Below are 1147782 nucleotides of genomic sequence, written 5' to 3'. Positions count from 1 at the left end.
TCAAATTTGCATAGTTTCCTGTCCAACGTCCACTCACGTCCCGAACGCTCCCAAACGCTCAAAAGCCTCACACCGGGCAAGCCCTCACCGGGTAGATCTCTGGCACCTAGGTAAAGCCAAATCCTGAGCATGCTAGCGCTAGTATCAGAGAGAGAGATATAGAGGGTTCAAGAGCTGCTGTCTTGATAAAGGTTTGAAACGGCTAGTGCCTGAGAATGTCTGACTTTCAGTTATGACTGATTGCGAGAGGGGAAGATGAAGTTTTTCTATACCCAGCATGCCTTGCGATATACTTAGGCAAATGAGGTGAGAGCCCGACCAATCCCACGCTACTCTGCTGAATGCTCCTCATCTGCATAAAGAGAACACTGTCCCAATGCAGCAGAGTGGCGCAGCGGAAGCGTGCTGGGCCCATAACCCAGAGGTCGATGGATCGAAACCATCCTCTGCTAATTTTGCTTGATTTTTCTTCCAAGGACCAAGCTGTCATTTTAAGGCTGCCAGCAAGGAAAAGCGCAAGCTTGTGCCAGCTATGGTAGAAACGACTTCTGAACTATCTGTGTCTGCTGAAATACAAGAGAGGGATCGTCAAGGGATCCACCCTGTACCTTGAAAGTAAAGACACACAATAATAAGCATAAATGACTGGTGGGACCTTCAAACACTTTTCTGGGCATGCTTTGAATATCATTCTTCCCTTTTTGTTCTGCTCTTATCTATCTCCTGGGCATTTCCTGGAATGTTCTCTCTTTCTTTTCCCTGCTTTGCTTCCCATGCTGCCTCTATATGTTCATATCCATTATTTGTACTGCTGCTTACCATTCTTCTCTTCTTCACAGCTTTGTCCTTGGTTTCAATCCCAGTTCCTTACAATCTGCTAAAACCTTTCTACTGCTTCTCATGTTGGTATCTAAACCAAATGCACCATTGAAGCTGGTGCAAGATAGACATTGAACTCAGGCTCGTAATGTTTAGAACCGAGATTGCACAGATCAGAGGGCGTTGGTGGTATAGTGGTGAGCATAGCTGCCTTCCAAGCAGTTGACCTGGGTTCGATTCCCGGCCAACGCAGTACCAATTCTTATATATTCTGCAATCAGGATATATTTTAATGCAACATGTCACAAAATGGAAATATCATGAACAGATTAATCAGCCATTATATAAAAAATAAACAAATATGTAGGCAAGCATCTCGATCGCCCCTTCTGCCATACTCATTGTCCTACTATATGATAAGTTTCATAAAGCAGAGTCACCACTCACATTAGCTGGTAATAAATATGTTACAGTGGGAAGACAATGAACGGGCTGAGGCCCGACCACACATTATACCTAAAGCATCTCTATGTTAAAAAGCATTCCTAGGTAATGTCTAGCCTCTGAAAAAAATATGTAAAATCCATCGATAAATCTGGCAAAAGTCCCCAATATTTTGGGCATACTTGTGCTCTCACCTGAATGTAGCGCCACCTTGTAGGCGCCGAAGGTAACTGCGGCTCACAAAATGTTTTATCAGAAGGCAAGTTGAGAGGAATCCAAGAGGCAGATGTTCTTGGAAAGAGCCTCTGACTGCAGCAGGAAGGATGGATGCTTCAAATTTGCACAGTTTCCTGCCCATCGTCCTCTCACGTCCCGAACGCCCATGTCACTCCCCTGAATGCTCCTCATCTGCATAAAGAGAACACTCTGATAAAGGAGCAGAGTGGCACAGCGGAAGCGTGCTGGGCCCATAACCCAGAGGTCGATGGATCGAAACCATCCTCTGCTAATTTTGCTTGATTTTTCTTCCAAGGACCAAGCTGTCATTTCCACGCTGCCGGAAAGGAAAAGCGCAAGCTTGTGCCAGCTAAGTGATATAAGACTTCTCAACTATCTGTGTCTGCTGAAATACAAGAGAGGGAGTGTCAAAGGATCCACCCTGTACTTTGAAAGTAAAGACACACAATAATAAGCATACATGACTGGTGGGACCTTCAAACACTTTTCTGTGCAGGCTTTGAATTTCATTCTTCCCTTTTTGTTCTGCTCTTATCTATCTCCTGGGCATTTCATGGAATGTTCTCTCTTTCTCTTCCCTGCTTTGCTTCCCTTGCTGCCTCTATATGTTATATATATATATTAATTGTACTGCTGCTTTCCATTCTTCTCATCTGCACAGCTTTGTCCTTGGTTTTAATCCCCAGTTCCTTACCCTCTGCAAATAACGTTCTACTGCTTTTCATGTTGGTATCTAAACCAAATGCACCATTGAAGCTGGTGCAAGATAGTCATTGATCTCTGGGTCATAATATTTAGAACCGAGAGCGCAAATGTCAGAGGGCGTTGGTGGTATAGTGGTGAGCATAGCTGCTTCCCAAGCAGTTGACCCAGGTTCGATTCCCGGCCAACGCAATGCAAATACTTATATATTCTGCAAGCAGGATATACTTTAATTCAACATTTCACAAAATGGAAATATCATGAACAGATTAATCAGCCATATATAAAGAAATAAACAAATACGTAGGCAAACCTCTCAATCGCCCCTTCTGCTACATTCATTGGCCTAATATATGATAAGTTTCATAAAGCAGAGTCACCACTCACATGTGCTGGTAATAAATATGTTACAGTGGGCAGACAATGAAAGGGCTGAGGCCCGACCAGACATTATAACTCTAGCATCTCTATGTTAGAAAGCATTTCTAGGCAATATCTAGCCTCTGAAAAAAATATACAAGATCCACCGATAAATCTGTCAAAAGTCCTTAACATTTTGTGCATACTTGTGCTCTCACCTGCATGTAGCGCCACCTTGTAGCTGTCGAAGGTACCTGCGGCTCACAAAATGTTTTATCAGAAGGCAAGTTGAGAGGAATCCAAGGGGCAGATGTCCATGGAAAGAGCGTCTCAATGCAGCAGGAAGGTTGGATGATTCAAATTTGCATAGTTTCCTGTCCAACGTCCAGAATGCTCCCAAACGCTCCCAAACGCTCAAAAGCCTCCCCTCACCGGGTAGATCTCTGGCACCCAGGTAAAGCCAAATCCTGAGCATGCTAGCGCTAGTATCAGAGAGAGAGATATAGAGGGTTCAAGAGCTGCTGTCTTGATAAAGGTTTGAAACGGCTAGTGCCTGAGAATGTCTGACTTTCAGTTATGACTGATTGCGAGAGGGGAAGATGAAGTTTTTCTATACCCAGCATGCCTTGCGATATACTTAGGCAAATGAGGTGAGAGCCCGACCAATCCCACGCTACTCTGCTGAATGCTCCTCATCTGCATAAAGAGAACACTGTCCCAACGCAGCAGAGTGGCGCAGCGGAAGCGTGCTGGGCCCATAACCCAGAGGTCGATGGATCACACCATCCTCTGCTAATTTTGCTTGATTTTTCTTCCAAGGACCAAGCTGTCATTTTAAGGCTGCCAGCAAGGAAAAGCGCAAGCTTGTGCCAGCTATGGTAGAAACGACTTCTGAACTATCTGTGTCTGCTGAAATACAAGAGAGGGATCGTCAAGGGATCCACCCTGTACCTTGAAAGTAAAGACACACAATAATAAGCATAAATGACTGGTGGGACCTTCAAACACTTTTCTGGGCATGCTTTGAATATCATTCTTCCCTTTTTGTTCTGCTCTTATCTATCTCCTGGGCATTTCCTGGAATGTTCTCTCTTTCTTTTCCCTGCTTTGCTTCCCATGCTGCCTCTATATGTTCATATCCATTATTTGTACTGCTGCTTACCATTCTTCTCTTCTTCACAGCTTTGTCCTTGGTTTCAATCCCAGTTCCTTACAATCTGCTAAAACCTTTCTACTGCTTCTCATGTTGGTATCTTAACCAAATGCACCATTGAAGCTGGTGCAAGATAGACATTGAACTCAGGCTCGTAATGTTTAGAACCGAGATTGCACAGATCAGAGGGCGTTGGTGGTATAGTGGTGAGCATAGCTGCCTTCCAAGCAGTTGACCCGGGTTCGATTCCCGGCCAACGCAGTACCAATTCTTATATATTCTGCAATCAGGATATATTTTAATGCAACATGTCACAAAATGGAAATATCATGAACAGATTAATCAGCCATTATATAAAAAATAAACAAATATGTAGGCAAGCATCTCGATCGCCCCTTCTGCCATACTCATTGTCCTACTATATGATAAGTTTCATAAAGCAGAGTCACCACTCACATGAGCTGGTAATAAATATGTTACAGTGGGAAGACAATGAACGGGCTGAGGCCCGACCACACATTATACCTAAAGCATCTCTATGTTAAAAAGCATTCCTAGGTAATGTCTAGCCTCTGAAAAAAATATGTAAAATCCATCGATAAATCTGGCAAAAGTCCCCAATATTTTGGGCATACTTGTGCTCTCACCTGAATGTAGCGCCACCTTGTAGGCGCCGAAGGTAACTGCGGCTCACAAAATGTTTTATCAGAAGGCAAGTTGAGAGGAATCCAAGAGGCAGATGTTCTTGGAAAGAGCCTCTGACTGCAGCAGGAAGGATGGATGCTTCAAATTTGCACAGTTTCCTGCCCATCGTCCTCTCACGTCCCGAACGCCCACGTCACTCCCCTGAATGCTCCTCATCTGCATAAAGAGAACACTCTGATAAAGGAGCAGAGTGGCGCAGCGGAAGCGTGCTGGGCCCATAACCCAGAGGTCGATGGATCGAAACCATCCTCTGCTAATTTTGCTTGATTTTTCTTCCAAGGACCAAGCTGTCATTTCCACGCTGCCGGAAAGGAAAAGCGCAAGCTTGTGCCAGCTAAGTGATATAAGAATTCTCAACTATCTGTGTCTGCTGAAATACAAGAGAGGGAGTGTCAAAGGATCCACCCTGTACTTTGAAAGTAAAGACACACAATAATAAGCATACATGACTGGTGGGACCTTCAAACACTTTTCTGTGCAGGCTTTGAATTTCATTCTTCCCTTTTTGTTCTGCTCTTATCTATCTCCTAGGCATTTCATGGAATGTTCTCTCTTTCTCTTCCCTGCTTTGCTTCCCTTGCTGCCTCTATATGTTATATATATATATTAATTGTACTGCTGCTTTCCATTCTTCTCATCTGCACAGCTTTGTCCTTGGTTTTAATCCCCAGTTCCTTACCCTCTGCAAATAACGTTCTACTGCTTTTCATGTTGGTATCTAAACCAAATGCACCATTGAAGCTGGTGCAAGATAGTCATTGATCTCTGGGTCATAATATTTAGAACCGAGAGCACAAATGTCAGAGGGCGTTGGTGGTATAGTGGTGAGCATAGCTGCTTCCCAAGCAGTTGACCCGGGTTCGATTCCCGGCCAACGCAATGCAAATACTTATATATTCTGCAAGCAGGATATACTTTAATTCAACATTTCACAAAATGGAAATATCATGAACAGATTAATCAGCCATATATAAAGAAATAAACAAATACGTAGGCAAACCTCTCGATCGCCCCTTCTGCTACATTCATTGGCCTAATATATGATAAGTTTCATAAAGCAGAGTCACCACTCACATGTGCTGGTAATAAATATGTTACAGTGGGCAGACAATGAAAGGGCTGAGGCCCGACCAGACATTATAACTCTAGCATCTCTATGTTAGAAAGCATTTCTAGGCAATATCTAGCCTCTGAAAAAAATATACAAGATCCACCGATAAATCTGTCAAAAGTCCTTAACATTTTGTGCATACTTGTGCTCTCACCTGCATGTAGCGCCACCTTGTAGCTGTCGAAGGTACCTGCGGCTCACAAAATGTTTTATCAGAAGGCAAGTTGAGAGGAATCCAAGGGGCAGATGTCCATGGAAAGAGCGTCTCAATGCAGCAGGAAGGTTGGATGATTCAAATTTGCATAGTTTCCTGTCCAACGTCCACTCACGTCCCGAACGCTCCCAAACGCTCAAAAGCCTCGCCCTCACCGGGTAGATCTCTGGCACCCAGGTAAAGCCAAATCCTGAGCATGCTAGCGCTAGTATCAGAGAGAGAGATATAGAGGGTTCAAGAGCTGCTGTCTTGATAAAGGTTTGAAACGGCTAGTGCCTGAGAATGTCTGACTTTCAGTTATGACTGATTGCGAGAGGGGAAGATGAAGTTTTTCTATACCCAGCATGCCTTGCGATATACTTAGGCAAATGAGGTGAGAGCCCGACCAATCCCACGCTACTCTGCTGAATGCTCCTCATCTGCATAAAGAGAACACTGTCCCAACGCAGCAGAGTGGCGCAGCGGAAGCGTGCTGGGCCCATAACCCAGAGGTCGATGGATCGAAACCATCCTCTGCTAATTTTGCTTGATTTTTCTTCCAAGGACCAAGCTGTCATTTTAAGGCTGCCAGCAAGGAAAAGCGCAAGCTTGTGCCAGCTATGGTAGAAACGACTTCTGAACTATCTGTGTCTGCTGAAATACAAGAGAGGGATCGTCAAGGGATCCACCCTGTACCTTGAAAGTAAAGACACACAATAATAAGCATAAATGACTGGTGGGACCTTCAAACACTTTTCTGGGCATGCTTTGAATATCATTCTTCCCTTTTTGTTCTGCTCTTATCTATCTCCTGGGCATTTCCTGGAATGTTCTCTCTTTCTTTTCCCTGCTTTGCTTCCCATGCTGCCTCTATATGTTCATATCCATTATTTGTACTGCTGCTTACCATTCTTCTCTTCTTCACAGCTTTGTCCTTGGTTTCAATCCCAGTTCCTTACAATCTGCTAAAACCTTTCTACTGCTTCTCATGTTGGTATCTAAACCAAATGCACCATTGAAGCTGGTGCAAGATAGACATTGAACTCAGGGTCGTAATGTTTAGAACCGAGATTGCACAGATCAGAGGGCGTTGGTGGTATAGTGGTGAGCATAGCTGCCTTCCAAGCAGTTGACCCGGGTTCGATTCCCGGCCAACGCAGTACCAATTCTTATATATTCTGCAATCAGGATATATTTTAATGCAACATGTCACAAAATGGAAATATCATGAACAGATTAATCAGCCATTATATAAAAAATAAACAAATATGTAGGCAAGCATCTCGATCGCCCCTTCTGCCATACTCATTGTCCTACTATATGATAAGTTTCATAAAGCAGAGTCACCACTCACATGAGCTGGTAATAAATATGTTACAGTGGGAAGACAATGAACGGGCTGAGGCCCGACCACACATTATACCTAAAGCATCTCTATGTTAAAAAGCATTCCTAGGTAATGTCTAGCCTCTGAAAAAAATATGTAAAATCCATCGATAAATCTGGCAAAAGTCCCCAATATTTTGGGCATACTTGTGCTCTCACCTGAATGTAGCGCCACCTTGTAGGCGCCGAAGGTAACTGCGGCTCACAAAATGTTTTATCAGAAGGCAAGTTGAGAGGAATCCAAGAGGCAGATGTTCTTGGAAAGAGCCTCTGACTGCAGCAGGAAGGATGGATGCTTCAAATTTGCACAGTTTCCTGCCCATCGTCCTCTCACGTCCCGAACGCCCACGTCACTCCCCTGAATGCTCCTCATCTGCATAAAGAGAACACTCTGATAAAGGAGCAGAGTGGCGCAGCGGAAGCGTGCTGGGCCCATAACCCAGAGGTCGATGGATCGAAACCATCCTCTGCTAATTTTGCTTGATTTTTCTTCCAAGGACCAAGCTGTCATTTCCACGCTGCCGGAAAGGAAAAGCGCAAGCTTGTGCCAGCTAAGTGATATAAGAATTCTCAACTATCTGTGTCTGCTGAAATACAAGAGAGGGAGTGTCAAAGGATCCACCCTGTACTTTGAAAGTAAAGACACACAATAATAAGCATACATGACTGGTGGGACCTTCAAACACTTTTCTGTGCAGGCTTTGAATTTCATTCTTCCCTTTTTGTTCTGCTCTTATCTATCTCCTAGGCATTTCATGGAATGTTCTCTCTTTCTCTTCCCTGCTTTGCTTCCCTTGCTGCCTCTATATGTTATATATATATATATTAATTGTACTGCTGCTTTCCATTCTTCTCATCTGCACAGCTTTGTCCTTGGTTTTAATCCCCAGTTCCTTACCCTCTGCAAATAACGTTCTACTGCTTTTCATGTTGGTATCTAAACCAAATGCACCATTGAAGCTGGTGCAAGATAGTCATTGATCTCTGGGTCATAATATTTAGAACCGAGAGCGCAAATGTCAGAGGGCGTTGGTGGTATAGTGGTGAGCATAGCTGCTTCCCAAGCAGTTGACCCGGGTTCGATTCCCGGCCAACGCAATGCAAATACTTATATATTCTGCAAGCAGGATATACTTTAATTCAACATTTCACAAAATGGAAATATCATGAACAGATTAATCAGCCATATATAAAGAAATAAACAAATACGTAGGCAAACCTCTCGATCGCCCCTTCTGCTACATTCATTGGCCTAATATATGATAAGTTTCATAAAGCAGAGTCACCACTCACATGTGCTGGTAATAAATATGTTACAGTGGACAGACAATGAAAGGGCTGAGGCCCGACCAGACATTATAACTCTAGCATCTCTATGTTAGAAAGCATTTCTAGGCAATATCTAGCCTCTGAAAAAAATATACAAGATCCACCGATAAATCTGTCAAAAGTCCTTAACATTTTGCGCATACTTGTGCTCTCACCTGCATGTAGCGCCACCTTGTAGCTGTCGAAGGTACCTGCGGCTCACAAAATGTTTTATCAGAAGGCAAGTTGAGAGGAATCCAAGGGGCAGATGTCCATGGAAAGAGCGTCTCAATGCAGCAGGAAGGTTGGATGATTCAAATTTGCATAGTTTCCTGTCCAACGTCCACAACGCTCCCAAACGCTCAAAAGCCTCACACCGGGCAAGCCCTCACCGGGTAGATCTCTGGCACCCAGGTATAGCCAAATCCTGAGCATGCTAGCGCTAGTATCGGAGAGAGAGATATAGAGGGTTCAAGAGCTGCTGTCTTGATAAAGGTTTGAAATGGCTAGTGCCTGAGAATGTCTGACTTTCAGTTATGACTGATTGCGAGAGGGGAAGATGAAGTTTTTCTATACCCAGCATGCCTTGCGATATACTTAGGCAAATGAGGTGAGAGCCCGACCAATCCCACGCTACTCTGCTGAATGCTCCTCATCTGCATAAAGAGAACACTGTCCCAATGCAGCAGAGTGGCGCAGCGGAAGCGTGCTGGGCCCATAACCCAGAGGTCGATGGATCGAAACCATCCTCTGCTAATTTTGCTTGATTTTTCTTCCAAGGACCAAGCTGTCATTTTAAGGCTGCCAGCAAGGAAAAGCGCAAGCTTGTGCCAGCTATGGTAGAAACGACTTCTGAACTATCTGTGTCTGCTGAAATACAAGAGAGGGATCGTCAAGGGATCCACCCTGTACCTTGAAAGTAAAGACACACAATAATAAGCATAAATGACTGGTGGGACCTTCAAACACTTTTCTGGGCATGCTTTGAATATCATTCTTCCCTTTTTGTTCTGCTCTTATCTATCTCCTGGGCATTTCCTGGAATGTTCTCTCTTTCTTTTCCCTGCTTTGCTTCCCATGCTGCCTCTATATGTTCATATCCATTATTTGTACTGCTGCTTACCATTCTTCTCTTCTTCACAGCTTTGTCCTTGGTTTCAATCCCAGTTCCTTACAATCTGCTAAAACCTTTCTACTGCTTCTCATGTTGGTATCTAAACCAAATGCACCATTGAAGCTGGTGCAAGATAGACATTGAACTCAGGGTCGTAATGTTTAGAACCGAGATTGCACAGATCAGAGGGCGTTGGTGGTATAGTGGTGAGCATAGCTGCCTTCCAAGCAGTTGACCCGGGTTCGATTCCCGGCCAACGCAGTACCAATTCTTATATATTCTGCAATCAGGATATATTTTAATGCAACATGTCACAAAATGGAAATATCATGAACAGATTAATCAGCCATTATATAAAAAATAAACAAATATGTAGGCAAGCATCTCGATCGCCCCTTCTGCCATACTCATTGTCCTACTATATGATAAGTTTCATAAAGCAGAGTCACCACTCACATGAGCTGGTAATAAATATGTTACAGTGGGAAGACAATGAACGGGCTGAGGCCCGACCACACATTATACCTAAAGCATCTCTATGTTAAAAAGCATTCCTAGGTAATGTCTAGCCTCTGAAAAAAATATGTAAAATCCATCGATAAATCTGGCAAAAGTCCCCAATATTTTGGGCATACTTGTGCTCTCACCTGAATGTAGCGCCACCTTGTAGGGGCCGAAGGTAACTGCGGCTCACAAAATGTTTTATCAGAAGGCAAGTTGAGAGGAATCCAAGAGGCAGATGTTCTTGGAAAGAGCCTCTGACTGCAGCAGGAAGGATGGATGCTTCAAATTTGCACAGTTTCCTGCCCATCGTCCTCTCACGTCCCGAACGCCCACGTCACTCCCCTGAATGCTCCTCATCTGCATAAAGAGAACACTCTGATAAAGGAGCAGAGTGGCGCAGCGGAAGCGTGCTGGGCCCATAACCCAGAGGTCGATGGATCGAAACCATCCTCTGCTAATTTTGCTTGATTTTTCTTCCAAGGACCAAGCTGTCATTTCCACGCTGCCGGAAAGGAAAAGCGCAAGCTTGTGCCAGCTAAGTGATATAAGACTTCTCAACTATCTGTGTCTGCTGAAATACAAGAGAGGGAGTGTCAAAGGATCCACCCTGTACTTTGAAAGTAAAGACACACAATAATAAGCATACATGACTGGTGGGACCTTCAAACACTTTTCTGTGCAGGCTTTGAATTTCATTCTTCCCTTTTTGTTCTGCTCTTATCTATCTCCTGGGCATTTCATGGAATGTTCTCTCTTTCTCTTCCCTGCTTTGCTTCCCTTGCTGCCTCTATATGTTATATATATATATTAATTGTACTGCTGCTTTCCATTCTTCTCATCTGCACAGCTTTGTCCTTGGTTTTAATCCCCAGTTCCTTACCCTCTGCAAATAACGTTCTACTGCTTTTCATGTTGGTATCTAAACCAAATGCACCATTGAAGCTGGTGCAAGATAGTCATTGATCTCTGGGTCATAATATTTAGAACCGAGAGCGCAAATGTCAGAGGGCGTTGGTGGTATAGTGGTGAGCATAGCTGCTTCCCAAGCAGTTGACCTGGGTTCGATTCCCGGCCAACGCAATGCAAATACTTATATATTCTGCAAGCAGGATATACTTTAATTCAACATTTCACAAAATGGAAATATCATGAACAGATTAATCAGCCATATATAAAGAAATAAACAAATACGTAGGCAAACCTCTCGATCGCCCCTTCTGCTACATTCATTGGCCTAATATATGATAAGTTTCATAAAGCAGAGTCACCACTCACATGTGCTGGTAATAAATATGTTACAGTGGGCAGACAATGAAAGGGCTGAGGCCCGACCAGACATTATAACTCTAGCATCTCTATGTTAGAAAGCATTTCTAGGCAATATCTAGCCTCTGAAAAAAATATACAAGATCCACCGATAAATCTGTCAAAAGTCCTTAACATTTTGTGCATACTTGTGCTCTCACCTGCATGTAGCGCCACCTTGTAGCTGTCGAAGGTACCTGCGGCTCACAAAATGTTTTATCAGAAGGCAAGTTGAGAGGAATCCAAGGGGCAGATGTCCATGGAAAGAGCGTCTCAATGCAGCAGGAAGGTTGGATGATTCAAATTTGCATAGTTTCCTGTCCAACGTCCACTCACGTCCCGAACGCTCCCAAACGCTCAAAAGCCTCACACCGGGCAAGCCCTCACCGGGTAGATCTCTGGCACCTAGGTAAAGCCAAATCCTGAGCATGCTAGCGCTAGTATCAGAGAGAGAGATATAGAGGGTTCAAGAGCTGCTGTCTTGATAAAGGTTTGAAACGGCTAGTGCCTGAGAATGTCTGACTTTCAGTTATGACTGATTGCGAGAGGGGAAGATGAAGTTTTTCTATACCCAGCATGCCTTGCGATATACTTAGGCAAATGAGGTGAGAGCCCGACCAATCCCACGCTACTCTGCTGAATGCTCCTCATCTGCATAAAGAGAACACTGTCCCAATGCAGCAGAGTGGCGCAGCGGAAGCGTGCTGGGCCCATAACCCAGAGGTCGATGGATCGAAACCATCCTCTGCTAATTTTGCTTGATTTTTCTTCCAAGGACCAAGCTGTCATTTTAAGGCTGCCAGCAAGGAAAAGCGCAAGCTTGTGCCAGCTATGGTAGAAACGACTTCTGAACTATCTGTGTCTGCTGAAATACAAGAGAGGGATCGTCAAGGGATCCACCCTGTACCTTGAAAGTAAAGACACACAATAATAAGCATAAATGACTGGTGGGACCTTCAAACACTTTTCTGGGCATGCTTTGAATATCATTCTTCCCTTTTTGTTCTGCTCTTATCTATCTCCTGGGCATTTCCTGGAATGTTCTCTCTTTCTTTTCCCTGCTTTGCTTCCCATGCTGCCTCTATATGTTCATATCCATTATTTGTACTGCTGCTTACCATTCTTCTCTTCTTCACAGCTTTGTCCTTGGTTTCAATCCCAGTTCCTTACAATCTGCTAAAACCTTTCTACTGCTTCTCATGTTGGTATCTAAACCAAATGCACCATTGAAGCTGGTGCAAGATAGACATTGAACTCAGGGTCGTAATGTTTAGAACCGAGATTGCACATATCAGAGGGCGTTGGTGGTATAGTGGTGAGCATAGCTGCCTTCCAAGCAGTTGACCTGGGTTCGATTCCCGGCCAACGCAGTACCAATTCTTATATATTCTGCAATCAGGATATATTTTAATGCAACATGTCACAAAATGGAAATATCATGAACAGATTAATCAGCCATTATATAAAAAATAAACAAATATGTAGGCAAGCATCTCGATCGCCCCTTCTGCCATACTCATTGTCCTACTATATGATAAGTTTCATAAAGCAGAGTCACCACTCACATGAGCTGGTAATAAATATGTTACAGTGGGAAGACAATGAACGGGCTGAGGCCCGACCACACATTATACCTAAAGCATCTCTATGTTAAAAAGCATTCCTAGGTAATGTCTAGCCTCTGAAAAAAATATGTAAAATCCATCGATAAATCTGGCAAAAGTCCCCAATATTTTGGGCATACTTGTGCTCTCACCTGAATGTAGCGCCACATTGTAGGCGCCGAAGGTAACTGCGGCTCACAAAATGTTTTATCAGAAGGCAAGTTGAGAGGAATCCAAGAGGCAGATGTTCTTGGAAAGAGCCTCTGACTGCAGCAGGAAGGATGGATGCTTCAAATTTGCACAGTTTCCTGCCCATCGTCCTCTCACGTCCCGAACGCCCATGTCACTCCCCTGAATGCTCCTCATCTGCATAAAGAGAACACTCTGATAAAGGAGCAGAGTGGCGCAGCGGAAGCGTGCTGGGCCCATAACCCAGAGGTCGATGGATCGAAACCATCCTCTGCTAATTTTGCTTGATTTTTCTTCCAAGGACCAAGCTGTCATTTCCACGCTGCCGGAAAGGAAAAGCGCAAGCTTGTGCCAGCTAAGTGATATAAGACTTCTCAACTATCTGTGTCTGCTTAAATACAAGAGAGGGAGTGTCAAAGGATCCACCCTGTACTTTGAAAGTAAAGACACACAATAATAAGCATACATGACTGGTGGGACCTTCAAACACTTTTCTGTGCAGGCTTTGAATTTCATTCTTCCCTTTTTGTTCTGCTCTTATCTATCTCCTGGGCATTTCATGGAATGTTCTCTCTTTCTCTTCCCTGCTTTGCTTCCCTTGCTGCCTCTATATGTTATATATATATATTATTTGTACTGCTGCTTTCCATTCTTCTCATCTGCACAGCTTTGTCCTTGGTTTTAATCCCCAGTTCCTTACCCTCTGCAAATAACGTTCTACTGCTTTTCATGTTGGTATCTAAACCAAATGCACCATTGAAGCTGGTGCAAGATAGTCATTGATCTCTGGGTCATAATATTTAGAACCGAGAGCGCAAATGTCAGAGGGCGTTGGTGGTATAGTGGTGAGCATAGCTGCTTCCCAAGCAGTTGACCCGGGTTCGATTCCCGGCCAACGCAATGCAAATACTTATATATTCTGCAAGCAGGATATACTTTAATTCAACATTTCACAAAATGGAAATATCATGAACAGATTAATCAGCCATATATAAAGAAATAAACAAATACGTAGGCAAACCTCTCGATCGCCCCTTCTGCTACATTCATTGGCCTAATATATGATAAGTTTCATAAAGCAGAGTCACCACTCACATGTGCTGGTAATAAATATGTTACAGTGGGCAGACAATGAAAGGGCTGAGGCCCGACCAGACATTATAACTCTAGCATCTCTATGTTAGAAAGCATTTCTAGGCAATATCTAGCCTCTGAAAAAAATATACAAGATCCACCGATAAATCTGTCAAAAGTCCTTAACATTTTGTGCATACTTGTGCTCTCACCTGCATGTAGCGCCACCTTGTAGCTGTCGAAGGTACCTGCGGCTCACAAAATGTTTTATCAGAAGGCAAGTTGAGAGGAATCCAAGGGGCAGATGTCCATGGAAAGAGCGTCTCAATGCAGCAGGAAGGTTGGATGATTCAAATTTGCATAGTTTCCTGTCCAACGTCCACTCACGTCCCGAACGCTCCCAAACGCTCAAAAGCCTCACACCGGGCAAGCCCTCACCGGGTAGATCTCTGGCACCTAGGTAAAGCCAAATCCTGAGCATGCTAGCGCTAGTATCAGAGAGAGAGATATAGAGGGTTCAAGAGCTGCTGTCTTGATAAAGGTTTGAAACGGCTAGTGCCTGAGAATGTCTGACTTTCAGTTATGACTGATTGCGAGAGGGGAAGATGAAGTTTTTCTATACCCAGCATGCCTTGCGATATACTTAGGCAAATGAGGTGAGAGCCCGACCAATCCCACGCTACTCTGCTGAATGCTCCTCATCTGCATAAAGAGAACACTGTCCCAATGCAGCAGAGTGGCGCAGCGGAAGCGTGCTGGGCCCATAACCCAGAGGTCGATGGATCGAAACCATCCTCTGCTAATTTTGCTTGATTTTTCTTCCAAGGACCAAGCTGTCATTTTAAGGCTGCCAGCAAGGAAAAGCGCAAGCTTGTGCCAGCTATGGTAGAAACGACTTCTGAACTATCTGTGTCTGCTGAAATACAAGAGAGGGATCGTCAAGGGATCCACCCTGTACCTTGAAAGTAAAGACACACAATAATAAGCATAAATGACTGGTGGGACCTTCAAACACTTTTCTGGGCATGCTTTGAATATCATTCTTCCCTTTTTGTTCTGCTCTTATCTATCTCCTGGGCATTTCCTGGAATGTTCTCTCTTTCTTTTCCCTGCTTTGCTTCCCATGCTGCCTCTATATGTTCATATCCATTATTTGTACTGCTGCTTACCATTCTTCTCTTCTTCACAGCTTTGTCCTTGGTTTCAATCCCAGTTCCTTACAATCTGCTAAAACCTTTCTACTGCTTCTCATGTTGGTATCTAAACCAAATGCACCATTGAAGCTGGTGCAAGATAGACATTGAACTCAGGGTCGTAATGTTTAGAACCGAGATTGCACATATCAGAGGGCGTTGGTGGTATAGTGGTGAGCATAGCTGCCTTCCAAGCAGTTGACCTGGGTTCGATTCCCGGCCAACGCAGTACCAATTCTTATATATTCTGCAATCAGGATATATTTTAATGCAACATGTCACAAAATGGAAATATCATGAACAGATTAATCAGCCATTATATAAAAAATAAACAAATATGTAGGCAAGCATCTCGATCGCCCCTTCTGCCATACTCATTGTCCTACTATATGATAAGTTTCATAAAGCAGAGTCACCACTCACATGAGCTGGTAATAAATATGTTACAGTGGGAAGACAATGAACGGGCTGAGGCCCGACCACACATTATACCTAAAGCATCTCTATGTTAAAAAGCATTCCTAGGTAATGTCTAGCCTCTGAAAAAAATATGTAAAATCCATCGATAAATCTGGCAAAAGTCCCCAATATTTTGGGCATACTTGTGCTCTCACCTGAATGTAGCGCCACATTGTAGGCGCCGAAGGTAACTGCGGCTCACAAAATGTTTTATCAGAAGGCAAGTTGAGAGGAATCCAAGAGGCAGATGTTCTTGGAAAGAGCCTCTGACTGCAGCAGGAAGGATGGATGCTTCAAATTTGCACAGTTTCCTGCCCATCGTCCTCTCACGTCCCGAACGCCCATGTCACTCCCCTGAATGCTCCTCATCTGCATAAAGAGAACACTCTGATAAAGGAGCAGAGTGGCGCAGCGGAAGCGTGCTGGGCCCATAACCCAGAGGTCGATGGATCGAAACCATCCTCTGCTAATTTTGCTTGATTTTTCTTCCAAGGACCAAGCTGTCATTTCCACGCTGCCGGAAAGGAAAAGCGCAAGCTTGTGCCAGCTAAGTGATATAAGACTTCTCAACTATCTGTGTCTGCTTAAATACAAGAGAGGGAGTGTCAAAGGATCCACCCTGTACTTTGAAAGTAAAGACACACAATAATAAGCATACATGACTGGTGGGACCTTCAAACACTTTTCTGTGCAGGCTTTGAATTTCATTCTTCCCTTTTTGTTCTGCTCTTATCTATCTCCTGGGCATTTCATGGAATGTTCTCTCTTTCTCTTCCCTGCTTTGCTTCCCTTGCTGCCTCTATATGTTATATATATATATTATTTGTACTGCTGCTTTCCATTCTTCTCATCTGCACAGCTTTGTCCTTGGTTTTAATCCCCAGTTCCTTACCCTCTGCAAATAACGTTCTACTGCTTTTCATGTTGGTATCTAAACCAAATGCACCATTGAAGCTGGTGCAAGATAGTCATTGATCTCTGGGTCATAATATTTAGAACCGAGAGCGCAAATGTCAGAGGGCGTTGGTGGTATAGTGGTGAGCATAGCTGCTTCCCAAGCAGTTGACCCGGGTTCGATTCCCGGCCAACGCAATGCAAATACTTATATATTCTGCAAGCAGGATATACTTTAATTCAACATTTCACAAAATGGAAATATCATGAACAGATTAATCAGCCATATATAAAGAAATAAACAAATACGTAGGCAAACCTCTCGATCGCCCCTTCTGCTACATTCATTGGCCTAATATATGATAAGTTTCATAAAGCAGAGTCACCACTCACATGTGCTGGTAATAAATATGTTACAGTGGACAGACAATGAAAGGGCTGAGGCCCGACCAGACATTATAACTCTAGCATCTCTATGTTAGAAAGCATTTCTAGGCAATATCTAGCCTCTGAAAAAAATATACAAGATCCACCGATAAATCTGTCAAAAGTCCTTAACATTTTGCGCATACTTGTGCTCTCACCTGCATGTAGCGCCACCTTGTAGCTGTCGAAGGTACCTGCGGCTCACAAAATGTTTTATCAGAAGGCAAGTTGAGAGGAATCCAAGGGGCAGATGTCCATGGAAAGAGCGTCTCAATGCAGCAGGAAGGTTGGATGATTCAAATTTGCATAGTTTCCTGTCCAACGTCCACAACGCTCCCAAACGCTCAAAAGCCTCACACCGGGCAAGCCCTCACCGGGTAGATCTCTGGCACCCAGGTATAGCCAAATCCTGAGCATGCTAGCGCTAGTATCGGAGAGAGAGATATAGAGGGTTCAAGAGCTGCTGTCTTGATAAAGGTTTGAAATGGCTAGTGCCTGAGAATGTCTGACTTTCAGTTATGACTGATTGCGAGAGGGGAAGATGAAGTTTTTCTATACCCAGCATGCCTTGCGATATACTTAGGCAAATGAGGTGAGAGCCCGACCAATCCCACGCTACTCTGCTGAATGCTCCTCATCTGCATAAAGAGAACACTGTCCCAATGCAGCAGAGTGGCGCAGCGGAAGCGTGCTGGGCCCATAACCCAGAGGTCGATGGATCGAAACCATCCTCTGCTAATTTTGCTTGATTTTTCTTCCAAGGACCAAGCTGTCATTTTAAGGCTGCCAGCAAGGAAAAGCGCAAGCTTGTGCCAGCTATGGTAGAAACGACTTCTGAACTATCTGTGTCTGCTGAAATACAAGAGAGGGATCGTCAAGGGATCCACCCTGTACCTTGAAAGTAAAGACACACAATAATAAGCATAAATGACTGGTGGGACCTTCAAACACTTTTCTGGGCATGCTTTGAATATCATTCTTCCCTTTTTGTTCTGCTCTTATCTATCTCCTGGGCATTTCCTGGAATGTTCTCTCTTTCTTTTCCCTGCTTTGCTTCCCATGCTGCCTCTATATGTTCATATCCATTATTTGTACTGCTGCTTACCATTCTTCTCTTCTTCACAGCTTTGTCCTTGGTTTCAATCCCAGTTCCTTACAATCTGCTAAAACCTTTCTACTGCTTCTCATGTTGGTATCTAAACCAAATGCACCATTGAAGCTGGTGCAAGATAGACATTGAACTCAGGGTCGTAATGTTTAGAACCGAGATTGCACAGATCAGAGGGCGTTGGTGGTATAGTGGTGAGCATAGCTGCCTTCCAAGCAGTTGACCCGGGTTCGATTCCCGGCCAACGCAGTACCAATTCTTATATATTCTGCAATCAGGATATATTTTAATGCAACATGTCACAAAATGGAAATATCATGAACAGATTAATCAGCCATTATATAAAAAATAAACAAATATGTAGGCAAGCATCTCGATCGCCCCTTCTGCCATACTCATTGTCCTACTATATGATAAGTTTCATAAAGCAGAGTCACCACTCACATGAGCTGGTAATAAATATGTTACAGTGGGAAGACAATGAACGGGCTGAGGCCCGACCACACATTATACCTAAAGCATCTCTATGTTAAAAAGCATTCCTAGGTAATGTCTAGCCTCTGAAAAAAATATGTAAAATCCATCGATAAATCTGGCAAAAGTCCCCAATATTTTGGGCATACTTGTGCTCTCACCTGAATGTAGCGCCACCTTGTAGGGGCCGAAGGTAACTGCGGCTCACAAAATGTTTTATCAGAAGGCAAGTTGAGAGGAATCCAAGAGGCAGATGTTCTTGGAAAGAGCCTCTGACTGCAGCAGGAAGGATGGATGCTTCAAATTTGCACAGTTTCCTGCCCATCGTCCTCTCACGTCCCGAACGCCCACGTCACTCCCCTGAATGCTCCTCATCTGCATAAAGAGAACACTCTGATAAAGGAGCAGAGTGGCGCAGCGGAAGCGTGCTGGGCCCATAACCCAGAGGTCGATGGATCGAAACCATCCTCTGCTAATTTTGCTTGATTTTTCTTCCAAGGACCAAGCTGTCATTTCCACGCTGCCGGAAAGGAAAAGCGCAAGCTTGTGCCAGCTAAGTGATATAAGACTTCTCAACTATCTGTGTCTGCTGAAATACAAGAGAGGGAGTGTCAAAGGATCCACCCTGTACTTTGAAAGTAAAGACACACAATAATAAGCATACATGACTGGTGGGACCTTCAAACACTTTTCTGTGCAGGCTTTGAATTTCATTCTTCCCTTTTTGTTCTGCTCTTATCTATCTCCTGGGCATTTCATGGAATGTTCTCTCTTTCTCTTCCCTGCTTTGCTTCCCTTGCTGCCTCTATATGTTATATATATATATTAATTGTACTGCTGCTTTCCATTCTTCTCATCTGCACAGCTTTGTCCTTGGTTTTAATCCCCAGTTCCTTACCCTCTGCAAATAACGTTCTACTGCTTTTCATGTTGGTATCTAAACCAAATGCACCATTGAAGCTGGTGCAAGATAGTCATTGATCTCTGGGTCATAATATTTAGAACCGAGAGCGCAAATGTCAGAGGGCGTTGGTGGTATAGTGGTGAGCATAGCTGCTTCCCAAGCAGTTGACCTGGGTTCGATTCCCGGCCAACGCAATGCAAATACTTATATATTCTGCAAGCAGGATATACTTTAATTCAACATTTCACAAAATGGAAATATCATGAACAGATTAATCAGCCATATATAAAGAAATAAACAAATACGTAGGCAAACCTCTCGATCGCCCCTTCTGCTACATTCATTGGCCTAATATATGATAAGTTTCATAAAGCAGAGTCACCACTCACATGTGCTGGTAATAAATATGTTACAGTGGGCAGACAATGAAAGGGCTGAGGCCCGACCAGACATTATAACTCTAGCATCTCTATGTTAGAAAGCATTTCTAGGCAATATCTAGCCTCTGAAAAAAATATACAAGATCCACCGATAAATCTGTCAAAAGTCCTTAACATTTTGTGCATACTTGTGCTCTCACCTGCATGTAGCGCCACCTTGTAGCTGTCGAAGGTACCTGCGGCTCACAAAATGTTTTATCAGAAGGCAAGTTGAGAGGAATCCAAGGGGCAGATGTCCATGGAAAGAGCGTCTCAATGCAGCAGGAAGGTTGGATGATTCAAATTTGCATAGTTTCCTGTCCAACGTCCACTCACGTCCCGAACGCTCCCAAACGCTCAAAAGCCTCACACCGGGCAAGCCCTCACCGGGTAGATCTCTGGCACCTAGGTAAAGCCAAATCCTGAGCATGCTAGCGCTAGTATCAGAGAGAGAGATATAGAGGGTTCAAGAGCTGCTGTCTTGATAAAGGTTTGAAACGGCTAGTGCCTGAGAATGTCTGACTTTCAGTTATGACTGATTGCGAGAGGGGAAGATGAAGTTTTTCTATACCCAGCATGCCTTGCGATATACTTAGGCAAATGAGGTGAGAGCCCGACCAATCCCACGCTACTCTGCTGAATGCTCCTCATCTGCATAAAGAGAACACTGTCCCAATGCAGCAGAGTGGCGCAGCGGAAGCGTGCTGGGCCCATAACCCAGAGGTCGATGGATCGAAACCATCCTCTGCTAATTTTGCTTGATTTTTCTTCCAAGGACCAAGCTGTCATTTTAAGGCTGCCAGCAAGGAAAAGCGCAAGCTTGTGCCAGCTATGGTAGAAACGACTTCTGAACTATCTGTGTCTGCTGAAATACAAGAGAGGGATCGTCAAGGGATCCACCCTGTACCTTGAAAGTAAAGACACACAATAATAAGCATAAATGACTGGTGGGACCTTCAAACACTTTTCTGGGCATGCTTTGAATATCATTCTTCCCTTTTTGTTCTGCTCTTATCTATCTCCTGGGCATTTCCTGGAATGTTCTCTCTTTCTTTTCCCTGCTTTGCTTCCCATGCTGCCTCTATATGTTCATATCCATTATTTGTACTGCTGCTTACCATTCTTCTCTTCTTCACAGCTTTGTCCTTGGTTTCAATCCCAGTTCCTTACAATCTGCTAAAACCTTTCTACTGCTTCTCATGTTGGTATCTAAACCAAATGCACCATTGAAGCTGGTGCAAGATAGACATTGAACTCAGGGTCGTAATGTTTAGAACCGAGATTGCACATATCAGAGGGCGTTGGTGGTATAGTGGTGAGCATAGCTGCCTTCCAAGCAGTTGACCTGGGTTCGATTCCCGGCCAACGCAGTACCAATTCTTATATATTCTGCAATCAGGATATATTTTAATGCAACATGTCACAAAATGGAAATATCATGAACAGATTAATCAGCCATTATATAAAAAATAAACAAATATGTAGGCAAGCATCTCGATCGCCCCTTCTGCCATACTCATTGTCCTACTATATGATAAGTTTCATAAAGCAGAGTCACCACTCACATGAGCTGGTAATAAATATGTTACAGTGGGAAGACAATGAACGGGCTGAGGCCCGACCACACATTATACCTAAAGCATCTCTATGTTAAAAAGCATTCCTAGGTAATGTCTAGCCTCTGAAAAAAATATGTAAAATCCATCGATAAATCTGGCAAAAGTCCCCAATATTTTGGGCATACTTGTGCTCTCACCTGAATGTAGCGCCACATTGTAGGCGCCGAAGGTAACTGCGGCTCACAAAATGTTTTATCAGAAGGCAAGTTGAGAGGAATCCAAGAGGCAGATGTTCTTGGAAAGAGCCTCTGACTGCAGCAGGAAGGATGGATGCTTCAAATTTGCACAGTTTCCTGCCCATCGTCCTCTCACGTCCCGAACGCCCATGTCACTCCCCTGAATGCTCCTCATCTGCATAAAGAGAACACTCTGATAAAGGAGCAGAGTGGCGCAGCGGAAGCGTGCTGGGCCCATAACCCAGAGGTCGATGGATCGAAACCATCCTCTGCTAATTTTGCTTGATTTTTCTTCCAAGGACCAAGCTGTCATTTCCACGCTGCCGGAAAGGAAAAGCGCAAGCTTGTGCCAGCTAAGTGATATAAGACTTCTCAACTATCTGTGTCTGCTTAAATACAAGAGAGGGAGTGTCAAAGGATCCACCCTGTACTTTGAAAGTAAAGACACACAATAATAAGCATACATGACTGGTGGGACCTTCAAACACTTTTCTGTGCAGGCTTTGAATTTCATTCTTCCCTTTTTGTTCTGCTCTTATCTATCTCCTGGGCATTTCATGGAATGTTCTCTCTTTCTCTTCCCTGCTTTGCTTCCCTTGCTGCCTCTATATGTTATATATATATATTATTTGTACTGCTGCTTTCCATTCTTCTCATCTGCACAGCTTTGTCCTTGGTTTTAATCCCCAGTTCCTTACCCTCTGCAAATAACGTTCTACTGCTTTTCATGTTGGTATCTAAACCAAATGCACCATTGAAGCTGGTGCAAGATAGTCATTGATCTCTGGGTCATAATATTTAGAACCGAGAGCGCAAATGTCAGAGGGCGTTGGTGGTATAGTGGTGAGCATAGCTGCTTCCCAAGCAGTTGACCCGGGTTCGATTCCCGGCCAACGCAATGCAAATACTTATATATTCTGCAAGCAGGATATACTTTAATTCAACATTTCACAAAATGGAAATATCATGAACAGATTAATCAGCCATATATAAAGAAATAAACAAATACGTAGGCAAACCTCTCGATCGCCCCTTCTGCTACATTCATTGGCCTAATATATGATAAGTTTCATAAAGCAGAGTCACCACTCACATGTGCTGGTAATAAATATGTTACAGTGGGCAGACAATGAAAGGGCTGAGGCCCGACCAGACATTATAACTCTAGCATCTCTATGTTAGAAAGCATTTCTAGGCAATATCTAGCCTCTGAAAAAAATATACAAGATCCACCGATAAATCTGTCAAAAGTCCTTAACATTTTGTGCATACTTGTGCTCTCACCTGCATGTAGCGCCACCTTGTAGCTGTCGAAGGTACCTGCGGCTCACAAAATGTTTTATCAGAAGGCAAGTTGAGAGGAATCCAAGGGGCAGATGTCCATGGAAAGAGCGTCTCAATGCAGCAGGAAGGTTGGATGATTCAAATTTGCATAGTTTCCTGTCCAACGTCCACTCACGTCCCGAACGCTCCCAAACGCTCAAAAGCCTCACACCGGGCAAGCCCTCACCGGGTAGATCTCTGGCACCTAGGTAAAGCCAAATCCTGAGCATGCTAGCGCTAGTATCAGAGAGAGAGATATAGAGGGTTCAAGAGCTGCTGTCTTGATAAAGGTTTGAAACGGCTAGTGCCTGAGAATGTCTGACTTTCAGTTATGACTGATTGCGAGAGGGGAAGATGAAGTTTTTCTATACCCAGCATGCCTTGCGATATACTTAGGCAAATGAGGTGAGAGCCCGACCAATCCCACGCTACTCTGCTGAATGCTCCTCATCTGCATAAAGAGAACACTGTCCCAATGCAGCAGAGTGGCGCAGCGGAAGCGTGCTGGGCCCATAACCCAGAGGTCGATGGATCGAAACCATCCTCTGCTAATTTTGCTTGATTTTTCTTCCAAGGACCAAGCTGTCATTTTAAGGCTGCCAGCAAGGAAAAGCGCAAGCTTGTGCCAGCTATGGTAGAAACGACTTCTGAACTATCTGTGTCTGCTGAAATACAAGAGAGGGATCGTCAAGGGATCCACCCTGTACCTTGAAAGTAAAGACACACAATAATAAGCATAAATGACTGGTGGGACCTTCAAACACTTTTCTGGGCATGCTTTGAATATCATTCTTCCCTTTTTGTTCTGCTCTTATCTATCTCCTGGGCATTTCCTGGAATGTTCTCTCTTTCTTTTCCCTGCTTTGCTTCCCATGCTGCCTCTATATGTTCATATCCATTATTTGTACTGCTGCTTACCATTCTTCTCTTCTTCACAGCTTTGTCCTTGGTTTCAATCCCAGTTCCTTACAATCTGCTAAAACCTTTCTACTGCTTCTCATGTTGGTATCTAAACCAAATGCACCATTGAAGCTGGTGCAAGATAGACATTGAACTCAGGGTCGTAATGTTTAGAACCGAGATTGCACATATCAGAGGGCGTTGGTGGTATAGTGGTGAGCATAGCTGCCTTCCAAGCAGTTGACCTGGGTTCGATTCCCGGCCAACGCAGTACCAATTCTTATATATTCTGCAATCAGGATATATTTTAATGCAACATGTCACAAAATGGAAATATCATGAACAGATTAATCAGCCATTATATAAAAAATAAACAAATATGTAGGCAAGCATCTCGATCGCCCCTTCTGCCATACTCATTGTCCTACTATATGATAAGTTTCATAAAGCAGAGTCACCACTCACATGAGCTGGTAATAAATATGTTACAGTGGGAAGACAATGAACGGGCTGAGGCCCGACCACACATTATACCTAAAGCATCTCTATGTTAAAAAGCATTCCTAGGTAATGTCTAGCCTCTGAAAAAAATATGTAAAATCCATCGATAAATCTGGCAAAAGTCCCCAATATTTTGGGCATACTTGTGCTCTCACCTGAATGTAGCGCCACATTGTAGGCGCCGAAGGTAACTGCGGCTCACAAAATGTTTTATCAGAAGGCAAGTTGAGAGGAATCCAAGAGGCAGATGTTCTTGGAAAGAGCCTCTGACTGCAGCAGGAAGGATGGATGCTTCAAATTTGCACAGTTTCCTGCCCATCGTCCTCTCACGTCCCGAACGCCCATGTCACTCCCCTGAATGCTCCTCATCTGCATAAAGAGAACACTCTGATAAAGGAGCAGAGTGGCGCAGCGGAAGCGTGCTGGGCCCATAACCCAGAGGTCGATGGATCGAAACCATCCTCTGCTAATTTTGCTTGATTTTTCTTCCAAGGACCAAGCTGTCATTTCCACGCTGCCGGAAAGGAAAAGCGCAAGCTTGTGCCAGCTAAGTGATATAAGACTTCTCAACTATCTGTGTCTGCTTAAATACAAGAGAGGGAGTGTCAAAGGATCCACCCTGTACTTTGAAAGTAAAGACACACAATAATAAGCATACATGACTGGTGGGACCTTCAAACACTTTTCTGTGCAGGCTTTGAATTTCATTCTTCCCTTTTTGTTCTGCTCTTATCTATCTCCTGGGCATTTCATGGAATGTTCTCTCTTTCTCTTCCCTGCTTTGCTTCCCTTGCTGCCTCTATATGTTATATATATATATTATTTGTACTGCTGCTTTCCATTCTTCTCATCTGCACAGCTTTGTCCTTGGTTTTAATCCCCAGTTCCTTACCCTCTGCAAATAACGTTCTACTGCTTTTCATGTTGGTATCTAAACCAAATGCACCATTGAAGCTGGTGCAAGATAGTCATTGATCTCTGGGTCATAATATTTAGAACCGAGAGCGCAAATGTCAGAGGGCGTTGGTGGTATAGTGGTGAGCATAGCTGCTTCCCAAGCAGTTGACCCGGGTTCGATTCCCGGCCAACGCAATGCAAATACTTATATATTCTGCAAGCAGGATATACTTTAATTCAACATTTCACAAAATGGAAATATCATGAACAGATTAATCAGCCATATATAAAGAAATAAACAAATACGTAGGCAAACCTCTCGATCGCCCCTTCTGCTACATTCATTGGCCTAATATATGATAAGTTTCATAAAGCAGAGTCACCACTCACATGTGCTGGTAATAAATATGTTACAGTGGGCAGACAATGAAAGGGCTGAGGCCCGACCAGACATTATAACTCTAGCATCTCTATGTTAGAAAGCATTTCTAGGCAATATCTAGCCTCTGAAAAAAATATACAAGATCCACCGATAAATCTGTCAAAAGTCCTTAACATTTTGTGCATACTTGTGCTCTCACCTGCATGTAGCGCCACCTTGTAGCTGTCGAAGGTACCTGCGGCTCACAAAATGTTTTATCAGAAGGCAAGTTGAGAGGAATCCAAGGGGCAGATGTCCATGGAAAGAGCGTCTCAATGCAGCAGGAAGGTTGGATGATTCAAATTTGCATAGTTTCCTGTCCAACGTCCACTCACGTCCCGAACGCTCCCAAACGCTCAAAACCCTCACACCGGGCAAGCCCTCACCGGGTAGATCTCTGGCACCTAGGTAAAGCCAAATCCTGAGCATGCTAGCGCTAGTATCAGAGAGAGAGATATAGAGGGTTCAAGAGCTGCTGTCTTGATAAAGGTTTGAAACGGCTAGTGCCTGAGAATGTCTGACTTTCAGTTATGACTGATTGCGAGAGGGGAAGATGAAGTTTTTCTATACCCAGCATGCCTTGCGATATACTTAGGCAAATGAGGTGAGAGCCCGACCAATCCCACGCTACTCTGCTGAATGCTCCTCATCTGCATAAAGAGAACACTGTCCCAATGCAGCAGAGTGGCGCAGCGGAAGCGTGCTGGGCCCATAACCCAGAGGTCGATGGATCGAAACCATCCTCTGCTAATTTTGCTTGATTTTTCTTCCAAGGACCAAGCTGTCATTTTAAGGCTGCCAGCAAGGAAAAGCGCAAGCTTGTGCCAGCTATGGTAGAAACGACTTCTGAACTATCTGTGTCTGCTGAAATACAAGAGAGGGATCGTCAAGGGATCCACCCTGTACCTTGAAAGTAAAGACACACAATAATAAGCATAAATGACTGGTGGGACCTTCAAACACTTTTCTGGGCATGCTTTGAATATCATTCTTCCCTTTTTGTTCTGCTCTTATCTATCTCCTGGGCATTTCCTGGAATGTTCTCTCTTTCTTTTCCCTGCTTTGCTTCCCATGCTGCCTCTATATGTTCATATCCATTATTTGTACTGCTGCTTACCATTCTTCTCTTCTTCACAGCTTTGTCCTTGGTTTCAATCCCAGTTCCTTACAATCTGCTAAAACCTTTCTACTGCTTCTCATGTTGGTATCTAAACCAAATGCACCATTGAAGCTGGTGCAAGATAGACATTGAACTCAGGCTCGTAATGTTTAGAACCGAGATTGCACAGATCAGAGGGCGTTGGTGGTATAGTGGTGAGCATAGCTGCCTTCCAAGCAGTTGACCTGGGTTCGATTCCCGGCCAACGCAGTACCAATTCTTATATATTCTGCAATCAGGATATATTTTAATGCAACATGTCACAAAATGGAAATATCATGAACAGATTAATCAGCCATTATATAAAAAATAAACAAATATGTAGGCAAGCATCTCGATCGCCCCTTCTGCCATACTCATTGTCCTACTATATGATAAGTTTCATAAAGCAGAGTCACCACTCACATTAGCTGGTAATAAATATGTTACAGTGGGAAGACAATGAACGGGCTGAGGCCCGACCACACATTATACCTAAAGCATCTCTATGTTAAAAAGCATTCCTAGGTAATGTCTAGCCTCTGAAAAAAATATGTAAAATCCATCGATAAATCTGGCAAAAGTCCCCAATATTTTGGGCATACTTGTGCTCTCACCTGAATGTAGCGCCACCTTGTAGGCGCCGAAGGTAACTGCGGCTCACAAAATGTTTTATCAGAAGGCAAGTTGAGAGGAATCCAAGAGGCAGATGTTCTTGGAAAGAGCCTCTGACTGCAGCAGGAAGGATGGATGCTTCAAATTTGCACAGTTTCCTGCCCATCGTCCTCTCACGTCCCGAACGCCCATGTCACTCCCCTGAATGCTCCTCATCTGCATAAAGAGAACACTCTGATAAAGGAGCAGAGTGGCACAGCGGAAGCGTGCTGGGCCCATAACCCAGAGGTCGATGGATCGAAACCATCCTCTGCTAATTTTGCTTGATTTTTCTTCCAAGGACCAAGCTGTCATTTCCACGCTGCCGGAAAGGAAAAGCGCAAGCTTGTGCCAGCTAAGTGATATAAGACTTCTCAACTATCTGTGTCTGCTGAAATACAAGAGAGGGAGTGTCAAAGGATCCACCCTGTACTTTGAAAGTAAAGACACACAATAATAAGCATACATGACTGGTGGGACCTTCAAACACTTTTCTGTGCAGGCTTTGAATTTCATTCTTCCCTTTTTGTTCTGCTCTTATCTATCTCCTGGGCATTTCATGGAATGTTCTCTCTTTCTCTTCCCTGCTTTGCTTCCCTTGCTGCCTCTATATGTTATATATATATATTAATTGTACTGCTGCTTTCCATTCTTCTCATCTGCACAGCTTTGTCCTTGGTTTTAATCCCCAGTTCCTTACCCTCTGCAAATAACGTTCTACTGCTTTTCATGTTGGTATCTAAACCAAATGCACCATTGAAGCTGGTGCAAGATAGTCATTGATCTCTGGGTCATAATATTTAGAACCGAGAGCGCAAATGTCAGAGGGCGTTGGTGGTATAGTGGTGAGCATAGCTGCTTCCCAAGCAGTTGACCCAGGTTCGATTCCCGGCCAACGCAATGCAAATACTTATATATTCTGCAAGCAGGATATACTTTAATTCAACATTTCACAAAATGGAAATATCATGAACAGATTAATCAGCCATATATAAAGAAATAAACAAATACGTAGGCAAACCTCTCAATCGCCCCTTCTGCTACATTCATTGGCCTAATATATGATAAGTTTCATAAAGCAGAGTCACCACTCACATGTGCTGGTAATAAATATGTTACAGTGGGCAGACAATGAAAGGGCTGAGGCCCGACCAGACATTATAACTCTAGCATCTCTATGTTAGAAAGCATTTCTAGGCAATATCTAGCCTCTGAAAAAAATATACAAGATCCACCGATAAATCTGTCAAAAGTCCTTAACATTTTGTGCATACTTGTGCTCTCACCTGCATGTAGCGCCACCTTGTAGCTGTCGAAGGTACCTGCGGCTCACAAAATGTTTTATCAGAAGGCAAGTTGAGAGGAATCCAAGGGGCAGATGTCCATGGAAAGAGCGTCTCAATGCAGCAGGAAGGTTGGATGATTCAAATTTGCATAGTTTCCTGTCCAACGTCCAGAATGCTCCCAAACGCTCCCAAACGCTCAAAAGCCTCCCCTCACCGGGTAGATCTCTGGCACCCAGGTAAAGCCAAATCCTGAGCATGCTAGCGCTAGTATCAGAGAGAGAGATATAGAGGGTTCAAGAGCTGCTGTCTTGATAAAGGTTTGAAACGGCTAGTGCCTGAGAATGTCTGACTTTCAGTTATGACTGATTGCGAGAGGGGAAGATGAAGTTTTTCTATACCCAGCATGCCTTGCGATATACTTAGGCAAATGAGGTGAGAGCCCGACCAATCCCACGCTACTCTGCTGAATGCTCCTCATCTGCATAAAGAGAACACTGTCCCAACGCAGCAGAGTGGCGCAGCGGAAGCGTGCTGGGCCCATAACCCAGAGGTCGATGGATCACACCATCCTCTGCTAATTTTGCTTGATTTTTCTTCCAAGGACCAAGCTGTCATTTTAAGGCTGCCAGCAAGGAAAAGCGCAAGCTTGTGCCAGCTATGGTAGAAACGACTTCTGAACTATCTGTGTCTGCTGAAATACAAGAGAGGGATCGTCAAGGGATCCACCCTGTACCTTGAAAGTAAAGACACACAATAATAAGCATAAATGACTGGTGGGACCTTCAAACACTTTTCTGGGCATGCTTTGAATATCATTCTTCCCTTTTTGTTCTGCTCTTATCTATCTCCTGGGCATTTCCTGGAATGTTCTCTCTTTCTTTTCCCTGCTTTGCTTCCCATGCTGCCTCTATATGTTCATATCCATTATTTGTACTGCTGCTTACCATTCTTCTCTTCTTCACAGCTTTGTCCTTGGTTTCAATCCCAGTTCCTTACAATCTGCTAAAACCTTTCTACTGCTTCTCATGTTGGTATCTTAACCAAATGCACCATTGAAGCTGGTGCAAGATAGACATTGAACTCAGGCTCGTAATGTTTAGAACCGAGATTGCACAGATCAGAGGGCGTTGGTGGTATAGTGGTGAGCATAGCTGCCTTCCAAGCAGTTGACCCCGGTTCGATTCCCGGCCAACGCAGTACCAATTCTTATATATTCTGCAATCAGGATATATTTTAATGCAACATGTCACAAAATGGAAATATCATGAACAGATTAATCAGCCATTATATAAAAAATAAACAAATATGTAGGCAAGCATCTCGATCGCCCCTTCTGCCATACTCATTGTCCTACTATATGATAAGTTTCATAAAGCAGAGTCACCACTCACATGAGCTGGTAATAAATATGTTACAGTGGGAAGACAATGAACGGGCTGAGGCCCGACCACACATTATACCTAAAGCATCTCTATGTTAAAAAGCATTCCTAGGTAATGTCTAGCCTCTGAAAAAAATATGTAAAATCCATCGATAAATCTGGCAAAAGTCCCCAATATTTTGGGCATACTTGTGCTCTCACCTGAATGTAGCGCCACCTTGTAGGCGCCGAAGGTAACTGCGGCTCACAAAATGTTTTATCAGAAGGCAAGTTGAGAGGAATCCAAGAGGCAGATGTTCTTGGAAAGAGCCTCTGACTGCAGCAGGAAGGATGGATGCTTCAAATTTGCACAGTTTCCTGCCCATCGTCCTCTCACGTCCCGAACGCCCACGTCACTCCCCTGAATGCTCCTCATCTGCATAAAGAGAACACTCTGATAAAGGAGCAGAGTGGCGCAGCGGAAGCGTGCTGGGCCCATAACCCAGAGGTCGATGGATCGAAACCATCCTCTGCTAATTTTGCTTGATTTTTCTTCCAAGGACCAAGCTGTCATTTCCACGCTGCCAGAAAGGAAAAGCGCAAGCTTGTGCCAGCTAAGTGATATAAGAATTCTCAACTATCTGTGTCTGCTGAAATACAAGAGAGGGAGTGTCAAAGGATCCACCCTGTACTTTGAAAGTAAAGACACACAATAATAAGCATACATGACTGGTGGGACCTTCAAACACTTTTCTGTGCAGGCTTTGAATTTCATTCTTCCCTTTTTGTTCTGCTCTTATCTATCTCCTAGGCATTTCATGGAATGTTCTCTCTTTCTCTTCCCTGCTTTGCTTCCCTTGCTGCCTCTATATGTTATATATATATATTAATTGTACTGCTGCTTTCCATTCTTCTCATCTGCACAGCTTTGTCCTTGGTTTTAATCCCCAGTTCCTTACCCTCTGCAAATAACGTTCTACTGCTTTTCATGTTGGTATCTAAACCAAATGCACCATTGAAGCTGGTGCAAGATAGTCATTGATCTCTGGGTCATAATATTTAGAACCGAGAGCGCAAATGTCAGAGGGCGTTGGTGGTATAGTGGTGAGCATAGCTGCTTCCCAAGCAGTTGACCCGGGTTCGATTCCCGGCCAACGCAATGCAAATACTTATATATTCTGCAAGCAGGATATACTTTAATTCAACATTTCACAAAATGGAAATATCATGAACAGATTAATCAGCCATATATAAAGAAATAAACAAATACGTAGGCAAACCTCTCGATCGCCCCTTCTGCTACATTCATTGGCCTAATATATGATAAGTTTCATAAAGCAGAGTCACCACTCACATGTGCTGGTAATAAATATGTTACAGTGGGCAGACAATGAAAGGGCTGAGGCCCGACCAGACATTATAACTCTAGCATCTCTATGTTAGAAAGCATTTCTAGGCAATATCTAGCCTCTGAAAAAAATATACAAGATCCACCGATAAATCTGTCAAAAGTCCTTAACATTTTGTGCATACTTGTGCTCTCACCTGCATGTAGCGCCACCTTGTAGCTGTCGAAGGTACCTGCGGCTCACAAAATGTTTTATCAGAAGGCAAGTTGAGAGGAATCCAAGGGGCAGATGTCCATGGAAAGAGCGTCTCAATGCAGCAGGAAGGTTGGATGATTCAAATTTGCATAGTTTCCTGTCCAACGTCCACTCACGTCCCGAACGCTCCCAAACGCTCAAAAGCCTCGCCCTCACCGGGTAGATCTCTGGCACCCAGGTAAAGCCAAATCCTGAGCATGCTAGCGCTAGTATCAGAGAGAGAGATATAGAGGGTTCAAGAGCTGCTGTCTTGATAAAGGTTTGAAACGGCTAGTGCCTGAGAATGTCTGACTTTCAGTTATGACTGATTGCGAGAGGGGAAGATGAAGTTTTTCTATACCCAGCATGCCTTGCGATATACTTAGGCAAATGAGGTGAGAGCCCGACCAATCCCACGCTACTCTGCTGAATGCTCCTCATCTGCATAAAGAGAACACTGTCCCAATGCAGCAGAGTGGCGCAGCGGAAGCGTGCTGGGCCCATAACCCAGAGGTCGATGGATCGAAACCATCCTCTGCTAATTTTGCTTGATTTTTCTTCCAAGGACCAAGCTGTCATTTTAAGGCTGCCAGCAAGGAAAAGCGCAAGCTTGTGCCAGCTATGGTAGAAACGACTTCTGAACTATCTGTGTCTGCTGAAATACAAGAGAGGGATCGTCAAGGGATCCACCCTGTACCTTGAAAGTAAAGACACACAATAATAAGCATAAATGACTGGTGGGACCTTCAAACACTTTTCTGGGCATGCTTTGAATATCATTCTTCCCTTTTTGTTCTGCTCTTATCTATCTCCTGGGCATTTCCTGGAATGTTCTCTCTTTCTTTTCCCTGCTTTGCTTCCCATGCTGCCTCTATATGTTCATATCCATTATTTGTACTGCTGCTTACCATTCTTCTCTTCTTCACAGCTTTGTCCTTGGTTTCAATCCCAGTTCCTTACAATCTGCTAAAACCTTTCTACTGCTTCTCATGTTGGTATCTAAACCAAATGCACCATTGAAGCTGGTGCAAGATAGACATTGAACTCAGGGTCGTAATGTTTAGAACCGAGATTGCACAGATCAGAGGGCGTTGGTGGTATAGTGGTGAGCATAGCTGCCTTCCAAGCAGTTGACCTGGGTTCGATTCCCGGCCAACGCAGTACCAATTCTTATATATTCTGCAATCAGGATATATTTTAATGCAACATGTCACAAAATGGAAATATCATGAACAGATTAATCAGCCATTATATAAAAAATAAACAAATATGTAGGCAAGCATCTCGATCGCCCCTTCTGCCATACTCATTGTCCTACTATATGATAAGTTTCATAAAGCAGAGTCACCACTCACATGAGCTGGTAATAAATATGTTACAGTGGGAAGACAATGAACGGGCTGAGGCCCGACCACACATTATACCTAAAGCATCTCTATGTTAAAAAGCATTCCTAGGTAATGTCTAGCCTCTGAAAAAAATATGTAAAATCCATCGATAAATCTGGCAAAAGTCCCCAATATTTTGGGCATACTTGTGCTCTCACCTGAATGTAGCGCCACATTGTAGGCGCCGAAGGTAACTGCGGCTCACAAAATGTTTTATCAGAAGGCAAGTTGAGAGGAATCCAAGAGGCAGATGTTCTTGGAAAGAGCCTCTGACTGCAGCAGGAAGGATGGATGCTTCAAATTTGCACAGTTTCCTGCCCATCGTCCTCTCACGTCCCGAACGCCCATGTCACTCCCCTGAATGCTCCTCATCTGCATAAAGAGAACACTCTGATAAAGGAGCAGAGTGGCGCAGCGGAAGCGTGCTGGGCCCATAACCCAGAGGTCGATGGATCGAAACCATCCTCTGCTAATTTTGCTTGATTTTTCTTCCAAGGACCAAGCTGTCATTTCCACGCTGCCGGAAAGGAAAAGCGCAAGCTTGTGCCAGCTAAGTGATATAAGACTTCTCAACTATCTGTGTCTGCTTAAATACAAGAGAGGGAGTGTCAAAGGATCCACCCTGTACTTTGAAAGTAAAGACACACAATAATAAGCATACATGACTGGTGGGACCTTCAAACACTTTTCTGTGCAGGCTTTGAATTTCATTCTTCCCTTTTTGTTCTGCTCTTATCTATCTCCTGGGCATTTCATGGAATGTTCTCTCTTTCTCTTCCCTGCTTTGCTTCCCTTGCTGCCTCTATATGTTATATATATATATTATTTGTACTGCTGCTTTCCATTCTTCTCATCTGCACAGCTTTGTCCTTGGTTTTAATCCCCAGTTCCTTACCCTCTGCAAATAACGTTCTACTGCTTTTCATGTTGGTATCTAAACCAAATGCACCATTGAAGCTGGTGCAAGATAGTCATTGATCTCTGGGTCATAATATTTAGAACCGAGAGCGCAAATGTCAGAGGGCGTTGGTGGTATAGTGGTGAGCATAGCTGCTTCCCAAGCAGTTGACCCGGGTTCGATTCCCGGCCAACGCAATGCAAATACTTATATATTCTGCAAGCAGGATATACTTTAATTCAACATTTCACAAAATGGAAATATCATGAACAGATTAATCAGCCATATATAAAGAAATAAACAAATACGTAGGCAAACCTCTCGATCGCCCCTTCTGCTACATTCATTGGCCTAATATATGATAAGTTTCATAAAGCAGAGTCACCACTCACATGTGCTGGTAATAAATATGTTACAGTGGGCAGACAATGAAAGGGCTGAGGCCCGACCAGACATTATAACTCTAGCATCTCTATGTTAGAAAGCATTTCTAGGCAATTTCTAGCCTCTGAAAAAAATATACAAGATCCACCGATAAATCTGTCAAAAGTCCTTAACATTTTGTGCATACTTGTGCTCTCACCTGCATGTAGCGCCACCTTGTAGCTGTCGAAGGTACCTGCGGCTCACAAAATGTTTTATCAGAAGGCAAGTTGAGAGGAATCCAAGGGGCAGATGTCCATGGAAAGAGCGTCTCAATGCAGCAGGAAGGTTGGATGATTCAAATTTGCATAGTTTCCTGTCCAACGTCCACTCACGTCCCGAACGCTCCCAAACGCTCAAAAGCCTCACACCGGGCAAGCCCTCACCGGGTAGATCTCTGGCACCTAGGTAAAGCCAAATCCTGAGCATGCTAGCGCTAGTATCAGAGAGAGAGATATAGAGGGTTCAAGAGCTGCTGTCTTGATAAAGGTTTGAAACGGCTAGTGCCTGAGAATGTCTGACTTTCAGTTATGACTGATTGCGAGAGGGGAAGATGAAGTTTTTCTATACCCAGCATGCCTTGCGATATACTTAGGCAAATGAGGTGAGAGCCCGACCAATCCCACGCTACTCTGCTGAATGCTCCTCATCTGCATAAAGAGAACACTGTCCCAATGCAGCAGAGTGGCGCAGCGGAAGCGTGCTGGGCCCATAACCCAGAGGTCGATGGATCGAAACCATCCTCTGCTAATTTTGCTTGATTTTTCTTCCAAGGACCAAGCTGTCATTTTAAGGCTGCCAGCAAGGAAAAGCGCAAGCTTGTGCCAGCTATGGTAGAAACGACTTCTGAACTATCTGTGTCTGCTGAAATACAAGAGAGGGATCGTCAAGGGATCCACCCTGTACCTTGAAAGTAAAGACACACAATAATAAGCATAAATGACTGGTGGGACCTTCAAACACTTTTCTGGGCATGCTTTGAATATCATTCTTCCCTTTTTGTTCTGCTCTTATCTATCTCCTGGGCATTTCCTGGAATGTTCTCTCTTTCTTTTCCCTGCTTTGCTTCCCATGCTGCCTCTATATGTTCATATCCATTATTTGTACTGCTGCTTACCATTCTTCTCTTCTTCACAGCTTTGTCCTTGGTTTCAATCCCAGTTCCTTACAATCTGCTAAAACCTTTCTACTGCTTCTCATGTTGGTATCTAAACCAAATGCACCATTGAAGCTGGTGCAAGATAGACATTGAACTCAGGCTCGTAATGTTTAGAACCGAGATTGCACAGATCAGAGGGCGTTGGTGGTATAGTGGTGAGCATAGCTGCCTTCCAAGCAGTTGACCTGGGTTCGATTCCCGGCCAACGCAGTACCAATTCTTATATATTCTGCAATCAGGATATATTTTAATGCAACATGTCACAAAATGGAAATATCATGAACAGATTAATCAGCCATTATATAAAAAATAAACAAATATGTAGGCAAGCATCTCGATCGCCCCTTCTGCCATACTCATTGTCCTACTATATGATAAGTTTCATAAAGCAGAGTCACCACTCACATTAGCTGGTAATAAATATGTTACAGTGGGAAGACAATGAACGGGCTGAGGCCCGACCACACATTATACCTAAAGCATCTCTATGTTAAAAAGCATTCCTAGGTAATGTCTAGCCTCTGAAAAAAATATGTAAAATCCATCGATAAATCTGGCAAAAGTCCCCAATATTTTGGGCATACTTGTGCTCTCACCTGAATGTAGCGCCACCTTGTAGGCGCCGAAGGTAACTGCGGCTCACAAAATGTTTTATCAGAAGGCAAGTTGAGAGGAATCCAAGAGGCAGATGTTCTTGGAAAGAGCCTCTGACTGCAGCAGGAAGGATGGATGCTTCAAATTTGCACAGTTTCCTGCCCATCGTCCTCTCACGTCCCGAACGCCCATGTCACTCCCCTGAATGCTCCTCATCTGCATAAAGAGAACACTCTGATAAAGGAGCAGAGTGGCACAGCGGAAGCGTGCTGGGCCCATAACCCAGAGGTCGATGGATCGAAACCATCCTCTGCTAATTTTGCTTGATTTTTCTTCCAAGGACCAAGCTGTCATTTCCACGCTGCCGGAAAGGAAAAGCGCAAGCTTGTGCCAGCTAAGTGATATAAGACTTCTCAACTATCTGTGTCTGCTGAAATACAAGAGAGGGAGTGTCAAAGGATCCACCCTGTACTTTGAAAGTAAAGACACACAATAATAAGCATACATGACTGGTGGGACCTTCAAACACTTTTCTGTGCAGGCTTTGAATTTCATTCTTCCCTTTTTGTTCTGCTCTTATCTATCTCCTGGGCATTTCATGGAATGTTCTCTCTTTCTCTTCCCTGCTTTGCTTCCCTTGCTGCCTCTATATGTTATATATATATATTAATTGTACTGCTGCTTTCCATTCTTCTCATCTGCACAGCTTTGTCCTTGGTTTTAATCCCCAGTTCCTTACCCTCTGCAAATAACGTTCTACTGCTTTTCATGTTGGTATCTAAACCAAATGCACCATTGAAGCTGGTGCAAGATAGTCATTGATCTCTGGGTCATAATATTTAGAACCGAGAGCGCAAATGTCAGAGGGCGTTGGTGGTATAGTGGTGAGCATAGCTGCTTCCCAAGCAGTTGACCCAGGTTCGATTCCCGGCCAACGCAATGCAAATACTTATATATTCTGCAAGCAGGATATACTTTAATTCAACATTTCACAAAATGGAAATATCATGAACAGATTAATCAGCCATATATAAAGAAATAAACAAATACGTAGGCAAACCTCTCAATCGCCCCTTCTGCTACATTCATTGGCCTAATATATGATAAGTTTCATAAAGCAGAGTCACCACTCACATGTGCTGGTAATAAATATGTTACAGTGGGCAGACAATGAAAGGGCTGAGGCCCGACCAGACATTATAACTCTAGCATCTCTATGTTAGAAAGCATTTCTAGGCAATATCTAGCCTCTGAAAAAAATATACAAGATCCACCGATAAATCTGTCAAAAGTCCTTAACATTTTGTGCATACTTGTGCTCTCACCTGCATGTAGCGCCACCTTGTAGCTGTCGAAGGTACCTGCGGCTCACAAAATGTTTTATCAGAAGGCAAGTTGAGAGGAATCCAAGGGGCAGATGTCCATGGAAAGAGCGTCTCAATGCAGCAGGAAGGTTGGATGATTCAAATTTGCATAGTTTCCTGTCCAACGTCCAGAATGCTCCCAAACGCTCCCAAACGCTCAAAAGCCTCCCCTCACCGGGTAGATCTCTGGCACCCAGGTAAAGCCAAATCCTGAGCATGCTAGCGCTAGTATCAGAGAGAGAGATATAGAGGGTTCAAGAGCTGCTGTCTTGATAAAGGTTTGAAACGGCTAGTGCCTGAGAATGTCTGACTTTCAGTTATGACTGATTGCGAGAGGGGAAGATGAAGTTTTTCTATACCCAGCATGCCTTGCGATATACTTAGGCAAATGAGGTGAGAGCCCGACCAATCCCACGCTACTCTGCTGAATGCTCCTCATCTGCATAAAGAGAACACTGTCCCAACGCAGCAGAGTGGCGCAGCGGAAGCGTGCTGGGCCCATAACCCAGAGGTCGATGGATCACACCATCCTCTGCTAATTTTGCTTGATTTTTCTTCCAAGGACCAAGCTGTCATTTTAAGGCTGCCAGCAAGGAAAAGCGCAAGCTTGTGCCAGCTATGGTAGAAACGACTTCTGAACTATCTGTGTCTGCTGAAATACAAGAGAGGGATCGTCAAGGGATCCACCCTGTACCTTGAAAGTAAAGACACACAATAATAAGCATAAATGACTGGTGGGACCTTCAAACACTTTTCTGGGCATGCTTTGAATATCATTCTTCCCTTTTTGTTCTGCTCTTATCTATCTCCTGGGCATTTCCTGGAATGTTCTCTCTTTCTTTTCCCTGCTTTGCTTCCCATGCTGCCTCTATATGTTCATATCCATTATTTGTACTGCTGCTTACCATTCTTCTCTTCTTCACAGCTTTGTCCTTGGTTTCAATCCCAGTTCCTTACAATCTGCTAAAACCTTTCTACTGCTTCTCATGTTGGTATCTTAACCAAATGCACCATTGAAGCTGGTGCAAGATAGACATTGAACTCAGGCTCGTAATGTTTAGAACCGAGATTGCACAGATCAGAGGGCGTTGGTGGTATAGTGGTGAGCATAGCTGCCTTCCAAGCAGTTGACCCGGGTTCGATTCCCGGCCAACGCAGTACCAATTCTTATATATTCTGCAATCAGGATATATTTTAATGCAACATGTCACAAAATGGAAATATCATGAACAGATTAATCAGCCATTATATAAAAAATAAACAAATATGTAGGCAAGCATCTCGATCGCCCCTTCTGCCATACTCATTGTCCTACTATATGATAAGTTTCATAAAGCAGAGTCACCACTCACATGAGCTGGTAATAAATATGTTACAGTGGGAAGACAATGAACGGGCTGAGGCCCGACCACACATTATACCTAAAGCATCTCTATGTTAAAAAGCATTCCTAGGTAATGTCTAGCCTCTGAAAAAAATATGTAAAATCCATCGATAAATCTGGCAAAAGTCCCCAATATTTTGGGCATACTTGTGCTCTCACCTGAATGTAGCGCCACCTTGTAGGCGCCGAAGGTAACTGCGGCTCACAAAATGTTTTATCAGAAGGCAAGTTGAGAGGAATCCAAGAGGCAGATGTTCTTGGAAAGAGCCTCTGACTGCAGCAGGAAGGATGGATGCTTCAAATTTGCACAGTTTCCTGCCCATCGTCCTCTCACGTCCCGAACGCCCACGTCACTCCCCTGAATGCTCCTCATCTGCATAAAGAGAACACTCTGATAAAGGAGCAGAGTGGCGCAGCGGAAGCGTGCTGGGCCCATAACCCAGAGGTCGATGGATCGAAACCATCCTCTGCTAATTTTGCTTGATTTTTCTTCCAAGGACCAAGCTGTCATTTCCACGCTGCCGGAAAGGAAAAGCGCAAGCTTGTGCCAGCTAAGTGATATAAGAATTCTCAACTATCTGTGTCTGCTGAAATACAAGAGAGGGAGTGTCAAAGGATCCACCCTGTACTTTGAAAGTAAAGACACACAATAATAAGCATACATGACTGGTGGGACCTTCAAACACTTTTCTGTGCAGGCTTTGAATTTCATTCTTCCCTTTTTGTTCTGCTCTTATCTATCTCCTAGGCATTTCATGGAATGTTCTCTCTTTCTCTTCCCTGCTTTGCTTCCCTTGCTGCCTCTATATGTTATATATATATATTAATTGTACTGCTGCTTTCCATTCTTCTCATCTGCACAGCTTTGTCCTTGGTTTTAATCCCCAGTTCCTTACCCTCTGCAAATAACGTTCTACTGCTTTTCATGTTGGTATCTAAACCAAATGCACCATTGAAGCTGGTGCAAGATAGTCATTGATCTCTGGGTCATAATATTTAGAACCGAGAGCGCAAATGTCAGAGGGCGTTGGTGGTATAGTGGTGAGCATAGCTGCTTCCCAAGCAGTTGACCCGGGTTCGATTCCCGGCCAACGCAATGCAAATACTTATATATTCTGCAAGCAGGATATACTTTAATTCAACATTTCACAAAATGGAAATATCATGAACAGATTAATCAGCCATATATAAAGAAATAAACAAATACGTAGGCAAACCTCTCGATCGCCCCTTCTGCTACATTCATTGGCCTAATATATGATAAGTTTCATAAAGCAGAGTCACCACTCACATGTGCTGGTAATAAATATGTTACAGTGGGCAGACAATGAAAGGGCTGAGGCCCGACCAGACATTATAACTCTAGCATCTCTATGTTAGAAAGCATTTCTAGGCAATATCTAGCCTCTGAAAAAAATATACAAGATCCACCGATAAATCTGTCAAAAGTCCTTAACATTTTGTGCATACTTGTGCTCTCACCTGCATGTAGCGCCACCTTGTAGCTGTCGAAGGTACCTGCGGCTCACAAAATGTTTTATCAGAAGGCAAGTTGAGAGGAATCCAAGGGGCAGATGTCCATGGAAAGAGCGTCTCAATGCAGCAGGAAGGTTGGATGATTCAAATTTGCATAGTTTCCTGTCCAACGTCCACTCACGTCCCGAACGCTCCCAAACGCTCAAAAGCCTCGCCCTCACCGGGTAGATCTCTGGCACCCAGGTAAAGCCAAATCCTGAGCATGCTAGCGCTAGTATCAGAGAGAGAGATATAGAGGGTTCAAGAGCTGCTGTCTTGATAAAGGTTTGAAACGGCTAGTGCCTGAGAATGTCTGACTTTCAGTTATGACTGATTGCGAGAGGGGAAGATGAAGTTTTTCTATACCCAGCATGCCTTGCGATATACTTAGGCAAATGAGGTGAGAGCCCGACCAATCCCACGCTACTCTGCTGAATGCTCCTCATCTGCATAAAGAGAACACTGTCCCAACGCAGCAGAGTGGCGCAGCGGAAGCGTGCTGGGCCCATAACCCAGAGGTCGATGGATCGAAACCATCCTCTGCTAATTTTGCTTGATTTTTCTTCCAAGGACCAAGCTGTCATTTTAAGGCTGCCAGCAAGGAAAAGCGCAAGCTTGTGCCAGCTATGGTAGAAACGACTTCTGAACTATCTGTGTCTGCTGAAATACAAGAGAGGGATCGTCAAGGGATCCACCCTGTACCTTGAAAGTAAAGACACACAATAATAAGCATAAATGACTGGTGGGACCTTCAAACACTTTTCTGGGCATGCTTTGAATATCATTCTTCCCTTTTTGTTCTGCTCTTATCTATCTCCTGGGCATTTCCTGGAATGTTCTCTCTTTCTTTTCCCTGCTTTGCTTCCCATGCTGCCTCTATATGTTCATATCCATTATTTGTACTGCTGCTTACCATTCTTCTCTTCTTCACAGCTTTGTCCTTGGTTTCAATCCCAGTTCCTTACAATCTGCTAAAACCTTTCTACTGCTTCTCATGTTGGTATCTAAACCAAATGCACCATTGAAGCTGGTGCAAGATAGACATTGAACTCAGGGTCGTAATGTTTAGAACCGAGATTGCACAGATCAGAGGGCGTTGGTGGTATAGTGGTGAGCATAGCTGCCTTCCAAGCAGTTGACCCGGGTTCGATTCCCGGCCAACGCAGTACCAATTCTTATATATTCTGCAATCAGGATATATTTTAATGCAACATGTCACAAAATGGAAATATCATGAACAGATTAATCAGCCATTATATAAAAAATAAACAAATATGTAGGCAAGCATCTCGATCGCCCCTTCTGCCATACTCATTGTCCTACTATATGATAAGTTTCATAAAGCAGAGTCACCACTCACATGAGCTGGTAATAAATATGTTACAGTGGGAAGACAATGAACGGGCTGAGGCCCGACCACACATTATACCTAAAGCATCTCTATGTTAAAAAGCATTCCTAGGTAATGTCTAGCCTCTGAAAAAAATATGTAAAATCCATCGATAAATCTGGCAAAAGTCCCCAATATTTTGGGCATACTTGTGCTCTCACCTGAATGTAGCGCCACCTTGTAGGCGCCGAAGGTAACTGCGGCTCACAAAATGTTTTATCAGAAGGCAAGTTGAGAGGAATCCAAGAGGCAGATGTTCTTGGAAAGAGCCTCTGACTGCAGCAGGAAGGATGGATGCTTCAAATTTGCACAGTTTCCTGCCCATCGTCCTCTCACGTCCCGAACGCCCACGTCACTCCCCTGAATGCTCCTCATCTGCATAAAGAGAACACTCTGATAAAGGAGCAGAGTGGCGCAGCGGAAGCGTGCTGGGCCCATAACCCAGAGGTCGATGGATCGAAACCATCCTCTGCTAATTTTGCTTGATTTTTCTTCCAAGGACCAAGCTGTCATTTCCACGCTGCCGGAAAGGAAAAGCGCAAGCTTGTGCCAGCTAAGTGATATAAGAATTCTCAACTATCTGTGTCTGCTGAAATACAAGAGAGGGAGTGTCAAAGGATCCACCCTGTACTTTGAAAGTAAAGACACACAATAATAAGCATACATGACTGGTGGGACCTTCAAACACTTTTCTGTGCAGGCTTTGAATTTCATTCTTCCCTTTTTGTTCTGCTCTTATCTATCTCCTAGGCATTTCATGGAATGTTCTCTCTTTCTCTTCCCTGCTTTGCTTCCCTTGCTGCCTCTATATGTTATATATATATATTAATTGTACTGCTGCTTTCCATTCTTCTCATCTGCACAGCTTTGTCCTTGGTTTTAATCCCCAGTTCCTTACCCTCTGCAAATAACGTTCTACTGCTTTTCATGTTGGTATCTAAACCAAATGCACCATTGAAGCTGGTGCAAGATAGTCATTGATCTCTGGGTCATAATATTTAGAACCGAGAGCGCAAATGTCAGAGGGCGTTGGTGGTATAGTGGTGAGCATAGCTGCTTCCCAAGCAGTTGACCCGGGTTCGATTCCCGGCCAACGCAATGCAAATACTTATATATTCTGCAAGCAGGATATACTTTAATTCAACATTTCACAAAATGGAAATATCATGAACAGATTAATCAGCCATATATAAAGAAATAAACAAATACGTAGGCAAACCTCTCGATCGCCCCTTCTGCTACATTCATTGGCCTAATATATGATAAGTTTCATAAAGCAGAGTCACCACTCACATGTGCTGGTAATAAATATGTTACAGTGGGCAGACAATGAAAGGGCTGAGGCCCGACCAGACATTATAACTCTAGCATCTCTATGTTAGAAAGCATTTCTAGGCAATATCTAGCCTCTGAAAAAAATATACAAGATCCACCGATAAATCTGTCAAAAGTCCTTAACATTTTGCGCATACTTGTGCTCTCACCTGCATGTAGCGCCACCTTGTAGCTGTCGAAGGTACCTGCGGCTCACAAAATGTTTTATCAGAAGGCAAGTTGAGAGGAATCCAAGGGGCAGATGTCCATGGAAAGAGCGTCTCAATGCAGCAGGAAGGTTGGATGATTCAAATTTGCATAGTTTCCTGTCCAACGTCCACAACGCTCCCAAACGCTCAAAAGCCTCACACCGGGCAAGCCCTCACCGGGTAGATCTCTGGCACCCAGGTATAGCCAAATCCTGAGCATGCTAGCGCTAGTATCGGAGAGAGAGATATAGAGGGTTCAAGAGCTGCTGTCTTGATAAAGGTTTGAAATGGCTAGTGCCTGAGAATGTCTGACTTTCAGTTATGACTGATTGCGAGAGGGGAAGATGAAGTTTTTCTATACCCAGCATGCCTTGCGATATACTTAGGCAAATGAGGTGAGAGCCCGACCAATCCCACGCTACTCTGCTGAATGCTCCTCATCTGCATAAAGAGAACACTGTCCCAATGCAGCAGAGTGGTGCAGCGGAAGCGTGCTGGGCCCATAACCCAGAGGTCGATGGATCGAAACCATCCTCTGCTAATTTTGCTTGATTTTTCTTCCAAGGACCAAGCTGTCATTTTAAGGCTGCCAGCAAGGAAAAGCGCAAGCTTGTGCCAGCTATGGTAGAAACGACTTCTGAACTATCTGTGTCTGCTGAAATACAAGAGAGGGATCGTCAAGGGATCCACCCTGTACCTTGAAAGTAAAGACACACAATAATAAGCATAAATGACTGGTGGGACCTTCAAACACTTTTCTGGGCATGCTTTGAATATCATTCTTCCCTTTTTGTTCTGCTCTTATCTATCTCCTGGGCATTTCCTGGAATGTTCTCTCTTTCTTTTCCCTGCTTTGCTTCCCATGCTGCCTCTATATGTTCATATCCATTATTTGTACTGCTGCTTACCATTCTTCTCTTCTTCACAGCTTTGTCCTTGGTTTCAATCCCAGTTCCTTACAATCTGCTAAAACCTTTCTACTGCTTCTCATGTTGGTATCTAAACCAAATGCACCATTGAAGCTGGTGCAAGATAGACATTGAACTCAGGGTCGTAATGTTTAGAACCGAGATTGCACAGATCAGAGGGCGTTGGTGGTATAGTGGTGAGCATAGCTGCCTTCCAAGCAGTTGACCCGGGTTCGATTCCCGGCCAACGCAGTACCAATTCTTATATATTCTGCAATCAGGATATATTTTAATGCAACATGTCACAAAATGGAAATATCATGAACAGATTAATCAGCCATTATATAAAAAATAAACAAATATGTAGGCAAGCATCTCGATCGCCCCTTCTGCCATACTCATTGTCCTACTATATGATAAGTTTCATAAAGCAGAGTCACCACTCACATGAGCTGGTAATAAATATGTTACAGTGGGAAGACAATGAACGGGCTGAGGCCCGACCACACATTATACCTAAAGCATCTCTATGTTAAAAAGCATTCCTAGGTAATGTCTAGCCTCTGAAAAAAATATGTAAAATCCATCGATAAATCTGGCAAAAGTCCCCAATATTTTGGGCATACTTGTGCTCTCACCTGAATGTAGCGCCACCTTGTAGGGGCCGAAGGTAACTGCGGCTCACAAAATGTTTTATCAGAAGGCAAGTTGAGAGGAATCCAAGAGGCAGATGTTCTTGGAAAGAGCCTCTGACTGCAGCAGGAAGGATGGATGCTTCAAATTTGCACAGTTTCCTGCCCATCGTCCTCTCACGTCCCGAACGCCCACGTCACTCCCCTGAATGCTCCTCATCTGCATAAAGAGAACACTCTGATAAAGGAGCAGAGTGGCGCAGCGGAAGCGTGCTGGGCCCATAACCCAGAGGTCGATGGATCGAAACCATCCTCTGCTAATTTTGCTTGATTTTTCTTCCAAGGACCAAGCTGTCATTTCCACGCTGCCGGAAAGGAAAAGCGCAAGCTTGTGCCAGCTAAGTGATATAAGACTTCTCAACTATCTGTGTCTGCTGAAATACAAGAGAGGGAGTGTCAAAGGATCCACCCTGTACTTTGAAAGTAAAGACACACAATAATAAGCATACATGACTGGTGGGACCTTCAAACACTTTTCTGTGCAGGCTTTGAATTTCATTCTTCCCTTTTTGTTCTGCTCTTATCTATCTCCTGGGCATTTCATGGAATGTTCTCTCTTTCTCTTCCCTGCTTTGCTTCCCTTGCTGCCTCTATATGTTATATATATATATTAATTGTACTGCTGCTTTCCATTCTTCTCATCTGCACAGCTTTGTCCTTGGTTTTAATCCCCAGTTCCTTACCCTCTGCAAATAACGTTCTACTGCTTTTCATGTTGGTATCTAAACCAAATGCACCATTGAAGCTGGTGCAAGATAGTCATTGATCTCTGGGTCATAATATTTAGAACCGAGAGCACAAATGTCAGAGGGCGTTGGTGGTATAGTGGTGAGCATAGCTGCTTCCCAAGCAGTTGACCTGGGTTCGATTCCCGGCCAACGCAATGCAAATACTTATATATTCTGCAAGCAGGATATACTTTAATTCAACATTTCACAAAATGGAAATATCATGAACAGATTAATCAGCCATATATAAAGAAATAAACAAATACGTAGGCAAACCTCTCGATCGCCCCTTCTGCTACATTCATTGGCCTAATATATGATAAGTTTCATAAAGCAGAGTCACCACTCACATGTGCTGGTAATAAATATGTTACAGTGGGCAGACAATGAAAGGGCTGAGGCCCGACCAGACATTATAACTCTAGCATCTCTATGTTAGAAAGCATTTCTAGGCAATATCTAGCCTCTGAAAAAAATATACAAGATCCACCGATAAATCTGTCAAAAGTCCTTAACATTTTGTGCATACTTGTGCTCTCACCTGCATGTAGCGCCACCTTGTAGCTGTCGAAGGTACCTGCGGCTCACAAAATGTTTTATCAGAAGGCAAGTTGAGAGGAATCCAAGGGGCAGATGTCCATGGAAAGAGCGTCTCAATGCAGCAGGAAGGTTGGATGATTCAAATTTGCATAGTTTCCTGTCCAACGTCCACTCACGTCCCGAATGCTCCCAAACGCTCAAAAGCCTCACACCGGGCAAGCCCTCACCGGGTAGATCTCTGGCACCTAGGTAAAGCCAAATCCTGAGCATGCTAGCGCTAGTATCAGAGAGAGAGATATAGAGGGTTCAAGAGCTGCTGTCTTGATAAAGGTTTGAAACGGCTAGTGCCTGAGAATGTCTGACTTTCAGTTATGACTGATTGCGAGAGGGGAAGATGAAGTTTTTCTATACCCAGCATGCCTTGCGATATACTTAGGCAAATGAGGTGAGAGCCCGACCAATCCCACGCTACTCTGCTGAATGCTCCTCATCTGCATAAAGAGAACACTGTCCCAATGCAGCAGAGTGGCGCAGCGGAAGCGTGCTGGGCCCATAACCCAGAGGTCGATGGATCGAAACCATCCTCTGCTAATTTTGCTTGATTTTTCTTCCAAGGACCAAGCTGTCATTTTAAGGCTGCCAGCAAGGAAAAGCGCAAGCTTGTGCCAGCTATGGTAGAAACGACTTCTGAACTATCTGTGTCTGCTGAAATACAAGAGAGGGATCGTCAAGGGATCCACCCTGTACCTTGAAAGTAAAGACACACAATAATAAGCATAAATGACTGGTGGGACCTTCAAACACTTTTCTGGGCATGCTTTGAATATCATTCTTCCCTTTTTGTTCTGCTCTTATCTATCTCCTGGGCATTTCCTGGAATGTTCTCTCTTTCTTTTCCCTGCTTTGCTTCCCATGCTGCCTCTATATGTTCATATCCATTATTTGTACTGCTGCTTACCATTCTTCTCTTCTTCACAGCTTTGTCCTTGGTTTCAATCCCAGTTCCTTACAATCTGCTAAAACCTTTCTACTGCTTCTCATGTTGGTATCTAAACCAAATGCACCATTGAAGCTGGTGCAAGATAGACATTGAACTCAGGGTCGTAATGTTTAGAACCGAGATTGCACAGATCAGAGGGCGTTGGTGGTATAGTGGTGAGCATAGCTGCCTTCCAAGCAGTTGACCTGGGTTCGATTCCCGGCCAACGCAGTACCAATTCTTATATATTCTGCAATCAGGATATATTTTAATGCAACATGTCACAAAATGGAAATATCATGAACAGATTAATCAGCCATTATATAAAAAATAAACAAATATGTAGGCAAGCATCTCGATCGCCCCTTCTGCCATACTCATTGTCCTACTATATGATAAGTTTCATAAAGCAGAGTCACCACTCACATGAGCTGGTAATAAATATGTTACAGTGGGAAGACAATGAACGGGCTGAGGCCCGACCACACATTATACCTAAAGCATCTCTATGTTAAAAAGCATTCCTAGGTAATGTCTAGCCTCTGAAAAAAATATGTAAAATCCATCGATAAATCTGGCAAAAGTCCCCAATATTTTGGGCATACTTGTGCTCTCACCTGAATGTAGCGCCACATTGTAGGCGCCGAAGGTAACTGCGGCTCACAAAATGTTTTATCAGAAGGCAAGTTGAGAGGAATCCAAGAGGCAGATGTTCTTGGAAAGAGCCTCTGACTGCAGCAGGAAGGATGGATGCTTCAAATTTGCACAGTTTCCTGCCCATCGTCCTCTCACGTCCCGAACGCCCATGTCACTCCCCTGAATGCTCCTCATCTGCATAAAGAGAACACTCTGATAAAGGAGCAGAGTGGCGCAGCGGAAGCGTGCTGGGCCCATAACCCAGAGGTCGATGGATCGAAACCATCCTCTGCTAATTTTGCTTGATTTTTCTTCCAAGGACCAAGCTGTCATTTCCACGCTGCCGGAAAGGAAAAGCGCAAGCTTGTGCCAGCTAAGTGATATAAGAATTCTCAACTATCTGTGTCTGCTTAAATACAAGAGAGGGAGTGTCAAAGGATCCACCCTGTACTTTGAAAGTAAAGACACACAATAATAAGCATACATGACTGGTGGGACCTTCAAACACTTTTCTGTGCAGGCTTTGAATTTCATTCTTCCCTTTTTGTTCTGCTCTTATCTATCTCCTGGGCATTTCATGGAATGTTCTCTCTTTCTCTTCCCTGCTTTGCTTCCCTTGCTGCCTCTATATGTTATATATATATATTATTTGTACTGCTGCTTTCCATTCTTCTCATCTGCACAGCTTTGTCCTTGGTTTTAATCCCCAGTTCCTTACCCTCTGCAAATAACGTTCTACTGCTTTTCATGTTGGTATCTAAACCAAATGCACCATTGAAGCTGGTGCAAGATAGTCATTGATCTCTGGGTCATAATATTTAGAACCGAGAGCGCAAATGTCAGAGGGCGTTGGTGGTATAGTGGTGAGCATAGCTGCTTCCCAAGCAGTTGACCCGGGTTCGATTCCCGGCCAACGCAATGCAAATACTTATATATTCTGCAAGCAGGATATACTTTAATTCAACATTTCACAAAATGGAAATATCATGAACAGATTAATCAGCCATATATAAAGAAATAAACAAATACGTAGGCAAACCTCTCGATCGCCCCTTCTGCTACATTCATTGGCCTAATATATGATAAGTTTCATAAAGCAGAGTCACCACTCACATGTGCTGGTAATAAATATGTTACAGTGGGCAGACAATGAAAGGGCTGAGGCCCGACCAGACATTATAACTCTAGCATCTCTATGTTAGAAAGCATTTCTAGGCAATATCTAGCCTCTGAAAAAAATATACAAGATCCACCGATAAATCTGTCAAAAGTCCTTAACATTTTGTGCATACTTGTGCTCTCACCTGCATGTAGCGCCACCTTGTAGCTGTCGAAGGTACCTGCGGCTCACAAAATGTTTTATCAGAAGGCAAGTTGAGAGGAATCCAAGGGGCAGATGTCCATGGAAAGAGCGTCTCAATGCAGCAGGAAGGTTGGATGATTCAAATTTGCATAGTTTCCTGTCCAACGTCCACTCACGTCCCGAACGCTCCCAAACGCTCAAAAGCCTCACACCGGGCAAGCCCTCACCGGGTAGATCTCTGGCACCTAGGTAAAGCCAAATCCTGAGCATGCTAGCGCTAGTATCAGAGAGAGAGATATAGAGGGTTCAAGAGCTGCTGTCTTGATAAAGGTTTGAAACGGCTAGTGCCTGAGAATGTCTGACTTTCAGTTATGACTGATTGCGAGAGGGGAAGATGAAGTTTTTCTATACCCAGCATGCCTTGCGATATACTTAGGCAAATGAGGTGAGAGCCCGACCAATCCCACGCTACTCTGCTGAATGCTCCTCATCTGCATAAAGAGAACACTGTCCCAATGCAGCAGAGTGGCGCAGCGGAAGCGTGCTGGGCCCATAACCCAGAGGTCGATGGATCGAAACCATCCTCTGCTAATTTTGCTTGATTTTTCTTCCAAGGACCAAGCTGTCATTTTAAGGCTGCCAGCAAGGAAAAGCGCAAGCTTGTGCCAGCTATGGTAGAAACGACTTCTGAACTATCTGTGTCTGCTGAAATACAAGAGAGGGATCGTCAAGGGATCCACCCTGTACCTTGAAAGTAAAGACACACAATAATAAGCATAAATGACTGGTGGGACCTTCAAACACTTTTCTGGGCATGCTTTGAATATCATTCTTCCCTTTTTGTTCTGCTCTTATCTATCTCCTGGGCATTTCCTGGAATGTTCTCTCTTTCTTTTCCCTGCTTTGCTTCCCATGCTGCCTCTATATGTTCATATCCATTATTTGTACTGCTGCTTACCATTCTTCTCTTCTTCACAGCTTTGTCCTTGGTTTCAATCCCAGTTCCTTACAATCTGCTAAAACCTTTCTACTGCTTCTCATGTTGGTATCTAAACCAAATGCACCATTGAAGCTGGTGCAAGATAGACATTGAACTCAGGGTCGTAATGTTTAGAACCGAGATTGCACAGATCAGAGGGCGTTGGTGGTATAGTGGTGAGCATAGCTGCCTTCCAAGCAGTTGACCTGGGTTCGATTCCCGGCCAACGCAGTACCAATTCTTATATATTCTGCAATCAGGATATATTTTAATGCAACATGTCACAAAATGGAAATATCATGAACAGATTAATCAGCCATTATATAAAAAATAAACAAATATGTAGGCAAGCATCTCGATCGCCCCTTCTGCCATACTCATTGTCCTACTATATGATAAGTTTCATAAAGCAGAGTCACCACTCACATGAGCTGGTAATAAATATGTTACAGTGGGAAGACAATGAACGGGCTGAGGCCCGACCACACATTATACCTAAAGCATCTCTATGTTAAAAAGCATTCCTAGGTAATGTCTAGCCTCTGAAAAAAATATGTAAAATCCATCGATAAATCTGGCAAAAGTCCCCAATATTTTGGGCATACTTGTGCTCTCACCTGAATGTAGCGCCACCTTGTAGGCGCCGAAGGTAACTGCGGCTCACAAAATGTTTTATCAGAAGGCAAGTTGAGAGGAATCCAAGAGGCAGATGTTCTTGGAAAGAGCCTCTGACTGCAGCAGGAAGGATGGATGCTTCAAATTTGCACAGTTTCCTGCCCATCGTCCTCTCACGTCCCGAACGCCCATGTCACTCCCCTGAATGCTCCTCATCTGCATAAAGAGAACACTCTGATAAAGGAGCAGAGTGGCGCAGCGGAAGCGTGCTGGGCCCATAACCCAGAGGTCGATGGATCGAAACCATCCTCTGCTAAATTTGCTTGATTTTTCTTCCAAGGACCAAGCTGTCATTTCCACGCTGCCGGAAAGGAAAAGCGCAAGCTTGTGCCAGCTAAGTGATATAAGACTTCTCAACTATCTGTGTCTGCTGAAATACAAGAGAGGGAGTGTCAAAGGATCCACCCTGTACTTTGAAAGTAAAGACACACAATAATAAGCATACATGACTGGTGGGACCTTCAAACACTTTTCTGTGCAGGCTTTGAATTTCATTCTTCCCTTTTTGTTCTGCTCTTATCTATCTCCTGGGCATTTCATGGAATGTTCTCTCTTTCTCTTCCCTGCTTTGCTTCCCTTGCTGCCTCTATATGTTATATATATATATTAATTGTACTGCTGCTTTCCATTCTTCTCATCTGCACAGCTTTGTCCTTGGTTTTAATCCCCAGTTCCTTACCCTCTGCAAATAACGTTCTACTGCTTTTCATGTTGGTATCTAAACCAAATGCACCATTGAAGCTGGTGCAAGATAGTCATTGATCTCTGGGTCATAATATTTAGAACCGAGAGCGCAAATGTCAGAGGGCGTTGGTGGTATAGTGGTGAGCATAGCTGCTTCCCAAGCAGTTGACCCGGGTTCGATTCCCGGCCAACGCAATGCAAATACTTATATATTCTGCAAGCAGGATATACTTTAATTCAACATTTCACAAAATGGAAATATCATGAACAGATTAATCAGCCATATATAAAGAAATAAACAAATACGTAGGCAAACCTCTCGATCGCCCCTTCTGCTACATTCATTGGCCTAATATATGATAAGTTTCATAAAGCAGAGTCACCACTCACATGTGCTGGTAATAAATATGTTACAGTGGGCAGACAATGAAAGGGCTGAGGCCCGACCAGACATTATAACTCTAGCATCTCTATGTTAGAAAGCATTTCTAGGCAATATCTAGCCTCTGAAAAAAATATACAAGATCCACCGATAAATCTGTCAAAAGTCCTTAACATTTTGTGCATACTTGTGCTCTCACCTGCATGTAGCGCCACCTTGTAGCTGTCGAAGGTACCTGCGGCTCACAAAATGTTTTATCAGAAGGCAAGTTGAGAGGAATCCAAGGGGCAGATGTCCATGGAAAGAGCGTCTCAATGCAGCAGGAAGGTTGGATGATTCAAATTTGCATAGTTTCCTGTCCAACGTCCACTCACGTCCCGAACGCTCCCAAACGCTCAAAAGCCTCACACCGGGCAAGCCCTCACCGGGTAGATCTCTGGCACCTAGGTAAAGCCAAATCCTGAGCATGCTAGCGCTAGTATCAGAGAGAGAGATATAGAGGGTTCAAGAGCTGCTGTCTTGATAAAGGTTTGAAACGGCTAGTGCCTGAGAATGTCTGACTTTCAGTTATGACTGATTGCGAGAGGGGAAGATGAAGTTTTTCTATACCCAGCATGCCTTGCGATATACTTAGGCAAATGAGGTGAGAGCCCGACCAATCCCACGCTACTCTGCTGAATGCTCCTCATCTGCATAAAGAGAACACTGTCCCAATGCAGCAGAGTGGCGCAGCGGAAGCGTGCTGGGCCCATAACCCAGAGGTCGATGGATCGAAACCATCCTCTGCTAATTTTGCTTGATTTTTCTTCCAAGGACCAAGCTGTCATTTTAAGGCTGCCAGCAAGGAAAAGCGCAAGCTTGTGCCAGCTATGGTAGAAACGACTTCTGAACTATCTGTGTCTGCTGAAATACAAGAGAGGGATCGTCAAGGGATCCACCCTGTACCTTGAAAGTAAAGACACACAATAATAAGCATAAATGACTGGTGGGACCTTCAAACACTTTTCTGGGCATGCTTTGAATATCATTCTTCCCTTTTTGTTCTGCTCTTATCTATCTCCTGGGCATTTCCTGGAATGTTCTCTCTTTCTTTTCCCTGCTTTGCTTCCCATGCTGCCTCTATATGTTCATATCCATTATTTGTACTGCTGCTTACCATTCTTCTCTTCTTCACAGCTTTGTCCTTGGTTTCAATCCCAGTTCCTTACAATCTGCTAAAACCTTTCTACTGCTTCTCATGTTGGTATCTAAACCAAATGCACCATTGAAGCTGGTGCAAGATAGACATTGAACTCAGGGTCGTAATGTTTAGAACCGAGATTGCACAGATCAGAGGGCGTTGGTGGTATAGTGGTGAGCATAGCTGCCTTCCAAGCAGTTGACCTGGGTTCGATTCCCGGCCAACGCAGTACCAATTCTTATATATTCTGCAATCAGGATATATTTTAATGCAACATGTCACAAAATGGAAATATCATGAACAGATTAATCAGCCATTATATAAAAAATAAACAAATATGTAGGCAAGCATCTCGATCGCCCCTTCTGCCATACTCATTGTCCTACTATATGATAAGTTTCATAAAGCAGAGTCACCACTCACATGAGCTGGTAATAAATATGTTACAGTGGGAAGACAATGAACGGGCTGAGGCCCGACCACACTTTATACCTAAAGCATCTCTATGTTAAAAAGCATTCCTAGGTAATGTCTAGCCTCTGAAAAAAATATGTAAAATCCATCGATAAATCTGGCAAAAGTCCCCAATATTTTGGGCATACTTGTGCTCTCACCTGAATGTAGCGCCACCTTGTAGGCGCCGAAGGTAACTGCGGCTCACAAAATGTTTTATCAGAAGGCAAGTTGAGAGGAATCCAAGAGGCAGATGTTCTTGGAAAGAGCCTCTGACTGCAGCAGGAAGGATGGATGCTTCAAATTTGCACAGTTTCCTGCCCATCGTCCTCTCACGTCCCGAACGCCCATGTCACTCCCCTGAATGCTCCTCATCTGCATAAAGAGAACACTCTGATAAAGGAGCAGAGTGGCGCAGCGGAAGCGTGCTGGGCCCATAACCCAGAGGTCGATGGATCGAAACCATCCTCTGCTAATTTTGCTTGATTTTTCTTCCAAGGACCAAGCTGTCATTTCCACGCTGCCGGAAAGGAAAAGCGCAAGCTTGTGCCAGCTAAGTGATATAAGACTTCTCAACTATCTGTGTCTGCTGAAATACAAGAGAGGGAGTGTCAAAGGATCCACCCTGTACTTTGAAAGTAAAGACACACAATAATAAGCATACATGACTGGTGGGACCTTCAAACACTTTTCTGTGCAGGCTTTGAATTTCATTCTTCCCTTTTTGTTCTGCTCTTATCTATCTCCTGGGCATTTCATGGAATGTTCTCTCTTTCTCTTCCCTGCTTTGCTTCCCTTGCTGCCTCTATATGTTATATATATATATTAATTGTACTGCTGCTTTCCATTCTTCTCATCTGCACAGCTTTGTCCTTGGTTTTAATCCCCAGTTCCTTACCCTCTGCAAATAACGTTCTACTGCTTTTCATGTTGGTATCTAAACCAAATGCACCATTGAAGCTGGTGCAAGATAGTCATTGATCTCTGGGTCATAATATTTAGAACCGAGAGCGCAAATGTCAGAGGGCGTTGGTGGTATAGTGGTGAGCATAGCTGCTTCCCAAGCAGTTGACCCGGGTTCGATTCCCGGCCAACGCAATGCAAATACTTATATATTCTGCAAGCAGGATATACTTTAATTCAACATTTCACAAAATGGAAATATCATGAACAGATTAATCAGCCATATATAAAGAAATAAACAAATACGTAGGCAAACCTCTCAATCACCCCTTCTGCTACATTCATTGGCCTAATATATGATAAGTTTCATAAAGCAGAGTCACCACTCACATGTGCTGGTAATAAATATGTTACAGTGGGCAGACAATGAAAGGGCTGAGGCCCCACCAGACATTATAACTCTAGCATCTCTATGTTAGAAAGCATTTCTAGGCAATATCTAGCCTCTGAAAAAAATATACAAGATCCACCGATAAATCTGTCAAAAGTCCTTAACATTTTGTGCATACTTGTGCTCTCACCTGCATGTAGCGCCACCTTGTAGCTGTCGAAGGTACCTGCGGCTCACAAAATGTTTTATCAGAAGGCAAGTTGAGAGGAATCCAAGGGGCAGATGTCCATGGAAAGAGCGTCTCAATGCAGCAGGAAGGTTGGATGATTCAAATTTGCATAGTTTCCTGTCCAACGTCCACTCACGTCCCGAACGCTCCCAAACGCTCAAAAGCCTCACACCGGGCAAGCCCTCAGCGGGTAGATCTCTGGCACCCAGGTAAAGCCAAATCCTGAGCATGCTAGCGCTAGTATCACAGAGAGAGATATAGAGGGTTCAAGAGCTGCTGTCTTGATAAAGGTTTGAAACGGCTAGTGCCTGAGAATGTCTGACTTTCAGTTATGACTGATTGCGAGAGGGGAAGATGAAGTTTTTCTATACCCAGCATGCCTTGTGATATACTTAGGCAAATGAGGTGAGAGCCCGACCAATCCCACGCTACTCTGCTGAATGCTCCTCATCTGCATAAAGAGAACACTTTCCCATAGCAGCAGAGTGGCGCAGCGGAAGCGTGCTGGGCCCATAACCCAGAGGTCGATGGATCGAAACCATCCTCTGCTAATTTTGCTTGATTTTGCTTCCAAGGACCAAGCTGTCATTTTAAGGCTGCCAGCAAGGAAAAGCGCAAGCTTGTGCCAGCTATGGTAGAAACGACTTCTGAACTATCTGTGTCTGCTGAAATACAAGAGAGGGATCGTCAAGGGATCCACCCTGTACCTTGAAAGTAAAGACACACAATAATAAGCATAAATGACTGGTGGGACCTTCAAACACTTTTCTGGGCATGCTTTGAATATCATTCTTCCCTTTTTGTTCTGCTCTTATCTATCTCCTGGGCATTTCCTGGAATGTTCTCTCTTTCTTTTCCCTGCTTTGCTTCCCATGCTGCCTCTATATGTTCTTATCCATTATTTGTACTGCTGCTTACCATTCTTCTCTTCTTCACAGCTTTGTCCTTGGTTTCAATCCCAGTTCCTTACAATCTGCTAAAACCTTTCTACTGCTTCTCATGTTGGTATCTAAACCAAATGCACCATTGAAGCTGGTGCAAGATAGACATTGAACTCAGGGTCGTAATGTTTAGAACCGAGATTGCACAGATCAGAGGGCGTTGGTGGTATAGTGGTGAGCATAGCTGAGTTCCAAGCATTTGACCCGGGTTCGATTCCCGGCCAACGCAGTACCAATTCTTATATATTCTGCAATCAGGATATATTTTAATGCAACATGTCACAAAATGGAAATATCATGAACAGATTAATCAGCCATTATATAAAAAATAAACAAATATGTAGGTAAGCATCTCGATCGCCCCTTCTGCCATACTCATTGTCCTACTATATGATAAGTTTCATAAAGCAGAGTCACCACTCACATGAGCTGGTAATAAATATGTTACAGTGGGAAGACAATGAACGGGCTGAGGCCCGACCACACATTATACCTAAAGCATCTCTATGTTAAAAAGCATTCCTAGGTAATGTCTAGCCTCTGAAAAAAATATGTAAAATCCATCGATAAATCTGGCAAAAGTCCCCAATATTTTGGGCATACTTGTGCTCTCACCTGAATGTAGCGCCACCTTGTAGGCGCCGAAGGTAACTGCGGCTCACAAAATGTTTTATCAGAAGGCAAGTTGAGAGGAATCCAAGAGGCAGATGTTCTTGGAAAGAGCCTCTGACTGCAGCAGGAAGGATGGATGCTTCAAATTTGCACAGTTTCCTGCCCATCGTCCTCTCACGTCCCGAACGCCCACGTCACTCCCCTGAATGCTCCTCATCTGCATAAAGAGAACACTCTGATAAAGGAGCAGAGTGGCGCAGCGGAAGCGTGCTGGGCCCATAACCCAGAGGTCGATGGATCAAAACCATCCTCTGCTAATTTTGCTTGATTTTTCTTCCAAGGACCAAGCTGTCATTTCCACTCTGCCGGAAAGGAAAAGCGCAAGCTTGTGCCAGCTAAGTGATATAAGACTTCTCAACTATCTGTGTCTGCTGAAATACAAGAGAGGGAGTGTCAAAGGATCCACCCTGTACTTTGAAAGTAAAGACACACAATAATAAGCATACATGACTGGTGGGACCTTCAAACACTTTTCTGTGCAGGCTTTGAATTTCATTCTTCCCTTTTTGTTCTGCTCTTATCTATCTCCTGGGCATTTCATGGAATGTTCTCTCTTTCTCTTCCCTGCTTTGCTTCCCTTGCTGCCTCTATATGTTATATATATATATTAATTGTACTGCTGCTTTCCATTCTTCTCATCTGCACAGCTTTGTCCTTGGTTTTAATCCCCAGTTCCTTACCCTCTGCAAATAACGTTCTACTGCTTTTCATGTTGGTATCTAAACCAAATGCACCATTGAAGCTGGTGCAAGATAGTCATTGATCTCTGGGTCATAATATTTAGAACCGAGAGCACAAATGTCAGAGGGCGTTGGTGGTATAGTGGTGAGCATAGCTGCTTCCCAAGCAGTTGACCCGGGTTCGATTCCCGGCCAACGCAATGCAAATACTTATATATTCTGCAAGCAGGATATACTTTAATTCAACATTTCACAAAATGGAAATATCATGAACAGATTAATCAGCCATATATAAAGAAATAAACAAATACGTAGGCAAACCTCTTGATCGCCCCTTCTGCTACATTCATTGGCCTAATATATGATAAGTTTCATAAAGCAGAGTCACCACTCACATGTGCTGGTAATAAATATGTTACAGTGGGCAGACAATGAAAGGGCTGAGGCCCGACCAGACATTATAACTCTAGCATCTCTATGTTAGAAAGCATTTCTAGGCAATATCTAGCCTCTGAAAAAAATATACAAGATCCACCGATAAATCTGTCAAAAGTCCTTAACATTTTGTGCATACTTGTGCTCTCACCTGCATGTAGCGCCACCTTGTAGCTGTCGAAGGTACCTGCGGCTCACAAAATGTTTTATCAGAAGGCAAGTTGAGAGGAATCCAAGGGGCAGATGTCCATGGAAAGAGCGTCTCAATGCAGCAGGAAGGTTGGATGATTCAAATTTGCATAGTTTCCTGTCCAACGTCCACTCACGTCCCGAACGCACTCAAAAGCCTCGCCCTCACCGGGTAGATCTCTGGCACCCAGGTAAAGCCAAATCCTGAGCATGCTAGCGCTAGTATCAGAGAGAGAGATATAGAGGGTTCAAGAGCTGCTGTCTTGATAAAGGTTTGAAACGGCTAGTGCCTGAGAATGTCTGACTTTCAGTTATGACTGATTGCGAGAGGGGAAGATGAAGTTTTTCTATACCCAGCATGCCTTGCGATATACTTAGGCAAATGAGGTGAGAGCCCGACCAATCCCACGCTACTCTGCTGAATGCTCCTCATCTGCATAAAGAGAACACTTTCCCAAAGCAGCAGAGTGGCGCAGCGGAAGCGTGCTGGGCCCATAACCCAGAGGTCGATGGATCGAAACCATCCTCTGCTAATTTTGCTTGATTTTTCTTCCAAGGACCAAGCTGTCATTTTAAGGCTGCCAGCAAGGAAAAGCGCAAGCTTGTGCCAGCTATGGTAGAAACGACTTCTGAACTATCTGTGTCTGCTGAAATACAAGAGAGGGATCGTCAAGGGATCCACCCTGTACCTTGAAAGTAAAGACACACAATAATAAGCATAAATGACTGGTGGGACCTTCAAACACTTTTCTGGGCATGCTTTGAATATCATTCTTCCCTTTTTGTTCTGCTCTTATCTATCTCCTGGGCATTTCCTGGAATGTTCTCTCTTTCTTTTCCCTGCTTTGCTTCCCATGCTGCCTCTATATGTTCTTATCCATTATTTGTACTGCTGCTTACCATTCTTCTCTTCTTCACAGCTTTGTCCTTGGTTTCAATCCCAGTTCCTTACAATCTGCTAAAACCTTTCTACTGCTTCTCATGTTGGTATCTAAACCAAATGCACCATTGAAGCTGGTGCAAGATAGACATTGAACTCAGGGTCGTAATGTTGAGAACCGAGATTACACAGATCAGAGGGCGTTGGTGGTATAGTGGTGAGCATAGCTGCCTTCCAAGCAGTTGACCCGGGTTCGATTCCCGGCCAACGCAGTGCCAAATCTTATATATTCTGCAATCAGGATATATTTTAATGCAACATGTCACAAAATGGAAATATCATGAACAGATTAATCAGCCATTATATAAAAAATAAACAAATATGTAGGCAAGCATCTCGATCGCCCCTTCTGCTATACTCATTGTCCTACTATATGATAAGTTTCATAAAGCAGAGTCACCACTCACATGAGCTGGTAATAAATATGTTACAGTGGGAAGACAATGAACGGGCTGAGGCCCGACCACACATTATAACTAAAGCATCTCTATGTTAAAAAGCATTCCTAGGTAATGTCTAGCCTCTGAAAAAAATATGTAAAATCCATCGATAAATCTGGCAAAAGTCCCCAATATTTTGGGCATACTTGTGCTCTCACCTGAATGTAGCGCCACCTTGTAGGCGCCGAAGGTAACTGCGGCTCACAAAATGTTTTATCAGAAGGCAAGTTGAGAGGAATCCAAGAGGCAGATGTCCTTGGAAAGAGCCTCTGACTGCAGCAGGAAGGATGAATGCTTCAAAATTGCACAGTTTCCTGCCCATCGTCCTCTCACGTCCCGAACGCCCACGTCACTCCCCTGAATGCTCCTCATCTGCATAAAGAGAACACTCTGAAAAAGGAGCAGAGTGGCGCAGCGGAAGCGTGCTGGGCCCATAACCCAGAGGTCGATGGATCGAAACCATCCTATGCTAATTTTGCTTGATTTTTCTTCCAAGGACCAAGCTGTCATTTCCACGCTGCCGGAAAGGAAAAGCGCAAGCTTGTGCCAGCTAAGTGATATAAGACTTCTCAACTATCTGTGTCTGCTGAAATACAAGAGAGGGAGTGTCAAAGGATCCACCCTGTACTTTGAAAGTAAAGACACACAATAATAAGCATACATGACTGGTGGGACCTTCAAACACTTTTCTGTGCAGGCTTTGAATTTCATTCTTCCCTTTTTGTTCTGCTCTTATCTATCTCCTGGGCATTTCATGGAATGTTCTCTCTTTCTCTTCCCTGCTTTGCTTCCCTTGCTGCCTCTATATGTTATATATATATTAATTGTACTGCTGCTTTCCATTCTTCTCTTCTGCACAGCTTTGTCCTTGGTTTTAATCCCCAGTTCCTTACCCTCTGCAAATAACGTTCTACTGCTTTTCATGTTGGTATCTAAACCAAATGCACCATTGAAGCAGGTGCAAGATAGTCATTGATCTCTGAGTCATAATATTTAGAACCGAGAGCGCAAATGTCAGAGGGCGTTGGTGGTATAGTGGTGAGCATAGCTGCTTCCCAAGCAGTTGACCCGGGTTCGATTCCCGGCCAACGCAATGCAAATACTTATATATTCTGCAAGCAGGATATACTTTAATTCAACATTTCACAAAATGGAAATATCATGAACAGATTAATCAGCCATATATAAAGAAATAAACAAATACGTAGGCAAACCTCTCGATCGCCCCTTCTGCTACATTCATTGTCCTAATATATGATAAGTTTCATAAAGCAGAGTCACCACTCACATGTGCTGGTAATAAATATGTTACAGTGGGCAGACATTATAACTCTAGCTTCTCTATGTTAGAAAGCATTTCTAGGCAATATCTAGCCTCTGAAAAAAATATACAAGATCCACCGATAAATCTGTCAAAAGTCCTTAACATTTTGTGCATACTTGTGCTCTCACCTGCATGTAGCGCCACCTTGTAGCTGTCGAAGGTAACTGCGGCTCACAAAATGTTTTATCAGAAGGCAAGTTGAGAGGAATCCAAGAGGCAGATGTCCATGGAAAGAGCGTCTTACTGCAGCAGGAAGGTTGGATGATTCAAATTTGCATAGTTTCGTGTCCAACGTCCACAACGCTCCCAAACGCTCAAAAGCCTCACACCGGGCAAGCCCTCACCGGGTAGATCTCTGGCACCCAGGTAAAGCCAAATCCTGAGCATGCTAGCGCTAGTATCACAGAGAGAGATATAGAGGGTTCAAGAGCTGCTGTCTTGATAAAGGTTTGAAACGGCTAGTGCCTAAGAGTGTCTGACTTTCAGTTATGACTGATTGTGAGAGGGGAAGATGACGTTTTTCTATACCCAGCATGCCTTGCGATATACTTAGGCAAATGAGGTGAGAGCCCGACCAATCCCACGCTACTCTGCTGAATGCTCCTCATCTGCATAAAGAGAACACTTTCCCAAAGCAGCAGCGTGGCGCAGCGGAAGCGTGCTGGGCCCATAACCCAGAGGTTGATGGATCGAAACCATCCTCTGCTAATTTTGCTTGATTTTTCTTCCAAGGACCAAGCTGTCATTTCCAGGCTGCCAGCAAGGAAAAGCGCAAGCTTGTGCCAGCTATGGTAGAAACGACTTCTGAACTATCTGTGTCTGCTGAAATACAAGAGAGGGATCGTCAAAGGATCCACCCTGTACCTTGAAAGTAAAGACACACAATAATAAGCATAAATGACTGGTGGGACCTTCAAACACTTTTCTGGGCATGCTTTGAATATCATTCTTCCCTTTTTGTTCTGCTCTTATCTATCTCCTGGGCATTTCCTGGAATGTTCTCTCTTTCTTTTCCCTGCTTTGCTTCCCATGCTGCCTCTATATGTTCATATCCATTATTTGTACTGCTGCTTACCATTCTTCTCTTCTTCACAGCTTTGTCCTTGGTTTCAATCCCAGTTCCTTACAATCTGCTAAAACCTTTCTACTGCTTCTCATGTTGGTATCTAAACCAAATGCACCATTGAAGCTGGTGCAAGATAGACATTGAACTCAGGGTCGTAATGTTTAGAACCGAGATTGCACAGATCAGAGGGCGTTGGTGGTATAGTGGTGAGCATAGCTGCCTTCCAAGCAGTTGACCCGGGTTCGATTCCCGGCCAACGCAGTACCAATTCTTATATATTCTGCAATCAGGATATATTTTAATGCAACATGTCACAAAATGGAAATATCATGAACAGATTAATCAGCCATTATATAAAAAATAAACAAATATGTAGGCAAGCATCTCGATCGCCCCTTCTGCTATACTCATTGTCCTACTATATGATAAGTTTCATAAAGCAGAGTCACCACTCACATGAGCTGGTAATAAATATGTTACAGTGGGCAGACAATGAAAGGGCTGAGGCCCGACCACACATTGTAACTAAAGCATCTCTATGTTAAAAAGCATTCCTAGGTAATGTCTAGCCTCTGAAAAAAATATGTAAAATCCATCGATAAATCTGGCAAAAGTCCCCAATATTTTGGGCATACTTGTGCTCTCACCTGAATGTAGCGCCACCTTGTAGGCGCCGAAGGTAACTGCGGCTCACAAAATGTTTTATCAGAAGGCAAGTTGAGAGGAATCCAAGAGGCAGATGTCCTTGGAAAGAGCCTCTGACTGCAGCAGGAAGGATGGATGCTTCAAATTTGCACAGTTTCCTGCCCATCGTCCTCTCACGTCCCGAACGCCCACGTCACTCCCCTGAATGCTCCTCATCTGCATAAAGAGAACCCTCTGAACAAGGAGCAGAGTGGCGCAGCGGAAGCGTGCTGGGCCCATAACCCAGAGGTCGATGGATCGAAACCATCCTCTGCTAATTTTGCTTGATTTTTCTTCCAAGGACCAAGCTGTCATTTCCACGCTGCCGGAAAGGAAAAGCGCAAGCTTGTGCCAGCTAAGTGATATAAGACTTCTCAACTACCTGTGTCTGCTGAAATACAAGAGAGGGAGTGTCAAAGGATCCACCCTGTACTTTGAAAGTAAAGACACACAATAATAAGCATACATGACTGGTGGGACCTTCAAACACTTTTCTGTGCAGGCTTTGAATTTCATTCTTCCCTTTTTGTTCTGCTCTTATCTATCTCCTGGGCATTTCATGGAATGTTCTCTCTTTCTCTTCCCTGCTTTGCTTCCCTTGCTGCCTCTATATGTTATATATATATATTAATTGTACTGCTGCTTTCCATTCTTCTCTTCTGCACAGCTTTGTCCTTGGTTTTAATCCCCAGTTCCTTACCCTCTGCAAATAACGTTCTACTGCTTTTCATGTTGGTATCTAAACCAAATGCACCATTGAAGCTGGTGCAAGATAGTCATTGATCTCTGAGTCATAATATTTAGAACCGAGAGCGCAAATGTCAGAGGGCTTTGGTGGTATAGTGGTGAGCATAGCTGCTTCCCAAGCAGTTGACCCGGGTTTGATTCCCGGCCAACGCAATGCAAATACTTATATATTCTGCAAGCAGGATATACTTTAATTCAACATTTCACAAAATGGAAATATCATGAACAGATTAATCAGCCATATATAAAGAAATAAACAAATACGTAGGCAAACCTCTTGATCGCCCCTTCTGCTACATTCATTGGCCTAATATATGATAAGTTTCATAAAGCAGAGTCACCACTCACATGTGCTGGTAATAAATATGTTACAGTGGGCAGACAATGAAAGGGCTGAGGCCCGACCAGACATTATAACTCTAGCATCTCTATGTTAGAAAGCATTTCTAGGCAATATCTAGCCTCTGAAAAAAATATACAAGATCCACCGATAAATCTGTCAAAAGTCCTTAACATTTTGTGCATACTTGTGCTCTCACCTGCATGTAGCGCCACCTTGTAGCTGTCGAAGGTACCTGCGGCTCACAAAATGTTTTATCAGAAGGCAAGTTGAGAGGAATCCAAGGGGCAGATGTCCATGGAAAGAGCGTCTCAACGCAGCAGGAAGGTTGGATGATTCAAATTTGCATAGTTTCCTGTCCAACGTCCACTCACGTCCCGAACGCACTCAAAAGCCTCGCCCTCACCGGGTAGATCTCTGGCACCCAGGTAAAGCCAAATCCTGAGCATGCTAGCGCTAGTATCAGAGAGAGAGATATAGAGGGTTCAAGAGCTGCTGTCTTGATAAAGGTTTGAAACGGCTAGTGCCTGAGAATGTCTGACTTTCAGTTATGACTGATTGCGAGAGGGGAAGATGAAGTTTTTCTATACCCAGCATGCCTTGCGATATACTTAGGCAAATGAGGTGAGAGCCCGACCAATCCCACGCTACTCTGCTGAATGCTCCTCATCTGCATAAAGAGAACACTTTCCCAAAGCAGCAGAGTGGCGCAGCGGAAGCGTGCTGGGCCCATAACCCAGAGGTCGATGGATCGAAACCATCCTCTGCTAATTTTGCTTGATTTTTCTTCCAAGGACCAAGCTGTCATTTTAAGGCTGCCAGCAAGGAAAAGCGCAAGCTTGTGCCAGCTATGGTAGAAACGACTTCTGAACTATCTGTGTCTGCTGAAATACAAGAGAGGGATCGTCAAGGGATCCACCCTGTACCTTGAAAGTAAAGACACACAATAATAAGCATAAATGACTGGTGGGACCTTCAAACACTTTTCTGGGCATGCTTTGAATATCATTCTTCCCTTTTTGTTCTGCTCTTATCTATCTCCTGGGCATTTCCTGGAATGTTCTCTCTTTCTTTTCCCTGCTTTGCTTCCCATGCTGCCTCTATATGTTCTTATCCATTATTTGTACTGCTGCTTACCATTCTTCTCTTCTTCACAGCTTTGTCCTTGGTTTCAATCCCAGTTCCTTACAATCTGCTAAAACCTTTCTACTGCTTCTCATGTTGGTATCTAAACCAAATGCACCATTGAAGCTGGTGCAAGATAGACATTGAACTCAGGGTCGTAATGTTGAGAACCGAGATTACACAGATCAGAGGGCGTTGGTGGTATAGTGGTGAGCATAGCTGCCTTCCAAGCAGTTGACCCGGGTTCGATTCCCGGCCAACGCAGTGCCAATTCTTATATATTCTGCAATCAGGATATATTTTAATGCAACATGTCACAAAATGGAAATATCATGAACAGATTAATCAGCCATTATATAAAAAATAAACAAATATGTAGGCAAGCATCTCGATCGCCCCTTCTGCTATACTCATTGTCCTACTATATGATAAGTTTCATAAAGCAGAGTCACCACTCACATGAGCTGGTAATAAATATGTTACAGTGGGAAGACAATGAACGGGCTGAGGCCCGACCACACATTATAACTAAAGCATCTCTATGTTAAAAAGCATTCCTAGGTAATGTCTAGCCTCTGAAAAAAATATGTAAAATCCATCGATAAATCTGGCAAAAGTCCCCAATATTTTGGGCATACTTGTGCTCTCACCTGAATGTAGCGCCACCTTGTAGGCGCCGAAGGTAACTGCGGCTCACAAAATGTTTTATCAGAAGGCAAGTTGAGAGGAATCCAAGAGGCAGATGTCCTTGGAAAGAGCCTCTGACTGCAGCAGGAAGGATGAATGCTTCAAAATTGCACAGTTTCCTGCCCATCGTCCTCTCACGTCCCGAACGCCCACGTCACTCCCCTGAATGCTCCTCATCTGCATAAAGAGAACACTCTGAAAAAGGAGCAGAGTGGCGCAGCGGAAGCGTGCTGGGCCCATAACCCAGAGGTCGATGGATCGAAACCATCCTATGCTAATTTTGCTTGATTTTTCTTCCAAGGACCAAGCTGTCATTTCCACGCTGCCGGAAAGGAAAAGCGCAAGCTTGTGCCAGCTAAGTGATATAAGACTTCTCAACTATCTGTGTCTGCTGAAATACAAGAGAGGGAGTGTCAAAGGATCCACCCTGTACTTTGAAAGTAAAGACACACAATAATAAGCATACATGACTGGTGGGACCTTCAAACACTTTTCTGTGCAGGCTTTGAATTTCATTCTTCCCTTTTTGTTCTGCTCTTATCTATCTCCTGGGCATTTCATGGAATGTTCTCTCTTTCTCTTCCCTGCTTTGCTTCCCTTGCTGCCTCTATATGTTATATATATATTAATTGTACTGCTGCTTTCCATTCTTCTCTTCTGCACAGCTTTGTCCTTGGTTTTAATCCCCAGTTCCTTACCCTCTGCAAATAACGTTCTACTGCTTTTCATGTTGGTATCTAAACCAAATGCACCATTGAAGCAGGTGCAAGATAGTCATTGATCTCTGAGTCATAATATTTAGAACCGAGAGCGCAAATGTCAGAGGGCGTTGGTGGTATAGTGGTGAGCATAGCTGCTTCCCAAGCAGTTGACCCGGGTTCGATTCCCGGCCAACGCAATGCAAATACTTATATATTCTGCAAGCAGGATATACTTTAATTCAACATTTCACAAAATGGAAATATCATGAACAGATTAATCAGCCATATATAAAGAAATAAACAAATACGTAGGCAAACCTCTCGATCGCCCCTTCTGCTACATTCATTGTCCTAATATATGATAAGTTTCATAAAGCAGAGTCACCACTCACATGTGCTGGTAATAAATATGTTACAGTGGGCAGACATTATAACTCTAGCATCTCTATGTTAGAAAGCATTTCTAGGCAATATCTAGCCTCTGAAAAAAATATACAAGATCCACCGATAAATCTGTCAAAAGTCCTTAACATTTTGTGCATACTTGTGCTCTCACCTGCATGTAGCGCCACCTTGTAGCTGTCGAAGGTAACTGCGGCTCACAAAATGTTTTATCAGAAGGCAAGTTGAGAGGAATCCAAGAGGCAGATGTCCATGGAAAGAGCGTCTTACTGCAGCAGGAAGGTTGGATGATTCAAATTTGCATAGTTTCGTGTCCAACGTCCACAACGCTCCCAAACGCTCAAAAGCCTCACACCGGGCAAGCCCTCACCGGGTAGATCTCTGGCACCCAGGTAAAGCCAAATCATGAGCATGCTAGCGCTAGTATCACAGAGAGAGATATAGAGGGTTCAAGAGCTGCTGTCTTGATAAAGGTTTGAAACGGCTAGTGCCTGAGAGTGTCTGACTTTCAGTTATGACTGATTGTGAGAGGGGAAGATGACGTTTTTCTATACCCAGCATGCCTTGCGATATACTTAGGCAAATGAGGTGAGAGCCCGACCAATCCCACGCTACTCTGCTGAATGCTCCTCATCTGCATAAAGAGAACACTTTCCCAAAGCAGCAGCGTGGCGCAGCGGAAGCGTGCTGGGCCCATAACCCAGAGGTCGATGGATCGAAACCATCCTCTGCTAATTTTGCTTGATTTTTCTTCCAAGGACCAAGCTGTCATTTCCAGGCTGCCAGCAAGGAAAAGCGCAAGCTTGTGCCAGCTATGGTAGAAACGACTTCTGAACTATCTGTGTCTGCTGAAATACAAGAGAGGGATCGTCAAAGGATCCACCCTGTACCTTGAAAGTAAAGACACACAATAATAAGCATAAATGACTGGTGGGACCTTCAAACACTTTTCTGGGCATGCTTTGAATATCATTCTTCCCTTTTTGTTCTGCTCTTATCTATCTCCTGGGCATTTCCTGGAATGTTCTCTCTTTCTTTTCCCTGCTTTGCTTCCCATGCTGCCTCTATATGTTCATATCCATTATTTGTACTGCTGCTTACCATTCTTCTCTTCTTCACAGCTTTGTCCTTGGTTTCAATCCCAGTTCCTTACAATCTGCTAAAACCTTTCTACTGCTTCTCATGTTGGTATCTAAACCAAATGCACCATTGAAGCTGGTGCAAGATAGACATTGAACTCAGGGTCGTAATGTTTAGAACCGAGATTGCACAGATCAGAGGGCGTTGGTGGTATAGTGGTGAGCATAGCTGCCTTCCAAGCAGTTGACCCGGGTTCGATTCCCGGCCAACGCAGTACCAATTCTTATATATTCTGCAATCAGGATATATTTTAATGCAACATGTCACAAAATGGAAATATCATGAACAGATTAATCAGCCATTATATAAAAAATAAACAAATATGTAGGCAAGCATCTCGATCGCCCCTTCTGCTATACTCATTGTCCTACTATATGATAAGTTTCATAAAGCAGAGTCACCACTCACATGAGCTGGTAATAAATATGTTACAGTGGGCAGACAATGAAAGGGCTGAGGCCCGACCACACATTGTAACTAAAGCATCTCTATGTTAAAAAGCATTCCTAGGTAATGTCTAGCCTCTGAAAAAAATATGTAAAATCCATCGATAAATCTGGCAAAAGTCCCCAATATTTTGGGCATACTTGTGCTCTCACCTGAATGTAGCGCCACCTTGTAGGCGCCGAAGGTAACTGCGGCTCACAAAATGTTTTATCAGAAGGCAAGTTGAGAGGAATCCAAGAGGCAGATGTTCTTGGAAAGAGCCTCTGACTGCAGCAGGAAGGATGGATGCTTCAAATTTGCACAGTTTCCTGCCCATCGTCCTCTCACGTCCCGAACGCCCACGTCACTCCCCTGAATGCTCCTCATCAGCATAAAGAGAACACTCTGATAAAGGAGCAGAGTGGCGCAGCGGAAGCGTGCTGGGCCCATAACCCAGAGGTCGATGGATCGAAACCATCCTCTGCTAATTTTGCTTGATTTTTCTTCCAAGGACCAAGCTGTCATTTCCACGCTGCCGGAAAGGAAAAGCGCAAGCTTGTGCCAGCTAAGTGATATAAGACTTCTCAACTATCTGTGTCTGCTGAAATACAAGAGAGGGAGTGTCAAAGGATCCACCCTGTACTTTGAAAGTAAAGACACACAATAATAAGCATACATGACTGGTGGGACCTTCAAACACTTTTCTGTGCAGGCTTTGAATTTCATTCTTCCCTTTTTGTTCTGCTCTTATCTATCTCCTGGACATTTCATGGAATGTTCTCTCTTTCTCTTCCCTGCTTTGCTTCCCTTGCTGCCTCTATATGTTATATATATATATTAATTGTACTGTTGCTTTCCATTCTTCTCATCTGCACAGCTTTGTCCTTGGTTTTAATCCCCAGTTCCTTACCCTCTGCAAATAACGTTCTACTGCTTTTCATGTTGGTATCTAAACCAAATGCACCATTGAAGCTGGTGCAAGATAGTCATTGATCTCTGGGTCATAATATTTAGAACCGAGAGCGCAAATGTCAGAGGGCGTTGGTGGTATAGTGGTGAGCATAGCTGCTTCCCAAGCAGTTGACCCGGGTTCGATTCCCGGCCAACGCAATGCAAATACTTATATATTCTGCAAGCAGGATATACTTTAATTCAACATTTCACAAAATGGAAATATCATGAACAGATTAATCAGCCATATATAAAGAAATAAACAAATACGTAGGCAAACCTCTTGATCGCCCCTTCTGCTACATTCATTGGCCTAATATATGATAAGTTTCATAAAGCAGAGTCACCACTCACATGTGCTGGTAATAAATATGTTACAGTGGGCAGACAATGAAAGGGCTGAGGCCCGACCAGACATTATAACTCTAGCATCTCTATGTTAGAAAGCATTTCTAGGCAATATCTAGCCTCTGAAAAAAATATACAAGATCCACCGATAAATCTGTCAAAAGTCCTTAACATTTTGTGCATACTTGTGCTCTCACCTGCATGTAGCGCCACCTTGTAGCTGTCGAAGGTACCTGCGGCTCACAAAATGTTTTATCAGAAGGCAAGTTGAGAGGAATCCAAGGGGCAGATGTCCATGGAAAGAGCGTCTCAATGCAGCAGGAAGGTTGGATGATTCAAATTTGCATAGTTTCCTGTCCAACGTCCACTCACGTCCCGAACGCACTCAAAAGCCTCACACCGGGCAAGCCCTCACCGGGTAGATCTCTGGCACCCAGGTAAAGCCAAATCCTGAGCATGCTAGCGCTAGTATCAGAGAGAGAGATATAGAGGGTTCAAGAGCTGCTGTCTTGATAAAGGTTTGAAACGGCTAGTGCCTGAGAATGTCTGACTTTCAGTTATGACTGATTGCGAGAGGGGAAGATGAAGTTTTTCTATACCCAGCATGCCTTGCGATATACTTAGGCAAATGAGGTGAGAGCCCGACCAATCCCACGCTACTCTGCTGAATGCTCCTCATCTGCATAAAGAGAACACTTTCCCAAAGCAGCAGAGTGGCGCAGCGGAAGCGTGCTGGGCCCATAACCCAGAGGTCGATGGATCGAAACCATCCTCTGCTAATTTTGCTTGATTTTTCTTCCAAGGACCAAGCTGTCATTTTAAGGCTGCCAGCAAGGAAAAGCGCAAGCTTGTGCCAGCTATGGTAGAAACGACTTCTGAACTATCTGTGTCTGCTGAAATACAAGAGAGGGATCGTCAAGGGATCCACCCTGTACCTTGAAAGTAAAGACACACAATAATAAGCATAAATGACTGGTGGGACCTTCAAACACTTTTCTGGGCATGCTTTGAATATCATTCTTCCCTTTTTGTTCTGCTCTTATCTATCTCCTGGGCATTTCCTGGAATGTTCTCTCTTTCTTTTCCCTGCTTTGCTTCCCATGCTGCCTCTATATGTTCTTATCCATTATTTGTACTGCTGCTTACCATTCTTCTCTTCTTCACAGCTTTGTCCTTGGTTTCAATCCCAGTTCCTTACAATCTGCTAAAACCTTTCTACTGCTTCTCATGTTGGTATCTAAACCAAATGCACCATTGAAGCTGGTGCAAGATAGACATTGAACTCAGGGTCGTAATGTTGAGAACCGAGATTACACAGATCAGAGGGCGTTGGTGGTATAGTGGTGAGCATAGCTGCCTTCCAAGCAGTTGACCCGGGTTCGATTCCCGGCCAACGCAGTGCCAATTCTTATATATTCTGCAATCAGGATATATTTTAATGCAACATGTCACAAAATGGAAATATCATGAACAGATTAATCAGCCATTATATAAAAAATAAACAAATATGTAGGCAAGCATCTCGATCGCCCCTTCTGCTATACTCATTGTCCTACTATATGATAAGTTTCATAAAGCAGAGTCACCACTCACATGAGCTGGTAATAAATATGTTACAGTGGGAAGACAATGAACGGGCTGAGGCCCGACCACACATTATAACTAAAGCATCTCTATGTTAAAAAGCATTCCTAGGTAATGTCTAGCCTCTGAAAAAAATATGTAAAATCCATCGATAAATCTGGCAAAAGTCCCCAATATTTTGGGCATACTTGTGCTCTCACCTGAATGTAGCGCCACCTTGTAGGCGCCGAAGGTAACTGCGGCTCACAAAATGTTTTATCAGAAGGCAAGTTGAGAGGAATCCAAGAGGCAGATGTCCTTGGAAAGAGCCTCTGACTGCAGCAGGAAGGATGAATGCTTCAAAATTGCACAGTTTCCTGCCCATCGTCCTCTCACGTCCCGAACGCCCACGTCACTCCCCTGAATGCTCCTCATCTGCATAAAGAGAACACTCTGAAAAAGGAGCAGAGTGGCGCAGCGGAAGCGTGCTGGGCCCATAACCCAGAGGTTGATGGATCGAAACCATCCTATGCTAATTTTGCTTGATTTTTCTTCCAAGGACCAAGCTGTCATTTCCACGCTGCCGGAAAGGAAAAGCGCAAGCTTGTGCCAGCTAAGTGATATAAGACTTCTCAACTATCTGTGTCTGCTGAAATACAAGAGAGGGAGTGTCAAAGGATCCACCCTGTACTTTGAAAGTAAAGACACACAATAATAAGCATACATGACTGGTGGGACCTTCAAACACTTTTCTGTGCAGGCTTTGAATTTCATTCTTCCCTTTTTGTTCTGCTCTTATCTATCTCCTGGGCATTTCATGGAATGTTCTCTCTTTCTCTTCCCTGCTTTGCTTCCCTTGCTGCCTCTATATGTTATATATATATTAATTGTACTGCTGCTTTCCATTCTTCTCTTCTGCACAGCTTTGTCCTTGGTTTTAATCCCCAGTTCCTTACCCTCTGCAAATAACGTTCTCCTGCTTTTCATGTTGGTATCTAAACCAAATGCACCATTGAAGCAGGTGCAAGATAGTCATTGATCTCTGAGTCATAATATTTAGAACCGAGAGCGCAAATGTCAGAGGGCGTTGGTGGTATAGTGGTGAGCATAGCTGCTTCCCAAGCAGTTGACCCGGGTTCGATTCCCGGCCAACGCAATGCAAATACTTATATATTCTGCAAGCAGGATATACTTTAATTCAACATTTCACAAAATGGAAATATCATGAACAGATTAATCAGCCATATATAAAGAAATAAACAAATACGTAGGCAAACCTCTCGATCGCCCCTTCTGCTACATTCATTGTCCTAATATATGATAAGTTTCATAAAGCAGAGTCACCACTCACATGTGCTGGTAATAAATATGTTACAGTGGGCAGACATTATAACTCTAGCATCTCTATGTTAGAAAGCATTTCTAGGCAATATCTAGCCTCTGAAAAAAATATACAAGATCCACCGATAAATCTGTCAAAAGTCCTTAACATTTTGTGCATACTTGTGCTCTCACCTGCATGTAGCGCCACCTTGTAGCTGTCGAAGGTAACTGCGGCTCACAAAATGTTTTATCAGAAGGCAAGTTGAGAGGAATCCAAGAGGCAGATGTCCATGGAAAGAGCGTCTTACTGCAGCAGGAAGGTTGGATGATTCAAATTTGCATAGTTTCGTGTCCAACGTCCACAACGCTCCCAAACGCTCAAAAGCCTCACACCGGGCAAGCCCTCACCGGGTAGATCTCTGGCACCCAGGTAAAGCCAAATCCTGAGCATGCTAGCGCTAGTATCACAGAGAGAGATATAGAGGGTTCAAGAGCTGCTGTCTTGATAAAGGTTTGAAACGGCTAGTGCCTGAGAGTGTCTGACTTTCAGTTATGACTGATTGTGAGAGGGGAAGATGACGTTTTTCTATACCCAGCATGCCTTGCGATATACTTAGGCAAATGAGGTGAGAGCCCGACCAATCCCACGCTACTCTGCTGAATGCTCCTCATCTGCATAAAGAGAACACTTTCCCAAAGCAGCAGCGTGGCGCAGCGGAAGCGTGCTGGGCCCATAACCCAGAGGTCGATGGATCGAAACCATCCTCTGCTAATTTTGCTTGATTTTTCTTCCAAGGACCAAGCTGTCATTTCCAGGCTGCCAGCAAGGAAAAGCGCAAGCTTGTGCCAGCTATGGTAGAAACGACTTCTGAACTATCTGTGTCTGCTGAAATACAAGAGAGGGATCGTCAAGGGATCCACCCTGTACCTTGAATGTAAAGACACACAATAATAAGCATAAATGACTGGTGGGACCTTCACACACTTTTCTGGGCATGCTTTGAATATCATTCTTCCCTTTTTGTTCTGCTCTTATCTATCTCCTGGGCATTTCCTGGAATGTTCTCTCTTTCTTTTCCCTGCTTTGCTTCCCATGCTGCCTCTATATGTTCATATCCATTATTTGTACTGCTGCTTACCATTCTTCTCTTCTTCACAGCTTTGTCCTTGGTTTCAATCCCAGTTCCTTACAATCTGCTAAAACCTTTCTACTGCTTCTCATGTTGGTATCTAAACCAAATGCACCATTGAAGCTGGTGCAAGATAGACATTGAACTCAGGGTCGTAATGTTTAGAACCGAGATTGCACAGATCAGAGGGCGTTGGTGGTATAGTGTTGAGCATAGCTGCCTTCCAAGCAGTTGACCCGGGTTCGATTCCCGGCCAACGCAGTACCAATTCTTATATATTCTGCAATCAGGATATATTTTAATGCAACATGTCACAAAATGGAAATATCATGAACAGATTAATCAGCCATTATATAAAAAATAAACAAATATGTAGGCAAGCATCTCGATCGCCCCTTCTGCCATACTCATTGTCCTACTATATGATAAGTTTCATAAAGCAGAGTCACCACTCACATGAGCTGGTAATAAATATGTTACAGTGGGAAGACAATGAACGGGCTGAGGCCCGACCACACATTATACCTAAAGCATCTCTATGTTAAAAAGCATTCCTAGGTAATGTCTAGCCTCTGAAAAAAATATGTAAAATCCATCGATAAATCTGGCAAAAGTCCCCAATATTTTGGGCATACTTGTGCTCTCACCTGAATGTAGCGCCACCTTGTAGGCGCCGAAGGTAACTGCGGCTCACAAAATGTTTTATCAGAAGGCAAGTTGAGAGGAATCCAAGAGGCAGATGTTCTTGGAAAGAGCCTCTGACTGCAGCAGGAAGGATGGATGCTTCAAATTTGCACAGTTTCCTGCCCATCGTCCTCTCACGTCCCGAACGCCCACGTCACTCCCCTGAATGCTCCTCATCTGCATAAAGAGAACACTCTGATAAAGGAGCAGAGTGGCGCAGCGGAAGCGTGCTGGGCCCATAACCCAGAGGTCAATGGATCGAAACCATCCTCTGCTAATTTTGCTTGATTTTTCTTCCAAGGACCAAGCTGTCATTTCCACGCTGCCGGAAAGGAAAAGCGCAAGCTTGTGCCAGCTAAGTGATATAAGACTTCTCAACTATCTGTGTCTGCTGAAATACAAGAGAGGGAGTGTCAAAGGATCCACCCTATACTTTGAAAGTAAAGACACACAATAATAAGCATACATGACTGGTGGGACCTTCAAACACTTTTCTGTGCAGGCTTTGAATTTCATTCTTCCCTTTTTGTTCTGCTCTTATCTATCTCCTGGACATTTCATGGAATGTTCTCTCTTTCTCTTCCCTGCTTTGCTTCCCTTGCTGCCTCTATATGTTATATATATATATTAATTGTACTGTTGCTTTCCATTCTTCTCATCTGCACAGCTTTGTCCTTGGTTTTAATCCCCAGTTCCTTACCCTCTGCAAATAACGTTCTACTGCTTTTCATGTTGGTATCTAAACCAAATGCACCATTGAAGCTGGTGCAAGATAGTCATTGATCTCTGGGTCATAATATTTAGAACCGAGAGCGCAAATGTCAGAGGGCGTTGGTGGTATAGTGGTGAGCATAGCTGCTTCCCAAGCAGTTGACCCGGGTTCGATTCCCGGCCAACGCAATGCAAATACTTATATATTCTGCAAGCAGGATATACTTTAATTCAACATTTCACAAAATGGAAATATCATGAACAGATTAATCAGCCATATATAAAGAAATAAACAAATACGTAGGCAAACCTCTCGATCGCCCCTTCTGCTACATTCATTGGCCTAATATATGATAAGTTTCATAAAGCAGAGTCACCACTCACATGTGCTGGTAATAAATATGTTACAGTGGGCAGACAATGAAAGGGCTGAGGCCCGACCAGACATTATAACTCTAGAATCTCTATGTTAGAAAGCATTTCTAGGCAATATCTAGCCTCTGAAAAAAATATACAAGATCCACCGATAAATCTGTCAAAAGTCCTTAACATTTTGTGCATACTTGTGCTCTCACCTGCATGTAGCGCCACCTTGTAGCTGTCGAAGGTACCTGCGGCTCACAAAATGTTTTATCAGAAGGCAAGTTGAGAGGAATCCAAGGGGCAGATGTCCATGGAAAGAGCGTCTCAATGCAGCAGGAAGGTTGGATGATTCAAATTTGCATAGTTTCCTGTCCAACGTCCACAACGCTCCCAAATGCTCAAAAGCCTCACACCGGGCAAGCCCTCACCGGGTAGATCTCTGGCACCCAGGTAAAGCCAAATCCTGAGCATGCTAGCGCTAGTATCACAGAGAGAGATATAGAGGTTCAAGAGCTGCTGTCTTGATAAAGGTTTGAAACGGCTAGTGCCTGAGAATGTCTGACTTTCAGTTATGACTGATTGCGAGAGGGGAAGATGAAGTTTTTCTATACCCAGCATGCCTTGTGATATACTTAGGCAAATGAGGTGAGAGCCCGACCAATCCCACGCTACTCTGCTGAATGCTCCTCATCTGCATAAAGAGAACACTTTCCCATAGCAGCAGAGTGGCGCAGCGGAAGCGTGCTGGGCCCATAACCCAGAGGTCGATGGATCGAAACCATCCTCTGCTAATTTTGCTTGATTTTGCTTCCAAGGACCAAGCTGTCATTTTAAGGCTGCCAGCAAGGAAAAGCACAAGCTTGTGCCAGCTATGGTAGAAACGACTTCTGAACTATCTGTGTCTGCTGAAATACAAGAGAGGGATCGTCAAGGGATCCACCCTGTACCTTGAAAGTAAAGACACACAATAATAAGCATAAATGACTGGTGGGACCTTCAAACACTTTTCTGGGCATGCTTTGAATATCATTCTTCCCTTTTTGTTCTGCTCTTATCTATCTCCTGGGCATTTCCTGGAATGTTCTCTCTTTCTTTTCCCTGCTTTGCTTCCCATGCTGCCTCTATATGTTCTTATCCATTATTTGTACTGCTGCTTACCATTCTTCTCTTCTTCACAGCTTTGTCCTTGGTTTCAATCCCAGTTCCTTACAATCTGCTAAAACCTTTCTACTGCTTCTCATGTTGGTATCTAAACCAAATGCACCATTGAAGCTGGTGCAAGATAGACATTGAACTCAGGGTCGTAATGTTTAGAACCGAGATTGCACAGATCAGAGGGCGTTGGTGGTATAGTGGTGAGCATAGCTGAGTTCCAAGCATTTGACCCGGGTTCGATTCCCGGCCAACGCAGTACCAATTCTTATATATTCTGCAATCAGGATATATTTTAATGCAACATGTCACAAAATGGAAATATCATGAACAGATTAATCAGCCATTATATAAAAAATAAACAAATATGTAGGCAAGCATCTCGATCGCCCCTTCTGCCATACTCATTGTCCTACTATATGATAAGTTTCATAAAGCAGAGTCACCACTCACATGAGCTGGTAATAAATATGTTACAGTGGGAAGACAATGAACGGGCTGAGGCCCGACCACACATTATACCTAAAGCATCTCTATGTTAAAAAGCATTCCTAGGTAATGTCTAGCCTCTGAAAAAAATATGTAAAATCCATCGATAAATCTGGCAAAAGTCCCCAATATTTTGGGCATACTTGTGCTCTCACCTGAATGTAGCGCCACCTTGTAGGCGCCGAAGGTAACTGCGGCTCACAAAATGTTTTATCAGAAGGCAAGTTGAGAGGAATCCAAGAGGCAGATGTCCTTGGAAAGAGCCTCTGACTGCAGCAGGAAGGATGAATGCTTCAAAATTGCACAGTTTCCTGCCCATCGTCCTCTCACGTCCCGAACGCCCACGTCACTCCCCTGAATGCTCCTCATCTGCATAAAGAGAACACTCTGAAAAAGGAGCAGAGTGGCGCAGCAGAAGCGTGCTGGGCCCATAACCCAGAGGTCGATGGATCGAAACCATCCTATGCTAATTTTGCTTGATTTTTCTTCCAAGGACCAAGCTGTCATTTCCACGCTGCCGGAAAGGAAAAGCGCAAGCTTGTGCCAGCTAAGTGATATAAGACTTCTCAACTATCTGTGTCTGCTGAAATACAAGAGAGGGAGTGTCAAAGGATCCACCCTGTACTTTGAAAGTAAAGACACACAATAATAAGCATACATGACTGGTGGGACCTTCAAACACTTTTCTGTGCAGGCTTTGAATTTCATTCTTCCCTTTTTGTTCTGCTCTTATCTATCTCCTGGGCATTTCATGGAATGTTCTCTCTTTCTCTTCCCTGCTTTGCTTCCCTTGCTGCCTCTATATGTTATATATATATTAATTGTACTGCTGCTTTCCATTCTTCTCTTCTGCACAGCTTTGTCCTTGGTTTTAATCCCCAGTTCCTTACCCTCTGCAAATAACGTTCTACTGCTTTTCATGTTGGTATCTAAACCAAATGCACCATTGAAGCAGGTGCAAGATAGTCATTGATCTCTGAGTCATAATATTTAGAACCGAGAGCGCAAATGTCAGAGGGCGTTGATGGTATAGTGGTGAGCATAGCTGCTTCCCAAGCAGTTGACCCGGGTTCGATTCCCGGCCAACGCAATGCAAATACTTATATATTCTGCAAGCAGGATATACTTTAATTCAACATTTCACAAAATGGAAATATCATGAACAGATTAATCAGCCATATATAAAGAAATAAACAAATACGTAGGCAAACCTCTCGATCGCCCCTTCTGCTATACTCATTGTCCTACTATATGATAAGTTTCATAAAGCAGAGTCACCACTCACATGAGCTGGTAATAAATATGTTACAGTGGGAAGACAATGAACGGGCTGAGGCCCGACCACACATTATAACTAAAGCATCTCTATGTTAAAAAGCATTCCTAGGTAATGTCTAGCCTCTGAAAAAAATATGTAAAATCCATCGATAAATCTGGCAAAAGTCCCCAATATTTTGGGCATACTTGTGCTCTCACCTGAATGTAGCGCCACCTTGTAGGCGCCGAAGGTAACTGCGGCTCACAAAATGTTTTATCAGAAGGCAAGTTGAGAGGAATCCAAGAGGCAGATGTCCTTGGAAAGAGCCTCTGACGGCAGCAGGAAGGATGGATGCTTCAAATTTGCACAGTTTCCTGCCCATCGTCCTCTCACGTCCCGAACGCCCACGTCACTCCCCTGAATGCTCCTCATCTGCATAAAGAGAACACTCTGAAAAAGGAGCAGAGTGGCGCAGCGGAAGCGTGCTGGGCCCATAACCCAGAGGTCGATGGATCGAAACCATCCTCTGCTAATTTTGCTTGATTTTTCTTCCAAGGACCAAGCTGTCATTTCCACGCTGCCGGAAAGGAAAAGCGCAAGCTTGTGCCAGCTAAGTGATATAAGACTTCTCAACTACCTGTGTCTGCTGAAATACAAGAGAGGGAGTGTCAAAGGATCCACCCTGTACTTTGAAAGTAAAGACACACAATAATAAGCATACATGACTGGTGGGACCTTCAAACACTTTTCTGTGCAGGCTTTGAATTTCATTCTTCCCTTTTTGTTCTGCTCTTATCTATCTCCTGGGCATTTCATGGAATGTTCTCTCTTTCTCTTCCCTGCTTTGCTTCCCTTGCTGCCTCTATATGTTATATATATATTAATTGTACTGCTGCTTTCCATTCTTCTCTTCTGCACAGCTTTGTCCTTGGTTTTAATCCCCAGTTCCTTACCCTCTGCAAATAACGTTCTACTGCTTTTCATGTTGATATCTAAACCAAATGCACCATTGAAGCTGGTGCAAGATAGTCATTGATCTCTGAGTCATAATATTTAGAACCGAGAGCGCAAATGTCAGAGGGCGTTGGTGGTACAGTGGTGAGCATAGCTGCTTCCCAAGCAGTTGACCTGGGTTCGATTCCCGGCCAACGCAATGCAAATACTTATATATTCTGCAAGCAGGATATACTTTAATTCAACATTTCACAAAATGGAAATATCATGAACAGATTAATCACCCATATATAAAGAAATAAACAAATACGTAGGCAAACCTCTTGATCGCCCCTTCTGCTACATTCATTGTCCTACTATATGATAAGTTTCATAAAGCAGAGTCACCACTCACATGTGCTGGTAATAAATATGTCACAGTGGGCAGACAATGAAAGGGCTGAGGCCCGATCAGACATTATAACTCTAGCATCTCTATGTTAGAAAGCATTTCTAGGCAATATCTAGCCTCTGAAAAAAATATACAAGATCCACCGATAAATCTGTCAAAAGTCCTTAACATTTTGTGCATACTTGTGCTCTCACTTGCATGTAGCGCCACCTTGTAGCTGTCGAAGGTAACTGCGGCTCACAAAATATTTTATCAGAAGGCAAGTTGAGAGGAATCCAAGAGGCAGATGTCCATGGAAAGAGCGTCTCACTGCAGCAGGAAGGTTGGATGATTCAAATTTGCATAGTTTCCTGTCCAACGTCCACAACGCTCCCAAACGCTCAAAAGCCTCGCCCTCACCGGGTAGATCTCTGGCACCCAGGTAAAGCCAAATCCTGAGCATGCTAGCGCTAGTATCACAGAGAGAGATATAGAGGGTTCAAGAGCTGCTGTCTTGATAAAGGTTTGAAACGGCTAGTGCCTGAGAGTGTCTGACTTTCAGTTATGACTGATTGTGAGAGGGGAAGATGAAGTTTTTCTATACCCAGCATGCCTTGCGATATACTTAGGCAATTGAGGTGAGAGCCCGACCAATCCCACGCTACTCTGCTGAATGCTCCTCATCTGCATAAAGAGAACACTTTCCCAAAGCAGCAGAGTGGCGCAGCGGAAGCGTGCTGGGCCCATAACCCAGAGGTCGATGGATCGAAACCATCCTCTGCTAATTTTGCTTGATTTTTCTTCCAAGGACCAAGCTGTCATTTCCAGGCTGCCAGCAAGGAAAAGCGCAAGCTTGTGCCAGCTATGGTAGAAACGACTTCTGAACTATCTGTGTCTGCTGAAATACAAGAGAGGGATCGTCAAAGGATCCACCCTGTACCTTGAAAGTAAAGACACACAATAATAAGCATAAATGACTGGTGGGACCTTCAAGCACTTTTCTGGGCATGCTTTGAATATCATTCTTCCCTTTTTGTTCTGCTCTTATCTATCTCCTGGGCATTTCCTTGAATGTTCTCTCTTTCTTTTCCCTGCTTTGCTTCCCATGCTGCCTCTATATGTTCATATCCATTATTTGTACTGCTGCTTACCATTCTTCTCTTCTTCACAGCTTTGTCCTTGGTTTCAATCCCAGTTCCTTACAATCTGCTAAAACCTTTCTACTGCTTCTCATGTAAGGTATCTAAACCAAATGCACCATTGAAGCTGGTGCAAGATAGACATTGAACTCAGGGTCGTAATGTTTAGAACCGAGATTGCACAGATCAGAGGGTGTTGGTGGTATAGTGGTGAGCATAGCTGCCTTCCAAGCAGTTGACCCGGGTTCGATTCCCGGCCAACGCAGTACCAATTCTTATATATTCTGCAATCAGGATATATTTTAATGCAACATGTCACAAAATGGAAATATCATGAACAGATTAATCAGCCATTATATAAAAAATAAACAAATATGTAGGCAAGCATCTCGATCGCCCCTTCTGCTATACTCATTGTCCTACTATATGATAAGTTTCATAAAGCAGAGTCACCACTCACATGAGCTGGTAATAAATATGTTACAGTGGGAAGACAATGAACGGGCTGAGGCCCAACCACACATTATAACTAAAGCATCTCTATGTTAAAAAGCATTCCTAGGTAATGTCTAGCCTCTGAAAAAAATATGTAAAATCCATCGATAAATCTGGCAAAAGTCCCCAATATTTTGGGCATACTTGTGCTCTCACCTGAATGTAGCGCCACCTTGTAGGCGCCGAAGGTAACTGCGGCTCACAAAATGTTTTATCAGAAGGCAAGTTGAGAGGAATCCAAGAGGCAGATGTCCTTGGAAAGAGCCTCTGACTGCAGCAGGAAGGATGGATGCTTCAAATTTGCACAGTTTCCTGCCCATCGTCCTCTCACGTCCCGAACGCCCACGTCACTCCCCTGAATGCTCCTCATCTGCATAAAGAGAACACTCTGAAAAAGGAGCAGAGTGGCGCAGCGGAAGCGTGCTGGGCCCATAACCCAGAGGTCGATGGATCGAAACCATCCTCTGCTAAATTTGCTTGATTTTTCTTCCAAGGACCAAGCTGTCATTTCCACGCTGCCGGAAAGGAAAAGCGCAAGCTTGTGCCAGCTAAGTGATATAAGACTTCTCAACTACCTGTGTCTGCTGAAATACAAGAGAGGGAGTGTCAAAGGATCCACCCTGTACTTTGAAAGTAAAGACACACAATAATAAGCATACATGACTGGTGGGACCTTCAAACACTTTTCTGTGCAGGCTTTGAATTTCATTCTTCCCTTTTTGTTCTGCTCTTATCTATCTCCTGGGCATTTCATGGAATGTTCTCTCTTTCTCTTCCCTGCTTTGCTTCCCTTGCTGCCTCTATATGTTATATATATATTAATTGTACTGCTGCTTTCCATTCTTCTCTTCTGCACAGCTTTGTCCTTGGTTTTAATCCCCAGTTCCTTACCCTCTGCAAATAACGTTCTACTGCTTTTCATGTTGATATCTAAACCAAATGCACCATTGAAGCTGGTGCAAGATAGTCATTGATCTCTGAGTCATAATATTTAGAACCGAGAGCGCAAATGTCAGAGGGCGTTGGTGGTATAGCGGTGAGCATAGCTGCTTCCCAAGCAGTTGACCCAGGTTCGATTCCCGGCCAACGCAATGCAAATACTTATATATTCTGCAAGCAGGATATACTTTAATTCAACATTTCACAAAATGGAAATATCATGAACAGATTAATCAGCCATATATAAAGAAATAAACAAATACGTAGGCAAACCTCTCGATTGCCCCTTCTGCTACATTCATTGTCCTAATATATGATAAGTTTCATAAAGCAGAGTCACCACTCACATGTGCTGGTAATAAATATGTTACAGTGGGCAGACAATGAAAGGGCTGAGGCCCGACCAGACATTATAACTCTAGCATCTCTATGTTAGAAAGCATTTCTAGGCAATATCTAGCCTCTGAAAAAAATATACAAGATCCACCGATAAATCTGTCAAAAGTCCTTAACATTTTGTGCATACTTGTGCTCTCACCTGCATGTAGCGCCACCTTGTAGCTGTCGAAGGTAACTGCGGCTCACAAAATGTTTTATCAGAAGGCAAGTTGAGAGGAATCCAAGAGGCAGATGTCCATGGAAAGAGCGTCTCACTGCAGCAGGAAGGTTGGATGATTCAAATTTGCATAGTTTCCTGTCCAACGTCCACAACGCTCCCAAACGCTCAAAAGCCTCACACCGGGTAGATCTCTGGCACCCAGGTAAAGCCAAATCCTGAGCATGCTAGCGCTAGTATCACAGAGAGAGATATAGAGGGTTCAAGAGCTGCTGTCTTGATAAAGGCTTGAAACGGCTAGTGCCTGAGAGTGTCTGACTTTCAGTTATGACTGATTGTGAGAGGGGAAGATGAAGTTTTTCTATACCCAGCATGCCTTGCGATATACTTAGGCAAATGAGGTGAGAGCCCGACCAATCCCACGCTACTCTGCTGAATGCTCCTCATCTGCATAAAGAGAACACTTTCCCAAAGCAGCAGAGTGGCGCAGCGGAAGCGTGCTGGGCCCATAACCCAGAGGTCGATGGATCGAAACCATCCTCTGCTAATTTTGCTTGATTTTTCTTCCAAGGACCAAGCTGTCATTTCCAGGCTGCCAGCAAGGAAAAGCGCAAGCTTGTGCCAGCTATGGTAGAAACGACTTCTGAACTATCTGTGTCTGCTGAAATACAAGAGAGGGATCGTCAAAGGATCCACCCTGTACCTTGAAAGTAAAGACACACAATAATAAGCATAAATGACAGGTGGGACCTTCACACACTTTTCTGGGCATGCTTTGAATATCATTCTTCCCTTTTTGTTCTGCTCTTATCTATCTCCTGGGCATTTCCTGGAATGTTCTCTCTTTCTTTTCCCTGCTTTGCTTCCCATGCTGCCTCTATATGTTCATATCCATTATTTGTACTGCTGCTTACCATTCTTCTCTTCTTCACAGCTTTGTCCTTGGTTTCAATCCCAGTTCCTTACAATCTGCTAAAACCTTTCTACTGCTTCTCATGTTGGTATCTAAACCAAATGCACCATTGAAGCTGGTGCAAGATAGACATTGAACTCAGTGTCGTAATGTTTAGAACCGAGATTGCACAGATCAGAGGGCGTTGGTGGTATAGTGGTGAGCATAGCTGCCTTCCAAGCAGTTGACCCGGGTTCGATTCCCGGCCAACGCAGTACCAATTCTTATATATTCTGCAATCAGGATATATTTTAATGCAACATGTCACAAAATGGAAATATCATGAACAGATTAATCAGCCATTATATAAAAAATAAACAAATATGTAGGCAAGCATCTCGATCGCCCCTTCTGCTATACTCATTGTCCTACTATATTATAAGTTTCATAAAGCAGAGTCACCACTCACATGAGCTGGTAATAAATATGTTACAGTGGGAAGACAATGAACGGGCTGAGGCCCGACCACACATTATAACTAAAGCATCTCTATGTTAAAAAGCATTCCTAGGTAATGTCTATCCTCTGAAAAAAATATGTAAAATCCATCGATAAATCTGGCAAAAGTCCCCAATATTTTGGGCACACTTGTGCTCTCACCTGAATGTAGCGCCACCTTGTAGGCGCCGAAGGTAACTGCGGCTCACAAAATGTTTTATCAGAAGGCAAGTTGAGAGGAATCCAAGAGGCAGATGTCCTTGGAAAGAGCCTCTGACTGCAGCAGGAAGGATGGATGCTTCAAATTTGCACAGTTTCCTGCCCATCGTCCTCTCACGTCCCGAACGCCCACGTCACTCCCCTGAGTGCTCCTCATCTGCATAAAGAGAACCTTCTGAAAAAGGAGCAGAGTGGCGCAGCGGAAGCGTGCTGGGCCCATAACCCAGAGGTCGATGGATCGAAACCATCCTCTGCTAATTTTGCTTGATTTTTCTTCCAAGGACCAAGCTGTCATTTCCACGCTGCCGGAAAGGAAAAGCGCAAGCTTGTGCCAGCTAAGTGATATAAGACTTCTCAACTACCTGTGTCTGCTGAAATACAAGAAAGGGAGTGTCAAAGGATCCACCCTGTACTTTGAAAGTAAAGACACACAATAATAAGCATACATGACTGGTGGGACCTTCAAACACCTTTCTGTGCAGGCTTTGAATTTCATTCTTCCCTTTTTGTTCTGCTCTTATCTATCTCCTGGGCATTTCCTGGAATGTTCTCTCTTTCTTTTCCCTGCTTTGCTTCCCATGCTGCCTCTATATGTTCATATCCATTATTTGTACTGCTGCTTACCATTCTTCTCTTCTTCACAGCTTTGTCCTTGGTTTCAATCCCAGTTCCTTACAATCTGCTAAAACCTTTCTACTGCTTCTCATGTTGGTATCTAAACCAAATGCACCATTGAAGCTGGTGCAAGATAGACATTGAACTCAGTGTCGTAATGTTTAGAACCGAGATTGCACAGATCAGAGGGCGTTGGTGGTATAGTGGTGAGCATAGCTGCCTTCCAAGCAGTTGACCCGGGTTCGATTCCCGGCCAACGCAGTACCAATTCTTATATATTCTGCAATCAGGATATATTTTAATGCAACATGTCACAAAATGGAAATATCATGAACAGATTAATCAGCCATTATATAAAAAATAAACAAATATGTAGGCAAGCATCTCGATCGCCCCTTCTGCTATACTCATTGTCCTACTATATTATAAGTTTCATAAAGCAGAGTCACCACTCACATGAGCTGGTAATAAATATGTTACAGTGGGAAGACAATGAACGGGCTGAGGCCCGACCACACATTATAACTAAAGCATCTCTATGTTAAAAAGCATTCCTAGGTAATGTCTATCCTCTGAAAAAAATATGTAAAATCCATCGATAAATCTGGCAAAAGTCCCCAATATTTTGGGCACACTTGTGCTCTCACCTGAATGTAGCGCCACCTTGTAGGCGCCGAAGGTAACTGCGGCTCACAAAATGTTTTATCAGAAGGCAAGTTGAGAGGAATCCAAGAGGCAGATGTCCTTGGAAAGAGCCTCTGACTGCAGCAGGAAGGATGGATGCTTCAAATTTGCACAGTTTCCTGCCCATCGTCCTCTCACGTCCCGAACGCCCACGTCACTCCCCTGAGTGCTCCTCATCTGCATAAAGAGAACCTTCTGAAAAAGGAGCAGAGTGGCGCAGCGGAAGCGTGCTGGGCCCATAACCCAGAGGTCGATGGATCGAAACCATCCTCTGCTAATTTTGCTTGATTTTTCTTCCAAGGACCAAGCTGTCATTTCCACGCTGCCGGAAAGGAAAAGCGCAAGCTTGTGCCAGCTAAGTGATATAAGACTTCTCAACTACCTGTGTCTGCTGAAATACAAGAAAGGGAGTGTCAAAGGATCCACCCTGTACTTTGAAAGTAAAGACACACAATAATAAGCATACATGACTGGTGGGACCTTCAAACACCTTTCTGTGCAGGCTTTGAATTTCATTCTTCCCTTTTTGTTCTGCTCTTATCTATCTCCTGGGCATTTCATGGAATGTCCTCTCTTTCTCTTCCCTGCTTTGCTTCCCTTGCTGCCTCTATATGTTATATATATATCAATTGTACTGCTGCTTTCCATTCTTCTCTTCTGCACAGCTTTGTCCTTGGTTTTAATCCCCAGTTCCTTACCCTCTGCAAATAACGTTCTACTGCTTTTCATGTTGGTATCTAAACCAAATGCACCATTGAAGCTGGTGCAAGATAGTCATTGATCTCTGAGTCATAATATTTAGAACCGAGAGCGCAAATGTCAGAGGGCGTTGGTGGTATAGTGGAGAGCATAGCTCCTTCCCAAGCAGTTGACCCGGGTTTGATTCCCGGCCAACGCAATGCAAATACTTATATATTCTGCATGCAGGATATACTTTAATTCAACATTTCACAAAATGGAAATATCATGAACAGATTAATCAGCCATATATAAAGAAATAAACAAATACGTAGGCAAACCTCTCGATCGCCCCTTCTGCTACATTCATTGTCCTAATATATGATAAGTTTCATAAAGCAGAGTCACCACTCACATGTGCTGGTAATAAATATGTTACAGTGGGCAGACAATGAAAGGGCTGAGGCCCGACCAGACATTATAACTCTAGCATCTCTATGTTAGAAAGCATTTCTAGGCAATATCTAGCCTCTGAAAAAAATATACAAGATCCACCGATAAATCTGTCAAAAGTCCTTAACATTTTGTGCATACTTGTGCTCTCACTTGCATGTAGCGCCACCTTGTAGCTGTCGAAGGTAACTGCGGCTCACAAAATATTTTATCAGAAGGCAAGTTGAGAGGAATCCAAGAGGCAGATGTCCATGGAAAGAGCGTCTCACTGCAGCAGGAAGGTTGGATGATTCAAATTTGCATAGTTTCCTGTCCAACGTCCACAACGCTCCCAAACGCTCAAAAGCCTCGCCCTCACCGGGTAGATCTCTGGCACCCAGGTAAAGCCAAATCCTGAGCATGCTAGCGCTAGTATCACAGAGAGAGATATAGAGGGTTCAAGAGCTGCTGTCTTGATAAAGGTTTGAAACGGCTAGTGCCTGAGAGTGTCTGACTTTCAGTTATGACTGATTGTGAGAGGGGAAGATGAAGTTTTTCTATACCCAGCATGCCTTGCGATATACTTAGGCAATTGAGGTGAGAGCCCGACCAATCCCACGCTACTCTGCTGAATGCTCCTCATCTGCATAAAGAGAACACTTTCCCAAAGCAGCAGAAGCGTGCTGGGCCCATAACCCAGAGGTCGATGGATCGAAACCATCCTCTGCTAATTTTGCTTGATTTTTCTTCCAAGGACCAAGCTGTCATTTCCAGGCTGCCAGCAAGGAAAAGCGCAAGCTTGTGCCAGCTATGGTAGAAACGACTTCTGAACTATCTGTGTCTGCTGAAATACAAGAGAGGGATCGTCAAAGGATCCACCCTGTACCTTGAAAGTAAAGACACACAATAATAAGCATAAATGACTGGTGGGACCTTCAAGCACTTTTCTGGGCATGCTTTGAATATCATTCTTCCCTTTTTGTTCTGCTCTTATCTATCTCCTGGGCATTTCCTTGAATGTTCTCTCTTTCTTTTCCCTGCTTTGCTTCCCATGCTGCCTCTATATGTTCATATCCATTATTTGTACTGCTGCTTACCATTCTTCTCTTCTTCACAGCTTTGTCCTTGGTTTCAATCCCAGTTCCTTACAATCTGCTAAAACCTTTCTACTGCTTCTCATGTAAGGTATCTAAACCAAATGCACCATTGAAGCTGGTGCAAGATAGACATTGAACTCAGGGTCGTAATGTTTAGAACCGAGATTGCACAGATCAGAGGGTGTTGGTGGTATAGTGGTGAGCATAGCTGCCTTCCAAGCAGTTGACCCGGGTTCGATTCCCGGCCAACGCAGTACCAATTCTTATATATTCTGCAATCAGGATATATTTTAATGCAACATGTCACAAAATGGAAATATCATGAACAGATTAATCAGCCATTATATAAAAAATAAACAAATATGTAGGCAAGCATCTCGATCGCCCCTTCTGCTATACTCATTGTCCTACTATATGATAAGTTTCATAAAGCAGAGTCACCACTCACATGAGCTGGTAATAAATATGTTACAGTGGGAAGACAATGAACGGGCTGAGGCCCAACCACACATTATAACTAAAGCATCTCTATGTTAAAAAGCATTCCTAGGTAATGTCTAGCCTCTGAAAAAAATATGTAAAATCCATCGATAAATCTGGCAAAAGTCCCCAATATTTTGGGCATACTTGTGCTCTCACCTGAATGTAGCGCCACCTTGTAGGCGCCGAAGGTAACTGCGGCTCACAAAATGTTTTATCAGAAGGCAAGTTGAGAGGAATCCAAGAGGCAGATGTCCTTGGAAAGAGCCTCTGACTGCAGCAGGAAGGATGGATGCTTCAAATTTGCACAGTTTCCTGCCCATCGTCCTCTCACGTCCCGAACGCCCACGTCACTCCCCTGAACGCTCCTCATCTGCATAAAGAGAACACTCTGAAAAAGGAGCAGAGTGGCGCAGCGGAAGCGTGCTGGGCCCATAACCCAGAGGTTGATGGATCGAAACCATCCTCTGCTAATTTTGCTTGATTTTTCTTCCAAGGACCAAGCTGTCATTTCCACGCTGCCGGAAAGGAAAAGCGCAAGCTTGTGCCAGCTAAGTGATATAAGACTTCTCAACTACCTGTGTCTGCTGAAATACAAGAGAGGGAGTGTCAAAGGATCCACCCTGTACTTTGAAAGTAAAGACACACAATAATAAGCATACATGACTGGTGGGACCTTCAAACACTTTTCTGTGCAGGCTTTGAATTTCATTCTTCCCTTTTTGTTCTGCTCTTATCTATCTCCTGGGCATTTCATGGAATGTTCTCTCTTTCTCTTCCCTGCTTTGCTTCCCTTGCTGCCTCTATATGTTATATATATAATAATTGTACTGCTGCTTTCCATTCTTCTCTTCTGCACAGCTTTGTCCTTGGTTTTAATCCCCAGTTCCTTACCCTCTGCAAATAACGTTCTACTGCTTTTCATGTTGATATCTAAACCAAATGCACCATTGAAGCTGGTGCAAGATAGTCATTGATCTCTGAGTCATAATATTTAGAACCGAGAGCGCAAATGTCAGAGGGCTTTGGTGGTATAGTGGTGAGCATAGCTGCTTCCCAAGCAGTTGACCCAGGTTCGATTCCCGGCCAACGCAATGCAAATACTTATATATTCTGCAAGCAGGATATACTTTAATTCAACATTTCACAAAATGGAAATATCATGAACAGATTAATCAGCCATATATAAAGAAATAAACAAATACGTAGGCAAACCTCTCGATTGCCCCTTCTGCTACATTCATTGTCCTAATATATGATAAGTTTCATAAAGCAGAGTCACCACTCACATGTGCTGGTAATAAATATGTTACAGTGGGCAGACAATGAAAGGGCTGAGGCCCGACCAGACATTATAACTCTAGCATCTCTATGTTAGAAAGCATTTCTAGGCAATATCTAGCCTCTGAAAAAAATATACAAGATCCACCGATAAATCTGTCAAAAGTCCTTAACATTTTGTGCATACTTGTGCTCTCACCTGCATGTAGCGCCACCTTGTAGCTGTCGAAGGTAACTGCGGCTCACAAAATGTTTTATCAGAAGGCAAGTTGAGAGGAATCCAAGAGGCAGATGTCCATGGAAAGAGCGTCTCACTGCAGCAGGAAGGTTGGATGATTCAAATTTGCATAGTTTCCTGTCCAACGTCCACAACGCTCCCAAACGCTCAAAAGCCTCACACCGGGCAAGCCCTCACCGGGTAGATCTCTGGCACCCAGGTAAAGCCAAATCCTGAGCATGCTAGCGCTAGTATCACAGAGAGAGATATAGAGGGTTCAAGAGCTGCTGTCTTGATAAAGGTTTGAAACGGCTAGTGCCTGAGAGTGTCTGACTTTCAGTTATGACTGATTGTGAGAGGGGAAGATGAAGTTTTTCTATACCCAGCATGCCTTGCGATATACTTAGGCAAATGAGGTGAGAGCCCGACCAATCCCACGCTACTCTGCTGAATGCTCCTCATCTGCATAAAGAGAACACTTTCCCAAAGCAGCAGAGTGGCGCAGCGGAAGCGTGCTGGGCCCATAACCCAGAGGTCGATGGATCGAAACCATCCTCTGCTAATTTTGCTTGATTTTTCTTCCAAGGACCAAGCTGTCATTTCCAGGCTGCCAGCAAGGAAAAGCGCAAGCTTGTGCCAGCTATGGTAGAAACGACTTCTGAACTATCTGTGTCTGCTGAAATACAAGAGAGGGATCGTCAAAGGATCCACCCTGTACCTTGAAAGTAAAGACACACAATAATAAGCATAAATGACTGGTGGGACCTTCACACACTTTTCTGGGCATGCTTTGAATATCATTCTTCCCTTTTTGTTCTGCTCTTATCTATCTCCTGGGCATTTCCTGGAATGTTCTCTCTTTCTTTTCGCTGCTTTGCTTCCCATGCTGCCTCTATATGTTCATATCCATTATTTGTACTGCTGCTTACCATTCTTCTCTTCTTCACAGCTTTGTCCTTGGCTTCAATCCCAGTTCCTTACAATCTGCTAAAACCTTTCTACTGCTTCTCATGTTGGTATCTAAACCAAATGCACCATTGAAGCTGGTGCAAGATAGACATTGAACTCAGGGTCGTAATGTTTAGAACCGAGATTGCACAGATCAGAGGGCGTTGGTGGTATAGTGGTGAGCATAGCTGCCTTCCAAGCAGTTGACCCGGGTTCGATTCCCGGCCAACGCAGTACCAATTCTTATATATTCTGCAATCAGGATATATTTTAATGCAACATGTCACAAAATGGAAATATCATGAACAGATTAATCAGCCAATATATAAAAAATAAACAAATATGTAGGCAAGCATCTCGATCGCCCCTTCTGCTATACTCATTGTCCTACTATATGATAAGTTTCATAAAGCAGAGTCACCACTCACATGAGCTGGTAATAAATATGTTACAGTGGGAAGACAATGAACGGGCTGAGGCCCGACCACACATTATAACTAAAGCATCTCTATGTTAAAAAGCATTCCTAGGTAATGTCTAGCCTCTGAAAAAAATATGTAAAATCCATCGATAAATCTGCCAAAAGTCCCCAATATTTTGGGCATACTTGTGCTCTCACCTGAATGTAGCGCCACCTTGTAGGCGCCGAAGGTAACTGCGGCTCACAAAATGTTTTATCAGAAGGCAAGTTGAGAGGAATCCAAGAGGCAGATGTCCTTGGAAAGAGCCTCTGACTGCAGCAGGAAGGATGGATGCTTCAAATTTGCACAGTTTCCTGCCCATCGTCCTCTCACGTCCCGAACGCCCACGTCACTCCCCTGAATGCTCCTCATCTGCATAAAGAGAACCTTCTGAAAAAGGAGCAGAGTGGCGCAGCGGAAGCGTGCTGGGCCCATAACCCAAAGGTCGATGGATCGAAACCATCCTCTGCTAATTTTGCTTGATTTTTCTTCCAAGGACCAAGCTGTCATTTCCACGCTGCCGGAAAGGAAAAGCGCAAGCTTGTGCCAGCTAAGTGATATAAGACTTCTCAACTACCTGTGTCTGCTGAAATACAAGAGAGGGAGTGTCAAAGGATCCACCCTGTACTTTGAAAGTAAAGACACACAATAATAAGCATACATGACTGGTGGGACCTTCAAACACTTTTCTGTGCAGGCTTTGAATTTCATTCTTCCCTTTTTGTTCTGCTCTTATCTATCTCCTGGGCATTTCATGGAATGTTCTCTCTTTCTCTTCCCTGCTTTGCTTCCCTTGCTGCCTCTATATGTTATATATATATCAATTGTACTGCTGCTTTCCATTCTTCTCTTCTGCACAGCTTTGTCCTTGGTTTTAATCCCCAGTTCCTTACCCTCTGCAAATAACGTTCTACTGCTTTTCATGTTGGTATCTAAACCAAATGCACCATTGAAGCTGGTGCAAGATAGTCATTGATCTCTGAGTCATAATATTTAGAACCGAGAGCGCAAATGTCAGAGGGCATTGGTGGTATAGTGGAGAGCATAGCTCCTTCCCAAGCAGTTGACCCGGGTTTGATTCCCGGCCAACGCAATGCAAATACTTATATATTCTGCATGCAGGATATACTTTAATTCAACATTTCACAAAATGGAAATATCATGAACAGATTAATCAGCCATATATAAAGAAATAAACAAATACGTAGGCAAACCTCTCGATCGCCCCTTCTGCTACATTCATTGTCCTAATATATGATAAGTTTCATAAAGCAGAGTCACCACTCACATGTGCTGGTAATAAATATGTTACAGTGGGCAGACAATGAAAGGGCTGAGGCCCGACCAGACATTATAACTCTAGCATCTCTATGTTAGAAAGCATTTCTAGGCAATATCTAGCCTCTGAAAAAAATATACAAGATCCACCGATAAATCTGTCAAAAGTCCTTAACATTTTGTGCATACTTGTGCTCTCACCTGCATGTAGCGCCACCTTGTAGCTGTCGAAGGTAACTGCGGCTCACAAAATGCTTTATCAGAAGGCAAGTTGAGAGGAATCCAAGAGGCAGATGTCCATGGAAAGAGCGTCTCACTGCAGCAGGAAGGTTGGATGATTCAAATTTGCATAGTTTCCTGTCCAACGTCCACAACGCTCCCAAACGCTCAAAAGCCTCACACCGGGCAAGCCCTCACCGGGTAGATCTCTGGCACCCAGGTAAAGACAAATCCTGAGCATGCTAGCGCTAGTATCACAGAGAGAGATATAGAGGGTTCAAGAGCTGCTGTCTTGATAAAGGTTTGAAACGGCTAGTGCCTGAGAGTGTCTGACTTTCAGTTATGACTGATTGTGAGAGGGGAAGATGAAGTTTTTCTATACCCAGCATGCCTTGCGATATACTTAGGCAAATGAGGTGAGAGCCCGACCAATCCCACGCTACTCTGCTGAATGCTCCTCATCTGCATGAAGAGAACACTTTCCCAAAGCAGCAGAGTGGCGCAGCGGAAGCGTGCTGGGCCCATAACCCAGAGGTCGATGGATCGAAACCATCCTCTGCTAATTTTGCTTGATTTTTCTTCCAAGGACCAAGCTGTCATTTCCAGGCTGCCAGCAAGGAAAAGCGCAAGCTTGTGCCAGCTATGGTAGAAACGACTTCTGAACTATCTGTGTCTGCTGAAATACAAGAGAGGGATCGTCAAAGGATCCACCCTGTACCTTGAAAGTAAAGACACACAATAATAAGCATAAATGACTGGTGGGACCTTCACACACTTTTCTGGGCATGCTTTGAATATCATTCTTCCCTTTTTGTTCTGCTCTTATCTATCTCCTGGGCATTTCCTGGAATGTTCTCTCTTTCTTTTCCCTGCTTTGCTTCCCATGCTGCCTCTATATGTTCATATCCATTATTTGTACTGCTGCTTACCATTCTTCTCTTCTTCACAGCTTTGTCCTTGGTTTCAATCCCAGTTCCTTACAATCTGCTAAAACCTTTCTACTGCTTCTCATGTTGGTATCTAAACCAAATGCACCATTGAAGCTGGTGCAAGATAGACATTGAACTCAGGGTCGTAATGTTTAGAACCGAGATTGCACAGATCAGAGGGCGTTGGTGGTATAGTGGTGAGCATAGCTGCCTTCCAAGCAGTTGACCCGGGTTCGATTCCCGGCCAACGCAGTACCAATTCTTATATATTCTGCAATCAGGATATATTTTAATGCAACATGTCACAAAATGGAAATATCATGAACAGATTAATCAGCCATTATATAAAAAATAAACAAATATGTAGGCAAGCATCTCGATCGCCCCTTCTGCTATACTCATTGTCCTACTGTATGATAAGTTTCATAAAGCAGAGTCACCACTCACATGAGCTGGTAATAAATATGTTACAGTGGGAAGACAATGAACGGGCTGAGGCCCGACCACACATTATAACTAAAGCATCTCTATGTTAAAAAGCATTCCTAGGTAATGTCTAGCCTCTGAAAAAAATATGTAAAATCCATCGATAAATCTGGCAAAAGTCCCCAATATTTTGGGCATACTTGTGCTCTCACCTGAATGTAGCGCCACCTTGTAGGCGCCGAAGGTAACTGCGGCTCACAAAATGTTTTATCAGAAGGCAAGTTGAGAGGAATCCAAGAGGCAGATGTCCTTGGAAAGAGCCTCTGACTGCAGCAGGAAGGATGGATGCTTCAAATTTGCACAGTTTCCTGCCCATCGTCCTCTCACGTCCCGAACGCCCACGTCACTCCCCTGAATGCTCCTCATCTGCATAAAGAGAACCCTCTGAAAAAGGAGCAGAGTGGCGCAGCGGAAGCGTGCTGGGCCCATAACCCAGAGGTCGATGGATCAAAACCATCCTCTGCTAATTTTGCTTGATTTTTCTTCCAAGGACCAAGCTGTCATTTCCACGCTGCCGGAAAGGAAAAGCGCAAGCTTGTGCCAGCTAAGTGATATAAGACTTCTCAACTACCTGTGTCTGCTGAAATACAAGAGAGGGAGTGTCAAAGGATCCACCCTGTACTTTGAAAGTAAAGACACACAATAATAAGCATACATGACTGATGGGACCTTCAAACACTTTTCTGTGCAGGCTTTGAATTTCATTCTTCCCTTTTTGTTCTGCTCTTATCTATCTCCTGGGCATTTCATGGAATGTTCTCTCTTTCTCTTCCCTGCTTTGCTTCCCTTGCTGCCTCTATATGTTATTTATATATTAATTGTACTGCTGCTTTCCATTCTTCTCTTCTGCACAGCTTTGTCCTTGGTTTTAATCCCCAGTTCCTTACCCTCTGCAAATAACGTTCTACTGCTTTTCATGTTGGTATCTAAACCAAATGCACCATTGAAGCTGGTGCAAGATAGTCATTGATCTCTGAGTCATAATATTTAGAACCGAGAGCGCAAATGTCAGAGGGCGTTGGTGGTATAGTGGTGAGCATAGCTGCTTCCCAAGCAGTTGACCCGGGTTTGATTCCCGGCCAACGCAATGCAAATACTTATATATTCTGCAAGCAGGATATACTTTAATTCAACATTTCACAAAATGGAAATATCATGAACAGATTAATCAGCCATATATAAAGAAATAAACAAATACGTAGGCAAACCTCTCGATCGCCCCTTCTGCTACATTCATTGTCCTAATATATGATAAGTTTCATAAAGCAGAGTCACCACTCACTTGTGCTGGTAATAAATATGTTACAGTGGGCAGACAATGAAAGGGCTGAGGCCCGACCAGACATTATAACTCTAGCATCTCTATGTTAGAAAGCATTTCTAGACAATATCTAGCCTCTGAAAAAAATATACAAGATCCACCGATAAATCTGTCAAAAGTCCTTAACATTTTGTGCATACTTGTGCTCTCACCTGCATGTAGCGCCACCTTGTAGCTGTCGAAGGTAACTGCGGCTCACAAAATGCTTTATCAGAAGGCAAGTTGAGAGGAATCCAAGAGGCAGATGTCCATGGAAAGAGCGTCTCACTGCAGCAGGAAGGTTGGATGATTCAAATTTGCATAGTTTCCTGTCCAACGTCCACAACGCTCCCAAACGCTCAAAAGCCTCACACCGGGCAAGCCCTCACCGGGTAGATCTCTGGCACCCAGGTAAAGACAAATCCTGAGCATGCTAGCGCTAGTATCACAGAGAGAGATATAGAGGGTTCAAGAGCTGCTGTCTTGATAAAGGTTTGAAACGGCTAATGCCTGAGAGTGTCTGACTTTCAGTTATGACTGATTGTGAGAGGGGAAGATTAAGTTTTTCTATACCCAGCATGCCTTGCGATATACTTAGGCAAATGAGGTGAGAGCCCGACCAATCCCACGCTACTCTGCTGAATGCTCCTCATCTGCATAAAGAGAACACTTTCCCAAAGCAGCAGAGTGGCGCAGCGGAAGCGTGCTGGGCCCATAACCCAGAGGTCGATGGATCGAAACCATCCTCTGCTAATTTTGCTTGATTTTTCTTCCAAGGACCAAGCTGTCATTTCCAGGCTGCCAGCAAGGAAAAGCGCAAGCTTGTGCCAGCTATGGTAGAAACGACTTCTGAACTATCTGTGTCTGCTGAAATACAAGAGAGGGATCGTCAAAGGATCCACCCATGTTCCTTGAAAGTAAAGACACACAATAATAAGCATAAATGACTGGTGGGACCTTCACACACTTTTCTGGGCATGCTTTGAATATCATTCTTCCCTTTTTGTTCTGCTCTTATCTATCTCCTGGGCATTTCCTGGAATGTTCTCTCTTTCTTTTCCCTGCTTTGCTTCCCATGCTGCCTCTATATGTTCATATCCATTATTTGTACTGCTGCTTACCATTCTTCTCTTCTTCACAGCTTTGTCCTTGGTTTCAATCCCAGTTCCTTACAATCTGCTAAAACCTTTCTACTGCTTCTCATGTTGGTATCTAAACCAAATGCACCATTGAAGCTGGTGCAAGATAGACATTGAACTCAGGGTCGTAATGTTTAGAACCGAGCTTGCACAGATCAGAGGGCGTTGGTGGTATAGTGGTGAGCATAGCTGCCTTCCAAGCAGTTGACCCGGGTTCGATTCCCAGCCAACGCAGTACCAATTCTTATATATTCTGCAATCAGGATATATTTTAATGCAACATGTCACAAAATGGAAATATCATGAACAGATTAATCAGCCATTATATAAAAAATAAACAAATATGTAGGCAAGCATCTCGATCGCCCCTTCTGCTATACTCATTGTCCTACTATATGATAAGTTTCATAAAGCAGAGTCACCACTCACATGAGCTGGTAATAAATATGTTACAGTGGGAAGACAATGAACGGGCTGAGGCCCGACCACACATTATAACTAAAGCATCTCTATGTTAAAAAGCATTCCTAGGTAATGTCTAGCCTCTGAAAAAAATATGTAAAATCCATCGATAAATCTGGCAAAAGTCCCCAATATTTTGGGCATACTTGTGCTCTCACCTGAATGTAGCGCCACCTTGTAGGCGCCGAAGGTAACTGCGGCTCACAAAATGTTTTATCAGAAGGCAAGTTGAGAGGAATCCAAGAGGCAGATGTCCTTGGAAAGAGCCTCTGACTGCAGCAGGAAGGATGGATGCTTCAAATTTGCACAGTTTCCTGCCCATCGTCCTCTCACGTCCCGAACGCCCACGTCACTCCCCTGAATGCTCCTCATCTGCATAAAGAGAACCTTCTGAAAAAGGAGCAGAGTGGCGCAGCGGAAGCGTGCTGGGCCCATAACCCAGAGGTTGATGGATCGAAACCATCCTCTGCTAATTTTGCTTGATTTTTCTTCCAAGGACCAAGCTGTCATTTCCACGCTGCCGGAAAGGAAAAGCGCAAGCTTGTGCCAGCTAAGTGATATAAGACTTCTCAACTACCTGTGTCTGCTGAAATACAAGAGAGGGAGTGTCAAAGGATCCACCCTGTACTTTGAAAGTAAAGACACACAATAATAAGCATACATGACTGGTGGGACCTTCAAACACTTTTCTGTGCAGGCTTTGAATTTCATTCTTCCCTTTTTGTTCTGCTCTTATCTATCTCCTGGGCATTTCATGGAATGTTCTCTCTTTCTCTTCCCTGCTTTGCTTCCCTTGCTGCCTCTATATGTTATATATATATTAATTGTACTGCTGCTTTCCATTCTTCTCTTCTGCACAGCTTTGTCCTTGGTTTTAATCCCCAGTTCCTTACCCTCTGCAAATAACGTTCTACTGCTTTTCATGTTGGTATCTAAACCAAATGCACCATTGAAGCTGGTGCAAGATAGTCATTGATCTCTGAGTCATAATATTTAGAACCGAGAGCGCAAATGTCAGAGGGCGTTGGTGGTATAGTGGAGAGCATAGCTCCTTCCCAAGCAGTTGACCCGGGTTTGATTCCCGGCCAACGCAATGCAAATACTTATATATTCTGCAAGCAGGATATACTTTAATTCAACATTTCACAAAATGGAAATATCATGAACAGATTAATCAGCCATATATAAAGAAATAAACAAATACGTAGGCAAACCTCTCGATCGCCCCTTCTGCTACATTCATTGTCCTAATATATGATAAGTTTCATAAAGCAGAGTCACCACTCACATGTGCTGGTAATAAATATGTTACAGTGGGCAGACAATGAAAGGGCTGAGGCCCGACCAGACATTATAACTCTAGCATCTCTATGTTAGAAAGCATTTCTAGGCAATATCTAGCCTCTGAAAAAAATATACAAGATCCACCGATAAATCTGTCAAAAGTCCTTAACATTTTGTGCATACTTGTGCTCTCACCTGCATGTAGCGCCACCTTGTAGCTGTCGAAGGTAACTGCGGCTCACAAAATGCTTTATCAGAAGGCAAGTTGAGAGGAATCCAAGAGGCAGATGTCCATGGAAAGAGCGTCTCACTGCAGCAGGAAGGTTGGATGATTCAAATTTGCATAGTTTCCTGTCCAACGTCCACAACGCTCCCAAACGCTCAAAAGCCTCGCCCTCACCGGGTAGATCTCTGGCACCCAGGTAAAGACAAATCCTGAGCATGCTAGCGCTAGTATCACAGAGAGAGATATAGAGGGTTCAAGAGCTGCTGTCTTGATAAAGGTTTGAAACGGCTAGTGCCTGAGAGTGTCTGACTTTCAGTTATGACTGATTGTGAGAGGGGAAGATGAAGTTTTTCTATACCCAGCATGCCTTGCGATATACTTAGGCAAATGAGGTGAGAGCCCGACCAATCCCACGCTACTCTGCTGAATGCTCCTCATCTGCATAAAGAGAACACTTTCCCAAAGCAGCAGAGTGGCGCAGCGGAAGCGTGCTGGGCCCATAACCCAGAGGTCGATGGATCGAAACCATCCTCTGCTAATTTTGCTTGATTTTTCTTCCAAGGACCAAGCTGTCATTTCCAGGCTGCCAGCAAGGAAAAGCGCAAGCTTGTGCCAGCTATGGTAGAAACGACTTCTGAACTATCTGTGTCTGCTGAAATACAAGAGAGGGATCGTCAAAGGATCCACCCTGTACCTTGAAAGTAAAGACACACAATAATAAGCATAAATGACTGGTGGGACCTTCACACACTTTTCTGGGCATGCTTTGAATATCATTCTTCCCTTTTTGTTCTGCTCTTATCTATCTCCTGGGCATTTCCTGGAATGTTCTCTCTTTCTTTTCCCTGCTTTGCTTCCCATGCTGCCTCTATATGTTCATATCCATTATTTGTACTGCTGCTTACCATTCTTCTCTTCTTCACAGCTTTGTCCTTGGTTTCAATCCCAGTTCCTTACAATCTGCTAAAACCTTTCTATTGCTTCTCATGTTGGTATCTAAACCAAATGCACCATTGAAGCTGGTGCAAGATAGACATTGAACTCAGGGTCGTAATGTTTAGAACCGAGATTGCACAGATCAGAGGGCGTTGGTGGTATAGTGGTGAGCATAGCTGCCTTCCAAGCAGTTGACCCGGGTTCGATTCCCGGCCAACGCAGTACCAATTCTTAAATATTCTGCAATCAGGATATATTTTAATGCAACATGTCACAAAATGGAAATATCATGAACAGATTAATCAGCCATTATATAAAAAATAAACAAATATGTAGGCAAGCATCTCGATCGCCCCTTCTGCTATACTCATTGTCCTACTATATGATAAGTTTCATAAAGCAGAGTCACCACTCACATGAGCTGGTAATAAATATGTTACAGTGGGAAGACAATGAACGGGCTGAGGCCCGACCACACATTATAACTAAAGCATCTCTATGTTAAAAAGCATTCCTAGGTAATGTCTAGCCTCTGAAAAAAATATGTAAAATCCATCGATAAATCTGGCAAAAGTCCCCAATATTTTGGGCATACTTGTGCTCTCACCTGAATGTAGCGCCACCTTGTAGGCGCCGAAGGTAACTGCGGCTCACAAAATGTTTTATCAGAAGGCAAGTTGAGAGGAATCCAAGAGGCAGATGTCCTTGGAAAGAGCCTCTGACTGCAGCAGGAAGGATGGATGCTTCAAATTTGCACAGTTTCCTGCCCATCGTCCTCTCACGTCCCGAACGCCCAGGTCACTCCCCTGAATGCTCCTCATCTGCATAAAGAGAACCCTCTGAAAAAGGAGCAGAGTGGCGCAGCGGAAGCGTGCTGGGCCCATAACCCAGAGGTCGATGGATCGAAACCATCCTCTGCTAATTTTGCTTGATTTTTCTTCCAAGGACCAAGCTGTCATTTCCACGCTGCCGGAAAGGAAAAGCGCAAGCTTGTGCCAGCTAAGTGATATAAGACTTCTCAACTACCTGTGTCTGCTGAAATACAAGAGAGGGAGTGTCAAAGGATCCACCCTGTACTTTGAAAGTAAAGACACACAATAATAAGCATACATGACTGGTGGGACCTTCAAACACTTTTCTGTGCAGGCTTTGAATTTCATTCTTCCCTTTTTGTTCTGCTCTTATCTATCTCCTGGGCATTTCATGGAATGTTCTCTCTTTCTCTTCCCTGCTTTGCTTCCCTTGCTGCCTCTATATGTTATATATATATTAATTGTACTGCTGCTTTCCATTCTTCTCTTCTGCACAGCTTTGTCCTTGGTTTTAATCCCCAGTTCCTTACCCTCTGCAAATAACGTTCTACTGCTTTTCATGTTGGTATCTAAACCAAATGCACCATTGAAGCTGGTGCAAGATAGTCATTGATCTCTGAGTCATAATATTTAGAACCGAGAGCGCAAATGTCAGAGGGCGTTGGTGGTATAGTGGAGAGCATAGCTCCTTCCCAAGCAGTTGACCCGGGTTTGATTCCCGGCCAACGCAATGCAAATACTTATATATTCTGCAAGCAGGATATACTTTAATTCAACATTTCACAAAATGGAAATATCATGAACAGATTAATCAGCCATATATAAAGAAATAAACAAATACGTAGGCAAACCTCTTGATCGCCCCTTCTGCTACATTCATTGTCCTAATATATGATAAGTTTCATAAAGCAGAGTCACCACTCACATGTGCTGGTAATAAATATGTTACAGTGGGCAGACAATGAAAGGGCTGAGGCCCGACCAGACATTATAACTCTAGCATCTCTATGTTAGAAAGCGTTTCTAGGCAATATCTAGCCTCTGAAAAAAATATACAAGATCCACCGATAAATCTGTCAAAAGTCCTTAACATTTTGTGCATACTTGTGCTCTCACCTGCATGTAGCGCCACCTTGTAGCTGTCGAAGGTAACTGCGGCTCACAAAATGCTTTATCAGAAGGCAAGTTGAGAGGAATCCAAGAGGCAGATGTCCATGGAAAGAGCGTCTCACTGCAGCAGGAAGGTTGGATGATTCAAATTTGCATAGTTTCCTGTCCAACGTCCACAACGCTCCCAAACGCTCAAAAGCCTCGCCCTCACCGGGTAGATCTCTGGCACCCAGGTAAAGACAAATCCTGAGCATGCTAGCGCTAGTATCACAGAGAGAGATATAGAGGGTTCAAGAGCTGCTGTCTTGATAAAGGTTTGAAACGGCTAGTGCCTGAGAGTGTCTGACTTTCAGTTATGACTGATTGTGAGAGGGGAAGATGAAGTTTTTCTATACCCAGCATGCCTTGCGATATACTTAGGCAAATGAGGTGAGAGCCCGACCAATCCCACGCTACTCTGCTGAATGCTCCTCATCTGCATAAAGAGAACACTTTCCCAAAGCAGCAGAGTGGCGCAGCGGAAGCGTGCTGGGCCCATAACCCAGAGGTCGATGGATCGAAACCATCCTCTGCTAATTTTGCTTGATTTTTCTTCCAAGGACCAAGCTGTCATTTCCAGGCTGCCAGCAAGGAAAAGCGCAAACTTGTGCCAGCTATGGTAGAAACGACTTCTGAACTATCTGTGTCTGCTGAAATACAAGAGAGGGATCGTCAAAGGATCCACCCTGTACCTTGAAAGTAAAGACACACAATAATAAGCATAAATGACTGGTGGGACCTTCACACACTTTTCTGGGCATGCTTTGAATATCATTCTTCCCTTTTTGTTCTGCTCTTATCTATCTCCTGGGCATTTCCTGGAATGTTCTCTCTTTCTTTTCCCTGCTTTGCTTCCCATGCTGCCTCTATATGTTCATATCCATTATTTGTACTGCTGCTTACCATTCTTCTCTTCTTCACAGCTTTGTCCTTGGCTTCAATCCCAGTTCCTTACAATCTGCTAAAACCTTTCTACTGCTTCTCATGTTGGTATCTAAACCAAATGCACCATTGAAGCTGGTGCAAGATAGACATTGAACTCAGGGTCGTAATGTTTAGAACCGAGATTGCACAGATCAGAGGGCGTTGGTGGTATAGTGGTGAGCATAGCTGCCTTCCAAGCAGTTGACCCGGGTTCGATTCCCGGCCAACGCAGTACCAATTCTTATATATTCTGCAATCAGGATATATTTTAATGCAACATGTCACAAAATGGAAATATCATGAACAGATTAATCAGCCATTATATAAAAAATAAACAAATATGTAGGCAAGCATCTCGATCGCCCCTTCTGCTATACTCATTGTCCTACTATATGATAAGTTTCATAAAGCAGAGTCACCACTCACATGAGCTGGTAATAAATATGTTACAGTGGGAAGACAATGAACGGGCTGAGGCCCGACCACACATTATAACTAAAGCATCTCTATGTTAAAAAGCATTCCTAGGTAATGTCTAGCCTCTGAAAAAAATATGTAAAATCCATCGATAAATCTGGCAAAAGTCCCCAATATTTTGGGCATACTTGTGCTCTCACCTGAATGTAGCGCCACCTTGTAGGCGCCGAAGGTAACTGCGGCTCACAAAATGTTTTATCAGAAGGCAAGTTGAGAGGAATCCAAGAGGCAGATGTCCTTGGAAAGAGCCTCTGACTGCAGCAGGAAGGATGGATGCTTCAAATTTGCACAGTTTCCTGCCCATCGTCCTCTCACGTCCCGAACGCCCAGGTCACTCCCCTGAATGCTCCTCATCTGCATAAAGAGAACCCTCTGAAAAAGGAGCAGAGTGGCGCAGCGGAAGCGTGCTGGGCCCATAACCCAGAGGTCGATGGATCGAAACCATCCTCTGCTAATTTTGCTTGATTTTTCTTCCAAGGACCAAGCTGTCATTTCCACGCTGCCGGAAAGGAAAAGCGCAAGCTTGTGCCAGCTAAGTGATATAAGACTTCTCAACTACCTGTGTCTGCTGAAATACAAGAGAGGGAGTGTCAAAGGATCCACCCTGTACTTTGAAAGTAAAGACACACAATAATAAGCATACATGACTGGTGGGACCTTCAAACACTTTTCTGTGCAGGCTTTGAATTTCATTCTTCCCTTTTTGTTCTGCTCTTATCTATCTCCTGGGCATTTCATGGAATGTTCTCTCTTTCTCTTCCCTGCTTTGCTTCCCTTGCTGCCTCTATATGTTATATATATATTAATCGTACTGCTGCTTTCCATTCTTCTCTTCTGCACAGCTTTGTCCTTGGTTTTAATCCCCAGTTCCTTACCCTCTGCAAATAACGTTCTACTGCTTTTCATGTTGGTATCTAAACCAAATGCACCATTGAAGCTGGTGCAAGATAGTCATTGATCTCTGAGTCATAATATTTAGAACCGAGAGTGCAAATGTCAGAGGGCGTTGGTGGTATAGTGGTGAGCATAGCTGCTTCCCAAGCAGTTGACCCGGGTTTGATTCCCGGCCAACGCAATGCAAATACTTATATATTCTGCAAGCAGGATATACTTTAATTCAACATTTCACAAAATGGAAATATCATGAACATATTAATCAGCCATATATAAAGAAATAAACTAATACGTAGGCAAACCTCTCGATCGCCCCTTCTGCTACATTCATTGTCCTAATATATGATAAGTTTCATAAAGCAGAGTCACCACTCACATGTGCTGGTAATAAATATGTTACAGTGGGCAGACAATGAAAGGGCTGAGGCCCGACCAGACATTATAACTCTAGCATCTCTATGTTAGAAAGCATTTCTAGGCAATATCTAGCCTCTGAAAAAAATATACAAGATCCACCGATAAATCTGTCAAAAGTCCTTAACATTTTGTGCATACTTGTGCTCTCACCTGCATGTAGCGCCACCTTGTAGCTGTCGAAGGTAACTGCGGCTCACAAAATGTTTTATCAGAAGGCAAGTTGAGAGGAATCCAAGAGGCAGATGTCCATGGAAAGAGCGTCTCACTGCAGCAGGAAGGTTGGATGATTCAAATTTGCATAGTTTCCTGTCCAACGTCCACAACGCTCCCAAACGCTCAAAAGCCTCGCCCTCACTGGGTAGATCTCTGGCACCCAGGTAAAGCCAAATCCTGAGCATGCTTGCGCTAGTATCACAGAGAGAGATATAGAGGGTTCAAGAGCTGCTGTCTTGATAAAGGTTTGAAACGGCTAGTGCCTGAGAGTGTCTGACTTTCAGTTATGACTGATTGTGAGAGGGGAAGATGAAGTTTTTCTATACCCAGCATGCCTTGCGATATACTTAGGCAATTGAGGTGAGAGCCCGACCAATCCCACGCTACTCTGCTGAATGCTCCTCATCTGCATAAAGAGAACACTTTCCCAAAGCAGCAGAGTGGCGCAGCGGAAGCGTGCTGGGCCCATAACCCAGAGGTCGATGGATCGAAACCATCCTCTGCTAATTTTGCTTGATTTTTCTTCCAAGGACCAAGCTGTCATTTCCAGGCTGCCAGCAAGGAAAAGCGCAAGCTTGTGCCAGCTATGGTAGAAACGACTTCTGAACTATCTGTGTCTGCTGAAATACAAGAGAGGGATCGTCAAAGGATCCACCCTGTACCTTGAAAGTAAAGACACACAATAATAAGCATAAATGACTGGTGGGACCTTCAAGCACTTTTCTGGGCATGCTTTGAATATCATTCTTCCCTTTTTGTTCTGCTCTTATCTATCTCCTGGGCATTTCCTGGAATGTTCTCTCTTTCTTTTCCCTGCTTTGCTTCCCATGCTGCCTCTATATGTTCATATCCATCATTTGTACTGCTGCTTACCATTCTTCTCTTCTTCACAGCTTTGTCCTTGGTTTCAATCCCAGTTCCTTACAATCTGCTAAAACCTTTCTACTGCTTCTCATGTTGGTATCTAAACCAAATGCACCATTGAAGCTGGTGCAAGATAGACATTGAACTCAGGGTCGTAATGTTTAGAACCGAGATTGCACAGATCAGAGGGTGTCGGTGGTATAGTGGTGAGCATAGCTGCCTTCCAAGCAGTTGACCCGGGTTCGATTCCCGGCCAACGCAGTACCAATTCTTATATATTCTGCAATCAGGATATATTTTAATGCAACATGTCACAAAATGGAAATATCATGAACAGATTAATCAGCCATTATATAAAAAATAAACAAATATGTAGGCAAGCATCTCGATCGCCCCTTCTGCTATACTCATTGTCCTACTATATGATAAGTTTCATAAAGCAGAGTCACCACTCACATGAGCTGGTAATAAATATGTTACAGTGGGAAGACAATGAACGGGCTGAGGCCCGACCACACATTATAACTAAAGCATCTCTATGTTAAAAAGCATTCCTAGGTAATGTCTAGCCTCTGAAAAAAATATGTAAAATCCATCGATAAATCTGGCAAAAGTCCCCAATATTTTGGGCATACTTGTGCTCTCACCTGAATGTAGCGCCACCTTGTAGGCGCCGAAGGTAACTGCGGCTCACAAAATGTTTTATCAGAAGGCAAGTTGAGAGGAATCCAAGAGGCAGATGTCCTTGGAAAGAGCCTCTCACTGCAGCAGGAAGGATGGATGCTTCAAATTTGCACAGTTTCCTGCCCATCGTCCTCTCACGTCCCGAACGCCCACGTCACTCCCCTGAATGCTCCTCATCTGCATAAAGAGAACACTCTGAAAAAGGAGCAGAGTGGTGCAGCGGAAGCGTGCTGGGCCCATAACCCAGAGGTCGATGGATCGAAACCATCCTCTGCTAATTTTGCTTGATTTTTCTTCCAAGGACCAAGCTGTCATTTCCACGCTGCCGGAAAGGAAAAGCGCAAGCTTGTGCCAGCTAAGTGATATAAGACTTCTCAACTACCTGTGTCTGCTGAAATACAAGAGAGGGAGTGTCAAAGGATCCACCCTGTACTTTTAAAGTAAAGACACACAATAATAAGCATACATGACTGGTGGGACCTTCAAACACTTTTCTGTGCAGGCTTTGAATTTCATTCTTCCCTTTTTGTTCTGCTCTTATCTATCTCCTGGGCATTTCATGGAATGTTCTCTCTTTCTCTTCCCTGCTTTGCTTCCCTTGCTGCCTCTATATGTTATATATATATTAATTGTACTGCTGCTTTCCATTCTTCTCTTCTGCACAGCTTTGTCCTTGGTTTTAATCCCCAGTTCCTTACCCTCTGCAAATAACGTTCTACTGCTTTTCATGTTGATATCTAAACCAAATGCACCATTGAAGCTGGTGCAAGATAGTCATTGATCTCTGAGTCATAATATTTAGAACCGAGAGCCCAAATGTCAGAGGGCGTTGGTGGTACAGTGGTGAGCATAGCTGCTTCCCAAGCAGTTGACCTGGGTTCGATTCCCGGCCAACGCAATGCAAATACTTATATATTCTGCAAGCAGGATATACTTTAATTCAACATTTCACAAAATGGAAATATTATGAACAGATTAATCAGCCATATATAAAGAAATAAACAAATACGTAGGCAAACCTCTCGATCGCCCCTTCTGCTACATTCATTGTCCTACTATATGATAAGTTTCATAAAGCAGAGTCACCACTCACATGTGCTGGTAATAAATATGTCACAGTGGGCAGACAATGAAAGGGCTGAGGCCCGATCAGACATTATAACTCTAGCATCTCTATGTTAGAAAGCATTTCTAGGCAATATCTAGCCTCTGAAAAAAATATACAAGATCCACCGATAAATCTGTCAAAAGTCCTTAACATTTTGTGCATACTTGTGCTCTCACTTGCATGTAGCGCCACCTTGTAGCTGTCGAAGGTAACTGCGGCTCACAAAATATTTTATCAGAAGGCAAGTTGAGAGGAATCCAAGAGGCAGATGTCCATGGAAAGAGCGTCTCACTGCAGCAGGAAGGTTGGATGATTCAAATTTGCATAGTTTCCTGTCCAACGTCCACAACGCTCCCAAACGCTCAAAAGCCTCGCCCTCACCAGGTAGATCTCTGGCACCCAGGTAAAGCCAAATCCTGAGCATGCTAGCGCTAGTATCACAGAGAGAGATATAGAGGGTTCAAGAGCTGCTGTCTTGATAAAGGTTTGAAATGGCTAGTGCCTGAGAGTGTCTGACTTTCAGTTATGACTGATTGTGAGAGGGGAAGATGAAGTTTTTCTATACCCAGCATGCCTTGCGATATACTTAGGCAATTGAGGTGAGAGCCCGACCAATCCCACGCTACTCTGCTGAATGCTCCTCATCTGCATAAAGAGAACACTTTCCCAAAGCAGCAGAGTGGCGCAGCGGAAGCGTGCTGGGCCCATAACCCAGAGGTCGATGGATCGAAACCATCCTCTGCTAATTTTGCTTGATTTTTCTTCCAAGGACCAAGCTGTCATTTCCAGGCTGCCAGCAAGGAAAAGCGCAAGCTTGTGCCAGCTATGGTAGAAATGACTTCTGAACTATCTGTGTCTGCTGAAATACAAGAGAGGGATCGTCAAAGGATCCACCCTGTACCTTGAAAGTAAAGACACACAATAATAAGCATAAATGACTTGTGGGACCTTCAAGCACTTTTCTGGGCATGCTTTGAATATCATTCTTCCCTTTTTGTTCTGCTCTTATGTATCTCCTGGGCATTTCCTTGAATGTTCTCTCTTTCTTTTCCCTGCTTTGCTTCCCATGCTGCCTCTATATGTTCATATCCATTATTTGTACTGCTGCTTACCATTCTTCTCTTCTTCACAGCTTTGTCCTTGGTTTCAATCCCAGTTCCTTACAATCTGCTAAAACCTTTCTACTGCTTCTCATGTAAGGTATCTAAACCAAATGCACCATTGAAGCTGGTGCAAGATAGACATTGAACTCAGGGTCGTAATGTTTAGAACCGAGATTGCACAGATCAGAGGGAGTTGGTGGTATAGTGGTGAGCATAGCTGCCTTCCAAGCAGTTGACCCGGGTTCGATTCCCGGCCAACGCAGTACCAATTCTTATATATTCTGCAATCAGGATATATTTTAATGCAACATGTCACAAAATGGAAATATCATGAACAGATTAATCAGCCATTATATAAAAAATAAATAAATATGTAGGCAAGCATCTCGATCGCCCCTTCTGCTATACTCATTGTCCTACTATATGATAAGTTTCATAAAGCAGAGTCACCACTCACATGAGCTGGTAATAAATATGTTACAGTGGGAAGACAATGAACGGGCTGAGGCCCAACCACACATTATAACTAAAGCATCTCTATGTTAAAAAGCATTCCTAGGTAATGTCTAGCCTCTGAAAAAAATATGTAAAATCCATCGATAAATCTGGCAAAAGTCCCCAATATTTTGGGCATACTTGTGCTCTCACCTGAATGTAGCGCCACCTTGTAGGCGCCGAAGGTAACTGCGGCTCACAAAATGTTTTATCAGAAGGCAAGTTGAGAGGAATCCAAGAGGCAGATGTCCTTGGAAAGAGCCTCTGACTGCAGCAGGAAGGATGGATGCTTCAAATTTGCACAGTTTCCTGCCCATCGTCCTCTCACGTCCCGAACGCCCACGTCACTCCCCTGAATGCTCCTCATCTGCATAAAGAGAACACTCTGAAAAAGGAGCAGAGTGGCGCAGCGGAAGCGTGCTGGGCCCATAACCCAGAGGTCGATGGATCGAAACCATCCTCTGCTAATTTTGCTTGATTTTTCTTCCAAGGACCAAGCTGTCATTTCCACGCTGCCGGAAAGGAAAAGCGCAAGCTTGTGCCAGCTAAGTGATATAAGACTTCTCAACTACCTGTGTCTGCTGAAATACAAGAGAGGGAGTGTCAAAGGATCCACCCTGTACTTTGAAAGTAAAGACACACAATAATAAGCATACATGACTGGTGGGACCTTCAAACACTTTTCTGTGCAGGCTTTGAATTTCATTCTTCCCTTTTTGTTCTGCTCTTATCTATCTCCTGGGCATTTCATGGAATGTTCTCTCTTTCTCTTCCCTGCTTTGCTTCCCTTGCTGCCTCTATATGTTATATATATATTAATTGTACTGCTGCTTTCCATTCTTCTCTTCTGCACAGCTTTGTCCTTGGTTTTAATCCCCAGTTCCTTACCCTCTGCAAATAACGTTCTACTGCTTTTCATGTTGATATCTAAACCAAATGCACCATTGAAGCTGGTGCAAGATAGTCATTGATCTCGGAGTCATAATATTTAGAACCGAGAGCGCAAATGTCAGAGGGCGTTGGTGGTATAGTGGTGAGCATAGCTGCTTCCCAAGCAGTTGACCCAGGTTCAATTCCCGGCCAACGCAATGCAAATACTTATATATTCTGCAAGCAGGATATACTTTAATTCAACATTTCACAAAATGGAAATATCATGAACAGATTAATCAGCCATATATAAAGAAATAAACAAATAAGTAGGCAAACCTCTCGATTGCCCCTTCTGCTACATTTATTGTCCTAATATATGATAAGTTTCATAAAGCAGAGTCACCACTCACATGTGCTGGTAATAAATATTTTACAGTGGGCAGACAATGAAAGGGCTGAGGCCCGACCAGACATTATAACTCTAGCATCTCTATGTTAGAAAGCATTTCTAGGCAATATCTAGCCTCTGAAAAAAATATACAAGATCCACCGATAAATCTGTCAAAAGTCCTTAACATTTTGTGCATACTTGTGCTCTCACCTGCATGTAGCGCCACCTTGTAGCTGTCGAAGGTAACTGCGGCTCACAAAATGTTTTATCAGAAGGCAAGTTGAGAGGAATCCAAGAGGCAGATGTCCATGGAAAGAGCGTCTCACTGCAGCAGGAAGGTTGGATGATTCAAATTTGCATAGTTTCCTGTCCAACGTCCACAACGCTCCCAAACGCTCAAAAGCCACGCCCTCACCGGGTAGATCTCTGGCACCCAGGTAAAGCCAAATCCTGAGCATGCTAGCGCTAGTATCACAGAGAGAGATATAGAGGGTTCAAGAGCTGCTGTCTTGATAAAGGTTTGAAATGGCTAGTGCCTGAGAGTGTCTGACTTTCAGTTATGACTGATTGTGAGAGGGGAAGATGAAGTTTTTCTATACCCAGCATGCCTTGCGATATACTTAGGCAAATGAGGTGAGAGCCCGACCAATCCCACGCTACTCTGCTGAATGCTCCTCATCTGCATAAAGAGAACACTTTCCCAAAGCAGCAGAGTGGCGCAGCGGAAGCGTGCTGGGCCCATAACCCAGAGGTCGATGGATCGAAACCATCCTCTGCTAATTTTGCTTGATTTTTCTTCCAAGGACCAAGCTGTCATTTCCAGGCTGCCAGCAAGGAAAAGCGCAAGCTTGTGCCAGCTATGGTAGAAACGACTTCTGAACTATCTGTGTCTGCTGAAATACATGAGAGGGATCGTCAAAGGATCCACCCTGTACCTTGAAAGTAAAGACACACAATAATAAGCATAAATGACTGGTGGGACCTTCACACACTTTTCTGGGCATGCTTTGAATATCATTCTTCCCTTTTTGTTCTGCTCTTATCTATCTCCTGGGCATTTCCTGGAATGTTCTCTCTTTCTTTTCCCTGCTTTGCTTCCCATGCTGCCTCTATATGTTCATATCCATTATTTGTACTGCTGCTTACCATTCTTCTCTTCTTCACAGCTTTGTCCTTGGCTTCAATCCCAGTTCCTTACAATCTGCTAAAACCTTTCTACTGCTTCTCATGTTGGTATCTAAACCAAATGCACCATTGAAGTTGGTGCAAGATAGACATTGAACTCAGGGTCGTAATGTTTAGAACCGAGATTGCACAGATCAGAGGGCGTTGGTGGTATAGTGGTGAGCATAGCTGCCTTCCAAGCAGTTGACCCGGGTTCGATTCCCGGCCAACGCAGTACCAATTCTTATATATTCTGCAATCAGGATATATTTTAATGCAACATGTCACAAAATGGAAATATCATGAACAGATTAATCAGCCATTATATAAAAAATAAACAAATATGTAGGCAAGCATCTCGATCGCCCCTTCTGCTATACTCATTGTCCTACTATATGATAAGTTTCATAAAGCAGAGTCACCACTCACATGAGCTGGTAATAAATATGTTACAGTGGGAAGACAATGAACGGGCTGAGGCCCGACCACACATTATAACTAAAGCATCTCTATGTTAAAAAGCATTCCTAGGTAATGTCTAGCCTCTGAAAAAAATATGTAAAATCCATCGATAAATCTGGCAAAAGTCCCCAATATTTTGGGCATACTTGTGCTCTCACCTGAATGTAGCGCCACCTTGTAGGCGCCGAAGGTAACTGCGGCTCACAAAATGTTTTATCAGAAGGCAAGTTGAGAGGAATCCAAGAGGCAGATGTCCTTGGAAAGAGCCTCTGACTGCAGCAGGAAGGATGGATGCTTCAAATTTGCACAGTTTCCTGCCCATCGTCCTCTCACGTCCCGAACGCCCACGTCACTCCCCTGAATGCTCCTCATCTGCATAAAGAGAACACTCTGAAAAAGGAGCAGAGTGGCGCAGCGGAAGCGTGCTGGGCCCATAACCCAGAGGTCGATGGATCGAAACCATCCTCTGCTAATTTTGCTTGATTTTTCTTCCAAGGACCAAGCTGTAATTTCCACGCTGCCGGAAAGGAAAAGCGCAAGCTTGTGCCAGCTAAGTGATATAAGACTTCTCAACTACCTGTGTCTGCTGAAATACAAGAGAGGGAGTGTCAAAGGATCCACCCTGTACTTTGAAAGTAAAGACACATAATAATAAGCATACATGACTGGTGGGACCTTCAAACAATTTTCTGTGCAGGCTTTGAATTTCATTCTTCCCTTTTTGTTCTGCTCTTATCTATCTCCTGGGCATTTCATGGAATGTTCTCTCTTTCTCTTCCCTGCTTTGCTTCCCTTGCTGCCTCTATATGTTATATATATATCAATTGTACTGCTGCTTTCCATTCTTCTCTTCTGCACAGCTTTGTCCTTGGTTTTAATCCCCAGTTCCTTACCCTCTGCAAATAACGTTCTACTGCTTTTCATGTTGGTATCTAAACCAAATGCACCATTGAAGCTGGTGCAAGATAGTCATTGATCTCTGAGTCATAATATTTAGAACCGAGAGCGCAAATGTCAGAGGGCGTTGGTGGTATAGTGGAGAGCATAGCTCCTTCCCAAGCAGTTGACCCGGGTTTGATTCCCGGCCAACGCAATGCAAATACTTATATATTCTGCATGCAGGATATACTTTAATTCAACATTTCACAAAATGGAAATATCATGAACAGATTAATCAGCCATATATAAAGAAATAAACAAATACGTAGGCAAACCTCTTGATCGCCCCTTCTGCTACATTCATTGTCCTAATATATGATAAGTTTCATAAAGCAGAGTCACCACTCACATGTGCTGGTAATAAATATGTTACAGTGGGCAGACAATGAAAGGGCTGAGGCCCGACCAGACATTATAACTCTAGCATCTCTATGTTAGAAAGCATTTCTAGGCAATATCTAGCCTCTGAAAAAAATATACAAGATCCACCGATAAATCTGTCAAAAGTCCTTAACATTTTGTGCATACTTGTGCTCTCACCTGCATGTAGCGCCACCTTGTAGCTGTCGAAGGTAACTGCGGCTCACAAAATGCTTTATCAGAAGGCAAGTTGAGAGGAATCCAAGAGGCAGATGTCCATGGAAAGAGCGTCTCACTGCAGCAGGAAGGTTGGATGATTCAAATTTGCATAGTTTCCTGTCCAACGTCCACAACGCTCAAAAGCCTCACACCGGGCAAGCCCTCACCGGGTAGATCTCTGGCACCCAGGTAAAGACAAATCCTGAGCATGCTAGCGCTAGTATCACAGAGAGAGATATAGAGGGTTCAAGAGCTGCTGTCTTGATAAAGGTTTGAAACGGCTAGTGCCTGAGAGTGTCTGACTTTCAGTTATGACTGATTGTGAGAGGGGAAGATTAAGTTTTTCTATACCCAGCATGCCTTGCGATATACTTAGGCAAATGAGGTGAGAGCCCGACCAATCCCACGCTACTCTGCTGAATGCTCCTCATCTGCATAAAGAGAACACTTTCCCAAAGCAGCAGAGTGGCGCAGCGGAAGCGTGCTGGGCCCATAACCCAGAGGTCGATGGATCGAAACCATCCTCTGCTAATTTTGCTTGATTTTTCTTCCAAGGACCAAGCTGTCATTTCCAGGCTGCCAGCAAGGAAAAGCGCAAGCTTGTGCCAGCTATGGTAGAAACGACTTCTGAACTATCTGTGTCTGCTGAAATACAAGAGAGGGATCGTCAAAGGATCCACCCATGTTCCTTGAAAGTAAAGACACACAATAATAAGCATAAATGACTGGTGGGACCTTCACACACTTTTCTGGGCATGCTTTGAATATCATTCTTCCCTTTTTGTTCTGCTCTTATCTATCTCCTGGGCATTTCCTGGAATGTTCTCTCTTTCTTTTCCCTGCTTTGCTTCCCATGCTGCCTCTATATGTTCATATCCATTATTTGTACTGCTGCTTACCATTCTTCTCTTCTTCACAGCTTTGTCCTTGGTTTCAATCCCAGTTCCTTACAATCTGCTAAAACCTTTCTACTGCTTCTCATGTTGGTATCTAAACCAAATGCACCATTGAAGCTGGTGCAAGATAGACATTGAACTCAGGGTCGTAATGTTTAGAACCGAGCTTGCACAGATCAGAGGGCGTTGGTGGTATAGTGGTGAGCATAGCTGCCTTCCAAGCAGTTGACCCGGGTTCGATTCCCGGCCAACGCAGTACCAATTCTTATATATTCTGCAATCAGGATATATTTTAATGCAACATGTCACAAAATGGAAATATCATGAACAGATTAATCAGCCATTATATAAAAAATAAACAAATATGTAGGCAAGCATCTCGATCGCCCCTTCTGCTATACTCATTGTCCTACTATATGATAAGTTTCATAAAGCAGAGTCACCACTCACATGAGCTGGTAATAAATATGTTACAGTGGGAAGACAATGAACGGGCTGAGGCCCGACCACACATTATAACTAAAGCATCTCTATGTTAAAAAGCATTCCTAGGTAATGTCTAGCCTCTGAAAAAAATATGTAAAATCCATCGATAAATCTGGCAAAAGTCCCCAATATTTTGGGCATACTTGTGCTCTCACCTGAATGTAGCGCCACCTTGTAGGCGCCGAAGGTAACTGCGGCTCACAAAATGTTTTATCAGAAGGCAAGTTGAGAGGAATCCAAGAGGCAGATGTCCTTGGAAAGAGCCTCTGACTGCAGCAGGAAGGATAGATGCTTCAAATTTGCACAGTTTCCTGCCCATCGTCCTCTCACGTCCCGAACGCCCACGTCACTCCCCTGAATGCTCCTCATCTGCATAAAGAGAACACTCTGAAAAAGGAGCAGAGTGGCGCAGCGGAAGCGTGCTGGGCCCATAACCCAGAGGTCGATGGATCGAAACCATCCTCTGCTAATTTTGCTTGATTTTTCTTCCAGGACCAAGCTGTCATTTCCACGCTGCCGGAAAGGAAAAGCGCAAGCTTGTGCCAGCTAAGTGATATAAGACTTCTCAACTACCTGTGTCTGCTGAAATACAAGAGAGGGAGTGTCAAAGGATCCACCCTGTACTTTTAAAGTAAAGACACACAATAATAAGCATACATGACTGGTGGGACCTTCAAACACTTTTCTGTGCAGGCTTTGAATTTCATTCTTCCCTTTTTGTTCTGCTCTTATCTATCTCCTGGGCATTTCATGGAATGTTCTCTCTTTCTCTTCCCTGCTTTGCTTCCCTTGCTGCCTCTATATGTTATATATATATTAATTGTACTGCTGCTTTCCATTCTTCTCTTCTGCACAGCTTTGTCCTTGGTTTTAATCCCCAGTTCCTTACCCTCTGCAAATAACGTTCTACTGCTTTTCATGTTGATATCTAAACCAAATGCACCATTGAAGCTGGTGCAAGATAGTCATTGATCTCTGAGTCATAATATTTAGAACCGAGAGCGCAAATGTCAGAGGGCGTTGGTGGTACAGTGGTGAGCATAGCTGCTTCCCAAGCAGTTGACCTGGGTTCGATTCCCGGCCAACGCAATGCAAATACTTATATATTCTGCAAGCAGGATATACTTTAATTCAACATTTCACAAAATGGAAATATTATGAACAGATTAATCAGCCATATATAAAGAAATAAACAAATACGTAGGCAAACCTCTCGATCGCCCCTTCTGCTACATTCATTGTCCTACTATATGATAAGTTTCATAAAGCAGAGTCACCACTCACATGTGCTGGTAATAAATATGTCACAGTGGGCAGACAATGAAAGGGCTGAGGCCCGATCAGACATTATAACTCTAGCATCTCTATGTTAGAAAGCATTTCTAGGCAATATCTAGCCTCTGAAAAAAATATACAAGATCCACCGATAAATCTGTCAAAAGTCCTTAACATTTTGTGCATACTTGTGCTCTCACCTGCATGTAGCGCCACCTTGTAGCTGTCGAAGGTAACTGCGGCTCACAAAATGTTTTATCAGAAGGCAAGTTGAGAGGAATCCAAGAGGCAGATGTCCATGGAAAGAGCGTCTCACTGCAGCAGGAAGGTTGGATGATTCAAATTTGCATAGTTTCCTGTCCAACGTCCACAACGCTCCCAAACGCTCAAAAGCCTCGCCCTCACCGGGTAGATCTCTGGCACCCAGGTAAAGCCAAATCCTGAGCATGCTAGCGCTAGTATCACAGAGAGAGATATAGAGGGTTCAAGAGCTGCTGTCTTGATAAAGGTTTGAAACGGCTAGTGCCTGAGAGTGTCTGACTTTCAGTTATGACTGATTGTGAGAGGGGAAGATGAAGTTTTTCTATACCCAGCATGCCTTGCGATATACTTAGGCAAATGAGGTGAGAGCCCGACCAATCCCACGCTACTCTGCTGAATGCTCCTCATCTGCATAAAGAGAACACTTTCCCAAAGCAGCAGAGTGGCGCAGCGGAAGCGTGCTGGGCCCATAACAAAGAGGTCGATGGATCAAAACCATCCTCTGCTAATTTTGCTTGATTTTTCTTCCAAGGACCAAGCTGTCATTTCCAGGCTGCCAGCAAGGAAAAGCGCAAGCTTGTGCCAGCTATGGTAGAAACGACTTCTGAACTATCTGTGTCTGCTGAAATACAAGAGAGGGATCGTCAAAGGATCCACCCTGTACCTTGAAAGTAAAGACACACAATAATAAGCATAAATGACTGGTGGGACCTTCACACACTTTTCTGGGCATGCTTTGAATATCATTCTTCCCTTTTTGTTCTGCTCTTATCTATCTCCTGGGCATTTCCTGGAATGTTCTCTCTTTCTTTTCCCTGCTTTGCTTCCCATGCTGCCTCTATATGTTCATATCCATTATTTGTACTGCTGCTTACCATTCTTCTCTTCTTCACAGCTTTGTCCTTGGCTTCAATCCCAGTTCCTTACAATCTGCTAAAACCTTTCTACTGCTTCTCATGTTGGTATCTAAACCAAATGCACCATTGAAGCTGGTGCAAGATAGACATTGAACTCAGGGTCGTAATGTTTAGAACCGAGACTGCACAGATCAGAGGGCGTTGGTGGTATAGTGGTGAGCATAGCTGCCTTCCAAGCAGTTGACCCGGGTTCGATTCCCGGCCAACGCAGTACCAATTCTTATATATTCTGCAATCAGGATATATTTTAATGCAACATGTCACAAAATGGAAATATCATGAACAGATTAATCAGCCATTATATAAAAAATAAACAAATATGTAGGCAAGCATCTCGATCGCCCCTTCTGCTATACTCATTGTCCTACTATATGATAAGTTTCATAAAGCAGAGTCACCACTCACATGAGCTGGTAATAAATATGTTACAGTGGGAAGACAATGAACGGGCTGAGGCCCGACCACACATTATAACTAAAGCATCTCTATGTTAAAAAGCATTCCTAGGTAATGTCTAGCCTCTGAAAAAAATATGTAAAATCCATCGATAAATCTGGCAAAAGTCCCCAATATTTTGGGCATACTTGTGCTCTCACCTGAATGTAGCGCCACCTTGTAGGCGCCGAAGGTAACTGCGGCTCACAAAATGTTTTATCAGAAGGCAAGTTGAGAGGAATCCAAGAGGCAGATGTCCTTGGAAAGAGCCTCTGACTGCAGCAGGAAGGATGGATGCTTCAAATTTGCACAGTTTCCTGCCCATCGTCCTCTCACGTCCCGAACGCCCACGTCACTCCCCTGAATGCTCCTCATCTGCATAAAGAGAACACTCTGAAAAAGGAGCAGAGTGGCGCAGCGGAAGCGTGCTGGGCCCATAACCCAGAGGTCGATGGATCGAAACCATCCTCTGCTAATTTTGCTTGATTTTTCTTCCAAGGACCAAGCTGTCATTTCCACGCTGCCGGAAAGGAAAAGCGCAAGCTTGTGCCAGCTAAGTGATATAAGACTTCTCAACTACCTGTGTCTGCTGAAATACAAGAGAGGGAGTGTCAAAGGATCCACCCTGTACTTTGAAAGTAAAGACACATAATAATAAGCATACATGACTGGTGGGACCTTCAAACAATTTTCTGTGCAGGCTTTGAATTTCATTCTTCCCTTTTTGTTCTGCTCTTATCTATCTCCTGGGCATTTCATGGAATGTTCTCTCTTTCTCTTCCCTGCTTTGCTTCCCTTGCTGCCTCCATATGTTATATATATATCAATTGTACTGCTGCTTTCCATTCTTCTCTTCTGCACAGCTTTGTCCTTGGTTTTAATCCCCAGTTCCTTACCCTCTGCAAATAACGTTCTACTGCTTTTCATGTTGGTATCTAAACCAAATGCACCATTGAAGCTGGTGCAAGATAGTCATTGATCTCTGAGTCATAATATTTAGAACCGAGAGCGCAAATGTCAGAGGGCGTTGGTGGTATAGTGGAGAGCATAGCTCCTTCCCAAGCAGTTGACCCGGGTTTGATTCCCGGCCAACGCAATGCAAATACTTATATATTCTGCATGCAGGATATACTTTAATTCAACATTTCACAAAATGGAAATATCATGAACAGATTAATCAGCCATATATAAAGAAATAAACAAATACGTAGGCAAACCTCTCGATCGCCCCTTCTGCTACATTCATTGTCCTAATATATGATAAGTTTCATAAAGCAGAGTCACCACTCACATGTGCTGGTAATAAATATGTTACAGTGGGCAGACAATGAAAGGGCTGAGGCCCGACCAGACATTATAACTCTAGCATCTCTATGTTAGAAAGCATTTCTAGGCAATATCTAGCCTCTGAAAAAAATATACAAGATCCACCGATAAATCTGTCAAAAGTCCTTAACATTTTGTGCATACTTGTGCTCTCACCTGCATGTAGCGCCACCTTGTAGCTGTCGAAGGTAACTGCGGCTCACAAAATGCTTTATCAGAAGGCAAGTTGAGAGGAATCCAAGAGGCAGATGTCCATGGAAAGAGCGTCTCACTGCAGCAGGAAGGTTGGATGATTCAAATTTGCATAGTTTCCTGTCCAACGTCCACAACGCTCCCAAACGCTCAAAAGCCTCGCCCTCACCGGGTAGATCTCTGGCACCCAGGTAAAGACAAATCCTGAGCATGCTAGCGCTAGTATCACAGAGAGAGATATAGAGGGTTCAAGAGCTGCTGTCTTGATAAAGGTTTGAAACGGCTAGTGCCTGAGAGTGTCTGACTTTCAGTTATGACTGATTGTGAGAGGGGAAGATTAAGTTTTTCTATACCCAGCATGCCTTGCGATATACTTAGGCAAATGAGGTGAGAGCCCGACCAATCCCACGCTACTCTGCTGAATGCTCCTCATCTGCATAAAGAGAACACTTTCCCAAAGCAGCAGAGTGGCGCAGCGGAAGCGTGCTGGGCCCATAACCCAGAGGTCGATGGATCGAAACCATCCTCTGCTAATTTTGCTTGATTTTTCTTCCAAGGACCAAGCTGTCATTTCCAGGCTGCCAGCAAGGAAAAGCGCAAGCTTGTGCCAGCTATGGTAGAAACGACTTCTGAACTATCTGTGTCTGCTGAAATACAAGAGAGGGATCGTCAAAGGATCCACCCTGTACCTTGAAAGTAAAGACACACAATAATAAGCATAAATGACTGGTGGGACCTTCACACACTTTTCTGGGCATGCTTTGAATATCATTCTTCCCTTTTTGTTCTGCTCTTATCTATCTCCTGGGCATTTCCTTGAATGTTCTCTCTTTCTTTTCCCTGCTTTGCTTCCCATGCTGCCTCTATATGTTCATATCCATTATTTGTACTGCTGCTTACCATTCTTCTCTTCTTCACAGCTTTGTCCTTGGTTTCAATCCCAGTTCCTTACAATCTGCTAAAACCTTTCTACTGCTTCTCATGTTGGTATCTAAACCAAATGCACCATTGAAGCTGGTGCAAGATAGACATTGAACTCAGGGTCGTAATGTTTAGAACCGAGATTGCACAGATCAGAGGGTGTTGGTGGTATAGTGGTGAGCATAGCTGCCTTCCAAGCAGTTGACCCGGGTTCGATTCCCGGCCAACGCAGTACCAATTCTTATATATTCTGCAATCAGGATATATTTTAATGCAACATGTCACAAAATGGAAATATCATGAACAGATTAATCAGCCATTATATAAAAAATAAACAAATATGTAGGCAAGCATCTCGATCGCCCCTTCTGCTATACTCATTGTCCTACTATATGATAAGTTTCATAAAGCAGAGTCACCACTCACATGAGCTGGTAATAAATATGTTACAGTGGGAAGACAATGAACGGGCTGAGGCCCGACCACACATTATAACTAAAGCATCTCTATGTTAAAAAGCATTCCTAGGTAATGTCTAGCCTCTGAAAAAAATATGTAAAATCCATCGATAAATCTGGCAAAAGTCCCCAATATTTTGGGCATACTTGTGCTCTCACCTGAATGTAGCGCCACCTTGTAGGCGCCGAAGGTAACTGCGGCTCACAAAATGTTTTATCAGAAGGCAAGTTGAGAGGAATCCAAGAGGCAGATGTCCTTGGAAAGAGCCTCTGACTGCAGCAGGAAGGATGGATGCTTCAAATTTGCACAGTTTCCTGCCCATCGTCCTCTCACGTCCCGAACGCCCACGTCACTCCCCTGAATGCTCCTCATCTGCATAAAGAGAACACTCTGAAAAAGGAGCAGAGTGGCGCAGCGGAAGCGTGCTGGGCCCATAACCCAGAAGTCGATGGATCGAAACCATCCTCTGCTAATTTTGCTTGATTTTTCTTCCAAGGACCAAGCTGTCATTTCCACGCTGCCGGAAAGGAAAAGCGCAAGCTTGTGCCAGCTAAGTGATATAAGACTTCTCAACTACCTGTGTCTGCTGAAACACAAGAGAGGGAGTAACAAAGGATCCACCCTGTACTTTGAAAGTAAAGACACACAATAATAAGCATACATGACTGGTGGGACCTTCAAACACTTTTCTGTGCAGGCTTTGAATTTCATTCTTCCCTTTTTGTTCTGCTCTTATCTATCTCCTGGGCATTTCATGGAATGTTCTCTCTTTCTCTTCCCTGCTTTGCTTCCCTTGCTGCCTCTATATGTTATATATATATTAATTGCACTGCTGCTTTCCATTCTTCTCTTCTGCACAGCTTTGTCCTTGGTTTTAATCCCCAGTTCCTTACCCTCTGCAAATAACGTTCTACTGCTTTTCATGTTGATATCTAAACCAAATGCACCATTGAAGCTGGTGCAAGATAGTCATTGATCTCTGAGTCATAATATTTAGAACCGAGAGTGCAAATGTCAGAGGGCGTTGGTGGTATAGTGGTGAGCATAGCTGCTTCCCAAGCAGTTGACCCAGGTTCGATTCCCGGCCAACGCAATGCAAATACTTATATATTCTGCATGCAGGATATACTTTAATTCAACATTTCACAAAATGGAAATATCATGAACAGATTAATCAGCCATATATAAAGAAATAAACAAATACGTAGGCAAACCTCTCGATTGCCCCTTCTGCTACATTCATTGTCCTAATATATGATAAGTTTCATAAAGCAGAGTCACCACTCACATGTGCTGGTAATAAATATGTTACAGTGGGCAGACAATGAAAGGGCTGAGGCCCGACCAGACATTATAACTCTAGCATCTCTATGTTAGAAAGCATTTCTAGGCAATATCTAGCCTCTGAAAAAAATATACAAGATCCACCGATAAATCTGTCAAAAGTCCTTAACATTTTGTGCATACTTGTGCTCTCACCTGCATGTAGCGCCACCTTGTAGCTGTCGAAGGTAACTGCCGCTCACAAAATGTTTTATCAGAAGGCAAGTTGAGAGGAATCCAAGAGGCAGATGTCCATGGAAAGAGCGTCTCACTGCAGCAGGAAGGTTGGATGATTCAAATTTGCATAGTTTCCTGTCCAACGTCCACAACGCTCCCAAACGCTCAAAAGCCTCACACCGGGTAGATCTCTGGCACCCAGGTAAAGCCAAATCCTGAGCATGCTAGCGCTAGTATCACAGAGAGAGATATAGAGGGTTCAAGAGCTGCTGTCTTGATAAAGGTTTGAAACGGCTTGTGCCTGAGAGTGTCTGACTTTCAGTTATGACTGATTGTGAGAGGGGAAGATGAAGTTTTTCTATACCCAGCATGCCTTGCGATATACTTAGGCAAATGAGGTGAGAGCCCGACCAATCCCACGCTACTCTGCTGAATGCTCCTCATCTGCATAAAGAGAACACTTTCCCAAAGCAGCAGAGTGGCGCAGCGGAAGCGTGCTGGGCCCATAACCCAGAGGTCGATGGATCGAAACCATCCTCTGCTAATTTTGCTTGATTTTTCTTCCAAGGACCAAGCTGTCATTTCCAGGCTGCCAGCAAGGAAAAGCGCAAGCTTGTGCCAGCTATGGTAGAAACGACTTCTGAACTATCTGTGTCTGCTGAAATACAAGGGAGGGATCGTCAAAGGATCCACCCTGTACCTTGAAAGTAAAGACACACAATAATAAGCATAAATGACTGGTGGGACCTTCACACACTTTTCTGGGCATGCTTTGAATATCATTCTTCCCTTTTTGTTCTGCTCTTATCTATCTCCTGGGCATTTCCTGGAATGTTCTCTCTTTCTTTTCCCTGCTTTGCTTCCCATGCTGCCTCTATATGTTCATATCCATTATTTGTACTGCTGCTTACCATTCTTCTCTTCTTCACAGCTTTGTCCTTGGTTTCAATCCCAGTTCCTTACAATCTGCTAAAACCTTTCTACTGCTTCTCATGTTGGTATCTAAACCAAATGCACCATTGAAGCTGGTGCAAGATAGACATTGAACTCAGGGTCGTAATGTTTAGAACCGAGCTTGCACAGATCAGAGGGCGTTGGTGGTATAGTGGTGAGCATAGCTGCCTTCCAAGCAGTTGACCCGGGTTCGATTCCCGGCCAACGCAGTACCAATTCTTATATATTCTGCAATCAGGATATATTTTAATGCAACATGTCACAAAATGGAAATATCATGAACAGATTAATCAGCCATTATATAAAAAATAAACAAATATGTAGGCAAGCATCTCGATCGCCCCTTCTGCTATACTCATTGTCCTACTATATGATAAGTTTAATAAAGCAGAGTCACCACTCACATGAGCTGGTAATAAATATGTTACAGTGGGAAGACAATGAACGGGCTGAGGCCCGACCACACATTATAACTAAAGCATCTCTATGTTAAAAAGCATTCCTAGGTAATGTCTAGCCTCTGAAAAAAATATGTAAAATCCATCGATAAATCTGGCAAAAGTCCCCAATATTTTGGGCATACTTGTGCTCTCACCTGAATGTAGCACCACCTTGTAGGCGCCGAAGGTAACTGCGGCTCACAAAATGTTTTATCAGAAGGCAAGTTGAGAGGAATCCAAGAGGCAGATGTCCTTGGAAAGAGCCTCTGACTGCAGCAGGAAGGATGGATGCTTCAAATTTGCACAGTTTCCTGCCCATCGTCCTCTCACGTCCCGAACGCCCACGTCACTCCCCTGAATGCTCCTCATCAGCATAAAGAGAACCTTCTGAAAAAGGAGCAGAGTGGCGCAGCGGAAGCGTGCTGGGCCCGTAACCCAGAGGTCGATGGATCGAAACCATCCTCTGCTAATTTTGCTTGATTTTTCTTCCAAGGACCAAGCTGTCATTTCCACGCTGCCGGAAAGGAAAAGCGCAAGCTTGTGCCAGCTAAGTGATATAAGACTTCTCAACTACCTGTGTCTGCTGAAATACAAGAGAGGGAGTGTCAAAGGATCCACCCTGTACTTTGAAAGTAAAGACACACAATAATAAGCATACATGACTGGTGGGACCTTCAAACACTTTTCTGTGCAGGCTTTGAATTTCATTCTTCCCTTTTTGTTCTGCTCTTATCTATCTCCTGGGCATTTCATGGAATGTTCTCTCTTTCTCTTCCCTGCTTTGCTTCCCTTGCTGCCTCTATATGTTATATATATATTAATTGTACTGCTGCTTTCCATTCTTCTCTTCTGCACAGCTTTGTCCTTGGTTTTAATCCCCAGTTCCTTACCCTCTGCAAATAACGTTCTACTGCTTTTCATGTTGGTATCTAAACCAAATGCACCATTGAAGCTGGTGCAAGATAGTCATTGATCTCTGAGTCATAATATTTAGAACCGAGAGTGCAAATGTCAGAGGGCGTTGGTGGTATAGTGGAGAGCATAGCTCCTTCCCAAGCAGTTGACCCAGGTTTGATTCCCGGCCAACGCAATGCAAATACTTATATATTCTGCAAGCAGGATATACTTTAATTCAACATTTCACAAAATGGAAATATCATGAACAGATTAATCAGCCATATATAAAGAAATAAACAAATACGTAGGCAAACCTCTCGATCGCCCCTTCTGCTACATTCATTGTCCTAATATATGATAAGTTTCATAAAGCAGAGTCACCACTCACATGTGCTGGTAATAAATATGTTACAGTGGGCAGACAATGAAAGGGCTGAGGCCCGACCAGACATTATAACTCTAGCATCTCTATGTTAGAAAGCATTTCTAGGCAATATCTAGCCTCTGAAAAAAATATACAAGATCCACCGATAAATCTGTCAAAAGTCCTTAACATTTTGTGCATACTTGTGCTCTCACCTGCATGTAGCGCCACCTTGTAGCTGTCGAAGGTAACTGCGGCTCACAAAAGGCTTTATCAGAAGGCAAGTTGAGAGGAATCCAAGAGGCAGATGTCCATGGAAAGAGCGTCTCACTGCAGCAGGAAGGTTGGATGATTCAAATTTGCATAGTTTCCTGTCCAACGTCCACAACGCTCCCAAACGCTCAAAAGCCTCGCCCTCACCGGGTAAATCTCTGGCACCCAGGTAAAGACAAATCCTGAGCATGCTAGCGCTAGTATCACAGAGAGAGATATAGAGGGTTCAAGAGCTGCTGTCTTGATAAAGGTTTGAAACGGCTAGTGCCTGAGAGTGTCTGACTTTCAGTTATGACTGATTGTGAGAGGGGAAGATGAAGTTTTTCTATACCCAGCATGCCTTGCGATATACTTAGGCAAATGAGGTGAGAGCCCGACCAATCCCACGCTACTCTGCTGAATGCTCCTCATCTGCATAAAGAGAACACTTTCCCAAAGCAGCAGAGTGGCGCAGCGGAAGCGTGCTGGGCCCATAACCCAGAGGTCGATGGATCGAAACCATCCTCTGCTAATTTTGCTTGATTTTTCTTCCAAGGACCAAGCTGTCATTTCCAGGCTGCCAGCAAGGAAAAGCGCAAGCTTGTGCCAGCTATGGTAGAAACGACTTCTGAACTATCTGTGTCTGCTGAAATACAAGAGAGGGATCGTCAAAGGATCCACCCTGTACCTTGAAAGTAAAGACACACAATAATAAGCATAAATGACTGGTGGGACCTTCACACACTTTTCTGGGCATGCTTTGAATATCATTCTTCCCTTTTTGTTCTGCTCTTATCTATCTCCTGGGCATTTCCTTGAATGTTCTCTCTTTCTTTTCCCTGCTTTGCTTCCCATGCTGCCTCTATATGTTCATATCCATTATTTGTACTGCTGCTTACCATTCTTCTCTTCTTCACAGCTTTGTCCTTGGTTTCAATCCCAGTTCCTTACAATCTGCTAAAACCTTTCTACTGCTTCTCATGTTGGTATCTAAACCAAATGCACCATTGAAGCTGGTGCAAGATAGACATTGAACTCAGGGTCGTAATGTTTAGAACCGAGATTGCACAGATCAGAGGGTGTTGGTGGTATAGTGGTGAGCATAACTGCCTTCCAAGCAGTTGACCCGGGTTCGATTCCCGGCCAACGCAGTACCAATTCTTATATATTCTGCAATCAGGATATATTTTAATGCAACATGTCACAAAATGGAAATATCATGAACAGATTAATCAGCCATTATATAAAAAATAAACAAATATGTAGGCAAGCATCTCGATCGCCCCTTCTGCTATACTCATTGTCCTACTATATGATAAGTTTCATAAAGCAGAGTCACCACTCACATGAGCTGGTAATAAATATGTTACAGTGGGAAGACAATGAACGGGCTGAGGCCCGACCACACATTATAACTAAAGCATCTCTATGTTAAAAAGCATTCCTAGGTAATGTCTAGCCTCTGAAAAAAATATGTAAAATCCATCGATAAATCTGGCAAAAGTCCCCAATATTTTGGGCATACTTGTGCTCTCACCTGAATGTAGCGCCACCTTGTAGGCGCCGAAGGTAACTGCGGCTCACAAAATGTTTTATCAGAAGGCAAGTTGAGAGGAATCCAAGAGGCAGATGTCCTTGGAAAGAGCCTCTGACTGCAGCAGGAAGGATGGATGCTTCAAATTTGCACAGTTTCCTGCCCATCGTCCTCTCACGTCCCGAACGCCCAGGTCACTCCCCTGAATGCTCCTCATCTGCATAAAGAGAACCCTCTGAAAAAGGAGCAGAGTGGCGCAGCGGAAGCGTGCTGGGCCCATAACCCAGAGGTCGATGGATCGAAACCATCCTCTGCTAATTTTGCTTGATTTTTCTTCCAAGGACCAAGCTGTCATTTCCACGCTGCCGGAAAGGAAAAGCGCAAGCTTGTGCCAGCTAAGTGATATAAGACTTCTCAACTACCTGTGTCTGCTGAAATACAAGAGAGGGAGTGTCAAAGGATCCACCCTGTACTTTGAAAGTAAAGACACACAATAATAAGCATACATGACTGGTGGGACCTTCAAACACTTTTCTGTGCAGGCTTTGAATTTCATTCTTCCCTTTTTGTTCTGCTCTTATCTATCTCCTGGGCATTTCATGGAATGTTCTCTCTTTCTCTTCCCTGCTTTGCTTCCCTTGCTGCCTCTATATGTTATATATATATTAATCGTACTGCTGCTTTCCATTCTTCTCTTCTGCACAGCTTTGTCCTTGGTTTTAATCCCCAGTTCCTTACCCTCTGCAAATAACGTTCTACTGCTTTTCATGTTGGTATCTAAACCAAATGCACCATTGAAGCTGGTGCAAGATAGTCATTGATCTCTGAGTCATAATATTTAGAACCGAGAGTGCAAATGTCAGAGGGCGTTGGTGGTATAGTGGTGAGCATAGCTGCTTCCCAAGCAGTTGACCCGGGTTTGATTCCCGGCCAACGCAATGCAAATACTTATATATTCTGCAAGCAGGATATACTTTAATTCAACATTTCACAAAATGGAAATATCATGAACAGATTAATCAGCCATATATAAAGAAATAAACTAATACGTAGGCAAACCTCTCGATCGCCCCTTCTGCTACATTCATTGTCCTAATATATGATAAGTTTCATAAAGCAGAGTCACCACTCACATGTGCTGGTAATAAATATGTTACAGTGGGCAGACAATGAAAGGGCTGAGGCCCGACCAGACATTATAACTCTAGCATCTCTATGTTAGAAAGCATTTCTAGGCAATATCTAGCCTCTGAAAAAAATATACAAGATCCACCGATAAATCTGTCAAAAGTCCTTAACATTTTGTGCATACTTGTGCTCTCACCTGCATGTAGCGCCACCTTGTAGCTGTCGAAGGTAACTGCGGCTCACAAAATGTTTTATCAGAAGGCAAGTTGAGAGGAATCCAAGAGGCAGATGTCCATGGAAAGAGCGTCTCACTGCAGCAGGAAGGTTGGATGATTCAAATTTGCATAGTTTCCTGTCCAACGTCCACAACGCTCCCAAACGCTCAAAAGCCTCACACCGGGCAAGCCCTCACCGGGTAGATCTCTGGCACCCAGGTAAAGCCAAATCCTGAGCATGCTAGCGCTAGTATCACAGAGAGAGATATAGAGGGTTGAAGAGCTGCTGTCTTGATAAAGGTTTGAAACGGCCAGTGCCTGAGAGTGTCTGACTTTCAGTTATGACTGATTGTGAGAGGGGAAGATGAAGTTTTTCTATACCCAGCATGCCTTGCGATATACTTAGGCAAATGAGGTGAGAGCCCGACCAATCCCATGCTACTCTGCTGAATGCTCCTCATCTGCATAAAGAGAACACTTTCCCAAAGCAGCAGAGTGGCGCAGCGGAAGCGTGCTGGGCCCATAACCCAGAGGTCGATGGATCGAAACCATCCTCTGCTAGTTTTGCTTGATTTTTCTTCCAAGGACCAAGCTGTCATTTTAAGGCTGCCAGCAAGGAAAAGCGCAAGCTTGTGCCAGCTGTGGTAGAAACAACTTCTGAACTATCTGTGTCTGCTGAAATACAAGAGAGGGATCGTCAAAGGGATCCACCCTGTACCTTGAAAGTAAAGACACACAATAATAAGCATAAATGACTGGTGGGACCTTCAAACACTTTTCTGGGCATGCTTTGAATATCATTCTTCCCTTTTTGTTCTGCTCTTATCTATCTCCTGGGCATTTCCTGGAATGTTCTCTCTTTCTTTTCCCTGCTTTGCTTCCCATGCTGCCTCTATATGTTCATATCCATTATTTGTACTGCTGCTTACCATTCTTCTCTTCTTCACAGCTTTGTCCTTGGTTTCAATCCCAGTTCCTTACAATCTGCTAAAACCTTTCTACTGCTTCTCATGTTGGTATCTAAACCAAATGCACCATTGAAGCTGGTGCAAGATAGACATTGAACTCAGGGTCGTAATGTTGAGAACCGAGATTGCACAGATCAGAGGGAGTTGGTGGTATAGTGGTGAGCATAGCTGCCTTCCAAGCAGTTGACCCGGGTTCGATTCCCGGCCAACGCAGTGCCAATTCTTATATATTCTGCAATCAGGATATATTTTAATGCAACATGTCACAAAATGGAAATATCATGAACAGATTAATCAGCCATTATATAAAAAATAAACAAATATGTAGGCAAGCATCTCGATCGCCCCTTCTGCTATACTCATTGTCCTACTATATGATAAGTTTCATAAAGCAGAGTCACCACTCACATGAGCTGGTAATAAATATGTTACAGTGGGAAGACAATGAACGGGCTGAGGCCCGACCACACATTATAACTAAAGCATCTCTATGTTAAAAAGCATTCCTAGGTAATGTCTAGCCTCTGAAAAAAATATGTAAAATCAATCGATAAATCTGGCAAAAGTCCCCAATATTTTGGGCATACTTGTGCTCTCACCTGAATGTAGCGCCACCTTGTAGGCGCCGAAGGTAACTGCGGCTCACAAAATGTTTTATCAGAAGGCAAGTTGAGAGGAATCCAAGAGGCAGATGTCCTTGGAAAGAGCCTCTGACTGCAGCAGGAAGGATGAATGCTTCAAATTTGCACAGTTTCCTGCCCATCGTCCTCTCACTTCCCGAACGCCCACGTCACTCCCCTGAATGCTCCTCATCTGCATAAAGAGAACACTCTGAAAACGGAGCAGAGTGGCACAGCGGAAGCGTGCTGGGCCCATAACCCAGAGGTCGATGGATCGAAACCATCCTCTGCTAATTTTGCTTGATTTTTCTTCCAAGGACCAAGCTGTCATTTCCACGCTGCCGGAAAGGAAAAGCGCAAACTTGTGCCAGCTAAGTGATATAAGACTTCTCAACTATCTGTGTCTGCTGAAATACAAGAGAGGGAGTGTCAAAGGATCCACCCTGTACTTTGAAAGTAAAGACACACAATAATAAGCATACATGACTGGTGGGACCTTCAAGCACTTTTCTGTGCAGGCTTTGAATTTCATTCTTCCCTTTTTGTTCTGCTCTTATCTATCTCCTGGGCATTTCATGGAATGTTCTCTCTTTCTCTTCCCTGCTTTGCTTCCCTTGCTGCCTCTATATGTTATATATATATTAATTGTACTGCTGCTTTCCATTCTTCTCTTCTGCACAGCTTTGTCCTTGGTTTTAATCCCCAGTTCCTTACCCTCTGCAAATAACGTTCTACTGCTTTTCATGTTGGTATCTAAACCAAATGCACCATTGAAGCAGGTGCAAGATAGTCATTGATCTCTGAGTCATAATATTTAGAACCGAGAGCGCAAATGTCAGAGGGCGTTGGTGGTATAGTGGTGAGCATAGTTGCTTCCCAAGCAGTTGACCCGGGTTCGATTCCCGGCCAACGCAATGCAAATACTTATATATTCTGCAAGCAGGATATACTTTAATTCAACATTTCACAAAATGGAAATATTATGAACAGATTAATCAGCCATATATAAAGAAATAAACAAATACGTAGGCAAACCTCTCGATCGCCCCTTCTGCTACATTCATTGTCCTACTATATGATAAGTTTCATAAAGCAGAGTCACCACTCACATGTGCTGGTAATAAATATGTCACAGTGGGCAGACAATGAAAGGGCTGAGGCCCGATCAGACATTATAACTCTAGCATCTCTATGTTAGAAAGCATTTCTAGGCAATATCTAGCCTCTGAAAAAAATATACAAGATCCACCGATAAATCTGTCAAAAGTCCTTAACATTTTGTGCATACTTGTGCTCTCACCTGCATGTAGCGCCACCTTGTAGCTGTCGAAGGTAACTGCGGCTCACAAAATGTTTTATCAGAAGGCAAGTTGAGAGGAATCCAAGAGGCAGATGTCCATGGAAAGAGCGTCTCACTGCAGCAGGAAGGTTGGATGATTCAAATTTGCATAGTTTCCTGTCCAACGTCCACAACGCTCCCAAACGCTCAAAAGCCTCGCCCTCACCGGGTAGATCTCTGGCACCCAGGTAAAGCCAAATCCTGAGCATGCTAGCGCTAGTATCACAGAGAGAGATATAGAGGGTTCAAGAGCTGCTGTCTTGATAAAGGTTTGAAACGGCTAGTGCCTGAGAGTGTCTGACTTTCAGTTATGACTGATTGTGAGAGGGGAAGATGAAGTTTTTCTATACCCAGCATGCCTTGCGATATACTTAGGCAAATGAGGCGAGAGCCCGACCAATCCCACGCTACTCTGCTGAATGCTCCTCATCTGCATAAAGAGAACACTTTCCCAAAGCAGCAGAGTGGCGCAGCGGAAGCGTGCTGGGCCCATAACCCAGAGGTCGATGGATCGAAACCATCCTCTGCTAATTTTGCTTGATTTTTCTTCCAAGGACCAAGCTGTCATTTCCAGGCTGCCAGCAAGGAAAAGCGCAAGCTTGTGCCAGCTATGGTAGAAACGACTTCTGAACTATCTGTGTCTGCTGAAATACAAGAGAGGGATCGTCAAAGGATCCACCCTGTACCTTGAAAGTAAAGACACACAATAATAAGCATAAATGACTGGTGGGACCTTCACACACTTTTCTGGGCATGCTTTGAATATCATTCTTCCCTTTTTGTTCTGCTCTTATCTATCTCCTGGGCATTTCCTGGAATGTTCTCTCTTTCTTTTCCTTGCTTTGCTTCCCATGCTGCCTCTATATGTTCATATCCATTATTTGTACTGCTGCTTACCATTCTTCTCTTCTTCACAGCTTTGTCCTTGGTTTCAATCCCAGTTCCTTACAATCTGCTAAAACCTTTCTACTGCTTCTCATGTTGGTATCTAAACCAAATGCACCATTGAAGCTGGTGCAAGATAGACATTGAACTCAGGGTCGTAATGTTTAGAACCGAGATTGCACAGATCAGAGGGCGTTGGTGGTATAGTGGTGAGCATAGCTGCCTTCCAAGCAGTTGACCCGGGTTCGATTCCCGGCCAACGCAGTACCAATACTTTTATATTCTGCAATCAGGATATATTTTAATGCAACATGTCACAAAATGGAAATATCATGAACAGATTAATCAGCCATTATATAAAAAATAAACAAATATGTAGGCAAGCATCTCGATCGCCCCTTCTGCTATACTCATTGTCCTACTGTATGATAAGTTTCATAAAGCAGAGTCACCACTCACATGAGCTGGTAATAAATATGTTACAGTGGGAAGACAATGAACGGGCTGAGGCCCGACCACACATCATAACTAAAGCATCTCTATGTTAAAAAGCATTCCTAGGTAATGTCTAGCCTCTGAAAAAAATATGTAAAATCCATCGATAAATCTGGCAAAAGTCCCCAATATTTTGGGCATACTTGTGCTCTCACCTGAATGTAGCGCCACCTTGTAGGCGCCGAAGGTAACTGCGGCTCACAAAATGTTTTATCAGAAGGCAAGTTGAGAGGAATCCAAGAGGCAGATGTCCTTGGAAAGAGCCTCTGACTGCAGCAGGAAGGATGGATGCTTCAAATTTGCACAGTTTCCTGCCCATCGTCCTCTCACGTCCCGAACGCCCACGTCACTCCCCTGAATGCTCCTCATCTGCATAAAGAGAACCCTCTGAAAAAGGAGCAGAGTGGCGCAGCGGAAGCGTGCTGGGCCCATAACCCAGAGGTCAATGGATCGAAACCATCCTCTGCTAATTTTGCTTGATTTTTCTTCCAAGGACCAAGCTGTCATTTCCACGCTGCCGGAAAGGAAAAGCGCAAGCTTGTGCCAGCTAAGTGATATAAGACTTCTCAACTACCTGTGTCTGCTGAAATACAAGAGAGGGAGTGTCAAAGGATCCACCCTGTACTTTGAAAGTAAAGACACACAAAAATAAGCATACATGACTGGTGGGACCTTCAAACACTTTTCTGTGCAGGCTTTGAATTTCATTCTTCCCTTTTTGTTCTGCTCTTATCTATCTCCTGGGCATTTCATGGAATGTTCTCTCTTTCTCTTCCCTGCTTTGCTTCCCTTGCTGCCTCTATATGTTATTTATATATTAATTGTACTGCTGCTTTCCATTCTTCTCTTCTGCACAGCTTTGTCCTTGGTTTTAATCCCCAGTTCCTTACCCTCTGCAAATAACGTTCTACTGCTTTTCATGTTGGTATCTAAACCAAATGCACCATTGAAGCTGGTGCAAGATAGTCATTGATCTCTGAGTCATAATATTTAGAACCGAGAGCGCAAATGTCAGAGGGCGTTGGTGGTATAGTGGTGAGCATAGCTGCTTCCCAAGCAGTTGACCCGGGTTTGATTCCCGGCCAACGCAATGCAAATACTTATATATTCTGCAAGCAGGATATACTTTAATTCAACATTTCACAAAATGGAAATATCATGAACAGATTAATCAGCCATATATAAAGAAATAAACAAATACGTAGGCAAACCTCTCGATCGCCCCTTCTGCTACATTCATTGTCCTAATGTATGATAAGTTTCATAAAGCAGAGTCACCACTCACATGTGCTGGTAATAAATATGTTACAGTGGGCAGACAATGAAAGGGCTGAGGCCCGACCAGACATTATAACTCTAGCATCTCTATGTTAGAAAGCATTTCTAGGCAATATCTAGCCTCTGAAAAAAATATACAAGATCCACCGATAAATCTGTCAAAAGTCCTTAACATTTTGTGCATACTTGTGCTCTCACCTGCATGTAGCGCCACCTTGTAGCTATCGAAGGTAACTGCGGCTCACAAAATGCTTTATCAGAAGGCAAGTTGAGAGGAATCCAAGAGGCAGATGTCCATGGAAAGAGCGTCTCACTGCAGCAGGAAGGTTGGATGATTCAAATTTGCATAGTTTCCTGTCCAACGTCCACAACGCTCCCAAACGCTCAAAAGCCTCACACCGGGCAAGCCCTCACCGGGTAGATCTCTGGCACCCAGGTAAAGACAAATCCTGAGCATGCTAGCGCTAGTATCACAGAGAGAGATATAGAGGGTTCAAGAGCTGCTGTCTTGATAAAGGTTTGAAACGGCTAGTGCCTGAGAGTGTCTGACTTTCAGTTATGACTGATTGTGAGAGGGGAAGATTAAGTTTTTCTATACCCAGCATGCCTTGCGATATACTTAGGCAAATGAGGTGAGAGCCCGACCAATCCCACGCTACTCTGCTGAATGCTCCTCATCTGCATAAAGAGAACACTTTCCCAAAGTAGCAGAGTGGCGCAGCGGAAGCGTGCTGGGCCCATAACCCAGAGGTCGATGGATCGAAACCATCCTCTGCTAATTTTGCTTGATTTTTCTTCCAAGGACCAAGCTGTCATTTCCAGGCTGCCAGCAAGGAAAAGCGCAAGCTTGTGCCAGCTATGGTAGAAACGACTTCTGAACTATCTGTGTCTGCTGAAATACAAGAGAGGGATCGTCAAAAGATCCACCCTGTACCTTGAAAGTAAAGACACACAATAATAAGCATAAATGACTGGTGGGACCTTCACACACTTTTCTGGGCATGCTTTGAATATCATTCTTCCCTTTTTGTTCTGCTCTTATCTATCTCCTGGGCATTTCCTTGAATGTTCTCTCTTTCTTTTCCCTGCTTTGCTTCCCATGCTGCCTCTATATGTTCATATCCATTATTTGTACTGCTGCTTACCATTCTTCTCTTCTTCACAGCTTTGTCCTTGGTTTCAATCCCAGTTCCTTACAATCTGCTAAAACCTTTCTACTGCTTCTCATGTTGGTATCTAAACCAAATGCACCATTGAAGCTGGTGCAAGATAGACATTGAACTCAGGGTCGTAATGTTTAGAACCGAGATTGCACAGATCAGAGGGTGTTGGTGGTATAGTGGTGAGCATAGCTGCCTTCCAAGCAGTTGACCCGGGTTCGATTCCCGGCCAACGCAGTACCAATTCTTATATATTCTGCAATCAGGATATATTTTAATGCAACATGTCACAAAATGGAAATATCATGAACAGATTAATCAGCCATTATATAAAAAATAAACAAATATGTAGGCAAGCATCTCGATCGCCCCTTCTGCTATACTCATTGTCCTACTATATGATAAGTTTCATAAAGCAGAGTCACCACTCACATGAGCTGGTAATAAATATGTTACAGTGGGAAGACAATGAACGGGCTGAGGCCCAACCACACATTATAACTAAAGCATCTCTATGTTAAAAAGCATTCCTAGGTAATGTCTAGCCTCTGAAAAAAATATGTAAAATCCATCGATAAATCTGGCAAAAGTCCCCAATATTTTGGGCATACTTGTGCTCTCACCTGAATGTAGCGCCACCTTGTAGGCGCCGAAGGTAACTGCGGCTCACAAAATGTTTTATCAGAAGGCAAGTTGAGAGGAATCCAAGAGGCAGATGTCCTTGGAAAGAGCCTCTGACTGCAGCAGGAAGGATGGATGCTTCAAATTTGCACAGTTTCCTGCCCATCATCCTCTCACGTCCCGAACGCCCACGTCACTCCCCTGAATGCTCCTCATCTGCATAAAGAGAACACTCTGAAAAAGGAGCAGAGTGGCGCAGCGGAAGCGTGCTGGGCCCATAACCCAGAAGTCGATGGATCGAAACCATCCTCTGCTAATTTTGCTTGATTTTTCTTCCAAGGACCAAGCTGTCATTTCCACGCTGCCGGAAAGGAAAAGCGCAAGCTTGTGCCAGCTAAGTGATATAAGACTTCTCAACTACCTGTGTCTGCTGAAATACAAGAGAGGGAGTGTCAAAGGATCCACCCTGTACTTTGAAAGTAAAGACACACAATAATAAGCATACATGACTGGTGGGACCTTCAAACACTTTTCTGTGCAGGCTTTGAATTTCATTCTTCCCTTTTTGTTCTGCTCTTATCTATCTCCTGGGCATTTCATGGAATGTTCTCTCTTTCTCTTCCCTGCTTTGCTTCCCTTGCTGCCTCTATATGTTATATATATATTAATTGTACTGCTGCTTTCCATTCTTCTCTTCTGCACAGCTTTGTCCTTGGTTTTAATCCCCAGTTCCTTACCCTCTGCAAATAACGTTCTACTGCTTTTCATGTTGATATCTAAACCAAATGCACCATTGAAGCTGGTGCAAGATAGTCATTGATCTCTGAGTCATAATATTTAGAACCGAGAGTGCAAATGTCAGAGGGCGTTGGTGGTATAGTGGTGAGCATAGCTGCTTCCCAAGCAGTTGACCCAGGTTCGATTCCCGGCCAACGCAATGCAAATACTTATATATTCTGCAAGCAGGATATACTTTAATTCAACATTTCACAAAATGGAAATATCATGAACAGATTAATCAGCCATATATAAAGAAATAAACAAATACGTAGGCAAACCTCTCGATTGCCCCTTCTGCTACATTCATTGTCCTAATATATGATAAGTTTCATAAAGCAGAGTCACCACTCACATGTGCTGGTAATAAATATGTTACAGTGGGCAGACAATGAAAGGGCTGAGGCCCGACCAGACATTATAACTCTAGCATCTCTATGTTAGAAAGCATTTCTAGGCAATATCTAGCCTCTGAAAAAAATATACAAGATCCACCGATAAATCTGTCAAAAGTCCTTAACATTTTGTGCATACTTGTGCTCTCACCTGCATGTAGCGCCACCTTGTAGCTGTCGAAGGTAACTGCCGCTCACAAAATGTTTTATCAGAAGGCAAGTTGAGAGGAATCCAAGAGGCAGATGTCCATGGAAAGAGCGTCTCACTGCAGCAGGAAGGTTGGATGATTCAAATTTGCATAGTTTCCTGTCCAACGTCCACAACGCTCCCAAACGCTCAAAAGCCTCACACCGGGTAGATCTCTGGCACCCAGGTAAAGCCAAATCCTGAGCATGCTAGCGCTAGTATCACAGAGAGAGATATAGAGGGTTCAAGAGCTGCTGTCTTGATAAAGGTTTGAAACGGCTTGTGCCTGAGAGTGTCTGACTTTCAGTTATGACTGATTGTGAGAGGGGAAGATGAAGTTTTTCTATACCCAGCATGCCTTGCGATATACTTAGGCAAATGAGGTGAGAGCCCGACCAATCCCACGCTACTCTGCTGAATGCTCCTCATCTGCATAAAGAGAACACTTTCCCAAAGCAGCAGAGTGGCGCAGCGGAAGCGTGCTGGGCCCATAACCCAGAGGTCGATGGATCGAAACCATCCTCTGCTAATTTTGCTTGATTTTTCTTCCAAGGACCAAGCTGTCATTTCCAGGCTGCCAGCAAGGAAAAGCGCAAGCTTGTGCCAGCTATGGTAGAAACGACTTCTGAACTATCTGTGTCTGCTGAAATACAAGGGAGGGATCGTCAAAGGATCCACCCTGTACCTTGAAAGTAAAGACACACAATAATAAGCATAAATGACTGGTGGGACCTTCACACACTTTTCTGGGCATGCTTTGAATATCATTCTTCCCTTTTTGTTCTGCTCTTATCTATCTCCTGGGCATTTCCTGGAATGTTCTCTCTTTCTTTTCCCTGCTTTGCTTCCCATGCTGCCTCTATATGTTCATATCCATTATTTGTACTGCTGCTTACCATTCTTCTCTTCTTCACAGCTTTGTCCTTGGTTTCAATCCCAGTTCCTTACAATCTGCTAAAACCTTTCTACTGCTTCTCATGTTGGTATCTAAACCAAATGCACCATTGAAGCTGGTGCAAGATAGACATTGAACTCAGGGTCGTAATGTTTAGAACCGAGCTTGCACAGATCAGAGGGCGTTGGTGGTATAGTGGTGAGCATAGCTGCCTTCCAAGCAGTTGACCCGGGTTCAATTCCCGGCCAACGCAGTACCAATTCTTATATATTCTGCAATCAGGATATATTTTAATGCAACATGTCACAAAATGGAAATATCATGAACAGATTAATCAGCCATTATATAAAAAATAAACAAATATGTAGGCAAGCATCTCGATCGCCCCTTCTGCTATACTCATTGTCCTACTATATGATAAGTTTAATAAAGCAGAGTCACCACTCACATGAGCTGGTAATAAATATGTTACAGTGGGAAGACAATGAACGGGCTGAGGCCCGACCACACATTATAACTAAAGCATCTCTATGTTAAAAAGCATTCCTAGGTAATGTCTAGCCTCTGAAAAAAATATGTAAAATCCATCGATAAATCTGGCAAAAGTCCCCAATATTTTGGGCATACTTGTGCTCTCACCTGAATGTAGCGCCACCTTGTAGGCGCCGAAGGTAACTGCGGCTCACAAAATGTTTTATCAGAAGGCAAGTTGAGAGGAATCCAAGAGGCAGATGTCCTTGGAAAGAGCCTCTGACTGCAGCAGGAAGGATGGATGCTTCAAATTTGCACAGTTTCCTGCCCATCGTCCTCTCACGTCCCGAACGCCCACGTCACTCCCCTGAATGCTCCTCATCAGCATAAAGAGAACCTTCTGAAAAAGGAGCAGAGTGGCGCAGCGGAAGCGTGCTGGGGCCCATAACCCAGAGGTCGATGGATCGAAACCATCCTCTGCTAATTTTGCTTGATTTTTCTTCCAAGGACCAAGCTGTCATTTCCACGCTGCCGGAAAGGAAAAGCGCAAGCTTGTGCCAGCTAAGTGATATAAGACTTCTCAACTACCTGTGTCTGCTGAAATACAAGAGAGGGAGTGTCAAAGGATCCACCCTGTACTTTGAAAGTAAAGACACACAATAATAAGCATACATGACTGGTGGGACCTTCAAACACTTTTCTGTGCAGGCTTTGAATTTCATTCTTCCCTTTTTGTTCTGCTCTTATCTATCTCCTGGGCATTTCATGGAATGTTCTCTCTTTCTCTTCCCTGCTTTGCTTCCCTTGCTGCCTCTATATGTTATATATATATTAATTGTACTGCTGCTTTCCATTCTTCTCTTCTGCACAGCTTTGTCCTTGGTTTTAATCCCCAGTTCCTTACCCTCTGCAAATAACGTTCTACTGCTTTTCATGTTGGTATCTAAACCAAATGCACCATTGAAGCTGGTGCAAGATAGTCATTGATCTCTGAGTCATAATATTTAGAACCGAGAGTGCAAATGTCAGAGGGCGTTGGTGGTATAGTGGAGAGCATAGCTCCTTCCCAAGCAGTTGACCCAGGTTTGATTCCCGGCCAACGCAATGCAAATACTTATATATTCTGCAAGCAGGATATACTTTAATTCAACATTTCACAAAATGGAAATATCATGAACAGATTAATCAGCCATATATAAAGAAATAAACAAATACGTAGGCAAACCTCTCGATCGCCCCTTCTGCTACATTCATTGTCCTAATATATGATAAGTTTCATAAAGCAGAGTCACCACTCACATGTGCTGGTAATAAATATGTTACAGTGGGCAGACAATGAAAGGGCTGAGGCCCGACCAGACATTATAACTCTAGCATCTCTATGTTAGAAAGCATTTCTAGGCAATATCTAGCCTCTGAAAAAAATATACAAGATCCACCGATAAATCTGTCAAAAGTCCTTAACATTTTGTGCATACTTGTGCTCTCACCTGCATGTAGCGCCACCTTGTAGCTGTCGAAGGTAACTGCGGCTCACAAAAGGCTTTATCAGAAGGCAAGTTGAGAGGAATCCAAGAGGCAGATGTCCATGGAAAGAGCGTCTCACTGCAGCAGGAAGGTTGGATGATTCAAATTTGCATAGTTTCCTGTCCAACGTCCACAACGCTCCCAAACGCTCAAAAGCCTCGCCCTCACCGGGTAAATCTCTGGCACCCAGGTAAAGACAAATCCTGAGCATGCTAGCGCTAGTATCACAGAGAGAGATATAGAGGGTTCAAGAGCTGCTGTCTTGATAAAGGTTTGAAACGGCTAGTGCCTGAGAGTGTCTGACTTTCAGTTATGACTGATTGTGAGAGGGGAAGATGAAGTTTTTCTATACCCAGCATGCCTTGCGATATACTTAGGCAAATGAGGTGAGAGCCCGACCAATCCCACGCTACTCTGCTGAATGCTCCTCATCTGCATAAAGAGAACACTTTCCCAAAGCAGCAGAGTGGCGCAGCGGAAGCGTGCTGGGCCCATAACCCAGAGGTCGATGGATCGAAACCATCCTCTGCTAATTTTGCTTGATTTTTCTTCCAAGGACCAAGCTGTCATTTCCAGGCTGCCAGCAAGGAAAAGCGCAAGCTTGTGCCAGCTATGGTAGAAACGACTTCTGAACTATCTGTGTCTGCTGAAATACAAGAGAGGGATCGTCAAAGGATCCACCCTGTACCTTGAAAGTAAAGACACACAATAATAAGCATAAATGACTGGTGGGACCTTCACACACTTTTCTGGGCATGCTTTGAATATCATTCTTCCCTTTTTGTTCTGCTCTTATCTATCTCCTGGGCATTTCCTGGAATGTTCTCTCTTTCTTTTCCCTGCTTTGCTTCCCATGCTGCCTCTATATGTTCATATCCATTATTTGTACTGCTGCTTACCATTCTTCTCTTCTTCACAGCTTTGTCCTTGGTTTCAATCCCAGTTCCTTACAATCTGCTAAAACCTTTCTACTGCTTCTCATGTTGGTATCTAAACCAAATGCACCATTGAAGCTGGTGCAAGATAGACATTGAACTCAGGGTCGTAATGTTTAGAACCGAGATTGCACAGATCAGAGGGCGTTGGTGGTATAGTGGTGAGCATAGCTGCCTTCCAAGCAGTTGACCCGGGTTCGATTCCCGGCCAACGCAGTATCAATTCTTATATATTCTGCAATCAGGATATATTTTAATGCAACATGTCACAAAATGGAAATATCATGAACAGATTAATCAGCCATTATATAAAAAATAAACAAATATGTAGGCAAGCATCTCGATCGCCCCTTCTGCTATACTCATTGTCCTACTATATGATAAGTTTCATAAAGCAGAGTCACCACTCACATGAGCTGGTAATAAATATGTTACAGTGGGAAGACAATGAACGGGCTGAGGCCCGACCACACATTATAACTAAAGCATCTCTATGTTAAAAAGCATTCCTAGGTAATGTCTAGCCTCTGAAAAAAATATGTAAAATCCATCGATAAATCTGGCAAAAGTCCCCAATATTTTGGGCATACTTGTGCTCTCACCTGAATGTAGCGCCACCTTGTAGGCGCCGAAGGTAACTGCGGCTCACAAAATGTTTTATCAGAAGGCAAGTTGAGAGGAATCCAAGAGGCAGATGTCCTTGGAAAGAGCCTCTGACTGCAGCAGGAAGGATGGATGCTTCAAATTTGCACAGTTTCCTGCCCATCGTCCTCTCACGTCCCGAACGCCCAGGTCACTCCCCTGAATGCTCCTCATCTGCATAAAGAGAACCCTCTGAAAAAGGAGCAGAGTGGCGCAGCGGAAGCGTGCTGGGCCCATAACCCAGAGGTCGATGGATCGAAACCATCCTCTGCTAATTTTGCTTGATTTTTCTTCCAAGGACCAAGCTGTCAATTCCACGCTGCCGGAAAGGAAAAGCGCAAGCTTGTGCCAGCTAAGTGATATAAGACTTCTCAACTACCTGTGTCTGCTGAAATACAAGAGAGGGAGTGTCAAAGGATCCACCCTGTACTTTGAAAGTAAAGACACACAATAATAAGCATACATGACTGGTGGGACCTTCAAACACTTTTCTGTGCAGGCTTTGAATTTCATTCTTCCCTTTTTGTTCTGCTCTTATCTATCTCCTGGGCATTTCATGGAATGTTCTCTCTTTCTCTTCCCTGCTTTGCTTCCCTTGCTGCCTCTATATGTTATATATATATTAATCGTACTGCTGCTTTCCATTCTTCTCTTCTGCACAGCTTTGTCCTTGGTTTTAATCCCCAGTTCCTTACCCTCTGCAAATAACATACTACTGCTTTTCATGTTGGTATCTAAACCAAATGCACCATTGAAGCTGGTGCAAGATAGTCATTGATCTCTGAGTCATAATATTTAGAACCGAGAGTGCAAATGTCAGAGGGCGTTGGTGGTATAGTGGTGAGCATAGCTGCTTCCCAAGCAGTTGACCCGGGTTTGATTCCCGGCCAACGCAATGCAAATACTTATATATTCTGCAAGCAGGATATACTTTAATTCAACATTTCACAAAATGGAAATATCATGAACAGATTAATCAGCCATATATAAAGAAATAAACTAATACGTAGGCAAACCTCTCGATCGCCCCTTCTGCTACATTCATTGTCCTAATATATGATAAGTTTCATAAAGCAGAGTCACCACTCACATGTGCTGGTAATAAATATGTTACAGTGGGCAGACAATGAAAGGGCCGAGGCCCGACCAGACATTATAACTCTAGCATCTCTATGTTAGAAAGCATTTCTAGGCAATATCTAGCCTCTGAAAAAAATATACAAGATCCACCGATAAATCTGTCAAAAGTCCTTAACATTTTGTGCATACTTGTGCTCTCACCTGCATGTAGCGCCACCTTGTAGCTGTCGAAGGTAACTGCGGCTCACAAAATGTTTTATCAGAAGGCAAGTTGAGAGGAATCCAAGAGGCAGATGTCCATGGAAAGAGCGTCTCACTGCAGCAGGAAGGTTGGATGATTCAAATTTGCATAGTTTCCTGTCCAACGTCCACAACGCTCCCAAACGCTCAAAAGCCTCACACCGGGCAAGCCCTCACCGGGTAGATCTCTGGCACCCAGGTAAAGCCAAATCCTGAGCATGCTAGCGCTAGTATCACAGAGAGAGATATAGAGGGTTGAAGAGCTGCTGTCTTGATAAAGGTTTGAAACGGCCAGTGCCTGAGAGTGTCTGACTTTCAGTTATGACTGATTGTGAGAGGGGAAGATGAACTTTTTCTATACCCAGCATGCCTTGCGATATACTTAGGCAAATGAGGTGAGAGCCCGACCAATCCCATGCTACTCTGCTGAATGCTCCTCATCTGCATAAAGAGAACACTTTCCCAAAGCAGCAGAGTGGCGCAGCGGAAGCGTGCTGGGCCCATAACCCAGAGGTCGATGGATCGAAACCATCCTCTGCTAGTTTTGCTTGATTTTTCTTCCAAGGACCAAGCTGTCATTTTAAGGCTGCCAGCAAGGAAAAGCGCAAGCTTGTGCCAGCTGTGGTAGAAACAACTTCTGAACTATCTGTGTCTGCTGAAATACAAGAGAGGGATCGTCAAAGGGATCCACCCTGTACCTTGAAAGTAAAGACACACAATAATAAGCATAAATGACTGGTGGGACCTTCAAACACTTTTCTGGGCATGCTTTGAATATCATTCTTCCCTTTTTGTTCTGCTCTTATCTATCTCCTGGGCATTTCCTGGAATGTTCTCTCTTTCTTTTCCCTGCTTTGCTTCCCATGCTGCCTCTATATGTTCATATCCATTATTTGTACTGCTGCTTACCATTCTTCTCTTCTTCACAGCTTTGTCCTTGGTTTCAATCCCAGTTCCTTACAATCTGCTAAAACCTTTCTACTGCTTCTCATGTTGGTATCTAAACCAAATGCACCATTGAAGCTGGTGCAAGATAGACATTGAACTCAGGGTCGTAATGTTGAGAACCGAGATTGCACAGATCAGAGGGAGTTGGTGGTATAGTGGTGAGCATAGCTTCCTTCCAAGCAGTTGACCCGGGTTCGATTCCCGGCCAACGCAGTGCCAATTCTTATATATTCTGCAATCAGGATATATTTTAATGCAACATGTCACAAAATGGAAATATCATGAACAGATTAATCAGCCATTATATAAAAAATAAACAAATATGTAGGCAAGCATCTCGATCGCCCCTTCTGCTATACTCATTGTCCTACTATATGATAAGTTTCATAAAGCAGAGTCACCACTCACATGAGCTGGTAATAAATATGTTACAGTGGGAAGACAATGAACGGGCTGAGGCCCGACCACACATTATAACTAAAGCATCTCTATGTTAAAAAGCATTCCTAGGTAATGTCTAGCCTCTGAAAAAAATATGTAAAATCAATCGATAAATCTGGCAAAAGTCCCCAATATTTTGGGCATACTTGTGCTCTCACCTGAATGTAGCGCCACCTTGTAGGCGCCGAAGGTAACTGCGGCTCACAAAATGTTTTATCAGAAGGCAAGTTGAGAGGAATCCAAGAGGCAGATGTCCTTGGAAAGAGCCTCTGACTGCAGCAGGAAGGATGAATGCTTCAAATTTGCACAGTTTCCTGCCCATCGTCCTCTCACTTCCCGAACGCCCACGTCACTCCCCTGAATGCTCCTCATCTGCATAAAGAGAACACTCTGAAAAAGGAGCAGAGTGGCACAGCGGAAGCGTGCTGGGCCCATAACCCAGAGGTCGATGGATCGAAACCATCCTCTGCTAATTTTGCTTGATTTTTCTTCCAAGGACCAAGCTGTCATTTCCACGCTGCCGGAAAGGAAAAGCGCAAACTTGTGCCAGCTAAGTGATATAAGACTTCTCAACTACCTGTGTCTGCTGAAATACAAGAGAGGGAGTGTCAAAGGATCCACCCTGTACTTTGAAAGTAAAGACACACAATAATAAGCATACATGACTGGTGGGACCTTCAAGCACTTTTCTGTGCAGGCTTTGAATTTCATTCTTCCCTTTTTGTTCTGCTCTTATCTATCTCCTGGGCATTTCATGGAATGTTCTCTCTTTCTCTTCCCTGCTTTGCTTCCCTTGCTGCCTCTATATGTTATATATATATTAATTGTACTGCTGCTTTCCATTCTTCTCTTCTGCACAGCTTTGTCCTTGGTTTTAATCCCCAGTTCCTTACCCTCTGCAAATAACGTTCTACTGCTTTTCATGTTGATATCTAAACCAAATGCACCATTGAAGCTGGTGCAAGATAGTCATTGATCTCGGAGTCATAATATTTAGAACCGAGAGCGCAAATGTCAGAGGGCGTTGGTGGTATAGTGGTGAGCATAGCTGCTTCCCAAGCAGTTGACCCAGGTTCAATTCCCAGCCAACGCAATGCAAATACTTATATATTCAGCAAGCAGGATATACTTTAATTCAACATTTCACAAAATGGAAATATCATGAACAGATTAATCAGCCATATATAAAGAAATAAACAAATACGTAGGCAAACCTCTCGATTGCCCCTTCTGCTACATTCATTGTCCTAATATATGATAAGTTTCATAAAGCAGAGTCACCACTCACATGTGCTGGTAATAAATATGTTACAGTGGGCAGACAATGAAAGGGCTGAGGCCCGACCAGACATTATAACTCTAGCATCTCTATGTTAGAAAGCATTTCTAGGCAATATCTAGCCTCTGAAAAAAATATACAAGATCCACCGATAAATCTGTCAAAAGTCCTTAACATTTTGTGCATACTTGTGCTCTCACCTGCATGTAGCGCCACCTTGTAGCTGTCGAAGGTAACTGCGGCTCACAAAATGTTTTATCAGAAGGCAAGTTGAGAGGAATCCAAGAGGCAGATGTCCATGGAAAGAGCGTCTCACTGCAGCAGGAAGGTTGGATGATTCAAATTTGCATAGTTTCCTGTCCAACGTCCACAACGCTCCCAAACGCTCAAAAGCCTCGCCCTCACCGGGTAGATCTCTGGCACCCAGGTAAAGCCAAATCCTGAGCATGCTAGCGCTAGTATCACAGAGAGAGATATAGAGGGTTCAAGAGCTGCTGTCTTGATAAAGGTTTGAAACGGCTAGTGCCTGAGAGTGTCTGACTTTCAGTTATGACTGATTGTGAGAGGGGAAGATGAAGTTTTTCTATACCCAGCATGCCTTGCGATATACTTAGGCAAATGAGGTGAGAGCCCGACCAATCCCACGCTACTCTGCTGAATGCTCCTCATCTGCATAAAGAGAACACTTTCCCAAAGCAGCAGAGTGGTGCAGCGGAAGCGTGCTGGGCCCATAACCCAGAGGTCGATGGATCGAAACCATCCTCTGCTAATTTTGCTTGATTTTTCTTCCAAGGACCAAGCTGTCATTTCCAGGCTGCCAGCAATGAAAAGCGCAAGCTTGTGCCAGCTATGGTAGAAACGACTTCTGAACTATCTGTGTCTGCTGAAATACAAGAAAGGGATCGTCAAAGGATCCACCCTGTACCTTGAAAGTAAAGACACACAATAATAAGCATAAATGACTGGTGGGACCTTCACACACTTTTCTGGGCATGCTTTGAATATCATTCTTCCCTTTTTGTTCTGCTCTTATCTATCTCCTGGGCATTTCCTGGAATGTTCTCTCTTTCTTTTCCTTGCTTTGCTTCCCATGCTGCCTCTATATGTTCATATCCATTATTTGTACTGCTGCTTACCATTCTTCTCTTCTTCACAGCTTTGTCCTTGGTTTCAATCCCAGTTCCTTACAATCTGCTACAACCTTTCTACTGCTTCTCATGTTGGTATCTAAACCAAATGCACCATTGAAGCTGGTGCAAGATAGACATTGAACTCAGGGTCGTAATGTTTAGAACCGAGATTGCACAGATCAGAGGGCGTTGGTGGTATAGTGGTGAGCATAGCTGCCTTCCAAGCAGTTGACCCGGGTTCGATTCCCGGCCAACACAGTACCAATTCTTATATATTCTGCAATCAGGATATATTTTAATGCAACATGTCACAAAATGGAAATATCATGAACAGATTAATCAGCCATTATATAAAAAATAAACAAATATGTAGGCAAGCATCTCGATCGCCCCTTCTGCTATACTCATTGTCCTACTGTATGATAAGTTTCATAAAGCAGAGTCACCACTCACATGAGCTGGTAATAAATATGTTACAGTGGGAAGACAATGAACGGGCTGAGGCCCGACCACACATTATAACTAAAGCATCTCTATGTTAAAAAGCATTCCTAGGTAATGTCTAGCCTCTGAAAAAAATATGTAAAATCCATCGATAAATCTGGCAAAAGTCCCCAATATTTTGGGCATACTTGTGCTCTCACCTGAATGTAGCGCCACCTTGTAGGCGCCGAAGGTAACTGCGGCTCACAAAATGTTTTATCAGAAGGCAAGTTGAGAGGAATCCAAGAGGCAGATGTCCTTGGAAAGAGCCTCTGACTGCAGCAGGAAGGATGGATGCTTCAAATTTGCACAGTTTCCTGCCCATCGTCCTCTCACGTCCCGAACGCCCACGTCACTCCCCTGAATGCTCCTCATCTGCATAAAGAGAACCCTCTGAAAAAGGAGCAGAGTGGCGCAGCGGAAGCGTGCTGGGCCCATAACCCAGAGGTCAATGGATCGAAACCATCCTCTGCTAATTTTGCTTGATTTTTCTTCCAAGGAAAAAGCTGTCATTTCCACGCTGCCGGAAAGGAAAAGCGCAAGCTTGTGCCAGCTAAGTGATATAAGACTTCTCAACTACCTGTGTCTGCTGAAATACAAGAGAGGGAGTGTCAAAGGATCCACCCTGTACTTTGAAAGTAAAGACACACAAAAATAAGCATACATGACTGGTGGGACCTTCAAACACTTTTCTGTGCAGGCTTTGAATTTCATTCTTCCCTTTTTGTTCTGCTCTTATCTATCTCCTGGGCATTTCATGGAATGTTCTCTCTTTCTCTTCCCTGCTTTGCTTCCCTTGCTGCCTCTATATGTTATTTATATATTAATTGTACTGCTGCTTTCCATTCTTCTCTTCTGCACAGCTTTGTCCTTGGTTTTAATCCCCAGTTCCTTACCCTCTGCAAATAACGTTCTACTGCTTTTCATGTTGGTATCTAAACCAAATGCACCATTGAAGCTGGTGCAAGATAGTCATTGATCTCTGAGTCATAATATTTAGAACCGAGAGCGCAAATGTCAGAGGGCGTTGGTGGTATAGTGGTGAGCATAGCTGCTTCCCAAGCAGTTGACCCGGGTTTGATTCCCGGCCAACGCAATGCAAATACTTATATATTCTGCAAGCAGGATATACTTTAATTCAACATTTCACAAAATGGAAATATCATGAACAGATTAATCAGCCATATATAAAGAAATAAACAAATACGTAGGCAAACCTCTCGATCGCCCCTTCTGCTACATTCATTGTCCTAATATATGATAAGTTTCATAAAGTAGAGTCACCACTCACATGTGCTGGTAATAAATATGTTACAGTGGGCAGACAATGAAAGGGCTGAGGCCCGACCAGACATTATAACTCTAGCATCTCTATGTTAGAAAGCATTTCTAGGCAATATCTAGCCTCTGAAAAAAATATACAAGATCCACCGATAAATCTGTCAAAAGTCCTTAACATGTTGTGCATACTTGTGCTCTCACCTGCATGTAGCGCCACCTTGTAGCTGTCGAAGGTAACTGCGGCTCACAAAATGCTTTATCAGAAGGCAAGTTGAGAGGAATCCAAGAGGCAGATGTCCATGGAAAGAGCGTCTCACTGCAGCAGGAAGGTTGGATGATTCAAATTTGCATAGTTTCCTGTCCAACGTCCACAACGCTCCCAAACGCTCAAAAGCCTCACACCGGGCAAGCCCTCACCGGGTAGATCTCTGGCACCCAGGTAAAGACAAATCCTGAGCATGCTAGCGCTAGTATCACAGAGAGAGATATAGAGGGTTCAAGAGCTGCTGTCTTGATAAAGGTTTGAAACGGCTAGTGCCTGAGAGTGTCTGACTTTCAGTTATGACTGATTGTGAGAGGGGAAGATTAAGTTTTTCTATACCCAGCATGCCTTGCGATATACTTAGGCAAATGAGGTGAGAGCCCGACCAATCCCACGCTACTCTGCTGAATGCTCCTCATCTGCATAAAGAGAACACTTTCCCAAAGCAGCAGAGTGGCGCAGAGGAAGCGTGCTGGGCCCATAACCCAGAGGTCGATGGATCGAAACCATCCTCTGCTAATTTAGCTTGATTTTTCTTCCAAGGACCAAGCTGTCATTTCCAGGCTGCCAGCAAGGAAAAGCGCAAGCTTGTGCCAGCTATGGTAGAAACGACTTCTGAACTATCTGTGTCTGCTGAAATACAAGAGAGGGATCGTCAAAGGATCCACCCTGTACCTTGAAAGTAAAGACACACAATAATAAGCATAAATGACTGGTGGGACCTTCACACACTTTTCTGGGCATGCTTTGAATATCATTCTTCCCTTTTTGTTCTGCTCTTATCTATCTCCTGGGCATTTCCTTGAATGTTCTCCCTTTCTTTTCCCTGCTTTGCTTCCCATGCTGCCTCTATATGTTCATATCCATTATTTGTACTGCTGCTTACCATTCTTCTCTTCTTCACAGCTTTGTCCTTGGTTTCAATCCCAGTTCCTTACAATCTGCTAAAACCTTTCTACTGCTTCTCATGTTGGTATCTAAACCAAATGCACCATTGAAGCTGGTGCAAGATAGACATTGAACTCAGGGTCGTAATGTTTAGAACCGAGATTGCACAGATCAGAGGGTGTTGGTGGTATAGTGGTGAGCATAGCTGCCTTCCAAGCAGTTGACCCGGGTTCGATTCCCGGCCAACGCAGTACCAATTCTTATATATTCTGCAATCAGGATATATTTTAATGCAACATGTCACAAAATGGAAATATCATGAACAGATTAATCAGCCATTATATAAAAAATAAACAAATATGTAGGCAAGCATCTCGATCGCCCCTTCTGCTATACTCATTGTCCTACTATATGATAAGTTTCATAAAGCAGAGTCACCACTCACATGAGCTGGTAATAAATATGTTACAGTGGGAAGACAATGAACGGGCTGAGGCCCGACCACACATTATAACTAAAGCATCTCTATGTTAAAAAGCATTCCTAGGTAATGTCTAGCCTCTGAAAAAAATATGTAAAATCCATCGATGAATCTGGCAAAAGTCCCCAATATTTTGAGCATACTTGTGCTCTCACCTGAATGTAGCGCCACCTTGTAGGCGCCGAAGGTAACTGGGGCTCACAAAATGTTTTATCAGAAGGCAAGTTGAGAGGAATCCAAGAGGCAGATGTCCTTGGAAAGAGCCTCTGACTGCAGCAGGAAGGATGGATGCTTCAAATTTGCACAGTTTCCTGCCCATCGTCCTCTCACGTCCCGAACGCCCACGTCACTCCCCTGAATGCTCCTCATCTGCATAAAGAGAACACTCTGAAAAAGGAGCAGAGTGGCGCAGCGGAAGCGTGCTGGGCCCATAACCCAGAAGTCGATGGATCGAAACCATCCTCTGCTAATTTTGCTTGATTTTTCTTCCAAGGACCAAGCTGTCATTTCCACGCTGCCGGAAAGGAAAAGCGCAAGCTTGTGCCAGCTAAGTGATATAAGACTTCTCAACTACCTGTGTCTGCTGAAATACAAGAGAGGGAGTGTCAAAGGATCCACCCTGTACTTTGAAAGTAAAGACACACAATAATAAGCATACATGACTGGTGGGACCTTCAAACACTTTTCTGTGCAGGCTTTGAATTTCATTCTTCCCTTTTTGTTCTGCTCTTATCTATCTCCTGGGCATTTCATGGAATGTTCTCTCTTTCTCTTCCCTGCTTTGCTTCCCTTGCTGCCTCTATATGTTATATATATATTAATTGTACTGCTGCTTTCCATTCTTCTCTTCTGCACAGCTTTGTCCTTGGTTTTAATCCCCAGTTCCTTACCCTCTGCAAATAACGTTCAACTGCTTTTCATGTTGATATCTAAACCAAATGCACCATTGAAGCTGGTGCAAGATAGTCATTGATCTCTGAGTCATAATATTTAGAACCGAGAGTGCAAATGTCAGAGGGCGTTGGTGGTATAGTGGTGAGCATAGCTGCTTCCCAAGCAGTTGACCCAGGTTCGATTCCCGGCCAACGCAATGCAAATACTTATATATTCTGCAAGCAGGATATACTTTAATTCAACATTTCACAAAATGGAAATATCATGAACAGATTAATCAGCCATATATAAAGAAATAAACAAATACGTAGGCAAACCTCTCGATTGCCCCTTCTGCTACATTCATTGTCCTAATATATGATAAGTTTCATAAAGCAGAGTCACCACTCACATGTGCTGGTAATAAATATGTTACAGTGGGCAGACAATGAAAGGGCTGAGGCCCGACCAGACATTATAACTCTAGCATCTCTATGTTAGAAAGCATTTCTAGGCAATATCTAGCCTCTGAAAAAAATATACAAGATCCACCGATAAATCTGTCAAAAGTCCTTAACATTTTGTGCATACTTGTGCTCTCACCTGCATGTAGCGCCACCTTGTAGCTGTCAAAGGTAACTGCCGCTCACAAAATGTTTTATCAGAAGGCAAGTTGAGAGGAATCCAAGAGGCAGATGTCCATGGAAAGAGCGTCTCACTGCAGCAGGAAGGTTGGATGATTCAAATTTGCATAGTTTCCTGTCCAACGTCCACAACGCTCCCAAACGCTCAAAAGCCTCACACCGGGTAGATCTCTGGCACCCAGGTAAAGCCAAATCCTGAGCATGCTAGCGCTAGTATCACAGAGAGAGATATAGAGGGTTCAAGAGCTGCTGTCTTGATAAAGGTTTGAAACGGCTTGTGCCTGAGAGTGTCTGACTTTCAGTTATGACTGATTGTGAGAGGGGAAGATGAAGTTTTTCTATACCCAGCATGCCTTGCGATATACTTAGGCAAATGAGGTGAGAGCCCGACCAATCCCATGCTACTCTGCTGAATGCTCCTCATCTGCATAAAGAGAACACTTTCCCAAAGCAGCAGAGTGGCGCAGCGGAAGCGTGCTGGGCCCATAACCCAGAGGTCGATGGATCGAAACCATCCTCTGCTAATTTTGCTTGATTTTTCTTCCAAGGACCAAGCTGTCATTTCCAGGCTGCCAGCAAGGAAAAGCGCAAGCTTGTGCCAGCTATGGTAGAAACGACTTCTGAACTATCTGTGTCTGCTGAAATACAAGGGAGGGATCGTCAAAGGATCCACCCTGTACCTTGAAAGTAAAGACACACAATAATAAGCATAAATGACTGGTGGGACCTTCACACACTTTTCTGGGCGTGCTTTGAATATCATTCTTCCCTTTTTGTTCTGCTCTTATCTATCTCCTGGGCATTTCCTGGAATGTTCTCTCTTTCTTTTCCCTGCTTTGCTTCCCATGCTGCCTCTATATGTTCATATCCATTATTTGTACTGCTGCTTACCATTCTTCTCTTCTTCACAGCTTTGTCCTTGGTTTCAATCCCAGTTCCTTACAATCTGCTAAAACCTTTCTACTGCTTCTCATGTTGGTATCTAAACCAAATGCACCATTGAAGCTGGTGCAAGATAGACATTGAACTCAGGGTCGTAATGTTTAGAACCGAGCTTGCACAGATCAGAGGGCGTTGGTGGTATAGTGGTGAGCATAGCTGCCTTCCAAGCAGTTGACCCGGGTTCAATTCCCGGCCAACGCAGTACCAATTCTTATATATTCTGCAATCAGGATATATTTAAATGCAACATGTCACAAAATGGAAATATCATGAACAGATTAATCAGCCATTATATAAAAAATAAACAAATATGTAGGCAAGCATCTCGATCGCCCCTTCTGCTATACTCATTGTCCTACTATATGATAAGTTTAATAAAGCAGAGTCACCACTCACATGAGCTGGTAATAAATATGTTACAGTGGGAAGACAATGAACGGGCTGAGGCCCGACCACACATTATAACTAAAGCATCTCTATGTTAAAAAGCATTCCTAGGTAATGTCTAGCCTCTGAAAAAAATATGTAAAATCCATCGATAAATCTGGCAAAAGTCCCCAATATTTTGGGCATACTTGTGCTCTCACCTGAATGTAGCGCCACCTTGTAGGCGCCGAAGGTAACTGCGGCTCACAAAATGTTTTATCAGAAGGCAAGTTGAGAGGAATCCAAGAGGCAGATGTCCTTGGAAAGAGCCTCTGACTGCAGCAGGAAGGATGGATGCTTCAAATTTGCACAGTTTCCTGCCCATCGTCCTCTCACGTCCCGAACGCCCACGTCACTCCCCTGAATGCTCCTCATCAGCATAAAGAGAACCTTCTGAAAAAGGAGCAGAGTGGCGCAGCGGAAGCGTGCTGGGGCCCATAACCCAGAGGTCGATGGATCGAAACCATCCTCTGCTAATTTTGCTTGATTTTTCTTCCAAGGACCAAGCTGTCATTTCCACGCTGCCGGAAAGGAAAAGCGCAAGCTTGTGCCAGCTAAGTGATATAAGACTTCTCAACTACCTGTGTCTGCTGAAATACAAGAGAGGGAGTGTCAAAGGATCCACCCTGTACTTTGAAAGTAAAGACACACAATAATAAGCATACATGACTGGTGGGACCTTCAAACACTTTTCTGTGCAGGCTTTGAATTTCATTCTTCCCTTTTTGTTCTGCTCTTATCTATCTCCTGGGCATTTCATGGAATGTTCTCTCTTTCTCTTCCCTGCTTTGCTTCCCTTGCTGCCTCTATATGTTATATATATATTAATTGTACTGCTGCTTTCCATTCTTCTCTTCTGCACAGCTTTGTCCTTGGTTTTAATCCCCAGTTCCTTACCCTCTGCAAATAACGTTCTACTGCTTTTCATGTTGGTATCTAAACCAAATGCACCATTGAAGCTGGTGCAAGATAGTCATTGATCTCTGAGTCATAATATTTAGAACCGAGAGTGCAAATGTCAGAGGGCGTTGGTGGTATAGTGGAGAGCATAGCTCCTTCCCAAGCAGTTGACCCAGGTTTGATTCCCGGCCAACGCAATGCAAATACTTATATATTCTGCAAGCAGGATATACTTTAATTCAACATTTCACAAAATGGAAATATCATGAACAGATTAATCAGCCATATATAAAGAAATAAACAAATACGTAGGCAAACCTCTCGATCGCCCCTTCTGCTACATTCATTGTCCTAATATATGATAAGTTTCATAAAGCAGAGTCACCACTCACATGTGCTGGTAATAAATATGTTACAGTGGGCAGACAATGAAAGGGCTGAGGCCCGACCAGACATTATAACTCTAGCATCTCTATGTTAGAAAGCATTTCTAGGCAATATCTAGCCTCTGAAAAAAATATACAAGATCCACCGATAAATCTGTCAAAAGTCCTTAACATTTTGTGCATACTTGTGCTCTCACCTGCATGTAGCGCCACCTTGTAGCTGTCGAAGGTAACTGCGGCTCACAAAAGGCTTTATCAGAAGGCAAGTTGAGAGGAATCCAAGAGGCAGATGTCCATGGAAAGAGCGTCTCACTGCAGCAGGAAGGTTGGATGATTCAAATTTGCATAGTTTCCTGTCCAACGTCCACAACGCTCCCAAACGCTCAAAAGCCTCGCCCTCACCGGGTAAATCTCTGGCACCCAGGTAAAGACAAATCCTGAGCATGCTAGCGCTAGTATCACAGAGAGAGATATAGAGGGTTCAAGAGCTGCTGTCTTGATAAAGGTTTGAAACGGCTAGTGCCTGAGAGTGTCTGACTTTCAGTTATGACTGATTGTGAGAGGGGAAGATGAAGTTTTTCTATACCCAGCATGCCTTGCGATATACTTAGGCAAATGAGGTGAGAGCCCGACCAATCCCACGCTACTCTGCTGAATGCTCCTCATCTGCATAAAGAGAACACTTTCCCAAAGCAGCAGAGTGGCGCAGAGGAAGCGTGCTGGGCCCATAACCCAGAGGTCGATGGATCGAAACCATCCTCTGCTAATTTAGCTTGATTTTTCTTCCAAGGACCAAGCTGTCATTTCCAGGCTGCCAGCAAGGAAAAGCGCAAGCTTGTGCCAGCTATGGTAGAAACGACTTCTGAACTATCTGTGTCTGCTGAAATACAAGAGAGGGATCGTCAAAGGATCCACCCTGTACCTTGAAAGTAAAGACACACAATAATAAGCATAAATGACTGGTGGGACCTTCACACACTTTTCTGGGCATGCTTTGAATATCATTCTTCCCTTTTTGTTCTGCTCTTATCTATCTCCTGGGCATTTCCTTGAATGTTCTCCCTTTCTTTTCCCTGCTTTGCTTCCCATGCTGCCTCTATATGTTCATATCCATTATTTGTACTGCTGCTTACCATTCTTCTCTTCTTCACAGCTTTGTCCTTGGTTTCAATCCCAGTTCCTTACAATCTGCTAAAACCTTTCTACTGCTTCTCATGTTGGTATCTAAACCAAATGCACCATTGAAGCTGGTGCAAGATAGACATTGAACTCAGGGTCGTAATGTTTAGAACCGAGATTGCACAGATCAGAGGGCGTTGGTGGTATAGTGGTGAGCATAGCTGCCTTCCAAGCAGTTGACCCGGGTTCGATTCCCGGCCAACGCAGTACCAATTCTTATATATTCTGCAATCAGGATATATTTTAATGCAACATGTCACAAAATGGAAATATCATGAACAGATTAATCAGCCATTATATAAAAAATAAACAAATATGTAGGCAAGCATCTCGATCGCCCCTTCTGCTATACTCATTGTCCTACTATATGATAAGTTTCATAAAGCAGAGTCACCACTCACATGAGCTGGTAATAAATATGTTACAGTGGGAAGACAATGAACGGGCTGAGGCCCGACCACACATTATAACTAAAGCATCTCTATGTTAAAAAGCATTCCTAGGTAATGTCTAGCCTCTGAAAAAAATATGTAAAATCCATCGATAAATCTGGCAAAAGTCCCCAATATTTTGGGCATACTTGTGCTCTCACCTGAATGTAGCGCCACCTTGTAGGCGCCGAAGGTAACTGCGGCTCACAAAATGTTTTATCAGAAGGCAAGTTGAGAGGAATCCAAGAGGCAGATGTCCTTGGAAAGAGCCTCTGACTGCAGCAGGAAGGATGGATGCTTCAAATTTGCACAGTTTCCTGCCCATCGTCCTCTCACGTCCCGAACGCCCAGGTCACTCCCCTGAATGCTCCTCATCTGCATAAAGAGAACCCTCTGAAAAAGGAGCAGAGTGGCGCAGCGGAAGCGTGCTGGGCCCATAACCCAGAGGTCGATGGATCGAAACCATCCTCTGCTAATTTTGCTTGATTTTTCTTCCAAGGACCAAGCTGTCAATTCCACGCTGCCGGAAAGGAAAAGCGCAAGCTTGTGCCAGCTAAGTGATATAAGACTTCTCAACTACCTGTGTCTGCTGAAATACAAGAGAGGGAGTGTCAAAGGATCCACCCTGTACTTTGAAAGTAAAGACACACAATAATAAGCATACATGACTGGTGGGACCTTCAAACACTTTTCTGTGCAGGCTTTGAATTTCATTCTTCCCTTTTTGTTCTGCTCTTATCTATCTCCTGGGCATTTCATGGAATGTTCTCTCTTTCTCTTCCCTGCTTTGCTTCCCTTGCTGCCTCTATATGTTATATATATATTAATCGTACTGCTGCTTTCCATTCTTCTCTTCTGCACAGCTTTGTCCTTGGTTTTAATCCCCAGTTCCTTACCCTCTGCAAATAACGTTCTACTGCTTTTCATGTTGGTATCTAAACCAAATGCACCATTGAAGCTGGTGCAAGATAGTCATTGATCTCTGAGTCATAATATTTAGAACCGAGAGTGCAAATGTCAGAGGGCGTTGGTGGTATAGTGGTGAGCATAGCTGCTTCCCAAGCAGTTGACCCGGGTTTGATTCCCGGCCAACGCAATGCAAATACTTATATATTCTGCAAGCAGGATATACTTTAATTCAACATTTCACAAAATGGAAATATCATGAACAGATTAATCAGCCATATATAAAGAAATAAACTAATACGTAGGCAAACCTCTCGATCGCCCCTTCTGCTACATTCATTGTCCTAATATATGATAAGTTTCATAAAGCAGAGTCACCACTCACATGTGCTGGTAATAAATATGTTACAGTGGGCAGACAATGAAAGGGCCGAGGCCCGACCAGACATTATAACTCTAGCATCTCTATGTTAGAAAGCATTTCTAGGCAATATCTAGCCTCTGAAAAAAATATACAAGATCCACCGATAAATCTGTCAAAAGTCCTTAACATTTTGTGCATACTTGTGCTCTCACCTGCATGTAGCGCCACCTTGTAGCTGTCGAAGGTAACTGCGGCTCACAAAATGTTTTATCAGAAGGCAAGTTGAGAGGAATCCAAGAGGCAGATGTCCATGGAAAGAGTGTCTCACTGCAGCAGGAAGGTTGGATGATTCAAATTTGCATAGTTTCCTGTCCAACGTCCACAACGCTCCCAAACGCTCAAAAGCCTCACACCGGGCAAGCCCTCACCGGGTAGATCTCTGGCACCCAGGTAAAGCCAAATCCTGAGCATGCTAGCGCTAGTATCACAGAGAGAGATATAGAGGGTTGAAGAGCTGCTGTCTTGATAAAGGTTTGAAACGGCCAGTGCCTGAGAGTGTCTGACTTTCAGTTATGACTGATTGTGAGAGGGGAAGATGAAGTTTTTCTATACCCAGCATGCCTTGCGATATACTTAGGCAAATGAGGTGAGAGCCCGACCAATCCCATGCTACTCTGCTGAATGCTCCTCATCTGCATAAAGAGAACACTTTCCCAAAGCAGCAGAGTGGCGCAGCGGAAGCGTGCTGGGCCCATAACCCAGAGGTCGATGGATCGAAACCATCCTCTGCTAGTTTTGCTTGATTTTTCTTCCAAGGACCAAGCTGTCATTTTAAGGCTGCCAGCAAGGAAAAGCGCAAGCTTGTGCCAGCTGTGGTAGAAACAACTTCTGAACTATCTGTGTCTGCTGAAATACAAGAGAGGGATCGTCAAAGGGATCCACCCTGTACCTTGAAAGTAAAGACACACAATAATAAGCATAAATGACTGGTGGGACCTTCAAACACTTTTCTGGGCATGCTTTGAATATCATTCTTCCCTTTTTGTTCTGCTCTTATCTATCTCCTGGGCATTTCCTGGAATGTTCTCTCTTTCTTTTCCCTGCTTTGCTTCCCATGCTGCCTCTATATGTTCATATCCATTATTTGTACTGCTGCTTACCATTCTTCTCTTCTTCACAGCTTTGTCCTTGGTTTCAATCCCAGTTCCTTACAATCTGCTAAAACCTTTCTACTGCTTCTCATGTTGGTATCTAAACCAAATGCACCATTGAAGCTGGTGCAAGATAGACATTGAACTCAGGGTCGTAATGTTGAGAACCGAGATTGCACAGATCAGAGGGAGTTGGTGGTATAGTGGTGAGCATAGCTTCCTTCCAAGCAGTTGACCCGGGTTCGATTCCCGGCCAACGCAGTGCCAATTCTTATATATTCTGCAATCAGGATATATTTTAATGCAACATGTCACAAAATGGAAATATCATGAACAGATTAATCAGCCATTATATAAAAAATAAACAAATATGTAGGCAAGCATCTCGATCGCCCCTTCTGCTATACTCATTGTCCTACTATATGATAAGTTTCATAAAGCAGGGTCACCACTCACATGAGCTGGTAATAAATATGTTACAGTGGGAAGACAATGAACGGGCTGAGGCCCGACCACACATTATAACTAAAGCATCTCTATGTTAAAAAGCATTCCTAGGTAATGTCTAGCCTCTGAAAAAAATATGTAAAATCAATCGATAAATCTGGCAAAAGTCCCCAATATTTTGGGCATACTTGTGCTCTCACCTGAATGTAGCGCCACCTTGTAGGCGCCGAAGGTAACTGCGGCTCACAAAATGTTTTATCAGAAGGCAAGTTGAGAGGAATCCAAGAGGCAGATGTCCTTGGAAAGAGCCTCTGACTGCAGCAGGAAGGATGAATGCTTCAAATTTGCACAGTTTCCTGCCCATCGTCCTCTCACTTCCCGAACGCCCACGTCACTCCCCTGAATGCTCCTCATCTGCATAAAGAGAACACTCTGAAAAAGGAGCAGAGTGGCACAGCGGAAGCGTGCTGGGCCCATAACCCAGAGGTCGATGGATCGAAACCATCCTCTGCTAATTTTGCTTGATTTTTCTTCCAAGGACCAAGCTGTCATTTCCACGCTGCCGGAAAGGAAAAGCGCCAACTTGTGCCAGCTAAGTGATATAAGACTTCTCAACTACCTGTGTCTGCTGAAATACAAGAGAGGGAGTGTCAAAGGATCCACCCTGTACTTTGAAAGTAAAGACACACAATAATAAGCATACATGACTGGTGGGACCTTCAAGCACTTTTCTGTGCAGGCTTTGAATTTCATTCTTCCCTTTTTGTTCTGCTCTTATCTATCTCCTGGGCATTTCATGGAATGTTCTCTCTTTCTCTTCCCTGCTTTGCTTCCCTTGCTGCCTCTATATGTTATATATATATTAATTGTACTGCTGCTTTCCATTCTTCTCTTCTGCACAGCTTTGTCCTTGGTTTTAATCCCCAGTTCCTTACCCTCTGCAAATAACGTTCTACTGCTTTTCATGTTGATATCTAAACCAAATGCACCATTGAAGCTGGTGCAAGATAGTCATTGATCTCGGAGTCATAATATTTAGAACCGAGAGCGCAAATGTCAGAGGGCGTTGGTGGTATAGTGGTGAGCATAGCTGCTTCCCAAGCAGTTGACCCAGGTTCAATTCCCAGCCAACGCAATGCAAATACTTATATATTCAGCAAGCAGGATATACTTTAATTCAACATTTCACAAAATGGAAATATCATGAACAGATTAATCAGCCATATATAAAGAAATAAACAAATACGTAGGCAAACCTCTCGATTGCCCCTTCTGCTACATTCATTGTCCTAATATATGATAAGTTTCATAAAGCAGAGTCACCACTCACATGTGCTGGTAATAAATATGTTACAGTGGGCAGACAATGAAAGGGCTGAGGCCCGACCAGACATTATAACTCTAGCATCTCTATGTTAGAAAGCATTTCTAGGCAATATCTAGCCTCTGAAAAAAATATACAAGATCCACCGATAAATCTGTCAAAAGTCCTTAACATTTTGTGCATACTTGTGCTCTCACCTGCATGTAGCGCCACCTTGTAGCTGTCGAAGGTAACTGCGGCTCACAAAATGTTTTATCAGAAGGCAAGTTGAGAGGAATCCAAGAGGCAGATGTCCATGGAAAGAGCGTCTCACTGCAGCAGGAAGGTTGGATGATTCAAATTTGCATAGTTTCCTGTCCAACGTCCACAACGCTCCCAAACGCTCAAAAGCCTCGCCCTCACCGGGTAGATCTCTGGCACCCAGGTAAAGCCAAATCCTGAGCATGCTAGCGCTAGTATCACAGAGAGAGATATAGAGGGTTCAAGAGCTGCTGTCTTGATAAAGGTTTGAAACGGCTAGTGCCTGAGAGTGTCTGACTTTCAGTTATGACTGATTGTGAGAGGGGAAGATGAAGTTTTTCTATACCCAGCATGCCTTGCGATATACTTAGGCAAATGAGGTGAGAGCCCGACCAATCCCACGCTACTCTGCTGAATGCTCCTCATCTGCATAAAGAGAACACTTTCCCAAAGCAGCAGAGTGGTGCAGCGGAAGCGTGCTGGGCCCATAACCCAGAGGTCGATGGATCGAAACCATCCTCTGCTAATTTTGCTTGATTTTTCTTCCAAGGACCAAGCTGTCATTTCCAGGTTGCCAGCAAGGAAAAGCGCAAGCTTGTGCCAGCTATGGTAGAAACGACTTCTGAACTATCTGTGTCTGCTGAAATACAAGAGAGGGATCGTCAAAGGATCCACCCTGTACCTTGAAAGTAAAGACACACAATAATAAGCATAAATGACTGGTGGGACCTTCACACACTTTTCTGGGCATGCTTTGAATATCATTCTTCCCTTTTTGTTCTGCTCTTATCTATCTCCTGGGCATTTCCTGGAATGTTCTCTCTTTCTTTTCCCTGCTTTGCTTCCCATGCTGCCTCTATATGTTCATATCCATTATTTGTACTGCTGCTTACCATTCTTCTCTTCTTCACAGCTTTGTCCTTGGCTTCAATCCCAGTTCCTTACAATCTGCTAAAACCTTTCTACTGCTTCTCATGTTGGTATCTAAACCAAATGCACCATTGAAGCTGGTGCAAGATAGACATTGAACTCAGGGTCGTAATGTTTAGAACCGAGATTGCACAGATCAGAGGGCGTTGGTGGTATAGTGGTGAGCATAGCTGCCTTCCAAGCAGTTGACCCGGGTTCGATTCCCGGCCAACGCAGTACCAATTCTTATATATTCTGCAATCAGGATATATTTTAATGCAACATGTCACAAAATGGAAATATCATGAACAGATTAATCAGCCATTATATAAAAAATAAACAAATATGTAGGCAAGCATCTCGATCGCCCCTTCTGCTATACTCATTGTCCTACTATATGATAAGTTTCATAAAGCAGAGTCACCACTCACATGAGCTGGTAATAAATATGTTACAGTGGGAAGACAATGAACGGGCTGAGGCCCGACCACACATTATAACTAAAGCATCTCTATGTTAAAAAGCATTCCTAGGTAATGTCTAGCCTCTGAAAAAAATATGTAAAATCCATCGATAAATCTGGCAAAAGTCCCCAATATTTTGGGCATACTTGTGCTCTCACCTGAATGTAGCGCCACCTTGTAGGCGCCGAAGGTAACTGCGGCTCACAAAATGTTTTATCAGAAGGCAAGTTGAGAGGAATCCAAGAGGCAGATGTCCTTGGAAAGAGCCTCTGACTGCAGCAGGAAGGATGGATGCTTCAAATTTGCACAGTTTCCTGCCCATCGTCCTCTCACGTCCCGAACGCCCACGTCACTCCCCTGAATGCTCCTCATCTGCATAAAGAGAACACTCTGAAAAAGGAGCAGAGTGGCGCAGCGGAAGCGTGCTGGGCCCATAACCCAGAGGTCGATGGATCGAAACCATCCTCTGCTAATTTTGCTTGATTTTTCTTCCAAGGACCAAGCTGTCATTTCCACGCTGCCGGAAAGGAAAAGCGCAAGCTTGTGCCAGCTAAGTGATATAAGACTTCTCAACTACCTGTGTCTGCTGAAATACAAGAGAGGGAGTGTCAAAGGATCCACCCTGTACTTTGAAAGTAAAGACACATAATAATAAGCATACATGACTGGTGGGACCTTCAAACAATTTTCTGTGCAGGCTTTGAATTTCATTCTTCCCTTTTTGTTCTGCTCTTATCTATCTCCTGGGCATTTCATGGAATGTTCTCTCTTTCTCTTCCCTGCTTTGCTTCCCTTGCTGCCTCTATATGTTATATATATATCAATTGTACTGCTGCTTTCCATTCTTCTCTTCTGCACAGCTTTGTCCTTGGTTTTAATCCCCAGTTCCTTACCCTCTGCAAATAACGTTCTACTGCTTTTCATGTTGGTATCTAAACCAAATGCACCATTGAAGCTGGTGCAAGATAGTCATTGATCTCTGAGTCATAATATTTAGAACCGAGAGCGCAAATGTCAGAGGGCGTTGGTGGTATAGTGGAGAGCATAGCTCCTTCCCAAGCAGTTGACCCGGGTTTGATTCCCGGCCAACGCAATGCAAATACTTATATATTCTGCATGCAGGATATACTTTAATTCAACATTTCACAAAATGGAAATATCATGAACAGATTAATCAGCCATATATAAAGAAATAAACAAATACGTAGGCAAACCTCTCGATCGCCCCTTCTGCTACATTCATTGTCCTAATATATGATAAGTTTCATAAAGCAGAGTCACCACTCACATGTGCTGGTAATAAATATGTTACAGTGGGCAGACAATGAAAGGGCTGAGGCCCGACCAGACATTATAACTCTAGCATCTCTATGTTAGAAAGCATTTCTAGGCAATATCTAGCCTCTGAAAAAAATATACAAGATCCACCGATAAATCTGTCAAAAGTCCTTAACATTTTGTGCATACTTGTGCTCTCACCTGCATGTAGCGCCACCTTGTAGCTGTCGAAGGTAACTGCGGCTCACAAAATGCTTTATCAGAAGGCAAGTTGAGAGGAATCCAAGAGGCAGATGTCCATGGAAAGAGCGTCTCACTGCAGCAGGAAGGTTGGATGATTCAAATTTGCATAGTTTCCTGTCCAACGTCCACAACGCTCCCAAACGCTCAAAAGCCTCTCACCGGGTAGATCTCTGGCACCCAGGTAAAGACAAATCCTGAGCATGCTAGCGCTAGTATCACAGAGAGAGATATAGAGGGTTCAAGAGCTGCTGTCTTGATAAAGGTTTGAAACGGCTAGTGCCTGAGAGTGTCTGACTTTCAGTTATGACTGATTGTGAGAGGGGAAGATGAAGTTTTTCTATACCCAGCATGCCTTGCGATATACTTAGGCAAATGAGGCGAGAGCCCGACCAATCCCACGCTACTCTGCTGAATGCTCCTCATCTGCATAAAGAGAACACTTTCCCAAAGCAGCAGAGTGGCGCAGCGGAAGCGTGCTGGGCCCATAACCCAGAGGTCGATGGATCGAAACCATCCTCTGCTAATTTTGCTTGATTTTTCTTCCAAGGACCAAGCTGTCATTTCCAGGCTGCCAGCAAGGAAAAGCGCAAGCTTGTGCCAGCTATGGTAGAAACGACTTCTGAACTATCTGTGTCTGCTGAAATACAAGAGAGGGATCGTCAAAGGATCCACCCTGTACCTTGAAAGTAAAGACACACAATAATAAGCATAAATGACTGGTGGGACCTTCACACACTTTTCTGGGCATGCTTTGAATATCATTCTTCCCTTTTTGTTCTGCTCTTATCTATCTCCTGGGCATTTCCTGGAATGTTCTCTCTTTCTTTTCCTTGCTTTGCTTCCCATGCTGCCTCTATATGTTCATATCCATTATTTGTACTGCTGCTTACCATTCTTCTCTTCTTCACAGCTTTGTCCTTGGTTTCAATCCCAGTTCCTTACAATCTGCTAAAACCTTTCTACTGCTTCTCATGTTGGTATCTAAACCAAATGCACCATTGAAGCTGGTGCAAGATAGACATTGAACTCAGGGTCGTAATGTTTAGAACCGAGATTGCACAGATCAGAGGGCGTTGGTGGTATAGTGGTGAGCATAGCTGCCTTCCAAGCAGTTGACCCGGGTTCGATTCCCGGCCAACACAGTACCAATTCTTATATATTCTGCAATCAGGATATATTTTAATGCAACATGTCACAAAATGGAAATATCATGAACAGATTAATCAGCCATTATATAAAAAATAAACAAATATGTAGGCAAGCATCTCGATCGCCCCTTCTGCTATACTCATTGTCCTACTGTATGATAAGTTTCATAAAGCAGAGTCACCACTCACATGAGCTGGTAATAAATATGTTACAGTGGGAAGACAATGAACGGGCTGAGGCCCGACCACACATTATAACTAAAGCATCTCTATGTTAAAAAGCATTCCTAGGTAATGTCTAGCCTCTGAAAAAAATATGTAAAATCCATCGATAAATCTGGCAAAAGTCCCCAATATTTTGGGCATACTTGTGCTCTCACCTGAATGTAGCGCCACCTTGTAGGCGCCGAAGGTAACTGCGGCTCACAAAATGTTTTATCAGAAGGCAAGTTGAGAGGAATCCAAGAGGCAGATGTCCTTGGAAAGAGCCTCTGACTGCAGCAGGAAGGATGGATGCTTCAAATTTGCACAGTTTCCTGCCCATCGTCCTCTCACGTCCCGAACGCCCACGTCACTCCCCTGAATGCTCCTCATCTGCATAAAGAGAACCCTCTGAAAAAGGAGCAGAGTGGCGCAGCGGAAGCGTGCTGGGCCCATAACCCAGAGGTCAATGGATCGAAACCATCCTCTGCTAATTTTGCTTGATTTTTCTTCCAAGGACCAAGCTGTCATTTCCACGCTGCCGGAAAGGAAAAGCGCAAGCTTGTGCCAGCTAAGTGATATAAGACTTCTCAACTACCTGTGTCTGCTGAAATACAAGAGAGGGAGTGTCAAAGGATCCACCCTGTACTTTGAAAGTAAAGACACACAAAAATAAGCATACATGACTGGTGGGACCTTCAAACACTTTTCTGTGCAGGCTTTGAATTTCATTCTTCCCTTTTTGTTCTGCTCTTATCTATCTCCTGGGCATTTCATGGAATGTTCTCTCTTTCTCTTCCCTGCTTTGCTTCCCTTGCTGCCTCTATATGTTATTTATATATTAATTGTACTGCTGCTTTCCATTCTTCTCTTCTGCACAGCTTTGTCCTTGGTTTTAATCCCCAGTTCCTTACCCTCTGCAAATAACGTTCTACTGCTTTTCATGTTGGTATCTAAACCAAATGCACCATTGAAGCTGGTGCAAGATAGTCATTGATCTCTGAGTCATAATATTTAGAACCGAGAGCGCAAATGTCAGAGGGCGTTGGTGGTATAGTGGTGAGCATAGCTGCTTCCCAAGCAGTTGACCCGGGTTTGATTCCCGGCCAACGCAATGCAAATACTTATATATTCTGCAAGCAGGATATACTTTAATTCAACATTTCACAAAATGGAAATATCATGAACAGATTAATCAGCCATATATAAAGAAATAAACAAATACGTAGGCAAACCTCTCGATCGCCCCTTCTGCTACATTCATTGTCCTAATATATGATAAGTTTCATAAAGCAGAGTCACCACTCACATGTGCTGGTAATAAATATGTTACAGTGGGCAGACAATGAAAGGGCTGAGGCCCGACCAGACATTATAACTCTAGCATCTCTATGTTAGAAAGCATTTCTAGGCAATATCTAGCCTCTGAAAAAAATATACAAGATCCACCGATAAATCTGTCAAAAGTCCTTAACATGTTGTGCATACTTGTGCTCTCACCTGCATGTAGCGCCACCTTGTAGCTGTCGAAGGTAACTGCGGCTCACAAAATGCTTTATCAGAAGGCAAGTTGAGAGGAATCCAAGAGGCAGATGTCCATGGAAAGAGCGTCTCACTGCAGCAGGAAGGTTGGATGATTCAAATTTGCATAGTTTCCTGTCCAACGTCCACAACGCTCCCAAACGCTCAAAAGCCTCACACCGGGCAAGCCCTCACCGGGTAGATCTCTGGCACCCAGGTAAAGACAAATCCTGAGCATGCTAGCGCTAGTATCACAGAGAGAGATATAGAGGGTTCAAGAGCTGCTGTCTTGATAAAGGTTTGAAACGGCTAGTGCCTGAGAGTGTCTGACTTTCAGTTATGACTGATTGTGAGAGGGGAAGATTAAGTTTTTCTATACCCAGCATGCCTTGCGATATACTTAGGCAAATGAGGTGAGAGCCCGACCAATCCCACGCTACTCTGCTGAATGCTCCTCATCTGCATAAAGAGAACACTTTCCCAAAGCAGCAGAGTGGCGCAGAGGAAGCGTGCTGGGCCCATAACCCAGAGGTCGATGGATCGAAACCATCCTCTGCTAATTTAGCTTGATTTTTCTTCCAAGGACCAAGCTGTCATTTCCAGGCTGCCAGCAAGGAAAAGCGCAAGCTTGTGCCAGCTATGGTAGAAACGACTTCTGAACTATCTGTGTCTGCTGAAATACAAGAGAGGGATCGTCAAAGGATCCACCCTGTACCTTGAAAGTAAAGACACACAATAATAAGCATAAATGACTGGTGGGACCTTCACACACTTTTCTGGGCATGCTTTGAATATCATTCTTCCCTTTTTGTTCTGCTCTTATCTATCTCCTGGGCATTTCCTTGAATGTTCTCCCTTTCTTTTCCCTGCTTTGCTTCCCATGCTGCCTCTATATGTTCATATCCATTATTTGTACTGCTGCTTACCATTCTTCTCTTCTTCACAGCTTTGTCCTTGGTTTCAATCCCAGTTCCTTACAATCTGCTAAAACCTTTCTACTGCTTCTCATGTTGGTATCTAAACCAAATGCACCATTGAAGCTGGTGCAAGATAGACATTGAACTCAGGGTCGTAATGTTTAGAACCGAGATTGCACAGATCAGAGAGTGTTGGTGGTATAGTGGTGAGCATAGCTGCCTTCCAAGCAGTTGACCCGGGTTCGATTCCCGGCCAACGCAGTACCAATTCTTATATATTCTGCAATCAGGATATATTTTAATGCAACATGTCACAAAATGGAAATATCATGAACAGATTAATCAGCCATTATATAAAAAATAAACAAATATGTAGGCAAGCATCTCGATCGCCCCTTCTGCTATACTCATTGTCCTACTATATGATAAGTTTCATAAAGCAGAGTCACCACTCACATGAGCTGGTAATAAATATGTTACAGTGGGAAGACAATGAACGGGCTGAGGCCCGACCACACATTATAACTAAAGCATCTCTATGTTAAAAAGCATTCCTAGGTAATGTCTAGCCTCTGAAAAAAATATGTAAAATCCATCGATGAATCTGGCAAAAGTCCCCAATATTTTGAGCATACTTGTGCTCTCACCTGAATGTAGCGCCACCTTGTAGGCGCCGAAGGTAACTGGGGCTCACAAAATGTTTTATCAGAAGGCAAGTTGAGAGGAATCCAAGAGGCAGATGTCCTTGGAAAGAGCCTCTGACTGCAGCAGGAAGGATGGATGCTTCAAATTTGCACAGTTTCCTGCCCATCGTCCTCTCACGTCCCGAACGCCCACGTCACTCCCCTGAATGCTCCTCATCTGCATAAAGAGAACACTCTGAAAAAGGAGCAGAGTGGCGCAGCGGAAGCGTGCTGGGCCCATAACCCAGAAGTCGATGGATCGAAACCATCCTCTGCTAATTTTGCTTGATTTTTCTTCCAAGGACCAAGCTGTCATTTCCACGCTGCCGGAAAGGAAAAGCGCAAGCTTGTGCCAGCTAAGTGATATAAGACTTCTCAACTACCTGTGTCTGCTGAAATACAAGAGAGGGAGTGTCAAAGGATCCACCCTGTACTTTGAAAGTAAAGACACACAATAATAAGCATACATGACTGGTGGGACCTTCAAACACTTTTCTGTGCAGGCTTTGAATTTCATTCTTCCCTTTTTGTTCTGCTCTTATCTATCTCCTGGGCATTTCATGGAATGTTCTCTCTTTCTCTTCCCTGCTTTGCTTCCCTTGCTGCCTCTATATGTTATATATATATTAATTGTACTGCTGCTTTCCATTCTTCTCTTCTGCACAGCTTTGTCCTTGGTTTTAATCCCCAGTTCCTTACCCTCTGCAAATAACGTTCAACTGCTTTTCATGTTGATATCTAAACCAAATGCACCATTGAAGCTGGTGCAAGATAGTCATTGATCTCTGAGTCATAATATTTAGAACCGAGAGTGCAAATGTCAGAGGGCGTTGGTGGTATAGTGGTGAGCATAGCTGCTTCCCAAGCAGTTGACCCAGGTTCGATTCCCGGCCAACGCAATGCAAATACTTATATATTCTGCAAGCAGGATATACTTTAATTCAACATTTCACAAAATGGAAATATCATGAACAGATTAATCAGCCATATATAAAGAAATAAACAAATACGTAGGCAAACCTCTCGATTGCCCCTTCTGCTACATTCATTGTCCTAATATATGATAAGTTTCATAAAGCAGAGTCACCACTCACATGTGCTGGTAATAAATATGTTACAGTGGGCAGACAATGAAAGGGCTGAGGCCCGACCAGACATTATAACTCTAGCATCTCTATGTTAGAAAGCATTTCTAGGCAATATCTAGCCTCTGAAAAAAATATACAAGATCCACCGATAAATCTGTCAAAAGTCCTTAACATTTTGTGCATACTTGTGCTCTCACCTGCATGTAGCGCCACCTTGTAGCTGTCGAAGGTAACTGCCGCTCACAAAATGTTTTATCAGAAGGCAAGTTGAGAGGAATCCAAGAGGCAGATGTCCATGGAAAGAGCGTCTCACTGCAGCAGAAAGGTTGGATGATTCAAATTTGCATAGTTTCCTGTCCAACGTCCACAACGCTCCCAAACGCTCAAAAGCCTCACACCGGGTAGATCTCTGGCACCCAGGTAAAGCCAAATCCTGAGCATGCTAGCGCTAGTATCACAGAGAGAGATATAGAGGGTTCAAGAGCTGCTGTCTTGATAAAGGTTTGAAACGGCTTGTGCCTGAGAGTGTCTGACTTTCAGTTATGACTGATTGTGAGAGGGGAAGATGAAGTTTTCTATACCCAGCATGCCTTGCGATATACTTAGGCAAATGAGGTGAGAGCCCGACCAATCCCACGCTACTCTGCTGAATGCTCCTCATCTGCATAAAGAGAACACTTTCCCAAAGCAGCAGAGTGGCGCAGCGGAAGCGTGCTGGGCCCATAACCCAGAGGTCGATGGATCGAAACCATCCTCTGCTAATTTTGCTTGATTTTTCTTCCAAGGACCAAGCTGTCATTTCCAGGCTGCCAGCAAGGAAAAGCGCAAGCTTGTGCCAGCTATGGTAGAAACGACTTCTGAACTATCTGTGTCTGCTGAAATACAAGGGAGGGATCGTCAAAGGATCCACCCTGTACCTTGAAAGTAAAGACACACAATAATAAGCATAAATGACTGGTGGGACCTTCACACACTTTTCTGGGCGTGCTTTGAATATCATTCTTCCCTTTTTGTTCTGCTCTTATCTATCTCCTGGGCATTTCCTGGAATGGTCTCTCTTTCTTTTCCCTGCTTTGCTTCCCATGCTGCCTCTATATGTTCATATCCATTATTTGTACTGCTGCTTACCATTCGTCTCTTCTTCACAGCTTTGTCCTTGGTTTCAATCCCAGTTCCTTACAATCTGCTAAAACCTTTCTACTGCTTCTCATGTTGGTATCTAAACCAAATGCACCATTGAAGCTGGTGCAAGATAGACATTGAACTCAGGGTCGTAATGTTTAGAACCGAGCTTGCACAGATCAGAGGGCGTTGGTGGTATAGTGGTGAGCATAGCTGCCTTCCAAGCAGTTGACCCGGGTTCAATTCCCGGCCAACGCAGTACCAATTCTTATATATTCTGCAATCAGGATATATTTTAATGCAACATGTCACAAAATGGAAATATCATGAACAGATTAATCAGCCATTATATAAAAAATAAACAAATATGTAGGCAAGCATCTCGATCGCCCCTTCTGCTATACTCATTGTCCTACTATATGATAAGTTTAATAAAGCAGAGTCACCACTCACATGAGCTGGTAATAAATATGTTACAGTGGGAAGACAATGAACGGGCTGAGGCCCGACCACACATTATAACTAAAGCATCTCTATGTTAAAAAGCATTCCTAGGTAATGTCTAGCCTCTGAAAAAAATATGTAAAATCCATCGATAAATCTGGCAAAAGTCCCCAATATTTTGGGCATACTTGTGCTCTCACCTGAATGTAGCGCCACCTTGTAGGCGCCGAAGGTAACTGCGGCTCACAAAATGTTTTATCAGAAGGCAAGTTGAGAGGAATCCAAGAGGCAGATGTCCTTGGAAAGAGCCTCTGACTGCAGCAGGAAGGATGGATGCTTCAAATTTGCACAGTTTCCTGCCCATCGTCCTCTCACGTCCCGAACGCCCACGTCACTCCCCTGAATGCTCCTCATCAGCATAAAGAGAACCTTCTGAAAAAGGAGCAGAGTGGCGCAGCGGAAGCGTGCTGGGCCCATAACCCAGAGGTCGATGGATCGAAACCATCCTCTGCTAATTTTGCTTGATTTTTCTTCCAAGGACCAAGCTGTCATTTCCACGCTGCCGGAAAGGAAAAGCGCAAGCTTGTGCCAGCTAAGTGATATAAGACTTCTCAACTACCTGTGTCTGCTGAAATACAAGAGAGGGAGTGTCAAAGGATCCACCCTGTACTTTGAAAGTAAAGACACACAATAATAAGCATACATGACTGGTGGGACCTTCAAACACTTTTCTGTGCAGGCTTTGAATTTCATTCTTCCCTTTTTGTTCTGCTCTTATCTATCTCCTGGGCATTTCATGGAATGTTCTCTCTTTCTCTTCCCTGCTTTGCTTCCCTTGCTGCCTCTATATGTTATATATATATTAATTGTACTGCTGCTTTCCATTCTTCTCTTCTGCACAGCTTTGTCCTTGGTTTTAATCCCCAGTTCCTTACCCTCTGCAAATAACGTTCTACTGCTTTTCATGTTGGTATCTAAACCAAATGCACCATTGAAGCTGGTGCAAGATAGTCATTGATCTCTGAGTCATAATATTTAGAACCGAGAGTGCAAATGTCAGAGGGCGTTGGTGGTATAGTGGAGAGCATAGCTCCTTCCCAAGCAGTTGACCCAGGTTTGATTCCCGGCCAACGCAATGCAAATACTTATATATTCTGCAAGCAGGATATACTTTAATTCAACATTTCACAAAATGGAAATATCATGAACAGATTAATCAGCCATATATAAAGAAATAAACAAATACGTAGGCAAACCTCTCGATCGCCCCTTCTGCTACATTCATTGTCCTAATATATGATAAGTTTCATAAAGCAGAGTCACCACTCACATGTGCTGGTAATAAATATGTTACAGTGGGCAGACAATGAAAGGGCTGAGGCCCGACCAGACATTATAACTCTAGCATCTCTATGTTAGAAAGCATTTCTAGGCAATATCTAGCCTCTGAAAAAAATATACAAGATCCACCGATAAATCTGTCAAAAGTCCTTAACATTTTGTGCATACTTGTGCTCTCACCTGCATGTAGCGCCACCTTGTAGCTGTCGAAGGTAACTGCGGCTAACAAAAGGCTTTATCAGAAGGCAAGTTGAGAGGAATCCAAGAGGCAGATGTCCATGGAAAGAGCGTCTCACTGCAGCAGGAAGGTTGGATGATTCAAATTTGCATAGTTTCCTGTCCAACGTCCACAACGCTCCCAAACGCTCAAAAGCCTCGCCCTCACCGGGTAAATCTCTGGCACCCAGGTAAAGACAAATCCTGAGCATGCTAGCGCTAGTATCACAGAGAGAGATATAGAGGGTTCAAGAGCTGCTGTCTTGATAAAGGTTTGAAACGGCTAGTGCCTGAGAGTGTCTGACTTTCAGTTATGACTGATTGTGAGAGGGGAAGATGAAGTTTTTCTATACCCAGCATGCCTTGCGATATACTTAGGCAAATGAGGTGAGAGCCCGACCAATCCCACGCTACTCTGCTGAATGCTCCTCATCTGCATAAAGAGAACACTTTCCCAAAGCAGCAGAGTGGCGCAGCGGAAGCGTGCTGGGCCCATAACCCAGAGGTCGATGGATCGAAACCATCCTCTGCTAATTTTGCTTGATTTTTCTTCCAAGGACCAAGCTGTCATTTCCAGGCTGCCAGCAAGGAAAAGCGCAAGCTTGTGCCAGCTATGGTAGAAACGACTTCTGAACTATCTGTGTCTGCTGAAATACAAGAGAGGGATCGTCAAAGGATCCACCCTGTACCTTGAAAGTAAAGACACACAATAATAAGCATAAATGACTGGTGGGACCTTCACACACTTTTCTGGGCATGCTTTGAATATCATTCTTCCCTTTTTGTTCTGCTCTTATCTATCTCCTGGGCATTTCCTGGAATGTTCTCTCTTTCTTTTCCCTGCTTTGCTTCCCATGCTGCCTCTATATGTTCATATCCATTATTTGTACTGCTGCTTACCATTCTTCTCTTCTTCACAGCTTTGTCCTTGGTTTCAATCCCAGTTCCTTACAATCTGCTAAAACCTTTCTACTGCTTCTCATGTTGGTATCTAAACCAAATGCACCATTGAAGCTGGTGCAAGATAGACCTTGAACTCAGGGTCGTAATGTTTAGAACCGAGATTGCACAGATCAGAGGGCGTTGGTGGTATAGTGGTGAGCATAGCTGCCTTCCAAGCAGTTGACCCGGGTTCGATTCCCGGCCAACGCAGTACCAATTCTTATATATTCTGCAATCAGGATATATTTTAATGCAACATGTCACAAAATGGAAATATCATGAACAGATTAATCAGCCATTATATAAAAAATAAACAAATATGTAGGCAAGCATCTCGATCGCCCCTTCTGCTATACTCATTGTCCTACTATATGATAAGTTTCATAAAGCAGAGTCACCACTCACATGAGCTGGTAATAAATATGTTACAGTGGGAAGACAATGAACGGGCTGAGGCCCGACCACACATTATAACTAAAGCATCTCTATGTTAAAAAGCATTCCTAGGTAATGTCTAGCCTCTGAAAAAAATATGTAAAATCCATCGATAAATCTGGCAAAAGTCCCCAATATTTTGGGCATACTTGTGCTCTCACCTGAATGTAGCGCCACCTTGTAGGCGCCGAAGGTAACTGCGGCTCACAAAATGTTTTATCAGAAGGCAAGTTGAGAGGAATCCAAGAGGCAGATGTCCTTGGAAAGAGCCTCTGACTGCAGCAGGAAGGATGGATGCTTCAAATTTGCACAGTTTCCTGCCCATCGTCCTCTCACGTCCCGAACGCCCAGGTCACTCCCCTGAATGCTCCTCATCTGCATAAAGAGAACCCTCTGAAAAAGGAGCAGAGTGGCGCAGCGCAAGCGTGCTGGGCCCATAACCCAGAGGTCGATGGATCGAAACCATCCTCTGCTAATTTTGCTTGATTTTTCTTCCAAGGACCAAGCTGTCATTTCCACGCTGCCGGAAAGGAAAAGCGCAAGCTTGTGCCAGCTAAGTGATATAAGACTTCTCAACTACCTGTGTCTGCTGAAATACAAGAGAGGGAGTGTCAAAGGATCCACCCTGTACTTTGAAAGTAAAGACACACAATAATAAGCATACATGACTGGTGGGACCTTCAAACACTTTTCTGTGCAGGCTTTGAATTTCATTCTTCCCTTTTTGTTATGCTCTTATCTATCTCCTGGGCATTTCATGGAATGTTCTCTCTTTCTCTTCCCTGCTTTGCTTCCCTTGCTGCCTCTATATGTTATATATATATTAATCGTACTGCTGCTTTCCATTCTTCTCTTCTGCACAGCTTTGTCCTTGGTTTTAATCCCCAGTTCCTTACCCTCTGCAAATAACGTTCTACTGCTTTTCATGTTGGTATCTAAACCAAATGCACCATTGAAGCTGGTGCAAGATAGTCATTGATCTCTGAGTCATAATATTTAGAACTGAGAGTGCAAATGTCAGAGGGCGTTGGTGGTATAGTGGTGAGCATAGCTGCTTCCCAAGCAGTTGACCCGGGTTTGATTCCCGGCCAACGCAATGCAAATACTTATATATTCTGCAAGCAGGATATACTTTAATTCAACATTTCACAAAATGGAAATATCATGAACAGATTAATCAGCCATATATAAAGAAATAAACAAATACGTAGGCAAACCTCTCGATCGCCCCTTCTGCTACATTCATTGTCCTAATATATGATAAGTTTCATAAAGCAGAGTCACCACTCACATGTGCTGGTAATAAATATGTTACAGTGGGCAGACATTATAACTCTAGCATCTCTATGTTAGAAAGCATTTCTAGGCAATATCTAGCCTCTGAAAAAAATATACAAGATCCACCGATAAATCTGTCAAAAGTCCTTAACATTTTGTGCATACTTGTGCTCTCACCTGCATGTAGCGCCACCTTGTAGCTGTCGAAGGTAACTGCGGCTCACAAAATGTTTTATCAGAAGGCAAGTTGAGAGGAATCCAAGAGGCAGATGTCCATGGAAAGAGCGTCTCACTGCAGCAGGAAGGTTGGATGATTCAAATTTGCATAGTTTCCTGTCCAACGTCCACAACGCTCCCAAACGCTCAAAAGCCTCACACCGGGTAGATCTCTGGCACCCAGGTAAAGCCAAATCCTGAGCATGCTAGCGCTAGTATCACAGAGAGAGATATAGAGGGTTCAAGAGCTGCTGTCTTGATAAAGGTTTGAAACGGCTTGTGCCTGAGAGTGTCTGACTTTCAGTTATGACTGATTGTGAGAGGGGAAGATGAAGTTTTTCTATACCCAGCATGCCTTGCGATATACTTAGGCAAATGAGGTGAGAGCCCGACCAATCCCACGCTACTCTGCTGAATGCTCCTCATCTGCATAAAGAGAACACTTTCCCAAAGCAGCAGAGTGGCGCAGCGGAAGCGTGCTGGGCCCATAACCCAGAGGTCGATGGATCGAAACCATCCTCTGCTAATTTTGCTTGATTTTTCTTCCAAGGACCAAGCTGTCATTTCCAGGCTGCCAGCAAGGAAAAGCGCAAGCTTGTGCCAGCTATGGTAGAAACGACTTCTGAACTATCTGTGTCTGCTGAAATACAAGGGAGGGATCGTCAAAGGATCCACCCTGTACCTTGAAAGTAAAGACACACAATAATAAGCATAAATGACTGGTGGGACCTTCACACACTTTTCTGGGCATGCTTTGAATATCATTCTTCCCTTTTTGTTCTGCTCTTATCTATCTCCTGGGCATTTCCTGGAATGTTCTCTCTTTCTTTTCCCTGCTTTGCTTCCCATGCTGCCTCTATATGTTCATATCCATTATTTGTACTGCTGCTTACCATTCGTCTCTTCTTCACAGCTTTGTCCTTGGTTTCAATCCCAGTTCCTTACAATCTGCTAAAACCTTTCTACTGCTTCTCATGTTGGTATCTAAACCAAATGCACCATTGAAGCTGGTGCAAGATAGACATTGAACTCAGGGTCGTAATGTTTAGAACCGAGCTTGCACAGATCAGAGGGCGTTGGTGGTATAGTGGTGAGCATAGCTGCCTTCCAAGCAGTTGACCCGGGCTCGATTCCCAGCCAACGCAGTACCAATTCTTATATATTCTGCAATCAGGATATATTTTAATGCAACATGTCACAAAATGGAAATATCATGAACAGATTAATCAGCCATTATATAAAAAATAAACAAATATGTAGGCAAGCATCTCGATCGCCCCTTCTGCTATACTCATTGTCCTACTATATGATAAGTTTAATAAAGCAGAGTCACCACTCACATGAGCTGGTAATAAATATGTTACAGTGGGAAGACAATGAACGGGCTGAGGCCCGACCACACATTATAACTAAAGCATCTCTATGTTAAAAAGCATTCCTAGGTAATGTCTAGCCTCTGAAAAAAATATGTAAAATCCATCGATAAATCTGGCAAAAGTCCCCAATATTTTGGGCATACTTGTGCTCTCACCTGAATGTAGCGCCACCTTGTAGGCGCCGAAGGTAACTGCGGCTCACAAAATGTTTTATCAGAAGGCAAGTTGAGAGGAATCCAAGAGGCAGATGTCCTTGGAAAGAGCCTCTGACTGCAGCAGGAAGGATGGATGCTTCAAATTTGCACAGTTTCCTGCCCATCGTCCTCTCACGTCCCGAACGCCCACGTCACTCCCCTGAATGCTCCTCATCAGCATAAAGAGAACCTTCTGAAAAAGGAGCAGAGTGGCGCAGCGGAAGCGTGCTGGGCCCATAACCCAGAGGTCGATGGATCGAAACCATCCTCTGCTAATTTTGCTTGATTTTTCTTCCAAGGACCAAGCTGTCATTTCCACGCTGCCGGAAAGGAAAAGCGCAAGCTTGTGCCAGCTAAGTGATATAAGACTTCTCAACTACCTGTGTCTGCTGAAATACAAGAGAGGGAGTGTCAAAGGATACACCCTGTACTTTGAAAGTAAAGACACACAATAATAAGCATACATGACTGGTGGGACCTTCAAACACTTTTCTGTGCAGGCTTTGAATTTCATTCTTCCCTTTTTGTTCTGCTCTTATCTATCTCCTGGGCATTTCATGGAATGTTCTCTCTTTCTCTTCCCTGCTTTGCTTCCCTTGCTGCCTCTATATGTTATATATATATTAATTGTACTGCTGCTTTCCATTCTTCTCTTCTGCACAGCTTTGTCCTTGGTTTTAATCCCCAGTTCCTTACCCTCTGCAAATAACGTTCTACTGCTTTTCATGTTGGTATCTAAACCAAATGCACCATTGAAGCTGGTGCAAGATAGTCATTGATCTCTGAGTCATAATATTTAGAACCGAGAGTGCAAATGTCAGAGGGCGTTGGTGGTATAGTGGAGAGCATAGCTCCTTCCCAAGCAGTTGACCCAGGTTTGATTCCCGGCCAACGCAATGCAAATACTTATATATTCTGCAAGCAGGATATACTTTAATTCAACATTTCACAAAATGGAAATATCATGAACAGATTAATCAGCCATATATAAAGAAATAAACAAATACGTAGGCAAACCTCTCGATCGCCCCTTCTGCTACATTCATTGTCCTAATATATGATAAGTTTCATAAAGCAGAGTCACCACTCACATGTGCTGGTAATAAATATGTTACAGTGGGCAGACAATGAAAGGGCTGAGGCCCGACCAGACATTATAACTCTAGCATCTCTATGTTAGAAAGCATTTCTAGGCAATATCTAGCCTCTGAAAAAAATATACAAGATCCACCGATAAATCTGTCAAAAGTCCTTAACATTTTGTGCATACTTGTGCTCTCACCTGCATGTAGCGCCACCTTGTAGCTGTCGAAGGTAACTGCGGCTAACAAAAGGCTTTATCAGAAGGCAAGTTGAGAGGAATCCAAGAGGCAGATGTCCATGGAAAGAGCGTCTCACTGCAGCAGGAAGGTTGGATGATTCAAATTTGCATAGTTTCCTGTCCAACGTCCACAACGCTCCCAAACGCTCAAAAGCCTCGCCCTCACCGGGTAAATCTCTGGCACCCAGGTAAAGACAAATCCTGAGCATGCTAGCGCTAGTATCACAGAGAGAGATATAGAGGGTTCAAGAGCTGCTGTCTTGATAAAGGTTTGAAACGGCTAGTGCCTGAGAGTGTCTGACTTTCAGTTATGACTGATTGTGAGAGGGGAAGATGAAGTTTTTCTATACCCAGCATGCCTTGCGATATACTTAGGCAAATGAGGTGAGAGCCCGACCAATCCCACGCTACTCTGCTGAATGCTCCTCATCTGCATAAAGAGAACACTTTCCCAAAGCAGCAGAGTGGCGCAGCGGAAGCGTGCTGGGCCCATAACCCAGAGGTCGATGGATCGAAACCATCCTCTGCTAATTTTGCTTGATTTTTCTTCCAAGGACCAAGCTGTCATTTCCAGGCTGCCAGCAAGGAAAAGCGCAAGCTTGTGCCAGCTATGGTAGAAACGACTTCTGAACTATCTGTGTCTGCTGAAATACAAGAGAGGGATCGTCAAAGGATCCACCCTGTACCTTGAAAGTAAAGACACACAATAATAAGCATAAATGACTGGTGGGACCTTCACACACTTTTCTGGGCATGCTTTGAATATCATTCTTCCCTTTTTGTTCTGCTCTTATCTATCTCCTGGGCATTTCCTGGAATGTTCTCTCTTTCTTTTCCCTGCTTTGCTTCCCATGCTGCCTCTATATGTTCATATCCATTATTTGTACTGCTGCTTACCATTCTTCTCTTCTTCACAGCTTTGTCCTTGGTTTCAATCCCAGTTCCTTACAATCTGCTAAAACCTTTCTACTGCTTCTCATGTTGGTATCTAAACCAAATGCACCATTGAAGCTGGTGCAAGATAGACCTTGAACTCAGGGTCGTAATGTTTAGAACCGAGATTGCACAGATCAGAGGGCGTTGGTGGTATAGTGGTGAGCATAGCTGCCTTCCAAGCAGTTGACCCGGGTTCGATTCCCGGCCAACGCAGTACCAATTCTTATATATTCTGCAATCAGGATATATTTTAATGCAACATGTCACAAAATGGAAATATCATGAACAGATTAATCAGCCATTATATAAAAAATAAACAAATATGTAGGCAAGCATCTCGATCGCCCCTTCTGCTATACTCATTGTCCTACTATATGATAAGTTTCATAAAGCAGAGTCACCACTCACATGAGCTGGTAATAAATATGTTACAGTGGGAAGACAATGAACGGGCTGAGGCCCGACCACACATTATAACTAAAGCATCTCTATGTTAAAAAGCATTCCTAGGTAATGTCTAGCCTCTGAAAAAAATATGTAAAATCCATCGATAAATCTGGCAAAAGTCCCCAATATTTTGGGCATACTTGTGCTCTCACCTGAATGTAGCGCCACCTTGTAGGCGCCGAAGGTAACTGCGGCTCACAAAATGTTTTATCAGAAGGCAAGTTGAGAGGAATCCAAGAGGCAGATGTCCTTGGAAAGAGCCTCTGACTGCAGCAGGAAGGATGGATGCTTCAAATTTGCACAGTTTCCTGCCCATCGTCCTCTCACGTCCCGAACGCCCAGGTCACTCCCCTGAATGCTCCTCATCTGCATAAAGAGAACCCTCTGAAAAAGGAGCAGAGTGGCGCAGCGGAAGCGTGCTGGGCCCATAACCCAGAGGTCGATGGATCGAAACCATCCTCTGCTAATTTTGCTTGATTTTTCTTCCAAGGACCAAGCTGTCATTTCCACGCTGCCGGAAAGGAAAAGCGCAAGCTTGTGCCAGCTAAGTGATATAAGACTTCTCAACTACCTGTGTCTGCTGAAATACAAGAGAGGGAGTGTCAAAGGATCCACCCTGTACTTTGAAAGTAAAGACACACAATAATAAGCATACATGACTGGTGGGACCTTCAAACACTTTTCTGTGCAGGCTTTGAATTTCATTCTTCCCTTTTTGTTATGCTCTTATCTATCTCCTGGGCATTTCATGGAATGTTCTCTCTTTCTCTTCCCTGCTTTGCTTCCCTTGCTGCCTCTATATGTTATATATATATTAATCGTACTGCTGCTTTCCATTCTTCTCTTCTGCACAGCTTTGTCCTTGGTTTTAATCCCCAGTTCCTTACCCTCTGCAAATAACGTTCTACTGCTTTTCATGTTGGTATCTAAACCAAATGCACCATTGAAGCTGGTGCAAGATAGTCATTGATCTCTGAGTCATAATATTTAGAACCGAGAGTGCAAATGTCAGAGGGCGTTGGTGGTATAGTGGTGAGCATAGCTGCTTCCCAAGCAGTTGACCCGGGTTTGATTCCCGGCCAACGCAATGCAAATACTTATATATTCTGCAAGCAGGATATACTTTAATTCAACATTTCACAAAATGGAAATATCATGAACAGATTAATCAGCCATATATAAAGAAATAAACAAATACGTAGGCAAACCTCTCGATCGCCCCTTCTGCTACATTCATTGTCCTAATATATGATAAGTTTCATAAAGCAGAGTCACCACTCACATGTGCTGGTAATAAATATGTTACAGTGGGCAGACATTATAACTCTAGCATCTCTATGTTAGAAAGCATTTCTAGGCAATATCTAGCCTCTGAAAAAAATATACAAGATCCACCGATAAATCTGTCAAAAGTCCTTAACATTTTGTGCATACTTGTGCTCTCACCTGCATGTAGCGCCACCTTGTAGCTGTCGAAGGTAACTGCGGCTCACAAAATGTTTTATCAGAAGGCAAGTTGAGAGGAATCCAAGAGGCAGATGTCCATGGAAAGAGCGTCTCACTGCAGCAGGAAGGTTGGATGATTCAAATTTGCATAGTTTCCTGTCCAACGTCCACAACGCTCCCAAACGCTCAAAAGCCTCACACCGGGTAGATCTCTGGCACCCAGGTAAAGCCAAATCCTGAGCATGCTAGCGCTAGTATCACAGAGAGAGATATAGAGGGTTGAAGAGCTGCTGTCTTGATAAAGGTTTGAAACGGCCAGTGCCTGAGAGTGTCTGACTTTCAGTTATGACTGATTGTGAGAGGGGAAGATGACGTTTTTCTATACCCAGCATGCCTTGCGATATACTTAGGCAAATGAGGTGAGAGCCCGACCAATCCCACGCTACTCTGCTGAATGCTCCTCATCTGCATAAAGAGAACACTTTCCCAAAGCAGCAGAGTGGCGCAGCGGAAGCGTGCTGGGCCCATAACCCAGAGGTCGATGGATCGAAACCATCCTCTGCTAATTTTGCTTGATTTTTCTTCCAAGGACCAAGCTGTCATTTCCAGGCTGCCAGCAAGGAAAAGCGCAAGCTTGTGCCAGCTATGGTAGAAACGACTTCTGAACTATCTGTGTCTGCTGAAATACAAGAGAGGGATCGTCAAAGGATCCACCCTGTACCTTGAAAGTAAAGACACACAATAATAAGCATAAATGACTGGTGGGACCTTCAAACACTTTTCTGGGCATGCTTTGAATATCATTCTTCCCTTTTTGTTCTGCTCTTATCTATCTCCTGGGCATTTCCTGGAATGTTCTCTCTTTCTTTTCCCTGCTTTGCTTCCCATGCTGCCTCTATATGTTCATATCCATTATATGTACTGCTGCTTACCATTCTACTCTTTTTCACAGCTTTGTCCTTGGTTTCAATCCCAGTTCCTTACAATCTGCTAAAACCTTTCTACTGCTTCTCATGTTGGTATCTAAACCAAATGCACCATTGAAGCTGGTGCAAGATAGACATTGAACTCAGGGTCGTAATGTTTAGAACCGAGATTGCACAGATCAGAGGGCGTTGGTGGTATAGTGGTGAGCATAGCTGCCTTCCAAGCAGTTGACCCGGGTTCGATTCCCGGCCAACGCAATACCAATTCTTATATATTCTGCAATCAGGATATATTTTAATGCAACATGTCACAAAATGGAAATATCATGAACAGATTAATCAGCCATTATATAAAAAATAAACAAATATGTAGGCAAGCATCTCGATCGCCCCTTCTGCTATACTCATTGTCCTACTATATGATAAGTTTCATAAAGCAGAGTCACCACTCACATGAGCTGGTAATAAATATGTTACAGTGGGCAGACAATGAAAGGGCTGAGGCCCGACCACACATTGTAACTAAAGCATCTCTATGTTAAAAAGCATTCCTAGGTAATGTCTAGCCTCTGAAAAAAATATGTAAAATCCATCGATAAATCTGGCAAAAGTCCCCAATATTTTGGGCATACTTGTGCTCTCACCTGAATGTAGCGCCACCTTGTAGGCGCCGAAGGTAACTGCGGCTCACAAAATGTTTTATCAAAAGGCAAGTTGAGAGGAATCCAAGAGGCAGATGTCCTTGGAAAGAGCCTCTGACTGCAGCAGGAAGGATGGATGCTTCAAATTTGCACAGTTTCCTGCCCATCGTCCTCTCACGTCCCGAACGCCCACGTCACTCCCCTGAATGCTCCTCATCTGCATAAAGAGAACCCTCTGAAAAAGGAGCAGAGTGGCGCAGCGGAAGCGTGCTGGGCCCATAACCCAGAGGTCGATGGATCGAAACCATCCTCTGCTAATTTTGCTTGATTTTTCTTCCAAGGACCAAGCTGTCATTTCCACGCTGCCGGAAAGGAAAAGCGCAAGCTTGTGCCAGCTAAGTGATATAAGACTTCTCAACTACCTGTGTCTGCTGAAATACAAGAGAGGGAGTGTCAAAGGATCCACCCTGTACTTTGAAAGTAAAGACACACAATAATAAGCATACATGACTGGTGGGACCTTCAAACACTTTTCTGTGCAGGCTTTGAATTTCATTCTTCCCTTTTTGTTCTGCTCTTATCTATCTCCTGGGCATTTCATGGAATGTTCTCTCTTTCTCTTCCCTGCTTTGCTTCCCTTGCTGCCTCTATATGTTATATATATATTAATTGTACTGCTGCTTTCCATTCTTCTCTTCTGCACAGCTTTGTCCTTGGTTTTAATCCCCAGTTCCTTACCCTCTGCAAATAACGTTCTACTGCTTTTCATGTTGGTATCTAAACCAAATGCACCATTGAAGCTGGTGCAAGATAGTCATTGATCTCTGAGTCATAACATTTAGAACCGAGAGCGCAAATGTCAGAGGGCATTGGTGGTATAGTGGTGAGCATAGCTGCTTCCCAAGCAGTTGACCCGGGTTTGATTCCCGGCCAACGCAATGCAAATACTTATATATTCTGCAAGCAGGATATACTTTAATTCAACATTTCACAAAATGGAAATATCATGAACAGATTAATCAGTCATATATAAAGAAATAAACAAATACATAGGCAAACCTCTCGATCGCCCCTTCTGCTACATTCATTGTCCTAATATATGATAAGTTTAATAAAGCAGAGTCACCACTCACATGTGCTGGTAATAAATATGTTACAGTGGGCAGACAATGAAAGGGCTGAGGCCCGACCAGACATTATAACTCTAGCATCTCTATGTTAGAAAGCATTTCTAGGCAATATCTAGCCTCTGAAAAAAATATACAAGATCCACCGATAAATCTGTCAAAAGTCCTTAACATTTTGTGCATACTTGTGCTCTCACCTGCATGTAGCGCCACCTTGTAGCTGTCGAAGGTAACTGCGGCTCACAAAATGTTTTATCAGAAGGCAAGTTGAGAGGAATCCAAGAGGCAGATGTCCATGGAAAGAGCGTCTCACTGCAGCAGGAAGGTTGGATGATTCAAATTTGCATAGTTTCCTGTCCAACGTCCACAACGCTCCCAAACGCTCAAAAGCCTCACACCGGGTAGATCTCTGGCACCCAGGTAAAGCCAAATCTTGAGCATGCTAGCGCTAGTATCACAGAGAGAGATATAGAGGGTTCAAGAGCTGCTGTCTTGATAAAGGTTTGAAACGGCTAGTGCCTGAGAGTGTCTGACTTTCAGTTATGACTGATTGTGAGAGGGGAAGATGACGTTTTTCTATACCCAGCATGCCTTGCGATATACTTAGGCAAATGAGGTGAGAGCCCGACCAATCCCACGCTACTCTGCTGAATGCTCCTCATCTGCATAAAGAGAACACTTTCCCAAAGCAGCAGAGTGGCGCAGCGGAAGCGTGCTGGGCCCATAACCCAGAAGTCGATAGATCGAAACCATCCTCTGCTAATTTTGCTTGATTTTTCTTCCAAGGACCAAGCTGTCATTTCCAGGCTGCCAGCAAGGAAAAGCGCAAGCTTGTGCCAGCTATGGTAGAAACGACTTCTGAACTATCTGTGTCTGCTGAAATACAAGAGAGGGATCGTCAAAGGATCCACCCTGTACCTTGAATGTAAAGACACACAATAATAAGCATAAATGACTGGTGGGACCTTCACACACTTTTCTGGGCATGCTTTGAATATCATTCTTCTCTTTTTGTTCTGCTCTTATCTATCTCCTGGGCATTTCCTGGAATGTTCTCTCTTTCTTTTCCCTGCTTTGCTTCCCATGCTGCCTCTATATGTTCATATCCATTATTTGTACTGCTGCTTACCATTCTTCTCTTCTTCACAGCTTTGTCCTTGGTTTCAATCCCAGTTCCTTACAATCTGCTAAAACCTTTCTACTGCTTCTCATGTTGGTATCTAAACCAAATGCACCATTGAAGCTGGTGCAAGATAGACATTGAACTCAGGGTCGTAATGTTTAGAACCGAGATTGCACAGATCAGAGGGCGTTGGTGGTATAGTGGTAAGCATAGCTGCCTTCCAAGCAGTTGACCCGGGTTTGATTACCGGCCAACGCAGTACCAAATCTTATATATTCTGCAATCAGGATATATTTTAATGCAACATGTCACAAAATGGAAATATCATGAACAGATTAATCAGCCATTATATAAAAAATAAACAAATACGTAGGCAAGCATCTCGATCGCCCCTTCTGCCATACTCATTGTCCTACTATATGATAAGTTTCATAAAGCAGAGTCACCACTCACATGAGCTGGTAATAAATATGTTACAGTGGGAAGACAATGAACGGGCTGAGGCCCGACCACACATTATAACTAAAGCATCTCTATGTTAAAAAGCATTCCTAGCTAATGTCTAGCCTCTGAAAAAAATATGTAAAATCCATCGATAAATCTGGCAAAAGTCCCCAATATTTTGGGCATACTTGTGCTCTCACCTGAATGTAGCGCCACCTTGTAGGCGCCGAAGGTAACTGCGGCTCACAAAATGTTTTATCAGAAGGCAAGTTGAGAGGAATCCAAGAGGCAGATGTTCTTGGAAAGAGCCTCTGACTGCAGCAGGAAGGATGGATGCTTCAAATTTGCACAGTTTCCTGCCCATCGTCCTCTCACGTCCCGAACGCCCACGTCACTCCCCTGAATGCTCCTCATCTGCATAAAGAGAACACTCTGAAAAAGGAGCAGAGTGGCGCAGCGGAAGCGTGCTGGGCCCATAACCCAGAGGTCGATGGATCTAAACCATCCTCTGCTAATTTTGCTTGATTTTTCTTCCAAGGACCAAGCTGTCATTTCCACGCTGCCGGAAAGGAAAAGCGCAAGCTTGTGCCAGCTAAGTGATATAAGACTTCTCAACTACCTGTGTCTGCTGAAATACAAGAGAGGGAGTGTCAAAGGATCCACCCTGTACTTTGAAAGTAAAGACACACAATAATAAGCATACATGACTGGTGGGACCTTCAAACACTTTTCTGTGCAGGCTTTGAATTTCATTCTTCCCTTTTTGTTCTGCTCTTATCTATCTCCTGGGCATTTCATGGAATGTTCTCTCTTTCTCTTCCCTGCTTTGCTTCCCTTGCTGCCTCTATATGTTATATATATATTAATTGTACTGCTGCTTTCCATTCTTCTCTTCTGCACAGCTTTGTCCTTGGTTTCAATCCCAGTTCCTTACAATCTGCTAAAACCTTTCTACTGCTTCTCATGTTGGTATCTAAACCAAATGCACCATTGAAGCTGGTGCAAGATAGACATTGAACTCAGGGTCGTAATGTTTAGAACCGAGATTGCACAGATCAGAGGGTGTTGGTGGTATAGTGGTGAGCATAGCTGCCTTCCAAGCAGTTGACCCGGGTTCGATTCCCGGCCAACGCAGTACCAATTCTTATATATTCTGCAATCAGGATATATTTTAATGCAACATGTCACAAAATGGAAATATCATGAACAGATTAATCAGCCATTATATAAAAAATAAACAAATATGTAGGCAAGCATCTCGATCGCCCCTTCTGCTATACTCATTGTCCTACTATATGATAAGTTTCATAAAGCAGAGTCACCACTCACATGAGCTGGTAATAAATATGTTACAGTGGGAAGACAATGAACGGGCTGAGGCCCGACCACACATTATAACTAAAGCATCTCTATGTTAAAAAGCATTCCTAGGTAATGTCTAGCCTCTGAAAAAAATATGTAAAATCCATCGATAAATCTGGCAAAAGTCCCCAATATTTTGGGCATACTTGTGCTCTCACCTGAATGTAGCGCCACCTTGTAGGCGCCGAAGGTAACTGCGGCTCACAAAATGTTTTATCAGAAGGCAAGTTGAGAGGAATCCAAGAGGCAGATGTCCTTGGAAAGAGCCTCTGACTGCAGCAGGAAGGATGGATGCTTCAAATTTGCACAGTTTCCTGCCCATCGTCCTCTCACGTCCCGAACGCCCACGGCACTCCCCTGAATGCTCCTCATCTGCATAAAGAGAACACTCTGAAAAAGGAGCAGAGTGGCGCAGCGGAAGCGTGCTGGGCCCATAACCCAGAGGTCGATGGATCGAAACCATCCTCTGCTAATTTTGCTTGATTTTTCTTCCAAGGACCAAGCTGTCATTTCCACGCTGCCGGAAAGGAAAAGCGCAAGCTTGTGCCAGCTAAGTGATATAAGACTTCTCAACTACCTGTGTCTGCTGAAATACAAGAGAGGGAGTGTCAAAGGATCCACCCTGTACTTTGAAAGTAAAGACACACAATAATAAGCATAGATGACTGGTGGGACCTTCAAACACTTTTCTGTGCAGGCTTTGAATTTCATTCTTCCCTTTTTGTTCTGCTCTTATCTATCTCCTGGGCATTTCATGGAATGTTCTCTCTTTCTCTTCCCTGCTTTGCTTCCCTTGCTGCCTCTATATGTTATATATATATTAATTGTACTGCTGCTTTCCATTCTTCTCTTCTGCACAGCTTTGTCCTTGGTTTTAATCCCCAGTTCCTTACCCTCTGCAAATAACGTTCTACTGCTTTTCATGTTGATATCTAAACCAAATGCACCATTGAAGCTGGTGCAAGATAGTCATTGATCTCTGAGTCATAATATTTAGAACCGAGAGCGCAAATGTCAGAGGGCGTTGGTGGTATAGTGGTGAGCATAGCTGCTTCCCAAGCAGTTGACCCAGGTTCGATTCCCGGCCAACGCAATGCAAATACTTATATATTCTGCAAGCAGGATATACTTTAATTCAACATTTCACAAAATGGAAATATCATGAACAGATTAATCAGCCATATATAAAGAAATAAACAAATACGTAGGCAAACCTCTCGATTGCCCCTTCTGCTACATTCATTGTCCTAATATATGATAAGTTTCATAAAGCAGAGTCACCACTCACATGTGCTGGTAATAAATATGTTACAGTGGGCAGACAATGAAAGGGCTGAGGCCCGACCAGACATTATAACTCTAGCATCTCTATGTTAGAAAGCATTTCTAGGCAATATCTAGCCTCTGAAAAAAATATACAAGATCCACCGATAAATCTGTCAAAAGTCCTTAACATTTTGTGCATACTTGTGCTCTCACCTGCATGTAGCGCCACCTTGTAGCTGTCGAAGGTAACTGCGGCTCACAAAATGTTTTATCAGAAGGCAAGTTGAGAGGAATCCAAGAGGCAGATGTCCATGGAAAGAGCGTCTCACTGCAGCAGGAAGGTTGGATGATTCAAATTTGCATAGTTTCCTGTCCAACGTCCACAACGCTCCCAAACGCTCAAAAGCCTCACACCGGGCAAGCCCTCACCGGGTAGATCTCTGGCACCCAGGTAAAGCCAAATCCTGAGCATGCTAGCGCTAGTATCACAGAGAGAGATATAGAGGGTTCAAGAGCTGCTGTCTTGATAAAGGTTTGAAACGGCTAGTGCCTGAGAGTGTCTGACTTTCAGTTATGACTGATTGTGAGAGGGGAAGATGAAGTTTTTCTATACCCAGCATGCCTTGCGATATACTTAGGCAAATGAGGTGAGAGCCCGACCAATCCCACGCTACTCTGCTGAATGCTCCTCATCTGCATAAAGAGAACAGTTTCCCAAAGCAGCAGAGTGGCGCAGCGGAAGCGTGCTGGGCCCATAACCCAGAGGTCGATGGATCGAAACCATCCTCTGCTAATTTTGCTTGATTTTTCTTCCAAGGACCAAGCTGTCATTTCCAGGCTGCCAGCAAGGAAAAGCGCAAGCTTGTGCCAGCTATGGTAGAAACGACTTCTGAACTATCTGTGTCTGCTGAAATACAAGAGAGGGATCGTCAAAGGATCCACCCTGTACCTTGAAAGTAAAGACACACAATAATAAGCATAAATGACTGGTGGGACCTTCAAGCACTTTTCTGGGCATGCTTTCAATATCATTCTTCCCTTTTTGTTCTGCTCTTATCTATCTCCTGGGCATTTCCTGGAATGTTCTCTCTTTCTTTTCCCTGCTTTGCTTCCCATGCTGTCTCTATATGTTCATATCCATTATTTGTACTGCTGCTTACCATTCTTCTCTTCTTCACAGCTTTGTCCTTGGTTTCAATCCCAGTTCCTTACAATCTGCTAAAACCTTTCTACTGCTTCTCATGTTGGTATCTAAACCAAATGCACCATTGAAGCTGGTGCAAGATAGACATTGAACTCAGGGTCGTAATGTTTAGAACCGAGATTGCACAGATCAGAGGGTGTTGGTGGTATAGTGGTGAGCATAGCTGCCTTCCAAGCAGTTGACCCGGGTTCGATTCCCGGCCAACGCAGTACCAATTCTTATATATTCTGCAATCAGGATATATTTTAATGCAACATGTCACAAAATGGAAATATCATGAACAGATTAATCAGCCATTATATAAAAAATAAACAAATATGTAGGCAAGCATCTCGATCGCCCCTTCTGCTATACTCATTGTCCTACTATATGATAAGTTTCATAAAGCAGAGTCACCACTCACATGAGCTGGTAATAAATATGTTACAGTGGGAAGACAATGAACGGGCTGAGGCCCGACCACACATTATAACTAAAGCATCTCTATGTTAAAAAGCATTCCTAGGTAATGTCTAGCCTCTGAAAAAAATATGTAAAATCCATCGATAAATCTGGCAAAACTCCCCAATATTTTGGGCATACTTGTGCTCTCACCTGAATGTAGCGCCACCTTGTAGGCGCCGAAGGTAACTGCGGCTCACAAAATGTTTTATCAGAAGGCAAGTTGAGAGGAATCCAAGAGGCAGATGTCCTTGGAAAGAGCCTCTGACTGCAGCAGGAAGGATGGATGCTTCAAATTTGCACAGTTTCCTGCCCATCGTCCTCTCACGTCCCGAACGCCCACGTCACTCCCCTGAATGCTCCTCATCTGCATAAAGAGAACCCTCTGAAAAAGGAGCAGAGTGGCGCAGCGGAAGCGTGCTGGGCCCATAACCCAGAGGTCGATGGATCGAAACCATCCTCTGCTAATTTTGCTTGATTTTTCTTCCAAAGACCAAGCTGTCATTTCCACGCTGCCGGAAAGGAAAAGCGCAAGCTTGTGCCAGCTAAGTGATATAAGACTTCTCAACTACCTGTGTCTGCTGAAATACAAGAGAGGGAGTGTCAAAGGATCCACCCTGTACTTTGAAAGTAAAGACACACAATAATAAGCATACATGACTGGTGGGACCTTCAAACACTTTTCTGTGCAGGCTTTGAATTTCATTCTTCCCTTTTTGTTCTGCTCTTATCTATCTCCTGGGCATTTCATGGAATGTTCTCTCTTTCTCTTCCCTGCTTTGCTTCCCTTGCTGCCTCTATATGTTATATATATATTAATTGTACTGCTGCTTTCCATTCTTCTCTTCTGCACAGCTTTGTCCTTGGTTTTAATCCCCAGTTCCTTACCCTCTGCAAATAACGTTCTACTGCTTTTCATGTTGGTATCTAAACCAAATGCACCATTGAAGCTGGTGCAAGATAGTCATTGATCTCTGAGTCATAATATTTAGAACCGAGAGCGCAAATGTCAGAGGGCGTTGGTGGTATAGTGGAGAGCATAGCTCCTTCCCAAGCAGTTGACCCAGGTTTGATTCCCGGCCAACGCAATGCAAATACTTATGTATTCTGCAAGCAGGATATACTTTAATTCAACATTTCACAAAATGGAAATATCATGAACAGATTAATCAGCCATATATAAAGAAATAAACAAATACGTAGGCAAACCTCTCGATCGCCCCTTCTGCTACATTCATTGTCCTAATATATGATAAGTTTCATAAAGCAGAGTCACCACTCACATGTGCTGGTAATAAATATGTTACAGTGGGCAGACAATGAAAGGGCTGAGGCCCGACCAGACATTATAACTCTAGCATCTCTATGTTAGAAAGCATTTCTAGGCAATATCTAGCCTCTGAAAAAAATATACAAGATCCACCGATAAATCTGTCAAAAGTCCTTAACATTTTGTGCATACTTGTGCTCTCACCTGCATGTAGCGCCACCTTGTAGCTGTCGAAGGTAACTGCGGCTCACAAAATGTTTTATCAGAAGGCAAGTTGAGATGAATCCAAGAGGCAGATGTCCATGGAAAGAGCGTCTCACTGCAGCAGGAAGGTTGGATGATTCAAATTTGCATAGTTTCCTGTCCAACGTCCACAACGCTCCCAAACGCTCAAAAGCCTCACACCGGGTAGATCTCTGGCACCCAGGTAAAGCCAAATCCTGAGCATGCTAGCGCTAGTATCACAGAGAGAGATATAGAGGGTTCAAGAGCTGCTGTCTTGATAAAGGTTTCAAACGGCTAGTGCCTGAGAGTGTCTGACTTTCAGTTATGACTGATTGTGAGAGGGGAAGATGAAGTTTTTCTATACCCAGCATGCCTTGCGATATACTTAGGCAAATGAGGTGAGAGCCCGACCAATCCCACGCTACTCTGCTGAATGCTCCTCATCTGCATAAAGAGAACAGTTTCCCAAAGCAGCAGAGTGGCGCAGCGGAAGCGTGCTGGCCCCATAACCCAGAGGTCGATGGATCGAAACCATCCTCTGCTAATTTTGCTTGATTTTTCTTCCAAGGACCAAGCTGTCATTTCCAGGCTGCCAGCAAGGAAAAGCGCAAGCTTGTGCCAGCTATGGTAGAAACGACTTCTGAACTATCTGTGTCTGCTGAAATACAAGAGAGGGATCGTCAAAGGATCCACCCTGTACCTTGAAAGTAAAGACACACAATAATAAGCATAAATGACTGGTGGGACCTTCACACACTTTTCTGGGCATGCTTTGAATATCATTCTTCCCTTTTTGTTCTGCTCTTATCTATCTCCTGGGCATTTCCTGGAATGTTCTCTCTTTCTTTTCCCTGCTTTGCTTCCCATGCTGCCTCTATATGTTCATATCCATTATTTGTACTGCTGCTTACCATTCTTCTCTTCTTCACAGCTTTGTCCTTGGTTTCAATCCCAGTTCCTTACAATCTGCTAAAACCTTTCTACTGCTTCTCATGTTGGTATCTAAACCAAATGCACCATTGAAGCTGGTGCAAGATAGACATTGAACTCAGGGTCGTAATGTTTAGAACCGAGATTGCACAGATCAGAGGGCGTTGGTGGTATAGTGGTGAGCATAGCTGCCTTCCAAGCAGTTGACCCGGGTTCGATTCCCGGCCAACGCAGTACCAATTCTTATATATTCTGCAATCAGGATATATTTTAATGCAACATGTCACAAAATGGAAATATCATGAACAGATTAATCAGCCATTATATAAAAAATAAACAAATATGTAGGCAAGCATCTCGATCGCCCCTTCTGCTATACTCATTGTCCTACTATATGATAAGTTTCATAAAGCAGAGTCACCACTCACATGAGCTGGTAATAAATATGTTACAGTGGGAAGACAATGAACGGGCTGAGGCCCGACCACACATTATAACTAAAGCATCTCTATGTTAAAAAGCATTCCTAGGTAATGTCTAGCCTCTGAAAAAAATATGTAAAATCCATCGATAAATCTGGCAAAACTCCCCAATATTTTGGGCATACTTGTGCTCTCACCTGAATGTAGCGCCACCTTGTAGGCGCCGAAGGTAACTGCGGCTCACAAAATGTTTTATCAGAAGGCAAGTTGAGAGGAATCCAAGAGGCAGATGTCCTTGGAAAGAGCCTCTGACTGCAGCAGGAAGGATGGATGCTTCAAATTTGCACAGTTTCCTGCCCATCGTCCTCTCACAGCCCGAACGCCCACGTCACTCCCCTGAATGCTCCTCGTCTGCATAAAGAGAACCCTCTGAAAAAGGAGCAGAGTGGCGCAGCGGAAGCGTGCTGGGCCCATAACCCAGAGGTCGATGGATCGAAACCATCCTCTGCTAATTTTGCTTGATTTTTCTTCCAAGGACCAAGCTGTCATTTCCACGCTGCCGGAAAGGAAAAGCGCAAGCTTGTGCCAGCTAAGTGATATAAGACTTCTCAACTACCTGTGTCTGCTGAAATACAAGAGAGGGAGTGTCAAAGGATCCACCCTGTACTTTGAAAGTAAAGACACACAATAATAAGCATACATGACTGGTGGGACCTTCAAACACTTTTCTGTGCAGGCTTTGAATTTCATTCTTCCCTTTTTGTTCTGCTCTTATCTATCTCCTGGGCATTTCATGGAATGTTCTCTCTTTCTCTTCCCTGCTTTGCTTCCCTTGCTGCCTCTATATGTTATATATATATTAATTGTACTGCTGCTTTCCATTCTTCTCTTCTGCACAGCTTTGTCCTTGGTTTTAATCCCCAGTTCCTTACCCTCTGCAAATAACGTTCTACTGCTTTTCATGTTGGTATCTAAACCAAATGCACCATTGAAGCTGGTGCAAGATAGTCATTGATCTCTGAGTCATAATATTTAGAACCGAGAGCGCAAATGTCAGAGGGCGTTGGTGGTATAGTGGAGAGCATAGCTCCTTCCCAAGCAGTTGACCCGGGTTTGATTCCCGGCCAACGCAATGCAAATACTTATGTATTCTGCAAGCAGGATATACTTTAATTCAACATTTCACAAAATGGAAATATCATGAACAGATTAATCAGCCATATATAAAGAAATAAACAAATACGTAGGCAAACCTCTCGATCGCCCCTTCTGCTACATTCATTGTCCTAATATATGATAAGTTTCATAAAGCAGAGTCACCACTCACATGTGCTGGTAATAAATATGTTACAGTGGGCAGACAATGAAAGGGCTGAGGCCCGACCAGACATTATAACTCTAGCATCTCTATGTTAGAAAGCATTTCTAGGCAATATCTAGCCTCTGAAAAAAATATACAAGATCCACCGATAAATCTGTCAAAAGTCCTTAACATTTTGTGCATACTTGTGCTCTCACCTGCATGTAGCGCCACCTTGTAGCTGTCGAAGGTAACTGCGGCTCACAAAATGTTTTATCAGAAGGCAAGTTGAGAGGAATCCAAGAGGCAGATGTCCATGGAAAGAGTGTCTCACTGCAGCAGGAAGGTTGGATGATTCAAATTTGCATAGTTTCCTGTCCAACGTCCACAACGCTCCCAAACGCTCAAAAGCCTCACACCGGGCAAGCCCTCACCGGGTAGATCTCTGGCACCCAGGTAAAGCCAAATCCTGAGCATGCTAGCACTAGTATCACAGAGCGAGATATAGAGGGTTCAAGAGCTGCTGTCTTGATAAAGGTTTGAAACGGCTAGTGCCTGAGTGTCTGACTTTCAGTTATGACTGATTGTGAGAGGGGAAGATGACGTTTTTCTATACCCAGCATGCCTTGCGATATACTTAGGCAAATGAGGTGAGAGCCCGACCAATACCACGCTACTCTGCTGAATGCTCCTCATCTGCATAAAGAGAACACTTTCCCAAAGCAGAAGAGTGGCGCAGCGGAAGCGTGCAGGGCCCATAACCCAGAGGTCGATGGATCGAAACCATCCTCTGCTAATTTTGCTTGATTTTTCTTCCAAGGACCAAGCTGTCATTTCCAGGCTGCCAGCAAGGAAAAGCGCAAGCTTGTGCCAGCTATGGTAGAAACGACTTCTGAACTATCTGTGTCTGCTGAAATACAAGAGAGGGATCGTCAAAGGATCCACCCTGTACCTTGAAAGTAAAGACACACAATAATAAGCATAAATGAATGGTGGTACCTTCACACACTTTTCTGGGCATGCTTTGAATATCATTCTTCCCTTTTTGTTCTGCTCTTATCTATCTCCTGGGCATTTCCTGGAATGTTCTCTCTTTCTTTTCCCTGCTTTGCTTCCCATTCTGCCTCTATATGTTCATATCCATTATTTGTACTGCTGCTTACCATTCTTCTCTTCTTCACAGCTTTGTCCTTGGTTTCAATCCCAGTTCCTTACAATCTGCTAAAACCTTTCTACTGCTTCTCATGTTGGTATCTAAACCAAATGCACCATTGAAGCTGGTGCAAGATAGACATTGAACTCAGGGTCGTAATGTTTAGAACCGAGATTGCACAGATCAGAGGGCGTTGGTGGTATAGTGGTGAGCATAGCTGCCTTCCAAGCAGTTGACCCGGGTTCGATTCCCGGCCAACGCAATACCAATTCTTATATATTCTGCAATCAGGATATATTTTAATGCAACATGTCACAAAATGGAAATATCATGAACAGATTAATCAGCCATTATATAAAAAATAAACAAATATGTAGGCAAGCATCTCGATCGCCCCTTCTGCTATACTCATTGTCCTACTATATGATAAGTTTCATAAAGCAGAGTCACCACTCACATGAGCTGGTAATAAATATGTTACAGTGGGAAGACAATGAACGGGCTGAGGCCCGACCACACATTATAACTAAAGCATCTCTATGTTAAAAAGCATTCCTAGGTAATGTCTAGCCTCTGAAAAAAATATGTAAAATCCATCGATAAATCTGGCAAAAGTCCCCAATATTTTGGGCATACTTGTGCTCTCACCTGAATGTAGCGCCACCTTGTAGGCGCCGAAGGTAACTGCGGCTCACAAAATGTTTTATCAGAAGGCAAGTTGAGAGGAATCCAAGAGGCAGATGTCCTTGGAAAGAGCCTCTGACTGCAGCAGGAAGGATGGATGCTTCAAATTTGCACAGTTTCCTGCCCATCGTCCTCTCACGTCCCGAACGCCCACGTCACTCCCCTGAATGCTCCTCATCTGCATAAAGAGAACCCTCTGAAAAAGGAGCAGAGTGGCGCAGCGGAAGCGTGCTGGGCCCATAACCCAGAGGTCGATGGATTGAATCCATCCTCTGCTAATTTTGCTTGATTTTTCTTCCAAGGACCTAGCTGTCATTTCCACGCTGCCGGAAAGGAAAAGCGCAAGCTTGTGCCAGCTAAGTGATATAAGACTTCTCAACTACCTGTGTCTGCTGAAATACAAGAGAGGGAGTGTCAAAGGATCCACCCTGTACTTTGAAAGTAAAGACACACAATAATAAGCATACATGACTGGTGGGACCTTCAAACACTTTTCTGTGCAGGCTTTGAATTTCATTCTTCCCTTTTTGTTCTGCTCTTATCTATCTCCTGGGCATTTCATGGAATGTTCTCTCTTTCTCTTCCCTGCTTTGCTTCCCTTGCTGCCTCTATATGTTATATATATATTAATTGTACTGCTGCTTTCCATTCTTCTCTTCTGCACAGCTTTGTCCTTGGTTTTAATCCCCAGTTCCTTACCCTCTGCAAATAACGTTCTACTGCTTTTCATGTTGGTATCTAAACCAAATGCACCATTGAAGCTGGTGCAAGATAGTCATTGATCTCTGAGTCATAATATTTAGAACCGAGAGCGCAAATGTCAGAGGGCGTTGGTGGTATAGTGGTGAGCATAGCTGCTTCCCAAGCAGTTGACCCGGGTGCGATTCCCAGCCAACGCAATGCAAATACTTATATATTCTGCAAGCAGGATATACTTTAATTCAACATTTCACAAAATGGAAATATCATGAACAGATTAATCAGCCATATATAAAGAAATAAACAAATACGTAGGAAAACCTCTCGATCGCCCCTTCTGCTACATTCATTGTCCTAATATATGATAAGTTTCATAAAGCAGAGTCACCACTCACATGTGCTGGTAATAAATATGTTACAGTGGGCAGACAATGAAAGGGCTGAGGCCCGACCAGACATTATAACTCTAGCATCTCTATGTTAGAAAGCATTTCTAGGCAATATCTAGCCTCTGAAAAAAATATACAAGATCCACCGATAAATCTGTCAAAAGTCCTTAACATTTTGTGCATACTTGTGCTCTCACCTGCATGTAGCGCCACCTTGTAGCTGTCGAAGGTAACTGCGGCTCACAAAATGTTTTATCAGAAGGCAAGTTGAGAGGAATCCAAGAGGCAGATGTCCATGGAAAGAGCGTCTCACTGCAGCAGGAAGGTTGGATGATTCAAATTTGCATAGTTTCCTGTCCAACGTCCACAACGCTCCCAAATGCTCAAAAGCCTCAGCCCTCACCGGGTAGATCTCTAGTACCCAGGTAAAGCCAAATCCTGAGCATGCTAGCGCTAGTATCACAGAGAGAGATATAGAGGGTTCAAGAGCTGCTGTCTTGATAAAGGTTTGAAACGGCTAGTGCCTGAGAGTGTCTGACTTTCAGTTATGACTGATTGTGAGAGGGGAAGATGAAGTTTTTCTATACCCAGCATGCCTTGCGATATACTTAGGCAAATGAGGTGAGAGCCCGACCAATCCCACGCTACTCTGCTGAATGCTCCTCATCTGCATAAAGAGAACACTTTCCCAAAGCAGCAGAGTGGCGCAGCGGAAGAGTGCTGGGCCCAGAGGTCGATGGATCGAAACCATCCTCTGCTAATTTTGCTTGATTTTTCTTCCAAGGACCAAGCTGTCATTTCCAGGCTGCCAGCAAGGAAAAGCGCAAGCTTGTGCCAGCTATGGTAGAATCGACTTCTGAACTATCTGTGTCTGCTGAAATACAAGAGAGGGATCGTCAAAGGATCCACCCTGTACCTTGAAAGTAAAGACACACAATAATAAGCATAAATGACTGGTGGGACCTTCACACACTTTTCTGGGCATGCTTTGAATATCATTCTTCCCTTTTTGTTCTGCTCTTATCTATCTCCTGGGCATTTCCTGGAATGTTCTCTCTTTCTTTTCCCTGCTTTGCTTCCCATGCTGCCTCTATATGTTCATATCCATTATTTGTACTGCTGCTTACCATTCTTCTCTTCTTCACAGCTTTGTCCTTGGTTTCAATCCCAGTTCCTTACAATCTGCTAAAACCTTTCTACTGCTTCTCATGTTGGTATCTAAACCAAATGCTCCATTGAAGCTGGTGCAAGATAGACATTGAACTCAGGGTCGTAATGTTTAGAACCGAGATTGCACAGATCAGAGGGCGTTGGTGGTATAGTGGTGAGCATAGCTGCCTTCCAAGCAGTTGACCCGGGTTCGATTCCCGGCCAACGCAGTACCAATTCTTATATATTCTGCAATCAGGATATATTTTAATGCAACATGTCACAAAATGGAAATATCATGAACAGATTAATCAGCCATTATATAAAAAATAAACAAATATGTAGGCAAGCATCTCGATCGCCCCTTCTGCTATACTCATTGTCCTACTATATGATAAGTTTCATAAAGCAGAGTCACCACTCACATGAGCTGGTAATAAATATGTTACAGTGGGAAGACAATGAACGGGCTGAGGCCCGACCACACATTATAACTAAAGCATCTCTATATTAAAAAGCATTCCTAGGTAATGTCTAGCCTCTGAAAAAAATATGTAAAATCCATCGATAAATCTGGCAAAAGTCCCCAATATTTTGGGCATACTTGTGCTCTCACCTGAATGTAGCGCCACCTTGTAGGCGCCGAAGGTAACTGCGGCTCACAAAATGTTTTATCAGAAGGCAAGTTGAGAGGAATCCAAGAGGCAGATGTCCTTGGAAAGAGCCTCTGACTGCAGCAGGAAGGATGGATGCTTCAAATTTGCACAGTTTCCTGCCCATCGTCCTCTCACGTCCCGAACGCCCACGTCACTCCCCTGAATGCTCCTCATCTGCATAAAGAGAACCCTCTGTAAAAGGAGCAGAGTGGTGCAGCGGAAGCGTGCTGGGCCCATAACCCAGAGGTCGATGGATCGAAACCATCCTCTGCTAATTTTGCTTGATTTTTCTTCCAAGGACCAAGCTGTCATTTCCACGCTGCCGGAAAGGAAAAGCGCAAGCTTGTGCCAGCTAAGTGATATAAGACTTCTCAACTACCTGTGTCTGCTGAAATACAAGAGAGGGAGTGTCAAAGGATCCACCCTGTACTTTGAAAGTAAAGACACACAATAATAAGCATACATGACTGGTGGGACCTTCAAACACTTTTCTGTGCAGGCTTTGAATTTCATTCTTCCCTTTTTGTTCTGCTCTTATCTATCTCCTGGGCATTTCATGGAATGTTCTCTCTTTCTCTTCCCTGCTTTGCTTCCCTTGCTGCCTCTATATGTTATATATATATTAATTGTACTGCTGCTTTCCATTCTTCTCTTCTGCACAGCTTTGTCCTTGGTTTTAATCCCCGGTTCCTTACCCTCTGCAAATAACGTTCTACTGCTTTTCATGTTGGTATCTAAACCAAATGCACCATTGAAGCTGGTGCAAGATAGTCATTGATCTCTGAGTCATAATATTTAGAACCGAGAGCGCAAATGTCAGAGGGCGTTGGTGGTATAGTGGTGAGCATAGCTGCTTCCCAAGCAGTTGACCCAGGTTCGATTCCCGGCCAACGCAATGCAAATACTTATATATTCTGCAAGCAGGATATACTTTAATTCAACATTTCACAAAATGGAAATATCATGAACAGATTAATCAGCCATATATAAAGAAATAAACAAATACGTAGGCAAACCTCTCGATTGCCCCTTCTGCTACATTCATTGTCCTAATATATGATAAGTTTCATAAAGCAGAGTCACCACTCACATGTGCTGGTAATAAATATGTTACAGTGGGCAGACAATGAAAGGGCTGAGGCCCGACCAGACATTATAACTCTAGCATCTCTATGTTAGAAAGCATTTCTAGGCAATATCTAGCCTCTGAAAAAAATATACAAGATCCACCGATAAATCTGTCAAAAGTCCTTAACATTTTGTGCATACTTGTGCTCTCACCTGCATGTAGCGCCACCTTGTAGCTGTCGAAGGTAACTGCGGCTCACAAAATGTTTTATCAGAAGGCAAGTTGAGAGGAATCCAAGAGGCAGATGTCCATGGAAAGAGCGTCTCACTGCAGCAGGAAGGTTGGATGATTCAAATTTGCATAGTTTCCTGTCCAACGTCCACAACGCTCCCAAACGCTCAAAAGCCTCACACCGGGTAGATCTCTGGCACCCAGGTAAAGCCAAATCCTGAGCATGCTAGCGCTAGTATCACAGAGAGAGATATAGAGGGTTCAAGAGCTGCTGTCTTGATAAAGGTTTGAAACGGCTAGTGCCTGAGAGTGTCTGACTTTCAGTTATGACTGATTGTGAGAGGGGAAGATGAAGTTTTTCTATACCCAGCATGCCTTGCGATATACTTAGGCAAATGAGGTGAGAGCCCGACCAATCCCACGCTACTCTGCTGAATGCTCCTCATCTGCATAAAGAGAACACTTTCCCAAAGCAGCAGAGTGGCGCAGCGGAAGCGTGCTGGGCCCATAACCCAGAGGTCGATGGATCGAAACCATCCTCTGCTAATTTTGCTTGATTTTTCTTCCAAGGACCAAGCTGTCATTTCCAGGCTGCCAGCAAGGAAAAGCGCAAGCTTGTGCCAGCTATGGTAAAAACGACTTCTGAACTATCTGTGTCTGCTGAAATACAAGAGAGGGATCGTCAAAGGATCCACCCTGTACCTTGAAAGTAAAGACACACAATAATAAGCATAAATGACTGGTGGGACCTTCACACACTTTTCTGGGCATGCTTTGAATATCATTCTTCCCTTTTTGTTCTGCTCTTATCTATCTCCTGGGCATTTCCTGGAATGTTCTCTCTTTCTTTTCCCTGCTTTGCTTCCCATGCTGCCTCTATATGTTCATATCCATTATTTGTACTGCTGCTTACCATTCTTCTCTTCTTCACAGCTTTGTCCTTGGTTTCAATCCCAGTTCCTTACAATCTGCTAAAACCTTTCTACTGCTTCTCATGTTGGTATCTAAACCAAATGCACCATTGAAGCTGGTGCAAGATAGACATTGAACTCAGGGTCGTAATGTTTAGAACCGAGATTGCACAGATCAGAGGGCGTTGGTGGTATAGTGGTGAGCATAGCTGCCTTCCAAGCAGTTGACCCGGGTTCGATTCCCGGCCAACGCAGTACCAATTCTTATATATTCTGCAATCAGGATATATTTTAATGCAACATGTCACAAAATGGAAATATCATGAACAGATTAATCAGCCATTATATAAAAAATAAACAAATATGTAGGCAAGCATCTCGATCGCCCCTTCTGCTATACTCATTGTCCTACTATATGATAAGTTTCATAAAGCAGAGTCACCACTCACATGAGCTGGTAATAAATATGTTACAGTGGGAAGACAATGAACGGGCTGAGGCCCGACCACACATTATAACTAAAGCATCTCTATGTTAAAAAGCATTCCTAGGTAATGTCTAGCCTCTGAAAAAAATATGTAAAATCCATCGATAAATCTGGCAAAACTCCCCAATATTTTGGGCATACTTGTGCTCTCACCTGAATGTAGCGCCACCTTGTAGGCGCCGAAGGTAACTGCGGCTCACAAAATGTTTTATCAGAAGGCAAGTTGAGAGGAATCCAAGAGGCAGATGTCCTTGGAAAGAGCCTCTGACTGCAGCAGGAAGGATGGATGCTTCAAATTTGCACAGTTTCCTGCCCATCGTCCTCTCACGTCCCGAACGCCCACGTCACTCCCCTGAATGCTCCTCATCTGCATAAAGAGAACCCTCTGAAAAAGGAGCAGAGTGGCGCAGCGGAAGCGTGCTGGGCCCATAACCCAGAGGTCGATGGATCGAAACCATCCTCTGCTAATTTTGCTTGATTTTTCTTCCAAGGACCAAGCTGTCATTTCCACGCTGCCGGAAAGGAAAAGCGCAAGCCTGTGCCAGCTAAGTGATATAAGACTTCTCAACTACCTGTGTCTGCTGAAATACAAGAGAGGGAGTGTCAAAGGATCCACCCTGTACTTTGAAAGTAAAGACACACAATAATAAGCATACATGACTGGTGGGACCTTCAAACACTTTTCTGTGCAGGCTTTGAATTTCATTCTTCCCTTTTTGTTCTGCTCTTATCTATCTCCTGGGCATTTCTTGGAATGTTCTCTCTTTCTCTTCCCTGCTTTGCTTCTCTTGCTGCCTCTATATGTTATATATATATTAATTGTACTGCTGCTTTCCATTCTTCTCTTCTGCACAGCTTTGTCCTTGGTTTTAATCCCCAGTTCCTTAACCTCTGCAAATAACGTTCTACTGCTTTTCATGTTGGTATCTAAACCAAATGCACCATTGAAGCTGGTGCAAGATAGTCATTGATCTCTGAGTCATAATATTTAGAACCGAGAGCGCAAATGTCAGAGGGCGTTGGTGGTATAGTGGAGAGCATAGCTCCTTCCCAAGCAGTTGACCCGGGTTTGATTCCCGGCCAACGCAATGCAAATACTTATATATTCTGCAAGCAAGATATACTTTAATTCAACATTTCACAAAATGGAAATATCATGAACAGATTAATCAGCCATATATAAAGAAATAAACAAATACGTAGGCAAACCTCTCGATCGCCCCTTCTGCTACATTCATTGTCCTAATATATGATAAGTTTCATAAAGCAGAGTCACCACTCACATGTGCTTGTAATAAATATGTTACAGTGGGCAGACAATGAAAGGGCTGAGGCCCGACCAGACATTATAACTCTAGCATCTCTATGTTAGAAAGCATTTCTAGGCAATATCTAGCCTCTGAAAAAAATATACAAGATCCACCGATAAATCTGTCAAAAGTCCTTAACATTTTGTGCATACTTGTGCTCTCACCTGCATGTAGTTTATGCGCAGGGGGGTTTACCCATTTGTAGTCACTGGGACCTGGGTTGAGCTAGATATGAAAAAGGAAGGGGTCCCAGTGTATCACGGGGATTTATTTGAGTAAGTAAAACACAATTACTAGAAGAACAATTGTTTAGATCCGCACGGTTTTATTCACAGTGGGATGTAGTATAATGTACAACTAATATAATGCAATAAACTGTATTAAACGTCATACAGTGCCCCACGAGGGAAAGGGAACGTGATGGTGAGGAAATCGTGAAGTGAAGGGATCATGTGACAGTAAAATCAGTTGTCATGTGACAGTAAAATCAGTTGTTTAGGCATTTACTCATGCCACCAATAGGGTAGCAACAACTTGCATATCACATAGTAAATAATTCACATAAGGGCATACGACACCAAGTACAGCATATATACAATTGTTGGTGTGAGGTCGCCACAATACAAAACAAACAGTCGACGTTTCGACCCTCTTGTAACTGCAGGATAGTTTTAACCTTGCTGTAGGGTCTTCATCAGGACCATAGTGGGGAAGTGGGGGCAAAGGACCTATTAGGGGTATAATGATTTCAGATTAGAGGGTAGAAATCAACCTCTATGTAGAACACACAGGTAGAGAAAGCCAATATAAATGAAACATCGTGCAGAAAAGCACATTACATTGTTTAAAACGTACTTCCTATTTACGCAATTAATGGTGGGTTAATTAGTCACGCTGGTGAAAGGGCAGATGCGTGTCGCTCCACAGGCACATGCAAACAAAGATACCCAAATGGGTGGGAGGGTAGGTCAACAACGCACAGACTTAATTATGCGTCCCTTCAACGAGAGGCCGACTAACAAGAGCGGTAGCCATTAACACTTATAATGGAATTGAGGAACTATTGCCTATGACCAAGCATGCGGTGGCATTGGCTCACAATGTGAGCGTGTCTACAACATAGCTGATGTGTGACGGTGGCCGTGGATTTGGTTAATAGCAATGGTGAGCCTACAGGATTAAGTTATAATTAAAGGTCAGAAAAGGATTCATTAATGATGACAAAACGGGAAATGGCGCTTACCAAAAGTCCGCGTGCAGTGTAATCTTGAGCGGGGACTCGGATAATTAAAAACAACAAGTTGAAGAGTAATACCGCATCTGAAAAAGGGGGAGCGAGTCATGGTGTAATATCAAAAAAACATAATCGTGGCAAAACAAGGGCGGACACCTTGGAAAAACGGCTAAGCGGCTTACCGATTTCAGGCGGTATGTAAATTATGCGTGGTCAGGCACCCAGTCGCAGTTGTCAGACTTCAAGGAAAATTAAAGGATGAGTCTGAGGAAAGTAAAATGGGGAAGAGTGATTCAGGATGAGAAGCAACTCATAAGTACAGAATAACTGACTCGTCATGTGAGCCGTGTAGCTTACCGAATTTGAGGCGGCAAGTGGATTGTCCGCGATCGGTTTCAAGAGTCGATTATTCTGAGACTTCCTGATACCAGATGAGTCTGAGGGAGTCAAGAATGGGGGATAATAAATCATACTGGTCTCATAAGAGAGCGGGAAGTAGCTCTCAGGGGCAGGCTGACTTACTTGATCGAGTTTGACGGCTCTGTGCGCGAGTTGCGGTGCGAGTGCCGCGCTTCCTATTTTGCTGTGGGAGTCATAGCGACAGGTCACGTGGTGGCCACAGGGAAGAATGAAGCTAGTAAAAAGACCACTTGGTCAGGCATACTCGTTGTGACAGCAAGGTAGTCGAGTAATACAAAGGCAATTTACATTACAAACAGGAAAAACATTTGTAGAATGGAAAAAAAACAAACAATAATGATAATTGAAATAAGGACTGTATATAAAGACCTGCGGGTGAGAATTCCATGGCGGGTACTGGGTCAACCACACTATTTACAAATATTATTGCTGTTGTGTGAGATGCCCTGATTGTAATTAATGGAGCGTACCTCTCAAACATGAGGGTAAAAAGCAGAGTCACCACTCACATGAGCTGGTAATAAATATGTTACAGTGGGAAGACAATGAACGGGCTGAGGCCCGACCACACATTATAACTAAAGCATCTCTATGTTAAAAAGCATTCCTAGGTAATGTCTAGCCTCTGAAAAAAATATGTAAAATCCATCGATAAATCTGGCAAAAGTCCCCAATATTTTGGGCATACTTGTGCTCTCACCTGAATGTAGCGCCACCTTGTAGGCGCCGAAGGTAACTGCGGCTCACAAAATGTTTTATCAGAAGGCAAGTTGAGAGGAATCCAAGAGGCAGATGTCCTTGGAAAGAGCCTCTGACTGCAGCAGGAAGGATGGATGCTTCAAATTTGCACAGTTTCCTGCCCATCGTCCTCTCACGTCCCGAACGCCCACGTCACTCCCCTGAATGCTCCTCATCTGCATAAAGAGAACACTCTGAAAAAGGAGCAGAGTGGTGCAGCGGAAGCGTGCTGGGCCCATAACCCAGAGGTCGATGGATTGAAACCATCCTCTGCTAATTTTGCTTGATTTTTCTTCCAAGGACCAAGCTGTCATTTCCACGCTGCCGGAAAGGAAAAGCGCAAGCTTGTGCCAGCTAAGTGATATAAGACTTCTCAACTACCTGTGTCTGCTGAAATACAAGAGAGGGAGTGTCAAAGGATCCACCCTGTACTCTGAAAGTAAAGACACACAATAATAAGCATACATGACTGGTGGGACCTTCAAACACTTTTCTGTGCAGGCTTTGAATTTCATTCTTCCCTTTTTGTTCTGCTCTTATCTATCTCCTGGGCATTTCATGGAATGTTCTCTCTTTCTCTTCCCTGCGTTACTTCCCTTGCTGCCTCTATATGTTATATATATATTAATTGTACTGCTGCTTTCCATTCTTCTCTTCTGCACAGCTTTGTCCTTGGTTTTAATCCCCAGTTCCTTACCCTCTGCAAATAACGTTCTACTGCTTTTCATGTTGGTATCTAAACCAAATGCACCATTGAAGCTGGTGCAAGATAGTCATTGATCTCTGAGTCATAATATTTAGAACCGAGAGCACTAATGTCAGAGGGCGTTGGTGGTATAGTGGTGAGCATAGCTGCTTCCCAAGCAGTTGACCTGGGTTCGATTCCCGGCCAACGCAATGTAAATACTTATATATTCTGCAAGCAGGATATACTTTAATTCAACATTTCACAAAATGGAAATATCATGAACAGATTAATCAGCCATATATAAAGAAATAAACAAATACGTAGGCAAACCTCTCGATCGCCCCTTGTGCTACATTCATTGTCCTGCTATATGATAAGTTTCATAAAGCAGAGTCACCACTCACATGTGCTGGTAATAAATATGTTACAGTGGGCAGACAATGAAAGGGCTGAGGCCCGACCAGACATTATAACTCTAGCATCTCTATGTTAGAAAGCATTTCTAGGCAATATCTAGCCTCTGAAAAAAATATACAAGATCCACCGATAAATCTGTCAAAAGTCCTTAACATTTTGTGCATACTTGTGCTCTCACTTGCATGTAGCGCCACCTTGTAGCTGTCGAAGGTAACTGCGGCTCACAAAATGTTTTATCAGAAGGCAAGTTGAGAGGAATCCAAGAGGCAGATGTCCATGGAAAGAGCGTCTCACTGCAGCAGGAAGGTTGGATGATTCTAATTTGCATAGTTTCCTGTCCAACGTCCACAACGCTCCCAAACGCTCAAAAGCCTCGCCCTCACCGGGTAGATCTCTGGCACCCAGGTAAAGCCAAATCCTGAGCATGCTAGCGCTAGTATCACAGAGAGAGATATAGAGGGTTCAAGAGCTGCTGTCTTGATAAAGGTTTGAAACGGCTAGTGCCTGAGAGTGTCTGACTTTCAGTTATGACTGATTGTGAGAGGGGAAGATTAAGTTTTTCTATACCCAGCATGCCTTGCGATATACTTAGGCAAATGAGGTGAGAGCCCGACCAATCCCACGCTACTCTGCTGAATGCTCCTCATCTGCATAAAGAGAACACTTTCCCAAAGCAGCAGAGTGGCGCAGCGGAAGCGTGCTGGGCCCATAACCCCGAGGTCGATGGATCGAAACCATCCTCTGCTAATTTTGCTTGATTTTTCTTCCAAGGACCAAGCTGTCATTTTAAGGCTGCCAGCAAGGAAAAGCGCAAGCTTGTGCCAGCTATGGTAGAAACGACTTCTGAACTATCTGTGTCTGCTGAAATACAAGAGAGGGATCGTCAAAGGATCCAACCTGTACCTTGAAAGTAAAGACACACAATAATAAGCATAAATGACTGGTGGGACCTTCAAACACTTTTCTGGGCATGCTTTGAATATCATTCTTCCCTTTTTGTTCTGCTCTTATCTATCTCCTGGGCATTTCCTGGAATGTTCTCTCTTTCTTTTCCCTGCTTTGCTTCCCATGCTGCCTCTATATGTTCATATCCATTATTTGTACTGCTGCTTACCATTCTTCTCTTCTTCACAGCTTTGTCCTTGGTTTCAATCCCAGTTCCTTACAATCTGCTAAAACCTTTCTACTGCTTCTCATGTTGGTATCTAAACCAAATGCACCATTAAAGCTGGTGCAAGATAGACATTGAACTCAGGGTCGTAATGTTTAGAACCGAGATTGCACAGATCAGAGGGCGTTGGTGGTATAGTGGTGAGCATAGCTGCCTTCCAAGCAGTTGACCCGGGTTCGATTCCCGGCCAACGCAGTAACAATTCTTATATATTCTGCAATCAGGATATATTTTAATGCAACATGTCACAAAATGGAAATATCATGAACAAATTAATCAGCCATTATATAAAAAATAAACAAATATGTAGGCAAGCATCTCGATCGCCCCTTCTGCTATACTCATTGTCCTACTATATGATAAGTTTCATAAAGCAGAGTCACCACTCACATGAGCTGGTAAGAAAATGTTACAGTGGGAAGACAATGAACGGGCTGAGGCCCGACCACACATTATACCTAAAGCATCTCTATGTTAAAAAGCATTCCTAGGTAATGTCTAGCCTCTGAAAAAAATATGTAAAATCCATCGATAAATCTGGCAAAAGTCCCCAATATTTTGGGCATACTTGTGCTCTCACCTGAATGTAGCGCCACCTTGTAGGCGCCGAAGGTAACTGCGGCTCACAAAATGTTTTATCAGAAGGCAAGTTGAGAGGAATCCAAGAGGCAGATGTCCTTGGAAAGAGCCTCTGACTGCAGCAGGAAGGATGGATGCTTCAAATTTGCACAGTTTCCTGCCCATCGTCCTCTCACGTCCCGAACGCCCACGTCACTCCCCTGAATGCTCCTCATCTGCATAAAGAGAACACTCTGAAAAAGGAGCAGAGTGGCGCAGCGGAAGCGTGCTGGGCCCATAACCCAGAGGTCGATGGATCGAAACCATCCTCTGCTAATTTTGCTTGATTTTTCTTCCAAGGACCAAGCTGTCATTTCCACGCTTCCGGAAAGGAAAAGCGCAAGCTTGTGCCAGCTAAGTGATATAAGACTTCTCAACTACCTGTGTCTGCTGAAATACAAGAGAGGGAGTGTCAAAGGATCCACCCTGTACTTTGAAAGTAAAGACACACAATAATAAGCATACATGACTGGTGGGACCTTCAAACACTTTTCTGTGCAGGCTTTGAATTTCATTCTTCCCTTTTTGTTCTGCTCTTATCTATCTCCTGGGCATTTCATGGAATGTTCTCTCTTTCTCTTCCCTGTTTTGCTTGCCTTGCTGCCTCTATATGTTATATATATATTAATTGTACTGCTGCTTTCCATTCTTCTCTTCTGCACAGCTTTGTCCTTGGTTTTAATCCCCAGTTCCTTACCCTCTGCAAATAACGTTCTACTGCTTTTCATGTTGGTATCTAAACCAAATGCACCATTGAAGCTGGTGCAAGATAGTCATTGATCTCTGAGTCTTAATATTTAGAACCGAGAGCGCAAATGTCAGAGGGCGTTGGTGGTATAGTGGTGAGCATAGCTGCTTCCCAAGCAATTGACCCGGGTTTGATTCCCGGCCAACGCAATGCAAATACTTATATATTCTGCAAGCAGGATATACTTTAATTCAACATTTCACAAAATGGAAATATCATGAACAGATTAATCAGCCATATATAAAGAAATAAACAAATACGTAGGCAAACCTCTCGATCGCCCCTTCTGCTACATTCATTGTCCTAATATATGATAAGTTTCATAAAGCAGAGTCACCACTCACATGTGCTGGTAATAAATATGTTACAGTGGGCAGACAATGAAAGGGCTGAGGCCCGACCAGACATTATAACTCTAGCATCTCTATGTTAGAAAGCATTTCTAGGCAATATCTAGCCTCTGAAAAAAATATACAAGATCCACCGATAAATCTGTCAAAAGTCCTTAACATTTTGTGCATACTTGTGCTCTCACCTGCATGTAGCACCACCTTGTAGCTGTCGAAGGTAACTGCGGCTCACAAAATGTTTTATCAGAAGGCAAGTTGAGAGGAATCCAAGAGGCAGATGTCCATGGAAAGAGCGTCTCACTGCAGCAGGAAGGTTGGATGATTCAAATTTGCATAGTTTCCTGTCCAACGTCCACAACGCTCCCAAACGCTCAAAAGCCTCACACCGGGTAGATCTCTGGCACCCAGGTAAAGCCAAATCCTGAGCATGCTAGCGCTAGTATCACAGAGAGAGATATAGAGGGTTCAAGAGCTGCTGTCTTGATAAAGGTTTGAAACGGCTAGTGCCTGAGAGTGTCTGACTTTCAGTTATGACTGATTGTGAGAGGGGAAGATGACATTTTTCTATACCCAGCATGCCTTGCGATATACTTAGGCAAATGAGGTGAGAGCCCGACCAATCCACGCTACTCTGCTGAATGCTCCTCATCTGCATAAAGAGAACACTTTCCCAAAGCAGCAGAGTGGCGCAGCGGAAGCGTGCTGGGCCCATAACCCAGAGGTCGATGGATCGAAACCATCCTCTGCTAATTTTGCTTGATTTTTCTTCCAAGGACCAAGCTGTCATTTTAAGGCTGCCAGCAAGGAAAAGCGCAAGCTTGTGCCAGCTATGGTAGAAACGACTTCTGAACTATCTGTGTCTGCTGAAATACAAGAGAGGGATCGTCAAAGGATCCACCCTGTACCTTGAAAGTAAAGACACACAATAATAAGCATAAATGACAGGTGGGACCTTCACACACTTTTCTGGGCATGCTTTGAATATCATTCTTCCCTTTTTGTTCTGCTCTTATCTATCTCCTGGGCATTTCCTGGAATGTTCTCTCTTTCTTTTCCCTGCTTTGCTTCCCATGCTGCCTCTATATGTTCATATCCATTATTTGTACTGCTGCTTACCATTCTTCTCTTCTTCACAGCTTTGTCCTTGGTTTCAATCCCAGTTCATTACAATCTGCTAAAACCTTTCTACTGCTTCTCATGTTGGTATCTAAACCAAATGCACCATTGAAGCTGGTGCAAGATAGACATTGAACTCAGGGTCGTAATGTTTAGAACTGAGATTGTACAGATCAGAGGGCGTTGGTGGTATAGTGGTGAGCATAGCTGCCTTCCAAGAAGTTGACCCGGGTTCGATTCCCGGCCAACGCAGTACCAATTCTTATATATTCTGCAATCAGGATATATTTTAATGCAACATGTCACAAAATGGAAATATCATGAACAGATTAATCAGCCATTATATAAAAAATAAACAAATATGTAGGCAAGCATCTCGATCGCCCCTTCTGCTATACTCATTGTCCTACTATATGATAAGTTTCATAAAGCAGAGTCACCACTCACATGAGCTGGTAATAAATATGTTACAGTGGGAAGACAATGAACGGGCTGAGGCCCGACCACACATTATAACTAAAGCATTTCTATGTTAAAAAGCATTCCTAGGTAATGTCTAGCCTCTGAAAAAAATATGTAAAATCCATGGATAAATCTGGCAAAAGTCCCCAATATTTTGGGCATACTTGTGCTCTCACCTGAATGTAGCGCCACCTTGTAGGCGCCGAAGGTAACTGCGGCTCACAAAATGTTTTATCAGAAGGCAAGTTGAGAGGAATCCAAGAGGCAGATGTCCTTGGAAAGAGCCTCTGACTGCAGCAGGAAGGATGGATGCTTCAAATTTGCACAGTTTCCTGCCCATCGTCCTCTCATGTCCCGAACGCCCACGTCACTCCCCTGAATGCTCCTCATCTGCATAAAGAGAACACTCTGAAAAAGGAGCAGAGTGGCGCAGCGGAAGCGTGCTGGGCCCATAACCCAGAGGTTGATGGATCAAAACCATCCTCTGCTAATTTTGCTTGATTTTTCTTCCAAGGACCAAGCTGTCATTTCCACGCTGCCGGAAAGGAAAAGCGCAAGCTTGTGCCAGCTAAGTGATATAAGACTTCTCAACTACCTGTGTCTGCTGAAATACAAGAGAGGGAGTGTCAAAGGATCCACCCTGTACTTTGAAAGTAAAGACACACAATAATAAGCATACATGACTGGTGGGACCTTCAAACACTTTTCTGTGCAGGCTTTGAATTTCATTCTTCCCTTTTTGTTCTGCTCTTATCTATCTCCTGGGCATTTCATGGAATGTTCTCTCTTTCTCTTCCCTGCTTTGCTTCCCTTGCTGCCTCTATATGTTATATATATATTAATTGTACTGCTGCTTTCCATTCTTCTCTTCTGCACAGCTTTGTCCTTGGTTTTAATCCCCAGTTCCTTACCCTCTGCAAATAACGTTCTACTGCTTTTCATGTTGGTATCTAAACCAAATGCACCATTGAAGCTGGTGCAAGATAGTCATTGATCTCTGAGTCATAATATTTAGAACCGAGAGCGCAAATGTCAGAGGGCGTTGGTGGTATAGTGGTGAGCATAGCTGCTTCCCAAGCAGTTGACCCGGGTTCGATTCCCGGCCAACGCAATGCAAATACTTATATATTCTGCAAGCAGGATATACTTTAATTCAACATTTCACAAAATGGAAATATCATGAACAGATTAATCAGCCATATATAAAGAAATAAACAAATACGTAGGCAAACCTCTCGATCGCCCCTTCTGCTACATTCATTGTCCTAATATATGATAAGTTTCATAAAGCAGAGTCACCACTCACATGTGCTGGTAATAAATATGTTACAGTGGGCAGACAATGAAAGGGCTGAGGCCCGACCAGACATTATAACTCTAGCATCTCTATGTTAGAAAGCATTTCTAGGCAATATCTGGCCTCTGAAAAAAATATACAAGATCCACCGATAAATCTGTCAAAAGTCCTTAACATTTTGTGCATACTTGTGCTCTCACTTGCATGTAGCGCAACCTTGTAGCTGTCGAAGGTAACTGCGGCTCACAAAATGTTTTATCAGAAGGCAAGTTGAGAGGAATCCAAGAGGCAGATGTCCATGGAAAGAGCGTCTCACTGCAGCAGGAAGGTTGGATGATTCAAATTTGCATAGTTTCCTGTCCAACGTCCACAACACTCCCAAACGCTCAAAAGCCTCGCCCTCACCGGGTAGATCTCTGGCACCCAGGTAAAGCCAAATCCTGAGCATGCTAGCGCTAGTATCACAGAGAGAGATATAGAGGGTTCAAGAGCTGCTGTCTTGATAAAGGTTTGAAACGGCTAGTGCCTGAGAGTGTCTGACTTTCAGTTATGACTGATTGTGAGAGGGGAAGATGACGTTTTTCTATACCCAGCATGCCTTGTGATATACTTAGGCAAATGAGGTGAGAGCCCGACCAATCCCACGCTACTCCGCTGAATGCTCCTCATCTGCATAAAGAGAACACTTTCCCAAAGCGGCAGAGTGGCGCAGTGGAAGCGTGCTGGGCCCATAACCCAGAGGTCGATGGATCGAAACCATCCTCTGCTAATTTTGCTTGATTTTTCTTCCAAGGACCAAGCTGTCATTTTAAGGCTGACAGCAAGGAAAAGCGCAAGCTTGTGCCAGCTATGGTAGAAACGACTTCTGAACTATCTGTGTCTGCTGAAATACAAGAGAGGGATCGTCAAAGGATCCACCCTGTACCTTGAAAGTAAAGACACACAATAATAAGCATAAATGACTGGTGGGACCTTCAAACACTTTTATGGGCATGCTTTGAATATCATTCTTCCCTTTTTGTTCTGCTCTTATCTATCTCCTGGGCATTTCCTGGAATGTTCTCTCTTTCTTTTCCCTGCTTTGCTTCCCATGCTGCCTCTATATGTTCATATCCATTATTTGTACTGCTGCTTACCATTCTTCTCTTCTTCACAGCTTTGTCCTTGGTTTCAATCCCAGTTCCTTACAATCTGCTAAAACCTTTCTACTGCTTCTCATGTTGGTATCTAAACCAAATGCACCATTGAAGCTGGTGCGATAGACATTGAACTCAGGGTCGTAATGTTTAGAACCGAGATTACACAGATCAGAGGGGGTTGGTGGTATAGTGGTGAGCATAGCTGCCTTCCAAGCAGTTGACCCGGGTTCGATTCCCGGCCAACGCAGTACCAATTCTTATATATTCTGCAATCAGGATATATTTTAATGCAACATGTCACAAAATGGAAATATCATGAACAGATTAATCAGCCATTATATAAAAAATAAACAAATATGTAGGCAAGCATCTCGATCGCCCCTTCTGCTATACTCATTGTCCTACTATATGATAAGTTTCATAAAGCAGAGTCACCACTCACATGAGCTGGTAATAAATATGTTACAGTGGGAAGACAATGAACGGGCTGAGGCCCGACCACACATTATAACTAAAGCATCTCTATGTTAAAAAGCATTCCTAGGTAATGTCTAGCCTTTGAAAAAAATATGTAAAATCCATCGATAAATCTGGCAAAAGTCCCCAATATTTTGGGCATACTTGTGCTCTCACCTGAATGTAGCGCCACCTTGTAGGCGCCGAAGGTAACTGCGGCTCACAAAATGTTTTATCAGAAGGCAAGTTGAGAGGAATCCAAGAGGCAGATGTCCTTGGAAAGAGCCTCTGACTGCAGCAGGAAGGATGGATGCTTCAAATTTGCACAGTTTCCTGCCCATCGTCCTCTCACGTCCCGAACGCCCACGTCACTCCCCTGAATGCTCCTCATCTGCATAAAGAGAACACTCTGAAAAAGGAGCAGAGTGGTGCAGCGGAAGCGTGCTGGGCCCATAACCCAGAGGTCGATGGATCGAAACCATCCTCTGCTAATTTTGCTTGATTTTTCTTCCAAGGACCAAGCTGTCATTTCCACGCTGCCGGAAAGGAAAAGCGCAAGCTTGTGCCAGCTAAGTGATATAAGACTTCTCAACTACCTGTGTCTGCTGAAATACAAGAGAGGGAGTGTCAAAGGATCCACCCTGTACTTTGAAAGTAAAGACACACAATAATAAGCATACATGACTGGTGGGACCTTCAAACACTTTTCTGTGCAGGCTTTGAATTTCATTCTTCCCTTTTTGTTCTGCTCTTATCTATCTCCTGGGCATTTCATGGAATGTTCTCTCTTTCTCTTCCCTGCTTTGCTTCCCTTGCTGCCTCTATATGTTATATATATATTAATTGTACTGCTGCTTTCCATTCTTCTCTTCTGCACAGCTTTGTCCTTGGTTTTAATCCCCAGTTCCTTACCCTCTGCAAATAACGTTCTACTGCTTTTCATGTTCGTATCTAAACCAAATGCACCATTGAAGCTGGTGCAAGATAGTCATTGATCTCTGAGTCATAATATTTAGAACCGAGAGCAGAAATGTCAGAGGGTGTTGGTGGTATAGTGGTGAGCATAGCTGCTTCCCAAGCAGTTGACCCGGGTTCGATTCCCGGCCAACGCAATGCAAATACTTATATATTCTGCAAGCAGGATATACTTTAATTCAACATTTCACAAAATGGAAATATCATGAACAGATTAATCAGCCATATATAAAGAAATAAACAAATACGTAGGCAAACCTCTTGATCGCCCCTTCTGCTACATTCATTGTCCTAATATATGATAAGTTTCATAAAGCAGAGTCACCACTCACATGTGCTGGTAATAAATATGTTACAGTGGGCAGACAATGAAAGGGCTGAGGCCCGACCAGACATTATAACTCTAGCATCTCTATGTTAGAAAGCATTTCTAGGCAATATCTAGCCTCTGAAAAAAATATACAAGATCCACCGATAAATCTGTCAAAAGTCCTTAACATTTTGTGCATACTTGTGCTCTCACCTGCATGTAGTTTATGCGCAGGGGGGTTTACCCATTTGTAGTCACTGGGACCTGGGTTGAGCTAGATATGAAAAAGGAAGGGGTCCCAGTGTATCACGGGGATTTATTTGAGTAAGTAAAACACAATTACTAGAAGAACAATTGTTTAGATCCGCACGGTTTTATTCACAGTGGGATGTAGTATAATGTACAACTAATATAATGCAATAAACTGTATTAAACGTCATACAGTGCCCCACGAGGGAAAGGGAACGTGATGGTGAGGAAATCGTGAAGTGAAGGGATCATGTGACAGTAAAATCAGTTGTCATGTGACAGTAAAATCAGTTGTTTAGGCATTTACTCATGCCACCAATAGGGTAGCAACAACTTGCATATCACATAGTAAATAATTCACATAAGGGCATACGACACCAAGTACAGCATATATACAATTGTTGGTGTGAGGTCGCCACAATACAAAACAAACAGTCGACGTTTCGACCCTCTTGTAACTGCAGGATAGTTTTAACCTTGCTGTAGGGTCTTCATCAGGACCATAGTGGGGAAGTGGGGGCAAAGGACCTATTAGGGGTATAATGATTTCAGATTAGAGGGTAGAAATCAACCTCTATGTAGAACACACAGGTAGAGAAAGCCAATATAAATGAAACATCGTGCAGAAAAGCACATTACATTGTTTAAAACGTACTTCCTATTTACGCAATTAATGGTGGGTTAATTAGTCACGCTGGTGAAAGGGCAGATGCGTGTCGCTCCACAGGCACATGCAAACAAAGATACCCAAATGGGTGGGAGGGTAGGTCAACAACGCACAGACTTAATTATGCGTCCCTTCAACGAGAGGCCGACTAACAAGAGCGGTAGCCATTAACACTTATAATGGAATTGAGGAACTATTGCCTATGACCAAGCATGCGGTGGCATTGGCTCACAATGTGAGCGTGTCTACAACATAGCTGATGTGTGACGGTGGCCGTGGATTTGGTTAATAGCAATGGTGAGCCTACAGGATTAAGTTATAATTAAAGGTCAGAAAAGGATTCATTAATGATGACAAAACGGGAAATGGCGCTTACCAAAAGTCCGCGTGCAGTGTAATCTTGAGCGGGGACTCGGATAATTAAAAACAACAAGTTGAAGAGTAATACCGCATCTGAAAAAGGGGGAGCGAGTCATGGTGTAATATCAAAAAAACATAATCGTGGCAAAACAAGGGCGGACACCTTGGAAAAACGGCTAAGCGGCTTACCGATTTCAGGCGGTATGTAAATTATGCGTGGTCAGGCACCCAGTCGCAGTTGTCAGACTTCAAGGAAAATTAAAGGATGAGTCTGAGGAAAGTAAAATGGGGAAGAGTGATTCAGGATGAGAAGCAACTCATAAGTACAGAATAACTGACTCGTCATGTGAGCCGTGTAGCTTACCGAATTTGAGGCGGCAAGTGGATTGTCCGCGATCGGTTTCAAGAGTCGATTATTCTGAGACTTCCTGATACCAGATGAGTCTGAGGGAGTCAAGAATGGGGGATAATAAATCATACTGGTCTCATAAGAGAGCGGGAAGTAGCTCTCAGGGGCAGGCTGACTTACTTGATCGAGTTTGACGGCTCTGTGCGCGAGTTGCGGTGCGAGTGCCGCGCTTCCTATTTTGCTGTGGGAGTCATAGCGACAGGTCACGTGGTGGCCACAGGGAAGAATGAAGCTAGTAAAAAGACCACTTGGTCAGGCATACTCGTTGTGACAGCAAGGTAGTCGAGTAATACAAAGGCAATTTACATTACAAACAGGAAAAACATTTGTAGAATGGAAAAAAAAACAAACAATAATGATAATTGAAATAAGGACTGTATATAAAGACCTGCGGGTGAGAATTCCATGGCGGGTACTGGGTCAACCACACTATTTACAAATATTATTGCTGTTGTGTGAGATGCCCTGATTGTAATTAATGGAGCGTACCTCTCAAACATGAGGGTAAAAAGCAGAGTCACCACTCACATGAGCTGGTAATAAATATGTTACAGTGGGAAGACAATGAACGGGCTGAGGCCCGACCACACATTATAACTAAAGCATCTCTATGTTAAAAAGCATTCCTAGGTAATGTCTAGCCTCTGAAAAAAATATGTAAAATCCATCGATAAATCTGGCAAAAGTCCCCAATATTTTGGGCATACTTGTGCTCTCACCTGATGTAGCGCCACCTTGTAGGCGCCGAAGGTAACTGCGGCTCACAAAATGTTTTATCAGAAGGCAAGTTGAGAGGAATCCAAGAGGCAGATGTCCTTGGAAAGAGCCTCTGACTGCAGCAGGAAGGATGGATGCTTCAAATTTGCACAGTTTCCTGCCCATCGTCCTCTCACGTCCCGAACGCCCACGTCACTCCCCTGAATGCTCCTCATCTGCATAAAGAGAACACTCTGAAAAAGGAGCAGAGTGGTGCAGCGGAAGCGTGCTGGGCCCATAACCCAGAGGTCGATGGATTGAAACCATCCTCTGCTAATTTTGCTTGATTTTTCTTCCAAGGACCAAGCTGTCATTTCCACGCTGCCGGAAAGGAAAAGCGCAAGCTTGTGCCAGCTAAGTGATATAAGACTTCTCAACTACCTGTGTCTGCTGAAATACAAGAGAGGGAGTGTCAAAGGATCCACCCTGTACTCTGAAAGTAAAGACACACAATAATAAGCATACATGACTGGTGGGACCTTCAAACACTTTTCTGTGCAGGCTTTGAATTTCATTCTTCCCTTTTTGTTCTGCTCTTATCTATCTCCTGGGCATTTCATGGAATGTTCTCTCTTTCTCTTCCCTGCGTTACTTCCCTTGCTGCCTCTATATGTTATATATATATTAATTGTACTGCTGCTTTCCATTCTTCTCTTCTGCACAGCTTTGTCCTTGGTTTTAATCCCCAGTTCCTTACCCTCTGCAAATAACGTTCTACTGCTTTTCATGTTGGTATCTAAACCAAATGCACCATTGAAGCTGGTGCAAGATAGTCATTGATCTCTGAGTCATAATATTTAGAACCGAGAGCACTAATGTCAGAGGGCGTTGGTGGTATAGTGGTGAGCATAGCTGCTTCCCAAGCAGTTGACCTGGGTTCGATTCCCGGCCAACGCAATGTAAATACTTATATATTCTGCAAGCAGGATATACTTTAATTCAACATTTCACAAAATGGAAATATCATGAACAGATTAATCAGCCATATATAAAGAAATAAACAAATACGTAGGCAAACCTCTCGATCGCCCCTTGTGCTACATTCATTGTCCTGCTATATGATAAGTTTCATAAAGCAGAGTCACCACTCACATGTGCTGGTAATAAATATGTTACAGTGGGCAGACAATGAAAGGGCTGAGGCCCGACCAGACATTATAACTCTAGCATCTCTATGTTAGAAAGCATTTCTAGGCAATATCTAGCCTCTGAAAAAAATATACAAGATCCACCGATAAATCTGTCAAAAGTCCTTAACATTTTGTGCATACTTGTGCTCTCACTTGCATGTAGCGCCACCTTGTAGCTGTCGAAGGTAACTGCGGCTCACAAAATGTTTTATCAGAAGGCAAGTTGAGAGGAATCCAAGAGGCAGATGTCCATGGAAAGAGCGTCTCACTGCAGCAGGAAGGTTGGATGATTCTAATTTGCATAGTTTCCTGTCCAACGTCCACAACGCTCCCAAACGCTCAAAAGCCTCGCCCTCACCGGGTAGATCTCTGGCACCCAGGTAAAGCCAAATCCTGAGCATGCTAGCGCTAGTATCACAGAGAGAGATATAGAGGGTTCAAGAGCTGCTGTCTTGATAAAGGTTTGAAACGGCTAGTGCCTGAGAGTGTCTGACTTTCAGTTATGACTGATTGTGAGAGGGGAAGATTAAGTTTTTCTATACCCAGCATGCCTTGCGATATACTTAGGCAAATGAGGTGAGAGCCCGACCAATCCCACGCTACTCTGCTGAATGCTCCTCATCTGCATAAAGAGAACACTTTCCCAAAGCAGCAGAGTGGCGCAGCGGAAGCGTGCTGGGCCCATAACCCCGAGGTCGATGGATCGAAACCATCCTCTGCTAATTTTGCTTGATTTTTCTTCCAAGGACCAAGCTGTCATTTTAAGGCTGCCAGCAAGGAAAAGCGCAAGCTTGTGCCAGCTATGGTAGAAACGACTTCTGAACTATCTGTGTCTGCTGAAATACAAGAGAGGGATCGTCAAAGGATCCAACCTGTACCTTGAAAGTAAAGACACACAATAATAAGCATAAATGACTGGTGGGACCTTCAAACACTTTTCTGGGCATGCTTTGAATATCATTCTTCCCTTTTTGTTCTGCTCTTATCTATCTCCTGGGCATTTCCTGGAATGTTCTCTCTTTCTTTTCCCTGCTTTGCTTCCCATGCTGCCTCTATATGTTCATATCCATTATTTGTACTGCTGCTTACCATTCTTCTCTTCTTCACAGCTTTGTCCTTGGTTTCAATCCCAGTTCCTTACAATCTGCTAAAACCTTTCTACTGCTTCTCATGTTGGTATCTAAACCAAATGCACCATTAAAGCTGGTGCAAGATAGACATTGAACTCAGGGTCGTAATGTTTAGAACCGAGATTGCACAGATCAGAGGGCGTTGGTGGTATAGTGGTGAGCATAGCTGCCTTCCAAGCAGTTGACCCGGGTTCGATTCCCGGCCAACGCAGTAACAATTCTTATATATTCTGCAATCAGGATATATTTTAATGCAACATGTCACAAAATGGAAATATCATGAACAAATTAATCAGCCATTATATAAAAAATAAACAAATATGTAGGCAAGCATCTCGATCGCCCCTTCTGCTATACTCATTGTCCTACTATATGATAAGTTTCATAAAGCAGAGTCACCACTCACATGAGCTGGTAAGAAAATGTTACAGTGGGAAGACAATGAACGGGCTGAGGCCCGACCACACATTATACCTAAAGCATCTCTATGTTAAAAAGCATTCCTAGGTAATGTCTAGCCTCTGAAAAAAATATGTAAAATCCATCGATAAATCTGGCAAAAGTCCCCAATATTTTGGGCATACTTGTGCTCTCACCTGAATGTAGCGCCACCTTGTAGGCGCCGAAGGTAACTGCGGCTCACAAAATGTTTTATCAGAAGGCAAGTTGAGAGGAATCCAAGAGGCAGATGTCCTTGGAAAGAGCCTCTGACTGCAGCAGGAAGGATGGATGCTTCAAATTTGCACAGTTTCCTGCCCATCGTCCTCTCACGTCCCGAACGCCCACGTCACTCCCCTGAATGCTCCTCATCTGCATAAAGAGAACACTCTGAAAAAGGAGCAGAGTGGCGCAGCGGAAGCGTGCTGGGCCCATAACCCAGAGGTCGATGGATCGAAACCATCCTCTGCTAATTTTGCTTGATTTTTCTTCCAAGGACCAAGCTGTCATTTCCACGCTTCCGGAAAGGAAAAGCGCAAGCTTGTGCCAGCTAAGTGATATAAGACTTCTCAACTACCTGTGTCTGCTGAAATACAAGAGAGGGAGTGTCAAAGGATCCACCCTGTACTTTGAAAGTAAAGACACACAATAATAAGCATACATGACTGGTGGGACCTTCAAACACTTTTCTGTGCAGGCTTTGAATTTCATTCTTCCCTTTTTGTTCTGCTCTTATCTATCTCCTGGGCATTTCATGGAATGTTCTCTCTTTCTCTTCCCTGTTTTGCTTGCCTTGCTGCCTCTATATGTTATATATATATTAATTGTACTGCTGCTTTCCATTCTTCTCTTCTGCACAGCTTTGTCCTTGGTTTTAATCCCCAGTTCCTTACCCTCTGCAAATAACGTTCTACTGCTTTTCATGTTGGTATCTAAACCAAATGCACCATTGAAGCTGGTGCAAGATAGTCATTGATCTCTGAGTCTTAATATTTAGAACCGAGAGCGCAAATGTCAGAGGGCGTTGGTGGTATAGTGGTGAGCATAGCTGCTTCCCAAGCAATTGACCCGGGTTTGATTCCCGGCCAACGCAATGCAAATACTTATATATTCTGCAAGCAGGATATACTTTAATTCAACATTTCACAAAATGGAAATATCATGAACAGATTAATCAGCCATATATAAAGAAATAAACAAATACGTAGGCAAACCTCTCGATCGCCCCTTCTGCTACATTCATTGTCCTAATATATGATAAGTTTCATAAAGCAGAGTCACCACTCACATGTGCTGGTAATAAATATGTTACAGTGGGCAGACAATGAAAGGGCTGAGGCCCGACCAGACATTATAACTCTAGCATCTCTATGTTAGAAAGCATTTCTAGGCAATATCTAGCCTCTGAAAAAAATATACAAGATCCACCGATAAATCTGTCAAAAGTCCTTAACATTTTGTGCATACTTGTGCTCTCACCTGCATGTAGCACCACCTTGTAGCTGTCGAAGGTAACTGCGGCTCACAAAATGTTTTATCAGAAGGCAAGTTGAGAGGAATCCAAGAGGCAGATGTCCATGGAAAGAGCGTCTCACTGCAGCAGGAAGGTTGGATGATTCAAATTTGCATAGTTTCCTGTCCAACGTCCACAACGCTCCCAAACGCTCAAAAGCCTCACACCGGGTAGATCTCTGGCACCCAGGTAAAGCCAAATCCTGAGCATGCTAGCGCTAGTATCACAGAGAGAGATATAGAGGGTTCAAGAGCTGCTGTCTTGATAAAGGTTTGAAACGGCTAGTGCCTGAGAGTGTCTGACTTTCAGTTATGACTGATTGTGAGAGGGGAAGATGACATTTTTCTATACCCAGCATGCCTTGCGATATACTTAGGCAAATGAGGTGAGAGCCCGACCAATCCACGCTACTCTGCTGAATGCTCCTCATCTGCATAAAGAGAACACTTTCCCAAAGCAGCAGAGTGGCGCAGCGGAAGCGTGCTGGGCCCATAACCCAGAGGTCGATGGATCGAAACCATCCTCTGCTAATTTTGCTTGATTTTTCTTCCAAGGACCAAGCTGTCATTTTAAGGCTGCCAGCAAGGAAAAGCGCAAGCTTGTGCCAGCTATGGTAGAAACGACTTCTGAACTATCTGTGTCTGCTGAAATACAAGAGAGGGATCGTCAAAGGATCCACCCTGTACCTTGAAAGTAAAGACACACAATAATAAGCATAAATGACAGGTGGGACCTTCACACACTTTTCTGGGCATGCTTTGAATATCATTCTTCCCTTTTTGTTCTGCTCTTATCTATCTCCTGGGCATTTCCTGGAATGTTCTCTCTTTCTTTTCCCTGCTTTGCTTCCCATGCTGCCTCTATATGTTCATATCCATTATTTGTACTGCTGCTTACCATTCTTCTCTTCTTCACAGCTTTGTCCTTGGTTTCAATCCCAGTTCATTACAATCTGCTAAAACCTTTCTACTGCTTCTCATGTTGGTATCTAAACCAAATGCACCATTGAAGCTGGTGCAAGATAGACATTGAACTCAGGGTCGTAATGTTTAGAACTGAGATTGTACAGATCAGAGGGCGTTGGTGGTATAGTGGTGAGCATAGCTGCCTTCCAAGAAGTTGACCCGGGTTCGATTCCCGGCCAACGCAGTACCAATTCTTATATATTCTGCAATCAGGATATATTTTAATGCAACATGTCACAAAATGGAAATATCATGAACAGATTAATCAGCCATTATATAAAAAATAAACAAATATGTAGGCAAGCATCTCGATCGCCCCTTCTGCTATACTCATTGTCCTACTATATGATAAGTTTCATAAAGCAGAGTCACCACTCACATGAGCTGGTAATAAATATGTTACAGTGGGAAGACAATGAACGGGCTGAGGCCCGACCACACATTATAACTAAAGCATTTCTATGTTAAAAAGCATTCCTAGGTAATGTCTAGCCTCTGAAAAAAATATGTAAAATCCATGGATAAATCTGGCAAAAGTCCCCAATATTTTGGGCATACTTGTGCTCTCACCTGAATGTAGCGCCACCTTGTAGGCGCCGAAGGTAACTGCGGCTCACAAAATGTTTTATCAGAAGGCAAGTTGAGAGGAATCCAAGAGGCAGATGTCCTTGGAAAGAGCCTCTGACTGCAGCAGGAAGGATGGATGCTTCAAATTTGCACAGTTTCCTGCCCATCGTCCTCTCATGTCCCGAACGCCCACGTCACTCCCCTGAATGCTCCTCATCTGCATAAAGAGAACACTCTGAAAAAGGAGCAGAGTGGCGCAGCGGAAGCGTGCTGGGCCCATAACCCAGAGGTTGATGGATCAAAACCATCCTCTGCTAATTTTGCTTGATTTTTCTTCCAAGGACCAAGCTGTCATTTCCACGCTGCCGGAAAGGAAAAGCGCAAGCTTGTGCCAGCTAAGTGATATAAGACTTCTCAACTACCTGTGTCTGCTGAAATACAAGAGAGGGAGTGTCAAAGGATCCACCCTGTACTTTGAAAGTAAAGACACACAATAATAAGCATACATGACTGGTGGGACCTTCAAACACTTTTCTGTGCAGGCTTTGAATTTCATTCTTCCCTTTTTGTTCTGCTCTTATCTATCTCCTGGGCATTTCATGGAATGTTCTCTCTTTCTCTTCCCTGCTTTGCTTCCCTTGCTGCCTCTATATGTTATATATATATTAATTGTACTGCTGCTTTCCATTCTTCTCTTCTGCACAGCTTTGTCCTTGGTTTTAATCCCCAGTTCCTTACCCTCTGCAAATAACGTTCTACTGCTTTTCATGTTGGTATCTAAACCAAATGCACCATTGAAGCTGGTGCAAGATAGTCATTGATCTCTGAGTCATAATATTTAGAACCGAGAGCGCAAATGTCAGAGGGCGTTGGTGGTATAGTGGTGAGCATAGCTGCTTCCCAAGCAGTTGACCCGGGTTCGATTCCCGGCCAACGCAATGCAAATACTTATATATTCTGCAAGCAGGATATACTTTAATTCAACATTTCACAAAATGGAAATATCATGAACAGATTAATCAGCCATATATAAAGAAATAAACAAATACGTAGGCAAACCTCTCGATCGCCCCTTCTGCTACATTCATTGTCCTAATATATGATAAGTTTCATAAAGCAGAGTCACCACTCACATGTGCTGGTAATAAATATGTTACAGTGGGCAGACAATGAAAGGGCTGAGGCCCGACCAGACATTATAACTCTAGCATCTCTATGTTAGAAAGCATTTCTAGGCAATATCTGGCCTCTGAAAAAAATATACAAGATCCACCGATAAATCTGTCAAAAGTCCTTAACATTTTGTGCATACTTGTGCTCTCACTTGCATGTAGCGCAACCTTGTAGCTGTCGAAGGTAACTGCGGCTCACAAAATGTTTTATCAGAAGGCAAGTTGAGAGGAATCCAAGAGGCAGATGTCCATGGAAAGAGCGTCTCACTGCAGCAGGAAGGTTGGATGATTCAAATTTGCATAGTTTCCTGTCCAACGTCCACAACACTCCCAAACGCTCAAAAGCCTCGCCCTCACCGGGTAGATCTCTGGCACCCAGGTAAAGCCAAATCCTGAGCATGCTAGCGCTAGTATCACAGAGAGAGATATAGAGGGTTCAAGAGCTGCTGTCTTGATAAAGGTTTGAAACGGCTAGTGCCTGAGAGTGTCTGACTTTCAGTTATGACTGATTGTGAGAGGGGAAGATGACGTTTTTCTATACCCAGCATGCCTTGTGATATACTTAGGCAAATGAGGTGAGAGCCCGACCAATCCCACGCTACTCCGCTGAATGCTCCTCATCTGCATAAAGAGAACACTTTCCCAAAGCGGCAGAGTGGCGCAGTGGAAGCGTGCTGGGCCCATAACCCAGAGGTCGATGGATCGAAACCATCCTCTGCTAATTTTGCTTGATTTTTCTTCCAAGGACCAAGCTGTCATTTTAAGGCTGACAGCAAGGAAAAGCGCAAGCTTGTGCCAGCTATGGTAGAAACGACTTCTGAACTATCTGTGTCTGCTGAAATACAAGAGAGGGATCGTCAAAGGATCCACCCTGTACCTTGAAAGTAAAGACACACAATAATAAGCATAAATGACTGGTGGGACCTTCAAACACTTTTATGGGCATGCTTTGAATATCATTCTTCCCTTTTTGTTCTGCTCTTATCTATCTCCTGGGCATTTCCTGGAATGTTCTCTCTTTCTTTTCCCTGCTTTGCTTCCCATGCTGCCTCTATATGTTCATATCCATTATTTGTACTGCTGCTTACCATTCTTCTCTTCTTCACAGCTTTGTCCTTGGTTTCAATCCCAGTTCCTTACAATCTGCTAAAACCTTTCTACTGCTTCTCATGTTGGTATCTAAACCAAATGCACCATTGAAGCTGGTGCGATAGACATTGAACTCAGGGTCGTAATGTTTAGAACCGAGATTACACAGATCAGAGGGGGTTGGTGGTATAGTGGTGAGCATAGCTGCCTTCCAAGCAGTTGACCCGGGTTCGATTCCCGGCCAACGCAGTACCAATTCTTATATATTCTGCAATCAGGATATATTTTAATGCAACATGTCACAAAATGGAAATATCATGAACAGATTAATCAGCCATTATATAAAAAATAAACAAATATGTAGGCAAGCATCTCGATCGCCCCTTCTGCTATACTCATTGTCCTACTATATGATAAGTTTCATAAAGCAGAGTCACCACTCACATGAGCTGGTAATAAATATGTTACAGTGGGAAGACAATGAACGGGCTGAGGCCCGACCACACATTATAACTAAAGCATCTCTATGTTAAAAAGCATTCCTAGGTAATGTCTAGCCTTTGAAAAAAATATGTAAAATCCATCGATAAATCTGGCAAAAGTCCCCAATATTTTGGGCATACTTGTGCTCTCACCTGAATGTAGCGCCACCTTGTAGGCGCCGAAGGTAACTGCGGCTCACAAAATGTTTTATCAGAAGGCAAGTTGAGAGGAATCCAAGAGGCAGATGTCCTTGGAAAGAGCCTCTGACTGCAGCAGGAAGGATGGATGCTTCAAATTTGCACAGTTTCCTGCCCATCGTCCTCTCACGTCCCGAACGCCCACGTCACTCCCCTGAATGCTCCTCATCTGCATAAAGAGAACACTCTGAAAAAGGAGCAGAGTGGTGCAGCGGAAGCGTGCTGGGCCCATAACCCAGAGGTCGATGGATCGAAACCATCCTCTGCTAATTTTGCTTGATTTTTCTTCCAAGGACCAAGCTGTCATTTCCACGCTGCCGGAAAGGAAAAGCGCAAGCTTGTGCCAGCTAAGTGATATAAGACTTCTCAACTACCTGTGTCTGCTGAAATACAAGAGAGGGAGTGTCAAAGGATCCACCCTGTACTTTGAAAGTAAAGACACACAATAATAAGCATACATGACTGGTGGGACCTTCAAACACTTTTCTGTGCAGGCTTTGAATTTCATTCTTCCCTTTTTGTTCTGCTCTTATCTATCTCCTGGGCATTTCATGGAATGTTCTCTCTTTCTCTTCCCTGCTTTGCTTCCCTTGCTGCCTCTATATGTTATATATATATTAATTGTACTGCTGCTTTCCATTCTTCTCTTCTGCACAGCTTTGTCCTTGGTTTTAATCCCCAGTTCCTTACCCTCTGCAAATAACGTTCTACTGCTTTTCATGTTCGTATCTAAACCAAATGCACCATTGAAGCTGGTGCAAGATAGTCATTGATCTCTGAGTCATAATATTTAGAACCGAGAGCAGAAATGTCAGAGGGTGTTGGTGGTATAGTGGTGAGCATAGCTGCTTCCCAAGCAGTTGACCCGGGTTCGATTCCCGGCCAACGCAATGCAAATACTTATATATTCTGCAAGCAGGATATACTTTAATTCAACATTTCACAAAATGGAAATATCATGAACAGATTAATCAGCCATATATAAAGAAATAAACAAATACGTAGGCAAACCTCTTGATCGCCCCTTCTGCTACATTCATTGTCCTAATATATGATAAGTTTCATAAAGCAGAGTCACCACTCACATGTGCTGGTAATAAATATGTTACAGTGGGCAGACAATGAAAGGGCTGAGGCCCGACCAGACATTATAACTCTAGCATCTCTATGTTAGAAAGCATTTCTAGGCAATATCTAGCCTCTGAAAAAAATATACAAGATCCACCGATAAATCTGTCAAAAGTCCTTAACATTTTGTGCATACTTGTGCTCTCACCTGCATGTAGCGCCACCTTGTAGCTGTCGAAGGTAACTGCGGCTCACAAAATGTTTTATCAGAAGGCAAGTTGAGAGGAATCCAAGAGGCAGATGTCCATGGAAAGAGCATCTCACTGCAGCAGGAAGGTTGGATGATTCAAATTTGCATAGTTTCCTGTCCAACGTCCCGAACGCTCCCAAACGCTCAAAAGCCTCGCCCTCACCGGGTATATCTCTGGCACCCAGGTAAAGCCAAATCCTGAGCTTGCTAGCGCTAGTATCACAGAGAGAGATATAGAGGGTTCAAGAGCTGCTGTCTTGATAAAGGTTTGAAACGGCTAGTGCCTGAGAGTGTCTGACTTTCAGTTATGACTGATTGTGAGAGGGGAAGATGAAGTTTTTCTATACCCAGCATGCCTTGCGATATACTTAGGCAAATGAGGTGAGAGCCCGACCAATCCCACGCTACTCTGCTGAATGCTCCTCATCTGCATAAAGAGAACACTTTCCCAAAGCAGCAGAGTGGCGCAGCGGAAGCGTGCTGGGCCCATAACCCAGAGGTCGATGGATCGAAACTATCCTTTGCTAATTTTGCTTGATTTTTCTTCCAAGGACCAAGCTGTCATTTTAAGGCTGCCAGCAAGGAAAAGCGCAAGCTTGTGCCAGCTATGGTAGAAACGACTTCTGAACTATCTGTGTCTGCTGAAATACAAGAGAGGGATCGTCAAAGGATCCACCCTGTACCTTGAAAGTAAAGACACACAATAATAAGCATAAATGACTGGTGGGACCTTCAAAAACTTTTCTGGGCATGCTTTGAATATCATTCTTCCCTTTTTGTTCTGCTCTTATCTATCTCCTGGGCATTTCCTGGAATGTTCTCTCTTTCTTTTCCCTGCTTTGCTTCCCATGCTGCCTCTATATGTTCATATCCATTATTTGTACTGCTGCTTACCATTCTTCTCTTCTTCACAGCTTTGTCCTTGGTTTCAATCCCAGTTCCTTACAATCTGCTAAAACCTTTCTACTGCTTCTCATGTTGGTATCTAAACCAAATGCACCATTGAAGCTGGTGCAAGATAGACATTGAACTCAGGGTCGTAATGTTTAGAACCGAGATTGCACAGATCAGAGGGTGTTGGTGGTATAGTGGTGAGCATAGCTGCCTTCCAAGCAGTTGACCCGGGTTCGATTCCCGGCCAACGCAGTACCAATTCTTATATATTCTGCAATCAGGATATATTTTAATGCAACATGTCACAAAATGGAAATATCATGAACAGATTAATCAGCCATTATATAAAAAATAAACAAATATGTAGGCAAGCATCTCGATCGCCCCTTCTGCTATACTCATTGTCCTACTATATGATAAGTTTCATAAAGCAGAGTCACCACTCACATGAGCTGGTAATAAATATGTTACAGTGGGAAGACAATGAACGGGCTGAGGCCCGACCACACATTATAACTAAAGCATCTCTATGTTAAAAAGCATTCCTAGGTAATGTCTAGCCTCTGAAAAAAATATGTAAAATCCATCGATAAATCTGGCAAAAGTCCCCAATATTTTGGGCATACTTGTGCTCTCACCTGAATGTAGCGCCACCTTGTAGGCGCCGAAGGTAACTGCGGCTCACAAAATGTTTTATCAGAAGGCAAGTTGAGAGGAATCCAAGAGGCAGATGTCCTTGGAAAGAGCCTCTGACTGCAGCAGGAAGGATGGATGCTTCAAATTTGCACAGTTTCCTGCCCATCGTCCTCTCACGTCCCGAACACCCACGTCACTCCCCTGAATGCTCCTCATCTGCATTAAGAGAACACTCTGAAAAAGGAGCAGAGTGGCACAGCTGAAGCGTGCTGGGCCCATAACCCAGAGGTCGATGGATCGAAACCATCCTCTGCTAATTTTGCTTGATTTTTCTTCCAAGGACCAAGCTGTCATTTCCACGCTGCCGGAAAGGAAAAGCGCAAGCTTGTGCCAGCTAAGTGATATAAGACTTCTCAACTACCTGTGTCTGCTGAAATACAAGAGAGGGAGTGTCAAAGGATCCACCCTGTACTTTGAAAGTAAAGACACACAATAATAAGCATACATGACTGGTGGGACCTTCAAACACTTTTCTGTGCAGGCTTTGAATTTCATTCTTCCATTTTTGTTCTGCTCTTATCTATCTCCTGGGCATTTCATGGAATGTTCTCTCTTTCTCTTCCCTGCTTTGCTTCCCTTGCTGCCTCTATATGTTATATATATATTAATTGTACTGCTGCTTTCCATTCTTCTCTTCTGCACAGCTTTGTCCTTGGTTTTAATCCCCAGTTCCTTACCCTCTGCAAATAACGTTCTACTGCTTTTCATGTTGGTATCTAAACCAAATGCACCATTGAAGCTAGTGCAAGATAGTCATTGATCTCTGAGTCATAATATTTAGAACCGAGAGCACAAATGTCAGAGGGCGTTGGTGGTATAGTGGTGAGCATAGCTGCTTCCCAAGCAGTTGACCCGGGTTCGATTCCCGGCCAACGCAATGCAAATACTTATATATTCTGCAAGCAGGATATACTTTAATTCAACATTTCACAAAATGGAAATATCATGAACAGATTAATCAGCCATATATAAAGAAATAAACAAATACGTAGGCAAACCTCTCGATCGCCCCTTCTGCTACATTCATTGTCCTAATATATGATAAGTTTCATAAAGCAGAGTCACCACTCACATGTGCTGGTAATAAATATGTTACAGTGGGCAGACAACGAAAGGGCTGAGGCCCGACCAGACATTATAACTCTAGCATCTCTATGTTAGAAAGCATTTCTAGGCAATATCTAGCCTCTGAAAAAAATATACAAGATCCACCGATAAATCTGTCAAAAGTCTTTAACATTTTGTGCATACTTGTGCTCTCACCTGCATGTAGCGCCACCTTGTAGCTGTCGAAGGTAACTGCGGCTCACAAAATGTTTTATCAGAAGGCAAGTTGAGAGGAATCCAAGAGGCAGATGTCCATGGAAAGAGCGTCTCACTGCAGCAGGAAGGTTGGATGATTCAAATTTGCATAGTTTCCTGTCCAACGTCCACAACGCTCCCAAACACTCAAAAGCCTCCCCTCACCGGGTAGATCTCTGGCACCCAGGTAAAGCCAAATCCTGAGCATGCTAGCGCTAGTATCACAGAGAGAGATATAGAGGGTTCAAGAGCTGCTGTCTTGATAAAGGTTTGAAACGGCTAGTGCCTGAGAGTGTCTGACTTTCAGTTATGACTGATTGTGAGAGGGGAAGATGACGTTTTTCTATACCCAGCATGCCTTGCGATATACTTAGGCAAATGAGGTGAGAGCCCGACCAATCCCACGCTACCCTGCTGAATGCTCCTCATCTGCATAAAGAGAACACTTTCCCAAAGCAGCAGAGTGGCGCAGCGGAAGCGTGCTGGGCCCATAACCCAGAGGTCAATGGATCGAAACCATCCTCTGCTAATTTTGCTTGATTTTTCTTCCAAGGACCAAGCTGTCATTTTAAGGCTGCCAGCAAGGAAAAGCGCAAGCTTGTGCCAGCTATGGTAGAAACGACTTCTGAACTATCTGTGTCTGCTGAAATACAAGAGAGGGATCGTCAAAGGATCCACCCTGTACTTTGAAAGTAAAGACACACAATAATAAGCATAAATGACTGGTGGGACCTTCAAACACTTTTCTGGGCATGCTTTGAATATCATTCTTCCCTTTTTGTTCTGCTCTTATCTATCTCCTGGGCATTTCCTGGAATGTTCTCTCTTTCTTTTCCCTGCTTTGCTTCCCATGCTGCCTCTATATGTTCATATCCATTATTTCTACTGCTACTTACCATTCTTCTCTTCTTCACAGCTTTGTCCTTGGTTTCAATCCCAGTTCCTTACAATCTGCTAAAACCTTTCTACTGCTTCTCATGTTGGTATCTAAACCAAATGCACCATTGAAGCTGGTGCAAGATAGACATTGAACTCAGGGTCGTAATGTTTAGAACCGAGATTGCACAGATCAGAGGGCGTTGGTGGTATAGTGGTGAGCATAGCGGCCTTCCAAGCAGTTGACCGGGGTTCGATTCCCGGCCAACGCAGTACCAATTCTTATATATTCTGCAATCAGGATATATTTTAATGCAACATGTCACAAAATGGAAATATCATGAACAGATTAATCAGCCATTATATAAAAAATAAACAAATATGTAGGCAAGCATCTCGATCGCCCCTTCTGCTATACTCATTGTCCTACTATATGATAAGTTTCATAAAGCAGAGTCACCACTCACATGAGCTGGTAATAAATATGTTACAGTGAGAAGACAATGAACGGGCTGAGGCCCGACCACACATTATAACTAAAGCATCTCTATGTTAAAAAGCATTCCTAGGTAATGTCTAGCCTCTGAAAAAAATATGTAAAATCCATCGATAAATCTGGCAAAAGTCCCCAATATTTTGGGCATACTTGTGCTCTCACCTGAATGTAGCGCCACCATGTAGGCGCCGAAGGTAACTGCAGCTCACAAAATGTTTTATCAGAAGGCAAGTTGAGAGGAATCCAAGAGGCAGATGTCCTTGGAAAGAGCCTCTGACTGCAGCAGGAAGGATGGATGCTTCAAATTTGCACAGTTTCCTACCCATCGTCCTCTCACGTCACGAACGCCCACGTCACTCCCCTGAATGCTCCTCATCTGCATAAAGAGAACACTCTGAAAAAGGAGCAGAGTGGCGCAGCGGAAGCGTGCTGGGCCCATAACCCAGAGGTCGATGGATCGAAACCATCCTCTGCTAATTTTGCTTGATTTTTCTTCCAAGGACCAAGCTGTCATTTCCACGCTGCCGGAAAGGAAAAGCGCAAGCTTGTGCCAGCTAAGTGATATAAGACTTCTCAACTACCTGTGTCTGCTGAAATACAAGAGAGGGAGTGTCAAAGGATCCACCCTGTACTTTGAAAGTAAAGACACACAATAATAAGCATACATGACTGGTGGGACCTTCAAACACTTTTCTGTGCAGGCTTTGAATTTCATGCTTCCCTTTTTGTTCTGCTCTTATCTATCTCCTGGGCATTTCATGGAATGTTCTCTCTTTCTCTTCCCTGCTTTGCTTCCCTTGCTGCCTCTATATGTTATATATATATTAATTGTACTGCTGCTTTCCATTCTTCTCTTCTGCACAGCTTTGTCCTTGGTTTTAATCCCCAGTTCCTTACCCTCTGCAAATAACGTTCTACTGCTTTTCATGTTGGTATCTAAACCAAATGCACCATTGAAGCTGGTGCAAGATAGTCATTGATCTCTGAGTCATAATATTTAGAACCGAGAGTGCAAATGTCAGAGGGCGTTGGTGGTATAGTGGTGAGCTTTTGTGCTTCCCAAGCAGTTGACCCGGGTTTGATTCCCGGCCAACGCAATGCAAATACTTATATATTCTGCAAGCAGGATATACTTTAATTCAACATTTCACAAACTGGAAATATCATGATAAGATTAATCAGCCATATATAAAGAAATAAACAAATACGTAGGCAAACCTCTCGATCGCCCCTTCTGCTACATTCATTGTCCTAATATATGATAAGTTTCATAAAGCAGAGTCACCACTCACATGTGCTGGTAATAAATATGTTACAGTGGGCAGACAATGAAAGGGCTGAGGCCCGACCAGACATTATAACTCTAGCATCTCTATGTTAGAAAGCATTTCTAGGCAATATCTAGCCTCTGAAAAAAATATACAAGATCCACCGATAAATCTGTCAAAAGTCCTTAACATTTTGTGCATACTTGTGCTCTCACCTGCATGTAGCGCCACCTTGTAGCTGTCGAAGGTAACTGCGGCTCACAAAATGTTTTATCAGAAGGCAAGTTGAGAGGAATCCAAGAGGCAGATGTCCATGGAAAGAGCGTCTCACTGCAGCAGGAAGGTTGGATGATTCAAATTTGCATAGTTTCCTGTCCAACGTCCACAACGCTCCCAAACACTCAAAAGCCTCCCCTCACCGGGTAGATCTCTGGCACCCAGGTAAAGCCAAATCCTGAGCATGCTAGCGCTAGTATCACAGAGAGAGATATAGAGGGTTCAAGAGCTGCTGTCTTGATAAAGGTTTGAAACGGCTAGTGCCTGAGAGTGTCTGACTTTCAGTTATGACTGATTGTGAGAGGGGAAGATGACGTTTTTCTATACCCAGCATGCCTTGCGATATACTTAGGCAAATGAGGTGAGAGCCCGACCAATCCCACGCTACTCTGCTGAATGCTCCTCATCTGCATAAAGAGAACACTTTCCTAAAGCAGCAGAGTGGCGCAGCGGAAGCGTGCTGGGCCCATAACCCAGAGGTCGATGGATCGAAACCATCCTCTGCTAATTTTGCTTGATTTTTCTTCCAAGGACCAAGCTGTCATTTCCAGGCTGCCAGCAAGGAAAAGCGCAAGCTTGTGCCAGCTATGGTAGAAACGACTTCTGAACTATCTGTGTCTGCTGAAATACAAGAGAGGGATCGTCAAAGGATCCACCCTGTACCTTGAAAGTAAAGACACACAATAATAAGCATAAATAACAGGTGGGACCTTCACACACTTTTCTGGGCATGCTTTGAATATCATTCTTCCCTTTTTGTTCTGCTCTTATCTATCTCCTGGGCATTTCCTGGAATGTTCTCTCTTTCTTTTCCCTGCTTTGCTTCCCATGCTGCCTCTATATGTTCATATCCATTATTTGTACTGCTGCTTACCATTCTTCTCTTCTTCACAGCTTTGTCCTTGGTTTCAATCCCAGTTCATTACAATCTGCTAAAACCTTTCTACTGCTTCTCATGTTGGTATCTAAACCAAATGCACCATTGAAGCTGGTGCAAGATAGACATTGAACTCAGGGTCGTAATGTTTAGAACTGAGATTGTACAGATCAGAGGGCGTTGGTGGTATAGTGGTGAGCATAGCTGCCTTCCAAGAAGTTGACCCGGGTTCGATTCCCGGCCAACTCAGTACCAATTCTTATATATTCTGCAATCAGGATATATTTTAATGCAACATGTCACAAAATGGAAATATCATGAACAGATTAATCAGCCATTATATAAAAAATAAACAAATATGTAGGCAAGCATCTCGATCGCCCCTTCTGCTATACTCATTGTCCTACTATATGATAAGTTTCATAAAGCAGAGTCACCACTCACATGAGCTGGTAATAAATATGTTACAGTGGGAAGACAATGAACGGGCTGAGGCCCGACCACACATTATAACTAAAGCATCTCTATGTTAAAAAGCATTCCTAGGTAATGTCTAGCCTCTGAAAAAAATATGTAAAATCCATGGATAAATCTGGCAAAAGTCCCCAATATTTTGGGCATACTTGTGCTCTCACCTGAATGTAGCGCCACCTTGTAGGCGCCGAAGGTAACTGCGGCTCACAAAATGTTTTATCAGAAGGCAAGTTGAGAGGAATCCAAGAGGCAGATGTCCTTGGAAAGAGCCTCTGACTGCAGCAGGAAGGATGGATGCTTCAAATTTGCACAGTTTCCTGCCCATCGTCCTCTCATGTCCCGAACGCCCACGTCACTCCCCTGAATGCTCCTCATCTGCATAAAGAGAACACTCTGAAAAAGGAGCAGAGTGGCGCAGCGGAAGCGTGCTGGGCCCATAACCCAGAGGTTGATGGATCAAAACCATCCTCTGCTAATTTTGCTTGATTTTTCTTCCAAGGACCAAGCTGTCATTTCCACGCTGCCGGAAAGGAAAAGCGCAAGCTTGTGCCAGCTAAGTGATATAAGACTTCTCAACTACCTGTGTCTGCTGAAATACAAGAGAGGGAGTGTCAAAGGATCCACCCTGTACTTTGAAAGTAAAGACACACAATAATAAGCATACATGACTGGTGGGACCTTCAAACACTTTTCTGTGCAGGCTTTGAATTTCATTCTTCCCTTTTTGTTCTGCTCTTATCTATCTCCTGGGCATTTCATGGAATGTTCTCTCTTTCTCTTCCCTGCTTTGCTTCCCTTGCTGCCTCTATATGTTATATATATATTAATTGTACTGCTGCTTTCCATTCTTCTCTTCTGCACAGCTTTGTCCTTGGTTTTAATCCCCAGTTCCTTACCCTCTGCAAATAACGTTCTACTGCTTTTCATGTTGGTATCTAAACCAAATGCACCATTGAAGCTGGTGCAAGATAGTCATTGATCTCTGAGTCATAATATTTAGAACCGAGAGCGCAAATGTCAGAGGGCGTTGGTGGTATAGTGGTGAGCATAGCTGCTTCCCAAGCAGTTGACCCGGGTTCGATTCCCGGCCAACGCAATGCAAATACTTATATATTCTGCAAGCAGGATATACTTTAATTCAACATTTCACAAAATGGAAATATCATGAACAGATTAATCAGCCATATATAAAGAAATAAACAAATACGTAGGCAAACCTCTCGATCGCCCCTTCTGCTACATTCATTGTCCAAATATATGATAAGTTTCATAAAGCAGAGTCACCACTCACATGTGCTGGTAATAAATATGTTACAGTGGGCAGACAATGAAAGGGCTGAGGCCCGACCAGACATTATAACTCTAGCATCTCTATGTTAGAAAGCATTTCTAGGCAATATCTGGCCTCTGAAAAAAATATACAAGATCCACCGATAAATCTGTCAAAAGTCCTTAACATTTTGTGCATACTTGTGCTCTCACTTGCATGTAGCGCCACCTTGTAGCTGTCGAAGGTAACTGCGGCTCACAAAATGTTTTATCAGAAGGCAAGTTGAGAGGAATCCAAGAGGCAGATGTCCATGGAAAGAGCGTCTCACTGCAGCAGGAAGGTTGGATGATTCAAATTTGCATAGTTTCCTGTCCAACGTCCACAACACTCCCAAACGCTCAAAAGCCTCGCCCTCACCGGGTAGATCTCTGGCACCCAGGTAAAGCCAAATCCTGAGCATGCTAGCGCTAGTATCACAGAGAGAGATATAGAGGGTTCAAGAGCTGCTGTCTTGATAAAGGTTTGAAACGGCTAGTGCCTGAGAGTGTCTGACTTTCAGTTATGACTGATTGTGAGAGGGGAAGATGACGTTTTTCTATACCCAGCATGCCTTGCGATATACTTAGGCAAATGAGGTGAGAGCCCGACCAATCCCACGCTACTCCGCTGAATGCTCCTCATCTGCATAAAGAGAACACTTTCCCAAAGCGGCAGAGTGGCGCAGTGGAAGCGTGCTGGGCCCATAACCCAGAGGTCGATGGATCGAAACCATCCTCTGCTAATTTTGCTTGATTTTTCTTCCAAGGACCAAGCTGTCATTTTAAGGCTGACAGCAAGGAAAAGCGCAAGCTTGTGCCAGCTATGGTAGAAACGACTTCTGAACTATCTGTGTCTGCTGAAATACAAGAGAGGGATCGTCAAAGGATCCACCCTGTACCTTGAAAGTAAAGACACACAATAATAAGCATAAATGACTGGTGGGACCTTCAAACACTTTTATGGGCATGCTTTGAATATCATTCTTCCCTTTTTGTTCTGCTCTTATCTATCTCCTGGGCATTTCCTGGAATGTTCTCTCTTTCTTTTCCCTGCTTTGCTTCCCATGCTGCCTCTATATGTTCATATCCATTATTTGTACTGCTGCTTACCATTCTTCTCTTCTTCACAGCTTTGTCCTTGGTTTCAATCCCAGTTCCTTACAATCTGCTAAAACCTTTCTACTGCTTCTCATGTTGGTATCTAAACCAAATGCACCATTGAAGCTGGTGCGATAGACATTGAACTCAGGGTCGTAATGTTTAGAACCGAGATTACACAGATCAGAGGGGGTTGGTGGTATAGTGGTGAGCATAGCTGCCTTCCAAGCAGTTGACCCGGGTTCGATTCCCGGCCAACGCAGTACCAATTCTTATATATTCTGCAATCAGGATATATTTTAATGCAACATGTCACAAAATGGAAATATCATGAACAGATTAATCAGCCATTATATAAAAAATAAACAAATATGTAGGCAAGCATCTCGATCGCCCCTTCTGCTATACTCATTGTCCTACTATATGATAAGTTTCATAAAGCAGAGTCACCACTCACATGAGCTGGTAATAAATATGTTACAGTGGGAAGACAATGAACGGGCTGAGGCCCGACCACACATTATAACTAAAGCATCTCTATGTTAAAAAGCATTCCTAGGTAATGTCTAGCCTCTGAAAAAAATATGTAAAATCCATCGATAAATCTGGCAAAAGTCCCCAATATTTTGGGCATACTTGTGCTCTCACCTGAATGTAGCGCCACCTTGTAGGCGCCGAAGGTAACTGCGGCTCACAAAATGTTTAACAGAAGGCAAGTTGAGAGGAATCCAAGAGGCAGATGTCCTTGGAAAGAGCCTCTGACTGCAGCAGGAAGGATGGATGCTTCAAATTTGCACAGTTTCCTGCCCATCGTCCTCTCACGTCCCGAACGCCCACGTCACTCCCCTGAATGCTCCTCATCTGCATAAAGAGAACACTCTGAAAAAGGAGCAGAGTGGTGCAGCGGAAGCGTGCTGGGCCCATAACCCAGAGGTCGATGGATCGAAACCATCCTCTGCTAATTTTGCTTGATTTTTCTTCCAAGGACCAAGCTGTCATTTCCACGCTGCCGGAAAGGAAAAGCGCAAGCTTGTGCCAGCTAAGTGATATAAGACTTCTCAACTACCTGTGTCTGCTGAAATACAAGAGAGGGAGTGTCAAAGGATCCACCCTGTACTTTGAAAGTAAAGACACACAATAATAAGCATACATGACTGGTGGGACCTTCAAACACTTTTCTGTGCAGGCTTTGAATTTCATTCTTCCCTTTTTGTTCTGCTCTTATCTATCTCCTGGGCATTTCATGGAATGTTCTCTCTTTCTCTTCCCTGCTTTGCTTCCCTTGCTGCCTCTATATGTTATATATATATTAATTGTACTGCTGCTTTCCATTCTTCTCTTCTGCACAGCTTTGTCCTTGGTTTTAATCCCCAGTTCCTTTCCCTCTGCAAATAACGTTCTACTGCTTTTCATGTTCGTATCTAAACCAAATGCACCATTGAAGCTGGTGCAAGATAGTCATTGATCTCTGAGTCATAATATTTAGAACCGAGAGCAGAAATGTCAGAGGGTGTTGGTGGTATAGTGGTGAGCATAGCTGCTTCCCAAGCAGTTGACCCGGGTTCGATTCCCGGCCAACGCAATGCAAATACTTATATATTCTGCAAGCAGGATATACTTTAATTCAACATTTCACAAAATGGAAATATCATGAACAGATTAATCAGCCATATATAAAGAAATAAACAAATACGTAGGCAAACCTCTTGATCGCCCCTTCTGCTACATTCATTGTCCTAATATATGATAAGTTTCATAAAGCAGAGTCACCACTCACATGTGCTGGTAATAAATATGTTACAGTGGGCAGACAATGAAAGGGCTGAGGCCCGACCAGACATTATAACTCTAGCATCTCTATGTTAGAAAGCATTTCTAGGCAATATCTAGCCTCTGAAAAAAATATACAAGATCCACCGATAAATCTGTCAAAAGTCCTTAACATTTTGTGCATACTTGTGCTCTCACCTGCATGTAGCGCCACCTTGTAGCTGTCGAAGGTAACTGCGGCTCACAAAATGTTTTATCAGAAGGCAAGTTGAGAGGAATCCAAGAGGCAGATGTCCATGGAAAGAGCGTCTCACTGCAGCAGGAAGGTTGGATGATTCAAATTTGCATAGTTTCCTGTCCAACGTCCCGAACGCTCCCAAACGCTCAAAAGCCTCGCCCTCACCGGGTATATCTCTGGCACCCAGGTAAAGCCAAATCCTGAGCTTGCTAGCGCTAGTATCACAGAGAGAGATATAGAGGGTTCAAGAGCTGCTGTCTTGATAAAGGTTTGAAACGGCTAGTGCCTGAGAGTGTCTGACTTTCAGTTATGACTGATTGTGAGAGGGGAAGATGAAGTTTTTCTATACCCAGCATGCCTTGCGATATACTTAGGCAAATGAGGTGAGAGCCCGACCAATCCCACGCTACTCTGCTGAATGCTCCTCATCTGCATAAAGAGAACACTTTCCCAAAGCAGCAGAGTGGTGCAGCGGAAGCGTGCTGGGCCCATAACCCAGAGGTCGATGGATCGAAACTATCCTCTGCTAATTTTGCTTGATTTTTCTTCCAAGGACCAAGCTGTCATTTTAAGGCTGCCAGCAAGGAAAAGCGCAAGCTTGTGCCAGCTATGGTAGAAACGACTTCTGAACTATCTGTGTCTGCTGAAATACAAGAGAGGGATCGTCAAAGGATCCACCCTGTACCTTGAAAGTAAAGACACACAATAATAAGCATAAATGACTGGTGGGACCTTCAAAAACTTTTCTGGGCATGCTTTGAATATCATTCTTCCCTTTTTGTTCTGCTCTTATCTATCTCCTGGGCATTTCCTGGAATGTTCTCTCTTTCTTTTCCCTGCTTTGCTTCCCATGCTGCCTCTATATGTTCATATCCATTATTTGTACTGCTGCTTACCATTCTTCTCTTCTTCACAGCTTTGTCCTTGGTTTCAATCCCAGTTCCTTACAATCTGCTAAAACCTTTCTACTGCTTCTCATGTTGGTATCTAAACCAAATGCACCATTGAAGCTGGTGCAAGATAGACATTGAACTCAGGGTCGTAATGTTTAGAACTGAGATTGTACAGATCAGAGGGCGTTGGTGGTATAGTGGTGAGCATAGCTGCCTTCCAAGAAGTTGACCCGGGTTCGATTCCCGGCCAACGCAGTACCAATTCTTATATATTCTGCAATCAGGATATATTTTAATGCAACATGTCACAAAATGGAAATATCATGAACAGATTAATCAGCCATTATATAAAAAATAAACAAATATGTAGGCAAGCATCTCGATCGCCCCTTCTGCTATACTCATTGTCCTACTATATGATAAGTTTCATAAAGCAGAGTCACCACTCACATGAGCTGGTAATAAATATGTTACAGTGGGAAGACAATGAACGGGCTGAGGCCCGACCACACATTATAACTAAAGCATCTCTATGTTAAAAAGCATTCCTAGGTAATGTCTAGCCTCTGAAAAAAATATGTAAAATCCATGGATAAATCTGGCAAAAGTCCCCAATATTTTGGGCATACTTGTGCTCTCACCTGAATGTAGCGCCACCTTGTAGGCGCCGAAGGTAACTGCGGCTCACAAAATGTTTTATCAGAAGGCAAGTTGAGAGGAATCCAAGAGGCAGATGTCCTTGGAAAGAGCCTCTGACTGCAGCAGGAAGGATGGATGCTTCAAATTTGCACAGTTTCCTGCCCATCGTCCTCTCATGTCCCGAACGCCCACGTCACTCCCCTGAATGCTCCTCATCTGCATAAAGAGAACACTCTGAAAAAGGAGCAGAGTGGCGCAGCGGAAGCGTGCTGGGCCCATAACCCAGAGGTTGATGGATCAAAACCATCCTCTGCTAATTTTGCTTGATTTTTCTTCCAAGGACCAAGCTGTCATTTCCACGCTGCCGGAAAGGAAAAGCGCAAGCTTGTGCCAGCTAAGTGATATAAGACTTCTCAACTACCTGTGTCTGCTGAAATACAAGAGAGGGAGTGTCAAAGGATCCACCCTGTACTTTGAAAGTAAAGACACACAATAATAAGCATACATGACTGGTGGGACCTTCAAACACTTTTCTGTGCAGGCTTTGAATTTCATTCTTCCCTTTTTGTTCTGCTCTTATCTATCTCCTGGGCATTTCATGGAATGTTCTCTCTTTCTCTTCCCTGCTTTGCTTCCCTTGCTGCCTCTATATGTTATATATATATTAATTGTACTGCTGCTTTCCATTCTTCTCTTCTGCACAGCTTTGTCCTTGGTTTTAATCCCCAGTTCCTTACCCTCTGCAAATAACGTTCTACTGCTTTTCATGTTGGTATCTAAACCAAATGCACCATTGAAGCTGGTGCAAGATAGTCATTGATCTCTGAGTCATAATATTTAGAACCGAGAGCGCAAATGTCAGAGGGCGTTGGTGGTATAGTGGTGAGCATAGCTGCTTCCCAAGCAGTTGACCCGGGTTCGATTCCCGGCCAACGCAATGCAAATACTTATATATTCTGCAAGCAGGATATACTTTAATTCAACATTTCACAAAATGGAAATATCATGAACAGATTAATCAGCCATATATAAAGAAATAAACAAATACGTAGGCAAACCTCTCGATCGCCCCTTCTGCTACATTCATTGTCCAAATATATGATAAGTTTCATAAAGCAGAGTCACCACTCACATGTGCTGGTAATAAATATGTTACAGTGGGCAGACAATGAAAGGGCTGAGGCCCGACCAGACATTATAACTCTAGCATCTCTATGTTAGAAAGCATTTCTAGGCAATATCTGGCCTCTGAAAAAAATATACAAGATCCACCGATAAATCTGTCAAAAGTCCTTAACATTTTGTGCATACTTGTGCTCTCACTTGCATGTAGCGCCACCTTGTAGCTGTCGAAGGTAACTGCGGCTCACAAAATGTTTTATCAGAAGGCAAGTTGAGAGGAATCCAAGAGGCAGATGTCCATGGAAAGAGCGTCTCACTGCAGCAGGAAGGTTGGATGATTCAAATTTGCATAGTTTCCTGTCCAACGTCCACAACACTCCCAAACGCTCAAAAGCCTCGCCCTCACCGGGTAGATCTCTGGCACCCAGGTAAAGCCAAATCCTGAGCATGCTAGCGCTAGTATCACAGAGAGAGATATAGAGGGTTCAAGAGCTGCTGTCTTGATAAAGGTTTGAAACGGCTAGTGCCTGAGAGTGTCTGACTTTCAGTTATGACTGATTGTGAGAGGGGAAGATGACGTTTTTCTATACCCAGCATGCCTTGCGATATACTTAGGCAAATGAGGTGAGAGCCCGACCAATCCCACGCTACTCCGCTGAATGCTCCTCATCTGCATAAAGAGAACACTTTCCCAAAGCGGCAGAGTGGCGCAGTGGAAGCGTGCTGGGCCCATAACCCAGAGGTCGATGGATCGAAACCATCCTCTGCTAATTTTGCTTGATTTTTCTTCCAAGGACCAAGCTGTCATTTTAAGGCTGACAGCAAGGAAAAGCGCAAGCTTGTGCCAGCTATGGTAGAAACGACTTCTGAACTATCTGTGTCTGCTGAAATACAAGAGAGGGATCGTCAAAGGATCCACCCTGTACCTTGAAAGTAAAGACACACAATAATAAGCATAAATGACTGGTGGGACCTTCAAACACTTTTATGGGCATGCTTTGAATATCATTCTTCCCTTTTTGTTCTGCTCTTATCTATCTCCTGGGCATTTCCTGGAATGTTCTCTCTTTCTTTTCCCTGCTTTGCTTCCCATGCTGCCTCTATATGTTCATATCCATTATTTGTACTGCTGCTTACCATTCTTCTCTTCTTCACAGCTTTGTCCTTGGTTTCAATCCCAGTTCCTTACAATCTGCTAAAACCTTTCTACTGCTTCTCATGTTGGTATCTAAACCAAATGCACCATTGAAGCTGGTGCGATAGACATTGAACTCAGGGTCGTAATGTTTAGAACCGAGATTACACAGATCAGAGGGGGTTGGTGGTATAGTGGTGAGCATAGCTGCCTTCCAAGCAGTTGACCCGGGTTCGATTCCCGGCCAACGCAGTACCAATTCTTATATATTCTGCAATCAGGATATATTTTAATGCAACATGTCACAAAATGGAAATATCATGAACAGATTAATCAGCCATTATATAAAAAATAAACAAATATGTAGGCAAGCATCTCGATCGCCCCTTCTGCTATACTCATTGTCCTACTATATGATAAGTTTCATAAAGCAGAGTCACCACTCACATGAGCTGGTAATAAATATGTTACAGTGGGAAGACAATGAACGGGCTGAGGCCCGACCACACATTATAACTAAAGCATCTCTATGTTAAAAAGCATTCCTAGGTAATGTCTAGCCTCTGAAAAAAATATGTAAAATCCATCGATAAATCTGGCAAAAGTCCCCAATATTTTGGGCATACTTGTGCTCTCACCTGAATGTAGCGCCACCTTGTAGGCGCCGAAGGTAACTGCGGCTCACAAAATGTTTAACAGAAGGCAAGTTGAGAGGAATCCAAGAGGCAGATGTCCTTGGAAAGAGCCTCTGACTGCAGCAGGAAGGATGGATGCTTCAAATTTGCACAGTTTCCTGCCCATCGTCCTCTCACGTCCCGAACGCCCACGTCACTCCCCTGAATGCTCCTCATCTGCATAAAGAGAACACTCTGAAAAAGGAGCAGAGTGGTGCAGCGGAAGCGTGCTGGGCCCATAACCCAGAGGTCGATGGATCGAAACCATCCTCTGCTAATTTTGCTTGATTTTTCTTCCAAGGACCAAGCTGTCATTTCCACGCTGCCGGAAAGGAAAAGCGCAAGCTTGTGCCAGCTAAGTGATATAAGACTTCTCAACTACCTGTGTCTGCTGAAATACAAGAGAGGGAGTGTCAAAGGATCCACCCTGTACTTTGAAAGTAAAGACACACAATAATAAGCATACATGACTGGTGGGACCTTCAAACACTTTTCTGTGCAGGCTTTGAATTTCATTCTTCCCTTTTTGTTCTGCTCTTATCTATCTCCTGGGCATTTCATGGAATGTTCTCTCTTTCTCTTCCCTGCTTTGCTTCCCTTGCTGCCTCTATATGTTATATATATATTAATTGTACTGCTGCTTTCCATTCTTCTCTTCTGCACAGCTTTGTCCTTGGTTTTAATCCCCAGTTCCTTTCCCTCTGCAAATAACGTTCTACTGCTTTTCATGTTCGTATCTAAACCAAATGCACCATTGAAGCTGGTGCAAGATAGTCATTGATCTCTGAGTCATAATATTTAGAACCGAGAGCAGAAATGTCAGAGGGTGTTGGTGGTATAGTGGTGAGCATAGCTGCTTCCCAAGCAGTTGACCCGGGTTCGATTCCCGGCCAACGCAATGCAAATACTTATATATTCTGCAAGCAGGATATACTTTAATTCAACATTTCACAAAATGGAAATATCATGAACAGATTAATCAGCCATATATAAAGAAATAAACAAATACGTAGGCAAACCTCTTGATCGCCCCTTCTGCTACATTCATTGTCCTAATATATGATAAGTTTCATAAAGCAGAGTCACCACTCACATGTGCTGGTAATAAATATGTTACAGTGGGCAGACAATGAAAGGGCTGAGGCCCGACCAGACATTATAACTCTAGCATCTCTATGTTAGAAAGCATTTCTAGGCAATATCTAGCCTCTGAAAAAAATATACAAGATCCACCGATAAATCTGTCAAAAGTCCTTAACATTTTGTGCATACTTGTGCTCTCACCTGCATGTAGCGCCACCTTGTAGCTGTCGAAGGTAACTGCGGCTCACAAAATGTTTTATCAGAAGGCAAGTTGAGAGGAATCCAAGAGGCAGATGTCCATGGAAAGAGCGTCTCACTGCAGCAGGAAGGTTGGATGATTCAAATTTGCATAGTTTCCTGTCCAACGTCCCGAACGCTCCCAAACGCTCAAAAGCCTCGCCCTCACCGGGTATATCTCTGGCACCCAGGTAAAGCCAAATCCTGAGCTTGCTAGCGCTAGTATCACAGAGAGAGATATAGAGGGTTCAAGAGCTGCTGTCTTGATAAAGGTTTGAAACGGCTAGTGCCTGAGAGTGTCTGACTTTCAGTTATGACTGATTGTGAGAGGGGAAGATGAAGTTTTTCTATACCCAGCATGCCTTGCGATATACTTAGGCAAATGAGGTGAGAGCCCGACCAATCCCACGCTACTCTGCTGAATGCTCCTCATCTGCATAAAGAGAACACTTTCCCAAAGCAGCAGAGTGGTGCAGCGGAAGCGTGCTGGGCCCATAACCCAGAGGTCGATGGATCGAAACTATCCTCTGCTAATTTTGCTTGATTTTTCTTCCAAGGACCAAGCTGTCATTTTAAGGCTGCCAGCAAGGAAAAGCGCAAGCTTGTGCCAGCTATGGTAGAAACGACTTCTGAACTATCTGTGTCTGCTGAAATACAAGAGAGGGATCGTCAAAGGATCCACCCTGTACCTTGAAAGTAAAGACACACAATAATAAGCATAAATGACTGGTGGGACCTTCAAAAACTTTTCTGGGCATGCTTTGAATATCATTCTTCCCTTTTTGTTCTGCTCTTATCTATCTCCTGGGCATTTCCTGGAATGTTCTCTCTTTCTTTTCCCTGCTTTGCTTCCCATGCTGCCTCTATATGTTCATATCCATTATTTGTACTGCTGCTTACCATTCTTCTCTTCTTCACAGCTTTGTCCTTGGTTTCAATCCCAGTTCCTTACAATCTGCTAAAACCTTTCTACTGCTTCTCATGTTGGTATCTAAACCAAATGCACCATTGAAGCTGGTGCAAGATAGACATTGAACTCAGGGTCGTAATGTTTAGAACCGAGATTGCACAGATCAGAGGGTGTTGGTGGTATAGTGGTGAGCATAGCTGCCTTCCAAGCAGTTGACCCGGGTTCGATTCCCGGCCAACGCAGTACCAATTCTTATATATTCTGCAATCAGGATATATTTTAATGCAACATGTCACAAAATGGAAATATCATGAACAGATTAATCAGCCATTATATAAAAAATAAACAAATATGTAGGCAAGCATCTCGATCGCCCCTTCTGCTATACTCATTGTCCTACTATATGATAAGTTTCATAAAGCAGAGTCACCACTCACATGAGCTGGTAATAAATATGTTACAGTGGGAAGACAATGAACGGGCTGAGGCCCGACCACACATTATAACTAAAGCATCTCTATGTTAAAAAGCATTCCTAGGTAATGTCTAGCCTCTGAAAAAAATATGTAAAATCCATCGATAAATCTGGCAAAAGTCCCCAATATTTTGGGCATACTTGTGCTCTCACCTGAATGTAGCGCCACCTTGTAGGCGCCGAAGGTAACTGCGGCTCACAAAATGTTTTATCAGAAGGCAAGTTGAGAGGAATCCAAGAGGCAGATGTCCTTGGAAAGAGCCTCTGACTGCAGCAGGAAGGATGGATGCTTCAAATTTGCACAGTTTCCTGCCCATCGTCCTCTCACGTCCCGAACACCCACGTCACTCCCCTGAATGCTCCTCATCTGCATTAAGAGAACACTCTGAAAAAGGAGCAGAGTGGCACAGCTGAAGCGTGCTGGGCCCATAACCCAGAGGTCGATGGATCGAAACCATCCTCTGCTAATTTTGCTTGATTTTTCTTCCAAGGACCAAGCTGTCATTTCCACGCTGCCGGAAAGGAAAAGCGCAAGCTTGTGCCAGCTAAGTGATATAAGACTTCTCAACTACCTGTGTCTGCTGAAATACAAGAGAGGGAGTGTCAAAGGATCCACCCTGTACTTTGAAAGTAAAGACACACAATAATAAGCATACATGACTGGTGGGACCTTCAAACACTTTTCTGTGCAGGCTTTGAATTTCATTCTTCCATTTTTGTTCTGCTCTTATCTATCTCCTGGGCATTTCATGGAATGTTCTCTCTTTCTCTTCCCTGCTTTGCTTCCCTTGCTGCCTCTATATGTTATATATATATTAATTGTACTGCTGCTTTCCATTCTTCTCTTCTGCACAGCTTTGTCCTTGGTTTTAATCCCCAGTTCCTTACCCTCTGCAAATAACGTTCTACTGCTTTTCATGTTGGTATCTAAACCAAATGCACCATTGAAGCTGGTGCAAGATAGTCATTGATCTCTGAGTCATAATATTTAGAACCGAGAGCGCAAATGTCAGAGGGCGTTGGTGGTATAGTGGTGAGCATAGCTGCTTCCCAAGCAGTTGACCCGGGTTCGATTCCCGGCCAACGCAATGCAAATACTTATATATTCTGCAAGCAGGATATACTTTAATTCAACATTTCACAAAATGGAAATATCATGAACAGATTAATCAGCCATATATAAAGAAATAAACAAATACGTAGGCAAACCTCTCGATCGCCCCTTCTGCTACATTCATTGTCCTAATATATGATAAGTTTCATAAAGCAGAGTCACCACTCACATGTGCTGGTAATAAATATGTTACAGTGGGCAGACAATGAAAGGGCTGAGGCCCGACCAGACATTATAACTCTAGCATCTCTATGTTAGAAAGCATTTCTAGGCAATATCTAGCCTCTGAAAAAAATATACAAGATCCACCGATAAATCTGTCAAAAGTCTTTAACATTTTGTGCATACTTGTGCTCTCACCTGCATGTAGCGCCACCTTGTAGCTGTCGAAGGTAACTGCGGCTCACAAAATGTTTTATCAGAAGGCAAGTTGAGAGGAATCCAAGAGGCAGATGTCCATGGAAAGAGCGTCTCACTGCAGCAGGAAGGTTGGATGATTCAAATTTGCATAGTTTCCTGTCCAACGTCCACAACGCTCCCAAACACTCAAAAGCCTCCCCTCACCGGGTAGATCTCTGGCACCCAGGTAAAGCCAAATCCTGAGCATGCTAGCGCTAGTATCACAGAGAGAGATATAGAGGGTTCAAGAGCTGCTGTCTTGATAAAGGTTTGAAACGGCTAGTGCCTGAGAGTGTCTGACTTTCAGTTATGACTGATTGTGAGAGGGGAAGATGACGTTTTTCTATACCCAGCATGCCTTGCGATATACTTAGGCAAATGAGGTGAGAGCCCGACCAATCCCACGCTACCCTGCTGAATGCTCCTCATCTGTATAAAGAGAACACTTTCCCAAAGCAGCAGAGTGGCGCAGCGGAAGCGTGCTGGGCCCATAACCCAGAGGTCGATGGATCGAAACCATCCTCTGCTAATTTTGCTTGATTTTTCTTCCAAGGACCAAGCTGTCATTTTAAGGCTGCCAGCAAGGAAAAGCGCAAGCTTGTGCCAGCTATGGTAGAAACGACTTCTGAACTATCTGTGTCTGCTGAAATACAAGAGAGGGATCGTCAAAGGATCCACCCTGTACTTTGAAAGTAAAGACACACAATAATAAGCATAAATGACTGGTGGGACCTTCAAACACTTTTCTGGGCATGCTTTGAATATCATTCTTCCCTTTTTGTTCTGCTCTTATCTATCTCCTGGGCATTTCCTGGAATGTTCTCTCTTTCTTTTCCCTGCTTTGCTTCCCATGCTGCCTCTATATGTTCATATCCATTATTTCTACTGCTACTTACCATTCTTCTCTTCTTCACAGCTTTGTCCTTGGTTTCAATCCCAGTTCCTTACAATCTGCTAAAACCTTTCTACTGCTTCTCATGTTGGTATCTAAACCAAATGCACCATTGAAGCTAGTGCAAGATAGACATTGAACTCAGGGTCGTAATGTTTAGAACCGAGATTGCACAGATCAGAGGGCGTTGGTGGTATAGTGGTGAGCATAGCGGCCTTCCAAGCAGTTGACCGGGGTTCGATTCCCGGCCAACGCAGTACCAATTCTTATATATTCTGCAATCAGGATATATTTTAATGCAACATGTCACAAAATGGAAATATCATGAACAGATTAATCAGCCATTATATAAAAAATAAACAAATATGTAGGCAAGCATCTCGATCGCCCCTTCTGCTATACTCATTGTCCTACTATATGATAAGTTTCATAAAGCAGAGTCACCACTCACATGAGCTGGTAATAAATATGTTACAGTGAGAAGACAATGAACGGGCTGAGGCCCGACCACACATTATAACTAAAGCATCTCTATGTTAAAAAGCATTCCTAGGTAATGTCTAGCCTCTGAAAAAAATATGTAAAATCCATCGATAAATCTGGCAAAAGTCCCCAATATTTTGGGCATACTTGTGCTCTCACCTGAATGTAGCGCCACCATGTAGGCGCCGAAGGTAACTGCAGCTCACAAAATGTTTTATCAGAAGGCAAGTTGAGAGGAATCCAAGAGGCAGATGTCCTTGGAAAGAGCCTCTGACTGCAGCAGGAAGGATGGATGCTTCAAATTTGCACAGTTTCCTACCCATCGTCCTCTCACGTCACGAACGCCCACGTCACTCCCCTGAATGCTCCTCATCTGCATAAAGAGAACACTCTGAAAAAGGAGCAGAGTGGCGCAGCGGAAGCGTGCTGGGCCCATAACCCAGAGGTCGATGGATCGAAACCATCCTCTGCTAATTTTGCTTGATTTTTCTTCCAAGGACCAAGCTGTCATTTCCACGCTGCCGGAAAGGAAAAGCGCAAGCTTGTGCCAGCTAAGTGATATAAGACTTCTCAACTACCTGTGTCTGCTGAAATACAAGAGAGGGAGTGTCAAAGGATCCACCCTGTACTTTGAAAGTAAAGACACACAATAATAAGCATACATGACTGGTGGGACCTTCAAACACTTTTCTGTGCAGGCTTTGAATTTCATGCTTCCCTTTTTGTTCTGCTCTTATCTATCTCCTGGGCATTTCATGGAATGTTCTCTCTTTCTCTTCCCTGCTTTGCTTCCCTTGCTGCCTCTATATGTTATATATATATTAATTGTACTGCTGCTTTCCATTCTTCTCTTCTGCACAGCTTTGTCCTTGGTTTTAATCCCCAGTTCCTTACCCTCTGCAAATAACGTTCTACTGCTTTTCATGTTGGTATCTAAACCAAATGCACCATTGAAGCTGGTGCAAGATAGTCATTGATCTCTGAGTCATAATATTTAGAACCGAGAGTGCAAATGTCAGAGGGCGTTGGTGGTATAGTGGTGAGCTTTTGTGCTTCCCAAGCAGTTGACCCGGGTTTGATTCCCGGCCAACGCAATGCAAATACTTATATATTCTGCAAGCAGGATATACTTTAATTCAACATTTCACAAACTGGAAATATCATGATAAGATTAATCAGCCATATATAAAGAAATAAACAAATACGTAGGCAAACCTCTCGATCGCCCCTTCTGCTACATTCATTGTCCTAATATATGATAAGTTTCATAAAGCAGAGTCACCACTCACATGTGCTGGTAATAAATATGTTACAGTGGGCAGACAATGAAAGGGCTGAGGCCCGACCAGACATTATAACTCTAGCATCTCTATGTTAGAAAGCATTTCTAGGCAATATCTAGCCTCTGAAAAAAATATACAAGATCCACCGATAAATCTGTCAAAAGTCCTTAACATTTTGTGCATACTTGTGCTCTCACCTGCATGTAGCGCCACCTTGTAGCTGTCGAAGGTAACTGCGGCTCACAAAATGTTTTATCAGAAGGCAAGTTGAGAGAAATCCAAGAGGCAGATGTCCATGGAAAGAGCGTCTCACTGCAGCAGGAAGGTTGGATGATTCAAATTTGCATAGTTTCCTGTCCAACGTCCACAACGCTCCCAAACACTCAAAAGCCTCCCCTCACCGGGTAGATCTCTGGCACCCAGGTAAAGCCAAATCCTGAGCATGCTAGCGCTAGTATCACAGAGAGAGATATAGAGGGTTCAAGAGCTGCTGTCTTGATAAAGGTTTGAAACGGCTAGTGCCTGAGAGTGTCTGACTTTCAGTTATGACTGATTGTGAGAGGGGAAGATGACGTTTTTCTATACCCAGCATGCCTTGCGATATACTTAGGCAAATGAGGTGAGAGCCCGACCAATCCCACGCTACTCTGCTGAATGCTCCTCATCTGCATAAAGAGAACACTTTCCCAAAGCAGCAGAGTGGCGCAGCGGAAGCGTGCTGGGCCCATAACCCAGAGGTCGATGGATCGAAACCATCCTCTGCTAATTTTGCTTGATTTTTCTTCCAAGGACCAAGCTGTCATTTTAAGGCTGCCAGCAAGGAAAAGCGCAAGCTTGTGCCAGCTATGGTAGAAACGACTTCTGAACTATCTGTGTCTGCTGAAATACAAGAGAGGGATCATCAAAGGATCCACCCTGTACTTTGAAAGTAAAGACACACAATAATAAGCATAAATGACTGATGGGACCTTCAAACACTTTTCTGGGCATGCTTTGAATATCATTCTTCCCTTTTTGTTCTGCTCTTATCTATCTCCTGGGCATTTCCTGGAATGTTCTCTCTTTCTTTTCCCTGCTTTGCTTCCCATGCTGCCTCTATATGTTCATATCCATTATTTCTACTGCTGCTTACCATTCTTCTCTTCTTCACAGCTTTGTCCTTGGTTTCAATCCCAGTTCCTTACAATCTGCTAAAACCTTTCTACTGCTTCTCATGTTGGTATCTAAACCAAATGCACCATTGAAGCTGGTGCAAGATAGACATTGAACTCAGGGTCGTAATGTTTAGAACCGAGATTGCACAGATTAGAGGGCGTTGGTGGTATAGTGGTGAGCATAGCGGCCTTCCAAGCAGTTGACCCGGGTTCGATTCCCGGCCAACGCAGTACCAATTCTTATATATTCTGCAATCAGGATATATTTTAATGCAACATGTCACAAAATGGAAATATCATGAACAGATTAATCAGCCATTATTTAAAAAATAAACAAATATGTAGGCAAGCATCTCGATTGCCCCTTCTGCTATACTCATTGTCCTACTATATGATAAGTTTCATAAAGCAGAGTCACCACTCACATGAGCTGGTAATAAATATGTTACAGTGAGAAGACAATGAACGGGCTGAGGCCCGACCACACATTATAACTAAAGCATCTCTATGTTAAAAAGCATTTCTAGGTAATGTCTAGCCTCTGAAAAAAATATGTAAAATCCATCGATAAATCTGGCAAAAGTCCCCAATATTTTGGGCATACTTGTGCTCTCACCTGAATGTAGCGCCACCTTGTAGGCGCCGAAGGTAACTGCAGCTCACAAAATGTTTTATCAGAAGGCAAGTTGAGAGGAATCCAAGAGGCAGATGTCCTTGGAAAGAGCCTCTGACTGCAGCAGGAAGGATGGATGCTTCAAATTTGCACAGTTTCCTGCCCATCGTCCTCTCACGTCCCGAACGCCCACGTCACTCCCCTGAATGCTCCTCATCTGCATAAAGAGAACACTCTGAAAAAGGAGCAGAGTGGCGCAGCGGAAGCGTGCTGGGCCCATAACCCAGAGGTCGATGGATCGAAACCATCCTCTGCTAATTTTGCTTGATTTTTCTTCCAAGGACCAAGCTGTCATTTCCACGCTGCCGGAAAGGAAAAGCGCAAGCTTGTGCCAGCTAAGTGATATAAGACTTCTCAACTTTTCTGTGCAGGCTTTGAATTTCATTCTTCCCTTTTTGTTCTGCTCTTATCTATCTCCTGGGCATTTCATGGAATGTTCTCCCTTTCTTTTCCCTGCTTTGCTTCCCTTGCTGCCTCTATATGTTATATATATATTAATTGTACTGCTGCTTTCCATTCTTCTCTTCTGCACAGCTTTGTCCTTGGTTTTAATCCCCAGTTCCTTACCCTCTGCAAATAACGTTCTACTGCTTTTCATGTTGGTATCTAAACCAAATGCATCATTGAAGCTGGTGCAAGATAGTCATTGATCTCTGAGTCATAATATTTAGAACCGAGAGTGCAAATGTCAGAGGGCGTTGGTGGTATAGTGGTGAGCATAGCTACTTCCCAAGCAGTTGACCCGGGTTCGATTCCCGGCCAACGCAATGCAAATACTTATATATTCTGCAAGCAGGATATACTTTAATTCAACATTTCACAAACTGGAAATATCATGATAAGATTAATCAGCCATATATAAAGAAATAAACAAATACGTAGGCAAACCTCTCGATCGCCCCTTCTGCTACATTCATTGTCCTAATATATGATAAGTTTCATAAAGCAGAGTCACCACTCACATGTGCTGGTAAAAAATATGTTACAGTGGGCAGACAATGAAAGGGCTGAGGCCCGACCAGACATTATAACTCTAGCATCTCTATGTTAGAAAGCATTTCTAGGCAATATCTAGCCTCTGAAAAAAATATACAAGATCCACCGATAAATCTGTCAAAAGTCCTTAACATTTTGTGCATACTTGTGCTCTCACCTGCATGTAGCGCCACCTTGTAGCTGTCGAAGGTAACTGCGGCTCACAAAATGTTTTATCAGAAGGCAAGTTGAGAGGAATCCAAGAGGCAGATGTCCATGGAAAGAGCGTCTCACTGCAGCAGGAAGGTTGGATGATTCAAATTTGCATAGTTTCCTGTCCAACGTCCACAACGCTCCCAAACGCTCAAAAGCCTCATACCGGGCAAGCCTTCACCGGGTAGATCTCTGGCACCCAGGTAAAGCCAAATCCTGAGCATGCTAGCGCTAGTATCACAGAGAGAGATATAGAGGGTTCAAGAGCTGCTGTCTTGATAAAGGTTTGAAACGGCTAGTGCCTGAGAATGTCTGACTTTCAGTTATGACTGATTGTGAGAGGGGAAGATGAAGTTTTTCTATACCCAGCATGCCTTGCGATATACTTAGGCAAATGAGGTGAGAGCCCGACCAATCCCACGCTACTCTGCTGAATGCTCCTCATCTGCATAAAGAGAACACTTTCCCAAAGCAGCAGAGTGGTGCAGCGGAAGCGTGCTGGGCCCATAACCCAGAGGTCGATGGATCGAAACCATCCTCTGCTAATTTTGCTTGATTTTTCTTCCAAGGACCAAGCTGTCATTTTAAGGCTGCCAGCAAGGAAAAGCACAAGCTTGTGCCAGCTATGGTAGAAACGACTTCTGAACTATCTGTGTCTGCTGAAATACAAGAGAGGGATCGTCAAAGGATCCACCCTGTACCTTGAAAGTAAAGACACACAATAATAAGCATAAATGACTGGTGGGACCTTCAAACACTTTTCTGGGCATGCTTTGAATATCATTCTTCCCTTTTTGTTCTGCTCTTATCTATCTCCTGGGCATTTCCTGGAATGTTCTCTCTTTCTTTTCCCTGCTTTGCTTCCCATGCTGCCTCTATATGTTCATATCCATTATTTGTACTGCTGCTTACCATTCTTCTCTTCTTCACAGCTTTGTCCTTGGTTTCAATCCCAGTTCCTTACAATCTGCTAAAACCTTTCTACTGCTTCTCATGTTGGTATCTAAACCAAATGCACCATTGAAGCTGGTGCAAGATAGACATTGAACTCAGGGTCGTAATGTTTAGAACCGAGATCGCACAGATTAGAGGGCGTTGGTGGTATAGTGGTGAGCATAGCGGCCTTCCAAGCAGTTGACCCGGGTTCGATTCCCGGCCAACGCAGTACCAATTCTTATATATTCTGCAATCAGGATATATTTTAATGCAACATGTCACAAAATGGAAATATCATGAACAGATTAATCAGCCATTATTTAAAAAATAAACAAATATGTAGGCAAGCATCTCGATTGCCCCTTCTGCTATACTCATTGTCCTACTATATGATAAGTTTCATAAAGCAGAGTCACCACTCACATGAGCTGGTAATAAATATGTTACAGTGAGAAGACAATGAACGGGCTGAGGCCCGACCACACATTATAACTAAAGCATCTCTATGTTAAAAAGCATTTCTAGGTAATGTCTAGCCTCTGAAAAAAATATGTAAAATCCATCGATAAATCTGGCAAAAGTCCCCAATATTTTGGGCATACTTGTGCTCTCACCTGAATGTAGCGCCACCTTGTAGGCGCCGAAGGTAACTGCAGCTCACAAAATGTTTTATCAGAAGGCAAGTTGAGAGGAATCCAAGAGGCAGATGTCCTTGGAAAGAGCCTCTGACTGCAGCAGGAAGGATGGATGCTTCAAATTTGCACAGTTTCCTGCCCATCGTCCTCTCACGTCCCGAACGCCCACGTCACTCCCCTGAATGCTCCTCATCTGCATAAAGAGAACACTCTGAAAAAGGAGCAGAGTGGCGCAGCGGAAGCGTGCTGGGCCCATAACCCAGAGGTCGATGGATCAAAACCATCCTCTGCTAATTTTGCTTGATTTTTCTTCCAAGGACCAAGCTGTCATTTCCACGCTGCCGGAAAGGAAAAGCGCAAGCTTGTGCCAGCTAAGTGATATAAGACTTCTCAACTTTTCTGTGCAGGCTTTGAATTTCATTCTTCCCTTTTTGTTCTGCTCTTATCTATCTCCTGGGCATTTCATGGAATGTTCTCCCTTTCTTTTCCCTGCTTTGCTTCCCTTGCTGCCTCTATATGTTATATATATATTAATTATACTGCTGCTTTCCATTCTTCTCTTCTGCACAGCTTTGTCCTTGGTTTTAATCCCCAGTTCCTTACCCTCTGCAAATAACGTTCTACTGCTTTTCATGTTGGTATCTAAACCAAATGCATCATTGAAGCTGGTGCAAGATAGTCATTGATCTCTGAGTCATAATATTTAGAACCGAGAGTGCAAATGTCAGAGGGCGTTGGTGGTATAGTGGTGAGCATAGCTACTTCCCAAGCAGTTGACCCGGGTTCGATTCCCGGCCAACGCAATGCAAATACTTATATATTCTGCAAGCAGGATATACTTTAATTCAACATTTCACAAACTGGAAATATCATGATAAGATTAATCAGCCATATATAAAGAAATAAACAAATACGTAGGCAAACCTCTCGATCGCCCCTTCTGCTACATTCATTGTCCTAATATATGATAAGTTTCATAAAGCAGAGTCACCACTCACATGTGCTGGTAAAAAATATGTTACAGTGGGCAGACAATGAAAGGGCTGAGGCCCGACCAGACATTATAACTCTAGCATCTCTATGTTAGAAAGCATTTCTAGGCAATATCTAGCCTCTGAAAAAAATATACAAGATCCACCGATAAATCTGTCAAAAGTCCTTAACATTTTGTGCATACTTGTGCTCTCACCTGCATGTAGCGCCACCTTGTAGCTGTCGAAGGTAACTGCGGCTCACAAAATGTTTTATCAGAAGGCAAGTTGAGAGGAATCCAAGAGGCAGATGTCCATGGAAAGAGCGTCTCACTGCAGCAGGAAGGTTGGATGATTCAAATTTGCATAGTTTCCTGTCCAACGTCCACAACGCTCCCAAACACTCAAAAGCCTCCCCTCACCGGGTAGATCTCTGGCACCCAGGTAAAGCCAAATCCTGAGCATGCTAGCGCTAGTATCACAGAGAGAGATATAGAGGGTTCAAGAGCTGCTGTCTTGATAAAGGTTTGAAACGGCTAGTGCCTGAGAGTGTCTGACTTTCAGTTATGACTGATTGTGAGAGGGGAAGATGACGTTTTTCTATACCCAGCATGCCTTGCGATATACTTAGGCAAATGAGGTGAGAGCCCGACCAATCCCACGCTACCCTGCTGAATGCTCCTCATCTGCATAAAGAGAACACTTTCCCAAAGCAGCAGAGTGGCGCAGCGGAAGCGTGCTGGGCCCATAACCCAGAGGTCAATGGATCGAAACCATCCTCTGCTAATTTTGCTTGATTTTTCTTCCAAGGACCAAGCTGTCATTTTAAGGCTGCCAGCAAGGAAAAGCGCAAGCTTGTGCCAGCTATGGTAGAAACGACTTCTGAACTATCTGTGTCTGCTGAAATACAAGAGAGGGATCGTCAAAGGATCCACCCTGTACTTTGAAAGTAAAGACACACAATAATAAGCATAAATGACTGGTGGGACCTTCAAACACTTTTCTGGGCATGCTTTGAATATCATTCTTCCCTTTTTGTTCTGCTCTTATCTATCTCCTGGGCATTTCCTGGAATGTTCTCTCTTTCTTTTCCCTGCTTTGCTTCCCATGCTGCCTCTATATGTTCATATCCATTATTTCTACTGCTACTTACCATTCTTCTCTTCTTCACAGCTTTGTCCTTGGTTTCAATCCCAGTTCCTTACAATCTGCTAAAACCTTTCTACTGCTTCTCATGTTGGTATCTAAACCAAATGCACCATTGAAGCTGGTGCAAGATAGACATTGAACTCAGGGTCGTAATGTTTAGAACCGAGATTGCACAGATCAGAGGGCGTTGGTGGTATAGTGGTGAGCATAGCGGCCTTCCAAGCAGTTGACCGGGGTTCGATTCCCGGCCAACGCAGTACCAATTCTTATATATTCTGCAATCAGGATATATTTTAATGCAACATGTCACAAAATGGAAATATCATGAACAGATTAATCAGCCATTATATAAAAAATAAACAAATATGTAGGCAAGCATCTCGATCGCCCCTTCTGCTATACTCATTGTCCTACTATATGATAAGTTTCATAAAGCAGAGTCACCACTCACATGAGCTGGTAATAAATATGTTACAGTGAGAAGACAATGAACGGGCTGAGGCCCGACCACACATTATAACTAAAGCATCTCTATGTTAAAAAGCATTCCTAGGTAATGTCTAGCCTCTGAAAAAAATATGTAAAATCCATCGATAAATCTGGCAAAAGTCCCCAATATTTTGGGCATACTTGTGCTCTCACCTGAATGTAGCGCCACCATGTAGGCGCCGAAGGTAACTGCAGCTCACAAAATGTTTTATCAGAAGGCAAGTTGAGAGGAATCCAAGAGGCAGATGTCCTTGGAAAGAGCCTCTGACTGCAGCAGGAAGGATGGATGCTTCAAATTTGCACAGTTTCCTACCCATCGTCCTCTCACGTCACGAACGCCCACGTCACTCCCCTGAATGCTCCTCATCTGCATAAAGAGAACACTCTGAAAAAGGAGCAGAGTGGCGCAGCGGAAGCGTGCTGGGCCCATAACCCAGAGGTCGATGGATCGAAACCATCCTCTGCTAATTTTGCTTGATTTTTCTTCCAAGGACCAAGCTGTCATTTCCACGCTGCCGGAAAGGAAAAGCGCAAGCTTGTGCCAGCTAAGTGATATAAGACTTCTCAACTACCTGTGTCTGCTGAAATACAAGAGAGGGAGTGTCAAAGGATCCACCCTGTACTTTGAAAGTAAAGACACACAATAATAAGCATACATGACTGGTGGGACCTTCAAACACTTTTCTGTGCAGGCTTTGAATTTCATGCTTCCCTTTTTGTTCTGCTCTTATCTATCTCCTGGGCATTTCATGGAATGTTCTCTCTTTCTCTTCCCTGCTTTGCTTCCCTTGCTGCCTCTATATGTTATATATATATTAATTGTACTGCTGCTTTCCATTCTTCTCTTCTGCACAGCTTTGTCCTTGGTTTTAATCCCCAGTTCCTTACCCTCTGCAAATAACGTTCTACTGCTTTTCATGTTGGTATCTAAACCAAATGCACCATTGAAGCTGGTGCAAGATAGTCATTGATCTCTGAGTCATAATATTTAGAACCGAGAGCGCAAATGTCAGAGGGCGTTGGTGGTATAGTGGTGAGCATAGCTGCTTCCCAAGCAGTTGACCCGGGTTCGATTCCCGGCCAACGCAATGCAAATACTTATATATTCTGCAAGCAGATATACTTTAATTCAACATTTCACAAAATGGAAATATCATGAACAGATTAATCAGCCATATATAAAGAAATAAACAAATACGTAGGCAAACCTCTCGATCGCCCCTTCTGTTACATTCATTGTCCTAATATATGATAAGTTTCATAAAGCAGAGTCACCACTCACATGTGCTGGTAATAAATATGTTACAGTGGGCAGACAATGAAAGGGCTGAGGCCCGACCAGACATTATAACTCTAGCATCTCTATGTTAGAAAGCATTTCTAGGCAATATCTAGCCTCTGAAAAAAATATACAAGATCCACCGATAAATCTGTCAAAAGTCCTTAACATTTTGTGCATACTTGTGCTCTCACCTGCATGTAGCGCCACCTTGTAGCTGTCGAAGGTAACTGCGGCTCACAAAATGTTTTATCAAAAGGCAAGTTGAGAGGAATCCAAGAGGCAGATGTCCATGGAAAGAGCGTCTCACTGCAGCAGGAAGGTTGGATGATTCAAATTTGCATAGTTTCCTGTCCAACGTCCACAACGCTCCCAAACGCTCAAAAGCCTCGCCCTCACCGGGTAGATCTCTGGCACCCAGGTAAAGCCAAATCCTGAGCATGCTAGCGCTAGTATCACAGAGAGAGATATAGAGGGTTCAAGAGCTGCTGTCTTGATAAAGGTTTGAAACGGCTAGTGCCTGAGAGTGTCTGACTTTCAGTTATGACTGATTGTGAGAGGGGAAGATGAAGTTTTTCTATACCCAGCATGCCTTGCGATATACTTAGGCAAATGAGGTGAGAGCCCGACCAATCACACACTACTCTGCTGAATGCTCCTCATCTGCATAAAGAGAACACTTTCCCAAAGCAGCAGAGTGGCGCAGCGGAAGCGTGCTGGGCCCATAACCCAGAGGTCGATGGATCGAAACCATCCTCTGCTAATTTTGCTTGATTTTTCTTCCAAGGACCAAGCTGTCATTTTAAGGCTGCCAGCAAGGAAAAGCGCAAGCTTGTGCCAGCTATGGTAGAAACGACTTCTGAACTATCTGTGTCTGCTGAAATACAAGAGAGGGATCGTCAAAGGATCCACCCTGTACCTTGAAAGTAAAGACACACAATAATAAGCATAAATGACTGGTGGGACCTTCAAACACTTTTCTGGGCATGCTTTGAATATCATTCTTCCCTTTTTGTTCTGCTCTTATCTATCTCCTGGGCATTTCCTGGAATGTTCTCTCTTTCTTTTCCCTGCTTTGCTTCCCATGCTGCCTCTATATGTTCATATCCATTATTTGTACTGCTGCTTACCATTCTTCTCTTCTTCACAGCTTTGTCCTTGGTTTCAATCCCAGTTCCTTACAATCTGCTAAAACCTTTCTACTGCTTCTCATGTTGGTATCTAAACCAAATGCACCATTGAAGCTGGTGCGATAGACATTGAACTCAGGGTCGTAATGTTTAGAACCGAGATTGCACAGATCAGAGGGGGTTGGTGGTATAGTGGTGAGCATAGCTGCCTTCCAAGCAGTTGACCCGGGTTCGATTCCCGGCCAACGCAGTACCAATTCTTATATATTCTGCAATCAGGATATATTTTAATGCAACATGTCACAAAATGGAAATATCATGAACAGATTAATCAGCCATTATATAAAAAATAAACAAATATGTAGGCAAGCATCTCGATCGCCCCTTCTGCTATACTCATTGTCCTACTATATGATAAGTTTCATAAAGCAGAGTCACCACTCACGTGAGCTAGTAATAAATATGTTACAGTGGGAAGACAATGAACGGGCTGAGGCCCGACCACACATTATAACTAAAGCATCTCTATGTTAAAAAGCATTCCTAGGTAATGTCTAGCCTCTGAAAAAAATATGTAAAATCCATCGATAAATCTGGCAAAAGTCCCCAATATTTTGGGCATACTTGTGCTCTCACCTGAATGTAGCGCCACCTTGTAGGCGCCGAAGGTAACTGCGGCTCACAAAATGTTTTATCAGAAGGCAAGTTGAGAGGAATCCAAGAGGCAGATGTCCTTGGAAAGAGCCTCTGACTGCAGCAGGAAGGATGGATGCTTCAAATTTGCACAGTTTCCTGCCCATCGTCCTCTCACGTCCCGAACGCCCACGTCACTCCCCTGAATGCTCCTCATCTGCATAAAGAGAACACTCTGAATAAGGAGCAGAGTGGCGCAGCGGAAGCGTGCTGGGCCCATAACCCAGAGGTTGATGGATCGAAAGCATCCTCTGCTAATTTTGCTTGATTTTTCTTCCAAGGACCAAGCTGTCATTTCCATGCTGCCGGAAAGGAAAAGCGCAAGCTTGTGCCAGCTAAGTGATATAAGACTTCTCAACTATCTGTGTCTGCTGAAATACAAGAGAGGGAGTGTCAAAGGATCCACCCTGTACTTTGAAAGTAAAGACACACAATAATAAGCATACATGACTGGTGGGACCTTCAAACACTTTTCTGTGCAGGCTTTGAATTTCATTCTTCCCTTTTTGTTCTGCTCTTATCTATCTCCTGGGCATTTCATGGAATGTTCTCTCTTTCTCTTCCCTGCTTTGCTTCCCTTGCTGCCTCTATATGTTATATATATATTAATTGTACTGCTGCTTTCCATTCTTCTCTTCTGCACAGCTTTGTCCTTGGTTTTAATCCCCAGTTCCTTACCCTCTGCAAATAACGTTCTACTGCTTTTCATGTTCGTATCTAAACCAAATGCACCATTGAAGCTGGTGCAAGATAGTCATTGATCTCTGAGTCATAATATTTAGAACCGAGAGTGCAAATGTCAGAGGGTGTTGGTGGTATAGTGGTGAGCATAGCTGCTTCCCAAGCAGTTGACCCGGGTTCGATTCCCGGCCAACGCAATGCAAATACTTATATATTCTGCAAGCAGGATATACTTTAATTCAACATTTCACAAAATGGAAATATCATGAACAGATTAATCAGCCATATATAAAGAAATAAACAAATACGTAGGCAAACCTCTCGATCGCCCCTTCTGCTACATTCATTGTCCTAATATATGATAAGTTTCATAAAGCAGAGTCACCACTCACATGTGCTGGTAATAAATATGTTACAGTGGGCAGACAATGAAAGGGCTGAGGCCCGACCAGACATTATAACTCTAGCATCTCTATGTTAGAAAGCATTCCTAGGTAATGTCTAGCCTCTGAAAAAAATATGTAAAATCCATCGATAAATCTGGCAAAAGTCCCCAATATTTTGGGCATACTTGTGCTCTCACCTGAATGTAGCGCCACCTTGTAGGCGCCGAAGGTAACTGCGGCTCACAAAATGTTTTATCAGAAGGCAAGTTGAGAGGAATCCAAGAGGCAGATGTCCTTGGAAAGAGCCTCTGACTGCAGCAGGAAGGATGGATGCTTCAAATTTGCACAGTTTCCTGCCCATCGTCCTCTCACGTCCCGAACGCCCACGTCACTCCCCTGAATGCTCCTCATCTGCATAAAGAGAACACTCTGAATAAGGAGCAGAGTGGCGCAGCGGAAGCGTGCTGGGCCCATAACCCAGAGGTCGATGGATCGAAAGCATCCTCTGCTAATTTTGCTTGATTTTTCTTCCAAGGACCAAGCTGTCATTTCCATGCTGCCGGAAAGGAAAAGCGCAAGCTTGTGCCAGCTAAGTGATATAAGACTTCTCAACTATCTGTGTCTGCTGAAATACAAGAGAGGGAGTGTCAAAGGATCCACCCTGTACTTTGAAAGTAAAGACACACAATAATAAGCATACATGACTGGTGGGACCTTCAAACACTTTTCTGTGCAGGCTTTGAATTTCAAGGCCTGCAGGCAATATCTAGCCTCTGAAAAAAATATACAAGATCCACCGATAAATCTGTCAAAAGTCCTTAACATTTTGTGCATACTTGTGCTCTCACCTGCATGTAGCGCCACCTTGTAGCTGTCGAAGGTAACTGCGGCTCACAAAATGTTTTATCAGAAGGCAAGTTGAGAGGAATCCAAGAGGCAGATGTCCATGGAAAGAGCCTCTCACTGCAGCAGGAAGGTTGGATGCTTCAAATTTGCATAGTTTCGTGTCCAACGTCCACAACGCTCCCAAACGCTCAAAAGCCTCGCCCTCACCGGGTAGATCTCTGGCTCCCAGGTAAAGCCAAATCCTGAGCATGCTAGCGCTAGTATCACAGAGAGAGATATAGAGGGTTCAAGAGCTGCTGTCTTGATAAAGGTTTGAAACGGCTAGTGCCTGAGAGTGTCTGACTTTCAGTTATGACTGATTGTGAGAGGGGAAGATGACGTTTTTCTATACCCAGCATGCCTTGCGATATACTTAGGCAAATGAGGTGAGAGCCCGACCAATCCCGCGCTACTCTGCTGAATGCTTCTCATCTGCATAAAGAGAACACTTTCATAAAGCAGCAGAGTGGCGCAGCGGAAGCGTGCTGGGCCCATAACCCAGAGGTCGATGGATCGAAACCATCCTCTGCTAATTTTGCTTGATTTTACTTGCAAGGACCAAGCTGTCATTTCCAGGCTGCCAGCAAGGAAAAGTGCAAGCTTGTGCCAGCTATGTTAGAAAAGACTTCTGAACTATCTGTGTCTGCTGAAATACTCGAGAGGGATCGTCAAAGGATCCACCCTGTACTTTGAAAGTAAAGACACACAATAATAAGCATAAATGACTGGTGGGACCTTCAAACACTTTTCTGGGCATGCTTTGAATTTCATTCTTCCCTTTTTGTTCTGCTCTTATCTATCTCCTGGGCATATCCTGGAATGTTCTCTCTTTCTTTTCCCTGCTTTGCTTCCCATGCTGCCTCTGTATGTTCACATCTATTATTTGTACTGCTGCTTACCATTCTTCTCTTCTTCACAGCTTTGTCCTTGGTTTCAATCCCAGTTCCTTACAATCTTCTAAAACCTTTCTACTGCTTTTCATGTTGGTATCTACACCAAATGCACCATTGAAGCTGGTGCAAGATAGACATTGAACTCAGGGTCGTAATATTTAGAACCGAGATTACACACATCAGAGTGCGTTGGTGGTATAGTGGTGAGCATAGCTGCCTTCCAAGCAGTTGACCCGGGTTCGATTCCCGGCCAACGCAGTACCAATTCTTATATATTCTGCAAGCAGGATATATTTTAATTCAACATGTCACAAAATGGAAATATCATGAACAGATTAATCAGCCATATATAAAAAATAAACAAATACGTAGGCAAACCTCTTGATCGCCCCTTCTGCTACATTCATTGTCCTAATATATGATAAGTTTCATAAAGCAGAGTCACCACTCACATGTGCTGGTAATAAATATGTTACAGTGGGCAGACAATGAAAGGGCTGAGGCCCGACCAGACATTATAACTCTAGCATCTCTATCTTAGAAAGCATTTCTAGGCAATATCTAGCCTCTGAAAAAAATATACAAGATCCACCCATAAATCTGTCAAAAGTCCCTAACATTTTGTGCATACTTGTGCTCTCACCTGAATGTAGCGCCACCTTGTAGCTGTCGAAGGTAACTGCGGCTCACAAAATGTTTTATCAGAAGGCAAGTTGAGAGGAATCCAAGAGGCAGATGTCCATGGAAAGAGCCTCTCACTGCAGCAGGAAGGTTGGATGCTTCAAATTTGCATAGTTTCCTGTCCAACGTCCACAACGCTCCCAAACGCTCAAAAGCCTCGCCCTCACCGGGTAGATCTCTGGCTCCCAGGTAAAGCCAAATCCTGAGCATGCTAGCGCCAGCAAGGAAAAGTGCAAGCTTGTGCCAGCTATGTTAGAAAAGACTTCTGAACTATCTGTGTCTGCTGAAATACTCGAGAGGGATCGTCAAAGGATCCACCCTGTACTTTGAAACTAAAGACACACAATAATAAGCATAAATGAATGGTGGGACCTTCAAACACTTTTATGGGCAGGCTTTGAATTTCATTCTTCCCTTTTTGTTCTGCTCTTATCTATCTCCTAGGCATTTCATGGAATGTTCTCTCTTTCTCTTCCCTGCGTTGCTTCCCTTGCTGCCTCTATATGTTATATATATTAATTGTACTGCGGCTTTCCATTCTTCTCTTCTGCACAGCTTTGTCCTTGGTTTTAATCCCCAGTTCCTTACCCTCTGCAAATAACGTTCTACTGCTTTGCATGTTGGTATCTAAACCAAATGCACCATTGAAGCTGGTGCAAGATAGTCTTTGATCTCTGAGTCATAATATTTAGAACCGAGAGCACACATGTCAGAGGGCGTTGGTGGTATAGTGGAGAGCATAGCTGCTTCCCAAGCAGTTGACCCGGGTTCAATTCCGAGTCAACGCAATGCAAATACTTATATATTCTGCAAGCAGGATATATTTTAATTCAACATGTCACAAAATGGAAATATCATGAACAGATTAATCAGCCATATATAAAAAATAAACAAATACGTAGGCAAACCTCTCTATCGCCCCTTCTGCTACATTCATTGTCCTAATATATGATAAGTTTCATAAAGCAGAGTCACCACTCACATGTGCTGGTAATAAATATGTTACAGTGGGCAGACAATGAAAGGGCTGAGGCCCGACCAGACATTATAACTCTAGAATCTCTATCTTAGAAAGCATTTCTAGGCAATATCTAGCCTCTGAAAAAAAGCTTGTGCCAGCTAAGTGATATAAGACTTCTCAACTATCTGTGTCTGCTGAAATACAAGAGAGGGAGTGTCAAAGGATCCACCCTGTACTTTGAAAGTAAAGACACACAATAATAAGCATACATGACTGGTGGGACCTTCAAACACTTTTCTGTGCAGGCTTTGAATTTCAAGGCCTGCAGGCAATATCTAGCCTCTGAAAAAAATATACAAGATCCACCCATAAATCTGTCAAAAGTCCCTAACATTTTGTGCATGCTTGTGCTCTCACCTGAATGTAGCGCCACCTTGTAGCTGTCGAAGGTAACTGCAGCTCACAAAATGTTTTATCAGAAGGCAAGTTGAGAGGAATCCAAGAGGCAGATGTCCATGGAAAGAGCCTCTCACTGCAGCAGGAAGGTTGGATGCTTCAAATTTGCATAGTTTCCTGTCCAACGTCCACAACGCTCCCAAACACTCAAAAGCCTCACCCTCACCGGGTAGATCTCTGGCTCCCAGGTAAAGCCAAATCCTGAGCATGCTAGCGCTAGTATCACAGAGAGAGATATAGAGGGTTCAAGAGCTGCTGTCTTGATAAAGGTTTGAAACGGCTAGTGCCTGAGAGTGTCTGACTTTCAGTTATGACTGATTGTGAGAGGGGAAGATGACGTTTTTCTATACCCAGCATGCCTTGCGATATACTTAGGCAAATGAGGTGAGAGCCCGACCAATCCCGCGCTACTCTGCTGAATGCTTCTCATCTGCATAAAGAGAACACTTTCCTAAAGCAGCAGAGTGGCGCAGCGGAAGCGTGCTGGGCCCATAACCCAGAGGTCGATGGATCGAAACCATCCTCTGCTAATTTTGCTTGATTTTACTTGCAAGGACCAAGCTGTCATTTCCAGGCTGCCAGCAAGGAAAAGTGCAAGCTTGTGCCAGCTATGTTAGAAAAGACTTCTGAACTATCTGTGTCTGCTGAAATACTCGAGAGGGATCGTCAAAGGATCCACCCTGTACTTTGAAAGTAAAGACACACAATAATAAGCATAAATGACTGGTGGGACCTTCAAACACTTTTCTGGGCATGCTTTGAATTTCATTCTTCCCTTTTTGTTCTGCTCTTATCTATCTCCTGGGCATATCCTGGAATGTTCTCTCTTTCTTTTCCCTGCTTTGCTTCCCATGCTGCCTCTGTATGTTCACATCTATTATTTGTACTGCTGCTTACCATTCTTCTCTCCTTCACAGCTTTGTCCTTGGTTTCAATCCCAGTTCCTTACAATCTTCTAAAACCTTTCTACTGCTTTTCATGTTGGTATCTACACCAAATGCACCATTGAAGCTGGTGCAAGATAGACATTGTACTCAGGGTCGTAATATTTAGAACCGAGATTACACACATCAGAGGGCGTTGGTGGTATAGTGGTGAGCATAGCTGCCTTCCAAGCAGTTGACCCGGGTTCGATTCCCGGCCAACGCAGTACCAATTCTTATATATTCTGCAAGCAGGATATATTTTAATGCAACATGTCACAAAATGGAAATATCATGAACAGATTAATCAGCCATTATATAAAAAATAAACAAATATGTAGGCAAGCATCTCGATCGCCCCTTCTGCTATACTCATTGTCCTACTATATGATAAGTTTCATAAAGCAGAGTCACCACTCACATGAGCTGGTAATAAATATGTTACAGTGGGAAGACAATGAAAGGGCTGAGGCTCGACCACACATTATAACTAAAGCATCTCTATGTTAAAAAGCATTTCTAGGTAATGTCTAGCCTCTGAAAAAAATATGTAAAATTCATCGATACATCTGGCAAAAGTCCCCAATATTTTGTGCATACTTGTGCTCTCACCTGAATGTAGCGCCACCTTGTAGATGTCGGAGGTAACTGCGGCTCACAAAATGTTTCATCAGAGGGCAAGTTGAAAGGAATCCAAGAGGCAGATGTCCATGGAAAGAGCCTCTGACTGCAGCAGGAAGGATGGATGCTTCAAATTTGCACAGTTTCCTGCCCATCGTCCTCTCACGTCCCGAATACCCACGCCACTCCCCGGAATGCTCCTCATCTGCATAAAGAGAACACTCTCAAAAAGGAGCAGAGTGGCGCAGCGGAAGCGTGCTGGGCCCATAACCCAGAGGTCGATGGATCGAAACCATCCTCTGCTAATTTTGCTTGATTTTTCTTCCAAGGACCAAGCTGTCATTTCCACGCTGCCAGAAAGGAAAAGCGCAAGCTTGTGCCAGCTATGTGATATAAGACTTCTCAACTATCTGTATCTGCTGAAATACAAGAGAGGGATTGTCAAAGGATCCACCCTGTACTTTGAAACTAAAGACACAAAATAATAAGCATAAATGAATGGTGGGACCTTCAAACACTTTTATGGGCAGGCTTTGAATTTCATTCTTCCCTTTTTGTTCTGCTCTTATCTATCTCCTGGGCATTTCATGGAATGTTCTATCTTTCTCTTCCCTGCGTTGCTTCCCTTGCTGCCTCTATATGTTATATATATTAATTGTACTGCGGCTTTCCATTCTTCTCTTCTGCACAGCTTTGTCCTTGGTTTTAATCCCCAGTTCCTTACCCTCTGCAAATAACGTTCTACTGCTTTGCATGTTGGTATCTAAACCAAATGCACCATTGAAGCTGGTGCAAGATAGTCTTTGATCTCTGAGTCATAATATTTAGAACCGAGAGTACACATGACAGAGGGCGTTGGTGGTATAGTGGAGAGCATAGCTGCTTCCCAAGCAGTTGACCCGGGTTCAATTCCCAGTCAACGCAATGCAAATACTTATATATTCTGCAAGCAGGATATATTTTAATTCAACATGTCACAAAATGGAAATATCATGAACAGATTAATCAGCCATATATAAAAAATAAACAAATACGTAGGCAAACCTCTTGATCGCCCCTTCTGCTACATTCATTGTCCTAATATATGATAAGTTTCATAAAGCAGAGTCACCACTCACATGTGCTGGTAATAAATATGTTACAGTGGGCAGACAATGAAAGGGCTGAGGCCCGACCAGACATTATAACTCTAGCATCTCTATCTTAGAAAGCATTTCTAGGCAATATCTAGCCTCTGAAAAAAATATACAAGATCCACCCATAAATCTGTCAAAAGTCCCTAACATTTTGTGCATACTTGTGCTCTCACCTGAATGTAGCGCCACCTTGTAGCTGTCGAAGGTAACTGCGGCTCACAAAATGTTTTATCAGAAGGCAAGTTGAGAGGAATCCAAGAGGCAGATGTCCATGGAAAGAGCCTCTCACTGCAGCAGGAAGGTTGGATGCTTCAAATTTGCATAGTTTCCTGTCCAACGTCCACAACGCTCCCAAACGCTCAAAAGCCTCGCCCTCACCGGGTAGATCTCTGGCTCCCAGGTAAAGCCAAATCCTGAGCATGCTAGCGCTAGTATCACAGAGAGAGATATAGAGGGTTCAAGAGCTGCTGTCTTGATAAAGGTTTGAAACGGCTAGTGCCTGAGAGTGTCTGACTTTCAGTTATGACTGATTGTGAGAGGGGAAGATGACGTTTTTCTATACCCAGCATGCCTTGCGATATACTTAGGCAAATGAGGTGAGAGCCCGACCAATCCCGCGCTACTCTGCTGAATGCTTTTCATCTGCATAAAGAGAACACTTTCCTAAAGCAGCAGAGTGGCACAGCGAAAGCGTGCTGGGCCCATAACCCAGAGGTCGATGGATCGAAACCATCCTCTGCTAATTTTGCTTGATTTTACTTGCAAGGACCAAGCTGTCATTTCCAGGCTGCCAGCAAGGAAAAGTGCAAGCTTGTGCCAGCTATGTTAGAAAAGACTTCTGAACTATCTGTGTCTGCTGAAATACTCGAGAGGGATCGTCAAAGGATCCACCCTGTACTTTGAAAGTAAAGACACACAATAATAAGCATAAATGACTGGTGGGACCTTCAAACACTTTTCTGGGCATGCTTTGAATTTCATTCTTCCCTTTTTGTTCTCCTCTTATCTATCTCCTGGGCATATCCTGGAATGTTCACTCTTTCTTTTCCCTGCTTTGCTTCCCATGCTGCCTCTGTATGTTCACATCTATTATTTGTACTGCTGCTTACCATTCTTCTCTTCTTCACAGCTTTGTCCTTGGTTTCAATCCCAGTTCCTTACAATCTTCTAAAACCTTTCTACTGCTTTTCATGTTGGTATCTACACCAAATGCACCATTGAAGCTGGTGCAAGATAGACATTGTACTCAGGGTCGTAATATTTAGAACCGAGATTACACACATCAGAGGGCGTTGGTGGTATAGTGGTGAGCATAGCTGCCTTCCAAGCAGTTGACCCGGGTTCGATTCCCGGCCAACGCAGTACCAATGCTTATATATTCTGCAAGCAGGATATATTTTAATGCAACATGTCACAAAATGGAAATATCATGAACAGATTAATCAGCCATTATATAAAAAATAAACAAATATGTAGGCAAGCATCTCGATCGCCCCTTCTGCTATACTCATTGTCCTACTATATGATAAGTTTCATAAAGCAGAGTCACCACTCACATGAGCTGGTAATAAATATGTTACAGTGGGAAGACAATAAAAGGGCTGAGGCTCGACCACACATTATAACTAAAGCATCTCTATGTTAAAAAGCATTTCTAGGTAATGTCTAGCCTCTGAAAAAAATATGTAAAATTCATCGATACATCTGGCAAAAGTCCCCAATATTTTGTGCATACTTGTGCTCTCACCTGAATGTAGCGCCACCTTGTAGATTTCGGAGATAACTGCGGCTCACAAAATGTTTCATCAGAGGGCAAGTTGAAAGGAATCCAAGAGGCAGATGTCCATGGAAAGAGCCTCTGACTGCAGCAGGAAGGATGGATGCTTCAAATTTGCACAGTTTCCTGCCCATCGTCCTCTCACGTCCCGAATGCCCACGCCACTCCCCGGAATGCTCCTCATCTGCATAAAGAGAACACTCTCAAAAAGGAGCTGAGTGGCGCAGCGGAAGCGTGCTGGGCCCATAACCCAGAGGTCGATGGATCGAAACCATCCTCTGCTAATTTTGCTTGATTTTTCTTCCAAGGACCAAGCTGTCATTTCCACGCTGCCAGAAAGGAAAAGCGCAAGCTTGTGCCAGCTATGTGATATAAGACTTCTCAACTATCTCTGTCTGCTGAAATACAAGAGAGGGATTGTCAAAGGATCCACCCTGTACTTTGAAACTAAAGACACAAAATAATAAGCATAAATGAATGGTGGGACCTTCAAACACTTTTATGGGCAGGCTTTTAATTTCATTCTTCCCTTTTTGTTCTGCTCTTATCTATCTCCTGGGCATTTCATGGAATGTTCTCTCTTTCTCTTCCCTGCGTTGCTTCCCTTGCTGCCTCTATATGTTATATATATTAATTGTACTGCGGCTTTCCATTCTTCTCTTCTGCACAGCATTGTCCTTGGTTTTAATCCCCAGTTCCTTACCCTCTGCAAATAACGTTCTACTGCTTTGCATGTTGGTATCTAAACCAAATGCACCATTGAAGCTGGTGCAAGATAGTCTTTGATCTCTGAGTCATAATATTTAGAACCGAGAGTACACATGTCAGAGGGCGTTGGTGGTATAGTGGAGAGCATAGCTGCTTCCCAAGCAGTTGACCCGGGTTTGATTCCCAGCCAACGCAATGCAAATACTTATATATTCTGCAAGCAGGATATATTTTAATTCAACATGTCACAAAATGGAAATATCATGAACAGATTAATCAGCCATATATAAAAAATAAACAAATACGTAGGCAAACCTCTCGATCGCCCCTTCTGCTACATTCATTGTCCTAATATATGATAAGTTTCATAAAGCAGAGTCACCACTCACATGTGCTGGTAATAAATATGTTACAGTGGGCAGACAATGAAAGGGCTGAGGCCCGACCAGACATTATAACTCTAGCATCTCTATCTTAGAAAGCATTTCTAGGCAATATCTAGCCTCTGAAAAAAATATACAAGATCCACCCATAAATCTGTCAAAAGTCCCTAACATTTTGTGCATACTTGTGCTCTCACCTGAATGTAGCGCCACCTTGTAGCTGTCGAAGGTAACTGCGGCTCACAAAATGTTTTATCAGAAGGCAAGTTGAGAGGAATCCAAGAGGCAGATGTCCATGGAAAGAGCCTCTCACTGCAGCAGGAAGGTTGGATGCTTCAAATTTGCATAGTTTCCTGTCCAACGTCCACAACGCTCCCAAACGCTCAAAAGCCTCTCACCGGGTAGATCTCTGGCACCCAGGTAAAGCCAAATCCTGAGCATTCTAGCGCTAGTATCACAGAGAGAGATATAGAGGGTTCAAGAGCTGCTGTCTTGATAAAGGTTTGAAACGGCTAGTGCCTGAGAGTGTCTGACTTTCAGTTATGACTGATTGTGAAAGGGGAAGATGACGTTTTTCTATACCCAGCATGCCTTGCGATATACTTAGGCAAATGAGGTGAGAGCCCGACCAATCCCGCGCTACTCTGCTGAATGCTTCTCATCTGCATAAAGAGAACACTTTCCTAAAGCAGCAGAGTGGCGCAGCGGAAGCGTGCTGGGCCCATAACCCAGAGGTCGATGGATCGAAACCATCCTCTTCTAATTTTGCTTGATTTTTCTTCCAAAGACCAAGCTGTCATTTCCAGGCTGCCAGCAAGGAAAAGTGCAAGCTTGTGCCAGCTATGTTAGAAAAGACTTCTGAATTATCTGTGTCTGCTGAAATACTCGAGAGGGATCGTCAAAGGATCCACCCTGTACTTTGAAAGTAAAGACACACAATAATAAGCATAAATGACTGGTGGGACCTTCAAACACTTTTCTGGGCATGCTTTGAATTTCATTCTTCCCTTTTTGTTCTGCTCTTATCTATCTCCTGGGCATATCCTTGAATGTTCACTCTTTCTTTTCCCTGCTTTGCTTCCCATGCTGCCTCTGTATGTTCACATCTATTATTTGTACTGCTGCTTACCATTCTTCTCTTCTTCACAGCTTTGTCCTTGGTTTCAATCCCAGTTCCTTACAATCTTCTAAAACCTTTCTACTGCTTTTCATGTTGGTATCTACACCAAATGCACCATTGCAGCTGGTGCAAGATAGACATTGTACTCAGGGTCGTAATATTTAGAACCGAGATTACACACATCAGAGGGCGTTGGTGGTATAGTGGTGAGCATACCTGCCTTCCAAGCAGTTGACCCGGGTTCGATTCCCGGCCAACGCAGTACCAATTCTTATATATTCTGCAAGCAGGATATATTTTAATGCAACATGTCACAAAATGGAAATATCATGAACAGATTAATCAGCCATTATATAAAAAATAAACAAATATGTAGGCAAGCATCTCGATCGCCCCTTCTGCTATACTCATTGTCCTACTATATGATAAGTTTCATAAAGCAGAGTCACCACTCACATGAGCTGGTAATAAATATGTTACAGTGGGAAGACAATGAAAGGGCTGAGGCTCGACCACACATTATAACTAAAGCATCTCTATGTTAAAAAGCATTTCTAGGTAATGTCTAGCCTCTGAAAAAAATATGTAAAATTCATCGATACATCTGGCAAAAGTCCCCAATATTTTGTGCATACTTGTGCTCTCACCTGAATGTAGCGCCACCTTGTAGATGTCGGAGGTAACTGCGGCTCACAAAATGTTTCATCAGAGGGCAAGTTGAAAGGAATCCAAGAGGCAGATGTCCATGGAAAGAGCCTCTGACTGCAGCAGGAAGGATGGATGCTTCAAATTTGCACAGTTTCCTGCCCATCGTCCTCTCACGTCCCGAATGCCCACGCCACTCCCCGGAATGCTCCTCATCTGCATAAAGAGAACACTCTCAAAAAGGAGCAGAGTGGCGCAGCGGAAGCGTGCTGGGCCCATAACCCAGAGGTCGATGGATCGAAACCATCCTCTGCTAATTTTGCTTGATTTTTCTTCCAAGGACCAAGCTGTTATTTCCACGCTGCCAGAAAGGAAAAGCGCAAGCTTGTGCCAGCTATGTGATATAAGACTTCTCAACTATCTCTGTCTGCTGAAATACAAGAGAGGGATTGTCAAAGGATCCACCCTGTACTTTGAAACTAAAGACACAAAATAATAAGCATAAATGAATGGTGGGACCTTCAAACACTTTTATGGGCAGGCTTTGAATTTCATTCTTCCCTTTTTGTTCTGCTCTTATCTATCTCCTGGGCATTTCATGGAATGTTCTCTCTTTCTCTTCCCTGCGTTGCTTCCCTTGCTGCCTCTATATGTTATATATATTAATTGTACTGCGGCTTTCCATTCTTCTCTTCTGCACAGCTTTGTCCTTGGTTTTAATCCCCAGTTCCTTACCCTCTGCAAATAACGTTCTACTGCTTTGCATGTTGGTATCTAAACCAAATGCACCATTGAAGCTGGTGCAAGAAAGTCTTTGATCTCTGAGTCATAATATTTAGAACCGAGAGTACACATTTCAGGGGGCGTTGGTGGTATAATGGAGAGCATAGCTGCTTCCCAAGCAGTTGACCCGGGTTCGATTCCCGGCCAAAGCAATGCAAATACTTATATATTCTGCAAGCAGGATATATTTTAATTCAACATGTCACAAAATGGAAATATCATGAACAGATTAATCAGCCATATATAAAAAATAAACAAATACGTAGGCAAACCTCTCGATCGCCCCTTCTGCTACATTCATTGTCCTAATATATGATAAGTTTCATAAAGCAGAGTCACCACTCACATGTGCTGGTAATAAATATGTTACAGTGGGCAGACAATGAAAGGGCTGAGGCCCGACCAGACATTATAACTCTAGCATCTCTATCTTAGAAAGCATTTCTAGGCAATATCTAGCCTCTGAAAAAAACTATACAAGATCCACCCATAAATCTGTCAAAAGTCCCTAACATTTTGTGCATACTTGTGCTCTCACCTGAATGTAGCGCCACCTTGTAGCTGTCGAAGGTAACTGCGGCTCACAAAATGTTTTATCAGAAGGCAAGTTGAGAGGAATCCAAGAGGCAGATGTCCATGGAAAGAGCCTCTCACTGCAGCAGGAAGGTTGGATGCTTCAAATTTGCATAGTTTCCTGTCCAACGTCCACAACGCTCCCAAACGCTCAAAAGCCTCACACCGGGTAGATCTCTGGCACCCAGGTAAAGCCAAATCCTGAGCATGCTAGCGCTAGTATCACAGAAAGAGATATAGAGGGTTCAAGAGCTGCTGTCTTGATAAAGGTTTGAAACGGCTAGTGCCTGAGAGTGTCTGACTTTCAGTTATGACTGATTGTGAGAGGGGAAGATGACGTTTTTCTATACCCAGCATGCCTTGCGATATACTTAGGCAAATGAGGTGAGAGCCCGACCAATCCCGCGCTACTCTGCTGAATGCTTCTCATCTGCATAAAGAGAACACTTTCCTAAAGCAGCAGAGTGGCGCAGCGGAAGCGTGCTGGGCCCAGAGGTCGATGGATCGAAACCATCCTCTGCTAATTTTGCTTGATTTTACTTGCAAGGACCAAGCTGTCATTTCCAGGCTGCCAGCAAGGAAAAGTGCAAGCTTGTGCCAGCTATGTTAGAAAAGACTTCTGAACTATCTGTGTCTGCTGAAATACTCGAGAGGGATCGTCAAAGGATCCACCCTGTACTTTGAAAGTAAAGACACACAATAATAAGCATAAATGACTGGTGGGACCTTCAAACACTTTTCTGGGCATGCTTTGAATTTCATTATTCCCTTTTTGTTCTGCTCTTATCTATCTCCTGGGCATATCCTGGAATGTTCACTCTTTCTTTTACCTGCTTTGCTTCCCATGCTGCCTCTGTATGTTCACATCTATTATTTGTACTGCTGCTTACCATTCTTCTCTTCTTCACAGCTTTGTCCTTGGTTTCAATCCCAGTTCCTTACAATCTGCTAAAACCTTTCTACTGCTTTTCATGTTGGTATCTACACCAAATGCACCATTGAAGCTGGTGCAAGATAGACATTGAACTCAGGGTCGTAATGTTTAGAACCGAGATTACACACATCAGAGGGCGTTGGTGGTATAGTGGTGAGCATAGCTGCCTTCCAAGCATGTGACCCGGGTTCGATTCCCGGCCAACGCAGTACCAATTCTTATATATTCTGCAAGCAGGATATATTTTAATGCAACATGTCACAAAATGGAAATATCATGAACAGATTAATCAGCCATTATATAAAAAATAAACAAATATGTAGGCAAGCATCTCGATCGCCCCTTCTGCTATACTCATTGTCCTACTATATGATAAGTTTCATAAAGCAGAGTCACCACTCACATGAGCTGGTAATAAATATGTTACAGTGGGAAGACAATGAAAGGGCTGAGGCTCGACCACACATTATAACTAAAGCATCTCTCTGTTAAAAAGCATTTCTAGGTAATGTCTAGCCTCTGAAAAAAATATGTAAAATTCATCGATACATCTGGCAAAAGTCCCCAATATTTTGTGCGTACTTGTGCTCTCACCTGAATGTAGCGCCACCTTGTAGATGTCGGAGGTAACTGCGGCTCACAAAATGTTTCATCAGAGGGCAAGTTGAAAGGAATCCAAGAGGCAGATGTCCATGGAAAAAGCCTCTGACTGCAGCAGGAAGAATGGATGCTTCAAATTTGCACAGTTTCCTGCCCATCGTCCTCTCAAATCCCGAACACCCACGCCACTCCCCTGAATGCTCCTCATCTGCATAAAGAGAACACTCTCAAAAAGGAGCAAAGTGGCGCAGCGGAAGCGTGCTGGGCCCATAACCCAGAGGTCGATGGATCGAAACCATTCTCTGCTAATTTTGCTTGATTTTTCTTCCAAGGACCAAGCTATCATTTCCACGCTGCCAGAAAGGAAAAGCGCAAGCTTGTGCCAGCTATGTGATATAAGACTTCTCAACTATCTGTGTCTGCTGAAATACAAGAGAGGGATTGTCAAAGGATCCACCCTGTACTTTGAAACTAAAGACACAAAATAATAAGCATAAATGAATGGTGGGACCTTCAAACACTTTTATGGGCAGGCTTTGAATTTCATTCTTCCCTTTTTGTTCTGCTCTTATCTATCTCCTGGGCATTTCATGGAATGTTCTCTCTTTCTCTTCCCTGCGTTGCTTCCCTTGCTGCCTCTATATGTTATATATATTAATTGTACTGCGGCTTTCCATTCTTCTCTTCTGCACAGCTTTGTCCTTGGTTTTAATCCCCAGTTCCTTACCCTCTGCAAATAACGTTCTACTGCTTTGCATGTTGGTATCTAAACCAAATGCACCATTGAAGCTGGTGCAAGATAGTCTTTGATCTCTGAGTCATAATATTTAGAACCGAGAGCACACATGTCAGAGGGTGTTGGTGGTATAGTGGAGAGCATAGCTGCTTCCCAAGCAGTTGACCCGGGTTCGATTCCCGGCCAACGCAATGCAAATACTTATATATTCTGCAAGCAGGATATATTTTAATTCAACATGTCACAAAATGGAAATATCATGAACAGATTAATCAGCCATATATAAAAAATAAACAAATACGTAGGCAAACCTCTTGATCGCCCCTTCTGCTACATTCATTGTCCTAATATATGATAAGTTTCATAAAGCAGAGTCACCACTCACATGTGCTGGTAATAAATATGTTACAGTGGGCAGACAATGAAAGGGCTGAGGCCCGACCAGACATTATAACTCTAGCATCTCTATCTTAGAAAGCATTTCTAGGCAATATCTAGCCACTGAAAAAAATATACAAGATCCACCCATAAATCTGTCAAAAGTCCCTAACATTTTGTGCATACTTGTGCTCTCACCTGAATGTAGCGCCACCTTGTAGCTGTCGAAGGTAACTGCGGCTCACAAAATGTTTTATCAGAAGGCAAGTTGAGAGGAATCCAAGAGGCAGATGTCCATGGAAAGAGCCTCTCACTGTAGCAGGAAGGTTGGATGCTTCAAATTTGCATAGTTTCCTGTCCAACGTCCACAACGCTCCCAAACGCTCAAAAGCCTCACACCGGGTAGATCTCTGGCACCCAGGTAAAGCCAAATCCTGAGCATGCTAGCGCTAGTGTCACAGAGAGAGATATAGAGGGTTCAAAAGCTGCTGTCTTGATAAAGGTTTGAAACGGCTAGTGCCTGAGAGTGTCTGACTTTCAGTTATGACTGATTGTGAGAGGGGAAGATGACGTTTTTCTATACCCAGCATGCCTTGCGATATACTTAGGCAAATGAGGTCAGAGCCCGACCAATCCCGCGCTACTCTGCTGAATGCTTCTCATCTGCATAAAGAGAACACTTTCCTAAAGCAGCAGAGTGGCGCAGCGGAAGCGTGCTGGGCCCATAACCCAGAGGTCGATGGATCGAAACCATCCTCTGCTAATTTTGCTTGATTTTACTTGCAAGGACCAAGCTGTCATTTCCAGGCTGCCAGCAAGGAAAAGTGCAAGCTTGTGCCAGCTATGTTAGAAAAGACTTCTGAACTATCTGTGTCTGCTGAAATACTCGAGAGAGATCGTCAAAGGATCCACCCTGTACTTTGAAAGTAAAGACACACAATAATAAGCATAAATGACTGGTGGGACCTTCAAACACTTTTCTGGGCATGCTTTGAATTTCATTCTTCCCTTTTTGTTCTGCTCTTATCTATCTCCTGGGCATATCCTGGAATGTTCACTCTTTCTTTTCCCTGCTTTGCTTCCCATGCTGCCTCTATATGTTCACATCTATTATTTGTACTGCTGCTTACCATTCTTCTCTTCTTCACAGCTTTGTCCTTGGTTCCAATCCCAGTTCCTTACAATCTGCTAAAACCTTTCTACTGCTTTTCATGTTGGTATCTACACCAAATGCACCATTGAAGCTGGTGCAAGATAGACATTGAACTCAGGGTCGTAATATTTAGAACCGAGATGACACACATCAGAGGGCGTTGGTGGTATAGTGGTGAGCATAGCTGCCTTCCAAGAAGTTGACCCTGGTTCGATTCCCGGCCAACGCAGTACCAATTCTTATATATTCTGCAAGCAGGATATATTTTAATGCAACATGTCACAAAATGGAAATATCATGAACAGATTAATCAGCCATTATATAAAAAATAAACAAATATGTAGGCAAGCATCTCGATCGCCCCTTCTGCTATTCTCATTGTCCTACTATATGATAAGTTTCATAAAGCAGAGTCACCACTCACATGAGCTGGTAATAAATATGTTACAGTGGGAAGACAATGAAAGGGCTGAGGCTCGACCACACATTATAACTAAAGCATCTCTCTGTTAAAAAGCATTTCTAGGTAATGTCTAGCCTCTGAAAAAAATATGTAAAATTCATCGATACATCTGGCAAAAGTCCCCAATATTTTGTGCGTACTTGTGCTCTCACCTGAATGTAGCGCCACCTTGTAGATGTCGGAGGTAACTGCGGCTCACAAAATGTTTCATCAGAGGGCAAGTTGAAAGGAATCCAAGAGGCAGATGTCCATGGAAAGAGCCTCTGACTGCAGCAGGAAGGTTGGATGCTTCAAATTTGCATAGTTTCCTGTCCAACGTCCACAACGCTCCCAAACGCTCAAAAGCCTCACACCGGGCAAGCCCTCACCGGGTAGATCTCTGGCACCCAGGTAAAGCCAAATCCTGAGCATGCTAGCGCTAGTATCACAGAGAGAGATATAGAGGGTTCAAGAGCTGCTGTCTTGATAAAGGTTTGAAACGGCTAGTGCCTGAGAGTGTCTGACTTTCAGTTATGACTGATTGTGAGAGGGGAAGATGACGTTTTTCTATACCCAGCATGCCTTGCGATATACTTAGGCAAATGAGGTGAGAGCCCGACCAATCCCGCGCTACTCTGCTGAATGCTTCTCATCTGCATAAAGAGAACACTTTCCTAAAGCAGCAGAGTGGTGCAGCGGAAGCGTGCTGGGCCCATAACCCAGAGGTCGATGGATCGAAACCATCCTCTGCTAATTTTGCTTGATTTTACTTGCAAGGACCAAGCTGTCATTTCCAGGCTGCCAGCAAGGAAAAGTGCAAGCTTGTGCCAGCTATGTTAGAAAAGACTTCTGAACTATCTGTGTCTGCTGAAATACTCGAGAGGGATCGTCAAAGGATCCACCCTGTACTTTGAAAGTAAAGACACACAATAATAAGCATAAATGACTGGTGGGACCTTCAAACACTTTTCTGGGCATGCTTTGAATTTCATTCTTCCCTTTTTGTTCTGCTCTTATCTATCTCCTGGGCATTTCCTGGAATGTTCACTCTTTCTTTTCCCTGCTTTGCTTCCCATGCTGCCTCTGTATGTTCACATCTATTATTTGTACTGCTGCTTTCCATTCTTCTCTTCTGCACAGCTTTGTCTTGGTTTCAATCCCAGTTCCTTACAATCTGCTAAAACCCTTCTACTCCTTTTCATGTTTTACACCAAATGCACCATTGAAGCTGGTGCAAGATAGACATTGAACTCAGGTTCGTAAAATTTAGAACCGAGATTACACACATCAGAGGGCGTTGGTGGTATAGTGGTGAGCATAGCTGCCTTCCAAGCAGTTGACCCGGGTTCGATTCCCAGCCAACGCAGTACCAATTCTTATATATTCTGCAAGCAGGATATATTTTAATGCAACATGTCACAAAATGGAAATATCATGAACAGATTAATCAGCCATTATATAAAAAATAAACAAATATGTAGGCAAGCATCTCGATCGCCCCTTCTGCTATACTCATTGTCCTACTATATGATAAGTTTCATAAAGCAGAGTCACCACTCACATGAGCTGGTAATAAATATGTTACAGTGGGAAGACAATGAAAGGGCTGAGGCTCGACCACACATTATAACTAAAGCATCTCTATGTTAAAAAGCATTTCTAGGTAATGTCTAGCCTCTGAAAAAAATATGTAAAATTCATCGATACATCTGGCAAAAGTCCCCAATATTTTGTGCATACTTGTGCTCTCACCTGAATGTAGCGCCACCTTGTAGATGTCGGAGGTAACTGAGGCTCACAAAATGTTTCATCAGAGGGCAAGTTGAAAGGAATCCAAGAGGCAGATGTCCATGGAAAGAGCCTCTGACTGCAGCAGGAAGGATGGATGCTTCAAATTTGCACAGTTTCCTGCCCATCGTCCTCTCACGTCCCGAACGCCCACGCCACTCCCCTGAATGCTCCTCATCTGCATAAAGAGAACACTCTCAAAAAGGAGCAGAGTGGGGGAGGAGCTTGGCGGGCATCCGAGATGGCCGCTTGAGCACAGCGCTCTCCGGACCCTCGCCGCTCCCGACATTTTATCCTGGCTGAATCCTGATTTCTTGCAAGAATTCGTGTAGGGGACGTTTGGCTGATTACCCTAGCACTTTTCAGAAATCGATTTGGATCTCGTATTCCTGGGATATGGTGCTCTGAACTTTTGGGCTCCGCCCTTGAGGTGCGCCCGGGACGGGGTGCGGTACTGTAGCCGTCCTGCAATTGAACAACAACGGCAGGAGATCTGGCCTTGTGGGTCCCCCCTTCCTAAGTTTCGGTTTCGATTCCGTTCCGACTTGGGCCACGGCTGTGGATGTCGTGTTGCGACTGAGACTTGGAGGCAGATCGGCTGTTGGGCTTTCATGTGACCTATTTGCTGGTTTGGCGACCTCTACCCGAGTTGTGCCCCCTTTTTCTGTACTTTTGATCCTGTACTTTGGGTGTCGGGCCCGTCGGACCTGGTGGCTTGTCCTGTGACGCATCTTCAAAATGGCGGGCAGAGGGGACAGAGAGACGCGCAAGACGAAAACACCTCTGCGCGGAACTCCAGTTCAATCAAATGTCATGGACCGTTATACCCATTCTAAGGGGTCCCCCGGAGCTGCCCTGCCTGGTTCTAGTATTGCGTCTGAACGAATTTTGGAAGAGTCGGCGGAGCCCTCCTTACAGGATATCATGGGCGCCATCTCGGGTGTGAGGGAATCCATCGGCCTACAGTACGAGGCCTTGGCCCACAAACTTGACACCGTGGCTATCGAGGTGAATCTGATTCGTGCTGACCTCGGCAAGACGAATGAGAGGGTACAATCACTGGATATTAAATCCTCTAGCCTTACGAATGACGTCTCGGAGCTCCAAACAGAGATTGGAAATCTCCGTCGGGGGAACGACTTCATGACCCGTCGCCTGGAGGACTTTGAAAATAGGGCGCGTCGCTGCAATGTTCGCCTGGTTGGTGTACCGGAAAACCCTGAACCCCACTCGGTGGATCTCCTGGTTGAGGATCTGGTCTTGAACCATTTGGCCCCTTCTGGTCTCACAAAATTTTTCACGGTGGAACGTGCACATCGTGTTCCAGGGGGCAAAGTCAAGCCGGGAGCCCCGCCGAGACCCATTGTAGCGAAGCTTTTTCATTATAGAGACCGGGACGCTATCCTGCAGGCCTCGCGGGCGAAGGGCCCGGTGGCCTTTGAGAATGCTACGGTGAACTTTTACCCGGACTTTTCCCAACAGGTTCAGAGACAACGTATGGAGTTTCGTGGTGCCAAGAAACGTCTCCGGGATCGGGGCCTACGTTACGCCATGCTCTTTCCCACTAGACTCCGGGTTGAATACAATGAACGTACCCTTTTCTTTGATCGGCCAGATGCTGTTAATGACTGGCTGGACTCATTGCCTGACTGTCCTCCTGAGACAGACTCCGCCGCTCACCCGGGCGGTGCCGAAGGTGGTGTGGAGATCTAACTGTTCGGCTCTTATGTCTTATTTTGAATACATTCTCAGGAGTGTTGGCCGGCGTCCCTCTACATTGTGATCATTCTGTCTTTTCGTTTGTTTTTTTTTTTGTTCTTGCTGAGGTCGGGGGGTGGATGGAACGGAGACCTTTCCTCCTCCGGGGTCTTTGTGTAGAATAGGGGTTTTTGGGCGACAGGCACACTGCAGGTTGGGGTGGCTCTTTAGCTTTTTGCAGGGGTGCAGGGTGGGGGGTGTTTCTCTTCAGTTTGGGGGAGGGGGGTTGGGAAGTTTTTTCTTTTCTGTGTGTTGTTTTCAAGGCGAGTTGCTCCTGTGTTTGCTGCTGTTCCTGATGTCTAGCTCATGGACGAGGGGTCTTGGCTCGGGTGGTTGGGATGGGGGGTAGAGGGTTGAAATTTCTTTCCTGGAACGTTAATGGCCTGGGAGATCGTATTAAGCGCAGTGTGGTCTTAAACTGTATACGACGTTTGTCACCGGACATTGTTTTCATGCAAGAAACCCATTTGATTGGTAATGTTTGTTATGCGATGAATAGATGGGGCTACCGCCTTGTGGCGCACTCAGGATTTACCTCCGGATCTAGGGGTGTGGGTATTCTTGTTCGAACCTCCCTCCCCCTGGCTATCGATGAGGTGATTCATGATGACCGTGGGAGATATACTGTCCTGGTGGGTAGATATGAAGGCCGCACCCTATCTCTCTTCAATGTTTATGTTCCCCCGGGTTTGCAGGCCTCTACTTTTACTGACTTGGGCCGTGTTCTGTTGGATCTCCCTGATAGCACTCTCTTTCTTGCCGGTGATTTTAATTCGGTGCTTTCCGGCCTTCACGATCGCCATCCCCCTAGAGATACCCCGCAGGCTCAGCAGTGGTTGGGTGGGTTTTTAGATACCTTTGGCCTTGTGGACTGCTGGCGACTGTTGCATCCTACTCAGCTCCAATACACCTTTCATTCTGGGGCCCATGGCAGTCTGTCCCGGCTGGATTATTTCCTGATGCCCGCAGCCCAATCATCGGCGGTTCGTGAGATTTTACACTTGCCGAGGGGTATTTCTGATCACTCGCCGCTCTGGCTCCGTTTCGAGGTTGGGGTAGAGGCGGCGGGCCGAGTGGCTCCCATTAACCCTTGGTATCTTTCCTCCCCTGAGACTCGTACCCTCTTGCTCAAGTCCATGGATGCATATTTCCTGGAAAATGAGGGGTCGGTCTCTTCGGCTGTGTCCCTGTGGGAAGCTTTTAAAACTGTGATTCGTGGACAGGCCCTTTCCTTGATTGTTGAAGCTAAGAGGGCAGGGAGGAAGGAGGTGGTGGACCTTGAGGGGGAGATCTCTGCTTTGGAGGACGAGTTGGAATCTGGTGTCACGCCTGCCAAACTCCATGCCCTGGGTCTAAAACAGTTTGCATATAAATCTCTGGTCACTGACGCTGCAAAGGTGATGTTTCGTGAGCAGCAGGGCAGATTGTACGATGTGGGTGACAAGGCGGGCAAACTCCTAGCGTGGTTGGACAAGAAAGAAAGAGTTAATCGTGTGGTGCCCGTGATTCAGTCTGCGAGTGGTGAGAATGTGATTGATCCGACCGCCATTGTTGATCGTTTTGCAGAATATTTCCGTGTGGTATATGCTCCCGTGTCTGTGAGGGATGTTGCCGACTCCCGCCTTCTTCTGCGTGATATCACTTTGCCCTGTATCACCGACTTGGACCGTATTGCTTTGGACTCCCCTTTTACGAATGATGAGATAGCTAATGCAGTTCGATCGCTCCGTTCGGGCAAAGCACTGGGCCCGAACGGTTTGCCTATTGAGTTGTACAAATTATGCCCCGATAAGGTGGCGCCGCATCTCCGCGCCATGTTTCTAGAATCTCGTGAGCGGAACATGCTTCCCTATGATCAGCGTCTGGCGACAATCGTCGTCATTCCCAAAGAGGGTAAACCGCGTGACCTCTGTTCCTCGTATAGGCCCATATCCCTATTAAATGTTGAACCTAAGGTGTTGGCTAAACTTTTGGCGACCCGTCTCCTTTCGGTTCTTGGGGAGTTGGTCCATCCGGATCAGTCTGGCTTTATCCCGCATCGCAACACTGCTCTGAATTTACGTCGCCTCCACGGCGCGCTGGCGAGGGCGGGGCTTTTGACTGAACCGGCCATTTTGGCGTCCCTGGATGCCTCTATGGCCTTTGATACTGTGGAGTGGCCCTATTTATGGGCGACACTTGAGAAATTTGGATTCGGGTGCGAGTTTATTAGCTGGGTTAGACTGTTGTACGCGGAACCTCTGGCGCAAGTTGTAGTGAACGGTAGAGTGTCGACCCCCTTCTCCTTGGGCAGGGGTACCCGTCAGGGTTGCCCCTTGTCCCCTCTGTTGTTCGCGCTCGCTCTTGAACCGTTGGCGGCCTGGCTCCGTTGGGAACCGTCCCTTAAAGGTATTCGATGGGCCCCGGACTTCGAAGACCGCGTCTCGCTTTATGCGGACGACATCCTCTTGTATCTTACTTCCCCTCGCAAGTCTTTATCTGTTTTATTTGACGTTCTTGCGTCCTTTGGTGCTAACTCAGGCCTCGTCATCAACTGGTCTAAATCCTGTGTATACGTTTTATCTGGTATCTTGCCTCCGTTGCCGAGTAGACTTCCTCTTCAGGTGGTCCGGGATGGTTTCAAATACTTGGGGGTTTTCGTTACCTTGGATCCGTCCCTTCGTTTTGATCGTAATCTCCTTCCCCCGTTGCTTAGGCTCCGTTTGGACGTTGCCCGCTGGCGCAAACTTCCCCTGTCTCCACTGGGTCGGGCGGCCCTGTTTAAGATGATGTCACTACCGCGGTTTCTCTACGCTCTCCAGAATTATTATGATCCTATCCCCAAGACCTATTTTCGGGAGATTGAGAGCCTTCAGAGGCAACTTATTTGGGATGGGCGACCGCGCATTGCTCTCGCGAAACTTTCTATCCCGTGGTACGATGGGGGCATGGCGCTCCCCGATATTAAGAGATACTACTGGGCTTCCCATCTGTCCGCTATTAATCACGCTATGTTCTCTCCGGGTCGTAATCCGGCGTTTGAGATGGATAAACTTCAGCTTCCGGGAGGTGACTTTAATAGAGTACTCTATTCTCGCTCCGCTGGGCGCCATCTTGTGGGACCTACTTTGACTGCTTTGACAGTGTGGCGTGCTGCGAATGTGAGCCTGGGCTGGGAGGATCGCTTGACGTTGGCGACGCCTCTTTATGCTTCGGAACGTCTGGGCGGTCTTTGGTCTTCCAAGGGTTTTGACCGTTGGGACTTGATTGGGATCTCTAAAGTGGGAGATGTATATTCTAAGGGTTCTGTGCGCCCGTTTCAGGCCCTCCAGGCTGACTATGGCCTGAGTAGTCGGGAATTCTTTCGTTATTTACAGATCAGGCACGCTTTGGTTTCGGTGTTTGCTCCTGGTGAGATTCCGCCTGACTCTTCCCCACTTGATGACCGTATCCTCGACGGACATCTTCCTGATAGCACTATCTCCCTGATCTATAAAAAGTTGATCAACAATCGGACTGACTTATTGGCCCGACTTCGGGAACAGTGGTTGGGAGATGGGTTGGAACTTGATGATGAGGATTGGCAATCGGCCCTCTCCACTCCGAAGGAGGTGGCTATACCGGCTCGACTCCGTCTGGTCCAATTGAAGATCCTTCATCGGGTGTACGTGACGGGACCGCGACTGATGGTGATGGGCTTTTCCTCTGATGGACTGTGTAAGCGTGGATGTGGTTTGCGTGCTACTTTCCTGCATATTCTTTGGGAGTGCCCGATGGTGGCTGCTTATTGGGTGGCCGTGCTTGATCTGATGACTGTGGTGACGGGGATATCCTTGCGACCGGAACCTCGTCGCTGTCTTTTGAATGTTTGGGAGCCCACGGACTATTCGGTGGCACAGACTAGATGGGCCACCCTGGGCTATATGATTGCGAAGCGAGATATTGCGCAACTCTGGGGGGCCTCCAGGCCCCCTGCCCTCGCGCAATGGGAGGATAATATGGACTGGTCCATGTTCCGTGAGAAAACTGTTTATGTGGCCAGGGGTAGGCCCAGGGCATGGGTGAAGGTGTGGGGTCAATGGAACGAATACCGTGGCGACATTTGTACTCCTCCCCTTGTGGACACTATCGAGATTACCCTATCTCCCTAGGCTAGCGTTCCCGGAATCTTCATATAGGGACTGAGCTGGTGTCACCAGCTCTTCCCCCCCTTCTTCTTCCTGATATCTACCCCCCTCCCCCCCCCCCCCCGCTCCATACTCCTTAGTGCTTAGGATATTATTACTGCACCTCCGCTGCTGTCCCCCCCTTGCGTCCCTTGGGCTGACCTTCAGTGATACACTCTCGCCTTTTTGTATGTTTGTTCTTTCATATATATAAAACCTGTTTTGGTCCTGTATTTAATGTGGAGTATTGCATTGTTGACTGACGGTTACCTCTGCGGGCTTATGTGATATGTGTCTACTCCTTTTTAGCGGCTGGCCCGTGTGGTTGTAGGCCCATCCTTGTACGTTTCTGCTTGCTCAAATAAAGGTTTTTAAAAAAAAAAAAAAAAAAAAAAAAAAAAAAAGGAGCAGAGTGGCGCAGCAGAAGCGTGCTGGGCCCATAACCCAGAGGTCGATGGGTCGAAACCATCCTCTGCTAATTTTGCTTGATTTTTCTTCCAAGGACCAAGCTATCATTTCCACGCTGCCAGAAAGGAAAAGCGCAAGCTTGTGCCAGCTATGTGATATAAGACTTCTCAACTATCTGTGTCTGCTGAAATACAAGAGAGGGATTGACAAAGGATCCACCCTGTACTTTGAAACTAAAGACACAAAATAATAAGCATAAATGAATGGTGGGACCTTCAAACACTTTTATGGGCAGGCTTTGAATTTCATTCTTCCCTTTTTGTTCTGCTCTTATCTATCTCCTGGGCATTTCATGGAATGTTCTCTCTTTCTCTTCCCTGCGTTGCTTCCCTTGCTGCCTCTATATGTTATATATATTAATTGTACTGCGGCTTTCCATTCTTCTCTTCTGCACAGCTTTGTCCTTGGTTTTAATCCCCAGTTCCTTACCCTCTGCAAATAACGTTCTACTGCTTTGCATGTTGGTATCTAAACCAAATGCACCATTGGAGCTGGTGCAAGATAGTCTTTGATCTCTGAGTCATAATATTTAGAACCGAGAGCACACATGTCAGAGGGCGTTGGTGGTATAGTGGAGAGCATAGCTGCTTCCCAAGCAGTTGACCCGGGTTCGATTCCCGGCCAATGCAATGCAAATACTTATATATTCTGCAAGCAGGATATATTTTAATTCAACATGTCAGAAAATGGAAATATCATGAACAGATTAATCAGCCATATATAAAAAATAAACAAATACGTAGGCAAACCTCTCGATCGCCCCTTCTGCTACATTCATTGTCCTAATATATGATAAGTTTCATAAAGCAGAGTCACCACTCACATGTGCTGGTAATAAATATGTTACAGTGGGCAGACAATGAAAGGGCTGAGGCCCGACCAGACATTATAACTCTAGCATCTCTATCTTAGAAAGCATTTCTAGGCAATATCTAGCCTCTGAAAAAAATATACAAGATCCACCCATAAATCTGTCAAAAGTCCCTAACATTTTGTGCATACTTGTGCTCTCCCCTGAATGTAGCGCCACCTTGTAGCTGTCAAAGGTAACTGCGGCTCACAAAATGTTTTATCAGAAGGCAAGTTGAGAGGAATCCAAGAGGCAGATGTCCATGGAAAGAGCCTCTCACTGCAGCAGGAAGGTTGGATGCTTCAAATTTGCATAGTTTTCTGTCCAACGTCCACAACGCTCCCAAACGCTCAAAAGCCTCGCCCTCACCGGGTAGATCTCTGGCTCCCAGGTAAAGCCAAATCCTGAGCATGCTAGCGCTAGTATCACAGAGAGAGATATAGAGGGTACAAGAGCTGCTGTCTTGATAAAGGTTTGAAACGGCTAGTGCCTGAGAGTGTCTGACTTTCAGTTATGACTGATTGTGAGAGGGGAAGATGACGTTTTTCTATACCCAGCATGCCTTGCGATATACTTAGGCAAATGAGGTGAGAGCCCGACCAATCCCGCGCTACTCTGCTGAATGCTTTTCATCTGCATAAAGAGAACACTTTCCTAAAGCAGCAGAGTGGCACAGCGGAAGCGTGCTGGGCCCATAACCCAGAGGTCGATGGATCGAAACCATCCTCTGCTAATTTTGCTTGATTTTACTTGCAAGGACCAAGCTGTCATTTCCAGGCTGCCAGCAAGGAAAAGTGCAAGCTTGTGCCAGCTATGTTAGAAAAGACTTCTGAACTATCTGTGTCTGCTGAAATACTCGAGAGGGATCGTCAAAGGATCCACCCTGTACTTTGAAAGTAAAGACACACAATAATAAGCATAAATGACTGGTGGGACCTTCAAACACTTTTCTGGGCATGCTTTGAATTTCATTCTTCCCTTTTTGTTCTGCTCTTATCTATCTCCTGGGCATATCCTGGAATGTTCACTCTTTCTTTTCCCTGCTTTGCTTCCCATGCTGCCTCTGTATGTTCACATCTATTATTTGTACTGCTGCTTACCATTCTTCTCTTCTTCACAGCTTTGTCCTTGGTTTCAAACCCAGTTCCTTACAATCTGCTAAAACCTTTCTACTGCTTTTCATGTTGGTATCTACACCAAATGCACCATTGAAGCTGGTGCAAGATAGATATTGAACTCAGGGTCGTAATATTTAGAACCGAGATTACACACATCAGAGGGCGTTGGTGGTATAGTGGTGAGCATAGCTGCCTTCCAAGCAGTTGACCCGGGTTTGATTCCCGGCCAACGCAGTACCAATTCTTATATATTCTGCAAGCAGGATATATTTTAATGCAACATGTCACAAAATGGAAATATCATGAACAGATTAATCAGCCATTATATAAAAAATAAACAAATATGTAGGCAAGCATCTCGATCGCCCCTTCTGCTATACTCATTGTCCTACTATATGATAAGTTTCATAAAGCAGAGTCACCACTCACATGAGCTGGTAATAAATATGTTACAGTGGGAAGACAATGAAAGGGCTGAGGCTCGACCACACATTATAACTAAAGCATCTCTCTGTTAAAAAGCATTTCTAGGTAATGTCTAGCCTCTGAAAAAAATATGTAAAATTCATCGATACATCTGGCAAAAGTCCCCAATATTTTGTGCATACTTGTGCTCTCACCTGAATGTAGCGCCACCTTGTAGATGTCGGAGGTAACTGTGGCTCACAAAATGTTTCATCAGAGGGCAAGTTGAAAGGAATCCAAGAGGCAGATGTCCATGGAAAGAGCCTCTGACTGCAGCAGGAAGGATGGATGCTTCAAATTTGCACAGTTTCCTGCCCATCGTCCTCTCACGTCCCGAACGCCCTCGCCACTCCCCTGAATGCTCCTCATCTGCATAAAGAGAACACTGTCAAAAAGGAGCAGAGTGGCGCAGCGGAAGCGTGCTGGGCCCATAACCCAGAGGTCGATGGATCGAAACCATCCTCTGCTAATTTTGCTTGATTTTTCTTCCAAGGACCAAGCTGTCATTTCCACGCTGCCAGAAAGGAAAAGCGCAAGCTTGTGCCAGCTATGTGATATAAGACTTCTCAACTATCTGTGTCTGCTGAAATACAAGAGAGGGATTGTCAAAGGATCCACCCTGTACTTTGAAACTAAAGACACAAAATAATAAGCATAAATGAATGGTGGGACCTTCAAACACTTTTATGGGCAGGCTTTGAATTTCATTCTTCCCTTTTTGTTCTGCTCTTATCTATCTCCTGGGCATTTCATGGAATGTTCTCTCTTTCTCTTCCCTGCGTTGCTTCCCTTGCTGCCTCTATATGTTATATATATTAATTGTACTGCGGCTTTCCATTCTTCTCTTCTGCACAGCTTTGTCCTTGGTTTTAATCCCCAGTTCCTTACCCTCTGCAAATAACGTTCTACTGCTTTGCATGTTGGTATCTAAACCAAATGCACCATTGAAGCTGGTGCAAGATAGTCTTTGATCTCTGAGTCATAATATTTAGAACCGAGAGCACACATGTCAGAGGGCGTTGGTGGTATAGTGGAGAGCATAGCTGCTTCCCAAGCAGTTGACCCGGGTTCGATTCCCAGCCAACGCAATGCAAATACTTATATATTCTGCAAGCAGGATATATTTTAATTCAACATGTCACAAAATGGAAATATCATGAACAGATTAATCAGCCATATATAAAAAATAAACAAATACGTAGGCAAACCTCTCGATCGCCCCTTCTGCTACATTCATTGTCCTAATATATGATAAGTTTCATAAAGCAGAGTCACCACTCACATGTGCTGGTAATAAATATGTTACAGTGGGCAGACAATGAAAGGGCTGAGGCCCGACCAGACATTATAACTCTAGCATCTCTATCTTAGAAAGCATTTCTAGGCAATATCTAGCCTCTGAAAAAAATATACAAGATCCACCCATAAATCTGTCAAAAGTCCCTAACATTTTGTGCATACTTGTGCTCTCACCTGAATGTAGCGCCACCTTGTAGCTGTCGAAGGTAACTGCGGCTCACAAAATGTTTTATCAGAAGGCAAGTTGAGAGGAATCCAAGAGGCAGATGTCCATGGAAAGAGCCTCTCACTGCAGCAGGAAGGTTGGATGCTTCAAATTTGCATAGTTTCCTGTCCAACGTCCACAACGCTCCCAAACGCTCAAAAGCCTCGCCCTCACCGGGTAGATCTCTGGCTCCCAGGTAAAGCCAAATCCTGAGCATGCTAGCGCTAGTATCACAGAGAGAGATATAGAGGGTTCAAGAGCTGCTGTCTTGATAAAGGTTTGAAACGGCTAGTGCCTGAGTGTGTCTGACTTTCAGTTATGACTGATTGTGAGAGGGGAAGATGACGTTTTTCTATACCCAGCATGCCTTGCGATATACTTAGGCAAATGAGGTGAGAGCCCGACCAATCCCGCGCTACTCTGCTGAATGCTTCTCATCTGCATAAAGAGAATACATTCCTAAAGCAGCAGAGTGGCGCAGCGGAAGCGTGCTGGGCCCATAACCCAGAGGTCGATGGATCGAAACTATCCTCTGCTATTTTTGCTTGATTTTTCTTCCAAGGACCCAGCTGTAATTTCAAGGCTGCCAGCAAGGAAAAGTGCAAGCTTGTGCCAGCTATGTTAGAAGACTTCTGAACTATCTGTGTCTGCTGAAATACTCGAGAGGGATCATCAAAGGATCCACCCTGTACTTTGAAAGTAAAGACACACAATAATAAGCATAAATGACTGGTGGGACCTTCAAACACTTTTCTGGGCATGCTTTGAATTTCATTCTTCCCTTTTTGTTCTGCTCTTATCTATCTCCTGGGCATATCCTGGAATGTTCACTCTTTCTTTTCCCTGCTTTGCTTCCCATGCTGCCTCTGTATGTTCACATCTATTATTTGTACTGCTGCTTACCATTCTTCTCTTCTTCACAGCTTTGTCCTTGGTTTCAATCCCAGTTCCTTACAATCTTCTAAAACCTTTCTACTGCTTTTCATGTTGGTATCTACACCAAATGCACCATTGAAGCTGGTGCAAGATAGACATTGAACTCAGGGTCGTAATATTTAGAACCGAGATTACACACATCAGAGGGCGTTGGTGGTATAGTGGTGAGCATAGCTGCCTTCCAAGCAGTTGAACCGGGTTCGATTCCCGGCCAACGCAGTACCAATTCTTATATATTCTGCAAGCAGGATATATTTTAATGCAACATGTCACAAAATGGAAATATCATGAACAGATTAATCAGCCATTATATAAAAAATAAACAAATATGTAGGCAAGCATCTCGATCGCCCCTTCTGCTATACTCATTGTCCTACTATATGATAAGTTTCATAAAGCAGTCACCACTCACATGAGCTGGTAATAAATATGTTACAGTGGGAAGACAATGAACGGGCTGAGGCCCGACCACACATTATAACTAAAGCATCTCTATGTTAAAAAGCATTTCTAGGTAATGTCTAGCCTCTGAAAAAAATATGTAAAATTCATCGATACATCTGGCAAAAGTCCCCAATATTTTGTGCATACTTGTGCTCTCACCTGAATGTAGCGCCACCTTGTAGATGTCGGAGGTAACTGTGGCTCACAAAATGTTTCATCAGAGGGCAAGTTGAAAGGAATCCAAGAGGCAGATGTCCATGGAAAGAGCCTCTGACTGCAGCAGGAAGGATGGATGCTTCAAATTTGCACAGTTTCCTGCCCATCGTCCTCTCACGTCCCGAACGCCCACGCCACTCCCCTGAATGCTCCTCATCTGCATAAAGAGAACACTCTCAAAAAGGAGCAGAGTGGCGCAGCGGAAGCGTGCTGGGCCCATAACCCAGAGGTCGATGGATTGAAACCATCCTCTGCTAATTTTGCTTGATTTTTCTTCCAAGGACCAAGCTGTCATTTCCACGCTGCCAGAAAGGAAAAGCGCAAGCTTGTGCCAGCTATGTGATATAAGACTTCTCAACTATCTGTGTCTGCTGAAATACAAGAGAGGGATTGTCAAAGGATCCACCCTGTACTTTGAAACTAAAGACACAAAATAATAAGCATGAATGAATGGTGGGACCTTCAAACACTTTTATGGGCAGGCTTTGAATTTCATTCTTCCCTTTTTGTTCTGCTCTTATCTATCTCCTGGGCATTTCATGGAATGTTCTCTCTTTCTCTTCCCTGCGTTGCTTCCCTTGCTGCCTCTATATGTTATATATATTAATTGTACTGCGGCTTTCCATTCTTCTCTTCTGCACAGCTTTGTCCTTGGTTTTAATCCCCAGTTCCTTACCCTCTGCAAATAACGTTCTACTGCTTTGCATGTTGGTATCTAAACCAAATGCACCATTGAAGCTGGTGCAAGATAGTCTTTGATCTCTGAGTCATAATATTTAGAACCGAGAGCACACATGTCAGAGGGCGTTGGTGGTATAGTGGAGAGCATAGCTGCTTCCCAAGCAGTTGATCCGGGTTCGATTCCCGGCCAACGCAATGCAAATACTTATATATTCTGCAAGCAGGATATATTTTAATTCAACATGTCACAAAATGGAAATATCATGAACAGATTAATCAGCCATATATAAAAAATAAACAAATACGTAGGCAAACCTCTCGATCGCCCCTTCTGCTACATTCATTGTCCTAATATATGATAAGTTTCATAAAGCAGAGTCACCACTCACATGTGCTGGTAATAAATATGTTACAGTGGGCAGACAATGAAAGGGCTGAGGCCCGACCAGACATTATAACTCTAGCATCTCTATCTTAGAAAGCATTTCTAGGCAATATCTAGCCTCTGAAAAAAATATACAAGATCCACCCATAAATCTGTCAAAAGTCCCTAACATTTTGTGCATACTTGTGCTCTCACCTGAATGTAGCGCCACCTTGTAGCTGTCGAAGGTAACTGCGGCTCACAAAATGTTTTATCAGAAGGCAAGTTGAGAGGAATCCAAGAGGCAGATGTCCATGGAAAGAGCCTCTCACTGCAGCAGGAAGGTTGGATGCTTCAAATTTGCATAGTTTCCTGTCCAACGTCCACAACGCTCCCAAACGCTCAAAAGCCTCGCCCTCACCGGGTAGATCTCTGGCTCCCAGGTAAAGCCAAATCCTGAGCATGCTAGCGCTAGTATCACAGAGAGAGATATAGAGGGTTCAAGAGCTGCTGTCTTGATAAAGGTTTGAAACGGCTAGTGCCTGAGTGTGTCTGACTTTCAGTTATGACTGATTGTGAGAGGGGAAGATGACGTTTTTCTATACCCAGCATGCCTTGCGATATACTTAGGCAAATGAGGTGAGAGCCCGACCAATCCCGCGCTACTCTGCTGAATGCTTCTCATCTGCATAAAGAGAATACTTTCCTAAAGCAGCAGAGTGGCGCAGCGGAAGCGTGCTGGGCCCATAACCCAGAGGTCAATGGATCGAAACCATCCTCTGCTAGTTTTGCTTGATTTTACTTGCAAGGACCAAGCTGTCATTTCCAGGCTGCCAGCAAGGAAAAGCGCAAGCTTGTGCCAGCTATGTTAGAAGACTTCTGAACTATCTGTGTCTGCTGAAATACTCGAGAGGGATCGTCAAAGGATCCACCCTGTACTTTGAAAGTAAAGACACACAATAATAAGCATAAATGACTGGTGGGACCTTCAAACACTTTTCTGGGCATGCTTTGAATTTCATTCTTCCCTTTTTGTTCTGCTCTTATCTATCTCCTGGGCATATCCTGGAATGTTCACTCTTTCTTTTCCCTGCTTTGCTTCCCATGCTGCCTCTGTATGTTCACATCTATTATTTGTACTGCTGCTTACCATTCTTTTCTTCTTCACAGCTTTGTCCTTGGTTTCAATCCCAGTTCCTTACAATCTTCTAAAACCTTTCTACTGCTTTTCATGTTGGTATCTACACCAAATGCACCATTGAAGCTGGTGCAAGATAGACATTGAACTCAGGGTCGTAATATTTAGAACCGAGATTACACACATCAGAGGGCGTTGGTGGTATAGTGGTGAGCATAGCTGCCTTCCAAGCAGTTGACCCGGGTTCGATTCCCGGCCAACGCAGTACCAATTCTTATATATTCTGCAAGCAGGATATATTTTAATGCAACATGTCACAAAATGGAAATATCATGAACAGATTAATCAGCCATTATATAAAAAATAAACAAATATGTAGGCAAGCATCTCGATCGCCCCTTCTGCTATACTCATTGTCCTACTATATGATAAGTTTCATAAAGCAGAGTCACCACTCACATGAGCTGGTAATAAATATGTTACAGTGGGAAGACAATGAAAGGGCTGAGGCTCGACCACACATTATAACTAAAGCATCTCTATGTTAAAAAGCATTTCTAGGTAATGTCTAGCCTCTGAAAAAAATATGTAAAATTCATCGATACATCTGGCAAAAGTCCCCAATATTTTGTGCATACTTGTGCTCTCACCTGAATGTAGCGCCACCTTGTAGATGTCGGAGGTAACTGAGGCTCACAAAATGTTTCATCAGAGGGCAAGTTGAAAGGAATCCAAGAGGCAGATGTCCATGGAAAGAGCCTCTGACTGCAGCAGGAAGGATGGATGCTTCAAATTTGCACAGTTTCCTGCCCATCGTCCTCTCACGTCCCGAACGCCCACGCCACTCCCCTGAATGCTCCTCATCTGCATAAAGAGAACACACTCAACAAGGAGCAGAGTGGCGCAGCGGAAGCGTGCTGGGCCCATAACCCAGAGGTCGATGGATTGAAACCATCCTCTGCTAATTTTGCTGGATTTTTCTTCCAAGGACCAAGCTATCATTTCCACGCTGCCAGAAAGGAAAAGCGCAAGCTTGTGCCAGCTATGTGATATAAGACTTCTCAACTATCTGTGTCTGCTGAAATACAAGAGAGGGATTGACAAAGGATCCACCCTGTACTTTGAAACTAAAGACACAAAATAATAAGCATAAATGAATGGTGGGACCTTCAAACACTTTTATGGGCAGGCTTTGAATTTCATTCTTCCCTTTTTGTTCTGCTCTTATCTATCTCCTGGGCATTTCATGGAATGTTCTCTCTTTCTCTTCCCTGCGTTGCTTCCCTTGCTGCCTCTATATGTTATATATATTAATTGTACTGCGGCTTTCTATTCTTCTCTTCTGCACAGCTTTGTCCTTGGTTTTAATCCCCAGTTCCTTACCCTCTGCAAATAACGTTCTACTGCTTTGCATGTTGGTATCTAAACCAAATGCACCATTGGAGCTGGTGCAAGATAGTCTTTGATCTCTGAGTCATAATATTTAGAACCGAGAGCACACATGTCAGAGGGCGTTGGTGGTATAGTGGAGAGCATAGCTGCTTCCCAAGCAGTTGACCCGGGTTCGATTCCCGGCCAACGCAATGCAAATACTTATATATTCTGCAAGCAGGATATATTTTAATTCAACATGTCAGAAAATGGAAATATCATGAACAGATTAATCAGCCATATATAAAAAATAAACAAATACGTAGGCAAACCTCTCGATCGCCCCTTCTGCTACATTCATTGTCCTAATATATGATAAGTTTCATAAAGCAGAGTCACCACTCACATGTGCTGGTAATAAATATGTTACAGTGGGCAGACAATGAAAGGGCTGAGGCCCGACCAGACATTATAACTCTAGCATCTCTATCTTAGAAAGCATTTCTAGGCAATATCTAGCCTCTGAAAAAAATATACAAGATCCACCCATAAATCTGTCAAAAGTCCCTAACATTTTGTGCATACTTGTGCTCTCACCTGAATGTAGCGCCACCTTGTAGCTGTCAAAGGTAACTGCGGCTCACAAAATGTTTTATCAGAAGGCAAGTTGAGAGGAATCCAAGAGGCAGATGTCCATGGAAAGAGCCTCTCCCTGCAGCAGGAAGGTTGGATGCTTCAAATTTGCATAGTTTCCTGTCCAACGTCCACAACGCTCCCAAACGCTCAAAAGCCTCGCCCTCACCGGGTAGATCTCTGGCTCCCAGGTAAAGCCAAATCCTGAGCATGCTAGCGCTAGTATCACAGAGAGAGATATAGAGGGTTCAAGAGCTGCTGTCTTGATAAAGGTTTGAAACGGCTAGTGCCTGAGAGTGTCTGACTTTCAGTTATGACTGATTGTGAGAGGGGAAGATGACGTTTTTCTATACCCAGCATGCCTTGCGATATACTTAGGCAAATGAGGTGAGAGCCGGACCAATCCCGCGCTACTCTGCTGAATGCTTCTCATCTGCATAAAGAGAACACTTTCCTAAAGCAGCAGAGTGGCGCAGCGGAAGCGTGCTGGGCCCATAACCCAGAGGTCGATGGATCGAAACCATCCTCTGCTAATTTTGCTTGATTTTACTTGCAAGGACCAAGCTGTCATTTCCAGTCTGCCAGCAAGGAAAAGTGCAAGCTTGTGCCAGCTATGTTAGAAAAGACTTCTGAACTATCTGTGTCTGCTGAAATACTCGAGAGGGATCGTCAAAGGATCCACCCTGTACTTTGAAAGTAAAGACACACAATAATAAGCATAAATGACTGGTGGGACCTTCAAACACTTTTCTGGGCATGCTTTGAATTTCATTCTTCCCTTTTTGTTCTGCTCTTATCTATCTCCTGGGCATATCCTGGAATGTTCACTCTTTCTTTTATCTGCTTTGCTTCCCTTGCTGCCTCTGTATGTTCACATCTATTATTTGTACTGCTGCTTACCATTCGTCTCTTCTTCACAGCTTTGTCCTTAGTTTCAATCCCAGTTCCTTACAATCTGCTAAAACCTTTCTACTGCTTTTCATGTTGGTATCTACACCAAATGCACCATTGAAGCTGGTGCAAGATAGACATTGAACTCAGGGTCGTAATATTTAGAACCGAGATTACACACATCAGAGGGCGTTGGTGGTATAGTGGTGAGCATAGCTGCTTTCCAAGCAGTTGACCCGGGTTCGATTCCCGGCCAACACAGTACCAATTCTTATATATTCTGCAAGAAGGATATATTTTAATGCAACATGTCACAAAATGGAAATATCATGAACAGATTAATCAGCCATTATATACAAAATAAACAAATATGTAGGCAAGCATCTCGATCGCCCCTTCTGCTATACTCATTGTCCTACTATATGATAAGTTTCATAAAGCAGAGTCACCACTCACATGAGCTGGTAATAAATATGTTACAGTGGGAAGACAATGAAAGGGCTGAGGCTCGACCACACATTATAACTAAAGCATCTCTCTGTTAAAAAGCATTTCTAGGTAATGTCTAGCCTCTGAAAAAAATATGTAAAATTCATCGATACATCTGGCAAAAGTCCCCAATATTTTGTGCGTACTTGTGCTCTCACCTGAATGTAGCGCCACCTTGTAGATGTCGGAGGTAACTGCGGCTCACAAAATGTTTCATCAGAGGGCAAGTTGAAAGGAATCCAAGAGGCAGATGTCCATGGAAAAAGCCTCTGACTGCAGCAGGAAGGATGGATGCTTCAAATTTACACAGTTTCCTGCCCATCGTCCTCTCACGTCCCGAACACCCACGCCACTCCCCTGAATGCTCCTCATCTGCATAAAGAGAACACTCTCAAAAAGGAGCAGAGTGGCGCAGCGGAAGCGTGCTGGGCCCATAACCCAGAGGTCGATGGATCGAAACCATCCTCTGCTAATTTTGCTTGATTTTTCTTCCAAGGACCAAGCTATCATTTCCACGCTGCCAGAAAGGAAAAGCACAAGCTTGTGCCAGCTATGTGATATAAGACTTCTCAACTATCTGTGTCTGCTGAAATACAAGAGAGGGATTGTCAAAGGATCCACCCTGTACTTTGAAACTAAAGACACAAAATAATAAGCATAAATGAATGGTGGGACCTTCAAACACTTTTATGGGCAGGCTTTGAATTTCATTCTTCCCTTTTTGTTCTGCTCTTATCTATCTCCTGGGCATTTCATGGAATGTTCTCTCTTTCTCTTCCCTGCGTTGCTTCCCTTGCTGCCTCTATATGTTATATATATTAATTGTACTGCGGCTTTCCATTCTTCTCTTCTACACAGCTTTGTCCTTGGTTTTAATCCCCAGTTCCTTACCCTCTGCAAATAACGTTCTACTGCTTTGCATGTTGGTATCTAAACCAAATGCACCATTGAAGCTGGTGCAAGATAGTCTTTGATCTCTGAGTAATAATATTTAGAACCGAGAGCACACATGTCAGAGGGCGTTGGTGGTATAGTGGAGAGCATAGCTGCTTCCCAAGCAGTTGACCCGGTTTCGATTCCCGGCCAACGCAATGCAAATACTTATATATTCTGCAAGCAGGATATATTTTAATTCAACATGTCACAAAATGGAAATATCATGAACAGATTAATCAGCCATATATAAAAAATAAACAAATACGTAGGCAAACCTCTCGATCGCCCCTTCTGCTACATTCATTGTCCTAATATATGATAAGTTTCATAAAGCAGAGTCACCACTCACATGTGCTGGTAATAAATATGTTACAGTGGGCAGACAATGAAAGGGCTGAGGCCCGACCAGACATTATAACTCTAGCATCTCTATCTTAGAAAGCATTTCTAGGCAATATCTAGCCACTGAAAAAAATATACAAGATCCACCCATAAATCTGTCAAAAGTCCCTAACATTTTGTGCATACTTGTGCTCTCACCTGAATGTAGCGCCACCTTGTAGTTGTCGAAGGTAACTGCGACTCACAAAATGTTTTATCAGAAGGCAAGTTGAGAGGAATCCAAGAGGCAGATGTCCATGGAAAGAGCCTCTCACTGCAGCAGGAAGGTTGGATGCTTCAAATTTGCATAGTTTCCTGTCCAACGTCCACAACGCTCCCAAACGCTCAAAAGCCTCGCCCTCACCGGGTAGATCTCTGGCTCCCAGGTAAAGCCAAATCCTGAGCATGCTAGCGCTAGTATCACAGAGAGAGATATAGAGGGTTCAAGAGCTGCTGTCTTGATAAAGGTTTGAAACGGCTAGTGCCTGAGAGTGTCTGACTTTCAGTTATGACTGATTGTGAGAGGGGAAGATGACGTTTTTCTATACCCAGCATGCCTTGCGATATACTTAGGCAAATGAGGTGAGAGCCCGACCAATCCCGCGCTACTCTGCTGAATGCTTCTCATCTGCATAAAGAGAACACTTTCCTAAAGCAGCAGAGTGGCGCAGCGGAAGCGTGCCATGCCCATAACCCAGAGGTCGATGGATCGAAACCATCCTCTGCTAATTTTGCTTGATTTTACTTGCAAGGACCAAGCTGTCATTTCCAGGCTGCCAGCAAGGAAATGTGCAAGCTTGTGCCAGCTATGTTAGAAAAGACTTCTGAACTATCTGTGTCTGCTGAAATACAAGAGAGGGATCGTCAAAGGTAACTGTGGCTCACAAAATGTTTCATCAGAGGGCAAGTTGAAAGGAATCCAAGAGGCAGATGTCCATGGAAAGAGCCTCTGACTGCAGCAGGAAGGATGGATGCTTCAAATTTGCACAGTTTCCTGCCCATCGTCCTCTCACGTCCCGAATGCCCACGCCACTCCCCTGAATGCTCCTCATCTGCATAAAGAGAACACTCTCAAAAAGGAGCAGAGTGGCGCAGCGGAAGCGTGCTGGGCCCATAACCCAGAGGTCGATGGATCGAAACCATCCTCTGCTAATTTTGCTTGATTTTTCTTCCAAGGACCAAGCTGTCATTTCCAAGCTGCCAGAAAGGAAAAGCGCAAGCTTGTGCCAGCTATGTGATATAAGATTTCTCAACTATCTGTGTCTGCTGAAATACAAGAGAGGGATTGTCAAAGGATCCACCCTGTACTTTGAAACTAAAGACACAAAATAATAAGCATAAATGAATGGTGGGACCTTCAAACACTTTTATGGGCATCCTTTGAATTTCATTCTTCCCTTTTTGTTCTGCTCTTATCTATCTCCTGGGCATTTCATGGAATGTTCTCTCTTTCTCTTCCCTGCGTTGCTTCCCTTGCTGCCTCTATATGTTATATATATATTAATTGTACTGCTGCTTTCCATTCTTCTCTTCTGCACAGCTTTGTCCTTGGTTTTAATCCCCAGTTCCTTACCCTCTGCAAATAACGTTCTACTGCTTTGCATGTTGGTATCTAAACCAAATGCACCATTGAAGCTGGTGCAAGATAGTCTTTGATCTCTGAGTCATAATATTTAGAACCAAGAGCACACATGTCAGAGGGCGTTGGTGGTATAGTGGAGAGCATAGCTGCTTCCCAAGCAGTTGACCCGGGTTCGATTCCCGGCCAACGCAATGCAAATACTTATATATTCTGCAAGCAGGATATATTTTAATTCAACATGTCACAAAATGGAAATATCATGAACAGATTAATCAGCCATATATAAAAAATAAACAAATACGTAGGCAAACCTCTCGATCGCCCCTTCTGCTACATTCATTGTCCTAATATATGATAAGTTTCATAAAGCAGAGTCACCACTCACATGTGCTGGTAATAAATATGTTACAGTGGGCAGACAACGAAAGGGCTGAGGCCCGACCAGACATTATAACTCTAGCATCTCTATCTTAGAAAGCATTTCTAGGCAATATCTAGCCTCTGAAAAAAATATACAAGATCCACCCATAAATCTGTCAAAAGTCCCTAACATTTTGTGCATACTTGTGCTCTCACCTGAATGTAGCGCCACCTTGTAGCTGTCGAAGGTAACTGCGGCTCACAAAATGTTTTATCAGAAGGCAAGTTGAGAGGAATCCAAGAGGCAGATGTCCATGGAAAGAGCCTCTCACTGCAGCAGGAAGGTTGGATGCTTCAAATTTGCATAGTTTCCTGTCCAACGTCCACAACGCTCCCAAAGGCTCAAAAGCCTCTCACCGGGTAGATCTCTGGAACCCAGGTAAAGCCAAATCCTGAGCATGCTAGTGCTAGTATCACAGAGAGAGATATAGAAGGTTCAAGAGCTGCTGTCTTGATAAAGGTTTGAAACGGCTAGTGCCTGAGAGTGTCTGACTTTCAGTTATGACTGATTGTGAGAGGGGAAGATGAAGTTTTTCTATACCCAGCATGCCTTGCGATATACTTAGGCAAATGAGGTGAGAGCCCGACCAATCCCGCGCTACTCTGCTGAATGCTTCTCATCTGCATAAAGAGAACACTTTCCTAAAGCAGCAGAGTGGCGCAGCGGAAGCGTGCTGGGCCCATAACCCAGAGGTTGATGGATCGAAACCATCCTCTGCTAATTTTGCTTGATTTTACTTGCAAGGACCAAGCTGTCATTTCCAGGCTGCCAGCAAGGAAAAGTGCAAGCTTGTGCCAGCTATGTTAGAAAAGACTTCTGAACTATCTGTGTCTGCTGAAATACTCGAGAGGGATCGTCAAAGGATCCACCCTGTACTTTGAAAGTAAAGACACACAATAATAAGCATAAATGACTGGTGGGACCTTCAAACACTTTTCTGGGCATGCTTTGAATTTCATTCTTCCCTTTTTGTTCTGCTCTTATCTATCTCCTGGGCATATCCTGGAATGTTCACTCTTTCTTTTCCCTGCTTTGCTTCCCATGCTGCCTCTGTATGTTCACATCTATTATTTGTACTGCTGCTTACCATTCTTCTCTTCTTCACAGCTTTGTCCTTGGTTCCAATCCCAGTTCCTTACAATCTGCTAAAACCTTTCTACTGCTTTTCATGTTTTACACCAAATGCACCATTGAAGCTGGTGCAAGATAGACATTGAACTCAGGGTCGTAATATTTAGAACCGAGATTACACACATCAGAGGGCGTTGGTGGTATAGTGGTGAGCATAGCTGCCTTCCAAGCAGTTGACCCGGGTTCGATTCCCGGCCAACGCAGTACCAATTCTTATATATTCTGCAAGCAGGATATATTTTAATGCAACATGTCACAAAATGGAAATATCATGAACAGATTAATCAGCCATTATATAAAAAATAAACAAATATGTAGGCAAGCATCTCAATCGCCCCTTCTGCTATACTCATTGTCCTACTATATGATAAGTTTCATAAAGCAGAGTCACCACTCACATGAGCTGGTAATAAATATGTTACAGTGGGAAGACAATGAAAGGGCTGAGGCTCGACCACACATTATAACTAAAGCATCTCTATGTTAAAAAGCATTTCTAGGTAATGTCTAGCCTCTGAAAAAAATATGTAAAATTCATCGATACATCTGGCAAAAGTCCCCAATATTTTGTGCATACTTGTGCTCTCACCTGAATGTAGCGCCACCTTGTAGATGTCGGAGGTAACTGCGGCTCACAAAATGTTTCATCAGAGGGCAAGTTGAAAGGAATCCAAGAGGCAGATGTCCATGGAAAGAGCCTCTGACTGCAGCAGGAAGGATGGATGCTTCAAATTTGCACAGTTTCCTGCCCATCGTCCTCTCACGTCCCGAATGCCCACGCTACTCCCCTGAATGCTCCTCATCTGCATAAAGAGAACACTCTCAAAAAGGAGCAGAGTGGCGCAGCGGAAGCGTGCTGGGCCCATAACCCAGAGGTCGATGGATCGAAACCATCCTCTGCTAATTTTGCTTGATTTTTCTTCCAAGGACCAAGCTGTCATTTCCACGCTGCCAGAAAGGAAAAGCGCAAGCTTGTGCCAGCTATGTGATATAAGACTTCTCAACTATCTGTGTCTGCTGAAATACAAGAGAGGGATTGTCAAAGGATCCACCCTGTACTTTGAAACTAAAGACACAAAATAATAAGCATAAATGAATGGTGGGACCTTCAAACACTTTTATGGGCATCCTTTGAATTTCATTCTTCCCTTTTTGTTCTGCTCTTATCTATCTCCTGGGCATTTCATGGAATGTTCTCTCTTTCTCTTCCCTGCGTTGCTTCCCTTGCTGCCTCTATATGTTATATATATATTAATTGTACTGCTGCTTTCCATTCTTCTCTTCTGCACAGCTTTGTCCTTGGTTTTAATCCCCAGTTCCTTACCCTCTGCAAATAACGTTCTACTGCTTTGCATGTTGGTATCTAAACCAAATGCACCATTGAAGCTGGTGCAAGATAGTCTTTGATCTCTGAGTCATAATATTTAGAACCGAGAGCACACATGTCAGAGGGCGTTGGTGGTATAGTGGAGAGCATAGCTGCTTCCCAAGCAGTTGACCCGGGTTCGATTCCCGGCCAACGCAATGCAAATACTTATATATTCTGCAAGCAGGATATATTTTAATTCAACATGTCACAAAATGGAAATATCATGAACAGATTAATCAGCCATATATAAAAAATAAACAAATACGTAGGCAAACCTCTCGATCGCCCCTTCAGCTACATACATTGTCCTAATATATGATAAGTTTCATAAAGCAGAGTCACCACTCACATGTGCTGGTAATAAATATGTTACAGTGGGCAGACAATGAAAGGGCTGAGGCCCGACCAGACATTATAACTCTAGCATCTCTATCTTAGAAAGCATTTCTAGGCAATATCTAGCCTCTGAAAAAAATATACAAGATCCACCCATAAATCTGTCAAAAGTCCCTAACATTTTGTGCATACTTGTGCTCTCACCTGAATGTAGCGCCACCTTGTAGCTGTCGAAGGTAACTGCAGGTCACAAAATGTTTTATCAGAAGGCAAGTTGAGAGGAATCCAAGAGGCAGATGTCCATGGAAAGAGCCTCTCACTGCAGCAGGAAGGTTGGATGCTTCAAATTTGCATAGTTTCCTGTCCACAACGCTCCCAAACGCTCAAAAGCCTCGCCCTCAACGGGTAGATCTCTGGCTCCCAGGTAAAGCCAAATCCTGAGCATGCTAGCGCTAGTATCACAGAGAGAGATATAGAGGGTTCAAGAGCTGCTGTCTTGATAAAGGTTTGAAACGGCTAGTGCCTGAGAGTTTCTGACTTTCAGTTATGACTGATTGTGAGAGGGGAAGATGACGTTTTTCTATACCCAGCATGCCTTGAGATATACTTAGGCAAATGAGGTGAGAGCCCGACCAATCCCGCGCTACTCTGCTGAATGCTTCTCATCTGCATAAAGAGAACACTTTCCTAAAGCAGCAGAGTGGCGCAGCGGAAGCGTGCTGGGCCCATAACCCAGAGGTCGATGGATTGAAACCATCCTCTGCTAATTTTGCTTGATTTTACTTGCAAGGACCAAGCTGTCATTTCCAGGCTGCCAGCAAGGAAAAGTGCAAGCTTGTGCCAGCTATGTTAGAAAAGACTTCTGAACTATCTGTGTCTGCTGAAATACTCGAGAGGGATCGTCAAAGGATCCACCCTATACTTTGAAAGTAAAGACACACAATAATAAGCATAAATGACTGGTGGGACCTTCAAACACTTTTCTGGGCATGCTTTGAATTTCATTCTTCCCTTTTTGTTCTGCTCTTATCTATCTCCTGGGCATATCCTGGAATGTTCTCTGTTTCTCTTCCCTGCTTTGCTTCCCTTGCTGCCTCTGTATGTTCACATCTATTATTTGTACTGCTGCTTACCATTCTTCTCTTCTTCACAGCTTTGTCCTTGGTTTCAATCCCAGTTCCTTACAATCTTCTAAAACCTTTCTACTGCTTTTCATGTTGGTATCTACACCAAATGCACCATTGAAGCTGGTGCAAGATAGACATTGAACTCAGGGTCGTAATATTTAGAACCGAGATTACACACATCAGAGGGCGTTGGTGGTATAGTGGTGAGCATAGCTGCCTTCCAAGCAGTTGACCCAGGTTCGATTCCCGGCCAACGCAGTACCAATTCTTATATATTCTGCAAGCAGGATATATTTTAATGCAACATGTCACAAAATGGAAATATCATGAACAGATTATTCAGCCATTATATAAAAAATAAACAAATATGTAGGCAAGCATCTCAATCGCCTCTTCTGCTATACTCATTGTCCTACTATATGATAAGTTTCATAAAGCAGAGTCACCACTCACATGAGCTGGTAATAAATATGTTACAGTGGGAAGACAATGAAAGGGCTGAGGCTCGACCACACATTATAACTAAAGCATCTCTATGTTAAAAAGCATTTCTAGGTAATGTCTAGCCTCTGAAAAAAATATGTAAAATTCATCGATACATCTGGCAAAAGTCCCCAATATTTTGTGCATACTTGTGCTCTCACCTGAATGTAGCGCCACCTTGTAGATGTCGGAGGTAACTGCGGCTCACAAAATGTTTCATCAGAGGGCAAGTTGAAAGGAATCCAAGAGGCAGATGTCCATGGAAAGAGCCTCTGACTGCAGCAGGAAGGATGGATGCTTCAAATTTGCACAGTTTCCTGCCCATCGTCCTCTCACGTCCCGAATGCCCACGCTACTCCCCTGAATACTCCTCATCTGCATAAAGAGAACACCCTCAAAAAGGAGCAGAGTGGCGCAGAGGAAGCGTGCTGGGCCCATAACCCAGAGGTCGATGGATCGAAACCATTCTCTGCTAATTTTGCTTGATTTTTCTTCCAAGGACCAAGCTGTAATTTCCACGCTGCCAGAAAGGAAAAGCGCAAGCTTGTGCCAGCTATGTGATATAAGACTTCTCAACTATCTGTGTCTGCTGAAATACAAGAGAGGGATTGTCAAAGGATCCACCCTGTACTTTGAAACTAAAGACACAAAATAATAAGCATAAATGAATGGTGGGACCTTCAAACACTTTTATGGGCAGGCTTTGAATTTCATTCTTCCCTTTTTGTTCTGCTCTTATCTATCTCCTGGGCATTTCATGGAATGTTCTCTCTTTCTCTTCCCTGCGTTGCTTCCCTTGCTGCCTCTATATGTTATATATATTAATTGTACTGCGGCTTTCCATTCTTCTCTTCTGCACAGCTTTGTCCTTGGTTTTAATCCCCAGTTCCTTACCCTCTGCAAATAACGTTCTACTGCTTTGCATGTTGGTATCTAAACCAAATGCACCATTGAAGCTGGTGCAAGATAGTCTTTGATCTCTGAGTCATAATATTTAGAACTGAGAGCACACATGTCAGAGGGTGTTGGTGGTATAGTGGAGAGCATAGCTGCTTCCCAAGCAGTTGACCCGGGTTCGATTCCCGGCCAACGCAATGCAAATACTTATATATTCTGCAAGCAGGATATATTTTAATTCAACATGTCACAAAATGGAAATATCATGAACAGATTAATCAGCCATATATAAAAAATAAACAAATACGTAGGCAAACCTCTCGATCGTCCCTTCAGCTACATTCATTGTCCTAATATATGATAAGTTTCATAAAGCAGAGTCACCACTCACATGTGCTGGTAATAAATATGTTACAGTGGGCAGACAATGAAAGGGCTGAGGCCCGACCAGACATTATAACTCTAGCATCTCTATCTTAGAAAGCATTTCTAGGCAATATCTAGCCTCTGAAAAAAATATACAAGCTCCACCCATAAATCTGTCAAAAGTCCCTAACATTTTGTGCATACTTGTGCTCTCACCTGAATGTAGCGCCACCTTGTAGCTGTCGAAGGTAACTGCGGCTCACAAAATGTTTTATCAGAAGGCAAGTTGAGAGGAATCCAAGAGGCAGATGTCCATGGAAAGAGCCTCTCACTGCAGCAGGAAGGTTGGATGCTTCAAATTTGCATAGTTTCCTGTCCAACGTCCACAACGCTCCCAAACGCTCAAAAGCCTCGCCCTCACCGGGTAGATCTCTGGCTCCCAGGTAAAGCCAAATCCTGAGCATGCTAGCGCTAGTATCACAGAGAGAGATATAGAGGGTTCAAGAGCTGCTGTCTTGATAAAGGTTTGAAACGGCTAGTGCCTGAGAGTGTCTGACTTTCAGTTATGACTGATTGTGAGAGGGGAAGATGACGTTTTTCTATACCCAGCATGCCTTGCGATATACTTAGGCAAATGAGGTGAGAGCCCGACCAATCCCGCGCTACTCTGCTGAATGCTTCTCATCTGCATAAAGAGAACACTTTCCTAAAGCAGCAGAGTGGCGCAGCGGAAGCGTGCCATGCCCATAACCCAGAGGTCGATGGATCGAAACCATCCTCTGCTAATTTTGCTTGATTTTACTTGCAAGGACCAAGCTGTCATTTCCAGGCTGCCAGCAAGGAAATGTGCAAGCTTGTGCCAGCTATGGTAGAAACGACTTCTGAACTATCTGTGTCTGCTGAAATACAAGAGAGGGATCGTCAAAGGTAACTGTGGCTCACAAAATGTTTCATCAGAGGGCAAGTTGAAAGGAATCCAAGAGGCAGATGTCCATGGAAAGAGCCTCTGACTGCAGCAGGAAGGATGGATGCTTCAAATTTGCACAGTTTCCTGCCCATCGTCCTCTCACGTCCCGAATGCCCACGCCACTCCCCTGAATGCTCCTCATCTGCATAAAGAGAACACTCTCAAATAGGAGCAGAGTGGTGCAGCGGAAGCGTGCTGGGCCCATAACCCAGAGGTCGATGGATCGAAACCATCCTCTGCTAATTTTGCTTGATTTTTCTTCCAAGGACCAAGCTGTCATTTCCACGCTGCCAGAAAGGAAAAGCGCAAGCTTGTGCCAGCTATGTGATATAAGATTTCTCAACTATCTGTGTCTGCTGAAATACAAGAGAGGGATTGTCAAAGGATCCACCCTGTACTTTGAAACTAAAGACACAAAATAATAAGCATAAATGAATGGTGGGACCTTCAAACACTTTTATGGGCATCCTTTGAATTTCATTCTTCCCTTTTTGTTCTGCTCTTATCTATCTCCTGGGCATTTCATGGAATGTTCTCTCTTTCTCTTCCCTGCGTTGCTTCCCTTGCTGCCTCTATATGTTATATATATATTAATTGTACTGCTGCTTTCCATTCTTCTCTTCTGCACAGCTTTGTCCTTGGTTTTAATCCCCAGTTCCTTACCCTCTGCAAATAACGTTCTACTGCTTTGCATGTTGGTATCTAAACCAAATGCACCATTGAAGCTGGTGCAAGATAGTCTTTGATCTCTGAGTCATAATATTTAGAACCAAGAGCACACATGTCAGAGGGCGTTGGTGGTATAGTGGAGAGCATAGCTGCTTCCCAAGCAGTTGACCCGGGTTCGATTCCCGGCCAACGCAATGCAAATACTTATATATTCTGCAAGCAGGATATATTTTAATTCAACATGTCACAAAATGGAAATATCATGAACAGATTAATCAGCCATATATAAAAAATAAACAAATACGTAGGCAAACCTCTCGATCGCCCCTTCTGCTACATTCATTGTCCTAATATATGATAAGTTTCATAAAGCAGAGTCACCACTCACATGTGCTGGTAATAAATATGTTACAGTGGGCAGACAACGAAAGGGCTGAGGCCCGACCAGACATTATAACTCTAGCATCTCTATCTTAGAAAGCATTTCTAGGCAATATCTAGCCTCTGAAAAAAATATACAAGATCCACCCATAAATCTGTCAAAAGTCCCTAACATTTTGTGCATACTTGTGCTCTCACCTGAATGTAGCGCCACCTTGTAGCTGTCGAAGGTAACTGCGGCTCACAAAATGTTTTATCAGAAGGCAAGTTGAGAGGAATCCAAGAGGCAGATGTCCATGGAAAGAGCCTCTCACTGCAGCAGGAAGGTTGGATGCTTCAAATTTGCATAGTTTCCTGTCCAACGTCCACAACGCTCCCAAAGGCTCAAAAGCCTCTCACCGGGTAGATCTCTGGAACCCAGGTAAAGCCAAATCCTGAGCATGCTAGTGCTAGTATCACAGAGAGAGATATAGAGGGTTCAAGAGCTGCTGTCTTGATAAAGGTTTGAAACGGCTAGTGCCTGAGAGTGTCTGACTTTCAGTTATGACTGATTGTGAGAGGGGAAGATGACGTTTTTCTATACCCAGCATGCCTTGCGATATACTTAGGCAAATGAGGTGAGAGCCCGACCAATCCCGCGCTACTCTGCTGAATGCTTCTCATCTGCATAAAGAGAACACTTTCCTAAAGCAGCAGAGTGGCGCAGCGGAAGCGTGCTGGGCCCATAACCCAGAGGTTGATGGATTGAAACCATCCTCTGCTAATTGTGCTTGATTTTACTTGCAAGGACCAAGCTGTCATTTCCAGGCTGCCAGCAAGGAAAAGTGCAAGCTTGTGCCAGCTATGTTAGAAAAGACTTCTGAACTATCTGTGTCTGCTGAAATACTCGAGAGGGATCGTCAAAGGATCCACCCTGTACTTTGAAAGTAAAGACACACAATAATAAGCATAAATGACTGGTGGGACCTTCAAACACTTTTCTGGGCAGGCTTTGAATTTCATTCTTCCCTTTTTGTTCTGCTCTTATCTATCTCCTGGGCATTTCATGGACTGTTCTCTCTTTCTCTTCCCTGCTTTGCTTCCCATTCTGCCTCTGTATGTTCACATCTATTATTTGTACTGCTGCTTTCCATTCTTCTCTTCTGCACAGCTTTGTCCTTGGTTTCAATCCCAGTTCCTTACCCTCTGCTAAAAACCTTTTACTGCTTTTCCTGTTGGTATCTAAACCAAATGCACCGTTGAAGCTGGTGCAAGATAGTCATTGATCTCAGGGTCGTAATGTTTAGAACGGATAGCGCGCAGGTCAGAGGGTGTTGGTGGCATAGTGGTGAGCATAGCTGCCTTCCAAGCAGTTGAAACCGGGTTCGATTACCAGCCAACGTAGTGCGAATACTTATATAGTCTGCAAGCAGGATATATTTTAATGCAACATGTCACAAACCGAAATATCATGAACAGATTAATCAGACATTATATAAAAAAATAAACAAACACGTAGGCAAGCATCTCGATTGCCCCTTCTGCTATATTCATTGTCCTACTATATGATAAGTTTCATAAAACAGAGTCACCACTCACATGAGCTGGTAATAAATATGTTACAGTGGGCAGTCAATGAAAGGGCTGAGCCCGATCAGACATTATAACTCTAGAATCTCTATGTTAAAATGCATTTCTAGGCAACATCTAGCCTCTGAAAAAAATATACAAGATCCACCTATAAATCTGGCAAAAGTCCTTAACATTTTGTGCATACTTGGGCTCTCACCTGAATGCAGCACCACCTTGTAACCATCATAGGTAACTGTGGCTCGCTAAATGTTTTTATCAGAGGGCAAGTTGAAAGGAATGCAAGAGGTAGATGTCCAAGGAAAGAACCACTCACTGCAGCAGGAAGATTGGATGCTTCAAATGTACAGCATTCCTGTCTAAGGTCAACTTACATCCTGAACGCTCCTAAACGTTTAAAAGCCTCACAGTGCTCAAGCCCTCACAGGGTATATCACTGGCTAAAAGGTAAAGCCAAATCCTGAGCATGCTAGCGCTAGGATCACAGAGAGCTGCTGTCTTGGTAAAGGCCTGATGTGGCTAATGACTAAGAGGGGCTAGACTTTCAGGCGTGACTGACTGTGAGAGGGGAAGATGAAGATTTTCTGCACTCAGCATGCCTTGCGATATACTTAGGCAAATGAGGTATGAGCCCGACCAATCCCACGTCACTCCGCTGAATACTCCTCATATGAATAGAACACTATGTGAGTAAAGACTTCTCAACTATCTGTGTCTGCTGAAATACAAGAGAGGGATCGTCAAAGGATCCACCCTGCACTTTGAAAGTAAAGACACACAATTATAAGCATAAATGACTGGTGGAACCTCCACTAATTTTTCTGGGCACGCTTTGAATTTCATTCTTCCCTTTCTGTTCTGCTCTTATCAATCTCCTGGGCATGCAATGAAATGTACTCACCTTCTCTTCCCTGCTTTGCTTCCCATGCTGCCTTTATATGCTCATTTCCACTTTTTGTACTGCTGCTTTCCATTCTTCTCTTCTTCACAGTTTTGTCCTTGGTTTTAATAGCCAGTTCCTTACCCTCTGCAAGAAAATTCTTTTGCTTTTCATGTTGGTATCTAAACCAAATGCCCCATTGAAACTGGTGCAAGATAGACATTGAACTTGGGGTTGTAATTTCTAGAACCAAAAGAGCACATGTTGGGGCGTTGGTGGTATAGTGGTATGCATAGCTGCCTTCCAAATAGTTGACCCGCTTCGTTTCCCAGACAACGTAGTGCAAATACTTATATATTCTGCAAGCAGTACATGTTTTAATGCAACATGTCACAAAAACAAAATATTGTGACAGATTAATCAGCTGATACATAAAAAACTTAAACAAATACTTAGACAGGCATCTCGATCGCCCCATCTGCTACATTCATTGTCCTAATATATGTTATTTTTCTTAAAGCAGAGTCACCAGATACATGTGCTGGTAATAAATTTGTTGCACGGGACAGACAATGAAAGGGCTGAGCCATAACCAGACATTTTAACTCCAACATCTCTATGTAACAAAGCATTTCAGGGCAATATCCAGTCTCTGAAAGAAATAGGCAAGATCCTCCGATAAATCTGGCAAAAGTCCCTAACATTTTGTGCATACTTGTGCTCTCACCTGAATGCGTTGCCACCTTGTAGCCATCACAGGTAACTGCAGCTCAGTTTTTTAAAAATGGTTTATCAGAGGTCAAGTTGAGAGGACTTTCAGAGGTACATATCCATGGAAAGAACCTCTCACTGCAGCCATAAGGTAAGATGCATGAAATGTACAGAGTTTCCAGTCAACATCCACAATGCTCCCAAACGCTTAAAAGCCTCACACTAGACAAGCCCTCACCTGGTAGATCTCTGCCTCCCAGGTAAAGCCAAATCCTGAGCAGGCTAGTGCTAGGCTCACAGAGAGAGAAGAGGGTCAGAGAGCTGCTGTCTTGATAAAGGCCTGACAGGCTACTGCCTTAAAAGTGCTAGACCTTCAGTTCTGACTTTCAGTTATGACTGATTGTGAGAGGGGAAGATGAAGTTTTTCTATACCCAGCATGCCTTATGACATACTTAGGCAAATGAGTTGAGAACCCGACCAATCCCACACCACTCCGCTGAATGCTCCTCATCTGCACAAAGAGAACACTGTCCCAAAGCAGCAGAGTGGCGCAGCGGAAGCGTGCTGGGCCCATAACCCAGAGGTCGATGGATCAAAAGCATCCTCTGCTAATGTTGCTTGTTTTTAGCGCTGACTCGACCCCTACAGCATAAGAAATGAACTCTGCTGGGTCCTCTTGCTGTTTCCCTGGCCCGTCAACTACCTTGAGAGAATCTCGGTCCCAGGATGCACCACTTACAGTCTTCCTTCAGCTGCTGTTCAGGGGAAAGCATGGCCATCTCGCGATTTTAGCGCTGCCTTGACCTTTCGATGGATTGTTTTAAGAACTCATCAGATTTTAAGTTCTTATCGCCCGGTCTTAGCTTTGGACCTTTTTTTGCACTGCCTTGATATTTTAACGGGTTGTTAACCCTTTCTTGATTCACGTTTTATTCAAGACTCTGGACATTGCTGGACCTTTTATCATTCTGTTTTATGATCTATATAAGCTCCCCTGTACCAGCATCTGCCCGGGTAACAATTAACTTTTTCTTAGTTATAGCAGTCAATTGATTACAAAGGAAACTGATATGGCAGAAGGACGTCTTTCCTCAGGATTGGGGGGCATATTACCAAGCAATAGCGATAATTATCGCTTGGTTAGAGACAAAAATTTACCGCTGAGCTGCGGCGATTTTTATCGCAGATAAACCTTGGTATTACCAAGGTTTATCGCAAATGGGATAAAAAACGGCCGCAATGCATGAATATCGCTGAAAAGTCCGCGATATTCATGCATTACCGAGCTAATGCTCTTAGCCATGTTATCCACCTCCCATTGGATAACATGGCTAAGAACTGCTCAGGGCAGGTGTTAGCTTTTGGAGCTATTCGCGCTTAGCGCGAATATCTCCAAAAGTTGGTAATAGGAGATAGCGATGTTAGCAACTGTTTCCAGTCGCTAACATCTTGGCACGCCCACTTTGCATGTCATTAGTGATGAATATCACTGACATGCAAAGTGGGGCCCAAGATTGTCGCTATCTCCTACTAGCTGTCACTAACTGGTGTTAGCGGCAGCTAGGTAATAGGGAGATAATTTTATCTCCACTTTCTTAGCTTTTAAAGCCAAAAAAGTGGAGATAAACCCCCTTGATAATTTGCCACTTGGTGTAGTGGGGCCAGGCTACCTTTAGATGATTTTATTCTCCCAACAGTCTTGGAGGTACAGCAAGGGGAGGTGCCCAGTTTTAGTTCCACTGATTAGTCAGCTACTCAATCAAATCAAGAGTCAATGCTAGTTCCCTCCCCTGATAATTGTGCTTCCATTGTTTGCCCTCCCATGCCCAGGAAGAAAAGGAAATGTAGGAAGCCCACTACAACGACTAATAGAACACAGGTCACTTCACCCATAACTTATTTATGCACATAGGCAGTGACCCGGCCAAACACCCTGGGGGAGTCACACTGGGCACCAGTAATAGCTGGTATAACTTCTAGAATGGAGGCATTGCTTGTACCTATCAGAGAGAAGCTAGAGTTTATGACCATTGAGAGGAGAAGATTAGAACACACCAGCCCAAGTCACTTATTGGGATTGTAAAAGGGGTCCTTGGAAATGTACCACCATTAGCTTTAACAACTAGTAAGTCAGCGGCTACAACTTTGGCATCTAGGCCCCACATTGAGAAGACACGGGGGCCGGCATTGTGTCCAAGCCATACCCCAGGGGCTATGGTCATTTGTCCGTTTCACCAGCCCAATCAACGCATACTTCACAACGACTTGCAAATACAAGGCACCCAACATTAAATAATAACTTGCTTATAGAGTCCCAACCCTTAGCTCACAACTTATCAAGGATCAGTAGTGTTAGCAGAGCGGAAGCTCACATTACCAGTCAGTCAGTCAGTCAGTCAAAGTTGGCTTTATTTCGATATGGAACATATCTTTAAAAGCAATACAATACAATCACAATACCATTATTTTACCACCGGAATGCTGCCCGTATGTGGCAGGTTTAGTAAATGTCCCTCCCTTGCACCCAGGCCAAACTGAAAAAAAATATATATATTGAAGAATAGAGTGCTACATTGGCTTCAAAAGAACTGCTCATTCCCAGAAGGTGCTGCCCATCAAATCCCATTTACAAGGAGAGTGAGTTGGATTGGCCCCTGGAGGAAACATTGTAAAGGGGATTGTAATAAAATACATTTTAGGGACCCCAGTTGGGAAAAGGGTGTCTTAATGAAGGCAATACCCCCAATGCTTATGGAGCCAAATATATCAGTACAGCCTTTGGGTTTCTATTACAATCATTTCCGGACCCCTGAGCCCTAAATGCGGGCGATATGTCGTATATCGAATAATCATGGTATAAAGTGCCCTGCATGCCAAACCCTGGAGGTTTCTAACAGGTTTCAAATATTGAGTGACCTCCAGTACAATGATTGACATTAGATAGGTTAAGATATGATGCAGGAGTTCCCGATCTGGGAGGCGGGGAATGAAGACAGAAGTTCTGTGAGGGGAACAGCGTTTACTACACAACTTTTACAACGCTGTGCCTTTTCGACGCAACTTTTACAACGCAAGTCGTTACATGACTTGCGCTGGGGGGGGGCGCTCCAGGATAGGGAATAGAATAATTTACTATCCAACTCCTTCCCTAATATCCACAGGGACTGGAGTTGGAATAGTAAATTAAACTATTCATTATCCAGCGCCCCCCAACGCAAGTCGTTGTAACGACTTGCGTTGTAAAAGTTGTGTCGTAAAGGCATGCGTTGTAAATGCATGCGTAGTACCAACATACATCCGTTCTGTGATAGGATATGATAGGATAGGATATATGTTTCTATAGCCCTCGAATGCTGCGGCGCCTAGGCGCTGATGTGTATGGAAGTGGTACAGCCTACGTTACTAGGTAGCTAGATCGAAGTAAACAGCCACGTTTTCAAATTCTTCCTGAAGGATTGTTGATTTGACTGGAATCTCATGGCTGTGGCATTTTGTTCTTCCACCCCATCTTACTTGCCTAATCCTATCAGTCTGGAGGAGGCCCAAACTACTGGACCTTTGGCACAAGCGGGGGTGTACGGCAAAAACATTTTTGGGAAGTCCCTGGCCCCTCCCCTGTACAATGCTTTATGAACCAGGCCTAAAGCCTTGAATTCCACGCGCTGATGTACAGGGAGCCAGTGCAGTGCTCTGATTCCTGCCAAGGTTGATTGACCTCTACGTATAATTAAAAGCAGCCTTGCAGCAGCATTCTGTAAAGACTGCAGCTTACTCATCTGGGTTTTATCAATCCCCAAGAGCAGAGCATTGCAGTAGTCAAGTTTGGATAACAAGAGCGCCACCATCACTGTCTTTTGTAATTCCTGAGCAATGAAAGGGAATATGGTTTTCAAAGTCTTTATTAGAAAAAAGCAGGAAGAGGTAAGGCTGTTGACCTGAGCGGAGAAATTTAACTGGTTATCAAAGATGACTCCGAGGTTTCTAACATTGGGCACGGGGAACGGGCATTCCCCCACTCCCACCAGTAGTCATTCCACAGGGATCGGCCCTGACCAAACTCAATAACCTCTGTCTTATCTGTGTTAATTTTCAGGAAGCTATGGTTCATCCAGGTCATAATCTCAGTAAGGCATGCATGAAACCTAACAGCTGTATCTTCAGGTTGTTTAGCTATCGAGATTACAAGCTGAGAATTATCCGCATAGGATACCAGGGCGAATCCATGCTTCTTGATGAGTCTGGCCAGGGGAATGACATAGATATTAAACATCGTCGGTGATAAGGCCGATCCCTGTAGAACCCCACAGGGAAGATGGAAGCAGTCTGACTGCAGACCCTCCCAATACAAGCTCTGCTCCCTCCCCTCCAAAAATGATGAGAGGAGGGTCAGTGCCGTAACCTCGATCCCCACTTCCTTAAGCCGCTGCACTAACACCCTGTGATTCACGGTGTCAAAAGCTGCTGATAAATCTAAGAGTACAAGGACTGTTCAACCCCCTCTGTCTACTATTCTGCGAACCTCCTCCGTTGCTACAATCAAAGCAGATTCAGTTGAGTGGTATGACCGAAAACCGTGCCGAGTAGAGTCTAGCAGATTATTAGTGTCTAGGTAATCAGTCTGCACCTTGTTCACAGATTTCTCCATGATTTTAGCTGCTATTGGTAAACTAGCAATCGGGCGATAGTTCTTAGGTTCCGAGGGGTCTAGGATAGATTTCTTCAAAACCGGCCTAATTATTTCTTTTTTCCAACATACTGGGTAACTAACTGATTCCAAAACTTGATTGACTAGAGGGGTTAATTCGTCATTGATTCTCCTAGCTGCCAGATGCCAAATCGCAGGAGGACAGGGGTCTTTGGGTGAACCAGATTTTATGGAGATGAGAAGTTTATATACCGCACCATTTGTAATTGTTGGAAAGCATGCTAATCTTGAGTGTATTAATCCAGCCTCATCCCATGATTGAAATAGCTTATCTGGACCCATTCGAGTGTTCAAAAGGTCATCATAGATCATTTGGACCTTGTTCTGGAAATGTCGGGCCAGTTGATTTGCACATAGCTTGGTCTAGTTGGAAAACATTGGTCGGCTGCGATTTACACAACAGTGTGACCATTTAAAAAAGTTCCTCAGTAGAATTACCAGCTTCCTCAATCTTAGTTGTATAAAACAATCTTTTTGCGGCAATTATTGCATCCTTGTACTGTTGGAGGGCAAGATTGTAGGTTGTTTTCTTTTCTTTACTGTAGTCTTGTCTCCAGAGACGTACCGCTTTCCTGCAGTTTACTTTTAAACCTTTCAGCTCAGAGTTGTACCGTGGCGACGAGGTTTTTAGTATCTTGACTGTCACCAATTTTTCGGGTGCCACACAGTCAGCCGCTATCAGGAGCCATTCATTGAACAAGGACACTGCCTCATTATTGTCCTCAGCCAGCAAAAGAGCGAGTTGGCCAAGGGCTGACTCTGGATCATTGGCTCGGACTTTGTTCCAGCATCTAGTTTTTACCTTGACTGCTTTAATTTGATTGTTAAAATTTACAGCTTTATGATCTGTCCATGGGAGGTTTGTTACTCTGAGCGGACTGATATCTGCATTGTTGCAAATAATACCATCTAGGATATGGCCCGCATGATGGGTGGATCCATTGACTTGCTGGTTTAGTCCGAAGGCTGCTAGGTTATCTGTATCTGAGTTGTTTGTTAGTTCCAGGTGATAAATAAACTCACCTATAATTGTGAAGGGGGGTTCTGTGTAAGATTCCAATTGCGTCTTTAGTGCCTGTGAAAAAGCGACCCTGGGTCCAGGTGGGCGATAAATCAAAAATCCCTGAAAGTTAAAAAGGTTTTTTGATTTTATACTAAAATACAAAACCTCTGTCGCTAAGTCTGAGATGGCTTCTACCCGCACCTTTAAAAAGTCCCAATATATTATAGCTATACCCCCTCCTCTACCTTCCTCCCTGTCTTGTGAGGTGACAGCATAACCCTTTGGTACCACAATGTTCCAATCTGGAACTGAGGTGTTATCTGTCCAGGTATCTGTCAGAAAAACTATATCAGGTGTGGTAAGTTGGATCAGGTCCTCAATCTGATATTTGTGTTTCGCGTCGGACCGAACGTTTACTAGAATGCATTGCATATGCTGTTCCTGGGTTGCCTTAGGGACCCTATTTAAATCTTGAGTGGCGGAAATATTAAACATTTCTCCCATTTCCCTCTCTTTCGTGGCTTCAAACATTCCGGCTCCCAAATCTTCCCCCTCCTACCAGAGTGCTCAAAACTGTTGACAGTACATGAGTTCAGCTGATATGAGCATTTGGGGTTGGCAAGCTCACCTGTGATCTTATTTTGCAGGGATATATTGTGCATTCTGCAGGAACCCGTTCCCAAATCAAGCAACTGCTGTCTGCTATATATTCACGACTTAAGAAGACCAGGGGTGCTGGCGCTGGTCGCGCTCCGGGCGCCGACGGGCGCAGACGTGCTTGCATTTGGCGCGCCAGCGGCACGCCTGCTGTGTGGTCGCCCCAGGGCGCTTTAAATAGTGTCTGGTCGTGAAAACTAGCGCGTCAACCCTGGTACCGCCAGGATCGAGCAGGAAGTGCAGCAAAATGAAAAGAATGAGGGTTCAGAGTAACAAAGGTACCTTTTAAAACCTGTTCTACCGATATTTTAAAATTAATTCTATGGGGAAGTTATACCAATTTCTTACAGACTATTTATTTTGTGCAAAAGCGCAAACAATTTAGCAGCAGGTTAAAATGATAGCGAGAGCTCAGCACCACAACACTTAATCAATTACACGCATTGAGTTTTTAATTTCTTAATCTCCTCATACTAACTGGGCCTGCCAGGGAGCAAGAGATAATATGGCCAACAGAGTAGGTGGCATAATCATGGACTCACGTTCCTTTTCTCTCCACTTTATCAATAGAGCCCACACTATCTCTCTGCTTTTTGGATCACACGCCGTATCAGATTCACTAATGTATATAATGTTCTTGAGGCATTCAGAAAAAAGGGTTCCCGGATTTCCATCATTTACAAATCTCCCATCTTGCCAACAATACAATATGAAACAAAAATTTTGATTCAACAGCAAAAATTTGCACTTCTTGATCCAAACTTAGCCCGAAAAAGATTAAACATAACGTTGCTTTTAGTTGTATCCCATTGACTTCTTCCAGAAAAACACTTATTGCATTCCAAGAAGGGACTATTTTTGAACATGACATAAACATATGTGTATCGTCAGCCTCCACTTGCATGCACCGGGGGCAGCTATAGATGTTGCCTGTGACCTTGGAAAGTTTTACAGGAGACCAATACACCCTATATGTGGTGAACAGGTGAATTTGTTTTAGTGGTGCTGATTTTACTACTTTTCGCAGCGTAGTATATGAATTACTCAACATTTGCAACAAGTCCCGCTTTTCGAACTCTTCACCCCACAATTTTTTACATTTCATTCTCAATCTGTCCGCCTGTCTCCACAAGAGCCCAATACCAAAAAGACGTTTCCTTACACCACTGATCGGTTCTCATTACTTGATCTAATTTAGCATCCTCAACCTCTGCCCAATCTTGTGTTGCACACCAAGAGCTTAGTTGATGATATTTGAACCTTTTCAGTAGACCGTTAGCACAATTGCTCAATGCTTCTCAACTCATCAAATTACTACCGACCTTAAAGTCGGCCCAACAGCGAACACCTCCAGTTTTCAAAGGTTGACTTAGTTGGTCCCTCAAGCACTCTGGTGTCCCGTGAGAATCCCAAATTGGTGCCCACGATGAAAAATATGGGATTCATAAAGTTTTTCGCCCATACATCCATGTGTTCAGTGCTGATTTTAAAATCTTAAGCCTCACTTTTAAAAAAAGTTTAGGGTCCCCATATTTTAAAAGAAAACCAATTTGACCTTGTGGTACGTCTGTCAGTAATGCTTCAAAGAGTACACCTATCGTTGATTTATCAACTTCGTTGGCCAGCATACAAACATTCTTAAACTGAAAAGCATAACAATATGCAAGTATGTCTGGTAATACAAGCAGGGCCGGACTGGGAACGACAACCGTCAAAGTGCTCGGCCGGCCCCCCCTTCCCACTCGGGGGGGTTGGAGGTGGCACCGAGCTCTTTGCCGGGGCCGGTTTTCAGCCAATTTTGGTACAGGGCCAATTTTGCAGCTAAGCTGCAAAAACGTCCCTGTAACTAACATGGCCCCCAAGGGCACAAAACCGGCCACCACCCATGCGGCGCACCAGGAAATTGCCCGGTGCCCGCTATGGCCAGTCCGGCCCTGAATGCAAGTCCTCCAATTTCAAGTCGCCTACGTAATATTTTCCAGGAAATCCTGGGACCTTTTGATGCCCAAATAAAATTTCCTATTCTTCCCTAAAGTTTTGCTATATCTTTCTTTTGGAAAGTCAATGAGATATTATTAAACAGAAATGTCACTTTTGGCAAAATAATCATTTTTATGAGATTTAACCTACCGTAAATATAGAGTAGTAGATTCGTCCATTTAGAAAGCAAGCCTAGGACTTCTTAACTAACTTTCTTCCAATTTACTTTTATATTATCTTCGATATTCTGAGTTATTTTGACACCCAAGTATCTTATTTGGTTCTTCGCCCCACTGCTTGCCACTCCCTGATTCCAATCCATAATCTCAGTTTTCCCTGAGTTCATTTATACCCAGAAATGTGGATAAAAACCTCTGCCTTCCTCATCAAGTTTGGGATTGCTTCTTGCAGATTACTTGTATAGAGCAGCAGGTCCTCTGCATACATCCCTAACTTAACTTCAAAAGTATGGAATTTAAAGGGGAAAATAGCCATATCCACCCTGAACAAATTAGCTAAAGGCTCAATATATATATTAAAGAAGAACGGGGAAAGGGGGCAGCCCTGCCTTGTTCTGCTAAAGATTTCAAACCAGTCTGCCAACCTCCCATTTATTAAAACTCTGGCTTTAGGACCATGATATAAAGTCTGGACCGCCATTACAATATTTGGTGGAAAACCAAAGCTTTGCAAAGCCTCCCACAGATAAGGCCAGTGTACCTAGTCAAAGGCTTTGACTGCGTCCACTGTCCCTATAGTCAAGGGTAATTTCCGAGCCTCCGCCAAGTCTATAGCTCCTAGTAACTGAAAAGTCAACTCATTTAATTGCCTTCTAGGAATAAAGGGGCATATTACCAAGGGGGTTTATCTCCGCTTTTTTGGCTTTAAAAGCCAAGAAAGCTGAGATAAAATTATCTCCCTATTACCTAGCTGTCGCTAACACCAGTTAGCGACAGCTAGTAGGAGATAGCGACCATCTTGGGCCCCACTTTGCATGTCAGTGATATTTATCACTAATGACATGCAAAGTGGGCGTGCCAAGATGTTAGCGACTGGAAACAGTCGCTAACATCGCTATCTCCTATTACCAACTTTTGGAGATATTCGCGCTAAGCGCGAATATCTCCAAAAGCTAACACCTGCCCTGAGCAGTTCTTAGCCATGTTATACAATGGGAGGTGGATAACATGGCTAAGAGCATTAGCTCGGTAATGCATGAATATCGCTGACTTTTCAGCGATATTCATGCATTGCAGCTGTTTTTTATCGCATTTGCGATAAACCTTGGTAATACCAAGGTTTATCTGCGTTAAAAATCGCCGTAGCTCAGCGGTAAAATTTGTCTCCAACCAAGCAATAGCGATAATTATCGCTATTGCTTGGTAATATGCCCCAAAATCTCCTTGGTTAGGCTGGATGACCTCATGTATTGCCTTGGCCACCCAAGAAGCAATAATACCAGAAAAGATCTTGTAATCCGTATTCAATAAAGAGATAAGCTTACATGAATCTATCTTCCATGGATCCTTATTAAGTTTCTGATTTATGGTAACTGTAGCTTCTAGCCAGGATTTAGGGACATTTTATTCCACCCATATATCTTATTAAATTTGTAGAGAAGGAGTTACAATGTCTGTGATACAGAGGAAAACTTCCACAGAGAGACCATCCGGTCCGGCTGCCTTTCCCTTAACCATTTTATTACACTGGGCTCTTATCTCGCCCTCCTTGAATTCTCCTTCTAGGATTTCTGATTGCTCAGAAGATAGCCAAGGGAGGGTTGTTAACCCAAGCCACTCCTTTATATCTACTTGACTAGGTGTTATATCCTCTTTAAATAGGTCTTTCATATATCTACAAGCCTCCTTTAACATATATATATGAATTAACATTCAGAAGGTCACCTGATTCGCCACTAATCAGCTCCCATATTGTGTTTCTTGCCTTATCTGTCTTTGCTTTCCAGGCTAATAGTGATCCACAATTCTCACCATAGGCAAAATGTTGAAGTTTGCTCGCCTTTCACCTATTTAGTGATCTTTTATCTATTTTTGCCCAGAATGCGGCTTGTAGCCCATCCTTACTTAAGACACCAACTCTGTTTGGGTCCTCCATGGATGCCTTCTGTTTAATGTTTCCCGCCCATACTAGATTTTAGCGTTCCCCTTAAATAAGTTTAAAAGCATCCCAGAATATATCCTCTTCTGCTGAGCCATTTTTAGTAATAAAGAAACTCTCGGATTTCTCCCTCAAATCTTCGACTACCTCTCTCATCTAAGAGGATCGCCTTCTACTGTAGTGTAGTTCCTATCATCCCAATAGGCTCTGCGCATTGGAATAATATCTTCAATAGTATAGACGTAGGACAGAGGTTAACTAGGTCTTCTACTGTCGATATTCGACTTAAAGTTTAGTGTTTGCCAGCTAGCTCAGAGTTCACTAGAAACTTTCTCGAATAGACAAGGAGGAGTTTAACTTCCCTGGATAGACAAGAAGGGATTTAGTTTCTGACAACCATAGAACATGACAACTTTGCTCTCCCTTAATCAAGAGTGTATCTCTAGAGTCGTGTGAAAACAAAAGACAACTTATTTTACTCAGTCAGTTCAGTGCATTCTTAGTTTCACCAGATTGTAGAGAAAAGGAAGAGACGGGCGTGTTCAATAAAAAGATGTTATTTATTGATCAGTCTCTTTTCTCATACAAGAGAAATGAATCGCTATTATTGCAATACTTAGAGTTAAGTAAAGTGCATACAGTAATAACAGAATTATAAAATAATACTGTAAAAGCATTGATATGGTTTCTTAGCCATATGATACTTAAAATGGATAAAATAGATACATACATATATACATTGACTAATCGTACTCAACTGGTGCTTCTAACTACGCCTACCCCAATGTACCTGACCTAAGCCTAATACGTGGCGGGAGTAGATAAGTAGCAGTTTAAGTTAAGTTTGTTTTGCCAAGGGTCTGCTTCAAGAATTCTCTACAAAGGATGATTCAGTTCAGTACCTGGGATTTAGAAGGCTGGAGGGCTGGTATCTCTATCTCAGGTCTTGATATTCCAGCTGCCTGCGAGGGCTGCTTGGAAGCGCCGAAGCTGGATTTCTCGGCAGGAGAAAAGGCAGCGTCTCTCTCTCAGCGCGTCAGAAAGGAGGGGCAGCGTCTGTGGGCTTCGCTGTCAGCTGGGCTCCTCGGCAAGTCTCGCTGCTCCAATCTTGTCACCACCTCGTGTGTTTGCTTAAGGCAATGTCGGTATTATTTATACCTGAAAGGTGCCGGGATTGACGTAAGGATGGACATAAATACGTCAATAAGGATGTCATACGAACTGATCGTTCGCACATTCTTTACTGAACTTCTCGGCTAAATCAAAACAATGGCTGTGGGGATTTCCCAGATCGTGGTAGGTTTGATTTGTTTTGAGAACACCGTATGCCTATTAGGGGGCTGGAGGAATAGTGCTTGCCTAATGATGGCATGCGCTATGACCTAATCAGATAACGGGCTTCTGTGCCGTTGTGTGGTTAATCAGATAACGGATTTCTGTGCAGTTGAATGGCTGCTAGTTAATTATTAACCAGTCAAGGGTCAGAAACAGGGGGATCGATACAGTACCCATAATAAATACACCACACTACACTCCACTATTTGGTGATACATTAGAGTTAGTACCATCGCAGAATGATCTGATACTATTGTTGGGAAGTGGTTCACCTCAATCATCTCTCCACATAGCACCTGATGAACTAAAAAATAATCTATGCGGGAGTAATTTCTCTCTCATCCTTCTTCATTATACGCCATATATCTACTGAATTAAATTCTCTCATTATACTTGTTAGTTTAGAAAAAGTTTTCAGCGGACTGATGTATTTTGCTTTTGAAGTCCTGACTAATCCTTTGTTTAGAACCAAGTTAAAATCTCCCCCGAATACAATAGGGGCTGTTGTCTCCAACAGACAGGGCTGCAGTTTTTCCAGAGAATCTGTGTTATTGTTGTTCATCCCATAATATACGGCTCAAACCAAGGGCCTGCCATGAACTAAAAAAGTTGCCACCAACCACCTACCCGAAAAGTCATATATTTAAGTAACCTTATTTCATAGTTAGTTTTAACAATTATAGCAACTCCTGTGGAGCTCCCTCTCTGGTCAGAACATACTACCTCCTGTATACATTTACATTTTCTAAAACCCTGCTTACACTCTCTTCTTTCTAAATGGGTTTCTTGTAGTAGTATTATTTGAGCCACACTATCCTTACAAAATTCTGTGACCTGTGACACTTTTTTTCTAGTTCTTAGTCCGTTTACGTTCAATGTTAATATGTTAATTATTTTTGCATTGTCTATACTCAGCTCAAAGGATAGAATAAGTCTTGAATCCCAATTGTGTCAACAGCCCCATCCAGTTCCTCCCAGAGGAAAAAATCAAAAGCTACATCAATGAGGAAAAGTTTTTTTAGTTTTTTTTACTCCCACTGCAGCCCGCACCCAGTGACCCGCTCCCCCCCTCTTGCCCCAGGAAACCCCCTTTCTACCTCTTGGGCGATGCATTCCGCCCTTCGTGAGCCCAACTCTCGAATGGACAGAGACAGAGGAAGCAGCCTCCAAAAAAGAAAAAAAAAGCAAGAGAAGAAAAGAAAAGAAAAACCAAGCTACACATTACTCCTTATAATTATTGTGTAGAACCAGCGTACAATAGCTCATTTATCCATCAGTTGTATGAATGCATCAACTTCCTTAAGGTCACTAATATTATGCATTTTATTCCGCCACATTATTTTTAGTATGGCTGGAAATTTTAATTGCACCTGTGCTCCCTTTCCTCGAAGCTCACTCATCCTTGTACCTAGCTCCCACTGCCTCTGGGCCATCCTCTTGCTTAAATCTGATCTTATCTGATTTTTTTTTTTTTTTAAACAAATTTTATTGGGTTTTGTTTCGCACAACTTGATTACATTTCCTATATTATTCAAGTTTACTTAAAGTAGCCCTTTACTTTATAATCTTAGATATTGAATCTAGGTATGAGCAGGATCCAATACAGGAAATCTCAATAAAGAGTGTTCTTGGCCTGTCCTGCCCAATTACTCAATAAATGCTAAAAGTAACCCCCCCCACCCCAATTCCCACCATCGGTGCGCGGAATAACTTACAGTCATGGAGGTTAGTAAGTACAGGAGTCGTCAGGCAGTGGTTCGTGCTATGTATCTGTCGTGTTATAGGGGTATGCTCCAATCATGATGTTAGTTCTCCGATTCGTGCCGTGTGTCACAGTCACGCAGTGCTTGTACCAGTGCATCCCATGCCTGCGCCATTTCTAAAACCTTGTCATTCTGTTGTCGTCGTGACGATTGAAACCTCAACATGCTTTCGCCACCAGCCTATTTAGGAAACTCGTTTCGCCACCTAGTGCCCGTGGGACCCGTCACTGCATTCCAGTGTCGTGTAATTTCACGTTTCGCAAGGATGAGCCCCATATCTATGAATTTGCTTGTAATCTTATTTTTAGGGGTGTGAGGGAACCAATGTAGAACCCCAACGGCCATGTCAAACACTAAGCCTCGTTCTGTTATCTCGTTAAGAGTGTCTCCCACCGTCTTCCAGTAAGAAGTTAAAATAGGGCATGTCCATAGCATGTGTTCTAATTCTACACCAGCAGCCCTGCACCTGGGACATCCTGCGGAATCTACTGCAAAGTATCTTTTGATCTTCCCCGGGGTCAGGTATGCTTGATGGAGAATATAGAAGTGCACTAGTTGAAATCGCGCATTGCGTGTGCTTTTCCAAGCCCTTCTCATCAGTTGCATCCAAACGGTCTCAGGGATCTCTCTTCCTATATCAGCTTCCCATTTACCCTTCAACGCCACCAGAGGAGGCAATCCTTCATTGGTTATTCTGGAGTAGAGGACCGGGACCGCTTTAAACGTTACCGCTGCCATCATAGTATATTGGAAAGCCATCGTTGTTCTCGGTTCTGTGAGCCCTTCTCTCCAATATGCTTGTATTGCTCGTGTGAGTGCAGAATGCAGTAGGAAGTCCCCTCTAGGTAGTTCATAGCGATCTAAGAGTATCGGAAACGGTAACAGCGTTCCGTCTTCGTAAAGGTCCCCCAGGACTTGGATCCCCGCCTCCTCCCATCTCTGCAGCTGCAACCAATCTCCGCCGTGTGGCAATGCTGTCAGCATTCCCAGCGGGATTTCGGGGGCGTATGGGTGCAACACGCCCGCCCTACGCTGTGTCCGGTTCCAGCATAATCTAATCGTTTTTTCCTCTAGTGTGAGGTCTCGAAGGACTAATTGCTGCTGCAGTGCTATAAAAGTAAGCCCATGTCGAGGTATTCCCAGGCCCTGTTTATCCTCCGGCCCTCTAAATTTGCGTGCTATTTCCTGGGTGTAGATCTGCAATTGAGCTGCTAAATAGTATACTTCAAAGTCGGGAACAGCTAAGCCCCCTTCCGACTTAGGTCTCATTAGCGTTGTTAAGGCAACTCTGCGTCGACCCGTCCCCCAAAGGAAGGACACTATCATGGATTTCAGGAGCCGGAAGGTAGCAGGAGGGATCCAAATGGGTAGCGTTCTGAAGTAATATAAGAGCCGTGGGAGCACCACCATTTTGAGTAGCACTATCCGACCTGCCACTGATAGTGGGAGAGTGGCCCAAAAGGACATGCTGCCCTTCAACGCTCTGATACTGCGGATAATATTTCCCTCCAATACGTCGGCAGGGGTGTGGTAGATGTAAACCCCTAGATATTTCAGGCAGCTGGGCTCCCATCTTATCGTTCTGGTCGTGGAGGGCTGGGTCTCCCCCTTGTGTACTGGGAATAAACATGTCTTGGACCAGTTTATTTTGAGGCCGGAAATTTTCGCCAAAGTTGGTTAAAAGATTGTCGGCTCTTACTAGGGCTCCGTCGGCATCCTCGAGAAAGAGCAAAAGGTCGTCGGCATACAGCGATATATACTGCTGTCCAGTTTTGCTCCTCAGTCCCCTATAGTGGACTCCCCAGTGGATTGACATTGCGAGGGGTTCTACTGCCAATGCAAATAGCAGTGGGGACAGTGAGCATCCCTGTCTCGTGCCTCTTTCTACTGGGTATTGTGGCGATATTAGTGCGCCCGTTTTTACTCTAGCCATCGCCGAGGTATATAGCACAGCGGTCCATTCCAGGTAATCCTCTCCCACTCCGAAACGCCTAAGCACTTTGTAAAGGTATTCCCACTCTAGGCTGTCGAATGCCTTTTCTAAGTCTACCGATAATATCATTGGGTGGTGGGCCTCCAAGTGATCATCTTCTAGGAGCCGTATCAATCGGCGTATGTTCATGGTAGTGTTGCGCTTAGGTATGAAGCCTGCCTGGTCCTCATGGATCAGTGTGGTCATGTGCACTAAGAGGCGGGACGCTAAAATGCTGCTTACATTTTTTTAATCAGTAGTCAACATCGATAGTGGCCTGTATGATGTTGTATCGCTACTCTCTCTACCAGGTTTAAGTAGGGGGACTACCAACGCTTCTCGCATGGAGTGCGGTAAATGACCTAATTGTTTCGCCTCTCTATAGACCTCTAGCAGCTGTGGAGCCAGTAGATCCACGTACTTTGCGTAGAACTCAATGGGCAATCCATCCAGACCTGGGGTTTTATTATGTGCCATCTGCTTTATTGCACACCGGATTTCTCCTAGCTCGATGTCTTTGCCCAAGTCCTTTGCTTGTTCAGGGTCTAACACTGGGAAGGGGAGCCCCTCGAGAAAATTATCTATGGCCGGAGTGCCGGCCATTAATTTGCTTTGATACAGGGTTTCATAATAGTTTGCGAAGCTACGTAGGATCTCAGGCTGGGTGTATACTTCGTCACACTCCGCCGTGCATATGGATACTATGGGGAGTTCCTCCTCGTGGGGTCAGCGAGCCAGGCCAGTAAGGCTCTTGATTTGTCGCCCTCTGCATGGGACCTGGCTGTATATGTCTTGTAGTCGAAGCTTCGTAGCCGTTCTGTTTCAACCGCGACTGCTTCTTTCGCCGCACTAATCTGCTCCTGTAGCTCGGGATGGCCAGGTCGCAAGAGCTTCATTTCTCTGAGTTTCTTGTCTGCTCTATCGAGGTCGTCTAAGAGTACTTTCCGTGCTCCTGTCTTTTTGCCTCTGCAAAACCCTCTAATGACCACCTTAAAGGAATCCCATTCCGTTGCTCTCGCCTTCGTTGTGCCAGCATTATCCTCGAAGTATTGATTTATTCTCTCATCCAGTGCCTCCTGGTAAAGTGGGTCTTCCAACGTTTCCGGGCATAGCCTCCAGGTGGGAACACAGGAGGCGCTAGAGAACCATTGCATAGCGAGCAATAGAGGATTATGATCCGAGATTGTCCTCGACAGATATTCCGTTCTCACAATCATTGGTATTAGAGTTGGAGAGCATAGCATTGCATCAAGCCTCACATGGAGCTCGTGCATTCCCGAGAAAAAGGAATAATCTCGGGTCTGCCTGTGTTGAGCGCGCCAGATATCGGATAGGCCCCATCTTGACTGCCATTCCAGTCTGCCCTTAGCAGTGCGGTGTGTTGGGGAGTCCGCTAACGGAGGATGCGATCTGTCGAGGTGCACATCTAGTACCGAATTAAAATCACCTCCTATTAACAGTGGCCCTACTAGGAAGTGAGCAAGGGACCCTGATAGTTTCGTAAGAAAGGCCAGCTGGTCCACATTGGGTGCATACACGCTACGGCAACAAACCTCCCCTCAGGGTCTATAACCTGTCTGGTAACCTGAAATGGGACCCCAGCCCTGATCCAAATTAGAGCATCCCTGGAAAACGCTGAATATGTGGTGTTGTACACTTGGCCCCTCCATCTGCGCTGTGAGGCTAGCCCCTCTGTCTTTGTTAAATGTGTTTCTTGCAATAATGCAATCTGAACTCCCCTTTGCACTGGATAGGCATGTACTTTGTGGCGTCTCGTCATAGTGTGGAGTACCCTTTAATTCCAGGTTATACATCTCAAATTAGGTAAGTCAACCATTGTCCCATAGCTTCCTGCACCCACTTCCCCACGCAGTACTCAGGTGTTCCAAGTATGATGAGTTGCCAGCACCGATGGTATACCCTCCCCCAATGTTATAGAATTCCCCCAAACGTTCTCCCTCCCCAGAACAGGACCTAAAGATCAGAATCTAGCTCCCATCCAAACACTCCCAAAAGAAACTGTCAATTAACCCAACGGTAGTCACCGTGGGTAAGCCTGAAAGGCAATGAGGGGGGTTGGGTACCAGCGGGAAGCCGCCCCCACTCGGGCCCCTTGTGAGCGATCGAGCCCTGGGTAGTTATGTACAACAAAACCTTCACCCGTTTCTCCTCCGTAAATGAGTAGCTCCCTCCCTCAATTCGCAGCAAACAGTACGCCACAGTTCGTGCCCGAACCTCGGCAGCTCACCAGGGTTTCTCATTGTTCATCTAGTATTCCTTCAGCTGTCGCTGGGGTGATGCAGGTAGTGGCACACAGTCAGTTTCTGTGCGCTCAGTGTCTGAACGATCATCACCCTTGCCGGATTCCGCCTCCTCTAGCGACGGGGCATCTTGTGATCCCGAAATGTTAGATATCACCTCCAGGACTCCCTGCCGCTCTGCTGCCGCCTCCGATATGAAAGGTCGGCCTAGCCCTCTACGTCGATTACGGATCCGCCTGGATTTCCGTCGTGGTAATCCCTCTGATATAGTTCCAGGTCGCGGGCCAAAGCCGTCTTTGCCGGTTCTGTACAGTTCCAGGCAGGTGCAGACGTCTTCCGGCGTGTCAAAGAATTTGGTGGTATCATCAACAATTATTCGTAGTTGAGCTGGGAATAACAAGGAGTACTGAATGCCCTCACTTCTCAGTTCTCTCTTGACTGCTAGGAAGGAGGTCCGTCTGCGCTGCGTCTCATAAGTATAATCCGGGAAGATCTTGACTTTGCTGTTTTCCACCTGAAAGGGGCCGTTCAGCCGAGCATTATGAAGTAGCAGGTCTCTGTCTCGCTAGTGCAGCAGCCGTGCAACCACTGGACGCGGAGGACGGCCCTGCTGCAGCAGCCTGGACGGGACTCTATGCGCTCGCTCCAGCGCATAAAAGGTGGACAAACTTGCCGGCGCCACCGTTGTCTGGAGCCAGTCCTCAAGATATCGAACCATGTCCCCTCCCTCCACTTTCTCCGGCAGGCCTACGATTCGGATGTTATTCAGTCGATTGCGTCCTTCAGCTTCCTCAGCTCGTTTCTCCAGTGCGTCGATGTGGTCCAGCACATCAGTCATAGTGGTTGAGAGGCCCTTTTGCGCCGGCACCAGTGTGTGGACCGTATCTTCCACCTCCTTGACCCTATCAGACAGCTTGCTGTGATCTGCTCGGAGCAATCCGAGTCCCGTGGCCACCTGCGCTATATCTTGTTGAAGCGCTGCACGAGTGTCCGTTATCGCCGCCAAGATCTTGTCCAGCTGGAATTGTAAGTGAGGGTCACGTGGCTGATCGAGATCTGGGCGGTCTCCCTTGTCCGGCATCTCTGCATCTGACGTAGATTGCGTGGCACCTTTGATCCCTTTAGGTTTTCCCATGTCAGGAATGCCGTCCTAGTTCGTCGTTGACTGGCGAGGGGAAGCTGCCCAGGGTCAGGAGGACCTCGCTAGAGGCTATCTCGACTGGTGTTCACCCCAGTGGTCGCCAGGGATATCACCTGTGCGTGTGCAGCTCGGGCACAAAAGTACAGTCTCAGAGATCCGGGGAGCAGGTCACAGGCGCCTCGTCGTCAACTACAGCGGTCCAAGGCGGGGTCGGCCACGGTCAACAGCGCTCTAGTTCATCCAGGTCAGAGAGGCCTCACCGAGAGGAAATAAATGATCGAGGGTCCCCTCGTAGTATAACAGTCTATCCAGTGCCAGCCCCAAGGACCCCTCGGTCTATCTCAGCCAGGGTCTCTCCTAGCCCCCACAGCTGGGATAATCACGCACCTTCAGCGGTAGTGCCACCTCTTCTAAGTTCATAGACGTTCCAGGGATGGTGCTAGGTCCAGCGGCTCGAGGACCGGCACAATTCTTAGCACTTGGCTGCAACCTCCTCTCAACCGGATCCCCAGCCTCGCAATGTGTGGTCTTTGGCACTCAAGTAGGCCCTTCCACATATAGTACTGCTGCAGGACATCCGGGGAACTCGGGACGGCGTCACCAGCTGCCCGTTGTGCAGGTCCCTCGCACAGATCACCGCCACCGCGGCCGGAGCGCTGAGCGTGGACTCGCTCCCCCTATGTAGGCCGCCGAACAGTCCAGCTACAGACGGGGGGAAGGAGGGGAGGGCAGAAGGCACCCACCGTCGTCCCGCCGGAGCGGGGAATGGGCGGGACACTCCCCTCCGCTCCGTGTGTTTCTCGCCGGTGATGCAAGCGGGTCCCCACGGCGACAAGCCTGTCGCACCGGCCGCTGGGCGGGAGCTCATCACAGGTTCTACGTGCCATCGGCAGTAAGGTCATCGGCTAGGAATCCCGGCGGCTAGCCGCGGCATGCTCCACAGGTCCCCCGGTTTACCCCCCTGGATCACAGCTCCTCAGTGGTAGCAGGCAGGCGTCCCGGGCACCGCAGCGCCCTCCGCAATCTCCGGCCGTCAGTGGGTGCAATGTGGATCAGCAGCCGCCATGTTGTTTTCGCTCGCCGGAGTACCCTGGGCAACTTGGCATCGGTCTCCTCTAGAGCCACGGGGGTAATTAGACTTCGACCGGCGGGTTCTCGGCGGGGAGTCCCTTCCCCCAGCTGATAGGATGCTCTAGGGGTGATCAGAGGCAGTTCTGCAAGATAATTCACGGCTCGATCGCGGAGCTGAGCGTTTAGGCGACCTTCACCATCGGCGTCCAAGCTACGCCCCCATCTGATCTTATCTGATACGTAAAATCTTCATGCTTTAAGGAACCCTCTTTTAATGCCTTTCCTAATATCAGCTCTTTCGCAGTGAAGTTCAAGAAGTTGATCAAGATTTTTCTCTGGGTTTTCCTCTCTGGGTTTAACCTAAAGGGATCCCTAAGTGCCCTCTGAATCTCTTTCTCCCATTCAATATCCGATCTATCAGGCATATTCTCTCTCAGTAGGGTACAAATAAAGGTTTTAACGTCTCCCTTCTCAGCCCCCTCTGGGATTTTTAAGAACCTTAAATTATTGCAAGTGGATTGTGTTTCCAATATTTCTAAGTCTTCTTGTAACACTCTATTCTGTTTCTTTAACCATTCGATGTCTTTAGAGATTTCCGAGACAGTTGCTCACAGTGTTTTATCTTCCCCTTCCAAGGTACAAGTCTGTTTCACAATGTCATCAAAGTTTTCCTCTAGTACTTCGCATTTGTCAGAATCCCCCTTTGGTTAGACTCTGATATTTCAAATTTCTCAAATATATCTTGACTTGAATTCAAATAACCAGTTTTCTATAGATTTTTTCACCTCTTCAGTCAGTTATGCCCTGCTCACAATTCTTTCTGTACTTCTCCTCATGTTTTGAATTGTCCGTCTCTCCATGTGGAGATTCTGAACTTAATTATATGCACAGAGATGGGGGGACTAAAGCTGGGACCCAGATTAAAACTAGTATTAGGGCTAGGGCATATAGTGGGGCCAGAGCTAGGCTCAACACTACCACTGGTTAGCACCCTATCATTTTCAAACTGTTGCCCATCATCGTTGGGAGGCAATCCAGCTAAAGCAGGAAATCAATTCTCCACAGGGAGAGGAACGGGAGTCATTTGCATCAAGGTTTTCTTCCCTTTAGTTTGTGAGCTTGCGACGTGTTCCATATTTATTATTATTTTTTTTTTAAATATGACTTCAAAGAGGGAAGTGGTTTCACTGAAACTCGCGCCTCCTTCTGCCCACACCACCGGGGTTTTCCAGCACCTTTTGAAACTTTCTTTTTAGGGGAGACTGGAGCAACAATATTAGCTTCCCTAGGTGTCTATTCCCAGATCACCCCTCCTTTCCCCCCTTTGCCTTTTGTTCTCTTGTCCGGGAGCGATCTCAGCTGGTACCGGCTCCTCGCTCGAACCTCCGGTTCTAATGGTAAGCTTTCTATTATGTGCTCCAATGGCCCTTGCACCGGACCCTTCACCGGACCCTGCTCGTTTAAATGGGTTGATAGGGTGAAATTATTTTCCTCTCCTATAATCTTGCCAATGACAACAGAAACAGGAACGCCTCTACCCCCTCGCCTAAGGTCGTGGCCAGATTCTGGAACACCAGAGGAAAACTCTTCCATCGACCTCTGCGCTTTCAGGGGCCCCCTGTGGCTTGTTGCACTCTGTCTTCTCCCCTCTTCACCCAATAGCCTGCCACCATTGGGAGGTCTGTATGCTTTGTAACACAAAAATGGACTTATCTTTTTCTCCACTACTGCCTCTGCTGATCTCTGCCGATGTTGCAGCGTCTTTCCCTTGGTGCGACTCACTTCGTAGTCTCACTGCGCTTCCTCTGTCGACGCGGAAGCCAACCGCCAAAATCGGCGTTATATCCTTCCGCAAAAGCCCAGTGGCTTGGCGCCAGGCTCTGTATCCTGTCTCCATCATCTCCGCTGCTGAACTCATAAGTGCTGGAGCATGGTACACAGTTCAGATCTGCTCAAAATTGTATAAATGTTTTTTTTTTAAAATCAATACACTATGTTCTAGCGCTTAGAGACCCCTGGGTTATAACGCGCTATATAAATCGAAATAAATAAATAAATAAATAAATAAATAAATGTTGCCACGCTTCATACTTCGTATAATACGTGCAGTTTTATCTGCTATTATCCGCTTCTTTATCTCTCTGCCTCCTCTACTCTCTGTCCGGGAGCTCCCGCGTCCGACGTCAGCCCGCCGCCATGTTTAATCCCCACTCCATTTTATTCTCCAAGTGACCTTGATATACTTTGTATCCAGGAAATTTGGTGTATAGCCCCCACTTACTTTGAGGGTTTTTCATCACATTGCCTAGAGGCTGATCCATCGCCTGTTTGCAAGGCCACAGAGGGGAATATGGTTCTCATATCAAATAAGCTCCCGGTAAACATCAAGAAAAAATTAACTGTAGTGCCACATTCATTAATCCTGTGGCTAACATTCAGGGAAGGCCATGTTATGGTACAGGTTAATTACCATAATAATATTTTTGACTACACTTGGGGGTAGGTGGGGTCAGCTACTCTCTAGATTTATTGGCATAATCAACATAATTAATGATCTTCGGACCCACCCGAGCAAATTGGGTGGTGGCCAGTGTAGGTGTTGGTGTAACCATGCATGTACAATAGCCTCCAAAGTACTGAAACTTGGCCCTTCATTGTCAACCCAGAGACAACTTGCTGATTAAATCACTTAGACCCAAATATAAAGATGTCCTTCTTGTCAGGAAAAAAGAGCTTCAAGAGGAGGCCTGGAACAATTATCTCGTGCTGCCGCCACAGCGGATAATACATTATTTTGGGAAGCTGTCAACTCCTCTTTCCTACAGAGCAATTTTCTTCCTGAGTTATTATCCCATGTCACATGTGAGGCCTGGATTAGCCACTTAATGGAAATATTTTGCCTACCGACTGTACAGTCGGAGGCCTTTGGAAGCGAGGAACAACCCCTATTGCCCCCTTTACCCTTGAACATCACGACCGAAGAAGTATCATAAACTCTGAAGGAAAGCATAGGGGGCAAAGCCCCAGGTCCTGATGGGGTCCAAGTGGATGACTATAAGGTGGTTGTTACCCTGTGGGGCCCAATTTTAACTAGAGTTTTTAACATGGCTGCAACTTCTGTGATACCGCTGTGTTGGGGAACATCTATCATAGTAACAATTTATAACAAGCATTTGCAATGCAATAGGTCTCGCATTATTTAAGTTTGAGCTACTAGTACTGTAAATGGCAATGTTTTTATTTTTATTTATGCGCTATTTTAATTTTCTTTGCATAAAAAGGTACATATAAAATATGTGTTGTAGAAAAGTCATTTATGCAGTATTTACATTTTCTTTGCATAAAAAAGTACATATACAATATTTCTTGTAGAAAAGTTAAACCTTTTAATGATGTGCCCAAATAATTTTTATATGTACATTCTATTTGCAAACGGATGGGGTGGGGGGGGGGGGGTCTGAAAACTGAAGGAGGGCCTCGGGCCAGAACATCCTAACAATCATATTTTTTCATGTTTCAAATTATTTGTGGACACTTTTTCCAAAACAACATACTTGCAATTTAACAGCGAACAACAGGCTGATGTTTATGTTTCTTCTGCTTAAAGAATCATGAATCTTACGCCTAGAGCAGTTAACCTTGAAGCTGGGGAACCAGGTTCAAGTCTGGCAACCACGCTCAACACCCAGTGATTCCCAAAGTTATACCTTACTGATAATTCAAGTAAACAAAGACAGAAAGGTCAAGTTAAAAATCAATACAGACTTTTTCTGCTATAAATTCAATTTAATCGTAATGTCTTTGTAGACTCTTTAAAATATGAACAGAGGGCCGGTATTTTTTATTTGAGAATAGTAGCAACAACTCTGCCAGCTAGCGAGAGCAGGGGAGACAGGTTGCAAACAGAGAAAACAAACACACTTGGGTTCTCGATTCACTGTTATCTTTGCATACTAGCGCCTATCGTTATAAGGAGTAGTAAAAGCTATATAAATAAAATTACAATAGTTAGCATAAAGGACGGAAAGGGCCAGAGGTACTTCACTACTAGGCAAGCTAACGTATTTAGTAATGTTAGCATTTCACATATAAGACAACTCGAGTACATTTTACGCCGGTGGGGGCTTGAATCTGCCGAGATGCTGTTGCGCATGCGCAAGGCCATACCCAACATGGCTGCTGTGTAAAGGGATTAAACTTCCTATCTCGCAAGGGCGACTACTTCCGGTCGGAGCACTTTCAACGTAACACCCAGTTCCGTTGTTGAGATTCTCATGTGTCGCACAGAGCCAGGGTTAGAGAAGTGGCAGGAGGTGAAGAGAGCGGAAACTGTGGTTGCAGGATGCCGCGGCTCGCAGATCTGGATCTGATCGGAACCATTGGAGAGGAGGAAGATGTGCCCGAGGAGCCCGAGTCCGATTCTGGTGGAGAGGAGGTGAGGAGGGTGGAATAGGGTGGCACGGGCTTAAAGAGAAGCATTTGAAGTACAGAAGCGTAGCATGGCAACTCGTCCTATGTTGTGAGTTTTATTTCTAGGTAATCCTGATTAAAAGCCACCAGCGACCAGCGTGTAGGTGCGGCGGCGGCGACGGGGGGTGTGCCTGTGTATGCGTGTGTATGTGCGCATGCGTGAGTGCTGTGTATGTGTATGGCTGTGATGTGCGCATGCGTGAATGTTGGTGCGCGTGCAAGCAGCTGAATCCAGCCGGGGAGAAGCGCGTGACAGTTTTTTGTCCGTCATTCCCCCGTGTCAGCTCGCTATAAGTCTCTAGCCTGGACGCATCCTTCGGATGCGATTTCCAGGCGAGACCTAAAAAGGGTAACAAATCAGAACCAAAAAATTATCACTTCTAGATTCTTCATCAAAAGTAATGAGTAAAGTCCTACTTAGGAGATTGGAAGAATGGGCATGCGAACATTCTATTCTCTTGCCTGCACAATACGGTTTCAGAACAGGTGTAGGGAAATTGGAGCACTATATGCATTAGGATCTAATAATAGGCACATATAAATGTGCTAAGGGTGGTAGACTGTATCTCTGCTTTGCAGATGTGAGTAGTGCTTTTGATTTAGTTGACCATACTATTCTTTGGATAATGTTGCTTTCCATGGGGGCGCCCAGGTCAATCATCTGCTTTCTTGCAAGGCTATATGAGAAACTATTGTGTAAAGTACGCTTTGGCCCACGAGGTGAATGCATTAAGAACTTAGAGGTAGAATGTGGTATAAAGCAAGGTTGTGTCCTTGCCCCCTACTGTTCTCCCTGTTTATTAATGGGGTGGACATGGTCTTACAAGCAATACAAGCCGAGTTCCCCCAAGTAGCTGGGCGTTCTACACCAGTGCTTTTGTATGAAGACAACACCGTTTTGCTGGCAAGGACCCCAGTGGGCTTACAGCGACTAATACATTCTTTTGGTGATTTTACTTCAAGAAAACTGGCGGTCAACAGAAGGTAAAACTATACAATGGTTTGTGGGACAAAGCATAGGAAATACAGAATGTTTTTTATGGATAACACCCAGGTAGTTACTGTAGATACCTTTTGGTATTTGGCTATTACTTTTTGGGTTATGGCCTTCGGTCCCAAGAAATCATAAATGTCCGGGGAAAGATCAATTGTAGTTCCCATGGGATCTTTAGTTTTGCTTCTAAGCTGGGCACGCGACCAATAAAGGATTTGATAGCAATCAACAGGGCCAGAATTGTAGCTACTGGCACATATGGGGCCGGTGTGTGGGGCCATCTTAATAGCAAGGTCCTCCGGATGTACGTTGTTACAACGCATGCTTTTACCACGCATGCTGTAACAACGCAAGTTTTAAAACGCATTCCATTACAACGCATTACACTGGGGGGTGTTGGATAGTGAATAGTTTAATTTACTATTCCAACACCAGTCCCCGTGGACACTAGGGAAGGTGTTGGATAGTAAATTAAAACTATTCCCTATCCTAGAGCGCCCCCCAGTGTAATGCGTTGTAATGGTTTTCGTTTTAAAGTCTGCTTTGTAATAGCACTGCGTGCAAAAAGTTGCGTTATAAAGGTTGTTTCCCAGGTCCTCCAGATAAAGAAAAATAGTTTCCTTAAACGTCTGCTATGCCTGCCCACTTCAGACTCCACAGAGATTATACATCGAGAGGCAGGGCTACAAAATCATACAGATATAGCTACACTTTTCCCCTTATTGCTCTGGCATTCTATTTGGCTCAAGGAGGAGACAAGTCTCACTAAGTCAATTATTTTAGATTGTCTGTCTTTGGATAATGCATTTTGTATACAGTGGTTAAGTTATATTAACACTCTTTTTATCAAATTGTTTAAGATGCCAATTCAGCCTGACCGCTTATTGGTAGTATCCCTTACTAAACGGACTATTATAGACACTTTTATGATTTATAAAAGGGAAACCCGGATGAAATTAGTAGGTGGGTGGTCAATTGTTACATTTTATCTTACGCTTGCACTAAAGGAGGGATGCAAAGGGTATTTAACTTATGTCTCTAACTTAATGCATCATTTTGTACTCATTAGATTCAGATTTGGGGAATGCCCATCATCTAGTTGGCTTTCCCACTATGAGTTGTGTCTTGCCCACTAGACACAACTCCTGGCCCATGCGATGGTCGGAGTAAGCAAAGCACTATAAAGCCTATGCATGTAGGAATCGCTAATAAAATCCCCCCACTGTGCTGGCAATTAAGCATGGTTGCAAATGCAGAGTTGCATGAGGACATACTGAAGCGTGTGACTGAGCCACTGCGACTAAAACTAAACGACGCTGGCAGGCACAGTACAGAACCTGTGGATATATCACGTGTGCAACGAACTGTGGACGGTAGAAGCGACACGGACGATCGCGACGCTGGAGGCCCACGCCTGGAGCATAGGCTCTCTAGCTCACTAACTTACAGAGACCCGATACCTCCCCTCAATCCATGTTTGAGTAATATCACACAGGACACTCCACTGCAGGACGCCATGGGCAAGCCAGATAGAGTGCAATCAAAGATCACGTTTGAAGCACGGAAAACAGCGAAAGGACAGACTGAGCCATCAGATGAAGACGCAGAAACTGGAAACATGGGAGAAAGCAGTATGGAGAGCATTCTTAAAGCCATCCACACCAATCTGCAAGATATTAACAGCAAAATGGATCACCTCACAGGGCGGATGGATAACATGGCGGCCATAATGGACAAACACGGAGAGAGGCTTGAAACAGCTGAGAATCGCATATCTGTGGTGGAGGATGAATCCCGTTCCACAACAGCCAAATGCACCGGCTTGGAGAAAGTCCTGGAGGTCATCAAGATGAAAGCGGAGGAGTTGGAAGTAAGATCCCGCCGAAACAACGTCCGTATTGCGGGGCAGCCTGAAACTACCAACACGGGACGCATGGAAACATATGTGGGGCAACTGTGCAAAGACATATTCGGAGCCGAGTCTCTGCCACCTATATTTGTAGTGGAGAGAGCACACCGCTCCCTTGCACCAAAACCCCCACCGGGTGCGGCCCCAAGACCTGTGGTCGCCCGCGTGTTAAACTATAGAGATCGAGACAACATTCTGCGGCTAGCACGTGAAAAAGGTGAGATTCAACATCAAGGAAACAAATTGGAGTTCTACCCGGACTACACGGTGACAGTGCAACAGGCGAGATGAGAATTTAACGAAGCCAAAGCCAAACTACGGGAATTGCAGGTAGCATACTCCATGCTCTATCCGGCTCGACTGAAGGTCACCTGGGAAGGAAAAACGTCCATTCTACCTACCCCCAAAGCTGCAATGGATCTCATCAAAAAAATTGCGACCAAAGGGAAAAGATCGAACAGACGAGAAAGACAACAAGATTCGGACTGATGGTAAGATGTTGAACCACCGACCACGGTTGTGAACTGTATAGCAGCCCAGAAGTGTGATTACCTGCCTATCCGCGTCCCTCAAGGGTTAGAACACTTGCTGGATAATGGTAAGGACGTTCTGTGGTTGCAAGGCATAAGGAAAACTGGGGTTATACTGCGACTAGATGGGTTGCCATCGAACCACCACACACAGACAAGCTGCATAATTTGCTCTATATGTATTGCATCAATATTCACACATAACAGTAGACTGCCAATGAGCGGGAAAGACTTGATTATTGTGCGAGATCTTAACTGAACGCTTGAAACTGTCACGAGGTAGACACTTAGAGAAGGGTTCACAGACTACCGTATAAACTAAGCACTAAGACAGTGACACCTCGAGCAGCAGTTTCCCCTCCACTTCGCATGTAAGGTTTGGTCAAAGGTAATAGATCCGCCCCCATCCTTTTTATGGGATGGTGAAATGTGTCCCCGGCGGACCTCTACATGGGTGGTCCCCACAAAGTTATGCTTTTTGGAACAATTTATAGGGTACTATGGCTTCGGCAAAATTGGGATGCTGAAATGGGAGGGACTGGGGCAAGTTGGGGTTTAGTTGTTACACAGATGCCGGGGCATTTAAGATGCAATGCTTATATCCATGATGCATTACGAATGGAACAAACAGGGTCGGATGTCAGATTACCAGGGTACATGATGTTGATTGATATAGTAGTACAATGCATTCATTTATATGCTAAAACACAGAACAGGTACGTCAGGTAAACATAGCTTGAACCTACTAACGTGGAATGTCCGGGGCTTCACAAATCCTAAAAAAATTAGACAAATTTTTGCATGCTTTGACAGATATAATATAGATATAGCACTCTTACAAGAAACACATATTGCCCCATCGATGTGCAGGAAAATTGGGACGAAATGGGCGGAATCGAGTCACTCTGCTACCTATTCCTCGTATTCAAGAGGAGTGATGACATTAATTAAGAAAAGTGTCAATTTTAAAATAAACCGGTCCATCCTAGATGCAAATGGCAGATATGTTATAGTATCGGGGAGGTTACGAGGACAATACGTGACATTGGTCAACATTTATGGCCCAAATATAGACGCTCCAGAATTTTTCCAAGAAATATGGAATCATTTGCTCGAATTTACTGACACTAACATCATTTGGGGTGGGGACTTTAATGTGGCACTGTGCGACTCCCTAGATAGATCCACTGCATCATCAGAACCACACAAGAAGGCCAGAAGGAAGTTATGGGACATCGTGGAAGAGTTATCCCTTAAAGACATGTGGAGAGTGAAATATCCAGATATGATAGGGGCGACACACGTCAATATGGCACACGGTAGTTGGTCCAGAATAGACTACTGGTTAGGTACCAATAACGCATTACTGTGGGCACGCAGTTTGGAAACACTACCCAGAACACTATCCGACCACAACCCGATTATATTGACACTGCAAATACCACACTACACGCCACCTCCATTCAGTTGGAGATTCAACGCCAAAGCACTCTTAGATCCGATATATGCTGATACCATAGCTAGGGCTATCAAAGAATACTTCCACTTCAATGTCACAACAGTAGAAGATCCTGGTACACTTTGGGAGGTGTTTAAAGCGACACTGAGAGGGGTCTGTATGAGTACCACAGTTGGTATACTAAGGGACATTAGGGAACAGATCACTAAATGTGAAGCCAGGATGAAAGAACTGGAAACAGAATATGAACGTACAAAGGACGTCGCATTGCTAGGCGAACTTAGACAGACATGTACTGAACATCAAGAGTACGTGACAGATGAATTAAAATATGTAACTAAACGCCCAATCGCTCGACAATTTGGGGAAGGAGGCAGGCCGGGCAGAGTGTTAGCAACGAAAATCTGCGGGGGGAAAGGACAACATACAGTAACGTAAATTTGTGATGAGAGGGGTGCGCTTCTGACACAACCAGAGGACATACTGCGTAGCTTTGTAAATAATTACAGCGCATTATATAAATCCCAACAGACAGCACTTCCAGAAGACACGTTCCATTACTTGAACGATGTGGCTATTGCATGGCTCTCGGACCACCAGCGAGAATACCTATCGCTGCATATTACTGTGGAAGAAGTGACAGAAATAATTTAAAACGCTACCTAATGGCAAAGCGCCAGGTCCAGACGGATATACATGTGAATTTTATAAAACATACGTTGATATTCTAGCCCCCCATCTGGTAGCAGTGTATGGCAGTGCGTTTGATCAGGCAACGCTACCTCCCTCACTGCGAGAAGCGGTGCTGATTGCCCTGCTGAAACCTAATAAGGACCCAGAAATTTGTGAATCCTACAGACCATTATCATTACTAAATGTAGATTCGAAAATACTAGCAAAGATTTTAGCAGTTCGCTTACAACCCCTGATGACGAATCTGACTTTACCGGACCAGGCAGGGTTTATACCAACAAGAGCTACCTCACATAACACCAGAACACTATTTGCAGTGTCACACTACTTAACGCCAAACACAAAGGCGGTTGCAGTAATGCTTGATGCCGCCAAAGCGTTTGATTCAATAGAGTGGTCATACTTGCTGACGATCTTACAACGTATGGGATTCCCACTGAGGTTTATAACCTGGGTAACGCTTTTATACACGAACCCCATCGCTAGGGTATGTGTGAATGGATATATATCAGATACTTTTAGCATAGCCCGGGCCACAAGACAGGGGTGCCCTTTATCACCATTACTATTCGCACTAGCGTTAGAACCACTGGCTTGCATCATCCGACAAACACATAACCACTCAGCACTTCATTTCCCTAGTCGGCCATTACACATATCACTATACGCAGATGATATGCTTCTATACATCCGAGACCCAGAACAGAACTTGAACCCATTACTGAGGGAATACATTAGATTTGGACGGCACTCAGGTTTGCAGATCAATTGGGATAAATCCTCCATAATCCCACTCACTGACACTACCACACCACATACCACAGACTTCCCACTAGACTGGCAAACTGAAGCAAGTAGATATTTGGGGGTCTGGTATAGCATGGACCCAGAGGAAGTAATACGCACCAACTACGGTAGAGTACTGGACAAGATAGAAGAAAAAATTGACAGTTGGATACAGCTACCGCTGTCGTTAGCTGATCGCATTGCAATAGTGAAGATGAACATTCTTCCTAAACTGCTGTACCTATTCAACAATATACCAATAACACCCCCGAAGATAGTATTCAAAAATATAACATCGTTAGTCCTAAAACTCATCTGGGCGGGAAAACAAGCGCGCATAGAACTGAGGACACTGACGCTTCCATACGAAAAAGGGGGGCTTCTGCGTACCAGACTTCAACCTATACTACTTATGTGCACAGGAACAGTACGCTGCTTACTGGTACCACACAACACCTTATTTAACACATACGGCGGTGGAGGAGGGGGATGCTATGCCGATACCGCTAACAGCAATAATCACACATAAACGCCCGCCACTACACTCAGCGGACATCAACACGATCGACACAACAACTCACGCATGGAGAGCATTAGGGCGGTTGGCACACAAGTTGCCACTATACACACCTGCATTACCCCTACACAACCATCCTGAAGTATCGGTAACTAACAAAAAAGTGGGTATGGATCTACTGAAAAGAGCAGGAATAGATACGTTCGGGGACTTATATAAAGAGGGCAGATTTTGTCAAGTGGACGACCTGTCATACATAAGCAATCAATCCATGTTATTTCGCTTTACTTATTACAGGCTACAGAGAGCTATTCAAGATCTATATCCAGACTATCCGGCTGAGCCACCAAGCCTGGAAACGCTGCAGCTAATTTTAACATCCTCCAACACCACGCACCTAGTATCCCGCCTATACACAGTTGCACAACACGAGATCCCATACACTTCGACGAAAGCAATGTTAAGGTGAAACGAGGTGTTACCAGAATCGGTATCAGAGAAAGAATGGTACATTACATGTTCATTGATTAAGCTACTCACGCCGAATGGTAACCTACGCATCTTGCATCTAAAGTATCTACATCAAACATATCATACACCGACGAGACTCCACAAATATGGTATACGTGACAACGCTAATTGTAAAAGATGCGGGGAGCAGGAGGCAGACTTTGTACATTTAGCATGCAATTGTGGGAAAGTACATGACTATTGGGAGACAGTAACAGGTATGCTTAAAAATATGGTGGGGGCGGAAATTGACTGCACCATGAAGATATGTTTATTGGGTCTCTTAAATACTGTCAAAGCGACGAAACGTAAATTCTGTGCAATTGCTCTATTAATGGCCAAGCGGCAGATATCTAAATGCTGGGGGGGTAAGAAAGCACCGGACCCTAAGCAATGGTTGCAAGAAATGGCATATTGCAGAGATAGGCTATTAACATACGAGGAAGAACTGCCAGCTAAATCCAGACCGAAAGATTATTGGAGCTACTTAACAGTTTACTTACAAACGAAGGATGTACATGCAGAGTTGTAAATGATTGGATAACTGTAACCCTTCCCGAACTCCCTAGAAAGTGAGGTATGTACTTTGCTACTATCTGAATTGACTGACTCGATAGCTTATATTGTTACTTCACATATAACGAATGCATCTGGATGAAGAATGCAGGAATGTACTGGTATTTGTTGTATTCCATTAACTGATGGTTATACTTTGTTTGGTTGATGAAAAATCAATAAAAACATTTTTTTTAAAAAGTTTGCGTGTACCCTTGCACCACATTGCGTGGTGCAAAAACGATGCAAACTGGCTTGTAAATAGATCCCCAAGATTTTTCTACCCAGGACCACGCTATCCTTTCCATGCTTCCAGAAGCCAAAAGGACAGACCTCTGCCAGTAAGTAAGTAAGTAAGTAACTTGTACAATAAAATATTTACTTACTTACTTAAAAGACCTGTGCCAGATATCTGAGAAGAGACTTCTCAACTCTCTGTCTCTGCTCAATTTTGCGGGTGAGATTGTCAATCAAATAGACCCTGCAAATTAAATAAAACACAAGTATAAACATAAATGGCATGTGAGACTCTTGCACCTCCTTGTGGGCCCTAATTGAAAGTTATTTTTCCACTTTTGACCTTCAATATATCAATCTTCTGTGTATTGAATGAATGTTGTTTATCTTCGCTTCCTTCATTATGTTTTTCATGTGTATAATATAGTCTTATAGCCCACCGGAGCGGGCTATACCGGCTATTAAAGGCCCGCTCCAGCGTTAAAGGCCCGAACCAAAGGCGAGGGACTTTTTTTATTCAAGGGAGCGGGACTTTAATAGTCAGTATAGCCCAGCTACGAAGGGCTATAAGGCTATTAAAACATTCTGCCCTAGAGGGCTGAATGTTTCAAAAACTCAAAGAAAGGCCTCTAGGATTTCAAGTGGTTTAAATTCCCTCGGGATCCAAGAGGCCTTTGAAAACAACATTGGAATGTTGCTTTGCGGGCCTTTACCGGCCCGTAAAAGCATGGAGCACTCCATTGTCTTCAATGGCCGCCCAACATTCCAATGTTCTAATATTGGTTTTTCCACAAAATTGTATTCTATTCCCTTGTCTTCCCTTCTGAGGAACAGTGTCCAGGGTAATATATTCTCTAACAAGGCAGCATCTTAGGTCCATGAGGAGAGCCCTGCAAATCCTCTACTCCTCTCCACCTCTCCTAAAATTCATCTAACAATCTTTGTTCATTGCCCTGCTGTAAGTTCTGGTAAATGCTGGCTCTTCTTGCCTTTGGCCATTGTCCTCTTTATTATACTAACTCAATGTAAGCCCTTTCAACCATTGGTCTTTCACTGTGTCGTTCACATTTTTCATCCGCGCACCAAGGTATACATCAGTGGGCATTGGGTAAGCCCATTTCTGCCATTAATTCACTTGCTTTTAACCCTTTTACTGGGTTGATGAGGGTCCAGAAGCGTCTTCAAAAAAACATTTACAAAAACCATGCCAAAACAAGCAGGGACAAAAAAAAAGTCAGGCTGCCAATGTTTTCTTCAAGTTGCTGGATCCCTTCACAAATACTTTAGTGGGTTACTGCCTGCAGGACCAGTGTACATTACTTGGGATGGGTAGACCTTCAATGTCTAATGAAAAGGCCTGTCAGCAAACAACCACAAATTTGACTGGATAGATATTAATACTTTTATTTGATTTATAAAAAAAATCATAAAAGGGTGGAACTTACCACCATGCGGTCAACCTTTACATCTTTAAAACAATACAATGTAAACAACAAATCGGAATTAAAAGTAGTAACGTAAAAGTACACAAACTTTGCAGAGTTGATCTAAGGGGAAAAGTAAAACTTAAAAGAGTCGTGTAAGTTGGATCACATTACACTTTTTAACTCAAAAGAATACTTGTGTTATACTAGTGAGTGGAGAGAAAAATATCCATTGAGCAAAATGAAAAATTGGACTGATGCTAAAATGCCTGTTGCTATTTTACACACAGTGAGTGAACTGCGGTGCATGTGACAGCAGGCTTCATCTTTGTCAGCTGTTTATGGCATGCATTAGACTTCTCATTAGTGTGCACATCAAAATCACTAAATACAACTATGACACTGTTCAATTATTTAAATGCTAATAGTGAGTATGTATTTGCGAAGGTAATTTAGTATAAAAGTCAGTTCAAGCATCTTCATATTATGGTACATTTTAAAGATTTGTGTTCTCACACTACATTTATTTTGCATTTGTCTTCAAGTACTAAGATGCCAGGTGACCATCGCAGTGGGCGGATTATTATGACTAGGGATGAGCAAAATTTATGTCAATACCTACAATTTTGCAACAATGTTGTGAAATTATGTATACATTCAAAACTAGCATTTGGTGGTTAAAGATAGTTCCAAGTGTGTCATCATGCCCATTTAGGACACAAAGGCACATTCTGCGCTATTTACCCGGTTGTTGGCAAAATAGTACAAAATCTCTGCTATTTACCCAGCTGCCAGAAAAATAGTATATAATCTCAGCTGTTTAGCCAGCTACAAGTTAAGTTGTAGAGATGACGTACAGTTTGACTGGCGGACAGATAAATAATGTAAAGGAGGTCTTTATTTAGCTGGCCATGAAATAAAAAAGGGACAACAGTCAATGATAGGGTTGTAGATGTCTTGTAATGGGTAATCAACATGTGTGAGGCCTGTGAAAATAACTGCACATACAAATGTACAATACTTTGGACAAAGGTAAGTGCGATAATTAAGCTAAATTGTTTACAGATGAAAAAACAGTAACATCAATTTTGAATAAAAACATTTATGTTATTTTAATTGTCAAATAAGAAATAGATACTTCTATTTTAGAAGCTTACGTATGTGGCACACAGATATTTTGCACTGCAATTTAGGAGTATCTGCTGTCTGCAACATATAATGAGTATGATTTTAAAGCATGTAACGTATATGTTTAATTCACTCATGAGAATACAGTGCTTTTATGAATGTTCATGGTACGTATTTTGATGGCTGGGCTTTTTTTGGGTTTCCTATGGAAGGCCTTGCAGTAGGTTTAGGCTTCTTTTTTAAGGGTGGTTGTTCTTGCTTAGCATTGCAAACCTTGAACACAGCAGCAATCAACAAGCAACAGTTAACAAGGCAGGTCCTCAAGGGCATGGTGCTTTGGGACACCTGCAGGGGGGTTGATTGAGTCAAAGGCATATTCCAATTTAGAGTATAGCATTATTTGGAAAATACTCACCTGCCCCATCTCCTGGCAGCAGTTCTATGGCACAGTACTATATGTCAAAAACATCACGGAATCTTTGTTACAGTACAAGGACTATCAAAAACAAGAATAGCACAACCATGGCCAGGAGTGGCCGGAGTACCAGGGAGGTGAGACCAGAGACACCGACAACGAGAGCCAGAAGGAGAAGTTCTAAGAGGACCGTGACAGAGAGGACCGGGAGGCCAGGAAGAATAGTACAAAGAGGGTCAGGACAAAAAGGACCAGGGTGAGGAAGAAAAGGAGAATCAGGACCAGAGAGATCTGGACTAAAATGACCACACCCTGTAGGTCCAGCACACGGTGCAAGCAACACAATGGCCAGGAAGATCAGGAACAGGATGGCCAGGCATAGGATGCCAAAAGAAAGGAAGGATGACTATAATCAGTCGGTGTGGAACACAAGGGCAAAGAGTAGGGGGATGAGTACCAGATCCTGGAGACTAGAAAGATGAGGAACATGTGGATTATGGTCAATAGGACCGTGGACCACAATAAGCAAAGAAGAGGGGACCAATACCAAGAATGCTAGTAGGACCAGAGCCAGGAAGACCAGGACCAGAGCAAGGATGATTAAAAGGATCAGCACTAAGAGGAGCAGGACGGACGTCTGAGTGCCACGGGGCCATGAACATAGGACCAGGGACAAGAGTACCACATGGAGCAAAAAGACCAGGACCTTGGGGTAACAAGATTAGGGTGAGGAAGATCAGAAGGACCAGGACATACAGAGCCAGGAAGATTAAGAGGACTAGACCTGGATGTCCAGTGACAACACGACAACAATGATGAGGCTCAGAATGACACAGACAAAGAGAACAGGGACCAGGAGAGCCCAGACCTTTGTGTGCAGTGCCAGAAGGACCATGAGATGAGGCGTAGGGCCAGGAGGACCAGAATGATCCAACCAGGAAGACAAGGGATAAGACAGCAAGGGCTAATAGGACCACAACACAAGAGGCCTGTACTGGGAGAGCAGCACAACCAGAAACTAAGTTACTGGAAATCAAATGATCATGGGAGAAAGATCAGCACAACCAGGCAAAGGGTACAAGGGTCAAGAGAATAAGGCAGGAAGAGCTAGGCGAAAGGGGCCTGGAAGGACCAGGATTGCCAGGAGGACCAGAAACAAGAGAATTAGGCACACAAAGACCCAAACAAGGAGGACTAGTACCAAAAGGATTAAGTCTAGTAGGTATAAAACCAAGAAGAGCACAGCAAGGAGAACAATTTTCCCTCAATGAGCACAATACTTCAATGTAGATATGTATCCAATTTGCAATGTAATATTGGTGACAGATACACAACAATCTTTATTCATTTTCTTCAGAAAGTGTAAAGTTTTATTCATTATTTCCAAGTTATCATTTCTTTTTTATAGTAATCTTTTCTCATATTTACTCAAAAGTGGAAAATGTATTTTTTTAAAATATATTTTTTTTAGTATTTGATTCATAGACAATTTTATAATTCATACAGAGAAGAAAAAAACACAATAGAATAAGCACAATACATAGCTATTTACAAAAGAATCAATTCACCCAAATAATTATGCCCCTGGTAGCTGACAGTCTTTCACAACATTCTCACAAAATCATACCCTCACTACATTCATAACCACAACATCTGGAGAAGGGAAACTGAATCCAAATTGGCAGAGACACCCTGCCAATCTGCAGGTCTCAAGACACAGTATGAGACCCCGCACTTGGTCTCAAACCAAGAAGAGAACATAAACTGTGAGAAGTAGGAATACCAGTGCCAGGCAAACCAGACTGAGGGTGAGTAAGACTAGTAGAACAGGTTGAGGAAAATTCGAAGGAGATGGCTAGGCAAACAGAGCCAGCACAACATGAGCTAAGTGGACCAGGGCAAGGATGACTTGTGGGGCCACAAACACAGGGAAAAGGAAGATCAAGTCATAGAGGCTGAGGAGTGTCAGGAGCTGGCATACCAAGTCAAAGAGTACCAGGACAAGGAGAACCAGGGCATGGAGGACCATGATGACTGGAGCCAGGATGACAGAGCTGGGTAGCTAAGGGCAAGATGACCTGAACAATGAGGATCAAAACTAAGTGGACAAGTAAGTGCAGAATCATGATGACTGGGAGCAAGTGGACCAGGGCCAAGAGTATCCTGACCTGTTGAAGGAAGACCAAGAGAACCAGTCAGGGCAGAAGCAGGCTGACTAAGGCCATTAAGACCAGGGACCAGATTGGGGTGGGTTTGGTGGACTAGAATGTTCAGAATAAGAAGGAACATGTTATCCAACATAGGGATACTACCATGTATTATGTAAATATATATGCACCCATGTGTGTGCTGCTATTTGTATTTGTATTTGGAAGTGTCTAGTCATACGTGAAAAATGGTGCAAAAGGATCAGAACTCCTTTTCTCAATTTGTGTGAAGGGCAATGTTTCAAAACATTTTAAAATACCCCTTACACAATAAAACCTGATTCAGTGTCATGCTTCATCATTGGGGTCTTCCCGCCCCTCTACGGGATGGGGCGTGCTACGACTTAAGTAGACGCAGGAGCACTTTATTCAGTGATTGGTGAGTATGTGCAGTGCGTGGGATCGTGAAAAGAAAATGTGAGATGGTTAAAAATTCTCTGGCTGGTCGAACGAAAATACTTTATTGTCTTCCCTGGCTGAGAATAGTAAAAGTGGGGAGGAGTAGATGGTGTACTATAATGAGTCACCTCCTACAAGGTCGACATGTTTCAGAAGCCATCTCCTTGGCTTTCTTCCTCAGGACCAAAAAAACGATCCCTGTTACACCTCAATGGGTGATAGAATAAATGTACATATGCCTGATAGTCACAAACATTGTCCTTTGTTCCCTGTTATGGGAGTAGAAAAATATACCACTTGTATATCTTAAGAACTTTAGAATGTAATCGTTATTGCTCCATGAGCTCACACGAGCGGTGTTGGGCGTCTTCAAATAGACAATGCTGGAAGGAGCGCGATCACCAAAGGAAGTACCTTCTCGTTCCAATGAGCCACGAGAAGGTACTTCCTTTGGTGATCGCGCTCCTTCCAGCATTGTCTATTTGAAGGTGCCCAACACCGCCCGTGTGAGCTCATGGCACAATAATGGATAAGGACAAACACAAAAAGACACAGAAGGACCTGCAGAAGAAGGAAGAAGTCCGGGAGCAGGAAGACACTTATGTAAATCTTCACCACAAGTACTGTCTGTAAACTGTTCTCATTCATGCTTCTTAGGATATGAAATGACAGAAATGTCCACCGTTTTTAGTCTATGTATAGAACTGGTAAGTGTTTGCTGAAAAATAAGAGCATGCAAGGGAATCACATGCCGAAACTGTTAGACTCTGACCGGTTCTCTGTCTTTCCTGTGGAGCATCATATTCTTCACAAATATTGAATTAAGTGTTTTGCTGAACAAGGTCAGATGAGAAATTCAATTCATCCGATAGTGCTTTAGGGGCCCCAAAATTTGCACATTGAAAAGCCCTAACAGTAACAAAATTCATCAGCAGAAGATTGGATTCTATTTTGGTTATCCACTGCTGCGTATCCACAAGATGGAAAAAAAGGTGTTTTCCAATGCTGTGACAGCACCAGTCAAAGTGATTACTTCCCCAGTGCTCCCCTGGCGTGGCCTGGTCTCCTGGCATCATACCTAGGCCACAGATGGCCAGTTGTCTGTCATACCTACCTTCATTCAACCTTGTTGGGTCTCCACAGGTACAAGGGAGGTAGGCTAACTTGGAGGGCACTCTGCCTCTGCCAGCTGCCATCTCCTCCACCATCCATGGATCTCTGATGTGCTGACAGAGAATTCAAAACCATGCAGGCACAGTCTTTGAATAAGGGAAGGGGCTGAAAGAGGTGTGGCTTTGTTGTGCATGATTTCCCACTGACCCCTCTCCTCTTGTGGAGAGGTAGAGGACTGCGGGCCACAATACATTTCAGAATTGCATTTATGGATGATGTGGCTATTTGGATAAGGGGAAGGAGTGTCTATTTTGAGAACTCTTTCTGCTGTTGGGCTCTCAAAATAATCAAAAGACTCAATAACAACTTGAGCTTTGCTTGACTATTTGATATTTCTTTGAACCCCACGTGTACGACAAGCGCATTCCTAATAGTTACACATCGAAATATTTTCAAACTACTTGTAAAAGTGGACACCATTCTTTGCATCTGAATTGGTAGTAATAGTAGTATTTTTATTGTATTAGTTATTTAAAACTTAACAGAATAATAAAATATGATAAAAATGTACACATTAGTTTAAAACAAGATAAAAATCAAAATGTTCTCATAACTTTTGCAATTATATAAAATTTATGAGTAAGAAGACAAAATATGACGAAATTAGTAATTTGTAACTTAGTGTTTTTCTATTATCAAAGGAGACCTATTTTCTTACATGTCTGTATCATATCCAATCAGAATCCACAGATTATTTTAAAATACAAACTAAGATGGACTTAAATTTCATGGCGCAAACAATGATTCTCTTTTGAAACAGAAAAATAACTGTCATTTATTCTTCTAATACTGTTAGTAATGACAATTGGTTTGAGGTATTTCTTGTGTGTTTGTTCTAAAGTAGAACAGATGTATAATATATGTTCAATAGATTAATTTAAGAAAAACACAAATGGCATCATAATTATTTTCAGAATATTTTCCCCAAAATCCTTCAAATTAGAGAAGAGGTATATACAATAAGCGTAATCTAGGAACCCGTTTTATATCAAAGTAGTTAAGTTAAAGTCAATATATGGCTGCCTTCTAGTTGTATATAAGGACCATAAGTAGTTTGAGTTTTCTAATTTAAGAGTTGTCTCTGGGTTGAATTAATAAGCATTTATGGTAACTTTTATTAGCATCTTGCAAGCTTTTCTTTCCATGTTAACGAGGGTAGAAAAGTATAATAGGCCTGTTCATTTACGCTTTTTGTTTAATACAATGTTTTAGTTCCATCCAACTTGTTTATTCATCCCTATCACACCATAGGATAGAAATGGGATTCCTTTTGAACCCAGTATCCTTAATAGTGTGCCAGTGGCCCTTCCTCTATATTTCTTAGAGGAAGAGTGTTATTGCTGTAGTGTTGCTTTGATTGGTTAGAATGGTTAAATGCATGGACCAATTAAAACATTTATGAATTTCCACATTGAATTATGGGTAAATTGCTACAATTTCAAGTCTATTTTCACCAATTGTCCAGGTATATTTAAATGGCGAGTTCCCAAAGAACAAGATTTTAATTTTGGCAAATTTCATTGTGAAGCTTAAAGCTGTTCTGTTTGTTGTAGTTATGCAATCATGTTAGCCATTTTGTGTTGTTGATAAGACGACCGAGTTGCCGGAATAGGCAAGATGAGACTCCTTTACTTGGCCCAATTTAGAGCATCCCCCATTTGATTGCTCTAATGCAGCTATATATAATGAGAAAAGACGGGGGACAAGGATACAACCCTGTTTCAGATCAACATTTGTTTTTATTCCCGGAGTTAATCTTCTTCTCTCACATAGTCTCCCATAGTTCCTAAGTGTCAGAATAAAGTTGTTTTATAAGAAGAGGTGTCAACTCCCCAAGTATACAATTTTGTTCAGATTGTATTTCTATGAACTCTGTCAAAAGCTGTGGAGTAGGCAATGAGACATGCTTATAGAATCTTTTCTTGGATCTGTAAAGAGTTCTTAACTCAGTAGTTCAAAGCTATAATATTATCAATTGTTGAGCATCTCGAGCTGAAACCAGTCTGATGGAATTTGATGATTTATTTTCTATCTTCCCAATCCGACAAATATTTAAAAAGTTGTTTAGCGAAGATTTCCCGTTCGGCATTCAGCCGGGCGATAAGACAGTAGGGGCCGATTCACAGAACTAACTTAAGACAAAATCCTAAACTTACTACTTTTGGTATTCACAGAAATTAGGATTTTGTCTTAAGTTTGTCTTAAGACAGACTTAAGACAGACTTAAGTTAGGATTTTGTCTTAAGTCTGTCTTAAGTCTGTCCTAAGACAAACTTAAGACAAAATCCTAACTTCTGTGAATCCCAAAAGTAGTAAGTTTAGGATTTTGTCCTAAGTTAGTTCTGTGAATCGGGCCCTAGGTTCTTGGATCTTCTTATGAAGTGGTTGGAAAATGCAAACCTTTCCAAGATGATAGAATTAAACTTGTATGAGTGATATCTTTTAAAAAGAGAAAAATTGCCTTACTCCATTTGATGCATCTTTTCATATTACGGGGTTGGAATACCGCTAGGACCCGGAGCATGAGAAGAATTGCAAGATGTTATAAATTTAAATATATCTTCTTCATTCTTCTCCTCCATAGGGGAATATTTGCTGTGAATTTGTGGGTGGGCTGTTAATCTGAGCAGTAGCAATGATTTGATTGCAGGAGGTGAGAGGGATGAATGAAGCATCACTGTGATGTTGATTCAAATTCCTTGTAATAGTGCCACAGAACACTTTGGAGGAAGATCTAAAAGCAGTCAAAAATTAGCTCTTTGGGCTTCTTACTATTACAGGTTTCACAGGCTTGTCCAAAGCATGGTTGTTAGACAACATGCCTAAGACGAGACCAGCAGAACTGCTTGCTTCAAGCATTTTGAAAATCTGTGCATCATTGAGATGTTACTGCTCAACTCTATGTACCACAAGTCTCACTGGATCTGCCTTTACTCCATCCACCTTCGTCCCACCCCTACTTTTCTCACACTTATCTTTCCCTGCAGTGCCGCAGACTTTGCTACAAGCCAATGCAGTTGGAAAATGCCACCTGGAAAATCGCCTTTTTATGTCGGAATCTTAAAGTTAGGCAAGAAATGCAGAGGAACACCAAGGAAGACCAGTTCAACCAGTAAAAATCCAAAACTCATATTGACCGGTAAAGAATGCATACTCATCCAAAGGCTATACGCCACCACCAATGGGTTTAAAGGTAACTCGCTGGTCAAAATCTGACTTACTGAGGTTGGAAGTTGCTTAGGAGAAACAGGAGAGCACTTTAAGGGTAGAATTGTGCCAATGTCATTACAGACTCGACCGTTTTATGCAAACTGCAATGTGAACCTTAAAGAAATTTTTGTATTCAGCTTTTCATACTAAATATGAACTGTGTGATTTACATGCAACCTTGAATTTCAATTTGCTGTCATAGAAATGTGCCCTCCAAATCTTTTCCTTTTTAAGGTTTGCAGAATGAGGGTATGATGCACAAGGCCATCCTGGTGACTGTGCACTGGTTGTGCCTTGAATTTGCATTGTGTTTATAATGTAGACAACCTGTGTCTCAAATGAAAAGTTAAAAGTTAGCACAAATCAAATTCTATAGCATTTAACAATTTGTTGATAACATTCAAAGCTACAAAAAAGTTTAAGTAGAAGAGAAGTGTTTAGAGCCAACACAATTAGAAATGTCATTATTATTACAAATAGGAAAAAAAACTTTGCTTCAGAGTTCCACTTAACTTGTATGGGTACAGTTGCAGATGCAGAATTTGAAGAAAGACACAATTTCAAGATAGCTATTTCATTTACAATAGTAAACAACCAGTCAAGGTTTGGGATCATCAAAATGCACATAGTAGTGTCAGTGTGTCCAGCTAGCACCCTGAACCAATGTGCACAATGCACACTATGAAGTTAGGTACACAATGTGATGCATCTTGTAGCTCTACTACATTGGGTCCCTCTCTTTCTTACTCATAAAACATTTTGTACCAGTGGTGGATGAGCAGCAACAGTGAAAAATGTCAACAGTGCGAGCACAATTTGACTGAGAAGTCTCTTTCTGAGGCATCAGTTGTAATCTGTGACCCACTTTACAAGCTCCTTTTAGAAGGACATTAGGCTTTCATTCTGTTTGAAGGACTCATATTTCAGGTCGGTGTAGTGGTGGAAATTTCTTCTGTCTCCAACATATTGAATTGATGTCCACTCTTGGGAATCTGCAGGACCTTGTCTTCAGTTGTTTTTATATTTTTCATGGAGCCATTTTTAAGTTAAAAGGAATCCCAGGAAAACGTTCTGCCATACGTTGCTTTAACTAAGCGACAAAGAAACAACAGTGGTTATAATTTAGTTGCTTACAGTAGAACAATTTGATGGAAAAAGGAGAAGCTGTTGTTAACTATGGAAGTACTGATTCCTGCTGCTGCAGAATTTAACAGCTGCTAATTGTTTCATCCTTTGGTCCACATTGCAAGAGACTTGGACATAAAATAGCATTTAAAGGCCAGGCACTGATGTGATCAACAAGACTATTAGCACCAATAAACAAAACCCTTCTCCCACATGCAGACGCATAGGCTCTGACTCTCCTGTAGTCCTGTGTGAGAAATGCCACACAGCCACCCACAATGAACATTAAACCCCATGAGCAAAAACACAAGCAGAGGTGTTACATTCCCCTGTTCCAGGCTGTGCTTCTCTCAGCCCTGTGTTGCAGTCCAGCACTACATTAATGGTATCACTTCATTTTAATGCCAAACTACGACAAACACATGAATACAAGCATGACACGTAAATATGCAACTCATGAGCATCCCATATTGATATGGGTCTTTAATGCATTTAAGAGACATTTGTAAGAAATAGGGTTGGGGTTGAATGGAGTATTAACCCTGCTCAAGCAATAGCCACAATCCCTGTCATGGTGAAACACAGGAGTCACTAAATGAATCTGTGCCTCACCCTCCGATAGCTTGGCACAAAAGCTGTCCAGCCCAACTTAGAGGCAATGTGTAAATATTGAATTCCTAGGCGGAACACACAGAGCTAATTGAGCAGCCTATTGTCCAACAGGAGGTGGACAGACAGCGATTGATTTGTTGCTAAACGGAAATGGAAACGGAGGCCCGGATTGATAAGATGGCGTGCACCTATTTAAGGTAGCACTTTCCAAAGTGCTAGTACCAGAATGCTGAGGGCATCCAAACTACGGGATTGGTCCCAAATCTAAGTTAGAGATCAATTGATGAAAAGAAGATATTGCTTTACCCTTGTCCTGAGGAGGCCTGAAGAAATTAACAGCTGAAACGCGTCCGCATTGACAGCTTTTTTTATAGAGGAGTCCTCTTAATACAAGCGTGTTAAAGTGTTTATAAGTACATTATGAAAAGATAAAGAGGTGTAATTCTATCTAAAATCACAATTGTAAATCACAACTTATGGTAAAGTTGGATATTACATTGCAATGTTCTTACTTTAAGCATTTGGTACCTGCTGTCTGTCTCTGATACACATCTGGGAAAGGTGACAGTTGGGCTTTGTGCATTCCCCTTGGGCAGCCACCCACAATGGGAGCTTAGGCATGACTTGAAGGACCATCCTGGCAGGATGGAAGGAAGGAGCTGGACCCAGCCTCACCTATGTGTAGTATACTTGTGGGTATAAGTACTGGACCTCTGACACCACAAATTCTGTACACTTCTGTAGATGTGAAGACTCTGCCAGAAATAAGGATTGCTGTGTAAAATGTAAATATGTAAATCCGTATTTATATAGCACAAATTACTCACCCTTGCGGGTCTCAAGGCGCTGGGGGCTGTCGTAAAAATTAAGTGAGCTATTGCCCAGAGTCACATGGTGCTGAGCTGCTGTCTGGGAACAAACCGTAAACCCTGTGCTCCAAAGTCAGCTGCCCTGGCCGCTGCACCACACCTCTCCACTGTGCTGTGGAAGTACTGCCACTCTCCCGGACTGCTGCTTTGCTGGACTCCTGCCTTGGTGACCTGCTACCTGCATTTGGTACCTGCTGTCTGTCTCTGATACACATCTGGGAAAGGTGACAGTTGGGCTTTGTGCATTCCCCCTGGGCAGCCACCCACAATGGGAGCTTAGGCATGACTTGAAGGACCATCCTGGCAGGATGGAAGGAAGGAGCTGGACCCAGCCTCACCTACACCTGAATAGGCTATGTCCTGTCCCAACACAAGGGGCTGCCTACCCCCCTGTAGTGAGTCTGAAGCCAGGGCAGGAAGGGAGGACCTCTGTGCAATCAAAGACCTGTCTTTGAAGTCTTCCCCACTTCAAAGGCACTACTGGGTATAAGTACTGGACCTCTGACACCACACATTCTGTACACTTCTGTAGATGTGAAGACTCTGCCAGAAATAAGGATTGCTGTGTAAAATGTAAATATGTAAATCTGTATTTATATAGCACAAATTACTCACCCTTGCGGGTCTCAAGGCGCTGGGGGCTGTCGTAAAAATTAAGTGAGCTATTGCCCAGAGTCACATGGTGCTGAGCTGCTGTCTGGGAACAAACCGTAAACCCTGTGCTCCAAAGTCAGCTGCCCTGGCCGCTGCACCACACCTCTCCACTGTGCTGTGGAAGTACTGCCACTCTCCCGGACTGCTGCTTTGCTGGACTCCTGCCTTGATGACCTGCTACCTGCTGTTCCCCTGCTTGGGTGAGAAGGACTGGACCTGCCACACTTGAACACAGAGTGACTTCAAGGGCTAGCTGGCTGGCCTCTTGATCTGGAGTCTCACAGACTTAAAAGACGTCTGCTCTGCCAAGTCCTGGACCCTTGGAAGTGAGGCCTAAGGTGCTTGCTTCAGCAAAATCCCATGCATTCTCTGTCGAACCGGCACATTGGAGCCTTAGCGTGGATCAGAACTGGCGCATCGCCCCTGTTGAATGTATTAGAACCAGTGCATCACTCCTGTTACATGACCAGAACTGGCTCATTGCTGCTACTGAGTGGTTCAGGCCAAAAGGATTGCCTTTGGAACCACCACTACACAAGGTCTCCGCATCTTCGTCGATGGAATCTTCGTCAATGACCAATTGCCGCATCGCAGCACTCTGGTTATTGGGGTTAATACATCGTTGCAACTCCAGCGCATTGAACACCACTGCATAGATCAACACCGACATATTGCTTCGACTGCCTCCTCCATATTCAACATCGATGCAGCCGGGATCAAGGTACTTTTGTTCAGCAGGCCTCACTGGGTCCCTGTATGTGGCTTGCACTTTATCACGGTTGGCATGAACTTTTGACTTTGACACAATCCATTGCGACCAGATATCCCAGGTTAGCACTTGTTACTTCTAAGTGCTACAGTTTATTCTTCATATCTTAAGTTCTACATATTGGATTTTTGTTGTTTTGTTCTTGTTTTATATATTAAACTAGCAGCCCGTCCCGACGTTGTCCGGGTATGAATTGCTGCCGGCCAGTAGTATATTGTTTTGTAGGATTTCGTTTTGATAGCATTTCTTATCTGTGACAGGCCTGTGAAACGCTCCGATTCACAGTGCACTGCTGATGCACTTAAGAGTGCACGTTCAGTGGTGTGTGAACTCGAGTTTCCCTACTTTATTTTTCCTTGCAATATTATATAGCGCGAACTCGACAACATGGCATGAGCACAATTTACATTACAGAAGAACACATTCATTTGTGGTAGGCACGGGGAGACAAAGCGATTTGCTTGGAATCACAGGATGTTGAGCTGTTGCCGAGATTCGAACGTAGCTCCCCAGCTCTAAAGTTCACAATTCTAGAACTTGTGGCAGGAGGTGTGTCTAAAAGTGTATGTTGGTGCTGGCCATCAATGAGAGAGACCTGTGCATTTTTCAAATGGATGGTGAAAAAAATATGAGTATGTTGCTGGAGATGTGGGCCGCCGTGACACCAATGTACTTACCGGGGGAGGGTAAACACCCATTATTCCACAACTTTCTTTCCGCATACCATCACTCCGCATACTTTCATTACAAAAGTACCATGACTCCGCAATGCCATTATAACGTATGGCATTACATTTTATAAGCTTTTACCATGCATACATTTACAACAAAATTCGTTGTAAATGCATGAAAGTATGGGTATAGGGGTATATGTTTTGGGGTACTGAGGTATATGTTTTGGGCTGTTTGGGTATTTTAAGGGTTCAGATATAGTTTTAGGTTATGGGGTACAGGGGTAGTTTTAGGGTTCAGGGGTAGGTTTGGGATTTGGGGTACAGGGGTATTTTTAGGGTTCAGGGGTCGGTTTGGGGTTTGAGGTACAGGGGTATTTATAGGGTTCAGGGCTAGGTTTGGGTTTTGGGGTACAGGGGTATTTTTAGGGTTTAGGGATAGGTTTGCGTTTTGGGGTACAGCGTATATTTATAGGGTTAAGATGGGTTAGTGTTTAAAGGTGTTGGGTTATTTTTAGGAGTAAGGGTGGGTTATGATTTTTTGGTGCAGGGGTATTCTAAGGGAGCAGGGTGGACTCCCGGAGCTGGAATGTACATAACCTGGGAAGAAAAAACAATGAAATATTGGGCACAACGCTCGCTTTTTTTCCCACAATCCCACGCCCCGCACATGCCCACACCCCCAGCACACACCCACAGTACACGATATGAGACATGGCATGAAGGCGGAACGTACCACACGCCCCCAGCGTTTGTCACGCCCCCAGCACATCCCCACAGCACAACGCAGACATGCCCACAAGGGACTACTTTTCTGGCACGGTTCTTTTACCTTTTAAAGGTATATGGTGGGCGTCTGCACAGCCTATGTCCTTCTGCTGCAACTGCCCTTTCCAACGCTGTATTGGGTTTTGTGATTGGTGCTGTGGTTCCTGAGATTACCCGCCTCAAAGGTTTGGGCTCTCTCTTTATTAGATTAGTATGGATAGATACAATTGATTTCACAAGCACAGCGCAAGCGTTATGCAGGAATAAACTAAAAAGTGCAGACAATCAGGGGCGGTAAGTGACATTTGAAAGTGGTGCGGCGTAAACTAATTTGCATATTGCAACGCAGCGAGCGAGCGCAGCGAGCGAGCCCGAACCACCTTGCATCCATCCATATATCATTCATGCATCCACCCATCCATCCACCCACCCACCCATCCTGCATCCATACATCATTCATTCATGCATCCACCCATTCATCCACCCACCCATCCTGCATCCATACATCATTCATTCATGCATCCACCCATCCATCCACCCACTCATCCTGCATCCATACATCATTCATTCATGCATCCACCCATCCATCCACCCACCCATCCTGCATCCATACATCATTCATTCATGCATCCACCCACCCATCCTGCATCCATCCATACATCATTCATGCATCCACCCATCCATCCACCCACCCACCCATCCTGCATCCATACATCATTCATTCATGCATCCACCCATTCATCCACCCACCCATCCTGCATCCATACATCATTCATTCATGCATCCACCCATCCATCCACCCACTCATCCTGCATCCATACATCATTCATTCATGCATCCACCCATCCATCCACCCACCCATCCTGCATCCATACATCATTCATTCATGCATCCACCCACCCACCCTGCATCCATCCATACATCATTCATGCATCCACCCATCCATCCACCCACCCACCCATCCTGCATCCATACATCATTCATTCATGCATCCACCCATCCATCCACCCACCCACCCATCCTGCATCCATACATCATTCATTCATGCATCCACCCATCCACCCATCCTGCATCCATACATCATTCATGCATGCATCCACCCATCCATCCATCATGCATCCACCCATCATGTATGCATCCATCCATCCATCCACCCATCCATCATGCATCCACCCACCATGCATGCATTCATGCATCCATCCATGCATCATTCATGCATCCACCCATCCATCCTGCATCCATCATTCATTCATGCATCCACCCATCCATCCATCCACCCATCCATCCATCATGCATCCACCCATCATGCATGCATCCATGCATCCATCCATACATCGTTCATGCATCCACCCATCCATCCTGCATCCATACATCATTCATTCATGCATCCACCCACCCACCCATCCTGCATCCATACATCATTCATTCATGCATCCACCCACCCATCCATCATGCATCCACCCATCATGCATGCATCCATCCATACATCATTCATGCATCCACCCACCCATCCACCCACCCACCCACCCATCCATCCTGCATCCATCATTCATGCATCCATCCAACCATCATGCATGCATCCATCCATGCACGCATCCACCCAACAATCATTAATGCACCCACCCTGCATCCATCATTCATGTATTTTTATGACCATATAACTTGCACACAGCTTAGCGCCACAGTCTCATAAACTTGGGCTTCTGGTCGCAGTGGTGTCTGCAACCCTCGCCAGGGGGTGTGTAAAAACGCCTGTTGCAATCTCACTGTAATGCTGACAAACCTTAACATGTGCAGACAATTTATAATGCCACAATTCCCGTAAACTGGCGCCTCTCTGGTCGCAGTGATGCCGGTGTCTTCACGCACTGATTAAACGCCTCATTGATCACTGTAAAGCAGCGCTTTGGCAAAGACCTGACAAAACCTCAGCACCCAAATTGTCTGCGATGTAGAATTCCATTTTTTATAAATGTGATTTTATAACAGGAGAGACATTTACTGTGCGTGGTGTTAAAGTGGAAACAGAAACAAACATGAAATGACTTCACCCGATGAATATCACAAACCACTGATTCTCCCTCCCTCCCACCCTCCCTCCCCCGCCTGCCGCGTCCATGTTCCTTATTAGGTGTTTTTATCAACTATCTCTGCCTCTTGTGAGTCTCCGTAGCTCCGGGGGGAGGAGGGTTAATCCGGTCCTCAGTCCCTTGTTGCTGCACACTTTTACCGATTCTGAGTAACCACAGGCCTGTTTTATTTATTTTTCTGGGTTTTTGAGGGGCCTTCTTTTTCCATGTTTATTCATTTATTTGTAGCCCGTCCCGACGTTGTCCGGGAGCAAAAGGCTGCTTCTGGGCCCCCGTCCGCCCCAACGTTAAGGCTGCTTCAGGGCCCCCTGCAATACTGACACCCGTCACAAAATATCTGCTCCTTTCCGCACTCCAGGAAGTCCCTTACCTCGCGTCCCCACTGTCGCCGCCGCTCTCTTCCGTGCTCCTCCCCACGGCTGTACTCCTCGCGCTGCTGATGATGTCAGCATGTTCGCGCACACGGCCGGCGCTACTTCCAAGGGACTATTTTTTTAGTAAGGTATATTTTTTTAAAGAACGTATATTTTTGGGGGTTATTTAGCCTATGTCACTCTGCAGACCGTGCCAATTCCAATGATGTATTGGGTGTTTGGATTGGCGCTGTGGTTCCCAAGTTTACCCGCCTCAAAGGTGCCCAGTTCTTACTTTATAATAGTAGTATAGATTAAGCTTTAGTTTTCTAACCTGGTGTGTAATATTTTTGTGCAGTATTTTCACAGTTTTACTCTTTGAAGCGTTGCACAAATCCTTCAAACATTGCCTTTAAGTTAAGCCTAACTGCTCTTTGCCCAGCACAGGTTAATTCCAGGTTTGCCTACCTCTTTCCCTGACTAGGATTGTGGTTGCTGCTTACAGGGGACTCATATGCCAGACAACCAAGAACCACATTTCTAACAAATAGCAATTTAAAATTCAACTTATTTGTCAAGTCAGAGTTTATATTACTATTTTAAAAATTATACTTTTAATACGTTGTCATTTTTGAGCCTAGCAAAATGTGTCTCTGACAGTGCTCATTGTCTCCCAGCAACTGAATGGCTCCTTGATTAGGTGTGAAGTGGATCCCAAGGGTCCCAAAGCTGAGACAAAGGGAGAGGGATTGATATTCCCTTGACAAAATGACAATTTGGGATGTGCAGAGGACCTTAATTAGCTTCAATGGGCACCTACCCTGTTATTGGCAGTTGTAGCTCATACCTGGGCTTGCCCCCTCTATTGTTCTGCTTTTCTTTCAGTGGGAGAGGAACTGCCCCTAGAACCAGTTTGGAGGGTCTACAGGTGAGGGTTTGCTAGTTCCCCTGGCTACACCTCTATGGTGGGCACATAAACACTGTACTAGAGTATAAAGGTTCTGTCATCTTAGAGTTTTGGTAGAGAGAAGTGCACTGTTGGATAATTTATAGTATTTGTCCTTGGAAGTGGTACATGATTGGGCAGGGTGAGCCCTGGAAGCTTTTCTCCATTGGTGACGGAGTGGCCAGATGTTTCCCCCACCCCCATTAGCTGGCACTGGTCACACATGTGGCACCCCAACCACTTATTTCAGAACACCTCTGGACCTGGAGAAGACAGAAGAAGGATTGCACCTTTTGTTGTGATCTATGCTGTGAACCCTAAGAGCTGTGCCTGCTCCAACTTGTATTCATGACTAAGTAGTGGACTCCAAGGTCAGTTGGCTGACCTCCTGCAAAGATACAGGGACACAAAAGCTGCACAAAGTCCACTTTCCTTAACAACCCAGCTGACCAGTTTCAACGGGATCTGCACGGACCCTGCTGCGGGCTTCTGTTGGATTGAGTACTAGTGTCAAAGTGTACTTCTGCTGCCCAAACTGCAAAAGCTGTAACTTAGAAACATTTGCAAACTTTTCTTCTGAAGAATAGAAGGGATATTGTGACCACTGTTGGACTGAAGATTTCAACGTTGAATTGCCAGTTGGCTCTGACTTGCTGGTTTGTCCCACAGAAGGAGAATTAACTTCAAGAAAAGCTTCTAAATCTGAATGTAGATGGCTTCAGCCAGAGTAAAACCTAGTCAAAACATGTTGACATAAAGAACTTTTTGGGCACAGAGGCTATACTTCGCCCTCTCAGAGCTTTCCCGCCGTCATTGATGACAGTACCTAGTGTTCAGTAAGTCACCATCATCGAGACCCAACTTGGATCTAGTTTGCAGCTTGCCCTACAGATGACTAATCAACTACAATATTTTCTCCAGAAAAAATTCAAAGTCCAAAGGTAACTCTTTGACCAGGACCCACCTGGGCCTTGAATCCAATCCACGCTCCATTGTGGTCTGCCTTAAACCTTATCTTTGTACCTGTAACCACTTTCCTGCCGTTGGCCTTAGTGGTTTTGGTGCTAAAATTTGATCTGAACTTTAAAAACTCCAAACCTCGTATTCCTATTAAAAGTTTTTTGTCATTTTCAAGTCATTCTGTTCATTACAATATTCTCTATTTTTATAGGCTGGTGTGGAATTTTTATTATGTGGTTTTTAGACTTTTATTTACTGTTTTATTATTTCTAAATGCTTTACATATTTTCCTGAGTTAAGCCTGCCTGCTCTGTGCTATAGCTACCAGGGGATGTGCTCAAGCTTAAACTACTAAAACCTTTTTTGGACCCTGGAAGAATAGTGGCATTATTACTTGTGGTGCACTACCATCAGCCTCAATTTATAATCAATTTTTCACAACCGGCTGCTCTAATCTTATAGTCTAAATAGCACCAGTATTGCTCAGCTTCCCTTCCTTTGCTTCTCTAGTCTTATGTTCTTTGATTTGATTTCACATCCTGAGACATGTACTTCACTGCTTCTCCCTCATACATTTTTTTTACCTGTTTCTGGACTGTCTTTCTGTGAGTTCTGCTGATGAACAATTTTACCTCCTTGAGTTTTGTTTTTCAACAGTTCAAGCACAGACTGTTTTGGTTGTCAAGTAAGGAGGACGCTAAAAAGACTAACATACCTGCAGATAGAGAGAATCATTTGAAAGCTTTGGTCTGCTACATTGAATCTGGAACCCATGAGCTGACATGGAAACAACATGCAGGCAGCTAATATTTGCATGTGTAGGCCTGAACAGCCTGGTGTGAGAGCAATATTTTCCCCACATTCAAATTCTATTGTATGAAGGGATGTACGCATTACAACGCATGCATTTACATCGCGTGCCGTTACAACGCTGTTTTTACAACGCAAGTCGTTACAAGGACTTGTGCTGTAAGGGCTGGATAGTGGAATATTTAAATGTTCTATTCCAACTCCAGCCCACGTTACAGTAGGAAAGGTGTTGGAATAGAAAATTAACTATTCCCTATCCAATAGCGCCCTCCAGCGCAAGTCGTCGTAACAACTTGCGTTGTAAAGGCAGCGTCGTAATTGCAGCGCGGGGTAATGCCCGCGTTGTTAAGGATGTTTCCCGTATGAAGGCATGTGGTAAATGTGAGAAGAAAGAAAACACAAAAACTAATGATATATGTGTTCAGGAAGGGTTGGGTGCCTGAAGAGAGACCTACAGACTGATACCTGGCAAGGCACCGCACTCATTCTTATGAGCCTTCCTGTCGGAGGGGCCAATATAGAATTTAGAGGACAGAATAATCTAACTGAACAGCGATGGAGTACCCTCCCCGCCAAGCTATTGGACCCAGCTAAATCAAGACTTTGTGGAGTCTGTGCGTCTTCAGTAATATTTACAACGCCATGCATGGGGCAACTTGCACCACCATGCGTGGCTTTGCCAAGAAGTGTAATGCCACACAGATATTTGTGTATTTCTAAATTTACTAAATCTAGTAAACCTGGGAATGCGTCAAGATGCTACACCTTGCTTAGAAAGGTGTAACAAGGAGAAATATATCTGTATTTTTCCTTGTTATTTCCTATTTCCAGATGTGCTCCAGACTAAGATGAAAATCTCTTCCAGGATTGCGTTTGTGCAGGAAGGTGTCCCTTCTTGCACAAAAACAGTCTTGTCTGAAATGAAGGCACCCTTGCATTGTGGTGCAAGGGTGCCTGGGTTGAGTCTGACCAGCATATAGTGCTAGAACATGAGGAGAGAGCAATAATGTTCCATATCTTTGGAAATATGTATCATTTCTGCTCTCTACCTTTAATGTAGCACAGAGCAGGAACTTTGCATGTTGCCCTGCACTGTGTTAACATTTTTTATAAAATTGCCTTTTGGTCCTTCTACTACTTTTAGAGGTGTGCTCATGCTGATGGTGTAAAATATACTCTGAGTGTAAACCTTCCACAGGCAGCTGAGGGAGTAGGAACCATTGTAGATAAGCTCTTCAACAGTTTGCTCTCATTAGAGTGGATGGACAGATAACCTTTATATATTGTCTACAACAACATTTCTTTTTATTGTCTATTACCACAGGTACATCCTGACAGTGAGGAACTGCAAAAAGGAAAACGTACCCCCAGACCTTTTGGAGAAAACTCCCAGTCTGTGTGGGTCATTAGTTTTTTAAAAATTTATTTTCCACTTTGGGAGTTTTTAAAATAAAATAACAAACTTTGCAAAAGTTTGACAGCTGGCCGTCAGATTTCAGAGTCGTCCGTCCAACTTTTTGTACATTGACAGAAACCTCATGGCCTTCCTGTTAGTGAGCAGAGATGTCCTTGTGGCAGGCTAACATCTCTAAATTTGGCAGGCAGAGTAAAACCAGGGTAGAACACTTTTTTGCTGTCACTCCATCCACCAAATTCTAAATCAGGCCCTGAGGGGACACCCACATATCCCTCAGACCACAAAAAAATGCTGTCATAGACCTTTCCTCCAGTTTTAGCCTCAGACAGTTCTGAAATCAAATGACTAATGTCAGGATTTCTGTTTCAATGGCCCAATACGAGGTGATCCTCTTTGAAGAAGTGCCAGGATTTTGAAGGTTTGGTGGTTGTGTCACTTTCTCATGTTAGATCCCAGAGTGTAGGAAACAGTCAGGCACACTGTTTACTATATCTAAGTGCAGAGCGGTTCTTAAGAAGGCTGTTGTAAACTGTGATGGGCCACCAAAATGGCCTCAACTTTGGTCTATCTGTACATGTAGATCAAAGTTGCTGATGTTTCTCGTTTGAGCATTAGGTGAGCCAGCATATATGCCACATGGGAGACATCCTTTACAACACAACTTTTACCACGCAGTGCCTTTACGACGCAACTATTACAACGCATGTTATTACAACGCATAGCGCTGGGGGGCGCTCTAGGATAGGGAATAGATTTAATTTACTATCCAACACCTTCCCTACTATCCACGGGGACGGGAGTTGGAATAGTAAATTAAACTATTCACTATCCAGCACCCCTTAACGCTATGCGTTGTAACAGCATGCGTTGTAAAAACTGCGATGTAAAGGCAAGCGTAGTAAAACCATACGTTGTAATGTCATACATCCTGCCACATTCATGCTAACTGTGATGCACACACTGCACATTGTTTCTACCTAGACTAGTTTATACCATTACAAGAGTGCTGGTTGTGATATGGTTGTTTTATCTGCTCCCTTCCTGTATTCATTCTTTCAACCTTTGATGAACCTATCATACTTTGTCATATTTGTAAATCAGAGTGCATTATATGATTTCTTGTTGTGTAAAGTTCACAAATTTCTTGCAAACTTGTAATGCACCTTGCCCTTGCCCACTGGGGCTTTATTAGTATGCTGGGATTGTAGAACTGAATGTTAGATGTGCTATTCATAGTCATTATGGCCTTCTAAATTGATCAACATGCAGCTAACATGCTCTCTACTTTATTGCTATTTTCTCGGATTTCCACATAATGTTCATATTATCAAATGAGATGTATGTGGGGGAGAATTAGTACCATACTCATTATTATATTTGTATGCTATGGTTTGAGTTTGAACAGGGCAATACATATCATATATTATCTTTTGAGCTGTAAAATAAATGATTAGTTATGCCTTTTTAAATTGGCTACCCATGTTACAATATGCCTGCTACTTTGGCTGCAGGTATAATCCTAGATTATTCTTTGTTTGTTTTTGTGACACTTTTCATGTTTAAGTCACGTTAGGTGCTTACACCTGTAACCCTGAGACAAAGGCTGTTGGCAAAACACGTCAGGTCATCTTGATGCACACAATGTGGCATTTCACCAACTGGAGAGTGCACAGCTCTTTTACAAATGTGAAAGGAGACTTTTGAGGGTTGAAACAGGCTCTCACCTCACACCCAGAAGTGCATCACTGATGGAAGAGCTGGAAGGCTCTGGGACTTGCAAACTACCCTGAGTTACCTGCTTCCCCTTTTGTATATGTGTGTGTGTATGAATACATGCCAACATTTTTGAAGAGGAAAGTGGAAGATTTAAAAAAAAATATTGGGAGAATGTATTTTTCCCAGTGACTTCTATTGAACCTGAATCAATTTCAAGCAGGAGAAAGCCAAAAGAAAGCGATTTGTGGCTTCAAAAATTAGGAGTCACCAAACTGTTCCGGTTCTATTGGCATGTATGGTGTGTGTGTCTGTGTGTGGGTGTGTGTGTTGTAGGCCTCTCGGAGGTCATGTTGTGTAAAATAAAACCCCCAATTTCTATTAATAGAGAACAGGCCCAAGACCACTAGTGGTTGGCGAGGTCGGGCGGTGTAAGTGACATTACAAGTGAGATTTAATAGAGGGGGGTATCCACACTTTAACACTGATTTACATATTTATTGTGCAGGGACTTATAGATGAGTAAAAGTGAATGACGGAAATATTGTTAGCCATGGTGTTTTGACTGACATTAAGTAAACAATGAACGTGAAGTTCAAGTTGTCTTTTGTGTCATTCAGAACCCAGAGGGGAAAACATCTCAGTTATTCACTTTTTGAATTCATCTATGATTTTATTTTGTGTATGGCAGCCGAAATGATCTGCCCGCGCTTTCATCTGCAATGGAGGAGCAGAGGAGTAATGAGGTGCCTAAAAATACATGGCCTCTCCTCCCTGTCTCAAATGTAAAAAAAAACAAGGTTTCCTCTTCTCATCCACCCTACCACCCTCTGTGCTTTCCCCTCCTCCCCGCCCAAAGTTACGCTCTTTGCTCTCCATAGAAGAGAAGAACCACAACTTCACTGGCAAGATTTCTAAGAGTCTGACATAGTCAGTCAGTCAAGAGATAGTCATCATTTATCATGTAGCAACAGTGGAACATAGTTGTGTTGCTACCCCATAGCAGTAATTTACCAGTTTTAGAACAGTGATTCTCCAAATGTTATAAATAGAAAATCAAGATTTCATTAAAGACACAGAGGCTAACATTATGCATTAAACTTTAAATTGCCACTCCTGCATTACCTTTAAAGAATGTTTACATACAATAAATTTCAATCTAGAACCCGAACACTGTAGTCCATACATAATACCCTCATAGAACACCCTTCCCCTTTAAATGGAGTAGACAATCACCCATTCACTGTGTAGATCCTTCTCCTCCCTGAATTGACACCACACAATTCCTCTTCTACTATACTCTTTCTAGTGTGTATCTAAGAATAGCAAACAAGTCATTAACATGTATCAAATTGCAAACAACATTTACCCAATAAATATCCTTTATTCACATAATACCTTCTTTATATTATTGTTTTAATTTTTTTTATGAAAGAAAGTGGAGGGTGGGATAATCTAAGCCTCCTTATCTTAAATGAAATCTTGATTCTCTATTCATAACAATTTCAGTTCAAGACTGGAGGCTATATGCACGTTGAAAGACCTTCAACAGCACATTTGACAGATGGTTTACTGGTCTAAAGTAATGCTTTGCAAAAGTACTAGCATTTGACCGATTAGTTGTTTTTTGAATTTTCTCGAACCTTTCGTCCGACAGATAAAATGTACTTGCCATTGCACCTCTCTGGGGATATGCCTTATATTTTTGCACATCTATACCAGCTTGTTTCATTGCCTCTTTAACCTATCTGGAAATCCTAACGGTACATATTGCACCACATGGCTTTACATAAGATATCAGCAACTGATTCTCCCCATGCCTTTTATACTCCATCATTTTCATCACATAATCAGTCAAACATTCCACTACACGTAATTCTCGTCAGCGAAATGTGGATAAACAACAGACTCTGACATGGATTTTGTCCTTTTCCAGATCTCAAAATGTACCCCATCCGGACCATAAACTTTGCTACTTACCTCCAAAGCTTTCATATCTGATACTCTTCTACATTAAATTAAACATAGACGTGCTAATTTTGCTGAAGGTTTCTTTAAATTCAAATATCTATTGACTGGTCAGGGTACAAAACAAAGACAAAACCAAATGTACCTCCCATAACACATTATACCGGATGTATGACATTACAACGCATGCTTTTACATCGCATGCGTTTACAACGTGGTTTTTACAACGCAAACCTTTACAACGCATAGCGCTTTGGGGTGCTGGATAGTGAATAGTTTAATTTACTATTCCAACTCCAGTCCCCGTGGACACTAGGGAAGGTGTTGGATAGTAAATTAAACGTATTCCCTATCCTAGAGCGCCCCCCAGCGCAATGCATTGTAATGGTTTGCGTTGTAAAAGTTGCGTCGTAAAGGCACTGCGTGGTAAAAGTTGCGTTGTAAAGGATGTTTCCCCATTATACCTCGCCCTAAGTGCTCTTCTCAATCTCATACTCTTGAGCATTCTACATACCATAACCTTCCTCACTACTGACATACCATCTACTTGAACATGACCTGCTAAAATTGTTTATCTTTAACAATTCATTGTTCTGTATCCCAAACCTTTTTCAAATTGTTCCAACATGAAATTAATCACCTCTGTGATAGAAACCTTCATGGGACCCAGACTCTTCTCCATGACCAAATATGGCCAAGTTCTCCATATTCCTTTATACCTTCTTCTTGTTTCTGGTGCCCAGGACTCCTTGCATAGCTCAGTAGCCCTGCTTGAAAGCCCCTTGAAACATTAAGATCTCTTGGCATTTTCCATATAACAAGGTTCAACACCCTGTCATGAACTAAAGCCTGTTCTTCTCCTTCTTCATTCCTCAGAAAATGTTCATTTGCTGGAATCAAAAAAGGAATTGCACATACTAACTCCATCACTGATGGAAACTAAACCCAAAATGGAGTCACTAACACTATTTGACATTTCTCTGTTCTCAATTTCAGCAGAACCGTCTGGATCAATGTAGATGGGGAAAGGCTTAAGCTCTCACCCCCCTCCATACCTGCTGAAACATGTTTACTGCCGAAGCCCCTGAATCAGTGGCATAACTTAACATGAGGGACTCCCCTGCAAAGTAAATTCAGGGGGCCCCCACACTCCGGACCCAGTGTGGAGCTCTCAGAACAAGGAAATGCCAGTGTAAGCCAACCCCGCACTGCAGGGGCTTTTGCTATGTCACTGCCTGGGATCTGACATCCAGCTGAAATGCTTCTCTATTTGGAAAGTCAGTATGCTCACAAAAAGATCAACCTCCAGTGAACACCAAATTGCGTCCGTCCTGCTGAAACACCCTCAGTCCAACCTCCAATTGATGAAATCCCTGAAATTTTGAGAATTCCAATCCACTATAATATTCCTTTCTCCAGATAAATAATATGCTTCCACTTTTATCTTGGGTTCCAAACAGAAATACCAAAACTCCTTCGCCAGCTCTGCCAACCCACTGGACCTGCTCCATCCTAGGCCGTTGATGTAGGCTACCTATGACACATTGGTCATCTCCATCAACACTGTCTGTCCTCTCAAAATCCCCTTGAAACTTTTCAAAGCAAATAATCTCCAAATACCAAGATGCAGAGGGGCATCCGGTGGAGAGGCCAGCAGAGTCGCGCCCATCTTTGTTTCTAATAAACCCTTTGTGTCTTTGCTTGACTCCTTCCCTGCCATATCCTCCATCTGGGGACAGAGTTTCATTAAAATGGCCTTCTTCCTTTCTGACATCAATACTGCATTACCGATCATAATTATTGTCCTCTGACTCCATACATGGAGTAAGTCCAAATCCACTGGTGTTTCATTAATGTGTGCCTACTATGCCATATCCAGTATCCTAGTCAAAGGACCTAAGACATTTAATACTGTATCTTGGCACTGCTTTAAGGAGCATTTGAGACTTTTCCTCAGGTCTCTGCCCAACCAAAATAAAAAAACTAATAATCTCTGGGCCCAAATTAGGTATGCAACACACCTTCTCATCAATGACCGGCCTTGAGGACTCCACTCTCAGCACTTTTCTCACCTCTTTATCCAAACATTTTTCAAAGCCATTCCCTAATGAATCTGCTCACATGTTCCATGAGCCACCAGTCACCAGTCTTCGGGTGCCTTATATTGTACGGAGAAAACATCTCCTCACCTCAAGGATTTCTGAGCACTTCTTTGGAACATGCACCATCTGAGTTCTCAAATTCGGCACTGAACCCATCATCCTGCTGAATGTCAAAAATGTGCCTATCATACTCCTTGGCATCTTCTGACAAGGAATCCTATTCCAACTCCATCTCAAAGAACTCCTCCTCTTCAGTGACAATAAGAACACCTTTCCATTGTCTGTCGCTATGGTCACCTTTCCATTTGATGGAGATCAATCCATTCTTTCCAACACACATAGGGGGCCATTAGGATGGCGGGCGGACTTTGCCCGTCCGCCATCCTCACGGTACTTGGGACCGCCTGGCGCCCGCCATAAGGGCAGGGGTCCCGTGGGGGGTATTAGGATGCGCCCGGGCGTATCCTGCATTTTTAACATTGTGGCCGGCGGTGCTCTCAGCACCGCCCGCCTTAATGCTAAAAATGCATGTATGCATTTGCATACACAAAGCGGCAGGCACCGCGCAGTGCCTGCTGCTTTGTGTATGCAAATGCTGGGAGGTACCACAGATACCCCCCGTGTGCACCCCCCACCTCTCCTTCACTCCGGAGGACCGCTGGGGGCCCCCAAAGTAAAGACCGCATGCCCAATGCTGCCACGGAAAGGCATCTGCAGAGCCCCATCCTAATATGGCTGGCAGTGTCTCTTAGACAACGCCACCGTATTAAACCTTTTCGGCCCCGGTCGCAAGGCGAGCCTGCCTGGCAGAGGCAATCTGCCCGCCATCCTAATGGGCCCCAAACACTTCATATACCACAACAGATATTAGGTTTTTATTTCTCCAGGAACAGCATTTAAAAGGGGAAGAGTGTTCTATGCGGGGATTATATATTGACTAAGGAGCTCTGGTTCTAGATTGAAGTTTATTGTTTGTAAACGTTCATTAAAGGTGCTGCAGTAGTGGCAATTAAAACTTTGAGGCATAATGGTCACCTGCAGTCTTGAAATGAAATATGGTATTCAGAATGATAGTGTTCAGTGATAACCATGCATAACATAATGCATTTTGTCCACTTTACTCGCTCATTTATTCTGTCTGCTGTCCCTGCAACACAAACTTGCACTTTTTGTCAACCCCTTCCCCTTCCACTCAAGAAGAATTTATGTTTGCATATTACCTTTTCCAGTATATACAATTGTCCTTCACCTGCACTGAGTGTTGAAGTAGCTTTCACAGATAGGTAGAGGAATCCTTCAACTGCAAAGAAAGAGAGCACACAGCATTAATGCCTTCCCTTAAGATAAAATCACTATTTCAAGGGCTCAAAGGTAAATGCATTTACATGTCCATCTGATATGTTCATCACATGTAGCCTAAGGCTACATGGAAAAAGCAAATATCACCATTAAACCCCCTTGCTGTCTTTGAATATTGTTTTGCAAAATAGTGCCATGTCAAGATTATATGTTCCACAAAACTGACCTATAGTCACCTGGAGTGCAATTTTCTGATGTCAATTATTCTTGCATCTGAGCATTATCTCAATACTCGTAATGTCATCTGTAAAGCAGCAAGCACGTACGCACCTGGGGATATGCACACTTAGCCAAGAGTGTTGCAAACAACTAGCACTGTTTAAAACCATCCTCCAGTGAGTGCCTACTGAAGGAGGATGGCCACCAGCTGTAGTGTTATAGGGCCCGATTCACAGAACTAACTTAAGACAAAATCCTAAACGTACTACTTTTGGTATTCACAGAAGTTAGGATTTTGTCTTAAGTTTGTCATAAGACAAACTTAAGACAGACTTAAGACAGACTTAAGTTAGGATTTTGTCTTAAGTCTGTCTTAAGTTTGTCTTAAGACAAAAACCTAACTTCTGTGCATACCAAAAGTAGTAAGTTTAGGATTTTGTCTTAAGTTAGTTCTGTGAATCAGGTCCATAGTGTCCAAGGGAGATATTTTTTCATCCTATCGTATGACCAACTGGCATCAAAGCAACATCCCTTTGGTGCTGGTCTGGAATATATCAGAATAAATATTGAGTGGTCACAATATCATAATATTGAGGAACAAACTATCAACAGGTATGCATAGATTTTCTTTACCTAATTCCATTTCTGCATACCTTGATGATATATGTATCTTGAGTTGAGAATGGTAAATCCATACCTCCCTCTGTGCACTTACCCTCTTGATAGTTTGGTTTTCAACATTGTGGTCATAATATTGTGGGCACTCAATATTCCTCCCGTGATATTCCAGACTACAACCAAAACCTTTTCTACATTGAATAGAGTTACTTTATGCCTTCATGGGTGTGGGGGTTAGAGTTTCTCTATCTGCAGAATGGTCTCTCCTTTTGCCCTTTGCTAGGCAAAGCAATGTGAAAGTGTGCAGCACAGACAGGCTCGGAGTGGCCAAATAAGTGGTTAAATAGACTACGTCCACATTTATTACCATGAGGGTATTTCCTATCGCCGTTTCAGTGGTACTGCTGAGGTTATAACATTTCTTTGTCAGCCACCACAGGGTATTATGGGGCATATTATCAAGGGGGTTTATCTCCACTTTTTTGGCTTTAACAGCCAAGAAAGCGGAGATAAAATGATCTCCGTATTACCTAGCTGTCGCTAACACCAGTTAGCGACCGCTAGTAGGAGATAGCGACCATCTTGGGCCCCACTTTGCATGTCAGGGATATTTATCACTAATGACATGCAAAGTGGGCGTGCTAAGATGTTAGCGACTGGAAACAGTCGCTAACATCGCTATCTCCTATTACCAACTTTTGGAGATATTCGCGCTAAGCGCGAATATCTCCAAAAGCTAACACCTGCCCTGAGCAGTTCTTAGCCATGTTATCCAATGGGAGGTGGATAACATGGCTAAGAGCAATAGCTCGGTAATGCATGAATATCGCTGACTTTTCAGCGATATTCATGCATTGCGGACGATTTTTATCGCATTTGCGATATATCTGCGATAAAAATCGCCGCAGCTCAGCGGTAAATTTTTGTCTCTAACCATGCAATAGCGATAATTATCGCTATTGCTTGGTAATATGCCCCTAGGTCTTCAGTGCTTTCCTAAAACGGCTTTCCTCTACACTACTTTTTGAAATGGGGAACTGTGAATAGCCCACCCTGATGGGAGTGCAGCAATCATTCTTTAAGCCTTCAAATACAAAGGAGCCTGTCAATCAATCAATCAATCAATCAATCAATCCACTTTATTCGATTTTTTTTAAATCATAAAAGTACACAACACTGATACAAAAACACATACATTAAAAAACATATAAGTCCTCTCTATAGTACCATAGCTGAGTAATAGTTTAAAAAGAGCAGTACACCCGTGTTACAAATTCATAAAAACAGTACCATTATAGTTTATACACTGTATAGACCGGAACATCTTTTCTTCATTGATCGGACAGCAGCAACCAGAAAGCAGGCAACATTAAAAATATCCAAAGGATTACTCAACATTTGGAGGTAAAGTAAAGCTGGTTTAACTTGTACAAAGCCCTTACCACTCAATAGAGGAATTAAAAACATCCTCCTAATATTGTTGTAATAATCACAGAACATCATGAAATGTAAGGTGTTCTGCACGGAGAAGTTATCACAATGGCAGGGTTCCGCCTCCTCTGGTTTACACCAACCATGGAAGACACCCAATGAAAAGTGAATCAGATTGAAACGGAACCGAGTCAGGAGCCAACGGTGAAGGGTTTAGTTACCGTTATCAGATAAGGTTCAATTAACAGAGTGGTTTTAGTCAAACAATGAACCCTAGCTGATGGTTTCTGCAGCTCCTGCTCTTCCCATGCCATCTTTATAATTAAAAATGTTTTATTTTGACCCACTTTACGTTCTCATTACAAATATTTTCAGGATAATCAAATAGTTCTCTCCGTCCTATTTTAGAGAGCATACGTTTAACATATGCCACCCACTTAATATCTTTGGGTTTATCCAGATGGACAATATCCCGTAAAATCAGATGGTTCAGTGTCAGTTCTTGGTTAAGCCAAGTTTTAAGCCAGCACAAAAGAGGAGCTAAACTCATTATATCCAACACGTAGCCCTGCCCTAGTTCCTCATGGATCACATAGATAGATGTTGATTGGGGGACAGACAGGAGACTACTTTGGGGCCGATTCACAGAACTAACTTAAGACAAAATCCTAAACTTACTACTTTTGGTATTCACAGAAGTTAGGATTTTGTCTTAAGTTTGACTTAAGTTTGACTTAAGTTTGACTTAAGACAGACTTAAGACAGACTTAAGTTAGGATTTTGTCTTAAGTCTGTCTTAAGTCTGTCTTAAGACAAACTTAAGATAAAATCCTAACTTCTGTGAATACCAAAAGTAGTAAGTTTAGGATTTTGTCTTAAATTAGTTCTGTGAATCGGGCCCGGAGAGACCAAGGAGCCTGTCATGAAGGGATTGTCATGTTAAGGTTAATGCTTTGACCATCACTTGCTTGCGCACTGGAATCCAATGAAGCTTCTTGCGAAAAAGAGATACAGACCAGTGCTTCGGTAACTTGTACAACTAGTGGACTACCATATTTTGCACTACTTGTAAATGCTGGATTCAACATTCTGGAATACCCAGGTATAAGACATTGACATAATCCAGCCATGACAATATCAGTGTCCCAACCACTGTGATTTGTTCTTACTTAGGGATCAGATAATCCAGAGACAGGACTTCACTATTGGCAAGACCTGGAAATTGAAAGATAGGTTTGACTCGAACAAAACACACAGGTTTTTGGCCACCCCGTAGGAGGCGGCAGATGCAGAACATTATTTGGACAGACATAGTACCTGCTCACTTTCCCCCAGAAATGATCCCAACCAACCAAGGGCCAAGTCTGTCACACCAAGATGTTCTAGTCTCTTTAGCAAGATGCTGTGGTCCACCATGTCAAATACTGCTGCAAGGTCCAAAAACACCAAAGCCACTTTGCGAACAGCATCCAAACTCAACTTAATCGCTCCAGAGATGTCTAGCAGTGCTATCTCTGTGCTGTGTTGAGTACAAAGAATTGACTGGGATGGGTGGGGCAGCTTAGAAATGTATTGAGCTCATGGTTTACACATTTTTCCAAACATTTGGCACCTGAAGGAAGAAATGAGATTGGACTAAACCTAGCTGGTACTTCTGGGACTGCACTATCCTTTTTGAGGAGGGGGGTCACTTTTGCTCTGATCCAGGAATCAGGGATAACATCCAACTGGAGTGAGACAGAGAACAACTCATGAGACATTGGGACAATATTAGGATATTCAGCTGAGACTCACTTTCACATTGCAAGCTGCCTCTTTAAGCCCTCTATTGCGTGAGGTACTAAGAGTGTCATCTTATTTTCTTCTGTAGGCCTGATGATGTCACAGGGTAGTGTGACAAAATCTGGGGACTTAGGACTCCCCCAATTGGCTTGAATTTAGATGATCTTGTCTTTGAAGAAGTCAATTAATCTTGTGCAAATATTTTGATAGACGCCAGGAGAGAGGCTTTTATTTTAGGGTCAACAAACTAGAGACAATCTTGAAAATCTCCTTGCCATTATAGTCGGCCTCTCTAACACGTTGAGTATAGAAGGAGCAACATGCTTTTTTATATTCTTATGGTACAAATTAAGGGCCAGTTTATAACCAACTTTATCCTCCTCTAAGTAGTGGTGGCACCAAAACACTCTCAAGCTTTTTACACAAAGCTCTCTCCATGACCAGCTCCTGAGAAAACCAGCTGAGTGAGCCTCAGGCCCCTTCCTATTAGATGTCATTGGTACAGTCAATTGGCTACTTTCAGGAGTCAACTAGAAATTAATTTGTCACATTTATTGACCCTATCTGAAAGTAGAGGTCTAGACTAATCTAGAGATTTTTTTAATGTAGTCAAGTGAGATCTTATTCCAAGACTCTAAGAATGGAACAATGTGAAACCACATTTAGGAAAAAGCTGAAAACATGGCTCTTCTACTCTATATTGTGATGTCAATAATGGCAGCAATATCATCCCCGTATTAGATCTGAGAAGTGCCTGTACCAATCTCTCTAAAGAGTCCACTTGGCGCTGGGACACGCCGGTTGGCGTAACCAGGCGCTCTAGAAATAAAAATAAAATAAAAAAGATCCAGATCCTTGTTCCAGGGTATAGACTTTACTTTCCATTGAACCCAAATATGGGCAGTAGAAGGGGAGCAGGAAGTGGTCAGACCAACACATCTGTACTGGGTACTCCTAATAAACTGCTCTGTTAGATACAATACCACCAATAGCATGTCCCGCTACGTATGTGGATCCCGCATCAACATGCATCAGATATAAAGAGGTTAGAGATGCCTAAAAGATGAGAGACCAGGGGTCCTTAACCTTCCCCAGGTTATTATTGCAATCCTCTTAGATCATAGAGTTTGCAGAATTAATGCAAATAAGGACTAGGGTCTGGTCAAGAGATGCTAAAACGTCTCCCTTCATAGCCCGGCGGCGGTAAACCAACCCACCAGAAAATGGCTAGCTGTAAATCTGGACCAGAATCCTTAAACCTGAGCACTTCACTTCTCAGAACTGAAATACATTGCAAAACAAGGAGAATAAAGTAAAAAGGTGTTCTGGTATAGCGTGCCGGGAACTAAAGCACTAACCACCTGGACCGCTAGCAGAAAAAACTGACCCATATAGGTCTGTATAAAGTGCCATTTCTTAAGAGCCAAATACTCAGGTTAATCAAATTCATATAATCCAATAATTTAAGAACACAGTATTTAAAAAAGTTAAAAATCTCCCAAACCAATTGTTTAAATTATTCAGCAATTGCCCCAACAGAATATTACTAGGGCTACAGGTGGGTACACTAATGGGCCTGACCTCTGTGAACCAATAAATGCTTAATCATGTGTAAATTTGTACTATAATATGGAAATGGTAAATACAAATACCTAAACTAAAACTATGCATACGGCATCTGTACACACACACAAATAGATGTGAAAAGAAAATATGCATCTAAATATATTGTTTACTATGTTATTGTGGGTAGTTTTGGATTTATGGCCCTCAGGAGGTTGTAGGGGGGATGCTGAACATATCTTGAAGTAGGGATAGTGCTGTAGACACAGAGAGACGTGGGGTGTAAGTGTCAATGTAATAGGATTAAATGACACCTATCATATGGGACAGTGTGGGAGTGCAGGGGGACAGTGTGTGCTGGATAATGAGCTTGGTCAGGGCAGTTGTTAGCCAAGGTGGCATCCATAACATAACGTAACATAACACAGGAATCTGTAATCAATGGGAGTGATCATACACAAAGCCCCTTGACACTCGGCTTTAAGTTTAGAATACAAAAACAACCAATGTTTACATACCAAGAGACCTGCTCTGTGATCCAATGCCAACCCAGCTGCTTGCTTTGTAAGTTCTTGCAATCTAAATGGATGCTTCTTGATGCATTTCCTTGCCCTGGCTGCCTGCTCCAGACAGTGCGGTTCAATGACACATCTCAGCTGATTGCCTTGGCCTCAATAGGAACCATGGATTTTTGGATTCATGCATCCCCTCTACTGTTATTGACTGCTCCAACACATTGTTGAGAAACCGGTAGACTTTCTTATAAGGCAATTTCCCAGAGCTGCATTTTATTGGTTCTCCACAGCTGAGACATAGATTGCCTAGCAGGGCTACAGTGTGATTGTGGGCAGAAAGTGAAGAGATTCACTCTGCACTAGGTAACTTGCAGTTTGAACTACTGTATAATGTATATCATATATATCCAAAGCTGTCTTTCTGGAATGTCACATGCAATGAGAACATTTGCGGTATGTACAAACTCACCTGACTGTTTGCAAAGGTAACCCCACAGCAACAACAGTGCTTGTGTTAGGAAATAATCACCACGAAGATCAGAACATCTTTGGGCTTCCGGTTTGCATTTTAAATACGTTCACAATGCACTGTGGGGTCAGTAGTATGGTGATTTCAGTCACGTGATGCAATTAGTTAAAGTACACCCAAGCGCAACTGGACATTTGTGTTCCAGTCTGTGATCAAGGCAATGGTGCCGAAACGTTAGACGAATGGAAGCTGGCGCTGCTGAATTTTGGAAATGAAGCCACTTTCACAGTATTGGGGTTCACGTTGTTTATGTGACTGGTGTGGTTTTGCTGGGCTGCTCCGTGCCCATCGTGTGAGGCCACCCTGAAGGGTCTGGGGCTCCGGAACGGGTAAATGCTTTTCTGTATACATAATATATGTCTTTATTCATTTTTTTGCTGCACTATGAGATTTCAGGCCAGAATCGATGAAATATTTAATGTTTTAAGGTGCTTTTTCTTTGCTTAACCGCAGTAATCACTCTCTAATTGATTGAGTACAGCTTGACATGTGGATAAGAACATCTGTGCGGTTAATGGGATTTTGAATGAAATTTTCTATCATTGCATCAGTTCAACATATGCCCATCCTAGGGCTAAATTTATTGAAAATGTAAATACTTTATTTAGTGTTTATCCTTTTTTTCATCGTTTGATAATTGTGTTGCCTGACCCTAAAATGGTGTTTGTATGGGACAGATCCCGCAAGACTTTGTGCAGCAACAGTCATTGTAATTTTGTTTATATACTGCAGCGTCATGGCGGCCGCCTGATACTGACGAAGGCGTACCGCTGAAACGCGTCTTACCCTTTGATTTTGTGTGCAATAAATCCGATTTGGATTTGAACCCCCCACGAGTGCGAGTCAATTTCTTCTGGGCATTTGGCATACATATATATATATATATATATTACCTACTGGCGGTCGCCAGTAGGTATATATAGTTAGGATTTTTTCCCTATGGGATTTTTGAAAATTCTATGTCTAATAACTTTGGCGCTTGTGGACGGAATTGGCTGAAATTTTCAGGAAAATGGCACATTTTGTTTCTGAGCAGCCCCTGAAAATTTTGGGGGGGTTCGTCAAGGGGGGGCCGAGAAAAAAGGGGGGTCCCAAAACACGTTTTTCCCATGTTAATTTCCATAGGGCGGTTGGCCTCACTTTTAGCCCGAACGGCTGAATGGATTTGCACGAAACTTGGCAAAATTGTAGGGACTGGTAGCCCGATGTGCCTTTTGTAGGTCTCAATATATGTGCTCCAGTGGATTTTGAGAAATTAACGTTTAAAAAAAGATATATATCTGTAACAGCGGACCGGGCAGCGACCCAGGACGCGTACTTTTCGCGCAACGGAGCTTTGTGAAGCGAAGCTGATTGGTTCTCCGGCGTCTGTCAACATTCCAAACAGTTCGTAGCGGCCGCAATCTTGTCTTTCGGTAGGATCGAGAGACAAGAGGAGGCCAAAGCGAAGGGGCAAATGACCATAAGGGGGCATAGTACATTGTCGCTCACCCCCTAGGTTTGATGTGGAGGTTTTAAAAGGGCCCCGCGGGGCAAAAAAAAATTAAAATAATAATAATCGAACAGCTGAATGGATTTGCACGAAACTTGGCAAAATTGTAGGGACTGGTAGCCCGATGTGCCTTTGCTAGATCTCAATATATGTGCTCCAGTGGATTTTGAGAAATTAACGTTCAAAAAAAGATATATATCTGTAACAGCGCACCGCTTCGCGTACTTTTCGCGTTACGGAGCTTTGCGAAGCGAAGCTGATTGGCTCTCCGGTGTCTGTAAACATTCCAAACAGTCCGTAGCGGCCGCCATCTTGTCTCTCGGTAGGATCGAACAGCTGAATGGATTTGCACGAAACTTGGCAAAATTGTAGGGACTGGTAGCCCGATGTGCCTTTGTTAGGTCTCAATATATGTGCTTCAGTGCATTTTGAGAAATTAACGTTCAGAAAGAAGATATATATCTGTAACAGCGCTCCGCTTCGCGGAGATAAAATTATATGTGTATTACCTAGCTGTTGCTAACACCAGTTAGCGACGGCTAGTAGAAGATAGCGACCATCTTGGGCCCCACTTTGCATGTGAGTGATATTTATCACTAATGACATGCAAAGTGGGCATGCCAAGATGTTAGCGACTGAAAACAGTCGCTAACATCGCTATCTCCTATTATCAACTTTTGGAAATATTCGAGATAAGCGCGAATATCTCTAAAAGCTACCACCTGCCCTGAGCAGTTCTTAGCCATGTTATCCAATGGGAGGTGGATAACATGGCTAAGAGCATTAGCTCGGTAATGCATGAATATCGCTGAGTTTTCAGCGATATTAATGCATTGCGGTCGTTTTTTATCGTATTTCCGATAAACCTTGATAATAGCAAGGTTTATCTGCGATAATTTCTGACGGTAAAAAAATCGTTGCTAAGGATCGTTAGGGATAAATATCGCTTAACTTTGGTAATATGCCCCAACGTCTGTTAACGTTCGATTCGAAGGAAATCAGGAAGTGTTGAAAAACATTGTCTGCGCCATCTTGTCTTTTTTCAAATGCCACACTTTTGTCGTGCACGGCAGCCATTTTAGATGCCTTGACCAGACCCACTCTGTGCACGCTGTCGATCCTTAGCATGGCTCCCCACCCTCGCAAGCATCTCCCCCAGGCAGTGGTCACCCCCGCTCTCTGTCTTATGCATGGGTAATAAACCTCCCCCCATCTGCGCTGCTCTTCCCTGAGAATCACACCCTGTGCCCGCCCGACACCTCCCTTTCGCCCTATTCACTACCGCACCCTCTGACACTCCTTTTCCTCTGTGTCCGATTGTCCAGGCTGGTCCTAGGGTATCAGCTAGCCCTGCAGATGTAGTTTATGGCCACAGCTGTAAAGAATCACCCCTCTTCAAAGGAGTTATAGTAGATCAAGGCCCACACTCGATGAGATCCGTCACAGCAGAAGCGTTGCTATTATCTGAAAACCATCCTGTATTGTGATTGGGGAGGGGACCGAGCCTGAAGCGGAAGATTCCAGGGATGACTCTTTGTACATCAAAGTTTTTACAATTATGTGTCACATTAAAAATATATAGCACTCCGACAAAGTAGTAAGATTATAAAACTTTAATAATTTATAAATATATACAAGAAAACTAAAATAGTAATAACATATAAACATTTTTAGGGAAAAACAACGAAGTAGCGGTCGGCTGTGCGAATAGTCCCAACGCAGCACAACGTCCAGATTTCCGGCGTGGGGCGTCGCGGGGGGTGGGTCATCAGTAGCAAACTGTTGTGCGAATAGTTCCAAGGCAGCAGAACGCGCTGAAATCTAGATGACACGAAAGTGATGTCTAGTAAGTTACCACCCAGCAAATAACGGCATGGGGCGTCGCGGGGGGTGGGTCATCAGTAGCAAACTGTTGCGCGAATAGTTCCAAGGCAGCAGAACGATGGCACCAAGGTGATGTCCAGTAAGTTGCCGCACTGGTTTTGGTATCCTACAATGCTGCTCCGAATAACGGCGTGGGGCGCCCCGGGGGAGGCGGCGTGAACGGGCCTCTCCAGGTGGAGTGTCATCTGTTGTAGTGGGGCGCCCCTTTACCGTTTCAGTTGCCATTCCGTCCGTTTTTGGTCCACTGTGTCAAAAGCCGCAATTCAGCTGAGTTGCGCCCACTCTTGCGGTGCAGCGATAGGCGGCTGTCACAGGACTCTCAAAATGGCGGCAGGCTGTTTCCTTTTTGGGCCTGGTCCACTGAAATGGCCCTGGGACACCTTGGAAATCGGACGCTTGTCTGCTAGGTCTTGGACCCCATTCTCGAAAGCGTCCCCTCCGCCTTGAGAATTCATCAAAAGTTTTGGGGGCTCCGACTCCTGCAGGCTTCTGGTGGGGAGCGGCTGCCATGATTGCTCGCGGAATGACCACGACTGAGCTACGAGATGGTGGTGCTCTCATGCTGACGCCAGCTTCAGTCTGAAACATCCAGAAACAAGGTGGGGCTTTCATCGTTTGGGAAAAAAAAAAAGTTTTCATCCAATGAAAAGTGTTGTTTTTAGGTCACATGATCAAGCCTTCCATCATTAGGAAACCAAAAGTAAAATGAACCAATGAAAAGTTTTATAAACAAGTCACATGACCTGTTATGCGGCATAGGGTGTAAAATGCGGAGAAAATACGTTGGCACGTGAGGCGGCGTCAGTAGCGGACCGATGTGCGAATAGGCCGAAGGCAACACAACGCGCCAAGATCCGGATGGCACCGAGGTGGTGTCCAGCAAGTTGCAGCACTGGCGTGGCCATCCTACAATGCTGAAAGTCGGCGTGGGGCGCCCCGTTGGCCTGTGAGTTTGCGTCAGTAGCGGACCGATGTGCGAATAGGCCGAAGGCAGCACAACGCGCCAAGATCCGGATGGCACCGAGGTGGTGTCTAGTAAGTTGCCGCACTGGTGTGGCCATCCAACAATGCTGAAAGTCGGCGTGGGGCGCCCCGTTGGCCTGTGAGTTTGCGTCAGTAGCGGACCGATGTGCGAATAGGCCGAAGGCAGCACAACGCGCCAAGATCCGGATGGCACCGAGGTGGTGTCTAGTAAGTTGCCGCACTGGTGTGGCCATCCTACAATGCTGAAAGTCGGCGTGGGGCGCCCCGTTGGACTGTGAGATGGCGTCAGTAGCGGACCGATGTGTGAATGGGGCCGAAGGCAGCGCAACAATATTTTCGGAATAGAAGACACCACTAGGCGCTGAGATTCCAAGATCCGGATGGCACCGAGGTGGTGTGTAGCAAGTTGCCGCACTGGTGTGGCCATCCTACAATGCTGAAAGTCGGCGTGGGGCGCCCCGTTGGCCTGTGAGTTTGCGTCAGTAGCGGACCGATGTGCGAATAGGCCGAAGGCAGCACAACGCGCCAAGATTCGGATGGCACCGAGGTGGTGTCTAGTAAGTTGCCGCACTGGTGTGGCCATCCTACAATGCTGAAAGTCGGCGTGGGGCGCCCCGTTGGACTGTGAGATGGCGTCAGTAGCGGACCGATGTGTGAATGGGGCCGAAGGCAGCGCAACAATATTTTCGGAATAGAAGACACCACTAGGCGCTGAGATGCCAAGATCCGGATGGCACCGAGGTGGTGTGTAGCAAGTTGCCGCACTGGTGTGGCCATCCTACAATGCTGAAAGTCGGCGTGGGGCGCCCCGTTGGCCTGTGAGTTTGCGTCAGTAGCGGACCGATGTGCGAATAGGCCGAAGGCAGCACAACGCGCCAAGATCCGGATGGCACCGAGGTGGTGTCTAGTAAGTTGTCGCACTTCTGTGGCCATCCTACAATGTTGAAAGTCGGCGTGGGGCGCCCCGTTGGCCTGTGAGATGGCGTCAGTAGCAGACCGATGTGCGAATGGGGCCAAAGGCAGCGCAACAATATTTTCTGATTTGAAGACACCACAAGGCGCTGAGATGCCAAGATCCGGATGGCACCGAGGTGGTGTCTAGCAAGTTGTGGCACTGGTGTGGCCATCGTACAATGGTAAAAGTCGGCGTGGGGCGCCCTGTTGGCCTGTGAGATGGTGTCAGTAGCGGACTGATGTGTGAATGGGGCCAAAGGCAGCGCAACAATATTTTCTACAATATTTTCGGAGTAGAAGACACCACAAGGCGCTGAGATGCCAAGATCCGGATGGCACCGAGGTGATGTCTAAGTTGCGGACCGATGTGCGAATGGGGCCAAAGGCAGCTCAACAATATTTTCTGAAGAGAATACACCACAAGGCGCTGAGATGCCAAGATCCGGATGGCACCGAGGTGATGTCTAAGTTGCGGACCGATGTGCGAATGGGGCCAAAGGTAGCGTAACAAGATTTTCTGTATGGAAGATACCACTAGGCGTTGAGATGCCAAGATTCGGATGGCACCGAGGTGATGTCTAGCAAGTTGTGCCACTGGTGTGGCCATCGTACAATGGTAAAAGTCGGCGTGGGGCGCCCTATTTGCCTGTGAGATGGTGTCAGTAGCGGACTGATGTGCGAATGGGGCCAAAGGCAGCGCAACAATATTTTCTGACTGACACCACAAGGCGCTGAGATGCCAAGATCCGGATGGCACCGAGGTGATGTCTAAGTTGCGGACTGATGTGCGAATGGGGCCAAAGGCAGCGTAACAATATTTTCTGTATGGAAGATACCACTAGGCGTTGAGATGCCAAGATTCGGATGGCACCGAGGTGATGTCTAGCAAGTTGGTGTGGTCATCCTACAATGCTGAAACTCGGCGTGGGTCACCCCATTAGCCTGTGAGATGGCGTCAGTAGCGGACCGATGTGCGAATAGGCCGAAGGCAGCACAACGCGCCAAGATCCGGATGTCACCGTGGTGGTTTCATAGTTGAGAGGCACTTCATCTGCAGTGGGGCGCCGAGATCCGGATGGCACCGAGGTGATGTCTAGCAAGTTGCTGTACTGGTGTGGTCATCCTACAATGCTGAAATGTAGTGGGGCGCCCATTTACCGTTTCAGTTGCCATTCAGCTGAGTTTCGGCTGCTCTTGATGCTACAGCGACAGGCGGCTGCAAGAGGACTCTCAAAATGGCGGCCTGTTCTTTGGATTTGGGCCTGGTCCACTAAAATGGCCCTGGGACACCTTAGAACTCGGACGCTCGATTTTTTTTTCCTTTCCTGTACATGCAAAAAAAGGTAAATGCCCGGTACGTTACACGCTTCATCTGCCACGATGAACTCTCCAGAGGAACCGAAAAAAAATATAGTTGTGGTAACTATACCATGCATCGTCATATGGAGAGGTGGCACCAATTAATTATAGTGCTGCATAAAAGAGAGATTTGGAGGAGAACCCCTGACCTGCTAGTACATTCATCAAAGAAGTGGCACTGAGAGCTTCAGAGGCAAGGGAAACGGTCCCAAATATTTAGAAGAACTTTGGAAAGATTAAAATGAAATGTTTAGATTGTGGTAAATTAATTTCATGTGGACAGATGAGTGTTACTCTAATAAATACAGCATATGAACATCATCATAGTCGATGGTTGGTAGAGACATTTTGACTATATCCTGGACCTGCCCGTCCTCGCCCAAAATGGCGCCGGAATAAATGGGACTCGTAACTCCTTGTTGTGTACTGGTTGCAGAACCTTGAAATCACGAGATACGTATGCAGTTTTGAAGCACATGGCGGGCGGGGACGAGAATTGATTGAATATTTCGACATCCCTATTGATATTAAGTTCTGATGTGTTATTGATTACTGTACTGTTGAAAATTCGAATTAACGTCACCCATGGTACTTGCCCGCAAATGTATATCTAGATAATTTTATTGTAACTGGCCCTGTTGTATTTTAATTATAAAATGTACGTCCACCGATTCCGTAACTGTTAGACACCTTAGTTCTTGCAACCTAATGGCCCGCCCGTTACGTTCCTCTACAGTGTAAATGTCTATTTATCATATACGATTACAGTTTGCTCCGTGGCAGGCCCACGTGGTTATAGGCTCATATTTGTATAATTAAATTTTCACAATAAAGGTTTTTAAAAGAAAACATGGTAGTAGTATATACATTGGTAAAGTTTTTAATAATAGTCACTGTTTTAGAATCATTAAAAGGCAAGTGAAATAAAGCAGACCAATTACATGAAGGGTAAAAGGTATAATACGAAGGAACGCAGTAAAGATAAATGGTCAAGGGCTGTTGTGTTTTCTATTCCTGCAACATAAAGTGATCGATAAGAATCTCATATTCAGGCGTATCGGCGACTAAGACAGCAGGTCGACCCTCTTTTGCTCAACGGCTCCGTCATGGGACGAAGAAACGCTCTTATCTCGAAAAAAGAATATATTTTACTTGCAGGACAGTTGTAAAATTTCCGGGAAAGTACATTAGCCTGGAACATTATAACATATATTTAAGAAAAAATAATGTTCGGAAGTAATTAAAAGCGTAATTTTTAGGTGATATGACCAAGGCTTTCATCATTAGAATAAGAAAAGTAAAATGAACCAATGAAAAGTTTTATTAACAAGTCACATGACTTGTTATGCTTACATTACGCGCTGCGCGCCCCGGATGACTTCCGGATGCGCTAACGCGGCGCGTCATATGACGCATTACGCGACAACGCAGGTACAGAATATAGTCAAAATGTCTCCACCAACCAGCGGTCGAAACACAACCCCTTTCAGCAGGCTAAATAGTTCTGTTAAATGACAACAGAAGGGACAGGCAACAAGAACCATCAGTCAAAGAGGGGAGGGCTAGTTCTTCTCTACCGGGTTACATTGGGGCGCTACCGGAACTGATCGAATTGGTAGTCTACAGTGTTTCTGGATGTTTCAGACTGAAGCTGGGGTTAGCATGAGAGCACCACCATTTCGTAGCTCCGTTGTGGCCATTCCGCAACCAATCATGGCAGCCGCTCTTTATCGTTATTTTGGGCGGGGTGGGTGGCGGAGCCGAGCTGTTTTGCAGCCATCATTGTGTGGAGTTCAGTTCATCTCACTAGTTTTGTATTTGTCATGAGGGGTTGTTCCTAATGTTTCTATTTTAGCGAGGTCAAAAAGAGATCCCATTAGTGGCCTACTGATTTTGCTCGATTCCTTTTCTTTTTTTTTACACGATTTTTCGTTATCTGCAAAGACTAAACAGAGTATTGCGACTCTGTGTTTGTTTGTAAATAGAGAATGAACCAAAGAGAACTAATTCTAAAACAGTAAATACTTGGATAACAATCAATCAAATGGAGAGAGAAGCAGGCACGACGGATTACAACGGGGGCAAAGGCCTGCGTTAACTACCTTTCACTATCTGCAAAGAGAGAGTACTCCTAATAGAAATGAGGGGGGGGGGGCACCATTCAAAGCAGATCAGTGTGCATAAACACGAAAATGTTTTCACTTACCACGTACTTGACATTCGACAGCTTATGATATTTGCTATTAAAAAACCATTGAAATTCACTGAAAAAACCATAGGTTATAGACCATATATAGTTAGGAATTAGCATTTACAAAACCTTGAAAATTCACTGAAAAAACCATAGGTTATAGACCATATATAGTTAGGAATTAGCATTTAAAAAACCTTATTTTACTCACACAAAACCATTGAAATTCCATATATAGTTAGTTGCACTAACTATATATCGCGCACCCGCAATCCACTGCTGATCATGTCACATATTACATCATTCATGACATGGTCAGTGACATCACTGATGACATCACTGATGACATCTCAAATGACATCACTGATGACATCACTGATGACATCTCATTTGACATCATTCTTGTGCTAATACGATAAACCTCTTCAGACTCTAATATAACCTTAGATACACTCAGTGTATACAGACACTCACACACTGCCACTCATCCATGGAGTTACTCACACACCCAGTCAGTCATGCAAAGAAACAATCTCACCTCCATTTCTTCAACTATACAGTTAAACACACCTTACTTATTGAAACATATACTAACACATATTTACTCTCTTATACAATCCCTGATACAAGTTCACAATGATCGATACAACCACTCACTCATTCAGTGGCTCTCATGCACAGTTATTTATATATGCCAACTCTCACATGTACTGTGTTTTACACATGTACTTACTATGACATGTAGCATTGAGATATCCATTCACTCATCAATACACTCATGCACACAGTCAACTGCCCATGTAGCTGTTTCCACATGCACTCTTGAACTCATACACCTAGTGAATAAACTGCTCACACATCTATGCATAGAGTCACACACCTTCCAGCCACCCCCACACAAACTCAATCTCCCATAGAAATACTTGGGCAACCAATTAATAACACATATAGCCTCTCGTATAGCTAATGATCAACACATGCAGCAGTTTACAGAACAACAGACATAATGATGCACAAATTAAGACAGTTTAGTCACTAACCCATGCATTCAGTGAGACACATTTAATCACTCACTCATACAGTCAGTCACGCACCTACTAAATCCTTCATCCAGACACTTATACATCCACTCATTCTTCAATTTGTAAGACATATTTTAACTTTACAGAAACATACAGTCACTGGATGTTGTCATCAGTGATGTCATCAGTGATGTCATTTGAGATGTCATCAGTGATGTCATCAGTGATGTCACTGACCATGTCATGAATGATGTAATATGTGACATGATCAGCAGTGGATTGCGGGTGCGCGATATATAGTTAGTGCAACTAACTATATATGGAATTTCAATGGTTTTGTGTGAGTAAAATAAGGTTTTTTAAATGCTAATTCCTAACTATATATGGTCTATAACCTATGGTTTTTTCAGTGAATATATATATATATATATATATATATATATATATATATATATATATATATATATAAAATTCATTTATTTATGTACGGGACGGCTGGCAAACTACCCTTTGCCATTGGAGTTTGTGGAGTTTTGTGATTGCAAACTACATAGAGGGGGCCCCCCTCCCATCCTCCGTGCCAGTCTAGAGCTCTCAGGCCAGCGACCCGTCATACTGCAGGGGATGCGGGCTATTGTTACGCCACTGTCACCAATCCAGCCGTTGTAAGTAACACTGGATGGTGGAGGTAAAGGTTGGGCTTAGTCTGCCCGCAGGCTATCATACGTGGTGGTTTATTCATTACAGGGTCCCTGCCATCAGTAGACCGGGGAAGTTTGCCCAAGTTTAAATGGGTTTCCTGATGCAGACTCCTGTCATGATATTCAACATCGGGCCCACTCATCTTTCAGTTTTGACAAAAGTGCATCCACTGCTCCTTCTCGTTTCCGTTTTAAAACATTAGACAATGCGACAATGCAGCATTTCAAAAGCAGATGTAACTACAAAGAGCACATTTTGATAATACATTTTTATTAGTTGACAATAGCAATCTTAAGAGTCATTGCATAGCTTCATACACACTTTGGCCCCAATTCCATCACAGTCTCTCTCTCTCTCTCAGTCAGTCAGTCTCTCTTTCTCAGTCAGTCAGTCTCTCTCTCTCTGTCATTCAGTCTCTCTCAGTCAGTCAGTCTCTCTCAGTCAGTCTGTCAGTCAGTCAGTCTGTCAGTCTCTCTCTCTCTTTCTGCCAGTCTGTCAGTCTCCCTCTCTCAGTCAGTCAGTCTCTCTCTCTGTCAGTTTCTCAGCCAGTCAGTCTCTCGGTCAGTCAGTATTCAGTCTCTGAGTCAGTCAGTCTCTACTCTATCTCCACTCTATCTCTCTCTCTCCATTCTCTCTCTCAACAACTCTGTCCACTCTATCTCCACTGTCTCTCTCTCCACTGTCTCTCCACTGTCTCTCTCTCTACTGTCTCTCTCACCAATATCTCTCTATTTACTCTCTCTCCACTCTCTCTCTTGCTCTCTCTCTCCACTCTCTCTCCATTGTCTACCTCCACTGTCTCCCTCCACTCTCTCTCCACTCCCTAGCTCCCTTCTCTCTCTCCACTCTCTCTCTCTCCACTCTCTCTCTCTCTCCACTCCCACTCTCTCTCCACTCTCTCTCCACTCTCTCTCCACTCTCTCTCTCTCCACTCTCTCCCCACTCTCTCCACACTCTCTCTCCACTCCCACTCTCTCTCTCCACACTCTCTCTCTCCATTCTCTCTCCTCTCTCTCTCGTCTCTCTCTCATCTCTCTCTCCACTCTCTCTCTACTCTCTCTCCTCTCTCTCTCCTCTCTCTCTCTCCCCTCTCTCTCCACTCTCTCTCCACTCTCTCTCCACTCTCTCTCCACTCTCTCTCACTCCACTCTCTCTCTCTTCTCTCTCTCTCTACTCTCTCTCACACCAATCTCTCCACTCTCTCCATTCTCTCCATTCTCTCCACTCTCGCCACTCTCGCCACTCTCTCTCTTCACTCTCTCTCTCCACTCTCTCTCCACTGTCTCCCCACTGTCTCTCCACTGTCTCTCCACTGTCTCTCTCCACTCTCTCTCGTTCACTAACTCCACTGTCTCTCCATGCTCTCTCCACTCTCTATCTCTCCACTGTCTATCTCCACTCTCTCACTCTCTACTCTCGCTCCACTGTCTCTCCCTCCACTGTCTCTCTCCACTGTCTCTCTCCACTGTCTCTCTCCACTGTCTTTACTCTCTCTCCACTCTCTCCACTCTCTCCCCACTCTCTCTCTCCACTCTCTCTCCACTCTCTCTCCACTCTCTCTCCACTCTCTCTTTACTCTCTCTTTCTCCACTCTCTCTCTCTCCACTCTCTCCACTCTCTCTTAACTGTCTTCTCCCACTCTCTCTCTCCACTCTCCCTCCACTGTCTCTCTCTCCACTGCCTCTCTCTCCACCCTCTCTCTCTACTCTCTCTCTCTCTCTCCACTCTCTCTCCACTCTCTCTCCACTCTCTCTCCACTCTCTCTCCACTCTCTCTCTCACTCCACTCTCTCTCTCACTCCACTCTCTCTCTCACTCCACTCTCTCTCACTCCACTCTCTCTCCACTCTCTTCCACTCTCTCTCACAAAGTAGTGTGCGTTGCCATGGGGCATCCGCAGAAATGTTTCCGGGGGGGGGGGGCACATTTTTAACTTCATCACCATCCCCCGTGCACCCTTCTCCGCTCTGCCTTGCACCCTTCTCGCCCTCCCCCTTGCACCCTTCTCCCCCTCCCCCTTGTACCCTTCTCCCCCTCCGCCTTGCACCCTTTTCTACCTTGCACCATTCTCCCCTCTGCCTTGCACCATTCTCCCCTCTGCCTTGCACCATTCTCCCCTCTGCCTTGCACCCTTCTCCCCTCTGCCTTGCACCCTTCTCCCCTCTGCTTTGCACCCTTCTCCTCTCTGCCTTGCACCCTTCTCCCCTCTGCCTTGCACCCATCTCCCCTCTGTCTTGCACCGTTCTCCTCTCTGCCTTGCACCCTTCTCTCCTCTACCTTGCACCCTTCTCCCCCTCCACCTTGCACCCTTCTCCCCTCTGCCTTGCACCCTTCTCCGCCTCTGCCTTGCAACCTTTTCTACCTTGCACCCTTCTCCCCTCTGCCTTGCACCCTTCTCCCCTCCACCTTGCACCCTTCTCCTCTCTACCTTGCACCTTTCTCCTTTCTACCTTGAACCCTTCTCCCCTCTGCCTTGCACCCTTCTCCCCTCCCCCTTGCACTCGTCTCCCCTCTGCCTTGCACCCTTCTCCTCTCTACCTTGCACCCTTCTCCCCTCTGCATTGCACCCTTCTCCCCTCACCCTTGCACTCTTCTCCCCTCCGACTTGCACCCTTCTCCCCTCTGCCTTGCACCCTTCTCCCCTCTGCCTTGCACCCTTCTCCTCTCTGCCTTGCACCCTTCTCCCCTCTGCCTTGCACCCTTCTCCTCTCTAACTTGTACCCTTCTCTCCTCCGCCTTGCACCCTTCTCCTCTCTACCTTGCACCCATCTCCTCTCTGCCTTGCACCCTTCTCCCCTCTGCCTTGCACCCTTCTCCTCTCTACCTTGCACCCTTCTCCCCTCCGCCTTGCACCCTTCTCCCCTCCACCTTGCACCCTTCTCCTCTCTACCTTGCACCCTTCACCTCTCTACCTTGCACCCTTCTCCCCTCTGCCTTTCACCCTTCTCGTCCCCTCTTGCCCCCCCATCCACCTGGGGATGGGGGGCATGGTGCATTCTAACAAGAGTGCTTACCTGAGGGCACCATTTTGCTGCCTCATCCCTTCTCATATATGAGCTTTGCCCTGGAGAATGCTCTCTCTGGGGGCCCCCCTGGGGGCCCCCACTCCCACCCTTGTCAGGGCCCCTAGCAGTGCTCTGTGCTGCCTCCTGTTCTCTAGGGCCCCCACCCCATCCTCTTTCCGGCCTTGCTGGCTCTGACTGAAGAGAAACATTGCAACTTGTTACATTGTTTCTCTTCAGTCAGCGGGAGGGGCTCAGAGCAGGCTGCAGCCTGCACCTGCTTTAGAGGGAGAGCGGCTTGCTTTAGTGCAAGCCTCTCTCACAGCTCTCAGAAGTGCTGAGGGGGCCCTGGGCCCCCTTAATTTACAGAAGAGAGTGGGGCCCCCCACACCGCGGGTGCTGCGGGGGCGTTTGTTGCGCCCCTGCTCGGCTGGGCAGGATGCTGCATTAAAGCATGGCCTGCATTGTGTCTGGAGGGCAAAAGATGTTGCTGTGAACTTACAACCTGTATTTGATTTGGTGGGGATGCTCTGGCCGCACGAGCTCTCACTGGTTCCACAGAGTGGCAGCAGTAGTACCGGAGGCTGGACAGTGCAGACGAAGCATAAGGCATGCAAGAGCAGCCTGGATGGTGAATAGAGACCTGCACACACATAGGCAGCATGGTATGGCAATGTTGAAGGGATCCCTTAGCCTTTGCTGTGAGCAGATACCGGTTCCTGATCTGCTGGATATGGGTGGCATGTTCCGACACTGAAGGTGAGTCCAGGGGGGAACAAGGACTGTGCATATGGCATGTGCATTTGTGCACCAGACTGTTTACATAAGCACAAATCCCTGCAGGGCACAGAATGATGCAGTTTTTGTTGAAATGATCCAAATGTATGTGTTGCCTTGAATGTTCTGAGCTTGAAGTGGCTCATGTGTGGAGTGGACTCCATTATTTGCTGGACGTTCAGTATTTCATATTGCCAGAGCAGCAAGATGCAAGTCTTCAAGTCTTAATGATCTTTTCAGACACACTTTCCTTTAAAAGAAGACTGCAGCTCATCATGAATTTTCTCGGTGCATACTCAATGCTGAGAGACCTTCTCCATTGGAAGGCAACAGAAATAAAATATTTCCCATGGCACGTGACAGCTGGTAGCCTACACAAGATTTGATGCATTTGCTTTCTTCTAAACCCAAGGCTCACGTTTGAGGCCACGCATCTTTGAAAACATCCATTTCAGTTAAAGATCACTCTCATATGTTTCTCCCAGATGAATGACGGTACGACGCGTACCGTCAAAACGCGTGTTTTTACAATGCGTCCCTTACAACGCAAGACTTGCGTTGGGGGCGCGGATTGAGAATAGTATAATTTACTATTCTAACACCAGTCCCCGTGGACACTAGGGAAGGTGTTGGAATAGTGAATATACTATTCTTAATCCTCTAGCGCCCTCCAGCGCAAGTCGTGGTTACGACTTGTGTTGTAAGGGACGCGTTCTAAAAGCCTTGCGGAGTAAAATCCGCATCGAAAAGGATGTTTCCCATTTCTCCCCATTGGAACACACTGCTTATAAAGCAAATGCTCTCACTAATTACAGTAGTTATGGTGATACAGTTCTGCCAGTCCGCTTTCACTCTTGTACAGTCAGTGGAAAACTAATGATGAAAATAAAAGTGGCCTGGCGGGAGCCCCAGACTTGACGTCAATTGCAGCAGCACCTTAAACATACACCATAAGGCAGCATCTGGCAGACATTGCTTGGGCTACTGTGCAGATGGCTTGGTTCCAGCTCCCCTCCCCACAATCTTGACTTTGCTGATTGACACCTCACTCTGAATCCCAGTCATAATAAAACTTTCCATGTTGGGGGTTGGGGGTGGCACAGCCCATTGCAGTCTGCCAGTATTGCACCAGCTCCACTGTGCCATGCCAGCTGTGGGGGGGCAAGTGATCTTCCTGGCAGTGAAAAGCCATTGAGATCAAATGGCAGAAAGATTACAGGCTGCAACTGTGGAGGTGAAGCAGCTGCAAATGGAGCCACACAAAGTGAACTAAATGAACTTGCAAATTTCCAAGCAGTTCAATCCATCACACTTTTTCTTTCAGAGTACATGATTTAACAGAATCATGAATTAAAGCACATTAGTAGAGCAGCACTTTGATTGTTCATTCAACACAATGAAGGGAAAGGGAGAGTTAGTATCATGTTGTCTACTCTGTGGATTTTGGCAGAGTTTTGATGGTAATTCTGCAGAATTCCTCAGAGTGAAACTCTACAAACTCCACCCAGGGCTAATATTAATTATTGCTCATGCTTACACATTATTCTTTTGATTACTCCGGAAAACCTACTGCTGAGATAGATTAATCAGGTGCACTACAAAGACTATTTAAGAATACCTGAGAAATCTGTCACTTTCTCAAACACACAAGATATTTTCTTGTGAGTTGATTTCTAATAGCTTCAATTTAAAGCCTAAATGGAACCTTGCTAAAATATCAACTTTGGTGTGGCCTGGAAATCTCTGTTGTATAGAATTTGAAATGGATCGACTATGATCAGACAAATAGCAAATTTGTATTCTCCAGTTTTGGTAAGGAGAGATGGCATGGCCTCTGTTTGTTGAAGTTGGATTATTCCCAGCAGTTGCTGGAATGCATGCATCTAACACATGAAGTTTGTAAACTTGAAAAAAGTGCGATTACCTGCAACAATGGCACATCTATAAACTTTATACCTGTCATCTGTACACCTTTTACTTGTCATACATTGTAATTACAAGAATACATGCTTACATTTTCAGAGGTATCCTGGTTTGATCTTTACATATAATGATGAAACCAATAAGCAGTTTTTTCCATTTCTTTGAAAATAACTGCATCTATAAAAACTTAAATTGCATACATGACTTTGTGTTTGCCAAATGTATAGCTAAAAGGGTGTACTTCTTAGAACAGTTCTGGTGTGGAAACCAGCTTATTAAAAATAAGCCTCTCACAGCTAAACACAGTTGGACGAACATTAATTTAAAGTAAAAACTCAACATTTGGTGAGAAGCCCATTTAGGTAAATTGGGCTTGCAAATGTGGATCATTTGACTGTGTGTAAATATGCTAGCACGGAAGGTGTGTATGCATTGATGTGTTTGAAATCCATCAAAATATTCCTACTTCTCAGCCATTTGATGTAATTCACTTAACTAGCTTGACAGATTCAAAGCTTGGGAAAATAATGAATATGCACTCCCTGTATGATTGGGATCAATTTTGTTTCCAGGAAAGAAGCAAAGATAACATATCTCTGAAGATAATTGAATGATACACATACAATAAAAAATAAATGATACTTTTTAATTTAGCAGTTATTCACATTTATCTTGTAAAACTCACCATATATGATATATTGCTCAAGTTTAAACATTATTCTTTTAATTACTCCTCAAAATATATTGCTAATATAAATTAATTGGGTGCACTACAATGACTATTTAAGGGCACCTGAGAAATTAGTAACTTTCTAAAAACACAGAAGATATTTTCTTATGAAATTCTATCTAATATTTTAAATTCAAAGCTAAACAGAACCTTCCTAAACATAATCCAGTTTGGTGTGACCTGGAAACCTCTGTTACATAAAATGTGAACTGCAAGGGTTCCAGTGGCTCAACTTCAAGTCTTGAAAACCTCAAACAAGCAGACAAATAGCAAATTTTGATTCTCCAGTTTTGATAAGGAGAGATGGCATTGTCTCTGCTTGCTGAAGGTGGATTACACTAGCTAACACCTGCATTTTGATAACTGTAAAAAATTATTATTACATGCAATAATAGCACATCTTTCAAAATATACCTATTTTATATAGTAAGCGCTCACCTGTGTATTCCGATAATAGGCTGCTTTCTCCCAATACACCATTTCCACCCACAGCAGAGACTTTGAAGGTGTACTTGTTTCCAGGTATTAAATTTGTGATGGACACATTTTCATACAACGTTGTCACATTTGAGGCTGGATTTCCTAAAACTTGCACTAAATATGAGCTTTTGTTGCCAGTCGGTGGTAGCCAGCTAATAGAAATTGAATACATGGTGATTTCTGTCACCTTTAGATTGTTGGTAATATTGGGTGCTGAAATGAGAAAATGGAAAGTGAAGTATCACTCATAGAATTAGATACATAATTGTCACAAGTATTTTACATAACAGATACACTACATACTTTTGTAAGAAGTTACCTATCATCTGCAACAATATGCAGGATGAGAGATCTCACAGTAGAGGGAGATACTTACTAACACCACTGTCTCTTTGATTTTGGAATTCAAAATTGAGACTTTTCCTAAAATTATAAATTCCCAAAAGATCAAAAAAAAGGTTTCCAATAAAATCCGTTATGAAAATGTATTCTCGTCCCCAACTGTGAGTAACTGTACTTAATCACATTGTTTCCACCGACTGACATCTGTGTGGATTCGAGACCGACGGCTCTCGGGTCGGTGACCGGAAACTACAATTACAATGAAACCACACAAAGGGGTCGATTAGGATGGCGGACGGACCTGCGTCCGTCCGCCACCCCAGAGTAGGAGGGACCGTCCGCAGGGGCAGAGGCGGTCCCTCCTGTGCAATTAGGATGCAACCGCCACCCTGGCGGTCACATCCTGTAGTTTTTAACATTGCGGCGGGTGCTGCTTCAAGCAGCACCCGCCGCAAGGTTAAAAATGAAAGCAGGGCATTTGCATGCAGGGGAGTACCATAGGTACCCCCCATGTGCACCCCCCACCCCCCCTTCACCCCTGGGGGCCCGCAACGGGCCCCCAAACAAAAGTCCGTATGCCTCTTCACGGCGGAAATGCCACCGTGGAAAGGCATAGAAATGCTGACATCCTAATATGCCTGGCGGTGTCTGATAGACACCGCCAGACATGTTAGAGCTTTTCCGCCGCGGTCGGAAAGCGACTGCGGCGGAAAAGCTGCGGACGGTCTTCCTGACCCCCCAGCCATCCTAATCTGGCGGGGGGTCTGTGAAGGCTCCGCAGCGGTTTTTCCGCATCCTCCGGGCCGGCGGACTCTTCCGCCGGCCCGGAGGATGCAGAAAAAACGCTATCCTAATGAGGGCCCTAGTGCGGTCTCAGGCTCCCATTTCCCGATGGGAGCTTGTGAGGCGGTCAAAACCAGCCGAAGCACAAACTCCCATAAGGAAATGGGAGTCACTGTAAATCACTGTACCTCATGGTACCTGCCACATGGTCAAGGGATTTACAGGGGGCACCATAGGTGCTCCCTTGGCTGCCAATCAAAGGATGTTGAAGAAGGGGAGCCCTGCTAGTGGCCCCCAGAATCTCTTTCCGACAGGCTTTCTATGTCGGATAGCCCGACATGGAAAGCCTGTTGGAACAGACATAACATTGAAAGCGGAAACACTGTCCGCATGAGATTATGGTGGTGATTCCGATTGACTTATGGGGTCATTGAGGCCATAGAAAGCCAACCGCAGTGACCGGGTGGTTTGAATTTCAGAACACCTCAATCGCAATATGATGGTCGAAATTCAACCAAGGATGTCGGTCGGAAAGCCTTCTATCTGTTGTTGGAGGCTTACCGACCGACATCCCAATGAGGGCCATACTCTGTGAGTACTATTAAATATTCAATTAACAAACAACTAGTCTTACTTGCAAAATATATGGAAAATCAGAGATTAACTTATTTTTTATTGAACTGTAAGTACACATTTATTTAGCTTTCATGTATGAAGTAATATTGTGATACACTGGAATTTTAAAGAATTAGGGTATGCAGATTCCTCCAACTGCTCCTAATATTTACTTAATTTGTATACTACTAAAGAACTATATGGGTTCCAGGTCAAACCCTTTGTATGGCCTTCTAATTGATCAACCGAAATCTCAGAATAGTGAGTTAATAGCTGGTATTTGTTTTCACTAGTTGACTGTTATATTCATTTTGTCATACAAACTGAATTGATTTGGTTTTAGATATTCCTGATGTTCTTTCTGAAAAAGGAATTATATGAATGTTCATGAATGAATGAATGAATTTACAGTTATAGAGCGCATGGCTACCAGAGGGCCTCCCAGCGCTAGAAGCAGAGTCATCACCAAGCTACAGCGGGGCATTAGGAAAACAGAAAAGTTTTCAGCGGTTTGCGAAAGGAGAGATAGTCGCTCTCAAGCCGTATATAATCTGGTAGCTGGTTCCAGCATTTTGCCACAGTAACTGAGAACAGGCGTCCCTCACTTCGAGATCTATTAATCCTGGGAACAACTGCAAGATGTTTCTTCCCGAGCGCAGGGATCTTTTGGGGTGGTATGTAGAGATGATAGATCGAAGGATCGGTGGAGCCTTAGCCGAAAGAGTCTTATGGACAATGTACAGTGCCTTAAACTGAATTCTTTAGGCAACCGGAAGCCAATGCAGAGAGATCATGTGCGGTTTTGCAGTTTCCCAACTATGGGCCTGCATGAGAAGTCGTGCTCCACAGTTTTGTACAGTTTGTAGTTTTTTGATGGTAGAACATGGAGAGCCTAGATGAGCACATTGGCATAATCAAGCCGAGAAAGATTCAAGGCTTGAACCAAAGTTTGAATTTGTACTGATTGCCAGGTATTACATTTGTGATGGACACCTTTTCATACAATGTTGTCCCATTTGAGGCTGAATTTCCTAAAACTTGCACTAAATAGGAGCTTTTTCTGCCAGTCGGTGGTAGCCATTGTAAAGTTTGGGGTAACCCAAAGAAGTCATAGGACCTGGGTGTCGATTGATACAAAAAACAGTAGTCCTGGACCTGTTATTCGGAGAAAATATTTTGATGAAACATTGATCATTTCATCATTTTTGGAGCTTGCAATAATAAGCTCATAGTATTTAATCCAATAGAGCAACTGTGAGCAACTGTGAGCAACTGTAACTTATCACATTGTTTTTAGAAAAAGATTCCCAAATTGAATACTGATACACGGCCTATGTATGTCGGACGGTGTTTCTTCCGACCAACATCCCTAAGGTTTTGAGACCGGTAAGTTAACTCTCAGATCGGCGGTCGGAAACTGCACGTATAATGCTACCACACATGGTTCGGTCGAAGGCTCCCATTTCCCTATGGGAGCTTGTGAGGCGGACGGAAACCAGCCGCAGCACAAGCTCCCAAAGTGAAATGTACATTGCTGTAAATCCCTGCACTGTGTGGCATGCACCTCGTGGTGCCTGCCACAGGGTGCAAGGATTTACAGGGGGAACACCCAAGGTGCCCCCTTAGCCCCCAACCCGACTGGCTGATGGGGTCCTTGAGCCCGTCCGAAGCCAGCCACAAAGACCTGCTTTTTGGAATACCAACCGCTGTAATCACATTACTCCGGTCGAAATTCAGACTCAGGATATCAGACGGAAAGATTCCAATCTGAGGTCGGAGGCTATCTTATCGACATCCTCAAGAGAGCATTAGTCTTTAAGTACAGTTGAACTGTTCAATTAACAGACAATTAGTCTTTCTTGAAAAATATGTGGAAAATCAGAGATTAACTTGTTTTTTATTGAACTGTTAGTACACATATATCTAGCTTTCATGTATGATGTAATGTTCTGATATGCTGGAATTTAAAAATTGAGGGCATGCAGATTCCTCCAACTGCTCTTATTATTTTCTTAATTTGTATACTACCAAATAACGATATAGGTTCCAGGTCAAACCCTTTGTATGGCCTTCGATTCGATCAACTGAAATCACAGAATAGTGAATTGTTAGCTTGTATATTTTTTTCACGAGTTGACTGGTTGTGGAGACGCCATCGTCCCTACCCCGTCGGGGCGGCGTTCACGACAAGGGTCCCTCCCCACAGCCCGGTACGCTGCCTCACTTACCCCTCGGACTTCCTCTGTTTCTCTCTGCCCCCAGGACTCGGCAACCCTCGCCCCGACCATCGGACCGGAAGTGCCCGCAACCGGAAGTCAGGCATCGTTTGATGACCCGGAAACCGCCCATACTGGCCCCGGAAGCACTGCCTGCGACAACAGACCGGAACAGAGAAAAGCCGACTGGAAGAGAGAAGAGCAGTTCCCACCGGCGGACTCGTGGCAGGAGACAGCGGTAGGCGTGGAACCCCTGACGGAGAGCGGAGCGGAGACGGAGCGAGGAGAGGAGGAAGAGGACGACGACGTATGGTCGGAGGACTGGTGGCGACCTCTGGAGGTGGCTGGAGAGCGGCCGTAACTCGGATGAGAGTTACGGCGGGGCACGTGAGTGACCACTATCCTTTTTCTCTGTGTACCTTTGTAGATATTTGTATATAGCGTGTAAAGACCACGACCACCCCCTCACTAGTAATAGAGTATAGAAGTCACTGGCACTGTATCTACACCCGAGCACAGACCCTGCCACAACCAACACTCTCTTCCCTTCCCTGATCCTGCTAAATCCTTTCCCCTCTTACCCCTACCGCCTTCCCCACGCTCGTTTTCCGACTCCCTCACTCCCTGGTGCTGGTGGAAGCACTCAACAGTCCGGAGCTGAACTGGACTAACCCCTGTCTTCTCTCTCCCTTGTATACCTTCGAGGAGCACCAGTGTCCGGCTCTCACCGTGACGACCTCAGCCCAGCAGAGGACTACAACCCCGGAGCCTTCCCTACCTACGCAACCCTTCAACCCTGCACATCCCTCTTGGACTCTCTCCTTCCCCGCTGTTGATACGGACCTTGTACTGTACCTATCAATAAACTTCACGAACATAGCTCACTATATTCGTCCTCCACGCCTGTTATTCCGGTCCGCCCTACCCAAAAGCCCACACTGGTATATTAATTTTGACATGATTTGTAGTCCCCACAAAACTGACCAATCATTTTGGCTCATTCACCAACATTCTCACTATTCATGGTAGTATGAGCTATGGTGGCACTGCATCCGGGGGTGTCAACAATTCTGTGAGCATCGGCATCCATGCTCTCATTTCATCTTTCAATTTAACATCTCTTCGCATCAGTCTCATATGGCATCCCTTCGTAATAACCGATTCCGCCATGTACTTTAACCAATTCCTCACCTTCGGGCACCTTGGGGACAGCCATCCCATCGTAATCCTACGCTTAGCTAGTATTAGTCCAAGCATAAGAAACTTCCTGGCCAGCTTTTTCTTTTTTGTGAATGGGATGGGTCCCAAGAGGCCTTGTGCAATCTCTTGGGTACCTGCCAGCCTGTAGCCAGCTGCAGACTTCAAATAATGGCCCACCAGAAACCCTCAAGCCTCGAGCAGTTCCATATCAAGTGCAGAAAATCCGCCTCCTGGTCTCTGCACCCGGGGCAATTTGCCGACATCTCAGGGTATATGTTTCTTTAACCTGTGTTAAATAGGCCTGTTGAGCTATATAATGTTGTACTAACAAATCGCGCATTTGTAGATTTGGATTTAACCCCTTCATGAATAAGTTCTCAGGCTCATGTATCTAGGGGCTCTGTTAGGTGTGACTACCATTAGTCAGCACAGTCAACGGAGCACCCTCCTGCAAAGCTCTATACAGGTGCAAGAACAGCCTCCCTCTTCCAGCCATTGATAGCATTGTTTCCAGCATTCACAAGGCCACAGGTGCCTCTGGAAATGATGGCCAGATCTCTCTTCCTGTTGCAGCCACCTTGGAGTATTATAAATACCGCCCCTGTCCCAGCTGGCAGGAAATATTCTCAGCACAGACCCTCCAGCAGCCTAAGCTCTGAGTTATCATTCCCATCCAGCCAATGTATGGCAAGGCCAGGAAATAATATTCCTGGCACGGAACCCACCAAGCCGCCACTGCGCCATGTACATTTTACTGTTGCCAAGCTAACTCTTCATCTCCCGGTGCCCATAGCAATTCAATTAACAATTTGTACAGGACCTTGAAGACCCTCCTTGGTATATCAAATACTGTCCCTTGGAAGATATAGAGACATCTAGGACGTATGACCACTTTGGTTGATGCGATCTTACCCATCAATAAAAGGTTAAGCATGTTCCAGAATTCAGCAGGGGCCGCCTCCTCTCGATATTCACTTGGGTGTTCCTTGCTCCCTTCATTCACCCTAGGTGACACGCCTGCAGCTCCGGTGAGCAGTTCCCATTATCTGCCGCACTGGTCTCATAGGTCACAGCAGTCCAAGCTCTGCCGTCACCTTGCAAGGAGGCCAGTGGCTCCCATTAAGGAACACGCTGCCCGCATATCACTTGGGTCTTCAGCGTATTGTGCAGGTAATGTTTGATTATGTCCAAACAGCTCTATTTTGTTGTTGACGCCAAAGGATTATGCAGGATTAATTTACTGATTGGTGGTAGCACCAGGGGAACATGTCTAGGCAGCCATCTTGCCTAGCCACGGCAACTACTTTATAGTAGATTAACAGAGACTGATATTCTTTCATAAAGTGGACTTATATTAATGTTCATGTTCAACAAGTAGTAAAAAAAATACTACAACTATGTACACACAAACATTGCAAATCCATTTCACAGAAGGTACAAACATCTACTTCAGCCACACCTCACAGCCCCTTCGGACAGACCACCACTGTTTACACTTCACCTTCAACACTACCACTGTACCCAAGCCTGCCCCACGCCCGCCACTAAGGAACTGGAGCCAGGTCACAGAGGAACACATCAACACTGCCCTCTACCATGAACCTCCCCACCACGACCGATGCCAACTCTGCTGCCAATTAACTACACCGATGGATCACCAGCTGCGCAGACAAGCTCGCAGCCCTCCGCCACCCCGTCAGACAACAACCCCTGAAGGCCGCCTGGTTGACCACCGACCTCCAAGAAGCTCCTGCAGACGCCTCAAGAAACTCCAGAGAAACAGGAAAACCACTGAAGACCAGAACACCTACAGGAATGCCATGATTGAATACCACCAGTGCATAAGAGACACCAAGAGGACCTTTATCCGGAACAAAATCCACACCAATACCAGTAACGCAAAGGAACTCTTCAATGTTATACAGCATTTCATCAAACCCCCCAGCGCAGCCACGGACGTCACAACATCCCAGAACCTCTGCAACAAGCTCAGCTCCTTTTTCCACCTGAAAATCAAGGCCCTCTATGACAACTTCAGTATACAGACTTCCAACACCACCCTCCTCTCTGCCATCAACAACCAGCCCACCATCACCACCTGGAAACCGCCTACCACCGGAGATACCGCCAGGACCATGAAGAATACCCACAATACAGATGGCCTTGTCCCTTCTTGCTAAAGGTAGATTTCCCCAGGAGGTACAGGTATGCAGGCAACTAAAACCTGCATTTTGTAAACATTAGAATAGTATTATTAAATGCAATAATAGCATATCTATCAAAGGTATACCTATTTTGTATAGTACACTCTCACCTGTGTATTCCAAAATTAGACTGCTTTTTCCCAGTACACCATTTCCACCCACAGCAGAGACTTTGAATGTGTACAGGTTGCCAGGTATTAAATTTGGGATGGACACATTTTCATACAACGCTGTGACATTTGAGGCTGGATTTCCTAAAACTTGCACTGAATAGAAGCTTTTGTTGCCAGTCGGTGGTAGCCAGCTCAAAGAAATTGAATCAATGGTGATGACTGCCACATTTAGATAGTTGATTACATTGGGTTCTGAAATGAGAAAATGAATTGTGAAGTACCACTTATAGAATTAGTTACATAATTGTAACAAGTATTTTACATACCAGATAATAATACATACTCTTTTTAAAAAGATAATTGTCACCTGCACAATATGCATCATGACAGATTTCACAGTAGAGTGAGATACTTCCTAACACCCCTGTCTCTTTGATTTTGGAATTCAAAATTGAGATTTTGACTAAAAATTGTAATTTCCCAATGGAGCAATTAAAAGTTTACAATAAAATCCCTTCAGTTATGAAAACGTGTTCTCGACTGCCAACTGTGAGCGACTGTAACTTAATAACATTGTTTTTAGAAAGAGTTTCCCAAATTGAACACTGATACTGGGACTGATTAGGATGTCCGAAGGAGTTTCTTCCGACAAACATCCCTGCGGTTTCGAGACTTACCTCTCTTGAGTCGGCGGTCCGAAACTACAATTACAATGCGGCAGCACATGGTGTAGTCACAGGCTCAGTATTCCCTAGGGGGTATTGTGAGGCGGTCGGAAACCGGCCGCAGCACAAGCCCTCAAAGAGAAATGGAAGTCACTGTAAATCGCTGCACATTGTGGCAGGCACCTCATAGTGCCTGCCAGAAGGTGGGGGCATTTAGAGGGGGGCAGTATAGTCCTTCCACGGCTCCCAACCAGAGGCCCCTGAAGAAGGGAGGCCCTACTCTGGATTGCTAGAGTCTCTTTCGGACAGGCTTTCATGTCAGAAATATTGCCATGGAAACCTGCCGGAAAATTGCATAATCCCGTCAGCGGACAAATTGTCCGCATGGGGTTATTGTGGCAGTTTCAACTGGCTGACAGGGTCCAGAAGCCCATCGGAAGACAGACGCAGAGGCCTGCTGGTTTGAATTCTGAACTCCATAATCATAATATGGCAGTCCAAATTCAAATCAAGATTGTCGGTCAGAAAGCCTCCGACCTAAGTTTGGGGGCTATCCTACCGACATTCTAATGAGAGCCATAATGTTTAAGTACAGTTGAAATGTTCAATTGACAGACAATTATTCTTTATTGCAAAATATGTAGAATATCAGATATTAGCATTTTTTATTGAACTGTTAGTACACATATATTTTACTTTCATGTATGATGTAATATTCTGATAAGCTGGAAGTTAAAAATGGAGGGCATGCAGAGTCCTAGAACTGCTCTCATAATTTTCTTAATTTGTATACTACTAAATAACTATATAGGTTCCAGGTCAAACCCTTTGTGTGGCCTTCCATTCAACTAACTGAAACTATAGAATAGTGAATTAATAGCTTGTATATGTTTTCACTAGTTGACTGGTATATTAATTATGTCATCCAAACTGGATTGATTTGATTTTAAATATTTCTGATCACTTGTTGTGAAAGCACCTTTTAGTAGTTTAGGTAGAAATGGTAAATGTGTTATTTTATGGAAGATTATCAGTGATTGCTCTTTTCTTTCTTAAGTTGGTGATATATGAATGTTCTTGTTCATTCAAGACAGTTTGCAACACGTATTTTCATTCAAAAAGAAGTAAAGAAACTACTACAACTATGCAAACATAAATACTGCAACTGCATTGCTGCATTTACAAAACGGTTTCACAGAAATATTTTGTCATACTGTGTAATTACAAGAATACATAATTTCATTTCCAGCAGTATCCTGAGTTGACCATTACATATAATGAAGAAACAAATCAGCAGTTTTCTACAATCTAATTTAAAATGGGCACTAATCTAATACTATGAATGTTTTGATTCAAATAACTGCATGGACCGAGACTCAAATTACATCCACGACTTTGTTTTCAGCAACTTTAAAGCTAAAGGGGTATTCTTATGAGGTTGATGATAAAAACTAATCTTCAAACAGTTCTCTTGCAGAAACTATCTAACTAAAAACAAGCCCCTCAAACCTCAAAGCATTTGGACAAAAAATGTATTTAAAAGTAAACAATTCAAAATTGGCGAGGAGCACATTTAGGCAAATGAAGATTGCAAATGTCGATGATCCGATTGTGTGTAAATATGCAAGCAGGGAAGGTGTTTATGCATTTGTTTGTTTGAAATCCAGCAAATATTTCTGCTTCTCAGACATTTGTTGTAATTGACATAACTAGCTAGATTCTAAGTTTGGGAAAGTAATGAATATGTACTCCATGAATGATTGGCATCCTGTGTGTTTCCAGGAAAGAGGCATAGATAACATATCTCTGCTTATAATTGAATGATATATACATTTTCAAAACCATAAAAGATGTTTTTTAATTTAGCATTTATTCACATTTTTCATGTAAAACTCTCCCTAAATGAAACAGTGCTCATGTTTAAACTATATTCTTTTGATTACTCCTGAAAATTTATTGCTAATATAAATTAATCTGGTGTGTTACAATGGCTATTTAAGAGTACCTGAGAAATGAGTAACTTTCTAAAAACACAGAAGGTATTTTATTATGAAATTATATCTAATATCTTAAATTTAAAGCCTAAACAGAATCCTGCTAAAACAACTTCAGTTTGGCATGACCTGAAAATCTCTGTTATATATAATTTGAACTGGAAGGGTTCCAGTGGATCGACTTCAAGTCTTGAAAACCTCAAAGAAGCTAACACATAGCAAATGTTTATTCTCAAGTGTTGATAAGGAGAGATTGCTTTGTCCCTTCTTTCTAAAGGTAGATTTCCCCAGCAGTTAAAGGTATGCAGGCAACTAATACCTGCATTTTGTAAACATTAGAGTAGTATTATTACATGCAATATTAGCATACCTATGGAAGTTATAACTATTTTATATAGTAAACTCTCACCTGTGTATTCCAAAATTTGACTGCTTTTTCCCAGTACACCATTTCCACCCACAGCAGAGACTTTGAATGTGTACAGGTTGCCAGGTATTAAATTTGGGATGGACACATTTTCAGACAACGCTCTGACATTTGAGGCTGGATTTCCTAAAACTTGCACTGAATAGAAGCTTTTGTTCCCAGTCGGTGGTAGCCAGCTCAAAGAAATTGAATCAATGGTGACGACTGCCACATTTAGATAGTTGGTTACATTGGGTTCTGAAATGAGAAAATGAATTGTGAAGTACCACTCATAGAATTAGTTACATAATTGTCACAAGTATTTTACATAACAGATAATAATACATACCCTTTTTTAAAAGATTCTTGTCACCTGCACAATATGCATCATGAGAGATTTCACAGTAGAGTGAGATAATTACTAAAACCCCTGTCTCTTTGATTTTGGAATTCAAAATTGAGATGTTGACTAAAAATATATTTTCCCAATGGAGCAATAAAGAGTTTCCAATAAAATCCCTTCAGTTATGAAAACGTGTTCTCGACTGCCAACTGTGAGCAACTGCAACTTAATAACTTTGTTTCTAGAAAAAGTTTCCCAAATTGAACACTGATACTGGGACTGATTAGGATATCGGAAGGAGTTTCTTCCGACCGACATCCCTACGGTTTCGAGACTGACTGCTCTTGAGTCGGCGGTCCGAAACTACAATTACAATGCGGCAGCACATGGTGTAGTCACAGGCTCAGTATTCCCTAGGGGGTATTGCGAGGCGGTCGAAAACCGGCCGCAGTCCAAGCCCCCATAGAGAAATGGGAGTCACTGTAAATCGCTGCACATTGTGGCAGGCATCTCATAGTGCCTGCCAGACGGTGGGGAGATTTAGAGGGGGGCACTATAAGCCCTTCCACGGCTCCCAACCAGAGGCCCCTGAAGAAGAGGGGCCCTACTCGGGATTGCTAGAGTCTCTTTCGGACTGGCTTTCATGTCAGAAAGCTTGCCATGGAAAGCCTGCCAGAAAATTGCATAATCCCGCCAGCGGAAACATTGCCCGCATGGGGTTATTGTGGCAGTTCCAACTAACTGACAGGGTCCAGAAGCCCATCGGAAGACAGCCGCAGAGGCCTGCTGGTTTGAATTCGAAACTGCATAATCATAATATGGCAGTCGAAATTCAAATCAAGGATGCCGGTCAGGAAAGCCTCCGAGCTAAGGTTGGGGGCTATCCTATCGACATTCTCATGAGGGCCATAATGTTTAAGTACAGTTGAAATGTTCAATTGACAGACAATTAGTCTTTATTGCAAAATATGTAGAAAATCAGATATTAGCATTTTTTATTGAACTGTTAGTACACGTATATTTTACTTTCATGTATGATGCAATATTCTGATAAGCTGGAAGTTGAAAATTGAGGGCATGCAGAGTCCTAGAACTGCTCTCATAATTTTCTTAATTTGTATACTACTAAATAACTATATAAGTTTGAGGTCAAACCCTTTGTGTGGCCTTCCATTCAATCAACTGAAACTATAGAATAGTGAATAAATAGCTTGTATGTGTTTTCACTAGTTGACTTGTATATTAATTATGTCATCCACACTGGATTGATTTGATTTTAAATATTTCTGATCACTTATTGTGAAAGCACCTTTTAGTAGTTTAGGTAGAAATGGTAAATGTGTTATTTTATGGAAGATTATCAGTGATTGCTTTTCTTTCTTAAGTTGGAGATATATGAATGTTATTGTTCATTCATTTCCCTGAAGACAGTTTGCAACACGTATTTTCATTCAAAAAGAAGTAAAGAAAATACTACAACTATGCAAACATAAATACTGCAAATGCATTGCTGCATTTACAAAATGGTTTCAAAGAAATATTTTGTCATACGGTGTAATTACAAGAATACATGCTGTCATTTCCAGCAGTATCCTGGGTTGACCATTACATATAATGAAGAAACAAATCAGCAGATTTCTACAATCTAATTTGAAATGGGCACTAATCTAATACTATGATTGTTTTGATTTAAAAAACTGCATGGACCGAGACTCAAATCACATCCACGAATTTATTTTCAGCAACTTTAAAGCTAAAGGGGTATTCTTATGAGGTTGATGATAAAAACTAATCTTCAAACAGTTCTCTTGCAGAAACTATCTAACTAAAAACAAGCCCCTCAAACCTCAAAGCATTTGGACAAAAAATCTATTTAAAAGTAAACAATACAAAATTGGTGAGGAGCACAATTAGGCAAATGAAGATTGCAAATGTCGATGATCTGATTGTGTGTAAATATGCTAGCAGGGAAGGTGTGTATGCATTTGTTTGTTTGAAATCCAGCAAATATTCCTGCTTCTCAGACATTTGTTGTAATTGACTTAACTAGCTAGATTCTAAGTTTGGGAAAGTAATGAATATGCACTCCATGAATGATTGGGATCCTGTTTGTTTCCAGGAAAGAGGCATAGATAACATATCTCTGCATATAATTGAATGATACATACATTTTCAAAACCATAAAAGATGTTTTTTAATTTAGCATTTATTCACATTTTTCATGTAAAACTCTCCCTAAAGGAAACATTGCTCATGTTTAAACGATATTCTTTTGATTACTACTGAAAATATATTGCTAATATAAATTAATCTGGTGTGCTACAATGGCTATTTAAGAGTACCTAAGAAATTAGTAACTTTCTAAAAACACAGAAGATATTTTATTATGAAATTATATCTAATATCTTAAATTTCAAGCCTAAACAGAATCCTGCTAAAACAACTTCAGTTTGGTATGACCTGAACATCTCTGTTATATAGAATTTGAACTGGAAGGGTTCCAGTGGATCGACTTCAAGTCTTGAAAACCTCAAAGAAGCAAACACATAGCAAATGTTTATTCTAAAGTGTTGATAAGGAGAGATGGCTTTGTCCCTTCTTTCTAAAGGTAGATTTCCCCAGCAGTTAAAGGTATGCAGGCAACTAATACCTGCATTTTGTAAACATTAGAGTAGTATTATTACATGCAATATTAGCATATCTATGGAAGTTATAACTATTTTATATAGTAAACTCTCACCTGTGTATTCCAAAATTTGACTGCTTTTTCCCAGTACACCATTTCCACCCACAGCAGAGACTTTGAATGTGTACAGGTTGCCAGGTATTAAATTTGGGATGGACACATTTTCAGACAACGCTCTGACATTTGAGGCTGGATTTCCTAAAACTTGCACTGAATAGAAGCTTTTGTTCCCAGTCGGTGGTAGCCAGCTCAAAGAAATTGAATCAATGGTGACGACTGCCACATTTAGATAGTTGGTTACATTGGGTTCTGAAATGAGAAAATGAATTGTGAAGTACCACTCATAGAATTAGTTACATAATTGTCACAAGTATTTTACATAACAGATAATAATACATACCCTTTTTTAAAAGATTCTTGTCACCTGCACAATATGCATCATGAGAGATTTCACAGTAGAGTGAGATAATTACTAAAACTCCTGTCTCTTTGATTTTGGAATTCAAAATTGAGATGTTGACTAAAAATATATTTTCCCAATGGAGCAATAAAGAGTTTCCAATAAAATCCCTTCAGTTATCAAAACGTGTTCTCGACTGCCAACTGTGAGCAACTGCAACTTAATAACTTTGCTTCTAGAAAAAGTTTCCCAAATTGAACACTGATACTGGGACTGATTAGGATATCGGAAGGAGTTTCTTCCGACCGACATCCCTACGGTTTCGAGACTGACTGCTCTTGAGTCGGCGGTCCGAAACTACAATTACAATGCGGCAGCACATGGTGTAGTCACAGGCTCAGTATTCCCTAGGGGGTATTGCGAGGCGGTCGAAAACCGGCCGCAGTCCAAGCCCCCATAGAGAAATGGGAGTCACTGTAAATCGCTGCACATTGTGGCAGGCATCTCATAGTGCCTGCCAGACGGTGGGGAGATTTAGAGGGGGGCACTATAAGTCCTTCCACGGCTCCCAACCAGAGGCCCCTGAAGAAGAGGGGCCCTACTCGGGATTGCTAGAGTCTCTTTCGGACTGGCTTTCATGTCAGAAAGCTTGCCATGGAAAGCCTGCCAGAAAATTGCATAATCCCGCCAGCGGAAACATTGCCCGCATGGGGTTATTGTGGCAGTTCCAACTAACTGACAGGGTCCAGAAGCCCATCGGAAGACAGCCGCAGAGGCCTGCTGGTTTGAATTCGAAACTGCATAATCATAATATGGCAGTCGAAATTCAAATCAAGGATGCCGGTCAGGAAAGCCTCCGAGCTAAGGTTGGGGGCTATCCTATCGACATTCTCATGAGGGCCATAATGTTTAAGTACAGTTGAAATGTTCAATTGACAGACAATTAGTCTTTATTGCAAAATATGTAGAAAATCAGATATTAGCATTTTTTATTGAACTGTTAGTACACGTATATTTTACTTTCATGTATGATGTAATATTCTGATAAGCTGGAAGTTGAAAATTGAGGGCATGCAGAGTCCTAGAACTGCTCTCATAATTTTCTTAATTTGTATACTACTAAATAACTATATAAGTTTGAGGTCAAACCCTTTGTGTGGCCTTCCATTCAATCAACTGAAACTATAGAATAGTGAATAAATAGCTTGTATGTGTTTTCACTAGTTGACTTGTATATTAATTATGTCATCCAAACTGGATTGATTTGATTTTAAATATTTCTGATCACTTATTGTGAAAGCACCTTTTAGTAGTTTAGGTAGAAATGGTAAATGTGTTATTTTATGGAAGATTATCAGTGATTGCTTTTCTTTCTTAAGTTGGAGATATATGAATGTTATTGTTCATTCATTTCCCTGAAGACAGTTTGAAACACGTATTTTCATTCAAAAAGAAGTAAAGAAAATACTACAACTATGCAAACATAAATACTGCAAATGCATTGCTGCATTTACAAAATGGTTTCAAAGAAATATTTTGTCATACGGTGTAATTACAAGAATACATGCTGTCATTTCCAGCAGTATCCTGGGTTGACCATTACATATAATGAAGAAACAAATCAGCAGATTTCTACAATCTAATTTGAAACGGGCACTAATCTAATACTATGATTGTTTTGATTTAAAAACCTGCATGGACCGAGACTCAAATCACATCCACAAATTTATTTTCAGCAACTTTAAAGCTAAAGGGGTATTCTTATGAGGTTGATGATAAAAACTAATCTTCAAACAGTTCTCTTGCAGAAACTATCTAACTAAAAACAAGCCCCTCAAACCTCAAAGCATTTGGACAAAAAATCTATTTAAAAGTAAACAATACAAAATTGGTGAGGAGCACAATTAGGCAAATGAAGATTGCAAATGTTGATGATCTGATTGTGTGTAAATATGCTAGCAGGGAAGGTGTGTATGCATTTGTTTGTTTGAAATCCAGCAAATATTCCTGCTTCTCAGACATTTGTTGTAATTGACTTAACTAGCTAGATTCTAAGTTTGGGAAAGTAATGAATATGCACTCCATGAATGATTGGGATCCTGTTTGTTTCCAGGAAAGAGGCATAGATAACATATCTCTGCATATAATTGAATGATACATACATTTTCAAAACCATAAAAGATGTTTTTTAATTTAGCATTTATTCACATTTTTCATGTAAAACTCTCCCTAAAGGAAACATTGCTCATGTTTAAACGATATTCTTTTGATTACTACTGAAAATATATTGCTAATATAAATTAATCTGGTGTGCTACAATGGCTATTTAAGAGTACCTAAGAAATGAGTAACTTTCTAAAAACACAGAAGATATTTTATTATGAAATTATATCTAATATCTTAAATTTCAAGCCTAAACAGAATCCTGCTAAAACAACTTCAGTTTGGTATGACCTGAAAATCTCTGTTATATAGAATTTGAACTGGAAGGGTTCCAGTGGATCGACTTCAAGTCTTGAAAACCTCAAAGAAGCAAACACATAGCAAATGTTTATTCTAAAGTGTTGATAAGGAGAGATGGCTTTGTCCCTTCTTTCTAAAGGTAGATTTCCCCAGCAGTTAAAGGTATGCAGGCAACTAACACCTGCATTTTGAAAACATTAGAATAGTATTATTACATGCATAATAGCATATCTATCAAAGTTATACCTATTTTATATAGTAAACTCTCACCTGTGTATTCCCAAATTAGACTGCTTTTTCCCAGTACACCATTTCCACCCACAGCAGAGACTTCGAATGTGTACAGGTTGCCAGGTATTAAATTTGGGATAGACACATTTTCATACAACGCTGTGACATTTGAGGCTGGATTTCCTAAAACTTGCACTGAATAGAAGCTTTTGTTGCCAGTCGGTGGTAGCCAGCTCAAAGAAATTGAATCAATGGTGACGACTGCCACATTTAGATAGTTGGTTACATTGGGTTCTGAAATGAGAAAATGAATTGTGAAGTACCACTCATAGAATTAGTTACATTATTGTCACAAGTATTTTACATAACAGATAATAATACATACTCTTTTTTAAAAAGATACTTGTCACCTTCACAATATGCATCATGACAGATTTCACAGCAGAGTGAGATACTTCCTTACACCCCTGTCTCTTTGATTTTGGAATTCAAAATTGAGATTTTGACTAAAAAATATAATTTCCCAATGGAGCAATAAAAAGTTTCCAATAAAATCCCTTTAGTTATGAAAACGTGTTCTCGACTGCCAACTGTGAGCAACTGTAACTTAATAACATTGTTTTTAGAAAAAGTTTCCCAAATTGAACACTGATACCGGGACTGATTAGGATGTCGGAAGGAGTTTCTTCCGATAACACATCCCTGCGGTTTTGAGACTGACCTTTCTTGAGTCGGCGGTCCGAAACTACATATACAATGCGGCAGCACATGGTGTAGTCACAGGCTCAGTATTCCCTAGGGGGTATTGTGAGGCGGTCGGAAACCGGCCCCAGCACAAGCCCTCAAAGAGAAATGGGAGTCACTGTAAATCGCTGCACATTGTAGCAGGCACCTCATAGTGCCTGCCAGAAGGTGGGGGGATTTAGAGGGGGGCAGTATAGTCCTTCCACGGCTCCCAACCAGAGGCCCCTGAAGAAGGGAGGCCCTACTCTGGATTGCTAGAGTCTCTTTCGGACAGGCTTTCATGTCAGAAAGATTGCCATGGAAACCAGACGGAAAATTGCATAATCCCGTCAGCGGAAAAATTGTCTGCATGGGGTTATTGTGGCAGTTTCAACTGGCTGACAGGGTCCAGAAGCCCATCGGAAGACAGCCACAGAGGCCTGCTGATATGAATTCTGAACTCCATAATCATAATATGGCAGTCGAAATCCAAATCAAGATTGTCGGTCAGAAAGCCTCCGACCTAAGGTTGGGGGCTATCCTACCGACATTCTAATGAGGGCCATAATGTTTAAGTACAGTTGAAATGTTCAATTGACAGACAATTATTCTTTATTGCAAAATATGTAGAATATCAGATATTAGCATTTTTTATTGAACTTTTAGTACACATATATTTTACTTTCATGTATGATGTAATATTCTGATAAGCTGGAAGTTGAAAATGGAGGGCATGCAGAGTCCTAGAACTGCTCTCATAATTTTCTTAATTTGTATACTACTAAATAACTATATAGGTTCCAGGTCAAACCCTTTGTGTGGCCTTCCATTCAACTAACTGAAACTATAGAATAGTGAATTAATAGCTTGTATGTGTTTTCACTAGTTGACTGGTATATTAATTATGTCATCCAAACTGGATTGATTTGATTTTAAATATTTCTGATCACTTTTTGTGAAAGCACCTTTTAGCAGTTTAGGTAGAAATAGTAAATGTGTTATTTCATGGAAGATTATCAGTGATTGCTGTTTTTTCTTAAGTTGGAGAAATATCAATGTTCTTGTTCATTCATTTCCCTGAAGACAGTTTGCAACACGTATTTTCATTCAAAAAGAAGTAAGGAAACTACTACAACTATGCAAACATAAATACTGCAAATGCATTTCTGCATTTAAAAAACGGTGTCACAGAAATATTTTGTCATACTGTGTAATTACAAGAATACATACTTTCATTTCCAGCAGTATCCTGGGTTGACCATTACATATAATGAAGAAACAAATCTGCAGTTTTTTACAATCTAATTTGAAATGGGCACTAATCTAATACTATGAATGTTTTGATTCAAATAAATGCATGGACCGAGACTCAAATTACTTCCACAACTGTTTTCAGCAACTTTAAAGCTAAAGGGGTATTCTTATGAGGTTGATGATAAAAACTAACCTTCAAACAGTTCTCCTGCAGAAACTAACTAACTAAAAACAAGCCCTTCAAAACTCAAATTATTTGGACAAAAAATCTATTTAAAAGTAAACATTCCAAAATTGGAGAGGAGCACATTTAGGCAAATGAAGATTGCAAACATCGATGATCTGATTGTGTGTAAATATGCTAGCCGGGAAGATGTGTATGCATTTGTTTGAAATCCAGCAAATATTCCTGCGTCTCAGACATTTGTTGTAATTGACTTAACTAGCTAGATTCTAAGCTTGGGAAAGTAATGAATATGCTCTCCATGAATGATTGGGATCCTTTTTGTTTCCAGGAAAGAGGCATAGATAACATATCTCTGCATATAATTGAACGATACATACATTTTGAAAACCATAAAAGATGTTTTTTAATTCAGCAATTATTCACATTTTTCATGTAAAACTCTCCCTAAATTAAACATTGCTCATGTTTAAACGTTATTCTTTTGATTACTCCTGAACATATATTGCTAATATAAATTAATCTGGTGTGCTACAATGGCTATTTACGAGTACCTGAGAAATTAGTAACTTTCTAAAAACACAGAAGATATTATAATATGAAATTATATCTAATATCTTAAATTTCAAGCCTAAACAGAATCCTGCTAAAAAAAAACTTCGGTTTGGTATGACCTGAAAATCTCTATTATAAAGAATTTGAACTGAAAGTGTTCCAGTGGATCGACTTCAAGTCTTGAAAACCTCAAAGAAGCAAACACATAGCAAATGTTTATTCTAAAGTGTTGATAAGGAGAGATGGCTTGGTCCCTTCTTTCTAAAGGTAGATTTCCCTAGCAGTTAAAGGTATGCAGGCAACTAACACCTGCATTTTGAAAAATGTAGAATAGTATTATTACAGGCTTAATAGCATATCTATCAAAGTTATACCTATTTTATATAGTAAACTCTCACCTGTGTATTCCCAAATTAGACTGCTTTTTCCCAGTACACCATTTCCACCTACAGCAGAGACTTTGAATGTGTACAGGTTGCCAGGTATTAAATTTGGGATAGACACATTTTCATACAACTCTGTGACATTTGAGGCTGGATTTCCTAAAACTTGCACTGAATAGAAGCTTTTGTTGCCAGTCGGTGGTAGCCAGCTCAAAGAAATTGAATCGATGGTGACGACTGCCACATTTAGATAGTTGGTTACATTGGGTTCTGAAATGAGAAAATGAATTGTGAAGTACCACTCATAGAATTAGTTACATAATTGTCACAAGTATTTTACATAACAGATAATAATACATACTCTTTTTAAAAAGATACTTGTCACCGTCACAATATGCATCATTACATATTTCACAGTAGAGTGAGATACTTTCTAACACCCCTGTCTCTTTGATTTTGGAATTCAAAATTGAGATTTTGACTAAAAAATATAATTTCCCAATGGAGCAATTAAAAGTTTCCAATAAAATCCCTTCAGTTATGAAAACGTGTTCTCGACTGCTAACTGTGAGCAACCGTAACTTTATAACATTGTTTTTAGAAAAAGTTTCCCAAATTGAACACTGATACTGGGACTGATTAGGATGTCGGAAGGAGTTTCTTCCGACCAACATCCCTGCGGTTTTGAGACTGACCTCTCTTGAGTCGGCGGTCCGAAACTACAATTACAATGCGGCAGCACATGGTGTAGTCACAGGCTCAGTATTCCCTAGGGGGTATTGTGAGGCGGTCGGAAACCGGCCGCAGCACAAGCCCTCAAAGAGAAATGGGAGTCACTGTAAATCGCTGCACATTGTGGCAGGCACCTCATAGTGCCTGCCAGAAGGTGGGGGCATTTAGAGGGGGGCAGTATAGTCCTTCCACGGCTCCCAACCAGAGGCCCCTGAAGAAGGGAGGCCCTACTCTGGATTGCAAGAGTCTCTTTCGGACAGGCTTTCATGTCAGAAACATTGCCATGGAAACCTGCCGGAAAATTGCATAATCCCATCAGCGGAAAAATTGTCCGCATGGGGTTTATGTGGCAGTTTCAACTGGCTGACAGGGTCCAGAAGCCCATCGGAAGACACCCGCAGAGGCCTGCTGGTTTGAATTCTGAACTCCATAATCATAATATGGCAGTCGAAATTCAAATCAACATTGTCGGTCAGAAAGCCTCTGACCTAAGTTTGGGGGCTATCCTACCGACATTCTAATGAGGGCCATAATGTTTAAGTACAGTTGAAATGTTCAATTGACAGACAATTATTCTTTATTGCAAAATATGTAGAATATCAGATATTAGCATTTTTTATTGAACTGTTAGTACACATATATTTTACTTTCATGTATGATGTAATATTCTGATAAGCTGGAAGGTAAAAATGGAGGGCATGCAGGGTCCTAGAACTGCTCTCATAATTTTCTTAATTTGTATACTACTAAATAACTATATAGGTTCCAGGTCAAACCCTTTGTGTGGCCTACCATTCAACTAACTGAAACTATAGAATAGTGAATTAATAGCTTGTATGTGTTTTCACTAGTTGACTGGTATATTAATTATGTCATCCACACTGGATTGATTTGATTTTAAATATTTCTGATCACTTACTGTGAAAGCACCTTTTAGTAGTTTAGGTAGAAATGGTAAATGTGTTATTTTATGGAAGATTATCAGTGATTGCTTTTCTTTCTTAAGTTGGAGATATATGAATGTTATTGTTCATTCATTTCCCTGAAGACAGTTTGCAACACGTATTTTCATTCAAAAAGAAGTAAAGAAAATACTACAACTATGCAAACATAAATACTGCAAATGCATTGCTGCATTTACAAAATGGTTTCAAAGAAATATTTTGTCATACGGTGTAATTACAAGAATACATGCTGTCATTTCCAGCAGTATCCTGGGTTGACCATTACATATAATGAAGAAACAAATCAGCAGATTTCTACAATCTAATTTGAAATGGGCACTAATCTAATACTATGATTGTTTTGATTTAAAAAACTGCATGGACCGAGACTCAAATCACATCCACGAATTTATTTTCAGCAACTTTAAAGCTAAAGGGGTATTCTTATGAGGTTGATGATAAAAACTAATCTTCAAACAGTTCTCTTGCAGAAACTATCTAACTAAAAACAAGCCCCTCAAACCTCAAAGCATTTGGACAAAAAATCTATTTAAAAGTAAACAATACAAAATTGGTGAGGAGCACAATTAGGCAAATGAAGATTGCAAATGTCCATGATCTGATTGTGTGTAAATATGCTAGCAGGGAAGGTGTGTATGCATTTGTTTGTTTGAAATCCAGCAAATATTCCTGCTTCTCAGACATTTGTTGTAATTGACTTAACTAGCTAGATTCTAAGTTTGGGAAAGTAATGAATATGCACTCCATGAATGATTGGGATCCTGTTTGTTTCCAGGAAAGAGGCATAGATAACATATCTCTGCATATAATTGAATGATACATACATTTTCAAAACCATAAAAGATGTTTTTTAATTTAGCATTTATTCACATTTTTCATGTAAAACTCTCCCGAAAGGAAACATTGCTCATGTTTAAACGATATTCTTTTGATTACTACTGAAAATATATTGCTAATATAAATTAATCTGGTGTGCTACAATGGCTATTTAAGAGTACCTAAGAAATGAGTAACTTTCTAAAAACACAGAAGATATTTTATTATGAAATTATATCTAATATCTTAAATTTCAAGCCTAAACAGAATCCTGCTAAAACAACTTCAGTTTGGTATGACCTGAAAATCTCTGTTATATAGAATTTGAACTGGAAGGGTTCCAGTGGATCGACTTCAAGTCTTGAAAACCTCAAAGAAGCAAACACATAGCAAATGTTTATTCTAAAGTGTTGATAAGGAGAGATGGCTTTGTCCCTTCTTTCTAAAGTTAGAATTCCCCAGCAGTTAAAGGTATGCAGGCAACTAACACCTGCATTTTGAAAAATTTAGAATAGTATTATTACATGCTTAATAGCATATCTATCAAAGTTATACCTATTTTATATAGTAAACTCTCACCTGTGTATTCCCAAATTAGACTGCTTTTTCCCAGTACACCATTTCCACCCACAGCAGAGACTTTGAATGTGTACAGGTTGCCAGGTATTAAATTTGGAATAGACACATTTTCATACAACGCTGTGACATTTGAGGCTGGATTTCCTAAAACTTGCACTGAATAGAAGCTTTTGTTGCCAGTCGGTGGTAGCCAGCTCAAAGAAATTGAATCGATGGTGACGACTGCCACATTTAGATAGTTGGTTACATTGGGTTCTGAAATGAGAAAATGAATTGTGAAGTACCACTCATAGAATTAGTTACATAATTGTCACAAGTATTTTACATAACAGATAATAATACATACTCTTTTTAAAAAGATACTTGTCACCGTCACAATATGCATCATGACATATTTCACAGTAGAGTGAGATACTTCCTAACACCCCTGTCTCTTTGATTTTGGAATTCAAAATTGAGATTTTGACTAAAAAATATAATTTCCCAATGGAGCAATTAAAAGTTTCCAATAAAATCCCTTCAGTTATGAAAACGTGTTCTCGAATGCTAACTGTGAGCAACCGTAACTTTATAACATTGTTTTTAGAAAAAGTTTCCCAAATTGAACACTGATACTGGGACTGATTAGGATGTCGGAAGGAGTTTCTTCCGACCAACATCCCTGCGGTTTTGAGACTGACCTCTCTTGAGTCGGCGGTCCGAAACTACAATTACAATGCGGCAGCACATGGTGTAGTCACAGGCTCAGTATTCCCTAGGGGGTATTGTGAGGCGGTCGGAAACCGGCCGCAGCACAAGCCCTCAAAGAGAAATGGGAGTCACTGTAAATCGCTGCACATTGTGGCAGGCACCTCATAGTGCCTGCCAGAAGGTGGGGGCATTTAGAGGGGGGCAGTATAGTCCTTCCACGGCTCCCAACCAGAGGCCCCTGAAGAAGGGAGGCCCTACTCTGGATTGCAAGAGTCTCTTTCGGACAGGCTTTCATGTCAGAAACATTGCCATGGAAACCTGCCGGAAAATTGCATAATCCCATCAGCGGAAAAATTGTCCGCATGGGGTTTATGTGGCAGTTTCAACTGGCTGACAGGGTCCAGAAGCCCATCGGAAGACAGCCGCAGAGGCCTGCTGGTTTGAATTCTGAACTCCATAATCATAATATGGCAGTCGAAATTCAAATCAACATTGTCGGTCAGAAAGCCTCTGACCTAAGTTTGGGGGCTATCCTACCGACATTCTAATGAGGGCCATAATGTTTAAGTACAGTTGACATGTTCAATTGACAGACAATTATTCTTTATTGCAAAATATGTAGAATATCAGATATTAGCATTTTTTATTGAACTGTTAGTACACATATATTTTACTTTCATGTATGATGTAATATTCTGATAAGCTGGAAGTTAAAAATGGAGGGCATGCAGGGTCCTAGAACTGCTCTCATAATTTTCTTAATTTGTATACTACTAAATAACTATATAGGTTCCAGGTCAAACCCTTTGTGTGGCCTACCATTCAACTAACTGAAACTATAGAATAGTGAATTAATAGCTTGTATGTGTTTTCACTAGTTGACTGGTATATTAATTATGTCATCCAAACTGGATTGATTTGATTTTAAATATTTCTGATCACTTACTGTGAAAGCACCTTTTAGTAGTTTAGGTAGAAATGGTAAATGTGTTATTTTATGGAAGATTATCAGTGATTGCTTTTCTTTCTTAAGTTGGAGATATATGAATGTTATTGTTCATTCATTTCCCTGAAGACAGTTTGCAACACGTATTTTCATTCAAAAAGAAGTAAAGAAAATACTACAACTATGCAAACATAAATACTGCAAATGCATTGCTGCATTTACAAAATGGTTTCAAAGAAATATTTTGTCATACGGTGTAATTACAAGAATACATGCTGTCATTTCCAGCAGTATCCTGGGTTGACCATTACATATAATGAAGAAACAAATCAGCAGATTTCTACAATCTAATTTGAAATGGGCACTAATCTAATACTATGATTGTTTTGATTTAAAAAACTGCATGGACCGAGACTCAAATCACATCCACGAATTTATTTTCAGCAACTTTAAAGCTAAAGGGGTATTCTTATGAGGTTGATGATAAAAACTAATCTTCAAACAGTTCTCTTGCAGAAACTATCTAACTAAAAACAAGCCCCTCAAACCTCAAAGCATTTGGACAAAAAATCTATTTAAAAGTAAACAATACAAAATTGGTGAGGAGCACAATTAGGCAAATGAAGATTGCAAATGTCCATGATCTGATTGTGTGTAAATATGCTAGCAGGGAAGGTGTGTATGCATTTGTTTGTTTGAAATCCAGCAAATATTCCTGCTTCTCAGACATTTGTTGTAATTGACTTAACTAGCTAGATTCTAAGTTTGGGAAAGTAATGAATATGCACTCCATGAATGATTGGGATCCTGTTTGTTTCCAGGAAAGAGGCATAGATAACATATCTCTGCATATAATTGAATGATACATACATTTTCAAAACCATAAAAGATGTTTTTTAATTTAGCATTTATTCACATTTTTCATGTAAAACTCTCCCGAAAGGAAACATTGCTCATGTTTAAACGATATTCTTTTGATTACTACTGAAAATATATTGCTAATATAAATTAATCTGGTGTGCTACAATGGCTATTTAAGAGTACCTAAGAAATGAGTAACTTTCTAAAAACACAGAAGATATTTTATTATGAAATTATATCTAATATCTTAAATTTCAAGCCTAAACAGAATCCTGCTAAAACAACTTCAGTTTGGTATGACCTGAAAATCTCTGTTATATAGAATTTGAACTGGAAGGGTTCCAGTGGATCGACTTCAAGTCTTGAAAACCTCAAAGAAGCAAACACATAGCAAATGTTTATTCTAAAGTGTTGATAAGGAGAGATGGCTTTGTCCCTTCTTTCTAAAGGTAGAATTCCCCAGCAGTTAAAGGTATGCAGGCAACTAACACCTGCATTTTGAAAAATTTAGAATAGTATTATTACATGCTTAATAGCATATCTATCAAAGTTATACCTATTTTATATAGTAAACTCTCACCTGTGTATTCCCAAATTAGACTGCTTTTTCCCAGTACACCATTTCCACCCACAGCAGAGACTTTGAATGTGTACAGGTTGCCAGGTATTAAATTTGGAATAGACACATTTTCATACAACGCTGTGACATTTGAGGCTGGATTTCCTAAAACTTGCACTGAATAGAAGCTTTTGTTGCCAGTCGGTGGTAGCCAGCTCAAAGAAATTGAATCGATGGTGACGACTGCCACATTTAGATAGTTGGTTACATTGGGTTCTGAAATGAGAAAATGAATTGTGAAGTACCACTCATAGAATTAGTTACATAATTGTCACAAGTATTTTACATAACAGATAATAATACATACTCTTTTTAAAAAGATACTTGTCACCGTCACAATATGCATCATGACATATTTCACAGTAGAGTGAGATACTTCCTAACACCCCTGTCTCTTTGATTTTGGAATTCAAAATTGAGATTTTGACTAAAAAATATAATTTCCCAATGGAGCAATTAAAAGTTTCCAATAAAATCCCTTCAGTTATGAAAACGTGTTCTCGACTGCCAACTGTGAGCAACCGTAACTTAATAACATTGTTTTTAGAAAGAGTTTCCCAAATTGAACACTGATACTGGGACTGATTAGGATGTCGGAAGGAGTTTCTTCCGACCAACATCCCTGCAGTTTTGAGACTGACCTCTCTTGAGTCGGCGGTCCGAAACTACAATTACAATGCGGCAGCACATGGTGTAGTCACAGGCTCAGTATTCCCTAGGGGGTATTGTGAGGCGGTCGGAAACCGGCCGCAGCACAAGCCCTCAAAGAGAAATGGGAGTCACTGTAAATCGCTGCACATTGTGGCAGGCACCTCATAGTGCCTGCCAGAAGGTGGGGGCATTTAGAGGGGGGCAGTATAGTCCTTCCACGGCTCCCAACCAGAGGCCCCTGAAGAAGGGAGGCCCTACTCTGGATTGCAAGAGTCTCTTTCGGACAGGCTTTCATGTCAGAAACATTGCCATGGAAACCTGCCGGAAAATTGCATAATCCCATCAGCGGAAAAATTGTCCGCATGGGGTTTATGTGGCAGTTTCAACTGGCTGACAGGGTCCAGAAGCCCATCGGAAGACAGCCGCAGAGGCCTGCTGGTTTGAATTCTGAACTCCATAATCATAATATGGCAGTCGAAATTCAAATCAACATTGTCGGTCAGAAAGCCTCCGACCTAAATTTGGGGGCTATCCTACCGACATTCTAATGAGGGCCATAATGTTTAAGTACAGTTGAAATGTTCAATTGACAGACAATTATTCTTTATTGCAAAATATGTAGAATATCAGATATTAGCATTTTTTATTGGACTGTTAGTACACATATATTTTACTTTCATGTATGATGTAATATTCTGATAAGCTGGAAGTTAAAAATGGAGGGCATGCAGGGTCCTAGAACTGCTCTCATAATTTTCTTAATTTGTATACTACTAAATAACTATATAGGTTCCAGGTCAAACCCTTTGTGTGGCCTTCCATTCAACTAACTGAAACTATAGAATAGTGAATTAATAGCTTGTATGTGTTTTCACTAGTTGACTGGTATATTAATTATGTCATCCAAACTGGATTGATTTGATTTTAAATATTTCTGATCATTTTTTGTGAAAGCACCTTTTAGCAGTTTAGGTAGAAATGGTAAATGTGTTATTTCATGGAAGATTATCAGTGATTGCTGTTTTTTCTTAAGTTGGAGAAATATCAATGTTCTTGTTCATTCATTTCCCTGAAGACAGTTTGCAACACGTATTTTCATTCAAAAAGAAGTAAAGAAACTACTACAACTATGCAAACATAAATACTGCAAATGCATTGCTGCATTTAAAAAACGGTGTCACAGAAATATTTTGTCATACTGTGTAATTACAAGAATACATACTTTCATTTCCAGCAGTATCCTGAGTTGACCATTACATATAATGAAGAAACAAATCAGCAGTTTTTTACAATCTAATTTGAAATGGGCACTAATCTAATACTATGAATGTTTTGATTCAAATAAATGCATGGACCGAGACTCAAATTACTTCCACAACTGTTTTCAGCAACTTTAAAGCTAAAGGGGTATTCTTATGAGGTTGATGATAAAAACTAACCTTCGAACAGTTCTCCTGCCAAAACTAACTAACTAAAAACAAGCCCCTCAAAACTCAAATTATTTGGAAAAAAATCTATTTAAAAGTAAACATTCCAAAATTGGAGAGGAGCACATTTAGGCAAATGAAGATTGCAAACATCGATGATCTGATTGTGTGTAAATATGCTAGCAGGGAAGGTGTGTATGCATTTGTTTGTCTCAAATCCAGCAAATATTCCTGCGTCTCAGACATTTGTTGTAATTGACTTAACTAGCTAGATTCTAAGTTTGGGAAAGTAATGAATATGCTCTCCATGAATTATTGGGATCCTTTTTGTTTCCAGGAAAGAGGCATAGATAACATATCTCTGCATATAATTGAATGATACATACATTTTGAAAACCAAAAAAGATGTTTTTTAATTCAGCATTTATTCACATTTTTCATGTAAAACTCTCCCTATATTAAACATTGCTCATGTTTAAACGTTATTCTTTTGCTTACTCCTGAAAATATATTGCTAATATAAATTAATCTGGTGTGCTACAATGGCTATTTACGAGTACCTGAGAAATTAGTAACTTTCTAAAAACACAGAAGATGTTTTATTATGAAATTATATCTAATATCTTAAATTTTAAGCCTAAACAGAATCCTGCTAAAAAAAACTTCAGTTTGGTATAACCTGAAAATCTCTATTATAAAGAATTTGAACTGGAAGTGTTCCAGTGGATCGACTTCCAGTCTTGAAAACCTCAAAGAAGCAAACACATAGCAAATGTTTATTCTAAAGTGTTGATAAGGAGAGATGGCTTTGTCCCTTCTTTCTAAAGGTAGATTTCCCCAGCAGTTAAAGGTATGCAGGCAACTAACACCTGCATTTTGAAATCATTAGAATAGTATTATTACATGCATAATAGCATATCTATCAAAGTTATACCTATTTTATATAGTAAACTCTCACCTGTGTATTCCCAAATTAGACTGCTTTTTCCCAGTACACCATTTCCACCCACAGCAGAGACTTCGAATGTGTACAGGTTGCCAGGTATTAAATTTGGGATAGACACATTTTCATACAACGCTGTGACATTTGAGGCTGGATTTCCTAAAACTTGCACAGCATAGAAGCTTTTGTTGCCAGTCGGTGGTAACCAGCTCAAAGAAATTGAATCAATGGTGACGACTGCCACATTTAGATAGTTGGTTACATTGGGTTCTGAAATGAGAAAATGAATTGTGAAGTACCACTCATAGAATTAGTTACATAATTGTCACAAGTATTTTACGTAACAGATAATAATACATACTCTTTTTAAAAAGATACTTGTCACCTTCACAATATGCATCATGACATATTTCACAGTAGAGTGAGATACTTCCTAACACCCCTGTCTCTTTGATTTTGGAATTCAAAATTGAGATTTTGACTAAAAAATATAATTTCCCAATGGAGCTATTAAAAGTTTCCAATAAAATCCCTTCAGTTATGAAAACGTGTTCTCGACTGCCAACTGTGAGCAACTGTAACTTAATAACATTGTTTTTAAAAAAAGTTTCCCAAATTGAACACTGATACTGGGACTGATTAGGATGTCGGAAGGAGTATCTTCCGACCAACATCCCTGCGGTTTTGAGACTGACCTCTCTTGAGTCGGCGGTCCGAAACTACAATTACAATGCGGCAGCACATGGTGTAGTCACAGGCTCAGTATTCCCTAGGGGGTATTGTGAGGCGGTCGGAAACCGGCCACAGCACAAGCCCTCAAAGAGAAATGGGAGTCACTGTAAATCGCTGCACATTGTGGCAGGCACCTCATAGTGCCTGCCAGAAGGTGGGGGCATTTAGAGGGGGGCAGTATAGTCCTTCCACGGCTCCCAACCAGAGGCCCCTGAAGAAGGGAGGCCCTACTCTGGATTGCAAGAGTCTCTTTCGGACAGGCTTTCATGTCAGAAAGATTGCAATGGAAACCTGCCGGAAAATTGCATAATCCCATCAGCGGAAAAATTGTCCGCATGGGGTTTATGTGGCAGTTTCAACTGGCTGACAGGGTCCAGAAGCCCATCGGAAGACAGCCGCAGAGGCCTGCTGGTTTGAATTCTGAACTCCATAATCATAATATGGCAGTCGAAATTCAAATCAACATTGTCGGTCAGAAAGTGGAGAAGTGTGGCTCACTGGTTAGAGGAGGCAGATCCGGACGCTAAGATTCAGATCCGGGACCAGGGTTCAATTCCCGACGCGGCAGGGTCTTGAGCCCAAAATGTCCACGGACTCGGTAATTCTCGCTTCGGTGCCTACTCGAATCACAGGTTCACACTCTGCAACTCTGGGCAATAGCTTGCTTAATCTCCACTACGGCCCCCCGCGGCGGGATGCCTGGCTTTCACCTTGGGGATACCCAGTAAGGGGCTATCTCACAGGGAAAAACCAGGACGGGTTCCCAATGCAAAGCGCTTTGAGACCTGGTGGTGATATTGCGCTATATAAAAACCCATCCATCCATCCATCCATCCAAAGCCTCCGACCTAAGTTTGGGGGCTATCCTACCGACATTCTAATGAGGGCCATAATGTTTAAGTACAGTTGAAATGTTCAATTGACAGACAATTATTCTTTATTGCAAAATATGTAGAATATCAGATATTAGCATTTTTTATTGAACTGTTAGTACACATATATTTTACTTTCATATATGATGTAATATTCTGATAAGCTGGAAGTTAAAAATGGAGGGCATGGAGGAGGAGCTTGGCGGGCATCCGTGATGGCCGCGTGAGCACAGCGCTCTCCGGACCCCCGCCACTCCCGGCATGATATCCTGAACATATCCTGATTCTTCACGAGGATTTGAGTAGAGGACGCTGGGCTGATCTTCCTGGGATTTTTGGAATTTGATTTGGACCCGGGGCGCCGAAGATACGACGACTCGAACTTTCGGGGTCCGCCCTTGAGGTGCGCCCGGGACTGGGTGCGGCACTGTGGCCGTCTTGGAGTTGAACAACAGCGGCAGGGGGATTGGACTTGTGGGTCCCCCTCTTAAGTTTCGGTTTCGATTCTGCCTCAGACTGAGACATCTGGCAGGGGAGTCTGGCCTTTGCTGGGTCCGGCGCACGAGACGGCTGTCGGGCCTTTGGCCAGCTTATTCTCCTTCCAGACTAGTTCACTCCTAGTGGTACCCTCGCCGCTGGTTTTTGGTCCCGACGCCCTACTTTCCTGTGGCCATTTCCATCGGGTCGAGTGGGTCTCCTGGTGACGCAGTTTCCGACATGGCGGGCAGAGGGGACCGAGAGACACGAAAGACCAAGACGCCCCTGCGTGGGGGCCCGGTCCAGTCTAATGTTATGGACCGTTACACCCATTCGAGGGGGTCCCCTGGAGCCGCCCTGCCTGGCCCGAGTGTGGTTGACCACACTGTGGACGCGTCAACGGAGCCGTCCTTGCAGGACATCATGGGCGCCATTTCTGGCATGAAGGAAACAGTAGGCCAACAGTATGAAGCTTTGGCCCACAAAATCGACACCGTGGCCATTGATGTGAACTTGATTCGGGCCGACCTATCTAAAACCAATGAGAAGGTGAAGTCATTGGATCTCAAATCATCCAGCCTCACGGCAGACGTCTCGGAGATACAGACGGAGATTGGCAATCTCCGTAGGGTGAACGATTTCATGACCCGGCGCTTGGAGGACTTTGAGAACAGGGCACGTGGCTGTAATGTGCGTGTGGTTGGCGTTCCGGAGAATCCAGACCCGCACTCTGTTGATCTCCTGGTCGAGGACCTGATCCAGAACTACCTCTCTCCGTCTGGGTTGAGTAAATTCTTCGCAGTGGAACGTGCCCATCGTGTTCCGGGAGGCCAGGGTAAGCCGGGCGCCCCGCCGAGGCCTATTGTTGCGAAACTCTTCCACTATAGGGATCGGGACGCTATCCTGCAGGCATCGCGCGTGAAGGGCCCGGTGGCCTTTGAGAATGCCACGGTGAACTTTTACCCGGACTTTTCTCAACAGGTGCAGAAACAGCGTATGGCCTTCCGTGGAGTCAGGAAGCGCCTCCGGGACATGGGATTGCGCTATGCTATGCTTTTTCCGACCAGGCTGCGAGTTGAGTACAATGACCGAACCTTTTTCTTTGATCGGCCTGATTCTGTGAATGACTGGCTGGACTCTCTGCCGGACCGGCCTCCTGCGACTGAGCCCGCCGACCACCCGGGTGGTGCTGAGGGTGGTGTAGAGAGCTGAACTACTTGTCTATGCCCGGGTCTTCGTGTAGAGTAACTTCTTCTGGGATTTTATGCCTAAGTACCTCTACTGTCTGTGTGTTCTCTTCGTTATTTGTCTTGATCGGGTGGCGGGTGGGCCAGGGCCTTTCCTCCTCCGGGGTCTTTTTGTAGAATGGGGGTTCTTGGGCGACAGGCACACTGCATGTTGGGGTGGCTTTTTAGCTTCTTGCAGGGGTGCAGGGTGGGGGGTGTTTTCTTGATTGTTGGGGGGTGGGTGGATGGGAAGTTTGATGTTTGTGTTTTGTTTTATCAAGGCGATTCTATCCTGCTAATGATGTTTTTGATGTCATGCTCATTGGGGGGGGGGTTTCGGCGTCGCTGTGTGGGATGGAGGGTAGCGGGTTGAGGTTTATTTCGTGGAATGTCAATGGTCTGGGGGATCGCATTAAGCGGGGTGTGGTGTTGCGATGTCTACGACGTTTGTCTCCGGATATTGTTTTTCTACAGGAGACTCATTTGGTGGGCAATACATGTCGTGCAATGAATAGGTGGGGCTATCGCCTCGCCGCACATTCGGGGTTTACCACGGGTTCCAGGGGGGTGGGTATCCTTGTTCGGGCTTCCCTCCCCCTGGCTATTGATGATGTGATCCTTGATGATCGGGGGTGTTACGCCGTCCTCGTGGGGCGCTATGAGGGTCGGACCCTCTCCTTGTTTGCCGTTTATGTGCCCTCCGGTCTACAGACCTCTACCTTTTCCGATTTGGGCCGGGTGTTGTTGAACCTCCCTGATAGTATTCTTTTCATAGCTGGGGACTTTAATTCTGTGTTCTCCGGTCTACGCGATCGTCAACCCCCTAGGGACACTCCTTCGGCCCAACAGTGGCTGGGTGGGTTTCTGGATACGTTTGGCTTGGTGGATTGCTGGAGGCTTATGCATCCTACTCAGCTTCAATACACTTTCCATTCTGGGGCCCATGGGAGTTTGTCTAGACTGGATTATTTCCTGATGCCTGCGGCGCAGTCGCCGGCGGTTCGCGAGATTAGACACCTCCCCCGGGGCATCTCTGATCATTCACCGCTCTGGCTTTGTTTTGAGGTGGGGGTGGGGGCGGCGGGCCGGGTGGCTCCTATTAACCCATGGTACCTCACCTCCCCCGAGACCCGTGATCTCTTGATTAAGTCTTTGGACAACTATTTTCTAGACAACGTGGGGTCCGTCTCCTCTGCGATATCCCTGTGGGAGGCCTTTAAGACAGTGATTCGCGGGCAGGCTCTTTCCCTTATTGCTTAATCTAAAAGGGCGAGGAATCGAGAGGTGGTGGACCTTGAGAGGGAGATCGCTGAGATAGAGGCTGACCTGGAGTCGGATGTTACACCTGGTAAACTCCACGCCCTGGGTCTGAAACAATTTGCTTATAGGTCTTTGGTTACAGATGCGGCTAAACTGATGTTTCGGGAGCAACAGGGTCGTTTGTATGATGTGGGGGACAAAGCGGGTAAATTGCTGGCATGGTTGGATAAGAAGGAGAGGGCGAGTCGTGTGGTGCCTGTGATTCAGACTTTGAATGGTGTGAGAGTGACCGACCCGGTTGGAATAGTTGAATGTTTTGCGGACTATTTTCGTGTGGTTTATTCCCCTGTGTCTGAACGGGATGTTGATGACTCTCGCCTTTTGTTGCGTGATATAGCTCTGCCCAGTGTTTCCGATTTAGACCGAGTCTCTTTGGAGTCCCCTTTCACTACGGACGAGATAGCGACGGCCATTCGCTCACTCCGTTCGGGCAAAGCTTTGGGCCCGAATGGATTGCCAATTGAATTGTACAAGCTACGCCCTGATAAGGTGGCGCCCTATCTTCGCACCATGTTTTTGGAATCCCGGGAGCGGGGTATTCTCCCATATGATCAGCGTCTGGCTACGATTGTTGTTATTCCCAAAGAAGGTAAACCTCGGGACCTTTGTTCGTCTTATAGGCCCATTTCCCTGTTGAATGTTGAACCCAAGGTTCTGGCTAAGCTTCTGGCTACCCGCCTCTTGACGGTCATTGGTGGCTTGGTTCATCCAGATCAATCCGGATTTATCCCGCATCGCAACCCGGCTCTTAACCTACGTCGTCTCCACGGAGCTGTTGCGAGGGCGGGGCTTCTGACGGAGCCGGCCATTTTGGCTTCGCTAGACGCCTCGATGGCCTTTGATACGGTAGAGTGGCCCTATCTTTGGGCAGCTCTTGAGAAATTTGGTTTCGGACCTGAGTTTATTGGTTGGGTGAAATTGTTATACGCCGAACCCTTGGCACAGGTGGTGGTGAACGGTCGGGTTTCTGTCCCCTTCTGCCTGGGTAGAGGGACCCGTCAGGGATGCCCCTTGTCTCCGTTGCTTTTCGCGCTTGCCCTGGAACCGTTAGCTGCGTGGCTTCGATGGGAACCTTCACTCAAAGGGATCCGTTGGTCCCCGGATTTTGAAGACCGCGTCTCGCTTTACGCGGATGACATTCTTCTGTATCTTACTTCCCCGCGTAAATCTTTAAATGTCTTATTTGACGTTCTTACTTCGTTTGGTGCTAACTCAGGTCTGGTGATTAATTGGGCTAAGTCCTGTGTGTATGTTCTCTCGGGTGTTTTGCCCCCATTACCGGACAGATTTCCTATCCAGGTTGTCCAGTCTGGCTTCAAGTATTTGGGGATCTTTATTACGCTGGACTCTTCACTTCGGTTCGAGCGTAATCTCCTCCCCCCCGCTTCTTAGACTGCGACTGGATGTGGCCCGCTGGCGTAAACTACCCCTGTCTCCTCTGGGCAGGGCTGCCCTTTTTAAAATGATGTCTTTGCCACGATTCCTATACGCACTTCAAAATTCTTTTGACGACGTTCCCGCTACCTATTTCCGAGAGATCGAGAGTCTTCAAAGGCAACTGATCTGGGACGGGCGTCCACGTATCGCCCTTGCGAAACTTACTATCCCTTGGTACGACGGGGGCATGGCGCTCCCCGATATCAAGAGATATTATTGGGCTACCCAGCTGTCTGCCATTAACCACGCAATGTATTCCCCGGGTCGAGATCCGGCCTTGGAGATGGATAGACTCCAGCTGCCGGGAGGGGATTTTAATAGAGCGCTTTATTCCAGATCGGCTGGGCGCCATCTTACGGGCCCGTCCAGGATAGCAGTCAATGTGTGGCGCGCCGCGAAGGTGAGTTTGGGATGGGAGAACCGACTGACAATGGCGACTCCGCTTTATGCTTCCGAACGTTTGGGATGTCTCTGGTCTACTAAGGGCTTTGACCGCTGGGATATGATTGGGATATGTAAAGTGGGTGATGTCTGTGTGCAGGGTAGAGTGAAGTCTTTCCAGGCCCTTAAGGCCGAATATGACTTGAGTGATAGAGAGTTTTTTCGATATCTGCAGGTCCGGCATGCTCTGGCCTCAGTACTGACTCCTGATGTGACCCTACCCGAGTCCTCCCCCCTTGAGGATCGCATACTGGATGGACACCTGCCCGATAGCACTATCTCCCTGATTTATAAGAAACTGATTAATAATCGCGCTGATTTACTGCTCCGACTTCGGGAGGTTTGGGTCGGTGACGGGTTGGACTTGGATGACGAGGATTGGCAGTCGGCACTCTCTTCTCCGAAAGAGGTCGCCATCCCCGCCCGTCTTCGTTTGGTTCAACTTAAGATCCTCCACCGGGTGTATGTAACTGGTCCGCGTCTGGTAGTAATGGGTTTTTCCCCGGATGGCTTATGCAAACGTGGTTGTGGGATGAGTGCTACATTTCTGCATATTCTTTGGGAATGCCCGGTGGTAGCGGCTTACTGGATTGATGTGCTTGCGGTGATGACTGTTGTGACTGGCATTACCCTCCGGCCTGAGGCCCGACGATGTCTGTTGAATGTGTGGGAACCCACCGACTATTCTGTGGCCCAGACCAGATGGGCGACCTTGGGATACATGGTCGCGAAGCGAGACATTGCGCAGCTCTGGGGCGCGTCCAGACCTCCCGACGTCTCGGTGTGGGAGGATAACATGGACTGGTCCATGTTCCGAAAGAAGACCGTCTATGTAGCTAGGGGCAGACCCAGGGCGTGGACAAAGATTTGGGGTCAGTGGAACGAATATCGTGGAGACATTTGTACCCCTCCCTTGGTTGACACTCCCGATGTTACCCTATCTCCCTAGGCTTGCGTTCCCGAAATTTTTCATGCTGTTCTAGGATTTTCCTGTCCTCCCCGCTGTCCCCCCCCCCAGCTTTGCCGAGTCCCACTGATTGTGTTTTCGTCTTCCTGATTAGTGGCTTTCCCCTCCGCCTTCTGGGCTGACCTTGATTAATGTGCATTCGCCTTGTTTAGAGTTTGTAGTTTTTTATGTTTATTACAGAAAATTGTTATGTCCTGTCCTATGTTTTGAGCAATACTTGGTATCTGATTTGTGCCTGGCCTTGGAAGTAATCGTTTGCTTCTTATGTTGTGCGTTGCTATTAGCAGCCAGCCCGTGTGGTTGTAGGCCCATCTCTGTGATTTTTCTTTGATTGCTCAATAAAAGTTTTTAACAAAAAAAAAAAAAAATGGAGGGCATGCAGGGTCCTAGAACTGCTCACATAATTTTCTTAATTTGTATACTACTAAATAACTATATAGGTTCCAGGTCAAACCCTTTGTGTGGCCTTCCATTCAACTAACTGAAACTATAGAATAGTGAATTAATAGCTTGTATGTGTTTTCACTAGTTGACTGGTATATTAATTATGTCATCCAAACTGGATTGATTTGATTTTAAATATTTCTGATCATTTTTTGTGAAAGCACCTTTTAGCAGTTTAGGTAGAAATGGTAAATGTGTTATTTCATGGAAGATTATCAGTGATTGCTGTTCTTTCTTAAGTTGGTGATATATGAATGTTATTGTTCATTCATTTCCCTGAAGACAGTTTGCAACACGTATTTTTATTCAAAAAGTAAAGAAAATACTACAACTATGCAAACATAAATACTGCAAATGCATTGCTGCATTTACAAAACGGTTTCACAGAAATATTTTGTCATACTGTGTAATTACAAGAATACATACTTTAATTTCCAGCAGTATCCTGAGTTGACCACTACATATAATGAAGAAACAAATCAGCAGTTTTTTACAATCTAATTTGAAATGGGCACTAATCTAATACTATGAATGTTTTGATTCAAATAAATGCATGGACCGAGACTCAAATTACTTCCACAACTGTTTTCAGCAACTTTAAAGCTAAAGGGGTATTCTTATGAGGTTGATGATAAAAACTAACCTTCGAACAGTTCTCCTGCCAAAACTAACTAACTAAAAACAAGCCCCTCAAAACTCAAATTATTTGGACAAAAAATCTATTTAAAAGTAAACATTCCAAAATTGGAGAGGAGCACATTTAGGCAAATTAATATTGCAAACATCGATGATCTGATTGTGTGTAAATATGCTAGCCGGGAAGATGTGTATGCATTTGTTTGTTTCAAATCCAGCAAATATTCCTGCGTCTCAGACATTTGTTGTAATTGACTTAACTAGCTAGATTCTAAGTTTGGGAAAGTAATGAATATGCTCTCCATGAATTATTGGGATCCTTTTTGTTTCCAGGAAAGAGGCATAGATAACATATCTCTGCATATAATTGAATGATACATACATTTTGAAAACCATAAAAGATGTTTTTTAATTCAGCATTTATTCACATTTTTCATGTAAAACTCTCCCTAAATTAAACATTGCTCATGTTTAAACGTTATTCTTTTGCTTACTCCTGAAAATATATTGCTAATATAAATTAATCTGGTGTGCTACAATGGCTATTTACGAGTACCTGAGAAATTAGTAACTTTCTAAAAACACAGAACATGTTTTATTATGAAATTATATCTAATATCTTAAATTTCAAGCCTAAACAGAATCCTGCTAAAAAAAACTTCAGTTTGGTATAACCTGAAAATCTCTATTATAAAGAATTTGAACTGGAAGTGTTCCAGTGGATCGACTTCAAGTCTTGAAAACCTCAAAGAAGCAAACACATAGCAAATGTTTATTCTAAAGTGTTGATAAGGAGATATGGCTTTGTCCCTTCTTTCTAAAGGTAGATTTCCCCAGCAGTTAAAGGTATGCAGGCAACTAACACCTGCATTTTGAAATCATTAGAATAGTATTATTACATGCACAATAGCATATCTATCAAAGTTATACCTATTTTATATAGTAAACTCTCACCTGTGTATTCCCAAATTAGACTGCTTTTTCCCAGTACACCATTTCCACCCACAGCAGAGACTTCGAATGTGTACAGGTTGCCAGGTATTAAATGTGGGATAGACACATTTTCATACAACGCTGTGACATTTGAGGCTGGATTTCCTAAAACTTGCACTGCATAGAAGCTTTTGTTGCCAGTCGGTGGTAGCCAGCTCAAAGAAATTGAATCAATGGTGACGACTGCCACATTTAGATAGTTGGTTACATTGGGTTCTGAAATGAGAAAATGAATTGTGAAGTACCAGTCATAGAATTAGTTACATAATTGTCACAAGTATTTTACGTAACAGATAATAATACATACTCTTTTTAAGAAGATACTTGTCACCTTCACAATATGCATCATGACATATTTCACAGTAGAGTGAGATACTTCCTAACACCCCTGTCTCTTTGATTTTGGAATTCAAAATTGAGATTTTGACTAAAAAATATAATTTCTTAATGGAGCAATAAAAAGTTTCCAATAAAATCCCTTCAGTTATGAAAACGTGTTCTCGACTGCCAACTGTGAGCAACTGTAACTTAATAACATTGTTTTTAGAAAAAGTTTCCCAAATTGAACACTGATACTGGGACTGATTAGGATGTCGGAAGGAGTTTCTTCCGACCAACATCCCTGCGGTTTTGAGACTGACCTCTCTTGAGTCGGCAGTCCGAAACTACAATTACAATGCGGCAGCACATGGTGTAGTCACAGGCTCAGTATTCCCTAGGGGGTATTGTGAGGCGGTCGGAAACCGGCCACAGCACAAGCCCTCAAAGAGAAATGGGAGTCACTGTAAATCGCTGCACATTGTGGCAGGCACCTCATAGTGCCTGCCAGAAGGTGGGGGGATTTAGAGGGGGGCAGTATAGTCCTTCCACGGCTCCCAACCAGAGGCCCCTGAAGAAGGGAGGCCCTACTCTGGATTGCTAGAGTCTCTTTCTGACAGGCTTTCATGTCAGAAAGATTGCCATGGAAACCTGCCGGAAAATTGCATAATCCCGTCAGCGGAAAAATTGTCCTCACGGGGGTTATTGTGGCAGTTTCAACTGGCTGACAGGGTCTAGAAGCTCATCGGAAGACAGCCGCAGAGGCCTGCTGGTTTGAATTCTGAACTCCATAATCATAATATGGCAGTCGAAATTCAAATCAACATTGTCGGTCAGAAAGCCTCCGACCTAAGTTTGGGGGCTATCCTACCGACATTCTAATGAGGGCCATAATGTTTAAGTACAGTTGAAATGTTCAATTGACAGACAATTATTCTTTATTGCAAAATATGTAGAATATCAGATATTAGCATTTTTTATTGAACTGTTAGTACACATATATTTTACTTTCATGTATGATGTAATATTCTGATAAGCTGGAAGTTAAAAATGGAGGGCATGCAGGGTCCTAGAACTGCTCTCATAATTTTCTTAATTTGTATACTACTAAATAACTATATTGGTTCCAGGTCAAACCCTTTGTGTGGCCTTCCATTCAACTAACTGAAACTATAGAATAGTGAATTAATAGCTTGTATGTGTTTTCACTAGTTGACTGGTATATTAATTATGTCATCCAAACTGGATTGATTTGATTTTAAATATTTCTGATCACTTGTTGTGAAAGCACATTTTAGCAGTTTAGGTAGAAATGGTAAATGTGTTATTTCATGGAAGATTATCAGTGATTGCTGTTCTTTCTTAAGCTGGAGAAATATCAATGTTCTTGTTCATTCATTTCCCTGAAGACAGTTTGCAACACGTATTTTCATTCAAAAAGAAGTAAAGAAACTACTACAACTATGCAAACATAAATACTGCAAATGCATTGCTGCATTTAAAAAACGGTGTCACAGAAATATTTTGTCATACTGTGTAATTACAAGAATACATGCTTTCATTTCCAGCAGTATCCTGAGTTGACCATTACATATAATGAAGAAACAAATCAGCAGATTTCTACAATATAATTTAAAATGGGCACTAATCTAATACTATGAATGTTTTGATTCAAATAACTGCATGGACCGAGACTCAAATTACATCCACGACTTTGTTTTCAGCAACTTTAAAGCTAAAGGGGTATTCTTATGAGGTTGATGATAAAAACTAATCTTTAAATAGTTCTCTTGCAGAAACTATCTAACTAAAAACAAGCCCCTCAAACCTCAAAGCATTTGGACAAAAAATCTATTTAAAAGTAAACAATTCAAAATTGGCGAGGAGCACATTTAGGCAAATGAAGATTGCAAATGTCGATGATCTGATTGTGTGTAAATATGCTAGCAGGGAAGGTGTGTATGCATTTGTTTGTTTGAAATCCAGCAAATATTTCTGCTTCTCAGACATTTGTTGTAATTGACTTAACTAGCTAGATTCTAAGCTTGGGAAAGTAATGAATATGCACTCCATGAATGATTGGGATCCTGTTTGTTTCCAGGAAAGAGGCATAGATAACATATCTCTGCATATAATTGAATGATAACATACATTTTCAAAACCATAAAAGATGTTTTTTAATTTAGCATTTATTCACATTTTTCATGTAAAACTCTCCCTAAATGAAACAGTGCTCATGTTTAAACGATATTCTTTTGATTACTCCTGAAAATATATTGCTAATATAAATTAATCTGGTGTGCTACAATGGCTATTTAAGAGTACCTGAGAAATGAGTAACTTTCTAAAAACACAGAAGGTATTTTATTATGAAATTATATCTAATATCTTAAATTTAAAGCCTAAACAGAATCCTGCTAAAACAACTTCAGTTTGGTATGACCTGAAAATCTCTGTTATATATAATTTGAACTGGAAGGGTTCCAGTGGATCGACTTCAAGTCTTGAAAACCTCAAAGAAGCAAACACATAGCAAATGTTTATTCTCAAGTGTTGATAAGGAGAGATTGCTTTGTCCCTTCTTTCTAAAGGTAGATTTCCCCAGCAGTTAAAGGTATGCAGGCAACTAATACCTGCATTTTGTAAACATTAGAGTAGTATTATTACATGCAATATTAGCATATCTATGGAAGTTATAACTATTTTATATAGTAAACTCTCACCTGTGTATTCCAAAATTTGACTGCTTTTTCCCAGTACACCATTTCCACCCACAGCAGAGACTTTGAATGTGTACAGGTTGCCAGGTATTAAATTTGGGATGGACACATTTTCAGACAACGCTCTGACATTTGAGGCTGGATTTCCTAAAACTTGCACTGAATAGAAGCTTTTGTTCCCAGTCGGTGGTAGCCAGCTCAAAGAAATTGAATCAATGGTGACGACTGCCACATTTAGATAGTTGGTTACATTGGGTTCTGAAATGAGAAAATGAATTGTGAAGTACCACTCATAGAATTAGTTACATAATTGTCACAAGTATTTTACATAACAGATAATAATACATACCCTTTTTTAAAAGATTCTTGTCACCTGCACAATATGCATCATGAGAGATTTCACAGTAGAGTGAGATAATTACTAAAACTCCTGTCTCTTTGATTTTGGAATTCAAAATTGAGATGTTGACTAAAAATATATTTTCCCAATGGAGCAATAAAGAGTTTCCAATAAAATCCCTTCAGTTATGAAAACGTGTTCTCGACTGCCAACTGTGAGCAACTGCAACTTAATAACTTTGTTTCTAGAAAAAGTTTCCCAAATTCAACACTGATACTGGGACTGATTAGGATATCGGAAGGAGTTTCTCCCGACCGACATCCCTACGGTTTCGAGACTGACTGCTCTTGAGTCAGCGGTCCGAAACTACAATTACAATGCGGCAGCACATGGTGTAGTCACAGGCTCAGTATTCCCTAGGGGGTATTGCGAGGCGGTCGAAAACCGGCCGCAGTCCAAGCCCCCATAGAGAAATGGGAGTCACTGTAAATCGCTGCACATTGTGGCAGGCATCTCATAGTGCCTGCCAGACGGTGGGGAGATTTAGAGGGGGGCACTATAAGTCCTTCCACGGCTCCCAACCAGAGGCCCCTGAAGAAGAGGGGCCCTACTCTGGATTGCTAGAGTCTCTTTCGGACTGGCTTTCATGTCAGAAAGCTTGCCATGGAAAGCCTGCCAGAACATTGCATAATCCCGCCAGCGGAAACATTGCCCGCATGGGGTTATTGTGGCAGTTCCAACTAACTGACAGGGTCCAGAAACCCATCGGAAGACAGCCGCAGAGGCCTGCTGGTTTGAATTCGAAACTGCATAATCATAATATGGCAGTCGAAATTCATATCAAGGATGCCGGTCAGGAAAGCCTCCGAGCTAAGGTTGGGGGCTATCCTATCGACATTCTCATGAGGGCCATAATGTTTAAGTACAGTTGAAATGTTCAATTGACAGACAATTAGTCTTTATTGCAAAATATGTAGAAAATCAGATATTAGCATTTTTTATTGAACTGTTAGTACACGTATATTTTACTTTCATGTATGATGTAATATTCTGATAAGCTGGAAGTTGAAAATTGAGGGCATGCAGAGTCCTAGAACTGCTCTCATAATTTTCTTAATTTGTATACTACTAAATAACCATATAAGTTTGAGGTCAAACCCTTTGTGTGGCCTTCCATTCAATCAACTGAAACTATAGAATAGTGAATAAATAGCTTGTATGTGTTTTCACTAGTTGACTTGTATATTAATTATGTCATCCAAACTGGATTGATTTGATTTTAAATATTTCTGATCACTTATTGTGAAAGCACCTTATATCGGTAGGCATCAAAGCACGGGACCACCCCTACAAACTATCACAAAGCCTGCCCCCCCAGTATACATAGAGACCAACACACTATTTCCAATAATTACAGGGATGGGGGCCGTAAAAGATTATCCACCCCATGTGTTGATTTACCGCTCGAAGCAGCCCAACACACTATAGTCCTGACAGGTGTAGCCCCGTTAAAACCAGGCAGTAGGGAGTCATATGGGGATCTTTGCAATAAAGTCACCTTCTGGCTAAACAAAAACCGTCCCTTACCACCCTCGTCTCCTACGGAGATATTATTTGTGAGAAGAGTGGATTGGGTGGGTCATGGGACTAAAGATCTGGAGGGAGATTGCATACTGATCTCGTTCAAAGATGCATGGGTGGTAGATGCTATCCAAAGAGAACCTAGGTTTGCAAGACAGGGGGATGTACAAACTTTAGCCCTTTCATATTTTTACCCACATAGGCAAATACTTCCTCAACCCCACCCCTTTTTCCGCCAGGCTCCACCCATAAGACATCCCCTGGCACTAACCCCTCTCGACCGCCGCCCCTTTCTCTTTAACCATTTTGGTCCCCTTTCCGACCTTGAGGCCATCGATTGACTCCACGTTACACCCAGTGAGTCTTCCCTTGTTAAAGCAGTTGATATTGAGCCTAGTGTGTATTGTATGGCGAGTCCATATCCATTGAGTAATTTACCAGCTGTGGGGGGAGGCCTAGAGACTAGGACATCCAATCTATCAGTTGATAGAGTTGATCAGGAGGCCATGATAATCAATGATGTTATAGCTTATGCCAAGCCCATAGAGATTAAGAATGATAGAGGGTTAAAACAGGCAGTTACACCGCTTCCACCTTCGAAATCCCCACCTTCGAAATCCCCCCCCTTGGTCACATTGAATGATAACTTGAAAATCTTGTCCTGGAATATCGCAGGAATTAAGGCCCGCTTCTCCTCTACTGACTGGCTGAGCTTTGTGGATAATTATGATATCATCCTGCTTCAAGAAACCTGGGCAACGGAGCCAGTCTTTAAGCTGGGATTTATCAATTTCTTTAAACCTGCGATCAAAGGGGCAAAGGGCGTGCCTCAGGTGGTCTAACGATCTGGGTGAAGCAGACCTTGGGACTCCATCCAAATGAGCTCTTTGTTCAGCATCCGGATCTTCTCCTAATTAAACTAAGTAAAGCTAACCAACGGGATGTGTACATTCTTAACATTTATGCCAGAGGCCTGCCTGGGGGCCGAACCCAGCCATTGTTGAACATTATTGATCACAAAATAGCTGAAATGGGCAGTGGGAATGTCACTATCCTAGCTGGAGATCTTAATTGCACCATAGAGCCTTTGTTCGATATGGGGGACAGTTGGAGCATGGCTGAGGACTCTGCTTGGGACATCCCCGATCTAAATGTGGTTAAGAGGGCAAAAACAACAGAGGCGGCAGTGAACTGGATGGCATTCTGTCTTAATAGGGGATTCCGAGCATGTAATGGCCGCTCAATCTCGGATAAGGAGGCCAATTGCACCTTTGATAATGGGTTGAGGCAGAGCCGCATTGACTATTTCCTGTTAAAATTGGAGGATTGGTCTTTACTAATTGACATGGCAGTATTACAGCGCCCGGAAAGCGATCACAACCCGCTGTCACTATCACTCAATCAATCAATCAATCAGGTCATTTGTAGAGCGCACTACTCACCCGTAGGGTCTCAAGGCGCTGGGAGGGGGGGGGGTGCCGCTACTGCTCGAACAGCCAGGTCTTGAGCTTCTTCCTGAAGGAGAGGTGGTCTTGGGTCAGGCGCAGATTGGTCGGAAGTGAGTTCCAGGTCTTGGCGGCCAGGTAGGAGAAGGATCTTCCTCCTGTTGTCGCTCTTCGGATGCGGGGGACGGCGGCGAGGGCGTGGTTGGTTGATCTGAGGAGGCGCTTGGGAGTGTAGAAGTTGATCAGGTTGTTGAGGTAGCTCGGGCCTTGGTCGTGTAGGGCTTTGTGCGCGTGGGTGAGGAGCCGGAAGGTGATTCTCTTGTTGACCGGGAGCCAGTGCAGATCTCTCAGGTGTCCGGAGATGTGGCTGCGTCGGGGGATGTCGAGGATGAGTCTCGCCGAGGCGTTCTGGATCCGCTGGAGTCTCTTCTGGAGTTTGGCAGTGGTTCCGGCGTAGAGGGCGTTGCCGTAGTCCAGTCGGCTGGTGACGAGGGCTTGGGTGACCGTCTTCCTCGTCTCGGTGGGGATCCACCGGAAGATCTTACGTAGCATGCGCAGGATGTTGAAGCATGACGAGGAGACGGCGTTGACTTGTCTGGTCATGGAGAGGGAGGAGTCCAGGATGAAGCCCAGGTTGCGTGCGTGGTCCGTCGGCTTGGGTGCGGTGCCCAGGGCGGGGGGCCACCAGGAGTCGTCCCAGGCGGAGGGCGTGGAGCCCAGGATGAGGACCTCCGTCTTGTCTGAGTTCAGTTTCAGGCGGCTGGTCGTCATCCATTCGGCTACGTCTCTCATCCCTTCGTGCAGGTTGGCTCTGGCGGTGGCGGGGTCGTTGGTCAGGGAGAGGATCAGCTGGGTGTCGTCAGCGTAGGAGATGATGTTGAGGTTGTGTTGGCGTGCGATGGTCGCGAGGGGGCTCATGTAGACGTTGAAGAGGGTGGGGCTCAGTGAGGATCCTTGAGGGACGCCGCAGATGACTTTGGTGGCCTCTGACTTGTACGGTGGTAGGCGGACTCTTTGTGTTCTTCCGTCGAGGAAGGAGGTGATCCATTCCAGAGCCTTCTCCTGGATTCCGATGTTGCTGAGGCGCTGTACTAGGGTGCGGTGGCAGACAGTGTCGAAAGCCGCGGAGAGGTCCAGGAGGATGAGGGCCGCTGCTTCTCCGTTGTCCATCAGAGTTCGAAGGTCGTCGGTGGCGGCGATGAGGGCGGTCTCGGTGCTGTGGTTCGCTCGGAAGCCGGACTGTGAGGGGTCGAGGGATCCATTCGTCTCGAGGAAGGCGGCCAGCTGTTTGTTGACGGTCTTCTCGATGACTTTGGCCGGGAACGGGAGGAGCGAGATGGGACGGTAGTTCTTGAGGTCGGTGGGGTCTGCTGTGGGTTTCTTGAGGAGAGCGCTGAGTTCGGCGTGCTTCCAGCTCTCAGGGAAGGTGGCGGAGTCGAAGGAGGTGTTGATGATGTCCCGCAGGTGGGGTGCGAGGACAGCGTCGGCTTTGTTGAAGACGTGGTGAGGGCAGGGGTCAGTCGGAGATCCGGAATGGATGGAGTTCATGGTGCGGATGGTGTCTTCGGTGCTGATCGGGGTCCAGGTGCGGAGGGTGGTGGTGGGTGGCGTCGTTGCGGTTGTGGCTTGCGTTGGTTGGTTGTTGAAGCTGTTGTGTATGTCCGTGATCTTGTTGTGGAAGTAGGACGCGAGGGAGTTGCAGAGGTCTTGCGATGGGGTGATGTCGTTGTTTCCGGCGTTGGGGTTGGAGAGCTCTTTCACGATGTTGAAGAGTTCCTTGCAGTTGTGTGCGTTGTTGTCCAGCCGGTCCTTGTATGCTGAAACTGCCAGACTTAAAGAGACAAGAGGAGTCTACCACCTCACATACAGGGGATGTCCTGCTAACTAATGATAGGAGGAGATTGAAATGGTCCCGGGTCATAGAGGACAATTCATTATGGGACAATGTTAATACAATGACCAATAATGTGTATAACGAGATGTTGAAAATTGATCTGTTGGGGGCAAACCCGGGTTTGGTAAACAATGTAATGAATCTACACACTAGATGTTTTGACCAGTTAAAGTCCATACTTTCCCTTCTGTGCCGAAGTGCTTCTACTAAAACCAATCCTTTGCCCCAGAAATGGTACAATAAAAAATGTAGGGAGGCACACTCGGCTCTCATTTCAACTATTAAATCCCAGGATATGGTCGCAGTCAAAGTGGCCAGGCTCCATTACAGAAAAATCCTCCGAGAATCCAAAAGGGAGTGGGAAGACAGATTCTGGACAGATCTCCTGGAGGCGTCCACTTCAAATAATCAAAAAAAGTTTTGGGATCTAGTCAAATGGGGGAAAGATCCAGACTTAGCTACCCCGGCTAACCATGTACCCATTGATGAATGGGTAACATTCTATTCTGCCCAATTCAGAGCCGATGACCCTAAAGCTTTAAATCCCTTGGGCAGGCCACTCCCGTCAAGTGCCATGGGGAGAAACTGACTTTCTCAGTCATTGAGGCTGAGTTAGCCCTGGCCCTGACTCTGCGAGGGAAAGCCCCAGGCATGGATCTGATCCCGGCGGACCTATTTAAATCCAATCCAGCCTTGTGGCTCCCATATATAACCATGATTGCAAACTCCCTAGCCAACGGAGCCACGATTCCGAAATCATGGAAGGGAGCTGAGATAATTCCGATATTTAAAAAGGGCGATAAGTCCAAGCCAGAGAATTACCGCCCTATTAGTTTAATCAACTCCATACAAAAAATCATAGCACGTATGGTTCTGGGACGGGTTCAGGGCTGGATTGAAGCAGAGGACATACTATCTCCCATGCAGGCGGGCTTCAGATCGGGAATAAGCACCATAGATCAGATGTTTAGACTCTGCCTGATCTATTGGAAGGTGGTCTGGCTTGGCGGCGGTACCATCTTTGCTGCATTCATTGATCTGAAGTCCGCCTTCGACCTGGTGCCAAGGGACAAACTATGGGGTGTGCTGGAAAACCTAGGATGTCCACTAGAACTACTGAACCTTATTATTAGATTCCATGAGGATAATTTCACGAGAGTGAGGTGGGGTGGCCAGGGACAAGTGACGGAAACATTCCCCGTTACTAGAGGTGTCCGTCAGGGGTGCGTCCTGGCCCCAACTCTTTTCCTCCTATTTATCGACCAAGTTGTGAAATTCTTCATGGATACCCCAACTGACGCCCCAATGTTGGCTGGGATGAGATTCCCTCTTCTCATCTTCGCCGACGACACTTTACTCCTCTCAAGAACACGCAGCGGGCTCCAGCGGGCCTTGGACCGCTTTGAGGAGTACTGTGCTATTAACAATCTGGTGGTAAATGTGGGGAAAACGAAGTTTATGGTTTTCACTAGAAACCAGCCAGTCCGGAGTTCCGCAAGGTTAAACGGAGTTAATCTCGAGCAAGTTGAGACCATGACCTACTTGGGGGTTACCCTTGACAGCCGTTTGAGATGGAAAGACCAAACCAACATCCAACACCTCAAACTTGCCCGGTTGACTGGCTGTCTCATAAAAGAGCAAAAAAGAACTACCACCAAGCGGGTTCTCCCAGCCCTCAGGATCTACGACGCTAAAATCAATACCGCCATTCTTTATGGCGCAGATCTTTGGGGCTATATGGACCTGCTCAACCTATTTAAAACACAATGCAAGTTCCTTCGGAACTTAGTAGGTCTCCCACAGTCGACCCCCTCTATTCCCCTTTGTCTGGATCTAGGGTGCCTCCCGATCAACGAGATGGCTAGATTTAGGTTGGTGGTCATGTGGAGACGAATATGGACTTCTCCTGACCTGTCTCTCTTCGCAAAAGAACTAGCTGAAGTCAGGTCAATTACTGGATCTGGGAAAATCCCATGGTTTTTAGCTGTTAAAACCATTCTCACTGATATGGGTTTAGAACATCTATGGTTATCTCCCCAAGCTAATGCTTTCCCCTCCAAACAAGAGTTCAAATCCCTGTATTGGGCCTCGATTCGTCTGAAAAGAGTTTCACTCTCCAGCAATAACAGCCTTACAGGCAGGTTTCTAATATTTAAGCTTGACCTATTCAGAGAGCCCTATTGGGATGTAATAACCAAACCGTTAGACAAAAAACTGTATCATCAGTTCAGAGTGGGGTCTCTGCCTCTGAACTCTTTTGCAAACAAATTGTCCACAGGGTCATCGATTAACTGTAAATGTTGCCCAGGACAGAAAGAATCGGAGGGACATTTTCTTTTTGCTTGTCCCAGATACTCTGTACCTCGAATGAAATGGTTAAAACCGCTGTGTCAGAGATTACCATTTAAAACCTCTGCGGAAGCCATTTGGGCGCTAAAGACCAATACCTCGGATCTCTTTGTTGTAAGCCTGGCTAAATATTTGGGATGGGCCTGGCTTTTAAGGTTAAAATATATGTCATAGCTTCCAGGGCTCACACTTAGGGGCTCATTAGGATGGCGGACGGACTTGCGTCCATCCGCCACCCTTGAGGAGGAGGGAACGTCCGCAGGGGCTGCGGCGTTCCCTCCGTGCTGATTAGGATGTGACCGCCAGGGTGGCGGTCACATCCTCTATTTTTATCATTGCGGCGGGTGCAGCTTCAAGCTGCACCCGCCGCAATGTTAAAAATGCATGTGTTGCATTTACATGCACAAAGCGGCAGGCACCGCACGGTGCCTGCTGCTTTGTGTACGCAAATGCAGGGGGGTACCATAGGTACCCCCATGTGCACCCCCCACCCCTCATTCACCCAGGGGGCCCGCAACGGGCCCCCAAAGTGAATGTCCGTATGCTTTTCCATGGCGGAAAAGCCGCCATGGAAAAGCATATTTACACCAACATCATAATATGGCGGACGGTGTCTCATAGACACCGCCTGCCATGTTATAGCTTTTCCGCCGCGGTCGGAAGCCGACCGCGGCGGGAAAGCGGCGGACGGAATTCCAGACCCACCAGCCATCCTAATTTGGCGGTGGGTCTTTGGAGTCTCCGCCTCGGTTTTTCCGCATCCTCCAGGCCGGCGGACACTTCCGCCGGCCCGGAGGATGCGGAAAAACCGCCATCCTAATGAGGCCCATAGTGTCTTGTAAAGTGATAAAATATGTTTATTGCTTTAATCATTTACTTCTAGATTTTTCCATCTGCATCTTTTGCACACCAAGCAAGAAATGGTTTCCCACTAATTAATATGACTTGAAATGTATTACCAAAACAATACTTGTTTTCTTTGTAACTTATTCAGATTTTTCTTTTATTGACATTTATAAAAAAAATTTGATTGTTTGTTTTATTATTGTATTTTAATGGGTCTTTTATGATTTGTTAAAAATCGAAATAAAGACTTGAAACCTGAACCTGAATAAATAGCTTGTATGTGTTTTCACTAGTTGACTTGTATATTAATTATGTCATCCAAACTGGATTGATTTGATTTTAAATATTTCTGATCACTTATTGTGAAAGCACCTTTTAGTAGTTTAGGTAGAAATGGTAAATGTGTTATTTTATGGAAGATTATCAGTGATTGCTTTTCTTTCTTAAGTTGGAGATATATGAATGTTATTGTTCATTCATTTCCCTGAAGACAGTTTGCAACACGTATTTTCATTCAAAAAGAAGTAAAGAAAATACTACAACTATGCAAACATAAATACTGCAAATGCATTGCTGCATTTACAAAATGGTTTCAAAGAAATATTTTGTCATACGGTGTAATTACAAGAATACATGCTGTCATTTCCAGCAGTATCCTGGGTTGACCATTACATATAATGAAGAAACAAATCAGCAGATTTCTACAATCTAATTTGAAATGGGCACTAATCTAATACTATGATTGTTTTGATTTAAAAAACTGCATGGACCGAGACTCAAATCACATCCACAAATTTATTTTCAGCAACTTTAAAGCTAAAGGGGTATTCTTATGAGGTTGATGATAAAAACTAATCTTCAAACAGTTCTCTTGCAGAAACTATCTAACTAAAAACAAGCCCCTCAAACCTCAAAGCATTTGGACAAAAAATCTATTTAAAAGTAAACAATACAAAATTGGTGAGGAGCACAATTAGGCAAATGAAGATTGCAAATGTCGATGATCTGATTGTGTGTAAATATGCTAGCAGGGAAGGTGTGTATGCATTTGTTTGTTTGAAATCCAGCAAATATTCCTGCTTCTCAGACATTTGTTGTAATTGACTTAACTAGCTAGATTCTAAGTTTGGGAAAGTAATGAATATGCACTCCAAGAATTATTGGGATCCTGTTTGTTTCCAGGAAAGAGGCACAGATAACATATCTCTGCATATAATTGAATGATACATACATTTTCAAAACCATAAAAGATGTTTTTTAATTTAGCATTTATTCACATTTTTCATGTAAAACTCTCCCTAAAGGAAACATTGCTCATGTTTAAACGATATTCTTTTGATTACTACTGAAAATATATTGCTAATATAAATTAATCTGGTGTGCTACAATGGCTATTTAGGAGTACCTACGAAATGAGTAACTTTCTAAAAACACAGAAGATATTTTATTATGAAATTATATCTAATATCTTAAATTTCAAGCCTAAACAGAATCCTGCTAAAACAACTTCAGTTTGGTATGACCTGAAAATCTCTGTTATATAGAATTTGAACTGGAAGGGTTCCAGTGGATCGACTTCAAGTCTTGAAAACCTCAAAGAAGCAAACACATAGCAAATGTTTATTCTAAAGTGTTGATAAGGAGAGATGGCTTTGTCCCTTCTTTCTAAAGGTAGATTTCCCCAGCAGTTAAAGGTATGCAGGCAACTAACACCTGCATTTTGAAATCATTAGAATAGTATTATTACATGCACAATAGCATATCTATCAAAGTTATACCTATTTTATATAGTAAACTCTCACCTGTGTATTCCCAAATTAGACTGCTTTTTCCCAGTACACCATTTCCACCCACAGCAGAGACTTCGAATGTGTACAGGTTGCCAGGTATTAAATTTGGGATAGACACATTTTCATACAACGCTGTGACATTTGAGGCTGGATTTCCTAAAACTTGCACTGCATAGAAGCTTTTGTTGCCAGTCGGTGGTAGCCAGCTCAAAGAAATTGAATCAATGGTGACGACTGCCACATTTAGATAGTTGGTTACATTGGGTTCTGAAATGAGAAAATGAATTGTGAAGTACCACTCATAGAATTAGTTACATAATTGTCACAAGTATTTTACGTAACAGATAATAATACATACTCTTTTTAAAAATATACTTGTCACCTTCACAATATGCATCATGACATATTTCACAGTAGAGTGAGATACTTCCTAACACCCCTGTCTCTTTGATTTTGGAATTCAAAATTGAGATTTTGACTAAAAAATATAATTTCCCAATGGAGCTATTAAAAGTTTCCAATAAAATCCCTTCAGTTATGAAAACGTGTTCTCGACTGCCAACTGTGAGCAACTGTAACTTAATAACATTGTTTTTAGAAAAAGTTTCCCAAATTGAACACTGATACTGGGACTGATTAGGATGTCGGAAGGAGTTTCTTCCGACCAACATCCCTGCGGTTTTGAGACTGACCTCTCTTGAGTCGGCGGTCCGAAACTACAATTACAATGCGGCAGCACATGGTGTAGTCACAGGCTCAGTATTCCCTAGGGGGTATTGTGAGGCGGTCGGAAACCGGCCACAGCACAAGCCCTCAAGGAGAAATGGGAGTCACTGTAAATCGCTGCACATTGTGGCAGGCACCTCATAGTGCTTGCCAGAAGGTGGGGGGATTTAGAGGGGGGCAGTATAGTCCTTCACGGCTCCCAACCAGAGGCCCCTGAAGAAGGGAGGCCCTACTCTGGATTGCTAGAGTCTCTTTCTGACAGGCTTTCATGTCAGAAAGATTGCCATGGAAACCTGCCGGAAAATTGCATAATTCCGTCAGCGGAAAAATTGTCCGCATGGGGTTATTGTGGCAGTTTCAACTGGCTGACAGGGTCCAGAAGCTCATCGGAAGACAGCCGCAGAGGCCTGCTGGTTTGAATTCTGAACTCCATAATCATAATATGGCAGTCGAAATTCAAATCAACATTGTAGGTCAGAAAGCCTCCGACCTAAGTTTGGGGGCTATCCTACCGACATTCTAATGAGGGCCATAATGTTTAAGTACAGTTGAAATGTTCAATTGACAGACAATTATTCTTTATTGCAAAATATGTAGAATATCAGATATTAGCATTTTTTTATTGAACTGTTAGTACACATATATTTTACTTTCATGTATGATGTAATATTCTGATAAGCTGGAAGTTAAAAATGGAGGGCATGCAGGGTCCTGGAACTGCTCTCATAATTTTCTTAATTTGTATACTACTAAATAACTATATAGGTTCCAGGTCAAACCCTTTGTGTGGCCTTCCATTCAACTAACTGAAACTATAGAATAGTGAATTAATAGCTTGTATGTGTTTTCACTAGTTGACTGGTATATTAATTATGTCATCCAAACTGGATTGATTTGATTTTAAATATTTCTGATCATTTTTTGTGAAAGCACCTTTTAGCAGTTTAGGTAGAAATGGTAAATGTGTTATTTTATGGAAGATTATCAGTGATTGCTGTTCTTTCTTAAGTTGGAGAAATATCAATGTTCTTGTTCATTCATTTCCCTGAAGACAGCTTGCAACACGTATTTTCATTCAAAAAGAAGTAAGGAAACTACTACAACTATGCAAACATAAATACTGCAAATGCATTTCTGCATTTAAAAAACGGTGTCACAGAAATATTTTGTCATACTGTGTATATACAAGAATACATACTTTCATTTCCAGCAGTATCCTGAGTTGACCATTACATATAATGAAGAAACAAATCAGCAGTTTTTTACAATCTAATTTGAAATGGGCACTAATCTAATACTATGAATGTTTTGATTCAAATAAATGCATGGACCGAGACTCAAATTACTTCCACAACTGTTTTCAGCAACTTTAAAGCTAAAGGGGTATTCTTATGAGGTTCATGATAAAAACTAACCTTCGAACAGTTCTCCTGCAGAAACTAACTAACTAAAAACAAGCCCCTCAAAACTCAAATTATTTGGACAAAAAATCTATTTAAAAGTAAACATTCCAAAATTGGAGAGGAGCACATTTAGGCAAATGAAGATTGCAAACATCGATAATCTGATTGTGTGTAAATATGCTAGCAGGGAAGGTGTGTATGCATTTGTTTCTTTCAAATCCAGCAAATATTCCTGCGTCTCAGACATTTGTTGTAATTGACTTAACTAGCTAGATTCTAAGGGGTCGATTAGGATGGCGGACGGACTTGCGTCCGTCCGCCACCCCTGAGTAGGAGGGACTGTCCGCATGGGCAGCGGCGGTCCCTCCATGGCAATTAGGATGTGACCGCCAGGGTGGCGGTCACATCCTGTATTTTTTACATTGGGGCGGGTGCAGCTTGCTGCACCCGCCGCAATGTTAAAAATGCATGTGTTGCATTTACATGCACAAAGCGGCAGGCACCGCACGGTGCCTGCTGCTTTGTGTACGCAAATGCAGGGGGGTACCATAGGTACCCCCCATGTGCACCTCCCACCCCCCATTCACCCAGGGGGCCCGCAACGGGCCCCCAAAGTGTATGTCCGTATGTTTTTCCATGGCGGAAAAGCCGCCGTGGAAAAGCATATTTACACAAACATCATAATATGGCGGACGGTGTCTCATAGACACCGCCTGCCATGTTATAGCTTTTCCGCCGCGGTCGGAAGCCGACCGCGGCGGAAAAGCGGCGGACAGAATTCCAGACCCACCAGCCATCCTAATTTGGCGGTGGGTCTTTGGAGTCTCCGCCGCGGTTTTTCCGCATCCTCCAGGCCGGCGGACACTTCCGCCGGCCCGGAGGATGCGGAAAAACCGCCATCCTAATCGGCCCCTAAGTTTGGGAAAGTAATGAATATGCTCTCCATGAATTATTGGGATCCTTTTTGATTCCAGGAAAGAGGCATAGATAACATATCTCTGCATATAATTGAATGATACATACATTTTGAAAACCATAAAAGATGTTTTTTAATTCAGCATTTATTCACATTTTTCATGTAAAACTCTCCCTAAATTAAACATTGCTCATGTTTAAACGTTATTCTTTTGCTTACTCCTGAAAATATATTGCTAATATAAATTAATCTGGTGTGCTACAATGGCTATTTACGAGTACCTGAGAAATTAGTAACTTTCTAAAAACACAGAAGATGTTTTATTATGAAATTATATCTAATATCTTAAATTTCAAGACTAAACAGAATCCTGCTAAAAAAAACTTCAGTTTGGTATAACCTGAAAATCTCTATTATAAAGAATTTGAACTGGAAGTGTTCCAGTGGATCGACTTCAAGTCTTGAAAACCTCAAAGAAGCAAACACATAGCAAATGTTTATTCTAAAGTGTTGATAAGGAGAGATGGCTTTGTCCCTTCTTTCTAAAGGTAGATTTCCCCAGCAGTTAAAGGTATGCAGGCAACTAACACCTGCATTTTGAAAACATTAGAATAGTATTATTACATGCATAATAGCATATCTATCAAAGTTATACCTATTTTATATAGTAAACTCTCACCTGTGTATTCCCAAATTAGACTGCTTTTTCCCGGTACACCATTTCCACCCACAGCAGAGACTTTGAATGTGTACAGGTTGCCAGGTATTAAATTTGGGATAGACACATTTTCATACAACGCTGTGACATTTGAGGCTGGATTTCCTAAAACTTGCACTGAATAGAAGCTTTTGTTGCCAGTCGGTGGTAGCCAGCTCAAAGAAATTGAATCAATGGTGACGACTGCCACATTTAGATAGTTGGTTACATTGGGTTCTGAAATGAGAAAATGAATTGTGAAGTACCACTCATAGAATTAGTTACATAATTGTCACAAGTATTTTACATAACAGATAATAATACATACTCTTTTCAAAAAGATACTTGTCACCGTCACAATATGCATCATGACATATTTCACAGTAGAGTGAGATACTTCCTAACACCCCTGTCTCTTTGATTTTGGAATTCAAAATTGAGATTTTGACTAAAAAATATAATTTCCCAATGGAGCAATTAAAAGTTTCCAATAAAATCCCTTCAGTTATGAAAACGTGTTCTCGACTGCCAACTGTGAGCAACTGTAACTTAATAACATTGTTTTTAGAAAAAGTTTCCCAAATTGAACACTGATACTGGGACTGATTAGGATGTCGGAAGGAGTTTCTTCCGACCAACATCCCTGCGGTTTTGAGACTGACCTCTCTTGAGTCGGCGGTCCGAAACTACAATTACAATGCGGCAGCACATGGTGTAGTCACAGGCTCAGTATTCCCTAGGGGGTATTGTGAGGCGGTCGGAACCCGGCCGCAGCACAAGCCCTCAAAGAGAAATGGGAGTCACTGTAAATCGCTGCACATTGTGGCAGGCACCTCATAGTGCCTGCCAGAAGGTGGGGGCATTTAGAGGGGGGCAGTATAGTCCTTCCACGGCTTCCAACCAGAGGCCCCTGAAGAAGGGAGGCCCTACTCTGGATTGCAAGAGTCTCTTTCGGACAGGCTTTCATGTCAGGAACATTGCCATGGAAACCTGCTGGAAAATTGCATAATCCCATCAGCGGAAAAATTGTCCGCATGGGGTTTATGTGGCAGTTTCAACTGGCTGACAGGGTCCAGAAGCCCTTCGGAAGACAGCCGCAGAGGCCTGCTGGTTTGAATTCTGAACTCCATAATCATAATATGGCAGTCGAAATTCAAATCAACATTGTCGGTCAGAAAGCCTCCGACCTAAGTTTGGGGGCTATCCTACCGACATTCTAATGAGGGCCATAATGTTTAAGTACAGTTGAAATGTTCAATTGACAGACAATTATTCTTTATTGCAAAATATGTAGAATATCAGATATTAGCATTTTTTATTGAACTGTTAGTACACATATATTTTACTTTCATATATGATGTAATATTCTGATAAGCTGGAAGTTAAAAATGGAGGGCATGCAGGGTCCTAGAACTGCTCACATAATTTTCTTAATTTGTATACTACTAAATAACTATATAGGTTCCAGGTCAAACCCTTTGAGTGGCCTTCCATTCAACTAACTGAAACTATAGAATAGTGAATTAATAGCTTGTATGTGTTTTCACTAGTTGACTGGTATATTAATTATGTCATCCAAACTGGATTGATTTGATTTTAAATATTTCTGATCACTTTTTGTGAAAGCACATTTTAGCAGTTTAGGTAGAAATGGTAAATGTGTTATTTCATGGAAGATTATCAGTGATTGCTGTTCTTTCTTAAGTTGGAGAAATATCAATGTTCTTGTTCATTCATTTCCCTGAAGACAGTTTGCAACACGTATTTTCATTCAAAAAGAAGTAAGGAAACTACTGCAACTATGCAAACATAAATACTGCAAATGCATTTCTGCATTTAAAAAACGGTGTCACAGAAATATTTTGTCATACTGTGTAATTACAAGAATACATACTTTCATTTCCAGCAGTATCCTGAGTTGACCATTACATATAATGAAGAAACAAATCAGCAGTTTTTTACAATCTAATTTGAAATGGGCACTAATCTAATACTATGAATGTTTTGATTCAAATAAATGCATGGACCGAGACTAAAATTACTTCCACAACTGTTTTCAGCAACTTTAAAGCTAAAGGGGTATTCTTATGAGGTTGATGATAAAAACTAACCTTCGAACAGTTCTCCTGCCAAAACTAACTAACTAAAAACAAGCCACTCAAAACTCAAATTATTTGGACAAAAAATCTATTTAAAAGTAAACATTCCAAAATTGGAGAGGATCACATTTAGGCAAATGAAGATTGCAAACATCGATGATCTGATTGTGTGTAAATATGCTAGCAGGGAAGGTGTGTATGCATTTGTTTGTTTCAAATCCAGCAAATATTCCTGCGTCTCAGACATTTGTTGTAATTGACTTAACTAGCTAGATTCTAAGTTTGGGAAAGTAATGAATATGCTCTCCATGAATGATTGGGATCCTTTTTGTTTCCAGGAAAGAGGCATAGATAACATATCTCTGCATATAATTGAATGATACATACATTTTGAAAACCATAAAAGATGTTTTTTAATTCAGCATTTATTCACATTTTTCATGTAAAACTCTCCCTAAATTAAACATTGCTCATGTTTAAACGTTATTCTTTTGCTTACTCCTGAAAATATATTGCTAATATAAATTAATCTGGTGTGCTACAATGGCTATTTACGAGTACCTGAGAAATTAGTAACTTTCTAAAAACACAGAAGATGTGTTATTATGAAATTATATCTAATATCTTAAATTTCAAGCCTAAACAGAATCCTGCTAAAAAAACTTCGGTTTGGTATGACCTGAAAATCTCTATTATAAAGAATTTGAACTGGAAGTGTTCCAGTGGATCGACTTCAAGTCTTGAAAACCTCAAAGAAGCAAACACATAGCAAATGTTTATTCTAAAGTGTTGATAAGGAGAGATGGCTTTGTCCCTTCTTTCTAAAGATAGATTTCCCCAGCAGTTAAAGGTATGCAGGCAACTAACACCTGCATTTTGAAAACATTAGAATAGTAATATTACATGCATAATAGCATATCTATCAAAGTTATACCTATTTTATATAGTAAACTCTCACCTGTGTATTCCCAAATTAGACTGCTTTTTCCCAGTACACCATTTCCACCCACAGCAGAGACTTTGAATGTGTACAGGTTGCCAGGTATTAAATTTGGGATAGACACATTTTCATACAACGCTGTGACATTTGAGGCTGGATTTCCTAAAACTTGCACCTCATAGAAGCTTTTGTTGCCAGTCGGTGGTAGCCAGCTCAAAGAAATTGAATCAATGGCGACGACTGCCACATTTAGATAGTTGGTTACATTGGGTTCTGAAATGAGAAAATGAATTGTGAAGTACCACTCGTAGAATTAGTTACATAATTGTCACAAGTATTTTACGTAACAGATAATAATACATACTCTTTTTAAAAAGATACTTGTCACCTTCACAATATGCATCATGACATATTTCATAGTAGAGTGAGATACTTCCTAACACCCCTGTCTCTTTGATTTTGGAATTCAAAATTGAGATTTTGACTAAAAAATATAATTTCCCAATGGAGCAATTAAAAGTTTCCAATAAAATCCCTTCAGTTATGAAAACGTGTTCTCGACTGCCAACTGTGAGCATCTGTAACTTAATAACATTATTTTTAGAAAAAGTTTCCCAAATTGAACACTGATACTGGGACTGATTAGGATGTCGGAAGGAGTTTCTTCCGACCAACATCCCTGCGGTTTTGAGACTGACCTCTCTTGAGTCGGCAGTCCGAAACTAAAATTACAATGCGGCAGCACATGGTGTAGTCACAGGCTCAGTATTCCCTAGGGGGTATTGTGAGGCGGTCGGAAACCGGCCGCAGCACAAGCCCTCAAAGAGAAATGGGAGTCACTGTAAATCGCTGCACATTGTGGCAGGCACCTCATAGTGCCTGCCAGAAGGTAGGGGGATTTAGAGGGGGGCAGCATAGTCCTTCCACGGCTCCCAACCAGAGGCCCCTGAAGAAGGGAGGCCCTACTCTGGATTGCTACAGTCTCTTTCGGACAGGCTTTCATGTCAGAAAGATTGCCATGGAAACCTGCCGGAAAATTGCATAATCCCGTCAGCGGAAAAATTGTCCGCATGGGGTTATTGTGGCAGTTTCAACTGGCTGACAGGGTCCAGAAGCCCATCGGAAGACAGCCGCAGAGGCCTGCTGGTTTGAATTCTGAACTCCAAAATCATAATATGGCAGTCGAAATTCAAATCAAGATTGTCAGTCAGAAAGCCTCTGACCTAAGTTTGGGGGCTATCCTACCGACATTCTAATGAGGGCCATAATGTTTAAGTACAGTTGAAATGTTCAATTGACAGACAATTATTCTTTATTGCAAAATATGTAGAATATCAGATATTAGCATTTTTTATTGAACTGTTAGTACACATATATTTTACTTTCATATATGATGTAATATTCTGATAAGCTGGAAGTTAAAAATGGAGGGCATGCAGGGTCCTAGAACTGCTCACATAATTTTCTTAATTTGTATACTACTAAATAACTATATAGGTTCCAGGTCAAACCCTTTGTGTGGCCTTCCATTCAACTAACTGAAACTATAGAATAGTGAATTAATAGCTTGTATGTGTTTTCACTAGTTGACTGGTATATTAATTATGTCATCCAAACTGGATTGATTTGATTTTAAATATTTCTGATCACTTTTTGTGAAAGCACATTTTAGCAGTTTAGGTAGAAATGGTAAATGTGTTATTTCATGGAAGATTATCAGTGATTGCTGTTCTTTCTTAAGTTGGAGAAATATCAATGTTCTTGTTCATTCATTTCCCTGAAGACAGTTTGCAACACGTATTCTCATTCAAAAAGAAGTAAGGAAACTACTGCAACTATGCAAACATAAATACTGCAAATGCATTTCTGCATTTAAAAAACGGTGTCACAGAAATATTTTGTCATACTGTGTAATTACAAGAATACATACTTTCATTTCCAGCAGTATCCTGAGTTGACCATTACATATAATGAAGAAACAAATCAGCAGTTTTTTACAATCTAATTTGAAATGGGCACTAATCTAATACTATGAATGTTTTGATTCAAATAAATGCATGGACCGAGACTAAAATTACTTCCACAACTGTTTTCAGCAACTTTAAAGCTAAAGGGGTATTCTTATGAGGTTGATGATAAAAACTAACCTTCGAACAGTTCTCCTGCCAAAACTAACTAACTAAAAACAAGCCCCTCAAAACTCAAATTATTTGGACAAAAAATCTATTTAAAAGTAAACATTCCAAAATTGGAGAGGATCACATTTAGGCAAATGAAGATTGCAAACATCGATGATCTGATTGTGTGTAAATATGCTAGCAGTGAAGGTGTGTATGCGTTTGTTTGTTTCAAATCCAGCAAATATTCCTGCGTCTCAGACATTTGTTGTAATTGACTTAACTAGCTAGATTCTAAGTTTGGGGAAGTAATGAATATGCTCTCCATGAATGATTGGGATCCTTTTTGTTTCCAGGAAAGAGGCATAGATAACATATCTCTGCATATAATTGAATGATACATACATTTTGAAAACCATAAAAGATGTTTTTTAATTCAGCATTTATTCACATTTTTCATGTAAAACTCTCCCTAAATTAAACATTGCTCATGTTTAAACGTTATTCTTTTGCTTACTCCTGAAAATATATTGCTAATATAAATTAATCTGGTGTGCTACAATGGCTATTTACGAGTACCTGAGAAATTAGTAACTTTCTAAAAACACAGAAGATGTGTTAATATGAAATTATATCTAATATCTTAAATTTCAAGCCTAAACAGAATCCTGCTAAAAAAACTTCGGTTTGGTATGACCTGAAAATCTCTATTATAAAGAATTTGAACTGGAAGTGTTCCAGTGGATCGACTTCAAGTCTTGAAAACCTCAAAGAAGCAAACACATAGCAAATGTTTATTCTAAAGTGTTGATAAGGAGAGATGGCTTTGTCCCTTCTTTCTAAAGGTAGATTTCCCCAGCAGTTAAAGGTATGCAGGCAACTAACACCTGCATTTTGAAAACATTAGAATAGTATTATTACATGCATAATAGCATATCTATCAAAGTTATACCTATTTTATATAGTAAACTCTCACCTGTGTATTCCCAAATTAGACTGCTTTTTCCCAGTACACCATTTCCACCCACAGCAGAGACTTTGAATGTGTACAGGTTGCCAGGTATTAAATTTGGGATAGACACATTTTCATACAACGCTGTGACATTTGAGGCTGGATTTCCTAAAACTTGCACCTCATAGAAGCTTTTGTTGCCAGTCGGTGGTAGCCAGCTCAAAGAAATTGAATCAATGGTGACGACTGCCACATTTAGATAGTTGGTTACATTGGGTTCTGAAATGAGAAAATGAATTGTGAAGTACCACTCATAGAATTAGTTACATAATTGTCACAAGTATTTTACATAACAGATAATAATACATACTCTTTTTAAAAAGATACTTGTCACCTTCACAATATGCATCATGACATATTTCACAGTAGAGTGAGATACTTCCTAACACCCCTGTCTCTTTGATTTTGGAATTCAAAATTGAGATTTTGACAAAAAAATATAATTTCCCAATGGAGCAATTAAAAGTTTCCAATAAAATCCCTTCAGTTATGAAAACGTGTTCTCGACTGCCAACTGTGAGCATCTGTAACTTAATAACATTGTTTTTAGAAAAAGTTTCCCAAATTGAACACTGATACTGGGACTGATTAGGATGTCGGAAGGAGTTTCTTTCGACCAACATCCCTGCGGTTTTGAGACTGACCTCTCTTGAGTCGGCGGTCCGAAACTACAATTACAATGCGACAGCACATGGTGTAGTCACAGGCTCAGTATTCCCTAGGGGGTATTGTGAGGCGGTCGGAAACCGGCCGCAGCACAAGCCCTCAAAGAGAAATGGGAGTCACTGTAAATCGCTGCACATTGTGCAGGCAACTCATAGTGCCTGCCAGAAGGTGGGGGCATTTAGAGGGGGGCAGTATAGTCCTTCCACGGCTCCCAACCAGAGGCCCCTGAAGAAGGGAGGCCCTACTCTGGATTGCTAGAGTCTCTTTCTGACAGGCTTTCATGTCAGAAAGATTGCCATGGAAACCTGCCCGAAAATTGCATAATCCCGTCAGCGGAAAAATTGTCCGCATGGGGTTATTGTGGCAGTTTCAACTGGCTGACAGGGTCCAGAAGCCCATCGAAAGACAGCCGCAGAGGCCTGCTGGTTTGAATTCTGAACTCCATAATCATAATATGGCAGTCGAAATTCAAATCAAGATTGTCGGTCAGAGAGCCTCCGACCTAAGTTTGGGGGCTATCCTACCGACATTCTAATGAGGGCCATAATGTTTAAGTACAGTTGAAATGTTCAATTGACAGACAGTTATTCTTTATTGCAAAATATGTAGAATATCAAATATTAGCATTTTTTATTGAACTGTTAGTACACATATATTTTACTTTCATGTATGATGTAATATTCTGATAAGCTGGAAGTTAAAAATGGAGGGCATGCAGGGTCCTAGAACTACTCACATAATTTTCTTAATTTGTATACTACTAAATAACTATAGAGGTTCCAGGTCAAACCCTTTGTGTGGCCTGCCATTCAACTAACTGAAACAATAGAATAGTGAATTAATAGCTTGTATGTGTTTTCACTAGTTGACTGGTATATTAATTATGTCATTCAAACTGGATTGATTTGATTTTAAATATTTCTGATCACTTTTTGTGAAAGCACCTTTTAGCAGTTTAGGTAGAAATGGTAAATGTGTTATTTCATGGAAGATTATCAGTGATTGCTGTTCTTTCTTAAGTTGGAGAAATATCAATGTTCTTGTTCATTCATTTCCCTGAAGACAGTTTGCAACACGTATTTTCATTCAAAAAGAAGTAAGGAAACTACTACAACTATGCAAACATAAATACTGCAAATGTATTTCTGCATTTAAAAAACGGTGTCACAGAAATATTTTGTCATACTGTGTAATTACAAGAATACATACTTTCATTTCCAGCAGTATCCTGAGTTGACCATTACATATAATGAAGAAACAAATCAGCAGTTTTTTACAATCTAATTTGAAATGGGCACTAATCTAATACTATGAATGTTTTGATTCAAATAAATGCATGGACCGAGACTCAAATTACTTCCACAACTGTTTTCAGCAACTTTAAAGCTAATGGGGTATTCTTATGAGGTTGATGATAAAAACTAACCTTCAAACAGTTCTCCTGCAGAAACTAACTAACTAAAAACACGCCCCTCAAAACTCAAATTATTTGGACAAAAAATCTATTTAAACATCCCTGCGGTTTTGAGACTGACCTCTCTTGAGTCGGCGGTCCGAAACTACAATTACAATGCGACAGCACATGGTGTAGTCACAGGCTCAGTATTCCCTAGGGGGTATTGTGAGGCGGTCGGAAACCGGCCGCAGCACAAGCCCTCAAAGAGAAATGGGAGTCACTGTAAATCGCTGCACATTGTGCAGGCAACTCATAGTGCCTGCCAGAAGGTGGGGGCATTTAGAGGGGGGCAGTATAGTCCTTCCACGGCTCCCAACCAGAGGCCCCTGAAGAAGGGAGGCCCTACTCTGGATTGCTAGAGTCTCTTTCGGACAGGCTTTCATGTCAGAAAGATTGCCATGGAAACCTGCCCGAAAATTGCATAATCCCGTCAGCGGAAAAATTGTCCGCATGGGGTTATTGTGGCAGTTTCAACTGGCTGACAGGGTCCAGAAGCCCATCGGAAGACAGCCGCAGAGGCCTGCTGGTTTGAATTCTGAACTCCATAATCATAATATGGCAGTCGAAATTCAAATCAAGATTGTCGGTCAGAAAGCCTCCGACCTAAGTTTGGGGGCTATCCTACCGACATTCTAATGAGGGCCATAATGTTTAAGTACAGTTGAAATTTTCAATTGACAGACAATTATTCTTTATTGCAAAATATGTAGAATATCAAATATTAGCATTTTTTATTGAACTGTTAGTACACATATATTTTACTTTCATGTATGATGTAATATTCTGATAAGCTGGAAGTTAAAAATGGAGGGCATGCAGGGTCCTAGAACTACTCACATAATTTTCTTAATTTGTATACTACTAAATAACTATAGAGGTTCCAGGTCAAACCCTTTGTGTGGCCTGCCATTCAACTAACTGAAACAATAGAATAGTGAATTAATAGCTTGTATGTGTTTTCACTAGTTGACTGGTATATTAATTATGTCATTCAAACTGGATTGATTTGATTTTAAATATTTCTGATCACTTTTTGTGAAAGCACCTTTTAGCAGTTTAGGTAGAAATGGTAAATGTGTTATTTCATGGAAGATTATCAGTGATTGCTGTTCTTTCTTAAGTTGGAGAAATATCAATGTTTTTGTTCATTCATTTCCCTGAAGACAGTTTGCAACACGTATTTTCATTCAAAAAGAAGTAAGGAAACTACTACAACTATGCAAACATAAATACTGCAAATGTATTTCTGCATTTAAAAAACGGTGTCACAGAAATATTTTGTCATACTGTGTAATTACAAGAATACATACTTTCATTTCCAGCAGTATCCTGAGTTGACCATTACATATAATGAAGAAACAAATCAGCAGTTTTTTACAATCTAATTTGAAATGGGCACTAATCTAATACTATGAATGTTTTGATTCAAATAAATGCATGGACCGAGACTCAAATTACTTCCACAACTGTTTTCAGCAACTTTAAAGCTAAAGGGGTATTCTTATGAGGTTGATGATAAAAACTAACCTTCGAACAGTTCTCCTGCAGAAACTAACTAACTAAAAACACGCCCCTCAAAACTCAAATTATTTGGACAAAAAATCTATTTAAAAGTAAACATTCCAAAATTGGAGAGGAGCACATTTAGGTAAATGAAGATTGCAAACATCGATGATCTGATTGTGTGTAAATATGCTAGCAGGGAAGGTGTGTATGCATTTGTTTGTTTCAAATCCAGCAAATATTCCTGCGTCTCAGACATTTGTTGTAATTGACTTAACTAGCTAGATTCTAAGTTTGGGAAAGTAATGAATATGCTCTCCATGAATGATTGGGATCCTTTTTGTTTCCAGGAAAGAGGCATAGATAACATATCTCTGCATATAATTGAATGATACATACATTTTTAAAACCATAAAAGATGTTTTTTAATTCAGTATTTATTCACATTTTTCATGTAAAACTCTCCCTAAATTAAACATTGCTCATGTTTAAACGTTATTCTTTCGCTTACTCCTGAAAATATATTGCTAATATAAATTAATCTGGTGTGCTACAATGGCTATTTACGAGTACCTGAGAAATTAGTAACTTTCTAAAAACACAGAGGATGTTTTATTATGAAATTATATCTAATATCTTAAATTTCAAGCCTAAACAGAATCCTGCTAAAAAAAATTCGGTTTGGTATGACCTGAAAATCTCTATTATAAAGAATTTGAACTGGAAGTGTTCCAGTGGATCGACTTCAAGTCTTGAAAACCTCAAAGAAGCAAACACATAGCAAATGTTTATTCTAAAGTGTTGATAAGGAGAGATGGCTTTGTCCCTTCTTTCTAAAGGTAGATTTCCCCAGCAGTTAAAGGTATGCGGGCAACTAACACCTGCATTTTGAAAACATTAGAATAGTATCATTACATGCATAATAGCATATCTATCAAAGTTATACCTATTTTATATAGTAAACTCTCACCTGTGTATTCCCAAATTAGACTGCTTTTTCCCAGTACACCATTTCCACCCACAGCAGAGACTTTGAATGTGTACAGGTTGCCAGGTATTAAATTTGGGATAGACACATTTTCATACAACGCTGTGACATTTGAGGCTGGATTTCCTAAAACTTGCACTGCATAGAAGCTTTTGTTGCCAGTCGGTGGTAGCCAGCTCAAAGAAATTGAATCAATGGTGACGACTGCCACATTTAGATAGTTGGTTACATTGGGTTCTGAAATGAGAAAATGAATTGTGAAGTACCACTCATAGAATTAGTTACATAATTGTCACAAGTATTATAAATAACAGATAATAATACATACTCTTTTTAAAAAGAAACTTGTCACCTTCACAATATGCATCATGACATATTTCACAGTAGAGTGAGATACTTCCTAACACCCCTGTCTCTTTGATTTTGGAATTCAAAATTGAGATTTTGACTAAAATATATAATTTCCAAATGGAACAATTAAAAGTTTCCAATAAAATCCCTTCACTTATGAAAACGTGTTCTCGACTGCCAACTGTGAGCAACTGTAACTTAATAACATTGTTTTTAGAAAAAGTTTCCCAAATTGAACACTGATACCGGGACTGATTAGGATGTCGGAAGGAGTTTCTTCCGACCAACATCCCTGCGGTTTTGAGACTGACCTCTCTTTAGTCGGCGGTCCGAAACTACAATTACAATGCGGCAGCACATGGTGTAGTCACAGGCTCAGTATTCCCTAGGGGATATTGTGAGGCGGTCGGTAACCGGCCGCAGCACAAGCCCTCAAAGAGAAATGGGAATCACTGTAAATCGCTGCACATTGTGGCAGGCACCTCATAGTGCCTGCCAGAAGGTGGGGGGATTTAGAGGGGGGCAGTATAGTCCTTCCACGGCTCCCAACCGGAGACCCCTGAAGAAGGGAGGACCTACTCTGGATTGCTAGAGTCTCTTTCGGACAGGCTTTCATGTCAGAAAGATTGCCATGGAAACCTGCCGGAAAATTGCATAATCCCGTCAGCGGAAAAATTGTCCGCATGGGGTTATTGTGGCAGTTTCAACTGGCTGACAGGGTCCAGAAGCCCATCGGAAGACAGCCGCAGAGGCCTGCTGGTTTGAACTCTGAACTCCATAATCATAATATGGCAGTCGAAATTCAAATCAAGAAGATTGTCGGTCAGAAAGCCTCCGACCTAAGGTTGGGGGCTATCCTACCGACATTCTAATGAGGGCCATAATGTTTAAGTACAGTTGAAATGTTCAATTGACAGACAAATATTCTTTATTGCAAAATATGTAGAATATCAGATATTAGCATTTTTTATTGAACTGTTAGTACACATATATTTTACTTTCATGTATGATGTAATATTCTGATGAGCTGGAAGTTAAAAATGGAGGGCATGAAGAGTCCTAGAACTGCTCTCATAATTTTCTTAATTTGTATACTACTAAATAACTATATAGGTTCCAGGTCAAACCCTTTGTGTGGCCTTCCATTCAACTAACTGAAACTATAGAATAGTGAATTATTAGCTTGTATGTGTTTTCACTAGTTGACTGGTATATTAATTATGTCATCCAAACTGGATTGATTTGATTTTAAATATTTCTGATCACTTTTTGTGAAAGCACCTTTTAGCAGTTTAGGTAGAAATGGTAAATGTGTTATTTCATGGAAGATTATCAGTGATTGCTGTTCTTTCTTAAGTTGGAGAAATATCAATGTTCTTGTTCATTCATTTCCCTGAAGACAGTTTGCAACACGTATTTTCATTCAAAAAGAAGTAAAGAAACTACTACAACTATGCAAACATAAATACTGCAAATGCATTGCTGCATTTAAAAAACGGTGTCACAGAAATATTTTGTCATACTGTGTAATTACAAGAATACATACTTTCATTTCCAGCAGTATCCTGGGTTGACCATTACATATAATGAAGAAACAAATCAGCAGTATTTTACAATCTAATTTGAAATGGGCACTAATCTAATACTATGAATGTTTTGATTCAAATAAATGCATGGACCGAGACTCAAACTACTTCCACAACTGTTTTCAGCAACTTCGAAGCTAAAGGGGTATTCTTATGAGGTTGATGATAAAAACTAACCTTCGAACAGTTCTCCTGCAGAAACTAACTAAAAACAAGCCCCTCAAAACTCAAATTATTTGGACAAAAAATCTATTTAAAAGTAAACATTCCAAAATTGGAGAGGAGCACATTTAGGCAAATGAAGATTGCAAACATCGATGATCTGATTGTGTGTAAATATGCTAGCAGGGAGCGTGTGTATGCATTTGTTTGTTTGAAATCCAGCAAATATTCCTGCGTCTCAGACATTTGTTGTAATTGACTTAACTAGCTAGATTCTAAGCTTGGGAAAGTAATGAATATGCTCTCCATGAATGATTGGGATCCTTTTTATTTCCAGGAAAGAGGCATAGATACCATATCTCTGCATATAATTGAACAATACATACATTTTGAAAACCATAAAAGATGTTTTTTAATTCAGCATTTATTCACATTTTTCATGTAAAACTCTCGCTAAATTAAACATTGCTCATGTTTAAACGTTATTCTTTTGATTACTCCTGAAAATATATTGCTAATATAAGTTAATCTGGTGTGCTACAATGGCTATTTACGAGTACCTGAGAAATTAGTAAGTTTCTAAAAACACAGAAGATATTATATTATGAAATTATATCTAATATCTTAAATTTCAAGCCTAAACAGAATCCTGCTAAAAAAACTTCGGTTTGGTATGACCTGAAAATCTCTATTATAAAGAATTTGAACTGGAAGTGTTCCAGTGGATCGACTTCAAGTCTTGAAAACCTCAAAGAAGCAAACACATAGCAAATGTTTATTCTAAAGTGTTGATAAGGAGAGATGGCTTTGTCCCTTCTTTCTAAAGGTAGATTTCCCCAGCAGTTAAAGGTATGCAGGCAACTAACACCTGCATTTTGAAAACATTAGAATAGTATTATTACATGCATAATAGCATATCTATCAAAGTTATACCTATTTTATATAGTAAACTCTCACCTGTGTATTCCCAAATTAGACTGCTTTTTCCCAGTACACCATTTCCACCCACAGCAGAGACTTTGAATGTGTACAGGTTGCCAGGTATTAAATTTGGGATAGACACATTTTCATACAACGCTGTGACATTTGAGGATGGATTTCCTAAAACTTGCACCTCATAGAAGCTTTGGTTGCCAGTCGGTGGTAGCCAGCTCAAAGAAATTGAATCAATGGTGACGACTGCCACATTTAGATAGTTGGTTACATTGGGTTCTGAAATGAGAAAATGAATTGTGAAGTACCACTCATAGAATTAGTTACATAATTGTCACAAGTATTTTACATAACAGATAATAATACATACTCTTTTTAAAAAGATACTTGTCACCTTCACAATATGCATCATGACATATTTCATAGTAGAGTGAGATACTTCCTAACACCCCTGTCTCTTTGATTTTGGAATTCAAAATTGAGATTTTGACTAAAAAATATAATTTCCCAATGGAGCAATTAAAAGTTTCCAATAAAATCCCTTCACTTATGAAAACGTGTTCTCGACTGCCAACTGTGAGCATCTGTAAATTAATAACATTGTTTTTAGAAAAAGTTTCCCAAATTGAACACTGATACTGGGACTGATTAGGATGTCGGAAGGAGTTTCTTTCGACCAACATCCCTGCGGTTTTGAGACTGACCTCTCTTGAGTCGGCGGTCCGAAACTACAATTACAATGCGGCAGCACATGGTGTAGTCACAGGCTCAGTATTCCCTAGGGGGTATTGTGAGGCGGTCGGAAACCGGCCGCAGCACAAGCCCTCAAAGAGAAATGGGAGTCACTGTAAATCGCTGCACATTGTGCAGGCACCTCATAGTGCCTGCCAGAAGGTGGGGGCATTTAGAGGGGGGCAGTATAGTCCTTCCACGGCTCCCAACCAGAGGCCCCTGAAGAAGGGAGGCCCTACTCTGGATTGCTAGAGTCTCTTTCGGACAGGCTTTCATGTCAGAAAGATTGCCATGGAAACCTGCCGGAAAATTGCATAATCCCGTCAGCGGAAAAATTGTCCGCATGGGGTTATTGTGGCAGTTTCAACTGGCTGACAGGGTCCAGAAGCCCATCGGAAGACAGCCGCAGAGGCCTGCTGGTTTGAATTCTGAACTCCATAATCATAATATGGCAGTCGAAATTCAAATCAAGATTGTCGGTCAGAAAGCCTCCGACCTAAGTTTGGGGGCTATCCTACCGACATTCTAATGAGGGCCATAATGTTTAAGTACAGTTGAAATTTTCAATTGACAGACAATTATTCTTTATTGCAAAATATGTAGAATATCAGATATTAGCATTTTTTATTGAACTGTTAGTACACATATATTTTACTTTCATGTATGATGTAATATTCTGATAAGCTGGAAGTTAAAAATGGAGGGCATGCAGGGTCCTAGAACTACTCACATAATTTTCTTAATTTGTATACTACTAAATAACTATATAGGTTCCAGGTCAAACCCTTTGTGTGGCCTGCCATTCAACTAACTGAAACAATAGAATAGTGAATTAATAGCTTGTATGTGTTTTCACTAGTTGACTGGTATATTAATTATGTCATCCAAACTGGATTGATTTGATTTTAAATATTTCTGATCACTTTTTGTGAAAGCACCTTTTAGCAGTTTAGGTAGAAATGGTAAATGTGTTATTTCATGGAAGATTATCAGTGATTGCTGTTCTTTCTTAAGTTGGAGAAATATCAATGTTCTTGTTCATTCATTTCCCTGAAGACAGTTTGCAACACGTATTTTCATTCAAAAAGAAGTAAGGAAACTACTACAACTATGGAAACATAAATACTGCAAATGCATTTCTGCATTTAAAAAACGGTGTCACAGAAATATTTTGTCATACTGTGTAATTACAAGAATACATACTTTCATTTCCAGCAGTATCCTGAGTTGACCATTACATATAATGAAGAAACAAATCAGCAGTTTTTTACAATCTAATTTGAAATGGGCACTAATCTAATACTATGAATGTTTTGATTCAAATAAATGCATGGACCGAGACTCAAATTACTTCCACAACTGTTTTCAGCAACTTTAAAGCTAAAGGGGTATACTTATGAGGTTGATGATAAAAACTAACCTTCGAACAGTTCTCCTGCAGAAACTAACTAACTAAAAACACGCCCCTCAAAACTCAAATTATTTGGACAAAAAATCTATTTAAAAGTAAACATTCCAAAATTGGAGAGGAGCACATTTAGGCAAATGAAGATTGCAAACATCGATGATCTGATTGTGTGTAAATATGCTAGCAGGGAAGGTGTGTATGCATTTGTTTGTTTCAAATCCAGCAAATATTCCTGCGTCTCAGACATTTGTTGTAATTGACTTAACTAGCTAGATTCTAAGTTTGGGAAAGTAATGAATATGCTCTCCATGAATGATTGGGATCCTTTTTGTTTCCAGGAAAGAGGCATAGATAACATATCTCTGCATATAATTGAATGATACATACATTTTTAAAACCATAAAAGATGTTTTTTAATTCAGCATTTATTCACATTTTTCATGTAAAACTCTCCCTAAATTAAACATTGCTCATGTTTAAACGTTATTCTTTCGCTTACTCCTGAAAATATATTGCTAATATAAATTAATCTGGTGTGCTACAATGGCTATTTACGAGTACCTGAGAAATTAGTAACTTTCTAAAAACACAGAAGATGTTTTATTATGAAATTATATCTAATATCTTAAATTTCAAGCCTAAACAGAATCCTGCTAAAAAAACTTCGGTTTGGTATGACCTGAAAATCTCTATTATAAAGAATTTGAACTGGAAGTGTTCCAGTGGATCGACTTCAAGTCTTGAAAACCTCAAAGAAGCAAACACATAGCAAATGTTTATTCTAAAGTGTTGATAAGGAGAGATGGCTTTGTCCCTTCTTTCTAAAGGTAGATTTCCCCAGCAGTTAAAGGTATGCGGGCAACTAACACCTGCATTTTGAAAACATTAGAATAGTATTATTACATGCATAATAGCATATCTATTAAAGTTATACCTATTTTATATAGTAAACTCTCACCTGTGTATTCCCAAATTAGACTGCTTTTTCCCAGTACACCATTTCCACCCACAGCAGAGACTTTGAATGTGTACAGGTTGCCAGGTATTAAATTTGGGATAGACACATTTTCATACAACGCTGTGACATTTGAGGCTGGATTTCCTAAAACTTGCACTGCATAGAAGCTTTTGTTGCCAGTCGGTGGTAGCCAGCTCAAAGAAATTGAATCAATGGTGACGACTGCCACATTTAGATAGTTGGTTACATTGGGTTCTGAAATGAGAAAATGAATTGTGAAGTACCACTCATAGAATTAGTTACATAATTGTCACATTTATTATAAATAACAGATAATAATACATACTCTTTTTAAAAAGAAACTTGTCACCTTCACAATATGCATCATGACATATTTCACAGTAGAGTGAGATACTTCCTAACACCCCTGTCTCTTTGATTTTGGAATTCAAAATTGAGATTTTGACTAAAAAATATAATTTCCCAATGGAGCAATTAAAAGTTTCCAATAAAATCCCTTCAGTTATGAAAACGTGTTCTCGACTGCCAACTGTGAGTAACTGTAACTTAATAACATTGTTTTTAGAAAAAGTTTCCCAAATTGAACACTGATACTGGGACTGATTAGGATGTCGGAAGGAGTTTCTTCCGACCAACATCCCTGCGGTTTTGAGACTGACCTCTCTTGAGTCGGCGGTCCGAAACTACAATTACAATGCGGCAGCACATGGTGTAGTCACAGGCTCAGTATTCCCTAGGGGATATTGTGAGGCGGTCGGAAACCGGCCGCACCACGAGCCCTCAAAGAGAAATGGGAGTCACTGTAAATCGCTGCACATTGTGGCAGGCACCTCATAGTGCCTACCAGAAGGTGGGGGCATTTAGAGGGGGGCAGTATAGTCCTTCCACAGCTCCCAACCAGAGGCCCCTGAAGAAGGGAGGCCCTACTCTGGGATGCTAGAGTCTCTTTCGGACAGGCTTTCATGTCAGAAAGATTGCCATGGAAACCTGCCGGAAAATTGCATAATCCCGTCAGCGGACAAATTGTCCGCATGGGGTTATTGTGGCAGTTTCAACTGGCTGACAGGGTCCAGAAGCCCATCGGAAGACAGCCGCAGAGGCCTGCTGGTTTGAATTCTGAACTCCATAATCATAATATGGCAGTCGAAATTCAAATGAAGATTGTCGGTCAGAAAGCCTCCGACCTAAGTATGGGGGCTATCCTACCGACATTCTAATGAGGGCCATAATGTTTAAGTACAGTTGAAATTTTCAATTGACAGACAATTATTCTTTATTGCAAAATATGTAGAATATCAGATATTAGCATTTTTTATTGAACTGTTAGTACACATATATTTTAATTCATGTATGATGTAATATTCTGATAAGCTGGAAGTAAAAAATGGAGGGCATGCAGGGTCCTAGAACTACTCACATAATTTTCTTAATTTGTATACTACTAAATAACTATATAGGTTCCAGGTCAAACCCTTTGTGTGGCCTGCCATTCAACTAACTGAAACAATAGAATAGTGAATTGATAGCTTGTATGTGTTTTCACTAGTTGACTGGTATATTAATTATGTCATCCAAACTGGATTGATTTGATTTTAAATATTTCTGATCACTTTTTGTGAAAGCACCTTTTAGCAGTTTAGGTAGAAATGGTAAATGTGTTATTTCATGGAAGATTATCAGTGATTTCTGTTTTTTCTTAAGTTGGAGAAATATCAATGTTCTTGTTCATTCATTTCCCTGAAGACAGTTTGCAACACGTATTTTCATTCAAAAAGAAGTAAAGAAACTACTATAACTATGCAAACATAAATACTGCAAATGCATTTCTGCATTTAAAAAACGGTGTAACAGAAATATTTTGTCATACTGTGTAATTACAAGAATACATACTTTCATTTCCAGCAGTATCCTGGGTTGACCATTACATAAAATGAAGAAACAAATCAGCAGTTTTTTACAATCTAATTTGAAATGGGCACTAATCTAATACTATGAATGTTTTGATTCAAATAAATGCATGGACCGAGACTCAAATTACTTCCACAACTGTTTTCAGCAACTTTAAAGCTAAAGGGGTATTCTTATGAGGTTGATGATAAAAACTAACCTTCGAACAGTTCTCCTGCCAAAACTAACTAACTAAAAACAAGCCCCTCAAAACTCAAATTATTTGGACAAAAAATCTATTTAAAAGTAAACATTCCAAAATTGGTGAGGAGCACATTTAGGCAAACGAAGATTGCAAACATCGATGATCTGATTGTGTGTAAATATGCTAGCAGGGAATGTGTGTATGCATTTGTTTGTTTGAAATCCAGCAAATATTCCTGCGTCTCAGACATTTGTTGTAATTGACTTAACTAGCTAGATTCTAAGCTTGGGAAAGTAATGAATATGCTCTCCATGAATGATTGGGATCCTTTTTGTTTCCAGGAAAGAGGCATAGATAACATATCTTTGCATATAATTGAATGATACATACATTTTGAAAACCATAAAAGATGTTTTTTAATTCAGCATTTATTCGCATTTTTCATGTAAAACTCTCCCTAAATTAAACATTGCTCATGTTTAAACGTTATTCTTTTGATTACTCCTGAAAAGATATTGCTAATATAAATTAATCTGGTGTGCTACAATGGCTATTTACGAGTACCTGAGAAATTAGTAACTTTCTAAAAACACAGAAGATATTATATTATGAAATTATATCTAATATCTTAAATTACAAGCCTAAACAGAATCCTGCTAAAAAAAACTTCGGTTTGGTATGACGTGAAAATCTCTATTATAAAGAATTTGAACTGGAAGTGTTCCAGTGGATCGACTTCAAGTCTTGAAAACCTCAAAGAAGCAAACACATAGCAAATGTTTATTCTAAAGTGTTGATAAGGAGAGATGGCTTTGTCCCTTCTTTCTAAAGGTAGATTTCGCCAGCAGTTAAAGGTATGCAGGCAACTAACACCTGCATTTTGAAAACATTAGAATAGTATTATTACAAGCATAATAGCATATCTATCAAAGTTATACCTATTTTATATAGTAAACTCTCACCTGTGTATTCCCAAATTAGACTGCTTTTTCCTAGTACACCATTTCCACCCACAGCAGAGACTTTGAATGTGTACAGGTTGCCAGGTATTACATTTGGGATAGACACATTTTCATACAACGCTGTGACATTTGAGGCTGGATTTCCTAAAACTTGCACTGAATAGAAGCTTTTGTTGCCAGTCGGTGGTAGCCAGCTCAAAGAAATTGAATCAATGGTGACGACTGCCACATTTAGATAGTTGGTTACATTGGGTTCTGAAATGAGAAAATGAATTGTGAAGTACCACTCATAGAATTAGTTACATAATTGTCACAAGTATTTTACATAACAGATAATAATACATACTCTTTTTAAAAAGATACTTGTCACCTTCACAATATGCATCATGACATATTTCACTGTAGAGTGAGATACTTCCTAACACCCCTGTCTCTTTGATTTTGGAATTCAAAATTGAGATTTTGACTAAAAAATATAATTTCCCAATGGAGCAATTAAAAGTTTCCAATAAAATCCCTTGAGTTATGAAAACGTGTTCTCGACTGCCAACTGTGAGCAACTGTAACTTAATAACCTTGTTTTTGGAAAAAGTTTCCCAAATTGAACACTGATACTGGGACTGATTAGGATGTCGGAAGGAGTTTCTTCCGACCAACATCCCTGCGGTTTTGAGACTTACCTCTCTTGAGTCGGCGGTCCGAAACTACAATTACAATGCGGCAGCACATGGTTTAGTCACAGGCTCAGTATTCCCTAGGGGGTATTGTGAGGCGGTCGGAAACCGGCCGCAGCACAAGCCCTCAAAGAGAAATGGGAGTCACTGTAAATCGCTGCACATTGTGGCAGGCACCTCATAGTGCCTGCCAGAAGGTGGGGGCATTTAGAGGGGTGCAGTTTAGTCCTTCCACGGCTCCCAACCAGAGGCCCCTGAAGAAGGGAGGCCCTACTCTGGATTGCTAGAGTCTCTTTCGGACAGGCTTTCATATCAGAAAGATTACCATGGAAACCTGCCGGAAAATTGCATAATCCCGTCAGCGGAAAAACTTGTCTGCATGGGGTTATTGTGGCAGTTTCAACTGGCTGACAGGGTCCAGAAGCCCATCGGAAGACAGCCGCAGAGCCCTGCTGGTTTGAATTCTGAACTCCATAATCATAATATGGCAGTTGAAATTCAAATCAAGATTGTCGGTCAGAAAGCCTCCGACCTAAGTTTGGGGGCTATCCTACCGACATTCTAATGAGGGCCATAATGTTTAAGTACAGTTGAAATTTTCAATTGACAGACAATTATTCTTTATTGCAAAATATGTAGAATATCGGATATTAGCATTTTTTATTGAACTGTTAGTACACATATATTTTACTTTCATGTATGATGTAATATTCTGATAAGCTGGAAGTTAAAAATGGAGGGCATGCAGAGTCCTAGAACTGCTCTCATAATTTTCTTAATTTGTATACTACTAAATAACTATATAGGTTCCAGGTCAAACCCTTTGTGTGGCCTTCCATTCAACTAACTGAAACTATAGAATAGTGAATTAATAGCTTGTATGTGTTTTCACTAGTTGACTGGTATATTAATTATGTCATCCAAACTGGATTGATTTGATTTTAAATATTTCTGATCACTTTTTGTGAAAGCACCTTTTAGCAGTATAGGTAGAAATGGTAAATGTGTTATTTCATGGAAGATTATCAGTGATTGCTGTTCTTTCTTAAGTTGGAGAAATATTAATGTTCTTGTTCATTCATTTCCCTGAAGACAGTTTGCAACACGTATTTTCATTCAAAAAGAAGTAAGGAAACTACTGCAACTATGCAAACATAAATACTGCAAATGCATTTCTGCATTTAAAAAACGGTGTCACAGAAATATTTTGTCATACTGTGTAATTACAAGAATACATACTTTCATTTCCAGCAGTATCCTGGGTTGACCATTACATATAATGAAGAAACAAATCAGCAGTTTTTTACAATCTAATTTGAAATGGCCACTAATCTAATACTATGAATGTTTTGATTCAAATAAATGCATGGACAGAGACTCAAATTACTTCCACAACTGTTTTCAGCAACTTTAAAGCTAAAGGGGTATTCTTATGAGGTTGATGATAAAAACGAACCTTCGAACAGTTCTCCTGCAGAAACTAACTAACTAAAAATAAGCCCCTCAAAACTCAAATTATTTGGACAAGAAATCTATTTAAAAGTAAACATTCCAAAATTGGAGAGGAGCACATTTAGGCAAATGAAGATTGCAAACATCGATGAACTGATTGTGTGTAAATATGCTAGCAGGGAAGGTGTGCATGCATTTGTTTGTTTGAAATCCAGCAAATATTCCTGCGTCTCAGACATTTGTTGTAATTGACTTAACTAGCTAGATTCTAAGCTTGGGAAAGTAATGAATATGCTCTCCAGAAATGATTGGGATCCTTTTTGTTTCCAGGAAAGAGGCATAGATAACATATCTCTGCATATAATTGAATGATACATACGTTTTGAAAACCTTAAAAGATGTTTTTTAATTCAGCATTTATTCACATTTTTCATGTAAAACTCTCCCTAAATTAAACATTGCTCATGTTTAAACGTTATTCTTTTGATTACTCCTGAACATATATTGCTAATATAAATTAATCTGGTGTGCTACAATGGCTATTTACGAGTACCTGAGAAATTTGTAACTTTCTAAAAACACAGAAGATATTATATTATGAAATTATATCTAATATCTTAAATTTCAAGCCTAAACAGAATCCTGCTAGAAAAACTTCGGTTTGGTATGACCTGAAAATCTCTATTATAAAGAATTTGAACTGGAAGTGTTCCAGTGGATCGCCTTCAAGTCTTGAAAACCTCAAAGAAGCAAACACATAGCAAATGTTTATTCTAAAGTGTTGATAAGGAGAGATGGCTTTGTCCCTTCTTTCTAAAGGTAGATTCCCTAGCAGTTAAAGATATGCAGGCAACTAACACCTGCATTTTGAAAACATTAGAATAGTATTATTACATGCATAATAGCATATCTATCAAAGTTATACCTATTTTATATAGTAAACTCTCACCTGTGTATTCCCAAACTAGACTGCTTTTTCCCAGTACACCATTTCCACCCACAGCAGAGACTTTGAATGTGTACAGGTTGCCAGGTATTAAATTTGGGATAGACACATTTTCATACAACGCTGTGACATTTGAGGCTGGATTTCCTAAAACTTGCACTGAATAGAAGCTTTTGTTGCCAGTCGGTGGTAGCCAGCTCAAAGAAATTGAATCAATGGTGACGACTGCCACATTTAGATAGTTGGTTACATTGGGTTCTGAAATGAGAAAATGAATTGTGAAGTAGAATTAGTTACATAATTGTCACACGTATTATAAATAACAGATAATAATACATACTCTTTTTAAAAAGAAACTTGTCACCTTCACAATAAGCATCATGACATATTTCACAGTAGAGTGAGATACTTCCTAACACCCCTGTCTCTTTGATTTTGGAATTCAAAATTGAGATTTTGACTAAAATATATAATTTCCCAATGGAGCAATTAAAAGTTTCCAATAAAATTCCTTCACTTATGAAAACGTGTTCTCAACTGCCAACTGTGAGCAACTGTAACTTAATAACATTGTTTTTAGAAAAAGTTTCCCAAATTGAACACTGATACCGGGACTGATTAGGATGTCGGAAGGAGTTTCTTCCGACCAACATCCCTGCGGTTTTGAGACTGACCTCTCTTTAGTCGGCGGTCCGAAACTACAATTACAATGCGGCAGCACATGGTGTAGTCACAGGCTCAGTATTCCCTAGGGGGTATTGTGAGGCGGTCGGAAACCGGCCGCAGCACAAGCCCTCAAAGAGAAATGGGAGTCACTGTAAATCGCTGCACATTGTGGCAGGCACCTCATAGTGCCTGCCAGAAGGTGGGGGGATTTAGAGGGGGGCAGTATAGTCCTTCCACGGCTCCCAACCGGAGACCCCTGAAGAAGGGAGGACCTACTCTGGATTGCTAGAATCTCTTTCGGACAGGCTTTCATGTCAGAAAGATTGCCATGGAAACCTGCCGGAAAATTGCATAATCCCGTCAGCGGAAAAATTGTCCGCATGGGGTTATTGTGGCAGTTTCAACTGGCTGACAGGGTCCAGAAGACCATCGGAAGACAGCCGCAGAGGCCTGCTGGTTTGAACTCTGAACTCCATAATCATAATATGGCAGTCGAAATTCAAATCAAGAAGATTGTCGGTCAGAAAGCCTCCGACCTAAGGTTGGGGGCTATCCTACCGACATTCTAATGAGGGCCATAATGTTTAAGTACAGTTGAAATGTTCAATTGACAGACAAATATTCTTTATTGCAAAATATGTAGAATATCAGATATTAGCATTTTTTATTGAACTGTTAGTACACATATATTTTACTTTCATGTATGATGTAATATTCTGATGAGCTGGAAGTTAAAAATGGAGGGCATGAAGAGTCCTAGAACTGCTCTCATAATTTTCTTAATTTGTATACTACTAAATAACTATATAGGTTCCAGGTCAAACCCTTTGTGTGGCCTTCCATTCAACTAACTGAAACTATAGAATAGTGAATTAATAGCTTGTATGTGTTTTCACTAGTTGACTGGTATATTAATTATGTCATCCAAACTGGATTGATTTGATTTTAAATATTTCTGATCACTTTTTGTGAAAGCACCTTTTAGCAGTTTAGGTAGAAATGGTAAATGTGTTATTTCATGGAAGATTATCAGTGATTGCTGTTCTTTCTTAAGTTGGAGAAATATCAATGTTCTTGTTCATTCATTTCCCTGAAGACAGTTTGCAACACGTATTTTCATTCAAAAAGAAGTAAAGAAACTACTACAACTATGCAAACATAAATACTGCAAATGCATTGCTGCATTTAAAAAACGGTGTCACAGAAATATTTTGTCATACTGTGTAATTACAAGAATACATACTTTCATTTCCAGCAGTATCCTGGGTTGACCATTACATATAATGAAGAAACAAATCAGCAGTATTTTACAATCTAATTTGAAATGGGAACTAATCTAATACTATGAATGTTTTGATTCAAATAAATGCATGGACCGAGACTCAAATTACTTCCACAACTGTTTTCAGCAACTTTGAAGCTAAAGGGGTATTCTTATGAGGTTGATGATAAAAACTAACCTTCGAACAGTTCTCCTGCAGAAACTAACTAACTAAAAACAAGCCCCTCAAAACTCAAATTATTTGGACAAAAAATCTATTTAAAAGTAAACATTCCAAAATTGGAGAGGAGCACATTTAGGCAAATGAAGATTGCAAACATCGATGATCTGATTGTGTGTAAATATGCTAGCAGGGAACGTGTGTATGCATTTGCTTGTTTGAAATCCAGCAAATATTCCTGCGTCTCAGACATTTGTTGTAATTGACTTAACTAGCTAGATTCTAAGCTTGGGAAAGTAATGAATATGCTCTCCATGAATGATTGGGATCCTTTTTATTTCCAGGAAAGAGGCATAGATAACATATCTCTGCATATAATTGAACAATACATACATTTTGAAAACCATAAAAGATGTTTTTTAATTCAGCATTTATTCACATTTTTCATGTAAAACTCTCGCTAAATTAAACATTGCTCATGTTTAAACGTTATTCTTTTGATTACTCCTGAAAATATATTGCTAATATAAGTTAATCTGGTGTGCTACAATGGCTATTTACGAGTACCTGAGAAATTAGTAAGTTTCTAAAAACACAGAAGATATTATATTATGAAATTATATCTAATATCTTAAATTTCAAGCCTAAACAGAATCCTGCTAAAAAAACTTCGGTTTGGTATGACCTGAAAATCTCTATTATAAAGAATTTGAACTGGAAGTGTTCCAGTGGATCGACTTCAAGTCTTGAAAACCTCAAAGAAGCAAACACATAGCAAATGTTTATTCTAAAGTGTTGATAAGGAGAGATGGCTTTGTCCCTTCTTTCTAAAGGTAGATTTCCCCAGCAGTTAAAGGTATGCAGGCAACTAACACCTGCATTTTGAAAACATTAGAATAGTATTATTACATGCATAATAGCATATCTATCAAAGTTATACCTATTTTATATAGTAAACTCTCACCTGTGTATTCCCAAATTAGACTGCTTTTTCCCAGTACACCATTTCCACCCACAGCAGAGACTTTGAATGTGTACAGGTTGCCAGGTATTAAATTTGGGATAGACACATTTTCATACAACGCTGTGACATTTGAGGCTGGATTTCCTAAAACTTGCACTGAATAGAAGCTTTTGTTGCCAGTCGGTGGTAGCCAGCTCAAAGAAATTGAATCAATGGTGACGACTGCCACATTTAGATAGTTGGTTACATTGGGTTCTGAAATGAGAAAATGAATTTTGAAGTACCACTCATAGAATTAGTTACATAATTGTCACAAGTATTTTACATAACAGATAATACATACTCTTTTTAAAAAGATACTTGTCACCTTCACAATATGCATCATGACATATTTCACAGTAGAGTGAGATACTTCCTAAAACCCCTGTCTCTTTGATTTTGGAATTCAAAATTGAGATTTTGACTAAAAAATATAATTTCCCAATGGAGCAATTAAAAGTTTCCAATAAAATCCCTTCAGTTATGAAAACGTGTTCTCGACTGCCAACTGTGAGCAACTGTAACGTAATAACATTGTTTTTAGAAAAAGTTTCCCACATTGAACACTGATACTGGGACTGATTAGGATGTCGGAAGAAGTTTCTTCCGACCAACATCCCTGCGGTTTTGAGACTGACCTCTCTTGAGTCGGCGGTCCGAAACTACAATTACAATGCGGCAGCACATGGTGTAGTCACAGGCTCAGTATTCCCTAGGGGGTATTGTGAGGCGGTCGGAAACCGGCCGCAGCACAAGCCCTCAAAGAGAAATGGGAGTCACTGTAAATCGCTGCACATTGTGGCAGGCACCTCATAGTGCCTGCCAGAAGGTGGGGGGATTTAGAGGGGGGCAGTATAGTCCTTCCACTGCTCCCAACCAGAGGCCCCTGAAGAAGCGAGGCCCTACTCTGGATTGCTAGAGTCTCTTTCGGACAGGCTTTCATGTCAGAAAGATTGCCATGGAAACCAGCCGGAAAATTGCATAATCCCGTCAGCGGAAAAATTGTCCGCATTGGGTTATTGTGGCAGTTTCAACTGGCTGACAGGGTCCAGAAGCCCATCGAAAGACAGCCGCAGAGGCCTGCTGGTTTGAATTCTGAACTCCATAATCATAATATGGCAGTCGAAATTCAAATCAAGATTGTCGGTCAGAAAGCCTCCGACCTAAGGTTGGGGGCTATCCTACCGACATTCTAATGGGGCCATAATGTTTAAGTACAGTTGAAATGTTCAATTGACAGACAATTATTCTTTATTGCAAAATATGTAGAACTAGCAGCCCGTCTCGACGTCGTCCGGGGGAGAAAAGTAATGTGTGAAAAAGTATTATAAAGCTTTTAATATTTCTCGGTACACAACAATTTTGGCTTCATTTGATTGTGGACGTAGAATAAATAGTTTTTTCAAATTTCCAGACCTTGAAAGAGCAACATATAACTGCCCATGAGTGAAACAGTCTTCTCGTAAGTCAATGCCTATAACTTTGTATGTTTGTCCTTGAGATTTGTTAATAGTAGAAGCAAAAGCAATGTTAATAGGGAATTGCAAGTGTTTAAATTGAAATGGTAGATCATTTGGGATCATGGGTATGCGTGGAATGTGTGCTAAGTGTCCCGCGGCAGGGCCAGAGAGAATAGTAGCTTTAATGACATAGGGTAAAAGACTTATAACTTGTAGTCGTGTCCCATTGCATAGATCAGGTGGATGTAGGTTGCGTAATAAGATGATGGGAATCCCAACTTTCATTTGTAGTACATGAGGTGGAAGTCCGGATGGGTTAAGTGAGTTTAGGAATTCTTGAGGATAATGCAAGGCGGGGCCGATTCACAGAACTAACTTAAGACAAAATCCTAAACTTACTACTTTTGGTATTCACAGGAGTTAGGATTTTGTCTTAAGTTTGTCTTAAGACAGACTTAAGACAGACTTAAGTTAGGATATTGTCTTAAGTCTGTCTTAAGTCTGTCTTAAGACAAACGTAAGACAAAATCCTAACTTCTGTGAATACCAAAAGTAGTAAGTTTAGGATTTTGTCTTAAGTTAGTTCTGTGAATCGGGCCCTAAGTCTTCAGTTTCTAATACTGCATCAATGGATTTATAGACTTTTGTCTCTCCTGGTATTTGAAGTATTATGCGTTCATTGATCTGGTTGACACTTGAGTTTCTGGGTGCAACTATAGCTCTTTAACAAATCCAGCGGAAGTCTCTTGTAGCAATCTGCTCTATGTCCGGGTATAAATGTTGTATGAGTTCCTGTAAGGTAGACACTGGTGTACCAAATTTGTGAATATTAATATTGTTGTTATTGGTAGGTACTTCACCATTACCAAGTTGTAGTAGAAGATCAGCAAAGTGACTATCTCCACCACCTAAATGTGTCCTCATGTTAGTGCGTAATGTGAGAGTTTGAACACAGTCCCAGAGTTGTGATGCTTTTAAGCATGCTTTTAGTATGTCCGCATGTGTTCCTCTTGGAACAACAGGAAGAGTTTGTCTGAAGTCTCCAGCAAAAACAAAAGTAACACCACCCATTATGGTATTAACTATTCGAATGTCTTGTAGAGTTCTATTAACGGCGTCTATATGTGCGCGGTGTGTCATAGTACATTCGTCCCACACGATAAGAGAGACTCTTTGAAGCAGTGTTCCTAAGGGTCCATTTTTGCGTACAGAGCACGTTGACTCTTTCTCCACTGAAACATTTAAAGGTATTTAAACGTTGAATGTGCAGTTTTCCCACCAGTTAGCAAAGTAGCAGCTATTCCCGAAGATGCTACAGCAAGAGCCAATAGTCCTGAAGAGCGTATTTTAGCTAGTATGAGGTTTATTAAGTACATTTTCCCTGTTCCTCTCGGTGCGTCTAAGAAGAATAATTTACCTTCTTTACTTTCCACACTTTGAACAATGGTGTTGTATGCAGCAGTTTGATCCGGAACTAAGTTTGGTAAATGTTGTTCTACGTATTGATGGATGTTATAATTTGAAGGTAGTATTTGAGTGTGTTTGTTAGTGTTATGTATCGTCAATAACTTTCTGGCAATTTGAAATCTTTTAAAGATTTCTCATTTAGTTGATAGAGGGAGTCTTCTGTTGCTATGAGTCCTTGGTTAAACATGTCATTAGTGAATGGTATTGAGTCATCATGTGTTTCTTGTTGTTTTCTGTGTAGGATATCTTCACATAAATGTTCTTTGTATTCCTCCCATAAAGACATTGGATCCGAAGGGTTACAGAATATCAGAATAGTAACAAATAATTGGCGTAGTTGATTTGGGCAATCTGAATGGGCAGCATCACTTAAAGTATGTTTCCAATGTTGGTCGTCTTCAATGAGTCCAAGTGATTTACATGCAGCTTGGTAGGTAGGCATTAATTGTCCATGAACGGTTAAAAGACTTTCAAAGCTTGTAGGTCCCCGAAATATGTTATAAAAGAATGCGTAAATGGAAGCACTCAGATTGGTTTGGGTGAATAGTGTACATTCTCCCAAGAGCCGAGTCCTTTTTTACTCCAGGGTGACCTAATACGTCAATTCCACGTTTCCTCCGTGTAAAAGTATGTTTTCCCCAGGTATAGTATTGTGGCACACAATTTAAAGAAGGCAGTAAGTGTTGTAGGTGTGGGATTTTCTGCTACTCGGTTCATTGTTTTTTCATTAAAATAGACTCTTTGTCCATTTGGCAGATGTACAGCTAGATGTGTGACCGTCGGATGTCTTTCATGAATGTTAAACTGAAGGATGCGCCAAACACCCTCTGAAGTACTAATATACCTGCCATTGAGATATGTTTCAATTTCAGTATGTTTGTTTGCAAGGGTTTCCAGGCGCCGGGAAACCCTTCTTGGGTAGCTGTGCGCCATACGGCGCCGGGAAACCCTTCTTGGGTAGCTGTGCGCCATACAAGTGTAAAAAATAAATAAATAAAATAAATAAATAGTAGCAGTTGCTTGATCTGAGCCTTTGTTGATATATTTGCAAATAGGATGTGCACGTGTGGCAGTCCCCTCTTTTGCCATTCAATGGTAAATACGTTAGCTTTGGCATATCCAAAGATATGTTTTTGCGTTAATATTTTCACGAGTGCTTTCACTTTTAAATTGAATACACGTGCAATGATGTCATGTCTATCGCATGATCTTTGTTTAGGATATAATTCTTTTTGAATTTCTGGCCACTCTGGATTGCATGTGAAGGTGATGAACAAATCAGGTCTCCCATAGTGCCTAACGTATGTCATTGCATCATGTGTCTTTTCGTGCATGTACCTGGGCAAACCAGTGAAGGTACCGGGTAAAATGACGTGTTGTCCAATATCCGAAGTGTGAAGGTTGTGATCTTGATTGAGTGCATCTTTTAAGTTTATGTAGTTTTCTGCCCGTAGTTGTGTTTGATTGCGGCGTATGAAGTCGAGACTTTCGGTGATCATTTTTGCCATCATATCAACAATATTGATTAAAAAGATTTCGAAACCAATGTAAGGTATTGAAAGTTGTGGATCTAACCATTAGAGTAGAGGCATAGTATTGCATGCATGTAACATTTTTATTCTTACCGCAGTTTGCTAGTGGTATGTTTAGACAATAACCATCTTCACCTCTCGGGAATAGAATGGGATATTGTAAGGGGTCATATGATCTATGCAATTCGGAGACTTTCCGTAATATTCCTTCTCGTGTATGTAAGACAATGTCGCGTGGGCCTTTGTTTTCATTAACTAAAAGAACTGCAACTTCATCAGTTGTAGGTGCATTATATGTCCCTGGATGTGTATTTGGAGGGCGTTGATCAGCGTGGATGATAATTTTAAAATCTTCATCATGTGAATGCATCTCATAGTTGTATTTAAGTGACCTAATGTACGTGTTATGAGTGTGCAATGTGGTTTGTAGTTCTTCAATTAGCTGTCTGTTTAAGTTTGGGATCATGTGTGATCGTGCATCAACTTGTTGCATTGCGGAAAGGAAATATATTTGAAGAAATTGTGGGGACTATCTTTATTGTGGAAGCATGCTGCCAATTAAATGGTATAACTGTCCATGTATTTTAAAAGTAGGCATGAAATTGCCTTCTTTGACTTCATTTGCACCAAAGGATGTTATTTGGAATAGAGTATTGTAACGGCGTGTGTTTGTTAAGAAATGATTTGAAAGTGGGTGAATGCCATTAAGTAGTTGTTTAATGATTGGAGATGGTTCTTGTATGTTATTAATATTGACCTTTCCTGATAAGCAACAAAGGCCTTTAGGTTCCGCCTTCCATTTCTGTGCATAGCACTTGTTACAGACACTGTCCATGTTTCCAATTATAACATCTGCATTGTTCATGTAGTCAATAAGTGGGTTGTAGTTGGATGCTGATTTGAGGCTATGTACTGTTATTGGAAGCATAGGTAAAGGTTGGTGTGTAAGTTGTGTTTGAGCTTCTCTTGTTGAAGTTTGTAAAGTGGAAGTATGCGGTATAGTAGTGGATGTTGATGGCTGGTCACTGTTGTGCTGAATTGGCTGTGAAAGCTGAGAAGTGTATGGATCAGCCATGTTTGTTAAGTGGTTGTGATCCTGTTCTTGTGTTAGTCGTATGCGCTTATTCCTTTGTGCCCGTGTTTTATATGTTGCCCTTGAAAGTTGTGTCTTCCTCTTCACCATTGTAAGAAAGTGATTGGAATATTTGTAAAAAGTGTAATGATATTTATGCTAATTTGTATTGTGTTTTGCAATATTATATTTGTCCTAGAATGTTTATGTTGTGCACCTTTTTGTAGTAGGCTATGTGTGGTTTGGATATGTTCTGAAAGTGTAATGAATGAGGTGTGACAATCTGTGATTCTGGCCAAATCACGTAATCTCCCCGTGCCTTAAAAAAAATGAAGGTGTGTCCTCATGTAACGTAACTGGTGCTATGTAAAGCTCTCTGGTAGCCGATTCAGGTGTAGTTTGCGCTATATAAGAGTGTGGAAATAAAAAAAAAAAGTAGTACAGTGGGTGTTCTGAGTAGAGTAGAGTTTGTTAAAGGTGTGTGTTTTTGAAAAGCAATATGTATACTACTATTATAAAGAGAGAACGCTCAAACTTTTGTGCCTGAGCAACGTTGTTAGGGGGTGTTAGCGTTGTAAAGAAATAATGTCCTTTTAAATATCCTTAGTTATGTTTGTGATCATGGGTAAGTGTGGTTATATTTCCCACAAAGCAAAGCAGCATCAAGTAGCGTAAAGCGCTGTCAATTACTATACATTATGCCTCTTTTTGTAATGTAAATGCGGCAGCATCAGGTAAGTATGGTTATATTTTCCATTTAGCAAAGCAGCATCAAGTAGCGTAAAGCGCCGTCAATTACTATACCTCATGCCTCTTTTTGTAATGTAAATGCTGCTTATTTAAATCCTCCTGTTTTTTGTGTTCTTGTCCGCCCCCTGTGTCAACGTGTAATGTAGCGGTATTTTTTGTTAGAAGTGTAAGGAGTGTTATGTAAATCTTCCTTTTTTTGTTTCACTGCCAGCCCCCAACCATAAAGTAGCTGTAATCTGCGTCAATTAGTATACATCATGCCTCTTTTCTCAATATAAATGAGGCTTATTGAATTCCTCCTGTTTTTGTTTTCCTGTCTTTCCCCTGTCTTAATGTGTAATGTAGTGTGCCTGTAATGTGAAAATTAATGAGTGTTATTTAAATGTTCATGTTTTTGGTTGAGTGCCTGCCCCCTTGTTGAACCTGTGATGTGTTGTACATATTTTAAATGTGTTGTTGTTTTTTGGCTAATTACAGCGAGGGGACAGAGCATGGCTATTTGTTTCCCTCTGCAAGCATGTCCGCCCTGTTGTAATTTGTATTTTTGAGTTTATTTTTCAATTAGCATGCATTCACGTTCTGTAAAGCGTCCTCAATGAGGCCCTGGCTGCCCCCTGTGCAGGGCCTTGCAAGAGCGTTATTGTGGCTCGTTCTGTGCTCTCTCACAACCTGCAAGTCCACACAGAAATAATGCTCTGACTGTGACTGCTTTGAACTCGTGTTTTTGCTTGTCCCTGCAAGAACGTTAGACAGTTAATTACCGTCCATCATGCCTCCTTGTGTAATGTTATTGAGGCTTGTTAAATTGTCCCTGATTATTTCCCTGGCCGCCCCACGTTTAAACAGCGTACATGATGCCTCTTTGTAAAATGGGTAAGAAGAGGCTTGTTCTACGTGAATATTTCCCTGGCCGCCCCGCGTTTACAGAGCATACATGATGCCTCGTTGTAAAATGGGAAAGAGGCTTGTTCTCCCTGATTGTTTCCCTGGCCGCCCCCTGTGTATCCCCTTTGAATAACAGTGTCCGACTCTGGAATCGTTTTTTAAAGAGCGTACATGCAATTTTTTCCGTGGCCTGTGACAATATGTGTTGCTCAGTTGTTTCCCCGTGTTAGTGGCTCTGACAGCAAGAATGCTCCTAGGAATCACGTGCGTGTTGGACCAATGCTGAAGGTTTTTATTAATTGTCTTTACAATGAATGTGCTACTTGTGTGATTGCTTGCGTCATTGGTTATTTGTGTAATGTGTGTGGCGCCATTGGTTGTTTGCTGCAAGTGTGGTGCTTGCGTGATTGGTTATTAGTGTAATGTGTGTGGGGCGATTGGTTGTTTGCTGGAAGGCGCAGTGGCGCGATTGGCTGGTTGTGCAAGGTTGTTTTGTGTGTGTCACGGCCAAGAGTGTTGCGCGATTGGATGCTTGTGTGGCTTGCCCAACCTTGATTGGCTTTTCGTCCTGAAGCCGCGCCCTTTGCCTCGGAACCTTGCTGAGGCCGCGCCCCTTTGTTTTTGTTGCCTCGAAACCCTGTGGAGTCAGTGAGTACTAAGCTTATTGCACATGCCGATTTTACGATTTTGCACATATTTTAAAAATGATCATTCCGAATTTTTGATTTTGCACATATTTTAAAAAGATCATTTCGAAATTGCTATTTTAAAAACAATGTTTATGTGCTGAAGTGGACGTGCATTAAACAGTGTTTTTGCTGAAGTTGCTATGTTGTGTGTGTGCTTGTGTGTGTTTGCAGAATCTGTTGGTTGCTGTGTTGTGTGTGTGTTGGTTGCTGTGTTGTGTGTGTGCTATCAGAATCTGTTGTTGTGTGTGTGCTTGAGTGCTTGAAACCGAGTGAATGGGACATGCCCCTCTGCCAATGTTACTGCCCACATTGAGAACAACGTCCACAAGGAACTACTTTCTCTGGAATGTTGTTTGCCCTTCGTAATGTATATGTTGTACAAATGTGTAGCCTATGTCCATCTCCTGGACCTCCACTTTCCAACGCTGTATTGGGTGTTGTGATTGATGGTGTACTTCTGGAGTTTACCCGCCTCAAAGGTTCCCAGTTCTCGCTTTATAATAGTAGTATAGATATCAGATATTAGCATTTTTTATTGAACTGTCAGTACACATATATTTTAATTTCATGTATGATGTAATATTCTGATAAGCTGGAAGTTAAAAATGGAGGGCATGCAGGGTCCTAGAACTGCTCACATAATTTTCTTAATTTGTATACTACTAAATAACTATATAGGTTCCAGGTCAAACCCTTTGTGTGGCCTTCCATTCAACTAACTGAAACTATAGAATAGTGAATTAATAGCTTGTATGTGTTTTCACTAGTTGACTGGTATATTAATTATGTCATCCAAACTGGATTGATTTGATTTTAAATATTTCTGATCACTTTTTGTGAAAGCACCTTTTAGCAGTTTAGGTAGAAATGGTAAATGTGTTATTTCATGGAAGATTATCAGTGATTGCTGTTCTTTCTTAAGTTGGAGAAATATCAATGTTCTTGTTCATTCATTTCCCTGAAGACAGTTTGCAACACGTATTTTCATTCAAAAAGAAGTAAAGAAACTACTATAACTATGCAAACATAAATACTGCAAATGCATTTCTGCATTTAAAAAACGGTGTCACAGAAATATTTTGTCATACTGTGTAATTACAAGAATACATACTTTCATTTCCAGCAGTATCCTGAGTTGACCATTACATATAATGAAGAAACAAATCAGCAGTTTTTTACAATCTAATTTGAAATGGGCACTAATCTAATACTATGAATGTTTTGATTCAAATAAATGCATGGACCGAGACTCAAATTACTTCCACAACTGTTTTCAGCAACTTTAAAGCTAAAGGGGTATTCTTATGAGGTTGATGATAAAAACTAACCTTCGAACAGTTCTCCTGCAGAAACTAACTAACTAAAAACAAGCCCCTCAAAACTCAAATTATTTGGACAAAAAATCTATTTAAAAGTAAACATTCCAAAATTGGAGAGGAGCACATTTAGGCAAATGAAGATTGCAAACATCGATGAAATAAAGTAGCTGTAATCTGCGTCAATTAGTATACATCATGCCTCTTTTCTCAATATAAATGAGGCTTATTGAATTCCTCCTGTTTTTGTTTTCCTGTCTTTCCCCTGTCTTAATGTGTAATGTAGTGTGCCTGTAATGTGAAAATTAATGAGTGTTATTTAAATGTTTATGTTTTTGGTTGAGTGCCTGCCCCCTTGTTGAACCTGTGATGTGTTGTACATATTTTAAATGTGTTGTTGTTTTTTGGCTAATTACAGCGAGGGGACAGAGCATGGCTATTTGTTTCCCTCTGCAAGCATGTCCGCCCTGTTGTAATTTGTATTTTTGAGTTTATTTTTCAATTAGCATGCATTCACGTTCTGTAAAGCGTCCTCAATGAGGCCCTGGCTGCCCCCTGTGCAGGGCCTTGCAAGAGCGTTATTGTGGCTCGTTCTGTGCTCTCTCACAACCTGCAAGTCCACACAGAAATAATGCTCTGACTGTGACTGCTTTGAACTCGTGTTTTTGCTTGTCCCTGCAAGAACGTTAGACAGTTAATTACCGTCCATCATGCCTCCTTGTGTAATGTTATTGAGGCTTGTTAAATTGTCCCTGATTATTTCCCTGGCCGCCCCACGTTTAAACAGCGTACATGATGCCTCTTTGTAAAATGGGTAAGAAGAGGCTTGTTCTACGTGAATATTTCCCTGGCCGCCCCGCGTTTACAGAGCATACATGATTTCTCGTTGTAAAATGGGAAAGAGGCTTGTTCTCCCTGATTGTTTCCCTGGCCGCCCCCTGTGTATCCCCTTTGAATAACAGTGTCCGACTCTGGAATCGTTTTTTAAAGAGCGTACATGCAATTTTTTCCATGGCCTGTGACAATATGTGTTGCTCAGTTGTTTCCCCGTGTTAGTGGCTCTGACAGCAAGAATGCTCCTAGGAATCACGTGCGTGTTGGACCAATGCTGAAGGTTTTTATTAATTGTCTTTACAATGAATGTGCTACTTGTGTGATTGCTTGCGTCATTGGTTATTTGTGTAATGTGTGTGGCGCCATTGGTTGTTTGCTGCAAGTGTGGTGCTTGCGTGATTGGTTATTAGTGTAATGTGTGTGGGGCGATTGGTTGTTTGCTGGAAGGCGCAGTGGCGCGATTGGCTGGTTGTGCAAGGTTGTTTTGTGTGTGTCACGGCCAAGAGTGTTGCGCGATTGGATGCTTGTGTGGCTTGCCCAACCTTGATTGGCTTTTCGTCCTGAAGCCGCGCCCTTTGCCTCGGAACCTTGCTAAGGCCGCGCCCCTTTGTTTTTGTTGCCTCGAAACCCTGTGGAGTCAGTGAGTACTAAGCTTATTGCACATGCCGATTTTACGATTTTGCACATATTTTAAAAATGATCATTCCGAATTTTTGATTTTGCACATATTTTAAAAAGATCATTTCGAAATTGCTATTTTAAAAACAATGTTTATGTGCTGAAGTGGACGTGCATTAAACAGTGTTTTTTCTGAAGTTGCTATGTTGTGTGTGTGCTTGTGTGTGTTTGCAGAATCTGTTGGTTGCTGTGTTGTGTGTGTGTTGGTTGCTGTGTTGTGTGTGTGCTATCAGAATCTGTTGTTGTGTGTGTGCTTGAGTGCTTGAAACCGAGTGAATGGGACATGACCCTCTGCCAATGTTACCGCCCACATCGAGAACAACGTCCACAAGGAACTACTTTCTCTGGAATGTTGTTTGCCCTTCGTAATGTATATGTTGTACAAATGTGTAGCCTATGTCCATCTCCTGGACCTCCACTTTCCAACGCTGTATTGGGTGTTGTGATTGATGGTGTACTTCTGGAGTTTACCCGCCTCAAAGGTTCCCAGTTCTCGCTTTATAATAGTAGTATAGATATCAGATATTAGCATTTTTTATTGAACTGTCAGTACACATATATTTTAATTTCATGTATGATGTAATATTCTGATAAGCTGGAAGTTAAAAATGGAGGGCATGCAGGGTCCTAGAACTGCTTACATAATTTTCTTAATTTGTTTACTACTAAATAACTATATAGGTTCCAGGTCAAACCCTTTGTGTGGCCTTCCATTCAACTAACTGAAACTATAGAATAGTGAATTAATAGCTTGTATGTGTTTTCACTAGTTGACTGGTATATTCATTATGTCATCCAAACTGGATTGATTTGATTTTAAATATTTCTGATCACTTTTTGTGAAAGCACCTTTTAGCAGTTTAGGTAGAAATGGTAAATGTGTTATTTTATGGAAGATTATCAGTGATTGCTGTTCTTTCTTAAGCTGGAGAAATATCAATGTTCTTGTTCATTCATTTCCCTGAAGACAGTTTGCAACACGTATTTTCATTCAAAAAGAAGTAAAGAAACTACTATAACTATGCAAACATAAATACTGCAAATGCATTTCTGCATTTAAAAAACGGTGTCACAGAAATATTTTGTCATACTGTGTAATTACAAGAATACATACTTTCATTTCCAGCAGTATCCTGAGTTGACCATTACATATAATGAAGAAACAAATCAGCAGTTTTTTACAATCTAATTTGAAATGGGCACTAATCTAATACTATGAATGTTTTGATTCAAATAAATGCATGGACCGAGACTCAAATTACTTCCACAACTGTTTTCAGCAACTTTAAAGCTAAAGGGGTATTCTTATGAGGTTGATGATAAAAACTAACCTTCGAACAGTTCTCCTGCAGAAACTAACTAACTAAAAACAAGCCCCTCAAAACTCAAATTATTTGGACAAAAAATCTATTTAAAAGTAAACATTCCAAAATTGGAGAGGAGCACATTTAGGCAAATGAAGATTGCAAACATCGATGAAATAAAGTAGCTGTAATCTGCGTCAATTAGTATACATCATGCCTCTTTTCTCAATATAAATGAGGCTTATTGAATTCCTCCTGTTTTTGTTTTCCTGTCTTTCCCCTGTCTTAATGTGTAATGTAGTGTGCCTGTAATGTGAAAATTAATGAGTGTTATTTAAATGTTTATGTTTTTGGTTGAGTGCCTGCCCCCTTGTTGAACCTGTGATGTGTTGTACATATTTTAAATGTGTTGTTGTTTTTTGGCTAATTACAGCGAGGGGACAGAGCATGGCTATTTGTTTCCCTCTGCAAGCATGTCCGCCCTGTTGTAATTTGTATTTTTGAGTTTATTTTTCAATTAGCATGCATTCACGTTCTGTAAAGCGTCCTCAATGAGGCCCTGGCTGCCCCCTGTGCAGGGCCTTGCAAGAGCGTTATTGTGGCTCGTTCTGTGCTCTCTCACAACCTGCAAGTCCACACAGAAATAATGCTCTGACTGTGACTGCTTTGAACTCGTGTTTTTGCTTGTCCCTGCAAGAACGTTAGACAGTTAATTACCGTCCATCATGCCTCCTTGTGTAATGTTATTGAGGCTTGTTAAATTGTCCCTGATTATTTCCCTGGCCGCCCCACGTTTAAACAGCGTACATGATGCCTCTTTGTAAAATGGGTAAGAAGAGGCTTGTTCTACGTGAATATTTCCCTGGCCGCCCCGCGTTTACAGAGCATACATGATTTCTCGTTGTAAAATGGGAAAGAGGCTTGTTCTCCCTGATTGTTTCCCTGGCCGCCCCCTGTGTATCCCCTTTGAATAACAGTGTCCGACTCTGGAATCGTTTTTTAAAGAGCGTACATGCAATTTTTTCCATGGCCTGTGACAATATGTGTTGCTCAGTTGTTTCCCCGTGTTAGTGGCTCTGACAGCAAGAATGCTCCTAGGAATCACGTGCGTGTTGGACCAATGCTGAAGGTTTTTATTAATTGTCTTTACAATGAATGTGCTACTTGTGTGATTGCTTGCGTCATTGGTTATTTGTGTAATGTGTGTGGCGCCATTGGTTGTTTGCTGCAAGTGTGGTGCTTGCGTGATTGGTTATTAGTGTAATGTGTGTGGGGCGATTGGTTGTTTGCTGGAAGGCGCAGTGGCGCGATTGGCTGGTTGTGCAAGGTTGTTTTGTGTGTGTCACGGCCAAGAGTGTTGCGCGATTGGATGCTTGTGTGGCTTGCCCAACCTTGATTGGCTTTTCGTCCTGAAGCCGCGCCCTTTGCCTCGGAACCTTGCTAAGGCCGCGCCCCTTTGTTTTTGTTGCCTCGAAACCCTGTGGAGTCAGTGAGTACTAAGCTTATTGCACATGCCGATTTTACGATTTTGCACATATTTTAAAAATGATCATTCCGAATTTTTGATTTTGCACATATTTTAAAAAGATCATTTCGAAATTGCTATTTTAAAAACAATGTTTATGTGCTGAAGTGGACGTGCATTAAACAGTGTTTTTTCTGAAGTTGCTATGTTGTGTGTGTGCTTGTGTGTGTTTGCAGAATCTGTTGGTTGCTGTGTTGTGTGTGTGTTGGTTGCTGTGTTGTGTGTGTGCTATCAGAATCTGTTGTTGTGTGTGTGCTTGAGTGCTTGAAACCGAGTGAATGGGACATGACCCTCTGCCAATGTTACCGCCCACATCGAGAACAACGTCCACAAGGAACTACTTTCTCTGGAATGTTGTTTGCCCTTCGTAATGTATATGTTGTACAAATGTGTAGCCTATGTCCATCTCCTGGACCTCCACTTTCCAACGCTGTATTGGGTGTTGTGATTGATGGTGTACTTCTGGAGTTTACCCGCCTCAAAGGTTCCCAGTTCTCGCTTTATAATAGTAGTATAGATATCAGATATTAGCATTTTTTATTGAACTGTCAGTACACATATATTTTAATTTCATGTATGATGTAATATTCTGATAAGCTGGAAGTTAAAAATGGAGGGCATGCAGGGTCCTAGAACTGCTTACATAATTTTCTTAATTTGTATACTACTAAATAACTATATAGGTTCCAGGTCAAACCCTTTGTGTGGCCTTCCATTCAACTAACTGAAACTATAGAATAGTGAATTAATAGCTTGTATGTGTTTTCACTAGTTGACTGGTATATTCATTATGTCATCCAAACTGGATTGATTTGATTTTAAATATTTCTGATCACTTTTTGTGAAAGCACCTTTTAGCAGTTTAGGTAGAAATGGTAAATGTGTTATTTTATGGAAGATTATCAGTGATTGCTGTTCTTTCTTAAGCTGGAGAAATATCAATGTTCTTGTTCATTCATTTCCCTGAAGACAGTTTGCAACACGTATTTTCATTCAAAAAGAAGTAAAGAAACTACTATAACTATGCAAACATAAATACTGCAAATGCATTTCTGCATTTAAAAAACGGTGTCACAGAAATATTTTGTCATACTGTGTAATTACAAGAATACATACTTTCATTTCCAGCAGTATCCTGAGTTGACCATTACATATAATGAAGAAACAAATCAGCAGTTTTTTACAATCTAATTTGAAATGGGCACTAATCTAATACTATGAATGTTTTGATTCAAATAAATGCATGGACCGAGACTCAAATTACTTCCACAACTGTTTTCAGCAACTTTAAAGCTAAAGGGGTATTCTTATGAGGTTGATGATAAAAACTAACCTTCGAACAGTTCTCCTGCATAAACTAACTAACTAAAAACAAGCCCCTCAAAACTCAAATTATTTGGACAAAAAATCTATTTAAAAGTAAACATTCCAAAATTGGAGAGGAGCACATTTAGGCAAATGAAGATTGCAAACATCGATGATCTGATTGTGTGTAAATATGCTAGCAGGGAACGTGTGTATGCATTTGTTTGTTTGAAATCCAGCAAATATTCCTGCGTCTCAGACATTTGTTGTAATTGACTTAACTAGCTAGATTCTAAGGTTGGGAAAGTAATGAATATGCTCTCCATGAATGATTGGGATCCTTTTTATTTCCAGGAAAGAGGCATAGATAACATATCTCTGCATATAATTGAACAATACATACATTTTGAAAACCATAAAAGATGTTTTTTAATTCAGCATTTATTCACATTTTTCATGTAAAACTCTCGCTAAATTAAACATTGCTCATGTTTAAACGTTATTCTTTTGATTACTCCTGAAAATATATTGCTAATATAAGTTAATCTGGTGTGCTACAATGGCTATTTACGAGTACCTGAGAAATTAGTAACTTTCTAATACCACAGAAGATATTATATTATGAAATTATATCTAATATCTTAAATTTCAAGCCTAAACAGAATCCTGCTAAAAAAACTTCGGTTTGGTATGACCTGAAAATCTCTATTATAAAGAATTTGAACTGGAAGTGTTCCAGTGGATCGACTTCAAGTCTTGAAAACCTCAAAGAAGCAAACACATAGCAAATGTTTATTCTAAAGTGTTGATAAGGAGAGATGGCTTTGTCCCTTCTTTCTAAAGGTAGATTTCCCCAGCAGTTAAAGGTATGCAGGCAACTAACACCTGCATTTTGAAAACATTAGAATAGTATTATTACATGCATAATAGCATATCTATCAAAGTTATACCTATTTTATATAGTAAACTCTCACCTGTGTATTCCCAAATTAGACAGCTTTTTCCCAGTACACCATTTCCACCCACAGCAGAGACTTTGAATGTGTACAGGTTGCTAGGTATTAAATTTGGGATAGACACATTTTCATACAACGCTGTGACATTTGAGGCTGGATTTCCTAAAACTTGCACTGAATAGAAGCTTTTGTTGCCAGTCGGTGGTAGCCAGCTCAAAGAAATTGAATCAATGGTGACGACTGCCACATTTAGATAGTTGGTTACATTGGGTTCTGAAATGAGAAAATGAATTTTGAAGTACCACTCATAGAATTAGTTACATAATTGTCACAAGTATTTTACATAACAGATAATAATACATACTCTTTTTAAAAAGATACTTGTCACCTTCACAATATGCATCATGACATATTTCACAGTAGAGTGAGATACTTCCTAAAACCCCTGTCTCTTTGATTTTGGAATTCAAAATTGAGATTTTGACTAAAAAATATAATTTCCCAATGGAGCAATTAAAAGTTTCCAATAAAATCCCTTCAGTTATGAAAACGTGTTCTCGACTGCCAACTGTGAGCAACTGTAACTTAATAACATTGTTTTTAGAAAAAGTTTCCCACATTGAACACTGATACTGGGACTGATTAGGATGTCGGAAGAAGTTTCTTCCGACCAACATCCCTGCGGTTTTGAGACTGACCTCTCTTGAGTCGGCGGTCCGAAACTACAATTACAATGCGGCAGCACATGGTGTAGTCACAGGCTCAGTATTCCCTAGGGGGTATTGTGAGGCGGTCGGAAACCGGCCGCAGCACAAGCCCTCAAAGAGAAATGGGAGTCACTGTAAATCGCTGCACATTGTGGCAGGCACCTCATAGTGCCTGCCAGAAGGTGGGGGGATTTAGAGGGGGGCAGTATAGTCCTTCCACGGCTCCCAACCAGAGGCCCCTGAAGAAGGGAGGCCCTACTCTGGATTGCTAGAGTCTCTTTCGGACAGGCTTTCATGTCAGAAAGATTGCCATGGAAACCAGCCGGAAAATTGCATAATCCCGTCAGCGGAAAAATTGTCCGCATGGGGTTATTGTGGCAGTTTCAACTGGCTGACAGGGTCCAGAAGCCCATCGGAAGACAGCCGCAGAGGCCTGCTGGTTTGAATTCTGAACTCCATAATCATAATATGGCAGTCGAAATTCAAATCAAGATTGTCGGTCAGAAAGCCTCCGACCTAAGGTTGGGGGCTATCCTACCGACATTCTAATGAGGGCCATAATGTTTAAGTACAGTTGAAATGTTCAATTGACAGACAATTATTCTTTATTGCAAAATATGTAGAACTAGCAGCCCGTCTCGACGTCGTCCGGGGGAGAAAAGTAATGTGTGAAAAAGTATTATAAAGCTTTTAATATTTCTCGGTACACAACAATTTTGGCTTCATTTGATTGTGGACGTAGAATAAATAGTTTTTTCAAATTTCCAGACCTTGAAAGAGCAACATATAACTGCCCATGAGTGAAACAGTCTTCTCGTAAGTCAATGCCTATAACTTTGTATGTTTGTCCTTGAGATTTGTTAATAGTAGAAGCAAAAGCAATGTTAATAGGGAATTGCAAGCGTTTAAATTGAAATGGTAGATCATTTGGGATCATGGGTATGCGTGGAATGTGTGCTAAGTGTCCCGCGGCAGGGCCAGAGAGAATAGTAGCTTTAATGACATAGGGTAAAAGACTTATAACTTGTAGTCGTTTCCCATTGCATAGATCAGGTGGATGTAGGTTGCGTAATAAGATGATGGGAATCCCAACTTTCATTTGTAGTACATGAGGTGGAAGTCCGGATGGGTTAAGTGAGTTTAGGAATTCTTGAGGATAATGCACGGCGGGGCCGATTCACAGAACTAACTTAAGACAAAATCCTAAACTTACTACTTTTGGTATTCACAGGAGTTAGGATTTTGTCTTAAGTTTGTCTTAAGACAGACTTAAGACAGACTTAAGTTAGGATATTGTCTTAAGTCTGTCTTAAGTCTGTCTTAAGACAAACGTAAGACAAAATCCTAACTTCTGTGAATACCAAAAGTAGTAAGTTTAGGATTTTGTCTTAAGTTAGTTCTGTGAATCGGGCCCTAAGTCTTCAGTTTCTAATACTGCATCAATGGATTTATAGACTTTTGTCTCTCCTGGTATTTGAAGTATTATGCGTTCATTGATCTGGTTGACACTTGAGTTTCTGGGTGCAACTATAGCTCTTTAACAAATCCAGCGGAAGTCTCTTGTAGCAATCTGCTCTATGTCCGGGTATACATGTTGTATGAGTTCCTGTAAGGTAGACACTGGTGTACCAAATTTGTGAATATTAATATTGTTGTTATTGGTAGGTACTTCACCATTACCAAGTTGTAGTAGAAGATCAGCAAAGTGACTATCTCCACCACCTAAATGTGTCCTCATGTTAGTGCGTAATGTGAGAGTTTGAACACAGTCCCAGAGTTGTGATGCTTTTCAGCATGCTTTTAGTATGTCCGCATGTGTTCCTCTTGGAACAACAGGAAGAGTTTGTCTGAAGTCTCCAGCAAAAACAAAAGTAACACCACCCATTATGGTATTAACTATTCGAATGTCTTGTAGAGTTCTATTAACGGCGTCTATATGTGCGTGGTGTGTCATAGTACATTCGTCCCACACGATAAGAGAGACTCTTTGAAGCAGTGTTCCTAGGGGTCCATTTTTGCGTACAGAGCACGTTGACTATTTCTCCACTGAAACATTTAAAGGTATTTAAACGTTGAATGTGCAGTTTTCCCACCAGTTAGCAAAGTAGCAGCTGTTCCCGAAGATGCTACAGCAAGAGCCAATAGTCCTGAAGAGCGTATTTTAGCTAGTATGAGGTTTATTAAGTACATTTTCCCTGTTCCTCCCGGTGCGTCTAAGAAGAAGAATTTACCTTCTTTACTTTCCACACTTTGAACAATGGTGTTGTATGCAGCAGTTTGATCCGGAACTAAGTTTGGTAAATGTTGTTCTACGTATTGATGGATGTTATAATTTGAAGGTAGTATTTGAGTGTGTTTGTTAGTGTTATGTATCGTCAATAACTTTCTGGCAATTTGAAATCTTTTAAAGATTTCTCATTTAGTTGATAGAGGGAGTCTTCTGTTTCTATGAGTCCTTGGTTAAACATGTCATTAGTGAATGGTATTGAGTCATCATGTGTTTCTTGTTGTTTTCTGTGTAGGATATCTTCACAAAAATGTTCTTTGTATTCCTCCCATAAAGACATTGGATCCGAAGGGTTACAGAATATCAGAATAGTAACAAATAATTGGCGTAGTTGATTTGGGCAATCTGAATGGGCAGCATCACTTAAAGTATGTTTCCAATGTTGGTCGTCTTCAATGAGTACAAGTGATTTACATGCAGCTTGGTAGGTAGGCATTAATTGTCCATGAACGGTTAAAAGACTTTCAAAGCTTGTAGGTCCCCGAAATATGTTATAAAAGAATGCGTAAATGGAAGCACTCAGATTGGTTTGGGTGAATAGTGTACATTCTCCCAAGAGCCGAGTCCTTTTTTACTCCAGGGTGACCTAATACGTCAATTCCACGTTTCCTCCGTGTAAAAGTATGTTTTCCCCAGGTATAGTATTGTGGCACACAATTTAAAGAAGGCAGTAAGTGTTGTAGGTGTGGGATTTTCTGGTACTCGGTTCATTGTTTTTTCATTAAAATAGACTCTTTGTCCATTTGGCAGATGTACAGCTAGATGTGTGACCGTCGGATGTCTTTCATGAATGTTAAACTGAAGGATGCGCCAAACACCCTCTGAAGTACTAATATACCTGCCATTGAGATATGTTTCAATTTCAGTATGTTTGTTTGCAAGGGTTTCCAGGCGCCGGGAAACCCTTCTTGGGTAGCTGTGCGCCATACGGCGCCGGGAAACCCTTCTTGGGTAGCTGTGCGCCATACAAATGTAAAAAATAAATAAATAAAATAAATAAATAGTAGCAGTTGCTTGATCTGAGCCTTTGTTGATATATTTGCAAATAGGATGTGCGCGTGTGGCAGTCCCCTCTTTTGCCATTCAATGGTAAATACGTTAGCTTTGGCATATCCAAAGATATGTTTTTGCGTTAATATTTTCACAAGTGCTTTCACTTTTAAATTGAATACACGTGCAATGATGTCATGTCTATCGCATGATCTTTGTTTAGGATATAATTCTTTTTGAATTTCTGGCCATTCTGGATTGCATGTGAAGGTGATGAACAAATCAGGTCTCCCATAGTGCCTAAGGTATGTCATTGCATCATGTGTCTTTTCGTGCATGTACCTGGGCAAACCAGTGAAGGTACCGGGTAAAATGACGTGTTGTCTAATATCCGAAGTGTGAAGGTTGTGATCTTGATTGAGTGCATCTTTTAAGTTTATGTAGTTTTCTGCCCGTAGTTGTGTTTGATTGCGGCGTATGAAGTCGAGACTTTCGGTGATAATTTTTGCCATCATATCAACAATATTGATTAAAAAGATTTCGAAACCAATGTAAGGTATTGAAAGTTGTGGATCTAACCATTAGAGTAGAGGCATAGTATTGCATGCATGTAACATTTTTATTCTTACCGCAGTTTGCTAGTGGTATGTTTAGACAATAACCATCTTCACCTCTCGGGAATAGAATGGGATATTGTAAGGGGTCATATGATCTATGCAATTCGGAGACTTTCCGTAATATTCCTTCTCGTGTATGTAAGACAATGTCGCGTGGGCCTTTGTTTTCATTAACTAAAAGAACTGCAACTTCATCAGTTGTAGGTGCATTATATGTCCCTGGATGTGTATTTGGAGGGCGTTGATCAGCGTGGATGATAATTTTAAAATCTTCATCATGTGAATGCATCTCATAGTTGTATTTAAGTGACCTAATGTACGTGTTATGAGTGTGCAATGTGGTTTGTAGTTCTTCAATTAGCTATCTGTTTAAGTTTGGGATCATGTGTGATCGTGCATCAACTTGTTGCATTGCGGAAAGGAAATATATTTGTAGAAATTGTGGGGACTATCTTTATTGTGGAAGCATGCTGCCAATTAAATGGTATAACTGTCCATGTATTTTAAAAGTAGGCATGAAATTGCCTTCTTTGACTTCATTTGCACCAAAGGATGTTATTTGGAATAGAGTATTGTAACGGCGTGTGTTTGTTAAGAAATGATTTGAAAGTGGGTGAATGCCATTAAGTAGTTGTTTAATGATTGGAGATGGTTCTTGTATGTTATTAATATTGACCTTTCCTGATAAGCAACAAAGGCCTTTAGGTTCCGCCTTCCATTTCTGTGCATAGCACTTGTTACAGACACTGTCCATGTTTCCAATTATAACATCTGCATTGTTCATGTAGTCAATAAGTGGGTTGTAGTTGGATGCTGATTTGAGGCTATGTACTGTTATTGGAAGCATAGGTAAAGGTTGGTGTGTAAGTTGTGTTTGAGCTTCTCTTGTTGAAGTTTGTAAAGTGGAAGTATGCGGTATAGTAGTGGATGTTGATGGCTGGTCACTGTTGTGCTGAATTGGCTGTGAAAGCTGAGAAGTGTATGGATCAGCCATGTTTGTTAAGTGGTTGTGATCCTGTTCTTGTGTTAGTTGTATGCGCTTATTCCTTTGTGCCCGTGTTTTATATGTTGCCCTTGAAAGTTGTGTCTTCCTCTTCACCATTGTAAGAAAGTGATTGGAATATTTGTAAAAAGTGTAATGATATTTATGCTAATTTGTATTGTGTTTTGCAATATTATATTTGTCCTAGAATGTTTATGTTGTGCACCTTTTTGTAGTAGGCTATGTGTGGTTTGGATATGTTCTGAAAGTGTAATGAATGAGGTGTGACAATCTGTGATTCTGGCCAAATCACGTAATCTCCCCGTGCCTTAAAAAAAATGAAGGTGTGTCCTCATGTAACGTAACTGGTGCTATGTAAAGCTCTCTGGTAGCCGATTCAGGTGTAGTTTGCGCTATATAAGAGTGTGGAAATAAAAAAAAAAAGTAGTACAGTGGGTGTTCTGAGTAGAGTAGAGTTTGTTAAAGGTGTGTGTTTTTGAAAAGCAATATGTATACTACTATTATAAAGAGAGAACGCTCAAACTTTTGTGCCTGAGCAACGTTGTTAGGGGGTGTTAGCGTTGTAAAGAAATAATGTCCTTTTAAATATCCTTAGTTATGTTTGTGATCATGGGTAAGTGTGGTTATATTTTCCACAAAGCAAAGCAGCATCAAGTAGCGTAAAGCGCTGTCAATTACTATACATTATGCCTCTTTTTGTAATGTAAATGCGGCAGCATCAAGTAAGTATGGTTATATTTTCCATTTAGCAAAGCAGCATCAAGTAGCGTAAAGCGCCGTCAATTACTATACCTCATGCCTCTTTTTGTAATGTAAATGCTGCTTATTTAAATCCTCCTGTTTTTTGTGTTCTTGTCCGCCCCCTGTGTCAACGTGTAATGTAGCGGTATTTTTTGTTAGAAGTGTAAGGAGTGTTATGTAAATCTTCCTTTTTTTGTTTCACTGCCAGCCCCCAACCATAAAGTAGTTGTAATCTGCGTCAATTAGTATACATCATGCCTCTTTTCTCAATATAAATGAGGCTTATTGAATTCCTCCTGTTTTTGTTTTCCTGTCTTTCCCCTGTCTTAATGTGTAATGTAGTGTGCCTGTAATGTGAAAATTAATGAGTGTTATTTAAATGTTCATGTTTTTGGTTGAGTGCCTGCCCCCTTGTTGAACCTGTGATGTGCTGTACATATTTTAAATGTGTTGTTGTTTTTTGGCTAATTACAGCGAGGGGACAGAGCATGGCTATTTGTTTCCCTCTGCAAGCATGTCCGCCCTGTTGTAATTTGTATTTTTGAGTTTATTTTTCAATTAGCATGCATTCACGTTCTGTAAAGCGTCCTCAATGAGGCCCTGGCTGCCCCCTGTGCAGGGCCTTGCAAGAGCGTTATTGTGGCTCGTTCTGTGCTCTCTCACAACCTGCAAGTCCACACAGAAATAATGCTCTGACTGTGACTGCTTTGAACTCGTGTTTTTGCTTGTCCCTGCAAGAACGTTAGACAGTTAATTACCGTCCATCATGCCTCCTTGTGTAATGTTATTGAGGCTTGTTAAATTGTCCCTGATTATTTCCCTGGCCGCCCCACGTTTAAACAGCGTACATGATGCCTCTTTGTAAAATGGGTAAGAAGAGGCTTGTTCTACGTGAATATTTCCCTGGCTGCCCCGCGTTTACAGAGCATACATGATGCCTCGTTGTAAAATGGGAAAGAGGCTTGTTCTCCCTGATTGTTTCCCTGGCTGCCCCCTGTGTATCCCCTTTGAATAACAGTGTCCGACTCTGGAATCGTTTTTTAAAGAGCGTACATGCAATTTTTTCCGTGGCCTGTGACAATATGTGTTGCTCAGTTATTTCCCCGTGTTAGTGGCTCTGACAGCAAGAATGCTCCTAGGAATCACGTGCGTGTTGGACCAATGCTGAAGGTTTTTATTAATTGTCTTTACAATGAATGTGCTACTTGTGTGATTGCTTGCGTCATTGGTTATTTGTGTAATGTGTGTGGCGCCATTGGTTGTTTGCTGCAAGTGTGGTGCTTGCGTGATTGGTTATTAGTGTAATGTGTGTGGGGCGATTGGTTGTTTGCTGGAAGGCGCAGTGGCGCGATTGGCTGGTTGTGCAAGGTTGTTTTGTGTGTGTCACGGCCAAGAGTGTTGCGCGATTGGATGCTTGTGTGGCTTGCCCAACCTTGATTGGCTTTTCGTCCTGAAGCCGCGCCCTTTGCCTCGGAACCTTGCTGAGGCCGCGCCCCTTTGTTTTTGTTGCCTCGAAACCCTGTGGAGTCAGTGAGTACTAAGCTTATTGCACATGCCGATTTTACGATTTTGCACATATTTTAAAAATGATCATTCCGAATTTTCGATTTTGCACATATTTTAAAAAGATCATTTCGAAATTGCTATTTTAAAAACAATGTTTATGTGCTGAAGTGGACGTGCATTAAACAGTGTTTTTGCTGAAGTTGCTATGTTGTGTGTGTGCTTGTGTGTGTTTGCAGAATCTGTTGGTTGCTGTGTTGTGTGTGTGTTGGTTGCTGTGTTGTGTGTGTGCTATCAGAATCTGTTGTTGTGTGTGTGCTTGAGTGCTTGAAACCGAGTGAATGGGACATGCCCCTCTGCCAATGTTACCGCCCACATTGAGAACAACGTCCACAAGGAACTACTTTCTCTGGAATGTTGTTTGCCCTTCGTAATGTATATGTTGTACAAATGTGTAGCCTATGTCCATCTCCTGGACCTCCACTTTCCAACGCTGTATTGGGTGTTGTGATTGATGGTGTACTTCTGGAGTTTACCCGCCTCAAAGGTTCCCAGTTCTCGCTTTATAATAGTAGTATAGATATCAGATATTAGCATTTTTTATTGAACTGTCAGTACACATATATTTTAATTTCATGTATGATGTAATATTCTGATAAGCTGGAAGTTAAAAATGGAGGGCATGCAGGGTCCTAGAACTGCTCACATAATTTTCTTAATTTGTATACTACTAAATAACTATATAGGTTCCAGGTCAAACCCTTTGTGTGGCCTTCCATTCAACTAACTGAAACTATAGAATAGTGAATTAATAGCTTGTATGTGTTTTCACTAGTTGACTGGTATATTAATTATGTCATCCAAACTGGATTGATTTGATTTTAAATATTTCTGATCACTTTTTGTGAAAGCACCTTTTAGCAGTTTAGGTAGAAATGGTAAATGTGTTATTTTATGGAAGATTATCAGTGATTGCTGTTCTTTCTTAAGCTGGAGAAATATCAATGTTCTTGTTCATTCATTTCCCTGAAGACAGTTTGCAACACGTATTTTCATTCAAAAAGAAGTAAGGAAACTACTGCAACTATGCAAACATAAATACTGCAAATGCATTTCTGCATTTAAAAAACGGTGTCACAGAAATATTTTGTCATACTGTGTAATTACAAGAATACATACTTTCATTTCCAGCAGTATCCTGAGTTGACCATTACATATAATGAAGAAACAAATCAGCAGTTTTTTACAATCTAATTTGAAATGGGCACTAATCTAATACTATGAATGTTTTGATTCAAATAAATGCATGGACCGAGACTCAAATTACTTCCACAACTGTTTTCAGCAACTTTAAAGCTAAAGGGGTATTCTTATGAGGTTGATGATAAAAACTAACCTTCGAACAGTTCTCCTGCAGAAACTAACTAACTAAAAACAAGCCCCTGAAAACTCAAATTATTTGGACAAAAAATCTATTTAAAAGTAAACATTGCAGAATTGGAGAGGAGCACATTTAGGCAAATGAAGATTGCAAACATCGATGATCTGATTGTGTGTAAATATGCTAGCAGGGAAGGTGTGTATGCTTTTGTTTGTTTGAAATCCAGCAAATATTCCTGCTTCTCAGACATTTGTTGTAATTGACTTAACTAGCTAGATTCTAAGCTTGGGAAAGAAATGAATATGCTCTCCATGAATGATTGGGATCCTGTTTGTTTCCAGGAAAGAGGCATAGATAACATAGCTTTGCATATAATTGAATGATACATTCATTTTCAAAACCATAAAAGATGTTTTTTAATTTAGCATGTATTCACATTTTTCATGTAAAACTCTCCCTAAATGAAACATTGCTCATGTTTAAACTTTATTCTTTTGATTACTCCTGAAAATATATTGCTAATATGAATTAATCTAGTGTGCTACAATGGCTATTTAAGAGTACCTGAGAAATGAGTAACTTTCTAAAAACACAGAAGGTATTCTATTATGAAATTATATCTAATATCTTAGATTTAAAGCCTAAACAGAATCCTGCTGAACATACTTCAGTTTGGTATGGCCTGAAAATCTCTGGTATATAGAATTTGAACTGGAAGTGTTCCAGTGGATCAACTTCAAGTCTTGATAACATCAAAGAAGGAAACACATAGCAAATGTTTATTCTCAAGTGTTGATAAGGAGAGATTGCTTTGTCCCTTCTTTCTAATGGTAGATTTCCCCAGCAGTTAAAGGTATGCAGGCAACTAACACCTGCATTTTGTAAACATTACAATAGTATTATTACATGCAATATTAGCATATCTATGAAAGTTATACCTATTTTATGTAGTAAATTCTCACCTGTGTATTCCAAAATTTGACTGCTTTTTCCCAGTACACCATTTCCACCCACAGCAGAGACTTTGAATGTGTACAGGTTGCCAGGTATTAAATTTGGGATGGACACATTTTCATACAACGCCGTGACATTTGAGGCTGGATTTCCTAAAACTTGCACTGAATAGAAGCTTTTGTTGCCAGTCGGTGGTAGCCAGCTCAAAGAAATTGAATCGATGGTGACGACTGCCACATTTAGATAGTTGGTTACATTGGGTTCTGAAATGAGAAAATGAATTGTGAAGTACCACTCATAGAATTAGTTACATAATAGTCACAAATATTTTACATAACAGATAATAATACATACACTTTTTAAAAAGATACTTATCACCTGCACAATATGCATCATGAGAGATTTCACAGTAGAGTGAGATACTTCCTAATATCCCTGTCTCTTTGATTTTGGAATTCAAAATTGAGATTTTGACTAAAAAATATAATTTCCCAATGGAGCAATAAAGAGTTCCCAATAAAATCCCGTCAGTTATGAAAACGTGTTCTCAACTGCCAACTGTGAGCAACTGTAACTTAAAAACTTTGTTTCTAGAAAAAGTTTCCCAAATTGAACACTGATACTGGTACTGATTAGGATGTCGGAAGGAGTTTCTTCCGAGCAACATCCCTACGGTTTCAAAACTGACTGCTCTTAAGTCGGTGGTCCGAAACTACAATTACAATGCGGCAGCACATGGTGTAGTCACAGGCTCAGTATTCCCTAGGGGGTATTGCGAGGTGGTCGAAAACCGGCAGCAGCACAAGCCCCCATAGAGAAATGGGAGTCACTGTAAATCGCTGCACATTGTGGCAGGCACCTCATAGTGCCTGCCAGACAGTGGGGGGATTTAAAGGGGGCACTATAAGTCCTTTCACGGCTCCCAACCAGAGGCCCCTGAAGAAGGGGGGCCCTACTCGGGATTGCTAGAGTCTCTTTCGGACAGGCTTTCATGTCAGAAAGCTTGCCATGGAAAGCCTGCCGGAAAATTGCATAATCCCGTCAGCGGAAACATTGCCCACATGGGGTATTGTGGCAGTTCCAACTAGCTGACAGGGTCCAGAAGCCCATCGGAAGACAGCTGCAGAGGCCTGCTGGTTTGAATTCTGAACTGCATAATCATAATATGGCAGTCGAAATTCAAATCAAGGATGTCGGTCAGGAAAGCCTCCGACCTAAGGTTGGGGGCTATCCTATCGACATTCTCATGAGGGCCATAATGTTTGTAGAAAATCAGATATTAGCATTTTTTATTGAACTGTTAGTACACATATATTTTACTTTCATGTATGATTTAATATTCTGATAAGCTGGAAGTTAAAAATTGAGTGCATGCAGAGTCCTAGAACTGTTCTCATAATTTTCTTAATTTGTATACTACTAAAGAACTATATAAGTTCCAGGTCAAACCCTTCGTGTGGCCTTCCATTCAATCAACTGAAACTAAAGAATAGTGAATTAATAGCTTGTATGTGTTTTCACTAGTTGACTGGTATAATAATTATGTCATCCAAACTGGATTGATTTGATTTTAAATATTTCTGATCACTTGTTGTGAAAGCACCTTTTAGTAGTTTAGGTAGAAATGGTAAATGTGTTATTTTATGGAAGATTATCAGTGATTGCTTTTCTTTCTTAAGTTGGAGATATATGAATGTTCTTGTTCATTCATTTCCCTGAAGACAGTTTGCAACACGTATTTTCATTCAAAAAGAAGTAAGGAAACTACTGCAACCATGCAAACATAAATACTGCAAATGCATTTCTGCATTTAAAAAACGGTGTCACAGAAATATTTTGTCATACTGTGTAATTACAAGAATACATACTTTCATTTCCAGCAGTATCCTGAGTTGACCATTACATATAATGAAGAAACAAATCAGCAGTTTTTTTACAATCTAATTTGAAATGGGCACTAATCTAATACTATGAATGTTTTGATTCAAATAACTGCATGGACCGAGACTCAAATTACAGCCACGACTTTATTTTCAGCAACTTTAAAGCTAAAGGGGTATTCTCATGAGGTTGATGATAAAAACTAATCTTCGAACAGTTCTCCTGCAGAAACTAACTAACTAAAAACAAGCCCCTCAAAACTCAAAGCATTTGGACAAAAAATCTTTTTAAAAGTAGACAATTCAAAATTGGTGAGGGGCACATTTAGGCAAATGAAGATTCCAAATGTGGATGATCTGATTGTGTGTAAATATGCTAGCAGGGAAGGTGTGTATGCATTTGTTTGAAATCCAGCAAATATTCCTGCTTCTCAGACATTTGTTGTAATTGACTTAACTAGCTAGCTAGATTCTAAGCTTGAGAAAGTAATGAATATGCTCTCCATGAATGATAGGTATCCTTTCTGTTTCCAGGAAAGAGTCATAGATAACATGTCTCTTGATATAATTGAATGATACATACATTTTCAAAACCATAAAAGATGTCTTTTAATTTAACATTTATTCACATTTTTCATGTAAAACTTTCCATATATTACACATTGCTCATGTTTAAACTTTATTCTTTTGATTACTCCTGAAAATCTATTGCTAATGTAAATTAATCTGGTGTTCCAGTGGATCAACTTCAAGTCTTGAAAACGTCAAAGAAGCAAACATATAGCACATCTTTATTCTCCAGTTTTGATAAGGAGAGATGGCTTTGTCCCTTCTTGCTAAAGGTGAATTTATCCAGCAGTTGCAGGTATGCAGGCAACTAAAACCTGCATTTTGTAAACATTAGAAAAGTATTATTACATGCAATAATAGCACATCTATCAAAGTTATACCTATTTTATATAGTAAACTCTCACCTGTGAATTCCGAAATTAGACTGCTGTTTCCCAGTCCACCATTTCCACCCACAACAGAGACTTTGAGTGTGTACAGGTTGCCAGGTATTACATTAGTGACGGACACATTTACATATAACGCTGTGACATTTGAGGCTGGATTTCCTAAAACTCAAATTACATCCAAAACTTTGTGTTCAGCAATTATAAAGCTAAAGGGGTATTCTTATGAGGTTGATGATAAAAACTCTTCTTCGAGCAGTTCTCCTTCGGAAACTAACGTACTAGCTAAATTACTTAACACTAATACGCTTATCTAATCGTCTACCTGTAGCTTCACCATACTCATAACATTGTGTTTTGTAGGTATGATATGTCTATCCAACTTTTTAGCTAAAATATTGATTAATTCTTGCTTTCTTTTTTGCTATGTCCTGCTGAATATTTGGAAAGTTCTGTCTATTTCTTTTTTTTAACCAAATTCTCTTCAGCATCTGCCACACTATTGCACATCTCTTGTATTTCCTGCAACCTCGCCCTCTGTAGATATACATTAAAGCTGAGAGTTTCTCCCCAAATCTCATCTTTTAAAGTTTCCCAGACTATTCTTGAGGAGGCTGTACCCCTATTAATCTCCAAGAATTCTTGCAGCCAAGTTCTCATTTGGCCTACATATGGTGGGTCTGCTAGTTGCTTCCTATCAAAGGTGTATGTCCCCCTGGTCTACCCATATCCCCTACAGGTACCATAAGAGTTACAGGATTATGATACGATATAACTCAGGGGGAAATCTCAATTGTCACTTTGTTAACTTCCTTAGCAGTCATAAAGAAATAGTCCAGGCAAATCGTCTTGTGTGAATAAAAAGTAAATCCTGGGTTTGGCGCCTTACGTTTGTCCCATATACCTACCAAGTCATGATTTTCCACTAATTGTTCTAAGGCCCTGTACACCTTCAGTTTTCACTGATATATACTTTCTTTAAAGTGCAATTGATTTACATCTAAATGAATATTAAGGTCCCCACATTTCATCAATAGGGTAGGCAAAGTGGCCAACTCTGTGTTTAATTCATCAAAGGTAATTGCCTCAATGAAATTAGCCCCAAACATTGAGCATAAAGTAAACTATATTGTGCCTATTCTGTATTTTAAAATTACTAATCGACCTCTATCATCTACCATCCATCGGGGTACAACAGAGAGATAGCTTTTCACAAGAATCACAACCCCTCTTGAAGTCACATTCTGTCAATGACTTGCCAGCACATTTAGTCATAATTCCTTTAGCAACTCTCTCTTCTCATAAGATATATGCGTCTCTTGAATGCAAATTATGTAACCCATCACTGCCTTTAACACCAGGGCCATTCTAGATCTTTTTTGTCTATCATTTAGGCCACATATATTTATCGAGCTAATACAAAATGTATCTAATTGATTTTGCATTCTCCTTTCTGCCATTAGCGATTACTTTTCTTCCATCTTCTCTACTATTCCGTGCCTCGTGTATTATTATTTCTCTTTCCCCCTTTTTTCTCAATAATCTATACGTCTATATTTTTACTGCTTTCTTCATTCTGCTTAACAATGCTTAAATTCTGTGTGCTACCTCTATATTCCTTAAACCCCCCCATGATTTCCCCATGCCTCCTCTCTCCCTCCTCCCTCATAGAGGCTATCTGGTGCTCACTAAGCCACTGGAGTCAAGCTACCCTGGCTGAAGACGGCTGATCGCCGGAAACCGGTCCTAGGGTGCTTGATTCCGTTCTAGAGAAGACATGGCTTGGCAGTTCGGGCTGGACTGTTCCCATGAGGCACAGGGTCAAGACTGATTTGCATATGGCCATGTCTGAACTGGGGTGGCTTGGTGAGCAAAATAACAATGGTATAAACCCGGATCTGTGACAGGGGGTGAATGTTTTGCCATTGTGTAACATTCCGTCCATCATCTTGTGCATTTTGCAGTTCACCCTATGTGGGAAGGGTATGCCCAGACGTGGGTCCCGTGCTCACTACGCCACTGGAGTCAAGCTATCCTGGCTGAAGACGGCTGATAGCCAGAAACCGGTCCTAGGATGCTTGATTTGGGTCCAGGAAAGAAATGGCTTGGCAGTTCGGGCTGAACTGTTCCCATGAGGCACAGGGTCAAGACTGATTTGCATATGGCCATGTCTGAACTGGGGTGGCTTGGTGAGCAAAATAACGATGGATTAAACCCAGATCTGTGACTGGGGGTGAATGTTTTGCCATTGTGCAACATTGCATCCATCATCTTGTCTGTTTTGCTGTACAAAGTATGTAAGCCATCATTGCCATTAACACTAGGGCCGTTCTAGTTATTATTGTCTATAAATTTAGCCAACACATATTTATCGAGCTTATACGCAATTTATCTAATTGGTTCTGCCTTTTCCTTTCTGTCCTTATGGATTACTTTTCCTCAATCTTCTCTACTATTCCTCGCCTCATTTATTATTCTTTCTCCTTTTTTCTCAATAATGTATTGCGTCTATACGTTCACTGCTTTCTTCATCCTGCTTAACAATGCTTACATTCTGTGTGCTACCTCGATCTTCCTTAAAAACCCACATGACTTACCCGTGCCTCCTCTCCCCTCGCCAAACCACCCTTCGCTCCCTTCCACTGCCACTCTTGCATGGCTTTAGAACCTATCCTATCCTGTGTGATGGTGTGCATCCCTCAATGCCGCCTTCCTCTTATATTAACAATATTTTCTGAATTCATTTAAGCTAATCTACATCCCCCACTCCTCCTCCCAAATCTTCATCACTCACCACAGATTGAGGGCATATTTCCTAAACATTCTTTAGCATCAGCTTCTGTGGCAAAAAAATACAAATTTTCCCTCACCGCAACCTTCAGCTTCCCTGGGTTTAACAAAAAAGCCTGTGACGCCTTAGTTTGAAGTGGAGCTAACAGTTGGCGCAACCACCATTTTTTTCTACTGTGGCATTACAGTAGTCTGGTCTCACAAAGAAATCCTGATCTTTTGCCTGCCATTTCGTAGGTCTTAAAGAGCCTCTCGTGCCAAAAAGTTACCCAAAAAAATCAACATGGCCCTAGATTTGGACTCTTCCCGCCCTGCTTGCATTTTTACTTTAAATGGGAATCTGTGAGCTCTTTGTATCTCTACCTCCCAGCACGGTCCTCTGATGAGAATCACAAGGATTCGAATTGCGTAAGGCCAGGGACGATATGTAGGAATGGGAAACTGCAGGTCTTTTGAATTAAGAAAGTGGAAGCTTACCTGTCGTAGTGTGCGGTCCTGAATCTTGGGAAACCTTTTGGAGAATACATAAGCAGCAGTTCCAGGCTGCGTGGGATGACGCACCGCCAGGGAAAAAAACGCCAGACCCGCAAGAGTAAATTCCTTGCTTCTTGAACGGGCATTGCAGGCTCATTATCGCAGGCATGCAGAGTCTCATTCTAAAGCCCACTGGAGGGCGATGAATTGGTCCCGGTATCAGGTGCAGCATCCATACTCACCGGAGGGTTGCAAAATGAAAATGAAAAGCACTGCATCTCCCAGAGTGCTTAACAAATTACTTTTTACCAGGCTCACCTGAGGCCAAATAAACAATATAAAAGCTAAAGCAGGAGAATGCAGTTTGTTTTAAAATGATTTCTGCACAGGCCTCTGATGAGAATCACAAGGATTCGAAAGGCGTAAGGCCAGGGACGATATGCAGGAATGGGAAGTGGCAGACCTGCATATCAAATGCTACTCAATACTATTCCAGAAGTGTAGGCGTGAAATTGTGTCACGGCTGAGAAACAATGCTCTGCAATTTAATAATGACAAGATGGAGATTTTGCACTGTGGTGTGGGCAGAGTGCCGACCGCTTTACCATCTGACTTCTGGCCTATCCCTACAGACACACCTCTGGTTCCCGTTAGCATGGTACGCAATCTGGGGGTTAGCTTCAATGAGAAGCTTGACCTGGAATCGCATGTAAACAAACTAGTCAGGTACTGTTATATGCTCATCAGAAGACTCCGAAATGTTCTACCACTATTGCCTCCTCAGGTTAGAGGCATAGTGGTTAGGAGTGTTGTCCTCAGCCGCCTGGATTACTGTAAAGCTCTGCTACTGGAGTCCCTGAGTTATTTGATCTCGCGGCTCCAGAGTATCCAGGCAGCAGCAGCAAAGCTTGTCCTTATGAGAACACGTGGGTCCTCTGCATCTCAGGCTTCCGCCGAGCTGCATTGGCTCCCGGTGAGACAAAGGATATTGTTCAAGTACTTGTGCATAGCCTTTAGAGTGCTTCACGGACTTGGACCCAAACCGCTTCAGGCTAGGTTTGGATGGTACGTACCTGCACGTAGCTTGCGTTCTTTGGCAGCTAATCTGACAATCATTCAGAGGATCAAGAGATCTACAATGGGAGGATGAGCGTTCGGCGTCGCGGCTGCCCGTTAATGGAATAGCCTCCCCCCGGAATTGAGGCAAATACATGATCTGCTGTTGTTCCGAAAGAAAGTCAAGACCTGCCTCTTTCCCAGAGTCTAACCAGCCGGCCGGTCAGTGTTTGCAGCTGATTTTTACCTCTTTTTACTGTGTCTCAGCGCCAGGATGCCCGTAGGGTTACAGCGCGCTTTATAAGTGTAAAATACATACATACATATATACTAGCTAGCCTCTAAATAAAATGCTACTAGTGGGCCTGCAGAACTTATTGTGCCACCCACTTAAGTAGCTACTTATAACATCTCCCAGTGCTACCGGTGCATCCAGGATGCATTTTTAAACAGCAAATTCAACTTGCCAATATAACCCCCTTGCCAAGCCTTAAACCACCCTTTTATTGCATACAAGTCACCCTTAAGATAGGTCCTAGCCAGCCTATATGGCAGGGTGCATTGTCATTAAGATGTTGGAGTGCGCTTCAAAGTTTTATATGTTCAGGTGGTGACAGACTCTTACATTTGTTTTTCACAATTGTGAGGCATACCTCTCTCATTGGGTTGCCTTATTGCATTTAATGACAGCTAACTTTGGATTGGGAACAGGTAAGCATTTAGGGCCCGATTCACAGAACTAACTTAAGACAAAATCCTAAACTTACTACTTTTGGTATTCACAGAAGTTAGGATTTTGTCTTAAGTTTGTCTTAAGACAAACTTAAGACAGACTTAAGACAGAATCTTGTCTTAAATCTGTCTTAAGTCTGTCTTAATTTTGTCTTAAGACAAAATCCTAACTTCTGTGAATACCAAAAGTAGTAAGTTTAGGATTTTGTCTTAAGTTAGTTCTGTGAATCGGGCCCTTAATGTTTAGTGTCTGAGGATTTGTAATTAAAAAACCTCTTAAATGGTAAATCTGATTTAAATTTACAATTTTGAAAATGCCACTTTTAGAAAGTTGGCATTTCGCTGACCTAAACTATTTCGTGCTGGCGGCCTGTCCTAGGCTACATGACCGGGGTAGTTGTCAGTTGGACCTTGCTTTTTCCTCTCAATTAGCACACAGTAGAGGGATTAGGTATGCCTGAATGGGCCATCATATGACAGGATAGGGCAGAGCTGGGCACAGCCCCACATGCAATGGAATCGGCTGTTCTCTGCCCTCCTACAAAGGACTTGTCACCCAGCTGTGTTAATGCAGCCAACTCGCAATAAGGGAAGCAGGAAACTTCAAGATCTTCAAATGGAATTTTCTAGAAACTTCTCCTCCATCAACAAAGTCACCATGTATAAAAAGGGGACTCCCAGACCCACTGTTTGGTTACATTTTTGGACCTGGAGAAGTACCCTCAGAAGACTGCCTGCTGCTGTGGCCTGCTGTGTAATCCACAAGACTGCTGAGCTGTACCTGGAAGAACTACCTTGCTGTCTGGGGCCTGCCTTGAACACTCAGGGGTCTGCCCTGCCCTGCTGCATGAGCCCTGTTTCATCATGTGATCCCTGTTTCATCCCTTAAGCCTAGGACTCGCAGAGTAACTCCTAAAGCTAATTGTCTGGCCTCTTGATCGTCTTGGTTACAGCTTTAGAGACAGAAAATGTTCCAACCATCTTGAACCTGCACCTGGCCCAGCCTGAGTGAGTCCTGAACCCCCAGGAGGTGCTCCTACAATCTTGGACCCTTGGGTACAGTAATAAAGGTTCCCAGGTAGCCAAAATCCCAAACTTTTGGCTAAAAACTGCTCTGAGAACCGGCTTAAGACCGGGGCCAACCTACTTGTCTATCTGCCCAAGGTGCATCACCTGTCGGCCTGACTTGGCTGTAGCTCCCACTAGGTTCTTCCCCACAGCAAATCCTGTTCAGTGGTCCTTCGCCAAAACACTGTCCAGCCTCCTGAAACTCTCATCAGCTACAGCCTCCAGCCTGGCCCCACTGGAGATTTTCAGCTTCCAAATAAGTGACTAAGGCTCAATGTAGAAATCTTCACTGGGATTTCACCCAGTGTCTCCCCAACAATTATGCTTCATTCTCGATCACCACCTGTAGCCGTGTCCCATTAAACTTTACCTTTTCAGAAAATATTCTTTAAAATTTCTTTTAAGTCCGAAGGTAAGCGCTGACCTGGCACAGTGCATGTTTTGTATCTGACTTGCACTCCATCGAGGTTAGGCCATATTATCAACTTTGTCCTGGTATTGTGTGACTAGGTGGATCTTTATGTTGTGTGTATTTTATCCTAAAATTAAAAAAAATCATAACCATAGTTAAACTGGTTTGATTTTTGTTGTTTTATTTTCAAATAATTTATTAAAATGTATTCTATGTTTCTAAATTGGTGTGGGATTTTTTTTGTTGTGTTTTCAATTTATTCCTATTTGTGGGCAGCATAAATAATTTCCAATTTGCCTCTAAGTTAAGCCTGACTGCTTTTGTGCCAAGCTACCACAGGCTAATTTAGTCTTTCACCCTGACAGGGATTGTGGCTGTTGCTTGACGAGGGTTAACAAAAAATACAACCAACAACACCATTTCTCACAAGGACAGCATAAAGAGAGTGGGTAATGGGCCAGCCCCTTTCAGCCACTAACTTGGTAGCCACATTTTGGGTCAGCCCCCATGACTGGTATTCAGTGGCTGGAATGTCAGGTAGTGTGAGTGACAACATTATGTCACACTACTGTCTCCATCTGAATCAAGAAGAGGCATGCATATTGTCAGACTTTTCAATGCCAGGAATCCATAGTCTTTCCATCTGTCTCACCAAACTCTCTACCACCCACGAGTCAACAGGTAGGCGATAGATAAGCTGATGGGAATTTGCCAGTTTCCTGCAGTGTGTCCACAGTGGTACATGACATAAACGTGAACTTAACTAAAAAACTAAGAAATTCCAATATGGCATCATATAGACATATCTTAACTATTTTACATTCATTTTTAAAAATGTATTTGCCTATCTGTGTTCATCTTGCGGGCGAGCTACCCTTCTCACCTTCACTAGCTTTCGTAGATACATATTTTTATTTACTGCAAAAGAATTGTTTCGAATAATACTTCCTGGCTATTCTTGGAGATCACTGACCTGTGTATGTAGAAATGGAAGCCTTCTCAGTCTGAAAAGTCCCATCTGCAAGCACAGCAGAGACATAAAATGTATAGAAATTTCCAGGAACCAGGCCCAGAATGGATACTGTGTTGTTGATCACGTTCACATTTTTGGAAGGATCATCAGGTACCTCGACCCAATAGGAACTTGTGTTGCCAGTTGGTTGGGGCCAGCTCAGAGACACTGAATTGATGGAGACCTCGGTGACAGTCAGATTGCTTATTAGGACAGGCACTGAAAGAAAAAGACATGCATTCAGTTTTATGTAACTTTGTACAGTGGGCTACATCTCATTAGACTATTTTAGTCTTGAACTTTAATTAAAAAAAAAGAGATAGACAAAAATAACAATTGCAATAGTAAATGATAGGTCGGATGGACTCCTATGAGTAAGAAACAGCAAGATTAAGTAACAAGTGACCTGGGGCCTAAATAATAGTTGCAAAAGGACACTCTAAACATTTTCTTGGATTCCATTTTTTACAACTTTCAAACAATGTGAATTAAGAGTGTTTGCCTTTTTAACTTGTGAGGCACATACTGTACAAATGGAGCTATTCATACCTCACATAGAGTTGGAATTTACAATTGATGATATTTTTAGCAAATTGGGGTGAGACATCAGTACTAATTGGGAGTTTTCTAAATGTAAGTAATTGGTGCCACATTTCTCCCAAGCCCTTTCTAGGATGCTAGAGATGCACTTTGATGAGTTGTGTCATGACCAAGGCCAGATGTCCTGGAAGACACATGGACTAGCAGGGAACTATCTATTGAACCGTCTCCTTTGCTAAGGGTTGGGTAACAAAGAGAGTCTTGCTTCTAGGGTAAAAAGGTTGCTTTCACCAATATCCTGCAATCTTTGGTATGAAAATTAGATAAAAGTGAACTTTAGTGTGGTGCACCATGATAAATGATATCCATAGGCTTCACCACTTGAGCAAGAACCTGAGGGACAGATTCATCACACTTCCATGCAATGAAACGCAGCAAGACACTTTGCTAAGCTGCTTGAAAGGGAGAGGGCAGGAATACACCATATTTAAAAGATTATTCGCATTCCTCTCCTCTCAATGCGCTGGCACACAATTGGCTGCCTTGCACCAGCGCAGGCACCCTTGCACCATGGTGCAACGATGCCTGCATTCTAGGCAGGATTGTTTTTGTGCGGGAAGGGGCACCTTCCTGCACATAAATATTCCTCTGAGGCTTTTTCCTCTTTCTAAGTGTGCTGCAGAGCGTAGCACACATAGGGAGGGAAAACAGCAAAGAGAAATAAAGACATTGCTACTGGTTGGGCCTTACCTGGGAAGACGTAGCGTTTAGGTATACCTGTCTTGTTAAATGTGGGAGGGTGCCAAAATCCATGGGTGGGTGTGTGGGAACTCTCATGCTTCACCCATGGAACGCCTCCTTGGGGAAGAATAATGCAAGGCAGAGTCACGCAGGGCCACGCAAGGTGACCTTGAGTGGCTTGGTAAATCTTATTCTAGGTTTTGTGTTGCCCTGTGTCATCTTGCATGGCACAAGGGTGACGCAAAATATTGATCAATTTGGCACAGAGTACACCTCTCTTCACACAACTCCTCATCACAGGGTAACTACCTGAATACCAATGTAACATTTTCCCAAACATCCCATCGTACGCAGTCCATACTCCCACCCGCAGCTCTGCCACTCCTCTACCCAAGCTTAAATCATTAAAATTATTTTACCCCTTCGCTGCGGGTGTAATTCCCTCACGGTGCAGGGGTGTGGCTCTGCGGGGCTCGTGACAAGCCCAGCTTGTCATGAGTCACAGTGGAGATGCGCTCATGACGAGCTGGGCTCGCCACAACTCCGATTATTTCGCCCGCGCAGGCAGGGTATCAATCGCGCCTGGGCGGACCGCGGCCGTTATGACGAGCCCAGCTCCACTGTGACTCATGATGAGCTGGGCTCATCATGAGCATGGAAGAGTTAACAATCGGGGTTTTGGAATGTTCCTTTGCTTGATGGCATCTGGTTGGGTTGTAAAACCTATTGTGACATCATTCACAAGGTGGCTCTTTGTAGGATCTGCCCATTATCCTACTGTAAGTTTCCATCCTTGACGCTGGATTCCTGCTCCCACATACTCTTCATCACTGACAAACCCCCAATTTGTTTAACTTTGAGTTGTGTTAGTTCTGTTTGTTCTACAGTGCAGACATGTGTGGAAACACGCACATCAGTGGCATTTGCCCATCACCCTGAACCTGAACACAGCTGTACCTCACTGCTGCAAAGTTAGCTGCTGCTTTTGTAATTTGCATGAAGAAAGTTTGCAGTTTTCAATTCCTAAAAGAATTCACTATTTTAAAACTCAAAACATAGACCTTAACTCTCCAGTCCATCGCAATTCTTTCTGCGGATGGTAAATACATTTTTATTTCACAGTTGTATATAGTGTAGGAGAAACGTAACATACATTCCTACTAGGAGTGGCATTACAGACCAACCACAAACTTTTCACAAGGTCCAGTGAACTGTGGTTGATTTAGATGGTTCTTTAGTGACCATACACAAGATTGAGTTATGTCCTTCAATAAAATGTAAGCTAAATTTTGTTGGATAAGTTAATATAGCAAATATCATTTAAAACCAGATTAGTAGCTGCTAATGGCTCATCTTGAAGGCATACATCCCAACAAGCATTACCTTCCACTATAGAGCAGATTGGATGCTTCTAACAGAGCTTCATGTATATGGTGGGACTAATTTAAACTTTGTTGAAAAATAAATTACTGACCACAAAAGTGTAAATGTTATAAGTTGGTTTTACTTCAAATAATGAAATTGCAGAATTGTGGTGTGGGTGTTCTCACTGTAGACACTTGAAAAAAATGAATTGAAATTATTTGGCAGATAATTAGGAAAATGCGCCTGTATATTCATAGCAGGTTCATCCATGGTTCAGCTTCTAAGTGGTGATCACATTCAACACTGTGCAGCTGCCTACATAGACTTGGAGAGGGTGTTTTGCTTAATTTAACACTTTAACTTCCGGGTGAAATAGGGTGCCCTGGAGTGAAGCATTATCCACAAACCAATCTGGCTGAATGTCACTAGGGGGACCAGGCCTGCACCTGGTGTTAATTTATCACACCTTTGCATACATTTACATACATCATAATACACCTTATAACCAGTTTACCGTCTTTAATAAATATTTCAGAACATGACTTACCTCTGAATGCCACAGAACTGGCATTTCCTTGAAAAGAGTCATTTCCAGAGACAGCATAAACTGTGAATGTGTACAGGTTTCCAGGCACTAGGCTGTGGAAGGTTACTGATTCATTCTGAACTCTTATACTTGTTGAAGGATAGCCTAAGACATGTACCATGTAGGCGCTCTTGTTCCCATGTGGCGGGAGCCAGCTGAGAGACACTGAACCAATTGTGTCTTGGCTAACACTCAGATAGCGGATTGCATCAGGCACTGCGAAGAAACAAATCAGAAAATTAGTTAACATTTATTTTATTCTTGGAAGTATTATAAATGGAATTTGCTCCTCTATGCTGGGTTGTATGACAAAATATTCTGACAAAAATATTGAGGGCCAAAGCATCAAGGAGGTAAGTGTGTATGGCAATGTATACATTTACTATTTTTAACCTCAGATCTACATAACTTGAAGATTTATGTATAAAAAAGGTACATATTTGGGGAGTTAGGCGTAGTAAACCTATGCTTACTCTATAAATGTATCTTCGCAATATTTTGGTCCTCTATGGTTTAGCCATTATGGGGCTAATTTACAAGCCACTTACAGCACATTTGCGCCACAGTTGCATCACTTATTGTGGCGCAGCGGCGGCGTAAACAATGCACCACATTCCAGCCCATTTACAACTTGATGCATCTAGAGAGATGCATCACGTTGTAAAGCTTTGCGCCACATTATACCTGCGTCAGGTATAATGTATGCAGAATGGGCGTTCCCACGCAGGAAAGTCTCATAGAAGTGACACAGTGAAATCTACAACATTTCACTGCACCACTTCCATAAAGACACTGCGGCAAAACCCTATGCCTGCATGGAGCAGGCATAAGGAGTGAAGCAGTGTATTGGGAATGGGCCTCCCCATGCATTGCTGGAGTGGCGTCCTGCTTGCGACACGGCTTCAGCAATGCATAGCCTTTGCTCCAACAGATGAGTCAGAATTTCTAACGCTCCTGTCAATCCTTGTGCCATGGTACGCCATATTGTAAATACGGCACACCCATGGTGGCGCAAGGGTTTCGCAAGTATGAGCAGGGAAACTGACGCACCTGTATAGATTTTTCTTGTAAATCTGTTCCTATATATTTGAACCACAATATTCTGCAGTAGATATTCTGGTGGAAACACTTATGTGTTGATCATCACAGAATGCTATATTACAGGTGTGTGCTTTGCCAGATTTTGAGTTGTTTTTCTTGGAATGAGTCATAACACATAGAAGCAGAGTTTTGCACCCAGATTAGTGTATGAAAGGCCACATTTTAAGCACTTTCTCTGTTCACATTTTGCCAGATGTATGCTGGTGAAGTGTGAATTGGAAAAATAAGGCAATGCATATTTTTTGCTCGCACGACTCAGAATCCCTAGTCAGGCGCTAACACGCATTAGTGGCTGAGATGGGATTCACAGTGGACTCAGAAAAAGCCTGGATGGCTTCTGTGTGCTTTACTTTCATCAATCTAGTGAGAGACCACTGATACTGAGGAGCACAGCTTTGGTCCACCAGCAAGTAACGCAATAGGTCATGTCTTGAAAAAAATACTTTGTTTTAAAAAGGACAAACCGACTTCTGGACTCTAAAAAGGTAATTCTCTATCAACCAATGTTGTGTGTATTTTAAGTAGGACATTTTTTGTCAATATAAAATTCACAATGTTAATTCCAGCAAGAATAAACAAGGATCTCATAGGTGCAGAGAGTGAAGGGGGAATGTATTAGTGTATGGAATACCCAAATAAATTGACTGAAAAGATTATATTTAAATCATTCAGTACATAAAACGATGAATGTACATGTAACTAATTGAAAAAACAATCACAATTGAAATATGGTGCTACATTACCCACAAAAGGATTGAAAATGGTAGACCTCATAAGTCACACAGGAATTTTAAAAATAAATGAGGAACACACTAAAATAATAAGGAAAAGCAAAAAAAAACTTTTTCTAAACAAACTAATGAGTGTCACCCCACCAACAGTTTATAAAGAGGAGAGACACTACTTGCATTCCCCAAAGAAATGTAGGTTTGGATTTTTCTAACGGTACCTGTGTAGGTAGAAACAGAAACGCTGTCTCCCCTCAAAGAGCCATCTCCAGAGACAGCTGAGACAAAAAATGTGTAGAAATTCCCTGGTGTCAGGTTAGAGATTGTAGCAGATTCAGTATTCACTTCTACGGTTGTTGCAGGATCTCCAAAAACGTCCACCACATAGGAGCTTGTGTTGCCAGTCGGTGGACGCCAGCTCAAAGACACTGCACTGATGGAGACCGCGGTGACACTCAGATCGCTAGTGACGTTTGGTTCTGAAATAAAAAAAGGGTTCATTTTTAGTCATTTGTTTATATTCATCAACAACAACACAGTGGTGGCTGCTTTAGCGGCTAGGCTGCTAGCCAGTCAGTCAGTCAGTCATATTAGCTTTATTCGACAATTTAGTCATCAAAGCAGATGTACAAAAATAACTCATGATCTATAGTTAGAAATACATTAAAATAAAACTATAAAATCCATTAATAACAGTTAAAAAACATCAGGATATTACATTACATGTATGGTTCCTTGTGCCACCTACTGTGCAATGTACAAAGAAATTCATTAATATTGTACCTTACCCTTGCATACAATTCCTTAACAACATTATAATGGAAATGGGTCTAAGGGTAAAAACAACGGTCAAGTAACTGGAAGCATGTACTTAAAGCAAATACAGAACACTACACAACAAAATATTGCCTGAGATCTAATAGTCCAAGCCCATCCTAGGAATTTTGCCAGGGCAAGAAAAAAAGGTGCCACTGTTTCTGAGCGCAGTAGTCTAAGTGCTATATCATTTCCTTTAGTTCCCAGAGATTTGCATATTGGAGACAACGGCATGCGATGCGGGGCTATGTAAGCTGGGCAACCAAATAACAGGTGGGCCAAAGACTTCAAGTGTACATGGCAAATGGAACAAGAGGTGCTATTAGGAGGCCACTGTGGCGGGCACATCCTAATAGCACCCCCGGGACCACCGCCCTTATGGCGGGCGGTCCCGATTTACGATGGGATGACGGGCGGGCAAAGTCCGCCTGTCATCCTAATGAGGCCCCAAGAGTCTGAATCAGAAAGCAAGAAGAAATTTAGGAGTATAGAAATAAATATATGTTTTCCTCTATATCATCTATTTAGAATTTCTCAGCAGGTTAAACAGACATTTACCAATGTTTTCCAGGCCTACTCTTGATTGTCTAGACCTAGGCTAGAGAGACTGTCCACAAGAAGATTATATGACTCCTTAGAACAAGGGTATAGGGCAATTATACTTTACTAAAGTAATAAATAGATTTTATTTGGATTGCTTCTGAACATTACAATACATCAATATATCCATTCACAGGATATAGATGAATATAAAATCCCCATGATTTCAAACATTGTTCAATTACCCTCTTAAAATTCAGAATACCATGTATAAAGAAATTAAGTGCTAACATAAATATACAAATCTAAAGGCAAATAAAAACAAAGGTGCCTATTAGCAGACTGTATTTTGTAGTACATTTAGTAGTATTACAATAGTACTACTAACATTCAACAAAGTGCTACTAACAATTTGAAATGTTGAGTTCTCCACCTCTCCTAGTTTGTGTGTAAAGCTTTCTGCCTGACTTCAGACGTCTCCACACAAGTAGGTATTTGTTTCAGGAGAAAATGTGGGAGCGACTGGATTATGTAGAATACTTACTACCAAATGGAAGGGGCCATGGTAGGAGTAATCAAGGATTAGGTTGGGTTAAGAAGAGGTTTAGGTGAGGGAGATGCACCCATCCACAAAAAGAGTAAGCCCATGATTTTCAGAAACTGCACTTCTATAGTAACTACAGTCAAAAAGACCCAAAACTGTAGAACGTCTGAGAGCAGTCCAGCATCAAAGGAGTAACAGACATAAAATAGAGTACTATAGGAAATAATCCTAAAATAAATAATTATTTTGACTTTTGAAAAAAGATATGTAATGATTTTAAATGTTAAGAAAATATATGAAAAACAAATATGTTTGTTTAAAATTATTTTTAAAACGTTTCCAGTTTAAAAATAAGTAAAAATATGTTTTTGAAAAAATGTAATTCATTTAAAATAATCTTATCTAACACGATTACAAATATTTAATATATAATAAACAAATAGATATTTTTTTACCGTAGGTGGGGTTTTCTCAATAAATCTTTAAAAAATATTACACTTTTTATTATATTTACTTAATCATGTATTTCACAAGTGAGTTAGTAGTACTGCAGCATTTTTAAATTTAACGTGTTATACATTTAAATAAAATTATTTTTAGCTAGTATTTAGCTTCAAATATTTTTACATTTCCTTAACGAGATCTCCGTCAAGTTGGTAGAATTCTCTTTTGCCTAGTAAATTAGGCTTCACCTCTAGTTTCTGCAGGTGGAGATATATAAGCCTATCCTTTGCATGCAGTTTACTGAATAACCAAAAAAGAACATTTACTACAAAGTTTAAGAGTAAACTTACATGTGTAAATTTACTTATATGAAAGTTTACCTTCATGAATAACTGAACGATTACAAGGTAATCAGTATAAAAAAAAAATCTGTGTTTCAAGGTCTTGCAAGATGACAAAATTCTTATGAAGGTGCATACTTAACCCTAGATGCAAACACATTTTAAAATACCTAATTTGCATACTTTAAAAAGGAGGCTCCCGGTGCCCTGGCTCAACTCATGAAATTATTTATGCTTTCTATATACTTTTACAAAAGAGCAATGTAAAAGAAAATTGGGGCATCTGTAGACAATCTTAGCTCAGATGTACTTAGATTGGATTTGCAAGAAGCAGCTATAAATTAAGCACCCTGTGGCAGATTTACAAGAAACTGATGCGTCTGTAGAGATGAGTAATTTTTGTCCGCCGGCCTGCGATACCCTTGCGCCACCATGGATGCGCCACATTTACAATACAGCGCACCATGGCGAAAGGATTGACAGATGCGTCAGAAATTCAGACGCATCTGTTAGCCCAAAAGTCACGCATTGCTGGAGTCGTGTCGTAAGCACGACGCTACTCCAGCAATGCATGTTGAGGCATAAACGTATTGTACTATGTCACTCCTTACGCCTCCTTCAAGCAGGCGTAAGGTTTTGATGCAGTGGCGTCCTAGAAGTGGCGCAGTGAAATCTTGCAGATTTCACTGTGTCACTTTTACAAGGCTTTCATGCATGGGAACACCCACTCTGCATACATTATACCTGACACATGTATAATGTGACGCAGGGCTTTACAACGTGACGCATCTCCCTAGATGCGTCACATTATAAATTGGCCACATTGGTTATGGGACTGCTGTGTCACAAAAGTGACACAACAGCGGCGCAAAAGTGTCACAAAGGGCTTGTAAATCTGCCCCCAAGTGTTTGCAAATTTAGGGGCCGATTATGATGGCGGACGGACCTGAGTCCGTCCGCCACCATAGAGAAGGAGGCACCGTCCGCAGGGGCAGCGGCGGTCCCTCCGTGCAAATTAGGATGTGACCGCCACCCTGGCGGTCACATCCTGTATTTTTATCATTGCGGCGGGTGCTGCTTGAAGCAGCACCCACCGCAATGATAAAAAAGTAAGTTGTGCATTTGCATGGACAAAGCGGCAGGCACCTCGCGGTGCCTGCCTCTTTGTGCAGGCAAATGCAGGGGGGTACCATAGGTACCCCCCATGTGCACCCCCCACCCTCCCCTTCACCCCTGGGGGCCCGCAACGGGCCCCCAAATACAATTCTGTATGCCTTTACACGGCGAAAATGCCGCCGTGTAAAGGCATCTTTCCGCTGTCATCCTAATATGGCTGGCGGTGTCTGATAGACACCGCCAGCCATGTTAATGCTTTTCCGCCGCGGGCGGAATCCGCCCACGGCGGATTAGCGGCAGACAGATAGTAAGACCCACCAGCCATCCTAATATGGCGGTGGGTCTTGCAAGGCTCCCCGGTGGATTTCCCGCATCCTCCGGGCCGGCGGTGGCTTCCGCCGGCCCGGTGGATGCGGGAAATCCGCAATCGTAATGAGGCCCTAAATCTGATTGGGCTACCTCAGTCAGTTAGCAAAATAAGAATTCCCCGGGTGGCAGAACAATTTGCCTGGGATGCAATTTGCAACTGCATGTGATTGGCTACATTCACAAGGATGGTGGCCTTCAAGGGGGCAGTAAACTATTGTGCCTTTTATTGCATTTCAAGTGGAAACGTTTTTTTAAGCAGCCATAGGCTCAGATGCATCAAGGTAAAATCCGCTCGCAAAGGGGCAGATTCTCAGAATCTGCCCATTTGCGACCGGTATTTTAGCATTTGGGATGCATCATCCCAAAAGCAAAAATCGCAAATTAAGAATTCGCTAACTTGCGATTACTTGCATTTAAGGAATCTCAAATTGAGATTCCTTGAATGCAATGCGTCAAAGTTAAAAAAATTGTGATTTCGCTAATAGGAGTGGCAAATTACCATGAAGTTCAACTTCATGGTAATTTGCAAAAACTTTGAAAAATGCACTTTTGTGCATTTTTCAAAGTTTCATGTTGCTCACACACATGCCCTAAGGGCATGTGTGTGCGCAACACATGTGCACAGATCAATTTCAGGGGTGCAACAGGGTGTCCTTTGGACACCCCTGCACCCTTAAAATCGCATTCTCAATTTGCGATTCGCTAATTGCGATTCACAAATTGAGAATGTCTTCCCATTTATTCCTATGGGCCTCTAGGCCCATAGGAATGAGTGGGGAGGTATTCCTTAATTGCGACTCGCAATTTGCGAGTCGCAATTAAGGAATTTTAAGAATTCGCTATTTTTTGAGCGAGTTCTTCTTGCATAGCATTTTGCTATTCTTTATTAGCGATTCCTTATTTTTCGCTAATAAGGAATCGCAAAATGGATGCTTGATGCATCTGGGGGTTAGTTCCTTATTAGGGCTGATTTAAAAAAAACAATTGTTTTCCACTATAAAAAACTTGAGAAAGAGTTGGTAGTACTCCACTAGACCACTGTTTACTCCCCTCAAAGCTGCCACTCTGATTTCCATATGGAAGTTGTCCTAAGGGGACCTTTTTGCAGATGCCAACCAACCTTAGCAGTGTGGAATAGATCAATGGCTTGCAGCTGAAATTATGGTTGCAAACCACTGATACTCATACTAGGATAGATGTACTGCAAATTCTCCAAATTTTTCTGGTGATTCTTTAACCACTCATAACAAATTAATCACATGACCATGATACCATGTGCGTAATATCTTCATTTATTGGCAAGCATTCAGCTTATAACAAATAGTGTTATGTCATCACACTATGTTTACCACATATCCCATTAAGCAATACTCCCAAAGCATTTTGGGACTAGCTCCTCTTTAGGGCAGTATATCCTGAAAAGGATAAAGGCCAGCTGCTCCTGATTAGTCAGTCGACTTGCCAGGAGCGGCTGGTAATGATTATCAAAGTGTGGTGGGCACAGATATACTTCACTTGCCTCAAGCAGTAGCCCTCAAGAAAGCAAAATGCCTTACACATCTCTATCAATGTAAGATAAGGGCCAAGATCCAACCCAACAAGGTAGAACAACACAGGGTTGTAGTAAACTTAATCCAATATGATACCAATCCAACACTTTTATACATCTTGACTGAACACACTGATATCCAAACTGAGCTGGGCAGGATGAATAGGAAGGACCAAAGGGGGAAGACATCACATGGCCTTGAGATTTCCCAGAGAAAGGATTTTAGGAGGTAGCGAAACAAACCCCCAGATCAATGCACAAATACATCTGCTCCAGCATCCGTCTGTGGACCGTGAGCGTCTCTTAGCATAACTGGGGTTGTTTTCTTAAACAACAACTGGTCTCCCGACATTGAATTCCAATGTAGCGCTGTTCAGCTTGGGAATGAAAGGAGGAATGGGTAGCATGGGGGAGGGTTGAATGAGAGTTTCACCTCCCTATGTCAGGAAATGTGGACAGAAGGAAAAGGACAACCCCTAATTGTAAAGAAACTAACCATGTACTCCTTATGTTTTAGAGGAAAAGGAATGCTTTCGATGGACATGAATGATAACTGCAGAACCTAGGAACACATTGGCCCGTGGGCAAGTTATCCAGGCACACACACTTTTGAGATCACCTACGGATGAGGAGTTATCTGTTCCTTTTTTTACAATTGTTTTTTTCCCACGGCGCCCATCGAGACCAACTGCCTAATACTGCCTCGGCTATACTCTAACCATTTCCGGTTCACCTCCCAAAATACTATTCGGGTGACTTTCGGAATCCGGAGCACAACCGAGCGTTACATTATTTTGATACGGTTTCTGGAGTATCATTGGGGGCTGACCGCTGTGATCCGGGACTGCGGAGGGGGCTCTGTTGCCGTGTCCTGTGACCTTTGCCTGCCGTGCTGACTGCGTGTGGGGGCTGTCCTGAGGCCTGGAACTACAACTCCCAAGCTGTCCAGGCTGCCCAGTGAGGTGCGCACCACCAGCGTCAACATCAAGCGCCCGGAGGCGCTTAAATCATCACCGCGCCTCCCGCAGCGCGGGACTCCATTCTCTGCTCTGCTGCCTTACTTGACCCCAGGAGTATCATTGGGGGCTGACCGCTGTGATCCGGGACTGCAGAGGGGGCTCTGTCACCGTGTCCTGTGACCTTCGCCTGCCGCTCTGACTGCGTGCGGGGGCTGTCCTGAGGCCTGGAACTACAACTCCTAGGCTGCCCAGGCTGCCCAGTGAGGCGCGCACCACCAGCGGCAACATCAAGCGCCAGGAGGCGCTTAAATAATCACGGCGCGTCCCGCGGCGCGGGACGCGCGCGGGTGTGCCCGGGCAAAGTTGGGACAGTCTTAGGCCGTCAGAGGCCGAAGGAAGCCGGGCTGGGCCACAGAATTAATATTCACTTTTTAGCTAATGTAAGTTCATGGCCATATCTGGTTTACCTTAAATTGGAAAAAACTTGGCACATAGTTAATTTGACATTATCGAGCAATATACATGCGCATGTTCTTTTGTAGGGCTTAGAATTGTTTGTACTTTAATTATAATGGTAAAAACTGTTGACTTGCAGGGGGCAGACCCGGAATGGCCAAAAAAGGGACGATTGCGGGAAGGGGTTAGTAGGCACCTTAGATGCCTAATTTTTTAAGAGCTGAAAATGCCATGATTCATGAAATAAAGCAAACAGAGCGCAGATTGTCCCTGGACTCTCAAATGCCACAAACGCCCCATAATGGCAATACTATCTCAAGCCCTAATATCATTGATTATCCCGTTACTGAAAGTTTACAAACTAACGGGTGTATTTTTTCATCGCCGAAATCACCACGCCTACTAAACACCTCGCCGCACCCGCCTTCGCGGGTGCCGCAGCGTCTGGAGGTGTTGTGTGTGTTTGCTCTCCTTTGCCTACGGAGTTACAGGGGGAAATAGGGAACCTGCCTGTCTGATGTCGCTACAATACTGAGGTTGATACCGGGGACGAGCCTCAACACTTTCAGGACTCGTAGTCCCAGGATTCCCTTGGCCGCCCACACCTGCATCGGGGCTTTGAGCACCGCCCCCTGCTGACGTTATTTATTCCTTTGCCTTTTCCGCTGTGCAGGAGCGTCCCGGGAGAAGCCCGGGACAAGGGCCGGACCGTCCAAGGCCGTCAGAGGCCGGAGGAGGCAGGGCTGGGCCTGCTCCCTTGGCCCCGCTTCTCTGCATCTGGCAGCCGACACCCAAGTAAGACTGACAACTAATCAATTTGCACCAAACAAGGAACTTATTTAACGCCTCATGCGAACATTGGTCGTACCCCCTTGCTATCTCTGGGCACAAGTATGTTCGATTAAATAGATTTTGTACTGGTACCCCTGCTATTGTCAATGTGTATATTAAATGGGAAATAGAGCGTTGATATTATAGTAATGAACACTACACTACTAATATAATTCAGGTTTTATTTTTACCCGATCTGTTGAAGACTATGGGACAGATGTATCATCCATTTTTTTTGTCGCAAACACTGCGATTCGCAAAATAGCAGCATTTGCGACAAAAAAAACGGGATTTGGAATGTATCATGCAAAAAGCCTCGCATTATTAAGGAATCGCAAATTTTGCAATTCCTTAATATTGCGAGGCTTTTAAGAAATGGCAAATTGCAATTTCTTATTTGAAATGTATTAAGCATTTCAGTGTTGCGATTTTTGACTAAGAATTCGCAAATTACCACCAACTTGTAGTTGGTGGTAATTGGCGAATTCTTTTCAAAATGCACTTTTTTAAAATTCTAAAGGTGCCATATGACGCTCATATATGCCCTTAGGGCATGTATGTGCGCCATATACGTACACATGTCAAATTCAGGGGTGCAGCAGGGTGTCCATAAGACACCCTTGCACCCTTGAAATTATTCTTAAGTCTTATATATATCAAGAAATTGATGTTTCATGATATTGTTGAAAATAATCCTTGGAGTAATACATGTTTCAGTTAAATGATTAAAGAATAGAGAATTAAAGTTTGATTACGTTCTGATTGAGTTTAGTGAACAATTGTATATCATTTATATTTGTGCGTGCCTGAGTCCAGCAGGCAGTGTAGCAGGCTGGCCAACCCTTCAGTTCCTAACTTATGTGGCACCTAATTTTTATAGTGTTTTAAGGAGCATGCTTACTCACTCCAGCCATTTGCCCAAAAAGTCCCGGCTTTGGGGCCCAAAAAGTCCCGGCTTTGGAAGAAGCTTCGGTGGGACCACATGACATGATTAGAACATACCCTCAGGCAGTTAGCAGGGGGGAATAGTGAAAGATACAATTACACATGGTTTAGTGTCTTACAAACTAACTAGGAGAGCGATAGGAACAACAGAAGTAGATGTCATAGGACCCAACGATAGTTTGCAGAGTCATGGGTCTGCTGAGCCCAACGACACCCCCGGACTTACAATCTCTGAGAGGGATGTGTATCCACAGTATGACCAGGCCCCAAGAGAATTAAGTAAAGACCAGGTTGGACAGTTTTTAGTGTCATGGAATGTAGCTGGTCTTAGGAACAAGATGGCTTCCAGGGATTGGTCAAACTTTATTGACAAATATATCGTAATCATCATGCAGGAAACCTGGGCAGTGGAATCCCAGTATAGGCCGGGCTACCTACATTTTTCGTTCCCAGCAACCCACACAAACAGGGGAAGGCCAATGGGGGGCCTGACCACCTGGGTTAAGCAGGATGATAGGTATACTACTGTGCAATTAGACTCCAACTCCAAGGATATTCTAATTGTAAAACTAAACTCCCCTATGTTTGAAGATTTAATAATCTTCAATGTGTACGCAAGGGGGAAACCGGGAGGAAAATTGTCAGAGACAGTTGACCAATTGGGTCACCATCTAAAAAGCTTAGGGGAAATGCAAATGTATTGATATGTGGTGATTTTAATTGCTCTTTTGAGCCCCTGGACCAATTGGATATCGATCTTACAGAGGCAGAAGACGATAGCTGGCAAATCTCCCAACTAAACATACCCCCTATAAAGAGATGGACCCAAGCAGCTCTCCAACTCAAAACTTTAAATCTTGAGTGTGGACTTAAAGCAGTAAATGGAAGAACAAATGGGGATAAGCACGGAAGTCCTACATTTAACAATGGCAATAGCTCAAGTAGGATAGATTATATTCTAGTCAATCTGGAATTCTGGTCAGCTATCCGGGACATGAACGTTATTAAAAGAATTGAGAGTGACCATAATCCCCTCAGTTTAGAGATTCAGCTCCTTAAGGGCAAGGGAGAAGTCGCCAGGGATACAACAAATGATATCGTTCTTGCTAACGACACAAGGCAACTAAAAGGGGCTGAATGTTTAGGTAATCGCCACTGCATCACAGAAATGGATGCATTGGTATCGGGTGCAATCTCTGAGTTACAGGGCTGCTCATCCGATGATGATTATGTGACCAGGGTGGTTCCAATCCACACAACTCTTTTTTTAAATCTCAGTAAATTTTTTATTAAGGCAAGAAATGATCCACTCCGTAAAGGTAGAAGGAAGCCAGACTCCTAGTATGGCAAAAGCTGTAGAACTGCCTACAAATCCCTAGCACTTGCAGTGCGATCAACGGATAGGCTCTTAATACGTGATGCTAGGCGTCATTATAAAATGACCCAGCAGGAAGCAAAAAAATCCTGGGACAATAAATACTGGGAAGAATTATATGAGGCAAGTAAGTCCAGAAATATGACAGGCTTCTGGAATCTAGTGAGATGGGGCAAAGGGAACCAATGGCCCCAGCCAGAAAATACTGTCCCTCCTGATTGCTGGGTATCGCACTTTAAATTACAGTTTGCAGGCCCCGATGGGGTAAGCGTAGAAAGTCTGGATCCTACTATAAATTACACAGCTACTACCCCGCTGGTGTTTAGTCGGAGAGATATTGAACAAGCTCTAAACACAATACCGAGAGGAAGAGCCCCGGGTCTGGACACGATTACGGCAGACCTTTTTCTTCATAGCAAAGAGGTCTGGGTGCCGTATAAAGAGATGTTGGCGAATGCCATTTCCAAGGGCTCGCCATTACCAGAAGTTTGGAGGGGAGCTGAAATAATTCCAATTTTTAAAAAAGGGGACCGTGCCGATACTGCGAACTATAGGCCAATTAGCCTAATTGCATGTATTCAGAAGGTGGTGGCCAGGCTCGTGCTCCTTAGGATTCAGAACTGGATAGACGACTCAGGGGTCATGTCCGCGCTTCAGGCAGGCTTTCGCCCATTTACGAGTACTGTGGATCAAGTTTTTAGATTCTCTGCCATATATTGGAAATGGGTTATCCTTGGAGGGGGCACTCTTTACGCAGCTTTTGTAGATTTGAAATCGCCCTTTGATCTTGTGCCACGCACTAGGCTGTGGCGAGTGCTTCATGAGCAAGGTATGCCATATGAACTCCTTGCCTTCCTGATCAAATTTCATGAAAATAATTATGCTCAGGCTAGATGGGGAAATCAGGGCCAGGTTACTGATACATTTGCAACAGAAAGGGGAGTTAGACAAGGGTGCGTCCTGGCACCAACACTGTTTACGTTATATATAAACAGGGTCATCGAATATTATAGGGAAGTACACACAGATGCACCAAAACAAAATGGTATCCCAGTTCCCCTATTAATGTTTGCAGACGACACCCTCAATCTCCAAAACGCAAGAAGGGCTTTCAGAAAGCAATTGGTTGTTTTGAGATGTTCTGTAATGATCATGGCCTAATCATTAATGTGTCGAAAACAAAATTTATGGTAATGCATAGACACAAGAAAGTAAGGGGCACAGTTTTTATGAATGGCGAGCTCTTAGAACAAACAGATAGTTTCAGTTATTTGGGTATTACACTGGGGTCTCATTTAGAGTGGAAGCCACACATGACTTATTTAACCACTAAACATGCACAGTTGGCTGGTGTCCTACTGAGAGAGTTAAAATCCTCAGCCACACAACCAATAGCTCCAGCCCTTAAAATATACGACACAAAAGTTAGGGCCTCAATGCTGTATGGGGCTGAACTGTGGGGGGTTTCCGACGTCACAGCCTTGACTAATGCACAAAACAAATTCTTGCGGTGCCTAACAAGGCTCCCGCAATCTACACCACTGGTACCTCTGTATATGGATCTGGGATGTCGGAAAATACAGGACATATCTAGCTTTAGACTTATCGCATATTGGAGGAGGCTATGGGTTACACCCGAACTTTCCCATTATGCTTTAGCGCTTCTGGAAACCAGAAATATGGATTCAGGGGGTAAAATAGTATGGTTTAGACAGGTCAAGTCGCTTTTCAAAGCCTTAGGAATGATGGAACTATGGGAAAAACCTTCAGAAAATATCTTCCCCTCTCAAAAGACCTTAAAAGAGTTGTACTGGGCGTACATAACCCAAAGGGAGTTTCAGAAACATACTGATCCATCACTCACTAGGGCCTTTCTGGAACAAAAACACATTCCTGCTTACGAGCGATATTGGGACCTCATTACCATCCCAAATGATAGGAAACTTTTCCATCAATACAGGGTGGGAACCCTTCCTATCAATACATTTACTAGCAAATGGTCAAGTAATAAAGATCACCATCTGTGTCCTTTTTGTGTAGCCCAATCTGAAAGTCTAGCTCATGTATGTCCAGCATATAAAGCCCGGCGCCATAAATGGATTAGACCAATTTGCATACAGAAAGGCATCCAAAGTGGCACTGCGGCACTAAGAATTGTTAAAACAGATTGCACTGATAGCAAGGTAATTGCACTTGCAATATTTTTAAAATGGATGTGGTCAATACGCAGGAATAAATTGAAATTACTGTAGTCTGCATTATTTTAATCTGGCCCCTAAACCTAAAAAAATGTATGATAAGTAAAATGGTACTAAATTTTAATGGATTTTATATTCACACAGTATTTATTTTCTTAAATGGTTGTGTTGGAACACCCTGTACATAGCATCGATTGGATAAATTAATTAATGAACTTTCCCTGTAAACTGTGAACATTGGATGTAATAAGTATGAAATGTTGTTTTTTATTGTTTTTATTGTGTTGTCTTTTATGACTAATTGTCGAAATAAAGACATATTTGACTTGACTTGAGTTTAGTAAACAATTGCATGTCATTTATAGTTGTGCGTGCCTGAGTCCAGCAGGCAGTGTAGCAGGCTGACCACCCCCTTCAGTTTATACTAAGTGTGATTAGGTACACACCATCAGACACAGCACATTGATCGAACTATTGAGATTACTACTGAACACTTCTGTGAGAACAGGTGTGCGAAGACCACCCACCATTGACATAAGTTAGAAACACATAGGGCCTAGCACATGTAGTGATCATGTGCTCCCATGCCAAACATCAGGTCACATATCCACTGGCTAACACTGTCAACACGAGGTAGAAGACCCACCTGTGGTGACCATTGGAAAATTAGTTTATGACTCCAAAGGAAGCCACTAACATCCCTCATCAGATATGGTATGCTGGAAACTTTTACAACAGTTCACTTTTTATTTAAAAGAAGGACATGTACTGAATGTAAATGAAGTCAGTGCGCAGACTAAGTGCCTGTAACTGTTCTCCCAGACAAACTATTTAATTAAACAAACTGTTCCTGTTTCACGAAAAAGCCTCATGTCTTCTGTTTTTTAAGGAATTTCAAACTGAAGCAACATTTTGGTGAGCCACCATTGGAGCTGATTGGGACTTCGAATCCGAATGCAGCTGAAAGAAGGAGACCCCACCCGGGCTGATTCACATTGCACAACAAGACAAAGTGGGCAGTCACCGCAAATGATTGGAAGTTCTGACGAATCCGTGGGGAGGAGGTCTGTCCAGAAGCAGCCATTCCAAAGGGTTGGAGACTACATCAGAACCTCATAGTCTAAAGCATTTGGAGTATGGGAAACTAGGGAGAAAAGTAAAAGGATAACCTGAGTGCCCTTCCACTGTCAGGGTCTGGCATATTACCTATTTTATATGTCCTAGCTGTATCAGTTGTAAGGAAGTCAAATGTTTTGATAATTCAACACACTAGGAAAGGTGAATTGTGAATAGCCTTTGATAACTCCCAGGATGATTTTTTGAGATACAACTATCCTGATTGGGCGGAGTTGACACCTCAGTCTCAAACCTTTTTAGTTCAATGTTTTCTCAGTGCTAAAGAGCTTTCTTAACACCCTTAGTATCTGGAAGGAGTGTGAGAGGTGTATCTAGCTGAGACCATGTCACTAGGTCCCATGTCCCGCCCCAGTTTCAAAAGACTTCGGGGCAGATTTATGATAACTGGCGCATCCCCAGGGATGCGCCAGTTATTTTTCTCCGCTGCTCCGCCACCCATGGTGCGCCGCATTTATAATGCGGCGCACCATGGGGCAAAAACGGCACAGATGCGTGACGCATCTGTGCCGTAAAGGTGGCGCATTGCTGGAGTTGCGTCGCAAGCGCGACGCAGCTCCAGCAAGGCTTGGTTGTGCCCCATCTATACAATGCTGCGTCAAGACCTACGCCTGCTTCAAGCAGGCGCAGGGTTTTGACGCAGCATTGGCCTGAAAGTGACTGAGTGAAATCTCATAGATTTCACTCAGCCACATTTGCGAGGCGCACCTGCCATGGAACGCCCACCCTGCGCCGGAACGCCCACAAGTGGCGCAGGGCTTTACAACGTGACGCATCTGCCTAGATGCGTCACGTTGTAAATGGGTCGTAGGGATGCGCCATGTTTACGCTGCAGTTGCGTGATGCAAACGTGGCGCATTCCCAACATAAATCTGCCCCTTAAATGGGGGGGAGGGGACGGGGTTGCTTCTCCAACAAAGCTCCAGCACTCTGGAATAGTCTGCCTATGAATATCAAAGCAGTTCCCACCTAGCTGCGTTTTAGGAAACTGCTATAAACTTGGCTTTTCAATGCTTAGTACTCTCTTGCTCTTGCTCTTGCCAATACTGCCTTACCCAATTAGCTCCAAGACACCCTTGGGTATTCCCATGCTTTACAAATTAAATAACATAACATACATAACAGTTCCATAGGAGAGACAAGGGTGGCAGTCTGGTCGTTCTGCTTTTTGGACCTCCATCATTATTGCTCCTTACTGTCTCGCCCAAGTTTCAATCCGTCAAATAGACTAAAACGCATGCTTGCGATATTATTATTTTGAACTGCAGGATGTCAGCAAAACAGGGCATTTAGCTGCATTTATCAATAAAGACAACATGCAGCAATAGTGAGCTACCAAAAAGATAATGGGAAAATAATATTCACTAATATTGTCCATATTCAAGTCATACCTGAAGGTCAAACAGTTGCAGCAGTCTATTTTATATACTACAATAAGATGATGTAGTAGTTTGAGACAGACGGTAGGAGGGCATGTGTTACCAGGTAGCATATACTGCTCCTATTGCTATTTAAGATGTAGGGAATTGTGGATCAAATCAGTTTGCACTGCAAACATGTTGGCCATGTGGAGCTGAAGAAAGTTTGTGTCCACACAGATAGTGGGACAGGACAGAGGCTGAGCATGAGGTAATAATACGTGTGGGCCCCATTCACTAGCCTCTTAGATTTCAGTAATTTCCGCAAGTAATCCCTATGGGCAAGTAACGTTTGTCTGGGGCTCTGCATAACAATTTTAATACAAAACTTGCTCAATACTTTAACTAAAAAGTTCTGGCTGACATTACCTGTGGCAAATGATAGTGGCCTTTGTTATGAGAAAGGCATTGAGGAAGAGACTTCTCTTTGCAAGTGATACTTGGAGCTTGATTAAGAGATTGGTGATAATACAGAACCCTCCTAAAAACAGTGGCAGCATATTTACCTCCATGAATATATATCCCTAAGATACTCTATCGGGTGGCTTTAGACAAGAGCAATTGACCCCATGTGCAGTTCATGTTTATGTATATATTAAATAAAATAAAAATCTCTCTAAGGCATCTAATACAAATGTCAAGGAAATCCTGCAGGCCAGGGCAAGGTAAGACCAATCAAAATGTTGGTTGCTCATCTTTCATGGTTCAATACACTGCAGTACACCAGTACATCCTGTAGGAGGCTGTCATTCTCCCCCCTTAGTGAGAGAGGAAAAACAAAATAAACACAGTACAATAAAATACAATACAAATCTTTAATGGTAAGTTCTTTAAAGTTAAGTGGTGTGTGTGTAAGACTCACGTGTGTAAGCCCAGATAGTGCTTCCTTTTTCTTGCAATGACCCATTTTCATCAGTTGCAGAGACAAAAACTGTGTACAGATTCCCAGGTATTAGATTGTAGATGGTCACCGATTCATCGTTCACTATCTCTTGTGAGGCAGGGACCCCCGATACATCAACAAAGTAGGGGCGCTTGCTGCCAATTGGCGGAAGCCAGCTGAGGGACAATGAATCGATGGAGACCAGAACCACACGCAGCATGTTGATGTCTTTTGGTCCTGTAATCAGACAACAGAAAATCAGTCTGCTTGGATTTGTTTCAGATCAAATTTGATTGAACTAATGGAGTAACAAATCAAAAGCATTCTGCATTGATCACATGTATTCCAAATTGAGATGTGTAACACAAAACGTCACCATGATACCTTTTCAAAACATTTGTTATGAAGTCACATGACCTGCAACCCTTCATGGTCCTGGTACGGTGATTGTTCCATGATTTCCTATTGCATGTATGGCAATAGCCCACTTTTCATATATTTATGATACAGGTGCTCAGCCAATTCCCAATCATTTTGAGCAGACAGAGGTACAATAAAATAAAGTGTTTTAGAGATTCCACTCACAAGACCTGAAAAAATACTAGATGACAAGCTACTGTCTTGGACCACAAGCTGTTTTTGTTGCCAAAGCTTTCAGAACACATCTCAGTCTCAAGAAGAGGGCCAACATTCAGCATTTTAAATAATTTCGGACTGCGATTTTTTGTCCTTTTTTTTAGTGTGAGGATACTCTACCTAGAAGTACCTTTGTTGTCAATTGAAGTCAATAAAACATACATTTCCTGTGATACTGGAGACTGCAGACTTGAGGCCTGATTTGGAGTTTGATGGAGGGGTGCTCAGTCACAAACGTGATGGATTTTCCATCTGCCTTATTACAAGTGCAACATGATATAATGCTCTTCTAAAAAGGTGGACGTAACATCTGCAAAATCTGTGACGGAGTAACATCTGACGAACACCAATTCAGGCCCTAAGGGCAGAATTTAAAGTTTGGCGAGTAGAATACAAGGTCGCAAATCCAATGGAGTTTCCTGTTCCCTAAAGCCTTGTTTAATTTGCCTCCTTTTGAGATGTGCAAACCTGGAGTATTCTGTCATTGAAGTCTATGGAAACAGTTCCTTTAAATGTACAAATGACTGCTGAGATTTAGTGAGCAGATTATCCTTGGAGTGACAGAGGTAATGTCCCTCACCATCCCGAAGGGCACTAGTATGTCCACCAACCTCTAAATCAAGTCTTATGTCTTTACAGGCAAATCCAACCATGTAATAATCTCTGTTAGGGGAACTTTAATGGGATTATTTGCACATGGCACAAAGAACAATAAAACAGCCCTAAGTGACAGAAAGCATTGCATCAATTTACTTACTATTATACAAGCCTGCAGGTACAGTGCAAATTTGTGCAGCCCCACACAGTTGTCCACTTAGCCATTAACAAATAACACCTTTAGAATGCAGCACTTACCAGAACAGGGACAGCATACAGCTTTAGAACAAAGTCCACCCGCCTGAACAAATGCTCCAAACTATGCCAAAAAGTGTGCATGTGAGTTTGAGATGGCAACTAAAGGTAAAACTGTCCCTAGTTGATTTAATGCTATGGGTGAAAACAATTCATAGCCAGGGAGTCAGGCTGCAGAGTCTAAACTCAGTCTCCAATGAGCAGTTCCTTGACTTAGAGACAACCAATTTGGCAATGCCACAAAACGTGGGTGGATTTATCCAAATCTTGCTGGGAAAATAATAGAAAAAGTTCTCTCAGGGTTGTTCTGTGGACCATGGACATGTTTACATAGGCTATCCTCTCTCTGACTGGAGCTAAGTGCAAGAATCAGAGAAGAGAAATCATATGGTCTCAAAAATTTAGATGCATCAGGCCACAGGGAGAAGAGTTTTTTGTACCTAGATTTTCTGATGAGCAACACCCATGTATGTCCTTTCGATAAAGCTGCTATTGGAGAGTGCAAGAGCTATTGCTACCTGTACCTTGTTACAGAGACTGACTGGCCAACACTGTACCTAGCTACTACATTTTTATTGTCATTCTGTATATTTTGTATTCTTTTGTCATGTTGAAACTATGTTATCAAGTTGCAGTAATTCAAAATCAATAGAACCTTTTCTTTATGCTGTATTTTTCAGTGATGCACTTTAAAACTAAAAGGGGTTTATAACACATCTAACTAGTAAGAAACGCCCTTACTGCTATATATTTTTGTTTAACGTGCGTAGTGTATGGTCGCCATGTTTAGGAAGCACCATATTTTTTCTGGGCAGTTTTTAGGCATTGAAGCCTTAGGTTGGTCTTCCCCCAGCTTTTTGCCTGCCTCCTCTAGTTTCCTGACTTCGTTTTTGATGGAATAAGTGCTCTGTATTTTCAATCACAATAAGAGAGAGAGAGAAAGAAATACTAGCTCTTCTCCTAACTATAATCACTAGCACAAATGGGCAGCAATGATAGTTTTTCCAGAATGGACAGTCATGGGGGAATTCCAAAGATTGGAGTGGAGACCTCATTCACTTTATAGTGGCATGCTTCATCAGTTTCCCTGATCCACACCCTAGTATGAGTGTACCAACAATGTGGACTCAAGCAAAAAAAAAGGGTGGGAGTTCCAATATAAATTTTAGCTGGATATGTTGCCGGCATCCAGAAGGTAAGTGGTAAAAATGTCTCAAGATAACCCCAGGGAATTTACTTTATTAAGTGGGTACCTTAGACATAACTAAAACAGAGTTGTTGTCTTGTAGTCGAGTTGTATTGTGCCAAAAATACTCTAGTTAAGCCAACATGTTTCATACCGTCTTAAAAGCCCACATGGGTCTAGGGCCTTCATCAGGGCTAAGGAAACGGAGCCTAAGTCTCTGATTTTAACTCAAGGAGCCATTGCTTCAGAAACCTAAAAACATAATGAATGCAACATAGGGTTAAAAGGTGCTGGACTGTAACTGGCATAACAATGTAGTACAAACAGTAGTGACTTCAAGAAGCCATTTAGCCAGTGGGAGGAGTCAGTGGGAACCTTCGACTGGTAAAAGAGCCCCTATACTCCATCCATTTGAATATTTTTGTTTGGCATATTTAACCATGAGAATGTACACTTTACAAACATTTAAAACATGCTTTAACCCAAAGATTTCACCATTAAACAGTAAACTACACGATACAGGCCTACTAAGATATATCATAAAAGGCTCATATAAGAGGGCAGCAAGGGTTTGCGTTATACCTCAACTATCCGTTTGTACAAATTCTCGCATAGTCGCCTGATCATAGGTAAGATTGAATTTTCACCATATGTTCTTTTCAACTTATGTCATTTCATTAATTGATTCCTGTATAGCAGTTAAAAATCTTCCTATTGCACATGCCATATTTAAAATTCTCATATTTGTCAATAAACTAAGTGCTTGGTCTCTAATGAAACTTTTATAAGCAATAAAACTAGGTTTACATTTTTTTTTCCGTTCTTCTAAAAAGCGCAAACAATCCAGCAAAATATGTTAGCTGCTGCATTTTACTTGTAGGCCACAAGAGCACAGGCCTTGGTCATTCGACATGAAGGATTTTATCTTGCCGTTAATGTTACTTGGGTTCAGACCGATTTTTAATTTCAATATTGCAATTCTAAGCTTTGGGTTAGGCATAGCTTCTATATAGGGGAACATATCGTCATTGACCTATCCATTTATCAGAAACCGGGCCCCTATACTCTATCTGCCTTTTTTATTCTTTTAAGAAAAAAGGGTGAATATATTGCAGATATACAGTCATGCTACATTGTGCAGCTATAAAGAGAGGCATGTCAAACCACTGCAAAACGTAACACATGTGCATGCACATAAAGCAGTAAAGGGAAAACATGCAAATAAAAATAGAACACAACCCACTCTTGTACATCTTACCATATATCTGGGTGGTTCAGATATCATGCGCATCAGTCGAAAGGCTCACTCCTGTAGTTACCCACTTAATTTGGTAGAGGTTTGGCATTATTTAGACATCTTGGGCCAGATGTGGGTAGGCAATTACCGGTCGGTAACGGCCGAAATTCGGTAATTTCAGCCGTTACCGACCGGTATTTAGAGTTTGGGATGTAGGGGCATGTTAAAATACAGATTCGGTAATTTTACCGAATCGGTAAAATACCGAATCGGTATAATTACCGAATCAGTATTTTGACATGTAGGTAGCACTGTAATCAGTGCTACAGGGTTTAAGAATTCTTAATTTATCACCAACTAGAAGTTGGTGGTAAATTATGAAAACCCTTTAAAAATCATTTTATTTGCTTTTTAAACAGTGCCATGTTGCAGACATACATGCCCTAAGGGCATGTATGTCTGGAACATGGGCACCCATGCACAATTGAGGGGTGCAACAGTGTGTCAAAGTGACACCCTGCCACCCTTCAATGTTTCCCCCGATTACCGAATCGGTATTTACCGATTCAGTAATTGACATTGATTCCTATGGGCCTCAAGGACCATAGGAATCCATGGCAATTACCGAATCGGTAAATACCGATTCATTAATTACCGAATCATACCGATTCGGTAATTAATTTGGTAATATTACCAACATCCTGATTGCCAGTTCTTAAATACCGAATCGGTATGATTCGGTATTTAAGAATCGGTAATCTGGGATTACCTACATCGGGCCCCTTGTGTTAAGTTGAGATAAAACATTTGGCACTGGGATAGTCCCCAACTTCTGTGAAACATGGGACTAGTATATGATGGATGTAGTGTCGACTGGCACTCAGGTGTCGTGAGTTCTATTTGGCTTTTTACTTTATGATTTTTTTTTATTTGTAAATCTTACACCTTAAACAGTGCTTATCATTACAGCATACAGATTTGATGCTAAGAGAATATGAAGTCATCTATATCAAAACAACATCCTTTAACAGTACCCGAAGTTTCAGTAGTAGGGATTTTTCTAACCTACCTGCCAGTTTTAAACAAAGTTTTAACTATGCTTACCAAGGTAATGTAAACTATATTTGTATTGAATGATTAAAATTGTACAAAAAAGAAAACACTTTAAAACTGAGTGTAAGCTCCAATCAAGATTAATACTTATGTAAGTATATAAACGCATAAGTGCTGGCAGACAAGCAACTTGTCCAGGGTCCTCCCAATGTGCAAGTGTATAGAACAAAGGGTTTTGTCAGACTGCTTCATTAGACGGAGGGAGTCACACAACTGTCTTTGTAACTGAGTGTTTAACTTTGTTGACCATTTCCAGGATGCCAGGAGTTTTCCAAGGTCCTGATAATTGCAACTATTCCCCGGCATTCAACCTGGCCCAGATGACTATGGAGGGTCATGGTGGCCAAAATATTAATTTAGGATGGCCGTGCAAATTAGCATGTTTTAAAGTCAACTGTCCATCTGGTTCAGAAGGCCTTGGGGTCAGAGATGTTGTTATAGCGCTGACGTGCAGATTAGTAGCTTAAAAGTATGTGGTACTAGAGGTTGACAGACCCAGAACTTTTCTTTGTTAAACCACCATGGCCATATTGTTTGTTCACAATGTTTATACTGTTGCATGTAATTCTACAATTAGACAGGCATCTGACCTCATATCTGTACATCAGAACTTGGAGCTTATTTTCTGGTAAGTATGTGGCAGTAATGGCTAGTCGAAATGTCGGAGGCTATCCGGGAGTGCCTTGATGGAGGTGGCAGAGCGGTTCTGATTCTATTAGACCTCTCTGCCGCCTTCGATACGGTGCCCCATACTTTACTCCTCACTAGACTAGCGGCCGTTAGCATCACCGGCCTTGCACTCAACTGACTGACGTCCTTTCTGGACAATAGGACGCAACAGGTCTGGCTGCCTCCTCATGCCTCCCTTCCTAAGAAACTCACCACAGGAGTTCCTCAGGGGTCTACTCTGAGCCCCCTGCTTTTAAATGTTTATTTAACCCCTTTGATTTATCTGGCGGAACAGTTAGGGGCCAAAATTATGGCCTACGCCGACGATACCCAACTTTTGTTCACCTGGCCAAAGGACAATGTGGATACGTCGGCGGTCCAACTCTGCCTTTCATCGGTCTTCCACTGGCTAGCACTTGCCCAGCTCAAGTGTAATAAAGACAAGTCCGAGGTTCTTTTTTATGGCTCCTTTCCTGATAAATTCAGTGATCTTTTATGGCCTTGTGATCTGCCTTGTCCAAAATCCATCGGTGGCCCAGCAAAAAACCTTGGAGTTTGGTTTGGGAATGACCTTAAGTTTGAGGACCATATTAAAAAACTTACGGGGGTTTGTTTTGCCACTCTCAATCTCAAAGCCCTATGTAGGTTTTTCCCCTCCTCCCGAGAGAGGCTAAAGAGACGGTTTCGCGTACTCTAATACTTTCCAGGCTCGACTACGCGAACGCTCTGTTCTGTGGTCTACCTGCTTATTTGATTCAACGTCTCCGGGTCATCCAAAACACGGCCGCAAGACTTATGTTTAAATTGCCCAGGAGATCTAGTGTCCGTCCCTGTCTCCGCAGCCTCCACTGGCTCCCGGTTGCACACCGGATCATGTTTAAAACTCTTGTTCTTGCTTTCTGTGCGGTCCATCAGACTGGTCCTGTCTATCTGAGGAAAAGGTTTGCCTTGTACATCCCTAATCGATGCCTTTGTTCGGCCAACCAGTGTCAAATGACTGTGCCTAGATTTAAGCACTCCCGACTAGGTGGCCAGTCTATTTCGGTCAGGGCCTCTAGGGCCTGGAATGCTCTCCCTTTCCAATTTAGGGATGCTCCGACCATTACGGCCTTTAAGAAGGGGATGAAAACGCATCTGTTTAGTATTACTCTCTAATATGTTAACTCCTTCATGCCCTCTGAATCTGTCTCACCTTCCGCGCCAGGATACTATTTTAGTAATAGAGCGCGCTACAAAAGCCTTTATATCATATCATATCATATCATAATTTAACCCAACCCTGCAGTACAGTCAGAGATGTAGAGGAACAATAATGCCTGTCATTTTGCATATTGGTTACAGTACTTTTTCTAAAAATTTAGAACTTCAGGGCATTCCCTTACCCGCCTTTTCCAGCTTAAATCTAGCTCAGCGAGAATCTGTTGTGAGGCCTCATTTATTTGATAAGCGTAATATAGTTTGGGAAGGTATCATTAGTGTGTCAGCCTGAATCCACTTCTAGCTGTATTTGCCCAGTAAAGCAATAATCCCATATTTTATCAGTAAGTTGGTGTCGCAGCACAGAGGCCCATGTAGCGCCCGATAGTATTTTGTGGGCAGGGCTAGTGATTTCTGTGCTCTTATATAGAAGCATGAGCAAGTGTTTTGGGAATTTAGCTTTTATTAATGTGTCTGGAGGTGTAAGTGTAGGTGGCTCTTGTGGTAAGTCCTACAGGATCTAATGGCTGGTTACTTTGAGATTGTAATACAAATTAGAACATTGGAATGTTGAGAGCTGTATTGAAACCAGTGAAGCCTTATAATGGCTGGTATAAGCCTGGAGCGCCAACACTCCAATGTTTATCTTCATAGTTTCCCTTTTTAGTTTAGAACATTCTAACCCTTAGTGGGTGGAATGATCTAATAACCATATAGCCTTTCTGCCTCAGACTATACCAGTGGTTAACCCCTTCGTCGCAGGGCTAATTCCCCCGCGGCGCTGGGGGGAGGGGGGCGCACGCAGCTCCACGGTGCTTGTGAAGAGCTTGGCTCGTCACGCTGCACGGTGGTGCTGTGCTCATGATGAGCTGAGCTCGTCATGACCATGCCCGTTTTTCAGAACGCTCAGCACAGCGGGGGAATTAGCCACATGTGAGCGCAACCGTGCCTCATGACGAGCTGAGCTCGTCATGAGCACGAGAGGGGTTAAAGGCCCTCTCCGTCGATATTGGCCCTCACCAGTGACCTGTATATCCCTCTGCAGTGGGCTATAAGGCTATATAATTATCCAGCTTGGTCATATCCGCATGTTCACTTAGCAATTCCAATAAGATAAACAAATGATAAATATCCAAGTTCCCCTAGTTAGTTACAAATGCTTTGTTCAGTTGTGTTTTAATTATTGCTCCTTTGGTCATGCCACATCTGGAATGGTGGGCAAGCGGAGTGGAGGATGTGTATGTAATATGTAGTTGATGTTTCACTTGGCCCTCCTTGCTTTCACTGTACAGTAGACAGTGTTTGTTTCTTCTTTATGAATGCTTTTAGTGGCATAGGGCGGTCATGGTCTTCCCGCATTGCCAAATGCACCAAAGGTTTTCTGGACATGGTACAAACTATATGCAAATTAGGCCACTATGGTTTGATAATTCAACTCCATGCTTGATGCAGCCATCCTAAACTACAGAACGGTTAGGAGAGAGTGTCCAGCGATAGACTCAGCTGTTTGCCACATTATGTAAATTTTACTGAGACAGATGTAGGAGTTTGAAAAAGTGTTTGGTTAGCAGGATTGGTATGTTTACAAAATATTATAAACATTTGAGCAGCAACACAATTTTACTTAATCCCAGTCGTTCTGCTCTCATGATTGGTAATCTAATCTATCACTCAATCTGATCTTCTTGTTTCTAATGGGAGTTCCATAACTGAGTTTCAGTATTTTGTCATTCTGTATGCAAACCTGAACTCCGAAAGATATTATGGGGTCTTCACACCCTTTTCGTGGGTTTTCTACGTTGAAGTTGGTCAAACAAGCTGTTATTAGAAATATTGCAGATTTATCCAAGTTTATGTTTAGACCAGAGAGCGCTCCTAATTTAATAACTTCCTGTATGATAGGATCTAGTCATTGATCTGGATGGAGTATATACAGTATCTTGAAAGCTGCATATCTATACTACTATTATAAAGAGAGAACAGAAACCTTTTGGCAAGGTAAACTCGGGAACCACGGCGCCAATCCACACACCCAATAAATAAAAATAAAACGTAAATTAAAAAAATTTAATTTATAAACAAAGTAGTCCACTAAAACTAGCGCCGGCCGCGACGTAGTGCTGACCGGCGACCTCGACGTGCGTGATGACGACAGGGGAGGAGCGGTGACGAGCGGCAAGAAGTGGCGGTGAAGGAGCTCGGGGAGGAGCGGCGCATCAGGTAAGGCAATGCGGGAGGCGGTCTGAGCAATGTCGGGGCGGGCGGGGGCCCGGGAGTGGCGGTGAAGTCCGGAGCGCGGCTCAGGTAAGGCAGAGGCGGGAGGCAGGCGGGCGGGAGGAGGGCGGGAGGTGGGAGGCAGGCAGGAGGCGGGAGGCAGGCGGGCGGGGGGCGGGAGGCAGGCGGGCGGGGGGGCGGGAGGCGGGTGACGGGAGGCGGTCTACGCAATGTCGGGGCGGGCGGGGGCCCGGCCAGGACTGCACAAAATCCAAAAATGCTGACCCCAGCCCTCTTCTGCCCCGGGCAACGCCGCGGCGGGCTGCTAGTAGTAAGATAAGTACAAACCTGTCCATAAGTGTAAGAACACAGTCAGAGAAATCATCATTTTGTCACTAAGAGTTCAAGTGCTAACACAAAGAGTATAGGTGAGGTCAGACAGCCTTGCCACATGCTATGATAAATGTTCCTGTTGTCACACCGCTACTGTTTAGTTTAGCCAACAGGGAGGTGTATAGCAGTTGTTCTGTTGGACTTGGCATTCTGCTAGGTCACTCCCAAACATTTTGCCTTCGTTACTTTTTGTTGAAATTCATTGTGCTTGTGCTCACTCCCTAAATCATGGTAAAATTGGATTAAATCTGATTGGCAAATGTAATGTTCCTATACGTCCATTGTAGAGTGGTACACCATATACCCAGGGTCTGTAAATTAAAAGCTAATAGTTGGCCTGCAGCACTTATTGTCCCACCCACTTAAGAAGTCCTTACAATATGTCGGAGACTTGCCATTGTAGCCTGAATGCAGTTTTAAACTGACAATTCGATTTGGCAATATAATCCCCTTGCCGTGCTTCAAACACCCTTTCATTCTATACAGGTCACCCTAAGGTAGGCCCAGTTAGCCCATTTTGCAGGGTGCATTGCAATAAAAAGGTTAAACATGTACTTTTAGGTTTTACATGTTGTGGTAGTGAATAATTCATTTTCATTACTATGAGGCCTACTTCTCCCAAAGGAGAACATTGGGTTGCCTTATTAGATTTAATACGTTCTGATTATTGCTTGAGAATTGGTAATCATTTCATGGTATGTGTCTGATAATTTTTTGTTAAAAATACCTTTAATGGTAAAGTCAGATTTCAATTTACAATTTTGAAAATACCACTTTTAAAAAGTTGTTATATTCCTGCCTTAGCTATTTGTGCCTGCAGCCTGCCCTAAGTCACATGACTGGGCGTAGTTGCCAGTTGGACTTTGTTTATTTCTCCCAGACAGCCACACAATAGAAGGATTAGATGTGCCTGAACAGGCCATTAACTGATATAATGGGTTGGGGGCAGAGCTGGTCACAGACCCACTTGCAACTGAATAGGCTATGCTTAGCCTTCACACAGGAGTTGTCACCCCTGCACTGATCATGCAGCCTACTAGGACCCAGGGAAGTGGAGTCAGAAAACATCAAACACTTCAAAGTGAATTCTCTAGAAACTCCTCCTACTTCAAAGAAGGCACCAAGTATAAAAAAGGGCCTTCAGACCCACTCTTAAATTCACTTTCTGGACCTACAGAAGGACTCTCAGGGGACTACCTGCTGCTGTCTAATCCACAAGACTGCTTTGTTGCAACCGGAAGGACTGCTCTGCTGCCTGGAGCTTGCTGTTTGAACCAATTTTTGCTGTCAACCCAGGACTACCAGAGTGACTCCAAAGGCAAGTTGACTGGCGTCCTGATCAGCGCATCGGGGATGGAGAAGGGTCTAACCATCTTGAACCCACTCCTGGACCCAGCCTCCCTGAATTATAATGCCTTAAGTGGTGGCCCTGCAGTTCTGGACCCACAGGGGTGGTGCTAAAAGTGCCCAGACCGCCAAAATCAAAAATGTGGGACAAACTGGCATCACCAGTTGGCCTGACTTTGTAGTAGGTTTTTTTTGCAGCAGCAAATCCTCTTCACCAGTCCTATTCCAAAGGGGTATCCAGCCTTGTGGAACAGCCTCTAGCTTTATCCCAATGGAGGTTTTCAACTTCCTAAAAGTGAGTAAATCAGAACATAGAAATCTTCACCATAAACTTTATCCAGCAGCTCCCCAACAACGACGTTCTCTTCTCAAACGCTCGAACACCACCTGCAGCCTTTCCCACTGAGCTTTACCTTCTCAGAACATTTTCTTTCAAGTACAGAGGTAAGTATTGAGTGGGCCCCCGTTCCACTTCTTGTATTCAACTTCCGCTCCTTCATGGTTGGCCATATTTTTCGACTCGTGTGACTAGATGTCTGTAGTTGGAGCTTTGATCAATTTTTAGCTGAAGAGTTAAAAATTCATAACTCTGGTTCTACTGGTGGAATTTTTGTCCTTTTGGTGTCAAATGATGTATATCTTTTATAATTGGGGTGGGACTTTTCTTGTGTTGTGTTTTCACTTTATTGCTGTTTGTGTGTTGCATTAATATTTTACTCATTGCCTCATGACTGGTGCTTGAGCAGGGGTCACACACCCACTCATCCAACAACTTAATTTCTCACAGTTTCCAATTTACAAATGAGTTAGGTAGGCCAATTTTGCATTGCAGAGCTAATGGGTAATCTTGTTTTACGGATTTAAATGCCTATGTGGGATCTAAGAAGACTGACACAGCTTTAGTTTCTGGATTAGGCTGATGGGGTTTGTAAAGAAAGTGCACAGGTTGTGTGAAGTTGAACGGTATGGGAAAAACCCTGCTTGGTTTGGTAGAATCATATCTGATAGCAGTGGGTGCTATCTATTGGCCAATTATTTAGCCACTATGTTTGTGTCATTATTAATGAGCACTAGAATCACATTTCTCTGCCGCTATGTCAGTTTTAGATATCAGCACAGCTTTTCTCATTATGAGTGGAGTTTTCCAGTCTCAAGCCCCTCTCCTCAAACCTTCAGGAGGTATGGCACTAGTACATCAGCATATATTTAGTTGAATTTGGTTAGTAGCATGTCTGATCCCAGGGCTTCCTTATTAGGTAGTGTATTTTTTTAATTCCGTATCTCTTCAACCGTGATGTGCCACAAGAGATATTCTCTTTCCATTCATATTTAGAGCTTTATTTGTGTGGTGTTGTTGGTGCCCAAGTATCTTTATGATTTCAGCCACTGTCTTAGCAGGTCTCTCTCCTTTTCAAAAAATGTTGCTGTGGCATAGTAACAGAGGTAATGAGCCACTCAATTTACCTTCTAGTGATTTTACTCATTGCCTCATGACTGGTGCTTGAGCAGGGGTCACCCACCCATTCATCCAACAACTTAATTTCTCACAGTTTCCAATTTACAAATGAGTTAGGTAGGCCAATTTTGCATTGCAGAGCTAATGGGTAATCTTGTTTTACGGATTTAAATGCCTATGTGGGATCTAAGAAGACTGACACAGCTTTAGTTTCTGGATTAGGCTGATGGGGTTTGTAAAGAAAGTGCACAGGTTGTGTGAAGTTGAACGGTATGGGAAAAACCCTGCTTGGTTTGGTAGAATCATATCTGATAGCAGTGGGTGCTATCTATTGGCCAATTATTTAGCCACTATGTTTGTGTCATTATTAATGAGCACTAGAATCACATTTCTCTGCCGCTATGTCAGTTTTAGATATCAGCACAGCTTTTCTCATTATGAGTGGAGTTTTCCAGTCTCAAGCGCCTCTCCTCAAACCTTCAGGAGGTATGGCACTAGTACATCAGCATATATTGAGTCGAATTCGGATAGTAGCATGTCTGATCCCAGTGATTTCTTATTAGGTAGTATTAGGTAGTGTATTTTTTAAATTCCGTATCTCTTCAACCGTGATGTGCCACAAGAGATATTCTCTTTCCATTCATATTTAGAGCTTTATTTGTGTGGTGTTGTTGGTGCCCAAGTATCTTTATGATTTCAGCCACTGTTTGTTCACATTTTTTTGCTGTGGCATAGTAACAGAGGTAATGAGCCACTCAATTTACCTTCTAGTGACTTTATGCAGTGACTTAATTTACTGAGGTGGGATATAAAGGTCTTAAACACCCCATGCTGTTTAGCAGTACAATACCCTCATATTACTAGTTTGAAGTCTTGCCAGAGCATTGCAACATTTTTTACTGTAACCTAATTTGTATTAAAATATTTTTTTAATTTCTGTCGGTGGTTCATCTGTAAACACATAGTAAGACACTAGGGGATAGTCTCCATATACCTACTCTACTAGGTGAGTGGAAGTTTCATACTGAGGCCACCTGGGGTATGGTCAGACAGTATTTTTTCCAGGTGTTTAACTATCATTGTCCATGTGCATATTTGACAAGCCCCTTACCAGAAATCTAATTGAGACTGCATATTATATACTGTGGAGTGGCAATTGCCCTTTCTGCACTGTGGGTGAAGTATTTTCCGTATATCTAGTATAGCATGATTGTTACAAATTATTCCTAAGTCCTGTTGTCACAGCTTTGGTGGCCAATGTGAAGCTTGTGATCTGTCGTTGTGCAGTTCTAGTACTACATTAAAGTCTTCAGCCCTTATTATGGATTTCAGGGATTCAGACTGGCCCACCTGTTAAACAGAGTTTGGTTATTAGATTTACTGAAATGTATTTCTTGAAACATAAGAATATCGACATGATGCCACTGGACATATGACTGCACTTGTCGTATTTTGCTGCCGTTGTTTAGGCCCTGGATATTCCATCTGAGAAAATTGCTGGTTATGTGTTATTTATAGGACATTTTACTAATTGTGCGTTCGCCAGAGGAAGGTGTTGTTTACAGTTACTTGTGTCATGGATAGCAGTGGAATTGAGTGTAACCAAATTGTTTGGTGCAAACTAAATTGAATATTACTTCCCTCCTCCGAAACACTAGCATTCCCAACTTGCTAGCAAATTTCATAGTCCCCTTCCCTTTTGACCTTTTCTTCCCTCCCCATAGTTGGGATAAGAATATTTTTAAAAAGACAAAATGTAGGTTAATATTGATCCGGGTAGTTTACAGTTGAGTCATCTAGTAGTACCCAGCACCAAGTCCTGCCAGGATGTATGCCTTGACCTTGTGGGAGGCGAGGGTCATGAAGATCTTCATCGTAGAGAGTTGAATAGTATGTTACATGAACAACAAGTGGGGAACTGTCTCGTTTTGCCAGTAAGAGGGTCAGATGTTATAAGGAGGTCATTTGTGTTCCTTGATATGTTTTTTCCAGTTGTGACTAGGCCATTGCAGAGTTGTTCATGTTGGCTGTTATCGACTGTGAATTTAGGGACTGCCACACAGATGTTAGGCCAGTACGAGCCCCCGTACATTTGACCTGCTAGTTCTCACCTCCCCCCCCTGCAGAACATTTTCTCAAGTGGATTTTACAGTTTCTTAACAAATGACATTTCTTTTTGTGGGGTATTGAAAATCAATTCTCTAAATAAAGCATGGCAAATTTTATGACAGCATGTTGCAAGAATTTCTTCACATTAAGGTAGGCTCATCTGGCTACCTGAATAGCCAGTGTGAAGTTTGGATACAAGGCAATGTTTTGGCTTTAGTAGTGCAGATCTATTTTCTTTCTTGCCAGCTACATCCATGTCTCGAAAGTGGGCAATTAGGGGTTTGGCCATTGCTCACAACAGGGGACACCGGGGTGAATGATCTATGGGCTTGTTCCACTGTAAACATGGAGAATTTGTCCACACCAAATAATGAAGCCACCATATCCAATATATGGGCCTCCATTTTAATTGTGTCAGTTGATTCTGTGATTCTTAGTATACTACGTTTGTTATGCCTCTGGCTTCCAGATGTTCATTTTTGCCCTTTATAATAGCAATGATTTTGTTCATATTTCCACATTTTTCTTCAGTGACATGTAGGTCAGTTTCTGTGGGGGAGCTGTATTGCTCAGCCTTGCCAATGTGTCCTTCGTGACTATCAAGCTTTTGGGACATGGAGTCCATCCGAGGAATCAGTGCATCCAATTCCCTGTCTAGGGACACTAGCCTCTGCTGTATGGTGCGGAGTAGTGTTATCATCGCAGAAATCATCTGTAGCACCAGTTTGTTCACTGGCATCTTCACATGCACCTGAGCCCTCCAAATTCAACAACCTCCCTGTTCGTCTGGCATTGGACAATATCATATCTTTGTTGCCTTTTTATAAATGGAGGGCACAACTACAGCAGGCGCCCTTAGGTAGCCCAAGCATACATCAGAGTGCCTTCCGTTAAAACATTCATGCTGTCATCTGCCACACACCATCAATGCCCTCCTCAGCAGTGTTTCTTGGGGCCATCTCCACGTTCATCCCAAAGACGAACTCACAGAATAACACTGGCATCATAACTTGCCTTGTAGTGGGGCTATTCTTTAGTTGGTTGCCTCTAGGCTCGCCACTGTGTCCACCGAAATACCCTGGCCATATGATGATCTGCACCTGCCCTGTGGACCCCAGTGTAGCTCCACAAACATTCTGACTGAATCAAGTGAGATCTGGTATTAATGTTGATTAGTTTCCTCATTGGATGCAGCAAGTCTTGCGCAGTCCTGAATCACCACATTTTGTCATTGGATTATGGCCATTAAGGCTTTGCTTGTAGGTTTCTCCCCCATCGATTGCAGGAGTTGTTCTAACAAGCAGCGATCTTTCGCATTGGAAAACTAGCAGACCTTATTATTCCAAATCAGATAAATATGATGGGATCTCAAGATCTAAGTGTTGTGAAGTTATTATCCTCTTGCTTTGGTTGCCTGTTTTCTCACATCATGAGCCCTCTTAGATTCACTATTAGGCTTGTGACTGTGAGGCTTTGTCTTTTAATTTCAACCTATTGACCATCATACCTTCAAAGAGCTAGAAACGTGTTTGCTGTTTTTGTTGTGTTTTGTTGGAAGAGGGCCCTTGTTGTAACACCTATACCATCTTGGGAGATTTTAACTTTTATTTAGAGGTCTCTTCTGTCCCTGACATAGCAATGCTGATGGACATGATGGATAGTGCTGATTTTAAGCAACTTGTTAGGGGACCAACTCATGTAGCAGGACATACTCTGGATGGTATTTTTTCAAACCATCTAGGCTTGTTGTTTACAGGCATATTACCACTTGTATGGTCTGACCACGCTGCTGTCCTAATCGAACTAAGCATTGCGGCTCAGCATGCGAGGAGTAGCTATCCCAAAGGACAGATAGAGACTATAGCCTGGAATGGAGTCAATGGGACTGCTCTACGGGAGTTTCTTACTTCCACGGCAGGTCGTTTTCCCGAAGGGGGTAGAGGAGGCGACCTTTATCTACACCTAGTGGTTTGCACAAGCATGCGATAAATTAGCTCCACTAAAAACCTTTCTCCCCTAAAAAATCATATCGCTCTGCTCCATGGTTTACAGAGGAGTTGAGAAATCTAAAACGCATCTGTAAATGCCTCAAACATAATTGGGGGAAAGGCTACAAGGAAGCAGAGAAGAAATTGTATAAATCTAGCCTTAAGATTCATAAACAAGCTACCTTCTCCGCAAAACAAAATTTCAATTTGACCCAAATTGATTTGGCAAGCAACTCGGCCAAAGAGCTCTTTAGAACTGCCTCCAGTCTGGCTTCCCGAGCCCAGTTAGTCTCCAATCTAGTCATGAATTATGTGAGGAGATCGCCAAATTCTTCTTTAATAAAGTGGTGAGCATAATCACAGTCTTCAGCGGATCTAATGATGCTGGACTGAACATGGCGAAGGAGGTTTTTAAGCCCAAGAGGATCTTTGCCTTGGATAAATTTATGCCACTGACCGTACATGATACTCTTGAGCTCCTTATGGGAGCCAAATTGGACTCACCTTTTGATCCATGCCCGGTGACAGTTGTAAAACTGGCCCCCGGTCCCATCGCTCTTTTTCTCGCACCCATTTCTAATGGTATGTTTGAAACAGAACAGTTCCCCAAGCTTTGTAAGTTGGCCTCAATATTGCCCCTTCTGAAAAAGCCAAACCTGGACTCTAAGGATCCCAACACTTCCACCCGATCTCTTGTTTTCCTCTCTGATCCAAAATGGTTGAGAAAATTATAAATCGTCAACTCTGTGCTTTTTTGGGAGACGTCCAAGCATTGGATCCCTCCCAATATTGTTTTAGAGAGGGACACAGCACTGAGTGAGCACTCATCAAGGCCACGGATGAGATCAGGGAAGCAGTGGATCAAGGAGGCAGGGCAGCTCTGATCTTATTGGATCTGTCCGATGCATTTGATACGGTCCATCATGATATTCTGATGGACCGTCTCAAGGACTGTGGGGTCCACGGTCAATCTTGGGATCTTCTCAAATCCTTTTTATCAGACAGTGGACGGATTGTATCCTTAGTCAAATTTCAATCCAAACTCTTTGCACTGCCATGTGGTGTACCGCAGGGGTCATCACTGAGCCCCACTCTCTTTAATGTGTATGTCTCATCATTGGCTTCAGTTATCAGTGCATTCGAGTTTGGGATCATGTCCTAAGCTGATGACACACAAATTGTGGTGTCTCTATTACCCGGCCAAAAGTTGGGAATAGATAAATGCATAGAAGTTTTAAAAACAAATTATACTTGAATGGGACAGAACTAGAACGTGTAACCAATTTCACATATCTGGGGATGACATTGAACTCTAAACTCTCCTGGGCACCACAGATAGAGAAGTCAAAGGCTATTGAACACAAAATTCTATCCCGATTGTAAAAAAACAATCTGCAACATCCTCCAAAGCTATCACTCCTGCTCTGGAAGTATACAAGGCCGGAGCTCAAATTGCAGCCCCATAAGGTGCGGAGATTTGGGTAATAAGTACTTTTAAATCTTTAATTACTTCAGAAAATACAATTTTGACAATGTGTGTTGTCCTCCCCGAATGTGCACCACTGATAACCCTGACCTACGATCTGGGTATTAAACGCATTGAGCCCTTAGCAATTTGGAGAAGCCTATTGTTTTGGATTAGAACCTGGTTGACTCAAGAGCTAATAGTTTATGGAGAATCACTTATTGAACTCCCAGCTCTTGATACCCAGGTCTCTTTCCCTTGACTGATTCACATTGGATATTGACTTTCAGACCCAGGACTGAAAAGATAATGGGTGAACCCAGGTTTGTTGATTCCAGATTCTAAACGCAAATTTAAATTTTATTCTGACAATTTGTTGAGAATCGGGCAGTTTCAAACAGTTCTCATGGCAGACTAACTGTATAATTTCTCCAATTTAAAACGACTCCCCAGTTTGAAACGTTCCTAGACGAGATTGAACCATTATTGGCAAATTGCCTATATCTACAATTTAGATACAGTTTTGTTGCCAAATGGTCAACCTCAAACCACAAGGAGGGGGAATCTCATTGTACCTTATGCGGAATGGGGGTTGAGGAAGATATACCAAATGTTCTGTTCTTTTGCCCGGCATTTAAACCAGCCAGAAGAAAATGGATAAAACCAGTAGCAAGGTGTCTCAGTGTTAGGAGAATGACTGACATGATGAGAATATTAAAAACTGATTACTCGTGCCTAATAGTTTTGCTCCTAGACGATTTCTATTGGCTGTTAATTTTACAAGGGAAAAGGGAGGGAAAAGTTATAATTCTTCCGTCGCTTGTTAGACCAAAGCACTTATAAGGAGGTAACACTGTTGAATCTGGCAATAACACTCCTGACTAAAATTATAGATGTACATATATTCTAGCTAAAGAACAAATGCCATTGAAATAGCTTCATTCTGCATAAAACTTGAAGTATTCTTATTTTTCGATCCATTATGTATTAAATTGGCTTATATTTTTTTAGTATTGATTGAATGCTTTTAATATTTGACAGGTATCTCCCAATAACTGCACTTCACAGAATGTTCTTTTTTTTGGGGGGGAATTTTTTTTCCTCCCGCTCTTTCTATTAATCACAATTCGAAACTAATTGAAATGCATGATTGAGTCCAATGGTAGATTATAAGATATTGTTCCATCAAACATGCATTGCATATGTAGTATTTAGGTACTGGATATTAACAAGCTGAATTTCTACCTCGATTACATTGCACATACACTTTAGAAGCGGCTTGTCCCTAGATTGTTAAAATTAATTGATGGTAATTACCTAGACTGAAAATGAATTGTAATGAATCATATGTATATAGACCTGATGTATATATTGGAGGAATGTTTTTATTCAAAATTTTTACTCTGTATGTAATGCATTTTATTATCTTTTGCTTTATGGCCTTGTAGGCCGAAATAAAGTATTTGAATTGAATAGATAAGCGTTTTCAGGCCTGCATGGAATCGGTTGGGAGATGGATGGCAGACAATTGCCTAAAGCTGAATTCAGGTAAAACCAAAGTAATGCTGTTTGGGAATGATCTTAACTTCTGGACTCCTAACTGGTGACCTTCCTTCCTGGGATCACTCCTTACACCCTCTAAAAAGGTGAAAAATCTGGGAATAATACCAGATGAGAAACTCTCCTTTGGGGCCCAAGTAAATACAGTAGCTTTAACAACAGCTCATGTCCTGAGAACTGTTAAGAAGGTATTGCAGCTTCTACCTTTGGGGAGCCGGCAAACAGTGGTTACAGCATTGGTCTTGTCAAAGCTGGACTATTGTAACAGACTCTATCTAAACATAAAACCAAACTCCTGTATAAACTCTAGCTGCTTCAAAATGCCACAGCCAGATTACTTACAGGCACATCAAAGTTCTCCCCAATTTCCAAAGAGATAAAATAATTGCACTGGCTACCGGTGAGGAACCGGTTGTATTTTCAATCTCTCTGTATGGTCTTTAAAGCACTTCAAGGCTTGGAACCAGATCATTTAAGGCGCCAGTTTCAATGATACTGACCGACAAGTACTCTCAGATCACTGGGAGCTAAACTGGTCATAGTACCACCTACAAAAAAAGCTCAGTGGGGTGGCAGAAGCTTCTGTTCCTATGCCCTCTATGTCCCATAGTCTCTTATCCAGGTATAACAATGTCTCACTGATTGAAATGAACTGTTTTACTCCTACCAAAATTGTTCCCATGCCCCCTCGACTTGGTATCAACTAGTTTGTGCCTTACATGGTTTCCAAGTAGGTTTTACATTGAAGAAGCAAGAAAGTTCCCTAGACTTTCTCTTTCCTGCCCAAATATGGGGAGATGTCTTGACTTCTATAAAACTGGTCACAATGAAAGCGATATGGGCACATAAGCGACCTTTTTTTTCTCCCCCACTGCTCAACTGTTCATCCATTTATTCATTTTTACATTTTCATTCACTTGTCTATCCAACTCCATCCCTAAAAGCTGGTTGGCTTGTAACCAAAGATTACAATCTCAGCATCCTGCACATCCACCCATCCATGGTGATACTCCAGGGGAGTCATTCCTTTATCCACAGAAACCTTCTCACATTCTCAGGCCTTCCTCGATCCACCTATCATCGCCCAGTTATTAATATTTCCATCCCTTCGTCCATATACTATCATTCTTTCAGTTATATAACCATCCTCTCCTTTCAGTCATTCATACAAATATCCACCCTCGGATTTTTTTATTATGAAATTTGGCAGCTTTAGCAGGTCAAAACTGCTGAAATTTACTGAGTGAAAACACACCAAAAGTTCAGATGCATGCAGATGTCAGGGCAGACAACATCACATTCCACAGGTAATTCATACTTTTTCAAGAGTAAAACAAGATATAGAGAGAATCTCTCATAATCAAGGCCTTAATCAGTTGTCTGTGCTTCTATACATCCTTCTCCCCACTCTCATCCATTCAAACTCACAAACACATGCACATTTTAAGAAGGTCAGGTCTGTTGGGCTTGTCTTAACTTGTGTTAAGCATGTGCCTGCTCAGCAGTGGGAAGTCAAATTGAGCACATTTTCATAGTCACCTAGATAGTATAATTAATATGCATTCACCAACAAACACCCTTGAATAAATATGTTAATATCACAGTAGAAAACACATACCTAAAAACACGATCCGACTGTCCTCTCCTTTTATCTCATTTTCAGCCACAGCAGAGACAAGGAAAGTGTAGGTATTTCCAGGTATCAACATAGGGATGGTCAGAGATTCATTGCCTGTTGTCCAGTTTGAGGCAGGGATCCCTAATACCTGGATCAAATAGTGGCTTTTGTTGCCTGTCGGTGGGAGCCAGCTCAGAGACACGGTATCAATGGTGAAATTGCTGATAGTCAGATTGATGATAACATTTGGTACTGTAATGGAAAGGACACAGTTAGATTGTAGCATTTTGTTTGTGCACATATTTATAGTGTTCACGAATTAAGCACTGTCTCTTGGCTCAGTAAAAATGTATGGATACTGTTCCCAAACACTAAACAATTTCCAAATCGTGCCTCATCCTCAAACTCCTGGCTGTGTCTCTGAGAAAAACAAGAACGTTGGTTCTCATGATCCAGTCACAATGCCACAGTGTAGGCCTACGTCAGGGCCAGACAATTGAGAGCATGGGTTTCCTAAGGCAACTCCAAGGCTCATCTAAAGCTGCAGTAATTATTCCAATTTCCATCCAACAATATAGCGCTGTCAATGGAAGATTGCAATATCTGATAGTCCGGTAATGGGAGTTCCCATGCCCATTGAGATGAAGAGAAATGCAGTAATTCTGATGATCTGGGCATTTGCCCCATAGATGTTGGCTGCTAAAAAAGCAGCTGAAATTCCTCGAACAAAAATCTGAACAAGTATGAGAAATAACCTGGGAAATCAGATTTGTCAAATCTGATTCCCCTGGTTATTCTCAGTTGTTAAGACCCTCAAGTTCGAATCCATAATCTAGTGGTTTTTCTGACATTGAAGACACAATTCCAGTCAGTGATAGCATCTTAAGGGGTCATAATTGCTGGCCCTATTACTGGACTACTCTTGATTAGGGCCTAAGTAAGAGTAGAGGGATGGTAAATGTGTTTTAACATAGCAGTCACATTGTGCTTCTCACAGTTAGGTACTGAGATTTCAGAAAGAAGGAGGTTTACATTACACACAGAGGTGCTTGAATACTTCTTGACTGCTTTAACACACAATTATTGCAAACTACAGATTAATTAATCAGAGTTGTAAAAAGAATGATTCCCATCTCCTCACCTGTGTATTCAGAAATGGTCAAATTTTCCCCTCTCCAATTGTTGTCTGTCACCAAGACAGAGACCACAAAGGTGTATAGATTTCCTGGTGTTAGGGCGTTGATGAGCACAGACTCTGATTGCACCTCAATAGTCTTTGATGGCTCGCCTATGACTTCTATCAGATAGGAGCTCATGTTTCCCTCTGGAGGGTGCCAGCTCAGGAATACAGAATGTGTGGTGATATTGATGGCACTTAGATTCCTCACTACATCTTGCACTGAAATGAAAAGACACAAGGGGTGAGATTACATTTGTATAACTGAAATGGAAGCAATTATTGTGCCTTGCTGTTCAAAGTTCATTGCACTTGTCATGGAAGTGCAGGGGTATCCCTTAACATGTCTTCAAGCACTTGTATCTTTAATGTATTTCCATCTACCAATGTGCAGTCCAGGTCTTTGGCGCTGTCTTTCTTAATTCTTGATTCTCAAGATATTATTGTGCTGAGTGAGAAACCAGCCAGGGAATTACCGAGGTGTGGAATGGTACAGGTAGACCGGGCAAAATGTATCTGCCAAAGATTTGCCCCAGGATTCTGATCATGAGTGACAGGCTGTCACAATAAGGCAGCAATCCTCCAGCGATGCAAGAAAAAATATGGAGCTACCACTAAATTAGTACTAATTTGCTCGGACTTGAACACATAAAAGCTTGTACTTTTCACATCAAGTATGACATATGCATTGCAAAGTTATGTGCCTTCAGTTGGGCCTATGAATTACTAAGTTGATTTCATTATAATGTGTCTCATCATTGCTTTGAGATGTGAAGATCCCATCATGTACAGTCTTTGACAGCTGCATTGGTTTCTCGTTAACAAGCACTTTATGTTTATTGGCTTTTAGTCTGCCATTCTTAAATTAAGGCTACTAGCCTTATTGATCTTAATTATTGATTCTTGACATTAATCACAGAACACTCTGTTTGACCCTCCTCAGCCACCCCATCTTAGTGTCCCAGGCTACACGGTGAGTTTTCAGTGGAAGGCAGGTCTTCCCAAAAAAATAATAAAGGCATGTGTCTGTACCTCTACTCATAATGAACACTTAAAAGTGCTCCCTTTTCACAAACCACTCAAACCTAAAAATGTCTCAATTTTCTATCCAATATTTGCTTCATTGGGTTCAGTTCATGATCCCAGTGTTGAGATACACCATTGGGCCTCTCTTTGTACTTTATACATTTACATTAACTTCCTCAAGCTGTTTCATGAAATAATTTATTTTTTCAACTTCTGGAAACTAACTCTTTTAATCAGGTTCTTATGAGATTTAGTTGAGATTGGCTTTTGTGGTAGGGGTTTCCCATTTTAAAAGGGTTAGTAAAGAGATGTATGTGATTTGTCATCATACCCTCATGACTCATGAAAATGAGAAAATAGCAGAGCAGCATGACCAGGCTTACTGCTTTTGTAACGCATTGAAGGCTGACTTTAAAAAAGTGCTGGGCTTTTGCTTGCTTTGGGCTGACCATCCCAAGTGCTGTATGTTTTGATTGTGAATTGTGAACTGCAGTCAATAATTTCACACCTACTCATTTGGAACTTCCTTTTTCTAAGGAAACTAGCAGCCCGTCCCGACTAAGCAATTAGGAGCAATTAGGCTTCAGGGCCCCCTCCGCCCCGCTTTTGTAACCTGCAGACGTCACTTTTTCCTCCTGTAATTTACTTTGCTTCAGGGCCCCCACCCACCCCACTTTTGTAACCTGCACACGTCACTTTTTCCTCGTGCACACGTCATCCACCCCCTTCCCTCCACTCCATCCAAGGGACGCAGGTATTCGTGAAGGAAATATTCCTTTATAAATATAATCTCCTATAGTGAAGCAAACGCATAGAAACAATAACATATTCACCGCTGACAGTTATGTGAGCAAACTCTCCCCTTTTTGACAGAAGGTGGCCTCGTTCGAGGGTGTACCGTTTTTCTCCTGACCGTGTGTAGGCCTTCGTTGCGCACTTTGTTAACGGCGGAGCACAGAATCCCATTGAGAAGAGCATGGGATTATCCTACGGAAGCCAAGGTGGCTCAAACGTTTACAGCATCTAAAACCCCTCTGGCTACACGTCACTTTTTCCTCCTTTTCCTCCTGTAATGCACCGTTTGTCTGACATTTGTAGTGCACCGTTTGCCTCCTCTTTCTTGTCCTCAGGCTTCCCCGCCCGCCGCCCGCCCACCCGGCCCGTCCGGTCCCCTGCCCGGCCCGTCCCGTCCTGTCCCGTCCCCCGCCCAGCCCGTCCCGTCCCCCGCCTGCCCCTAGATGAATGCCCTTACCTCCGCCGGCGCTGCTCCCACCTGTCTGCTAGCACCACCGATCCTCCCCTGTGCCATGTCCGCCCCTCCTCCTCCGCCGCCGGTCCTCTGCCCCTGATGTCACCGCTCCTCCCCCGCGCCATGGCCGCCGCTCCTCGGACGCCGCTCCTCCCCGTGCTCCTAACGTGACCACGCACGTCGCGGCCGGCACTACTTTTGAGGGACTACTTTTTTTTTAATCTAACATTTTAAATAACGTTTATACTTTTAATTTATGTAGCCTATAACCATCTACACACCCTGCCGATTTCAACGGTGTATCGGGTATGTAGATTGGCGCAGTGGTTCCCGAGTTTACCCGCCTCAAAGCCTGAAAGTTTCTGCTTTATTATAGTAGTATAGATGATGCGGCCACCTGAGAAATGATTGATGCGTCATGTTGTGGGGCTCTGTTGGAGGACTCTGGGGCGTAAGGAATAAGCGCGGTCTCATCTCTCAACAAACGAATGCATCATCTGCAGTAATCTTTGTTTAATCGGATGGAAGCATTTTGGAATTCTGGGGGATCCACTTGGTCTTTCATCCTTCCACAGTCAATAAAATAAGTACCATTGAGTTTGTTAACAATAAATATCCCTTATCTGCCAATAAGCCCGAGTGAGACCCGCCATAGGGATAACCATGTGCTCGATAAGTTAGCCTCTTATGTGAAACATTAAAAAAATATATCCTTTCAAAATTTTGAACCATGCACCCGGCATAACATGTGAATGCATTCATGTTCTGTGCCTCATCATCAGTTGGTGTAAAGACTGCTTAATTTTTACTCTAACTGAGTGGAGGGAAATGACGCACAAGGAGGGCACATGCCATAGGCGTGATTATGTATTGTGTAAATATGGAAGGAAGTGTATTTCTGTGAGCTGAGTTATGCCTTTCTCTGGAGAAAGGAGCAGAAGTTGCGCACACTTTATAACTAAGGGCACAAGTCCTGACAGGGCTCATTGGAAACAGCTGCTCCGTAGTCTCTTACTTTTGTTTATTTCGGCTTTTAAAATAAATAGCCTTGTTTTTTTATTTTTTCAGTTACTTTCTATCTGGACCTCGGCTCTAACTCTACTGTGGTAATTTAGACTGCTCACATGTGGCAAAATAAAATGTCTATACGGGCAAAAAGAGAGTTATCTGCTATATGCCCTCTTGATGTAGTGTTGTTTTAGCTGATTTATTATACATCCACAGGGAACCACTGTTTAGAGTTTTTCGTTTTATTGAAATTCCCTAATTTTTGAACTCCTTTATTCCACAATAGGGATAAGACAGGAATGCATGAAAGTCATTAACAACATCAGCCTTGTTGATCCGTTGCTCGACAGCCCCCAAGGTTGGTCTCCTGTTGTCTTAGTGGCTCATCGCTGCAGTTGCATGCAATAACCATCCCATTCTAACAACCAACACAGGGCTCACTCAGGAGAAACCATCCAGTACAGTACACTCATGCTTTGTTGGCATAATAACAGACCCATGTGCTGCTAAACCGGGAATGATCAACGTCGATAACCTGGTTATAACATACGCTGGCAAAGTCAATATTTAAAGACATCAGCCAAACTTTTGACTTTTCAGCCCGTCCCGTCCCCGCCTGCCCCTACATGAGTGCCCTTACCTCCGCCTGCGCTGCTCCCGCCTGTCCGCCCCGTCCCCCGCCTGCCCCTACATGAGTGCCCTTACCTCCGCCTGCGCTGCTCCCGCCTGTCCGCCCCGTCCCCCTCCTGCCCCTACATGAGTGCCCTTACCTCCGCCGGCGCTGCTCCCGCCTGTCCGCTCGCACCACCACTCCTCCCCTGCGCCATGCCCGCTGCTCCTCCTCCGCCGCCGGTCCTCTGCTCCTGACGTCACCGCTCGTCCGCCGCTCCTCGGACGCCGCTCCTCCCCGTGCTCCTAACGTGACCACGCACGTCGCAGCCGGCGCTACTTTTGAGGGACTACTTTTTTTTTTAATCTAACATTTTAAATAACGTTTATTTTTTTTATTTATGTAGCCTATAACCATCTACACACCCTGCCGATTTCAACGGTGTATCGGGTGTGTAGATTGGCACAGTGGTTCCCGAGTTTACCCGCCTCAAAGCCTGAAAGTTTCTGCTTTATTATAGTAGTATAGATATGCTGCTTACTTTCTTGTTATTGGACAGTGTATCTATCACTGTGGACAGTTTTATAGTTCAGATAGAACTTGGGAGGTACAAATGTACTGTTAGATTTCTAATAAGGGTATTGACAGCATTTTTCGAAACAGTAGCATAAACTCCATACCATGTATTTGGGGCCTCACCGCTTTATGCACGTCATGTAAATCTTGCCTTAACACAGTTAGGAAAATTACTGGAAACTACAGCATCATTAATCAGAGATGTAAAATGCATAACTCCCATTTCCTCACCTGTGTATTCACCAATGACCATACTTTCCCCTCTCGAAGGGTTGTCTGTCACCAGGACAGAGACCACAAAGATGTACAAATTTCCTGGTGTTAGGGCGTTGATGAGCACAGACTCTGATTGCACCTCAATAGTCTTTGATGGTTCGCCCATGACTTCTATCAGATAGGAGCTCATGTTTCCCTCTGGAGGTTGCCAGCTCAGGAATACAGAATGTGTGGTGACATTGGTGGCACTTAGTTTCTTCACTACATCTGGCACTGAAATGAAAAGACACAAGGGATGAGATTACATTTGTATAACTGGAAATGGAAGCAATTATGGTGCTGTGCTGTTCAAAGTTCATTGCACTTGTCATGGAAGTGCAGGGTTATCCTTTAACATGTCTTCAAGCACTTGCATCTTTAATGTCTTTCCACCTACCAATGTGCAGTCCAGGTATTCGGCCCTGTTTTTTTGTAAATTCTTGGTTCTCAAAATCTTTACCTGCTGAGTGAGAAATCAGCCGGGGGATTACCGAAGTGTTCAATAGTACAGGTAGACCGGCCCAAATGTATCTGCCCAGGATTTGCCCCAGGATTCTGATTATGAGTGACAGACTGTCACAATATGCCAGCAATCCTCCAGCGATGCAAGGATAAATATGTGGCTACCATTAATTCAGTAATAATTTGCTTAGACTTGAACACTTAAAAGCTTTTACTTTTCACATCAAGTATGGCATATGCATTGAAAAGTTATGTGCCTTCAGTTGGGCCTATGAATTACTCAGTTGATTTCTTTATAATGCATCTCATTATTGCTTTGAGGTGTGAAGATCCCATCATGTACAGTCTTTGACAGCTGCATTGGTCTCTCGTTAACAAGCACTTTATGTTTATTGACTTTTAGTTTGTCATTCTGAAATTAAGGCTACATGCCTTATTGTTCTTAATTATTCGATTCTTCACATTAATCACAGAACACTCTGTTTGACCCTCCCCAGCAGCCGCATCTGAGTGTCCCAGGCCACAAGGTGAGTTTTCAGTGGTGGGCAAGTCTTCCCAAAAGGAAATTGTAGACATGAGTCTGTAAATCTACTCAGAATGAACACTTAAAAGTGCTCACTTTTCACAAACTACTCAAACCTAAATATGTCTTTATTTTCTATTGAATATTTGCTTCATTGGGTTCAGTTCATGATCCCAGTGTTGGGATCCACCTTCAGGTCTCTCTTTGTTCTTCATAAATTTACATTAACTTCTTCTAGCTGTTTCATGAAATATTTTTTTTTTCAACTTCTGGAAACTAACTCTTTTAATCAAGTTCATATGAGATTTAGTTGCACTCAGCTTATGGAGGAAGGGGTTTCCCATCTTCACAGGGTTAGTAAAGACATGTATGTGATTTTTCATCATACCCTCATGACTCATGAGAATGAAAAAATAGCAGAGCAGCATGGCCAGGCTTACTGCTTTGTAACGCATTAAAGACTGACTCTTAAAAAATTGCTGGGCTTTTGCATTTTTTGGGCTGACCATCCCCAGTGCTGTATGTTTTGATTGTGAATTGTGAACTGCAGTCATTAATTTCACAGCTACGCATTTGGAACTTAATTTTTCTAAAACAATATGCTGCTTGCTTTCTTGTAATTGGCCAGTGTATCTATCACTGTGGACAGTTTTATAGTTCAGATAGAACTTGGGAGGTACAAATGTACTGTTAGATTTCTAATAATGGTATTGACAGTATTATTCAAAACAATAGTATGAACTCCATACCATGCCCTAAGGGACTCATCGGTTTATACAGTCATGTAATTCTTGCCTTAACACACTCAGGAAATTTACTGGAAACTACAGCATCATTAATCAGAGATGAAAAATGCATAACTCCCATTTCCTCACCTGTGTATTCAACAATGACCATACTTTCCCCTCTCGAAGGGTTGCTTGCCACCAGGACAGAGACCACAAAGTTGTAGAAATTTCCTGGTGTTAGGGCGACGATGAGCACAGACTCTGATTGCACCTCAATAGTCTTTGATGGCTCGCCCATGACTTCTATCAGATAGGAGCTCATGTTTCCCTCTGGAGGTTGCCAGCTCAGGAATACAGAATGTGTGGTGATATTGGTGGAACTTAGATTCTTCACTACATCTGGCACTGAAATGAAAAGACACAAGGGATGAGATTACATTTGTATAACTGGAAATGGAAGCTAATATTGTGCAGTGCTGTTCAAAGTTTATTGCACTTGTCATGGAAGTGCAGGGGTATCCTTTAACATGTCTTCAAGCACTTGTATCTTTAATGTCTTTCCATCTAGCAAAGTGCAGTCCAGGTCTTCGGCCCTGTTTTTTGGTAAATTCTTGATTCTCAAGATATTAATCTGCTGAGTGAGAAATCAGCCAGGAGATTACCGAGGTGTTCAATGGTACAGCTAGACCGGCCCAATGTATCTGCCCAAGATTTGCCCCAGGATTCTTTTTATGAGTGACAGGCTGTCACAATATGCCAGCAATCCTCCAGCGATGCAAGAATGAATATGGGGCTACCACTAATTTAGTAATAATTTGTTCTTACTTGAACACATAAAAGCTTTTACTTTTCACGTCAAGTACGGCATATGCGTTGCAAAGTAATGGCCTATGAATTACTCAGTTGATTTCTTTATAATGTGTCTCATCATTGCTTAAAATGGCTCCATTTTCTATCCAATATTTGCTTCATTGGGTTCAGTTCACGATCCCAGTGTTGAGATCCACATTTAGGGCTCTCTTTGTGCTTTATAAATGTACATTAACTTCCTCCAGCTGTTTCATGAAATAATGAATTTTTTCAACTTCTGGAAACTAACTTTTTCAATCATGTTCTTATGAGATTAAGTTGCACTTGGCTTTTAGAGGAAGGGGTTTCCCATCTTCACAGGGTTAGTAAAGAGATGTATGTGATTTGTCATCATACCCTCATGACTCATGAGAATGAAAACTTAGCAGAGCAGCATGACCAGGCTTACTGTTTGTAACGCATTGGAAGGCTGTCTTTTAAAAATTGCTGGGCTTTTGCTTTTTTTGGGCTGACCCTCCCCAGTGTTCTATGTTTTGATTGTGAATTGTGAACTGTAGTCAATAATTTCACACCTACTCATTTGGAACTGCATTTTTCTAAGAAAATATGCTGCTTACTTTCTTGTAATTGGCCAGTGTATCTATAACTGTGGACAGTTTTGTAGTTCAGATGGAACTTGGGACGTACAAATGTACTGTTAGATTTCTAATAATGGTATTGACAACATTTTTCAAAACAATAGCATAAACTCCATACTATGTCTTTAGGGTCTCATCGCTTTACGCACGTCTTAGTAACTCTTGCATTAACACACAGGAACATTACTGGAAACTACAGCATCATTAATCAGAGAGGTAAAATGCATATTCCCATTTCCTCACCTGTGTAATCAACAATGAACACACTTTCCCCTCTCCAAGGGTTGCTTGCCACCAGGACAGAGATCACAAAGTTGTACAAATTTCCTGGTGTTAGGGCGTTGATGAGCACAGACTCTGATTGCACCTCAATAGTCTTTGATGGTTCACCCATGACTTCTATCAGATAGGAGCTCATGTTTCCCTCTGAAGGGTGCCAGCTCAGGAATACAGAATGTGTGGTGATATTGGTGGCACTTAGATTCCTCACTACATCTGGCACTGAAATCAAAAGACACAAGGGATGAGATTACATTTGTATAACTGCAAATGGAAGCAATTATTGTGCTTTGCTGTTCAAAGTTCATTGCACTTGTCATGGAAGTGCAGGGGTATCCTTTAACATGTCTTCAAGCACTTTTATCTTTAATGTCTTTCCATCTACCAATGTGCAGTCCAGGTCTTTGGCCCTGTCTTTCTTACTTCTTGATTCTCAAGATATTTTTCTGCTAAGTGGGATCTCTGCCAGGGGATTACGGAGGTGTTCAAGGGTACAGGTAGACAGGAAAATGTATCTGCCCAAGATTTGCCCCAGGATTCTGATTATGAGTGACAGGCTGTCACAATAAGGCCAGCAGTCCTCCAGCGATGCAAGGATAAATATGGGGCTACCATTAATTTAGTACTAATTTGCTCGGACTTGAACACATAAAAGCTTTTACTTTTTACATCAAGTATGGCATATGCATTGGAAAGTTATGGGCCTTCAGTTGGCCCTATCAATTACTCAGTTGATTTCTTTATAATGCATCTCATTATTGCTTTGAGATGTGAAGATACCATCATTTACAGTCTTTGAAAGCTGCATTGGTTTCTCGTTAACAAGCTCTTTATGTGTATTGGCTTTTAGTCTGCAATTATGAAATTAAGGCTACAAGCCTTATTGTTCTTAATTATTGATTCTTGACATTAATCACAGAACACTCTGTTTGACCCTCCCCAGCAGCCCCACCTGAGTGTCCCAGGCCACAAGGTGAGTTTTCAGTGGTGGGCAGGCCTTCCCAAAAGGAAAATGTAGGCATGAGTCTGTACCCCTACTCAGAATGAACACTTAAAAGTGCTCACTTTTCACAAACCACTCAAACCTAAAAATGTCTCCATTTTCTATCCAATATTTGCTTCATTGGGTTCAGTTCACGATCCCAGTGTTGAGATCCACCTTTGGGTCTCCCTTTGTGCTTTATAAATGTACATTAACTTTCTCCAGCTGTTTCATGAAATAATTAATTTTTTCAACTTCTGGAAACCAACTTTTTTAATCATGTTCTTATGAGATTTAGTTGCACTTGGCTTTTGGAGGAAGGGGTATCGCATCTTCACAGGGTTAGTAAAGACGTGTATGCGATTTGTCCTCATACCCTCATGACTCATGAGAAAGAAAAAATAGCAGAGCAGCATGTCCAGACTTACTGCTTTGTAACGCATTGAAGGCTGACTTTTAAAAAATTGCTGGACTTTTGCTTTTTTTGGGCTGACCATCCCGAGTGTTCTATGTTTTGATTGTGAATTGTGAACTGTAGTCAATGGTTTCACACCTACTCATTTGGAACTGCATTTTTCTAAGAAAATATGCTGCTTACTCTCTTGTAATTTGCCGGTGTATCTATCACTGTGGACAGTTTTGTAGTTGAGATGGAACTTGGGAGGTACAAATGTACTGTTAGATTTCTAATAATGGTATTGACAACATTTTTCAAAACAATAGCATAAACTTCATACCATGTCTTTAGGGTCTTATCGCTTTACGCACGTCAAGTGACTCTTGCCTTAACACACTCAGGAATATTACTGGAAACTACAGCATCATTAATCAGAGAGGTAAAATGCATATTCCCATTTCCTCACCTGTGTATTCAACAATGAACACACTTTCCCCTCTCCAAGGGTTGCTTTCCACCAGGACAGAGATCACAAAGTTGTACAAATTTCCTGGTGTTAGGGCGTTGATGAGCACAGACTCTGATTGCACCTCAACAGTCTTTGATGGTTCGCCCATTACTTCTATCAGATAGGAGCTCATGTTTCCCTCTGGAGGATGCCAGTTCAGGAATACAGAATGTGTGGTGATATTGGTGGCACTTAGATTCCTCACTACATCTGGCACTGAAATGAAAAAACACGAGGGGTGAGATTACATTTGTATAACTGGAAATAGAAGTTAAAATTGTGCCGTGCTGTTCAAAGTTCATTGCACTTGTCATGGAAGTGCAGGGTATCCTTTAACATGTCTTCAAGCACTTGTATCTTTAATGTATTTCCATCTACCAATGTGCAGTCCAGGTCTTTGGCCCTGTCTTTCTTAATTCTTGATTCTCAAGATATTAATCTGCTGAGTGAGAAATCAGCCGGGGGATTACCAAGGTGTTCAATGGTACAGGTAGACCGGCCCAGTTAAAAAGCACTTTATATTTATTGGCTTTTACTCTGCCATTCTTAAATTAAAGCTACAAGCCTTATTGTTCTTAATCATTGATTCTTGACATTAATCACAGAACACTCTGTTTGACCCCCCTCAGCCGCCCCATCTGAGTGTCCCAGGCCACAAGGTGAGTTTTCAGTGGTGGGCAGGTCTTCCCAAAAGGAAAATGAAGGCATGCGTCTGTACCTCTACTCAGAATGAACAATTAAAAGTGCTCACTTTTCACAAACCACTCAAACCTAAATATGTCTCCATTTTCAATCCAATATTTGCTTCATTGGGTTCAGTTCATGATCCCAGTGTTGGGATCCACCTTTGGGTCTCTCTTTGTACTTTATACATTTACATTAACTTCCTCCAGCTGTTTCATGAAATAGTTTATTTTTTCAACTTCTGGAAACTAACTCTTTTAATCAAGTTCTTATGAGATTTAGTTGCGCTTGCGTTTTGGAAGACGGGGTTTCCCATCTTAAAAGGATTAGTAAAGAGATTTATGTGATTTTTCATCATACCCTCATGACTCATAAGAATGAAAAAATAGCAGAGCAGCATGGCCAGGCTTACTGCTTTGTAACGCATTAAAGACTGACTTTTAAAAAATTGCTGGGTTTTTGCATTTTTTGGGCTGACCATCCCCAGTGCTGTATGTTTTGATTGTGAATTGTGAACTGCAGTCATTAATTTCACATCTACGCATTTGGAACTTAATTTTTCTAAAAAAATATGCTGCTTGCTTTCTTGTAATTGGCCAGTGTATCTATCACTGTGGACAGTTTTATAGTTCAGATAGAACTTGGGAGGTACAAATGCACTGTTAGATTTCTAATAATGGTATTGACAGCATTTTTCAAAACAATAGCATAAACTCCATACCATGTCTTTAGGGACTCATCGCTTTATGCACGTCATGCAAATCTTGCCTTAACACACTCAGGAAAATTGCTGGCAACTACAGCATCATTAATCAGAGATATAAAATGCATAACTCTCATTTCCTCACCTGTGTATTCAACAATGACCATACTTTCCCCTCTCGAAGGGTTGCTAGCCACCAGGACAGAGACCACAAAGTTGTACAAATTTCCTGGTGTTAGGGCGTTGATGAGCACAGACTCTGATTGCACCTCAATAGTCTTTGATGGTTCGCCCATGACTTCTATCAGATAGGAGCTCATGTTTCCCTCTGGAGGTTGCCAGCTCAGGAATACAGAATGTGTGGTGATATTGGTGGCACTTAGATTCTTCACTACATCTGGCACTGAAATGAAAAGACACAAGGGATGAGATTACATTTGTATAACAGGAAATAGAAGCTAATATTGTGCTGTGCTGTTCAAAGTTCATTGCACTTGTCATGGAAGTGCAGGGGTATCCTTTAACATGTCTTCAAGCACTTGTATCTTTAATGTCTTTCCATCTACCAATGTACAGTCCAGGTATTTGGCCCTGCCTTTCGTAATACTTGATTCTCAAGATATTAATCTGCTGAGTGAGAAATCAGCCAAGGGATTACCGCTGTGTTCAATAGTACAGGTAGAACGGCCCAAATGTATCTGCCCAAGATTTGCCCCAGAATTCTGATTATGAGTGACAGGCTGTCACAATATGCCAGCAATCGTCCAGCGATGCAAGGATAAATATGTGGCTACCACTAATTAAGTAATAATCTGCTTAGACATGAACACATACAAGCGTTTACTTTTCACATCAAGTATGGCATATGCATTGGAAAGTTATGTGCCTTCAGTTGGGCCTATGAATTACTCAGTTGATTTCTTTATAATGTATCTCATCATCGCTTTGAGATGTGAAGATCCCATCATGTACAGTCTTTGACAGCTGCATTGGTCTCTCGTTAACAAGCACTTTATGTTTATTGACTTTTAGTCTGCCATTTTGAAATTAAGGCTACATGCCTTATTGTTCTTAATTATTCGATTCTTGACATTAATCACAGAACATTCTCTTTGACCCTCCTCAGCCGCCCCATTTGAGTGTCCCAGGCCACAAGGTGAGTTTTCAGTGGTGGGCAAGTCTTCCCAAAAGGAAATTGTAGACATGAGTCTGTAAATCTACTCAGAATGAACACTTAAAAGTGCTCACTTTTCACAAACTACTCAAACCTAAATATGTCTTTATTTTCTATTGAATATTTGCTTCATTGGGTTCAGTTCATGATCCCAGTGTTGGGATCCACCTTCGGGTCTCTCTTTGTTCTTCATAAATTTACATTAACTTCCTCTAGCTGTTTCATGAAATATTTTTTTTTTCAACTTCTGGAAACTAACTCTTTTAATCAAGTTCTTATGAGATTTAGTTGCACTCAGCTTATGGAGGAAGGGGTTTCCCATCTTCACAGGGTTAGTAAAGACATGTATGTGATTTTTCATCATACCCTCATGACTCATGAGAATGAAAAAATAGCAGAGCAGCATGGCCAGGCTTACTGCTTTGTAACGCATTAAAGACTGACTTTTAAAAAATTGCTGGGCTTTTGCATTTTTTGGGCTGACCATCCCCAGTGCTGTATGTTTTGATTGTGAATTGTGAACTGCAGTCATTAATTTCACAGCTACGCATTTGGAACTTAATTTTTCTAAAACAATATGCTGCTTGCTTTCTTGTAATTGGCCAGTGTATCTATCACTGTGGACAGTTTTATAGTTCAGATAGAACTTGGGAGGTACAAATGTACTGTTAGATTTCTAATAATGGTATTGACAGCATTATTCAAAACAATAGTATGAACTCCATACCATGTCCTAAGGGACTCATCGGTTTATACAGTCATGTAATTCTTGCCTTAACACACTCAGGAAATTTACTGGAAACTACAGCATCATTAATCAGAGATGAAAAATGCATAACTCCCATTTCCTCACCTGTGTATTCAACAATGACCATACTTTCCCCTCTCGAAGGGTTGCTTGCCACCAGGACAGAGACCACAAAGTTGTAGAAATTTCCTGGTGTTAGGGCGACGATGAGCACAGACTCTGATTGCACCTCAATAGTCTTTGATGGCTCGCCCATGACTTCTATCAGATAGGAGCTCATGTTTCCCTCTGGAGGTTGCCAGCTCAGGAATACAGAATGTGTGGTGATATTGGTGGAACTTAGATTCTTCACTACATCTGGCACTGAAATGAAAAGACACAAGGGATGAGATTACATTTGTATAACTGGAAATGGAAGCTAATATTGTGCAGTGCTGTTCAAAGTTTATTGCACTTGTCATGGAAGTGCAGGGGTATCCTTTAACATGTCTTCAAGCACTTGTATCTTTAATGTCTTTCCATCTAGCAAAGTGCAGTCCAGGTCTTCGGCCCTGTTTTTTGGTAAATTCTTGATTCTCAAGATATTAATCTGCTGAGTGAGAAATCAGCCAGGAGATTACCGAGGTGTTCAATGGTACAGCTAGACCGGCCCAATGTATCTGCCCAAGATTTGCCCCAGGATTCTTTTTATGAGTGACAGGCTGTCACAATATGCCAGCAATCCTCCAGCGATGCAAGAATGAATATGGGGCTACCACTAATTTAGTAATAATTTGTTCTTACTTGAACACATAAAAGCTTTTACTTTTCACGTCAAGTACGGCATATGCGTTGCAAAGTAATGGCCTATGAATTACTCAGTTGATTTCTTTATAATGTGTCTCATCATTGCTTAAAATGGCTCCATTTTCTATCCAATATTTGCTTCATTGGGTTCAGTTCACGATCCCTGTGTTGAGATCCACATTTAGGGCTCTCTTTGTGCTTTATAAATGTACATTAACTTCCTCCAGCTGTTTCATGAAATAATGAATTTTTTCAACTTCTGGAAACTAACTTTTTCAATCATGTTCTTATGAGATTAAGTTGCACTTGGCTTTTGGAGGAAGGGGTTTCCCATCTTCACAGGGTTAGTAAAGAGATGTATGTGATTTGTCATCATACCCTCATGACTCATGAGAATGAAAACTTAGCAGAGCAGCATGACCAGGCTTACTGTTTGTAACGCATTGGAAGGCTATCTTTTAAAAATTGCTGGGCTTTTGCTTTTTTTGGGCTGACCCTCCCCAGTGTTCTATGTTTTGATTGTGAATTGTGAACTGTAGTCAATAATTTCACACCTACTCATTTGGAACTGCATTTTTCTAAGAAAATATGCTGCTTACTTTCTTGTAATTGGCCAGTGTATCTATAACTGTGGACAGTTTTGTAGTTCAGATGGAACTTGGGACGTACAAATGTACTGTTAGATTTCTAATAATGGTATTGACAACATTTTTCAAAACAATAGCATAAACTCCATACTATGTCTTTAGGGTCTCATCGCTTTACGCACGTCTTAGTAACTCTTGCATTAACACACAGGAACATTACTGGAAACTACAGCATCATTAATCAGAGAGGTAAAATGCATATTCCCATTTCCTCACCTGTGTAATCAACAATGAACACACTTTCCCCTCTCCAAGGGTTGCTTGCCACCAGGACAGAGATCACAAAGTTGTACAAATTTCCTGGTGTTAGGGCGTTGATGAGCACAGACTCTGATTGCACCTCAATAGTCTTTGATGGTTCACCCATGACTTCTATCAGATAGGAGCTCATGTTTCCCTCTGAAGGGTGCCAGCTCAGGAATACAGAATGTGTGGTGATATTGGTGGCACTTAGATTCCTCACTACATCTGGCACTGAAATGAAAAGACACAAGGGATGAGATTACATTTGTATAACTGCAAATGGAAGCAATTATTGTGCTTTGCTGTTCAAAGTTCATTGCACTTGTCATGGAAGTGCAGGGGTATCCTTTAACATGTCTTCAAGCACTTTTATCTTTAATGTCTTTCCATCTACCAATGTGCAGTCCAGGTCTTTGGCCCTGTCTTTCTTACTTCTTGATTCTCAAGATATTTTTCTGCTAAGTGGGATCTCTGCCAGGGGATTACGGAGGTGTTCAATGGTACAGGTAGACAGGAAAATGTATCTGCCCAAGATTTGCCCCAGGATTCTGATTATGAGTGACAGGCTGTCACAATAAGGCCAGCAGTCCTCCAGCGATGCAAGGATAAATATGGGGCTACCATTAATTTAGTACTAATTTGCTCGGACTTGAACACATAAAAGCTTTTACTTTTTACATCAAGTATGGCATATGCATTGGAAAGTTATGGGCCTTCAGTTGGCCCTATCAATTACTCAGTTGATTTCTTTATAATGCATCTCATTATTGCTTTGAGATGTGAAGATACCATCATTTACAGTCTTTGAAAGCTGCATTGGTTTCTCGTTAACAAGCTCTTTATGTGTATTGGCTTTTAGTCTGCAATTATGAAATTAAGGCTACAAGCCTTATTGTTCTTAATTATTGATTCTTGACATTAATCACAGAACACTCTGTTTGACCCTCCCCAGCAGCCCCATCTGAGTGTCCCAGGCCACAAGGTGAGTTTTCAGTGGTGGGCAGGCCTTCCCAAAAGGAAAATGTAGGCATGAGTCTGTACCCCTACTCAGAATGAACACTTAAAAGTGCTCACTTTTCACAAACCACTCAAACCTAAAAATGTCTCCATTTTCTATCCAATATTTGCTTCATTGGGTTCAGTTCACGATCCCAGTGTTGAGATCCACCTTTGGGTCTCCCTTTGTGCTTTATAAATGTACATTAACTTTCTCCAGCTGTTTCATGAAATAATTAATTTTTTCAACTTCTGGAAACCAACTTTTTTAATCATGTTCTTATGAGATTTAGTTGCACTTGGCTTTTGGAGGAAGGGGTTTCGCATCTTCACAGGGTTAGTAAAGACGTGTATGCGATTTGTCCTCATACCCTCATGACTCATGAGAAAGAAAAAATAGCAGAGCAGCATGTCCAGACTTACTGCTTTGTAACGCATTGAAGGCTGACTTTTAAAAAATTGCTGGACTTTTGCTTTTTTTGGGCTGACCGTCCCGAGTGTTCTATGTTTTGATTGTGAATTGTGAACTGTAGTCAATGGTTTCACACCTACTCATTTGGAACTGCATTTTTCTAAGAAAATATGCTGCTTACTTTCTTGTAATTTGCCGGTGTATCTATCACTGTGGACAGTTTTGTAGTTGAGATGGAACTTGGGAGGTACAAATGTACTGTTAGATTTCTAATAATGGTATTGACAACATTTTTCAAAACAATAGCATAAACTTCATACCATGTCTTTAGGGTCTTATCGCTTTACGCACGTCAAGTGACTCTTGCCTTAACACACTCAGGAATATTACTGGAAACTACAGCATCATTAATCAGAGAGGTAAAATGCATATTCCCATTTCCTCACCTGTGTATTCAACAATGAACACACTTTCCCCTCTCCAAGGGTTGCTTTCCACCAGGACAGAGATCACAAAGTTGTACAAATTTCCTGGTGTTAGGGCGTTGATGAGCACAGACTCTGATTGCACCTCAACAGTCTTTGATGGTTCGCCCATGACTTCTATCAGATAGGAGCTCATGTTTCCCTCTGGAGGATGCCAGTTCAGGAATACAGAATGTGTGGTGATATTGGTGGCACTTAGATTCCTCACTACATCTGGCACTGAAATGAAAAAACACGAGGGGTGAGATTACATTTGTATAACTGGAAATAGAAGTTAAAATTGTGCCGTGCTGTTCAAAGTTCATTGCACTTGTCATGGAAGTGCAGGGTATCCTTTAACATGTCTTCAAGCACTTGTATCTTTAATGTATTTCCATCTACCAATGTGCAGTCCAGGTCTTTGGCCCTGTCTTTCTTAATTCTTGATTCTCAAGATATTAATCTGCTGAGTGAGAAATCAGCCGGGGGATTACCAAGGTGTTCAATGGTACAGGTAGACCGGCCCAGTTAAAAAGCACTTTATATTTATTGGCTTTTACTCTGCCATTCTTAAATTAAAGCTACAAGCCTTATTGTTCTTAATCATTGATTCTTGACATTAATCACAGAACACTCTGTTTGACCCCCCTCAGCCGCCCCATCTGAGTGTCCCAGGCCACAAGGTGAGTTTTCAGTGGTGGGCAGGTCTTCCCAAAAGGAAAATGAAGGCATGCGTCTGTACCTCTACTCAGAATGAACAATTAAAAGTGCTCACTTTTCACAAACCACTCAAACCTAAATATGTCTCCATTTTCTATCCAATATTTGCTTCATTGGGTTCAATTCATGATCCCAGTGTTGAGATCCACCTTTAGGGCTCTCTTTGTGCTTTATAAATTTACATAATCTTCCTCCAGCTGTTTCATGAAATAATTTATTTTTTCACCTTCTGGAAACTAATTCTTTTAATCAGGTTCTTATGCGAGATAGTTGCGCTTGGCTTTTGGAGGGAGGGGTTTCCCATCTTAAAAGGGTTAGTAAAGACATGTATGCGATTTGTCATCACACCCTCATGACTCATGAGAATGAAAAAATAGCAGAACAGCACGGCCAAACTTACTGCTTTGTAACGCATTGAAGGATGACTTTAAAAAAATTGCTGGGCTTTTGCTTATTTTGGGCTGACCATCCCCAGTACTGTATGTTTTCATTGTGAAGAGTGAACTGCAGTCAATGCTTTCACACCTAATCATTTGGAACTGCATTTTCTAAGAAATCATGCTGCTTACTTGTAATTGGCCATTGTATTTATCACGGTGGACAGTTTTATTTTTCAGATAAAACTTGGGAGGTACAAATGTACTGTTAAATTTCTAATAATGGTATTGACAACATCTTTCACAACAATAGCATAAACTCCATACCATGTCTTCAGGGACTCATCGCTTTATACACGTCATCTAACTCTTGCCTTAACACTCGCAGGAAAATTACTGGAAACTACAGCATCATTAATCAGAGATGTAAAATGCATAACTCCCATTTCCTCACCTGTGTATTCAACAATGACCATACTTTCCCCTCTCCAAGGGCTGCTTGCCACCAGGACAGAGACCACAAAGTTGTACACATTTCCTGGTGTTAGGGCGTTGATGAGCACAGACTCTGATTGAACCTCAATGGTCTTTGATGGTTCGCCCACGACTTCTATCAGATAGGAGCTCATGTTTCCCTCTGGAGGTAGCCAGCTCAGGAATACAGAATGTGTGGAGATATTGGTGGCACTTAGATTCCTCACTACATCTGGCACTGAAATGAAAAGACACAAGAGGTGAGATTACATTTGTATAACTGGAAATGGAAGCAATTATTGTGCTTTGCTGTTCAAAGTTCATTGCACTTGTCATGGAAGTGCAGGGTTATCCTTTAACATGTCTTCAAGCACTTGTTTCTTTAATGTCTTTCCATCTACCAATGTGCAGTCCAGGTCTTTGGCCCTGTCTTTCTTACTTCTTGATTCTCAAGATATTATTCTGCTAAGTGGGATCTCAGCCAGGGGATTACAGAGGTGCTCAATGGTACAGGTAGACCGGCCCGAATGTATCTGCCCAAGATTTGCCACAGGATTCTGATTATGAGTGACAGGCTGTCACAATAAGGCCAGCAATCCTCCGGCGACGCAAGGATAAATATGGGGCCACCAATAATTTAGTACTAATTTGCATGGACTTGAACACATAAAAGCTTTTATTTTTTACATCAAGTATGGCATATGCATTGCAAAGTTATGTGCCTTCAGTTGGGCCTATCAATTACTCAGTCGATTTCTTTATAATGCATCTCATTATTGCTTTGAGATGTGAAGATCCCATCATGTACAGTCTTTGACAGCTGCATTGGTTTCTCGTTAACAAGCATTTTATGTTTATTAGCTTTTAGTCTGCCATTCTTAAATTAAGGCTTCTAGCCTTATTGATCTTAATTATTGATTCTTGACATTAATCACAGAACACTCTGTTTGACCCTCCTCAGTCGCCCCATCTCAGTGTCCCAGGCCACAAGGTGAGTTTTCAGTGGTGGGCAGGTCTTCCCAAAAGGAAAATGTAGGCATGAATCTGTACCTCTACTCAGAATGAACACTTAAAAGTGCTCACTTTTCACAAAACACTCAAAGCTAAATATGCCTCCATTTTCTATCCAATATTTGCTTCAGTTTCAGTTTCAGTTCATGATCCCAGTGTTGAGATCCACCTTTGGGTCTCTCTTTGTGCTTTATAAATTTACATCAACTTCTTCCAGCTGTTTCATGAAATAATTTATTTTTTCGAATTCTGGAAACAAATTCTTTTAATCAGGTTCTTATGAGATTTAGTTGCGCTTGGCTTTTGGAGGAAGGGGGTTTCCATCTTAAAAGGGTTAGTAAAGAGATGTTTGTGATTTGTCATCATACCCTCATGACTCCTGAGAATGAAAAAATAGCAGAGCAGCATGGCCAGGCTTACTGCTTTGTAACTCATTGAAGGCTGACTTTTAAAAAATTGCTGGGGTTTTGCTGCTGTTAGGGCGTTGATGAGCAAAGACTCTGATTGCACCTCAATAGTCTTTGATGGTTCGCCCATGACTTCTATCAGATAGGAGCTCATGTTTCCCTCTGGAGGATGCCAGCTCAGGAATACAGAACGTGTGGTGATATTGGTGGCACTTAGATTCCTCACTACATCTGGCACTGAAATGAAAAGACACAAGGGGTGAGATTGCATTTGTATAACTGGAAATGGAAGTAATTATTGTGCCGTGCTGTTCAAAGTTCATTGCACTTGTCATGGAAGTGCAGCGTATCCTATAACATGTCTTCAAGCACTTGTATCTTTAATGAATTTGAATTGAATTTGAATTTAAAATACTTGTAGAGCGCAGCATTCCCCGTGCGGTTTCTTGGCGCTATGGAGGCAAAAATAGCAGTGGAGAGGCAATAACTACTGGTGCAATGAGGGGAGCAGTGAGGACAATTTACATAGGGAATGCCTGAGTGAATAAGAAGGTTTTAAGGTCTTTCCGGAAAAGAGAGTAGTGCTTGCCGACCGTAAGTGGTCGGGAAGGGAGTTCCAAAAAGTGGGTGCCAAAACAGAGAAGTTGGCCCCTCCCCACTTTTTGCGCTTGTAGCGGGGTACCTGCAGAAGTGATTGGGATGATGAGCGGAGCTCTCTGGCAGGGATATACTCCCTTATCAGAGAGATAATGAAGGCGGGAGCTGAGCCCTGGCGCACCTGGAATACCATGCAGCCAATTTTAAAAAGGGATCGCTCCCTGACAGGCAGCCAATGGAGCGCCTTCAATAAAGGAGTTGAGTGGTGGGAACGGGAAAGACTATACACTAATCGGGCCGCCTGGTTTTGGACCAGTTGGAGCTTACGGAGGCTATACGCCGGAATGCCGTTTTATAGGGCATTGGCGTAGTCCAGCCGGGAGATCACCAGGGCGGACATAATTTTTAGTGCCAGGGGAGAAAAGAAACGAGACGAGAGACAGTGCGAATAGTGCGGAGAGTGAGAAAGCAAGAAGAGACAACAGAGCTAATTTGTGAGTGTAAAGTGAGATGATTGTTCATTTTAATGCCTAAAGTCTTAACTATGGGAGAGGGAGTGGGAGGGGGACCAAAGGAGGAGGGCCAAAATAAAGAGTTCCAGGGACTGGAAGAACCACCCGTGAGAACCAACTCAGTTTTATCCGGGTTCAGCTTCAGATGGTTGTGGTTCATCCAGTCCCTGATAAAAATCATAATAGCCTGAAAGTTAGAAATAGAATGAGGAGATGAAGAGAGGTTGAAGATGAGCTGGAGGTCATCCGCATAGTTATATACGGTGACCTCCAGCTGCTGAAGTGGAAAAATTAGGGGATAGATATAAAGATTGAACAAAAGAGGAGAAAGAGAAGAACCCTGGGGAACACCACACGTGACCTTAAGTGGGGTGGCCGAGAAATCCCCCAACCGGACCGCCTGGGTGCGGTCCCTCAGGAAGGACGATAGCCAAACCAGGGCTCAGCCCCCGATTCCCGACGCTCTGACACGTGTAAGCAAGATGGAATGGTCCACCGTGTCAAAAGCGGCGGAGAGATCGAGGAGCACCAGGGCCTGGTGTTTGTTTTGGTCCATGCCCTCCCTGAGGTTGTCCAGGACCGACACCACGACGGACTCAGTGGAGTGCCTAGGCCGGAAGCCCGCCCGACAAGACGCCAGGCCCCCATTTGCTTCTACATGGGCGCTGAGTACCGATGTTACATGGCGCTCAAGCACCTTGCCCAAATAGGGCAGCAGTGAAATAGGGCGATAGTTGACTGGGGCAGATGGATCTGCACCAGGCTTCTTCAGAATAGGCACTATTGTAGCAGATTTGAGTGCTGGGATCACAACCCCCTGAGCAAGGGAACTGTTGAGAAAGGTGATCGGGGGTCGGGTGCAAACAGAGTAAATCTGTTGAAGAATACGGGCAGGGCAAATATCTGCCGGGGAGCCTGATTTTACCTTAGGAAGTATTGCCAAGAACACTTCTTCGGTGAGAGGGGGGATCGAGGAAAGGCAGCACTGGACAGTAGGAGGAAGGGGTTCAACAAAAGTCAAAGAAGGGGATGGAATATTGGCCTTGATGCTAATAATTTTTTCCGAAAAATAGGAATTCAACGAATCACATAGGGGCTGAGTGGGAGGGGGTTTGAGTGTAGCCCTGTCAGAAAAGGCTAGGTCGTGAATAATTGTGAAAATCTCCCTAGATTTATTCTCAGCCACCAGAATTTTTGCTGAAAAATAGGCAGTTTTGGCGTCTAGTATGGCTTTTTTGTAGTCGCTTAAAAGTGTGGTATAGTGTGTTTACAATAAAGGACAATAGTCCCTTCTCCATTGCCTCTCAGCCCGCCGAAGGGTCAGCTTTTTTTCTTTCAGATCTTCACTGAACCACCGATTTGACTCCTTAGTCCGTCTAGTTGAAATCCGACGTAGGGGGGCTACCAAGTCGCAGCCTCCAGCGAGCCAGGTGTTGATGGCTGTGGCTTGAGATGAAGAGGATAGGCCTGCCAAATTAGGTGAAGAGTTCAGGAGAGAAGAAGATAACGAAGGGAGGTCGACATGGTTCCACTTCCGCGCCCAGGTGTTTTTGGCAAGCGGGACCTTAGTTACAGGGTTGAGGTGGAGGGAAAAGGAGATTAGGGCATGATTTGACCAGGGACATGGGGACACAGACACGGAGGAAACAGAAATATTGAGAGACCAAACCTGGTCTAACACATGTCCGTGTGAGTGTGTCGGAACTTGCATGTGAGAGACAAAGTTCAGGGATTGAAGTGATTCTGTGAACTGTTTGGAAGAAGTACACTCAAGGGGGTCCGTGGGCCAATAGTTAAAGTCGCCTAACACTAGGACTGAGGCGTAATTGACTGCCAACGTGGCCAGTAAGTCCTGCAGGGCTGGAATAAACAAGTGTGAAGACTGGGGCGGGCAATACATTAGTAGACAGGTAAGCGGAGGAGAGAAAGTAAGAGAGCGAACCACAAGATGCTCAGTGGAGGTAATGAGAGGAGAGGGAAGAAGTTGAAAATTGTACTCAATGTAATGTATTTCAATTTACCAATGTGCAGTCCAGGTCTTTGGCCCTGCCTTTCTTAATTCTTGATTCTCAAGATATTAATCTGCTGAGTGAGAAATCAGCTGGGGGATTACTGAGGTGTTCAATGGTACAGATAGACCGGCCCAAATGTATCTGCCCAAAATTTGCCCCAGGATTCTGATTATGAGTGAGAGGCTGTCATAATAAGGCAGCAATCCTCCAGCGATGCAAGGATAAATATGGAGCTACCACTAATTTATTACTAATTTGCTCAGACTTGAACACATAAAAGCTTTTACTTTTCACATCAAGCATGGCATATGCATTGCAAAGTATGTGCCTTCAGTTGGGCCTATGAATTACTCAGTTGATTTCTTTATAATGCCCCTCATTATTGCTTTGAGATGTGAAGATCCCATCATGTACAGTCTTTGCCAGCTGCATTGGTTTCTCGTTAACAAGCACTTTATATTTATTGGCTTTCAGTCTGCCATTCTGAAATTAAGGCTACAAGCCTTATTGTTCTTAAATATTGATTCTTGACATTAATCACAGAACACTCTGTTCGACCCTCCTCAGCCGCCCCATCTCAGTGTCCCAGGCCACAAGGTGAGTTTTCAGTGGTGGGCAGGTCTTCCCAAAAGGAAAATGTAGGCATGAGTCTGTACCTCCACTCAGAATGAACACTTAAAAGTGCTCACTTTTCACAAACCACTCAATCCTAAATATGTCTCCATTTTCTATCCAATGTTTGCTTCAATGGGTTCAGTTCATGATCCCAGTGATGAGATCCACCTTTGCGTCTCTCTTCATGCTTTATAAATGTACATTAACTTCCTCCAGCTGTTTCATAAATAAATTATTTTTTCAACTTCTGGAAACTAACACTTTTAATCAGGTTACATTTGTATAACTGGAAATGAAAGCACATGTTGTGCCGTGCTGTTCAAAGTTCATTGCACTTGTCATGGACGTGCAGCGTATCCTTTAACATGTCTTCAAGCACTTGTATCTTTAATGTCTTTCCATCTACCAGTGTGCGGTCCAGGTATTTGGCCCTGACTTTCTTAATTCTTGATTCTCAAGAAATTATTCTGCTGAGTGAGAAATCAGCCGGGGGATTACCGAGGTGTTCAATGGTACAGATAGACCGGCCCAAAGGTATCTGCCAAAGATTTGCCCGAGGATTCTGATTATGAGTGACAGGCTTTCACAATAAGGCCAGCAATCCTCCAGCGATGCAAGGATAAATATGGGGCTACCACTAATTTAGTACTAATTTGCTCAGACTTGAACACATAAAAGCTTTTACTTTTCACATCAAGTATGGCATATGCATTGCAAAGTTATGTGCCTTCAGTTGGGCCTGTGAATTACTCAGTTGATTTCTTTATAATGTATCTCATCATTGCTTTGAGATGTGAAGATTCCATTATGTACAGTCTTTGACAGCTGCATTCGTTTCTCGTTAACAAGCACTTTATGTTTATTGGCTTTTAGTCTGCCATTCTTAAATTAAGGCTTCTAGCCTTATTGATCTTAATTATTGATTCTTGACATTAATCATAGAACACTCTGTTTGACCCTCCTCAGTCGCCCCATCTCAGTGTCCCAGGCCACAAGGTGAGTTTTCAGTGGTGGGCAGGTCTTCCCAAAAGGAAAATGTAGGCATGAGTCTGTACCTCTACTCAGAATGAACACTTAAAAGTGCTCACTTTTCACAAACCACTCAAAGCTAAATATGCCTCCATTTTCTATCCAATATTTGCTTCAGTTTCAGTTTCAGTTCATGATCCCAGTGTTGAGATCCACCTTTGGGTCTCTCTTTGTGCTTTATAAATTTACATCAACTTCTTCCAGCTGTTTCATGAAATAATTTATTTTTTCGAATTCTGGAAACAAATTCTTTTAATCAGGTTGTTATGAGATTTAGTTGCGCTTGGCTTTTGGAGGAAGGGGGTTCCCATCTTAAAAGGGTTAGTAAAGAGATGTTTGTGATTTTTCATCATACCCTCATGACTCCTGAGAATGAAAAAATAGCAGAGCAGCATGGCCAGGCTTACTGCTTTGTAACTCATTGAAGGCTGACTTTTAAAAAATTGCTGGGGTTTTGCTGCTGTTAGGGCGTTGATGAGCAAAGACTCTGATTGCACCTCAATAGTCTTTGATGGTTCGCCCATGACTTCTATCAGATAGGAGCTCATGTTTCCCTCTGGAGGATGCCAGCTCAGGAATACAGAACGTGTGGTGATATTGGTGGCACTTAGATTCCTCACTACATCTGGCACTGAAATGAAAAGACACAAGGGGTGAGATTGCATTTGTATAACTGGAAATGGAAGTAATTATTGTGCCGTGCTGTTCAAAGTTCATTGCACTTGTCATGGAAGTGCAGCGTATCCTTTAACATGTCTTAAAGCACTTGTATCTTTAATGAATTTGAATTGAATTTGAATTTAAAATACTTGTAGAGCGCAGCATTCCCCGTGCGGTTTCTTGGCGCTATGGAGGCAAAAATAGCAGTGGAGAGGCAATAACTACTGGTGCAATGAGGGGAGCAGTGAGGACAATTTACATAGGGAATGCCTGAGTGAATAAGAAGGTTTTAAGGTCTTTCCGGAAAAGAGAGTAGTGCTTGCCGACCGTAAGTGGTCGGGAAGGGAGTTCCAAAAAGTGGGTACCAAAACAGAGAAGTTGGCCCCTCCCCACTTTTTGCGCTTGTAGCGGGGTACCTGCAGAAGTGATTGGGATGATGAGCGGAGCTCTCTGGCAGGGATATACTCCCTTATCAGAGAGATAATGAAGGCGGGAGCTGAGCCCTGGCGCACCTGGAATACCATGCAGCCAATTTTAAAAAGGGATCGCTCCCTGACAGGCAGCCAATGGAGCGCCTTCAATAAAGGAGTTGAGTGGTGGGAACGGGAAAGACTATACACTAATCGGGCCGCCTGGTTTTGGACCAGTTGGAGCTTACGGAGGCTATACGCCGGAATGCCGTTTTATAGGGCATTGGCGTAGTCCAGCCGGGAGATCACCAGGGCGGACATAATTTTTAGTGCCAGGGGAGAAAAGAAACGAGACGAGAGACAGTGCGAATAGTGCGGAGAGTGAGAAAGCAAGAAGAGACAACAGAGCTAATTTGTGAGTGTAAAGTGAGATGATTGTTCATTTTAATGCCTAAAGTCTTAACTATGGGAGAGGGAGTGGGAGGGGGACCAAAGGAGGAGGGCCAAAATAAAGAGTTCCAGGGACTGGAAGAACCACCCGTGAGAACCAACTCAGTTTTATCCGGGTTCAGCTTCAGATGGTTGTGGTTCATCCAGTCCCTGATAAAAATCATAATAGCCTGAAAGTTAGAAATAGAATGAGGAGATGAAGAGAGGTTGAAGATGAGCTGGAGGTCATCCGCATAGTTATATACGGTGACCTCCAGCTGCTGAAGTGGAAAAATTAGGGGATAGATATAAAGATTGAACAAAAGAGGAGAAAGAGAAGAACCCTGGGGAACACCACACGTGACCTTAAGTGGGGTGGCCGAGAAATCCCCCAACCGGACCGCCTGGGTGCGGTCCCTCAGGAAGGACGATAGCCAAACCAGGGCTCAGCCCCCGATTCCCGACGCTCTGACACGTGTAAGCAAGATGGAATGGTCCACCGTGTCAAAAGCGGCGGAGAGATCGAGGAGCACCAGGGCCTGGTGTTTGTTTTGGTCCATGCCCTCCCTGAGGTTGTCCAGGACCGACACCACGACGGACTCAGTGGAGTGCCTAGGCCGGAAGCCCGCCCGACAAGACGCCAGGCCCCCATTTGCTTCTACATGGGCGCTGAGTACCGATGTTACATGGCGCTCAAGCACCTTGCCCAAATAGGGCAGCAGTGAAATAGGGCGATAGTTGACTGGGGCAGATGGATCTGCACCAGGCTTCTTCAGAATAGGCACTATTGTAGCAGATTTGAGTGCTGGGATCACAACCCCCTGAGCAAGGGAACTGTTGAGAAAGGTGATCGGGGGTCGGGTGCAAACAGAGTAAATCTGTTGAAGAATACGGGCAGGGCAAATATCTGCCGGGGAGCCTGATTTTACCTTAGGAAGTATTGCCAAGAACACTTCTTCGGTGAGAGGGGGGATCGAGGAAAGGCAGCACTGGACAGTAGGAGGAAGGGGTTCAACAAAAGTCAAAGAAGGGGATGGAATATTGGCCTTGATGTTAATAATTTTTTCGGAAAAATAGGAATTCAACGAATCACATAGGGGCTGAGTGGGAGGGGGTTTGAGTGTAGCCCTGTCAGAAAAGGCTAGGTCGTGAATAATTGTGAAAATCTCCCTAGATTTATTCTCAGCCACCAGAATTTTTGCTGAAAAATAGGCAGTTTTGGCGTCTAGTATGGCTTTTTTGTAGTCGCTTAAAAGTGTGGTATAGTGTGTTTACAATAATGGACAATAGTCCCTTCTCCATTGCCTCTCAGCCCGCCGAAGGGTCAGCTTTTTTTCTTTCAGATCTTCACTGAACCACCGATTTGACTCCTTAGTCCGTCTAGTTGAAATCCGACGTAGGGGGACTACCAAGTCGCAGCCTCCAGCGAGCCAGGTGTTGATGGCTGTGGCTTGAGATGAAGAGGATAGGCCTGCCAAATTAGGTGAAGAGTTCAGGAGAGAAGAAGATAACGAAGGGAGGTCGACATGGTTCCACTTCCGCGCCCAGGTGTTTTTGGCAAGCGGGACCTTAGTTACAGGGTTGAGGTGGAGGGAAAAGGAGATTAGGGCATGATTTGACCAGGGACATGGGGACACAGACACGGAGGAAACAGAAATATTGAGAGACCAAACCTGGTCTAACACATGTCCGTGTGAGTGTGTCGGAACTTGTATGTGAGAGACAAAGTTCAGGGATTGAAGTGATTCTGTGAACTGTTTGGAAGAAGTACACTCAAGGGGGTCCGTGGGCCAATAGTTAAAGTCGCCTAACACTAGGACTGAGGCGTAATTGACTGCCAACATGGCCAGTAAGTCCTGCAGGGCTGGAATAAACAAGTGTGAAGACTGGGGCGGGCAATACATTAGTAGACAGGTAAGCGGAGGAGAGAAAGTAAGAGCGCGAACCACAAGATGCTCAGTGGAGGTAATGAGAGGAGAGGGAAGAAGTTGAAAATTGTACTCAATGTAATGTATTTCAATTTACCAATGTGCAGTCCAGGTCTTTGGCCCTGCCTTTCTTAATTCTTGCTTCTCAAGATATTAATCTGCTGAGTGAGAAATCAGCCGGGGGATTACTGAGGTGTTCAATGGTACAGATAGACCGGCCCAAATGTATCTGCCCAAAATTTGCCCCAGGATTCTGATTATGAGTGAGAGGCTGTCATAATAAGGCAGCAATCCTCCAGCGATGCAAGGATAAATATGGAGCTACCACTAATTTATTACTAATTTGCTCAGACTTGAACACATAAAAGCTTTTACTTTTCACATCAAGCATGGCATATGCATTGCAAAGTATGTGCCTTCAGTTGGGCCTATGAATTACTCAGTTGATTTCTTTATAATGCCCCTCATTATTGCTTTGAGATGTGAAGATCCCATCATGTACAGTCTTTGCCAGCTGCATTGGTTTCTCGTTAACAAGCACTTTATATTTATTGGCTTTCAGTCTGCCATTCTGAAATTAAGGCTACAAGCCTTATTGTTCTTAAATATTGATTCTTGACATTAATCACAGAACACTCTGTTCGACCCTCCTCAGCCGCCCCATCTCAGTGTCCCAGGCCACAAGGTGAGTTTTCAGTGGTGGGCAGGTCTTCCCAAAAGGAAAATGTAGGCATGAGTCTGTACCTCCACTCAGAATGAACACTTAAAAGTGCTCACTTTTCACAAACCACTCAATCCTAAATATGTCTCCATTTTCTATCCAATGTTTGCTTCAATGGGTTCAGTTCATGATCCCAGTGATGAGATCCACCTTTGCGTCTCTCTTCATGCTTTATAAATGTACATTAACTTCCTCCAGCTGTTTCATAAATAAATTATTTTTTCAACTTCTGGAAACTAACACTTTTAATCAGGTTACATTTGTATAACTGGAAATGAAAGCACATGTTGTGCCGTGCTGTTCAAAGTTCATTGCACTTGTCATGGACGTGCAGCGTATCCTTTAACATGTCTTCAAGCACTTGTATCTTTAATGTCTTTCCATCTACCAGTGTGCGGTCCAGGTATTTGGCCCTGACTTTCTTAATTCTTGATTCTCAAGAAATTATTCTGCTGAGTGAGAAATCAGCCGGGGGATTACCGAGGTGTTCAATGGTACAGATAGACCGGCCCAAACGTATGTGCCAAAGATTTGCCCGAGGATTCTGATTATGAGTGACAGGCTTTCACAATAAGGCCAGCAATCCTCCAGCGATGCAAGGATAAATATGGGGCTACCACTAATTTAGTACTAATTTGCTCAGACTTGAACACATAAAAGCTTTTACTTTTCACATCAAGTATGGCATATGCATTGCAAAGTTATGTGCCTTCAGTTGGGCCTGTGAATTACTCAGTTGATTTCTTTATAATGTATCTCATCATTGCTTTGAGATGTGAAGATTCCATTATGTACAGTCTTTGACAGCTGCATTCGTTTCTCGTTAACAAGCACTTTATGTTTATTGGCTTTTAGTCTGCCATTCTTAAATTAAGGCTTCTAGCCTTATTGATCTTAATTATTGATTCTTGACATTAATCATAGAACACTCTGTTTGACCCTCCTCAGTCGCCCCATCTCAGTGTCCCAGGCCACAAGGTGAGTTTTCAGTGGTGGGCAGGTCTTCCCAAAAGGAAAATGTAGGCATGAGTCTGTACCTCTACTCAGAATGAACACTTAAAAGTGCTCACTTTTCACAAACCACTCAAAGCTAAATATGCCTCCATTTTCTATCCAATATTTGCTTCAGTTTCAGTTTCAGTTCATGATCCCAGTGTTGAGATCCACCTTTGGGTCTCTCTTTGTGCTTTATAAATTTACATCAACTTCTTCCAGCTGTTTCATGAAATAATTTATTTTTTCGAATTCTGGAAACAAATTCTTTTAATCAGGTTCTTATGAGATTTAGTTGCGCTTGGCTTTTGGAGGAAGGGGGTTCCCATCTTAAAAGGGTTAGTAAAGAGATGTTTGTGATTTTTCATCATACCCTCATGACTCCTGAGAATGAAAAAATAGCAGAGCAGCATGGCCAGGCTTACTGCTTTGTAACTCATTGAAGGCTGACTTTTAAAAAATTGCTGGGGTTTTGCTGCTGTTAGGGCGTTGATGAGCAAAGACTCTGATTGCACCTTAATAGTCTTTGATGGTTCGCCCATGACTTCTATCAGATAGGAGCTCATGTTTCCCTCTGGAGGTTGCCAGCTCAGGAATACAGAATGTGTGGAGATATTGGTGGCACTTAGATTCCTCACTACATCTGGCACTGAAATGAAAAGACACAAGGGGTGAGATTGCATTTGTATAACTGGAAATGGAAGTAATTATTGTGCCGTGCTGTTCAAAGTTCATTGCACTTGTCATGGAAGTGCAGCGTATCCTTTAACATGTCTTAAAGCACTTGTATCTTTAATGAATTTGAATTGAATTTGAATTTAAAATACTTGTAGAGCGCAGCATTCCCCGTGCGGTTTCTTGGCGCTATGGAGGCAAAAATAGCAGTGGAGAGGCAATAACTACTGGTGCAATGAGGGGAGCAGTGAGGACAATTTACATAGGGAATGCCTGAGTGAATAAGAAGGTTTTAAGGTCTTTCCGGAAAAGAGAGTAGTGCTTGCCGACCGTAAGTGGTCGGGAAGGGAGTTCCAAAAAGTGGGTACCAAAACAGAGAAGTTGGCCCCTCCCCACTTTTTGCGCTTGTAGCGGGGTACCTGCAGAAGTGATTGGGATGATGAGCGGAGCTCTCTGGCAGGGATATACTCCCTTATCAGAGAGATAATGAAGGCGGGAGCTGAGCCCTGGCGCACCTGGAATACCATGCAGCCAATTTTAAAAAGGGATCGCTCCCTGACAGGCAGCCAATGGAGCGCCTTCAATAAAGGAGTTGAGTGGTGGGAACGGGAAAGACTATACACTAATCGGGCCGCCTGGTTTTGGACCAGTTGGAGCTTCCGGAGGCTATACGCCGGAATGCCGTTTTATAGGGCATTGGCGTAGTCCAGCCGGGAGATCACCAGGGCGGACATAATTTTTAGTGCCAGGGGAGAAAAGAAACGAGACGAGAGACAGTGCGAATAGTGCGGAGAGTGAGAAAGCAAGAAGAGACAACAGAGCTAATTTGTGAGTGTAAAGTGAGATGATTGTTCATTTTAATGCCTAAAGTCTTAACTATGGGAGAGGGAGTGGGAGGGGGACCAAAGGAGGAGGGCCAAAATAAAGAGTTCCAGGGACTGGAAGAACCACCCGTGAGAACCAACTCAGTTTTATCCGGGTTCAGCTTCAGATGGTTGTGGTTCATCCAGTCCCTGATAAAAATCATAATAGCCTGAAAGTTAGAAATAGAATGAGGAGATGAAGAGAGGTTGAAGATGAGCTGGAGGTCATCCGCATAGTTATATACGGTGACCTCCAGCTGCTGAAGTGGAAAAATTAGGGGATAGATATAAAGATTGAACAAAAGAGGAGAAAGAGAAGAACCCTGGGGAACACCACACGTGACCTTAAGTGGGGTGGCCGAGAAATCCCCCAACCGGACCGCCTGGGTGCGGTCCCTCAGGAAGGACGATAGCCAAACCAGGGCTCAGCCCCCGATTCCCGACGCTCTGACACGTGTAAGCAAGATGGAATGGTCCACCGTGTCAAAAGCGGCGGAGAGATCGAGGAGCACCAGGGCCTGGTGTTTGTTTTGGTCCATGCCCTCCCTGAGGTTGTCCAGGACCGACACCACGACGGACTCAGTGGAGTGCCTAGGCCGGAAGCCCGCCCGACAAGACGCCAGGCCCCCATTTGCTTCTACATGGGCGCTGAGTACCGATGTTACATGGCGCTCAAGCACCTTGCCCAAATAGGGCAGCAGTGAAATAGGGCGATAGTTGACTGGGGCAGATGGATCTGCACCAGGCTTCTTCAGAATAGGCACTATTGTAGCAGATTTGAGTGCTGGGATCACAACCCCCTGAGCAAGGGAACTGTTGAGAAAGGTGATCGGGGGTCGGGTGCAAACAGAGTAAATCTGTTGAAGAATACGGGCAGGGCAAATATCTGCCGGGGAGCCTGATTTTACCTTAGGAAGTATTGCCAAGAACACTTCTTCGGTGAGAGGGGGGATCGAGGAAAGGCAGCACTGGACAGTAGGAGGAAGGGGTTCAACAAAAGTCAAAGAAGGGGATGGAATATTGGCCTTGATGTTAATAATTTTTTCGGAAAAATAGGAATTCAACGAATCACATAGGGGCTGAGTGGGAGGGGGTTTGAGTGTAGCCCTGTCAGAAAAGGCTAGGTCGTGAATAATTGTGAAAATCTCCCTAGATTTATTCTCAGCCACCAGAATTTTTGCTGAAAAATAGGCAGTTTTGGCGTCTAGTATGGCTTTTTTGTAGTCGCTTAAAAGTGTGGTATAGTGTGTTTACAATAATGGACAATAGTCCCTTCTCCATTGCCTCTCAGCCCGCCGAAGGGTCAGCTTTTTTTCTTTCAGATCTTCACTGAACCACCGATTTGACTCCTTAGTCCGTCTAGTTGAAATCCGACGTAGGGGGACTACCAAGTCGCAGCCTCCAGCGAGCCAGGTGTTGATGGCTGTGGCTTGAGATGAAGAGGATAGGCCTGCCAAATTAGGTGAAGAGTTCAGGAGAGAAGAAGATAACGAAGGGAGGTCGACATGGTTCCACTTCCGCGCCCAGGTGTTTTTGGCAAGCGGGACCTTAGTTACAGGGTTGAGGTGGAGGGAAAAGGAGATTAGGGCATGATTTGACCAGGGACATGGGGACACAGACACGGAGGAAACAGAAATATTGAGAGACCAAACCTGGTCTAACACATGTCCGTGTGAGTGTGTCGGAACTTGTATGTGAGAGACAAAGTTCAGGGATTGAAGTGATTCTGTGAACTGTTTGGAAGAAGTACACTCAAGGGGGTCCGTGGGCCAATAGTTAAAGTCGCCTAACACTAGGACTGAGGCGTAATTGACTGCCAACATGGCCAGTAAGTCCTGCAGGGCTGGAATAAACAAGTGTGAAGACTGGGGCGGGCAATACATTAGTAGACAGGTAAGCGGAGGAGAGAAAGTAAGAGCGCGAACCACAAGATGCTCAGTGGAGGTAATGAGAGGAGAGGGAAGAAGTTGAAAATTGTACTCAATGTAATGTATTTCAATTTACCAATGTGCAGTCCAGGTCTTTGGCCCTGCCTTTCTTAATTCTTGCTTCTCAAGATATTAATCTGCTGAGTGAGAAATCAGCCGGGGGATTACTGAGGTGTTCAATGGTACAGATAGACCGGCCCAAATGTATCTGCCCAAAATTTGCCCCAGGATTCTGATTATGAGTGAGAGGCTGTCATAATAAGGCAGCAATCCTCCAGCGATGCAAGGATAAATATGGAGCTACCACTAATTTATTACTAATTTGCTCAGACTTGAACACATAAAAGCTTTTACTTTTCACATCAAGCATGGCATATGCATTGCAAAGTATGTGCCTTCAGTTGGGCCTATGAATTACTCAGTTGATTTCTTTATAATGCCCCTCATTATTGCTTTGAGATGTGAAGATCCCATCATGTACAGTCTTTGCCAGCTGCATTGGTTTCTCGTTAACAAGCACTTTATATTTATTGGCTTTCAGTCTGCCATTCTGAAATTAAGGCTACAAGCCTTATTGTTCTTAAATATTGATTCTTGACATTAATCACAGAACACTCTGTTCGACCCTCCTCAGCCGCCCCATCTCAGTGTCCCAGGCCACAAGGTGAGTTTTCAGTGGTGGGCAGGTCTTCCCAAAAGGAAAATGTAGGCATGAGTCTGTACCTCCACTCAGAATGAACACTTAAAAGTGCTCACTTTTCACAAACCACTCAATCCTAAATATGTCTCCATTTTCTATCCAATGTTTGCTTCAATGGGTTCAGTTCATGATCCCAGTGATGAGATCCACCTTTGCGTCTCTCTTCATGCTTTATAAATGTACATTAACTTCCTCCAGCTGTTTCATAAATAAATTATTTTTTCAACTTCTGGAAACTAACACTTTTAATCAGGTTACATTTGTATAACTGGAAATGAAAGCACATGTTGTGCCGTGCTGTTCAAAGTTCATTGCACTTGTCATGGACGTGCAGCGTATCCTTTAACATGTCTTCAAGCACTTGTATCTTTAATGTCTTTCCATCTACCAGTGTGCGGTCCAGGTATTTGGCCCTGACTTTCTTAATTCTTGATTCTCAAGAAATTATTCTGCTGAGTGAGAAATCAGCCGGGGGATTACCGAGGTGTTCAATGGTACAGATAGACCGGCCCAAACGTATGTGCCAAAGATTTGCCCGAGGATTCTGATTATGAGTGACAGGCTTTCACAATAAGGCCAGCAATCCTCCAGCGATGCAAGGATAAATATGGGGCTACCACTAATTTAGTACTAATTTGCTCAGACTTGAACACATAAAAGCTTTTACTTTTCACATCAAGTATGGCATATGCATTGCAAAGTTATGTGCCTTCAGTTGGGCCTGTGAATTACTCAGTTGATTTCTTTATAATGTATCTCATCATTGCTTTGAGATGTGAAGATTCCATTATGTACAGTCTTTGACAGCTGCATTCGTTTCTCGTTAACAAGCACTTTATGTTTATTGGCTTTTAGTCTGCCATTCTTAAATTAAGGCTTCTAGCCTTATTGATCTTAATTATTGATTCTTGACATTAATCATAGAACACTCTGTTTGACCCTCCTCAGTCGCCCCATCTCAGTGTCCCAGGCCACAAGGTGAGTTTTCAGTGGTGGGCAGGTCTTCCCAAAAGGAAAATGTAGGCATGAGTCTGTACCTCTACTCAGAATGAACACTTAAAAGTGCTCACTTTTCACAAACCACTCAAAGCTAAATATGCCTCCATTTTCTATCCAATATTTGCTTCAGTTTCAGTTTCAGTTCATGATCCCAGTGTTGAGATCCACCTTTGGGTCTCTCTTTGTGCTTTATAAATTTACATCAACTTCTTCCAGCTGTTTCATGAAATAATTTATTTTTTCGAATTCTGGAAACAAATTCTTTTAATCAGGTTCTTATGAGATTTAGTTGCGCTTGGCTTTTGGAGGAAGGGGGTTCCCATCTTAAAAGGGTTAGTAAAGAGATGTTTGTGATTTTTCATCATACCCTCATGACTCCTGAGAATGAAAAAATAGCAGAGCAGCATGGCCAGGCTTACTGCTTTGTAACTCATTGAAGGCTGACTTTTAAAAAATTGCTGGGGTTTTGCTGCTGTTAGGGCGTTGATGAGCAAAGACTCTGATTGCACCTTAATAGTCTTTGATGGTTCGCCCATGACTTCTATCAGATAGGAGCTCATGTTTCCCTCTGGAGGTTGCCAGCTCAGGAATACAGAATGTGTGGAGATATTGGTGGCACTTAGATTCCTCACTACATCTGGCACTGAAATGAAAAGACACAAGGGGTGAGATTGCATTTGTATAACTGGAAATGGAAGTAATTATTGTGCCGTGCTGTTCAAAGTTCATTGCACTTGTCATGGAAGTGCAGCGTATCCTTTAACATGTCTTAAAGCACTTGTATCTTTAATGAATTTGAATTGAATTTGAATTTAAAATACTTGTAGAGCGCAGCATTCCCCGTGCGGTTTCTTGGCGCTATGGAGGCAAAAATAGCAGTGGAGAGGCAATAACTACTGGTGCAATGAGGGGAGCAGTGAGGACAATTTACATAGGGAATGCCTGAGTGAATAAGAAGGTTTTAAGGTCTTTCCGGAAAAGAGAGTAGTGCTTGCCGACCGTAAGTGGTCGGGAAGGGAGTTCCAAAAAGTGGGTACCAAAACAGAGAAGTTGGCCCCTCCCCACTTTTTGCGCTTGTAGCGGGGTACCTGCAGAAGTGATTGGGATGATGAGCGGAGCTCTCTGGCAGGGATATACTCCCTTATCAGAGAGATAATGAAGGCGGGAGCTGAGCCCTGGCGCACCTGGAATACCATGCAGCCAATTTTAAAAAGGGATCGCTCCCTGACAGGCAGCCAATGGAGCGCCTTCAATAAAGGAGTTGAGTGGTGGGAACGGGAAAGACTATACACTAATCGGGCCGCCTGGTTTTGGACCAGTTGGAGCTTCCGGAGGCTATACGCCGGAATGCCGTTTTATAGGGCATGGGCGTAGTCCAGCCGGGAGATCACCAGGGCGGACATAATTTTTAGTGCCAGGGGAGAAAAGAAACGAGACGAGAGACAGTGCGAATAGTGCGGAGAGTGAGAAAGCAAGAAGAGACAACAGAGCTAATTTGTGAGTGTAAAGTGAGATGATTGTTCATTTTAATGCCTAAAGTCTTAACTATGGGAGAGGGAGTGGGAGGGGGACCAAAGGAGGAGGGCCAAAATAAAGAGTTCCAGGGACTGGAAGAACCACCCGTGAGAACCAACTCAGTTTTATCCGGGTTCAGCTTCAGATGGTTGTGGTTCATCCAGTCCCTGATAAAAATCATAATAGCCTGAAAGTTAGAAATAGAGGGCCCGATTCACAGAACTAACTCAAGAGAAAATCCTAAACTTACTACTTTTGGTATTCACAGAAGTTAGGATTCTGTCTTAAGTTTGTCTTAAGACAGACTTAAGACAGACTTAAGACAAAATCCTAACCTAAGTCTGTCTTAAGTCGGTCTTAAGTCTGTCTTAAGACAAAATCCTAACTTCTGTGAATACCAAAAGTAGTAAGTTTAGGATTTTGTCTCAAGTTAGTTCTGTGAATCGGGCCCAGAATGAGGAGATGAAGAGAGGTTGAAGATGAGCTGGAGGTCATCCGCATAGTTATATACGGTGACCTCCAGCTGCTGAAGTGGAAAAATTAGGGGATAGATATAAAGATTGAACAAAAGAGGAGAAAGAGAAGAACCCTGGGGAACACCACACGTGACCTTAAGTGGGGTGGCCGAGAAATACCCCAACCGGACCGCCTGGGTGCGGTCCCTCAGGAAGGACGATAGCCAAACCAGGGCTCAGCCCCCGATTCCCGACGCTCTGACACGTGTAAGCAAGATGGAATGGTCCACCGTGTCAAAAGCGGCGGAGAGATCGAGGAGCACCAGGGCCTGGTGTTTGTTTTGGTCCATGCCCTCCCTGAGGTTGTCCAGGACCGACACCACGACGGACTCAGTGGAGTGCCTAGGCCGGAAGCCCGCCCGACAAGACGCCAGACCCCCATTTGCTTCTACATGGGCGCTGAGTACCGATGTTACATGGCGCTCAAGCACCTTGCCCAAATAGGGCAGCAGTGAAATAGGGCGATAGTTGACTGGGGCAGATGGATCTGCACCAGGCTTCTTCAGAATAGGCACTATTGTAGCAGATTTGAGTGCTGGGATCACAACCCCCTGAGCAAGGGAACTGTTGAGAAAGGTGATCGGGGGTCGGGTGCAAACAGAGTAAATCTGTTGAAGAATACGGGCAGGGCAAATATCTGCCGGGGAGCCTGATTTTACCTTAGGAAGTATTGCCAAGAACACTTCTTCGGTGAGAGGGGGGATCGAGGAAAGGCAGCACTGGACAGTAGGAGGAAGGGGTTCAACAAAAGTCAAAGAAGGGGATGGAATATTGGCCTTGATGTTAATAATTTTTTCCGAAAAATAGGAATTCAACGAATCACATAGGGGCTGAGTGGGAGGGGGTTTGAGTGTAGCCCTGTCAGAAAAGGCTAGGTCGTGAATAATTGTGAAAATCTCCCTAGATTTATTCTCAGCCACCAGAATTTTTGCTGAAAAATAGGCAGTTTTGGCGTCTAGTATGGCTTTTTTGTAGTCGCTTAAAAGTGTGGTATAGTGTGTTTTCAATAAAGGACAATAGTCCCTTCTCCATTGCCTCTCAGCCCGCCGAAGGGTCAGCTTTTTTTCTTTCAGATCTTCACTGAACCACCGATTTGACTCCTTAGTCCGTCTAGTTGAAATCCGACGTAGGGGGGCTACCAAGTCGCAGCCTCCAGCGAGCCAGGTGTTGATGGCTGTGGCTTGAGATGAAGAGGATAGGCCTGCCAAATTAGGTGAAGAGTTCAGGAGAGAAGAAGATAACGAAGGGAGGTCGACATGGTTCCACTTCCGCGCCCAGGTGTTTTTGGCAAGCGGGACCTTAGTTACAGGGTTGAGGTGGAGGGAAAAGGAGATTAGGGCATGATTTGACCAGGGACATGGGGACACAGACACGGAGGAAACAGAAATATTGAGAGACCAAACCTGGTCTAACACATGTCCGTGTGAGTGTGTCGGAACTTGTATGTGAGAGACAAAGTTCAGGGATTGAAGTGATTCTGTGAACTGTTTGGAAGAAGTACACTCAAGGGGGTCCGTGGGCCAATAGTTAAAATCGCCTAACACTAGGACTGAGGCGTAATTGACTGCCAACGTGGCCAGTAAGTCCTGCAGGGCTGGCATAAACAAGTGTGAAGACTGGGGCGGGCAATACATTAGTAGACAGGTAAGCGGAGGAGAGAAAGTAAGAGCGCGAACCACAAGATGCTCAGTGGAGGTAATGAGAGGAGAGGGAAGAAGTTGAAAATTGTACTCAATGTAATGTATTTCAATTTACCAATGTGCAGTCCAGGTCTTTGGCCCTGCCTTTCTTAATTCTTGATTCTCAAGATATTAATCTGCTGAGTGAGAAATCAGCCGGGGGATTACCGAGGTGTTCAATGGTACAGATAGACCGGCCCAAATGTATCTGCCCAAAATTTGCCCCAGGATTCTGATTATGAGTGAGAGGCTGTCATAATAAGGCAGCAATCCTCCAGCGATGCAAGGATAAATATGGAGCTACCACTAATTTATTACTAATTTGCTCAGACTTGAACACATAAAAGCTTTTACTTTTCACATCAAGCATGGCATATGCATTGCAAAGTATGTGCCTTCAGTTGGGCCTATGAATGACTCAGTTGATTTCTTTATAATGCCCCTCATTATTGCTTTGAGATGTGAAGATCCCATCATGTACAGTCTTTGCCAGCTGCATTGGTTTCTCGTTAACAAGCACTTTATATTTATTGGCTTTCAGTCTGCCATTCTGAAATTAAGGCTACAAGCCTTATTGTTCTTAAATATTGATTCTTGACATTAATCACAGAACACTCTGTTCGACCCTCCTCAGCCGCCCCATCTCAGTGTCCCAGGCCACACGGTGAGTTTTCAGTGGTGGGCAGGTCTTCCCAAAAGGAAAATGTAGGCATGAGTCTGTACCTCCACTCAGAATGAACACTTAAAAGTGCTCACTTTTCACAAACCACTCAATCCTAAATATGTCTCCATTTTCTATCCAATGTTTGCTTCATTGGGTTCAGTTCATGATCCCAGTGATGAGATCCACCTTTGCGTCTCTCTTCATGCTTTATAAATGTACATTAACTTCCTCCAGCTGTTTCATAAATAAATTATTTTTTCAACTTCTGGAAACTAACACTTTTAATCAGGTTACATTTGTATAACTGGAAATGAAAGCACATGTTGTGCCGTGCTGTTCAAAGTTCATTGCACTTGTCATGGACGTGCAGCGTATCCTTTAACATGTCTTCAAGCACTTGTATCTTTAATGTCTTTCCATCTACCAGTGTGCGGTCCAGGTATTTGGCCCTGACTTTCTTAATTCTTGATTCTCAAGAAATTATTCTGCTGAGTGAGAAATCAGCCGGGGGATTACCGAGGTGTTCAATGGTACAGATAGACCGGCCCAAACGTATCTGCCAAAGATTTGCCCGAGGATTCTGATTATGAGTGACAGGCTTTCACAATAAGGCCAGCAATCCTCCAGCGATGCAAGGATAAATATGGGGCTACCACTAATTTAGTACTAATTTGCTCAGACTTGAACACATAAAAGCTTTCACTTTTCACATCAAGTATGGCATATGCATTGCAAAGTTATGTGCCTTCAGTTGGGCCTGTGAATTACTCAGTTGATTTCTTTATAATGTATCTCATCATTGCTTTGAGATGTGAAGATCCCATTATGTACAGTCTTTGACAGCTGCATTCGTTTCTCGTTAACAAGCACTTTATGTTTATTCTCTTTTAGTCTGCCATTCTGAAATTAAGGCTACAAGCCTTATTGTTCTTAATTATTGATTCTTGACATTAATCACAGAACACTCTGTTTGACCCTCCTCAGCCGCCGCATCTGAGTGTCCCAGGCCACAAGGTGAGTTTTCAGTGGTGGGCAGGTCTTCCCAAAAGGAAAATGTAGGCATGAGTCTGTACCTCTACTCAAAATGAACACTTAAAAGTGCTCACTTTTCACAAACCACTCAAACCTAAAAATGGCTCAATTTTCCATCCAATATTTGCTTCAGTTTCAGTTTCAGTTCATGATCCCAGTGATGAGATCCACCTTTGGGTCTCTCTTTGTGCTTTATAAATGTACATTACCTTCCTCCAGCTGTTTCATGAAATAATTAATTTTTTCATCTTCTGGAAACCAACTTTTTCAATCATGTTCTTATGAGATTTAGTTGCACTTGGCTTTTGGAGGAAGGGGTTTCCCATCTTCACAGGGTTAGATGTAATGAAGTTAGTTCGTAATGAAAGTATGCGAAGTGATGGTATGCGGAAAGAAAGTTGCGGAATAATGGGTGTTTACCCTCCCCGGTAAGTACATTGGTGGCACGGCGTCGCACATCTCCAGCAACATACTCATATTTTTTCACCATCCATTTGAAAAATGCACAGGTCTCTCTCATTGATGGCCAGCATCGACATACACTTTTAGACACACCTCCCGCCACAAGTTCTAGAATTGCGAACTTTAGAGCTGGGGAGCTACGTTCGAATCTCGGCATCAGCTCAACATCCTGTGATTCCAGGCAAATCGCTTTGTCTCCCCGTGCCTACCACAAATGAATGTGTTCTTCTGTAATGTAAATTGTGCTCATGTCATGTTGTCGAGTTCGCGCTATATAATATTGCAAGGAAAAATAAAGTAGGGACACTCGAGTTCACACACTACTGAACGCGCACTCTTAAGTGCATCAGCAGTGCACTGTGAATCGGAGCATTTCACAGGCCTATCACAGATAAGAAATGCTATCAAAACCAAGTCCTACAAAACAATATAATACTGGCCGGCAGCAATTCATACCCGGACAACGTCGGGACGGGCTGCTAGTTTCTAATAATGGTATTGACAAAAATTTCAAAACAATAGCATAAACTCCATACCATGTCTTAAGAGACTCACCACTTTATGCACGTCATGTAATTCTTGCCTTAACACACTCAGGAAATGTACTGGAAACTACAGCATCATTAATCAGAGATGTAAAATGCGTAACTCCCATTTCCTCACCTGTGTATTCAACAATGACCATACTTTCCCCTCTCGAAGGGTTGTCTGTCACCAGGACAGTGACCACAAAGGTGTACACATTTCCTGGTGTTAGGGCGTTGATGAGCACAGACTCTGATTGCACCTCAATAGTCTTTGATGGCTCGCCCATGACTTCTATCAGATAGGAGCTCATGTTTCCCTCTGGAGGTTGCCAGCTCAGGAATACAGAACGTGTGGAGATATTGGTGGCACTTAGATTCCTCACTACATCTGGCACTGAAATGAAAAGACACAAGGGGTGAGATTACACTTGTATAACTGGAAATGGAAGAAATTATTGTGCCAGATAGCAGAGCAGCATGGCCAGTCTTACTGCTTTGTAACGCATTGAAGGCTGACTTAAAAAAAATTGCTGGGCTTTTTTGCATTTTTTGGGCTGACCCTCCCCAGGTCTGTATACTTTGATTGTCAATTGTGAACTGCAGTCAATAATTTTACACCTACTCATTTGGAACTGAATCCCCAGGCAGAGGTCGGTCCTAAACCACAATCACAGAGGGTAAGAGACTAAATCAGAGCTGTATTGCAAGCATTTGGTGTAGGGCAAACTGGGAAGAAGCACAAAAAATGAACCTTAGCATGTTCTGGCATGTTATCTATTTCATGTGTCCAAACTGAATGGTTGTACGGCAGCCTTGGAGGTGTGCTGCTAAGACCACCTCTTTTGATAGTAAGCATGATAGGAAAGGTGAATATTGGTTGCCACTTGGATCGCTGGGCGTGATGCAGATTTTATGCTTGTGCCCTGGGTGTGATGCATGGTTCAGGACTCACCGCTTGGACTGATGGGAGTGACACAGATAGTACGCTTGCGCCTTGGTTGCAAAACAGAGTTAGCTCCTCAATCTTATTTTTTAGTCTAAAAGGGGTTTCTTCGCACTGTTGGTATCTGAAATAAGAGAGAGGTGTTGGTAGCTTGGACCGCTGGGTGTGACACAGATGGTGCGCCTGGTCCCTGGATGTGATACAGGGTGTGATTCAGATGTTAGGGAAAAAGGATTGGACCTGGGAAATTAGGTGTAACTTGTGTTTGGCCAAGAGGGGCCAGACAGTTATTTCCTGTTTCCACAAATGTTTATTTTATCTTTAACCAGAGACAATATTGACAGACTATCAGGCATACTTAGGGGCAGATTTATGTTAACTGGCGCATCCCGAGGGATGCGCCAGTTAATGTGCGCCACAGTGCGCCACAGCTCCGCCACCCATGGTGCGCCATGGGGCAAAAACGGCACAGATGCGTGACGCATCTGTGCCGTAAAGGTGGCGCATTGCTGGAGTTGCGTCGCAAGTGCGACGCAGCTCCAGCAAGGCTCGGGGGTGCCCCATCTCCACAATGCTGCTTCAAGACCTACGCCTGCTTCAAGCAGGCGCAGGCTTTTGACGCAGCATTGGCCTGATTTATATATATATATTTCACTCAGCCACTTTCAGGAGGCGTTCCTACGCAGGAACGCCCCCCCCTGCGCAGGAACGCCTCCTTATGGCACAGGGCTTTACAACGTGACGCATCTCCTAGATGCGTCACGTTGTAAATATGGCGCATTGTTTGCGCCGCCGTTGCGTCAAATAAAGTGACGCAATTGCGGCGCAAAGAGGCGCAAGGGCCTCATAAATCTGCCCCTTAGTGTCATGTACCACGCACAGCTTCCCCGGGTCACAGGATCGCATGCTCTAGGAGCCGGCTAAGGTGCTTTTGACTGAGTCATCATTTTTTCTTGGTCAGTTTTTATTACTGTTTGAAATGAATGCAAGGTATATGTGATATTGTGGTGCTGTTAAATAATGCAACTGTGTTTTGTCTTAAGTATTGTGTTTTGTAGGTGATTCAATGTCCCATATGAAGGTGCTGCTATTTCTTGCAATCATCATTTGATGCCAAAAGTTTGTATTGCTAATTGATGAAAAAAGTTTAATTCATATTGATGCCATAAGTTGAATTCATGAATTGATGCCAAAGTAATATCCAGGACATTGTATTTAGTCATTACGACCATTAAAGTGCAGATGCATACAGTACAATATATTCAATGATGCAAACATTGTCATAAATCATTATATATAAACCCAATTAGGTGTCATTACAAGAAGTAACAGCTTTCCTACTTAAAATCAAAATCACAATTTAAAACAGGAAATGGACTGGTGAGAAAGTACTCCCGAATTGCTTAAAAACGCCTTTGGCAATGATGCATACAAACTGTTGGTGGAATAAAAGTACAGTATTCCTTTATGACTGAAATTGATCCATCAGAAAAGGTCACAAGCCTCATAAATAGGAACAACGGTTTATGGTCAGTGATACTTTGTTAAAATCATGGGACAGGCTCCAACCTGATAAAAAAAACTTTAAAATACATAAATTGCAGATACAATATTGAATGCATGTTTATATATATACTAAAAATACAGCTTTCGATTTTTGGTCGAAGAGCGAAGCCATCAAATATAAACAACATTTTGTAGTAGTGTGTATGTGTATCACATAAAAGGTACCCTAAAAAGCGTTTTGCGAATGCTCCAAGATCAGGTTCCCAATAATTTAGATGCAATTCCTGATGCTAATAATGCAGAGAATGTCAAGTGGAACTATTGGTTAACTGAATTGGAATATGATATGGCGATGTACTTTGATCATTTTTTAGCATCTGCCTTCTGATGAACCACATTTTCCCCAGGAATTAGGCCATTGCAGAGACTACTAATGGCCTTGTGTCTCTTCTAAGAATGCGCAGTGCTTCTTGATGACATTGAGATCCCATCTGTCTACAGGCAGGGTCTAGCCATTTAAGTCTTGGGAATTAGTATGATGGGCAAACGAAGAGAATGTGTTTGGGCAGCTCTTCAGTCTCAGAGCAGCACGGACAGTAATGTAAGGAGACCTAAGAGCCCCTATTCCATCACGCTGTGAACGTTTTCAGAAGGAGGCAACAACATCTAAATTGGATGTATAACTTTCTATCTTGCGGGGTGGTAATGAACTCAATATACTGCTTGAACACACCAAGCAACCTAAATTCCATGAATTCAATTGTGAGGCGGCCTCCTAGTGTGTATGTGATGGTTCTCTGTGCCACCCAATTCCTATAGTGAGTCTTGACGTACTCTCTGCAAGGCAGTGAGCTAGTATCTGTCACGTCCCACAAATTTCCCAAACCTATTGCAAGAAGCAGTGACTGGATGTTACTAAACAAGCCATTTTCTTTTTAAATAATCAAGCTTGAAGACTTCTTCAAGGGTGATTGCATAGTGAATAAGCTCAGGTGTTTGTTTTAGGCAAAGGCAGAAAAGTGTTCCCTGATGCTAACGTACTAAAAGTGCCAAGATGTCATGCAGGAGCCTTGAGCTTGTAGAACACGCCAGAATATAGACCTGGGGATAAGGTCAAAGGCTGACTTTAGATCGATAAAGGCGGTGTAGAGACTGCCCTGCTCTGTTGTCACTGTCTTCCAGGCCAATAAGGTGAAACAAAAGACCTGGTCGATGGTGCTGATTTTCCTCCTGAACCCTGCTTTGTAGAGGGATGGTATATTGTTCTCCTCCATCCATTCAGCAATTTTGGTAAGAAGGGCACGGGAGAAGACCTTCTGTGCACCATCTATTAGGCTAATCAGCTTATAGTTGGAAGGCAGAGATCCCCTTCCTCAAGACCGGAATAACCTCTGCTCCTTTCCATGATGGAGGTATTGGGGCCCCAGTGGCAATTGCGTTTGCTAATGTCCGGATGTAGTTGGACCATTTAGTAATGTCGATTAGAAAGACATCTCCGGGTACTCCATCTGGACCAAAGGCTTTATTTCTAACTATGGAGTTGATGCTTTGGGTGATATCAGCTGAAGAGAATAGATCAGTGTCTGGCTGCCCACTTATGTAGTCATTGGAGTGGCCTTCGGTGTCTGTCGCACCTATTCATGAGTAAACTGCAGAGAAGTGATCAAACCAAGCAGCCTCTGTGATATTGTTGGTCGGTAGCCTGGGTCTTTTAGTGTTTCCACTGGTAACAGGTAACCAGAATTGCTGGGAATCTTTCCTTTGACAAGCGCCAGAAATCTGCAGCCAACGATTCTTAGCCACTCCTTTTTTGCTTCCGTCTGTGGTTTCTTATAGGAACTCCCAACTAATCTTATGTCTGCTACGTTCTTGGCTTTGATCGCAGCTGCCAGATGTAACCGTCAGTCCATGCACTTTTGGTTGAACCAGGAATGTTGTAAATTAGTTGATGGCTGACGAGGCAGGTTAAAATGGGAGGTTAGCTGCGTGAAGAAGGACAAGTGACTGTCCAAGACCATTGCAAGCTCATTGTGCTGCTCATATCTGTTATGGATATGGTTGATGTTTTTTGAGAGAGTTTACTTTATGGCTTTGATCTTATTGGTATCCATTGCCACACATGCCCATTTTAGGCGTCTGTTATCATTTGTCAGGCATAGCTACTTGGACGTAAGCATTGCGCTAAAACTACTGTTTTTCTTGAGCCAACGTGAGGTCATGACAAGCTTGAGTGGGTTGTGGTCACTGTCTATTGTTTACCCTACCACCATGTCCAACACTTCCGGCCACAGCCTCACGTCTATCAATACATAGTCAATTTGGCTTGTGTTAGCAGTTCTATTAAAGGTGTTGGCCCCCATCTTATCAGAGTTGGAATGACCATGGGGTGGGGAGGGTGGACACGCCCATGGGGAACATGGCGGCGGGCTGAGAGCCGGTCGCGGCAGCACCAAGGCGTCCCCTGATGACCGAATGAACGCAGCGCGGTAGCAAGTAGCGAGAGAGCGCAAGCCTCCCCCCGTCCAGGTGAGCGGTAGAGGCACTTCTTTCCTGCAATCACAGAATGTTTTAGCTAAACCCGGCTCCTTTGTCTCCTTACCTCGAGGATCACTGAGGATTAACGGCCCGACCTAGGAGGCGCGGCAGCAGGCGGCGCTAGGACCTGCGCATACGGGGTCTCTGAGTCAGCTGTGCTCGGCGTGAGTGGAAAACGCCTTCATCGGAGAACGCTGCCGGCTGCCGGCAGAGGCTACGGAGGGGCCGGTCAGGCCAAGCAGCTCCACTTGTGTTTCTAGATCGGCGAGCAGTGAAATTAAAAGCGGAGGGTAGCAATCAGCAACCAGCGGTAAGGTGGCATGCATGGGGGGATAAAAGTAAGTCCCAGGAGTAGAATAATACACCATTTTGAGTCAGAAGCCACAAATTGCTCCACATTATTTTCTTATTGAGGCAGCAGGTGGTTAAGGCTGGTCTGATTATTGGAACACGTACAAAAAAAAAATAAAAAAAATAAAAAGATAGTGCTAGGGCCCTCACGGACCTGCATTTATTAGTATCCACGCTGGAGGAACGCCGACGATGCCTATGGAGTAGATTTCGCTCCGCCCTTTTTAAACTTAAATTTGGAAGTTTGGTGACACATACACTTGAGCAACAGCCAACCAAACCGGACCCTGTGAGGAGAGGGGGAGTAAGGTGGTAGTGACCCACGGATCCAGTACTGGAAGGTGGGGTTGCATGGATCAAACGCTGCTTGGTCCCACAGCATACAAGAATATTGAAGTTCCAGCACAAGAGTCGGCACTGTTGAAATATTCTGAGCTAGGAGGACAAAAATTGACGCAAGTTGCTACAGCTAAGAACACCAATCCAGTTAATATTAGCTCAACACATGCAAAGCAGGGAGATATTCTTCCAATAAGAAGAAACAGGTACCAGCTGAGATCGAGGGTGGAATTAAAAGAGAAAGGGGCGTTAGAATTTGAAGAAAGGGAGCGACCTATGCCATTAACCCCCTGCAAAAGCAAAAAGAAAAGGACTACATTAGTTAAAAAATCTAAAGGAATATCTCATGAGGGCCAAGCAGTGAAAAGCACTCCATCCCTAAAATCTTTCTTTAAGGTCCTTGATCAGGCTAAGCGCTCTTCAGTGCCGTTGGAGGGGGACATTGGCATCATACCCTCAAAAAACCGTTACGAGGCTTTAGAAAACTTGGGAAATATGGAAAACGCTGGGGAGGGAATAAGTGCTTCTGCTAATTTAAATAAAGCACCCCCTGCAGATAAAGTGGGGGGAAATCCAGACACTAGACCCAAGAGTCAGGCTGCAATGGCTAAACCTGTTCTAGGCAGTCCTAAGGAGCCAGGAGAGGAGACCAGGAGTGTGGATGTAAGCAATGGAAATCTTTCAGATTCTGCTCAAATAAATTTAGAAATAAGGAGGAGTTCTGTGGACTCAAGTGAGCGCGAGAGTGACCGGCTAGGGGATCTCTTTCGATCCTTGAGAAGTGATATGATGTTGAAATTTGAGATATCGGAAGCTAATCAAAAAACAATAAAGGACAGATTTGATGTGTTAGAATCTAAACTAGAAGAGGTCACTCTGCGTACAGGGAATCTTGAAATAGGGGCTGCTGCTCTGAATAAAACTGTACACGGGAATCAAAAGGACATAGAACATCTTAAAGCCCAGAATAAATCATTGGCTATGGACATTGAACGGCTGGAGACCCAAGCTAGGAGGAACAACTTAAGGATCCTGAAAATACCGGAAGGGGAAGAGTTGGAGGACCTAAAGGGATTTGTCTGTAAACTCCTCAGAGACTGTGTTTTAAAAGACCGCCCGGATATAGATTTAGAGGCAGAGATCCAGAGGGTACATAGAGACCCTTACAAGAGGCGTATGGATAGGAAAACACCTAGGAAAATACTGGTAAACTTTCAGACATACAATGTTAAGGAGCTTATTCTAGGGAGATCCCTTGCGAAAACAGACTTACGTTATAAGTCCAGTTCTTACCTCATCAGGTCCGACATTGGCGCAAGAACCGCACAAAGACAATGGGAACTGGGCACTAGAATGCCGGATCTAAGGTCACTGGGAGCGCATGTCCAGATGAGATTCCCGGCTATGCTCAGGATTATGTGGAAAAATAAGACATATAGTTTTACACAGCCAGAGGAGGTCGATAATCTCATAGATCGAATAAAGAGTGAGCAAGAGCTATAGAACTGGGCAGATAAGATGACTACTTCAAGGAAGAAAATAATAATAATAATAATAAAATGAAAAAAAAAAAAAGAAATGAGGAATGGTGGAATGGTGGAGGGGAATTTGAGAAAGTAAATTGTTGTATATGCAGGCTGTATGATAAAACAGGGGGACATGATGATTTATTTGTGACTTACTTTGTCTCGCTAAAATACAGTAAATTGGTCATGGGCACTACTTGGTTGCTCCAAAAGGCGAAGTCATCGCCAGGTATGTAGGGGGGGTTCCTCAGGGGGGAGGGGTTCAATGGGGGGCGGGGGTCAGGAGAAAGGGAAAAAAAAATCCTCATATATAAATAAGTGTTTGATGCATAAAGGGATGGGTGGGTACAAGCATACATTAGACTCATGATTAATTCATATAAGCTTAAGGCCCTGTCATGGAACATTAATGGTATAGGGGAAAAAACAAAACAGAATAGAATTTGTGAATTTCTTAGAAATTCAGATGCTCAAATCATAATGTTACAGGAAACACATTTGGAAGCAGCGATATGCGATTCTCTCTTTAAGAAGTTTAGGTGGGTTCAAGATATAATTAGCTCCAGGCAATCAGGTACCACAAGGGGAGTTTCCATCATAATTCGAGCAAATAGAGGGATTAGCCTGAGAAGTTTTGAGACAGATCAATCGGGAAGATGGTTAATCGCAGAAGTATATATTCTAACCATCCCATATACAATTGCAGTATACTATGGCCCAAATGAGGACAATCCAGTTCCGCTGTCCAAACTCGAACTAGCATTATTTACGACAACTGGTCCTCTAATTCTAGGCGGCGATTTCAACCTGGTTTTTGATCAAAAATTAGACAGAACCTCTAGGGCTAAATACCAGGCTCCCTCAAAGTCACTCGCCATCTTAGATGCCTTAATGAAAGACTTTACTCTAGTAGATGTCTGGAGGAAAAAGTATAGTTCTCAACCAGGCTTCACTTTTTATAGTAAAAAATACAAGAACTATTCTAGAATAGATCACTTTTTAGTTGATCAACACCTTCTCAAGGATATCAACTACCTTTCCTTTACGCCTACAGGGTTATCAGACCACGCTGTTCTGGAATTGGCAATTGAACTAAATATAACCCCATTAAAACCAAGGTGGACATTGGAGAGATCACTTTTATTAGATAATCAGATAAAAGTAGAAGTTAAAGATAAAACACTAGAATTCTTTATAATAAACTTAGGATCCTCCTCCTCCCAGGTAGTATGGGAAACTTACAAGGCCTACCTGAGGGGTGTTTTGAGCTCTCTAATGTATCATAAGAGAAAGAGTATAAAAATAAAAAGAAGGGAAGACCTGGCAGCAATAATAAGAAAAGATCTTGAACTACAAAATGCCGTTTTAAAGAATTCCAGCAGAGCACATTTGCTAGAGAAGGAACTTTTTGACCTACAGCTTCAGTTAAAAGTGTCTGATGAGAGAATTCTCGAAGAAAAATGGGAGTCTAGTCGATTAAAAAACTTTGAGTATGGAGAAAAGTGTGGAGCCCTCCTCGCCTGGAAAGCTAGAGAAGAGAAAACTAGAAATAACATTAAAGTCTTATTACAAAGACAGACAGGAGATCTGATAGAAACAGATTTAGAGATAAGAGAAGAAGCAAGGTCCTTTATGAGGAGTCTTTATACGGAAGACAAAGATCCTAAGGGGGAAGATTTAGAATCCTGGTTGGTAACAAAACATCTGCCTCAAATGTCTGAAACCGATAAAGTATATCTGGAAAGTGAGATAACAGAAGGGGAAATTTTAGGTCAATTAAAGAAAATGAAAAAAGGGAAAGCTGCAGGGTCAGATGGGCTGCCAGTGGAGATCTATCCGGACAACAAAGATCAACTAATAGCTCCATTACGCGAACTCTTCAACCTTTTATTGATTCATGGTTATTCCACGCCTTCCTCCTGGGGAGAAGCCATTATAACGCTCATACCAAAACCAAATAAAGATTCAAAAAGAATAGAGTCCTATAGACCTATCTCATTGTTGAATACAGATATGAAGATCTACTCCGGTATCCTAGCCACTAGACTATCGAAGGTCATAAAATCTATAATTCACCCTGATCAGAGAGGCTTTATTCCAGGGAGACAGTTAAACGAATTAACATTTCAAGCAATAGGGGCCATAGACTACGCTAACGTTAAAAATCTCCCTTTGGCCCTGGTTGCCATAGATGCGGCCAAGGCCTTTGATCAGGTAAATTGGAAGTACCTATGGGCGACAATGGCGGCTTTTGGGTTCCCTCAAACGTTTATAGAGGCAGTTAAATCCTTATATCACAATCCGAAGGCAAAGGTCTTAGTTAATGGAATTTTATCTGAGTGGTTCGACATATCTCGAGGTACCAGGCAGGGTTGTCCTTTGTCTCCCCTTTTGTTTGACGTTTATATGGAGCCTTTTGTTTGTGGGATTAGAGAGGACAATATTATTCAACCATTCCAGCTTGGAAATCTGCCACTGAAGGTGGCGTTGTACGCAGATGACCTTCTTTTATACACCTTGGATCACTCGGTGGCTATTCCAAGGCTATTTCTTTTATCGGAAGAATTTGGGAGACTGTCTGGTTACCAGATAAATAAGGAGAAAACGGAGATTATGGGATGGAATAATAACACATATATATCGGGCGCAAAACAAAGCATGAGGTACTTGGGAATCCACCTAACTCAATCAATAAATGATATTACATCACTCAGTTGGCAAAAGGTGGTTAAAGATATCAATAAAACCTTAGTAAGATGGGGGAATCTGCCACTAAACATATACGGTCGGGTTAACCTCATTAAAATGACAATCCTCCCAAAATTGACTTTTCTATTTAACAGCATCCCCTTATCATTTTCACTGAAAGACATTAATACTCTACAGGGTAAAATTGGATCTTTTATATGGGCCTGTAAGTCAACAAGAATTGCATGGAAGAAATTGAGGAGGGGTCTAAAAATAGGAGGGCTAGCCCTCCCCGATCTTTTGTCATACTGTCACGCATTTCACTTCAAAAACTTTAGGCTTCTTGCAAATAAGTTAGATGCATCATCACAGGGGCGCCTATTTCAAGCTTTATTAACTGATTTACCTCACGACCACGATTACTTTTTATTTAAGTTTGGAGACCAGAATTTTTTTTTAAAAATTCGACTAAAAATCTTACAGACTGCACTAAAAAATTGGGGGTTCATTAGGAAAATATTTGATATTCCTTATTACCATACACACTCCCCATTATGGGACTCTCCTGGCACTCCTCAATGCCTTCAGGACCAATTGTCACAACCCTTGAAAACAGCTGGGTTAAAAAAAATGGGGGGATCTTTGGGCAGACTTGGGCCTTGTAAGTTGGAATACCTTAGTACAACTCACAGATGGACAGGTGACAAGGTTTAAATACTACCAATTATCCGCCTGGTGGTCCAGTCAAAATATGCAAAGGGAGAAAGATACAGATATTCTTGATGCAATTGGTAGAGAGGGGAAATGGGTAAAAGAGCTTTCATTCTGGTACAATTTGATGATTAAGGAAGAGGAGAGTAAAATGCATTCGGAGATAATAAAGTTATGGGGAAACTGTATATCTGAGCCACCTGAAGTGGTCAGCAAAGGATGGCTAGATTCCTTTTTTATTTCCCAGAGGTTAATTAAACCAGCCAATTTAAGACGCAACCACTTGTTTACGGCCTATAGAGTTTATTGGACACCAGCCAAGCTGCATAAGATCACACGAAACAACTATTACTGTCCCCGTTGTAATTATAACGCAGCTGATGATATCCATATCTTTTTGGAATGCCCACTTATTTAAGACTATTGGAAAGCGATTACGGATTTTGTGGGTGATGTACTTTCAACAACCATTATTTGTTCTCGCCGACTCATCTTTTTTGGTTTGTTGAAAGACTACAATATCAATAGTTTGGATACTCAGTTTATTTTTTACATAATAGCTATTGCAAGGAGACACATTTGTATGGAGTGGAAGTCGGTGTCTCCTCCGAGATTTGCAGCATGCTTGAAATATATAATGGAAGTATGCAAAATGGATCTGGCTGGCACTAGTGCTAACACTGAGAATGTCTGGTCTAAATTGATGGTCTGGATAAATAGGTGAGCGGTCCTGTGATTATGCCAGAGGTTGTGTCGGTCCTGTCCTCTTCCAGGCCTAGGGTGCCTAAAATAGGCCTGGAGGAGTAGGATAAGGAAAGCAGCCTACCTCTGGGGATCCCTGTCTGCTATGATACTGTTTCCAGGGTGGACTCGAAAAACAACAGTATAAGAGGCAACAGTGGGGCCCACCTAGAGCACACATATTCTGGTGGCATATATGAGGACAATAAAAAAAAAAAAAGAGTTGGAATGACCATTGTCTTCCCTAAGCCCATACTCAAGGGTTATAGCCTGGAGCTGCAGTTTGTGTCCATTTTCTAATCAGTGGTAAATCGAGGGGAGGAACATGCCACAACACCTCTATCTGGTCGCTATTTGTTACATCTTCCAAGTCCAGTGGCTCACATGTGGTGTTGAAAACTCCATCTACTTTTAGAGGTGATGCAACTCTATTTCCTCAAGACAGTTTTCTAACGCTTGAAGAGTTGGTGAGCTGTAGCCTGCCTTGACGCCATGAGCATATACATTGTATATGTCCACTGTCCTGCCATTTCTGCCGCTGAGGGTGGTCACAAGGATGTTGGGCTATTGACCTTGATCTCTTTAATGGTACACTGCAGGTCCATCCTGATCCAGGTCTTCAGCCCCCCTGCTGGTCGTCCTAGTCTAGTGGTGACTGCTGGTCAGCTAAACGTAACATAACCTGGGATAAAGACAGGTGCGGTCACCCAGGTTTCTTGTAAGATGCAGATGTCGATTTGTTCAATGTACTCAATCCAATGGGGGAGTGCCACCTTAATTTCTATCCCAGTCACATTCCACGTCAGTATACGAAGTTTGGATGTCAGTTCTTCTAGTCCTGAAGGGACAAAGTGGTGATATTCCTCTGATGTATGGCTCATCTGTGAAAATGGGGAATTTGCTTGCTGATCTAGGCTTACCATTGTTAAAGTTCCGGTGGTGGGCTGCGGTGGAGCAAAGGACACAGGAATAGGAGTCTGCATCATAGATGGCAAAGTGGATGACCCCTGCCTTTTGTACCTCAAGGACAGAGGACTCGATTTTGTCAGGGTGGCAGGCGGTCTTATAGAATGTATTGTTTTGGAGCTTCAGTTAGTCGTCAGGGCTAGAGATGAATCGGACCCCATCAAGATGCCAAACCTTTCGTGTACGTGAAGCTGTGGTAAGACAAGGGTATTTTACTTCATTTTGATGTTAGTGGTTACAGGTGAGCAGGTTATTGCCTCAAATGCTATAAGGCTATGAGCGAAGTCCTAGTCTCCTAAGTGGAGTTCAATGGAGTCAGTATGTTAGGTGCTATGAGTTATTCATTTTGCCTAAAGAATATCGTCCATGATAATCGACCTGTACCCCCTTATTTTCCTGATCCAATGGATTGATTTATTGAGCAGAGAGTTATGATCCTCATGTTTGGCGTTCAACTGGACTTTAGGCACATTAGTCATAAAAATGCTCCTAGAGGGACATTGGTCTTGATCCTGCCTTAGATTGCAGTGGCATTTGTTATCAGCCAGCTTGGCTCCAATAGAACTTTTATTTTTGTTTTCTGTTGGATGACGTGTTTGGATAGACATAAGGGGGACTGGGTTAATCATGAACTGTGAGGTGGCACTGATACCTGTTGTTGGAACCTGAATTGTGAGGGAACTAGTGGTCGGTTCACTTATATTTACTCTAGATTGTTCTTTGTCCACAAGAAGTTTCACTTGGTTCGAGAGCACTAAGAATAATGGGGCATATTATCAAGGGGGTTTATCTCCGCTTTTTTGGCTTTAAAAGCCAAGAAAGCAGAGATAAAATTATCTCCCTATTACCTAGCTGTCGCTAACACCAGTTAGCGACCGCTAGTAGGAGATAGCGACCATCTTGGGCCCCACTTTGCATGTCAGTGATATTTATCACTAATGACATGCAAAGTGGGCGTGCCAAGATGTCAGCGACTGGAAACAGTCGCTAACATCGCTATCTCCTATTACCAAAATTTGGAGATATTCGCGCTAAGCGCGAATATCTCCAAAAGCTATCGCCTGCCCTGAGCAGTTCTTAGCCATGTTATCCAATGGGAGGTGGATAACATGGCTAAGAGCATTAGCTCGGTAATGCATGAATATCGCTGACTTTTCAGCGATATTCATGCATTGCGGCCGTTTTTTATCGCATTTGCGATAAACCTTGATAATACCATGGTTTATCTGCGATAAAAATCGCCGCAGCTTAGCGGTAAAATTTTCTCTCTAACCAAGCAATAGCGATAATTATCGCTATTGCTTGGTAATATGCCCCAATGATTTTAGTGAACTTACTTACAGCCTGATTCATGTACGGGCCGTTTTGTGTGGCCCTAATAGCGAATCATAGCGACTCGCTATTGAGGACACGCAAAACGGCATTCATGTAGGAATTGCTAAATCAATAGCGATTCCTACATGTTCTCTATTTGCGAGTAGCAATTTGCTACTCGCAAAAAAAGGAATAACTCCCCATACATTCCTATGGGCCAAAAGGCCCATAGGAATGAATGGGGAGTATCCCTCATTTGCGAGTAGCAATTTGCTACTCGCAAATCAGATAGCGATTTTAAGGGTGCCAGGGGTGTCCAAAGGACACCCTGTAGCACCCCTAAAATGCACAATTGAACAGGTGTTGCGCACACACATGTCCAAAGGACATGTGTGTGTGCAACATGCAACTTAGAAAAATGCTTTTAAAAGCATTTTTCTGAGTTTTTGCTATTTACCGAGAGGTCTGACCTCTCGGTAAATAGCGGCCCAAAAGTGCTAAATCGCAATTTTTTTTTGTGTCGTGAATAGCATTTGAGGAATCTCTATTAGAGATTCCTTAAATGCAAGTCCTCGCAAATATGCGAATTCTTAAATAGCGATTTTTGCATTTGGGATGATGAATACCAAATGCAAAAATCGCACTCGCAAAGGGCCAGGGGGCATATTATCAAGGGGCTTTATCTCCGCTTTTTTGGCTTTAAAAGCCAAGAAAGCGGAGATAAAATTATCTCCCTATTACCAAGCTGTCGCTAACACCAGTTAGCGACAGCTAGTAGGAGATAGCGACCATCTTGGGCCCCGCTTTGCATGTCAGTGATATTTATCACTAATGACATGCAAAGTGGGCGTGCCAAGATGTTAGCGACTGAAAACAGTCTCTAACATCGCTATCTCCTATTACCAACTTTTGGAGATATTCGCGCTAAGCGCGAATATCTCCAAAAGCTAACACTTGCCCAGGAGCAGTTCTTCGCCATGTTATCCAATGGGAGGTGGATAACATGGCTAAGAGCATTTGCTAGATAATGCATGAATATCGCTGACTTTTCAGCGATATTCATGCATTGCGGCCGTTTTTTATCGCATTTGCGATAAACCTTGCTAATAGCAAGGTTTATCTGCGGTAAAAATCGCCGATTTGCGGCGATAATTTTTGTCTCTAAATAAGTTAGAGACAAAAATTATCTCTATTGGTTGGTAATATGCCCCTAGATTCTCAGAATCTGGCCCTTTTGCGAGCGCTTTTAGCTACATGAATCAGGCTGCTTGTCCCTAAGGGGTATATTACCAACAACTAGCGATAATTTTTGTCTCTAACTTGTTTAGAGACAAAAATTATCGCCGCACATCGGCGATTTTTATCGCAGATAAACCTTGCTATTAGCAAGGTTTATCGCAAATGCGATAAAAAACGGCCGCAATGCATGAATATCGCTGAAAAGTCAGCGATATTCATGCATTATCGAGCAAATGCTCTTAGCCATGTTATCCACCTCCCATTGGATAACATGGTGAAGAACTGCTCAGGGCAGGTGTTAGCTTTTGGAGATATTCGTGCTTAGCGCGAATATCTCCAAAAGTTGGTAATAGGAGATAGCGATGTTAGCGACTGTTTCCAGTCGCTAACATCTTGGCACGCCCACTTTGCATGTCATTAGTGATAAATATCACTGACATGCAAAGCGGGGCCCAAGATGGTCGCTATCTCCTATTAGCTGTCACTAACTGGTGTTAGCGACAGCTAGGTAATAGGGAGATAATTTTATCTCCGCTTTCTTGGCTTTTAAAGCCAAAAAAGCGGAGATAAACCCCTTGATAATATACCCCTAAGTTCGGAGGTGATCCTACAGGTATCATTCCCTTCTGTGGGGTACTGTGCTCGGTGAACCACCCCCTCCCATCTGTTGCCTCATTCTCAATCTCCTTATGTACTGCGACAGGACTTGGGGACGGGATGACCCTCACTGCTTCTTCCTGTCTTCCCACAATATGTTCTTACAGGTCTTAAAGTGATGAGACTCAATTGGTTAAAGGCATATTAGTGGTAGTATTGATTTCAATCCTACTATTTATTACGTTTATATCTCCCCCTGAGGGGAAGGCCCCTACCGCCCTATCGTCCACCGCTAAGGTGAATTGCATGTTGGAATTATGCCTAAGAGCCTTGATCTTAGTACTCCGTGATGCACGTTTAGTGAATATGGATGGGATTCGCTTGGCGTAATTGGGTTTTAATCCTGGGGAGTGGACTGATTCTCAGGAGGAGTGCTTGTTACCTGGTATAGTTGGACTAGTAGCCGTAGCTAAAATGTCCTGGCATTCTACCAACAGATTGTCGATGCGATCCAGAATGCGGTTATTAGCTGCTGATTTGCGAGCCATTTTGGCTTTGCTGGCTTTCCTGTGACCCCTCTCAATTGCCCCACCCCCATTGTTAACATTCTCAACAGATTTCCTTTTCCCCATGTCCCTTAATGTCAGTAAATATGTAACGTGTCGAAAATATATCTTCAAGTACCCAAAATACCAGAAAAAATAGTTAGATTATGGTGAATACAAAACCTTTATCATCGATGCTGGGTTAATCACTATGGGGTATATTACCAACAACTAGCAATAATTTTTGTCTCTAACTTGTTTAGAGACAAAAATTATCGCCGCACATCGGCGATTTTTATCGCAGATAAACCTTGCTATTAGCAAGGTTTATCGCAAATGCGATAAAAAACTCCCGCAATGCATGAATATCGCTGAAAAGTCAGCGATATTCATGCATTATCGAGCAAATGCTCTTAGCCATGTTATCCACCTCCCATTGGATAACATGGCTAAGAACTGCTCAGGGCAGGTGTTAGCTTTTGGAGATATTCGCGCTTAGCGCGAATATCTCCAAAAGTTGGTAATAGGAGATAGCAATGTTAGCAACTGTTTCCAGTCGCTAACATCTTGGCACGCCCACTTTGCATGTCATTAGTGATAAATATCACTGACATGCAAAGCGGGGCCCAAGATGGTCGCTATCTCCTATTAGCTGTCGCTAACTGGTGTTAGCGACAGCTTGGTAATAGGGAGATAATTTTATCTCCGCTTTCTTGGCTTTTAAAGCCAAAAAGCGGAGATAAACCCCCTTGATAATATGCCCCTATAATTCCTAGAGCTAGATGTTGGAGTAAATCAAGAAATTGGTACATATGCATCTAAACTCACAGTTTTTGGTGGTAACAATCCAAGAGTCCCAGAAAATTCCACTTAATTCATGTGGATCGACGAGCCAGGAGTGAGGGCCCTACCCTGCCTCTTCCTGGTAATGACGGGCAAGGACGGAACGGCCTTGGCTCGAGCTTTGCCCGTGCGCGTCCCGTGCAGCATGTTTTCTCTCCTGAAGATAAGCGCCTCCGGGTGCGAGGAACTGGCATCAGGGCTGGTGCTGCCGCTAAGGCTCACGGGGGCTGTAGGTGGGTGCCCCCAGTCTTGTGCGCTGTCTCACAAGGTCCCCAAAAATATATAGTTCAGACATTGATATAAAGACACTTTCTCCTGTGTTGTGACCATTCATATGCAATATTATTTGTGAAATGTTCATGTTGAATTGTTGATGCGTCAGTCGATAGCGCTGAGCTTGTAGTAACTATTTAGAACCAGTAACCCAGAGTACATGTTTTATCCATGATTACAGCAAAACTTAAAATTCCCTTCGATAAAAAAAACTAAGGTGTATCTTTCCCCTAAAACCATCCAACTAATCATGGGGTCACCACTAAGACACATGCAAACCAGGTTCCTCACATGCAAAAAAACTTAATAAGGTCTACCAAGAATGGCACACATACACTAAGGCACACAAGTTTTCCTGCCCAAAGGAGGGAACGTTTGACACTAACACAATTGCACACATGCAAACACACATGCACACCAAATATGCAGATGAAAAGAAAGACAGGAGCGAGGCATTACTAGAACAATGGGCCATCTTTCAGGAGGCCCAGATTGACAACCTTTCTCACTGACAGCAAGCATTGCGTCTCTGCCTCCCTCTTCATATGAAGGTACTGAGGTGCTCTCCCTGATGTCTGTGGGCCCGATTCACAGAACTAACTTAAGACAAAATCCTAAACTTACTACTTTTGGTATTCACAGAAGTTAGGATTTTGTCTAAAGTTTGTCTCAAGACAGACTTAAGACAGACTTAAGACAAAATCCTAACTTAAGCCTGTCCTAAATCTGTTTTAAGACAAACTTAAGACAAACTCCTAACTTCTGTGAATACCAAAAGTAGTAAGTTTAGGATTTTGTCTTAAGTTAGTTCTGTGAATCGGGCCCTGAGTTCCCCTCATTAGGGTACTCCAATCCACCAGTTGAGGAAGTTGGAGGGTCCCCTACTGATCAATGAATGATTACGTCCAGGCTGGAGAGACTAACATGCCAGCAATGCCAGCACCACCCTAGTCCAGTGCAAGGGCTCCCCAAAGTTTCATCCCAGTCCACCAAGTTCAACCCATAGAACCCATGCATCGCAAAGAACACGCACTCCCACTGGGTAAGGTGAACACACCAGAGGGACAGGGAGATTTGCCGCGGTTCTAGACAGTGACACGACAAGCAGGTGTAAGGAAGGGGGCCCCAGTTCTTCAGGATCCGATGATGAGGTTGGAGACGCAGGGCTTGCACAGGTAGCCAGAGAGGCAACAAAGAGTGAATCTGAGGGAAAATTCCAAAAAAGAGAACAGCGCACAGCTCAGAGCAAAGGAGGCAAACTAGACAGGATGTAGAGGACAGGTGCGGGCTAGGGAGGGAGAAAGAAAGTTCTCTCACCCAGGAAGCACAGAGAGAAAACAGAGCAGAGAGGCATATACCTGAGGTGAGAAGAGGTTAGATACAGGGCAACGATCGAGGAAGGTTCAGAGGTAGGATTGGATGAGAGGATTCGGGCTGGGATCCAAGCCTCCCTAGATTACTAATGTAGGAGGGGCTTGACCAGGAAATAAGAGACCAAGGGTGCGTGGTGCAGACCCAACCAAGACATAGGAGATTTAAGATGTCACCTGTGTGAGTGCGCAAGGGGTGCAGCAATGAAGTTGTATGCTGCTCCTCTTAAACACATAGGACAGATAGACTGATCGCAAGGGGGCTAGTGGCCCGAGAGGAAAGCAAGATCTTCTCACAGCCATTCAGCTACCTGCTACTTCCACAACATGCAGGAACATTTATATGCTATGTTGGGAGAAACCAGTGGAGCTTTCCAAAGCAAAAATGTACCCGCTACTACAGAAGAGCACATCAGGGACCATCTATGTGCCTTGGGCTCAAACGGTTAAAGAAGGGCTATGGAAAATGTACCCCCCCCCCTTGCTGGGTGGAGCAGGGAGATGAATATCATGTTTTAAGAATCAAACAGCGGAAATAAACCTAGTGATAAGTGATGTTGAAATTCTGCTAATCATTCTTACCAGAGAGCAGAATAACATGGTGTTCATCCGAGCGCACATCACAGCAGTCACGCTGACAACCACGGAACCTGATGGGGCCGCATTCAATTCATATAGGCACCAAATGTGGACAGCCCTGAGTAAAATGTACCCCGACTGCCCTTATGTAGGAGGTTTAATGACAGAGACTATGGAACCTGGGGAAACCATAACCAATTTTCTGAATAGGATGAAGGAACTATAGGGACAACAGACAGGACAGCAATGGACTGATATGAGCCCACAAGTCACATTCATTTATAATATTCTCAAAAAAGGACTGCCCACTCAGATACAAAATTAATTTGATGGCGTGGTTGGGTTAGACACCAAAGCTTGGAGGGAGATGCAAGCCCATATATTGCACTATCACAAAAAGAAACAAGAGAAGGATCAAGAAAATCAGAGTGACACCACTAAGTTGGTCCAATACAAACTGAAAAAGACTGCTCTTATGGGGGCAGCACCTGCCGTGAGCATGCAAATGGCATCATTCTTAAATGGGGCTCCACTGCCGAACCCCATAGGATTTCAACCTATCTATAATGGCAGAGGCAAGGGAGGTTGGCAGCAGCTAGACCTTAAGGGAATATCACTACTATCACAGGATGGGTCACTTGGCAGACAGTTGCCCAGTAAATGCATACCACAAACAGAAGACGAATAGTCATAGCCAGCCACAACAAAATACTCATTGACAATACCAAGCCCATGGAAACCCACATGCTCTTTACACTCAGCCGCAGGGAGGTCCGCTAACCACCGCACCCCCACAACAGGGTAAAGTAGTTGAACAAACATGTGGTAACAGCACCAACAGACAGGGAACTCAGCCCTACTCGGAACGGGTCACAACCACAGCAGGGGGGAAAACTGTCTGTGGAGGTAATGCTTTCACACAAACACAGACCCAAATGTGCAGTAAGATAAACCCGGTAGCAAATTCCACTCATTTCACCCACACCTCAAATATCACAGTACCAAAAAACAAAATAAGGACCTATGAGACAACCTTGGGAATTCAAGCCTTTACTTGCATTTGGAAATTCAGGTCTGCAGAATGTTGCTCGGGTATCCTCATTAGAGGGTGCCATTCAGGGTACCACTCTGCTGCTGATTTCACACGGCGGGGTTGGCTGGCCACAACCCAGGAGGATGGCAGCCTGATGAGGGGGCCATTGTGGCTCCCTTACCAGTACTTACAAGCAGGCACCCAGATCCCGCAGTCAAAGCCAATTGGGATGGGCTCCAATAACCAGGTCAAAAGGTCCTCATTCTCAGGCATCCAGCTCTGGAGCAAGGTTTCTTCATGGCATGTAGCCCCAATAGTACCCAAAAAACTAGAAGCCTCCGGCCAATAAAGGCCCAGGTTTCCCATACGCTTGGGATAGTGAAGACCCCATAACCTCCACAGCACACGCAGAAGATCCGACAGGTTGCGAAAAGCCAAACATGAAGCCAAGTTAGTTGTGGGGGGGTTCACCAGAAAAAACAGCTGTCCCAGTACTTCAACAAGTTCTTAGCCTTAGCCTTTGATTCTTAATGCAGCAATGTTCTCTTTCCCTTTCCTCCACGTTTGTTTTCCAAATATACAAAGGCTGTTCATCAGGCCATACCCCTCCAAATAATGACAAAAGCATGCCGATGGCTAGAAGTCCCTAGCCGCAGCTGGTAACCGCAGGTTCAAATGCCCTGGAAAAGATGTGGTCCGAGGGAGGTGCCAGAGAGAGGGGAGTTCGCTATGTCCATCACAGCTCCAGGCGAGAGTAGAACGCAGAATGTGTTCACCCCGTATCAGGTCTAGTAATTGACCAACACAACAGCCTTACATACACCATCTGGAAAAAGCAGTAAGTCCCACCTCGGACACTGCAAAACAGCATGATCAGGGGTACATGACGGCCTAGGAACAACTTTCCATCCCCCTCTGTTTCATGATAAGTGAGATAGCAGATCACCTGAGATCTAGGGAAGCGTCCAAAGACCAACAAAAAAGAAGAGCAAAAATGGCCCAAAAAGAAGGTTCTAGAAAAAGGGCAAAGTCAAGACATCTCTCACCACAAGGGAAGGTCATGCTGCATGCCATGTGCCAGGGACTAGAGAGGTACACATGTGACCTCTGGGCATACTGCAACCACCAACAGCACTGAACTGCGTCATGCCACCTCTTTATACATTGCTGTGCGCATGCGTAGGTCAAAAGACATAGCCCACACCGGTAACAACTCCGTGCACACATTAAGAGAGACAGGTTTTAGAGGGCTGGCGATGCCCATTAAACCCTAGATGAAAAAATGATACCAACCGAATGCTCATGAGATCTCCCTATAAATATCCTTTACCTGTTTAGAACCCAGGCAGGATGGAGAGGGGGGAGGTCCAATGACTCATAACAATGTAATGCATTCCATAGACAATAACTCACTCAGTAGAAATTGTGTATGAAGAACACACCCTTAAAAGAAAACCATGGGAATCCTGGATAAAATAACTGACAACGTCATATGCAGTAATGAAACGTTTTCTGAAATAGTCCCAAGACCTGAAATGTTCAATAAGGTATATATTGCTGCACTTCTGTGTACCCTTTGTTTTCTGCTGCCAGACCTATTAATTGCTAAAGAACTCCCTAGTCAAATGGAGTCCACAACAAACTCACATCACTTGCAAAAAGATCTCTCCCATGTCACTGATAATTACACCAAACGCAATACTAGCACTATACGGTACCCTCTTATACAACACAGGGTGTCAGCACATGACTGCCGTGGACTCCAGTATAAGAAATCACATATTTATTATCAAATTCACCTGTCATGAACTCCCTGTCAATCCCAACTCAGAAATATGTGGTCAGGAAGGCTCTGAGACATGGGCCTGAGGCTACTTATTGACAGGTCACCGGTGGGGTGGCACGTAGCTAACTTAGATAAATCCCACAGATAGGCACAGCAACACCACAATGGTCCAGGAGGATATGCCTCAATAAAGCACACATGGCCAAAGGTTCCAGCATTCCTAAAACACCATAAAGATGCCATGTAAAGTCAGGAAAGCACAGCTAATCAGGACACAGCATTCACAGTACACAAAATGATTTTGTGTCCCTCATGCCGGATATCTGGGCACCTTATCCATTGACCCCATTGTGTCCACGCAAGGTTGAGGCCCACGTGGGCTTTTATTAAAAGCCTTATTCATGACTCCAAAGACAGTGGATCATATTCCTTACTAAAAAAAAAAACACCAGAATAATTTTCATGATGCCCAATGAAATGTATAAAATGCAGCTCAGATCAATTGTACATTAAGACAGTCCTCAGACCCGTTTCTTTAACTGTTTCCTGGCCAAAGTGTTGTTTTGCCACCGCCTCTTATCTTTAGTTTTTCAAAGATAATTTCATATTCATGCAATACCTTTTCTTATGGACAAAGAAGGCCTGCTTCGCTTTCCCTGCTCTGACTTGAAAACACAAAAGCTCTTACTTTTCTCATCCAGCTAGGCACCTGCTATGCCAAGTTCATTGCCTTCAGTTGGGCCTCTCTGAATTACTCACTTTCTTTCTTTGTACTGTGTCTCATTTTTGCTTTGAGATGTGAAGATCCCAGCATGAATTGGCTTCAGCAGCTGGCTTGATTTCCCACTAACAAGCACATTAACGTTATTGCATTTTCATCTGTCATGGTGAAATTTATGTTGCTTGCCTTATCTTTCTTAATTCTTGATTCTTGATATAAGTCACCAAACACTCTGGGCCTCATTTATGAAAAGTGACGCATCGCTGCGTGAAAACAGCGATGCATCACTTTTCACTGCGCTCTCCTTGCGACATGATTGATGCGTCATATTTGTAATATGACGCATCATGTCGGAAGGAGTTACAGATACGTCAGTATTTCTGACGTATCTGTAGGCGCAAAAGTGACGCATTGCTGGAGTGTGTCACAAAAGTGACGCAACTCCAGCAATGCTTCCTTTCACATGGGGAAAGCCCCATGTGAAAGGGCTTGCGTCAGTCTTACGCCTGCTGTGAGGCAGGCGCAAGATTTTGACACAACAGCGTCCTAGAAGTGACGCAGTGAAATCTCATAGATTTCACTGCGTCACTATTACGAGGCTTTTTGCGTGTGAACGCCCCCTCTGCATGCATTAAACCTGACGCAGGTATAATGTAGCACAGGGGTTTACATCTGTTTAGATGCGTCACTTTGTAAATAGTGCGCATCAGGAGGCATGAATTACGCTGCCGGTGCGTCACAAAAAGTGACGCATCGGAAGCGCAAAACTCACGCAAGGCCTCATAAATGAGGCCCTTTGTTTGATTCTCCTAACACCACCTTCTGAGCATCCCAGGTCACAAGATGAGTTTGCCATGGTGCACATGTCTTCTCTTAAGGGTAATTTCGGAATGATTCTGTAGCTATACACAGAGTGATCACTAAAAAATGCACATTTTTAACACCCAACTGAAAACCTGAATATGTCTAAAAACACTTGATCTAATATTTGCTACATTGGGTTCAGTTCATGATCCCAGTGTTGGGATTAACTTTGGGTTCTAACTTCAGGCTTTATAAATAGACATTAATTTCCTGTATGTTTTTTATGAAATAGTGTTTTATTACTATCTTCCGAAAACTAACTTTAATTGGGGTAAGGTAAAATGAAATGGAGTTGAACTTGGCTTTTGACAAAAATCTTTTAACATCTTAAAAGGCTTATCTCATAGACATACGAGGTCTATCACCATACCCATATGGCTCATGAGAATCATAGAGTCGAAGAAAGGTATGCCCATGCTCACTGTTAGGAAGTGCATTGTAGACTGACTTTTAAAAAAACTGCTGGACTTTTACATTTTATTTTTTAGTTGCCCCTCCCCCGTGATGTAGGTCTTGAATGTGAATTGTGAACTGCAGTAAAAAATTATACACTTGGGGCCAGATGTAGGTGGCCAATTACCGGTCAGTAACGGCTGAATTCGGCCGCTACCGACCGGTAATTGGATTTTGAGATGTAGGGCCAGTCATTTTACAGAATCGGTAAATTTACCGATCGGTAAATTTACCGATTCTGTAAAATACCGAATCGGTATTTTTACAGATTCGGTAAATTTGATATGTAGGTGGGACTCTTCTGAGTCCCACAAGCCTTACTGAATCGGTATTTTACCATCAAATGCAATTTGATGGTAAAATACCGATTCCGGTGTGCATGCACATGTGTTCATGCACACCTGTGCCATATGACAGGCAGACCTGCCCTTAGGGCATGTATGCCTGCCACATGGCACCCAACCCTGTTTTGAGGGTGCTAGAGGGTGTCAAAGTGACACCCCCTGCACCCTTGTGAAATTCGGTATTTACCGATTCGGTAAATACCGAATCGGTAATGCCCATTCATTCCTATGGGCTTCAAAGCCCATAGGAATGAATGGGCATTACCGGTCGGTATTTACCGAATCGGTAAATACCGACTATTACCGATTCGGTAAATGCACATCTGGATTTACCTACATCTCCCTCCTTCTATTTTACCGATTCATAAATACCGAATCGGTAAAATTCTGTATTTATGAGTCGGTAAAATAGATTTACCTACATCTGGCCCCTACTCATTTGGAAGTGCATATTTTCCTTAGAAAATGTGTCCCTTGCTTCCTTTGGATGGGCCACTTCTTCTATCAAAGGGGACACCTTTTACTGCTCATATTGAACTATGGAGGTACAAATGTCCTTTTTAGGTTTCTAGTAATGCTACTCAGAAAACATTTCAAAACAATACCAAAAAGACCACTTTGCGTCTTTGGGGGTTTATCACTTCATTTATATGTCACATTATTCTTGCACTGCTTTAACACACTCAGGAAAATATCTCAAAACTACAGCATCATTAATCAGAGATTCAAAACGAATAACTCCCATCTTCTCACCTGTGTATTCAACAATGACCACACGTTCCCCTCTCCAAGGGTTGCTTGCCACCAGGACAGCGACCACAAAGGTGTACACATTTCCTGGGGTTAGGGCGTTGATGAGCACAGACTCTGATTGCACCTCAATAGTCTTTGATGGTTCGCCCATGACTTCTATCAGATAGGAGCTCATGTTTCCCTCTGGAGGTAGCCAGCTCAGGAATACAGAATGTGTGGAGATATTGGTGGCACTTAGATTTCTCACTACATCTGGCACTGAAATGAAAAGACACAAGGGGTGAGATTACACTTGTAAAACTAAAAATGAAAACAATTATTGTGACATGCTGCTCAAAACCTCATGGCACTTGTTATGGAATCACAGGTGTAACCCTTTGACATAGGATCTTCACATCTCCAAGCCCTGTAGCTTTACTGTAATTCCTTCTGCCAATGTGCAGTTCAGTCCATTGAACCTGTCTTTCTTAATTCTTGATTCTTAATGTATATCCCTAAGGAATCACTAAGCAGGCTTCTGTAAGTGAAAGTGAAGTCAGTCAAGTGATTACCAAGGTGTAGTAGGGAACAGAAAGCCAGGCCCAAATTTAACTGTCCAAATATTGCCACAACATTCTAACTGTGAGTGACTGGCTGTCACAGTAAGGTTGGCAGGCCTCCAGCAAATGTAAGGAAGAAATAGGAGGCTACCACTAATTTTGTGACAATTTGCCATTTTGCTTTTCAGCTTTTGTACCTGGTCATTTCAAACTATGGTAAAAGGGGCAGCCACACAAATTGAAAATAGTGGCACTGTGACAAATCATTATTTTGTAAGTCAGTGAACGTACATCTATTGGTCTCAGTCCCACATTAGCCATTTTATGAATATCTTTATGTACCATATTTCTTTCATTTAAATTGTATTGTTCTAATTAGAACCATTCCTTCTATTACTTGCTCTGAAAGTGTAGAATATGTGTTTCACTTTCCCACTCATTATATGGTAATCATCCATAGAAGCTCCCATGATTTTCTCCAGCAAATTTACTGGACCATGATGGGTTGCTCAAGCCTCAGATTCCACTGGTTAGTTATACTGACAAATTGAAACATTCAACTCTCTTCCTGACATTTGCAGTGTCCTGCCAAGTAACAGGAGAACCCCCAAAAATATACAATTCTTCTGCTCCTCCAAATGTGGACATCCCATCTCTAGTTAAAGTGTGTGAAAGTAGAAAGATTACAACAGCGGATCCTCAGTTGACTCCACTGTTGTATGCATTGTATTAGGCGACACATCCATCCAAAGGGCAGCAAAAGCACAGTGGAGCTCCCCACCGTTTGTGCGGCAGAGCAAAGATCATATATATTTGCCTCCATCATATTAACGAATGAGGCAGGGAATGTCTCAGGTAGGGACATTGCACAACGGACAAACACGCTCAGTGAGAATCCTCCCTGAGCACCAGTACCACTGTTGTGTTTTTTTTATAAAATTAAATTAATGCTTTGGGAGTTTATTCTCACAAAACACATATTTTGCTGAGAAACCTCATCTTCCATGGCAACCGCTCTGCAAAATTGAGATTCTTCAGGAGAGCAGTTGCAGCTCTGGTTCTACTGGCTTTGCAGAGAGCGTCACTGGCATGGAGCAGATATCTAACGGGGAACTGGAGATCAAACAACAGCTCCCCTGGGGATCCAGTGGGATGCACGCTATGCTGTTAACCCGTTGTGTGCTTATGACGAGCTCAGTACGTCCCGAGGCACGGTTGAGCTGCACTCATGACGAGCTGAGCTTGTCACGGCCGTTGGAACGTTCGCACGTGGGGATAATTTCCCTGCTGTGCTGAACGTTCCAAAACGGGTGTGGCTGTGACGAGCTCAGCTCGTGACGAGTGCAGCTCCACTGTGCCTCATCACGAGCTGAGCTTGTCATAAGCACAGCGTGCCGCGCACGGCCCCCCTCCCCCCGCACAGCGGGGGGAAAACACCCCACAGCGAAGGGGTTAATTAACCACTTTGCAACTTTGTATTCTGTCACACTTATATTTGAGATATGAGGATCTCATGAAGAAAAGTCTTGATGAGCTTTATTGAATTTACATCTACAAGCCCTGAATGTTTCACTCCTTTCCATGTGTCATTCTGTAATTCAGCCCATTAGACCTGTCTTTCTTAATTTTTCATTCTCAAAAGCCAGCCATAGAACTCTGGTTAAACCTCTTCTTTGCATCTCCTGTATGTCAAGGACATAGGACTTTTTTGCAGTAGTGGACAAAGAAGGCCTGATTCTCCTCTTTTCTGCAGAGATGTAAACACACAAAAGCTCTTACTTTTCACTTCTGTCTTGGCATCTGCTTTGGCAAGTTCAACGCCTTCAGTTGGGACGCTCTGATTTACGCAGGTTCTTTCTTTGTACTTTGTCTCATTTTTGCTTTCAGATTAGAAGATCCCACCATGGATAGTCTGTAACAGCTGCACTGGTTTCTCACTTACAAGTACACTAAGTGCAATATTTAATGGATTTTGGTGCAGGGCAGCGCAGCATGTCACTTTGATGTGCTGCGCTGCACTGCGTCAAATGAAAATGACGGGAATGTGCTGTATCTATGAGATATGGTGCATTCATGTCCTCTTCCACTGCGCTGGTGTACAAAATGATGCCTAGCACCAATTTAGGCAATTTTGCACCATGTGAAAGGGTGTTTGTATTGAAATACGGTTGTTGTAGTGCATGAAGGGGCACCTTCCTGCACAGAAACTATTGTTACGCCACCCCTGGGGAGGCACAGGGTTTTGACACATTCCCCAATTTAGGCTGCATTGTAAATCTGGGATCTGTCAAAAACCAAGGGTGTTGAGTGTGAACAGATACCACAACTTCCGAGGCATACCACCCCGAAGCAGCGTGATACAACTCCGCGACTTGTGTTGCGTTGCATTGCCTTACAGTATATGTACGTGGCCATGAAAATTCACACAGGGTGGTTTTGAGTGAACTCTTAGGGCCTCATTTATGAGGCCGTGCGTAACTTTTACGTTGCCGGTGCGTCACTTTTTGTGACGCACCAGCAGCGTAAAAAATGTGCCTTGTTGCACCATATTTACAAAGTGACACATCTAGGTAGATGCGTCACTCTGTAAACCCCTGCGCCACATTATACCTGCGCCAGGTATAATATATGCAGGTGGCGTTGTGACGCAAGAAACGGTCATAGAAGTGACGCAGTGAAATCTATAAGATTTCACTCCGCCACTTCTAGGACGCAAATGCGTCAATTTCTTACGCCTGCCTGACAGCAGGTGTAAGACTGACGCAGGCCCTTTCACATTGGGCTTGCCCCATGTGAAAGGACACATTGCTGGAGTTGCGTCACCTTTGTGACACACTCCAGCAATGCGTCACTTTGCGCCATACAGATAAGTCAGAAATACTGACGTATCTGTAACTCCTTGCGCCATGATGTGTCATAGTGTAAATATGACGCCTCATTGGTGTTGCAAGGAAGGCGCAATGAAAAGTGACGCATCGCTGTTTTCACGCAGCGATGCGTCACTTTTCATAAATGAGGCCCGTAGAATTGATTGAGGGGCCTGCGCAGCCGGAGCATAGTTAAAAGTGACATTCTGGTGGCCCAGGCCTCTTGTAAATGAATGTTATGATTTTTTAGGATATGTTTTTATTTAGATCTTAGTATTATTTTGTTTAGTACCCACTGTATTTTATTGCATTTTATTGTATGTATACATATTAGATCGTGATCTTTTTCCTGATTAGCTTGCGGATTGTTCAAAAATCTTTTTAATCTAGGCATGGATTGTTTATGTTATTTTATTTAGAGTTTAGTTCAAGGGAATGCCACTTTTTACTCTCTTGTAAATGAGGCCCTAGGTTTAGTAGCTTTTCATCTGCCATTGTGAAATTCAAGTATCAAGCCACTCTGTTTGATCCTCCTAGGGCACCCCTCCTGAGCGACCCAGGTCACAAGATGAGTTTGCAGTCAGGGAAGGTTGTTTCGAAAGGGTAATTTAGGTATGAATCTGTACCTCAACTCAGAATGAACACTTAAAAGTGCTCACTCTAAAAACTTCTCAAAACCTGGAAATGTCTCAAATTTGCTACATTGGGTTCAGTTCATGATCCCAGTGTTGGGATTCCTTTTGGGTCTCTTCCTTCATGCTTTACAAATCTACACCAATTTCCTCTGGGTGATTCATGAAATAATCTTTGCATTGCCAACCGTAGAAAACTATTTTAAGTTGTGTAAGAAGAACAGAAATGGAGTTAAACTTGGCTTTTGGAGGAAGAGTGTGACCATTTTAAAGACTCGGCTAATACACTTACGATAACTGTCATCATCCACACATGTCTCATTTTGAAAAATGTTCTGAGTAGCATTATTAGAATGTCCTTTTAGATTTCTAATAATGCCACTCAGAACATTTTTCAAAACAATACCAGGAAGACCACACCACGTGTTTAGGAACTCATCTTTTTACGCACATGCCATATAATTCTTCCACTGCTTTAACAAACTCAGGAAAATAAATGAACCTACTGCATCATTATTCAGAGACATAAAATAAATGACTGCCATCTCCTCACCTGTGTATTCGAAAGCGGCCACACTTACCCCTCTCATGGGGTGGTCTGTCACCAGTGAAAGCAAAGTCACCCAAGTGATTACCAAGGTGTACAATGGGTACGGATAACCCAAATTTAACTGCCCAAGTATTGCCATGGCATTCTAAATGTGAGTGACAGGATGTCACAGTAAGGTTGGCAGTCATTTACTGGATTTTGAGACAAGGCAGAGCTCCACGTCACTTTGCTGAGCTGTGCGGCACTGTGTCAAAAGAAAAGGATAGGAAAGTGCCAAATCTATGAGATAGGGTGCATTCCAGTCCTCTTCCAGGGCGCTTGCATGCAAATTTGTGCCTAGCGCCAAAGCAAAGCACTATGATGCAAAGGTGTGTCTGCCTTGAAACACAGTGGGTTTTGTGCATGAAGAGTCACCTTTCTGCAGAGAAGCAATCGTTACGTCACCCCTGGGAAGGCACAGGGATTTGACTTATTCACAGATTACCATAGTGTTGTAAATCTGGCAATGTGTCAAATACCATGGGTATCGAGAGGAAACAACCATTGCAACGTCCATGGCTCACCTCCCCTACATAGCGTGGGCAAACGCAGTAACTTGTGCTGCCTTGTCTCACCCCATGTGTACAGGTCCTGACAATCCATGCAGAATGGCTTTGCGAAGACTGGTATATATGATTGAGAGGCCTGCACCACTGGAGCATCATTAAAAGTGAGACGATGAGCTTGCAGGCCATTTTTAAATGAGCTCTAAGTTTGTAGGCTTTTCATCTGCCATTGTGAAATTAAAGTTACTAGTCTTTTCTTTCTTAATTCTTGGGATGAATCGCAAACAATCTGTTTGATCCTCCTAAACCTCCCCTTCTGAGCGTGCCATGCCACAAGATAGTTTGTCTGGGGTGGGAAGGTCTTCTCTTAGGGGCAATTTAGGCTTGTTTCTGTTCCTCTACTCAGAATGAACACTTAAGAGGGCTCCCTTTTAACAAAGAACTCAAAACCTGGATATGCCTCCATTTTCTATCTAATATTTGCTTCAATGGGTTTAGTTCATGATCCCAGTGTTGGGACTTACTTTTAGGTCTCTCTTCATGCTTTACAAATCTACTTCAATTTCCTCTAGGTGTTTCATGAAATAATCTTTTTATTACCAACTTTAGAAAACAAATTATTTTAACTGGGGTAAGATGAACAGAAATGGAGTTGAACGTGGCTTTTGGAGGAAGAGTTTGTCCATCTTAAATGCCCAGCTAATCGGCTTCTGAGATCTCGCATCATTCCCATATGTCTCGTGAGACTCAAATAATAGCAGAGCTGCATGCCCAGGCTTACTGCTGGGTACCGCATTGAAGGCTGGCTTTAAAATAACTGCTGGACTTTTTAGTTTTTTGGTGGCCTCTCCCCGGTGTTGTAGTTCTTCTCATTTGGAAGGGCATTTTCCCTTACAATATTGGACACTTTCTTCCTTTGAATGGGCCACTCCATCTATCGTTAGGGACAAATTTACTGCTCATCATTAATTTGGTAGGTCTTTTTAGATTTCTAATAATGCTACTAAGAAAAAGATTTCAAAACAATACCAGAAAGACCACACTGTGGGGCATATTATCAACAACTAGCGATATTTATCGCTAAATAAGCTTAGCAACATTTTTTTTATCGCCGCGCATCGCCGGATTCTATCGCAGAGATAACGTGCTATTAGCAACGTTTATCTCCAAAGCGATAAAATATCCGGCGATAGCGGCAAAATGCGTGAATATCGCTGTTAATTCAGCGATAATCAGGCATTATTGCTAATAGGGACTTAACCTGAATATCCACCTCCCATTGGATATACAGGCTAAGAAGTGGTCTGAGCAGGCGTTAGGATTTGGCAAAATTCGCGCTTAGCTCGAATATTTTAATCACTACTCCTGCGTTGATAATAGGCAATAGCGATGTTAGCAACTGCTTTCAGTCGCTAACCGGTTGGGTACGCCCACTTTGCATGTCATTAGCGATAAATATCGCTGACATGCAAAGCGGGCCCCAAACCGCTCGCTATCACCTAAAAGCAAAATCGGAGATAATTTCATTTTGCCTGACTTGGTAATATGCCCCTGTGTCTTTAGAAGCTCATCTTTTTTATGCACGTCACATAATTTGCCCACTGCTTTAACACACTCAGGAAAATTACTGAGAACTAAAGTATCATTATTCAGAGATGTAAAATGAATGACTGCCATCTCCTCACCTGTGTATGCAGAAATGGCCACACGTTTCCCTCTCATGGGGTTGTCCATCACCAGGACAGTGACCACAAAGGTGTACAAATTTCCTGGTGCTAGGGCGTTAATGAGCACAGACTCTGATTGCACCTCAATAGTCTTTGATGGTTCTCCCATGACTTCTATCAGATAGGAGCTCACGTTTCCCTCCGGTGGTTGCCAGCTCAGGAATACAGAATGTGTGGTGCTATTGAGGGCGCTTAGATTCCTCACTACATCGGGCACTGAAATGAAAAGACACAAAAGGTAAAATTCCACTTGCATACATGAAAATGGAAGCTATTATTGAGACATGCTGCTCACAAATTCATGATTCTTGTCATGGAAGCTCAGGGGTATTCCCACTAACAGGGGTTATTCATGTCTCCAAGTACTATATCTTCAATGTCTTTCCATCTGCCACTGTGCAGTCCAGGTCATTGGCCCTAATAATAATAATCCACATTTGTAAAGCGCACAATCACCCGTAAGGGTCTCTAGGCGCTGGGGGCCGTCGGGAAGATTAAGCGAGCTATTGCCCAGAGTCACATGGTGCTGGGCTAACCTGCCGCCGGAGATCGAACCCTGATCCCCAGATTCCAGCGTCAGTCGCCCTGGCCGCGGCGCCACACCTCTCCCAATTCTTGATTCCCAAGATATTAATCTGGTGAGAGAGAAGTAAGCCAAATAGTTACCGAGGTGTACAAGGGTAAGGGTAGAGAGGCCCAAACTTATCTGCACAAGAATTACCCTGTTATTTCGATTATGAGTGACAGGCTGTCACAATAAGGCTGGAAATCCTCCAGTGATACACAGGAAGAAATATGGGGTTACTACCAATTCTGTGCTGGTCTGCCATACTGCTTTTTAGTTTTTCTACCTGCCCATTTTGAAATCATGTAAAAGGTGCAGCCAAAAATGTTGAAAATAGTGGCACTGTGGCAAAGCTCTAACAAAAGCGGGGTTTCAACCATATAGTTGCTATTATTCAAAGTTACACACATATCTTTGAATGGAGGGCCTTAAGAAGGTTATGAGAATAAGAGGCTCATTAAAATGGCGGTCGAACCGCCATCGCTGCAAAATTAAATCGGTGGTCCCACCGGCTATATTTTATTAAGACCATCATGTAGGCGGTTGGAAACTGCATTTTTCTATCGCGGCTTGTGCTGTGGCCTGGAAAAGGGCTGGTGCACAAGCCACAGTGGTAAAAGGCATGTTTTCAAACATCCACGCTGTGTGCCAAGCTCCATGTTGGGCTCGGCACAAGGCGCATGGATGTTTGGGGGGGCACCAAATGTGCGCCCCAGGCCATTTAGCAGTGGCCCATGGGGCCCTGCTTGGGGCCCCAGAAGTCCCTTTCCAACTTCCTTCTCATGGCAGTGGGAATGCCACAAAAAGGCTTTGGGAAATGTACATCCTAATCCCTACAGCGATGCCTGCACAGGTACAGCCTCTATTGTAGGGATTAGTGTCCAAACGCTGCCTCGACGTGGTCCTTGAGCCTGTTGGAGGCGTCAGTCTGTCCCCCAGACCTCTGCGGTCTAACCATCTGCATCGTATTGGATTTATAATTCCAACTTATACAATTTTCAGGAATGTATTGGACACTAAGGGAGTCACATTTACTGTTACCACAAAACTGTACATCATTTCAGAAAATTATTACAAACAATGAGAAAAGTAATGCATGTTAATTAAAGTAAAAACTTTCAATTTAGAAAAACACTCTAAAATTAAAAATAATACAATGTAAAATACAACAGAACAAACAGAACTCACATCATTTAAAAAAATCAAACTATCAATAAATATAAATAAATGAAAATAATAAAAATCAAACACCTGATAATAAGTTAAATATTTCTACACAAAAGTAAATTTTATTAACAACTTCACTAATATAACTATTATAAATATTACAAACAAATAACTTCAAAACTTGAGATTTTTTAAAGAAATAAAAAATATATCTTTTAAAAAAATACACAAATATTTATCAAATACAATTAAATGTATAATTGATACACTATATACATAGAATAATTACACATATATACAAAAAATGTAAATACATTTTAAATAAGTTAAAAAAATAAATGATTGCACATTTAAAAGCGCTCCCTCTCCCCTTTTTGGAGTATGATCCAGTAGGTGGGCCTTGGAGTCTCAGAGACCCCACTGAGAGAGTCCACTGCATTAAGGGAGCGACTCGCAACGGAGTTGGAGTAATGATTCAACTTCCTCTGGGATCACAGCTTACTGGACTTTGGACGTAACTATTACTCATCTACCGGTTTGTGCCCCCGTCACCCTTCCCCTCTACTTTCATGCTGTGTTTCTCACCCTCCACCTCCTCTTTCCCTCCTTCTTTCGCTGTCTACTTTCCTGCTCCTACCCCCTTTCCCTTGAATCTCTCCTCTTGCCTGCTTTTTCCCTGACGCATATTTCCTTATTGTTTGTCTGGACCTAACATGTAATTATGTAGCTGTGCTCCAACAACTGTGTAACCTTTGTAACGAGGTATCTTATACTCATGTAAAGCCCTCTGATGCCTCCGGGCCTAGCCAGCGCTATATAAAACCTTTCAAATAAATAAATCAAATAAAATTAGTTAGAATTGTCTTTAAACGTTTAATACATATCAAATGCAAAAAAAAGCTATTTGGAATATGAAATCTTAATTTTAAAATTTAACATTTTAGAAAACTTACAAATACAATGCTTACAGTTACAATCTAAAACATTACATAAAATATAAACATAAAAATAAATACTTCAAAAGTTTCCCCACTCTAGTCCCTTATAATCTCAACAGCCCACTAATAAACATTTTTCTTAATTTGAACAATCAATAAATGGATTTCATAATAAGAAAAAACTTAAATATATACAGATACACATATATAATTAAAACTAAAATAAATAAACTGCAGAAAGGAAAATTAAATGATTGAAAATATTATTTTATTTTGAAATTAAACTAAAAGAAAGATTGCAATAATACACAAATGCATTTATTAAATATTTGAATTGTAATTAAATAGTAACAAAAATATACATAAAATACCTTAACATAAACCTAAAAAACAATTCACTACAAATAGATGTTTTTTTTTAAAAATTGATAGATGCTTTTAGCTCAATTTATTCAAAACAATTCAAACAGTATTAAAAAAACTATTTTAAACTGTACATATAAATTTGTAAAATGAACAGTTCACAAAGTATATAATTACTAATTAAGTGTTTAATTTCTATTAAATACAATACATGAAATATGTATTTAAACAAATATACCCTTTGCCCCTATAAACACAACGTCCCACTACTATACATTTTATTAAACATATTTTTTATTTACCAAGTGTTCAACAAATACATATTTAAATTAAATATAGTAAACATTATGATTTATTTTCAAACTAAAGCAATAAATATAACATCAACCTATTTTTAAACTAGCGATATGAAACACATTTAAAATGGACCCCAGCAATTTAATAAAAATATTGTTAAAGACAACATTATAGACAATAGTATATAATTACTAATTAAGGTGCCCATTAGGATCGCCCTGAGTAGGAGGGAACGTCCGCAGGTGCTGCGGCGTTCCCTCCTCTGCAATTAGGATGTGACCGCCACCCTGGCGGTCACATCCTCTATTTTTAACATTGCGGCGGGTGCTGTTTGAAGCAGCACCCGCGCAATGTTAAAAATGAAAGCTTTGCATTTGCATGCACAAAGCGGCAGGCACCGCGCGGTGCCTGCCGCTCTTTGCACGCAAATGCAGGGGGGTACCATAGGTACCCCCCATGTGCACCCCCCACCCCCCTTCACCCCTGGGGGCCCGCAACGGGCCCCCAAACAAGAAGCCGTATGCCTTTGCACGGCGGACATGCCGCCGTGTAAAGGCATTGAACTTCAGACATCCTAATATGGCTGACGGTGTCTGAGAGACACGCCACCATATTAGGCCTTTTCCGCCGTGGTTGTAAGCCAACCACGGCGGAAAAGCAGCGGACTTAAACCAGAAACACCAGCCATCCTAATGTGGCGGTGGGTCTTTGGTGAGTCCGCAGGGAATTTTCCGTCGGCCGGAGGATGCGGAAAATCCTCCATCATAATGTGCCCCTTAGTGTTTAATTTTCATTAAACACAATACATGAAATATGTATTTAAACAAATATACCCTTTTCCCTTATAAACACAACGGCCCACTACTAGACATTTTATTAAACATATTTTTTATTTACAAAGTGTTAAAAAAACATATTTAAATTTACTATAGTAAATATTATGATTTCTTTTCAAACTAAATAAATAAATATAACATCAACCTATTTTTAAACTAGCGATATGAAACACATTTAAAATGGACCCCAGCAATTTAATACAAATATTGTTAAAGACAACATTATGGACAATAGTATTTTACTAAATGATACATTTTACAGTGATATTTAAAACATGACTAATATCCTTAGATATTTATGTCCATTATATGTTTGATATCATGACATTCATTAAACAATATTTGTAATTGTAATTGTAAGAGAATTAGGGCCAGATGTAGGTCGCCAATTACCGGTCGGTAACGGCCGATTTCGGCCGTTACCGACCGGTAATTGGTTTTTGAGATGTAGGGGCCAATATTTTACAGATTCTGTAAATTTACCGAATCCGTAAAATACCGAATCGGTAATTTTACCGATTCGGTAAAACCCAGATGTAGGTAGCACTGTTTACAGTGCTACAGGCCTTCAGAATTCGGTATTTTACCACCCAATCCAATTGGCTGGTAAAATACCGAATTAAGGTGTGCATGCACATCTGTGCATGCACACCTGTGCCATGTGACACACAGACATGCCCTTAGGGCATGTCTGTGTGCTACATGGCACACATGCCTGTATTTGGGGTGCTAGAGGGTGTCAAAGTGACACCCCCTGCACCCTTGCTGAAATCGGTATTTACCGAATCTGTAAATACCGATTCGGTAATGCCCATTGATTCCTATGGGCTTCAATGCCCATAGGAATCAATGGGCATTACCGAATCGGTATTTACAGAATCGGTAAATACCGAATCTTAACGATTCGGTATTTACCGATTCTGAAATACCTACATCTCCCCCCCTCTATTTTACCACTTCTTAAATACCAAATCGGTATGATTCGGTATTTAAGAAGTGGTAAAATAAAATTACCTACATCTGGCCCTTGGAGAGGATGTGGCCAAACTGCTAGAGTGATGGATCTTGAAGCTGGGGAACCGGGTTCGAGTCATGGCAGGGACGCTCAACATTCTGTGATTCAGGGCAAATCACTTAATCTCCCCACGCCTAACAAAAAAAATTAATGTGTCTGTCTGTAATACAACTGGTGCTCATGTAAAGCACTCTGGAACCTCTGGGTCAGGGTTGTGCTATATAAAACACACAAAAAAAGTCAATATATCTCTGCTTTAAATAACAGTGATATTGGCTTTTCCAATTCTTGTACAAACTGTCATGCTAAACCTTGCGCAAAGACACACGCATCTGCAGGTATGAAAATCTTGGAATTCATTTCTTATTAAAGAAAAACCATTCCTAGACAGCTGCCATGCATCACAATGCACACATACCCATACCTAAAATCTGCCAGTCCCGTTTCGGAACCTCAGCTGAGTGCTGTAACAATCTGGCTCTCTTCTTTCATAACTATCTGGTCTCTTCTTTCTTAAAAGTTTTTGAGCATCTACTCTTCATTCCCTGAGAGCCCAATTACTGAAGAGCCTTCAGGAACTGGATCCCCTTCAGCACAGTCTGAAGGAATGATTTCAGCCTTCCCTGATCTTACTGGGAGACTTTTCTCCCAGCTCCTAAATACAGTTAAATGTGGAAGAATGTGGTAGTAAAGCCCCTTCTAAAAAAGCTGGGATAAGAATCTCTCTGCCTGAGCGATTACTGGCCTATCTTCTAGTTACGAGGGGGCATATCAACAAGGCGGCGCCAAACATTATCACCGCTTTTGCGGCCGTTTACGGCCGAAAAGTAGCGATAATTTTAACACAATATTAGCAAGGTCACGCTACTGCGTGAATCCTTGCTTTAGCGCCCTTTCCTGTAATGCCCACCTTTGCATCTCTACTGAGATGCAAAGTGGGCGTTCCAGCTCAAAATAACTGGAGAAATGTCGCTAAGCGACAATTCTCCAATTAATAAAGGACACGCTAACAAGCAGAGCGATAAGGAAAGTAGGGCTAACCTTGGTTATCGCTACTTTCCTTACACCAGCTTTTCCTTTGACTAAACAATGTTAGTCAATGGGTGGTGGATTATAGGGCTGAGACAACCCAGCCCTATCAACAAGGATATCGCCTTTTTCCATGGAACATCGCTGGAAAACCAGCGATGTTCCATAGAAAACATCGCTATCTCAGTAATAATTATCGCCATTGCGCTATGCACTGGTAAAACAGAGCTAGCATGGTGATTATTATCTGAGAAAGCTGGCGATGAAATTCCTCATGCTAAGGGCTGCCAGCGATAATTATCGATGCCGCTTGTTGATATGCCCGAGGTCTCTCAAAGCTTCTGGGAAAGCATGCTAATAAACAGCTTACAACCTTTCTTGAGACCAACAACATTCTACACATGACACAAATGGAATTTAGACCACAGCACAGCACTGAAACAACTTTGCTGGCTGTGGTTGAAGAACTTACATACTGATTCACCCGTTTTGCGAGTCTTTAATAGCGATTCATAAGGAATTGCTATTAAGGACTTGCCTGTAGGCCCATAGGAATGAATGGGGAGTTATTCCTTATTTGCGATTAGCAATTTGCTAATCGCAAATAAGGATGCGATTTCAAGGGTGCCAGGGGTGTCCAAAGGACACCCTGTAGCACCCCTGAAATGCAACATTACACAGGTGTTGCGCACACACATGTCCAAAGGACATGTGTGTGTATAACATGCAACAGAGAATATTGCACTAAAGTGCTTTTTTCAATTTTTTTCGCTATTTACCACGAAGTCTGACTTCGTGGTAAATAGCAGCCAAATATTACGAATTCGCAATTTTAAATTGGTTAATGAATTGCATTTAAGGAATCTCAAATAGAGATTCCTTAAATGCAATTCCTCGCTAAAATGCAAATTCCGTAATAGCGATGTTTGCATTTGGGATGATGAATCCGAAATGCAAATATTGCGCTCGCAAAGGGCCAGATTCTGAGAATCTGGCCCTTTGCGAGCCGATTTGCCTTTCATGAATCTAGCTGACTGTCCTTTGTTGGGTAAAGTAGGTTCATCAGCCATTACCCTTTTAGATCTGAGCGTGGCCTTTGACACAGTAGATCACACCACACTTATAGATAGGATATCCACAAAGGGGTGTCGTGGGCCATTCCCTGAATTGGCCGTCCTCGTTCTTGAAGGATAAAACTTTCCAAGTGCTTGATCACTCCAGGAACTCCCATATCTCTCTCCTGTGCTGTGGGGTACCACAAGGGTCTTCCCTTAGGCCCACTCTGTATTATCTTTACCGTATCCCCTAGCTGATATTGTTCATTCTTTTGGCTTGTCACTTGTTTCCTATGCCAATGGCACTCAGCTGGTAATTTCTATTTCCCCTGATCCCAGCTCCAGTCATCTCAGCATTGCCCGTGTCTTCAGGAGGTGGCCAGATGGATGGCTAATTGCAAATTGAAGCTGAATAAAGACAAGACTGAAGTCATGCTATTGGGTAACAATTTTAGCAAAAAAGACCCCAACCTCCGTGTGAATGTCTATTGAGATGTCTCAGCTCCAAAAGGGATATAATCAGCTTTGGAGTGTTGATCAATTCCAGTCTCACAATGGAGTACCGTGCAAAAAAACTTGTGCCCACCTGCTTTGGTGTCCCGAGACTACTTCTAAAGGTGTTAAATCTTCTTCCTTTTTCAGACAGATGATTCATTGTCCAGATCATCTCCCACCTCAACTATGGTAAGGCTCTTCTCCTTGGCTCACCTCATTACAGGATAAAGAAGCTGCTGATCATGTAGAAAGTTCCTAGACATCAGTCTGCAAAAAGGAGCAGTCGAGCAGAAAGTCCAGTTTAGGTCCCTTTGCATTCTGCATAGGTCACTCAATAACAAAGGTCCTGTGCTATTAAGATCTCTAGCCACTCCCTACATTCCATGAGAGGAGTGTGGCTCACTGAGTGGAGGAGTGTGGCTCACTGATTAGAGCGGCAGACCCTGATGCAGAGGTCTGGCCCGGGACCAGGGTTCAGTTCCCGATGCGGCAGGGTCCTGAGCCCAAAATGTCCACGGACTCGATAATTCTCGCCTCGGTGCCTATTCTCATCATGGGGTCCCATGCTGCAGCTCTGGGCAATAGTTGCTTAATCTCCACTACGGCGGCCCACCTGCTGCGGGATGCTTGGCTTTCACCCTGGGGAAACCCAGTAGGGGTTATCGCACAGGGAAAAGCCAGGACGGGTTCCCAAGGCAAGCGCCTTGATGCCTTCGGGTGATACGTGCGCTATATAAGTCGCAATACATTTACATTTCACATTTACATTCCTGGAAGGTAACTTAGATGTTCTTCAGCACACCTACTACAAATCCCCAAATTTAACAGATCTTGTTGACGTGGCTGTTCATTTTCTTATCTGTCTCCCAAAATTTGGAACACTCCCCCCCCTTCTAAATTTATCTGCTTCCTGATGAGTACTAATTTCATAAGGCGTGAAAATTAGTCCTGTTGAGAGCTGACTAATATGAGGTTGACTGTACTAGCGGTTGGAGGCCTTCGAGTAGTACGCCCTTTAAGCACAGAATGGAATAGAATACACTGTCAGATGTGAGTGGTTACAAATGTACACATATATATATGTCATGCTCTGTGCACACGTGTCATGTTGTATCCACTGTTTTTCCTTTTTTAGTTTACTGTTCTGACATAGAAGATGCCAATCTTGAAGCAGTAAACTAAATAAATAAGAATTTAAATGCACACAATATCACATTTTAAGAAAAGGGTGGCTGGCAGTAAATTGCAGCTCCTATCCTCTACAAAATAAATAAACAAGTAAAATAATAACTAAATCAATTAATTGGATACAACGGGGAGCAGTTGGGGAACCAAGGTAATGCAGACACTTGTGGAAAGAAACAAATTCAAATAAGCAGCAAGAGGAATCAATAGAGGAGCTTGGGGTCTATTTAAAAAATAAACATAAAAATGATGGGCAGGGGAAGGAATGGGTGAGCAGGGAGAGGAAGGAGGGGAGCAATATAGAGAGTGAGGCATAGTGCTTAAGAAAAATACCAAAGTTGTGCCTTGAATGAAATATCAATAGTCAAAGTATTCAATTAAATGAAAAAGAACACTGTGAGACCGAAATGCTTATGGGCAACACAAACACAACAGCAGGGAAGTCAAGCCATCGAATAAAGGTGACATAACTTAGATACATAAAAATACTTCACAATCATAAGCAAGGGGCTGACCCAAAGTCTGCTTCATCCATGTTGGAAACAATAGGCCTTTCCAAAAGGTAGCAAAAACCTAAAAAAAAAAATCTGTAGAGGAAAAACAGAATGGCCTGGGAAGGCAAAGTGATTCTGTAAACACAAACCTATTCCCTGTTCTGTGAAGTTGGAGAAAGAAACTGAAATTAAGTGGCTGCCTGAAGGTTGATCTACTAAAAGGTTATTTTGTTCTACAATGGATCAATAGATCTATGGTATGCAGACAAGAAACAATGCAGAAGCTAAAGACAAGCCTCATATTAGTGAGTATACCAGAGGTAACGTGTCTGATAGCTAAGAAAGGTGAAGCTTTCTGCAAATCTGCTGAGACATATATGACCAAGATGAATTTTCCAAATTTACCACAAGCAATGGAAAGCCAGTTTTTCTGGATTAAACTGTTAACACAAACGTACAAACGCTGTTCACCATGTTGAAACACAATCTATTAGCTTTGTTGATACAGGTGAAAAAGTAGCACTAAAAGATTACTTTCTGAAAAGAATGGATCTGGGACAGTGTTTCCCAAACTGAGGGTCGCAACCAAGCCGAATTTTGGTGGGTTGGATCAAAAGTCCAAGCAATAATTAAAGATGTCTATAAAGTCAGCACTTATCTTGTCAGATGTGGTGCACTTCAAAAACTAAGGACAAATGTCAGGCCATTACTTCTGACAATTGGCCTCTCACTTTGCAGTCAGAGAAATAGAAATACAGGGAATTATGTCCCAACCTTTTTGGGATTCAAGAAGAGTGAAAGGAAAGGCTGTCGGATGTCATATTGTTAACACCCATCACAATTTAAATGCTTGGAAATTAACTGTACATATTCAGCATTTAGAAAAGCAAAAATGAAGCATATGTTTTGTAATTCTGAAGAGTGAAGGAAGCAGCCTTAGCAAAAGTCATGTTCCACTTTCTAGGCACACAGAAGAAACTGTAAGGTAACAAGGTAGAGCTCTACAAGGACTACCAAAGCATTTATCACAAACCTTTAATAATTTTGGTTCACTCACCTGTAAAAGTAGATATAGTTGAGGGTTCCCCCAGACGGACACCATCTTGTGCAAACACCTGGATAGTGTAGTAGTTCCCAGGCCTCAGGCCTGTAATATTGACGTAGTCTGTAGTGAGCTGCATTTTCATTGCCAGTACACCAAGAACCTTCAAGACATAGGAACTTATGCCTCCTTCTGGTGTAGACCAAGCGATAAATAATGTTGTGGTGGACACTTCACTTACATTTAGGTTTCTGACAAGGCCAGGGTCTGAAAAGAAACATAACAGTGTGATACTGAACAATTCTGAGAAGCAAGGGTGGTAACAACAGAATTCAGACTTTCCATGCACACGGGACACTATGACTTTTCAATGGATATTAAAATCCTTTTTATTTTCTAAAAGGACACTGGCTTGCAAGCTGTGTCTAATTGAAGGTCTATTGTCGCTGACACTTGATGCCCTGACTACCTAACCAATTACTTGTAATGCAATTGTTAAATCTTTTTAATTAAGGAGTCAAGATAGCAGAAGATGGGTCCTAATGAACTTTTTTTTAATGTATTACCCATCTCCCATGATATCCTCATGAAAGGAACACTAGAGCCCTCACATATTCCATGCATCAAAATTAGTTCTCTCCCCTATGGTTTGAGGCCCTCAATCCTGATGGTGGGGAGGTAGAAAATGTGTGTAAGAATTTCTACATGCAAGGGGAGGTTTTGACATTCTAAATTAAGCACATTGTTAGCTATTCATTTGAAAGCTATCACTGATGGTCTACAAGAGGTACAAAACACAATGAAAAGCAAATCAAATATTAGAAACCCCTGCAATTACTGGTGCCTAGCCATACACAAGGAAGCAGATAATTTGCTGAAAAACATGTCTATCACCTGGATTTAAAAAGAGGTATAAATATAAAGAACACCTCACCAAACACCATCTCTAAGTTTATCTTGGATGTCTGTCAAGAAACTTGACTCGGCAGTCAACAAAAACGTCCAAATATGACGTGAAACAGAGCACAAACCAAAGACCAAAGCTTAATTTGTAAAAGAATAAATGCTGGTGTTCAAGGTTTTGCTCAGGAGCCCACGGCCGGCGCTATCAAACCCTAGGGTACCGACTATCAAGACTGTGCAGTCTTGATACCACCTCATGCCTCTTTAATACTCCGCAAGACATTCCCTTCCTTTCTTTTTTATCTCAGTTTGTCAGTGTATTTTTGATCCCTGCTTTCCCCTTTGTGGCTGGATTTCTATCTTCTCTTCCTATTTCTCCCCCTTGCATTTTTCTCTCTCTTGTTTAAGATCAAACCCTGCTAAGGAAAAATCAGTGTCTTTCCTCAAACATCTGTGCCCGTGGGCCCCACCAGCAACCAACAGCTCAAACTAAGCACTGCCAAAGACCTCAATGACCACAGGAGACATCACAGTCTCAAGTTGCACAGACTCAGCTGAGGGAGTCAAATGATCTCCCACACAGCCACCTAAAGGTACCTGACTCAATAAAAAATATATAAGGCTCTGCAGACCTCTAAGCGTATCTAAGATTTGATATGCTAAAGTGGCACCTACTCAGCTGAGAGAATTAAAGGCTTTTCCTTGCATTCAACACAAGGTGCCTGACACAATGTAAAGCACAGCATAGACCACAAAGTTTTATCCTTAACTGGGGTTTGACTGCCAGAGGCAGCACAGCAGAATAACTTGAACCCTTGCATCTACAGCTGACAAGCGATAAACACAAAGAAAAAGTCGAAAGGGACCTAAGATTTATCTGACAATGGGACCTGTCTTATTCGGGCCCTCAAAAGTGCAGCCCAACACCACATTTTATAGATGAAAGAACACAACAGTATTGTATCAAGGGCTAATAATCCCAGTGACAGTTTATTTGATGATCCAAAAACAATACAATAATCTGTGTTAACAATGGAAATACAAGCTTGTGATGAGCTTAAAACTCTGAATTTTAATTAAATAATTGCCACTGGTACCCAAGTGACAGTTACTGTTGTGTACAAAATATGATGCCAAACTGGGCTGCTTGAAATCATTCACATGTGGATTGACTTCTAAAGAATAATCTCCAGGCAATCCCATTATCTTGTTTTCTCCTGGCACACGGGTTTACCTTACAGTTTCTACCACAAGACACTACAAGTGCGGTTATCAGATTTAGGTCAGCCAGCACGAGGGTCCCTTTGGTCCTTCTGAAAGGGCTTTGACTAGAAAGCAATGCAGTATAAGGCAGACACATGTTGGTCACAAGTTGACTCATGAGGAATGTGTCCTGATTCACCCATTACTTCATCATTTCTCATTTTTAACCTTCTGCTAGTGAGGTTGATAAGCCAATAAATAAGTCATAAATCTCCAACTCAATATATATTCAACTACAATGACTCCCCTGAGACATGTGTACCTACAACCTCTCTCAGTAAGAGCTGTGGACAAGCATTGCTGGTGAAGCACAATCCCTATGATGAAGTCTTTTTTTTAAACCTCTATCTGAGGAGGTTCTCAGAGGAGGAAGCCTGGTCATTGAGGATATTTTGGATCTGACAAAAGACTTACACAGTCTTGTTGAGCCTCAGTCTAGTTTGATTCATGCCTTAGAATTTATTCTGAGTCATGTCTCAGTAATTACACAATCTAAGTCAGGGTTTTGTTGTTAGAATTTATTCTGAATCATGAATTAGAATGTACTCAGAATCAAGATTGGATTTAAACCTATTCTGTGTCATGGCTTATGCAGAACCTATTCTGAATATTGGGAAAGCCAGACCCTTTTTTGAGAAGATTTTTGTAGTCAGAACCTTTTCATGGATATTTCATATTCACAACATATTTGTACCAATCACATATGAAGAACTTCTTTTGGCCTTGCCACCATGATTCAAGATCTTTTTGTGTGCCACAATTATGGAGCAAATCCTACTCCTACAAAAACTTGTATATGCTTTGTTTTCTCCTGCATCAATATTTCATGATTATGACCATGAATACAAGGTTTTAATTTCAGCACATCCTTTGTTCTGTATGGTATTGGTTTGCTTTATGTAGAAGGGTGGCAACATTGTTCTCCACACATGTCTGATCTAGTCGAGTTGCCCATGGGTGTTGGTCCCTGGCTCACTCTCTGCTTCAGGGACCCAAGTGGTGTAAGCAGCCAATGAAACCTATTCCAAAGTCCTGATATAGGAGGAAAAACAAGAAGACAGGATTAGTTATTTCAGCATTGTCAATAACACGACTTCTGATAGGTAGTGATCCAAATAACAAGCAAGTTATCTGCCAATGACTGTACAGCTGCAATGATAACATTAGCCTTAAACACTGGAATGACAACAATCGAATATACTTGTGCAGTCATGTGTTTGTCCAGGAAATGCATTGGATTGACAACATCCTTGTTAACATTTGTTTATGCTCTCACATGTATCCCATTCTGAACAATTAAGTTTGGCATTTGGAACACTTTTCCTGTTTCTTCACTGCTGGTCTCCTTGTATTCAGCTTGTTTTCTCTGCTGATTTACCCCAAGACTCAAGTCAGCCCTTCAATCACTCAACCCTTTTCCAGATTTTGGAGATGAAAACATGTTATCTTTGCTATATCTTTTGATTCATCCTTTGTTACCTATTATTGCCCAGTAATCATTTGGCAAGCATCATAGCTAACCTTTTCATATATGTTGTGGTCAGCCGGGGTCGGTGGAAGGAGTTCCGGTAGGGCAGAAAGGTGGGGTGGGGGAGGGGCAGGGTGGGGGGCAATGCACGGCATGCTACGAAATTCGTTTTAGATATTACATTGTTTACTTACCTCCAATTATCCATATTCCGGTTTTTAGCACCCCCCCCCACCCTGCCCCTCCCCCGTCCCGCCTTTCTGCCCCACCAGAACTCCGTCCACGTGCCGCAGCTGGTTGTGGCACATCTTTAGTACTAATCTTGGTACAAACATCAGTGCATCTTTTGGTACATATCTAAGCAGAACTTTGCTACATCTATTTTAACATATCTTGGTTAAGTCTTTCAGTGCATCTTTTACTACATATATAGGTACACCTTAGGCTAGATACTTTAGAACTTCTTCTGGTACATGTCTTGGTACACCATTTGGGGCATCATTTGATACGTCAAGAGGTACACTTTTGGTAACAAAGTTTTGTATACCTTTTGGTACCTCATTTGGTTTACACTTTGATATTCCCTTGGTAAATTGTTAGTACATATGTAGGTACATATTCGGGTAGATGGTACAGAAAGTCTGTTTGGTACAGCGAGTGGTACTGATTTTGTTACAATGTTTCGTACACCATTCTATATATTGATTGGTGCATATCTTGGTACCGGGTTTGATAGAGCTTTTGATATTTCATTTGCTTCATTTGGTACCGCAGTGGATATGCCTTTGGTTACATCTTTTTACTAATTTGTAAAAATATTGGTAGTTTCATACATATCTTGGGCTATCTTTCGCTACAAGATTTGGGACATCTATAAGTAACTTTGCCACATATTTTGGTATGCATTTTAGTACATCTACTGGTTTCATATTTGTTGCACAGTGTGATCTGTATCCTGTGCACATCTTTCGGCCCTGATAACTATTTTTCATTGAGCAAAGATGCATCAATTAGATGGCGGCTCATTCTCTCTTTTAGAATCATTGCCCTTAGGACATTGTAAAACAACTTTAAGTTCCAATTACTCTGTCTCTGAAGCACAATTGTCTGTGGTTTATAAATGCTGTATAATATTATTAATTGATTACAAGCATTCTACCTCTGTGGCAGCAGCAGACTAAAATAGGTGGATAATTTAGGAACAGATCCTTTGCTATGCACACTTGAACAAGCTTCCAAATAAATCATTCATTCAACCAGACCTTATAATGTATTTTCCTCTAACCTTGCAGTGTATGAATGCATGTTGCTTATGTACAGGCCACAGAGACCCTTCTTTTCCTCTCAGAAAAGTACAAACACATACATCTGAGTCAAGACACTGGCTCCACAACATAGAACTGACACACATTAAGGTAATAGGTGTACTGTTTTATTTAATTAGAGTGGACAGAGGGAAAGCAGCTTAGGAATAGACTTTACTACAATGTACTTAATGGCAGCTATGTATATTATATCAGAAGAGGTTATAGGAAGAAGAATGTGATAGAGTAAAAGACACAAAGAAGGGAAACAAGAGGGATTTCAACTACATTAATAAAACAGAGCTCTTGATTGCCTTAGTGATATGGTTATCCCAACTAGATCCAATTTAAGTTAAGGTGTTCTCTAGCTGGTAGGTTTCCAAGCGGTGCATCAAGGATTTGCCATTTTCATACATTTTTATAGATGTTGCCGGTTTCACATGTTTTCGTACATTGCTGGTCTTGGAAGACAGAAGGATATCATCAGGTGCAAGAATCTAAAGTCTTTAAAGGGAGTTGAAGGGTTTGTTATACCAACTTGAAGGCTGTGCTAAAGCTGAGCACTCTTCATTATACCATTCAGGCAAAATTAAGGCCTCTTCTTCAACACCTTTATAGCAAACTTCTTGGCCATATAAAAATGTCCATACTGATGAAATCTTTATCATTCTTACAAACTTCTGATTGCCGGTCTGTCATCTTTACAGGAACTTTGACAAGGAGAGGTACACACACTGCTGGCACTGATCCTGTGGTGATGCACTGGTGGTTATAAGGTAAGACTAATACCCAACACAATTATTGTGGGAAACATTTGAAATATATTATGCTTTATTCCAATGCATTGTGAATACCTCAAGGGTTGGTCTTGATGGGTAAATTGTTTAGTGAATCCATCTGTATTTACCCTGATGGCAAAGGATGATCCAGTAGGGTTGACATCAAAATGTGTTCGACAAATGTTTATCAAAGAAAGCCCTAAAAGAGAATAATTGTAAATCGTCAATGTATACAGAAAACAGTAAGGTAGCTCAAAAATGTTATATGACTTTTATTTTGGCACAGTGTATTGAACAATTCCATTGATTATCTCTACTAACTCATAATAGTGCTCTTAGACACTTACCTTTGTGTTTGACTTTAAAGAGGTGTTGGTTTCCCACGTTATTAGGTGTTTCTTGAAATAGGAGCATATTTCTTGATCTTCTTTCTGCGCCTGGGGGTTATTTCATGCAATTCAAACGTTTCAATGAATTATTTGTTCATTTATTTTTTTTATATAATATTTACCCAAATATGTGTAGGATGTATATTATGTCTACTAGACTATTAGATCATACTACTACACTTGCACTACCATAGGATCATTGATAAGCATTTTTGGCAAACAAGTAGTGTACATTATCCCTATAATTACCGTCTAAATTGTGAGATTTATGTGAATTACATCTTAGGAGCATGATTATAATAAGCTGTGAAGCTGTACCAACTGGTTCAACAAGAACTGTTGGCCAACACAGTATTTCTTATAATCCATTCATATTGTGTCTGAATGTTCCTCCTGCTGCTCTGTAACGGGAGCAGGGATTTCTCTAAGCAGGGAAATTGCTCTTAGAAACAGCAGCTCAGTAAACATGTGTGGAGGTGTTGTGTGATGTCGTGGTGAAGTATACAAAAAAATGATGTATGGAATTCTTGAATTAATGTCAGACACTGGTATATACTAAGGGCTGCATCCCAGTCCATCGTTATTTTGCACCTTAGTTTGGACCCAGCCATCTGCAAATTGGTCTTGGTCTGCTCCAATAGTAACAGTAACAGCACAAAATACCAGACCAAGTCCACCCTGAACCAGAACACTAGCACAACAAAAATAGTTTTCCCCTTATTGGCCTAATTAGTCGGGCGTATCTTGATTCCAGTAGCACAGTGTGCACAGGACCACTTCTGGACCTACCCACCCCACTTAGGGCACTGCACTGAAGTTTACAAAAAATAGACAAAAATGTAATGGATGAAATGTTTGAATTAATCTTAGCCACTGGTAATTACTATAGCGGCATACCAGACCATTGTTATTTTGCCCACCATTCCACCTCAGTTTGGTTTGGTGTAGCGGTGAGGAGTCTCACAATGACAACATGAAGTATGGAAGCATCCAGTTGGTAACCCATGCATGCTTACTTTTCTTTACTTGCCCTGCAAGAAAGGAAGAAAGAAACAGATTACATTCAAAAAATTGACACCAAGAAGAAAGACTGCAGGCACGTGTACCATTATGGATGAAAGACATTTCAAATGCCCTGGGAGTGCACTTAATGCCGTATATAAAATGTTGTCACATATATTTTAACCAGAGCTGTACATGCAGTCTTTTTTAACTCAAAGTAACAACCCCCGCTATTGATTAGAACTTAATCCTTCGATGAACTGGACCAAAGACAAGCAATGCAATACCCCATGCTGTAACTTGGGAGGTCACCATCTGAGCCAAGCCTGCCTAATCCCTGTTCACAATAGATTGTGGTTACATTAGATATTAGAGCCATATTTGTTCTGTAGGTACAATTTCAGGACCATGCTATTTTCTTGCTTAAAATCTGCCTGCAGTTTAGTAGAAGTCACAATTGCAATTTTATAATGTTGGGGACAGATAGTCAATCTACTAGCACTGGTGTGAAGGGAGCCTTCACAACAGCAGCAGTGGGACGACTGCCCTAATTTCAAATGAGTGCAACAGAGGAGGGTTTATTCCCTTCAGTCAGCCTCCACTAGTGTGATAAGAGCTATCTTACTATCCCCTAGATTCATCAAAGTCCCGTTTTGTGAATCCTTAATAGCGATTATTAAGGAATCGCTATTAAGGACTTGCAAAACAGGATTCATGTACAAATTGCATAAAGAAATGCGATTCCTACATCTTCCTTATTTGCGATTAGCAAATTGCTAATCGCAAATAAGGAATAACTCCCCATTCATTCCTATGGGTCTAAAGGCCCATAGGAATGAATGGGGAGTTATTCCTTATTTGCGATTAGCAATTTGCTAATCGCAAATAAGGATGCGATTTCAAGGGTGCCAGGGGTGTCCAAAAGACACCCTGTAGCACCCCTGAAATGAAAATGTAGACTGATGTTGCGCACACACATGTCCAAAGGACATGTGTGTGTGTAACATACCACTTAGAAAAATGCACTAAAGTGCATTTTTCTAAGTTTTCGCTATTTATCACGAAGTCAGACTTCGTGGTAAATAGCGGCCAGAAATAGCGAATTCACAAATAGTAAATGGTTAATTAATTGCATTTAAGGAATCTCAAATAGAGATTCCTTAAATGCAATTCCTTGCAAATATGCGATTTCGCAATTAGCGATTTTTGCATTTGGGATGATGAATCCCAAATGCAAAAATTGCACTCGCAAAGGGCCAGATTCTCAGAATCTGGCCCTTTGCGAGCCGATTTAACAATGATGAATCTAGCTGCATGTCACAACATGTGGGTGCACATCCAGTTACCAAATAGCTAGTCTTCCACACATGCCATTTGTTCCCTGCACTCCAGGGATACCTATCTGCCATTCTTTGCAACCCCCCCATTTCCACCTCAATAGCATTCCCGAAGAAGAGCACCCAAAGGCTCTGCCATAGGACAGGTAGCCTTCTCCCACTCTTATATTAGGACGGGGTGATGTAAAGGTGGATAGATGGCAACACAGCAGGTTGTGGGCAGACGTTTCATAAGCACCCTCCCCTAAACTGGGCCTTAGGTTCCATGACAATGTTCACCTTATAAAATCTCATAGGTTGTTAACTTTGCATTATCACTCACTCTGCAAAGATGCATCTGACTGTGCTAATGCACCCTTGCATTGGTGTAAAGGTAGCTGCATCAAACTATACATTTCAGGGTTCTTGTAATTATTTGGCACTCAAGTGATTTATGCATCTCACGAACCACCACGCTATGCTCTGAGCTGATAGTACGCATGTTGATTGGGAGGTGTCTTTTGTAGTATAATTTCTAAAGAACAATTGATCAGTAGTTCATATTAGGTGGGTATGCCCCACTAAAATCACACTCATGTGTCACAACACACATTGCCCATCACTGTGCCTCAAGTGTCTAGACCAAGCATTCGATCATTGACTAATGCTCTTTTACAGCTTTTGTCAGCCTTATAGGCATCCATAATGAGGTGAACCATAGTACTAGCTTCTCGGTTTAACAATGCATCGCCTTATTTTGTGTGAATCGGTGGAAGTTCAGTCTATGTTGCACACAAGTAATTTAAATCTGGTTCACCTCAACACTGCAATGAAGAGATTTGGGAGGCCAGTGAGCCTAACATGTTGTCTTTATTATTGATAGACACTCTAAATCTTGGTCTTCATTGTGCCACATTCACAGATGTGGAACTATTTTAATAAGTCTTCTCTGATACAAGGTGTAATATCAAGACTGTAATACATTCATGGCCACTGGAATTATGCGATTTTTACTACTGCAATGTTTTCTGCATAAGTATAGATTTGTCACACTTGCCACACAATCCATCAGCTGCTGCATAATATGCATATTTGAACAAAAAACATGTTTTAACTGAAATAGGTAAAAGTTACTAACATAACAGCTGCAAAGTGGAAGACCCTTTGGAAAGGTTCACTGGTCACATTTCTTTTAAAAAAATATTTTATTTATCACCATTGTGTATATATTCAGTTCATGAGGAGAATCAATCACCACAGATTCAATACAACATTATATAATTGAGCCAAGGAGGTTCAGATGCCATTAATTTAAAAAGCAACAATTGGAGTCATACAGTATGGTTAAAATTAATTAATTAATCAGCTGTGACTTATACAGCAGGGCCCAAATACATTTGCCTAATTTGCTGGCCGTCCGGCCCTTTCTTTCGTACACCCCCTTTTCAAGATTAAAAATAGCCAGCAGCCTCCCACGCCATTGCTGGGATGTTGGGGCAAGTGGGCCCAGCCACGCCAAGGATATACAGATTCTAACCACTGCCATAGCCAGAAACAGAAAATATTGATGTGACCTAGACAGTGCATTGATACTGACCCCTATCACCATTAATTCTGGAGATAAGATTACTTTTATTTTCAGGGATTGGTTTCAAAATGATTCAATATCCCTCTTCACAGTTGTTTCTAGGAGGGGACATGTTGAAAACATATGTATTTGGTCTTCTTCTGAGGTCTTACAACATTAATCACATTTCTTTTTCTTATTGGTGTTTTTTGGTGTTAACCTAGTTAACATGCGTAAAAAAACAAAAAAATAATAAAGTAATACAAACACAAAATGTGTCACAATATGCTGCATAACTTGCATTTTCTTGCTGAATACTTTTGTTAGCCCTGTTGTAAAATGTGTCCCTTCACTGTCACATAATTCCAGTGGTCCTGAGTATATTGCAATGTATCTGAAAAAACAACACCGGAGGCCAATTAAGTTTAATTTAAAATCAGGTGGAAATCAGAACTGATAATTACCTTGTAATAATGATATGCCGCATGGTACTGCGCATGGATTTTAGTTTTCAGGGACATTGATAAAGGGTAACAACACTGCCATATATTGTTATATAATATTATATTTCTGTATCATTAGCAACTTCAAATAATAACAAGCATTGGCAAAGCCAATAGGTCTGGTGTTGTCTATCAGCCTTGTGGCTTTGGCAATTCTTGTTTTGTTCTGTTGTTTTGTTTTTGCAAAACTTTATTGTTGGAGACACTGAGAGGCCCTTGTCAATCTAAACAAAAATTATTGGCTATAGGCAAAAATGGTCTAAAAAAAGCACAGATTACCATAGTAATGTTTGGCAATGAAGTTAACTAATTTATGTTTCTTGTGAAAGGGCAGCATGCCATAACTCACAGTGAAGTGAGCCATTAACTGAATTGGGCTGACCTATTGCCTAAGATGCATTCCCAAATGCGTGGAAGAAAAATCTGAAATGACTCAACTACAGAATAATGGATAAACTCTGGCTAAGAACCCCAAATTGAATCTATGCTACACACATAATTTTGGTGACATTAAAAGGTCTTGGCTAACGCCAGCTCAAAAAAGACAATTGGTCAGGCATTGGCTGCAATCCTCTTGTCTTTCCAAATTCAATTTTGTGAATCTATACTACAAATAGCAGGAGAGTGTTTGAAAGATAGAGAGGTATGCAAATATAGCTAGATAGATAGACAGACAGACAGACAGACAGACAGACAGACAGACAGACATGCAGATAGATAGATAGATAGATAGATAGATAGATAGATAGATAGATAGATAGATAGATAGCTAGATAGATAGATAGATAGATAGATAGATAGATAGATAGATAGATAGATAGATAGATAGATAGATAGATAGATAGATAGATAGATAGATAGATAGATAGATAGATAGATAGCTAGATAGATAGATAGATAGATGATAGATAGATAGATGTCTATATTAAGACACGACATACAAGAAACTAGAAAGCCATAGCAGGACATACAAAGTAAATTGGTTTACAAGTATATCTGTAGTCTTCAGTTAATAAATGTAACAGTGTGGCCTACAGGGGTAGTTATAACTGCATGTCATTGCTGCACACTAAAAAGAGGATATATTTATAAAGAACAGTTTCAAATGGACACAATCTGCTAGTCTATTAAATAGCAGCAGTCTGATAAAATCTATAATAGCATTAGCAGGAGAAACGATAAACCTGGAATTAACTCAAATGAGTTAGAAATTGGCTGCCATCACATAAGGCTCTACACACAAACGTTACATTAAATTAAAAACCAGAACACTGGCACTGAGGGGAACTCTCTAATGGGTGGATGTGTGCCTTCAGAATGGGCAACATGCAGTCACTCAAAGTGAAGTTAGCCAGTGGTTGAAGTAGGCTGAGCCATTGCCTGCATGATGTATGCTGCAGTAGGAGGTGGCAAAATGTGAGTGACACCGCAATGGACCAATGGATGTAGTGAGATGACTGAAAGACCGTTTAAGAGAGTATATTATCTAATTAACTTTAGTAACATCAGAAAGTCTTGGCTAATGCCAGACCTAAAAAGGAGATATGGTAAAAGGACATGATGCTGCAACAATTTAAGCACCCCCATAAAGAAGCGCGGTATTTGTGACACACGTCTAAACATAGATACAATTACGTGCGGTTTTCTGCTGCAGCTGCATAACTTGTGACTCCTGCTTTGGAACAGTCGCTGTAGGGAATCACTGGAGAGTTGAGAGCTTCATTCAGCAATCCACCAATCTGTTAGAACACAGAAACCAATGACACATTCTTCAATTGATCATTAGATTTGCTCAGGAGAATGTTTCAGTGCCTGCCTATCTAGAGACAGTGACAGGCACAATATGTATATACAAGGAAGAAAAAAGAGCATGTCTTTGATGATATTTTAGCAGTTTCAAATGCTTTCCACAGGTCTAATTATTTAACTCATAATCAGTGGTATAGCTACAAACAATTCTGTGTCCATAAAAGTATGTCATCAATAATTTTCAATGTTAACTTAGATGATCAATATGTCCAATCCTCCATCTATCATCACTTGTCCTCTGCTTATAACTCAATCACAAGACAAGTCTCTTTTCAAGCTCTTATAATTCTGGGCAGGATGACCTATGCAGTCAGACACTATTTAGCCTCTTCTATTTCCCAGGACATAACTAAATCCTCCATGGAAACCATCAGTGTATTTGAAAATTATATTTATTTAAATATTGATTCTTCAATTCTTTGCAACTTACACACCCTGGGGACCATCCTTCTTTTTCAGGTATCCATTCAGCATTCAGCATTCAAAAAATTCAACCCAGAAGTGGACACATGCAGGAAATCACAGGTGTTTCTGTGCTTACTGTGTTTCAATGCATGATAATACTGTAATAGTCACTCTTCAGGTAACCATCCATCTTATATGTTTCCTCTTGCAAGCAGGCCATATATGGTTGAATGGCAGAACATGTAGGATTCACTTGTGCTCCCTGAATAACATGACACTTCAGATGTATGAAGCATTTTCCTGGTCACAAATAGTCTGATTTGCTAAATTGTGTTGTTTGCTAATGCAAAAACTAATTGATGTAGGCACTAAAGGCACTTGGTTCACTATTCGGTGAACCAAATGAATTCCAAGTCCAGATTTTTTTTTACTCCAAATAGCGAGCCACATTTTGCAAATTCATATTTAATATAAATGTACTAAGCATTCTTATATTGTGACTAGCCATCATTTTGCATGTTCAATTTACCACCAACTCAGAACAGGTAGTAAACTAGTGCAACCTATGAAAACAGCCCTCGATGCATCAGCATGTTCTACAATAGCTTCTTTGTACATCATGTTGAGGTGGATAAGATTCTGGCTGGTTTGCAGAGTAGGAGTAGGAGACAGAAGCTCCTATTTAGAGTCAGAGTTTTTTCTTTTTTAACAGAGGAAATAGTTTACAAATAAAGGCTAAGTGGTGCACTTATATTAGATGTCATGACTGAAATTAAATCTCAGCTGGAGAGAAACACTTTAATGACCAATACCAGTCCATGTACAGGTATTAGGCTCACAGCATCTCTTTGCCTCTGGGACCTACCAAGGTCTGATTCGAGCAGCAGGTGAGGTATCACAAAGTGCACTCTCCTTGTTTGTAAGGGATGTCTTTGATGCAATGATATTGAAAATTAATTATTGCATTACATTTCCAACAACTGCACCTAAATGGCAGTTAACAAAAGTTAAAGTTTTTATCAAACAGTGCAATTTTTACATGTAATTGAAAGTATTGATGAAACTCATGTTACAATATTTCCACCATCTCACAAGCATATTTTTAGAAATAGCAAGAATATACATTCTCTCAAAATGCTTGTTTGGAATGCTTCAACCTTAACCAATAAAGGGGCCAGTTTCCCTGAAAGTACCCATGATTCATTTATGTTCAGGCACAGTAGGCTTTACCCACACCTTCTTAGAGGACAATTTGAAGACAGATATTTACCTTGTAACTCCTAACATATTTACATAGGTATATGCTGAAAATGTTCATCCATTTAAATTCTAAAATATTGTTCATTTTAACATTATAAGCCGCAGTGCTTCTGCTGTGCTCCTGGATTTTAACACCGTATCTTAATTCTGAAACTGCAAGTGTGCGCCGCTACAAATTTGCCCATAAATGTACACGACTGAGCATATTTTTTGCTGCTGAAAAGCCGTCTCTAGAAAAATACTGAGGATCTCCAGTATATTCCAGAGATAAACTAAAAGATAGTAGCAACTTGTGCTATATAGCACAACATAGCAACACAAAGTGGAATACCCGCCATCTTGTCAGAGCCTAAGTAGGGTGAATATGATCTGCTAATACACAGAAGATCAACCTCAGGATGGCTGAAGGGCAGGAGAAGGTAGAGTGTGACATGCAGAGCTCACTGGGAAAAATTTCTAAAGTATCAAATTCAAAGTTATAAAGAAAGTCCACACAATAATGTTGCTTTTAAATTTACTTTGTAATCCCTCCCCTTTACGTGTAGGTACATTGTAATTGTTATTCTCATCAAACAAAAATCAAATGTTTCCCAAAATAAGCTTCTCTTTTTTTAACAATGCAATTTGAAACAAATGGAAAGAAAATAACAAGTAATAGGCAAAACATGTTGCTAATTATGGGGCATATTACCAAGCAATAGCGATAATTATCGCTATTGCTTGGTTAGAGATAAAAATTTACCGCTGTGCTGCGGCGATTTTTTTCGCAGATTAACCTTGGTATTACCAAGGTTTATCGCAAATGCGATAAAAATCGGCCGCAATGCATGAATATCGCTGAAAAGTCAGCGATATTCATGCATTACCGAGCTAATGCTCTTATCCATGTTATCCACCTCCCATTGGATAACATGGCTAAGAACTGCTCAGGGCAGGTGTTAGCTTTTGGAGATATTTGTGCTTAGCGTGAATATCTCCAAATGTTGGTAATAGGAGATAGCGATGTTAGCGACTGTATCCAGTCGCTAACATCTTGGCACGCCCACTTTGCATGTCATTAGTGATAAATATCACTGACATGCAAAGTGGGGCCCAAGATGGTCGCTATCTCCAACTAGCTGTCGCTAACTGGTGTTAGCAACAGCTAGGTAATAGGGAGATAATTTTATCTCCGCTTTCTTGGCTTTTAAAGCCAAAAAAGTGGAGATAAACCACCTTGATAATATGCCCCCATGTTTTCTCCCTCTCACAACACTTGCTCTTATTGTGGTTCAGGATTGTGAGTTGCTGATACATCACTACCTATAGTAGAAATGGGTGATTTTTGTATATTGTATAAGGCACTAGTGACTTGAACATTGCCACGTGCAAAATCCCCAATATAGCGACTGATCTCTACATGAATTTTGACTGTGCGCCTTGAGAGAGTGTTAGGATCATGTTTCAGCCAGTGAACAGACCTTCTGACCAATCTAATTGGCACATAAGCTGATGATAGTGGCACCTATGATTTATATTTTCTTGCTGTAAAATAGTACATAGATTTGGTACAGCCTCTGTTAGTTGCCTACAATATTCAGAATTAACATGTTTCACCTCCTCAAAAGTTTTACTTATCTCAACCATGTTTGATGTTTACAATGCATCTATTGATAGACACTGTGTATTAACTGATTTTATATTCTTGTTTTGTCGGCCAACATTAAGGCTTCCGAGCTACCAAAAATAGATATAGCGTACCATCATCTGTAGGCCTAACAATGCCTGGACCTCTCAGCCTGAAAGCAATGCTTTGGTACAGAAAAAGCCTTGTATGCACATGGTAAGTCTGGCAGTGTAGAGACTGCTGCTCTGCATCTGGATGGTGCAGGTGGTGTTTTTGTAAGGGTCTTTCATTATCTACCTACATGTCTGACAGAGTATCTACATGTCTGATGAAATCTTGGGGCATATTACCAACCAATAGAGATAATTTTTGTCTCTAACTTATTTAGAGACAAAATGTATCGCCGCAAATCGGCGATTTTTATCGCAGATAAACCTTGCTATTAGCAAGGTTTATCGCAAATGCGATAAAAAACGGCCGCAATGCATGAATAGCGCTGAAAAGTCAGCGATATTCATGCATTATCGAGCAAATGCTCTTAGCCATGTTATCCACCTCCCATTGGATAACATGGCTAAGAACTGCTCCTGGGCAAGTGTTAGCTTTTGGAGATATTCGCGCTTAGCGCGAATATCTCTAAAAGTTGGTAATAGGAGATAGCGATGTTAGCGACTGTTTTCAGTCGCTAACATCTTGGCACGCCCACTTTGCATGTCATTAGTGATAAATATCACTGACATGCAAAGCGGGGCCCAAGATGGTCACTATCTCCTATTAGCTGTCGCTAACTGGTGTTAGCGACAGCTAGGTAATAGGGAGATAATTTTATCTCCGCTTTCTTGGCTTTTAAAGCCAAAAAAGCGGAGATAAAGCCCCTTGATAATATGCCCCCTTCTCCTCTGTGACATGTCAAAAACTTTACACCAACATTAAATCTGTTTGTTTTACGTTATGGTAAAAAAAGTCTGAAATTATTGTTAAAAAAAAGACTAAAGAGTATGTACTATATCTACCAGAATGCATTAGAAAGGATTGAATGCCTTAATCAGGAGTGTTTTTTATAATGCTACTAACTTAAAGTTAGATAAGTATTACACCGTCCAAGAAATAACATAATAATTTAACAATGTAATGGGTGGGGCAAAGGTATTAAATTCTGAAAATCCCAACTATACTTTCAGGCTCATAGGTGCTTTTGATCAAGTCTTCCAGAGTAGGTGAAGGTGCCTGGGTTGTGGGTTCCCACCTGTTCCTAGGGCCTCGGCAAGTCCATTGCCTCCTTGACGGTGTGCTACGTTACTCCCACAGAATTTATGTTGTCATGTATGACCTTCCAATTTCTTTCTTTTGGATATCAAGAACCTGAAATGAGCTTTTCCTAAAAATCTTATCATTATGAAGTACACATCCTTCAGAAAGCACCTTCAACTCATTCCCATTGAATTTTAACTTCCTTTTGAGGTCTGTATTTTCCTTTTCAGACTCCTCTCTTGACATTATGTTAAAAAGACCCTTCAAAAACCTCAAATTTGGAAGTAGGATATTTAGCTCATATAGCTTTCCTTCCACTCTGATTCAGGGTACTCTAGAGAGCATGTGTGAAAGATGTGTGTTATTGTGATGTCATCAACATACTCCTGAATGTGACTTTTGCAATTTGCGATTCCTGAAGGCCGAGTTGCAATTTCATGAATGGGTATTAGGAAATCGCTAAACTGCATCTTGTGAATCATACCAATTTGCAAATTGAGGAAGGGCCACTGTGACACATTAAGAATGTCAATCTTCAAATTGCGATTCAGTAAATTTTGCAATTAGGAAATCACTATTCAAAAACTTTGTACATCTGGCCCGAGGTCTTTGACAAGGTAATTTGCATTCCATGCTACTTGGATGTGGAGGAAATGCTGCTGCATCTTTTTCCGATAAATGTGCTTAGCGCCCGCCAAAAGGCCTTTTGCGATGCAGTAAGGAGTTAGGCATTCGCAATTTAAGAAATCGCAATTTATTGTGATTTCTTAAATTGCAATTGCATTTAAGGAATCACAATTTGCGATTCCTTAAATGCAATGCTAGAGGCACTTATAAATAGCAAATTCGCTATTTGGGGCTGCAAAATACAGAGAAATTACTCCGGTCTGTATTTTACAAAAACCTTAAAAAATGCACTAAAGTGCATTTTTCAATGTTTCAGGTTACACACACACACATGCCCTTGGGGCATGTGTGTGCAACACATGGGTGCACATCACAATTGCAGGGGTGCAACAGGGTGTCATTTCATTTTGACACCTTTTCACCCTTGAAATTGTATATGCAAATTCCCATTCATTCCTATGGGTCTGTAAGCCCATAGGAAAGAATAGGAAGCCATTCCTTAATTGCGACTCGCAATTTGCGAGTTACAATTAAGAAATGTTTAGAAATCGCTATTTTAATAGTGATTCCTACATGCATAAGCTTTTGAAAGTCCTTAATTGTGATTCCTTAATAATCGCAATTAAGGACTTGCAAAAGCTTTTCTTGATGCATGTGCCAGTTAGTCTTACAAGAGCCTTAGACACACACCTGGAAAATTTGAAACATGCACAATCCTAACCTGCCGTAGGATAACCCAATGTTATCCTACGGCAGAGAATACCTTGCAATAGTGAAAAACAAATTTGAGAGTTTTTCACTACCTAGAAATGTGAAACTTTCTTCAATTACATGCTAAGTAGCCTCGGGCAATTCATGCAATCCACAACCAAGTATACCTCGCTTTCTTACACAAAAATCACATAGGTGATTATCTGAGGCACGCAGAGAAACTGCATACCAAATTACTATCGTCATCACATCTTACCTTTTCGTGGCTCAGTCTCCATGTGGAATAGAAATTGATGATAACAGGGTCAAGTATATATACAAGCTGACACCCCTAAGTAACAAGAGTGTCAGTCAGCAGTTCTGTCTAAGTTTATTGTGCTCACATGGTGATAACCAAGTACTCCCTAAATTAAAATGGATCAATGCTGCAGAACTTATTAAAACAAATGTAATACACACTAATCTTCTGGACATCATTTACTGATTCCCCTAAATTGAGTTACAAAACCATGTGGAGCAATTTCCATGTGCACCAAGCTTTACAACCCAATAGAAATTGAAGGAAATTCCGAGTATGTTCAGCAAAGATGTTCTGAATAGAAAATATCATACTAAAGCAACATTCTGAGCTAGAACAAATGGAAATTGCTAATAAGGCTGAACTGACAGCATTAGCAGAGTTACACTGTACCTTTAAAAATGGGCATAGTGAAAAGAAATTAATTAAACAAATGGAGGAGTACCACCATAGAGAATTAGAACATTTCCTAATGGGGTGTGTAGAAGACAAAAGGAAGGGATTTTTCTTCCTTTTTTTCCCACTAAGTTAAACCAGGACAATTTTTAACACCCTTTTTTTGCACTTTACACCCACAACCTGCTCCACTGTAATTCTGGTGTTGTAGCACACCCTGGTGGCGCTAGGTCATCAGGGTGGACCCCGATGATGAAGCATGTCACCACTAGGTTGGTGAGTGAGGGTTGTTGTACAAAAGGATAAATCCCTTCCTTTTGTCTTCTATACACCCCATTAGGAATTTTTCTAATTCTCTATGGTGGTACTCCTCCATTTGTTTAATTAATTGATACTCAGGGGAACAGGAGTACTCTCCGTTCACTCAGTGTGAACACGATCCCTTCGCTCTCTCTTTTGTTAGTTTATTATATAGTGAAAAGAAGTCAGGAGATGATGTTTCCAAAGCAGATAATACATTTTATATGTGTAGTATCACAAAAGACAACTCTCTAGGCCCGCGGAGACCAAGGTCAGAGTTAGCTATGTATACAGAGAACACTGCTGGTCTCTTTTCATGAAGTGGGCCAACCTCTTTCATGTGTCTGAGGAGGCAAACAACCAATGTATTATTCAGCCTTGCAGTTAGGTCTCACTTAGGTTATATCTAACAAAAATATAATATGACTGAAAGAGATTCTGTTGCTGATATATATTATCCTGTAATATATATGCAAAAGACAGTACAAATAGTCATTATGGTGATCCCTGCATTGTTTTTTTTAAGCAGAGCACTTTTTAGAAGCATTGTCACTTGAGTACTTTACTGCCATAGGGAACTTCTTGTTGTTGTTCACACACTGGGGAGAAACAAAGAGGGCCATTGCTCTCACTTATTGGACTCAGGGGAACCAATCAGGAGAAACGGTAGAGTCTTTAAGAGCTTGCAGCCTATTTTATGCCAGCAGCTGTGCAGATGCGCCACAAACGTGCGCAGTGGGAACGCCCCTGGCACACCAAAGGCAAGCCCAGCTTCCAGAGCATCCTCCTGCAGAGGTGTCTGAAATGTCATGTCTCCAGTCTGGCTGGTCACACAATTGGCTAGTGTGAAGTCCTTTGTGTGTGAGCTGAGTCAGAACATTTGAAGAGCAAATGTGTTAGGTGACAGATTCACCCCCAATCAATTTAGAGATGGCTCATCCTGCCAACACCCAGACCCTCCTTTGTGATACTTAGTAGGAGGAATACACAAAGCCCAATGGCAATTCCTCCTAGTAATGTGACACAAAAAACTGTTGCAAGCACCAAACGGTAACAACACTAAAAAGCCAACATTCTAAAAGTGGTATTTTCAGGATTGTGATTTAAAATCCAATATTACCATTAAAGAGGTTTATAAATTACAATTAAATTTCAGACGCCAAACTTGACTTTGTAACTACTCCCAATCAAAAGCTTTTTTGGGGAGTTTTATATAGCACAAACTAGACCCGAAGGTATCAAAGGGCTTTACGTGAGGACCAGTTGCATTACAGACGGACACATTCCTTTTTTTTGTTAGGCACATGTAAATTAAGTGATTTAAGTGAAAGGCAAGCCTATCTGTGCCCATCTGCATATGGTTGGGGCCAGGGGTCATCTGCCATGCCCATTTAGTCTCTTATTCTTCAGAGGCACTTAAAAAGCTGCATTCATCAGCTTTCATTTGCCCCATCCACTAATAAAACTGTGAATGCTTGACCTCCTTAACAATAAGCCAGCAGCAGCAGCAGACTTGATCACACCAAGTGAATCCATCACAGGCCTATCTATGAACAACACCTCTCCTAAAACTAAAATGGATGAAATTTGGGAAATATACCTTAAAACTAGATCCATAATTAAGCACCAGCTTGAAATCCATCACCTACTTGATTCTGAATTCCCTGCCAATTTATAGTTTATAGAAACCTGGTTAACAGAAAATCCTCTACCAGCATTTTAGCTGCTCTTCTAGTGGGCTACTGTTTTATCTATACAATTAGGTACACTGACATGTTTGGAAGGGGGGGGGTCACTGTTGTCTCCTTAGGTCTCTAGCCTTTCACCATGTGTCACCCCTTTGGTTGACTGCCTCTTGATTAAGCTTGAATCTTCAACTTATCCCCTCATTTAATCACTTGCAACTTTTTCCTCAACTCCTTGCAGAATATTTGTCCCCCCTAGTCATTGACCACACCAAATGTTTGCCTATAGGAGATCTGAACAACAGAGCAAACGAGGTAGCAGGTGGGCCCATATTAGCTGGACTGACTGATATGCAAAGTAATTTAAATCTAGAACAACACTTATTTGTAGCCACGCATATTAAATGCAATATGTTAGACAAGGTATGGTCCATTCATTTATCAGTGGCTAACATGACAGTCTCTCCGTGTGTTTTGTCAGACCATCACTTAATTAAATTCTCGTTATCTGGTCTGACTCCTCTAAAACCTTCCCCCCATCCTGGTCTTCTTGATATACATTAGTCTTGACTTGACTTAGCCATGTTCTTAGAATCTTTAACTTCCACTCTCCCCTTCTCCTATGACAGTATTGATAGTCATGTGGAAAACATCTCCAACTGGCTTACAGCAGGCAACAATGTACAGCTCAGGAAATCAACACAGTCATGATGCTTCCAAATTGTTCTCAATGATTTAAAAACAGCAAAAACAGCCCTTCGTTGTGCTGAATCAAAATGGCAGACCAACAACTTAACTGAGGGCAAGGATTTTCATTCATCACACCTTAAAGATTAAATAAAACAAATCAGGCAAGTTAAGACCGCCTTCATCACCAAAATATTGGCTTCCCCAAATAAGTTCAAAGAAATCTTTAGCATGGTTTCTGAACTGTCCAATCCTGACAGGGTGACCGTACCTATTCAACAGGACACACATCTTGTGCGATACTCTTAATTCCTTCTTTATAATGAAGAGTAAGATAATAAAGGATAGTATACTTCCAGCACTCCTTCTAATGTGAAATCTGCTGAAAATAGTAATTCGGTTAAACTATCTGACCCTACCGCTATCAGTAAGGATGATTTTTGTACCTGTTACAAAAGTTGTCAGGTTACCCCGACAAAACCTGCCCTTGGAGTATTTTTAAAATGGTCTTTTCACATTTACAAGAGATTGTTATTTTTCTTCTCAATCATTCTCTTAGTCAAGGCATGGTGCCTAACATCCTGAAGGAGGCTGTAGTGGTGCTACACCAAAAGAAATTGGGTGAGGGTCCACTTACCCTGCAAAAATATTGCTCCATATCATTCTTGATACAAAATGAAACAGCAGCATTCTATATAGTCTGCATCAAAATCACCAATCCAAAAAAGTATAGTGTCCTGTGCACAAATATCCCATCACAAGCCATTGGTTGGTGCTACTGTCCAGAAGATCCAAACACTTTACTAAATGGACGGTGCACCAGAAAGAAGTCCAAATTCAATGTAGATTTTAAAATATCTCCTCTATTCACTTCCCTCAGAAAATGTTACAATCCAGCCAACGCGTTTCGTTCCAATACTTGGAACTTCATCGGGACTAAAAACAATGACATAAAACAAAACATAAACACAATATTCAACCAAATATAATAAGACATCAATAAGAAACAGGTACATTACCTATGATACATGACATATAACATATAAAAAATTATTGACGGTTAATATCTGGGTTCTTCTACAGGATTCTTGTTTCAGAAATACCTCTTATTGCACATGCTGGCACATACAATCTAATCAAATCCAAAACTCTAATAATAAATCAATAAATATACAGAAATTCCACAACACAACTTTGGGTAGAATAGAAAAAAAACACTTAAAATTCAATTAATTGTTTCCAAGGTCTCTGTTTCATTTTTGGAATATACTACATTTACATGTATTAATCTGGATGATATGTGTATAGTGTATGTTTATTAATGTTTTCATTTAGGTTTATTCTTGTTATTTTTGTTGTTGTGTTGTGGAATGTCTATATAGGTATTGATTTATTATTAGAGTTTTGGATTCAAATAGATTTTATGTGCCAGCCTATGCAATAAGGGGTATTTCTGAATCAAGAATCATGTAGAGGAAACCCAGATATTAAATGCCGATAATTATTGATATGTTATATGTCATGTATCATATGTAATGTTTCTGTTTGTTATTGATGTCTTGTTATATTTGGTTGAATAATGTGTTTATGTTTGGTTTATGTGATTGTTCACAGCCCTGATGAAGTTCCAAGTATTGGAACAAAACGCGTTGGCTGGATTTAAAAAAAATTTAAGGAATGAGAATAAAAAAGATATTTTAAAACTTACAATGAAATTAGACTTCTTTCTGGTGCACCTTCCATTTCTTTCAAAACTCTATTTCATTTTTACCTTTTTTTGTGAAAGTGCTGGAGGCACATGTTGCCAGGCACCTCTGCTCCTTTTTAGAGAATCCAACTTGCTGTTTCCCTATCAGGCAGGCTTCCAGCCAGCTCCATCAACTGAAGCAGTTATTTGTTCAATTACTGATGAAATGCAGGAAGAGGCTGACAGAAGCACCGCACAAGTGTTAGTCCTCTTAGATCTATCTGCGGCCTTTGACATAGCAACCATGAGATTCTGATCGCTTGTGTCTGAGTCACAGGCCTTCAGGACTCAGCACATACTTTTTAAAGGATTTTTAGCAATCTATGCAGTTATCCCCGTTCAAATTTCAATTAACCAGTGGAGTTCCCCAGGGATCCCCCTTGTCTCCCCCTTGTCTCCCCCTTGTCTCCCCATTGTTTAAAAATGTGTACATTCATACATTGGTAAACTCTCTTAAGGAGAAGCAAGTCGGAGTTTCTGATTAAGCGGATAATCTGCAATTGTTAATCATTCCCCCAAATCTATGGAAAACCTTCAGACCCCTATGCAGTTTGTTTGCGAATGGTTGAATAGCAACTCGCTCAGACTTAACTTTGATAAAATAGAAATTGTCACCAAACATAAGAAGTTGGTTCTGTGAAAACGCTCCTTTTGGCTCCATAAGATGGGCACCCACCCTAAGTCCAAGTCCCTCTGTTTTGTACAGCTACACAAAATTAAGAAAATTGGCAGATTGCTCACATTTGATGCCTTGGTCCAAGTCATTCTGGCCTCAGTCATCTCCAGGTTGGACTATGTCAACTCCTCTATCTTGGCCTCCCTAAAGGCTTTAATCGAAGATTTCAGCTGGTCCAAAATCAGGCAGCTAGGCTTATATTTCAACGTTCTAGATGTTGCCACATTACCTCCCTGTAGAGAATGTTCCATTGGTTTCTAGTTGAACAATGAGCTATCATTCAAGACAGTCTGTATTATTTTCAAATCTCTCTCTATGGCAAATGCCCTGCTTTTTTATCTTCTCAAATAAAAAATATGCCCGCAATCAGAGGTCATCTCAGCTGAGTTTTCACACAATACCCCTATTCGAAAGAACAGATTAGAGCGCTCCAGATTTGCTGTTCTAGCCCCTCTCATGTGTAATACTTTTTCCACAGAGATTTGCTTTTCCTCCACTTACATGAGAATTCGAAAGCTGCTGAAACTGTGGCTCTTTAGACAAGCCTATGACAAAGCCATTGTAATGTTGTGTGCTGTCTTCTGTTCCAGTGCAAAGAAACACTTACATTTATTACCTACTGGCGGTCGCCAGTATGCACTTATAGTTAGGAACCAGTTTCCATAGGAAGAGCATTAATTGTTTTGCCAATAACTTTGGCATTGTTAGACAAATCTGGGCAAACTTTTTAAAACTAGTTTGACTCTCTAGTTACCCGTTGTCTTGAAAGTTTTGGGCTGATCTGTCCATCTAGGGCAGAGAAAAAGGTGGGGGACTAAACACGTTTTCCCCATGTAATTTCCATGGGAAAACTAAGACCCGGCTACAGCCGGAACTGCTCAACAAAATTACACCAAATTTGTCAGGAAGGTAGATGTTAGTTCAGGGAAGTGCATTTTTGAGACTTGGTCTAAATTCATTCAGTATCTACCAAGAAATTAAAATAACTTTCCAGTTGTATATCTGGGGACATGGAGGATACACAACTCCTCCCAATCTCATCCTGAGATTTGATTGGCTGCCAACAGTTAAAACCAGAAATTGTTGGGAGCCACCTTGTGACTTGGTTGAATCGAGTCACACAAAAAAAACATAAAACTAAAGTAAAAGGGGCAGTGCATAAACACTCTGAACCTCTAGGCCTCTTGCAGGGGGGGGCATGCTCCCACAGGGAACCCCAGGGGCAAATTAGCATTAGATTGTAAACTTTTTGGGTGGGAATTGTACTGGATCCATAAATCCTGCTAAAAAGAGAAAGAAAAAAGAACGCTCGGCCTCCCACGCTTCATTATTAATTGGCCCCCAGGTGGGCCAGGACCAGAGGGCATTATGGAAATAAAGGAGGGGGTGCACAAGCCTGCTCCTGGGGTTTAATATGCCCCGGGGACCACCACCCCCCTGGGGCATCTTTAACCAAAAAGACGGATGAGGTCCATGTGGCCTTCCCCGCTGTCCCAGGAACCACCACCTCTCCAGGTCTAGTTAATTAATTATGGGGGCCTCTTGTGCCCCCAGCCCTGGTGACTGCATGTTAGCACCTCCCTCTCTGTCAAAGCAATACCAGCTCCCACAGGAAGTGGGAAGTCGGCAGGAACCGCGGAGCCCAACGTAAAAAAAGTGGGTGCCCTGGTCAGACTAGAGGCTGGGCTGAAATCAGCCCGGGAGGGAGCCAAGTAGCCCCTCGCCCATTATTTATTCATAAAAAAAAAGAGAAAGACCAAGTTCCCTTTAATATAGAAATATTTATTTTTTAAAACCACAGGGTCCCCCTCCCGAAGCCTTTTTAGGCCCTGGGGACCCCAGCCCCGAGTGCCTTTTATTTTAATGGGATGGGTCTGTGTGGCCCCCTCCCTAAGCCTCATTTTCAATGTGAAATGGCCAAATGGACTCCCTCTCCAAGCCTTATTAGACCTTGGCAACCCCATCACTTTAGTGCCGTGTTTTTTTTAAAGGGGGCTCTCCTTATAGGTAGGTGCCCATGTGCCCATCCAGGGCACCCATCATACATACATTGGGGACTGCGAGGGGAGCCTCAGGGCTCCCACTGACTCCCTGCATGCTTAAGGAGTTGACATTGCTCGCTCTTGCAAGGAACAACTATTCATGCTGCTCCCTCTGGGTGGGAGCAACATCTTGTTATTTTTCCCTGCTAGCAGCAGTTCATACAGGGAAACACATCAAAAGTCTTCTCCCAGTCAGTGGGAGAATTTTAAAAGCTCTGACCCGCTGGGAGCAGACTATGGGCCAGATGTAGGTAGCCAAATACCGGTCGGTAACGGCCGAATTCGGCCGTTACCGACCGGTATTTGGCTTTTGAGATGTAGGTGGCAGAAAACAGGCCATTTTGGTAATTTTACCTATTCGGTAAATATACCGGTCGTTAAATTTACCGACCGGTATTTTTACAGAATCGGTAAAATTGAGATGTAGGTGGGACTCTTCTGAGTCCCACAAGCCCTACAAATTCGGTATTTTACCATCAAATTCAATTTGATGGTAAAATACCGATTCAGGTGTGCATGCACATGTGTGCAAGCACACCTGTGCCATATGACAGGCAGACCTGCCCTTAGGGCAGGTATGCCTGCCACATGGCCCCCGAACCTTTTTTGGGGGTGCTAGAGGGTGTCAAAGTGACACCCCCTGCACCCTTGTCAAATTCGGTATTTACCGATTCGGTAAATACCGACCGGTAATGCCCCATTCATTCCTATGGGCTTCAAAGCCCATAGGAATGAATGGGGCATTACCGGTCGGTATTTACCGAATCGGTAAATACCGAATATTTCCGATTCGGTAAATGCACATCTGTATTTACCTACATCTCCCTCCTTCTATTTTACCACTTCTTAAATACCGAATCGGTATGATTCGGTATTTAAGAAGTGGTCAAATTAAATTACCTACATCTGGCCCTTTGTGTTTTATTCGATTTGGAGGTAGTTTAAAAAATGCTCCTGCTAGGCAGGAGCAAGCACAAGTCTCCCTGCCCCTGCTAGTGCATGTAGGGAAATCACTGTGTCCCTGGGATGAGCTCCCTGGGGCATAGTATGTGATAAGGCCCCGGAGGATGGGGTCAGCGGGGCAATTAATGGGTTCATGTAGGGGAGATGCGTGGCCCCACCACTTTTTTGTAGGTTTTTGTGCGCCCCTGTTTGGGTTACCTTTCAGAGAGGGAGCCTAACTACCCACCTAGCCTTTATTTAATTAATTGGCCCCAAGGATGAGGTCCTGTTGGCCTAAGAAGGGATCAGGGAGGAGGACCATGCACCACCCCTCCCTTTTATGGACATTTTGACCCCGATGGTGGTCTTCCCACATCCTATTATGGTTCAGAAAGGGGGTCTGTGCTACCCCTCCCCTTATGAAATATGACCCTGTGGTAGGCTCCCTGGGCATTTAATACCTTGGGTGAGGGAATGCACACCCCGTCCCCTTAATTAAACCATGCAGACCCGGCTGCCATTGTTTTTCAATTTTTTTCACAATCTCATGGGAGTCCTGTGGGATCTTGGCAAAGATTGCCATATTCTTCTATTTTCTCCTTGTGTCCACCCCATGGGGCCTTACAGGGTATGATATCCCTACTTTGTCCACTTATATATATTTTTTTTAACTTCAGGACAGGGGACTATGTCCCCAAGTACTGTAATGGCTGCCAGCAACATTTTCTGATAGTGCTGGCAGTCAATCAGAACACTCACAGGAGTGAATTGGTCAAAGGGAAATAAAGCTCCCTGCGGTAAGCAGAATGCTCTATTTTAAGGTCGAGCTAGACAGTGCATGCTCAGTCTTCTCGAGACCTGTTGTAATCAATCTGTCGTCATCAAGTCCATCCCCTTTCTTGCCATTGCTTTTCATTTGTCTATGTCAGTGGTTCTTTATGTGTGCTTTGCAGGACAATTTTTTCTTAGTTTCCTGCTGTTTTACTGTTTTTCTGTGTTCAGCTTCAGCACCCAAGCTGTTTACTTTCAAATGTAGCATTCTTCCTCCCACCTCTTCTTAATGCCATGAAGATCTTCAAGTTCCACTTGATAAATACTTCTAATCTACTCGTTTTGCCTCTCCAGCACTGCCCAATTGCTGAATGGATCAGCACTGCTCAGACCAAGTGCACCTTGGTCAGTTTTGCACTCCGATCGAGCACACTCTTCAGTGTTCTTTGTGCATTTTCTCATGCCCCCTGAGCCAAAATAAACATCCACATTCGAGGTGCTGAAGCATTCCCTGTACAGATGTATTTGCCGTGTTTAAAAATACAACATTCTTTAATGGTTTTGGTGCACTACTTATCTAAAGTGAACTAGGCAAAAATATTTTCCAACATACTGAGTGATTTACCACCTACTTGAAGTGGGTGGTAAACTGCAAGGGGCAGATTTATGAAGGCCTTGCGCCGCCGGTGCGTCACTTTTTCCTATGTTAAAAATGACACACCGGCAGCGCAAGGCCTTCATAAATCTGCCCCCAAGTGTTTTGTGGCCACAAATGCGGTTGCAAAACACTAGTACATAGCAACTCGCTATTAGGATGGGAGGCCCCTTCCTAATAGCGAGAGTCGCTTATGCTATTTTGCGAGTCAGGGACTCGCAAAATAGGATTTGTACATGCTACTATCCATTTATGCGCCTGCAAAAGGGAAGTACTCCCTTTTGCGGCCGCAAAAAAGGGTCGTACATCTGGCCCATAGTCTGCTGTGTATGGGCACTTAAAGTGTTTTAACTTTTATACTATCACCAGTGATATTCTCTATTGTGTGAATGGCTCACACTCCTGCTGACAGCGTTATCTGAAAACCAGGGGTGCATGCCACATTCACACATGTCTCTCTGCTGAGACACACATCCTCATATTTCAGCAAAGAGGTGTGTAAAGAAACATTGATTACAAAGGGAGACTTACCAACTCGAAAATCTATATTTCACAAAAAGGAGACAACATTTTGAGTTGGTTTGATCAAAAAGATTTAGGAGTAATGTTAGATCCCAATTCTTCTCCCCCCATCATTTTGAAAGACCTTCCTTTTGTTATTAACAATGCTGTTAATGTAAATCAAAACTATGATGAGTTCTTTTCAGATAAATTAAAAAAAGATTTTCCTAATGTTTTTACTGAAAGATTAGGTTGTTTGAAGAATTATAATCACCACATTAAGTTGAAGAAGGATGCCGTACCAATTTGTTGTAAAGTACGCAGTGTTCCCATTACTGTTAGAGATCAAGTCAAAGCAGAATTGGAGAAATTAGTCAAGGAAGGCATCATAGAAGAAGTTGAAGCAACCCAATGGGTTGCTCCGATTGTAGCCGCCAAGAAATCGGATGGCTCTCTTCGTTTATGCATTGACCTTAGGGAGTTGAATAAAAGTGTGGTAGTAGATCACTACCCTTTACCTAAAATTGCAGACATGCTAATGTTATTAAAGGGGGCGAAAGTTTTTAGTACGGTGGATTTGAGATCCGCCTATCACCAGATAAGACTTGATGAAGACTCCAAAGATCTATCTGCATTTGTAACACCATTTGGCACATTTCGCTTTGTGAGACTTCCCTTTGGACTGGTCTCAGCTGCTTTAGTTTTTCAAAGGGCTCTGGAAAGTGTCTTAAAAGGTTTGAAAGGTGTGAGGTTATATCAGGATGATATTCTTATTTTTGGAAGCTGTGATGAAGAGCATGATCTTAGACTTGGTGGTGTTTTGAAACGTTTGTGCAAATCTGGTCTGACAGTAAAAATGGAAAAATGTAAATTTAAAAGAAATTCTATTGATTACCTTGGCCACACGATCTCGAAAGATGGTATTTCGCCAAAAGCTGGTTTAATCAATACCATGATGAAGATGTCGTCTCCAAAGAATAAAGAAGAATTAATTAGCTTTCTAGGTATGGCGGAGTACTATAACAAATTTATATGTAGTTTTGCTTCTTTGTGTGTTAGTATGAGATCCTTGTTGAAGAAAGGATGTGAGTTTGTGTGGAGTGACGAGTGTGAAAAAGAGTTCATCCTTCTAAAGAAAAAGTTGAACAATGCCCCCAAATTGAATAGTTTTGATCCAGAAAAGAAATCTATTTTAATAACAGATGCTAGCCTAAAAGGGTTAGGGGCAGTTTTAACACAAATAATTGAAGGACATGAAGTAGTCATTTTGTTTTTGTCAAGAAGCTTAAGGGGCCCAGAACTAAGGTATTCCGTAGTGGAACGTGAAGCGTTAGCTGTCTTTTGGGCTGTGAAGAAATTAAAAAACTTCTTATGGGGAAGTACTTTTGAAGTGAGAACTGATCACAAACCTGTATGTGAGATTTTAAAAACCAAAGGGATTGACGCTGTTTCTAGTAGAATCACAAGATGGGTTGTAGGATTACAGGATTATAACTTTGAGGTCAAGTATCTACCAGGTGTTGAGAATAAAGTGACAGATGCCTTATCTCGTCTTGTTTCTCAAGAAGAATTAGATCTAGAGGAAGACTGGGAAGGTGAAGATGAGATGGTTTGTGCAGTAGGTGAGAGCGTCATTGACAAGTGCAAATGGTTAGAGGATTCACAGTAAGATTTGAGTCTTTTGGAAATCTTGAGATTGATCAAAGTTGGATGGAAAATCAAGCCGAAAGATGGTGACATGTTGGAGAAGTTTTGGCATGTTAAAGACCAATTGTCTGAACATGACGGTTTACTTGTTAGAGGTACTAGGTTGGTTCCTCCAATATCTGTTAGGTCTGAACTTATTTCACTGGCTCATAGTGGGCATATGGGCATTTCAAAAACAAAGGAGAACTTGAGGATGTCGTACTGGTGGCCTAGCATGGATTTGGAAGTGGAGAGTAAAATTAGAGATTGCATAGAGTGTGCTTTAAGTGAAAAAGTGGCGAAACACAAAATCCAACCTATGGTTTTTAGAACACTTCCAGACAAACCATGGGAAGAAGTTGGTTTAGACATTCTTGGGCCTATTTACTCAGCAGGGTCTGAATGGTATGTTTTAGTTTTAATACATTTCTTTTCTAGATGGCCAGAGATTGCCATCACTCGTGGAATAGAGTCTAAACATGTGATAAGTTTTTTGGAGAAACTTTTTGCTAGAGAGGGTATTCCCAACATCATTTTAACAGACAATGGGAGCCAACTTGTCTCTAGGGAGATGGAATCATTTTTGTCTAAACATGGCCTAAAACATAAAAAATCTTCTCTGTACCACCCAGTGCAAATGGCACTGTGGAAAGATTTAACCGCGTGCTCAAGTAGACAATTAGAATGTCTAAATCTGCAGGTTCAGATTGGAGGTCAGATGTGTTCAAAAAAGTTAAACTTTATAGGTTATCTCCACATGCCACAACAGGTAGAACACCATTTGAGCTCTTCAGATGTAGACGTGCTAACACTATGATTACTCCGCCTTGGGTTAATGATTTACATCTGAAGGAATCAACTGGAAGTGATGACTGGAAAGTAAGTCAAGAGAGAAAACTTCAAGCTAGGAAGAGGATTCATGATGTGAGACATTCTGTTAAAAAAACGGTAGTGCATGTGGGTGATTGGGTACTCATAAAAAATCCCTGTAAGAAAAATAAAATGTTGTCTGCTTCATTCTTGAAACCTATACAATTTATCAAAGTTTTAGGTAATGCGATCAAAACAGCTGATCATCGCATTTGGAACTTGAACAGGGTTGTAGTGATCAAAAGGGACTTTGTTATGAAAAGTGATTTCCCAGAATGCCCGACGCTGTGACTTGTTCCAGCAGACACAATGCCGCCAATTTCATTATACTGCTCTTCTCTACGTCCCATTTCCTCAAGTGCAGCAGACGGTGTTTCACTGCCGTCCTCCCGGGCCCGCAATGATTTTTTAAGGGATCTTTATTTTTTAACCAGTACGATTGTGCTTTCTGGGCTTGTAGTTTCCAGATTAGGCTTGAAACCATCAGTATGCCAAAGAGTGCCTGCCAAAAAGTGAAAAAGGCAAATAGCTGCACTCAACATGAGATGAATTTCTGCTGCCACAAAAAAGGACTGCAGCTCGATCACAATCTGAATGAAGGACACCCACACAAGATGCTTCACATGGTCTTCAAGTCCTGGAACTGGCTGCTGTGTATTTAACTCTGCTGTGTATATACCCAGAGCATTGCCCATTCCTCGGCTCCTTCCTCAGTCCTCCAGGGTACTGTGCATCAGTGTCCCATCACCAAACTCCAATTCATTTGTCATGCATTTATAGCTCCCTTATCACACTGTGAAAGGCACGCTCATCAAGGAGCTGCATGTAAGGAGGAAGCGTGCTCTCACTGAGTGTGTTTGGTGTGCTGGCAGTTGTCTGAAAGACAATCCCCCAGATTCATCATTGCAATGTTTTGCGAGTCCTTAATAGCGATTATTAAGGAATCGCTATTAAAGACTCGCAAAACGGCATTCATGTAGAAATCGCAATATTATTTGCGATTTCTACAGCTTCCTTATTTGCGATTAGCAAATTGCTAATCGCAAATAAGGAATGACTCCCCATTCATTCCTATGGGCCTGTAGGCCCATAGGAATGCATGGGGAGTTATTCCTTATTTGCGATTAGCAATTTGCTAATCGCAAATAAGGAAGCTATTTCAAGGGTGCCAGGGGTGTCCAAAGGACACCCTGTAGCACCCCTGAAATGTAATCTACATTGGTGTTGCGCACACACATGTCCAAAGGACACCCTGTAGCACCCCTGAAATGTAAATGTAGACTGATGTTGCGCACACATATGTCCAAAGGACATGTGTGTGTGTAACATACAACTTAGAAAAATGCACTAAAGTGCATTTTTCAAAGTTTTCGCTATTTACCACGAAGTCAGACTTCATGGTAAATAGCGGCCAAAAATTGCGAATTCGCAATCCTGAAATGGTTCATGAATTGCATTTAAGGAATCTCAAATAGAGATTCGTTAAATGCAATTCCTCGCAATATAGCTATTTCGCATTTTGCGATTTTTGCATTTGGGATGATGAATCCCAAATGCAAAAATTGCGCTCGCAAAGGGCCGGGGGCCTCATTTATGAGGCCTTGCATCAGTTTTGCGCTTCCGATGCGTCACTTTTTGTGACGCATCGGCGGCGTAAAACATGCCTCCTGATGCGCACTATTTACAAAGTGACGCATCTAAGCAGATGCGTCACTTTGTAAACCCCTGCGCTACATTATACCTGCGTCAGGTATAATGTATGCAGAGGGGCGTTCACCCGCAAAAAGCCTCGTAATAGTGACGCAGTGAAATCTATGAGATTTCACTGCGTCACTTTTAGGACGCTGTTGCGTCAAAATCTTGCGCCTGCCTCACAGCAGGCGTAAGACTGACGCAAGCCCTTTCACATGGGGCTTTCCCCATGTGAAAGGAAGCATTGCTGGAGTTGCGTCACTTTTGTGACACACTCCAGCAATGCGTGACTTTTGCGCCTACTGAAATACTGACGTATCTGTAACTTCTTGCGACATGATGCGTCATATTATAAATATGACGCATCAATCATGTCGCAGGGAGAGCGCAGTGAAACGTGACGCATCGCTGTTTTCACGCAGTGATGCGTCACTTTTCATAAATGAGGCCCCAGATTCTCAGAATCTGGCCCTTTGCGAGCCGATTTTCCCTTGATGAATATAGCTGAATGTGCGTCCTCTTGAATAAATTACAAATCAACAGAATTGTGTCTTTTTGGCACCAGGGCTTTCAGCCGAGCCCAGTCTCTTGCTGCTGGGTGGATTTAGTGCGTGACGTGGTGCAAATAAATACATTGAGGGCCTGTAGACTGCAAAGTAACTTACGAGAGAGCTCACAAACTTATCTACTCACAAGCTCAAGTGCAACCAGCTGTAATAAAGGCCTCTACCCGTGGACTGCAGGGGGCCTAATGTATGCCATCACTGAAACCCTCCCTACTATAATCTTATCATAAGGTAAATTGACCATCACCTATTTTATGTTTTCTGCTCTTTGTATGAGTGCTGTAAAAAAATAAAAAAACATCTTTTATAATACACTGCAAATGTTCTCAAAACCTAGGGTGTGCAGAAAGTGGTCACATACATCCTCTACTTTGTAGTAAGCAGCCTGTACATACTCAAAGTGGGGGCCTTTAATATCAAGAGAAACCCAGTGTTCAAGTACACGCCCTTATGCGCTGATGGGCGTTTTAATAGAAAATAGTGAAAATAAAATCCCGATTCGGTATTGAAAAAACACTTAGCAATCCAATAAGTAACAAAACAGATACATTCGACTGACAGCTGCTAACAAATAGCTTTCATAATACTTCATGCCAGTGATAATAACTGTTACTCTAAAGTGAGCTCTGGAACATGGGCGTCAGTAGGGCTTTAAGTGGGATGTAAAAAGTGGGGGGTCTCTCAAAGGGGCGCGGCCGATGTAATTAATGGCGTGGCTTAAAAACACATAAGCTAAAAACCTGTGTTTACCATAGTGTACCGCCCGACTTGTATTTTGCTGTTTCCGTCATTGCATCTAGATATATGATACAAGTAAAATCATACCTACAACAAGTCGGGACTATTGGTTTTGTCAATGGACATTAGTGCATAAGATAAATAAACAGCAACTATGGATTGACTATTATTGAAAAAGCTTCCACTTAAAGCCATGGTGACCACAGGACAATGTTGCTTCTCCAGAGTTTCAAAAAGAGAAGGGAAAGAAATCCAGTGAGAAAATGACTCTCTTTAAAGGATTTCCCTTCCCATGCAATGCTCACCTGGCGTGACGTCATGCCGTAACTTCTCCAGTAGTGCGAAGTGAGCAGTCTTAGCAGTGCACATCGATGTGCCTGCTGTCACTGCAGTCTGAAAAAAAGCAGACCGCCTGTGCCAGGGCACAAAACAGAGCCCAATAGAGACCCGTTTCGAGGACCCCTTTAAAAAAAACTGCTGGTGCTCAGACCTGGTGGGAGCCGGCCCACTTAAAGCCCTGGGCATCAGAGTGTACAGAAAGATTAAAACATCATCTTGATGATGTTCATTTTCGAAGATTATAAGTACTGTGGGTTAGTTTTAATACAGGATACTTGTTTATATGTGCAGTTAAGGATTGCAATGAAAAGCACTACCCTTCAGAGCCAGTCTCTGTGGCTACTTACATTAACATATTAACATATATTCACTTCTAGAACTGCACCACCATGTTGTATGACTAGATGTCTACCTGGTTGCAACTTGCTGGACTACTGCGCTGCATCCAATGGGCTCGGAGTCCCAGAAATGCCGTTCCTAAGGAGGAGTGAGAGTCAGGCAGCACACACGCGTTGCATGTGCTGAAAAGCGATGGTTGCCTTCCGCAGTGAGGGAATGCTTTATTGCCTCCAGTGTTCCCAGGATATCCAGCTGGACAAAGGACCCTCATCTATACCAGCAAGATTCCTGGGTTGTGGGGCAGAGGGAGGTCATGGGATAGATGTAAGGTTAGCCATCAACACCAGGCCTGAGTCTATAGGTTCAATCACTCTAAATAAGGGCCTGGGTTGCAATGTCAAGTCAGGGGGATGGAAGGCAGGGGTTGGACAGGGAGTAAAAAGGAAAGGATTGTCGACAGGGGCCAAAGCGAAACGTCTAAGGGACGAGGGGACAGGCCAATGTCTCAGAAAATTGTAACCACCGACCAAGGCCGATATGGGATGGATGAGTCCTTTGTTGATAAGTATAGATTGTAAACTAGACCCTATTAGGCAATGCTTAGCCACAGTGGAGTTAGAGCTTACGAGGATTTGTCACCATAGGCCAGCTGGGAACACTGACCCTCAAAGTAGTTCTGGGGGTGCTTTAGCTGGTCGCCGATCAAGTGACAAAACGGTCGGCATGGGCCAAGTGGGCATATGCTGTTTCAAGCGTCATTACTAGGACAAGGCAATGCCAATCTCCCTCCCCGGCCCCTGGTGGACTCAATAGCCCGGGTGGTAGACTCATTGGGCGGAGCAGTGGCAATAAATCTTCAGTGCCCCACAGCCTGCCCAGGTTCAACTGAATCCACACTGGAATACACATCGAGAGGTGATCTGAAACTGCCTCACCAGTTTCAGATGCCCAAGCAGTAGACTCCATAGGGCAGAGTCAGAGGCTACCAACTTTACATCTTCCACCTGTATCTTCGCCATATGTAGTAGTATTTGGGAATGTCCGGGTGCTTCCTATGGGTGCCGCCGAAGATTACAACTAACTTAAGAACAGGTCCTGTACTTGTTGAATCGTAACACTGCCCTTGGCCTAAGGTTGGAGAGATTTATAAATATGGTTCGCAGTTTCCTGGGTTGGGCGGACTACAAAAAACCTGGCAGGAGACTGTGTAATTGTTAACTTTAATAGACCCCACTTGGTACAAAGAATCTTATATGCAACCCATGTGGGGCTGTCCCGTCTTTTATGGCTCTTCCTTTGGGGCATTTTTAGAGACCTTTTAGCAGTGTTCTGACCCCCCACAGGAGGGACATATGGAAGTTCCTGGTTTATCCTTTCCTTCCCCATCGGGATCGGCAGTTGGTAACACACCACTTCATAACTGTTTTTCTTCTTTGGATAAGTTGGACTCCTGTGATTGACTCGCTTGTATAGAACCACCAGAGACATTGTTCCCCCATCAAATGAAAACAGGGGCTCTAGTTACAGGACTAGGGGATGGCAAGGCTTGCAAATTCATCTCACGGAATGTAGCCGGATTAGCAAACAAGTCTGCTGATGCCAGACGGATCACTTTTATTAAAGGATTCTAGTCAACGTGATGTCCCTACAGGAGGAATGGGTCAATACGAACAGCTTTTTCTTAGAGGGATATAAAACTTTGTATGTCCCAGCTGTTCCCTCACGGGTGGGAAGATCTCAGGGTGGGCTTGTATTCTATGTTCCCTTGGATGTTCATTGTTGTTTGAAGGTGTTACCAACTGATCATCCTTCCTGGCAGGCTATATCTTTTTTCCCAGGAGCCTGTTAATCTGTTGCTGTTGAATTTCTATAATGCCAATCCTGCTTCACTAGATACCTGTAATACCTCTAGGATGGCTCTTTTTTAAGGGATGTGACCATCAAAGCCACTTATAGCGGTCACCTTATGATCTCAGGAGATTTTAATATCCACCTATGCAGGGACCCTTCAGCAGAAATTTGAACTGATATAGGATGCCTGTGAATTGTCGGGCATGCATGTAGAACATACCAAACAGGAGGACATTCTTAACCCCCTAGTTGACGAGTTTGACCTTGTTCTGACCATGAGCCTGTCAGACCAAGTTTAAAAATCATCAATCTTACTTTCACAGGGGGAGGGAGTGCAACGTTCATAGATTTTATCTTTGTTTCAAGCCCCTTCTACCAACTTATTTTACACTTTTCCATTGAAGATGGCATTTTTAGTGATCACCACCCATTGTGTATCTCGACTAGATGGCCCCGATTGGGGAAATCCTAAATGACAGTAGCCAGGTGGAAACTGAGGGCAGCAGATCATGGTAGAAGGCTAAAGTGGTGAAAGATAAAGCCAGTCTATTTCCATGAGTCCTTACTAGCCAAGTGTAAGAGGGAAATTGGGCGTGAAGAGGCAGGGGTTGTCCTAGAGGCTTTTTCTGCCATTTCACTTACAATAGGACATGTACTTAAGGCGCCGCCCACGTCTCCGATGGATCGATTCATTAGATGGTTTGAACGTGACTGTTCCTGTGCGGCCAGGAATTTGAGGAGGGCTTTAGGAACTAAACCGAGGGATTGGGTATTGGTAAAAGAGTGAAGAGGCTTATATAAAGGGGAACTAGGGAGACATATGGACGAGTTAAGAGAGGAGGTATGGAGTAAGCTCATCGAGGCCTGCACCGTAATAGTAATCAGTTCTGGAGCATTGTCAACAGTCCCTTTCTATCAAGAGAAACCACAGAGGTCCTTGATGCACATATCACAGAAGAGGAATGGATTGCTCATTTTGAGGAAATGCTTAGAAGCCCGCTAAATCCTAGTATAGCCATTGACCTTGGTGAAGGAAAATCGTCCCTCGCCATCACTGCTGATGAAGTTAGCAAGGGTATCCATGGGTTATCTGCAAACAAGGCCCCAGGACCTGAAAGGTATCCCCCCTGACCTTTATATATCTAACCCACGGTTGTGGGTGCCAATCCTCACCACTGTTATTAATGTAGCAATAAGAGAGGACCAGCCTAGTACCTGGGCCTTATCTACTATTTTCCTAGTTTTTAATAAAGGAAACAGGGATAATACCCTCTGTTACAGGCCCCTATCCCTGTAGGATTCATCTGTCAAAATTCTGGGACATATCCTGTTGGACAGGTTTGCTACATGGGCAGACAACAATAATATTCTTGCTGATATGCAATATGATTTTCATCAAGGGAGGTCGACAGTCGATCAATGTTTGAACCTGCATATGATTGTCAACAAATATACCATCGCCTGACCTGATAGCATATATCTTGCCTTCATAGACTTGCCTTCAGCCTTTGATTGTGTGAATAGAAACAAGCTATCTGAAACCCTATCGTGCTTGGGTGTGGACAAGGATATTTTCCTCTTTTTACGGCAGCTTTATAGGGATACAAAAGCAGTGGTACGGAACACGGATGACTGTAAGGTCTCCCGACAGTTCCCCATCGAGAAAAGGGTTCAACAGGGTTGTATATTGGCCCCTTTTAATTTAATTTCTATATGAACAACTTGGGGAAGGTATTAGTTGACACACAGGTTGATTTTCCGCAGGTGGGACGGTGTGGTTTGCCAGTATTATTGTATGCAGACAATGCCGTCCTTATGGCATGGACTGCGAGGAGTTTCCAAACGGTACCTAACTCTTTCTTGAAGTTTATGGAAGACGAGGACCTGATGGTCAACAAGTTCAAGTCATATGTGATGCAGGTGGGCCAGAGTACAAAGAAGCCCTTTAATTTTAAGGTTTTGTGGATCCCAATTCTCCTGACTAGTGCCTTCTTTTACCTGGGCGTCATGCTGGATGCCAAACTAAATTGGGGCCCCTTGAAAAGTAAAATGCAAGAGGAATTTTAATGAGCTAATGCTGCAATTTTTAATTTTTCCTTGTGTTAGGGAAAAAAACCCAATAGGTTCAATGTTACAGATATATTGAGCTAAATCTTTGGCACAAGTGAGGTATGGCAGTGGAATCTGAGGCCACAAATCTCATGAGGAGCTACAGAGTTGAAAACAGGTTTCTGAGGCGACTCCTATGCGTACCCCAGGGAACCTCTACCTTAATGAAGAACTGGGTATGCCCTACCTGTCAGATTTGTTGTCGTTTCTCCCCTTATCTTATTGGCTTAAAGTTTGGCTGAATAAGGGCACCACCTTAAATAAAGACATTCTAAGGGACTGAATTGCTCTTGATCACGCCCATTATATTCCCTGGCTTGAATATATAGGGATTGTTTTAGGGCTCTAGGAAGGGTGGATCTGTTTAGTAACCCAGAGTCAATCATGAGGAAAGACCTACTCTGGGCCAAGGATTCTTTTTTAAGACAGCGGGTGATGAACATGGAAGAGTGTGAGTTCATGAAGCCCAGAGTGCGCAAATATATCATCCTGGAAAGTGCACAATTTATAGAACTGTGGGGCATATTACCAAGGGGGGTGATAGACAATTATCGCTGATTTAGCGGCCGTTTTCGGCCGCTAAGCGGCGATAATTCTATCGCCCTATTAGCAAGCTGTCGCTAACTGATGTTAGTGACAGCTTTTAGGCGATAGCGAGCGGTTTGGGGCCCGCTTAGCATGTCAGCGATGTTTATCGCTAATGACATGCAAAGTGGGCGTACCCAACCCTTTCAGTCGATACCGTCGCTATCGCCTATTAACAAGGCAGGCGTAGCATTGGAAATATGCGCGCTAAGCGCGAATATCTCTAAAAACTAACGCCTGCTCAGACCAGTTCTTAGCCATGTTATCCAATAGGAGGTGGATAACATGGCTAAGAGCATTTTGTCGCTAATGCGTGAATATCGCTGTATTCTCAGCGATATTCACGCTATCGCCGGAAAATGTATCGCTTTGGAGATAAACGTTGCTAATAGCACGTTATCTCAGTGATAATTTCCGGCGATGCTTAGCGATAAAAAATTTGTTGCTAAGCCTAGTTAGTGATAAATATCGCTAATCGTTGGTAATATGCCCCTGTATCTCTTATGGCTTCCCAACTCGTATGATTGCTTTTTATTGACAAGGCTCAGACTTGACTTATACAATCTTCTCCTTGCTCACCCTTGTGGAAGTAGCAAACAAAGGTGAGATTTTGCTGCCATGTGGTTGTAATGGCAAGTTCCCTCAGGACATGATTTATTTTTGAATGTTTTATAGTAGTTATGAGGTGCCGGGAAAGACTTATTTAAAGCCAATTTTTAAAAGGGCAAATTTTAACCAAGTGCGTTCTGCTTTTACCGTTTTAGCTATGCTCTCAGGGCTCTCTCTATGGCATGGTCTTAGTTTTGTAAAGGCCTGTAAAGGCCGCAGTCAGGCTTAGATCTAGCTGTGATTAAATTTCACGAGTGGAGTAGGTCCAAACATGAAATTATTTTTCTATCTTTCAATTTGTTTTATCTTTATTTTATCCATTTATTTTATCATGTGTTTTATAATTATGAATGGAGCCTGGTGACTGATAATATCTATGGATGTGAATATCTTATATTGTTGTAACAATTACATTCATGGTTTTTCTTTAACAAAAGCTGTATGAAGTACTATTGAGTGATAGATTGATTTACCACATGATTATTTTTGCTGGTATTGGTTGCACACTGGTATTATGCAGTGCTTAATTTCTAAAAAATTAAGTGCCAGGGCTCGGGCCGGGAGGCCACTGCAGCTTGCACCGCCCACCGCCCTTGTCATCGCTGTCAAAACAACTACAAATTATCCCTCTCGCATGTAAATGCGACAGTTCAGATTATTCCAGGTCGCCAAAGCTAAAGGAATGGCTGGGGAGGCAGGTATTTGCAATTTTAATGTATATTGTATTCCTAAACAACTGTTGTTCTGCTCATCTCTAAATTAGATGAGCAGCGCCACCATGTGGTAGACTGTTCTAGGTATGGTGTTGACAATTAGGTGCTGGTGCTGGGCACCGGAAACCAATTAAGTGCCATCGGCACCGGAAACCAATTAAGTGCCATCGGCACCGGAAACCAATTAAGTGCCGGTGCTTAGCACCAGAAAGCCCCAGCTCAAATTAAGCACTGGAATTATTTTATCATGTAAAACTTTAAATAAAGCTTCTAAAAAAAACATATTTGACAGTATGGGAGCAGCCAGCCATTAACACATTGTGAACAAGTCTCGGCACGTACTTGTAGCCACTGGGTTTTGATATGCATGGAGCATTTTAGAACATTCACAGATATGTGAGGAATAAAACCAAATGATATGTTACTTTCGTAGCCTGTATCAGTTTTCCTACACACAAGCAGCCCAGTTAAAACAGTCAGACTTCAGTCTGGATTGCCACAGTTTAAACAGTCAATATGTCTGCTTCTCTTTTTAGGCTGCGGTTATTTCCTATTTCGAAGCTAGTAACAAGTTTACGTATATATATATTATATAACTGCTGTGACGTGAAGTCCAGTGAGGAACAGCTTTGTTAACATTTCTATGTCAATTACCTAATTATGAAATCACAGCCCTTCTCCATAACTTGCTTCTCAGCTTATTAGGTTTTCGCTTGACTTTTTACCCATTTAATATTGTTTTGTTTTAAAATTTGAAATGTAAATTTCTCTTTAAAATCAAATACAACTGTAAGGCAACTAAATAGTTTTTTTATTAAATATACTTATTTATGCAGCACTCGCATCACTGTTAACAAACAACGAAGGAGTATATAAAAACACACACTGTCCTCTATGTGGGGCAGATTTACAAGAAACTCACGCATCTGTATAGATGTGTCTCCCTGCGCCTGCGTGCAAAACCCTTGAGCCACCATAGATGCGCCGTATTTACAATACGGCACACTATGGCGCAAGGATTGACAGATGCGTCAGAAATTCTGACGCATCTGTTGGCGGAAAAGTCACGTATTGCTGGAGTCCTGTTGCAAGCACGATGCAACTCCAGCAATACGTGTTGTGGCATATTTCCACTACACTGCATCACTCCTTATGCCTGCTTCAAGCTGGCATAAGGTTTTGCCGCAGAGGCGTCCTAAAAGTCAAGCAGGGAAATCTAGTTAATTTAACTGCATCACTTTTGCAAACTTTCCTGTGTGGGAACCCCTACCCTGCATACATTATACCTGCCGCAGGTTTAATGTTACGCAGGGCTTTACAACGTGATGCATCTCCCTAGATGCGTCACGTTGAAAATTTGCTGCATTTTTCGGGGCAGATTTATGATGACTGGCGCATCCCCAGGGATGCGCCAGTCATCCTGCGCCGCTGCTCCGCCACCCATGGTGCGCCGCATTTACAATGCGGCGCACCATGGGGCAAAAACGGCACAGATGCGTGACGCATCTGTGCCGTAAAGGTGGCGCATTGCTGGAGCTGCGTCGCAAGCGCGACGCAGCTCCAGCAAGGCTCGGGGGTGCCCCATCTCCACAATGCTGCGTCAAGACCTACGCCTGCTTCGAGCAGGCGCAGGGTTTTGACGCAGCATTGTCCTGAAAGTGACTGAGTGAAATCTCATAGATTTCACTCAGCCACCTTTAGGAGGCGTTCCTGCGCAGGAACGCCCCCCCCCCCCTGCGCCGGAACGCCTTCTTAAGGCGCAGGGCTTTACAACGTGACGCATCTCCTAGATGCGTCACGTTGTAAATAGGGCGCATTGTTTGCGCCGCCGTTGCGTCAAATAAAGTGACGCACCGGCGGCGCAAGGCCTTCATAAATCTGCCCCTTCATGCTTCTGTTGCATCACAAAGGTGACGCAACAACAGCGCAAAAGTGTTGCATGGGGCTTGTAAATCTGCTCCTGTGTTTTTAATAATCTGAAGATTCGTCAGCTGTTTTCTCAGGCATGGTGTGAACTGAAAGCAAAAGTGGCCCAGAAATATCTAGGAACATATTTCCTGTTAGCCAGTGTTATCAAACTCTGAATATTGCTTTGCATTTTTTTTCTTTTTTCTGTAACTTTGTAGTCTGTGCTTTTCTAGGAGGGAAAACGTTTCTATAAACACTTTCCTGTTCCAACGCGGTAGCTGCTAAGCATTAGTTTTCAGGTTCAGCCATGTCAGCCTCAGGTACATTTTACGGTGTAAATTCATCAGCGGTTGTATGGAATCTATGGTCAATTGCATCTTTTTTTAACCTGCTGTAATTCAGGTGCATTGCAGTGCATTTGATCCTTGAGCCTGACCTGCCAAGCAGCATTCCTGTGTTTGTCGCCTTGGTACAGAAACATTCTTTAGAGTGCTGCAAAGAGGGCTGTCGCACACCTTCACATGTCCATCGATGGCTGATCAGTCAAAACAACCATTCTTCTACCTAGCAAACAGGCCCAGTGGGGGAAAACCCAGCAGACTAATCTGAGTCTGTCCAAGTTTAAGACCTTGAGAAAGAGGCAGAGTGACTCAACTCCCTCCTACATAGGTGTGTGCATGTTGTCGTTCAGGTTGCCAGATTTCTTAACTCAGTGCATGCTGATGACGAGCTCAGCTCATGGCTCAGCTCATGGCCGTGTGCTGATGACGAGCTGTGCTGGGCGTTCCTTTGAGCGGGCGTGGCCATGACGAGCTCAGCTCGTCATCAGCACAGCGGCGCCGCGCGCGGCCCCCCTCCCGCGCCGCGGGGGAATTAGCCCCGCGGCAATGGGGTTAAGGAGGCGAGTCCTTTTCAGTTTTTAAGGACTACAGACTTGTGATTTTGTTCAGAAGTTGGGGTTAGATACATATTTTTGGTTACCTTTCTGAAAAATGTACAGTGTGAATGAGTGAAAGGATATGGTGCTTTCCTGTGCATTTGAACTGTAGACAAACCAGTGTGAGAAACTTTCCATTCAGCTGTATTTTATTTTTTTGCAGATTTATATAGCGCAAACTCGACCCGAAGGTATTGGAGCGCTTTACATTAGCACCAGTTAAGGTACACAAAGACAAATTCATTTTTTTTCAAATATTTTTATTTTTGGTAGACACAGGGGGTCTCATTTATGAAAAGTGATGCATCGCTGCGTTGAAACAGCGATGCGTCACTTTTCATTGCGCACTCCTTGCGACACCAATGATGTGTCATATTTAATGTATGACGCATCATGTCGCAAGGAGTTACAGATACGTCAGTATTTCTGACGTATCTGTAAGCGCAAAAGTGACGCATTGCTGGAGTGTGTCACAAAAGTGACTCAACTCCAGCAATGCGCCCTTTCACATGAGGCAAGCCCCATGGGAAAGAGCCTGCATCAGTCTTACGCCTGCTGTGAGGCACGCGCAAGATTTTGATGCAACAGCGTCCTAAAAGTGACGCAGTGAAATCTCATAGATTTCACTGCGTCACTTCTACGACCCTTCCTTGCGTCAATACGCCCCCCTTGCATACATTATACCTGGCGCAGGTACAATATGGCGCAGGGGTTTACAAAGTGATACATCTACCTAGATGCGTCACTTTGTAAATATGGTGCAACAAGGCACATTATTTACGCTGCTGGTGCGTCACAAAAAGTGACGCACCGGCGGCGTAAAAGTGACGCATGGCCTCATAAATGAGGCCCCGGGAGATTAACTGATATGCCCAGAAACATAGGGTGTGGAGTCAACCCCGAGGCTTGAACCTTGGTTTTCCAGCTCCAAGGTCAACAGTCTAGCCGTGAGACCACATCCTCTCCCCTTTAATGATACTTAATAATACAAAACAAAAAGCTTTTGAGGCTATCAATCTGAAGCTATGATTCCAAGATAAATAGATACCTCTTTGGACAGGATGCTGGGCAGTATATGCTATTGTGCCTTTTTCACATTTCTGTTGATAATAGTTGTAATGTTATTGTCAAACATTTGTTCACTAATTTCTCCCACTTCATGTAATGAAGTAATGTAGCTTCTTGTTTTGTTTTCTTTTGGCCTAGTGACATTTATCTTTGAATTTTAGATTTGCACCTTTCATCAAAGAGTCATGATGTCACTATAGTAAAATATTAATAATTTCCTGAAGTAGAAATGCTATAGATTTTAAAAGCCCCCTTTGACTATATCATCTGCACAATATGATAGATCCCTGGGGAAAAGGTATCACGGTGTCATCTTCTCAGCACAATTTTGTCATGTTTATGGAAAAAAAATTGCAGTAAATAATTGATCCTATTTCTGCTCAAAATTAACTTGCTTCTATCATACCCACTTCCTTTGTCCCTGACTGCCTTTTCTTAGTGGCATTATATGATAGTGACAGCCTTGCCCTGCAGGATTGTTGTGATTCATTCACATCCATTTTAATAACCAAACAAAAACGCAAATGCACTCCACAGCACTCAGTTTCACCCCGCACAATTCCACAACTAACAACTCCAAATCCAACCCACATTATTCCACTCCAGATCACACCACATAAATACACTATATTCCTAGCCAAAAACACATGGGTAAAAGACATTGTCAATTACAGCACCAATAGCTTTGTTGCATTCATATATTAAAATATTTAATATTTACAAATGTAAACTCTATAACTAAAAATAAAACAATTGGTCTATTTTTGTTGATGTTAGTGGCAACAATATTTTTTCCGATATTTTTGTACTTACTGTTATATTATTATTTTTAACACAATATTTTTGTAATTGATGTTATAAACCATAATATTGTGTCAGTGATTCACAATACTAAACCCCCAAAATTCACCATGAGGACATCGGCAATTGGGGTAGCTCCAGTATTTGCGTCCAGGCTCAGGTGCGACTCAGGTAAACATGCGGAACCCAGACATTTGTGTTAGTTTCTTTTCTTACTTACAATGCCCTGTAAACCCAGCACTGCAATCCTCAAACTTTGCCCTAAATCACAGCTTTTCTTTACATATCTGTGGCAAAAACTTCCAGAATCTGCAGCAGTCCTCAAAATTCTTAGCACTCAGCACAGGGCGAGTCCCTACCCAAGAACAAGCACCCTACGGGCAGTGCTTAATTTGAACAGGAGCTTTCAGGTGCTCAGCACCTGCACTTCTTTCACAGGGCCGGGGCTACAATTTCTGACCCTGCAGGTTGTGGTCTCAATATTAATTGTTCAAATTCAAAATAAAAAGAATAACATACATTGCATGGTTTCTGGCTGGTAAATGTTCATAGATAGGCCAGCATACGCCTGTCCAGGCAGGCATGATTGTGTATCACCAAGTTAGTGATGATGTAATCTTGCCGATCACAAATCCAAGAAGTCATCGACAAACTATGTCTTGCATTCTATTCTGAGAGTCTGCTGCACCATGCCACTGCCTGAGCCTAAGCCTCCCATTGGATAATTGTAGCTGGGGGGCTGGCTCAAGACGGAGTTGAGGCAAGGAAGCTGTGAGCGCGCATTTGGAACTTGGGAGTGAGGGCTCTTGAGGAAGAATAAACAAAAGTAAGTGTGGACTTTCCACTTGCTGTGTAGCCAGAGTAGCATATCCGTCCGCCCTGCATTGCTGCTATCCTCAACGTGCTCGATGCGGCTGTGGCCCAACACAACTTTTGTGCGCCATGGCGTTACCTGTAGATTCTTTGCACTGCACCCCAGCATGGTAATTGCTGAGCATGCGTGAGTCCAGTAGGCACCACAGCCATACTTACCGGCATTGGCAGCATTAAGGCTGGGGAAAATGCATGTGCTGTAGCAGGCAGTGTCACAGCAAGCTGAGCAGTGGATGCCAATGCCGTCGCCTTCCCTTTACCTACTAATTACAGGCAGCAATAGTAGCGATATCACCTGCTGGGGTCATGCAGCTACATGTTCAGCAAATAACCCAGTTATACTGCACTGATTAATATATGCAAAAAAATAATTTTCATTTGATGTACATTTTGTTTTTGCACTCAGTGTAGGTAAGAAAGTAAAACACATGTCATCTTCCTCTTCTTTAGGAAAGACAACAGGAAAACGAGGAGTTCAAAATAGCAAGGACATGCACAGACTGAGACAGGGGTCACTGGCAGCAGCAGTGTTATAGATGGGAGAGAGAGCAGGAGTAAAGAGGAGAAAGAAACAACAGGAGAGGAGAGAGATAATACGGAGTAAAGTAGAAGAAAAGGAGAGCAAATCAGATACAATGAGAAAGCAGCCATGATGTGGAGAAGAGATCATTAAGAAGAGAGAAGATAGAATGAAAGGATGTAGAGTACACAACAGAGGAAAAAAAACAGACAAATGATATAATGGAGACAAAGCTAATCACTGCTAGACGAGTGATCGTAAAGAGGCAAGATCGAGGGGAGAGAGAGCAGAGCATGGATAAAAGTGAAGAGGAAAAAGGGCGGGGTTAGAATGAATAGAGAGCAAATCAGAAATGCAGGGAACAAGGTAACACACCAGGTGTGACAAAGATGATAGAAAACAATTAGAGAGGTTAGAAGATAGACTCTTAGAGCAAAGATGTATGGGACAGACAACAGATCAAGGTTAGCAGATAGAGACTGAGGCAGTGATAGTGTTGAAAGTGAGGCTCACCGGAGGAAAAAGTGAGCTGTGGCCTCCTTGTAAACATTTTCAGTCCTTGCACTTATTTCTTTACAAATTAAGTACTGCCTACGGGTTGATTGTGGGGTTCACCACAATAATGTTCTCTGTGAGCCACACTTGTTCCAATACAATTCCATAACATTTGTGTGGCTGGACCTGGTGTCCGCAGAAGGACCATGATAAACTAGGGACAATCTAAGTCCAAGCGAAGGACTCTCATTATCTAATTGTGTGATCATCAATTTAGTAGCCTGCCCGCCCAAGTCAAATGTGTCCATCTCTGCTGTGATTATTGAGAGTATAAAGAATCTTTATTGTTGATTAATAAAAATCATTACCATCAAAGAATATATAGAATATGTTAGACTTGGCATCTTTTGGCATGTTTCCCCTGAGTGTTTTGCTTTCTGAGCTCCCGATTTTTACTCCGTTTATGCTGGCTTAGTGTTTCTGCACACTTTTCTCACTGCTGATCAGTGGTAAAGTGCAAGTGCTCCTGTGGTGAAATGTGTTATGGATTGGTGTTTACATTATTGGTGTATTTGATCTATGTGTCAGTCCCTAGTAAAGTGCACTGAGTGTGACAGGGCCTGTAAATCAAATGCTGTTAGTGGGCTGCAGCACTAGATTGCGCCACCCATACAAACAGCCCGTAAATGTAACTCTGGCCTGCCATTGCAGAGCCTGTGTGAAGTCTGGTCCTGCCATGTCGACTTGGCAAGTGCACCCACTTGCCAGGCCCTAACCTTCTCTTTTTTTCCTACATGTCAGTCACCCCTAAGGTAGGCCCAAGATACCCCTGTGGGCAGGGTGCAGTGTATGTGAACGGTAGGACATGCCCTGGTGTGTGAGGTATGTCCTGTTAGTGATTTACTGCCAATTTCGTTTTTCACTATTGCAAGGCTATCTGTTCCCCATGGGACAAAATGGGGAGTTTGTTTATAACAACTTATAAACATAACTGGCCCTGGGAACTAGGTATGAAAATAAAGTTTAATATGCATGAACTCAGAATCTAAAGATGCATCTTTTAATAAAGGTGATTTTTACATTCTGTGTTTGAAAATACCACTTTTAGAAAGTAGATATTTTCTTGCTCAGCCATCGAGCAGGCCTCTGCTGGGATTGTGGATTGACTGCCTGGGTTTTTGATGACAGAAAGCTGGGAAGCAGCAGTGGCTCCGGATGTCTAGGTGTGTCAGGAAAGGGATGAATAGACTTGGGCTACATTTAGAGTAGGGGGAGGAGATTTACTTGCAACTGAATGGGCCTGGTCTGCCTCTGACAATGCCAGCTCCACCTCCTGCAAGGAAGCCACACTAGAGAGGGCAGCACTGCTTCTGACTGGGCACAGACATCCTCTGCCTGAGAGGACAAAGGATTTTGTGGTAAAAATATTGGGGCCCAAACCCCTGAACTTTAGAACTCTTTTGGACCAAGAAGACTGCCAAGAAGAAAGAGCTGGAGAAGCTGTAAGGAGGAACTACCACTGTGCTTAGTGATTTGCTGTGTTGGCTTGCTGTGGCTGCTTCTGTCATGGGCAGTGAAAGGACTGGACTGAACTTTCTGCAATCAATTTTTGGGAGTTTCTACAAGGGCTTGAGGTAGAGCTTCCCCCCTGTTCAAGAAGTCTCGGGAACAGCAAAGACTTAAAGTTCTTCTGCCCTTAGCACTGGGGACTGTGTGTGTTTGTGCTGCAATAGGAGAAAAAAGCAACCTGACGCCATCTATGATGCTGCTGCCGACGCCATGTCCTGAGGCACCACAGAGGGCACCGCCTCAATGCCGCACCGTGACCCTGGCCTCACCGACAACGCCTGTTGACGCCGCCACCAAAACGCTGCTTGCACAGTGACCTGTGGGCACGCACTGCGCATCGCCTCACTCCACCCTGCAGCCTTGGTATTCCCGACAATGACGCTCCGTGCCGAAATGGACACTGATGCTTGCACTGTGGTTCGAGGGAGCTGCTCGTAAATTTACACAATGCACTGCACAATGCACTGCCCTCATCCCGCCCCACAGCCTTGGCCTACCAATGCCGGTGCCATCAACTCCAGTTCATCAGCCGACGAATATGCTTCAGCAACGACGACGCCGCTGCTTGCACCGTGACCTGCCAGCACCGCAATGAGCACAGCATCTATTCGCACCGCAACCCTGCTCTCACAGACGACACCATCTGACGCCGCCACCAAGCCACTGCTGCACTGACCTCCAGAACCGACGCCATGCTTTCGGAAGCTCGACGAGAGGTGCCAACGCCCTGCATTTCTAAAGGTACTGTTTTGCTGGTCTTCCCGATACCTTAGCTGGGCCGCGACACTGCGGTCAGCCAGAACTGTTAGGATTTGTTTGTTCACGACACCTTGATAGTCCTAGAGGGAGCTATCGACTTCAAGGAACTGTTTTTAAGGGTATTTTGATAACTGAAGATTTCTAAGTACCGTTTTGTGGAATTGTTTTAATCATTTTTGGTCTTGTCTTAAGTATATAAAAACCATGGCTATTTTTCTTAAACTGGTGTGGTGTCCTTTTGTAGTGCTTACACTGTATTACTGTTGGTTATGTGCAAATGCTTTAACACTGACTCTAAGATAAGCCTGACAGCTCATGCCAAGCTACCAAGGGGGTGTGCAGGGGTTATTTTAGGAGTGTAACTCCCGTATCCTAACTAGGAAGAAGGGTCCCTATTTGGACAAAGGTACTAACCTCTGCCATCTAGAAACCCCCATTTCTAACAGGATACAATAATTTGTTTAAAGAATAGAGTTATAAAAACATAATCAAACAATTGTATTTTCTTCAATCAACAAATGCAGGACGGTACATTACTAACATTGTGATAATTTTTTGGGAAAACATAACATACCAAGTCATTGATGTCACAACAATCCATCCCTAGAATGGCATTTCATTCTACAATTTATATTTCCAATCATATATCTTTCTTTATTAAAACGTGTGTTTATATACTAATAAAAATCTTCCATAAAACTATCAATACTACATTACTATTTACATTCTCCCGTGTTAAAGTGCCATTGTGCATCTCATTCAAAAGGTGCCTTTCTTACTTGAATCATCTTTCTATATTATTATTTAAATTAAATTAGAATGTTTCTCACAGGTCAACATACACCAAGTAGATCAAATAGTTAATAGTTAAGGTTATTACAGATTACTACAATCGAATAAAACCATATAAAGGGGCCGATTAGGATGGCGGACGGACTTGCGTCCGTCCGCCACCCCTGAGTAGGAGGGACCGTCCGCATGGGCAGCGGCGGTCCCTCCATGGCAATTAGGATGTGACCGCCAGGGTGGCGGTCACATCCTCTATTTTTAACATTGCGGTGGGTGCAGCTTCAAGCTGCACCCGCCGCAATGTTAAAAATGCATGTGTTGCATTTACATGCACAAAGCGGCAGGCACCGCACGGTGCCTGCTGCTTTGTGTACGCAAATGCAGGGGGGTACCATAGGTACCCCCCATGTGCACCCCCCACCCCCCATTCACCCAGGGGGCACGCAACGGGCCCCCAAAGTGAATGTCCGTATGCTTTTCCATGGCGGAAAAGCCGCCGTGGAAAAGCATATTTACACCAACATCATAATATGGCGGAAGGTGTCTCATAGACACCGCCTGCCATGTTATAGCTTTTCCGCCGCGGTCGGAAGCCGACCGCGGCGGAAAAGCGGCGGACAGAATTCCAGACCCACCAGCCATCCTAATTTGGCGGTGGGTCTTTGGAGTCTCCGCCGTGGTTTTTCCGCATCCTCCAGGCCGGCGGACACTTCCGCCGGCCCGGAGGATGCGGAAAAACCGCCATCCTAATCGGCCCCAAAGTTTCCACTCCTGAGTCATACTAAACATCTTCAAAATCGATTTTTTATGAACATACAATGAACAATCTCATCATGTTCAGGTCTAACAGCACCATTTGAAAGATGGAATGTCAATAAAAACAGGTTACTAGTCATTACAGACTACCCTTTATATTTGGGGACACTCATAATGTATCTTGTTTTCTACTATGAGGATGAACTTTACGAATTGCATTGTCAAACATGCAGATTTCCCAGAAAGGCAAGTTATAATTACTTGGCAACATGTTCTCACTCCATTTTCTTTGAGGATTGAATTTAACAGGACTTTGTTCTCCTGTAGCAGTCTGGGAAAGGTGCACACAATATGCAATAATGATTCTTTTATAAAAGCTGCTCTGTCTACAGCTGTTTGTTGATCAGTTTTTACCCATGAAGGAATTCCATCCCTTGTGCGATATCGACCAAATCGTAACAAAACACATGTATTTCCTGAAAATGTTTTTGAAATAGGAAATAAGATATGGTTGTGGCTCCAATTTATTTAATGAATGAATGACGGACCAGGCATGCCTTTTTTTTACAAACTCCCCCTTAACCAGTATATCCGATTGACAGCAACACTGTGACGTTGGTTTCTGGTAAGAAATTACAGCTAGCATTGCAATCATTTCAGAATTTGGGGGACGGAGGTGCAGTCAAGACAATGGAGTTAATTACTCTGTTGCCCTGATTGCGAAACTTCTGTCCATCAAGCTAAAAATTGGCCCTTATGTTTTCTGGACTACTTTTCCTATTTAATTAGTCAATAAAACATGTATAAAGCACAGCAAATCACCCATGAAGGTCTCAAGGTGCTGGAGATGCCGGCTGCTGCGTGGTGGTTTGTTCATTTGAACATTTAGGTCTCATATTCCCTCCTAAAGTGCTGGAGTGACAGTGCTGGCCTGAGGTGCAGAGGGAGGCTGTTCCATGCCTTGGTAACTGGGAGCAAGAAGGAGCGTCCTATGCTGTTGGTTCGGTGGATCCATGGGGTGTCTGCGAGGGAGAGGGAAGTGGATCCACGGTGTACGGTTGGTTGGTAGAAAAGCAGGCATTTGGAGATGTATGCTGGTCCTTCATTGTGCAAGGCCTTGTTAACGTGGGTCAGCATCTTGAACTGGCATCTCTTCTGGATTGGGAGCTAGTGTAGTTTCTTGAGGTGGGGTGTGATGTGGTCCCTTCAGGGGTGGTCGAGGATGATCCTTGCCACTCAGTTTTGTATTGTCTGCAGTTTCTTTTGGAGGCAAGTAGTAATTCCTACTTAGAGTGTGTTTCCGTAGTCCCTATTGATAAGGAGTGTGTGATGGTCTTTCTGGTGTTGACTGGGAGCCATCTGAAAATCAGAGCAGGCAAAGGATGTGGAAGTAAGTGGCAAGATGCCATTGACTTGTTTTCTCATAGATAGCAAGCTATCCAGGATGATGCTGAAGTTGTGGTTGTGGTCTGTGAGGCGGAGGGTGTGATGAGTTCTGCAGGTTAACATTCGGTGTTCCAAGAAAGGTGTTGTTCCCAAAGATGAGGACTTCCATCTTGTTCTTGTTGAATTTGAGACAGTTGCCCTTCATCCAGTCTGCAATTTCCATCATGCATATGTGGAAGCTGGCTTTGGTGGTGGAGGGGTCTCTGGACAGTAAGAGGATCAACTGGGTGCCATTGGCATAGGACATGATGTTGAGTTCCTGTAATCTGACGGTGTCAGCCAAGAAGGTCATGTAGGTGTTGAAGATGACGGGGCTGAGGGAGGGCTGAGGGAAGATGCATGGGGGACTCCGCAAATGATCTCCTTAGGCTCCGAAGTGAATGGTGGAAGACAGGTCCTCTGGGTTCTACTGGAGACGTATGAGGTGATCCTCTTGAGGGTGTCTTCTGCATCCCAATGTGGTGGAGTCTTTCTATCGGGATGTGACGGGATATGGTGTCAAATGTGGCTGACAGGTCCAGGAGGATGTGAGCTGCCTTTTATCTGTGATCCAGGATGGCTCTGATGTCATCAGTGGCTGCGATCAGGACTGTTTCCGTGCTGTGGTTAGCCCAAAATCCAGATACAGAGAGGTCCAGGAGGTTGTGGTGTTCTAGGTGGTTGGTGAGTTGCTAGTTGATTGCATTAGCAATGACCTTTGCTGAATAGGGAAGGAGAAAGATGGGCCTTGTAGTTCTTTGGTTCTGGAGGTTTTCAGGAGGTGTTTCACTTCAGTGTGTTTCCAGTTCTCAGGAAACGAGGTCAAGGTAAATGAGGTGTTCAAGACTTTTCTGAGGTTGAAGACGTGGTGGGGGCAAGGTCCATGGGTGCTCCTGAGTGCACTCAGTTCATAACGGAGATAGTACCTTGTGTGGTGATGAAGTACCAGTAAGTGAAAAGGTGTTTTGGGTTTGAGTTCATGAGTGTGAGTTGGTCAATACTGTCAGTGGCCGAAGGTTGTTGTTCGAAGCTTTCGTAGATGGCCAAGATCTTGTTTCGGAAAAAGACAGCAAGGCTGTTACGCAATTCCACGGAGGGTGTAATGTCTTTTTTGGTGGCTGCAGGATTGGAGAACTCCTTCACAATGGTGAAGAGTTCCTTGCTTCTGGTTTGAGCTGGCTCTACTGTGGTCTGCTAGGGATTCCTCCTTGGGTTCTTTCAAGAGGCAGTGGTACCAGTTGACAGCTGTCCTGAAGTCAGTGCGGTCTTCCGTCTTTTTGCTGTTACATCACTTCCTTTCAAATTGCCTGCAGTTACCCTTGATATATTGCAGTTCCTCTGTGAACCAGCTGGCTCTTGAAGGTGGTCTTTTGGCCTTGGCTGTCTTGGTCGACGGTAGTGTAATTATTGTATACAGTTTTGATGAAAACCTAAATAAGAAATATTAATTCCATTGAGTCCTTCACACATACAGCCAAAGGGCTCTGCACTGGTAGAGTGTGAGCTATACACCGATACAAAAGAGCAACATTAAGGCATTAGCAACATAAGCATAGCTTACAAATAGATTACCTAGAACATGAAATACAGAAAGGATCAGCAACACAGCTTCCTTCACACACATGGGACGTGTGCAGCACAAGCAGTGGGAGTGCAAGTTTCACCTTTAAATGAAACAGAAAAAGTGCAACACAACCAGTAGCAGTGCAATCTTTCCTCAGAACCTGGTAGATATGGGACATGCGCAGCATAGGCCTTAGCAGTACAAGCTGCCTTCACACAATGCTTGTATATACACACACATGCACTCACACACAAACTCACACACACATCCTAATGACCTTATTGCTAATGTGATCAACCTAAGGGACTCAGCTCAGAATACATGTTAGACCTGTCAGCCTTGGGGTGGTCTTCCCCCAAACCTTTTGCCTTTACCCCTACTACTTTTTGCTGGCCTTGGGACTCTGTGCACTTTACCACTGCCAACCAGTGCTAAAGTGCTCTCTCCCCTAAACATCGTAAAATTGGAATATGCCCAATTGATACTTTTGATGTATTTGTAAGTGTCCAGTAAAGTGCAACCCCCATATACCCAGGTTTTCTAAATTAAATGCTGCCAGTGGGCCTGCAGCACTGATTGTGCCACCCACTTAAGTAGCCCTTTAAACCAAGTCCCAGCCTTCCATTAGCCCCTTTTCTCTTTGAACCTACGCACGACAAAGGCCATATCTTGGACCAGGTCTTTTCCTCTTCTCCCATAGAGGTGACAGCACTTCTGCCGGTGCTCTGGACCGACCATCGCCTGGTACAGTTTTATATACCGGCCAATGAGAGACCTCGGAGCAATGCCCCTAGGCAGAGACAAGAGCGCTGCACAAGGTGACTCCTGAACTGTTGTCTAAAGCACTACATGAACATCCGTGCCCGCTGACGGGAGATCTGGATAGTGACCTGGAATCCTTGCAGGCCTGGCTTGAGGAGAGGCTAAATGATCTGGCCCCGGTTAGACCTCCTCGATCATTACCTAAGCGGGTCTCCGCCCCGTGGTTTACGGGTGCACTGCTGGCTTCTCGCAGGCAGTGCAAGGTGGCTGAAAGGACCTGGCTAGCCCAGTATAACCTAGAAGCTAAGCTCGAATATAGGACTATGGTCAAAGCCTACCACCGAGCGATTCTGGTTGAGAAGAAAAGCTTTTGCCAGGAGGATCGAGGATGCCTCGAACTCCTGTAAAGAGATCTTCTCGATCGTTAGGGAATACATCACCCCGCGGTCGAAGGTGACCCAGTCCGCTCCCACTCAGAAGTGAGCTTCGGATCTGGCTTGCTTCTTTACCGCGAAGATCAAGACGATACAGGAGTCGTTTCCACCGCGGCAGGCGGCTGCCCCGCTTGGCCCCGATGTTGGCTTTGTTCCATCGATTTCCTCGGGACCTGTCCTGTCAGACTTCCCGCCTTTATCTATGGCCTCTTCCTTGGCTCTGCTGGCCAATCTCAAATCTGGGTCACCGCTTGATCCATGCCCGGCCAAATTCTTGACGAGGATGGCGGAGGTAGTTAACCCGCTGGTTAACCCTCTCCTGAATCGTTCTCTTAGCCTAGGTGAGGTCCCTTCGGCGTGGAAGCAGGCCATGGTCATCCCTTTGATTAAGAAGCCCGGTCTGGCTCCTGAGGTCTTGGCTAATTATAGGCCGATCTCTCTTCTTCGGTCCGGGTTTCCTCGGCTTCCGCCGAGATGCCGCCACTAGGAGTCGGAGTCCCGCAGGGTTCTGTATTGAGCCCGACTCTGTTTAACATCTTTATGACCCCCTTGGCGGCTCTGGCGGAGTCCTATGGAGCCCGGATCGTATCCTATGCGGATGACACCCAGCTGCTCTTCACCTGCCGGAAAGGGGAGGATTTTGACAGAGAGAGTATCCGTGAGTGCCTTGGGGCTGTTTTTAAATGGCTCCAACTGAACAGCCTCAAGTGCAACTCAGATAAGGCGGAGGTACTCTTCTTTGGCTGTCAATCCGACCCGGACTGGCAGATGTGGTGGCCGGCGGACATGTCTCCCCCGAGCCAGTCGTCGCAGGTAGCGAAGAATCTGGGGGTCAAAATTGGCAACGGCTTGACCCTCAGATCTCAGATCCTCACCCTTACAGGCACATGCTTTGGACTTCTCCGCATGTTGCGGAAGTTCTTTCCGCTGCTTTCAGAGGATCACAGGAGGATTACGGTGCAGGCCTTGATTGGTTCAAGATTGGACTATGCTAACATCTTATATCTTGGCCTGCCCGAATACCTCCTGCAATGGATGCAGGTGGTCCAAAATGCGGCGGCTCGCGCCATGTTTGGTCTGCACAGGCGAGCGCATGTTTCTGGCCTAATACAGGCACTTCATTGGCTGCCTATCCGACAGCGGATAGTTTTTAAAACCTTGACTCTTGCCCAAAAGGCCTTTTATTCCACTGGGGCTAAATACCTGCAGAGGAGGTTTAAGCAATACTGCCCGTCGCGATCTCTGAGATCAGAATCGCAGCTTCTTGCCATCGTTCCTCGTGTGAGGAGGGCCCGATTGGGAGGTCGTTCTTTTATGCTCCGGGCTCCTCAGCTTTGGAACTCCTTGCCCTTCGCGTTACGAAGTAACTCCAATTTGCTATCCTTTAGAAAGGGCCTAAAAACTTGGCTGTTTGCCTCTTAGATTTTGAGTTCCCTTTGCCCTTTTTTTTATTCTCTGTGTGTTATGTTTTGCTTTCAGGATGTTAATAAAGCGCCGGGACACTCTTTGAGTAGCCGTGCGCTATAAAAGTCACAAAATAACATAACATAACATTGTGCGCAATTTTAAACTGTAATTTCGACTTGGCAAAAATAAACCTTTTGCCAGGCCTAAACGTTTCTTTATAATACATATATGTCACCGCAGAGGGCAGGGTTTAGTGTATTAAAAAAAATTGACATGTACTTTTAAGTTTTTACATGTCCTGGTTGTGAAAAACTCTTAAATTAATTTTTCACTACTGCAAGGCCCACCTTTAAATAACATTGGGTTTCCTTTTTACATTTAATAAGTGATATATTTCACTTGGGAAGAGGTATACAGCTCGAGTTTGGTACACATTTATTTTTTTATTTGAACCCCTCTTTAATGGTAAAATCTGTCTTTAAGCTACCATTATTACACTTTTAGAAAGTCTCTCCATACTTCAATAATGTTGAACAGAGTCAGATTAGATCCATCGCATTCTTCTTGAAGAATAAATTGAAATGAGAATTTGGCCAATTTTGCCTCGATATTGATACTGGTTCAATCTGTATGGGAACAGCTTCGCTGAATTTGATATGACGAGTATTGGTACTGGTTCTTAAAGAATATGCCCCGGCATTGAAACATTTGGCTGGGATAGGTCTGGCAGTCAGAGGACTACATCCCGAAGAGATCCTAATAGTCACACGGGGTCAAAATGTCGAGGTACACTCTTTCTTGGTTTTTAAGTATAATTTAACTCCCAGGGATTCCACCCTGACATATGCAAACCCTGCTTTGATTGACAAAAGAAAGAGATTCATCCAAAATAAAATCAGTGTGGGGGTAAAGCCAAGCTCAGAAGGCCACTAGGCAGATGACCAAATGGAGTGAGACGATCCGAAGGTCAAAACTTGATAATTTTGTCTCATGTAAGTGTAAGGAAAGGTACTTGTATCCAATTATGCACTGCATAGATGCAGGAACTCATTTACGGTTGTCCTTATAGGACGTGACGTTGAAGTAAAAAAGCAGAATCAGCAGAATCAGCGTAGTGATATAAATGTGAAATAAAGTTGGGTTCAACGAAGAACCATGAGGTACCCGACAAAATATTTTTAGAGCATTATAGTGGTGGTGGGGGAGGGGTTAGACCAAGCGTTTGTCTTTGGTCTGATAAGAAAGATGGTAGCCAATGACAAGCATGAAGTGAAGGGGCGTGGTGAGATGGGGTGATGTAGGTTGCCGGAAGGTGTACAAATAAAGATAAACTCATTACATAAATCAGATGGGTAGCAGAACATTGTGAAGAAAATATTGTCTAAGACAGATATATTATTTGCAAAAAGGTATCCCCTTTGGAGGAAATAATAGAAAACCTACCCTGAATGGAACAATAATTTTGTAAGTGATATTTAGAACACAATACTTATGCCAGACAATATTTCTGTAAACCTTGTCTAACACCACCGTGCAGCTGGATGTATGACATTACAACGCATACTTTTACCACGCATACCTTTACAACGCGATTTTTACCACGCAAACCTTTACAACGCGTAGCGCTTAGAGGTGCTGGATAGTGGTAAGTATAATTTTCTATTCCAACTCCAGTCCCTGTGGACACTAGGGAAGGTGTTGGATAGAAAATTAAACTTATTCCCTATCCTAGAGTGCCCCCCAGCGCAATGCGTTGTAATGGTTTGCGTTGTAATGCCAGCGTTGTAATGGTATTGCGTGATAAAAAATGCGTGGTAAAGGTTGTATACCCCGTGCAGCTGTGTGACCAGTGTGATACCCTCTTTACTTAACATAACAGTTCAAGAACCACAATTTTTGCGGTTTCCAAGAAACATTTTCATTTTAAATATCTGGAATTCGACCTACATTTAGCACCAAAACAGCACTATTTTGTTCTATTGGGTGTGTAAGTTTTATTTGGTGTTACCAAAGAGTGTTTTTTTGTTGTTAAATATACTTTTTTTTTTTTACAATACTTGTTTGTTTCATTTTTTGAAAAGCAGAAGGCAGTGATGAAATTCACCTTCTTTAAGGTGCATGTAAATATTGTACTAGAAACACAAACACAACATATAAAACTGCTCACATATTTTAAAAAAACATGAATAAATAGCAACGCCGGCCCATATCTTGCACATCTGTCCTGGTGCACCAGTACAGAGCCAGGCATCCAAGTCTGAGTCACGTGACCTGCATCTCTACTCTCATTCCTACCACAGGCCTTTGCAGGCGGAAGTATATACTGAAGTCAGAGCCCCTTCCTAACAAGCACTGGCAAAGCCAATAGGTCTGGTTCATAGAAGAGCTGGTCTGTGCCCGTGTATTCCTGCCACAGGCCTTTTCAGGCGGACATAGAGAGTGACGTCAGAGCCCCTTTTTAACAATCACTGGCAAAGCCAATAGGTCCGGCTTTTACATGCTGCTTCAATGATTGTTTACATGTGCAGGTGTGTGATGGTTAAGTTTATGACTAATGGTTGGATGAGAGGAAGAGTGAATGCATGTCTGGATGAGTGATCATGTGCATTATTTAAAGACAGAGTGCACTGAGCTGAATGTACCATTATATCAAAGCGCTTCTGACAGGTGTCTCAGATTTTTTTCCGGCGCGTAGAATCTCATACAACCGTGGCACGGGTGCGGCTCAGTAAAGCGTTTATCGTCAGCTTCGTGGTGCTTTAAGCTGTCTAGGAACGAGGAAGTGGTGAGCTGGCCAGGCGCAGGTCGGGCTTCTTCTTTCTACTCATCGACAGTATGCAAATCGAAGATCCTGGAAATCTCGGGGCATATTACCAACAACTAGCGATAGTTATCGCTAAATGGGCTTAGCGAGTATTTTTTTAACGCCAAGCATCGCTGGATATTATCGCAGAGATAACGTGCTATTAGCAACGTTTATCTCTGAAGCGATATAATATCTGGTGTTAGCGGCGAAATGCGTGAATATCGCTGGTAATCCAGCGATATTCACACATTATCGCTAATGAGGACTTAGCCATAATATCCAACTCCCATTGGATATAATGGCTAAGAACTGGTCTGAGCAGGTGTTAGTTTTTGGAGATATTCGTGCTTAGCGCATATATTTCCATCACTACGCCTGCCTTGCTAATAGGCGTTAGCGACTGAAAGCAGTCGCTAACGTCGCTAACAGGTTGGGTACGCCCACTTTGCATGTCATTAGCGATAAATATCGCTGACATGCAAAGCGGGCCCCAAACCACTCGCTATCGCCTACAAGCTGTCGCTAACTGCTGTTAGCGACAGCTTGCTAATAGGGCGATAGAATTATCGCCACTTAGCGGCCGGAAACGGCCGCTAAAGCGGCGATAATCTCATATCGCCCGCCTTGGTAATATGCCCCCTCTTTCTCTCTCGGGGGATAATATTGTAGAAAATGACGCGCCAAATACAGAAGCGGACACCCACAAGGAAGAAGGAGAAATATCAAATGGGCCACAACGACAATGCATATTCTATAAAGGGTCTAGCCCCCACCACTTGTTTATGGACCTATCCCCTTTAGTTCATATAAACTCCCTCACATTTAAGCACTTTATTTCTTTTTGCCTTGTAAATATTTTGACATCGGGATACCGCCTTCACACACATTTACACAGAATTTTAATTGCAACTGGAATACATGGCCATTGTTCTGTGTTCTTCGCAGAGAGGCCAACCCACTGACAGGCTCTTTGCTTTTGCTTCAGCATCAGCACCAGAGCTCTCAACCAAAGCCCTTCACAAACACCTGGGACAACTCAAAGAATGCAATATGAATGAGTATTAAGATGCACACAAAATACAGAAACCCAGCATGATGAAACAGCTAACACTCAAGCCCAGGTGTCTATGTGACTGGAAAAACGAATGAATTAATTAGAAGGGAGTCGAAAATACAGCATGGCCAACTAACTCAATAGGAAGAAAGAATTACTTTGCCCTCCAGATTATACATTTCCTAAAACTGACACCATACAAAGGCAAAGCACAACAATAATAAAACCCAATTATGGCAAAACCCAGTAAAGTTAAGAAAATATCCCCAGGAGCAACTGCTTACAAATTGGGGAGGGTGGTTTACATAGTGCACAGAAAAACATTTCAGTTCTTGGAACAGTGCTTATAGTTTTTTGCAATAAAGATTCCTGAAAATGAATGAAACAGGATATAAATTGATAACAACCAAAGTCAATGGTATATTGTAAAAAAACAATTAAACTTACAGAATGTAATGGAGCAACAAGAAATGGTAGGTAAGGCAGCATTTACTCTGCCAGTGTAGGAGTAGAGCAGGGTTCATAAAGCGAATGAGATAGACTCACCCAAGGTGTGGACAAAAAGATGTCCAAGACCTCATTGCCGCGGAGTAAGGACACTTTGGCCAAAAGTCCAGTGGCACGCAGGTTCAATACCTGAGTGTGGGAGAGATGTGAGTCTGGCATCTCAATAGGGCGAGGCAGCAATGGGGAAGCAAAGTCACCAGGTTAGCGCATGCTGGGGGAAAAGACAGGCGCCGCGTGGGCTCTCAGTCAATTCTGGGACAGACAAGACCTAACGCTACCTGGACCAGAATACTTTCATACAGCACATTGGCTCTTCATCCCAAAGAATTGGTATTATCTAATAGTGGGAATTGCTTAAATTATGGTAGAAGAATATATTGAGAAATACTGTAAACAACCATGGTAAGGCAATACTTGCACGTCTAGTCATACGATTAAAGCAGCACTCCCCTCCACTCCACTCCACTCCATGTATTGTAATGTTTTGTGTTGTATGACATTGGGTGGGTGATCCGCAGCCTGCTACTAGCACATACAGTTGGAGAGCATTTCAGCCCACACCAGCAACCACCAGTGACCAACATCAGGGGTCTCTATCCTATCCTCGCCGACAAACACTGGCTCCACCCATGCCTGCACCTATGCGATGGCCCACTCTGGACTACGGCTACCCCACTGTATATTGTGGCAGCCAACATCCCCTTCACATGGACTGTGGACATGGCCCCCGGAGAGCTGCAGCCAGCCCCCCAGGAGTGCAGTATGCCTCTCTGTGTGGTGGAGTTACCCCCTCACCCCTCCCAGTGGACAATCAGCCATTTTGTGGGGCGCAGTCAGGATTCCTATCATGCAGTGTGGTCAGGACCCCTCTTGTCTAGTGCAGTCAACCACTCCTGGGTGGAGTCCAGTCAGTGCCCCCTTACCAAGTACAGTCACTGCCCCCGTCAGCGGAGTGCAATCAACGCCCCATGAAGAGTGCCGTCAGGACACCGCCCCCTAAAAAATATAGAATGTATAAAGGATTCCCCAGCCAGCCACTATTGTGCTACGCAGTCAGTCACCATTGCAGAGTGCACGTTGGGATATCTTGTGGTGAGCAGTCATGACACCCTGCGGAGTACAGTCACAGCACCCTACGGAGCACAGTCACAACACCCTACGGAGTACAGTCAGGACATCAGGACACCCTATGGAGTACAGTCACAACACCCTGCGGAGTGCAGTCAAGACATCAGAACACCCTGCGTAGTACAGTCAGGACACCCAGCGGAGTACAGTAAAGACATCAGGACACCCTGCGGAGTACAGTCAGGACACCCTGCCGAGTACAGTCAGGACATCAGGACACCCTGCGGAGTACAGTCAGGACACCCTGCCGAGTACAGTCAGGACATCAGGACACCCTGCGGAGTACAGTCAGGACACCCTGCCGAGTACAGTCAGGACATCAGGACACCCTGCGGAGTACAGTCAGGACACCCTGTGGAGTACAGTCACAACACCCTGCGGAGTACAGTCAGGACACCCTGCGGAGTACAGTCAGGACATCAAGACACCCTGCGGAGTACAGTCAGGACATCAAGACACCCTGCCGAGTACAGTCAGGACATCAGGACACCCTGTGGAGTACAGTCAGGACACCCTGTGGAGTACAGTCACAACACCCTGCGGAGTACAGTCAGGACACCCTGCGGAGTACAGTCAGGACATCAAGACACCCTGCGGAGTGCCGTCAAGACATCAGAACACCCTGCAGAGTACAGTCAGGACACCCTACGGAGTACAGTAAGGACATCAGGACACCCTGCGGAGTACAGTCAGGACACCCTGCCGAGTACAGTCAGGACATCAGGACACCCTGCGGAGTACAGTCAGGACACCCTGTGGAGTACAGTCACAACACCCTGCGGAGTACAGTCAGGACACCCTGCGGAGTACAGTCAGGACATCAAGACACCCTGCGGAGTACAGTCAGGATACCCTGCAGAGTACAGTCAGGACATCAGGACACCCAGCATAGTACAATCAGGACACCCTGCGGAGTACAGTCACAACACCCTGCCGAGTACAGTCAGTATATCAGGACACCCTGCGGAGTACAGTCAGGACACCCTGCAGAGTGCAGTCAGGACACCGTGCGGAGTACAGTCAGGACACCGTGCGGAGTACCGTCAGGACACCCTACAGAGTACAGTCAGGAAAACAGGACACCCTGTGGAGTACCGTAACAACACCCTGCGGAGTACAGTTAGTATATCAGGACACCCTGCGGAGTACAGTCAGGAAAACAGGACACCCTGTGGAGTACAGTAACAACACCCTGCAGAGTACAGTCAGGACATCAGGACACCCTGTGGAGTACAGTAACAACACCCTGTGGAGTACAGTAACAACACCCTGTGGAGTACAGTCACAACATCCTGCGGAGTACAGTCAGGAAAACAGGACACCCTGTGGAGTACAGTAACAACACCCTGCGGAGTACAGTCAGTATATCAGGACACCCTGCGGAGTACAGTCAGGACGCCCTGCGGAGTACAGTCAGGAAAACAGGACACCTTGTGGAGTACAGTAACAACACCCTGCGGATTACAGTCAGTATATTAGGACACCCTGTGAAGTACAGTCAGTATATCAGGACACCCTGCAGAGTACAGTCAGGACACCCTGCAGAGTACAGTCAGGACACCCTGCAGAGTACAGTCAGGACACCGTGCGGAGTACAGTCAGGACATCAGGACACCCTGCGGAGCACAGTCAGGACACCCTGCGGAGTACATTCAGGACACCCTGCAGGGATCAGTCAGGGCACACTGCGGAGATCATCCACGGCACCCTGCGGAGTACAGTCAGGACACCCTGAGGACTGAAGCTACTACTAGCCTCTATGGACTGCAGAAATGACACACGAGGACTGCAGCACCTTCATCACAGCCTACACCCACACCTAATCCCCTTCCACGGCCCAACTGCAGCTCGAATGCTTTGGCTGAAACAAGTCCCAGGTTAATTGCGGACTGAAGCTTTGCTCTCTTTAGTTATGGGTTCTGTGAGCTTCAGCTATGGCCACCAGGGCAAGGGACTGATGTGAAGACCCCCGTCGGCCGATGCAAGGATGACCTGGAAGCTAAAAAAGGCATCCTGTTAGCTAACGGGGGATCCCCAGAGGCCTTTTGTGAATTGAAGTCATGGGACCCTGCAGAATAACAATAGGTTTCCATGACAGCTCACCTGACCAGCGGTGCTGAGATCGCTGTTAATACTCCACACAAACTTCGGTCCGGAGTCCTCTCCTCCCCCTGCTCAGTGTAGAGCACAGGGCTAATCGCTGGACTCTCACTTCTTCCCCCAGTAGGTCATGTGATGGTGAAACTCACAACAAGAAGGAGCCTGTGAATGAGGGGCAGCAGCTAAAGTGTGAAAGACCCGGGGAACAACCTTTACAACGAAACCCTAACCACGTGGTACCATTACCACGCAGGTTTTAGAATGAACGTCGTTACAACGACTTTCGCTGGAGGGCGCTCTAGGATAGGGAATAGTTTAATTTACTATCCAACACCTTCCCTACTATCCACGGGGACTGGAGTTGGAATAGTAAATTAAACAATTCACTATCCAGCGCCCCCCAACGCAAGTCGTTTTAACGACTTGCGTTGAAAAACCTGCGTTGTAACGGTACGCGTGGTAATACCACGCATTGTACCGTCATACATCCGAAAGACCCACACATGCTGCTGCCTTGACATCCCCCAGTTGGGTGCCCTCTCTCTACCCTTTACCACGGTCCCTCCCCTCTCAGATTACCTGTCAGTCTCCTCCACCTCGCCATCTCAGAGAACCTCCAGCCCCTTGACACATCTCTTCCTTAGGTACATCAGCTACCAGTCAGCCCCATCCCATTTGTTTTACTTTACACACTCCTTATGAAAACACTTATTTTACTGCATGCTCTCCCGTCCCCTAAACTGTAGGTGCACGAACTCAGCATCTACCGCCCATGACTCTCTCTCCTTATTGCTCTTCCATTCTTCCGCTGACTGCTTATCACTTTAACACCGTGCTGCTACTAGTCTAGGCCGGCCAGCTTTCCCTGCCACCGATATTACTGCTGCCGCACTCGCAGACCTCACCATTAAAAAAAATGACCAATCACTGTGCGGCTTTCAATTAAAGCCACAGAGGGACTGGTTGTGCACTTAATCACCCTGCCTCTGTTCTTACTTGAAAGCGTGAGCTCACAAGGGCAGGCTGTTATTCCCAAACCACTCCAGGCTTTGCTCTCATGCAGCTTTATACTTAAAGCTGGATGAGAGCAAACCAGAGTTTGATTGGAGCAAGTGAACACATCGCTTCAAAGGCCAGAGGGGACATTCTGTGTTCTGTCGGCTCCCATACAGAGCACTGGGTCCTTGGCCTAAAGTGCACTTGTCGGCTTGGAAATAGTCCAAGACCTATCCAACCTGACATGCGGGCTGGACGCCAGCTAATGTGGTCGGTATTCACGGCAATCTTCTTCTGCCACTGGAGTCAAGCTATCCTGGCTGATGAGGGGTGAAACCCCGAAAATGGTCCAAGGATGATTGTTTGCAGTCAAGGGAGGATCTGGTTTGGCAGTTAGGGCTGGACTGTTCCCCTTGGGTGCAGTGTCATGACTGATTTGCATATGGCAGGGTTCAAAATAACCCTGGGCAAAGCACTCGCTACGCTTGCGTAGTTTGCGAAGTTTCCGCTACTTTAAACTATGCGAATTGTACATAGCACAGTGCAAACATGCATAGCGTAGCATAGTGCAGCAAACATGCGTAGCGTAGCATAGTGCAGCTTGTGGTCCTCAACGTCAAGTTGGCGACCGCGAGCAAGCAAAATGACATCCCGGCGAGACTTTTTCCTTGTTTGCAATCAGCAACATCAACTTGCCGATCACGAGCGTGGAAAATAAACCTTCCGGCGAGATTCTCAACGTGGGGATGTCAGGTTTCTCATTGCGAATGATCTCATCTGCTCGTGACCGCTCACGATGAGAAACTACAAGTCCGCGTTGAGAAACTTGCCGCTCGAGTAAAAATCTACTTGAGCAGCAGAAAACTACAGCTCGCACTGTGCAAGATGCCGGTTTCAATGATTGCACAGTGCCGGATGCTTCTCCGCACAGTCCAATCATTGTAAACAGCATCTTGCACAGTGCGAACAGGCTACTACGCAGTTCGCATAGTGCTACTTTGTGAACTACGCCCAGGGTTAGTCAAACTTGAATTGCATGGGGAACATCAAAATGATGGATTTATGCCTAGATCTCTGTACTGGGTGAATGTATGACATTGTTCTGCATTCTGTCCATCAATTGTTCTTTTTTGCAATCTTCTTGTCAGGCAACCCCCTGCCTTTAAAATGCCCTGCCCCTGCAACCTGCACTTATGGAGCAGCCAGAGAGAACAGTAGACGTCGGGCTTGGAAAGGAGTTAATTTATACCACTGGTTCCTGGTGGGCCAACGCTCTTCCGCCACTGAGAAGAAACCACCACTGGCTATAACACACACATACACATGCCAAATTGTTATTAATTAGCACGTGTATATAGAACACATACAAATGCATCAGAGCAAGACACACATCTCTCCGCCTTTGAGCCTACACTTGCACACAGGATCCGGGCCTCTTACTTGCATGGCCTACCATCCAATGGGATGAGAAAAGGAGGGCCCTTCCTGGCGCTTGTGAGTGCAAAGAAAAAAGCTCTTAAAGTCTCACTGAACATCTGCAGCAGGATGCAGCTGGAGTGTCAAGAGGGCATGAATGGGTAGCATTGAAAAGAATGGAAGGCAGATTACTTCTGGTCTTCCAAGCTGTGTAGAGTGATGTAGAAAAGTTCACAGTAAGTAAAGGAAGTTCTTGTCCTTGCTAAATCACATTCAGGCTGATCTTGAGTGAGACCCCACATCCTCCTTATCCCCCTTCCTTCAGCGGCTACGTAGTGTGTGAGTGCATTTCCAGCTACATGCAGCACCCAGCAGATGCTGTTTACTGAAGCAAATACACTATTTTCTTAATTTGCAGAATTTCTTTGTTGTTTCTGAGCAGCTTTATTCATTTGAAGAAAGTGTGCAATTTCTTTCCGCACACTAACACACTTTTTTTTAAATGCTGGCAGATATGAATGTTAATCCAGTAGCACTGTTAAACAAGATGCTGCAGTCAATATGTTTATAATGGGGGCCATCTTGGGTGAGGAAGTCCCATGCAAAGCCATGAGAGTATAAGAAGCACTTTTTTTCTAAGTAAGCACACAACTTTTGTCCAATCAAATTCTGTACCTCTGCCTCCTAACATGTGGGCGGAGCCAAAAAGCCTTGCCTGGAGATGTTCACATAATTGCCTGGGGACAGATGTGTTGACAAGCCAGACCATAAAAAAGCAGTTCAGACCAGGTGAAAGTGGCATTCTTCTGACTTTCTTTCCTTCCCTGCTTTAAACTGAATTGACTAGTTTCTTTCACTCACTTCAACTAGCGGCAATCTCCGAGAGGCATAGTGGTTTCCCTCCTTTTTATCAGCCTCCTATCTATTTCCCACATCAGCTCCTCGAGCAGCAGCAGCGGCGCACCCACGCCTCGCCGCACCCGCTTCGCGGGTGCCGCATCGCCGGGGCTGGGATCACAGAGACTGCGGGGCTCCTATCCAGGCGGTAAGGCGGCTGGGGGTGCGAGGCTTCAGCGGGGCTGCGAGTGTGCGGGGACTTCATTTCCCAGAAGTCCCTGCAAGACCACGGAAGAGCTTCCGGTCCGCTCTCCCCGCTGGCCCGCCCCCCGCCCCCGCCCTCATCCACGAGATTCCTTAAGAGGCGCCCTGGGCCTCCAGCGTGTGTTTCTTTCACTCACTTCAACTAGCGGCAATCTCCGAGAGGCATAGTGGTTTCCCTCCTTTTTTATCAGCCTCCTATCTATTTCCCACATCAGCTCCTCGAGCAGCAGCAGCGGCGCACCCACGCCTCGCCGCACCCGCTTCGCGGGTGCCGCATCGCCGGGGCTGGGATCACAGAGACTGCGGGGCTCCTATCCAGGCGGTAAGGCGGCTGGGGGTGCGAGGCTTCAGCGGGGCTGCGAGTGTGCGGGGACTTCATTTCCCAGAAGTCCCTGCAAGACCACGGAAGAGCTTCCGGTCCGCTCTCCCCGCTGGCCCGCCCCCCGCCCCCGCCCTCATCCACGAGATTCCTTAAGAGGCGCCCTGGGCCTCCAGCGTGTGTTTCTTTCACTCACTTCAACTAGCGGCAATCTCCGAGAGGCATAGTGGTTTCCCTCCTTTTTATCAGCCTCCTATCTATTTCCCACATCAGCTCCTCGAGCAGCAGCAGCGGCGCACCCACGCCTCGCCGCACCCGCTTCGCGGGTGCCGCATCGCCGGGGCTGGGATCACAGAGACTGGGGGGCTCCTATCCAGGCGGTAAGGCGGCTGGGGGTGCGAGGCTTCAGCGGGGCTGCGAGTGTGCGGGGACTTCATTTCCCAGAAGTCCCTGCAAGACCACGGAAGAGCTTCCGGTCCGCTCTCCCCGCTGGCCCGCCCCCCGCCCCCGCCCTCATCCACGAGATTCCTTAAGAGGCGCCCTGGGCCTCCAGCGTGTGTTTCTTTCACTCACTTCAACTAGCGGCAATCTCCGAGAGGCATAGTGGTTTCCCTCCTTTTTATCAGCCTCCTATCTATTTCCCACATCAGCTCCTCGAGCAGCAGCAGCGGCGCACCCACGCCTCGCCGCACCCGCTTCGCGGGTGCCGCATCGCCGGGGCTGGGATCACAGAGACTGGGGGGCTCCTATCCAGGCGGTAAGGCGGCTGGGGGTGCGAGGCTTCAGCGGGGCTGCGAGTGTGCGGGGACTTCATTTCCCAGAAGTCCCTGCAAGACCACGGAAGAGCTTCCGGTCCGCTCTCCCCGCTGGCCCGCCCCCCGCCCCCGCCCTCATCCACGAGATTCCTTAAGAGGCGCCCTGGGCCTCCAGCGTGTGTTTCTTTCACTCACTTCAACTAGCGGCAATCTCCGAGAGGCATAGTGGTTTCCCTCCTTTTTATCAGCCTCCTATCTATTTCCCACATCAGCTCCTCGAGCAGCAGCAGCGGCGCACCCACGCCTCGCCGCACCCGCTTCGCGGGTGCCGCATCGCCGGGGCTGGGATCACAGAGACTGCGGGGCTCCTATCCAGGCGGTAAGGCGGCTGGGGGTGCGAGGCTTCAGCGGGGCTGCGAGTGTGCGGGGACTTCATTTCCCAGAAGTCCCTGCAAGACCACGGAAGAGCTTCCGGTCCGCTCTCCCCGCTGGCCCGCCCCCCGCCCCCGCCCTCATCCACGAGATTCCTTAAGAGGCGCCCTGGGCCTCCAGCGTGTGTTTCTTTCACTCACTTCAACTAGCGGCAATCTCCGAGAGGCATAGTGGTTTCCCTCCTTTTTATCAGCCTCCTATCTATTTCCCACATCAGCTCCTCGAGCAGCAGCAGCGGCGCACCCACGCCTCGCCGCACCCGCTTCGCGGGTGCCGCATCGCCGGGGCTGGGATCACAGAGACTGGGGGGCTCCTATCCAGGCGGTAAGGCGGCTGGGGGTGCGAGGCTTCAGCGGGGCTGCGAGTGTGCGGGGACTTCATTTCCCAGAAGTCCCTGCAAGACCACGGAAGAGCTTCCGGTCCGCTCTCCCCGCTGGCCCGCCCCCCGCCCCCGCCCTCATCCACGAGATTCCTTAAGAGGCGCCCTGGGCCTCCAGCGTGTGTTTCTTTCACTCACTTCAACTAGCGGCAATCTCCGAGAGGCATAGTGGTTTCCCTCCTTTTTATCAGCCTCCTATCTATTTCCCACATCAGCTCCTCGAGCAGCAGCAGCGGCGCACCCACGCCTCGCCGGGGCTGGGATCACAGAGACTGCGGGGCTCCTATCCAGGCGGTAAGGCGGCTGGGGGTGCGAGGCTTCAGCGGGGCTGCGAGTGTGCGGGGACTTCATTTCCCAGAAGTCCCTGCAAGACCACGGAAGAGCTTCCGGTCCGCTCTCCCCGCTGGCCCGCCCCCCGCCCCCGCCCTCATCCACGAGATTCCTTAAGAGGCGCCCTGGGCCTCCAGCGTGTGTTTCTTTCACTCACTTCAACTAGCGGCAATCTCCGAGAGGCATAGTGGTTTCCCTCCTTTTTTATCAGCCTCCTATCTATTTCCCACATCAGCTCCTCGAGCAGCAGCAGCGGCGCACCCACGCCTCGCCGCACCCGCTTCGCGGGTGCCGCATCGCCGGGGCTGGGATCACAGAGACTGCGGGGCTCCTATCCAGGCGGTAAGGCGGCTGGGGGTGCGAGGCTTCAGCGGGGCTGCGAGTGTGCGGGGACTTCATTTCCCAGAAGTCCCTGCAAGACCACGGAAGAGCTTCCGGTCCGCTCTCCCCGCTGGCCCGCCCCCCGCCCCCGCCCTCATCCACGAGATTCCTTAAGAGGCGCCCTGGGCCTCCAGCGTGTGTTTCTTTCACTCACTTCAACTAGCGGCAATCTCCGAGAGGCATAGTGGTTTCCCTCCTTTTTATCAGCCTCCTATCTATTTCCCACATCAGCTCCTCGAGCAGCAGCAGCGGCGCACCCACGCCTCGCCGCACCCGCTTCGCGGGTGCCGCATCGCCGGGGCTGGGATCACAGAGACTGGGGGGCTCCTATCCAGGCGGTAAGGCGGCTGGGGGTGCGAGGCTTCAGCGGGGCTGCGAGTGTGCGGGGACTTCATTTCCCAGAAGTCCCTGCAAGACCACGGAAGAGCTTCCGGTCCGCTCTCCCCGCTGGCCCGCCCCCCGCCCCCGCCCTCATCCACGAGATTCCTTAAGAGGCGCCCTGGGCCTCCAGCGTGTGTTTCTTTCACTCACTTCAACTAGCGGCAATCTCCGAGAGGCATAGTGGTTTCCCTCCTTTTTATCAGCCTCCTATCTATTTCCCACATCAGCTCCTCGAGCAGCAGCAGCGGCGCACCCACGCCTCGCCGCACCCGCTTCGCGGGTGCCGCATCGCCGGGGCTGGGATCACAGAGACTGGGGGGCTCCTATCCAGGCGGTAAGGCGGCTGGGGGTGCGAGGCTTCAGCGGGGCTGCGAGTGTGCGGGGACTTCATTTCCCAGAAGTCCCTGCAAGACCACGGAAGAGCTTCCGGTCCGCTCTCCCCGCTGGCCCGCCCCCCGCCCCCGCCCTCATCCACGAGATTCCTTAAGAGGCGCCCTGGGCCTCCAGCGTGTGTTTCTTTCACTCACTTCAACTAGCGGCAATCTCCGAGAGGCATAGTGGTTTCCCTCCTTTTTATCAGCCTCCTATCTATTTCCCACATCAGCTCCTCGAGCAGCAGCAGCGGCGCACCCACGCCTCGCCGCACCCGCTTCGCGGGTGCCGCATCGCCGGGGCTGGGATCACAGAGACTGCGGGGCTCCTATCCAGGCGGTAAGGCGGCTGGGGGTGCGAGGCTTCAGCGGGGCTGCGAGTGTGCGGGGACTTCATTTCCCAGAAGTCCCTGCAAGACCACGGAAGAGCTTCCGGTCCGCTCTCCCCGCTGGCCCGCCCCCCGCCCCCGCCCTCATCCACGAGATTCCTTAAGAGGCGCCCTGGGCCTCCAGCGTGTGTTTCTTTCACTCACTTCAACTAGCGGCAATCTCCGAGAGGCATAGTGGTTTCCCTCCTTTTTATCAGCCTCCTATCTATTTCCCACATCAGCTCCTCGAGCAGCAGCAGCGGCGCACCCACGCCTCGCCGCACCCGCTTCGCGGGTGCCGCATCGCCGGGGCTGGGATCACAGAGACTGGGGGGCTCCTATCCAGGCGGTAAGGCGGCTGGGGGTGCGAGGCTTCAGCGGGGCTGCGAGTGTGCGGGGACTTCATTTCCCAGAAGTCCCTGCAAGACCACGGAAGAGCTTCCGGTCCGCTCTCCCCGCTGGCCCGCCCCCCGCCCCCGCCCTCATCCACGAGATTCCTTAAGAGGCGCCCTGGGCCTCCAGCGTGTGTTTCTTTCACTCACTTCAACTAGCGGCAATCTCCGAGAGGCATAGTGGTTTCCCTCCTTTTTATCAGCCTCCTATCTATTTCCCACATCAGCTCCTCGAGCAGCAGCAGCGGCGCACCCACGCCTCGCCGCACCCGCTTCGCGGGTGCCGCATCGCCGGGGCTGGGATCACAGAGACTGGGGGGCTCCTATCCAGGCGGTAAGGCGGCTGGGGGTGCGAGGCTTCAGCGGGGCTGCGAGTGTGCGGGGACTTCATTTCCCAGAAGTCCCTGCAAGACCACGGAAGAGCTTCCGGTCCGCTCTCCCCGCTGGCCCGCCCCCCGCCCCCGCCCTCATCCACGAGATTCCTTAAGAGGCGCCCTGGGCCTCCAGCGTGTGTTTCTTTCACTCACTTCAACTAGCGGCAATCTCCGAGAGGCATAGTGGTTTCCCTCCTTTTTATCAGCCTCCTATCTATTTCCCACATCAGCTCCTCGAGCAGCAGCAGCGGCGCACCCACGCCTCGCCGGGGCTGGGATCACAGAGACTGCGGGGCTCCTATCCAGGCGGTAAGGCGGCTGGGGGTGCGAGGCTTCAGCGGGGCTGCGAGTGTGCGGGGACTTCATTTCCCAGAAGTCCCTGCAAGACCACGGAAGAGCTTCCGGTCCGCTCTCCCCGCTGGCCCGCCCCCCGCCCCCGCCCTCATCCACGAGATTCCTTAAGAGGCGCCCTGGGCCTCCAGCGTGTGTTTCTTTCACTCACTTCAACTAGCGGCAATCTCCGAGAGGCATAGTGGTTTCCCTCCTTTTTATCAGCCTCCTATCTATTTCCCACATCAGCTCCTCGAGCAGCAGCAGCGGCGCACCCACGCCTCGCCGCACCCGCTTCGCGGGTGCCGCATCGCCGGGGCTGGGATCACAGAGACTGGGGGGCTCCTATCCAGGCGGTAAGGCGGCTGGGGGTGCGAGGCTTCAGCAGGGCTGCGAGTGTGCGGGGACTTCATTTCCCAGAAGTCCCTGCAAGACCACGGAAGAGCTTCCGGTCCGCTCTCCCCGCTGGCCCGCCCCCCGCCCCCGCCCTCATCCACGAGATTCCTTAAGAGGCGCCCTGGGCCTCCAGCGTGTGTTTCTTTCACTCACTTCAACTAGCGGCAATCTCCGAGAGGCATAGTGGTTTCCCTCCTTTTTATCAGCCTCCTATCTATTTCCCACATCAGCTCCTCGAGCAGCAGCAGCGGCGCACCCACGCCTCGCCGCACCCGCTTCGCGGGTGCCGCATCGCCGGGGCTGGGATCACAGAGACTGGGGGGCTCCTATCCAGGCGGTAAGGCGGCTGGGGGTGCGAGGCTTCAGCGGGGCTGCGAGTGTGCGGGGACTTCATTTCCCAGAAGTCCCTGCAAGACCACGGAAGAGCTTCCGGTCCGCTCTCCCCGCTGGCCCGCCCCCCGCCCCCGCCCTCATCCACGAGATTCCTTAAGAGGCGCCCTGGGCCTCCAGCGTGTGTTTCTTTCACTCACTTCAACTAGCGGCAATCTCCGAGAGGCATAGTGGTTTCCCTCCTTTTTATCAGCCTCCTATCTATTTCCCACATCAGCTCCTCGAGCAGCAGCAGCGGCGCACCCACGCCTCGCCGCACCCGCTTCGCGGGTGCCGCATCGCCGGGGCTGGGATCACAGAGACTGGGGGGCTCCTATCCAGGCGGTAAGGCGGCTGGGGGTGCGAGGCTTCAGCGGGGCTGCGAGTGTGCGGGGACTTCATTTCCCAGAAGTCCCTGCAAGACCACGGAAGAGCTTCCGGTCCGCTCTCCCCGCTGGCCCGCCCCCCGCCCCCGCCCTCATCCACGAGATTCCTTAAGAGGCGCCCTGGGCCTCCAGCGTGTGTTTCTTTCACTCACTTCAACTAGCGGCAATCTCCGAGAGGCATAGTGGTTTCCCTCCTTTTTATCAGCCTCCTATCTATTTCCCACATCAGCTCCTCGAGCAGCAGCAGCGGCGCACCCACGCCTCGCCGCACCCGCTTCGCGGGTGCCGCATCGCCGGGGCTGGGATCACAGAGACTGGGGGGCTCCTATCCAGGCGGTAAGGCGGCTGGGGGTGCGAGGCTTCAGCGGGGCTGCGAGTGTGCGGGGACTTCATTTCCCAGAAGTCCCTGCAAGACCACGGAAGAGCTTCCGGTCCGCTCTCCCCGCTGGCCCGCCCCCCACGCCCCCTTTATTACAAGCACCTCCTCCCGCAGCGCGGGACGCAGCACGGGCGAAGACAGGGCAAAGACTGGGCCGTTTGAGGCCGTTCGAGGACGGCCGAGGACTGGACTGGCCCACTCCCCCTGGACCGTGCGCCCTGACTAGTCCCTCACTGTAGTAGTAAGTACATTGCCGGGATTGACACTTAAACACATAATGAATACCCGGGGGAGTCGCAGTAAAACTGCTATGGGGCTCAGCAAGCCTAGCGGGACATTAGATGATTTCCTTGTAAAGACAAATTTAGCAATTGATAATGAGATTACCAAATTGCAGACCAGGGTGTCACTTGAGCTTGATGCCGCACGTAGGCTTTCTCAGACCTTTGCAAATTCTAAAAAATCTTCCCTAGGGAAAATCGCGTCAGCTGTATCCCCACAACATCCGCCTTGCCCTCACCCATTGTTAATACATGCTGATATTCATCCTGTTCCCCTACCGGCCCCTCTCCCGCTAGAGCCAATACCCACCCCGGTCATTATACCCCCTAAAATCTTTGAGGGAACAGCCCCCACTGGAACTGGCAGTGGGCTTGGAGCAGGAATGGCGAGTAACCCCCCGGACACTCTTAATCTTGCCAACTGTTTTGGCCATGTTAAAAATTTTGCCGGTCCAACTTCACAAAAGAAAAATAGCACTAGATCTGCCTATGCTCGTAAAAGAACTGCCTATGCCCGTAAAAAAGCTAAAAGTGCAAGGCTCCAGTTTTTCAATAAAAGGCGAACACTACCAATCGTGGGGGACACCACACAAGTGCCCAATCAGGATAATAACCCAACTGGGGGGGCCGAGGCGCACATTGCACTAGATGTGCTCCCTGTCCCCACCCATGGGCTTTCCCCCACATATAGCGAGAGCCAAATGGAGAGCGTACAAACTGAGACCGGAAAGGGCAATAGTAAGGGGGGTGATGACGAAGATTTCCTTAAAAAAGTTTGGGCCACATTAAAACAGCTATTGTCACCTCTAGAACTGAGACTTTCGCGTATCGAGAATAATTTACTCGATATGGATAAGACTCTAGTCTCCCTGGCTACCCTCACCCTAAAACATCTGGAATCAACTTATCCTAACATCACCGAGGGTATTAACCAGGTTGAGGACGATGGAATTCTTCCGGCCCCTCTACCCAATGCGAGTCCCCCCCCCCTGCAAATAATACCTCCGGTCCTGCCCCTACCTTTACCACTATCAAAACCAAATCCAATACCCAAACCACGGTCTAAGCTAAATGTTCCTCCTGCAATAATACCAAGGCTCCCTATACCAACGCCAAAATGCCCAGTAAATCAGACTTCACCTAAATCCACCACTAATGCTGCCTTTAAGTCCACCAAGACCTCTGTCCCCTCGACTGACCACATAGCCAACCAGCACTATGGTCGTCAGAATTTCCGGGGGGGATATATTGATCTCCCTCCTGAAGCGGGCCCCTATGTGGCCATCTTGGCTGGTGTACCACCACTTGATCCGCATTCTGTGGAGACCCAATGGTCCCTAAAGAATAAGGTGAGTCACTGGCTCAATATAAATAGGCGGCCTCCTAACCCCGGTAGGACAGGGGTTTTAATGGCCAGGAGAGTACCATGGGTGGGTCGTACCAATAAGTCTATCCCTGGAGACTGCATAGTGGTTTCATTTGCAGACCCCCACACAGCCCAACATATCACTAGATGGGAAAACCAGGAAACTGACCACTCCATCGTCACCAGACCCTTAACCTTTTTCTACCCCCCAAAACAGACCATTGATCCATTTGGGACATGGACATTAGTCCACAACCGTAGAGGGAAAGGACATGGGGATGGTTGGCAACCAACCAATAACTGGTGGGAAGGAGCGCCCACGAGGAATAGGTTTGACTGTCTCGACCAGGTGGATTGACTGGGAACCAGGGTTGCTGCTCTTCAAACCAACGTCCTAGATCCCCTAACAGAGACTACTCGGAATGAAAAACTAAACCCCCCACCCGACGTCTCTAGCACCAAGGGGACGGACTTAAAATCATTTAAAGAGCACGCTCTCCCCGCTCAGGTTATCACACAGGCAGATCCCATGCATTTGAGAGATCTGAAAGGTACAAGGGGGACCAGTGGGCAAAAGCTACATTCAAAGGAAACTGGAAAACCCATGCACTCTCTCATCTCCTGGAATGTAGCAGGCCTAGCTAGTAAGATCACCCATAAACCTTGGCTAGAAATTGTGCAGAAGCATGGTATTATATGCCTACAAGAGTCATGGCTTATAGAGGAAGTACATATGCTAGGTTACCGAACCCTCCATTCACCAGCGGTGCCATCAGTTCAGGGGCGCAATAAGGGGGGCCTGTGCACATATATCTCGAATATAGGGGATGTCAAACTTTGCAAATTCATATCTAACCAATACTTTCAAATCACATCATTTAAATGGGGTAATTCGCAAAAGGTAATCCTTGTGAATTTTTACAACAACCTGCCGCCTAACGAAGTGGAATCAACTTTGAATATCATGATCCACCACATCCATAAAATGAGAGATCAAGCCTCTGGGGAACACATAATATTGTGGGTGGGCGATTTTAATTGTACCGTCTGTCCGTCATCTGAGTTAGGTTTGTGCGGCCTATCAGATGTAGGAGAGGACGGTCCCCTACACTTCTCCCACTCCACTGTGGGGTCCCTTCTTAATAACGTTATTTTTACCTTTGATCTCAATTTTATTAATCAAGTATGCTCCCCCCCGGTCCCCTTTGCCCCAACGTTTAATGGCAGAGGCTGCGGATCCACAATTGACTTTGCCCTTATTTCATCAACCAACCCAGACTTTGTAACCTTCTGGGAAACGGGGGAAGACCCTATGACTGACCACTATCCAATTACTTTTGGGGTAAAACTGATGGATACCAAGGAAAAGGAATTCAGTGGGCCCTCACACCACATTGAGATTTCTCTAGCCAAAACCAATGGGTATGTAATTAAGTGGGAGAAAATGGATCCTGCATCCTTCCTCCGTAATCTTATATCCGCTTGTCCTATGGACATATCTACCTGCTTACAGGAAGACATGGACGCAGAGAGCCTTATGGCTGCTTTCTCTAACATTCAGCGCCACATAAAGAATGCTTTGACAAGAAACTGTAAACCCAAGGGGACCCAGACCCGAGGGTGGTTTGACTCTGGATGTACCTCCACCCTGAAAAACCTAAAGAAAGCTTTGTCTGCTGACCCGAAAGACAGGGTACAAATTCGCCAAGCGAGACGTGACTACAAGCTGGCAATTAATCAACGGCGGGCGACCTTGAAGCAAGAGGCATGGGAATCTTTGGGGGAGGCAGCCAGGTCTAAGGATAGTAATGCTTTCTGGAAAGTCATCAGATCCGTGTATAATTCAAAAGACAGGGATAACTCCATAGAGGTGGCGATAACGGCTGAGCTCTGGGTAGAACACTATGGCAACCTTTATTCAAATAAGACACAGGGTAATCCCTTGAAACCTTCTAAGGGGATCTCCCTCATAGATAGTATAAATCAGGATGACAAACCCACCGTCTCCCCAGTATCTCCTTATCCCATTGAATTAGTATTTACTATATTAGAAGTGGAAGATGCCCTCAGAGAAAGCCCATCAGGTAAAGCCCCAGGCCCGGATCTAACACCAGTGGATGTCTATAAATCAGAACCAGACCTTTGGGTCCCCCTGTTAACCAATGTATTAAACATGGGAAATAAGTGTGGCTTCATTCCCACCTGGTCGGACGCGATCGTAGTACCCATTTTTAAAAAGGGGAATAGGGACGATCCTGCTTGCTATCGTCCAATATCCTTATTGGACGGCCTTATGAAAATAGCTGGAAGGATAGTCCTTAAGAGGATCCAACACTGGGAAGAGGAGAAGAGGGTTATTTCGGAGTGCCAATACGGGTTCCGAAAGGGCCTGGGGACATTGGAGCAATGCTTAAACCTGTCCCTTTTGGTCTCTAAATATACGCAGGCCAAAGAAGGGCACCTCTTTGTCACCTTTGTCGACCTCAGCTCCGCATTTGATTGCGTGGACCATGCGTTGCTTTGGTCGACACTGGAAGACATTGGGGTGGACCATATCATCCTCACATTCATCAAAGAATTATACAGAGAGGCAGGGGCCAGAGTCAGGTTCGGGACCCAGGGGCAATGTTCACAGAAATTTCCCATAAACAGAGGGGTTAGGCAGGGCTGCATACTTGCCCCCTTGCTTTTCACATTGTATATAAACTCTATCGCCGACAGTCTAACAACTCTGTCAAGCGATTTCCCTACTGTAAATGGAAGGCCCATACCCATTCTTTTATACGCCGATGACGCGGCCATCATGTCTAGAACCAAAGTAGGTCTGCAGAAGGCTGTAAATGAATTCTCATCTTTTATGGGTAAAAGAAATTTAAAGGTGAACATATCCAAAACTTTCTCCATGCCCTGCTCCCAAAAGAAAAATAGACCAGCATGTACAATATACTTAGACCAGCAAAGGATTGCAGTTACAGACTCTTTTTGTTATTTGGGCATTGTGTTTGATAGGTGGGGTAGGTGGAAACATGCAGTGTCAGCCAGGAATCTTGCCTTTGTTCGCGCTATAGGCGCTCTAAGAACCTTTGCTGCAAAAATCGGGGGTAAACCCACTAGAGAAATGTTGCAGATTTACCAGGCAAAGTGTATAGCTACAGCCACATATGGCGCAGGTATATGGGGTGTCGAGAATGTGTCTTCAATTCAAACACGTGAGAACACCTTTATTTGTTACCTATTAGGTGTGCCAAAAACTACGTCGACATTTATGACCCACATTGAGGTCGGTGTCAAATACCTCAGCGATACCATAAAAATATCACCCTGTTTGCTCTGGCATAAGATCTGGACCACAGAACATTGCACATTGAATAGAAACCTCATTAAAGACTGTATGGCCTTGGATGGGGTATCAAAAGTCAAATGGTTGCGATATGTTCAAACGATGTTTTCTAATATCGGACATCCGGAATTTTATGACGAACCAGAGTCTACACAAATCCTGACTAGATCTGCCCTTAAAAAATTATTATTCACACACTTAGAGAGCGTACGATGGGACACTAAGAAACACAATGACAATATCCTAACCTATCAGCAAATTACCCCAACGGAAGGTTTGCAACTGTATCTAGGGATTGAAAATGCAACCTATGCTCGTTTCCTCTTAACTAGGCTGCGCCTAGGGATCTTCTTTCGTTTGGTCACTTTGCCAAAACAGAACGATTGGGCCTCATCGAAGCTAATATGCCCATGTGATGATCACTCTATACAGAGTAACATACATATTATGTTCTTCTGTAAACTGTATATTAGCCCGAGGAAATTATTCCTTTTACCCTTACTTAAACGGTTAGGAATAAGAACATGTAAACTTGCATTTTCAAAATTATTGCACCTAGAAGATGTGAATGTTATCTTTGTTGTCTCTCGTTTTTTAATGGCAGTGATGAAATTTAGAAATACCATGAGTTAAACTGTTATGGGCCGCGTAAACAGACCAGGGCAAAATGATGTCATGCGCTTTAGTACTGAATTAGACTCTCACCCTTGGAGAAATGTATTATCTATTTTTGAAATCATGTATTTCATTAATATTTTATTAATATTTTATATATTCTTTATGTAGAGATTCTATTTCCGTGTTTTATGATTCCTGGAAGAATTTATCTCTGAAACTTTGTCAATATGAATATTCTTTTATATTGTTTGTATAAATTTTATTTGTATGCTTTTATGATTTCTCGAAAATCGAATAAAGCTTTTTTGATTTGATTTGACTAATTCCATTAACTACAAAGGTATGCATGGCTCTCATTGACAGGCAGTTGTTTGAATGCTGGATTCTAAATCTAGTTTTTTGATGCCACTATCTCAGAGCAGTGGAAAACAAAAAGGTTTGTCACTGCTGTGCTATTTCCAGAGGAAATGCTCACTTCCATAGTGTTCCCTTCTTGACTCCCTCCTATGGCTCCAGGGACTCAAGTGTAGCATCAGAATGGTCACTGGTGGTATCATCTGCATTCACCTCCCTGGGGTCCATTTGTGGAGATTGCAGGGGGCTCTCTATATCTGACAACTCCTGCACTTTGTTACAGCCTCACTGATCCTGTGTTAGAAACAAACTAATACTATTATAAGAAACACAGTTTCTGTGCCAGGGTGTGGAATGCAGGAATGAGGTATGCTGTGATGTAGTTGTATCCAAATGGAAGATTTGTTCTTTAGTTCAATCAGGACAGGAACATTAGAGGATAAGATGGTTATAGTAGTATTGAAAGTAGTATCAGGAAAATCCGCCCCACCGGGAGCAGCATCCCTGCTGCTCAGCCCACACACAGCAACTGACAATTCCACTCAAACATACACACAGGGAACATTCTGTGACATCACTTACACTGGCTGAGCAGCAGAGTACAGAACACAGAGAAAGGACTAGACAGAGAAGAGAGCAGGATACCACAAAGGGATTCACTGATACTATGAATAGGGGATCGGATATGTAGATGGGGACATACTGACGTTTGAGCATAGCCTCACTCCCCTAATGCACTGATACTATGATTAATAGTGAGCCTCAGGCAATAGAGTAGTGAGCCTCAGCACTGGGGTAGTGAACCTCGGGCACTGTGGTAGTGAACCTTAGGCACTGGGGTAGTGAACCTCAGGCACTGGGGTAGTGAACCTCGGGCACTGGGGTAGTGAACCTCGGGCACTGGGGTAGTGAACCTCAGGCACTGGGGTAGTGAACCTCGGGCACTGGGGTAGTGAACGTCGGGCACTGGGGTAGTGAACCTCGGGCACTGGGGTAGTGAACCTCGGGCACTGGGGTAGTGAACCTCAGGCACTGGGGTAGTGAACCTCGGGCACTGGGGTAGTGAACGTCGGGCACTGGGGTAGTGAACCTCGGGCACTGGGGTAGTGAACCTCGGGCACTGGGGTAGTGAACCTCGGGCACTGGGGTAGTGAACCTCGGGCACTGGGGTAGTGAACCTCAGGCACTGGGGTAGTGAACCTCGGGCACTGGGGTAGTGAACCTCGGGCACTGGGGTAGTGAACCTCAGGCACTGGGGTAGTGAACCTCGGGCACTGGAGTAGTGAACCTCGGGCACTGGGGTAGTGAACCTCAGGCACTGGGGTAGTGAACCTCGGGCACTGGGGTAGTGAACCTCGGGCACTGGGGTAGTGAACCTCAGGCACTGGGGTAGTGAACCTCAGGCACTGGGGTAGTGAACCTCGGGCACTGGAGTAGTGAACCTCGGGCACTGGGGTAGTGAACCTCAGGCACTGGGGTAGTGAACCTCGGGCACTGGGGTAGTGAACCTCGGGCACTGGGGTAGTGAACCTCAGGCACTGGGGTAGTGAACCTCAGGCACTGGGGTAGTGAACCTCGGGCACTGGGGTAGTGAACCTCGGGCACTGGAGTAGTGAACCTCGGGCACTGGGGTAGTGAACCTCAGGCACTGGGGTAGTGAACCTCGGGCACTGGGGTAGTGAACCTCGGGAACTGGGGTAGTGAACCTCGGGCACTGGGGTAGTGAACCTCGGGCACTGGGGTAGTGAACCTCAGGCACTGGAGTAGTGAACCTCAGGCACTGGGATAGTGAACCTCGGGCACTGCGGTAGTGAACCTCGGGCTCTGGGGTAGTGAACCTCAGGCCCTGGGGTAGTGAACCTCGGGCACTGGGGTAGTGAACCTCGGGCACTGGGGTAGTGAACCTCGGGCACTGGGGTAGGAACTGTCTCATACTATTGCGGAGTACACCACCCTGACTGTATAGTCTTACCGGTTGTAAAAGTACTCTCATCAAAATTAAACTCGTAGTTTGTGAATACCAAAAAAAAGTGAACATGCCCAAAAGTGTAGGATTCCCTTAGTGAGTCAGGCCTTATGATGAGGATAGCGGTACCATGACAAGAAAACGCAGACACCGAGGTGGACTGACATCTGTCGTGGAATCACCGACAGTGTGTTAGGAACATACTGAAACAGGGAATCTCTAAAGCTGATGAAGGAAGACATGGAATCTGGAACTCATAGTCGTAGATAGCGACAATGAGAGATGGAACCACAGGCTCTAAAATGCTTCCGCAGAACAACTCTCATACAGGAAAGAGAGTACTAACAGGCTGCTCTTGCGCTGTCACAGGAAGACATGCATGTCTGACTCTGACACTGGGAACCCAGAACATATGAAACGCCATGCTTCATGGGGACGGAGATTGCTAGTCCCAATTGCCTACTGGTCCCTCTTGAAGGGAACCACTGCTAGCAGTCAAATCCCTGCTTGCATAGCCAGCTAACTGCGCACAGAGGACCAGCAAATGGAAGAAAAGGCGCTATATAAACAAACAGGATGCACAAACCAGGTAAAGACTAGAAGCAATCATAATGTAACATAGCTGGATTAGGGAGTTCTCACAAGAGATGTAATACTTTTGGAGAAGTGTGGCTCACCGGTTAGAGGCGGCAGACCCAGAAGCAGAGGTCGGCCCGGGACCAGGGTTCAATTCCCGACCCGGCAGGGTACGGAAACAATGTTAGCGGGCTCAATAAATCTCACCTCGGTGCCTCTCTAACCATGGGTCCCACGCTGCAACTCTGGGCAATAGCTTGCTTAATCTCCACAACGGCCCCCTCGCTGCTGGGGATGCCTGGCTTCACCTTGGGGATGCCCAACAGGGACCATCTCACAGGGAAAGCCAGGACGGGTTCCCCAGCGGCACACAGCGCCAAGAAACCATGCGGTGAACGTGCGCTCTACAAATTCAGACTAACATAACATAACTTTTAACTGTAGAGTACTGGAACTTCTCGGAAACATGCCGCTACTCTGGTACAGAGTATTTGCACTTCTAATATTCCATTTCATGCACTGACCATAATCACTACAACCAAGGCTCCCAATGGGACTTGTAATGAGACCAGGGCCGGCACTAGACATGGGCAGTGAAGGCAGCTTCCCCGGGCCCCACACTCAGCCCACCAACATGGGGCCCCGCACCAGTATGCCACGGCACACCATTCTCTTGTACCACCTGCTCATCTAATTGAGAGCAAGGTGTCTGAAATTGTGCCCACTGGAGGAAGGCCCACCCCCCCCCTCCTGGACCACGGTGCGGTGGACTAGGGATGCACGGTCTCGGGGAGGGTGGGTGTACCCCACTCCCCTTGCTAGGGTGGGCCCCATGTGCCCCCCTCACCTCCCTATGGTCCTGGTTGAAGGAGACACATTCTGTAGGTTTGTGCTGCCCTGCTTGCCATACAGAGGCACTGGGGACTCCCATTGTCCCACAGTTTAGTGCACCAGCAGTTTTAACCCTCTCCGCCTACAAAAAACCCTCGCACCTTCAGCCCTGTAGGTAGCTGGGCGGGAGGGGATGCAGCCGAGGTGTGGGTCTGCATAAAGCAGTTTAGGAGCAGGGCCATCTCTACAGCCCTGAATGCCGCACCTCTTATAGAAATTAGAGGGGCCGAGCACATCCCTTTCTGCCTGAACCCAAAAATCCTAGAACATCCCCTGGACGAGGCAATTAGTGTTTAGACACTTCCCACAGAGTACTTCTAGGAGGTATGTAAGGCTCCTAGAAGTCAGGCCCGGTTCTAGCAGGTGGGCCAAGCCCACCCAAACATGAGCCTTGCCCACCCAAACATGAGTTTGGCCCACCCAAACATGAGCCTTGGCCCACCCAAACATGAGCCTTGGCCCACCCAAACATGAGCCTTGGCCCACCCAAACATGAGCCTTGGCCCACCCAAAAATGAGCCTTGGCCCACCCAAACATGAGCCTTGGCCCACCCAAACATGAGCCTTGGCCCTCGCGGTGAGTCTGCCACCGGCGTACAACAATAAAAAATGTTCAGATAACTGGTGATTTATGATCCTGCTGGAGAACAATCATTTGTCTTTTGGTCGTTTTTAAATGCAGATAAACTGAATTTTATGTGGATAGCTCAGTGGGTTACTGCCTTTGTCACAGAGATCCTTGTGTTACTTGCAGTTCAGAAGTTACAATCCTACGACAGGACAGTGACCTCTGAACTGTCATCAAAGAGCTGCATACAAACTTCGCTTTTTTGTGTTGTGATATAGTTAGACCTTCTCCAGTCTTTCATTATTCTAATGTTGCTAAAAAGAGTTTGTTTGGGCAGTTTAATATAAAGATCCTTCACACAATAATGATATTCTTGGTAGCTTTATTAGTGCCCACCAGGGAGGCAAGTAGTCTCAACCAAATCCAAACTCCAACTGAATTCACTTAACAAATAACATTCTAACTCTGACAAGTCATGTTCCAATCAGAGAATCCTCACTCTTAAAGGTGAGGATACAACACATCTCCCTCATTATAATACACAAAATATAATAAAATGAACAAAAATATGAGTGTGATAAAATAAAAACAAATGTGCCCTGAGAAACAAACAAGGACACAACAAAATTGTTACAGAATAGAAACAAGTACAACAAGTCACTTGGAACAATAATCTTGTAAATACAAAGGTGGTTTCCTAGTTCTAGTGCTGTGGAAAGGAACATTCTGTGACAAATGATTAAAACATTTTTGTTCCACAAAACCATCAGAACTTGGGATAATAGAACCACTAGCTTTATTAGTACCCACCAGGGAGGCAAGTAGTCTCAACCAAATCCAAACTCCAACTCAATTCCCTTAACAAATAACATTCTAACTCTGACAAGTCATGTTCCTATCAGAGAATCCTCACTCTTAAAGGTGAAGGTACAACACAGTTAAACATTTTTATCAGTAAAGCCAACCCCAACCACTGGAGTACTATCTAAATCCTGAGTTTGTGCTTCCCCAGACCAAACCCTCGTTAAATATATTGCCCACCCGCATGGATGACGTGATTTCTACACCTTGTAATCCTCATTGTCTTATGTGACATTCCCCGTAGACTGATTTATTTTCTCTATATAATATGTGTATGATGTAAAGTACTGTGACACCCTACACTGATATGAGTAGTGTTATACAACAAATGAAATGGATATGAAAGAGGGGGAACGGAGAGAGGAGGGGTACTGGTGGAGGGTGGCAGTGAGGGAATCCGAGGAGGAGGTCATGGGGGTAGGACTACAGAGAGATGAGGGGCACTGGTGGAGGGTGGCAGTGAGGGAATCCGAGGAGGAGGTCATGGGGGTAGGACTACAGAGAGATGAGGGGCACTGGTGGAGGGTGGCAGTGAGGGAATCCGAGGAGGAGGTCATGGGGGTAGGGCTACAGAGAGATGAGGGGCACTAGTGGAGGGTGGCAGAGAGGGAAGCCGAGGAGGAGGTCATGAGGCGTAGGGCTACAGAGAGATGAGGGGCACTGGTGGAGGGTGGCAGAGAGGGAAGCCGAGGAGGAGGTCATAGGGGAGGGGCAATGGAGCGATGAGGGGCACTGGTGGAGGGTGGCATTGAGGGAATCCAAGAAGGAGGTCAAGGGGGAGAGGGGGAACTACGGAGAGCTGAGGAGCACTAGTGGAGAGTGACAGTGGTGGAAGTTAATGTGGAGGGAGGGCAACTACAGAGAGATGCGGGCACTAGTGGAGGGTGGTAGTGAGGGTATCTGAGGAGGAGGTTGTGGGGTGGGGGTGGAGTTACGGAGAGATGAGGGGCATTAGTGGAGGGTGGCAGTGAGGGACTCTGAGGAGGAGGTCATGGGGAGGGGCTATCGAGCGATAAGGGGCATTGGTGGAGTGTGGCAGTGAGGGATTCTGAGGAGGAGGTCATGGGGTGGGGGTGGAGCTACGGAGAGATGAGGGGCACTAGTGGAGGGTGGCAGTGAGGGAATCTGAGGAGGAGGTCATGGGGAGGGGCTATGGAGCGATGAGGGGCACTGGTGGAGGGTAGCAATGAGGGAATCTGAGGAGGAGGTCATGGGGAGGGGCTATGGAGCGATGAGCAGCACTGGTGGAGGGTGGCACTGAGGGAATCTGAGGAGGAGGTCATGGGATGGGGTGGAGCTATGAAGAGATGAGGGGCACTGGTGGAGGGTGGCACTGAGGGAATCTGAGGAGGAGGTCATGGGATGGGGTGGAGCTATGAAGAGATGAGGGGCACTGGTGGAGGGTGGCACTGAGGGAATCTGAGGAGGAGGTCATGGGATGGGGTGGAGCTATGAAGAGATGAGGGGCACTGGTGGAGGGTGGCAATGAGGGAATCTGAGGAGGAGGTCATGAGATGGGGTGGAGCTATGGAGCGATGAGGGGCACTGGTGGAGGGTAGCAATGAGGGAATCTGAGGAGGAGGTCATGGGGAGGGGCTATGGAGCAATGAGCAGCACTGGTGGAGGGTGGCACTGAGGGAATCTGAGGAGGAGGTCATGGGATGGGGTGGAGCTATGAAGAGTTGAGGGGCACTGGTGGAGGGTGGCAATGAGGGAATCTGAGGAGGAGGTCATGGGATGGGGTGGAGCTATGAAGAGATGAGGGGCACTGGTGGAGGGTGGCAATGAGGGAATCTGAGGAGGAGGTAATGGGGAGGGGCTATTGAGTGATGAGGTGCACTGGTGGAGGGTGGCAGTAAGGGAATCTGAGGCGGAGGTTATGGGGGAGAGCCTATGGAGCGATGAGGGGCACTGGTGGTGGGTGGCACTGAGGGAATCTGAGGAGGAGGTAATGGGGTGGGGTGGAGCTACGGAGAGATGAGGGGCACTAGTGGGGGCTGACAGTGAGGGAATCTGAGGAGAAGGTCAAGGGGGAGAGGCTATGCAGCGATGAGGGGCACTGGTAGAGGGTGGCACTGAGGGAATATGAGGAGGAGGTCATGGGGTGGGGTGGAGCTACAGAGAGATGAGGGGCACTAGTGGAGGGTGGCAGTGAGGGAATCTGAGGAAGAGGTGATGGGGAGGGGCTATGTAGCGATGAGGGGCACTGGTGGCGGGTGGTTAACCACCACCCTCGCCGAGAGCGCACCCGCCGACCCCAACACCCGCAACCTCAGACAGTGGATCAACGACTGTGCCAACACCTTTGCCCGATTAAGAAACCCTCCAACAGTCACACCAACAAGAAAGCCAGCTGGTAAACGGAAGACCTCCGAGCCTCCAAGCAAACCTGCCGAAAGCTGGAGAAGATGTGCCTCCGTGAACGAACACCGGACAGCCAAGCAGCCCACAAGAACGCCACCTGCAGACACCATCGATCTCATCAGATCTGCCAAAAAGGCCTCCTTCAAAGACCGCCTATACAACAATGCGCACAACAGCAAAGAGCTCTTCAACATTGTGAAGGAACTCTCCAACCCCAGCTCCACCACCAACGACGTCCCACCCTCGCAACACCTGTGTGACTCACTGGCCACCTTCTTCCACCGAAAGATCGCAGACATCCACGACAGCTTCAACGCCACGACCGCCCCGACAACCACCAAGACCTCCGCCCCCATGACCACCATCTGCACCAACCGCCTGCTCTCCTGGACCAACATCAAAGACAACGACACCATCAAGATCAAGAATACCATCCACTCCGGATCTCTGTCAGACCCATGCCCACACCCCATCTTCAACAAAGCCAGCACATCCATCGCACCCCATCTCCGGAAAGTCATCAACACCTCCTTCGAGACAGCAACCTTCCCGGAGAGCTGGAAGCACGCCGAGATCAACGCCTTACTCAAGAAACCCAAGGCGGACCCCAAGGACCTCAAAAACTTCTGACCCATCTCCCTGTTCCCGTTCCCGGAAAAGGTCTTCGAGAAGACCGTCAACGAACAACTGACTCGCTACCTTGAGGAGAACAAAATCCTGGACCCTTCCCAGTCCGGGTTCCGCAGCAACCACCGCACCGAGACTGCCCTCATCGCTGCCAACTATGACATCAAGTCCCTGCTGGACAACGGAGAAACGGCCGCCCTCATCCTTCAGGACCTGTCAGCCGCCTTCGACGCGGTCTGCCACCACACACTAAGAACACGCCTCCACAATGCTGGGATCCAAGAGAAGGCCCTGGACTGGACCACCTCCTTCCTCTCCGGCAGAACACAGAGCGTCCGCCTTCCCCCCTTCCGCTCCGAAGCCACCAAGATCATCTGCGGCGTAACCCAGGGCTCATCCCTCAGCCCAACTCTGTTTAACATCTATATGGCAACGCTCGCCCACGTCGCCCGTCGGCACGACCTCAACATCATCTCCTTTGCCGATGACACCCAGCTGATCCTCTCTCTCACCAAGGACCCCCACACCGCCAAAATCAACCTTAACGAAGGAATGAAGGCCGTCGCTGAATGGATGAGGAACAGCCGACTGAAGCTGAACACGGACAAGACGGAGGTTCTCATCCTCGGGTCCACCCCTTCGGCCTGGGACGACTCCTGGTGGCCGATCAACCCGGGAACCGCTCCAACATTCACCAACCATGCACGCAACCTAGGGGTCATCCTCGACTCCACCCTCTCCATGACTAAACAGGTCAACGCCGTCTCCTCCTCCTGCTGCAACACCATCCGCATGTTCCGCAGCATCTAAAAGTGGATCCGCACTGAAACGAGAAGAACGGTCACCAAGGCCCTCATCAGCAGCAGATTGGACTATTTAACTCCGGAGATGGCTCCAACAAATCCAGAATGCCTCTGCGTGCCTGATCCTCGACATCCCTGGCCGCAGCCACATCACACCCCACTTGAGAGACATGCACTGGCTCCGGGTCAACAAGAGGATAACCTTCAAGCTCCTCACCCACGCACATAAGGCACTCCACAACACCGGACCAACGTACCTCAACAGACGACTCAGCTTCTACACCTCCACCCGCCAGCTCTGCTCCGCCGAAGTCGCCACAGTCTCCCGCTTCCAAAGAGCGACCTCTGGCAGCGGATTGTTCTCCCACCTCGCCGCCAAGACCTGGAACACCCCCCCATCCACCTACGGCTGACCCAAGACCTGCTGACCTTCAGAAAACTCCTCAAGACCTGGCTTTTCGAGCAGTAGCAGCATTCCCCACCCCAGCGCCTTGAGACCCTCACGGGTGAGTAGTGCACTTTACAAATGATACGATTGATTGATTGGCAGTGAGGGAATCTGAGGAGGAGGTGGTGGGGTGGAGCTATGGAGAGATGAGGGGCACTAGTGGAGGGTGGCGGTGAGGGTATCTGAGGAGGAAGTCATGAGGAGAGGGGCTATAGAGCGATAAGGGGCACTGGTGGAGTGTGGCAGTGAGGTAATCCAAGGAGGAGGTCATGGGGTTGGGGAACTACGGAGAGATGAGGGGCACTTGTGGAGGGTGGCAGGAGGGAATCCAAGTAGGAGGTCGTGGGGTGGGGGGGCTATGGGTAAAGGAGGGGCACTAGTGGAAGGTGGTAGTGAGGGGATCTGAGGAGAACGTCATGGGGTGGAGCTACGGAGAGATGAGGGGCACTTGTGGAGGGTGGCAGGAGGGAATCCAAGTAGGAGGTCGTGGGGTGGGGGGCTATGGGTAAAGGAGGGGCACTAGTGGAAGGTGGTAGTGAGGGAATCTGAGGAGAACGTCATGGGGTGGAGCTACGGAGAGATGAGGGGCACTGGTGGACGGAGGTAGTGAGGGATTCTAAGGAGGAGGGGCTATGGAGAGATGAAGGGCACTGTTGAAGGGAGGTAGTAAAGGTATCTACAGAAAAAGAGGTCATTGGCGGGGTACCAAAAAGACTTTCGCACCAGCACTAAAGCTGGCCCTCTCATGGCCTTTCTGTTTCCGTTTTTTAATTAGCAGTCTGGTGATTAGGACAACTGTGGAGCATACTTTAAATCACATGCTAATTACATTTACTGCTATATTCAATGTTTCAAGTTTGAAGGTGATTTTACTAATGTTTTTTACTGGGAATAATTAAAGTGAAGTTGGATGGTGGCTGATATGGGGCTTGGAACCAAGGCCAGCTGTGAGATGAGATGCATTGGAGAGGGTTGGTACAAAAGTAGCTAATCACGCCGGTAAGGGAGTGGGCTGCGGAGTCAGGGGTGTGGTGGAGGTAGTAATGAAGGGGGATTCTCCCTGAAGGCTTGCACAGAGGGAGCCCGAGTAGTGTCACTTGCCTGATACTCCCACCTTAGAAACCGCCTCTTCCCATCAAAGGGGCTTTACATAGAAAAAAACCACTTTTTGAGAGTGATAACATTTAGAAAGAGATTTGGAAAAGAGAGTGTTTTACTGGGCCTTGTAAGACTACGGAGAGTTAGAGGGCCGTGAAGAAGGCCTGGCTAGACATGTAAGAGTGAAGTCGAGTCCGCAGGGGCCCACCCGAATGCACCCTTGGCCCACCCTAATAAAAGTTCCTGGAGCCGGGCCTGTTAGCAGTTCTATGTGGTAATTGTTCAGAACCAAATTTGACCATCCCACGTGCATTGCACAGGCACTGAGAGGTGCACAGGCGCACAAAGATGAGTGTAAACTCAACTACACACATAAACGCATATAAACACATGCACACACACGGATAGGCAGACACACGCACCAACACACAAACAGAGACACGGACATACATGCGTTCACACAGAAACCCACAATGACAAACACACAGGCATGCACACAGGTGTATGCAATTCAACAATAGACAGGGCTTTAAGTGGGATGAAAAAATTGGGTGGGGGAGGTCTCTCATAGGGTCGTGGCTGATGTAATTAAGGGCGTGGCTTAAAACACTTACGCTAAAAATCTTTACCTAGCGTAGTGTTCTGCCCGAGTGGTATTTTGCTGCGTCTGTCCATTCATCCAGATATATAAACACACTAAAATTATTACGCCTACGACAAGCCAGGACTACTGGCTTTGTCAATGGTTGCAAATGGAATAACATAAATAAGGAAGGCTAGAACTGTCGACTTTCGAGCTGAGAAAACGGGTTCCAGCCTCACATCGGATCAATCAACATCCTGTAATTCAAAACGTAAATATGTCCTCGTGTGGTGTAACTAGCGCTCATATGTGCGCTATATAAAACTGAAAAATACGTCTCTTTGAAGTTACATCAAAAGCAGTGACGGATGCAAGGTTACGCTTTTTTCCCCTCCACCCTGAAGGTAAAATTGGAGAGCCCTATAAGGGCCTGTCTCCTCATGTGCTTTTAAGAACTGCCGGGGCTGAGCACCGGCAGGACCCGGCTCACTTAAAGCCTTAACAATGGCAGACACATATATACACAGAGGTAGATGCAGAGTCATGTACACAAGCCCTCACACACACGTAGGCAGGAGGACATCTCAATACATTATTCATTTGAGAAAGGTCTATAGCCAAGTGAGAGAGCTGAAAATACAAACAATTGTTTTATATGGAAGACACTGATAGTAATATCGCCCAACAGTACAAAGACTAACCACCCAATTGATAAGTCAATTATTCATTTTATTATTCATAGTGTATATATATTATCTTTTTTTGGCACTTTCTTTTTTATTTTGTTTCTTATATAGGCAATTTACAATTCATGTATAAAAATTCATAAAATTACATAACAAACAACCAATTAGCATTAGACATGTAAGATGATGGAGGCAATGCGGTAGGGTAGAGAGGGACATCTCGATACACACATAGACACAAGGACAGGATTTACATTTGTATACACACACTGACACAAGAACACTTGAATACGCACATGACCACATATACACACTAAACTGGCATGCAGTGCAGTGAAAGGAGGGTCACAGCCACGCCCTCCAGTGTGCCCACAGAATACCAGCCTGCCTGCCCTCCCAGGAAGAGATCAGAGCCCTCCCCTCTGAGAAGGCAGCCGCCGCCACAAGGCTGTGGACTTCCATGTCCCTTCCTCAAAGTGGGCACAAAACAGAGCGCCATGAAGAGAGCGCCTTAGAAGCCGCGGCCGGAGTCCCCTCAACACCCCCGGGCGTCTCGAGCAGAAGGGAGCCTGGGGGGGCCTGCCCACCCCGGGGTCTGCCACGCACCGCACCCCGTCCCGGGAGTCAGGGACAGCAGGGCGTAACCAAGGTCACCGTGAGGCTGACAACAGAGGGTCTTAAAACAGACAAGAAACACTCAATCACTCCTCTATCACAGGTCTGCGGATCAAAGTACACGAAGCACTCACCGAGATACCGGCGACCCCTCCTGGACGGGTGCAGGGACCGGCGACCCCTCTTGGACGGGTGCACCCCCTCTACTCCCAGCAGAGGGGGCCGACCCCCGCACACCCGGAGCACCCCAGCGCACGCCCGGCATCCTCGCTGGAGCGGACAGAGCTGCCACAACCGGAACTTCTGCTTTTCGCGAGATTCGATCTCACACGTTGCTGCTTCGACCTGTGTTAGGGGAGCCTTCACCAGGGTTTCACATTCCTGAAATGAGTCCCATTGTGTGCCTCAAACGCTCGAGTTCTCAGACGTCACTCATTATCTAAGAAAACATTTTTTCGTGTAATGTAATACTTAAAAAAAATAATCAGGTAATTCTAGGAATGTAGAAAGATTCTCTCTGTTTTTTAATGATGTTTCGGTGTTGTTTCAGCATTTTTCTAATCATTCAGTCAATGTGTTGCAAACATAAATAAAAGCAATATTCAATCTAAAGCTTAAAAACGAACAAAAGATGGTGGAATGCTCATAGCATGTCCAGCCACTGGCAGCTGCGTGGGGGCAGCGTCCCAGCTCTTCTGTTTTCCTTCTCCAGACAAAGACCACCTTAGAACCACGACACGCCTTAGAGCCACGACACGCCTTAGAACCATGACACGCCTTAGAGCCATGACACGCCTTAGAGCCATGACACGCCTTAGAACCATGACATGTCTTAGAACCATGACACGCCATAGAACCATGACACGCCATAGAACCATGACACGCCTTAGAACCATGACATGTCTTAGAACCATGACACGCCTTAGAGCCATGACACGCCATAGAACCATGACACACCTTAGAACCATGACATGTCTTAGAACCATGACACGCCTTAGAGCCATGACACGCCTTAGAACCATGACATGTCTTAGAACCATGACACGCCTTAGAGCCATGACACGTCATAGAACCATGACACGCCTTAGAACCATGACATGTCTTAGAACCATGACACGCCTTAGAGCCATGACACGCCTTAGAACCATGACATGCCTTAGAACCATGACACGCCTTAGAACCATGACACACCTTAGAGCCATAACACACCTTAAAACCATGACACGCCTTAGAGCCATGACACGCCTTAGAACCATGACACGCCTTAGAGCCATGTCACGCCTTAGAACCATGACATGTCTTAGAACCATGACACGCCATAGAACCATGACACGCCATAGAACCATGACACGCCTTAGAACCATGACATGTCTTAGAACCATGACACGCCTTAGAGCCATGACACGCCATAGAACCATGACACGCCTTAGAACCATGACATGTCTTAGAACCATGACACGCCTTAGAGCCATGACACGCCTTAGAACCATGACACGCCTTAGAACCATGACACGTGTCAGAACCATGACACGTCTTGGAACCATGGGCCTTAGAGCCATAACACGCCTTAGAGCCATGACACGCCTTAGAGCCATGACACATTTTAGAACCATGACACACCTTAGAACCATGACACGCCTTAGAGCCATGACACGTCTTAGAACCATGACACGTCTTATAACCATGATACATCTTAGAACCATGACACGCCTTAGAACTATGACATGTCTTAGAATCATGACATGTCGTAGAATCATGACACGCCTTAGAGCCATGACACGCCTTAGAGCCATGACACGCCTTAGAACTAGGACACGCCTTAGAACCATGACACGCCTTAGAACCATGACATGCCTTAGAACCATGACACGTCTTAGAACCATGACACGTCTTCGAACCATGACACGTCTTAGAACCATGACATGCCGTAGAACCATGACACGCCTTAGAACCATGACACGCCTTAGAACCATGACATGCCTTAGAGCCATGACACGTCTTACAACCATGACACGTTTTAGAACCATGACACATCTTAGAACCATGACACGCCTTAGAACCATGACATGTCTTACAACCATGACACATCTTAGAACCATGACATGTCGTAGAACCATGACACATGCTCTAGCTTCAATGGAAGTGTCCAGCCAGAAGTGTCCACTCAGGGTCCTGAAAGGAAGCCGCCCTGGACCAGCGCCACCCCAAAGGGAGCTCTGTGGGGTGAGTTGCCTCCTATGGCACAGGGCGCCTGACCCCATCTGGGCATACCCCGCCAGTTAATGGTCGCCCGCTTTGCGTCACGCGTCATGTGTCCACCTCCACTGCTCGCCCTGCATTCCTTCAGGGCTTTGACCTGGCTCCTTGGCACACCTCTGCAGGCAGCACTTGCCGCTGGCCTGTGCTCTGCGAGGTGCACTAGCCACATATACATGGTCATGGCCAAGTCAGGGGCCTCCAGACAGTACCCGCACGCCCCTAACACAGGACCAGTCTGGTGGTCGCCATAAGGGCCGTCTCTTCCTTTCATTCATCCAGTGTTGTTAAATCAAGAAGTAACCATACTGATGTGAGACTTCTGATGACGTCATGTGGGATGCACATGGGGCAGCGCTTCGGATCACTGTGTCTGGAGAGGATGGTTGGACCCTAGTGGTCGCTGGGGTCCTTGGGGTTCATTGGCCCCCATGTGCCGCCTCCTGCCTTAGCAGTCTTTCCGATTGCTCTGGTTTCTCTGATGCAGGCACCTCTCAAATCAAGGTGTGGAAGAAAACCAAGGCTCCAATATATGGATGAGTAGCAAAATGTATTCATTACAAAAGTTATGAATCACAGAAAAATGTGTTTTGGGGGATCTCTCGCGATCAGCCAAGGAGTGGAGCTTTGTTACATGGGGTTTATTTATTTATTTATAACGTTTTATATAGCACCAACATGACCCAAGGGGGTATCAGAGCGCTTTACATTTAGGATTGTTGCGTTACAAGTTACATCAGATACAAGAGCACAGGAAGGTACAGAACACATAAACAATGTTTCAATAATTCGTAGGAGGGAGGGGAGGAAGGAGTAATAGCGGGGAGACGAGGAGGAACTGTGTCCAATGTCCGGCGGGGTAGGTGACGGTCAAGGGGGAACCCAGGGACAATCTCCTCATTAGCGGTCAAGCAGCTCCACCGGTCATCAGCCATGTTGCTCAGGTATCAGCGTTCAGGAAAAACCAGTCCCCGCATCTGGAGAGCGTGAGGGTGTCCGAGCTCCCGGTATGCCTCAAAGATGTCCTAAAATAACTGAACTCCTCACCAGATCCTGGAGTGAGGCTGCTGAGAATCTGAGAACTGTGCAGAGATCCAACCTCCCATTTCACACACGGAATAGAAACAAACTGTGCAATAAATCAGCCCCTGTCAATGAGATGAAGGTGACTCCCCACTTAAAATTACCATTTTTTTCTAAATATTTTATTTGTTTCTTCCTGTGACCTATCAGGCCTGGTGATCGAGCACCAGTTGGTCAATAGTGCTGGCTGAATCCAGTACCCTTTGTGGCCCACCCTTGGGCTGCTGCGCCTCTGTGTTTGTTGCCCCCCCCTCACACGCGCGGCATGCACTTGGAACTACTGACACCTTGCTGTACATGGACCTGTGCCACTGACCTGATGCTTGTGTTTTCACCATTTAATGCACTCAAAGAGATACAAAGTATCCTGCTTACCTGCATCTACAAACTCAAATGACCCTCGTTTTTCTTGTAGACATAAGGCCGTGCGTCACTTTTACGCCGCCGGTGCATCACTTTTTGTGACGCACCAGCAGCATAAATAATGTGCCTTGTTGCACCATATTTACAATGTGACGCATCTAAGCAGATGCGTCACTTTGTAAACCCCTGCGCTACATTATACCTGCGCCAGGTATAATGTATGCAAGGGGGACGTATTGACGCAAGGAAGGGTCGTAAAAGTGACGCAGTGAAATTTATGAGATTTCACTGCGTCACTTTTAGGACGCCGTTGCGTCAAAACCTTGCGCCTGCCTTGCAGCAGGCGTAAGACTGACGCAGGCCTTTTCACATGGGGCTTGCCCCATGTGAAAGGACGCATTGCTGGAGTTGCGTCACTTTTGTGACACACTCCAGCAATGCTTTGTAGGTAACAAGGACCCCCTGATTTGGATTGTGCTCCTGGGTCAGGGAAAACAGTTTTTTGTGCAAAGGTAACAACCCAGGCAGACAAATAGGAACAAAAACTGGCTAATGAAAGAAACACATATTTATAAACAACTCATTAAAAATGCAATGGACTGTAATGATATCAAAAAGATTGATTTTAATATAATTATAAAAAATATGTGGATAAATCTGATTCAATAAAATACAATGACATGATTTGAATAGACATGAATCATTTAAATAATGTATGGCAAACAAACATATCAATATACATAATTCTAAATATAAGACACTTTGTTCTTAAAAATGATTTCTCAAATACAAGATGTTTCTAAGGCTGTGAGTCACAGCCTTAGAAACATTTTTAATGAGTTGTTTATAAATATGTGTTTCTTTCATTAGCCAGTTTTTGTTCCTATTTGTCTGCCTGGGTTGTTACCTTTGCACAAAAAAAAAAAAAAAAACACTCCAGCAATGCGTCACTTTTGCATTTACAGATACGTCAGAAATACTGACGTATCTGTAACTCATTGCGACATGATGCGTCATACTGTAAATATGACGCATCAGGATTGTCGCAAGGAGTGCGCAGTGAAAAGTGACGCATCGCTGTTTTCACGCAGCGATGCGTCACTTTTCATAAATGAGGCCCATAGTACCTTGTGTGCGCCTTTCTACCCCAAGCTGAACTGACAGAGCCTGGGCTTCGTGTTACTTTTGACGCAGAATGAGTGTGCTGGTGGCTCAGCGTGCCGCGTGCCTGAGCTCTGGCCTTGTGAGTTTCAGGGTCACGAGTCTCGAAGAGTGAGGGGAGCCACCCTGATTGCTGAAGGTGCCTTACTTCCGGATTCCTGCTGGAAGGGGTGGGTGTGGCCAGGCTGCCTTTCTGTTGCAGGCTGTCACAGACCAGCACATGCGCACAGCACAAGCTTACACACGCCTGGGGCCTGCCCATCCCACCTGTCAATCAAGAAGGGGAGGCTGTACACCTGTCCCCTGTCACTGGCCTCAAACTGCAGCTCCACTGCATGTGGGGGTGAAGCTACCATTGGAGAACCTGCACAGGCTCTCCTTACAAAGCTGTAACTATATAGATTACATGTACCTTATATCACAAACTTTTAAATATATTTTCTTTTCCCACTCTGTGTTCGTTATTGTATTCATGTCCTCCCTTCCATCCTATTGTAAAGGGCTCTGATATCCTTCGGGATCTTGTTCGCGCTATATAAAACTTTATAAATAAATAAAATAAATAAATCGTGACGTGTGTGCGAATCATTCATCAAAAAGGAAATATTATTCATTCTGTGTATTGAAATCTCACTGTTCTTACATAGTGCTTGAAGAATATCAGACAAAAACTGTCTTTACTCACTGCACTTACATCCTGTATTCACTAGCATTCGGGAAGCACTGAAGGGAGAGACAAGTGCTCTGCCAAACCACTGCTTAAATAAACCAACGACAGGCATTACCACATCGGACAGCTGCATTGAGGGATGTTTCAAACCCCACCCTCATCCCTTTGGAGGATCTTGCCCAACAGTTTCAAAATCACTTTTTTAGAATCTGCATGTCAAGCAGAGACTGGAAGTGGGAAGACAATTGTGGTCTGAAGCCCTGACTTTGAGTCTGGCTCGGTGCTTCTCTGATCCGCTGCATATGTGAATTGAGGGGACTGTCTTGGTGTCTTCTAGCAGCACCATGAGACTGTAGCAGCATTGGCTTCATAAGACTGGGCTACCCTGCTGGAATGCTGGCAATCTAAATCTGCAGCAGAATTATTTTTGTGGAAAAAATGTATTTCCTAATTTTCTGCGGATTTGGGAAATGTAGTACATTTTCTGAGGGCTTTTGAATGTGTTCCCAGATTATCTGTCCCCGAAATTCCAGGTAGCGAGGACGCGTGCAGGAACATCAGAAAATAAGGAATTACAATTAACATATGGTGGCAACACTGCTGACTCTGAGTGGCATACTCAAATACTCAAATTGGGCAGTCTCTTTTTCTCACCATTTTACAGATGTTTAAAACACTACATTTCCCTCAAGGTAGTTCATCTGGCGTTGTTGAGCCATTAGGGATGTGGGCAGGCTTTCACGGCCCTGCTAGGAAAAGGTGCTTGACTCTGTTTCACAGTGTTACACCGTATAGCACCACATCTGGGGAATGTCACTAAAAATTTTCTAGAACACAACACAAAAGATAACATAACATAACATTACATAACACAAAACACAACTTAACACAAAACATAACGTAGCAAAAGCATAAATAACACAACATGACAAAACATAGCATATAACACAAAAGATAACATAACACAAAACATAAATAACATGACACAAAAAATAACATAGCTCCTAACACACAACATAACACAACATATCACAACAATAACATAACATGGCATAATACAAAACATTACAAAACATAACATACTATATCATAACATAAAACATAGCACAACACAAACCATAACACAACATAATACAAACAAAACATAATAGAAGCATAACATAACACAAGAAATAAATAACACAACATAACACATAACAACAACATAACACAACACAACATAACTTAAGGCAAAAGATAACATAACACAACATACCATCACACAAAACATAACATAATGCAAAACATAACAACACAAAACAAAAGATAACATAAAACAAAAACATAACATAACATAAAACAAAAGGTAACAAAAAACGAAAAAAAAGATAACAACATGATGTGACTTGCATGAAGTCTTGTACCTTATCCCCCACCCAATTTTCTTTCACACCACCCCCCTCCCCCCGCCAAGGTCATGTTGAAAGGAGCAGCTGCCGACGCCCTCCAGCTGTTTTTCCTTCTTAACACTCGGATCCATTTGACTGTGTTATGTGGCTTCTCATGACAACAAATCTAGGGGCATATTATCAAGACAGGAGATAAAATTATCGCCGCTTTATCGGCAGAAAACTGCAGCGAAAGCGGTGATAATGGGCTTGATAATATGCTCTATGGAATTCCAATAGAAGCGCATGTTAGATGTCTTCACATCTAACATGGGCTTAGATTGGATTTCTATAGAGCATATTATCAAGCCCATTATCGCCGCTTTATCGGCCGTTTTCTGCTGATAAAGCGGCGATAATTTTATCTCCTGTCTTGATAATATGCCCCTAGTTTGCAGCACTTGGTCACAACTCATGTCCTACAAGTGATCTCCGAGAAATTTGTGGACTTTTCTGAAAAAATGTGAAATAGGCCTTCACAAATAGCCCCCCTCAGACATGTGTTAACATGTTGTAGGCGTGTGTAGGACAGTGCAGCCTACACTCAGGGAACATAAACCAGATACTTATCCACCTCTTTAGTGCAGGGCGCACCCACATGTGATATTGTGTGCTGTAGATATGTTGTGTTTCTGGTGGTGGCGTGGAAAGATGTTGATCCATCAATGGTGGGATTTTGTCAAATGCATAAAATTCCTTGACAGATTGTACCTGAGCCGCAGGTCAGGGAGTGGGCGTGGGCGTTACCAGCACCACAAGGAGCATGAGAAGCAGGGCGGACACTGGACTTTGGGACGTGCTGCCTCTCATGGTGTCGGTGGTCTGGTACCTCCGGCATGCATCCATGTGTCACAGGAGCTGACCCCGCTCCAAATGCCTCCATGTGTCCAGGTTCTGACCATGCTCTGCATGCATCCATGTGTGTCATGAGCTGACCGCACTCTGCATGCATCCATGTGTGTCATGAGCTGACCCCCCTCCACATGCATTCTTGTGTCCCAGGAGCTGACCCTATATGCGTCCATGTGTCACGGGAGCTGACCCAACGCCAAATGCGTCCATGTGTCCCATGAGCTAAGCCTGCTCTGCATGCGTCCATGTGTCCAGAGCTGACCCTACTCTGCATGCGTTCATGTGTCCCAGGAGCTGACTCCATATGCGTCCATGTGTCCCAGGAGCTCATACCGCTCCACCTGTGTCCATGTGACAAGAGCTGACCCCACTCTCCATCCATGTGTCCCAGGAGCTGCCCTCGCTCTCTCTACATGCGTCCATGTGTCCAGAGCTGACTCCGCTCTGCATGCGTCCATGTGTCCCAGGAGCTGACCCATATTCATCCATGTGTCCCAAGAGCTGACCCCATATTCATCCATGTGTCCCTGGAGCTGACCCCATATTCATCCATGTGTCAAAGGAGCTTACACCATATGCGTTCATGTGTAACAGGAGCTTACCCAGCTCTCTCTACACGCGTCCGTGTGTCCAGAGCTGACCCCGTCCTGCATGTGTCCATGTGTCCAGAGCTGACCCCATATGCGTCCATGTGTCACAGGAGCTTACCCCGCTCACTCTACACGCGTCCATGTGTCCAGAGCTGACCCCGCTCTGCATGTGTCCATGTGTCCAGAGCTGACCCCATATGCATTCATGTGTCACAGGAGCTTACCCCGCTCTCTCTACACGCGTCCATGTGTCCAGAGCTGACCCCGCTATGCATGCGTCCATGTGTCCAGAGCTGACCCCATATGCGTCCATGTGTAACAGGAGCTGTCCCCGCTCTCGCTACACGCGCCCATGTGTCCAGAGCTGACCCCGCTCTGCATACGTCCATGTGTCCAGAGCTGACTCCGCTCTGCATGCGTCCATGTGTCCCAGGAGCTGACCCATATTCATCCTTGTGTCCCAGGAGCTGAACCCATATTCATCCATGTGTCCCAGGAGCTGACCCCATATTCATCCATGTGTCAAAGGAGCTTACACCATATGCGTTCATGTGTAACAGGAGTTTACCCAGCTCTCTCTACACGCGTCCGTGTGTCCAGAGCTGACCCCGCTCTGCATGTGTCCATGTGTCCCAGGAGCCGACCCCATATGCGTCCATGTGTCACAGGAGCTTACCCCGCTCACTCTACACGCGTCCATGTGTCCAGAGCTGACCCCGCTCTGCATGTGTCCATGTGTCCAGAGCTGACCCCCATATGCATTCATGTGTCACAGGAGCTTACCCCGCTCTCTCTACACGCGTCCATGTGTCCAGGGCTGACCCCGCTATGCATGCGTCCATGTGTCCAGAGCTGACCCCATATGCGTCCATGTGTAACAGGAGCTGTCCCCGCTCTCTCTACACGCGTCCATGTGTCCAGAGCTGACCCCGCTCTGCATGCGTCCATGTGTCCAGAGCTGACCCCGCTCTGCATGCGTCCATGTGTAACAGGAGCTGACCCCGCTCTCTCTACATGCATCCATGTGTCCCAGGAGCTGACCCCATATGCGTCCATGTGTAACAGGAGCTGACCCCGCTCTCTCTACATGCATCCATGTGTCCCAGGAGCTGACCCCATATGCGTCCATGTGTAACAGGAGCTGACCCCGCTCTCTCTACATGCGTCCATGTGTCACAGGAGCTTACCCCGCTCACTCTACACGCGTCCATGTGTCCAGAGCTGCCCTCGCTCTCTCTACATGCGTCCATGTGTCACAGGAGCTTACCCCGCTCACTCTACACGCGTCCATGTGTCCAGAGCTGCCCTCGCTCTCTCTACATGCGTCCATGTGTCCAGAGCTGACTCCGCTCTGCATGCGTCCATGTGTCCCTGGAGCTGACCCATATTCATCCATGTGTCCCAGGAGCTGACCCCATATTCATCCATGTGTCCCAGGAGCTGACCCCATATTCATCCATGTGTCAAAGGAGCTTACACCATATGCGTTCATGTGTAACAGGAGCTTACCCAGCTCTCTCTACACGCGTCCGTGTGTCCAGAGCTGACCCCGCTCTGCATATGTCCATGTGTCCCAGGAGCCGACCCCATATGCGTCCATGTGTCACAGGAGCTTACCCCGCTCACTCTACACGCGTCCATGTGTCCAGAGCTGACCCCGCTCTGCATGTGTCCATGTGTCCAGAGCTGACCCCCATATGCATTCATGTGTCACAGGAGCTTACCCCGCTCTCTCTACACGCGTCCATGTGTCCAGAGCTGACCCCGCTATGCATGCGTCCATGTGTCCAGAGCTGACCCCATATGCGTCCATGTGTAACAGGAGCTGTCCCCGCTCTCTCTACACGCGTCCATGTGTCCAGAGCTGACCCCGCTCTGCATGCGTCCATGTGTCCAGAGCTGACCCCGCTCTGCATGCGTCCATGTGTAACAGGAGCTGACCCCGCTCTCTCTACATGCATCCATGTGTCCCAGGAGCTGACCCCATATGCGTCCATGTGTAACAGGAGCTGACCCCGCTCTCTCTACATGTGTCCATGTGTCACAGGAGCTTACCCCGCTCACTCTACACGCGTCCATGTGTCCAGAGCTGACCCCGCTCTGCATGCGTCCATGTGTCCAGAGCTGACCCCGCTCTGCATGCGTCCATGTGTCACAGGAGCTGACCCCGCTCTCTCTACATGCGTCCATGTGTCACAGGAGCTTACCCCGCTCACTCTACACGCATCCATGTGTCCAGAGCTGACCCCGCTCTGCATGCGTCCATGTGTCCAGAGCTGACCCCGCTCTGCATGCGTCCATGTGTCACAGGAGCTGACCCCGCTCTCTCTACATGCGTCCATGTGTCACAGGAGCTGACCCCGCTCACTCTACACGCGTCCATGTGTCCAGAGCTGACCCCGCTCTGCATGCGTCCATGTGTCACAGGAGCTGACCCCGCTCTCTCTACATGCGTCCATGTGTCACAGGAGCTTACCCCGCTCACTCTACACGCGTCCATGTGTCCAGAGCTGACCCCGCTCTGCATGAGTCCATGTGTCACAGGAGCTGACCCCGCTCTCTCTACATGCGTCCATGTGTCACAGGAGCTTACCCCGCTCACTCTACTCGCGTCCATGTGTCCAGAGCTGACCCCGCTCTGCATGCGTCCATGTGTCACAGGAGCTGACCCCGCTCTCTCTACATGCGTCCATGTGTCACAGGAGCTTACCCCACTCACTCTACACGCGTCCATGTGTCCAGAGCTGACCCCGCTCTGCATGCGTCCATGTGTTCAGAGCTGACCCCGCTCTGCATGCGTCCATGTGTCCAGAGCTGACCCCGCTCTGCATGCGTCCATGTGTCCAGAGCTGACCCCGCTCTGCATGCGTCCATGTGTCCAGAGCTGACCCCGCTCTGCATGCGTCCATGTGTAACAGGAGCTGTCCCCGCTCTCTCTACATGCATCCATGTGTCCCAGGAGCTGACCCCATATGCGTCCATGTGTAACAGGAGCTGACCCCGCTCTCTCTACATGCATCCATGTGTCCCAGGAGCTGACCCCATATGCGTCCATGTGTAACAGGAGCTGACCCCGCTCACTCTACACGCGTCCATGTGTCCAGAGCTGACCCCGCTCTGCACGCGTCCATGTGTCACAGGAGCTGACCTCGCTCTCTCTACATGCGTCCATGTGTCCCAGGAGCTGACCCCGCTCTGCATGCGTCCATGTGTCCAGAGCTGACCCCGCTCTGCATGCGTCCATGTGTCACAGGAGCTGACCCCGCTCTCTCTATATGCGTCCATGTGTCACAGGAGCTTACCCCGCTCACTCTACACGCGTCCATGTGTCCAGAGCTGACCCCGCTCTGCATGCGTCCATGTGTCCAGAGCTGACCCCGCTCTGCATGCGTCCATGTGTAACAGTAGCTGACCCCGCTCTCTCTACATGCATCCATGTGTCCCAGGAGCTGACCCCATATGCGTCCATGTGTAACAGGAGCTGACCCCATATGCATTCATGTGTCACAGGAGCTGACCCCGCTCTCTCTACATGCGTCCATGTGTCACAGGAGCTGACCCCGCTCACTCTACACGCGTCCATGTGTCCATAGCTGACCCCGCTCTGCATGCGTCCATGTGTCACAGGAGCTGACCCCATATGCGTCCATGTGTCACAGGAGCTGACCCCGCTCTCTCTACATGCGTCCATGTGTCACAGGAGCTGACCCCGCTCACTCTACACGCGTCCATGTGTCCATAGCTGACCCCGCTCTGCATGCGTCCATGTGTCCAGAGCTGACCCCGCTCTGCATGCGTCCATGTGTAACAGGAGCTGACCCCGCTCTCTCTACATGCGTCCATGTGTCACAGGAGCTTACCCCACTCACTCTACACGCGTCCATGTGTCCAGAGCTGACCCCGCTCTGAATGCGTCCATGTGTCACAGGAGCTTACCCCGCTCACTCTACACGCGTCCATGTGTCCAGAGCTGACCCCGCTCTGCATGTGTCCATGTGTCCAGAGCTGACCCCATATGCATTCATGTGTCACAGGAGCTTACCCCGCTCTCTCTACACGCGTCCATGTGTCCAGAGCTGACCCCGCTATGCATGCGTCCATGTGTCCAGAGCTGACCCCATATGCGTCCATGTGTAACAGGAGCTGTCCCCGCTCTCTCTACACGCGTCCATGTGTCCAGAGCTGACCCCGCTCTGCATGCGTCCATGTGTCCAGAGCTGACCCCGCTCTGCATACGTCCATGTGTAACAGGAGCTGACCCCGCTCTCACTACATGCATCCATGTGTCCCAGGAGCTGACCCCATATGCGTCCATGTGTAACAGGAGCTGACCCCGCTCTCTCTACATGTGTCCATGTGTCACAGGAGCTTACCCCGCTCACTCTACACGCGTCCATGTGTCCAGAGCTGACCCCGCTCTGCATGCGTCCATGTGTCCAGAGCTGACCCCGCTCTGCATGCGTCCATGTGTCACAGGAGCTGACCCCGCTCTCTCTACATGCGTCCATGTGTCACAGGAGCTTACCCCGCTCACTCTACACGCGTCCATGTGTCCAGAGCTGACCCCGCTCTGCATGCGTCCATGTGTCCAGAGCTGACCCCGCTCTGCATGCGTCCATGTGTCACAGGAGCTGACCCCGCTCTCTCTACATGCGTCCATGTGTCACAGGAGCTGACCCCGCTCACTCTACACGCGTCCATGTGTCCAGAGCTGACCCCGCTCTGCATGCGTCCATGTGTCACAGGAGCTGACCCCGCTCTCTCTACATGCGTCCATGTGTCACAGGAGCTTACCCCGCTCACTCTACACGCGTCCATGTATCCAGAGCTGACCCCGCTCTGCATGCGTCCATGTGTCACAGGAGCTGACCCCGCTCTCTCTACATGCGTCCATGTGTCACAGGAGCTTACCCCGCTCACTCTACTCGCGTCCATGTGTCCAGAGCTGACCCCGCTCTGCATGCGTCCATGTGTCACAGGAGCTGACCCCGCTCTCTCTACATGCGTCCATGTGTCACAGGAGCTTACCCCGCTCACTCTACACGCGTCCATGTGTCCAGAGCTGACCCCGCTCTGCATGCGTCCATGTGTTCAGAGCTGACCCCGCTCTGCATGCGTCCATGTGTCCAGAGCTGACCCCGCTCTGCATGCGTCCATGTGTCCAGAGCTGACCCCGCTCTGCATGCGTCCATGTGTCCAGAGCTGACCCCGCTCTGCATGCGTCCATGTGTAACAGGAGCTGACCCCGCTCTCTCTACATGCATCCATGTGTCCCAGGAGCTGACCCCATATGCGTCCATTTGTAACAGGAGCTGACCCCGCTCACTCTACACGCGTCCATGTGTCCAGAGCTGACCCCGCTCTGCATGCGTCCATGTGTCACAGGAGCTGACCCCGCTCTCTCTACATGCGTCCATGTGTCCCAGGAGCTGACCCCGCTCTGCATGCGTCCATGTGTCCAGAGCTGACCCCGCTCTGCATGCGTCCATGTGTCACAGGAGCTGACCCCGCTCTCTCTACATGCGTCCATGTGTCACAGGAGCTTACCCCGCTCACTCTACACGCGTCCATGTGTCCAGAGCTGACCCCGCTCTGCATGCGTTCATGTGTCCAGAGCTGACCCCGCTCTGCATGCGTCCATGTGTAACAGGAGCTGACCCCGCTCTCTCTACATGCAACCATGTGTCCCAGGAGCTGACCCCATATGCGTCCATGTGTAACAGGAGCTGACCCCATATGCATTCATGTGTCACAGGAGCTGACCCCGCTCACTCTACACGCGTCCATGTGTCCATAGCTGACCCCGCTCTGCATGCGTCCATGTGTCCAGAGCTGACCCCGCTCTGCATGCGTCCATGTGTAACAGGAGCTGACCCCGCTCTCTCTACATGCGTCCATGTGTCACAGGAGCTTACCCCGCTTACTCTACACGCGTCCATGTGTCCAGAGCTGACCCCGCTCTGCATGCGTCCATGTGTCACAGGAGCTGACCCCGCTCTCTCTACACGCGTCCATGTGTCCAGAGCTGACCCCGCTCTGCATGCGTCCATGTGTCCAGAGCTGACCCCGCTCTGCATGCGTCCATGTGTCCAGAGCTGACCCCGCTCTGCATGCGTCCATGTGTCACAGGAGCTGACCCCGCTCACTCTACACGCGTCCATGTGTCCAGAGCTGACCCCGCTCTGCATGCGTCCATGTGTCACAGGAGCTGACCCCGCTCTCTCTACATGCATCCATGTGTCCCAGGAGCTGACCCCATATGCGTCCATGTGTAACAGGAGCTGACCCCGCTCTCTCTACATGCGTCCATGTGTCACAGGAGCTTACCCCGCTCACTCTACACGCGTCCATGTGTCCCAGGAGCTGACCCCGCTCTGCACGCGTCCATGTGTCCAGAGCTGACCCCGCTCTGCATGCGTCCATGTGTCCAGAGCTGACCTTGCTCTGCACGCGTCCATGTGTCCAGAGCTGACCCCGCTCTGCATGCGTCCATGTGTCCAGAGCTGACCCCGCTCTCTCTACATGCGTCCATGTGTCCAGAGCTGACCCCGCTCTGCATGCGTCCATGTGTCACAGGAGCTGACCCCGCTCTCTCTACATGCGTCCATGTGTCCAGAGCTGACCCCGCTCACTCTACATGCGTCCATGTGTCCAGAGCTGACCCCGCTCTGCATGCGTCCATGTGTCCAGAGCTGACCCCGCTCTGCATGCATCCATGTGTAACAGGAGCTGTCCCCGCTCTCTCTACATGCGTCCATGTGTCCAGAGCTGACCCCGCTCTCTCTACATGCGTCCATGTGTCCAGAGCTGACCCCGCTCTGCATGCGTCCATGTGTCACAGGAGCTGACCCCGCTCTCTCTACATGCGTCCATGTGTCCAGAGCTGACCCCGCTCACTCTACATGCGTCCATGTGTCCAGAGCTGACCCCGCTCTGCATGCGTCCATGTGTCACAGGAGCTGACCCCGCTCTCTCTACATGCGTCCATGTGTCCAGAGCTGACCCCGCTCACTCTACATGCGTCCATGTGTCCAGAGCTGACCCCGCTCTGCATGCGTCCATGTGTCCAGAGCTGACCCCGCTCTGCATGCGTCCATGTGTCACAGGAGCTGACCCCGCTCACTCTACATGCGTCCATGTGTCCAGAGCTGACCCCGCTCTGAAAGCGTCCATGTGTCACAGGAGCTGACCCCGCTCTCTCTACATGCGTCCATGTGTCACAGGAGCTTACCCCGCTCACTCTACACGCGTCCATGTGTCCAGAGCTGACCCCGCTCTGCATGCGTCCATGTGTCACAGGAGCTGACCCCGCTCTGCATGCGTCCATGTGTCACAGGAGCTGACCCCGCTCTGCATGCGTCCATGTGTCCAGAGCTGACCCCGCTCTGCATGCGTCCATGTGTCACAGGAGCTGACCCCGCTCTCTCTACATGCGTCCATGTGTCCAGAGCTGACCCCGCTCTCTCTACATGCGTCCATGTGTCCAGAGCTGACCCCGCTCTGCATGCGTCCATGTGTCCAGAGCTGACCCCGCTCACTCTACTCGCGGCCATGTGTCCAGAGCTGACCCCGCTCTGCATGCGTCCATGTGTCACAGGAGCTGACCCCGCTCTCTCTACATGCGTCCATGTGTCCCAGGAGCTGACCCCGCTCTGCATGCGTCCATGTGTCCAGAGCTGACCCCGCTCTGCATGCGTCCATGTGTCACAGGAGCTGACCCCGCTCTCTCTACATGCGTCCATGTGTCACAGGAGCTTACCCCGCTCACTCTACATGCGTCCATGTGTCCAGAGCTGACCCCGCTCTGCATGCGTTCATGTGTCCAGAGCTGACCCCGCTCTGCATGCGTCCATGTGTAACAGGAGCTGACCCCGCTCTCTCTACATGCAACCATGTGTCCCAGGAGCTGACCCCATATGCGTCCATGTGTAACAGGAGCTGACCCCATATGCATTCATGTGTCACAGGAGCTGACCCCGCTCACTCTACACGCGTCCATGTGTCACAGGAGCTTACCCCCCTCACTCTACACGCGTCCATGTGTCCAGAGCTGACCCCGCTCTGCATGCGTCCATGTGTCACAGGAGCTGACCCCGCTCTACATGCGTCCATGTGTCCAGAGCTGACCCCGCTCTGCATGCGCCCATGTATCCAGAGCTGACCCCGCTCTGCATGCGTCCATGTGTCACAGGAGCTGACCCCGCTCTCTCTACATGCGTCCATGTGTCCAGAGCTGACCCCGCTCTCTCTACATGCGCCCATGTATCCAGAGCTGACCCCGCTCTGCATGCGTCCATGTGTAACAGGAGCTGTCCCCGCTCTCTCTACATGCGTCCATGTGTCCAGAGCTGACCCCGCTCTCTCTACATGCGTCCATGTGTCCAGAGCTGACCCCGCTCTGCATGCGTCCATGTGTCACAGGAGCTGACCCCGCTCTGCATGCGTCCATGTGTCCAGAGCTGACCCCGCTCTGCATGCGTCCATGTGTAACAGGAGCTGTCCCCGCTCTCTCTACATGCGTCCATGTGTCCAGAGCTGACCCCGCTCTCTCTACATGCGTCCATGTGTCCAGAGCTGACCCCGCTCTGCATGCGTCCATGTGTCACAGGAGCTGACCCCGCTCTCTCTACATGCGTCCATGTGTCCAGAGCTGACCCCGCTCACTCTACATGCGTCCATGTGTCCAGAGCTGACCCCGCTCTGCATGCGTCCATGTGTCACAGGAGCTGACCCCGCTCTCTCTACATGCGTCCATGTGTCCAGAGCTGACCCCGCTCTGCATGCGTCCATGTGTCCAGAGCTGACCCCGCTCACTCTACTCGCGTCCATGTGTCCAGAGCTGACCCCGCTCTGCATGCGTCCATGTGTCACAGGAGCTGACCCCGCTCTGCATGCGTCCATGTGTCACAGGAGCTGACCCCGCTCTGCATGCGTCCATGTGTCACAGGAGCTGACCCCGCTCACTCTACATGCGTCCATGTGTCCAGAGCTGACCCCGCTCTGCATGCGTCCATGTGTCCAGAGCTGACCCCGCTCTCTCTACATGCGTCCATGTGTAACAGGAGCTGTCCCCGCTCTCTCTACATGCGTCCATGTGTCCAGAGCTGACCCCGCTCTCTCTACATGCGTCCATGTGTCCAGAGCTGACCCCGCTCTGCATGCGTCCATGTGTCACAGGAGCTGACCCCATATGCGTCCATGTGTCACAGGAGCTGACCCCGCTCCCTCTACATGCGTCCATGTGTCACAGGAGCTTACCCCGCTCACTCTACATGCGTCCATGTGTCCATAGCTGACCCCGCTCTGCATGCGTCCATGTGTCCAGAGCTGACCCCGCTCTGCATGAGTCCATGTGTCACAGGAGCTGACCCCGCTCTCTCTACATGCGTCCATGTGTCACAGGAGCTTACCCCGCTCACTCTACATGCGTCCATGTGTCCAGAGCTGACCCCGCTCACTCTACATGCGTCCATGTGTCCAGAGCTGACCCCGCTCTGCATGCGTCCATGTGTAACAGGAGCTGACCCCGCTCACTCTACATGCGTCCATGTGTCCAGAGCTGACCCCGCTCTCTCTACATGCGTCCATGTGTCCAGAGCTGACCCCGCTCTGCATGCGTCCATGTGTAACAGGAGCTTACCCCGCTCACTCTACATGCGTCCATGTGTCCAGAGCTGACCCCGCTCTCTCTACATGCGTCCATGTGTCCAGAGCTGACCATGCTCTGCATGCGTCCATGTGTCACAGGAGCTGACCCCGCTCTGCATCCATGTGTCCCAGGAGCTGACCCCGCTCTGCATGCGTCCATGTGTCCAGATCTGACCCCGCTCTGCATGCGTCCATGTGTCACAGGAGCTTACCCCGCTCTGCATGCGTCCATGTGTCACAGGAGCTGACCCCGCTCTCTCTACATGCGTCCATGTGTAACAGGAGCTGTCCCCGCTCTCTCTACATGCGTCCATGTGTCCAGAGCTGACCCCGCTCTCTCTACATGCGTCCATGTGTCCAGAGCTGACCCCGCTCTGCATGCGTCCATGTGTCACAGGAGCTGACCCCATATCCGTCCATGTGTCACAGGAGCTGACCCCGCTCTCTCTACATGCGTCCATGTGTCACAGGAGCTTACCCCGCTCACTCTACATGCGTCCATGTGTCCAGAGCTGACCCCGCTCACTCTACATGCGTCCATGTGTCCAGAGCTGACCCCGCTCTGCATGCGTCCATGTGTAACAGGAGCTGACCCCGCTCACTCTACATGCGTCCATGTGTCCAGAGCTGACCAAGCTCTGCATGCGTCCATGTGTCACAGGAGCTGACCCCGCTCTGCATGAGTCCATGTGTCCAGAGCTGACCCCGCTCTGCATGCGTCCATGTGTCCAGAGCTGACCCCGCTCACTCTACATGCGTCCATGTGTCACAGGAGCTGACCCCGCTCTGCATGCGTCCATGTGTCCAGAGCTGACCCCGCTCTGCATGCGTCCATGTGTCCAGAGCTGACCCCGCTCTGCATGCGTCCATGTGTCCAGAGCTGACCCCGCTCTGCATGCGTCCATGTGTAACAGGAGCTGACCCCGCTCTCTCTACATGCGTCCATGTGTCCAGAGCTGACCAAGCTCTGCATGCGTCCATGTGTCACAGGAGCTGACCCCGCTCTCTCTACATGCGTCCATGTGTCACAGGAGCTGACCCCGCTCTCTCTACATGCGTCCATGTGTCCAGAGCTGACCCCGCTCTCTCTACATGCGTCCATGTGTCCAGAGCTGACCCCGCTCTCTTTAATGCGTCCATGTGTCCAGAGCTGACCATGCTCTGCATGCGTCCATGTGTCACAGGAGCTGACCCCGCTCTGCATGCGTCCATGTGTCCAGAGCTGACCCCGCTCTGCATGCGTCCATGTGTCACAGGAGCTGACCCTGCTCTCTCTACATGCGTCCATGTGTCACAGGGCCGCAGGCTTCCAAGGGCCCCCTGATTGCTCCGTTCTTTTCTACTGATAGTCCTGTAAGGTGGACTTTTAATTATTCTTAAACATAGACAGCTTTTAATACTATTTTCCTCCAGTTTGTTTTTAATACATAATAATTCATGGGAGTCTATTATAGACATTTAGGCAGAGAAATGCTGTGTTTAGGTTTTTCAGCACCTGCTACATCCATAAAAAAAGTTCATTTTAAATCAAAACAGAACCGCACATATGAGAAATGGCCGCGGGCCGCAGACATTCTGTGCCCTGTCAGTGGCCTGTCCAAAGAGGGCATGAAAAAGCTGACACTGAATAATAGATACAAAGCTTTTCCGCAAAAGGGTCCCAAAAAATACACGTGGCCCAGGGCGCTCAAAATACTTAAGTTGTCACTGGACCCTGGAGTTAGATCTGCCAACTCACACGGTGCCACCGTGTGACACACGGCATCTACTCCCATCACAGGGTCGAAAAGAAGCGGTGGCAGGAAAAACTAGCTGAAAACCACTGTAAACAGTAGATGTCAGCAGGTTTTTTGAAGCTTTCAACAGCTGTCGTCCATTGCTGAGTGTGAAAAATCCCCAGGGCCTCCGCACCAGCCTCAGCAAGGTTATTTCTGAGAGGCTGGGCCCGGGGTGGGGGCAAAAGTGCATCTTAGGAACTTTTGACAGGAGACCCCGCCCCCTCAAGACACCATTTCAATACAAGGTCGAAGTCACAGGTGAAGTTGTCCAGGTCCTCTGCCCCGAACCTGTTCCACCGGTGCACACCCCTTTGTGCTCTTGACACACCCTTGACCTGTAGTTATTTTTTTTCTTTCTTTCCTGCTCCCTTTCCCACGTTAACTCCTCCGCCAAGCACCCCCTGGGTCCTCCCGCAGGTGCTGGGGTGTTTACAGGAAGGCTTCTGTAGTGTTCACCTCGATGTGAAGACCCGAAAAGTTGTGTCACTTCCGCTGTTTTTGTGACATTTTTCTAAGCTGGCCTCTCCCTGTGTTTCGGCTGTGATTGACTCACAGTCACTTGTTTTCGAGGCCGCCTCCTGGCTTCACCGTCGCAGGCTCGTTGGTGTCGCTCTGTTTTTTTGCTCACGTTGTCTCAACACTACACAGTGCCTCTCTCTGCCGTCCTACTGACCAGTAATGCATACATGACAACTCACGTTGCGGTTGCAGCCACTTCTAAATTCATATGCATATTACACAGGCGATCCGAGTTGGTGTTTGCAGGTGACTCGCTGAGCCACCCACAGAACGTCCCGCTAGGGGGCGGCCTTGTCAACCAATCCAATAACGGCAAGAACAAGTCTAGGGGTGTCCCGCGCGCCCTGGGACACACCCCGTAGCAGGGGAAGGATAATATTCTGCGTTTCTTATTATTTCCGTGGAGATAAAATGATTTATATAAATTTAAGATACATAAGAGGGATCTAAAACAATCTCATTGTGGAAGCTTGGCGGTGTGTTTAGGTGAAATTGTGTATTTTTCCTATGTGCAGGGCGGTTCATTTTTTGCAAAAATCTCCCCTATCAGCAAATAGGTTTTTGTGGTCGTTTGAGTGAAAGTTGTGGGTGAAGTGTGCCCTTATGTACAAACGTAGAGCGGGATACCGGATCTCAATGTATTTGCCATACAGTTCCTAAAGGCAGGCGGTGAACATGGCTGGCGCTAGATGCAGAGATGCTGCGTCATCCCGTCCCACAGGTTCCCGTCGGAAAGTTTGTGCTCGAAAACATGAAAATGATGTATAAAGCGTAAATGGGCAAAAATTATATATATATATATATATATATATATATATATATATATATATATCCTTATTGCATTATTTTTGACTGTACATGAATATTACATATTAGGCATCAACTCGCAGAACTAGAACCACTCAGGTACTCTTAAAATGCTAAGAATGATCATTAATCTTTAAAAAAATGCTTTGCAATGTTTATCCTCACTCCGCTAATTAAAAGTGACATTGTGCTTACGCATATCAATTAAATATATTCATTCAGTCTGTGCAAGTACTGCAGGTTGCCAGGAGCGCGGTGTTTGGCAGAAAGGCTCATCTAAGGAGTTTCCCAGGGGGTGTATTTTTGAAAGAATTCTTCCTGGTACTGTAGCCCGGAGCCTAGTGTCACATGCACAGAGCAGAGCCGAAGCTGTTTCAGGGACAGGTTCTTCCGTTAGAAGCAGGGGCTGTTTTACATATAAAATCACTTCTTGAAAGAGCAAATGTCTGTGAGGGCGGAGTCTGAGCAGCTGGGGTGAGGTACAATATATTACCTGCAAACAGCCATTTCATTGGAATAGTAAGTATGGTTTGGAGTAGGGCTTAATTTGTGAAAGAAAAAAAACGATCAAATAGATGCAAGTGTCCAAACTGTCTATTTGGAGTTGCCGCCCACTTCCACCTCCCAGCAAGTACTATTAGAAAACACTGGAAAGCAATATCTGTGCCCAAGAAGAGGTTAAGAGTGTGTGTGTGTGTGTGTGTGTGTTGGGGGGGGGGGGGGTCTTCAACCAAGAAAAACTGCGAAAAGAGTTACAGCAAATGCATTAAAAGAGCACTCATTACTTATTTTAATGCTTTCATGGTTTGCGTCCATAGCCTACCCGACGTTTCCTGGATTGTTGCATGTTTGTCTGTCCTAAGATGAGCTTTGAAAAAACATGTGTTGTACAAGACAGGGGACCCTAGTTATTTAGGATCATTGGAAAGAATAGAGATATACTGAATAGTATATAACCTCTGTCCAGCCGGACAGGAATTTATTAATTAGATTTTTGGTGATAGTTCATTTTTTCACATTAATACAAAAGTGGGCACGACCTGTGACCCACAGAAAGCAAGACAAAACAAGTGACAAAAATTCATGTGGAAAGCGCACAAGGCGGTCTGCACTATTACTCAGTATCACAGACTCAGATTCAATTCTAGCAACCCATTGTTGGCGACATTACTGTGAATTCATAACAACATATGGTGCTTTTAAGGTCGACGACGTTTCGATGCAATTCAAAGATACATGCATCATCTTCAGGACAAAGCTATTTAAGTCATGTTTGTCTTAAGATTAAATTGCACATGTTACATAACCACTTTTGCGATTCACATAAATATAAGGGGAGAAAAAGGAAAAAACATAAACAGAAGAATTTCCATTAGAACGCTAGGCATGACTTAATATATAGTCTGGTGCTAATGTCAAAAGTTTAGAAGTGACATGGTTATTTTAAAAAAAAAGACATTGGTGACAGTTGTGTCAATAGTAGCATGCGTGCACCTTGAAAAGTTTCCGTGTTAAGCCTTCTACACAAGAGTGCGAGTGATGTTGATTAAAAAATCATTTAGACCGGTTGCCTCTATTAGAACCACTGGGGGTGTTTTTCCGTGGTTTGTAGCGTTAGATATTGAAGACTTTCGTGAGGGCGCATGCATGCATGTTTTTCCGAGTTATTTCTATTCATCGGTATTTTTTGTAAATTTCGTGCTCGCCGGTGGAGCTATGCATAAAACCGTGACAACATTAGGGTAAAGACATAACATTTTTTTTTACAAGTGAACGGCGCAGTGAAAAATTGAAACGGCGCAGTGAACAGGGTAGAAGGAGGTTGAGAGGGGGGGGCTACCTCGGTCGGCCAGGTCATCCCTGGTAGAGCTGAATACCTTATCCGTATTCCAGCAATGGGTGGATTTGGATTAATCGTAAAAGGCCGCGGGAGTTTCGCACGGCATCTAAATATCCGGGAAAATAGATAACATTACTAAAGCCATTACATTTAAAGTGACCCGAGCTCGTAAAAAGTGCGGCCAAAATACTCACTTAAGGTCGGTCAGCAAGGGGAGTTAACTTGAAGCTAAGGAGTAAGGGGAGGGGTAGTTAGCAAAACGACATTCCAAAATTGGCGGATATCCATAAAAATAGATTGAGGCTTACTTGATAACTCGGATGACTAGATCTGGAACGCGGTGCTGCCGGGCTTCCAAAGTTGGATTGCTGGGAAGGCAAGAGGCGTGATTAACGAGGGGTCGGAGTGGGGTGTATTGCTAGGTCAAAGTGAGATGGGCTCAGGTATCTGGAGTTACTTACTGTAACAGGTCCTGCTCGATGGCGGGCCGAATGGGGTTCTGGCGGTGATCGCTAGCCGGATGAGGGAGGGACTGGGTTTAGGAGGTATCAGAGATAGAGAAGGGACTAATAAGTTCGTGAACGGGCGGACATCTTGGAGTGGTGAAAAAGATATTTGGAGATTTTTAAAAAAACGTGAACAATAGTGCTCTTGTGACATGTGGTGATTCATACATGCTTTTTCTAAAAAACATATTCAGGGACATTTATAACAATTCAATAAATTTCAACAAGGAAGCAGGTTATAGTAATGAAGTCCAGTCTTCAATCCTGTTGAGCCCTTTCCTTATACTGTCTGTCTTCAGGATCCAATGCAACTCCTCTTTGTTTAGGATCTGAGAAATGTCTGCTCCTCGTGGGGGGGCTTTGATCTGTGTTATGACCGTCCAAGTGAAGTCATCTTCCGTGTATCTCATTTCTTTGAAGTGTTCCACGAGGGGCGCATTGGCTGTTTGGCATCGGATTCTGCTCCTGTGTTGACCTATTCGTAGCTTGACCTTCTGACTTGTTTGTCCTATATATAGTAACATACATGGACAAACGATCGCATAAATCACATTGTTGGAATTACAGTTTGTGAAGTACTGTCTGTCATATTTGATTGTTCCGTAGGAGAAGGTCTTGCCCTCAATGGTAGAGTTACAAGAGACACACTGACCACACTTGGCATGGCCCTTGAGGGCCGGTAAGTCCCACATATCATCTAGTGTGGTTCTTATGTCAGGCTGAGGGAGTGATGCTCTTACCAGGTGATCCCTTATATTTTTCGCTCTTTTGAAGGCGAACATTGGTCGTTCTAAGTTAAGGATCCCTGCATTAAGTACCGGCCAGTGTTTTACAACACTCTTCCTAATTGCATTGGATGCAGGTGAGAACGTTGTGACACATGTAATTCTTTCTGAGTTGTTTTTTATGCGTGGTTCTAGCAATGTCTCTCTGGGACAATACCATGCTCTTTTAAGGGAGCGGCGTACCAATTTACGTGGATAACCTCGTTGTCTTAGTTTTTGACTCAGTGTCCTTGCCTCTGCAAAGTAGTCTTGTTTGAAATAGCAATTTCTGCGGATACGTAGAAACTGCGAATAGGGTAGAGAGTCTCTTAAGGCACGAGGATGGTGACTACTATAATTTAGTAACGTGTTTCTTTCCGTTGGCTTTCTGTGAAGGCTTGTGATTAATTGTCCCTCACAGTGTTTAATCTCAATGTCAAGGAAGGGCAGGGATTCTTTGCTAGTGTTTAGGGTGTATTTCAGGCCCCCACTGTTGTTATTTAGCCAGTGTAGGAATTGGTTAAGCAAGTCTTCAGAATCTGTCCATATCATAAAGATGTCATCATTGTACCTTTTCCACAGGGCAATGCCACTGTGGAAAGGGTTTGATGCATCTAGAATGGTAAGGTTTTCAAGGTGGTCCATATACAGTATGGCCAAGTTGGGGGCAAAAATAGCCCCCATGGATGTACCACGGACTTGCCCATAAAATTGTCCTTCAAAAAGAAATTTTTTTTTGGTTAAGCAAATCTCTAGCAGTTGCAGGATGAAAACAGATGGGACGTTATGGGGCCGAGGACGTCTGTCTAAAACAGTTTCAATCACTCGGAGGGACTCAAATTGGGGTATATTAGTGTATAATGAGTCCACATCCAGCGTGCACATAGTGCTGGATGTGGGATCAAAGGGGTATTCTTCAATGAAGTTAATCATAGACATAGTGTCTCTGATATAGCATGTGGTAGTAGGGACAAAAGGTTTAATGAAATGATCGATATAGTGTGCCAGAGGTTCTAGAATAGATCCACACCCGGACACTATAGGGCGTCCTGGGGGTTGTTCAGGGTTTTTATGGATCTTAGGGAGGCAATATATGACCGGAGTCCTTGGGGCTTTGACATTGAGGAACTCAAATTCCTTTTTTGATAGAAAGCCTGCTTCTAGGCCTTCGTTGGTCACTTCAGATATTAATTTCTGAATTTCAGCAGTCGGATTTCGGGGCAATTTACAGTAGTGCTCTTGAATTGATAGTTGGCGCAGAATTTCATTTTTGTATTGCCCCATTTCTTGAATTACAATCCCTCCGCCTTTATCGGCCGGTTTGATCACTAATGATTGATTGTTTTTGAGGGTAGAGAGAGCGTCTTTCTCTTGAATCGAGATATTGTAGGGGATGAAAGATCTTTTATTTTCTAACGAAGCCAGGTCATTCAAAACTAATTTCTCAAATGTGAGAATTTCAGAAGGAACCATGGCGCTAGTAGGTGAGAATTTGGATGGAGGTTTGAATGGGGTATTAGCATATTTTTGAGGGCTAGGGTTCAGGATGAAGTAGCTATGTAGCCTAACTTTCCTGAAGAACCTAAGGAGTTCAGTCTGAGCAGCTAGAAAGTTAGGGCGGACCGTTGGGACAAATGAGAGACCCTTGCTGAGCAGGGACATTTCACTTGATGATAGCGTATGTTTGGTAAGATTAAAGATAGGGAGAAGTGTGATATTGTTTTGGGCAGTTTCATGATCCAAGTCGTGTTCAATTACCATTGGTAATGTTGACGACGGGTGGAGCGTTCGCCTGGGGGGTTCGGCCATCTCTGTGGTTGTTTGCCTCTGCCCTTCCCGGGTGGTTCTGGTTGCCCTTGGCCTCTCGATAAAAAATTCCTGTTTGAGGGGCCTGGACTGTCACATTGAAAAAACATGTGGCTTTAGCTGTCCTGCCAGCTCCTCTTTATCTATTGGGCTGTTCGAATGTCACCCAGAGACAGCCGGTGTTAGGTAGGTGCCTTACCGGACTCCTTGCGGACCACATTTGGTCCCCCGGTCCCCCTCGCATAATTTAGCGAGTACACCGGCTAGTCTCTGTCGGGGCCCATTCAGGTACTACGCGGGTGGACATCGTCCCCCCACTTATTTTACCAGGAGCTCGATAACAATAAACTGCAACCGAGTGCAAGCCATGTTTTGTGACATCACTTCCTGTTGTGACGTCACTGTCCCCCTCTTCTTTTTTAGGACTTGTGCCCTGGGCTCAATCACCTCTACCTTCCGATGCTAATTGCTTCCGGAAGGTACACCTTTTTCACCATTCACTTGTTTGTGTGTGTTGTCTGTCACCACACTTAGGACTACTAACAAATCCTCATATTCGGGGACGTGATTTTATATTTTCACACTTTTTGCCGTCCTTATTAGAGTAGAAGAGGATTATAGGTCCTGAAGAATTGCCGAGATCCCTTAGGACTTGGAGCCATTCTTAAATCACCTTTCTTATCCCACTTCCACTCAGTACACATAGGTTGCCCTCACACGGACCATCTGGCTTCACAACGGCAAAAACCAAAAAGACCTCCGGCAAAGAGCCCCCCTGCGGGGTCCATTGGGCATTCGAATGCCGGCCCAACGAGGAGCTGCCCTATGATGAAGCATGACACCCCTTGGGGTGTTTGAGGGCCCTTGCTCCTTATTGGAGCTATGCCCGGACTAGTACTATACTATCCTGTCTAGCATTCATCGACTATTTGACTTGGTCTGATACTCTGTCACTTCTCCTACCCTCTTTTTCTGCCACACCCCTCTAGGAACAGCATACTCTTTTGTCTAAAACACTCAAGGTATGCTCCCTCCCACCGCAGCGCACAGTATAGAACACTCTGTAAGCCCCCGACTGTCAGCGATACCTTGGCTATGAGCGACTGCATTTTGCTTATGAACATGCATGCATCCACCAGGTAAATACACCCCAGCATTAGATAATTGAAGGCACTTCTATTTACCAGTGACTGCTAGAATCCTATTTATAGTACTGTCTCATTACTTACTTCAATATAAATCACAAAATGCTTTGAACTCTGCAATATTGACTTAATATCATAAACTACATGAAAGTGTATTTATTCAATTGAAAAAAGCATAAATAAATAAAATAGGAAAGTGAATAAGTAAATATCTATGTTGAAGCAATGCCTAGTCAGCCTTGTGAGGGCCATTTGAAGCACTAACATCTGGCTCCAGAGAGACACCTAGCCACCACTTGAAGTATTGCAGCTTTATGAAAGAGTTTCCAAACTTCAGTATTAGACTCGAGAGTAACACTTGAATGGGGTATTTAGAAATTCAGATCTCTCAGGCGCACTACCTCAGTTATACGTTACAGAGTGTAGAGTGACAGGTTGGTATGTAGTGCGTAAAGAGCAGGCGGAAAAACACCCTTAACCGTCTAAAAAGTCAAGGGACTAAACAAATATATACAGTTATGCTCTCGCTACTACAGTAAAGTATCACATAAACAGTACAGTGACTGGTAAGTATTCAAAGAGACAGAAGCAGATTCTTTGGTGTGTTCTTGGTCACAGCAAGAAGATGGTTTATTCTCTCCAGACTCAAGGAATGTCATACAAAGCCGACACGTGTTTCGTCGTGTACAGTTGAGTCAACACGACTCTTCAGGGCTTAGAGCTCAGTACGATCGTGGTAATTAGCATTAGGTCTGGACTAGTATTCATGTGTTGGACGTTTATATCGGAGAGAGACACTGATTAATCCAAATGTGACTAAATAGAAACGGTATGTTCTTTAAAGATAGATAGATAGTGAGTGATAGATAGTGTTCAGGTATCCCTCCTCCTTTGGTTCCCGGTCGCCGTCTCTCGGTACGGACACTCCGAGAGACTGCGACCGGGAACCAAAGGAGGAGGGATACCTGAACACGGCGCACCGCCACTCAAGAGACGCACCCGTTTCTAGCGAGCCTTTTATCAGACGGATCCCCTCCCGGCTACCTCCTGACTCACACCAGTAGTCAGAGTGATTAAATTCGAAGATTTCTGGCAATCAACAAGGCAGATTGCCAAGCCATAAGTACTTTCTACGCCATCTGGTCTACAATTGTTAAAGTGCCTGGTAATTAATGGCAGAGTTTGTGTTTGGTTGCATGGATATGCTAATTTGTGAAAGCAGCGGTTGAATGAGCTAATGGGAGAATGAGGGTGAGTGTGAAGTGGTGGCTAAATGTTTAAGAGAATGATTAATGTAGGATGTGAATGGACAGGTGTGAATGGGAGCTGAAGGTACAAGTCAAGACATATATTTTGCACAAGAGGATGTACACGAAAAATATGATTAACAGTAATATCACCCACCACAACCTCACACAAAGACCACCCATCTCTACTGGAGTCACCAATCAAAGCAGGCCTTCATCTGGCTTTCCCTCATAGTCAGAGGGAAGCAACTTGAACCAGGGACTTTCATCTTTGACTGCATTACTGTACCCAGGGGAAGCAGGAGGTTCTAGCCCACTGTTTTTGTTTGAAGATATCATAAAACCTTGCTTTTCACCCAATCCTGCTACACAACATTTGTTGAAGATGGAATAATATGAGATCAGAGAAGACTCATTTCATAGTGTGTGCACTAGGCATATTACATTGCAGATGTGTTCCATATCATGCATTCTCTGAAATAGGTCTAACATGGCTCCTCTGGAATAGCTCTAACATGGCTCCTCTGGAATAGCTCTAACATGGCTCCTCTGGAATAGCACCAACATGTATTCTCCTCTTGTGCCTAAGACAATCAAATGTATAAAATAATGAAGAAGGTTAGCTCTGTTTATTCAGCACAACATCCAAGAACCTCCAACCTCTGGATGTACAACTATGGATCAAAAGCAAAGACAGCTGGTCCCAATGTTTTCAAGGATGAGAATGAAGGAAGGGGCAAACCAAAATGAATAAGGAGCACAACAATAATTTGTGGAGAATTTAAGAATATATATATATCACTACAACACAACACATCTTCTCACAGGCAGAGAAAGGAGTACAATATTAGGATGGTAGTTCCCCCTCACACAAATGGAACCAATAAAATGCAGTAGAAACTAGTTGTTTTAAAACAAGGCTCCTGGAAGAGAAAGGAAAATAAACAAAGTTCCAGTATACACAACATGAAAATTCATATCCAGAATTAGTACATAACATTGTCTTTGTGGCAGGTTTCCTATAATAGTTACGTAGAAAACCTTTCCTGTGCAGGGAACCAATGTCCTCCTTAACCTGAGTACCATTGTTAACCCCGAGTACCATTGTTACCCCACACTATCATCTTCCCCCACAACGTCAGTACAGTTGTCCTTTACAACTCTGTTCCTGTTCCAAGTTTGGTCATCATCTAAAACAACCACGTTTTTCAATACTCTGCAAATTCTTCTGAGTGTGGAGTATTTAGTCACTCTAGAGTGCACAAGTCTTGGAATCTTCACTGTTACCATGCCTCCCAAAGGTATAAGGGCTCTACTGTAACCTTCAGGTGATATATCTCTTTTCTGCAATGGCACAATGCTTGTATCAGACATGGCATGGAAAGCTTCACTATTTTTAAAAGTGTAAGGGGGCTTTATAATCCTTTTGATGTACCTTATAATGCAACATTCCCCTGGTTATGGCCTCTGATCCCTCCGGGTCTAGTTAGCACTATATAACCTTTGCAAATCAAATTAACTAAAAACTGTTTTTTCATTAACTCTGAGACCTGAGCAACATGGCTGATGACCAGTGGAGCTGCTTGACAGCTAATGAGGAGTCTGGCCCTGGTTTTCCCCCTTGACCGTCACCTACCCAGCCGGACATTGGGCATTGTTCCTCCTCACCTCCCCGCTATTACTCCTTCCTCCCATTGCTTGTTTACTTTATCTTACTACGCTATTGTAACTGATGTAATTTGTAACACAATCTTCCTCTGCTATAGTGCTCTGATACCTATGGGTCTAGCCAGCGCTTTATAATTCTTTTTGATGTACCTTATAATGCAACGTTTCCCCGGTTATGCGCTCTGGTACCTCTGGGTCTAGATAGCGCTATATAATCTTCACAAATCAAATAAACTAAAAACAGTTTTTTCCTGAACGCTGAGACCTGAGCAACATGGCTGATGACCGGTGGAGCTGCTTGACAGCTAATGAGGAGTCTGGCCCTGGTTTTCCCCCTTGACCGTCACCTACCCAGCCGGACATTGGGCATTGTTCCTCCTCGTCTCCCCGCTATTACTCCTTCCTCCCCTCCCACCTATGAATTATTGAAACATTGTTTATCTGTACTGTTCCATACTATGCTCTTGTATCTGATGTAACTTGTAACGCACCGATCCTAAGTGTAAAGCGCTCTGATACCCTCTTGGGTCAAGTTGGCGCTATATAAAACTTTATGAATAAATAAATATACTTTTATTTTCTGACCATCCAAATCAATATCACATTGCTGAAGATCAATCCCTTTTCTCCCCTCTATTGCCTGGAGTACACATCCTTCACTCTCCACCTCAATTCCATCAATGTACTTGACAGATTTACAGCTTACCTTTGTACATACTCTTGTGAAATGTGCTCTACGGTTGCACTTCCTACATAGCGCAAACCTGGTTAAACAATTCATATTATTCGTTAAATGCCCCTTGCTGCAGCACCTAAAACACTTCAACCTATGCTCCTGGTTGTGCCTTTGTTTTCCAGGAATTCTTATCTGTTCATTTTTCTTCTTTATTACAGTCACACACTTCTGTTGCTCAGATACTTCATTCACAACTCGTTCACTTGTTACTCTTATCTATCGGATGCATTCCGCAGTGTGCTCAACAATCTTTGTAATATCAACTACATCTTTCAAACTGTGATTACCAACTAATAATTTCTTTTGCTTTTGCATCGTACTAATTGATCCCTTATTAGAGAATCTGTTAACTCCACAAATTCACATATATCCGCCAACCCTCGTAAAATTGCAATGTAACTTCCAACTTTTTAGTTTTTCCTTGAACTCTTCCAGAAAATGTGTGCCTCTCTAAAACCACATTTATTTTTTTCCCAAACTGCAATTCTAGTTTCTTGATTGTACAAAAATAGATATCACCATCCTCTGAGTCATCCATATGCTGCTTCCTCAGGGCCAAGAATCCACTCCCCCTATGGCGATCAAATCAGATTCAATTAATTGTATCCACCGTTTCCATGTTAAAATCAGTTCACCCACATCTGATAGAAAAGGAGGCGGTTGGTTCATGATATATATATATATATATATATATATATATATATATATATATATATATATATATATATATATATATATATATATATATATATAATATATATATTCATTTATATATATATGTATATGTATATATATATATATATATATATATATATATATATATATATATATATATATATATTACCTACTGGCGATAGCCAGTAGGTATATATAGTTAGGATTTTTTCTCTGTGGGATTTCTGAAAATTCTATGTCTAATAACTTTGGCGTTTGTAGACGGAATTAGCTGAAATTTTCAGGAAAATGGCACAGTTTGTTTCTGAGCAGCCCCTGAAAATTTGGGGGGGTTTCGTCAAGGGGCGACCGAGAAAAAAGGGGGGTCCCAAAACGTGTTTTTAACATTGAGTTTTCCATAGGGCGGTTGGACTCACTTTTAGCTCGAACGGCTGAATGGATTTCCACAAAACTTGGCAAAATTGTAGGGACTGGTAGCCCGATGTGCCTTTGCTATGTCTCAAGATATATGCTCCAGTGGTTTTTACGAAAATTAACTTTGAAAAATATATATTGGGCTACATTGGGCTATATATATGTTGGAGCCCAAATGTAGCCCAATGTAGCCCAAAGATGGCCACCAGAGACAAAAGAGCCCAAATGTAGCCCAAATATCATCCAGATGTAGCCCAACTATAGCCCAGTGACAGAATGTCCCAGAGTGTTCTAAAGAACAAATAGAGCGCTAACAGTCTTACTTATGACAAAAGTATGGCACACCTGAAGTCATCTTGATTGGAATAAAGTGTTAACACTTAAAACATTTAATTTGCAAAGGAACAAAATGAGGGGTTTCATTTTGCCATAGAAATGTTATATATTACCTACTGGCGGTCGCCAGTAGGTATATATAGTTAGGATTTTTTTGAATAGGGATTTCTGAAAATTCTATGTTGAATAACTTTGGCGTTGATGGACGGAATTGGCTGAAATTTTCAGGAAAATGGCACATTTTGTATCCGAGCGTCCCCTGGAAGTTTGGGGGGGTTTCGTCAAGCGGGGGCCGAGAAAAAAGGGGGCCCAAAAACGTGTTTTTAACATTGAGTTTTCCATAGGGCGGTTGGACTCACTCTTAGCTCGAACGGCTGAATGGATTTCCACAAAACTTGGCAAAATTGTAGGGACTGGTAGCCCGATGTGCCTTTGCTATGTCTCAAGATATATGCTCCAGTGGTTTTTACGAAAATTAACTTTGAAAAATATATATTGGGCTACATTGGGCTATATATATGTTAGAGCCCAAATGTAGCCCAATGTAGCCCAATGTAGCCCAATGTAGCCCAAAGATGGCCACCAGAGACAAAAAAAAACAAATGTTGCCCAAATATCAGCCAGATGTAGCCCAACTATAGCCCAGTGACAGAATGTCCCAGTGTGTTCTAAAGAACAACTAGAGCGCTAACAGTCTTACTTATGACAAAAGTATGGCACACCTGAAGTCATCTTGATTGGAATAAAGTGTTAACACTTAAAACATTTAATTTGCAAAGGAACAAAATGAGGGGTTTCATTTTGCCATAGAAATGTTATATATATATCTATATATATATATATATATCTATTACCTACTGGCGGTCGCCAGTAGGTATATATAGTTAGGATTTTTTCTCTATGGGATTTTTGAAAATTCTATGTCTATTAACTTTGGCGTTTGTGGACGGAATTGGCTGAAATTTTCAGGAAAATGGAACATTCTGTTTCTGAGCAGCCCCTGAAAATTTGGGGGGGTTTCGTCAAGGGGGGCCGAGAAAAAAGGGGGGTCCCAAAACGCGTTTTTCACATGTTAATTTCCATAGGGCGGTTGGCCTCACTTTTAGCCCGAACGGCTGAATGGATTTGCACGAAACTTGGCAAAATTGTAGGGACTGTTAGCCCGATGTGCCTTTGCTAGGTCTCAATATATGTGCTCCAGTGGATTTTTATAAATTAACGTTCAAAAAAATATATATATCTGTAACAGCGCTCCGGGTAGCGCTCCGGTTCGCGTACTTGACGCGTAACGGAACTTCGCGAAGCGAAGCTGATTGGCTCTCCGGTGTCTGTCAACATTCTAAACAGTCCGGAGCGGCCGCCATCTTGTCTCTCGGTAGGATCGAGAGACAAGAGGAGGCCAAAACAAAGGGGGAAATGACCATAAGGGGGCATAGTAGATCCTCCCTGACCCCCTAGGTTTGATGTGGAGGCTTTAAAAGGGCCCAGCGGGGCAAAAAAAACCAACAAAAAAAACGTTTTTTTTTTGCGTGGGGAGCGCCCGGTACGCTTTTGTGCAATGGGCGGTGGTAATCTAAATGATGAGGGGGGGGGGGGGGGCAGCGTTCAAAGCACATCAGCGTGCATAAACACGAAAATGTTTTTATCTACCACATACTTGACTTATCTCTCTGAGATGCATTCCCTTGTGTTTCGGCAATGGTAGTCTGTTCCTTACATAGATCGCCCGAGGGCGGTAGTACAGACTGCGCGTAGGAAAGGGTCAAAAGCCAGGGGTATAGGAGTATGTAACAAGCGAGCCATTTAATTGAAGAAACTAAACGTGACAAACGGTTGCAGGATCAGTGAAGGTTGATTTTATAATTGAAAGTATAACAGGATCAGTTACAATAAAATCGTCCATACGCACACCATGGGCGAGTATCATGGGTAACATTACTTCGAAGCTTTATTAATACAATAATCAATAATGAAAAATCGACATCAATAGGGTTGTCCGTATTCCCAGTCAGTACCCTTCCCCGCCCGCCATGTACACAAAGACCGCATACATCCCCCATAACGTCAAGGCTAAGTAACTAGAACGTCATAAGGAGTTGCAAGTCGCTCCCATACTGGCGCCATTTTGGTCGAGGCCAGGCAGGTCCAGAGTATAGTTCAATGTCTCCAATAAGTAGCGGCAGGACCAGAATCCCTTTCGGCAGTTCTGGCTTCGTCATTACGAGCACTAGAAAACAAGACATTCTGGGCAATACCACCCTTGACGCAGCCCTTTATTCTACAAGATGGTGTCTTTCAAAAGCCAGGGGTATAGGAGTATGTAACAAGTGAGCCATTTAATTGAAAAAACTAAACGTGACAAACGGTTGCAGGATCAGTGAAGGTTGATTTTATAATTGAAAGTAGAACAGGATCAGTTACAATAAAATCGTCCATACGCACACCATGGGCGAGTATCATGGGTAACATTACTTCGAAGCTTTATTAATACAATAATCAATAATGAAAAATCGAAATCAATAGGGTTGTCCGTATTCCCAGTCAGTACCCTTCCCCGCCCGCCATGTGCACAAAGACCGCATACATCCCCCATAACGTCAAGGCTAAGTAACTAGAACGTCATAAGGAGTTGCAAGTCGCTCCCATACTGGCGCCATTTTGGTCGAGGCCAGGCAGGTCCAGAGTATAGTTCAATGTCTCTAATAAGTAGCGGCAGGACCAGAATCCCTTTCGGCAGTTCTGGCTTTGTCATTACGAGCACTAGAAAACAAGAAATTCTGGGCAATACCACCCTTGACGCAGCCCTTTATGCTACAAGATGGTGTCTTCCATTCAGAAAATATTGTTGGCAGCATTTTGAAAGGAAAGATAAACGGCCGTTCTCCTAGTGAGTCTCACATTGTTACATTTATGAAGAATGTTGAAGAGTAGTATGTTGAAAATCTGAAGCCATCGTTCTACAAACTCTCAACCAGCCTTGGATGGAAAAATCCTGAAGAATGTACAAACTGAAAACCAGTTTTTGTTTGCATAGCATCAGCAGCAGCACTTGAGTCAGCTTTGTGTGAAGCCGCCATCTTGATCCAATCAAAACCGTCCTCCCGCACACATTCAGGGACCAGGCCGCATTGCGAGGGCACCGCAGGACGTGTCTTCAGGTCAAACGGATTGTGGGACAAGGTCCAGAATGGAAGAGTCACCAAAAGGCAAAAAGTTCCGCCGGACCCCGGGAGCCGGCCGCCTATGTCGGGGGCGATCTCAGGCCACACCAGGGCAACAAGACTTGGGGAGGGGGCAGGAGCCAAGTGCCCCCTCCGAGTCCGCGCCACCACACCGCCCCTCGGGGGCCTCCGTCAAGCGGCTCAGGGAGGCACCGCAGGCAGCGGTTCTTCAGATCAGTGGCTCTCACCGGCAAGGCTCCCCTCCGTCAGCAGCGATCGTTGGCGCTGTGGTTGCGGCCGGAGGCCCCGCCTAGTCAACGCCCCGGCCTCTCCATGTCGTAGGCCACAAGAGTGGGTGCAATTCAGCCGGATGGCGGGTGAGACGCTGTAGCCGCAAGAGCAGGCGAAACTCAACCGGCCGAGTGAGGCACTGTGCCGCAAGAGCGGGCGCAACTCAGCTGGCCGAGTGAAGCGCTGGGGTGCAGCTGAGGAACCTCCACCTGGGGAGGTGGGGGAGGCTCGTTCGCGCCGCCTCTCCCTCCCAGTGCACCCCACGCCGTCTCCTGGCGCAGGTATATGTGATGGTCGGACCAGGGCACCGCAGGACGTGTCTTCAGGTCAAACGGATTGTGGGACAAGGTCCTGAATGGAAGAGTCACCAAAAGGCAAAAAGTTCCGCCGGATCCCGGGAGCCGGCCGCCTATGTCGGGGGCGATCTCAGGCCACACCAGGGCAACAAGACTTGGGGAGGGGGCAGGAGCCAAGCGCCCCCTCCGAGTCCGCGCCACCACACCGCCCCTCGGGGGCCTCCGTCAAGCGGCTCAGGGAGGCACGCAGGCAGCGGTTCTTCAGATCATTGGCTCTCACCGGCAAGGCTCCCCTCCGTCAGCAGCGATCGTTGGCGCTGTGGTTGCGGCCGGAGGCCCCGCCTAGTCAACGCCCCGGCCTCTCCATGTCGTAGGCCGCAAGAGTGGGTGCAATTCAGCCGGATGGCGGGTGAGACGCTGTAGCCGCAAGAGCGGGCGCAACTCAGCTGGCCGAGCGAGGCACTGTGCCGCAAGAGCGGGCGCAACTCAGCTGGCCGAGTGAAGCGCTGGGGTGCAGCTGAGGAACCTCCACCTGGGGAGGTGGGGGAGGCTCGTTCGCGCCGCCTCTCCCTCCCAGTGCACCCCACGCCGTCTCCTGGCGCAGGTATATGTGATGGTCGAACCAGGCAATAAGAGGGGGGGGGTCATCAGCAAGGCATTCACCCCCCCCAACCGTGGCTCGCTGGATGCCACCTCAGGGAAGGCCAGTACATCAACATCGTGGCCGTGGTGCTTCCGGGCCATCCACCTAATGACCTCTTCGGCCGATGGCTGCCAGCAAGGCCCCGCCCTATACGTGCCGGGGGCCTCGTCTTCCGGATGGGCGTAGCCGCGGACCTGCTGCACAAGGAGGGACAGGAACAGCGTCATGCATTTGGATCGATGTTGCAGCAGGCTGCCATGTAAATAGTTATTTAATAAAACGTGTTACCCTGTTACTTTGCTGGTGTGTTGTGTATATTTATAATATTTGCATAGGGTTTGTCGTTATTTTGGGCGGGGTGGGTGGCGGAGCCGAGCTGTCTTGCAGCCATCATGGCGTCGAGCTCGGTTCCTCTCACTAGTTTCATATTTCTCATGAGGGGTTGTTCCTAATGTTTCTATTTTAGCGAGGTCAAAAAGAGATCCCATCAGTGGCCTTCTGATTTTGCTCGATTCCTTTTGTTTTTTCTAACGATTTTTATGTTATAGTTTGCTAGCACGATACACCGGCTAGTCTGCATTTTATATATATGTCCTTTTTATTAGGGGTGTCCTCCGGTGGAGTCGGATGATCCACCTCTAATAAACGGTCCGGGTTGAACCAACTACCAACAAATGGGGCAGAGATAGGCATGACGGGTTACAAAGGGGACAAAAGTCTGCACTACCTATCCTTCACTATCCGCAAAGACTAAACAGAGTATTGCGACTCTGTGCTTATTTGTGAATAGAGAATCACCCAAAGAGAACCAATTCCGAACGATCATAGGCTATTGGCAGTGGGCAGAGAGGCCATGACACACAAAATGGCTGTCACTTACGTGCATGATGGGGCCTAAAAGGGACAATATGGCGTGGCCACTGTTTCACGACTTTCACTTTACTTTCAACAGTGGCTGTGGTGAACGTAAATGAACGCCGCTTATGTATACCTAATTTTAGTCATTTTCCACAAAAAAGCTTTTGATATTTGCTATTAAAAAACCTTTGAAATTCACTGAAAAAACCATAGGTTATAGACCATATATAGTTAGGAATTAGCATTTACAAAACCTTGAAAATTCACTGAAAAAAACATAGGTTATAGACCATATATAGTTAGGAATTAGCATTTACAAAACCTTATTTTACTCACACAAAACCATTGAAATTCCATATATAGTTAGTTGCACTAACTATATATCGCGCACCCGCAATCCACTGCTGATGATGTCACATATTACATCATTCATGACATGGTCAGTGACATCACTGATGACATCTCAAATGACATCACTGATGACATCACTGATGACATCTCATTTGACATTAATGGTCACATCACTGATGATATCATTCATGTGACAATACAATGCATCTCCTCACACTTTAATATAACCTCTGTTACACCCAGTGTTAAATACAGAATATAATTTTTTAAACCATTGACACACCAATACTAGTTACTACATACGCACTCACTGATTCCTATGTCTACACACACATTCACTCATTCACCCATACAATCATTCATACATACAATCACTCATCTTTACAACACTATCATATGCACTCATACACCTATACAGACACTCACACTCTGCCACTCATCGATGGAGTTACTCACACACCTAGTCAGTCCTGTAAAGAATCAATCACACTTCCATTTTCTATTTTTTCCATTTTCCATTTAAACATAGAGTACCTTACATTTTCAAACATATACTAACACATACTTACTCTCTTATACAATCATTGATACAAGTACACATTGATCTGCACAGAGTCACACACCTCCCAGCCAGCCACACACACACTCAGTCTTCCATACAAATACTTGAGCAATCAATCAATAACCCATATAGTTACTCATATAGCTACTGATCAACACATGATGTATAAGTGTCTGGACGAAGGATTTAGTAGGTGCATGACTGAATGTATGAGTGAGTGATTAAATGTGTCTCACTGAGTGCATGGGTTAGTGACTAAACTGTCTTAATTTGTGCATCATTATGTCTGTTGTTCTGTAAACTGCTGCATGTGTTGATCAGTAGCTATATGATTAACTATATGGGTTATTGATTGATTGTCCAAGTATTTGTATAGGAGACTGAGTGTGTGTTTGGCTGGCTGGGAGGTGTGTGACTCTGTGCAGATCAATGTGTACTTGTATCAATGATTGTATAAGAAAGTAAGTATGTGTTAGTATATGTTTGAAAATGTAAGGTGCTCTATGTTTAACTGTATAGACAAGAAAATGGAAGTGTGATTGATTCTTTACAGGACTGACTAGGTGTGTGAGTAACTCCATGGATGAGTGGCAGAGTGTAAGTGTCTGTATAGGTGTATGAGTGCATATGATAGTGTTGTAAAGATGAGTGATTGTATGTATGAATGATTGTATGGGTGAATGAGTGAATGTGTGTGTAGACGTAGGAATCAGTGAGTACGTATGTAGTAACTAGTATTGGTGTGTCAATGGTTTCAAAAATTATACTCTGTATTTAACACTGGGTGAAACAGAGGTTATATTAAAACGTGAGGAGATGCATTGTATTGTCACATGAATGATATCATCAGTGATGTGGTCATTGATGTCAAATGAGATGTCATCAGTGATCTCATCAGTGATGTCATTTGAGATGTCATCAGTGATGTCACTGACCATGTCATGAATGATGTAATATGTGACATGATCAGCAGTGGATTGCGGGTGCGCGATATATAGTTAGTGCAACTAACTATATATGGAATTTCAATGGTTTTGTGTGAGTAAAATAAGGTTTTTTAAATGCTAATTCCTAACTATATATGGTGTATAACCTATGGTTTTTTCAGTGAATTTTCAAGGTTTTGTAAATGCTAATTCCTAACTATATATGGTCTATAACCTATGGTTTTTTCAGTGAATTTCAATGGTTTTTTAATAGCAAATATCATAAGCTGTCGAATGTCAAGTACGTGGTAAGTAAAAACATTTTCGTGTTTATGCACACTGATCTGCTTTGAATGCTGCCCCCCACCCCTCATTTCTATTAGGAGTACTCTCTCTTTGCAGATAGTGAAGGGTAGTTAACGCAGCCCTTTGCCCCCTTTGTAATCCGTCGTGCCTGCTTCTCTCTCCATTTGATTGATTGTTCTCTTTGGTTCATTCTCTATTTACAAACAAGCACAGAGTCGCAATACTCTGTTTAGTCTTTGCAGATAGCGAAAAATCGTGTAAAAAAACAAAAGGAATCGAGCAAAATCAGTAGGCCACTAATGGGATCTCTTTTTGACCTCGCTAAAATAGAAACATTAGGAACAACCTGTTGAAAATAGCAATGCGTATGTACATAAGCGGCGTTCATTTGTGTTCACAGTACCCCTTGTTGATTGTTTGAATCGAGCATTGAATTGTTCGAAGTTAATTCTCTTAAGGATCTTCTCTGCCTGCAAATGAGGAAGAATAGGAATATTCTCTCTCCCTTTGCAGATAGTGAAGGGTAGGTAACGCAAGCCTTTAACACGTCGTACCTATTTCATTCCTCATTGATTGATTGATTGTCCTAACATTGACTGTTTGGGAATTAGTTCTTTTTGGAGGTATTCCCTGTTTGCAAATAAACGTAGGAAAATCTTTGCAAGTAGTGAAAGGGTACGTAATGCGGACCTTTCTCCCCCGTTGTAATCTGTCATGCCTATCTACTCCCCACTGATTGATGCACCTGTTTCACCCGGACCATTTACTAGAGATACATCATCTGGCCCGACCAGAGAGCACCCCTAGTGAAAAGGACATATGCAATAATAACGAAGTGATCACTGTATCCTGTTAACAGAAACTTTAGCATGAAACAACCTGGAAAGAAAAGAATAGGAAAACGAAAATCAGTAGGCCACTGATGAACATGAACTTTTATTAAACAACGAACAAAGAAACGATAACATAACGTAATGATAAAACCTATTAATGTCCTAGAAACAAGAAAACGTTAAAATATGCCAGTGGTGAGAGACCAGAAAAACAGTAAGAGAAACCAAATCACCCCTCGCTGTCCCACCGCCTGCCACGCCCAAAAAATCGATAGACTAGGGAAAATGCAAGTCAGTAGAACATCCGCCCCCACTCTGGAAACTTCCAAGGTGGGGCAGGGTTCCGACTACGCCCAGCCGGGAGCAGCCCATATAAGGCAGGTCCTGCTGCCACGCCTCGGCCAGGAGATCCTAACGTAGGGTGTAGCCGGAGGAGAGGCCGAGGCCAGCGGGACCCGGCCAGGGGATTGCCTTTACAACGCTGAACAGTTGCAGGGGGGGGAATGTCTCCTCGACCCTCCCCTCTCTCTCCCAGTCCGGCCGCGGTGGCCCTTGAGAGTTGCAGGTAGTCCCGCCACATGCTCTTCCGGTCCGGCCACCAACGGTCGGGGGGCCGAGGCCGACGGGATCCGGCTGCAGCCGATAAACCAAGAAACCCGTTCATGGGGCCAGAGCCAGGGGCGTCCGGCCGACATCTACCGGAAGCCCGGCCCGAAGACGGACGGGACACTTCTTCTTTCTTGAATAATGGCTGCGACAACACTGGGGGGGGATGTCTTGCACATGCCTCCGACCCCCCCCCCCTCGTCCTCATCGCCTGGTCCGGCCATAACAAATCTCAAGCGAGACGCCGTGGGGTGCACTGGGAGGGAGAGACGGTGCGAACAGGCTTCCCAGCTGCACCCTCAGCGCTCCAGGCGCCCGGAAAAGGGTTCTTCCACTGTGGCCATGCTGCAACGTCTCGCCCGGCAGGGTGGAGCCCGTCCGCTCATGTGACCCCGCGATCGCCGGTAGCTGCCGAACTCTCAAAATGGCGGTCGACCTGGCAAGAGCGGGCCCAGCATAAAGAAATGGCCCGGTCACTGGTTGACTCCACCACCGTAGTCCTCCACGACCTTGAAGATTCTAGAGGAGCCGCGGGAGTCTCCGACCCCCGATGGGGAATGACTGCCATGATCGCCCGTGGAGTGACGAAACTGTATCCGCGGGACGTCGGCGCTCCCATGCTGGCGCCAGCCTCACTTTGAATTACTAGAATCCTGCAGACCTCACTTCCGGTGAAAGCACAGTGTGACCCGGTAGGAAAAATTATTGCACCCCCTCCCCTTTTTGACTGATAGTTCAAACCACCGATCCTTTCCTTTGCCCTTTTAACGGAACTTTGGACTGCCTCCCCCTCTTTTACATTTTCTAGAGAAAACAAAACATTAACCACTACATTAGCATAGCAGTTGACACCAGAACTGTTTTCAAATTGAAAACCAACAACATCTTCAACAGAATCCTTTTTGTTTCTGCTGTGACCCTGCTACAGCACAGGCATTGTCCCCAGCAGTAATTCTGCAATGCCGGTAAGAATAGCTGTGGTGCCTACTGGACTCACTCACCCCCGCGGCACCCCACGCCGTTATTTGCTGGGCGGCAACTTACTAGACATCACCTTCGTGCCATCTAGATTTCAGCGCGTTCTGCTGCCTTGGAACTATTCGCACAACAGACCGCTACTGACAAGAATATTTCATTATTGGTGCTGTCAATTTCAATAAATCTATTGGATAATTCAAAAGAAATTGCCACGGTCTCTTCGTTGTTTAAATGTTTTTACTGTTTTTGTTTTGTTGTATATATTTATATGTTATTAAAGTTTTATATTCCTACTACTTTGTTGGAGTGCTATATATTTTTAATGTGACACATAATTGTAAAAACTTTGATGTACAAAGAGTCATTCCTGGAATCTTCCGCTTCAGGCTCGGTCCCCTCCCCAATCACAATACAGGATGGTTTTCAGATAGTAGGAACACGTGTGGTGTGACGGATCTCATCGGGTGTGGGCCTTGATCTACTATAACTCCTTTGAAGAGGGGTGATTCTTTACAGCTGGGGCCATAAACTACATCTGCAGGGCTAGCTGATAGCCTGGACAATCGGACACAGAGGAAGAGGAGTGTCAGAGGGTGCGGTAGTGAATAGGGCGAAAGGGAGGTGTCGGGCGGGCACAGAGTGTGATTCTCAGGGAAGAGCAGCGCAGATGGGGGGAGGTTTATTGCCCATGCATAAGACAGAGAGCGGTGGTGACCAGTGCCTGGGGAAGATGCTTGCGTGGGTGAGGAGCCATGCTACGAATCGACAGCGTGCAGAGAGTGGGTCTGGTCAAGACATCTAAAATGGCTGCCGTGCACGACAAAAGTGTGGCATTTCAAAAAAGGCAAGATGGCGCAGACAATGTTTTTCAACACTTCCTCATTTCCTTCGAATCGAACGTTAACAGACGTTGGGGCATATTACCAAAGTTAAGCGATATTTATCGCTAACGATGCTTACCAACGAATTTTTTACCACTAAGCATCGTCAGAAATTATCGAAGATAAACCTTGCTATTATCAAGGTTTATCGCAAATGCGATAATAAACGGCCGCAATGCATGAATATCGCTAAAAACTCAGCGATATTCATGCATTACCGAGCTAATGCTCTTAGCCATGTTATCCACCTCCCATTGGATAACATGGCTAAGAACTGCTCAGGGCAGGTGTTACTTTTTGGAGATATTCGCGCTTAGCGCGAATATCTCCAAAAGTTGGTAATAGGAGATAGATATCTTGCATGTTGTAATGCAAGTTATTGTGGTATATGGAACTCATACCATAATCTCTCAGGAAAGCAGAAACTGATCCTTTTGGGACCGCCTAAAAAGGCCTAGGGGGTGAGGAGTACTCTACTTTGCCCCCTTTTCACGTTCCGAACTATTTTATTTTACTCTCTTCTGTAATTACACAAAATAGCAGCGATAAGATGCATCGGAGACACACAGTGAGAGAAAGGAGGCCGGAGATGAAGAAGAGATGTCAAATACACATTGGAGATAATATAGTGGCAGAAGGGAAGTAAATATGAGTAAACTTACCATGTAACATAAAAATGTTGCACTCTATACTATAAGTCTCATTTTATACTACAATCACTTCGCTACAACCTCATAAATTAAAAATAAAAATGAATAATGTCTCAAACAATTTTTGATTTCTAAATATAAATTTATTCTTCAGAATTTTCTAAATTTGAAAGAACTAGTAACATGTCCTCATCAGCAATGTCCTCATGAAAAGTCTCCAATGATGATTCTTGTAACTCTATGGTCTCCAAACACTCGATAAATTCGCCATCAAGAGATTGATCAAAAAAATCATTCAAGTCATCTCCTCCTTGTGACAATATTTCATTATTGGTGCTGTCAATTTCAATCAATGTAGTGGAATCATTCAAGTCATCTCCTCGTGACAATATTTCATTATTGGTGCTCTCAATTTCAATCAATGTAGTGGAATCATTCAAGTTATCTCCTCCTTGTGACAATATTTCATTATTGGTGCTGTCCATTTCAATCAATCTAATGGAATCATACAAGTCATCTCCTCCTTGTGACAATATTTCATTATTGGTGCTCTCAATTTCAATCAATGTAGTGGAATCATTCAAGTCATCTCCTTGTGACAATATTTCATTCTTGGTGCTGTCCATTTCAATCAATCTAATGGAATCATACAAGTCATGTCCTCCTTGTGACAATATTTCATTATTGGTGCTCTCAATTTCAATCAATGTAGTGGACAATTCAAAAGAAATTGCCACGGTCTCTTCATTGTGAGCCATTTTATTTTGAAATTGCTTGCTGTAAATTGCAGAAAAAAATAATCACTTTCATTTATCGTTTTTAGTAATACATAATATAAAACTAACTTTATCAAGTATTTAGTATAACAGAAGGACTGCAAATAAATAACAGAAAACATTTTTCAAATTATCTTCAAGTGTACAACATAGTTCCCCTTACAAATTAACAACTCACCTTTTTAAAAGTAGGAGAAGTGTTAGTACTGTGTAAATCAAACACCAGAAATTCACCACCAAAAATTCCTCACAAATGTACCTCAGACAGTAGTATCACAAAATGGCCGTGGTTTCCTCTCATTTGAAATATATACATAACCAATTAACTTTCATCACACACAAATACAAAACCAAAGTAACATTTTAATTGGTTCTAAATTTCAACACTTTCAAATGTGTTTTCCCCATGCAATTTTCCATAGGACATTTACATACGTCTACAGCCTGAATGGCTGAACGGAATTACACCAAACTTGGCAAAATGGTACATCAAACCTAAGAGGTCAGGAAGGATCTACTATGCCCCCTTATGGTCATTTCCCCCTTCGCTTTGGCCTCCTCTTGTCTCTCAATCCTACCGAGAGACAAGATGGCGGCCGCTACGGACTGTTTGGAATGTTGACAGACGCCGGAGAACCAATCAGCTTCGCAAAGCTCCGTAACGCAAAAAGTACGCGAAGCGGAGCGCTGTTACAGATATATATCTTTTTTTGAACGTTAATTTCTCAAAATCCACTGGAGCACATATATTGAGACCTAGCAAAGGCACATCGGGCTACCAGTCCCTAATATTTTGCCAAGTTTCGTGCAAATCCATTCAGCCGTTCGATTATTATTATTATTATTTTTTTTGCCCCGCGGGGCCCTTTTAAAACCTCCACATCAAACCTAGGGGGTCAGCGAGGATCTACTATGCCCCCTTATGGTTATTTCCCCCTTCGTTTTGGCCTCCTCTTGTCTCTCGATCCTACCGAGAGACAAGATGGCGGCCGCTACGGACTTTTTGGAATGTTGACAGACGCCAGAGAACCAATCAGCTTCGCTTCACAAAGCTCCGTTGCGCGAAAAGTACGCGTCCTGGGACGCTTCCCGGTCCGCTGTTACAGATATATATCTTTTTTTAAACGTTAATTTCTCAAAATCCACTGGAGCACATATATTGAGACCTACAAAAGGCACATCGGGCTACCAGTCCCTACAATTTTGCCAAGTTTCGTGCAAATCCATTCAGCCGTTCGGGCTAAAAGTGAGGCCAACCGCCCTATGGAAAACTCAATGTTAAAAACACGTTTTGGGACCCCCCTTTTTTCTCAGCCCCCCCTTGACGAACCCCCCCCCAAATTTTCAAGGGCTGCTCAGAAACGAAATGTGCCATTTTCCTGAAAATTTCAGCCAATTCCGTCCACAAACGCCAAAGTTATTAGACATAGAATTTTCAAAAAACCCATAGAGAAAAAATCCTAACTATATATACCTACTGGCGACCGCCAGTAGGTAATACATATCCTGCTGGCGGTTGCCAGGGGGTTGTTATAGTTAGGACCTAGTTTAGATAGGAAAAGCGTTTTTTAATTTGCTAATAACTTTGGCGCCATTTGACGAATCGTCTAGAAATTTTCCAAACTAATGAGGTGGTCATGTCAGCTGCTGTCCTTAACAGTTTGGAGTGATCCATCAAGTGGGCGCATAGAAAAAGGGGGGTCCTAAAACACATTTTCACCATGTTTATTTCAATAGGAAAGTGTTGACGCAGCTACAGTCCAAATTGCTGAACAGAATTACATCAAATTTGGCAGAAAGGTAGCTCTTGGTCCAGAGAGCTCTCTTTTTGTTCAATGGTGTAAATCTGTTTAGTAGTTCCTGAGAAATGTGAACATTTCTCGGATATACAACTGTGGCCGCGGTGGATCCGCAAACCTTCCCGATCTCGTGCCTGAAATTTGATTGGCTGCCAACACTTTAAACCAGGAAGTGTTGGCAGCCATCTTCTGACTCGGTTGAAAAGAGTCCCAGGAAAAAACATGAAAAAAGAAAAGGGTAGAAGCCTTACTAGATGTAACAGGTGGGTTAGTTGGCCTCTGTGTTTTAGGCAAGCGATATGATTTGTAAGATTATTGTTGCTGTAAATATTGTTTTCAATATTATAGTTGTACAAATACTGTTTTTAATTATCTTTGTGTGTTAGTTTATATAGTATTTTTGTGCTATTATTTGTATAAATGTAAATAATATTTTTAAATATAGTTTGCAATGTTAAGTGATTTTTAGTTTTAAATTACATTTTGTTAGTAATTAATATTATTGTTGTGGGTTGCTTGGTTTGTAGGGGTGTAGGGTGGGAAGTTAATTAGGTATAAGTAATTGATAATTAAAATATTATTGATTGTTTAATTGATTATTAATAATAATGTAAAGTGTGTAATCATTATATTTTTTTAAATATTTGCTGGGTGTGGGTTGGTGAGTTTCTGAGGGTATATGGTGAGAAATAAATTATTGATACATTAGTATTAATGTATTAATAATTAATGCATTCATAATGAATGATTGAATTGTCATTTATAAATTAGTATTTAATTATCTATTAAGTATGTTAGTATATTAATTGAGTTACATTTATATTTTTTTAGTTAGTTTAGTGGGCTGATTGGTTTGTGGTGGTATAGTGTGATACATTAATTAATATGTTCTGTAATTGGTTAATAATTATGATAATGACTTGATTGTATTATGTATATATTTTTTTTAGGTAATTATTATTGTTAATATGAACTTTTTAAAGTTTTATTAAATTGCTCGGGTTATGTTTCATTTATGTTACGTATTTGAAGTGAAGTATTTTACCTACTGTTGTAGTAGTGTATACTGGAGTGAGAATAGTCGATGTTACCTCTCTGAAGTGCAACATTTACCTCACTGATGCACACACTGGAGTGGTAGTAATACGTTTTACCATTTCAGAGTCCAATGGTCTCCCTACTGTTGCGCAGACTAGATTGAGATTAGTAAACGTCACCTCTCCAAAAGACCAACATTTTCTGTACTGTTTCACAGACTGGAGTGGGAATAGTGCATGTTACTCCTCTGGAGTCCAACGCTTTCCCTACTGTTGCACAGTCTGGAGTGGGAAGTGTAAATGTTACCCCTCCAAAGTCCAAAACTTTCTCTACTGTTGTACAAATTGGAATGGGAATAGTTAATTTAACCCCTCTGAAGTCCATTACTTTTCCTACTATTGTAAAGACTGGAGCAGGAATTGTATATTGTGCTTTTCCTAAGCCCAACACTTTCCTTACTGTTGCACAGACTGGAGTGAGAATAGTAAATTTTACACCTCTGGAGTCCAACACTTTCCCTATTGTTGCACAGACTGGAGTGTGAATAGTAAAGTTCACCCCTCCGGAGTCCAACACTTTCTCTACTGTTGCTTGGATTGGAGTGGTAATAGTACATTTTACCCTTCAGTAGTATAATGATTTCGCTACTGTTGCACAGACTGGAGTGGGAATAGTACATTTAAGCCCTCCAGAGTCCAACTCTTTCCCTACTGTTGCAAAGACTGGAGTGGACATAGTAAATGTTACATCACTGACATCTGAAGCTATCCTTACTATTGCACAGACTGGAGTGAGTACAGTGTATGTAGTACTCCCAGATATTATTATTTTTTTTAATGTTGTTTATATGTGTTATATTATATACATGTCTACCAGGTGCCTCCAACCAGTCAGTCGTGAACTACCAGTAGCTTGCAGAATCCTTCAGAGTAGCTCCCAGCCATGAGTTTCGTTTTTAACAGTGATAATCTCTGATTTATGACTTGTGTGGGTCACAGAGGTTCACAACTGAAGCACTGAGGTATTTAACTCTTAAATGAAAGTAATTCTCAACTCAATATTGGAGCATGAGAGAAAAATTATATTTCTGATCTCTTTTAAATGAGAGAAAATTAAAATGAAGAGTTTACTTAATGATTAAGTTAAATCATTATTTTAATTTCCTCCCTTTTCATAGTGTCACATTTACAAACAGCAGTTCATCTTGCTCTGAGGAGCTGGTAAACACTGTGCCATATTCATAACTGAAAAATACAGTCATTTTACTTTAAATAAAGCTAGTTAAGTTACAATGTTTTATGAATCATGTTTCTTCACTTTAAATTCTTCATTTTTAAACAAATGACTGTTATAAATATGGCACCATGTCTACAGGCCACTGGGTTTAAATGCATGCAGTTTGTAAAGATACTTTGACATGGAAGAAAATTAAAATTATGATTTTTACGTAAAGCACATGAACATAAAGTTAACTTTTCTGTTGAATTTTTTCCGATTTCAAAGTATCACATTTACACAGAAGGCATCTTGCTCCCAGTAGGCATGTGCCATATTTAGTTGAAAAATATAGGGATATTTTTTTAATTTTGAGAAATTTAAAGTGCTTAAAAATGTTCCTTAATAAGAACATTTTTGCAAAACATTTTTCAGACATTTTTTGCAAAACATCTTTCTTCACTTTAAATTTTTCCCATTAAAAAAAATGGTTGTATGTTTGTGTTGAACGTGTAATGATGCATATTAAGCATGGGCGTAAAATCCGCTCCGCTCGCGGATTTTGCGGATTTTCGGCAAATTCGCAATCCGCGAACTCTGGCGAATTTGCAGAAAATTCGTAAATCAGTGCGAAGCGGATTTTTTGCTTGGTCGCACTTGCCAACTAGAATACTATACAATTTTGCGGCGCGCAGCGTTCACTTACCGTCATTCAGCGTTTGCAGAGTTGTTTTTCTCCATGTTTGCGTGTGCTGCGCCATTTTGGATCTTGCTGCGGGATCCCGCGGGAGTTTGTCGACGTCATCGCGGCTTCCCACCTTGCACAGCAAGAGTTTGGCAACGCGAGTACGTCATAAAGGCCCGTAATCACGCATCGCGGGAGTAAACACTTGCGAACACGTAGATGCGGCGGGCAGCGACAATCTCGCAATTGCGAGATTGCAACATTTGCAATTTCGCACAAGAAATCCACCAGCAGGCAGCCTAAACCTTGAAAATTATGATTTTTATCAGAATAACTCCTCAGGTTGACATTTGCCGGCACTTTTTTTTTGCAAGGAGTCCATTTTGGGCGGGGGGTGGGAGGAAGGAAGTGCCCCACAGTCTCCAACTTCCTGTTCCTGTCCAGCAGGCTCCTCCCAGTGCTTTCTTCATGTGCTGGTCACTTTGATTTGGATCTTGACCTGGAAGGGTTACTTTTTGTGGATGCTGCTGGATATTTGGATTTTTGCAAAACTGAAAGCACTCAGCAGGTGCAAAAGTTCAATCTTATCATTAGTAACCATTCCCTGTAGTTGCTTCCTGAGGGGCCCCTTCAGAGTTCAGTTGCCTACTTGCAACTATTCTATGACCCTGCTCTGACCCTCACAGCAGGCTCAGAGAATAGCTACAAGTATACAACAAAGGTCCTGTTAAAAAAATTACACTGCAACAGAAAGCAATTACAAATAAGGAAGCAGGTGCCAGCCTGGAAGTGCAAATTCAGTGACACATTAATCAGCCCCTAATTCATTCATGTCAGTTGAGGCAGGGCAGGTGTGCTTTTCCCCTCATAATCTACAATGATGAACTAGAGGGTGGCATGGGTGAGCCAGAGGGTGGTGTGGGTGAGCCAGAGGGTGGCAGTGGTGAAACAGAGGGTGGCAGTGGTGAAACAGAGGGTGCTGTGATGAACCAGACGTAGAAACAACATGGTCGCGACCGTTGCTACCCGACAAGTAAGTTCGCGTTTGCGAACTGGTAAAAAACCTTTGCGAAATGGCAGAAACACTTGCGAACACAAAAAAAAGGAATCCGCAAAATTCGCAAGAGTTCGCGGATTTTGAGGATTGCGTTTCCGTAAATACGCAATTTCGGGGATTGCCAATTCGCAAAATCCGCCCATGCTTAATGCATATGGCAAAAGGTATGTCCTGCTCCACAAGTACATACAACATAGGTTCTCAGTCACTCAACACATACATTCATTCACACATATGTTCATACATCCTCACTGACCATGCTCTCACAGACACAAATGGCAGCTCTTTCATAGTACTCCTAGCCACAGTATTATATTTGAACCATAGTATCGGGCTCTATGGACATTACGTTTATCCCCTTGGATGCTGGGGTCATTCCCCTGCCATGTTGGGGGGAGGGGGGGCGCGCACAGCGCCGGGGTGCTTATGACGAGCTCGTCATGAACCACGGTTCTCGTGTGCTCATGACGCGCTGAGCTCGTCATGACCACAACGGTTTGTGTAGAACGTTCGCACAGCAGGGGAATTTCCTCAGCGTTCTAGCGTTCTAACGGGCATGACGAGCTCAGCTCGTCATGAGCACATGAGAACCGTGGTTCATGAAGAGCTGAGCTCGTCATGGGCATGGGAGGGGTTAAAGTCAGTGAAGCTGGCCGAGGGGCTGCCTGGTAACTATGCACAAATTACTTGGCCTGCAGTAGCTCACAACAATTTTCACTGATCAAAAGTTGTTCTCATTTCAGAAAAGTTTGGAAACCTATGATGTATACATAAATATACACACATATATAGATTTATGTGTGTATGTTTATATTAGAATATATGTATACATAGTATTACATGTTATTTAAATGTATTTAATTTACATTACAATAATGTTATATATGAACATATTTAAGATTTACTATTTTAAACTTTAAATATATTAAAACACAATATGTTTTTTTGTTTTTAAATTATATTAGTCTAAAACAATATTGTTCTGATATTTCTGTACTTACCATTATAAGTATAAGGAAACTATATTTTTGTAATATTTTTTTTTTACATAAAATGTATGTCCCTCGATATTGTTGGAATCAATATTCTGTCTGAGATCCATATATAGTCAAGCATGCATAGGTTATTTTTGGTCTCCTCAACCTCAAAGTCTTACAGCCTGATTTTGATCTTGGCGCACAGGTTACTCCGTCACAACAGGGATGGCTATTCATTTTCAATTAAATGATAGTTTTAAAGCATTTTAGCGAGGAGTATTCATAAACAAGGCTGTGGGTCAATGGGAAACTGAAGTTCAGCTACTACAAGACAAAATAAGAGCATTAATAAGTGCCTAGTTTAACGTGGCCAAAAGACTAACCAATTAAAACATGTTAGAAATGTAGGTTTTATTTGGAAAAAGTCAAGAGAATTAGTATAGATGAAAAATTATTAAAATACAATGATGATCAACAGACATATGAAAAATATAATAAAATAGGTAAATTTTTTCCTTTGAAAGTTAAAAACAGATTTATTTCTAATCATGTTAAAAAGATAAAAGACCATACTATATCTGGCCTGGGTAAGAATAATTCTGAACAGATTGCCTTAGTCTTTCTGTAGTTTTATAACAAAATTAACACAGAATCATAAAGTCCTTCATAATACAACTGAGCAGTTCAGTTCTTGAATAATACAAATGAAGAATGCTAAGTTCAATTAAACAGGAAATATCGTTGCACACATCTCACATGATGAGATTCTAAAATCTCTTCCCACTGGGATGGCACCCATGTCTTATGGCCTACCAGATGGCATTTAAACATTATGTTCCTATTTGCTTGTACCTCAACTGAGAATAGTATTTGCATTTATGGATAAAGCAATTCCACTTCCTCTCACATTGAAATGGGAAACTGGCCATTAAAAAATAGGAAAAACACTTAGGAATGTCTATCAGTCTATGTAATACTGACTACAAACTTTTGATGAACCAAATTTTATGTTATGTTATGTTATATTAACACATATTTATAAAGCGCACGGCTACTCCCTGGAGTGTCCCTGCACTAAAACACAACTAAACGGGGTTTATATCAGGTAAACGTTTGGAAACTAATATCCATTATCTCTTGGAAGCAGTAAACTACACTGAGACAGAATCATATCCATTAGCAGTCTGGTCCCTCTCTGCGGTACAGTCAAAGGAAAAAGTCAGGGGAAAAAATAAAACTCCCAGTCAAATGTACAGGATGGTTGAGAGCACTTAGTGAAGGAGCTAAGAATGTTTTCAATGCTGAAGGGTATTCTGTTGAAAAAGTGCAAATTGAACATGGGACAACAAAGGATTGTCCACTATCTCAATTCACTGTTGTGCTTTTATTGAACCATTGTCCAGGTTAATATGTAGAGATACTACAGTGCATCCAACTCTAAATTTAGAAGGGACATATCAATTATTGCATTATGCTTATGATTTTTCCCTTTGGTTAGAAGCAGATCGAAACTATTTGTCGAAGGTATTTAAAATTTGTGATCAATTTGTCAAAATTTCAGGCTACAAACATAATTGAGCTACTCAAGAAGGGATATTAATTAATAGGTGATAGGAGAAATTCACCACTGAAATGCAATCCAGGGTAACCAGTTGGATCTGAGTCAGGAAATATCAGAATGGAAAAAGTAAAGGTTTATGGGAATTAAAGCAGATTTTTGACCATGAGGATTCTTTCCCCTAATGAAACCACCAGTGATCGATAACAATAATACTTTTTGTTGTAGATTATTCAAGTATTTACAGTTTTGTAGTTTCTTTGCTTCATCAATAAAATGACTCATCTCTGTTTAATGTTGCTCTATGAGGATTTCTCCAGAAGGAATCTATTTCACTTGTATAAAGGAAACTACTTATAATTCCACCCATTTATGATAAACTTAGGAACAATTATCATTCTCGGTTGAAAATAAAGCTATAGGATTCTGACCAGAAAACTAAATCATCATATGCACAATCTGTGTATCAATTAAAAATGCTGCTAAATTTACAAAATGGCAACTGAGAATAGTACTATGTATACTAAGTACCATCAAGAAGTCGGTACTTGGGATTATATGATGTGGGGATGCCCTGCAGTTCAAATTTTTTCAGCAGAGATTCAGGAAAATATGGGCTTAGTGTTGGAATAGGCTTAGAAGAAGTTATCAAAAGCTTGGAAAGTATTCATGATATACATTTTAGGGTTTAATCTCAGGAAGGCTGCTAAATAATACATCTTCCAATTGAAGGGATAGTGCTCCTTCTTCACAAGTCAAATTTAGGTTTAGCATGCTTATCTGAGATTGATGTTTATTCCCTATAAACCTATTAATTTGTGAATTTATTACAATTTATAATAATTATGAATTTAAACATAGTCATTAAGGAGTTTGGGACTGCTGCAAAAAGAACACTTAAAAGGGGTAGTGTCTGCATTGACATCATTGCCACTCTTCCAATAATGGAAATCAGTAGCTTATCCCACCTTTTCAGTATAACTTTAATCTTACAAATACGATTTCTGTTTTGTATCCCAAGATAGCTGAGAAGCAGGCAAAGAAATCAAATAATGCATTATAGAAGCGTGTTTCTGATTAAAGGAACAATGCCAGATCATCAGTGTATAAGTTGAATTGGGAGCCCCAAGAATTGCTGCTTTAATCCGCTAATTGTCCTTTAAAAGACATGCAAGTGGTTCCAGAAGCATCACAAAAGACATGGATGAAAGTGGCTACCCCTGTTGGGTACTTTAAGTAATCTTTATTGGATCCGAAGCTCAACCATTCAAACCTAGAGAAGCAGATGGCCTCTCATATATGGTGGCTGTTGCCTAGATGATCTGGTGTGGAATATTTCCAGGTCACCAGGTCGAACACTTTCTGTGTGTCCATAAACAATATTGTTGCAGAAGTATAATTTGTTGAAAAGTAGTCTATGGGTTCTTCTAAGAAATGCGTAATAAAATATAGCTGACGGGTGAGCATAAATCCATTCTGGTCATCGTATTTTAGACTCAATATTAGCCTACCGTTCTTAATGATATGTGTTTTATTACTATTTATATTCTGCATTTAGCAGAGTAATTGGGTGAAATGAGCTCGGAAAGAGGTGGGATACTGTTCTCTTTCAAAATTTGATTAACAAGATCTAATAAGGAAATTATTAGCTGAGGGAACAGAGATTGATGCCACTTTGATGGAAATCTGTCCTTGTCTGCAGATTTGCATTTAGAAAGGGACATGATAACAGCTTCAAGTTCATCCAGATCCATAAGGCGGATAAGATTTTTAACTGCTTTGACCATAAGTGAGGTGATTTAGACCTTAACCAAAAATTCAGCAATGTCACAGTCAGGGGAATTTGATTCTTCTTTATAAATGATAGAAACATCTTCATAAAACATAGTCTCAATTTGTTGGCATTTTGTAAGTAGGTTTCCAGAGTTAGGATCATTATTTTACCATTTCCTGAGCCATACATGTTGTCGAACACCACACCAGCAGTTTATCACTAATCTTCCCCACCTCATAGAGTTGTTGTCCGAATGGTCAGCAGAGACGTATGAATATATATCGGCTTAGCGTTGGGACTGTCTATTTATTTTGATGCATGTTTGCTCCTCTGTGCAGGCACACTAAATCCTTAGCTATGATTCAAAATATTGATTTTATGTTTTTTCTACAATGATTCCTGGATCCTCAGTTGTCAGTCAGTGCCATGACAGAACCCCACCTTTAAGAGCTGCTGGGAACTTAAGAGTGAAGAACACATTCAACTTAGAGGAAATTGCATGTAAAAGATTTGGGACCAATATAAGCTGGTATGGCCCTTTGAAATCTTGTCTATTTTGTTTGGATGGTCAATGTGATAAGGTTTTTAGGGCTCATACATATCCCAGACCTTGCCTTGTTTTACTTAATAAAGCAATAAATCAAATTTCATGCAAAGTCATGTTTCATTATGTTCTCACTACCACATTTGTATCTGTCTGGCATCTTCACAAATGCAGCGGGGTGCATTTAGTGAGCTTCTGTACCTTTAGTTATCGCTTTACACCCTACTGTTTATTTTTCATACATTTTGAGAACATACAGATATACAGAGTTATATGGGTTATATGGACATACAGAGTGCAGGTTTCAGATTCCTGATCTGTGTTGATAGTTTTTGCAGACAATGTATGCTTCTCCGTGGTCAGTGCCGTACTAATGCACAATGTCAAAAATCACATCATGGTAACCTCCACTTTTATAGCAATGCCTCCTGTTTCGTGTTATAGCCATTTTTTTAACAGAAAGTATTTCCACTGGGTTCATTTTTACAATCTCTTTCTAACTCTGCAGTTCCACTAGATTAAAATGGAAACCACTGGAAAAGGTACTTCATAACTTTTCTTGTGTGAGATATCATTTAAGAGGCATCTACCTCCAGTACAGTACAATGAAACGTAGTGATACTGCTTAGCCATGAGATTAGTCCAGCATATTTTGATGTCCATCCATATGACGATTCCTGCTAGCTCTTAGTCTCCTTGTTCCACAGCAAAGTGAATTCCTCTTCTGGAAAATGATCTTGTATCCACTGGTTTAACTGAAAGAAAGAAGAGAATTTTAATTTTGACCTGAGGGAAATATCTAGTTGCTGGTGTTCAGTGCTATTCACCTAGGAGGAGAAATAACAAGAGCTGGACTGAGACTTATGGTTTGAGGTTGCTAGTAATGTATGTACACAGAGTGTATAAGCAGTCTAGTTTAGCAGTGTAGCTGGACTGTTTCTATTGGAGCAGGGCAAAGACTGATTTGCATATAGCTGGGTTCAAACTGAGGTGGCATGGTGTGCAAAATAACAATGGACTGTTATGTGGCCTGTGTGATTACTAGTGGTGAGTAATTCAATCATTCCATCCATCACTGTTTTATTTACTTATTATGTTGCCCTAGGTGGGATGGGTATGCCCAGATTGAGTCCAGTGCACACTGTATCACTGGAACCTGCTGATGAGCCATAACTAGGGCGAAGCTGGTACGGAGTTGCTCGTATTCCAGTTTAGGGATTGCCTGGCTTGGTGGTTTAGGCAGGACTGTTTCAATTGGAGCAGGGTAAAGACTGATTTTTTTATTTAGCTGAGTCCAAAGTGAGGTTGCATGGGATAAAAAATAATGATGGATTAGGGTGTGGCCCACGTGATTATCAGTGGCTGAGAATAATTCAAGAATTCCATCCATCACTGTTTTGTGTACTTATTGTGTCACTCTTTAAGTTGGAGTGGTATGCCCAGATGTGGGTCCCATGCACACTGTGTCACTTGGATCAAGCTGTACCAGGCTGAGGAGCCCATAACTACGGGGAAACCTGTCCTTGGTTGCTTGTGTTTGGGTTCAGACACAAGCTGGCTTGACAGTTTGGGATACACTGTTCCCATGGAGCGGGGTCAAGACTGATTAGTATGTAACTGAGGTGGCATATTGCACAAAATAATCATGGATTGGGATGCGGTCCTGAGTGATTACCAGTGGCTGAGATTAATTCAAGCATTCCATCCTTCATTGTTTTGTATACTTATTGTTTCACAACTTTTTATAGCGGAGTGCTGCAGTTCTGTTGGATGGCCATGTATGGTGTTTGACTTAGGGCCTGATTTTGATGGATGGAATACCGACATTAAGTCTACCATGCACATAGTACTCCAGCCCTTAAACTTAGAGACTGCAGTCTAAACAGTCATCAGCCTACGTGAAAGGATCTGCTGTCACTGTGGTTCCCTTCTAGGTGAAAAAGGTTTGGTGCATGGTCACCTCCATTTTGATGGGCATATACCAAACATGTAACATCTGTTTTCAGAAACAAAAACTAGTGACCCCCCGCCCACAACCTCTGTGAATTTTCCCAGAGGGTGAGGGTCATTGCTTGACTGTGATGGACAGGAAAGAAATTACATCATTAGCTCTAACTATAGAGGATTGTGTGATGGCTTTTATTCAAAGGCCTCTTCACGGTCGAGCCATTAGAGTACATTTTCTGTCGACAGACTCAAAGGGGGCTTTGCCCAAGGAAAGGGTATGATCTACCTATCTCTAAATGAGATGAGAATTTGCTGGACAAATACTAAATCTAGACTAAAGAAGCGCTGGAGTACATTTAAACCTGTTTTGAGCGTTTGCTAGTACAAGTACATTTAGAAGTGTGTATTGTGAATTGCAATAGTCCTAATCCAATGAGGGTGATTTCCACTTAGTTTAAGTAGCCCTCACCACAGTACACCATGTATAGTTGATGGTATGGTACAATACATGGGGTTTGGAAGTGGTGATGTGATAGTCAGATGGCTGTGTTTGCCAAAGGAAACAGTCGTAATTTGCCTAATTGCACAGCCAGTTATCTATTAACTTTTAATATTGATAATAACTTATTCCCACATTATTATTATTTAAGTTGTAACAGGTTATTTTTTTAAAGATTGTTTCCTTTTAAATAAAAACTGTGCACCTGTTTTAGGAATGTCAGCAGTTTAACTCTAAAAAATGTTAAACTTTTGCATGTTTGTGTGACCTGAGTGTAAAGTATAAAGACTGGGGTGGGGGGTCCTAGAACGTGCTTCAATCCAATGTATTTGATGTACAGTTTTACAATTTCCATTGTGCCAAAACGTGTGAGTGGTATTTTGTTTTAATTTAGCAGGATTAAGTATTAAGTTGCGTAGATGTTTATTTTCTCTAGTGCAGGTAAGTAATATAATTATTTGTTAAGTTTAAAGGTCTTTAAATTTTGTGATATCTTTTATTGCTTTTGCTTTGTTCCAAAACCGTGAGAGGTATTTTGCTTACATTTGTCCAGGTTAGATATTATGGTACACATATGTTTATTTTGTGTAGTGCAGGTAAGAAATATAAATATTTATTACGTATTAATATATTTAAAGTTAGTGATATATCTTTTTTTTAAATTTCAATGCCAAACTGTGGGGCAAATTAGATTACAAAGGTACATAGGAGGTCATTAGGATGGCGCAAGGACCGCCAACACCGGGCCGGCAGTGGCAGTCCTTCCGCCATCACACAGGATATTCCCAACGAATTAGGATGGTGGTGGGAGTCCTAATCTGTCCTCAGCGGACGGAAAGTCCGTCCGCCACGGTTGTGGAAGGCGGTCCTTTTCCACCCACCTTGTGGAACCAAAACACAAGCCAGCATTGCTGCAGGGCCTTGCAGGCACCGCTGTAGGGGTTAGGAAATCCCTTTCCGTCTGTCTTTTCTTGGCGGTCATCTCACCACGAAAACACATGCGGAGGCTGGTTTTGGGGGCCCGTTGCAAGTCCACCTCTGTGTTAAGGGGGTGCACTGGGGGTACATGGGTACCCCCCTGCACTTCCCTGCACTACATGGCAGGCACTGTATGGCGAAGTGCATTTCTTAAAAGTAGTAAGGTAATCTTTAGTAATTAATGGGACACTCTGTACACTTTTATGTGCATATTTCAATATTTTAGCACACTATAATAATTCATTTTTTACATTTTATTTTTTGATTCATGGGACCACAGTAATCCCTCAAAACTCAATTTAAAAAATAAATATATATATATATATATATATACATATATATATATATATATATGTATATATATATATATATATATATATATATATATATATATATATATATATATATATATATATATATATATATATTCACGCTCCTGAACACAAGCATCACGAGTCACTCAGGTAGCGGGTGCTGTTTCCGCGGCGGTGTCCCGCAATAACAATGTCTGCTCCAAATTCCTCAACAATACCCAGCCGGGTTAGAAGAATGCAGCCCTCACGGGGTTTCAGCTTTTCAGCACAGGTTTATTGCAAGAACAATATATATATATATAAACTTATAAATATTTTTCTCAACCTATTAACACTTTACTGAAGTGGTAATAGGTACAAGAAAATAAGTTCATCTAATGCTTACCTACATTGAATAGCCTAACACTGAACACAGGGACTACCTTGGTACTATCACGGCCATAGATATGACTAAATTGAACGCATTAAACTTATGAAATACTTACCCTACTTACCTGTAGTACCTCCACAGAATCATCTGTGCACCATGATACATAATCCTTTCAAATTTCATCTAAATCCGAGTGCCGTTTTTTGTGCTACACGAAATGCAAAAAGTCTATGTAAGATGCATTGGATTTTATGTCCGTTTCGGGACACCTCTTTTTTGTCTTTGCACCCCCTTGACAAATTGTCATGAAATCTTCGAGACTCGTGAATGAAATGAGGGAACCGGGTCTGCAAAGTTTTGTGGACATTCCACAAATTGGTGCAAAGTTATTAAGAGACAAAAATAATAAAAAAAAACTATGTCTGGTAACCCTAACTATAGCTACAGAGTGGCAATATATATATACACAAATAACACACACACTACCACCCTGCTCCCCTGCTCTTCTACAACCATGAATTCTGAGTATTTCACCAACAATTTTATCCATAAGCACCCACTCACAAAATGTTACTGCATTGAAGTTTTAGCTCTCTATACATGAATATTCAACATAATTATTTCCATACCTTTGATACAATATATTCTTTTCTTTTATATGCAGAGAGCCTTGAGGTAAATTTCAAAGATGGAAAGAGCAGCCCGGAAACTGAAAAAAAAGAATAAATACCCATTTACCTTGTTCATTGAAACTCTGTTGCCACAATTGGCGTTTCACTTGTAAGCAGTAATATAACCAGTGGTAGGTCTACATGCTAAGGGCTCTGTGTGTACCAAAATGTATATCTTAGTATATTTTTACTTTTTATGGTCCAGTTCAAATGTTAAATTATCTACAGATCACTGGTGTATACCAAGGAGAATTTTTTTTAATATCCCTATCAAAAAACACTACCAGTCCCTTGAGGAACCTGGTGTATAGTATTACTTAAGTCAGGCCTGCCTGGGATAGAGTAGATTTGAACCTGGTTGGCATGTAGCACTACTTACAAGTTTAATGTTTTGGAATTGTGTTAGACTTACATTGCAGTGGCAGCTGGTGAAATATGGAAATGGTGGGCAAATAAAAGGTGAAATGCTCTTAGATAGCAAGCAGAAAATGGGAACCCAATTCTTAGAAAAAGAGCTCAGTGAAAGGGAAGGGGAAGGTTTCTTCCAGGAACAGTCCTATTGCAAGACCATGCATCGAGAAAGGAGTATATTCCCATCCCAGGACAGGAACCAAAGAAGCACAACATCCAACATAACACCCACTGACTAAAAATGCTTAGGCTCATGTTTGCTCAGATAGGCCTCTAAATATTATCATAAAAAGCACTTTAGTTCATACCTTAAAAATAATTTCTTGCAGAGTTGACAAACACAGTTATACAAAAAAAATATATTATAAAAAAAAATTGCAAAGATTTAAAGCTTGCTCCAGCTCGTTAACGTCACTGCAGTATTGGAGGAATCAGTTTCAACCCACTATTTTGAATTACTAGGTAATTTCATTTTAACTGTTTGTGCTGCCGATCGCGGGCTGCTACTTTTACTTAACTTGCGCTACTCCTACATGAAGGGTGACACACCGGACAGCTACTGAGGGGAAAATTTACAAGCCCCTTGTTCCCCATTTACGCCGCCGTTGCGTCAATTTTGTGGGGCAGCGGCTGCGCAAAAAATGCGCCATGGGGTACTTACAACGTGTGGGTGTGGGGTACTTACAACGTGACACATCTGGGAGATGCGTCACGTTGTAAAACCCTGCGCCAGAATGAGGCGTTCCTGCATAAGGGGGTGTGTTCCGGCGCAGGAACGCCTCCTAAAAGTGGCTGAGTGAAATCTACAAGATTTTACTCAGTCACTTTTGGGCCCATGCTGCTTGAAGCAGGCGTAAGGATTGACGCAGCATTGTCACAATAGGGCCCCCCAGAGCATTGCTGGAGCTGCTTCGCGCTTGCGACGCAACTCCAGCAATGCACCGCTTTTACGGCACAGATGCGTCACGCATATGTGCGGTTTTGCCCCATGGTGCTCCGCATTGTAAATGCGGCGCATCCATGCTGGCGGACGCATGGCGCACAATAACTGGCGTATCTGCTGCTGATATGCAGGGATACGCCAGTTATTGTAAATCTGCTCCATTATCTTTAAGAACTGGCTTACTAATACACTAGAGCCTCAAGTTCCTCTGAAACTTCCGAAACCAAACTAAAAGTAGGGCCCATTGTATACACCAGAATTGACCCTGAAGAAGATAGAAGCCAAAAGAAGGGAAAGAGAATGAAGGAAGGCATTTAAAATAACAGCAACATTCTATAGACTGGTCATAAAAGACTACTCGGAGGCCAGATGCAATAATTTTAGGGAAAAAAGAGGAAGTGCCCCCAGTTCCTCTAAGGTTCTTCAAAGTCTTGATTTAGGGCCATTTGTAGGTAGCCCAATACCGGTCGGTAACGGCCCAAATTACCAAATTTTGGCCGTTACGACCCGTATTTAGGGATTAGAGATGTAGGTGGCTGGATTTAAGGAATCGGTAAATTACCAAATTCTTAAAATACCGAATCGGTAAATTACCGAATCCTTAATGTAGGGAGCACTCAAGTGAGTGCATTTCTCATTTAAGGATTCGTTATTTACCACCAACTACAAGTTGGTGGTAAATATCGAAAACCTTTAAAAAAGCAATTTTGTGCAGTGTGTGCCACATGTGCACACATGCATGATTCAGGGGTGCAACAGGGTGTCAATGTGACACCCTGCCACCCTTGAATGTGTTCCCCCTATTACTGATTCGGTATTTACCGAATCGGTAATGGTAAATGACTTCCCGTTCATTCCCATGGGCCTCCAGGCCCATGGGAATTAATGGGAATTACCGATTTGGTAAATACCGAATCGGTAATACCGAATTTGACCGATTCTGTAAAATTTACCGAATAATTACCTACGTACTATTTACCTATTCTTAAATACCGAATCGGTACAATTCGGTGTTTAAGAATAGGTGAATAGAGATTACCTACATATGGCCCTTAATGAGTCTCCCTTCCTGTTCTATAGGCCCTCTACCTTCTACCCAAAGATGCAACTCGTTAGCCAATTCTTTTCTTGAGAAAGTTAAGAAATTCCTAAACTTTTACCGTAGCCTACTGCTAATATGATTACCCCTGTAAGACAGTGGTCAGGCCACACTCTTTCGGTTTTCCCAGCCTTGGGTCAGGAAGTTATGGAAATTATCCTCAGGTCAATTAAGTCAGGATCTCCTGCAGATCTAGGACCACCTGATATCCTAACACAGGGCGTCCCCACTATTATGGCTATTTTTCAGGACATACTTAATCTCTCTCTGGAAAAGGGCTGCATTCCTCAAAAATAGACACATACAATGGTAAAACCACTTGAAAAAAAATTGACAGCAAATCCCCTGTAAGCAGAAAGCTATAGGCCAATCTCAAAGCTTCCAGCAACCAGCCAAATATCAGTAAAGCATGATAATAAACACCTATCTGGTTTCCTGGAATCCTATGATATTCTTCACCCTAAGCAGACAGGCTTCAGGACGGGGAGTAGAAAAGAAACAGATTTGTTAATACCTACAGAGGAACTCCATGCTATCCTAGATCAGGGAGGTTCAGTGGCCAGGGTTATTTATTTACTTTACGGAGTTTTATATAGCGCAAAATTGACCCAAAGGTATCTGGTATCGGAGTGATTTACATAGCACCAGTTGCGTTACATGAGGGCACATTCATTTTTATTAGGCACAACCTGAGTGCTGCATTCAACACTATTAGGTCGATTCCGATCCGGTAAAATGCGCTCCGCATCGTCGTACGGAGAGTTTTTTCCCCATACGAATCGTACCCGTAGACGTCCCGTACGTACGACGAAGTACGATCCGTACCAGGTGCCAAACTCCGTACGAGTCGTACAGGACTCCGTACGACTCAGATCTCCGTACGAGTTTCACTCGGAACCGACTGTACGCGACATCACTACGGTTCGCGGCTGGTTTTTACGACCCAGCAAGTACGATTCGTGTCGGGTACGCGCCGTACGACCCTTTTTCTACGGGAGCCGAAAACAGTCATAAACGCAGAGTTCGTGCCGAAACAGGTACGGAACGCCCCCCCCCCCGGGTACGGCTCGTACCCCCCATGATCGCAGGGGTTCGCGCCGTACCCCTGTGATCATGCGGGGTACGCGCCGTACACCCAGCGTACATGGGGTGCGCACCGTACCCCATGTATGGTGGGTGTACGGCACGTACCCCATGTACGCTGGGTGTACGGCACGTACCCCCCATGATCACAGGGGTACGGCGCGTACCCCTGTGAGCATGGGGGGTACGCGCCGTACGGTGTGTAGGTGATCGTGCGCTTTTCCGTACGAATCGACGTGTACCGTACGAATCGCGCCCGGGTCGGCCGATCGGGATCGGAATCGTCCGGTCGTACGGCGTCCGTACGAGTCGTACGGAAACGGCTCCGGATACGATTCGTACGGACGGGGATTTTACCGGATCGGAATCGACCCCTATGTCACATATCACCCTCATCCAAAGAATGGGGGAAGTTGGAATCACAGGAAATGCCATTAAATGGCTGCAAGTGTGTGAAGGTGCTCTGCATTCTGCAGTTAAATATCTCCAGTGTGGAGTTTCACAAGGATCCTACCTTAGCCCCACATTTTTTAATTTGTATGTTTTACCCCTTGCGGAAATTGTGTGATCACATGGTTTTGCCATAGTGCTATATGTAGATAACGCTCAGATCATCATGGCCTATACTCCTGAAGATATCCAATCCTCCACTCTCCTTAAGCCATGTCTTAATGAGGTTATAGATTGGATAGCTGCTAGCAGCCTGAAACTTAATGACACCGAACAGAGGTGCTTGTGGTAGGCAATAACTGGTCTCGGTGGCTGAAAATATCCTGGCCAGAGCAATTAGTAGAAATACCCAAGCCTATCCAAGCAGTAAAATGTTTGGGTTCTTGGATTTATTGAAAATCGTTCAGTGGAAACCCAAGCCATAAAATTAGCTGGCTCATGTTTCAGCATTCTTAGGTCCCTAAGAAGACCCCTATATTTATTACCACAGTCCACAAGGTGACTTGCTGTGCAGTTTCCTATATATTCATGATTAGGTTATGAGTTCTCCCTTTATTTAGGGAGTCCCAAACTTGTGATAAGAAGACTGCAAGTGGTTCAGAATGCAACAGCCAGAATTCTGGTTAAAATACCCAAACATCAGTCATCCAGGCTGGCCCAGGCTTTGCTACACTGGCTGCCAGTCCAAAAAAGAATCTTCTTTAAGGTCCTTTGCATTGCGCTTAGGGCCTTTTATTAAAAAGAACCTCCCATATTCTGAAATCTTCTTATCTCTTGTCCACAGGAGAGACTGCTGTTCAGGCAGTTTACAACTCCTGTTGGTACCTAGGGCCAGGAAAGCAAGAACTGGTGGCCAGCCAGGCACCATACCCGGGAAGGGGAGCTGTCAAAACATCCTGTTTTCAGTGACTACAGAGGAGGAGGGGTCTTCGCTAGGGTGGGCACAGGCGCTATGTGCAGGGGAGGAAATGTTCTGCCATATTGCCTTTTGGTAGAGGGAGGGGCACTGTGGGTTTGTTTGCAGTAGGGCACATAGTAAGTGCTGCAGAAGTGGGTAGGGTTGCCCCTGGAAACTTGTATACCATTGTTGAAGCAGGAGCTAGAAGTCACCCCCACCCAAGGCTGGTCTCATACACAAATGTGGCACCCACAGTTCCCTCATAAGACCACTAGCTGGATTTCCCGAAGCACAGACAAGGTCTTGACATGATGTCTGTGACCTGAGCAGAACACTGAAGATTGGAACTGTTCTCCCTCTTGTCCCAAGGACAAAATAATTGACTCCACGTGTCATAATGCTGACCTCTGTTAGAGCTACGAGGACACAAAAAGCTCCAAAAGACCCTTTGTCTGCATCCTCAGCTGAGCAGTTCCAACTGAATATGCCATGAGCCCTGCTGCTGGCCTCTGCTAGAGTTAGTCTTGACTCTCTAGCATTGTTCACAGGGTCTGGGCCTTTTATCTAGTGTCTAAGTGTACTCCTCTACAGAAATCCTAAAACATAGGACTTAAAACATTTTGCCAACTTTTTGCCCTGAGAACCAGTGGGGGACTGGAACCAGCCTGCCAAGACAATCTGACAAAGGTGCATTGCCCCTGTGCTAAAGATCTCTTCTGCCTCCACTGTGTTTTTCTTGCAGCAGCACGTCTGATTCAGCTGAACCTTGGGAGGAAGGCACTCAGCCCTGTAGATCCTTCTTTGACTACAGCCTGCAGCCTTGTCCCGCTGGAAGAATCTGAGCTCCAAAAAAGTGATTAGGTCCAAAGATAGAAATTCCCTAGAATAGGTGCAAACGTATTAGACCAGTGAGGGACCTTTTCTGGGTGCTAAATTCAAATTTCTCCCACTCAGAGCTTTCCTACGAAAAGTCAAAGGCACCAAGACCTCATGCAGTAACTATCCAAAGACCTAGAACTCTTCTCTGGTATAGCCTGCTCCCTTGTCCACTGAAGACTGAAACTCTAAACTTCCATTCCAGAGAAGAAGTCCGAAGGTAAAACTTGTGGAATCTGGTTTCTGTATCTACCCTGTGCTTTATTGCAGTTGGTCTTAACATAGGGCGAGGTATCAGTACTGTATAAATAGTTTACACTTTGCCCCTGTAGACTCTGTGACAGAGGCTATGTCACTGGAACAAAGCTATACCTCGCAGATGAGCCCCAAATAGGGCAAAGCCGGTCCTAGGTTGTTGTGAAATGGTATGGAGTACATGGCCAGGCAGTGCATAGTTGGACTGTTCTTATTGGAGCACGGTGAAGACTGATTTGCATATAGCTTGGTCCAAACTTAGGTGGTATGCCGTGCAAAATAACGATAGATAGGGAAAAGGCTCCAAATAATTACCAATGGCTGAGAGTATTCAGGAATTTCATTCATCACTTTTTGCATACTTCAGGTTTAACTTAAGGCAATTTGTATTTATGCAGCCCCAAAAAGTCATGAAGTATAAATACCATACAATAAAAATTCCAAACATAATTTGAAAAATTGTGCAACTTTTATTAAATAAAATGACAGAAAACAAACATAATCCAATAAGGGGAGCCAAAGATACAATCTATTTAAGTAACAGTAGTGTCAAAATTCACTAAGCACAAATAGTGGTCAACTGCTAAAGGTAGACTTGGGTGTGAGTCTAGGTTGATCACAATGGAACGGGATTCATATACAGCAACCAGGTTCAATTAGGTTTAACCAGTTTGGAGGTTTCACCTTGGAACTTAGACTCAAAAATGGAAGTCAAAATGCTGCAGCAGGGAAAGACAGATGGCTGTAGTCGGGGAGGGCACCACAATGTTGGAAAGGCTCAGATAAGGTCCCAGTAAAACCATTGGCTTTGGTGGTCCATGAAGCGAAATTCAAATTTCACTCCGGAAGAAGTCCTCTTGTCAGCAGGATACAGTTTTATTTTTAAATAGCGCGAACTAGACCCGAACCGAATCAGGTATCAGAGCGCTTTACATAGCACCAGTTACGTTACATTAGGACACACATTCATTTTTGTTAGGCACGGGGAGATTAAGTGATTCGCCCAGAATCACAGGAAGTTTGGCGTTATTACCGAGACTCGAACTCCGTTCCCCCAGGTCCGAGGTCAAGCGCCCTAGCCGTTGGCGCCTTCACCTGTTCAGGATTTCTACCTCCCCACTTAGTGCCTGATTTAGATCTTCATGGGACTGGTCCCACCATTGCTTTTTTGCAGTTCTTTGCACGCATCCACCTTGGCAGTCCACCTGCCAGATTTAGATGTTGTCTGGGCACTAGAGGGAAGGCCTCTGCGGTCCCACCCACTTCACCAGGAATTGTCTCTCTCATAGACTGGAGTGGCTGTTAGAGGGAGTCGCTCCAAGATTTCTGCTATCCAGAATATGATGTGCCTTTCCGTCGAGTCAACTGTGGTGGGGAAACCTCCAAGCTTGGGTTGGTAAAAAATGAAAAAAAGAGGTAAAAACTCACCTTTTTCCAGGGTTCTACCACCAATTCCATCTTCAACGCCATTCTCCAGGTCTTTGCTGTGCTGCTGCTACTTGATCGCAATGCGCAGGCACACCATTGTCACTGGATTCTAAGGTAGTCTTTTCTGGTTAGTGAGTGTTTCCAGTCAATGGTGTGTTTAGGTTGTTGGTGTGCCTTGATGTATTTCATAACAATGGCCAGTACACAATACCTACATGTACATATTGACATATACTTAAAAGATCTGTGTATTGAGATTTAAATAAGTAATACTTACCTGTCTCCACACCACAATTGCCCCACTCCGTCAGGACACAGTCAGCACAATGGGAATATCTAAACTGGCTCGGTGCTATACCATAGTCAATATCTCTAATCAGACCCTTGGGGCCAGATGTAGGTAAATACCATTTACCGATTCTAAAATACCGAATTTTACCCATTCGGTGTTTTAGAATGGGTAAATGGTATGTAGGTATTAATTTGGTAATTTTTACAGAATCTGTAAAATTCGGTAAATACCGATTCGGTTAATACCGAATCGGCAAGGGGGAAGACCTACAAGGGTGGCAGGGTGGCACATTGACACCCTGTGGCACCCCTGAATAGTGCATGGGTGCACATGTGGCACACATAAATGCCCTAAGGGCATGTATGTCTGCCATATAGCACTGTTAAAAAAGCACAAAATTGCTTTTTTAACAGTTTTCGTTATTTACCACCAACTTGTAGTTGGTGGTAAATAACAAATCCTTACAGGTGAAAAGCGCTCACTTGAGTGCTTCCTACATTTCAAATTCGTTAATTTACCATATCGGTTTTTAAGAATTCGGTAATTTACTGAATTCTTAAATACCGATTAGGTAAATTACCGAATCTGAAATGTAGCCACCTACATCCCAAATGCCTAATACCGGTCTGTAACGGCCGAATTTCGGTAATTTTGGCCGTTACTGACCGGTATTAGGGTTCCTACATCTGGCCCATAGTCTCCTTTTCAGAGGCCTGACAGTGATGGGATACAGCTAGCCAGCAGAGAAAACCGCCGCAGTCTTCTGTCTCTAGCCGCAACATCTAAATATGATGGAGTATTTGAAAGTGCGGCCGGATGATGGTAGGGCCATCAAAATCTAAATCAGACCCTTAAGGCCCATTTACGATGTTGGGCAGAAAGCCTCCGAGCCCTGGTCAGAGACATTCTGCCCGACATAGTATGTTTAAAGTCCAATTGCCATATTAGGATGACGGGGGTCAGAGTTTAAACCTGTGGGGGAATCCGACACAGTTCTATTTGGCTTCAGCTGAAAAGGCAGCATAATCCCTTAAGGATGGCATTTTCACCGTTGGCATTATAATGTCAGTTTCCGAAAGCTATTTCATGTTGGTCTTTCCGACATGGAAAGACTGTCAGAAAGCAACAATGGAGACCCTAGCAGGGCCCCCTTCCCTCGGCCCTCGGGTTCCTGCCACGCGGTGCAGGGATGTTTACGTACTTTCATTTTTCAAGGGGATCTTGTGCTGCGGGTGATTTCAGCCCCCTGCACAAGCTCCCATTGAAAAATGGAAGTTTCCGACCGCACTATGGGCCTCATTACAATGTCAGTCGAAAAGCATTCTGACAGACTCCTTGTCTGAATGGTTTCTGACCGACTTGAGTTCAGGGAGTCTGTTCGACTGACCAATCATGATGTTTCCAAGCACCGTTCGATTGGACTCCCGTTGACTTCAATGAGAGCCTGTGTTTCGACTGACATCACACGCTCCCATTGAAACAAGGGGTGGTTGTGGACAAGCTTGCACTCCATGGTGCCTGCCACACTGCATGGTTGCAAGGAGGGGTCCCATCTGTATCCCCACGGGCTCCAACCAGGTGAAGGGGTGCCTGCTAGGGGCCCCCAAAGTCAGTCTCCGACAGCCACTTTGGTCGGATGGACAGATTCGGAACTTCAAAGAGCAGAAATGGTCCGGAGGGATCAATACCAAAGTCCTATACAAGTCAGGGATTATAAATTCCCTAACTGGGGAACACAATTCTCGATATTATTTTAGAACTATTTTATGTACAATGATCACATGCCTAGTCATCATCATGATTACTAATTTTATATGTAGTAACCCGTACTTCAAAGCAGCCAAACTTTTGATATTTTTTTACATTCTATTATTTATCATATCAAATGCACATATATACATATGGATGTATGACGTTACAACGCGAAATATTACAACGCACTCCGTTACAACGCATTTTTTACAACGCAGGATCCATTACATCGCATGCCTTTACAACGCATGACATTACATAGCAGATGCTATTACAACGCATGCCATTACAATGTAAGTATAGGTAAGTATATTATTTTTTTTTTAAATGTAAGTAATTTAAATTTAATTAATTAAATAAATTACATTATTTTTAAATAATTATTTAGTACATATATTACTTTACGTTTATTTTTAAAAGAACTTTTAATAATAAAGAACTATTTTTAATAAATAATAAAATTATTAAAATTAATTTTTTTAATTAAAATAAAAGATTGTATTTTAAAACTAAACCCTAAAAAAAAAACCTGTACCCCAAAACCCAAACCCAGCCCTGAACCCTAAAAATACCCCTGTACCCCAAAACCCAAACCCAGCCCTGAACCCTGAACCCTAAAAATACCCCTGTACCCCAAAACCCAAACCCAACCCTGAACCCTAAAAATACCCCTGTACCCCAAAACCCAAACCCAACCCTGAAACCTAAAAATACCCCTGTACCCCAAAACCCAAACCCAGCCCTGAACCCTAAAAATACTCCTGTACCCCAAAACCCAAACCCAACCCTGAACCCTAAAAATACCCCTGTACCCCAAAACCCAAACCCAACCCTGAAACCTAAAAATACCCATGTTCCCCAAAACCCAAACCCAGCCCTGAAACCTAAAAATACCCCTGTACCCCAAAACCCAAACCCAGCCCTGAAACCTAAAAATACCCCTGTACCCCAAAACCCAAACCCAGCCCTGAAACCTAAAAATACCCCTGTACCCCAAAACCCAAACCCAGCCCTGAAACCTAAAAATACCCCTGTACCCCAAAACCCAAACCCAACCCTGAAACCTAAAAATACCCCTGTACCCCAAAACCCAAACCCAACCCTGAAACCTAAAAATACCCTGTACCCCAAAACCCAAACCCAACCCTGAAACCTAAAAATACCCCTGTACCCCAAAACCCAAACCCAACCCTGAAACCTAAAAATACCCCTGTACCCCAAAACCCAAACCCAACCCTGAAACCTAAAAATACCCCTGTACCCCAAAACCCAAACCCAACCCTGAAACCTAAAAATACCCCTGTACCCCAAAACCCAAACCCAATATAAAAAACATAAATTAATATATTTATTTATTTTTAATATTAATTAAATTAATTAAATAATGTTAAATACAATATAAAATAAAATTATATACTTACCTATACTTACGTTGTAATGGCATGCGTTGTAATAGCATCTGCTATGTAATGTCATGCGTTGTAAAGGCATGCGATGTAATGGATCCAGCTTTGTAAATGTTGCGTTGTAATAGAAGTGCGTTGTAAAAGTTGCGATGTAACGGCTGTTTCCCATACATACATCTCTATTTCAACGAAATATCTATATACATATTTTTAAATACTAAAAACACTATCACAAGAAAGCAATTCTTTTTTCACCCAAAGAAAAACTACTAAATCAAAGAGAGTGCCCCCCTATTCAATCAGGGGGTCCACTAAGAGGAAGTTGTGTACAAACACAATCGGTTCTACAAAGTTCTGAACCAAAATTCCAAATTGTGTTCAACCAAAAAGTTCAATCAAGTACAGAATATCAACGGACCCCTCTTGTCGAAAATAGCATGTCGACACGGACGCGTTTTGGCCTCCGGGAATCTTGGCCTCCTCAGGACAAGGATGAATAGAGAACTACTCTTCCAACTAAAGCGTAGTATCCAGAAACATCCAAGGACTAGATCACTTCCTGGTTAAACAGGGACAATCCTTCATAAAAGTCACTGATGGCCCCTTACACAGCGGCCCACCGTCCTCTTAAATGGTTCTTGCGGTGTCCGCCAACTCTGCGCATCCCGTAGTAATTACGTGTGGGACATCTAAGCTACTTCCAACCCAGCAAAAATGATTCGGAAAGGCTGTCCAAAACCAACATCATAAAACATCAGTCAGAAACTCGGTCCATGGACCTGTACGATTTGGCTCTGACCAACTCGGAGTCTCCAAATGCGGGCTCGGAACAGATTAGGAAAGACTGAAAAGTTACCTTTCCAATGTAATTGGTCAGTCAGAAATGTTTTCTAGTCGGTCGGAAACATAGGTTCTGACAAGAGTTAGGAAATTCCGAATGCGGTTCAGAGCCTTTCCGACAGACTTCGTAATAAGCCCCTGTGTGCGGTTGCATCCTAATTGGGATTACGATACTGCTGACACATGGTCAGGCAGTTCCTTTTCAGCAGTGGTGCTGCGCAGATGCAAGTCCCCCGACATCATGAGGGCCTTAGTCTCTTTTTCAGAGATTGAAATCCTGCAGCTAGGCTGCAGTGCTGTATCTGACAAGGGCTCCACGAGGCAGCATTCCTTTTTGCCAAGGTCCAAATGAATCCGTTATGCTATTTTCGAGAGACTTAGAACATGGAGAATCTTGTTTCTTTATCTTACCTAGGTTGTGCTTTGGGTGGATCAGCCTGGCACATTTGTCCCAGTCCTCGGGAGGAAGTGAAGTTAAACATTTCTAAGCCCCAGTTTTCAGGGATGGTAGGAGAAATCAAGATATAGAAAAAGTTCCAGATCCTTAGAAACAGCATTTGGGGGGGGGGGCAGAACTCATTAAAGCATAGGCCAACAGCAGGGTTGGTATTGGTAAGCTAGGCACTTCAAAAAAGGGCCTCTTGTAGCTTATTATGTCCCTGTAGCTTTCAAATTCACAGCAGATCAGCCTACTGATTTTTGGAGTTCATGGGGCAGTTTTATGAAGGCCTTGCGCCGCCGGTGCGTCATTTTTAACATGGGAAAAAGTGACGCACCGGCGGCGCAAGGCCTTCATAAATCTGCCCCCATGTCTTTTTCCTGAATGCAAGTAGGAGCAGGTCCAATCCTTGGGAGCTCCTGTCAGCTCAAATATGCCACTCAAAAGTTGTAATTTCCTGCACTATTAAATACATTATTTAAATTACTGCAAGCCCAAATCCTACCAATGTGCCCAATAAAAGGCTAACAAATGCAGATCGTTCAAATGAACCGAGAAATTGAATAGATGGAAATATCTGTGATGGTTGGATTATTGGTTACATTGGGTACTGAGAGAGAAAAATAACAATTTGAGATACTGTTAAATACATTATGTGAAAAATTGTATGAACTGGAAGTTTGCTTTTCTTAAAGAATTATCAGAGAAAATATCATAAAGACTTAGGAATGATTTAGAATTTGACGGACAGGTTACTATGTAACAAACATGACAGATATCCTGTCCGCCATATTACAATTGTATTATATTCAATGGCACCTGCCGTGGGGTGCAGTGGAAGTGGGTCACGTTTGTGATGGATATTAATATTGCTAACTCAGGTGGCTTGTAGTAGATAATGTCCTTTATTGAGGGCATTACTGCTTTTCAGTGCATGCATTAAACTGAAGTAAAGATGTTGGCCCATAAAAAGGGTAATGGCAATTACCAGCCATTAAAGCTGTTCCGAATGTGGTCAATACAAATGTTACAAATTATCACTCTAAACCAGAGGTCTCCAACCTTTTCAGTAATAAGCGATACTTATGTTCAATAAAAAGTTATCCTGAGCTCCTAATATGAATAGGGTTGTAATAGTGACCATATCAGACAAGATTACATTAGTGGGCACCATGTTAAGTTAATTTTGATTTTATATAGCGCCAAATCACCGACAGGTCTCTTAGCGCTTGCTTTGGGAACCCGTCCTGGCTTTCCCTGCGAGATAACCACTACTGGGCATCCCCAAGATGAAGACCAGGCATCCCATCGCAGTTGGGCCGTAGTGGAGATTAAGCAAGCTATTGCCCAGAGTTGCAGAGTGTGAACCCATGAATTGAGTAGGCACCGAGGCGAGAATTATCGAGTCCATGGACATTTTGAGCTCAAGACCCTGCCGCGTCGGGAATTGAACCCTGGTCCCTGGTCTGCCCTCTGCATCAGGGTCTGCCTCCTCTAACCAGTGAGCCACACTTCTTGCGCCATAAGCAAGATAACTAGCAGAGCTCACCTCAGTGTATCACACAGGCTTGCTGTCACTAATGTTAATAGGCATTTATCAATTTGCAATGCTTCTACATGGATAATACACAACAGGCATAGCTGCAATGCACCTGGCACCAAGGTATTAATATTGGTAATAAGTCTTCCCACCTGATTTATCACTCAAATATAAGCTTTGAAAAAACATTTTGGAAATTATGAGGTTTCAAACTACACACATTTTTCTTTTGAATACACACTTTTAAATTTTGGTAAACATAGACTAATTCAACCAACGCTAAAGTGTCTGATTTAGTAGGCTGAGCAATGCATAGGAGAGCTACTTGGTAGGTGCAGAGCTACCAGTAGGTCACAAGCAACTCGTTGGAGAAGCCTACCTTAAACGTATCAAATGTAGTTACCAGGAAATTGAAACTTTCTCTCTGTTTTACTACTTTTTCACTGAAGATAAACTGCTAAAGTACATAAATATACAAAGATAGAATTTAAATAAATTAGTTGAGCAGAGATATAAAGACTGCAGCATGTAAATGCATACATACATGTGATATCAACCAGCATTACAGTGATTAACATTTCAAAACTAAAACTGATATTACAATAAGGACCATGAAAATAAAGATAAATGTTCATCTAAGAATGGCTTATGTTTCATCTCACTTGCACTCAAAATGTGCCTGGAGGTGAAAATTCCAGGTTCATTCCCACACCCTTGAAAGGCATGCACATAGCCTCATGAAAGGTTTGGTATCAATTAAGTTCTTTAGGGCAGTAAGTGCAGAATACACCCCTATGTTTAAATTAGTTTAATGTGGAAGATTTTCAGAAGTAAAAACCATGTTTGTAGTTGACATATCATTCACATTTCCTCTTTTCAAAAGGTTACATTTTTCAATCAGACAGTTTATTTATTTACAATGAAATGCTAAATTGGAAGAAGGTTATGAATCTCAGTTTGGAACTCTGAGGAATAGAATTAAAGTGTCAAAACTCTCATTAATGCAGAACCGAATAAGGCACATTGCTCATGTAGTCATAAGCAAATGAGATGACATGGTCTATATTCCATCTAAAATAACAAATTATAAAGATGAATTTCTTTCATATGTGAAATGCTCACCTGTGTATTGTGATATCACACTGCTCTTTCCCATTAGGCCATTGTCAGACACAGCTGAGACTAAGAATGTGTAATTATTCCCAGGTATTAAGTGTGTGATGGACACAAATTCAGTGAATACGGTCACATTTGAGGTAGGATTTCCTAAAACTTGGATCAAATAGTAGCTTTTGTTGCCAGTCGGTGGTAGCCAACTGAGAGAAACTGAATTGAAGGAAACATTTGTGGTTGCTAGTTTGTTGGTTACATTGGGCACTGTAAGAAAAAAGAAACATTTGAGTTACTATTAAATAAATTATTTAAAGAACTATATTAAAAATATAGAAATTTTCATAGACATTTAGGCCCTAATTATGATGTGATTTGGAAAGCCTCTGACCTCAGGTCTAAGGCTTTTGGAATCACATCATAATTTCAGTTTCAACATCCACATTACAAATCAAGAGGTCAAAAGTGAGACCGGATGGTGATTACGGTTGTCTTTCAATCAGCCAATCGGAGGCAGCCCTTAGTCCCTATGGACAATGTTACCGCCATTGGGATTGTGATGTCGGTGTCCAACAGGCTTTCCATGCCTGACTTTTTGACATGGAAAGCTTGTCAGAAAGCAACTCTGGGGCCCCTAACAGGCCCCATTCTCCCTGTGGCCTCTGGTTGGGGGCCCACCCCTCTGTGAATCCCTGCACTGTTTGGCAGGCACTGTGAGGTGCATGCCACATGGTGCCGGGATACACACAAACTCCCATTTCTCTATGGGAGCTTATGCTAAGGATGGTTTACGGAAGCAGCACAAGCTCCTATAGGCAAATAGGAGTGTGCGACCGCACCATTTGCGGTTGCTTTGTACTTTGGTATGCAGTACGGTCGATCCATGGTCGGCCGGTTCCCATACTGATACGGTTTCAGGCAGATGCAAGTCCGCCAGACATCGTAATAGGGCTCTAAATCGTTCTTGCTCAGGTGGCTTATAGTAGATAACGCCCAATTTTGAGGGCATTACTGCTGTTCATTGCTTGCATTAAATAGGTGGTCCTCACTGAAGGTGTTGGCTCATAAAGAGAAGAGTGGTTTGGAAAATACCATCTCTTTAGAAGTCAATTAGTTGTGAAGGCAGGTGGGCCAAACACAAGTAATATTGACACTATTCCTGTTAGGTCCAATCCGGGATTCAATCATTTTAACCTAAGCCCAACCCCTGGTGGCTATAGCACAGAGCAGTTAGGTTTAACATAAGAAAATGTGTAAAGAATTCAAGAGTTCCAAAACATTTAAAAAGTCAGAAACACAAACCAATAAAAATCCATCTCCAATTTATACACAGATTATGACTTAATGACCAAAATGACTACCAAATAACAAAAATTCAGTAATGGAAATTAACGGTGCTCAGTCTAAATATCGAGTTTGTAATATCGACCTACAAAAATATTGTGTTGGAAATATCGAAGGTACATAATATCGAGGTCAAGAATATCGTTGGACAAAATATCGACCCTAAGGTAAGTAATATCGATTTTTGTATATCGATGTAAGTAATATCGAAGTTACTAATATGCATATTTGTATTATTGTTATGTATTTTATTGTGAATGTGTAATATTTTTTGTTGTTAAGTATTTTACTTGTTTTAAATTATATGTGTATTATTTATGTATATATTAATAATGTTATTTTTAAGTAAATTTTATGTTTTAGTACCGGAGCGGGTTGTGGGTTTATAGGGGAATAGGGTGAGAAGTATTTTAAATATACTAAATTAATTATTAATTTTTAGGAATTTTAAATTCATTTTAAATAATGTTTGTGTTCATTTCTGTAGTGGGTTGTGGGTTTATAGGGGAATTGGGTGGGAAGTAATTTAATTATAATTAATTAATGATTTATTTTTATTTATTGGAATGGGTATATATTTCATTTTAAATTAATTATTAATTGGCAAATAATTTTTGTATTTGATAATTATTTTTTTTAATTGGTAATTAATGTTTTTAATTGGTAATTAATGTTTTAATTGGTAAATAATTGTTTTATTTTGTAATTATTTTTTTAATTGGTAATTAATGTTTTTAATTGGTAAATAATTGTTTTAATTGGTAATACATTTTTTATTTGGTAATTAAATTTGTTAATTGGCAATTAATGTTTTTAATTTGTAATTATTTTTTATTCATTGGAAATTATTTTTAATTAATTGGTAATCAATGTTTCATAAAAAGTATTACTGGGTATGAAAAATAATTTTATTGTTTAAACATTTTTAATTTTTAATTAATTTTAAATAATTAAAAACAATTGTAATGAAAAATATTTTATTGTTCAATATTTATTATTTGGTGACTAATATTTATTAATTAATATTTATTGGTATTTATTGTTAATTTATTGTTAATTAATTATTCAATTGTAATTATGTTTTTAATAATTATTAATGGGTATTTGTAAATAATGTAGAGTTATTAAAACATTTAATTATTTAATATTTTAAATACAATTTTTTTTATAAGTATGTTATATTTAAATTCTACGCTATCCAATGTTTTCCCCACTGTTTCACTCTCTGGAGTTGGAATAGTAATTTTTACACCTACACTATCCAACGCTTTCCCTACTGTTGCACTCTGTGGAGTTGGAATAGTAATTCTAACACCTACGCTATCCAATGCTTTCCCTACTGTAGCACCCTTTGGAGTTGGAATAGTAATTTTGACCCCTACGCTATCCAATGCTTTCCTGACATTAGCACCCTTTGGAGTTGGAATAGTAATTTTTAGCCCCTTGCTATCCAATGTTGTCCCTAGTGTTTCACCCTCTGGAGATGGACTAATAATTCTTACCTCTATTCTATCCAACGCTTTCCCTACTGTAGCACCCTCTGGAGTTGGAATAGTAATTTTTACCCCTACGCTATCCAACGCTTTCCCTACTGTTGCCCCCTCTGGAGTTGATATACTAATTTTTACCCCTACGCTATCCAACGCTTTCCCTTCTGTAGCACCCTCTGGAGTTGGAATATTAATTTTTACCTCTACGCTACCCAATGCTTGAATAGTAATTTTTACCCCTACGCTATCCAACGCTTTCCCTACTGTTGCCCCCTCTTGAGTTGATATAGTAATTTTTACCCCTACGCTATCCAACGCTTTCCCTTCTGTAGCACCCTCTGGAGTTGGAATATTAATTTTTACCCCTACGCTATCCAACCCTTTCCCTACTGTAGCACCCTCTGGAGTTGGAATAATAATTTTTACCTCTACACTATCCAACGCTTTCTCTACTGTTGCCCCCTCTGGAATTGGAATAGTGATTTTTACCATTACGCTATCCAACGCTTTCCCTACTGTAACACCCTCTGCAGTTGGAATAGTAATTTTTACCCTACGCTATCCAACGCTTTCCCTACTGTTGCCTCCTCTGGAGTTGGAATAGTAATTTTTATCCCTTCGCTATCCAACGCTTTCCCCACTGTTGCATTTTCTGTAGTTGGAATAGTAATTTTAAGTGTTATGCTATCTAATGTTATCATTACTGTCGTTTTTTTGGGACTTTGAATAGTAGTTTTATTTATTTAGCTATTTAATATTTGTAATATTATTTTTGCTAATGTAGTATATTATTAATTAAAAAAATATTGAAATCATATTAGATTTTTTTAATGTATTACATTTATTAAATATAATTATTTACTTTTTATTTATGTTATTGTTTTATGTGTGTAGATGTATTTGTAATGTATAATACTTTTTACTAATTTATAAGTTATTAAAATAATTATTAAAACGTATTATGAGGTAAGTATATATTATATTTTTTATGTATATGTTTAATTAATGTTATATTATTGTATATGTATTATTTATTAATTTTACACATTAGTAAATATGTTTAACTATGTTTATTTGGTTTATAAGTATTATTTACTTTATTTTACACTTTTTTTAATGAAAAAATAACCAATATTTTTAATTACGATATTTTTAACTTCAATATTTTTGTTTCGATATTTTTGGACTTACCATGTTGTACATAGGCTGTCGATATTCTTGCTTCCGATATTCCAAAGTCGATTTTTGTGTAGGTCGATATTTTTTCCGTCGATATTGTGTCAGTGATCTGTAATCAATGCCTGGATACCCTCCTGGGTGATTAGCCCCTCTCTATAAATCCTATTCAATTGATTAAATGAAAATAGCACCAATTAGAGTCAAGCGCCAACCAGGGTCATCTGGTTGAGCTTGACTATGACAAGGATAAGGTTTAAGGTCAACCACGATAGAGCGCGGGTCAGATACATGGTCCCATGGTAAAGGTACCTCCTAATATTCACAGTCTTCTGTAGAGAAAAGCAGTGGAATTTGGTGTCAGCATATTTGGGCATAGAGAGGAACCTCAGCAACATTGTTGGTTTAGGCACAAAGACCTCCTTTGGAGATGTTTAAGTCTTTGAGCCACAGGGATCTCAGGCATCAATTGAGTCTCCTCCCATAGCAGTACCAATGAAACTGCAGATGGGAACCAAGGAGGACATGGTGTTGGCAGATTCTGTTTCCAAGAGAAGAATGTATGGGAACTACGGAAAAGTGAGGCCAACTGGTTATATTCCCCTGGCATCTCAGATAGCAGGTTGTTCCCAGTCCCTCAATGGTTCTCCGAGCAAAAAGTTAACAAAAAGTTTCAAAGTCCCCCAATATTAGTATTAGGCAGAAGGGGTACACTCTGACACCAGCCAAGTGTTCCATGACCTCAGGAACAGTACTTAGGATCAAGTCTCACTCCACTCCACAGGAGTCACCACCAGGGTCCAGAGCAGGTCCGGTGTGGACTGGTCAACTGGGATCTTCAAGAAAGATGGACTTGTTTTGGCTTTGATGAACCTGTAGCTTTGTAGGTTGTAAGCCAACTGACCCTTGGAGCCTACTTTTTTGTCTAGTGGACACGTGGGAGCAGGTCCAGCTCTTTTGTTCTCCTTACAGTTTTCAACAGCAGGTATTGTCATTCGTCTGTCTTCCACAGGCCCAGTAACATTCTGGAGAGGGTGACTGGGGTGCCACATTTGTGCATGGCACTGGCCCATGCATGAGGCTGACTCCTGACCCCTCCCAAACCAATTGAGAAAACCTTTAGTGGGGTAACCCGACCCACAGGAATTCTTGTGTGTCCTACCGCAAACAGCCCTACAGTGCCCCTGTATACCTAAACCCAACATGGCAGAACCTTTCTTCTCCTGTGCAGAGGTCCAGTGCAGAGTCTAGAGGAGTTGTTTTACAAATACAAGGGATCACGTAAGGATGTGTAGGGACCAAAGGTAGTACTATATTATGGTTCACCTCCAAAATGTCAAAATCACAAATATCGTGGGACATAAATATTGTGTCAAAAATATTGAACCCAAAAGTATTGTTATCTATCCTTATAATGTAAATAACAAAAATCATGAAAAAAATAGTGTTATACACTAATAGCGAAGACAAAAATATCACCTTTTATTATAAACATAGTTAAACATAGTAAACATTAAATATATTAACATTAAACAGTAATATAAAATAATACATATTTCAAAATATTTGAAAATTATTTTTACCTATTATACTATTTAAGAAACTCATATCTTTGTCTGTTTATTTCAACATATATAATTTTAAAATAATATTAAAATAATAATTATAATTTATATTATAATTACCTATTTCTGTATACTTCAAAAATATAACACATATTTAAAAAAGGAAAATATATACATACACACACACAATACATTTAAACTATAACAAATATATGAAAAAATTCGAAAAAGTACCAATTTCATTACATATATAAAAGTAAACAATAGAAAAAAGTTAATTTTACAAAAAATATATTATATATTACAAACATAAATATTTAAAAATAATATACTATTGAATACAGAGAAACATCATGATAGAATAAACTTAAATAATATAAACACATCTATAAAATTGTATGGAAAATGCATATATTATTCCCACTCCAATCTCTCTAACTGTACGAAAAGCATTGTACTTAGTAGGGAAAGTGTTGCATTGCAGAAGGGTAAAATTTACTATTCCAACTCCAGTCGGTGAAACAGTAGGGAAAGCATTGTACTCAGGAAGGGTAACATTTACTATTCCTAATCCACTCTTTGTTACAGTAGGGAAAGTGTTAGATTGCAGAGGGGTAACATTTACTATTCCCACTCCAGTCAGTGCAACAGTAGAGAAAGGGTTAGACAAAGGAGGGGTAACAATTTACTATTCCCACTCCAGTCAGTGCAACAGTGGAGAGAGAGAGTGGTTCACTTCAAATAAATAACAACTATACTAAATAACAACAAAATATAAATATTTATATATATATATATTTTTTTTTAATGAAAACAAATTACATATTTATTACATTGTTTAATAACTATTTTAAATAAAAAATAAGTAATAATAATAGGATTAAAATGCCACACTATATTTTCACAATCATAACAATCAACAAACATGGGGCCTCATTAGGATGGCGGGCGGACTTTGCCCGCCCACCATCCTTGTGGTAGTAGGGACCTCCCGCCATATGGGTGGGGGTCCCGTCTGCAGCATCCCGCATTCCTACCATTGTGGCAGGCGGTGCACTTAGCACCGCCCGCCACAACGGCAGGAAAGCATGCTGTGCACTTCCATGCACAGCATGGCAGGCACCGCGTGATGCCTGCCATGCTGTGCATGGAACTGCTGGGGGGTACCATAGGTACCCCCCATGTGCACCCCCACCCCCTGGAGTCCCTGGGGACCCGCAACGGGCCCCCGCAGGGATTCTCCGCATGCCTTTCCGTGGCGGCATTGCCGCCACGGAAAGGCATCCACAATTGCCCATCATACTATGGCTGGCGGTGTCTGATAGACACCGCCACCATATTATTCCTTTTCCACCCCGGCCGCAAGGCGACCGGAGCAGAAAAGCGGCAGACGGTCTTATATTAGTATGGCGGGGGAAAACAAATGCAAATGTCGGGCGGGGGCAATCCGACCGACATCATAATGGGCCCCTTGACATACGTTACAAATAAAATGCATAGCACAATTAACACACAACATAATAAATAATATATTTTTTAAACAATAAATAAACATTATTCACATTTATTATTACTTAAGTAACTTCCCACCCTAAACCTCTACAAAGTAAACAAAAACACCTAAAATATTTCTTAAAATATTTGTAATTACAAATTTTTCATTATTAATTATCAATGAAACGATTAATAGTAATTAACTAATGATAAAATAATTATATTTCATTAACTTCCCTCTCTATATCCCAACAACAATGCACTACTAATATATAACCTGAAAACAAAATGTAATTGCATAATTTACATAATTAATTATTAAGTAAATAATTATTAATAATTAACATTAATTATACAATGATTTTCCTTCACACCCTTTACCTATATAAAAACCACTACCCACACCAAACAAATTAATTAAAAAAAATACACTGTGTACATAATTAATTATCAATTAAATAATGAATAATAATTAAATAATAATTATTAAATAATTATAATTACATTACTTCTCACCCTATACCCATAAAAAAACCACAATCCATATCTAAAACCGAACGTAGTAGAAAAAATTATAACACTAATAACATAATTATGAACTATTTAATATTATTTAAAAATTAATTCATGACTATCCTTAATTTACTTGACACTCTATTCTCTTATAAACCACACCACCCACTGTGGCACTAAAAATACAAATAAACTATTATATTCAATTTAAAAAACAACAAAAAATGTGCAAACGGTATAAGAAAATATTATACAAACAGTTATTAACTGATACAAGAAAAATATATACTATAATACATAAAAATAGTTTAAAGATAATATTATTAACAAACATATTTTTGGAAATGATATTAACAACATAGATATCTTTAAAATCATTATTAACTACATATATATTTTTAACATTAATAGTACTTACCTTAAAATCTAAAGTCTTGTCAATGATATTTTTGCACACAATATTTGTGCATCACGATATTTAAAACTCAATATTTCTCCTCCTCGATATCTTTCTCGATATTTTGTCTGAATACTCTATGCTATAAGGAACTGAGGCCTTAAATGGCTATTAGAAAAATATAATGCACTGGGAGCATAAATAATGCCCAGGGAGTGTCCAATCAAGTTTTAAAATGACATTTTATGAATACAGAAAATTGGAAATAATCTGTAGTGGTGGTTACTTCTACGAAGCACATATATACAGGAATAAAAAAAAACACACAGGCAATACAGTGAGTGACAAATAATACACAGAAGCAAAGTCACAACTCAGTAAAACACAACACTGCTGCACCCATTAATCAGATGGGCCAGAGAGTTTAGGTCAACAACGTTTCAATCCTCTCAAATTTAGAGATCATCATCAACATAATACAATGTTTACCAGTATACATAAAAAATATGAGAAGAAAAAGAATAAATATAAGAACCTGTCAAATCAAAAGAGAAGGGGAAGGGTGAGGAAAAGCAAAACTATAGAGAGAGAAAGGAAAAAATCAAAAATCAATTTAGTTTATAATATACATTTAAGGAATCTCTAGTGGGGGAGAATTAATGCAAAAACTTCCATGTTGTGGTCACTGTGACAGAACCATGGAGAATTTTTTATTAGTGGCTTTGAATGAACACCATGGGCTCGATTTCAAGTTTTGCAGTGTGGGAGTGGGATGCCACACACTGCCCTGCTCCCAAATACCCAACCAGCGCTACTGCCCGTCCACCTGACAGACTACAAGTATTACTGTGAACTGGTGGGAGAACAGTGCCTTCAGGCAGTGTGCCCAGTTAAAAGGCTCCTATGTGAGCTTTAAACTGCACCCCGCTGGACCTCCAGTGCATGTTGTCGCATAGCATAGACTGTTAAGTGCGTACGGTGCAGGCATGGGATAAATGCACACGGGGGCACAACATGTGGCCCCCTGCATGCACCCCCATGCACAGGGCCATGAGGGGGCCCTTTAGGGCCACCTTTCTTTCCTCACTGCCAGCGGTTTCATGGAATAAGCACCTCCATGAGACCGCTGGCAGGTGGAAAGTCATCATATGCTTGGTGATGCTGCAGGGCACCAGCAAGCATATTGCGGCCCTCAGACTGCCGCACCACTGCCAGGGATCTCGGATCCCTGGTGGTTGTGGGGGTGCCATGGCAGTCTGACCGCCCATGTTGTAATCAGGCAATCGGACTGCCATTCAGCAGCGGCCTAACTGCCACTGCTGTGGCACCTTCAGTTCGGCGGTCCTCGGACTGCCAACTCATAATTATGCCCTAGGTGTGGGGTCAAAATCATGGTCACTGTGGCATGTGAGAACCAGAGAATAATCCTGACCATTGTGATAATGAGTGTGGTCCATAATTATGCTGAGTGCAAAGAGTCACATGCAGAGTGAGAATGTGACACTCATAAGTAACACACATAGTTAAACACCCACAGTAGGAGTAAATTCCTCATGTATTATACAAAAGGGAATTTGCCAAGGTGTCACATGGCCCCAATGTGGGCTTTCAGGAACACTCTGGCGGAGTGTACTCCCCTTCACCAAATACATTTCCACACAGGCAATAACAGCAAAACTATCAAGAGAAGATTAAAAAATACAGCAATTATATTGTGAATAGAGCCTGCCATAGTAATGAGGTTCCCTATGATCAAGTCCAGCTATCTACGCATATACAAGTAATTTGTTGTGAGTGTGAAACACCTATAGAAATCAATGGAACAGTAAGTGTGCCAATACCCGATGACTTAAGTTCTGCCTGAACATGCTGGGAATTCAAGGCCTAGCACGGCTCGATGAGGAAAGAATACATATTCCCATCAATGGTGCACCTATTCGGTTGAACCAAGTTGACTAATGGCAACGGTCTGAATTTTGTTTCCAGTTTTTAAAGCTTGCATCTAAAATGACCAACTATAATGGTTAATTTATTTCATATATAACATGCTCACCTGTGTATTGTGATATCACACTGCTCGCTCCCAATAGGCCACTTCCAGACACAGCTGAGACTACAAATGTGTAGTGGTTCCCAGGTATTAAGTTTGTGATTGATGCATATTCAGTGAATACTGTCACATTTGATGCAGGATTTCCTGCCACGTGTATCAAATAGTAGCTTTTGTTGCCATACGGTGGTTGCCAACTGAGACAAATTGAATCAATAGAAACAGATGTGATGCTTAGATTGTTGGTTACATTGGGTACTGAAAGAAAAAAGAATTTGAGTTACTCTAAAATAAATTATGTAAAGAACTGTATGTTTTTTTTCTAACAGAAATATCATAGAAAATATAATTAAAACGTAATAGGATGCTTGTAGTAGATAATGCCTTGAGGACATTAACTGATCTTTATTGCTTGCATTAAATGTGATTAACTGTGAAGGTATTTGCTCATAAAAAAGGCAATAGGAATTACCAGCCTGTTAGAAAATTGCACGTTCTACAGGGTCATCTTGGAGTTTTTGCCTGTTTGATCAACCCTTGTATTGGCTAGCTGTAGAACTCTTGTCACAATACCCCTGTTAACCAGTGGTAAAGTGTTGTACTGCCTTCTCAACATGAAAACATTTGGCATACCCCATAGTGGCATATTTGACTTACCTGTAAGTCCCTAGTATATGGTGCAAAGTGTAGAAAGGCCTGTGAATTAAATGTCACTAGCGGACTGCAGTATCTTGGGTGCCATCCACTACATAGAGAGAGTGTAAAAACTACTACAGACCTGTCCATGTAGCCTGAATGTGCAGTTTTAAAACTAACTGCAAATGTGACCTGTCAAAATAACCCTTTTGATAGGACTTCTCTTTCGAATAGTTGTAAGTCACATCCAAGTAAATCTTTTTGCATATAAGGCAGGGTGCATGATATTTAAAAGTAGGACATGTAAATGTTCAGCATAATCTTACAAAAGCCCCCAAAACAATTTAACTTTCGCAAAGCTGGATGTTTCATTGGAAAACACTAGTTCATATTATTACATGCTATAATGCTAATTTTGGTTAGAAAACAGCTAGACATATGATTCAAAGGCTCTTTTTAATAATCATTCAAAAGCTAATGTAATGGTACATTTATATTTGTTCTAACTATTAAAGGAAAGGGTCATTTTTAGAATGTTACCATTTCCCTGCTGAAACCTCTGAAGGCCCATTTTGCATGAGCTCCACTTTCACCTGGCAGCTGAATTGCACCCTCAATGAGGTGCTAAAACTTCTTTGAGGTCATGAAAAGGCTTAAGAGTGCAGAACTGTTGTTTTTCCCTTGACACAGGACAATTGCCAAGATCGTGAGTAATTTCAATGAGCCTACCTTGTCACAGGCAAATGTTATCAGACACCTTCGTAGACCCTTCCCACATACCCCCAGTCAGACAGGCATCAATCTTAGCAGGAGAAGAGCTGCCACCATAGCTGCTTTAGGCTGATCACAGAGGAAAAGTGTTTCTAGATGTGAGTTTGGGTTGTGTGGGAAAGGACAGGGTCCCAGTTAGTAATGCACAGTTGAGAGAAAGTTATCAGGTTTATTTTGCCTTTCTTTTATTTTTATTACAGGTAATTTGCTCAGCCCAATATACTTGGCACAGTCCAGACTTTTCTCATTCCTGGTTCCATAAAAGTTTGACTTCCCTTTTATTTACAGGTGCTATTGTTGTCTGACTGAAACCTCTTGAAAAAAGAATGGCTGCAGGTAAGTAGTCAGTTCCTTGAATTCAGTAGCTAGCCTTCCTAATCTTCCAGTTTTTTCTCTTAATGTTCCTATCTTGATCTTCATTCCGTTCATACTCCACTACTTTAATTTGAACTCATGATGCAGCTCTATATTAATTCCCTTTACTTCCTGTATTCATGTAATGAGGTTTTACTCTGAAATGTTTTCTGAAATTAAATTACACAGTTTTTTGACTACTAAGGAAGGGAATAAGGAATTTAGGTTTTCCGCATAAAATACAGTAGAAAATAAAGAAGGAGAAGAAAATCAATTCAATGGTAGTAGCGATATGGAAAGGACAGCTGCGCTCTTGTTGTTCTCCTTATGTATTTCCTTAATTGCAGGCTCTTCAAAACTTTCTTAGTTTTTCCTCTCATTTTTTTATTTTAGTTTTTTAGATATGCTAGTTTTTCTTGTCCATTTGCTTTTCTCTACCTGCAGCCAGCCTCGTAACCTTGCACCCACCTGTATCAGCCATGCTCCTCTGGAAGAATGGCGGGGGCCGGGCCTTCTCGGGTCCGTGAAGTGGTAAGGAGGGGCAATGGTTCTGTGCAAGCATTCTTCTCATACTTCTTTATCTAACTCTATTTGCCTCTCAGATTGTCTTCGTCTTGCTGCCCACAAGCTCCTAGGGTCTCATCCTCTACAAGAAGCACACACTAGCCTGTATTTGCATCTGTTTTTGTCTTGGTGTGCTTGTGTCTAGTCCTACATCTGTTTCAGTGGTGTTTTTTTATTTTCTAGGTTTTGGGTGGCATTGGAGGATGGCCGGACTAAGAGATAAGGTCTCCAACTGTTCCTCCCCTTTGCTACAAGTGGATTCTCATTTCTATAGGCACACATCTGGGTAGGCACATTTGCTTTGAGTAGGGGAGGAAAGGTTATGCATCTTGGTTTAAGTTAGAGAGAATGATACTGTGGGGTTTTTGCATCACTGCACACAGGACATCCTGCTAAAGTGGTTAGGGAGGTTCCACCCACCGGCCGGTACTAGGCATAAATATGGCATCTACAGTACCCTTCTAAGAACACTACTAGAACTGTAGAAGATCAGAAGAGGACTCAACCTACTGTCTGAGACCTGAGAAGTACCTAGAAGACTGAACATGCTCTTCCTGTTGCACCCAGAATAGAGAAAAGGAGTCCAAGGGTGTTAAGGCTGACCTAAGGTTCAAAATACAGGTACACAACAAGCTGGAGAGGCCTTTCCTGCAGCTGGACCTGCCCTAGACCATGCTGGTGGCTTTTGCTGGAGTGATTCTTGACCCCAAAGGGCTGTTCCTGAGGTCCGGGGACACTGGGCTGTATCAAAGTGTACTCCTTGTAACAATTCCTGAAATGTGTTACTTAGAACCTTTTTAGGTTTTAAGACTTCTGGAGGACTAGGATCAACCTGCTAGGCCAATCCGATAAAAGTGCATTGCTGCTGGGTCAAAAATTGAAGATGCTCCTGCTGGGAGCTTTTTCGCAGCTCCAAAATCATTTCAGGGGCCTCACAGAGAAGTTGTCCAGCAGTGTGGATTCCTCTTCAGCTACAGCTTGCAACCTGGACCCATTGGAAGTTATCCAAAAATCTGACAAACTCTGAACAAAGAGACCTTCACTGGAGGAAGGTGACAAAAGTATCCAATCAGGGAAGAACCTTCTGTGGGTCTAAAATGAAAATTTCTTCCACTCAAAGCTTTCCCGACAAAAGTTTACGATCTTGTCCAGGAACTTTATAATGTTATGAAGTACATTTTAGTCACAGCCTACTGCCTTGTCTTGCTGCGCTGAGGATTTTTTACTCTATATCAGAGACTAAACTGCATATTTACTATTATTTTACACAAGGCAACACAGCAAGGGAACTTGATTACCTATGCTGCATTGTGTGAAACGCAGAGAGCAGAAATACTCAAACACTCATTTATGAGAAATGACGCATCGCTGCATGAAAGCAGCGATGCGTCACTACTCAGTGTCCACTCCTTGCGACATACCTGATGCGTCATATTTACAGTATGACGCATCATGTCGCAAGGAGTTACAGATACGTCAGTATTTCTGACGTATATGTATGGCGCAAAAGTCACGCATTGCTGGAGTGTGTCACAAAAGTGACGCAACTCCAGCAATGCATCCTTTCACATTGGGAAAGCCCCATGTGAAAGGGCCTGCGTCAGTCTTACGCCTGCTGTGAGGCAGGTGCAAGATTTTGACGCAACGGCGTCCTAGAAGTGACACAGTGAAATCTCATAGATTTCACTGCGTCACTATTACGAGGCTTTTTGCGGGGGAACGCCCCCTCTGCATACAATATACCTGACGCAGGTATAATGTAGCGCAGGGGTTTACAAAGTGACGCATCTGCTTAGATGCGTCACTTTGTAAATAGAGCGCAACAGGAGGCATGTTTTCCACCGCCGGTGACCAACCGGCGGCGTAAAAGTGACGCACAGCCTCATAAATGAGGCCCTCAATATTTAAAATGATGAGGAGCATTTGTGCTCTGTCCACACACTGGCACACTGTGTGCTGCCTATTGCCTACGCAGGCACAGTTGCACCTATAGTTCAAGCAGTGCTTAATTTGTAAAATATTAAGTGCAGGTGCTCACATTTTTAAAGGAGGCCACACCCACACCCCCTGGCTCCACCCGCTCACTCCACTGACTCCACCCACCCACATCCAGAACTAGTATTGTTGAACATGCCATAAAGGGTTAGAATCAAAATCTCCACGTTGAAAGGTCAGGAAATGAGCTATGTGCATGGCCATAAGGATGCATGACAGGACAGTCTATACCCTGTACTGAGCACCTGTGGCTGAGGGTCAGTCACTAGCCGCATGGCACAGCAAGGTCCTGAGGAGGTGCCTGTCACCAACAGGGGAGTAAATCTGAAAACACTACACATCCACCCAGAGAGGTGGGAGACTGAGCACCACACACCCATGACATTTCACCTCCACATCTCTGGCCCACAGGAAGCCCATCAAGGCCCCATAAACTCCTGTACAGACAGGTTGTCAGGATCTGACATACAGAAACCCTGCAGGAGCCCGGTAGTTGGTCGAGAGCCATGCGCAGGACAGAGCTCCTGTCTGGAGTCCAGTGCTGGCAGCGAGCAGACCCAGGTAAACTCTGAAATTAAAGCCCTGATGTTCCTTTTTGATTATGCTTATTCTGGAATGTCACTTACTCACACCTGGCTGCCCCACCCTTTCTCCCTAGCTGCAACCGGACCAGACTCTCTAAAATAGAAGCATCAATCAATGCAATGCACTCGCAGGAACAAAGGCTCGCAGTTGCAATATCCGATCATAACGTAATGTCTCGCAACCACTGCTCCCTAAATACAGCAGCAGCCTTGGCCCCACCACAGAGAACAAGACCTGATTCTTTGTGATATTATATATAAGGTGAGCGGCACCAATACTTCATAGACAAGAGCTGCAGTTGAGCACTTTTTGCAATTGCTGCTCATATTTAATTTCCTGCTTAATAAGGTCCTCTAAGTTGTTCTTCACCAATCAATGTCTGGTTTTGTTTAGCATTTCTCCATTTGGACATAAACAAAACATTTCAGTCTCCTCTAACCATCCCAAGCTTCCAATCTGGTAAACTGTGAGAAAAAGTGGTGATGAAAGTTCAAGGCATCAGCAAACCAACGCTCTCTATTCCAGCCTCCTGAGAAATTCCCAAGTTAAGCAGCTACCGATTACTTCAAACAGAAACAGCGCTAATTCATCCCTTTGCTAAACGATGAAGTGGCCAGGCAGTGAGAAGATAGCTGTGGCTGCACTAGTGTGAATTACATGAAAGGGGCACATGGTGCACGCATTCTTGATCTCCTCTGAGGCGGAAAGCCGGAGGCTTAGCTCTATCTGCATTTATTTTTAAAACTGTCACAAAATATCTGTTTTTAAACTCACAACAACAACCTGTCTCACCTGGGTTGAAGCGCTGCCGCTTCGCGCTCACAACAAACCCCCACCTTCAGGAAATCACAACAGCGCCAGCGCGCCAAAAGGCGGAGCCACGCCCACTGCGAGGCCACGCCCACCGACCACTACAAAAACGCTAGGAAAGCGCAACGTAAGCCATTCTTGATCTCCTCTGAGGCGGAAAGCCGGAGGCTTAGCTCTATCTGCATTTATTTTTAAAACTGTCACAAAATATCTGTTTTTAAACTCACAACAACAACCTGTCTCACCTGGGTTGAAGCGCTGCCGCTTCGCGCTCACAACAAACCCCCACCTTCAGGAAATCACAACAGCGCCAGCGCGCCAAAAGGCGGAGCCACGCCCACTGCGACGCCACGCCCACCGACCACTACAAATGTGTCGACCAACCAAGCGCAGCGGACGAGCGCAGCGGGAGCGCCGTCTGCGCGCCGAAGGCGCGCCTAAGGCAAGCCCGTCTGCGCCCGTCCGCGCCAAGACCGCGCCTAGCGCACGAAACTCTGCGCAAACCCCAACCATCATTAAGTACCTCCCTGAAGACCTCTATCGACTACAGGGTGGCAAACACTGCCCCTGTATACTCGATCTAACAAAGCCTGCGGACACTATCAGCTGTAAAAGTTGCAACTGGACGCCCACTAATCCTCCAGCCTCTATACCCACCCCCCTATTGCATCCCAAGACCACCCCAACGCTTTTTAAAGGAGGTCTGATTAACGCACGCTCTATGTGCAAACATAATCAAGACATTCACGACCTCATCTGCGATTCGGACCTAGACTGCCTAATGATAACCGAAACTTGGTTAACAGAAGATAGCAATCCTGATATTGCTGCCTCCCTACCTCATGGCTACTCATTCTTTAGGCAGGACAGACCAAAAGGCAGAGGAGGAGGTGTCGCCATAATAATTAGGAACACCTTCCCATGCCACTCCTTCAACCTCGAGCCCCTAAAAAACACGGAAGGCCTAGGTTTCTCAATCAAATTGAACGAGCAAACCTCCTTCTCTGGCGGCCTCATTTACCGCCCGCCCGGTAATGCCACTGATTTTCTTGATTCACTGTGCGACTCCCTGGGCCACTTTCTTCTCCGATACCCCCACTTCACCCTACTCGGGGATTTCAACCTACATCTCGACTCCAAATCGGATCCCCAAGCCACCAATTTCCTCCAAACACTCGAAATGTTCAATCTCAAACAACTAGTCTCCCATCCTACCCACCTGCATGGGCACACCCTTGATGCTGTATGCACCAATCTCTCTTCCCTCATCACCCTACCCCCGCTCCCTCAAGTCTGGACTGACCACAGCTTGATTTTGTTCCACATCCATAGCGTATGTTCCCCCTCTCGCAATAACACTAACTCTCGCCCCTCCAACCCTACCAATTGGAAAAAAGTCCAAGAAAGCCTGACTCTGAAACCTATGGATCAATCCCACACCCCGACCCTGTCCGGAAATATAGAAATCGACGCCGACCTCTTTTACAATTGGCTCACACACGAAATGAAAACCAGAAATCCCCCCAAACGTCAAGGCAACTCTCATAAAAAATCCAAAATCAATGCCCCCTGGTTTACCCCCGACCTTGCCACCTCTCACCTACTATGTAGGAAAGCAGAGCGTAAATGGCGTAAGTCCTATGACATTGACGATCGTCTCCTATATACTCAAACAAGAAAAGCCTATCTTTCGAGTATCAAATCTGCTAAGAAGTCCTATTATGTGAACGCCATTAAAGAATCCCATCAAAAACAAAAGACCTTGTTTTCTATTGTAAAGTCATTCACCCAGCCCAAAGCACTGCAACCTGAAATACCCCCATCACAGGACCTCTGCGATAAAATCTCCGACTATTTTGAAGAAAAAATTGTTTCCATCCAAAGCAATTTCCCCCCTTTTTGTTCCTCCTCACTCCCCCCTCCCTCGGACTCCTTTTCCGGAAGCTTGAGCAGGTTCTCCCCTGTAACTCTAGCACAAACTAGAGAAGTCATCCTGGCCTGCAAATCAGGCTCCCCCTCCGACCCCTGTCCCCCCAGAATTCTACACCAAACCATCGACGTGATCAACCCAATAATTAACAAAATAGTCAATTCGTCGCTTAACACAGGAATAGTCCCCCCCCGGTGGAAGAAAGGAATTGTCAAGCCTCTCATGAAAAAGGCCAATAAATCACCATCTGACTTGACCAATCTGCGCCCGATCTCACTACTCCCTGCCCTAGGCAAAATAACCGAACAACTGGTCTATAAAGAACTTAGACAACACTTGGAAACAAATAACATACTCCACCCGCAGCAGTCGGGTTTCCGTCCCAAACATTCGACGGAAACAGCGCTGATAGAACTATCAGACACGATCAAACTGCTTCAAGATCAGCGTAGAAATTCAATTCTCATCCTTCTTGACCTGACCGCGGCGTTTGACACCATTTCCCATTCCATCCTCATCAGTAGACTGATGAACATAGGGATTTCAGACTACGCTCTATCCTGGTTAAAATCATTCCTTACAGACCGATCACAGACTGTCGCTCTGGGCCCTTTCCATTCAAAAGAAAAAACGATTTCCTCAGGCGTCCCACAGGGTTCTATCCTAAGTCCCCTCCTTTTCAACATCTATCTCATTCCTCTCCTATCCCTGATAGAATCCTTTGGAATACCTGTTACCTCCTACGCCGATGACACCCAGCTCATCGTGCCCCTAGATGGTAGCTCCACCAGCGCCGAACTCAACCTCAAGAACTGCCTAACGGAGGTCTTCCATTGGATGAACATAAATCATTTAAAATGTAATTCTAATAAAACGGAGATTATCCCAATTGGAAAGAACACCTCCTTCAGCCCAGCCCTCTGGTGGCCAGACGACTCAATCGCCCCCCCCCAAACTGTAACTACGGCCAGGAATCTAGGCGTCATTTTCGACTCAGATCTCTCCTTTGACCAACATGCTAAGACGGTAGCCGGCAAATGTTTCGGGACAATAAGATCCTTAAAAAAGTTCTTCAACTTCCTCCCTCTCGACGCCAGAAAGAGTGTAGCAGTAGCCCTCATAATTTCACGACTAGACTACTGCAACGGCTTACTGGCAGGAGCAAAAAAGAGCACTCTTGCGAAACTCCAGAGCGTGCTTAATACAGCTGCTCGACTCGTACTCAAACTGCCCCGTAGAGCCTCCATCTCCGCAGCCCTTCGATCCCTACACTGGCTACCTCTTCACAAGAGAATTTTATTTAAAATTCTAATCATCGCCTTCAGAGCTTTTAATAGATCCGGTCCAAAATATCTCCACAAACGTTTTCCCAACTATACCCCCAGGCGATCTCTCCGTTCGTCCCAGGACAACCTCATCCTGCCTGCTAAGTATAATCTGAAGAGGAAGGGAGCCAAAACCTTAAGCTACTTGGCCACCAAAGCATGGAACAATCTGCCCAAACACCTCAGGCAATTAACGCAAGAAAAACCATTCAGAAAGGTTCTTAAGACGTGGATCTTCAGCCTCCCCGATGATCTCGCTAAAGCAGCCATCTAATTTTCTCTCCGCCCCCAGACCGGTAATCAAGGATTCTTAGCGCCATGATGCTCCTTCCGGAGCGACCGCCGCGCTTTACAAATACCCCTACAAATACAAATACAAATACGAAAAATGTGCGTGCGAGAGTGATAGTGATATTTTTTTAGTGGCCCAAAACACAAATAATATATCGTGCATTGTTTACATTCTGCTGTTTAAATTAGCTTCAAGCTCAAAAGAAAAAAACAGCACAGAGAGGCAACATGAACATTTCAAAATGCACAAATGCACAATGGATACATTGATCCGGACTTTTCAGCTGATGATAGATTTAATCCTTTAATGTAATCTTGGGCCTTATATGATGGAACAGTGCACACAAAGTGCAGCCAACGCGTTTTGCCCCGTATAGGGCTTCCTCAGGGCAATCATCAAATGCTCCAATCTTATGTTGGTCTCAGAAGTACCTGGACCAATACTTCTTTCAAAACTGGTGCGTATTATATTCCAAAAGGATGGATATTCTTAATGGAGACCTTTCAGAAAGTTCAAAATTCTCGTGATCACTTTGATAGGTGATCCATATAAAGTTATTAGTTCTCCGAGGTTGTTACCTCATTTCTTTACCATTAGTAACCCATGCCTCTCACCCCCCCATCACTATCCGAACACAACGAACAAAGTGATCACAAGAATTTTGAACTTGGATTGCTCTACTGACATTGGAGAATAAATACATTGCGACTTATTATGTGAATTGGCGAATGGTGACCTGTGAAACCATGCCAGCAACATCGGCATCATCCTGAATAGCAATGTATCTATAATGAAACAAGCCAACCCAGTCTCATCAGCCTGCTTCCGATTCCTTAGCATGCTCCACATGCTTAGTAAGATCTTCAATTGGCTCCCAGTCAACACCAGAAGGACCGTCAAGCAGCCCAGTGGCTAATACGAGACGACCCCTCATGGATGATGGAACTCAACAGCCTACTAATTTTATTAGGTAATATGGCCGCTTGTGTATGGCTACCTATCAATGTTGCGTAATCAAGAGAGAGAGGTAGGACCAGAAAGCTAGTCCATGTCCCCGGTTAATATATGATTAAATCAAAAAGAGACTAGCTCAAGTTACTTTAGGGGAGGGGGAAGACTCTGGTATGTTTTGTCACGGAGTGTGAACACCCAGCAGGTGTGTTCAAAAAGCCCTCACCCACCAACCTAGTTGGTGGCATGCTTCATCATCGGGCCCACCCAGTGGCACCTAGCGTGCCCCGGGTGTGCTTCAACGCCTGACTACAGCGGAGCTGGTATATTACTGAGTGTGCGGTGAAGATAGTTAAGGAAGTGATGTTAAAACGGCTGGACGGTGGTCCCAGTACCCGAAGGTAAAATTAGACTTTAATACCTGGGCCTCCGTCAGCGGTTAAAAATAAGGCAAGGGGATGTAAGGGGCGAGTTACGACCTCTCACATCCAATGGGTCAACATGTTTCAGCCAGTGCCTTATGACTAGACTGGCTTTCTTCAGGACCTAAAATAAGTGAGTGCAAATTACCTAGTGGGGGTGTAGGGGAGACTATGTGTCTACACGCCCTAAAGTGTATCTACGTGTGAGAGGGGGATTCCCTTCTCAAGACCACGCAAGTTTTTGCTCAGTCTGACCTCAAGGTTGGGAGGTGGCAAAGGCTTGACCAGTACTTCTGGGTTGAGCCTGCTCTGGACCTGTAGTGCCTCCTTCGCATACCGGTATGCGAAGGAGGCACTACAGGTCCAGAGCAGGCTCAACCCAGAAGTACTGGTCAAGCCTTTGCCACCTCCCAACCTTGAGGTCAGACTGAGCAAAAACTTGCGTGGTCTTGAGAAGGGAATCCCCCTCTCACACGTAGATACACTTTAGGGCGTGTAGACACATAGTCTCCCCTACACCCCCACTAGGTAATTTGCACTCACTTATTTTAGGTCCTGAAGAAAGCCAGTCTAGTCATAAGGCACTGGCTGAAACATGTTGACCCATTGGATGTGAGAGGTCGTAACTCGCCCCTTACATCCCCTTGCCTTATTTTTAACCGCTGACGGAGGCCCAGGTATTAAAGTCTAATTTTACCTTCGGGTACTGGGACCACCGTCCAGCCGTTTTAACATCACTTCCTTAACTATCTTCACCGCACACTCAGTAATATACCAGCTCCGCTGTAGTCAGGCGTTGAAGCACACCCGGGGCACGCTAGGTGCCACTGGGTGGGCCCGATGATGAAGCATGCCACCAACTAGGTTGGTGGGTGAGGGCTTTTTGAACACACCTGCTGGGTGTTCACACTCCGTGACAAAACATACCAGAGTCTTCCCCCTCCCCTAAAGTAACTTGAGCTAGTCTCTTTTTGATTTAATCATTACCTATCAATGTTAGCACTATTTACATAAAAGGTCATGGGTGTCACATGATGGGTCGTCTCGTATTAGCCACTGGGCTTGTACTTTGAGATTATGTTTATCTTGCATTGGTGCGCCATTACCACATGTAGAAATGTGTTATTATTATTTGTTGATAAGCTAATCCACTTGGTACGTGATAATTCATATTGTTACATACACCATGCAAAGATGGCCACCATAGTCACCACAACTATGTCCTTTGTCTATGTTCATGGCCGGTACACTGACCACGTATGCACTCTGGTTAAACTTTATTTAAATTGTTTGTTTTCAACACACGAGTTACCCGTGAGCAAGGCGAGAGTTTCATCGTCGAAACGCGTTGGGTTTTGTTCCATACTTGTCGTGTATCACATGCTGGAACTTTAATGAAATAAATCTTCTTTGAGCACACGTACTGTTTTGTGGAATTCATCGGATCTTACTGGACTGGAGTTGCATATGCACAGCGGCCGCTGTGCTTGGTGGCAAACACATATATATATATATATTGCAAAACATTTCTCCGAGAAGAAATCAGAGGCCAGAGGGGATATCAGGGATCACAGCATGCTTTATTCAAATGCCCACAGCGGCGGCGAATGCATTTCGGCTATAACGGCCTTCCTCAGCGCCCAACGCTGTTGCGAGTCCTGCACCAATGTTCGCCATTCTGCTTCAGTAAGGGCTCGCACTCAAAGCCCCTCCCCTTTATGCAGTCGGCACACCTGAAGATGTTCGAAAAGGTAAGCGAACTTCGAATCCCAACATGCACTGTACCGGCAGGCTGGGTTGGTGGCGTAGGGGAGTAGGTTAGGACAGTAGGTCGGTGCGGGCATGCAGAAGGGTGGTGTGGGGCACCTCTGAGCAGATGAAGTCCACAGCCGCTTCCCCGAGTCCCCTCGGGCCACAGCAACCAGTTGCCAAAAGTCTGTGAATGACCAGGGGCTACCAAATAGAGGCGTTTCGCCCAGTTGAGTTAAAATAACTCGGTCCGCTCATTCCGGCTCGTGGTTCCTGGTGGTCAACGGATATATATATATGTCTAAACAACACAAATATACAACATGTAAATATATTTGAAATATTAAAAAATTACTAGTGCAAAAGATGCACTATATTGCACACAACACACTTGTGTTTAACTTGAAACCCACAGCTCAAGGCTATTGATGAGAGTCATTGCTGATTTGAAATCCTGGAGGTTTATGCTTTTAACCAAATTATTGAAAATTAAAAAAAGTGTAATATTTTAGTTAAATATTATCAGACACATGTATTATCAAACCCAATAATAACAATTGTTAATATTAAATCTTCAATTTTAAAATGTGACATTTTTAAAACAAAAAATACAAATACTGTGTTTACATCTCCAAGCTAAAATCTAAATTAAACATACATATACAGCAAAATACTCTTTCCCAGTAAACCGAACATGCCACTGGTAAATATTGCATTAAACATTTGCTCAATTCGAAAATGAAATCACACAACATATTTTTGTATTTGAATATTTAATAAATACAAATGTGTAATTAACAAAACAAATTAAAACAATTATTTTAAAAATGCAAATAACAAAATAATTGAAATTAATGTTAATCTTAAAATGAATCTATAAATATTGTATAATGAATACATGCATTTATATATTATTTTACTTTTATTAAACATGTACACAAAATAAACTTAAATCAACTTACCATAAACATAAAGTTCAACTAATAATGAAAGCAATTAGAGAGTAAAAAAAGTAAGCTTACATTTTTAAATAAAAAACTGAAGCGCTAATATTGATAATGAAAACAAATTTTAAATTTACAAATTAGGGCCCGATTACGATGAGACTTGGAAAGGCTCCAACCTCAGGTCGGAAGCTTTCCGAGTCACATCATTGGTTTTACTTTTGACTGATGTGTTATGATTACGAAAGTGAAAATGGGCAGTCATTCCAGCTGGTTTCCAAGATGCTCCAGGAGCCCTGTCGGGCAGTCAGAGACTGCAGTGTAATCAAATGTTGTCCGCCTTGATTACCATGTCGGTTTCTGACAAGCTTTCCGACATGGAAAAAGTCTGTCGGAAAGCATCTTTGGGGGCACTTAGCAGGGCCCCAGTCTCCCTGCGGCCTCCAGTTGGGGGCTGAGGAGGCACCTATAGTGCCCCTCGGTGAATCCGTGCACCGTGTGGCTGGCACCGTGAGGTGCCTGCCACACGGTGCAGGGATTTGAACAAACTCCCATTTCCCTACAGGAGATTGTGCTACGGTATGGTTTACGGCTGCAGCACGAGCTCCCATACAAAAATGGGAGTATGTGACTGCACCATGTCCGGTGGTCCCAACACCGATATGGTGTCGGGTGAACGCAAGTCCGCCTGACATCTTAATGAGGAAATGAGAAAATATTAACATTTCTCAAATATAAAACCACTAATTAATAAAATGTCATTATGAAATCTATACTACTATTATAAAGCGAGAACTGGGAATCTTTGAGGCGGGTAAACTCCAAAAGTACAACATCAATCACAACACTCAATACAGCGTTGGAAAGGGGAGGTCCAGGAGATGGATATAGGCTATATATTTCTACAACATATACATTACGAAGGGCAAACAACATTCCGGATTAAGTAGTTCCTTGTGGGCGTTGTTCTCTATGGGGGCGGTAACAAGGGGCATGTCCCAAAATACATCACAAACATCACACTTCACTCGGTTACAGGAAACACAGCCCCTTCAAGCACTCAAGCACACACAAAACACAGCTTCAGCAGGCACACACAAGCAAACACAAAACACAGCGACTTCAGCAAGAAAGGTGTAAGTGCACACATAAACCCCGTTTTATACACATCGAGTTCAGGAGCATTACGGCTGACAGTGGTGACATATACAGCGTTTTCCACATGTGTGGAAGTAAACATGTATCTGCAATGGGCTCATTACTCACTGATTCCGGCGATACATTCATCAGGGTTCGGAGCCAAAATAAACAAAGGGGCGCGGCTTCGGGACTAAAAGGGGCGCGGTAACACAACTCACAGCCCACTCACAAGGCTATCACTGTTGGGCAAGCCTTGCACAACCATCCAATGGCGCAGCTTGAACTAGAACACTGTTGGGCACGCCTTCCACAAACAACCAATGGCGCAACACGCATTAGACAAACAACCAATCACGCAACTTCCCATTAAAGTGCCACAGGAATTTACAAGGAAAAGTATGCAAAAACTACACACATTGATCCAACACGCACGTGATTATTTTAAACAAAAAGAAGGATTGATTAACACACTCGGAGCATTATTCATGTCGGATCCACGAACGGAGCACTACATTTAATGCGCTAAAATCAACACACTTTCACAAACCCTTTGTCAGAGGGCAGACAAAACATAACAGGGCTAATTCAAAAAAGCCTCGACGCCGCACACTTCAACACACGTCTAACGTTGTTGCAGACGGCTTGACAGGGGCCGAGCAGGGAAAAAATAACTGGCAGAATTCCACAGCATTTAACACAAGTCTTGACAGGGGCCGAGCAGGGAAAAAATAACTGGCAGAATTCCACAGCATTTAACACAAGTCTTGACAGGGGCCGAGCAGGGAAAAAATAACTGGCCGAATACAATAGCATTTTCCACACCCCTTGCTTTACACAAGCCTCATTTACATTGCAGGGGCGCATTGAACAAGCCTCAATTACATTGCACAACGAGGCTTCATGAACCGGAATTGACGGCAATTTGCACAACTCTAACGTTGTTGCAGGAGGCAGGAAAAAAACATGCTCGGGCCCCTTGCTTTACACAAGCCTAAGTTTACATTGCAGGGGCACATTTAACAAGCCTCATTGATAATTCAGAACGAGGCATTGTTGCAGGGGGCAGGAAAAAAACGTGCTCGGGCCCCTTGCTTTACACAAGCCTCATTTACATTGCAGGGGCGCATTGAACAAGCCTCAATTACATTGCACAACGAGGCTTCATGAACCAGAATAGACGGCAATTTGCACAACTCTAACGCTGTTGCAGGGGGCAGGAAAAAGACGTGCTCGGGGCACTCGCATTGCACAAGCCTCATTACATTGCAGGGGCAAATTCAACAAGCCTCATTGATAATTCAGAACGAGGCATTGATGCAGGGGGCAGGAAAAAAACGTGCTTGGGGCCCTGCTGTAATTAAAAAGAAAACGCTGACAGATTTCAACTATCTCCGCAACATCACAGGTTCAACAGGGGGGTCGGCACTCAAAGGAAAACAGGCACATTTAAATAACACTCCTGTTAATTGAAGAAACAGGCGCACCCCATTACATGTTACCACAGGGAACAGACAGCAAAACAAAAAAAAGGGGGTATTCAATAAGCCTCATTTACATTGAGAAAAGAGGCATGATGTAGGTAATTGACGCAGATTTCCAAAACTTGATTGTTGAGGGCTGCCACTCAAAGGAAAACATGCACATTTAAATGACACTCATTATACTTCACAAAATACACGCAATACATTACACCTTACCACAGGGGGCATACAGGACAAAAAAAACTGACAAATACAATAAGCATCATTTACATTTAAAAAAAAAACAATAATGTATAGTAATTGACGGCGCATTACGCTACTTGATGGTGCTTTGCTCTGTGGAAAATATAACCATACTTACCCAAGCTCACAAACAGTTCTCTCTTTATAATAGTAGTATACATATTACGTTTCTAAAAAACACACCTTTTACATACTGTACTCTACAGAGAACAGCCACTGTAGTACATTACGTATAATATACTCTTTAGTTACACTTTCCCGACAAATCAAAACCACACATAGCCTATTACAAAAAAGGTGCACAACATACACGTTACCACAGGGGGCGGACAGGACAAAAAAAACCTGAGGAATACAATAACCATCGTTTACATTGAAGAAAAAAAATGTATAGTAAATGACGGCGCTTTACGCTACTTGATGGTGCTTTGGTCTGTGCAAAATATACCCACGCTCATCAGGAAAGGTCAATATCAATAACATACAAGAACCACCTCCAATCATTAAACAACTACTTGATGGCACTCACCCACATTCCAATCATTTCTTAACAAACACACGCCGTTATAACACTCTATTCCAAATGACATCATTTGGTGCAAATGAAGTCAAAGAAGGCAATTTCATGCCTACTTTTAAAATACATTGACAGTTATACCACTTAATTGGCAGCATGCTTCCACAAGAAGGAAAGTCCCCACAGTTTCTACAAATATATTTCCTTTCGGCAATGCAACAAGTTGATGAACGATCACACATGATCCCAAATTTAAACAGACAACTTATTGAAGAACTACAAACCACATTGCACACTCATAACACCTACATTCGGTCACTTAAATACAACTATGAGATGCATTCACATGATGAAGATTTCAAAATTATCATCCACGCTGATCAACGCCCTCCAAATACACATCCAGGGAGATATAATGCACCAACAACTGATGAAGTTGCTGTTCTTTTAGTAAATGAAAACAAAGGCCCACGCGACATTTTCTTACATACCCGAGAAGGAATATTACGTAAAGTGTCCGAATTGCATAGATCATATGACTCCTTACAATACCCCATTCTATTCCCGAGAGGAGAAGATGGCTATTGTCTAAACATACCACAAGCAAACTGCGCTAAGAACAAAACTGTTACATGCATGCAATACTATGCCTATACTCTAATGGTTAGATCCACAACTTTCAATACCTTACATTGGTTCAGAAATCTTTTTAATCAATATATTGTGGATATGATGGCAAAAATGATCACAGAAAGGCTCGACTTCATACGCCGCAATCAAACCCAACTACGTGCAGAAAACTACATAAATTTAAAAGATGCACTCAATCAAGATCACCACCTTCAAGCATCGGATATTGGACAACACGTCATTTTACCCGCAACCTTCACTGGCTCACCAAGGTACATGCACGAAAAGACACAAGATGCAATGACATACGTTAGACACTATGGGAGACCTGATTTGTTCATCACTTTCACATGCAATCCAGAGTGGCCAGAAATTAAAAATGAATTATTTCCAAAACAAAGATCATGCGATAGACATAACATCGTTGCACGTGTGTTCAATTTAAAAGTTAAAGCACTCATGACAATATTAACACAGAAACATATCTTTGGATATGCCAAAGCTTACATATTTACCATTGAATGGCAAAAGAGGGGACTGCCACACGTGCACATCCTATTGTGGCTTGAACCTAAAATACAACCAGACGAAGTTGACCTCATTATATCCGCTGAACTGCCACATCCTGTCAACGATCAAGAAATATTTATGATTGTTAAAAAAAACCATGTTGCATGGCCCATGTGGTCAACACAACGCTCTTTCACCATGTATGAAAAATGGTATTTGTAGTAAGAAATACCCACGCACTCTCACTAATGAATCGGAAACTGGTGTTAATGGTTATCCCATTTACCGTAGAAGGAGCCCACAACATGGCGGACATACAATCACAATGACTGTTAGAGGACAGGAAATTACTGTTGATAATCAGTGGGTGGTTCCCTATTCACATGTACTGTGTCACACTTTTAATGCACACATTAATATTGAATACTGCCAATCTGTGAAAGCTATCAAATATATTTGCAAATATATAAACAAAGGCTCGGATCAAGCAACTGCTACTATTGAAAACAAACATAATGAAATTGAAACATATCTCAATGGCAGGTATATTAGTACTTCTGAGGCAGTTTGGCGCATTCTTCAGTTTAACATCCATGAAAGACATCCGACGGTCACACATCTAGCTGTACATCTGCCAAATGGACAAAGAGTATATTTTAATCAAAATACCATGACACGCGTAGCACAAAACCCAACACCCACACACTTACTGCCTTCTTCCAATTGTGTGCCACCGACACTTTAGCTAAATCATTGCTATACCAAGAGGTTCCTCAATACTATACCTGAGGGAAATCTACATTTACACGGAGGAAACGTGGTATTGACGTATTAGGCCACCCTGGTGTAAAAAAGGACTTCGCTCTTGGGAGAATGTACACTATTCACTCAAACCAATCAGAGTGCTTCCATTTACGCATTCTTTTACAACATGTTCGCGGACCTACAAACTTTGAAAGTCTTTTAACCGTTAATGGACAAATAATGCCTACCTACCAGGCTGCATGTAAATCACTTGGACTCATTGAAGACGACCAACATTGGAAACATACTTTAGGTGATGCTGCACTTTCAGATTGCCCCAATCAACTACGCCAATTGTTTGTTACTATTCTGTTGTTTTGTAACCCGTCGGATCCTATGTCTTTATGGGAGGAATACAAAGAACATTTATGTGAAGATATACTACACAGTAAACAACAACAAACACATGATGACTCAATACCATTCACTAATGACATCTTTAACCAAGGACTCATTACAATAGAAGACTCCCTCTATGAACTAAATGAAAAATCTTTAAAAGATTTTAAACTGCCACAAACTTATCGAACTACACATACCTCAAACAAAGACACTGAAATACTACATTCAAATTATAACATCCATCAATACGTTGAACAACATTTACCAAACTTAGTTAGGGATCAAACTGTTGCATACAACACCATTGTTTTAGTGTGGAAAGTAAACAAGGTCAAATATTTTTCTTAGACGCGCCAGGAGGAACAGGTAAAACATACTTAATTAACCTCATACTAGCTAAAGTACGCTCTTTGGGACTATTGGCTCTTCCTGTTGCATCTTCGGGAATAGCTGCTACTTTACTAATTGGTGGTAAAACTGCACATTCAACTTTTAAACTGCCTTTAAATGTTTCTTTCGAAAAAGAATCTACGCGCTCTGTACGCCAAAATTGACCCTTAGGAACACTGCTTCAAAGGGTCTCTCTTATCATGTGGGACGAATGTACTATGACACACCGCGCACATATAGACGCCGTCAACAGAACTCTGCAAGACATTAGAAATGTCAATACCATAATGGGTGGCGTAACTGTTGTCTTTGCTGGAGACTTCAGACAAACTTTTCCTGTTGTTCCAAGAGGGACACGTGCCGACATACTAAAAGCATGCTTAAAAGCATCACAACAATTTGCAAAAGAGCTATAGTTGCTCCCAGAAACTCAAGTGTCAACCATATCAATGAACACATACAACTACAAATACCAGGAGACACAAAAGTCTATAAATCCATTGATACACTATTAGAAACTCAAGACGCCGTGCATTATCCGCAAGAATTCGTAAACTCACTTAACCCATCTGGACTTCCGCCTCATTTACTCAAAATTAAAGTTGGGATACCCATCATGTTATTACGCAACCTACATCCACCTGATCTCTGCAATGGAACACGACTACAAGTTATAAGTCTTTTACCCTATGTCATTAAAGCAACTATTCTCTCTGGGCCTGCCGCAGGACACTTAGCTCACATTCCACGCATACCCATGATCCCCAATGATCTACCATTTCAATATAAACGCTTGCAGTTCCCTAATAACATTGATTTTGCTTCTACTATTAACAAATCTCAAGGACAAACATACAAAGTTATAGGCATTGACTTACGGGAAGACTGCTTCACTCATGGGCAGTTATATGTTGCTCTCTCTAGGACTGGAAATTTATGTCCACTGTATTTTTGAATTCCTGATATTCCTGTAATTATATTTTTATTATCAAAATACTTTTTGTGTCTCGATACCATACAGTCAAAAGTGACCTTCAAATCTAAAGAGGTGATGAATAGTCAGATTTCTTCAGTTATGAATAGTGGGACTTTTCAGTTGAGTGTATCTTATACAAATAAGCTGAAGTTTCATGGCCTGGTCAGAAGTACAATCTCACTCCTGAGACCAGCCTGGCAATCAGAGAGTAGAACATCATCTTGAAGCCAGTCCTGGATATGGGTGAACGCGAAACAGCCATCCAATAATGAACTAAGTCTATTATTGGTGGGAATTGATGAACTCCCTTAGTTGAATATTTGTGACATTATGCCATGACCTTGAACCATAATGCTAGACGTTACAGCATTAAAAATTCTGGTAAGAACAGGGGCCCATACTTTCACATCAGCTTGCTAGAGAGCCATTGCTAACGAACTGGCCTTATTGGGTTTCTAGCATGATACAGCTGTTTCCACTTCTAAGACTGTGAATAAAAATATTGGATGACTGTTTGGTGCTTGAAGATGTATTAGATGTGGGTTCTCTTCGCATTTGTACTCAATGAGTACAGTTTTGTAAGGTAAACAGGCCAGTCTTGGGTACAAATGCAATGTTGAAGTCTTTCCAATGCACCGTAAACTTAAAATTATCTCATATACTATAGTGCAGTTGGAATTCTTTGTCCAATATTTAGTTGTTATAGTCTATCTTGAGAGCTTTTACTTTATATTTACCATCTGCTAATGGCTGTTCTTGCTTCCTTGACCAAAATTCATCATCATACCAAACATATTGACCTTTACTCGATCTTACTGTGCCAAGAAAAGTGATTGTATAATAATAAGCAGCTTTGGTGGTCATTTGATCAAATAGTGTCATAAAAGCATATTAGCTGTAGTGCTGGGAAGAAGAATACCTTCCAATTTCCTCTTTATGCCACACATCATGCAAAGAACACACCCGGGTTAATTTTCAGCTTTCCATCTTATTTATCTTAGCATTGTTTTGACCTGGGCTTTTGTATGTAAGTAAGATCTAATTTCGCAATTAAGAGATTAAGGTCACATTCAGGTTTATTAACCACTTCCATATCTACAACTACTAGCCAACCTCTAAAGGTGTCTTATTATGTAATCAATGGGGCTGCTTAGTCTAAACGTTTGACTTGCTGTTGAATTAGAGTATGTGCAGCTATTAAAAAAATTAGAACTTCATGCACTAGGAAAGACATAAATGACCTGTCAGAGTACTAGTCCTACTCTGATGAATTTCTATCTCTGGTTTATCCAAACAAATGTCCTCCTCAATTAAGGCACTGATTAGGTAATCCATACATGGAGAAGTATTAACATCTCTGCAAAGATAATATAATGTTATAAATAGTCATAGTAGGGTACTCTAATTCCGATGTTCTCCTCTTCCAATGCTGCTTGCAACTCAGATTTATTTGCGCTTTGACCTGAGTCAATATTAAGCATGGGCGTAAAATCCGCTCCGCTCGCGGATTTTGCGGATTTTCGGCAAATTCGCAATCCGCGAACTCTCGCGAACTTGCCGAAAATTCGTAAATCCGTGCGAAGCAGATTTTTAGCTTGGTCGCACTTGCCAACTAGAATACTATACAATTTCGCCGGAGTAAACACTTGCGAACACGTAGATGCGGCGGGCAGCGACAATCTCGCAATTGCGAGATTGCAAAATTTGCAATTTCGCAAAAGAAATCCACCAGCAGGCAGCATAAACCTTGAAAATTATGATTTTTATCAGAATAACTCCTCAAGTTGACATTTGCCTGCACTTTTTTTTTGCAAGGAGTCCATTTTGGGGGGTGGGGGGTGGGAGGAAGGAAGTGCCCCACAGTCTCCAACTTCCTGTTCCTGTCCAGCAGGCTCCTCCCAGTGCTTTCTTCATTTGCTGGTCACTTTGATTTGGATCTTGACCTGGAAGGATTACTTTTTGCGGATGCTGCTGGATATTTGGATTTTGGCAAAACTGAAAGCACTCAGCAGGTGCAAAAGTTCAATCTTATCATTAGTAAGCATTCCCTGTAGTGCCTGGAAGGATTACTTTTTGTGGATGCTGCTGGATATTTGGATTTTTGCAAAACTTAAAGCACTCAGCAGGTGCAAAAGTTCAATCTTATCATTAGTAACCATTCCCTGTAGTGCTTCCTGAGGGGCCCCTTCAGAGTTCAGTTGCCTACTTGCAACTATTCTATGACCCTGCTCTGACCCTCACAGCAGGCTCAGAGAATAGCTACAAGTATACACTGCAACAGAAAGCAATTACAGATAAGGAAGCAGGTGCCAGCCTGGAAGTTCAAATTCAGTGACACATTAATCAGCCCCTAATTCATTCATGTCAGTTGAGGCAGGGCAAGTGTGCTTTTCCCCCCATAATCCACAGTGATGAACTAGAGGGTGGCATGGGTGAGCCAGAGGGTGGCATGGGTGAGCCAGAGGGTGGCAGTGGTGAAACAGAGGGTGGCAGTGGTGAAACAGAGGGTGCTGTGATGAACCAGATGTAGAAACAACATGTTCGCGACCGTTGCTGCCCGACAAGTAAGTTCGCGTTTGCGAACTGGTAAAAAACCCTTGCGAAATGGCAGAAACACTTGCAAACACAAAAAAAAAGGAATCTGCAAAATTCGCGAGAGTTTGCGGATTTTGCGGATTGCGAATCCGTAAATACGCAATTTCGCGGATTGCCAATTCGCAAAATCCGCCCATGCTTAGTATATATAGACTTTAAACACGTCCACAGTTGCCTCTCCCCCTGCCGGTGCAGTTAACCTAGTATGCTGGATGTTCAAGATTATTTCCTTAAATGTTAGTTTGTTGCTCAAATATGAATTGACCTTGAAAAAACAAGACTAGAGACGTTTGGCAAAACAAGAACAGTTGGCTTAATCAAACACTTCGGCCAGGAGCACATTTAAAAAAACAGTGTCTGAGGACTGGCCCAAAGTACAATTCATCTGAGCGGTTTTATAAAAGTTTTTGGGTATCATAAAAAAACTAGGAGATACTTTCTTGGTAAAAAAATATGGGCCTGGTTTTTGAAGTTGTAAATGGGGGCACCTGATAGCACATCAGGTGGGACTCGATCTTGCGTCGACACAATGAGGGCCAGTGAGGAACGTGTCCAGATGTTCGGCATGGGGGAGCACATGATCACTGCGTGTACTGTGTGTGCTGCATTCTGATTGATTTAGTGTTCCTAACTTCTTATGGCATCTGACTCTATGTTGTTAAGGAAATATGCGTACCCCTTCGGCCATGGCACTTTATTGGGGCCAATCTACTTGGACCATTGTGTTTTTGCTGCGCCTATCTGTGAGATTGATCTGAGTTTTCTGCTTCTGCGTTTGTCTGCCGGCTACATGTTACCCCACCTGTTACCTGTCAATCAGTAACCTCAGGCCTAGGCCAGAGCTCCATGACCACATATTTCTAAGTCGGGGTTGATGGAGAATTTATAATTGGTCAAATCAATAATAACAATGCATTCTTATTCATAAGGGTATCATGCTACACATCATCATCGACTTTTCCAACATTACCAAGTGGTTCTATCTTAATATGCTGCATGGTGGAGATCTACACAGCCAAGTTCCCAAATGGATGACTGCAGCTGGACGTTAGCACTTTAACATAGAAACATGAAAAACTCTTCACAAATATTTTGAATAGTGCCTATGTTTCTTGGAAGCAACGTTTCTCACTTTTATCAATGAATCCTAACCAGTCATAGCCTTTAACTTTTTAGGCCAAGCCTATTATATTCCTGAAGTCTTAGAAGCTTTCCTTCAATGCTGTAATTCTCTTTGCCCACACCTGTGCCATTTCCTGTGCACGCTATTGTAAGAGAGATGCATTGGCCTAGTACAAATAATTATGAGAGTTGGGGGACAATGCATGGGACTGTGGGACCATTGCAACTGCTGGTAACCGACTCCAGTTATCCTCAGTGGAGTGTTGATTTACTGACTGCCTATTCCAATCTTTATCCATTCTTCTAATATTTTGCGGTGTAACCACTAAGGGGATCAATTGGATGTTTCCGCTGTTGGGATTATGATGTCGGTTTCTGACAAGCTTTTCTTATCAGGCTATCAGACATAAAAAGCCTGTCTGAAAGCAACTTTGGGGACCCATTCCTCCGTGGCTTCCGTTTGGGTACCTATGGGCCTCTCTGGTACCCCTTGTAAACCCCTGCACCATGTGGCAGGCACCATGAGGTACCTGCCAGGTGGTGCAGGGATTTACAGGAACTCACATTTCTCAACGGGAGCTTGTATTGTGGCCATTTCCGACCGATGTCCAAGCTCCCATAGGGTAATGAGAGTTTGCGACCGCACGATATGCGGTCGCATTTAATAGGGTGTTCCGAACAGCAGACCTACGGTCGATCAGTTCCCACAGCTAAACGATTGTTGGGGGGACTTAAATCGTAATTAGGGCCTAAGTCATTGACTTCATGAAAAATGCTGGTTGGCTAAATAAAGCAATTTGTGGGACAGGGAACCTCGCACCTCTGAATTAGAAGAGGGTTCATGCCCTAAGAGAAGAGGGACAACATCAATGGCCATTATCTAAGATCAGCCTGAATATTTTATTAGACTGAAATTTGAACAAGTAATGGGAAATTCAGTCATAATTGAGAGTACAAATTTTGGCGAGCCAATATAACTAGAATTTACAAAACGAAGACAGTGACTCGTGTACACCATATCAAGCAAACTTGATCTATTTTGGGGATAGTATTTGCTAATATATAGGAATGGATCTATGAAGACCAGATTGGAAATGTTAGATTGAAAACGCTTCACATACTGGATTCTGCATCCCACCACTGACACACTCTACATAATAAAGTTAAGAATTACAATTAAGGACACAGTGGTCAGGGATGCTGTATTTGTTCAGCAGTTTGTTCATTGCTCACTTGTTGGTCACTCACATCCACTAACCTTGAGGGACCCAGAACAACTTTAAATCTGTGTGGAGTCTTTAGATATTCATCTGTTTTATATTTTCGGTATTCTTCATACAGGTTGGGTGTACATGAGGGTTGGAGGAAGGGACACATTCATCCTTAGTATTTGTGGGAATCAGTGATGGAAGCAATCTTTCCACTTCATTGGTTATGAGTACTTTGTCTGTCTCACCATCTAGATCCTTGAATAATGTGTTTAATGAATATACAATACCACTGGATTTGCAAAAAATATGCTTGCATTTTTTAACTTGTTTTGTAGCATAAGACTTAGATAAGGAGGAGTTAGAGGTTAATGGCATAAGATCACTGCTATTCCCATTAGCAATTAAGGCAACAGATGAATCATCAAATCCTTTAAGTTTTTTATTTATTTAGAGTTTTATTGGCACAAACATGACCCAAAAAAGTGTCAGAGTCCTGTACCAAGAAAAACCATGTAATGTTACATAACATATGGTACCGAGCAACCGACAATCAAAAATGAAAAACAGTACACAAAATCGGTTCTTTAGCTGTGGTAGCTATCTTGGTGGTGTGACAGCAAAAAACCAGATAGCTGTGCCTCGTTGGGCAGGTGCCTAAGACATCCAGGAGGCAGAACTGGCCAGATCAATTATGTTAGAAATGTGTTTAGTAAAACTGACTTAGCCTCTTTCATAAGCGCAATGTTTGAAGTGTACATACAAATCTCCAAGCCCCAAGTTCTCCGGGCATTTTCTGAGAAGGTGAAGTTTTAGGTCCACTTTTCTCTGAAACTCTGAGGTTCCAGGAACAGGGAATTCACAATCTGTAGGAAGTAGTCACCTCCTAGAATCATTAGACTTTGTGTTAGGTACAAGGATGTATCATAGTGCAGTGTTTTGTGCATCATATCAGGTATCTTCGGATGCATAATGGCTTTGAAGGAGTGGCAGTGAAAACACATGAGAGATGGTATGATATCGTTGAAAGATCTTGTTCCTGTAATCAGTCTCTCTGCAGCATTGAGTATTGCCTTGAGTGGTGCCATCCTTGACTTTGGCAAAACTGTTAAGGTTGCACTCCCATAATCTAGTCTGGGAATGATCTCGAAGTCTAGTGGTAGGATCAATAGTTCCACCTTCTTGAGGAGGATGAGATGATGAACATGTGTGCTTGCTTGACAAGGTTTCATTTCAGGTTTATCCCATGGGATGTTGTTGATTCAGCGATGACAGGTTTGCAATTGAGGGTAACTAAGTGGTTGATCCATTCTTGTATGGGGGCGCTGTGGGGTGGCGAGATGAGTAGGAATTTTGAGGTTCTTTCTTGACAGTCATGTTTGGGTTTTTATTACAGTGTTGTTGAGAAGGATGATATCCTCTAGGTATGATCTTGTTAGGTATAACTGCATGTTATTTGCAAACATGTGGAATGCAAGGTTCTCCTGCTTGAGGATCTCTGTCAATGGTTCCGTAGAGAGGTTTACAGTGAGAGATGGTAGATTCTGACCAGTGCCCACCAATTTGATTTGTTGCGATAAATTATGTAGAATCATTTTAGGATACTTCCTGACAGCCCCATTCTGTGATCTAGTAACTATAAAAGACTACGTGATTTACCGGGTCTCACCCCAAGTAAAGGCTGAGAGGATGAGTATGCAGTAACCATTACTGTCCAGGATTTTGAGTGTATCGTACATGACATATAGTATGGCTGTTTCTGTGCTGTGACCTCTCCTAAATCCCAACTGGAACGTGTTGACTAAGCTGAACTGTTCAATGTAATAACATATTTATTGGTGTACACCTTTTTCCAGCAGTTTCGAGAGGAAGGTGATTTTTGACACCAGGAAGAAATGATTTAAGTCTGTTAGGTTGATTCCCAATTTCTAGCCAATCTAGGATTGTGTCTTGCACTAGTGATACATTTTAACAAGGTTCAAATTTGAATCTTTTCATCGGCTGGTGACATTCCCAAATAAAAATGACTGGGCGAGGGAATTGACACTTTGCCCTTGTGATAATGCCTCCCAGCAGACAACAATCCACACGGTATTATTTTGTAAATTTATACCCAAGAACGTGTCAAGTGGATAAAGCAATATTTGAAACAGGGATCTTGGCGGCAATATCGCCCAGCATATTTGTTTTTACAACAACTGAATGACGGATATTGCACCTTGCTTATGACCGTTTTTTTAAACAGCATATTGAAGAAAAGGAATGTAATATCCTGTTATAAATAGCGTCGAAATGGTATATCCATTCCCCTTTTAAAAATTGCTGATGTATATGATTGATGAACTGTAAAGGAAAATATGTACGAATTCAATTGTATTTCTTTTAACTGTGGCTTTTATGATTTTTTATATTTTTACAAAAATCGAATAAAGCATATTTTGACTTGACTTTGACTAGTGGTGCATTTACTATCTTCCCCCAAAAGGTAGATAAAAATTGAATGAGATCATTTAAGGGTGCAGAGGAGATTGTGTTATTGGAAATGTGAGGTTAGTTTAATTTATGTTATGATCCTATGGATTTCATCTTCTGAGGATTTTGAGTTCACTCCAAGTAGCCTCATTGTTGATCTTAATGGGATGGTTACAAGTTTGGATTTTCTCAATGATTGCACTTTTCCATCGTGAGGGGTGTGTGTTGAAGCACAAATACTGAGTTGTTTCAGAGTCATTTGCGATTAGGTTCTTGATTATTTTCTCCTTGAAACTTCACACATTTCCGTGGAGGTATTTCTGATCAACATTGAATTGATGGTTCCAGTTTACTGTTTGACAATTTTGAATAATTTGCTTGCGTAGTTTCTCGTGCTATCCAGTTGGGATGTGAAGAGAGAAGCTTTGGTCTGCCATATCATTTTTTTGTAGTTTTATTTAGATCTTGTAGCTGCTTCAGTCACACCGTGGTGGGCTCTTGGCTCCATAATCTCTCCCAGAGTCTGAGTCTCCTGCTTTCTTCATTTAGAGTTTGGTTGTTCCAAATCTGGAATAGTTTGCTCTTGTGTATTTTAAGGCATATTAGTGCTACTATCTCCATTTTGTCTGACATTGGTTGTAGTGGTCAGTTAGTTATTGTACATTATTTAATTTCCTTGGGAGTGTGAGGTTTCTCTGACATAGAGAGGAAAGGTCATCCCTGTTCATATGTCTGGAATCTCTGTTCGATTGTTTGTGCTTGATCAATTGGTCCCTTGAATTCTGTTCATGATGATTTTTAGCTCCTATCTAAGCTAGTCTCTTTTCAGCTCTTTCATTATTCAGGCTGGAGCTCTCTTTCTATCCCTATTCTCACCTGAGCAGACGAAGGTGCAGATGAGTTTATTTTTTAGACCTGTAATTCTATTTGTAGATTGTTGAGAAAGGGCTGTTTCCAGGTTGAGAGGGAAAGACCCCTTTCTTTAACTATACCCTCATGTATAGACGTAGATGTAGGACTATCTGTTATTGTTTTGCCTGCTTTTTTTTAACTGGCCTGAAATGGCGAGAAGGATGGGAGAAAGTAAGAAAAGTGGGTGGGGGAGGGGTCTTGCCTCAGCATTTTAAAAGTACCAGGCCCTCTGGCACCAGAATCCTTGAATAGTTATATGTGGAGATGTTGTTATTTCAACTGATGACTTAACCCCTTTTCCCCTTTCTTTATGCAATCTCATTTTGTCAATGAATGGAGGCCTACTTCTTTCAATTGACTTCAGATGTTCCTTGATGGTCAGTGTTTTTTTAGGTCTCGCCTGTCGATGCGCATGCGCATCGAGCTTGCGAGACTATGGGGGCTTAACCACTCTTTAACTAACTTGCAAGGAATCGTGGCGATTCCTTGCAGTGCCCGTGACTTTTAAGCTCAATGCGCATGCGCTTAGAGCTTAAAAGCGCGTGCACATCTCACAGCCTCCCCCAGCTCCGCCCCCTCCTCTCCTGCCCGCCGTGTCGCATTTCTCCTCCCCCCACCCCTTCTCTCTCGTCCAGCCGTCGTGTTTATTTATTGTTTTACCCGCTCCGCCCCCTCCCCTGCCCGCCGTGTCGCATCGTCATGGCAGCTTTGAAAGTAGGGGCAGAAGAGCGCCACTCTCTCTCCCAGCACACCTCCCCCTCCAGCATAATACACTCCCCCCTTGTCTCTCTGTGCCCGCCCCCACCACTCCTAATGAGCTGCTTGTTTTCATTTGCAGTACACCATGTGCGCATTTACTTTCATAACGGTGGCTCACCGTTTTAACTTGTTTTAATTTCCCAATCTGACCAAAAGGTTTGCCGATGCCTGACGTGCTACTGACCTCTCCACAGCCATGCCTACCTAATGGAGTACATGCTTGAATATATGTATATAGCCAGGCAAATTTTTTTACCCGCTCCGCCCCCTCCCCGCCGTGTCACGTCTCTCTGTGCCCGCCCCCACCACTCCTAATGAGCTGCTTGTTTTCATTTGCAGTACACCATGTGCGCATTTACTTTCAGAACGGTGGCTCACCGTTTTAACTTGTTTTAATTTCCCAATCTGACCAAAAGGTTTGCCGATGCCTGACGTGCTACTGACCTCTCCACAGCCATGCCTACCTAATGGAGTACATGCTTGAATATATGTATATAGCCAGGCAAATATAAAGTACAACAAAAAAAACATTTGTCGCATTTCTTCTCCCCCCTCCCCTGCCTTCCCTCCGTCTCTCTTTTTTTTTTTTACCCAAAACATTTGTCGCATCGCTCCTCCCCCCCCCTTCTCTGCCTTCCCTCTGTCCTTCAGTTGCTTCATGCCTTTCTTGACCTCTTTTCCTTCATTCTTTTCGTAACCTCGACTCCTACTCCGCCTTTCAGCATCCTTTCATCCCCTTCCTCCTCCCCCTCACTTCAGCCCTCCCTTCTTGTTTCCTCTCTCTTCTAAACACGTCATTCGTCCCTGCCTTCAATATCCTCTCTTCTTTCCCTCATCCGACCCCCTCCATGTCCATATTTACCCTTGCCTCCTTCGCCCCCTTCCCTCCCTGCCCCTCCCCATCACTGTTGGCCACACCATTGAATTGAATTAATTCCGCCATGCTGTTCGCAACGGGCCCACCCCTGCAGCAGGCATTGCTTGAAATCAAAGGCGCTTGGAGGTCTCCACGGGGTTCTCTTTGTTTTCCGCCCAGGCGCTGCTTTGATCCGTGGCTGATTATTATGAGAACCCGGAGGGGCTCCTGGCCCCCAGCGTTAAGGGCTCCTCGCCTGCAATCGGATACTTTTAGAGTCTGCCCTTTAGTTTTCACAACAAAGCAAAGACAACCCTGAAAATGTCCATGAAGTATAAAACATCTTAATGTAAATTGTCCGGCAAATTCCCACTGAACACCACCACATCCACCATCACCACCACATCCACCACCACATCCACCACCACATCCACCGCATCCACCACCACCACCGCATCCACCACAACCACATCCACCGCATCCACCACCGCATCCACCACCACATCCACCACCACATCCACCACCACATCCAACATCACCACCACATCCACCACCACATCCACCACCACATCCACCATCACCTCCACATCCACCATGTCATCCACCGCCACATCCACCACCCCATCCACCACCACCACATCCACCACCACCACTGCATCCACCACCACATCCACCGCCACCACATCCACCGCATCCACCACCGCATCCACCACATCCACCATCACCTCCACATCCACCATGACATCCACCACCACATCCACCACATGCACCACCACCACATCCACCACCACATCCACCGCATCCACCACCACCACCGAATCCACCACCACATCCACCACATCCACCATCACCTCCACATCCACCATGACATCCACCGCCACATCCACCACCACATCCACCACCACCACATCCACCACATGCACCACCACCGCATCCACCACCACATCCACCACCACATCCACCACACCCACCACCACCACATCCACCACCAGGTGCAAATGCAATGTTCTTGGATTTTCGTCACAATAAAATACACTGAACATAATCTTCACAAAATTAATTTACAAACGTTTAAGCTATTGCCATTATAAATTACAATAAATGTTATTTAAGTATTAATTATTTACAAAATTAAAAGCCATTGTTATTTGCAATATCAATACATCTAAGTCACGTAAAGACAACACACATTGCATTACAAATGCTATAGGTGTCACATTTGCGAAAGTTCAAACTATTGACATTGTAACTGACAAAGCTATTACTTTTGCTATTTTCAAAACCAACACATAAATAAAAAAAGTGTCATTTACAATACCAATTGCTCAAACTTTCCTAATGCGAGACCTATTGCATTTGCAATGCTTGTCTGTCCTTATTATCGTTAGCCTTGGCACTAGGCAGCAAATTGTGTGCCAAAGCTGGCAGAAACAACAATCATGGCATTTATTTATAAGCGCACTAAATACCCGCAAGGGTCTCAAGGTGCGGGGGGGGAGCTAATACTGCTCGAAGATCCAGGTCTTCAGGAGTCTCCTGAAGGTTAGAAGGTCTTCGGTCTGCCGCAGGTGGATGGAGAGGGTGTTCCATGTCTTGGCGGCGAGGTGGGAGAATAATCTGCCTCAGGTGGTTACTCTTCGGATGCGACGGACGGTGGCTAGGGCGCGGTCTGTGGAGCGGAGCTGGCGGGTGGAGGTGTAGAGTTGGCTGTTGATGTACGCTGGTCCGATGTTGTGGAGATCCTTGTGTGCGTGGGTGAGGAGTTTGAAAGTTATCCTCTTGTTGATGGGGAGCCAGTGCAGGTCTCCCAGGTGGGATGTGATGTTGCTGCGGCGAGGGATGTCGAGGAAGCTTTCTGGATGCGTTGGAGTCGTTTCAGGAGTTTGGCCGGGGCTCCTTCATAGAGTGTGTTTCAAGAGGTCCAGTCTGCTGCTGACGAGGGTCTGGGTGACCGTCCTTCTTGTTTCAGTTGAGATCCACTTAAAGATCCTGTGAAGCAAGCGTAGGGTGTTGAAGCAGGAGGAGGAGACAGCGTTGACCTGCTTCTGAATGGACAGGGTGGAGTCGAGGATGACCCATAGGTTGCATGCATGGTCAGTGTGTGTGGGGGGTGCTCCTACTGTATTTGGCCACCAGGAGTCGTCCCAAGCCGAGGGGGTGGATCTGAGGATGAGGACCTCCGTCTTGTCCGAGTTCAGCTTCAATCGGCTGTTTCTCATCCAGTCGGTGACGGCCTTCATTCCTTCGTGGAGGTTGGTTTTGGCAGTACGGGGGTCTTTGGTGAGGGAGAGGATCAGCTGGGTGTCATCGGTGTAGGAGATGATGTTGAGGTCGTGGTGTCGTGCGACGTGGGCGAGTGGTTCCATGTAGACATTGAACAGCGTTCGGCTGAGGGATGAGCCTTGGGGTATGCCGCAGATGATCTCGGTGGCTTTGGAGTGGAAGGGGGAGGCGGATGCTCTGTGTTCTGTCGGAGAGGATATGGGTCAGAAGTTCTTGAGGTCCTTGGGGTCCGCCTTGGGTTTCTTGAGTAGGGCGGTGATCTCTGCGTGCTTCCAGCTCTCCGGGAAGGTCGCTGTCTTGAAGGAGATGATGATGGTTTCTGGAGATGGGGTGCGATGGTGCTGCTTGCTTTGTAGAAGATATTGTGTGGGCAGGGGTCTTCTGGGGATCCGGAGTGAATGGTGTTCGTCGTCTGTGATGTTGGTCCAGGCGAGCAGGCCTTTGGTGTGGGTGGAGGTCTTCGGTGAACCAGCTGGTTCTCTTGCTGGTGTGGTTGTTGGGGGGCTTCTTGAGCAGCGTGAGGGTGTTGGTGCAGTCGTCGATCCACTGTCTGAGGCTACGGGCTGCGGCTTCGGGGTCGGTCGGGTCTGCTAGTGGGCTCTGGGCGAGGGCGGTGGTTAGCTGGTCCTCGGTGACCTCGCTCCAGTCACGGCGAGGCATCTGCTGAGTGCGGTGGTGTGTGGTAGGTTTCCGGAAGGTGAAGTGGATGCATCAGTGGTTGGTTCAGTGGAGTCCGGTGGTGCGGTTGAAGAAGACATGGGAGCTTGCTGACAAGATGGGGTCAAGCGTGTGGCCAGCGGTGTGGGTGGGTGTAGTGACAAGTTGTCTGAGTCCGAGGTTGTCAATCAGGGTAGAAAATTTGGGGTCGTTGTTGTTCTCGAGGTGGAAGTTCTCGTCCCGAGGAGAATGTAGTCAATGGAGGCAGGGGCATGTGTGCTGATGAAGTCGGCGATGGAGTCGCTGAACTGCGGTTGGGGTCCGGGGAGTCTGTAGACAAGGGTCCCTCTGAGAGTGGTGTTGGGGTCGGTGTGGATCTGGAAGTGCAGGTGTTCGACGGTGCTCAGGGTGTCGTCGGTGTCTCTCGAGATTTTGAGAGTGTTCTTGTGTATGATGGTGTTTCCTCCTCCTATTCCATTGGTGCGGTCCTTGCTGGTGATCTTGTAGCCTTCCGGGATGACTATGGCGATGTCGGATGCCGAGGAGGGGTTCAGCCAGGTCTCCGTCAGAAAGGCGACGTCTGGGGCGTTGGTGTTGAGTAGGTCCCAGAGTTCGATGGCGTGTCTGCGGGTGGAGCGGGTTTTGATCAGGATGCATCTGAGGAAGTTGGGTTCCTCGTGGGTGGGCTGGAAGGCCGGATACTGGTGAATCTGCAGTTCCGGCAGGAGAAGGGTCCTTGGCTGTGCTTCGGGGCGGCCAGGCAGCAGGTGCGTGATTGTCCCGTGTTGAGTGCGTGGAGGGTGCTGGAGTCGTAGCGGAGCAGGGCGTCATGGTGCTTACGGGGGCCAGGGGTCCTGGTGCTGGGCGCTGTCCAGTCGCAGGTGGGCTTGACTTAGGCGCACCTATGGCTGCGCACGGTCGCTACACGGCCTCCAAAAGAGGGGATGTGGGAGGGAGGAGCAGTTGGGAGGCGGGAGCAGGGCGGCGAATGTGAATGCGGAGCAGGGCCGCAGGTACGCAGCGGCGGGAAAAGGAGCAGGAGGAGTACGGCGGGGGCGGCGGGAACAAACCAGTCACAACATGGGCACAGAATAAGAAAGGCAGGGGGAAAGTGATAGGAATGTCAGAGGGGAGAGAGGAACAGCAATTTGCCACAATGACTACAATAAGCAATAAGCAACAAGGGTACAGAATAAAGAAAAGACAGGGGGAAAACAATAGAGTGTCAGTGGGGAGAGAGGAACAGCAAATTAAGGCTCAAGGACAGTACAGTAGGCAATAAGCAACAGCAGTGCAAGGACAGTCAGACCTGGCCGTGCAGCAGCGTGGGGAGTGACCTGCCTGCGAGCAGGGTCAGAGGTCGCTCACAACAGGAATGCAGCCAATCTTGGTAAATAGGGTGCGTGCCTGCCCTTCCGAATTGGCATAGGGAAGCACAGCATAAAGACTTGCGGTTTTGCCCTACCCCAATTCATTGTAAATGAGGCCCAAAGTGCTTAGCAAAGTTTGAAAATTCCAAATATAGCAATAATCTTTTATGTACATCTTTATATTACTCTGAGGACGGGTGTGATTACATCAGTTTAAAAATGCTAACTGTGCTTGACATCTTCGTGAGGTTGATAGTTGAAGTTCTAAATTGATTTTTATTGATGCTTTCTAATCAAAGTTTGCAACAGTTTTCTTGTTGTAAAAGAGAAATAAAAATACTACAAGTTATCAGTTGCAATATGAAGTTGCAGAAGTAGTCACATGTTATTGTCATTGAAGAAGATGATGTATATAGGTGCATATGTGGCCATCTCTAGATTCAGTAACCTTTAACTTTACAAAGTCTAGAAATAAAGCATTGATTTCAACTAAATAACGATATAAATGCCTAAACATGTGACGGAATACAGGTATGAAGTATGAACCAACATCCCACGGATCAACATTCCAATACTTAAACAGTTATTCCCATAATGAGATGGTAATGATTACATTTTAAAATAGTTGTTTCTGAAGTGTAAACTTTGTAAACCAATCTTCATTAGTTCACCCTCATTTGCAGTTGGAATTTTCACGATTGCTGAAATTACGATAAAAAATTATTTAGGATTTGCAAAACAGAAATTCTTACAGTAATATCTGCCAATAATATCATTATGCTCCCAGAACTTCAGAGTTTTTTTTACATTCACGTAAGTAATGCAAATGTGCTAATGCATTGTGCGATCAATAGATGTAAGAGGGCAGACATCTTGAGAGTTCACTCTTATGTTGGATTGGTTTATTGTGAAAGTTTTTTCAAAAATGTATTCTAATTGAACATGCATTTTACATTTCCACTTTTCAAAATTCCTAAACATAGGAAATGTTTCTTCCTGAACTATTCAGCAATTGAGCAGTCAGATATATGTCTAATTGGCAAAGATCACCCAGAGTTCTCTGGGAACTGTTTGTGAATATTTGAAAAGTCCAAAATTTGCACACACACTGAAGTAACATAGAAGAAATTGCCAGACTGCCTTTCTCACTGCAGCTTTTTGAGTACACTCTAACCTAAATTGGGATCATAGTTCAGAATCCAATTGTTATTCTCTTCAAACTTTCTTATACAAAATATTTTCAAAATAAATACCACAATTAGATGAAATCTAAAAGTCCGAACTCTCTTTAAGGCATATACATTAAAGGTATGCTTATCATGGAATTTGTGGTCAAGGCAATGGTGTCTCTGCTTGTTGATTTTAGAATATATCTCTCTCTATTGTTTTGTGAGTTACTAACATTATCCAGTTTATAAAGCTTTACAAGATTGATGTTACATCTGTAATTGCATATGATTTCACTTTTATATAGAAAATACTCACCTGTATATTCAGATATTACATACTCAAATCCCAAATCACCATTTCCAAACACAGCAGAGATTATGAATGTGTAGTAATTCCCAGGTATCAAATTTGGGATGGACACAAATTCAGTAAGCGTGGTCATATTTGAGGAAGGATTTCCTGACATTTTTACCAAATATGAGGTTATTCCGTTAGTCCCTGGTACCCAGCTCAGTGAAATTGAATTAATGGAAACCTCTACCACGGTAAGATTTAAAATTTGATGTTTTTCTGAAATAAGGAAAACAGAAAGAGAATTAGTATGAAAGGAGTTACATAAAGTATTGAATTGAGTTTTGTTTTCTAGCAGACATACCATGAAAAATATGAAAGGGTTACAGAGTGCTCATCACTTTATCTGAAACATTGCTCTACATAGGAATTCCTTGTAGAGTATTTGTGCTTGTAATTGGTCATTGTATTTCTATAATTCATCACAATTCCTCACACACTTTAAAAGAAGGTAAACAATAAAATACACATTTTCGCCATTCAAAGAGGCTCTTTTTTGTTCCTCTTTCATACTTGTTCTTCATGAAGTGATCAGGAAGACAGCCAACAGTAGTAGGCTCCACCCTCTAAATTGTACTGCAACTTGCACCGCAGCAAACTTAGGGGGTGATTTATTATCTTTTCACGGAGCGCACTGCAGCAGCAGCAAATGCTGTGCTGAGTGAGGAGGAGGGGTACAAAAGGGGGTGGTGATGGACGGAGCATCTAAATCAATCAAACACTCACACCCAGTCAAAAGATCTGGGTTTAATCCATCACCGTTCTTTAGCCCACTCTGCCACCCCAGTTCAGACATGGCTACATGCAAATCAGTCTGACCCTGTGCCTCATGGGAACAGTCCAGCCCGAACTGCCAAGCCATGCCTTCCCTGGACCGGAAAGAAGCTTCCGAGGAGGAGAGGACCCAATTTTCTAAAATAGGGCAGTCTCCTCCCATCTCACTAGTGCCGGCGCAGAAATCCGCTGCCGTGCACCCCGGAGACACCTTTGAACCCTGGTGCAAGGGTGTCTCCATGTGGTTCACAAAATAATATGCTTAGACTTACATGAAGCCTTTTCCCACTTTGTATGTGTGCTGTAGAGTGCAGCACACATGCAAAATCGGAAAAGGAAGGAGACATGAAAGCATTTATCCTTCTTTGCTCCTATTTTAAAAAGGGCCCACTTTTCGCACCCTAAACCCTATCCACATTATTTAGTAAATTGGGTTTAGTGTGAATGCCCTTGCTTCACCCTTGGTATGCCCCCATGGCGCTAAGTAATGCTTTGCATTACTCTCACATTATTTCTAGTGCTAAACAAGTTAAGCGCTGGAAAGTAAATTGGAAAAAAAAGATTTCTCACCGATTTGCATCAATTTTGTGACACAAACATGGAGCAAAATCTTAATAAATCTCCCCCTCATTGTCTAAATATTATGGGTAACATTTAAACTTCACGGCCTTAAACAACTATTAACTCCATTGCTGCAGCCTGTGTTCCCCACAACACTTGTCAATCTGATAGAACAAATATTCTATTGTGCAATCCATTGCCTGAACACTGAATTTAATACCTTACAACCGTTTTAAGTTAGAGCATGGTACAATGTATAACAAACCAGGATCTTCTTCAGCTTAATCATCCTTTCAAGCCATAGAAAAGGCACTTTAAAAAAGAATCAATCAACTTGGTGGGAACCAGCATCCTTAAAAAAGAATCCTTGAAGCAGATTGTATTCCCAGAGGCATCAGAACTGTCATCTCTACCCTCCAGAAACAGCATCTCCTAATAAACTCAAAAAATGTAAAGATAATTTATGAGAGGGATCGAACAATATGATACCCTAACTGATTGAGATAGCACAGGAAGAATACAAGAACTAAAAGGAAGAAGTGGATAACCTAAGAAGCCACAGACTGGGAAGAAATAACAAAGGACCTACGAAATAAAATACAAAACAAAAATATTGATGAATATGAGGAGGACAACATAAAATAAAAAAAAACTGGATATTTAGAAGTGAAAGACTGCACTATTAGAATTATTAGAAAGGATAGGTATACATCATTTCTAAAAAATAAGATAATATCAATATCAGTAGATGCATTTCTCAAAGAAGGAAAACCCCAGCTTTCCTGCCTTCATCAGAGATTACATCACCAGAAGGTTTCCTACCCACAACAAACACCAACATTTTTTAAAAGACGTCCACAGTCTTTGCTTGGGAAATATCAAAACCCAAGATGCCAGAACAGAATCCACACCTATCACAAATTGGGACATCAAACCATCAACGTCAGGAGTTACACTGGCACAGAGGAAATATTGATCCAAGGAGACCCAACCAAAAACCAGACAGTTGCCAACCTATCAATGTGTAACATGTTTACAACATAACTAATAACACAGAACAAAGCACTATCCTTTTGCCCCACAAGTCAAGGGGATTTGGTCAAAATTAAGACAGACCAATCAAATTGACATGCAAACTCCAACTACACACATACTTCAAAGACAAACCAAAAACGGTTTTACTTAGCACAATGCAAGTTGTTATGAGCAACTTCACAGTGCAGGAATTAGAAGACATTCATTTACTCACCATCCTGTCGGAACAGAATACAGATACCGTTCCCAAAATCGATACTAAGGCGGAGGAACTAGGAATTTATACTTCGCATAGCAAACTGAGTAAACTCAGGACTAAAACTACCATCACACCAGTAGTTCCTCTATGCAACTCAATTGAACTTCTCAATTCAGTAGTCACAATGGATCGGACAAAGAGTTTGTTAAAAATCTTTAAAAGTTAGAATAACTGCCAAGGGAGTTTTTGCAGACACAGATTATGGCACCTAATGAACTCAAACAAAAACCAAGATCTGGCATAAAAAAAGGAAAAAGGTTTCAATACAGTCATCCTATATACATTAATGACTACATTACAGAAATAATGAGATGACTCTCTGATGACTCGACTATGAAACATTTTCCAGAAATCCAACCACAACACGCAGCACTCTTGTGAATAGATGGTACCAGAGGGAAATAATCACATAGGTAGAGAAACAATATCTCTTTATGTAACACCCACTCAGGGTTATCATGAACATACTGCTAAAAATACACAAACCAGGATAGAACTATAAACTTTCATGAAGAGCTTGTCATCTTATATTCATGACTTAAAAGATAAACTCCAGAAATTGGAGAACATTGTCCACAGGAGGATTATCTACTAGCAACAATCACTGGGCCTATATACAACAAAAAGAAGCAAAGATGGGCTTGAAGTGTTACCCTTTCTGGCGAGAAATAGCAATATTTTTCGAGAAACGCAAGGCACTGACATTGTCGGCCAAATTTGCCCTGCTGTATATCTGCATCACTTTGGGAAAGGTAGGAAATTGCTGGCTGGGGATATTTAGAACCTGCACAATAACAACACACAAAATCCTCTAGGGGCATTACAAAGGAAATATCTTGTTGAGCTGGCTGTGAATACGCAAACTTCTGCCTGCACCTATACACAGACAGAATATATATATATTACCAAACCAGTTTCTAAATACCAAAGGAACTACCTGGATCTTACCGCGTACATTGTAGATAATAAACAGTCAATTTCACAGGAAAGAAACAGCATCCAACATAATCCTACATGCAGAAAGCTGCCATCCATATAGCATTATATAAAATATCCCAAGAGGGGAATTTATTCAGGCAAGAAGAAAGTACGACAAAAACTATGAATATCCGGTAAATTTCCAGAAACTTAAAACAATATTACACTACAGAGGATACAATCTCAATCTACTTGACTCAACCATGACTGAAGTTTCAAATTTAGACTGTCTTACCCTCCTACATGACCACATACCAAGTTTGGAACCAGGATCAAACAAGGTTTTCTTTGACATGTACCACCAAATACCAAAAGGGTCTTCGCTTCCTTAGAAACACCATCCAGAAACACTGGATTTTGCTAAAGGGCAACCCAACCCAAATGGACGAGATCAATGATTTTTTCCAGATTGGGTTCCGTAGTGTGAAAAATCTTAAACAATTCCTATGTACATGACAATTCCGGGATGGATTACCCAAGAAAGGCAACTCCTTCAACCCACAGGGATTCTTCACTGGCCATGATTGTTGCACCTGCAAACTTGTGAAAATAAAGCAAAATAACTTACTTCAATCAAATGCAATAGTACCATTGTGATCTATATTATCAAATGCACTTTCACAAGATAAATTTAGGTAGTACGTTCAGACAACTTAAACAACGAATCTAAGAACAGTACCGGAACACCCATAAATGGGATACCAAACAACCACTGGTGGAACACTATCAATAGCACCATCAAATTTCACATTCATAGGGTGTGAACAAGTCCACAAACACATTAGAGAGAGTGATGTAAAACTTGCACTGAGAAGATAAGAAAACAGGATCCTCCTTAGGTTTAACACTGCACAAGCTGAACTTAATAAGGAATGGGAAATGCAGTTCTGGCTATAGATTTCATGGTCTCCTGTAAGAATAGAAAACCAAGGTTTTTGTTTAAGATATTAATTTTCTCTATGACATTAAGGTTCAAACTACCCCTATTGCAGATATGGTTAGAATTAATATTGATTAGGCCAAGGGAGTACCATTGAAAGATGATGACCAGTAATATGAAAAAAGCCATACAAGGTGATGCTGGACAAGGTACTACTATGAGCTGAAGGCCGAACAATACAATATTTAAAGGGGACCGACAGGTTACACCACATGAAGGAGACCACAGTGACTACCCATCCGAAACCAGAGAGACTGAAAACCATGACTCTCAACTTGATTACTGAGCTTTGAGGTTAGCACCTCTTGTTTCAGCAATGTCTTTACAGTTACAATACAGTTCTATTCCCCTCCTGGGGTTCGGCCAGCAGGATTAGATAGAGGCCATGCCTGCCTGCATAACATCTTTAGGCATGATTGCGTTCACAACACAGGACTACGTTTTTTACCGGGGGCTCCCTATGTGAGATTAGTAAAGGCATGTCTGTTTGCTGCTGAACACCTCTGGTCATGGGTGAAATCTAATACTAGCTCTCCATCTGACATAGCATCATCCCAACCCTGACGTCTTTCATTGTGGCTGAGTGCTATACTTGCTCACCAGAGGGCAACAGCAATACCCTTGCTCCTGGCCCTCTTTGAAGCACTAATCTCACAAAAATGTTGATTTCATTTTTTGAGAAGTTTGAGGATTCAGCACTGCTTGACCAACCTTGCTGATTTTTTGCTTTGTTTTTGTTAACACAAAGACTAAACCTAGATGGGCCTATACCCTGATAAAGGCCACACACCTGCAGATAGACTTCACAACCATGGTTTGTCTCACCCGCGTTCCCTCAGACCACCCACCATTTTATTTTGCTGAATCCCAGGGTATACATATAGTTTAACAACTAGTCTGTAATGTAAGTGAAAAATAGGCAATTGCCATGATGCACAACCAGTTAGAATTACTAGAGACCATTTGAAACACAGACTCTAGTTGAGTATTTATTTTGTATTCCCTTATCTGTCGATAGATATTTACTTTTTTGGATACACACACTGTTTTCACAAGGGAGGAATTCTACCTGTGAACCAGAGGTTTGTGTAATATTGCCTAAATGTAGCCCCAAATGGTCATACCCTTACTACTGGTGGCCTTAAGTACCACTAATGGTTCCTCCCCATACATAATGAGTTTAATTGAAACATTTATAGTGCCTGTGCAAGACGTAATTTAAACAAACATCATTACCACATGCATGATATGCATGACTGTGACAATATCCATCTCTACTTGATTACTGCATATGATATCTAAAAGAGAGAAGGAAAATGAGATTGAACTTTAGTATGCCACATCACCTGGTATAGAGGATTCTTGCTCTTATATGCAGTGTAACACCAGAGGGGCACCACTCTTGTTTCCATATATTGTTCTAGTGAAGTCTTTGCATCCCATAAATAGTATTTGTGCCATTGTCTATTTCTAGCCTTGAACAAATCCTAGGCTTGCTTGCCAAGTTTTAGCTATCTTCATACTTACTTCATAAAGCAACAAGCACGAAAGAGAAAGAAAAGAGAATCTCTTTGAATGGAGCAAATATTGTTTTTATTGTTTACCTTTTGCCATAGTGGATACCATTTAGATTTTGAGGAATTTTGCCACATTATAGAAAAGCAATGACCAAATACTTTGCACAAATACCCTAGGAGAAACATGTGTAATTATGAGGAGTGGTAGGCCTCACCCGCCAAATAAGATTGCAACTTGCATCACAACAGATCTGGTATTAAAAAAAAGCATTGTAGAACCTTAAGTAACTAGTCATGCCATCGAAAACAATTTAGAGGTCAATCAGAGTTTGGCAGAGTGGGGTTATCCCTGTAAACTGGTCATGCTCTTGTCCTGCCAATCTCACAGTCACCCTGAGCTGTTTAGAGTCAGAAGAAGTGCTGTGTCTACACCAGTAAACCCTCGTCGTGATCTTTTAGTTTAAACCTTAGACCTCATAGAACTCCATCCACAGAGCCACCATTTCACACTGGCAATCCCCAACTATGCTGGTGGGATAGCTATCACTCCTTTTCCTTGACCAGGACCACCGTGCCATGTATTACAGTCTGAGATGGGTACATATGCAATGGCTCCCACACAGAGGAAGGAATCTCTCTGTGATTCAGGGTCCTTGCCCATTTCTGTGGTCTGAAAATATTACTTTTCCCTCAAGTGATTGTCTTCATAAAGCAAAGATTGTTCATAAGTGGGTGCATCAAATATGTCACCTGCTAGGCAATGGACCAGTGTCTTTAATGCCAACAATACAGCAGTGGGTCACCTGAAGGCAGAGAGAAACCAACCTGCCAGATGAACGCGTCTCATTGTGTCAGTTAGTCCTCTTCTAGGAGAGGGGAGGCCAGAGTCTCTGATATTTTGGTGGGTGTGAGGGCCATAGACCATGCTCGAAATGAGACAATAGTTGCTCTCTGCTCAGGCATTTAACAATAGGGAACACATTTTACTGAGGGCCATTTCATTTTTGTGTGTGAAGTAAAAATCTGTTATACTATATTCTTATAAACCAGGACTGTCACATTTATCCAATGACAAAACATGTATTATTGTTTTAATTGTGTTGCTAACAAATTCTTTTTTAGTTTATGGGTTTTAAGCTTCTATTGAGAGCCAGAATATGGAGTTTAACAGTTTATCTTTGTTTTGACAGTTCGCATGATGTTTTGATAGTAAAGCTGAAGTTTTATTTTCCTATGCACATTTTAGCAGTTTCTGAAGATGATGGAGAAAATTCTTAACATTTAAGCATTCCAACTATGTTTGACATTATTTGGTAAGTTGAAATTTAAAGTATTATGATTCTGTGTTTTTACAGAATTTTTAATAAAAGTTTGCAACAATTTTCTGTTTTAAAATCAGGACCAGAAATTCTTGAAAGTAAAAGTAAACAGTTGTTTTAAGAAACTACAACAGCAGATGAACGTGTTGTCAGTTGAAAAGTTGATGTTTACATGGATATGTGGGAACAGTCTAAAGATTGAAATTAATAAAGGTATACAAAAGGTGCAATTTAACTCCACATTGCCGAATTCAACATTTCAACATATAAAAAGTAATTCTCATGCTGCTGATAAACACATTTTAAAGATACCCTTCTTAAGGTACTAAAAGTTTTAAAGGAATCTTCTCTAATATAACATATATCCAAGCAAAAACCGTTTGCTGGTAAAAGTGTTACTAGTCACGTCAAGTACTCTTTATTCGATTGTTAAAATCATAAAAGGTATAAAATTCAATGTACATACATTCCAAAGGCAAGATAACACATAGTTAAAACAAATTAGCAGCAGGAATTATAAAAGGTACAATTAATTATAAAGATTTCATTTCAAGGAATGTAAACAATTCGAATAACAATAAATTCATAATCTTGTTAAGCGTGATTTCGTTCTTATCGCAGCTACCAAGAAACTAGCAACACTAAATATAACATAAGTGCTACCTAGGAGCTGGAGGTAAATTACGGCAGGCCTTACTTGAGTAAAGCCTTCCTTTCTTAAAATAGGTAGCAAAAATGTGGCCCTTTCCACAGTAAAAAACCTGCAGAACATAATAAAATGCATTGTATTTTGTAGAGATCTGTTGTCGCATTTACAAAATGGGGCTGCCTCCGGTTGCGCCCATTTCGGGAAGCTACCCAACTTGAAGTGGATTAAATTAAAACGGAACTTAGTCAACAAGAACCTATGAAATGGTTTAGTGACAATGGCTAGATATGGTTCCATTGAGGGGGAATGTAGAAGCAAATAATGGGATCTGACGTTTGGCTTCATCCATTCCCTTTCCTCTCGTGCCAATCTTGCCCCCTCCATGTAGTGTTTTTTAATCTTGCCAATGTCCTCCCTCCTAATACAAGAGGGTGAGTAAAAAAGTTCCGAGCGACCCATATCGACTAAGGATCTTTTTATGTACTCCAGCCAGGGCACCCTATTGGAGTAATCTAAAGACATGACATCAGCCATAATGTAGTGGTTCAGGGATAATTCGCTGTTCAGCCAGGTCCTTAGCCAGAAGATTATTGGGGCTAGCCGTAACCTGTCGGAAACAAAGTCCAACCCCAGCTCCACATGTGTCGAAAAGGTTGGGGTAGACTGAGGGACCGACAGGAGCGATCTTAAAAACCTGTTTTCCACCTTCTGGATGGAGTCATCTTTTATGTAACCCCATAAGGGGGAACCGTATGTTGCAATAGCAACGCATTTGGAATTATAGATTTTTAGCATTGCCTGCATAGGCCTAGCCCCCAGCCTTTTAGAAAACCCCATAAGTGAAGCAGTTGATCTTGCGACGGCTAGACTTCTCGCTCTGACCTGTGGTCTCCATGAGCCTCTGTCATCAAATAATACTCCTAAGTAGGGGAAAACAGCCACCCTCGAAACCACCTCCTCCTTGCATTTAAAAATCATCCTTTTTCCTTTTCTGCAGTGGAAGCCTAATACCATGGTATGGGATTTGTTAGTGTTAATCTTTAAGCCGAGTTGGTCCATGAAGGCCCCAAAAGCATCCAGAAGCCGTTGCAAACCAACGCCAGTGCGGGCTATAAGTACTGCGTCGTCCGCGTACAAAAGGGCAGGTAGTTTAGCCTCCCCTATACGCGGAAGATCACCCTGTACCGCCTCCAGATGACTGCTTAGGCCGTTAATGTACAGTGTGAAGAGGAGGGGGGCCAGGATACAACCCTGGCGCACCCCGCGCATGGACCTGAATGCAGTCGTGCATCTACCCTCCTTAGTGACTCTGATCTTTGCAAACAATTCCTGGTGTAGTGATGCCATAAAATTTACCAGGGCCCCGTCTATACCCATCTTCAAGAGGATATCCCATAATTTGGTTCTGTTTACCAGGTCGAAGGCCGAGGAGAGGTCCATAAAGGCCAAAAATAGAGACCTCTCCTTCGCTACAGTGTATTTAGCAAGTAAAAGATGTACATTTGAACACTGCTCGACCGTACCTCTCTTCTCCCTAAACCCATATTGGGCATTAGCTATGCCCCCACTACTTTCCACACTATCCCTTAATTTTGTCAGAAGGACTCTGCCCAGAATTTTAATAGCTGAGTCTAAAAGGAATATGGGTCGGTAACACCCGGGGTCCTCCCTCTGTCCTTTTTTGAAAATGGGTACTATAACTGAGGTGGCCCAGGAAATGGGAAAAACATTTCCATTAGCGGCTGTAAAAACTTTGGAAAGCACTCCTGCCCATAGTTTCGGGGAATGCCGGTAAAAATATGCGGGCACCCCATCTGGGCCTGGGGCTTTGTTTTTCGAGGTTTCCAAAATAGCTAACTCAACCTCATCAGTAGTAAAAACTAGTGGGGCATACTCAGGAGTTATAGGTTGGGGGCCCTGAGTACCAGGCGATGGGTCTCCATATACTGTTTTAAAATGGGCGAGCCACCTGTCGTCGGGGATAACGCAATCCATAGGCGTGTTATCCTGGCCAGAGAACAAGGGCTGATTTATCACTTTCCAGAATAGACTACTATCCCGCATAACGTCAACTGAGAGTAACTTCTCCCAAGCCTCTTGCTTTAGAGCTTCCTTACGCTCTCTAATGGCCTGCTTGTATTCCCTCCTTAGGATAGATACAGCCTCCCTGTTTCTTGGGTTACGGTTTAAGGCTGCTAGGTGTGCACTATGTGATTTAGAACATTTAGAGTCGAACCAGCGATGTTGTTTATTACCCCTCTTCCTCAACCTAACAGTCAGCTGGTTGGAGATCTGTACGCAAATTTCCTCATAGGCACCCAAGATTTCGCAGTTATCTGCACTAGGATTTTGGCAAATTGCTACCGCGCTTTCTATATTGGGGAGCAAAGTTTCGTAGAAGTCATTAGGCACCACGTTAGCCCACTTAAGCCGTCTACCCTGGTCCACCACATTGAGTGTACCCACCCTGGGTTTGTCGGGGGACGGCATAGAGCCCACAGAATCACCCCAGTAAACTTCCAATAGGACAGGATTATGATCGCTAAAAGGGGATAATAGGGTTCTATATGAGGCGGCACTATGTAAAATAGCAGATGACACAAATATGTAATCAATGATGGAACCTGAATCCGACCCTTTAAAAGTGTTGAGCCTAGGGATGTCTGAACTACAGACCGGCTCCATCAAATTGGAATTAGCCAATCACTCCTCTAAAGCCTCTCCCTCTTTAGAATGCTCAAAGTGCGTGATATCTGGGCCGCTTGGTCCCAAAAAATCAATGGTATCACATAACAAAGTACATGGATGAATATTAAAATCACCCATAAGGACGAATTCGGTATTAAAAATGAGAGTCTTGACTGACCTCTATCAACAGTTGGTCCAGGATAGCAAGGTTATCGTTGCTATTGTCCTGAGTTCCTGCATTGTAAAAATTAATAAAAATGGTTTTCTGAGTTGAGGAGATCACCCTTTCCACTAACAGGAGGTGTGGTGAAGATTGATTGATTACTTTAAGTGCCCCCTTAAGTTTTAGTGAAAAAAGAAGAATGAGCCCGCCTTTAGCTCTGCCCGCGGCACTAGGGGCAGCTGGCACCACGAAACTCGAGAAACCATCTAGACAAAAGCTAGGTGATGTGTCCCAAGATTCCTGGAGAGCTACAATGTCATACAAAGAAATAAAAGCAAGCCAGGCCTCATCGGTCCTTTTTGTTCTAACACCCGCCACATTCTAACTCAGTAGCCTGCATGTTTCCGTTGTATCAGGAGTGCGACTAGGTTCTTTTACTGAGTGTGATACTGGTGGTACAGGTAGTCAAGCTGTATCCTCTAGCCCAGAAAGTGGGGAAAAGCGGTTACTGAGAGCCAACCCACCCCCATCGGGGGGGTTCAAACCAATATGGGTCGATCGATCCGCTCCTGTTGGTGCTTGATAGCGGGGGATTAGCGAGCCTGGCCTCCCCGCCCTTACTGGATGTGGTCCACACATACCCCCTCTAGGAGGGCGTTGTGGTCCGTGTGGGCTCGTTGTGGGTGGGTAGAAGAAGCCTAAAGGCAATGGTCTTAAGTGATCATTGCTCGAGACTCTAGAACCAGCCACATCGGCCCTGTCAAAATTGACTATCACACAATCCCCCTGAACCGTTTTTGGTACCTTCCCAATCCATCCCACCCTGTTAGCAGAAATGATCCTGTCAGAGATGCTGCTCCCACTACATGAGGCAGTGCACCAGGTTCGTACTTTAGCCATGACATCACTGGCGCACTCGCACTCTCCTCTATTCAGGGGTGGAGTGCCCACAAAGATTGCCACTAGCGGAGCTGCCTCTGGTAATAAATGACGGTGGGTGTTACTTACTAAGGGAGTTCTTACAGTGGACAGCTTTTGAGGTACCCTCAAACTAACCACTTGGGTGGGGGGTGGTGCAGATACAATAGGATCGGCAGGTGGGTCGATCACCATAGGCTCCCTTGTTGAGCTTCCCGGCCCTGCCCCAGCAAGGCCCTCGTTATGTCTGTCCAGGAGCAAGTTGTGACCAGTAACCATTTTGTCAATAATTACACATTTCTTGAAGAGTCCCTCCAGGCAAGTATTTAAAGTTTCCACAATGTCCTTCGCGATGGCCACAAGGAGCGGTTCAATCCGGGCAACAAAGAGCGCCTCCAACTGTGCCTCCAGGGTATTAGTAGGTATTCCTGTGGGCCCTGGCAAATGTTTAGCTTTCCCCCTTTTCTTCCTCTTAGATGCATCACCAGGCTGAGGAGTGGTGGCAAGCTGTGGTGGCTCTGATAGAATGTCCGCTAAGGTAGTGTGTGTGGCTACAGGCTGTGTAACTGTTACCAGGGGTTCCAGAGGAATAACGGGAGTAATAAGAGCATCGCCACAAGCTGCAGTGTCAGTAGGATCCACAGGGTTTGGAGAGCTAGGTATGATGGGTAAGACGGCAGCTTGTTCCAGGCCCAATTCTAGTTCGGCATGGGCGATTTCTTTATTAAGAGCCCCCACTGCCCTGGACAGAAATGAAAGGATAGACTGTGAATGTCTTGGTATCTTAGATTTTGTATTATCGTCATCGCCATTGCTTAAGATCTTTCGCTTACCCATATCACGATGTTAAGGGCTTGGCCCGGCCCTGCCTCCTTCTGCCAACGACTGCCTTAGACTGCCCGCCCTTTACCCGGGCTTCTCCCGGGCACGCCCGCGCGCGTCCCGCGCGACGAGGGACTGGCAATGCCTTTATGCGCCTCCTGGCACTGGTGAGGGCGTCACTGGTGGTGGGAGGGGCCCCGGCGGAGCCAAGCTCGGCCGGGAGACAGGCGGAGCAAGGCCCGGCCCTTTGCAGGTGGTGCTGCGGCGGAGCAGAGCCTGGCCGTAGGATTGCAGGTACCGTGTGTGTCCCCCATTTGATTCTCAGTCCTGGCGCTGCCTTTATGCGCCTCCTGGCGCTGGTGAGGGCGTCACTGGTGGTGGGAGGGGCCCCGGCGGAGCCAAGCCCGGCCGGGAGACAGGCGGAGCAAGGCCCGGCCCTTTGCAGGTGGTGCTGCAGCGGAGCAGAGCCCGGCCGTAGGATTGCAGGTACCGTGTGTGTCCCCCAATTGATTCTCAGTCCTGGCGCTGCCTTTATGCACCTCCTGGCGCTTGTGAGGGGCCCCGGTGGAGCCAAGCCCGGCCGGGAGACAGGCGGAGCAAGGCCCGGCCCTTTGCAGGTGGTGCTGCGGCGGAGCAGAGCCCGGCCGTAGGATTGCAGGTACCGTGTGCGTCCCCCAATTAATTCTCAGTCCTGGCGCTGCCTTTATGCGCCTCCTGGCGCTGGTGAGGGCTTCACTGGTGGTGGGAGGGGCCCCGGCGGAGCCAAGCCCGGCCGGGAGACAGACGGAGCAAGGCCCGGCCCTTTGCAGGTGGTGCTGCGGCGGAGCAGAGCCCGGCCGTAGGATTGCTGGTACCGTGTGTGTGTTACTATTAATAATATCTCAATGTAAATAGATGGAATTTGAACATTTTGACGATTGTGCCTGTACGCAAATGTTGCAGCAGGGAAGGGTTTTTATGAATTCCTACGTGTGCTGTCCAGAAAAATCTAACTTTACACCTTGAATTTGTATGTTTGTTAGTATTAAACTAGCTCCTTGAACATATCTCCTCACAGCAGGAAGACATTGTCAGGATTGAAGCATAGGAATGTAATCCGCATCAGGAGTACAGCCCGCAACCAAAATTATCCAACTAATGTACTCAATGATGACATGTCTTTTAGAACCCTGGGACAACAATCAATAAGGGAAAAGACATTGAGACACTAGTTCCAAATGGTGGCCACAACAACAGAGTAACATCTCCGAACCACTGCTCGGGTATCTAAAAAAGCAAGGAATACAAAATAAACGGTGACAGTGTTGACAGTTCAGGCACTCAAAATATAACCATATGCATTAACGATGATGTTCAAAGTTTAACTCAACGTGAAATTACTGTGGCTAGCCGCAGTCCAACCAGGACTCAAGGCTGGAGCTGAATAGCCAAGGAGAGGTTGTGAGACTGCTGCAATTGAGGATGATGGCTCACTATAGAAGAGGAGAGGGATGAGTGAGTCCCTGTGTTTGAGGGATGAGCGAGTCCCTGTGTTTGAGGGATGAGCGAGTCTGTGTTTGGTGGGGTTCATAGATTAGCTAGAGGAAATTCAGTAGTATTAGGCTGTCATTTTCCAAAAAAGGAGAGGTTGTGAACTTTAAAATGAGTTGTTTGCACTTTGCTGAAATCCATTAATAGAAATTAAGGCAATCGTAGATGTGACAGAGAAGAAGAGTATTTCATGTAGAAGAGGCCTGCAAAGGATGGAAGGGTGAAATGAGAGGTGGCCATCAGAGGATTCAAGTAAAGATCAGATCAGTTTTTCATGCTGCATTTTAAGATATATAGGGGACATTTGAGATAACATGATATTTGAGAATGCAATACTGTAGAGAAACACCAATATTTACATGTGAAGATAGTACTACTTCAGGTACTTTGATAGGTGCTAATGTTAGGTAAACAGTCTGTTCATTGTTATGTCACCAGTAGGCCACAGCTTGAGCAAGGAGTGCTGATCAGCTCTGGGGGTAGAAATGTGAAGTCATGCTTGGATGCAAACATTGAAAGGATATTCTGCAAATGCTGGAGGTGATATCTACTGATTTTCATCCAAAGTCTGGAGCATAGTATTAATTATAAAGCACAGTGGGATTCATTTAGGACCCCTCTACTGTGACATGGCACAAGATGGATGGCTCCAGCAACAAATAGACATGGACAGACTGCAGGCTGCAGGGGTTGCCTCCTGGTCTGGTTTACTGTGGTGAAAACTCAAGAATCCATACGCCCAACCCCAGACCTCACAAAAACTTTGACCTTGTAGTCAACTTTCTCTTGCACTTCTGTACTTCCATACTGTGTTACTTACCTGCTACAACAGAGACCCCACTGCCTCTTGATGGCTCTTCAGTCATAGGGACCTCATGGCTTATGAGGGTTGAATTCCCTTCCACCTCTCCCCTGCCTGGAGTTTGGAAATCCCTACATAACCAAATCCAGTTTGCTGCTCATCCCAACATTTGCCCTGATTATACTGCCTTTTCTCCACTCCCTATGTGTAATACAAGCTTTAACAATGTCTGCTCCATAGAGTGGTTCTTGATTTTCAGCCCAGAGTCCATGGTGAAGCCTGGGAAGGAAGATGAGGAGACCAAGCTGCGGCAAAGTAGGAATCCGTATTAGGAAATCTCTATTTTTGTACATTCCATTTTGCATTTCCTAAATAGAGATATCATAATAGCGATTCTATTAGGAAATCTTACATGTTGTGCAAAATAACGTTGGAGTGGTATACAGGCTTGAGTAATTACCGGTCAGCTCATGAAGGGCAGCTGGCAAGGTTCCTGAATCATAATTACTTGAAAAGGACAAGGTGAAGCGTATCAATTCGTAGGTCATTGTAAGAAGAGACCAGAGTATAGGGAAGCCTTTCTTCTCTAGGCCAAAGGTAACCAGATGAACACCAGACCAGTGAGAGAAGTTGTTCTTAGGATACGTTTCATGTAGCTGAGGATAAATGGACTGCCATTTCCCTAAACACACCCCTGCCTTTCCCACGGGTCACCTTCAGGGGCCGACGTTCTGTATCATGTTGAATGTACATGCTATTGTATGTTTTGATCCTTTAATGCTGTCGCTAAGGTCCTGTGATCCTTGACTTTGTCCAGCTGGACTTTCCCAACAGTCTCTGAAATGTTGGGACTTGGAAAAACTTTGAACTTCCAGGATCTACAGTGGACCGGGACCAACCTCCCAATTCAATTCAACTTAAGTGTGACCTAAGCAGGCAAACATTTGAAAGATTTCATTTTGGTCCCGCTCAGAGCTTTTTGATGCTCGAAAAACATATTCAGCAAACGTTTGCAGCAATCCTTTCTGATTTCAGTGCAACCTTCCTGGATTCAGCCTGCCTGCTTGGCCCTGTTGAAGGATACTGAGCTCCAAACAAAAAGGCTAAGTCAGAATGTGAAAATCTTGACTGGTGAAGGTGCAAAAAGAATCGGCCCTATGAGCGGACCTCTCTAGGTAAAAAATTGTAACTTTTTTCACTCTGAGTTCATCCTTCCAAATTTGATATTGTCAGTGGGACCTTGTTCAGCGGCTATCTGCCTTTGAATGGATTTCCTCAGATATAGTCTGTAACCTTGCCCCACTGGATGATTTCAAATTCCATTTAAGAGACTAAGTCAGAAGGAAAAATCTTTGACCTGGATGAACCTGTTTGGTTTGGAAAGTTTACTCCATTAGTTAGGGAATATTGAGTAGTTACCACCATCTGCTAATTAGCAAAATCCTCAAAGATGGCACCTCAACCACAGCTCCACAAAACACTTTCAGGACATCTGGAAGAACATAAAAATGACTGCACCTACCATTTGAGACCTCTAAGGAGATCTGAAGGGATGCACCTTCTCACACTTGCACCTAAGACAGAGAAGTGGACCCTATGGGTCAGGTGGTTGAACTCCTGTGTGGCTACAGGGACACAACAATATGTAAGAGCTTTTTTCAGAAGTTCCGACCTTCCCAGTAGCAACTGAACCTAAGGGAGAAGTCTGCTGGAATACATTCTGGCCCTTAGTGGAGAAGTGTGGCTCAATGGTTAGAGCGGCAGACCCTGATGCAGAGGTCTAGCCCGGGACCAGGATTTAATTCCCCGCCTCTGCGGGTCTTGGGCTCAAAATTCCACAGACCTGATAATTCTCGCCTCGGTGCCTATTCCAAACATGAAGTCCCACTCTGCAACTCTGGGCAATAGCTTGCTTAATGTCCACAACGGCCCCCACAACGCTAAGGATGCCTGGCCTCTACCTTGGGGGTGCCCAGGAGTGGACACCTCACAGGGAAAGCCAGGATGGGTTCCACAGCGGTATTCGTACATGCGCCTTGAGAGCCTTGTGGGTGAGTAGTGCGCTATACAAGTGTCAATTTCCATTTTTAAAAGGTCCTCAGATCCTTGGGTGCATATAGCTGGATCTCCCCAACAATCTCTGAAAAGTTGAGACTTGGAAATAGTTTGGACTTCCAGACCTCCAGATGGCCAGAATTAACTACCCAAAAAAATACACTCAAGGTGCAAACTTAGCAGACAAAGATTTTAATTTTGTCCCACTCAGAGCTTTTTGATGCTTGAAAAATATGTTCAGCAGACCCATGCGCCAATCCTTTCTGATTTTAATTTGACTTTCCTGGATTCAACCTGCAGCCTTGCCCTGATGGAGAATTCTGTGCTTCCAAAAAGGGCCATATATATCATCTAGTTTGTGTCACACTTTCACCACGCAATCTGGTGCAGGGCCAACACAAACTTTCAGTCATATTTCTAAATCCATGCATTGCTGCTTGGCTTTGAGTGGCTCAAAAAATATGGAGTAACACAACGCAGCCCAAAATATTACTCTGCCCTTGGTAGTCATTCCATGGGCGTTTAATGAGTGTCCTGACACAACTCTCATGGTTGTTGATGCATTTCCAGATTTACAAGACCTTTTAAACCTGGGAATGCACCAAAAAATTACTCCTTCCCAGGAGATGCACAATAAGGAAAAATACCTTTATTTGTCATTGTTTTTTCCTCTTTCTATGTGTGCTGCATACTGCAGCACACAAAGGAAGAGATAAAAGTCTTTCAGGATTGTTTTTGTGCATGAAGGTGCTCCTTCCCGAAAAAAACATTCCTGTCTACAACACAGGCACTCTTGTACCAAGGGTGCCTGCATTTGCACTAGGCTGCCAAAGCGGCACCAGCGAAAGGGAAAAGGTCAGCAATGCCTCGTACTGGATAAATATGGTGCATTCTTGCCCTTTCCCTGTGATGCAGGGCCATGCAGTAAGGTTGCTTGCTGTGCTGCCCTGCACAGAAAAATCATAACTATGCCATCAAGTGTGAATGAAGAAATCTTGACGGTGAAGGCAAGGAAAGTATCCAGCCAATGAGCGGAGCTCCCTGGCTGCGCAAATTGAACTTTTTGTGCTCTGAGATTTTCCTGCCAAAACTGATGGCTTTATTGGGACCATGTCCAGAGGCTACTTGGCTTTGAATGGACTTCCTCAGTCACAGTCTGCAACCTTGCCCCGCGAGAGGATTTCAACTTCTATTTAAAAGTCAGAAGGTAAACATTCTTGACTGGGATGAACCTGTTGGGTGCATCCGGCCTGTGGTCTGTCACAATCAGCCTGAAATCATGCCTAGGTCTCGAGCACAGGCTAAAATTACCCTAAATTGTCTCTTTAATTTGCTACTGCACTTTTCTCTTAAATCTTTTACTTTTCATGTTTCCGGTTCTTCATTTTGGATTTTTGTTGTTTTGGTGTCATTTAGTTTATTACATTTTCTTCTAATTTTATAAATTAGATTTTAATTTTTATTGTGTTATGATTTTGACTTTTTACTTTTTAGGGTACTTCTACATGCTTTACATATTTTCACTAACTTTGTCTGGACCTAACAGCTTGGTGACCTTATTATTTGTTGTGGACTAACATTCATCCCAATTAGTCATTCACTTTCTTATACCCATACTTTATACAAATCCTTTGCATTCATTTTGCCACTAGAAATGACAAAGCAGTTGGTATATGAGCAGGAGAAAACTTTTGTTACACCATAACTTTTACAATGGTTCTAGCAGGTTTATCAATTGTGAATTATTATTTTTAATTTTAAACATTGTTATAAAAAGCTTCTGAACATTGACATTGCACCTGAAATGGCAAACTTTAAAAATTGTTTCAATTTCATGTGAAAATGCTCACCTGTGTTCACTGATATCATGCTGCTCTTTCCCTGAAGACCATTGCCAGACACAGCTGAGACTAAGAACGTGTAGTAATTCCCAGGTATTAAATTTGTGATGAACACATCTTCATTGAATGTTGTCACATTTAAGGCTGGGTTACCTAACACTTGTATCAAATAGAAGCTTCTGTTGCCCGCCGGTGGGAGCCAACTGAGGGAAACTGAATAGAGGGAAACATTGGTGACGTTCAGATCATAGGTGACATTGGGTTCTGAAAGAAAAATAAAACAATGTGAGTCACTATTACAGACATTTCTTAAGCAATTATCTAAAGTTTGATCTCCTAATAAAAATGCCACAATATGAATACTCAAGAATGACTGCTGTCTGCTTAGGATGATTCTAATAGTCAATAGCATCCTTTACTGACAGCATCAACCCCTGCAGATATCTTGCCATAAGTAATGGTCTTTGCCAAAGATAAAAACTGATCAAGACGTGAAATACAATTAAAACTGGTAAAGATCATCAGAATGTGGCCATTAAGGATCATGAAGATATCCCTCTAATTTCAACCCTGTGAAGGTATCAATAAATGAACAATTTTGCTTAATGTTTATGTCCATGTCAATCACATTAGAATGCATTCCATATCATACCCACATTGTTAAACAAACTCATAAACAAAAAGCTGTCATGCACTGCAAATTCTTCTCTGGGGAAGGGAGAGATGTGGTCTGGATACAGAAAAGCAGCACTCATTGTCCTCTGTTCGATAAGATATTATTCAAGCACTTGCAATTCAGAGCATTTTTAACCCCTCAAATCCATCTTTGGGCTTGTGAAGTCCAATGCTTTGCAAACAGAGCACAAATAAACAGAGCAGATTTACACTAAAATAGATGTCAGACTAGATTCAGATAATTCATAAAACCAGGTGAAATAAGGGAATAAAGAAAAATGAGTTCAAATAAAATGGATTCCATTTTGGTTCCCTATTCTCTAATCTTAGTTATGAACACAACGTAAACATATTCCCAATCTGAGATAATGCCCCTTAGAGCATTCACCCCCTTTTTTCTTATTTTATTGCATATTTGAAGACTCTGCACATTAGGGAAGTTCAGAACAATGCCCAGTGTATGGGCTCTGACCCCTAGAACATGTAAACATGCGGCGAGTCCCTGAATCACCTATCTAACTCTATTTGAAGCCCATAGTATATGGAGTAGAAGTTATACTCACAGCATGGAAAGTTAAATGTCACCTATGGATTGCAGCACATATTGTGCAATCCAGAAGTGTGACATGGAAACAATGGCTTCAGGCCTTCCAACGTCCAGGTTAAATCTAAGGCCGGACCTCTCAAAATAATCCTTTTGGTAGGAGAACAACTTCCAATTGATTATTAGTGAGTCACACCTATGAATACCTTGCAGCTTATGGGGTAGGGTGCATCGTATTTAAAAATGGGACATGTAAAAAATTAATATGACCATGTTCCGACACTGAAAATACCCTGAAAGCTATTTACACTGTGAAACGTTCTGGCTGTCCTATGAGGTGCAGATTAAAATATCAATTCTGTTAGCAAAGGTTTGGGAGAATCTAGAGAATATGTTCAACCACTATTATCTATATATATTAATAACTCAATTCAATGGTAAAGTTAGATTTTTAATAAATATTTCTGAAAAGTAACTTTACGAATATTACCTTATCCCAGCCTCAGGTTTTTGAAAAAGCTAATTCCATTAGCCTGACAGCAACTACCCTGAGAGTGAGTGACCTTAATGAGGTTTAGAAACTGATTTGCATATGGCTGGGTTCAAAATGGCATGCCATGCTGAGCAAAAAAAAATATGGGTGTAAGCCCTAATCTCTATACTGAGGTGAATGTATGACATTGCTCTGCATTCTGTCCATCAATTGTTCTTTTTGCATGTGTCACCCTGAGTGGGACGGGTATGCCCAGAGGTGTGCTCTCCATGCCACTGGAGTCAAGCTATTCTGCCTGATGAGGTGAAATCCCAAAACCAGTCCTAGGATGCTTGTTTCCAGTGCAGGAAGGACCTGGCCTGGCAGTTCGGGCTGGAGTGCTCCCATTGGGCGCTGTGTCAAGACTGATTTGCATATGTCTGGGTTCAAACTGGAATGGCATGTTGAGCAAAACAACTATAGATTTAGGCCTAGATCTCTGTACTGGGGTGAATGTATGACATTGTCTGCATTCTGTACATTCATTGTTCTTTTTGCATTTGAAAAACATGTTCAGCAGACCCTTGTGCCAGTCCTTTCTGATTTTAATGTGACTCTCCCAGATTCACCCTGCCCTGATGGAGAATGCTATGCTTCAAAAAAGTATATATGACCCTTTGTGTGCCGCACTTACACCATGCAATGTAGTGAAGGAGCAACACAAACTTTAAGACACATTTTTAAAGCCATGCAATGCCCCTTTGCTTGGTTTTGAGTGGCTCAAAAAATATGGAGTAGCACAGAGCAGTCCAAAGCAGTGTGTTGCATTCCTCCGCCCTGGGTAGGCATCCCATGGGAATTGCATGAGTGTTCCCCTCATAACTCTCATGGTTTTTGATGCATTCCCAGATATGCAAGACCTTGTAAACCTGGAAATGCATCAAAAAGGAAACGCCTTCCCAGGAGAGGCATTTTTTCCTCTTTCTATGCGTGCTTCTGTATGCAGCACACATAGAAAGAGGAAAAAGCCTCAAGGGATTGCTTTTGGGCAGGAAGGTGCTCCTTCCTGCAAAAAACATTCTGGCCTACAGCACAGGCACCCTAGCACCTTGGTGCAAGGGTGCCTGCATTGGCACTACGCTGCCAAGATTGCACCAGCGCAATAAAAAGGGACAGAAATGCGCCGTATTGGATAAATATGGTGCATTCTTACCATTTCCATGTGATGCAGGGCAATGCAGCAAGGTGGCTTGCTTTGCTATCCTGCACAGTAAAAATCATAAATGCCCCCAAAGTGTGAATGAAGAATTCTTGACAGGCGGAAGGCAAGAAAAGTATCCTGCCAAGGAGTGGACCTCTTTGGCTGTGCAAATTGAACTTTTTTGGCTCTGAGGTTTTCCTGCCAAAACGTATGACTTTAGGGGTACCATGTCTAGAGGCTACCTGTCTTCAAATGGACCTCTTCAGTTACAGTCTGCAACCTTCCCTGCTGAAGGATTTCAACTTCCATTTCAGAGACTAAGTCAGAAGGTAAAAATCGTTGACTGGGATGAACCTATTGGGTGTATCCGACCCGTGCTCTGTCGCAGTCAGCCTGAAATTATGCCTAGGTCTCAAGCACATGCTAAAATAACCTTCAATTGTCTCTTTATTTGTTACTGTGCTTTTCTCTGAAATCTTTTACATTTCATGTCTCCTGCTCCCCATTTTGGTTTTGTGTTGTTTTGGTGTTGTTTAATTTATTACAATTTCCTCTAATAATATAAATTGAATTTCCATGTTTATTGAGCTCTGATTTTGACTTTTTTACTATTTTGGTACTTCTAAATGCTTTACACATTTTCACTAACATTGCCGAGACCTAACAGCTTAGTGACTTTATTAATTTTCGTGGACTAACATTCACCCTAATTAGTAATTAACTTTCTTATACAAAATACTTTATACAAATCCTCTGATTAATTTGCCAATAGAAGTGTAAAGGCAGTTGATATTTGAGCAGGAGAAAAATTTTGTTACGGTATAACTTTAGCACATTCATCAATTGAGGATTATTATTTTATAATTTAAAAAATTGTTATATAAAGCTTATGAACATTGATATTACACCTGAAATGGCAATCTATCAAAATGGTTTCAATTGCATATGGAAAATGCTCACCTGTGTATTCTGATATAATGCTGCTCTTTCCCTCAAGACCATTTCCAGACAAAGCTGAGACTAAGAATATGTAGTAATTCCCAGGTATTAAATTTGTGATGGTCACATTTTCATATAATGTTGCCATATTCTTGGATGGATTACCTAACACTTTTATCAAATAAACGCTTTTGTTGCCAGTGGGTGGTAGCCAACTGAGAGAAACTGAATCGATGGTAACTTCAGTGACGTCCAGATTATTGGTGACATTGGGTACTGAAAAAAAAATAAAGGAATGTGAGTCCCTATTACAGACATTTCTTAAGCAATTATAATAAGTTTGACCTCCTAATAAAAATGTCACAGTAGGAATACGCGAGACTGACTGCCGCCTGCTCAGGATGGTGCTAATAGTCAATAGCATCCTTTACTGACAGCATCAACCCCTGCAGACATTTTTCTATAAGTGATGGTCTTTGCCAAAGGTAATGATAATTCATAAAACCAAGTGAAATAAGGGAATAAAGTGAATTTGTTTCAAATAAAATGAATTGCATTGTGGTTCCTTATTCTCCAATCTTGGTTATGAACACAAAAGAAACATATTTCCCTTATGAGCTTATCCCACTTTTAGACCGTTCACCCCCCTTTTTTGCTTATTTTATTGCATGTTTGAAGACTGCACAAAAACAGTGCCTATTGTATGGACTCTGACCCCTAGAGCATGTAAACATATGACTAGTCCCTAATTCACCTATCTAACTCTCTTTGAAGGCCATAGTGTATCGAGGAGACGCTACACTCACAGCATTGAAAGTTAAATGCCACCTGTGGATTGCAGCACTAATTGTGCAATCCAGTAGTGTGAAGTGGAAAACTTGGCTTCAGGCCTGCCAAAGTCCAGTTTAAATCTGTGGCCCGACCTGTCAAAAAAATCCTTTTTGTAGGAGAAAAACTTCCTATTCATTATTAATGAGTCACAACTATATAGGCCTCACAGCCCGTAAGGTAGGTTGCATGGTTTTTAAACATTGGGCATGTAGAAATTTAATATTACCATGTTTCTACACTGAAAAGCTCCTGAAAGCTATTTTCCCTGTGGAACGTTCTGCCTGTACTATGAGGTGGCAATTAAAATATTAATTCTGTTAGCAAAAGTTTGGGCGAATCTAGAAAATATGTTCAACCGCTATTTTCCATATATTATAATATCTCAATTCAGTGGTAAAGTTAGATGTTTAAAAAATAATTCTGAAAAGTATCTTTTACAATATTACCTTTTCCCAGCCAGAGATTTTTAGAAGATAAATTCCATTAGCCTGACAGCACCCTGAGAGTGAGTGACCTTATTGAGGGTTAAAAACTGATTTGCATATGCCTGGTTTCAAACTGGAATGGCATGGTGAGCAAAAACTGATGGATTTAGGCCCAGATCTCTGTACTGGCACGATAATATGACATTGTTCTGTATTCTGTCCATCAATTGTTGTTTTTGCATTTGTCACCCCGAGTGGGATGGGTATGCCCAGACGAGGGTCCCGTGCTCTCCATGCCACTGGATTCAAGCTATCCTGGCTGATGAGTGGTGAAACCCTGAAACCAGTCCTGGGATGCTTGTTTCCAGTTCAGGGTGGAACTGGCCTGGCAGTGCGGGCTGGACTGTTCCCATTGGGTGCAGGGTCAAGTCTGATTTGCATTTGTCTAGGTTCAAATTGGAATGGCATGGTGAGCAAACAAATGATGGATTTAGGCCCAGATCTCTGTACTGGGGTACATTTACGACATTGTCCTGCAGTCTGTCCATCAATTGTTCTTTTTGCATTTGAAAAACATGTTCAGCAGACACTTTCGCTGATCTTTTCTAATTCTAATGTGACTTTCCTGGATTCACCCTGCAGCCCTGCCCTGATGGAGAATGCTGTGCTTCAAAAATGAGAAATGGGCCATAAATATGACCCAGTTTGTTTCGCCCTTGTACCACGCAATGTGATGCAGGAGCGACACAATCTTTAAGTCATATTTCTAAAGCCAGGAAATGCCGCTTTGCTTGGCTTTCAGTGGCTCAACAAATATGGAGTGACATAAAGCAGTCCAAAGCACTGTGTTGCATTACTCTTCCCTGGGTAGGCATCCCATGGGCATTGCATGAGTGTTCCGACACAACTCTCATGGTTTTTGATGCATTCCCAGATTTACAAGACCTTGTTAACGTGGGAATGCACCAAAAAGATACACCCTCCCAGGAGAGGCATTTTTTCCTCTTTCTATGTGTGCTTCAGTATGCAGCAAACATAGGAAAGAGGAAAAACCCTGTTAGGATCTCTTTTGTGCAAGAAGGTGCTCCTTCCTGCAAATACAATTCCTACCTACTACACAGGCACCCTAGCACCATGGTGCAAGGGTGCCTGCATTGGCGCTAGGCTGCCAAAACGGATCCAGCGTAAGGAAAAAGGACAAAAATGCACCATATTGGATAAATATTATGCATTCTTGCCATTTCCCTGTGATGCAGGGCAATGCAGCAAGGCGACTTGCTCGGCTACCCTGTACAGCAAAAATCATAAATATGCCCCCCAAGTGTGAAAGAAGAAATCTTGACAGGCTGAAGGCAAGAAAAGTATCCCCCAACGACCGGACCTCTCTGTCTGCGCAAATGGAACTATTTTTGCTCTGATCTTTTACTTCCAAAACTGATGGCTTTAGTTGGACTATGTCCAGAGGCTACATGGCTTTGAAAGGACTTCTTCAGTTACTGTCTGCAACCTTGCCCCGCTAGAAAATTTCAACTTCCATTTCAGAGACTAAGTCAGAAAGTAAGAACCTTTGACTGGGATGAACCTGTTGAGTGTATCCAGCCCTTGCTCTGTCGCAGTCAGCCTGAAATCATGCCTAGATCTCGAGCACATGCTCTTTTACATTTCATGTCTCTGATTCCCCATTTTGGATTTTTGTTGCTTTGGTGTCATTTAGTTTATAACATGTTCCTCTAATTTTATAAATTCGATTTTCCTTTTTATTGTTAATGTGATATTGACTTTTTTGGTACTTCTAAATGCTTTCCACATTTTCACTAATTTTCACGGGACCTAACGGACTTTATTAAATTTCGTGGACTAACATTCACCCCAATCAGTAATTCACTTTCTTATACCCATACTTTATACAAGTCCTTTGCATTAATTTGCCACTAGACGTGAACAGGCAGTTGATATATGAGCAGGAGGAACATTTTGTTACGGTATATCTTCACGCAACGGGTCTAGCACATTGAATTTGAATTTTGAATTTGAATTTGAATTTTGAATTTTAAAATATTTATTAAGCGCACTTATACCGGAACGGTTTCATGGCGCTGGACAGCGGTGAACCAATGGAGGCGGAGGGGAAGGCGAGGCTGTTGCAGATCTAGAAAACAGGAAGGTCTTGAGAAGTTTGCGGAATTCCAAGTAGGAGGATGAAGTCCTAAGTGCAAAAGGAAGCAAATTCCAGAAGGATGGAGCTAGCACCGCAAATCTGCCCCCCCGGACTTCTGCTTCCTGAATCGGGGGACTGAGAAGAGAGCCTGGTGAGCGGAGCGGAGCTCTCTAGTCGGAAGGTAGGATGAAATGGCTTCACAAAGGAAAGCGGGGGTAGTCCCCGACCTAGCCTGATACGTGATGCAGCCCAACTTGAAAAGGGCCCTCTCCCTCACCGGTAACCAGTGCAGAGACTGCAACAGAGGGGTCGCATGGTTGGTTTTGGGAAGACCATAAATCAGGCGGGCCGCCTGATTTTGTATCAGTTGGAGCCGGCGGATCAGGTAGGCTGGAGCACCATTATTGATCACATTCCCATAGTCAAGGCGCGATAGCACCATGGCTATGAGAATGAGCTTGAGGGCGGCGACAGAGAAGAATCGGGAAACCTTACGGATGGTACGGAGGGAAAAGAAACAGGCAGACACCACTGAGTTAACCTGCGTGTGAACGGTGAGCAGGGGGTTAATAAAGATACCCAGGGTTCATCTAATGAGCATTATTATTTTATCATTTAAAAAAATGTTGTATGAAGCTTCTGAACATTGATATTGCACCTGAAATGGCAAACTTTCAAAATTGTTTCAATTTCATATGGAAAATGCTCACCTGTGTATACTGATTTCAAGCTGCTCTTTCCCTGAAGACCATTTCCAGACACAGCTGAGACTAAGAACGTGTAGTAATTCCCAGGTATTAAATTTGTGATGGGCACATCTTCGGAGAATGTTGTCAAATTTGAGGCTGGATTGCCTAACACTTGTATCAAATAGAAGCTTTGATTGCCAGTCGGTGGGAGCCAACTGAGGGAAACTGAATCGATCGTAACCTCTGTGATGTCCAGATTATTGGTGACATTGGGTACTGAAAGAAAAATAAAGGAATGTGAGTCACTATACATACATTTCTTAAGCAATTATATGAAGTTTGATCTCTTTATAGAAATGTCAGAGTAGGAATACTCGAGGCTGACTGCTGCCTGCTGAGGATGATGCTAATAGCAAATAGCATCCTTTATGGCTTATTTTATTGCATGTTTGAAAACTCTGCACGTTAGGGAAGTGTGGAACAGTGCCCAGTGTATGTACTCTGGTCCCTAGAACATGTAAACATCCCTGATTCACCTATCTAACTCTTTTTGAAGGGCATAGTACATGGATTAGAAGCTAAAGTAACAGCATGGAGAGTTAAATGTCCCCTGTGGATTGCAGCTCCTTTTGTGCCATCCAGTAGTATGAAATGGAAAACTTGCATCTGTAAATTAGGTTGCATGGTATTTAAGAATTGGACATGTATACATTTAATTTTACCATGTTTCTACATTGAACAGCCCCTTTAAGCTATTTTCACTGTGAAACATTCTGGCTGTCCTATGAGGTGCAGATTAAAATATTCATTCTGTTAGCAAAGGTTTGGAAGAATCTAGAGAATACGTTTAACCACTATTTTCAATATATATTAATAGCTCAATTCAATGTAAAAGTTTGATTTTTAATAAATATTTCTGAAAAGTATCTTTTGGAATATTACCTTTTCCCAGCCTGAGGTTTTTAGAATCTAAATTCCATTAGCCTGACAGCAACTACCGTGAGAGTGAGTGACTTTAATGAGGTTTAGAAACTGATCCAGATGCAGGACAATGGATTAGGCTTGGACATATACAAAAATAATTATACATTGAACTCTGAACTTATTTTCAGACACTAACAACTACTTGGGCTGTATCCTAGTTTATTATTATTTTGCACACAATGCCTCCTCAGTGTGGACCTCTCCATATGCAAGTCATTATTCACCCAGATCCAATAGGCAAAACAAAATGATGATGGATGGAATGCTGAACATTGTCAAACATTCACCCCAAGTTACAGATCTGGGTTTAATCCATCATTATTTTGCGTTCATGCCATTCCAGTTTGGACCGAGCCATATGCAAATCAGCCTTGTCCCTGCCCCCCATGAGAACAGTCCAGTCTGAACTGCCAGGACCTCCTTGGACAGGAAAACAAGCATCCTACGACCGGTTTCACTGCATCACCTCTCATCATTCAGGCTAGCTGGAAACCGGTGGTGTAGCGAGCACGGGCCTCCCGTCTGGGCATACCCTTCCCATTTAGGGAGAAAATGCAACACAAAAAGATGATGGACGGAATGCTGAACATTGTCAAACATTCACCCCGAGTCACAGATCTGGGTTTAATCCATCATTATTTTGCTCACCACGCCATTTCAGTTTGGACCCAGTCATACACAAATTAGCCTTGGCCCTGCTGCCCATGAGACCTGGGGTAGAGAAGTGAGCTAAATAATGATGATGTATTCAACCTAGATCTAATAGTGAATAGGGGTGAGTGTCTGAAAAGTTTCACCACTCTGGCCATCATCGCCTTGTGTATGCTTTGTTCACCCTAAGTTGGTATGAGTCCCTTGCTCACTTTGTCAATGGATTCTAGCTAGCTTGGCTGATGCAGTGTGTTATACCAAAACCGGTCCCAGGATGTTTGTTTCTGGTCCAGTGAAGACCTGACTTGGCAGTTCGGGCTGGATAGTTTCCATGAGGAACAGGGTCAAGACTGATTTGCTCATGGCTGGGTTTGAACTTGAGTGGCGAAGTGAGCTAAAGAAGATGATGGATTCAACCCAGATCTGTGAAAGGGGGTGAGTGTCTGAAAAGTTTCAGTGCTCCATCCATCATCTCCTTGTGTTTGCCCTGATCCAGAAGTAGCAGTTCAGACTGAACTGCAGTGTTAGGTTCACCCTGAACCAGAACAGATGCAACCCAAGATAGGTTTTACCCTGATTGGGGCTTGTCAGTCAGGAGTAACTTGGCAAAATGTGCACTAGACACAAGTTTGAGTATATCTGCTTCACTAAGGATCCTATAGTCTGGCAGTCCGAGGACCGCTAGACTCACATGGTGTAGTCCTAGAGGCACTCTTATGGTCTATCATCCTGTGATAACCTTTGACTACCATCATTTTAATTGACTTTAGTGTGTTATTTTATCCTAGCCTGAATGTACGACTTCCTGCGTATGCCTTGTTTCGCTTCACGTAGTTGTGAAGTGGGAGCTGTCACAGAGTAGAACAGCTTGCCCAGAACAGAACGTGTGGGATGTGCATTTGAAAGCATGAGAGAGACAGAGGTGTGGAATGTACTTTTTGGTCTTGTAGTGCAGTGTTATGAGCAGTGGTGCACAGATGTGCACTGTGTTGTACATTGAAAGATGAAGTATGTGATGCTATAAGCAGTGGTGCACAAATGTGCACTATGTTGTACATTGAGAGATGAAGTATGTCATGCTATAGGTAGTGGTGCACACATGTGCATTGTGTTTTACATTGAGAGATGAAGTATGTGATGCTATAGGAAGTGGTGCACAAATGTGCATCATGTTGTACATTGGCAAGCATTATGAAGTTCTTACTATTTGCTTTGACATGGCCTCATGTCATCCTGAATTCTGACTCTTCCTTGCTTGAGCTTTTCTGCATGCACAGACAGGCTTGCTAGTTGTTTTGGTTAATCACGTTCAAGGTCTGTTTTGTGAGAGATTGTTTAATGTACCCTGGAAGGCTTTCATAAGCTTCATCAAGATAAAGGCAGGAACACGTGAGAATGTAGAGGGAACGTGGGAACTACTTCTTGCCGTGGAATGCTTGCCTTTAAGCTGGCCAGTTCCAGTAAGTTTCCTTGGCGCAGAGCGGAAGAATTTCGAACCTTCTAGTGTGTTTTGAGACTATAAAGCTGAGGGTTGTTGACAGCCAAGTTGGAAGTACGCTTGTGGAGTAGATGTATTGCCACAAGAATTTGGATTTGAGTCCTGATCGCCAGTTCATCACCTGGCTGTAGCAGTTTCCCCTAGATTGAGTTGGCAAGGATGTCGAGTGAACGATTGTGTGAGGTGATTTGTTTCCGACTAGTGCCATTGTGTTGCGTGTTTCCAGTGGCGGTGGTAATTTGAGGTGTTTTCTTTGTGATGTGTGGATGAGTCAGAGTGCACATCCAAAGTAATAATTTGATGTATTTAAGGTATATATATCTTTCTGATCTCTTTCAGAATGTCCCATATTATTTGCTTGAGTGTTATCTCATATTTTTTGCTGTTTGTATTCATATTATTATCCATGCATTTAACTGTTGCATTTACCAAGTGTGTTAATATTGCTTGCATATAAATATATATCTATATATACATTTGAATGTGGTCCGTTTGACATCTGGAAAACCTTTCCTCTTAGAGAGCATTGCATAAATAAAACAACAAGCCTTATTCTAAAAAGAGAGTCTTTGCATTTTGTAAAGTTAACCCCTTTCCTAGGTTTTTGTTGTGCTTTATGTGTCCTGCTTTGCCATGTTTGAGGCAGTGTGTGTGAGATTCTGTATTATCTGAAAGGCGGAGCAAGACACATGGCCATGACAGTGGCGGTACAGCCACTGCTGAACCAGTGGTCCGACTGCTCCATTATGAGCTGGGAAGTCAGACAGCCCTAGGACTGCTGCCAGTTAACTACAGTTCACTGAAGGTGATGCAGCGGTCAGAGGTCGCAATATGCTTGGTGGGACCGCCTTGGTCCAGCCAAGCATATTACAAGTTTCCTCACCTCCACTGGTGACATGAAGGTTCCTCCTCCATGTCAACCCTGGTGGAGAGGAAACAAAGGGAGTCCTAGAGTGCCCTGTGTGCCTTCTCTGCTTGCCCATACACACAAAGGGGCATAACATGTCCCCCCCCTTGTGCATGCACAAAAGTTCCTGCACAGCGTAGACTTTTCAGTTCAAGCCGTGGAACAACCTTGTGAGGTGTTCCCATTGTGGTGCCTTTTTCAAATTCAACACAGCCTTTAAATGAGGCACCACCCTGGGAACGCCAAGCCGCCATACACAAGACTACAAATAACTTGTAATCTGGCGGGTGGCGGTGAGGTTGAAGGGGCAGGGGCGCAGCAGTGGAGTACTGCTCACCCTCATACTGCCAAAACTCATTATCAGGCCCTAAGTGTGTTGCACTAAATCAGACAAAAAGTAGTATATGCAAAGTTTAAATTAATCTCAGCCTCTGGTAATGCCTCGGGCAGCATTACAGTCCATCGTCATTTTTCACACCATGCCACCTCACTTTGGATATAGCCCTAAGGCAAATCAGTCTTGTCCTAACTCCAATAGGGATACTGCAACCTCAAATGCCAGACAAGAACCCTTTGAAATTGAACAAAAATAAACCAAGACAAGTTTTGCCCTGATTGAGGATCATCAATTGTATGCAGCTTGGCTCTAGCTGCAGAGTGGACATTAGACCCACGTCTGGGCATGCCCATAGCACTTAGGTTGTCAGCCTGAAATGATGGATAGAATGTTTAAATTAGTCTCAGTCACTGGTAATTACCCCAACCGCAACCCAGTCCGCCAATATTTTGCACACCATGGCAATGCAGATCGCTCATTGGAATGAAGCTTCACCCAAACGAAGAGCTGCAATATGGGTGAAACCACTTTTCTGTTGCTTGTGTCCCCGTTAAGGGAGGATCTGGCAGTTCAGGATGGTCTGTTCCTATTGGAGCATGGACAAGACTGATTTCCATATGACTGGGTCCTAACTGAGTTGGCATGGTGTGCAAAATAACAATGGCCTGTGATACAGACAGAATAATTATCAGTGACTAAGATTAATTCAATCATTCCATCCACCACTTTGTTGTATACTTCAAGGTGATGCCTTAAGTGCAACAGAAGTCCCCAGATGTTGTTACTGCTCTAAGCTCAAGTCAAAATAAACTGTATTCATCCAAAGGCCATAAAAGCAAACATAAAATAGGAAGACATAGGCCCAGTACTCACTGTGCAATTGGAACTAAGCTGCACCCAAATGGTGAGCTCCAATCAGGGTGAAAGTGGTGGTTGCTCATGTTCTGGTTCAGGGAGGACCTGACTTGGCAGATCAGGCTGGATTTTTCCCATTTGAGCAGCATTAACAATGAGTTGTGCATGGCTCGGTCGAAACTGAGGTGGCGGTGTGTGAAAAGTAACAGTGGACAGCGATGCAACCCAAGATACTTTTCCAAACGTAGAAACTGTTTTTACCTGAACTATTATGCAATTGAGCAGTCATATGAATATCGAATTGGCATAGATCCCCCAGAGCTTTCTGGGAACTGTTTGTGAATATTTGAAATGCCCGAAATATGCACATCAACTGAAGTTACAAAGAAGCAAATTCCAGACTGCATTTCTCAATGCAGCTTTTTGATTACATTCTAACCTAAACTGGGCAATTGGTTCAGAATCCAATTAATTTTTATTCTCTTCAAACTTTCTGTTATAAAATATGTTCAAAATAAATAACATAATTAGATTAAATCTAAGAGTCCGAACTCTCTTTAAGGCAGTTACATTAAAGGTAGGCTCATCATGGAATTTTTAGTCAAGTCAATGGTGTTGTCTCTGTTTGTTGAATTTAGAATATATATCTCTCTATTCCTATTTTGTGAGTTACTAACATTATCCAGTTTATAAAGCTTTACAAGATTGATATTAAATCTGTAATTGCATATGATTTCAATTTTATATGGAAAATACTCACCTGTATATTCGGATATTACATACTCAATTCCCAAATCACCATTTCCAAACACAGGTGAGATAATGAAAGTGTAGTAATTCCCAGGTATCAAGTTTCTGATGGTCACAAATTCAACAAGCGTGGTCACATTTGAGGAAGGATTTCCTGACATTTTCACCAAATAGGAGCTTATTCTGTTAGTCCCTGGTTCCCAGCTCAGTGAAATTGAATCAATGGAAACCTCTACCACGCTAAGATTCACAATTTGATGGTTTTCTGAAATAAACAAACAGAATGTGAATTACTATGAAAGGAGTTACATCAAAAATTGCATTGCATTTTGTTTTCTAGCAGACATACCAGGGAAAATATGAAAGGGTTACAGAGTGCTCATCACTTCAGCTGAAACATTGCTCTAGGTAGGAATTCCTCAATGAGTATTTGTACTTGTAATTGGTTACTGTGTTTCTATAATTTGTTACAATTCCTCAAAATCTTATTGGTACACAATATAAAAGAAGGTAAACAATAAAAAGACACATTTTTGTCATTTAAATAGGTTCTTTTTGAAATGCTTTGCTTAGACTTACATGAAGCCTTTTTGCCCTTTGTATGTGTGCTGTAGAGTGCAGCACACATGCAAAGTCTGAAAAAGGAGGAATGAAAGCATTTCTCCTTCCTTGCACCTATTTTAAAAAGGGCGCAGTTTTCTCACATTAAACCCTATCTACTTTATTTAGTCAATTGGGTTTCGCGAGAAAAAGCTTGGGTGGTTGCATGGGAACGCCCATGCTCCACTATTGTTATGCCCCCATGGTGTTAATTAATGCAAAGCAAGAGAAAAGAGTGTGTCCAGAAGGACTAGTTTGCACACTGTAAAGAGACTACCCTAGACCATCAATTCTAGGGTTCTTATTGCATTATTTCGCTTATTTTAAATTATTTAGATTGGCGAAGCAAATAAATATTATTTAATGTCTTAGAAAATAAATCTTCCATTTACAGAACATCACATTTACAAAAACACATTATACTCAATGTTATATTCCGCTTGAAAACGAATGAATTCAAAGACAATAATGACAAGTGAAACTTAGACAATCGTGTGAAATAACATTAACATTGAAAGTACTACACCAGTCTTAGTTTTTACATAAGGCACCATGCGGACGTTAGTTTCTTAACTAGAAGTTGTTAATTGTCCTGCCTAGGCCAAGAGACCGGGGGTTATGTCTTCAAAACAATATTGCCTACACAAGAGGAAAAAATTATTACTACATTCCTTAAGGCACAATATATACACAATCCCCCGAGCTCACAAGAGCCACTATGCGCTGCTTTGCGTTACTTTTACGTTATTTCCAGCTGTAACAACGTAGTGTTTTTTTCAATGAAGAAGGAGGCGAGAAGCAGGAAGGAGAGCAGCCAGGCAGTGGAGGCGGCAGACACACAGGTAAGTGCCTTCTTTTATAATTTTTAAAGAATTTGGGATGGTTTGGGAGGGGGGAGGGAGCGGAGCTCCATGGAGTTTTTTTCACACTCCGTGGAGCTACGCATAGAGGCACTACGCCAGCTCAGCCCACCCTTAATTATTTGGTAAGTTGAAATTTTAAGTATTATAATTTTGTGTTTTTACTGACATTTTAATAAAAGTTTGCAACAATTTTCTTTTTGAAAATCAGGACCAGAAATTCTAAAAGTAAAAGTAAACAGTTGTTTTAAGTATCTACAACAGCAGATGAACATGTTGTCAGTTGAAAAGTTAATGTTTAAACAGATATGTGGGCACACTCGCATCCATATGTTGGGTAACTTTCTACTTAAAAGGTATTTGAGGACTGATGTGGACTAACTAAACCTAAATGCTTACGCATTTGAAGATTGAAATGTTTAAAGGTATACAAAAGGTGCAATTTGAATCCACATTCCGGAATTCAGCATATAAAAAGTGATACTCATTCTGCTGATAAACACATTGTAAAGATACCCTTCGTAAGGTACTAAAGGTTTAAAAAGAATCTTCAGTAATAAAACATAGATTATGCAAAAACCTTTTGCTGGTAAAAATGTCACTATTAATAGTACCTCAATTTAAATAGAGGGAATATAAACATTTTGAAGATTGTGCCTGTACACAAATGTTGCAGCAGGGAAGGCTTTGTATGAATTCCTATGTGTGCTGTCCAGAAAAATCTAACTTTACACCTTATTGTTGAATATTTGTTAGTATTTAACTGGCTCCTGAAAATATATCCTCACAGCACGAAAACATTGTCAGAATTAAAGCATAGGAATATAATCTTCTTCAGGAGTACAGCCCGCAACCAAAATTATCCACCTATTCCAACCAAGGTACTCAATGAAGACATGTAGTTTAGAAACCTTGGTGCGCAATCAATAAGGGAAAAGACATCATGGGCCCGATTCACAGAACTAACTTAAGACAAAATCCTAAACTTACTACTTTTGGTATTCACAGAAGTTAGGATTTTGTCTTAAGTTTGTCTTAAGACAGACTTAAGACAGACTTAAGACAAAATCCTAACTTAAGTCTGTCTTAAGTTAGTTCTGTGAATCGGCCCCTGAGACACTAGTTCTGAATGGTGGCCACAACAACAGAGTAACAAATCAGAGCCACTGCTCAGGTATCTAAAAAAGTGAGAGATGCAAAATAAACAGTGACACTTTAGACAGTTCATGCACACAAAATATAACCATATGCATTACCAATGATGTTCAAAGCTTAACTCTCTTGACGTGAAATTACTGTGGCTAGCCGCAGTCCAACCAGGACTCAAGGCTGGAGCTGAATAGCTAAGGCGCGGCTCTGAGACTGCCGCAATTGAGGAGGATGGCTCACTATAGAAGAGAAGAGGGATGAGCGAGTCCCTGTGTTTGAGGGAATAGCGAGTCCCTGTGTTTGGTGGGAATAATCGATTAGCTAGATGAGATTAGGTAGTATTTGGTTTCCATTTTCCGAAAAATGAGAGGTCTTGATCTTTAAAATGAGTTGTTTGCACTTTGCTGAAATGCATTATTACAAATTAAGGCAAACATAAATGTGACTGAGAGCAAGATTATTTCAAGTAGAAGAGGCATGCAAAGGATGGAAGGGGGACGAGAGGTGACCACCAGAGGTTTCAAGTAAAGATCAGTTTTTCATGCTGCATTTTAGAATATACATAGGACATGTGAGATAAGATGCTATTTGAGAATGCAATACTGTAGAAAGAAACACCATTATTTGTATGTGAAGATAGTGCTACATTGAATACTTTGATTGGTGCTAGAGTAAGGTGAAGAGTCTGGCCATTGTTACGTTGCCATTAGGCCACCGCTTGAGCAAAGAGTGCTGATCAGCTCACAGAGTAGAAGTGTGAAGTAATGCTTGGATGCAAACATTGAAAAGACATTCGTTCTGCAAATGCTGGAGGCGATATCTACTGATGTTCATCCTCAGTTTGAAGCACTGTATTAATTATAAAGCACACTGGGATTCACTTAGGACCCCTCCACTGTGACATAGCACAAGATGGATGGCTGCACCAAAACCACTCCAGGAAACTCTGAAAGGAGCTAATAAGCAACAAACAGACATGGAAAGACTGAAAGCTGTAGGGGTTTCCCCCTGGTCTGGTTTACGGTGGTGAAATCCCAAGGATCCATACGCCCAACCACAGACCTCACAATTAACTTTGACCTTGTAATTAACCTTCTCTTGTACTTCCGTACTGCAATACTGTTTCTTACCTGCTACATCAGAGACCTCGACAGCCTCTTACTGGCTCTTGAGTCAGAGGGACCTTAGGACTTTTGAAGGTTGGAGTCCCTTCAACCTCTCTCCTGCCTGGAGTTTGGAGATCCCTACATAACCAACTCCAGTTGCTGCACATCCCTTGCCCTGGTTTTACTGCCCTTTATCCACTCCCTACATGTGATACAAGCGGTAACAATGTCTTCTCCAAAGAGTGGTTCTTGATTTTCAGCCCAGAGTCCATGGTGAAGCATGGGAAGGAAGAAGAGGAGACCACGCTGCTGCACGGACAGGTGGCCTTGCTGTCGGGGCTCCGCCCGATGATGAAATTAGGAGCAACAATTTGAGGAAAGGAGAAGAGAGAAAAACGTAGCTGTCTGTTCATACAGATAAGATTATGTAAGTCAAGATGTAGGAATATTTCAACACTTAAAAATGATGTGGCGTAGAAATCATAATGATGCCATGCATATAGGTGGACCAAAGAATGAACTGCCCTGGTGACCTGTGATGCATAATATAAGTTTTAAATGTATGGACAGCAACACCATCTTAGAAGTGTGGCTCAATGGTTAGAGCGGCAGACCTTGATGCAGAGATCTGGCCCGGGACCAGGGTTCGATTCCCGTCTCGGCGGTTATTGGGCTGATATTCTCGCCTCAGTGCCTATTCTAATCATGGGTCCCACTCTGTAACTCTGGGCAATAGCTTGCTTAATCTCTACAACGGCCCCAACAGCGCTGGGATGCCTGGCTTCACTTTGGGGGTGCCCAGGAGTGGACATTTCACAGGAAAAAGCCAGGAAGGGTTCCTTAGCGGTATGAGTACAAGCGCCGGGAGACCCCGGTCCGGGGTAGCTGTGCGCTATACAAGTACAACACATTTACATTAATATTTTCAGGAGCCGGAAAGATTTTACTGGGGCACTGCAAGTCTTATGAATAGTTAACTTTGGGGTAAACAGGCAGCAACATGTGACTGATACCCATCTTTGGGCATAGGTAGACCTCTAGCATGTTTCTGTAGACTGGCAGTGTGAATGGACTACACAGATGTGGAATACCTATGCCTACCAAATGTTCAAATAGCCATTCTTCCTTTGCTAACGATTGTTGGCCTTCAGTGGTACCTTTTTCCATTGAAGGATTCAATCACCATAAATGCCTTCAACTGTAGAACACATCTTGCAAGTGTTGTTAACAAGAAGTTCTCTGTTACACAGACACTCAACACTTCTTTATCAAAATGACCTAAATCCTCATGATGCTTCACAAACATGATTGTTTGCACGCTTAGGGCCAGATGTCCGAAAGGATATTGCATTCTTAAACAGACTGAATCGCATGTTTGGTCCGTTAAGAAATGCTAAATTGCCTTTCCACACGCACAAAGTCAGATGGGAAATTGTAAAATGTGGTTTGTACCCAGTAAAAATCACATAATGCAATTCCCTAAATACTAAATTGCATATAGGGATTTCCTATTTGAGATTTTCTAAGCACATCTACAAAGCATTTCCTAAATGCAAAATGGGCATTTAGGAAATGCTATTACCCTGGACTCCAAGCCAATTGTAACCAGGTGCAATTTGTAAAACACTGTAAGGCACACATTTGTCTCTAGGGATCTACATGCACACCACTTCATTTTATGCTGCGTAAAGTGGGGCCCTTAGGCTAAACCATTTGTACCTAAGGGCCTTTAGTCCCACAGGAATGATTGGTTTAGCGGTTGTACGGCATTACAACGCGGGTTTTTACCCCGCATGCCATTACAACGCAGTTTTTACAACGCAAGTCGTTACAACGACTTGCGGTGGGGGGGCGCTGGATAGTGGAATAGTTTAATTTTCTCTTCCAACTCCAGCCCACGTTGACAGTAGGGAAGGTGTTGGATAGAAAATTAAACTATTCCCTATCCTACAGCGCCCTCCAGCGCAAAGTCGTTGTAACGACTTGCGTTGTAATAGCAGCGTTGTAATAGCAGTGTGGGGTAATGCCCGCGTTGTTATGGATGTTTCCCGGTTCAGCATTTCTTAAATAGTGATTTCCTAATAGCTATTCCTACAAAGTAGGAATCCGTATTAGGATATCTCTATCTTTGTACATTCCATTTTGCATTTCCTAAATACAGATATTCTAGTAGCGATTCCTTGTAGAGTAGGTATCTCTATTAGGAAATCTCTATTTTGTACATTTCATTTTGCATTTCCTAAATAAAGATTTCCTACTAGCGATTTACATGTTGTGCAAAATAACATTGGAGTGATATACAGCCTTGAGTAATTACCGATAGACTGAGATTAATTCAAGCTTTTTATCCCGCAGGTTCTGTATACTTTAGTGATAGGATATACTGGATTTAGGGCACAGCAGACTGGTCTACGGAAAAACTCTCTACACCGGCATCAACAAATCACTACTCTGAAAACTCCAAACAATACATCACACCGCAGCCAGACTCGTCCTCGGCATCCCGGCACGAAGACATCAGCCAACACATGCGGAGACCCCATTGGCAGGCCGTGGAGAAGAGAGTCACCTTCAAGATCCTCACCAACGCCTACAAGTGCCTACATAACAACAGACACAAATACCTCAATGTCAGAATAAACTTCCACGTACCCAAAAGAAACCTCCGATCTGCCAAAGTCCCTCTAGCTGAAACCCCACGCATCGGCAGAGCAGGGGAAAGATTGTTCTCTTACATTGCAGCCAGGACCTGGAACTAGCTGTGGACAGGCATCAGACTTGCCCCCCCCCCAGCACCTTGAGACCCTCACGGGTGAGTAGCGCGCTTATAATTCCATGATTGATTAATTGACATAAACCACTATCAGGTCACGAAGGGCAGCTGGCAAGGTTCCTGAATTGTCATTAACTTGAAAAGGACAAAGGTGAAGTCTGTTAATTCATAGGTTATTGTAAGAAGAGACCAGAGGATAGGGAAGCCTTTTTTCTCTAGGCCAGAGGTATCGAGTTGGACACCAGACCAGTAAGAGAGGAAGATGTTCCTAGGATATGTTTTATGTAGCTGGGGAGGAATGGACTGCCATTTCCCTAAACACACCCCTGCCTTTCCCAAGGGTCACCTTCAGGGGCAGAAGTCCTGTGTCATGTTGGATTTACATAAGAGAAGCACAATGTGGATATCTTGCAGTTAGGCAAACAGGCTGCGCTCCAAAAGTGGGAAGGGTTGGTTCCAGGTTCATTTACCCCATTGATTAGGAAGTATTGCATTGACTACGAAGTATTGAGAAGTTGCCCCCACCCTCTAGCTAGTGAAGCCCCCAAAGCTGGTATATCAATATAGAACACTTTCTGGACCTCTGGAAGAACAGAAGAAGGACTGCACCTTCTGTTTGAGACCTGTCAGTAGACTTGAAGGGCTGTGCGTGATCACATTTGTACCCAGGACAAAGGATCCATGGCTCAATTGGCTAAACTCTTATGTGGCTGCAGGGACCACAACAATATTTACCAGGACATTTTTTTAAAGTACCCCCCTGCTCAGTTGCAGCTGAACCTTATCTGGATCTGCTGGTGGGCTCTACTGTAGTATGTTTTGATCCTGCAATGGTGTCCCTAAGGTCCTGTGATCCTTGAGTTTGTGCAGCTGGACTTTTCCAATATTGTCTGAAAAGTTGGGTCTTGGAAAAACTATGAACTTCCAGGACCTACGGTGGACCAGAACCCACCACCCAATTCAATCCAACTTAAGTGTGGCCTTAACAGGCAAATATTCAAAGATTTCATTTTGGTCCAGCTCAGAGCTTTTTGATGATTGAAACACATATTCTGTAAACCCTTACAGCAATATTTTCTGATTTCAGTGCAACCATCCCAGATTCACCCTGCAGCTTGGCCCTGTTAGAGGTTACTGAGCTCCAAAAAAGAGGCTAAGTCAGAATTGGAAAATCTTGACTGGGTGAAGGTGCAAAAAGAATTGCCCAATTAGCGGACCTCTCTGGGTGAGAAATTAGAACTTTTTCCACTCTGAGTTTATCCTTCCAAATTTGTTATATGTTCTTGTATTTTGTTCAGTGTCTATCTGTCTTTGAATGGATTTCCTCAGATATAGTCTGCAACTATTCAGAGGATTTCACATTTCATTTCAGAGACTAAGTCAGAAGGTAACATCTTTGCCCTGGAAGAACCTGTTTGTTTGGAACCTTTACCCCATTGGTTATGGAGTATTGAGTAGTTACCACCATCTGCTAATTAGCAAAATCCTCAAGGATGGCACCTCACCCACAGCGCCATAGAACACTTTCTGGGCATCTGTAAGAACAGAAAAAGGACTGCACCTACGGTTTGAGATCTGTGAGGAGATCTGATGGGCTGTCCCTTCTCACACTTGCACCTAAGACAGAGAAGTGGACTCCATGGGTCAGTTGGTTGAACGTCTGAGTGGCTACAGGGACACTACAATATATAAGAGTCATTTTTCTGAAGTTCTGACTGGCCCAGTAGCAACTGAACCTAATGGAGGAGTCTGTTGGAATACATTCTGACCCTTAAAAGGTCCTCGGATCCTTGGCTATTTATAGCTGGACTTCCAGACCTCCAGATGGTCAGAACTAACTACCCAAGAAAATCCAATCAAGTTGCGATCTTAGGAGACAAAGATTACAAGTTAGACTCACTCAGAGCTTTTTGATGCATGAAAATATGTTCAACACTCCCTTGCGGCAATCCTTGCTGATATTAATTTGACATTCCTGGATTCAGCCTGCAGCCTTGCCCTGATGGAGAATGCTGTGCTTCAAAAAAAGGCCATATATATGACACACTTTGTGTCACACTTTGACCGCGCAATCTGGTGCAGGAGCAACACAAACTTGAAGTCATATTTCTGAATCCACACAATGCGCTTTGCTTGGCTTTGAGTGGCTCAAAAAATATGGAGTAACACAACGCAGCCCAAAGCATTACTCTGCCCTGGGTAGGTATTCCATGGGTGTCGTATGAGTGTTTCCACACAACTTTTGTGCTTTTTGATGCATTCCTATATTTACAAAACCTTATAAACCTGAGAATGCACCAAAAAGATTCTCCTTCCCAGGAGATGTGTAATGAGGAGAAATATCTTTATTTGCCCTAGTTTTTTCCTCTTCTCATGTGTGCTGCGTACTGCAGCACACATAGAAAGAGGATAACGCCTTGTTTTTGTGCAGGAAGGTGCTCCTTCCTTCAAAGAAAAATTCCTGCCTACAACACAGGCACCCTTGGACCATGGTGCAAGGGTGCCTGCATTGGCGCTAGGTTGCCAAAACGGGGCCAGTGCAAGGGGAAAGGTCAGATATGTGCCGTTTTGCATACATATGGTACATTTTTGTTCTTTCCCTGTGATATAGGGCCATGCAGCAAGGTGGTTTGCAAAAATGTTTCTGGCTGTGCAAAACAAACTTTGTGCTCTGAGATTTTCTTGCCATACTTCCATTTCAGAGACAAACTCATAAGGTAAAAATTGTTGACTGGGATGTCTCTTTAATTTACTACTGTACTTTCATCTTAAATCTTTTACATTTCTTGTTTCCGGTTCCTTATTTGGATTTTTGTTGTTTTGGTGTCATTTAGTTTGTCCCAAACCAGGGAGAGGGGCTCTCTTTGAACCAAAAGGGAATGGAGCACCCAGTTACTATGAAGTAAAAAAAGGATTTTCCCTTTAGGTTATTTTTATAGCGTGATAATCAGACACATTCCATCTATAGATGGAATATGTCTGAATCTCACGCTATAAAAATTACCTAAAGGGAAAATCCTTTTTTTACGTCATTTAGTTTATTACATATTCTTCTAATTTTATAAATTTGATTTTAATATTTATTTTGTTATGATTTTAAATGTTTACTTTTTTTTGGTACTTCTAAATGCTTTACAGAGTTTCACTAACGTTGCCACTAACAGATTAGTGACCTTATTAATTGTCATGAACTAACATTCACCCCAATTAGTAATTCACTTTCTTTTACCCATACTTTCCTTTGCATTAATTTTGCCACTAGAAATGAAAAGGCAGTTGGAATATGAACAGGAGAAAACTTTTGTTACACCATAAGTTTTTACAATGGTTCTAGCACGTTTATCGGTTGCGCATTATTATTTTATAATTTTAAAAAATGTTATATAAAGCTTCTGAACATTGATATTGCACCTGAAATGGCAAACTTTAAAAATTGTTTCAATTTCATGTGAAAAATGCTCACCTGTGTTTACTGATATCATACTGTTCTTTCCCTGAAGACCATTTCCAGACACAGCTGAGACTAAGAACGTGTAGTAATTCCCAGGTATTAAATTTGTGATAGACACATTTTCATAGAATGTTGTCACATTTGAGGCTGGGTTACCTAACACTTGTATCAAATAGAAGCTTCTGTTGCCAGTCGGTGGTAGCCAACTGAGAGAAACTGAATCGAGGGAAACATTGGTGACGTTCAGATCATTGGTGACATTGGGTTCTGAAAGAAAAATAAAACAATGTGAGTCACTATTGCATACATTTCTTAAGCAATTATCTAAAGTTTGATCTCCTAATAAAAATGCCACAATAGGAATACTCGAGACTGACTGCTGCCTGCTTAGGATGATTCTAATAGTCAATAGCATCCTTTATTGACAGCATCAACCTCTGCAGATATCTTGCCATAAGAGATGGTCTTTGCCAAAGATAACAACTGATCAAAAAGGGAAGTACAAATAAAACTGGTAAAGGTCATCATAATGTGGCCATTAAGGATCATAAAGATATCCCTCTAATTTCAACCCTGTAAATATATTAAAAAAAGAACAATTTTGATTAATGTTTATTTTCCATGTCAATCATCTTAGAATGCATTCCATATAATAGCTACCCATGAACTAAAAGCTGTTATGCACTGCAAATTCTTCTCAGGGGAAGGAAAAGATGTGGTCTGGATACAGAAAAGCAACACTAATTGTCCTGTGTATAATAAGATATTGTTTAAGCACTTGACATTCAGAGCATTTTAAACCCCTCAAATCAATATAGCGCATTGTGAAGTCCAATGCTCTGCAAACAGCGCCCAAAAAAACAGTGCAGATATACACTATCAAAGATGTCAGACTATATTCAGATAATTCATACAACCCAAGTGAAATGAGGGAATAAAGTAAAACTAGTTCAAATAAAATGGATTCCATTTTGGTTTCTTTTTTGCTTATTTTATTGCATGTTTGGAGACTTTACACATTAGGGAATTGCGTAACAGTGCCCAGTTTATGTGCTCTGACTCCTAGAAAATGTAAACATGTGGCTAGTCCCTGATTCACCTATCTAACTCTATTTGAAGGCCATAGAATGAGGAGTAGAATGTTTACTCACAGCATGGCAACTTAAATGTCAGCTGTGGATTGCAACACTTTTTCTGCAATCCAGCAGTGTGAAATTGAAAACTTGGCTTCAGGCCTGCCAAAATCCAATTTAAATCTGTGGCCCGAACTGTCAAAATAATCCTTTTGGTAGGAGAAAAAGTTCCTATTTAATATTAATGAGTCACACCTATCAAAACCTTGCAGCTTATAAGGTAGGGCGCATGGTATTTAAAAATAGGACATGTAGAAATGTTATATGACCATGTTCCTACACTGAAAAGCCCCTGAAAGCTAGCTTCTGTGTGAAATGTTCTGACTGTCCTATGAGGTGCAGATTAAAATAATTATGTTAGCAAAGGTTTGGAAGAATCTAGAGACTATGTTCAACCACTATTTTCAATATATATTAATAACTCAATTCAATGGTAAAGTTAGATTTTTAATAAATGTTTCTGAAATGTATCTTTTAGAATATTACCTTTTCCCAGCCTGAGGTTTTTAGAAGCTACTTCCATTAGCCTGACAGCAACTACCCTGAGAGTGAGTGATCTTAATGAAGTTTAGAAACTCGTAGACGCTGACCTGTGCGCATTGGGAAACTTCCTTCATCTGACATTACCGAGAAACTGCTCACCTGCCAAAGCCGATTTCCTGCCGATTTGGGGCTGAGAACTGATTGCGGGACTGATTACGGGACTGCGAGGACCAGGGGGCTTTGCAGCGTGAGACCTGCCTCACCTGGGTCCTCTTCCAGCCCACACTTCCCAGTTCGTTGATAAGTTACTCGCGGCCCCCGCTCCGCGGGAGCCGCTCGTAGAGGCTGACCTGTGCGCATTGGGAAACTTCCTTCATCTGACATTGCCGAGAAACTGCTCACCTGCCAAAGCCGATTTCATGCCGATTTGAGACTGAGAACTGATTGCGGGACTGATTGCGAGACTGCGAGGACCAGGGGGCTTTGTGGCGTGAGACCTGCCGCACCTGGGTCCTCGTCACGCCCCTATCAGCATCACGTGGGACGCGCGCCGGGCAAAGCCCGGGCAAAGGGCGGGCTGTCTGTGGCAGTCGTTGGCCGGAGGAGGCTGGGCTGGGCCACCTCTCCTGGCCTCGGACTAAGAAATAAGAAAGTAAGTTCCCGATATATGGACATAGAACTGTATTTTATAGACTTGGCTAAAGGCCTTTTTCATTTTCCTGGTGGTGTCACTCTGTGCCTATTGCTAATCTGCCAAGCGTATTCATATTGTAAATAAGATGGCTGCTAAAGGGGTCCCTAAAACGATTATTTCACAAGGAGGATCACTGAAGGGGACTTTGGACCATTTTTTAATGCGGGCAACAACAGCCATAGAATGCGAAATTGTGAGGTCTGAGCGTCGCTTATCCTTGGAAACTATATGTAATGAACGCTCTTCCTTGGGCTAAGTGATTCATCCTGTACCCCACCAATATCAGGGGATGTAAACGACCCAAACAATATTACTGGTACCCCGGTAGAGCTGGATTGCGTACCTATTAGGGCCGAAAATTCCCATTCAACTATGGGTAATCTAAGTATTGAGCCCTGCATGCAAAGAATATCGGATGACAGCTTTCTAGGCTCTCCACCTATTTCAATAGTTACAGATAATTTGCAATCTATTGTACTTGGAAGGGGCCCACTCTCTAAAAGGAAGCGTGGGGGAGTTAAGCATAGGGGGAGATTAGCGAAATCAGCAAAACTGCATACAAGTCCTCCGAAGGTTACAAGCTGTGCCCCAAGAAATATGAAGGATTATTTAGGACAGAAAATGCCCGCACAAACCCTACCCTCAGATTTATTGGGACAAATTGAACTTTTAGTAAAATTCCTGATCTTACCGCTAGTTGAAAGAGTCAAGAGAATTGGGGAGAAGGTGGGGACCATAGAGGAGATAATAAAGTCAAATGCTGTACTTATTAAGAAATTGGTGGATAACCCGCAAACTCACATCTTTACTCAAGCCAACCTGGATGAAACAAATGGGGCGGTGAAAAATATTATCCCAAGTCAATCGGCCCGCTGATAGTATCATTCCCTAACGTGCAGGATCCAACACTAGTCACTAGACCTAACCTACCAAATATTGCTGCAATTAAAGAAGGGCAGATTAATAAGCAGATAACCCTAGACAGGCATGGCACTAACCTGGGCAGATTAAATAGAACTACCCCTCGTATTGACTTACTACCAGAGGCGGCACCCTTCGTGAGTGCCCTGTCAGGGGTGCCTGAGCTTGAAATTGGGAAAATTGAAGGGTATCACGAATTAAAAAATGAAGTAGCCTTTTGGCTAAGTAAAAATAGACCGCTTCCACCTAATATTGACGGGAAAATTCTACACGTCAGAAGGGTGGGGTGGTTAGGTCATATGACTAAGGATATAGAGGGAGATCTGATTATAGTGAATTTCAGGGACAGACGTGTGATTCCCTATCTCCGAAGTTGGCAAACTCAAATAGGAGATGGAGGAATAGTCACATGGGAACTAGGCCATTTCTATCCCAGACCACCACACATGACCCTCGAAAGACGTCAAACAGGAAACACCTATTTTGGGAGTACTGTAGGTCCTGGTGTAAATGGTTATAATATTCCAACCTTTAACCGGTTTGATCTACTTTCAAGTCTAGAAGCGGTCGACTGACTTACTAGTGATACTCCCAGCCTTAATGTAAAACCCATTCCACAAGATAGTCTGATAGATAAGGTGATTATGGAAGTATTTATGCCCTGTGAGTGGATGGCTGATTCAAATTATCCAGATCATGTCTCCCCAGAGAGAGGCACCTCCCAAGAGGGGGAACTGACCAAGCACATCCCTGAAACTGAAATAGTTAAGGCAGGAGACTGTGGAACATCTAGAGATGTAGTTGTAATGGGCGATATGGTGAGGGTTGGGTCTCCAGTAGTGGGTACTGTATCTAGGAATTCTATTAGTACCATCGAAAAGAAGGAAACTTTTGCCTCATTTTCTGGAACGTGGCAGGTTTAAAATCCAAAATAAATAATACTACATGGGGAAGCATTGTAAATAGTTATGATATCATGGGTCTACAGGAAACATGGTTATTAGAGCCCATACATATTTGCGGATATAAAACTATGTTTACACCAGCAGTGGGGGGATAACATGGCAAGGCTAAGGGTGGTTTGTCTATGTACCTGTCCAACCAGCTGAAATATGAGAAAGTACAATTACTATCCCATAATAGTTATTATCAGCTGGTGAAGATAGGTATAAATAAGGCTGCCAGTGTTACTATCATAAATTTCTACAACAACATCCCAATCATTGATATTGTTCCGACTATAAAAATGTTGGGTGTTGATTTAAAACATGAAATGGATACAAATATAAAAGAAGTATTGGTTATTTGGGGGGATGATTTTAATTGTGCTCTCTGTAAACGGGGCCGACAAGGCATTTGTGGTCTTATGCTGGACCAGGACACTACCCTTACTCATTTTGAGCATACCACATGTGGGGACTTGCTAAATGAAATATTGTTCTCTTGCGATTTGGGGTATGTGAATGAAATTGGTCTAATAGGATCCCCTTTTGTCCCGACCTTTATTGGTAGGGGAGCGTCCACCACAATTGATTTTATTTTATTTCCCACCAGGTATGGACGCCAGATTAAAAAATTTAAGACCCTTGATGTTGTATTGAGCGATCACCGACCGTTAACTCTGGAGATCGAAAACGCATTTCATGATTTAGATAGGGAACAGCCAATTAGGCAGTTAGTTCCAGATGTGATACTTGGAAGGCAACACGGTTACTCACTTAAATGGAGTAAACTGGCCCCAGAGAAATTTCTATATAAATTGGTGACTAAATGTTCAGAAAGTTTCCTGATTTGTCTGGATGAGCACGCAGACAGTCAGTGTATAATTAATAATTTTAATTTTATTGCATCCTCTATCAAGGATAGTTTGTGGGTTGAATCAAAGAATCGGGGGAAAACTAACAGGAGATCGTTTGATTCAGCATGCACAAAGGCACTTTCTGATCTTAAAAAAGCCCTGCATGGGAATCCTCGTGACCTCTTATTGGTTAGAGGGCTGAGGAAAACCTATAATGAGGCATTGAAAAAATTAAAAGCCGCAATAAAAAGGGATGCCTGGGAATCCCTATGTGAGGCTTCGCTTTCTGGAGACCCATCCGCCTTTTGGAAAGCGGTAAATGTCCCCTTCCTTCATGATGAGACAAAAGCACGCATAGAAATAGCGATCACTGAGGATGAATGGATAACCCACTTCTCCGAGTTGTATAGCCCTACACAGGGGGCATATTAATTGTTACTTGATACATCTGGGGAAGAAAGGGTTAAGGACATGAAATTGGTTGTAACCCTGAAAGAAGTTATGGCAAGCCTCAGAACAACAAAGGGCGCAAAAGCTGCAGGCCCGGATGGCATCCCAGCGGATTTATTTAAACACAATACTGAGCTTTGGGGTCCTATGTTAGCACAACTTTTTAATGCTGCCTTTATGAGAGGTCTAAATGCCTCTTGGTTCACCTCGGTAATTGTGCCAATATTTAGGAAGGGAGAGAGGCAAAATTGCGCATGCTATTGACCCATTTCCCTTCTGGATTCATCCATAAAGATCCTTGGGCGAATTATTTTAGGGAGACTTCAAAGCTGGGCAGACGACAATGGGATAATCAGTGACCTGCAATATGGCTTCCAGAAGGGAGTGGGAACAGTAGAGCAGGGCCTAAACTTATTTATTATGCACCAAAAATACACCAGGGCAAAGGGGGAACGTATATATTTTACATTTGTTGACCTAACGTCAGCATTTGACTGCGTCTCCCATAGCAAACTTTTGGCAATATTAGAAAGTTTAGGGGTGGAAGAAACTATCATTTGTTTTCTAAGGGAACTATATTCAGGTGCCACAGCAGCTGTCTGTTACGGGAAGGACGGAGAATGTACTAGATCCTTTGGGATAGGCCGCAGGGTACATCAGGGGTGCGTTCTGGCCCCTTTTTATTCCTACTTTACATTAATGTCCTTGAAAGAATTCCGCTTCAAGAGTGCAGGGATATGCCTATGTTAGGTAAAAGATCAATCCCTGCACTCTTGTACGCAGACGATGTGGTCAAAATGGCACGGACGCCCCTTGCCCTCCAGGGCTTGATAACATCCTTCAATAACTTTATGTTAAATCTGGATCTAAAAATTAACTGTACAAAAACGTTCTCCATGAACTGTGGTGCAGGTAGTAGTAGACGGAGAAAAACTATGTATGTAAATGATAGTCCCTTGGATTCCACCCCTAGCTTCCCTTATTTAGGTATCCTATTCCACGAGTCTGGCACATGGGCAAGTACTGTAAAAGTAAGAAGCCTTTTGTTCTCCAAATCAATAATGGCCCTAAAAAATTTTATAAAAAAAATGGGGAAAAAAACGATGAGGGAACTTTTAACAAATTTTAATGCGACCTGTATATTATTATTATTATTATTATTATAGAGGCTTTTGTAGCGCGCTCTGTTACTAAAAAGTATAGTATCCTGGCGCGGGAGAAAGGGGAGACAGATCAGATTACATGCAGATCAGAGAGACATCCATTAGGCAGTGATGTTAAAGAGGTGGGTTTTTAGGCCTTTCCTGAACGCCATGATGGATGGGGATGATCACAAATGAAGCGGAAGGTTATTCCGAGCTCTCGCTGCTCTGACAGAGATGGATTGGCCGCCGAGCCTGCTATATTTAAACTTTGGCACAGTCATTTGGTGGAGGTTGCTTGATCTGAGAGGGCGGTTGGGAACATAAAGGGAAAATCTTTTTCTCAGATAAGCTGGACCCGTTTGATGGAGTGCTCGGTATGCTAGCACGAGGATCTTAAATAAGATCCTTTGAGCAACTGGGAGCCAGTGAAGATCTCTAAGAGGTTGGCGGACACTAGATCTTCTGGGTATGTTAAACAGCAGCCGAATCGCGGCATTTTGAATAACTTGGAGGCGGTGAATCAAATAGGCTGGGAGTCCGCAGTAGAGGGCATTCGCATAATCCAATCTGGATAATATGAGAGCGCGAATGACCGTCTCCTTGGCCTCTCTCGGGAGCAATGGGAGAAATCTGCGCACGGTTTTGAGGGTGGAGAAGCAGATTCCAGTGAGTTTTTTCAGGTGGTCCTCAAATCTGAGATTGTTATTAAACCAGACTCCTAGATTTTTTGCAGGTCCACCAATGGATTTGGGACATGGGAGATCGGTGGGCCAGAGGGAGTCACTAAAGTTATCAGGAAAGGAGCCGTACAGCAAGATCTCAGATTTACTCTCATTACATTTGAGCTGGGCACACGCCAGCCAGCGGAAAACCGATGATAAACAGAATTGGACCCTCGACGTATCCGAGTTGTTTTTGGGCCATGTAAACAGAAGCTGAGTATCATCGGCATAAGCCATAATTTTGGCTCCTAGCTGTTCCGCAAGATAAATGAGGGGGGTCATATATATATTAAAAAGCAGGGGGCTTAGAGTGGAGCCCTGTGGGACACCAGTAGAGAGTTTTTTGGGAGAGGAGGAGAAAGGTGGCATCCACACTTGCTGGGACCTGTTATCTAAAAAAGACGTTAGCCAGCCAAGAGCGGAGCCAGTTATGCCTATGGCTGCTAGTCTGGTAAGTAGGAGGGAATGAGGGACCGTATCAGTTGCTCTTTACGGCTCAGGACTCTGGGGATATGCCAACACAAAATCCATCCAAATAGTGGAAAATATGTTTCTGAGGCACATCTTAGCTGTACCTGAGAGTGTCTCGACTTATATTTGCCACATGTAACTTGGCCAGTCACACATCCAGCCACACATCGCAGATACAATCAAAATCCAGCCCATACTTCTTTGGCATAGGATTTGGACAACCGATGAGTGCGTATTGAATCGCGCTATTCTGATGGATGTTCTAAATTTAGAATACGTGAGCAGGATCAAATGGCTTGTCTATGTCAAACGCTTTCTTGCTGATATTGACTTTCAACATTATTATGATGATCCTCTCACAATGGCTAATATCCAGAGGAAGATATTGAAAAAACAATGTATGGAGTATCTTGAAGAGAAAAGAGCTATAGAGGAAGTAAAGAAAAAGACTGTATGTTTACACCAATTGATATTAACTCAGGACAAACTACAGCCATATTTAACCCTACACATGTCCAACCATGAGAGGTTTGTCCTGACACGTTTCAGGTTAAATATTCTTTTTAGGCTTTTGACTTTCCCTGCTATAAACAATTGGTCCCATGATTTAGTTGAGTGCCCATGTGATGACTCTTCAGCCCAATCGGATATCCATATTTTATTTTTCTGCAAATTTTACATATTACCACGTAGGAAATTGATCATCCCAATTTTAAAGGAAATGAACTTAAATCGATGCCGCCCAGCATTTTTAGAATTGCAGAGAATAAACACGGTATTAATTGTTACATCTATTTCTGAATTCTTTAAAAAAGTTTTTATACTACGGAAATCTATCTGTATGGATGAATTTTAATAGTCCTTTAAGTATAAAATTGTCTTTTTTCTTTTATGATGTATTATGTATGATACTTCTCTGTAATGTATTTTCATGTTGTTTACTTTTATGGTTATTGCTGATTAACCAAATAAAGTAATACAATTGAATTGACAGAAACTGATTTGCATATGGCTGGGTTAAAAATGGGATGGCATGGTGAGCAAAAAAACGATGGAGTTAGGCCCATATCTGTGTACTGGGTGAATGTATGACATTTTTCAGCATTCTGTCCTGATGAGGGGTGAAACCCCAAACCCGGTCCTAGAATGCTTGTTTCCAGTACAAGGAGGACCTGGCCTGGCAGATTGGGCTGGACTGTTCCCATTGGGCACAGGGTCAAGACTGATTTGCATATGGCTGGATTCAAACTGAAATGGCATGGTGGGCAAAAGAACTATAGATTTAGGCCCAGATTTCTGTACTGGGGTATGACAATGTTCTGCATTCTGTCCATCAATTCTTCTTTTTGCATTTGAAAGACATGTTCAGCAGACCCTTACGCCAAACCTTTCTGATTTTAATGTGATATTCCCAGATTCAGCCTGAAGCCATGCCCTGATGGAGAATGTTGTGCTTCACAAAAGGAAAAAGGGCCATATATATGACCCAGTTTGTGTCATACTTGCACCACGCAATGTGGTGCAGGAGCGGCCAGGACTTTAGGTCATATTGTTAAAGCAACACAATGCTGCTTTGCTTGGCTTTGAGTGGCTCAAAAAATATGGAATAACACAAAACAGTCCAAAGCAATGTGTTGCATTACTCTGACCTGGGTAGGCATTTCATGGGCATTGCATGAGTGTTCCCACATAACTCCCATGGTTTTTGATGCATTCCCAGATTTACAAAACCTTGTAAACATTTTCCAAAAGGACGAAGTAGTACGGGGAATCCATGAGCTAATACGCGCAACGTAAGCGCATCGGCAGGTGAGGAGGTGTATGTATTAAAGCCCCCTATCTTGGACTTCATATGCAGATTTTTTGGACACAGAACTAGAAATCTGGGGTTCCGGATTGAACCATTCAAGAAGATACGGCAGTTGGGAAACGGCGATTATTCAAGTCCGTTTAAGAAGGGGGTCCAGTAATAGACCATTCTTCGAATCTGCAAAAAAACTACAAGAATAAGTGCAAATATCAACTCTCTTTCACTCAGGGTACAACAATCAAATATACCACAAGAAATGTGAACGTAATAACTATCTTGATAAAGATGGAATAATCAGATACCCATCGAAACGCATCGACACATTTCTGTACATTATCCCGAGGCCAAGTTAGAACTGTAGAAGCAAAAAAATATATATGTATCCAGGCTAATCTTGTTAAACTTATTCCTAGGGAACTGTCGAGCTAAAAGACAAAGTATACTGTCTATCATTGTTCTTTTCCCTATCTTTTTAGGGTTCTCCGTGGTAAAAGTGTTATAAGATGTTATGTTATGTCCTGACTTGATGAATTTTATTGTTTTTAATTATGTTGAACTGATGCATATGTTTTATTATAGGTTTTTTATTATAGAAATGGTGTTTTAATAATGTTCATATGTACTGAAGAAATAAATTGACCTTTTTGCACTGTATGTTATAGTGGGATCATTTTTTGAGTGTTTCAGGGATTTTCACTGAGGTTTTTTTAAAGTTTATCTATGTGCTGTATATAAATAAAGAAATCCACTATTGATAGGGTGTTCTTGCTGATGGAGTGAATCAAGGGACAATTTGTTTTTTGGAGACCTGGGAATGCACTCCTGGGAAGATACGCCTTCCCAGGAGAGGCATTTTTCCTCTTTCTGCGTGCTTCAGGATGCAGAACACATAAAAAGAGGAAAAAAGCCTCAAGGGACTGCTTCTGTGCAGGAAGGTGCTCCCTCTGCAAAAAAACATTCCTTCCTACAACACAGGCACCCACCCTAGCAGCATGGTGCAAGGGTGCCTGCATTGGCGCTAGGCTACTAAAACGGCACCAGCGCAAGGAAAAAGCACAGAAATGTGCCGTATTGGATAAATATGGTGCATTCTTGCCATTCATGATGCAGGGAAATGCAGCAAGGTGGCTTGCTGTGCTACCTTGCACAGCACAAATCATAAATATGCCCCCAAGTGTGAATGTAGAACAGAAGGCAAGAAAAGTATCCGGTCAACGAGCGGACCTCTCTGGCTTTGCAAATTGAACTTTATTTTGCTCTGACCTTTTCCTGCCAAACTGATGGCTTTAGTAGGATCATGTCCAGAGGCTACCTGGCTTCAAATGGGCTTCCTCAGTTACAATCTGCAACCTTGCCCAGCTAGAGGATTTCAACTTCCATTTCAGAGACAAAGTCTGAAGGGGAAAATCATTGACTGAGATGAACCTGTTGGGTGCATCCGATCCGTGCTCTGTCGCAGTCAGACTGAAATCATGCCTAGTTCTCGAGCACATGCTAAAGTGACCTTAAATTGTCTCTTTATTTGTTACTGCGCTTTTCTGTTAAATCTTTTACATTTCATGTCTCTGGTTCCCCATTCTGGATTTTTGTTGGTTGGTGTCATTTAGTTTATTTTAGGTTCCTCTAATTTTTTTAATATCATTTTCATGTTTATTGTGTTGTGATTTTAAGTTTTTACTTTTTTGGTACTTGTAAATGCTTTACACATTTTCACTAATTTTGCCGGGACCTAACAGCTTAGTGACTTTATTAATTTTCATGGACTAACATTCACCCCAATTAGTAACTTATTTGCGAATGCTGCACTTTCATTGACGCTGTTTTTAGACTAGCCACAATACTTTTTTTAGGAAGTGTATTTTTTTAAGACCTACCTGTGAACGCTGCACTTGCACTTGTCACTTTAGAGCCAGCAGCGTGCATCGTACTAAGTTGTTTGCGCTACCAATGTGTGCTGGTGTACTCCATCTGTAAGAGTGGGTCACCGGAAGTCACGCCATCTTGGTTAGCGCTCTAGTGGTTAGACGCACTCCTCACTACTTAAGGAGACAAGATGCAAGCGCGCAGCATGCATGCCCAGTGGGCGCACCTATGACGTGCCAAAGGCAAGCCTGTCTGTGCCTGTCCTGGCACAGTTCACGATCAGCACCAGCCATGCTGCATCTTTCTCCCATCATCTCACCTACACCAGGGATGTCCTCATCACCATAGGCACTCATAGGCATACGATCATTGATTGAAGGGAACAGGCCTGGGGTAAGGATACTCTTGCAGATGCTAGGTTAAAAGTTCTTAATTGGGGTATGGTTAACGTAAGATCCCATGTCAAACAACACTCGGAAATCTACTCATTGGTAGAAGATCGGAAACATGGACTCGACCGGACAGGGAAGTTGAACTAGGCCTAGCATGCCCTCCAGGCTTCAAAATATTTCACAAACCAAGGGTAGCTGGGAGAGGTGGAGGGGTAGGAATTATATACAAAGAAACCTGGATTTTGGCCCCAATGGCTGTAGAGGAAGTACAAGGTTTCGAGCTACTTGGGTTTTCACTTACAGAAAGTAGTGGCCATCTGTACTATGGAATACTCTGTTATAGACCGCCTGGAGGAGTTGCTCCTCTTTATCAAGAACTGATTGACGTGATATATAATCTCTCACACACTCATGTCAAATTAATGATTCTTGGTGACTTTAATCTTTGGGAGAACGGTAACCATGGGACTGCTCTTAAATAACTGTGCCAAGCTTGTAAGAGCACTAACTTACAGCAGTTGGTGTCAGGCTCCACCCATCAGGGAGGTCATGCACTAGACCTAATTTTTGCTAGCGACATAGACGTTGCTGTGGGGGAGATACTCCCATTATGCTGGACAGATCGTTTCTTGGTTCTTTTTTTCACTTCGGTTAGCCACCACAAATAAACAAATCCCTAACCCGGTATTGGTCTAAGTTATTAAAACTGAAAGAGCTTCCACAAATTATTAATGACAGTAGCTTTGATTTTAATAAAACAATGGATGAGAATTATGTGAATTTGAGCAACCAGATTACCAACACATTAGATCAGGTTGCCCCGTTGAAAAAAGTCAAAAGCAAAAAAAAGCTGTCTGCTCCCTGGTACAACGAGGAACTGAGGCTGATGAAGACCGAATGGAAATATGAGGAGTTAGATAAAGCTGTGCTGAAAAAATTGCAACATATCTGCAAAGAAATGGGTAAGACCAAAGCTAAATATCTTGATGAAACTATCCTGCATGCATCCAATAAGTCAAAAACCGTATTCAGCATAGTAAACAACATGTCTAACCCTGACTGTGCAAAGAATAAGATTCCAGCCTCACAAGAGCTGTGCGATGGTTTAGCAGTGTTTTTGTAAAAAAAATTATTAAAATTCAAATTAGCCTAAATACTTCTAGCGAAGGAGAGAAGGATAGTAAAGCTGATTCACATGCATTATTCAGTAGCCGTACTCACTATGAAGAAATTGCAAGAGAAATTACGCCGACTTTGGAGATCTTTCAGATCCCTTCACAAGAGGAGTTTAATATAATTGCAGCTGGTATCTCCTCAGGTTCTCCCTTGGAACCACTCCCACATAAGCTGTGGAAATTGTTCGGAATGGAGATCTTCGCGTATTTATACCAAATATGCTGCCAGTCTATAACTAACGGCACAGTCCCAAAGTGCTGGAAAAAGGCAGTTGTGTCCCCTCTTTTAAGAAAAGCTACATTGGACCCTCTATGTCCATCTAATTATAGACCTATCTCCCTGTTACCCTCTCCGATAAAGATCCTGGAAAGAGTAGTGAGTAAGGCCATCTCGAAATGTGCGGAAGAAAACAATCTTCTAGATGAAGTTCAATTTGGGTTCTGCCCGGGACACGGTACTGAAACTGCTCTGATGACAGTCCTTGATGACCTTCGAATGCAGGCCGACAATGGCCAAACCGCCATTTTAGTGCTATTAGATATGTCGACCGCATTTGATACGGTCAATCATAAGATCCTAATTAAAAGACTCAAGGAGGATGGTATTAGAGACAAAGCATTGGACTGGCTAAAGTCTCATCTTTTAGACAGGCAGCAGGCAGCAAACTTGACGCCATTTCTCTCTCGAATAGCCCTGTAAAACATGGTGTCCCACAGGGTTCGGCTATTAGCCCAATTCTTTTTAACTTTTACCTGCGCCCACTTATCTCCCTTATAAAATCCTTTGGTATTAAAGTTATTAATTAAACTGACAATACCCAACTTGTCTTTTCTTTCGAGGGCAATAAAGCAATTCCCCTGGAAGAATTTCATAGCTGTACGTGGGAAACAGCAGGTTTACTCAGATTTAATTCTCTGCAATTTAATGGCGATAAGATGGAAATACTTTATTGTGCCACAAGTAAAACCCCCCGCCCTCTACCTTTGGATTTCTGGCGAGCCTCTGTAAATAATTCCCCGCTGCCTGTTAAGACAGCTCGTAACTTGGGAGTACTACTAGATATTACTTTACAACTGGACTCCCAAGTCAATAAAGCAGTGAGCACCTGTCTTTCTCTGCTCCGAGCTCCACGAAAAGATCTCCCTTTTTTACCAGCTTCAGCTACACCGCAAGTGGTAAGGAGTATTATTATGAGCAGACCAGACTACTGCAATGCGTTATTACTGGGTGCTACTGACTCCCTGTTAAAAAATCTGCAAAGGATTCAAGTAATCACAGCTAAGGTTGCATTAAACAGACAATGCAGAGCTTCTGCTTCATTAACCTTAAAGGATCTCCATTGGTTACCTATGGCACAGAGTGTCCAGTTTAAGGCACTTTGTATTGTCTACGGGGCAGCTCATAAAATGGGGCCTAAGCCATTGCAGAGGAAATTCCTCTGGTATTCCCCAGCCAGAAACCTTTGTTCTTCCTCAGGTAATTTGCTATGTACCCCACATTTTTACAAGGCTCAATTAGGAGGCAGATCATTCAATCTTGTAGCGTCCAGACTCTGGAACTCATTGCCTATCGAGATCAGACAAATTAATACTTTGCTGAGAACCAGACTCTTTCCGAGCAACTCATTCCCGCCATATTAGTATGGCGGGGGTCACCGCGGCAGATGGAAAGATCGTCCACCGCATTCCGCTGATCGACATCTCGACTGGGCGGAAAAGGGACACAATATGGTGGCAGTGTCTGCAAGACAGCTCCATCCGTATTATGATGTGGCATTGTTCATGCCTTTCCATGGCGGAGACTCCACCATGGAAAGGCATGCAGTAATTTCTATGGGGGCACGTTGTGGCCCCCACGGGGGTGGGGGTGGGGGCTGCACTTGGTGGTACCTATGGTACCCCCAAACATTGGCATGGGCAAGGTGGCAGGCACCAAGTGGTGCCTGTCATATTGTGCGTGCCAATTCACAATGCCAATTCACAGCATTGTGGCGGGCGGTGCTGTGAGCACCGCCCGCCACAATGTTGTGAATGCTGGTTGCCACCGCCACAGTAGCAATGGCATCCTAATTGAAGGTATTGGACCGCCACACCACCTGCAACCAGACCGGTACCGCTAGGGTGGCGGGCGGACATGAGTCCGCCCACCATCTGTCATGTATTCCTATAGGTTCTGAATCGATCCCCCTATTCCTGACCCTATTCTAGTTAAACAAACCAACAAGTTAACTAGCAGTCAGCCCATGAGGCAGAAAACCCCCATGATGCAGATACCGTTATCTGACGCAGTCACACTACGGCACAGGAACGTGTTATCTGATTAGGTCATAACGCTTGCGATCTAATTAGACAAGCGATATTCCTCCAGCCCCTGATAAGGCATACGGAGTTCTCATAACAAATCAAACCTATGACAACCTGGGCAAAACCCTGCGGCCATTGTTTTGATTTCACCGAGAACTTCAGTAAAAGAATGTGCTAACGAGCAAGTCGTATGACATCCTTATTGACGTATCTATGTCCATCCTTACGTCAATCTCGGCACCTTAAAGGTATAAATATTACCGATCTTGCCCTATGCAAACACACGCGTGGTGACGAGACGGAGCAGCCATACTTGCCGAAGCCAAGAGCAGAGCAGACCCCGCTGGCAGCAGCCCCGCCTTCCTGACGCGCTGAGAGACGCGCTGCTTTCTCCTGCCGAGAATCCAGCACCGGCGTTTCTGGGTAGCCCTCGCAGGCAGCCTGGAATATCGAGACCAGAGAAAGAGATACCATTCCTCATTCATCCTAACTTCCAGGTATAGAACTGAATAACCCCTCACAGAGAATTCTTTAGTTATTCACTTGGCAAAAACAAACTTAACTTAAACTGTAACTTTCTATTCCCGCCCACGTATTAGGCTTAGGTCAGGTACACGGGGTAGGCGTATCTAGAAACACCAGTTGAGCACGTTTAGTCAAATGTATATGTGTATGTAATATATTTTATTCATTTTAAAACATCTTATGGCTTAGAAACCATATCAATGTTTTTACAGTATTATTTTATACTATTGCTTTTAATGTATGCACTTTACTTAGCTATAAGTATTGCAATAATATCGATCCATTTCTCTTGTATGAGAAAAGAGACTGATCAATAAATAACACCTTTTTATTGAACACGCCCGTCTCTTCCTTTTCTCTACATTCTGATGAGACTAAGAATGCACGTACTGACTGAGTAAAATAAATTGCCTTTTGTTCACACGACTCTCGAGATATACTCTTGATTAGGGGAGAGCAAAGTTGTCATGTTCTATGGTTGTCAGAAACTAAATCCCTTCTTGTCTAATCAGGGGAGTTAATTCTTTCCTGAACATTCGAGAAAGTTTCTAGTGAACTCTGAGCTAAGCTGGCAAACCCAAAACTTTAAGTCTAGTATCGACAGTAGTAGACCTAGTTAACGTCTGGCCTAGGCCTTTACTGCTGTAGGTATTATTCCAATGCGCAGAGCCTATTGGGATGATAGGAACTACACTACATGGCGCCCAACGCGTTTGGAAAGGGCGATAAAACTAACGTAAGACATTTAGAGTAACTCAGTCGTGCTTTCTCACTCAGACCCCTTTTCCCAAATACTCCAAAGACGTCTGGAGTGGGTGAAAGGTTATATCCGCCAGACCTCGCAGGAGGGAACTCCTATGTATGGTTCATGGTACAAGTCAACGTTGAAGGATACACTGTTCCAAAATATTGTGCATCTAATCTTTGTTTCCATAAGAAAGCTGATCTGCAAACAAAAGAAATAACCTTCAGGACAGTAAAATGTCAGACAATGAAGAAGAAAGAGAGGCAGTTAGATTAGCAGCTGAACTCGCAGCGGCTGATGCTGCAGCACTAGATGCGGACGGGGATATAATACTCATCCCGGTCATCAAAAGGAGATCTATAACCCTGAAACTTATAGAAAATGGACTGACACCTAGAGGTGGCACAGTCATATTCGTAATTGAGGCACACGAATATCGGCAGACAGAGGTATACTATTCATGGATACATTTTCCAGCAGCAAATGCTGTAACAAAGTACTTCCACTATTACAAAATAGAGGAACCTCCTAATGAGTACACTCCTTTCGAGGTGGTGGAAGTACCACTCAAATTTCAAGAGCATTTGCTCTTATTTGATGGCGCCCTAAAACATAACAATCACATCACCAGGCTCGGTCCTTTAGGTAGACCAGGAGCAACGTGGCCGGTCCTAGCCGGATACACACCACATCCAGACATCAATGGGATGTCTGCAGCAGAGCTGTTAACACAGCTAAAACAATTAATAAAAATTCATAGACAATTAGTTCAGTATGTGATGCGGACATCAACAATTCAGCCAGCGATTAAACTTCCACAGCTGACCCCTCACCAGGGGAACACAAATAAAATTACACCACAGAACATCCAATCCTGCCTAGGTAAAGTACCGGCTAAACGGGAACAAATACCATTCTGGCTAGCGCAAAAAATCGCCCAAATAGAGGCGGTGTTTCCTGACACCACCCCGCTAGAAAAGCACAGGATTCTGACTATCTGCCTTCCAATGGGAATCGCACCACACATTGAGGACTGTGACACTTGGGGTATAGTCTTTGCTTCCATCTACACAAAAACGCACGGTGTTCCATCCATTTCGGTAATACCAGATGTGCTAAAACAAATTCAAGATGAATATGGACCTGAACCCGCTTTAACTCTTGGTATGAAATTACTAAAAGACTTCAAGCAGGTCTCGGCTATATTATTAGCCAACATAAAGGGAGAAGCAGCAAACGTGGCGATCCGCCAGAGGTTAAAAGAAACAGATATAGCAGACCAACCAGCTGAAATTGCCAGAATCATAGAAAAATCCTATGAGGAACTAGGTAGAGATAGTTTAGGTGGAATACCAGTAAAACCACAACTGACTGAAAGTCCAGAAAAAATATTTTTTAATAATAATTCACCAAAAAAGAACTGGGATGGAAACAAACAATCCAATCCTAAAGAAAAGAAATTCCAGTCCAGAGGAAGGTCTCCTAGGCGAAGAGAGAAATCTCCGAACCAAAGACACAGGTCACCACAGAGTGACCCCTCTGGGAAAAGATATAACCTTAGAAATAGGGATAATATAAAAAAGCCTGATAGATATCAAGACATTGATACACGTCCCTCTCAATCTTTTCAGACTTCCTCGCAGAAATCGGAAAGAAGAGGACGATCAGAACAAAGAGAAGAGCACACCAAGTCCAAAGACAAGGAACCTGCTCAGCTAAAAAAGAAATTACAATTTCCAAAAAAGAAGGTAGCCAGTATCAAGGTAGTTAACAATGCCGAGAATACTGAGGACACAACTGAAAAACGGAGAGTGGGCTCAGACAATGCTAGACAGCGCAGCAGAAGTGAGCATAGCTCGCAAAGTCCTTATGAATCATCTGGAGACAGTGGACACGAATGAATATCTTCAAGTGGAAACTGCGGACACCAGAGTTAGCAAACCTCACAAAATATACGAAATAACATTGCGTATAGAGGGGGATAAGACTAGGAAAATAAGGGGACTATTTTGGGATAATCTCTCGAAGGGCTATGATATCCTTCTAGCTGAAAAAGACTAGCCACCAGAGTTTGTCAGGGAGTGCCCTCATGGCGAAGAAGTAATTATGCCTGCCTTCTCAAATCAAATTCCAATTCATAAAAAATATACACTTGCTAGAAAGTGGGCAGTGGCTCTAGCTCCTGCCTTATATAAAAATCATGTAGGATGGGATGAGGATTCTCCTCCTCACAAAATCCAGTTAAAATCACAACCAACTGCACAAAGGCAGTACCCAATTAAGCAAGAAGCTAAAAAACAGGTAAATGAAATACTAGATCAGCTAGAATACCAGGGGGTGATTGAAACTTGCACCTCACAAATGAACAACCCTTTGTTTCCGGTCTCCAAACCAGACAATTCATATCGTCTAGTTTTGGATTACCGACACCTTAACACATGTTGCAAAACCTTTGCAGTGCAAAACTCACATAGTGCTGCACTAATGAATAACATAGTGCGCAAAAAATACAAAACAACATTAGACATCTCTAATGGATTCTTTTGTCAAAACATAGCACCAGAGAGCAGATATTCAACTGCATTCTCAATAAATGGCACTCAAAAACAATTCTGTCGGTTAGCCCAGGGGTACAAGAACAGCCCGGGGGTATTCTCAGTGAGAGTAACAGAATTACTACAACTATATGATGATGAAGCATTATCTTATGTCGATGACATCTACTTAACAGATGACGACTTGGAGACTCACTTGAAAAGAGTGAACACCATAATACTTGGGTTCGCAGCAGAGGGTTACAAATTCAACTTTAAAAAATCCAGAATTGCCCATCTGACAGTCCTATTCTTAGGATATGAGTTATCAAGTATAGCCTGGTTGACAATTTTCTAAGAACTAGAAGAGTTGAAAAATCTAGAATATGAAGAAACATACCCTCTGCCAATCGATATTCTGCCTTTACGACATTACGCCTGTGTAATTTATACAGACGGACATGCTCAACCTCCCGTTTGGGGAGAACAAGCATACAACCCCACATGTGGGATTACAAAAGAAGTGTGGCGCGGAGGCAAACTAAAACCTCTATTAACAAAAACACACTCAGTAGAAACTAATTCTGAACAACAAACAGAAATAATAGCATTGAAAATGGCGCTAGATAATGCGGATCGCGAATTCCCGACACTTATAGTGTCAGATTCATATTACTGCGTCAAATCATATAACAAGGATTTGCAGACATGGATTCAAAACGGTTACAAAGATGACACAGATGCACCAATAAAGCAGAAACTGCTCTGGGAACAAATAGCTCTTTTACAAAAAGAACTACCAAAGACTCACGTGACACACTCACTGAGTCATCAGCGTGATGGCGTTCACGTTGCAGGGAATTCATTGGCTGAAACAGCCACAGCGGCAGCAACTAAAACGGCTCCCGTAGATCGAAAAAAAGCGTACATTAAAATACATTGACGGTGAAACAGTGCTGGCAGTAAAAACGTCATCAAAAGGCGACTGCTCAGCGTTACCGATCAACTATCCACTCAATTATACATACATAATCGATGCAAACTCCGTCCCTTTTGCTCGAATCCCTGGAGTGGGGGATAGAGTGATTCCAAACATGGACAGGAGAAACTTGTTAATCGCAGACGCACATATGGGCGAGGGTCTCAGACACCTCAAACTAAAAGATTCTCTGGAAGAATTACAATCAAGGTACTGGTGGCCAGGCATGAGCCTGCGTCACACCATGTTTGTAAAAAACTGCCCAAACTGCAACAGAGATCGCAGTGGGGAGAGAAACAGTTTAATACCTCGTCGTTCTACTCCAGAAAAAATCAGGAGTAAAAAGGAAGGGTTGCGATTAACATATACAGGCTAGTTCCACTTATAATGTAGATCACCAGCACTCGGCTGACGTCCGGACTATTATACAAAGATTTGCGAGTCTAAATGGCATATACGCTAAGAGCATGCTATGTTTGACCATTGTCTCCACTCTAGCCCTCAAGCATGGGGGGAAACATGGCCAAATGAGCATAGCCCAGCGGGAATCTTCTCACTTCCTTCCTGAGGGTACGGGATGGTGTAAAGAAAAAACCAAGGCATAAAGCAATCTATAACGGAAAGGATATTAGGTACGGGAGCAGGGTGGGTCAAACATCTAATAAGTGTCCAACGTAGTCTCAATAACTTGCCAAGAAATTCTCTGAAGGGATTCAGTCCGTACGAATTATTATTCGGAACTAGGATGATTATCTCTGACCTTGACAGTCAGACTTCAGTGGTGAAAGAAAAAAGCTTTGATATCAAAGACCGTTTGGCTATTTTGCAGGACTTAAACAAAACAAGAAAAGACCTGAGCAACATAAAGTTGAAACAACAGCCAACAACCACTGAAGAACCACCACCTGTCCCAGCAAGACCTGTCTGGATTCCTAAAGTCGGGGATCTAGTCAGGGAGAAGATCGCGGTAAAGAAGGAATTTGGGCCTTCTTACAGAAAAGCAGTTCCTGTCTTGTCTGTCAACGGGACAAGATCAGTTGTACTACCGCCACTTGCTGGTAAAAAGGAGAACCGAGTTGTATCCATCGACCTGGTAAAACCACAACATGTGGCCGATAACAAACAGTAGGCCAAGTGGACTCCCAATAAGTAGCAGAACACCAAGGTTTGCTACCAGTACAGAGGTCCTAACGAAGAGGCTCATCACATTCGAAACGCCTACAGAAGAACAACAAGGACTATGCAACAATGCAATAGAACTCAGACCTCTGAAAACCCAAATAAAAACAGTTAGCAGAGACACACCAATCTATAATGAAGTACCATGTGAAAATGCAAGAAACAGTAACCCTGAAGCAATTGGAACAATTGACAGAACTGCATCCGGCTACTTCATAAACTTCGATGATTCCTCTGAAGGCTTCAGTGAATCAAAGACACAGCCATCATCAAAAACCTTTAAAGATAAAGCCAAAGAACTTTTGAAACAACTGAAAGAAACATATCTGATTTCTCCATGGATTGAATTTTGGGTGGGTTTTGGTGCATTTATCCTCATACTTTGGCTCATCATGATAGTAACATTGGGACGCTTTATTGAGGGAAAATATGCAAAAATGGACACAGCAAGTCAGAAAATCAACTTGATCCTCAAACCACACACATCTTCACACGTCGAGAAAAGAGAACTTTCTTCAGCCAACTTCACAGCCAATCCGATACCTGGTGGGGTAGCCTGGGACAACACTGACTATGAAATTTATGGTCCGGTCGAGATCCTGAAATATCCACACCAAATTAAGATCTCCTTGAGTGACTTTGTAAAACCAAGCTCATTTGCTGATGATTGGGACTTCGAAAGCATTAATAATATGATGTCTGACTTAGTAATGTCTGCTAAATTTACCAAACATGATTATTTGCAGGGTTCTACCAATTATGATAGTATGTACTGTTATAACCACTATGGTAACCATTTTTTACATAGATCTGCACAACCTAGAAATGTTTTAAACTATAATCAATGGGAACATTGTGCAACACCTCCAAAAGGGAGCTTAAGAACCGTTTACGACAAATATTCATATTTTTCAGGTTTTAACACAAGTAATGCTGAAGCATTTTATTTTAAATTATCAAATAAGACAGGGACCAAGACCATGATAACCTACACAAAATTGATATATTCAGACTCATTCTTTGAACAAATGAATACTCTTGGTTTTGATTATTGGGACAAAAATGTTGAATTGAAAAGTGTTTGGGGTACAAAAGATTGGCAAGTACAGGGTATAGAAGCTTTGTTTAGAGCCTGCATGATCCCAGAACAAATGATATTTTTAAATGACACTGTTCAACAGACCACCTGTCTTGGCTTAGCCAAAATCAAAGACTTAAATAAACCGTCTATTCCAAAGCCAACAATGTTTAGCAATAACTCTGATACAGATGAAGAGATAGACGTAAACCATATATTAAACCAAAACAGAACACATCCTGATTGGAAACAGTGGTTGATCTGGCCCACAGATACTAATAACTGTCAAGACAGATTCCTGAACAAAACGCAGGGGTTCAAAATGACCAGGCCAGACCCTAGATATCCTCAAAGACATCACCCAGGGATAATAACCACCTACAGTGTGGGCAAATTATGCCTTCAATGGCTACAAACTTCCACACTGGCAGAAATTAAGCAACACCTAACTTTACTTACTGATGGTGCTGACTTGCGTGATTTCACTATGGGACCACGCAAACAGCGTCAAAAGCGTTTCATAGCAGCCTCTGTATATGCAGCATACAATGAGGCCTGGAAGGTTACTCAAATTGAAACAGCAGAGAGAATACGGGAAATTGACCGTATTAATTTGGAAAAATCACTTTCTGTAGTGGACAATGGGTTAATGACTCTGTCCTCCAGAATTTTTTCTTTGGACAGCATTGTGTCTTCAGCAATCGATATATTATCGCAAGACTTACTGTTATTACAACACGGTCAGTCACAATTGCACTCTATTGTACAGCTTGGCTGGACGTTACAAAATCTGCGTTCAGGCTATGTGCCTTGGCGTTTAATCAATACAACGTCACTATTCCAAATATTTAACCTTACTGATAGACAAATCAGTATGGCGCAAAGGGGTGCTGATTATACAATCTTGAGCATTGAAAAACTCGAAAGATTACCAGTGACAATGTCAGAACGACCTGTCAGTGAATGGATAATACATGGGATAATAAATATTCCAATCTCAACCTTCAGGTTTCAATACTGCCAAAAATATATACAGGCTGGCATGTACGAGAAATTGGGAAAGGGGTACCTTAAAACAACATGGAACCTGCCCTATTCACATGCATGTGTCAGTAATAAAGGACAGAAAGTGTTTCTTAGTGGCAACAATTGTGCGATGTCACTAAGTGGCACACTTCTGTGTAACGGAATTAGTTTGCATGGAGCCTGTGAAGGGAATACATACAACCTTTCATGTCACCAGCAAGGCGCACCTGCAACAGAAATAGAACCATTCTTTCAAAGACTCTATAATGGGAGTTACATTCTAATTGTAGACCGCAGATGTTGTAGTCTTATGCCCGGGACTCCTTATCTAGTAACTACCACTGCGAAGGTAAAGTGCTGTGGACGCTCGTTGTTCCCCAGCTCCTTCCCAGACAGGGAGGCAAGGGCATGGCCCGATTTGAAAATTACTTCTATTCGAATAGATACTTTAAGCAGAATGAAAACAGTGCTTCTTCAGACGCCTACCAGGCTCTCGTCATCAAAAGAAACGTATGATCTACAAGTCGCAAGGACGACTGCAGAGATACATACATTATTATCAACTAATTCCCCCGTACATTTCGCGGAAATCCTGAATGAAATCTTAAATATTTCTGATACCAATGGGGTCTCAAAGGTATTTAAGACAGTATTTTCAATGGCATTAACACCATTCAAAGCCATACTGGGTATTTTTCCAGATTTCGTCCATTCGATTTTTGGCGGACTTCCCCTGATCTTGGGACTAATTGCAGGAATCCTATTCTTAGTCCTTATTTTTCGTTATGGCAACCCATGTCACAGACAAAACTCTGGCGACAAGAGAAGAAACAATCCTAGCCATTGGATACCGGGACTAAGCATGGGCGTAAAATCCGCTCCGCTCGAGGATTTTTCGGATTTTCGGCAAATCCGCAATCCGCGAACGCTCGCGAATTTGTCGAAAATCCGTGAATCCGCTCGCGGCGGATTTTTTGCTTGGTTGCGGCGCGCGGCGTGGTGCACGGCGTTCACTTTCCGTCATTTTAGCGTTTGCCGAGTTGTTTTTCTTTGCGAGTGACGCGCCATTTTAGATCTTGCTGCGTGTTCCCGCGGGAGTTTGTCGCCCGCGAATACGTACTCGCGGCTTGCCACCTTGCACAGCACACCTCGCGAGAGTTCGCAATTGCGAACATGTAGTTGCGGCGGAAAGGAACAATCTCGCACTTGCGAAATAGAGATTTTGCAATTTCGCACAAGAAAATCACCAGCAAACAGGATAAACCTTCAGAAAATTATGATTTTTATCAGAATCACTCCTCAGGTTGACATTTGCATGGCCTTTTTTTTTGCAAGGAGTCCATTTGGGGGGGGGGGGGAGGAAGGAAGTGCCCCACAGTCTCCAACTTCCTGTTCCTGTCCAGCAGGCTCCTCCCAGTGCTTTGTCCATCTCCTGGTCACTTTCATTTGGATCTGGAGCTGGAAGGATTACTTTTTGTGGGTGCTGCTGGATATTTGGATTTGAGGCCTTTTTGACTGTCTTTGGATCACTTTTGGATTAGAAATCAACTTTCACAAGTAAGTTTGTTTGGTGCATTACAGTTGCTGCAAGTACAATTTTGGAACTTTTTCAGAAAATTAAATAAATTATATTGTGGGTAGCCAGTAGCCACAGTATCCAGTAGGACCAGGGTTGGTTATGGGTGCATGATACAACTGTTGTGTTGAATTTAAACACCATTGAGGCCATGGATGGGCTGGGATTGTGCAGATTTTATTGTTTTTTGTCGTTTTTTTGGGCCTGCTGGTGTGGCCCTTTGCCCAGGGGTGGTGAGTGTTGCATGGGCCTAGTCTTTCTGTGGGGTGTCTTCTTGAATTTAAACATAATTGAGGCCATGGATGGGCTGGGATTGTGCTTATTTTATTGTTTTTTGTCGTTTTTGGGGGGCTGCTGGTGTGGCCTTTTGCTTGCCCAGGGGTGGTGGTGGTGCATGGACTGAGTGTGCCTGTGGTGTTGTCTCACTCTCTTTGATGTAAACATCATGGATGGCATTGGATTGTGGTGATTTCTGGCTGTTTTTCTGTTTTTTGGGGGTGTACTGTTGATGTGGTCTGGCCATGTGGGTGGTGGTGGTGGCCATCTTGAGTGCTGGCTGGTACAGGCAACATGTGCTTGGGGTGTAAGGGGGCCATTTTGAGGAGAGGCAGTGTCTGAGGCCTGCACTTATTTTGCCTACTTTTCATCCCTTATGCCCAGGGGTAGTGAGTGTTGCATGGGCCTAGTGTTTCTGAGGGGTGTCTTCTTGAATTTAAACACCATTGAGGCCATGGATGGGCTGGGATTGTGCAGATTTTATTGTTTTTTGTCGTTTTTTTGGGCCTGCTGGTGTGGCCCTTTGCCCAGGGGTGGTGAGTGTTGCATGGGCCTAGTCTTTCTGTGGGGTGTCTTCTTGAATTTAAACACCATTGAGGCCATGGATGGGCTGGGATTGTGCAGATTTTATTGTTTTTTGTCGTTTTTTTGGGCCTGCTGGTGTGGCCCTTTGCCCAGGGGTGGTGAGTGTTGCATGGGCCTAGTCTTTCTGTGGGGTGTCTTCTTGAATTTAAACATAATTGAGGCCATGGATGGGCTGGGATTGTGCTTATTTTATTGTTTTTTGTCGTTTTTGGGGGGCTGCTGGTGTGGCCTTTTGCTTGCCCAGGGGTGGTGGTGGTGCATGGACTGAGTGTGCCTGTGGTGTTGTCTCACTCTCTTTGATGTAAACATCATGGATGGCATTGGATTGTGGTGATTTCTGGCTGTTTTTCTGTTTTTTGGGGGTGTACTGTTGATGTGGACTGGCCATGTGGGTGGTGGTGGTGGCCATCTTGAGTGCTGGCTGGTACAGGCAACATGTGCTTGGGGTGTAAGGGGGCCATTTTGAGGAGAGGCAGTGTCTGAGGCCTGCACTTATTTTGCCTACTTTTCATCCCTTATGCCCAGGGGTAGTGAGTGTTGCATGGGCCTAGTGTTTCTGAGGGGTGTCTTCTTGAATTTAAACACCATTGAGGCCATGGATGGGCTGGGATTGTGCAGATTTTATTGTTTTTTGTCGTTTTTTTGGGCCTGCTGGTGTGGCCCTTTGCCCAGGGGTGGTGAGTGTTGCATGGGCCTAGTCTTTCTGTGGGGTGTCTTCTTGAATTTAAACACCATTGAGGCCATGGATGGGCTGGGATTGTGCAGATTTTATTGTTTTTTGTCGTTTTTTTGGGCCTGCTGGTGTGGCCCTTTGCCCAGGGGTGGTGAGTGTTGCATGGGCCTAGTCTTTCTGTGGGGTGTCTTCTTGAATTTAAACATAATTGAGGCCATGGATGGGCTGGGATTGTGCTTATTTTATTGTTTTTTGTCGTTTTTGGGGGGCTGCTGGTGTGGCCTTTTGCTTGCCCAGGGGTGGTGGTGGTGCATGGACTGAGTGTGCCTGTGGTGTTGTCTCACTCTTTTTGATGTAAACATCATGGATGGCATTGGATTGTGGTGATTTCTGGCAGTTTTTCTGTTTTTTGGGGGTGTACTGTTGATGTGGACTGGCCATGTGGGTGGTGGTGGTGGCCATCTTGAGTGCTGGCTGGTACAGGCAACATGTGCTTGGGGTGTAAGGGGGCCATTTTGAGGAGAGGCAGTGTCTGAGGCCTGCACTTATTTTGCCTACTTTTCATCCCTTATGCCCAGGGGTAGTGAGTGTTGCATGGGCCTAGTGTTTCTGAGGGGTGTCTTCTTGAATTTAAACACCATTGAGGTCATGGATGGACTGGGAATGTGCAGATTTTATTGGTTTTTGTCGTTTTTTTGGGCCTGCTGGTGTGGCCCTTTGCCCAGGGGTGGTGAGTGTTGCATGGGCCTAGTCTTTCTGTGGGGTGTCTTCTTGAATTTAAACATAATTGAGGCCATGGATGGGCTGGGATTGTGCTTATTTTATTGTTTTTTGTCGTTTTTGGGGGGCTGCTGGTGTGGCCTTTTGCTTGCCCAGGGGTGGTGGTGGTGCATGGACTGAGTGTGCCTGTGGTGTTGTCTCACTCTCTTTGATGTAAACATCATGGATGGCATTGGATTTTGGTGATTTCTGGCTGTTTTTCTGTTTTTTGGGGGTGTACTGTTGATGTGGACTGGCCATGTGGGTGGTGGTGGTGGCCATCTTGAGTGCTGGCTGGTACAGGCAACATGTGCTTGGGGTGTAAGGGGGCCATTTTGAGGAGAGGCAGTGTCTGAGGCCTGCACTTATTTTGCCTACTTTTCATCCCTTATGCCCAGGGGTAGTGAGTGTTGCATACTTGCATGTCCCTAGTCTTTCTGTGGGGTGTCTTCAATGTAAACATCATGGATGGCATGGGATTGTGCTCATTTTTCTGTGTTTTGTCGATTTTTTGGGGTGTATAACTGAACTGATGTTCCTCTGTCTTCCATTGCTTTTAGGTGCACAAGAAGACTCAATAGAACCACCAGTGCCAGGAAGAAGTCCTGCAGCGGTGTGTGCAGCATAACGTCACGCGACGTCACGTCTGGACACAGAACCCTCTGCAACTCGTGCAACTGCTGCCTGCTGACCTGCTCTGAAGAAGATGGCCCCAAAAAAAGTAACCCGTAGCTCCTCTAGCAAGAAAGGTGCCAGTAAGGAGCAGAAGAAGCAAGTTACCAAGGACACTGGTGTGCCGCCCGCCCCTTTTTTTGTGAGTAAAAAAAAAAGTATGCCTGCAGCAGCTGCAGCGGGATCTGCTGGGGACCAAGCTGGCAGCAGCACCCCCGCTCCATTGGGCTCAGTGCCACCACCACCACCACGCCAACTTAAGTCCAAGCCCTTGAGTGCTGCAGAGGCAGCCAGTATACTTCTTCAATCACCATCGACCAGTGATGTTGGCTCATCGCAAGAAAGCAGCAGCAATGTCCCTCAATCAACACAGGTTGTTGTAGCTCATCTGACGAGTGTTGAACAACCACAGCGGCAACAACAATCACATGTGCAAGTACAAGCCCAAGTACATGTGGAAGGAGAGGCAGCGCAAGGAGATGCGCATGCAGAGGTGCATGGAGGGTCACAACAAGTGCCCACAATAGTTGTTCCTCCCGAAGTAGGGGCACATCAGGAAATCGACAATCAAGGCGAGGCATCATTTGAGGAAGCCACTCCTCCTGATGATCCTTCATTGTCTTCCACAACCCTAGCAAGGAAGAGATCAAGGGTGGTGTCTACATCCTCTTCAAGCACACCTCCTTCTGATGATACGGATCAAACTTGGGAACCAGCACCACAGCCGTCTGAGAGTGAGGCACACCATGATCCAACAAAGGTACTTAAGCGTAAAAGGAAGCTCGTCCAAAGTCTCAGACTTATGGAGTGTGATGAGGCTCAACAAGAAGTGGCGGATACTGCTGCTGATGAAGACTCTGCCAACGACGACCCAGTCATCATAAAGGTCACTGCAGCCCCAGCGGGCATGCAGCAAACAGACATTTTGACCCTAGCCCGAAGAGCTGCTGCGCGTGATGATGATGATGATGATGTTGTCGATGAGGAGGCAGTGGAAACACCACAATCATTGGAGTTAAGTAGTACACCAACTCGTCCCGCTTCCATATTTCTTTCTGGCAAGAAGAGACCTGCGTCAACCTCGACCTTAATTAGTGGCGGTGAAAGTGGAAAACGTACAAAAGTTGGCCAATCCAGATCCTCCACTTCATCTGGCATTAGCTTCATGACCACCACCACCACCAGTATCGCCGCCTCCTCCAGGTCCCACAGACACTTCAAGTCCCCAGTTTGGGACTTCTTTACTGTTTGTCCCAAAAATCCAAGGTTTGCCATTTGTACCCTTTGTAAGCTTGCAGTTAGTCGTGGTAAGCCAGGTAGCAACTATGGTACCGGCGGCCAGAGTGGTCATCTTGACAGAAAGCACGCTGTCCAATGGTTTGCGCACCTAGCTGCGATCAAGAAAGGCCAAAATCAAGGAAACGTTGATGTTTCATCTGATGTTGACGAGCAGGAAGAAGACGTGTCAAACACTTCCCTTACACCCAGTACCCCTCTCAGCAGCACACCCAATGTGAGGCACACTAAGAGTGTTGGAGCGAGTGAGACACCAACGCACAAAAGTTCACCAGCGAGCAAAATTGGGTCAACGAAGTCATTATCAGCCCGTAAATGCTTGGTCCAGGCCAACATTAGAACAATGCTTACTTCAGACGTGCCATATGAACGCAACCACCCACTGACGCGTCTGTATAACACTAAGCTGGCTAAAATGCTAGCTGTGGACCTTCTACCTTTTTCTTTTGTAGAAGCGGTAGGTTTTCTTGAATTAGTTGCAACGCTCTGCCCTAAATGGAAGGTTCCGAGCCGGTTCTATTTTGCCAGAGTTGCGGTTCCAGCACTACATGAAGATGTGCTGCAGGCGATTGGGGCAGCTTTGCAGAAGAGTGCTGTTCACACAATACATCTGACAACAGACATGTGGACCAGTGGCCCAGGCGATGATTACATGTGCATCACTGCACACTGGGTCTCTTTTTCAGGTGTTATAGCAAAGCTAAACGCAGGTGTTGACCCGGACCAAGTTTTCAAAGCTGCTCGGAAACATGCAACACTAGCCATGTTTGCCTTGGAGAAAAGTCACACAGCAGAAAACCTTTTGGAAGAGTTTGACAAAAAGGTGTTGTCAATGCTATCCCCCCTAAAACGCAAGATTGGTTATGTTTCCACGGATAATGGCGCCAATGTAGTTAAGGCCATGTCACAGGGTCACCATGTTAGAGTGCCGTGTTTGGCGCACTGTATCAACCTGGTAGTTCAAAAATTCTTGAGTGATAAAGAGAGTCCAGCGTTCGAGGTAATGGCCACCTGCCGCAAAATGTGCAACCATTTCAGCCATTCTTTTAAGGCCCGGAAGCATCTGCGGAGACTGCTACTTCAACGTGGAATGCCAGTGAAAGCACTCATCCAGGAGGTGGCAACACGTTGGAACTCAACCTTCTACATGCTTGAGCGTCTGCATGAGCAGTATACGGTACTCGATCACTATTTCTTGACAGAGGCTACATCTCAGAAGGAGGACCTGCGGATGAGTAAGGCGCAATGGGACATAGTTAAAAGCCTGACAGACATGCTTCGTCCTTTTGAGTTCTTCACGCGTGCAGTCAGCCAGGAGGACTGTAATTTGGGAAAAGCTATCCCATTGTTGTGCATACTGGAGCACCAACTGATGGCGGTTTCTTCTGAGTTTGAAAAAGATGAAAAAAAAAAAAACCATTTCATTTTGTCTGAGAAATTATTACATCGCCTACGTGGTGATGAACGTCTTAAAAACATCAACTCAGATCAGCATTACATTTGTGCTACTATTCTGGATCCACGCTACAAAAAGGCGCTGGCAGACAACGCATTCTTTCCTTTCGCTGATGCAGATGTTCAAAAGTACAAACATTGGTTAGCCTGGTCAGCCAAGAGGTTTGAAAAAGAACGGCAGGTTATTGAAGGAGAAGCCAGTACATCAGCATCAGCATCAGCAGGCCATCCGCAGTCACAAGAATCCACTTCTGCACCTGTGGCTGGGGCACAAGTGACCTCTCAGCCGTTAAAGACACCGGCAACTGGATCATCTGCACCACACACAATGACAACACTAACAGTGGCTGGGGAGGAGGATTGGCTAAGTTTGATGGGGTATGGTTCTCTAAAAAATGTCACAGGCACAGCAAAAAGTAAGCAAAGTGGAGGAACAGTTGATGACCTTGAGTCGATGGTGCAGGACTATCTGAATGACTCAACAGTGGTCTTTCTTAATGAGGAGCCATTGCAGTATTGGCATGGCAAAAAACAATTGTGGCCACAGCTCTACAACCTGGCTATAAACTATTTGTCTTGCCCACTCGCAAGTGTGTCTTCTGAACGTGTTTTCAGTGCTGCTGGTGGCATTGTAACTGCCAAACGGAGCCGCCTATCGCCCAAAAATGTGGAGCGGCTGACAATGATCAAGATGAATCAGCACCTCATACCACCAGATTACAAAGTGCGAGAAAGCACGCCACATGAAGACGATGAGGACAGCAACGTAGATGAGGGGATTTTTTCTCTGTTCGGTGCCACTGACCTCATCCAGCCTGAATTCGCAGAGTATGATGACGAAATCTTGTTCTTATTCCCTGACACCGAGCCCTGAAAATGAGACAATCAATCAAGAACTTTCTTTTTCGTCCTTATTCACTTTTATTCCTGTGTGCTTTGTGTCTCTCTTTCTTTGTTTTGCACAGTTAATTTAATTCAAACTTTAATCACCTAATCCCAAAAACAAGACCATCATCAGAACTGTCTTCACTTGTTTGCTTATTGATTTGAAGGTGCCGCAGTCTACATTCCTCAGGTTCACAAGTTCTGAAGAACATGCTCCTCTATCCTCCTCCTCCAGACTGCGATTTCCCTCCAAGCAGAGTGCTGGATTACGCACAATGAAGAAAGACTCAGCACTTGTGGGGGTGTTGTACTTCTTTGCGGGTGAGTTGACGGTTTTGGGCCCATTGCTGTGAAGCTCTAATAATGGACAAAAGTGTTTTGGACCAAATATGAGGTGGAAATTTCTTGCCGTTTTTGCTGACTTGCTTGCCTTTGAGGTGCTCTTTGGCGGGGTTCCGGGGGTTTGTGTGTAATTTTTGGTGTCTGTCGAAGCACTGCTGCGACAGTCTAATCTTGATTGCATTTGCTTTTCAGGAAATCCGTGGTGGAAAACAGGAGTTATGATGATTGATGATGACCTAGCTGCACAGCGCGTTACTTTGGACCGAAGGCCGAGAGATATTGTAAGTATGAGATTTAGCTTTTTCGCTGTTTGGGGGTGTTGTCGGGTGTTTTTTTGCGGGTGGGTTGGCGCCGGCGGGTCTTGCCTGGGGCATTCCTGGGAAGGTCTAATACCGGATACAAGTGTTTTGGACAAAATCCATAAGGAACAGCCTTTTTTTTGCCATTTCTTCAGACATCTTGCTCAATGTAGCGTTTTGGGGGGCTTCCTGCTGTTCGTGGGTGGGTTGCGGCCGGGGTCTCTGTCGAAGCACTGCTGCGACAGTCTAATCTTGATTGCATTTGCTTTTCAGGAAATCCGTGGTGGAAAACAGGAGTTATGATGATTGATGATGACCTAGCTGCACAGCGCGTTACTTTGGACCGAAGGCCGAGAGATATTGTAAGTATGAGATTTAGCTTTTTCGCTGTTTGGGGGTGTTGTCGGGTGTTTTTTTGCGGGTGGGTTGGCGCCGGCGGGTCTTGCCTGGGGCATTCCTGGGAAGGTCTAATACCGGATACAAGTGTTTTGGACAAAATCCATAAGGAACAGCCTTTTTTTTGCCATTTCTTCAGACATCTTGCTCAATGTAGCGTTTTGGGGGGCTTCCTGCTGTTCGTGGGTGGGTTGCGGCCGGGGTCTCTGTCGAAGCACTGCTGCGACAGTCTAATCTTGATTGCATTTGCTTTTCAGGAAATCCGTGGTGGAAAACAGGAGTTATGATGATTGATGATGATGACGACCTAGCTGCACAGCGCCGCGTTTGGACCGAAGGCCGAGAGACATTGTAAGTATGAGATTTAGCTTTTTCGCTGTTTGGTGGTGTTGTGTCGCGTGTTTTTTTGCGGGTGGGTTGGCGGGTCTTGCCTGGGGCATTCCTGGGAAGGTCTAATACCGGCTAGAAGTTTGTTGGACAAAATCCATAAGGAAACACCAGTTTTTGCACTTTTTGTAAGTTAGGGTTCGTTAGGGTTAGCCCTAGCAGCAGGATTGCATGTGTTTAGGGGGGTTCTATTGCAACGCGGTTCTGTTGTTGTAGAGCACTGTTGAAGCGATGCTGGCTATGGATACTTTTGCTTGCAGGCAAGTGGTTTGAATACAATCCACGGTCTGTATTTGGGTCTACTGTTACTTTCAAAGTACGTTTTGTAACCATTTTTCTGCTAGGCATCGTTTTTGGAGATATGATTGGGTTCTTCTACATTTTTGCGACTGGCTTTAGTAAGGGTCTTGGTGGGAGCATTGCTGGGAAGGTCAAATTTTGTTCTAAAACACAGTAGTACACCCACCTTGAGGGGAAAGATCCGCTATAATATTTTGGCCATACTTATTGATCCTTAAAAAGGTGACTCAGACAGAGCACGCAATTTCAAAAATATTGTACTGTCTATTAGGGAAATCAAAGTGTGACTTTTTGAACCACACAGCGTACATACCTTTTATTTATTTATCAGTGGTATTGTAATAGCACTTCCTGTTTTCCGTTCAATAATTACAGGCCGGGTTTCAGTCAACATCCGCCAGGCAGGCAGTGGACAGGGTGTCTCTTCTGTCAGTGGTCACCACCACATTGATGGACGAAGCGTCAGCTGGAATGGAGGAGTGCCGCCAATAAGAGGAATTGTTTGCTGCATGCAACTTACTTACCAATTTCAACAGGACAACTCCAACAACATACGCAATACAGATACAGTATCCATTGTTGTCTTTTATTCTATGAGTGTGACTGCATGTGCTTACCTTTACTTTGTAACCAAAGATTGTCTGTAAACTCTGTATCTTCAATTATTGTTTGTCCATGCTCTGCTTTTTTTTTCATCTCTCAACAAAACCTACCCAAAAAGAAACCCCCATTCCCATCCATTTTACAAACCCTAACCCTCTTCCCCCGGGCTGTGTTGTTTTGCTTGATGTCTGACTAAAATGACATCAATAATTCCACACACTTGCTGGGGAGGATAAGGTGATAGCAGCAACAGGCTGGTGAAGGAATACGAGGATATCTTCTAGACTTACTCAGCTTCAGTACTATATCTTCTAGTAGTAGTAGCCAATGTCAAATAAATTCAACGCAAGTACTAGTTATACTTGCAATACTTTACCATTTGTTAGGCTACATTATGGCACTGTTCTAGTGTACTGTCACCTGCTATTTTCTCGATCGTACCGTAACCGTTGTAATGCTACAGTAAGGAGTACAAACAAGGTTTAGTTTTCTTTTTTTCCATAGGCATGCAACTGCCACTGTGTCACACCACTAGTAACACCGCAATGAGGAAATGTCACCCGCCCAGGAATGACAACGTTAATCCCCATTTCACCTGGAGCCAGCCCTGGGCCTAGCCCTAATTTCTAACACAAATTACAGGTAAGATAAGCGTTTGGTGGGAGGTAGTATAATGGAGTATTATTTCGGAGTAGACAAGAGATTGACGGTTGTACTACTAAAGTCCTACGACTGTTCAGGAAAACAAAGTTACTGTTACACCCCCGCCCCCCACCCACCAGACTGAAAAGCAGTAAAAAACAGGTATGGTCAGATAAAGTAGTTGAAAAATATATTTATTTATCCCTAACAAAATAATCTCCCTCACCCACCCTAACCCCAACGATTGTCTCTGAAACGTCCCAAAACGATCCCAACTCCCAAATCCCACCCCCCAAAAGTCTATAAAAAAAGGGCAAGGGACACTCCACTACTGGAGGGTGCTGGTGCTGGTGCATGATGCGGCATGGGCATCATACTCCTTGCGGAGGGTGGCAAGCTCGGAGCGGAGGCCCTTAACCAAGGTCTTATACCTCAGGACCTCCTGCTCCAGGTTGGACATGCGGACTCGTAGGCGGTGTTGGCGTTCCTTGCAGCTCCTGTGGGGGGCAGCTGGTATTTCGGGTGCTTGGCGGTGGCGGTCGGCTTTCTTAGCCCGGCTCGGTCCCGCTGGTTTAGTCACGGAGGAGGATGCAGTGGTCACAGTCGAAGATGTTGCCCCGCTCGACTGCGTGTCCTCCTCCTCCTCCAGGGCCACCAGCCGCCGATACTCGGCGACTGTGGCCTCCAGCCTCCGTTGCCGGGCCAATCTAGCCTGCTCCCTCCTTGTTGTTGATTTGGAAGGAGCAACTATATGAAGAAAGAAAGACATAGTCTGTAACCAATGCTCCTTATTAATAACACAAAGTGATTGAGCCGAAAGTTGGGTCACAGAGTACAAGTAGCAAATTGAAAGCACAGTACATAACTATTGAGGACAGTATCTATGTAACCTCCCACTTCTGCATCCTTGCTCTAACAGTAGTGGTAGTTTAATGAACTAATTCTACGACCACTATGGACTTCCATTACAGTCGACTATGACAGTACACCAGTCTTATTCTTCTTCTTCTCTCTTGTTTAGGGAAATGGGTACGTTATCTTATGCAAGCCGGCAGAATGACATGGACACAGCACAGTGAAGTTGCACCCGAGAAAAAAAGTTGCACACCATGATGATGGAGACAGACTTGCGTTACTGTACCGGTCCAGTACATGCAGGTGGTGAAGCTATTACTTTTCTATTACGGGTGGCACTGAGAATACTCTGTTACAAGGGCTACTGCTTAATTAATTTACCTTTCACCCTACAGTGCAAATGAGTACTAGAAAAGGAAACTGAAGAAGCTAACTAATTTGATTATCTATCACTTCACATGGGACGTATTTAATGACAGATGAGATGACTTTAGGTGCTTTGCTTAATATTGAGTGAACACAGTGATACACCCACACATGAATGACGTACTACAAGTAAACTAAAGTTATTAAGAGAGGTACGGAGTGTCCACCGTAATAACCAGATATATGCTGTGAATGCAAACGCAATACAAAGTACTGCTACTATTCATGGTAGTATTGGACACATTTACAATTTCTTTTCCTTGCCTTCCCTGCACTGGGACGGACGTGCGGGTGCGGTGGTACATGCTCTTCAAGGTAACACTTACTTCACCTGGTGACCATCTACTCTCTCTAGATACACATTTGCTATGTAAGAGTCAGAGAATACCATGCTCCAGGCATCCATTCATTCAAAGTATACGCACACATACAGTTTCTGTTTCACCCACCCAGGCTGCTGTCCTTCCACCCATCCTTGCTTCATCATTGACCCAGCCATGCACCATACCATATTCTTTCCTTCCCAGCCACCTCTGGGTCCAAGCAAACACATATCGTTCTTCTTTGCCAGCCATCATACAAGTTCGCGTCCCACTTACTTACACCCTTCTTTCGCTTTTCGTTCATCCCATCCATCACGTTCGTCTAAGAACTTATTGGGATTCTTCTCACCAAAAACTTCACAGCTAAGTCGAAGTACATTTCGAGGAGGCTACTACCTGGTTGATTTGTAATTGTAATACACCCGTGCAGAAAGCACACTATGCAGTCTTCAATCTCAATAAGTAAGGAATATATAGCTTACCTGTTTCCGCCACCACCGTTTGATCCCCCACAGGAACGGCCACCAGCTCTTCTACCGCCGCATCCTCCCCAGAGGCCTCCGAGTCCAAGTCCAACACATCAGCCACCTCCGCGCTGGCCCCGTCACCAGATGTTACACCTACAAAGTACATTTAAGAAAGTTAGAATACACCACTCACTACTATATAATATTTGGTCTAGGAGAAATGTTAAAAAAACAGAATACAATGTAATAATTTGTGACTGTCTACTCCATAGTAAAAATGTCCCATTTTCCAGGGAAGGCTGTTGTCTTGCTGCACTTTTATGCACAACTGATGAATGCTTGCTTTTGATTTTTAACACGCACCACTTTTTCTCCTAACAGACAGAAGCTTGACTCCTGAGTCCTAAGAACACGACCAGGATCAAGTTCAAAGTAGGTGAGAGTTCGGCTCGACCACAAGAAATGTGTCCAATTAATCGTCAGCACTAACCACTTTTCCGTTTACAGTTAAATAGTTTTATGACAAAGTAGATTTCAATAAATGTGTTTACTTTTAATAAAGCTTTTAAACTTAAATAGACTCTGTGGTTTTTGTTCCTCCAGACTAGAGTGGATGAGCTAAAGGTTTTGGAATTTTTGCAAGCATGAGTGCCTCTGACACTTCTTGACTGTGCTGTGACTCCGTACTACTCTCTTGTCCTGCGTACGATAATCTAGAGATCATTGGGGATCTATAATCGGTGACTTCGGGAGCTGAATGACTCTGCCACACTATCTAGTCAGTAAGGAGACAGTGCATAGAGGTATTGCTGAATATAATGGGAGTCCAATGGAATTGCCAAATGTCCAATCTTAGTTAGCTACACAGACAGACTAATAAGAATAGTCTAGTAATACCACAGGGAGTCATATTCGAGGCAGGATAAGAATTTATATCCAGTCTACAAGAAGATCAAAGACGATTTAGAAAAAATCGAATGAGGAACGCTAGGAAAAAATAGGTACTGTTTAGTAAAATGTAAACTTACTGGGGCCAGCAAAGGAGCCCTCGCCTGCCCGATCCTGGCCTGCATCCTCAGCACCCTCCTCCTGTGTCCTCTTGCCCTTGGGGGGAGCTGATGTACAACATGAAAGAAAGAAAAACCATAAAACATGGATGAGATTTTTCAACCAAATCAAACATTTCAAAAGAACAATAACAACATATTTTGGAAAAATAGCAAATAGATAGACAACTATTCCACGGGATCTATCTCATGTGGTATACTACGTTATTCGTATTGCCTGATTTGCGGAACGTTGACTTAGAAAGTTCCTATGTAACTCAATAAACAGACTACTAAAGAGGTTTGCCTAGGCCTGGCACTGCAGGCAGTAGTGCGCAACACGTGACAGACAAAGTCCATCCTGCTTGCAGATCAGTGAATACTCAAACTATCAATCCACCCGCCACCACCGCCACTATTTCTTCTGATAGCCATGTGACTGTCTAAAGGAAGGACACTGGACTTCAGTCTGTTGGGGCTGATTTATAAGTCCCTTGCGGAAGTTGCGGCTGATTTTCCTCCATTGTTGCGTGCCTTTTCTGACGCAGCGGCAGAACAAAAGACTCGCCATGGTGTTGGTGCGGCGTATATATTAAAAAAAAAAACACATATGGGCATATGGGCGATGCATCACGTTGTAAAGCCCTGCGCCATCAGGGGGCGTTCCGGCGCAAGGGAGGGCGTACCTGCGCAGGAACGAATCCTAAAAGTGGCTGAGGGAAATCTACAAGATGTCAATCAGTCATTTTTATGACAATGATGCATGACTCAAACCCTGAGCGCTTGAAGCCGACGTACGGCTTGATGCAGCATTGGGGAGATAGGGTACCCCAGAGCATTGCTGGAGCTGCGCCATCGTTGGCACGCAACTCCAGCAATGCGCTGCCTTTACGGCACAGATGCGTAAGGCTTCTGTGACGTTTTGGGCCAATGGGTGGTGGTGGCATGGCACACAATTACTGCCGCATCCCTGCTACTTTGCAGGGATGCGCCGGTAATTGAAAATATGACCCTTACTGTCTAGCATTACGCAGTTCTTTTCTTTACAGTACACTGATACATAATTTCTCAGGCCAATGAAATGCTTCTGAACACAACATACAAAACAAAGAAGCATAGTAGCAAGCAAGGCTACTGAGAAGGAGAGCAGTGCACCTGAAAATGAAATGCATAGAAGATTTTGAAATATAATTTACCTCAATGTAATCGGCAGCATTATTGCTCTTGGTAAAGAACAAAGATTTGCAAATAACAGAGCAGGATAAAACAGAGTAGTAAATGGACTACTACTACTACTCACCAAGCCCGGGGACCTCTACGCCGAGCGCGTCCAGCAAGTCCCGCTCCCGGTCCATGACATCGGTCCAGCGGTGGGTGGCCTGGTTATATGTGCGCCGGACCCCAGAGATCTTGTACATGGCCCGGCACACCTTCTCCCACCGCTGGCGGCGCTCCCGGATGCCATAGCCGGTCGCGATCTTGCCGCCTCCCAGGATCGTCTTGGGGAGGCGGCGCTGGACATGGAAGATCAGTGCCGCCACTTCCTCCGCGCTGAAGATCTCCCTCGGGACCACTTGCTCCCCCCTTAAACGCCCGCACGGGAGCCGGGCACGGGGTGCGGGACCCTTCCCCTTCTCAGGGTGCTTCCCGGCTCCCTTTACCATGGTCTGGGCAGAAATAAACTTAAATGATAAAGAAGAAATAGAATAGTGAAGAAGAAAAGAAAAGAGTTTAAAAAAGTAGTTTAAAAGTAACTAAAAGCTGCAGAAAACACAAAAATATAGAGCTAGAAAAATAGAGGGTTAGATAATAAGTAAAATTAGATCAAAAAAACTTCAAACAAGCAAAGGATGGCAGAGATTGAGAGAGGATAGAGAAAGCATGCCCAGAACCATAGCAATGAATGAGAAACAAGATGGCCGCGCCCGTTCACGACCGCGTGGGTAAGTTCGCGCGAGATTTTCCTTGCGAGTACGCGCGAACTTGTACTCGCGAGCAGCACACTTTGCGAGATTACACATAGCGGGCGGAAACGGAATTACGTCACGCCAACAAGATGGCCGCGCCCGTGTACGACCGATAGGGTAACTTGGCAAACGAATAGCTAGAAGCGCCTCGCGAACACGCGCAAGATCACGCGAATATACACGTCGCAACAAAAACAATTTTGTATTCGCACGTATTCGCGGCTTCCGAAATCGATCTCGCACGGATTCGCGCCCCAAATAACGCGCGAAATTGCAAAAAAAACGATTTTAGCTAAAATGAAAGCAATGAGCAGGTGCAAAAGTTCAAACTTAACATTAGTAACATTCAAGGTAGTGCTTCCTGATGGGCCCCTCCAGAGTTTGCAACAATTCTATGACCCTGCTATGACCCAAACAGCACACAGCAGGCTCATAGAATAGCACCATAAAGGTCCTGTAAAAAAAAAATTTCACTGCAACAAAAAGCAAATTACAGATAAGGAAGGAAGCAGGTGCCAGCCAGACTGGAACTTTCAAAATTACTGACACATTAATGAAACACAAATTAATTGATGGCAGTTGAAGAAGGGCAGGTGTGCTAGCTTTTTTCAACCACCATAATCTACAGTAATAAATAAACCTAATAGGTGCCTGTGAGGATGTACTAGAGGGTGGCATGGGTGTCCCAGAGGGTGGCAGTGGTGAAACAGAGGGTGCTGTGAACCTGTGATGATAAACCAGACGTAGAAACAACATAGTCGCGGCCGTTGCAAGCCGAAAAGTAAGTTCGCAATTGCGAACTTGTCCCAAAATCGGCGCGAACACGCGCCAACACAAAAAACGGAAAAATCCGCAAATCCGCTAGAGTTCGCGGATCTTCGCGGATTGCGAATCCGTAAATACGCAAGTTCGCGGATTGCCAATCCGCAAAATCCGCCCATGCTTAACCGGGACCGGATATCAAAAATCCTGGGACTCTCCCGGCTTAGAGACCTGAACATGACTTGGTTTCTATCATTTCGACCAATGTGGCAAAGATGTGTTCTACCTGTATTAAGGTGTCTGCTATGCGGAGAAGAATGCGTGTTAGACACCTGTCTGACGCTACAATCGGATGCGCCAATGGATGCAGAAACATTGTTGAGCCCGATCAAGGTTCATGCTTTGTGCTGCCCTCAAAGGCTACCAATCCTGATGACGGCATTCGTGGAAGCTTCACCACTGCGATTGATTGGTAGTGAAGTTCAAGATGAAAGCAGCATCGAACAGGTACAACCTTCTGTCAGCAATGCGAATCAGAATGTCAATGGAGACAATCATGCACAAGAATGCATGATGACACCTATTTCCGAGTTAGTAGAACTTTCCCAGGAAGCTGTTGACAGTTTTTTCGAAAGCCTAAATGATATGATGTTCTCACCCGAACAGAAATAGAGACTTTTGAGCAAGCTCGCACACGGCGTTCCCTGAATTCGGCCTTCAACTTTAAATAATAAAGTCACATGAACTATTTTTCACTCCAGTTCACGGACAGCAACTCTTTCAGAAGCCCCAATTTAGTTTTTCGGTTTTTCGGGACACTTATCTTCTGCTTAAAGTAAGAAACTATTCCTAAAGAACTAAGATTTCTATTTTTAGATACTTTATAGACTTTAGCTGCCCGCTGGTATGTTCACAAATATTTTATTCTGTGATGGAATGGTCTCGAAACTTTTTTCTGTATTTAAGAAACCATTTCATGTGTAATTCTCATATACCAAATAAGCAATAATGTATACAAATGCGTGCTAACTTTAGCATTATTCCATAGCTTGAGTGCATACAATATATATGTCTGCAATTTTTCCGTATATTTGAAGAATTTCAAAATGCATTTATGTATTTTGGGGTGGTAAGGTATACACACTACTCTATAGTATGTTGTACTATGTTATACTATGCCTAGATTAGTAAATATGTCCATAGTTAGCGTGGAGTGGGTGTCATGTATTCCTATAGGTTCTGAATCGATCCCCCTATTCCTGACCCTATTCTAGTTAAACAAACCAACAAGTTAACTAGCAGTCAGCCCATGAGGCAGAAAACCCCCATGATGCAGATACCGTTATCTGACGCAGTCACACTACGGCACAGGAACGTGTTATCTGATTAGGTCATAACGCTTGCGATCTAATTAGACAAGCGATATTCCTCCAGCCCCTGATAAGGCATACGGAGTTCTCATAACAAATCAAACCTATGACAACCTGGGCAAAACCCTGCGGCCATTGTTTTGATTTCACCGAGAACTTCAGTAAAAGAATGTGCTAACGAGCAAGTCGTATGACATCCTTATTGACGTATCTATGTCCATCCTTACGTCAATCTCGGCACCTTAAAGGTATAAATATTACCGATCTTGCCCTATGCAAACACACGCGTGGTGACGAGACGGAGCAGCCATACTTGCCGAAGCCAAGAGCAGAGCAGACCCCGCTGGCAGCAGCCCCGCCTTCCTGACGCGCTGAGAGACGCGCTGCTTTCTCCTGCCGAGAATCCAGCACCGGCGTTTCTGGGTAGCCCTCGCAGGCAGCCTGGAATATCGAGACCAGAGAAAGAGATACCATTCCTCATTCATCCTAACTTCCAGGTACAGAACTGAATAACCCCTCACAGAGAATTCTTTAGTTATTCACTTGGCAAAAACAAACTTAACTTAAACTGTAACTTTCTATTCCCGCCCACGTATTAGGATTAGGTCAGGTACACGGGGTAGGCGTATCTAGAAACACCAGTTGAGCACGTTTAGTCAAATGTATATGTGTATGTAATATATTTTATTCATTTTAAAACATCTTATGGCTTAGAAACCATATCAATGTTTTTACAGTATTATTTTATACTATTGCTTTTAATGTATGCACTTTACTTAGCTATAAGTATTGCAATAATATCGATCCATTTCTCTTGTATGAGAAAAGAGACTGATCAATAAATAACACCTTTTTATTGAACACGCCCGTCTCTTCCTTTTCTCTACATTCTGATGAGACTAAGAATGCACGTACTGACTGAGTAAAATAATTGCCTTTTGTTCACACGACTCTCGAGATATACTCTTGATTAGGGGAGAGCAAAGTTGTCATGTTCTATGGTTGTCAGAAACTAAATCCCTTCTTGTCTAATCAGGGGAGTTAATTCTTTCCTGAACATTCGAGAAAGTTTCTAGTGAACTCTGAGCTAAGCTGGCAAACCCAAAACTTTAAGTCTAGTATCGACAGTAGTAGACCTAGTTAACGTCTGGCCTAGGCCTTTACTGCTGTAGGTATTATTCCAATGCGCAGAGCCTATTGGGATGATAGGAACTACACTACACATCCTAATGGGGAACTTTGTTACAATATAACGTTATGCAACGGTTCTAGCACATTCATCAACTGAGCATAATTATTTTATTATACTAAACATTGTTATATAAAGCTCTGAACATTAATATTGCACCTGAAAGGGCAAACTATAAAATTATTTCAATATAATATGGAAAATTCTCACCTGTGTATTCTGATATCATGCTTCTCTTTCCCGGAAGACCATTTCCAGACACAACTGAGACTAAGAACGTGTAGTAATTCCCAGGTATTAAATTTGTGATAGACACATTCTCATAGACTGATGTCACATTTGAGTCTGGGTTACCTAAAACTTGTATCAAATAGAAGCTTTTGTTGCCAGCCGGTGGTAGCCAACTGAGAGAAACTGAATCGACGGAAACATCAGTGACGTTCAGATTATTGATGACATTGGTTACTGAAAGAAAAATAAAGGAATGTGAGTCCCTATTATATACATTTCTTAAGCAATTATATTAAGTTTGATCTCCCAACAGAAATGTCCCAGTAGGAATACTCAAGACTGACTGCAGCCTGCTCAGGATGGTGCTAATAGTAAATAGCATCCTTTACCAAAAGCATCAACCTCTGCAGATATCTTGCCATAAGTGATGGTCTTTACCAAAGGTAACGATAATTCATAAAACCAAGTGAAATGTAGAGAAGTGTGGCTCAGGGGTTAGAGGCAGCAGACCCGGAAGCTGAGATCGGTCCTGGACCAGGGTTCAATTCCCCGCCTCGCGGGTCTTGGGCTAAAAAATTCCACGGACTTGATAATTCTCGCTCCGGTGCCTCCTTGACTCACGGGTTCACACTCTGCAACTCTGGGCAATAGCTTGCTTAATCTCCACAACGGTCCCTCGCGGCAGGATGCCTAACTTTCACCTTGTGGATACTCTGCTATCTTGCAGGGGAATACCAGGAAGGGTTCCCTAAGCAAGCGCCAGGAAACCCACTGCGGGTAGCTGTGCACTATATAAGCTCAACTACATTTACATTTACAAATAAGGGAATAAAGTGAAATTGTTTCAAATAAAAGTAATTCAATGTTGGTTCCTTATTCTCTAATATTAGTTATGAAAGCAAATGAAACATATTCCCCTTCTGAGCTAATGCCCCTTTTACAGTCTTCACCCCCCTTTTTTGCTTATTTTATTGCATGTTTGAAGACTCTGCACGTTAGGGAAGTGTGGACCAGTGCCCAGTGTATGTACTCTGATCTCTGGAAAATGTAAACATGTGGCTGGTCCCTGATTCACCTGTCTAACACTCTTTGTAGGCCATAGTATATGGAGGAGAGGCTATGCTCACAGCACGGAAAGGGAAATGTCACCTGTGCATTGCAGCACTTATTGTGCAATCCAGCAGTGTAAAATTGAAAACTTTGCTTCAGGTATGCCAAAGTCCAGTTTAAATCTGTGGCCCGACCTGTCAAAATAATACTTTTGGTAGAGAAAAACGTCCTTTTCATTATTAATGAGTCACACATATCTAGGCCTTGCAGCCCGTTAGGTAGGGTGCATGGTATTTAAAAATGGGACACGTAGAAATTTATTATGACTTTGTTCCTACACTGAAAAGCCCCTGTAAGATATTTTCAATGTGAAATTTTCTGGCTGTCCTATGAGGTGCAGATTGATATATTACATCTGTTATCAAAGGTTTGGGAGAATCTAGAGAATATGTTCAACCACTATTTTCAATATATATTAATAATTCAATTCAATGGTAAAGTTTGATTATTAATAAATGTTTCTGCAAAGTATCTTTTAGAATATTACCTTTTCCCAGCATGATAGTTTTAGAAGATAAAATCCATTATCCTGACAGCAACTACCCTGAGCGTGAGTGACCATAAGAGGTTTAGGAACTGATTCGCATATGCCTGGGTTAAAACTGGAATGGCATGCTGAGCAAAAAAACATAGGGTTTAGGCCCAGGTCTCTGTACTCAGGTAAATGTATGACATTGTTCTGCATTCTGTCCATCAATTGTTCTTTTTGCATTCGTCACCCTCAGTGGGACGGGTATGCCCAGACATGGGGTCTGTGCTCCCCATGCCACTGGAGTCAAGCTATCTTGGCTGATGAGGGACGAAACCCTAAAACCAGTCCTAGGATGCATGTTTCCAGTCAGTCCAGTGAACGACATGTTCAGCAGTACCTTGCACCAATCCTTTCTGATTTTAATAGGACTTTCCCATATTCAGCCTGCAGCCTTGCCCTGATGGAGAATGCTGTGCCTCAAAAAAGAAAAAAGGGCCATATATATGACCTAGTTTGAGTCGCACTTGCACCAAGCAACGTGGTGCAGGAGCGACACAAACTTTAAGACAAATGTTTAAAACCACGCAATGACGTTTTGCTTGCCTTTCAGTGGTAAAAAAAATATGGAGTAACACAAAGCAGTCCAAAACACTGTGATGCATTACTCTGCCCTGGGTAGGCATTCCATGGGTGTTGCATGAGTGTTCCCGCACAACCGTCATGGTTTTTGATGCATTCCCAGATTTACAAGACCTTGTAAATCTGTGAATGTACCAAAAAGAGACCCCTTCCCAGGAAAAGCATTTTTTCCTCTTTCTATGCGTGCTTCTGTATGCAGCACACATAGAAAGAGGAAAACGCCTCAAGGGATTACTTTTGTGCAGGAAGGTGCTCCTTCCTGCAAAAAACATTTCTGCCAAAAACACAGACAACCTAGCACCATGGTGCAAGGGTGCCTGCATTGGCGCTAGGCTGCCAGAACAACACCAGCGCAAGGGAAAAGAACAGAAATGTGCCGTATTGGATCCATATGGTGCATTCTTGCCCCCAAGTGTGAATGAAGAAATCTTGACAGGCTGAAGGCAAGAAAAGTATCCGGCCAACGAGCGAACCTCCCTGGCTTTGCAAGTTGAACTTTTTTGGCTCTGAGCTTTTCCTGCCCAAACTGATGGCTTTAGTGGGACCATGTCCAGAGGCTACCTGGCTTCAAATGGACTTCTTCAGTTACAGTCTGCAACCTTACACTGCTAGAGGATTTCAACTTCCATTTCAGAGACTAAGTCAGAGGGTAAAAATCGTTGACTGGGATGAACTTGTTGAGTGTATTTGACCTGTGCTCTGTCAAAGTCAGCCTGAAATCATACCGAGGTCTCTAGCACATGCCAAAATTACCTTCAATTGTCTCTTTATTCATTACTGTGCTTTTCTCTTAAATCTTTTACATTTCATGTCTCTGGTTCCCCATTTTGGATTTTTGTTCTTTTGGTGTAATTTAGTTTATTACAGGTTCCTCTAATATTATAAATGTATTTTTCATGTATATTGTGTTGTGATTTTGACTTTTATTTTTTGTACTTCTAAATGCTTTACACATTTTCACTAACTTTGCCGGGACCTAACAGCTTAGCGACTTTATTAATTGTCGTGGACTAACATTCACCCCAATTAGTAATTCACTTGCTTATACCCAAACTTTATACAAATCCTTTCTATTAATTTGCCACTAGAAGTGAAAAGGCAGTTGATATATGAGCAGGAGAAACATTTTGTTAGGGTATAAATTTATGCAACGGGTATAGCACATCCTTAATTGAGCATTATTATTTTATAATTTTAAAAATTGTTATAAAAAGCTTCTGAACATTAATATTACACCTGAAGTGGCAAACTATCAAAATTGTTTCAATTGCATAGGGAAAATGCTCACCTGTGTATACTGATATCATGCTGCTGTTTCCCTGAAGACCATTTCCAGACAGAGCTGAGACTAAGAATGTGTAGTAATTCCCAGGTATTAAATTTGTGATGGTCACATTTTCATTGACTATTGCCATATTTGAGGCTGGGTTACCTAACACTTGTATGAAATAGAAGGTTTTATTGCCAGTCGGTGGTAGCCAACTGAGGGAAACTGAATCAATGGTAATTTCGGTGACGTCCAGATTATTGGTGACATTGGGTACTGAAAGAAAAATAAAAGAATGTGAGTCACTATGCCATACATTTCTTAAGCAATTATATTAAGTTTGTTCTCCTAATAGAGATGTCACAGTAGGAATACTCGAGACTGACAGCTGCCTGCTCAGGATGGTGCTAATAGTAAATAGCATCCTTTACCGAGAGCATCAACCTCTGCAGATATATTGCCATAAGGGATGGTCTTTGCCAAAGGTAAGGATAATTCATAAAACTAAGTGAAATAAGGGAATGAAGTGAAATTGTTTCTAATAAAAAGAATTCCATTTTGGTACTGGGGTAAATGTATGACATTGTTCTGCATTCTGTCCATCAACCGGTCCTAGGATGGTTGGGCCCGATTCACAGAACTATCTTAAGACAAAATCCTAAACGTACTACCATTTTGGTATTCACAGAAGACACCTACTCATTTTGGTATTCACAGGAGGCACTTACTAATTTCGGTATTCACAGAAGTTAGGACTCCTAACTTTAGGACTCCTAAATGCCTTCTGTGAATACCGAAAGTCTTAAAACTAGGATTTGTCTCAGTTTAGGAGTCCTAAAGTTTGGATTCCTAACTTTACTACTACTAAACTGAGAAAAATCTTAATTTTAAGACTTTCGGAAGTAACAGAAGGCACTTAGGAGTCCTAAAGTTAGGAGTCCTAACTTTACTACTACTAAATTGAGAAAAATCCTAATTTTAAGACTTTCGTTATTCACAGAAGGCATTTAGGAGTCCTAAAGTTAGGAGTCCTAACTTTACTACTACTAAATTGAGAAAAATCCTAATTTTAAGACTTTCGTTATTCACAGAAGGCATTTAGGAGTCCTAAAGTTAGGAGTCCTAACTTTACTACTACTAAATTGGGAAAAATCCTAATTTTAAGACTTTCGGTATTCACAGGACTCCTAACTTCTGTGAATACTGAAATGAGTAAGTGCCTTCTGTGAATACCAAAATGGTAGTAAGTTTAGGATTTTGTCTTAAGTTAGTTCTGTGAATCAAGCCCCTTGTTTCCAATCCAGAGAGGACCTGGTCTGGCAGTTCGGTCTGGACTGTTCCTATTGGGTGCAGGGTCAAGATTGATTTGCATATGGCTGGGTTCAAACTGGAATGGCATGGGGAGCAACAGAATGGTGGATTTAGGCCCGGTTCTCTGTACTGGGGTAGCTGTATGACATTGTTTTGCATGCTGCCCATCAATTGTTTTTGTTTTCATTTGAAAAACATGTTCAGCAGACACTAGCGCCAATCCTTTCTGATTTTAATGTGACTTTCCCAGATTCAGCCTCTCAGCCCTGCCCTGATGGAGAATGCTGTGCTTCAAAAAAGGGAAACGGGCCACATATATGACCAAGTTTGTGTCGCTCTTGCCCCACACAATGTGGTGAAGGAGCTACACAATCTTTAAGTCATATTTTTAAAGCCATGCAATGCCGCTTTGCATGGGTTTGAGTGGCTAAAAAAAATATGGAGTAACACAAAGCAGTCCAAAGCAATGTGTTGCATTACTCTGCCCTGGGTAGGCATTCCATGGGTGTTGCATGAGTGTTTCCACACAATTCTCATGGTTTTTGATGCATTCACAGATTTACAAGTCCTTGTAAACCTGGGAATGCACCAAAAAGATACGCCTTGCTAGGAGAGGAGTTTTTTCTACTTTCTTTGTGTGCTGCAACATGCAGCACACAGAGAAAGAGGAAAAAGCCTCTCAGGATTGCTTTTGTGCAGGAAGGTGCACCTTTCTGCAAAAAAGCATTCCTGCCTACAACACAGGCACCCGTGTACCATGGTGCAAAGGTGTCTGCATTGGCGATAGGCTCCCAAAATGGCATCACCGCAAGGAAAAAGAACAGAACTGCACAGTATTGGATAGGTATGGTGCATTCTTGCCATTTCCCTGTGATGCAGGGCAATGCAGCAAGGTGGCGTGCTGTGCTATCCTGCACCGTAAAAATCATAAATATGCCCCCAAGTGTGAATGAAGAAATCTTGACAGGCTGAAAGCAACAAAAGTATCCGGCCAACGAGCGAACCTCCCTGGCGGTGCAAATTGAACTTATTTGGCTCTGAGCTTTTCCTGCCAAAACTGATGGCTTTAGTGGGACCATTTCCAGAGGCTACCTGGCTTCGAAAGAACTTCCTCAGCTACAGTCTGCAACCTTGCACCGCTAAAAAATTTCAATTTCCATTTCAGGGACTAAGTCAGAAGGTAAACATAATTGACTGGGATGAATCTGTTGGGTGTATCCAACCTATGCTCTGTTGCAGGGATCCTATAATCATGCCTAGGTCTCCAGCACATGCTCTTTTACAGTTCATGTCTCCGATAACCCATTTTGGATTTTTGTTGTCTTGGTGTCATTTAGTTTATTAAATATTCCTCTAATTTTCTAAATTATATTTTACATTTTTTTGTGTTGTGATTTTTACTCCTTACTTTTTTGTAATTCTTAATGCTTTACACATTTTCACTAACTTTGCCCGGACATAACAGCTTAGTGACTTTATTAATTAGTAATTCACTTTCTTATACCCATACTTTATACAAATCCTTTGCATTAATTTGCCACTAGAAGTGAAAAGGCAGTCGATAAGGATGTATGACATTACAACGCATGCTTTTACATCGCATGCCTTTACAACGCAGTTTTTACAATGCAAACCTTTACAACGCATAGCGCTTTGGGGTGCTGGATAGTGAATAGTTTAATTTACTATTCCAACTCCAGCCCCCTTGGTCACTAGGGAAGGTGTTGGATAGTAAATTAAACTTATTCCCAATCCTAGAGCGCCCCCCAGCGCAATGCGTTGTAATGGTTTGCGTTGTAAAATTTGCGTCGTAAAGGAACTGCATGGTAAAAGTTGCGTTGTAAAGGATGTTTCCCATCAAAATTGTGTCAATTTAATTTGGAAAATGTTCATATGTGTATTCTGATATCATGCTGCTCTTTCCCTGAAGACCATTTCCAGACACAGCTGAGACTAAGAACGTGTAGTAATTCCCAGGTGTTAAAGTTGTGATAGACACAACTTCATAGACTGGTGTCACATTTGAGGCTGGATATCCTAACACTTGTATTAAATACAAGCTTTTGTTGCCAGTCGGTGGTAGCCAGCTGAAGGAAACTGAATCAATGGTAACTTTGGTGAAATCCAGATTATTTGTTACATTGGGCACTAAAAGAAAATGAAAGGAACATGAGTCCCTATTACATACATTTTGATTGCTTATTATATTGCATATTTGAAGATTTTGCACATTAGGGAAGTGTGGAACAGTGCCCAGTGTATGTACTCTGACCCCTAGAACATGTAAACACAAGGCTAGTCCCTGATTCACCTATCTAACACACTTTGAAGTCCACAGTATATTGAGTAGAAGCTATACTCACAGCATGGAAAGTTAAATGCCAACTGTGGATTGCAGCACTTATTGTGCAATCCAGTAGTGTGAAATGGAAAACTTGGTTCAGGCCTGCCACAGTCTAGTGTAAATCTGTGGCCCGACCTGTCAAAATAATCCTTTTGGTAGGAGAAAAACATCCTATTCATTATTAATGAGTCACACTTATCTAGGCCTTGCAGCCCGTAAGGTAGGGTGCATGGTTTTAAAAAATTGGACATGTAGAAATTTTATTTTACCTTGTCCTACACTGAAAAGCCCCTGAAATCAATCTTCACTGTGAACCCTTCTAACTGTCCTATGAGGTGCAGATACAAATATTAATTCAGTTAGCAAAGGTTTGGGAGAATATGTTCAACCACTATTTTTGATATATATATTAATAAATTAATTCAATGGTAAAGTTAGATTTTTAATTAATATTTCTGAAAAGTATCTTTTAGAATCTTACCGTTTCCCAGCCTCAGCTTTTTAGAAGCTACATTCCATTAGCCTGACAGCAACAACCCTGAGATTGAGTGACCTTAATGAGGTTTATAAACTGATCCCCAAGCAGGACAAAGAAGTGGACTTGATAACAAGATGAAATATATAAAAAAGGTACTGATAAATGTAAATTGATACTTGTATACCGCACTACTCACCCGCAAGGGTCTCAAGGCGCTTGTACAAATACCGCTGTGGAACCCATCCTGGTTTTCCCTGTGAGATGTCCACTCCTGGGCACCCCCAAGGTGGAAGCCAGGCATCCTTAGCGTTGTGGGGGTGGTTGTGGAGATTAAGCAAGCTATTGCCCAGAGTTGCAGAGTGGGAATCCATGATTGGAATAGGCACCGAGGCGAGAATTATCAGGTCCGTGGAATTTTTTTTTAGCTCAAGACCTGCCGAGGCGGGGAATTGAACCCTGGTCCCGGGATTAGACCTCTGCATCAGGGTTTGCCGCTCTAACCATTGAGCCACACTTCTCCACAGAAAACCATAGAACACTTGAATTATTTTCAGTCACTAATAATTGCTTGGGCTGCATCCTATTCTAGGTCATCTCTCTCCCTGGCAGCTCCTCAGTACCGCCGCCACGCGGCAGTGCTATTTCCTTCTCCTGGTGAGGGTATGTGTCTGCAGTCCGATTCCTTTCTCCTGCCTGGGAGCTGCTCCTGTCTCTGCCTGCCTAGTGTCCCCTTCTCGCCCTTTCTCATTTCATATTCCTCTGCCTTTAATTTGATTTCCTCTGCCACTATTTTAATTTTCTTTGCCCTTATTTTTATTTAATTTCCTCTTTTCTATGTGTTTTCCTCTACCCACAGGTATCTTCTTTCAATTATGCAATAACAAAAGGAGCTTAGAGGGAAAAAGCAACGGGTACTATTAGGGAAAGCCCTCCACTCAATGAATTGCAATCCAAAAAATTCCCTGTACCCAGGACAAGCGATAATTATCAAACAGGCACGAGACCATTCTCTACCAAAATTTTCTATCGTAGAATTCTGGATATACCTCTTTGTGAATACTCTAAGTAGGTATTTATTGTCTCTAGTGCACCAGTGTCCTACACGAACACTTCGTTTACAAATATTAATAGTAACAAAGAGCGGGGGTTCGTTCTATGTTCAACTCGGCGCAACCAATCCCAACCGATCTACGTGGGATTGTACATACAACCACACATAAACATTTAAAGACAGAAAAAAATGTGTGGCGGAAAGGAAGGCACCTCACGGGCGAACACCCTCGGGGCAAACTGGTTAGTTGTTTACCAAATGTCGTGCCTCTTTCTCATCATAGGTAGCCATTCCAATTTTCAGAATTTGTCGAAAGTAAAGACAAAGACATATAGAAAAAGAAAGAGGTGCAAAGCGTGGAGCTTAAAGCATAGCTCCTAGTGAAGAGACAGAACAGAGTGAAGGTAAAATCAACAATCAAACCTCCTGGACCACTTTATTATGAATTGAGGGAAGCGGTGATTAATCAACCATCCTTTATAAAGGACACAACTGATGTTTTAAACATCCTGGAGAACGTACCCTTTGATCCAGATGTACAGTGGTTGGTAACCATTGACGTTGAGTCTTTATACACGAGTATCCCCCAGGATGCCACGCTGGTGGCAGCAGCGCGTGCCCTGGGGGAACTCGAGTGGTTCTATGATGTCCCACAGTCATTTATCATGGAATGTGTCGAGGTGGCTCTGACTCGTAATTATTTTATGTATAAGAACCAGCTCTACTTGCAGACCTCTGGCACTTCCATGGGGGCCACAATGGCCCCCAGTTTAGCCTGCATATACGTCGGCCAGTTTGAGGAGCACATCGTCTATCCAGATACCAACCCCTTCCAGAGCCAGATTTGTCTCTGGAAGAGATATATAGACGATGTGCTCTGCATCTGGTCGGGCTCAGAGGGGTCACTGCTTGAGTTCCTTGCCTGGTTGAACTCACAGGATCGAAGTTTGAAATTTACTTGGTCATATAGCCATACCAAAGCTACCTATTTAGACTTGGATATTGAGACGAATGGTGATGGAACCTTAGGCACAAGGGTACATCAAAAGCTTACAGACAAACTCTCTTTTGCTGTACAATTCATACCATCCGAGGGCCCTTCGCGATAATCTCCCTGTGGGCCAATTCCTAAGATACCGAAGAAATTGTAATGACACGAACACATCTGTTGAGCAGTCCGTTGACCTCACTGAGAAATTAGAACAACGGAATTACCCCCGCAAGGTGGTCAAAAACGCTAAAAAGAGGGCACTCAACACTCCCCGCAGTGCTTTGCTGGAGCATAACACCAAAGAGAAAAAGGACTGCCTTCCGGTGGTCTCGTGCCTGTTTGATAATTATCGCTTGTCCTGGGTACAGGGGATCTTCTTTCAATTAGCCTTGAATTCTACCTAATTTTATTCACCACAGGTTTTCCTGCCACTGCTGCCCCCGCGGACCCTCCCCCCTGCACAGCCCCTGCTCCTGCCTCCAGATCTCACATTCCCGCCCCCTTCCCTACCTAATGCCGGCCGCTAGCATGATCTATGCCCATCAGCGACCCGACCGTGGCCAGCTCCAGAAACCCTGGATCTATGACAACCCCAACGCTACACCCCCGCCACCCTCCTTGCGGGAGAAACAACAACTGTCAGTTCTGCCGACACTGCCGACTATCCTTCACCTTCAACAGCCCCCCCAAGGCCGCTGAACCCACGGTTAACTGGTAGTTTTAAATCGAGCAAATAATAACAGCAACAGTGAAGTGCATGAGATTGTGTTCTAAAGATTGTTGAAATGATAATTAATACCCGTTCAATTATGTAATTTCAGTCACCCCTGACGAAGGACCCTGGTGGTCTGAAATGCATTGGGTTTGAATAAACAGCTTTTTAATGGATTTGACTTCAGTACGTGTTCTTGGGAGAGGCTCGGATGGCCCCGCATGAATATGAGAAACCTGGGAAATTGCCACTTTTTTTTGCGTGTGGACAAACAATGGAGATGGACTTTCACTATGGAAAAGGATCAACTAAAAAGAGTAAAATTTTGAGACAAGAGAATAAGGATTAAGTCATGGCTGCAAATGCAACTGAGAGAATGCTGTGCCATGGGTTTGGAGCTAAAAGGAGCTCCATCTTGATGTTGTTCAATGCCAAGCTGGCCATCTTCATCGAAGAGAACGCCATCCTCGACTCCTCCCAGTCAGGATTTCTCAGCAACCACGGCACCAAGACCACCCTCCTCACCGCCACCGATGATATCCGCATGCTACTTGACCAGGGCCACACAGAGGCCCTCATCCTACTGGACTTCTCCATGGCCTTCGATACCGTCTCTCACCATATCCTCGTGGCCAGACTCCACAATGCCGGTGTACGGTAAACCACCTTGACTGCAGCCACTCTTTTCTCTCCAGCTGATAGCCAGAAACCGGTCCTAGGATGCTTGATTCCGGTCATACCCTTCCAGTGGGAAGGGTATGCCCAGATGTGGGTCCCTTGCTCACTAAGCCACTGGAGTCAAGCTATCCTGGCTGAAGATAGCTGATAGCCAGAAACCGGTCCTAGGATGCTTGATTCCAGTCCAGGAAAGACATGGCTTGGCAGTTCGGGCTGGACTGTTCCCATGATGCACAGGGTCAAGACTGATTTGCATATGGCCACGTCTGAACTGGGGTGGCTTGGTGAGCAAAACAATGATGGATTAAACCCAGATCTGTGACTGGGGGGAATGTTTTGCCATTGTGCAACATTCCGTCCATCATCTTGTGTGTTTTGCTGTTCACCCTATGTGGGAAGGGTATTCCCAGACGTGGGCCCCTTGCTCACTAAGCCACTGCAGTCAAGCTATCCTGGCTAAAGACAGCTGATAGTCAGAAACCGGTCCTAGGATGCTTGATTCCGGTCCAGGAAAGACATGGCTTGGCAGTTCGGGCTTGACTGCTCCCATGAGGCGTAGGGTCAAGAATTATTTGCATATGGCCCTGTCTGAACTGGGGTGGCTTGGTGAGCAAAATAACGATGGATTACACCCAAATCTGTGACTAGGGGTGAATGTGTTGCCATTGTGCAACATTCCATCCATCATCTTGTGTGTTTTGCTGCTCTTTTCTCTCCGGCAGAACCAAAAGGATCAGACTCCCTCCCTTCCTCTCCGAACCTACAGAGAGCAACTGTGGAGTACTTCAAGGATCCTCACTCAGCCCCACAATCTTCAACATCTACATGGCCCCCATCGCCACCATTGTCAGACAGCACCGCCTCAGTATAGTATCTTATGCTGAAGACACCCAGCTCATCTTCTCTCTCAGAAACAACCCATAGGCACCATACTCAACCTCCAAAAAGAAATGAAAGATGTGGCAGCCTGGATGAGACACAGCTGCCTAGAATTGGTGGCCCCCTGCCCACAGAAACCCACCCACCCCGCCTGACCATGCCTGGAACCTCGGCATCATTCTAGACTCCTCCCTCACCTTGACCCACCAGATCAACGCCGTCACCTCTACCTGCTTCAACTTCCTCCGCATCCTCCACAAAACCTTCAAGTGGAGCCCCCAATTGTAGAAAGACCATCACCTACACACTCATAATCAGTGAATTGGACTACGGAAACGCGTTCTACGCTGGAATAAACAAAACACTGCCACACAAGCTCCAGAGCATCCAGAACACTGCCGCCAGACTTCTCCTCAGAACCCCATGACACGAGCACATGACCCAGCACCTAGAAGAACTCCACTGGATCCCTATCGAGAAGAGAGTAATCTTCAAGCTACTCACCCACGCCTACAAATCCCTCCACAACATCGGACCCAAATACTTCCATGAAAGAGTCTCCTTCCACGTATCCAAAGGAGCCTCACCTTACCCTGGCAGAGACCACACACATCTGCAGAACCAGAGAAAGTGGAAGAAGCTTCTCCTACCTTGCAGCAAAGACCTGGAATGAGCTCCCAGTCAGTGTCAGATGCTCCCCCACTCTGAACACCTTCAGGAAAAGCCTCAAGACCTGGCTCTTCAACTGATACAGAGCTGCACCACCCCACGCCTTGATACCCGGTTGGGTGAGTACCACATTTTATAAACCCCTGATTGATTATTATTTTGCAAACAATGCCTTCTTAGAATGGACCTCTCCATATGCACGTCAGTATTCACCCAGATCCAATAGGCAAAAAAAGTGATGGATGGAATCCTGAACATTGTCAAACATTCAACCCCAGTCACAGATCTGGGTTCAATCCATCGTTATTCTGCGTGCCACGCCATTCCAGTTTGGTCCCATCCATATGCAAATCAGCCTCGACCCTGCCCCCATGGGAACAGTCCAGTCTGAATTGCCAGGCCAGGTCCTCCCTGGACTGGAAAATAAACATCCTGGGACCGGTTTCAGGGCGTTACCCCTCATCAGCCAGGCTAGCTCAAAACCGGTGGTGCAGCGAGCACGGGACCCATGTCTGTGCATACCCTTCCTACTTAGGTCAAAAATGTAAAACAAAAAGATGAGGGCCGGAATGCTGAACATTGTTAAACGTTTACACTTAGTCACAGATCGAGGTTTAATCCATCGTTATTTTGCTTGCTGCGCCATTCCGATGGACCCAGCCATATGCAAATCATCCTTGACCCTGCTCTACTTTGGAAGAGTATAGCCCACACTACCAGGCCAGGTTCTCTCTGGACTGGAAAACAAGCATCCTCGGACCAGTTTTGTGGTATGACCCCTCATTAACCAAGCAAGCTTGATAAAGGTGGCAAAGCGAGCTCAGGAACAACGACTGGGCATACCCTTGCCACCCATTGCAAAAATGCAACACAAAAAGATGATGTAAGGAATGCTGAACATTGTCAAACATTCACCCCAGTCACAAATCTGGGTTTAATCTATCATTATTTTTCTCGCTACGCTATTCCAGTTTGGACTGAGCCATATGCAAATCAGCCTTGACTGTGCTCCCCATGGGAACAGTCTAGTCCAAACCGCCAGGCAAGGTCCTCCCAGGACCTGAAAACAAGCATCCTGGGACCACTTTCTTTGCATCACCCCTCATCAGCCAGGCTACCTTGAAACCGCTGGCTTAGAGAGCACGGGACCCACGTTTGGGCATACTCTTCCCATTTAGGGCAAAAATGCAACACAAAAAGATGATGGACGGAATGCTGAACATTGTCAAACATTCATCCCCAGTCACAGATCTGGGTTTAATCCATCATTATTTTGCTCACCACGCCATTCCAGTTTGGACCCAGCCATATGCAAATCAGCGTTGACCCTGCTGCCCATGAGAACAGTGCAACCCAAAATGCCAGGCCAGGTCTAGAAGTTAGTTCATTGCTCACTTTGCCACTGGATTAAATGTAGCCTGGCTGATGAGGGGTGATACCATGGAACTGGTCCCAGAATGTTTGTTTTTAATCCAGGGAAGACATGGCTCAGCAGTTCAGGCAGGACTGCTCCCATGAGGAACAGGGTCAAGACTGATTTGCTTATGGTTGGATCTGAACTGAGTTGGCGAAGTGTGCTATGAAGTGATGATGGATTCAACCTTGATCTAAAAGTGACTGGAGGTGAGTGTATGAAAAGTTTCAGCGCTCCGTCAATCATCTTCTTGTGTTTGCTTTGTTCACCCTAGGTTGGCAGGGTATGCCCAGACACTGGTCCCTTGCTCACTTTGCCACTGGATTGAAGCTAGTCTGGCTGATGAGGGGTGTTACCCTGAAACCATTCCCAGGATGCTTGTTTCTGGTCCAGGGAAGATCTTGCTTGGCAGTTCAGGCTGAACTGTTCCCATGAGGAACAAAGTCAAAACTGATTTGCATATGACTGGGTTTGACTTTGAACTGGGGAGGAGAAGTGAGCTAAAGAAGGATGATGTATTCAACGTAGATCTAATTGTGAATGGGAGTGAGTGTCTGAAAAGTGTCACTGCTCCGTCCATCATCTCCTTGTGTTTGCTTTGTTCACCCTAAGTTGGCAGGGTATGCCTAGATGTGAGTCCCTTGATCACTTTGCCACTGGATTCTAACAAGCCTGGTTGATGAGGGGTGTTACCCCGAAAGTGGTCCCAGGATATTTGTTTCTGATTCAGTGAGGACCTGGCTCGGGAGTTCGGGCTGGACTGTTTCCATGCGGAACAGAGTCAAGACTGATTTGCTCATGGCTGGGTCTGAACTGGGGTGGTGAAGTGAGGTAAAGAACAATGATGGATTCAACCTTGATCTAATAGTGACTAACCCTGGGCAAAGCACTACGCTACGCTCGTGTAGTTTGCACTACGCAAACTGCACGTAGCACAGTGCAAACATGCGTAGCATAGCGTGGCGAAGTGTAGTGTAGTGCAGTGGTCATTTTTTGCTCGCTCATGGTCCTCAACGTCAAGTTGGCGTCCGCGAGCATGGAAAAGAAACCTCCCGGCGAGATTCTCAATGCGGGGAGGTCAGGTTTCTCATTGCGAGTGGTCGCGCATGCTCGCGACCGCTCGCGATGAGAAACTACCAGTCCGCCTTGAGAAAGCTGCAGCTCGAGTAAAAATCTACTCGAGCTGCAGAAAAGTACAGCTCGCACTGTGCAAGATGTCATTTTCAATGATTGCACAGTGCCAGATGCTTGTCTGCACTGTGCAATCATTGAAAATGACATCTTGCACAGTGCGAACATGCTACTACGCAGTTCGCGTAGTGCTACGCATAGCTTGCGCAGTGCGAAGTGCACTTTGAATAGCTACGCGTAGCGCTACTTCGCGAACTACACCCAGCCTTAATAGTGACTGGGGATGAGTGTGTGACAAGTTTCAGCGCTTCATTCATCATCTCCTTGTGTTTTTCCTGATCCAAAAGGAACAGTCCATACTGAACTGCCGTGCCAGGTCCACATTGAACCACAACAGATGCAATCCAAGATAGGTTTTACCCTGGTTGTGGCTTGTCAGCCGGATATAAGGCAGTTCCAGTGACACAATGTGTACTAGACACACTTTTGAGTATATCTGTCTCACTAAGGACCCTATAGTCTGGCAGTTCGAGGACCACTAGACTCGCATGGGAAGGGCACTGGTGGTACAGCCACTGCTGAACCAGCGGTCCTAGTGCACAATTCAGAGTTGGTCAGTCGGACCGCCCTGGGACTGACTCCCCTGCCAGGTAACCACAGTTCCCTGAAGGTGGTGCGGTGGTCAGAGGCCACAATGTGCTTGGTGGGACCGCCATTGTCCCTCCAAGCATATTAAAAGTTTCCTCACCTCATCTGATGACATGAAGGTTCCCCTTCCATGTCAACCCTCGTGGAGAGGAAACAAAGGTGTCCTACAGGTCCCCATGTGCCTCCTCCGCTTGTGCCTGCACACAGAGGGGCAAGACATGTTACCCCCGCTGTGTGCATGCACAAATGTTCCTACACTGCATGGACATTTCTGTCCATGCCGTGGAAGAACCTTGTGAGGTGTAACCATTGTTGCGTCTTTTTTAAATTCAACATAGCCTTTGAATGAGGCAACACCCTGGGAATGGCAAGACTACAAATAACTTGTAATCTGGCGAGTGGTGGTGAGTTTGGGAGGTGTGGAGCGCAGCAGCAGAGATCTGCTCACCCTCGCACTGCCAAATCTAGTAATCAGGCTCTAAGTGTGTTGCACTAAATCAGAAAGTCGTTTTATGGAAAGTATAAATTAATCTCAGATTCTGGTAATTCCTCTGGCAGCATTCCAGTCCATTGTTATTATTTCACACCACCATGCCACCTCACTATGGACATAGCCCTAAGGCAAGTCAGTCTTGACCTAACTCCAATAGGGTTACTGCAACCTGAAATGCCAGACCAGGCCCCTCTGAAATGGAACAAAAAAAACAAGACAAGTTTTTTCCTGATTTAGGCTCATCATTAGTATGCAGCTTGGTTCTAGCAGCACAGTGAGCATAAGACCCATTTCTGGGCATTTCCACAGCACTTAGGTTGTCAGCCTGAAATGATGGATTGAATGTTTGAATTAGTCTTAGTGACTGGTAATTAACCCAACCGCAACCCAGTCCGCCGATATTTTGCACACCATGGCAACTCAGATTGGCTCTTTGGAAAGAAGTTTCACCCAAAAGAAGAGCTCCAATAAGGGGGAAAACACTTTTCTATTGCTTGTGTCCCGTTTAAGGGAGGTTCTGGCTGTTCAGGATGGTCTATTCCTATTGGAGCACGGACACGACTGATTTGCATATGACTGGGTCCAAATTGAGGTGGCATGGTGTACAAAATAACAATGGCCTGTGATGCAGCCAGAATAATTATCAGTGACTAAGATTAATTCAATCATTCCATCCACCACTTTCTTGTATACTTCAAGGTGATGCCTTAAGTGCAACAGGAGTGCCCAGATGTGGGTCCTGTACTAAGCTCAAGTCAAAATAAACTTTATTCACCCAAAGACCATAAAAGCAAACATAAAATAAAAAGACGTAGATCCAGTACTCATAGTGCCATTGGAACCATGCTGGGAAACATCCTTTACAACGCAACTTTTACCACGCAGTGCCTTTACGACGCAACTATTACAAAGCATGTCATTACAACGCATTGCGCTGGGGGGCGCTTTAGGATAGGGAATGGATTTAATTTACTATCCAACACCTTCCCTACTATCCACGGGGACTGGAGTTGGAATAGTAAATTAAACTATTCACTATCCAGCACCCCTAAGCGCTATGTGTTGTAACAGCATGCATTGTTAAAACTGCGTTGTAACAGCATGCATGGTAAAAGCATGCGTTGTAATGTCATACATCAACCATGCTGCGCCCAACTTGTGGTTCTCAAAATCCGGACCCCGTTGTTCTCCCGATATCGAGGTCCAATACCCGTGTCACGAAACCTCAACGTACCGAGACGATTTTTGTGTCTACGAACCGATAATGATTAGGACAACATTCCTATGTATTTGCGTTACAATCGAGGGTTGCCAACACCCCTAAATCACAGTTTCCGTCCCATCCCTTAAACTCCATTTTGTGAACGGAATCCATCTTGCATCTTGCCCTCATGATAAGTCAATTAAAGGTCGAGCTTGATCCAAATAGACACGTCCAACTTTCGTGACTTTCCCCTGACCTGTCCCAACTGACTCCACTGTCTTCGGCCAAACCTGTTTAGGCAGCTCCTCGCCCAGTGGCCGAATGCGATAGCATCTACGCATAACATTCCACGAACCATTCACTACATACAGACCATGCTTTCTGCAAACATGCACCTGTCCACGTTCCTTGTTTATGGCCAGGTTTATGACTGGGTTACACCTTTCTTTATTGAGGTTTCATCGATATCTGATGGGAGTTCCAGGCCTAACTGGGTAATCTATCAACGAACTGGACATCTAAAATATGGGCTTGCTTACATGACTTCGCTCTTTGTATTATTGTAGAAATATGTATATTGCCATACCATAAACTCAAGAATTCTTGCTTGAAGCCATATATCTTGTATATAAGGAGAAGGCTGGTTCTGTAAAAACGAACAGTCTCCCAAGAACCTACTCTCCGTGTGGTGTACTTCTGGGACACGTGTTACTTGGTAGCTACCAATAAAACTTGATCTTTGACTGCGACTAGAAGACTCCGTGTTTCTGTGGTCCGGAACAAGGGAGAACTCAGAGGTCTTCGGGTGTTATCCCCTGACACCAGCGGGTTCCTAAAAACCCGTTACCTCAGTTGGCGCCCAACTCGGGGCGATATCAAGCGGTGACGGTCCAAGCCAGATGTTCGTGAGGAGCTTCGTGTGAAAATTCCGGAGGACGGCCAGCCACTTCAGCGACCCCTGTATGTCGACGTGGTTCCGAAGGTCTTTGCTGCGAGGTTCCCCGCGTCCCGACGGCTACGAAGGACTGCTGCCCTGACTATCGCCTTGTTTTGGACCCAGTGATCCTTGGTAGAGCGAAACGATAGACGAGTCTTCTAGCGACGTCACAGATCTTCAAATACTTCAGTTAAGTATAAGTGGAGCGTCTCCCAGTCCTTAGTTTGTCCTTAGTTTTTGGTATCCTTGAGATACGACTTGATTTGGTACTTGCAAGCCCCAAAGCCGAAGGACTCGTGTATTCACGAGAAATATCGTAGCAGATAATCCTTTGAAGTTTGAAGCTAGACTAGTGAGCGAAGATGCCTGGTTTTAGCAGACTTGGAAACTTGTTTTGTCTTGGTTGTAGTAAGGACTCCCAATTGGAAGATTCTTGTCCGGTTCCTCCAATTGGAACTCCAACGTATGAACTCTATGTGAAGCACGGCGTAGGTCCTATAACATATAACGAGGTATGGATAAAATACACCCGCAAGGATGGTGTTTTAAAATGGCCCCAATATGGTAGTTTCGACCAAGAAATATTAGATAACTTAGAGGTCAAATTGTTCAAGAAGAAATCCCGGCCGGCGATGTTTGACTCTTTCCGCTTATGGCGCAAAGAAGCCAAACAGAAAGAAATAAGATTAGCAAAAAAGAATAAAAGAGGTATGTCAATGGTGCAAGCTGCCGTTGCATACAGAGATAACGAGGAAGAGCAGGAGAGCGAACAGATGCTTAGGAGCAAGAAACTAGCGATAGATAAATGTTACCCGATGCTGCCAAATAGAGGAAAAGGTCAAAAGGAAGGATCCGAGAAAGATCCATTAATGTCCCACCTATTAAATTCTCCGCCACCCTATGCACAAAATGCCACAGCACCTCCGCAACCTTTAGTTGCACCTTTGGTAGCTGTAATACAGGCTCCTTTACCGCACCCACCGGCTACTCTTCAGCTGGCTCCTGTTTCTTTGGCACAGCCTCCTCAAGGCTCACCGATCACGTCTACTTCTCCTACCGTTCCTTCTAAAATTTCGCCTAGCGCACCTTCTAGTCTCTCTGATACTCGTTCTACGAACATTTCTGTTTCTGCTTTGCGTGACTCTGTTCTACTACCAGTTATTCCTCCACTTTCACCTTCCGTCTGGCATAAAATGGCCAGCATTGTTACTAACTTTCCTTCACCACTTTTTCGGTCGCCTAAAATGACCCCTAACACGGAACGAAGACAATTACGAAGCCAAATGCCTGATTATCAGGAAAGGGAGTCATTGAATAAGTTAGCACGAAATTGGGCTATGGATACAGCGAGATGTGATGTAGAGTCTGTCATGAACGTCTTCCGTCAATGGGATGAACCAACGCAAAGATATGTCTTTGAGCAGATGTGTGTTTTCCTCTGTGAGGATTTGGAAGATAATGGTCAGAAGAGCAACCAGCAAGAGTTGTGTAGTGTGCGATTTAAATTTGGGGAGGGTATGATAGTTGGTCCCGATGTTGAAAAAGCAGTTGAGATATTATTATCACATCGAAGTACGGGTGGTAATTCTGGGTCATCCTCTGACAGTGGTACGTCTAGTAGGAAAAGAGCGAGACAGTACCCCATGAGAGAGGTTCCTCCGGTTTGGAGGGAAGGTGATGCAAACGCAGTTCCACCGGTTCTGCCTCATTTCCAGCGTGTATGGGTACATGTCCCCTGGAAAAGATCCGAAGTTTTAGCACTCAAACAGACACTACCCGATCCCCGTAAAAACCCGACTGGGTATTATAAGGAGTTGTCCCAAACTGCAAGCTCATGTATAATGAATTTAGCGGATATAGACATGTTGTTTGGGAACGTTGTTCCACATCCTTTATGGAGTAAGATACGTCATACGGATCATGACCAAGAATTAGGTGACTCATGGGCGAACATTGCGACTACAGATGCTAGACAAATCGGTGGTTTCAAACCTGAGCCGTTAATAGCTGAACTTCCTGGTAGAATTATTGCGTACATGAAGACAATTATGCCTGATGTACGTGTAAACTGGGACAAGCTATCCGCGTGCAAGCAGAAGAAAGACGAGAATGTGTCTGACTTCTTCACGAGATTTGAGGAAACTTTCACTGACCATAGTGGTCAGGATATGGCTACCGAGGGTGGCCAAAGACTGTTTGTAGACAAGTTTGTACACAATTTGCTTCCTGAATTGTGTGCTAAACTAAAAGACTCAGAAAGTGCTTGGGCTGTCTCTACGTCAGCGCAGATTCAAGCAACAGCCCAGTACTATGAAAATAGGCGTAAAGACGAGTTAGACAAGGCAGACAAAAAGACGAAAGATTTGAAAACTAAAGTTCTTCTCCAACAGGCCTATCCGCCTCGTATGGCTAGCCAGCCCAATTATCAACAGAATCAGCAGTACTCTAGAGACGCGCAAGGAAACGAGCTTTCCCATCAGCGTCCTACGTATGGCCCGAATCAATGTGCGTATTGCAAAGAAGAGGGTCATTTTAAAGGTAATTGTCCGGCTCTTGCACGACGTTTAAACGGTACCCAAGGTGTAAGGGGAAGAGGTGTTCAGCATGCCTCTAGAGGTAGAGGCCGTGGAAATTTCACTCAGAATATAACTTCTTTTCCGCCTCAGAAATCCATGAATAGCTTTGATCAACAGAGTAATTCATCGTCCAAGTCAGCTCAGTACTATGCTGACGACTATTACACCGAACGCGACAATGAGGGTAACGATCGCTAGGACAGCCATGGACAAAGAGAGGGAGTTGTTTCAGTTCCAGTAGATCAGGATGGACCTTATGTCGAGGTAATTACCTCAGGAGTGTCAGAGCCATTTCTGCTGGATACTGGTGCTACAAAAAGTTCTATTATGCACTCAAAACTTCCTGGCGCACCTTTGTCTGGCGAAATGAATGTCTCAGTAGGCTTCTCTGGCGCCCCTGTTAGAAACCCGATCTCTAGTCCTGTTTCCCTTTCTGTTGGCCCCTGTGAATTAGAAGCACCCCTCATTCTTACAACAGGTTGCGGTGAAAATTTGTTAGGATTGGATTTGCTAAAGAGGTTGTACGCGACTTTGTACTGTTCTCCCTCGGGAGTACAGCTTACTTTAGGGAAAAAAGTCATTTCTCCAATGTACTTGTCAAAAGAAGGTATCCCAACCGAATTGTCATCACTTCCGGATATACTGTGGGCTAATGGTTCCAACGATGTAGGTCGTTTAGAGATAGCACCGTATGTCATAACTTTGAAAGCCAACGTCAGATTGCCACGTATTCCCCAATACAAAATATCTAACGAATGCGAGAAGGCATTATTAACGATCATTTATGATTTGATCGATAAAGATGTTATCAAAGAAACCACAGGAAACGTTTGTAACAGTCCAGTTTTACCGGTCTTAAAACGTACTGATCCTTCACAGCCCCCTGTGTATAGGTTTGTGATTGACCTCCGAGAAGTAAATAAGGTAGTTATACCGCAGTTTCCAGTCGTCCCCGACATTACTGCTTTATTGACAATGGTTCCAGCTTCAGCAGCTTGGTTCTCGGTGATTGACCTGAAGAACGCTTTCTTCAGCGTCCCGATCGCCGAAGAGAGTAGAGACCTTTTCGGCTTCAATTTAGGAGGACGAAGCTTCCGCTTCAAATGCGCTCCTCAAGGCTACTGCGAAAGCCCATCAATATTCAGTCAGGCTCTGAAAACACAACTAGACACAATTGTACTGCCAGATGGGTCAACATTGATTCAGTACGTAGACGATCTACTGATCGCTGCAGACACTGAAGAGATTTGCAATGAAGCTACGTTGTCGCTATTACGTCACCTATGTGACATGAAGCACAAAGTCTCCCTTTCAAAACTGCAATTTTGTCGACAAGAAGTAACCTACCTAGGTCACATCTTATCGAAGGAGGGAAGGAGACTGACACCAGAAAGAATACAGGCAATCACAGAACTAAGTGCCCCAAGGACACAGAGAGGTGTTCGAGCTTTTTTGGGCATTACATCGTACTGTAGACAATGGATACCGAATTTCTCACTACTAGCCAAACCCTTACTGTCACTACTCCGCAAAGACACGCCTAATCCTATGCCTTGGTCTGAAGATTGTCAGACGAGTTTCCACGAGTTGCGCGATGCATTGTGTTCGGCTCCTGTGTTGGGAAACCCCAACTACAGTAAGCCTTTTACATTGTATGTCCACGAAAAAGAAGGTTGTGCATTATCAGTCTTAATGCAACTCTTTGGGGACAAACAGCGCCCATGCGCGTATTTTTCGGCAACTCTGGATCCAGTGGCTAAGGCGCTGCCAAGTTGTCTAAGAGCAACAGCCGCAGCAGCTGTCTGCATTCGACAGTCTGCTGGATTAGTCATGAATAACACTTTGATCGTTATGGTTCCGCATGCAGTAGACATTTTGCTAAATAGGACAAAGACACAACACCTTACTAGCGCTCGACTATCCAGTTACGAACTTACCCTGCTAGCAAGTCACATCCATATAAAGAGGTGTGATACACTCAACCCCGCTACGTTATTACCCATCCCGACAGAGACAGACAAGATTGACAAACATGACTGCTGTTTCAGGACCGAGGAAGAGACAAAAGGGAGAGTAGACTTACAAGACACTCCCCTTCCCAAATGCAATGATACTCTATGGGTTGATGGTTCATGTTTCAAGTTGCCGAATGGTGATACGACTACAGCATATGCCGTAACGACGTTACACACCATTGTAGAGACTGCACGCATTTTCCACAGTTCTGCACAAGCTGCAGAGTTGATAGCGCTTACTAGAGCATGTGTGCTGGCGAAAGGAAAGCGAGTGAATGTGTACGCTGACAGCCAATATGCCTTTGGTGTGGCTCACAGTTTTGGGAGATTATGGCGTGAACGTGGGTTCCTTACGTCCCATGGTGCAAAGATACAACATGGCCAGCTAGTCAATGAGCTCCTTGAGTCACTCACCTTGCCCCTACAAGTCGCCATTATAAAATGCAGTGCACACAAAAAGATTCAGGATGATGTTGGCCGGGGGAATGCATTGGCAGATGAGGTTGCGAAAGAAACTGCAAGGAACACAATGAGTCGGATGTATGTCATGGGTCCCGCTAGATGGATTGCTGATGTGGGAATGTGTGAGGACACCATTGAAAGCGTAAAATCGATACAAGCCGAGGCCACTGAGAACGAGATGAATGAATGGAGAGGAAGCACAGGTAGATTGGATGCGAATGATTGTTGGGTCGAATTATCGGAACACCAGCGATGGTTATTACCTAATGCATACGTACTTGCAGTAGTAACAATGGCTCACGGAATGGCACACATCAGTTCGAGAGGAATATGTAAACTATTGGCCCCAGTATGGCAGAATAGCAATATCCCAAAATGTGCAAAGAATGTGGTCGAAAAGTGTATGGTATGTTTGAAGTACAATCCCGGTAGGGGAACCCCAACTCCAGCTGGTCATTTTGCGCCTCCAACGTACCCGTTCGAGGTTTTGCAGCTCGATTTCATCCACATGGAGAGGTGCAACAATCTGAAATACGTTCTCGTTGTTGTTTGCGCCTTTTCAAGGTGGGTGGAAGCTTACCCCCTTAAGGACAACACCGCCTTATCAACTGCCAAAGCCCTTGTCAAAGAGTTCTTCCCTAGGTTCGGTATGCCTAGAATCGTCTGGAGTGATAACGGAAGTGAATTCGTAGGATGCGTGATGAAGAGAGTGTGTGAGTGTTTAGGCATCCACCAGAAATTCCACTCTGCAAATCACCCCCAATCAGCTGGATTAGTAGAGTGCTACAATGGCACTCTAAAACTCAAACTAGCCAAGATCCAAGCCAGTACAGGTCTTAAATGGCCTGACGCCCTGCCTCTAGCACTTTTGTCAACCAGGACGACTGTCCACTCCAGGTTAGGACTTAGCCCCCATGAGATTGTGTTTGGCCGCCCAGCCAACGTCTGGGGCATGCCAAGACCCAAGAAACTAAGCGAGATAGAACACCCCGTACTGCTTGACTATTTGTGCGAATTGACAACTAAATTGCGTGTTTTACACCAACAGGTTCACAGTTCTTCTCCACCAGCCTCTGACGATCCAGGTCACCTCATCGAACCCGGTTCGTGGGTTTTGTTGCGGAATTTTCAGCGCACCAACAACGGACAACCGAGGTGGACCGGACCGCACCTAGTACTACTTTCAACAAGATCTGCTGTGCGAGTGGAAGGCAAGAAGAACTGGGTACATGGGACCCACTGCAAACGGGTCCCTCTACCCCTTCCATACGACCGGTGGGTCAACAAAGGACTTGCCGACTCTGAGACAGAATCCGTACCTCGCTTCATCCCTTTCAGCGATGCCCGTTTGAAAGAAACTAGTACCGAAAAGGAGAGTGATCATATTTTGCAAGGACTTGTGTCACCATCTATGCAATTGGACACTACTGAACCTGAAACGCTGTTTGAAGATCACACCGTACCTGGGAAACGACGATACAACCTGCGGTCTAGACAAAAGAACTAATAAAAGTTTGATCTAATGTAATTTCCTTTTTCCCCTAAGAACTATTTTTGGATTTTTAGCTCTCTCGTCCCAAGGGAACTAGCTCATTTTTGATTTTTCGAACCGCCATCCGGTTCTGCTGCTAGGGTCGCGGTTGAAGTCTGGGGAGTGCAACTGGGAAGTTCTAGGTCCACGGTTCTGATTGGTCCACGGGAGTTACCCCGGACTGAGCAGAGCGCGCTCCCTGGGAGAATCAATCAACCACCGCGGGCAGCAACTAGAGGATGGAGTTTCCAAGGGTAGAGAGACCTGTCAGGCTCACGAACTTCAGAAAACAGTTATGCACGATACTGTCCAGAAGAAGATTCCTGATACTATGTGTTTTAATGTTATGTAGCATACTTGTGTTTTTTACTAGTTATACACTATTCGTTTTTAAAGTTACCTTTTCGAATGACACCCAGCCACCACCTCCTCCCACTATTTCTCCACACTACTTTCACCCTTTACCTGAACACGAGTCTGCCCGAAGACTCGAATTTGTAAACAACTCTTTCATCCAGCTTCTACACCAACACCAGTCCATAATGAACACGTCAAACTGTTGGATATGCGGACTTATGCCACACACAACCGATAAGGGGATCCCATACTTCATTTTGCCATTCAGCTACTATGGTTCTCTGTGGGCTTTCCAGACCATGTTCTTATTCGCCCTAGAACCATACCCGACCCGTTCCGCTGCGAGCGATTCCAGTAACAAGGCACTAATTGCAGGGATAAGGAACATGAGTAGGGATATCGACACATATCTGACAATGCCCAAAGATGAACTGAGTCCCTACACCCGTCGGAACGTGACTAAACATGGGGTTTACCTGGTCAAGAGCCAGGCAGCACAGAAATCTCGCCCAGTTTGGATAGTTCCCCACCGAGGTCACTTATGCTTACAGGGTATTGGTAGGAACCCCACAGCACAGTTAGGAAAGAGCATTTGCACGGAAACATATGTATTTACTTCCCGAACTTCCCCTATACTCTTGGCAGCCAAAGGCACGTATTTCGTTTGCCACGACCAAGCCTACACGTGGTTGCCCCCTGATTTCTCAGGTACATGTTTTATTTCATTTCTGCTGCCTCCTACCTACACGGCCCGAGCAGATTACCATCGGACAAGGACCGCTAGAGGTGTCGTGAGTAAAGACGACACCGCGGGTCAGGAATTCGCTGACTTCGCAAAGGGTTTTCTGCCATTTTGGGGGCCTATGGTGAACAGCAGGAATATTCGCCAGCTAGCACGGATAGTTGAATCCGCCGTGATTACTACGGCCGGAGCCCTTGGCAATTTGACAACAGAGCTTCAGTCGGATCGACTTATGACCCTTCAGAACCGAATTGCCTTAGACATCATACTCGCCGATCGTGGTGGTGTGTGTAGAGTCATCCAATCCAGTTGCTGCATATTCATCCCTGATAACACACCGACAGTATACCAGGCCATCTCCAAACTGCACGAAATATCTGGTTCCCTTCACATTGAGAAAGGGGATTGGTCCCTGCTGGGGTGGTTCTGGGAACTGATCACTGCCTGGGGATGGAAAACTTTGATTTTCATTGGGATGATCTTGGCACTTCTGTTCATGTTTTGCTTGTGTATACAGTGTGCTCCTGCACTATGTGGCCTCTGTGCTACCTCGTGTGTACGGAAGCCTGTGTCGCAGGACGAGCTGAGTAACAGAATGATGCTACAGCAACATCTCCACGAATTTCTTCATACCGATTTGGACTCAGATTAGCATGAGTTATTGCCTTATATGAGGGCAAAAGGAGGGTCTGTGGTTCTCAAAATCCGGACCCCGTTGTTCTCCCGATATCGAGGTCCAATACCCGTGTCACGAAACCTCAACGTACCGAGACGATTTTTGTGTCTACGAACCGATAATGATTAGGACATCATTCCTATGTATTTGCGTTACAATCGAGGGTTGCCAACACCCCTAAATCACAGTTTCCGTCCCATCCCTTAAACTCCATTTTGTGAACGGAATCCATCTTGCATCTTGCCCTCATGATAAGTCAATTAAAGGTCGAGCTTGATCCAAATAGACACGTCCACCTTTCGTGACTTTCCCCTGACCTGTCCCAACTGACTCCACTGTCTTCGGCCAAACCTGTTTAGGCAGCTCCTCGCCCAGTGGCCGAATGCGATAGCATTTACGCATAACATTCCACGAACCATTCACTACATACAGACCATGCTTTCTGCAAACATGCACCTGTCCACGTTCCTTGTTTATGGCCAGGTTTATGACTGGGTTACACCTTTCTTTATTGAGGTTTCATCGATATCTGATGGGAGTTCCAGGCCTAACTGGGTAATCTAACAACGAACTGGACATCTAAAATATGGGCTTGCTTACATGACTTCGCTCTTTGTATTATTGTAGAAATATGTATATTGCCATACCATAAACTCAAGAATTCTTGCTTGAAGCCATATATCTTGTATATAAGGAGAAGGCTGGTTCTGTAAAAACAAACAGTCTCCCAAGAACCTACTCTCCGTGTGGTGTACTTCTGGGACACGTGTTACTTGGTAGCTACCAATAAAACTTGATCTTTGACTGCGACTAGAAGACTCCGTGTTTCTGTGGTCCGGAACAAGGGAGAACTCAGAGGTCTTCGGGTGTTATCCCCTGACACCAGCGGGTTCCTAAAAACCCGTTACCCGTTACCCCAACTGACGAGCTCCAATCAGGGTGAAAGTGGTCTGGGGTTGCTGGTGTCCTGCCTCAGGGAGGACCTGGCTGGCAGATCATGGCTGGATGTTTCCCATTGGAGCAGCATCAAGAATGAGTTGTGCAGGGCTTGGGTGAAACTGAGGTGGCATTTTGTGCAAAGTACCAATGGCCTGGGATGCCACCCAAGACACTTTTGCAAACATAGAAAAAGTTTTCTTCCTGAACTATTATGCAATTGAGCAGTCATTTACATTTCCAATTGGCATGGATCACCCAGAGCTTTCTGGGAACTGTGTGTGAATATTTAAAACAGTGAAGTTACATAGAAGCAAATGCCAGACTGCATTTCTCACTGCAGCTTTTTGAGTACAATCTAACCTAAATTGGGAACTTGGTTCGGAATCCAATTTTTATTCTCTTGAAAGTTTCTGCTACAACATATTTTCAAAATAAATACCACAGTTAGTTGAACTCCAAAAGTCACAACTCTCTTTAAGGCAGAAATAATAAAGGCATACTTATCAAGACCAAGACGTCTTCGGGCATTAGTTGCGCTTTACAAATCGCATTTACATTACATTGCATCATGGAACTCGTAATCAAGGCAATGGTGTTGTCTCTGCTTGTTGAATTTAGAATATATATCTCTCTGTTGCTGTTTTGTGAGTTATTAACATTATCTAGTTTATAAAGCTTTGCAAGATTGATATTGCATCTGTATTTGCATATGATTTCACTTTTATATGGAAAATACTCACCTGTATATTCGGATATTACATACTCATTTCCCAAATCACCATTTCCAAACACAGGTGAGATAATGAAAGTGTAGTAATTCCCAGGTATCAAATTTCTGATAGTCACAAATTCAGCAAGCGTGGTCACATTTGAGGAAGGATTTCCTGACATTTTCACCAAATAGGAGCTTATTCCGTTAACCCCTGGTACCCAGCTCAGTGAAATGGAATCAATGGAAACCTCTATGATGTTGAGATTTAAAATTTGATGGTTTTCTGAAATAAAGACACAAAGTCAATTACTGTGAAAGGAGTTACATAAAATTGCATTGCATTTTGTTTTCTAGCAGAAATACCATTGAAATTATGAAAGGGGCACAGAGTGCTCATCATGTTCACTGAAACATTGCTTTAGATAGGACTTTCTCATAGAGTATTTGTGCTTGTAGTTGGTTATTGGGTTTCTATAAATTGTCACGATTCCTCACAATCGTATTGGTGCACACTATAAAAGAAGGTAAACAATAATAAGACACCTTTTTGCAATTCAAAGAGGTTCTTTTTCAATCCTCTTTCATACTTGTCCTTCATGAAGTGAGCAGTAAGACAGCCAACAGAAGTAGGCCTCACCCTCTCAATTGTAATGCAACTTGCACCGCAACAAACTTCACGCAGCGTAATGCAGCAGCCGCACATGCTGCTTGCGTTAAAAGGAGAGAGGAGGAGAGCGCCCAATTTACTAAATTAAACCACTCTCCTCACTTCTTAGTAGCATAGGTGCAAGGGTGTCTCCATAAGTCTTGCATTGGTTTACAAAATAGTATGCTTAGACTAACATAAAGCCTTTTTGCACTCTGTATGTGTGCTGTAGAGTGCAGCTCTAGAGCTGTAGAGTGCAAATGTTGGAAAAGGAAGGAGAAATGAAAGCATTTCTCCTTCCTTGAGCCTACTTTAAAATGGCACCATTTTCTAATACTAAACACTATGGGCCCGATTCACAGAACTAACTTAAGACAAAATCCTAAACTTACTACTTTTGGTATTCACAGAAGTTAGGATTTTGTCTTAAGACAGACTCAAGACAGACTTAAGACAGACTTAAGACAGACTTAAGTTAGGAGTCTGTCTTACGTCTGTCTTAAGTCTGTCTTAAGATAAAATCCTAACTTCGGTGAATACCAAAAGTAGTAAGTTTAGGATTTTGTCTTAAGTTAGTTCTGTGAATCAGCCCCAACCTACTTTATTGAGTAATTTGGGTTTAGTGAGAAAAACCTTGGGTGGTTGCATGGGAACGCCCATGCTCCACTCGTTATGCCCCATGGAGCTAAGTAATGCAAAGCAGCACTATGCACTGTTTTTTGTTACTTTTATGTTATTTCCAGAGGTAACAACCTAGTGTTATTTTCAATGAAGAAGGACGCGAGGTGCAGGAAGGAAAGCGGCCATGCAGGGGAAGCGGCAGACACGCAGGTAAGTGCCTTCTTTTATTATTTTTAAAGAATTTGGGAGGGTTTAGGAGGGGGAATGGAGCGGAGCTGAGAGAAGCGGAGCTCCACTGATTTTTTTTTCAAACTCCGTAGAGCTACGTGTTGAGTCACTACGCCAGCTCTGCCCACCATTACTTTTTTTGGTAAGTTGAAATTTTAAGTATTCTGAATCTGTGTTTTTACTGATTTTTTAATAAAAGTTTGCGACAATTTTCTTTTTCAAAATCAGGACCAGAAATTCTAAAAGTAAACAGTTGTTTTAAGAATCTACAACAGCAGATGAATGTGTTGTCAGTTGAAAAGTTAATGTTTACACAGATATGTGGGCACACTCGCAACCATATGTTGGGTAACCTTCTACTTAAAATGTGTTTGAGGACTCATCTGGATTAACTAAACTAAATGGTTACACATTTCAAGATTCAAATGAATGAAGGTATACAAACTGCACAATTTTAATCCACATTCCTGAATTTAACATATAAAAAGTTATACTCTTGTTGCTGATAAACACATTGTAAAGCTACCGTTCCTAAGGTACTAAAGGTTCAAAAATAATCTTCTATTATAAAACATATATCTTGCAAAAACCTTTTGCTGGTAAAACTATCACTATTAATGATATTTCGATTGAAATAGATGGAATTAGAAAATTTCGAAGATTGTGCCTCTACACAAATGTTGCAGCAGGTTAGGGTTTGTATGAATTCAAACATGGGCTGTCCAGAAAAATCTAACTTTACACCTTGATGGCGGATGTTTGTTCGTATTAAACTAGCACCTGAACATATATCCTCACAGCAGGAAGACATTGTAACAAAAATAGAGAACCATCTCTGAACGACTGCTTAAAAATATGAGGGATACAAAATAAACGGTGACACTTTAGGCACAAAAAATATAACCATATGCATTAACAATGATGTTCAAAGCTTAACTCTCTTGACGAGGAATTACTGTGGCTAGCCGCAGTTTAACCAGAACTCAAGGATGGAGCTGAATAACCAAGTAGAGGCTCTGAGACTGCCGCAATTGAGGAGAATGGCTCGCTAAAGTTGGGAAGAGGGATGAGCGAGTCCCTGTGTTTGAGGGATGAGCGAGTCCCTGTGTTTGAGGAATGAGCGAGTCCCTGTGTTTGAGGGATGAGCGAGTCCCTGTGTTTGAGGGATGAGCGAGTCGCTGTGTTTGAAGGATGAGTGAGTCCCTGTGTTTGAGCGATGAGTTAGTCGCTGTTTTTGAGGGATGAGCGAGTCCCTGTGTTTGAGGGATGAGCGAGTCCCTGTGTTTGAGGGAGGAGCGAGTCCCTGTGTTTGAGGGATGAGCGAGTCGCTGTGTTTGAGGGATGAGTTAGTCGCTGTGTTTGAGGGATGAGCGAGTCCCTGTGTTTGAGGGATGAGCGAGTCCCTGTGTTTGAGGGATGAGCGAGTCCCTGTGTTTGAGGGAGGAGCGAGTCCCTGTGTTTGAGGGATGAGCGAGTCGCTGTGTTTGAGGGATGAGCGAGTCGCTGTGTTTGAGGGATGAGCGAGTCCCTGTGTTTGAGGGATGAGCGAGTCCCTGTGTTTGAGGGATGAGCGAGTCCCTGTGTTTGAGGGATGAGCAAGTCGCTGTGTTTGAGGGATGAGCGAGTTCCTGTGTTTGAGGAATGAGCGAGTCCCTGTGTTTGAGGGATGAGCGAGTCCCTGTGTTTGAGGGATGAGCGTGTCCCTGTGTTTGAGGGATGAGCGAGTCCCTGTGTTTGAGGGATGAGCGAGTCCCTGTGTTTGAGGGATGAGCGAGTCCCTGTGTTTGAGGGATGAGCGAGTCCCTCTGTTTGAGGGATGAGCGAGTCTCTGTGTTTGAGGGATGAGCGAGTCGCTGTGTTTGAGGGATGAGTGAATCCCTGTGTTTGAGGGATGAGCGAGTCCCTGTGTTTGAGGGATGAGCGAGTCCCTCTGTTTGAGGGATGAGCGAGTCTCTGTGTTTGAGGGATGAACGAGTCGCTGTGTTTGAGGGATGAGCGAGTCCCTGTGTTTGAGGGATGAGCGAGTCCCTGTGTTTGAGGGATGAGCGAGTCGCTGTGTTTGAGGGATGAGCGAGTCCCTGTGTTTGAGGGATGAGCGAGTCCCTGTGTTTGAGGGATGAGCGAGTCCCTGTGTTTTAGGGATGAGTGAATCGCTTTGTTTGAGGGATGAGCGAGTCCCTGTGTTTGAGGGATGAACGAGTCCCTGTGTTTGAGGGATGAGCGAGTCCCTGTGTTTGAGGGATGAGCGAGTCCCTGTGTTTGAGGGATGAGCGAGTCCCTGTGTTTGAGGGATGAGCGAGTCGCTGTGTTTGAAGGATGAGTGAGTCCCTGTGTTTAAGGGATGAGCGAGTCACTGTGTTTGAGGGATGAGCGAGTCCCTGTGTTTGAGGGATGAGCGAGTCGCTGTGTTTGAGGGATGAGCGAGTCCCTGTGTTTGAGGGATGAGCGAGTTGCTGTGTTTGAGGGATGAGCGAGTCCCTGTGTTTGAGGGATGACGGAGTCCCTGTGTTTGAGGGATGAGCGAGTCCCTGTGTTTGAGGGATGAGCGAGTTCCTGTGTGTGAGGGATGAGCGAGTCGCTGTGTTTGAGGGATGAGCGAGTCACTGTGTTTGAGGGATGAGCGAGTCCCTATGTTTGAGGGATGAGCGAGTCGCTGTGTTTGAGGGATGAGCGAGTCCCTGTGTTTGAGGGATGAGCGAGTCCCTGTGTTTGAGGGATGAGCGAGTCGCTGTGTTTGAGGGATGAGCGAGTCCCTGTGTTTGAGGGATGAGCGAGTCCCTGTGTTTGAGGGATGAGCGAGTCCCTGTGTTTTAGGGATGAGCGAGTCGCTTTGTTTGAGGGATGAGCGAGTCCCTGTGTTTGAGGGATGAACCAGTCCCTGTGTTTGAGGGATGAGCGAGTCCCTGTGTTTGAGGGATGAGCGAGTCCCTGTGTTTGAGGGATGAGCGAGTCCCTGTGTTTGAGGGATGAGCGAGTCGCTGTGTTTGAAGGATGAGTGAATCCCTGTGTTTGAGCGATGAGTTAGTCGCTGTGTTTGAGGGATGAGCGAGTCGCTGTGTTTGAGGGATGAGCGAGTCCCTGTGTTTGAGGGATGAGCGAGTCGCTGTGTTTGAGGGATGAGCGAGTCCCTGTGTTTGAGGGATGAGCGAGTCGCTGTGTTTGAGGGATGAGCGAGTCCCTGTGTTTGAGGGATGAGCGAGTCGCTGTGTTTGAGGGATGAGCGAGTCCCTGTGTTTGAGGGATGAGCGAGTCGCTGTGTTTGGTGGAGTTCATAGATTAGCTAGCAGAGATTTGGTAGTATTTGGTTTCCATTTACCAACAAAGGAGAGGTTGTGATCTTTAAAATGAGTTATTCGCACTTTGCTGAAATACATTATTAGAAATTAAGGCAAACATAGATGTGACTGAGAGGAAGATTCTTTCAAGCAGAAGGGGCATGCAAAGGACGGAAGGGGGAAATCAACGGTGACAACCAGAGATTCCAAGTAAAGATCAGTGTTTCATGCTGCATTTTAGGATATATAGGGGACATTTGAGATAACATGCTATTTGAGATTGCAATACTGTAGAATGGAACACCATTATTTGTATGTGAAGATAGTGCTACATTGGATACTTTGATAGGTGCTAGAGTAAGTTGAACAGTCCGTCCATTGTTTTGTCACCAGTAGGCCACCACTTGAGCAATCAGTGCTGCTCAGCTCAGGGGGTAGAGTGTGAAGTTATGCTTGGATGCAAACATTGTAATGACAACCTGCAAATGCTAGAGGGGATATCTACTGATGTTCAACCTTAGTTTGGAGCACGGTATTATTTATAATGCACAGTAGGCTGGCTCCACCAAAACAACTCCAGAAAACTCTGAAAGGAGCTAATGAGCAACAAACAGACATGGAAAGACTGAAAGCTGTAGTGCTTGTCCTCTGGTCTGGATGAAACCACAAGGCTTCATGTGCCCAACAACAGACCTCATAATAAACGTTGACCTTGCAATTAACTTTCTCTTGCACTTCTGTACTGCAATACTGTTACTTACCTGCTATAACAGAGAACTCTATAGCCTCTTGATGGTTCCTCAGTCAGAGGGACCTCAGGGCTTATGAGGGTTGGATTCCCTTCCACCTCTCTCCTGCCTGGAGTTTGAAGATTATCCTACATAACCAACTCCAGTTGCTGCACACCCCTTGCCCTGGTTTCACTGCCCTTTCTCCACTCCCTACATGTGACACACGTGTTAACAATGTCTGCTCCATGGAGTGGTTCTTGATTTTCAGCCCAGAGTCCACGGTGAAGCATGGGAAGGAAGGGGGTAGATCAAACTGCTGCTCCCACAGGTGGCCTTGCCCCCGGGGCTCTGTTCGATGATGAAATTAGGAGGAACAATTTGAAGAGGGGAGCGAAAAGCTAAGCTGTCTGTTCATACAGATAAAAGAATATTTATGACAAGATGTAGGATGTATTCCAGTAGTTACAAATGTGGATTAGGTAGAAATCATAATGATGGCATGTATTTAGGTGAACCAAGGAGTGAACTGCCCTGGCGACCTGTGATGCATATTAAAAGGTTTAAATGCATGGATAGCATCATCATCTTACATTTTCGGGAGCGGGAAAGATACTTACTGGAGAATACTTAAATTAGAAGAAAGAGGCAGCAAAATGGAAAGGGGCGACCGCTCGGTCCCCCCGAACGTATGGATGGGGGCCCGAACCTCCCGGGAAGCCATTTTGGGCGGGGTGGGCGTGGCCCGGCTGGTATGCCCAAAGCGGCGTAGCCGGAGCGCGCCTTCCCCCGCCCGAGAGGGGTTGTCCTAGACACCTCGAAGGAAGACCACGCCCAGTAGGCGTATCAGGGACGGGTACATGCCCTCCCACAGAAGGATAAAGGAGCGGGAACCCAGAAGATCGTCCTCTTGTTCCTCGGATCGGAAGGCTGCACCCACTCGTTGCTCGTGAGCCCTCGACGGAACAAGCAGCAATTTTGAGAACGTTGATAATCCTGTTTTTATCTTTCAGTTTCGACACGGATTTCAGGACCTCGTGGATCGACCAAAGGCGGAGGACTCGCAACCATGCCTAGCAAGCAAGCAGGAAAGGGTTCCGAGATGGAGAAGATGTTACGCCTGTTGTCGAACCGGATGGCGTGTATGGACCGAAAGCTCGGTCAAGTCCAATCGCTCGGTAGAGGTTTGGCGGAGGTAAAGAAGCAATTGGCTACAATGAACGACCCAGGTCAGCCGAAAAAGGTAATAGGCCCGGCCTTGCCGGGAGTGGTTCCCGGGTTAAGAGGGAAGCGGGTCAAAGAAAGGGCAGTCTCGGGGGGGGGGGTCCCGGCACCAGTGGTGCCGCCCATTGTTCCTCTAGTACCGGCTGGTAATCCGGTTCAGGAACCAGTTTTAGGCCAGCCTATCCCAGTGGTGATCACCTCGACCGAGGATGATTAAATGCCCCCAGAATTGGCCGCTCAGTTGACCGCATGGCTTAAAACAAAGGTGGGGGGCACAGCGACCCCGGGAGATCCGGCCGAAGAGGCCAGAGTGTTAATGAAGCAGTTGCGGCAATCGAGAGATGTCGCGAAAGCGAGTGTTCCTCTTGTTCCCCCACAGGTGGCGCCAGGAGTACCAGCAGCTGGTCAAGAGAAGGTGGCGGCAACAATAGCCGATCCGGGTAAGCTCGCATTGCCAATGGCGGGGGAGGGCTCGATACCCTCAAGGCGGGAAAAAGTTGCACAGCACGTTCCCTTGGCCACGAAAGAGTTAATATGGGGAGACAAGTATGTTAACATGTTTTCATTGTTAACGGACCATCGTGAGATGGAGTATGCTAAAACGCAGAAAGATTTGTGGCACCCTAGTGTATGGCGCGCCAAGATGGCCGAGTTCAGGGTGGAAGAGACAGTGACGAACTGGGTTAAGGCCTTCTCTATATTTACCGCAGTTATGGGGGAACGTAAACCTGATGTTATGACTGAGTTGGTTTGCTACCAGAATCGCATTATGGATTTTTATTCAATGTATGAGGGGGAAGAATGGAAAGGTTATGACATGAAGTTCTGTAAAGCAAAGGAATATGATGCTTCTCTGTCTTGGGATTGTTTGGACTCGGTGTCATGGCACAAGCAACTCCTGCAGGGGCGACAGGTACGTCCTCGCCAGGCGGGAGCGGGTCCGGAGTTGTCCGCCAAAAGCCCGGGGTGCCCTTTCGAGCAGGCACAGGTGGGGGCTATCAGCCTAGAGTTGGCGGGAAGGGCGGACACGGGGGGGTCTGTTGGGGCTTCAATCGAGGCAATTGTAACAGACCGCAGGGGACATGCAAGTTTAAGCATGTGTGTGCCGGCTGTGGGAATTCCTCACACCCGGAAAGTGCATGTAGATCAAAGAATGGTGGGACGGGTGGAAAAGGAGGACCTAAGCAGGAGTAAGGTGGACCTTTGTAACCGATTGCCTACACCCGTTGATCTCATGGTTATGATTCCGTGGTTAGACAAATACCCTGATCATGTGTCCGCTGGGATGTTGAGGAAGGGATTCCTACATGGCTTCCACATCCCGGTGGGGGAAGTTCGGGGGAATTCTTTTTGTAGAAACCAGTTATCGGTACGGCACAACCCAAGCGTGGCAGAAAAGAAAATAGCAAAGGAAGTCAGTTTAGGACGAGTGGCTGGCCCCTTTTCCTGCCCACCGGTTGCCGATTTCATATGTTCCCCGTTAGGGGTTGTCCCGAAGAAAGATCCGGGGGAGTTTAGACTCATACATAACCTTTCTGCTCCTAGGGGTTCCTCGGTGAATGATGCCATAGACCCAGAAGTTTGTTCGGTACGATACGCATCGTTCGACGATGCCGTGGCCATATTGAACCACCTAGGCCCTGGGGCGCTGATGGCGAAATGTGATATCGAATCAGCATTCCGGTTGCTTCCGGTGCACCCGCAGGATCAGCGCCTGCTAGGTTTTGCATTTCAAGGAAATTATTACATGGATAAATGCATGCCCATGGGTTGTTCCATTTCATGTGCATATTTTGAGATGTTTAGCTGTTTTTTGGAATGGGCATTTACAGAGGCCACAGGGCATAGACATGTTATGCATTATCTGGATGATTTTCTGTTTTTGGGGGCAGCCGATGATATGAATTGCGCACAGGCACTGTATGATTTCTGCATCCTCATGAATGAATTCGGTGTCCCATTGGCACCAGGTAAGACGGTCGGACCATCTACTTCACTGGAGTTTCTGGGTATTGAGCTCGATTCTGTGGAGGGGTGTTTCCGACTACCAGTAGACAAAGTGACCAAGTTCCGGGCTTCCTTGATGCAATGCCTGGGTGGGGAGAAAGTGACCCTGCACCAGTTACAACGAACAGTGGGTCAGCTTAATTTTGCCTTGAGGGTGATTCCTATGGCCCGCCCGTTTTCGCGCTCTATCGCGCAGGCTATGGGTGGTCTCAAAGAGGCTCACCACCGTACGAGACTGTCTGGAGAGGTTCGCCAGGATATGCGTATTTGGTTGGCATTTCTGGCGGACTTCAACGGTCGAGTCGTTTGGAGCTCCCCGCCAGAGTCATCGGATGAATTAGGTCTATGGACCGACTCGGCAGGGAGCGTGGGTTTTGGCGCCATCTTAGGTGATCGATGGTCGGCACAAACATGGCCAACATGGTGGCACTCCGACGGCCTCACAGGTAACATTGGGTTCCTGGAGTTATTTCCCATCTGGGTTGCTCTTATGACATGGGCTGACAATTTCAGGGGCCGCTCAGTGGTGTTTTGGTCCGACAATATGACTGTCGTAGATTGCATTAACCAACAGGCAGCACGCTGCAAAATGAATTTGAGATTGTTGAAAGAGATTGTGCTGCTGTGCATGAGATTGAATGTACTGTTCAGGGCGAAACATGTGCCAGGTGTACTGAATCATGCGGCTGATGCACTCTCTCGTTCACATATGCAGGCATTCAGGGGTTATCTGCCCACAGCAGACCTAGAGGCAGCACCATTCCCAGAAGCAATGTGGCTAATCGGTGCTTCGGATTACAAGACCTCGTGGCAGCGAGTCTAGCCCCCAGGACGAGGAAAGCATACGAAGGAGCGTTTCGTTCCTATTGCACGTATTTGGGTCCTGTGGGGAGTCTGCATTGGGGTCAGGAGGAATCCTTCCTGGGGTACCTGGTTGCACTACACAGGGAGGGCCGATCAGTGGCAACGGCCGGTAGGCATAGGGCGGCCATTTCTTTCATGGCCCAGGTACACGGCATAAAAGACCCTACAGGTTCTTTTTTGGTGAGGAAAGCCCTTCGCGGCTGGCAGCGCCTTGAGGGTTGCAAGAGAGATACGAGGCACCCGATTGGCTTAGACAGACTGTCTCTGCTTTTAGCAAAGCTGGACGAGACGTGTTCCTCCCATTATGAAGCAGTTCTGTTCCGGGCAGCGTTCACATTGGCATTCCACGGGGCAATGAGGGTGAGCGAGCTTGTCGCAAGGAACAAGAGAGAGATGGAGGGAGGTTTGTGCAGGGATCACGTCCAGATAAGGGGTGATTCGATGGTAATCATGATAGCCAGGTCCAAGACCGACCAGGGGGCTATGGGAGATAGTGTGGTCGTGCAGCGCATGCGTGGGTCCCCCGTCTGCCCGTTGAAGTGTGTGGAAGACTATTTGGCGCTAAGAGTGGCCGACTGGGGGGGGAGCTTGCTCCGACACAAGGATGGCACCCCACTGACGAGATTTCAGTTTCAGAGGGTGCTGGCACTGGCAATCGCTGACGCGGGCATGGACCTGTGCGATTTTGGGACCCACTCCTTTAGGATAGGGGCTGCTACTGAGGCTACAGCCAGGGGTCAGAGTGCCGAGGAAGTGAAACAATTAGGCCGTTGGTCCTCGAATTGCTTCAAGAGGTATGTGCGATTGCACATGTTGTAAGTGATCAATTGACATGCACTCACGTTTTCTGTCTTTTGTTTACTTTGCAGTTTCGCGGGCCTGCCATGCAGGGCGGAATTGGAGGTCGACCCTACATCGAGAGACCAGCGGTCAGAGATCACCGACTGGGGAGAGGATGGTATGGGTCGTGGGTCACTCATACGTGAGGCGCGCCGGTGACGTATTCAAGGAAGGTGACGCGATTCACGCACCTGGGGAATACGGGTTCAGAGTGGCTTTCCATGGGAAAGGTGGGCTCGTTTTTGACCAATTTGAGTCATTTTTCGAGGGACTTTTAGGGCGGCATAGGTCACCGCCATCTGTAGTCATAGTACACCTGGGTGGCAACGATTTGGTGACACTGGGCAGACGAGTGTTACTTGAACGTATCTTGTCGGCTGTTAGCTGGTTGGCTAAAAGAGTCCCGGGGTGCACGATTGCCTGGTCCCACATGATTCCTAGAAAGAGGTGGCAAGGGGGCCTTTCGGTGTCAGCTCTGAACCATTCAGTTAAACGGGTCAATAATAAGATTAATAGACTGTTCCGTTCTGCACAGTTGCATGTCATTCCTCATGGGTGTATACGGGGTGACCATATGTATCAGTACGATGGGGTTCACCTGTCCAGGGAGGGGAATGATTTACTAATAGGAGATTTGGTTGCATGGCTGAGAGGTTTGAGGAAGTATGACCTATAGGAGGAGTTGGGGGGACCGGATAGTCGGTCAACTATCCGGTCTGTGGCGGTAAGGTCATGATCGGTGAGCAGGAATTTAAAGGTCCCTAGAGTGGGGCGCCACCCACAATGGATGGGAGCGCCCGGGGGAAGATGGCCATTGGCCCCTTCCACGGGGAGGCGGCACTCACTAAGGATGGGGCGCCTAGGGGGAGATGGCCATGGGCCCCTCCCAGGGGGGGAGGCGGTTAAATGCCCCTCCTGACTAATTTCCCGGGGGCCGGATATCCGCGACGGCGGATAGAGAGTATGAGGTGGGGGGGAGAGTCCACGCTGTCCTTCCTACAGAGACCTCATACGGGAACTCGGACGACCCTTAAGATGGCGTCGAGTAGAAAGGGGGCCCCCACCACGACAAGGGAAGTTACAGTTGGCAATGAGGGTAGAGCCCTCTGCGCATGCGCCGCTCACACGGTGAGGGCGGGAGTTTGGTAGTAGGGATCTGACACCGGTTAAGACCTTGCCGTTGGCCCTTAATGCTAGGATGTACAATTTGAATTAGAGTGTATGCATTTTCAGGATGTTAGCCAAAAGTACATGACTGCATCGAAATGTAATAAATGTCAAATTGTACATAATGCATAATGATGAAACTTTTAATTTAATGTTTTAAATTTTGTTTCATATTTTAATAAATACGGCCGGGAGGGTGACTCCCTCCCGTCTTCCAAAAGTTCAACGATTGTCCGACTTCCCATCCTTGGGGATGTGTGTTGGGAGGGGGTGGCGGGCATCCCGGCCATATGGAAAGGGGCGACCGCTCGGTCCCCCCGAACGTATGGATGGGGGCCCGAACCTCCCGGGAAGCCATTTTGGGCGGGGTGGGCGTGGCCCGGCTGGTATGCCCAAAGCGGCGTAGCCGGAGCGCGCCTTCCCCCGCCCGAGAGGGGTTGTCCTAGACACCTCGAAGGAAGACCACGCCCAGTAGGCGTATCAGGGACGGGTACACGCCCTCCCACAGAAGGACAAAGGAGCGGGAACCCAGAAGATCGTCCTCTTGTTCCTCGGATCGGAAGGCTGCACCCACTCGTTGCTCGTGAGCCCTCGACGGAACAAGCAGCAATTTTGACCCACCCACCAGCCCCTGATAGCAATGTTTGGAGAAAATAAAGTTTTCTGAGTGATGAAAGTATAGGCCATTCCTTTTCCTTGGTAGAGTGAATAAAGGAATGTTGAGAATGTAGATATGGTTTGCATTGGAGAAATTTCTTCTTGCAGGAATGATCAGTAATAGCAGTAAGATGATGTGGAATTTTTTCTTTTTAGTAGATAAACACCTGTCGTATTTATTTGTCGGGCGGTAAGGTCATGATCGGTGAGCAGGAATTTAAAGGTCCCTAGAGTGGGGCGCCACCCACAATGGATGGGAGCGCCCGGGGGAAGACGGCCATTGGCCCCTTCCACGGGGAGGCGGCACCCACTAAGGATGGGGCGCCTAGGGGGAGATGGCCATGGGCCCCTCCCAGGGGGGGAGGCGGTTAAATGCCCCTCCTGACTAATTTCCCGGGGGCCGGATATCCGCGACGGCGGATAGAGAGTATGAGGTGGGGGGGAGAGTCCACGCTGTCCTTCCTACAGAGACCTCATACGGGAACTCGGACGACCCTTAAGATGGCGTCGAGTAGAAAGGGGGCCCCCACCACGACAAGGGAAGTTACAGTTGGCAATGAGGGTAGAGCCCTCTGCGCATGCGCCGCTCACACGGTGAGGGCGGGAGTTTGGTAGTAGGGATCTGACACCGGTTAAGACCTTGCCGTTGGCCCTTAATGCTAGGATGTACAATTTGAATTAGAGTGTATGCATTTTCAGGATGTTAGCCAAAAGTACATGACTGCATCGAAATGTAATAAATGTCAAATTGTACATAATGCATAATGATGAAACTTTTAATTTAATGTTTTAAATTTTGTTTCATATTTTAATAAATACGGCCGGGAGGGTGACTCCCTCCCGTCTTCCAAAAGTTCAACGATTGTCCGACTTCCCATCCTTGGGGATGTGTGTTGGGAGGGGGTGGCGGGCATCCCGGCCATATGTGCCTGATACCCATCTTTTGCATGGGTGGAACTCTAGCATGTTCCTGTACACAAGCAGTGTAAATGGACTGCATCAATGTGAAATATATATGCCTACCAAATATTCAAATAGCCCTTCTTCCTTTGCTAATGGTTGATGGCCTTCAGTGGTACCTTTTGCTTTGAAGGATTCAATTGGCATAAATACCTTAAACTGTAGGAGAACACATCTTGCAAAGGCTGTTAACAACAAGTTCTCTGTTAGACAGACACCTAACACCTCTTTCTCAAAAAAGACCTAAATCCTCATGATGCTGCACAAACATGGTCGGTTGTACGCTTAGGGCCAGATGTCGCAATTTCGGTCCATTAAGAAATGCTAAATTGCCTTTCCATATGTACAAAGGCAGATAGGGATTCATAAAATGTGGTTCCTACCCAGTAGAAATCGCATTTTTCACTTGCCTAATTAGGAAATTGCAAATAGGAATTTCCAACTAATGATTTCCTAAGCACATGTACAAAACATTTCCTATATGAAAAATGGACATTTAGGAAATGCTATTTCCATCGACTCCAAGCCAATTGTAACCAAGTGTAATTTGTAAAAACCATCATAAGGCAAACATTTGCTCCTAGGGCTTTGCATGCGCACCCCTTCTTTATAGGCTGCATAAAGGGGTCTTTAGGTGAAACCCTTCATTACTATGGGCCCACAGGAATGGTTAGTTTAGCATTTCTTAAATAGTAATTTCCTAATAGCTATTCCTATAAAATGGGAATCCGTATTTGGAAATCTCGATTTTTGTACATTTAATTTTTCATTTCCTAAATAAAGATATCATAATAGTGATTCCTTGCAAAGTAGGTCACTTCCTTCGGGAATTTCTATTACGAAATCTCACATGTTGTGCAAAATGAGGTTGAAGTGGTATATAGCCTTGAGTAATTACCGGTCGACTGAGATTACTTTTAGCATTTCATCTCTGAGTTTTCGTATACTTTTGTGACAGGATATAATGGACATAGGGCACATAAACCACTATCAGCTCAGGAAGGGCAGCTGGCAAGGTTCCTGAATTGTCATTAACTTGAAAAGGACAAAGGTGAAGCCTGTCAATTCATAGGTTATTGTAGGAAGAGACCAGAGGATAGGGAAGCCTTTGTTCCAGTAGGCCAAAGGTGACCAGTTGATCACCCCACCAGTGAGAGAGGAAGTTGTACCTAGAATAAGTTTCATGTAGCTGAGGAGGAATGGACCGCCATTGCCCGAACCACACCCCTGCATTTCCCACGGGTCACCTTCAGGGGCAGAATTCCTGTTTCATGTTGGATTTATATTGGAGTAGCACAATGTGGATAGCTTGCAGTAAGGCAAACAGAATGTGCTCCAAAAGTGGTAAGGGTTGGTTCCAGGAACATTTACCCCAATAATTAGGAAGTATTGAGAAGTTTCCTCCACCCTCTAGCTAGTCATACCCCCAAAGCTGGTATGTCAATATAGAACACTTACTGGACTCCGGAAGAACAGAAGAAGGGCTACACCTGCTGCTTGAGACTGTGAGGACTTTGCCTGCTCACAATTGTACCCAGGACAAAGAAGTGGGCTCCAGAGGTCACTTGGCTGAACGCCTCTGTGGCTGCAGGGACCAGAAAAATGTGTACCAGGCCGGTTTTCCGAAGTGCCTACCTGCTCAGTTGCAGCTTATCTGGATCCACCGGTGGACTCTTCTGTTGTATGTTTTGATTCTTTAATGCTGTTCCTAAGGTCCTGTGATCCTTGGCTTTTTCCAGCTGGACTTTCCCAACAGTCTCTGAAAAGTTGGGGTTTGGGTAATTTTTTAATTTCTAGGAACTACGGTGGACGGGGACCAACCACCCAATTCAATCCAACTTAAGTGTGACCTTAGCAGGCAAAGATTCAAAGCTTTAATTTTGGTCGAGCTCAGAGCTTTCTGATGCTCGAAAAACATTTTCAGGACGCCCTTGCAGCAATCCTTTCTGACTGCAGTGCAACCATCCCGGATTCAGCCTGCAGCTTTGCCCTGTTGGGGGATACTGAGCTTCACAAAAGAGGCTAAGTCAGGATTAGAAAATCTTGGATGGGTGAAGGTGAAAAAAGAATCAGCCCAATGAGTGGACCTCTCTGGGTAAGAAATTTTAACTTTTTCCACAGAGTTTATCCTCCCAAATGTACTGTTGTCAGTGCGATCTTGTTCAGCTGCTATCTGGCTTTGAATGGATTTCCTCAAATATAGTCTGCAACCTTGCCCCGTTAAAGGATTTCAATTTTCCACTTCAGAGACTAAGTCCGAAGGTAAAAATTTTGACCTGCATGAACCTGTTTGGTTTGGAACTTTTACCCCATTGGTTAGGGAATATTACGTAGTTGCTAAGATCTGCTAATTCGCAAAATCCTCAAAAATGGCACCTCCCCCACAGCTCTATAGAAAACTTTCTGGACATCTGGAAGAACAGAAAAAGGACTGCATCTACCATTTGAGACCTGTGAGGAGATCTGAAGGGCTGCACCTTCTAACACTTGCAATTAGGACAGAGAAGTAGACTCCATGGGTCAGTTGGTTGAACTTGTGTGTGACTACAGGGACACAACAAAATGTAAAATACTTTTTCCTGAAGTTCCCACCTGCCCAGTAGCAGCTGGACCTTAACTGGCGGTAATGGAGGACTCTGCTGAATACATTCTGACCCTTAAAATGTCCTCGGATTCTTGGCTGTGTATAGCTGGGCTTCCCAAACAATCTCTGAAAAGATGAGAATTGGAAAATATTTGGACTTCCAAACCTCCAGATGGCCAGAGCTAACTACCCAAGAAAATCCAATCAAGGTGTGAACTCAGCAGACAAACATTCAAATTTAGTCACACTCAGAGCTTTTTGATGCTTGAAGAATATGTTCAGCAGACCCTTGTGTCAATCCTTTTTGATTTTAATTAGACTTTCCCGGATTCAGCCTGCAGCCTTGCCCTGATGGAGGATGCTGTGCTTCAAAAAAAGGGGAAAGGGCCACATATACGACACAGATTGTATCACACTTTCACCACGCAATGTGGTGCAGGGGCAACACACGGTTTAAGTCATATTTTTAAAGCCATGCGATGCTGCTTTGCTTGGCTTTGAGTGGCTCAGAAAATATGGAGTAACAACGCATGCCAAAGCATTACTCAGCCCTGGGTAGGCATTCCATGGGCATTGCATGAGTGTTCCGACACAACTCTCATGATTTTTGATGCATTCCCAGATTTACAAGACCTACAAACCTGGGAATTCACCAAAAAGTTATGCCTTCCCAGGAGATGCGTAATGAGAAGAAATGTCTTTATTTGTCCTCGTATTTTCCTATTTCTATGCGTGCTACATACTGCAGCACACATAAAAATCCTCTCATTATTGTTTTTGTGCAGGAAGGTGCTCCTTCCTTTAAAACAAATTCTGCCTACAACACAGGCACCCTTGGACCAAGGTACAAGTGTGCCTGCATTGGTGCTAAGCTGCCAAAATGGCCCCAGTGCAAGAGAAAAGGACAGAAATACGCTGTATTACATAAATACGGTGCATTCTTGCCCTTTCCCTGTGATGCAGGGCCATGCAGCAAGGCGACTTGCTGTGCTATCCTGCACAGCAAAAATAATAAATTTGCCCCCCCAGTGTGAATTAAGAAATCTTGAAATTGAAGGCAAGAAAAGTGTCCGGCCAATGAGCGGACATCTCTGGCTGTACAAATGTATTTTTTTTTTTGCTCTGAGCTTTTCCTGCCAAAACTGAAGGCTTTAGTGGGACCATGTCCAGAGGCTACCTGGCTTCAAATGGACTTTCTCAATTACAGTCTGCAACCTTGCCCCGCTGGAGGATTTCAACTTCTATTTCAAAGTCAGAAGGTAAAAATCATTGACTGGGATGAACCTGTTCTCCGACTCGTTCTCTGTCGCAGTCAGCCTGTAATCATGCATAGGTCTCAAGCACATGCTAAAATGGCTTTAAATGGTCTCTTTAATATGTTACTGTGCTTTTCTCTTAAATCTTTTACGTTTCATGTCTCCGGTTCCTCATTTTGGATTTTTGTTGTTTTGGTGTCATTTAGTTTATTACATATTCCTTTAGTAGTATAAATTTGATTTGAATTTTTATTGCTTTACACATTTTCACTAACTTTGCTGGGAGCTAACAGCTTAGTGACTTTATTCATTGTTGTGGACTAACATTTACCCCAATTAGTAATTCACTTTCTTATACCTATACTTTATACACATCCTTAGCATTAATTCGCCACTATCAATGAAAAGGCAGTTGATATATGAGCAAGAGAAATTTTTTGTTACGGTATAACTTTAGGCAACGGGTCCAGCACATTCATCAATTGAGCATTATTATTTTATAAGTTAAATAATTGTTATAAAAAGCTTCTGAACATTGATATTGCACCTGAAATGGCAAACTTTAAAAATTGTTTCAATTTCATATGCAAAATGCTCACCTGGGTATATTGATATCATGCTGCTCTTTCCCTGAAGACCATTTCCAGACACAGCTGAGACTAAGAATCTGTAGTAATTCCCAGGTATTAAATTTGTGATAGACACATTCTCATAGACTGATGTCACATTTGAGGCTGGGTTACCTAACACTTGTATCAAATAGAAGCTTTTGTTGCCAGTCGGTGGTAGCCAACTGAGGGAAACTGAATCGATGGTAACTTCGGAGAAATACAGATTATTGGTGACATCGGGCACTGAAAGACAGATAAATAAATGTGAGTCTCTATTACAGACATTTCTTAAGCAATTATATAAAGTTTGATCTCCTAATAGAAATGACACAGTAGGAATACTCTAGACTGACTGCAGCCTGCTCAGGCGAGTGATAATGGTAAATAGCATCCTTTACTGAGAGCATCTACCTCTGTTAATTGCTTGCCACACATGGTGGCCTTTGCTGAAGGTAATGACTCATCAGTACAGCTCATCAGAATGTGGCCACTATGGATGTTATGAATGTCCTCGTGATCTCCCCAGTACAAGTACCAACCAATGCACTCTCTCTGGGCCCAATTCACAGAATGAACTTAAGACTCAATCCTAAACTAACTACTATTTTGGTATTCACAGAATGCACTTACTACTTTTGGCATTCACAGAAGTTAGGATTTTGTCTTAAGTCTGTCTTAAGTCTGTCTTAAGTTTGTCTTAAGTTTGTCTTAAGACAAACTTAAGACAAAATCCTAACTTCTGTGAATACCAAAAGTAGTAAGTTAATTCTGTGAATGCCAAAAGTAGTAAGTCCATTTTGTGAATACCAAAATAGTAGAGGGCCCGATTCACAGAACTAACTTAAGACAAAATCCTAAACTTACTACTTTTGGTATTCACAGAAGTTAGGATTTTGTCTTAAGACAGACTTAAGACAGACTTAAGACAAAATCCTAACTTAAGTCTGTCTTAAGTCTGTCTTAAGTCTGTCTTAAGTCTGTCTTAAGACAAACTTAAGACAAAATCCTAACTTCTGTGAATACCAGAAATAGTAAGTTTAGGATTGAGTCTTAAGTTCATTCTGTGAATCGGGCCCTCTGTCTCTTGCTGCTTCACATCCCAGGCAATGAATTGAGCAAGCTACATAATAAACTAACAAACTCATTAACAAAAATCTGCCATGCACTGCAAATTCTTCCCAGCAAAAGCAGATGTTTCTTCTGTGAATACAAAAAGCAAGAATTGTACTCCTGTGAATAATAATGAAGAAACTGCAATTCAGAGTATTTCTAACAGATCAAATCTATCTTTTCACTTTAGAGTCTCAAGTTCTGCAAGTCACAGGACAAATATACAACATCAATATACACTCTAATAAATGTTATAGTAGATTCAGATAATTCATAATACCAAGAAACAAGTGAATAAAGTGAAAGTTTTTCCCAAAAAATGAACTCCATTTTTGTTCTTTTCCCCAAATCTTAGGTATGCGTAACCAAAATATATGTCCATACTTCTTGCAAATGTTTTGCAATAATTTTCCCTGAGAGTGCAAGAGCAGTCTTGTATGACAGGGTTTCGAAACAGGGCTAACACGATAATCAATTATGCGTTATTATTCTATCAGTTAGAAAATGTACTCTACTTCGGATTAATAGCTTGCAGTTTTCTATATTATGCAACTGAAAGGCCAAATAGGGGGCCTCATTTATGAGGCCTTGCGTCACTTTTACGCCACCGGTGCGTCCCTTTTTGTGACGCACCAGTGGCGTAAAAAATGCGCCTTGTTGCAGAGACAGACTTAAGACAAAATCCTAACTTAAGTCTGTCTTAAGTCTGTCTTAAGACAAACTTAAGACAAAATCCTAACTTCTGTGAATACCAAAAGTAGTAAGTTTAGGATTTTGGCTTCAGTTAGTTCTGTGAATCGGCCCCCCTGTGCCTAACAAAATGAATGTGTCCATCTGTAATAAAACCGGTGCTTATGTAAAGCGCTCTGATACCCGATGTCCCGGGTCTAGTTTGCACTTTATAAAACTTTATAAAACTCTTTAAGCAAAAGGGTAAATTCTAAATATAGAAGGAAAATAATAAAGGAGCTAACAAGCAACTTTGTTAGAGACCATTATTTGTCAAACGTTTTGTGATAATTGCCTCAAGTAATACATGGCACCAGGTAAAGTAGTAAAGTAGTAAAGTGCTATTATAGGGTTAAGCTGATGATCAGGATTTTTTAAGCATCTAAACTTTCACCGCATCTGAGAAGAGGCCATGGAGAAATCGATATATGCGGCATAGACCAGCACATTGCATGACATCACGTATTTCTCCAAAATCCATTAAAGGGCTGTGGTTTTGCCCAAGGTTGAGCGGTTTTGTTTAAAACCAGCCTGCTCCTATGTGATACTATCTGCAGCATCTGCCCAATCTTGTAAATAATCTATAGGGCTCATAGCAAAATATTTTGATATAGAATCAAGGAGCGTTCTCCTATAATGATAAAATCATTCTTCTTTTTCCCAAAGATGGAATTGTTCTAAATCAATACCATTAATTTAAGAGAGCTGTCCAATAAGTTGACCAGAGGTCTTCTTCCGGTTCTATAATAGTGCTCAGGATTTGATCTGCACCCCTGGCCGCCGAGGCTCACACATGATATATTTTCATTGATCTGAACCCATGAGGGGCTTCCTAAATCTCCTCCCTCAGAGGAAAGGGCCACCAGGTGAGAAACATTCTCATCAACTGGAGACTTAGGGGAGTAGTGATTCAACATTTATGAAGACCATTCTATACTTGAAATGGGGTTCATTTTTGTCCGAATATTACTTCCAGAAGCGTATTAATTATTTGCCAGAACCTTCTGGAGTCTTTGTGGGCAGCAGCTTCCCTTAGATCTTTTTCAAATCCTGTAAGCCTGTTGTTTTTTTATTGTAACTTTCCTTATTGTACAACTTCATTTTAGTACATGCATCATTTTTCTTCTCGCTCTTGAGAAATATACAAATTGTTGTCTTTAGAATTTGTTACTCAATTTATTAAGGCTAAACTCCTTATGGGAGACTGCTAAAGGTTTATTACTTACCAAAGTAAACCCTGGGCAGAATAATTATTTACCAACAATTTCTGCACGTCCTTTTCAAATTTGTCACATACATTAGTTCTCTGTCTAAACTAAGCTGTAATGTATTTTTAAAGGCAACTTTTATCTTTTTTTTTCTTTTAGCAGAATTCTACCATTGGCGTCAATAAGATGCACTATATCACCCTTTAAATTCCAAAACGGACACTCCACCAGAGCTAACTTCGTGTCAAAGGAGATTATTCTATGGTTCACTCCAGTGAGAGTCTTTTATCTCAGGGTCAGTTAGCAATCTAAACATGGGATAGGAGGAAAGAATGCAATTGATTAATTACATACTTTCCACTCTTATAAATGAAATGGGTAGGGATGTCATTTGCCAGTCTTCCATTTATGATTAGGAAGCCATTGTCCCTACATGCTTTTAAAAGGAATGAACATCTTTTTTCAACTCTACAAGATGAGGGAAGGATAAGACTTTTTGAAATGTCGCCAATTTTTCATGCATAAAAGGTATGCAAAATAGTACCCGTAGAAATTTCAAACAGGTATTAATCACTAGGAATGTTCCATGGAATACTATATTTCTGAATACTTGAAAATTTAGCATTTTGCTCAGAGAAGTAATTTCATAGAAGTAACAGAGAAGCAGTATTATACAAGTAATCGTCAGAGCTAAAACATTTAATTAAAAATTGAATAAAGAAATTGAATGTTGTGTCAGAGCACATGTTAGTGTGTCATTGGACCTAAGAAACGTTATGTTTTTATAATTGTATGTTTTCCTCAAAAGTATCTGTAGTCAAACGATTTTTTTGTTGAAACCTCACATAGCTAAAATGCACACATAGTCCACGATCTTGACACATTGCCATGGGATTCCAACAAAGAAAGACAACCTCCATTTCCCCAAAGTCTGTGCCCCATAGTCCATGGTCTTGGTACTGAGACCAAGAACAGGACACCAGAAAGAGATCCCACATCAGTATATATATAGTCTGTGATCTCTTCTTCAAGGCTGCAACCTCAGTGTATGCATAATGGCTCCAATAGTAAGCAGTCATGGTGGCCACTATATACGCATGATTCAGGCATTCTTTCCACTGAAGAGTTATTTTGAATTTCCTATAATGTTGTACTCTACTTACTGGTTTGCATGAAATTTGCCAATCGCTTGACATAACCAGCAAACATCTACCTTGCATATCACAACTTGTATAAAGTTAACAATAATGATTTCATTCCAATGTGAAAATAATGCTATTATCAGTTAGAATATTGATAATGTAATTACCTGTGAAGCCAGATATTGACACTGCTGCTCCTTGTCTTAGTCCATCTTGTGCTGACACTTCAACAGTGTAGTAGTTTCCAGGGACTAGGTCCGGTACACTCAAATGTCCTGTGATAACTGTTGTGTTCAGTGAAGGAGTACCCAAAATCCTCACAACGTAGAAGCCGGCACCACCTTCTGGTGGATACCAGCTGATGAACAAAGTTGTCGAGGATACTGGGAGGAGAGTTAGGTTTCGGACCAGACCAGGAACTGAAAGTAAACAGACAAGTCAACTACTCAATGCTTCTGCATTCTAGAGAGGCCACCATCAAATCATTTTGCCAATCCAATGAAAATGGACATACATGTCACAAAATTGCAAGTAATTATTCATACAAAAATGCACAAAACTAGCTAAACGGACACCTAAACGTGTCATGGGGAATGATCCCAGGTGCTGTTTCTGGCAGCCACATAAGAGTTGAAACTCAAGTATGAAACACTCACCCCAGTGTATCTACCGGTCTGTCAACCCTTATTGGCTGCCATGAGTGTGATGTCACTACCCTCTCCTATGTCTAACTGTTCTGTGACTACACATTTGATTTATGTCTAGCTTCAACATGCTGCATGGGGAGGGTTTAGAGAGTTAATAAGAGCATACTGTACCTTTGTAAACTAAATAAATTGGGAATTGCATTCTTCCATCTGTCCACCTCAAGATAGGTGGAATACCTTGTAGTCTTTAAATGCTTCAGGCATTTCAGTGACATTAAACTGTCAGACCTAATATTACATGAGAGGTTACACAACACAGGCAGCAGATGGAAATTTTGCTGAGAAAACATAAACTTTCAAAGAATTGACAGCTCATTCATAGTGAGAAGTAGTGGTCAGACAATACCACTAATTGGGGCTGCTTGCACACGTACACGTACCTTTTATCGGAGAGCAATCAATTCAAGATTCCCAAATACCAATGGTTACAAACCACTTGAAAGGATGTTGTATCTGCCAGTATAATCAGTCATTTCCTCTTTGTGCTCCAGCTGTGGATGCTGCCATTTGTGCTCAAAGTCTCAACCTTGGAAGCTGAATATGACAATTAGAAATTATGTGAGCCCGCAGGTATAATGATTTACAAGTTTTAAAGTTTTAAATACAAACTGGTACATAGCTGAGAGATGCAATGGTGTACATGAGTCTTTGAGAAGCAAAAACATAAAAGAAGTTAATAAGTCTATTTGAATGTCTATATGAAAATAATAAAATGTTCTGTTTTCAAAGAATCCATTGTGATCCTAAAGAGCCGTAGATATTCTCATGTCGATGCTCTTTCAATCGATGTGAACCAGAGGTGATTTACACACCAATTCTCCAGTTTTTTGCATTAAGTCTGTGATCTAATTTTTACAAAGCATTGTGAAGGTAAATCACTTACCTCCGGAAATGTGGAAGGGTCACACAAAGCCACATCCCAAACAGCAAGATGACCTAGGAAGAGAGCAGGGACACAGCATGAACAAGGAGGTGGTGATAGGGTGTAGACGGAAAGAAAGGTGGAAAGTAAAGAAGAACTAAACCCTCACTGGAAAAGGGCAGAGAGAAAATGCTACAAGGAGAGTAGTAGAGGAGAGAAGAAGGTGAGAGGGCACTGAGAAAGGAAGAAAGTGAGACGACTCAAGAAAAAGTGGGTAGACCTGACAAACATGACCATGAGCAAGGATAAGGTTCACCGGAGATGGGAGAAGCAGGAACCTGATGACCCATTGGAAAGGAGGTCCCAAGACGTGAACAAGGACCCAGGTGCCATCCAAGTAAAAAGATGTGGAGAATGAGGCAGAAGAAAATGCATGGACAGAGGAGTGCTGGATGCCTCCAGCAGTTGCCGAGTTGCCCACAACGGCTCAGGAGACCTGTGGATGACCAGGTGAGAGACTAAAAGCTACAATTTTTTGTATTTTTCTGACGTTATTTCTGACGTTATTTTAATTCTTCTGTATTATTTGTTATTCCCTATGATTACCTCTAAAGCCACAACCTGGATGGGATGAGAATGCATTTAGAAACATGACACACAAGTGGTTTGTGCACAAATGATGGTGAAGGGATCTAAACATGGAGTAACATGGAATGACCAATATAGATGTTTTATGATGGGCACTATAAAGTTCCAGTGGAACCTGTATGGAATAACCTAACACTTGGTTAAAAGCATGAACATGGGTATTTGTTTGGGCTCTACAAATTTCAAATCAAATCACTCAGGGACTGATCACGAGTTTTGGTGGTGTGGGAGCAGATGGGCTACCCCTCCATTTTCCTCACACTGCCGAGACTCACTGCCACCTGCCATATTATGACTTACAAGTGGCGGCATGGCTATCCCATGGCGGTGCCTCTTTCAAAGGCGGCGGTGCCTTTGAAAAAGGCACCGCAATGGGAACGCCACACAAGGTTCCTGCATGTAACATGGGCTGTAAAGTCCATGCCGTGCAGTAACTGGTGTGCATGCACACAGGGTGGCAAATGATATGCCCCTGTGTGCATCCACATGTGGAGGAGGTGCAGGGTGGCCCTTTATGCCCCCCTTTGTTTCCACTCTGCCACGATGTTCATGGTGTAGGAACTTCTATGACACTGCCAGTGGAGAGGAAACAAGTAATATGCTTGTTGGGACTGCGGTGGCCCCTCCAAGCATATTGCTGATTCTACCCTGCCTCACCCCTGCCAGGGAATGGCAGTTCCCTGGTGGCGGTTCCAGGGCAGTTTGACTCCCCATCTCATAATAGGACAGTTGGACCCCCAGTGCAGCGTTGGCTGGACAACCACACAATGCCCCCCATGAGTCTGGCAGTCCTCAGTGGTGAAGGGACCTATCCCTATAGGCTCAAACATTAGTGGATTTCATTGTATATAGGACAGAATAAGAAAGACCCATATCTAGACCAGAAAGGAAAATTGTTTAGGGAACCATGTCAGAATACTTATGTGGGCATTGTTCTTTTGTTTGAGGGGTGTTGGTTGCACCATCCCGTGGGACCTGGAAAAGAAGAAAACAAAGGAAGACATTATAAGGAATTTTAGTTCAACTCCGACCAGTCTTATACACCAGAGGAACTGTACATAAGAATTTTGTTGGGGGATGTTCTAACCACTCATCTCAGAGATTGGTTTTCCTGGCTGTATTGATAGAGTTATTAAACGCCATTGTTTGCAAAGCAGATAAGCCTCCTGAACCTTATTTCCGACCATTCCGCCACAAGAATAGAACGTGCTTCTGAGCGGAATACATAATTTAAAAACAAGAGGAGTGTTAACAGTGTTTTGCTTGGTTTATAGTAATGTCTTCAAAGTAGTGCAGCATACTATAGGTTAGCTGCCCTGCCTAATGTACAATTACAATATTCCCTCCTTCCAGATACATTTTCTTACCACCACATTAAGGTTGATGAATCTAAACTGCTGTGGCTATTATGAATTTCTGGCAAATCTAATCTATGAAATCTATCACATCCTCAAATTCTGCTTTTTTGAAGGGATTTTAGGACAGTCACTCAACAGAGCAATATCTTTTAACCTTATTTATAGTTTGACAAATGTGGATGAGTACACTATATTCCAAATGGATGGTTTGCCCACTCTATTAGAAGTCAAGCAACCACCATAATCTGCTGACAGAGTCCCCACTGGCAGAAAGCATACACTAATAGCTTTGGAAAATTGGGGTCATCTTTGAATGTACATCAGACTGTCAGCCCTATTTAGAGCAGATGCCAGGATGAGCCTTGTGACAAAAGAGACAAAAAGAAAAAATATTACCACTGCAGTAAAGATGGCACTGTGACTCTTGAAGGTTTCTGATAAAGTTTAAGGAAGATTCTGGGAAAACGACCTCAGCCAGGAAACCCCCTTAATCACCGTCTCTCAGCTCCTACCCCTGCCTGATCATAACATTCTCAGAACCCTCAGTACAGTACATTCTTTACATGCAAAAAATACAACACACCTTCCCCCTCCAACAAAGCAATTGACCAGGATAAAATGCGATTTTACAAGAATGAAAGTTGAAAAGATGTATCAAATAATTATCAAAGTGGATAAAATACCAAATTACACTTTATTCTTTAAATAGAAGATACCTTTTAAAGTCAACTAAGATTATGATCTATTTAAGATAGTGTCTCAAGTAAGAATGTTTTCTATTTTTTTAAGGCTTATTCTCACCGTTACCTGAACTTCTAAATTTTGTTTTTAGAATCTCTAAAAGGCTCTCCTTCTTCATAAAGGTGACTTTTCCTCCCTGTAGATTGAGAAGACAATGTATTGTCCCTGGGTTCCTCTCAATCAACATAAAATGAATTACACTAGACAACTCTACCTAAATACAGCTTTTTGTGATCCTCATTTTCGCAGCAGTTTTGAGTATGTGTATTATTTTCACAGGTTTACTGAATTTTGAAGCATACACATTTAAAACAGGAAGTGTAATCTTAACCCAATTACCAATCTGTTTGTTTGTCACCTTGGCTCTTTTCCGGTCATCAAACTCTCTTTCCTCCTAAGAATTTTATCTTTCTCTCTGTACATGCATTCAACCCCTATGACAGCTGACTCGAACCCATTAAACAGTGGGTTTTCTACTCTTAGAAAGCTGAAATTGGGTTAAACCAGCTGTGGAATGTGAAATCACCCTATACACTCTAACTTTTCCCTTCAACTTTTCCTTCCAACACTTGCCACTAGCCATGACACCTTGACAATCTCCTTCCAAACCTCGTTAAAACGCTCAATCATATCATTGTCTTCTGAATGTTAACAAAGTAGGAGGATAACCTTCTCTGCCAAACATCTCGTCAAGAAAGTCAATTACAACCCGTTTCAATAGAACTCACAATCTTGATTGCTGTGAAAACATGTCAATGAAACTCAAAGTATAACAGCATATTAGGTGTACTGATGGGGCCTGTAGTATTCAAAGCTATTTCTTCCCAGGGTCCGGAGAGTAGTTTGCACAAACCATTCAATTGACTTCTATATTTTAAAATCTTTTTGCTACTCAAGCCTACACTACAGGTTGTCGCCAATCTTTCCACCATTAAAAGCATGCCTGGCCACCAATAATCACCACAAAGATTTTTATTTGTCTTTAAAATTCCTAAATGACTTTTGTGTATTAGAAACTATGTGATCCCTCAAATTCGGCAGTGGAACCAACCTATTGTCTCTCAACAGGAACTAATCTTTTAAAGAAGGTTCATCTTTGACATTCCAAAATCCTTTCATGCATTCTTCACATGCATTCTTAGGCAACCACCCAGAATTCAACTAAACAAAAACCTTTTCTAAGATTTTGTCATTTGGCAAGTCATTCAAACACTCATCCTCAAGTTTAATACCACTCCCCACTTCGCAAACTTACAATTCCTCACTATAAGATTCACTATCAAAGATATCACTCAACCTATGCACACCGGTGAACACCCTAAATATTGGTTCCAAAATATCAAAAGGACAGAATATCGAATCCAAAATATAGAATAGACAGAATATCGAATTATCAAACTATAGATAGGACAGAATATCGAAATTGGGGTAGAAAATATCGAATACTACAATATCTAATTTTATAATATAGATTCCCATAATATCGAATTTAGTAATAGAGATTACCATAATATCGAATTTCTTTTAGTGTTATGTATGGTAGTATATGTGTTAAATTATGTATTATTTTTCTAATGTATGTTTAATTTTTTTAAAGTAATGAATGTTATGTAATTTAATTTTTGCGTAATTTAATTCCGTAGCGGGTTGTGGGTTTATAGGGGAATAGGGTGGGAAGTAATTTAATTATATTACATTAAATATTAATTTTTATTGATATGTATTGATAATTAATTGATTGATGATTAATAATTGGTAATTAAATTGTATTAATCGGTAATCAATTTTTATTGATTTATTAATTGATAATTCTGTTATATTATATCTGTTAATTATTTTTTTATTAATTGGTATTAATTTTTTCAAATTGGTAAATAATTGCTATTGATTGGTCATTATTTTTAATTAATGTTTTATTGGTATTTATAATTAATTTAATCTTGAGTGGGAATAGTAATTTTTACCCCTCCTCCCCCACGCTATCCAATGCTTTCCCTCCTGTTGCATTCTCTGGAGTGGGAATAGTAATTTTTACCATCCCGCTATCCAACGCTTTCACTACTGTTGCATTCTCTGTAGTGGGAATAGTAATTTTTACCCTCCCGCTATCCAACGCTTTCCCTACTGTTGCACTCGCTGGTGTGGGAATAGTAATTTTTGCCCCTATGCTATCCAACACTTTCCCTACTGTTGCACTCACTGGAGTGGGAATAGTAATGTTTGCCCTCTCGCTATCCAACGCTTTCCCTACTGTTGCACTCTTTGGAGTGGGAATAGTAATTTTTACTTCTTTGCTATCCAACGCTTTCCCTACTGTTGCACTCACTAGAGTGGGAATAGTAATTTTTACCCTCCCACTATCCAACACTTTCCCTACTGTTGCACTCACTGGAGTGGGAATAATAATTTTTACCCTCCCGCTATCCAACGCTTTCCCTACTGTTGTACTCTCTGGAGTGGGAATAGTAATTTTTACCCCTACGCTATCCAATGTTTTCTCTACTGTTGCACTCTCTGGAGTGGGAATAGTAATTTTTACTCCTACGTTATCCAACGTTTTCACTACTGTTGCAATCATTATTAATTAATATAAAAATATTATTTAATTATAATTAATTATTATATTTTATTTATTTTTATATTTAAATAATATGTTTAATGATATATTTATGTCAGTATATTTTTATTAATGTTCTAAATATTTTATAATTAAGAAATATAATTATTTTATAATAATATTAAGTTAATTTATATTTCAAAAAATTACATTTCATGTATTATTTTTACATTTTAAGGTTTTTTACATTATTATAATTATTTTTTATTTAAATATGTTCATTATTTATTTAAATTTCTAGTATTTATAATACATTTAAAAAATTCGATATTTTAGTTAACTATATTTTGACATTCTATATTTTGGAATCGATATTTTAGTACTTACCTGTTTGTACATAGGCATTTTATATTCTGTCCCTTGATAATTTGGCGTCGATATTTTGGTAATTCGATATTCTGTCCCTCGATATTTCAATACTGAACCATCCACACCATCCGTACCATATCATTTTGACAATTAATTCTTTAACCAGGAACATAGGTCAGATTGAACACATATTCCTGAAGAGCTACCACCCATTTACGTATCCTACATGAAACTGAATCTCTACTTTGCTTAAAGCAGAGGTTTATGCTCAGCTGTGATTTCAAACACACTTCACCACAGAAATTGCCTCAATTTCTGCGCGGTTCAATATATTGCCAAAGCTTAGTAGGAGTAATTCATCTCGGCATCCATCAAACCTTAGGAAATCAACAAAGTGCCTTATCTTGACCACCAATAATTTGTACAAGATTAGCTCCCAAACCCTTCGCATCAGTCATGAAACCTGACCTGGTTTAAAACTGATTAAAAACTGACGGATCTTTCATTAAATCAGATTTCATACGTTTTCATTTTACTTCACACTTTCGATCCCAAACAATCTCCTTTCTTTTTTAAAGAAAACTCTCTCATGTTCTTACTTTTCGCAGCACAACTTGTGAGGACTTTATTATAGTATCAACAACTACTCTTTGTTACTGGGACTGGACATGTCACTTATGGTACTCACTAGATCCTTTTTGGTTGGATTCCATGAGAAGAAACATAGGGGCATATTATCAAGGGGGTTTATCTCCGCTTTTTTGGCTTTAAAAGCCAAGAAAGCGGAGATAAAATTATCTAAATATTACCTAGCTGTCGCTAAAACCAGTTAGCGACAGCTAGTAGGAGATAGCTACCATCTTGGGCCCCGATTTGCATGTCAGTGATATTTATCACTAATGATATGCAAAGTGGGCGTGCCAAGATGTTAGCGACTGGAAACGCGAATATCTCCAAAAGCTAACACCTGCCCCTGAGCAGTTCTTAGCCATGTTATCCAATTGTAGGTGGATAACATGGCTAAGAGCATTAGCTCGGTAATACATGAATGTCGCTGACTTTACAGCGATATTCATGCATTTCAGCCGATTTTTATCGCTTAGGAGATAAACCTTGATAATAGCAAGGTTCCTAAGCGATAAAAATCGCCGCAGCTCGGCGATAAAAATATTGCCGCTAAGCCAACATAGCGATAATTATCGCTAGTTGTTGGTAATATGCCCCATAGTGAACTAAATACTCTGTGTTGGACTTTCTCCAACTTAAGGTTAAATTCACTAAATTCCAGTGTATGGCGAACTTCATGTAACATAACATCATGTTCTTGAGCACTGCTACCAAATTCTAGCACAATGTCCTGATAAAGTTTTATCCCATGAACTCCTTTCAACACACTTTCCACAGTCCTTTGGAAAATTGATCAAGGTGGAAATTAATCAAAAGGGTATGCTGACATATTTAAAAGTATCAGATGGAATCACAAAAGAAGTCAATAATAACGTTCTAACACAGTACTGATCTTGGGAAGATAGCGAATCTCTAAATTCCTTACATAAATTTAAAGAATACATTTAAACCCATATCATCTTCATTAGAAAGGTTTGGAGAGTGTTCACACACCTCTTGGCCCTCAGGTCCAAGACAGTGCATGAGTAAAAACGTCTTCCATTCACCACTTAGGGAAGTGCCACATACTCTAGCATATTGGTTAAAAACTTTTTCCATTTTGCCAATGAGGAACGGTTTTACTAGAAGATAAAAAAAAGGAGAACGATCACAAAACAAAGAGAAAAAATAACTTAATATATTAAATATATTGGGGCAGATTTATGATAACTGGCGCATCCCCAGGGATGCGGCAGTTATTTTGCGCCGCTGCTCCGCCACCCATGGTGCGCTGCATTTACAATGCGGCGCACCATGGGGCAAAAACGGCACAGATGCGTCACGCATCTGTGCCGTAAAGGTGGCGCATTGCTGGAGTTGCGTCGCAAGCGTGACGCAGCTCCAGCAAGGCTCGGGGTGCCCTATCTGACCAATGCTGCGTCAACACCTACGCCTGCTTCAAGCAGGCGCAGGGTTTTGACGCAGCATTGGCCTGAAAGTGACTGAGTAAAATCTTATAGATTTCACTCAGCCACTTTTGCGAGGCGCACCTGCCCCGGAACGCCCACCCTGCACCGGAACGCCCACAAGTGGCGCAGGGCTTTACAACGTGACGCATCTGCCTAGATGTGTCACGTTGTAAATGGGTCGTAGGGATGCGCCACGTTTACGCCGCAGTTGCGTGACGCAAACGTGGCGCATTACCAACATAAATCTGCCCCCAAGTATACATTAAAATAACCACACCAGGTAGTTGATGAAATACCCGAGACCTTAAGAAAGCACCAGTATTCAATATAATACTAGAAATCCTTTGTGGAAGGTAACTGTCAATTTTACTAGGTTACAGATGGTGAAAGAACAAACTATAGTGATACAAAACTTTTTTTTAATTATAGAATTGTTTCAGTCTTGTTTTGGAAATTTCTTCAACAGTGCCACCGTCCTCTTGCTTGTAAAAAAAACCCTGAAACTTGCCCAATCCAAGAAGGCGCTGCATAAATTATGCCAGAGTGTGACATGATGCAGAATGGCATCATTGGCAAGGAAATGCGTGTTAAGACACATGAGAAGTGGGGGGCAGGGAAGACGTGCGGACACAAAACAAGCACGGCAAGGTCATTTTAGTGCTAAGTGGTACACCAGAATGAATTTTAGCTAGTGCCCGTGCTAATTTCCTATTTGCAAGTGTGGATGGAAAAAGTTGATAAAGAGATAAATTGACCTTAAGGCAGGTAGTTTGATAAAGCCATAACTGCCAAAGTTTCAGATTGCTTAGGTGTGACATTTTCCTAATTTCACTGAAATTATGAGTAGCACTTTCTTGTGAGCAAAAATCATGCAACGAAGACTAGGAAAATGTGTAACTATCAGAAATCACACCCATTGGAGCGACGAACAACTCCAAGAAGATCTTAAAATCAAAATACTATCTTTTGAGCAATCTCCCGACACTGTGCCTGGATGTCCGGTGCCTCTGTACTGACAGCGAGTGTCCTTTCGGCTCAAGCCCCCTGTTCCATCCAGCGGAAAGATAGACAGGAATGGCTCGGTGCTGGTGCAGCAGCAGGTGGGCCTTCAGATCTACCAGCCATGTGACTGCAGGTGGGGGCACCATGAGCAAACATATCCTTGCACACTGCACCCTGAGCACACATCCCCACTTTAACCAGCAATTATGCATCATGTTCAGGGTGCGGAAATCGATGGTTCAAGCTTCAACAGCTGCCTGAACTATCAAGTATAGCATGTGCCGCATACCCCCATTGTAGGGAGACCAAATATGTCAAGTGCGTGCCAGGCCCATCTCCCTTGGATCCACCAGCGCCATCTTTTGATTGCACTTTCTTTGAAGCATACACTTCGCTGAAGTGAGTGGATGGTCAAGAAAGTAAAGTTGTTTATGTTATTAATTATCATCAGCATAAGCAAGAAGAATAGTAACATCACTCCAGGCACTTACCTCTGTGCAGCATCCCAAATGAGGTAAGTGGCAAATTTGGTAACATGTCTAGGGGAAACAACCTTTACTACGCAGTCAAAACACCGCAGTGCCATCACAACGCAGATTTTACAACGCAAGTCGTTACCACGACTTGCACTGGAGGGCGCTCTAGACTAAGGAATAGTGTGATTTACTATTCCAACACCTTTCCTACTGTACGTAGGCTGGAGTTGGAATAGTAAATTATACTATTCCTAAGTCCAGCACCCTACAGCGCAGGTCGTGGTAACGACTTGCGTTGTAAAAGCTGCGTTGTGATGTACCGCGTGGTAACGTCATACATCCCACGTCTAGTAGCCGCAACGACTCGGACATATAATTGATCCACCTGGCACCATGCGCTGCGGCATTACTGTCCAATGAGTACTATCAAGACACTGTGGTCAGACACACACTTTAATAGGTGCGGGTGAGAGAGTCCTCATTGGACACAGTGACTCCTGATGTCAGTTGTAACAGTAATGCTGCTGCTGCTCTCGGGTGAATGAAATATGATTGTAACATTGTAGCAGCAGTTAGAGCTCTGCGAGCAGCTAAACCAGCTCCAAGCCTGCCGGGAGCAGCACACACGTGACAGCGCACTGCCACTCCGGCTTAAATTCAGTCAGTAAGAGTGCATTAGCAGAGCTACAGCTTTGACAGCTCAGGAGGCGCTATAATGCGTGACTTTGCATTTCAGTGCAGTGAAGCAGACCACCACACTGAAATGCGTGAGTCTAACGCCTGATGTGTGGTACTAGACAAGGCTGTAAAGTGTACCTTCCTTGCAAATCTTTGCATTTCTTTGAGAGTGATGATGTTCAGTAACAGAAGCCAGGGTAGGCAGAAAAGAGATGATCGCCATTTAAATGAGTTTTTAGTCCAAATGCAGGGCCCGGATGTAACATGCAATGGGCTCCGCTATATGATGCAGTTAGCGACCTCTAGTGGCTATTTATCCACTATTTGAGTAGGGTAGAAGTTCTATGAAATGAGTAGCTGTTGCAGTCGAAGATGAATAGATCTGCTCGTCACGAGTGTAGTAATGATGACAAGGTGTATCTTCAAGGTTTCCCATAAAGGTTAACAAAGAATCTGGTAAAACGACTTCAGTCAGCAAACTCCCGCATCCACCTCTCTGAACTCCTGCCCCAGTTGAATCATAGCAGTGTCAGAACCCTCAGCACAGCACATTCTTTACATGCTAAGAATGCCACACATCCACTCTATGAGAGGAGGAAATTCCCACTGTGTTCAGAGTCACCTTACACCTCTGTGGAACCAGCAATTACACACAATCAACAACAATCTTGCACCCAATAGAGACTCACATTCATGCATTACCAACCACACTCCTGCATTCATCAGTGGAGCAGTCTCCAATGGCGGCTTGCAGAGGGACTGCCATGGGGCGGGCGGGGGATCGGCAGGGTGGTGTTTAGTGGACTCGGACATACGATGGGCAGGAATGAAGTAAGTAATTAAATAAATAAAACAATATACCTTGCACTCACTGCATCGCCGAGTTGGCCACTGGCAGTCTCACATTACCCAAAGCACTCTTATACCTATCAAAGAATAGTAGTGAAATACTTAATACGGCACTCTCCCATGTCTCACAGAGAAGCGGTACTGCACTACCAGCAGTACTCTCTCATTCCTCGCAGAGTAGCAGTCAGACCCTACTGAAAGCACTCTCATCACCTCACAGACATATATACCAGCAACAGCAGTCCCACATCCCTCACAGATTAGTTGTTATGCTCTACCATGAACACTCTCACATTTCTGTCACACTGGCAGTCATACACTAATAAAAGCAATTTCACTCCCTGATGATTCACACATTACCACCAATACTCTCACATCTGTCACTAACCAGCATTCACACTTGAATATCACAGTCCCACACTACTCACTGAGTGGCAATCAGACATTTTTTAAAGGAGTTTCATAACTCAAATAGATTATTAGTCAGAAACTCAGTCAGAAACACTCTCACAACTCTCACAGTCTAGCAGCAAAAGCAATAAGGCTGATAACTGAAAGTGCATCTTCATCAAGTGGTGTGTCTGTTGTGTGGTATTGCCGGTAGCTGCCTGGGCAAATGCACAAATGAGTCAATGGAAGATGAATATGTCCATGATTGGAAGGATGAGTGACTAAGTGGAGTGCCAGATGAATGAGTGACACAATGGCACTTTTAGGTATACACAAGACCTATTGACTTTGCCAATGATTGTTAATATCGGTGTTTAAGTCTCTTTTGTGAGTCCCATGAATGTTCCCCTCCGGAGTTTCATCTAAGTATTAAGCTGATATTTTGGGCCGAGCTTAGACTATGGCAGATGAGCACTCCGTCACCAACACCGGATATCAACTCCACCTTCAGAAGCACATCATTACCTAATGCACCTGTAATAATCTGGGCAATATATCTGTCACATTTATGACAGACTGCTCGTCTGCCAAACTCTATATCAGACCCTTTGCCTCTCATTGCTCAGCAGCAAACCATTATGTGTGTAGTGTTTACCTATTGGTGTCATGATTGCATCTAAACCTAGCCCTGGTGACTTCATGTGTGGTACCAATTCTCCATGTAGAATTGATCAGTTTTTAAAATATATTGAAGATGATAGATGGTTTAATCTTAATATCAATAAATGTCTCTATTTATCCCTTTGGGCATGTAACTCACTTATATTTTCCCTGGATAAAGAATATCTTGCAATAACAAATCTTCCTGACCTAAGATGTTGACTTGGAATTCACTCAGAACCTTCTACTGGCAATAGCTTACTTAGATAGTTTTCCTTACCAATAATACCAAAGATTGACTTTTTCACCAACTTTATTTTATGCATTTATTATGCAAATTTGTCCTGTCCTTTCCTTTCAAAAAAAGTCCATTAGATAAAATGACTTCCAGCAAATCAGCACCTTCATTATCTACCCTAGTCCCAAATAAATTGAGACATGTTCTCATTCGCATCACTAACCCACCCTAATTTCTATCTCTCATGGCTGCGGTTGTGGACTAGCGAACGCAGAATAGCCCTCAAAGTTAACATCATTGGCGGCTCAGGTGGTAGAGGCGCGGTATGCTCTTAATAAGGCCATCTCCACTCACATCTTTGACTGCTCTTACTCAGGAGCAAGCACCATGTCCTATATCTTAACTTTGGCTTTTGACTATCAGTTTGATAAAACCAGGACCTCTTCATGTCTAAGATTCTTCATGGCACAGTCTTGTACTGATAAATGTCACCTTTTTTTCATTTCTCTCAAATATTTAACCATGCACTAAAGTGGATAGTAAACAGACTGGCAACAATGTTTTAGCCAATAAAAAATCCTTTGTCCCTGCTTTTTTTGGTTTATTTATTTATTTTAATATAGGGTACCCCAGTAATCCTTTGGGGGAATGTAGCAATTCTGCTAAATGTTTCCAAAGGGCAAAATTGAAATGGGTAAATTGTGGTCCCTTTTGTTGCCTAAACATGTATTTAAATTTTTGTCACATGCACATTTACTTTTGAGACAAAACTCTTCCAATCATTTACTTCATCAACGTTTTAAATTTTGGAAGAACTAATTTGTTCAAACTTCTGTATTTTAAGGGAGTATTTAGCAATATCAAAATGTGCATGCTCATAATACGGAAGTTTGATTACTGAAAATCTGCACTTTCAATGGTTTGGACAGTATAGGGCAGAATTTCAGTGGGCCTAAACATATATGCTGACCTTAAATCCATAAAAAACAAGGGGAGTTAGACCTAATGGGACAAGGGATAGACAGGGCCATTAGATTCAAGGCAACTAGGGGTGAGCCTATACCTTGTATTTTCAAGCATACACAACTTTTATAGCTTGAAGGATTAATACCTCTTTTTTATATCAATCATTGTATATTTGTTTATACCTTTTTATTTTGTATTTTATATTTTCATTATTCAATCATTACCACATAGAAAATAGAAACATTGTCACTTCATAATTACGTTATATTTTTTTGTGATATTGTTATTTGTAAAGCAGTTATTTTTTCTAACACTGTTTTGTATAATATGATTAACTGTAGATATGAAATGTTTTTTATGAAGTGTAATTATGAAGTGACCATAAATCCATGGCAGTTTTTTAAAATAAACAACTTCCTTATATCAATAGAGTCGTCTCACGTACACACACTCACACACACCCATCAGAGTTCATGTTATCCACAGGAGGTACATGCATAATGCTCATATGCAGAAGCCATAAACACAAACACTGGTAATCCTACAAATTTGCCATGGACCACCCTTTTCCGTTTTCCATTTCATCCAGACTAACGTATCCTGAATTAATCAATGGAGTGTCAGTGGCATCACCAGACACTCAAAGAGACTGCGGTGTGAGGCTAGAACTGGACTCTCTCTATGCCGGTCTCGTGGACATTGCACGGGTGTCCAACAAAAACAAGGGCGGTATTACAAACTACTTTACACGGGTGCGGCTACCAATACAAAATCATCTGCACTATTTTGTTACTTTTGTAATACAGAATTGCACAATAGACCTCAGTCTAGCAACAAACTTTTCTTAAAAAAATATTTTGAGTGACCTAGGTAAAAAAAAAAAAGAGTGTTCTACAGATTGGGAAAAAACATGTGTGATTTTTGCAAAATTTGTAATAAGGGCTTACATTTCAATGAGATGAAACACTTCTTATTTTATAAAAAAAAGTTTTAAAAAATTCTCAGAAATTTCCCAAATGCTTATCCCCATAAACACCTAAAATCCCCTTTGGCCTGTATGAAGCACTCAGAACCAGGGCTTGGGCCCTTTATTATGAAACTACTGGACATATTCATGCAGGGCCCTCATGAAAAAGACATCCATGCTGGTCTCTGTTTTATGATGGATGTCAGACTTGGGCCATTGGGTGGAGAAGCTAATTCTATGAAGTGAATGCTGGGCGCTAAGAGAGGCCCTAAAGACAAGTGCACCAGAACTGGCACTTCTCCTGAAACAGTGGCATTAACGACCAGCGCAAAAAGGATATTTGCACTTACTCACTGGGTAAAACCCACATTTTGTATTAGTGGTAGGTGCAAATGCAGCTTCAAAAAAGGTGGGAAATTATCCACAAGGACCAGTGCAAAGTCGCTCTGCACAAGTGGAAATTTGTTGCGTATTCTTTTTATTGACGCAATGTAATTTGCGAATGACGTGGACAGCGAGACAGTAATCCTGGGCAAAAAAAACCTTGCCAAACCGCAATTCTTTTGGTGTCAGGTTCTTTTTGCTCTCTCTTGATGCATCTGTGCAAATAAATGAGGAATGTCTTGCCCTTTCTGGATGCTTTAATTATATCTAGGGAGTCATCAATATTTTACTATCTATATTCAAATATGTTTTGTAGTTGCTCTGATACATTTTCCAGTGGTCCGGTTGGAAACAACCACATTTTCTATGTGAGGAATAGGGATGCAGTGATTGGTATTTTCCTGGGGCCAATTAACAGAGTATTCACAAATTAAGTTCTTTTAATGAAGGACAAAAGGAGTAATCTGTGTTTTGACACAACTTCACATGTGACTTTACTCACTATAGGTACTTTCTCCACTGACACCTAGGTAGTTTTTATTTTCTGGTGACATGTGTGTGGGAAGTGACTGTGTGGTATTACCATGCAGCTTTTCATCCTGATTCAGACCTAAGCCTTCCTTTGTGGCTGAAACAGGATTCCTTCAATATCAAATCTCACAAACCAAAGCATTCATTCTAGCACACACTGAAGGGGAGCTCAGAAAACATTGAAGGCTTCAAGAAGGAGACTCAATGAAGGTCATAAGATTACCTTGTTGGAGGTCTGAGTGACACCTGAATAGAATTGGTTATGGGTGGACATAGGTGAGAATAGTAACTACTTCCAAAACGTTCTCTCTACATCTTTACACTAAGACCCTCTGGCATTAAGAAGAAGCTTCATCAAGAGCATGTTGGATAAGGGGGCTGGGACCACTGGGAAAGCTTCCTGCATAGTATCACGTGCCACGCCACTAGTGCCAAGAGCCTCCTGGGTCAAAAAGGAAAGTCGCTATGCCTAGAGCTTCTTGCCCTAGAGTCAAGGAGAAGAAGTAAACAAGTAAAAGATAATAGTAGGCTAGAAGCAGCCAGGATACAACTGAGAAAAAAACCAAAGCATAGGATCAGACTGTGGAAAGGTAGACGGCTGAAAATGTTGAACCAATTGCAAAAATTCTCTGGACTGTACATCCTAAGTACATATCCTCTAGAATGCTCAAATACCCCCCTCCCCCCTTCGCGCCTTAAGATCCATGCATATGAATCTATTGACAGTTCCAAGATTCAGCAAACGGACAGGTGTGTCACGGTTCTCTATACTGGGCCCTCAACTGTGGAACACTCTGCCTACAACCCTGAGACTCGAGATGGACTATCTGCGTTTCAGAAAAATGCTGAGGACTTGGCTTTTGACTCAAGCACACAATTAGATTAAACTTGCTGTTATCGATCACTCCAAAACTAACTTCGACGCCAAGAGACCTGCAGGTGAACACGCGCTTTAGAAATTCACAATAACATAACAACATAACATAACATAACAAGAGACCAACATGTCCTGGGAGAAAGAAAACACATTACTTTCAAAGTGTGAGAACTACCACAGCATCCATTCCGGTTGACTAACCAAGATGAATGAATCAGTAAGCAAAGGCATTGAAGCTGAAAAATTGGTGGTTAGAAGGACTTCACTTTTTGCTGAAAGGGGATCTTGACTTTGCATCTGAAAGCTGCATTACCTGGCAAACTAAAAATGGCCGAATTTCTAGCCCTATTTGGATGGCGGACGGACCTGCGTCTGTCTGCCACCCCCGAGGAAGAGGGACCGTCCGCATGGGCAGCGGCGGTCCCTCCATGGAAATTAGGATATGACCGCCACCCCGGCAGTCACATCCCCTACATTTAACATTGCGGCGGATGCTGCTCCAAGCAGCACCCGCCGCAAGGTTAAAAAGTGCATGTTAACCTTTGCATGCACGAAGCGGCAGGCACTGCGTGGTGCCTGCCGCTTTTTGCACGCAAAGACAAGGGGGTACCATAGGTACCATATTCAAGAAGTAAACAAGTAAAAGATAATAGTAGGCTAGAAGCAGCCAGGATAGAACTGAGAAAAAAAACAAAGCATAGGATCAGACTGTGGAAAGGTAGACGGCTGAAAATGTTGAACCAATTGCAAAAATTCTCTGGACTGTACATCCTAAGTACATATCCTCTAGAATGCTCAAATACCCCCCCCTTCGCACCTTAAGATCCATGCATATGAATCTATTGACAGTTCCAAGATTCAGCAAACGGACAGGTGTGTCACGGTTCTCTATACTGGGCCCTCAACTGTGGAACACTCTGCCTACAACCCTGAGACTCGATATGGACTATCTGCGTTTCAGAAAAATGCTGAGGACCATAGGTACCCCCCATGTGCAACCCCCACCCCCCCTTCACCCCTGGGGGCCCGCAACAGTCCCCAAAGAAAAGACTGCATGCCTCTACACGGTGGAAATGCCGCCGTGGAAGGCATAGGACCACCGCCATCCTAATATGCCTGGCGGTGTCTGATAGACACCGCCAGCCATGTTAGAGGTTTTCCGCTGTGGTCGGAAGGCGACCGCGGGCGAAAATCTGCGGCCGGAAAAAATATCCCCCAGCTATCCTAGTCTGACGGGGGTATTTTTTCAGTCCGCAGCGGTTAATCCGCATCCTCCGGGCCAACGGAGGATGCGGATTATCCGCGATCATAATCGGCCCCTTAGTCTGAGCCTTAGTTCCACAGACAAACCCACCAACTAATTAATGATCAAATGGAATCTTACTAGGTTAATAAAGAAGCATAAGAATATGCCTTAGGCTGATTGGGAGATAATAGATATGCCAAAGTCTCTATCTCCCACACCCCCACAAGAAAATAATGAGGTGGCATTCTAGGAAGATGAATTGTCATGTCTATGTCACACCATAGACCCATTTATCCTTCATGTTTGTGTTTACTTTCCTGGGGAAAATTACATTTCTAGTAGCAAAATCTGGCATCTTACAATAGTGCTGTTTTGAAAAATGTCTGAGATACACATGCAACAGACTTTCTTTGGGTAAAAATCCTATCACAGGAAGGCAGGAGGAGAATTATAGAGTCAAATGCAAATTGCTGCTGTTCATATCATGTGAGATTTTGAATGTCAAAAATGGGTGCTAAAGATGTTGCAACATATCAAAGCCATTATATAGTGTAATATTCTGTAATAGCCAGGAGTTTTTGGGCCGTATTGCATCATTTCTGCCAAAGAAACTATGCAAATCTCATCTATGCCAACTTTCAAGGCAAAATACTTTCAGAGGTAAAATGGTCTGAAAGATCTTAAATGAGAAGGAAAGTTTGACAAATTAAGGATGTACCTTTTCTCAAGTGAGCCCCGGTATAAACCAATATAAAACAAGAAAAACCCTAACTACCCCTTAAAGGGCTCTGAGAAGTCTAAGATAAAACCTACAAATAAAGTTAATTGAGTCTGGAAGGCTTAAAGGGCCATGTTTATCAAGCATTTTTGTCTTTGAAGATGGGCCGATTGCCAGAATTGGCCAGTTTGTGAACGCAAAAAATGCTTTTCAGATGTAAAAAACCCTATTTTGTCATTTGCTATTTAGGAAGGGGCGTGCTTAGGGCGTCACTTCCTAATTCCGAATCGCATCGGTATGTATGAATGTTTTGTGACTGAAATACGGTTGCAAAACATTCACATTTTTACCACCTACTTCAACGGACCACTGCCTGCTCTTAAAAAATTAAATGAAATCTTTTCATTTTTCTTTTTGTAAAGCATCCCATTTTCCATTAAGGAAAACGGGCTGCTTTTAAAAAAAAAAAATTGCTTCATTAAAAAACATTCACGGACATGGTGGTCAGTAGGCCACCATCCCTTTGATTTTTGTGATTCGTAGGTGGTAGCAAATTGCAGCCTACCTTATTAATATTCATGAGGTAGGTCTTTTGCGATCCCCTAGGATTCGCGGAAAGTGTTGAACACACTTTTATGCATGCCGTTTTGCAATTTCCGCTGCAAAAACAAGCAGCTTGGACAGGCATAGATCCTTGGGAGAGCCTGATTTGAGTGTTTTTGGTGCCGCCATCACTAGTTTATGTGGCGGGAACCAGTCCATCGGCCCAGGGAGATCGACCCGTATTTATATTTTTGTAACGGTTGCTGTCCACCACCTCTCCCCAGGCCCCTGTTGCCCTTTTCAACAGAAGTGATCTGTGCCACATGGATGGGAGTTAAATGTTACAGTAAGACCCTCAGCCTCTTCAGAATTATTTCAACATATTTGTAATCATTTTTTTTCAGAATCTTTTTATTCTGTGTATTTAATCATAACACGTTAATGGTTTCTTTTGCTTATCTTGGTGCTGTTTTGGTGATTAACAAGGGCAATGCTGCTCCAACGAGAGTAAAACCCAAGTGGCCTTTGTCTCTGTTTTGGGCAAACCGGTTTCTGCAGCAACATGATTGTTCTTGCCTAACATAACCTTTGACTGTCCAGGAGGTAACACAGCAAACTGTGAATTAACATGGTTGTACATTTCCCTCAATCTCACAATGCCCTTACCCCAAAACATGTGGACCACAGCTGCTATTTCCAATCACTTTATTTTCTGTTGTAGCACTCCATATTAATGCATAGTTTTGCAGACAGTTTCCGTCTTTCTCCTCCGCTATCTCACTCAGCTTGAAATTTTTCCTAATATAGGGTGCAAAATCAACTCCAAGGGTATTGTTGCACTTTACATGAGTACTGAATTTCTTTACACCAGGTCAGTTTAATTTATTAATACATTTAAAATACAACTTTGTTCTAACTCAGCTGAAATGCCACAGGCATGACAAATTATTGAAGTCACCCTATTGTAATGTTTCTCTGATATCATATGCCAAACCATCCTTTCCTGTAACAGGGCATCAGCCAAAGACACCCATACCACCCACCCCGTCACAATTTTTTTTAATATTGTTCAAAATCAGCTACACGGTTTTGGAGTAGGGGTGCGCGAAGTTTGCGTAATCGCGTTACGCAAATCTCCTCGAAACTGTAAAAAATCTCAGGGAACACGCAGAAATTCCACGAACGCGTGGAATTGCTTGTTCGCGATGCTTTTTTACTGTTCGCAATCGCTGTTTGTGTGCTTGCGGGGAAATATCTGGCGAACACGCATTTGAGAATGCAAACGAGCAAAAAAAATTGCGAAGTCGCAGAACGCAGAATTTTGGGCAATTTTGCGTTCTCTGCAGAACGCAAAAATGCCCAAATTCTGCAAATTCCGCAAACGGAACGGAAATTACCACCCAGGCCTATTTTGGAGCAATTTTCATAAGTACTGTATTACCATTACACAAGGTCACTTTTATTTATTTATCTATTTCCTAGCACTGCCGAAGGCCATGTTGGTCAGGAAAGTCCTCTTATCTGTAAGTAACGTGGATTTCAGTGCCCAGAAAAATAAACCCATGTAGGTGCCATGAGAAGGAGAAGCAGGATAATTTTATAACACATCTTGGTTCTTCCTCAGCTGAAACGTGACAGCCACAAATAATTATTTAGGTTTTCTAATTTCATTTGCCAAACCCTTTTTTGTGGAAAGCAAGGCCAGCTACAACAACTTTTTGGGAAACTTTTTCATGACCATTCACAGAAAAGAACCTTATGGTTACCACCTCGTGTACCTCTGGTCAGAAAAAGGCCTCCCCGGTCACTTTTATTAAAGAGGTTGTCAAATGCAGACATTCCTCTGCCCTCTGCTTCACAGGAGACTCTGTGGGCTCTCCTGGGCCAAATATTACCTCAAGCAGAGACGACGGGTTGTGTCATGCGCACTAGTCCTTCTTAATTAAAGATCTCACTGCCTCCCTAACTTCAAGGAAAAGATAACCCTAGCAGTTTTTTAAAATCCCACCACAGATTAGTTCAATATGAAAATGGTTGCAGTATGCCGCTGTATGAAAATTTTATTTTGCTTGCGAAGTCGCATTTTGGCCGTTGTTACTTTAAAACAAATATCTCTTTTTCTCATTTTATTCTTTTTCTCATATATCTTCAAATTACCATTTACCTTGCTTTTTTTCCTGCACTCTCCATGCCCTGGTCCGGCTTGAGCTGTCCCCTGCCTGCGAGAGGAACTCCCCTGCATCCTGGTAATCGTGGTGTCCCCCGCCTGCCAGAATGGTCTGCCCAGTGCCGGCTGCAACTGCAACATGAACCTCTGGAGACTCACATCATGTCCAGCTTTCTGCCAAACCTTCCCTGGAGAGTAAAAAAAAATTAGTGCAATAAAGTAGTTGAAGAATAGTATTTAATACATTATGGGCCCGATGTAGGTGGCCAAATACCAGTCGTAATGGTGAAATTCAGAAAATTTCACCGTTACCGACCGGTATTTAGCCATTCCTGATGTAGGTAAGGAATCGGTAATAAGGAATCGGTAAATACCTCCCTGTATTACCGATTCGGTAATACCAAATTGGAAATACCAAATGTCTTCACATTCATTCCTATGGGCCTCCAAGCCCATAGGAATGAATGAGTAGGCATTCCTTATTACTAAATCTCAATTACCAATTTGGTAATAACGAATATTAAGACATCTGTATTTTTTACCGAATTCTTACCTACATCTGAAATACCAATTTCACAATTCCCTACATCGGGCCCTAAATTCCCGCATTTTTTGCTTTCTCCAGATATCACAAGATGCTCAGGGGAATTTGAGTGTAGGGCTTTGTGCATGATGCATGCCAGTTTGAGGTGGATCCTAGCCTTGAACAGAAGCCAGTTCAGAGCTTTCAAGTGAGGAGTGATGTGATCGATTTTTCTTGAGCCTGTAAGTAGTCTGGCGGCTGCATTGAGGCAGGCTCTTAAGGGAGCTAGCGAGATCCGAGGTAAGCCGGAGAGGGTGGAGCAGCCATATTCCAGTCGAGAAATAACTAATGATTGGACTGCAAGTTATAGGTCAGGAGCGTCTAGAAAGGGTTTCAATTTCCATAGGTAGCTCAAGTGGAATCTGGCAGATTTTGCCATTGCGTTGACATGGTCTCGCATGTTCAAGTTGTGGTCTAAGGTAATTCCCAGAGATTTGGCCGAATCCACAATGGTTGGAGAACAGTTTAAGGCAGTGATGGCTTTAATCCATGTCTGGATCTCAGGGTTGTTATTGGGCGGGGAGATTAAAAGGAACTTGGTTTTCTTAGCATTGAGTTTAAGTTGGTTTGCGGATATCCATCTGACAGTCAGCTTCAGGGCCTCGTTCAAGGTGAGGATCTCCGCAAGGGAAGAGATTTTTATGTAGCTTGTTATTCCCTTTCAAGCTTAAGTTTTCTACAGCCACTGTTGCTGATAATTAACGCGAGGAGCCTTAATATAGTGGGTGAAAGGCCTCAAAAAATGACGCAATACGACGCACCCAGGCCACAATGCATCGGAGTAGCATTTTATTCTTTATCATAAATGTTGAACGGGCTTGGCTCACTAAGCGTTCATGGCAAAAAGTATTTCATTGTTACATTTTAACTAGATGAACAGTAATGAAGATGACCAGGGTGAGTTGTGGAGTGCTGAGCCAGAAACAACGTAGTTGCCCTTAATGGATTGTACTGAGTTTGTTCCTGTCAGTCTTAAAGCATTAGCCTTCATGTGTATTCAGTAGGAAAGAGGAAATTAAGAAAACAGCCTGGGAGAACTTACTCAGTATGGACGTCCTGAGGGACAGTAGACAATTTTGGGCCATAATCAACCATCCCTTTTTCTCCGAATCGACCAATACAGATATGGATTGTGTCATCTCGGATGACAAATGGACTTCCCACTTTAGTGCAGTACACGGAGGTGTACCCTTGGACCGCACTTCGAGTTCGACCGTAGTCCCTGAGGCGCCCCCTGTGAGTTTTAATAAGAGTGAGGTGGAAAAAGCTATTCACGACACCATAAAGAATAAAGCGCCAGGCCCCGAGGGGGTGCCGGACGATTTCTACAAACACTGACCAAGCCTCTGGGCGGGAGTCCTGACTATTGTATTTAATGCCGCTAACGGTAAGTCCTTTCCAACCACTTGGGCAACTTCCATCATCGTTCCAATCTTCAAGAAGGGCCACCGTGACGACCCAGGGTGTCTCAGGGGGCCCATATCTCTCCTGGACTCTGCCATTAAGATCCTAGGCAGAGTCCTATTAGTTAAGCTGAGGGATAGCATTGAGAACTGCGGTGGGTTGGCAAACATCCAATATGAGTTTAGGGAGAAGAGGGGAACAATGGAGCAGTGCTCCAATTTGCACCTTCGGATCGCCAATTACACGGTGGCCAAGGAGGGGTCACTATTTTTGGCATTTATGGACCTCTCCTCGGCCTTCGACTTGGTGAATAGGTCCAAGTTGTGGGCCACACTTTTGAGGATTGGGATAGACGGGGCCCTAGTCAGGTTCATGGCCTCTCTTCATCAGGATTTGTCTGCTATGGTCAGGGTCACTAGGGATGGTAGATGTAGTCCCCAGTTTAAGTCCATGCGTGGGGTACGGCAGGGCTGTATATTAGCCCCCCTACTGTTCACCATATATATCAACGGCCTGGGTAGTTACCTGGAGGAGGCGGGGGGAGACGTCCCGCGTGTAGGAGAAGCTAAGATTCCTGCTTTCCTATACGTGGATGACGCAGTCCTCATAGCCCGCACTGGAAATGGCCTCCAGCGTTTGCTGCATGCATTTGGTGCTTTTATGGATGAATTAGACATGAAGGTCAATGCGGGTAAATCTCACACGATGGTGGTTGGAGCCCATAGATGTAAAGGGAAACCAAAAATCTTTAGGTGTAAGGGCGAAGTGGTCTCAAGAACGGCGACTTTCCCCTACCTGGCGGTGCTCTTCGATGAGAGAGGATCGTGGGGTCCACAGGTTAGGGCACAAAGCCTATCAGTGGCCCGGTCATCGGCGGCTCACATGGGCTTCTCAAAAAGACTGGGGGCTAGGCCGATGGAGGCCTTACTGAAGGTATACAGTAGCAAATGTATCCCAATTGCAATGTATGGTGCCCCAATCTGGGGATATGTACAGCTTGAGCCTATACAGAGAACAGAAAATAGGTTGTTACGTTCCCTACTGTCAGTTCCATTATCTACTCCAACCTACTCAATCCACGCGGAGGTGGGCATGGATCATTTTACAGACAGGCTCAACTTGGCACCTCTGATCTTTTGGCTGAGGACATGGCTTAATAAGGAGTTAACTCTGAATCATTTAATCATGGAGGATGTCATGTCGCTAGATCACACCAAAAAGATCCCCTGGTTGGAATATTTGAGGAAGTCATTTGCCCAAGTGGGGAGACCGGAACTCTTTGAATCCCCCTCTTGCATCAGGAATGTGGATGTAGTTTCAGTTAAGAGGCAGTTTATGACCTTGGTAAGATTAGCCCGCGAGGAAAGGGAATTGCAGAAACCCTCTGTGAGGTCTCATTACATATTAAAAAGTTCCACCTCTTTGGAACCCTACCTCAGTATAGTCACTAGGCCTTTTCATAGATTCCTCTTAATTAAGTTCAGATTTAACCTGATCCACTATTATTTGGGCAACTACCAGTCCTGGGCCAGACCAGAGTTAGCCCCTCCCTGCTCTTGTGACAATTTCTCAATCCAGGACACCATGCATCTCGTTATGTTTTGCCCTTTATTTTCAGTTCCTCGTAAAAAACATTTGCTACCAATTTTGAGGGAGGTCGGTTTCACACAAGTAAGACCGGCACTTCTTTACCTCCAGTCCATGAGTAACACTTGAATCATATTCTGTGTGGGAAATTATTTGGTAGCAGCATCACGCATTAAACCAAGTAATGCAACAATAGATAGTATCTAATGACCGCTCACCCCCTTCCCATATTGTCATTTCGTATGTGGTACTTTGCCTTCTGCATAAACTTTCTTTTTAAAAGTTTTTACTGAATGTATTGTTTGGAAACAATCTCTGTAAATGTATTTTAATATTTTAATATGTATGGAATGTATGTCTTTTTATGATTTTATTCAAAATCGAATAAAGTATTTTGACTGACTGACTGACATTAGCCTTCATGTGTATTCAGTACAGGTGCAGATCTGTGTCCAAGAATCCATTGGATCCATCCAGGTTTGTGCAGCACTCACTCATCAATTGGAAGCAGCAAAAAATGCTGCACAAATCTAGAGTTATTATTTCCTGAATAGCCTCATTCAAGTCCCTTCAAAGCAAAGAGTCAAAGGGTTGAAGTGAGAGGTAACGCTGCTCAATACAATACTCACCTCTCTTTCAGAAACATGAAGGTTTGTATCTGTGTTTTCTGTGCCAACCACTCTTATTGGCTGATGGCTGACAGCAAGCCTTGTCATTTGTTTCTCATATGTCGAGCACACATATATGCAGCTCCTTTCTTTCAGAAATATTTTTATTTGGCCCTTATTGTTTTTGCTAAGATAGTTTGGTGGGTTAGTGTGCCTGTTGCAATGATCACTGATTGACCTCCATAATTGGAAGAATTGGGCTCTCACATCTGATGGCATTGAAAGACAGACATTTACGTCTCACCACTTTTAAATGTCACCAGCCGCCACTGAACTGTTGTCCTGGAACCCCGCAGAGCTGCATATCACGGCACGTCACATGAGACCAACGCAAGTCACCAGCACACTTTGTGCCGCAGTGTGGACCCCTACACCACCTTTTGATTTTGTCCATCCAGCCCGACCACGGTTCCCCTATCACACATTCCCCATGTGACCACCTGCAACCACTTTTCTGAAAAGACAATTATTGGAGATGGTCCGAGGAAAGGGGATTCTGAGCCGCACATGACAGAAACCCATGCTTCTCATGATCTTGCTTATAATAAAAACAGTTAAGATAATCGCGCTCAAGACAAAGTGCTGGTATACAAACAATACATATCACAGACCAGACAGGTGGCAAACGAAGAAATATACATGTGTCCTCCAATATTTTTTGGCCACATAAGCATCGACGGCGTTTCGACCACTGTACAATTACACGGCCAGAGGTTGAAACGCCTTTCACGCTTATGTGGCCTAAAATTATTGGAGAACACATTATTTTTGTATATGTTGTTCCTTTATTGTAATGTAAATTTCTTTGTTTGCCACCTGTCTGGTCTGCGATATGTATTGTTTGTATACCAGCACTTTGTCTTGAGCGTGATTGTCTTAACCGTTTTTATTATACGTAATACATTTTTGATATATAGAATTTCTTAGAAATTGTTTTTTGCATTAGGGGTCCTTTTCTTTTCTTTTACATTTTCCTTCTTTATTTTCTTTTAGATTTTTGCATAATTGTTTGGTTTGAGATTCGGATGTATGTGTTATTTGAAGTAATTTGTCTCTTGGACCATTGTTAGGTGTATATACCGACTGTCCCTGGTTCAGGTTTGTTGGACTGCCCCTGTGGTTGGTAATGTCTCATGATCTTGCAGCCCCATGGAAGGCTGGTCTGTAGTCAATGACCCGAAATGACGCAAAATCCTGGCAGCGGTCCCTTCTCATGCATATCTTACATGGGAGTGTCCAGGGTTGGCGGTAACACTCCTTTTTCAATGTTTTTTGGGGCCTCCCTCATTGTGTGCCGAAGGGGATGAGCAGGTGAGAAGAATCTTACGCGGTACTTTCCCATAGAATTGTTTTTTTAAATGTTTTCATTACCTTGCACACAGTCCCATCACTCTGAAACATTGTTTAGCCCCAGGTCATTGAGACTGTAATCTCCAACTATTTTCATGCCACAAATATTTCTCTTCTACCTCCTCCTTTGTAACTGCACACTGACCTTTCTTGAAAGGAAAGCCACGCCCACATGTGACAAGAAAGCCACGCCCACATGAGAGGCGCTGACCACTCCCCCCTTTCACTTTAGCACCCAGCAACTAGTTCCCAACAATAGACAAGTTTAGCCCCAATTTTAAATTTCAATTATAGTGGAATAATTCGCTTATTTTTGGGAATTGCCCCATGCTATGTATTTGTCCAACTTTCAGGGCAAATTTATAGCACAGAGACAATGCGACTAACCAGAGAACAAGCAGCGGTTGACATGAAGACACATTTCATGCTAAAATAAAGTGCTAAATACAGAGCGCAAGCAGCTGTTATATGCAGCACCTGTTTTTGCGCTTCTTTTTAGCACAAAATGCGCCTTTGTGTCAAAAATTGACACGAGGACACATTTCAATGCTAAATATATTGCTAAATACAAACTTGCAATTTGTGCAATTTTGCATAATTTCATGTAAATTTGAATAATTTCCCAAAAAGTTTGCATAATTACTGACAGCAAATTATGCAAATTTCGTATGCCCCTAGTTCCATGCAGTTAAAAGCTACTTTGAGTATGACTTTCCTTGCAGCATTGTTAATGGTGAAGGGAGACTCAGTGGGTAGGGATACCTTGAGACACTGAAGCTGGTAGTGGGATAGACGATGCTGGGATGGGGAGACAGGCACTCACACTGGGAGAAGGACCCACTGGCACTGACATAATGAAACAGGGACACAATATGGGGCAGGATACGATTGACACAAGAACAGGGGGAAACAACACTTGTAATGGGACAGACCGAGACTAGTGTGGGAAGACATGGACACTGGGCCAGGGGCATACTGACAAAGGTGCCCTCTGAGCCTTGGACAGTGATCCACAAACTAACATGGGGGCATGGTGACCCTGGCAGCTAGATGGAGCCCTTTAGGAATTGTCAAGGGACGAATGCTGCAGGTTGTAGTGGGAAAGATGGTACAAAAAAAGCGTAATGTTGCAAACATGCACATTGTGACAAGGAAGATGTAACAAAACATCCTAATGTAACACAAATTGCACACTGTAGCAAGGAAGACGTAACAAAATAAAATATGTAACAAACATGCACATTGTAGCAAGGAAGATGCAACAAAACAAGTGATGAAACAAAGATTGCACATTGTAGCAAGGAATACTTAACAAAAGAAAATATGTAACAAACGTGCACATTGTAGCAAGGAAGACGTAACAAAAAATATGTAACAAAGATTGCACATTGTAACAAGGAAGATGCAACAAAACAACCTGATGAAACAAAGATTGCACATTGTAGCAAGGAATACTTAACAAAAGAAAATATGTAACAAACGTGCACATTGTAGCAAGGAAGACGTAACAAAAAATATGTAACAAAGATTGCACATTGTAACAAGGAAGATGCAACAAAACAACCTGATGTAACAAAGATTGCACATTGTAGCAAGGAATACTTAAGAGAAAATATGTAACAAACATGCACATCGTAGCAAGGAAGATGCAACAAAACAACCTGATGTAACAAAGATTGCACATTGTAGCAAGGAATACTTAACAAAAGAAAATATGTAACAAACGTGCACATTGTAGCAAGGAAGACGTAACAAAAAATATGTAACAAAGATTGCACATTGTAGCAAGGAATACTTAAGAGAAAATATGTAACAAAAATGCACATCGTAGCAAGGAAGATGCAACAAAACAACCTGATGTAACAAAGATTGCACATTGTAGCAAGGAATACTTAACAAAAGAAAATATGTAAGAAACGTGCACATTGTAGCAAGGAAGACGTAACAAAAAATATGTAACAAAGATTGCACATTGTAACAAGGAAGATGCAACAAAACAACCTGATGTAACAAAGATTGCACATTGTAGCAAGGAATACTTAAGAGAAAATATGTAACAAACATGCACATCGTAGCAAGGAAGATGCAACAAAACAACCTGATGTAACAAAGATTGCACATTGTAGCAAGGAATACTTAACAAAAGAAAATATGTAACAAACGTGCACATTGTAGCAAGGAAGACGTAACAAAAAAATATGTAACAAAGAATGCACATTGTAACAAGGAAGATGCAACAAAACAACCTGATGTAACAAAGATTGCACATTGTAGCAAGGAATACTTAAGAGAAAATATGTAACAAACATGCACATCGTAGCAAGGAAGATGCAACAAAACAACCTGATGTAACAAAGATTGCACATTGTAGCAAGGAATACTTAACAAAAGAAAATATGTAACAAACATGCACATTGTGGCAAGGAAGATGCAACAAAACAACCTGATGTAATAAAGATTGCACATTGTAGCAAGGACGTTTGTAACAATTGTTCACTCTGCGCTAAGCAAGCATTATGTAACAAGAACGCACAATGTAACAAGCAAGCATGATGTAATGTCCGTGCGTAACGTTACAAGAAAGCAGTAGGCAACAGGAAAGATTGATGTAACAAACATGCACGATGAAGCAGGAACGATGTAACGTGTGACACAATAAATACAAAAGATGTGAGTTATGATGATGAATTGTATGATTGTATGTACTTTTATGATTTGCATCGTTCAAATCGAATAAAGTGATACTTGACGAAAGATGTGAGAAAGAAGCATTTGACAAAAGAAAGACATGAAACAAGCAACCCTGATAAAAAGAGACTGCGTTATAAGGTAACAAAGAAGCATGATGTAGCAAGCAAACATGAAGTAAAGATGCATCAGTCAGTAAATATATATATTATTATTAAGCGTTCTTATATAGCGCTCGATTACCCGTAGGCATCTCGGTGCTTGCTTTGGGAACCCGTCCTGGTTTTTCCCTGTGAGATACCCATACTGGGCATCCCCAAGGTGAAAGCCAGGCATCCCGCCGCGGGGGGGGCGTAGTGGAGATTAAGCAAGCTATTGCCCAGAGCTGCAGAGTGTGAACCTGTGACTCGAGTAGGCACCGAAACGAAAATTATCGAGTCAGTGGATATTTGGGCTCAAGACCCTGCTGCGTCAGGAATTGAACCCTGGTCCCGGGTCTGACCTCTGCTTCAGGGTCTGCCGCCTCTAACCAGTGAGCCACACTACTCCACTCATATATATATGGTTGCACTATGGAGTGGTGTGGCTCACTGGTTAGAGGCAGCAGACCCGGAAGCAGAGAACGGCCCGGGACCAGGGTGCAATTCCCGACGCGGCAGGGTCGTGGACCAGGGTCAGCGGACTCGATATTTCTAGCCTCGGTGCCTACTCTAACCAGGGATCACACTCGGCAACTCTGGGCATTAGCTTGCCTCATCTCTCTACAACGGCCCCCACATTCGCCGGGGATGCCTGGCTTCTCCTTGGAGATACCCAGTAGGGATCATCGCACAGGGATAGCCAGGACGGGTTTCCCAGTGCCATGACACCTCAGGGCAGCAGTGCGCTTTACAAGACATATACATTTACTATAACAGTTGTATATCTTAATATTGCATGCAGAAATATCGTCTGACATAAATATTGAGTCTACACTTACTAAATTATGTCCCAATGATATAGGTTGCTTTGTTAACTCCCACAGGTTGATAGTTTTTTAGATGATATATAGGACTAGATATTTCTGTTAGACAATATTCTGATGATGATATTCTAATGCCAAACATCAGAAATAGGCAATCATGTATGATCATATATTTTAGTTAAATACTTGCAACTGTCTGTCCATGGTGAATTCTCAGGCAGCAACCTCTATCAGAAATTCCCCATGTACAGGAGGGTTTAAGTGGGAATCCTTCACACAAAGAGCTGACTCCTTCCCTTTAATAAGATGTCCATTTCATGTCTATTCAGGCCATTAGCTGCTCACTTTATCAGCACAATTAGCACGAAATTCTACATTGCCTTTGGCAAGCTAGGAAGCTTGATTGGAAGAGAGTGTTTAACCCGCTGAGCCATCTGGCAGCCCCCCTTGCCTCCAGCATTTGCAACTATATGGAATCAGCTCCTGTTATGTCGCGACATGCGCGCTGCCATGATGAAAAGCAAGTACGGGAGATCTTTCTCGTGAATGAGGGGGGACAAGAGGGACATAAACCCAGTTGCCAGGACATGCGGAGGATTTAAAGATGAGCCTGCCGGGATAGAAGCAGAGCCCTCCAGGGGCGTAACATAAAATAATGATTTTATAATTAAAAAAAATAAAAAATAAAAAATAAAAAAATGAGTCACAATATTTCACAAATATTAATTGACCTTCAATCAATAAATCAATCAGTACTTGTAAAGCGCCGTTGGTCACCTGTGAGGGTCTCCAGGTGCTGGGGGAGGGAGCATTAGGGAATGGAGCCCCTCTGAAGAGTTGTGGGGCCCCTGGAGGGATGCCCCGCTATGCCACAGGGGCCTGTGTTGGGCCCCTGCAGCCCTCCACTTCAATGAGGCAGTGAGTCCTCCACGGGCTCATTCAAGAGACTAACACATGTAATAAGGTTTCAGTCGGTGCTGAAAACATGTTTCACAAAGTGGAAACCTTGCACTGCCCCTCAAAGCACATTAATTTATGAGCTTTTCGTCTCCTCTCCCTGCTCCCAGAGTCCTTCTAGAAGGGAGTCAGGCCCAAGCAGCTCTGTGTACCCCACACCCCACAGCAGGGTTCCCAGAGACAGAGTTTGAGAAGTAAAAACCAGGGGCCTCATTTATGAGGCGGTGCGTCACTTTTACGCCGCCGGTGCGTCACTTTTTGTGACGCACCAGCAGCGTAAATAATGTGCCTTGTTGCACTATATTTACAAAGTGACGTATCTAGGTAGATGCGTCACTTTGTAAACCCCTGCGCCACATTATACCTGTGCCAGGTATAATGTATGCAGGGGGGGCGTTCTCCCGCAAAAAACCTCGTAGAAGTGATGCAGTGAAATCTATGAGATTTCACTGCGTAACTTCCAGGACGCCGTTGCGTCCAAATCTTGTGCCTGCCTCACAGCAGGCGTAAGACTGACGCAGGCCCTTTCACATGGGGTTTGCCCCATGTGAAAGGACGCATTGCTGGAGTTGCGTCACTTTTGTGACACACTCCAGCAATGCGTCACTTTTGCGCTTACAGATACGTCAGAAATACTCACGTATCTGTAACTCCTTGCGACATGATGCGTCATACATTAAATATGACGCATCAGGTATGTCGCAAGGAGTGCGTACTGAGAAGTGACACGTCGCTGCTTTCACGCAGTGATGCGTCATTTCTCATAAATGAGGCCCCTGGCACATACAAACTAGACACACCTTATCTACCCCAGACATGTATTTGATTAAAAAAACAATTAAAACCACTCACTTGAGTTTTCCACTGAGCAGCAAACCCCTGACCGGCTCCTGCAGATACGATACCACCTCCATACTGCAAGGCAGACCAGAAACCTTGACCACAGCAGACACTTCTGGCGCACGTCCACCACCACCGCCGCCACCATCACCCTGAACTGAACAATGCGTGCAGCAAACCAGAATATCTGCTTCTGGCGACCTTGAAACCTAAACAGACCTGTTATGAATAGCAGAGCAGGAGCATACAATAGCATTTTTGAAGCCAGGGGCTTGTGTAGTTGTTATTGTATGTCTGTCAAACTCACTGTCAACCCAGTGTTCTGCGACTCAAAGGGAATTTTAATTGGTTGTCTAAAAAAATAAATAGGGTCAGCCCCAGTAGGCTGGGCTTGCACTTGAAAGTGCTTCGTCAGTCACTGGTGAGTTTAGGCACTTTATAACTTATCACAGATGCACTGTGTATCTAATTCTTGCACTCATGCATCTATTAATCCACCTGCATCTACAGAAAAACATACACACATATTTAAAAAGAATATTCAAGATAAATAAAAAAAATAAAAGCAGGAACAAGGAAAACAGTGCTACCTAATGTGGTGGGTATGTGCTTGAAATAAGAACAAGCTTTGGCAAAGCCAATAGGTTTCTCCTATCTGACATCTTTTAGATATGTTATTGGTTTATATAATTTTTTTATTGCAGTCTATGCTGCTATCAAACCCGATTATAACATTTTAATGAAGGTAATTTTAATGTTTAACCCTAAGAACTTAGCAAAACAACATTGATGTAACTAGCACATTTTGTGAACATTGGGCTCAATTCGCAAAGGTAAACTGAGACAAAAAGTCTAACTTTACGACTTTCGGTATTCACAAAAGGCATTTATGAGTAGTAAAGTTAGACTTTTGTCTCAGTTTTGATCTCACTAAAATTTAAGACCAAAACTTAAGTTTAACTGAGACTAAAGTCTAACTTTACTACTAATAAATGCCTTTTGTGAATACCGAAAGTCGTAAAGTTAAACTTTTGTCTCAGTTTACCTCTGTGAATCGGGCCCAACATTTCTGAAAGTATTGCCATTTGTTGGCCTGAGCGTTATTGCACAGTTATGTTTTTTTTTAAGTGCATTCATTTCTTTTTTTTGCACACATGCACTTCCGATTTCATTTTTTCCAGCCTTTAGTCTGGTGTCAGTGTTCCCTCTTGTAAGGCACGTTGGGGAGTGTTTGGATATTTACGGAGGCACCGGTCCCGTAGCACTGACCCCCCTGAAGAGCATGTGGCTTGTTTATTGTTTATCGGCACAACTTTGGATGGTATATATATATATATATATATATATTCACTGAAAAAACCATAGGTTATAGACCATATATAGTTAGGAATTAGCATTTAGGAAACCTTATTTTACTCACACAAAACCATTGAAATTCCATATATAGTTAGTTGCACTAACTATATATCGCACACCCGCAATGCACTGCTGATGATGTCACATATTACATCATTCATGACATGGTCAGTGACATCACTGATGACATCACTGATGACATCTCAAATGACATCACTGATGACATCATCTAGTGTCTGTGTGTTTTTGTAAAGTTTAAATACGTTTTACATATTGAAGAATGAGTGGATGTATGGAAGACTGAGTGTGTGTGTGGCTGGCTGGGAGGTGTGTGACTCTGTGCATATCAATGTGTACTTGTATCAGTGATTGTATAAGAGAGTAAGTATGTGTTAGTATATGTGTGAAAAGTATGGTGTTCTGTGTTTAACTATAGATGAGGAAATCGAAGTGTGATTGATTCTTCACAGGACTGACTAGGTGTATGAGTGCATATGATAGTGTTCTAATAATAACTGACTGTATGTATGAGTAATTGTATGGGTGAATGAGTGAATATGTGTGTAGACGTACGAATCAGTGAGTGCGTATGTAGTAACTGGTATTGGTGTGTCATGATGTCATCAGTGATGTCATTTGAGATGTCATCAGTAATGTCATTTCAGATGTCATTAGTGATGTCATCAGTGATGTCACTGAAGTATGGTGTTCTGTGTTTAACTGTATAGATGAAGAAATGGAAGTGTGATTGATTCTTTACAGGACTGACTTGGTGTGTGAGTAACTCCATGGATGAGTGGCAGTGTGTGACTGTCTGCATAGGTGTATGAGTGCATATGATAGTGTTGTAATAATGAGTGACTGTATGTATGAGTGATTGTATGGGTGAATGAGTGAATGTGTGTGTAGACGTAGGAATCAGTGAGTGCGTATGTAGTAACTGGTATTGGTGTGTCATGATGTCATCAGTGATGTCATTTGAGATGTCATCAGTGATGTCATCAGTGATGTCATTTGAGATGTCATCAGTGATGTCATCAGTGATGTCACTGACCATGTCATGAATGATGTAATATGTGACATCATCAGCAGTGGATTGCGGGTGCGCGATATATATAGTTAGTGCAACTAACTATATATGGAATTTCAATGGTTTTGTGTGAGTAAAATAAGGTTTTCTAAATGCTAATTCCTAACTATATATGGTCTATAACCTATGGTTTTTTCAGTGAATTTTCAAGGTTTTGTAAATGCTAATTCCTAACTATATATGGTCTATAACCTATGGTTTTTTCAGTGAATTTCATTGGTTTTTTAACAGCCAATATCTGTAGCTGTAAAATGTATTCTTCTTTAAATCCAAAAATATATTTTATATGTTTATTAATAACTTTTTTTTTAAATATTTTTTTTTCTTCGTTCCCGCTTCGCGAATCGGGAAGCTTCCCGTTAGCTGACCTTGATGCCGCGAAATAGACCGCGAGCCGGTAAACGTTTCTTTACCGCAACTGCCGCGTTAGAAAACAACATCGTGACGCCTCCCGTCCGCATGACGTTTCGCGTTGTCGCGTGATACGTCATATGACGTGCTACGTTAGCGAACTGGTACGCTTACCGAGTCGCAAAGCACAGGTTTCTGGAAGCAAACCGGGAGGCCCTGCAAAGCGCGTAACGTAAACACAGCAGGTCATGTGACTCGGTAATAACACTTTTCATTGGTTCATTTCACTTTTGGTTTCCTAATGATGTAAGACTAGGTCATATAATCTAAAATGAACACTTTTCATTGGTTGAGAACTATTGTTTTTCCCAAATGATGAAAATCCCTCCTTCTTTCCTCACTCTGACTTTCATCATTGTGAGAGAAAGACCCTTTGTTACCAGTGAGCAATGGCTTCTTTAGTAGCTTCAGCTGGTGCTTCCCCACCACCTCCACCACATCCAAGGAAGAGTGGACCACCTGCTGAAGTTATAATTCAGCAAGAAGAGGAAGAAGAGGAACAGGACGACGAGCACGAAGAGAGGCACTTTTTGCCTGAGGAGCCCAGGACGTCTCACCGGAAAGAAAACTTCATTTGGCAATTTTTTAAAATTCCCAAAGGTCAGAAAAAAGTAAATGCAAGATACGTAACTTGCCTTATATGTCAAGATAGACTGTCCAGAGGGACCGACAAAAAATACAGTTTCGGAAACTACACAATGCATCGCCATATGACTAGGTGGCATCCTAACAACTACAGTGCTGCACAGTTTCGTAACGACCTAGATAATCTCCCTATTATGGCCAGAAGATCTGTTGTACCGGAAGTAACGGGACCAGAGGGCAGGGAGATAGTGCCAAATATACAAACGAGATTTCGTGAAGTAAAACAAGTCTGCGTATATTGCAGTGGATTCATTTGCTACGGAGAAAGAAGCATCACTCTGATCAACAGAGCTATTGACTATCATATGCAAGTTTGTACGAAACGCCCCAAATAATAAATTCTTTTTTTTGTTTTGTTGCTCCTGTTGAGCCCTTTACAATGAATCGTTTTCGTTGCCCCCTCCGACAAAAAACAAAAAAAAATATAAAACTGTTCAGAAAAATTCAAAAAAAGTAAAAAAATGTTCAGAAAAATAATAAAAAAAATATAAAACAACAAAAACAATAAAAAAAAAAGTTCTTTTCAGAACTACCTCCCCGTTATTAAAAAATTGGTACAATATTTGGAACTGTGCCAACCTCTATTTCTCGTAGTTCGCTTCCCAGTTCGCTCGCCGGTACGCGAACCGGAAGTGAACCCAAAATTTTTTTTTTTAAAAAGAACAGTAAGTATAAGGGAAGGAAACAGACACTTATGTTAAAAGAAAGACAGCTATAGGGGAGTAAACTAGAGATACTATTACCCGTAATCCACTGCTGATGATGTCACATATTACATCATTCATGACATGCTCAGTGACATCATCAGCAGAGGATTGGGGGTATTTTGGCAACGTGCCTTATCCACGGTTTAATAACGCTGCCTTTTGCTTTATATAAGTTTTCAAATTGTATGAAATATATACCAATAGGTCGTTATGAACCTTTAGGTAGTGCTTTTCTTCATGAGGTCTAGTCGCTTCCATACACATACAGATGTTTCAAAGATGATCAAGAAGTTTATCTGAATGGAGAGGAATGCACTGAGACGCCAGATCATTCACTAATGTGTAGGCACATACAGTTACACGGTTCATGCAACAAACACCGACCAAATATGGCTTGCGTGTTGCAAGGCACGCCAGTTCCTGCTATCATCCCCACGTTCAAGTTGTTGGAAAATGGTAGTTATTTGATGCTCAATAATGAAGATTGTTCTGGGTTAATTAAAAGTATTCCTTTTATCGTAACAGTAAGTGAACGGGTTATTTGCTGCAGAAATGTTCTATTTCCTCCCACACATGAACATAGGGAGTTTTCAATCTGGCCACAAATACCAACCTTGGGAGCAGATTTCAACGGCATGGCAAGAATAAGAGCTCTTTTGTCTCAGAGAGAGGTGGCCTTGAGTTCGGCCCGTGAAACTTTCGTGCTTCACATAGCGAACACCCGTACAGAGGTGCAGACCCTTTTCAATACTGATTCGCCTTTCCATTTCAGCAAGATGGTTTGGACTATCTTTAACGCGTCCTCCACAAAGGCCCTGGCGCACTTTTTTAAAGTTGTTACCAGTGGTCTCGTGACTTCATTTGAGAAAATCTTTGGAGTCATCCCTGCTTTCTTTCATTCTATTTTTTCCACTGTGCTTGGTGGATTCCCATTTTTACTTGCATTACCAGCGGACGCTCTTGTGCTTTTTTACATTTTTAAATATGGATGTCCCTCCTGTGCAAGCTCCCGCCCTGCAGCTGCTGACGCTGTTCAGCAATCGCATGCTAGAATATTATGGCACAATGCCGTTGGCGATATTAAGCACGGCATATGGATTATCTTTTCGATTCTCCTACTTCACCTGTGTCCAGCCTGTATTTCACTGCCTGACCTGTGATTTCGATTGGGCCATTGATTTGTGTCTCTGCGGACCGGTTTCTCCTGACGTCGACTTTAATCAGCTGATGACTCCTATCATTACTCACGAGTTGGTTTGTCCTGGCGAAAGGATTATGGCTGTGGCATTGATGCATGGACTAATTGGTCCCTGGAATTTACTGGCGGCAACACAGTCTTTCTTGGAACAGAGCTTTCTTGAAAACCCACCGAGCTGTCCTCTGATGGTGATAGAGGATCCGGTGCTGGGAGAGCACGTATGTTCTTTTCCGCTTTTAAATTGGATGGCTGAACTCTTTTCGGATGAAGACGGTGACTTCCTATTGGAGGCTGTTGCAGCTTCTTTTGCATACACAGTTATGTCATAGACCTTTTTCATGTTTGATATGCTGAGTACTAGCATTTCATTGACAATTCATTGACTTATTTGTCAAGTTTTTATTATTTAGCTTGCCTATTGGCTTAAGACTCGATAAAGTACTTGGCTGTTTTATTTTTCTTTAGCATTAAATTTTCCTAGTTTTTAATGTTTTACCTTGCGGACCGTCCACATATAAAGTTGCAATCTGCTCTCATGAGATGGCACTTCTATTATCTTATTCAGTTCGTTTCCGGATCATGGGGAGGTGTCATCTAGGTCCTGGATATCTTTACACCGTGTTAAGTTAGCATGGGCTCATTACCGGTTTAAACGCCATTTTTCCTTTTTTGCAACTTCTGCACACGACACTTAGTTGTTGCTTTAGCTTTCAACCTAGTAGTTCATCGTGGTTTACATGAGAATAATATGTTATTGCTCTACTATCTGCTTTGCTTGTTAAACTATATCTGTACAGCGAGTGCTGAAGTTTCAAGAACAACACGATACAGAATTGTTATGAGGTCTGATCTCCACGACTTCATACTCATAACATAAGTGCAGCTTCTGCCAATTCTGGGCATGAGGCGGGTTTTATATTGCTTTGCCGAACACACATACACAACACTTGATGCGGTTCACATGAAGAGAGAGCTGCTGTATGCTGATGTGATTCCTTCAAATCTAAGACACTAAAGTATGGGCACGCCCTAAACCAACACAAAGAGACCTTCTTAGCAAATAATATAATATGTGTATTAGGGAGGGTGAGATATAAGCATCCGCGGGCCGTGGAGGGAGTTACGGTGGGGCAGGGAGGCGGGGAGGGGGAGGGGCAGGGTGGAGCCCTCTCCACCCTGCCCCTCCCCCTCCCCGCCTCCCTGCCCCACCGTAACTCCCTCCACGGCCCGCGGCTGCTTATAAGTGTTGCTAACTCTTATTCATTTACAGCATGTTAACATACTGTCACCATTCGCGTTTTATGTACTAGTAACTATGCTGGTAATTTTGCTACTGATAATATGTGTACTTGTATTATCTAAGATACTACGCCTGAGAAGATGGCATTAGTAAATAAACATTTCAAATACACATGTGTTCTTCTTAACTCCATGTTCTGGTTTCTAAGAAATATATAACGACCGACTGTTCATGAGTTCCACGTATCCTGAGGTACTATAAGTTCATATTCTGGATTGTCTAAACATTGAGAGTTTGTTATATCCAATGTGACACTGTACCTAGCTTGCTAAGGGGTTTTTGATTACTAAGGTGAGTTTTGGGGCACCCTAATTCGCCGAGAATCCAATCCTCTGTCCACAGTTCTGTGTGAGAACAGAAACCCTGCGACAGGGGCACCCCTGAGCCTTGCTGGAGCTTCATCACACTTGCGATACAACTCCAGCAATGCGCCACCTTTACGGCACAGATACATCACGCATCTGTGCTGTTTTTGCCCCATGATGCGCCGCATTGTAAATGCAGCACACCATAGGTGACGGAACAGCGGCACAGAATGACTAACACATCCCTGGTGATGCGCCAGTCATCATAAATCTATCCCTATGCTTCTTATCTTGTTAGAGATGAACCGCCATATGTATCATCAAAGTTTTTTGCATTTCCTAAATAGCGAACTTTAAGGAATAAATAGCGATTCTTTACCATTCCTAGTTTGCGATGAGCTATTTGCTAATGACAAATTACCCATTCATTTCCTTCATTTCCATAGGGCGGTTGGACTCACTTTTAGCTCGAACGGCTGAATGGATTTCCACGAAACTTGGCAAAATTGTAGGGACTGGTAGCCCGATGTGCCTTTGCTATGTCTCAAGATATATGCTCCAGTGGTTTTTACGAAAATTAACTTTGAAAAATATATATTGGGCTACATTGGCCTATATATATGTTGGAGCCCAAATGTAGCCCAATGTAGCCCAATGAAGCCCAATGAAGCCCAATGTAGCCCAAAGATGGCCGCCAGAGACAAAAAAAACAAATGTAGCCCAAATATCAGCCAGATGTAGCCCAACTATAGCCCAGTGACAGAATGACCAATCAGCTTCGCAAACCTCCGTTACGCGAAGCGGAGCGCTGTTACAGATATATATCTTTTTTTGAACGTTAATTTCTCAAACTCCACTGGAGCACATATATTGAGACCTAGCAAAGGCACATCGGGCTACCAGTCCCTACAATTTTGCCAAGTTTCGTGCAAATCCATTCAGCCGTTCGGGCTAAAAGTGAGGCCAACCGCCCTATGGAAAACTCAATGTTAAAAACACGTTTTGGGACCCCCCTTTTTTCTCTGCCCCCCCTTGACGTACCCCCCCCAAATTTTCAGGGCCTGCCCAGAAACAAAATGTTCCATTTTCCTGAAAATTTCAGCCAATTCCGTCAACAAACGCCAAAGTTATTAGACATAGAATTTTCAAAAATCCCATAGAGAAAAAATCCTAACTATATATACCTACTGGCGGTATATATTACCTACTGGCGGTCGCCAGTAGGTATATATAGTTAGGATTTTTTCTCTAGGGGATTTTTGAAAATTCTATGTCTAATAACTTTGGCGTTTGTGGATGGAATTGGCTGAAATTTTCAGGAAAATGGCACATTTTGTTTCTGAGCAGCCCCTGAAAATTGGGGGGGGGTTCGTCCAGGGGGGGTCGAGAAAAAAGGGGGGTCCCAAAACGTGTTTTTAACATTGAGTTTTCCATAGGGCGGTTGGCCTCACTTTTAGCCCGAACGGCTGAATGGATTTGCACGAAACTTGGCAAAATTGTAGGGACTGGTAGCCCGATGTGCCTTTTGTAGGTCTCAATATATGTGCTACAGTGGATTTTGAGAAATTAACGTTTAAAAAAAGATATATATCTGTAACAGCGGACCGGGCAGCGCTCCAGTTCGCGTACTTTTCGCGCAACGGAGCTTTGTGAAGCGAAGCTGATTGGTTCTCCGGCGTCTGTAAACATTCCAAACAGTCCGTAGCGGCCGCCATCTTGTCTCTCGGTAGGATCGAGAGACAAGAGGAGGCCAAAGAGAAGGGGCAAATGACCATAAGGGGGCATAGTAGATCCTCGCTGACCCCCTAGGTTTGATGTGGAGGTTTTAAAAGGGCCCCGCGGGGCAAAAAAAATAAAATAATAATAATAATCGAACGGCTGAATGGATTTGCACGAAACTTGGTAAAATATTAGGGACTGGTAGCCCGATGTGCCTTTGCTAGGTCTCAATATATGTGCTCCAGTGGATTTTGAGAAATTAACGTTCAAAAAAAGATATATATCTGTAACAGCGCTCCGCTTCGCGTACTTTTCGCGTTACGGAGCTTTGCGAAGCTGATTGGTTCTCCGGCGTCTGTCAACATTACAAACAGTCCGTAGCGGCCGCCATCTTGTCTCTCGGTAGGATCGAGAGACAAGAGGAGGCCAAAGCGAAGGGGCAAATGACCATAAGGGGGCATAGTAGATCCTTCCTGACCTCTTAGGTTTGATGTACCATTTTGCCAAGTTTGGTGTAATTCCGTTCAGCCATTCAGGCTGTAGACGTATGTAAATGTCCTATGGAAAATTGCATGGGGAAAACACATTTGAAAGTGTTGAAATTTAGAACCAATTAAAATGTTACTTTGGTTTTGTATTTGTGTGTGATGAAAGTTAATTGGTTATGTATATATCTCAAATGAGAGGAAACCACAGCCATTTTGTGATACTACTGTTTGAGGTACATTTGTGAGGAATTTTTGGTGGTGAATTTCTGGTGTTTGATTTACACAGTACTAACACTTCTCCTACTTTTAAAAAGGTGAGTTGTTAATTTGTAAGGGGAACTATGTTGTACACTTGAAGATAATTTGAAAAATGTTTTCTGTTATTTATTTGCAGTCCTTCTGTTATACTAAATACTTGATAAAGTTAGTTTTATATTATGTATTACTAAAAACGATAAATGAAAGTGATTATTTTTTTCTGCAATTTACAGCAAGCAATTTCAAAATAAAATGGCTCACAATGAAGAGACCGTGGCAATTTCTTTTGCATTGTCCACTACATTGATTGAAATTGAGAGCACCAATAATGAAATATTGTCACAAGGAGGAGATGACTTGTATGATTTCATTAGATTGATTGAAATTGACAGCACCAATAAGGAAATATTGTCACAAGGAGGAGATGACTTGAATGATTCCACTACATTGATTGAAATTGAGAGCACCAATAATGAAATATTGTCACGAGGAGATGACTTGAATGATTCCACTACATTGATTGAAATTGACAGCACCAATAATGAAATATTGTCACAAGGAGGAGATGACTTGAATGATTCCACTACATTGATTGAAATTGACAGCACCAATAATGAAATATTGTCACAAGGAGGAGATGACTTGAATGATTTTTTTGATCAATCTGTTGATGGCGAATTTATCGAATGTTTGGAGACCATAGAGTTACAAGAATCATCATTGCAGACTTTTAATGAGGAGATTCCAGATGAGATGATTGAAGAGGAAATTGCTGATGAGGACATGTTACTAGTTCTTTCAAATTTAGAAAATTCTGAAGAATAAATTTATATTTAGAAATCAAAAATTGTTTGAGACATTATTCATTTTTATTTTTAATTTATGAGGTTGTAGCGAAGTGATTGTAGTATAAAATGAGACTTATAGTATAGAGTGCAACATTTTTATGTTACATGGTAAGTTTACTCATATTTACTTCCCTTCTCCCACTATATTATCTCCAATGTGTATTTGACATCTTTTCTTCATCTCCGGCCTCCTTTCTCTCACTGTGTGTCTCTGATGCATCTTATCGCTGCTATTTTGGGTAATTACAGAAGAGAGTAAAATAAAATAGTTCGGAACGTGAAAAGGGGGCAAAGTAGAGTACCCCTCACCCCCTAGGCCTTCTCAGGCGGTCCCAAAAGGATCAGTTTCTGCTTTCCTGAGAGATTATGGTATGAGTTCCATATACCACAATAATTTGCATTACAACATGCAAGATATATATCTCCTATTACCAACTTTTGGAGATATTCGCGCTAAGCGCGAATATCTCCAAAAAGTAACACCTGCCCTGAGCAGTTCTTAGCCATGTTATCCAACGGGAGGTGGATAACATGGCTAAGAGCATTAGCTCGGTAATGCATGAATATCGCTGACTTTTTAGCGATATTCATGCATTGCGGCCGTTTTTTATCGCATTTGCGATAAACCTTGATAATAGCAAGGTTTATCTTCGATAATTTCTGACGATGCTTAGCGGTAAAAAATTCGTTGGTAAGCATCGTTAGCGATAAATATCGCTTAACTTTGGTAACATGCACCAACGTCTGTTAACGTTCGATTTGAAGGAAATGAGGAAGTGTTGAAAAACATTGTTTGCGCCATCTTGCCTTTTTTGAAATGCCACACTTTTGTCGTGCACGGCAGCCATTTTAGATGCCTTGACCAGACCCACTCTCTGCACGCTGTCGATTCGTAGCATGGCTCCCCACCCTCGCAAGCATCTTCCCCAGGCACTGGTCACCCCCGCTCTCTGTCTTATGCATGGGCAATAAACCTCCCCCCATCTGCGCTGCTCTTCCCTGAGAATCACACTCTGTGCCCGCCCGACACCTCCCTTTCGCCCTATTCACTACCGCACCCTCTGACACTCCTCTTCCTCTGTGTCCGATTGTCCAGGCTATCAGCTAGCCCTGCAGATGTAGTTTATGGCTCCAGCTGTAAAGAATCACCCCTCTTCAAAGGAGTTATAGTAGATCAAGGCCCACACCCGATGAGATCCGTCACACCACACGTGTTCCTACTATCTGAAAACCATCCTGTATTGTGATTGGGGAGGGGACCGAGCCTGAAGCGGAAGATTCTAGGAATGACTCTTTGTACATCAAAGTTTTTACAATTATGTGTCACATTAAAAATATATAGCACTCCAACAAAGTAGTAGGAATATAAAACTTTAATAACATATAAATATATACAACAAAACAAAAACAGTAAAAACATTTAAACAACGAAGAGACCGTGGCAATTTCTTTTGAATTCCTGATGAGGACATGTTACTAGTTCTTTCAAATTATGAAAATTCAGAAGATGTTGCCTGGGGGTGGGTCGTCAGTAGCAGTCTGTTGTGCGAATAGTTCCAAGGCAGCAGAACGCGCTGAAATCTAGATGGCACGAAAGTGATGTCTAGTAAGTTGCCGCCCAGCAAATAACGGCGTGGGGCGCCGCGGGGGTGAGTGAGTCCAGTAGGCACCACAGCTATTCTTACCGGCATTGCAGAATTACTGCTGGGGACAATGCCTGTGCTGTAGCAGGGTCACAGCAGAAACAAAAAGGATTCTGTTGAAGATGTTGTTGGTTTTCAATTTGAAAACAGTTCTGGTGTCAACTGCTATGGTAATGTAGTGGTTAATGTTTTGTTTTCTCTAGAAAATGTAAAAGAGGGGGAGGCAGTCCAAAGTTCCGTTAAAAGGGCAAAGGAAAGGATCGGTGGTTTGAACTATCACTTCAAAAGGGGAGGGGGTGCAACAATTTTTCCTACCGGGTCACACTGTGCTTTCACCGGAACTGAGGTCTGCAGGATTCTAGTAATTCAAAGTGAGGCTGGCGCCAGCATGGGAGCGCCGACGTCCCGCGGATACAGTTTCGTCACTCCACGGGCGATCATGGCAGTCATTCCCCATCGGGGGTCGGAGACTCCCGCGGCTCCTGTAGAATCTTCAAGGTCGTGGAGGACTACGGTGGTGGAGTCAACCAGTGACCGGGCCATTTCTTCATGCTGGGCCCGCTCTTGCCAGGTCGATCGCCATTTTGAGAGTTCGGCAGCTACCGGCGATCGCGGGGTCACATAAGCGGACGGGCTCCACCCTGCCGGGCGAGACGTTGTAGCATCGCCACAGTGGACGAACCCTTTTCGGGGCGCCTGGAGCGCTGAGGGTGCAGCTGGGAAGCCTTCAACTGAGAAGGTGGGAGAGGCCTGTTCGCACCGTCTCTCCCTCCCAGTGCACCCCACGGCGCCCCGCTTGACATTTGTTATGGCCGGTGGCGATGAGGACGGGGGGGGGGGTCGGATGCATGTGCAAGACATCCCCCCCAGTGTTGTCAAAGCCATTTTTGAAGAAAGAAGTGGTGCCTGGCGTGTTGCCGCTGCTATTACGAAGGAGAAAAGAAAAAAATGTCCCGTCCGTCTTTGGGCCGGGCTTCCGGTGGATGTCGGCCGGACGCCCCTGGCTCTGGCCCCATGAACGGGTTCCTTGGTTTATCGGCTGCAGCCGGATCCCGTCGGCCTCGGCCCCCCGACCGTTGGTGGCCGGACCGGAAGAGCATGTGGCGGGACTACCTGAAACTCTCAAGGGCCACCGCGGCCGGACTGGGAGAGAGAGGGGAGGGTCGAGGAGACATTCCCCCCCTGCAACTTTTCAGCGTTGTAAAGGCAATCCCCTGGCCGGGTCCCGCTGGCCTCGGCCTCTCCTCCGGCTACACCCTACGTTAGGATCTCCTGGCCGAGGCTTGGCAGCAGGACCCGCCTTATATGGGCTGCTCCCGGCTGGGCGTAGCCGCAACCCTGCCCCACCTTGGAAGTTTCCAGAGTGGGGGCGGATGTTCTACTGACTTGCATTTTCCCTAGTCTATCGATTGTTTGGGCGTGGCAGGCGGTGGGACAGCGAGGGGTGATTTGGTTTCTCTTACTGTTTTTCTGGTCTCTCACCACTGCCATATTTCTAACGTTTTCTTGTTTCTAGGACATTAATAGGTTTTATCATTACGTTATGTTATCGTTTCTTTGTTCGTTGTTTAATAAAAGTTCATGTTCATCAGTGGCCTACTGATTTTTCTTTTCTTTCCAGGTTGTTTCATGCTAAAGTTTCTGTTAACAGGATACAGTGATCACTTCGTTATTATTGCATATGTCCTTTTCACTAGGGGTGCTCTCTGGTCGGGCCAGATGACGTATCTCTAGTAAATGGTCCGGGTGAAACAGGTGCATCAATCAGTGGGGAGTAGATAGGCATGACAGATTACAACGGGGGAGAAAGGTCCGCATTACGTACCCTTTCACTATTTGCAAAGATTTTCCTACGTATATTTGCAAACAGGGAATACCTCCAAAAAGAACCAATTCCCAAACAGTCAATGTTTGGGGAAACAATCAATCAATGAGGAACGAAATAGGCACGACGTGTTAAAGGTTCGCGTTACCTACCCTTCACTATCTGCAAAGGGAGAGAGAATATTCCTATTCTTCCTCGTTTGCAGGCAGAGAAGATTCTTAAGAGAACCAACTTCGAACAATTCAATGGTCGATTCAAACAATCAACAAGGGGTACTGTGAACACAAATGAACGCCGCTTATGTACATACACATTGGTATTATCAACAGGTTGTTCCTAATGTTTCTATTTTAGGGAGGTCAAAAAGAGATCCCATTAGTGGCCTACTGATTTTGCTCGATTCCTTTTGTTTTTTTACACGATTTTTCGCTATCTGCAAAGACTAAACAGAGTATTGCGACTCTGTGCTTGTTTGTAAATAGAGAATGAACCAAAGAGAACAATCAATCAAATGGAGAGAGAAGCAGGCACGACGGATAACAACGGGGGCAAAGGCCTGCGTTAACTACCCTTCACTATCTGCAAAGAGAGAGTACTCCTAATAGAAATGAGGGGTGGGGGCAGCATTCAAAGCAGATCAGTGTGCATAAACACGAAAATGTTTTTACTTACCACGTACTTGACATTCGACAGCTTATGATATTTGCTATTAAAAAACCATTGAAATTCACTGAAAAAACCATAGGTTATAGACCATATATAGTTAGGAATTAGCATTTACAAAACCTTGAAAATTCACTGAAAAAAACATAGGTTATAGACCATATATAGTTAGGAATTAGCATTTAAAAAACCTTATTTTACTCACACAAAACCATTGAAATTCCATATATAGTTAGTTGCACTAACTATATATCGCGCACCCGCAATCCACTGCTGATCATGTCACATATTACATCATTCATGACATGGTCAGTGACATCACTGATGACATCACTGATGACATCTCAAATGACATCACTGATGACGTCTCATTTGACATCATTCTTGTGCTAATACGATAAACCTCTTCAGACTCTAATATAACCTTAGATACACTCAGTGTATACAGACACTCACACACTGCCACTCATCCATGGAGTTACTCACACACCCAGTCAGTCATGCAAAGAAACAATCTCACCTCCATTTCTTCAACTATACAGTTATACACACCTTACTTATTGAAACATATACTAACACATATTTACTCTCTTATACAATCCCTGATACAAGTTCACAATGATCGATACAACCACTCACTCATTCAGTGGCTCTCATGCACAGTTATTTATATATGCCAACTCTCACATGTACTGTGTTTTACATATGTACTTACTATGACATGTAGCATTGAGATATCCATTCACTCATCAATACACTCATGCACACAGTCAACTGCCCATGTAGCTGTTTCCACATGCACTCTTGAACTCATACACCTAGTGAATAAACTGCTCACACATCTATGCACAGAGTCACACACCTTCCAGCCACCCCACACAAACTCAATCTCCCATAGAAATACTTGGGCAACCAATTAATAACACATATAGCCTCTCGTATAGCTAATGATCAACACATGCAGCAGTTTACATCACAACAGACATAATGATGCACAAATTAAGACAGTTTAGTCACTAACCCATGCATTCAGTGAGACACATTTAATCACTCACTCATACAGTCAGTCACGAACCTACTAAATCCTTCATCCAGACACTTATACATCCACTCATTCTTCAATATGTAAGACATATTTTAACTTTACAGAAACATACAGTCACTGGATGTTGTCATCAGTGATGTCATCAGTGATGTCATTTGAGATGTCATCAGTGATGTCATCAGTGATGTCACTGACCATGTCATGAATGATGTAATATGTGACATGATCAGCAGTGGATTGCGGGTGCGCGATATATAGTTAGTGCAACTAACTATATATGGAATTTCAATGGTTTTGTGTGAGTAAAATAAGGTTTTTTTAAATGCTAATTCCTAACTATATATGGTCTATAACCTATGTTTTTTTCAGTGAATATATATATACATGAGTCAGGGTTGTCGTATTTTATTTTGGAACAGGTGACATTAGGCCCGAGGGGAGGCAATCGAATTGTCAAACTGAGACAACGAGAATCTAAGTACATTATTAATCAGTGTACACGTTACCCGAAAGGGCATAACATGGATGAGGAAATGATTAGACATTTACAACAAGGATAGAGGCGGTTGGATATAACAAAAATGTTAATCTGCATCTTCCATGTTTCAGAATGTGATTATTTTGTTTCATCTCTAATCTTCTGGTGATCTATATCTCTTTATTTTCTCTCTTCTCTCTTACACAGGATGAAAGGGAGGGACCTTGCCGCAGACCGGTGACAAGAGACACCCTAATCCTTTCTCTGTGAAATCATCTTTGATCTCCCTCAAACGTAACGTAACATTTCAACTATTGTTTATTTGGCACGGTTTACTTGCACATAATGAGATCTATTCACTGGGATAAAAAGAGGTTAAAAAGTGCTGTGATATTTGGACTTACTTTGAAAGATGGACTACGATTTGGGTACAGTTACCGTAGAATCATGTTAGACTACAGCAGCTATTTTTGGGCACATGAAATAGCTAATATAGTATTGGTACTAACCAGCACAAGACGATCAGTTACTTTAGGGCACTAATTAGCCCTTTGCAAATGTATAAACATTTTGCACATCTGATTTTATATTGTATATACACTTAACAGTGTGGGACAAGTATAACTATATATCCCAGGATACCTCTGTCCAATTTGGACTCGTATACCGTAGAAATTGTGCCTATAGCGGAACTAGAATTAATTCAGTTATGGAATGCTGTTGCAAAACAAGGTAACTGGGCACTGCCAATGTGGTTGATCAATTGACAGCAACCAAGCTTTGGTTGTATTCATACAGACTGAACGATAATAATGAAATTTGACCAGAATCACGAGTACATATCGAGAGGTCTAAATTTAATAATTTCACTTTTTGAGTGTGTTCTTATAAATGGTAAACCGTATTATCGATTTTATTTTAAACAACTTGTAAATAGTATTGATATGCAAGTCAACCTATACTGTTTCAACATGGCTGCCACAGTAATTAGTCCACTTTCTATTTCTCAACTTGGCGTGTGAATTGTTTGTGTCCATAAAGCACGATAACCTGTAACGAAACTTTGTGTGAACAAGCGCTTTCTAAGCGCGAAACGCGTCACGAAGGTTTATGAGGTAATAAACCTCTTTACTTTGGCACGAGAACCCTGACTCCTGTGGTGATTTAACCGAGTGCTCGACTGAACTCCGTTTTTAAAGGAATAGTTTTTTCCGGTGGCTCCGCCGGATTCGAGCCACCTCCCAGAACGCGAGGGTTTGCCAGAAGGAGCCGTTTTTGGATGATATATATATATATATATATATATATATATATATATATATATATATATTTATATATATATATACATACATACATACATACAAAACCCTCTCAGGCAAACAGGCAAAGAGTGCCCATAAATTATGAAAAAAAGCACAGAGAACTCTGGGTAGTTCCCAGGTTAAGGTGGAGAGCAACTCCTGTATAGAGCACCCTTCAAACCGAGCAATTCTCTGAATTTGCTCACCTCAAATGTCTACTTTCCTTCAAAGTCTTTAACCCCTTCGCAGCGGGGGTAATTCCCCCGCTGTGCTGGGGGGCGGGGGGAGCGCACAGCGCCCCGGTGCTGATGACGAGCTCAGCTCGTCATCAGCCACGGTGCTCGTGTGCTGATGACGAGCTGAGCTCGTCACGGCCATGCCCGTTCCTTAGAACGCTCACCACAGCAGGGGAATTATCCCCACGTGTGAGCGTTCCATGGGCCATGATGAGCTCACCTCGTCATCAGCACAGAAGCAACGTGGCTGATGACGAGCTGAGCTCATAAGATTAGCACAGTGCCATCCATGTCAAAGTAGAAAGGGACAAAGTCATTCGCCATTTCTATAGCAAGTCTTGAAGCATAGGATTAGCACAGTGCCATCCATGCCAAGCTGTAAAATGGCAAAAGCCTTTTACCACTCCAGGCACAGTATTACAGCTTTGGATTGGTAAAATACCATCCAAGCCAACATGGAATGGATAAACGCAACCCCTGAGACGTGTTTCACTATCATTACAGTTCTTCAGAGTTGTTTAACTTTGTCCAGACAGAAGGAAGCACTGAGTATAAGTCGAAACAAAAGCCTTTCAGGCACAGAGTGCTGCATAAATTATTAAAGCGCCCATGATAACTTGGGACTGAAGTGCCTCTCACTTAAATTCCAAATGGATGTTGTTTGAATAATAATAACATACCAGCCTTATCTCATTTAGCAAGAGACACAGAAAAGCGACTTCACTCTGGGTAAAATAGTTGTATCCCGCAAGCTAAAAAAAACAAAGCAAGGTTCTCGAATTCTAGTGTGAGTCCCTTAAAATAGCAGTCCAGACTACAGAACAACAATGTCTAACTATAAAAATGGCATGCTTGCATTTCCTCACGTTAGGGAAAAAATGTTCAAACCACCATCTTGGAAACATGCTAAGTTGGAAAGGAAACTAAAATGGAGACACACCGTAATCCCTATAGCAGTATTGCAGAGATGTCCATTGCTTTCTCAGGGAGGTATGGGAGGTTTGAAAGACAGAACTGCAAAATGCACACATTAATACTGCAAAAATAATTGTCCAGTCAGTGTTTTTACTTTTTATGTTTAAATACAGAAAGTACTTTAACTCTTTCCATGCGCATAAAAGAATGGTGCCACTGTGCTTGTGTGTGCATGATGGAACAATTCCGTTATGTGCACATGAGCACTAAATCTCTCTGCTGTAAACAACAGAGGGATTTCCTTTGTTTTTTCCTCTGGTGGTGGAGAAGAGCTTCCTCAACCTCCAGAGGCATTTTTTTTCAATGTAATGACGGCCGCAAGCATGACGCGCTGACGCCATTACATTGAAAAGGAAACTGAAATGAGCCGATCGGCTCATTTCAGTTTCACTGTTTCAGTGCTAGTGGGGCTATCTCAGCCCCCAAACACTGAAACACACAGGAGAGGTATTATTGGAAAGGGGAGAATCTCCCGATTCCAATGGTACCCCTCCTTAGCGGATCCTTGCTTGGGGATCACCGCAGGAGGGATGTACGACGTTACAACGCATGCTATTACAACGCATGCCTTTACGAAGCAAGTTTTACAACGCAAGTTTTACAACGACTTGCATTGGGGGGCGCCGGAGAGTGAATAGTTTAATTTACTATTCCAACTCCAGTCCCCGTGGATAGTAGGGAAGGTGTTGGAAACTATTCCCTATCCTAGAGCGCCCCCAGCGCAAGACGTTGTAAACATTGCGTTGTAATGGTTGCGTCGTAAAGGTACTTCGTTGTAAAAGGTGCGTTGTAAAGGATGTTCCCCCCGCAGGAGTGCCGACCCCAAGTAGGGATCCATCCACTATGCTCCAGGGAGGGGGAGGGGGAGATGCCCCTTGGGCAAGGGCTTTCCCTTTCCCCCAATGTGTTTGCACAAAGTTAGTCTTTCTGCCCCCCCAATAGGCAGATGGGGCAATAGCCCGCAATTTTCCACAGCAGGGAGATAGAAGGCACTCTAGACACCAGGTATTATATGTGTGTGCATGGGTTTGGGGCCGGCCAAAATGGGAATACCAATTCCTTTTCCCCCTAAACAACCTCCAGAGTATTTCCACCTAGGGGCATGTGGCGGTTATTATCCCCGACCTGCCCCCCAGGGTGTCAGAAAGCCCACTAGACATAGGGATTTTTGTTTTTGTCTTTTTAATAAAAGAGGGGTGGGGGAAGGCGACAATGGGCAAGACCATTCCCCCACCCAAATGTACTTTGAAAACAGTCTTTCTGCCCCCCCCCCCGGGGGGCATAAAGCACACTAGGCACCAGGGATTTTTATTTACGTACATTTAGGGCTGGGGCCTGCCCCCAAAGGGCATGCCAATGCCCTCAACCCCCTAAACAAATTGCCACAGTCTTTCTGCCCTCCCCAGGAGGCAGAGGGGGGCAATAACCCATGATATGCCCCCTAGGGGCAGAAAGCCAACTAAGCACCATGGATCATATTTTGTTTATATGTAGGGGTTGGGGCATTGGCCTGCCCATTTTGGTCAGCCCCCATATGGACTGTATTTCTGCTCCCTTTGGGGCAGATGGGGGCAATAGACCCAATCTGTCTGGGGGGACAGAAAGCCCACTAGGCAGCCAGGCACTATTTCTTTGTGGTTGAGGGGTGGTGACTGACCTGAATAGGCATGCCAATGCCCCCAACCCCCCAAATAGGTGCCACAGTCTTTCACCCCCGTGGTGGCAGATGGGGCAACAGCTTATTTGCCACCAGGCACCAGGGATTATATTTTTGTTAATAAGTAGTGGTGGGGCTGCCCAAAATGGCAGTGCCAGTGCCCCACCCCAAAACTAATTAGACAGTGATTCTGCCCCCTTTGGAGGCAGATGGAGGCAATAGCCCCCAAGCTGCCCCCCGCCTGTGGAACAGAAAGCCCATTAGGAAGTTAGGGACAATTTATTTTGTAAGTAAGGGGTGAGGGCTTCTTAGAATGGACATGCCGATGACCCACCTCCTAAAAAAATTGCCACAGTCTTTCTGCCCCCCCCCCCCTGGGAGGCAGATGGGGCAATAGCCCCTGATCTGCCCCAATGGGCAGAAAGCCCACTAGGTACCAGGGATTATGCTTTCTTTTTATATGCAGGGGGTTAGGCTGCTCAAAACGGACATGTCAGTGCCCCCAAACATAAACTGAACAGTCTCTATGCCCCCCTTTGGGGGCCAGATGGGGGGTTATTACCTTGATCTGCCCCACAGGGGGTAGAAAACCCACTAGACACCAGGGATGTGTTTATGGACATGTCATAGACAAGGGTCGCTACTTTTTTTCTAGGGACATATTTTGGTTGTTTTGGGCCGCCTTTGGGGACAGATCAGCAATATGTATGGGGCCATCTGACTCCCGAGGGGCTGAAAACCACCAGATACCAGGGAAAGTTTCTGTGTGTGTGTGGACTGGAGTTATGGTAATGGCCTGCATGTACTGGCATTTGACTGGCTGTGTGTGTGATCTTGCACTTAGCTGGTGGTGGGTGTAGACTAGCGCTTGCTTGGAGATGTGCATGGACTGGAGCTTGGCTGTCAGTTTGTGTGGGCTGGTTTGGCTGGCGATGTGCGTGATGATGCATGGTTGGTGGTGTGTGCAGCGGCAGCTCCACAGCTATGGCAGAGGAGCATTTCCCCCAATAATGGCAGGAAAGGAAAAATAAAATCTGTTAGACCAGCCAAACTGTCATGCACAGTGAAAGCGCTCTCCAACCCAGCAATGAAGCAGGGTTGGGAAGAGTAGTGACAGACTCACAGTATGTCCTGGAGAGCCAATTGAGGGCACTCAGGCCAATCCTGAAGCTGCTCTCAAGCATGAGAGCAGCTGCAGGATTGGCTGCAGGGCATTCTGGGAGCCTGAGCCACCTGGAGAAGAAGAGGAGAAGAGAGCTACATGACCGGTTGCAGGTACGTTTTTTATTTTATTCTTTTTATTTTTCCCCCACTCGTGACACCTATTCCTGCCCCATCTCCACTGCCAGCCGCCCACCCTGCCGCCCTTCCAGAACACTGGCTAAGCCTGGGTATGTGTTGACTGGCGGTGTGGTTTATGTGGCTCCCCCAGGGCTATATTACCCAAAATCCCCTGCAAACCTCAAATTTAGCTAAAAATGCTATCTTCCTGACATTTCTGTGTGGGAAATTGTAGGATCACTGCACCAGTACAAAATTATACCTCACTTCTGAGGGTGCCGAAAGCGGAGTCATCCTAAAAACGTATAACAAAACTGCCCTTTCGGTCCCACTATGGGTCCCCCTCAATCTCAACATGTTTTTGGCCATTCCCTGTCACGGCCACTTGGCCCACCCACACAAGTGAGGTCTCCTTTTTATCAAGAGACCAAGGGGAGCACTAAGTGATAGGAAATTTGTGACATTGCTATGATCCCTAATCTATAAATGTGATGAAAATGTGATTTTCTAGCTAAATTTGAGGTTTGCAGGGGATTCTGGGTAAGAAAATGTAGGGGGATCCATGCAAGCTATATGTGCCTGAATTCTCCCGGTGTCTAGTTTCCAGAAATTTCTGGGTTTAGTAGGTTTCCCTATATGGCTGCCAAGCCCAGACCAAATACACAGGTGCCCCGCTATCTAGCATGAAACAACCTGGTTTTGCAAAGGGTCACCTGGGTTTTAGGTCCCGGGCTCGGCAGCCATCTAGGGAAACCTGCCAAATACAGAAAGTTCTAAAAACTAGACACCAGGGGGAGTCCAAGGAGTTGTGACTTGCTGGATCCAGCAATGTTTTCCTACCCAGAATCCCCTACAAACCTCGGGCCTTATTTATGAAGGCCTTGCGCCGCCGGTACGTCACTTTTTCCCATTTTAAAAGTGGCGAACCGGCGGCGTAAGGCCTTCATAAATAAGGCCCCTCATATTTAGATGAAAAAAATCATGTTTTCCTCATTTTTCTGTGTGGGAGAGTTGTGGGATCACTGGTCTGCCTCAAACTTCCTACCACCCAGCGTTCCACCAGTTCTCCCAATCAAAATGGTACCTCACTTGTGTGGGTAGACCACGTGGCCACAACCGGTTATGGCCCAAAACGTACTGTTCAGATTGCAAAATTGTCAATTGCAAAACTACCTCGTTTTGCGAGGGAGTCATCTGCGTTCCTGGCCCCCAGCGGCCATCTAGGGAAATCTACCAAAACCCAACATTTCTGAAAACTAGATGCCCAGGAGAGTCCCGGGAGGTGTGAATTGCTGGATCCCCCAACGTTTTCGTACCCAGAATCCCCCACAAACCTCAAGTTTAGCAAAAACAAAATCCCATTCTCCACTCTTTTCTTTGTGGGAAAGTTGTGCCATCACTGGGCCGCCACTATTTTCCTACCTCCTAGCGTTCCTCCAGGTCTCCCCATAAAAAATAGTACCTCAGTTTTGTGGGTAGGCCTAGTGCCCGCAACAGGAAATGGCCCAAAATGTACTGTGGAGACTTCAAAATTATTGCTCACAAAACTACCAGGTTTTGCTAGTGATTCACCTGAATTTTAGGTCCCTGGCTCGGTGGCCATCTAGGGAAAACTACCAAACCCAGATAGTTCTAAAAGCTAGACACCATGGGGAGTTCAGGGAGGTGTGACTTGCTGGATCCCCCAATGTTTTCCTACCCAGAATCCCCTACAAACCTCAAATTTAGCTAACAAAATAGGAAAGTTGTGAGATCACTGGGCCGCCACAAACTTCCTACCACCCAGCGGTCCTCCAAGTCTCCTGACTAAAATAGTACCTCACTTGTTTGGGTAGGCCTAGTGCCCGTGACAGTAAATGGCCCAAAACATACACTGGAGACTTCAGAATTATCAAACTCAAAACTACCTGGTTTTGAGAGGGAGTCATCTGCGATTCTCATTCCGGGCTCAGCGACCTTCTAGGGAATCCTACCAAACCCAGACAATTATGAAAAGTAGATACCCAGGGGAGTCCAGTAAGGTGTGGCTAGCATGTCTCTCCTGACATTTTCCTACCCAGAATTCCCTGCAAACCTCAAATTTAGCTAACAAAATTGAGTTTTCCTTACTTTTCTGGTTGGGAAAGGGATGAGATCATCGGGCCTATACAAATTTCTTACCACCCAGCGTTCCCCCAGGTCTCTCAATAAAAATGGCACCTCACTTGTATGGGTAGGCCAAGTGTCTGTGATTGGAAATGGCCCAAAACATACTGTGAAGACTTCAAAAGTATCGATCGCAAAACGACTTGGTTTTGCAAGGGAGTCACCTGTATTTTTGGTCCCGTGCCAAGCAGCCATCTATGGAAACCTACCAAACCCAGACATTTCTGAAAACTAGATACCCAGAAGAGTCCAGGGAGGCATGACTTGCATGGATCTCCCAACATTTTCATACTTAAAATCCCCTGCAAACCTCAAATTTAGCTAAAGAAATCATGTTTTCCTCACTTTTCTGTGTGGGAAAGTTGTGGTATCACTATGCCACCCAGATTTCCTACCACCCAGCGTTCCCCCTGGTCTCCCTATAAAAATAGTGTCTCAATTGTGTGGGTAGTTCCAGTGCCGGCAACAGGAAACGGCCCAAAATGTACTGTGGGGATGTCAAAATGATCTCTCTTTCCGTAAACAGTGTCACTACCTAACAGTCTAGATCCCTTGGTTTTTCCCTACCACTCGCAACTCTCCCTTCCCACCTAGTGCTGCCCTACCCTACCCAGCCCTCCACTTTTAATTTTCAATTTACCCTGAAATTACCTCTTGCTGGATCTTTTCCTTCCTCCTAAAAATGTATTTTCCCCCCAAAAAATTTCCCACACCTTTTTCCCATGACTTTGCCTACCTCTCCCTGTCACCACCACGCTCTTTCACTTTCCTTTTTTCCTTCTTGTTTGACTTCAATGTATTCTCTCTGTACCACACCATCTCAGATGATGACTTTTTTTTAAATAAATAAATTATACACATGTTTTGTTGTGTTTCTGAAATTATGTATATACCATTGGACACCGGGTTATTTTGATTGCTTGTCTCTGACGAACAGCCCTGAGGAAACCTCAGGCCAAAAGGCCAATGTGAGGGGGCGAAACACGTGTTGGCTGTTGTATGTTCTTTCTTTTTGTCTCAGGGATCTATGATCTATCTGCCTCGGCTCTGCATGACGCTGAATCTTCCAGGGAGTCAAGCATCATAACAATATTAATGAAGCAATGAATTGGATTTTTTTTTTCCACAAAAAGAAGGATTTCTTTCACTTGCTCTGGCACATCTTGAAGATCACAAAACTACCAGGTTTTGCTATGGAGTCACCAGCGTTGCTGGCACAACATTCCTACCACCCAGCGTTCCCCTCAGTCTCCTGAGTAAAATGATACCTCACGTGTGGGGGTGGGCCAAGAACCTGCAACTGAGACGGGCCAAATATTTTGAGATTTAGGGGATAGCACAGTGAGCTATAAGAGATATTTTTTTATATACATTTTAGGCTGGCTCTGCATGCGGCCAATGAAAGGATGGTGGCCGCAGACAAGAGGCTGTATTCGGTCCCTGCTCTACAGAACAGACAACACAGGAAGAGAAGTTGAAATCAGGAAGTGCTAACCAAAGTGAAGCAGGGAAATATGTGAATGTTGAAGTTAATCAGTGGTAGGTAATGATAAGTCTTGGCGCTAACATCACTCTCGAGGGGCAAAGTTCAGCAGCAGTGTGACTGACCTGAGGGCAGCGGCTTGGGCCTCTCAGCTCTCCCCCACAGCTCTCCCCCGCCACCGCAACAGCCAACGCGGTCGCCGAGTGGGGCGGGCAGCGGACTACAACTCCCAGCAACCCTTGCTGGGCTTGGGACGCCGACAGCTTCCGGGAACCTCCGCGCACGGAGGCGCATAAAACAAAGCAGCCCCTCCTGGGCAAAGGGCGGGCCGTCTGTGGCAGTCCGGGGCCGGACGAGGCTGGGCTGGGCCACATCCCTGATATCTACCTTGTGATAAAGGACCGGTGAGTGCCCTCATATTTTGTTCTGGACTTGTACCCCCATCTGCTGTATAATATGGGGAAGAATGGTGCTATAGCTACTGCGACCAATTTGAACGCCATTGATACCGCACTGGAACATGCTATGACTCTGGTAAGCAATGAAATTCAGATGGCTAAGAGGAGATTGTCTGTGGGTCCCACTAAACAATTAAGTATAGACGTACATGATACCTCTGATATTAGCACTGCTCAATCATTGTTCCGCACGGTAACTGTACATGCACCTCAGACAGTAATGGGAGAAACTTCCTTGGACCTGGAAGGACCGGATCTGACTAGCCCGGTTATACATGTTGAAGCTGAAGCTGATCTAAGTCAAATTGATCACTTACCCACTGTGAATGTACCCACCACGTCTGACCCTGATATATGTGGAACCAAAAAGAAGAGGAAGGCATCAAAACAGCCCTGTCCAAAACCTAAAAGAAAGCCGCCATCTCGCGTGAAACCCCAATGTGCAACTTTAAATAGATGGCTTGAGAGTAATTCCACTATTATTGATCCTATTACTGATTCTGAACCTTCCACAGATCTAATTTAAACTGACAATATATGTAGCGATAGTACTGTTCCAATCATTGTACTTGAGGAGGATACACACTGTAATTCCAAGGAATCGCAATTTACACAAACTGGTTTTTCAGACTTTCTATTGGGGGATACCACAATCGATATTATTGTTGATACAGTTTGCAATCGCATTAAAGGGTTGATAGATTCAAGTTTTGACAGGTTGTGGAAACGATTAGATCGGTTGGAAAGTTTAATTCTGAAACCTCCACCGCCACAAAAGGTAAATAATGCACATACCAATCCTGCGAACACTTCGAGAACCCATATGCCTGGAAAACAACTATCTATTCCTCCACCCTTAGTACCCAAAGTTGCAGTACCCAAGCCATCAGAGACATTAATGCCTACTCCTGCTCCCTTAGCAATTCAAGTAGCAAAACCTTTGTCAGCTACCTTTGATCGCAGTAAATATACATGCCCTGGCTTACCATGCAACCCCAATCCAAACCTCACCTACAGTAGGTCGTCAGATAATGCCAGTACAACCGTGGCTGCGGATAAAGGGCCTGACGAACCTAATAAAGATATTCTGAATTTACCACCCCCATCATGCCCACACGTTCTAGTTCTTGCAGGGGTCCCTCCCCTACAGAAAAATAAATCTGAGTCTTGGGTTCAGCTGAGAAACAAATGTATGGATTGGTTGGCTAAACACAAGAGGTTCAAAAGTCCTGACATGACTGAAATCCTAATGGTCCGTAGGGTGGGCTGGGTAGGACCCACACCAAAAACCATCAAAGGGGACTGTATTGTTATTGATTTTTCACACCCAAGGATTGTTGGGTCGATACTTGAAGTCAGGGAAACTATCAATCTTACCCAAACTAACATCTGTGCCTTACCCCTTGGGTTCTTTTATAAACGTCCATCATTACAATCTTCAGTCCCCCCTGCTCCCCAGCTCACTAATCAATATCTGCCCCTCTCTGATTTGGATACACTTGATTGGCCCTCTGAGCTACCTATTTTTAATAGTTCACTTGTGTGTGGGAATGAGGACGCGAGTGCTTCCGCCAACCCCAAAACGCCCCCCATCTGTAAAACCGATACTCCTGATTCCACATTGAATGTCTTGAGTTGGAAAGTGGCAGGCTTAGCTACAAAGTTAAAATCAGTTGAGTGGGTGAATATGATTAGAGAACATGATGTACTCTTGTTCCAAGAGACTTGGGCCCCTAAAGAGCTCTATCTTGAGGGATATGAATGTTTTAATACCATCCCCGCCACTCCGAGTTATGGTAGACCGATAGGGGGACTATCGATATGGGTTAGAATCGCTTCAGGAGGTAGAACAAAATTAATTTCCACCAGACTTACCAATTTCCAAGTTTTAATTTACACATGGGGTCCTTCTATTTGTTTTATTAACTTCTATAATAATTAATTTTTAAGAACTCCATATCCTAATTTTGTTCAACTTTTTGATTTCATTATGGATCAAGATAACCGATTAGGGAAATATAATTTGACAGGTATTTTCTTGGGGGGTGATTTTAATGCAAAGATTGGAAGAGGTGTCAACAGACTCCCTTCCGATCCCAATACCCATAATCCATGTAAAAGGGGGTATGAGCTAATAGATCATTTAGTAAACACTAGCCTCCTGAATGTAATGGACATTGCCCCAATCCATACTAGTGGGAATGTAATACCCACCTACAGAGGATCAGGACGAGGGTCGGTCATTGATTATGTGTTTTTATCACCCTCACTACAAAGTTATCTCCTCGGGGCAGAGGTAAAGCGGTCTACTTTTGGAGACCACAACCCCATAGTTGTTTTGTTAAAGGTGGCCCGTCTTGTAAACTTTAGGAAAGAACCTGGTGCTAGCAATCTACAGCTCTCATTTGACACCTTGAGAGTCAAATGGAGAGGTCTGGACTATAAGGAGATCTTTGCGAAAATGGTAAGAACATATCCAACCTTATGGGAGACGTGCCTGGTCTTGGCAGACCCCAATCCTGCGGTTGTCACAGCATTTATCGAACTATGTGCAGGCATAAAAAATCTGATTTCCAGACCAGTGGGTATACGCAACTCTGATCCCAAATGGTTCGATAATATTTGCTCAAAAGCTAAAAGGGAGCTGAGAGTGGTCTTGTCTTTAAACATCAGAGATCCTATGCTTATTCGGACACTAAGGTCAAATTAGAGGAGGGCCTTAAAAACCAGGCGTTCTGAAAGAACACTGGGATATCTTGGCTTGTGCAGCTAATACTAAAAGCACAACTGCCTTTTGGTCTGCAACTAAATCCCTAAGAGCTTTTGGGAATCACTCTATACCTCTTGATTGCAACATCTCTAGCGAAGTATGGATTACTTATTTTTCTAAAATATATGCGCCCCCACCATATTATGATAATTCTGTGTCTAATATGTGCCCAACTAAAATTACAATGACTATAGGTGAGGTCGAAGAGGCAATATCGCAGAGTTTTGGGCAACAAAGCACCTGGACCTGACGGTCTACCGATAGACCTTATAAAAGTGGAACATGAATTTTGGGCCCCCTTATTATTAAATTTTTTTAATAATCTAATTACTACCGACATCCCCAGTACATGGTCAACCTCTGTAATTGTACCAATTTTTAAAAAAGGGATCAAGATTGGATCCTAGTTGTTATAGGCCGATCTCATTAATCGACAATACCCTCAAAATTTTAGGACGAGTTTTATTTAATAAAATCAGGGCATGGGCAGAGGAAGAAAACATCTTAAATAAATGCCAGTTGGGCTTCCGGAGCTACCTGGGTACAGTGGAACAGTGCCTTAATTTGAACCTAATTATAGGAAAATATACTATTGCTCGACACAGTCCACTGTACCTGGCCTTCATGGACCTTTCGTCCGCTTTCGACTTTGTCAACAGGTCGAAGCTCTGGCAACGCCTCTTGGACTATGGTCTGGATAATACCTGGTATACTTCCTGGCATACCTGCATAGAGACCTAAAAGCCAGAGTGAGGCTAAGCATGGATGGAGCAGTGTCAGGAGGCATAACAGTTGTCAGAGGCGTAAGACAAGGGTGCGTTCTTGCCCCTCTTTTATTTATTTTATATATTAACGAACTTCATAACGCCCTGTCCAATTTATCTTTCGATGTCCCCACAATAAATGGCACTAAACTCCCCTCCCTACTCTATGCAGATGATGCAGTTTTAATGGGTCGCACACCGAATGCCCTGAGGATTTTAGTGAGGGGATTTGTAGATTTTATGTTTAGCCTTGACCTTTGCACTAATTTTAAAAAATCGTTTTTAATGTGCTGTGGCCCTAAAAAATGTCACATTAATAGGATTGTTTTAATACAGGAATCGCTGCTATGCACTCGCACTTTTCCATACCTGGGCTTACAATTCGCCGATAACGGCTCATGGACCGCCCATCGGTCTAAGTTCATCAAGGCCATAAATTCCGTATTGTCTCTCCCAAAGCCTAAAAGATTCAAGGTGGTCCAATCTTTATTAAAAATCTATCAGACACAATGCGTCCCTGCTATGACTTATGGGGCGGAAATCTGGGGATACTCAAATTTAAAAAATGCCCAGGCAGAAGAAAATTGATTCTGCAGAAGGTGTTTGGGTCTACCAATCTCATCCTCCTCCTTTATATGTCATAATGAATTAAAATTGTTTTATCTGGAGGATTACATTAAGGCACGCCCTGTGTTATTTTGGATTAAAGTTTGGAAAAACCCAGAAGCATCACTAACAAGGGAAATTCTGTATGACTGCCTAAAATGCGATCAGGGTCTTAAAATCCCATGGTTAGCCCAAGTTCGGGAAAGCCTGGCAACAATCAATCTCGAACACATATTTGACAACCCGAATGGACTAGAGGGGATTAATGGGAAGTTAATACGGAATACCCTCTATAGGCATTATGGGGAGTCTAGACACAATGCTGAAATATCAAAATCCTCTGTGAAAGGCTACATCCAAATAGAAGGCGAGACTGTATCTACTACGCCCACACCAGCTAGCTACCTCCTTAAAGAAATGACTTGCTGGGAGCGCAGCCTTCTGTTTCGCCTACGAGCGGGATCCATAAAGTATTTACTGTGTTTTCCCCTGGGCTACCATTATAATATTGAGAATCATGTTTGCCCATGTCAGAGTTCTGGGAAGCAAACAATAATGCACTTTTTATTCTTTTGCTCCTTCTACCATAAATATAGTAAGCCCCTCCTGATATCATTCTTTAGAGCTAAAGGCACAAAAGATTTTAATGTGGCATTTAAATCTATTTTACAGGTCAATGATGATGAATTAACATATCGTGTGTGTACTTTTTTAAAAATAGCCACTCGATCTCGTATTTCTATAAATTAATTTTTATTTTAATGTACTATGTCACCTTAATAGATCGGAAGGAGGCCTTTCTGTATTTTGCACATTTGCACTTTAAATCTATGCTGCTATTTGTAAATATGTGAATTACCTTTCTCTTTGACTGTAATCTGGTAAATATGGAGACATAGATAACAGTTCACTTTTGATTTATGGCTGCTATCACACAATGCATTTTATCCAGATAGTCCAATAATTTGGACACATATGGTATGCACTTTAGAAACCTATGATTAAAATAATGCTGCTAATCGTTTGCCCTATGTATATCTTGCTGCTAGCTTAATAATAATCCTTGTATATGTATATTTATTAGATTGAGTTGACAGATAGATGCCCTGTACTTTTTATGGTTATTGTTTTTATTTAAGAATATGCCGTACAGTTACTTTATTTTAACTTTGACTATGTACGTAATTGTGTGTATACTTTTATGGAAAATGTAATATCCGAATAAAGGTTATTTTGATTGATTTGATTTGATAAGTCTTGGGTGGGCTCTAAGCACTTTTTAAGTTTTTGTTTTTATTTACAAGAGAACCACAAATGACAATGTGTGTGCTGTTTCAGGTGATTCCTAAAAACAGACTTGTTCTGTTCAATCATGAAAAGTAGTAGGGTGTTCATACCACTAGGTGGAGCCAAAGGCTGGCACTGCCTGTAAAAGTTTATCATTTTCACAGAAAATATTTTTTCTAAAAAGAATGAAAGTGCTTCAAGTATGAAAAGAAAAGAGTCCACACATATATTTTTTTACTTGCGACCCACAAAACCTTTTGACCAGCATCATCAGAAGAATCAGTAGGTAACACATTTTTGGGATGAAAATTAAAACTGCTTTTTTTTTCCAGAATGACTGGTCTCCATTTCAAATACCCTGAAGTGTTCCAAAATACTTTTGTTGTTTTTTGCAACTTTAGAATTTGTAATTTAGTAGTCCACTGCTCTTGAATAAAAGTGTTTCCCTTTGGTATCTATACTCTCCACCTGTCCTTTTTGTTGTAATGAATTTGACTACTATTAGTCATGTTTTATATAACACATGGGATTCTGCATTCCTCGTATAAAATCTTGTCTTTAATTTCCTTATTACAGGCAACTTGTGACAAACCTTGTTGCTTGTAATAATGAAATGACATAGCTGTTCACTGCTAATAACTTATTACAGTTGAGTTCTGATGTCACAATGCCTTCTACCAGAGTTGGCAGGCGAGTTGAACGGCAGGTCAGAGAGGTTAACTCTTGGCTACTGTTGACATAACCTATATGTGTCTAGTGCTCACAACCAGTGCTATTGATGTGGGAGCAATGTCCTAGCGGATCACTGAAATAATATCGAGTGACAAAATATCGACCTTCAAAAATATCGTTGACAAAATATAGACTGTCAAAATATCGACTTTCTATGTACAAACAGGGAAGTACAAAAATATCGAGTTTTAAATATTGTTTACAAAAATATAGTTGTAAAAAATATCGACTTTAATAAAAACAATGTTTAATTACATTAATATAAAAAAATCATTAATAAAATATACTTAACAATACTTAAAATAACTTTTAATAATTAAATAATTAATGAAAGTAAAAAAATTATATTTTTTTATTCATATTTCTTAAAACATATATATATATAGTAACAAAATGTAATTAAATAATAGCCAATATTATTAACGTACAAATACAAAAGAGTACACATTACTATTCCCACTCCAGTGGGTGCAACAGTAGGGAAAGCGTTGGATAGCGTAGGGGTTAAAATTACTATTCCCACTCCAAAGAGTGCAACAGTGGATATATGACGTTACAACGCAACTTTTACAACGCACTACCATTACAACGAAATTTTTACAACGCAAAAACTATTACAACGCATGTTTTTACAACGCATGTTTTTACAACGCAGATACCTTTACAATGCATACCATTACAACGTAAGTATTGGTAAGTATATAATATATTTTTTTCATTTAAATTATTTAAAATTAATTTAATATATTTTAATTTAATTTAATTTCATTAAATAATTTAATGTAAATTTAATTTTACTTTATTTTTACACTGTACCCCTGTACCCCAAAAACCCCAAAACTGACCCTGAACACAAAAAAAAACCTTTACCCAAAAACCCAAAACTGACCCTGAACCCTAAAAATACCCCTTTACCCAAAAACTAAAAACTGACCCTGAACCCTAAAAATACCCCTTTACCCAAAAAACAAAAACTGACCCTGAACCCTAAAATTACCCCTTTACCCAAAAACTAAAAACTGACCTTGAACCCTAAAAATACCACTTTACCCAAAAACTAAAAACTGACCCTGAACCCTAAAAATACCCCTTTACCCAAAAACTAAAAACTGACCCTGAACCCTAAAAATACCCCTTTACCCAAAAACTAAAAACTGACCCTGAACCCTAAAAATACCCCTTTACCCAAAAACTAAAAACTGACCCTGAACCCTAAAAATACCCCTTTACCCAAAAATTACAAAAATTTACATTAAAAAAATTATTATATACTCACCAATACTTACGTTGTAATGGTATGCGTTGTAAAGGTATCTGCGTTGTAAAAACATGCGTTGTAAAAAACATGCGTTGTAATAGTTTTTGCGTTGTAAAAGTTTCGTTGTAATGGTAGTGCGTTGTAAAAGTTGCGTTGTAAAGGATGTTTCCCGCAACAGTAGGGAAAGCGTTGGATAGCGTAAGGGTTAAAATTACTATTCCCACTCCAAAGGATGCAACAGTAGGGAAAGCGTAGGATAGCGTAGGGGTTAAAATTACTATTCCCACTCCAGTGGGTGCAACATTAGAGAAAGTAAATACTTCATATATTAATAAATAAATTACAAAATAATATCAATATAAATGTATTTAAAAATGATTAACTATTTAATATAACATAATAATTAATATATTAAAATTACTAATTAACTATAAATATTTCAATTAGTTACCTATTAATACTAATTTATAACTAATTACCAATTATTTATTTGATAATTAAAAATTAATTTACAATTATTTTATATTAAATATAATTAAATAAATGTTATTATTTCATTAATTATTATTAAATTACTTCCCACTCTATTCCCCTATAAACCCACAACCCGCTACAGGAAATAAATAATTTAATTTAACATAATTAGCAATTAATCAATTAAATTAAATTAATTACCAATTAAATTTTAAATAATTAACAAATATTACTTAATTACCAATTAATTAAATATTACTACCAATTAATACATTTACATATTTATTTAATTATATTTAAATTACTTCCCACCCTATCCCCTATAAACCCACAACCCGCTACAGAATAAAATTACACAATAATTAAAAAAAATCATTAATTAAAAATAATTATAACATAAAATGACACTTTTCACACATATTATAACATGAAAAAACACTATAAATAATTAAATATTATTTAAAAAACGATATTTTTTACTATCTAGATTATATACTTGGATATTTTCACTTTCTATATTATTTACAGTCGATATTACTTCACTTACCTTAAAAACGATATTTTGGCTGTCTATATTCTGTCCTGTCGATATTCTGTCCAAACGATATTTTGGAGTCGATATTATGTCTGTGCACCGTCCTAGCACCCTGCACCAGAACAGAAGCTGTTGTGTGCTGTTCCGGTCCACCCCCACACCACACCTATAAGGAGACTATAAGGCTTTGGCACAGGGGGTGAGACTGTCTTGCCGATGAGGTGATCTCATCATTGGCACTGCTGGCAGCCAGGAAACCATTCCTTATTTGGCTGGGAGTGTGGCTGGGTCAGAAAATAGTCCCATTCTCCCTGCTTCCAAGGAACTGTGCCATAAGGGAGGTATTGTTAAAAAACTATTTCATTGAGTACTGTGATAATATTATCAGGAAGGGGGCGCTCTTTTAACATGAAACTGAAATGTTTCTTTAATATGCTTTGATGATCTATCTTGAATTATTCCGCAAAGACATTTAATGTAGTTACATTAATTCTTTATTGATTCATTAGGTATTCTTTTTATGCATAGTTTTCCAAAAATTCATTGTAGTCATGAATAAGGGTCATATTTCATAATACCCAATGCATTTCGGGTTATCAAGCTAACCCTTTGTCAGGGGTTTCATGAAAACGCGTAATGAATTTCCGGGTTTCAAAATGGCTGGTTTTGAAACCCGGAAAATCATTACCCGTTATTGAGGTTGTTTGGGTCTCTTTCTGTATTTTTTAGCAGTAGTGTCACTGTACCGAGATTGAGAAGTCTGTCATCACACCAGTCTTCCGGAAGCTGTTTATAATCTTAGTCCAGATTGAGTTTTTGCCAGGAATGCTGGAAGGGGGTCTACCTGCTGGGAGGATGGCTTGTACGTGGCTAGCAGAGCAGAAATGACTGCCTCTGAGAGTGTAATCTAGTTGGGGGATGAAAAGCTTTCTTGATATGAAACATTAATATGTTGTAATGATCCAACCAGTCGATGGGGAGAGTGATGTCAAAAGTTAGTATTTGTTCCTGAGCTATGATAGCATTCAGTGTTGAGTCTTTGTTGTGGGTTTGACCTTTGCAGTGCCGGGGGAGTTCCTTACTGAGTAAGAGGTCATTCAAGGATTAAACTAGAGTATTGCTTTTGTCATTCCAACGAAGGTTGAAGTAATCTAGGATGATATTATTGGTGTGTGAGAGTGAAGAGTGTATTATTATATCTGCAAGGTGTTCACCAAACGAGAGTACGCTATCCAGCGGTGGCAAAGTAGGTGACAGATCATATTTGTTTTGTCTTTCATCCTTAAGGTGGTGCTGAGATTCAAATGAATTGTATTTGAAGGTCTCTGTTACCCCTATCCTGATGTTGTTCTTCTACATAATGGCAATGCCTCCATCCATTGTGGCAGCCCTTCCTGTCTTTCTTGATGATTGAAAATCTCAGTGGGATTGTGTGTCCATGATTGGTTTTGAGAATTCATTTAGCCATATTTCTGTGATGAATGTGATATCAATGTTGCGATTCAGTATGGCTTTTGCTTTTCTGATGCATGTTTGGTTGCAGGCCTTCATTTGGTTTGCCTGCCGTTCTTATGATCTTGAGAGGTGGAGGTCAAGGGTATATTGGTGAGGTGTGCTGGAAGTCTAGTCTTTCTTGTTGGTGTTTGATTTCTCCCTAGTCACTTGATACCCGGTATCGTAGAGGAGGGGTTGATTTTAGCAAGCTTCAGGTAGTAAGATTTGGCTACCTTTCGACGCTTCACTTCCAGACATTGTGGTGCTCCTTCTTTTTGGCGTCTGACATTTGTAGTTGAGGGTCTTTGTGGTCCAGATGACCATTTGTGTCTTGGCTTTTCTTAGGGGTAGTGTGTTGGAGCAAGTGTGGGGGTATAAGGGTGAAGGGCAGGGTATGGATATGTGTCTAGGTTGCTTATTATATTGTTAAGACCCTTTATAATTTTTTCTAGCTCATTTTCCAAGCAAATTAATCACGTGTTTACTTTGGATATGAGCGTGGGATTCAAAGAGGGGTGAGTATGGGTGTTTTGCTTCAGATTGAATGGAGAATGTGATCCCGTGTCAGCAAGTGTTTTTCTGCGGGAATGGGATTCAGGATGTCGGAGGAAGTACAATTCGAGATGTCAGTGGGTTCTTTATTTTCAATGGTAGGTCTGGTGGGTGAGTAGTGTAGGACCCTTTGTGATGGGGTCATCAGCGTATTGTTGAATGTGGAGGGTATGTAGTGGGAGTTGGGAGCAAGAGTGCCTCGGTCAATGTCCTAAGAGGTCTGTGAGGCAAGGGGGAGGGTGTGATTTGTCTGGGAGGGTGTTGGCCTGGAGATTTGTTGTGTTAGGGGAAGGGATTGGTATTGGGATTCTGAGCTGAATTGCTGTGTTAGTGAGAGTGTTGGTGTGTGAGTGTACCATATTATGTGAACAGGGGTTAGTGGTGTGGATCAGTGGGCGACCAGGAATGTAAGTTTCAGTACCGATAGTTGTGTGGACCTGTGGGCTACCTGGTCTGCTAGTTTCAGTACCGACTGGGGTAAGGGCAAGGTGAGTAGTGAGGGAGAGAGTAGAGGTTTTGGTATAACTCATTCTTGTTTAATTTTGTGTAGTGCCCTATGGGGGGAGTGGTTGGGGGATATGAGGTTTTTGTCAGTGATGGGCGCTTTTTAGTGTAAGGAAATTGGATTCAAATGAGCGTAGGTTGGCATCATTTGCTTGTAACATGAAAGTTCCATTTCTGAAGATGGTAGTGGAAGCTTTGCCTTTGAATGTGGGTGAGTTGTAGATAGTAAGTTTGTGTCGGGACAGGTTGTTGGTGGATTTGGATATGTGAAGGTTGTTCATTAGGAATGTGTTCCATCTCATAGGGCATGTAGTGTAGATGATGAGATCTGATCACTTTAGGCCTTTGGATAAATTGTAATAGATATCAGCGATAAGCAGTTTGGGGTGTTTGATGAAATTGTGGTGCGATTTTTTTAACACTGTGTGGCAGAGTTTGGGAGGGGAGAATGATGGAGTAGGATTTAGGACTGTGAGGTTTTAAGAGGGGGGTAGTACATGGGTGGAGGGTTCTGATGAGGCCTGCTTCATATGTCCTTTTAGAAAGTGATCCGTAGATCTTTAGGAGTCAGGACAGGCAAATGTCTCAACTTCTCTTTAGTGGGCCAGATGTATATATTGGAATGAGGCCTACGAAATAATATAATGTGCCCAGTTCACACGCTATGAAATGAGCTTCCTCTGACTGCATATTATACATTTTCAAGAACAAGGTTTAGGTGAAAGCAAGATGTTTAAGATAACTTTAAACAAAAACAGTGGGCTAGAACCTCAGTCTGCCACTGGTTACAGTAACTTGGTCAAAGATGAAAGTCTTTGATTTGAGTTGTTTCACTCTGACTATGATGAATGTATTGTCTTTGTATGAGGTTGTGGTAGGTGACATTACTTTAAATTATATTCTTTGTGTGCATCATATTGTGCAAAATATGTGTTACCTTGTACCTTCACCTCTCATTCACCCCTGTCCACTCACATTACCCTCCTGCATTAATCATTCTCTCTAACCTTTAGTCGCCACTTCACACTCACCCTCATTCTGCCATTGGCTCATTCAATCCCTGCTTTCACAAATTAGCATATTCATTTAACCCCACACAAACTTGGCCATCAATTACCGGGCACTTTCATTAATGAAGACCAGTCCTATTTGCTTTGTAAATGCTTGTTTACTTTGCACTTTGTATTTGTAGTTGTCTCTTTCTAATAGGAAAAGCAAATCAAACATACAAATGCCAAGTAAAACAGGATGTGAGACGTAATCATGCTTGTAGGAGAGTAGGGTCTGCTATCCTATGGTCACCCCAAATTTTTGCTTTCTGCTTCACTGGTTTATGACTTAGTGTGGCTGTGGGCCTGCTAATCAGACCCACAGCCTGCTGTTCTCTCTCTAAATTGATGCCAATGCACATTAGGTGCATTACGAAATTGGAACTGGTTCACCTTATTGGCCCCTGTAACAGTGTACCCCAGGTACCCAGGGCATAGGTGCTTCCAAGGCCTACCAGGGGCTGCAGCACGTATTGTGCCACCCCTGGCCTGGCCTCCATATTTGACACAACTGGCTGATCACTCAGCTGGGGTAAGTCGGTGTAATCACCCCTTACTTACGTGTAGTATGCCTATAAACATGTCGAGTAAGGTGTCATACGAATCAGGAATACTACCCCCTCGCCAGTTCTGGCGACGGGGGTAGCATTCCACCCTTCTAGAGGGACACGACATGTACATAACCTGAAACCCGGGTAAAGTTAAACATGAGCCTCAGCATCACAAAATGGATGCTGCCACCACAGACACAAATCTGACCTCCTGCTGCTGGGAGTCCTTCCAGCGAGGGCGGCTTGGACAAAGGGTTTCCTGCCTTGGGAGGTGCTAGCACCACCCCAGACAGGGTTTTGTGTATTGGGTAGGACAGGGCTGAATAGAATCAGACATGCCTGGGGCACACAAGGTGTCCCTGTGCATATGCCAGTTCAAACCGGTGCTGAGGCTCTCCAGCCCCAGTCCTGGTGCGAAACTGGACAAAGGAAAGGGGGTGTAACCAACCCCCTTCCTGGTCCCACCCAGGTAATCCGACCCCTAGATTTGGAATAAGAGTAGGAGCTGTGTCCCAAGACTTCAGATCATCCTGAACTCGACTTGAAACAAAGAAGAAGACTGGACTTCGACATTCTGCTGCACAGAAGACTGAAGAGAATCTCCCTTGTGGCCAAGGAGTGACCACCCTGTGAATACAGGCATCAACCAGCAACTCGACGTCTGATTTGCCACCGCCTCCTGCCGAAGCCCGAGCCCAGAGCCCAACGAGAGCCAGACTCCCAGACATCTCAGAGCCCGATCCACAGTCCCTGCAAAGAAGGGACCCGTGGAGGCATCGAGAGGCATGGGACCGGACATCTCAGAAGACCCTTGAAAAGCTGACTGCGCAGCACCTGAGACACCCTTGATGCTGTGCTTTGGGGTTTGAGTAGCCCTAACACCGAGCAGCATTTGCACCGAAGATCAGCCCCCCAGCATCTCCACGATCTGCGTGGGGCCCTTTTGCACTTTGCCACTCGACGCGCCATCCCGGTCACTTGCCACGCGGCTAGTGGCCATCTTGGTGTCGAAAACTACGACTTGCACCACTGGTCTGGTTGCTCCAGACTGGCCCTTGCTCCCCTGAAAAGGAGCACCCGCTCTGACCTTGCTGGTCCGAGTGATAAGCTTTTTCCACTTCCTGTGTGGCTTGCATTAGCCAAGGCCTGTTTGCTCCAATCAAGTTGCCAACACCGCCATCAGCTAGAGCCTTTGTGGGACAGCTCGTGATCGACTCCTGGACGTCCTTGACCTCTTCATGTCCACGTGGATGCGGAGACAAGCTGCACCTCCTCACCTGTTTGCACCCGACATTGCCTGGTTCCATCCTGGTTCCACGGTAGTCACTGGCTAGTGACTTTGAACATTGTCCCCTCTGCTTTCAGGTCTTCACCTCTTCAGATCCACCCTTGGATCCACCGGAACTCTCCTCGACGACCCGCCTGCAGCATCTTCAGCTCCAAGCACCATCGATCTGCGTGACGAAACCCGACACTACTTCGCACCTGTGCACCCGCTTCCTGTGGGTGAGGTAACTCAGCAACGCCGGTGTTCCCACACTGGTATACACCTCTAGTGCCTGTGTCTAAAGTTTTATCCTTGTAGGTCCATCCGAAGGTTCCTTAAACACTAATTTTGTAACTTTTACGCACCATTGACTTAACATTGGTGCATGCGTGCACTTTGAGCACTGCACCCGAGTCCCGCGGGACTTTCCCGACTTCATCACTGTTAGTCCCGAACAGCTCCAGCGATTCCCCAGGCCCTAGGCCTCTTTCCTTTCCTCATAGTGGTTCTTATACCACTATTTTAGTATATGGTTTAGGTGGCCCCTAGGGCTAATCCATATTGTGCAACTTTTCTATATTTAAACTGTGTTTTAACGCATTTGCTTCTGTGCTCATAAAGAGTATAGGGGATATTTGCAGAAATAAATCTATACATATTTTCAATATATATCTGTGTGGTGTCCTTTCATTTGGTGTTCAAGGGGATTGTGTATGGTAAAACAGCTTGCTTCACATGCCTTTACAGAGTTTAGCCTAGGACTGCTTTGTCCACGCTACTAGGATAGCTGGTCTATTAAGGTTGACTTACAACCAATCATCATGAGGGATGCTTGGCATGGTACAAGGTGATCACTAGAACTAGTGAGCATCATATACCAGGCCAACTTCTCACAATGCTGATATGGAGCAAGGTGATATCTCTATCTTGTAAATGGAGTGGAAAATATCTAATTGTATTTTCCCTGTACATATAGGCTCAGACTTACTTAGGACTTGTGCTGTCCTTCTATAATGGAAATCAGTGTAAGGCAGTGCAAGAACTTTAATGGGAGTTAGAATTGTGAACAGCTGTGCAGACTGCACTGTGTCTGAGGCTTCAGCTGACCTCCTCTCCTCCACGAACCAACCAATAATCATAGTGGACAAGGGGGATTTCCAGGGTATCACCGCATGCTGATTGGCTACCAGAGACGCGAAATCTGCAACACTACTTTCCCGGATATTTTTGCTCCTCTCCTTTAAGCCCAACAGACTTTGGGGCATATTTACGAGGAAGTGGCAGAGCTCGGCGTTAGCCACCTTGGTTTAACGCCACGCTCCACCACTTCCAAAACACAGGGCTGCACCGTATTTACAAGGATACGCCCTGCATTTTCCCTGTGCTGACGCTAATTTTAGCTGCCTAGCACTAACGCAGACATCCTTGCACCATAATGCAAGGGTGCCAGCGTTGCAGGGGAAGATTATTTATGTGCAGGAAGGTGGCCCTTCCTGCACATAAACAATCTGAAATGCAGCACACATAGAAGTTGTAAATCGTCATTTTTAGGTTGAGCATTCAAGACTTCTTGTATATACTTTCGTATATACTTATATGTGTATGTACTTTGTAAGATCTGGAGATCAGCCCTAGGACTTGTCTGCCTCCGCTAAGGGACTTTGGGCCAGATGTAGGTAAATCGATTTTACCGATTCTAAAATCCTGAATTTTACCGAATCGGTATTTTAGAATCGGAAAATGGGATGTAGGAAAAAAATCGGTAAAAAATACCGATTCGGTAAAATTCGGTATCGGACAATCGGATCTTACCGAATCGGTATTTACCGAATCGGTATTTACCGAATCGGTATTCCCTATTCATTCCTATGGGCCAGGAATGAATAGGAAATACCGATTCGGTATTTACCGAATCGGTAAATACAGATTCGGTAAAAACCGAATCGGTAAATACCGATTCGGTAAAAACCGAATCGGAAAGCAAACAAAAGTGAAACTCAAGTAGGCAGCCAATCAGGTGCCTCCACCCTCCCCCTCCCTACCAGGAAGTGGCTACACAGGCAGCTGCAACTAATTAGAAGCTTCTGGAAAGGCAGTTGGAGCTGAGCAGAGTGCAGGAGCATCAGAAAGGGTTTGGAGCACTTTTAAAAGTGAAAAATGACAAGCAGCCAAGAAAAAGAGCAGCCTGAGAGGAGGAGGAAACTTAAATTCAGCAGCACGGAGCTGCAGGTCCTTGTGGAGGAGGTGGTGTAGGTGCACCACAAATTGTTTGGCAGGCAGTCCCTCACTGTGGCTGAATCGCCAAAAGAAAAATCTGGCTGGACATTATGGAGAAAGTAAATGCCGCTGGGGTGACCACCAGGGACACAGAGGACCTTAAAAAAGTTTTTATAACCTGAGGAGCCAACCCAAGAAGAAAATGGCAGAACAACACAAGCAGGCTTCAAAAACAGGCGCAGGCAAGAACCCAGCACCCTCCCTGACCGACCTGGAGGAGATGGTGGCCTCAACCCTAGAACCACACAGTGTCTGCGGACTGGGAGAAGTAGACAGCTCGGCCGGAGCTGCAAGCAAAAAAAGTAAGACAAATGCATTGCATTCCCCCCAATAGCAACACCCTTACCTGTACCCTTAGTGGGCAAGTGAACCCAAGTCCAGTACTGCTAGCAATATACAGGGCCAATGCATGATGGGATATGTAGACAGGAAATGTAAGGACATGTCATACAGCACACCAACCAACTAGTTAATGTAATGACAGCATACATAACATGGCCAATGTGATAATTATTTAATTGTAGTGACTGTGAGACAGTAGCGCTTAGCTAATGTACGCTCATATGTCCACAGGTGAAACGTCTCGCAGGCGTTCGCAGGAGGCTGAAGGGACACCACCTGAGAGGGAGGAGAGTCAGGATGCAGAACAAAGTACCCCCAACGTACCACAGGACAAAGCTGCATCAAGTAGCCATCCACCTGCCCAAGACACAGAAATGGCCCAAGAGTTGCTGGCGTCCCCTAGCAGATCTCGGTCCCCTCTCCTGATGTCATCACCAGAAATGCCAGCATCACAGCATGATGTGATACCCCCATCACAACCAGGCAGGAGGCATGTCGTGGCTCCACTCCCCGATTTGGAGTCCGTAGCAGCTGACATGGAGGGTGATGGACCACAGAACTTGCCTGTAGCAGTGAGCCCTGGCACAACACACTCCAGTGCAGGGATGGGCCATAGTACTGCAAGACGCCGCAGAGTGCAAGAAAGGCCAGCAGATGCACCAGTTGAGGGTCCAAGTGTATTCCTTGGTCTGGAGGGGAGCATGGTGCGGATACAAAGGATGCAGGGAAGAGACATCCAGGCATGCCACCGACAACTGAGGTCCCTGAATAATAGCATTGGAGAGATAGTAAAGGGCATCAGTGAGCTGGTACAGGTCAACAAGGAGATGGCAGCAGGGATGCGGGGAATCAACAACTCAGTGCAGCTACTATGCACAAAACTAGACAATGATTTTGCTGCAAGGCACAAGGATAGGCATTGTACACATGTCCAAAGTACAGCCATCAACCGCCTGGCCACTGTCACATCCCTGTTATGCAGGAGAAGCTCCAACATGCAGGAGGCCATGACACAAAACACAAATGAGGTCACTAGGGGCATGGGCAGGATGACCAGTGCTCTTGAGGCGCTGTTGAATGCACAAACTGCACACACAGCTGCTCTGGATGTGCCTATGAGTGAGGAGAGCACAAGCAGGAGCAGCATTGGAAGCACCCTTGTAACTGAAACTAGGAGTAGCAGGCGCCATGCTGATGCCACAGGCCAGCAAGACAGTGAGCAGGTTGAACAACCTACTAGTGTTACTGGGAAGCGAGCAAGGAAATAACTTTCACAGTTCATGGTAAAGTTAACCAGAACTGAGAGCATTGCAGTTAAATGCTTTTTGTTTCACTTTTGTGCCTTAAAAAACCAACGTCATTACAAAATTAAACTAGTGTTGTAGCATACTACGCCTGGCTTTGTCTCCTTACTTACTTAAAAATAGTTGCGTGTGACCTCTTCCCGTCTGTGTCTGCCATCAGTTGATGTTGCTCCTCCAGATGTGTGTGGTTCAGGCACTGCTTCCTCATCGTCATGGTCCTCATAATCTGAGATTTCCACTTCTGTGCCCTTCTTGACCGCCAGGTTGTGCAGCATTGCACAGGCTGCAATCATTTTGCAGCAGGTGATTGGTGTGTACTGGCGGGCCCCTCCACTTTTATGGAGGCAGCGAAACCTGCTCTTCCACATGCCAAAGGTGCGCTCCACAATGTTTCTAGTTGTTTTGTGTGCCCTGTTGTATCTCTTCTGACTTGGTGTTGTTGGGTTGAGGTAGGGTGTGAGGATGAAGAACCGGAGGGCATATGCACTGTCCCCTATTAGTTAAAAGAAATTAACATTAATCACATGCTCACACACTTCCACCTGTAATACGATTCTAGTGATTTTCACACAGTGTCTCACCTAGCAAGTATCCTTCGCCGAATTCCCCCGCAGTGAGGCGTGCGTAGATCCCACTGTTTTGGAAGATGTAGGAGTCATGGTTACTCCCTGGGTATTTGGCTACTATGTCAGTGATCACGTATTTTGCATCACAGATCACCTGTACATTTATGGTGAGGGTGGATTTACGGTTCCGATAAATGTACTCTGTGGCAGCAGGTGGGCATATTGGTATGTGGGTACCATCAATGCAGCCAATGATGTTAGGGAACTGCGCCATCTGATAGAAGTCTGTCTTTGTCCTTAGCAGTTCTGAATGCGTAGCAGGGAAGCTAATGTAGTGCTGCATTCTCTGCAACATGGCATCAAGGAATTTTTTAAAGAAACGGGACAGACAGCTCTGGGACACCCCACCTACCGCAGCAACCACACTCTGGTAGCTTCCAGATGCAAGCAGGTGTATGCTGCACAGCACCTGCACATGGGGTGGGATGGCGTGCGCCCTTGGGGTAGGATGGTCCAAAAGTGGGTGTAGGTCCCTGATGAGGTCCAGGATTGTTTGTGGGGCCAACCTGTACCTCTGTAGGATCTCAGGCTCAGTGAGCTGGAATAGTGTGATCCTCTGCCTATACACCTGCTCCTCCCTCCTCCAGACCCTCTCTCCTTCTACCTGGAGCCGTAGCTGCCTTGCAATGACATAGAATGCTGCCATTCTGGTGTAAGTGGTGCATTTTGGGGCCTTTTTTATAGCCTGTACCTGGTTACCACCTGCTTTCAATCCATGGTAAATACCGACTCTTACATACCGAATTTCATGCAAATTCGGTATTTAAAAGGGGACCTACATGTCGAAATTCATTTTTACCATTTCTTATTTACCGAATCGGTAAATTTACCGAATCGGTATTTACCGAATCAGTATTCCCTATTCATTCCTATGGGCCAGGAATGAATAGGAAATACCGATTCGGTATTTACCGAATCGGTAAATACCGATTCGGTAAAAACCGAATCGGTAAATACCGATTCGGTAAAAACCGAATCGGAAAGCAAACAAAAGTGAAACTCAAGTAGGCAGCCAATCAGGTGCCTCCACCCTCCCCCTCCCTACCAGGAAGTGGCTACACAGGCAGCTGCAACTAATTAGAAGCTTCTGGAAAGGCAGTTGGAGCTGAGCAGAGTGCAGGAGCATCAGAAAGGGTTTGGAGCACTTTTAAAAGTGAAAAATGACAAGCAGCCAAGAAAAAGAGCAGCCTGAGAGGAGGAGGAAACTTAAATTCAGCAGCACGGAGCTGCAGGTCCTTGTGGAGGAGGTGGTGAAGGTGCACCACAAATTGTTTGGCAGGCAGTCCCTCACTGTGGCTGAATCGCCAAAAGAAAAATCTGGCTGGACATTATGGAGAAAGTAAATGCCGTTGGGGTGACCACCAGGGACACAGAGGACCTTAAAAAAGTTTTTATAACCTGAGGAGCCAACCCAAGAAGAAAATGGCAGAACAACACAAGCAGGCTTCAAAACAGGCGCAGGCAAGAACCCAGCACCCCCCCTGACTGACCTGGAGGAGATGGTGGCCTCAACTCTAGAACCACACAGTGTCTGCAGACTGGGAGAAGTAGACAGCTCAGCCGGAGCTGCAAGCAAAAAAAGTAAGACAAATGCATTGCATTCCCCCCAATAGCAACACCCTTACCTGTACCCTTAGTGGGCAAGTGAACCCAAGTCCAGTACTGCTAGCAATATACAGGGCCAATGCATGATGGGATATGTAGACAGGAAATGTAAGGACATGTCATACAGCACACCAACCAACTAGTTCATGTAATGACAGCATACATAACATGGCCAATGTGATAATTATTTAATTGTAGTGACTGTGAGACAGTAGCGCTTAGCTAATGTACGCTCATATGTCCACAGGTGAAACGTCTCGCAGGCGTTCGCAGGAGGCTGAAGGGACACCACCTGAGAGGGAGGAGAGTCAGGATGCAGGACAAAGTACCCCCAACGTACCACAGGACAAAGCTGCATCAAGTAGCCATCCACCTGCCCAAGACACAGAAATGGCCCAAGAGTTACTGGCGTCCCCTAGCAGATCTCAGTCCCCTCTCCTGATGTCATCACCAGAAATGCCAGCATCACAGCATGATGTGATACCCCCATCACAACCAGGCAGGAGGCATGTCGTGGCTCCACTCCCCGATTTGGAGTCCGTAGCAGCTGACATGGAGGGTGATGGACCACAGAACTTGCCTGTAGCAGTGAGCCCTGGCACAACACACTCCAGTGCAGGATGGGCCATAGTACTGCAAGACGCCGCAGAGTGCAAGAAAGGCCAGCAGATGCACCAGTTGAGGGTCCAAGTGTATTCCTTGGTCTGGAGGGGAGCATGGTGCGGATACAAAGGATGCAGGGAAGAGACATCCAGGCATGCCACCGACAACTGAGGTCCCTGAATAATAGCATTGGAGAGATAGTAAAGGGCATCAGTGAGCTGGTACAGGTCAACAAGGAGATGGCAGCAGGGATGCGGGGAATCAACAACTCAGTGCAGCTACTATGCACAAAACTAGACAATGATTTTGCTGCAAGGCACAAGGATAGGCATTGTACACATGTCCAAAGTACAGCCATCAACCGCCTGGCCACTGTCACATCCCTGTTATGCAGGAGAAGCTCCAACATGCAGGAGGCCATGACACAAAACACAAATGAGGTCACTAGGGGCATGGGCAGGATGACCAGTGCTCTTGAGGCGCTGTTGAATGCACAAACTGCACACACAGCTGCTCTGGATGTGCCTATGAGTGAGGAGAGCACAAGCAGGAGCAGCATTGGAAGCACCCTTGTAACTGAAACTAGGAGTAGCAGGCGCCATGCTGATGCCACAGGCCAGCAAGACAGTGAGCAGGTTGAACAACCTACTAGTGTTACTGGGAAGCGAGCAAGGAAATAACTTTCACAGTTCATGGTAAAGTTAACCAGAACTGAGAGCATTGCAGTTAAATGCTTTTTGTTTCACTTTTGTGCCTTAAAAAACCAACGTCATTACAAAATTAAACTAGTGTTGTAGCATACTACGCCTGGCTTTGTCTCCTTACTTACTTAAAAATAGTTGCGCGTGACCTCTTCCCGTCTGTGTCTGCCATCAGTTGATGTTGCTCCTCCAGATGTGTGTGGTTCAGGCACTGCTTCCTCATCGTCATGGTCCTCATAATCTGAGATTTCCACTTCTGTGCCCTTCTTGACCGCCAGGTTGTGCAGCATTGCACAGGCTGCAATCATTTTGCAGCAGGTGATTGGTGTGTACTGGCGGGCCCCTCCACTTTTATGGAGGCAGCGAAACCTGCTCTTCCACATGCCAAAGGTGCGCTCCACAATGTTTCTAGTTGTTTTGTGTGCCCTGTTGTATCTCCTCTGACTTGGTGTTGTTGGGTTGAGGTAGGGTGTGAGGATGAAGAACCGGAGGGCATATGCACTGTCCCCTATTAGTTAAAAGAAATTAACATTAATCACATGCTCACACACTTCCACCTGTAATACGATTCTAGTGATTTTCACACAGTGTCTCACCTAGCAAGTATCCTTCGCCGAATTCCCCCGCAGTGAGGCGTGCGTAGATCCCACTGTTTTGGAAGATGTAGGAGTCATGGTTACTCCCTGGGAATTTGGCTACTATGTCAGTGATCACGTATTTTGCATCACAGATCACCTGTACATTTATGGTGAGGGTGGATTTACGGTTCCGATAAATGTACTCTGTGGCAGCAGGTGGGCATATTGGTATGTGGGTACCATCAATGCAGCCAATGATGTTAGGGAACTGCGCCATCTGATAGAAGTCTGTCTTTGTCCTTAGCAGTTCTGAATGCGTAGCAGGGAAGCTAATGTAGTGCTGCATTCTCTGCAACATGGCATCAAGGAATTTTTTTAAGAAACGGGACAGACAGCTCTGGACACCCCACCTACCGCAGCAACCACACTCTGGTAGCTTCCAGATGCAAGCAGGTGTATGCTGCACAGCACCTGCACATGGGGTGGGATGGCGTGCGCCCTTGGGGTAGGATGGTCCAAAAGTGGGTGTAGGTCCCTGATGAGGTCCAGGATTGTTTGTGGGGCCAACCTGTACCTCTGTAGGATCTCAGGCTCAGTGAGCTGGAATAGTGTGATCCTCTGCCTATACACCTGCTCCTCCCTCCTCCAGACCCTCTCTCCTTCTACCTGGAGCCGTAGCCGCCTCGCAATGACATAGAATGCTGCCATTCTGGTGTAAGTGGTGCATTTTGGGGCCTTTTTTATAGCCTGTACCTGGTTACCACCTGCTTTCAATCCATGGTAAATACCGACTCTTACATACCGAATTTCATGCAAATTCGGTATTTAAAAGGGGACCTACATGTCGAAATTCATTTTTACCATTTTTTATTTACCGAATCGGTAACTTTACCGATTCGGAAACTTTACCGATTTGGTAAAGTCTCCGATTCGGTAAAGTTTCCGAATCGGTAAATTTACCGATTCTGTAAATTTACCGATTTAGTAAATTTACCGATTCGGTAACGTTACTGATTCGGAAACATTACCGATTCGGAGACTTTACCGATTCAGCTACTTTTTGGTCCCCTACATCCCGAATGCCCAATACCGGTCGGTAATGGCCGAAATTACCGAATTTCGGCCGTTACAACCGGTATTGGGTCACCTACATCTGGCCCCTAGTTCCTGTTTAACTGCCTCTATTGAACTGTCTTGATAGAAAACGACCAGTATAGGTCAGTAAAATACCAGAATTGCTTTCTGCTGAGCGACTTTCTTTTTTTCATTTTTCTGGTAACTGCCTCTATTTGACTTTCTTGATAGAAAACGACCAGCAGAGGTCAATAAAATACCAGAATCACTTTAGCATTCTCTAGATTCCAGTCCATAGAAATTGTCTTCGACGAGCACCTGTAGACATTAATATTTTTTCAAATCTTGTATTATTAGTGATATGACCACCGCAGGCACTGATTTTATATTTAAAAATAGAACTTTGGACTATACCATTTCCCACTGAAAAGCAATATTTCTCTCCATGTTTTCCCATACCTGACGTGTCATGCAGTTTGGTGCTTACTTTCCATCCATGTTAAAGAACAGTAGACGTTTCAGCACCCAGGCTAAAGTGCTGCATAGCTAAATACATATAAGGTCCCAAAGGCGAGACCGGTTGCATTGCAAATGCTTGTTTTTAATGATTGTTTATTTGCAGGAAGGCACTCCTTCCTGCACATAAAAAATCAATGCCCTTTGGCTGTTCCCATGTGTTCTGCACAACACAGCACACATTGAACCAGCAAAAAAGAGGAGAAATTAAACATTTATCCTCGTTGCGCCAGGGTAACACCAGGTTTTCCCTGTTCTTAATGTTGGTGCTGTCCCATATTTACACCACCCTTATAAATATGGTCACCGTCAAAATCAATGGTTGTTGCGGTGGAGCACCAAACGCAACACACATTGCCCTCACCTTTCACGCTCTGAATAGAGTGAAAGGGTGCCTTATTGACAAGGCAGTGTTAAGCCGCAATAAGTGGCTTAACGATGCTTTGTAAAGAAGGCGAAGCCCCTAATGCCACCACAATGTCAGAAAAAGTCACTGTGGTGGCGATAAAGGGCCTGCAAATATACCCCATAGTTTCTAGCTCAAACAGATCAAAATTTACTAAAAACATGGCAATATGTTTTCCTGCATCTGGAAGACCCTTTGAAAAGGTTGAATGGTCATATTTCAGTTGCATAATGCTGTATTTATAAAATAGATCGGTGTCAATAGGGTGAAATCTTGACAATGTTCCCATGTGTAAAACTGACAAAATAATGAGGTAATACAATCACAAAATGGGCCTCATTTTGGCCACATAATTTGCTTTTTCTTGACGCATAATTTACTCAACACTACAGCATAATGTGGTCCTTATCTGCAGCATAATTCCAGTGGCCCTGACTAGCAGTGAACCAAGAGGTAAGTCAGTTGTCAAGTGCAACTTGATGTTGCTGATCGCGAACGAGAAAATAGTCTCGCCGGGATGTCATTTACTCTACGCGTGTTTGCACTGTGCTATGTGCAATTCGCATAGTGTGAAGTAGCGCAAACTTCGCAAACTACGCGAGCGTAGCGTTGTACTTTGCCCAGGGTTAGTTAAGAGTGACACAAAAGTGACGCAAGAGGCTTGTAAATCTGCCCCATGGTTTTTCGCAGCTACAGGGGTTTGTTATGTTGTCCTTTCACTTGGTGCCTGGATGTAAAATTAATGTGTTTCTAGCCTTCTTTTCAGTTGCAAAGGCTGTTTTTAATGCCCATAGTATATTCAGATCAAAGCTTCTTGGGCATCCAGTTGCATATTCCCCATCTGCATTGAGAGTAAAAGACAAGGAAATATCCTTTCCAGAGAAAGGCCAGTTCAGTAGGTACATGTGCGATGATTAACGCTCTTTAGAATGGAAGGAGCAAACCTTAGGGATTCTAACAGACCTGGTCAGTGAATGACTAGGTCATGAGGATTCAGTTTTTAAAGAGCTGCCTGCTTGCTATTACTTTCTCCTCAGGCATAGTGACCAGAGAGCATTGAAGGGGAAGGCACTGGAATCCTTCTAGAGGGTTCCATTGCAGACAGTAGTTCATTCATCACTAATACTTGTGGTCTTCAGAGAGTGCACCGTGTTGCTTCTTGTCATCGATACAGTGATGGAGACTGCGTCACGCAAACTTTGGATGGAGGCAAGGAGCTGAAACAGTTATTGCTCGTCAATGATGCACCTCGCTGGATTTGGAATCAACTACTACAGTCTCTAACCATAGGTTGATGGTTTATCTACATGGAGTTGCCTTACTTAGGTGTATCCTATACACCACATCACCCAACACAACATACGCATACAGGCAGAAGTAAAGTAACTGCAGCAGCCGTGAACAGCCACTTCCTACTGGTGAGGTGCAAACCTACACCCTTAGTAATAGTGTGGTAACGTCATATATGGAAAGCCCTAGTGAAAATGCTCTAAGATTCTTTGAAACTCAGAAATGTTAGAATGAGGTAAAATTTCAAGACGGATGTTGACCTTCACTCTGTGGGGATTGGCACAGCCAGGTGTTGGGCTTGCACTCACTTCATGAGATATTGGGTCTCATAACTCCTTATGGCACCTATTATTGTGAAATGGGTGCACTGCAATTGAAGTTGCATAGGCTACTAGACATTCTTTAAGCAAGCAAGCTGCAGTTCTTCAATTGGTAACTAGATGTCCCTCTTGAGTCTAATACCGAGGTTTGCGAAATCTTTCTTAAAGCTACAATACTTTAAGTGGTCACTAGGTGTCCCTCTCGAGCCAGATGCTAGAGCTTACAGAAATTTCCTCCCTACAGAAACCCATACAAAAAGAGAACTCCCTTAAAAGCCCACATAAAAAACAATCTCTCCCCCAAATGAAACAAACACAAACTAAAGTACATGCATTACACATTTTATATTAATTTAATTAAATTGTACTTTCCCGCGGGCTCCGCGTCTTCCTCACTGTCCCTATGAATTCAGACACTGCTCTCATGCTGCATTAGAGCACTGCCAGGATTGGATGGAGCAGGTTGGCCTAACACTCTTGCAGGCCCTAGACACCTGTGCTTGGCCTCCACCCAGCTGTTTAAGACAGCTGGGTGAAGAGTTTCAAAGTACGCATGTTGGCCAACGAAAGACCACCGGTCATAGTGACATGCAGACTTTTGAAGTGCGTGGTCACGACGACTCCAGTCCTCCTGCTGCCAATCAGCAGCAGAGGACATGCCCTCCTGGCTCAGAGGCAGGCCTTGGTTAAAAATAAAATGGAAATGAAATAATGTAATTACCATTTTATTTTTAACAATGTGTGCAGCTCGCAGTAGGTGGAGGCTCCCACGCTCTAAAAAAAATGCAGATGAGTAGTGGGCTTACCAAGGGGGTAATTTACAAGACCCTGGCGCTGCCCGCCCTTCCCTTTTCTCCTAGTTAAATGTGATGCACCAGCGGCCCGAGGGGCTTATAAATAAGCCTCCAAGTGTTCTGGGCGCTGTGGTGGGAGGTAGCATACCTTGAGTGAGCTTAGAAGCACAATAAATAAAGAGTAGCTGGTAAGACGGATAAAGTCACAATTTTGCCACAATTTTTCAAAACTCATCTTGAGACAGGCGTGCTTCCAACAATCCAGCAAATGTATGGTAGGCTATGGACGCATACCATGAAAGTTATTACATTTTCAATGAGTACCATTTTTGATAATATGGTTTACCTAGTAAATAAATGTGCAAAAATGCAGTTGCTGACACTGTTCACAATAATTTTTGATGGTGGAGGGCTCCTCCCCATTCTTCAGCACAGATGTTGCTTACCACAGCTTCTAACAGAACTTTGAAGGGTGGTGGAAATGGGGTGCCTTGGTGGTGGAAGTGGGCAGCAATTCCAATTGAACATTTTCAATCAATCAATCATGCCATTTGTATAGCGCACTACTCACCCGGGAGGGTCTCAAGGCGCTTGGGGGGAGGGGTATGCTACTGCTCGAACAGCCAGGTCTTGAGTTGTTTCCTGAAGGCGAGATGGTCCTGGGTCAGCCGAAGGTGGATGGGGAGGGAGTTCCAAGTCTTGGCAGCCAGGTAAGAGAATGATCTTCCTCCGGCGGTGGCTCTTCGGATGCGTGGTACGGCTGCGAGGGCGAGGCTGGTGGACCGTAGCTGGCGGGTGGACGGGTGGGCGGGTGGGCGTTTTGAACACCTGCATCTATTTGTTCTTTTTTATGTTTCACAAATTAAGCCCTGCTCCAATGCATAATTACCATTCCAAGGAAATGTCTGTTTACAGGTAATATGTTGTACACCACCCCAGCTGCTCAGACCCCGCCCTTAAATACATTTGCTTTTTCAAGAAGTCATTTTATATGTAAAACAGCCCCTGCTTCTAACAGAAGAACCTGTCCCTAAAACAGTTTTGGTTGTGACCCATGCATGTGCAATAGGCTCCAGGCTACAGTACCAGGAAGAATTCTTTCAGAAATACACCCCCTGGGAAACTCCTCAGATAGGCCTTTCTGCCAAACCCCACACTCCTGGCAGCCATCCTTCCCTGCCCTCTTCCCACTCCATGCCAACCCTTGTGAGAGCAGATTAACTAAGGAATGTTTACTCAGGACTTGAACCAGAACTAGGCAGCAAGCTATGTGTTTTTCATATATAAAAGGTTTGCTTCCTCCTGATATTTCCATACAGCATGAGCCTCTGCCCTGCGGTACCTGCAGGATGAGGCTGCTTTCCCTCATACTTAGACTTTTAGTCATTACCGCTGGTGTCCAGTCACTGCCTGTCACCCGTCATTGGGCCCCCCTCTCTGGTGTCTAGGTACTGCCTGTCACTCATCCTTGGGCCCCCCTCTCTGGTGTCTAGGTACTGCCTGTCACTCATCTTTGTGTCCTGCCCTCTCTCTGGTGTCTAGGCACTTTATGTCACCTATCCTTGGGCCCCCCCTCCGGTGTCCTGGCACTGCCTGTGACCATGAGGAAAAACTAAATAAATAATGTATCTTCCCCCGTCGCTGTCTCTCAAAATCCCCCCCCCCACACACTGCCGCACCGCTTTCACCCAGACGAGCCGCTGCTGCTGCGGGCAGCACACCAGAGGTTTCAAGAAGGAGACCAATTACATCATAGGTAAGTAGAGATGAAGGGAGTCATAGAGGCAATGTCGATTCGGCTCACCAAGGCCGACGGGCTTCGGGTGCAGTGGTGCCTTTATACGCCGGAGTCTTCTTAACGGAGCCTGTTACAGTAAAAGGAAGCCTCTAGGTCAGGTTGCAGATGTTGTCAAGGAGTCCAGGAGTGGTCAGCCAACGCTGGACTTGAGGTTAGGATTGCTGCGGAAACTCTTCTGGTCTACCTGGACACGGGCCAGAGGCGTCGGGCATAGAAATGGCAGGACTCGCAGATCCCAATAGGTTACACAGAATTGATGTTCTGGAGTGGCACCTTGTGGAACACCCTTGCATGCCAGCACTACAGGGCTGGTCCATGGACTGTTGGAGGGCTCAATCATCCCTAATGTTATCATCTTGGAGGCCTCCTCATTATACTGGCCCTTTCTCTGTCTGGCAATCTCCAAATCCTATTTTTAACAGGTGGACTGTCTCTTGTCTCTGTGTCATTGATGCGCAGATGGTTGAATTCAGGGGTGAGGGAGAACAGAAAGGTGAACTAACTCAGTAACGGGAGACAGTCACTCTGTTTTTCTGGGGTCAGAGTAGATGAGAACTTGACACCCTCCCCTGACCCATTGCATTCCTGAGCAGACAGGAGGTCAGCAAGAGGCTCACTCTCCTCTTCCACTCCCTTATTTGTCACAAGAAGCATTTCGACCTCTTAAAGTGTAGTTTGAGGCGGGTCACATGGAGTACCCTTTAGGTATTTCTAAGGGTCTGCATATCCACCAGATAAGTGAACTTCCCCTTCCTCAACTCATTTGGGACTGTCCAGCAATCCTCAAGAGCTCTGGGCTCCACAGAGTCTATAATGCACACATCTGGCTGGATTGGTTGTGATGTATTCCTATAGGTTCTGTATCGATCCCCCTATTCCTGACCCTATTCTGGTTAACAAACTAACAAGTTAACTAGCAGCCATCCCATGAGGCAGAAAACCCCCATGATGCAGGAACCGTTATCTGATAAAGCCACACTACGGCACAGGAGCGTGTTATCTGATTAGGTCATAACGCTTGCCATCTAATTAGACAAGCGATATTCCTCCAGCCCCTGATAAGGCATACGGAGTTCTCAAAACAAATCAAACCTATGACAGACCTGGGAAAAACCCTGCGGCCATTGTTTTGATTTCACCGAGAACTTCAGCAAAAGAATGTGCTAACGACCTGGTCGTATGACATCCTTATTGACGTATCTATGTCCATCCTTACGTCAATCTCGGCACCTTAAAGGTATAAATATTACCGATATTGCCCTATGCAAACACACGCGGTGGTGACGAGATCGGAGCAGCCAGACTTGCCGAAGCCCAGAGCAGAGCAGACCCCGCTGGCGCAGCCCCGCCTTTCCTGACGCGCTGAGAACGAGACGCTGCTTTCTCCTGCCGAGAAATCCAGCTCCGGCGCTTCCGGGTAGCCCTCGCAGGCAGCCTGGAATATCGAGACCAGAGACGAGAGATACCATCCCTCATCCATCCTAGATTCCAGGTACAGAACTGAATAACCCCTCACAGAGAATTCTTTAGTCATTCACTTGGCAAAACAAACGTAACTTAAACTGTAACTTTCTATTCCCGCCCACGCATTAGACTTAGGTCAGGTACACGGGGTAGGCGTAGTTAGAAACACCAGTTGAGTACGATTAGTCAAATGTATATGTGTATGTAATATATCTTATTCATTTTAAACCTTCATATGGCTTAGAAACCATATCAATGTTTTTACAGTATTATTTTATACTTCTGCTTTTAATGTATGCACTTTACTTAACCATAAGTATTGCAATAATATCGATCCATTTCTCTTGTATGAGAAAAGAGACTGATCAATAAATAACATCTTTTATTGAACACGCCCGTCTCTTCCTTTTCTCTACAATCTGATGAGACTAAGAATGCACGTACTGACTGAGTAAAATAAATTGCCTTTTGTTTTCACACGACTCTCGAGATACACTCTTGATTAGGGGAGAGCAAAGTTGTCATGTTCTATGGTTGTCAGAAACTAAATCCCTTCTTGTCTATCCAGGGAGGTTCAACTCCTCCTTGCCTATTCGAGAAAGTTTCTAGTGAACTCTGAGCTAGCTGGCAAACCCAAAACTTTAAGTCTAATATCGACAGTAGTAGACCTAGTTAACGTCTGGTCTAGGCCTATACTGTTGAAGGTATTATTCCAATGCGCAGAGCCTATTGGGATAATAGGAACTACACTACATGGCGCCCAACGCGTTTGGAAGGGCGATAAAATTAACGTAAGACATTTAGAGTAACTCAGTCGTGCTTTCTCACTCAGACCCCTTTTCCCATAATACTCCAAAGACGTCTGGAGTGGGCGAAAGGTAATATCCGCCAAACCTCGCAGGAGGAAACTCCTATGTATGGTACTTGGTTTAGTCAACGTTGAAGGATAAACCGTTCCAAAATATTGTGCATCTAATCTTTGTTTCCATAAGAAACCTGATCTGCAAACAAACAAAGTAACCATCCTGTCGGTAAAATGGTAGACAGTGATGATGAAAGAGAGGCAGTTAGATTAGCAACTGAACTCGCAGCAGATGATACTGCACTGCAAGAAGCAGACCAGGATATAATACTCATCCCGGTCATCAAAAGGAAATCTATAACCTTAAAACTTATAGAAAATGGACTGACACCTAGAGGTGGTACAGTCATATTCGTAATTGAGGCACACGAATATCGGCAGACAGAGGTATACTATTCATGGATACAGTTTCCAGCAGCAAATGCTGTAACAAAGTACTTCCACTATTACAAAACAGAGGAACCTCCTGAAGACTATACTCCTTTCGAGGAGGTGGAAGTACCACTTAAATTTCAAGAGCACCTGCTCTTATTTAATGGCGCCCTAAAACATAATAATCACATCACCAGGCTCGGTCCCTTAGGGAGACCAGGAGCAACGTGGCCGGTCCTAGCCGGATACACACCACATCCAGACATCGATGGGATGTCTGCAGCAAACCTTTTAACACAGCTAAAACAATTAATAAAGATACATAGACAATTAGTCCAATATGTGATGCGGACTTCAACAATTCAGCCAGCAATTAAAATTCCACAGCTGACCCCTCACCAGGGGAACACAAATAAAATTACACCACAGAACATACAATCCTGCCTAGGTAAAGTACCAGCTAAACGGGAACAAATACCATTCTGGTTAGCACAAAAAATCACCCAAATAGAGGCTGTGTTTCCAGACACCACCCCGTTAGAAAAACACAAGATTCTGACTATCTGTCTTCCAATGGGAATCGCACCACACATTGAGGACTGTGACACTTGGGGTACAGTCTTTGCTTCCATCTACACAAAAACGCACGGTGTTCCATCCATTCGGTAATACCAGATGTGCTAAAACAAATTCAAGACGAATATGGTCCAGAACCCGCTTTAACTCTTGGTATGAAATTACTAAAAGACTTCAAGCAGGTCTCGGCTATATTATTAGCCAACATAAAGGGAGAAGCAGCAAACGTGGCGATCCGCCAGAGGCTAAAAGAGACAGATATAGCAGACCAACCAGCTGAAATTGCCAGAATCATAGAAAAATCCTATGAGGAACTAGGTAGAGATAGTTTAGGTGGAATACCAGTAAAACCACAACTGATTGAAAGTCCTGAAAAAATATTTTTTAATAATAACTCAACATCACAAAAAAAGAGCTGGGATGGAAACAAACAATCCAATCCTAAAGAAAAGAAATTCCAGTCCAGAGGAAGGTCTCCTCGGCGGAGAGAAAAATCTCCGAACCAAAGACACAGGTCACCCCAAAGGGACCCCTCTGGGAAAAGATATAACCTTAGAAATAGGGATAATATAAAGAAGCCTGATAGATATCAAGACATTGATACACGTCCCTCTCAATCTTTTCAGACTTCCTCGCAGAAATCGGAAAGAAGAGGACGATCAGAACAAAGAGAAGAGCACGCCAAGTCCAAAGACAAGGAACCTGCTCAGCTAAAAAAGAAATTACAATTTCCAAAAAAGAAGGTAGCTAGTATCAAGGTAGTCAACAATGCCGAGAATACTGAGGACACAACTGAAAAACGGAGAATGGGCTCAGACAATGCTAGACAGCGCAGCAGAAGTGAGCATAGCTCGCAAAGTCCTTATGAATCATCTGGAGACAGTGGACACGAATGAATATCTTCAAGTGGAAACTGCAGACACCAGAGTTAGCAAACTTCACAAAATATATGAAATAACTTTACGTATAGAGGGGGATAAGACTAGAAAAATAAGGGGACTATTTTGGGATAATCTCTCCAAGGGCTACGACATCCTTCTAGCTGAAAAAGACTGGCCACCAGAGTTTGTCAGGGAGTGCCCTCATGGCGAAGAAATAATTATGCCTGCCTTCTCAAATCACATCCCAATTCATAAAAAATACACACTTGCTAGAAAGTGGGCAGTAGCCCTAGCTCCTGCATTATATAAAAATCACGTAGGATGGGATGAGGACTCTCCTCCTCACAAAATCCAGTTAAAATCACAACCTACTGCACAGAGGCAGTACCCAATTAAGCAAGAAGCTAAGAAACAGGTAAAAGAAATCCTAGATCAGCTAGAATACCAGGGGGTGATTGAAACTTGCACCTCACAAATGAACAACCCTTTGTTTCCGGTCTCCAAACCAGACAATTCATATCGTCTAGTTTTGGATTACCGACATCTTAACTCATGTTGCAAAACTTTTGCAGTGCAAAACTCGCATAGTGCTGCACTAATGAATAACATAGTGCGCAAAAAATACAAAACAACATTAGACATCTCTAATGGATTCTTTTGTCAAAACATAGCACCAGAGAGCAGATATTTGTCTGCATTCTCAATAAATGGCACTCAAAAACAATTCTGTCGGTTAGCTCAGGGGTACAAGAACAGCCCGGGAGTATTCTCAGCGAGAGTAACAGAATTACTACAAACATATGACGACATATACTTAACAGATGATGACTTGGAGACTCACTTGAAGAGAGTGAACACCATAATACTTGGGTTCGCAGCAGAGGGTTACAAATTCAACTTTAAAAAATCCAGAATTGCCCATCTGACAGTCCTGTTCTTAGGATATGAATTATCAAGTGAAGGCAAAAGCCTGGCTGACAATTTCCTAGAGAAATGTGCCGTACTCCAAGCACCTAGAACACTAAAAAACCTACAGTCAATTCTAGGCTTCCTAAATTTCGGAAGAACATACATTGCAAATTACGCAGAAAGGGTCAAACCCCTTTATGATCTAATAAAACCAGATTTTAAAAAAAACCAATTGGACTCAAATACACACAGAAATTTTGAGATCCTTACAAACAGACATGTTAATTAAAACAAAATTAGAAACACGTGATAACACACGCAATCTTGTGATTCGAGTCATCCCAGGAAGATGCGGATTCACATACCTGACCTCTAATGAGGGAGAAAAGGTACCAATTGCATTAAAATCACACTTATACACGGAAGCTGAAAAGAAATTCAGCATTAAAGAAAACATTGTTCATGCAGTTCAAACCGCAATAGCTAGAGAAAAAAATCAAGCTGACGGTAGACGTATCACAGTCAGAACAGCAGAATCAGCCTTTGAGGCATTAACATTGAATCCGGAATGGATACAATGGGTGAATTCAATTACAACGGACAAAGTATACTACTACTTTGATCCAGAACTAAAGGAATTGAAAAATCTAGAATATGAAAGAACATTCCCTCTGCCTATCGACATTCTGCCCTTACGACAATACGCATGTGTAATCTATACAGACGGACAGGCTCAACCCTCCGTTTGGGGAGAACATGCATACAACCCCACATGTGAGATTACAAAAGAAGTGTGGCGCGGAGGTAAACTAAAACCTTTATTAACAAAAACACACTCAGTAGAAACTAATTCAGAACAACAAACTGAAATAATAGCATTGAAAATGGCGCTAGATAATGCGGATCGCGAATTCCCGACACTTATCGTGTCCGATTCATATTACTACGTCAAATCATATAACAACGATTTGCAGACATGGATTCAAAACGGTTACAAAGATGACACAGGTGCAACAATAAAGCAGAAACTGCTCTGGGAACAAATAGCTCTTTTACAAAAAGAACTACCAAAGACTCACGTGACACACTCACTGAGTCATCAGCGTGATGGCGTTCACGTTGCAGGGAATTCATTGGCTGAAACAGCCACAGCGGTAGCAACTAAATCGGCTTCCGTAGTTCGAAAAAGCGTACAGTGAAGTATATTGACGGTGAAACAGTGCTGGCAGTGAAAACGTAATTAAAAGGCGACTGCTCAGCGCTAGCGATCAACTATCCACTCAATTATACATACATAATCGATGCAAACTCCGTCCCTTTTGCTCGAATCCCTGGAGTGGGGGATAGAGTGATTCCAAACATGGACAGGAGAAACTTGTTAATCGCAGACGCACATATGGGCGAGGGTCTCAGACACCTCAAACTAAAAGATTCTCTGGAAGAATTACAATCAAGGTACTGGTGGCCAGGCATGAGCCTGCATCACACCATGTTTGTAAAAAAGTGCCCAAACTGCAACAGGAATCGCAGTGGTGAGAGAAACGGTGTAATACCGTGTCGTTTCACTCCAGAAAAAATCAACAGTAAAAAGCAAGGTTTGCGATTAACATACACAGGCTAGTTTCCACTTATAATGTAGATCACCAGCACTCGGCTGACGTCTGGACTGTTATACAAAGATTTGCGAGTCTAAATGGCATATACGCTAAGAGCATGCTACGTTTGACCATTGTTGTCACTCTAGCCCTCCAGCCTGAGGGGAAACATGGCCAAATGAGCATAGCACAGCGGGAATCTTCTCACTTCCTTCCTGAGGGATACGGGATGGTGTAAAGAAAAAACCAAGGCAAAAAGCAATCTATAACGGAAAGGGTATTAGGTTCGGGAGCTGGGTGGGTCAAACATCTAATAAGTGTCCAACGTAGTCTAAATAACCTGCCAAGAAATTCTCTGAAGGGATTCAGTCCGTACGAATTATTATTTGGAACTAGGATGTTAATCTCTGACCTTGACAGTCAGACTTCAGTGGTAAAGGAAAAAAGCTTTGATATCAAAGATCGTTTGGCTATTTTACAGGACTTAAACGAAACAAGAAAAGACCTGAGCAACATAAAGTTGAAACAGCAGCCAACAACCACTGAAGAACCACCACCTGTCCCAGCAAGACCTGTCTGGATTCCAAAAGTCGGGGATCTAGTCAGAGAAAAGATAGCGGTAAAGAAGGAATTTGGGCCTTCTTACAGAAAAGCAGTTCCTGTCTTGTCTGTCAACGGGACAAGATCAGTTGTACTACCGCCGCTTGCTGGTAAAAAGGAGAACCGAGTTGTATCCATCGACCTGGTAAAACCACAATCATGTGGCCGATAACCAATAGTAGGCCAAGTGGACTCCCCATAAGTAGCAGAACACCAAGGTTTGCTACCAGTACAGAGGTCCTACAAAGAGGCTAATCACATTCGAAACGCCTAAAGAAGAACAACAAGGACTATGCAACAATGCAATGGAACTTAGACCTCTGAACACCCAAATAAAAACATTTAGCAGAGACACACCAACCTATAATGAAGTAACAAACGACTATGCAAGAAACAGTAATCCTGAAGCAATTGGAACAATTGACAGAACTGCATCCGGCTACTTCATAAACTTCGATGATTCCTCCAAAGGCTTCACTGAATCAAAAACACAGCCATCATCAAAAACCTTTAAAGATAAAGCTAAAGAACTTTTGAAACAACTGAAAGAAACATATCTGATTTCTCCATGGATTGAATTTTGGGTGGGTTTTGGTGCATTTATCCTCATACTTTGGCTCATCATGATACTAACTTTGGGACGCTTCATTGAGGGAAAATATGCTAAAATGGACACAGCAAGTCAGAAAATCAACTTGATCCTCAAACCACACACATCTTCACACGTCGAGAAAAGAGAACTTTCTTCAGTCAACTTCACAGCCAATCCTATACCGGGTGGGGTAGCATGGGACAACACTGACTACGAAATCTATGGTCCGGTTGAAATCCTGAAATATCCACACCAAATTAAAATCTCATTGAGTGACTTCGTAAAACCGAGCACATTTGCTGATGATTGGGACTTTGAAAGTATAAACAATATGATGTCTGACTTAGTGATGTCTGCTAAATTTACCAAACATGATTATTTGCAGGGTTCGACAAATTATGATAGTATGTATTGCTACAACCACTATGGTAACCATTTTTTACATAGATCTGCACAACCTAGAAATGTTTTAAATTATAATCAATGGGAACATTGTGCAACCCCTCCAAAAGGAAGCTCAAGAACCGTTTATGACAAATATTCATACTTTTCAGGTTTTAACATAAGTAATGCTGAAACATTTTATTTCAAATTGTCAAATAAGACAGGGACAAAGACCATGATAACCAACACAAAATTGATATATTCAGACTCATTCTTTGAACAAATGAATACTTTTGGTTTTGATTATTGGGACAAAAATGTTGAATTGAAAAGTGTTTGGGGCACAAAAGAATGGCAAGTACAGGGTATAGAATCTTTGTTTAGAGCCTGCATGATCCCAGAACAAATTATATTTTTAAATGACACTGTTCAACAAACTACCTGTCTTGGCTTAGCCAAAATCAAAGACTTAAATAAACCGTCTATTCCAAAACCAACATTGAACAGCAATAGCTCTACAGATGAAGAGATAGACGTAAATTATGTATTAAACCAAAACAGAAAACATCCTGATTGGAAACAGTGGTTGATCTGGCCCACAGATACTAATAACTGTCAAGACAGATTCCTGAACAAAACACAGGGGTTGAAAATGACCAGGCCAGACCCTAGATATTCCCAAAGACAACACCCAGGAATAATAACCACCTACAGTGTGGGCAAATTATGCCTTCAATTGCTACAGACTTCCACACTGGCAGAAATTAAGCAACACCTAACTTTACTTACTGATGGTGCTGACTTGCGTGATTTCATTATGGGACCGCTCAAACAGCGTCAGAAACGTTTCATAGCAGCCTCTGTATATGCAGCATACAACGAGGCCTGGAAGGTTACTCAAATTGAAACAGCAGAAAGAATACGGGAAATTGACCGTATTAATTTGGAAAAATCACTTTCTGTAGTGGACAATGGGTTAATGACTCTGTCCTCCAGAATTTTTTCTCTGGACAGCATTGTGTCTTCAGCAATCGACATAATATCGCAAGACTTACTGTTGTTACAACACGGTCAGTCTCAATTGCGTTCTATTGTACAGCTTGGCTGGACGTTACAAAATCTGCGTTCAGGCTATGTGCCTTGGCGTTTAATCAACACAACGTCACTTTTCAATATCTTTAACCTTACTGATAAACAAATCAGTATGGCCCAGAAGGGTGCTGATTATACAATCCTGAGCATTGAGAAACTCGAAAGATTACCAGTGACAATGTCAGAACGACCTGTCAGTGAACGGATAATACATGGGATAATTAATATTCCTATATCAATACTGCCAAAAATATATACAGGCTGGCATGTACGAAAAATTGGGAAAAGGGTACATTAAAACAACATGGAACCTGCCCTATTCACATGCATGTGTCAGTAATAAAGGACAGAAAGTGTTTCTTAGTGGCAATAATTGTGCGATGTCACTAAGCGGTACACTTCTGTGTAACGGAATTAGTTTGCATGGAGCCTGTGAAGGGAACTCAAATAACCTTTCATGTCACCAGCTAGGCACACCTGCTACAGAGATAGAACCATTCTTTCAAAGACTCTATAATGGGAGTTACATTCTAATTGTGGACCGCAGATGCTGTAGTCTTATGCCCGGAACTCCTTACCTCGTAACTACGACTGCGAAGGTCAAGTGCTGTGGACGCTTATTGTTCCCCAGCTCCTTTCCAGACAGGGAGGCAAGGGCATGGCCCAACTTGAAAATTACTTCTATTCGAATAGATACTTTAAGCAGAATGAAAACAGTGCTTCTTCAGACGCCGACAAGGCTCACGTCATCAAAAGAAACGTATGATCTCCTAGTCGCAAGGACGACTGCAGAGATACATTCATTGTCATCGACTAATTCCCCCATACATTTCGCAGAAATCCTGAATGAAATCTTAAATATTTCTGATACCAGTGGAGTCTCAAAAGTATTTAAGACAGTATTTTCGATGGCATTAACACCATTCAAAGCCATACTGGGTATTTTTCCAGATTTCGTCCATTCGATTTTTGGCGGACTTCCCCTCATTTTAGGACTAATTGCAGGAATCCTATTCTTAGTCCTTATATTTCGTTATGGCAAACCATGTCACAGACAAAACAGCTACGACAAGGGAAGAAACAATCCTAGCCATTGGATACCGGGACCGGATATCAAAAATCCTGGGACTACCCCGGCTTAGAGACCTGAACATGACTTGGTTTCTTTCGTTTCGACCAATGTGGCATCAATGTGTTTTACCTGTATTAAGGTGCCTGCTATGCGGAGAAGAATGCGTGTTAGACACCTGTCTGACGCTACAATCGGATGCGCCAATGGATGCAGAAACATTGTTGAGTCCAACAAAGGCTCATGCTTTGTGCTGCCCTCAACGGCTACCAATCCTGATGACGGCATTCGTGGAAGCTTCACCACTACGATTAAGGGGTAGTGAGGTTCAAAATGAAAGCAGCATCGATCAGGTACGACCTTCTGTCAGCAATCCAAATCAAAATGTCAATGGAGACAATCATGCGCACGGATGCATGGTTACACCTATTTCCGAGTTAGTGGAACTCTCCCAGGAAGCTGTTGACAACTTTTTCGAGAGTCTAAATGATATGATGTTCTCACCAGAGCAGAAATAGAGACTTTTGAGCAAGCTCGTACACGGCGTTCCCTGAATTTGGCCTTCAACTAGAATAGCAAAATACCATGAACAATTTTCACTCCAGTTCACGGACAGCAAATTTTTTTTCAGCAGCCCCAAAATATTTTTACGAATTTTTCGGGACACTATCTTCTGCTTAAAGTAAGAACTATTCTTAGAGAACTATAATTTCTACTTTTAGATAGCTTATAGACATTAGCTGCCCGCTGGCATGTACATAATTATTTTATTCTGTGATGGAATGGTCTCGAAACTTTTTTCTGTATTAAGAGCCATTTCATGTGTAAATTCTCATATACCATTTAGCAATAATGTATACAAATGCGTGATTACTTTAGCATTATTTCACAGCTTGAGTGCATACAATACATGTAAATGCTTTTTTTTTCCGTATATTTGATAATTTCAAAATGCATTTATGTATTTTGGGGTGGTAAGGTATACACGATACTCTACAGTATGTTTTACTATGCATAGATTAGTAAATATGTCCATAGTTAGCGTGGAGTGGGTGTGATGTATTCCTATAGGTTCTGTATCGATCCCCCTATTCCTGACCCTATTCTGGTTAACAAACTAACAAGTTAACTAGCAGCCATCCCATGAGGCAGAAAACCCCCATGATGCAGGAACCGTTATCTGATAAAGCCACACTACGGCACAGGAGCGTGTTATCTGATTAGGTCATAACGCTTGCCATCTAATTAGACAAGCGATATTCCTCCAGCCCCTGATAAGGCATACGGAGTTCTCAAAACAAATCAAACCTATGACAGACCTGGGAAAAACCCTGCGGCCATTGTTTTGATTTCACCGAGAACTTCAGCAAAAGAATGTGCTAACGACCTGGTCGTATGACATCCTTATTGACGTATCTATGTCCATCCTTACATCAATCTCGGCACCTTAAAGGTATAAATATTACCGATTTGCCCTATGCAAACACACGCGGTGGTGACGAGATCGGAGCAGCCAGACTTGCCGAAGCCCAGAGCAGAGCAGACCCCGCTGGCGCAGCCCCACCTTTCCTGACGCGCTGAGAACGAGACGCTGCTTTCTCCTGCCGAGAAATCCAGCTCCGGCGCTTCCGGGTAGCCCTCGCAGGCAGCCTGGAATATCGAGACCAGAGACGAGAGATACCATCCCTCATCCATCCTAGATTCCAGGTACAGAACTGAATAACCCCTCACAGAGAATTCTTTAGTCATTCACTTGGCAAAACAAACTTAACTTAAACTGTAACTTTCTATTCCCGCCCACGCATTAGACTTAGGTCAGGTACACGGGGTAGGCGTAGTTAGAAACACCAGTTGAGTACGATTAGTCAAATGTATATGTGTATGTAATATATCATATTCATTTTAAACCTTCATATGGCTTAGAAACCATATCAATGTTTTTACAGTATTATTTTATACTTCTGCTTTTAATGTATGCACTTTACTTAACCATAAGTATTGCAATAATATCGATCCATTTCTCTTGTATGAGAAAAGAGACTGATCAATAAATAACATCTTTTATTGAACACGCCCGTCTCTTCCTTTTCTCTACAATCTGATGAGACTAAGAATGCACGTACTGACTGAGTAAAATAAATTGCCTTTTGTTTTCACACGACTCTCGAGATACACTCTTGATTAGGGGAGAGCAAAGTTGTCGTTCTATGGTTGTCAGAAACTAAATCCCTTCTTGTCTATCCAGGGAGGTTCAACTCCTCCTTGCCTATTCGAGAAAGTTTCTAGTGAACTCTGAGCTAGCTGGCAAACCCAAAACTTTAAGTCTAATATCGACAGTAGTAGACCTAGTTAACGTCTGGTCTAGGCCTATACTATTGAAGGTATTATTCCAATGCGCAGAGCCTATTGGGATAATAGGAACTACACTACATGGTCATACCAGAGTTTCATAGCTTCTTGACTGGCCTCCCGATTGCTTCTTGACTTTTTCCAGAAGTGGTGCATCTGTTTGCAAAGGGCCAGCATGTAGCTGACCACATCCTGAGGCGGTTTCGTAGAAGCTTGCTTCCACCCCTCTCTGACAAGGCTAAGAGTTTGTTGCCATAGAGGAGTTCAATGGGGCTAAACCCTACTCCTTTCTGTGGACTCCGACAAGGGGATAACACCCCCATCAGGCCCTGGCTACCACAGGTGCAGCTATCAACCACAGAGGGATGGCCTCTGGGTAGCAAGTGGCATGGTCCACCAAGACCAGGATGACCCTCATTCCTAAAGCTGACTTGGGGTCAAGGGTTCAATAATGTCTATGTCTAGCCTCTCAACGGAAGTGCCATCAACAAGTAATGGGGCCAGGGGAGCCTAGAGCCATTTTCCCAACTTCGCATTGGCCTGGCAGTCCGGACAGGACCTACAGAATGCATCTGTGGCTGTCTCCATCCGGGGCCAATAGGAGTGGGGAAACAAGCCTTTAAAAGGTATTTTCTTGCCCTAGATGTCCTGCCAGGGGTATGTCATGAGCCTAACCCAGTAGAAAGTTCCTGTCACACCGGGGGACCACCAGCACATAGGCTGCCTCAGTGCCAGGATCCTTAGACTTGCCATATAGGAGGCCATTCTCCCAGTAGATCAGGTGTTCTCCAGAGGTGTCACACGCTACCTGGGCCTCAGCTTGCCGCTCAAGCTCTCTTGAGTGGGGCACTCATTTTTTAACCTTGCAGAATTCCTCCCTAGTGGGTCCACCATCTCCGTGCCAGCCAATAAGCTCAGGCAGGTCGCTCAGGACAGCAATGTCCCTGCTGGATGGCTCAGTGGCATCATCATCAGGCTCCCCGTCAACCTTGAACACCGGAACTTTAGGGGCTAATTTCCCACACCCCCTGCCCCTCTCCTTCTTGGCAGCTGTCTGGGCCTTTGTTCCAAGCTCCAGACACCCTTGACTCCCTTCCCGGGCAGCCATGGATTTTGTGGTCATACAGACTCATTCAGGCATTCACAACATCTCCAAGTGGGACTTCAACGCTACCTTCCTCCAGATACTGTGCTCCAGATTGTTGCCCAACAGATAATCTACAGTCATGGCAGGGCTCACAGCTACTTTCAGAGAACCTGAGACTCCCCTCACTCAAAGGGAACCAGAACCACTGGTAGATGACTCTCATGATTGTCAGCGACTATGACTTGGTGGAATGTGTTAGTGAGGACCTGTTCTGAGGACACCAGGTGACACAACTCACAGTAGTCATGCTGGCTCCTGTGTCCCTCAGAGCCTCCACCCATTGCCCATTGATGGTGACCCACTGCCTGTCTTTATAGGTTTTGTCAGGCATATGGGGTGTGGCACCATCTCCTTTGCCCCTAGAGACACAAGGGCCACCTTTGTCTGTTCTACAAAGCTACCTGGAACTACCTCCTCCACAACAGCTACACTCGCCAACCCAGTTTTCTGCCCACAGGTGAGGGACTGTGCCCTCTGGGGACATTTGGAGTTGCTCTTAGAGTGTCCATACTTGTAGCACTCTGTGCATTAGGGTCCAAACCTCCCTGTATGCTAGTCAAAGACCTCCTTCTGTTTAGGCTCAGATAGGTGCTGGTTACCACTGCTGCTTTGGGAATTATTTTGGGGGCCTTCTGATTATTCCTTATTTTTCAAGGTTTTCTTCTGCTGGGACCCCTGACCACTATTGTGGGAGTCACCCCAGATACGTTTTTGGACACTCTGGGGCTGTCCCAGAGGCCCACCTCCAGAGCAAGCTTCCTAGGGTCAGTCAGCTTGCTGTCCACTGGGTGCTGGTGCAGCTCTGGAAAAAAATAACTGAGCATGTGCTCTTCCAAAATTAGATTGTACAGCCCATTGTAATCATGACCTTTCCTGTCCCATTCCCAACCATTCAGTGCTTTCCTATCAATTCTTCTGTCCATGAGAGTGCTGTCCCAGCTAACAGTAATGTCACTCACAGGCTTGATTCTACAAGTGGAATTGCCCTGTAAATACCTGACAAAGGGTTGCAGGATCCAAGGTCCGCCTGCAAGACTGGGCTGCAGAGTAGCTCTTCAATATTAATCATTCCATCTAAGCAATTGCTACTGCACAGGACTCTCTGCAAACATGTGCATCACGCAGTGACAGAATCCCGCATCCACAGCCAGTCACTCACATCCCATGCAGTCCATGCACACTATGGACAAAGCCTCCCTGCTACTCAAGGGGGCAGTAGTGGCCCACAATGTGTCTGGTCATGGTGCCCCGAAAAGACCTGCACGAAAATTAGATTCCCTCAGCTATACATGCAGATGAATCGGGTGGATCTCACACACAAACTCCTTAACATTTGGTGTCAGATTTCTTTTGCTTTGGAAAGGGAAAGGGATACTACAGCTTGTGGGTGTGTGTGGGGAGGGTCGTGTATACAATTTGAGCTCAGTTATTAACTGCGAGTCATCCCATACTGTCATCCGTACCTTTAGACATCAGTCCTCAGCTGAAGATCAGTTAATCAACAACAACCTCTATGATCATGGACAGTTTGGAGTTGAAGGACCTGAGGATTGAAGCTTCTGTGGATGGAGCACATTACAGCACATAACTTTAGCAAAGAAAAAAACCTTCATTCTGCAGAGGGCATAATGTAAATCACAATCACTGCCATAGATTGCAGGCAGCGCAAGACTCAATAGCACACAATCCTTGCATGCTCAAGAATATTCCAAACCACAACCAAGGCACCTTGGAAAACTCAAACCCAGGAGAATGCTACTTAGAGGATGAGCATGGTTGAGAAATGTTTGACCACTCCTAGGTCCCAGGTAGGACAGAAAACTGTCCGGCAAAGTAATCATTCAAACCTGATATAGCACGACTAGTATTCGTAAACACACGGTCAAGACCAGACCAATGCAACTCTAGGAAGCGAAGACCCAACGTTATGCAACTATAAATGCCCCTTTCATGGATACACAAGGAAACTCTGTTTGATTACAAAAACATTAACCCAGCCACCACAGGTGAAGAGTGCCTCACATTGACAAGGATGCCCAGATGTTCATCTAATCATGAACTTGAGCAGTATGAGCAAAAGGGTGGAACATCAACAAGGGAAGGCGGGCATAGAACTGGGACCTGCAGCACAGCTACCCATTCATGAAGTTGCAGGCATCAATCAATACAAACAACTGGAAACTTTGAAAATGACAAATAGTGAATATGCATTCCAAGAGGTGAGTATACAGTCAGATCTCCACACTCCAGCCAAACCATGCGCAGTATCTCACATTTAGTTAGTAGACCAGCAAACAAACTTCAAGTTAAGCACCACCAGAGGAACATATGTAAAATTATTATGAACTGGATTGCAAAACTCTTGATACAATAACCTGTAACAGCCCTCTTTTATTGACAATGCTTATACATGTTAACCAGAAGTGTATTTATTATATATTTATTTTGAAGTTTTATATAGCGCCATCCAGACCCGAGGGCATCGGAGCACTTTACAACAGTTGCATTGCAAAATATGATAAATACAAGTAACAACACACTGAAAGTATCAAGCAATGAGTTTCTGCAGGTCAAATAACCAAGGAGCAATGACGACTTGAGGTGCCTTCGTCCGGTGACATAGTCTAGGGTCGCGCTCCCTCCAGGGAGTAGCAATCAGCGATTCTACGGCTCAAGTCCCTTCGCTAGGAAACATTCTAGTAAAAGATTTTTGAGCTGTCCTTTGAATTTTACGGAGGTGGGGATAGTTCTGATGTGGGAGGGAATAGCGTTCCATATTTCGGGCGCGTTGCCTGCAAAGGACCGGGCTGCGATTTTTTTGTTTGAGTGCTTTCAGTGGTATGAGTAGTAGAGTGTTCGAGCTTCGGAGGTTTCTGGTCTGACCAGCTTTTTTGAATTTGGAGGCCAGGTATTCAGGTTTGCCTGTGTGAAGGGCTTTGTAGGTAAGGCAAACTGTTCTGAAATTGGCCCGCAGTTCAACTGGGAGCCATTTTAGTTCTCCGAGTGCAGGTGAGATGTGGTCGGATTTCTTCACTCCCGTGACCGTTCTAGCTGCTGCATTTAGCGTTGTTTTGAGGGGAGCAAGGTGTGCAATTGATGTGCCTGAGAGGGCTGCAATCCCGTATTCTAATCGAGATAAGACCAGTGATTGGGTGGGTTGTTTAAGGTCCTTGGGGGGATGAAAGGTTTTATTTTGTTTAGTAGCTTCAGTTTAAGGGAGGCGCTCTTGGTGGAGTTCTTAATGTGTTTGGTCACATTCAGTTTCGGGTCTAGAGTGAAGCCAAGTGATTTTACAGAGTCCGCCAGGGTGATGATTCCGTAGAGTTCATTGATTGCATTTAGCCATTCGGCAATTTGGGGATTCTCTTCTTTGTTTCAGATGAGGAGAATTTCAGTCTTGTCTTGATTAAGTTTTAGGTGGTTACTTGACAACCAGTGTTGGACTTCTCTAAGCATGTTGTTAAGTCTCTGAATGTCATCACTGGAGGTGGTTTCCAGGTAGATCTATGTGTCATCCACATACAGGTGGAAGGGGATATTGGCTTTTCTGTTAGGGTTGTGATTCTAGAATCCATGTAAATGTTCCCAGAAAGGGGGGGAGTTGGATGGGCATGTGGTGCAACATTCTTCATAATTCACAGCTACTCTAGAGACTCTACTTGTATATTGATACTGCACAAATGTATATGTTCTTGCTCTTATGAGCTCACCATTGCACCTGCTCATTATAAACATGTAACAAGCTCTACCCAGTTCACTATTAGGGAATAATCGTCAACTTCACATCTTCTTTGGGTGCTCCACTCCTTGACTGATGTTGAGGGATCCCCCTAATACAAAGGTCTTCAAACTTTTTTGCTCTGAGCGTCCCCTAAGCAAAATGTTTTGAGGTCGAACCTCCCTACAAAACTTGAAGGCAACGATTGGTGCAGTGGGAGGGACATGGCTGTGTGCAAGGGATGGGGCTTATGAGATGATTTCAGGAGTACTTTTTCTATAGCTCATAAACCACACTAACACCCCCATTAGGATGGCGGGCGAACTTTGCCCGCCCGCCATCCTCGTGGAAAATGGGACCGCTCGTGATCTGAGCAGCGATCCCACCATGCCCATTATGATGCGCCCGCCACACTGGTGGGCGCATCATGCATTTATAACATGTTGGCGGTCCGTGTTCACACCAGCACCCGCCGCAATGTTATAAATGCATGGTATGCATTTGCATACACAAAGGGCAGGCACCGCACGGTGCCTGCCGCATTGTGTATGTAAATGCAGGAGGGTACCACAGGTACCCCCCCATGTGCACCCCCCCACTTCACCCTTCACCATGGGGGCCCGCAGGGGGGCCCCAAAGTAAAGACCGCATGCCGCCACGGAAAGGCATCTGACAAAGTCCATCATAATATGGCTGGCGGTGTCTGATAGACACCGCCACCATATGAACCCTTTTCCGCCCCGGTCGTAATATGGCGGGGGGAAATGGATGGCAGGCGGGCAAGGATGTTGGGCGGATCGCCACCGCCCACATGGCGGTGGCGATCATCCCGGCATCATAATGGGCCCCTAAGTATGATACTTATAAAACAACAAATTCATTAAACAAAAACATGTATGGTCCCAAAAATACTGCTCCCCATAGTTGGGGTGTTGTAAGCCCCTCACACTCTTGGACCCCAATGCAACTACACCTGTTGTATTATTGATAACAGCAGTCATGAGTAGCAGGCTCTCTCCTCTGCATCTTTCACCTCTTCCCTACCATGCCTGACCATCATTCCGATTTTGAATAAGGTTACCTGTCCCTTTCCGAAAAAAATATAGCTCCCAAACATTGTCTCCTTTTTTCTGCAAAGGAGGCCTCGGTCCTAATGCTAAAAAGGAAAATAAGCTCTCATTACCCTTTTTTGAAGGTAGAAGGTGATAACTGCGATGCAGCGGGCCCCTCAAACCCATGGGCCCCAGTCCTGCTGCATCTGCTTATTATTGATAACAAGCAGTGGCCACTTACACACCTGGCAGCAGTACCAGCTGCACTAATGAATGGCCTTTTTTAAAGAAAAAAATAGGGGGAAAAATGCCACTTATATTACCACATTTGCTACGTAATCCATCATCTGCTGCTTGGTACTCCATATCCAATTATTCAGTGCTGTAAAGTAGTACTTACAAGCTTTCTATTCTGGAGAACAGAGTTATGAATGTTCGATCATTCTGCTATATTGTGCAGTACAGGAAGACAAATGCGTTCTTGTGGCACACTTATGTTTTAAGTGAACCTAGCTCTATGTATGTTGCCGTTTATTTTGCTGCACAATTTACTTCTTTTGTGGTATTCTGCCATGTTTTTTAAATATGTTGAGTGTGGATTCAGCAGCCATTTAGTCTCCCAAACCTACTTTGGGATGGGATCACCACGGACACCTTGTTACTGTTGTCATAGGTCCGTTTGAGCTCAGGTACAAAAAAACAACCATCTGCTTATTGCCACGCAGATTAATAGGTCATCACAGCACTCAAGCCAACATTAACTATTCCCTTTGCCGCTAAACAATTCCCACCCCCTTTAAGAATTTCTTCTTTAACGTCATCTTGACAACTTCCGTTAGTGACGAACCCTTTTACCCTTTCTCCTGACTCCAATATTTCTTTGCACCGAACCAGCCTATCTGCCCCTAGACCAAGCCTGCCTTTCTTTCATTCTACCATTCTCCTCCTAGTTTCCGTTGCTCTTTTCCCTGTTACCTCTAAACTCGTCCTTAGTGCCTTTTGATGAGCTTGCCCTCTACACCTACTACCTCTTTCTCTGACTGCATCTCTTTCCCAGTGCTCAACCTGCTGCTGAAACCTACTGTCCCTGTACCAGAGTGGGCTGGTAGGCTCAGTGCTTCCCTAGAGTAACTGCTCAGTTGTGAATTCAGTGCTGTGAAGCAATTACCACACCCAAATCTCCCGGGGTGAGGAGAGCAGTACATACCAATCCACCCAGTGCCCTGCAAGTCCCTCCGTGTGTGGTGTGCATTTAAACCTCATAATGAATTTACCAACACTGTGTTGTTCTGTAATTACCAAATTTCTTATAATCATGATTCAAGCAGAAAAAAACAGCTTCCACAAGAATCTGGACTATGGAAATTTCAGTAATACAGGACTAACTATTGATGTTTATGCATCACAACAAATACAGCCAGTTGTTAACTCAGTGAATTTCAATGGGTTTTGAAGCACTTATTTTGGTACTCTTGCTGTTAGCAGGATGTTAGTTAAATACATTCTTGATAAATCCTCACATAAGTCAGGAATTGAAATGGGGCAAAAATAAAAATACATAAATGTCTTTTGTTTTCAGCAATTCGTCAAGAAACATCATTTACAAATGCGAGACCTATTGCATTGCAAATTATTGAGTTTTTTTAGCAACCTTTTTGACCGTGCCAGCACACTTCCTGACCTCCGCCCCCAAGGCACTCTGATCACTGTTCTCACCAGGGCTCGAAGTAAATGAAGACAGCCTGGAAATGCAGCAAATAAACATGTCGCACTTCCAGGTCATCTTCATTTACATGCAATTGCGGAAGCATTTTCGCCCCCTCCCCCCGGAACCCATCCATGCCCCCCCCAGGGGGGCGCGACCCACAGTTTGAAGACCTCTGCCCTAATATATTTTTCTGTGATTCATACCTTTTTAATGGCTACATTTTAATACTCCAACAAAAGTTGGAGCCTAAGAGTTACATTTATCATGGGTTGCATCGCTTTTGCACCACGCAACGGGGTGCAAAGAAGCTGCAACCCCTGGGAAGCGATTTATCAAGTCACGCACGACCATCTTTCATGGCTTTGAGTGGCTTGAGAAATCCGAAGTAAGGCAACGCAGCACAAATCGCTGTGTTGCATTACTCTGCCCTAGGGAGGCGTTCCATGAGGGGAGCGTGGGTTTTCCCACGCAAGCAGGGGCGGCTCCTCCGCTAAGATGAAGGAACATCGCCCTACTGCTCCTTGAGCATGATGATAACGTAGTTATTATCATTTTATTTTTCGCAGTTTCGGGGCTGGGTTAGGGTGGGATGGGGCTGGAGGCACAGGGAGAGGAGTGGTTTGCACACACTAAGGGGCCGATTATGATGGCGGTTGGACCTGAGTCCGTCCGCCACCATAGAGTAGGAGGGACCGTCCGCAGGGGCAGCAGCGGTCCCTCTGTGCAAATTACGATGTGACCGCCAGGGTGGCGGTCACATCCTGTATTAATAACATTGCGGCGGGTGCTGCTTCAAGCAGCACCCACCGTAATGTTAAAAATGCATGTATTACATTTACATGCACAAAGCGGCAGGCACCGCGCGGTAGGAGGCAACTCGCCCAAAGAGCTCCCTTTGGGGTGGCGCTGGTCCAGGGCGGCTTCCTTTCAGGACCCTGAGTGGACACTTCGGTCTGGACACCAGTAAGACGTGTCATGGTTCTAAGGTGTGTCCTAGCTCTAAGGCATGTCATGGTTCTAAGACGTGTCATGGTTCTAAGGCGTGTCATGGCTCTAAGGCGTGCCATGGTTCTAAGACGTGTCATGGATCTAAGGCGTGTCATGGTTCTGAGGCGTGTCATGGTTCTAAGGCATGTCATGGCTTAAGGCGTGTCATGGTTCTAAGACGTGTCATGGTTCTAAGGCGTGTCATGGCTCTAAGGCGTGCCATGGTTCTAAGACGTGTCATGGATCTAAGGCGTGTCATGGTTCTAAGGTGTGTCCTAGCTCTAAGGCGTGTCATGGTTCTAAGACGTGTCATGGTTCTAAGGCGTGTCATGGCTCTAAGGCGTGCCATGGTTCTAAGACGTGTAATGGATCTAAGGCGTGTCATGGTTCTAAGGCGTGTCATGGTTCTAAGACGTGTCATGGTTCTAAGGCATGTCATGGCTTTAAGGCGTGTCATGTTCTAAGACGTGTCATGGTTCTAAGACGTGTCATGGTTCTAAGACGTGTCATGGTTCTAAGACGTGTCATGGTTCTAAGGTGTGTCATGGCTCTAAGGCATGTCATGGTTCTAAGGTGTGTCATGGCTCTAAGGCGTGTCATGGTTCTAAGGCGTGTCATGGTTCTAAGGTGTGTCATGGCTCTAAGGCTTGTGATGGTTCTAAGGTGTGTCATGGTTCTAAGACGTGTCATGGTTCTAAGGTGTGTCATGGCTCTAAGGCGTGTCATGGCTCTAAGGTGTGTCATGGCTCTAAGGCGTGTCATGGTTCTAAGGCGTGTCATGGTTCTAAGGTGTGTCATGGCTCTAAGGCGTGTGATGGTTCTAAGGTGTGTCATGGTTCTAAGACGTGTCATGGTTCTAAGGTGTGTCATGGTTCTAAGGTGTGTCATGGCTCTAAGGCGTGTCATGGTTCTAAGGCGTGTCATGGTTCTAAGGTGTGTCATGGCTCTAAGGCGTGTGATGGTTCTAAGGTGTGTCATGGTTCTAAGACGTGTCATGGTTCTAAGGTGTGTCATGGCTCTAAGGCGTGTCATGGCTCTAAGGTGTGTCATGGCTCTAAGGCGTGTCATGGTTCTAAGGCGTGTCATGGTTCTAAGGTGTGTCATGGCTCTAAGGCGTGTGATGGTTCTAAGGTGTGTCATGGTTCTAAGACGTGTCATGGTTCTAAGGTGTGTCATGGTTCTAAGGTGTGTCATGGTTCTAAGACATGTCATGGCTCTAAGGCGTGCCATGGTTCTAAGACGTGTCATGGATCTAAGGCGTGTCATGGTTCTAAGGCGTGTCCTAGCTCTAAGGCGTGTCATGGTTCTAAGACGTGTCATGGTTCTAAGGCGTGTCATGGCTCTAAGGCGTGCCATGGTTCTAAGACGTGTCATGGATCTAAGGCGTGTCATGGTTCTAAGGCGTGTCATGGTTCTAAGACGTGTCATGGTTCTAAGGCATGTCATGGCTTTATGGCGCGTCATGTTCTAAGGCTTGTCATGGTTCTAAGACGTGTCATGGTTCTAAGACGTGTCATGGTTCTAAGACGTGTCATGATTCTAAGGTGTGTCATGGCTCTAAGGCGTGTCATGGTTCTAAGGTGTGTCATGGCTCTAAGGCGTGTCATGGTTCTAAGGCGTGTCATGGTTCTAAGGTGTGTCATGGCTCTAAGGCGTGTGATGGTTCTAAGGTGTGTCATGGCTCTAAGGCGTGTCATGGTTCTAAGGTGTGTCATGGCTCTAAGGCGTGTCATGGTTCTAAGGCGTGTCATGGTTCTAAGGTGTGTCATGGCTCTAAGGCGTGTGATGGTTCTAAGGTGTGTCATGGTTCTAAGACGTGTCATGGTTCTAAGGTGTGTCATGGCTCTAAGGCGTGTCATGGCTCTAAGGCGTGTCATGGTTCTAAGGCATGTCATGGTTCTAAGGTGTGTCATGGCTCTAAGGCGTGTGATGGTTCTAAGGTGTGTCATGGTTCTAAGACGTGTCATGGTTCTAAGGTGTGTCATGGTTCTAAGGTGTGTCATGGTTCTAAGACGTGTCATGGTTCTAAGGTGTGTCATGGCTCTAAGGCGTGTCATGGCTCTAAGGTGTGTCATGGCTCTAAGGCGTGTCATGGTTCTAAGGCGTGTCATGGTTCTAAGGCCTGTCATGGTTCTAAGGCATGTCATGATTCTAAGACGTGTCATGGTTCTAAGGTGTGTCATGGTTCTAAGACGTGTCATGGTTCTAAGGTGTGTCATGGCTCTAAGGCATGTCATGGTTCTAAGACGTGTCATGGCTCTAAGGCGTGTCATGGTTCTAAGACGTGTCATGGTTCTAAGGTGTTTCATGGTTCTAAGACGTGTCATGGCTCTAAGGCATGTCATGGTTCTAAGGTGTGTCCTGGTTCTAAGGTGTGTCCTGGCTCTAAGGCGTGTCATGGCTCTAAGGTGTGTCATGGCTCTAAGGCGTGTCATGGTTCTAAGGCGTGTCATGGTTCTAAGACGTGTCATGGCTCTAAGGCGTGTCATGGTTCTAAGACGTGTCATGGCTCTAAGGCATGTCATGGTTCTAAGGTGTGTCATGGCTCCAAGGCGTGTCATGGTTCTAAGACGTGTCATGGCTCCAAGGCGTGTCATGGCTCTAAGGCGTGTCATGGTTCTAAGGTGTGTCATGGCTCTAAGGCGTGTCATGGCTCTGAGGCGTGTGATGGTTCTAAGGTGTGTCATGGTTCTAAGACGTGTCATGGTTCTAAGGTGTGTCATGGTTCTAAGACATGTCATGGCTCTAAGGCGTGTCATGGTTCTAAGGTGTGTCATGGCTCTAAGGCGTGTGATGGTTCTAAGGCGTGTCATGGTTCTAAGGCATGTGATGGTTCTAAGGCGTGTCATGGTTCTAAGGCGTGTCCTGGCTCTAAGGCGTATCATGGCTCTAAGGCGTGTCATGGTTCTAAGGCGTGTGATGGTTCTAAGGCGTGTGATGGTTCTAAGGCGTGTCGTGGCTCTAAGGCGTATCATGGCTCTAAGGCGTATCATGGCTCTAAGGCGTGTCATGGTTCTAAGGCATGTGATGGTTCTAAGGCGTGTCGTGGCTCTAAGGCGTATCATGGCTCTAAGGTGTGTCATGGTTCTAAGACGTGTCATGGCTCTAAGGCATGTCATGGTTCTAAGACGTGTCATGGCTCTAAGGCGTGTCATGGTTCTAAGGTGTGTCATGGCTCTAAGGCATGTGATGGTTCCTAAGGTGGTCCTTGCCTGGAGAAGGAAAACAGACGAGCTGGGACGCTGCCCCCAGCAGCTCCCAATGGTGGACATGCTGTGAGCATTCCAGCCACCTTTTGTTTGTTTTATGTCTTTAGATTGAATATTGCTTTTATTTATGTTTGCAACACATTGACTGAATAATTAGAAACATGCGGAAATCAATCACATACAAATAAAAAAGAAATAAAGACAGTGGAGCATCTTGTTACATTGTTAGTAATACTTGATGTTCGTAAAGTATTCCATAACATGACAGCATTTTTTCCTTGATAATAAGTGAAGACACCTCTGCGGGCGCTGAACTCGTGAGTTTGTGACCCGCGATAGGACACCAGCATCTTTCAGGAATGTGAAACCCTGATGAAGGCTCCGGCAACATATGCAAAGCAGCAACGACTGTGAGGCAGAAGTTCCGGTTGTGGCAGCTCTGTCCGCTCCAGCGAGGATGCCGGGCGTGCGCTGGGGTGCTCCGGGTGTGCGGGGAGTCGCCCCCCTGTGCTGGGAGGAGAGGGGGTGCAAACGTCCAGGAGGGGTCGCCGGTCCCTGCACCCGTCCAGGGGGGGTCGCCAGTATCCCGGTGAGTGCTTCGTGTACTTTGATCCGCAGACCTGTGATAGAGGAGTGATTGAGGATTCATCAGAGATAGAGGAGTGATTGAGGATTCATCAGAGATAGAGGAGTGATTGAGGATTCATCAGAGATAGAGGAGTGATTGAGGATTCATCAGAGACCCCCGCGGATTCCCTTCTGCTCGAGACGCCCGGGGGTGTTGAGGTGAATTCTGACCCGACTCCTAAAGCACCCTCTTCGTGGCGCTATGTTATGTGCTACTTTGGGGAAGGGACATGAAAGTCCACAGCCCCGTGGCGGCGGCTGCCTTCTCAGAGGGGAGGGCTCTGATCTCTTCCTGGGAGGGCAGGCTGGCATTCTGAGGGCACGCTGGAGGGTGAGGCTGTGGACCTCAGGTACTTTTTTAGGCATGGGCACAGTGGGCTTAGGCCCAGGGCCCCAGCCTCTCAGGGGGCCCCCTGATAGAGCCAGCTCTGTTCAGCTGAGAGTCTTGCCCTGATGACTTTGAACAATTTGTAAACAGATTGTTGTAAATACAATTTCTCGTTAATGTGTGAGAGACTTACAGACATGTTTTCTATAAAATGTGTTCATGTTTCATGCAACATCCATAGAAAAAGTTTCTTTTAGATCAATACTGGGTCTCACATATGAGAAACGGGAGGGTGTGTCCGAGATTATTTGCAGTAATATTAGAGAGCTTCAGCTGTGTTACAATCCTAAAAACGCACATTAATATTCCTGAATGGCAGATATACATACACATTTAGAATTTGACCAAAGAAGGAATGAAAGAGCTGAAACTGGGACATAAAATCAAAGCTTTTCTGAACAGGGCCCCCCCAAAAATATATGTGGCCCAGGGCACCCAAAATCCTTAAAACGTCCCTGGTGCCCCTCCTTTCACTGCACTGCATGCCAGTGTAGTGTGTACATGTATTTTTGGGGGTATATGCACATGCTGTGCCAGTTTGTGTCTATAAATGTAGATCACGTCCTTGTATATGCGTGTGTACCCGCGTGTCCTCGCGCCGAGGCGTGTCTGTGTGGGTGCTTATACATGCCTGTGCGTCTACCTGGGTGTGTATCTGTGTCCCCTATTGCTGAGTTGCACACGCGTGTGTGCATGCCTGTGTTTTTCAGTGTAGGATTCTGTGTGAACGCATGCATGTCTGTGTCTGTGTGTTGGTGTGCGTGTGTCTGCCCTTCTGTGTGTGTTTGTGTATGTAGTGGTGTTTACACTCCTCTGTGCACCTGTGAGTGCCTGTACAATGAATGTGGGGTGGTGAAGTTTGGTTCTGTACAATTCCCACACAGGGCTGCTAAGAGCCTCACATAGCTCCTAGAAGTACTCTGTGGAAAGCAGGGGGGGGAAATCCTTTACCACGCAGTGCTTTTACAACGCAGGTTTTACAACAAAAACCATTACACCGCATTGCACTGGGGGGCAATCTAGGATAAGTAATAGTTTAATTTACTATCCAACACCTTCCCTACTATCCACGGGGACTGGAGTTGGAATAGTAAATTAAACTATTCACTATCCAGCACCCCCCAAAGCAATGCGTTGTAATGGCTTGCGTTGTAAAACTTGCGTTGTAACAGCATGCGTGGTAAAAGCATGCGTTGTAACAACGTACATCTGCAGGGGGGGACATACAGCCTCGTTAGCAGTCCCCCTGGGATGGGGGCTCGTGTTTGCTTTGCTTTGTTGTCCCCCTTCACAGGGAGTTACCCGATCACCCAATAGCAGCCACGTCAGAGACTTGAAAACAAAGGGGATTTTTCCAGGCCAGTCATAGAGAGGCCACTCGAGGCTCGTGCTCTGCTTTACAAGGGGCCACTCAGCTCAGATGAAGCTGCTAACAAGAGGACCCGATTCCACTGGGATTATGAGATCCGAAGAAAGATGGCAGTTCTGTTTACTTTCACCCAGAGATTTCAGCTGCTGAAAAACTAAGAACTACTGCAGGAATCAGAGACAAAAATGAGAGTTTTTTCAAAATATCCTCATTTTGTTTAGCACTCTTTGGGTCCAATTTGTAATGAACTGGATTTTTCCAACCCCTGGAGTTACCAGTACCCGGGTACGCTGGTGGCGTCGCCTCCCCCCCCCACCATGCCCTCCTCCTAAAATTCTCTGACTTCTAGGGTGACCAACTGGCATGGGTGCAAATTCAGGACGGTGAGTGTAAAAATTCAGGATAAAGGGTCAGAATTCAAGATAAAAATTCAGGACAAAAGATCAAAATTCAGGACAAAACTTCGGGATAAAAGGTAAGTTTTACAGACACCTCAGGGGAGGTCGCGCAATAGTATATAATTAAGTAAATAGACAACCACTTAAGTACAAGTCAAAATAAGTTTATATTAGGTTGAGACAATCGTGTACTTCACGGTTTTTCAGTATGGCCGCAGCTTGCTACCAATACTGGCATCTCGCTCCAGCAGGTACATTAGTCACCAGACAGGTGAACCACACCTGAATATAAGTGAGGCCGCTTTTATTGTTAATTGAAAACTACTAGATATATAAGGAACTTTGCAGTGCCAGCCCCCAGTAACAAAACTATCCCCCACCCATACCAGCCTCCCAGGGAAATACCTGATGCCCGGTCCGGCCAGTGTGGCCTTGCTACCACCCTCCAATGGTGCCCCGAATCTTCGCATAGACCGTCTCTCATGAGTATTTAATTTCTTTTATAGCGTTACTCCTCCCACGTATGTAGGGCAGGGTGTCGGAGGGCGTTACACCACACACATATTATATAGAGACAATGACTCATATAAACGTGAAAGTCAATGTATAGGAAATGTTACTTAAGATAATGGGGACTACAAGGTGTAATCATTCTTTTAGCTATCATTCAGTCTTTCACCATTCATTCTGTCCTTCCATCTATGTGCCCATCTATATCCAAACTTATTCAACCATTTGCAAACCTATCCACCATGTATCCGTTCATCCATCATTTCACTCATCCATCTCTCCATCCGCCATTTCACTCATCTATCCATTATTCATCTACCCACCCTTTCACCCAATCCATCCGTGCAGTCATACATCCACTCTTCTACCCATCCATCTATTCACTCATCCATTCAGGCTTTTACCCTTGCACCCATCCAGCCATCCTTTCACTTACTCATCCATCCACACTGTCACTCCCTTATCCTTCCACCCTTTCACCGTTTCAGTCATTCATCCTCCCTTTCTCTCTCCATCCGCCTTTCACTTATCCATCCATCCTTCCACACATCTACTCATCCATTCATGAATCCATCCATTGACCCTATTACTCATCCATTCTTTCACTCATCCATCCATCCATCCATTCTCTCATTCATCCACCCTTTCACTTCTTCACTCATCCATCCATTATTTTGTCCATCTACCCCTCTTTCATTCACTCATCAATCCTTAAATCCACCCTTTCACTCATCCATCCAGTCATTCACCATTTCACTTATCAATTCATCAATCCATCCATTCTTTCACTCATACATCCACCCATTCACTTGGCCATCATCTACCCTGTCATATAGATATGGTTTGCCTTCACACTGTGTTAAGTTAGCATGAGCTTATTAGAAGTTTAAACGCCAATTTACCTCTATGCTGCTTCTGCACACGGCACATATTGTTATTAGAGGTTTGAGCCTAGTAGAATATTTTGCTTCACACGAGAATAATATGTTTTGCTATTGTATCAGCTTTGCTTGGTACGCAATGTCTGAACAGTGAGTGCCGAGGCCTTCAAGGTTATTTCAACACAGTGGTTGTTGTGAGGTCTGATCTGGCCACGTTCTAGACATAACACATATGCAGCTGCGGCCAACTCTGGCTTTAGGTGCGTTTAATAATGCACTGCGCAGAGCATGCAAACACACTTGATGAATATTCGCAAGCAGAGAGCGGGTGGAAGATGATGTGATCCCTTTCCACTAGGATCAGAGGTATGGGGCCGCCCTTCTAAAACCCAAAGAGACCTTCTTTAGATATAATATAATATACTAGCAAGGGAGGGTAAGACTTAGGTGCCATTTAGCCTTCTTCCATTTAGCATTTTAACATGCTTTCTCCCTTTGTATTTTATGGACTAGTAACTATGCTGATAACCATGTTGCTTATAATTAGGGCTCTTGGTTTTATGGTATTTATTTTTTTGCCTTTTCCGTCTGTATTTATCTGTATTTATTTTTTGGGCATTTTTTCGGTATTTATCCACATTTATTTTTGCCACACGCAAAAGACGACGCTACAGCTAGTATCTTTCCACATTTATTCAAATTGAAAACACAGCTAAAATAAAATTCCTTTCTACACTTGTAGTTGAAGGCATTGAGTAAACTTAGTGCTGCACTACTTCTATAATATACAAGAAATGCATTGCATTTGTTAGTATCACAGTATATCAATTGATCCAAATTTCGAGTGCCATGCTACATACATTAGCTGCATTTTTCATAGTAATTTTTTTTAATGTTTCCTTACCGGTGCTTTTGTAGCCATAGTTCATTCAGGGCCCCTGTTCCCTTTAATCTGCTTGTCATTGAATTAAAAATAAAATCAAACAGCCCAAAGCACACCGAGCAAGTGCTAAAATCTACAGAGCTCTGTTTGAATCCCGGCTCAGCAGACTCAGGCTTTCATCCTTCTGAGTGCAATAAAATGAATAAGATATAGTTGGGCGTTAGTGGCAGTAGTTATTTGTAGCTCTGTGAAGCTGCAAACCTGAAACAGCAAGCGCGATATAAATGAATACATTGTCACATTAGACTCTATGCTGGAAAACGCATCTCTGTACCTTGTGTTTGCCGTGTCTTTGAAGCATTGCAAGGGGTTGAAAGGAGAACGCCTCACTCTCTGTGTCTCGATCGAGCCCAGCGGGACCTTTCTTCATGGGGAGGAAACACCTGGGGCCTCATTTATGAGGCTGTGCGTCACTTTTACGCCGCCGGTCCGTCACTTTTTGTGACGCACCAGAGGCGTAAATAATGTGCCTTGTTGCACCATATTTACAAAGTGATGCATCTAGGTAGATGCGTCACTTTGTAAACCCCTGCGCCACATTATACCTGCACCAAGTATAATGTATGCAAGGGGGGCGTATTGACGCAAGGAAGGGTCGTAGAAGTGATGCAGTTAAATCTATGAGATTTCACTGCCTCACTTTTGGGACGCAGTTGCGTCAAAATCTTGCGCGTGCCTCACAGCAGACGTAAGACTGACGCAGGCCCTTTCATATGGGGCTTGCCCCATGTGAATGGGCGCATTGCTGGAGTTGCGTCACTTTTGTGACACACTCCAGCAATGCGTCACTTTTGCGCTTACAGATACGTCAGAAATACTGACGTATCTGTAACTCCTTGCGACATGATGCGTCATACATTAAATATGACGCATCATTGGTGTCGCAAGGAGGGCGCAAAGAAAAGTGACGCATCGCTGTTTTCACGCAGCGATGCGTCACTTTTCATAAATGAGGTCCCTGGCATTCCCCGAACAGACTGGGCCTTGTCTGCCTTTCATGACATCGAGTTCAGGACGGGAGGGCGAGGCGGGAGTCCTCTGCTCTAGTGTAGCAGCTCCTGGCAACCCCCGCACCAGCGCCTGGTGGCAGAGGCAGGCACAATGGGATGGTGTCCGCTTTCTCAAGGCCCCTGCTTTGTTCAGCGTTTATCAGAGCACCTGATAACAATGCCGAGACCATTGTATTGTAAATGCTTGTTGTAGGACTTGTGCCAAGCAGTAGGGTCTTGCATTAGGGCCTAAGGCCTCCTTATTTCAGGCGAGTGCCTAGCCACCAGGCACCTTCCATTTTTTTCTTCCTGCCAGGCCCACACGACAAAGCTGTGCTCCAGCCGGCGAGGAACAGCTGGCCGGGCTGAGCCGGAGGCTGCCTCTGCCTTCCTCGCAGCTTCTTCCAGTAATTTCAGGGGTAACCCGAGAGCCCCCGAAGGGAGACCGCCAAGAGGCTTCATTAATCCGCGCGGCCGCATGGGAGTGGGCGCGCCGGACCGCTCGGGTGGGTAGCGGCCCGGCGCGGTTGGCATCTGCACCGAGCACCTGTTGGGAAGCGGCCAGGGGGGACTTTAAAGAGCGCTGCAGACACAGCACAGCTTACGGGCCGCATAGCTGCTCCCGGCCCCGGAGACGGGCGCTTTGAGGCAGATCTTATCGATGCATTCCTAATGCAGCATGGGGGTCTTCGAGGCACGTCGCCCGTCTAGGGCGTGAGGGCACGGGGCCTGCATGCCTAGAAGCAAAGCACCAGCCAACGTCTTGCAAAGCCGGTCTTTGGTCTCACGGGTGGGGGCGGTAATTCTTTTCAATTCATATGCTTTAGAAATGCACAGTTCACTCGTCGCCAGCCGCTCAGAGACTTTTGCTGCTCTGTAAAAACATATATTACTTTCTTTTGTTCAGTTCAGTAAAACCCGTATGGCCGGGTCTGTGCAATCCAGAATTTAAGTACCCACATTTATTAGCAGTAACCTTACCATACTAAGCTACCTTACAGGAATTTAATAACAATAACAATGTTTTTATATATTGTATAGTGCTTCTACCGTAACCAAGGGCGAAAAATAACAGATGGTATTAGTGCTCAATATAAACGTTCGCCATTCACCAGCCTCAGAATAAAGGAAGGCCGAGTCAGCAGCGCCGGCATTCGAACTCCTGACCTTCAAATGACTGCATTTCATAGAAGTGAGCATCTGAAACAGAAACCATCATGCTGGCTTTTTGGAGCTAGAATCGCACTTCGCACTTCTTTGGAACTCCACGGGATTCAAACGCCCCTCCCCACCCTTGCACAGACTGTGGACAGCCCATTGTCATTCTGACTGCAGATGATTTCCACATTTAGAATGACAATGGGCCGCCGCCTGCCTTTAACATAACGTGCACTGCAAGTGTCTTTGAGGCGAGTGACTCGCTTGGTGCCAGAAGATTGTAGCAGGAGTTTAACGTGCGCCCGAAGTGTGCTTCCTCACTGCTGATTAGCACATGCCAAAAGGTGACCTCATCCATATACCGTTTTACTAGTATTTTTCCGTTTCTACATATAAATACAGACAATGGAAAAATTGTTTTCCGTCTGTATTTATGTGTCTAAATCCGTAAAAACGGAAAACCGGGAGCCCTACTTATAATATGTTTGCTTGTATTAGCTAAGATACTGCACTTGAGAACACTGCATTAGAAATAAACATTTCAAACCTGCACGTGTCTTCATTCACTCCTCGTTTTGGACTGGTATGATAGTATAACGAAAGAGTGTTCATGTGTTCCACGTTACCTGAGGTATTCTAAGTTCATGTTCTGGGTTGTCTAATCATTGGGGGTATGGAAGAACCAATGAGACACTGTAGCTAGCTCGGTAGGGGATTTTGGATACTAAGGTGAGTTTTGGCACACCCTAATTCACCGAGGTTCCAAGTCTCTATGCACAGTTCTGTGTGAGAGCAGGATCCCTGAGACAACCCTTTCACTCATCCATCCATCTATCCTTTCACACGCCCATCTACCCGTTTAGCCATCCATCTACCCTTCCACCCATACATCTAGCTATTTACCTTTTCTCTCATCCATACTTCCACTCATTCACTCATCCATCCATTCTTTCTTTCATTATCTGTACATTCACCCTTTCATTCATCCATTCATCCTTTCAGTAATCCATCCAGCGATTTACCCATTCCTTCACTTACGTACTCACCCATCTTGTCACATTAATTATGAGCTGAGCCTTTGTCTGCAGAGTTGCAGACAGAAGAGGCCCATCAAGAACTTCACCCTCGCTGTAGTTTCGAAAGCAAGGGGTGGAGTGGGGGAGGGTTCACTAGGCCCCTGCACATAGGCAGTCTGAAAACATAGAAGTCATGAGTCATGCATAATGCCCAGTGCCAGGATGTGAGGTGACTGTGCCATGGTGTTGTTTCCAGGGCTTTAAGTGGTGTAGAAAAACTGGGGAGTCTCTTCAAAGGGGTTATTCAATGTAATTAAGGGCGTGGTTTAAAATACCTAGGCTAAAAATCTGTGTTTAACATAGTGTTCTGCCCGAATGGTATTATGTTGGTTGTGTCATTACCTCCAGATATATAATACAGCAAGTATCACTACACCAACAACAAGGCATGACTATAGGCTTTGTCAATGGTTGTTAGTTACAGTCACACATGCCTCAGGGACTCGGCAGTAGTCTAGAGGGGTAGTGGCAACATCATGTAGGTTAAAGCTTATGGCTAACCATGACTCAAGCTTGCAAACACTACTTATGTCCTCATTACGAGTGGCGCGGCACTGAAGGAGATTTTTATGGAACCCTTTAAAATCCGATACCACGTGGATCACAATTTAAAAGGTGTGATTATTTTCACCTATTACAAGTTGTGCTCTTTAAAATGGGGCATAACATGGATTTTGGTGTTTTGTGCACCACATTCTGCATGCACCGGTATTTACTGGACAGTTTCCCCCAGGAAAATTCAGCAGGATTCTCCTGCCAAAATGTTACTGCAAAAAACTGCAAGGCATGTGGTAAGGACCACAAAACCCATAATTCAGAATCCTGTGCAATCAGTAGTTTGCAGGTTAATCTTAAAAACGGGCCACTTGTCATGAATGCCACAGACATTAATCCTTCAAAGTTTCTCAAATGAAGTCCCTTTAAAAAAAGAAAATCCTAATAAAGTAACAAAGCAAATAATTGAAATAACTCGAGTGTTCTTGTAGGGCACTCAACAAGGCCCTCATTACAATTTAGGAGGATCAGGGGAGGTGTTTACCAAATGTGGTAAATACCATTACTCCAAAATAGGGTATTTACAACCTGTGTTAAAAATCTCTTATTCAAACTTTTTACCTTAAAAATGCGGTGTAATATGCAGAATAGGTATTTAACACACCAAATTCCACAGGTTTGACCTGCTGAAATTTATCAGGAGAAACACTGTGAGGCTGTGATCACTATCCACAGACCAAAACTAGTATCCCTTCTATCACACAACTCATAATTCCGATCCATGTGCATCCGCGCATTTGCACAGGGATCAGGAGTTATCCCTGCATTTCCTCTCAGGGCCTAAATATTTAACATTGAGCTCCAGGCGGATTGTGCGTGAGGTTTGATTATTAGTTCATATCTCTTTGTTACAACAATCCTCTATGACGATTTATACTTCTGTGTTACTTTTTGATTCTATGTTTGCTATATTATGTTTGCTTCTTATATTTAACGGGTTTGTTGCATCGTTGTTGGAAATGCCCCTCTCCAGGGTAGAGAGTACATAGATTGATAAATCTGGCGTGTCCTGATGAAGGTGGTTTCTATCGTTGTTACCTTCCACCGAAACGCGTTGACCAAAGTCCTTTTAAAATCCCACTAACTATAGTGGTCATATATTGGACAACAGATAGAACTACAATACAAATGTTAACGTGTCCAGACGTATGAGGTTGTGACTGTGTATGAGTGAGAGAGAGTGCTGTGTGTAAGTGTAGTTCTCTACCTGGTTATAGGTGCACTTTTTGAGCATTATGATACGAACAATGAACTCTGAACTATGATGTATTAATGATAACATTGTATCTTGTGATAAAATGATTTTTTTTTAATAATTGAAAAAAATGATATGAAAATGGCTTGTCTTAAAAAAGAAAAAATAATTTAAATAAAAAGAAATGAGAAAGTGAAATCTATATATTATTGTTGTCTGGTTATGCCCATTTAATTGGAGGAAAATCCTGAATAAGTAGAAGGTCGTGAGGGAGTTGATCTTGTGTGATTGTTTCCTTTTCCCCTCTGCTCCCTGGCCTAAAAGTGACTGTTTCAGAGGGGGTCCCAAAAAAACTTTACTTGGAAATGCCCCTCTCTACAGGGTCCCCCCAAACATTTTGCCTTCTACCACCTCCTTTTTGCTGGATTTTTGCTTGTTGGCCTTAGGACTCTGTGCACTTTAACACGGCTAACCAGTTCTAAAGTCCTTGTGCTCTCTCGCTAATACATGGTAACATTGGTTTACACCTGTTTGGTATATTTGATTTTATTGGATTGAATGGACTAATCCTTTTATATGTGCATTGTGCTCCTTTTAATTTTGGTTACATATTTGTATTTCTGCAACGCTTTTATGATAAACCTTTTATCGAATAAAGCTTATCACATTGTATATTTGATTTACTTGTAAGTCCCTTGTAGAGTGGTATGCCATATAATCAGGGCCTGTATTTTAAATTGTACCAGTGGGCCTGTGCCACCCATTTATGTAGCACCTTAAAACATGACCCAGGCCTGCCATTGCAGCCTGAATACAGTGTCACACTGCCATGTTGACTTGACATTTAAAACCCCTTGCCAAGCTTTAAACTCCCCTTTTATTACATATATGTCACCCCTAAGGTAGGCCCTTAGTAGCCTATAGGGCAGGAAGCAGTGTAATTAAAAGGTAGGACATGTACTTTTAAGCTTTACTTATCCTAGTAGTGAAAAACTCCCAAATTCATTTTTCACTACTGTGAGGTCTGCCTCTCCCGTAACCTAACATCAGAAATTCCTTATTACATTTAATACACTGTAATTCCTAAATGAGAGGAGATGTCAATATATCATATTTGGTACTTATGAACTTGTTATGATAAACCCTCGTTAATGGTAAAGTCAAATTTATCATTACCAGTTTGAAAATGGCACTTTTAGAAAGTTGGCATATTCTTGCCGTTAGCCTGTGCCTGCAGTACGTCTTAAGTCACATGACTGGGTGTAGCAGACAGTTAGGGCCCGATTCACAGAATGAACTTAAGACTAAATCCTAAACTTACTACTATTTGGTATTCACAGAATGCACTTACTACTTTCGGGATTCACAGAGTGAACGTACTACTTTCGGGATTCACAGAATAAACTTACTACTTTCGGTATTCACAGAATAGATTTAAGACTACTAACTCTAAGTCCGAAATCGGGGAGTAAATTCCGGCCCGGAGGCGGAGCTTACGGCCCGGAGGCGGAGCTTACGGCCTGGAGGCGGAGCTTACTGCCCGGAGGCGGAGCTTCCGGCTCGGAGGTGGGGATTTTTGCCATGCTGAAATCTCCAACTCTGGGCCGCAAGCTCCGACTCCGGGCCGTAAGCTCCGCCTCCGGGCCGTAAGCTCCGCCTCCGGGCCGTAAGCTCTGCCTCCGGGCCGTAAGCTCCGCCTCCGGGCCGGAATTTACTCCCCGATTTCGGACTTAGAGTTAGTAGTCTTAAATCTATTCTGTGAATACCGAAAGTAGTAAGTTTATTCTGTGAATCCCGAAAGTAGTAAGTTCACTCTGTGAATCCCGAAAGTAGTAAGTGCATTCTGTGAATACCAAATAGTAGTAAGTTTAGGATTTAGTCTTAAGTTCATTCTGTGAATCGGGCCCTACGACTTTGTGAATTACTCCCAGACAGTCACACAAAAGCAATTAGCAGAGCATGAATGGCCCATTAACTGGCTTGATGGGCGTGGCGGAGCAAAGCACAGCAACACTTGCACCTGTATAGGCTATGCCCTAACTCTTCACACTAGTCTTAACAACCCTGAATTGCAAGTGCTGCCAGTTTGGAGCCAGGGGATGGGAGGCAGGAAATCCACATAACTTCAAGGACCTTTCCAGAAACTTCTTCCACCTTCTGGGAGCATGACACTAGGGTATAAAAATAGGGCTCTCAGCCACACTCTTCAGTTCACTACTTGCCCTGTGCATTTGCCCGGTGTTAGAGTGCCGTCGCCGAAATTTACTTAGGATGAAGTTCAATGAAAGAGGCATCCGCACCTGGCGATCAGCAATACTAAAAACTCTGGACTCAGAGGACCCACAAACAATTTGTCAATTAATTACATGTTTAACCTATTTTGAGAATTTATTGAAAGAATAATATAGGTCATAATAATAATTTAGCAATTCATGCTCGTTTTTAAAAAAGGTACATATTATGTAAACTGAATTCAAATTTTAAATGGGGTATTATTTGTTTATATCTATCATAGAACGTGAAGGAAATACATTTTATGCCTTGGAATATTGTAATGGTTTTAATTAACTATACAATAAAGAATTTTTCATTTCAAAAGTACTGGACCTGTGGAAGGACTCTTAGAGGACTGCCTGCTGCAGTGACCCGCTGTTCAATCTGCCAGACTGCTGTTGTACCTGGAAGGACTGCTGAACCCTCACAGGCCAGCCCTGCTGTTGAGCCATGCATCTTCATATGCACCCAGGACTTCCAGAAGTGACTCCAAGGGCTAGCTTGCTGGCCTCCTGTTCAAAGCCACAGGGACATAACAGGCTCCCAACATCTTGAACCCACGCTGGGACCCGGCCTGAGTGAGTCTTATCCTCAAAGCGGTGCCATCCACACCTGGACCCTTGGTTGTGGTGCTAAAGATGGCCAGGTGACCAATTACCAAAACTGAGGACTTTGACAAAATTTGACGAAAAAGTGCTTTGAGAAACCAGGGGGAGACAGACCAACCCTCTCGCCTATCTGCTGAGGTGCATCGCTGATTGTATTGACTTTGCAGCTTCCTTGCTACGTTCTTCTCCGTAGAAACAGATCAGCTTCAGTGCTCCTTCGCAAAGGGGTATCCGACATCATGGAACTGTCTTCGGCTACAACCTTCTGCTCCCTCCTGCTGGATATTTTCGACTTGCATCTCGACGTCTAAGCATGAAAGCAAAAATATTCACCATGCCTTCACTTCATAGCTATCTGACGATGACCTTCCATCCTCGGACACTCTTGCAGCTTTACGCCACTGAACTTCTACCTTCTCAGAGACTATTTCATCAAAAACATTCTAAGTCCGAAGGTAAGCACTGACCAGGCCATATCCACTTTGTGTATCTGAACCGCGCTCCATTACGGTCGGCCTTAACTTCAGATCTTGCGTATTGTTTAAAAAACATGTCCTAATATTATTAGGACTTTCAAACTTTATTCAGCCCTAACTTATCTTCCCCAGCATCCTTTATTTGAGAAACAAGCTAGGTTTGGAGTTGGATGATACCAATGCATGTCAAGTTAATTTGTTTTATCATTTACTGCACACAAAGTATACATGGTAAATACATAAGTAAACAATAGGTGTTATTGTTACTTAACTTTGTGGACCTCGTGCTATAATCCTAAAATGGATAAAATGCTGTGTCTTTTACGCTAAGATGAAATCAATGAACTTCATGCAGCACAGATATTTCACCCATAGGACCTTAACTCATTGTCCCATATTGGCACTTTATGTTGATATGCCTGTAATATTTTCCATAAGTTACTTCCAGTTTAGTTGCTATATTCAAAATATAAAATGCATTGTTTCGCCTTAAAGTAGCATTGCAAAGAGTTTGCATTAATTGTTTTACAGCATGCACCAATGGGGTAAGTTATGCCAGCTGTGTTTCGGTCACAGTGGGCAGTGCTCAAGGCGATCACAGTCCCATCACATATCCTGCCTTGCTTGTTTCCTACACCCCTGCAGAGTGCTGCCCTGGCACCTGCCTCCGGTGCATGCCACGGTGCCTATCTGCATGGGTTCAGTGATTCTGTTCATGCCAATCAAAGCCTCTGCACTGGAAGGGACAGCAGCACAGTTTTCTTTTGCCTAGGGATGATGGCAAAGCCATGCCATTTTATTTATTTTATTTATTTTTTACACTTATATGGCGCTCAGCTACCCAAAAAGGGTTTCCCGGCGCCTATGACATGTGAGGGAGCAAAGCCATATGGCGATCTGGTTTAGCATAGCTGTTTCTGGAAGAGCCAGGTTTTTATGCTCTTTCTAAACCTGCCGTAGATTTCTTCTTTTCGTATGTGTGGAGGGAGTGAGTTCCACAGAATGGGTCCTTTGACAGCGAAGGATCTTCCTCCCATTCTTGTCAGCCTGAACCTAGGGACTGTGAATTTTGCTGCTGTTTGCGAGCGCAGATTTCTTGCTGGTAAATAGGGAGTGGCTAGAGATTGCAAGTATTTTGGTGCAGTTTTTGATTTTATCCTGAACATATAGCTCAGGGCCTTGAAACTGATACGATTGTCCACCCTGAGCCAGTGCAGATCATTTAGATGTTTTGACACCCTGGCGGTTTTTGGTATTTTGCACAGGAGTCTAGCGGCTGAGTTTTGAACTATCTGTAGCCGTTTGATGACTGCCTGGTTTGCGCTCAGGTAGAGAATATTGCCGTAGTCAATACGCGAAGTAATCAGTGCGTTGACTACGGTCTTTTGGGTGGCAGGGGGCAGCATCCAAATAATTTTATGCAGCCACTTTAAGATGGTAAAGCAGAGACCTGCTACTTTATTTGCCTGCTGTTTCATTGATAGTGCATCATCAATGATAACCCCCAAGTTTCTTACTTGGGTTGCCGGAATGGGAAGGTTTCCTAATTCGGGGGGCCAGTGAGAGGAGTTCCAGAGCTCTTTGTTCTTTCCTAATAAGAGAATTTCGGTTTTGTCACCGTTCAGTTTTAGCTGGTTGGTCGACATCCAGCTGAAGATTTTATGAAGACCGTGTTTAAGAAGAGAGGGGACTGAGGGGTTTGAGTCGGACAATGAAAAAATAATTTGGGAATCATCAGCGTAGGTCATAAGGGTGAGTCCTACGCTGTCGGCTAGATCGGCTAAGTCTCTGAGATAAAGGTTAAAGAACAACGGGCTCAAAATGGAGCCCTGAGGTACTCCATGTGGGGCTTTGAAAGTGTCAGAGCAGGCGAGGGTAGATTTTATCTGGAAGGTCCTGTCTGTGAGAAATGACTTGATCCACTTCAATGCCTCGCCACAGATACCATTCCTCTCGAGTGTGGCCAAGAGTTTGCCATGGGAGATGGTATCGAAGGCCGCACTCAGGTCTAATAGGATGAGTGCGACAGTTTGACCTTTATCCAAGAGTCTCCTGATATTTTCGGTCACACCCAGCAGGGCGGTCTCCGTGGAGAAACCGGCTCTGAAGCCAGATTGTGTCGGATGGAGAAGATCGTTTTCTTCTGTGAAGAGAGTAAGGGCAGAGTGTATGTGCCTTTCCAAGAGTTTCGAAAAGGCCGGGAGCAGAGATATAGGCCGATAATTGGTCAGTATTGTGGGGTCTGCTGATGGTTTCTTCAAGAGTGGATTTACCATCGCATGTTTCCAGAGAGATGGAACTGTGGAAAGTTGGAGGGAAGAGTTTAAGGTATTTGCTATAATGGTCAGAGATACGGTGTCGATCTGTTTCAGAACGCTGACAGGCACTGGGTCCTGAGGGGAGCCTGATGAGATAGTGTTAAGGGAGGATTTTAATGAGTCCACGGTTATAGGGGGCCACTGTTCTAGGATTTTCGTATTTTCCGATTTCGGAGGGGTGGCTTCCTGTTGGCCAGTATCATCAGAAGTGGAATTGATGTTGAGAATAATTTTTTCAATTTTATCATTGAAAAAGGATGCAAGATCCTGACATTGTTTTTTATTTAAAGGACGGGTCATCGCAGAGGTTTGGGCGCCAGCAAGGTCCTTTACCGTATTAAATAATGTCTTGGCTTTATTTGTGGCATTATTTATAGTGTTAGCGACATGCAAGGCTCGGGCCTTGATACACGAAGAGTGGTATACATTCCTGGCTTTGTTGTATATCACCTTTTTTTCTTCAGTGTAATCCTTTCGCCACTGCCTTTCCAGGGCTTTGCATCTTGATTTCTCTTTTTTCAGGAGTTCATTAAACCAAGGGGCCGGAGGACGATGGATATTCCTCTTGGTCCGCGTTTGGGGCAAACATTTCTCAACTGCATTTTCCAGCCATGAATTAGTTGCTTCGGCTATACTTTCCATATCCCGGGCAAGGGTGGGCGGTCTATTTGCAAGGGTGTGGTTCAGTTCATTGACATCGAGAAGCTTCCAGTTTCTCATGGAAGTAGCTGGCCAAGCCATATTTGTAAGGGGGGCGTTGGGTAATGTGAGGCAGAAGTGAAGAAGATGGTGGTCCGACCAACATATGGGGCTGGTTTGAACCCATTTTAAATCAGGAATATTTGAAAAAATGGGGTCTAATAGGTGACCAGCCCCATGCGTGGGTCCGGAATTAAGTAGTGTCATGTTGAGTGCAGCTAGGTCGTCAATTAAATTACAACATGTTACATTTGTTTCATCTTCAAGGTGTAAATTTAGATCTCCAAGTAGTGTGAAGTTTTTAAAATCAAGATAATAGGGAGTGATATAATTTGCTAGGTTAGTAGCCCATGAATGGGCATTCCCAGGGGGCCTATATATTAGAAGTCCGGAAAGCGTAAAATTAGGGTTTAAGGTGATTTTGAAAAGTGCGGCCTCACAGTCTGGAATGTTGACTGGATCTAGGTTACAGATAAATTTTTTCAGGAAAATGATCGCAATACCCCCACCTGTTTGGCCCTGTCTGTCCCTTCTAACGATGGCGTAGTTAGAAGGAAGGGCGGTCGCAATATCCGGGCCAGAACTCTCGTGTAACCATGTTTCTGTCAGAAACAGGACACTGGGTGCCTCGTCTTGCAAAAGGGTGAAGATGTCAAGTTTGTGTTGTGGTAAGGACCTGCAGTTTACACTGTAAAAAGAATATTCGCAGAGGGCATGCTTTGGGGATCGGAATGGCGGTACATTACAGGCCACAAATGCTCCGCTGGTGGCCAGGCTCATGGGCATGGCCGTTTTCACAAGGCGACTCACCTAGCCCAGGTGTAGAGGCCAACCAGACGGGAAACATCCTTTTCAACGCAACTTTTACCACGCAGTGCCTTTACGACGCAACTATTACAACGCATGTCATTACAACGCATTGCACTGGGGGGCGCTCTAGGCTAGGGAATGGATTTAATTTACTATCCAACACCTTCCCTACTATCCACGGGGACTGGAGTTGGAATAGTAAATTAAACTATTCACTATCCAGCACCCCTTAACGCTATGCGTTGTAACAGCATGCGTTGTAAAAACTGCGATGTAAAGGCATACATGGTAAAAGCATGCGTTGTAATGTCATACATCCCAACCAGACAGGCCAAGTGGAACAGGCCAGCCAGGGCAGGATGGTGAGCTGGGCACAAGGGAAGACAGCAGTCGAATGGGCTGAAGCAACAGCCCACGGGGAACTTTACTCAGCCGGTGGTAGGATGGGACACGCAGCAGTCAGTGGCTACTAGCGAGCACGCATCAGGCAGTGAGCAAGGAAGCAGCCTAATGAGGCATTGAGGTAACAGATGCTACATTGGTATGGTCTGGAGGGGTAGCACAGGCTCTTGCACCAAGCAAACCGGCTTGTGCATATGTGAGGCAATCTAAAGGGGACCCGCCCGCCTATGATAGCAAGAGAGACAGGGCTTGCCAACTTGGGCCTAATAGTGGTGAAGGAGAGGATTTGGAGGAAAGAGTTCATAGATATCTTCTCACTATTGGAGAGCAGGTGGGGTGTTTTGGACCTGGTAGAGCAGGAGAAGCGTGAGGAGGACAGGAAGGAGAGGCATATGTCAAGAATAAAGCGTTCCATCGAAAAATCTCCGGGCACACTTTGGGCACTGGCATATGTAGGAGTAGGAATGTTCCAGCAGAGTGCAGCGTCACTGTTTCTATATGTAGGTACAAGGAGAGTGGTCCGAGTTTATGCAATTTTTCTAAATGTTTTATATTTACTCCATTCAGACGTTCACCACATATGTTGTGTCAATAGTTATTACTAAACAAAATGAACAATAAAGCTTGCAGTATTCAAGGTCTAATTGCATTTATTTTTGCAATCATGGGAACATTTGTACTAGCTTGATTGTAAAGGCTCATTGATTTTAATGTGATGCTATTAATGTCACACCACCTTTACCCAGTCCCTCACAAACCCAACCACATCCCTTCCCTTCCTCACTGAGAACACTATTGATGTAATGACTTGACAATTACATTCATAAACCTGAAAGAGCGATAAATTATTTCTGTGATGAAAAATTCACAAACTTACATGATTGCAAAAATAAATGCAATTAGAACTTGAATACTGCAAGCTTTATTGTTCATTTTGTTTAGTAATAACTATTGACACAACATATGTGGTGAACGTCTGAATGGAGTAATTATAAAGGGCCTCATTTATGAGGCCGTGCGCGAGTTTTGCGCTTCCGATGCGCCACATTTTGTGACGCTTCAGCGGCGTAAAACATGCCTCCTGATGCGCACTATTTACAAAGTGACGCATCTAAGCAGATGCGTCACTTTGTAAACCCCTGCGCTACATTATACCTGCGTCAGGTATAATGTATGCAGAGGGGGCGTTCACCCGCAAAAAGCCTCGTAATAGTGACGCAGTGAAATCTATGATATTTCAGTGCGTCACTTTTAGGATGCTGTTACGTCAAAATCTTGCGCCTGCCTCACAGCAGGCGTAAGACTGACGCAAGCCCTTTCACATGGGGCTTTCCCCATGTGAAAGGAAGCATTGCTGGAGTTGCGTCACTTTTGTGACACACTCCAGCAATGCGTCACTTTTGCGCCTACAGATACGTCAGAAATACTGACGTATCTGTAACTCATTGCGACATGATGCGTAATATTATAAATATGACGCATCAATCATGTTGCAGGGAGAGCGCAGTGAAAAGTGACGCATCGCTGTTTTCACGCAGCGATGCGTCACTTTTCATAAATGAGGCCCCAAACATTTTGAAAAATTGCGTAAACTCGGACCACTCTTCTTGTACTTACTAATTGACCCAGGTCCAGGAGTTTTCAGGGCTAACCCCGTTAAAACTCAATACTGTTTCTATATGATCATGAAATTCACGATGTGCAGCGAACAGGTGGTGGATTTGGCTGCGTGTTGGGAAAGAGAAAGGGAAAAATTTAGGGATCCTACAGCCATCAGGGTGGCCATACTTCACCAGTTGCTCAATGGATATCATAGATAGGATGATGTGCAGCTGGTGGCATAAGGATTTGAGGAGGGCTTCTTTATTTCCTACATGGGCATGCATGCAGGTTAGCCACTTGAGCAAGAATCTGAAATCTACATCTTTCTGTGGCTGTGCCTTGGTACTACAGTGTATTATGTTTACTTTGTTTGCTTTACCGACAAAAAAAAATGTACGAAAAAAGAATCTGAAATCTATGGCTGAACATAAAGAGGTGGTGAGATAAAAAAGTGACTAAGGAGGTGCTGTTAGGGCGAGTAGCAGGCCCTTTCCAGAGGCCCCCTAAAACAATTTAGGGTTCACCCATGAAAGAGCCAAGGAAGTTCAGGCTGATTCACCACCTTTGCACTCAGAAGTAGGTGCGGTCAATGATGGCCCAGGCCATGAATGTTGCTCAGTTGCATATGCTACCATAGAAGGTACTGTTGACCTCTTGAGGGTAGCAGATAGAGAGGCCCAATGGCTGAGGACAACATCAAATCGGCACTCTGGTTGTTGCTGGTACACCTGCAGAGCCTTCACCTGCTCGGCTTCAAGTTTGAGGATCAGTATTATGTTGACAAATGCCTCACAATGGGTTGTTTTAATTCTGTGCATATTTCTAGGCATTCAGCACATTCCTGGAATGGGCATTCAATGAACGCTTCTCAGGGGCGGTAAGCTGCATGACTTCCTGTTCATCTGACAGCTACTTTTACTGAACGCTCACACTCGCACAATCTGGTTTTACTTGTTGAGACTGGTGTAACTGGTTCCTTACCTAATTTAACCGTTTGTATTCATATTTAGATGTCATTAGATCGCGATTAATTGCTGCTTTCAGTCCTCCTTTAAAAACTTTAATCATCTTTTTTAAATTTTTTCCGAATTGTAATTTGAATTTGAATTGTACATACGAACAAACACACAATAGCTTAATCTGCTCACAGGCTGGGAAGCAGTTTTTGCATGCGCACTTTCCCTGGGTGGTTTCTCAGTTCTTAATGTTCTGAGCCTACATCATTTCCGGGAGCGCCGGGAATACAGGAAGTTGGTCAGCGCTGTAGATGCGGACTATGGGCCTCATTTATGAAAAGTGACGCATCGCTGCGTGAAAACAGCAATGCGTAACTTTTCACTGTGCTCTCCCTGCGACATGATTGATGCGTCATATTTATAATATGACGCATCATGTTACTCATCGAGTTACAGATACGTCAGTATTTCTGACGTATCTGTAGGCGCAAAAGTGACGCATTGCTGGGGTGTGTCACAAAAGTGACGCAACTCCAGCAATGCCTCCTTTCACATGGGGCAAGCCCCATGTGAAAGGGCTTGCGTCAGTCTTACGCCTGCTGTGAGGCAGGCGCAAGATTTTGACGCAACAGCGTCCTAAAAGTGACGTAAGTGAAATCTCATAGATTTCACTGCGTCACTATTACGAGGCTTTTTGCGGGTGAACGCCCCCTCTGCATACATTATACCTGACGCAGGTATAATGTAGCACAGGGGTTTACAAAGTGACGCATCTGCTTAGATGCGTCACTTTGTAAATAGTGCGCAACAGGAGGCATGTTTTACGCCACTGATGCGTCACAAAAAGTGACGCATCGGAAGCGCAAAACTGACGCAAGGCCTAATAAATGAGGCCCACTGTTTCTTACAGAAACCTGGACTCGCCCTGATGCAGAGGTCAAAATAGGATTGGCATGTCCACCGGGCTACATGGTGCTACATAAACCACGGATAAAGGGGAGGAGAAGGGGAGTTGGTTTGATTTTCAAAGACATATTGAATTTTATGCAAATTTCCATTGATGAAGCCGAGGGCATCAAGCTCATGGGGTTCTCCTTACAGGATCCCGAAGGGCATGGTATGTTATCGTCCTCCGGGTGCCGTCAACCCTCAATTTCAGACCTTTATCAATATTCTTTATAATATGGCCTCACTCATTCGCGTGCGGTTATTGAGGGAGGTTTTAATCTCTGGGCCAATGGGAGCACAGGATCGGCACATAAGGACTTCCTTCAATTCTGTGAGAATCTAAACCTGCAGCAAATGGTAAAGGACCCTACTCATCAGGGTGGTCACATTTTAGATTTAATCTTCACTGAGGAAAACGTGGCCAAAGTGGAGGCAATCTCTCCTCTTTGTTGGTCTGACCACTTCCTTGTTAATTTTGTGGTGGCCATCCCTAATGAGAACTCAGACTCCACATCCACGCTTAACTTCCGTCGAGGCAGGGAATGGAACAAAATGTCCGAAACAGCTGCCAGTATTCACTGATATTCATGGGTATGGCGCAAAGTAATTTGTGGAAACAAACTACTCGGAATTCTGTCAACAGATCACTAAGGTCCTTGATCTGGTCATTCGGGAATTGTTTTTGAAAAATAAGCGCAAGCCATCAGCCCCTTGGTTTAATGAGAACATAAAAAACCTACGGAAAGGCAATAAACAAGCAGAAAGAAAATAAAGGAAACGTTATGTTGAAGACAATAAATTAGCTCTGAAGGTTGCATTGGACAACTGCAAAAGGGAAATTGCAAAAGCTGAGTTTTTCGCCAATACAATTCTAGAGGCATGCAACAAAACATTAAGTGTTTTTAAAATAGGTAATCATATGTCTAAATCTAACTGCCCAAAAAGCAAGACTATTGTGACTCAAGAACTTTGCAATAGCTTTGCTACTTTTTTTGAGGAGAAAATCTCCTACATAATTAACCCCTTCCATGCTCATGACGGAACGGTTCCGTCATGAGCGTCGGTTGAGCTGTGCTCATGACGGAACCGTTCCGTCATGACTCCGCCCGCGCAAGGCGGAGTCAGCATGGGCGGGGAATTCGCGCCGCACGGAAGCGGTTAATGGCCTGAAAGTGAATCAGGAACGTTGAGGTGATAATGAACCCAGTGTGTTGACATAATCACTAGCCCATCAGTATGTGGGTGGGCCATGCGAGAATTAGCTAGCAACGCTAGATCATTTTGAAACCCCTACTGGAGAAGAATTCCTCAAACTTGCTATGAGCACCGCCTCAGGGTTCCCTATGTATCCCCTCCCTCATAGGGTTAGGAAGGAGTATGGTGGGGCGCTATTCCCACAGCTTCGTCAGATCTGCGGCCAATCTCTGAGCAGTGGGATGCTCCCTTCCTGCTGGAAACAGGCAATGGTGACACCCTTGCTGAAAAAAGCCACTCTTGACCCTCAGTGTCCAAATAACTATCGACCTATTTCCCTTCTTCCTTATCAGGTGAAAGTTATAGAACGCCTGGGTAGCAAAACCCTCTTGCAATTTCTGGAAACTAACCTTGGGCTTGAAGATGTGCAATTTGAGCTCTGCCAGGGTCACGGCACGGAGACTGCACTAGTAATGGTCCGAGATGAGCTTACAATGCGGGCAAACAGCGGTCAGTCGGCAATTTCGATCCAGTAAACACAAGAGAGAGTACCCCACTTTCACCAGGGAACAGGGTACAGTGACAGCTTAGTCAAAGAGGAATCCCTAGGTGTGTACTAGAACAAATAAGTATTGTGTGGCTATGTGGATTCTATCCAATCATGCACACTTCTCTACTACAAACATCAAAAGGTGAGCGGTATAAAGACTAGAATTTAAAATTAAATTTCCACACTAAAAATGATCGTTCACAATCTTTTTATTGTTTATAAAAAGGAGAAGACTCTTCTTCACACAAAGTTAAAAATTAGAATTTCAAGGAAAAATTCTTTAAACAAGTACAATAAAAATCAATGAGCAATTAATAGCAAATCATTACATACATCATCAAAAAGCAATATCACATTCATATAGATTATACGACACAGGATAAAAAGAAAAAAGAAATAATCAATGCAAATACCATACAAAGAATGCAATTGGATCCTTATCAAAACCCCCTAACACTGTGGCCTTAAGATTTTCCCGCCACTCTTATTCTAGATCCACCGGTCTTTACTTAGATTTCGGTAGTACAGTATACAATAACCCTGATTCATCAATATCTGTTACTTCCGTGACCTTGTCTGGATTCTACTATTGTAAAAATGCGTCGACGCGTTTCGGTGTTATATTACTTGATGTTGTTACACCTTCATCAGAACATGCCGTCTCTTTGGGGTCACCGGCCTCTAGATTAATAAAATAAACTCCCTGTGTGGATATATAGAGAAAAGAACACAGTATCACTATTCCGGGGGTATTATGTAACGTTTTCAGAATAGAACATCATGTTTATTACCCCAAAGCACTTCATTCCACCTTCTCAACACTCCCCTATTTTTGAATGTTTTCCTAGGGGCATTTTTAACACCCTAGGATCTAACATGTTTAGCAAGTTTACTCAGGTATATCTTAACCAATGCATAGATGGATCATTACATTTTTACACAAGTTGCTGTAAATCTAGCTTACATTCACTATTATTATAGATAGCAAGGTCCTCCGTTTTCTTTTTAGTGTGGAAACATGAGGGATATTCATTCGTTCTACCATTCGTTATCTCACTCATTCATCTCTTCTCTGGTGTTATTTGATGATATGATGTCCCTCTTACCCTAAACGTATTGTAGGAGTCCCGCATGAGAAACAGCCGTCGGGGAATCCTCCTCCAAACGATCGCTGTTGTTCTAAGTTTTAATATACCTACGGGATGACAGTAGGATTTCATTGGTTTCTATATAACACTTGACTTAAACCATTTTAAACCAATCAGGTTCCTCTCTTTTACCTCATGGGTGAACTAGATCCTCATGTAGAAAAGGTCTTTTCCTTGCTCTGTGATTAGGTGGGCGTGGATCCCCTCCTCTTTTTATGGATATCTGTGTAAGTGGGGGGATCATAATTAGCCAGGTTTTGCTCTAAGGAAGGCAGTCATGACTGTTGTAATCATTCCTTATTATTCTCCTCCACTTACCTTTGTACAAATTAAAATGTTCTCATGAACGGGCATATAGTCGTATATCTTGACTTGGGAACTGGATATGTTCTGTAAATAAGAGGAGATATGTATATGTTTTATATATCTTCCTTTAGTCCCTATACGCTGTTCTATTTAATCTTAGAGTCCTTTCCCTAATGTCAAATTTTAATCATTTCGCGCTTTTTTTCCTTACAAGTGCTCTATTCCCTATTTGGGTAGTGATTGTCTCTTATACTTTAGGACCCTTTCCCTGCATATTTTGATATACATTTATTCGATGTATACTGGTAAAAAACGCCTCTTTTTAGTTAGGCACCCTTTCCTGGTTCTGTTAATATGGACTATTTCTTTAGCGTGTATGTTAACTAGCTTCCATATTTTCCATATGACTTTGTCTATATTATCCACCTTCACTGTTTATTCCCTCAGAGATATATCCCCGACAGTCCTCGCTTTTACTTCAGTACTGTCTCTAATTTAAATACGAGTTCTCACTACCCCCGGTGTCTGCCCCAAACTGTCCTTGTTATTGTTAAACCTCGGCACACTCGGGCAATGTTACACGCAGTGTTTATTACACCCTTCGATCTCCGCCCCACATCATTATAGCGGGTGCTGTGATCCAGTGGATTCCAGCAGGCGCTCGCATGTTCTCTCTAATTTCGTCGATATACCAAGGATGTTAAATTGCCTCCCCGGTGTGGTATAATCTCTAAATCCCCACTGCTGCTTACCTGTTCAAATATCTGGTGTCGCCTCTGCCTCGTTCTACTCCTTCTCTCAACTACGCGTCTGGCGTGCTGTTTATATTATATGCTGATTACTCCCATTGATTTCAGCTGGGGATCGCGCATGCTCCTAGCTATTCTCCTACGCCCTCTACTGTGGGCGCCATCTTGGAGTGGTGTGTATTTCTATTGTGTGGGGTTTGTATGATACGTAAATCTCTCCCGTTTTGGACAGACGTTGTCTTCTACATATTTGTTCTTATATTTAGGTAAAACAGCACATTTTATCTTACCTTTTAATTGTTTGGAATATACTTTTTTAGCGCAATGCCTATCAGTGGTGACTAACTATATTTTTCTCAGCTCTGACACCCCTTGGTTCGGGGATGATTAATTATTTCGCTGTTTTCAGTCCCCTGAGTATTCAACTCGATTTTTTATGGGGTACATACTAGTTTATCTACCTAATTTGGGGTCTTCTGTATCATTGCTTATGAATACAGGGTTCCTTGTATTTAGTCTGGTATATTTTCTTGCCTCGTCTGTTTAAAGAGACACCCTTGAGTTGGAAATTGGATCTTATACTATTTGATGTTTTTTCTCTATTTAGTGCTGTGTTTTATAGTTGGCCTATTGATTTAAACCTGGATTTTCCTCCTTTTTGGTAACTGATCCTGTCTACACCTTATTTGTTTTTGAAGGAATTTAGGGTAAAATAAGACTGACTCTTTATTCCTACGGAGTGTATTTTTATTTTGTATCTTACCCTGAGTTTTTCTGCCTCAGGGTACCATTTTTAAATCAAGATTTCCCACTCCTCCCTAGAGTTCAGGCCGCGTTTAATGGTGTCGAATTTAATCATAAACCATTGCTCCGGCTGTTTCCTTCTTTTTGTACTGTCTCCCAGTCTGGTTTGTTCCTTAATTCTCTCCAGGATCACCCACCTGATGTCTTTTACATTATGTTCCTGTTCTTTCCAGTGGGCAACCAATGGCGCATTCTCTTTGTTGTTCTTTATCGCTGATTTATGCTCCCCTATCCTTAGTCTGAGTTCCCTTCCTGTTTCTCCTATGTATCCCTGATTGCATGGGCATAGAATCAAGTATATCACATTCTTTGTTTTGCAATTATTCAAAGTTGTGATCTTCTGTGTGGCTCCATTTAATTTTACTTCTTTGGTTACTATGCAGAGTTCACATATGCAACAGTTGCCACATTTGTTATTCCCTACCGCCTTAGTTCCTGTCAAAGTTGTTTGTCGTTCTACCACGTCATCTCTGTAGGTGTGTACTAGACTACATCTCAGGTTCTTATTTTTTCTATAGGCATATAGCGGACGTTCTAGTATGGTATCAGCTCCGTCATTTAAGATTTTCCAGTTGTGGTTTATTATGTTTTTGACCTGATTAGCCACCGCGGAGTACTGGCTTACCATGACTATTTTTTCATTCATTTGCTTCTTCTCTTTCTTGACTAACAGACAGTCCCTATCATAGAACCTAGCTCTTTTTAGGGAGTGGTCTATGAGTTTTTTCGGATAACCCCTTTCCTTAAACTTGAGTTTCATCTCTCCTGCATGACGGTAGAAATCCTCCACCGTAGTACAGTTTCTTCTTAGGCGGAGAAACTCCCCAAAGGGTATTGAGTCTTTTTGACTTCTTGGGTGGTAGCTGTTGTAATGCAATACAGTATTGCGATCTGACTCTTTTTTGAATAATTCCACCTTCAGTTGTTTATCTTCGCTCTTTATGGTTATATCTAAGAAATTTACTTTGGTTCTGCTATATTCTGCAGTAAATTTCAGATTAGCATCTCCTAGGTTCAGCCACGTGAGGAAATCTTCCAGGAGATCACATGTCCCTGACCATATAAAGAAAATGTCATCTATAAAACGGGTCCAGTTTCGGATGTTTTCATAAAATGGACTGACCTCGTTATAGATGTGTTTGTTCTCAAAAATACTGACATAGATACAGGCCAGGCTCGGCGCACAGGTGGCGCCCATGCTGGTACCCTTACATTGAATGTAGAGATCTTTTTTGAAAAGGAAGATATTATTGAGGAGCACCATAGAGACGCATTGCACTATGAATTCCTTACTCCCTCCTACAATATCCGTTTCTTCCATGAGAGTCCTAATTACCTCTATGGTATCTTTTTGCGGGATATTGGTGTAGAGTGACTCTACATCGAGAGTCACCATGATCTCATTTGCACCATCAAATTCTATTCCCTCTGTTTTAGCAATCATATCCGATGTGTCTCGGATATATGATTTTTGTTTCTCCACAAGAGGTTTTAAAAATCTGTCGGCATATTTGCTCAGGGGTTCTAATAAGGAATCAATAGACGCCACTATGGGTCTAAGTGGTGGGTTGTCTATGCTCTTATGGACTTTAGGTAGTCCATAAAAGGCTGGTGTTTTTGGATTTACATTACTGAGAAACTTCCATTCCTCTTCTGTGATGTTTCCATTAGTCTTGGCTTCTGACAATAGTCTTTCCACATCTTTTTTGAGGTTATTAAGTCTGGTTTGTGGAACTCTCTTGTAGTGTAGCTCGTTGGACAGAAGACTGGCTATTCGTCTGTCGTAGTCTTCAGTGTTGAAGACTACAACCCCCCCACCTTTGTCCGCGGGTTTAATTGTTATTTGAGTATCGTTGGACAAAGAATCAATTGCATCCCTCTGTGCTTTGTTGATGTTATTTTCTTGGAAGTGTTTCTTGCTGAGTAGGTTTCCTACTTCTAATTTAACCATTGCCTCGAAGATCTCTAAGTTTTTGTCTACCATCCCTAGACTGGGGGTAAAGGTCGATTTTGCCCTTAGTCCAGAATCCATGGATGCTTCTCTTGCTGGTCTATTTTCGAAGAAACGGCGTAGCCGTATTTTCCGAAAAAAAGCCCTTAAATCTTTTTCTAGTTGGAATTTGTTAATCCCTGCTGTCGGTACAAAATTGAAGCCCATTCCTAACACTTGTCGTTCTACTAGGGTAAGTGTTCTGCTCGATAAATTTATAATGGGTGTTGACTCTATCGCCAATACACCTTGTTCCTGGTGCGCTTGTATTCCTGAGGTGCCTGGTTCTGCTGATAGTCCTGTTCCTGTTCTCTCTGTACTGGCTTCCTCGTATATGGTCCTCTTGATCTGTTTTGGAACCCTCTCTGTGCTCTTTGCGGGCGCTGTTCTAAAAAATCCTTTTCATAATCTCTATTGGGCCCTGCGTATTCCTCTTCTTCTCTGGTAACCAATTCCTCCTCACCACTGCTCTCTGAAGTACCTGAGAAGTTCAAATGTCGTTGCCTCCTAGGTTGGAATCTCACTCTAGGGCCTCCATTTCTGTTTTGTTCCTGCTTCTCGGTATAATAGTCTTTTTTCAAAAAGGGATATACTATTTCCTGCGTGAATTTATTGATGTCTTTTCTCCGTTTTTGGGTCTTGCGATTTGTTAGATATTCACAGTACCCATTCATATCCTGATTTATTTCTTCTATTTTCTTTTTAGCCTCCTCAACCGCATTACTTTCTAAGAGCACTTTTTCTAATTCCTCCATCTCCCGCATTTCTATTAAGATGGTAGTCTGGGCTGTCTCGATTATCAGTAGCATAAGATCTCTGCTGCATCTATTACATATAAACGTCCAAGTTTCTAAGAATTTTGGATTATCAATAAATAGCCCTGGTTCATTGCGTATCTGGAGTCCTATCGGCATAGTGCCTCCCCTCACATATTGTGTCATGAACTCTGCATGCAGTTCTGTTCTAATGATTTTCTTTTTGAGGTTGACTAGCTGGTTCCATTTTTCACCTCCCGTGGGGATCACTGTTATATTACTCCCACTTCGATTAGAGCTCAGAATTTTATTCAATTGCTCCTCACTAAAGCCAAAGGTCTTTAGTGTATCCATTAGATATTTAGATAAAAGACTTTTAGTTTTTTAGGAGGAAAAACTAGTGAGTCTGCACAAACCTAACTCTCCAGCCCAGGGCTGTTCTTTCAAGTAAACACAAGAGAGAGTACCCCACTTTCACCAGGGAACAGGGTACAGTGACAGCTTAGTCAAAGAGGAATCCCTAGGTGTGTACTAGAACAAATAAGTATTGTGTGGCTATGTAGGTTCTACCCAATCATGCACACTTCTCTACTACAAACATCAAAAGGTGAGCGGTATAAAGACTAGAATTTTAAATTAAATTTCCACACTAAAAATGAACGTTCACAATCTTTTTATTGTTTATAAAAAGGTGAAGACTCTTCTTCACACAAAGTTAAAAATTCGAATTTCAAGGAAAAATTCTTTAAACAAGTACAATAAAAATCAATGAGCAATTAATAGCAAATCATTACATACATCATCAAAAAGCAATATCACATTCATATAGATTATACGACACAGGATAAAAAGAAAAAAGAAATAATCAATGCAAATACCATACAAAGAATGCAATTGGATCCTTATCAAAATCCCCTAACACTGTGGCCTTAAGATTTTCCCGCCACTCTTATTCTAGATCCACCGGTCTTTACTTAGATTTCGGTAGTACAGTATACAATAACCCTGATTCATCAATATCTGTTACTTCCGTGACCTTGTCTGGATTCTACTATTGTAAAAATGCGTCGACGCGTTTCGGTGTTATATTACTTGATGTTGTAACACCTTCATCAGAACATGCCGTCTCTTTGGGGTCACCGGCCTCTAGATTTATAATAAAAACTCCCTGTGTGGATATATAGAGAAAAGAACACAGTATCACTATTCCGGGGGTATTATGTAACATTTTCAGAATAGAACATCATGTTTATTACCCCCAAGCACTTCATTCCACCTTCTCAACACTCCCCTATTTTTGAATGTTTTCCTAGGGGCATTTTTAACACCCTAGGATCTAACATGTTTAGCAAGTTTACTCAGGTATATCTTAACCAATGCATAGATGGATCATTACATTTTTACACAAGTTGCTGTAAATCTAGCTTACATTCACTATTATTATAGATAGCAAGGTCCTCCGTTTTCTTTTTAGTGTGGAAACATGAGGGATATTCATTCGTTCTACCATTCGTTATCTCACTCATTCATCTCTTCTCTGGTGTTATTTGATGATATGATGTCCCTCTTACCCTAAACGTATTGTAGGAGTCCCGCATGAGAAACAGCCGTCGGGGAATCCTCCTCCAAACGATCGCTGTTGTTCTAAGTTTTAATATACCTACGGGATGACAGTAGGATTTCATTGGTTTCTATATAACACTTGACTTAAACCATTTTAAACCAATCAGGTTCCTCTCTTTTACCTCATGGGTGAACTAGATCCTCATGTAGAAAAGGTCTTTTCCTTGCTCTGTGATTAGGTGGGCGTGGATCCCCTCCTCTTTTTATGGATATCTGTGTAAGTGGGGGGATCATAATTAGCCAGGTTTTGCTCTAAGGAAGGCAGTCATGACTGTTGTAATCATTCCTTATTATTCTCCTCCACTTACCTTTGTACAAATTAAAATATTCTCATGAACGGGCATATAGTCGTATATCTTGACTTGGGAACTGGATATGTTCTGTAAATAAGAGGAGATATGTATATGTTTTATATATCTTCCTTTAGTCCCTATACGCTGTTCTATTTAATCTTAGAGTCCTTTCCCTAATGTCAAATTTTAATCTTTTCGCGCTTTTTTTCCTTACAAGTGCTCTATTCCCTATTTGGGTAGTGATTGTCTCTTATACTTTAGGACCCTTTCCCTGCATATTTTGATATACATTTATTCGATGTATACTGGTAAAAAAACGCCTCTTTTTAGTTAGGCACCCTTTCCTGGTTCTGTTAATATGGACTATTTCTTTAGCGTGTATGTTAACTAGCTTCCATATTTTCCATATGACTTTGTCTATATTATCCACCTCTACTGTTTATTCCCTCAGAGATATATCCCCGACAGTCCTCGCTTTTACTTCAGTACTGTCTCTAATTTAAATACGAGTTCTCACTACCCCCGGTGTCTGCCCCAAACTGTCCTTGTTATTGTTAAACCTCGGCACACTCGGGCAATGTTACACGCAGTGTTTATTACACCCTTCGATCTCCGCCCCACATCATTATAGCGGGTGCTGTAATCCAGTGGATTCCAGCAGGCGCTCGCATGTTCTCTCTAATTTCGTCGATATACCAAGGATGTTAAATTGCCTCCCCGGTGCGGTATAATCTCTAAATCCCCACTGCTGCTTACCTGTTCAAATATCTGGTGTCGCCTCTGCCTCGTTCTACTCCTTCTCTCAACTACGCGTCTGGCGTGCTGTTTATATTATATGCTGATTACTCCCATTGATTTCAGCTGGGGATCGCGCATGCTCCTAGCTATTCTCCTACGCCCTCTACTGTGGGCGCCATCTTGGAGTGGTGTGCATTTCTATTGTGTGGGGTTTGTATGATACGTAAATCTCTCCCGTTTTGGACAGACGTTGTCTTCTACATATTTGTTCTTATATTTAGGTAAAACAGCACATTTTATCTTACCTTTTAATTGTTTGGAATATACTTTTTTAGCGCAATGCCTATCAGTGGTGACTAACTATATTTTTCTCAGCTCTGACACCCCTTGGTTCGGGGATGATTAATTATTTCGCTGTTTTCAGTCCCCTGAGTATTCAACTCGATTTTTTATGGGGTGGAATTATTCAAAAAAGAGTCAGATCGCAATACTGTATTGCATTACAACAGCTACCACCCAAGAAGTCAAAAAGACTCAATACCCTTTGGGGAGTTTCTCCGCCTAAGAAGAAACTGTACTACGGTGGAGGATTTCTACCGTCATGCAGGAGAGATGAAACTCAAGTTTAAGGAAAGGGGTTATCCGAAAAAACTCATAGACCACTCCCTAAAAAGAGCTAGGTTCTATGATAGGGACTGTCTGTTAGTCAAGAAAGAGAAGAAGCAAATGAATGAAAAAATAGTCATGGTAAGCCAGTACTCCGCGGTGGCTAATCAGGTCAAAAACATAATAAACCACAACTGGAAAATCTTAAATGACGGAGCTGATACCATACTAGAACGTCCGCTATATGCCTATAGAAAAAATAAGAACCTGAGATGTAGTCTAGTACACACCTACAGAGATGACGTGGTAGAACGACAAACAACTTTGACAGGAACTAAGGCGGTAGGGAATAACAAATGTGGCAACTGTTGCATATGTGAACTCTGCATAGTAACCAAAGAAGTAAAATCAAATGGAGCCACACAGAAGATCACAACTTTGAATAATTCCAAAACAAAGAATGTGATATACTTGATTCTATGCCCATGCAATCAGGGATACATAGGAGAAACAGGAAGGGAACTCAGACTAAGGATAGGGGAGCATAAATCAGCGATAAAGAACAACAAAGAGAATGCGCCATTGGTTGCCCACTGGAAAGAACAGGAACATAATGTAAAAGACATCAGGTGGGTGATCCTGGAGAGAATTAAGGAACAAACCAGACTGGGAGACAGTACAAAAAGAAGGAAACAGCAGGAGCAATGGTTTATGATTAAATTCGACACCATTAAACGCGGCCTGAACTCTAGGGAGGAGTGGGAAATCTTGATTTAAAAATGGTACCCTGAGGCAGAAAAACTCAGGGTAAGATACAAAATAAAAATACACTCCGTAGGAATAAAGAGTAAGTCTTATTTTACCCTAAATTCCTTCAAAAACAATTAAGGTGTAGACAGGATCAGTTACCAAAAAGGAGGAAAATCCAGGTTTAAATCAATAGGCCAACTATAAAACACAGCACTAAATAGAGAAAAAACATCAAATAGTATAAGATCCAATTTCCAACTCAAGGGTGTCTCTTTAAACAGACGAGGCAAGAAAATATACCAGACTAAATAGAAGGAACCCTGTATTCATAAGCAATGATACAGAAGACCCCAAATTAGGTAGATAAACTAGTATGTACCCCATAAAAAATCGAGTTGAATACTCAGGGGACTGAAAACAGCGAAATAATTAATCATCCCCGAACCAAGGGGTGTCAGAGCTGAGAAAAATATAGTTAGTCACCACTGATAGGCATTGCGCTAAAAAAGTATATTCCAAACAATTAAAAGGTAAGATAAAATGTGCTGTTTTACCTAAATATAAGAACAAATATGTAGAAGACAACGTCTGTCCAAAACGGGAGAGATTTACGTATCATACAAACCCCACACAATAGAAATACACACCACTCCAAGATGGCGCCCACAGTAGAGGGCGTAGGAGAATAGCTAGGAGCATGCGCGATCCCCAGCTGAAATCAATGGGAGTAATCAGCATATAATATAAACAGCACGCCAGACGCGTAGTTGAGAGAAGGAGTAGAACGAGGCAGAGGCGACACCAGATATTTGAACAGGTAAGCAGCAGTGGGGATTTAGAGATTATACCGCACCGGGGAGGCAATTTAACATCCTTGGTATATCGACGAAATTAGAGAGAACATGCGAGCGCCTGCTGGAATCCACTGGATCACAGCACCCGCTATAATGATGTGGGGCGGAGATCGAAGGGTGTAATAAACACTGCGTGTAACATTGCCCGAGTGTGCCGAGGTTTAACAATAACAAGGACAGTTTGGGGCAGACACCGGGGGTAGTGAGAACTCGTATTTAAATTAGAGACAGTACTGAAGTAAAAGCGAGGACTGTCGGGGATATATCTCTGAGGGAATAAACAGTAGAGGTGGATAATATAGACAAAGTCATATGGAAAATATGGAAGCTAGTTAACATACACGCTAAAGAAATAGTCCATATTAACAGAACCAGGAAAGGGTGCCTAACTAAAAAGAGGCGTTTTTTACCAGTATACATCGAATAAATGTATATCAAAATATGCAGGGAAAGGGTCCTAAAGTATAAGAGACAATCACTACCCAAATAGGGAATAGAGCACTTGTAAGGAAAAAAAGCGTGAAAAGATAAAAATTTGACATTAGGGAAAGGACTCTAAGATTAAATAGAACAGCGTATAGGGACTAAAGGAAGATATATAAAACATATACATATCTCCTCTTATTTACAGAACATATCCAGTTCCCAAGTCAAGATATACGACTATATGCCCGTTCATGAGAACATTTTAATTTGTACAAAGGTAAGTGGAGGAGAATAATAAGGAATGATTACAACAGTCATGACTGCCTTCCTTAGAGCAAAACCTGGCTAATTATGATCCCCCCACTTACACAGATATCCATAAAAAGAGGAGGGGATCCACGCCCACCTAATCACAGAGCAAGGAAAAGACCTTTTCTACATGAGGATCTAGTTCACCCATGAGGTAAAAGAGAGGAACCTGATTGGTTTAAAATGGTTTAAGTCAAGTGTTATATAGAAACCAATGAAATCCTACTGTCATCCCGTAGGTATAATAAAACTTAGAACAACAGCGATCGTTTGGAGGAGGATTCCCCGACGGCTGTTTCTCATGCGGGACTCCTACAATACGTTTAGGGTAAGAGGGACATCATATCATCAAATAACACCAGAGAAGAGATGAATGAGTGAGATAACGAATGGTAGAACGAATGAATATCCCTCATGTTTCCACACTAAAAAGAAAACGGAGGACCTTGCTATCTATAATAATAGTGAATGTAAGCTAGATTTACAGCAACTTGTGTAAAAATGTAATGATCCATCTATGCATTGGTTAAGATATACCTGAGTAAACTTGCTAAACATGTTAGATCCTAGGGTGTTAAAAATGCCCCTAGGAAAACATTCACAAATAGGGGAGTGTTGAGAAGGTGGAATGAAGTGCTTGGGGGTAATAAACATGATGTTCTATTCTGAAAATGTTACATAATACCCCCGGAATAGTGATACTGTGTTCTTTTCTCTATATATCCACACAGGGAGTTTTTATTATAAATCTAGAGGCCGGTGACCCCAAAGAGACGGCATGTTCTGATGAAGGTGTTACAACATCAAGTAATATAACACCGAAACGCGTCGACGCATTTTTACAATAGTAGAATCCAGACAAGGTCACGGAAGTAACAGATATTGATGAATCAGGGTTATTGTATACTGTACTACCGAAATCTAAGTAAAGACCGGTGGATCTAGAATAAGAGTGGCGGGAAAATCTTAAGGCCACAGTGTTAGGGGGTTTTGATAAGGATCCAATTGCATTCTTTGTATGGTATTTGCATTGATTATTTCTTTTTTCTTTTTATCCTGTGTCGTATAATCTATATGAATGTGATATTGCTTTTTGATGATGTATGTAATGATTTGCTATTAATTGCTCATTGATTTTTATTGTACTTGTTTAAAGAATTTTTCCTTGAAATTCGAATTTTTAACTTTGTGTGAAGAAGAGTCTTCACTTTTTTATAAACAATAAAAAGATTGTGAACGTTCATTTTTAGTGTGGAAATTTAATTTTAAATTCTAGTCTTTATACCGCTCACCTTTTGATGTTTGTAGTAGAGAAGTGTGCATGATTGGGTAGAACCTACATAGCCACACAATACTTATTTGTTCTAGTACACACCGAGGGATTCCTCTTTGACTAAGCTGTCACTGTACCCTGTTCCCTGGTGAAAGTGGGGTACTCTCTCTTGTGTTTACTTGAAAGAACAGCCCTGGGCTGGAGAGTTAGGTTTGTGCAGACTCACTAGTTTTTCCTCCTAAAAAACTAAAAGTCTTTTATCTAAATATCTAATGGATACACTAAAGACCTTTGGCTTTAGTGAGGAGCAATTGAATAAAATTCTGAGCTCTAATCAAAGTGGGAGTAATATAACAGTGATCCCCACGGGAGGTGAAATATGGAAACAGCTAGTCAACCTCAAAAAGAAAATCATTAGAACAGAACTGCATGCAGAGTTCATGACACAATATGTGAGGGGAGGCACTATACCGATAGGACTCCAGATACGCAATGAACCAGGGCTATTTATTGATAATCCAAAATTCTTAGAAACTTGGACGTTTATATGTAATAGATGCAGCAGAGATCTTATGCTACTGATAATCGAGACAGCCCAGACTACCATCTTAATAGAAATGCGGGAGATGGAGGAATTAGAAAAAGTGCTCTTAGAAAGTAATGCGGTTGAGGAGGCTAAAAAGAAAATAGAAGAAATAAATCAGGATATGAATGGGTACTGTGAATATCTAACAAATCGCAAGACCCAAAAACTGAGAAAAGACATCAATAAATTCACGCAGGAAATAGTATATCCCTTTTTGAAAAAAGACTATTATACCGAGAAGCAGGAACAAATCAGAAATGGAGGCCCTAGAGAGAGATTCCAACCTAGGAGGCAAAGACATTTGAACTTCTCAGGTATTTCAGAGAGCAGTGGTGAGGAGGAATTGGTTACCAGAGAAGAAGAGGAATACGCAGGGCCCAATAGAGATTATGAAAAGGATTTTTTAGAACAGCGCCCGCAAAGAGCACAGAGAGGGTTCCAAAACAGATCAAGAGGACCATATACGAGGAAGCCAGTACAGAGAGAACAGGAACAGGACTATCAGCAGAACCAGGCACCTCAGGAATACAAGCGCACCAGGAACAAGGTGTATTGGCGATAGAGTCAACACCCATTATAAATGTATCGAGCAGAACACTTACCCTAGTAGAACGACAAGTGTTAGGAATGGGCTTCAATTTTGTACCGACAGCAGGGATTAACAAATTCCAACTAGAAAAAGATTTAAGGGCTTTTTTTCGGAAAATACGGCTACGCCGTTTCTTCGAAAATAGACCAGCAAGAGAAGCATCCATGGATTCCGGACTAAGGGCAAAATCGACCTTTACCCCCAGTCTAGGGATGGTAGACAAAAACTTAGAGATCTTCGAGGCAATGGTTAAATTAGAAGTAGGAAACCTACTCAGCAAGAAACACTTCCAAGAAAATAACATCAACAAAGCACAGAGGGATGCAATTGATTCTTTGTCCAACGATACTCAAATAACAATTAAACCCGCGGACAAAGGTGGGGGGGTTGTAGTCTTCAACACTGAAGACTACAACAGACGAATAGCCAGTCTTCTGTCCAACGAGCTACACTACAAGAGAGTTCCACAAACCAGACTTAATAACCTCAAAAAAGATGTGGAAAGACTATTGTCAGAAGCCAAGACTAATGGAAACATCACGGAAGAGGAATGGAAGTTTCTCAGTAATGTAAATCCAAAAACACCAGCCTTTTATGGACTACCTAAAGTCCATAAGAGCATAGACAACCCACCACTTAGACCCATAGTGGCGTCTATTGATTCCTTATTAGAACCCCTGAGCAAATATGCCGACAGATTTTTAAAACCTCTTGTGGAGAAACAAAAATCATATATCCGAGACACATCGGATATGATTGCTAAAACAGAGGGAATAGAATTTGATGGTGCAAATGAGATCATGGTGACTCTCGATGTAGAGTCACTCTACACCAATATCCCGCAAAAAGATACCATAGAGGTAATTAGGACTCTCATGGAAGAAAAGGATATTGTAGGAGGGAGTAAGGAATTCATAGTGCAATGCGTCTCTATGGTGCTCCTCAATAATATCTTCCTTTTCAAAAAAGATCTCTACATTCAATGTAAGGGTACCAGCATGGGCGCCACCTGTGTGCCGAGCCTGGCCTGTATCTATGTCAGTATTTTTGAGAACAAACACATCTATAACGAGGTCAGTCCATTTTATGAAAACATCCGAAACTGGACCCGTTTTATAGATGACATTTTCTTTATATGGTCAGGGACATGTGATCTCCTGGAAGATTTCCTCACGTGGCTGAACCTAGGAGATGCTAATCTGAAATTTACTGCAGAATATAGCAGAACCAAAGTAAATTTCTTAGATATAACCATAAAGAGCGAAGATAAACAACTGAAGGTAGAATTATTCAAAAAAGAGTCAGATCGCAATACTGTATTGCATTACAACAGCTACCACCCAAGAAGTCAAAAAGACTCAATACCCTTTGGGGAGTTTTTCCGCCTAAGAAGAAACTGTACTACGGTGGAGGATTTCTACCGTCATGCAGGAGAGATGAAACTCAAGTTTAAGGAAAGGGGTTATCCGAAAAAACTCATAGACCACTCCCTAAAAAGAGCTAGGTTCTATGATAGGGACTGTCTGTTAGTCAAGAAAGAGAAGAAGCAAATGAATGAAAAAATAGTCATGGTAAGCCAGTACTCCGCGGTGGCTAATCAGGTCAAAAACATAATAAACCACAACTGGAAAATCTTAAATGACGGAGCTGATACCATACTAGAACGTCCGCTATATGCCTATAGAAAAAATAAGAACCTGAGATGTAGTCTAGTACACACCTACAGAGATGACGTGGTAGAACGACAAACAACTTTGACAGGAACTAAGGCGGTAGGGAATAACAAATGTGGCAACTGTTGCATATGTGAACTCTGCATAGTAACCAAAGAAGTAAAATTAAATGGAGCCACACAGAAGATCTGGATAATCTCAAGAAACAAAGTTGCAACAATCCACTCCATAACACCATGTGACTGGTCTGATCATCACGCCATAACTTTCATGATACCCGCAACGAGAAAAGGTAGGACCAGGCAACCTGTCAAGACCAAAAAATGGACTCGAGACACAAAAGAAGCAAATATGGAACTACTGGTCGAAAGCTGTGAAAGAGACTTAAAGCCACCCAACAACCTGGAAAAAGTTAACGAACTGACGGAACACTACATAACAACTGTCGAAAATATCGTTAATAACACCATGCCATTAAAATTGAAACGAATCTCAGAAAAAACTAAAAACCCGTGGTTTAACGAAGCACTAAATGAAGATAGACGCAAATTGAGAATGGCCGAAAGAAAATGGAGGCGAAACCCATCATCTCCTGAACTGGAAGCCCTCAGAAAAACAAGGAAACAATATAATAAAAAGATCATCAACTCAAAAAAGGAATTTATAAGAGCAGAACTGGATAATGCCAAAAACATGCCACGAAAACTATTTGAAATCCTAAAGGAGCAATCAAACAAACTAGCCAAAACAGTGCAAGAAAATTCAAAAACATCTCTAAGCTGTGATGATTTCTCCACATTTTTCACCGAAAAGGCCAAAGCACTCGAAATAGAGCTTAAAAACTCGGCGTTGAACCTTCCCAACGAACCGTGGTCTACTAACGATGCCAACTCTACAACGGATTGCACTAAGGCAAAAAACAAGGCGAGCTGGGAAACATTCGAACTGTACGACCAACACACGATTGCCAAGACGCTCTCAGGAATCAAAACTAACAACCACCACCAAGACCCTCTGCCTGCAAAATGCGTAAAAGAAATCAATCACATCCTGATTCCAATATGGACCGAAATAATAAATGCGTCACTGTCACAAGGGATCCTTCCAGACTGCCTAAAAACAGGTCAAGTCGTTCCCATAATCAAAAAACCCACCGCAGATACATCAGATCCAAATAACTTTCGCCCAGTGACCAACATTCCTTTACTGGCCAAGTTGACTGAGAAATGTGTGCAGAACCAATTGAGCCAACACATCACCAAATTCTCCTTGCTAGATGAATGCCAATCAGGATTCAGAGCAGGGCACAGCACTGAAACAGCGATTCTCCACATTACTGATGACGCATTACAGGCCCTTGACCAAAATCAAGCATGCTTACTGATTCTCCTTGACTTGTCATCGGCATTTGATACGGTAAATCATGAAGCATTACTGACCAGGCTACGGGACAGGATGGGAATATCGAGAATAGTGCTGAAATGGTTCGAGTCCTTTTTACAGAACAGAACACAGCGCTTCCTGGTTAACCAATCAATCTCCCTTCCTTGCCCTACCACAATTGGAGTCCCTCAAGGATCGACATTATCCCCAGATCTGTTTAACCTATACGTCGAGCCACTCACAGAAATTCTCCAAAAATCTCAAATATCCTATCACATGTATGCTGACGACACGCAAATTTACGTAAAGATCGGATCCATAAAAGAATTGGAATTAATGAATGAGACACTAAAAATGACACTTCAATGGTTAACGGCAAACCACCTGAAGCTGAATGCACATAAAACAGAGTTCCTACTAATCTCTCCACCAAAGAGGAATACAGAAATAATGGAATGGATGAAAGTCGTGACTGCGCTAAACTGCACCCCAACCCTTGTCAACTCAGCCAAATCTCTAGGAATCATCTTAGATGAGAATCTAGACATGAAAGCCCACATTAACTCAATGGCGAAAAGTGCCCGCTTTCACTTGAACTACCTAAGAAAATTGAAACCATTCATCACAGAGTCAGACCTCAAATTGGCAATCCAATCCTTAGTTATCTCGAGGATTGAATATGGGTGCACCACCTTGGCTGGATTACCAAAAATGTCCACAGCACCATTGAAAGCCTGCCTTAACGCTGCAGCAAGACTTATCACCGGAACTAGGAAATATGACCATATATCCCCGAACCTGAAAGCATTAAATTGGCTACCATATGAAGCAAGAATCCAAATGAAGATAGCATGTATCACACATAAAGCATTACACGACAACACCCCAAGATATCTAGCAAAGAAAATTCAGTTGTCCGGTGGCAACCGACCATCTAGGAGTGCTGGGGAGCTGCTACTACGACCAGCCTTCTTCCGAAAGAAAAAAACCTATGACAGAGCGTTCTCAGGAGCGGCCCCCAGAATATGGAACTCACTCCCTCCAAACATCAGGAAGATCCAGAATCTGGTAACATTCAAACGGGAAGTGAAGAGCCTGCTGATGAATAGATACATTACTTAGCGAAGATCACTGATCATGGATCTGCTATAATACTGCCTTAGTACAGATCATGTACGCCAGTGGTTCCCAAACTTTTGACTCATGAGGACCCCCACTGAATCACTACTGGAAGCCGGGGACCCCCAAGCAATTTGCATAATTTAAATTTATTTTTAAAAACGTCTTTTGAAGCAGAGGCAATTTCAGGAGGGAGACAGCCTGAATTGGGTCTATTGGCATGGACATGTATGCATACAGCAGTGTATTAATTAGTTGTACAAGGCTCCTGCTCTCAACCATAGCAGCACCTCTAAATTCTCATTCCAGAGCCTCGGAGTGGTGACCCTTCCTTACAGAAACAGGTTGAATGATTGTGAATTCTTATCATGTTTACCTATTCACAGTTTAAGAAGGTCTAAAATATTATACAATTATGAAACATTTTATAATAAAGACATGCCCCAAGGAGCAACGGATATTGTGAAAATTCTAACAAGATAGTGCAAAAAAGCGATGAGTCCAGTGTACAGAGCAAATTCAAGGTCTATATTAGGAGTTCATCATGGGAGTGCAAGAGATGGCAGGAAGGTATCGGCACAGGAGGCATATTGTTTCAGCGAGATCATGGAACAATGCTATGCCAATTACCATAAAACCCTGTTAGACATAATCTTTAGTCACAGACTGCAGAACAACATTTTACCACCAATGGGTGAGCAGTGTAGTTAAGGCATATTTCAGAGAGGCCTCGTGTGGCACCTGACACGACCCTCTCCTTTTAGGATGCCCACTGCCCCTGTCCCTTGTCAACAACAAACCGCAAAGGCTATACAGAATAAGAGCTTGATATGTCTGAGTATGAAAGCTTGACAGCACACATAATTCACCCAAGATCTTGTGGAAAGTGAGCAATCAGACAGCAACGCGAACATCCTACTGCTGATCCTGGCTGCATCTATTTTTACCTGCCTGCCAGGTAATGGTAACCTATACACATGTACCTTTCAACTAATTCACTTCTGTTGACGGAAGCTTGCACTGCATTTGTGCGCGCACAGAGGAAGCTTGCTCTGCTGCTGCCTGTGATTTTTTATCTAAAACGAACAATTGATGGACAGAATGCAGAACAATGTCATACATTCACCCCAGGAAAGAGATCTGGGCCTAAATCAATGTGATTTATTATCTGTTCTGTGTGGGGATCAAAGGAGTGTTTGGGGAGCTTGTGGTGTCCACAATCCTAACTGCTGTTTGCTTTGTCAGTGCTTCTCAAACATGACATAAATGAGGGAAGAGGCAGAGCTTCCTCGCATGAGGTTGGCATTTGTAAATCTCTGCAAAACCTTTCACTGGGATCCGCAGGAATAACATTTAATTTTTAAAGATGGTCTTTAGACATATGATGCTAATGCGCACCAAATATGTATTTCAATTCACTCACTAAACGTACCCGGTGTGAGATCTGAACAATTCACAAGAAGGGCTTTCTCTGCCCTATTATTGGTAATGTGTAAATGTATATATGCTGCCAAACAGGATAGATTTAGACTAGAAGCATACATTCCATAAAAAATTCGAAGAAGAAAATTGAAGATTTCACAGAAATAATCAGGAGTGTATCACCCTGTTGACTTCTATTCAAGCAGAGGCAATTTCAGGAGGGAGACAGTCAAACGAAAGCCATTTATGGCTTCGAAAATCAGGAGTCTCCCATTGGATTCAGGTTCATTGTATGTAGCAGCACACTGTGGACTATTATCCTGGAACCCGGGAGTTCTGCAGCTGACTTCAGGACTGTGGCACACGATCAGAATATAGTCTTGTGATCACACCTGTTTGACTGGACGGCCAATGTTGGTATGATCCTGGGGGCCCATGGGCACTGTTTAGTTTGTTCCTAGGGACATGGTGAAATGCAGAGGATGTTTTTTTCTGCTTCACGATGCAATATATCCGTTGTGGGAGTGATTTACTTCCTGTGCATTGCCACTGGAATTGTTTGCCTTTGCAGTGCCCCTCCTAATGCCTATGCCCCGCCCCGCCCCTTTCCAGAACCCCCTTCCATGCATTACTATGGTGTGGCACTTGGGTGCCATCGCGGAGTTTAATACTGGGATCGTTATGCACAGCGCATAATTACAGGCCTCAGACTCATGCAGCATTCCATGTTATTGCGTTGTGCCAAACGATGCAATTTCCAAATGACATTCACTCTAGATATTAGCAGGCCTAGTAGTGACTCGGATTTTTGTGGTGTTATAAAACTCTAGCATTGTGGGAAGTTAACTTGTTCCTGTCACTCTAGCTGTCTAGCAATGTTTCAGAAGGTTCTGGCCCAAATGTTAGCGTCTTGGAGGTGATGTATGTGCTATTTCACTAGTGCAAAATCAGAGAGCAGGCGCCACAATCTTTTTTAAATGGTTCCCTGCCATTTTGTATCTGTTTAAAGATGGTTAGTCGACTGACCCAGGTCTGATGGCTTGCAGACTAATGCATCCCAGGCAATCCGGAGGTCAGAGGTTCGAATCCCAGCTCGTCACTTTGTTTCTGAACGGATGAAGGATTATCGAGTGGCTTTATATAACAGGTAATGTCGCCTCTCACAGCACTTTGTGGTAAGTGCCGGCTGATCTAAGCAACTATGTTACATGAGGCTGACATAAAAAGGAAAGATGTTTTTAAAGCATACGCACGCTGTTACTGTAAATGCATATGTACACTTGTAAAACAATCACATGCAGCAGAGAAGAGCCCTCCCTCCCCCGCCCCTGCGCCAACATTCCCAGCATGAGTGTTTAGATTTTCACTATAACGGCAGGCACCTGAGTCCTGCGGACCCCCTGGGAATGTCTCACGGACCCCTGGGGGTCCGCGGACCACAGTTTGGGAAACGCTGATGTACGCCATCAAAATGGGAGGCACAGACAATACTATAATGGAATACGTATCCTATGATATGGGAACAACCCAAAGGCCAATAGGAATGGAGATTTGATTGAACAGGAGAACAGCATCTTTCATGAACTTATACCGTGCTACCTCATACATGAACCTATACCGTGCTACCTCATATTTGTTATATATACATGTTTTGTTTTTATTTAATCATAGCATATTTACTTATGCTAACGTCACATGTGTTACGAATATATATGTCATCTACCTCACTGCGATTGCTTGCTAAATGCTTATACATATGTTAACCTTGTTTCCTTTTCTTATTTCCTGTTAAGCGCTCTGATACCCACGGGTCTTGTTCGCGCTATACAAAACTTTATAATAAATAAATAAATAAATAAATAAATAAGATCACAACTTTGAATAATTGCAAAACAAAGAATGTGATATACTTGATTCAATGCCCATGCAATCAGGGATACATAGGAGAAACAGGAAGGGAACTCAGACTAAGGATAGGGGAGCATAAATCAGCGATAAAGAACAACAAAGAGAATGCGCCATTGGTTGCCCACTGGAAAGAACAGGAACATAATGTAAAAGACATCAGGTGGGTGATCCTGGAGAGAATTAAGGAACAAACCAGACAGGGAGACAGTACAAAAAGAAGGAAACAGCAGGAGCAATGGTTTATGATTAAATTCGACACCATTAAACGCGGCCTGAACTCTAGGGAGGAGTGGGAAATCTTGATTTAAAAATGGTACCCTGAGGCAGAAAAACTCAAGGTAAGATACAAAATAAAAATACACTCCGTAGGAATAAAGAGTAAGTCTTATTTTACCCTAAATTCCTTCAAAAAGAAATAAGGTGTAGACAGGATCAGTTACCAAAAAGGAGGAAAATCCAGGTTTAAATCAATAGGCCAACTATAAAACACAGCACTAAATAGAGAAAAAACATCAAATAGTATAAGATCCAATTTCCAACTCAAGGGTGTCTCTTTAAACAGACGAGGCAAGAAAATATACCAGACTAAATACAAGGAACCCTGTATTCATAAGCAATGATACAGAAGACCCCAAATTAGGTAGATAAACTAGTATGTACCCCATAAAAAATCGAGTTGAATACTCAGGGGACTGAAAACAGCGAAATAATTAATCATCCCCGAACCAAGGGGTGTCAGAGCTGAGAAAAATATAGTTAGTCACCACTGATAGGCATTGCGCTAAAAAAGTATATTCCAAACAATTAAAAGGTAAGATAAAATGTGCTGTTTTACCTAAATATAAGAACAAATATGTAGAAGACAACGTCTGTTCAAAACGGGAGAGATTTACGTATCATACAAACCCCACACAATAGAAATACACACCACTCCAAGATGGCGCCCACAGTAGAGGGCGTAGGAGAATAGCTAGGAGCATGCGCGATCCCCAGCTGAAATCAATGGGAGTAATCAGCATATAATATAAACAGCACGCCAGACGCGTAGTTGAGAGAAGGAGTAGAACGAGGCAGAGGCGACACCAGATATTTGAACAGGTAAGCAGCAGTGGGGATTTAGAGATTATACCGCACCGGGGAGGCAATTTAACATCCTTGGTATATCGACGAAATTAGAGAGAACATGCGAGCGCCTGCTGGAATCCACTGGATCACAGCACCCGCTATAATGATGTGGGGCGGAGATCGAAGGGTGTAATAAACACTGCGTGTAACATTGCCCGAGTGTGCCGAGGTTTAACAATAACAAGGACAGTTTGGGGCAGACACCGGGGGTAGTGAGAACTCGTATTTAAATTAGAGACAGTACTGAAGTAAAAGCGAGGACTGTCGGGGATATATCTCTGAGGGAATAAACAGTAGAGGGGGATAATATAGACAAAGTCATATGGAAAATATGGAAGCTAGTTAACATACACGCTAAAGAAATAGTCCATATTAACCGAACCAAGAAAGGGTGCCTAACTAAAAAGAGGCGTTTTTTACCAGTATACATCGAATAAATGTATATCAAAATATGCAGGGAAAGGGTCCTAAAGTATAAGAGACAATCACTACCCAAATAGGGAATAGAGCACTTGTAAGGAAAAAAAGCGCGAAAAGATTAAAATTTGACATTAGGGAAAGGACTCTAAGATTAAATAGAACAGCGTATAGGGACTAAAGGAAGATATATAAAACATATACATATCTCCTCTTATTTACAGAACATATCCAGTTCCCAAGTCAAGATATACGACTATATGCCCGTTCATGAGAACATTTTAATTTGTACAAAGGTAAGTGGAGGAGAATAATAAGGAATGATTACAACAGTCATGACTGCCTTCCTTAGAGCAAAACCTGGCTAATTATGATCCCCCCACTTACACAGATAT

The 1147782-nt window shown here is 43.3% G+C and overlaps 3 protein-coding genes and 285 non-coding genes across 288 annotated transcripts; 285 read left to right on the top strand and 3 right to left on the bottom strand.

Annotated features, from left to right (window-relative positions):
* Positions 1 to 380: 380 nt before the first annotated feature.
* TRNAM-CAU (transfer RNA methionine (anticodon CAU)) lies at positions 381 to 452 on the top strand. Its single transcript has one exon. It is a non-coding gene; the product is annotated as a tRNA-Met (tRNA).
* Positions 453 to 999: 547 nt separating this feature from the next.
* TRNAG-UCC (transfer RNA glycine (anticodon UCC)) lies at positions 1000 to 1071 on the top strand. The gene has a single exon. It is a non-coding gene; the product is annotated as a tRNA-Gly (tRNA).
* A 1251-nt stretch (positions 1072 to 2322) lies between these two features.
* Positions 2323 to 2394, top strand: TRNAG-CCC (transfer RNA glycine (anticodon CCC)). Its single transcript has one exon. It is a non-coding gene; the product is annotated as a tRNA-Gly (tRNA).
* Positions 2395 to 3904: 1510 nt separating this feature from the next.
* TRNAG-UCC (transfer RNA glycine (anticodon UCC)) lies at positions 3905 to 3976 on the top strand. The gene has a single exon. It is a non-coding gene; the product is annotated as a tRNA-Gly (tRNA).
* Positions 3977 to 4604: 628 nt separating this feature from the next.
* On the top strand, positions 4605 to 4676 carry TRNAM-CAU (transfer RNA methionine (anticodon CAU)). The gene has a single exon. It is a non-coding gene; the product is annotated as a tRNA-Met (tRNA).
* A 551-nt stretch (positions 4677 to 5227) lies between these two features.
* On the top strand, positions 5228 to 5299 carry TRNAG-CCC (transfer RNA glycine (anticodon CCC)). The gene has a single exon. It is a non-coding gene; the product is annotated as a tRNA-Gly (tRNA).
* Positions 5300 to 6192: 893 nt separating this feature from the next.
* On the top strand, positions 6193 to 6264 carry TRNAM-CAU (transfer RNA methionine (anticodon CAU)). Its single transcript has one exon. It is a non-coding gene; the product is annotated as a tRNA-Met (tRNA).
* Positions 6265 to 6811: 547 nt separating this feature from the next.
* On the top strand, positions 6812 to 6883 carry TRNAG-UCC (transfer RNA glycine (anticodon UCC)). The gene has a single exon. It is a non-coding gene; the product is annotated as a tRNA-Gly (tRNA).
* A 628-nt stretch (positions 6884 to 7511) lies between these two features.
* Positions 7512 to 7583, top strand: TRNAM-CAU (transfer RNA methionine (anticodon CAU)). Its single transcript has one exon. It is a non-coding gene; the product is annotated as a tRNA-Met (tRNA).
* A 553-nt stretch (positions 7584 to 8136) lies between these two features.
* On the top strand, positions 8137 to 8208 carry TRNAG-CCC (transfer RNA glycine (anticodon CCC)). The gene has a single exon. It is a non-coding gene; the product is annotated as a tRNA-Gly (tRNA).
* Positions 8209 to 9102: 894 nt separating this feature from the next.
* On the top strand, positions 9103 to 9174 carry TRNAM-CAU (transfer RNA methionine (anticodon CAU)). Its single transcript has one exon. It is a non-coding gene; the product is annotated as a tRNA-Met (tRNA).
* Positions 9175 to 9721: 547 nt separating this feature from the next.
* On the top strand, positions 9722 to 9793 carry TRNAG-UCC (transfer RNA glycine (anticodon UCC)). The gene has a single exon. It is a non-coding gene; the product is annotated as a tRNA-Gly (tRNA).
* Positions 9794 to 10421: 628 nt separating this feature from the next.
* Positions 10422 to 10493, top strand: TRNAM-CAU (transfer RNA methionine (anticodon CAU)). Its single transcript has one exon. It is a non-coding gene; the product is annotated as a tRNA-Met (tRNA).
* A 551-nt stretch (positions 10494 to 11044) lies between these two features.
* On the top strand, positions 11045 to 11116 carry TRNAG-CCC (transfer RNA glycine (anticodon CCC)). Its single transcript has one exon. It is a non-coding gene; the product is annotated as a tRNA-Gly (tRNA).
* Positions 11117 to 12020: 904 nt separating this feature from the next.
* On the top strand, positions 12021 to 12092 carry TRNAM-CAU (transfer RNA methionine (anticodon CAU)). Its single transcript has one exon. It is a non-coding gene; the product is annotated as a tRNA-Met (tRNA).
* Positions 12093 to 12639: 547 nt separating this feature from the next.
* TRNAG-UCC (transfer RNA glycine (anticodon UCC)) lies at positions 12640 to 12711 on the top strand. Its single transcript has one exon. It is a non-coding gene; the product is annotated as a tRNA-Gly (tRNA).
* Positions 12712 to 13339: 628 nt separating this feature from the next.
* Positions 13340 to 13411, top strand: TRNAM-CAU (transfer RNA methionine (anticodon CAU)). Its single transcript has one exon. It is a non-coding gene; the product is annotated as a tRNA-Met (tRNA).
* Positions 13412 to 13962: 551 nt separating this feature from the next.
* On the top strand, positions 13963 to 14034 carry TRNAG-CCC (transfer RNA glycine (anticodon CCC)). The gene has a single exon. It is a non-coding gene; the product is annotated as a tRNA-Gly (tRNA).
* Positions 14035 to 14938: 904 nt separating this feature from the next.
* Positions 14939 to 15010, top strand: TRNAM-CAU (transfer RNA methionine (anticodon CAU)). Its single transcript has one exon. It is a non-coding gene; the product is annotated as a tRNA-Met (tRNA).
* Positions 15011 to 15557: 547 nt separating this feature from the next.
* TRNAG-UCC (transfer RNA glycine (anticodon UCC)) lies at positions 15558 to 15629 on the top strand. Its single transcript has one exon. It is a non-coding gene; the product is annotated as a tRNA-Gly (tRNA).
* Positions 15630 to 16257: 628 nt separating this feature from the next.
* On the top strand, positions 16258 to 16329 carry TRNAM-CAU (transfer RNA methionine (anticodon CAU)). The gene has a single exon. It is a non-coding gene; the product is annotated as a tRNA-Met (tRNA).
* A 551-nt stretch (positions 16330 to 16880) lies between these two features.
* On the top strand, positions 16881 to 16952 carry TRNAG-CCC (transfer RNA glycine (anticodon CCC)). Its single transcript has one exon. It is a non-coding gene; the product is annotated as a tRNA-Gly (tRNA).
* An 894-nt stretch (positions 16953 to 17846) lies between these two features.
* Positions 17847 to 17918, top strand: TRNAM-CAU (transfer RNA methionine (anticodon CAU)). Its single transcript has one exon. It is a non-coding gene; the product is annotated as a tRNA-Met (tRNA).
* A 547-nt stretch (positions 17919 to 18465) lies between these two features.
* TRNAG-UCC (transfer RNA glycine (anticodon UCC)) lies at positions 18466 to 18537 on the top strand. The gene has a single exon. It is a non-coding gene; the product is annotated as a tRNA-Gly (tRNA).
* Positions 18538 to 19165: 628 nt separating this feature from the next.
* Positions 19166 to 19237, top strand: TRNAM-CAU (transfer RNA methionine (anticodon CAU)). Its single transcript has one exon. It is a non-coding gene; the product is annotated as a tRNA-Met (tRNA).
* Positions 19238 to 19788: 551 nt separating this feature from the next.
* TRNAG-CCC (transfer RNA glycine (anticodon CCC)) lies at positions 19789 to 19860 on the top strand. The gene has a single exon. It is a non-coding gene; the product is annotated as a tRNA-Gly (tRNA).
* A 904-nt stretch (positions 19861 to 20764) lies between these two features.
* TRNAM-CAU (transfer RNA methionine (anticodon CAU)) lies at positions 20765 to 20836 on the top strand. The gene has a single exon. It is a non-coding gene; the product is annotated as a tRNA-Met (tRNA).
* A 547-nt stretch (positions 20837 to 21383) lies between these two features.
* Positions 21384 to 21455, top strand: TRNAG-UCC (transfer RNA glycine (anticodon UCC)). Its single transcript has one exon. It is a non-coding gene; the product is annotated as a tRNA-Gly (tRNA).
* Positions 21456 to 22083: 628 nt separating this feature from the next.
* On the top strand, positions 22084 to 22155 carry TRNAM-CAU (transfer RNA methionine (anticodon CAU)). The gene has a single exon. It is a non-coding gene; the product is annotated as a tRNA-Met (tRNA).
* Positions 22156 to 22706: 551 nt separating this feature from the next.
* Positions 22707 to 22778, top strand: TRNAG-CCC (transfer RNA glycine (anticodon CCC)). Its single transcript has one exon. It is a non-coding gene; the product is annotated as a tRNA-Gly (tRNA).
* A 904-nt stretch (positions 22779 to 23682) lies between these two features.
* TRNAM-CAU (transfer RNA methionine (anticodon CAU)) lies at positions 23683 to 23754 on the top strand. Its single transcript has one exon. It is a non-coding gene; the product is annotated as a tRNA-Met (tRNA).
* Positions 23755 to 24301: 547 nt separating this feature from the next.
* On the top strand, positions 24302 to 24373 carry TRNAG-UCC (transfer RNA glycine (anticodon UCC)). Its single transcript has one exon. It is a non-coding gene; the product is annotated as a tRNA-Gly (tRNA).
* Positions 24374 to 25001: 628 nt separating this feature from the next.
* TRNAM-CAU (transfer RNA methionine (anticodon CAU)) lies at positions 25002 to 25073 on the top strand. The gene has a single exon. It is a non-coding gene; the product is annotated as a tRNA-Met (tRNA).
* A 551-nt stretch (positions 25074 to 25624) lies between these two features.
* Positions 25625 to 25696, top strand: TRNAG-CCC (transfer RNA glycine (anticodon CCC)). The gene has a single exon. It is a non-coding gene; the product is annotated as a tRNA-Gly (tRNA).
* A 904-nt stretch (positions 25697 to 26600) lies between these two features.
* Positions 26601 to 26672, top strand: TRNAM-CAU (transfer RNA methionine (anticodon CAU)). The gene has a single exon. It is a non-coding gene; the product is annotated as a tRNA-Met (tRNA).
* Positions 26673 to 27219: 547 nt separating this feature from the next.
* TRNAG-UCC (transfer RNA glycine (anticodon UCC)) lies at positions 27220 to 27291 on the top strand. Its single transcript has one exon. It is a non-coding gene; the product is annotated as a tRNA-Gly (tRNA).
* Positions 27292 to 28542: 1251 nt separating this feature from the next.
* TRNAG-CCC (transfer RNA glycine (anticodon CCC)) lies at positions 28543 to 28614 on the top strand. The gene has a single exon. It is a non-coding gene; the product is annotated as a tRNA-Gly (tRNA).
* Positions 28615 to 30824: 2210 nt separating this feature from the next.
* Positions 30825 to 30896, top strand: TRNAM-CAU (transfer RNA methionine (anticodon CAU)). The gene has a single exon. It is a non-coding gene; the product is annotated as a tRNA-Met (tRNA).
* Positions 30897 to 31447: 551 nt separating this feature from the next.
* TRNAG-CCC (transfer RNA glycine (anticodon CCC)) lies at positions 31448 to 31519 on the top strand. Its single transcript has one exon. It is a non-coding gene; the product is annotated as a tRNA-Gly (tRNA).
* An 893-nt stretch (positions 31520 to 32412) lies between these two features.
* TRNAM-CAU (transfer RNA methionine (anticodon CAU)) lies at positions 32413 to 32484 on the top strand. Its single transcript has one exon. It is a non-coding gene; the product is annotated as a tRNA-Met (tRNA).
* Positions 32485 to 33031: 547 nt separating this feature from the next.
* TRNAG-UCC (transfer RNA glycine (anticodon UCC)) lies at positions 33032 to 33103 on the top strand. Its single transcript has one exon. It is a non-coding gene; the product is annotated as a tRNA-Gly (tRNA).
* A 628-nt stretch (positions 33104 to 33731) lies between these two features.
* TRNAM-CAU (transfer RNA methionine (anticodon CAU)) lies at positions 33732 to 33803 on the top strand. Its single transcript has one exon. It is a non-coding gene; the product is annotated as a tRNA-Met (tRNA).
* A 551-nt stretch (positions 33804 to 34354) lies between these two features.
* Positions 34355 to 34426, top strand: TRNAG-CCC (transfer RNA glycine (anticodon CCC)). The gene has a single exon. It is a non-coding gene; the product is annotated as a tRNA-Gly (tRNA).
* Positions 34427 to 35330: 904 nt separating this feature from the next.
* On the top strand, positions 35331 to 35402 carry TRNAM-CAU (transfer RNA methionine (anticodon CAU)). Its single transcript has one exon. It is a non-coding gene; the product is annotated as a tRNA-Met (tRNA).
* A 547-nt stretch (positions 35403 to 35949) lies between these two features.
* TRNAG-UCC (transfer RNA glycine (anticodon UCC)) lies at positions 35950 to 36021 on the top strand. Its single transcript has one exon. It is a non-coding gene; the product is annotated as a tRNA-Gly (tRNA).
* A 1251-nt stretch (positions 36022 to 37272) lies between these two features.
* TRNAG-CCC (transfer RNA glycine (anticodon CCC)) lies at positions 37273 to 37344 on the top strand. Its single transcript has one exon. It is a non-coding gene; the product is annotated as a tRNA-Gly (tRNA).
* Positions 37345 to 38854: 1510 nt separating this feature from the next.
* TRNAG-UCC (transfer RNA glycine (anticodon UCC)) lies at positions 38855 to 38926 on the top strand. Its single transcript has one exon. It is a non-coding gene; the product is annotated as a tRNA-Gly (tRNA).
* A 628-nt stretch (positions 38927 to 39554) lies between these two features.
* TRNAM-CAU (transfer RNA methionine (anticodon CAU)) lies at positions 39555 to 39626 on the top strand. Its single transcript has one exon. It is a non-coding gene; the product is annotated as a tRNA-Met (tRNA).
* Positions 39627 to 40177: 551 nt separating this feature from the next.
* TRNAG-CCC (transfer RNA glycine (anticodon CCC)) lies at positions 40178 to 40249 on the top strand. The gene has a single exon. It is a non-coding gene; the product is annotated as a tRNA-Gly (tRNA).
* An 893-nt stretch (positions 40250 to 41142) lies between these two features.
* Positions 41143 to 41214, top strand: TRNAM-CAU (transfer RNA methionine (anticodon CAU)). The gene has a single exon. It is a non-coding gene; the product is annotated as a tRNA-Met (tRNA).
* Positions 41215 to 41761: 547 nt separating this feature from the next.
* Positions 41762 to 41833, top strand: TRNAG-UCC (transfer RNA glycine (anticodon UCC)). Its single transcript has one exon. It is a non-coding gene; the product is annotated as a tRNA-Gly (tRNA).
* Positions 41834 to 42461: 628 nt separating this feature from the next.
* TRNAM-CAU (transfer RNA methionine (anticodon CAU)) lies at positions 42462 to 42533 on the top strand. The gene has a single exon. It is a non-coding gene; the product is annotated as a tRNA-Met (tRNA).
* Positions 42534 to 43084: 551 nt separating this feature from the next.
* On the top strand, positions 43085 to 43156 carry TRNAG-CCC (transfer RNA glycine (anticodon CCC)). Its single transcript has one exon. It is a non-coding gene; the product is annotated as a tRNA-Gly (tRNA).
* A 1513-nt stretch (positions 43157 to 44669) lies between these two features.
* TRNAG-UCC (transfer RNA glycine (anticodon UCC)) lies at positions 44670 to 44741 on the top strand. The gene has a single exon. It is a non-coding gene; the product is annotated as a tRNA-Gly (tRNA).
* Positions 44742 to 45369: 628 nt separating this feature from the next.
* On the top strand, positions 45370 to 45441 carry TRNAM-CAU (transfer RNA methionine (anticodon CAU)). Its single transcript has one exon. It is a non-coding gene; the product is annotated as a tRNA-Met (tRNA).
* A 551-nt stretch (positions 45442 to 45992) lies between these two features.
* TRNAG-CCC (transfer RNA glycine (anticodon CCC)) lies at positions 45993 to 46064 on the top strand. The gene has a single exon. It is a non-coding gene; the product is annotated as a tRNA-Gly (tRNA).
* A 904-nt stretch (positions 46065 to 46968) lies between these two features.
* Positions 46969 to 47040, top strand: TRNAM-CAU (transfer RNA methionine (anticodon CAU)). Its single transcript has one exon. It is a non-coding gene; the product is annotated as a tRNA-Met (tRNA).
* Positions 47041 to 47587: 547 nt separating this feature from the next.
* On the top strand, positions 47588 to 47659 carry TRNAG-UCC (transfer RNA glycine (anticodon UCC)). Its single transcript has one exon. It is a non-coding gene; the product is annotated as a tRNA-Gly (tRNA).
* A 628-nt stretch (positions 47660 to 48287) lies between these two features.
* TRNAM-CAU (transfer RNA methionine (anticodon CAU)) lies at positions 48288 to 48359 on the top strand. Its single transcript has one exon. It is a non-coding gene; the product is annotated as a tRNA-Met (tRNA).
* Positions 48360 to 48910: 551 nt separating this feature from the next.
* Positions 48911 to 48982, top strand: TRNAG-CCC (transfer RNA glycine (anticodon CCC)). Its single transcript has one exon. It is a non-coding gene; the product is annotated as a tRNA-Gly (tRNA).
* A 904-nt stretch (positions 48983 to 49886) lies between these two features.
* Positions 49887 to 49958, top strand: TRNAM-CAU (transfer RNA methionine (anticodon CAU)). Its single transcript has one exon. It is a non-coding gene; the product is annotated as a tRNA-Met (tRNA).
* Positions 49959 to 50505: 547 nt separating this feature from the next.
* TRNAG-UCC (transfer RNA glycine (anticodon UCC)) lies at positions 50506 to 50577 on the top strand. The gene has a single exon. It is a non-coding gene; the product is annotated as a tRNA-Gly (tRNA).
* Positions 50578 to 51205: 628 nt separating this feature from the next.
* Positions 51206 to 51277, top strand: TRNAM-CAU (transfer RNA methionine (anticodon CAU)). Its single transcript has one exon. It is a non-coding gene; the product is annotated as a tRNA-Met (tRNA).
* A 551-nt stretch (positions 51278 to 51828) lies between these two features.
* On the top strand, positions 51829 to 51900 carry TRNAG-CCC (transfer RNA glycine (anticodon CCC)). The gene has a single exon. It is a non-coding gene; the product is annotated as a tRNA-Gly (tRNA).
* Positions 51901 to 52804: 904 nt separating this feature from the next.
* On the top strand, positions 52805 to 52876 carry TRNAM-CAU (transfer RNA methionine (anticodon CAU)). Its single transcript has one exon. It is a non-coding gene; the product is annotated as a tRNA-Met (tRNA).
* Positions 52877 to 53423: 547 nt separating this feature from the next.
* TRNAG-UCC (transfer RNA glycine (anticodon UCC)) lies at positions 53424 to 53495 on the top strand. The gene has a single exon. It is a non-coding gene; the product is annotated as a tRNA-Gly (tRNA).
* A 628-nt stretch (positions 53496 to 54123) lies between these two features.
* Positions 54124 to 54195, top strand: TRNAM-CAU (transfer RNA methionine (anticodon CAU)). The gene has a single exon. It is a non-coding gene; the product is annotated as a tRNA-Met (tRNA).
* Positions 54196 to 54746: 551 nt separating this feature from the next.
* Positions 54747 to 54818, top strand: TRNAG-CCC (transfer RNA glycine (anticodon CCC)). Its single transcript has one exon. It is a non-coding gene; the product is annotated as a tRNA-Gly (tRNA).
* Positions 54819 to 55722: 904 nt separating this feature from the next.
* Positions 55723 to 55794, top strand: TRNAM-CAU (transfer RNA methionine (anticodon CAU)). The gene has a single exon. It is a non-coding gene; the product is annotated as a tRNA-Met (tRNA).
* A 1870-nt stretch (positions 55795 to 57664) lies between these two features.
* On the top strand, positions 57665 to 57736 carry TRNAG-CCC (transfer RNA glycine (anticodon CCC)). The gene has a single exon. It is a non-coding gene; the product is annotated as a tRNA-Gly (tRNA).
* An 885-nt stretch (positions 57737 to 58621) lies between these two features.
* Positions 58622 to 58693, top strand: TRNAM-CAU (transfer RNA methionine (anticodon CAU)). The gene has a single exon. It is a non-coding gene; the product is annotated as a tRNA-Met (tRNA).
* A 547-nt stretch (positions 58694 to 59240) lies between these two features.
* TRNAG-UCC (transfer RNA glycine (anticodon UCC)) lies at positions 59241 to 59312 on the top strand. Its single transcript has one exon. It is a non-coding gene; the product is annotated as a tRNA-Gly (tRNA).
* Positions 59313 to 60561: 1249 nt separating this feature from the next.
* TRNAG-CCC (transfer RNA glycine (anticodon CCC)) lies at positions 60562 to 60633 on the top strand. Its single transcript has one exon. It is a non-coding gene; the product is annotated as a tRNA-Gly (tRNA).
* A 1486-nt stretch (positions 60634 to 62119) lies between these two features.
* On the top strand, positions 62120 to 62191 carry TRNAG-UCC (transfer RNA glycine (anticodon UCC)). Its single transcript has one exon. It is a non-coding gene; the product is annotated as a tRNA-Gly (tRNA).
* Positions 62192 to 62819: 628 nt separating this feature from the next.
* On the top strand, positions 62820 to 62891 carry TRNAM-CAU (transfer RNA methionine (anticodon CAU)). The gene has a single exon. It is a non-coding gene; the product is annotated as a tRNA-Met (tRNA).
* Positions 62892 to 63442: 551 nt separating this feature from the next.
* On the top strand, positions 63443 to 63514 carry TRNAG-CCC (transfer RNA glycine (anticodon CCC)). The gene has a single exon. It is a non-coding gene; the product is annotated as a tRNA-Gly (tRNA).
* Positions 63515 to 64399: 885 nt separating this feature from the next.
* TRNAM-CAU (transfer RNA methionine (anticodon CAU)) lies at positions 64400 to 64471 on the top strand. Its single transcript has one exon. It is a non-coding gene; the product is annotated as a tRNA-Met (tRNA).
* A 547-nt stretch (positions 64472 to 65018) lies between these two features.
* On the top strand, positions 65019 to 65090 carry TRNAG-UCC (transfer RNA glycine (anticodon UCC)). The gene has a single exon. It is a non-coding gene; the product is annotated as a tRNA-Gly (tRNA).
* Positions 65091 to 66339: 1249 nt separating this feature from the next.
* TRNAG-CCC (transfer RNA glycine (anticodon CCC)) lies at positions 66340 to 66411 on the top strand. The gene has a single exon. It is a non-coding gene; the product is annotated as a tRNA-Gly (tRNA).
* A 1486-nt stretch (positions 66412 to 67897) lies between these two features.
* Positions 67898 to 67969, top strand: TRNAG-UCC (transfer RNA glycine (anticodon UCC)). The gene has a single exon. It is a non-coding gene; the product is annotated as a tRNA-Gly (tRNA).
* A 628-nt stretch (positions 67970 to 68597) lies between these two features.
* Positions 68598 to 68669, top strand: TRNAM-CAU (transfer RNA methionine (anticodon CAU)). Its single transcript has one exon. It is a non-coding gene; the product is annotated as a tRNA-Met (tRNA).
* A 551-nt stretch (positions 68670 to 69220) lies between these two features.
* TRNAG-CCC (transfer RNA glycine (anticodon CCC)) lies at positions 69221 to 69292 on the top strand. Its single transcript has one exon. It is a non-coding gene; the product is annotated as a tRNA-Gly (tRNA).
* An 896-nt stretch (positions 69293 to 70188) lies between these two features.
* TRNAM-CAU (transfer RNA methionine (anticodon CAU)) lies at positions 70189 to 70260 on the top strand. Its single transcript has one exon. It is a non-coding gene; the product is annotated as a tRNA-Met (tRNA).
* A 547-nt stretch (positions 70261 to 70807) lies between these two features.
* Positions 70808 to 70879, top strand: TRNAG-UCC (transfer RNA glycine (anticodon UCC)). The gene has a single exon. It is a non-coding gene; the product is annotated as a tRNA-Gly (tRNA).
* A 1249-nt stretch (positions 70880 to 72128) lies between these two features.
* Positions 72129 to 72200, top strand: TRNAG-CCC (transfer RNA glycine (anticodon CCC)). The gene has a single exon. It is a non-coding gene; the product is annotated as a tRNA-Gly (tRNA).
* Positions 72201 to 73686: 1486 nt separating this feature from the next.
* TRNAG-UCC (transfer RNA glycine (anticodon UCC)) lies at positions 73687 to 73758 on the top strand. Its single transcript has one exon. It is a non-coding gene; the product is annotated as a tRNA-Gly (tRNA).
* A 1251-nt stretch (positions 73759 to 75009) lies between these two features.
* Positions 75010 to 75081, top strand: TRNAG-CCC (transfer RNA glycine (anticodon CCC)). The gene has a single exon. It is a non-coding gene; the product is annotated as a tRNA-Gly (tRNA).
* An 893-nt stretch (positions 75082 to 75974) lies between these two features.
* On the top strand, positions 75975 to 76046 carry TRNAM-CAU (transfer RNA methionine (anticodon CAU)). Its single transcript has one exon. It is a non-coding gene; the product is annotated as a tRNA-Met (tRNA).
* A 1868-nt stretch (positions 76047 to 77914) lies between these two features.
* TRNAG-CCC (transfer RNA glycine (anticodon CCC)) lies at positions 77915 to 77986 on the top strand. The gene has a single exon. It is a non-coding gene; the product is annotated as a tRNA-Gly (tRNA).
* A 628-nt stretch (positions 77987 to 78614) lies between these two features.
* Positions 78615 to 78686, top strand: TRNAM-CAU (transfer RNA methionine (anticodon CAU)). The gene has a single exon. It is a non-coding gene; the product is annotated as a tRNA-Met (tRNA).
* Positions 78687 to 79235: 549 nt separating this feature from the next.
* Positions 79236 to 79307, top strand: TRNAG-CCC (transfer RNA glycine (anticodon CCC)). The gene has a single exon. It is a non-coding gene; the product is annotated as a tRNA-Gly (tRNA).
* Positions 79308 to 80190: 883 nt separating this feature from the next.
* TRNAM-CAU (transfer RNA methionine (anticodon CAU)) lies at positions 80191 to 80262 on the top strand. Its single transcript has one exon. It is a non-coding gene; the product is annotated as a tRNA-Met (tRNA).
* A 548-nt stretch (positions 80263 to 80810) lies between these two features.
* Positions 80811 to 80882, top strand: TRNAG-UCC (transfer RNA glycine (anticodon UCC)). Its single transcript has one exon. It is a non-coding gene; the product is annotated as a tRNA-Gly (tRNA).
* A 628-nt stretch (positions 80883 to 81510) lies between these two features.
* TRNAM-CAU (transfer RNA methionine (anticodon CAU)) lies at positions 81511 to 81582 on the top strand. The gene has a single exon. It is a non-coding gene; the product is annotated as a tRNA-Met (tRNA).
* A 549-nt stretch (positions 81583 to 82131) lies between these two features.
* TRNAG-CCC (transfer RNA glycine (anticodon CCC)) lies at positions 82132 to 82203 on the top strand. Its single transcript has one exon. It is a non-coding gene; the product is annotated as a tRNA-Gly (tRNA).
* Positions 82204 to 83082: 879 nt separating this feature from the next.
* On the top strand, positions 83083 to 83154 carry TRNAM-CAU (transfer RNA methionine (anticodon CAU)). Its single transcript has one exon. It is a non-coding gene; the product is annotated as a tRNA-Met (tRNA).
* A 547-nt stretch (positions 83155 to 83701) lies between these two features.
* Positions 83702 to 83773, top strand: TRNAG-UCC (transfer RNA glycine (anticodon UCC)). Its single transcript has one exon. It is a non-coding gene; the product is annotated as a tRNA-Gly (tRNA).
* Positions 83774 to 84401: 628 nt separating this feature from the next.
* TRNAM-CAU (transfer RNA methionine (anticodon CAU)) lies at positions 84402 to 84473 on the top strand. The gene has a single exon. It is a non-coding gene; the product is annotated as a tRNA-Met (tRNA).
* A 547-nt stretch (positions 84474 to 85020) lies between these two features.
* TRNAG-UCC (transfer RNA glycine (anticodon UCC)) lies at positions 85021 to 85092 on the top strand. The gene has a single exon. It is a non-coding gene; the product is annotated as a tRNA-Gly (tRNA).
* A 628-nt stretch (positions 85093 to 85720) lies between these two features.
* Positions 85721 to 85792, top strand: TRNAM-CAU (transfer RNA methionine (anticodon CAU)). Its single transcript has one exon. It is a non-coding gene; the product is annotated as a tRNA-Met (tRNA).
* Positions 85793 to 87903: 2111 nt separating this feature from the next.
* Positions 87904 to 87975, top strand: TRNAG-UCC (transfer RNA glycine (anticodon UCC)). Its single transcript has one exon. It is a non-coding gene; the product is annotated as a tRNA-Gly (tRNA).
* Positions 87976 to 89224: 1249 nt separating this feature from the next.
* Positions 89225 to 89296, top strand: TRNAG-CCC (transfer RNA glycine (anticodon CCC)). The gene has a single exon. It is a non-coding gene; the product is annotated as a tRNA-Gly (tRNA).
* An 894-nt stretch (positions 89297 to 90190) lies between these two features.
* TRNAM-CAU (transfer RNA methionine (anticodon CAU)) lies at positions 90191 to 90262 on the top strand. Its single transcript has one exon. It is a non-coding gene; the product is annotated as a tRNA-Met (tRNA).
* Positions 90263 to 90809: 547 nt separating this feature from the next.
* On the top strand, positions 90810 to 90881 carry TRNAG-UCC (transfer RNA glycine (anticodon UCC)). Its single transcript has one exon. It is a non-coding gene; the product is annotated as a tRNA-Gly (tRNA).
* A 2215-nt stretch (positions 90882 to 93096) lies between these two features.
* Positions 93097 to 93168, top strand: TRNAM-CAU (transfer RNA methionine (anticodon CAU)). Its single transcript has one exon. It is a non-coding gene; the product is annotated as a tRNA-Met (tRNA).
* Positions 93169 to 93715: 547 nt separating this feature from the next.
* TRNAG-UCC (transfer RNA glycine (anticodon UCC)) lies at positions 93716 to 93787 on the top strand. The gene has a single exon. It is a non-coding gene; the product is annotated as a tRNA-Gly (tRNA).
* Positions 93788 to 95036: 1249 nt separating this feature from the next.
* TRNAG-CCC (transfer RNA glycine (anticodon CCC)) lies at positions 95037 to 95108 on the top strand. Its single transcript has one exon. It is a non-coding gene; the product is annotated as a tRNA-Gly (tRNA).
* An 894-nt stretch (positions 95109 to 96002) lies between these two features.
* On the top strand, positions 96003 to 96074 carry TRNAM-CAU (transfer RNA methionine (anticodon CAU)). Its single transcript has one exon. It is a non-coding gene; the product is annotated as a tRNA-Met (tRNA).
* Positions 96075 to 96622: 548 nt separating this feature from the next.
* Positions 96623 to 96694, top strand: TRNAG-UCC (transfer RNA glycine (anticodon UCC)). Its single transcript has one exon. It is a non-coding gene; the product is annotated as a tRNA-Gly (tRNA).
* A 2204-nt stretch (positions 96695 to 98898) lies between these two features.
* Positions 98899 to 98970, top strand: TRNAM-CAU (transfer RNA methionine (anticodon CAU)). Its single transcript has one exon. It is a non-coding gene; the product is annotated as a tRNA-Met (tRNA).
* Positions 98971 to 99517: 547 nt separating this feature from the next.
* TRNAG-UCC (transfer RNA glycine (anticodon UCC)) lies at positions 99518 to 99589 on the top strand. The gene has a single exon. It is a non-coding gene; the product is annotated as a tRNA-Gly (tRNA).
* Positions 99590 to 100217: 628 nt separating this feature from the next.
* Positions 100218 to 100289, top strand: TRNAM-CAU (transfer RNA methionine (anticodon CAU)). The gene has a single exon. It is a non-coding gene; the product is annotated as a tRNA-Met (tRNA).
* Positions 100290 to 101793: 1504 nt separating this feature from the next.
* Positions 101794 to 101865, top strand: TRNAM-CAU (transfer RNA methionine (anticodon CAU)). The gene has a single exon. It is a non-coding gene; the product is annotated as a tRNA-Met (tRNA).
* A 547-nt stretch (positions 101866 to 102412) lies between these two features.
* TRNAG-UCC (transfer RNA glycine (anticodon UCC)) lies at positions 102413 to 102484 on the top strand. Its single transcript has one exon. It is a non-coding gene; the product is annotated as a tRNA-Gly (tRNA).
* A 628-nt stretch (positions 102485 to 103112) lies between these two features.
* Positions 103113 to 103184, top strand: TRNAM-CAU (transfer RNA methionine (anticodon CAU)). The gene has a single exon. It is a non-coding gene; the product is annotated as a tRNA-Met (tRNA).
* A 549-nt stretch (positions 103185 to 103733) lies between these two features.
* Positions 103734 to 103805, top strand: TRNAG-CCC (transfer RNA glycine (anticodon CCC)). Its single transcript has one exon. It is a non-coding gene; the product is annotated as a tRNA-Gly (tRNA).
* An 883-nt stretch (positions 103806 to 104688) lies between these two features.
* On the top strand, positions 104689 to 104760 carry TRNAM-CAU (transfer RNA methionine (anticodon CAU)). The gene has a single exon. It is a non-coding gene; the product is annotated as a tRNA-Met (tRNA).
* Positions 104761 to 106628: 1868 nt separating this feature from the next.
* TRNAG-CCC (transfer RNA glycine (anticodon CCC)) lies at positions 106629 to 106700 on the top strand. The gene has a single exon. It is a non-coding gene; the product is annotated as a tRNA-Gly (tRNA).
* Positions 106701 to 107583: 883 nt separating this feature from the next.
* Positions 107584 to 107655, top strand: TRNAM-CAU (transfer RNA methionine (anticodon CAU)). Its single transcript has one exon. It is a non-coding gene; the product is annotated as a tRNA-Met (tRNA).
* A 548-nt stretch (positions 107656 to 108203) lies between these two features.
* On the top strand, positions 108204 to 108275 carry TRNAG-UCC (transfer RNA glycine (anticodon UCC)). The gene has a single exon. It is a non-coding gene; the product is annotated as a tRNA-Gly (tRNA).
* Positions 108276 to 108903: 628 nt separating this feature from the next.
* Positions 108904 to 108975, top strand: TRNAM-CAU (transfer RNA methionine (anticodon CAU)). Its single transcript has one exon. It is a non-coding gene; the product is annotated as a tRNA-Met (tRNA).
* A 549-nt stretch (positions 108976 to 109524) lies between these two features.
* Positions 109525 to 109596, top strand: TRNAG-CCC (transfer RNA glycine (anticodon CCC)). Its single transcript has one exon. It is a non-coding gene; the product is annotated as a tRNA-Gly (tRNA).
* Positions 109597 to 110479: 883 nt separating this feature from the next.
* Positions 110480 to 110551, top strand: TRNAM-CAU (transfer RNA methionine (anticodon CAU)). The gene has a single exon. It is a non-coding gene; the product is annotated as a tRNA-Met (tRNA).
* A 547-nt stretch (positions 110552 to 111098) lies between these two features.
* Positions 111099 to 111170, top strand: TRNAG-UCC (transfer RNA glycine (anticodon UCC)). Its single transcript has one exon. It is a non-coding gene; the product is annotated as a tRNA-Gly (tRNA).
* A 628-nt stretch (positions 111171 to 111798) lies between these two features.
* Positions 111799 to 111870, top strand: TRNAM-CAU (transfer RNA methionine (anticodon CAU)). The gene has a single exon. It is a non-coding gene; the product is annotated as a tRNA-Met (tRNA).
* A 1505-nt stretch (positions 111871 to 113375) lies between these two features.
* TRNAM-CAU (transfer RNA methionine (anticodon CAU)) lies at positions 113376 to 113447 on the top strand. The gene has a single exon. It is a non-coding gene; the product is annotated as a tRNA-Met (tRNA).
* Positions 113448 to 113995: 548 nt separating this feature from the next.
* Positions 113996 to 114067, top strand: TRNAG-UCC (transfer RNA glycine (anticodon UCC)). Its single transcript has one exon. It is a non-coding gene; the product is annotated as a tRNA-Gly (tRNA).
* A 628-nt stretch (positions 114068 to 114695) lies between these two features.
* On the top strand, positions 114696 to 114767 carry TRNAM-CAU (transfer RNA methionine (anticodon CAU)). Its single transcript has one exon. It is a non-coding gene; the product is annotated as a tRNA-Met (tRNA).
* A 548-nt stretch (positions 114768 to 115315) lies between these two features.
* On the top strand, positions 115316 to 115387 carry TRNAG-CCC (transfer RNA glycine (anticodon CCC)). Its single transcript has one exon. It is a non-coding gene; the product is annotated as a tRNA-Gly (tRNA).
* Positions 115388 to 116889: 1502 nt separating this feature from the next.
* On the top strand, positions 116890 to 116961 carry TRNAG-UCC (transfer RNA glycine (anticodon UCC)). Its single transcript has one exon. It is a non-coding gene; the product is annotated as a tRNA-Gly (tRNA).
* Positions 116962 to 117589: 628 nt separating this feature from the next.
* On the top strand, positions 117590 to 117661 carry TRNAM-CAU (transfer RNA methionine (anticodon CAU)). Its single transcript has one exon. It is a non-coding gene; the product is annotated as a tRNA-Met (tRNA).
* Positions 117662 to 119165: 1504 nt separating this feature from the next.
* Positions 119166 to 119237, top strand: TRNAM-CAU (transfer RNA methionine (anticodon CAU)). The gene has a single exon. It is a non-coding gene; the product is annotated as a tRNA-Met (tRNA).
* Positions 119238 to 119784: 547 nt separating this feature from the next.
* Positions 119785 to 119856, top strand: TRNAG-UCC (transfer RNA glycine (anticodon UCC)). Its single transcript has one exon. It is a non-coding gene; the product is annotated as a tRNA-Gly (tRNA).
* A 1249-nt stretch (positions 119857 to 121105) lies between these two features.
* TRNAG-CCC (transfer RNA glycine (anticodon CCC)) lies at positions 121106 to 121177 on the top strand. Its single transcript has one exon. It is a non-coding gene; the product is annotated as a tRNA-Gly (tRNA).
* An 879-nt stretch (positions 121178 to 122056) lies between these two features.
* TRNAM-CAU (transfer RNA methionine (anticodon CAU)) lies at positions 122057 to 122128 on the top strand. The gene has a single exon. It is a non-coding gene; the product is annotated as a tRNA-Met (tRNA).
* A 547-nt stretch (positions 122129 to 122675) lies between these two features.
* TRNAG-UCC (transfer RNA glycine (anticodon UCC)) lies at positions 122676 to 122747 on the top strand. The gene has a single exon. It is a non-coding gene; the product is annotated as a tRNA-Gly (tRNA).
* A 628-nt stretch (positions 122748 to 123375) lies between these two features.
* Positions 123376 to 123447, top strand: TRNAT-CGU (transfer RNA threonine (anticodon CGU)). The gene has a single exon. It is a non-coding gene; the product is annotated as a tRNA-Thr (tRNA).
* Positions 123448 to 124951: 1504 nt separating this feature from the next.
* Positions 124952 to 125023, top strand: TRNAM-CAU (transfer RNA methionine (anticodon CAU)). Its single transcript has one exon. It is a non-coding gene; the product is annotated as a tRNA-Met (tRNA).
* Positions 125024 to 125570: 547 nt separating this feature from the next.
* TRNAG-UCC (transfer RNA glycine (anticodon UCC)) lies at positions 125571 to 125642 on the top strand. Its single transcript has one exon. It is a non-coding gene; the product is annotated as a tRNA-Gly (tRNA).
* A 628-nt stretch (positions 125643 to 126270) lies between these two features.
* TRNAM-CAU (transfer RNA methionine (anticodon CAU)) lies at positions 126271 to 126342 on the top strand. The gene has a single exon. It is a non-coding gene; the product is annotated as a tRNA-Met (tRNA).
* A 549-nt stretch (positions 126343 to 126891) lies between these two features.
* On the top strand, positions 126892 to 126963 carry TRNAG-CCC (transfer RNA glycine (anticodon CCC)). The gene has a single exon. It is a non-coding gene; the product is annotated as a tRNA-Gly (tRNA).
* Positions 126964 to 127857: 894 nt separating this feature from the next.
* On the top strand, positions 127858 to 127929 carry TRNAM-CAU (transfer RNA methionine (anticodon CAU)). Its single transcript has one exon. It is a non-coding gene; the product is annotated as a tRNA-Met (tRNA).
* Positions 127930 to 128477: 548 nt separating this feature from the next.
* On the top strand, positions 128478 to 128549 carry TRNAG-UCC (transfer RNA glycine (anticodon UCC)). The gene has a single exon. It is a non-coding gene; the product is annotated as a tRNA-Gly (tRNA).
* A 1249-nt stretch (positions 128550 to 129798) lies between these two features.
* Positions 129799 to 129870, top strand: TRNAG-CCC (transfer RNA glycine (anticodon CCC)). Its single transcript has one exon. It is a non-coding gene; the product is annotated as a tRNA-Gly (tRNA).
* Positions 129871 to 130753: 883 nt separating this feature from the next.
* Positions 130754 to 130825, top strand: TRNAM-CAU (transfer RNA methionine (anticodon CAU)). The gene has a single exon. It is a non-coding gene; the product is annotated as a tRNA-Met (tRNA).
* Positions 130826 to 131372: 547 nt separating this feature from the next.
* On the top strand, positions 131373 to 131444 carry TRNAG-UCC (transfer RNA glycine (anticodon UCC)). Its single transcript has one exon. It is a non-coding gene; the product is annotated as a tRNA-Gly (tRNA).
* Positions 131445 to 132693: 1249 nt separating this feature from the next.
* Positions 132694 to 132765, top strand: TRNAG-CCC (transfer RNA glycine (anticodon CCC)). The gene has a single exon. It is a non-coding gene; the product is annotated as a tRNA-Gly (tRNA).
* An 894-nt stretch (positions 132766 to 133659) lies between these two features.
* TRNAM-CAU (transfer RNA methionine (anticodon CAU)) lies at positions 133660 to 133731 on the top strand. The gene has a single exon. It is a non-coding gene; the product is annotated as a tRNA-Met (tRNA).
* Positions 133732 to 134278: 547 nt separating this feature from the next.
* TRNAG-UCC (transfer RNA glycine (anticodon UCC)) lies at positions 134279 to 134350 on the top strand. The gene has a single exon. It is a non-coding gene; the product is annotated as a tRNA-Gly (tRNA).
* A 1249-nt stretch (positions 134351 to 135599) lies between these two features.
* Positions 135600 to 135671, top strand: TRNAG-CCC (transfer RNA glycine (anticodon CCC)). The gene has a single exon. It is a non-coding gene; the product is annotated as a tRNA-Gly (tRNA).
* An 879-nt stretch (positions 135672 to 136550) lies between these two features.
* TRNAM-CAU (transfer RNA methionine (anticodon CAU)) lies at positions 136551 to 136622 on the top strand. Its single transcript has one exon. It is a non-coding gene; the product is annotated as a tRNA-Met (tRNA).
* Positions 136623 to 137169: 547 nt separating this feature from the next.
* Positions 137170 to 137241, top strand: TRNAG-UCC (transfer RNA glycine (anticodon UCC)). The gene has a single exon. It is a non-coding gene; the product is annotated as a tRNA-Gly (tRNA).
* A 2205-nt stretch (positions 137242 to 139446) lies between these two features.
* Positions 139447 to 139518, top strand: TRNAM-CAU (transfer RNA methionine (anticodon CAU)). Its single transcript has one exon. It is a non-coding gene; the product is annotated as a tRNA-Met (tRNA).
* Positions 139519 to 140065: 547 nt separating this feature from the next.
* Positions 140066 to 140137, top strand: TRNAG-UCC (transfer RNA glycine (anticodon UCC)). The gene has a single exon. It is a non-coding gene; the product is annotated as a tRNA-Gly (tRNA).
* A 628-nt stretch (positions 140138 to 140765) lies between these two features.
* Positions 140766 to 140837, top strand: TRNAM-CAU (transfer RNA methionine (anticodon CAU)). The gene has a single exon. It is a non-coding gene; the product is annotated as a tRNA-Met (tRNA).
* A 549-nt stretch (positions 140838 to 141386) lies between these two features.
* On the top strand, positions 141387 to 141458 carry TRNAG-CCC (transfer RNA glycine (anticodon CCC)). Its single transcript has one exon. It is a non-coding gene; the product is annotated as a tRNA-Gly (tRNA).
* An 894-nt stretch (positions 141459 to 142352) lies between these two features.
* On the top strand, positions 142353 to 142424 carry TRNAM-CAU (transfer RNA methionine (anticodon CAU)). The gene has a single exon. It is a non-coding gene; the product is annotated as a tRNA-Met (tRNA).
* Positions 142425 to 145867: 3443 nt separating this feature from the next.
* Positions 145868 to 145939, top strand: TRNAG-UCC (transfer RNA glycine (anticodon UCC)). Its single transcript has one exon. It is a non-coding gene; the product is annotated as a tRNA-Gly (tRNA).
* Positions 145940 to 147188: 1249 nt separating this feature from the next.
* On the top strand, positions 147189 to 147260 carry TRNAG-CCC (transfer RNA glycine (anticodon CCC)). The gene has a single exon. It is a non-coding gene; the product is annotated as a tRNA-Gly (tRNA).
* A 1513-nt stretch (positions 147261 to 148773) lies between these two features.
* TRNAG-UCC (transfer RNA glycine (anticodon UCC)) lies at positions 148774 to 148845 on the top strand. Its single transcript has one exon. It is a non-coding gene; the product is annotated as a tRNA-Gly (tRNA).
* A 1249-nt stretch (positions 148846 to 150094) lies between these two features.
* On the top strand, positions 150095 to 150166 carry TRNAG-CCC (transfer RNA glycine (anticodon CCC)). Its single transcript has one exon. It is a non-coding gene; the product is annotated as a tRNA-Gly (tRNA).
* An 879-nt stretch (positions 150167 to 151045) lies between these two features.
* TRNAM-CAU (transfer RNA methionine (anticodon CAU)) lies at positions 151046 to 151117 on the top strand. The gene has a single exon. It is a non-coding gene; the product is annotated as a tRNA-Met (tRNA).
* A 547-nt stretch (positions 151118 to 151664) lies between these two features.
* Positions 151665 to 151736, top strand: TRNAG-UCC (transfer RNA glycine (anticodon UCC)). Its single transcript has one exon. It is a non-coding gene; the product is annotated as a tRNA-Gly (tRNA).
* Positions 151737 to 154560: 2824 nt separating this feature from the next.
* On the top strand, positions 154561 to 154632 carry TRNAG-UCC (transfer RNA glycine (anticodon UCC)). Its single transcript has one exon. It is a non-coding gene; the product is annotated as a tRNA-Gly (tRNA).
* A 628-nt stretch (positions 154633 to 155260) lies between these two features.
* Positions 155261 to 155332, top strand: TRNAM-CAU (transfer RNA methionine (anticodon CAU)). The gene has a single exon. It is a non-coding gene; the product is annotated as a tRNA-Met (tRNA).
* Positions 155333 to 155881: 549 nt separating this feature from the next.
* Positions 155882 to 155953, top strand: TRNAG-CCC (transfer RNA glycine (anticodon CCC)). The gene has a single exon. It is a non-coding gene; the product is annotated as a tRNA-Gly (tRNA).
* Positions 155954 to 156847: 894 nt separating this feature from the next.
* Positions 156848 to 156919, top strand: TRNAM-CAU (transfer RNA methionine (anticodon CAU)). The gene has a single exon. It is a non-coding gene; the product is annotated as a tRNA-Met (tRNA).
* A 3443-nt stretch (positions 156920 to 160362) lies between these two features.
* TRNAG-UCC (transfer RNA glycine (anticodon UCC)) lies at positions 160363 to 160434 on the top strand. The gene has a single exon. It is a non-coding gene; the product is annotated as a tRNA-Gly (tRNA).
* A 628-nt stretch (positions 160435 to 161062) lies between these two features.
* Positions 161063 to 161134, top strand: TRNAM-CAU (transfer RNA methionine (anticodon CAU)). Its single transcript has one exon. It is a non-coding gene; the product is annotated as a tRNA-Met (tRNA).
* Positions 161135 to 162634: 1500 nt separating this feature from the next.
* TRNAM-CAU (transfer RNA methionine (anticodon CAU)) lies at positions 162635 to 162706 on the top strand. Its single transcript has one exon. It is a non-coding gene; the product is annotated as a tRNA-Met (tRNA).
* Positions 162707 to 163253: 547 nt separating this feature from the next.
* Positions 163254 to 163325, top strand: TRNAG-UCC (transfer RNA glycine (anticodon UCC)). The gene has a single exon. It is a non-coding gene; the product is annotated as a tRNA-Gly (tRNA).
* Positions 163326 to 164574: 1249 nt separating this feature from the next.
* On the top strand, positions 164575 to 164646 carry TRNAG-CCC (transfer RNA glycine (anticodon CCC)). Its single transcript has one exon. It is a non-coding gene; the product is annotated as a tRNA-Gly (tRNA).
* A 1513-nt stretch (positions 164647 to 166159) lies between these two features.
* TRNAG-UCC (transfer RNA glycine (anticodon UCC)) lies at positions 166160 to 166231 on the top strand. The gene has a single exon. It is a non-coding gene; the product is annotated as a tRNA-Gly (tRNA).
* Positions 166232 to 167480: 1249 nt separating this feature from the next.
* On the top strand, positions 167481 to 167552 carry TRNAG-CCC (transfer RNA glycine (anticodon CCC)). The gene has a single exon. It is a non-coding gene; the product is annotated as a tRNA-Gly (tRNA).
* Positions 167553 to 168430: 878 nt separating this feature from the next.
* On the top strand, positions 168431 to 168502 carry TRNAM-CAU (transfer RNA methionine (anticodon CAU)). The gene has a single exon. It is a non-coding gene; the product is annotated as a tRNA-Met (tRNA).
* A 547-nt stretch (positions 168503 to 169049) lies between these two features.
* On the top strand, positions 169050 to 169121 carry TRNAG-UCC (transfer RNA glycine (anticodon UCC)). The gene has a single exon. It is a non-coding gene; the product is annotated as a tRNA-Gly (tRNA).
* A 628-nt stretch (positions 169122 to 169749) lies between these two features.
* TRNAM-CAU (transfer RNA methionine (anticodon CAU)) lies at positions 169750 to 169821 on the top strand. Its single transcript has one exon. It is a non-coding gene; the product is annotated as a tRNA-Met (tRNA).
* Positions 169822 to 171325: 1504 nt separating this feature from the next.
* Positions 171326 to 171397, top strand: TRNAM-CAU (transfer RNA methionine (anticodon CAU)). The gene has a single exon. It is a non-coding gene; the product is annotated as a tRNA-Met (tRNA).
* Positions 171398 to 171944: 547 nt separating this feature from the next.
* Positions 171945 to 172016, top strand: TRNAG-UCC (transfer RNA glycine (anticodon UCC)). Its single transcript has one exon. It is a non-coding gene; the product is annotated as a tRNA-Gly (tRNA).
* Positions 172017 to 173265: 1249 nt separating this feature from the next.
* TRNAG-CCC (transfer RNA glycine (anticodon CCC)) lies at positions 173266 to 173337 on the top strand. The gene has a single exon. It is a non-coding gene; the product is annotated as a tRNA-Gly (tRNA).
* An 852-nt stretch (positions 173338 to 174189) lies between these two features.
* TRNAM-CAU (transfer RNA methionine (anticodon CAU)) lies at positions 174190 to 174261 on the top strand. Its single transcript has one exon. It is a non-coding gene; the product is annotated as a tRNA-Met (tRNA).
* Positions 174262 to 175508: 1247 nt separating this feature from the next.
* TRNAM-CAU (transfer RNA methionine (anticodon CAU)) lies at positions 175509 to 175580 on the top strand. Its single transcript has one exon. It is a non-coding gene; the product is annotated as a tRNA-Met (tRNA).
* Positions 175581 to 177084: 1504 nt separating this feature from the next.
* Positions 177085 to 177156, top strand: TRNAM-CAU (transfer RNA methionine (anticodon CAU)). The gene has a single exon. It is a non-coding gene; the product is annotated as a tRNA-Met (tRNA).
* A 547-nt stretch (positions 177157 to 177703) lies between these two features.
* TRNAG-UCC (transfer RNA glycine (anticodon UCC)) lies at positions 177704 to 177775 on the top strand. The gene has a single exon. It is a non-coding gene; the product is annotated as a tRNA-Gly (tRNA).
* A 628-nt stretch (positions 177776 to 178403) lies between these two features.
* On the top strand, positions 178404 to 178475 carry TRNAM-CAU (transfer RNA methionine (anticodon CAU)). Its single transcript has one exon. It is a non-coding gene; the product is annotated as a tRNA-Met (tRNA).
* Positions 178476 to 179024: 549 nt separating this feature from the next.
* TRNAG-CCC (transfer RNA glycine (anticodon CCC)) lies at positions 179025 to 179096 on the top strand. The gene has a single exon. It is a non-coding gene; the product is annotated as a tRNA-Gly (tRNA).
* An 852-nt stretch (positions 179097 to 179948) lies between these two features.
* Positions 179949 to 180020, top strand: TRNAM-CAU (transfer RNA methionine (anticodon CAU)). Its single transcript has one exon. It is a non-coding gene; the product is annotated as a tRNA-Met (tRNA).
* Positions 180021 to 180567: 547 nt separating this feature from the next.
* On the top strand, positions 180568 to 180639 carry TRNAG-UCC (transfer RNA glycine (anticodon UCC)). The gene has a single exon. It is a non-coding gene; the product is annotated as a tRNA-Gly (tRNA).
* Positions 180640 to 181267: 628 nt separating this feature from the next.
* TRNAM-CAU (transfer RNA methionine (anticodon CAU)) lies at positions 181268 to 181339 on the top strand. Its single transcript has one exon. It is a non-coding gene; the product is annotated as a tRNA-Met (tRNA).
* A 549-nt stretch (positions 181340 to 181888) lies between these two features.
* TRNAG-CCC (transfer RNA glycine (anticodon CCC)) lies at positions 181889 to 181960 on the top strand. The gene has a single exon. It is a non-coding gene; the product is annotated as a tRNA-Gly (tRNA).
* Positions 181961 to 184778: 2818 nt separating this feature from the next.
* On the top strand, positions 184779 to 184850 carry TRNAG-UCC (transfer RNA glycine (anticodon UCC)). Its single transcript has one exon. It is a non-coding gene; the product is annotated as a tRNA-Gly (tRNA).
* A 628-nt stretch (positions 184851 to 185478) lies between these two features.
* On the top strand, positions 185479 to 185550 carry TRNAM-CAU (transfer RNA methionine (anticodon CAU)). Its single transcript has one exon. It is a non-coding gene; the product is annotated as a tRNA-Met (tRNA).
* Positions 185551 to 186099: 549 nt separating this feature from the next.
* On the top strand, positions 186100 to 186171 carry TRNAG-CCC (transfer RNA glycine (anticodon CCC)). The gene has a single exon. It is a non-coding gene; the product is annotated as a tRNA-Gly (tRNA).
* An 894-nt stretch (positions 186172 to 187065) lies between these two features.
* Positions 187066 to 187137, top strand: TRNAM-CAU (transfer RNA methionine (anticodon CAU)). Its single transcript has one exon. It is a non-coding gene; the product is annotated as a tRNA-Met (tRNA).
* Positions 187138 to 187684: 547 nt separating this feature from the next.
* Positions 187685 to 187756, top strand: TRNAG-UCC (transfer RNA glycine (anticodon UCC)). Its single transcript has one exon. It is a non-coding gene; the product is annotated as a tRNA-Gly (tRNA).
* A 628-nt stretch (positions 187757 to 188384) lies between these two features.
* Positions 188385 to 188456, top strand: TRNAM-CAU (transfer RNA methionine (anticodon CAU)). The gene has a single exon. It is a non-coding gene; the product is annotated as a tRNA-Met (tRNA).
* Positions 188457 to 190575: 2119 nt separating this feature from the next.
* TRNAG-UCC (transfer RNA glycine (anticodon UCC)) lies at positions 190576 to 190647 on the top strand. Its single transcript has one exon. It is a non-coding gene; the product is annotated as a tRNA-Gly (tRNA).
* Positions 190648 to 191275: 628 nt separating this feature from the next.
* TRNAM-CAU (transfer RNA methionine (anticodon CAU)) lies at positions 191276 to 191347 on the top strand. Its single transcript has one exon. It is a non-coding gene; the product is annotated as a tRNA-Met (tRNA).
* A 2132-nt stretch (positions 191348 to 193479) lies between these two features.
* Positions 193480 to 193551, top strand: TRNAG-UCC (transfer RNA glycine (anticodon UCC)). The gene has a single exon. It is a non-coding gene; the product is annotated as a tRNA-Gly (tRNA).
* A 2817-nt stretch (positions 193552 to 196368) lies between these two features.
* TRNAG-UCC (transfer RNA glycine (anticodon UCC)) lies at positions 196369 to 196440 on the top strand. Its single transcript has one exon. It is a non-coding gene; the product is annotated as a tRNA-Gly (tRNA).
* A 1249-nt stretch (positions 196441 to 197689) lies between these two features.
* Positions 197690 to 197761, top strand: TRNAG-CCC (transfer RNA glycine (anticodon CCC)). Its single transcript has one exon. It is a non-coding gene; the product is annotated as a tRNA-Gly (tRNA).
* An 879-nt stretch (positions 197762 to 198640) lies between these two features.
* On the top strand, positions 198641 to 198712 carry TRNAM-CAU (transfer RNA methionine (anticodon CAU)). Its single transcript has one exon. It is a non-coding gene; the product is annotated as a tRNA-Met (tRNA).
* A 547-nt stretch (positions 198713 to 199259) lies between these two features.
* Positions 199260 to 199331, top strand: TRNAG-UCC (transfer RNA glycine (anticodon UCC)). The gene has a single exon. It is a non-coding gene; the product is annotated as a tRNA-Gly (tRNA).
* A 628-nt stretch (positions 199332 to 199959) lies between these two features.
* TRNAM-CAU (transfer RNA methionine (anticodon CAU)) lies at positions 199960 to 200031 on the top strand. The gene has a single exon. It is a non-coding gene; the product is annotated as a tRNA-Met (tRNA).
* Positions 200032 to 204091: 4060 nt separating this feature from the next.
* Positions 204092 to 204163, top strand: TRNAG-CCC (transfer RNA glycine (anticodon CCC)). The gene has a single exon. It is a non-coding gene; the product is annotated as a tRNA-Gly (tRNA).
* Positions 204164 to 205665: 1502 nt separating this feature from the next.
* On the top strand, positions 205666 to 205737 carry TRNAG-UCC (transfer RNA glycine (anticodon UCC)). Its single transcript has one exon. It is a non-coding gene; the product is annotated as a tRNA-Gly (tRNA).
* A 627-nt stretch (positions 205738 to 206364) lies between these two features.
* On the top strand, positions 206365 to 206436 carry TRNAM-CAU (transfer RNA methionine (anticodon CAU)). Its single transcript has one exon. It is a non-coding gene; the product is annotated as a tRNA-Met (tRNA).
* A 549-nt stretch (positions 206437 to 206985) lies between these two features.
* Positions 206986 to 207057, top strand: TRNAG-CCC (transfer RNA glycine (anticodon CCC)). Its single transcript has one exon. It is a non-coding gene; the product is annotated as a tRNA-Gly (tRNA).
* Positions 207058 to 207935: 878 nt separating this feature from the next.
* On the top strand, positions 207936 to 208007 carry TRNAM-CAU (transfer RNA methionine (anticodon CAU)). Its single transcript has one exon. It is a non-coding gene; the product is annotated as a tRNA-Met (tRNA).
* A 547-nt stretch (positions 208008 to 208554) lies between these two features.
* Positions 208555 to 208626, top strand: TRNAG-UCC (transfer RNA glycine (anticodon UCC)). Its single transcript has one exon. It is a non-coding gene; the product is annotated as a tRNA-Gly (tRNA).
* A 1249-nt stretch (positions 208627 to 209875) lies between these two features.
* TRNAG-CCC (transfer RNA glycine (anticodon CCC)) lies at positions 209876 to 209947 on the top strand. Its single transcript has one exon. It is a non-coding gene; the product is annotated as a tRNA-Gly (tRNA).
* An 883-nt stretch (positions 209948 to 210830) lies between these two features.
* TRNAM-CAU (transfer RNA methionine (anticodon CAU)) lies at positions 210831 to 210902 on the top strand. Its single transcript has one exon. It is a non-coding gene; the product is annotated as a tRNA-Met (tRNA).
* Positions 210903 to 211447: 545 nt separating this feature from the next.
* Positions 211448 to 211519, top strand: TRNAG-UCC (transfer RNA glycine (anticodon UCC)). Its single transcript has one exon. It is a non-coding gene; the product is annotated as a tRNA-Gly (tRNA).
* Positions 211520 to 212768: 1249 nt separating this feature from the next.
* On the top strand, positions 212769 to 212840 carry TRNAG-CCC (transfer RNA glycine (anticodon CCC)). The gene has a single exon. It is a non-coding gene; the product is annotated as a tRNA-Gly (tRNA).
* Positions 212841 to 216279: 3439 nt separating this feature from the next.
* Positions 216280 to 216351, top strand: TRNAG-CCC (transfer RNA glycine (anticodon CCC)). Its single transcript has one exon. It is a non-coding gene; the product is annotated as a tRNA-Gly (tRNA).
* A 1502-nt stretch (positions 216352 to 217853) lies between these two features.
* TRNAG-UCC (transfer RNA glycine (anticodon UCC)) lies at positions 217854 to 217925 on the top strand. The gene has a single exon. It is a non-coding gene; the product is annotated as a tRNA-Gly (tRNA).
* A 627-nt stretch (positions 217926 to 218552) lies between these two features.
* TRNAM-CAU (transfer RNA methionine (anticodon CAU)) lies at positions 218553 to 218624 on the top strand. Its single transcript has one exon. It is a non-coding gene; the product is annotated as a tRNA-Met (tRNA).
* Positions 218625 to 219173: 549 nt separating this feature from the next.
* TRNAG-CCC (transfer RNA glycine (anticodon CCC)) lies at positions 219174 to 219245 on the top strand. The gene has a single exon. It is a non-coding gene; the product is annotated as a tRNA-Gly (tRNA).
* Positions 219246 to 220123: 878 nt separating this feature from the next.
* Positions 220124 to 220195, top strand: TRNAM-CAU (transfer RNA methionine (anticodon CAU)). Its single transcript has one exon. It is a non-coding gene; the product is annotated as a tRNA-Met (tRNA).
* Positions 220196 to 220742: 547 nt separating this feature from the next.
* On the top strand, positions 220743 to 220814 carry TRNAG-UCC (transfer RNA glycine (anticodon UCC)). Its single transcript has one exon. It is a non-coding gene; the product is annotated as a tRNA-Gly (tRNA).
* Positions 220815 to 222063: 1249 nt separating this feature from the next.
* On the top strand, positions 222064 to 222135 carry TRNAG-CCC (transfer RNA glycine (anticodon CCC)). Its single transcript has one exon. It is a non-coding gene; the product is annotated as a tRNA-Gly (tRNA).
* An 883-nt stretch (positions 222136 to 223018) lies between these two features.
* On the top strand, positions 223019 to 223090 carry TRNAM-CAU (transfer RNA methionine (anticodon CAU)). The gene has a single exon. It is a non-coding gene; the product is annotated as a tRNA-Met (tRNA).
* Positions 223091 to 223635: 545 nt separating this feature from the next.
* On the top strand, positions 223636 to 223707 carry TRNAG-UCC (transfer RNA glycine (anticodon UCC)). The gene has a single exon. It is a non-coding gene; the product is annotated as a tRNA-Gly (tRNA).
* A 1249-nt stretch (positions 223708 to 224956) lies between these two features.
* Positions 224957 to 225028, top strand: TRNAG-CCC (transfer RNA glycine (anticodon CCC)). The gene has a single exon. It is a non-coding gene; the product is annotated as a tRNA-Gly (tRNA).
* A 1502-nt stretch (positions 225029 to 226530) lies between these two features.
* Positions 226531 to 226602, top strand: TRNAG-UCC (transfer RNA glycine (anticodon UCC)). The gene has a single exon. It is a non-coding gene; the product is annotated as a tRNA-Gly (tRNA).
* Positions 226603 to 227851: 1249 nt separating this feature from the next.
* Positions 227852 to 227923, top strand: TRNAG-CCC (transfer RNA glycine (anticodon CCC)). The gene has a single exon. It is a non-coding gene; the product is annotated as a tRNA-Gly (tRNA).
* Positions 227924 to 230124: 2201 nt separating this feature from the next.
* TRNAM-CAU (transfer RNA methionine (anticodon CAU)) lies at positions 230125 to 230196 on the top strand. The gene has a single exon. It is a non-coding gene; the product is annotated as a tRNA-Met (tRNA).
* Positions 230197 to 231699: 1503 nt separating this feature from the next.
* On the top strand, positions 231700 to 231771 carry TRNAM-CAU (transfer RNA methionine (anticodon CAU)). Its single transcript has one exon. It is a non-coding gene; the product is annotated as a tRNA-Met (tRNA).
* A 1868-nt stretch (positions 231772 to 233639) lies between these two features.
* TRNAG-CCC (transfer RNA glycine (anticodon CCC)) lies at positions 233640 to 233711 on the top strand. The gene has a single exon. It is a non-coding gene; the product is annotated as a tRNA-Gly (tRNA).
* Positions 233712 to 234594: 883 nt separating this feature from the next.
* On the top strand, positions 234595 to 234666 carry TRNAM-CAU (transfer RNA methionine (anticodon CAU)). The gene has a single exon. It is a non-coding gene; the product is annotated as a tRNA-Met (tRNA).
* Positions 234667 to 235211: 545 nt separating this feature from the next.
* TRNAG-UCC (transfer RNA glycine (anticodon UCC)) lies at positions 235212 to 235283 on the top strand. Its single transcript has one exon. It is a non-coding gene; the product is annotated as a tRNA-Gly (tRNA).
* A 1248-nt stretch (positions 235284 to 236531) lies between these two features.
* TRNAG-CCC (transfer RNA glycine (anticodon CCC)) lies at positions 236532 to 236603 on the top strand. Its single transcript has one exon. It is a non-coding gene; the product is annotated as a tRNA-Gly (tRNA).
* Positions 236604 to 238105: 1502 nt separating this feature from the next.
* TRNAG-UCC (transfer RNA glycine (anticodon UCC)) lies at positions 238106 to 238177 on the top strand. The gene has a single exon. It is a non-coding gene; the product is annotated as a tRNA-Gly (tRNA).
* A 1249-nt stretch (positions 238178 to 239426) lies between these two features.
* TRNAG-CCC (transfer RNA glycine (anticodon CCC)) lies at positions 239427 to 239498 on the top strand. Its single transcript has one exon. It is a non-coding gene; the product is annotated as a tRNA-Gly (tRNA).
* An 883-nt stretch (positions 239499 to 240381) lies between these two features.
* On the top strand, positions 240382 to 240453 carry TRNAM-CAU (transfer RNA methionine (anticodon CAU)). Its single transcript has one exon. It is a non-coding gene; the product is annotated as a tRNA-Met (tRNA).
* Positions 240454 to 240998: 545 nt separating this feature from the next.
* TRNAG-UCC (transfer RNA glycine (anticodon UCC)) lies at positions 240999 to 241070 on the top strand. Its single transcript has one exon. It is a non-coding gene; the product is annotated as a tRNA-Gly (tRNA).
* Positions 241071 to 242318: 1248 nt separating this feature from the next.
* Positions 242319 to 242390, top strand: TRNAG-CCC (transfer RNA glycine (anticodon CCC)). Its single transcript has one exon. It is a non-coding gene; the product is annotated as a tRNA-Gly (tRNA).
* Positions 242391 to 243892: 1502 nt separating this feature from the next.
* On the top strand, positions 243893 to 243964 carry TRNAG-UCC (transfer RNA glycine (anticodon UCC)). Its single transcript has one exon. It is a non-coding gene; the product is annotated as a tRNA-Gly (tRNA).
* Positions 243965 to 245213: 1249 nt separating this feature from the next.
* Positions 245214 to 245285, top strand: TRNAG-CCC (transfer RNA glycine (anticodon CCC)). The gene has a single exon. It is a non-coding gene; the product is annotated as a tRNA-Gly (tRNA).
* Positions 245286 to 246167: 882 nt separating this feature from the next.
* On the top strand, positions 246168 to 246239 carry TRNAM-CAU (transfer RNA methionine (anticodon CAU)). Its single transcript has one exon. It is a non-coding gene; the product is annotated as a tRNA-Met (tRNA).
* A 1247-nt stretch (positions 246240 to 247486) lies between these two features.
* Positions 247487 to 247558, top strand: TRNAM-CAU (transfer RNA methionine (anticodon CAU)). Its single transcript has one exon. It is a non-coding gene; the product is annotated as a tRNA-Met (tRNA).
* Positions 247559 to 249061: 1503 nt separating this feature from the next.
* TRNAM-CAU (transfer RNA methionine (anticodon CAU)) lies at positions 249062 to 249133 on the top strand. Its single transcript has one exon. It is a non-coding gene; the product is annotated as a tRNA-Met (tRNA).
* Positions 249134 to 249680: 547 nt separating this feature from the next.
* Positions 249681 to 249752, top strand: TRNAG-UCC (transfer RNA glycine (anticodon UCC)). The gene has a single exon. It is a non-coding gene; the product is annotated as a tRNA-Gly (tRNA).
* Positions 249753 to 250380: 628 nt separating this feature from the next.
* On the top strand, positions 250381 to 250452 carry TRNAM-CAU (transfer RNA methionine (anticodon CAU)). Its single transcript has one exon. It is a non-coding gene; the product is annotated as a tRNA-Met (tRNA).
* A 438-nt stretch (positions 250453 to 250890) lies between these two features.
* On the top strand, positions 250891 to 250962 carry TRNAG-CCC (transfer RNA glycine (anticodon CCC)). The gene has a single exon. It is a non-coding gene; the product is annotated as a tRNA-Gly (tRNA).
* Positions 250963 to 252475: 1513 nt separating this feature from the next.
* TRNAG-UCC (transfer RNA glycine (anticodon UCC)) lies at positions 252476 to 252547 on the top strand. The gene has a single exon. It is a non-coding gene; the product is annotated as a tRNA-Gly (tRNA).
* A 1138-nt stretch (positions 252548 to 253685) lies between these two features.
* Positions 253686 to 253757, top strand: TRNAG-CCC (transfer RNA glycine (anticodon CCC)). Its single transcript has one exon. It is a non-coding gene; the product is annotated as a tRNA-Gly (tRNA).
* Positions 253758 to 255958: 2201 nt separating this feature from the next.
* On the top strand, positions 255959 to 256030 carry TRNAM-CAU (transfer RNA methionine (anticodon CAU)). The gene has a single exon. It is a non-coding gene; the product is annotated as a tRNA-Met (tRNA).
* A 549-nt stretch (positions 256031 to 256579) lies between these two features.
* TRNAG-CCC (transfer RNA glycine (anticodon CCC)) lies at positions 256580 to 256651 on the top strand. The gene has a single exon. It is a non-coding gene; the product is annotated as a tRNA-Gly (tRNA).
* An 882-nt stretch (positions 256652 to 257533) lies between these two features.
* TRNAM-CAU (transfer RNA methionine (anticodon CAU)) lies at positions 257534 to 257605 on the top strand. The gene has a single exon. It is a non-coding gene; the product is annotated as a tRNA-Met (tRNA).
* A 545-nt stretch (positions 257606 to 258150) lies between these two features.
* Positions 258151 to 258222, top strand: TRNAG-UCC (transfer RNA glycine (anticodon UCC)). Its single transcript has one exon. It is a non-coding gene; the product is annotated as a tRNA-Gly (tRNA).
* Positions 258223 to 259471: 1249 nt separating this feature from the next.
* On the top strand, positions 259472 to 259543 carry TRNAG-CCC (transfer RNA glycine (anticodon CCC)). The gene has a single exon. It is a non-coding gene; the product is annotated as a tRNA-Gly (tRNA).
* Positions 259544 to 261077: 1534 nt separating this feature from the next.
* Positions 261078 to 261149, top strand: TRNAM-CAU (transfer RNA methionine (anticodon CAU)). Its single transcript has one exon. It is a non-coding gene; the product is annotated as a tRNA-Met (tRNA).
* Positions 261150 to 261696: 547 nt separating this feature from the next.
* TRNAG-UCC (transfer RNA glycine (anticodon UCC)) lies at positions 261697 to 261768 on the top strand. Its single transcript has one exon. It is a non-coding gene; the product is annotated as a tRNA-Gly (tRNA).
* Positions 261769 to 264066: 2298 nt separating this feature from the next.
* On the top strand, positions 264067 to 264138 carry TRNAM-CAU (transfer RNA methionine (anticodon CAU)). Its single transcript has one exon. It is a non-coding gene; the product is annotated as a tRNA-Met (tRNA).
* A 547-nt stretch (positions 264139 to 264685) lies between these two features.
* On the top strand, positions 264686 to 264757 carry TRNAG-UCC (transfer RNA glycine (anticodon UCC)). Its single transcript has one exon. It is a non-coding gene; the product is annotated as a tRNA-Gly (tRNA).
* A 628-nt stretch (positions 264758 to 265385) lies between these two features.
* On the top strand, positions 265386 to 265457 carry TRNAM-CAU (transfer RNA methionine (anticodon CAU)). The gene has a single exon. It is a non-coding gene; the product is annotated as a tRNA-Met (tRNA).
* A 547-nt stretch (positions 265458 to 266004) lies between these two features.
* TRNAG-CCC (transfer RNA glycine (anticodon CCC)) lies at positions 266005 to 266076 on the top strand. The gene has a single exon. It is a non-coding gene; the product is annotated as a tRNA-Gly (tRNA).
* Positions 266077 to 267577: 1501 nt separating this feature from the next.
* On the top strand, positions 267578 to 267649 carry TRNAG-UCC (transfer RNA glycine (anticodon UCC)). Its single transcript has one exon. It is a non-coding gene; the product is annotated as a tRNA-Gly (tRNA).
* Positions 267650 to 270465: 2816 nt separating this feature from the next.
* Positions 270466 to 270537, top strand: TRNAG-UCC (transfer RNA glycine (anticodon UCC)). The gene has a single exon. It is a non-coding gene; the product is annotated as a tRNA-Gly (tRNA).
* A 628-nt stretch (positions 270538 to 271165) lies between these two features.
* Positions 271166 to 271237, top strand: TRNAM-CAU (transfer RNA methionine (anticodon CAU)). Its single transcript has one exon. It is a non-coding gene; the product is annotated as a tRNA-Met (tRNA).
* Positions 271238 to 271784: 547 nt separating this feature from the next.
* TRNAG-CCC (transfer RNA glycine (anticodon CCC)) lies at positions 271785 to 271856 on the top strand. Its single transcript has one exon. It is a non-coding gene; the product is annotated as a tRNA-Gly (tRNA).
* Positions 271857 to 274666: 2810 nt separating this feature from the next.
* Positions 274667 to 274738, top strand: TRNAG-CCC (transfer RNA glycine (anticodon CCC)). The gene has a single exon. It is a non-coding gene; the product is annotated as a tRNA-Gly (tRNA).
* An 878-nt stretch (positions 274739 to 275616) lies between these two features.
* Positions 275617 to 275688, top strand: TRNAM-CAU (transfer RNA methionine (anticodon CAU)). The gene has a single exon. It is a non-coding gene; the product is annotated as a tRNA-Met (tRNA).
* A 2126-nt stretch (positions 275689 to 277814) lies between these two features.
* On the top strand, positions 277815 to 277886 carry TRNAG-UCC (transfer RNA glycine (anticodon UCC)). The gene has a single exon. It is a non-coding gene; the product is annotated as a tRNA-Gly (tRNA).
* A 7350-nt stretch (positions 277887 to 285236) lies between these two features.
* TRNAG-CCC (transfer RNA glycine (anticodon CCC)) lies at positions 285237 to 285308 on the top strand. Its single transcript has one exon. It is a non-coding gene; the product is annotated as a tRNA-Gly (tRNA).
* A 1501-nt stretch (positions 285309 to 286809) lies between these two features.
* Positions 286810 to 286881, top strand: TRNAG-UCC (transfer RNA glycine (anticodon UCC)). Its single transcript has one exon. It is a non-coding gene; the product is annotated as a tRNA-Gly (tRNA).
* Positions 286882 to 287509: 628 nt separating this feature from the next.
* On the top strand, positions 287510 to 287581 carry TRNAM-CAU (transfer RNA methionine (anticodon CAU)). Its single transcript has one exon. It is a non-coding gene; the product is annotated as a tRNA-Met (tRNA).
* A 547-nt stretch (positions 287582 to 288128) lies between these two features.
* Positions 288129 to 288200, top strand: TRNAG-CCC (transfer RNA glycine (anticodon CCC)). The gene has a single exon. It is a non-coding gene; the product is annotated as a tRNA-Gly (tRNA).
* Positions 288201 to 289699: 1499 nt separating this feature from the next.
* Positions 289700 to 289771, top strand: TRNAG-UCC (transfer RNA glycine (anticodon UCC)). The gene has a single exon. It is a non-coding gene; the product is annotated as a tRNA-Gly (tRNA).
* A 1245-nt stretch (positions 289772 to 291016) lies between these two features.
* Positions 291017 to 291088, top strand: TRNAG-CCC (transfer RNA glycine (anticodon CCC)). The gene has a single exon. It is a non-coding gene; the product is annotated as a tRNA-Gly (tRNA).
* A 1499-nt stretch (positions 291089 to 292587) lies between these two features.
* On the top strand, positions 292588 to 292659 carry TRNAG-UCC (transfer RNA glycine (anticodon UCC)). The gene has a single exon. It is a non-coding gene; the product is annotated as a tRNA-Gly (tRNA).
* A 1247-nt stretch (positions 292660 to 293906) lies between these two features.
* TRNAG-CCC (transfer RNA glycine (anticodon CCC)) lies at positions 293907 to 293978 on the top strand. The gene has a single exon. It is a non-coding gene; the product is annotated as a tRNA-Gly (tRNA).
* Positions 293979 to 294860: 882 nt separating this feature from the next.
* Positions 294861 to 294932, top strand: TRNAM-CAU (transfer RNA methionine (anticodon CAU)). Its single transcript has one exon. It is a non-coding gene; the product is annotated as a tRNA-Met (tRNA).
* Positions 294933 to 295479: 547 nt separating this feature from the next.
* TRNAG-UCC (transfer RNA glycine (anticodon UCC)) lies at positions 295480 to 295551 on the top strand. Its single transcript has one exon. It is a non-coding gene; the product is annotated as a tRNA-Gly (tRNA).
* A 628-nt stretch (positions 295552 to 296179) lies between these two features.
* Positions 296180 to 296251, top strand: TRNAM-CAU (transfer RNA methionine (anticodon CAU)). Its single transcript has one exon. It is a non-coding gene; the product is annotated as a tRNA-Met (tRNA).
* A 547-nt stretch (positions 296252 to 296798) lies between these two features.
* Positions 296799 to 296870, top strand: TRNAG-CCC (transfer RNA glycine (anticodon CCC)). The gene has a single exon. It is a non-coding gene; the product is annotated as a tRNA-Gly (tRNA).
* Positions 296871 to 298176: 1306 nt separating this feature from the next.
* Positions 298177 to 298248, top strand: TRNAM-CAU (transfer RNA methionine (anticodon CAU)). Its single transcript has one exon. It is a non-coding gene; the product is annotated as a tRNA-Met (tRNA).
* Positions 298249 to 298797: 549 nt separating this feature from the next.
* Positions 298798 to 298869, top strand: TRNAG-CCC (transfer RNA glycine (anticodon CCC)). Its single transcript has one exon. It is a non-coding gene; the product is annotated as a tRNA-Gly (tRNA).
* A 1492-nt stretch (positions 298870 to 300361) lies between these two features.
* On the top strand, positions 300362 to 300433 carry TRNAG-UCC (transfer RNA glycine (anticodon UCC)). The gene has a single exon. It is a non-coding gene; the product is annotated as a tRNA-Gly (tRNA).
* A 628-nt stretch (positions 300434 to 301061) lies between these two features.
* On the top strand, positions 301062 to 301133 carry TRNAM-CAU (transfer RNA methionine (anticodon CAU)). The gene has a single exon. It is a non-coding gene; the product is annotated as a tRNA-Met (tRNA).
* A 549-nt stretch (positions 301134 to 301682) lies between these two features.
* Positions 301683 to 301754, top strand: TRNAG-CCC (transfer RNA glycine (anticodon CCC)). The gene has a single exon. It is a non-coding gene; the product is annotated as a tRNA-Gly (tRNA).
* Positions 301755 to 303248: 1494 nt separating this feature from the next.
* Positions 303249 to 303320, top strand: TRNAG-UCC (transfer RNA glycine (anticodon UCC)). The gene has a single exon. It is a non-coding gene; the product is annotated as a tRNA-Gly (tRNA).
* Positions 303321 to 304567: 1247 nt separating this feature from the next.
* Positions 304568 to 304639, top strand: TRNAG-CCC (transfer RNA glycine (anticodon CCC)). The gene has a single exon. It is a non-coding gene; the product is annotated as a tRNA-Gly (tRNA).
* Positions 304640 to 306566: 1927 nt separating this feature from the next.
* Positions 306567 to 306638, top strand: TRNAG-CCC (transfer RNA glycine (anticodon CCC)). The gene has a single exon. It is a non-coding gene; the product is annotated as a tRNA-Gly (tRNA).
* A 45059-nt stretch (positions 306639 to 351697) lies between these two features.
* LOC144792180 (receptor-type tyrosine-protein phosphatase beta-like) lies at positions 351698 to 465671 on the bottom strand. The gene is made up of 20 exons (XM_078667080.1): positions 465650 to 465671; positions 465287 to 465541; positions 462213 to 462467; positions 457582 to 457836; positions 454507 to 454761; positions 451432 to 451686; positions 447720 to 447974; positions 437466 to 437720; positions 434386 to 434640; positions 424895 to 425149; positions 421820 to 422074; positions 418743 to 418997; positions 415666 to 415920; positions 412591 to 412845; positions 409512 to 409766; positions 406432 to 406686; positions 403361 to 403615; positions 395849 to 396103; positions 371656 to 371735; positions 351698 to 353698 (listed from the first exon to the last, which is right to left on the bottom strand). Exons 1-20 carry the CDS (start codon positions 465669 to 465671, stop codon positions 353636 to 353638), a joined length of 4500 nt encoding a protein of 1499 aa, XP_078523206.1. The 3' UTR covers positions 351698 to 353635.
* A 24175-nt stretch (positions 465672 to 489846) lies between these two features.
* Positions 489847 to 557289, bottom strand: LOC144792179 (receptor-type tyrosine-protein phosphatase eta-like). Its single transcript, XM_078667079.1, has 9 exons — positions 557115 to 557289; positions 555974 to 556225; positions 534913 to 535170; positions 519237 to 519494; positions 517148 to 517402; positions 513916 to 514173; positions 503583 to 503837; positions 493410 to 493664; positions 489847 to 489911 (listed from the first exon to the last, which is right to left on the bottom strand). Exons 1-9 carry the CDS (start codon positions 557287 to 557289, stop codon positions 489847 to 489849), a joined length of 2031 nt encoding a protein of 676 aa, XP_078523205.1.
* A 4466-nt stretch (positions 557290 to 561755) lies between these two features.
* LOC144792178 (tenascin-X-like) lies at positions 561756 to 1129532 on the bottom strand. Its single transcript, XM_078667078.1, has 30 exons — positions 1128174 to 1129532; positions 1126008 to 1126079; positions 990575 to 990839; positions 986207 to 986461; positions 968579 to 968833; positions 943622 to 943876; positions 940092 to 940346; positions 896916 to 897170; positions 886975 to 887229; positions 881004 to 881258; positions 876901 to 877155; positions 818085 to 818339; positions 808065 to 808319; positions 630351 to 630608; positions 623533 to 623790; positions 598649 to 598906; positions 592486 to 592761; positions 587327 to 587602; positions 582168 to 582443; positions 577101 to 577284; positions 576129 to 576186; positions 575610 to 575850; positions 574041 to 574298; positions 572160 to 572417; positions 570616 to 570873; positions 568734 to 568991; positions 567160 to 567417; positions 565279 to 565536; positions 563735 to 563992; positions 561756 to 562108 (listed from the first exon to the last, which is right to left on the bottom strand). The coding sequence occupies exons 1-30, from the start codon at positions 1129530 to 1129532 to the stop codon at positions 561756 to 561758; spliced, it is 8490 nt and encodes a 2829-aa protein (XP_078523204.1).
* Positions 1129533 to 1147782: the final 18250 nt, after the last annotated feature.

The sequence above is a fragment of the Lissotriton helveticus genome, chromosome 11 (assembly GCF_964261635.1).
Source record: "Lissotriton helveticus chromosome 11, aLisHel1.1, whole genome shotgun sequence".
Lineage (NCBI taxonomy): Eukaryota > Metazoa > Chordata > Amphibia > Caudata > Salamandridae > Lissotriton > Lissotriton helveticus.
Note: the sequence above shows the minus strand (reverse complement) of the source record. Positions and strands in the feature narration are given on the sequence as shown.

What these genes read in the sequence shown, in the direction of transcription:
- LOC144792180 (XM_078667080.1), bottom strand. Translation starts at nt 465,671, where the DNA reads ATGCATATTGTGAAGGTGACAA. An exon ending in TCTAATTTGGGAATACACAG is followed by an intron (nt 412,846 to 415,665) that starts GTGAGAGTTTAC and finishes TTCTCATTTCAG; the next exon opens with AACCCAATGTAACCAACTAT. An exon ending in AATTGTATATACTGGAAAAG is followed by an intron (nt 353,699 to 371,655) that starts GTAATATGCAAA and finishes TTTGTCGCTTAG; the next exon opens with TTAAAGCAACGTATGGCAGA.
- LOC144792179 (XM_078667079.1), bottom strand. Translation starts at nt 557,289, where the DNA reads ATGAGCTCCTATCTGATAGAAGTCATAGGCGAGCCATCAAAGACTATT. An exon ending in CAGTCGGATCGTGTTTTTAG is followed by an intron (nt 535,171 to 555,973) that starts GTATGTGTTTTC and finishes GTCTGATTACAG; the next exon opens with GACCAAAAGACATCAACATG. An exon ending in CAGTTCTGTGGCATTCAGAG is followed by an intron (nt 514,174 to 517,147) that starts GTAAGTCATGTT and finishes TTTTTCTTTCAG; the next exon opens with TGCCTGTCCTAATAAGCAAT.
- LOC144792178 (XM_078667078.1), bottom strand. Translation starts at nt 1,129,532, where the DNA reads ATGGTAGACAAAAACTTAGAGATCTTCGAGGCAATGGTTAAATTAGAA. An exon ending in GTTCATTGTTGATTACACAG is followed by an intron (nt 570,874 to 572,159) that starts GTGAGGAAATGG and finishes TTTTCATTTCAG; the next exon opens with TGCCAGATGTAGTGAAGAAT. An exon ending in GGTCATTGTTGAATACACAG is followed by an intron (nt 568,992 to 570,615) that starts GTGAGGAAATGG and finishes TTTTCATTTCAG; the next exon opens with TGCCAGATGTAGTGAAGAAT.